At 48.0% G+C, this 913,111-nt stretch overlaps 3 protein-coding genes across 7 annotated transcripts in view; 2 read left to right on the top strand and 1 right to left on the bottom strand.

The window, feature by feature from the left end:
• Window positions 1–54,149: 54,149 nt before the first annotated feature.
• On the bottom strand, window positions 54,150–101,897 carry LOC138511147 (zinc finger protein 585A-like). The gene is made up of 3 exons (XM_069626647.1): window positions 101,798–101,897; window positions 99,201–100,423; window positions 54,150–56,152 (listed from the first exon to the last, which is right to left on the bottom strand). Exons 2-3 carry the CDS (start codon window positions 100,402–100,404, stop codon window positions 54,345–54,347), a joined length of 3,012 nt encoding a protein of 1,003 aa, XP_069482748.1. The 5' UTR covers window positions 100,405–100,423; window positions 101,798–101,897; the 3' UTR covers window positions 54,150–54,344.
• A 1,843-nt stretch (window positions 101,898–103,740) lies between these two features.
• On the top strand, window positions 103,741–540,409 carry LOC138511146 (zinc finger protein 37-like). Of its 2 annotated transcripts, none has more exons than XM_069626646.1 (6): window positions 103,741–103,889; window positions 166,848–166,928; window positions 271,772–271,906; window positions 311,822–312,325; window positions 398,641–398,739; window positions 532,382–540,409. In XM_069626646.1, exons 2-6 carry the CDS (start codon window positions 166,895–166,897, stop codon window positions 533,287–533,289), a joined length of 1,680 nt encoding a protein of 559 aa, XP_069482747.1. In that variant the 5' UTR covers window positions 103,741–103,889; window positions 166,848–166,894; the 3' UTR covers window positions 533,290–540,409. The 2 variants fall into 2 exon arrangements, with proteins under 2 accessions (XP_069482747.1, XP_069482746.1); XM_069626645.1 differs by having other exon boundaries at window positions 103,749–104,007.
• Window positions 540,410–613,726: 73,317 nt separating this feature from the next.
• Window positions 613,727–913,111, top strand: part of LOC138511145 (histone-lysine N-methyltransferase NSD2-like) — a 583,237-nt gene continuing 283,852 nt past the window's right edge. For 3 of the 4 annotated variants that reach the window (XR_011280576.1, XM_069626644.1, XM_069626642.1), the window contains exons 1-10: window positions 613,727–613,903; window positions 644,884–645,018; window positions 697,435–697,575; window positions 749,854–749,949; window positions 770,402–770,470; window positions 842,934–843,010; window positions 873,025–873,294; window positions 909,668–909,784; window positions 910,020–910,161; window positions 911,221–911,327. Coding sequence is in view for 3 of the 4 variants with exons in the window: in XM_069626644.1 (XP_069482745.1) it covers window positions 644,934–645,018; window positions 697,435–697,575; window positions 749,854–749,949; window positions 770,402–770,470; window positions 842,934–843,010; window positions 873,025–873,294; window positions 909,668–909,784; window positions 910,020–910,161; window positions 911,221–911,327 (1,104 nt within the window). In the remaining variant the exon portion in view is untranslated. The remainder of the gene's footprint in view (window positions 613,904–644,883; window positions 645,019–697,434; window positions 697,576–749,853; window positions 749,950–770,401; window positions 770,471–842,933; window positions 843,011–873,024; window positions 873,295–909,667; window positions 909,785–910,019; window positions 910,162–911,220; window positions 911,328–913,111) is intronic. The other variant, XM_069626643.1, reaches the window with a different exon arrangement.

The following is a 913,111-nucleotide window of genomic DNA, read 5'->3' as shown; positions in this document are numbered from 1 at the left end:
CTTACTCTGCACATCCAGCCCCAGCATCTCTTACTCTGCTCATCCAGCCCAGCATCTCTTACTCTGCACATCCACCAAAGCATCTCTTACTCTGCACATCCAGCCCAGCATCTCTTACTCTGCACATCCACCAAAGCATCTCTTACTCTGCACATCCAGCCCCAGCATCTCTTACTCTGCACATTCACCCCAGCATCTCTTACTCTGCACATCCAGCCCAGCATCTCTTACTCTGCACATCCACCCCAGCATCTCTTACTCTGCACATCCAGCCCAGCATCTCTTACTCTGCACATCCAGCCCAGCATCTCTTACTCTGCACATCCACCCCAGCATCTCTTACTCTGCACATCCAGCCCAGCATCTCTTACTCTGCACATCCAGCCCAGCATCTCTTACTCTGCACACCCAGCCCAGCATCTCTTATTCTGCACATCCAGCCCAGCATCTCTTACTCTGCACATCCAGCCCAGCATCTCTTACTCTGCACATCCACCCTAGCATCTCTTACTCAGCACATCCAGCCAGTCATCTCTTACTCTGCACATCCAGGCCAGCATCTCTTACTCTGCGCATCCAGCCAGGCATCTCTTCCTCTGCGCATCCAGCCCAGCATCTCTTCCTCTGCGCATCCAGCCCAGCATCTCTCACTCTGCACATCCAGCCAGTCATCTCTAACTCTGCACATCCAGGCCAGCATCTCTTACTCTGCACATCCAGCCAGGCATCTCTTCCTCTGCGCATCCAGCCCAGCATCTCTTACTCTGCACATCCAGCCCAGCATCTCTTACTCTGCACATCCAGGCCAGCATCTCTTACTCTGCACATCCAGCCCAGCATATCTTACTCTGCACATCCAGCCCCAGCATCTGTTACTCTGCCCATTCACCCCAGCATCTCTTACTCTGCACATCCAGCCCAGCATCTCTTCCTCTGCGCATCCAGCCCAGCATCTCTCACTCTGCACATCCAGCCAGTCATCTCTAACTCTGCACATCCAGGCCAGCATCTCTTACTCTGCACATCCAGGCCAGCATCTCTTACTCTGCACATCCAGCCAGGCATCTCTTCCTCTGCGCATCCAGCCCAGCATCTCTTACTCTGCACATCCAGCCCAGCATCTCTTACTCTGCACATCCAGGCCAGCATCTCTTACTCTGCACATCCAGCCCAGCATATCTTACTCTGCACATCCAGCCCCAGCATCTGTTACTCTGCCCATTCACCCCAGCATCTCTTACTCTGCACATCCAGCCCAGCATCTCTTACTCTGCACATCCAGCCCCAGCATCTCTTACTCTGCACATCCAGCCCAGCATCTCTTACTCTGCACATTCACCCCAGCATCTCTTACTCTGCACATCCACCCAGCATCTCTAACTCTGCACATTCACCCCAGCATCTCTTACTCTGAACATCCACCCCAGAAGCTTTTACTCTGCACATCCAGCCCAGCATCTCTTACTCTGCACATCCAGCCCAGCATTTCTTACTCTGCACATCTAGCCCAGCATCCCTTACTCTGCGCATCCAGCCCAGTATCTCTTACTCTGCACATCTAGCCCAGCATCCCTTACTCTGCACATCCAGCCCAGTATCTCTTACTCTGCACATCCAGCCAGTCATCCCTTACTCTGCACATCCAGCCAGTCATCCCTTACTCTGCACATCCACCCCAGCATCTCTTACTCTGCACATTCACCCCAGCATCTCTTACTCTGAACATCCAGCCCAGCATCTCTTACTCTGCACATCCAGCCCCAGCATCTCTTACTCTGCACATTCACCCCAGCATCTCTTACTCTGCACATCCAGCCCAGCATCTCTTACTCTGCACACCCACCACAGCATCTTACTCTGCACATCCAGCCCAGCATCTTACTCTGCACATCCAGCCCAGTATCTCTTACTCTGCACATCCAGCCCAGCATTTCTTACTCTGCACATCTAGCCCAGCATCCCTTACTCTGCACATCCAGCCCAATATCTCTTACTCTGCACATCCAGCCAGTCATCTCTTACTCTGCACATCCAGCCAGTCATCTCTTACTCTGCGCATCAAGCCCAGCGTCTCTTACCCTGTGCATCCAGCCCAGCATCTCTTACTCTGCACATCCAGCCCAGCATCTCTTACTCTGCACATCCAGCCCCGGCATCTCTTACTCTGCACATTCACCCCAGCATCTCTTATTCTGCACATCCAGCCCAGCATCTCTTACTCTGCACAGCCACCAAAGCATCTCTTACTCTGCACATCCAGCCCAGCATCTCTTACTCTGCATATCCACTGCAGCATCTCTTACTCTTCAGATCCTGCCCAGCATCTCTTACTCTGCACATCCAGCCCAGCATCTCTTACTCTGCACATCCACCCTAGCATCTCTTACTCTGCACATCCAGCCAGTCATCTCTTACTCTGCACATCCAGGCCAGCATCTCTTACTCTGCACAGCCACCAAAGCATCTCTTACTCTGCACATCCAGCCCAGCATCTCTTACTCTGCATATCCACTGCAGCATCTCTTACTCTTCAGATCCTGCCCAGCATCTCTTACTCTGCACATCCAGCCCAGCATCTCTTACTCTGCACATCCACCCTAGCATCTCTTACCCTGCACATCCACCCAATCATCTCTTACCCTGCACATCCAGCCCAGCATCTCTTACTCTGCACATCCACCCCAGAATCTCTTACTCTGCACATCCAGCCCAGCATCTCTTACTCTGCACATCCAGCCCAGCATCTCTTACTCGGCACATCCAGCCCAGCATCTCTTACTCTGCACATCCAGCCCAGCATCTCTTACTCTGAACATCCACCCTAGCATCTCTTACTCTGCACATCCAGCCAGTCATCTCTTACTCTGCACATCCAGCCAGTCATCTCTTACTCTGCGCATCCACCCAGGCATCTCTTCCTCTGCGCATCCAGCCCAGCATCTCTTACTCTGCACATCCAGGCCAGCATCTCTTACTCTGCACATCCAGCCAGGCATCTCTTCCTCTGCGCATCCAGCCCAGCATCTCTTACTCTACACATCCAGCCAGGCATCTCTTCCTCTGCGCATCCAGCCCAGCATCTCTTACTCTGCACATCCAGGCCAGCATCTCTTACCCTGCACATCCAGCCCAGCATCTCTTACTCTCCACATCCACCCCAGCATCTCTTACTCTGCACATCCAGCCCAGCATCTCTTACTCTGCACATCCAGCCCAGCATCTCTTGCTCTGCACATCCAGCCCAGCATCTCTTACTCTGCACATCCACCCTAGCATCTCTTACTCTGCACATCGAGCCAGTCATCTATTACTCTGCACATCCAGGCCAGCATCTCTTACTCTGCACATCCAGCCAGGCATCTCTTCCTCTGCACATCCAGCCCAGCATCTCTTACTCTGCACATTCACCCCAGCATCTCTTACTCTGCACACCCACCACAGCATCTTACTCTGCACATCCAGCCCAGCATCTTACTCTGCACATCCAGCCCAGTATCTCTTACTCTGCACATTCACCCTAGCATCTCTTACCCTGCATATCCAGCCAATCATCTCTTACCCTGCACATCCAGCCCATCATCACTTACTCTGCACATCCAGGCCAGCATCTCTTACTCTGCACATTCACCCCAGCATCTCTTACTCTGAACATCCAGCCCAGCATCTCTTACTCTGCACATCCAGCCCCAGCATCTCTTACTCTGCACATCCACCCCAGCATCTCTTACTCTGCACATCCAGCCCAGCATCTCTTATTCTGCACATCCAGGCCAGCATCTCTTACTCTGCACATCCAGCCCAGCATCTCTTACTCTGCACATCCAGCCCAGCATCTCTTACTCTGCACATCCAGCCCCAGCATCTCTTACTCTGCTCATTCACCCCAGCATCTCTTACTCTGAACATCCAGCCCAGCATCTCTTACTCTGCACATCCAGCCCAGCATCTCTTACTCTGCACATCCAGCCCCAGCATCTCTTACTCTGCACATCCAGCCCAGCATCTCTTACTCTGCACATTCACCCCAGCATCTCTTACTCTGCACATTCACCCCAGCATCTCTTACTCTGCACATCCAGCCCAGCATCCCTTACTCTGCACATCCAGCCCAGTATCTCTTACTCTGCACATCTAGCCCAGCATCCCTTACTCTGCACATCCAGCCCAGTATCTCATACTCTGCACATCCAGCCAGTCATCCCTTACTCTAGACATCCAGCCAGTCATCTCTTACGCTGCACATCCAGGCCAGCATCTCTTACTCTGCACATTCACCCCAGCATCTCTTACTCTGAACATCCAGCCCAGCATCTCTTACTCTGAACATCCAGCCCAGCATCTCTTACTCTGCACATCCAGCCCCAGCATCTCTTACTCCGCACATCCACCCCAGCATCTCTTACTCTGCACATCCACCCCAGCATCTCTTACTCTGCACATTCACCCCAGCATCTCTTACTCTGCACATCCACCCCAGCATCTCTTACTCTGCACATCCACCCCGGCATCTCTTACTCTGCACATCCACCCCGGCATCTCTTACTCTGCACATCCAGCCCGGCATCTCTTACTCTGCACACCCACCCCAGCATCTTACTCTGCACATCCAGCCCAGCATCTTACTCTGCGCACATCCAGCCCAGTATCTCTTACTCTGCACATCCAGCCCAGTATCTCTTACTCTGCACATCCAGCCCAGCATTTCTTACTCTGCACATCTAGCCCAGCATCCCTTAATCTGCACATCCAGCCCAGTATCTCTTACTCTGCGCATCCAGCCAGTCATCTCTTACTCTGCGCATCCAGTCAGTCATCTCTTACTCTGCACATCCAGTCAGTCATCTCTTACTCTGTGCATCCAGCCCAGCGTCTCTTACCCTGCGCATCCAGCCCAGCATCTCTTACTCTGCACATCCACCCCATCATCTCTTACTCTGCACATCCAGCCCAGCATCTCTTACTCTGCACATTCACCCCAGCATCTCTTACTCTGCACATCCAGCCCAGCATCTCTTACTCTGCACATCCACCAAAGCATCTCTTACTCTGCACATCCAGCCCCAGCATCTCTTACTCTGCACATCCACCCCAGCATCTCTTACTCTGCACATTCACCCCAGCATCTCTTAGTCTGCACATCCAGCCCCAGCATCTCTTACTCTGCTCATCCAGCCCAGCATCTCTTACTCTGCACATCCACCAAAGCATCTCTTACTCTGCACATCCAGCCCAGCATCTCTTACTCTGCACATCCACCAAAGCATCTCTTACTCTGCACATCCAGCCCCAGCATCTCTTACTCTGCACATTCACCCCAGCATCTCTTACTCTGCACATCCAGCCCAGCATCTCTTACTCTGCACATCCACCCCAGCATCTCTTACTCTGCACATCCAGCCCAGCATCTCTTACTCTGCACATCCAGCCCAGCATCTCTTACTCTGCACATCCACCCCAGCATCTCTTACTCTGCACATCCAGCCCAGCATCTCTTACTCTGCACATCCAGCCCAGCATCTCTTACTCTGCACATCCAGCCCAGCATCTCTTACTCTGCACACCCAGCCCAGCATCTCTTACTGTGCACATCCAGCCCAGCATCTCTTATTCTGCACATCCAGCCCAGCATCTCTTACTCTGCACATCCAGCCCAGCATCTCTTACTCTGCACATCCACCCTAGCATCTCTTACTCAGCACATCCAGCCAGTCATCTCTTACTCTGCCCATCCAGGCCAGCATCTCTTACTCTGCACATCCAGCCAGGCATCTCTTCCTCTGCGCATCCAGCCCAGCATCTCTTCCTCTGCGCATCCAGCCCAGCATCTCTCACTCTGCACATCCAGCCAGTCATCTCTAACTCTGCACATCCAGGCCAGCATCTCTTACTCTGCACATCCAGCCAGGCATCTCTTCCTCTGCGCATCCAGCCCAGCATCTCTTACTCTGCACATCCAGCCCAGCATCTCTTACTCTGCACATCCAGGCCAGCATCTCTTACTCTGCACATCCAGCCCAGCATATCTTACTCTGCACATCCAGCCCAGCATCTCTTACTCTGCACATTCACCCCAGCATCTCTTACTCTGCACATCCACCCAGCATCTCTAACTCTGCACATTCACCCCAGCATCTCTTACTCTGAACATCCACCCCAGAAGCTTTTACTCTGCACATCCAGCCCAGCATCTCTTACTCTGCACATCCAGCCCAGCATTTCTTACTCTGCACATCCAGGCCAGCATCTCTTACTCTGCACATCCAGCCCAGCATATCTTACTCTGCACATCCAGCCCAGCATCTCTTACTCTGCACATTCACCCCAGCATCTCTTACTCTGCACATCCACCCAGCATCTCTAACTCTGCACATTCACCCCAGCATCTCTTACTCTGAACATCCACCCCAGAAGCTTTTACTCTGCACATCCAGCCCAGCATCTCTTACTCTGCACATCCAGCCCAGCATTTCTTACTCTGCACATCTAGCCCAGCATCCCTTACTCTGCACATCCAGCCCAGCATCTCTTACTCTGCACATTCACCCCAGCATCTCTTACTCTGCACATCCACCCAGCATCTCTAACTCTGCACATTCACCCCAGCATCTCTTACTCTGAACATCCACCCCAGAAGCTTTTACTCTGCACATCCAGCCCAGCATCTCTTACTCTGCACATCCAGCCCAGCATTTCTTACTCTGCACATCTAGCCCAGCATCCCTTACTCTGCGCATCCAGCCCAGTATCTCTTACTCTGCACATCTAGCCCAGCATCCCTTACTCTGCACATCCAGCCCAGTATCTCTTACTCTGCACATCCAGCCAGTCATCCCTTACTCTGCACATCCAGCCAGTCATCCCTTACTCTGCACATCCACCCCAGCATCTCTTACTCTGCACATTCACCCCAGCATCTCTTACTCTGAACATCCAGCCCAGCATCTCTTACTCTGCACATCCAGCCCCAGCATCTCTTACTCTGCACATTCACCCCAGCATCTCTTACTCTGCACATCCAGCCCAGCATCTCTTACTCTGCACACCCACCACAGCATCTTACTCTGCACATCCAGCCCAGCATCTTACTCTGCACATCCAGCCCAGTATCTCTTACTCTGCACATCCAGCCCAGCATTTCTTACTCTGCACATCTAGCCCAGCATCCCTTACTCTGCACATCCAGCCCAATATCTCTTACTCTGCACATCCAGCCAGTCATCTCTTACTCTGCACATCCAGCCAGTCATCTCTTACTCTGCGCATCAAGCCCAGCGTCTCTTACCCTGTGCATCCAGCCCAGCATCTCTTACTCTGCACATCCAGCCCAGCATCTCTTACTCTGCACATCCAGCCCCGGCATCTCTTACTCTGCACATTCACCCCAGCATCTCTTATTCTGCACATCCAGCCCAGCATCTCTTACTCTGCACAGCCACCAAAGCATCTCTTACTCTGCACATCCAGCCCAGCATCTCTTACTCTGCATATCCACTGCAGCATCTCTTACTCTTCAGATCCTGCCCAGCATCTCTTACTCTGCACATCCACCCTAGCATCTCTTACTCTGCACATCCAGCCAGTCATCTCTTACTCTGCACATCCAGGCCAGCATCTCTTACTCTGCACAGCCACCAAAGCATCTCTTACTCTGCACATCCAGCCCAGCATCTCCTACTCTGCATATCCACTGCAGCATCTCTTACTCTTCAGATCCTGCCCAGCATCTCTTACTCTGCACATCCAGCCCAGCATCTCTTACTCTGCACATCCACCCTAGCATCTCTTACCCTGCACATCCACCCAATCATCTCTTACCCTGCACATCCAGCCCAGCATCTCTTACTCTGCACATCCACCCCAGAATCTCTTACTCTGCACATCCAGCCCAGCATCTCTTACTCTGCACATCCAGCCCAGCATCTCTTACTCGGCACATCCAGCCCAGCATCTCTTACTCTGCACATCCAGCCCAGCATCTCTTACTCTGAACATCCACCCTAGCATCTCTTACTCTGCACATCCAGCCAGTCATCTCTTACTCTGCGCATCCAGCCAGTCATCTCTTACTCTGCGCATCCACCCAGGCATCTCTTCCTCTGCGCATCCAGCCCAGCATCTCTTACTCTGCACATCCAGGCCAGCATCTCTTACTCTGCACATCCAGCCAGGCATCTCTTCCTCTGCGCATCCAGCCCAGCATCTCTTACTCTGCACATCCAGCCAGGCATCTCTTCCTCTGCGCATCCAGCCCAGCATCTCTTACTCTGCACATCCAGGCCAGCATCTCTTACCCTGCACATCCAGCCCAGCATCTCTTACTCTGCACATCCACCCCAGCATCTCTTACTCTGCACATCCAGCCCAGCATCTCTTACTCTGCACATCCAGCCCAGCATCTCTTACTCTGCACATCCAGCCCAGCATCTCTTACTCTGCACATCCACCCTAGCATCTCTTACTCTGCACATCGAGCCAGTCATCTATTACTCTGCACATCCAGGCCAGCATCTCTTACTCTGCACATCCAGCCAGGCATCTCTTCCTCTGCACATCCAGCCCAGCATCTCTTACTCTGCACATTCACCCCAGCATCTCTTACTCTGCACATCCACCCCAGCATCTCTAACTCTGCACATTCACCCCAGCATCTCTTACTCTGAACATCCACCCCAGAAGCTTTTACTCTGCACATCCAGCCCAGCATCTGTTACTCTGCACATCCAGCCCAGCATCTCTTACTCTGCACACCCACCACAGCATCTTACTCTGCACATCCAGCCCAGCATCTTACTCTGCACATCCAGCCCAGTATCTCTTACTCTGCACATCCAGCCCAGCATTTCTTACTCTGAACATCTAGCCCAGCATCCCTTACTCTGCACATCCAGCCCAATATCTCTTACTCTGCACATCCAGCCAGTCATCTCTTACTCTGCACATCCAGCCAGTCATCTCTTACTCTGCACATCCAGCCAGTCATCTCTTACTCTGCACATCCAGCCAGTCATCTCCTACTCTGCGCATCAAGCCCAGCGTCTCTTACCCTGCGCATCCAGCCCAGCATCTCTTACTCTGCACATCCAGCCCAGCATCTCTTACTCTGCACATCCAGCCCCGGCATCTCTTACTCTGCACATTCACCCCAGCATCTCTTACTCTGCACATCCAGCCCAGCATCTCTTACTCTGCACATCCAGCCCAGCATCTCTTACTCTGCATATCCACTGCAGCATCTCTTACTCTTCAGATCCTGCCCAGCACCTCTTACTCTGCACATCCAGCCCAGCATCTCTTACTCTGCACATCCACCCTAGCATCTCTTACTCTGCACATCCAGCCAGTCATCTCTTACTCTGCACATCCAGCCCAGCATCTCTTACTCTGCACATCCAGCCCAGCATCTCTTACTCTGCACAGCCACCAAAGCATCTCTTACTCTGCACATCCAGCCCAGCATCTCTTACTCTGCATATCCACTGCAGCATCTCTTACTCTTCAGATCCTGCCCAGCATCTCTTACTCTGCACATCCAGCCCAGCATCTCTTACTCTGCACATCCACCCTAGCATCTCTTACCCTGCATATCCACCCAATCATCTCTTACTCTGCACATCCAGCCCAGCATCTCTTACTCTGCACATCCAGCCCAGCATCTCTTACTCTGCACATCCAGCCCAGCATCTCTTACTCTGCACATCCACCCTAGCATCTCTTACTCTGCACATCGAGCCAGTCATCTATTACTCTGCACATCCAGGCCAGCATCTCTTACTCTGCACATCCAGCCCAGCATCTCTTACTCTGCACATTCACCCCAGCATCTCTTACTCTGCACATCCACCCCAGCATCTCTAACTCTGCACATTCACCCCAGCATCTCTTACTCTGAACATCCACCCCAGTAGCTTTTACTCTGCACATCCAGCCCAGCATCTCTTACTCTGCACACCCACCACAGCATCTTACTCTGCACATCCAGCCCAGCATCTTACTCTGCACATCCAGCCCAGTATCTCTTACTCTGCACATCCAGCCCAGCATTTCTTACTCTGCACATCTAGCCCAGCATCCCTTACTCTGCACATCCAGCCCAATATCTCTTACTCTGCACATCCAGCCAGTCATCTCTTACTCTGCACATCCAGCCAGTCATCTCTTACTCTGCACATCCAGTCAGTCATCTCTTACTCTGCGCATCAAGCCCAGCGTCTCTTACCCTGTGCATCCAGCCCAGCATCTCTTACTCTGCACATCCAGCCCAGCATCTCTTACTCTGCACATCCAGCCAGTCATCTCTTCCTCTGCGCATCCACCCAGCATCTCTTACTCTGCACATCCAGCCCAGCATCTCTTACTCTGCACATCCAGCCCAGCATCTCTTACTCTGCACATCCAGCCCAGCATCTCTTACTCTGCACATCCAGCCCAGCATCTCTTACTCTGAACATCCACCCTAGCATCTCTTATTCTGCATATCCACCCAATCATCTCTTACCCTGCACATCCAGTCAGTCATCTCTTACTCTGCACATCCACCCCATCATCTCTTACTCTGCACATCCAGCCCAGCATCTCTTATTCTGCACATCCACCCCATCATCTCTTACTCTGCACATTCACCCCAGCATCTCTTAGTCTTATTCTGCACATCCACCCCAGCATCTCTTACTCTGCACATCCAGCCCAGCATCTCTTAGTCTTATTCTGCACATCCACCCCAGCATCTCTTACTCTGCACATCCACCCCAGCATCTCTTACTCTGCACATCCACCCCAGCATCTCTTACTCTGCACATCCACCCCAGCATCTCTTACTCTGCACATCCACCCCAGCATCTCTTACTCTGCACATCCACCCCAGCATCTCTTACTCTGCGCATCCAGCCCAGCATCTCTTACTCTGCACATCCAGCCCAGCATCTCTTACTCTGCACATCCAGCCAGTCATCTCTTACTCTGAACATCCAGGCCAGCATCTCTTACTCTGCACATCCAGGCCAGCATCTCTTAGTCTTACTCTGCACATCCAGCCCAGCATCTCTTACTCTGCACATCCAGGCCAGCATCTCTTACTCTGCACATCCAGGCCAGCATCTCTTACTCTGCACATTCACCCCAGCATCTCTTACTCTGCACATCCAGCCCAGCATCTCTTACTCTGCACATCCACCCCAGCATCTCTTACTCTGCACATCCAGCCCAGCATCTCTTACTCTGCACATCCAGCCAGTCATCTCTTACTCCGCACATCCAGGCCAGCATTGCTTACTCTGCACATCCAGCGCAGCATCTCTTACTCTGCACATCCAGCGCAGCATCTCTTACTCTGCACATCCAGGCCAGCATCTCTTACTCTGCACATCCAGCCCAGCATCTCTTACTCTGCACATCAATGCCCTATGTGCACCATAGCAGAAAGGACATCAGCGAGTGGGTCCATAAGGGTGCTCACTGCCTTGTGTGCACCATAGCAGAGGATATCAGTGGGTGAATCCATAAGGGTGCTCACTGCCCTGTGTGCACCATAGAGAGAGGACATCAGTGGGTGGATCCATAAGGGTGCTCAGTGCCCTGTGTGCACCATAGCAGAGAGGACATCAGTGGGTGGATCCATAAGGGTGCTCACTGCCCTGTGTGCACCATAGCAGAGAGGACATCAGTGGGTGGATCCATAAGGGTACTCATTGCAAAGTGTGCAGCATGGCGGACTCTGTTACTATGTTTTCCCACCTCATACCACTCCTGATTACTCTACACATCCACCCCCTACACTCCTATTTCCCCACATCCACCCCACTCTTTTAATATTTGCGCCCACCCCATACACTCCCTATTACACTACACATCCACCCAGACGTTGTTACTATGTGTGCCCACCCCCCATATACACCCGACTCTTACTATGTGCGCCCACCCCATACACTCCCTATTACTCTGCACATCCACCCAGATCCTGTTTTTTTTTTAAATGTCTTTATTGGTTTAACAATATAAACAAGCATCCAGTATTATCAGTGCACACAATCAAATACATCCATCATTAATTCCCTCTCTTCCCTCCTGCTCCTCCCCCCCTCCCCCAAGACCAGAGTGTGTTCATCAGACCTCGCTGTGCCAGCGTTCGAGTTAGGGTTGTCTGGGTCCTCTGAGATAGTGTCTTCCCCGCCGGGATGGAGCAGAGGCACCGTCAGCACCACCCATTGATGCAGATCTCTGCTGTTGTCCAGCCTCTGTTCCTGTAGCGCGATCTCCCATGCTCCAGTTTCGGCAGTCAGCCACCGCAGGAGGTCCCCCCCACCACTGTGTCACACTTGGGTTTTTAAGGCTTTTCCATCCCATGACTATGCGTCTTTTCGTTGTTTTGTATATTAGGTCCTTGAGTTTATTTAGGCTTGTTTTTCCTGCTACGTCTGTATCTGCCCAAGATGCAAGCCGCCGGTGTCAACACCTCCACGTCTATACCCACCCCTGCCATTTTTGCGGCGACCTGTGTCCAGAACTCCCGTATCACTGGACATCCCCAGAACATGCGAGTCATAGCAGCCCTGGGTTCATTACATTTGGGGCATACTTGGATCCCCGCTCCTCTAAACTTGGAAATCGCTTCTGGCGTGAGGTATGCTATGTTGGTTATGTAAAACTGGATGAGCTGCAGGTGTGCGTTTCTGGAGATTTTTTTGTGATAGTGAGTTATTTTCTCCCATTCCTTGTCATCAAATTCCAGGCTCAGTTCATACTCCCACTTCACCCTACGTTTGAGCTTGTTTCTGGTCGTGCCCTCCATTAGTGCCCCATATAGTCGTGAGGTTTCATGACCCCCTTTGGCCGCATTTAGCATGGTTTCGATGACCTCGTGCTCAGTTACCATGTTCGTGGCTTCTGGCCATCTGTCCACCATGCTCCGCACCACAGCTCTATGGAGCAAGAACTGCCCTGGCGGTAGACCCTTGGTCTCATTGAGTTCTGCAAACATTAGGATCTCTTGTTCTTGAACCAGGTCCCCCAGTGTGGCCACGCCGTGGAGCTCCCATTGGCTACGTGTTTCCGTTTGTCCCCAGGGTCTGTTGGCCATTATTGCTGCTATGGGGATTTGTGGAGAGTATGGATCATCCACTCTCACAGTTTTGCAGGCGCGTTTCCACAGCCGGGTCCCCAGCTTAACCAGGTATGGACTGTTTTGCAGTGTGGCAGTCGGGACCCAGAGTAGGTCCCTGAGTAGCAGCCGAGGCAAGGCTGGTTGTAAGAGTCGAGTGTCTGTTGTGGTTTCGTCCGCCATCCATTTCACTACATGCTTGAGCTGACTTGCCAAGTAGTGAAGTTCGGGATTTTCATGCCTCCCCTTTCATAGGGTCTCTGTAGTGTCTCTAGTGCCACTCTGTGTCTGCCTCCCTGCAACAAGAACCGTCTGCAAAGTTTGTCTATTTCCCTGAAGAAGGGAGGGGGGATATTGAATGGGACGTTGGTGAAATTGTGTAGTAACCGGGGCAGCGCCACCATTTTGAGGAGGCAAGCCCTCCCTGCCACAGAGAGCGGTAGTTTTCCCCACAATTCCATTGATTTCGCCAGGGCATCCTTGGCTCTAACCGTGTTGCGAATGTGTTCAGTTCTGGGGGTTCGATGTATAGTGATTCCCAAGTGTCTGAAGGAGGTTGTCTTCCATTGGAGGCCCAAGAGGGAGGGGTCCATGTTCGTTGCCACACAGCGCAGCGAGGGGGTAGAGGCAAGATTTGTTTTTATTAATCTGGATCCCCGTGTATCTGTGGAATCCATCTAGTGTTTCCAGGATGTATCGGAGGAGGTGTTCAGGGTTGTGTAGGTATAGTAGCATGTCATCAGCGTACATTGAGATGAGGTGGGTTACGCCGTCTATCTCTATGCCCCCATCCCCATATTCCTATCGTAGGTAAGCAACTACAGGTTCAATGGCCAAGATATATAACATGGGGGATAGCGGGCATCCTTGTCTCGTGCCCCTATGGAGGGCCCATCTATTGGAGTATGTTTTATTTGTGCGTACCCTGGCAGTGGGGTTGGTGTATACTAACTGGGTCCATTTCAAGAAGACCAGCCCTATCCCCATTTTTATCATGGTGGCGTACAGCCATTTCCACCGTACAGAAACAAAAGCTTTGGTAGCGTCTAAGGACGCCACCGCGTATTTCAGGGGCCTGCTTTCGGTGCTGTATATTACGTGGTGAAGCCTGCACAGGTTTTCAGTGATGGAGCACCCGGGTACATAGCCCGTTTGATCCTGGTGTATCAGTAAGGGGATCACTCTACGCAAACTCTGCACTAGCAGGGCCGTTAAGATCTTATTGTCTACATTTAACATGGAGAGGGGCCTGTATGAGCTGCACTCCGCACCGTCCTTCCCAGGTTTCAGGAGGGGAATGATAACGGCTTCCCTCATGGATTCAGGGAGTGTGCCTGTTTCGTAAGCCTCATTAAACACTTGGGCCAGTAAAGGGGCTAGAGTCTCCTTGTATGTCTTGTAGAATTCCCCCGGGAGACCATCCATGCCCAGGGATTTTCCAGACAGCAGGGATCTAACGGGTACCTTCACCTCATCGGGTGTGATGGGATCGTCAAGGGCTTCCGCCATCTGCGCGTCTAATCTGGGTAGCCTAATAATATCCAAGACCGTCTATTTCGATGTCCGTAGGGGATGTGGCGTCGGAGTATAGGTCTTGGTAGAAATCAGAAAAGACTTGATTTTATTTCTGTCTGCGTGTGCGCTGTGGTGCCATCTGGTTTGCAAATGTCGCAGATAGGTGTCCGGGGGGTTTCCCTCTTATAGAGCCAGGCCAATAGTTTTCCGGGTTTGTCCCCCAGGGTGTGGGTTCTCTCGGTGTGTTTGGCGTAACTTAATTTCCCCAGGGCCTCCCAGTGAGTTAGGCAGGTTTGTCTAAGTTTGATCTCCCTCTGCAGGTGTTCTGGGGTTCACCCAGATCCTGTTAATATGTGTACCCACCCCATACACTCCCTATCACTCTACACATCCACACCATACACGCCCTATTACTGTTCGCATCCACCCGACTCTGTTACTATGTGTGCCCACTGGATACACTCTCTATTACTCTACACATCCACCCCATACAGTCCCTCTTACTCCACACATCCACCCCACACTGTTATGCGTGCCGACACATACACTCCCTATTACTTTACACATCCACCCCATACACCTCCTATTACTCTACACTTCCAGACCATACACTCCCTATTACTCTACACATCCACACCATACTCTCCCTATTACTCTACACATCCACCCATACACTTCCTATTACTCTACACATCCACACCATACACTCCCTATTACTCTACACATCCAACCATATACTTCCTATTACTTTACACTTCCAGACCATACACTCCACATCCAACCATACACTTCCTATTACTCTACACTTCCAGACCATACACTCCCTATTACTCTACACATCCAACCATACACTTCCTATTACTTTACACTTCCAGACCATACACTCCCTATTACTCTACACATCCAACCATACACTTCCTATTACTTTACACTTCCAGACCATACACTTCCTATTACTTTACACTTCCAGACCATACACTCCCTATTACTCTACACATCCAACCATACACTTCCTATTACTTTACACTTCCAGACCATACACTTCCTATTACTTTACACTTCCAGACCATACACTCCCTATTACTCTACACATCCAACCATACACTTCCTATTACTCTACACTTCCAGACCATACACTCCCTATTACTCTACACATCCAACCATACACTTCCTATTACTTTACACTTCCAGACCATACACTTCCTATTACTTTACACTTCCAGACCATACACTCCCTATTACTCTACACATCCAACCATACACTTCCTATTACTCTACACTTCCAGACCATACACTCCCTATTACTCTACACATCCAACCATACACTTCCTATTAATCTACACTTCCAGACCATACACTCCCTATTACTCTACACATCCAACCATACACTTCCTATTACTCTACACATCCAGCCATACACTTCCTATTACTCTACACTTCCAGACCATACACTCCCTATTACTCTACACATCCAACCATACACTTCCTATTACTCTACACATCCAGCCATACACTTCCTATTACTCTACACTTCCAGACCATACACTCCCTATTACTTTACACATCCACTTCCTATTACTCTACACATCCAGACCATACACTCCCTATCAGTCTACATATCCACACCATACACTTCATATTACTCTACACATCCACCCCATACTGTTAGTGTGCCCACACCATACTCTCCCTATTACTCTACATATCCACACCATACAGTCCCTATTCTTCTGTACATCCACCCCACACTGTTATGTGTGCCGACACATACACTCCTTATTACTCTACACATCCACCCATACACCCATACACTGTATTACTCTACATTTCCAGACCCTACACTCCCTATTACTCTACACATCCACCCATACACTCCCTATTACTCTACACATCCACCCATGCACTCCCTATTATTCTACACATCCACCCATGCACTCCCTATTACTCTACACTTCCAGACCATACACTCCCTATTACTCTACACATCCAACCATACACTTCCTATTACTCTACACATCCACCCCATACACTTCCTATTACTCTACACTTCCAGACCATACACTCCCTATTACTCTACACATTCACACCATACTCTCCCTATTACTCTACATATCCACACCATACAGTCCCTCTTACTCTACACATCCACCCCACACTGTTATTATGTGTGCCGACACATCCACACATTCACTTCCTATTACTCTACACTTCCAGACCATACACTCCCTATCACTCTACAAATCCACACCATACACTCCCTATTCCTCTGTACATCAACCCGACTCTGTTACTATGTGTGTCAACCCCCTTACACTTCCTTTTACTCTACATATCCACCCCATACAGTCCCTATTACCCTAGACACTGATACTGTGTGCCGACCCATACACTCCCTATCATTCTACACATCCACCCCCGATTCTGTCACTGTGCTTCCCCATGCAATGGACTCCTTATTACTGTGCACTGCCAACGCAGACTCTGTTAATATGCATGTGCACGCCATACTATGCGCATCACACCATATTCTACATATTATTGTGTACATCTGCCCCAGGCTCCGTTACTATGCATGCACACATCATACACTCCCTATTACTGTGCAGATCCACCATAGATGTTGTTACTGTGTGCACACCCCATACACTCCTTATTACTGTGCATGCCCACCTCATATACCCTTTATTACTGTGCTCATCCACCCAAGAGTCTGTTAGTTTATGTGCCCACTGCCCACCCCATTCACCCCCAGACTTACTGTGCATGCTCGCGCCATATTATGCGTATCACTCCATATTTACCATATTATTGTGCACATCCTCCCAAAGCTCTGCTGTTATGCATGCCTGCTCGGTACATTCGGAAATACTAAATATGCACAGCCCCTCACTCCCTAATACTGTGCACATTCACCACAGTCTCTGGTATTATGCGTATCCACCCCATATACTCCATATTATTGTGCAACCGACCCATACTCTGTTACTATACATGTCTACCCCAGCCACTCCTATTCCCTGTTGACTTCAACACTCGCTGTCACTACCCACAGCCATCCCACATGCTACCTATACTAACCATACCTACTCAGCACTTTCTACCACTGACTACACCCAACCCAGGCACATTGTCACTCTCCGCGTCAAATGCTGTGCCCCTGCCCTTCTCTGCCCAGATACTCTGCTCCTGCTATGTCTACACTAATCACTGCCTGACAGTTCCATTTCCCAAACACTCCTTGCTAATACCAACATGCAGCCCACACACTACCTTATTTGCATCCCCTGCTGAGGCCTTGTCACCACCAATGTACACTTGCTACTCCACAGACACTGTCACTACCATCGTCCACCCCAGATGCTAAGCTACTGCCCAGGGCTACTTATTATACTCTCGGCCCGGACTCTCCCTGCTGCCCATGTCGGCCTGGACTCTCCCTGCTGCCCATGTCCGCCTGGACTCTCCTTGCTGCCCATGTCCGCCTGGACTCTCTCTCCCTGCTGCCCATGTCCGCCTGGACTCTCTCTCCCTGCTGCCCATGTCCGCCTGGACTCTCTCTCCCTGCTGCCCATGTCCACCTGGACACCCCCTGCTGCCATGTACATCCGGGCTGCCCCTGCTGCTGTGTCCGCCCGGACGCTCCCTGCTGCCACCCATGTGCACCCGGACACGCCCTGCTGCCCATGTGCACCCTAGGTACACCTGGTCTCTCCCCCAGGCACTTAAACATCACCTTTACCGTGTTATTATAAGGGGTTGCGGCTGTCGTTCACATATTTGATTTCCTGTGTCTTTTTTCAAGTTAATTTTGAATGTTTGGATGTTCCAATGTCTATTTTTCCAGCATTCTCTGCTAATATTTATTTACATAACTATTATATGTGCACACCCTTACTTTTCTGTAGAGTTGTGTTTTGTTTAAATAAATATTCAGTATTACAATCGTAATGTTATTTCAGAGTTTTTATTTATGCATGCAGCAGTGTACTGTCTGCCACCCTCATGTGATAGATGTCCAATGCCAGGAGAAAATCTTTCTGAATAACAAACACACTGCTCTCTAACAGAGTAACACTCTCCAATTCTGCAATATGAAACAGTGCGCTGCTCGCTTATAGGGCAACACTCACCAATATGAGACGGCATGCTATTCGCTTATAGGGTAACTAGAAAGACTGGAAGGGGAATCTGCAATTCTGCCCTCTACATGGTAGGGTAAAGGCACAGAACACCCCAGCCAAGGCACTAAATTTGGTAGCAATGGACGAGCAGCAAGGCATAAGCTTTCAGGAGGGGATAACTGCAGACAGTCTTAAATAGGCATGTGAATTCTTAAGTGAGGTGGATCATGCCAGTTCCAAAAATGTTGTTGAAGACAACAGTCTTCTTCATCCTCTACAAGCTGGTTTGCGACCCAGATCTGGTATGGAGACCGCATTGGTGGCGCTATGGGACGAGCTGTTGCAGGCAGGGGGTGAAGGCAAACTCTCCCTGCTTGGGATGCTCAACCTATGCGCTGCATTTGACAGAGTGGACCATGTCACTCTGGTAGATTGTCTAAAAAATATAGGGAACGTGGACACATGACATGGGCCCCTTGACTGGTTCGCCTCATTCCTGGCGGGGGGCAAACCGTGGGTATAGGTGGGAGGGGTCATATCTGAAATCCTTGCACAATGCTGTGGTGTACCACAGGGCCCGGCACTTTCCCCCCTTTTATTTAGCATCTATCTTTGCCCATTAATGGACATTAGTCATCTCAGGCACCACTCTTATGCTGATACGCAGCTGTACATCAGACTTGATGATGCGGAAAATGCTCATGTTAAGGTTGGCAGGCGCCTGGGAAAACTAGGAGTATGGATGGCACAAAACTGGCTACAGCTCAACCCCAAGAAAACGGGGGTGATTCTCTTCGGACCAAAACATCTATTGGATGGGAACAGTAGTCTGCTTCCACCCCAGTTTCTGGGTTCCACACCAATATGTATCAAGGGTAAGAAACCTGGACTGTATCTGGCAGAACGACCTCGGCTGTGCTGGTCAAGCATCAGCTAAAGTGCAGTCAGTCTTCTATAATATTCGCTTGCTGCTGCAGGCGCTTCCCTAGGTACCGGGATGTATCTGGCAGAGCGACCTCGGCTGTGCTGGTCGAGTGTCAGCTAAAGTGCAGTCAGTCTTCTATAATATTCGCTTGCTGCTGCAGGCGCTTCCCTAGGTACCGGGATGTATCTGGCAGAGCGACCTCGGCTGTGCTGGTCAAGCATCAGCTAAAGTGCAGTCAGTCTTCTATAATATTCGCTGGCTGCAGCAGGCGGTTCCCTAGGTACCTGGGATGTATCTGGCAGAGCGACCTTGGCTGTGCTGGTCGAGTGTCAGCTAAAGTGCAGTCAGTCTTCAATAATATCGCTTGCTGCTGCAGCGCTATCCTAGGTACCTGGCATGTATCTGGCAGAATGACCTCGGCTGTGCTGGTCAAGCATCAGCTAAAGTGCAGTCAGTCTTCTATAATATTCGCTTGCTGCTGCAGGCGGTTCCCTAGGTACCTGGGATGTATCTGGCAGAGCGACCTCGGCTGTGCTGGTCGACTGTCAGCTAAAGTGCAGTCAGTCTTCTATAATATTCGCTGGCTGCAGCAGGCGGTTCCCTAGGTACCTGGGATGTATCTTGCAGAGCGACCTCGGCTGTGCTGGTCAAGTGTCATCTAAAGTGCAGCCAGTCTTCAATAATATCGCTTGCTGCTGCAGCGCTATCCTAGGTACCTGGCATGTATCTGGCAGAATGACCTCGGCTGTGCTGGTCAAGCATCAGCTAAAGTGCAGTCAGTCTTCTATAATATTCGCTGGCTGCAGCAGGCGGTTCCCTAGGTACCTGGGATGTATCTTGCAGAGCGACCTCGGCTGTGCTGGTCGAGTGTCAGCTAAAGTGCAGTCAGTCTTCTATAATATTCGCTTGCTGCTGCAGGCGCTTCCCTAGGTACCGGGATGTATCTTGCAGAGCGACCTCGGCTGTGCTGGTCAAGTGTCATCTAAAGTGCAGTCATTCTTCTATAATATTCGCTTGCTGCTGCAGGCGCTTCCCTAGGTACCGGGATGTATCTTGCAGAGCGACCTCGGCTGTGCTGGTCAAGTGTCATCTAAAGTGCAGTCATTCTTCTATAATATTCGCTTGCTGCTGCAGGCGCTTCCCTAGGTACCGGGATGTACCTGGCAGAGCGACCTCGGCTGTGCTGGTCGAGTGTCAGCTAAAGTGCAGTCAGTCTTCTATAATATTCGCGTGCTGTGGCAAGTGCTTCCCTATGTACCTGAATCTGATGGTGCAGTGGTTATTGGAGCTCTAGTCGACCCCAAGTTGGATTATTGTAATGGGCTCCTTGCTGGTGTCCTGGCCAAACAGATCCATCACCTACAAAAGGCACAAAATGCAGGAGTCAGATTAGTGTTTGGTGCACCTAAAAACACCTTAACCTCTGGCCTTCGCCGCTCCCTGCATGGATTAGCAGTGGAGGATCGCATACAATTTAAGATTGGCTGTTTGGTGTTTAAATGCATTAACAGACTTGTGCCTATCTACTTAAGGGATAAGCTCAATTGTTACTGTCCCGCCTGGGCCCTAAGGTCAGAAGACAAATTGTTCCTTACTATCCCAAGGACAAAATGCATCTCAGGAGGAGACTGCAGATTATCAGTTGCTGGCCCCAGATTGTGGAATAGCCTCCCCTTGAATTTAAGGAGGGCCAACTCCTTTCTGGCATTCCGAGCAGGCCTGAAGACTCATTTTTTTAAATAATCGTCTCCCTTCCTCGCTGTGGTTATGACACCATTACTTAGCGATTCATTTCTACATTCTGCTATATTTCCATCTGCGCCAGAACTCAATTTAGTTACTTGTGTGAGTATTACAAATTACACAAATCAAACAGTGGTAGAATGCTTTCTTCAGACTAGATTCACAATTCTGTGTGAGGAACCACCACCTGGGCAACCTGTAATGGAATAGTTAGGGAGTAACTTATCTTGTCTGTTACAGCCCAGTCCAATAATGTTCAATAAACTTGTACTTTTACATAAAAAAAGGGTTCTACCACTGAAAGTACCTGAGAGACCACAGGAGAACAGGATACAAGACGAATTTAGGACCCCTGGATGACTCCTGAGGCTGGAAGATGCTCTTGCTCGTCACAGTGCCTTTGGTGCCTTGGCAGGCGAAGTGAGTTTCTCGGTTTCACTCAACAATTCCCTCCGAGGATGGACCCCCTGGGATTCTGAGACCACGCTAAAAATGAAACCAAAGTCTTTTTGAAGTGCGGCAGTTTGGCACGTCGCGATGCTCTCTTTTGGTCGACTATTTCTCTGACTGTAGAAGTCCTGTGAAGATAAAACTTGCTGTGTGCTCCTTAAATGCTTGGCAGATTAGAGAGACTCCTGGGACCCTTTGATGACTTCTGTCCGCAACGGGTGCATATGTCACTTTTGGTGTTGGGTTTCGGATTTACGTGGTTGTCCAATTTTCGGTTCTTCGATGCTGCAGCCACAACACGGACCTCTGGACGGCTTCTGGTGACCTGGACTCGACCACTGGAGTGGGGCTTGGACCCTCACCAAGAATGGACCCTCGGAACGTCTTCATTAGATTCGGATGGTGGGAAACCCACTGGCAGACCTTCCTCTGCACCCAGCAACTCTGGACTCTCTCGGGGGGGGGGGACAAGTGGTCAGTCATGATGGCAAGGAAGTCCTTTGAAATGTTCTCAGGCAGTTTGGAACTTTCACAGCTTGGGGTGTCCAGCAGCACTATGCCAGGATACCCCCTCTTCTGGCTGGCCAGTAGACTGCAACAGCGTCCAACGGTCTCAAAACACACCTCCGGACCTTGGGTGACACCAATGGACTTCTCTGACTCGAGATGTTCGGGCACCCCTCTTCAGAACTCACAAAGACCCCTTCTCCGGACGACAGACACACAAGACTGGTTCCCAGGGTACTTCGATAAAGAGCAGCAGGTTGCACAATGGTCCCTCGTAGCTCAGGGTGAGGTCTCCTTTTTAGGCCCTCTCCAGATCAGCCTTTGGAAGAACACAGCAGCCTTTGGATTACACATAGAAATTCCCTACCCTTACGTTGCAGCAGCAGACTTCTCCAGATGGGCTTCAAGGAACTGCTTTTTCTTGCTTCAACTTCCACTTCAGCTTCTGAACAAATTGGTAAGTGAGAGGTCCCCAGATATACACATCTGTTCCCCATTTACTCTGACTGAGCCAGGCTCAGTCAGCCAATCACGCAGAAGGGCATTCATGCAGGCAGGCAGCCAATCAGGCTCACAGGCATTCCGGCCATTCACTCCACCCAGACACCCATTACAAAGAATGTGGATTGAGATAAGTACCCAGCCTTTCAGCTCACTACACTGCATTCATATCAGTTTCAGGCAGGGCTGTCGCATTCATTATGTCACACACACACAGAAACCAGACACCACCAACACAAAATGTGAATTCACTTCAAAATCATTCATACAGGTCCCACCCCTATGGTGTACCCACAACAGACAGCACCTGGGAAGGCTCCAGTCAGTCTGACAGGAGGAAGCCTGTCCCTCCATAAGGCATTTCCAGGCAACACATGTGCAGTCCAACCCCCCCCCCCCCACCTCAGACTGAGGTTAGGGCAACTGATCTCCTACGAGATTGTTACCCTCATCCTGATGGTCAACATACCTTCTGGAAAGGCCATCTGCATTTTCATGACCCTCTCTGGCCTATGCTCAATGGTGAAGTATAGCCCTTGCAAGCTAATGGACCACCTGAGCAGTTTGGGGTTTTCAGCCTTCATCTGCATAAGCCATTGTAAGGGTTTATGGTCAGTTTGGACCTTAAAGGCAGACCCTTTATTGTAAGTTCTAAAATACCTAACTGACCAAATTATGCTAAAACACTCCTTTTCATCAGTGGTCCACCTAAGTTCCCTACCCTTACGTTGCCTTCTTATGAAAATATTAGGGTGCTCCCTCCCTTTGTCGACTGAGACAAGACATTTCCAATTACAGTGTCACAGGCATCCGTTTGCACAATAGTTTGTTCTAGTCAGGGACACACAAGACAGGTGCCCTTCACAGACCTTCCTTCAAGCCATCAAAGGGCCTTTGACCGTCTTCAGGGGCAGCTATGGTGCCATAGTCTGCCATAATGTTTCTGTAGTACCCAGTGAGGCCCAAAAAAACTCACCTGGGTTTGAGTAGAGGGAGTCCCCCAGTCCTGTAAAGCTTGTACTTTACCAGGGAGAGGGTAGATTTGACCCCCTCCTACCTCATGAGCAAGGTAGTGTATGGGAGGATTGGTCCAAGAGACCCCCCCCGATCCCCTGCATCCTTTCCCCCGGTGAAGTCCATGGCTCGTCAGGGGTTCCCCCTGCCAACAGGGCCCAGGTGGTGGGTGGGCCACTGGCTGAAGACATTGACCAAACCTGCTGAATTTAGCTAGGCCCTGGAAACCATTTTGTGAAATAAAGATGGTTTGAGCCCTGTGCACCGCAGCGCGGCCCCCACCCTTGGAGAGTTTCAATTATCCCTGTGGCCGCAGCTCTCTGGCAGATCCGCTAAGAGCCCGTTCCCACGAACAGACGGACATGAGCTAGTGTTAGATACAAACAGTAACATTTCACCTTCCGCAGTGTATCGCTGTTTCCAGTATGACCCGGCCAGCAGGGCCGGGGTGGAAAAGAACTGTTAAAATGGTCTCCTGACAAAAACAGAGTCCCCAAATACTAATGAACAAACCACCTGTGATGAAACTTCTCTCCACGACCTCTCTGACTAAAAACCTGTAACCTCCATGAAGATGGCAGAATGTGTGCTTATATGACATTCGGGATGAAGCATCCACATCCCTGTAGCTTGCGCAAATAGTAAAAGTGTCCTGTTTTTTTTTTCATGTTTCACCAAGAAGACTGCACCCCAAGGCCCCATGCCATAACTGAACTAATGCTGCTAGAGTGCAAGGGAAGACAAATGCAACCCTATTGGGAGCTCACGTAAGGGGTGCATGAAAATGCACCATATGTATGTCCAAGCTCACCATGTGTCACTGCCTTCAGCCTTATTGGTGGGTTGTTCCTGCGCGCTCCACCAACCTTACTACTACCTCACTTACCGCACATGTATAGACATGTAACAAAATGTTGTGGTTGTTAAATACTAAGCGTATAAGTAACATGTTCGAAATGGCCATATGAAAGGCACTAACAATGTCAAAAAACGTGAGCTTTGAAAAGACTCAATGGGTACTGTATATTACGTGAATGTTTATGTCTCTTCCACCTAAATCTGCTACACACGAGGACAATACCTTTGTGAGCACATGCAAGGCCATTCCCCCTTCCCCCCAGTGAAGCCTGCCAGACGAAAAAGCAGAGGCCGGTGCTGCTCTGCTCAACCTCCCCCAATTCGGCTGGAGCCGCTTCAAACATTCACATTCCCCCGCAGCACCCTAGACCACGGCCTGCCACCTGAATTATTTACAACCCAGCAGTAAACCCCAGCCTTAAAACACAGATCCAAAGGCGCCCTTTCTTAGGCTCCACAACCCACCGGCTCACCTTAGGTTAATGGCCCCTGCAAAATTAGGACACCCAATATTATGGCAACACTACCGGAACACATCCATAATAACTTCTAACGAGACATGATCACACAGACAGCCTGTCCCATGCCCCGAGACCCAACCTCGCGACCTATGATACCCGGTCAACAGGACGATGGTAACCATGTATTGATGTATCACCAAAAGACCCCACTCTAGGTGCATTCCTCTTGTGTTGCATTAATCTGTATAATAACCTATTGGAAGATTTACCAGGGAAGATAATATTGCAATATTGAATGAATGCGGTGTGCATGGCCCTAGGGCAGAAAGTCAGGAAAGACATTCATCTCCGACACTGATCACGGTTGGCACAACACCACCGCCCGGATGAGCCCAGCTGACCTTCCAGGCCCAGCCCAACCCACGAGGGTAACCAGTGACGTCCTCCAGCCACGGCAAACCACATCACAGCAACACCTATAGTTAGTTGTTGCCACCCAATCCCCACAAACTTGTGCCCCCTATAGCATGTAGGTTCTTATGACGCATTCTGTAAATATATACGCCTGTCTTTGCTATTGTCAGACAGAGCACTCTCAGAGTTTGCAGAGTTCTTTGCATGCCCTATTCTGATTGATAAACTCCCATTTAAGCTCACCTGCACTTTGTCCTGGCCTTATTCCCATCCTGGGAGAGTCCATTATTGTCTCTCATTGTGGGGAGGATTGTGCTATCTGGGGGACGCTCGCCTTCAGTAGGTAACCTTCCTCTTTGCTATCTGGTACATGGTGGCCTCGATAGTGAGGCTGGCCCTTTTCATGGCCTGCAACACCTTATCCAAGTATCTCAAATGATCCACCGGTGGAACTGTAGACAGCAATGTCGTCTAGCTAGACCTAGACCACAAAGAAGGCCTCCAGCCCACTGACAGCATGATTGACTCTCCTTTGGAAGGTGGCAGGGGCATTCTTCAGCCCAAAAGGCATAACCCTAAACTGGTAGAGTCCCTCAGGTGTTGAGAAAGCGGTTTTCTCCTTGGCCTGGTCAGTCAGAGCTATTTGCAAATAGCCTGATGTAAGGTCAAAGGTGCTCACAAACTTGGCAGTACCAATCTTGTCCACAAGCCCATCAGCCCTGGGCACTAGGTGCGCATCAGTCTTGGTGACTGTATTGACTCCTCTGTAGTCCACACAGAACCTCCACTTTTTGCTACCTGCCGGTGAACTGGCCTTCGGGACAAGGTCCACTGGGCTGGACCATGAGCTGGTTGAGGTTTTAAGAACACCCAAGTCCAACATCTTGGCGACCCCTGCCTGGGTGTGGTTCTTAACAGTGTCAATATCATGCCTACATGATGGGGAGGTCTGGTGTCAGTGAGAACAGAGGGACATACATCTGGAGCAAGGCCCTGCAGGTCCTCTGCTGCTCTGCTATCAGATCTGGAGAGACTTGCACTCCCGCCACAGCGCTATCCTGAGGACTGCTATGCAAAAAATTAGGCAGGGGCTCACTCTCATCCTCTTCTTGCTCTGAAGCTAGCAAGAGGCATGAGACTTCTCCTCTCCTGTGGAAAGGCTTGAGCCTGCTGACATGGAAGACTTGACCAGATATTTGACTTCGCCCATCTTGGAGATAATCCTGAAGGGCCAATCCACTTATCTGCCAAAGCTAGAGGCTTGGTAGGCTCCATCACAAGGATCTCCTGACCAGGAGTCCAATCCATTTTGAGCGCTTAAGGTCATGTCAGTACTTGTTCAGTTCTTTGCTTGCCTTAAGGTTTGCTGTTGCCTGGCTCATCATCTGAGCCATCCTCCTTCAGAGGCCTAACACATAGTCCCCCATTTGCTTGGCAGAACTTGGAGGGGTGGCTTTCAAACCTTCTTATACTAAGGCAAGGAGCCCCTTCACTGGATGTCCAAAGAGGAGCTCAAATGGGCTGAAACCAACACCCTCTTGAGGCACCTCCCTGTAAGCAAACAGCAAGCATGGTTGGAGGAGATCCCATTCCCTCCTTAGGTTCTCTTCTAAAGCACCCAATATGCCCGTGAGAGTCTTGTTAAATCTCTAAACCAGACCATTGGTCCGACGATGGTGGGAGATGAGCACTTCTAGGTTACACCACATTCCTTCCACATCGCTTGCATGTAATTAGAGATGAAGTGGGTTCCTCTTTCAGAGATCACCTCTTTAGGAACTCCAACCCTGGTAAAGATGCCCCAGAGAGCCCTGGCAACTACCTTGGCTGTTATGGTCCAAAGGGGTATATCCTCAGGGCACTTGGTGGCATGATCTACCAGTACCAGGATGAACCTGTGTTCACCTGGGTGGGCTCACTGTAAAGGAGCTCACCCTCCCAATGAATCTTAAAAGACCGAGGCACTTCACCTTGTGCCTGGGTCTGTTTTCTTAGACCCTCAGAGTGGCACTCTCTTTGACCCTTACAGAAGTCTCCCCTAGAGGGCCCACCTTCAGCCAGCAGGCACTGGAGGTCTGGGTGATCCTCTGGGGTGAGCAACTCTCACGCAGGAGGGTCCCCTGGCTCTTCTCAATCAAGAGAAGAGTCAAGGGTCACCACTGGGCCGAGTCCCTCAGGAGCTGGGACCACAGTGGGCGTTGCTGAAACAGCGGGAAGAGAAGGATCCCCCTTCACAGAGGTGGTCTTCTTGCTCTTCCTCTTAGCCTTGGATCTCCCCTCTGACTGTCAGTCAGACCCTGTGACCCAGTGACTGCAGCAGCTGTGAGGGGTAACCCATTGGAAATGAACCTCTCTCTCTACTAAGTTATTCCCCAACAAAATGTTGACGGGAACATTATCCGGGAACCAGGACAGGGAGCTCTGCTGTCTTGTCATCAATCTGAATGTGGACTAGGGCTGCAGGGGAAGGTCTGAGAGATCCACCAGCTAACCTGGTGGTTCTCAGAGGAGCACCTGCATAGTTCTCTGGCCCGAGCAGGGTCCTGACCACCAATGTAATGCTAGCCCCAGTGTGTCTCAAAGCAGTGGATTGCTGGCCATTTATGAGGACACTTCTCAAAACTCTTCTAGCATTCTGTGGGATAGTAGCCAGTTCTTCTGAGTACTGGTCCCAGGCACCAAGAGACACTAAGGAAACCTCTACAGGGGCACCAAAGGTGATTCCTGGAGAGGAGGGGAGGAGCGTGGCCTCCACCTCAGGCATAGGACTAAGGGTAGGTCAAGCTGACAGCCTGGACCCCAAGTGCCTTACCTTTACACTTGGGGTCACCTTTTCTATGGTCCAAGGCCAGACAGTCCCAACAGGTGCCAGGAATGTGAAGGACTGAACTGGATCCACTGGGAGCCTGCTTTGCAGCAGGAGCACCACTACTCTTACTCCCACCCCCATGAGACTTATCCCCACTAGATCTTTGGACCTTAGAGCGAGAATGTTTAGGTTTATTCGGATGTGGCTGCTTCTTTGACTCCTCAGCCTTCCGAGGGGTCCCTTTCTCATTGTCCTTGTCCTTCCCATGGGATCCTTAGGAGACACCATGTGGGAGACCCACGTATCAGCCAATTTGGCCAACTTCAAGGGGTCCAAGATATTAAGGTCAGCAATGTACTGACGCAGCTCTGGTGAACAAGCGTCTGAACATTTTTTTAAAACAGGTGGTGAATATGGGGGCGTGGTTGGGCACAGAGGCGAGCAGCATGGCAACGTGAGAGTTCCTGGCCCGAGCCCGGCTACCAACAAGAAAACAGCAGCAATAACGTCTGGTTTACGGTGTAAATGAACAACATGAAAGCCTGCAGAATGTAGAGCAAGTGAACTAAGTGCAGAGAGTGGCAATGGCCACATGAAGATGAAAGAGGCAACGGACTGCGGCAACCACACTCCAGATGTGGCACACAAAATGGTGGATGGGATCGAACACTCTGGAGCCTCGGAATAGAAGCAGCCAGCATCGGGCTGCGCTCCGCTTAAGACAGACCGACATGCCCGCCGACAACTGAGCCACATACACGTGTCTCTGTCCTCCATCGCGCACCTTGAGAGGTTGGCCCAGCACAGCAAGAAGCACAGAGGGGATGACAGGGCCTCCACCCCATGAACATAACGAGGAAGCAGTTTCTGATCACTGCGCCAAAAAGGGTGAGCTCCGGGCGAATGTGGGGGGTTCTATAAACAATAGCCAGGAAGCATCCTGCGGACTGCGACCAAGCAGAACGCCACCCGACCGCAGCAGCAGCAGCGACACACCGAATTGAAGGGAACCAACTGAGTAAGTGAGGGCATTCGCGGTGCTCGGAGGGAGGGCGGGGGGGGGCTGTGCCCAAGATCCCCAGTTGAATCCACTGGGCTGTGGCTCTCACTCCGTTTGAAACAGAAGCAGCACGGGAAGGGCTGGGCCTCCGCAGCCCAAAGTGTCCACAGAGGCTCCCCTGACAACGTGGGACAAACAAACGCCGGCATCTGCAGCTCTCCTCCACGGCCCGGGCTCGGGGACCGAGTAGATGAAGGGGGTCTGAGCAGCAGGGAGCTGACTAGTGTGGGTGGCCCGATCACCTGGGGGGCCTCTGATCTTACCTGGGGCCCCATTGGCCAAAGCAACTACACGGCAATGAAGGCCTGAAGGCAATGATGGATCCGGATTATTAATCTGGAGAAAGTATGGCGCACTAACATATTGGCCTCAATGGCACCCTTTGAAAGCTGCGGTGCCCCCAAAGAAAGCAACGCACACAATCTGCCCCCCTAAGTAAGGGAACGGAAAGCCGAAAAAGGTAACGGGGGTGGGGGAATACATTCCTCCCCTGAACCGATGTCCCCTCTAACCAGACAGAGGAAGCCATTGAGATGGGCCTTGACCGCCCACAGTCAAACAAGTAAACCCCTCTGAAGCCTACAGAAGAACAGGCTTTGGAAATGAAGAGCGCATAAGGCCCGGAACACCACGCACCCTGCAGGAATTTAGGAGCAGCACAATACCCATACTCACCACCACGGGGGTTACCACCACACCCCTGCCTGGAAGGTGCACACCCCAGGAAAGAGGACAGAGGAGGTGGAATTGGCCAGGACCGATAACGCAGATGAGCAAAGTGTAGCCCCCATGCTAAAAGGAATCCGTAAAATAAACTCAACCAAGTGCAGCAACAAAGCACCTGCCCCCAAAAGCTCTGTACCGATACAATCCGTTGGGGACCCCTCCACACACTATACTGACGAGGTGCAATCTCTAACCAGAGGACCCAGCCTGCGGTACCCAAGGCAGAGAAAAATGGCAAAAAGCGCTAAAATAGCTAAGCAAATGGACATTGCCACCCTGCTGGGGGCCCCCAATACGGAAAAAGCAAAAAAGGGGTGATAAAGCAGTCACAGCGACCCAAAGAAATGACAGAATCCAATGACTCCCCTCCTAAGCAAGCAGTAACAAAGGCTGACCTCCAAGAAATACTAACAGCTATGACTAAAGAATACCAGAAGGTCACAGAGGAAGTTATGAAAAAGATCACAACCCTGGACAAGCGCATAGATGAAATGGAAAGCAGGACCACTCCTTTGAAATCGGTGAAAGGGCAGACAAAATCTCAGCGCTGGAAGCGAGATGCGAATTCCTAGAACTCAAGCAGGAAGACTCAGAGAACCGCTCCCATTGCAGCAAAATCCGCCTGCGTGGCATTCCAACCTCAAACACTGAACTGGAGGATTTCACGCGGGACCTGTTACGCTTTATTCTTACTCTACCCGATAGTGCCCCGCTCGGAATCGACAGAGTTCATAGAACCAGGGCAAGACAAGGGCTCTCCACCCCTCTGGACGTACTGAAAAGAGTGCACTTCTACAGGGTCAAGGAGGAGATCATGCAAGAAGCGAGGTCATCCACACGCGTCCAATTCAGGGCTGCATCAATTACGCTAGATCAGGATCTGGCAACAACCGTGGTCCTGAAGAGAAAAGCCCTAAAACCACCAGCACATGAGTATCCGAAGCAAAGAGATGTTGCAAACCCCTGGACTCGTGTGGACCGCAGACGCAGGATCAGGGGCCCTACCCCAAAAAACAGGAAAGGCGATAAAGACTGAGTGAGAGGATTTCCCCCAAGCGACGGTTGCAATCAAAGCTGAAGTGTGTGGCGGGTCTCTCCGTAGATCCTACACTCCTCGCCGCAAAATGAAGACTGCTCGACATGCAAGAACTGCACCATCCCCAAGCCAAATCTCTGCAGCTACAGGTGAGAACAAAAAGCGCGATGGAGACGGAGACAACTACAAAAAAACACCAGAGATGGTCGCTTACTGAAGCTCGTACTAAGCTTACTGCAAGTACAATGCTTTTATCATGCTCGCAAGAGGCCAGTAAAGTCAGTATGAGGGATTGAGCCGGTTGCCCCGTAGGATGAGGACCGGACTCAACAACCCGTTGTTCAGAAAGGGGAAGGGGTTGGGAGAATGTTGGGAAGGGACTGTTCCGAGGGGATGGACAAGAGTGAAAGACAGAGGCAAGGATTCATACATCATGGAAGTCTATAGGCTGGTGAACAGGGGCAACCAGGGATACTCCCTGGGGCATGCAGAGGCAGCGAATCATAAAAACTGAGAGCAAAACGTGGCACATGATCTTGGCAAGGAATTGCGCATGATTACATGGAATGTGCATGGAATTAACTCCCCAGGGAAGAGGAAATCCGTGGAGAGCAGACTAGCGCAGCTCCCCGCTGACAGTCTGCCTGCAGGAAACCCATCTCCTGGAGGCTGACGAGAAGCGGGTTGGCTTCCACCGCTACTCCGGCGTTATTTTGCCAAAGCAGGCGAGGCATAGCACTTCTATTTAGCAGAGTTTCCCCTTACACAGATCTCGATAAAACGAGACTCAAGGGAAGATACATAATGATAAAGGGACTCCTGATGGAGCAACCAATAACTGATTTCCATATACTGCCCGAACATTGCACAAGTCCGCTTCTGCAAGGTTCTCCCAATTATAAGCACGTTTCCAGAAGGCCACCTCATGATAGGTGGCGACTTACCCTAGTCCCAGATCCACATAACGACACAAAGCTGCCCCCCACTAGGGAGGACTTTTCCTGGGCAATAGGGATGGCTGTATTCCTGAGGGAAACAGGAGTGGTAGATAGTTGGAGGTTGGCTAACGAAGGTGTACGGGACTACACATTCTACTCACACGTTCACAAGGGACACTCTAGAATAGACTCGATCCTGGTGTCCAGTGTTCTCTTACCCTGTGTAGGAGGGATCTAGATTCATCCTAGAGAATCGTCAGATCATGCCCCAGTAGTGGGCAATGTAAGAGTGTAGGGCCACCCAGAACCCCCCCACCCCCCCCAACACCTCAAGGCACTGGAAGCTCCAGGATTCCATGCTACAAGATGACCTAGCAGTCAGAACCGAAGTATTGGAAGCACTCGTGTTACTTTAGGGAACACACTGCAGTGGGGTGCTCTGAAGCAACAATTGGGACGCAATGAAACCAGTGATAACAGGGGTACTGATTAACTATGTGATGCCCAAAAAAGAAAGGGGCTATTACAACAAGTCAGATTAGAGGAGAGAGTGGCAGAACTGGAAAATGCCTTCAAAAAACGCTGATCCGATAAAACGGAGAGCTTAAGAAAGCAAGATCCATGCTGGAAATGCACTTACTCCCTCTATGGAAGAGTCTCTCACAGTGCTCATCCTAAAGCTGGATAAGGACACAGACCAAACAGGGTTCATCCTGGGGTGCAACACACAGACCACAGCAGACGTACCTTAACCCTAATAGAAAGTGCAACAGAACAGGGACATAACTACCGGCCATCTCTAGATCTAATCCACTCCTTTTTACAGAGTGAGGACTTACACAGACTCATTGGATACTTTAGTGGTGGCGCTGGAGCTGCCAAGCATTCACATGCATCTCGAATGCCAACCCCAACAGGGCCATGCACCACTGTAGGTGCTGTAAATGAACTAGGCCAACCACAAGATGAGCGGCATCCCGTGCCCCGTTGCCATGGGACGCAAGGCTGCCAAGCATCGTCCCAAGCGCCCAGCGGCGTCGCCTAGCAAGGTCGGTCATTGTGTCCCTACACTTGATTACTTGCCACCAGAACCGTAGCTCGCTGGCAGTGGTTGAGTGGCTAGATGGCACTTCCTCATATCAGTAACACCAGCAGACGGGAGCGGAGTCCTGATAGAATCCTTACTCGTCATCGCTGGGTGCAGCTTCCGGCCTACACATTATGGGTATGCATCAGTCACTGGCAACTTTATATTATGGACACCACTGTGTGGATTGTGGATTGATCACAGGTGTTGGGGGTCAATGTGTCCAACTGAATTAGATTTTTAAAAATGTGGCGCAAAGCCCCGATGATGGAAATCTAGCCGTAATGCATTGGCTGACTGTGCCATATGGGCTGACTGTGCCATATGGAATTGCATACTGCTTCGGATTAAAGTTTGAAATGGTTTTACTCAAAACATTGGCAAGTTGCAATCAAAGATGGTCCTCCTGTGAAAAGAGAACACTGGAAACCAATGACTGGAAACTGTTGTAGCTCTTTCAGAAGAGCACACCGTGAGCGAACCATGGATTAGCAAGTCTTCCTAGTTCTTATTTTTTACAAATAAGTGAACAGCACCCTTTTTCCAGGATCTATTCTGGAGCCATGGCACGATGGATCTGTTCAGCAGAGTGCCAACTCATTTCCAAAACCCTGTTTGGAATGATTTGGTTCTTCCCAAGAAATCCACCCAATGTGCCAGTTGGCGAAGAATTAAAGATGTGCGAATGTTGGTACAGGAGCAGAGCAGAGTCACTGGGCGGGTATTTACAGGAAGAGCTCCGTTACCTTTATGGAACATAGGAAGCACTTCTCCATTGGCTGCAACAGAACCTGGAAACCTTCCCTGCATTGCCGAGGTCCCCTGTAATGCACCCGCTCTTCTCCATGCACATCACTACCCCGCTAGTGCACGGAATTATTTCCTCTGGCCATGCGAATGCACATTAAACCTCACACTATGAAAAATGCGATTAAGTAAATGGACGAAGAAGCAATCAAACAGTATGTATTCGAGTCTGCAGTGCACAGAATGGCATTGGGGGGTGGGGGGGGCAGCCTCCAACAGGGCATGCGCAACATGGCTCGCCTTCTGGTGCTCTGGCGTGGGCCGCAAGTAGGGAAAAGTCTTACATTGTACTTTATAGATGTATCTGAAATGGTCTTAATGTACTTGGACGGACAGGTGGAATAGTTCTTTTGAACGAATGCACATTACATTAAATAATAAACGCGTTTACCCCTCCCTTTGCGCGTTCAGCAGCAGAGAGCCTGTAATTAGAACACGTGGGGCTGTGCCTGGTGCGATGGCCCCTTCCCTCTGGCTGCTGCCATGTGGAGCCAGCCACACGTTCTCACACGCCCCTCCTATCCTACAGCAGCCAGGCCCCGCGGTGACCGAGGGAGGGGCGGCACCCCATTCTGCACAGGTTATAGTAGTAACCCCTTTCGGGTGATCGATCCTGTGGGACACGGATGCAGGCAGGCCAGAGCTCGAGCTTCCCCTGGAGGTGGGCTTCTGGCAAAGGTGGGGAGGAAAGGCCAGCCAGCCCCCCAGCTCTCCCTCTGGCCCTCAAGGCCATCAGCCCGATGGAATAAGCACAGAAGCCCAGCGTAGACTCTTCGGGCTAGGGGGGGGGGGGAGCAGGACCCCGCACTTCCACACAGGCCGCCTGGCCTTGCAGCGGCCTCGCCTTCCAGGCTAGCAGCAAGGGATGGGGGCTGCCTGGGCGCACCGAGCCGTGCACAGCCCCACACTGCACACCGCACACCGCAGGGGAGGGGAGAGGAGAGCAGAGCCGACACCCGCGCTTCCCAGCGGCATCTCTTCCCCCGGACCCCTCCATCTCCTGCCTGGCCCCCGGGCTGCCTCACGGACCCGGGTGTGGACTCGGACCACGGACCAGTGGCACTTTGGTTCTTCTGGGTCCTGCCGGGACTTTGCCTCCCTTCTACAGCAGGACGGGTGTCCCTCGTGCCTTTTCGGGAAGCTCCATTGAGCGCCTGGCCTGCCCTTCCCTGGGGGGTCCGGGTCACTTTCTACCAGAATTCCGAGACGTCTTCTGAACGCCTCTCCACTCTCCACTCTCCTTGCATCTTTCCCAGACAGACACCGGTGGCTTAACCTGGTGAATTCGTGCTAGGTTAAGCCTCACTCTGAGTGCCATCCTCATTGCCTCCCATGGTTTTCTTTGGGCAGATTTGTGACAACCTTTCTAGGGCTCCTTGGCCCCTAGGGATAGAGAATAGTGGGCTAAAATACAAATAAGCCCGTCACCCCAGTATCACACGTGTGGCTCCAGTTCCACTACAATGTGTGGCACACACTTTACCACACCCCTAGACTTCCCCCCCCACCCCCCGCCAATACATGACATTTTCGGAGCTTAATGCTCTCAAGCTTAGAATGTATACATGAGGAGCCCGTTTAGTTGGGTTTCCTTCCAAGTGGACCTCAGGGCCCTTCTTAGTAATTGCTAACTGTCCCGTCTCGGTCGCATGACATGTGTACCTACGGAGTTCCCTTGGCTCCTGTCCTCTGTTTGACTTATGTATAAACAAGACTTGGTTCCTTAAAATTTAGTCATGCACCCTTGTTGTCAAAAGGAAAAAGCAGGCAGAGAACACTTTCTCCAATGTTGGACTTTTGGCTTTTAATTATACAAAGTTTCTGAAACGCCCTTTGTGATTACACCTGTTTCAACGTCTCCAGAGTCTTTTTCAAATCAGGGCTGATTCTGTCGCCATTTCACAAATTAACATTGCATTCACAAAACAAATAATTAAACCACAATGATTGTATGAAAATAGTATTGAAAAACACATTTTCGTTACATAAATTCATGTGAAAAGGTGGCCATTGAGGGAGGGAAAAGGTAGGAGTGTTTAGAGATGGTTGAGATTAGAGAAGATTCTATGCTTCTGACCCAGCGTATGAGATTGAAACCGTTATGGGAGGCAGATTTAGGGCTAGAATTGAGTGATACCCAATGGGATGCAGCACTGATCTTAGTTAAGAAAGTTTTTCGTAGGGGGCGTGGCCAGATGCAGGAGTATGTAGCTCTCCAAATCTCCCAGGCCACTCTTTTCGAAATCCTGACAGAATACTGCATTTTCTTTGGTGGAAATTCACAGTCAGAATAGTGCCCTAATTAAGAAAGTGGAACGGTTTGCCAGACTTGTGGAGGGCACCCCAAAGGTGGAAGCCCAAAAAGAAGGAAGTCAGTTAAATTTGCATGGAGGACTGGGGAGGGGGCCCCAGAGGCCATAGATACAGAAGCCTGTCGCCCCAAGGCGTTACAGTCAAAAGCATGTTACAGTTGGTTAGTAACTTGTTCTTCGAATGGATTGTGCCCTCCCACGTATTCCTCATCTATGATAGACTCCCATAGCAGTGATAATTTTGGAGGTGGGAGTACTAGTTAATTTTTCTCATGAACTAACATGTACCGTCTTTACAAATAATCCCTTCATTTGAAGAAGCATCTAAGCAGTAATGCTTGATAAATGATGCTCATGGTGCAGCTGAACAAATGCCTGCTGCAGGGACTCCCCTCTTCAGAGCCGCAGAAATAGCCATACCCCTAGTGGAATGGGCTCGAAGCCCATCCGGCGGGTCCTTTCCCGCCAACCTGTAGCACTCAAATATAGCCAAAATGATCCAGCTGCATATGGTTTGTTTTGTCACTGCTAATCCCAATTTACGCCCAGTGTAACCTACAAAAAGTTGGTCATCCTGACGTAATTTTGACATTCTTGAAATATAAAAACAGAGCCCTTTTTGGGTCCAATCTATGAAACCTCTCCTCTCTGCCCAAATGAGGAGGGTAGTAGAACGTTGGTAATATGATTTTTTGTGACAAGTGAAAGTCAAACTACTTTAGGTAAGAAAGAAGGTTTAACCCCTTGTGAAAAGTAGTGTATGGAGGTTTGCATGAGAGAGCCTGCAACTCACTAACCCAGCGGGCTGATGTTCAGGCCACAAGGACAGTTTTTAATGTTAGAAGCCTCAAGGGACAGGAATGCAGAGACTCAAAAAAGGTATACAAATTAGAAACTTAAGTACAATATTTAAATCCCAAGTCGGGACATGAAAAGGGACTGGAGGGTACACATTAGTGAGCCCTTTCAGAAAATGAATGATTAATGGAATTTTAAGGTAGGAAACCTCTTCCCATGAGCACTTGAAAAAAAAGACAGCGCAGAAATCCTTTAATTGTTCCGATCTGGAGCCCCAGATTGGCTAGATGCAATAGGAAAGCAAGCACCACAGGAATGTGCCACATTGAAAAGGGTCCACATCCTTATCCCTGCACCAGATACTGAATTTATTCCAACGACACCAGTACAGGGATTTAGTTGTTGGCCTTCTGGCCAAAAGCAAAATCTCCATTACGTCATCCGGAATATCCCAATCCTTGTATCTCAACCGCTCAGAAACCATGCACGAAGGTTGAGTGTCTTGACCTCTGGATGGAGAACCCAACCTTCCTCTTGCAAGAGAAGATCCTCTCTTTGCGGAAGACTTATTGGAGGGCAGATGGACATGTCCAGAAGGTCCGGGTACCACGTCCTGGCCCAATTCGGGTCAATTAGATTCATGGTTCTCCTGAACTTTCTCAACCTTCTGATTACGTGAGTAATCACGGGGACGGGCGGAAACTCCCAGTCCACCACGAACACATCTCCTAGAACTCCTCGGAGGAAATTTCCTTGAGAAGTACTGTTCACACTTCCGATTGACCCTGGTCGCGAACAGATGCACTTGAGGGGTTCCCCAAAGGGTGAAGTTCTCTTGAAGGAGTTCCTGAGCTAGTTCCCACTCGTGAGACACTGTTCTGCCTGCTCAGAGAATCTGCCGCCGTGGGCTGCTCTCCGGCTAGGTGAACTGCCCATAGAGAGATTCCTTCTCGTATTGCCCAGAACCATAGCTGCATTGCCTCTGCACAGTGGTAGTGACCCTACACCACCTCTCTTGTTGAGTACATGGCCACTGTGTTGTCCGTCATTATCAGGACATTCTTTCCCCGTACAGAGGGCAGAAAGGCGTTCAGCGCTAGTCGGATTGCCCTCTGCTCCAACAGGTTGATGTGTAGTTTGGACTCTGATGTAGACCAACGACCACTGATCCCCACCCCGCGAGTGAGGCGTCCGTCACTAGTTATCTCCGGCCATGGTTGCCAAAAAGATTCCCCCTTGAGAATGTTGTTGTTGTAAGCCCACCAAAGAAGGTCTTGAGCAACTGTGCTTGGAACCTGCAGAAGATCTGACATATTCCCCCGTGAATCGGGACCACCGAGTCTCGAGAGCCCATTGAAGTGATCTCTTCCTCAATCGAGCTTGTGGCACAAGAAAGATGTAGGATGCCATGAGACCAAGCAACCTCAGAAAATCAATGCCCGAAAGATGTTGGGCATTTTGGAACTTTGTTACCATCTGCAACTCGGGAGGCGAGGTTTTGCCCGAGAAGTATCCAGGACTGCTCCGATAAATTTGAGCTTTTGGCATGGTAGTATGTGGGACTTATTGAAATTAAGGGCGAAGCCCAGTCTGTGAAGGGAGTGACAGGTGAATGACGGCTGTTCCTGAGCTGGTTCGGGAGAGGGTAGATGTGAATTCCCCCCTCTCCCGAGATTCTCTGCCACAACCGCCATCAGTTTGGTGAAAACCCTTGGGGCGGCGGTCAGCCCAAATGGCAAAATTCGAAACGGATGAGAACCGCCAACCTCAGGTACTTTCTGTGCTTGAGATCGGCACATGAAAGTAAGCATCCTGAAGGTCCAATGATACCAACCAGTCTTTGAGTTGGAGAGGCTGAAGGATCTGAGAAAGGGTTACCATCTTGAACTTGTCCGGAGGAACTTGTTCAAGTTCCTTAGCTCAATCCTCCGTCATCCTTTGGGATGAGAAAGTAAGGGGAAAACCAACCCTTTTAGTTCTCCGCTACGGGTACATATTCTATTGCACCTTTCTCTAGCAGGGTTAAAATGTCCTGCACAAGGAGCAGATCTGGAATTTTGACAGAGTTGGTTCCCGGTGGATGGTCCTGAGGCCTTTTTAGGAAAGGAAGGCAGTAGCCTTGAGCTACTGTCTCCAGTGTCAAAGCATCTGAAGTAATGCTTCGCCATTCTTTCAGATGCTGTGAAATTCTGCCTCCCACCGCTGTTTTGTGTGATAAGGCATCAAAGACTTGGAGGCGGCTGCAGGAGCAGCTGAGGGCAAAGATGCCATTCCCGAGGCTGGTTTCGCACCTTTTCCTCATCCACCATGAGTGACATTTCTTTTATCTCTTTGAATGGCCTGTCCTCTTCCTCTACTAAAAGAGGAGTAGTATCGAAAAGAACAACCTCTCCAGGAAAATTATCCCAAATAAGGTTTGAGGCTGTCGCATAGAGGCGCTAAGAGATTTAGCCGCCGCTTTTGAGGTCTGCAGTTTTTCTAAGCTTTCATCAGCTTTACTGCCGAACATCCTCAAGCCATCAAAAGACACGTTGAGTAGCCTGGCCTGCACATCAGGTGCAAACCCAGACTTACTCGACCACACAAATCTGCATAGCACTGTGCTTGCAGCCATGGATCTGCTGCTACTATCAGCAGTATCCAGTTCAGACTGGAGACATTTCCCTGTGGCCTCCTTTCCGTCTTCTACAATATTCAAGAAGTCTTCCCTTTCCTCGCCTTCCGGAATATGTTCAGCCTCTGCCGAAATGCAGTCCCACGGGATATGGGTGAACCTGGCCAGGGTACAGGTGACATTTGCTGAGTTGAGAGCCATGCTACCCGGGGTAAAGACCTTACAGGCCCAAGCATCCACCTTATCCTCTCTATCCGGGAGGATAGATGGATAGGCTGTTTGCCTTGACGAATTTGCTGCTTGAATAACCAACTTTCTGGAGTGGGATGCCTTGTTAAATCATCAGGGTCAGAAGGGAGTAGTTTCTTACCTGTAACTCCATTTCTCCAGCATTGGTATCTTTCATGGATTCACATGCTTAGAATATTCCCCGTCGTCAGACTGGGAACCCTCGGTACACATATATAGTAGTTTCCTATAGGAAAAAACTTCCAACACTTGTGTCTCCTATCCACATCTTCGTCCTCTCTAGGGCCGTCCACGCATGCCCCGTAGGACGTAGTGGTATAAAAGCCCCGCCCCCGCGGGTCCCGTCAGATTTCGGCCACTCCAAAGTAGAAAGGAGAACTTATGCACATATCTTGCACATTGCATTCCGGGGAGGCTGGTGGGCGCATGCGAATCCATGAAAGATACCAATGCTGGAGAAATGGAGTTACAGGTAAGAAACTACTCCCTTCTCCAGCATTGGCTCTTTCATGGATTCACATGCTTAGAATAGATTGTATAGCAGTATCGTAAAAGAAGGAGGTGAGAATGCAATGCAACATACACCGCAAAAACACCCCAAAACCTAATTATATAGGCACATAAGCAGCAACATATTTTCCGATATATACATATTCATCATACATATATATTTCTACTCAAAACCTACACACTAAAGAACCAGTATAGACAAGGCAAAAGACAAAAGCTTCACCGTTTTTGGCTTACCTCATTGAAACAGATGGCGCAGAACTGCCCTTCCCATCTGTACTTCATCCGCATGCTGCCTTTCCAGGCAGTAATGGCGTGTGAACGTGTGTGGGACTGACCATGCCGCCGCCTGGCAGATGTCTGTCAGAGGAATTCCTGCCCACAGCGCCGTGGAAGAGGCTGTCGATCTTGTGGAATGGGCTCTAGGATGCCCTTGTAGGGGTCTCCCGGCCTTGGAGTGACTAAAAGCAATCGCCGACGAGACCCATCGAGCCAGTCCTTGCTTGGAAATTGCCTTTCCTCTCGTTGACGGACCGTATGCGATGAACAGCTGTCAGCTGTCTGAGTTCTTGTGTTCTTTGCAGATAAAATGTCAACGCCCTTTTCACATCGAGTATGAAGAGCCTTTTCCGCCGTCGATGACGGGGTCGCAAAGAAAGTAGGGAGGACAATGGTCGAGTGTTTGTGATAGACCGTCGGAACTTTCGGGACGAAAGTAGGATTAGTTGATAGCACCACTTTGTCCTTAAAGAATCTCATATACGGAGGGTCTATGACCAATGCCTGTAGCTCCGATACTCTTCTAGCTGATGTAATGGCAATTAAGAAAGCCAGCTTCCACGATAGGAACTGCATGGATGAAGAGGACATTGGCTCGAAAGGTAGCTTCATTAAAGCCGCCAACACCACATTTAGACTCCATGTTGGTGGGAACCGCTTCGTTGGGGGAAAGGTTCGAAAAAGACCCCTCATGAAATCTTTCACCAGTCTGTCGCTGAATAACAGGGAGGACTGTCTCCTCCTCGTGAACCTTGAGATGGCCGCCAGGTGCACCTTTATGGATGACGAGGATAACCCACTCTCCGCCAGGTGAAGAAGATACGGTAAAACTTGTTCTGGAGTTACTTCTAAAGGCCGTATTTCATGTTGCGTTTGACACCACATACAGAACCTTCGCCACTTGCAGACGTATGACTTGTTGGTGGAAGGAGCCCTAGCCGCCTGTAGAATTCTCTGGCAATCCGACGAAACTTTCAAAGTGCCAAATTCCGCAAAGTCAGGAGCCAGGCCGTCAGGTTGAGGCTGTCCAGATTGTGATGCCACACTGTTCCCTTGTCCCTGGACAGGAGATTCGGAACCTTCTGGAATGTTATCGGTTGTTCCAACGACAAATGCAGCAGGTCGGAAAACCAAGGTTGTCTCGGCCAATACGGTGCCACTAGAATGACCCGGCATTTGTATCTGCGTATCCACTGTACTGTTCTCCGTATAAGAGGAAACGGAGGGAAGGCGTACAGCATGGGTGCACAACATACGGCCCGCGGGCCAGTTGCGGCCCGCCATGCTCTTTTGTCCGGCCCGCGAGGCACAAAGACTTTCCTAGTAGGAAAGTCTTTGTTGTCTTCCGGGCCGGACAAAACACTGGCCGTCATTGGCTCAGCACACATGCACCACGTTGCTCCTACGAGCCACGTAGTGTGTGTGTGCTGACCCAATGGAGGGCCAGCACTACAGCTGGCGTGGTCCATAAGGCTTGATGCCGGAAGGCATTTCAGCCTTGGACCACGCCAGCCGTAGTACGATTCCAGCGTTCCTGCTTACCTGCCTTCCAGCACGACTCCGGTAAGTGGTCTGTTTGCGTTTGTGTGTCGGGTCTGTTTTACTTTATGTTTGTGTGTGTATGTTGCGATGGGGGAATGGGGGGGTGTCTGATGTGTATGAATGTTTTGATTTGAATATATTTTGTGTGTGTGTTGAGATGCGGGGATGGGTGTCGGATGTGTATGAATGTTGGAATTTGAATGCATTTTGTGTGTGTGTTGAGATGCGGGGTGGGGGGTGTCGGATGTGTATGAATGTTGGAATTTTAATGTATTTTGTGCGTATGTTGAGATGCGGGGGTGGGAGGGGTGTCGGATGTGTATGAATGTTTTGATTTGAATGTATTGTGTGTATGTTGAGATGCGGGGGTGGGGGGTGTGTCTGATGTGTGTGAATGTTTGTATTTGAATGTATTTTGTGTGTATGTTGAGATGCGGGGGTGGGTGTCGGATGTGTATGAATGTTTTGATTTGAATGTTTTTTGTGTGCTGAGTTGGGGGGTGGGGGTTCGGGTCTGTATGGGTGCATGTTTGTGTGTGTGCTGAGTTGGGGTTGGGGGGGGTTCGGGTCTGTATGGGTGCATGTGTGTGTGCTGAGTTGGGGGGTGGGGGTTCGGGTCTGTAAGGGTGCATGTGTGTGCTGAGTTGGGGGGTTCGAGTCTGTAAGGGTGCATGTGTGTGCTGAGTTGGGGGGTGGGGGGGTTCGGTCTGTATGGGTGCATGTGTGTGCTGAGTTGGGGGTGGGGGGTTCGGGTCTGTATGGGTGCATGTGTGTGCTGAGTTGGGGGGTGGGGGGTTCGGGTCTGTATGGGTGCATGTTTGTGTGTGCTGAGTTGGGGTTGGGGGGTTCGGGTCTGTGTGTGCTGATTTGGGGGTGGGGGGTTCGGGTCTGTATGGGTGCATGTGTGTGCTGAGTTGGGGGTGGGGGTTCGGGTCTGTAAGGGTGCATGTGTGCTGAGTTGGGGGGTGGGGGGTTCGGGTCTGTATGGGTGCATGTGTGTGCTGAGTTGGGGGTGGGGGTTCGGGTCTGTAAGGGTGCATGTGTGTGCTGAGTTGGGGGGTTCGGGTCTGTAAGGGTGCATGTGTGTGTGCTGAGTTGGGGGTGTGGGGTTCGGGTCTGTATGGGTGCATGTGTGTGCTGAGTTGGGGTGGGGGGTTCGGGTCTGTATGGGTGCATGTGTGTGCTGAGTTGGGGGTGGGGGGTTCGGGTCTGTATGGGTGCATGTGTGTGTGCTGAGTTGGGGGGTGGGGGGGTTCGGGTCTGTATGGGTGCATGTGTGTGCTGAGTTGGGGGGTGGGGGTTCGGGTCTGTAAGGGTGCATGTGTGTGTGCCGAGTTGGGGGGTGGGGGGTTCGGGTCTGTAAGGGTGCATGTGTGTGCCGAGTTGGGGGTGGGGGGTTCGGGCCTGTATGGGTGCATGCTTGAGAATGTGTGTGCTGCGTTGGGGGCGGGGGGGTTCGGGTCTGTATGGGTTCATGCTTGAGAATGTGTGTGCTGCGTTGGGGCGGGGGTTCGGGTCTGTATGGGTGCATGCTTGAGAGTGTGTTTGGGGTATAGTGTTTGGTTGGGGGTGAGGGACAGGGGGCATAGTGTTTGCTTGGTGGGTGAGGGACAGGGGGCATAGTGTTTGGTTGGGGGTGAGGGGGCCATGGGGCATAGTGTTTGGTTGGGGGTGAGGGACAGGGGGCATAGTGTTTGGTTGGGGGGGTGAGGGACAGGGGGCATAGTGTTTGGTTGGGGGTGGGGGCCATGGGGCATAGTGTTTGGTTGGGGTGGGGGCCATGGGGCATAGTGTTTGGTTGGGGTGGGGGCCATGGGGCATAGTGTTTGGTTGGGGGTGAGGGACAGGGGGCATAGTGTTTGGTTGGGGGTGAGGGACAGGGGGCATAGTGTTTGGTTGGGGGTGAGGGACAGGGGGCATAGTGTTTGCTTGGTGGGTGAGGGACAGGGGGCATAGTGTTAAGTTGGGGTGAGGGACAGGGGGCATAGTGTTAAGTTGGGGGTGAGGGGGCCATGGGGCAAAGTGTTTGGTTGGGGGTGAGGGGGCCATGGGGCATAGTGTTTGGTTGGGGGGTGAGGGACAGGGGGCATAGTGTTTGGTTGGGGGTGGGGGCCATGGGGCATAGTGTTTGGTTGGGGTGGGGGCCATGGGGCATAGTGTTTGGTTGGGGTGAGGGACAGGGGGCATAGTGTTTGGTTGGGGGTGAGGGACAGGGGGCATAGTGTTTGGTTGGGGGTGAGGGACAGGGGGCATAGTGTTTGCTTGGTGGGTGAGGGACAGGGGGCATAGTGTTAAGTTGGGGGTGAGGGACAGGGGGCATAGTGTTAAGTTGGGGGTGAGGGGGCCATGGGGCATAGTGTTTGGTTGGGGGTGAGGGGGCCATGGGGCATAGTGTTTGGTTGGGGGTGAGGGGGCCATGGGGCATAGTGTTTGGTTGGGGGTGAGGGACAGGGGGCATAGTGTTTGGTTGGGGGGTGAGGGACAGGGGGCATAGTGTTTGGTTGGGGGTGGGGGCCATGGGGCATAGTGTTTGGTTGGGGTGGGGGCCATGGGGCATAGTGTTTGGTTGGGGTGAGGGACAGGGGGCATAGTGTTTGGTTGGGGGTGAGGGACAGGGGGCATAGTGTTTGCTTGGGGGGTGAGGGACAGGGGGCATAGTGTTTGGTTGGGGGTTAGGGGGGCCATGGGGCATAGTGTTTGGTTGGGGGTGAGGGACAGGGGGCATAGTGTTTGGTTGGGGGTGGGGGCCATGGGGCATAGTGTTTGGTTGGGGGTGGGGGCCATGGGGCATAGTGTTTGGTTGGGGGTGAGGGGGCCCATGGGGCATAGTGATTGGTTGGGGGTGAGGGGGCCCATGGGGCATAGTGTTTGGTTGGGGGTGAGGGGGCCATGGGGCATAGTGTTTGGTTGGGGGTGAGGGGACCATGGTGCATAGTGTTTGGTTGGGGATGGGAGCCATGGGGCATAGTGTTGCACTCCAAGAGTGAACTCAATAATAAAGCTAAAACAGGCACAGTTAGGAGATGTACATCCTTTGCTTTTTTGAGGAAACCTGACTCAACGAAGGCCATACTCCTCTTGGGTAACCCAAACAGCAAACTATAGCAGTCCAAAATAACGGAATGTCCAATCAAGGGTCAATAAAATATATATAATTTAATTAAACAGACGATATACAATAACTAAATCGAAATAAATGATAGCAATGGAAAATGTGTAGTACAAAATGTAAGTTTGAAATGCAATAAAAATCGTTACCCCTCAAAAACATCTTTTTCCATGTGTTTAATACAAATTGGAGGTTGAAAAAGCCTCCTGACATGTCCCGCCTACCGCCCCGCCCACTTTTACTTTTCGGCCCACTATAGCCCTCATGTAAGGTACTTTCGGCCCTCTGTCAAAATCAGTTGTGCACCCCTGGCGTACAGGAACTTGTCTGTCCATGGAAATGAGAACGCTTCCCCTAGGGATCCTTTCTGAGGCCATCTGCTCGCGAACTGCTCGCATTTCTGGTTTCCTTTCGTTGCGAAGAGATCCACTGAGGGGTGACCCCATCTTTTGAAGATTTTCTGCAGCTGAATGGTGTCCATCTCCCACTCGTGTATCTGGGCCATGCTTCTGCTTAGGGAATCCGCTTGTACGTTCTTCACTCCTGGAAGATGGTGTGCCACTATAGATATGTTGTGTTTCAAAGCCCAATGCCATACCTTTTGAGCCTCCACGGACAGGGTCCTGGATCTCGTGCCGCCTTGTTTTATCAAGTAGAACATGGCTGTCGTGTTGTCCGTCAGCACTCTTACTCTCGACCCCTTGATATGTGGGAGGAATGACTTCAAGGCCCATCTTACTGCCCTCAGCTCCAGTACATTGATATGTAGGAGTGATTCGGTCGGGGACCATCTGCCCTGGGTTTGGTAGTTGTCCATGTGTGCTCCCCAGCCTGTCAGGGATGCGTCCGTGATGATGGTTCGCTGAAATTCTGGTTCTTGTAGAGGTACCCCTCTGCCCAGGTTGTGAACGCTTTTCCACCATTGGAGGGCTCGGATGATTTTGTCGTCGTCGACGGTTATCCTGTCTGACCACCGACCCGTGGCCTGCTTCCATCTGTCCGCTAGGAATTCCTGAAGTGGCCTCATGAATAATCGACAGTTGGCTACTAGATGGATGCAGGAAGCCATGGAACCTAGGATCGCCACATACTTTCTCACCGAGAGTGTGCAATGTAAACGTAGTTGACTCGTCAGTCGATTGATTTTTGACATTCTGTCTAGGGAAGGTTTCACTATTCCCGACTGGGTTCCGATTTGAGCTCCCAAGAACTTTAAGTTCTTTGATGGCCTTAGAGAGGACTTTCCGAAGTTCACTGCGAACCCCAGTCGTTGCAGAAGCTGTAAGGTGGCCTGTACGCTGTCGTTGGTCGACGCCGAGGAGGATCCCCTCACAAGCCAGTCGTCGAGGTACAGGTATACATGATGCCCTTTCTTTCTCAGCCAGGCTGCCACGGGTGTCAAACATTTTGTGAACGTTCTTGGGGAGGATTTGAGACCAAACGGAAGCACTGCGAATTGGTAGTGTGTCCGACCTACCATGAACCTCAGAAACTTTGTGTTTTTGACACATAGGTATGTGGAAGTACGCGTCCTGTAGATCCAGAGACGCCAAAAAATCTCCCACTTGAACGGACCTGATTACTTCCTGCAGCGTGAGCATTTTGAATTTTTGGCTCTGTAAGGTCTTGTTGAGGTCGCGCAGGTCGAGAATGGGACGCCACTTTCCGTTTGGCTTTTTTACCACAAAACACCGTGAGTATACCCCTTGGCCTTTCTGCGATGCAGGAACCAATTCTATGGCACCTTTTTGTAACATAAGTGCTACTTCCTGCAGCAAAACGCTCAGATGTGGTTGGGGTAGGAATACCGGTGGACATTTTGGAGGTTTGCATTTGAATAGTAGAGAATGTCCGTACCTCACTGTGTCCAACACCCTCTGATCTGTTGTGATGTCTTCCCATTCTTTGACGCAGTTTGACACTCTTCCTCCCAGAACGGTGCGCTTCCCGTCATTGCTGGTCTTTTTGTTTGTTCGTCGACGAAGGATAGGCCGCTCGTCTCTTGGATGACTGGAAGTTTCTGCGCCGGCTTGTGTTTTGAGAGGCGCGTCTATATCCCTGGGATGGGTATGCTGATCTGCCAAAAGATCTATCCCTGGATGCAGAGAATCTTGAATTGCCCGATGCCCCTTTAAAGGGGCGAAAAGATCGAAAAAAATTTCCACTTTGAAGGGCACCCAACGAGCGTGCCGTATCCGAGTCCTCCTTCATGCCCTTCAGGGCCTCATCCACCTTTTCTCCAAAAAGAAGGTCACCTTCGAAGGGCATGTCCAATACTTTATACTGCACCTCGGGCCTGAAGTTGGTGCACTTAAGCCAAGCCTGGCGTCTAAGAACAACCCCGTTGTTTACTTGCTTAAAGCCCAAATCCGTCAGGTCCACCGCTATGTTAATTGCATGATTCGACGCTTCTTCGCCCTCTCGTACCAGAGACATAGCCGCTTTTCTATGTTCCTCCGGAAGGTGGTCCAGTATAGGGGCTAGTCTGTGCCACATTTCCCTGTCGTACCTGGCGACAATAGCCAAAGAGTTGGCTGCCTTCACAGTTGTAGCACCCACGGATAGTACCTTCTTACCAAACACATCTTGGCGCCTTGCCTCATTATCCGGAGGGGTAGAGCACTTGTGTTGGGCCCTCGCTTTCCTTTTCGCTGCCGCCGACACCACTGAGTCAGGTGTAGGTTGGGACGAAAGACATTTCGGGGTAGAGTCTGGCGCTTTAAACTTCTTTTCAATGCGGCCTTTGACGGCCGGTTCAGAAAACGGGTGACGCATGGTTTGAACACCCTCTTTCCAGACATGATCTAAAATGGGTATTGAGAATACTGAACGCCTATTCTTACCCATATGGTCGAACAGAAAACAGTCCTTTTTCTCCTCCTGCTGGACCAGGCCAAATTCCCTGCATGCCTTTTCCATCATTGAATGAAACGCGCCAACATCGTCTGGTGGAGACGGGTGAGTGGGGCTCTTTGGTGTTTCCAATTCAACAACCGACACCCAGGATGGATCCCTAGATGGAGACAGAGAGATGTCCGATATTGGGTTGGACGATGTGACGGGCCTGGCTCGTCGACGGGTTCACTGGTGGAAGCCTTTCATCTAACGATTTCAGCAGCGAGTGCAATGAGGACAGAACCTCCATGGACAGGGCCGATTGTGAGCTTGAAAACTGGGTAAACACCTGAGAGCAGGTTGCTCCTGATGGTGACTTGGCTCGGAGCCCAAGATCTTCCGGGCCCGCAATCCTGAAGCCGTCTTCCTTCGAGGAAATCGACACTGCCTGTTCCTGCAGTAACGAGTCCGGCAATACCAGATCAAAAACCTCTGGTCTCCAGGCCTGAACTTCGGTCGACGAGGACATCGTCATCGTCGCCGTCGTCGTCAGCGGGTTGAGGACGGGGGAAACCAACTGCGTTAGCGGCAGTGAGGCCACTGACTGGTTCGTCGTCGTCGGCGGAGGGCCTGCAGATGGCTTAGGCGGTCCCGCCTTCACAGAACTCTCCCTGCGCTTTTCCGACTCTCTACTCGTGGCAGATCTATGAGGATCGCCCGAGGAGGATTTTGGCCTTTCCTTTCCATGTTTTTTCGACGATGATGACTTTTTTGAAGATTCTTTTGAAGAGTCTTTGGAAGAGTGGCTTCGTGGAACATCCTTTTCCGCCGGTCGAGTTTTCTTTGCTGGTGGTTCCGACGAGGCTGAACGGCGCGGGGCCCCCGATGTTTTCGTCGAGGCCACGCTGCGCACGGAGCCAACCTCCGACTGAGGATATGCTCCCGCCCCGTCATTTAACCACGACACCAGCAGCCGACTCTGATCTTTCAGGGTTTTCTGGGAAAAACCTTTACATATTTTGCACTGGTCTGCCGAGTGGTGAGGGTGGAGGCAATATATACAATTTAGATGGCCGTCCCCCTCGTAAACCTTTTTCAATCCGCACGTGGCGCACGGGCGGAAGAGCGGTTTGCCCGACATCCTGGTAAGACCAATAACCTTTTGATCAAAAACGAGTAATTTCAACAATAAACCTAGAAAGTAGAGACTACGCGAGGAGATCCCACTATCTTTGGAGACGGTTGAAATCTGACGGGACCCGCGGGGGCGGGGCTTTTATACCACTACGTCCTACGGGGCATGCGTGGACGGCCCCAGAGAGGACGTAGATGTGGATAGGACACACAAGTGTCGGAAGTTTTTTCCTATAAAAAACGACTATATATGTGTACCGAGGGTACCCAGTCTGACGACTGGGAATATTCTAAGCATGTGAATCCATGAAAGATCCAATGCTGGAGAAGTAGAAGTTCTGCACTTCTTAGGAAAACTACTGTTATCAAAAGCAGTCTCAGGAGCCTCCCAGTTTTTTTCTACTGTCCTGTGAAGTGCCCTATGGTAGGGGAGAACTGGGTCCTTCTGGGGGCCCTGGTCCAGGATATCAGTCATATCATCCTGATCAAATGGGGGTGAGGATCTACCCTGCCCATGTATTCAACAACCCTATTCATCAAAATCCTGTCCCCTGAGAATCTGCAAGTTCTGCACGGTCAGGTTTTGTAAACTCTAGCTCTGGTGACGTATCAAAGCCACTAGCAGTGAAGGGTGTAACACCGGTCTCATTTTCGATTCTGGATCGATTAATTCTTCTGGCACCGCTCTTGTACCCCAAAAGGAGAAATTTCTGAGGCACTTTCTTCATCAAAGATAGAAGACAGACGATTGACTGTTCTCTTGATATTTTGCTTGCAAATTTGGGTGTGGTTTCCCCTGTTATCAGCCAGTCCAGATAAGGGTACACTGGAATGATCTGCGTAGATGCGCTGCCACTACCATGCGTACCTTGGTGAATACCCTTGGAGGGAAGCGATTTTATTTATTACAGTTGTTAAAATGCCCAAACCCCGAGGTACCATGGCATTGTTACAGACATCTTATAATTGGTTAAACAACATACAAGGATACATACATACAGCATTAAAGCAGAACGTTAATTTTGATAGATACGTTTAGAATACATAGTTTGAGACATTACAAGATTAGGTTGATTATTACATTCTGATGAGTCTGTTTAGGTGAGTATCGGTCTAAACCAGAGGGAGCTAGGAGGGATTAGTACTGAAAGAGGTAGCTAAAACTGGTTAAATAACCAGGTTTTTTGAAGCGCAGGAAAGTGTCTTCCTTTTTTATATTTAGCAGAAGGACATTCCAGCGTTCAGGGGCCATGACTGGAAAGCTACTGCCCCCTGCTCTGGAACTTTTAAAGCGCGGGACTAGAAGGAGCGAGTCTTTTTTGGAACTAATCATTCTACTGGGCTGTTTCCTGCTTATGGAATTATTTAGGTAGATAGGTGCTTTAGTGGCGAGGCATTTGAGTGTTACACAAATCTTTAAAGAGGATTCTTGCCTTGATGGGGCGCCAGTGGGTCTCCCTTCTGATATTGGAAATATGGTCGGACTTCTTAATTCCTAGAGCTGCTCGTAACGCGTTATTTTGCATTCGTTGTAGTTTCGCTATGTTGGTATTAGAAGTTCCTAGTAGTAATATATTACAGTAATCCAACGTCGATAAAATGAATGCTCTAGCTAGGGTGACGCAATTTGCTGTTGTAAGGAACTGGTGACTAAGGGCAATTAGTTTGGATGGACGATAAGGCACTACCCTGTTTGTCCATCGTTGATTAGCGTCCAAGTACACTCCTCATTTTTACCCGTTTTGATACTAGACTCAAGGTACCATCTATGTTAATAGATGTGTAATCTGGGTGCCATATCCAAGGTTGCCATGTAGTCCCCCCGTTTTAGCAGTGGGCTTACTTCCTGGAGCATTGTCATGAGGAATTTTTGTGGCTTGACATAGGTGTTTGCACAGGGCGCATCCTTAGTTTATTTTTTTTGGCATGAAGCAGTACATTGAATAAATACCTTTGTTTACCTGGCTTGCCGGGACGATATCTATGGCGTTCTTTAGTAGCAGTGCTTGGACTTCGAACAGGGCGTGTTCTTCCTGTGTAGTTCGTCTTTGTCTTGGCAGGTGGTTGGCTGCCATATAGATCAGCTCTGTATAACATGTACATTTAATACAGAAGTTGCTCTGTACTGTACGTATATGTTTATGCCAATTGTCAGAGTGCACTCAAGTATGTAATCTGTACCTGTGAATTTGCTTCATCAATGTATGTTGAAGATTAATTTGTCAGATAATATCTGAAAATACAGTAAATAAATAGCAGCCACTACATTAATAGCTTTCATCTGGAATGGTCCATATATATATGTCCTAGCTGAGTGCAAGTTAATTAATGCAGCACTACTCCATTAATTGACTTGAACTTTCAGGGCAGAGACGGGGCTCATTCAACCTTTAGGCTAACCTGGTTATAGCCACTTTATTAATAACAATTCATACTGAAATTTTAAGTGGGTTGTTAACATTGTGCACGGGAAGAACATACCCCCCAAAATTAGGGGGGGGGGATAAGGCGGTAAGGATTCTGAGGGGTATTGACTGCATGAGGCCATCTTGTGGTACACATTGGTAATAGCAATGGATCAGAGGGAGGAGGGGGAACCCGAGGGAATGGAAAAGCTAAGGGACGGACAGGGGGAGGGTAAGATAAGGGAGGAGACCACTGCGTGGGAGGGGGATGCTCTGGAATGATCATGAACAATGTCACAGGTAATGTTGCTAAGAAATGCGAACATGGGAGAAGGGAGCAAGGGGAGGGAGAGATGGGGGAGTTGGGAGAATGTTTTTTCTAACAAATGCCCAAAACAACTATTTTAAAAAAAAATAAAGTTTCCCGTAATATGAGGTTTCTACTTTTGCCACATAACATACGACACCCACACGAGTGGCCAGATTTAACCCCACGGTGCCATCTGCCTGCTCATAGTGTAATATGGACTATGTGGATATTATCAATATGTTTTGGAAGTGTACATGTGTACAAGCTTTCTGGCAACCTGCATGAAAGCTGGATCACACGCTATAGCAGGAACCCGTCGGGACTGCCCGCTGGGAGCATACCCTAGACCAGAGAAACTTAGGCATGAGGTTAAATTGATGGATTTGGCACGTGTTTTGATCAAGAGACATAGTAATGGCCTGGAAGCTGAAGGAGGGGGTTTGGGGTAGTATTTCCTTTGGTACAACGACCTTGTTAGATGGAGTGCTGTGGAATCCACTGCATGGTACAGAGCTCAGAGTTGGAAGGAATTAGGCTGCAGACAATGCAGAGGCATGTATGCCCTTCTCCTGGCAGTGTTACATCAGTCATATGACAAGCCTCCATGAACACGGAGAGGTTATTTTGTGTTGATCATGCGCTTTGTTGGACTCACGTTTCAGTGGGACGCCCTTGATGAATCCCCTCCCACCTCTTGCTCAAATTGGTCCCCTGCCATCGAGGTTCCAGAGGTTACGAATATACCACCGAAGTGAATCAAACCCCCCCGCCTCCCAGCTACTTGCCCGAAGAATCCAGGATGCACCTTTTGTTTCACCTACATTATTGTTACAACTTATACTATGAATGCTATGACATTAATAGCGCTGCAGTCTTTGATGCTTATATGGAGGTACACTATGGATGCTATGTTACGATTGCTTATACCAATAAAAAGTATCAAATCAAAATACAAGAGTATGTACTTACTGCTTGGTGGGGGTGGGGAGGAAGGGGGGATTCCAAACAGGATACTAATCATTGGACCTGCACATGATGAATCCTTTGTATGTATATAAATATGTATATCTATGTAATGTCATGTTTACCATGACGCAACCTGTAACTCATGCCTAAAGTATGCTTGAAATTGCTGTGCCCAGATACCCTCGGGCGCGGTGCACCGTACAAATAAAAACAAATAGAAGGGCATACCTGTTGAAGCCACAAGACTAGAATTAGGTTTGATATCCCCATTAACGCATTATAAAATGAAACCCTGCCTACTTCTAGTCAAAATGACATTCACGAACTACTGTCAAATCAATGAAGCAGGTAAAACTTCATGGATCTAAAACCTGAACTCATTTTGTTAATTCATGCCACAACATCCATGCTAAAATTTATTGGAACCAAAATTACTGGTTGTTCAAGAAGAGGGACAATCATTTAGATATCGTTTCCCAGCAAATTATCTAGTTGTCACCACTATACATAGATTTATCATGCAACTTCGGCCCAACTGGTTGCCCTCATTGATGGTAATTGGAGCCTGGTGCAAAGTCGGTCTCAAAGGAATCTGTGGATTCTGCCTGAATTCCCTGGAAGAAACACTGCGCCCTGCTCTGAAAAGCAGAGTTCTATAGTAGGCAAGTACATACCTGGACCTTCCACGATACGCAGGAATTCTGGCCCGATCTAGAATCTGGCAGACGGATGAAGCGACGGCTTACATTCATCTCCAAATCATTTAGGAATTGATGCATCGTTCTAGTCTATTGTAGACATTTTTTAATTAAGTTTCTCGAAAATTCATATTTTATTAACTATGTAATGTATATATCTAACATGCATTGCTCGTTTGAATGGAAACTTATTTGAGACCCCACCCCCTTACTGTTTATTCAATGTAACACTCCAACACGAACCACCCCCACACTCCTTCAAAGAGTAAGACTCCTAACAGACGAGGCCACTCATTGCTCATACAAGAAAGGATTCAGAAAAGTTGTGTTCAAGATCCTTTATTCTGCTAATGTGGCAAACTGGGGAGGCAGAAAATCACGAGACATTTAGATGGACAGAGTAGCCAGCCCTCTGCCCAAGCCCCATCATGCCCCGATCCACACCCACTTCCCCCCCAAGGCAATCAGTATAAAGGGTCCATGGGCCCTTAGATAGAGGTTAAACCCCTAGTCTATTGTCAAAAGCCCTGAAGTCCACGTAGCTCTGATGTGTCAATCAGTCGCTGCTCTATCTGCTGGTGTAGATTCAAGGTCAGGAGATCTGTGAAGCACTTGCCACATGCATCACATATGTAGAGATCCTGCGCAGTGTGACTCTTCTGGTGCGCGATGAACGAGCTGGTGTCTTTGAAGGTCTGCCCGCACTCACTGCACAGATATGGGCTGTCTCCTGCATGCGTTAGTTGGTGGGCTGTCAAATGCGAGGGGCGACTGAAACCCTGCCCACATTCCATGCATGTGAACAGTTTCTCCTTCACGTGAATGAGGCTTTGCTGATGTTTCTTCAGCTGAGTCTGAGATCTAAAATCCCTGCCACATTCCTCACAGTTGTACAGTTTCAGCTCCTTCGGAGTAGGCTGCATGATTGACTTGGAGGAGAAGCTCACCTCACAGTCACCACAAATACTTGAAATTCCTTCTCTAGTGAGTCTATTCACATCTGGTGGCTGGATGAACGTTCTTCCACAATTGGAACACACCTGCTGGTTCAGCAGTGGTTTCATATCGACTTGAATCCTTTTATACTCTGCAATCTCAGCATGCTTTTGAGGCGCCTGCTTTTGAGGCGCCTGCTCTGGACGCGCCTTTTGCTGTCTGCATACGTGGGCTTTAAGCCTGGATGGAAACGCAAAACTCGCCCAACATTTACTACATGTATGTGGTAACTTTCCCAGTGGCCTTTTCTGGTGCAATTTGTGGTGTGTGATGAAGGAGGAAATGTCCCGGAAGCTCTGGCCACAGTCACTACAGAGATAAGGGTTGTCGCCTGCATGTGTAAGCTGATGTGAAGTTAGGTGCGTGGGGCGGCTAAAACCCTGCCCACATTCACCGCAAGTGAACAGCTTTTCCTTCTCGTGTATTAGGCACAGTTTGTGTCTCCTCAGCTGTGACTCTGCCCTGAAAGTCTTGCCACAGTCATCACATTCGTACAGTTTCTTTTCTTTTGGTTTGCGTTGGTTGGATTTCAAGTTTAGCTTCGCTTCACAGCCTGGGCAGTTTTCTGGCGTCACAGTGTTGGCCTGGGGAATTATGGGAGCATTCTGGAAGTGACTGAAGTTTTGCCCACATTTGCCACACACAAGGAGTTCTGTTATCTGCTGGCTGCTCTCGGAGGTTGCACACACTATAGGGCTATGCATGTCCTCCCCACTCTGAGATGCAGAGTATGCCTTTTCTCTAGGGTATGTTGTCTGGTGCGTGTTTTCCATTGATTGGTTATCAAATCCCATAAGACTTTCAGCAAGGGTGTGTTCTACATGTGTCTGGATGGTTCTTTGGGGTATAGCGCATTGTTCGTTGTCCCTCATATGCCTGTAAAGAGAAACCCCCCTACTGAAACTTTGCCCACATCTTGTACATTTATATTGTTCCTGCAGTGTGTGCGTTCTACGATGTAAATAGAGTGCAGAACGCCTGCGGAAGACGTTTCCACATAGAGTGCATGTGTAGGTACGCTCCCGTGCATGGCTCCTCTGGTGCAGAGAAAGGGAGCTGCTGGTCTGGAAGCTTTTCCCACATTCAGGACAGTTCTGTTGCTTACAGTCCTGGTCATCTCCCAGAAGGCCGGATATCTGGTCCTCTCTTCCACACGGACTGCTTTGTGGTAGTGTCACTCCTTGCCAGCTTCCCTCACTGCCACACAATTCCAACACATTTACACTACGAATATCCTTATTGAAGCATGGCTCAGCCGCCTTCTGGACTGTTCCCAATTGAGTCAATTGCTGGTGGACGTTCTTCGTGGATTTGTTCTTGGGTTCGATCTCTGTTTGAGTCAAAGAGAAAATAGGTCTATATTAATAGCAGATTAATTCCCTATCACAATCAGTGTTACTCCAAGATATGTGACCACAGTTAGAAGATTAGTCTTTTCTTGTGTTTATTATACAGCTGCGCCACCAATGTTTAACAATGGGAGAGGACCCCCCCCATGCAGCAGATAAAATATGTACATGTAGATTCCTACTTGCCGTGTCCCCCTTCACCTCCCCCCCCCCCCCCCCAAGCAGCTGCTAAAATATGTACAATAGAAGATTCCGACTTGGCAGATGACCCCCTCCCCACCCCAGTATGCAGCAGCTACAATATGTGCATGATACATTCCCACTTGGCGGATCTCCTAGCCAACCACTGGCCCTCATTAGGACCTTGGGGTGCAATTCCATCCCGATCCCAGACTAGGGAAAGTGAGGTGGGGCTACGTGGTCAAATGTAGCACGTTATCTTACTTTCTGGCACTGGCAATTCTTTGTTGACCAATCTCCTTAAGCAAAGAGGGCCTGGGATGTAATCAAGACCAATATGTACTACATGTTTACATGTGAACAGGCCCAAGAAGCAAACCCATTAACACAAAAACAATTTTGGTGATGTATAAGCTGGTCAATAGACAAGAGATCGTGAATTGGCACAGATGTAACCTCTGTGGGTCGCAACAGCAACAACAAAGCTTCAACCTTGCAGTAATGGCTTGGGGGACCAGGGCTGGAATGTGAGGGATGTCAGCGAGTCTTCTTCTAACCTAGAGGTGTTGGTTCAGCTGGGGCGAGTGGGGGGGCGGGGGGATTCATCTTTCATTTAACTAAATAAAGCCATGCTAAATTACTTTGGCTCTGTGGTGGTTTTACAATACTGGCGAAGAGGACTGCCAGCAATCCCACAGCACAGCTTGCATTCAGCGCTGCTCCATCTAGCCCAGAAATGACTTTACAGTGAATGGACAGGAAGGGAGGGGCAAAGAGCGTTCTACCGTCTTGTGGATAATCAGATCTGCGCTATCGCGCTATGGGAAGAAAGCACACTTGACTCCCACTGGAGATCAGAATGTTTGAGACTCTGGAGCTCTTTAGGAAAACGTTGAAAACTTTCCTTTTTAAATAAATTGAAGCTCTAACCTAATTAAACCCCTGATTTTTTGTCTTGTGCTCATGGTTAGTTGTCAACTGCGCCCGAATACAGTTTACTCTGTCTGGTGCACGTAACACATTCCTCAAAATCAAATCAAGCAAGTGTATGGCCATTTTGCAGCGTGAGTGTTGTGCACAGTGAGGAAAGGACCCAGCGTGTCTGGCTCGCCCTTGGTTGGCAGGCGTGGTTGGTAGTTCATCCACAAGCGGCCATATTGATATGATGGTTTATTTATATAGCGCCTATGCACAATGTGTTTCAAAGCGCTATTGGGATTGGCATGCGCGGCGGGCATGTTGAGATTTGCACAGTCTTCTGGCAACAGAAGTCGGGAGCAAACAATTTCAGATTGGCCTTGTAGGAGAAACCGTGCACGATTTTCACGGGTGAAGCTACCGAGGATGTGAATAGATGGGCACTGAAAAGCACCTTCCTTGACATTCGTGGAACAAGGTGCCTGCAACATAACCAGAGCCCATTGACAATCCGTGGACCAGGAACTAAAAACAATGTTTTGTTGGTTAAGCCATAGCCATGGGCATGCCTTAGGTACTGGGGCCTGTTCGGTTAATTCCATCTCCTGGGCCTCCTAAAATAAAATGGTTGCAATGGAAGAACGGGTTTCTGCATTATTTAAAGGCAGCATGTGGACCTTCAATCTCCAATGAAAGTAAAGCATCTTTTAATGCATTTTTGTGGTGTGAGGGGCAGAGAATATACGATACTCTACCAGATGTAGCGGATGAGATGAGCAGGAGTGATGTGACCAATGAGCTCGACTTGGCTTTATACACATTGGATGCTCACTTCTGCCACAAGACCAGTACCATTGTGGAACGATACAATTTTGGAGTTCGGTTTCAAGAAGAGAGCCCAACTGTAGAAGAGTATGCCACAGCTTTGCGTTGTTTGGCGTCGTCTTGCAAGTTTCGAGCTAGTTTTGATGAACACCTAAGGGACCAATTCGTGACCCACTGTGGTAACAATAGGATCAGAGAAAACTATGGTTTAAAGATGAACCAACTTCAGATGAGGCGCTGGAGCTTGCCCGCAGAGTCGGACACTCTTTGGCGTGTGGCCAAGCTCGTCAAGGCAGAGAATAAATAAAGAGTCTAAGGTGGAAGTGTTAAAGATATCAGATAGTAATCCGAAGTAGAAAGTCCAGAAGGACAGAGAAAGGAGGAGGTGAAGATAAGACTGCACACTCCCAGGAAAGGAGGGGCCAAGGTAAACTGTTTCTGATGTGCTAGTAATTCGCATTTTGGGGCTTCCCCAGTTTGTCCGGGTAGGAATGTTGTTTGTACCAATTTTAAGAGGAGGGATCCAAGTGATCACTGCAACCGTCATAAGAAAATATATATATATATATATATATATATATATATATATATATATATATATATTCAGTGAAAAAACTTTGTTAAAGGGACGTTATGGTTCCAAGTAAAACAAAAAACCCTTGAAATTCGCCAGTTATGGTAAGCTAAGCAACCATAACTCACGCCACCACCGTGCACTGCTAAGACTAACACCCAGGACATCAAAGATGACATCATCATATCTGGCGAATTTCAAGGGTTTTTCGGTTTTACTTGGAACCATAACGTTCCTTTGACAAAGTTTTTTCACTAAATTTCATAGGTTTTTAGTAGCGCAACTTAACCATAACGTCCCTGTAACATTTTTTTTAACTACATTTTAAAGGTTTTTATTAGTACAACGTGACCATAACATCCTTTTCAATAGATGAAGACCACTAACATCTTATGTCCTCAAAGTGGGAATGCCGGGTGGTAAAAAAAAAACAAAGATTTTCCTTCCTACGCCGGGACGTCTGCGGCGGGGTGTATAAATAACACAACGGCGCATGAGCGGGGTTGGGGGGGCACAGGGGAGACACATGGGCATGAGCGGGGGGTGAGAGGGAACAGGGTACAAACGGGGCATGAGCAGGGGGTGGGGAGGAACACGAGGGAGACACGGGGTATGAGCAGGGGGTGGGGAGGAACACGAGGGAGACACAGGGCATGAGCGGGGGTGGGGAGAACAGGAGACAGACACGGGGCATGAGCGGGGGTGGGCGGGAGGGGGAAAGGAGAGACACGGGGCAAGAGCGGGGGTGGGCGGGAGGGGGAAAGGAGAGACACGGGGCAAGAGCGGGGGTGGGCGGGAGGGGGAAAGGAGAGACACGGGGCAAGAGCGGGGGTGGGCGGGAGGGGGAAAGGAGAGACACGGGGCAAGAGCGGGGGTGGGCGGGAGGGGGAAAGAGACACGGGGCAAGAGCGGGGGTGGGCGGGAGGGGGAAAGAGACACGGGGCAAGAGCGGGGGTGGGCGGGAGGGGGAAAGAGACACGGGGCAAGGGCGGGGGTGGGCGGGAGGGGGAAAGGGGCAAGGGCGGGGGTGGGCGGGAGGGGGAAAGGGGCAAGGGCGGGGGTGGGCGGGAGGGGGAAAGGGGCAAGGGCGGGGGTGGGCGGGAGGGGGAAAGGGGCAAGGGCGGGGGTGGGCGGGAGGGGGAATGGGGCAAGGGCGGGGGTGGGCGGGAGGGGGAAAGGGGCAAGGGCGGGGGTGGGCGGGAGGGGGAAAGGGGCAAGGGCGGGGGTGGGCGGGAGGGGGAAAGGGGCAAGGGCGGGGGTGGGCGGGAGGGGGAAAGGGGCAAGGGCGGGGGTGGGCGGGAGGGGGAAAGGGGCAAGGGCGGGGGTGGGCGGGAGGGGGAAAGGGGCAAGGGCGGGGGTGGGCGGGAGGGGGAAAGGGGCAAGGGCGGGGGTGGGCGGGAGGGGGAAAGGGGCAAGGGCGGGGGTGGGCGGCAGGGGGAAAGACACACGGGGCAAGGGCGGCAGGGGGAAAGACACACGGGGCAAGGGCGGCAGGGGGAAAGACACACGGGGCAAGGGCGGCAGGGGGAAAGACACACGGGGCAAGGGCGGCAGGGGGAAAGACACACGGGGCAAGGGCGGCAGGGGGAAAGACACACGGGGCAAGGGCGGCAGGGGGAAAGACACACGGGGCAAGGGCGGCAGGGGGAAAGACACACGGGGCAAGGGCGGCAGGGGGAAAGACACACGGGGCAAGGGCGGCAGGGGGAAAGACACACGGGGCAAGGGCGGCAGGGGGAAAGACACACGGGGCAAGGGCGGCAGGGGGAAAGACACACGGGGCAAGGGCGGCAGGGGGAAAGACACACGGGGCAAGGGCGGCAGGGGGAAAGACACACGGGGCAAGGGCGGCAGGGGGAAAGACACACGGGGCAAGGGCGGCAGGGGGAAAGACACACGGGGCAAGGGCGGCAGGGGGAAAGACACACGGGGCAAGGGCGGCAGGGGGAAAGACACACGGGGCAAGGGCGGCAGGGGGAAAGACACACGGGGCAAGGGCGGCAGGGGGAAAGACACACGGGGCAAGGGCGGCAGGGGGAAAGACACACGGGGCAAGGGCGGCAGGGGGAAAGACACACGGGGCAAGGGCGGCAGGGGGAAAGACACACGGGGCAAGGGCGGCAGGGGGAAAGACACACGGGGCAAGGGCGGCAGGGGGAAAGACACACGGGGCAAGGGCGGCAGGGGGAAAGACACACGGGGCAAGGGCGGCAGGGGGAAAGACACACGGGGCAAGGGCGGCAGGGGGAAAGACACACGGGGCAAGGGCGGCAGGGGGAAAGACACACGGGGCAAGGGCGGCAGGGGGAAAGACACACGGGGCAAGGGCGGGAGGGGGAAAGACACACGGGGCAAGAGCGGGAGGGGGAAAGACACACGGGGCAAGAGCGGGAGGGGGAAAGACACACGGGGCGGGCTGGAGGTTTGGGGGAAAGACACACGGGGCGGGCTGGAGGTTTGGGGGAAAGACACACGGGGGCGGGCTGGAGGTTTGGGGGAAAGACACACGGGGGCGGGCTGGAGGGAGGGGGAAACACACGGGGCGGGCTGGAGGGAGGGGGAAACACACGGGGGCAGGCGGGAGGGAGGGGGAAAGACACACGGGGGCGGGCGGGAGGGAGGGGGAAAGACACACGGGGCGGGCGGGAGGGAGGGGGAAAGACACACGGGGGCGGGCGGGAGGGAGGGGGAAAGACAGGGTGGGCGGGAGGGAGGGGGAAAGACACACAGGGTGGGCGGGAGGGAGGGGGAAAGACACACGGGGGTGGGCGGGATTTAGGGGGAAAGACACGGGGGTGGGCGGGATTTAGGGGGAAAGACAAACGGGGGTGGGCGGGATTTAGGGGGAAAGACAAACGGTTGGGGGAAAGACACGGGGCAAGAGCGGGGGTGGGCAGGAGGGGGCAAGAGCGGGGCAAGGGCGGGAGGGGGAAAGACACAAGGGGCAAGAGCGGGGGTGGGCGGCAGGGGGAAAGACACACGGGGCAAGAGCGGGGGTGAGCGGGAGGGGGAAAGACACAAGGGGCAAGAGCGGGGGTGGGTGGGAGGGGGCAAGAGCGGGGCAAGGGCGGGAGGGGGCAAGACACACGGGGCAAGGGCGGGAGGGGGAAAGACACACGGGGCAAGGGCGGGAGGGGGAAAGACACACGGGGCAAGGGCGGGAGGGGGAAAGACACACGGGGCAAGGGCGGGAGGGGGAAAGACACACGGGGCAAGGGCGGGAGGGGGAAAGACACACGGGGCAAGGGCGGGAGGGGGAAAGACACACGGGGCAAGGGCGGGAGGGGGAAAGACACACGGGGCGGGGGCGGCCGGGAGGGGGAAAGACACACGGGGCAAGGGCGGGAGGGGGAAAGACACACGGGGCAAGGGCGGGAGGGGGAAAGACACACGGGGCGGGGGCGGCCGGGAGGGGGAAAGACACACGGGGCAAGGGCGGGGGTGGGCGGGAGGGGGAAAGACACACGGGGCAAGGGCGGGGGTGGGCGGGAGGGGGAAAGACACACGGGGCAAGGGCGGGGGTGGGCGGGAGGGGGAAAGACACACGGGGCAAGGGCGGGGGTGGGCGGGAGGGGGAAAGACACACGGGGCAAGGGCGGGGGTGGGCGGGAGGGGGAAAGAGACACGGGGCATGAGCGGGGGGGTGGGCGGGGAGACACGGGGCATGAGCGGGGGTGGGAGGGAGACACACGGGGCATGAGCGGGGGTGGGAGGGAGACACACGGGGCATGAGCGGGGGTGGGAGGGAGACACACGGGGCATGAGCGGGGGTGGGAGGGAGACACACGGGGCATGAGCGGGGGTGGGAGGGAGACACACGGGGCATGAGCGGGGGTGGGAGGGAGACACACGGGGCATGAGCGGGGGTGGGAGGGAGACACACGGGGCATGAGCGGGGGTGGGAGGGAGACACACGGGGCATGAGCGGGGGTGGGAGGGAGACACACGGGGCATGAGCGGGGGTGGGAGGGAGGGGGAGAGACACGGGGCATGAGGGGAAAGAGAGAGACACCCGGGGCATGAGCGGGGGGAGGGAGAGAGACACGGGGCATGAGCGGGGGTGGGCGGGAGGGGGAGAGACACACGGGGCATGGGTGGGGGGAGAGAGACACGGGGCGGGTGTGGGGGGAAGGAGAGAGACACACGGGGCATGAGTGGGGGGTGGGCGGCGGGTGGGGAGACACACGGACATGAGTGGGGGTGGGCGGGAGGGGGAGACACACTGGGCATGAGCGGGGGTGGGCGGCGGGTGGGGAGAGACGCACGGACATGAGCGGGGGGTGGGTGGCGGGTGGGGAGACACACACGGGGGTGGGAGAGACACGGGGCAAGAGCGGGGGGTGGGCGGTTGGGAGAGACAAGCGGGGCATGAGCCGGGGGGTGGGCGAAGACACACGGTGCAAGAGCGGGGGTGGGCGGGAGGGGGAAAGACACACGGGGCAAGGGCGGGAGGGGGAAAGACACACGGGGCAAGGGCGGGAGGGGGAAAGAGACACGGGGCAAGGGCGGGGGTGGGCCGGAGGGGGCAAGAGCGGGGGTGGGCGGGAGGGGACAAGACAGGGGGCAAGAGCGGGGGTGGGCGGGAGGGGGAGAAAGACACGGGGCAAGAGCGGGGGTGGGAAAGACACGGGGCAAGAGCGGGGGAGGGAGGGGGAAAGACACGGGGCAAGAGCGGGGGTGGGAGGGAGGGGGAAAGACACATGGGCAAGAGCGGGGGTGGGCGGGAGGGGGGAAAGACACAGGACAAGAGCGGGGGTGGGCGGGAGGGGAAAAGACTGGGCAAGAGCGGGGGTGGGCGGGAGGGGGCAAGAGCGGGGGTGGGCGGGAGGGGGCAAGGGCGGGAGGGGGCAAGACACACGGGGCAAGGGCGGGAGGGGGAAAGACACGGGGCAAGGGTGGGGGTGGGCGGGAGGGGGAAAGACACACGGGGCAAGGGCGGGGGCGCAAGGGGGAAAGAGACACGGGGCAAGAGCGGGGGTGGGCGGGAGGGGGAAAGAGACACGGGGCAAGGGCGGGGGCGCAAGGGGGAAAGAGACACGGGGCAAGAGCGGGGGTGGGCGGGAGGGGGAAAGAGACACGGGGCAAGAGCGGGGGTGGGCGGGAGGGGGAAAGAGACACGGGGCAAGAGCGGGGGGTGGGCGGGAGGGAGACACCGGGCATGAGCGGGTGGGTGGGCGGGAGGGAGACACGGGGCATGAGTGGGGGGTGGGGGGAGGGAGAGACACACGGGGCATGAGCGGGGGAGACACGGGGCATGAGCGGGGGTGGGCGGGAGGGGGAGAGACACGGGACACGGGACGGGTGTGGGGGGAAGGAGAGAGAGACACCCGGGGCATGAGCGGGGGTGGGCGGGAGGGGGAGAGACACGGGACACGGGACGGGTGTGGGGGGAAGGAGAGAGAGACACCCGGGGCATGAGTGGGGGTGGGCGGGAGGGGGAAAGACACACGGGGCATGAGTGGGGGTGGGCGGGAGGGGGAAAGACACACGGGGCATGAGTGGGGGTGGGCGGGAGGGGGAAAGACACACGGGGCAAGAGCGGGAGGGGGAAAGACACACGGGGCAAGAGCGGGAGGGGGAAAGACACACGGGGCAAGAGCGGGAGGGGGAAAGACACACGGGGCAAGAGCGGGAGGGGGAAAGACACACGGGGCAAGAGCGGGAGGGGGAAAGACACACGGGGCAAGAGCGGGAGGGGGAAAGACACACGGGGCAAGAGCGGGAGGGGGAAAGACACACGGGGCAAGAGCGGGAGGGGGAAAGACACACGGGGCAAGAGCGGGAGGGGGAAAGACACACGGGGCAAGAGCGGGAGGGGGAAAGACACACGGGGCAAGAGCGGGAGGGGGAAAGACACACGGGGCAAGAGCGGGAGGGGGAAAGACACACGGGGCAAGAGCGGGAGGGGGAAAGACACACGGGGCAAGAGCGGGAGGGGGAAAGACACACGGGGCAAGAGCGGGAGGGGGAAAGACACACGGGGCAAGAGCGGGAGGGGGAAAGACACACGGGGCAAGAGCGGGAGGGGGAAAGACACACGGGGCAAGAGCGGGAGGGGGAAAGACACACGGGGCAAGAGCGGGAGGGGGAAAGACACACGGGGCAAGAGCGGGAGGGGGAAAGACACACGGGGCAAGAGCGGGAGGGGGAAAGACACACGGGGCAAGAGCGGGAGGGGGAAAGACACACGGGGCAAGAGCGGGAGGGGGAAAGACACACGGGGCAAGAGCGGGAGGGGGAAAGACACACGGGGCAAGAGCGGGAGGGGGAAAGACACACGGGGCAAGAGCGGGAGGGGGAAAGACACACGGGGCAAGAGCGGGAGGGGGAAAGACACACGGGGCAAGAGCGGGAGGGGGAAAGACACACGGGGCAAGAGCGGGAGGGGGAAAGACACACGGGGCAAGAGCGGGAGGGGGAAAGACACGGGGCAAGGGTTGGGGTGGAGAGACATGGGGCATGAGCGGGGGAGACACGGGGCATGAGCGGGGGTGGGCGGGTGGGGAGAAACACAGACATGAGCAGAGGGTGGGAGAGACAGGGGGCTGGAGAGACACAGGGGGCTGGAGAGACACAGGGGGCTGGAGAGACACAGGGGGCTGGAGAGACACAGGGGGCTGGAGAGACACAGGGGGCTGGAGAGACACAGGGGGCTGGAGAGACACAGGGGGCTGGAGAGACACACGGGGCTGGAGAGACACACGGGGCTGGAGAGACACACGGGGCTGGAGAGACACACGGGGCTGGAGAGACACACGGGGCTGGAGAGACACACGGGGCTGGAGAGACACACGGGGCTGGAGAGACACACGGGGCTGGAGAGACACACGGGGCTGGAGAGACACACGGGGGTGGGCGGTTGGGAGAGACGAGCGGGGCATGAGCGGGGGGTTGGGCAGGAGGGAGAAAGACACACGGACATGAGTGGGGGGGTGGGAGGAACAGGAGACAGACACGGGCATGAGCGGGGGTGGGGGACTTACTGTGCAGGCCGGATACAAAGCCTCTCATGCGAGGAACAAAGATGGCGGGCGTCTCTGAAGCCAGACGCACTACACGCTTTCACGCATCCATTGAGAGAGCACGTCAGATGTCCGCGGACATCACGCAAGCCGCTTGCCCAATCACCGTCCTGTCCGCGGAGCGAACAGGGAAGTGTGTCCGCGAACACAGATATCACTAATTTTTTTTCACTTACATTTTTGTCATTTGGTGTAAATCCGTCCAGCGGTTTGGGCTGTAGGCGTGAGCAATGTTTTTTCCCCATTATGTCTATGGGAAAAAAAAAGTTTTGGGACCCCCCCTATAACTTTCCCCCCCTGGACGAATCCTCACCAAACTTTGCAAAAAAAGTAGTTGGGTCACTCCGAATTTTGTTGCAAAGTTTGGTGAGGATCCGTCCAGGGAGAGCGAAGTTATAAGCCAACCAAAAAGTGCTCTTCCTATGGAAACAGCAACTTAACCATAACTACATGGCCACTACCGTGGCCATGTAATATATATGGGATGTAACAGTATAACGGTATACCATTAAAGATACCGTGAACCACTTAATTGAACAATAATAACCGTCACATTGTTTATACCGTTATACCGTTTATACCGTTAAGTGTGCTTTTCAATCTGATTTGGAAAGGCTGCAATAAGCAAGTGCTGCGCAGTCTTGGTCTTGCACTGTTGGATGTGCCATCTGCCAAGTAGTTTCAGTTGGAGCAGTTCTTAATGCCATTCCATAAACCACACATGCCCGACACAAAATCAATATGTTAGCACTAGGAAGAATAGATACATTGTCAAGAAGGAAAAGGGTTTTCTTTGGGTTGGCGGCTTTGGGGTTTATATATTTATAATGGATAATGTTCTCTAAACATATGACAATGGGGGATTTCCCTGGGTCTATCATTGAATTTACATATAATAAGTCACACTGCGAAATTCACTAATCTCTGTGGGTATTCCCTGCTGCCATACCAAAGGGTAACTTGTCTGTGATTATTTAACACCTTTTGGCCCGAGCCTAAATTACCACTTAAGAAAAGCAATTCAGTTTGCTTTGCCAGTCGCCACAGGGCTTCCCCCCCTCCTCCTCCTCCTCCTCTCCACACGTGTGTTTGGTGGAAACAAGGGGTGGCATTTCAGTGGAAAGTATGTTGAAAACCCCAATTCTGTCCCTGGGTGTCTGGTTGTGTTTGTGATGATAAATCTGACAACTTATGACCTTTTAGAAAATATTTGTTAAGGTTAGTCAACTCCACCTGCTATACCGTCATTTGGCAAGAAGGTTATCGTACCGTCATAAAACTAATACCGTGACACCCCTAATATGGGATACATTACTCACCGTAATCGTATTTCTGATGCTTGTATCTGCTTAGATTCACATGCTGTGCATAGGCCGACATCTAGTGGAAGCTGCGGAGTATTACAGTTTGTTTTTCGAAGTCGAAAAAATGGGCGTCGACACAGGGCGTGCCAGTAATACTATCCCTAGTGTGACGTCCCCTGTACCCATGATCCCTCACGCGTCTAGGATCCCCAGATTGTGTTTTTCCTGACATGAGGTAGCATGAGGAGTAGCGTGAGTACAGATAGTCCAAGCAGATAGACAGAAAGGTAAGACTACAAGCAACCATGCGCCTTCTCTCGGAGGGGAGGAAGGGTGGGTCGCATGTGAATCTAAGCAGATACAAGCATCAGAAATACGATTACGGTGAGTAATGTATCCCTTCTGAGGCTTGTGGAATCTGCTTAGATCACATGCTGTGCATAGATTAGCGAGCAGTACCAGAAGGAGGTGGGATGTGAGAAGGGTCATGAGCAAACGGGTGTCTTAGAACCGCTTGTCCCACCTGTGTATCTGCCTTGGAATGAGTGTCAATGCAGTAATGCTGAGTAAAAGTGTGAATAGAGCTCCAAGTAGCTGCTTTGCAAATGGTGTCAAGGGGAACATTTGCAATGAAAGCCAGAGTGGCTCCAATGCCTCTGGTAGAGTGGGCCCTTGGCGTAAAAGGCAGAGTCTTTTTAGAAAGAGAGTAACACAGCTGTATACAGTTGATAATCCACTTTGAGATAGCGCCCTTAGAGACGCGATCCCCCTCTCTGCCTGTAGCTACGGAGACAAACAGTTGATCTGTTTTCCTTAGCGGTCTGGTTTTATTTACATAGTATAAGTCCGCCCTACGCACATCTAGGGTGTGTAGTTTCACCTCAGCTGAGCTTTGTGGGTTTTGGAAGAAAGCCGGAAGCTCGATGGACTGGTTTACATGGAATTTGGATATGAATTTTGGTGAGAATCTGGGGTGTGTGCGTAAAACCAGTTTGTCCTTGCGGATAGTAAAGAAAGGATCTTGCACTGACAGAGCCTGAATTTCACTGACCCTTCTTATAGAGGTAATGGCTACTAAGAAGGCCGTTTTATAAGTCAGGTGTTTGAGACTACTTTTATGCATGGGTTCGAAGGGGGGCCCCATGAGCTTAGATAGCACCACATTGAGATCCCATCCTGGCGGTGGGTTTGAGATAGGAGGGTGGAGTCTCTTTACTCCTTCCATGAAGGCTTTAACCACTGGTACTTTCCACCACGAAACCTTGTTATGGGATGTGGTGTAGGCTGAGAGGGCTGCCAGGTGTACTTTCAGAGAGTTAAAAACCAACCCTGCATCTAGCAGGTGGAGCATGTACGTTACAACGTTGGAAGGAGTGCAATCAACCGGGTTGATTTGTTTACTCTGGCACCAGATAACGAATCTTTTCCACTTGTCAAAGTAACAGTGCCTTGTATTTGGTTTCCTGGACTCCTTTAGAATGTCCATACACCTCTGTGGTAATTTGAGATGTCCAAACTCTATGACTTCAGGAGCCATGCTGCTAGGTTCATAGAGTTGGGTTTCTGATGCACTGTTTGACCTTGTTGCTGGGACAGAAGGTTGTACCAGGCTGGGAGTCTGATGGGCTCGCATACCGCCATCCTGCGTAGGTGTGGAAACCATGGTTGTCTCGCCCACATGGGAGCAACTAGGATGAGCGTCATCGATTCCTTGTTCATCTTGTACACCACCTTCCTGATGAGATGAGTTGGTGGGAAAGCGTACGCAAACATCCCTGACCAGTTCATCCACAGGGCTTTCCCCTGGGAGTCCGGTTGTGGGAACCTGGATGCAAATCCTGGGCATTGTTTGTTTTCGCTTGTGGCGAATAGGTCTATAGTGGGGAAACCCCACTGAGAGAAGAGATCTTTTACTACGTCTTTGTGAAGGACCCACTCGTGTTCTTCTGGGAGGGAGTCTCTGCTTAGAGCATCCGCTAGGGAATTGAGCTCCCCTGGAACATGTTGCGATGACAGGAAGATGTTCCGTCTGAGTGCCCATATCCATATTCTCTGGGCAAGCTTGGACAGATTTGGCGAACGAGTCCCTCCTTGCTTGTTCAGATAGAACATGGCTGTCGTGCTGTCCGACCTGATCTGCACCGACAAGTTTAGTAGATGGGGCTCGAACGCCTGCAGCGCTCGGAATATTGCCAGAAGCTCTAGCAGATTGATGTGGTTCTTGGCTACTGAGTGAGACCATAGACCCTGAGCTGTGTGGTGGAGATGGTGAGCTCCCCACCCTGTCAGGCATGCATCTGTAGTCACCACTGCCTGTACTTCGGGATCGTAAAAGGGTTTCCCCTTTGCGAGATTCTCTCTTGACCACCAGTGTAGGTTCTGTACAAGTGTTGGCGAAACGACCACTAGATCGTCCCACTGACCACTTGCCTGAGACCACTGTTTCGCCAACCATTCCTGCATGGGACGCATGCGCAGACGCGCGTGGGGGACCAGGTAAATGCATGACGCCATCATGCCCAGTAACCGCATAGCTTTGCGTACTGTTATCTGTTGACCTGACTGATAATGCGGAATTTGCAGAAGTATGTTCCGAATTCTTTCTTCCGAAGGGAAGGTCAATCCTTTCTGAGTATCTAGGATAGCTCCTAGAAACTGTTTTGAGGTGCTTGGCACCAGACTTGACTTTTTCTCGTTGATGGAGAAGCCTAATTCGTGGAGGAGGTCGATGGTCCTCTGAATGTTTGACCTGCAGATTCCTGGGGTTTCCCCCGTTATGAGCCAGTCGTCCAGATAAGGGTACACTGGAATTGCCTCCCTGCGTAGGTGTGCAGCTGCCACCGCCAGTACCTTGGTGAATACCCTTGGTGCTGAAGCTATCCCGAAGGGCAGTACCTTGAATTGGTAGTGGCGACTGTCCACCTTGAAGCGCAAGTATTTTCTGTGCGCCGGGAGCATGGAAATATGAAAATAGGCATCTTTCATATCCAAGGTTGCCATGTAATCCCCCTTTTTTAGGAGTGGGATTACCTCTTGTAGTGTGGTCATACGGAATTTTTGGGGCTTGACATACTTGTTGGCAGGCCGTAAGTCCAAAACTGGGCGCATTGTTAAGTCTTTCTTTGGCACAAGGAAGTAAGTTGAATAGATACCCTTGTTTACCTGGTGTCCCGGGACGAGTTCTATCGCGTCCTTTTCTAGCAGAGTGGCGATCTCCTCGAGGAGGATCTTCTGATGTTGTAAAGAGTGGACTTTTTGTCTTGGAGGATGGTTTAGGGGACGTTGCAGTAGTTCTATGCAGTACCCATTGGATACTGTTGACAGCACCCATCTGTCGGATGTTATCCCTTCCCATGCCTGGGTGAAACTTGATATTCGTCCCCCTACTGGGGTTGTATGGGAAGGGACCCTGAACTGAGCGTCACTGCTTTGGTGGAGGCGTGCCTCCTCCTTTACTGGGGCTGCCTCTGCCTCTACCACGTCCTCTTTTACTACCCCTACCATATGCCTGGGTAGACTGTTGTGAGCTGGTGTTCCACTGTGTACCCTGGGTGTGGGAGTAGCTATTCCCTCTATTGGAATTTTGGCCGCGGGGGCGACGAAAATTGCCATTCCCTCTTAGGTTAGGTGGTTTGGTAGTTAACTGGCCAAGGGATTTGAGGGTGTCGAATTCTTCCTTAGCGTTCTTTAGAGCGTCCTCGACTGCCTTCCCAAACAGGAGATCACTTTCCACTGGTTTGTCTAAGAGCGCAGCTTGTGTTTCTGCTTTGAATCCCGACTGCCTTAACCAAGCATGCCTTTTGATGACAGTCCCCTCTGCTATAAGTCTACCCGCATTGTCAGCGGCGTCCAGAGTTGCTTTTACAGTGCAGCCTGACACGTTCCTTCCTTCCGCACAAATGCGAGCTAGCTGGCTTTTAAGGGGTTCGGGAGCAGAGTCTATTAGTGCTGCCACTTCTTCCCACTGGTGACAGTTGTAGCTAGCCAACAGTGTGGTGGAATTCGCGATTCTGGCTTGGTAGGCTGCCGTGGAAGCTACTTTCCTGCCAAACCCATAAAGTTTTTTACTTTCTTTGTCGGGGGGAGCCTCAGAGGAAGATAATGGTGTACCAGCTCTTTTGCAGGTGTTGGTTACTACTAGAGAGTCTGGCTTAAGTTGACCTCTAATATATAGGGGGTCCGACTGGGCTGCTTTAAACAGCTTCTCCACTCTTGGATTTACCGGTCTTGTCAGATTTGGGTTGACAAGGGATGGTGCTATTCTGCGTTGGACAGATTTTAGGATAGGAATGGTCTGGGCTACTGGCTTCCTTTCCCCTATTAGTTCTTCCGCAAAGTCCCTTTCTTCCTGGACACCTTGTGTGTCTATGTGGAAGTGGTTAGCTGCCCGAAAGAGCAGCTCATTCAGGAGGGGCTGGTTATCTATTGGGGAATCAGACACTGGGGCTTCCCTTTCGACTGGTGAGTCCATTCTGAAAATATCTGGGCTATTTTCTGGCTCATCCTCGTCTTCGCCATAATAATCTGATCCTGCAGGATCTTCTGGCGTGTCAATTTCCTGACCTTCTATAAGGGAAGAGTTTCCTTGGTCTGTAGGGAAGAGGTAAGAATGGGGTTGGAACTCGATGGGGTCTAAAGGCCTAACTGGTGTCTCGACCCGGGGTCTTTTATTTGAGGGGATAGGGTCCCTTGACCCTGAGGGAGAATCTTCCTGAGGGTTTAAAGCTAGGAGTTGTTCAGGGTGTCTTTCGAAAAAATCCGCCAAGGAAGACATCCTTGACATTACTCTGTCAATGTCCTCGCATGACCAGAGTTTGGAGCTTGGGGTGACCTTGCTGGGACTTTCTATGGATAGGCCCTGAGAAGACTTGGTCAGTTCTTTTGTAGTGGAGGACTGCAAGGGTTGTTTCCTTTGCTGTTTACCCCCTTCCCCGTGGGTGGAAGTGTGTTTCCCCTTTCCCTTATCTTTCGACGCCTGGCGTCGAGGATCGGAGGTGGAATCCCTGTCTTTCGAACTAGCCTTCGAAACTGGGCCCTCCTTACTCCCAAATGATGTACCCTTTTCCTGGGGTGCGGGCTGGGGGTGGAAGTCGTGTTCGTCTCCGGACGATTGATCTTCCGTGATATTAATGGTCGAGGCACTATGTGCAAGTGTGGAGGCTTGCCTGACGTCGTGCGGCGACCTCGACCGGGACCGCCCAGAGGACGTCCTTTCGGACCGCTCCTTCTGTGCCTCTTTCCGAGGTTTCGACGACGTCGAATCTCGGGTGGATATTTTGTGTTTAGCGTGTGTATGTGTAACGCTTTTGTCGCCGGGGGACTTCCCCATAGTCGCCGGGACGGACGACCTTCCGAGGCCGGGGACGTGCGTTCGGCTGTCTTTCGACGCCTTGGTGCCCTCGCCGTCCGAAAGTTCAGCGTCGCTGCCGTCGCTGAAGGTACCCTCCGCCTCCATAGCTGCTAGCTTGGCGTGGTGGGCCCAACGCTTGGTGGAGCGGTCCTTAAGAGTTTTGGCCATAAACCTACTACAGGCCCTGCAACCCGTCTCGGGGTGGTCTCTGGGTAGGCAAAGGTTGCACGTAGCGTGCTTATCTACCCAAGGGTATTTCTTATTACACTTGGGGCAAAACTGAAAGGGCGTACCCTCCATACGCGCCTGTGGGCAGCGGGCAAGTGTGTGTAGGTAATAAGGTGTCGAGTGTGGAAGTGTACCACCCCCACTCTCCCTACTTGTAGGGCCGAGGCCAGCGGCCCAGGCCCGAGCCGAGGCGGAAGCCTCAAGGCCCAATCCGTCGGGTATTCGACGTTGATCTCCTCCCCGGTTCGGCGTCGAGATGTTGATCGACGAAAGGTTGGCCAAACGGGGCAAATTAGTATTAGTTTAGAGTGAAAATATGGCAAAGCCAGGGAACTCCGAAGAAGTGCTTCCGACCAGAATGGCGGAAAAAAACAATCTGGGGATCCTAGACGCGTGAGGGATCATGGGTACAGGGGACGTCACACTAGGGTTAGTATTACTGGCACGCCCTGTGTCGACGCCCATTTTTTCGACTTCGAAAAACAAACTGTAATACTCCGCAGCTTCCACTAGATGTCGGCCTATGCACAGCATGTGATCTAAGCAGATTCCACAAGCCTCAGAAATATATATACACACACAAACACACACACACAGGGAGAACTACCCACCCCCCCTATTAATATCATATACCTCTCGCCACACATGTGGTATAAGGGGGGCGTCTACAAAAAAACAAAAGTTGGCATTTTTGCCTGTCATAATTGTGAGGGCGACATTTTGGGCCATTACCTAAGAGGAGAGGTGACTTTGCAAGCTGCTGCAAGAATTTTCAGAGGAAGAGGTTTTAAATGACGGAAAATGACCAAGGGTCCTTCTCTAGAGACAAAGATCCTTGTAAAGAGACTTACTGTTGTCAACATTGTTGACAAAAGTAAGTCTCCGAAGAAGAAGAATGTGAGCACCCAGATGCTGTTGTGTATGGGAATGGTGCTCAGGTATCCATGATGGACGATTCAGAAGCCAAGATCTCCAATGTCAAGAGATGTGTTTGAATGAGATTTGTGTGGGCATGCAAGCGATTTGGAAAGAGCAACTATTTTCCCTAGTGGGTATAATATGGATAAAAAGTGAGCTCCTGCGTTATTTCAACAGAGAGCTGAATTTGAAAGGAAGATGTACACAGGGGAAGGTGTATGTCACAAAAAAGGAGCCACCCTTTTAGGGTTGCAAGCTCAAAATAATGTGAGGATAAAGCTGGATCCCAATGTGAGGGAGCAAGGGTTACTTGTTGGCGAGTGTTTAAGGCCGGCATAGGGAAGGTGAAGGTAACGAAGCATAACTCCGTCTTGAAGAAAGGTTGTCAGCCAGTTGCGGCAAAGTTGCCCCCAAACATTCACTCACTGACGGCATCCCTCACATTCCAGCCCAGGTCCCCCAAGCCATTGCAACAAATCTCCCCTTTTCTTTTAGCATCTCCACCTTCTTACAACTGCAATTCTATCTTTATGCCAAACTTGACCCCCACTCACCCTCACACCATCCACGACCTTCTCCACTTGCACAGGCTTAGAGTACAAGAGGTCACCCTTCCTCCTCACAACACCCTTCTTACTCCGCACACATCACCTTCACGATTCTCCTACACTGTCTCCTTCACCACTTTCAGCCACCTATCCTCATCACAATCCAATTTTCTTTTCCATCACACCATCAGTCTGCCTAGCTCTTCCCAACCAAGGAGGAATCCCCTTGGTATTGGCTTTGCAGCCTCTCATCTCAAAAGCGCTCAAACCGGTTTCTGCATTTGGCGACATCTGCAGCGCATACTCACGGCTCGCCACCTTCTTACACACTTCCACCAACCTTATTGCTTTCTTTTTAAATCTATTCACTATCCAATCTTCCATTACTTCATGGATGATACAAGGAAATTTTTTCATTGAATTTCCAACTCAAACATACCTCAAAAAGAGATGTAGGGGTGTTTGGGAAGGAAAATCAATGGGTCGGAAAATCAATGGGTCGGGGGAATGGTTACATTTTGAAAATGGGGGGGGGGGGGGGGGGTAGAGGGCGACCCCCCCATAAAAAACAAACTACAAAAATTAGAGGGAGCTGTCCAGTGCCGAAATACATTGTAAACGTATTGAATAGAGTTTAGCACTGGACAGCTCCAAGAGGATAAGACATCATCCAAACCACACAAGGTCCCACAGGTAGGCTGCAGTCCCTGTAGCCCAAACACAAACTCAACCATCCAACCACAAGATGCCCCGACACACAGCTAAACAACGCCAAAGAGAAACGGAACAAGGAACAAAACAGACATATACACGTTACACACCACAGCGAACACCACAAATATCACGAAAAGATAAAAATCCCTCTATCCAACACAGTACCTCGCAACTGCCTCGCCACTGACATACCCAAGCACACTGAGAACCTATCAAAAGGCCACAGAAAAAGAAGTTCTGACAAGAAAAAAATGGCGAAACCAATGCCCTCACACCTTATAGCAAAAACAAAGACAGTTGACAAACATCAAAATACAGAGGATGAAGAAGCAGAAATCAACCCAACAAACAGTGTCAACGAAGTCGATTCCACGGACCACCAATGAATAACTACACAGAAGCACTCCACCAGAACTGCGAGACAAAGTAAGGATTAAAAAAAAGAAAAAAAAAAAAAATTTGCTCTGGTATTACAGACCACAACATAAGATGCAATCTTCGCAGACACCTTCACTGAAGCCATCACCAACATACCCATCGAGCAGGAACGCACGATATCCTGGAGATTAACATCTGGTTTGATGAAGAAACAAATAACTCACAAAAATCACTGGTTGAGGTGCGACTAGCAGCCATGGTGTGAGACTGCTTCTCAGCGAGCTCTGCCTGATCGGATATGATCCATCTAAAGACCGGTCTGCGCAACAATTCAACTTGAACTCTCATAAGAGCCCACCCAAGCACTCACAGGGGGAGCACATTCATTGTGGGACTGCCTGTCCCTGTGGATCTGCAGTAAGACGCCCTGCGAATTTCATGCGGTGCTAGCTTCCGCAGAACCAAAATGGCACCCACAACGGAGATGCTATGAGCCCAGAGACGTGTGGGGCTAGGTGCAGAGGAGAGTACTCACGACTACAGCGTGACACCTGCAATGCTAGGGCCCAGCAGACTGTCCAGAAAACACAAAGATGAGCGGATGGAGCGAGGACTCCAGCACAGCAAACCTTTAGCACACAGACGCATCTGCTAGCATCCACGCAGAGCAGGTTTGCAATCCTTCTGGCTCCTTCAAGTCAGTTCGCCAAAGGCCGCAGACTGGCTGTTTAAACATTTGCAGTCCGATAACTGAAGTTTGCGCAACGCGGCGTCTCCGGTCCTTTTGGTGGCACAACATTCAAAATCCCTCGACAATAGTTAAAGCTCATGCCACAGACGGTCCCAGGTTCCCACCGCAAAGGGTGGGGAGCACACTACCTAAGGCGAGCCCAATTACACCAAGCCAATATCACGGAGCAGAGCGCCCTGGAAACATGCCATTAGAGGCACAGTTACTGCTCACAGTACCACCCTGCCAACACATCGGACCACCACTACCGCCCAGCAGATCAGTTATACCAGGACACAGTCACAGGCGCCTACTGACAATATGGCGTCGACACGACAAAGTGGCAGGTGCCGTGGAGTCGGAAAACCAGGTCCTGTTGGCTATTCCAGAACTAAAGGATTTGCTAAACTCAAAGAAAGATGCAGTCATAATGGAGATCAGTCTACTGTGCCAAGATGTTAGGAAACTATCGGAGCGAACCACAATCTGGAAAAGCAACCAACATACAACATTACAATGATTCAGAAAACCCACCCAGAGGTCCACATCCTTCAGCAAAAGGTCAGACTACTCGAAAGCAGAGCCGAGGACGCAGATATGATATGGCATTTATAACGCGCCTATACACAAGTGTTTCAAGGCGTGGCAAGGGGGCGGGGGAACAGAGGGAAGAAACAATTATCCTAATAGGCCAGGTGTCATTCAGATTGCGCAAGTGCAGGGGACGGGGGAGTGCAGTACATGCAGCCCTCCAGATAAGGGGCGTATCTGCCCTATTTACGTATGGAAATGTATAAAAACGCCATATGGTTTTCTCTTTCTGCGTGCTCTTTACGCAGGCAGGACTCATTTGATTTGAAGCCCTTACCTCTTTCGGCCTCTGGGGGAAACACTTCAGGACGTGGAACTGTTTTATTCCAAGCCTTTTGCCGACTGTTGCACCTCTGCCCGAGTTGAATACATCTGGGTAGGTGCAGAAGACCTGAGCCTTCTTGGTACTGTCAGCATGCCAACACAAAATCCTCCCGCACTGACCGCGAGTCTCAGTCGCATAAGCACATTGCTAGTCACATGGTTTGTTACCTTTAAAATCACAAGCCCAAAAAGGACAACAGCGTCTTATCTTGAAATCTGTGTGGTGTGTTAAAGTGCCTGCCTGCTTCCAGTTTGGGTCCAGAGATTTGAAAATTTTGCATTGCTCATTGTAAAGATTAATAAAATGGCATGCCTGCTCCTAGGTAAGGTTGCTGAATGCTTTCTCCTGGGTTTTATTTGGCACTATAGGTGCATTCAAAGAGGTGGTGGGATGGTAGAGTAATGTGTTCCTTTGGAAATTCGATCTTGCTGATTTTCATGTGCAATTATGTACAATTTCTGTAATAGGCCCCAATGGTGCGATAGCTAAATCAGTGGATGAATGGTCATCAGGTAACAGTGCTGCCTCCATAGCTGTGTGCCTAGGATGAAACTGTGCTCCCACCTCATGTAGAAGCACCAGTGCACTAGATCCCTGCCCTTTTGACAATCTAAAAGGAATAATTTAGTGAATTACAAAGCACTTCAGGTAAATTTACTGCATACAAGCACTGTAATTATTTGTCACGATACCCATTGATGGCGTTTGATTTACCTACTTTGAAGTTAGGGCTGAGTTGGCCTGACTGGTGATTGGGACTCTTAATGGGCCAAGCATGTTGCTCTTGAGCTAACCATATCCCTTCAAGCACTCTTGTCAGCTCACCTAATAACTTGCTGAAACTCAGCCCTAATTACAATAGCATCATCATTGATGGTAACAAATTCCATTGTTAAAAATGTGAAAACCCTTGGCTTTAATCTCAACGCCAATACCTACCTCTCCAAACAAGTTAATATGACTGCCTCAGCCACTGCCTACACTGGCAAATTGATCAGGGCCTGCAGACCTTTCTTATCCACTAATCGCCGCCTTACTCTGGCTAGGGCTCTCATACAGTCTAAATTGTAATATTGCAATAGCCTAGATCTAGGTGCCAACCAATCTATAATCAACAAACTACAGGTAATCCAAAATAACACGCTACGAGCAGCATTAAACATCCCCAGGCTCGAACATATCTCCGCCACCAGAATATCCTGCAAATGGCCCTCTATACAACAACAAAAAAATGACCTAAAAACCATATGTCTCACATACGGAGCCCTAAACAATCTAGCCCCGCCCCATCCCACCAACAAATTCACATTGACATCGGCTACTAGAGCTACCAGATTCCCCCAATACTTTATGTCTTACAGTGCCTAGATTCACCTTACACCTTACAGTGCCCAGATGCACCTTAAAAAGAGCCGGAGGATCCAGCGTCATTCACGGTCCTGGCCTCCCAACTCTGGAAGACCTTAAAACTGAACATCAAATCTATTGAATCCTTTCAGTCCTTCAGGAAACAGGTTATTGGGTGGTTACTGGAGAAAAACTAAACACTACCATCTTCTACCTCCCATGCCTGACGATACTGCCTTCTTTCTAACTATGTGATGCTCATTGTAAACTGTACAAATGTAGAACTGTAAACTGTATGTTGTATTTTGTAACTTGTCCCGAAGCGCCCATTTACCTCTGGGTCTGGAGCGCTATATAAATAAAATAAACAAACAAGCACAGCATGCCCCCCCAATCGGTTGCAGTAAGCAAGAGCAGTTAAGCATATGGAGCAGGAAGGCATCACTGCAAGGGGTGGCACCCCAAAGAATTCTAGCCTGGTGAATGGGATTTCCCAGATGCATGGACCATGTAACTAGGCTCTCCCTACTTACGGGTAGTCCAATGTTTTTCATCAAGCTTTGGGAACATCTCAGACAGCTGTGCATGGGATCTGTTGGTAGAATGGCTCTCCACAATGCATGCAATGCAAACCACTAGCTGAATGTCATCGGCACAAATCTGGATTTTTAAATGGAAACGTTGTGTCAAGGGTGGCTAACTTTACTTTACATTCTGGTACTTGCGGTTTTCTTTTCCAGATAGAGAAAACAAAGCTATACAATCATTCTTTTTTTGCTAAATAATAATAAGCATTTATATAGTGCTACAAACCCTCAGGGATTTGAGCTTATTAATACCCACGTTGTGCGATGCTCATTTATTGACCTCGAAAGGATGAAAGGCTGAGTTTGGCCCTCCTGGGATTCAAACCTGTATCAGCAGGCTCTGCACGGATGTCAAAGCGCGCACTCTACTCACTGTGCTATCCGACTGGCTAAATGTGTATTAATAGATTGGTCTACGGTGTAATTTCTCCACTATTCAAGTCTTCCCTATGGAACAGCGTGTTATTTTAGCAATTTAAAGCCAAACAATAACATACATTTGTACCAACCAGAGATCAGCAGATACGAGTTCAAGTATCTAAGGTCCAAAACCGGCTGATTTCCAGGCTTCACCTCTTAAAGTTTTTCATCCTTTAAAATAATGTTATTTCACTGTACCAGGTCTTCTACTTGGAAGATCTTGTGGTGTTTGTACTATATGAGCTGGGGAAGCAGTATAGCAGGCATGCAAACCTCCCTTCCTACACACAAGAAAAGCATCCTACAGCCTAAAATGTGGTTGGCACCCAAAGACGCCTTAGGGTATTGGTTGTGCTTGGTTAGTGTTGCTAATCATTCAGGCATGGGTAGTCTGCTGGCACTTCCCCGGTTTGACCTCTGGAGTTAAGTCAGATGCTGTTAAATAACTCTTACCAATTACTTCTCTGGCTGTTCACCGCTAACAGACACAGGAAGATGTGGGAAAAGAACTGCCTAAGGCAAAGAGCTATGGTGTGATCTAAGAATTTGTTTAAGAAATTAATGGACTGTGTGGATGAAGGCCATCACATCTTGGTACCCTCTATTTTCGGGAGCTAGGTTTAACTTTTTATCCATGGCTTGCGGGGAGCGCAAGTTGACCCATGACGGGAGAGGGCCATGTGCGGTTGTAGCTGTGGACGGATTTTGGATTGGACCTGGACACCATGAACTCCAAAAGCAACAGCTTTGCATTAACAAGGAGCTGTCATGCTGCAGAGAAGAACTTACTGCCCATAGGGGAGCCGAGGGGGGATGTGGTGGGTGCCAGGGAAGAATACAAGTAGGCCTGGAGAGATGTGGACACAAAAAGTGTTTTTTCAGGAAGCATGGTAAGCCACTGATGCATGGGTGCACCCATTTTCGATTACTGTCGTCATGGCACACCCACTCCCCTCCTTCCCTTGGCCCTCCTCCCACTCCAACCTGTAAGGCTAAAAACCTTGGGGTCATCTTCGACTCTGCACTCTCCTTCTCCCCTCACATCTCTGACGTCTCTAAGAAGTCACTACCAGCTGCACCTCTTCCTTTCCTCTCCTTCCCCCAGAAGCTCACTGTCTCCAGAGCCCTGGTCCTCTCCAAGCTGGACTACTGTAACAGCCTACATCTAAATCTTACTGCCTCCACTCTCCGCCCTCTGCACCTTATCCAGAACAGGACTGCGAGAATTGTCCTTGGCCTCAAGCCCAGGGATCGTATCTCTCCAGGACTGAAACCTCTGCACTGGCTCCCCAATGGCTGCGAGGATTAAATTCAAAACCCTCTGCATTGTACACAAGGCCTTCTTGGATCTGGGCCGCAATACCTTCAACTCTCTCTTCCTAAATATCTTCCTTCTCGAGCTCTTCGCTCATCTGCCTCCAACTCCCTCAGGGTCAGTCGCTTCGGCAGGGGCCTCTCTGGAACAGCCTTCCCGAAACTCGAGGAGAACCATCTTCGGTTACGGAAACACCTCAAAACCTTCCTCTCCTCCCCTCCCTTGCTGAATTCCTGACTGAAATTGCACTATTTACCTGACCACCCTTTTCTGATCTCTGGCCCAGGCCTCGTCAACTGCCCACCTGCACTGCCTCCACGGCAACCCCTGCACTTGGGGACCTTTTTTTCTGTATCCCTTCAGTCCCCCTTCCAGCACTTAAGTCTGCACTTCCTTGCACTTGCCACCAGCTGGATGTTTTATGTGTTTTATTTATCTTATTCCACTTCCCATGTACTGCACTTTCCCCTCTCCCCCCTTCCCATGCACTTGCTCGATCTGAATGATACCTGGCCTAGTAGGATCGTTGTCTGTCCTCCCTTTGTCCCCCCCCCCGCCTCGTCGCACCTTGAAACACTTGTGTATAGGCGCATTATAAATGCCATATCATACCATGGGAGTAATGGGAAGTGGCTGCAACAGGTCTTTAAATCTTAGGTACATTCAGGCTTTTGACAACTAATGAGTGGGTGTGCACGCGTTTCAGATGGTGCTGTAGCATGCACATTACAGTATGCTGTTACACCGTAAAACAGGGTTATACTCTTCCAACACACAATGGAGCGCGAGAACATGGTATACAGAGCACTAACGAGCAGCCATGCTGGGATCCAGTGAGGGAGGCACAGACAGTGTCAACAGGGGAAGTAACCAAGAAAGCTGCTACCCATTGGGTATAAATGGCGTGGGCCTTCTGGGCTGGTGTGCAAGGTCACAGATTAAATACCAATGCCCATTGATCTCTCACAAAAGTACCTTTTTTTGAAGGTGAGTGACCATTCCTTTGACTTTAATCTAGGCCTGCTAAATTCTGGGTAGCTCTGTAGTGTTTGCTCTTTTATTAATCAATGCTAACTTGTTGGTCATTTTTGATAGCAGTCTGACTCAGAAGGAGTTTGAGACTAAACTAAGAAATGGCCTCTCTTTAGCAATGCGTCCTGGCCTGCATTCATATGTGGTAATAATGAAAGGAACAAGAATATCCAAGATTCTGCCAGACCAACAGGAGAAGCATCGAACATAGTGGCGGAACTGGAGGGCATACAATTACCATCTGCCCCCAGCCCCCCCTCCCCCCATCTACTTGGGTCCAGCTACTTTCATAGATGAAGATTAAGCTTTGGGTTTTCAAGTTCTTTATTTTAACACACGTTATACCCTGTTTTGAGTATAGAAAAAGGGTAAACACTACCCCAGGATGGACCCCTAGGGAGATCAATCTATCTCTGTCTGAATGCACTTTGGTGGTTGAAAGTGCGTTTATGATTTAACTCGCAGAACTTGAAGTGGAATTTGACGTTTTTGAAGTATCAACGCGAGACCATTTTTCAAAAGTGATGCGATTGGCATTGGTCAATTGTGGGTCTAAAGAAGTGCTGCTCAGAGGCCAGTTGGATGTTTGTTCGAAGTTTGGTTTCAAGTCAATAGAATCGTGGAATTATTTCTAAAATTGTGAAGGAGTGCATCATGCGCAAATAGCAGTATTCAATCAGCTCAGTGAATGATTTTATGTAAAGTTCACCCAAAACATAAGAACCAGAAATTATCAATAAAATAGGACATCACTTACATGGGCTATGGACAGAAATATGTTGTGATTCGGACACACTATTTGGAATGAAATGTCATTTCTGTCCCATCGTGTCTTTGTGACGAAGTTATGTTATGTTCATTTGCATTTATATAGCACCTTATGTACCATTGGTATGGTCTCAAGGCGCTGGTTGGTTGAACGCCCTCGGGAACCGAAGTTCAAGTCAGTAGAGAGAATAGAGAGTCAAGGGTGCGTGTGAGCACCGGATGTGTGTGCAGCTGGTGTGGCATTCGTGTGATAGCTGCTTTTTAGCGGTAGGTGTGGTGGTTGAGAGATCAAGAGTATGTGTTCGCTCTGGCAGGTTTTATCCAGACCGATTCTGGCTGCGTTAGGCCTGAGGAGAACGCCTAAGCTGGGGGGTGCGTAACCAACAGTGATGAATGTTAGAGTGATGGGAGTATAAGCAGCATGTGATTCTAAGCAGATTAACAAACATCAGAACACTGTTTTCTAGTTGAGTGGTGGTGTAAGAAGGGAGTAAGCGTGGAGATGTGATATGGTTGTTTACTTTCGGTGTTTGAGACCGGGCCCACTCAAATAGTTCTATGTACTCATCCGTTCCATGTACTCCGACTGTTCCATGCATTATGATCGTTTCAAGCACTCGGAGCTGTTCTTTTCCATGCTCTTCCAAACGTACCATGCATTCCAGACCGGCATTACTATGCCCTCAGGTCCGGTCCATGCACTCCAATCCGTTCCATGCACCCGACTTCAGCCCCACTATATTATTATCTACTCACACAACCTACATCTGCACCACAACCTACATCCGCACTACACTTATCTCTGTTCCATGCCCTCATTCATTTTGCGCACTCATCCGCGCCACGCACTCATCCGCTCTGTGCATTCATCTGCTATTACGCACTCATCCGCTCCAATCCTTCGTTCATCCATCTTGCATTATCGGTTCAGCCCATGTCACTTGTTGTACGTACTCGATCCGTTCCTTGCTCTCCAACAGTCTCATGCACTACACCCATCTCATGCAGTCAAATCGTCTATTCTGTACTTTGCATTTATACCATGCACTTAAACATTCCGTGCCATCTGTCTGTGCACTCAATCTTGTATATTTATCTTTCCAACTTCTTTACTTTATTCATTCCATCCATTTTGTTCCTTTTTGTCTATTGCAATCATTACATCCCTTTCATTAATTTCAAGCGCATTACTGTATTCACACAATTTATTCTTTTTTAAATAGTGTTAAAATTGTTGTATTGTAAGCAACATATAATTGTATGGTTTCTTTTGGGTTTTGTTCATTGGTTAATTATTGCTTTGGGTGTTCTTAATTTTTACCAGTATTATAGGATGTGCGGTATAGGTCTTATTGACAAAATAAATTGGATTATGAGTTTTATATTAAAGTTCACTAATTTTTTTTCAGGTCTATGCAGTAGGATGAGAGAGAAGACATGATATTGTGCTATTAATCTGTCTATATTTACACACCTTGTTTTGAGCCATGTTTTGATATACGTCTGTTTTGTTGGACGTTTGTAACCGAACACACGTTCAATGCATGTCACATGATTTTTACTTGCGGATAAGAAAACACATTTTTACTCTTGAAATTGCATTTACTCTCCAATTATAAAAACAGGGAGTAACATACTCCAACCTTAAAATCTTATCTGGCGCACTAGTACATGGGATAAATAGAATAAACCAACAATAAGTACGGACAGCTGGTGGCAAGTGCAGACATCAAGTGTCATGTGCTGGTGGGGGATTGTAGGGATACAGAAAACAGTCCCCAAGTGCTGTGGTTGCCAGGGAGGTAGTGCAGGTGTGCAACTGGCGTGGCAGGGGGCCTGGGCGGTAAACAGTGCAGTTTTAGCCAGGAGTTCAGCAGGGGAGAGGAGGAGAGAAAGCAGAGGGAAGAGCCCAAAGGAATAATGTCTGCATTGTTGGCCTCCGGAGGGAGAAGAGGGAATGGACCCCACATCTTATGTGGAGAACATGTTCTTGCAAGAAAATCGGCCCTGGGAAGCTCTCAAAAGAGCTTCACAATAGAAAGGGCACATAAAGCCCTCACCTTGAAACCACCACTGGGGGTCCCTCCACAGCCGATAATAGCAAAAGTCCTCAAGTGCAAGGACAGAGAGATGATATCCTATTCCACACAAGGCAGCACGATACACAGAGCGGCAGCAGACTTGGTGGTATATCCGGACTATACCTTAAAAGTTCAGAAAATCAGAGCAAACTTCTTGTCGACCAAAGTCAGGCTTAGGAAAGAAGGCTTGGAAATGCATGCTGATATACCCGGATCGACTTAAGGTCCTTTACAAAAACTGTGCCCTATTCTTTGACCACACGGAAGACGCACACGCGTGGATGGACAGAGAAAGAAGCAGCCCCCTCACAGATAGAAATCTCACTACACCGAAACAAAGACACCTCGGAAGCTATGGCAAGTAACGACTAGCAATGGAGATACCACTAACTACACTGTCACCCAAGATTACAGTCACTATCTTGTTTGCTTCTACATCAGGGCACACTACACAAACATGGTTGACAGAAGAGAAGACCCGTCCCATGGCTTTTACCAACCTGCCCTCAAAGGTTTTTCCTCTTTGGATGCTTGTTTCTGCACCCATCCGCTGCTCACAGGCCGCTAGACTGGACAAGGGAGGCAGTTGCCAGAAGCAGACGTGCCTCAGCATAGGTAACGATGCTGGGTGATTGTTAGTTGGGAAGTTAATGGGAATTTTGTTTTGCCTGTACTAGATACCAAACCGAAATGCAGTCCAGGGATGCTGGTCTATTTTTATGAGGAGACACGACAGAGGGTGGGCTGTTGGACATGGACATTGGATCCCGCTAAAGCAAATGAACAGTCATGGTTAGCGACAAAATTGCTTACCTGGAATGTCTGGGGCCTGAATAATTATGTGAAAAGGAACAGAGTCTACACATACGTCCGTAAACACAAAATTGACATTGCCCTACTGCAGGAGACGCACCTTACAGCGGACAAACAAGCAATTGCCAGAAAATGGGCCATTCGAGTCATAGGCTCCCCATACTCTGCGTAAGCCTGCGGAGTACTGATTTTGATAGCACCTACGGTGCCTCTTAGAGTGACCCAGTCTAAATCCGATGACTACGACAGAATGGTGCTTGTACAGGGGCTCCTAGAAAAAGTGGACACTTAGTCTAGTATATGCTCACAACCATAACACAGCAGCCCCCTCCCCCCCAGACACTATACCAAAGACTTGGGCCATACAGGGAAGGCAATATCATATTGGGATGAGACTTTAATTGTACTATAATTCCTCAATTAGATCGGTCAGATACCAAATTCTGAGAAACCTGCCCCACCAGCTAGGTCCCCACTAACACTCCTGACATCATTAGAACTGATATTTGGAGGACACTCCAGACACTAGTCACTCTCTACATCACATGCAGTCCACACCATCCTTGATTACTTTTTCATAGGAAGTGGCCAGATTGATAACTTGTAACCGCCGAAAAGAGGAGTATGGTCTTAACAGACCATGCCCCCCTTTAACTGAGGGGGCAATATGTACCCCCAAGATCCCCAATCCGAACATGTAAACTTAGGAGTGAAGCACTACAGGACGCCCCTTTCCGAGACCACATTCATGATAGTATTAAAGAATACTTCATACGAAACACCGGCAGTGTCACAAGCGCGGGCACACATATAGAACGCGCTGCAGCTCGCAAGCATCAGGGCGCGACAGAAACACGAAGGAAGAGATCACAGGACTACGTAAAACAGAGAAGAGGACTCAACATGAGTCCGAAGCTGAGTTTGTAACAGATTACCGAAAGAGTAATGTTTTCAGCTGCTTTCTGAAGGAAAGATAGTTACTTTCCAGCCTAAGATTAGCCGGAAGCTCATTCCAGAGAGCAATTGCCTTGGTGGGAAAGGCCCTCCCAAGTCCGGTGGCTTTTACTGGTATGGCTGGATTTGAGTAGCCATTGTTTTGCTGATCTTAAACATTGGCTAGGTTCGTACCAGTTGAATTGCTTTTTGGAGGTATGATGGAGCTGAGCCGTATAAGCAGCGATGGACCAATGTCAAGGATTTGAATTTAATGCGCTCCTCTATGGCGAGCCAATGAAGGCCTATTTTGACTTGGGTAATATGGTCACGCTTGGGTTTCCTAGTGATGGATCTAACGGCGTTTTGAATAATTTGGCATTGTTTAATGCAGTAGTTGCTAGACCCAAGCAGCAATGCATTTCCACAATCGAATCAGGACAGGATGGTGGCTCTAGCGATGGTGGCGCTATTTTTGGCATGGAGGAATGGTCTAATACGCCATAGTAGTCTGATAGTACTGGCAGTTTCTTTTAAGGTATGAGACCTGTGCCTCCGATCCCAGAGAGGATCGCAGGTACAAGCCGAGTGTTTTAACTTTGTGACTGTGATGTTGGAGTCTTTAATGTTTGGGAAGTCCTAAAAGTGGTCATAAAAAGGCACAGCAATAGCTAAATCGGGGCCGGGCCTACACACCTCGATTTGTAGGGAACTTACCTTCACGGAAGCAGCATTGCAAAAGCGGTCAGTCACACACAGGCCAACTAGACGGGGAGGCAAACAAAACAGCACAGCGACAAAAATGCTCGAGATGCTGGAAATGACTAGGCATGTATAATTATACCAAATACATTTATTGGCAACATGCTGAAGTAGACAAACCGAGCCGGCTGTTGGCCTGGCTATACAAAAGGGAAGAACAACGAGTACCAATCTATTTGATATGCACACAACAGGGTACCACATGTAACACCCAAGAAGGGATTACTGCGTTTTTTCAAGAATTCTAACCATGCCGTATATCGCGTCCACAAGCATATAGATATACATCTCCATAGACTTGATGATGCAGCAGTTAGCCTAGATGCCCCCATCACGTTGGAAGTACTAACGGGCACAATAAGCTTGTTGCCGCCACAACAGGCTCAGATGGCCTGCCTAGCAAGTTGTACGACGAATTTGCAGATGACCTGGTCCAACACCTCCTGAATACATTGACTGAAGCATACAACTCTTGCATCCTTGTTCTTCGCTTAAGGAAATCATACACCTCCCCAAACCAAATAAACTGCCACTAAATGTAGCTCCTACAGGCTTAATCAGGACAGCAAAATCCTGACGGCATTGCTAGCCAATAGGTTGAAAAAACGGTGATTCACACTTGGTGCATTCTGAACAACACGATCTGTGCCAGGCAGAAATAGATCTTCGAACCTATGGCGCTTGCATCAGGCATGAATAGTACGGCATCCCGGGATGCTTCCTGCGTTGGACGTCATAAAAGCATTCGACTCCATTGGGTGGGACTGGCTATATGCTACATTAGGCAGGTTCGGATTTGGGCAGATGTATATAAGGTGGGTGAGATTAATATATACTGAACCAGTAGCAAGAATCAAGACAGAAAAATACTTTTCAGTGCCCTGGGTGCTGGAAAAGGCCACTAGCCAAGGTTGCCCATTATCCCCGCTGCTTTATATTTTAGCCATTAGCCGGTAACGGCATATTTAAGAAAAGAATACATAGAGGCAGGCATACCCATTTATGGAACGCGCCATTTGATAATGTACGCCAATGACACATTGCTGCTACATGTGCAAAACCTGAAGGACAACTAGAGCTTATTAATGGAGGCTCTAGCGTACTTTGCACGGCTTTCAGGCGTCACAATTAGCATAGAGAAGCCATCCTTGTTTCCACTGTCCACATTAGCCAAGACAAGTCACAACAAACTGCCAATCCTCGCTCTACAATGGAGGACAAATAAGTTCAGATACTTAGGAATCAACATATATCATGATCATGTGCTAGAAAATAAACAGAAATCCCTAGATGGTATTAGAAACTCAATGAAGTTATGGACCAATCTACCCCTTTCACTGATGGGCAGAGTTACACTATTAAAGAGGGTGGCTCTCCCTAGGCTCCTACACCACTTTGTAAACATCCTATACAAAACATACCGAAGGCCTCGATTCCTTAAGAGAATTCCTGTGGTGAAATTGCAGGTGCACAATAGCTTAGCCTCCCTGCAAAGGCCTTATGAGGAGGGCAGCATCAGAGTACCACACTTTGAGCTGTACTACATTGCAGTGCAGCTACAATTTGTGGTAGGCTAGTTGGCAGATGAGCCTACTTTAGATACCGAACTACTTCAGCCCACGGTGCCACTCTTCTTCCTTAAGGAGTTACTAGGGAACAAAAAGGCCCCGGGTCAACCAAAACTCACACTTATCACTGGGTATCCTATTATGGGACAGGGCGCTTGCACCGATAAGACGGACAGATCCATTCTCTGTACAGATTCTCTTAGTCTCACTAGTTCCAGCTGCTTCTCAGGCACAGCTTGGTATTCGCACACATTGGGAACCAAACAGCAGTGTCTCAATAGACGACCTGCTTCACGACACCTCCTTTATACCCTTCCAAGATCTAGTAGATAATACTGGCCTACACGTATCTGTTGCATCGTATCATCAAGAGGGCAATAGTATGCAGATGGCCAACATACAGCGAGATAATGGAAACGCACTCAGTAGAAGACAGTCTCTACGACATAGCTGAAGGCGGTAGTGCAATATGATAATATAGCGCCTTAATACAAAGCGCTTTACAGAACACATTGACATACAATATCACCCAACCAAAATTGGTACTCATTTATCGACCTCGGAAGGATGAAAGCCAGAGTTGGCCTTGCCGGGATTCGAACCTGCGACCTGCAAATCACGCTCAGATCGCAGCAGCAAGCGCTCAACCCGTTGAGCTATCTTACCGGCTGTATGTAAGTTACACAAATTTCTCCAGTCAAGTGGACTCACCATGGATTTAGCAATTAGGAACAAATGGGAGGTGGACCTTGATGCTCCGTTCAAGGATACAGACTGGTCAGAGATATCTTAAGGTGGCCCGGAACACAAGACTGCAACTGAACCAATTGTTCGTAACCCATAGGGCATACTTGACATCCCTTAGAATTTCAAGATTCCATGGCGTGGCTTTTCAGCGCTGCCCTAGATGCGACGCCTCAGAAGCCATTATATTACACATGTTTTGGGGATGCCCTAACATACGGGAATACTGAGAGGAGGTGCCGATCAGAAGGAGCCAAGGAGGCCGCACTATGAACTGGTTGTCACCTTCACGTCACCTGCTGGGCCTGGGTGACGTACTAGACTCCTCACTGCCAAAACCACAAATGAAGGCCTATATGATACTCGCTGTAGCAGCGCTTTCACTAATAGCTCCAAAATGGAGGCAACCCACGATACCCAGCGAGCAAGACTGGATAGCTCAAACCTGGCACTTGGCCGCACTAGAGTGGGCAATCCATTTGGTCCAAGGGCACTACACAAAATTTAGAGTGGAATGGGAGCTGGTCTGGAGTTACTTGCATAAAGAACATCACGAACAATGGTGCCCCCCAGAATCTGAGACTCTTGGACATTCTATAAGTAGCGACTCGAGAATATCTGTCTTGTAGGAAAGAAGCCCCGAGCTCTGCATCCTACTCTGGTGGGTGGCGTTCACGCGAGTATATGAGGGGAAGGGGAGGGGGAGAAAGAAGGCTCGTTTTCCAGGAGGCATGAGCAGGCAATGTGCTTCTGGAGCAATCAGTCGCCCAAACAGTCCAGAGTAAGAGAGAAGTTAAAATAGCAGCTCAAGGAAAGACTGGCGAGTTGGGATTTCGCTAGCTAACCCTGCGGCGCTCCATAACAGACCGCTGGCTCAAAGCAGCCCTTTTGAATACCAGACTCTGAGCTAAACTCATGTTGGGAGAGACAGGGTGAAACAATACTGTAACCACCATTGCCAAGTAAAGAGGGGACAATATTGAACAAAGTTAAAGTAATCTACAAGATTACCTGAAAGGAAAGAGAATAAATAACCAGCATTGCTTAAGCCAAAGAAAGGCAATTCTAAATAAAAAAGGGATACAGTTTTCCTAATGAGAGATACCTGAAAAATAAACATTACCAGCAGCTAATTGGTGGTGTAAAAGGAACCCAAGGGTGGCAGGAGAAAAGCTGTCCTTGCAGAAATCATCAAGTGGGAGTGGAATAGAGCCTGCAATACATGTCACAAACAAGTCAGTGGGAAAACCAGTGTCAATGTGTATTGTACTGTTGTGGAAGAAGTTTGTGAACCTGTTGTTGAAAGTCAAAAGGCTATTTTTATTAACTTTCCACAACGAGGATCCAAGTGTGTAAACTTTGAAGCAAACCTCACCACAGAGTACTTGTAGTAGCGGTAGGAGTTTTATCCTGGCAGGTGTACCGGGTCACGCTTCGAAACCTCTGGATAATAAGTGTGCTATAAGTAACCAATTACTATTAACAAGGAAAGGGGCTAGTAGTGGTTAGTTGTCCAGGAAGAAGATAATATACTGCAGTGTGGTATAAGGGAGTGGTGGAAAGAGGGGCAAATCCAATGCAATATGATGAACTGTGAAAGCCATTCTGACAAAACTGTGTTCATGAAGAAGTGTGAAAGTGGTTATTATATTGAATACTGACTGGAACTGTGAAGACAGTCATTTTGGTTTATCAAGCAAGCGCTTATGGGAACTGGGAATCATTTTGAAAATGAATAAATCCTGTACAGCAATAAGAGCAACCAATTGCCCAGTAAAAAAACGTATAGAAGGAGAAGAACATTGTTTTGTATTTGGAGCAGGACTTGGATATTGAGATGAACTTTTGTTTGAAACATCCCGAGTGAATCCCGGGGAAGGAGACCGGACCCTGGTTACAAGGATACACGTTTACAAAGTATGTATGCGAATATAAAAAAAATGCATTTCCTTAAGTTTAAATGACCATATGATACTCGTATGATTTTGGTGTATGCATAAGAACGCCCATTTTACCCATCCTATAAGTTAGTCAAACACTGCTGTATGGCAAAGTAAGATGTCTCTGCACTGACTGTTGACTCTCAAATGTAGGTGTCCTCTCTAGCTGCCCAATTGTCTCAAATAAAGCTGTTTGGGGGAGGGAGTCATCCGTTATACGAAAAAAATCCTGATTTGGAGCTTGCTGCGGGATACCGATCACACCGAGACGTGCCCTGGGTGCTGAAGCACCCACACGAGAAATCCTGGAGAGAGGTGCCTGGGCTGAGGAGTTACGAGACCTGGTGTTCACTGCGGGGAGGAGCTGTGGAGCGCGCCGATCCCCGGAACCAGGACATTGCGGCGGTGAGCCGCTGACGCTCTATCTGCTGGGGGCATAGAGAGGAAGGCCTACAAGGACGTAGTGAGTACGGACCAGGACTGCAGCGGTCCGCCCCGAGCTGGTCTTCCTGTATTCCCTTCCTTCAATATTCAAGAGCGATCCAAACACAGCGGGGCCGGATTGGCGCTACAGAAGCCAGAAAAGAACCGCTTCCCATACGCCGCCTGCCTGAGGTGACGCGCCCGAACGCCGGAGAGGTGAAGTCCCCTGCACCTGAGGGCCAGCGGTCACGAAGGTAGATACAAGGCCCTTCAATATCCGGAAACAGGAGGGACTGGGTCAGTGCTGCAGCTGCCGGGAGAGGACCGTTCCCGGTACGCCACCTGGCCGAGCACTGGAGAGACAGACACACGATCCGAGGTTGGAAACTTCGAGCGCCGGTAAGCTGGGGAGGCGAGGCAAGGCCGGGCTGGAGCCGACACCCGAGGGAGACACCAACGGCTGCAGGGGCAGACTGCTTCCTGCGTGTCCTTGTGGAACGGTCCCAGCATGGAACAAACATTATGATTTGAACGCCGGACAGGGCGTGGGTCATGGTGGTTTGGCGATGCTCATGCCCACAATAAAGGAGTGTTGTGGGGCTGCTGGTTACATGAATACTTGGGTGCCAGAGACTGTTCGAGTCTGCCAGATCCATTGCTGCTGCAAATAAACACTGATTATTGAGACGGTCAGCTGGGCCCCGGAAAGGCCGGTGATATTGTCGAACACTCGATGCAGAACACATAGTTGGCTAGCCAGTATATCCTTAAGCCTGAAACGTGGGAGAGCGTAATCCATTGGAAAAGATAGACGCCTGTACTGGACTTGGCGGAGGGCCGTGACTGGGGTGCGGTGGCCCGATGATACTGAGGAGTAGGGAATAACTTCATATTCCTACGCCCCCAAACTACGGCAAAGAACAATATCCCCTCAGATTGGCCGGAACAGACCGCCAAGAGACTCCAGGGCCATGGGGAACACAAGGTGGCGAAGGGAGCAAGCGCCAAAAAGAAAGGACCTGATTTATACACTAGCAGCCAGGCGGGAAGCAGTGAATTTGAACCACCATTGGCGGCTAGCCCTGTGCCCAGTATAGAGAGCGAAGACAAGGTTGAGTACTTGACTCACTCAGTCCAAAATGGATTCCTATCGCTGAATATGAAGCTGGACGACATCGTAACGACCATTGGCATATTGAAGACTAGAGCTGACAAGCATGACCTGAGACCAACTGAGGCGGAGAACAGAATTGGTACTACCGAGGACACGGTTGCTCGCCATGACCAGGACATTGCACAGCTCAAAGAAAGCTTGAACAAACTACAACACAAGTGCAAGACCTGGAATCGCGCTCAAGAAGAAATAATGTACGCATCGTTGGTGTCCCAGAGTCATTTGGTAAAGACAAAATGGAAGTGCGGGCGGAAGCTCTCCTCAAAACCCCGTTTGGAGCGGACTCCTTTTCAGAGCACTTCCTGATTGAACGCGCACATCGAACACTGGCTCCGGTACCGAAGCCTGGGGCACTGCCCCGCACAATTATTGCAAGAATGCTCAACTATAGGGACAGAGATACGGTCCCTCGGAAGGCAAGAGGACTTGGTACGCTGCAGTATGAGGACAGTCGCATACACATCTATCCGGACTTTGCCACTGGGGTTTAGGCCAGCCGAAGATTGTATGAACCAGTCAAAAAACTTCTGAGAGCGCGGCAGGTTCCATATGCACTAATATTCCCGGCCAAATTGAGAATACAATATGGAGGAAGGGCGCACTTCTTTGAAAATCCTGCTGCAGCCCAGGCCTATGTGGCGGCCGCTATTCCGCTGCCCCCGAGGGGCGGATCAGAATGGAAGACGCCCGTCTGCAGTGGAGGACTGAAACTTGGCTGAATAGTCCGGCAAATACAAGTAATCTTTGATGCTTTGGAGGTGGTTGGCCCTGTGGGGGCTCCAAGTAATGTACACGGGGCATGAGCCCGGTCAGGTGGCCTCGTGACTGCAACGAAGCACCCTCAGGAATGTTCGTAACGGTTATTAGGGTTCATCGTCAAGTTGGGGTGGATGATGTGGGTGGAGGGGGGGTAGGGAATGTGGTGTTTTTCGGCATCGCAACCACCTAGACCAGTTTGAGCCTGGTGGGAAAGTTTGTATTGATGGATGTTGTAGGTTAATTGAAATGTGGTCTCGCAGACAACGGCGCTATTCAAAGGCTGGTTACTGGATTACACAAGGTCACTTCAGTACAAGTACGATGTATATACATACCAAATGGAGACGGACTACGGATAAGATTAATGTCATGGAATGTCCGAGGCCTTAATAATCCAATGAAAGTCAGGAAGGTCGGTAATTATATGTTACTAGACATGGGCCTCAAATCTTAATGCTGCAAGAAACACATGTGCAGGGCCTGGTCAATTAGAGAATACTGGCATACGTGCGCTACTACACGGACTATTCATCACAGTCTAGGGGGGTTTGCACCCTTATACATAGATCGCCTGGCTTTATAGCCAAGGGACACCTGGCGGATCTGATGGGAAGGTATATAGTGGTGTGGGGGGGGAGGGGGCGAGCGGAGAAACATAACCTTGTTAAACACCTATGGACCCAATCTAGACGACCCCGATTCTACTTACAAATGCTCGAGGTGCTCACCAAACATGATGCAACCACTGTTTTTTGGGGTGGGGACTTCAATGTTGTATTAGACCAGGCCTTGGATAGATCCGCCAAGGTAACTAGGCCACCTTCTAAGGCGGCACTAACTTTAACAGGACGCCTGTGGGGTGCTCCATCCGGTTGATAAGAGGTTTACATTTTATTCTTCTGTACATGACAGCGAGTCACGCATAGATTATTGGTTTGTATCTTCGAATTTAGCACACGCCCTACAGAACAGCAAAATCCTTCCTCGCGCACCCGGATCATTCCCCGGTGGTGCGGGAGATCACTTTGAAAGATGCCCCTAGACCAACAAGGAGATGGAGAATGCCCAGAGACATACTGAAAAGACCCAAATGTAGTTGAAACTCACCACACAGAAATTGCCTTTTTTTTTTTAACGGATAACGCTGGGTCCGTAGACCACATATCAGTATGGGAGGCTTTTAAAGTCTGGGTTAGGGGTCTTCTGAAGTACACTGTGAACTGGAGAAGGTAGAGAGGGACCTGAATACACTGGACGAGACCTATGGCTGCACGCATGGTGGGGACACTCTGGCGGAAATCCACAAGTCCCTTAGAGGTTTTGATCGGCTGGCAGCGAGGGAAGTGCAATATATAGCAGCCCCTACCCAGGCTCGCAGATACAGGGAGGGTAACAAGGCAGGAAAAATGCTGGCCAACCTGGTAAAACATGAAAAACAAATTACCCTGATCGCAATGATCCAAACTGCACAAAATGAGATAACGAGCGAACGGGGAATAAACGACGAGTTTGTTAAATTTTACAAAAACCTTTATGCGAATTTGGATAGGAAATCCCCTGATGAGACTAAGAACTACCTTGCTATGTTGGATCTCCCTAAACTCCCAGAGGAAGCAAGTTACTGCTGGAGCAACCTGTCACGGCAGAGGAGCTCACAGAGGCAATTAAAGATCTCAGGTCTGGCAAGGCACCGTGCTCGGAGGGTCTGGGAGCTGAATTTTACAAAGAATTTCGGGAGGAACTGGTCCCTGTGCTGTTAGAGGTGTGGGAGGAGGCCCTGGGAAAACAAATATTGCCCCCGACAATGCGAGAAGCTATTATCACAGTATTGCCTAAACCCCGACGCCCACCACAGGATGTGTCTTCATACAGGCCCCTATCCCTGATAAACATAGAGGCAAAAATCTTTGCGAAGGTGCGAGCAAATCGTGTATTACCCTTAATGCCCATGCTGGTTCACCCGGACCAAAGTGGGTTCATTCCCCAAAGGTCCACTGCCTTGAATCTGCGCAGGCTGTTCGGCATAATGTCACAAATAAACAAGCAGTGGCGGTGTCCCCAGACGCCGCGAAAGCGTTCGATTCCGTTTCGTGGGAGTACCTCTTCCTGGTGCTTGAGTCGTTTGGGATGGGCCCCTACTTCATTAAATATGTTAGAGTGCTATACACTGCCCCGGGTGCAAGGGTGTGCACGAATAGAACTCTATCTGAGCTGTTTGAGTTGGACAGAGGCACCAGATAGGGGTGCCGGGTGCCCTTTTCCCCCTATCCTCTTTGCTTTAACAATAGAGCCAATGGCAGCGGCGGTGCGGTTGCGGCATGTAAACAAAGGTATAATGCGGAAAGGAGCCACCCAGGTAATATCATTATACGCGGACGATACACTATTGTATGTACGCGAGCCAGACAAAAACATAGCCCCCATCATGGCAGACATTAGCGAATTTGCAGAATACTCTGGATATACGGTGAATACTAAATCAGAAATGATCCCGCTTACCCCCTCTACAAAATCCCCTGCCCTGACGTGCGGCCTTAAGTAGTCGGAGCGACACATCAGATACCTGGGAGTACTGGTTTTAAGCAGCAGGCAGACCCTATACTCTTTCCACTATGGAAATACCCAAATGTTCCCCCTACATTCGACACCAGTATACAGGAGGCCTGGGACCCCGATATGGAGATGAAAGTGGGAGACATGTACATAGATGGGAAGTTCGTAACCCTTGCAGTATTTACTAGGGGTGTGGGAGGAGGCCCGCTCCGAACACTACAGTACTACCGAATGAGATCTTCATATCAAGCGCGATGGCCATCCTTTCCTGACGAACCTCCCTCCCACCCATGCATACAATTAGTTACAACTCGGGGAGGACTGGGAATCTCTAAACTTTATAAGACAATCCAAACCCACACCCCCACGTCCAATCATGTGAAAGAGAAATGGGAAGTGGATATGAGAATACAGATACCTGAGGATAAATCGGAAAGAGTGCACTTACAAAAAGTGTGTCCCTCAATGCGGGATTGCGCCAAATACAGTTTAAAATCCTTAATAGATTGCACTACACCCCTGCCAAAATCCCTAAATTCACACCTGATGATCCAGGCAACTGCCCCAAATGCGGGAATCCCCCTCCGCCCCCCAAGCGGGATCCTATCATATGTATTGGGAATGCCCGGTCGTGGCAAATGTTTTGGGCGAGGGTTGCAGCCATGTTGACAGACGATTTCCCCGTGTCTGACCCCACAAAAATACTTGTTTGGGGATATTGGGAAATGCTCTGAAAAAGTTAGAAGACTGTTTAATGTATCATGTGTTATTGCCAAGAAATGTATATTGCAAGTATGGAAAAGCCTGAACACCCCCCACTATGAACACTTACCTACGTCAATTAACATATCAATGAATGTGAGGAACAGTACTTGCTAACTCTACCAAGTACGAGCCGACCAAAAGACATGTGGGGCCCTTTCAGGGCGTATCTATGCGATATGCTTTCGGACAGTGAAACAACTATGTAAGATGTACATTCTTAAACATTTGGTGGAGATATTGTCGTATGAAGGACCATATGTTGTGTTAATTGAATGCTGCTGTAACTGTTGAGATGTTTAAAAAAAATAATAAAGCTGTTTGTTCACGGACTACTGCATTTCAAATCACAATGTCGCTGCATTTACTGTCTAGTCCCAAACGTAGGCGTTTCTCCGTTTATCCAGGTACCCCAGATTGGAGCGTTATAAACGCTGACTGCTGTATTTCAAGTCTAGGTGTTGCTACATTTACTGTTTTGGGCGTTTCTCCCATGAGGACTGGGGAGTTAGCAGGACCGGGGTGGAGTGCTAGGGAGACTTTTGTGTACCCCTCCTTTATAGAGGGTCAAAGAGGAAATTGGTGAGAAAGATTGGTCTGACTTTGGGCCACTGACAGCCTCAGACGAAAATGGGGAGTTGGGGGGGCATCCTGATCTCGGAACTGATGGACTGCGGCCCACGGGGAGTGAATGCCCTCCTGCACGAGCTTGTCTGGGTGGTGGTATCTACACGTTAGGGGGTGCAAAAGAGGAGGGGATATGGGCATCACTTGGGTTTCAAGCTGTGGGTGGAAGAGTACCACCACTGAATAGCCCATTGAGGATCCACTCTTCTGCACACAAGAAAGTGTTAATTGTAGCACACCGGAATGTACATCAGGGGAGGGGTCACAGGCAATGAAAACAGTGAGGGTAGGATAGCGTACCGGCACTAACCAACTGTACCAAAAAGTTATATAAAAAATAAAAAAACACCTTTCTGCATACACCTCTCAAACGCTGAACCAAACAGAACCATACCTCTAATGCACAACAAACCGCACGCACTTCACCAGAGCGAAACAAACCACATAGCCTTGCACATCAACACATGACTGCTACCAACCAAAAAAAATAAAATCACACCTATGGTCAGCCAACCGCATAAAACGCTGCCAACAGCACATCGCTGTGCTCTTTCCCCCAGCTCATTCCTACTAGCTGTACAGATCGGCCAGAGCACCAAGGGACCACGCAGGTGGTGACCGTGCACAGTATAAGAACCTTTACATAACATAAGTGTGAGGGACAGATACCTTTTGATATTGGACGTTTTTCCCCATTAGTCCTAGTTTGACAGGTAGGGAAATACTCGGTAGGTTAGGAAAATGAGGCGTTACATATCGCGCTCATTATTTAATAAAATGGATACTTGTGAGCATGTCTGACTCCTCATACCTCGTAGAAAAAACCACCATCACTTTGCATAGCCCAAAAAAAAAATACAAAAATAAAAATGGCTCATGCCGGCACAATTTCGCAGAGGGCATTTGGTTGTTGCATTGATGTGCAAATCTCTCCCTGTTGCAGGGGATAGCCCCCAGAACGTCACCAGCAGTAAATAATTGCTGCCGGAGTTAAACAAGCCTGCAACACGGCCTTTACAGGTCAAACCCCATAAACTGCATTAAAACAGTGACCCCAGACTTTGCACTAAAGTGGAAAATACGTTGCTATGATCCAAGGTTTGTGGGTAATGTCATGTGTTGCAGAGGATTTTACAGGCTGCGGGGCTAGTGCACCCCTTATCGCATCCACCTTTAAAAATGTGCACCCTCCTCCTTACATCCTGCTACCTAGAAATGCAAAACGCAAATAAATTTAGCAAACGACAAAACGATTGCCAATGCCGGTTTAAATTGGTCCTGACCAAGCTTTGAAAGTAAACGCTAAGGCGCAGGATAGCTCAGCGGCAGCGTGCGCGTCTTGGAAGCAAGACGACACGAAGCAACAACAGGTTCGATCCCCGGGTGCGCGCTTAGAAACTTCCGGGTGTTTAAGCGCGTTATAAATCCTTAACTAAGACAAAAAAAAAATACGCAACTAAGAAAAAAAAACAATTCCTGTAACAGCGCCTCGATGCCTGCGGGCTGTGTGAGCGCTTTATAAATGTAAAAATAAAAAAAATAAAAAAAAAAAAATAAAAAAGGATACACAAACTCCTAGAAATGCTGCAAAATCCATCCCCATTAATGGCTGTCTCCATTCTGCTCTACTTACTCTCTCAAATTCTAAATTCTTGCCTGGCATGACTAATTCACATTTAAGGAAGAGTTTCTGAACCATTTGAAATAAAAAAAAAACGAAAAAAAGAGCACGCACCTTAAATAAACAAACTTTACAAAAAACAACACAGGACAGAGCAATCATATGCGAAATTTCCCGTAGCAATATCAAGCTCACCTGAAGAGAGACTTTGCAAAGTCACGATTCCCTCGAGATCTCCTCCCGAATGCTCTGCCGTGCCTTCTTTGGCCTCATAAAGGGGGGACTCTGAAAATGGCTGCTCCTCTCCTTGATCTATGGTGCCACGCAGGTCACAGTCTAGTTGACTCACAGATTCACTAAGATCATTGTTTGACGCCTCTTCTACTTCATTCACAAACTGGACCATTGGGTCCATTAAAATGTAAAACGGACCATCTCCTTCAGCATAATTCACTTGGACAATAGAGTCATGCAGCTTCTTTTCTGAAGGTCTCAACCCTTCGCCAACCTTCTCCCGGACCACTGAGGGCACAACGCCCCATGGTGGGGTCTGTTCCCAGACGCCACACTGTGCTAGACCCATAGAGTCCTGCAGAGCTCTAGTTAACGTTTCACCTTCGTCGATCTTCATGTGGTTCTCCGAGGACGCAATACCCCATGGAGGCACCCGTTCCCAGGCATCACACTGTACTAGACCCACAGAGTCCTGCAGAGCTAACAATTCACCACCTTCCTCAGCCTTCACCTGGACCACAGAATCCTCTGGATCTAGGATTAATGACTCCTCTTGTTCTTCAATCTTTACTTGGACATCTGAGTTCTGGGCATTTCCAGCACATGGCCCATTCCCATCTTTGTCCTTTAACTGGAAGTCAGCATCTTCAAATTCCACTATAGGAGGACATACTGCCCCTTCAATGCCCATCTGGACTGTGGAGACCTCATTATTGCAAGTAAAGGGTTGTGTGCCTGCCTCAAACAGCACCTGGTCCATGGATTCGTGAAGATGCCGGATCAAGGTTTCTCCCCCACCTTCAAACTTCACCTGAACCACTGAGCCATTAAAACCCCCCTCCGGAGACCGTCCCACCCCATCCGAGTGTTCCTGAACCAGGGCATTTGCATTAGACCACGTAACAAACTGCTCTCCATCAATTTGCACAAAGTAAACTGCATCTTGCGTGCCCCAGGGATAGGACTCTTCCAAAGCACAGCTGATATTCTTGACAGAGCCCAGGAGATCTCTGGCAGGCTGCTCCTCCCCTTCTTCCTTCAAGACTTGCACCGTGGGGCCGATGAAGTCCTGCAACACTAGCTCGTGGCCATCCTCCATCCTTGCACTCTCCTCAAAGTCCCGGACTGTCCACACATGAGGAAGCTGCTCCGAGTTCTCAATCATTGATTTACCAGCGACAACCCTAAGGAGGAAAAAGACATGTCAGAGCGTGGGTTGCTACAAAAGCAATGCTTCCTTCATTCCACTTAGGTCATTTGTCCCTTAAAATTCCACATATCACATTAATTTGGAACGCAATGGGGAATGGCAAACAACACAGAACATTTGTCCACAGCTACTTATGTAGAATCCTGTGGTGCATGCAAGTAGCTCTCAAGATAGCCTCCCCACCCTTTAGCCACAAAATAAAAAGGGCCCAGGAAAACCATCAACAACGTGCACTGCAAGCTGCTCTGTACATTTTCAAGTGCATTTGAGGGCCCCATCTTCAAAATGATAAGGATGTGTTATTTATATAGCGCCTTAATCCAAAGCGCTTAACAGAGCTCTTATTTACATACAATATCACCCAACCGAAATTGGTATCGACCTCTCAAAAGGATGAAAGGCTGAGTTGGCCCTTGTCGGGATTCGAACCTGCGACCTGCAGATCAGGCTCAGATCGCCTGAAAAAGCCACTCCGTCCTACACCTTTCCTTGGAACCCTGGGCCTGCCCTTTGCCACTGCAAATCCCAAGTGAGAGGCAAAGCCAGGGAGAGACTGCCCACTCCTGCCTGGCAGGGCAATGATGGGGCAGGCCTGCCTCCTGACCCCCGGTGAGGAGGGGGGGATCTCACTCTACACCCTCACCCCAACCCCCATCATATGGGGGCCCAGGGGGAGCCTCCTGGACCCGGAGAGGGGGGGTCTCACTCTACACCCTCACCCCAACCCCCATCCTATGGGGGCCCAGGGGGAGCCTCCCGACCCCCGGTGAGGAGGGGGGGGATCTAACTCTACACCCTCACCCCAACCCCCATCCTATGGGGGCCCAGGGGGAGCCTCCTGGACCCGGAGAGGGGGGGTCTCACTCTACACCCTCACCCCAACCCCCATCCTATGGGGGCCCAGGGGGAGCCTCCTGGACCCGGAGAGGGGGGTCTCACTCTACACCCTCACCCCAACCCCCATCCTATGGGGGCCCAGGGGGAGCCTCCTGGACCCGGAGAGGGGGGGTCTCACTCTACACCCTCACCCCAACCCCCATCCTATGGGGGCCCAGGGGGAGCCTCCTGGACCCGGAGAGGGGGAGGTCTCACTCTACACCCTCACCCCAACCCCCATCCTATGGGGGCCCAGGGGGAGCCTCCTGGACCCGGAGAGGGGGAGGTCTCACTCTACACCCTCACCACAACCCCCATCCTATGGGGGCCCAGGGGGTGCCTCCTGGACCCGGAGAGGAGGGGGGCTCTCACTCTACACCCTTGCCCCGACCGGCCTCCTCCCTCTGGTCCCCCTGCTACCTGGACGCGAGCGCGGCCCTTTCACGGCCGGAAGGAAGGGCTGCTCCGCTACCTCGACCACCCCCAGGCCCCAGCACCGCGATGGGCAGCGAATGGGCAGTAACCACCCCGGCCCCGCTTCAGCCGGAGCCCAACAGGGAGGTCCGGGAATGGGGAGTAACGCGCTCCACATCATGGACGGAGGAGACAGGAGATGCCTGCAGCCCGCGTGACCTCGTCTCGCGAGAACAAGCCCCGTCTGCCCATTGGACAAGCCGTTTGGGGATTAACGTCTGTGCCGCACGTGCTGCCGGGCGATACCACGCATGCGCAGTCCCGCCTCTTTACACAGGGATTAGAGGGGCGGCCGCGTTCAAAAGTCGCTACTACGCATGCGCTGGACGAGAGTGTGGGGAAATACCGCCTCAATACAAGTTCGTAGATTTGGGTGCTGGTCTGGCCCTTACAATCACAAACATAGTTGCTTGTCACGTCCTATTCCAAGATTTAACGTCCCACAAAAACATGGCTGCTATGGTCCGTTGCTCGGCTGGGAACTAGACACTATCTTTATATACAATCGGCTCAACGTTCAAAAGTCGCTACTACGCACGCGCAAGATGCGAGAATGGGGAATACCGCCTCAACGTTCGTAATTGGGGGGTGCGTGTGTATGTATATACACACACACATACATATATATATATATATATATATATATAGCCCTCACAAACATGGCTGCTTATCACGTCCCATTCCATTACTTAACGCCCCACAATCATGACCGCACTTGTCAGACGCCTCCGCCCCACGCGACCAGGCTCGCCTACAGAGTTCAGCTGGTGTTTGCCCTACACAAAGATGGCGGCACAGGCACTTCCGCCGCTCGTACTCACACGGCCACCTAACACTTGTCAGATGTTTCCGCCGCAAACGACCTGCCGCGCCCCCACAGTTCAACGCGATTTGCCCTCACAAAGATGGCGGCACAGGCGCTTCCGCCGCTCGTACTCACATGGCCCTCGTGCGTACCCTTGTCAGACGCTTCCGCCCCATGCGACCTGGCCAGAGTTCAGCGGGAGTGTGCCCTCACAAAGATGGCGGCACAGGCGCTTCCGCCGCTCGTACTCACACGGCCACCTAACACTTGTCAGATGTTTCCGCCGCACACGACCTGCCGCGCCCCCACAGTTCAACGCGGTTTGCCCTCACAAAGATGGCGGCACAGGCGCTTCCGCCGCTCGTACTCACATGGCCCTCGTGCGTACCCTTGTCAGACGCTTCCGCCCCATGCGACCTGGCCAGAGTTCAGCGGGAGTGTGCCCTCACAAAGATGGCGGCACAGGCGCTTTCGCCGCTCGTACTCACATGGCCCTCGTGCGTACCCTTGTCAGACGCTTCCGCCCCATGCGACCTGGCCAGAGTTCAGCGGGAGTGTGCCCTCACAAAGATGGCGGCACAGGCGCTTCCGCCGCTCGTACTCACATGGCCCTCGTGCGTACCCTTGTCAGACGCTTCCGCCCCATGCGACCTGGCCAGAGTTCAGCGGGAGTGTGCCCTCACAAAGATGGCGGCACAGGCGCTTTCGCCGCTCGTACTCACATGGCCCTCGTGCGTACCCTTGTCAGACGCTTCCGCCCCATGCGACCTGGCCAGAGTTCAGCGGGAGTGTGCCCTCACAAAGATGGCGGCACAGGCGCTTCCGCCGCTCGTACTCACATGGCCCTCGTGCGTACCCTTGTCAGACGCTTCCGCCCCATGCGACCTGGCCAGAGTTCAGCGGGAGTGTGCCCTCACAAAGATGGCGGCACAGGCGCTTTCGCCGCTCGTACTCACATGGCCCTCGTGCGTACCCTTGTCAGACGCTTCCGCCCCATGCGACCTGGCCAGAGTTCAGCGGGAGTGTGCCCTCACAAAGATGGCGGCACAGGCGCTTCCGCCGCTCGTACTCACATGGCCCTCGTGCGTACCCTTGTCAGACGCTTCCGCCCCATGCGACCTGGCCAGAGTTCAGCGGGAGTGTGCCCTCACAAAGATGGCGGCACAGGCGCTGCTGCCGCCGTCTGCACTCCGCCCTCACAGACATGGCGGCGCGCTTCCTTCCTGTCAGAGCCAGGCAGCACCTTTCATTCCTTAGTATGGAAGTAGTTCGTTTCTAGGCACAGGTGAGCGGTGGGAGGCTGCGCCTGGTAGTACCAGCCCGCGGAGAATTCAGGCCCAGCTCTGCCAAATCATCCTTCTGCAGGAAGCTGGGAGCCCGGGGCGAGCTGTGCGGCGCTCAAGGTAATGCAAACCAGGGAGGAGTGTATGCAGGGGGGCACTGGTGAGAAGAGCTCCTCTGACAGGTGCCCCCCTCCCCCCGGGGATGGTGAGGCAGCCTGCACCCCCCAGCACTTGTGAGAAGAGCTCCTCTGACGGGTGCCCCCCTTCCCCCGGGGATGGTGAGGCAGCCTGCACCCCCCAGCACTTGTGAGAAGAGCTCCTCTGACGGGTGCCCCCCTTCCCCCCGGGGATGGTGAGGCAGCCTGCACCCCCCAGCACTTGTGAGAAGAGCTCCTCTGACAGGTGCCCCCCTTCCCCCGGGGATGGTGGGGCAGCAGGCAGACTGCAGACCCCCCCCCCAAGCACTGGCGAGAAGAGCTCCTCTGACAGGTGCCCCCCTTCCCCCGGGGATGGTGAGGCAGCCTGCACCCCCCAGCACTTGTGAGAAGACCTCCTCTGACAGGTGCCCCCCTTCCCCCCGGGGATGGTGGGGCAGCAGGCAGACTGCAGACCCCCCCTTCCCCCCCCCAAGCACTGGCGAGAAGAGCTCCTCTGACAGGTGCCCCCCTTCCCCCGGGGATGGTGAGGCAGCCTGCACCCCCCAGCACTTGTGAGAAGACCTCCTCTGACAGGTGCCCCCCTTCCCCCCGGGGATGGTGGGGCAGCAGGCAGACTGCAGACCCCCCCTTCCCCCCCAAGCCCTGGCGAGAAGAGCTCCTCTGACAGGTGCCCCCCTTCCCCCCGGGGATGGTGAGGCAGCCTGCACCCCCCAGCACTTGTGAGAAGAGCTCCTCTGACAGGTGCCCCCCTTCCCCCGGGGATGGTGGGGCAGCAGGCAGACTGCAGACCCCCCCCCAAGCACTGGCGAGAAGAGCTCCTCTGACAGGTGCCCCCCTTCCCCCGGGGATGGTGAGGCAGCCTGCACCCCCCAGCACTTGTGAGAAGACCTCCTCTGACAGGTGCCCCCCTTCCCCCCGGGGATGGTGGGGCAGCAGGCAGACTGCAGACCCCCCCTCCCCCCCCCCAAGCACTGGCGAGAAGAGCTCCTCTGACAGGTGCCCCCCTTCCCCCGGGGATGGTGAGGCAGCCTGCACCCCCCAGCACTTGTGAGAAGACCTCCTCTGACAGGTGCCCCCCTTCCCCCCGGGGATGGTGGGGCAGCAGGCAGACTGCAGACCCCCCCTTCCCCCCCAAGCCCTGGCGAGAAGAGCTCCTCTGACAGGTGCCCCCCTTCCCCCCGGGGATGGTGAGGCAGCCTGCACCCCTCAGCACTTGTGAGAAGAGCTCCTCTGACAGGTGCCCCCTTCCCCCGGGGATGGTGGGGGGTGGGGCAGCAGGCAGACTGCAGACCCCCCCCCCCAAGCACTGGCGAGAAGAGCTCCTCTGACAGGTGCCCCCCTTCCCCCGGGGATGGTGAGGCAGCCTGCACCCCTCAGCACTTGTGAGAAGAGCTCCTCTGACAGGTGCCCCCCTTCCCCCGGGGATGGTGGGGCAGCAGGCAGACTGCAGACCCCCCCCCCCCCAAGCACTGGCGAGAAGAGCTCCTCTGACAGGTGCCCCCCTTCCCCCGGGGATGGTGAGGCAGCCTGCACCCCTCAGCACTTGTGAGAAGAGCTCCTCTGACAGGTGCCCCCTTCCCCCGGGGATGGTGGGGGGTGGGGCAGCAGGCAGACTGCAGACCCCCCCCCCCCCCCCAGCACTGGCGAGAAGAGCTCCTCTGACAGGTGCCCCCCTTCCCCCGGGGATGGTGGGGCAGCAGGCAGTCTGCAGACCCCCCCCCCCCCCCAAGCACTGGCGAGAAGAGCTTCTCTGACAGGTGCCCCCCTTCCCCCGGGGATGGTGAGGCAGCCTGCACCCCCCAGCACTTGTGAGAAGACCTCCTCTGACAGGTGCCCCCCCTTCCCCCCGGGGATGGTGAGGCAGCCTGCACCCCCCAGCACTTGTGAGAAGACCTCTTCTGACAGGTGCCCCCCTTCCCCCCGGGGATGGTGAGGCAGCCAGCACCCCCCAGCACTTGTGAGAAGAGCTCCTCTGACAGGTGCCCCCCTTCCCCTGGGGATGATGAGGCAGCCTGCACCCCCCAGCACTTGTGAGAAGAGCTCCTCTGACAGGTGCCTCCCTCCCCCGGGCATGGTGGGGCAGCAGGAAGCCTGCACCCCTCCCCCACCGCCCTCTAGGGTCAGGGTTATCCTCGCAAGACTTGGCACCTGCTCGCCTGGAAAAAAGCAAAAGCCAGCACAGGAGGGCCTCCATTTCACAAAATGGCTGCGCCTCTGTGCTTGCTTTTTCAAATTTTGAGCTTGAATAGCTCAAAATTTTACATAGGAAGTTTTAAAACGGAGAATGCTAGTATTTTTTTTTATGTGGCCTATCTATTTTTTAAATAAAAAAATGTACTAGACCATCCCTTTAATACTCACCGATGCATTTCATTCTCAAGGTACTATCAAGCATGTCTCATTCCAGTCGGGAAATGTTACTCTAGTCCTGGAAGTGCAAAATGTCAATGCACACCACAATGCATACAGGGGCAAGAAAATCTGACTACTCGAGGGAGGTGAGAACTGCCTGAAAGTATGACAGAGCAACACTTGAGTTCATGGGAGGCCCAGTGGGCAAGTGCCAGTAGTGTGTGTCAGAGAGTGATAGATCCCAGTCAGTGTCTCAATAGTTGGAATAAGCCAGGCAAAAAGAGAAACAATCCAATGTGAAGACCTGCTGTCTAACCTTCCTTCTGTCCTCGTTCTCCTTAAGCTTCTGCTTTTGATAGGTCAATCATGCCATAATGCTCAATCACCACCGTGATAACCTGGGTATCACTGAACAGGCCCTGGCTAACCTCCTTTCTCACTGATCGACCCTCTCAGGTCCAGCTGGGGTCCTTCCTCTCTTTTCTCTCTAACTCTGGTGTTCTCCAGGGGTCTAACCTTTCTCCCTGGCTCTGTTTAACCAGTACCTTGGAGCTCTTGCCAAGTGCATCGCTGCTCTCTGCTCCAACTTTCAGTGTTACGCGGATGACATCCAGCTCTCTTTCAGGCTCCCCTCGGCTGCCACTTCGCCTTCTTTCATTCCAGACTTTCCCCAATTCAGGAGTGGTGGGCCACCAATGATCTCTGCCTTAATGCCAGTAAGACAGAGCTTCTCCTCATCGGAAAACCAGCTCCTTTCCTCTCTCTCTGGCCCCCCAATCGGGGCCCTCTTCCTGCCTTTAAGGCTAAGAACCTTAGGGTCATCTTTGACTCCATCCTCTCCTTCTCTCCTCAAATCTCCAACGTCTCTTAAGAAGTCAATCTATCAGCTGCACCTCCTCAGTTATTCTTCCTCCTGAAGTTCACTGTCTCCAGAGCTCTGGACTTTTCTAGACTGGACTACTGCAACAGCCTCTTTCTAAATCTTCCTGCCTTTACTCTCCATCCTCTACAACTTATCCAGAACAGGACTGCAAGACTTGTCCTTGGCCTCAAGCTCAGGGATCATATCTCACCAGCTGTGAAATCTCTTCATTGGCTCCCAGTGGTGGCAAGGATCAAGTTGAAGACCCTCTGCATCATCCACACGGTTTTCTGGGGCCAGGGACTGCACTACTTCAAACTCTCTCTTCCTAAACATCTCCCTTCTTGAGCTCTCCACTCATCCACCTCCAACTCTCTGAGGGTCAGCGGTTTTTCCAAGCAGATAGTTGGGGGCAGACTTCTATCTTCGGATGGGGCCTCCCTCTGGAACAGCCTCCCTGCCTCTCAAACTTGAGCAGCACCATCTCTGGTTCTGGAAGCAACTCAAGACCTTCCTCTTCGCTTCCTCTTTCTCTTCCCTGCTTATGTCCCGACTGCTCCATGCACTGGTCATCTGGCCACCCTCTGAACTTGGGCCCTGTCCAGTTGCACCTCTCACTGCCTCTTGGCTCCCCCAGCACTTGTGGTCTGTATCTGTAACCCTACAGTCCCATCTCTCTGCACCTTTTGAGTTGCCTGCACTGAGCCACACGCTCGCTGCACTTTTGAGTTACCTGCACTTCTCCCTCCCCCTCAGCACTTCTCCCCTTCCACTGCCCTGCACTTGTGCGATCTGATGACACAAGGCCTAGTAAGATCGTTTTTTTGTCCTCTCTCCGTTTCCCCCTCCTTGTCTTGTTTCGTTATAAATGTCACATCAGTGTCTCTCCCTAATTGGAGTAGTAACTGATTTCTGACAGTAAACTGAGGTTTATTTAGAAAGCTGAGCACACAGGGGTAAAAATGATGACCTGGGATAGCATAAAGTGAAGTTACTTTAGTGGTTTTGAACTAATGGAGTACCAGGCTTCTCCTTATAAGTGAAATTGACGTGCAAAGTCTTTCACAGAAAGAAAGGCCTATATTTCTCCCAATACCTATTAACATAGTTCCTTTAGGGCTAAGGTAATAGCTTGTTTCAGCGTGGCATCTCCCTTTCTTTGTTCTCTTTTGTACCCTGTCCATTGTCCACTGAGGATTTGGTTCGAAAGACTCCCTTGGTGTGGTCCTCAAGTTAGTTTTCCCCCAGGGAAGTCCTCACTTTCCCACCCTTGGGCAAGTACGGGCCAGTGCTTTAAGCGCAACACTTCGCACAGCCTAGGATGTGGGTCAAGGAAGGTCAGTAAAGTGAAGGGGTGGGTTAGCCCTAGAGTCCTGAACCCAGGCAGTCCTGCTCTTCTCCTTCACATGTTCCTATTCCCCGGTTTACTATGTCACTCTGTCTCTCCTTTCCAGTAGTGTTTATTTTTCTATTACATTTAATTGGTTATTCCAACAAAACGCTTGGAATTCAGTTTAAAAAAAACTTTAGCGAGGCGGGTGTCAACACAACAAACCCTATGAAATTCTGCAGGTGTTGAATCCTAGTCGGGGTACTCTGAGTTCAAGGGGTCTCACTTCCAACACCTAGCACATTGAAGTGTTTCCCCTTAACTAACCTAACTGTCTTTACGAGATATTTTTTCCTCAGAATTTATATATAAACTGATTTCAGTTTGAACATCACATGGCTCATTCTGATGTGGAGCCTGGTTGCTGCATCCCTTTTGAGTGGCGCCTGGAGGCTACTGCTGGCAACAGAATACCCACAAATTAAGCCAAGAAAGAATATTTGCCCCTTAATTCATCACAGATACTGTGAATAACCTGTCATGGAACTACCATGGTTTTAATACTATTTCTTGCCAGTCCTCACCTGGCCCTTATGACCTATTATTACAAGCAGTAAATATTGGATTAAACTGGAACGGCTACACTTATGTTACTAAAAAGTAGTCCTAAGGGCTGCCCTATTGGTGGACTGTTTGCAATAAATAACACTTTAGGCCTTACCACACTGGAGGTCGACCGTATCCTTGCAGACGATGTGGGGGCCCTTGCCACACTGGAGTTTGACAGCAAGTCTGACCGTATCCTTGCACACAATTTGGGGGTAGTGCTGGTGTGGACGTGAGAGGCTGATAAACCTTTGTTTCACTAGTTGTAGATATTGCTTCTGCCTTGGTAGCGCAGTTATTTGAGTTGAATAGAAGATCTTGCTGTGAGCAATTTTGGTGGTGGTTCATGGTTTTGTCAACGGACCAGATATAAATTTGAACAACAAACCATCTGACTCGTGCGTTAAAGACATTCCAGGGGTTGTATTTGTGAATATGAAGAAACCTATGTCTGTGCAGCAATGGGCTGTGGCCATGGATATATGGGGTTATGTATGTTTAACAAGGGGACCAGTTGTTGGCCGGAAGCTATGAATGCACACCAATGATCTGCCTGCTAGGGACTTTACCCAGAGGGATAGCACATAAGCAGAGGAAGAGTACGGGTTCTCAAGATATTTGCAACACGAAGGTGGCGATAGCATGGAAGAACCCCAGAGCACACTTGCTAACCCAATGGGTATTGGATGTCCAGAGGTTGGAGTGGAGGGGGAGGGCGGCTGAACTGCAGATTTTACGCACATCTCAAGTGGAACAAGATGAGGGAATAGCTATGGATTGGCGTCAACTGTTGATTGTTCTGATGACTTCCCCAGACACACAGCTTCCATGATAGGGTGCAGATTAGGGATGTTGTGGTGAAAGGCACAGGGATAGATCCGGGGGGACGAGAGGGGGACTGGATGTTGGGGTAAGAGGAGCCAGAGATAATCTGGGTACAGTTGGCACGAGTGCAGGAGGAGGCCAAAGGGCAAGAGATGCATAGAGTTCTCTACTCCTGACATGGGGAAATGTGGATGTAATCCTGGGGCCTCTGGGCCTATTGACAGATGTGTATCCTTTGTGTGTATTGGAAATGTTTCTCGACGTTGTCTCTCTCCTGTTAATAAATACATTTAAATAAAAAAATGATGTTCAAAGTGGCATTCCAGGAAACTATACATGGTCTAATGGATTTGGTGCCGCCATCATGGACTGCTTGGTATTGCCTGATATTAGACTGATTATTAGATTATGAGTCAGGGTGAGGAGTAACCACGCCTATCTTGGCTTCTCTGATGGGCATCACCCGAGGACAGGAAACTACTTCTCGTATGGTACCAGTTTGTATAAACGACCAGGGTGATAGTAGGTTATTGTCTAAAATGATGTCCATGTAAGACCTTCGTCAACATTAGCAGGAGTTGTTGGCAACCAATGTGAGATGAAGTTTTAAACTTTGGTTTGGAAGAATAAACGTGTTGAAGCATTTGAGGAATATTAAATTGAGAAACCTCCTGAAGTGTATATTTAAAATGTCAGCGCTTAGTAAAACAGCAGTATAAAAGCGGGTTGACCTTTCATATGTTTAGGTCTATGGAAATCACTATACGTACACGTGTTGGCAATTGTTGGGATAGAGGAGCAGCAGCCTGGGGAGTGACACTTGCACGTCTGGAGAGCTGTGAAGGGCAGTTAGGCAAAGAAGCTACAAGGGAAGTTACTCCTTGGTACTTAAGGAAAACGTTGACTCTTGCATAGACGTTTTGTTGGTTCTTTTTGATAAGGTAGTGAGAAGTGCCTTGGCAAATGGTATCTACTATTCTGCCATGTAAAAGAGGGCCAGGGAAGTCCAATTATTGTCGGATTACTTTATTGGATGTGGCCAGCAAGGTGTTTGCTTGTTAGTCATTTGGACCAGTTGGTGGTGGAGGTGGACTCCCTTTCCTTCGGGTTTCAGAGGAGCATGGAAGAACCTCAGCGTTTTGTTAAAGGATGCAGCCCTAATACCCAGATACTCTTCTACACGGGTAACCCCACACTCTGGTGATGATCCCTCCTACTAAGTGAGGATATATAACATATATTTCAACAAAAGGAAGGAATATACAACAAACTATATAAAACAGTGAACTTATCCCCTCAGAAAGCAGAAATACATAACAGCCGCTAAATCAATATGGGCTGCATTATGTATTCTCAATAAACATAAAACAGTATTATCAGAAAATATCATTTTTAATATATTAATCTCTAATTCAGCACAGGTAATACAAAAATAGTTTCAAAAACATATACACATAACATAGTCATATACATGTTAAAAACATTCCACCTCGCAGTATAGAAACATTTATGCCGACAATTAGATCAGCATGGCAACTTAATTGATCTCATTTCCCATTGTGTGTCACAGCCCAACTTATATAAGTTTCTGTCCTCTGTGTTCTCAATAACCGGACATTCATCAGGGGCAGAGGTAATCCTGTGCTTCAGGTAGATTCTTCCTATTCAACCAACAACTTGCTATTTCATGGGATGTGGAAGCTGAATTTTTCCTAGATCCAACTAAGTCTCAGTAGTGGTAACCACCCATGGACCCTTTCCAATTCCTCTAGACCTCCAAGTGCCTATCTAAGGCTTTTGTGAGCCAACAAATATATGTTTTGATCGGAGTACTATCTGAATACGGCCTCTTCCTCTTCACGGATGTGGACCTCTCGCTAATTAGTTCTGACGGTGACGTGGCCGCCGGCCCCTGTTCTCGAACTTCTATACGTGGCTGCCTACTAGGAGCGGATCCACCTAATTAGCGAGAGGTCCACATCCGTGAAGAGGAAGAGGCCGTATTCAGATAGTACTCCGATCAAAACATATATTTGTTGGCTCACAAAAGCCTTAGATAGGCACTTGGAGGTCTAGAGGAATTGGAAAGGGTCCACCGATAGAAACGTGAAATGGGTCCAGTTACGCACGTGGCATTGAGGAGGAAGGTCTATTAACATTAATATTCCATCTCTCGGGAACTATGATTAAAGTACATTTGAATGTTATGGTAGTTTTCTGGAGATAGCCTGGCAGTGTGTGGTCAGACACAGTGATGTATGTTAGCGCCAGCACGGTTTAATCTTTCTCAAACATAAGGCATCCTTCATTACCTGCCCATGTTGGAACCAAAAAAGTATTGCATGATTGGCCTGTGCTGAGGTTTTGTGACCAGACTCCAATTATGTTATAAAGATTTCTAAACACAGACTGGACTTTTGATTTTGAAGATTTCTAACACGCACCTAGCAGACTGAACTGCATTCGGGCTGAATGTAAGTGTCCCCAGAAACGCACCCCTCTTAGTGAGAGGCAGTAATGGACACACCCCAGAAGGGGAATGAGGCCAGGACCAAGTGCGGGTAAGACCAAAAGAGCTTTATATAATTCAATATAGGGCATGCAAAGGACTCTGCAAACTCCGAGAGCACTCTGTTTGTCAATAGCAAAGACAGTTAGTTATATTACAAATACACGTCCTGCATGAGGTAAGCTATAGGGGCCACAGAGTCTTGGGGATTGGGTTGTGATGGCTAGGTGGTATACTATGTGTACAGTTGCTTCTCCAGGATTGGCGGACGTTGGTGCTGCGCCACGTGAGGTGGGAGGTCAGCTGGGCTCATCGGGGTGTAGCGCTGGGCCGGACATGCCTTGTAACAACGATTGATAGCTAAACTAACATTTGCCCTTTTGGCCACACATTCCCACCCATTCATCACACTTCATGTGTCCTGTTGAGTTGCAACTCTTGTAAGCACTGACCTTAGATCAATACATGGCTAGGAACATTGATATGCTATCTGGAGTGTCTCAATACATCAGTTTGGGAGGTACCTTAAGTTGTCTCATGGGCATAGTTAGGGGCATGGCCGGGGGTGCTTGACCATCCTTGGCAATTTCGTTGAGGGATGGTATTATGATCTGTTGGTACACATGTGGGCGCCCCCCTTTCTAGGGTCATTAACTCGGAGTTGATGGAGGTACTACTGACCCGTGGGGGGCATGTGACTGGTACCTGAAAGGTGGTGGGATTTAGGACCAGGTAGCTCGTAAGTCAGGCTATGGCGGCCTCTGGCACAGGGGAGGGTGGTGGATGCTTGAAATGGGTCCAGCAGGGTCGGGAGGGAAGGCAGGGCTTTGCTGTTTGAACACCGTCTATCTCGAGAGAGAGCCTGGGCAGGAGGAGGGGGAAATGGCCTTGCAGCTCTGTGCGTGGCATCCTGCATGAGCCGGTTTACTGTTGTGTGGGTGAGGGGCGACTAACACATGAGGGTCTCTAGAAGCACTCGTATGTATTTGCATTAACATGGGGTATTAGCTGGAGATCATCTTTCGTTTAAATAGCATTTCACATCTACAGTTGACATACGAACATGAGGTCGTGTCAGGCAGGTGTGTGTAAAGAACCTATAAAGAGAGCAACACAGGTTATTGTTTACTGTTATCAGCTGTCCAGTCTTTATACATTTTGCCATTATATACAATATCGGCTGCACCTTTCTCTCTTTACCCATTCTCCTTTACATTAGCAGCGAACGTTAGTCAAGAAGGCACATATTATATAAATAGTTTCTACAAGGTGCAAGTGTTTTCGGTGTGGGTATGGGTGCGAGGCGCCACGCCGTCTATAGTTCGGGGGAGGGGAGGGCTTGGTACAGGGGTCAGAGCCTGCAGGGATTGGGCTGATCTCAGTTACATTCTGATGTTCCCGTTCATAGCTGGGGCAATGATGTACTGCGGAAGGTTAACAGCTACAGTGTTTTATTTTGTTGTTTGTTCGCGTCTGGTGACTCGTGAGAATGCGTCTTCAGCGGATCTGCCATGCAGTAGGAGGTGGGGGAAGTGTGGACCGCTGTGAGCGCGGTCAAGTGGGGGGGGTCACTCTGCAGCATTCGGTGGCTCTGCCTTGGGTTCAATATGCACATTTCTAACAAGATGGGGATGGCTAAATACAAGATGGCGTCTATGCTCTGCCATATAACATGGTGGTGCAGCCCCACGTGTCGGCCTGCAGCCGCCCTGCCGCCTGGGCCCGGGAGGCCGGGGGGCTGCCGACGAGTCATGGGACTTAACCGGTGGGGGCCTGTAGAGGGAGGGGGTCCTATTGACCTACCCTTCCCTACAGGGCACAGATGTGTACTAAGATTTGTATCGATCAGGGTGATCAAAGTATTCACAATGTAGCGGCTGGTGTATATATTTCTTGTGTTTACTTAAAGAGAACATTTTGTAATGCCTTTCTGAAGCTTGCCAGTGATGAGCATGAGCGAATGGTAAGTGGTAGATGGTTCCATACCTTTGGGTCAAAGACCGAGAACCTCCTATCCCCCTTTGAGACCTGTTTAGTCTGGGGTATGAACATTAGCATTTTATCTCCGATCTGAGATCTCTGGATGGCTCACCTTGGCGCCTACCTGGGCTTCGCTGCCTAGGTTTCCCTTCCATGTAGATCCCAGATTGGTGAGAACTGGGTATCTTCTCCTAGGACCTGTGGGGTTATCTCTTGTTTTTCGGCCCACAGCTTAATTCCTGCACTGAATAGAATTACCTCTGTTTTGGCCGCATTAAGCTGCAGCTGATTGCATGCCATCCATTTTTTTATTTACTGCATGCACAGATCAATTTGACCAAAGAGCATAGTCTGGCCAAAGTAGCAAAGGCAAATCTGCTGAGTTTTTACCAAGAACCATAAGCCCTACCCTGTTTAGTTGGTACTTACTTGGGAGGGACGTGGTTGGAGGAAATCATGGGTGACGAGCTTTGGTGAAGACTATCAATCAAGGTTAACGGTTAAATCATTCCACTAATAGTACAATCAACAAATTGAATTGTATTTGAGGGTTTTATCCTAAAGCACCAAATCTGGATTTATCTAAAAGAAAATCAAGCCAATAACACCCAGCATTGAAATCCATGTGATTAGGCTGGTTGTCAAAATTGGAAGGGTACTCTTGACGCGGCCTACTAATTTTCCCCCAAATTGTTTTTTTGTTTTTGTTTATTTATTTCTAATGCGCACCAAACCCGGAGGTAACAGGGCACAACAATAGGAAAATGAAAAGCTTACATAGTTTCAGGTAAATTCTCAATATGGACAATACATGTACAGGTAAAGTTACTACCAGGCAAGGGATGGGTAGAATGTTCAGCTTATATACAATTCATATATACAGAATTTATGCAGTACAGTTATTGGCTCCTTGCACGCATGAAGAGAGGCTCATGGAATCTTTAGCTAAACTGAGGGGAAATTGCCCTCTTTGTAAAAGTAGGGAAAGCATCTCAAAAGTTGTTATACAGTAATCTTGTGGGCTTCAATCAAATTGCGAAATATGAGATCATGTACCCCTAAAATACATTGGACAAATGGAGGTCACAGATTTCTTTTTTTAATGTATCGTAGGGGGTATTGTATTCCTTTATAATATATATGGCCACACGCTCATTCCCTTTTTACCTTGTCTATTGCTTAATATAATGTGTAAGATCGTCAATTTGCTGATCCATATAAGCAATATAGAATCCGTTTGGATTTAAGAGCAAAAATGCAGCTCTTAATGTGTTGCAGAAAAATAGTTCAAGCAGTTTTTGTTAAAAATAAAAGTTCTGCTCTGTAATCATTTTATACCATAACTGGCTTGTAACAAACATTATTTCCAGGCTGTTCTATGAATATTGCAGTCTGGCATGTGTTATAATTAAACAATTCATGATGACTGGCACATTATTATTGCAGGAACTAAACTTGAATTTAATAAAGTAGGAGTGTAAAGACCGGAGGGGGGGGAGGGTCTGTACTCCTGCTCTCTATATCGTAGAGGAGGGGCACAGATGACCCCAGCCAAGATTCTATATTACGGTAGCAATGGATGAGCAATCAAGGCCTAACTTCTCAGGAGGTGATGCGGGCTGGTTTTTAAGTACAGTGTAGGCCCCACGCACCCACAAAGGAATGTCCGCACACTGTATTAGTTAAAACAGTCTTTATATAATTAATATTCAAGGTTATGTACAATATCACGATAACTCATTGTACTCGGTTATCTATAATGGCAAATATACAGTTCTACGTGGTACCACAATTACTTTTAGACCTCTTTAAAGTGCATCAACTGTGGGGAGATCCAACCCCCTGGGTAACCTGTACAAGCCCAGTCCATATATTGTTCACAAGAGTCTTTCCAATAGTTCTGCAACCCCAAAGTACCTGGCGTGGTAGCGTTCCTCGTCTGGGAATCGACTGCCCTTCTTGATTGCCCTCCCTTTAAGGCAGGAGTCATGGGTCGTCTAATGTCCGAAGGAGAACAGGGTGAACTACGGCAGTGAAGTGGCAGCTTCTTTCCTAGCGGTGCTCGTCGACGGGGAAGTGTAAACGTCCTGCAAGGAAGAGGCATGCGGGGCACCTCGATGTCGATAGTTCTGGACCGCAAAGAGTTTGAAGAACTGTGGCCCAACAAGGGCGTCGAGTAGTCAGCGTCTGTTGTTTTTGGGTGGTGGGGAACCCACTGTCGGATGCTCCTGGGCACGTCGACGGCCTGGCCTCCTCCAGCGGGATAAGGTGGGCGACGGTGCAGATGAGGGTGTCCTTGGATCAAATGTTCTTAGGCAATGGGAGCACGGTGGCGGACAACAGTCCGGGCGCTTCTCTTTGGGATTCCGTGGCAGTCTCTGGTCGGCAGCCTTTCGTAGGTCTGTCTACCAGGGAGCTTTAGCAAAGATCAGTTGGTGTACGATGGTCCCTCGTAGCTCAGGAAGTGGGCACTTTACCAGGTCCTCTCTGGGTCAGTCCTTGGAGACACAGCAGCTTTCAGATTGGTGAAGAGCTACGGCAATTCTTCTCTTCCAGCAGGGCTTCAAGGTCAAGCTTCATTTTCACTCCAGTTACTCTTCGTAGTTTGGACTTCAGCTTCTGACCATGATTCCTAGCAGTGAAAGGTCCCCAGATATACTATGATCTCCCATTCACTCTGCTGGGTCACACTCGAGCATCCAATCACTACGAAGGGCATCCGGCACACAGTGCATTCAGTATATCAAACAAAGGTGTGTCCCTATCCGTTTTTCAAAGTTTAAAAGAAAATGACAGGGTTCTGACACTCCACTTATTTGTGAATGCACAATCTTATTTCTTCCTTGTCCTTCTAGTTTGAGGCAATTGGAGGACAAAGAAACATTGGGAGAACCACTCACACTTCCTGTACATGTATGGCCTTGATCATATAAAGGAAAAAGGGCTTGAAACAAACATACTTTTAATATTTTGTGTATATAAAAGAAATTAATAATGTTCTGGTTAAAAAGAAAATGAATCAAGAAGAAAATACAGTACAACAATTATTATTTACAATAACGTGCAGTTTTTGGAAAAACAATTCAGTTGCAGTGTAGACAAATCTCATACAGCTTCTAATGCTTAAATCAAAATCTCAAATGTCATATCAGTTGTAATTCACTTTACGACTTATTGTTTCAAAAGAGAAGAAAGAGAAAACACTACATGATTCAGACTTATCCTAGATTGCACGCACACACCAAAGTCAAAAGTCCTTTGTACTTGTTCCGGGGGTGCCTAAGCTGTCCTCCTGGTTTTGTGTGTGGGGTCTAGTATCTGGGTCTTTGAATTACAAGATATCTTTGTTTTGCCTACGTGAGATTGTCAATGTCAACCACTGATCGGGAACTAGCGTCAAATTAAAATTGGTCATCGGTCGTTCCCTTAATGTGTTCACGTTTCGGCGGGTAATGTAGACATTTTCAACCGCCTTCCTCAGGCCGTCCTGTTTGTAGACCTGGCTGTGTTTCCCATAAGTCGAAACTAGATCCCAAGTTCCGTGATCATTCCGGGGTGGGAAGACAAAACAAGTTCTCTGTGGGCTTGCACGGCAAGGCAGAAATTTATGCAGCATAGTATGGATGTTAGACCTGCAGGCTTAATGACAGCAATTCTATTCAAGCAGTTATTGGCTCTTAGTGTTCCAGTACTGGTAAATATGGACCTGGGGCGACTGGTGTGGGTTGTCCCAAAATTGGATTTCTTCCTCCGATCATATGTATAGCATTGGCATTTATCCGTACCTGTTCCAAATGGTCGAAATCACTGGAATGGCAATGGGGGATGTGGGGTGCCGGTCATAAGTCAGGCCTTCTCCTTCTGTCCGTTGCTGCTTGGCACTCGGGAGGTCCCTTGTCTGCAGTCGCGTCCTCCGCTGTGAAGGATCGCTGTTTCAGGCCATTCCCATCCAGACACTCGCAACACAGAATGTGGATTCGGAAAAGTACTCTGCCATTCAACACTACACACTTCATTAATACCAGTTTCGGGCAGGGCTGTCTCAGTCTTTGTGTCAAAAACTAGATACCAGACATCCACAACAAGAAGTGTAGATTCGTCACACACTCCATTCGGCCAGGTCCCACCCACAGGTGTACCCACAACATACGGTCGTTGGGAAGGCTCCAGCCAGTCTGGTCGGCACTTCCCCACACTACCATATATGGAACTTCCACCCAACAGCCAGTCAGGGGGAAGGGACAGAGTCAGGGCTTCCCGGGACTTCGGGAAGATCAAGGAAACAGGCGATGGAAGGCAAGAGGCCACGGGGACCATCTTGTCTCCATCAGGAATCTACCGATTCCAATGACAGGGCCTGGGCATCCCAAAATAGAGGATGCTCAGGGCACCAGTCATTTCAGCACGGAGCTGCCACCAGCCCGTATCCTGCTCTGTGGGTCACAGACCCACATACACTAGGGGCACAGGGATGTATCCCCACCCACGGGTACCATAAGTGTATCCCATGGGTCTGTTCACCAAAACCAAAAGAGAGCTGCACCGCCACGAGTCCCACATGAACTCCTGCGCAGAAAGCACGACAGAACACATGATAAAAGCAGTAAAGGACATGGATACGGAGGCCCCGTGCCTCCGATGCATTTCCAGCATCACAATGAGGTTTAAACAGAATGAGGAATGTAAAAAAGAATAAATGCACCAACCTGTTTGGGGCGTTAGCCCCCTACAGACTAAGGTGTACAGAAATGTCTCCCAGGTAACAGCTAAGGCCCCTAAAGCAGGTTGTGTTCAGGACGGGGCGGGAGTTTTTTCATCTCAACCAATTGGACACTGTCGAGATGTTGGGTGTGAGATTGGGAATTGCAAGGAACAGAACTTGTACATTGTCACAGCACATCGTCTATTGACATGGTTCAGTACCTCTGTACGGGGTACGCTGAGGGAGAGCCCCAGAGCTTTAGACGCAATGCTTCATGTGTGAGTGTATTCAGGGTTTCCTGCTGTTATGTTTAATGGTAGGGCTCTGACATCACATGCACAGACCAGCTGTAGAGCCACATACATTTAGTCAGGAAGCTTTACTGTACATGTATACATTATGTATAGTATGCAGTTACTCTCAATATGTAAATTATAAGTTCAGGTAATCACAAGTGGACATTCCAGGACATCCCACCGGCCATCCTTTCACTTACAGCACTGATAACTATAGAACACTCGCACACAGATTCGCCCAGCATTCTCCTGAGCGGTCTAATGCATACATCAACATTCCATCAGCATGCACTCCATTCCAGGGATACAATGCAAGACTGATTTACATTGCAACGTCTCCCTTCTATAAACATTCGCACACCGCACAACACCTGCGTTAGTCACTAACTATTGAGAAGGCGGTGGAGTGAAAGGAGAGTGAACACCACAAAGGGCGCTGCAAGTGCTGTGGGGGTGTTTTCATTGGGTCCATGGATTATGTGGCATTCTTTCTCTTATCAGAGAAAGCTCCTGTGAAATCCAGGAGCAGTGCAAGAAGCATGGTCCTTTGGAGAGGTCTAGGCTGTAATTCTGCGCCTCGTAGCGAGCCGACGGTTGGCGCTGGTGAGCTAAAGTGAGGAAAGTACTGGGGAACAATTTATTCTAGTGCCAAGGCATCCCTGTTCCACCGCGTCCCCCCCCCACACCTTTTTTATGTTGCTCCCCTTGTCTCTCTCATTTGTTTCCTGGCTCAATTCACACCTATTGACTTAATCCTGACTGTCTCATTATAGCAGTGAGATGCACAGCACCTATTACTTACGAAGTGGGCTATTCTAGGACGATTTGGGAGCCCCGGAGCACGAGATGTCAAACTAATTGCCTGAGCTATTACCTGTGTTACCTACGGCCGAAGGATAAATGCCTTAACCTCTGCTGCCCAAATTCATAACCGCCCAAGTGGAGTGGAGGTCGAGCCTCCTGCATTATGTGAGGTGGCTGCGAGTACTCCTAAAACACCACATACTCTAAAAGTGGCATACACCCTGAACACTACTACCACCACGAAATAAAATGGACAACTACTTTCCCCAAAGAAAGAAGTTGGAATCTGGGCGACGCGGATACACTCAAAAACACTTTAAGATTTAGTTGTGGGCGACGAGCCTTGTGAGTCTCTAATGGAGCGGGGAGCACTAGTAGATCACATAATAAATGACCCCCAGGTAGGTGGGTTAGTTTCAATGCTGCTAAATAAGTCCAGTGACGCTAGGTCTCCGAGTCCACCCTGGCGCCATCAATACACTCTCAATTGGACACTAGTACCATGCACCATTGTTCGGCTCATGATGAGGTGCAACCCCCAATAATGGACACGCAGGGTGACGGAAGCGATGTATTGGAATTACTTGAAGGTGAAGTATCGATGCAGTCAGGGTTTGGCACTTGCGACTTGACTCTTGTTGGTTTAAATAATGTAGTGAACTGCACAGTAATAGATGCTCTGCAGGAGCTCAAACAAGAAGTAAAAAATCAGGCCCATGGGGTTGATAGACCTACAGTGCAAATGTGTTGATTTGGAATGACCAAGCAGAGCAACTAAACATCGGCCTAACTATGCTGATAGATAAAATGCGTAAGGACGCTGGAAGTTTGGACAACGTTCCTGTACAACAAATGGAAGTGAGCATTAGCTCAGCATTTGATAATACGCCATTATCTGAATCGGTGCTTGAAGAGTTTGTGCGCTTGACACAAGCAGCAGTGTGTGTCAATTTGGTGGGAGAAGAGGAAGTGGCAGAGGATGGGCAAGATTTGATGCCTCCAATTGTGGATAATCTAGATATTGAGCTGAAGGACCAAGTTACATATGGAAAGAAAGTCCGTGGTAGGGCAAATCGCAAAAAGAAGCAACAGAAGGGCTTGGAATTTTTCTCCACAAATGAGGAGCCCAAATCAAAGAGTCCACAAACACGCAAAATCAAGAACTCTATATCATGTTTTCTGTGCAATTCCTGGACCAGGTGTCAAATCCCTTGGGAGAGTCCACGAATTGTCCCCACCATCGACGGGTGGGTAGGGACAGCAAACTTCGCCTCAGTCGGCCAGAAAAATTCGGATCTCTACTGGCGTGAGCCCTATGTTGGTGACCAGATCGGATACCATGGACTTGGTTCATTCGATAATGATGGATACTGAGGCCCAACTGATGAGATCTTTGACTCAAGGAACTGGGAAATGGATGCTCAATGACGGGAAACATCTGGGGCTGAATCTGCTCGCAATATCCAAAGGCCCTTTAGCTCTGAAACTGGTGAGCAAACTGCTGTGGTCATGGCACCAAAAAGATGGGAGCCGGTGTTCATTCGAGGGCAGTGTGGGGGAGCAATGGGATCGATCCCGCTCAAAATTCTGAAATGTAAACCTAGCAGAGCGAAGAGGCTCAACCGGATCCAGGGTGCCCCACATCTATTTACTTGGAAAGGGGTCTATCGACCTCCAGACTCGTCAATCCTGACTCCTCAATGGTAGGGACTGGATTATCTAAAGAAGGGAAATGCCTGTCCCAGTTTGGGCAAGTCCAGGAGGATGGGGGCATCCATCCCATTGCGTGTGGCTGAGACGGGGGGGTGTGTGTGTGTGTGTGTGTGTGTGTGTGTGTTTTAGATATATATGCCCTTAACCGGGGTCTGATCTTAACTATCTTTAAAGAAATCCCGAGCGCTACCTTTTCTCTGCAGGTGACATTGATAATGTACGGTTTCCGTACGACGATTGTCTCGATAGCCGAAATGGGCCTAAAAACCAATCTGTAGTGCTAGGCTGCTAAAACTCTGATTCGAGACATTAGTCGTTTTTTGATTGGGAGGAACTGGGTGGAGCTAGGAGAAGTGTTAATGGGGCTGAAAATGAAGGTGAAGTCGGGGTGTAATTGCTCGCAAAACCATTGCTTTTAATATCGAGGAGTCTCCCTCGTTTGCAGGTGACCTAAAATTGCTAAATGTGATAAAATCGCAAATGTGGTCACTGCTACTGCATAATCAGACTCCAAGCTTGCGGGGCATGAATTCCAGCTCGCTGTGTTTGTAATAAGAGCGCTGCACCTCTGAGCTGTTTTGGGAGGGGCCGCTTGCGGGGCATGAAGTCCAGCTCTCTGTGTATGTAATAAGAGCGCTGCACCTCTGAGCTGTTTTGGGAGGGGCCGCTTGCGGGGCATGAAGTCCAGCTCTCTGTGTATGTAATAAGAGCGCTGCACCTCTGAGCTGTTTTGGGAGGGGCCGCTTGCGGGGCATGAAGTCCAGCTCGCTGTGTATGTAATAAGAGCGCTGCACCTCTGAGCTGTTTTGGGAGAGGCCGCTTGCGGGGCATGAAGTCCAGCTCTCTGTGTATGTAATAAGAGCGCTGCACCTCTGAGCTGTTTTGGGAGGGGCCGCTTGCTGGGCATGAAGTCCAGCTCGCTGTGTATGTAATGAGAGCACTGCACCTCTGAGCTGTTTTGGGAGAGGCCGCTTGCGGGGCATGTCGTCCAGCTCGCTGTGGTATGTAATAAGAGCGCTGCACCTCTGAGCTGTTTTGGGAGAGGCCGCTTGCGGGGCATGAAGTCCAGCTCGCTGTTTTAAAAGCGCTGTAAACGCTGGGCTTCATAAAAGAATAAAAGAAATGAGGCCAATGTTTAAAGTGATAAAAGATGGGCCAACTTCTACTGACATGAAATGTACGTCATGATTTGTTTTAAGTAGTTGTAACTTGGGGAAATTGTAATAAGGTGACATTTTATTGCAATTAATGTTTGTACCGTTCGTGAAAAGTCGATAATTCGACCAGAACACAATTTTTAAAAAATGCTTCTTTTGTTCACAGCCCTGATACTTCAGAAAAGGCCGATTTCATTTTGGCATCGTAATTTAGGAGTATGTTAAGTGTCATTCATTTTAGCAGGAAACGGGCCTTGTGAAAGAGGCGGCTTGCAAATCACTTCACTGGATACTTTGTAGCATGGATTGAAGGGTTTTACTTGTAATGGTTTCTGAAAGATTTGCTGGAAACCAGATCATAATGAAAGAGATCCATTGGGGAAACGGAATCCATCACCTGGGCAGCCCCTGTGTTTTTACGGACGTATCTGCTTGTCGACGGTGTCTTGAGGGACTGTGGGTTACTGTTTCCCTGTAACTTCCTGTCCTAGATGTGGGGGAGATGCTCTTGCCACACCCCTTGACGTGGCTCTGGAAGCGCAGCGCACCCCTCCTGTTGCCCACACAGGCCATAGTGAAATGTGGGGCTCACTGGCCAGAGGTTCCGTCTTACTCAATGCTGCATGCAGTGGTGTGGCTGGCGTCACCGGCAGATGGTCTGTGTAGGTTTAACCTTCTGTAATGTGCACTGCGCGGTAGCCGCAGCTCCCTTTATCCAGGCCTGCTAGCAGAGTTGCTGGCCAGGCTCCAGGTGAAATGTGGGGGGTGGAAGGAGTAGTGTGGCTGGTATGTGTAGGTTTAACCTTCTGTAATGTGCACTGCGCGGTAGCCGCAGCTCCCTTTATCCAGGCCTGCTAGCAGAGTTGCTGGCCAGGCTCCAGGTGAAATGTGGGGGGTGGAAGGAGTAGTGTGGCTGGTATGTGTAGGTTTAACCTTCTGTAATGTGCACTGCGCGGTAGCCGCAGCTCCCTTTATCCAGGCCTGCTAGCATGGTTGCTGGCCAGGCTCCAGGTGATATGTGGGGGGGGGGGGCAGGACTAGTGTGGCTGGTATGTGTAGGTTTAACCTTCTGTAATGTGCACTGCGCGGTAGCCGCAGCTCCCTTTATCCAGGCCTGCTAGCAGAGTTGCTGGCCAGGCTCCAGGTGAAATGTGGGGGGTGGAAGGAGTAGTGTGGCTGGTATGTGTAGGTTTAACCTTCTGTAATGTGCACTGCGCGGTAGCCGCAGCTCCCTTTATCCAGGCCTGCTAGCATGGTTGCTGGCCAGGCTCCAGGTGATATGTGGGGGGGGGGGTGGGGGCAGGACTAGTGTGGCTGGTATGTGTAGGTTTAACCTTCTGTAATGTGCACTGCGCGGTAGCCGCAGCTCCCTTTATCCAGGCCTGCTAGCAGAGTTGCTGGCCAGGCTCCAGGTGATGTGTGGGGGTGGGGGTGGGGGCAGGAGTAGTGTGGCTGGAATGTATAGATGTTACTGTCTGCACTGTGCACAGCGCGGTAGCCGCAGCACCCTCTATCTAGAGGCCTGCTAGCAGGGTTGCTGGCCAGGCTCCAGGTGATATGGGGGGGTGGGGGTGGGGGCAGGAGTAGTGTGGCTGGAATGTGTAGATGTTACTGTCTGCACTGTGCACTGTGCGGTAGCCGCAACTCCCTTTATCTAGAGGCCTGCTAGCAGGGTTGCTGGCCAGGCTCCAGGTGATATGGGGGGGGGTGGGGGCAGGAGTATTGTGGCTGGAATGTGTAGATGTTACTGTCTGCACTGTGCACTGCGCGGTAGCCGCAGCTCCCTTTATCTAGAGGCCTGCTAGCAGGGTTGCTGGCCAGGCTCCAGGTGATATGGGGGGGGTTGGGGGCAGGAGTAGTGTGGCTGGATTGTGTAGATGTTACTGTCTGCACTATGCACAACGCGGTAGCCGCAGCACCCTTTATCCAGGCCTGCTAGCAGGGTTGCTGGCAAGGCTCCAGGTGATATGTGGGGGGGGGGGGTGGGTGGGGGCAGGAGTAGTGTGGCTGGAATGTGTAGATGTTACTGTCTGCACTGTGCACAGCGCGGTAGCCGCAGCACCCTTTATCTATAGGCCTGCTAGCAGGGTTGCTGGCCAGGCTCCAGGTGATATGTGGGGGGGGGGTGGAAGGAGTAGTGTGGCTGGTCTGTGTAGGTTTAACCTTCTGTAATGTGCACAGCGCGGTAGCCGCAGCACCCTTTATCTAGAGGCCTGCTAGCAGGGTTGCTGGCCAGGCTCCAGGTGATATGGGGGGGGATGGGGGCAGGAGTAGTGTGGCTGGAATGTGTAGATGTTACTGTCTGCACTGTGCGGTAGCCGCAACTCCCTTTATCTAGAGGCCTGCTAGCAGGGTTGCTGGCCAGGCTCCAGGTGATAGGGGGGGGATGGGGGCAGGAGTAGTGTGGCTGGAATGTGTAGATGTTACTGTCTGCACTGTGCACTGCGCGGTAGCCGCAGCTCCCTTTATCCAGGCCTGCTAGCAGGGTTGCTGGCCAGGCTCCAGGTGATATGGGGGGGGGGCGATGGGGGCAGGAGTAGTGTGGCTGGAATGTGTAGATGTTACTGTCTGCACTGTGCGGTAGCCGCAACTCCCTTTATCTAGAGGCCTGCTAGCAGGGTTGCTGGCCAGGCTCCAGGTGATAGGGGGGGGGGGATGGGGGCAGGAGTAGTGTGGCTGGAATGTGTAGATGTTACTGTCTGCACTGTGCGGTAGCCGCAGCTCCCTTTATCCAGGCCTGCTAGCAGGGTTGCTGGCCAGGCTCCAGGTGATATGGGGGGGGGCGATGGGGGCAGGAGTAGTGTGACTGGAATGTGTAGATGTTACTGTCTGCACTGTGCGGTAGCCGCAGCTCCCTTTATCTAGAGGCCTGCTAGCAGGGTTGCTGGCCAGGCTCCAGGTGATATTGGGGGGGGGGATAGGGGCAGGAGTAGTGTGGCTGGAATGTGTAGATGTTACTGTCTGCACTGTGTGGTAGCCGCAGCTCCCTTTATCCAGGCCTGCTAGCAGGGTTGCTGGCCAGGCTCCAGGTGATATGGGGGGGGGCGATGGGGGCAGGAGTAGTGTGGCTGGAATGTGTAGATGTTACTGTCTGCACTGTGCGGTAGCCGCAACTCCCTTTATCTAGAGGCCTGCTAGCAGGGTTGCTGGCCAGGCTCCAGGTGATAGGGGGGGGGATGGGGGCAGGAGTAGTGTGGCTGGAATGTGTAGATGTTACTGTCTGCACTGTGCACTGCGCGGTAGCCGCAGCTCCCTTTATCCAGGCCTGCTAGCAGGGTTGCTGGCCAGGCTCCAGGTGACGGGGGAAGAAGCAGCGGAGTGCCACTTGGCTTGAAGCCCTGGGAATCTGCCCCAGCGACCTTCACAGGCTGCTGTTGCTCTCCTGGATGGAGGGACGCTGTGGACTAGTGTCTGCGTCGTGTTCAGATGAAGGGCAGAGAACACACTTTAAAAGCACACATTCGCACGAGAACCCAAATGCAATGATATCTTTTACGGTGTAGCCGGGGATGGCCGCAGCCCTTCGGCTTCACTCACGTCTTTATATTCAGAGTAAGTTCAGGTCGCGCCTGGGGGTGGTTCTGGGTGTGAACATCTTTCTAGTGTGTCCAGAATTGATTTAAGGACTCGTTTTGGAAATGAAGGAGCACTCTGCCAGCCCCTGTTGGCTAGGCGTCATGGCTGGCTGAGCCTCCATTTGAGGTGGGGGGGGGGGGTAAATGGGACCGAGGCAGGAGAGTCGCCTGGAGCTGGAGCACAGACTGAGTACAGATAAAGCATCAGCAGGGGGTGGGGTTGCGAGCCTGGAGCCTTGGATGGGCGTGATGGGCAGCTTTCCTGCCCCCTTGCTCATGAAGGGGGCACGCAGACGCCACACTCTCGTCTTGGTCTGTCATTGTTGCTGGTCCCCATACTGGCCTTTGGACCGTCTTTTGGTATGTCTAGGTTTGGTCAAGGACTGGTTGGTTCTCTGCTTTGTGACCTGCTGACTCCTTGGGTCGTTACCCAGGGCGTCCTGTTTGCATGGGATCTCTGCTCCCTTGGTGGCTCTCCCCCATATCTGCCAGGGCATCCTCGCACATAATGGTCCTCTTTGTGAGGCCTCTTGACCCCTCTTTTGCCTCCTCGTGGTCCACTTGGACTTCTTTTTACTGCTGTCAGGCAAGTTTCTCTCGAGCGCTCACTCGCTAGCTTTAGTTGAGGGTAATGGCTATGTGGCTTCATTGTTTGCGCCCTCCCTACCCTGTTCCCTACTGAACGTTCGATCCTATACTATGCTGCAGGGTTGCATTGTAATTCTGGTTCTATTTTGACCGACAGCAGGTCGGCCTCTCGGTGTGTGCTGCAAATGTTCCCCGCTGTGCCCACTTATTGTGACCCTGTACGTCTCTATTAATCCTCTCAATCTTGTTGGAACTCCAGATTCTAAGCTAATCTTGAGGGCATATAAGTGAAGAGGGCACGAGGAGAAAATAGAAGGCCGCCCAAAAACCTCTGCTCAGTGGCCCCTGTGGGGGAGAGGGTGGTTGTATGTGGTCCCTTCTTGGTCTGGTAGTGTGTGGCCTTTAGCCTCCCGGTGGCGTGCTAAGGTTATGCCTCCACTCTTGCTTTCAATGTTCCCCCTGTGCGTGACTGTGGCACAGCCATCCCCCCCACCCCCCACCACTCCCAGGGAATGTATGCTCTTGGAGATTTTGTAAACCACTTAGTTTCTTCGTGGGATAGCTTGGCGCTCCAGGAAGCAAGAATGTTACCATCGTATGGGCAGATAGAGGGTTCAGATCTGATTAAAAGAACAGTCTTTAGCTGATTCTTGAAACCTAGCAGGTGGGATTCAGTGATGAGTGGTGCAGGAAGCAAGTCCCCCATGTTGCTGTAAGTATTGAAAAGGAAGGTCCCTTCGTTCATTTTGCAATACTCTGATTACTCCATCAGATGGCCAAAGCGTTCTCGTAGCCATGACCTTTATGGGCACTCATTCTCTTCCACTGATTTAAACGTGGTTAACATACGAGTGCCAGCAGTTCTTTAAGGCTACGTTCGTAGTCCACAATCACTTCCAGGTTTAGAAGGGCTTCTTTTTGTTTTTGGGAAGGACTCCACTGGTCTAGCCAGGAGAGGCTGCATTAGCAACACCAATATAACTTGTAAGGATGCATGTTCAGGTAAGAATGATCCATCCGGTATATGATAGAAAGATGGCGTTCCTTCCCCATTAAGGAAATCAAGTCTGTGACTCCAGATAGTCTGATCAGAGTATGGCTGCTGTCGGAGTAAATGCAAAACCAGACCGTTTGTTTCCATCAAAGGATAGATTGCATCGTAAAGGCGACCAAACCCTTTGGTGCAGCACCGTTTAATGATTTAGGTGCGCAAAAAGGTGTCAATCAACGGATATTGCGACCGGTTGGATAGAAGCGAATATGCCCACTTTAAAACCTTTTCTTGAGTTCCAATGCACTTTAATCTAGTAATGGGTATATGATGGGCAGCTGTGTTGAATGCTGCCGATTGACCCAGCAGCAGCGCTCCTGCAACCCCCTCCCCCTCATGCTCCTCCCATCCACCTGCTTTCTCAGGTCATCAAGGATCGCTAATGGTTCTGGGGATTCACATGCTGGATCCGGTACACTGCTCTCTTCAATGTGCTGCTCCATTTGGTGTACTAGAGTCTGCTCCAGCTGTTTTGCCAGGCTGGAAGTTAACAGGGTATGTAGAATTGAAGGACTTCCTTCGATAGCAGGTCACACTACTGCTTGTGTCCACAGGGAAGATACCAAGACACGGTGATGAATTGTATAAGGAGTGAATTAGTGTCATTGGCCACCTTGGCTTCTAATAAGTACAATGTAGAGCCTGGGAATTTAAAGGCTAAAAGATCCAAGTGTATAATCCTCCTGGAGCTTTCTAAAGGAGTTGAAGGTTTGTTTAGAGGTGGATTGAGCCGGGAGATGCTGCTCCTCATCTTGTGAGCTGCCCTTACTGCATCAATTCAGACATTTTCTTTATTTTATATACCAGTAATGGGGCACCTTGAAGATGCCGTTGTCGTTGGTAGCGATCTAGATTTTTGTCTCACCAGGGCTGGGAGGGTAGCTCAGGGCAATGCGTTTGTCTTGGAAGCCAGACAACGCAGAGCAACACAGGTTTGAATCTTGGACCTGTGTACACAGGTCTCTATATTAAGAGCACTATAAAACAGGATTTACTTGTCTTTCTAGGTTGTCTGTTTTCCAGCTTAAATATAATTCTTCCAAAATCCAGCCTTGGCTAACGGGTTTCCTAAACCTTGAGGCATTTTACCCAGCACCAGTTAATCTACTTGGTCAGTTTTCATTGGGGAGAAGTATGGGCTTTGAATCTGTTTGGTTGACAGTATGGGAGAATTGGATGGTAGTTTTTTGGAGTCGCCCTTCCTCGTGAATTTTATTTCGGGACGAGAACAAGCTGAATTTGTTAAATTACCATACAGATCTGGGAAACTGAGCAATACGCCACCGTGATCGAATCTGGAGCATAATAGAAGGTTCAATGTCTGTGGGAAAAGGTGTAGTCTATGGCGTGGCCACACTGTTTGAGGTCCGTTCAGTAAGTGGGGGGGGGGGGTTGTTGTCCATTTTCTCAATGTTTGTACATATCTCAGCCAGAATTCTTACAAAGGGGTGTTTAAGTTTTTAGGGCCTGGTAGTCTATATAATACTACCATCTTTACTAGGATTATACCCAGTTGTAAATGAATACCCATAATGTGTGCTGGGAGTAGTGAGTATTCTGGCAAGGCAGTTATTGCTAAATCTGCTTTATAGAGAATTGTGATTCCAACTCCAAGTTACTTTTGATGTGCTCTGGACATCGTTCTAAAGGACAATGGAACCAGATCCATGATGGGGTAATTGATTTTCTTTTGGATGCAGGTGTCTGTAAACGGAGAACTTCTACATTTAAAATTATGATTTTAGGATGTTTCCATGATCTTCTTAATTGCTGACCTTGCATTCAATAATGCAGTGACTTATCGAGATGACCATATGAACGCTTTTGACTGTGACTTATTGAGATGACCATATGAACGCTTTTGACGGTGACTTATTGAGATGACCATATGAACGCTTTTGTCGGTTCTTAGTACTTCATTGGCTTTGAGCGATCTAAAACAATAGTGTCTTTGAATGGGACAGGTCGTGTATAGGTTGTCTGCTCTTGGTATTTGGACTGTAGTATAGTGTCTTTGAATGGGACTGGTGTATAGGTTGTCGGCTCTTGGTATTTGGACTGTAGTATAGTGTCTTTGAATGGGATAGGTCGTGTATAGGTTGTCTGCTCTTGGTATTTGGACTGTAGTATAGTGTCTTTGAATGGGATGGGTCGTGTATAGGTTGTCGGCTCTTGGTATTTGGACTGTAGTATAGTGTCTTTGAATGGGATAGGTCGTGTATAGGTTGTCGGCTCTTGGTATTTGGACTGTAGTATAGTGTCTTTGAATGGGATAGGTCGTGTATAGGTTGTCGGCTCTTGGTATTTGGACTGTAGTATAGTGTCTTTGAATGGGATAGGTCGTGTATAGGTTGTCTGCTCTTGGTATTTGGACTGTAGTATAGTGTCTTTGAATGGGACTGGTGTATAGGTTGTCGGCTCTTGGTATTTGGACTGTAGTATAGTGTCTTTGAATGGGATAGGTCGTGTATAGGTTGTCGGCTCTTGGTATTTGGACTGTAGTATAGTGTCTTTGAATGGGATAGGTCGTGTATAGGTTGTCGGCTCTTGGTATTTGGACTGTAGTATAGTGTCTTTGAATGGGATAGGTCGTGTATAGGTTGTCGGCTCTTGGTATTTGGACTGTAGTATAGTGTCTTTGAATGGGATAGGTCGTGTATAGGTTGTCGGCTCTTGATATTTGGACTGTAGTATAGTGTCTTTGAATGGGACTGGTGTATAGGTTGTCGGCTCTTGGTATTTGGACTGTAGTATAGTGTCTTTGAATGGGACTGGTGTATAGGTTGTCTGCTCTTGGTATTTGGACTGTAGTATAGTGTCTTTGAATGGGATAGGTCGTGTATAGGTTGTCTGCTCTTGGTATTTGGACTGTAGTATAGTGTCTTTGAATGGGATAGGTCGTGTATAGGTTGTCGGCTCTTGGTATTTGGACTGTAGTATAGTGTCTTTGAATGGGATAGGTCGTGTATAGGTTGTCGGCTCTTGGTATTTGGACTGTAGTATAGTGTCTTTGAATGGGATAGGTCGTGTATAGGTTGTCGGCTCTTGGTATTTGGACTGTAGTATAGTGTCTTTGAATGGGATAGGTCGTGTATAGGTTGTCGGCTCTTGATATTTGGACTGTAGTATAGTGTCTTTGAATGGGATAGGTCGTGTATAGGTTGTCGGCTCTTGGTATTTGGACTGTAGTATAGTGTCTTTGAATGGGATAGGTCGTGTATAGGTTGTCGGCTCTTGGTATTTGGACTGTAGTATAGTGTCTTTGAATGGGATAGGTCGTGTATAGGTTGTCGGCTCTTGGTATTTGGACTGTAGTATAGTGTCTTTGAATGGGATAGGTCGTGTATAGGTTGTCGGCTCTTGGTATTTGGACTGTAGTATAGTGTCTTTGAATGGGATAGGTCGTGTATAGGTTGTCGGCTCTTGGTATTTGGACTGTAGTATAGTGTCTTTGAATGGGATAGGTCGTGTATAGGTTGTCGGCTCTTGATATTTGGACTGTAGTATAGTGTCTTTGAATGGGATAGGTCGTGTATAGGTTGTCGGCTCTTGGTATTTGGACTGTAGTATAGTGTCTTTGAATGGGACAGGTCGTGTATAGGTTGTCGGCTCTTGATATTTGGACTGTAGTATAGTGTCTTTGAATGGGATAGGTCGTGTATAGGTTGTCGGCTCTTGGTATTTGGACTGTAGTATAGTGTCTTTGAATGGGATAGGTCGTGTATAGGTTGTCGGCTCTTGGTATTTGGACTGTAGTATAGTGTCTTTGAATGGGATAGGTCGTGTATAGGTTGTCGGCTCTTGGTATTTGGACTGTAGTATAGTGTCTTTGAATGGGACTGGTGTATAGGTTGTCGGCTCTTGGTATTTGGACTGTAGTATAGTGTCTTTGAATGGGACTGGTGTATAGGTTGTCGGCTCTTGGTATTTGGACTGTAGTATAGTGTCTTTGAATGGGATAGGTCGTGTATAGGTTGTCGGCTCTTGGTATTTGGACTGTAGTATAGTGTCTTTGAATGGGATAGGTCGTGTATAGGTTGTCGGCTCTTGATATTTGGACTGTAGTATAGTGTCTTTGAATGGGATAGGTCGTGTATAGGTTGTCGGCTCTTGATATTTGGACTGTAGTATAGTGTCTTTGAATGGGATAGGTCGTGTATAGGTTGTCGGCTCTTGGTATTTGGACTGTAGTATAGTGTCTTTGAATGGGATAGGTCGTGTATAGGTTGTCGGCTCTTGGTATTTGGACTGTAGTATAGTGTCTTTGAATGGGATAGGTCGTGTATAGGTTGTCTGCTCTTGGTATTTGGACTGTAGTATAGTGTCTTTGAATGGGATGGGTCGTGTATAGGTTGTCGGCTCTTGATATTTGGACTGTAGTATAGTGTCTTTGAATGGGACTGGTGTATAGGTTGTCGGCTCTTGGTATTTGGACTGTAGTATAGTGTCTTTGAATGGGATGGGTCGTGTATAGGTTGTCGGCTCTTGGTATTTGGACTGTAGTATAGTGTCTTTGAATGGGATAGGTCGTGTATAGGTTGTCGGCTCTTGGTATTTGGACTGTAGTATAGTGTCTTTGAATGGGATAGGTCGTGTATAGGTTGTCGGCTCTTGGTATTTGGACTGTAGTATAGTGTCTTTGAATGGGATAGGTCGTGTATAGGTTGTCGGCTCTTGGTATTTGGACTGTAGTATAGTGTCTTTGAATGGGATAGGTCGTGTATAGGTTGTCGGCTCTTGGTATTTGGACTGTAGTATAGTGTCTTTGAATGGGATGGGTCGTGTATAGGTTGTCGGCTCTTGGTATTTGGACTGTAGTATAGTGTCTTTGAATGGGATAGGTCGTGTATAGGTTGTCGGCTCTTGATATTTGGACTGTAGTATAGTGTCTTTGAATGGGATAGGTCGTGTATAGGTTGTCGGCTCTTGGTATTTGGACTGTAGTATAGTGTCTTTGAATGGGACAGGTCGTGTATAGGTTGTCGGCTCTTGATATTTGGACTGTAGTATAGTGTCTTTGAATGGGATAGGTCGTGTATAGGTTGTCGGCTCTTGGTATTTGGACTGTAGTATAGTGTCTTTGAATGGGATAGGTCGTGTATAGGTTGTCGGCTCTTGGTATTTGGACTGTAGTATAGTGTCTTTGAATGGGATAGGTCGTGTATAGGTTGTCGGCTCTTGGTATTTGGACTGTAGTATAGTGTCTTTGAATGGGACTGGTGTATAGGTTGTCGGCTCTTGGTATTTGGACTGTAGTATAGTGTCTTTGAATGGGACTGGTGTATAGGTTGTCGGCTCTTGGTATTTGGACTGTAGTATAGTGTCTTTGAATGGGATAGGTCGTGTATAGGTTGTCGGCTCTTGGTATTTGGACTGTAGTATAGTGTCTTTGAATGGGATAGGTCGTGTATAGGTTGTCGGCTCTTGATATTTGGACTGTAGTATAGTGTCTTTGAATGGGATAGGTCGTGTATAGGTTGTCGGCTCTTGATATTTGGACTGTAGTATAGTGTCTTTGAATGGGATAGGTCGTGTATAGGTTGTCGGCTCTTGGTATTTGGACTGTAGTATAGTGTCTTTGAATGGGATAGGTCGTGTATAGGTTGTCGGCTCTTGGTATTTGGACTGTAGTATAGTGTCTTTGAATGGGATAGGTCGTGTATAGGTTGTCTGCTCTTGGTATTTGGACTGTAGTATAGTGTCTTTGAATGGGATGGGTCGTGTATAGGTTGTCGGCTCTTGATATTTGGACTGTAGTATAGTGTCTTTGAATGGGACTGGTGTATAGGTTGTCGGCTCTTGGTATTTGGACTGTAGTATAGTGTCTTTGAATGGGATGGGTCGTGTATAGGTTGTCGGCTCTTGGTATTTGGACTGTATAATCTGTGGTGACAATCCCTGCAAAATATCGACAATTGAGGCAATATTCACATTAGTGGTTGGGCCAGCATTTCCAGACTTGGGTCTGGGCTCTACATGCCCGGGTGCAAATGAGCTCACCTTTAGCGTGCCCATGTCATCATTGATGTAATGTCCCCCCCCCCCCCCCACCTGCAGGAACTAGTGGAAATAAAAAGCACACCATTACCCTGCTTCAGCAAAAGTCCTAGTCTAAAGTAACACAAGTAAAGTTAAATGACTTGTATTTTGCCTCGCTCCAAAAGTGGCGTACAATACCCCATGAATAAAAAGGCAAATACTGATTCTTAATGTGGAAACAGGATTATATATCTAATGTTATAGTTTAATATCGTGGGATAGATTAGCAGCCAGCAATTACATAGTGAGAGTCTAGAGTCTGGGCCCGGGTTGTTGTGGTGCAGGTGCCTCCTATATCCTCCTCCCGGCACCATATGAAATCCAGGACAGCAAAACTATGGCAATGTTTATGTTTACTGTCTTGCATGAAGTGGTTGTTACAAAGTTTTGCAACAGAAAGTAAAATATGGCAGGATTATTTTCTTCTCGATGGGGCTTCGTCCCTTCATCTTGAGGGACCGTTATTCCCTGCCCCAATTCCCTCACAATGCAAACCACCTCCTATTTCTCACTGATCTCACATCGGGAGTTCCTGTTGCTCCTAGCGCACCACCACCCATCAGTATCCCCTGAAGACCCATGCCTGCCCACACTCCTCAAACATTCTAACATCAACCCGTGCAAGCAGTATTGCACACTCAATCCTTAACCTATCCCTCACATCAGGAATCTTCCCGGAAGCCTTCAACACTTTCTATATCGAACGCCTCCTCAAAAAACCAAGCTCGGCCCTCACATGCCCCAGAACTACCTGCCCATTCCCAACACCTGCTTCGTGGAATCACACCGCAAGCGGCAGCTCTGGCACTTCTCTGAAGCCAACAGCCTTCTTGACTCTGCCCAATCTAGCTTCATACCCCTTCGAGGAATGGAGGCCTGCCTGGTGTCTGGGATGACCTAAAAAGAGTAGCGGCGCGGAAGGATGTGCTGTGTTCCTCCTTGACGTCTGGCCGCCCTCGTTACTATTGCCTGCACCATACTCTAAGGCAGGCTACATTTACCGGGAAGCTCCTTCCATGCCTGTGGTGTGCCCCAGGGCTCCATTCTTTCATCTACCTTACTCTGCTGGTGCGCTTCATTTCCTCCCTCTGCATCTTCAGCTTAGCACGGGAAGTTGGGGGCAAACTCTTCAAACTTCCTGTAGACTCCCCTGCACCCTCCATCATCCCTGACTGACTCTCAGCCATCCAGGCCTCGTGTGCTTATAGTGAATTCTGCATCAGTCCAAGCAAAACAGAGATCCTTCCTATTGGGACGCCGGCACCAACTTCTTCCCTTCACTCTGGCCTTTCCATGGGCTCACCCCTGCTCCCTCAGAAGCCAGAAACCTCAGTCATCTTAGACTCTCTCCTTCCTCCCTCATACTCTGGATATTGCCAAGAAGTCCCACTTTCAGCTTTTTCCTTCTGAAAGGAATTCTACCTTTTCTCACCTTCCCCCAGAGGCTCAAGCTCTGCTTCTCTCTAGTCTTGACAATTGCAATAGGCTCCTCCTTAATCTGCCTTTTGTCTACTCTGCGTTATCCACCACCCCCCCACTCCCGGCCCCTTCTCCATCCAATCCAGAGTAGGGTAGCAAGACTTATCCTTGGCCTCAAGCCCAGGGACTACATCTCTCCTGCCTTACAAAGGCTCCAGGTCGCAGCACGGATTAAATACCTCTGCATCATCCACAAGACTATCTGGGGCTGGGGACCACACGATCTGCATCTCTTTATGACTAAATATTCCCCCTCTAGACACCGGAGCTCCTCTGGCACCAACTCCCTGTGTGTAAAGTGGTTTGCCAAACAGAGGGCAGGTGTTCGATCGCTTTCCTCTGCGGGCTCCCTACTTTGGAACAGCCGCTATCTTTGTCTGGAGCAGGGCCTCCTTAAGTTCTGGAAATTCCTCAAGACCTTCTTCTTTACCTCTTCCTTTCTCCCCCCCCCCCAGCTAATTCGCACATTAGTTTGATTGGTGTGCAGGGCCCTTATGCATCCTCTGGGCCCTTGCCTCCCACATCTTATCATCCCAGCTGCTGTCTTTCCTCTGCACTTTCCTCGGCTCACTCTCCACTACTTGAGGTTGCACTTACCTTCCACATAGCACTTCACATACTGCTCTCCAATAGCACCACAGCACCTATCCCATACCCACCTTCCCCCCTGCACTTGCATTTTCTGAACACTCACAAGGCATAGTAGGCCTCCTCCCCATTCTCTTCTGATATTTCTCGATTGTAACATTTGTTGTAATTACATTGTCCATCCCCTGTCCCCTCCCAGCTGCCCTGTAGGTGCTTTAAACAGTATTTGCTTCCTGTATAAGCGCCTAACCAGTAAACTAAATAAAGGATGCTGCTCTCACATGGATCTTCATCTCCAATCGCTCGCAAATCGTGCTCCTCCACAGCTTGCCCAGTGCTGGAAGGGGTTCGGGAGCACCCTATCTCCCTTCCTCTTCAATATCCATTGCGGCCTGTTCCCACAATCACGCCTGCTAAAACTACGCAGAGGATACCCTGATCCTCCTCATCGCCAGGCAACACCCGTCCAGATCGGTCATGTCTCTGGGATATTGACCACAGGATGACAACCAACCACCTCATCTTAAACCCTGGAAAAACAAATCCTATTTTGCAGTAAGCCCACTCTTTTCCCACTATCCCCTGGCCTCACTCTCTAGGCCCCTCAACCCCCACACCTCCCAGACTGCCTCCACTTTGGTGAAAAACCTCGGATGCACGCTGGACTTGAATCTATCCCAACACAAACTTGGTATCCAGAACCTGCTTTTTCCACCTATGAATCGTCACATACTTACCCTACCCACACAGAATCTCTGCCATCCTCCCCATCATCCTCTCCTGCTTAGATTATGCAAACTTGCTCATCCCATCTACAGAACCCTTACAGCCCCCCCCCCCCCAACTGAGCATCCTACACTTGCGCCGTATTGGTCGACGGACTACCATTAAAGCCATGTGCATTATTCACCATGCCCTACACAACATTGGCCCCGAATTCCTCCAAAATAAACTTGCATGCTACTAACCCTCAGGGACCCTCTGACCGGCGCAGCACTTACCCTAGTTATCTCCCATCCTAACTGCACCATACTGGGAGGTTCCTCATTTTCCATCCAATCTCCCACCCTCTGGAACTCCCTACCTATCCACATCCGCCGCATTGACATCCACCTTGCATTCAGAAAGGCCATCAAAATCTTGCTTTGTCCTTCCTCTTGCACACTATTACTTTTGATTGTTCCTCGCACAAAAGTACTGGCCCAGACCTTAAAACGCCAACAATTTCCCACCACAGTGGATGTCGGCAACCTTCCCAGCCACACACCATGATAAGCTCACCCCTTCCAATCTCACCGATTATCATACATCAATACCCCGCCCCGTGGACCTCTAACCCTATAACTGGTGCACTCTGGTTACCGAACAACACCTGAAAATCGCATTGTACCTTGAACTTTGCCACTGAAAAGTGTCTGGACAGAATGCCCGATTAACGGACAACTTGAGGTAGCAACTGTAGTGCACCTTGTTTGATTTGGGGTCAGGACATGATACGCACTCAGTTGGACCACTCAATCTAATTATCAAGGGGTTTCCTAAGCACTCGGAAAGTTCAATTCATAGGTTTCATTGGAGGTAGAGAGGAGGTGTGGCAGTTTAACTTGAGGTATAGGACACTATACACTTCGATGGTTTTTGAGGGTAGCAACTGTGATACAATAAGAGGCTCCTCGGGGGCATAAAACATGATTCACTTAGACAGTAGTTTCTTTTGGGGTTGGGAAATGATTCCATTGGTCTTAGGCCACCAGGGGAATCGTCTATTTAATGTATTTGCCTATTGCACTCAAAGAACACCACTAGCTGGGTCCTTCCTAATGGTAGTATGCTAACCCCACCACAAGATGCATGCAAACGACTAGCCTATTGCCTTGGGTGACTTTTAAGAGTCAGAAGTGACATCAAAGATGCACTCCGTCTGAGTTTAGAGTTTAAGGTATGCATAAAGCTATCCCGTCTGTGGGCAAATGCTGCAGGCCCGACTTCCCATCCATGCACTCAAATGCAGCTACGGCAATGTCACATTTGGTCCAGCTGCTCACATAGCCTACCACACTGAAACCCCTGGCTTGCTTCAACACCTCTGCTATTAGTATACTGTGTACGGCAATGTCAAATTTGGTCTAGCTGCTCACATAGACTACCGCACTGAAACCCCTGGCTTGCTTCAACACCTCTGCCATTAGTATACAGTGTACGGCAATGTCACATTTGGTCTAGCTGCTCACATAGCCTACCGCACTGAAACCCCTGGCTTGCTTCAACACCTCTGCCGTTAGTATACAGCCACAACAAATCTGGTCTAGCTGGGCACACGTCGAGCCTCCTGCACTAGCACTCTGTCTTGGCCACCAAGAGCTCCTGCCCATGTATCTGACCCCTTGGGTTGCACCTAGCCAGCCCTCCTAAATCCTAATCCCTTCAGTTGCGCACGCTCATCTTAAAGTAAAACATTTTCCCATTCCTGGACTTCGGTCCCATAGGGCGTTTCAACCACAAAGCGCGTTGAGGCCATAAACATGGAAAAATGGCTTTCGTATAAATGACTACAATACAGCACCTACACGCTCTTAGCCTCAGGGGTGAAATGTTCAAGTTTAAACAGATCAAGCAGGGTCACCTCACTCTTGCTTGGGATTGAGAGGTCTTGGGCGACCTATATCCTTTTTAGTTTGGGCTATTAGGTGTCACAAGCGGCACCTATATAGGACAAGCTATTGCATTCAAATACTGATTCATGTATACATAGGGATAGGGAGAAGGGGAACATAGAAATGACATTGTGGAGGGATTCACTATTTTGGTATAAGCCCCGCCCATTCCTTGCCCTGCTAATCCCTATGGCTGATCTCTGCATGGGAACTCTTTGAGGTATGAGCTCTTTCATGTTGGTGGCCATATTGTCGAAGACCAAAACTGGAAACTGCAAATAAAATAAGACAATCAGACACAGAGTAAAATACAAACTGGTTTATTCACTTAACTGGACCCAGGTTCAACCACAACCATAGTCGTAGTGAAGTGAGCAATTTACAGAAAGGAAGTCCAGAGGAAGGGCCTGGATGCTTCCTTCCCTTCCTCTGGACTCTTAGGCAACCTTTGCAACTCTCTCTATTCTTTCCCCTCTGGCCCGACTCACTCTGCAGGGTACACTCTTAATGTTCTGATCTCAGACCTTCCACTTTCTATCCCTCTCACTACTCCCCTCTCCTGGAGTGATCACTTTCTCCTTTCCTCCCAGCTGTCACCCTCTCTACACCTCAGGCCAAGCCAACTCCATCACTGCCACCCACCTTCTCGGTCATCCGACCCATGGAGCCTGCGTCAGTTGAGGCTTTCGCTGCCGCTTTCTCACCCCCCTCCCCCCTTTTGGCTGACTCACACCCTGACCCAGCCCTTTCCATGTTCCACTCTGATATATCTGGTACTCTCTACGTTCTTGCCCCTGTCATGAGGATGCACCTGAAGCCCAAAGCAAAGTGCAACTCCTGGTACGGCTCAGACCTCTTCGCCCTTAAACGCAATTGCATGGTGACTGAGGAGAAATGGTGTACTTTATGTGCACCCCCTGACAAACTGGCCTGCCGCCTGCTCAAAAAGCAATACTGGCTCTCTGTCCTCACCAAGAAGAGAGCTCACATCAAAGCCAGCGTCTCTGCGGCATCTAACAACTCAGCTGAACATTTTAAAATCTGCAAGGAACTGGCTAATCCAGCCGCAGTCTCTACGTTTCCTGTCCCTTCCCAGGCCTTCTGCACGGCACTGGCTTCTCATTTCATCTCTAAAACTCAGGACATCCTGTCCTCTCTCTCTACTCCTCTCCCCTTCCTCCCTGCTCCTCCTCTGGCCCTTCTTTGGCCACCTCTCCTCCCTCCTTCTCTGCCTTTCCCCTGTTCTCCCTTGACGAGGTTTCTAGACCAGTCCGATCTATGAAAGTCGCGTGAAAACAGTTTCATCCCTATTCCTCCAAAACCATCAAGGACCACACTGACTCCCTAGCTCCTGCTCTGGCCGACTTCTGCAACCCTTCCTTCGCCACTGGAGCCTTCCCTTCCCCCCTGAAGCACTCCCTTGTGCACCCTTTTCTTAAACCCTCTGCTGACCTGTCCTGCCCGGCTAACTATCGTCCAATCTCCATCACTCCTTTCCTGGGCAAACTCTTGGAAAAGCTAGCCATCTCATAGCTCAATCTTCACACTGAATCTGTTGGTTGTCTCCATGATCATCAGTCTGGCTTCAGAGCTGCCGGAAGCACGGAAACTGCTCTCGTGAACATCCGTGAAGACCTGCTCTCCAACCTTGATTCCAACACCCCTTGTGTCCTCATCTTACTTGATCCCTCTTCTGTCTTTGACATGGTCAACCATGCCATCCTGCTCAACCATCTCCGTGATAACCTGGGGCTCACCGGTCAGGCCCTGGCGTGGCTGTCTTCTCTCCTTTTCTCATTGATCGACCCTCCCAGGTTCAACTTGGGTCCTTCCTCTCCTCTATCTCATCTCTACCTGTGGTGTTCCCCAGGGGTCTAACCTCTCTCCCTGGCTGTTCAAACAATACCTGGCATCTTGCCCACAGCATTGCAGCGCTCTGCCCCAACTTCCAGTGATATGCGGATGATACTCTGCTCATTTTCAGGCTTCCGTCAGCCACCTCTTCTCCCTCTCTCATCACTGACTGTCCGCCATCCAGGAGTGGTGCGCCGCCAATGATCTCTGCCTTAATGCAAGTAAGACCGGGATTCTCCTTATCAGCACACCCGCTCCCTCCTTTTCTGTCACTCTCTTGGCCCTCTCCCTGCTCCCACCTGTGAGGCTAAAAACCTGAGGGTCATCTTCAACACCAAATTCTTCTTCTCTCCTCACATCTCTGACGTCTCTAAGGAGTCACACTACCAGATGCACCTCCTCAGAGGTATTCTTCCTCTCACCCCAAAGACCCCCCCACCCCCCTTGAGTCTCACTGTCCCCAGAGCTCTGGTTCTCTCTCGGCTGGACTACTGCAACAGCCTCTTTCTAGATCTGCCGGCTTCTACTCTCCGCCCTTTGCAACTCCTCCAGAACAGGGCTGCGAGACGTGTCCTTGGCCTCAAGCCCAGGGTTGTATCTCTCCAGGACTGAAATCTCTCCATTGGCTGCAAGGATTACGTTCAAAACCCTCTGCTTTACCCCCAAAGCCTTCTGGGGCCTCAATACCTTCAACTCGCTCTTCCTAAATACCTTCCTTCTCGAGTTCTTCGCTCACCCGCCTCCAACTCCCTCAGGGTCAGTCACTTCTCCAAGCAAGGAGTTGGTGGTACATCATTCTCCAGCTGGGGCCTCCCTCTGGAACAGCCTCCCTTCCTCCCTGAAACTTGAGGAGAATCATCTCCGGTTCCGGAAGCATCTCAAAACCTTTCTCTTTGCTTCTGCTTTTTCTCCTCCTCTCCCCTGCTGACTTCCTGGCTGCTGCACTGGTTACCTGGCCACCTTCTGATCTCGGGCCCAGGTCCCCTCCCCCGCCAGTCACACACCTGCACTGCCTTCCTGCCAACCCCCGCACTTGGACTGTTTCTGTATCCCTACAGTCCCACTACCAGTACTTGATACCCGATGTCTGCACTTGCCACCTGCTGGCTGTTTTTTTATTTATTTCTTATTTATTCTATTATCCCATGTACTGCACTGTCCCGAACCTTCCCCCTTCCCTTGCACTTGTGTGATTTCAATTACACCTGGCCTAGTATGATCATTGTCTGTCTTCCCTCTCCCTTGCCTCGTCGCGCGATATAAATGCCACATCATATATCATTATCAAACCTTGGTTTCTTTTTACATATTGGCTTGCTGAGGTGGTGTGAGGCAGAACTATATGCAAATGACAGTACAAATTCACCTTTGGTACAAGCCTGTACTACACAGTAAAGTGGTCGCGATGGCTGTGCAGCCAGACTTATCTCAAGAGCAAGTGAGCAGTATCAATAGTTACACAAAGGACAGCAATTACTATGATTCAAACAAACACTGACTCAAGGTTTCTGAGTAAAAGAATATGCATTTATTTACACATCAGTTATTAAATATTTCGCTCTCAAGCAGTTGAAAAATCACAATCTTAATACACTACACCACACCCAATAGATTCTCGACAAGTTACGCTCAAAATGAAGTGGAGCCAAGTGGCACTCCAGTAATAAAAAGGGAGGGAAAGACAAAGTTAAACGAGTTGAGCAGCACCAACAAGTAATTAAGCAGGGCAATCTAGAAAAAAGAGCTACAGTGAGGAAATCCAATAAAGAGGCCAGGGCCAAAGTCAATGGACCAAAGTCTTTGCAGAGGATCACACAGTTCAGAGTAGTTTGCGGGTTAGTCTTTGCCGAGAGTTCAGAACGAAGTTGGTCAGACGAAAAGAATAGAGAAGGACAAGCCCTCAGATTGGCCAAAGATTTCACACACTTTCACCGCGGTTGGATGAAACAAACAACCGTGTTAGCACAGTACCTTTAGAGCAGAAGAATGCTGTAGCTGAGGCAGATGTTCCTGGCAGGTCCTGCAGGCTCACGGTTCCTGAAGCGACAGTCGGACTGACACGAAGTAGGAAGACTGGAGGGTCCTGCAGTGCCTAGGGAAGAAACCAGCAGCGGAGCAATGCGACGAATAAAAGGTGCGCTCCTTAAAACCCAAGCAGGGTCCGTTCAATTGGCTATCCGGTTCACTGTAGCTGTGCACAGCAAATTTGACCAGAGGGAGGCCTGGCTTGCAGTTTGGCAAACTGGTTGGTCCCACCAGCTCAAGGGGAGAAGATCCCTTACAGATCTTCCCTGTCATCAAAGTTTGGAGATTTGGAACCGCAGCAGGGCTTCACCGGGAGGTTCAGTCGTGGTAGAGGTCCTCTTCTGACAGCTTCTCTTTGGTTCTCTCGATCCAGTGGCGACTCTGCCTTCTCAGTCCCAGAGACCTGCTTTTTATGCAGTTTCCCCCATTCACACCGACTGGCTGTCAATCACACAGCAGGGACAGTCGCCACAGCCAATCATACCAGAGTGCGACATGGGTCTCCAAGGAGACCCTGTGCAGGGAGTCTCAACCCCTTCCCTCACATCCTGTCCCACCTCCTCAGGCGCTTAAGGAGGGCTTCTGTGCAGAAGCCCGCCAAAGGTCGGCGAACAAAGTAATCAAACCTGGTTTGGCGCGCAGAGTAAAACATGAGACTTTTACAAAAGGAAATGGTGAATAAACCCTGCCGGAACCGTATAAAAGTATATATGGTCCAGCGGGTTTAAGTTCGAGGCTACTAAGATAGCCTAAAACACTATCAAGGCTATTTAAAATAACCGCGGTAGGAAAAATAGGGTAGTTACCACTGCCACCAGCCAAATCTTAATGAAAAGGGAATGAAACAATGTCCCATGAGAAACAGACAAAAACAGATAACTATTAACTCTTTCCAGAACTCTATGTAAGATAGTTTGTACTGGGTCTGTGGATGTAAAAAGACTAATAAAGTCGATGGCAACTTTACATGTTTCTGGGAGACAGTAGTCGGTCCCAGAAAATGGAGTTTCAGTTGTGAAGTCTGAAAAAGACAACCCTGTGTCACTTCATTGAAGGTGCTGTGTAACACACAGTAAAAAGATGATGCCTATGGAGTAGGTGAGGCTCCACGGTCTATGAACACAAATGTTAAACGCACACAGCAAAAAACATGCAAGAGTGGGAAAAATGCCTCACACTCTTACCAAGTTTAAAAATTAATTCTAGAAATCCAGCAAAGCTGCTGAGGGACTCAGTAAGTAAGGGAAATTAGCCATTTTGGAGAATTCCCCCTAACAGGTGGTCCTCTACCTGACAGTTTATGACTTCCTGCTACGTATAGATTTTCTGAGCAAACATACATTTGTCAGCAGTTCGGCGCTTGCACACTCTAACCTTGCAAGAAACCAGGCTGTTCCCAAAGCGAGGAGACATTCCCACTGCCCTTATCTTTGTTTGCACGACCAAAGGTTACTCTGCATCTGCAGTTTATTTAGGGTAACCCTTTCCTGGTATGTACAGAACATCTCCTGTGTCATCAATCATTAGCACATACATTTGATACCCACGCAATTAGCCTGTACAGACTGGAAGGCATTCATCGCATCTTCACTTATTTGGTCCCGGCTGTTGAAGGCCCAAGGCTGAACACCAAAAGGGGCGGTTAAGCTTAAGCTTACATTAGGCTAGGGTATAATATTTGATAGTCACAAATCATACACTAAAAAATACGCTATAGCAATCATAAATGGACATAGTTCATTCCAAAACAATGTACACCTTTTATGGGTTGTTCATCAAATCGCCTTATATAAAAGTTCATTGCCGATCTGACCAATCACAAAACATTACATTGGTGATCTGGAGAAACCACTGCTCTAACAGCTCATGGGTGTCCAGTGCAAAACCCTTAAACATTACTCTCATGTATGGATTTATGTGATCACTGCAACAGCCAAAATGCTAATTTCTAGTTGCTAGTTTTTTAAACCCCCTTTCCACCACATATATATGCAGGGGGAGAGCCCCCCGCAGCCACCATATTAATATTATATCCTATACCCTCCACATATATATGGCGGAGTTTGCTGCAGAGTTTCAGTCTACAGCAGAGTTCACAGCGAGAGGAGCTGCAGCCACACTCGGCGTTTTTCGTTTTTGTTTTTGTTTCCATTTCCCCATGGATTGTGCCTTTTTAAGGGAAGAAAAGGCCAACTCCCTTTTTAAAAAGACCCGTAGAGCGTGCAGACTTTCGTGCAGAGTTTCAGTCTGCAGCAGTCTACAGCAGGGAGCCAGGGGCTGGGGGCCTCTGATTCGTATCTTGAGCAACTAGATATCGAGGTATGCGAACAAATCTAAGACTTTGCTGTGTGTGTGTATCGCTGAACACCATTTTGAACATACTCGAAAACACACGTTACCACACACATCTATGCACATATCTACACAGAAATTCACACTGACAAAACCTCAATTGGGCTAGGGCGGGGGAGACCACACCAGCGTTCATGACCCGATCTACAACTCGATCCTGGGCCATGCCCATTGCCCATGGAAAATGGAGGAGGACCCTGAGCAACGCTGCCTCAGGAGTCACGTTAAAAAAAAGAAAAAAAAAATGACTCCAAAGCAACCCATCAACCTGTGCATGCCAATTCCCACACCTGCAGCGGACGGGGACATCTGACGGCCCCGCACCTTCAGCTTTACTAAGACCCTTTAATACAGGAGAAACTGTGCAAAGATTTCTACCCATTTCAGAGAAGAATTCAAAGACCGAACCAGCAACAGGTAGCAGACCGCTGGCACGCTCTTCCGAGACGTCTCCAATGCGGCTTCTCACACCGTGCTCGGTGGGAGGAGCTCAAACATCGCTGGAGCGGGCGCTCTCCGCTTCGACCGCCTGTGCCGACCGCCCCCTTACCGCCTCGGCGAGTGGCCCTATTCGTGAGTGTGTCGGAGGACCCCTCGCATGGGGTCTTGGGGCAGCAGCCAAGGTAGAGGGGAGCGACCCGGCTCTCAAACCTGACTCGCCCAGCGGCAGAGGCACTGAGAGCTGTCGTGCAGCTGCCCAGCCCATTGGCCATGACCATCGAAAATGCCCCAGTCTCACGACTGCCTCCGACAGACCCGGTCCCTGTGCCTGGACAACACAACAGTCGGCTTGGTAACCCTGTTGCACAGGAGCCACACAGGGCAACACCCGCCAGGATCAGTACAATGGCCATTGTGCATGCGTGCGCAGAGGATGCCTCCTCTAAAACCAATGACTCATACAAGGCTCAGTTGCTAGAAAAAACTTCAGAGCCTCCATTCTCTTCACTGACTTCTAGTGATGTGCTCTCTACTCTGACTGTCCAGATCCCAGTCGAGACCCTGAGGCAGACACGAGAGCTACTGGCCGAAATGAACCAACCACCTGCCCAAGAAACAAACATGGGGCAAACAAATCAGAGTGGACCTCCAGCAGCTGACTCAGATTTGGACCTCACTCCAAGATCCTATTCCGGCTGACACCATTGAATCAAGCCCCGTACCTCCTGCAAATAGAAAAAGGATTCCATACAAAAAAAGAGGAAGGGACCAATCTCAAATGCCTCCTACACACGGCACTAAAGAAAATACAACCGCACAAAAAAAGACGGAACTAAAACAAGGGACTGCAGCGAATCCAAGCACTGACAAACAAACCACCAGTAAAAAACGGGGTCCTGGGAAAAACAGTTTACCGACCCCTTTGCTCTCTAACGCCTTGTTGAACTTCTTCAAAACACAAGGCAAACGGAAATTACCCACTGATACCGAGCCCTCAGACGTGGAAATTTTGGAAGCCCTGGAAGAAACCCTTCCACTGTCCAAACTTAGAAAAACACTAGCAGTGCCGGACAAACAAACTGACATCCTGGTGGGCGAAGTAATCCGACAGCCAGATGATAGGCCGGTAAATATCACTGCTGCAGGGACAACCACTCAACCTGAACTGATAACAGACACCACTAACCAAGCACCTGCAATAGATCCTCTTGTACACCCACAGGATATGCTGGAGATACTTGAGCTACTGCACCCGAAAGTCTACCCGCTAGGAAGAGCAACAAGTCTGCAACCTGGGACAAAAATCCACCTCCCAAGCTTAAACCTCCCACCAAGTCTTCCAGAACCCATAATTGGCTCATTTCCTCGAGGACATGACGACACCGGCCCCTGGAATTCCTCACCCAGGCAGTATCAGTCAGGAGAGGCTGGCCTTAGTTCAGATAGAATCCGGCGACCAGCCACGAACCCACAATGCGCAGAGCGTACAGCTACGCCATTGAAAAACAGAAGGCTCAGTGAACTCCCATCAGGTACGCAAAAAGACTCTCCTAACAGATGGGACATGACAACAGTCATGTCAGCCATAACAATTGCAATGGCCCCTTTCTGCAAACTTTGAGACAATAAGTGATACCTCCAGAGATAACACAGCAACACTAGCACTCATTCAGTCTAAGCTATCGTTCCTGGAAGGATTTATACCAGCTATAGACTTTAAATATGACATATCACAAAGAAAACGGGACATGCGCGAGGTGGAGCCTGAAACCAGCACGGACCCGCCCAGACAAAAAGATGCAGCAGTTGGACCGTCTGAGCAGAAATCTACACAGACGACCCAGAGTAGATGCAGGGAGGAAACTGCGCCAATATTCAATAATCAACCAAAACCGGCTTAAAAAATTAATCAAACGCAATTGAAGACAAATTCATCATCAACACAGGCAACTGGAGCCCTACACGGGCTGGGAACAGGAAAGAAAGCCTTAAAAGTATCAGAGAAAGATCAAAAAGAAAATGTGAGACAATTCCTAACACGACCCATCCTCGACCCCAAAATCCTCAATGTCCAATCTACCACAACGGCTGCAGGTTTAAGCCCATCAACGAGCAAAACGGCTATGTCAATTGACCTTACCAAATCTCCCAAAACCACGAGCGAATTCATGGAATCAAGCCTCATAACAAATCTATCTCAGCATCTTGAACGGGAGTCAGCTGACAATATCCCACATCCACTCAGGGGACAGTGTTGTGATGAAAGAAGGTCAGAGAACCCCTAAAGGCACTCAAAGGACAACGAGCCTGCCCTCAGTTCCATGTCGGCCAACAACTGGAACTCTCCAACAGAAAACTGATCACAAGCTTCGTCAACACAGTCTGTCCTCATCAGCACTAACATCACCACCAGAACCAGTACCAGAAGCACCAGTCAAGCAGTCACATTATCCCAGTCTGACTAAGCATTACCAAAACGCTAATAGACCCACCGAAAAAACCGAGGCGGGTGCGGCTATCGAGAAAAAAACTCGACTTTTCAAACTAGAATAGGCCTCAAGTAAAGACAAATATATGGTTCTGAACCGAAAATCAGTGCTGAGAATAGCAGCAAGCACAACTGCCCTAAAAAAGCTAAAGACGGAAGACTTTAAGCTGAACGAGCTGTACCATAGAGAAAACGAGGCCAAAGCTTATCTACACATCAAGGCAACTGCAATTCAAGACTTGACACGGGAGGCTTGTAGAGAGCTAAAACTAGCTGGCTTTCTACTATCTGAAATAAAAAGCCCAGGTATCGGTCAAAAAAAAAAAACGAAACTGGAGGAACATATCGTGAACACTAGGATATACGATCCGAAATTAGTAGACTATCTTAACTCCCGAAGAGCAGAGCTGAAGGCCCACTTTGAGGAGACAACAGACAAGAACCATTGCAAATACTCGACTGATATAATGGAGGTATTTCACTCTCAAGATGCTAAAGAAAGGACCAGATCAAGACCTTCCCATTCAAGTAATGACAGGCAACGCGGATACCAAAGAAGACAGTCTTAGAGAACGCTCTCCACGCCGAACCAGAACCGACAGTTACAGAAACATCAGACAGGAATCGCCGACAAAGAGACCCAGTGACGCACCTATCGGCGATAGGAAAGAAGTGACGTCAGGAGGCCCTTGGAAATGGTTAAAGGGGGCCCTGATTCCAAATCGCAAAAGATGGCAATCACTGAAGACAGCAAATAAACCTCATCTTCAAAGGGCAATGACCCTAGCATCATGGAACACCAGAGGCCACGCCCATCTAACTGATCCCAACAGCGAGGACCTAGGACAATTCGATATTCTCTGCCGCCAAGAGACTTGACTTCTTGAGAAACCATCAATGGACGGCTTTGAAATTGAGACCTTACCAGCTGTGAAAGGCCTTATGGGTCATCCGTCATCAGGCTTACTCATCGCAGTTCAGACGGGCCACGACCTGAAGGTCGTAAAGAGGATTACAAGATCTAATGGGGTTCTGGCTGTCCGTCTACATTGGAATCACGTCTCTAATGCCACAGTCTTGGTCATCGACACATGTCGCAATAATAACCATCTACTGGAATCCCCAAAAAATGTTGGCCACAGATTTCTGTCACAGTGGCTGAAACCATCAACGCTATTGTAATTGAATGGAATACCACACTCATAATCATCAGTGGGGACATGAATTCAAAGTGCGTTCACCCAAAAGACCAACTTGTACCAACGGTCCTTCCGTCGCCAACAGAAGAAAGAGGTCGAGCTTGGATGAGTCTGATGACCTCCAGAAACTTCCACAATGCCACTTGGATTAGAAATTGGCACACAGATTCCCACATGGGAAAGGGGAACTTCAACTGCCACCCTGGACTACATTTTTGTTTCCAGTGCCATGCTTTCAGAAATCGAACATTTCCAGGTGGTAAAAACAAATGCATGCGATCATAACCTGCTATCCATGGCATGGTCCTCCAATTCTCACCAAACCAAATGCTACCCAGCCTCAGTCGAGGCCAACGCTCAACAAACCCGGCTGAGCTTGACAGCAGCAAATGTAAGGGATATAACACCTCCCTATGCCACAGCAAGGGACGCTTTGGCAAGTACCAAGGCCAAACTATATCCCGCTTTTGATCAAGTATAAGGCCAAACGGAAAGAGGGCAAGTAACCTGCCGTCAACTTCAACCATGTATATGACAAACCAATAGCGAGGGGAAAAAAAAGGGCTCTGAGAAAATTAAAACGTAAAGCAAAAGCTGAAAACAACTATCTGGCATGGGAAATGTGGTCCAAAGAACAAAAAATCTACAAATCATGGCTTAGATCACGCAAAGCTGATTTATATGAAAACGACGCTGAAACAATGCTGAGAACCCTGTTGACTAAAAAATCAGGCGACTTCTTGGCCCTAATCAACACCTCACGGGTAAACCCGGGATCCAACATGGTAAATTCAGTCACAGAATCGGCATGGGGCAAATTCTTCACAGATCTCTTTGCAGCCCCGCTGACCACCAAGATATTATACCCTGAGACCAATCTGCTTCCCTGGATTGACCTCTCCTCAAAAGCAGACATAAGCTCAGTCATTCAAAAGCTCAAAACATCAAGAGCGCCGGGTCCCGACGGCCTCGCTAACATTGACCTAAAAAGCTACATAAATGAATGGACAAACTTTATCAGTCTCCTATTAAACCACTGCAGAGACACTAGACAGATCCCAGAGTCATGGACCAAAGCAACGGTCGTCCCGATCTTCAAGAAAAGAAGCAGGGAAGAGCCGGCAAATTACCGTCCCATAGCACTCCTGGATATTATGTGAAAACTATTTGCAGCTCTCTTACTACAGCACTTTCAAAGTTGGGCGAAAACAACCCCCTGCATAGACAACTTCCAGATGGGCTTTAAAAAGATCGGCAGTACTTCTGTGAACATACTCCTTCTAAACATTCTCGAGGCAAAAATAAAACGGGGATCACCAACTGTCTACACTGCATTCATAGACCTATCACAGGCGTTTGATAAGGTGGACGGAGCGCTCCTATGGAAAAAGCTAAAAGTGTGGAACTGTCCCGAAGAAGTTTTAGATCCAATAATAGCGCTCCACACCAAGACCTCTCTCTGCGTCCGTCTGAACAAACCAGGCATACTTTCTAAAGAAATCCCAGCAGAAAGAGGAGTCAAGCAAGGTTGTCCATTGGCTCCGGCCTTGTTTGTGGCTTTCTTAGGGGATTTTAAAGAATCGAAGTAGCCGTCCGCTGCTTTTCCCCAGAAAATAGGTAACACCGAGGTATCGCGAATCTTATACGCAGACGATATGATACTTCATGACCAGATGCCGGTAGGTCTTCAGCGACAGTTGGACAACCTTGCCAAATATATCGGCCAACAACCTCTCAATAAAAACAGCAAGACCAAAATCATGATCTTTGCCAAAACCCAACAGTCTCACAAAACGCCCAAAACTTGGTCTGTGAATAAAATGCAAATCGAAGTTGTCCAAAACGTCACGTACCTTGGAGTCATCATTGATGGGTCATCGCAAGAGGCCAAAATGCAACGATACTTATGGGACAAAACGAAAAATTTGACTTCCCAAATGAGGCTGATCGACCGAAAGTTGGGCAAATTTTCACTGTTGCCGGCTATCAACTTCTACAAAGGCAAAATAGTACCAGCCTTAACATATGGTATGGAAGCAACAATCACCATGCCGAAGTCAGTGTGGCCGAAATTGGAAGGATATGTCTGGAAAACGGTACTTGGTCTCCCAAACTCAATACCAATATCAGCAGTCAGAAGAGAGCTGGGACTGCTGTCGCTAGAAGCAACCGTTGGTGTGTCCGCAATGTCACTTTACAGGAAAACACTGATACGAGATGGTCTGCCGATATTCAATATTATCGACAACAAGCTCAAATCGACCAAATGTCAAGTACTACGCAACTTGGCTGACAACCAAAAAAATAAATTGGAAAACCTGGCGTGCACCGCAGACGACCTGATAGTCAACCCACAGAGAGTGATCCAAAAGCTTAAACACAATGACTGGATTACCACAGGCGAAAAGGCAGTGGTGATCAAGCTCTTGAAACATCTTCCACCATATAAGAAATTAAAAACCCCCCTGGCTTACTGCACAAAATTCCCAGACAAAAAACTCTGAAAAACCTTAAGAGCGCGGCTTAACTTATTACATACCAGAGAGATCCTAGCGATAAGAAGTCAAGCTAATCAGACAACCTGTAGACTGTTTAAAATCCCGGACAACCAAGAAACAGTCCACCATTTGTTGTTAAACTGCCCAACTTTAAACGCAGAGCGCACAGCCTTTTTGGCCCTTTTGTGTGCCAACTCAGTTCTTGTGGAAGACACGTGGTGGTTCCGCCTGATTTCGGTTGAAAAAGACAGATGGTCGGTGGCTACAGCCGAGCTAATGGAAGCAGCATTCGCAAAGATACATGCCATCGAAACAATCCCGCAACAGCCTACAAATCAATGCTAAAGCCAAAGTTAAGCTTCGTACCTCTGGACTTTTCCTCCTTTCAGCCAACAATAGAACTTTCTACCCATTGTTGGCAACTCCACAACGATTTTCGGCAGCTTGTAAGCACTCCGTTGAACACATAAAAACGTGACTCATCTGATTACTTTAACATTGATTTCAATTTGGCTTCTTCTTGTAAAAATCAATTTTCTTTTGATTATACACAAGTAAATAAAAAATAAAAATATGTGGTGTAAGGGGGGGTCTAACAAAAATTAAAGTTGGCATTTTCGGCCGTGTGAATTGTCATTCATTCACAACAGCAAAAAATAATTGCGTTGTGGCTAATTGCCAGTTCTGTTATGAGTGGTGTCTTAATTGGGACCAGGTGTGGCATCAGTTAATGAACATAACTCTCTACCATCTGGGTAGAACTTGTCGTATCACAAAGTAGCTGATAATCTGGTTGCCAGTGATGTCAACAATCACCTAACCAAACTGAACGGATAGAAATTGTTCTTTTCCGTATCGTCGACGCGCGTTTCGGCTATCGTGGTCCGCAACCAGTCAATTGGACCAGCCTCAACAGGACGAGACGCATAAGGTGTGGACAGGGAAGCATCGTTGTAACGAAGATGAACAGAAACTAAACTAATCTGATGCATAAGGTGTGGACAGGGAAGCATCGTTGTAACGAAGATGAACAGAAACTAAACTAATCTGATGCATAAGGTGTGGACAGGGAAGCATCGTTGTAACGAAGATGAACAGAAACTAAACTAATCTGCCAAGCACAGCTGACAACGTGATCAAACATGTGTCAAATCGGAAATTTCAAAGAATGTTCTTCTAAAATTATGAATAGTATGTAAACAATAAATTAAATGTCAGGCTGTGGCCAGTGCAGCAAACACCTCTCTTGGGGACAAAGTATGTCGAACCGGGTGAAGCGAAACCACCAGTGCGGGGGGCCATCAAACCAAATAGCATGCAGTGCTCAAGGTATAAAATGCCCATCTATCCGCATGTCAAATATCTAATGGGAACTCGCCAATCTTGCAATAGGATGTTCAAGACGGCTAAAATAGAAACGGACACTCTAATAATCTGCTGTGTCGAGGCGCTAGCCTACGTAGTTCGAGAGAGTTTCTCATGGTCACGCGAAGCACCAGTAGACTCCAAGGGAAAAGAGCATACAAGGCTGAACAAACACTGAGAACCATTCTTTGCAACATGTCTTTCTGTAAAGCTGAGCATTTTTGTGCTGCAAACACATTTGTTCGAGATCTAAATAGGAGATCACAAAATTAATTTGTTTCTGGACAAAATGCAGGAGCTCAAGGCCAACTCGAATAGATATCATTTCATAATTGGAGATGCACTTAATTGTTAGCTCGAGAGCAAAATTCTTGATTCACCAAAACCAAATCATTCGTTTTGAGATTTGGGGATTAACAATATTATTACATGTTACAATTGCTCATATTTTGAAAATATTTTACTTTTCCATAGAGAATATGTATAAAACATGTGTTCAAATTGTAGCGTGTTAATATCTCAAAAGAGGTTTGTGTTATAAAAATGTTGGTTTCTTTAGTAACTGACCCTAGCCATGAGTCGCATCTTTTCAAGATGACGGCTGCATTCACTGTCTAGACTCGAGACCATGAAAACATTGTGCTACACTCTCCTTGGTTGCGCGGGAATGGATGGTGGGAGTCTCGGGTCACTGTTTTGGGACTGCCGAGCTGGCAGGCTCCCTCCTCCCATCACACCCACTACATAAAAAGCAAACATTGCTGGTGAATATAAATCCGCTGTTTATAATGCGACTACAAATCTTGTGGTTTCGCCACCTTGTTTCTGTGCTTGTGTATTTGCATCTGTGGCTTGCACTGTGCCATGTGCCAGTAAACCTTTAGGAGTTCTGTTTTGTGTTTAGGCAGCTGGCACAAGCAGTGAGCCATATTACTTTCAACCTGCAAGACTTTAGTAAGGAGCAAAGAATTCCACTAGAGTCGGACCCTGCGATGGGATGAAGGCAGAGGCTGCTTCTCTAAAGCGCCCACTCTTCCAGTTGTAGGCGTTTTGCCTACCTTTTGGCAAATGCTTTCATTCCTTGTTGTGTTTCATAAAGCTCTTCACAACGCGGCACTCGCATCCATCGGAACGCAGACTTCTAGATGTTACAGACCATCCCTCTGTCTCAAGGTCCGAAGCGTCCTTTCGATACTGAGAAAGGTGCCATCACCCAGGAAGGTGGTGCTGTGGTGTCACCCTTTGGAAACTTTAACCTGACAATGAGATTAGTGCAAGAAAACACTAACAGTTCGATGTAAAATGGACCGCGAGGCAAGAGTGCGATCCTAGTTCGTAACACCAAATAACATCATTTATGTACACGCCAAGGTGTTTGCGTGGGCACTGGCAACGGCTGTGCTAATTTGTTTTGTGACTTCAGGCCCCTTAAATTGCACAGTATTTTGCTGGATTAATGATGGTGATTTAGGGGTCTGCTAATTTAAGCTCCCCCTCCCAGACCCCCACGGTTTGCCAATACCTCAGTTTGAGTCAGAGTTGAGCAAATATGGTTTACAAAACTAGATACCAGTTGGGGAAAGCAAATCTAACGCAACTATTTATTGTAGCATGTCTATGCAGTAGGTTATTGGGGGGGGGGGGGGGTGGGCGGGCTTAGGCCAGTGCTATAAGAAACCGACCGGGGATTGTCGGCCCTGCGGCTGTGTGAAATTTATGGCATATAACCTTAACGCATCTTTTTAAAATGCCACTGCGTGCTTACCGTGGTGAGTTAGGTAAACGCTTCATTTCAGAGCTCTAGAACGTGAGAATTTTCACTGTTGTAGTTGCTTTCTCATTATAAAATATCAAGTACCACATGGCTTGGAGAGCAGGCAAGGTTTGGTGAGCCGCTTGCACCTTCGTTTTGACAACTTGACCTCTCTGGTTAGTTTTAGTTATTGGGTGGCAATTTAGCCGAATCTATAGCATTGAAGTAGAGCTAGGAGGGAGATGGATATAAGGGGTACACAGCTTGTAGAAGTTTGGTTATTTACCTACCCATTGAAAGCCCATGGCCATGGCAATCCTAGGAACCATTCCAGCCCCTCCCAAAACGCATCCTCCAGGGATCTTGTTGAGCTTGTTCAGCTTTTCCTGAGCCATCCGAGGCACGGTGAGTGCGCCCAGGTCCTCCGCTCCAGTCTTGCCCTGAAATTCTGTTTACACTGGGAATTTCCATTATGGAACGTATGGTGCGCGTTGGCCTTTCTCCCCTGCCTGTTCCGGGTTCACCACGTCCCGCCCACCGACCTGATTGGGCTGTCTGAATCTCATAACCTCCCACCCCTGGGCAGCCCTGTGCCCGGCAGCCCCCTCGGCTAAGGGCAGCTCCTAGAGTGGTAGCTCCAAGGCGTGTCTACAGGTGTCCGCAGGGGAAGCAAAGGAAGCCGGCAGCCAAAAGACACCAACAAAACTAAGTGTGGCATGGGTGGGGTGTAGAGAAATTACTCTACTCCAGAAAGCCCTCGCAGCTCTACCTCACCTCGCCAGAACGTAGACTGCCATAGAATTACACCATGCATTCTTAGAGATTTGTGACCACCAGCCTAATTCCATTCTTGGCCTGACTGTAAATGTTGCATTGCATTATGCACTAACACACTTGCCAATGTTAACTAGTGCCACACCTATAGAGAACTGTTAAGATTAGCCTGCGTCATCTTTAGACGAGTGTAACAATGTTAACATGCGCCACACTTGGATGGAATTCCTAACTTTAGCTTGCGTCACATCTAGATAGAAATGTGAATGTTGGCATGAACAAAAGTAGATGGAATTCTTAACCTTAGCCTGTATCGCATCTAGACGGGATTATGAATGTTAGCATGTGCCACACTTAGACGAAACTGTGAATGATAAGTGCAACACTTGATTGGAATTGTGATCCCTAGCCAGAATATTGAAAATTACCAATGATGGAATAGTGAATGATAGCAAGCATAAGACCTGGACAGCAATGCCAACTAACCAATCCACTAACAATTTCATCCCTCTTCATACACCTCTCAAACTCTAACCAAACACAACCACAAGCTTAAAACGCAGCAATCCGCACTAACTTCACTACACTGCAACAACAAAACAAACCCCACATAGACTTGCACAACAGCACACGATGACTACTGACCGTAAAACACCCAAGCACAGTGTAAGAAAGGGCGTACACAGCGAGGTTAAGGTAAGTTTCCAAGTTTATTTAAGCGAGCCCGCTTGCAAGATCTCGCTCCTAGCCCAAGCTCCCCCAACTGTCACCCACGCATCGCGCGACCATACCCTCTCAAACAACAACCTAAGAGAATGCTCACGCGATGCCGCGCTCACGAGCTAACCCACCTCTACACACAGCTGACAGACCCACCGGGCACATCACTGCTCTCTTGCACTTTTCCAGCTTATTCCCACTAACTCACCCACCCTAATTCAGAGCCGCCAGAGCGCCAGAATAAAAAGGAAGAAGAGAGTCTTGAAGTTAGTTTCAAAGTTTCGTTTTCTTCTTTCCAGCCTTCTCACAGTTTAAAGGTTTAAGGGTTCCCTTCTGTTGTTCACGACTGGTTCAAATTCCAGTTCCAACCTTTATTGGTCAGAACCTAGCCTCTTGTATTTGTTAGGTTTAAGGAAGCATGCCTCTAAGGCTGCTTTAAGATTTTTGCTGTTGCTATTGACCATGTAGTCCTAGATCCACTCAGGAGACGGTTCCACCAGACGTCTTCTTCGTACAGGAGATTAGGATTAATCAGTGGTCTCAAAACCTCTCCGCCATTTTTTCGTTTTAGTGCAGTGCATCAAGAGGTGCTTTACAGATTCAGGCTCGTGTTCAGTTTCGCATAAGCGACATTTATTTGTTTGCGATTGGCCCCTGATGGCCCTTATTTTGTTGGTGGGAAGCAGGTTAAGGCGAGATCTCAGAAAAATAGATCTTGAGGCCTTATCTGGGAATCTTTTTAGGACTTCAGTAGTTGAATGTAATTTTTTGGGTTGGAAATTCAGATGAGTGAGGAGTTTGTTGTTTCCTACTAGTGTTAAAGTCTCTATCCAATTCAATTGGTCCATTTTCATTTTTATTTTCGTAGGATTTCAAATCGGGTCCTCTTCTTGTTGACCAAATGTGCTCGCTGCTTGGCTGCCCAGGTGGTAAGAGACTTGTTCCTTCCTTCTGCCATTTCGGTTTTGATTGTTATACAGGAGCGGTGAGTCCTGTATTATTATTTTCCTAAACAGCGCCATTTCACCTGCCTCAGTAACAGCTTTCAGGGAGTTGATTCCCAGTTCTCTTCTGATGATCGAGATAGGTGTGGAGTTGGGAAGCTGGAGGACTTTTCGCCAAAAGTAGGCTTCCAATTGTGGCCAAATCGCTGGCATTGCCTCACATCTGTATGCCAAGCTTGGAATTACTTTGCCTTTGTAAAATTTTATGGCCGGTAAAAGCGAAAAACGGCCGTATTTCGTGTTGATTATTTTTGCCTCGGTAGTGAGTTTTCGAGTCTTGTCCCATAGATGGTTTTGCATCGAAGTCTCAGACTTTGTTATCCATCGTCACCCCCAGGTATTTGAAGAACTACACCACTTCTATGGTCGAGTTTTCAATATGCCATCTGAAGTTTTTTGGGTTCTTTCTTGGCAACTGTCCAAGTATCAAGATTTTAGTTTTCTCCTTATTTATCTCGAAGTTGTTTTTTGAGATGTATTTAGCCAAGTTGTCGAGCTGTCTTTGGAGACCAATTTCAGTCTGGTCAAGAAGGATGATATCGTCAGCATATAATAAACGAGCCACAGAGATCTCACTAATTTTTGGAGGGAAAGATCTCGTCTTGCTGACGTTTTCTTTAAAGTCTCCAAGAAAGGAGATGAACAAGGCCGGGGCCATCGGACAGCCCTGTTTCATCCCTCTGAGCGTCGGAATTTCTTCGGACGACCGTCCTGCTTGATCTAACTTGACCCTAATTGACGTCTTGTTGTGAAAAGACTTTATTGGGTCAAGAATTTTGCTCGGACATTTCCATTGTTCCAGTTTGGACCACAGCAGAGCTCTATTTGATCAAAGGCTTGACTGAGATCTATAAACGCCAGGTATACTTTCCCGGGCCCTGGCATGAGTTTGGCCTTTATAGCACTTAGCATCATGATGTTGGCTGTGGACCCCGAGTTTCATGAACCCTACTTGAAAAGGGTCTCGGCAGGGAGCCGTTTTAGCCCAATTTTGGAAGCTCTTTAGGAGGAATAATCCGTAGAGCTTACCAATTGTGTCCAAAAGCGCAATGGGGCGATAGTTTCCTGGGTCGGTTCTGTCTCCTTTTTTGTAGATGGAAGCAATTACTGCGCAGCGCCAGGATTTCGGAATGATCTTGTAGTGCAACATTTTTTGAACACCTGGCCAATGAAGCTCGCCCACTCCTCTGGATGGTTTTTTAGGTCTATGTTGGTGATTCCGTCAGGGCCAGGAGCTCTGGATGATTTAAGACGCCTGATGGCCAGTACAATGTCTTCTTCATTTGAGAAGTCTTCCCAGGTAGTTGAATGTGAATCAGACCCCGGAAGAGGAATAGTTTGCCTGGGGAGCTGGAATATCTTGGAGAAGTGTAATTTCCAGGCTTCTTCTGAGACGTTGTTCGATCCTATAGCAGTTGGCCCGGCTCCTGTATTCCTAATAAATTGCCAGAAAGCACCTGGGTTCGTATCTGCCAATTTTCTCAGCATTTCCTCGGAGTCATGTTGATAGAGGAGAGCTCTTTGGAATCTTAACCAGGATTTGTACAGCTTTTGTTCATTCAGGTAAGTTTCCCTTGGTCCATCTGATTCAGAGGTTGCTGCCTGCCTCTTCAGCTTTCTCAGGGTGCGACGTTTCATAACCATTTCTTTGTCGTAGATGTGTAATGGTTGCTGGGTACCCTTTGGATTTGGCTTCCTTGGTATCAGATACAGAACCAATAAGGGTTGGTACTCAGTTGAATTTATTGACCCCCTGTTTTCCCGCAAGCAGAGAGTTGCATAGTTTTTGGACAGTTCTTTAATTTGTTCCGCTGTAAGTCTTAAGCGGTTTTCTTGAGCATTTGATTACATTCTTTTCTGGCATTCGAATTCTGTACCCCCCCCTTCCGTCGGCCATGTGATTTTCAGGTTGTTATGGTCGCTTGCTTCTGCCCTTATGACCTCAAAAGTTGTAATTCGACTCAGCATCGATTCTGATACGTATATGTAGTCTATCGTCCCTTCTTGAGAACCTCTTTCCCAAGTGGGAATGTAGATGGCCTGAGGAAGAGAGTGGTCAATATTGTAGAGGTTTCTAGAATCCATAAGGGATTGCCATTGCTTACCACGTAATTCCACCTTGCTTGTCGGACGTGGTGAAGTGCTTCTTGGGAGTCCCGTCGGGCATTTGGCATTCAAGTCTCCACTTACAATTATAAGGGGGTTGTTTTGAGCAGTCAGGATGCCATCGATCTCGGTTTCGATGGGTGCTGGGAAGAGTCTATCTGAGATGACTTCAGGATTCCAATAAATTGTGATTATGGTAATCAATGAGGAGATCATAGTGACTCTTTGCATCCAGTCGTTCCTACTTTACTAATACTGCTAGGTGAGTTTGGGTGTCAGAAAGCTTCTTCTGAATTGAGTCCAGAACCGGATCGGACTGCCACAAGGAGGCCAGCTGATGGACGATCCAGACGGCCTTTGTTTGCTGGGGAAACCACAACTGAAAAGCCATCAGTTGTTGAAGGAGCCATGTTTCTTGGAGGTTAATGATGTCAAATTCCCCAAGGTTTACTCCCCCTGGTTTTGTGAGGCGAGTGTAACCCCTGGTGTTCCAAGACATCATTTTAAGTGTTCGAGTTTTGAGGTCAGGTTCTGGCCTTGGGTCTTTTATGCTTGTTCCATCTTTGGTTAATTTCGCCATTTCACTGGGTATTTGTTGCTATTTCTTTAGGTGGCTTGAAGAGGTTTTTGGAAGCCATGCCAAGAGCTGCTTAATTGGTGCAAATGTTGACAAGTTGTTCTTGGCTGTCAGATTCCGAGTGTCTCAAGGTTTTTTAACTTCTGTCAGACAGTTTTTGCTCAGTCTTAGTTTCTGAGTGAGACGGATTCCTTCTCTTACACGGGAATCTTTTTTCCTGCATTTCGCTTGGTCTCTGTAAGTTTCATTCAATGGATCTCTGTAAGTTTCATTCAATGGATCTCCTTATCGGAGAGTGTCGGTTCTTACTCATGCCAGTATTGTCTGACCATGGGGCCGAGTCTCTCCTTGGGGTCTGGATCAGCTTTTGCGCATTTGACTGTTTTTGACCTGTAGTAGATTTTCCCAGGCAGATAAGAGTTCTCTTTGGGTTCACGTTTCCAATCGTTCGATGCTCTTTTCACCTCTGTAATAAAGTAGCCCTTTTTTAGGAGGTCTGCTTCGCCTTCTTTGACCATCTGATTTTAGCTTCTGCTCTTATATGTAGATACGCCTTTGCTTTTTGGTCTTTGTGGTAAGGCTCTACTAGTATCAGATCCTCCGTCGTCAATTCTTCGAGATCTCTGGTTCGTTTCAAAATTTTCAGTACCGTTCCCCTATTTAGGGTTGTCTTCTCGAAGTTTGCCGGGACTTCTTCAGCTTAAAAACTGTTGAAAGAGCTAACCTTTTTGTTTTTCTATTTTTTGGTTCCGACTGCCGTCTCTGAAATAGTTGTTTTCTTTCTGTACAATAGATTCCTTTGGTTTTTTGTACAAGTTGGGACCGTCTTTCCGGTTTAAACTTTAATCGGAGCTGTTAATGCGCTTATGGTGTAATAAAAAAAAACATTAAATAAAGTGTGCCTTCGGCCACTTAATTTATAGGCAGTATGTGCTGCCTTCCCTGAAAGCCTGTAAAAACAACCAGTGGCAAAGCCAACTGTTTGGCTTGTGTGTAGGTTTTCGTCAGGCACTGGTATCCTATTTCGCCAATTTGGAGCTGCTTCCATTAATGGTCAGTTAGAGCCACATGCCTGAACAAAATCCCAAACTGTTGGCTTTGCTAATGCTTGTTATTGGTCTAACCGTACCCCAGAACACTCTATTGTATATTCTTGTGCAGGTGGGTTAGTGGACATAGCTGGCAAGACCAGCTAAAGGGGGCTCCCTTAGATCTGCCTGGGTTTCTTCTCTTTCCCCATCTCTTTAAACGCTCCCTGTCCAAACTTCTACGTCCTCACTGTCTGGTGGTGCCTAAAGCCCAATCGGCCAGCCGGGCCTGCCTGCACTTACTAGAGAGGTGTTGGCTTCCCTATCCTTCACATTTTTTATTTATTTATTCTTCTCTTTTCAACTTTATTTTTCTGATGTTCTGTCTCGGCCTTCATTTCTACTCCTGATGTTTACCCAGTCTCCTCTGTATCACTGGTTATACCACTGCCTCCACCTCTTCATTATCAGCCTCTCCCCGATGTTATTTTCTCCATGTCTCTGTTCCTCTCTAATGTTGGCTTCTGCTTGGGTGTAGCCACACTCCGGACCTCTCGTCTTACGCTCTCCTAGGCTAATATTTATGTTCTCATGTAACTTCTTATGCCAATGTCCCCACTTCCTCTTCTACTCCCTTAATTCTCACCACCTCCTTCTTGTTTCTCAATCTATTACTACCTTTCGGGGTTACCAGCTCTTCCTCCCCACCAATCTTACCAACTCTTTCTTTCTTTAGATTTTACCACTTCGTTTTGCTCTCCGTTGTTGCCTCCTCTCTGAACGACTCCTTCTGTCTCTGGCTTTTTTCCAGTCTCTGGCCTTCTCCGCACAGTGCCTGCTTCTACTTGGTTGCTTTTATAGTGTGCTAACCCTCTGAAAGAAACTTATGGTGGCGACAACAGTAAAAACAAAGTGATCACAGTTCAAAGGGTTTATTAAACTGTATAGATGTGTTGGAAATGTGCCTAATCTAAACCTACATCTCAGATGGGAGCAAGCTACAACCATCAAATAATAAGGCAGTCCTAGCGGCGTCATGGCAATTTAAAAGGGCCTATACTAAAAAGACAACCTATTGCCAATCCACACCGCTAAACAAGAGTGTGGGATGGGGTTCCCAAGAAAAGAAAAGTGTTCACAAATGAGAAGTCGGGATGTTATAGCTGTGGGGGTCTCCTTCCCTGCTTTTTGAGCATGGGACAAGGCGGGACTCTTGAGCACAGCACACTCCCAGGATTTCCCAGCAATAGGCTACAGTTCTGTTCTTTGGTATCAGGATCTTCGGTGGGTAAGTGTCTTTTCTACAAAAAGTCTTTTGCCTCTGAGGATCTGACGTGTTCAAAATAACAAAACGAAAAGTTCCTTTCCACGTGTATGTTGGGTGATAACCTTTCACCCCTGGGTCCCCCTCTTCTGGGTCAGACCCTTCTTGAATGATGGCCTCCGTCTGCCCGGTTCACTACGGCTTTTATTTCAAGGATTTCACCTGTTGCATTCACAAGTCTTAATGTCTTTTTAAATCCACTGTGGACATCCCTCCGTCGGGTTCATTCCTGTCACCACAATGTTCATTAGGATGTCATGCTTCACCCCGTTCTGTAGGCATCCCAGAGCTGGGTTCACATTTGCCAGTTATACAGTTCCTTCTGCTTTATCGTGAAACAGGATTTATTTCCCTTAGTTTTCCAATTGTTAGCGGGTCAAAGACTTTCGACTGTACAGGGGATTTTACTCAACCCCTGTATGACCACTTTGACATTTTCCTTTGGCTCTCCTAAGGCCAGCTGGTATTCGTAGTTACAACAAAAAGGGGAATTGGTCAGTATTTTGATTGAGCACCCACTTGGCGCCGGACCCCTCTGCAGCTGATCTTTTCCCCCTGCGGTAATAACAGTACTGTAATTCCCCTTAGTTGGCCATTTGCAACTTTCGCTCAACACAGTTCGGTTTTTATCGGTTCTCCCTCCGACTCACCGGCTGTGATGAACCGCTTGGCTTTTCTTTTCTCTGGAGTCAAGGACGCTACCACGGTAACCAGCGTCTCTCCCTGTCCTGGTTATTAGTGTAGGAGGGCTCAGTGTACCGTTGACATCTGCTACAGCACACGTCGGCTATCGGGTTCTTATTAATCCTTTCACGGAGGCTTTGTGGGTCTCGGTCGAAAAGGGCAAGACCACGCCTCTCCTTGTCGTCCCTTTGGTTCTCAACGCTTTTCTCCTCCTCTTGAACTGCCGTCCTGGATTAGGTGTCTCGTTGTTGCGATCTGCCTTGCTCGTAGTGTGCTCTTGTGTTCCACCTTTTATCCCTGTGTGGGAAGGCAGAGGGCCTTCAGGTGTGTGTGGTTATTACTAATTGCCTGACTCTGCCCGACCCCTGTGTTGGGGCATGTCTGGTAAACTGCTCTGGTGTTAGTCCGTTGTCTTTCATGGTGTAAGAAAGGGTTTGTGTCGGAAAAGGGGGTGGGGTAGTGTTTCCAGATATCCTACAGGGTAGGATGGGGAAAAGATGTCCTAGGCAAGGGAGTGGTTGGTCAACTCATAAAGGTGAGATTTATAGGGCTTGTGAAATGAATAGGGGGGATTGTGGGAACGGTAGTGTTCTATCAAAGTGTACTGGAAGTTTGGAAAAGAATAATCGGAGGGACATGGAAAAGAATGACTGAGTATTCGTGTAGGAAACATGGAAACGGGGATTCTGGGAGATATGGTTTTCGAGTGCAACAGGGTTTCTAATGGATTTATCCGATGCAGAGGAATGTTGGATTCTGGTAGCAAAGGTTCATTGGGTGGAAGGATGGTAGTGTTGATACAGCCTATAAAATCCTGAAGGACCTAGTCTTCTTCGTCTTTCTCTGGTATAATACAGCGCCTCACCTGGGGCAGCATTCCTCCCCTCCGCATAACCCCAGGTTCCCCTACCCAGGTGATCCTCCCTCGCTCATCCACCCTCAGTGTTGGGATCTGAGAGCGCCAGCCCTTCCCATGCCACCTGAATAAGGGATTCTCACCTTCTGCTTTGGAGAATACGCTCAGGTTTCTCACGCCTCCTTGGTTGAGTCTTCTATGGAGGGTCTGCACCTGTGGCTAGTAATTTGGGGAGGGCCTGGATTGGCTGTCCTCCCTGTGTACACCTGGGGATGCTTTGCGATCAAGAATTGGGTGAAGTGTATAATTGGGCTGTCCACCTTGTTGGGTTTTTCTGTTCCTCCACTGGCCCTGTTCTGTGCAGGCAGAGTGCTTTGTTGATCCCGGCATGTGTTTTGAGGGCTAGAAACGCACCGGGTAATCTATTGAAATGCATAGTTTCTCAGAGCGTGCAGTGAAATGTCAACATTGTATCCCTGGCAGGAGCCATGCAGCTGAAACTCTTCCTGTGTGAATCTCACCATATTGCTTGCTGTCTGATATCGAGGAGCGCAGGGAAACCCTTTTCAGTAGAGGCAGAGCTTCTTTTCCCAACCAAATGAGTTTGGGGCTGCGCGTGGAGAGCTTCAGTCTCTGCATGACTTGTACTTTAGGTTATCCTGTACTGAGGGTCGGTTGAGGGGGCGGGGGGGATTTCGGAGGCAGAGAATATGATATTCAGATCCATAGAACCAGGCAGTAGATTTCTTTGCAGCATGCACACCCCGCCCAAGTGATCTGCTGCACAAACACATCCCCCAAGTGCAGCAGCAGATTGCTGTAGGTGCACACCCCCACTGGCGCATGCAGCATGCACACCACACCACCCCACCCCTTCACTCTACTTCTCTAAATGATTGGAGGGTGGTTTGTATACAGCTTCCATGTACGTTCCGAACTCATGAAATATATTTCCCCAGACTGCTAGTGTCTTACAATAGCACATAATAAAATTCCTTTATCGATCTATCCAAACACCCCTCCGAAAGCATGGTCCTTTGAACATTATTTCACCCCAGATCTTTTAAACCTCTGAAGCCGCTTACTAGTAAAACAACCATATCATTACCTTGTTCCTTGGCCTCATTGGCAGGACTTTGTGTAAGCTAATCTCTGGCGCGTAGCTGTATACAGCCGATCATCCAGCCTAGGTGTTCAGTAAAGCCATGCGTTGGGCCATGGTTCTTCTTTACAACCTTCCCCTATTGCCTCCCCTGGGGCCCCAGCAGGCCTGCTCTGGACTCAGATTTCTGGGATGAGTCTGCTCTTGCATCGCTTAGAGCAGCCCTTTTGATACCCAGTACAGGGAGAACTTTACAATTTTTGCTTTATCACATTAACCTTTGAATGGCACCAAGTGCAGCGGGTATACATTTTTCCCTTTTTAAATTACCTTTAAACCTTTTAAATGTGTCCAGAATAGGCTGGCATAAGTGGTGATTCATTTGTACGCTTGTAACCATGCATGTTGCTTTTAGCCACGATAATGCCTTTGTCAGTACCTTATAATGCAAATGGCTGTCTGGTGGTATTCCTGGCCGCATTTTCTCTGCGCCCACAGCTCAGCTCTAGCCTTATTAGATATTCCTGTGACAGGGTTCGAAATGGAGGGGAGCTGGGTGCTATTTAGCTTGTGCTTATAGCTAAGATGACCCTGGTTACATTGACATCAACTGTTCCAGGAGCTACTTTTGGCTCCCCAGACGAGCTTATGCTGATATGTCAGCATCGTATGTGGAAGTTAGATTAGTGGAACGCTGTGTACTAGCTCCTTGTTCCCCAGTGGTAGCTCCTGGTCACAGGTTAAGGCTGGACAAACGGGAGCTGCTTTTAGCTCCTGCTTATCCAATCTTAATTTTGATCCCTGCTGTTGGGAAGATGAGTGTCCTTGGTACCTGGTACAAGGAGAGGGGGTGGGGGCGCTGTCAATACCCCTGCCGGGTTGATGTCCTGTTGCTGGGCAGATCTGAGGTAGCTGGTTGTACATCATTAGAAACCTCATACCTGTTTGTATGGTGCAGACCCTTACTATTGTGGCGCTCGAGTCCCCCATCTTGAAAAGGGACGATCTGCTCCAATTTTCGAGTCGACCACAGGATGCAAGCATTTCATTTAGCCCAGGATGTTGGTGAGGCCTATATACATCTGTGGCCTAGATTTTGTGATTGCCATCATTTTTTCAACTGTACGCTGTTTCTGTCTCAATGGTTCCCAAACTGAATGTAGCTATGTGGTCTCTGTACTTGTAAATGGCTGTAGTGTGCCATTCCCTTGTTGCCAGTCACCAACGCGCTGCTTTACCCTATCACTTTGTGGATTCTGTAAACCTGGATCAACCTGTGCCTATAAAAAATCGCTTTTATGGTTGTATGTGAAGTTCCTCATAGTTCAGATGTGCCTGCTATGATGCATGTCTGTAAAGTACCCAGTGTCTCCTGGGAAGTTTCTCTGCTGCCACTATTGTCTTTATTTTTCTTTTTTTTCCCTTTGCGTGCTCCATGCTCCTTTCCTTGCCTCCATCGTGCTCTTTTCATTGCTCTGTAGATGATGTACATAGAAAGATCTCTAAATGTTGAACAGTAAAATATGCTTCTCTCGTTATAAGGTCTGTAACTGAAAGCTGGGGAGTTTATACAATTTCTGGACGACGGTATGGACTCTGAAGAGACGATGGAAAACTCCACAGGTGAGGACATGAGATCGGAGCCAAACTCAACTAGACCACATGATCAGCCGTAGCCTAACGCGAACAACTAGGAGACTACACCATCCCAAAATCCACCACTAACAATTAGATGACACTGTCACCCAGCACTTAGCACTAACAACCAAGTGATGCTGCCAGGCAGAGCCCAACATGAACCAGCATTGAAATATTATTTTTTTCTTTTTATAATTGTTTTGGTTTTCTATAAACCTTTACAAAATGTAAATGAGAATTTTAACAATCTAGTACTTGTTTTTTTTAGTTATACTGTAAAAAAAAAGTATCCATTACTGGACGCTTAAAATCATAAATATCAAAATGTTATCGAATGGATCGTTATTTCATTCCTTCAATGTCTAGTCCTCTGGCAGATTTCACATACATGTTTTAAAAACATGATCACTGACAAACATTAGGCTAACTGATTTTCCATGCAGCACATACAGCCAAGGCCAAACAGACATATTCAGTATTTGACACAAACCTACTTAAATATTTGACTCTAAAGGGTGTTAATACCAGACAGCAAAGCACAATATGATCTAATGTTTCCACTGTGTCCTTCTCTTTGCAAGATCCTCTTCAATTCCTCTAATATTTAGGATCTCTCTGGTTGGTCAAATTCTTATTCACATGAAGTAATTGCTCATCTTTTTACTCTGAAAACGTAGTAAATATGGTTCCATAGTACTCTTTAATATGCGTAACCACCTGAGTATACAACTTAAGTGTCCAATGTTTTTGTAATTTATTCCCCAGTGTCTCATTTGTAAGATTTTCTTAAGGTCGCAGAGGTAATAAATTAAGATATTCCTGTGCTTAGTAATACCTCTAGTGATTGTTTCAAATCCTGAATAAAGCCCTTCTTTAGCTACCCAGCCATGACTTCCGCACTCCTATAATGAGCTTTCTTGGTTGGTATGTACATTTCTAATGAGAGGTCACTATGTAAAGCTGGGTGATGGCTGTGAGCGAGAGGATTTCCGTTTTGGAGGACAATGATAGTCATGTGTTGAAGGAATAGTTCTACCTGTCCTTGAACAAGAGAAGTTGTTGATTGAAGTGACCAGCTAGGATTACAAGTGTCGAATACTGATGGATTCAGGAAGAGACATCCTTTGAAGCCATATTTTTCTGGTTATGATGTGTGGTGTGAGTCATTGTATTGAGTGGTAGTGAGCTGATCGCAGAAATGATATTTCGCAACAATAATTTGCAGCATTGTCTGACTTAACGACGCAGACGGTTTCAGGTTTACTATTAGTAGCTTACTTGTTTATCCTTGTGGGGTGAAGGATTTTAGCTAGGTCAAATAATGGATCGACTAAGCGCATAGATTTACATATGTTTTGTTTACCCATCTATACAGGGATTTTGAAGAGGGACATCTTTCTCCTTGCCACCTACAAGATACCCATTTGTTTCCCCAGAGGAATGTCCAGCTAGTATCGGCTATATAGGACAAGCATATATTGGTCTGTCTAATATGGACATAGTGGGAAATCCGGTGGAATAAACCATCACTGTGTCAGGTCCCGTCATTGAGACTGGACTTTGTAATTGTATTGACAATTGTATGTGTATTTGTGTTTTGGAAACTTGGGTTATTTAGCACGAATGTTTTATGTATAGGTTTTTTACTAATATTTTTTAATTTAGCATGTGGTCATACTTGCACTCTGATGTGTTAATACACTTGACATTTGTTTTATATAGAGAGCATTTGCCATCTCCTTGTATTTGTTTAGAGGGTAAGGGTACACGTGTGCTTTACTTCTAGATGGTGACCTTTCTTTTGTTTGACAGATATTTTAATCCCATTTAGTAGGAAGGTCTGACCCCCTTTAGTGGGAAAGCCCTTATGAGAATATTGAATCTAATTTTCTAAACCGGGTACGTCTCTTCCATTCATTGATGCCATGTATGGAGAATAAACATATAGCTGCATACGTGACACTTTTCGCGATATGAAATAAAACTTTTCTCCATATCCAACGCCTCATATAGATCTCTTTCCGAGCCCAGGAAGGAAAGAATCTAAGCCCATAACATTTTGGAATTATTTTGGCGATATAAAATCTGATGGCTGGAATCAAAGAGAATTTACCAAATCTTTTATCAAGAAGTCTTAGCTGGGTTGCCAATTTAGTAGCCTTATGCCTCCGGTAGCTTCTATAAAAAGCCTTTGATGGATTTGCGAAGATCGGATTCCCTTAATAAGTCCTATTTGATTTGGGTCCAATCTTTACATCGCATGCATTCCAGAAAAATCTTTTTTTTTTTCTCTCCATTTTGAAACTTTTGATTTTGAAAATCTGAGCGCCTGTTTTCGCCGGGTTGATTATCAGAGCATTAAGTCATATATTTATCAAAGACATCATTTTTGCATTTCCAACTGGGGTATGGACAATTTGAACCAAATCTGGGGGGGGGAGGGGTGCTGTTGGGCATTGGGCACAAAGCAAATTGCTGCCTGAGATGAGAGCTCCGGCCCGTAAACTATCCATTTACAAATTAATCCTGTAAGGGGCCACCTAACCATCGGAGAATACATACAGATGGCAGCGGAAGGTTGGCAGCATCAATTCGCCAAAGCCTGAAAAAAAACAGCCCCGTAATTATGAAATACTTCAGTGGGAACCTGCGCCGTGGAAGCAGTGGGGACGTAGCCGTGTTGGCGCTCCGCAAGGAAACCACAGCAGTCCGGAGGCAGGGCACTCGCTGTGGGCCGAGTGAGGGAGGGGGACACACTGTGTCACCAAAACACCAGGGAACGCAGCGCGGCACAGGAGGAAAAAATTCAGCTAGCGCCCAACGCTGATCGGAAGCGACCCCAGGTGTGCAACCCGTGAGCGGACCTGAAGACAGTTTATAAAACTAGTGCTCTGTCTCCCTGCCATCGAATCCCAGGGCCCTTCCGCTCCGCTGCAGCCTGCGCGGCAGACACCGGGGGGTCTGGTTGAGTCCCATGGAGGGAAGGCTACCGAAGTGGGACACTACGAAAGAACCCCCGGAGCCGAGCAGTTCTCCATCTACAACGCGACCATAATCGCTGGAAGAACACAAATCCATGTTCTAGGAGGAGCCGCATGTGCTGAACGGAGGCTGTAGCCCTATCCGGCCCACGCTATCGTGACCCTGCACTACGTTGATCACTGCTTCATGACGGCGTGAAAGTGCATGAGGAAGGCGATCCCTCTGGTCCGCACGTGATGTCCTTGGGTGGCCTGCCAACTCTGAGCTAAGGCTTTGCCTTGTGCCTACCCTACTCCGCGAGACAGCCCGGGTGAAAGACAACGGTGTACAACCCAATATAAAAGTGATCCATACTAACTGACATTGCCGTCGCATCCCACAGGCTCCCTATTCACTGAGAGTCAACCGGACAAGCGGTGGGGGTGCTATTACATCCTGAGTGCGATCAAAACGGAGCCAAGGCACTGCATTGATCCGTACCGGCCACCAGCACTGCCACCCTGAGAAGAGACTGGGCAATAACCATAAGAATAAGGCAGACATGACTTATAGCAACTGATGAGCCCTCTTAAATCCGTTTTATACCATACAGTGGTTGCTGAGACGTCTGAGCTCCCCAACACCTACAGGTTCCTGCTAACCCCTTATTGGACCCCTCGGCCAATGTACACCAAACCCGGACCTCGGGACTCACCAACCGCAGAATATCCATAGCATCCAGTTGGTATTGACACCCCGGAGGCCGGACCACTTGCCAATCCCATGGCACGGACGTAGATCGGAGGATCCTTTGCAGGCCAGAACCACGAAGGTACGAGGTGCATGCCCAATACATGTTTGATTTGGCCCTCGGGAATAAACCGCATTGCCACACTACGCACCACCGAGGGGGGATGCATATACCCCTTGCTAGGGTGTGGGCGGACCCGGCCCTCCGGCTCCAGATGAGCTCACAGCATAACAACCAGACTATACACAGGCTGTAAAATACCAGTTGACACCGAACTGAACGGGGAAGCAGCCACCCTTTGTGAGCTCTCAGCTGACCACAAGGGCCATATCCGAAAATTGGGAACAGTGGTCAAACAACTTTCAGAGCCCAAACAATTACCTCTGCTGGTCGCCCTGAGTAAGCAGAGCAGTCACAACTACGAGCATCCCAGTATAACCTGGATAATACCATACCACTGTGGCTGGTCTATACAAGCCCCGCACGGGCGGCAGGAAAGAACGCGGTTACTACGTATAAGGGCACTACGGCCCAGCAGAACTGAGGGACGTGGGAGAACACAACCCACTCTGCACACCATATGGGCCGCCACGAAAAGAAGGGGCTGAGGGCCAAGAAAACCGGTCCAATGGACTCCTTTGCCAGCTCTCAACCTCATGGGTCGGCCACAATACCACAAATGCCAATGGATGGCCAACCTGAAACCCCTGCAGACGAGAGGGAGGACCGACTAATGACAATGGTCTAGAACGGCTTCCTAGCAGTGAATGTTAAATTTGACGACATTGTGTCAACAATCGGATCCCTGAAAGCAAGGGTAGACTAGGAGAGCACACGCATTACTGATGCAGAAAATAGGATCAGTACAAATGAGGACTCAATAACACAGCACAGCCGAGACATCGCACAGTTGAAAGGGGACCTCAAAGACTCTAAACAAATGCGAGGATCTCGAATCAAGGTCCAGGAGGAATAACATCTGCATAGTTGGGATCGCAGAAACCTTTTGTAAATGCTCCATGGAACGCCAGGTGCAAACCCTTCTGAAAACCCTTTTAGGCGCGGAATCCTTTTCGGACCACTTTCTTGTGGAGAGCGCCCACCGCACCCTTGCACCAATCCCCAGACCCGGGCCACACCCTGTACGATAATAGCCCGCCTTCTCAACTACAGAGATAGAGATGCGATTCTGAGGCTATCCAGGGAAAAAGGCACTTTATACTACGAGGAAAGTATAATACAGATTTACCCAGGCTTCTCAACCAATGTGCAAACACTAAGGAGGTCCTATGAACCAGTCAAGAGGCAACTCCGACTACACCGTGTCCCCTATGCACTCCTCTTCCCAGCAAAGATGAGAATCCAACACTGGGGCAGAGGGCATTTTTTTTGAAAATCCCACGGATACCATGGCATATATTGAGGCCTCTATCCCTCTGCCCCCCAGAGATCGAGCAATAGACCAGAACATGCGACCATGGCCTATCGAGGAACCGAACGACCCTGCCATCTGACAAATCGTTTGAATCGTATCCTTTATGAAGTTTAAATTCTGAGGTGATAAGGGTGACCCAGACCACCACTTGTTTGAAGCGGGACCGTGAGCCCCTACAGACGACAGCTATGTGAATGCAACGTGCACCCTCAGGAGAATTCCAAAAGTTAAGGGAAAAGGGATACATCATCTTGTTTGGGTTGATGGTGCGGGTGGGGGAGGGAGAGGGGATCGGGACATGTTTATTCCTGGCAGTTGGCCAGGGCTGTTTGGGGGGGATGTTACAACTTTAAAATCGTGGAGCTGTTTTGTGACAGGAGCCATGCAGGCTACGGAAATGCGGCAACGCAATGGACAGACAAACAAATCCAGATATGGCATCGACACATTCTAGCAAGGGTCTCAATATTAAACTACTATCCTGGAATATCCGAGGGTTTAACAACCCGGTCAAATCGAGGAAGATTGCAGCCTATATAACACGACATAACCCTCATATTCTTCTTATACAAGAAACACATGCTCTCGGTAATGTCAACACTAAATTCCTTCCACGATGGGGGGGGCCTCATAGATGCTACACGGAATACTCAGCCCAGTTCAGGGGAGTTCTCACACTCCTACATCACAAACTGTTTCAGACAACACTTCAGTAAGATAGACCCACAGGGTAGATATGCATTGGTTTGGGGCGGAATTGGCGGGACGACAGATAGTAATCAACACATACGGGCCCAACGTAGATGACCCTGAATTCTATTGTACAATACTAGATATGCTGTTCACATTAGGAGAAGCACAAGTAATTTGGGGAGTTGATAATACAGTACTTGATCTGTCCCTTCACCGCTCTTCGACCGTCCCCAGGGCACCCTCTAAGGCTGCACTAGCTCTGAAACAAATAATGGAACAGACAGATACGATTGACGCATGGCGTACAATACACCCACATGAGGAGAAAATCGCTTTCTATTCATCCGTGCATGAGTCACATTCACGTATAGATTACTGGCTTATTAGTTCATCCCTCTCAAGGATTGTATCTGGCTGCGAAATACATCCCTGCACTCTCTCGGACCACTCGCAAATATCTTTTGACATCAATCTACATGACAATCCACCGCCAGCTAGACGATGGAGGATGTCCCCCGCAATTCTAGACTCCCACGTATGCGAGGCTCTCCATATTGAAATTTAGGTATTCCTTGAATCTAATGAAGTGTCGGTGGGCAGCTACACTACTCTATGGGAAACATTCAAGGTCTGGGTACGAGGAACCATCCTAGGCAAGTCCACCGGATTGTTGAGATCCGTGCAAGGGGAATTGGGCATAGCCGAAGCCAAAATGGACACCCTACAAACCGAATATAGCACCACACATAACAAGGAAAGCCTGTCGAATATCCATACTACACTGAAGGAATTTGGTGAGCTGGCCAGTAGGGAGGTCCTATACATGGCCGCCCCAGCCAGGGCCCGCAGATATGGGGAGAGCAATAAGGCCGGTACGTTCTTAGCCAGCATGCTTAAAGCCGACAGGCACCACACCCCCATCCCCAGTATACAGACAACTCGGGGAACAAGGGTAAATAAAGAGCAGGACATCAACGCCATATTCGCCGACTTCTATTCCTCCCTATACTCTAACCATGATGTGAAATCTATGGAAGACACGCATAGATCAGCCAATCACACCTGAGGAACTCACTGCGGCTATCAAAACATTATCCTCTGGTTGGGCCCCCCGGCTCAGATGGCCTAGGTGCCAAATTATATAAAGATTTCCAGGACAAATTGGCCCCTTTACTTTTGAAGGTATGGGAGGAAGCTATGCACCGAGGCACCCTCCCGGAATCTATGCGGGAGGCAATTATCACAGTACTCCTTAAACCCCGCAGACTAGTACAAGACATGGCCTCCTATAGACCACTTTCCCTGATGAACACTGATGCGAAGAACTTCGCTAAGGTACTAGCCATTAGACGTCTGCCGTATATATGCCTATCCTGGTACACCCTGACCAGGCTGGCTTTATCCCAACTATATTCCACGGCCTTAAATCTAAGGCGTCTGTTTGGCGTGATGGCACAGATCGACCCGGTGGTGAGGGCGGCCATCGTGGCTCTGGACGCTGAAAAGGCCTTCGACTTGGTGTCCTGGTCATACCTATTTCTGGTCAAGTGCATCCGGTGACTATATACACAACCATCGCCCAGAGTCCTGACCAACAATACTATGTCACCCACATTCCCCTTAAACAGAGGAACCCGACAGGGCTGCCCCTCCTCTCCCATCCTCTTCGCACTCACCATAGAACCAATGGTAGAGTATATCCGGAAGAACCATTCGCAAAGAGGACTCAGGATGACAGGTCCCCCACAGATTATATCATTATACGGGGATGACACTCTGCTGTACTTCAGAAACCTACACACATTCTCAGACTACTCTGGATACAAAATTAATTTGTCGAACTCCTGGGAATCATGGTAACTAGGGATAAACAAACGCTATATACGCAAAATCATGGGGAGCTCCTACAAATCCTGACAACCAAACTCCAACTATGGACAAACCTGCCACTATCCTTACACGGTCGAGTGGCACTCCTTAAAACGGTGGTACTCCCCAAACTCCTATACTGTATTAACAATATCCCGATTTGGCCTGGAAAGACCTTCTTTACAAAGCTCCATTCACTTGCCACTTAATTTGTTTGGGGCGGAAAGACAGCTAGGTTAGGGTGGGCTACAATGGTGGAACCGTTCTTCCAGGGTGGCATCTCTGCCCCCGATTTTGAACTATATTAGCTAACGGCTCAGGCGCAGTTTGCGGTCACTGGTTCAACCCGGAGGACACAGCCACCCACATAACCTTGGAGAAACATGCTGCTCACCCCAATGATATACGATCCGTAATTTTCAACTCTAAATACAAAGACACCTGCGCATTTGACCCGGTAAACACCACCATACAGGCCTGGTCCAAGATGTATAAAAGAATTGGTCTAGAGACCCGATACGACCCAGAGATCCCCCTGTGGAATTTCCCCAATATCGCCCCCATATTTGACAGGGCACTCCAGGAATCGGGGATCCAAACTAATTTTTAAAATGCGGGTTATGTTCCCTGACGGCACATACTGTCAGCTTCGGGGCAGTGGGCGGAGGCCAGCTTAAACGCTTTCAATTCCACCGAATGAGGGCTGCGTTTGCCGCCAGGTGGCCATAATTCCCCTTGGAACCTCCAACACATGAATGTATTAGAGCCGTGGTGTCTGCGGAAGGCCATGGCATAGGGGTCTCGAAGTTATACTCTTTGGTACAAGCACACTCCACCTCACGCAATACTATCAAAGAGGTCTGGGAACACGACCTGGGTACCGAGATAGATGACACCAACTGGGCCCGCTGCTGCCAACTCACCGAAACGGTCTCTATGAACTCAGGGCTGCGACTGATAGAATGTAAAATATTAAATCAACTGCACTACTCTTTAGCCAAATTTGTAGAAGTTTGTACAGGGTCCTGCCCGAAATGCGCTGCGCCAGACGCAGGTGCTTATCACATGTACTGGTCATGTCCTCTAGTTGTGGAATTCTGGCGGGAGGTAGAGGAGCCACTGAGCATTCTCCTATAAAATGCCTTTGCTGAGTTATTCCTAATAGCCGCCATCGTACTTTCACCACCTTGCTGGTGAATTTGGCAGCGATAGGCGACCAGCCAGTAAGTTTCACCTTTTTTTTTTTTTTTTGTTTTATCCCGATTTACCCGACCTTCGAGCCTCGTGGAAAGGTCTCTGTTAATGACTCTAATGCTTCACCGGAGGGCTTTCTTTCTTTGCGACTATGCGGCTTAGCACGTCTGACTTTTTTAGTCAGCTTTCACATTCATGTGTTTTTATAAGTCCCTCCTATAGTTTCTTTGAATTTCAGATGAGAATGGCTTTTAATCTTACAATCCATGCTACCATTTTCTAAATCCCTGAGCATAACAGAATTGAACTTGCACATGTTCCTTACAGTCGAGCTTAACCTGGATTTCTGCGCATTGGAAAGGACCGATACATTGGTAGAGACCAGTGTCCCCTCAACAAAACCACAGTCAAAGTCCACAACCAACATAGCATGATCACTGTAGTCATTACGCCTCAATTCAAATTTAATTAGGCCATCGCACAGGGTTTTGCTAAAACAAATATATAATCTATCTTGGAGTCCTCGGGCCTACCATGTTGGCGATCCCAACCATACGGTAGATGGCCTCCAATTTTCCACAGTGGATTTCCATTTTGCCCCTTGAACCTTTTACGTGAGTAAGGCGAATTTTTGAGATCCCTCACCAAAGCCTCAGGGTTGGTATTGAACAATAGCATCTCCATGTCCGTTCCTCGGAGAGGCAATATGAATTGAAGTCCCCTGTGGCTATAATATGCCCCCCTCTCTATGATCAACCAGCCATTCGCATATTAGTCCCCCAATTTCGCCAGTGTCTCATCTGTTATTCTTCGGGGACCAGTATATGTTAATTAGTAATAGCCATATCGGTTAGAGTGTGAGTAACTCTCTAGGGAAATAACCAAAATACACTAGAGATCATCCATACACCCTGTTTGCGTAAGCCCATACCATTTCTTATGGCGACCGATAGGCCTCCGGCAGTTCCCTGGGTCGCTGGCAGGCTAGTAAGTTCATTGCCATCAAATATCACTGTCTACATGCCACGTTTCTTGTAAAAATATTATAGTAAAAGATTGGAGATAGCCACACATTTCAGATAAAGAATAGAGCCTGGATTGGCCATTAACATTCTGAGATCTAAACGTGAGATTGTCCGCGTTAAAGATTTTGCTTCAAATCATTTAGTTGTTGTTAGGCAAGATTGTACCCTTTGGGTGCACTACAACAACCCTGACCTCCTGGCAATAGGAACCCAACCTTAATTCTGTACTACACCGGTTGGTAGCGTGTGGAGCAGCCATGCTCATCTCAAGAGGGGTCAGTGTGAGCTGTTGGGGAGTTACACAGAGATTCACAGTGACAAGTATTCAAATAAACTTGCACACAAGGTTTCTTGATTTAAACAATTAATTTTTCAGTCAGTTAGAATAAACCTTCGGGAGGGAGCAACATAAAGCAACGCACAAATACACTCCAAAAATCCACTCTTAGTTTTCTAAATCAGCAAATACCCATTGGGGATGCCACACAGGCACTACCTACGCCCGCAGGTGGCTTCAGTAGCTGGGCTGCTGTTGGCATTTATATATCACTGTTGCATTTAGAATATTCTTGGGAGTGGCGTTAAAGAGAAGAGAGTCCAGAATAAAACCAGTATTCACAGTTATACTTAAGTAGGTAAGTACTTTCAATACAACCCCCCCAATGCAAAGTCACTTAACCCTTTCCTGGAAGGAAGGTAAAAACACATAAGCAGAAGAGACAAGAGTCATTCAGGAGCCAGGCCAGCCAATGTTAAATTGGCAAAAGTCAAGGTGAACTGAAGTACTTCTTGCAGGTAAGTAGAAAGTTTTTTCCAGTTTTTAAAAAGTCTTTGTAGAATAGAAGAAATTCAAAGTAAGTCCACCAGCTGATTAGGCTTGTGAACTAAAGAAGCTGCAAGCAACCCTACACATATAACCAAGCAAGCCTCCAACGAGGACAAGTGGCTACACAACAAGAGGCAAGTTCTCTTAGACTGGACAGTACCTTTTTAGGTTGAAGAAAAAGTGCAGCAGATGACTTCTGTTCCTGTGCAGATCTGCAGATCTCGCTGTTCCTGGGCCTCAGTCGTGGGGGCGCGTGGGAGGACTTCTGGGGACTCCTCCACTGCAATGGGACGGTCACTGCTCACCAACTTCAACAAGTGGCACTCTGGTCTGTCGGCTCCTCGCATCTACCGCAAATAGCAACTCTGCGATTCCTGGCTGTCGAGAAGGGCTTTCCTTGTGTCTGGGGTCCTCCACTCCGAAGGGGCTCAGGCTTGGTAAATCCTACTTCCTGGGAGTCGGTAGGATCTTACTGCAGCTCTTGGCCAGCTTAACATCAACTCACACAAACTGGTGTTCTTCTCCCTGGCTATCCGGTTCCTGCAGCTACTGCATTGGAGCTTTGAGTGGATGTCCAGGTGGCTTACTTTGGAGTTGATTGGTCCCACCAACTCAAAGGTAAAAGTCGTCCTTGCAGGTATTCTCTGTTGATACGAATTTGGAGCTTCAGACAACAGCAGGGCTTCACCAGGCAAACCAACGGTCCAGGAGTTACAGCAGGCGTCCTCTTGAAGTTCTTCAGACTCCTTCGTCCAGTGGTCGACTCTGCCTTCCAAGCCAAAAAGCCTCACCTTTTATGCAGCTTGCTCCCATTCATTCCACCCAGCAGGGTGACTGTCCGTGCCGGGCAGCCAGCTGGCCAATCACTTAAGTCCGCATTCCTGTCTCCTAGGAGACTAAGCACAGGAAGTTTTGGGACCCTCCCTTGCTTCCTGCCCCCACCAGCCACCCTGGAGCTAGAGGCAGGCTTCACTCGTGAATCCCGCCAAAGGCAAAAATGTACAAAGGGACCAAACCTGTTTTTTTTTTTTTTTAAAATTTTATTTTGTATTTTCGGTTTAACATCATAAAACATACATTCTTCTTATAAACATACAACCTGTATGACCAGTGGAACAGTCCTTGGCCAGGCAAAAAGAAAACGTGGAAGAAAGGAAGAAAAAGAAGAAAAGAGGAAAGAGGAGAAAAGGGTCTTGCGGTGTCCGTTGTTTCTCACGCTACGTGCCAGATCAGAGTACTCTTGCACAATGCACATTGTGCCCTACCGTCCATTGTTCAGGTTGTTGCAGTCACTGGGCCTCCTCCCACTTGTTCCATATCTTATCTACTTTCCTCGGGCATCCCCTGGCTGCATATACTCTCCTTTCCATCGCAATGCATATGTTGACGTCCGTCACCCATTGTTCGTACTGTGGCGTAGTTTCCGAACCCCATAATCGTGCAATGTTCCTTTTAATAATTGCCGAGGCCGTCGATTAAAAGCAGCTTCTAATATTTAGATGCCTCTCCCTCTTCCTCTATCCCGAGCAGGAGTAGCTTTGGGTCTCTGTGTATCGTTCTCCCCAGTACCCGTGGGAGTTCATCGCAGCATTTTTGCCGGTACTGTCTTATATGGGTGAAGTCCCATAGTATGTGAAAAAAGGTTCCCTCTTCCCTCTTGCATCGGAGACAGTGTGGGTCGGATGTCTTCCCCCAACGATATAATGCCACCCTGGGTAGTAAATTCTATGCAGAATTTTCAGTTGTACAAGTCTAAGTCTGGCCGAAATGGCCACCTCCCGGGGGTACATGAGGGCCCCCACCCAGTCTTCTGGCTGTATAAATCCTAGGTCCCTTTCCCATTTGCCCCTTAGGCTGTTTAGTTCAGTGGTGGCAAATGAAGTGATGGCAGTATACATGGTGGACGTTACTTTGGCCTCTATGCTTGCCTCCGCTATGTTTCTTTCGAGGGGAGTGCTTTCGGCCATGTCTTTAAGTGCCGGGAGATGGGCTTGTAGGGCATGTTGCATCTGTGTATATTGGAACCGTTCAGTGTCTGGGAGGTGGAACCTGGACTCTAGGGTTTCGAAGGACACCAATTTGACCCCTTCTACGATATCACCGACCGTGCTGATATCACACTGTAACCATGTACGCCATCTCGGCGGTTTGTTTACCTCGGGTAAATTTCTGTTGTTCCACAGGGGCTGTAGTGGAGTGATCTTCCCCTCCCATCCCAGGAACTTGTGCGTGTCTGTCCATACTCGGGCGATGTGTGAGAGCATTGTTTGTGGAGCTGAGTTACGAGACGCTTTGTAAAGGAGTTCAGTTTGTGGTCTAGCGCGTTCACTGGCCCTCCCCAGTCTATTGTGCGGCAATGTAGTGTCCCCGTGCAGCAAGTCGTTGACCACTGCCATTTGACTAGCCCAGTAGTAGGACTGTAGGCAGGGGAGCCCTATCCCTCCCTCCCAGATGGAGCGTTGTAGAGTACCCAGCGCAATACGTGGATGTCCGTTGTTCCACAGGAGCTTCCTCAGTGTATTATCTATCTTTTTAAATTCTTCCGCCGGGACAGGTAGCGGGGCATTTTGTAGAATGTATAGGAAGCGTGGGAGAGCCATCATTTTAAACAATGCCGCTCTTCCCAGTAGGGTCAGTGGGAGGGAGACCCAGTGCCTAGCATCTTCTATGAACCTGGTCGTTATCGGGTGAAGATTATCGGCCACGTACCTGCTCAAGTCGTTAGTGATTTGTATGCTAAGGTATTTGAACTGTTCGGTTTCTAGGCAGAAGGGACAGTTAGCTGGTGGAGTAAAAGTAGTGGTGCCTATTGGGAACAGTATTGATTTGGGCCAGTTTACTCTTAGCCCGCTGAAAGTACTGTAGCTGTCTAGTATGGCTACGATCGTGGAGCAGGCCTGGTGTGGGTCTTTTAAGTGGAGAAGCAAGTTGTCCGCGTATAGGGAGACCCTATCCTCCCGCCCATCTTCCCACTGGATACCACACCAAGCCGGTGACGTTCTCAATGCCTCAGCTAGCGGTTCCACAGCCAGGGCAAATATCATGGCGGATAATGGACATCCCTGTCTAGTTCCCTTCACGAGCTTAAAGGTGTGCGATGGCCACCCATTCACTCTCATTTGTGCCTCGGGGGATTCATATAGGAGTTGCACCCAGCTCAGAAACTGGGGACCAAACCCCATCCGGCCCCTTATTTCCCAAATTGCCTCCCAGTACACAGAGTCGAAAGCCTTTTCGAAGTCAATCGCTAGTACAGCCAGGGGGCCTCGGGTGGAGTGCGTGTTCTCTATTACAGTGTGTAGCCTGTGAATGTTCATGCGGGTCGACTGTTTCGGCATGAAACCGCACTGGTCAGGATGAATTAGTGTTGTGATGACCTTTTGTAAACGGTTGGCCAGTTCTTTCGCTAGTATTTTGGTCTCACTATTGATAAGTGAGATTGGTCGGTATGAGCTACAGAGGTCCGGCGGTTTGTCAGCTTTGGGAATCACTATCACTGTGGCTTTCCGGAGGTCTGCCGGTAGGCGTCCTCTCTCCTTGCACTGTAGGAACATTTGCATTAGGTGGGGGGCAATCACATTTGTTCCGAGTTTGTGCCACAACTCAATCGGGAAGCCATTTGGCCCTGGTGTCTTTCCCGTCTGGAGTTCTGACATGGCCGCTATCAGTTCCTCCTCTGTGACATCTTCCTCAAGTAGAGCTTGCTGCTCAGCGCTTAGAGTGGGCAGGGCTATGTCATCTAGCACCGATCTATTGATGGGCGATGTGGGTGACCTGTAAAGTTCTGTATATTAAGCCGCGAAGCCCTCGGCTATATCGCGGTCGGTCCGTAAGGGTTCAGCTCCTTCTGATGTTAGCGCCCTGACCTGGCCGCTGCCAGTCTCACGTTTCTCTAACCATGCCAGCATTTTGCTGGCTTCATCGCCGGTCTCATATATTCTAGCTCTCGTCGTCATGTGTGCCTGCCTAGCGTTATCTAACGCAATATTGTGTAAACGTTTTTGAGCAAGTGTTAGTGCTCGATTTGTTTCCGGCTGGTCTAGTGCTAGGTGGTTAAGTTCGGCCTGGGTCACTTGTGCTTCGGCTTCCACCAATTTCTGTTGGTGTTTCTTTCGGTGTGCAGCGGACCATGCTAAGATCTCACCCTTCAGCACTGGTTTAAGTGCCTCCCACAGGGTCCCCGGATCATCTACTGATCCTGTGTTTAACTCAAAGTAGGTTTTTGTCGTTCGTTGTATTTGCTCCAGAAAATCTGGGAAGCCCAAGTAATAGTTATATAAGCGCCAGGAGGGGTGCGGATGTCGCCTAGCCATGTTAAGCTCGATTAGCAGGGGGGAGTGATCTGATATGCCGCGCGGCAGCAGAGTTGCCTTTGTGGCCCTGTGAGCCTCTGGCCCGGGCAGAAAGAAGTAGTCTAATCGCGATAATGAGGCGTGTGCCCCTGAGTGGAAGGAGTATTCCCTTGCGTCTGGGTGCATGTCGCGCCACACGTCCTGCAGTCCCATGGCTGTGGTAAACGCCGCTAATTTGGTGTGAACAGTGGGATTTCTTCCTCTCAAGTGTGAGCGGTCCATCCCCACCTCCATGACTTCGTTGAAGTCACCCCCAATTACTAGTAGGTCTGAGTTATCTCCCGAGATCAGAGGTGTAATGTCCTGTAGTAGGCTGGTGAGCAGTGTCGGCGAGTAGACCCCGAGTAAAGCTATTGTCTGGTTCCATAGTGTTCCAGTAATAAGTGTGTACCTGCCGCCGGTATCTTGAGTCACCCGTGTCATGGTCAGGGGTAATCGTTTATGTATTAAGATGAGCACCCCACGGGAGCCTCTGGTGAACCCAGCATGTATTGCATTTCTATAGTTGGTACGTTTAAATAGGGTACATGTAGTGCCTGCTAGGTGGGTTTCTGTAAGGAAGGCTGTCTGGTGTGTGGCGATTCAGGAGTTGTGTGATAAGTCGTCTCTTGATTCCTGCTCCCATCCCATTCCAGGTTAGGAGTCGTATCGTAGGGTCCTGGCATCAGTGTTAATGGAGGCCATCTGGTAAAGAGTGCAGGTTGATCACCTGCTGATAGCATGTGCACATGCCATTTGCGGATAGTGTTGTGGCGTAGCGTTCTAGGTTTGAGCTTTGGACCCTTTTCTGAACAAAACCGTAATTAAACAAACTTCCCATCCCCCACCCTATACTCCTTCTAACTCGAAGCATCTGTCGCCCGAACATTCAACAAAACAAACCTCAGCTAACCGTGGCTGAGTGCGCCCGCTAACAAATGAACAAATAAACTATTCGGAGTTGTGTAGGCTCCGGTCGCACCAGAGGAAAGGGGGGGGGGGGCTCTCTCCCATCTGGGCTGGCCGCTTAGCTGTGTGTCTCCTCGCGGCTAGTCCATAAACGTAGTCAGTATAAGGTTCTTGTACAGTACCTTAGGCCCCGCACGGTCAGGTCTCGAGAGTTTCTGTTCGCATCTTTTCTGGGAGTCGGTGCTGTTATCCCTGCAGTTGTGGTGCGATTCCCGGTGCAGGCGGTTGTAGATCTGGCGGTTCAGGACCCGGTCGGGCGCGGGGTGCTCTGTTTCTCTGTCTGTTGCCCCTCGCTGCCTGCCAGTCTCCCTAGATGTGTTGTTCCGCCCATCTCCTCGCCTCTCTGGGGTCGGTGAAGTGGACTGTTGTGCCTCGATGGTAGATTTTAAGTTGGGCAGGGAACATCAGGCCATATTTCACTTTGAGGGCTTGTGGTTTTTTTAATGGGTCAGACGATTGTCTAGCCTTTTGCACTTCCTTGGTGTAATCTGGGAAGAATGCTATTTTGGATCCGTTATAGGTGAGGGTGCCTTTCGCCCTTGCGGACTGGATCAGTGCATCACGATAGTTCAAAAGTTTGGCGATCACTGTGCGAGGCGGGGCACCCAGAATTGGACGACCCGTCGGCACTCGGTGGGCTCGTTCAATGGAAAAGAAATTGGAGAACGTATTGTCTTCAAACATGTCTGTAAGCCACTGTTCCAGAAACAGCTCCATATGTGGGCCTTCCGGCAGCCCCAGGATCCTTACGTTGTTTCGCCTGGATCTGCCCTCACTCTCCTCCACCCGCTCCTCCATGGTTTTCAATCGTGTTGTAACTCTAGCCAACTGCTGTTCTATGTTCCTTATTCCATCCTCCGCACCCGAAATACGTTGTTCTGCCTCGCCGGTGCGCGATGTCAGCTTCTGGAGGTCGTGTCGCAGGAGGGAAACGTCCATGCTGATGCCGTCCATTTTCTGCTCCATGGAAGCGCGCGAGTCGGCTATGGCCGCCATGATGTCCTTTAGGGAGATCGTGCCCTCTGTTTCCGCCATGGCGTCCGTTTGGTCATGCTCTTGTTCTGGCTGGCGTAGTAAATTGATCGATCCTGCTCTGGGATATCAATCTTCTGGATTTGTCTTTGCCCATGCCGAATGCCAATATGTATTGCAGTCCAGACTGCTGTAAAGGTGTGGCGGCAACACTTTCCACCGGACTCGACACCGGGGTAGTCCTCTATGCTCCACTCGGCGGGGCCGTTTCTCCTTGTTCGCCGCGGTGTGTGGCGGGCAACCAGTTCGCCTCCTCGACCAGTTCACGTGCTCCTCTCCACTGACCCTGTCGTGCCGCGCGGGGCGTGCGGTAAGTTTCTCGCCCTCGCCGTCCAGAGCCGCCCAGCAGATTGTTGTTATATGTAGCGTATAGGGCGTTTTGCTGTGCAGTTTGCGGTGGCTAGTCACGGTACTCCCTCAGAACGCCTTCCCGCCTCGCTCCGGCAAGGGCGGCCATTTTAATCGTGCGATGCCGCGCGTGCGGCGCCTCCTTTCCGCCGCTCCGAACTCGCTCAAAGTGGTGCGTTTCGGCCTGGAACTTTCCCTGCGTGTGCCAGGGGCACTTGCCTTCAGGAGGGTATGTTTTTGGAAGGATTTGCCACTCGTAGCAGGCTATTTATTCAAGCTGTTTGCTGCGGCCGTCGGAGCACCAGGAGCTCACGTCCTCATCGTCCCGTTGTTGGCCCTTGATCTCCGACCAAACCTGTTTTGGCGCGCAGAGTAAATCTCATGAAGGACCTTTCAACAAAGAAATGGCGAAAAGAGACCAGGCCACTTTGACAAACATGGCACCTATGGGTGCTTTACCGTGTCTTTGAACGCAGCCCGCGGTAAAATCCCATAATGGTAGTAAAGCAAAAACCACTGCCACCAGCCATTCAGTGAAGAAAGGGTAGCATTAAAATGTTAACATGAGGCGCCAACTCTTTATGCTCACTATCCTTTAGAGGATTCTAATCTAATTCCTCTTGAAACGAGGACTGGGACGATATCTGAATCTGTGCGTTTCTTATAGCCTCCTCTGGTTCTTCCCCAGGTGCTCCCTCTAATGGATCCCCTATGGGCTCTATAAGGGGAGAGTCCGGCAAGGGCAGGGCTAGCACCTGCGGGAAACGGACCCGTCGTCTTGTAAAAAGGAAGGAAGGAAGGAAGGAATTAATTCCTGAGCGACTGTTCTTCCCCCCCCCCCACTACCCCCCCCCCCCCCCCCCCCCCCCCCCCCAATGTGATAGACTTTTTCTCTATTCGGAGCATCAGCCCAGGGGGGAAAGATCAACACCTGCTGGCATTTGTGCGTGCTATTTTGACTTCAAGCTATTTCCTAGCTTGGGAAACAGTGCCGGGAACTAACAAACACAGAGGTAATTTGGACTACTCTTCCCGGACCACAGCAAAACTGACATTTTTTGTTGTAAGCGACTTCAATTCAACACTACAGCTAAGTCAATGCCTAGTCTGGGATGCTGATGGAAGCCCTTATTGATGTATTTTTATGTCCAGTTCGTTTACTCTGGATGACAACCCTTATATAACACCCCTCTCTCAGAATCCCCCTGATCCCGCTGAGCCAAGAAGTAGGTTTGTTTTGCAAATTTAAAAGGTTTATTTGAAAATTAAACAATATATATCTATCACACTTTATAGTAAATTAATATTTGATAGCACACTTGTGAGGATGATGGTGATCAACAATGGATAATGTTACAGTGGTACACTCTTTTTGATGGCTTAGAAGTGATATAGAGAGGATAAAGTAGCTGAGAATGCTTTTATGGCTTCAAGGACTATGCAATGATGAATGAAAATGCAGTACAGAAAATAACTTGATATGACTTCAACAAAAGACAATGTAATCACTTTTCTTTGACAATTCCCCCCCCCCTTTATGCAAGGTAAAGAGATGGAAGGAAAGCACACAGTTCTCAGGAATGCAATCAAATATAATTCAGTTCCCCCCCCTAGCTAGCAAGCTTAGAGGAAAACAGGTAGGAGTTTTAAACACAGGCAATATACTTTGATGTGGTATGCAAAGAAGTGAACAATATGCTAAAAGGATTTTAATTCCCTCTAGAGGTTCAGGGTGGGTGACAGCTACATTGTATTAGTTCAGGATCACTTTAGCAATGCTCTATGAATGATTGTCAGGTTACAAACGAATTTCAGCAAAGGAAAGCAAGGACAAATCTTTTTACACGTGGCTGAAATTAAGCAAAATGTCAAATCGCGGCAAATTTAGTCGAGGGCAATTACGGAGGGGGTATGAGGAGTAGCACGACAGCTTGTTGGAAAGCTTAGAATCTCAGCTTCAAAATAAAAGTTAAATCTCGCTTCTATCACAAACTGTTCAGGAGATACGGCCGATTTAGTAAAGGTAGTTTTTCGGATTTGAAATTTGAAAGCTCAGAATGACAGATGACAGTTTTCAGGTTTAAAGATGACAGAATGACACGATTCTAGGAGGCAGTTCTAAATAGGTTAAAATAGTTTGGATTAGATTATTTTAAACTAAGAGTTTGGTTTTGGCACAGTGCTAGATGGGTACTCGCACTAGATTTTGGACAGGAATGCGACTTCGTCACGGATCGGGTCAACCGGTTGGACTGGACTCCTGGCGGTTCTCTCGCTACGGACGATCTCTGCCTGGTTCTGCTCACAGCGATTTGGGTCAGCTCTGCTAGCGGCGCTGCACAGCGGTCTGGATCTCTGGTTCTGGCAAAAGTTCTTGGCACTGCACGGTGGTCTGGTCTCTGGTTCTGACAAAGGTTCTTGGCAAAAATTCAAACAACTCGCCCGGCTATTGAATAGTTTGCAAATGATTTGGAGGCCTGCTGAAAAAGGATTCAGCTTGTGGATTCAGGCCTCTGTGCTACAAATTCTGGAGTTAATTTCTGGTCTCTGGAGATTGATGGCCGAAAGTGAAAAAGAAAAGCCCCATCTGGCTTCCAGTGGCTCTTTTTATGTGTTTAGAAAGTGGGTGGGTTGGCTAATTCTGCATGCCCAACCCTCTCAACTTATCATTGGCCAGTTCATCCTCTCTTCCTTGATTGGGGGAACTGGGTTGTGAGTCAGAGTGATGTGGTAGGTTTATGGTCAGAGGATCCTCCCCCTTGTCAAATTGCACACAAATCTATTTCTGATCAAAATACATATTTATCTATGTACCATTATTCTAATATTATACGTTAACATATTTTCTGTAGCACCAAACCATCCGATCCCTGTCTTTGTAAGATGTCGTGTCCACTTATGACAGAATTCTGCCCTTTTCATCCAGATCACGACCTCTAAACCTTTCCAGATTTTACACAAATGTGCACCAGGGATATGGGATTCAGATGATAGTGTCAGATTTTTAACATGCATACATTTGGAGTAACAACCTTTTTTTCTGCTACTATCCCCAAGAACATACCACAGGGTCCTAACACCTCTTAAAAGGTGCACAGAAAAATCACAGGAATGATGTTATTTATATAATTTTTACAAGTCCGCACTATGAATCATCCATCTTTTTTAAATTATGCTCTGGCCCCAAAGGGGTGTGGTTTTCCAAAGCACATGGTGGAATTTCTGGTTTATCCACTTCCCCCAAGCTCAGCTTGCTCACAGATGCAGTGCCCCTCCCAGTTTCTCCCAAGAGGAAGCCATTTTACAAACCCCCCCAATATAACATAACATTTGCCTGAGTCCAGGACAGGGCTTTGTTCAATTTCCTGCAGTCTGCAGGTACCACTCCCCTAATTCAATCAGAGAGGTGTCATCTCCTTTTGGCAGGGGCAGCAGGATGCAGCCGGGCCTGGGAACACAGCTGCTGAATTCCCTCTCCTGTCGGGGGTAGTTGTCGGGCAGAATCCAGTTTCATTAAGCCAGGCTTCAGCTAAATGTCACTTTTGTTCCCAGTTTTTTTCTTCTTTCAAATCAAACTCACAATTTTTACACATGCAGCTAGAATGCTGATTCTAAGTTCAAAACTATGACATTTAACAGTTGCAAACTGTGACACTCAAAAGTAGGGCACTCATTTAATTTCAACATTTCGATTTTAGTGGTTTTAAATCCAATTTCAGTTAAGCTGCTGACATCCACAGCTCAGCCAGTTTTGTTATAAACATTGTTTTGGGCTCTTCATCTTTCCAGATTTTGTATGCACACAAAACTTCATTCTGCCAGATGTCTGCTGGTGTTCAGTAAGATTTTTGAATATCCTGCAATGTTTGAAATAGACATTTTTAGCTTGCATTCAGGGAAACAAAGGTGATTTTAAAGCGCTTTTTTAGCCAACCGGCACTGCTGTTTTTCCTTTGGCACACATTTCACTCATGGCACTCCTGGCCCATCATGCTTGCACTGGTGGGTGGCAGGTTAGGCAACCATTTTGGTATGCGCACAAACTGCGCGGTTTTCCCGGATTCTGGCGCAACTGTGGGCTTTTCCGCCATCTGGGATTTTCTAAGCCCACAGCACCAAATGTTGCAGCTTAATAGTCCAAACGTGGGTCAGGACACCCAACATCGTAGAGAAAGGACTTGTGTTCATTTAAAGTATATTTCCACATGCGGTCTCACTTGCCTAGCCTCAGTTTGGGGGTTGGAGGTGGGTGGTTGGGGACAGGGGAGAGGGGGGAGAGTAGGAGCTAATTTATGTGATTAGTCGCACGCTGCTGAGCACCATCTGGCACGGTTGTGTGGCCCAATCACATGCCAATCCTTTATCTTTTCTTCCGCCTCTCTAGGTTCTCCTTATCGAAGGGTGGCCCATTCAAGGTTGTTTGCCATTACCAGTTTGTCTCTGGCAATGCGCCCATCAATGTGTCTTCTCTATCCTTTATCCTCCACGCCTCATTCTGTCAGTATGTCCTTCTATTCCCACAGTGCCCTCCACTAGGGTTCTCTGTTTTCCTCATAATCCATTAAATCCCCGCCACCCTAGGACTATAAATCACTTTGTCTGCAACATCCTATTCCTTTCTTGATATTTGTATCCATCTCGGCTTTCATTTTCTGTCGCTGAGACCTGGATTGCTCTTTGTAACACTGCTAGCCCCAGCTTCCTTTATTCCTTGTAACGTTTCTCCCCCCTTCCTTTGAACATCATTTAGCCTCCTTCTATAATCCTCCTGTGTCCTTCTCCTATCTATTCTTCCGATCAGTTTCCGCTTTTTTTCTCTTCACTCCCTCAAACGTGCAACTTCACCTCATTTAATGCTCTCACCTTTTCATCTACTCTCTATTTCTTGCTCCCCTTTCTGCTTTTTCTTCACTTTCCTGTGATCAAGCTACTTCTTCCCTTCCAGCCTCTTTTCAATACTTCACTCCCTCTTTCCCTTCTCTTGTCGCAATCCTGTGAAACCAGTGCAGTCCCTACTCCTATATCTCACTGCACTTTGCTCCATGAAGGAAAATAGCGCTTGAAAATGCCCCCTTCGATCTGTCTGCCCTTTCCTCTCTCCACTCTCTCTACGATTCACCTCTTTTGCTGGCTGAACTCCCCTTTCTCGCTATCGCCACCTATTTCAACCTCTTAGCAGTGCTCTCTGGGCTCCCTGAACCTTCTTTCTTACTTTACTGATTATCTATTTCCTCAAGACCCCACACAGCCCCTTCAGTCTCGTGCTCCTATTTGTATGCTCTCAGTACTGCTTCCCTCATGACTAATGCTCATCCCATGGCTTCTCTTCTTATTCCTTTAATCCCACCTGCCTGGTAGGAGAGTTTTCCTAAAGTCTTTCTGTGGTAAGACTTTCTAAAAACTATTCCTTGGTATACAGGCCCCAACCTCTAGTAGAAGTCTGTACTATTCAAGGTTCTGGTAGGATGGTAGAAGGGCCAAGAAAGGACAATCACAAAAGGAATGGCGATAAAAGATAGAAGCCCCCATTTTGGGTCAGTCGGTATAACATGTCCACTGTCACCAGCAGAAGTGTATGCTTGTCACTGTAACGGAAATGTTACTGGATGTGGAATTTGATTAAAATACATCCTGGCATGCATGCATCCATCCATTCATCATGTGCATTGTGATGTTTAATTGCCTTAGCTTCGACTCATGTATGGTGATGATGGAATCCATGCTTTCATCAGGACCAAAATTTCACCTTGGACTAAGCCCCAGGAATTGAGAATGGTCTATAACTTACTTTTCATTACCCTATGAAATGCTGTTAAATATGTAAAGGAATGGTAAGTAACAAAATCCCATATTATGGAGTGTATAGCGTGGTGCAATAACCGCTCTAAGGGTTGGGACAATCTGACGGCGTCTAGCGAGTCAGGGTGCCACGTAATGGCCACAGTGTTGAGGAGAGATGCCTTGAAGAGGTGGGCCTTGTGAAAAGCGTGGGGGTAAGTCTGATGCTGACTGGGAGGTTCCATATGAATGGGCAAGAAAGGATTGCATCCCGCTGCCCTTCACTTCAAACTCCCTTATGTTTACCATGTTCTATTCCCATACAGCCAACAATCTGGTGCAAAGCTCCTCTTTACGGGGGCTGCCTTGATTTCTGACTTGTGTGTGTTGCTGCCTCTTGATGAAGACCAGGACCAATGGAATCTTTCCATCCATTCCAGGGAGGATCCCAATTACAGCCGGAGGCCAACTGCGAAGGAGATAATAGTCTGTGTGCTGGGTGGAGACACGGGGCAACCTGCAGAGGGCTACTGCTTGAACAAAGTGGAAACCCCAACTAGCCGGGGGCCGCTGAGAAAGGAAGCAGAACGAAGGAAACTAGACATATCGGCATCTTGTCCTGCTGAAGCCCAGAGATGAAACTAGGAATAGCAGACTGTACAGACCAGAGTAAACTCAAGGATGTGGACCAGAGACAGCCTCTACTACAGAGCAGTGCCATTGTAGAGCAGGAACGTAGCAGCAGCATCCAAGGATCATCTGGAGGGTTGAGGCCGCAACCGAGCCCACGCTGGGCTGAGAATATGAATACCTCCGAAGTGTGTGTGAGGGAAGCAAAAGGCTGGGTTAAAGAAGCTAGAAGCCCACACAAAGCGGAGAAGCTGACCACCCCATAATGGGTCGGGAGAAGCTGCAGAGCAAAACTGGGTGAGCAGGCCTGTAGCCCACACAGGGCTAACGACCTGAAAACTCCAGGAGGGGGTGAGAGGAGCAACAGACACAGCCGGGTTAAAGCTGCTTGAAGCTATAACCACAGGAGGGCTGAGTGAGTATGCCCGTAAGTAACTAAGGCCAAGAACAGACCTCGGCCCCCTCCCCCACAAGGGGGGCTGTGGTGGCCGACTGAAGGGAAATATCAAGCAGAGTGAAAGTCTGGGATCCTACATGAGGCTTAGACTGAACAATCCAGGAGGGGCGAGTGTACTTTGTTTTTGTAGCCCATACCGACGTGTCCCAGGAGAAGGGATAAACTAGAGACTGCTCAGACTATTGACTAGGTCATTGTCTGAAGAACCCGTCGAGCCATTTTTGTTTTGTTTGAAGCAGAACACCATTTTGAACAGTGACACAGTGGCTTGATCATGTTTGAAAAAGTTTAATCCTAGTTGTGGTGGCAACTTCTGAGTAGGACCCCCCCCTCCCCGTATACTCCGCTACTAGCGGCCACTTGAAGGACCTGGTTCAGATGTAGTTGCTACTGTTAGGGAGAATTCTCTGTTTAGGCTGAATTTCCCTACCTAGTGAGTCCCCCAGCAGCTTTGCTGGATTTCTGGGGTTTAATTTTTTTCTCCTGCCAAGAGTGAGACTCTTTTACCCTCACTCTTGGACATGTTGAAGTGTGTTTTCTTGGTTAAACCTTGTGTTGAATGGGCTATGGGGTCTTTTACTCCATAGGGCCTCATGTATTTTTGTGATGTGGGTCACACAGCACCCTCTGTGCCGTGACCCAGGGGTGTCCTAGGGACTCCCCAACATAGACTCCATACCCTGGGACTGACTACTGTCTCCCAGGGCATGTAAAGTCACCAAAGACTTTGCTAGTCTTGAATCCTGAACAGAACCAGTACAAACCATCATATTGTGGACGTACTGGCTGGGGCAATTCGATTGCCCCAGGGTCTGTTAGTCGAGGGGGCACGTCTCCGTCCCCCCTGATCGAGTTTTGGCTGGTGGCAGTGGAAACTACTTTTTATATTCGACCGCGAATATTTCCCTATGGGATTTCCCATTGTTTTAGGCTAACACATTTAATTATTTATTTACGGTAGCCTTAAACATACCGCCGGTTTATATATTTATTTTTATAACTCCGGTTGGGACTTTTTGCCAAAACTTGATTCTAAAATGGCGTTGGTGTTCGCCTCTGTAACTCTGACCCAAAGTGGAGCCCTTTGTTCCACTTTTGGCGGGCTTCTCCACAGAAGCCCTCCAAAGTGGTGCCACTCTGTCTGGGGTACTTAGGAGGGGTGGAGGGGGATTTAGGCACCCTGGACTGAGTTACCTTGGTAACTCAAGTCGCACTCCGTCCTGATTGGCCCAAGTGGTGAGCCGCCCGGCTCACCACTTAGCATGTTTGAGTGACAGCTAGGCTGGGTGAATGGGGGTTTGCTGCATAAAAGCAGGGCTTTGGGGACTGGGACTTCAGAAGTCGCCACAGGACCAAGAATCCGACGAGGGAAGAGCTGAGCCGACCTGCTTCGACGACACCACCCGGTGGAGCCCTGCTGAACCGTCTCACCACTTTTTCCCGACGACCGAGGAGAACTCTTAACGGAGTGGCTCCTTCCCTTGACTGGTGGGGACAACCAGTTTTCGCCTTCTTTCCGTTCTTTGAGGTATCTCGTGGCCGCCTTGCCTGTGCCAAGCACCCCGGCAACCGGAATACCACACTTTACCCCCATACCGCGAAAGTCGGTACCAACCCTTTAACCGGAGAACTCCGCGGCTGGTTTCTTCCCGGGCAGTGCAACGACCCTCTTCTTCTGCTCTTCAGCGAGAACTTCTTCTCCCCTGACCGACGTCGAGCCCTGCTGCCACTGCCTGGAACAACTGCCGCCGCTGGAGGATCCTTTCCGCTTAAGGTACTGTGTTCCGCCTGGCTTCCCTTGCTACCGACTGTACGGGGTAGATTTAGTCCCCGGCTTTCGAACCTGGGAGTGCCTGGGACACTTTGGCTAAACTTTCTGAGCCACTCTAAACTCTTTTTGACTCTTTGCAAGACTTTGAATCTCTAACTAACAGTGTGATCTTGGGCACATTTTCGCTCCGGCTACTCTAAGAGTGGGCCCTGCCTAGTGACTTTTGCTCACCTGTGACTTTGTGCTTCTTTGAGCCTATTGCAAGTGGTCTGGACCTTAGAGTGGTGTGTTTAACCCATTTCTGCTTTTTCTCTCCCTTTCTTGGAAACTACTAGAGTGTCATCTAACGTTAAGCACTCACCTCTGTTTTAATTAAGTGGTGTTTACCTAGAGTTGTCTAGATAGGAGAAAGGATTGAATCTACTTTCATTATAACTGTGTTGAAGTGCTTTTACTATATTTTTGCTAGAGTGTTTTTAACTTATGTGTATTTTAAATAAATAACTATATACTTTTGAAACCAAGCTCTGGTCAGTGTTTGCTTGTGCTATTGTGTTTTGGTACATATTGTGTATACTTTACATACTGCCTAACTCTTCTTGAGAGAAGTCTGACTGCTCAGCCACAGCTACCAGGTAAATCTGGGTGGTACAGACTGCTACCAAAGGGGTTTACTGCTCTACCTGTAGTCTTAAATCTTTTGCAGTGTTCCCCAAGGGAACTGCACAGGTTTCTGCCTAACCCTGGTGTACAGCGGTGGGATTTGTATTGAGTATACATTTTATTGTGCTTTAGATACCTTAGTGCAACTAACCACAAAGCTTAGCACTGAAAAAGTAAAACCTCTAACATGTCAGTTATAGAAAGCTATAGTCAAGAGTCCCTTGCAGCCAAAACTGCTGATTGTTTAAGAGTGCTCTGTAAACATAAGGATCTCCTGACTAAGGGCAAGAAAATGGAGCTGATTGAAAGATTGTTAGCTAACCAAAGTCTGGGTGATGGTTCAGAGGAACCTACCACTCCAGCAACTGTAGATGACAGTGTTGAAGTTAACATGGAGCAAAATGTTGATGTTTCTGAGGAAGAGTCAGAAGAGGAGGGTGAGGCTGTTGTAACTGTCCCCCCTAGGCCTCTGCCTGCTCTACCTGCTGTGCCTACTGGACCTTTACCAGGTCCCACATTTAGTCCTCAGTACTTTGAACTAGAGAAAATGAAGCTAGAATTGGAGTATAAGAAACTGAATGCTCAAACTGACAAAGAACTAAGGCTAAGGGAAATGGAGCTCAAGTATGACTTAGAAATGAAGAAATTATCTGTTGAGAATGTTTCTCTCTCTGGCTCCTCTAGAAGTTCCAGTCCTAAAAGACCCCGGATGCCTAAAGAATTGGTTGGTATGTATGAGCCTAAGTTGGATGTGTTGGATTGGTTGTCTCTGTTTGAATATAATCATGGGCTCCAGAACATCACAGGAAATGACTTACTCACCTGGTTGTTCTCTAGGCTTCCCCCTGTTGCAACTGATGTGGTAATGGAGATGGGGGAGGAGGATAGGAAGGACTATGAATGTGTAAAACTAGCTTTGATAGCTAGGTTTGGGAAGACCCCTTCCCAGTATCTTAAGAGGTTTAGGAGCCTCAAAAAGCATGATGGTACCCCTTGGGCTACCTGGGTGAGTGAATGTTTGAAAAACTTAGAGGGATGGATTAAGGGTTACAAGGTGAACACTTATGAAGGTATGAAGAATTTGTTTATGTTGGAGACTATTTATGATGCCTGCTCTCCTGAGCTCAGACAACACTTGGCTGATTCCAGGGAATTGGATTCCCGGAAACTAGCTAAGGCTGCTGACTTGTGGGTTGCCAACAGGGCCACTCACAAGGATTCTGGGGTAACTCAGAAGAAGGATGGGGAGAAACAGTCTAAAAAGGACTCCAAAGAGAATTCTAATCATTCCTATCCCAAAGAGGGCCCCAAACCACAAAATAACCAGGGTAAGCCACATGGGAAACCTAGTCAGGCTACTGTACCTTCTGGCCACAAGCCAGAAGGAGGTCAGAACAAGCCACCCTTCCAGAGAGCATTTGGACAATGCTATGTCTGTCAGGGTACTGACCATATCAAAGGAGATCCCAAGTGCAAGGGTAAACCTGCAGGGATCAGCACAGTCTCCTTAGCCTTCACTCCTGGGGATGAAGTACAGATGGCTAGTGCCCACTTTGAACTCTTTGCTGAAGAACCCTTGGGTCTTCAAGCAGCTGTAAACTTAGAGCCTATGGGTCTGGTTAGTCCCCAGAATAGGGTTGTGTATAACTCCCTACCTGTTAACTCTAAGGTGTATTATGTGGACAGTGTTCTTGTCAATGGCCAGGATACTCCTGCCAGGAGAGACACTGGGGCCAGCAGAACAGTAGTGGATGAAAGCTTCTTTCAACCTGAGGATGTGGCCAAAGCACCCAAAGGTCCCACTAAGATGTCTGGAGGCCCTGTCCAAATGGTTCCTATTCTACCAGCCCTCATTCAGTGTAACAACATGACAGTGAGGATCCCTGTCAGTGTTCAGACTGAAGTACCTGGGAAGGTCCTGTTGGGGAATGACCTAAGAACTCTAGGAGTAGTGTCACATACCCCCAGGCCTCCCAGTATGGAGAAGCAGAACTTAACCAAATTGGCTAGACAGGCTACCTTGAAGGACCCTTCTAAGCCTGTGGGACCCTCTACTGAGAACCCCACTACAAGCCCTGGTGTTAGTAAGTTGACCTCTAACCCAGGCACATTTCAGGATAGTATGCTAGGAACATGGGCGCCCCAACCAAGCTCCATCATTGTTCCCCTAGCCTCAGAGTCTCTGACTCCCCCTGCTTCTGAGGAAGAGGTGGATAGACCAGCTAGGCCCCTATCTGGACCTGAGAGAACTGGTAATTCTCAGTGCTGGTGGAAAACCAGAAAGGAAAAGTCTAAGGCCAAAAACCTTCAGACTGTTGGACCTTCTACTGAAGACCCCAACTCAAATCCTAATATTAGGGGGGAAACTCCTAAAATAGGTAAAGGTAGATCTAAGAGGAAGGGGAAGCAGGTACATTGCCTAACCCCAACCCCTCCAACCAAGAGGCCTAAGACCCAACCTGCTCCCACAAGAGAGGTGGTGAGGAACCTTGGAGGCCCCTCTAGATCTAAGGGAATCCTTTATAAGGACCCCTTCAAAAAGCCTAACATAGGTTCAGAAGTTGTACCAACTTCTGAGGGACTGGTCAACCAGATCCCCTATAACAAAAAGACTGATGTTCCTCAAAGGGTTTGTAGGTCCTTTAGCTTGCAAAAGAAGACCTTTGAGTTCTCCCTTAAGCATAGGTCAAGGTGTCACCATCAAAATGCTGATGGACTCTCTAGGATGTATATCATCGACTAGAGGTATGAGGTTCATCCAGGAGTGGATTAAATCCTCCTGTCCCTTAGTCTGGGGGGGGCGAGTGTTAGGGAGAATTCTCTGTTTAGGCTGAATTTCCCTACCTAGTGAGTCCCCCAGCAGCTTTGCTGGATTTCTGGGGTTTAATTTTTTTCTCCTGCCAAGAGTGAGACTCTTTTACCCTCACTCTTGGACATGTTGAAGTGTGTTTTCTTGGTTAAACCTTGTGTTGAATGGGCTATGGGGTCTTTTACTCCATAGGGCCTCATGTATTTTTGTGATGTGGGTCACACAGCACCCTCTGTGCCGTGACCCAGGGGTGTCCTAGGGACTCCCCAACATAGACTCCATACCCTGGGACTGACTACTGTCTCCCAGGGCATGTAAAGTCACCAAAGACTTTGCTAGTCTTGAATCCTGAACAGAACCAGTACAAACCATCATATTGTGGACGTACTGGCTGGGGCAATTCGATTGCCCCAGGGTCTGTTAGTCGAGGGGGCACGTCTCCGTCCCCCCTGATCGAGTTTTGGCTGGTGGCAGTGGAAACTACTTTTTATATTCGACCGCGAATATTTCCCTATGGGATTTCCCATTGTTTTAGGCTAACACATTTAATTATTTATTTACGGTAGCCTTAAACATACCGCCGGTTTATATATTTATTTTTATAACTCCGGTTGGGACTTTTTGCCAAAACTTGATTCTAAAATGGCGTTGGTGTTCGCCTCTGTAACTCTGACCCAAAGTGGAGCCCTTTGTTCCACTTTTGGCGGGCTTCTCCACAGAAGCCCTCCAAAGTGGTGCCACTCTGTCTGGGGTACTTAGGAGGGGTGGAGGGGGATTTAGGCACCCTGGACTGAGTTACCTTGGTAACTCAAGTCGCACTCCGTCCTGATTGGCCCAAGTGGTGAGCCGCCCGGCTCACCACTTAGCATGTTTGAGTGACAGCTAGGCTGGGTGAATGGGGGTTTGCTGCATAAAAGCAGGGCTTTGGGGACTGGGACTTCAGAAGTCGCCACAGGACCAAGAATCCGACGAGGGAAGAGCTGAGCCGACCTGCTTCGACGACACCACCCGGTGGAGCCCTGCTGAACCGTCTCACCACTTTTTCCCGACGACCGAGGAGAACTCTTAACGGAGTGGCTCCTTCCCTTGACTGGTGGGGACAACCAGTTTTCGCCTTCTTTCCGTTCTTTGAGGTATCTCGTGGCCGCCTTGCCTGTGCCAAGCACCCCGGCAACCGGAATACCACACTTTACCCCCATACCGCGAAAGTCGGTACCAACCCTTTAACCGGAGAACTCCGCGGCTGGTTTCTTCCCGGGCAGTGCAACGACCCTCTTCTTCTGCTCTTCAGCGAGAACTTCTTCTCCCCTGACCGACGTCGAGCCCTGCTGCCACTGCCTGGAACAACTGCCGCCGCTGGAGGATCCTTTCCGCTTAAGGTACTGTGTTCCGCCTGGCTTCCCTTGCTACCGACTGTACGGGGTAGATTTAGTCCCCGGCTTTCGAACCTGGGAGTGCCTGGGACACTTTGGCTAAACTTTCTGAGCCACTCTAAACTCTTTTTGACTCTTTGCAAGACTTTGAATCTCTAACTAACAGTGTGATCTTGGGCACATTTTCGCTCCGGCTACTCTAAGAGTGGGCCCTGCCTAGTGACTTTTGCTCACCTGTGACTTTGTGCTTCTTTGAGCCTATTGCAAGTGGTCTGGACCTTAGAGTGGTGTGTTTAACCCATTTCTGCTTTTTCTCTCCCTTTCTTGGAAACTACTAGAGTGTCATCTAACGTTAAGCACTCACCTCTGTTTTAATTAAGTGGTGTTTACCTAGAGTTGTCTAGATAGGAGAAAGGATTGAATCTACTTTCATTATAACTGTGTTGAAGTGCTTTTACTATATTTTTGCTAGAGTGTTTTTAACTTATGTGTATTTTAAATAAATAACTATATACTTTTGAAACCAAGCTCTGGTCAGTGTTTGCTTGTGCTATTGTGTTTTGGTACATATTGTGTATACTTTACATACTGCCTAACTCTTCTTGAGAGAAGTCTGACTGCTCAGCCACAGCTACCAGGTAAATCTGGGTGGTACAGACTGCTACCAAAGGGGTTTACTGCTCTACCTGTAGTCTTAAATCTTTTGCAGTGTTCCCCAAGGGAACTGCACAGGTTTCTGCCTAACAGCTACACACTTTGCAAACGGGAGGCCACCAGAAGAGAGATTCCTTTGGACCCAGGTTAGTTAGTATTAGTGGTAGGGTCCGGTGACTTTAGGTTCCGACTCACATTTTCGACTTCTTGATGACAGACAAGCACCTTGGGTTGTGTTGGGTAGGGAATTTCCCTATAGCGATAGGCAAGATGTGTGTTTTCTATTATTTAAAATAAAAGCGCTTGAAATATCTGTGTCAGACTCCTCCTTTTGAGTGTGGACCTTTTGAGTGTGGAAAGTTTTTAAGTTAACAAGATCACACAGTAATAAAGTGCTTTCACTACTAGCTATTGTGGAGTGATCTTGCTCAAATTCTGAGCTGGGTGCATTTTGGGGAACGTGCTTCCGTTGCCGGGCGGACATGGCTGTGTGAAAGGGGACCCATTGCTCTGGTCCAACCCAGATAACCCTCTGTTCCTTTTCAACTGAGAATTTCACACCCAACAGCTGCAGTTGGCTAACTTCTATGGACAGGGCTGAAATCTAAACTGCCCTGTGAAGCATTTTTCATGCGGTGAGGTGAATGGAGTCCTCTTGCAAGTGAGGGAGCTTGGTGACGGAGATCCTTTTGTTTAGGAGGCAACAGGACAGAAGCGTGGCTTAGGCAACTACGGGCCGATGATTAAGGAAAACATGGTTCCGCTATCTTGAATATTAACTTCCCTACATGCTTTGTACCGAGGCCTCATCAGCAGTCTTAACTGGTTTGTAGCAGAGGGCATGAAAATGCACTGGTGTCCTGTAAGGGTTTGACTATAAATGGAGTGTTGGCCCAACGCCAAGATTACCTGCTTGATGCCAGCAAGCTGGGCAAGAGGCTACAGGGATCTTTATAGAGAAAACTACGCAAAGAAACATAGACACCACTGTAACTGTTTAAATAAGGAATTATAACCACATAGTGGTATTTCAGGGTGTGCAACCCACACTGAAGGCTGAAGAGCCTAGGTGTATCTAGTTTGTTCGCTACAGGGATCTTTCCCAGACACTCTAGGCCCCCTGGCCTTACCTTGAGCCCTAAACAACTGTCAAGTCATTGCTCCCTAGGCCTTTTAAAGCATCTTAAGGTGTTCCTTTTTATTTAGTTTTATTTATACGCCTATTTGGATATATCCCTCCTGCATGGAAATTCCCAGTTTACCCGTTTACCTGTATGTATTCAGCCTGTATCACTGTGCTTTATTTTACTTGCAGGAGCGGCTGATTTGTGAGGTTAGTGGTGTATAAAGACTATTCATTTTATAGAACCTTGCTTGGACATTCGTCTTAGTTTTGTAATTGATGCACTTGGTGTACAAGATTCCCCTGCTGAGCTACCTCTACCAAAAGCATAGCCTGCCTTCGACCATTGCTTTAAATGAAGGTGAAGGAGCCCTGGTATTCACTTTCTATCGGTTTAACCTGTTGACCGAAACCCCACTGTATCGAGTTGTGGTACAAGCATAGCGCATTGATACAGTACCACTACCACTTGGCGTTTCACTTCACACTGGCTCCCAAACATTGTTTGTACTCTGCAATGGTTATGACTTTACACACATTGATTTAGTATAAACACAATTATCGTTTAGTTTTCTTAAAAATCTTAGTTTTTCTAACCAAGAAATTCAAGCTTTTCATTCTTACTTATTCAACTAAGGCAACATGTGTTTGACTCATGCCTTCACCAGGCCATTCATCGTTCACAGATCTGCCCCCAGGAACACACCAACTCTCAAAGACTGCCCCCACACGTCTATCTCTTGCCTTCCCTGCCCCCACTCCCCTTCCAGGTGTCCCTGAACGCCAGTTGTCACTAGAGATTGGGAATTCCTCCTATCTAAGAAGCTGAATGTCTGACTTCTCTCTGGGAACAATCTAGGTGGTCCCCCAGTACTCCAGTGTACACACTACTACGCTCCACCGTCCTCTTCTCTCATACTCTCATTTCACTTCCTACTCTCACTTGCACGCACATTCAAACCCAAGTACCACTATCTCCCATGAACCAATCCCTCACCTTGACCACTCCTTCAGTCATTCTCCTCCATGCCCTTCTCCACCGCCCTCCTTCCACCTTCTGTTAGTCGTCCTCTTGACCTCACCCGAATAACCCACTCCTTCCATTTTCCTATGCCCACTTTTATTCATCCTCTTGCCTCTCCATTGGCTTTCTGACCTGGATCCCCAGGCCCACCGCTGGCTTTCTTTTCCCCATGGAAGATGGTACGGTGGATAAGAACATAAAAGGGGGCTTCTATGTGGGTCTGACATATGTAATGATGGCCCTCAGTCAATGCCCCAATTTGTTTTTTTTCTGAACTCAAGCTAGAAATGTGGGTTGCTCGGGTCCTCTAGATATTCTGTCCCGTGCTCGGTAAGTATTTTTCCCTACTCTGGTCTGGATTTTCTGTTAGGTTTTCATATTTATGCCAAATCGCCTTCACCTGTGAGACCCCAGCCCTTTTTGCTGGACTTGTGGATTCTTTTTCTATGTTCCTGATTTAGTTGAACCCTCCCTAAAGCCCCACGACCCACCCCCCACCTTCTCTCCCCACAAAATCTTTCTTTTACTTCAAGTCATTTTTACATCCCTCCCTCCTTTTGTGGAGAATCATACTTTCCTATAACCTTTTGGGCATCTACATTTTATTGTTGCAGCACGCAGCTTTCTGTGCAGTGTTGCGGTGGAGCCCCTTGGGCTTCCCTTTTTCATTTCTTATTTTCCTATCATGAACTAATGTTCCCAAGGGTAGATGGATGCACTTTATCCTTTTTACAGTTCCCTTTGTGGAGTGCTAAGGAGATGCATAGTATCCATTTGCTCAATGTTGCTGTAACCTTTCATTACTTACACTACAGGAAACGTGTTCTCAAGGGTAGAGAGAGAGAGAGAGATTATCCTCTGTACATTTTATACTGTGAGATCAGCACGCCCCACCTTATGTGGAGTGCTGAGAGGTTACTGTTTCCCCTTCCCCTTCCCCACAGCGGCTGTAACACTTCTGTACGTGATGAGCATACCTGATTGGCTGGTGGCGGGGACATGGAGGTTGTCTAAATGTTACCCGCAGGCTGTGTTCACAGCCACAGTAATGCACAGAAGGGTCACCATTGGTCGCGCCTTGAAACACTTGTGTATAGGCGCGTTATAAATGCCATATCATATATCATATCATTGGCCCAAAATGGTGACTGTATTCTTTTTCACTGTTTATGTGCTTGTTCTTTCTTGGTCCTTCTGCCGTCCTGGGTGGGGGTGGTCCTGGTTCATTTTTGTCTTCAGCAGGAATCCCTTCGGAAGTCCGCTGTGGCTCCAGATTGTCTTAAGACTGGAAACGAGGGAGGAGACAAACTCTGTATTCTTCTGTCTTCTGGCATACCTGTCTGGAACCAGTCCCAAAGATTGAATTTACCTTGTGTGCTGATTGGCTGGGTTACTGGATAAATGGTCTGTATCTGGAAGCTAAAGACAGGCCGACCACTTGAGTAAGAAGAGAAGATGCCTGTAGTTACTTCCAGCGACCAGTGATGCCTGCTGAGTGACTGCTGATGTGCTGGAACGCATTGAGGGAGCCTTATACGAAGTCCCGGACCCCTTTTACCGACTCTAAAGTCTGATACTTGTGAGCTGAGAAATCCTCTGGAACTCTCCTACGTTTTGCCTTATCCTGACTTGCCTACAGCTGGACACTGGACCACCAATGTCCCCTTCTGCCACTGAGAACACGCATGCCCTAGACTGGGAAAGGACTGGTAAGTAAAAGGCCTCTGAAGAAAATCTAACGTGTTGGAAAGTACTTATGTGTTGGTACTGTAAGTGTATTATTCCTGAAACAGAAAAGGATACATAGTTGGTATGGTAATGTTTTATTTATAAAGCGCCCATACACAGGCAAGTGTTTCAAAGTGGTCCAGGAGGGTTGGGATCATGGGGAGGGGGGGGGACATTCGCTCAGAAGCCTTGAAATTCTGAGACCATAATATTCTGCACAGGCAGAGTAAGTGCATATAATACTTTCAACAGTTGAGACACAAAAAATGTGCTTGCACAGCGATTCTGCTGTTTTACCAAGTGCATTTTGGGGTGAAGACAAGGGAGAACGGAGACCATCTTCCGGTACAGTGCATTCGGAACGTGCAAGTGCACAGCAGGTCACAGGGAAAGGGAGGTCCAGGTTCACCCAGTCAGTGGAAACTGGGGTAAGTGCAGAGAGAGCCACTCCTTAGGGTAGTTGTTCGAGTGCAGTAAGGTTGGGTGGGGTCGGGTCTAGGGCCCTGAGGCAAGTGTGGGAGAGGACTGACGGCGGTGCCCAGGACCTGAGAGAAACTGCGGTACACCAGGCGGCCAGTCGGCAAGCTGTAAGGAAGAGGAGGGAGCGTGGGAAAGAGCAGAGAGCTAGGTTAGCAGGGTAGGAGGATTCCAGTTGGGTCACCCCTCCCAGCCTGAAACTGGGGAGGGTACAGGGGCAAAGAATCAGAATTCCTGAATATCGTGAATATTTGGTGAGTCCTATTGACACTATGCAGTTTGCTTCGGGTAGGAGGAACATTGTATTCAGTACCCTTTGGGTGCACTAAAACAACCCTGCCCTCTTGGCAATAGGAACCCAACCTTGGGTATAAGTCTGTACTACACAGGTTGGTAACGTGTTGAGCAGCCAGGCGCATCTCAAGAGGGGTCAATGTATGCTGTAGAGGAGTTGCACAGAGATTCACGGTGACAAGTATCCAAATAAACTCTTACACTCAAGGTTTCTTGAATAAACCATTATTAATGTATCAGTCAGAGTAAGCCTTCATAAGGGAGCAATATAATAGTAACACTCGCACACTCTTAATATTTCTAAATCAGTAAAGACCCTTTTGGGATGGCACACAGTCAAAACATACACCCTCAGGTGACTTCAATAGTTAGGGTGCTGGGGACATTAATATCTTACTGTAGCATTTAGAACATTCTTAGGAAGTGGTCAAAGGAAAAGGTTATTAGAACAAATAAGAGAACACAAATATTCTTAATCAGGCAAATACTTTTAGATCCGCTAAGCAGGCACACGGCTATGGGCACACGGCTATGGGCTGAAGCACTTCTGGTAGGAAAAGTCTTTGCACAATGGTTAGAAGTCTTTGAAGAAGTCTTTGAAGAAAAGAAGAATCAAATGTAGGGCCACAAGCTGTTAAGGCTTGTGAGTAGTAGAAGATGCAAGCAACTCTACAGTAAGAGGTAAGTTCTCTCAGACTTTACAGTACCTTTAGATTGAAGAAAAAGTGCAGCAGGTGACTTCTGTTCCTGTGCAGTTCTGCAAATCTCCCTGTTCTTGGGCCTCAGTCGTGGGGACAAGAGGGAGGACTTGTGAGGACTCCTGCACTGCAATGGGACGGTCATCGCTCGCAATCTTCAAACAAGTGGCACTTGGGTGTTTCAGCTCCTCACAACTACCGCAAATGGCAACACTGCGGTTCCTGGCTGTCGGGATGGACTTTCCTTGCTTCTGGGGTCCCGCACTCTGTTGAGGGGGCTCAGCCAGTCCTGGAGCTCTTGGCCAACTTAAAAGCAACGCACACAATCTGGTGTTCCTCTCCCTGGCTATTCGGTTTCCATCAGCAACTCTGTGGAAATTCAACCACCTCCGAGAAGATGTCCAGGTGGCTTACTTCGGAGTTGATTGGTCCGACCAACTCAACTCCGAAGTAAGCCACCTTGCAGGCGCTTCTGACGATATGAATTTGGAGTTTCAACACAGCAGCAGGGCTTCCCCGGGCAAACCAATGGTGCAGGAATTGAAACGGGCGTCCTCCAAGTTCTTCTTCGGTTCCTTCGTCCAGTAGTCGACTCTGCCTTCCAAGCCAAAAGCCCTGCCTTTTAATCAAGTTTCTCCCATTAATTCCAGCCTAGCTGTCAGTCACCCAGCAGGGTGGCTGGCTGTCCTTGCTGGACAGTCAGCCGGCCAATCGCCATAGAGTGCATTTGGGACTCTTAGGAGACTAAGCACAGGGAATTTTGGGCACCTCCCTCACTTCCTGCCCCCGCCAGACACCCTGGAGCCAGAGGCTGGCTTCACTTGTGAATCCCGCCAAAGGCAAAGCGAACAACTGGGCCAAACCTGGTTTGGCACACAGCGTAAATATCAAGAAGGAACTTTCCACAAAGAAATGGCGACAAAAGAAGACTGGAGCCATTTTTACAAAAATGGCATCCTTGGGTGCTTTACTGCAGTTGTAAATGCACACCACAGTAGTTAAAAGTAAACCACTGCAACCAACCATTCATCGAGTAAGGGAAACCTGGAAATGTTACATGAGACGCTAGACAAAGGGGATACTAAGTAACCACTCCAGCACCCTATTGTAAGATTGTGTGTGCTGGGTCTAGAAAGTTACAAATGTAAATAAAGTCAATTTAACTTTAATACTCTGGGAAACAGTAGTTTATCCCAAATAAGGTATTTAAACCTTTGGGAAATCTGAAAGACTTCCCCGTGTTGTCACTGCACTGAAGGTGCTGTGTGACACAATTGAAAAGATATGCCTATGGAGTTTGTCGGGCTCCACAACTAAAAGAAACGGTGTTCAAAATCACATTAAAATACACGAGAGTGGGGGGAAAAAAGGGTCTAGCTCTCTCTGGGTTAAAAAAATCAAGTCCTCAAAATCCAGCAAAGTTGCTGGGGTCTCTAAGGTGGAGGGAATTAGCACATTGCTGAGAATTCTCCGTAATACCGGGGATGTCCTTCTCAGGTCCATGTGACTATGTCATGTGACCATGTCACTTCATGCGTCTCTAAAGGTGCATTTGCTCCAGAGGACCTTTTTCTTCTAGTGGAAGTCCCCATCCCAATCTGCTGGAAGCCGGCTTGATGCACGACAGTCCCATACCCCATGCTAATCTAACCAACAAAGGTCCTTGCTGCCCTGTAAATTCAGTACTTCACTCTGTCCAGCCCTTAAGGACAGGACACGTGCTCAGTTTTGCAAGGCCTAGCAGTGTAATAGAACTGGGTAAAAAGCCCAACAAGAAGAAGCCAGGAGACCCACTAGTCTGGCCAGTTCTCAGAAGAAAGCTGAAATCTCCTCCTTGGTACAGAACTTTGCCATTTGGCAGTTGTAAGATAGCAACCTCAAATATGCCTGCAACCTTGAGCATTCCATCTTATTTTTTTCCTTTTGTAAGGCGCCTAAGCCCTCGGGCATCAGGGCGCTGTTGCATACCAGTTACATGTGTACAGAGATTAATACATTGCATGAAACAGACAGACAGTGGTGCCAATGGGGTTAGGCGATTGTCAGTGGCTTATCAGGCGTTGGGTGAATAGCCAGGTTTTCTGAGCTTTGCAGAAGGTGCATTAAGATTCCTGGGTTCCGAGCTCAGTTGGAAGGGCGTTCCATTGGTTTGCTGCGACTGAAAGGAAACTTACCCCGCCACCTTTGGCTCTTTTCACTCTAGGAATGTCTAATTTGGAAGCATCGGGGGATCTTAGCGGCCTGTTCGGTTGCGCTCTTACAATTTTGTGACGCATACTGTGGGGCTGTTCTGCTCAGACATTGTAGGGGTTTTAAGGATGATTCTTTGCTTGTTCTGGAGCCAATCTGTTTGTTTTCTGGCGGCTGAGATGTGTTCCCTTTTGGGGGAAGTTTGAGCGACCCTCTCAAGGCATTGTTCTGTATTACGTTTATTTAAGTTCCGATTGGAGGTTCCTGCACAGAGCATTGCAGTAATCTAGTCTTGCGCTTGTGGTTGCTCTGGCAATAGTTGAGCAGCTTTCCGTGGTGAGAAATTGTCTTGCTGCATTGATCAGCTTGGCAGTTTAGGCTGACCGTCACATTGGTGCTAATTTGTCTATTAGAGCGAAGCGTGCTAGTATACGCTTAGGGTTTTATATCGATTTGGAAATTGGGTTCTGGATTCCGTCTATCGTGAAGGCTGAGAAATGCGTGCTGAGATATTTTATCACTGCACGGGAGCCTACTAGCAGAATGTCAGTCTTGTTATGGTCAAGGCATAGATGATTGGAAGCCATCTAGGCCTGGATGGTGGCATATGCTTGGTAGAGCATGCAGGAATCTTTTTTTTCGTAGGAGCCTGTCAGGAGAGTGTTCGCGGGGCGGGGTTGGGACGAAGAGTGTCGTCCGCGTAGTTGGTATATGAAATGTCTAGGTGATCAAATGGGGGTTTTGTATAAATATTGTAGAGGGAAGGGGATACGCAGGATCCCTGAGGGACACCGCAAGGGTGGGCGCAGTACTGTCTGTGTCAGACGACTCTCATTGATCTCCCTTTAATGATAGATGCAATCCAATTGGCAGAGTCTAATGAGAAATCAGTGGCAGACCTGAGGTGACGGCAAAGGGTTTTATGGTCTACAAGGTCAAAGGCTGCAGACTGATCTAGTAGGAGGGCCGTGGCCTGGTCTGAAGCCAGATTGGCACATTCCTAGGATGTGATTTTTGATTCTAGGTAGCATTGGATCTGGTTGTAGGCTGCTCTGGCTAGTCTCTCGAGCAGGAAGGGTACAGTGACGATGGGGCGGTACTTGTTGGTCAGTGAGGGGGGGGGGGGTCTAGTGATGGTTTCTTTAGTAAGGGGAAGACCCATGATTCTTTGAGGCTGGTAGGTACTAGGTTGGCGGTGAAAATGGCATTGATAAACTTGGTGATGAAGGGGACTAGGTCTGATGTGCAGTCTTTAATGATAGTAGCTGGGCAGATTTCTCTTGTGCATCTGGATAGTTTCTGATTTTTATTTTTGTTGTTTCCGATTCTGCGATTTCTCTGAAGGTGAAAGGGGAAATGGCAAGTGATCTCGCCAGGGAAGTGGGGGTGCTTTTGTTAGTTTGACTTTGTTTTAGTGCAATTTCTTTCTGCAAAAGGCAGATTTTATTCCTCATTGATGTTTGCACACCAAGATTTGTCTTTGAGAACAGAGGAGGGAGGTGACGTGGGTTTTTCAAGTTCTCTCAATATTTTGAATAGTTCTGCGAGTTAGTTTGCCTTAGCTATCCTGGCATTGTAAGTTTCTGCTTTCACCTTTATGATGGCTCGCTTATATTTTGTTGACAAGTTCATTGTTCGTTTTAGGGATTCTATTTTTTTGTTCTTTTCTCCAGCTAGCTGCATGTCTCTTAGAACACTTGAAGGGCATTGGTGCGCAGTGGTGGTCTTTGGGCTTCAGCGTCTGCACCAACTATCCAACCCTCATTTGTTCTACTGCTCACTCATGCTTCCCTGCTTGGTTTCACACCACCTTGTTTACCCTTCCTTGTTTCTTCTCTCCAGCCCACTGTTCTCCAACAGGCTCCTTCTGTAGCCTGCTTTACTGGAGACCTGTAGGATGCTCTGAGGTCCCTGGGGATACCACATGAAGGTTGGAGGGCTGCAGTAACAGTTAAGATCTTCAGTTTGTTGACCCTATAATAGTATTTTGCAAATATTCACCGTGAGAAGCGACCAGATGTCCGCTGCTGTTAGTATTGTTATTCTCACCAGAGTGTGAGAACATGCCAAATGCACTAATTTCACTGGCATCACTGCAAGTTTGGTTATTTCTCCAGTGCCACGAAAGGTGATGCCCATATACCAAAGAAGGATATTCCACAAGGAAGTGCCGTTGGTGTTTCCACCTAGTTCTGGAGAACTGTGCGGGCTGGGCATGGCAGGGGTCCTGCTGGGCGTGGGAGGCGGCACGACCCGCCTCAGCCAGTTGCATGCCAGCAGCAGAGCCTGCATCTTTACTGTGGCTTAACAGCAGTTTGTTGCATTGCTGCCTCTCCAGGCTGTAGCTCATTATAGGGAGCACTGGCCCTTGTTTCTTTCCGTCAGCAGAAGGCAATACCTGCGGGAAGAGGGCAGTGGATGGGCAGGCAATGATGGGTTATTCAGATAGAATGAAAACCACACATTATGGAGCATCATGAAAACTGGCAAATCTGTACACAGAAAACAGAAATTATCAAGTTGTGATTAATCTGTACAATGGGTCCCTTTTCCCCAGAGGGCTGCTCACTCCTTTTTTAAGGAGATAGGCCCGCTCAGCAAGATCTATCCTACGGACCTGTGCAATTGGGACCTCGGAGTGACTGTTAGATAATTTCTATGATAATCTTACCCATCTTCTTGACCTTTATCAACCCAAGAACTTATTTGCTGGCGGATTATTTATCCTTATCTCTGAGTAGGGATCCTTTTTCCACATGTACAATCTTTACTCTTTTTGTGGGGGTGCTTTTTAAGACTCACCATAGTGTCTTAAAAGTTATCCCCATTGACAACTTTTTGGTAATAAGTGCTTATTGTTGTTGCTTACATTTTATTAAGTGAGAGCAGCACCCACACCTTATGTGGAGTGCTGGGGAGATACGGAGTATCCCCTTTCTCTTTTTAAATGTAACATGTATGTTACAAGGAAAAACCTACCTTTAATGGCTGGCAGTGAACCTTTACTACGGGCTGTTTGCACAGCCCTGGTAAAGGCACCCATGGGTGCTATTAGTTCCCAAAATGGTCCCGGTCTTCTTTTTTTCGCCATTTTAGCATTTCTAGTCCTTTCTTGGTCCTTCCCCTGACATAGGAAATTCCTTTGTGTGATTTTTATCTTTGGCGGGCCCGCCTAGGCTCCAGAGTGTGTGAAGGCAGGAAGCAATGGAGGAGTCCAAAACACTGCGGCCCTTTGTCTTCTAGCCTGACTGCGAGAATCCACTTCAAACTGGAAGTCTGGCTGTCCTGAAAGGACTGCTAACCCTTCCCCCCCCAACCTCCATAGTTGGAATGTTGCATGGCTGTTTTATTGGGTGGGTTCCTGCATAAAAGTCTGATCCTGGAAGTTGAATGGTAGTCGACCACTGGAACCAAAACTGAAGAGGAAGATATCGAGACCGCAGTTGAGACTATTTACAGCGAGCCTGCTGTGTAACGGGAGCCTTCTGTAGCCCTTCCTTCCAATCGACCGGGGGACTCGTAAAACAACGAACCCTACCAAGAGCCTGGCGAGACCACTAGACTCAAGAGGACCTGCGTTTTGAGCCATCCCAGTATAGTAAGGTTATTGTATATGTAAGGTTATTTTACGGACCTTAGTTCTGCCATTCTGAAAAGTGTATGTACCATCTTTCTTTTCTTAGAAACTGTTTCGCCTTTCTAATAGAAAGTAGATATAAGGTTATTTTACTCGCGCGTAAATTGGCTGGGCCTCTTTCCCAAAAATAATGCTGTTGACTTCACTAATTATTTCTTTCACACAATAGATGTATACTTTTCCAAACTGGGTCTTGCTTCCCCAGACTTGCTGTTAGCCTGTCCAGAATAATTCTGCATTTGGTTTTACGTACCTAGAGTAACTTTGAGTTATTCCTCCCCTTCACCTGAAGTGTTACTTACCTTTGATTTAACCAATTAGTTACTGTTAATTACTCATAGGTGTGCGCATATGGACATTCTGTTCATTTGGTTTGTCTCCGTTTCACAGTGTGACACCAACTATAAGCAGCACCCTTTGTCATTTGACACTGTCGTTTTCGAAAATTAATTAAATTACAGAGAAACACTGTGATGCTGGAAATGCATCGGAGGGACAGGGCCTCCGAATCCTTTACTGCTTTTTATCGTGTGTTCTGTCGTGTTTTCTGTGCGAGAGTTCATGTGGGACTCCTGGTGGTGCAGCTCTCTTTTGGTGAAGACCAATGGGATACCCTTATGGCACCCATGGGTGGGGGATATAACCCTGTGCCCCTAGTGTATGTTTTTGGGCACCTGTGTGTGACCCACAGAGCAGGGTATGGGCTGGTGGCAGCTCCGTTCTGAAATGACTGGTGTCCTGAGCGTCCTCCATTTTGGGATGCCCAGACCCTGTCATTGGAATCGGTGAATTCCGGATGGAGACAAAATGGCCCCCATGGCCTCTTGCCTTCCATCACCCGTTACCTTGATCTTCCCGAAGTCCCTTCCCCCTGACTGGCTGCTGGGTGGAAGTTTCATATATGGTAGTGTGGGGGAAGTGCTGACCAGACTGGCTGGAGCCTTCCCAACGACTGTATGTTGTGGGTACGCCTGTGGGTGGGACCCGGATGAATGGAGTGTGTGACGAATACACATTCTGTGTTGTGGGTGTCTAGTATCTGGTGTTTGACACAATGACTGAGACAGCCCTGCCCGAAACTGGTATGAATGCAGTGTGGAGTGATGAATGGCTGGGTACTTGTCCCAATACACATCTTGTTGTGAGTGTCTGAAGAGAAGTGAATAGCCTGAATGCACTGTGTGCCTGATTGGCTGGCTGCCTGCCTGCCTGCATGAATGACCTTAGTCGTGATTGGATGCTTGAGTGTGACCCAGCGGAATGAATGGGAGATCAACAGTATATCTGGGGACCTCTCACTGCTAGGAATTGTGTTCAGAAGCTGAAGTCCACTACGACGAGTAACTGAAGCTTGATCTTGAAGCCCTGCTGGACGAGAAGAATTTCTGTTGCTCTCCTTCACAATCTGAAAGCTGTTGTGCCTCCAAGAACTGACCCCAAGAAGACCTGGTAAGGCGCCCTCTTCCCGAGCTACGACCATCGTGCACCAGCTGATCTTTGCCAAAGCTCCCTGGTAGACAGACCTTCGACAGGCTGCCGACCCGAGACTGGGACTGCTGTGGAACTCCAAGGAGAAGCGCCCAGACTGTTGTACACCACTGTCGATGACCGCCGCCGTCCGGATCCGCCGTGCTCCCGTTTGCCGAAGAACTTTCGAATCCAAGGACGCTCTCGTCCGCACCATCCCCGCTGTATCCAGCTGGAGAAAGCCTGACAATTGACGCGCTGATGAGAATCCACCGGTGGGTTACCCGCCACCCAAAGAACACAGAGATGCCGACGACTCGATGCCCTTGCTGGACCACAGTTCTTCATACTCTTTGTGGCCCAGAACTATCGACACCCAGGTGCCCGGCACGCCTTTCGTGCAGGACGTTTACGCTTCCCCGTCAACGAGCACCACCAGAAATGAAGCTGCCACTTCACCGTCGTAGCTCGACCTATTCTCCGTCGGACGTTTGACCCGTGACTCCTGCCTTAAAGGGAGGGAACTCAAGAAGGGCCGTCGATTCCCTGGCAAGGAACGCTACAACGCCAGGTACTCTGGGTTGCAGAACTATTAGGAAGGCTGTTGAGAACATTATATGGACTGGGCTTGTATCATTATTCTACAGGTTGCCTAGGTGGTGGGGGGGGGGGTCACCACACAGAACTGTTTCACGGTAGTGACCAGTATTCTGCCAGTTGTTCAACCATCTTGCTTTCCTTCCTCTCTCTACTGCTGGTTTCCTCTTTATTTTGATCTGTGTCATTCTGACCGTATGCACTTTAATGAGATCTGATATTTGTGGTACCACTTTAGAACTGTATATATTTACCATTATTGATTTTCAGAGCGCAAAGTGAGTTATTGTGATATTGTACATTACCGTGAATATTAATTATATAAATACTGTTTTAACCAATACAGTGTGCGGACATTCCTTTGTGGGTGCTTGGGGACTACACTGTACTTGAGAACCAGCCTGCATCACCTGAGAAGCTAGGCCTTGATTGCTCGACCACCCACCAATAATAGAGAATATTGGCTGGGGTCCTCTGTGCCTCTCCTCTACCATATAGAGATCAGAAGTACAGACACCCCCCTCCGGCGTCTTTACAAACACGCAACAACATTGGCTTTCTCAAGTGAGGAAGCAAAGAGGATTCGCTCATTGATAGGACAAGCAGAGAAAACTGCTGATAAATGAGAACCACCAGACAGGTTGATCTCTAAACTTGAATGAATTATCGGGCGTGAAATTTCACAAAAATTGCACGCAACCACATTGGTCGAGTACTATAAATCACAGCGTATACCGAGAGGTCTTAGTGTACCTTCGTCCAACGCTATCTAAGGACAATGAAGAGTTCATTATTAAATAGGACCAAATTCTTAAGTGCTTGCTTGATTTAATTCTCCTAACTGTTGAAGAGCTAGATAAAGAAATCTCTGAACTGAAAAATCAATTTAAAACCGAACAGGCTCTAAAGTCAATTTTAGAGGATATTAATGGTAAATTGGCATCCTATAAAAACAACATAGAGCAAAGGAAACTTGGAACATTCAAGAGGGATATGTTTGGTTATTTGAACGGCATTGTATAGTCTTGACAAGAATACTATGCTCAGAACAAAACTAGATTTCCAAATCCACGTCCCAACTCATCTAGCTCAGAAAATAGCAGTGATGGAAGTATGGGTGACCCAATAGCTCCAAATAGACCGGTACCACGCAAGCAGATTGACAATGCAAATATTGCAGATACGGCTGCCACATCCGAAGTTAACATACCTGTCGACTCAACACATTTTCTAGAAAAAAAGACCAGACGCGGCAAAAAGACCCACAAGACAGACAAATAGTTCAAGACATTGTTGTTAATATCTCCAGTAAATCTTTGAACACAAACCAGATGGCTATTCTAAACAAGGGATCGTCTTTTGTACCAACTGCAAACACAAGTCTGTTAGAAGAGAAGGTTAATTTACACCGACTACTTTAGAAAGTTTGATTGAAGTTCTTCTTTGAAACACAACCGATTGAACAATCAGATGACAGACTTGAACTTAAACCAAAGAGTTATTTTGATCCACCAATTCAGAACCCAGTCATCAGTATGTTTAAATATAATGTGGAGCAAGTTTCCACCCAAAAGCAATGATGAAAAGATTACCATATGGCCAAATTATATATTTAAAGAGAATTATTTCTGATCCAGATGCTTATAGAGTGCACTTGACTAACCGAGAGATTCACCAACAGAGGTTATCCAGAGGGAGTCCCACATGAGGTTCATGAGAGCCTCTCGGGTCTCAAAAGAGCAATTGCTAATTCCTAAAACCAAGGAAGGAGACGAGATCTCTTACATATTTTCAAGTACTCGAGACAGTTAACACTGTCATGATGCCTACCCCGGGCATCCGGATCAAGCCCATCAGCAGGCATCCAGACATTTACAAAAACCCCAGCAGCCCCAGCTAGGAGCTGTCTGGGTTCAGTCCTGGCTCCATAGGCACCAGGCTCATAATAAAAATCAGTCCTGGTGCCATAGGCGCCAGGCTCATAGACATTACTTACCTCATGCAGACCCTGCTGCAAATAAATCCAAGTCAACGTGAGGCCTGGATGGGACTATTTTACTACAGGGACTATATTTTACTCGGGTGTGGTCCTGGGGAACTTCTTTTCTGGGACTACTTTGGAGGCTATTTAAACCACGCCCGAACAGCAGCACATGCTTCGTGTTCTGCATCCAGCAACGTGACTCTCACCGTGCCTGCAGCCAGCATCCAGTCTTCTGCCACGCCCGCCTCGAATCCGGAGCTCCTAGAATAAAGAGGAAGAAAAGGACAAGGTTAGAAAACAAACTTATTTCATATTCCTCACCTGATTCCGGATCCATTTCATCTCCCGACCTGGAAAGTACATCAGTCCTGCACGCGTCGCTTCGGCAGCTCCAGCACGGCGCCATACTCGCCAGTTCTCGCAGCATCTTTCGATCCGACACGGTCTCCATCATTTCTTCGCCGTACTCCGGCACCTAGGGGCACAAGAATAACAAGGTGAGGCAAGGGAATCAACAAATACCTCTTACCACCATAGACTTACCTGATTTACCACCGGCGGTATTATTCTCCATATCGTCATATGCCATCTGTAAAGAGGGAGAAAAACAACACGTTAACGCATGCAGTAGTTACCGGACAGCATTGGGTAACGGACTCTTACCTGAACGCCAGCAGCAGCTACGAGACCTTCTTCTCACAAACTCAGTTGCAACTTAAGGAAGGAAGGGGACAAGAGTGAACATCAGGCACATAGAACTCTTTGAACTTGATACTTACCAATCCCGCCTGAGACTTCAGAGTCAATGCTTACCGGAACTCTCCCAATGCCTTCAAACCAGTGAAGTAACTGGCATCTACGCGCCCCTGCAAGACACGCAGTATGGAGAGCTCATCTTTTACAAACATAAGGTGAGGTTACTAAGGGGATATCCGAGGTGATTAGTGGGGGAGAGCGAGAACAGTTGGGAGGCTATCACTAAAACCCACAGGTGGCTAATCCCTGTCTCCACTTGCAGGAAAATACTTCTTCGGGTCCAGCAGACAAGACTAGCCGGGCCAGTCCAGACAGTCATCTCTGCACTACGCATCACATTGACGGAGACCTCAGCTGTCTGGGTCCGATCGACACCCCTGTGGGGTCTAGGTGAGCGTGACAACCACATCAAGAAAATCATTCATAAGAACTGGTCAATTCTTCATCATGATTCCATCCTCTTGAAGCTATTGCCTGAACCACCAGTGATGGTGTACAAACTGGGTATAAATCTTCGGGAAAGATTGGTGAAAACTGAAAGGGCAACGAGACAAAATCAACCATCATTGACATCGAAAAGAAAGGGGACTTTTCCCTTTTTATCATGTAGACGCTGTAACAATGTAGTAAAGGGTGATTAGATGATGCATCCCCAAACAGGTAAGAACATTCGACTCAGACTTTACTACTTACAAAACTACAGGAGTAATATACAGTATAAAATGCCCTTGCGTGCTTTTATACCTGGGACAAACATCACAGTCTGCCTGTGAGCAATGGACCGAACATAAATCAAACATTTGGTGTAAGAATGTAAAATCACCGGTTGCAAGACATTTTGGCGCATTGAGAGACTCAATAGCCCAAATACAATTTAACATTCTGGAAGTGGTGAGACGTCCACCTAGAGGTGGGGACTACAACACACGCCTCACTCGGAGGGAGATGTACTGGATTGACCTATTGGACACAGTGCACCCAAAAAGAACGAATGAGGACTTATCATTAAACTGCTTTATCTTACATGGAATAATATCTAGGGGGGAATCTGGTCATTCAGCCCCTTGAAGACTACTTGGGACAAAGAAGTACACAGAACCACCCTTGGGCATAGGATCTTCTTTAATGCTACATAAGTTATGTCTACGATCCGTCTATAAGGATCGAGCTAGAGTGAGTCATTGAATTTGTTAACTTAATGAGTTGTGAAATTCTGCAAAGCTCTTGGTGTTGACATTATGTGCCCAGTGTTAATAAAAATCTTATGATATATAATGGACCATATGTCTATTGCAGAGGTAAGTAATAACATAACATTACTGAGGGAATATGGATTGACGACATCTGACGTTTTATAACAATTAGCTTGGGAACCATGCATCATATTCTTTCACAATTGAGGACATTGTAATTACGGCACAAAACTTGTAGCACAGCAGCTACAAAGTTCGATTTGTTATCTTATCGATAGCATTACATTAATGGCAATATGCTGATGCACACTGCTAATAGTACCTTTGAAACGGACTGAGGTGACTAGACGCGCGACTCGGGTCAAGCTGACCCGAGACTTCAGATCAACACTGAAGCATTTCTATGGCAAAACGTTCCTTACATATGGCTTTTTGTGAGCGAGAATGCACTAGTTTCCAACGGTGCACAGCAAGATAACGCTCTATATTAGTCTCACATGTTGACCCATGTGATAATGCTACCAACTTTTGGTTGTTGCAGTAAGAAAACGGCGAGAAGCTGTGGCCAGCGACTTTTCCACATGGTCGAGTACAAATAAGCTTCTTAGATCAGAAGTTAAATATTTTATGTACTGAAGGCGAGCGTCCCCAGATAGCACGATCCTCCCCTCAATGAGAGGCAATAATGGACTCCCCCAGGATGGGAATACAAAGTGCGGGTGAGCTTAAATGGGAGTTTATCAATCAGAATAGGGCATGCAAAGAACTCTGCAAACTCCGAGAGCGCTCTCTGACAATAGCAAAGACAGGCGTATATATTTACAGAATGCGTCATAAGAACCTACATGCTATAGGGGGCACAAGTTTGTGGGGATTGGGTGGCGACGACTAACTATAGGTGTTGCTGCGATGTGGTTTGCCGTGGCTGGAGGACGTCACTGGTTACCCTCGTGGGTTGGGCTGGGCCTGGCAGGTCAGCTGGGCTCATCCGGACGGTGTTGTTGTGCCAGCCGTGACCAGTGTCAGTGATGAATGTCTTTCCTGGCTTTCTGCCCTAGGGCCACGCACACTGCAGTCATTCAACATTGCAATATTATCTTCCCTGGTAAATCTTCCAATAGGTTATTCTACAGGTTAATGCAACACAGGAGGAATGCACCTAGAGTGGGGTCTTTTGGCGATACATCAATACATGGTTACCATCGTCCTGTTGACCGGGTATCGTAGGTCGCGAGGTTGGGTCTCAGGGCATGGGACAGGCGGTCTGCGTTATCATGTCTCGTTAGAAGTCATTATGGATGTGTTCCTGTGGTGTTGCCATAATATTGGGTGTCCTAATTTTACAGGGGCCATTAACCTAAGGTGAGCCGGTGGGTCGTGGAGCCTAAGAAAGTGCACCTTTGGATCTGTTTTAAGGCTGGGGTTTACTGCTGGGTTGTAAATAATTCAGGTGGCAGGCCGTGGCCTTGGGTGCTGCGGGGGAATGTGAATGTTTGAAGCGGCTCCAGCCGAATTGGGGGAGGTGGAGCAGCACGGCACAGACCTGCTTTTTCGTCTGGCAGGCTTCACTGGGGGAAAGGGGGAATGGCCTTGCATGTGCTCACAAAGGTATTTTCCTTGTGTGTTGCAGATTTAGGTGGAAGAGACATAAACATTCACATAATATACAATACTCATTGAGTATTTTCAAAGCTCACGTTTTTGACATTGTTAGTGCCTTTCATATGGCCAATTCGAACACATTACTTATACGGTAAGTATTTAACAACCACAACATTTTGTTACATGTCTATACATGTGCGGTAAGTGAGGTAGTAGTAAAGTTGGTGGAGCGCGCAGGAACAACCCGCCAATAAGACCGATGGCAGTGACACATGGTGAGCTTGGGCATACATATGGTGCATTTTCATGCACCCCTTACGTGAGCTCCCAATAGGGTTGCATTTGTCTTCCCTTGCACTCTAGCAGCATTAGTTCAGTTATGACATGGGACCTTGGGGTGCAGGCTTCTTGGTAAAACACAAAACATGAAAAACTCCCGGGACACTTTTACTGTTTGCGCATAGCTACAGGGATGTGGGTGCTTCATCCCTAATGTCATACAAGCACACATTCTGCCATTTTTATGGGGGTTACAGGTTTTTAGTCAGAGAGGTCGTGGAGAGAAGTTTCATCACAGGTGATTTGCTCATTAGTATTTGGGGACTCTGCTTTTTGTCAGGAGACCATTTTACAGTTCTTTTCCACCCCGGCCCTGCTGGCCGGGTCATATTGGAAACAGCGATACACTGCGGAAGGTGAAATGTTAGTGTTGGTATCTAACACTAGCTCATGTCCGTCTGTTCGTGGGAAGGGGCTCTCAGCGGATCTGCCAGAGAGCTGCGGCCACAGGGATAATTGAAACTCTCCACGGGTGGGGGACGCGCTGCGGTGCACAGGGCTCAAACCATCTTTTTCACAAAATGGTTTCCAGGGCCTAGCTAAATTCAGCAGGTTTGGTCAATGTCTTCAGCCAGTGGCCCACCCACCACCTGGGCCCTGGTGGCAGGGGGGGACCCCTGACGAGCCATGGACTTCACCGGGGGGAGAAGATGCAGGGGAGGGGGGTCTGCTGGACCAATCCTCCCATACATTTCCCACCTTTCGTTACTTAAGTAACAAATACTTTAAATCCTCCAACCTCCTGCACTCTTCCTCGTCAGCTATAGCGTCATCCCATGCAGGGGTGCCTTTTATGGGCATCCATGCCCTGCACACCCCTTGCAGGCTTTCACCTCTCCTAGCATATTCATCTGGGGTGCAGGTCAGGTATATACAACCGCTCTCCCCTTCTAAGTCCACCCACACCGCCTCATACCATTCAAGCATACGGGGCTCTTTAATTGTAGTGTGCCATAACTTATCTACTATATCCTTGTCGTGGTACATGGGCACCATCTGGAATCTTGACGTGTAATCTGTTCCTGTTTGTACCTGTACTTCCTGCATAGTTTGTATTGTACCGCGGGCGTTGCCCATTGTCACCATCATCATTGCACCATTCGGTACTGCGTTAGCACAACATCGAAGACCCACCTGGCACAGGCAAAAAATAAAAAGGAGGAACACTACAGCCGGCATCAAAAATGTAAGTCATTCCCAGCCACGATGGGACCCAGGAGAAGATGTTGTCGCACCATGTACTTTCTTCTGCTCCACCTTCCATTTTCATTCTTTCTCCTAGGTTATGAACTGCTTCGATCACACGGGACAAGGAACCGTTATCTGCGTCTTCGGAAGGTACGAAAGTGCAGCAGGCACTTCCAATTTTTCGGCAAACACCTCCGTCCATTGCTGTCAACAGGTCCAAGACATACCTATTTTGCATGGTCATTAGCTGCAGTGCTTGCAGTTCCACTTTTATTACGTTAAACCCTTCTTCAGTGTCATTTGCCAGCTGGATCAGCTCCCAGTGTGTGATTTGGAGCCATTTTGCATTTGCTCGTGCCTGGATGCTAGGGATGAGTGAGGCAAAGAAAGTTTCTGCAGAGCTGAATAATCGATATCTATCCGGGATCTGTGCCAGCAGTTCTGATGATGCCTTAGATATGTAGTTCGATGATCGTTTGTTTCGGGACAGCACCTCCTCCTTGTTCCCTGAAGACGGCACATATACTTGTGACTCTGCAGTTGGCTGGGCCTCATTCTGCTGAGGTTTTTCTCATGTTTTCTTGCTCCCATCAATGTGGCATTAGTGCGGAGTGTAGGGTGGCCAATGAGCAGCTGCCACTCCAGGATTGTGGGAGGTGTAAGTATGCCTGATTGCCACATACCCAATAAGTGTCCATGAGGGCCGCTGTCCCCTTTCTCATATCTGGTATGGTGAGGGTCTTGTTACAATTTTTGTTTACCCCATGATGGTTTTCCCGTCTCCCTTGAAACACAGTTCATAGTTTTTCTTTCTGTAGCTTGAAGGGTTTTTCAATGGCCGTTACCCAAGTCAATTTTGAGATGTGTTCCTTCCATACTGGTGTGCATGTCTCTTCTATCCATTGCAGTTTCTCTGGTGCCACACCTCGCAGTGCTTCAGCCTTGCACATTATCTCTTCGTCTTTCCACTTATTTTCTGAAAAAAGTGTCCCTTGTATTATAAAAAATGGCTCCTCCAAACATACCACTCCTACCGCCTTCGGATAACAGGTCTTCTCATTCTGCAGCATTTTAAAAGTCACCTCATGTGCCTGGAAGGTGTTCTTAATTCTGCACAACGTGAGATGGAGACACTGGGCATCGACAATAGGCAACTCTTTGGGTAGCAATACTTTGGGTGTACCTGAAGCATGGGGAATGAGGGAGCAGACATAACAGCTTTCATTTGTTGTTTGCTTAGCCGTTGCACTCATGTCCGCATACCATTGATTTGTCTGGTGGGGGTGTCGTGGGACTTCCATTTTGTCCAATCCCAACCCATAATATTCATCATATTTCCTCCTCCCCGCCTCCCTTTTCCGTCTGTTATTTCTATTTCTAAGGTATTTCCCAGCTTCATGGGCGATGGACAGTGTGGGTCCCTCTTTCTCCCTCTCGCCCCACCTTTGCCCAGTCATATGATGCTTCATATCTCACTATCATTTTTTCATTCTCTTTCTTCCTACTATCTAGCAGTGTGTTTTCTGTTGCGGGAGTGGGCGCGCTGGTGGGGGTGTTGTATAACCATGATATAACAGAGGGCTTACGATCATTTAAACTATGGGCATTGTAATTAGGTAATTTGCCGGAGACGTTGTGCTGTTTCGATTCTTTTCCTGCAAGCTTTCATTTGGTGAGATAGCAACATTGGGTGGTGTTGTGAAATACCCCATACCAGTTTAGATCCGTCCCATACCAAAAAATCACCTTCTTTAGTATTTACAATTGCTGTTTCATTTGTCACATTAATCCCTCCCCCCTCGTTCATCTCGGTAGAGATGAACGCTATAAACCAATACGTAACCAGGCCAAACAATATTGTAAAAAATAATGTAATACATACAGACAATCCACACTCTACGAATATCTACATCTCTCAGCTAAAAATTCTCTATATCTAATAAATCTATCCGTTGCAGGCTGCCCGTTAGTTGCCATGGTAGTTCCTGTTTGAGATATAAAAGTGCATTAAGTGCATGTATGTAACAATTTTTGTTGGCACTACCAGTGCCAAGAGGTCATGGAAGGGAGATGGGTTTGGGTAGGGGAGGGGGGTTGGGATGTACAGAGAAGGGAGCAGACAATATACATATTCTTCACATTATTATTTACACTTAAATCGTTTTATTTTATAATCTTTTATCTTTATCGATAACCTGAAATATGTTTCTCGTTAACAATTATATCTGTCAGTTACACTCCTCCATTCACATGTTCACGTTCACTCATCATTTTCATTTGTATTGTTTGCTGTTGTCTGTGCCTCCTCATCCACCTCTTCCTGCACACTATTATATGCCTTTCGCACATCCATCAAATGTATCCAGTATTTGAGCCCCTTTACTTTTACAGCTGTAGGGGTACAAAATACCACTTCATATGGTCCGTGGAACCGTGGGGCATTCCACCGGCGCACAAAGCTCCTGACATAAATGAACTCTCCTGGCAATAATTGTCCCTGTACTTCATGTTCTACATGGGATCCTGTTGTGTTTCCTTCTTCCCTTGTGAATGGTGGAGAGAGCTGCTTAGAGATTGCGCGCTGCCCTAGTTAGCTTCTTCAGATAATCTGTGAACTCCACTCCCAATATCGTGGCGCTTCTGTGTGCGTCTGATTGTTGGCGTAGTGGGGAATGTGCAGTGTGCATCCGTCTCCCTGTCACGATTTCGTGCGGGGACAAATGGTGTCCTTGCTCGGCTGATTCCTCAGCTCAAACAGCGCAAGGGGCAAACAGTAGATCCAGTTTTTCTTTAATGAAAAACGCAATTTGGACAGTCTCCCTTTTAACAGTCCGTTCATGTTTTCTACAACGCCATTACTTTGAGGATGATAAATTGAGCAGAATTTATGTTTTATTCCCAATAATGTGGTCACTTCTTTGAAGAGCTCGTTCACAAAGTGATTGCCGTTGTCTGAGCGAATTACATCGCAAATTCCCCAACGCGGGAACACTTCCCTTACTATGAACTTTGCAGCGCTTTTAGCATCCGGTCGTGCACATGGGCCTGCTTCCACCCACCTCGAGAATGGGCATACAACCACTATCATGTAGCGTGCCCCATTACACTTTCCCCCATATCTGCGTAGTCAATGTGCAGTTCTCTAGAGGGCCCTATCGGTTTTGGAATTGTTCCCCTGAGTGTACGCAGCGTCATTCCAGAGTTATATATCTGGCACGTTGTACACTCCATTGTCAATCTTGATATGTGCTCCTGGAGACAGGGCATGAACCAGTCATCTTGTATTTCTGTTGCAATGTGTTTGGTGTTGTGTGCTGGAAAGTGTAATTGCTGAAATGCGATCTCTAATAGTTTAACCGGCATTACTACTTTTCCTGAGTTATTTTGTCGCCATAGTAAGTCTGTTGCCGATTGGCTGCACCCTCTTTTTTACCACACCATTTTTTCATCACCACTTGCCCCTTCCTGCAGCTCAAGTATTTGTGATATGGGCATGGCATTGTATCGTTCTGGGAGCTCTTCGCTTGCCTTGTGCTGTAATATGTACTCACCTGTTTCATGTTTTTCAAAGTACTGGGCTTCCTTGGCAGCAGCGTCCGCTGCCGCGTTCCCCAAAGACACAACGTCTGTGTTGGACGTATGTGCTTGGCACTTCGCTATTGCTACTACTGTTGGATCTTTTAGGGCCTCAATCAATTCCTTCAGTAGTTCTGCATGTTGCACTAGGGTCCCATCTGCTCCTCGAAACCCTCTCCGCCCCCATCTTACTAGACCTCCATGTACTGTCGTCATGTAAGCTGAATCTTTATATTGTTACTGCACAACCTTTAGCTGCATGTAATGCTTCTATTAGGGCAATAAGTTCTGCTGCTTGTGCTGAGAAATGTGATGGAAGGCGATAATGCACTAGTATCTCATGCTCACCTTCTTCTAACCTCACCACTACCAATCCCACATATTTCTCTTCTGTGTCCATGTCAATCGATGCTGACCCATCCACAAAATACACCTCTCCCTCGCTCAGGGCATTCTCGCACACCACTGTGTCCTCCCCTGTTTCCCCTGTGTAAGTTGCACAATTGTGTTCTTGCATGTCCTCTAGTGTGCACGGTTCTGTGATGACCGTTGCCGGGTTTACTGTCTTGCACCGTACCACGTGGATATTGGCGCTGGACAATATTATTTCATAGGCAGTTGCTCGCTGTGTGGTCAGTGTACTTTTTGATCTTTCAAGTATCGCAAATAATGTGTTCTACGAAAAACGTGACAGGGCACCCCATTACTATTGTGGCACTTTTCTCAATGGCGAATGCGGCGGCGGCGAGAGATTGCTCGCACGCGAAATGTCCTTGCATCACCGCATCCAATGTGCCACTATAGTAAGCCAATGGTTTGTGTCCTAGGGAAGTCTTGTGTCAGTAGAGCTGTCATAAGGGTTCCCTTACAGTGTGAGAACAGGTAAAATTTGCGCTCATAATCAGGATTGTCGAGTACTGGAGCACTCGCAATCAGTTCTTTTAGTGACTTAAACGAGTCACTCATTTCTTCTGACCGCTCTATTTCCCTGTTCTCTTGCTGGGCCTCTTTGAGTGCTTGCAGTAATGGCCTGGTGTAGGCTGCATAATCTAGTATCCAGGCTCTGCAATAGTTGCACATTCCCAAGAATTTCTGCATCTCCTTCACTGTTGTGGGTTCTCTCACTGACCTTATTGCTTCCACTCTGCCAGGGATGATTCTTTTTCCGTCCCTTGAAATCAGCTGCCCCAGGTACAGTACCTCTTTCTGACAGTATTGTAGCTTTTCCTTGTACCCTTTATTCGCCAGCAGCGTCAGGAGTGTTACTGAGTCTTTTCTGCATGTTTCTTCACGCTGCGCGCAGACGAGCAAATCGTCTACATACTGAATGATCGTGCTTTCAACTGATAAATTACCCAGGTCTTCGTGTAGTATGCGGTTGAGTATGCTTGGGCTTTCACAGTATCCCTGAGGTAATCTGCAATGTTCGTATCTCTTTTCCCCCTAATGTGAATGCTGTCAGGTATCTGCTTTCTTCTGCCAAGGGTATGGAGAAGAATGCGTTTTTCAAATCGACCACTGTGAAATGTGATGCCGGTTTCGGGATGCTGCATAATATTGAAGCAGGGTTCGGGACCAAAGGGAACTCTTTCTGTATGACGTCATTTAGGGGGCGTAAATCCTGGATCATCCTCCATGCCCCTCCCTTTGCTTTTTTGATCGGGTAGATACAGGTGTTACATGGGGAGTTTGAAGGCACTATTATCCCCTGTGCTAATAATGCATTTATTGTCTCTTTTATCCCTTCCTCAGCTTCACGGGACAATGGATATTGCTTCACTCGGGGCAGAATTGCCCTTGTTTGAGCTTTATTACCACTGGTGTTACTCCATGCAACAACCCTACATCATGGGGGCCAGTTGTCCACAAATTGTTTGGCACCAGTCGCATGTCATCGTCAAAGAACGACGGTGGCGTTCCCACCACTGCCATCAACTGGACGGGAATTTGTCTAGTCTGAATCAAAATGTCACAGGGCATTGCTATTTCCATTATTATTTCGCCATCATTTTCTGAATCGGAAAAGAGATCCTCATCAGATAAGTCCCGTAGGGCAATATTGGCGTTGATGCACAGTACAGTGCGCCATTCACACCCATCTATGTCCATCCCAATCACTGCAATTCTTTTTACTGATACCTGTACAGCATGCAAGTCTAAGGATACCACTGACCCTGGTGCTATGTCTGGGCGCACTATTGGGCGAAAGACAAACTCTGCGGGTATTCTCCACTAACTTTTTTAGCTCAGGAACTACTTGGGCCAGTGTTTTTAAACCTTCAATGAACATTCTTTCGTCCACTGGCAGGCCACGTATTTCTGGTGCAGTTGTCCGAGCCTGTACTACCAGCATTACGCGTAATGGGCATATTCCTGGTGTCGAACACACTATTCCTCTTTCTGTGAATGATATTGTCATGTTAAGCTTGCTAAGAAGGTCCCTTCCGAGCAGGTTTATTGGCGATTGTTCATAATATAGTAAGGGTGTTTTTACCGTTTTACCCCCCACTGTCACATCCAAAGCTTCTGTGTAAGCAACTTCAATTACAGCCCCAGAGAACCCCTGCGTCTCTAACTTCCGGTTAGATAACGGAAACCAGCCCTCCCTAATACATGATTTCTCTGCTCCCGAATCCACCATGAATATGAACTGCTTGTCTCCGATCTGCACCCCTACCAATGGTTCCTCTGCTGCATCGTAGGTTGTAGATAGAACAGGACACGCAAGTGTTCTCTGTGGGCTGTCCTATGCTGGGTGTCTCATTGCCCTCCTCCCCGCCCCCTGGTTGAACACACTCCCTGTAACTACTGATAAATCACTATAGGGGGCTGGTGCTGGGGCTCCATTTGCTGTCGTTGCAAAAGGGTTGCTTGGCGTGTAGTGCATACTGTCATTGTTTTGTGGGTGATTCTGTGTTCTGTAGTGATGTCCCTGCCTTTGCTCTGGGTACCCGTGCTCTGGTTCCCTTTGTTGTTGTCCCATTGGGAGACCATATGGGCTACCCGGGTGGGGGTGGCCATAGTGTTCTCTCTGGAAATCCGTTGTTTGTTCTACCCCTACATTCTCTGGAAAAGTGCCCCCACCTCCCGCAATTCCAACAACTTCCCTGCGCACCTCTAGGACCCTGCCATCCATTTCCTCCCGATCCCCCCATACCCTTGTCCACCCCCTCTTCGACCCCTGTACCCACCTCGTCCCCCTCGAGGGGCCCACTCTTGCCACTGCGGACCTCCACTCTGCTCCTGTTCGTTCCACTGCCGTTGCCCTACTCCTGCCCAACTCGTTGCCATCCTCCCCTGTATTGCTACCAGCCCCTCCTCCTCCTCCTCTTCTCCCTCCCTGCTGTGTGGGAGCGCAGCTACTGCTGCAGCGACCTTCACCAGCTTTGTTTGTACTAATTTTGCCTCGCCTGCCAATCTTTTCTGCGCTATCTCCTTTTCCCTCTCTTTTGTTCGTTTACAGTGGTGTACTATTATGCTCTGTATTTCGGGCCATCCTTTTGCTTCAATACCTGCTATTTTGTCAAGTGCCTTTTGCACCTCTTTTGGGAGCCCCCTCTTTATTATGAAGTAGAATAATGAGGTCGATTGATACCAGGGCGTACCCGTTTCTGCTCTCCACATCTCTTGGACCCGAAAAATGTAATCCATAGCATCTTCCCCGTCATTCATTGTACATTGCATTACTGACTGCAAATCTGGGGTATCTGGAAACGTCTCTCGTAGGGCGTCCCATACCTTGGCACATACTGTGTTGAAAGAGGCGCCATCATGGCGATCGCAGTCTAAAGTTACTCCCGGGAAGCCAGCCTTTACCCATACTCTGTCAGCTTGATCCCCAACTGCCGATACTAGCAGACTCTTCACATCACCTATTGCTAGAGGTACCCCGGCTGTTTTTTTCTCTAATGCATATATCCACTTGCTTGCCCCTCCTGATAGCGGGGGCAACGACTTTAACAGATTGGCCTTATCCATCTGCGCCCAGGGTATGTAATTTGGCCTCCCTCCTCCCCTGTGTATTAGTGGGAGTTGTAACCTCCCCTTTGTCGTTGTATCTGCACTCACCTTCGTTCTGTTTTTTCTTAGTGGTGCCATTTTCCCCAACCTATTCTTTAGTCGTCCTGCCCACTCTTCATCCATGGTTCTCCCTGAACATGCGCCATCCAACCCCTCGCTTCCCCCTCCCATTGCCATGCTTAGCCTGTCACTTTCCTCTAAATCTTCTCCTATATCACACAGTAGCTCCTCTCTACCTCCTGTAGTCCTTATCTCATCATCAGTGCACCCCTCTCTTCCCTCTAGTTCAATTATTCGGGTCGGTTCTTCCTGTATCCTAAACAATACCTCCCCCTTCTTCCACCCTTCTTCAATGGTTTTATTCTCACTCTGCGCTCTTGATATGGGCTTTTATCCTCGAGAGCTCATCTTTTGCTATAGAGAGCCTGGACTCTAGGTCTTCTGTTAGTTTCTCTATGTTCACTATTGGTGTACTCACCTGGTCTCGCTCTCTGACTCTCATATGGTGGGGGTGCTGTTGGCCCTTGGGTGGTAGTGATTGTTGTTGGGGGTACATATGTTGGGTCACTGTATCCTTCTGCGGGCACTGGCTTATTTAGTATTGGTACAACCTGGTTATCTCTATTGGTGGCTCCCCTTCTGGCAACACCTTGTCATCTTTTGGTATCAGTAATGGATTGTCAGTGGTAGATGGCAGATCAGTACCTAATTCCCTTTTCTTAAGCGGGGGTATCTCTTCAAACAACCTCCATAGGTCTAATATTTCTCTCCTATTATGTAGCTGCTTCCCCTTGTATTTCAGAAGAATGCATGTAGCTACCATATCTAGGACACTCTTGTCAAACGATCCCCCTTCGGGCCATATCTGAGGTAATCCTTCTCCCTTCAGCTCTGTGATCCACTGATCATGATATTTCTTAATACAGCGTACCCTTAGTTCAGCATACCCAGGTAGACTTTCACAAATATGTGATAAGGGTGTTTCTGCCCCCATACTTCGTGGTTGCTCGATACTGATATATGTCTATATATCCCAATACAGATGTATCACCATATGCGTCTACGTATTTGTGTCTTACTGTGCGTGGGGACCTGCGTGTTTTTCCGCCACCTGTCCAATATGAGAATGGCTGCGCACAGCCTCTATTCTATACACTTTAGGGGGCACATCCAAGAGCAAACCACCCTTCGTACACCATCAATAACTTCAGCAGTTTTACCCAACAAATCAAAAAATAAACACTCACTTTAACACATTACACTCTTCTTTGCAAGATGTCTTCTGGTCACACTTACCATAACCACACCATAATTATGCATTTCTGACCACCTTTACACACTCAGTATAACAAATATGTTCTGACACATACGATGCTTACACACCATAGGCAACACTCTATTCATAGCCCAGTCTGTCCTCCCTTGCCAGCTGTCCCTTTCCGTCTTACTCTGATATGTATTTGTCTCCTAGTTTTGATATAAACTTGTCTTTCTACTTAGATTATCTTTGTTTGTACTAACCCTGTTTTTCCCCGTACCCAGAGAGAAGAATAGAAAAAATAGCAGTCACTAATGTATTCTCCGTGTCTTCCTTTACCAGACACCTTCATCTCATTTTCCATTTCTTCATATATTCCCAGTACTAGTCAAGATAGCACTATGCGGCGCCGCCTTCTACCCCCTCGCGGAGCTAGGTTCCCGTCTCTTTATCTCTTTTCACCTCTTAATCCTAATGGCCATATGCGAAGAAAAAGCAAAGAATGTTTAGAGTGGTCCTTAGTAGACCCAAGGTGTTCCCTTTCAACCAACCTCGTTCCCTGTCCTATATTTCCTCCCCTACCCCCTTAATGGTCGCTCGCACTCAATACTCACGTGCCCGTCTTGAACCGAGAGTCTCCGAAACTGGGTCCGTCCAGGCAGTGTTGCCGTACGCTCAACGGTCAGCCCCGGCTCTGGCGAGCGGTACTCAAAGGGGATTTTTCAACCGGGATCCCGTACCCTCTCTGGTGAGTGCGCACTTCTGAGCGTACCGGTCGCCGTTGGCGGGCAGCCTTCTGGAGCCGGCGCACCATGCGTATCTCTTTTCGACCGGAGATTTTCATGCCAAAGGGGACGGTAGGGGTGTATATAAATATTAGCAGAAAATAATAATCACGCTTTTGGGGTCACCACTGAAGGTGAGCGTCCCCCAGATAGCACGATCCTCCCCTCAATGAGAGGCAATAATGGACTCTCCCAGGATGGGAATAAGGCCAGGACAAAGTGCGGGTGAGCTTAAATGGGAGTTTATCAATCAGAATAGGGCATGCAAAGAACTCTGCAAACTCCGAGAGCGCTCTGTCTGACAATAGCAAAGACATGCGTATATATTTACAGAATGCGTCATAAGAACCTACATGCTATAGGGGGCACAAGTTTGTGGGGATTGGGTGGCGACTACTAACTATAGGTGTTGCTGCGATGTGGTTTGCCGTGGCTAGAGGACGTCACTGGTTACCCTTGTGGGTTGGGCTGGGCCTGGCAGGTCAGCTGGGCTCATCCGGACGGTGTTGTTGTGCCAGCCGTGACCAGTGTCAGTGATGAATGTCTTTCCTGGCTTTCTGCCCTAGGGCCACGCACACCGCAGTCATTCAACATTGCAATATTATGTTCCCTGGTAAATCTTCCAATAGTTTATTCTACAGGTTAATGCAATACAGGAGGAATGCACCTGGAGTGGGGTCTGTTGGTGATTCATCAATACATGGTTACCATCGTCCTGTTGACCGGGTATCATAGGTCGCGAGGTTGGTTCTCAGGGCATGGGGACAGGCGGTCCGCGTTATGTCTCGTTAGAAGTCATTATGGATGTGTTCCTGTGGTGTTGCCATAATATTGGGTGTCCTAATTTTACAGGGGCCATTAACCTAAGGTGAGCCGGTGGGTCGTGGAGCCTAAGAAAGGGCGCCTTTGGATCTGTGTTTAAGGCCGGGGTTTACTCCTGGGTTGTAAATAATTCAGGTGGCAGGCCGTGGCCTTGGGTGCTGCGGGGGAATGTGAATGTTTGAAGCGGCTCCAGCCGAATTGGGGGAGGTGGAGCAGAGCAGCACAGGCCTCTGCTTTTTAGTCTGGCAGGCTTCACTGGGGGGGGAGGGGGAATGGCCTTGCATGTGCTCACAATGGTATTTTCCTTGTGTGTTGCAGATTTAGGTGGAAGAGACCTAAACATTCACATAATATACAATACTCATTGAGTCTTTTCAAAGCTCACGTTTTTGACATTGTTAGTGCCTTTCATATGGCCAATTCGAACACATTACTTATACGCTAAGTATTTAACAACCACAACATTTTGTTACATGTCTATACATGTGCGGTAAGTGAGGTAGTAGTAAGGTTGGTGGAGCGCGCAGGAACAACCCGCCAATAAGACCGACGGCAGTGACACATGGTGAGCTTGGGCATACATATGGTGCCTTTTCATGCACCCCTTACGTGAGCTCCCAATAGGGTTGCATTTGTCTTCCCTTGCACTCTAGCAGCATTATTTCAGTTATGGCATGGGACCTTGGGGTGCAGGCTTCTTGGTAAAACACAAAACATGAAAAACTCCCGGGACACTTTTACTGTTTGCGCATAGCTACAGGGATGTGGGTGCTTCATCCCTAATGTCATACAAGCACACATTCTGCCATTTTTATGGAGGCTACAGGTTTTTAGTCAGAGAGGTCGTGGAGAGAAGTTTCATCACAGGTGATTTGCTCATTAGTATTTGGGGACTCTGCTTTTGTCAGGAGACCATTTTACAGTTCTTTTCCACCCCGGCCCTGCTGGCCCGGGTCATATTGGAAACAGCGATACACTGCGGAAGGTGAAATGTTAGTGTTGGTATCTAACACTAGCTCATGTCGGTCTGTTCGTGGGAAGGGGCTCTCAGCGGATCTGCCAGAGAGCTGCGGCCACAGGGATAATTGAAACTCTCCAAGGGTGGGGGCCGCGCTGTGGTGCACACGGCTCAAACCATCTTTATTTCACAAAATGGTTTCCAGGGCCTAGCTAAATTCAGCAGGTTTGGTCAATGTCTTCAGCCTGTGGCCCACCCACCACCTGGGCTCCAGTGTAGCGACAATATGTGTTTAGTCACGGATACTAAGATTACTGAAGATGTCACTGTATTGTATTAGACGTCATATACTGGAATTCTTTTCTTGAATGCGACGGAAAGACCTTGGAACTTTCCATACCAATTCCGACTATCCACTCCTGTGAATAGGTGAGTGTGATAGATACATAGCATAAAACGTGCTGTTTCTTTTTTTGACAATCCCCTCTGAGGATACTACATTTTGGTATTTGTATGTAGGGGACCTTAAGTTGTTGGAATCAATGATCGACATTTGAGCGCGCGCTGGATGACGGACAGTGTTGAGTCCCCTTGATGAGTACCTCTCGTCCTAGTTTACTTTCAACACCTACACGTTATCGATCTATGAAAGGCAGATTCAACACACTTTTTTTCTGCTGGATCACAATACAGGTATAGCAAATTTCAGAGAGAATAGATCACTGGTGAGGTGCTTAAGTGTTTGCATATGATTATATGGCATATCACTAGTTGGGACCAGTGTGGACAGTAAACTGTACATCATAAAACAATGTGAACGTGTTCATGAACATATAGTCCACATTGAACTTAGGGATACACCAGCATGAACATATAGTCCACACCTTAGTATAAAGTTATTTATATATGAATATAAGAACGTTGTCACATCTGTGGATTAATTGGTATTGAAAACAATGGGGCGAGTATACCTCTGAGACTGATACTTATATACATGTGATAATTGGATCCCTGAATGGTCTCTTTACATACATTACTTTCAGAATGATTTGCTCCTGAAGAAGGGCTATAACCCCGAAACGCATTGAGCTTCAAAAAAAATCACAATCAAGATTTTATCTCTGTTGTGGGAGATAAACTGTTTTGTGAAACTGTACATTTTTGATTATATTCCAATTTGTGTGAAGATAACTAATTTTTGTTTGAACTACAAGAATATGCAAGTAAAAATATTTGCGATTAATAGGATGACTTTTTTCATTTGTTATGGTGTGCAGGGGACGGGAGTGTCATAAGTGTTAGACACTATTCTTGTGCTTTACTGGGTAATACTTTCCCAGGTCTGGTTTAGACAGACGCAAAAATAGTCTGAGGTTTATACCTGCCTTTAAGTTGCTGATGGCTCCTTTTAATAAGTGTATAGGTTTTACTTGCCTTGAGTAGAAGTGTGTTAATCTTAAATGAGTTAGTTATTGCTTCTCTTAGTTTGTGAACCGAAAAGCAACTGTAATTTGAATATTACACCAAGGTCCAACTCCCCTAGAATAACTGTTAACCTGAATCGGTTATAGGTGCTTTACTGTTCTTAGAACAAGTGTTCCACTATTCTGAAAAGTATATTGTCCAGTTGACTTACTATGCGATTTCCTGCTGAGCGTCACAGTACGACTGACGGGCTACTACCCTGTATTACTGTAAGTAATCCAAAAGTAACTATTGGTGTTGGCTTCCCTAGAACTGTTGGGTGTTCAAAATAAGGTTAGATGTCTGTACCTTCAAGCATAGTGTCGTGTTTTTCTATGTGTTTATATGATCTGTGATAGCACTTATTTCCCCCCAAGATTTATCTGGGCCTAATTGTATTTAAATAAACCATTTATTTTTTACAATACTTTGGGCCTCATTACGAATTTGGAGACAGCCATGCCCTTAATGGCTGCCTCCAAACCTGGGTGCGTGTCTGGCGTCCGGGTTCCCTGAATGAGGAATTACCGGGACATTCCAACCTTGGAGGACCCTGTAATTCCTCATCCAACATACCCATTCCCATTTGAGCCCCCATAGGGCTCAATGGGAATGGGGAGGAAGCTAACAACGGGCCCGTTTATAACGGGCCCGTTGTTAGCTCCCTGGTCCCCTCGCGGGACCCGCAAAGGACATCTGGTCGGACCAGACGTCCAGAGCGGGTCCCGCAAGGGGACCTCGTAATAGGGCTGAATGGGTTTAACGGCTCCGGCACCTTTCCCGCTGCCGTTAAACCTATTCTGCCAGGGTCCTAATGAGGCCCATAGCCATGAGTCTGGCTGCTCTGTCTATGCTACCATGTACTCAAGTGGTACCGCCTTCTACTAAGAATGGAGTCTTGAACTGTCTCAGTTGAATGGTTTTACTACTTAAGAAAAACTGTCCCAACAGTGACGCCCGTTCCAGGGAACATTATTCTGCCTACATGTTAATAAGTAAGACTGTTAACCCTGATTTTGATTTTGATTCATTGAATAGTGACATTTCTTACATTTCTTTGGCTTCAGTTAATTCTGGATTGTACCTGAATGCCAGTCAAAGAAGAATGACAAACCCCTTTTGTTTCTGATGACTTGCATAAAACCACGAAGGATGTGTAAGGAAGAGCGAATCCCACACAGGCGTTAGTCTTTGATGGGAAGACGAGGGGTGGAGCCACGCTAGACTGCAGAGCCAGTGGTAGCGTCGAGAGCAAACCAGAACCTTGCACGGTGCTGGAAGGCTGGTGTCCTGACTGGCAACGAGGCCTGGGTCAAGAAAGAAACTGGGACGGTAAAAAAAGTGTCTTGCCTTGTGGCACGAACAAATGGAAGCCATAGCGTGCGTGGGGTCTAGTAACAGACTACAAGTCCATACTGAAGCAAAGAAGGCAAATCGCCAAGCTATGCACAAGAAATGCACTAGCTGCCGAGCTAAGCAGTGGAAGGGAAGCAAATGCTCGTGTAAAGGTAACTGTGAGAATTGAGACTGGGAGATCCACAAGGGTTTTCGATGGCCAGAAAACCCTGAGTAGTGATAACGCAAGAGTATGGAGGGCTTTGGGAAGTCCTGGCCTAAAATGCCATTTAGAGGCCCTGCTAGAAAGGCGAGAAACATGGAGACGATAATATTGAAAGCGGGGAAGGCCACACGGGTTACCAACAGAACCCGACGTGCAGATTCCCCACCAAAGTAGTAAAACTGTCTCAGAACAAGAGGACTTTGAAGGGTCAAAGAAATCAAAAATATAAATATCCGAAATGGAGGGAGAGAACCTGGAGGGTTCCACCCCTCCAATGTTTAAAAAATAAAATGTTATGGAATTGGGTTAAAACCCTTGTCTTTCTGGGGAAAGGAGACCCTATGGAACATCTCTAAGCACTTGGAAACTGTGGCATTCAGAACCTGCTGTGAAGCTGAGGATTGTGCTACAGGAAATTGATGAATTTTCACAAACATTTCTTTGAAACCGTTGTAGGAGAAGACATCCATAATACTACAAACCTTTTTAAAACCTGCTTCTTGGAGATGAGATCCAAGTGTTGGACCAGGCAGATGCCAAACACAGAGGCTATTACAGGGATCCATCGTTAACCAGTGAGCAGGAGGTAGTACACAGTGTTCTGTCAACATAGGATGTAAACTTTACATATTGCTTATTTTTTAAGGACCCCCCCATGCTGGCATTTTGATTATAGATTGTCCTAAATGCACATAGATAAATTTACATAGCTGTGTTTGTTTGGCATTAGTTGGCCTGGTGAGTCAAACGTAGATCCTGGTAGCTGTTCCTTCCAGGATAACCAGACTCTTCTAGGCTACAAGCAGCCGCTAAATATCTCCTAGCTCCCCTCAGTTTCAAACCCTGCTATTACACCACCCTCCTTTTTGTTTTCTTAAGCGTCGGGGCCAGTTAGCGGGCCAGGATCTGGACTGGACTTTCTTTTCAGCACCATTAGTTTTAGGCAGCGAACGCCCCTCATAGCGATGGGGCTAGACAGGCATTTTTATTTTAAATTAACACCCTTGAAGCATGTCAGTCATTAGTCCGACTCCTGGTTCGTCACAAGTATTAATACTGAAAGCCGAACATGTCATTTGGGTATCATGGAAACTAGCAGTGACCTGCTCAGAGGGCATAATGCAGTTTGATATCTAAGCATAGTGTGTATATTTTTAAGGCTTGTGGATCTGCTTAGAATCGCATGCTCTGCATAGGCCGACATCTAGTGGAAGCTGCAGAGTATTGCACATTGTTTTTGAAATTCGTAAAGGCACGTTGCCCAGGCGTGACTAATACTATCCCTAGTGTGATGTACCCTGTACCCGTAATCCCTTGCATGTCCAAGTCCCTCAGATTATTTTCTTCCACCATTGTGGCATTTTACAGAGTCCATAGCTTGCGCTACCTTGAGTTAAACTCCTCTGTTCAACACGAATTGATGTAGTAGCCCTGTGGGAGGTTACACAACCCTTGTCCTTGCGTAACCCAGCTATTTTTACAGGCCTGTACTACACATGTTGGTAGTGTGACTGAGCAGACAGACCTATCTCAAGAGGGGTAAATGTGGGCTGAAGAGCAGTAGCAATGACATCCACCAATACAAGTAGCCAAGTAACAATTACACTCAAGGTTTGTATTTTAATTATTTAACAGTAGTTTTTAAATAAACGTTCTTTAAAAAGGGCAATATACGTAGCAATCAAATGCCCTTCAAAATGCTTTCTCAGAATCCACACAAAGCAAGTAAATACTCTTTAGAGATGCTTCATACACCTGCCCTACACCATGAGATGACATCACTAACTAGGACAGTAATTGCATTGATATATCACTAGTGCACTTGGTAACTTCTGAAGTCGTGGAAAGGTTAAAGGAAGGAAAAAGGTTAAAGTTTCTCAGAGCATGCGAGTACTTTAAATCTTCCAAGGAAATCTAGATCAAAACCTTTCCTAGCAATATTGGTTTAAAACCAATGCATCACCTATGAGGGACAGTAAGAATCAAAGTCAAATGGAATAGACGATTCTGCAGGGAGCCAGGACAGCCAAAGTCAATTGTAGCACATTCTATGGAGCTGATAGTCAAAGTCTTGCACAAAGTTATCACTTGTAGGGTCGCAAGCTGTTACACTTGTGAAAGTTGGAGCTGAAATCAACAAGTCTCCACTGAGAAGAGCAGAACTACAGACCATGAGGTAAGTACCCCAAGTCAGAACAGTACCTTTTGGTTTAGAAGAGTGGTCCAGCTGGCTCCTGTCTGGTTGCAATGATGCAAATCCTATGTTCCTGGCCCTCAGTTGTGGGGACAATGGGGAGGACGTGGGAGGACCTCTGCACAGCAATTCGAAGGTCGGCGGCAGCTAAGGCCTCTTTTAGGATCAGCAGCACTTTGCGGTTTCAGCGCTCTGTAAACGGCACCACCGCAGATCTTGCCCACCAGTTTGGACTGCCTTCACTCCTTCAGTCCTGCACTCTGGTGAGGTGACTCGCGTTCTGGTCATCCTGCTTCTGGAGGGTCCTGGGGAGACTCCTGGAACTTACATACGTTGCACTCGACTACAGATTTTTCGACCCCTGGCACTCTGTTCCTGCAGTAGCAAAAAAGTACAGCCAGTTCGGGAAGGTCATACAGTAAAGATAGTCTCGGGGTTAGTTGGTCTCACTAACCCAAGGGTAGAAGTCCTTTCCAGAGCTTCTCTTGACAATCAGAAAAAGGAGTTTCAGCACAGCAGCAGGACTACACTAGGCAGTTCAACGGTCCAGAACGATGCAGCAAGCTTCATTCACCGTTTCTTCGTCTGGGTGTTCTTCCCAGTGGTCAACTGTCTTCAGTCCAAGACGCCTCTCCTTTTAAGCAGGTTTCTCCCATTGTTGCACTGCCCCGTTGCCACTCACACAGCAGAGTGGCTGTCTTGCAAGGTCAGTCAACTAGCCAATCAGGACTGGGTGCATTCATGTTTCCCTGGAGACAAAGGGCAGGGGAGTTTCGGGCACCTCGCTCGCTTCCTGCCCTTGCAGACACACTGGAGCCAGAGGCGGGTTTCAGTACTGAAGCCCGCCAAATGCAAAACATTCAAAAGGGGTAAACCTGGTTTGGCGCTCAGTTTAAAACCCAAGAAAGACCTCCCAAACAAGAAATGGCGAAAAAAGACTGGGGCCATTTTGACACAATGGTCACCATGGGTGCTATACTGCAGCTGAAGATTCAGCTTGCGGTAGGAAAGCACAATGATAGGAAAATTAAACCACTACCACCAGCCATTTAAAGTAGTGAGGGTAACATAAAAAAATGTTACATGAGTAGGTAGGATAAGGGGCTACTAGGTAACCCCCCAGCACTCCACATAAAATGGGCTCTACTGGGCCTACAAAGAGAAAAGGTAAGTTGTCAATTTCACTTTGCTACTCTTGAACAGTATTACACACAAGAAAAGGTATTTAAACCTTATGAGAAATCTAAAGGATTTCTCTGACACACTTGAAGGTGCTGTGTCACCATACAAAAAGTAGATGCCTATGGAGTTTGTCAGACTCCAAAAACAGACTACAGCATCTAAATCAGATCAAACTACATGAGGTTGAAAAAGGTCCTGCTGTCCAGCGAAAGAGCTGGGGGTCTCTAAGGTTGAAGGGAACTAGCACAGAAACGAGAATGCTCCCTAACATTATCTGCTGTTTCCCCGGTTCATCTCGACTGCTGATTCTGGCTTCTGAAACAGATATTTTGTTCCGACAACTGGCTTAGGCCTACACTGGGCTCTGGCCTATCTAGTGGGGAGAGATTAGGGGGAGGGGGCGGCTGATCCTTCTTTGTTAAAGAATGCATATCCCCATTTCCTGCCCCTACTAGCTTTGTACTGCTGCCTGTGTGTCCGCCTTCCACTATGAAGTGCACCCCTTTTTGTTCTGTCCCGAGTGCAACAGAGAATTCAGTGGGTTAACAGTTTGCATCCACTGCCTTCCATGTGACTACATCTAATACCGTTGGGCGGCGTGCAAGCTCTTTAGGGTTTTGGGGCCTAAAGGAGCTCCTGACCAAGCACTGGGCAGCATGCGCCCATGTCGGCGGGGTCGGAAACGGCCACCGGAATAGGAGTCAGACAACGGTGGCCCAGGCAGCCGAGACTCCTAGCGCTCCGGCTGTTATGCCTGTTCAAAGGGTAGTTGAAATCAACTCTTGAGTTAAATAAGTAAAATTCACAAGTGAGAAAGCACGACTTAAGGCGATAAGGTAAGTACCCCAAGCCCAAAAGGTCCATCCTGATTCCGTTTTGCCACAGCCAAGCAGACCCTGGTTCCTGAGCCTCAGTCGTGGGGATCAGTGAGAGGACGTCTGGAGAGCTCCTGCGGCAGTACTCTGGAAAGGCTTTGGCAGCTACGGGCTACCTTCGATTCAGTGGCACTTCAGTTTCAGCGCTTCGCAAATAGCACTGAGGCAGAATGGTTAACTCTGGTTGGACTGTCCTTGCTCTTCGGTCCTACACTCTGGTGAGGGGACTCTGGATCGGGATTGCCTTCTTCTGGAGAGTCCTGAGGAGGCAGACGTTGCACTCGGTTATGGACACTCGACCCCTGGCATTGGGCTTCAGAAGCAACGGAGAGGCACAGCAAGTCGTGGATTGTGCCAAAGTGGAGTTAATTTCGGGGTTAGTTGGTCCCACTAACCCAAGGGAAGTAGTCGTCCCGTCTGGATTTTGTCGATACAAAAAAGGTCAGAACAGCAGCAGGGCTTCACCGGTACTTCGAGATCCAGGAGGTTGCAGCAGGCTTCTCTTTTGCTGCTTTGGATGTTTCGTCCAGTCGTGGACTCTGCCTCTAGTCCCAAAACCCTTGCCTTTTAAGCAAGTTTCCCATTAATTCACAGTCTAGGCCTCATTGGGGCCATGAATCCGGTCTGCTATAGGGTTTGGAAGACCTTCCAAGATGGCCACTCCGAAATCCTCCCTGGTTCTACTAAGAATGCCGACAGGATGGACACTGGAATCCTTTAGATTTGCCAGCCTAGTTTGCGTGGCCACACCCATGCGTGGAGTTTTGCTTTGCATTGAAATGCACTAGCAGCAAGACGCTTACCGATGGGACTGAACCACAAACCTGCGAGGGAGAAAAGAAACGAGAAGCAGACCACGACGGGGAACTTCCAGCCCGCTTCTTACTTACCATCTTCAGCGTCCTCGTATGCTCCCTAGCAACAGCTGACTTCTCCGTCCCTCTTCAGCTCCGGAACTTTGTGCTAGCCACAGCTGACTTCTTGGTCCCTCGCCGGTAACTCAGTCCGGTGCTTCCTGATCCCTCTGCAGTATTGCCCGACTCGAACTCCTGCATCGCACCTTCAAGAGAAAGGAAGGAAACCCATCAAAGCGAGCAAGTAAGGCACACCGCAGTACTTACACAGCTTGTCGGATCAAGCAGCTGTGTAAACAAAACCAACACTCGTCAGCACACAATCAGCAGCACAAGTGTCCCGGCCCTCTGAGGAACAGTACAGAGGAAGGTCCCTGGACATTACTGGCCCCTGAAAAGGCTCTGGGCATTATAGGCCCAGCCTGAAACTCCTTTGAATCGGCAGTAACCGCAGCTGAATGACAGGCCACAGCAGGTCTGCGCCTAAAGACCGGTGAAGTAACTGGTAAAGACATTGAGCAAGCAGAACGGCCATAAGTGCACCAACAAAGACGGTACATGCTGAAGCTTAAGTGCTCTTTATGGAGACATGCAGTCCACCCAAGCAGACCAGCCCTCAGTCCATGGTTTACTTCCATGCATGAGGATCTGAATGATCTCTCCTCTGTGGATGAATACACCCTTCAAAAGGCTGTTAATGTATTGGCCCCCTGGCGAACTAAGAAGGTCCTCCAAAGGGAGACTAATCCATGGCTCACCGCCGATCTACAGGCGCGCGCAAGAGTCAACATCGAAACACTCTCTAAATGGACAGACTCTTACTGAGTCTGATAAAGAATTATACAGAATGGCAGCTAAAACGTTCAAGTCAGCTCTTATCCTTGCCAAAAAATCAATTCTTGATGACCACATTGAAAAAGCTCACTCTCAACCGAGGGGATTTTTCAGAATTTCGAATGAGCTAGAACATCCCAGCTAGGACAAAAATGATGTAGTTACCAGAGACATTGAATGGTGCACCTCAATACAAGATGCTATGTGCACGACACTTAATAGGATTAAGGATAAGCTTGTACTCCCCAAGAACTCCTAAAGATGCAGAAACTATGAATGCCATTCGAAAAACCTGGAAAGTAGAACTATTTTCATTCAGACCTATAAGTGAATCTGAATTGGCACATATTATAGAAAAACTTAAACCCACTAAATGTAAAGGGGTCGCATGCCTGGCTGTGGCTATTGAGGCATGTTCCTTCACTTTGATTGCAACACTATGTACATTTGTCAACGCCTCCTTTAGGAATGGTTGTGTCCCAAAAGGTATCAAGAAAACCTGTAGTAACCCCCTCTTGAAAAAAAACAGTAAATGTCCGCTGGATCCGTTGAATTACTGCCCTATTTCCAACTCTCAATTTTTACTCCAGATCCTGGATTGAGTGGCTTACTCACAAGTTTTGATACATCTCAGATCCTATGACATTTTGGTACAACGCTTCTTAGGGAGAATTCTCAGAAATGTGCTAGTTCCCTTCTGTCTTAGAGACCCCCAGCTCTTTTTGCTGGTCTAAAGGACTTTTAATTTCTAACCTGGAGAGAGTGAGACCTTTTCCCACTCTCGTATTTTTCTGTGATTTAAACTGTTTCTTTTGACTTTGGAGTCCGACAAACTCCATAGGCATCATCTTTGCATTGTCACACAGCACCTTCAGTGCAGTGGCACAGGGAAGTCTCTTAGATTTCCCAAAGGTTTAAATACTTTCTCTTGGTGAAACGGTTTCCAAGAGTAGAGGAGTAATTTGACTTTACTTATGTTTGTAACTTTCTAGACCCAGCACACTATCTAACAATCGGGTGCTGGAGGGATTACTCAGTATTGCCTTTGTCTAGTTTCTCATGTAACTTTTTTGTTACCCTTTCCTCAATGAATGGCTGGCTGGTGGCAGTGGTTTACCTTTTACTAGCATTGTGTGTTTTTACCATGGGCTGCAATTGCAGCTGCAGTAAGAAACCCATGCGTGCCCATTTCGTCAAAATGGCCCCGGTCTTCGTTTTTCTCCATTTCTTGTTGGAAAGGTCCTTCTTGAGATGTACTCTGCATGCCAAACCAGGTTTGGTCCCTTTGTTTGTGTTGTCTAGTCACTCGTGAAGCCTGCCTCTGGCTCCAGTGTGTCTGGCAGGGGCAGGAAGTGAGGGAGGTGCCTGAAATTCCCTGTGCTTTATCTCCTTGGTTACAGGAATGGACCCAAAGGTGATTGGCCGGCTGGCTGTCCTTGGAGGACAACCACCCTGCTGTGTGATTGACAGCTAGGCTGGAATGAATGGGAGAAAACTGCATAAAAGGCATGGCTTTTTGGCTTTGAAGGCAGAGCTGACCACTGGATGAAGGAATCTGAAGAAGAACTTGGAAGAGACGCTTGCTGCAACTCCAGGACTGTCTGTTTGCACGGTGAAGCTCTGAATTAGTTTCGACTAGAGAAGCCCTGAAAGTACGACTTCTCCCCTTGGGTTGGTTGGACCAATTAATCCCAAAGTGAACTTGTTTGAACATCCTTTCAGAGCTGGCTGTACGTCTATTGCTGCTGCAGGAACCGAAGTGCGAGGGAGAGGAACACCAAACCAAGTGCATCCCTTTTAAGTCGGACCAGTGTTTCAGGAAGATCCCCCGGACTCCCTTGAAGCAGGACTGACCAAGCCTGAGCCACCTCAACAGAGAGCTGGATCCCAGATGCGAGGAAAGTCCAGAGTGGTATCCGTGAGACCGCAGTGGTGCTATTTGCTATAGACGTGAGGATCTGAAACCGCGAAGTGCCGCTGAATTGAAGTTTGCCCATTGCTGCCGCTGACCTTCCAGTTGTAGTGCAGGAGTCCCCATACGTCCTCCCTCTTGTCCCCACACCTGAGGCCCAGGCACAACAGGATCTGCCGAGCTGCAAAGGAACAGAGGCCAGCTGGAACCATTTCTTCTAACCAGAGGTACTACGCAGTTGAGAGGACTTGCCTCTTGTGGTATGGCCTTACTTGTTCTCAGTTGAGACTTGTCTTGGAGGACCTTGTATAGTTGCTTGCAGCTGTGCCCCTCACAAGCCTCCCAGCTTGTGGCCCTTTAAGTGATTTTAATTCTACAAACCTTTCTAAAAACATTGCAAGACTTTTGCTTACCTGCAAAGAAGATCTTCAGCTCGCCGCTCGCCTAGACTTTTCTCAACTAACATTGGCTGTCCTGGCTCCCTGAGAGGCTCTTCTTTCCTCTGACTTTGAGTCTTCACCTTCCCCCCAGGAAAGGGTTAATTTACTTTGCATTGGAGTGTTCAAAAGTACTTACCAGTTTTATTCCCCAATCTAACCTTTGCACCAAACTCAGTATTGCTCTAAATGTAACAGTGATCAAATTAAGTCACCTGAGGGTGTAGGAAATGTCTGTGTGCCATCCCCAGTGAGTATCGTCTGATTTAGGGAAACAGTGTGTTTTGAAGTATATTTTAAGTGTTACATGTTTTGCTCCCTTCTGAAGGCTTATATAACTGACTGTTAAATTAATAATTGTTTAATCAAGAAACATTGGTGTAAGAGTTTATTTGAATACTTGTCACTGTGAATCTCTGTGTAAAAGCCCTACTGCTCACATTGACCCCTCTTGAGATACGCCTGGCTGCTCAGCCACACTACCAACCTGTGTACTACAGACTTGTACCAAAGGTTGGGTTACCTATTGCCAGGATGACAAGGTTGCTGTAGTCCACCCAAAGGATACTGCACAAAATCTTGCCTAACAGCACTATTAGAATTTAAGTCAAGAATGCTCCGACATTTGGACAATGGACAGATGGTTATGCTCATGCTGCTCGACCTGTCCGCTGCCTTTCGACCTGGTGGACTATGCATTATTGATCACCCAGTTGGAGGAGGGGCAGGGTTTTCAATGTCGGCAGCAGGCTGGGTCAGATCTTTCCTCGGTAAACGACAATGCAGGGTAAGCAGCGATATGGCAGATGCACAACCAATTAAGCTTACACGTGGAGATCCGCAAGGAGCCGGCTTGTCGCAGATTATTTTTTTTAATACATTTCCCTTTCTCGATTTCTTGGAAAGCAATAAAATTGAATTCACACATTATGCTGACGACACACAATGTCGTCCCCAACTTTATGGAGGGAGAATGAGATTAACAAATAGGATATACAGCCTGATCCAAAGCTGGATGTGTATCCGTGTTCTCTCGCTGAACACCAGCAAAACTGAATTGATGCTGATGGGCTCAGAAGCAAAATCTCGCAAGATGGAGCTGGAGTATGCCCAGGTTCAAACTGATGGATGGATGTATGATCAAAACAAAAAGTAAAGTCAAGACCCTTGGGTTTTATCTCGGCCACAGTCTGAATATGAAGGCACAGGCAAGTAGCCTGGTTTCTTCAGCCTCATATTACATTAAGCTAATGACCCCATGCGCACCCATTCATCTTCCGAGAGAACCGTGAAAGACTTGCCAGGACTATGATGGGCTCCAGAATAGATTGTAGTAGCCTACTAGTTGTGATACCGAAAGCCGAGATCACCTCCTTCAGGTGGTGCAAAAAAACGCTGAGTTATCATGGATCTCCATAAAAGGGACCACATCACTGAGGCCAGGAGAAGTCTTCATTGGTTGCCCATAAAAGATAGAATCTCCTTTCGTCATATACTGATTACTCGCAAGTGTTTGGGAAGCACAGCCCCAGTTTACCCGAAAGGAGAATTGGTGCTAAAAGCTGATATACATAACTTGAGATCAAACAACTCTGTACAACCAAAAACCCCTACCTGTAGACAGTCGCAGGTCAAGATTGGAGCTTTTACAAAATTCTCTTGAGTCTTAGAGAGGACATTTCTACACCGGTCTTTAGAAAGAAACTAAAGACATTAATGTTTAGTTAGAAAGTTCATTTCCATCTATGCATTGGTCTATATATGGTGATATCTGCTTTGTTTGGCCTCCTCTGGCCTGGCGAACGCTTTCTTGCGTGCGTGCGTGCGTGCGTGCGTGCGTGTGTGTGTGTGTGTGTGTGTGTCGCGCCTTAAAGCCTCCGGCTCAGTGGTGCGCAATATAAATCAATAAAGTAAGACATGTGGCTGGATATTTACAGTGACCCAGGCCAAGAGGGTACTTTCACGATCAGGATGACCCAGACCTCTTTTGTGTCAACCTTGTTGACCCCTCCATAGTTGAGGGCGGTCACTCTTCTCCTATTACAAACCAACCTCTCTAAAATGAGCTGCTGAAAAAGGATGCTCGCTGTTTTGGCATAAACCCTGATGAATACAGTCCCACAGGGATCAACTTAGGTTGAAGATTGTCTTACTAGAGCGGTCAACACACAGGTGTAAAAATCTTTCAGGCCCTCTCCTTCAGAACCACTCTACATTGGGGGTCATGTCAAGCCAGATTCTCTGGTAGTGACCACTATCGAAAAGAGTGCCGGTTTCCGACTCTCATCCTCAGAGGCACCTCCCAGCAAGGAGTGCAAGTGACTTTATATGCTAGGTAAGGGTATCGCAACCTCTGCTGCGTACCTCCACACAATGGCAAACACCACCTCGCTTGCCAGCTATAGCAACACCCCTTGTGTGATGAGGTCTCACGGCATGTGCACTCGATACCGGAACCAGCGCGCTCCCTCATTCTTAGTCACGAGTGTAAACAGGTCTCCCAAAACATCTCGAAAAATGTCTTGGATTCCGAAGATACCTTAGGATTTAAGCCAGAGACACAGGCGGCCTTGATTAACATGCCCATCGAGGAGGGTCTCCTCTTTGGCAAAGTTGTCGACGACCAACTGGAGACAGCGAAAAAGGTGCTTGAAACAATGAAGACCCTTGGTCCGATTTCCAGCAAGCCCTTCATTCCAATGGGCAGCGTTCAACACACTGATGGGTGCAAGGTTCAGGCAAACGAGGCCATGCCAGAACAAGCACGTTTGGTGCCTCCTTTTACAGCCTGCATGTTCAGACGTCCTATCGGTACTAGCGGCGTGGGTTTACTCGCGGGAAAGGACGAGGCAGAGCCTACGAATGACCGGCCGATACACGTTCCCTCCCATACATCCCAAGTCGGAGGGGTTGCATAAGACACTTTGCCCAGCAGTGGGAGGGAATAACGTCAGACCGCTGGGTCTTCGATACAGTGGCCAAAGGATACTTGTTGGAGTTCCTCGTAGCACCTCACCACCATCCACCACGTGTAGGACGAATGTTAGGCAAGATTGTATGCAGAACCCCGTGGGAGACTGCGCCAGCCTTGACCTCTTGGCAATAGTTAACCCAACCTTTGGTATAAGCATGTACTACACAAGTTGGTAGTGACTGAGCAGCCAGGCCTATCTCAAGAAGGATCAATGTGAGATGTAGGTTGATCGCACAGATTCCCAGTGACCAGTAGCCATGTAAACACTTACACTCAAGGTTTCTTGATTAAACAATTATTAATTTATAAAACTGTCAGTTGAATAAGCCTTCTTTAGAAGGGAGCAATATAGATGTAACACAAAAATATACTTCAAAATACACACTTATTTTCTCTAAATCAGCAAATACCCTTTTGGGATGGCCCATAGATTCTTCCTACACCCTGGTGTGACTTAATATCTAGGACATTTATATATCACTGGTACATTTGGGGCAATACAGAGGTTAGTGTCAAAAGAAGTTGAGGAAATAAAAGAATGGTTAACAAATATTCTTAAGCGGGTAAGTACTTTTTAGAACCCTCCAATGCAAAGTAAATTAACCCTTTCCTGCAGGAAAGGCAAAGAACAAAGTCTGAGGTAAGAAGTTATTCAGGGGACCAGGACAGCCAATGTTAGTTGAGCAAACGTCTATGTAGCTGAAGCACTTCTTGCAGGTAGGAAAAAAGTCTTGCACAATGTTCAAATGAAATCCATGTAGGGCCAAAAGCTGGGAGGCTTGTGAGGGGCAAAGCTGCAAGCAACTTTGCAAGGGCAACCAAGACGAGTCTCAACTGAGAGCTAGCAAGGCTACATGATGAGGTAAGTCCTCTTAGTTTTACAGTACCTTTTGGTTAGAAGAAAAACTGCTTCCAGCTGGTGTGTTTTCATGTGTAGGTCTGCAGATCCTGTGTTCCTGGGCCTGTCGTGGGGACAAGAGGGAGGACGTCTGGTGTCTCCTGCTCTGCAATGGGACGGTCCGCAGCAGCAATGGGCAAACTTCAATTCAGCGGCACTTCGTGGTTTCAGCTTCTCGTGGCTCTCGCAAACAGCACTACCGTAGTTCTCGGCTACCTTAATTGACTTTCCTCGCATCTGGGGTACAGCACTCTGTTGAGGTGGCTCAGGCTTGGTCAGTCCTGCTTCATGGGAATCCGTAGGATCTTCCTTGAGCTCTGGTCCGACTTAAAAGCGATGCACTAGATCTGGTGTTCCTCTCCCTGGCAATCGGTTCGTGCAGCAGCAATGGAAGTACAGCCAGCTCGGAGAGTATGTCCAGGTGAGTTCACTTTGGGGTTGATTAGTCCCACCAATCCAATGGGAGAAGTCGTCCGTTGCAGGGTTTCTCTAGTCGAGGCAAATTCAGAGCTTCAGCAATGCAGCAGGGCTTCACCAGGCAAACCAACGGACCAGAGTTGCAGCAAGCATCTCTTCCAAGTTCTTCTTAGGATTCCTTCGTCCAGTGTTTGACTGTCTTCCAAGAAAAAAACGTACAATTTTATGCATGTTTCTCCCTTCATTTACAGCCTGGCTGTCCTCCAAAGACAGCAAGCCGGCCAATCGCCTTTGGGTGCATTCCTGTAACCAAGGGGATTAAGTAGAGGGAGTTTCGGGTACCTCCCTCACTTCTTGCCCTGCAATGCACGCTGTAGCCAGAGACGGGCTTCAGCAGTGAATCCCGCCAAAGACAAAAGGAACAAAGGGACCAAACCTAGTTTCAAGAAGGACCTTTCCAACAAGAGATGGCGGAAAAAGATGACCAGGGCCATTTTGACAAAAATGGGGACCCATGGGTGTCTTGCTGCAATTGCAGCCTGCAGTAAAAACACACAATGGTAGGAAAAAGTAAACTGCCACCGGCCATTAATTGTAGAAAGGGCAACAAAAATCTTACATGCGAAACTAGACAAAGGGGATACAAAGTAACCCCTCCAGCACCCTGTTGTAAGATAGTGCGTGCTGGGTCTAGAAAGAAGTAGTCAATTTCACTTCACTGCTCTTGGAAACAGTAGCTTCACCAAGAGAAGGTATTTAAACCTTTGGAAAATCTAAGACTTCCCTTTGTCACTGCACTGAAGGTGCTGTGTGACACAATGCAAAGATGATGCCTATTGGGTTTGTCAGTCTCCAAAGTCAAAAGAAACACTGCCCAAATCACAGAACAATACACAAGAGGGTGCGAAAAATGTCTTGCTCTCTCCAGGTTAGAAATTAAAAGTCCTAAAATCCAGCAAAAAGGGCTGGGGGTCTCTTAAGGTAGAAGGGGGAATTGGCACAGTTCTTAGAATTTTTCCTAACAACGAATGTCCTCTAAACACCACCACATCCTCAAGGGAGAGTTCCAAATCTTACTACAGAAAGCCATTGAGCTGGTGCCCTTCAGGGAACACAATCAAGGTATTTATTCAATGTACTTCCTTGTTCCAAAGAAAGATCTAACCATGTGCCCAGTGCTGACCTGTGCCTTGCTAATGTGTCAAACGCCAAAAATTCAGGCTAACGCTGCAGGAAGTCATCCCACTATTGAAAATGGGGGGATTATATGGCAACATTGGACATGAAAGATGCATACTTTCATTTTTGAATGTTGCCAGCAGACACAAAATACCTCTGATTCAAATTGGGAAGCAAGCACTACCAATTCAAGGTGCTCTCATTCAGCATTCCATCAGCCCCCAGGGTATACACACAGGTCCTAGCAGTGGTGGCCGTCCACTTGCAAAGACTGGCTAATTACCGGGGCTCTTCTCAGAGGTGCCTTCAAAACATGCAGCAACCAATCTGCTGTTTCAATTGGGATACTCCATAAACGAAAAGTCCAGTCTGGGGCCCAGCAAAGTAAAGCTATTTCTGGGGGCACTAATCAAAACGGACATCTGTCTAGTCTACCCCTCCGAAGAGAGGGTCCAAAACATGCTGTTTTAAAAACCTCAGTATGTAGCCAGTTGTCAAGTGACGGTAAGAAAGGTAAGACTTAGTCAAGAATAATTAACTACATGATGGTTCACTTATTGATTGAAATGTTTTCCTCACATCCTTACTAACCTCACAATTATGTTGTGGTAAGGAGACTGTATTGGCCCAACTATGGGGTTGTTTGTGCTAGCCCTGTAAGGCCTGCCCTACAATGCATTTGTATGTGGTTTTTAAAACTTTTGTATGTTTTGTAAACATGAATTAAAAAATGTGAATTTCTATTGCTTTATTTAATATACTTTGACACATTAGCGTATTTGTAACTAATCACACCTGAAACGTGTGAAGGTGGGAAGCTGTTTTTGTGGACCTTTTTGTGTACACTTCAAGCCATTCTCAAAGCACTTCAAGCCATCAAGACTCAGCGCCCAAGACAGTCCTAGTCCATGCAGACAGTACCACAGCCATGTTTTATGTAAAGGGGGTTACATTCTCCAGGGCTGTCGAAACTAGCCCAGAACATCTGGTGGTGGGCACGGCATCACATGTGCCTAGAGGCCCATCTTCCAGGGAAATTGAATTCTCTGGCAGATGTCCCATGCAGGAGTACAATGCTACCTTCCGAGCATGAATGGCAACTAAACAGACTGCTAAACAGTCTTCTCACACTGGGTGGGGGTTCCCAGAGATGAACCTTTTCGCAACCCGCAATGCCAAGATTACACGTCCAGCTTTCCCCCGAAAGGATCATAAGTAGAATACAATTCTGAAAAACTGGTCTGAGATTTGCATACGCTTGAACAACCCTCCCTCGACACCTCTTCTACACAAGATTGTCCACAAGCTACACCGGGAAAAATGAACACTGATCCTAATAGTGCCAATGTGGGCCCGCCAAACCTGGTTCTCACACTTGAAACTACCCTGCACGGACCGCCTGCTGACCCAGGATCAGGAAACCACTCTGCACCCATGCCCACAGGGGCTGAACTTAGCAGCTTGGCTCCTGAGGTAATAGAATTTGGTCACCTAGACCGAAGGTGCATGGAAATACTGAAAGGAGGCATGCAAGCCTAACTCGAGGCACTGCTATTTTAACAAATGGAAAAGCTTTGTGTTATGGTGCAGAACACGGTCTCTCAACCCAACTGACTGTTCACCCACTAACATAGTCGACTACCTGCTCCTCCTACTTGACTCAAGATTATTCTTTAACTCACTCAAAGTACACCTTGCGTCGCACTCGGCTTACACCATGTCTCGTAATAACATTTTGTGGTGGAGGGTGCCCGTAGTTTAGCCTTTCATGGAGGGTGACTGTACCCTCCCATCTCTAATCCTACTCCCGGCTGTTACCTCAATGTTGTACTCACAAGGCTCATTGGGGGGGAAGGGGGCCTTAAGCCTATGCACAAGGCAAGCCTTAAACATCTGACACACAAGACGGTCATAGCCGTTACCTCTATCAGAAGGGTTAGTGAACTACAGGCTCATCAGTACAAGTCCCTTTCGTAGTTATACACCAAGACTAGGTGGTGCAACGTACACTTCCTCGCTTCTCACCCAAATTCATATCAAAATTCCATGTCAAACTATAGAGCTTCCTTCATTTTCCAGAACACAACTTGAGCAGCAGAAAGGCTACATACACTGGATGTACACAGAGCTGTCATGTTCTACATTCAATAGACCAAGTCAATCAGGAAGGCGGATTGTTTCTTTGGATCCGTAGCCACTGGAAAAGGAGGGGGACCCCGATCTCTAATGTGGCACTAATTGTCTACTTCATCCAACTAAGCAACAAAACAACATATCCCCCAGAAGGCACCACCGGCAGGTGGCAGCCGACCATCGGCGTTTAAGGCCAAGAAGGAAAGGGCCTGTTCGGCGTCTGTCCCCCCACAGTGCAGCCGGACCCCAGGAGCAGTCGGCAGCCCCCCTCCCCGCCTCATCATCCGAGGATCAGCAACCAAGAGCAGTGCTCTGCTCACCTGCTCTTACTCCAGCTGAAGATTAGGAGCCCCCACCGAGTGTGGCATGGCCCACCCCCTTTGTCTACCCACCCCCAACATTTACGAATTTAGCAGCGATATGCCCTCCACCTCGACGCTATGATCAAACTTCTGTACATCGACTGAGTACTTCCCCAGTGTATGTACCACTGTTTCATTGCCTTAAATATCTTCATGTAAGAATATAGCTAACTATTAGCCACCTGTGAGATATTGCCTGACGGCCTATGTGCCCATGTGCAGTTATACTACTGATCTGCTCATCTCGCCACAGTTCTCATGCACGCTGTCCTTGAATCGAATGACCATCTCCATTAAGATATACCAAAATCGAACTAGCCTACCCGGACATCTTGATTGTGATTGTGCCATTATGCAAGAACTTGCTCACATGCACTAATTCGTATTTATGCTACTGTAAAAGTAATTTACCTCTATCTCTACCCTAGCATCACTGGGCAACCTGTTGTCAGTGGTTAGTTCCACTGCTATAAGCCTAGTCCATAGACTGCATGCTAGCACCACTCTCTACCACACTAGCCTCTGGCAGAGCAACAGTTAACTTTACCAAGCCTCTATAATAATTGCCTCTGTCCACAACAGAGCATAAGGAAGCTTACTATTACTGCCACGCTGCGACTAACGTGTCCAGTGCCCCTAGCTTGAATCTGCATTGAACCTATCCTGTGCCACCTAGTTTGAATCTGTATTTTACCTGTCTAGTGCTACCTAGTCTGAATTTGCATTGAACCTATCTAGTGCCACCCAGTTTGAAGTTGCAGTTAACCTGTCCAGTGCCACCTAGTCTGCATTTGCTTTCAACTTCTGCAGTGCCACCTAGTTTGAATCTGTATCTTATCTGACCAGTGCCACCCAGTCCAAAATACTTTCTAGTGCCACATTAACTGTAATTGCATTTCCCATGCAATCTGTTATGTCTGCCACGTAGCTCTTTAGACACATTATTAATCTAGGCTATCTACTGTTAATCGTGCCTCCCTTAGACTCTAGCTCTCTGTACTTGATCCCCCCCCAGCCATCATACACGCACACTATGCATTTGCCAATGATCTATACTGTCCTGCTGACCTGCGGAGGACCTTCTATACCCAATCGGCCCCCTAAACCCCATCATGACACCTACTTCGCCATTAGTAGCCGCACCACTCCACCCGGCCATCCATCACAGAAAACCTCCTAGCCAGAATAATTTGGTCACTAGACCATGTAGTCTCCTTCAAAGAAACCTCAAACTCTGTGCTAGACACCCTAAAATCTATGAACCTCTAGTTAAAACCTGCCACCCACTCATAAACAACACTTCCAGCAGCCCACAGCCTAATACTAACATCTCCCTCCGCACATATATCAAGACCAAACACCCACTCAAGCTCAATAGCCGGCTCACTCGAGACACCAATACCCACCCTAAACACCTTCACGATTCCCAGACACTATCTATGGAATCCACCCAGACCAGCATAAGAGGAGCCTTTATGAATGCACGGTCCATGATAGCTCACACAACAGAAATTGCCAACTTGCTACAGACAGAAAAAATGGATTTCCTTGCCATCACTGAATCCTGGCTTCATTCAGCAGCAGGCCCAGCAATCATGCTAGCCATTCCTGAGGATTACACTCTCCTTGGAATAGACCGTACCAAGTCCCGAGGTGGAGGCCTTGCCATAATCTCCAAAACTAGTCTATCCTTGAGACTCTCCACACCTCAAAACCTAGAATCCTGCAAATCCCTCACGGCCAAGCTAGGCTCTTTTGAAGTAGACTTAACTAATATCTTCTCTGACAATCTCAAACGCCTCACACTGTCTCCTCCTAGGAGATCTTAACTTGGGTTTCAATGACCCATCTAACCTTAATGCTATGCACATCGACTCCCTCTAGGAATTGGGCTTCACCCAAAAAGTGATGCTACCCACACAAAAGGAAGAACCCTTGACTGGATAGCAGATCACAACTGCCAGACCTCCATCACATCACAATCCACAACCCTGGTCTGACCACCACCTGATATACTTCTCTCTAGAGGCTACACCTCCACTTCCCGCTACTAACATAGCCCCAGCCATTCCCACTAGAAACAAGACACCACACAGCTGAAAAACTCACCCCATTGATTCTTCCCACCTTAAATTCGCATCCCACCAACACTGACCCCTTCACCATGGTAGAGTATAACAAAATGTTACCACTGGACGCCGTAGCACCATTGAAAACCAAAAAAACATGTGAACACCTGGTTCTCCCCTCACTTGAAAGCAATTAGACTAGAAAAACGCAAAAGCAAACACATCCGGAGACGAGATCCTTCTGAGACCCATAAAAACAACCTCCGCAAAATAGCTTCCCTCTACAAAAAAGAAATTCTACTCGCCAAACACTCCTCATACAATTTGCGCATCACGCAAGCTAATTCTAGGACTAAAGAATTGTTCATAATCCTTAAAGAAATAGAAACGCCTATTACAGCACCAGATACCTGTCATAAGGACAAATTATGGTGTACCAGTATTCAGAGTGCCCTATCTAACAAGGTAGCGACTCTCCAAGCTAAGATCAATAATAAAAAAGAAACTCTCCTAGCTGCCCATAAACCTAACAAAATCTCCAAGCCTCTGCCCCAACCACCGCCCCAACCTCCGGAGCAACGCTCCTCCCGCTTCAACTTCAATGAAGTATCCATCATAGAAGTCGAAAACGTCATCCTTGGACTCAGCGACCCGTGCCCAGCCCAAATGATAAAAGACGCTGCACGCAACCACTCCCCTGTCATCTCCAAACTCATAAATGCCGCCTCCTTCACCAGCACCATACCCGGCATTCGACCTAGTAAACCATAAGATCCTGTGCAACCACTTGGATTCTGCCGCACATTTCTCACAAGAAGCGATGGGATGGGTCCAATCCTTCCTGGACAATAGAAATATGCGAGTCTTCTCACCCATAGCAGCTGCCGACCCCAAACCCATCACCTGTAGTATGCCTCAGGAATCCTGCGTGTCCCCCGCGCTGTACAACATTTTCACAAAGCCCCTTTTTGATGTTCTAGGCAGCCTGGGTATCGCCTACATGAACTATGCCGATGATACCCAGATCCTCATCCGTTGACAAGGATTTGGCCTTTGTGAATAGTGTACCTCATCATCCAGGGATGGATGGCCTCTCACGGTCTATGCTTGAATGATGGCGAGACGGAACTCCTCATCCTGGGTTCCCCTGCGAACCTGAACAAATTAGGCCATAAATACTCCAACTTCATAATAGATGATAACATCACAGTAGCCAAGGAAGTCAAAACCCTCGGCTTCTACTTGGACTCTACGCTAAGTTTTAAAAGGCAAATTAACTCCATGGCCTTATCAACAGCTTACACATGCAAGCTAATTAGAGCAGCTAAGCCCTTCCTTTCCCCTAACAACTGCATCCCCCTATCAAGAGCCCTCATTTTGTCCAAACTGGATTACTATAATGCCCTATATTTAGAGAGTAATGAATACATTGCCAATAAGATCCAGATTTTGCCAAACGCCTTAAGAGCAGCCATATGTATTTCTAAGAAAGCCCATCTTACTGACCACAGAAGATCTAATAACTGACTGCCTGCCTACAAATGATAAAATATTATTCAAAACCGTGTCCCTCACACACAAATGCCTACACCAAGCTGCCCCAAATATCTCATAGACAGATTTACGAGACAACTCTCCAACCGACCCACAAGAACTACTAACGCCAATCTTCTAATAGTGCCCAGGTTTAAAGGCATTTATTTATTCGCATTGGTTGAGCGCACAGCAGACCGAAGACATTGTGGCGCTAGTTAGTGTTGCTTATACTTAGTTACAAAACAGTTCATGTCCGTACGGTTACATTGGACGAAATGTACTTTTTTACAGATATGCAAGAGCAGCCGGAGCACCTGAGAACAGGGTTAGTTGAATAGGGCAGTTTTTAGTTCTTTTCGGAAGGAGAAGAGAGATGCATCAGCTCTGAGGTCAGTAAGTAGGGAATTCCAGAGTTTAGGTGCGAGGAAGGGGAAGCCTATTCCTCCTGCTTTAGTTCTATTGATGCGAGGTATTGCTAGTTGATTCGTGTATTGTGCTCTTCTCTGTCTCGTGGATTGATATCTACCTATCGTGTCAGATAAGTAAGAGGGAGCTGTGAGGTTGATGCATTTATGGGTGGTTGTGAGAAATTGGAAGGAGATGCGGTCTTTGACTGGGAGCCAGTGAGCTCTCATTCCTCTTGCACATACTGTATATACTGTCGTCTGTGTCTTTTATTGTGTAACTGGCCAGTCTCATGCCGATCCTGTACAAACTGCCTGTCAGGAAAGGAAGAAGGCGATGGATATGGCAGGGGAAATGTGCACAAAATACACAGTAAACAACCTTGAATATAACAACGTGCATTCAATACCCAAGACTCGTGTATACCACTATATGAAAAGGAATGTAGGGTAAGCACTTAGAACCTCCTTATGACTGAAAGGAAAGTCGGCAAACTCCTTACCCACTATGCTATTACAGATACTGACAGCGCTAAGCCCACGTAGAGGGCAAGCAGGGACAGAATCTGTAAGCTGACACTCTAGACGGTACTGAATAAAGAATTTGGAAACAGTACTCACAAGGACCGGAATGACCACATGAATGCCAGTACTCACGAAGACCGGAAAGACCACTTGGATGTCCGTATTCACGAGGACCGGAAAGACCACTCAAAAGTCAGTACTAACCCACAACCCTGTAAATCAAACAAGAACCCAGAAGGCAGTAAAGGCAAAGAGTGAGGATGACTAAATACCTAAACCCAAGTCAAGAGGCAAGAAGGAATAGTACAGTGTGGAAAACAAAAGATAATCACACAGGAGCTAGTTACAACAGCTTCCCACACCTAATAATAAAATAGGAAATAAATGCAAAAGTGTAAAGGAAAACATGGCATGGATCCCAATAGAAGGCAAGGATCAGGAGCAGTGAAAACGATATCAAAAGGGAAACTGTCCCACCCATCCAAGGTGAAAAGGCAGGAAACTAAACCTGTAAAGGAAAGATTAATGCAACAAGTCTTTCAGTAGCAAAGGACAATTTCTGGGAAACTGTGAACACAGGCAATTGGGCTACAGCAAAAGGAAAGCTCAGAGAAAGGCTGCCTGCAGACAGAGAAAGGGAGAAAGGGATTTCCAAAAGGCAGAAATCAATTAGGCATACAAATACGAATTCCAGGACAAGGAACAAGAAACACTAACTAGAAACTGGGCACAAAAACTAGGAACCAGGAACAAAGGACCAGTCAAGACAGGAACGCTGCAACAATGACCAGCGCTGGACTGAAGCAGACTGAGGCTTTTAAAGCTGCTTAACGAGCACACCCCTCAGGCGTGTCGCCTGCTGCACCTGCAGCCACAGGTGTTGCCTATCCTCCACCCAGCCTTGTCCTGCAAGGGAGGAGGTGAGGCAGTGAGCCAGGCATTCTGGGAAGCATAGTCATTTGATTAAAGCAGCAGTAGCATGCTGGCTGCCAAAAACCTGGAATGGATCCGGAAGGGAAGTAATTTGGGAAATAAGGTTTTAGCGCTCCCAATTCATCAGGACACTGTAGCATAAGGTTTGGAGGAAATTTCCAGTAGGGAAGAAACCCCAAAACATGCCCCCAAGTGGCGGGAACGGGAGCGAAGGGAGCGAGTCGTGACAGTATACCCCCTTCCACGGCCGACTCCAGGCGGCCGTTACTTGCACAAAACATCTTCTTTCCATGACAGGAGCGCTTTGTCTTCAGAAGTGGCACTGACGGAAACGATGACCCACGGGCAGAAGCAGAAGGACTGGAATGAATAGAATCAGGCCGCAGACTATAAGAGCCATAGGTGGGTTTTCGGTGAGGAAGAGACTCATGGGTCGAAGAAAGGCATGAAGGACTTGCAGGACCCGAAGCAGAGTTGGAAGGTCCTGGAAGCTTAGTCACTGGAAGAGGATATGCATACATCCTTGAGGAGAGAGGCAGGCTGGTGCTACATGCCTTAGACAACGGTAGAAGTTCTGTTAGCCTCACTGCCGAGAGTGGACACACAGGAGGTGAGGAAACAGCAGGTTTCAGGAAATGTTTATGTTCGGAAGAGGAAGGTGGCGGCTGAGGAAGAGGTTCGGATACTCTGTCATCCATCTGGGTAAAGGTTTGTGGTTGAAAGTGACAAAGATTTGCCTGCATAAGTTCCTTGCCTTGGAGGTCTGGAGATCCAATGGGTTGTACGAGGCTGGCACTCCCATTGACAGTCATGTAGCCAGTCAAGTAGCCACCTTGTTGCACGTGGGATACAACCGCAGGAACGTTTGGCATACTGATAGGAGTGTTAGACACAGTACTCGGAACATCAGGCATACTAGCAGCGGGAGCAAAAACAGGCACATCTTGAACTGCAGCAGACATTCCCCTCCTTTGGCTACTATCACCCAACTGGCGCTGCAGCTGGAGGGCCGTGCCCGTCCCTTTCCTCAGGCTCATGTGGGATCCGGCAACAAAAGGGTTGTCAAGCGGTTGATGCAAACCGGGCTCCAAACGCGGACCGTCCAGCCCGCTATCCTGGTCGGCTACTCGTTCGGTGACTGGGCCGTGGTGGATGGCATCCGTTTCTCTCTCGTAATACTCCAGGCAAGTCCAGCGGCCTCGCATGTAAGGCCCTCCCGAGTCGTGAGCCGGCTTGATGTTTCTGAAGAGAGAGCTGGCAGAAGTCTCAGGCTCAGATGTTGCATATTCGGGAGGCGCTGATGCTACAGTCAAGTAGTTAGGAGAATTGTTTTGTGTACAAGGCAGACATTCTGGTGATTCCCCTGAAGCATAAGAAGGGCAAGATGGACGTTCATCAGTAAATGGTTGGGATTCAGGAGGAATCTCTGGAGCAGAGGAATATGCAGCAGGATCTGACAGTGTAGACAGGTACACCTCCGATATTGGCACTGAGGCTGAGCAGGATACAGGTCTCTCATGAACTGAAGCCAAACTAGCAGTAGGCTCTGGGACCGAAGACATGCACTTAGAATGTACTACCGGAGGCTCCATGGCTGAAGGATAATCTGCTGGATGAGTCACTGTAGCCGGAGACAAACATGCCAGAGGAAATTCTGAGGCTGAGGGCATGCAAGCTGGAGCCGTCTTGTTAGCTGAAGACAAACTTGTCAAGGTCTTTGGCTCTGACTGCGTGCATGGTGAAGGCTCTTGGGTGACTGGCAGACATAGCACTCTTTTATTGATCGAAGATACGTGTGCCAACGATGACTGCAGAGCTGTGGACAGGATTATTGAAGAGTCAATGGTAGTAGGAGGACAGTCCGAAGTCCCAGAAGTCGACAGACACACTTGTGGTTCAGGAATGGAAAGCCCCTTTAAGGCAGTTGACCCCTTGGCACCAGTAACCAAAGTCTGAGCTGTACCCCTGCCGTCCCTCTCCTTAGTGGATGACACAGAGTCTCTTCCTTTGCAGAAGTCAAAATCAACCAGAGGAATCACCATAGTAAAGTCTCTGTTAATCAGGATTTCGTCAATTGACCATTCCTCTGTCTTAGCTTCTGAAAGTGGCTGATTAACAATCAACAGTTCAGGGATCGCCTGCCGGGTTTTTGGTTCAGTAATCTGTGGAATGAGTCCATCAAAACATGAATTCTGCACTGTCTTTGACTGCTCGTAGTGACCGATATTGGCAGAAGGAAGAGCGAACACAGAGGTAGCATCGTTTTCCACATCAGCTTGAATGTCTACTTCAGTCTCAGCAGCTAGATCAAGGGCAGAACCTAAGCCTACAGTTGTGACTGATTCTGTGTATGCCACCATTGTGGATTGTGTTTGGGAATCAGAAGCATGTATGTGTTCAAGCTCAGAGTTATGACAAACTGCTATACAGGAAGCTTCAGGTAAAGGAGTGGCTTGTGAATCTTCAGCTAACAGCAATTCCTGACAAACGGTAGGACAGTTGTCAGAACCTGTGTCCTGAATAAGCGCTGTGCTTGAAAAAAGACTTTCACTCCCAATAGATCTTACATATTGACAAGTATCATGATTTACAAAAGTCTCCGCACTCAGGGACTGAACAGTATTCACTTCATCAACGGATAAAGTTGGAGGTGTATTCAGAAAAGACTAACATCTTATTCTCCTCTTTTAAGGAAATGTATTCTTGTTTTAACTCCTCAAATTCTGCTTTTAGCATGTCCCGCATTAACTGTACATCCCTATCAGTAGGCTCAGGGGAAGGCATGGTGGCATCAGTGCTGGATCCTGCTCTAGCCATCTGGAAGTGCATTGATTGTATATTGTCATCTACTGCTTGCAGGTCTTGTGATCTATACTCTCTCTTACCGACGTGGTCTGTGTTTCTTTTAAGCAGACTATTGGCATCAGACCCCTTGGCATTAGAGACCACAGTAAGAACCTGTGCAGAGGAGTAAGCTGTAGACTGAGGGCAGAAAACAGAAGATATGCAAGAAACCCCTCCATTCTTCATGTTTGAATCATGAAACTGTTCAATCTGAGGTAAAGCACAACCGGAGTCATGGGGTTCAATAACAGAGGTACTTGTGTGTATAAATTCTAGCAGTGTGTTGTTTTCCACTGCTAAGGCTTGTGCGGACATAGACTCTGGATCAGAATTAAAGACAGAGCTAGGATCAGGCAATGTACGATGGGCCACCCAGTGGGAAAAATACTTTGCACGTAAATACCCATTGGTGTCAAGGAGTTCATTTAAGTCAGGAGCAGAGATTCGATTTTCACGGGTAATTGTAAGGGAAGCTTTCTGTATAAACTTGTTAGAGGCCTTGCTGCCTTTCCTTCGTAATCTGGCCATGTTCAAACGGGAACAACGGCTGGTCATTCTGTCAGGAAAGGAAGAAGGCGATGGATATGGCAGGGGAAATGTGCACAAAATACACAGTAAACAACCTTGAATATAACAACGTGCATTCAATACCCAAGACTCGTGTATACCACTATATGAAAAGGAATGTAGGGTAAGCACTTAGAACCTCCTTATGACTGAAAGGAAAGTCGGCAAACTCCTTACCCACTATGCTATTACAGATACTGACAGCGCTAAGCCCACGTAGAGGGCAAGCAGGGACAGAATCTGTAAGCTGACACTCTAGACGGTACTGAATAAAGAATTTGGAAACAGTACTCACAAGGACCGGAATGACCACATGAATGCCAGTACTCACGAAGACCGGAAAGACCACTTGGATGTCCGTATTCACGAGGACCGGAAAGACCACTCAAAAGTCAGTACTAACCCACAACCCTGTAAATCAAACAAGAACCCAGAAGGCAGTAAAGGCAAAGAGTGAGGATGACTAAATACCTAAACCCAAGTCAAGAGGCAAGAAGGAATAGTACAGTGTGGAAAACAAAAGATAATCACACAGGAGCTAGTTACAACAGCTTCCCACACCTAATAATAAAATAGGAAATAAATGCAAAAGTGTAAAGGAAAGCATGGCATGGATCCCAATAGAAGGCAAGGATCAGGAGCAGTGAAAACGATATCAAAAGGGAAACTGTCCCACCCATCCAAGGTGAAAAGGCAGGAAACTAAACCTGTAAAGGAAAGATTAATGCAACAAGTCTTTCAGTAGCAAAGGACAATTTCTAGGAAACTGTGAACACAGGCAATTGGGCTACAGCAAAAGGAAAGCTCAGAGAAAGGCTGCCTGCAGACAGAGAAAGGGAGAAAGGGATTTCCAAAAGGCAGAAATCAATTAGGCATACAAATACGAATTCCAGGACAAGGAACAAGAAACACTAACTAGAAACTGGGCACAAAAACTAGGAACCAGGAACAAGGGACCAGTCAAGACAGGAACGCTGCAACAATGACCAGCGCTGGACTGAAGCAGACTGAGGCTTTTAAAGCTGCTTAACGAGCACACCCCTCAGGCGTGTCGCCTGCTGCACCTGCAGCCACAGGTGTTGCCTATCCTCCACCCAGCCTTGTCCTGCAAGGGAGGAGGTGAGGCAGTGAGCCAGGCATTCTGGGAAGCATAGTCATTTGATTAAAGCAGCAGTAGCATGCTGGCTGCCAAAAACCTGGAATGGATCCGGAAGGGAAGTAATTTGGGAAATAAGGTTTTAGCGCTCCCAATTCATCAGGACACTGTAGCATAAGGTTTGGAGGAAATTTCCAGTAGGGAAGAAACCCCAAAACATGCCCCCAAGTGGCGGGAACGGGAGCGAAGGGAGCGAGTCGTGACACTGCCCCATCACTACTGTCTGTATATAATGGATGATCCTTTACAGCAATGCAACCCGAGCTGCGCAACCCTCTTGATGCCTATTGCGCCCAGATATCCCCGAGTCTGGCGCAGATTACAAATATTAAAAATTGCAAACTCTGTTACTCTCATTGAACATTGCCCTTTAAGCCCAGAGCCCACGCAACTTCAGACACTGGGGCAACTTTAGCCTTCCTAGCAAACGTGCCTCTAGATGCCATATGCAAGACTGGCACTCGGAGTTCAGTACACACCTTCACCCAACATATATTCTAGGAGTGATGCACAGGTGGGACACGCAGTGCTGAAACATCTCTTTGCAGCTCTACCTTCTCATAACCCACCTCCTTCTGCTAGTACTGCTTGCTAATCTATGCAGAGCCTGTGAACCTAATCAAATCCACAAGCCTCACAAGGGATACGTTACGCACCGTAATCTTATTTCTGATGCTTGTATCTGCAGATTCAAATGTGCCTGCCCCTTCCTCCCCTCTTGGAGTAGAACGTGCTGAGAGACTTCGCTGTGTGAGCTATCATGGGTGCAGGGATGTCACTAGGGATAGTATTCCAGTCACGCCCTGTGCAATACTCCAGCTTCCACTACATGTCTGCCTATGCAGAGCATGGGAATCTAAGCAGATACAAGCATCAAATACGATTACGGTGAGTAATCTATCATTTCTGAGACTTGTGGATCTGCTTAGATCATATGCTATGCATAGACCTACATCTAATGGTAGTTGCAGAGTATTACATGATTTGTTTTTAAAATTCGAAAAGGGACTTTGAGGGAGTGTGTCAGTAATACTATCCCTAGTGTGATGTCTACTGTGCCCATGGTCCTTCATGCGTCCAGGTCCCTCAGGTTTTTTTTTTCCGCCATTGTGGTCGGTCACTAGTTGTGGAGTTCCTTTCTGGCTAACGCCTTTTGATTAAACTAATTTTAGAATTATTTCTATCCTTCCTTGCTGCACTACAAACTGCTTGGACGGCTTTCGACTGACAACTCATCTGTCTCGTCGAAAGAAGACTGCGGCCTACATGGGCCTCACCAGGCCTCAGCCCTTCACAGTAGGGAGTGTCATATACTTTGTACCCTTAGGAGAATGCCTTTTCTGACCCCTTAGTTAACACGCTGCCCTCTCCATTAGCAATGAAGAATACTCCTTTTAAATGTTGCCCTTTCTGCGACAGGAAGTTTCGCTGGAAGGACACGCACTGGATGTGAAACCACGGTCTACCAAGGGACCACCTCGAGAAAAGCTGCAAGTCCTGCAAACTTTTCTTCGCTCATCCGCGTCCAACTCCCTCGGTCAGTCGCTTCTCCAAGCAAAGAGTTGGTGGTAGATCTCTTTTGTCGGCTGGTGCCTCCCTCTGGAACAACCTCCCTGCCTCCCTTAAACTTGAGGAGAACCATCTCCTGGTTCTGGAAGCACCTCAAAACCCTTTGCTTTGCTTCTGCTTTCTCTCCTCTTCTCCTCTGCTGACCACCTGGCTGCAACTGGAACTGCTCTGGCTACCTGGACACCCTCTGATCTTGGGCCCAAGTCCCTGCCCACTGCCAGCGCCACACACCCACACTGCCTGCCTGGCAAACACCACACTTGGGGACTGTTTCTGTATCCCTACAGTCCCCTTCCCAGCTCTTGACACCTAATATTGCACTTACCACTTGCTGGTCGTCACTTATTATTTATCTATTCCCATGTACACCCCCTTCCCTGAATGACACTTGGCCTAGTAAGATCGTTGTCCATCCTCCCTTGTTCCCCTCCCTTGCCTCGTTGTGCCTTGATACACTTGTGTATAGGCGCGTTATAAATGCCATATCACCCAAAAACCCTAAATGACTGCTGAACCAAATGCTGGGCCGCACATGCCATGCAGGCTGAGGCCTCCATAGACATGGCGGTGGAATTCAGCGAGGGCAGCATCGACCTCCTTAGTGAGGCGGAAGGCGACCAGGGTTCGATGGAACCCATATGTGGACCCGCCGGCCCCAAAAAGCAGGCCAGCCGCCCTGTAACAGATACACCACTCAAAGCACAAAGACTGTCGACCGTGGGTATGTTGACAGTCAACTGTCGAAAGCCACGTGGTTTCAATGGAGAGGTCCTCCACGTTGTTCTATTCCACTGGGTCATTGTGCTCTTGTTCGCTGCATGACAGGCTTCTGAAACAGGCGCCGAAAGCAGTTTCAGACACCATGCCTAAAAAAATTTAAAAAAACCCTCCTTTCACGTGCCGAAAAGTCATGCTCCTCAAAGCACTTCGACATTCCCCCACCCCCTCTTCAAAAATGAGGGCACTTAGCAAGAAACGCATCTCTGCCACCCTCCTAAAGACTAAGAAGTCAAACAACCAAATCTTCGACACCTTTAACGTCCAAGCCCCTTACTTCCGAAGATGGTGGCCTTTCTACCTCTGTAGACACCCTTTCATGGATCATGCACCATAAAGTACAGACTCCCTTACAAGAGGCATCTGCCCCTTCAGTATTTCCCACTTCTTTGAGTGGACCCCCAGAGAGCTTTGACCGCATTATGAGGAAAATGTCCATCTTCATGTACTTCATAGACAGGCACCCTGAAGATCTTTGCTCCAAGGCCGTGAACAAGCTAAATGGGTGGCCAGGGATGAACCACCAGCTAAAAGGCCACATCTGGACGTCTCGCAGCCCAGCAATTCCACCCAGACCCAGGTCACTGCAAAGTACCACAAATCCTCTCAAGAGCTCTACTTTATAGACCCCTCGGGATCTCAAGAGCCTGGATGTCGCGGAGATAAAGGAGACCAAGATGACCAGGACGTACATCTACATCCAGTCGCCAGACCAAGACCAGCCAGTGGCTAACTCACCAGTTGACAACCAACTTCAATATAATGAGCTTCTGCTTAAAGTTGCTCAACATTTTCAAATGGAAACCCAGGAGGTTTAATTCGACATGGACTTTGTGGAGGACATTGTGTGACAAGTCCGCTTCTCAATTCATCCCTCCTGCAATCTATCGAGAGGCGTATCCAGCTTTCTCTCCTCACACCAAACCTTTCCGAGGGCGGTAAACCCTTGTATCGAAAAAGTATTCAGACCAGCACCTACAGACCCTTTGTACATGGGGGGCAGGGGGTGGCCTAACTCCTTAGTAACTACAAGGAAAAGGGAGGGTTACACCGCTGGCCACTTCGGAGGCCCCACCAGATAGAGTAAATGGATGTACACCTTGGGCAAGAAGGTGGCTTCCTCGGCCGCCTACCAAACTAGAATAGCCAACACCACCCTCCTGGCTAGCTATGGTTGCGATGAAAGGGATGAGCTAGAACAGATCGAAGCGTTCCCAGAACCCCTGAAGTCCCAACTTCCAAAAACTGTCTGAGGGCAAACAAATATCCAATTGCATCTTGAAGAATAAGGTAGATGCTGCAGACAATGCAGGCCGCATCATAGCTGAGGGCACCCTAATCCAGCGCCATGCCTTGCTTGGGCATTCCGGGTTCAAATTGGAAACATGGGTCAATTTGCTTAACATGCCCATCAAGCCCAATGCCCTGTTATGCAAAGCAGTGGAAGATGCCCTGGAAAATGCCAAGGAAGGAGGACACCCTCACATCTCTTGACCAGAGGGGGTTCCTCCCCTCAAGAAGGTTTCATGGGCAGGGCCCTCAATGCTTCTCTGGTTACACCCAGGGCAACCAATCGGCGTCCTGGAGCAACTTACAAGGAAGACAATCCTCAAATTTTCAAGGCGGCTATAGTCCCAGGAGCAGAGGTAGAGCCTCCTCAGCCAGAGATTCCACCCCACCCAAACAATCCCGCCCCGCTCCAGGTCCCCTCCCATGCCTCCGCAGTAGGCAGTCTCATCTCACAATTCACCCACGCATGGGAGGAGATTACATCAGACAAGTGGGTGTTGGCCATCTTGGCAGGTGGATATTGTATAGAACCTCTACAAAAGCCACCCAACCACCCGCCAAAACACCGGAAAAGGACACAGGAAGAAAAGCGCATATTGGAGGGGGTGGATGCCCTGCTGGAGAAAGACACCGTAGAGATTGTCCTAGCCCTGTGCTAGAACTCCGCCCAGCGAACACTTAGGTTAAGCCTCAAATGTCGCATGGCAAGGCTTCAGGAGGGAATTCCCCCTCTTAAAACAGGGGGATTACTTGGCAACATTGGATATGCAAGATGCATACTTTGATATTTCAATGTTCCCAGTGCACAGAGTATCTGCGCTTGAAAATAGAACACTGCCTATTCAAGGTGCTCCTTTCAGCCTAGACTCCGCCCCAAGGTTTTTCACAAAGGTACTAGCAGTGGTAGTGGCGTACCTACGCAGAGTCAGTCCCAGTGTACCCTTATTTGGACTACTGGCTAATAAGACGACTCAAATTTGCATATGCAACACCCAAAGAACAATCAACCTTCTGTTCCAATTGGGATTCTCCATGAACAAAAAGAAATAAAGTCTTAAACCCAGTCAAAATGGTGCTGTCCGAGCTGCATTTGTCTTAAATCGGCGCTCCAAGATCTCATCAGCTAGGAGAAATTTACACTGGCTTCCTGTTGAACAGAGCATAAGATTTAAAGGTGCAGTTCTGGTATTTAAATGTTTATCAGGAAATTCACCCGACTATTTTATTGGTAAGATAAAAAGAAGCTCCGATAAGAAGAAACCTACGCTCCAATGGAAATCAAGCACTGTATCGGCCACGACGGATTCAACCAAGATGGAACCAATTTCAACATTTGTGCACCCACTATCTGGAACTCTCTCTCCCCTGACCTTAAGAACAGTGTGTGTTATCACTATTTAAAAAAAAAAAAAACAACTAAAGACATGGTGGTTTGACAGAGGGATAGCCTAGCCTCTCCAACTCTCCTAGAACGCTGGAATCTTTCTGATTTGTGTTTTGTGTGTCCGATCACCATCCATGTGAGCGTCCTGAGGCCTGTGGGCAACCAGCGCTATACAAGAAAAAATATAGCCAAAACTATTTCTGGCATGTTAATATTAATGTTAAAGGACATTTGTACCGTGCACTATCGCCACCAAAGTGGTCCCCTGGCGGCTCTGAAAAAGGGGAGTAGAGGGGGGGTGGGTTAGTGGGAATAAACTGGAAAAGTGCAAGAGAGCAGTGATGTGCTGTTGGCAGCCTCAGCCCGGTGGGTTAGTTGGCTGGGCTTGGGGTGTTTTACAGTCGGTAATTGTCATGTGCTGTTGTGCAAGTCTGTGTGGTTTGTTTTGTTGTTGCATGGTTGTGAAGTTTGTGCGGTTTGCTGCGTTTTAGGCTTGTGGTTGTGTTTGGTTAGAGTTTGAGAGGTGTATGCAGAGGGATGAAATTGTTAGTTGGCATTGCTGTCCTTGCAATTATGGGAATACATCTAGGTGCGGTACATGCTGACCTTCACATTTCTATCTAGATGCGGTGCAAACTAAGGTTAAGAATCCTGAGTGTGGCACATGCTAACTATCACATTTCTATCTAGATGCAGCGCAAGCTAAAGTTCAGTTCTCTACAGGTGTGGCCCTAGCTTAAAATGGGCAAGTAAATTAATATGCATCACAAGGCAACATTTACAATCCATTTACAGTGGTCACAAGTCTTACTAAGTATGTATTGTCTAAGTCTGTGACAGTCTATGCTATGGAAGGTAAGGTAGAGTGACGGGGGCTTTCTGGAGTAGAGTAATTGCTCTACACCCCACCCATGCCACACTCAGATTTGTTGGTGTCTGCTGGCTTTCTTGGCTTCCCCTGCGGACACCTGCTGACACTTCCTGGAGCCGCCTCTGTTGGAGCCGCTCTTGGCCTTGGGGCCCTTAGCCGGGGGCTGCACGGGCAGAGGCTGCCCTGGGAGGACCAGTGATGAAGGGTGAGAGGACCAATGAGAACGGGCCTGGGCGGGTCGGGAGGCGAGAGGGAAGGGAAAGCAGGAAGAGTGTGCGGGGTGGGAGCGGGCTGCTGGGGATCAGAATGGCCTCTGGGCCTGCAACATTTTTTTAAAAAAGAAAATATATAAGGCGCTCCTGGTGGGCCTTGCTGCTCACCGTGCTCCTCTGGAAATGGGGTCAGCCACAAAAGGCTGAAATGTTGCTCCCCAGGGCCCAGGAGGGTCCTGGGGGGTGCACTTGCATGCTGCCTTTGGGTGTGAATCAGGCAGGCAGGGGGCACTGCTGGCGCTAGGCCCAACGAGGAGTCAGGCTCCACCAATCACGGGAAGGGGTGGGCCAGGAGGCGGGAGGAGGGAGAAGGGATGCGGGAAAAGTCAGGAAGCAGGATGGCGATCGGGGGCAGAGGGTCAGCCACAAAGGCTGAGATGTTGCTCCCCAGGGCCCAGGAGGGTCCTGGGGGGGGTGCACTCACCTGCTGCCTCTGGGTGTGAAGACAATCATAAATCTGGTCCTACACGCACGGCTCTTCATGCGCCCAATGCAGGAGTGGTTGGCAAAACAATGGTCTCAGTCAAGCGGTCAGTGGGATGGTCTTGGTTCTGCAACCCTAGTTCAGGTTCTTCGCTGGTGGTCAAGGGACAACCTGCTAAAGGGAAAACCCTTTTGCAATCCACCAGTTCAAGCAATACGATCTACAGACGCCTCACTCTCCGGATGGGGAGCCCATTACCTTCACCACACAGCTCACCGCTTATGTACACACACCACAGCCCAAAAACCACATCAACCTCCTCGAACATCTGGCAGTTATCAAGTGTCTCCAGGCTTTTGAGAAGCATCTAGTAGGTTAGACAGCACAAGACCTCACAGACGGCACCACTGCCATGTTTTACATAAACATTGGTGCACACGCATCCTCCAAGTCTGTCCAGGCTATCCCAAAAAATGTGGAAATGGGCACTCAAACGGAACATGTTACTTGTCTCACCTCGTTCCAGGGGGAACTCAATGCTCTAGAAGACCCTCTAAGGAGAACCCCTCTACTTGAGGAGCACGAGTGGCAACTCAACAAAGATATTCTGAACACAATCTTTTTCCCATTGGGGTTATCCCACCTTAGACTTGTTTGCCAAAACGCACAATGCCTGGACTTCGCGTCTAGGTTTCACCAGCCAGGATCAAGGAAGACAACCTGTAGATGAATTGGTCAGGGAAATTTGCTTACACTTTTCCACCGACAACACTCCTGAGCAAGACGCACCAGGAACATGTCGCCGTAATCCTGATCGCTCCAATGTGGGCAAGACCGCCTTCGTTTCCACACTGGCGATGTGCACCCAATCAAGCTTCCGTGCCCCTCCAACATGCTGTCCCAACACGAGGGGACAACACTCCATCCCCATCCTCAGTTTATGAACTTGGCATCCTGACTCCTGAAGTCATAGTTTGGTCACTTAATTCTTCCTCAAAGGTGCATGGATATTCTAAAGGAGGCACGAAAACCCAACACCAGACACTGTTACTACCATCCAACATGCTACACTACATGCTTTATCTACTAGACGCTGGTCTAGTATTTAACTCCATCAAAGTTTACCTAGTGGCCTGGTCCGCATACACCACTTCTCAAAGCAAGGTGTATTTGGTGTAAAGTGCTTGTTATCGAGGCTTTCATGGAAGGAGTGAAGAGATGATACCCTCCCATTTCTAACCCTCCACTAGGTTGGGGCCTTAGTGAAGTACTTTCAAAACTCATCGGTCCGCCCTTGAAGCCTATGCATAAGGCATGCCTAAAACCCTTAACATACAAAACTGCCTTTCCAGTAGCCATCACCTCAATATAAAACGAATCACTGAGCTACAGGCATCATCTGTACAAGACCCCTTCTTTATAATTTACAAGGTAGTCCTTAGAACACATCCTAGGCTTTCACCTAAATTAATCTCGAGTTTCACGTCAACAAATCCATTGACCCATCTACCTACTTTTTTCCAAAATCCATCTAACTCAGCTGAAAGAAGCCTCCATACATTAGATTTAAGGAGGGTGGTCTTGTAGTACGTTGTTAGGGAAAATTCTCAGAAATGTGCTAATTCCCTTCTACCTTAGAGACCCCCAGCTCTTTTGCTGGACTTTTAATTTTTATCCTGAAGAGAATGAGACCTTTTTCTCACTCATGTATTTATTATCTGATTTAAACTGTTTCTTGTGGCTTTGGAGTCTGACAAACTCCATAGTCATCATATTTACCTTGTGACACAAAGCACCTTCAGTGCAGTGGCACAGGGAAGTCTCTTGGATTTCCCAAAGGTTTAAATGCCTTCTCTTGTAAAACTGTTTCCCAGAGCAGTAAAGTGAAATTGACTTGACTTACATTTGTAACTTTCTAGACCCAGAACACGCTATTTTACAGTAGGGCGCTGGAGGGGTTACTTAGGGTCCTCTTTGTCTAGTTTCTCATGTAACATTTTTTGTTACCCTTTCTACAATGAATGGCTGGTGGCAGTGGTTTACTTTTTACTACCATTGAGTGTTTCTACCATGGGTTGCAATTGCAACTGCAGTATTACACCCATGGGTGCCCATTTTTTGTCAAAATGGCCCCGGTCTTCTTTTTTTGCCATTTCTTATTTGAAAGTTCCTTCTTGAGATTTACTCTGCGCGCCAAAGCAAGTTTGGTCCCTTTGTTTTGTCTTTGGCGGGATTCACTGGTGAAGCCCACCTCTGGCTCTAGCAAGGGAGGTTCCCGAAAAGGACAGCCATCCTGCTGTGAGTGACAGCTATGCTGCAAATGAATGGGAGAGACTTGCATAAAAGCTGAGGTCTTTTGCAAGGAAGGCAGCCGACCACTGGATGAAGGAATCCGAAGAAGAACTTGGAAGAGAAGCTTGCTGCAGCTCCTGGCCCGTTGGTTTGCCCGGTGAAGCCGTGTTGCAGTACTGAAGCTCAGAATTCGCCTCGACTCGAAGCCCTGCAAAGGACGATTTCTCCCCTTGGGTCGGTGGGACCAATCGACCCCAAGACAAACTAATCTGGAAATCCTCTCATTGCTGGCTGTACTTCCATTTGCTGCTGCAGTAACCGAGTGCCAGGGAAAGAAACACCAAATAGAGTGCATCGTTTTTAAGTTCGATCCGAGCTCCATGAAGATCCTCTGGACCCGCTTGAAGAAGGACTAACCAAGCCTGAGCCACCTCAACAGAGCGTTGGACCCCAGAAGCAAGGAAAGTCTACCGAGTATCCGAGAACTGCACTGGTGCTATTGCCGAGTAGCTGAAACCTGAAAGTGCCGCTGATCTGACCTTTGCCCATTGCTGCCGCCACCGTTCGAATCGTAGTGCAGGAGTACCCAGATGTCCTCCATCTTGTCTACACGATGAGGCCCAGGAACAAAGGATCTGCAGGACCTACAACAGGAACAGAAGCCATCTGGAACCATTCTTCAGACCTAAGGTACTGTAAACTAAGGGGCCTTAGTTTACACTTGTTGTGTAGCTTGCCAGCTCTCAGTTGAGACTTGTATTTGCTGCCTTTTGCAGAGTTGCTTGCAGCTTTGCCCCTCACACGCCTTTCAGCTTGTGGGCCAAAGGTGTTTTCTTCTACAAAGCTCTCCATAACATTGTGCAAGACTTTTTACTTACCTTCAAGTGCCTCAGCTCACCTAGACTTTGCTCCATTCCCATTGGCTGTCCTGGCTCCCTGAAGACTCTTCTAACCTCTGACTTTGTGCTTTGATCTGTTCCTCCAAAAAGTCATACATTCTTTACTAGTATAGCTGGGAAAGGGTTCATCTACATTGCATTGGGGGTTTAAAAGTGCTTACCTGTTTGAGAAACTTAACCATTGCTTCCTTCCCTAAACCTTTGCTTTTGACACCAAACTCAGTATTGCTTTAAATGTACCAGTGATATATCAAGGTCCACAGTGTCCTAACTATTGAAGTACCCTGAGGGTGTAGAAAGTGGCTGTGCTATCCCAAATGGGTATCTACTGATTTACTGAAACTGTGTATTTATGAGGTATATTTAAGTGTTGGCTATTTGCTCCCTTCTGAAGAAAGCTTATTCACGCTGTTAAATGTTTATTCAAGAAACCTTGAGTATAGTTTGATTTGGATACTTGTCACTGTGAAACTGTGTTGCAACCCTAAAGCTCACATTGACCCCTCTTGAGATAAGCCTGGCTGCTCAGTCACACTACTAATTTGTGTAGTACATGGTTATACCAAAGGTTGGGTTAACTATTGCCAAGAGGACAAGTCTCCCACAGGGTACTGCATACAATGTTGCTTAACCTACGTAAACGAAACAAAGCCTCTAAAGAAAACATACCAGCTCCTTGTTTCCATAGCACCAAGTGGAGACGGTGATCACATTTCTAAGAATGCCATCTCCAGACATTACTCACTGTAATTGTATTTCTGATGCTTGTATCTGCTTAGATTCACATGCGACCACCGTTCCTCTCCTACTGGAGTCAAAGGTGCATGGATGGATGTTGCGCTATTGCTGTTTTTCTGCTTTTTTACATCTGTACTCCTGCTACACTTCGTGCTATCTCATGTCTGAAACAAAACAATCTGAGGGACCTCGACGCGTGAATGACCATGGGTACAGTAGACATCACTCCAGGGATAGTATTAGTGACACGCCCAGTTGATGTCCCTTTTTGAAATCTCTAAAACAAATCCTACTCGGACTCTAACAAATCTTTAAGAAACTTTGCAGTCTGGGGGCGCCCGCAGACTTTTAACCACTTTGGAAACTTCGGTCAAATCCGTTATTCAAATCAAACGTTATTAACAGTAGAATTTTGATGGGTCCTATGTGTCTCCGAACGACGCCCTATAATAAGTATTTGATGAAAACTCAGTACGTGACATCAACGGATATCTGGGTCGCAAGCAACGCCCGCACACAAGAAAAAGCACAAATGAGCAAAAAAGTATGTCTGTTTTAAAATGTTTATTTAGGACACTGGCCCCACATGAGATGTCGGCACAGCTATAGCAACACGTTTCGTGCCTCGTCTGGGCACATGATCACACACAATAGAGAATGCCATTGGTGCATTTAAAAAGATCAGTCACCTACTCTTTGCACATTACCCATATATTACAAAGTGAACAAAACGGCCATTTTGCAGTGTGATGTTCTCCATATACATCATTCCAACTCGCAAATGGTGCGTTTTCAGCCATAGTAGCACAATGCTATAAAGGAAAACAATGTAAGCATTACAATTACCATAGTTCATGTCATCCTAATGATTTAGTAACCATTCACATATCTAGAATATAGTCACAACCAACATTCGCACCCGCTACAATTGTGCCTGCATGTCCTTAATGCAATGAACCTGTTCCCTGACCAAAAGTGTGCTGCCATCACCCTCAATCTAAAATGGCTTCTATACACACACAAGAAATACGTATTCATAAAAGTATTTGATGTTTATAGTGCCATTCAGGTGTTATGATACTGCTGTAGTAAACCTTGCTGGGACGAACAATATTTATATTCTCCTCCTGAAAAGCAGTCCTAACCTTTTCGAGGACTGGTGTGATTTTATAAACTTTCTCCAGTCCTGGAATATGTGGAGATAGTAGGAGGGGGAAATAAACTGCTCCCCAACTATGTTATTTACCGGTAATATAATACATTCCCACCCCAGTATGATGCAAGTACTGTGACGCCTCCATGACAGTGCAGATGGTCTCTGCATCAACAAGGATGCAGACACTGCCTTACCTGATGTCCGCCTCTTCCAGGAGGAGTAAGCACTGGATTCAAACACTGTCTAACCTGTTATCAGAATTCACCAGGATAACTCTGACACTGAATTCTCTGGGAGGTTGCAGACCCTTGCGCCCTATGTACTCCGTCTTGTCCCAGGAGGAGGCAGACCCCCTCACCCGGTGTACATTGTTTTGTCCCTGTAGGTAGCAAAGGCTCTCGCCCAGTACTTGCATCCTCTAGGAGAAAGCAGACACTATTACGATGTTCTTGTCTTCTCTTGTGAAGGTCCGCCTTACACAGGAACTGTCTACGTCCTCGGTAAAGCTCCACAGGTACCTAAGTATTTCAACTTTCTTTATATTCTTCTCTCCCCACCCAGAAGTCTTGCACCCGCCTGTAAAGGACGACGATGCATCGGAAGCCCCTGTTCTCTATATCCAGCTCCGACACCCCAGCAGAGTGCTTCCTCGAGTGCGGCGGAGCGTGCTGGCCAGACTGGTGATGGTGCGCCCTGGTATGTAGTGTTCACTAGTGTCTGTTTGGTAAACTAAGTGTCCTATAACATTTGTGTCTAATAGGAGCCATGTTAGTGTTTTTCTGTGTGTGGGAAGAATAATTGTCAGATGGAATGCAACAGAATGTGAGAGTAGATTGAATTGTTTCTAATGCTTTTATGCTCGGACTATTTCCTGACCAAGCACTGCTTTGTGGTGCAGTGCCAGGTCCTGGGTCGTCCTTCTGCATTATTTTACTAGGACTTGAATAGCAGAAGGCGGTGGTCCAGTCACTGTGTAAGCCATAGGATGACATTTAAGCACTAGACTCTTCTTCCTAGTCGGGATTTTTTTATTTTTTTTATCGATTGCTGTGTTGTGTACCTGGGATGTACAGGCCACCATCTATCGCTTTGAAGATATCTGAATCTTCTTTCCCCACTTGTTGTAGCAGCAAACATGGTAGTGGTCTTCGACTTCAATGTATGGAGTGATTGGGTGTTCACCCCAGTGCTCACTGCTTCGTAGACAGCCCATTCTCCCTCTGTTGGTCTGAGGACTGGTTAATCAGGTAGGTCGCACAGGAGGCCTTGTGTACTGTTCAGTCCATGAGCTGCCTAAGACCGCTGCTCTTAAGAGGCCACTTGACAGGGTAAAATAAGGGATGTCTTTTTACTGGAGGGAATCGGTGAACACCAGTAGATTATGTGAGTAATTTGCTTCAAGTCAGCCAAGCATTTACTCTAGGAAACATTCAAAGCAGTTCCAGGCACTTCTGTCTGAAACACAGGATTGTTGAGGCCATGCATACAGTGCTGGGTTTGCCCACACCCAATCCTTAAACCTAAAGATAAGCCAACAGTCCAAGCCCTGAGTGTCTCATGCAAAGTCTTAAGTTACTGGGGTTTAAATGTACAAGAACATATGCATGCATGATTCACTGGGAAGACAATAGCAGGACACTGGCAGGACCCTGGGGATGACCTGGGCAAGCAAGGCAACCAGGATAATGGGATGGCACCAAAATGTCCTTAGGAGTCCATGGTTCCAACGGAGGTTTTGTTTCCATTGCATAATGAAAGGTGAACAAAATGCAGCTTTATAAACCACTGGATTCAGTCTGCATTAGAAGTGGCGATGGTTTTCCCAATGAACAGAATCGGAGCCTCAAACATCCAGAAGCTACCATCGAATGGCCCAGAAAGGCTCTTATGTGGTTACTGATTGGTTGGGGTGGGTGGCCCTGGCTCGCAGATTGCTTGGAGGACTGAAGTGCAGAGACTTGATGCTTACTTGAGAACTCCAATGTCTAAAAGCAGGTAAACCTACTAACCTTTAGTTGGGTTCTCTGGTAGCTGCATAGGCATGTGTGCCTGTTGCAGATCTCTGCAGTCTTCAGAAGTCTCATACGTGCACGCAAGGTTTTAGGTGTTGTGGCGGACCATAAGGACTCTCTGTCCCTATTGCTAAATGCAGATTCCCTGCATACAATCTATACTAAGGTGCTCTTCGAAATAGTCTTCCTTCAAACCTATCTTGTACCTGACCCTACCACTAAAGAAAACGCAACGTAAAAGCTATCGGGTAATTGTATATATATATATATATATATATATATATATATATATATATATATATATATATATATATATATATATATATATATATATATATATATATATATATATATATATATATATAATTTCTGATGTTTGTTAATCTGCTTAGAATCACATGCTGTGCATAGTCCGACATCCAGTGGCTATTGCGGAGTATTGCATTTTGTTTTTCGTAGTCGAAAAGGGGACGTCGACAAGGCGTGTCTGTAACACTATCCCTATAGTGACGTGCGGTGTACCCACAATCCCTCACGCGTCGAGGTCCCTCAAATTGTTTTTTTCTGCCCAGATATTGGTTGCCTTTACGCGGAGCACCTCGAGAGACATTGCAAATTCATTTACTCGACCTTTGGTCATTTATTAATATAGATTTACATAAGGTCCCTCCCCCGACGTAGCTGCGAAGCCTTTTCTCCGCCGAGTAAGAACTTCGACGGCGGGTATGAGACGGAGGCCATAAGACAGTAGGGAGTATGGGGTCGTGGGACATTTCTTGTTTCTCTCTGAGAATGCCTTTCCTTTTCCCCTCCCTTTCCCTCGGGGTTGTTATCACAGTGAAAAATGTTCTCAGCTATGGAGAGGACACCCTTTAGGTTTTGCCCGCATTGCAAGGGCAAGTTTACCTGGAAAGACGAGCATAAACGGTATAACCGTTGCTTGCCCCTCGACCACAAGGAAGACAGCTGTGCGGCTTGTCAGCTTCATAAGCCTAAGACTTTAAAGGACCGCAGGGTCAAAAGGTGGGCGGCCTACGCCATGTCGAGGTCCGATTCCTCACCCGCCGCCGCTGCCGGAATGTGATAACACGACATCCGTTACGGAAGTCGTAGACCTCTCTAAGGAGCGCTCGCGCTCCTCATCGTCTGTCCTCAGCCCCGACAAGTTCGGCTCACTCCCTGCTTATGGGGATGAACACCCCGGCGGCACTGACGCACACAAAAAACACTCCCATAAACACATAACCCACGGCTCTTCTTCGTCGAAGACGAAGAAACCATCAGCGCCAACGGAGACGCAGGTTCCACCGGCGTCCTCCTCAGACCGTAAGAGTCTTAAGACCCCCTCGCAGACGCGACCAGCGACTGGGCTTCCCCCAGATAAGGGCGCTACCCCCAAACTGCCAGACGAAGCGCTCTGTCAGAGAGCGCCCGTCACCGTAGAACGTGCGACGCCCGTAACGTCAATACCAGAGCCCTCCACAGACAGATTAGTCGTCGAGAGCCTGGCGAGGATCGTTTCCGCCGATGGCCAGAAGCGGACGGCGAAAGATACGCTGAATACCGCTCAGAAGGGTAGAGAAACGCTGAAAAGGCCTGAAAGAAGGCAGGAACTGCCCCCTTCATCTAAAGGGACTCCTAGCCTACCAGAAGGCTTTTCAGACGTCGACGGAGACCTTTCTTCGACGTTATGGGAGAGGTCAAAGCGTTTTCAGCCCAAAGACCCTTTTTTCACCCCCCCCCCCGACCACTCAGAGGTACCTCATGAGACCCTGGAGAGACTCCAGTTCTGTATGGAGAGGTTTATGGAGACCCAAAACCTACCACCTCCCAAGAGGGCAGGAGAGGGACCTCAGATGGACCCCAGGGCTAAATTCCCTAGGCTTTTTAATCCCTCCCAAGTGGATATAAATTTATATGACCTCACTGAAGAGGACCCCCACTTTTAGAAGGAGCATGAATTTTTAGGCAACGAAGAGGAACAAAACCTAGAGGAAGAAGGTTTTGAAGAAAATCCAGATATAGGTGGGGGGCTTCGGAGAAGACCCAGAGGAAGGTGCTTCACAGTCCTGGCAGTCCCCATCAGCGTTTTCGGACCCTGAGGTACTAAACCTGTCCCCTCCTGGGGACTCGCCTAATAGGAACACGTCACCTATTGACGATCAACCTACATTTAATGCACTACTACGCAAGGCAGCAACGCATTTCGAAATAGACACTGGGGAGATTTCTCCTGACATTGACTTTGTGGAGAAAGTAATCAAGGAGAAACCCCCTGTCAGCCAAACCATTCCCTTCCTCGCCTCAGTAAGACGAATTATCCCTGCACTATCTACACCCGCGTTGGTCAGAGGGGTCAACCCGAGGATAGAAAAACTATTCAGTCCCTCCCCTTCAGACCCGTTGTACGTCAGGGGCCACTCCGTACCAGACTCCCTAGTGGTGACAAATGCAAGGAAAAGAGCAGGGGTCCCGCTGTCTACCAGCGAAGCACCACCAGATAAGGAGGGCAGAAAATGGTATGCCCTGGGGAAGAGGATCACCGCCTCCGCTGCTTGTTCCGCAAGGATTGCAAACAATTCCTTGCTAGCAAGTTACGCAGACGCACAATGGCGCAAGCTACGTAAAGACGCCGAGGAGGTACCAGAACCCCTACGTACACGTCTTCTGGCCATGATTACTGAAGGGACCCTAGTCAACCAAAGCATCGTGAAAAACACTCTGGGTGCTGCAGAAACGCTGGCCGTTCCCTAGTCCAAGGAATACTCCTCAAACGCCATGTTTGGGTGCGTAATTCGGGGTTTAAACCTGAAATACAAGCATCTCTAATCAACAAGCCTATAGAAGATGGCAACCTCTTTGGAAAGGCGGTTGATGAGGCACTAGAAACGGCAAAGAAAGAGTTTGACACCATCAAAACCCTAGACCAGATTTCTAGGCCTCCTAACAAACGTGGCTATGGCAATAGGCGCTTTTTTTCGAGGCCAACGCCAGCAGCAAAATCAGCAGCAGCAATACTCTGCAAACAACTGGTCCTCTAACCAAGGCACCAGTGGCCAATACAACCAGATAGGACAACGCCGTGGCAAAGGGAGAGGTCGGGGTTCTACCCCTAGAGGTTCCCAAGCCACCAACACCAAATGACTCGAAGATTCGGGTCACCTCCCATGCATCGCCGGTCGGGGCCGGTTAACATCCTTTCTTCCAGCATGGGAGGGAATAACTTCAGACCGCTGGGTACTATCAACCATAGCCCGCAAACTGTATAGAATTCAACAGTTCCCCAACGTACAGACCCCCAAGGGGACGACGCATGACACCAGAACACCTCGCCATCCTTCTACAAGAAGTCGACCAGCTACTGGAAAAAGGAGCTATAGAGGTTGTGCCTCTATCTCAGGTAACGGAACGTATTTATTCAGTGTACTTCCTTGTACCCAAAAAGGACTTAACCATGCGCCCTGTATTAGATCTGCGCCCAGCGAACAAATTTGTCAAACCTCAAATGTTTCATATGGTGACCTTACAGGAAGGGATCCCCCTGCTATCACAAGGAGATTACATGACAACACTGGACATGAAAGATGCATACTTTCATATTTTAATGTTGCCAGCGCACAGAAAATACCTCAGGTTTATGATAGAGGGCAAACACTACCAGTTCAGAGTGCTACCCTTCGGGATAGCATCAGCACCGAGGGTATTCACGAAAGTACTGGCAGTGGCAGCGGCCCACCTGCGCAGGTTGTCCATCCCAGTATACCCTTCCCTCGACGATTGGCTCGTAACAGTGGATTCTTACGAAACATGCTTCTCAAATACCCAAAAGACTTGTAGACCTTTTGTTCCAACTGGGCTTCTCCATCAACGAGAAGAAGTCCAGCCTAGACCCCAGCCAAGTCAAACAATTCCTAGGGTCTCTAATTCGAACAAAGGACGGCCTCGTCCTCCCCTCCAAGGAGAGGGTCCAAAACATGCTGTTTCAGATCCCTCAATATGTAGCAGGTCGAGAGGTGACGGTACGCAAAGCAATGCGATTGCTAGGAATGATGGCATCATGTATGTATTTGGTGCGCCTGTGCATGCGCCCAATGCAAGAGTGGCTCAACAGCCAGTGGTGTCAGGCCAGCGGACAATGGGACGATCTAGTGGTGGTCTCGCAGGCCTTGGTTCTCTCGCCACGGTGGTGGTCGAAGGAAAACCTGGTAATGGGGAAACCATTCGCCACCCCCGCAGTGGAAGCCACTCTAACCAAAGACGCATCCCTCACAGGATGGGGGGCTCACCTATCCCATCAGACTGCTCACAGAGTTTGGACTCTGAGCGTAGCTTCCAAGCACATAAACTTACTGGAGCTACTTGCTGTGTTCAAGGCACTAAAAGCCTGCCAGACGCACCTACAAGGGAAGACAGTGATGGTCCTCGCGGACAGCACCACAGCCATGTACTACCTCAACAAACAAGGGGGCACTCACTCTCCCGGACTGTCCAAGCTGTCCCAGAACATCTGGAAGTGGGCTCTCAAACACATGTTCCTACTGTCACAACATGTACCAGGGGAACTCAATCTGCTAGCAGACGAACTAAGCAGAGACTTCCCTCTGCCCTCAGAGTACGAATGACGTTTACACGAAGACATCGTCTTCAACGTTTTCACACAATGGGGATTCCCGGAAATAGACCTGTTCGCAACCCTGGAGAACTCACAATGCCTAGATTACGCCTCCAGGTACCCTCAGAAACAATCCAAGGGGAACGGTCTATCGGTTCCATGGTCAGGGAAATTTGTTTACGCTTACAACCCCTCCCCCCCCCCCGACTCTCCTTCTCAACAAGATTGTGCACAAGATGCACCAGGAACAAGTTACCATGATACTAGTGGCCCCTATGTGGGCCCGGCAGCCATGGTTCGCTCACCTGATGGAGATGCCTCTATCTCCTCCAGTGAAACTTCCTTGCCCGTACAACATGCTGTCACAGGACAAGGGCAGGACACTGCATCCATGCCCTCAGACCATGAACTTAGCAGCCTGGCTCCTGAGATCATAGAATTTGGACATTTACAACTCCAGCAGAGATGCATGGACATCCTCAGGGAGGCTAGAAAGCCTAACACTCGTCACTGTTATTCTAGCAAATGGAAGAGATTTGTCATCCGGTGTAGAGGAAGAAACGTCAACCCTGTTGACTGCTCTCCCACACAAATTGTTCTGTACCTGATCCATTTACTGGACTCGGGTCTAGTATTCAATTCTATTAAAGTCCACCTAGCGGCACTTTCTGCATACACCACTTCCCAGCTTAAAGTGTCATGGTGGAAAGTCCCAGTTATTAAAGCCTTTATGGAGGGGGTATACACCCTCCGAAAGCAAACCCAGCTCCCGGCTGGGACCTAAATGTGGTACTTACCAGGCTCATGGGCTCACCATTTGAACCCATGCACAAGGCAACTCTTAAAGACCTCACTCTTAAGGCCGCCTTCCTAATAGCTATCACCTCCATTAGGAGAGTAAGTGAACTACAGGCTCTTTCTGTTCTAGACCCCTTTGTAACGGTTCACAAAGATAAGGTGGTTCTACGCACACACCCAAGGTTTGCACCGAAATTCATCTCGAAATTCCATGTCAACCAGTCTATAGAACTACCAACGTTCTTTCAAAACCCTTCAAATTTGGGAGAAAAAAGCCTGCATACACTTGATGTGCGCAGAGCGGTCGTGTTTTATATGGAAAGAACTAGGCCACTGAGAAAAACTAATCAGTTCTTTGTCTCGGTGGCAGCAGGAAGAGAAGGAGATGCAGTCTCAAAGTCCACTATATCTAGATGGATTGTTCAATGCATCACTCTGTTTCTCTCTTGCTAAGAGAGAATTACCCTTCAAGCCAAGAGCACACACTACTCGAGGCACTGGGGCATCCATAGCATTCGTTGCAAATGTTCCCTTTGAGTCCATTTGCAAAGCGGCAACCTGGAGTTCTGTACACACCTTTACAAAACACTGTCTAGATGCCCACTCTAGATCTGATTCCCAGGTGGGACAAGCAGTATTAAGACATCTTTTCTCTACTGTTCCTTCTCACAAGCCACAGCCAACTCCGGGTACTGCTCGCTAGTCTATGCGCACAGCATGTGATTCTAAGCAGATTAACAAACCTCAGAAGACAATGCATTACTTACTGTAAAAGCATTTCTTATGGTTGTATCTGCTTAGATTCACATGCGTCCACCCTTCCTCCCCGCTCCGATGGAAGGAACATAGACATCTTTTTATCTCTCTCTCTCTTTTCTGTACTCGCTCACGTCTAGAAGGGTCCCTCAGGGCAGAAAAAATACAAACCGAGGGACCTCGACGCGTGAGGTATTGTGGTTACACCGCACGTCACTATAGGGATAGTGTTATAGACACGCCTTGTCGACGTCCCCTTTTCGACTACGAAAAACAAAATGCAATACTCCGCAGTAGCCACTGGATGTCAGACTATGCACAGCATGTGAATCTAAGCAGATACAACCATCAAATGCTTTTACGGTAAGTAATGCTTTGTTATATTATTCCCCGATGATGTTGCCGGGAAAAGTTTGTGGCGACATATAGGTGAAAATATTATGTTTGTATGTTTATTTGTTTGGTAATGCGCACCAAGCCCTTGGGTAGACGGGCGCAACAGAAACAAGAAATCTTAAAACTTAGTTACAGTGCGAAGGTAGCAATACATAGAGCAGTGATTGCATTAGGAGCAAAATACAAGGTACAAGATACATCAAATACAAAGCAATGGCAAGTCAAAGGAAGTCAATTGGTAAGTCAAGGAAGCATTATCATGAGTATCAGTATATGCACACATACACATACACATGTGTATACAACCTTACATTGCTGCGTTATCGTATATCGATGGTACATACAAATATGACCGAGCTGACGACCATGCGTGCACAGTTAACCAAACTGCAGTGTAGTTTGGCGGAAGCAAAGAGTCGTGTAGGGGCTGGAGAGGTAAGGTGTAGTTCATCAGTTCGGTGTCATTAGTGTGTAGCCAATTGAGTATCTTATGTCTGAATTTAGGGTAGGGTTGTTCTAGTCTGAGGTCGACTGGTAATTTGTTCCCACATTGTGCCGCTTTAACAGGGAAACTGGTTCCTCCTGCTGTCGAGCGTTTGAACCTGGGGATCTCCAACATAAATGAGTTGGCAGATCTCGTAGGGCGGGTAGTTCTTCTAGTAATTTTATCTATTCGGTATGAAGGTGCTACGTTATTCAGGCATTTGGAGGTGAGGGATGCTGTTTTGAGGAAAATTCTGTCCGTTATTTTCAGGCAGTTAACATCTTTCCTGAATTCGGTAATATGCTCTCTGTAAGGGATGTTCAATGCGGCCCTCAGGGCGTTATTCTGCAGTCTTTGAATTTTGTCTGTAATATATTTAGTGGCTCCCGAGTACAGGGCATTACAGTAATCTAATCTTGACAGAAGAGCATTGGCTAGTGTGGTGCAGCTCGCTCTCGAGAGGTATGGTCTGGAAGCTCTGATGAGTTTTCAAGTATACGTTGTGGATGAGGCGAGGGAATTGACTTGCTTTTTAAGAGTGAAAGAGGAGTCCAAGTAGAATCCAAGAGTTTTAACTACAGACATCACCTTGATAGGGTTGTTATCGATGTTAAAGGATGTGTAGTTTGGGCTGAGTTTTTGGATATTGGCTTCAGAGCCTAAGATTAGTAACTGTTTTTTTGTCATTCAGGCAGAGGCCCATGGGATGCCATCCATGCCTGAATGAGGGTGTATATTTTGTTCACCAAGGCTGAGTCTGCCTCAAACTTGCCCGAAAGGGGTATGAGGATCTGGGTGTCATCTGCATAATTAGTGTAGGTGACACCCAGTCTATCCAACTTATCAAACAGAGGCTTGGTGAAGATATTATACATAGTAGGGGAGACGCAGGAACCTTGTGGGACCTGCAGGTTATTTTAATGGGGTCGGTAGAGGCTGAAGTAGAGAAGACTCTCATGGTCCGGTTAGCTAAGAAGGATTGGACCCAAGCTATAGCATCTTTGGTGAAGTGGCGGCAGATTGGAGGTGGTCGCATAACACTACATGGGCCACCAAGTCAAACGCTGCCGACGAGTCCAGTAGGAGTAGCAAAGCTATTTTTCCATTATCCTTTAATTCTTCAATTTGTGTCTTAAGGTCTAGCAGCGCTGTTTCATTGCCATGGAGAGGGCGGAAGCCCGATTGTCGTGAGCCAAGTAGGTGGTTGGCTTCCGGATAGTCCTGAATTTGTATGTAAGCAGCTCTATCTAAAATTGTAAGTAGAAATGGCACCGTGGTGATGGGCCTGTAATTGGTAGGGATAGTGGGGTCCAGACTTTGGAAAAAAGGTTTTGGGGGTTGCATTGTTTCCTCTGCATGTAATAATGTCTCCGCAAAAAACAGCCTTTTTCCGGCAGATTCTTTGCATGGTGACATTTTTGTGGGGTCATTATCACATGAAACCACTTAAAGTAAGCAGTATGACCTGCTTCTAGACTTCATGTAGTCTTTAACTCTAATCTCTGTGAGATTTCTTCTTGACTTTATTAATGGTCTATATCCTAAAGAGTACACACCAAAAATGGGTTTAAAGTTGTGACTTGATGTAGAGGAAGGGATGGCGCCATAATCCCTTTCCGTCATCTGGTTTGATTTCTCTTCCTATGGTCAACTGGTTACCCATTCTTCATCGCTTATCTCCTGGGGTTGTTCATAATCCCCTTTTAGATCTACTTAACTTGGATTGACGTAATGTGTAGAAGAAAATGTTCTTTAGGGCATTTGAGCCTGGGGTTGGGGCAGTCCTTTCCACCCTCTGCCTCCTCCACTGTGAGCCTCATGTCTACCTCTTCTGACTGGGAGTTTGCTCCAGTGAGGACATTTCCACTCTCTGGCGTTCTCAGGAGAGATGTTTGGCATTTCCTTCCTTGCCGGTTCCTTTTGCTGTCGTGGACTGTTGGGGAGAATTCTCAGAAATGTACTGATTCTCCAGCATGGGGTCTGGCATGGATTCACATGCTCATGAATATACCCCGTCGTCGGGCTGGGAATCCTCGGTAAAGAGAAAATCAGTTTTGTTTCTGAACTGTTTTTCTACTAGTAACCAATCGCTGGTCTCTGGGTCATACTGCCCCCAGCCAATGACTGCCCTCTACCTAAGCCACTCCTCTGGCAGCCATCTTCAGATTTTTACCGCACGTTCAAGTGTTGAGAGTCCTCGTGCTATACCTCTCGAGCTTCTACTGCGTTTTGCGAATTTTATTTATTTTGTATTTCTTTTTTTTGAAGAGTTTACTCTTATTTTTTCGGTCAATCGAGCCTCGTGCTCCACCGATTCTACTTCCAATCAACGGGGACCGATTTTGGAATTTTTCTACGCCCCTCAAGGGCAGATTTTCGTCGAGTTTCGCTTCTTGGAGGATTCTGGAAGATCTTTGAGGCCTACCCCACGTGGACATGGCCCAGGACAAAGGAAACACAACGCCTGAATCCAAGCTGTCAGGAGCTGCCCTGGATGCGGATTACAGAATGTCTTCAAGGAAGATGAGCACTCTCGGTGCCTCTACTACCTTCCCGACGACAAATCGCACGTGGAGAAGGACTGTGCGTTTTGTAAGAACATGTCCGAGCGGACAATGAGGGATCGTCGTACCCGACTCACCAACTGGCTGGAAGGGAAAAGCCCAGCAGCAGGTGAGAAGAAGACCGCTCAGACTTCTGAGACCTTTGAGGGCCCTCCAGCGACGGGGGCCCAACAAAAGGCAAAGCACTGCAAGTCCGCAGGCACCGGGAGCGCTGATGGTCCGGAGGCTGCCAGGCAGGTTGTGATGTCACTGACTCCATCAACCACGAGCCAACGCTCTGGCTCGGTGAAGAGGAAGTCGGAGAACCCGGGTAAGCTTTGGGAGAAGCCCCGGTCGCTCCCGACAGCGGCAGCCGAGGGGGAGCGAGGCAGCGACCCTCCCCCAAGGTGAAGGCCTCAGGCGCGCACAAAGTCACGAAGGCCCTGACTCACCCAGCTAAGGCCTCGATCGAAGGTGTCGTGGTGCCCTGGCGAAGCCTGTGGAGGCTACCCCAGTGGAGACGACTTCTGGGCCTAGAGTTTCCCTGTCACCCCAGAGGGAGTCCTCTTTTCAGCCTATCGATAAGACCCCCGTGAAACTCCGGGTGGAGAAAGGGGGGGTGGGGGAGACGGTAGCCATAACAGACAGATACCACCTCGAAGATGAGCGGGCTGGCATCGCAAAGATCCTGGACAAGAAGTTCGAGGAAGTCCGGTCCTACGGGAGGGATCCCGACGAGGCGGACGTAGGAAGTGACGGTGGAGTCGACGAGGAGTCGCTGACCGTGGAGGAGACGGAGGACCCTACTCCCGAGCCGTCGCAACCGGTGCCTATGCCACAGGACAACACCATCCTCCCCCTCCATTCCATCCCTCATCTCCTTCACCGAGGGATGAGACGTGGATGGACGACGACGACGATGATGGTGATGATGGGACGGATCTCACATCACCTCCTGCCCGGGCCTCCCCTCCTGACAAAATTGGCTCTTTCCACGCCATGATCGCCAGGGCTTCGGAGCTCTTCCAACTTTGTCCCGAAGACCAGAAGGAGGGCTTCCTCTACCAGTGACGGAAGGCCAAGAGGCAGACCGTCCTCTCAGTACCGTTATTAGACGACATCTGGGACGAAGGACTGTCGCTACTCAAGAACCCGTCCACGGCTCCTGCGAAAAGAGACAGGTATGAGAAGTAGTACCGGGTCCCAGATTCCGCCCCGATGTGCCTCAGAGCTCAGCCGTCTCCGGATTCGGTGGTCTCCGCAGCGGCCAAGAAGAAATCGGCAGGGACGACAGGGATCAACTTCCACTTCCCCACTGGACAGCGAGGGGGAAGAAGCTGGACACCATGGGACGACGAGTCATCAAAGTGGCCAACGCCCTCGCAATCATGGTGCGTTACGACAGGGAGCTGTGGTTCAAGATAGCTCCCCTCCTGGATTTCCTCCCAGACAAGATATGATATGATAGTTTATTTATATAGCGCCTATACACAATGTGTTTCAAAGTGCTTCAAGGCAAGGGAGGGAACAAGGGGAAAAAAACTATGACTTTCTTACAAGCCATGAACAGTAAGGATGTGAAATTAACTATCGTACTCGGCCTGATGACATTTCAGCTAGTGCAAGAGCTAAAACATAGATAAGGAACGGAGGGGAAGAGTGGGAAGGAAATGGAAACAGACAGGCGACTACCGTACTAGGCCCGATGACATTTCTGGTAGAGCCGGAAAAAAAACAAGGTGAGGGAGAGGGGTGCAGAAAGGTAGATGAGGAACAAAACAAGCAACTACCATATTAGGCCTGACAACATTTCAGATAGTGCTGGAGGGGGGTTGGGGAGGAAAAAAAACAGTAAGGGGAGGGAGGAGGAGACAGGCGAGGTTGCTATCATAGTAGGTCCAGGGACAATTCTGAGGGAGTAAGTGCATAGAAGAAAGTAAGGGGAGGAGATGGGAAAAGGGAGAAGGGAAAGGAAGAGAACAGTTAGCAGTCAAAAGAGTGGAGAAGCAAGAGGGGAGAGTGAATACAATTGCAGAAGTCAGTAGTAACAGTAGTAAGAGGGTGGAAGCCCTTGAAATCCTGCAGGAAGGGGAGGTGGCTTCGGACCACACCATCCCGGTGGCCACGGACATCGCCGACACTGGCTTTCGCCAGATGGGCAACAGCTTTTGCCTTCGCCGGCATGGTTAGCTTAAGGCCACCGATTTCCATCAGGATGTGCAGACCAGGGTGCTGGACAGGCCGCTCAACGGGAACAACCTGTTCGGCAAGGCAGTGGATGAGTCGGTGCAGGCCATCAAGGCGGTCACTGAGATGGCCCGGACCTTGGGTTCTCTCCATCGACGGCCACCCCTTCGGCATTCCAGAGGCAAGTCCCAAGGTGCCTCCAAAGGATTTGGTAGCGGTTCCTTGTCATACCACCAAGCGACCCATTCATCGTCGCAGAAGGCCTACAGAGGCCGCAGCAAGTCGTCGCCAAGGGGGCCAAGGCCTCAGCGAAGCAGGATTGAACCAGCTGTGGCATCGGGCCCCCATCGAAGCACCCTGGTGGGAGGCCAGCTGGCGAAATTAGTCAGCGTGTGGGAGTCAATCGCCATCGACTGTTGGGTGCTGGACATGCTGGCCCACGGGCACTCTCTGGAATTCCAAAGAAAGTGGCCCCGTCTACCACCTGTGGCCAGAAAGGAAAACCATGTCCCACAGCTACTTCTGGAGGTACGAGCAATGCTGAAAAAGGGCGCGATAGAACTCGTCCCGAAGAGGCTCCGGGGCTCCGGAGTGTACTCTCGGTACTTCCTCGTCCGAAAGAAGACCGGCGGTTGGCGACCCATCCTGGACCTTCGTCGTCTAAACCAATACATCAAGTCCCAGAAATTCCAGATGGTCACCCTCCAGCACCTGCTTGGGCAACTGGAGGAAGGAGACTTCCTACCGTCGCTGTACTTGGAGGAAGCCTACTTCCACATCCCCATTCTAAAAGGACATCGAAAATTCCTACGATTCGTAGTCCAGGGGCGACCCTATCAGTTCAAGGCCCTTCCCTTGGGATTGAAGTCGGCGACCAGGGTCTTCACCAAGTGCCTGGCACCAGTGGCAGCATGACTGCACCTGCAGGGGATCCACGTCTACCCCTACCTGGACGATTGGCTCATTCAAGCAAAGTCAAGGGAACTCGCCGTCGATCACACAGCGAAGACCGTCCAACTGCTCACAGATCTGGGATTCTCAATCAACTTCGCGAAATCCCACTTGGTACCATTGCAAGACGCCCTGGTCCTGGGAGCCAGACTCGACACAGTGGCGCGATTGGCTTTGCCGTCGGAGGAAAGGACGATGGCCATCCTGGGCAAGGTACAACGGCTGTTGACCATGGAGGTTGCCAGGGTGAGGTCCATCAAGTCCCTACTCGGCATGATGTCCTTGTGCATCTACCTTGTGCGCCTATGTAGGTTGCGGATGCGACCACTGCAGGAGTTCCTCGACGCCCATTGGATGCAAGCGGCGGGCAGCTTGAAAGACAGGATCTCGCTCAACAAGACTTTCTGTGAAGCGATCCAGTGGTGGGGCACCTGTGCGCATCTAGCGGCAGGTATGGACTTCCAGACCCCGGCACATCGGGAAACTGTGACGACGGATGCCTCGCTGGAAGGATGGGGAGCGCACACCGGAGATCTCCACGCAAGAGGCCTTTGACTCCCGGAGGAGAGGTCACTACACATCAACGTCCTGGAGCTCCGAGCATGTTCTGGGCCCTCAGGTCGTTCCTTCCGTCCCTCAAGGGCAAGGTGGTAAGGGTCTTCACCGACAACACCACCACAATGTTCTACATCAGGAAGCAGGGGGGCACCAGATCCCCAGCCCTAGCCAAGGAAGCGCAGGATCTGTGGCACTGGGCCTTTGCCCAAGGGATGTTCCTGGTGCACTTCCATCTGGCAGGAATAAAGAACACCATCGAACACCATCGACGACTCACTCAGCAGGGAGCTGCGCTCGTGCCACAAGTGGGAACTTCGACAGGATCACGTGGATCTCCTATTCTGACGATGGGGCAATCCCCTGATCGACCTATACGTGACGGCGACGAGTGGCAAGTGCCGGAGATTCGCCAGCAGTTTTCCTAAGCCAGGGAGCATGGGCAATGCCTTCTTATTCCCCTGGGACGGACGGCCTGTTCCTGTATGCGTCCCCCCCGCCCCCGTTGCTGTTGCGACTCATCATTCAACTCAGACGGTCCCGGTGCAGGATGATCCTCGTCGCACCGGTGTGGCCGAGGCAGATCTGGTTCCCGGACCTTCTGGACATGTCAACGTCACCCCCCCCTTCTCCCCCCCCCCCCAACGGTCAAACGGCCAACGGATGCAGATCTTCTTGCCAGGGAAGTAGGCGCCATCCTCCATCACGACCCAGGATCGCTGAACCTGCAGGCCTGGCTCCTGCAGCACTAGAGTTCGGAGAGTACAATATCCTGCGAGACTGCAAGGTGCTTGCAAAGGCCAGGGCATCCTCGACTCTCAAGTGCTATGGACACAAATGGAAGAGGTTCTCTGTCTGGTGCCGTGCACAAAAGATTTACCCTCAGCGGATTACGGCCCCTCAAGTGCTGCCGTACTTGCTATCGCTGGCCAAGGCGGGGCTGGCACATGCCTCCAGCAAAATCCATCTGGCAGCTATCTCCTGCTACACCAGAACTCCGGGGCGGTCATCTGTGTTCTCATCGCCTGGTGAAGGAGTTCATGAAAGGACTGTTCCAATTGTTCCTGCCGGTGAAGGCTGCGGTTCCGGCGTGGGAGCTCAACGTGGTGCTGACCAGGCGCATTGGGCTGCAATTCGAGCCTCTGCAATCGGCACCGTTGAAGTTCCTGTCGTGGAAGACTGCGTTTCTAGTGGCCATCCCCTCCAGATGACGAGTGGGAGAGATCCAGGCCCTCTCCTGTAAACCTCCATGCCTGACATTCCACGAGACGAGGGTAGTGCTGAGGACGCACCCCTCCTTCATGCCCAGGGTGCCGTCGGACTTCCATTTCAACGAGCCCTTGGTGCTACCTGTTTTCTTCTGTCGCCTTCGTCGTCGGCTGAGAGGACTTTGCACTCGCTGGATGTGGCTAGAGTGCTTAAATTCTACGTGGACCGCACAAAGAGTCTTTGGAAGACATCACAGCTTTTTGTAAACTTTGGACCTGTGAACCAAGGGAAGGCCCTCTCCAAGGCTTCCATTTCCAGATGGCTCTCCGGCTGCATCATGCACTGTCACCGGTAGGCAAACCGAATGTTGCCCAGCCGTCCGAGAGCCCATTCAACCAGAGCGATCGCTGCTACCACAGCGCTCTTGTCTGGTGTGCTCATGCTTGACATCTACATGCCTGCTACGTGGAGGTCGACTCCCATCTTCACGAGATTCTACTGCATCAACCAGGATTCCAGGGAGGAGTCCAGAGTCTGCCAGGCAGTGCTGCACAACCTGTTTGCTTGAAGGTGAGCCTGGTGAGGAGGTAAGAGATGTTTAATGTTGAGCCTTGCCACCTCCCGTGGTTGTGCATGTGTGTGTACTGCTATGTATTCCTGTATTCATGAGCTTGTGAGTCCATGCCAGACCCCATGCTGGAGAAGGAACAAGTTACTTACCTGTAACTGTTGTACTGCTCTGGGAAACAGTGGTTTATCCCAGAGAAAGTACTTAAACCTTTGGGAAATGTCACTGCACTGAAGGTGCCGTGTGACACAATGTAAGGGATTATGCCTATGGAGTTTGTCAGACTCCACAACCAAAATTAAGAGTCCAAATCATAGAAAAATGCATGGGAGTGGAAAAAAGGTCTCGCTCTCTCTGGGTTAAAAATGTAAAGTCCAGCAAAAGAGCTGGGGGTCTCTAAGGTAGATAGGAAGGAACAAGTTTCTTACCTGTAACTGTTGTTCTCCAGCATGGGTCTGGATTCACATGCTCATGAATATTCCCCGTCGTCAGGCTGTTTATTCTCAGTAAAGAAAAAATCAGTTTCAGTTTAGTTTCTGAACTGTCTTTCTACTAGTAACCAATCACTGGTCTCTGGGTCATACTGCCCCCAGCCAATGACTGCCCTCTACCTAAACCCCTCCTCTGGGAGTCATCTTCAGATTTGGTAGCACGCAAAGTGGCAGGAGGCCAAGAGAAGAGCCGCAGAGGGGTCAGAGGGAGGGTTTGCATGTGAATCCATGCCAGACCCATGCTGGAGAAAAGTGAAATTGACTTTTGAGACAGTCTCCGGCAGCAGTCTCTCTACCGTGTCTATTGTGGGAGGACCCACTTTATACACAGCAAACACCGCGGAGCGGTGAGCGGAGCTTGAGACAGTCTCCGGCAGTCTGTGGCCAGTTCGGACGGTCCGACGGAATGGAGCTTTTTGAAGACGCAACTGACGTGTCTGGGCCCCCAGATCTTCAACCCCAACCTGAGCGATGAGCAGAGGGGCGATTACGAAGGAGCCAATTACAAGACTTTGGACCCTGTTGCACCGAAATCGCAACCCAAAAAAGTGAAGGTGGTAAGGACTGCTACATCAATCCCCTAAATCCTCTCCACAATTTCGGTCCCTATCGAAGCAGCCCAAGCATCTACAACACTGTTTGACTTCGAAAACCCATTTGATGGAAATCGGCGCTCGCCTTTTCCCTCTTGTTCGAACTCCCTTTCGGAGATTCTCACAAACGCTACAAATCGGCCTACTCCGCACAGCTTCGGTGCCCGTGCATCACCACTCCACCCCCCTTCAACCTCCTCCGCTGCGGCATCATTAACCCCTACAAATGACTCAACTAATGTTTGGACTGTGCCCCTCTGCACTTTCCGTCTCACCTGCACTGCCGATTATCGACGCAGAAGACTCAGTGGATCTCCGGAATCCCTTAGTTCCACCTTCACTGCACCCAGCAGGCACGCCGGGGGTTCCTCTCCTCCCCTCTATCCAGCGCCCAATCTGCTCAGCCTTCACGCCAGGCCCCTTCAGTGGTGAAAGGTGCGGAGGCTTCGACTGTCGGAGGACGGTCAGCGTCTGCCCCTGTGCTTGCAGTACGGGCCGAGGAGGAGAGCCCCCTCTGGGCAGCGCAAAGACATCCGGTTGCTGAAGGAAGAGAACGGGACAGTAGATTGCAACGAGAGCCGACGGTGGAGCTGCCTACTCGGACCTCACCTGGAGAGGACGACCCCTCCCTCCACAGCGCGGGCTCGCAAGCTCCCATAGACCAACAATTGCCACCTGCAAGTCAGACCGCCGGCTCTCCGGTGAGTCTGGAAGGGGACTCTCGACACCCAACGGTCTCGACTCCTGCGCCCGTCTTGATCCTGGCTCAAATCCATGCCATAATGGACTCAACAGACCCAGCAACGGCACCACCGCAGCAAAGCGACATCGACCTGACGCATGAACCGCTTCAAAAGAAAACTACTAACAGCCCATCTAAGGGAGATTCACCAATGCCTGAGCAGAGCCGGCCAAGAAATGAGGAAACAAGTACTGTAGGTCGCTCAACCCTCAAAGACCCCCCCACCCCCCTTTCCATAACAAGCAATGTTCACTCAACCAAGCCTCGCCAGCGAGACACCGACCTAGACCTCGAGATACTCGACCAGGAACCTATCGAACACCAAGCCTTGGTAAAAGGCACTAAACAAGACATTCAACCCAAAAACACGAAACTTAAAAAGGAAATATAGGAAAGACACCGGGAAGAAAAACCTGCCTCGCCGGCTGCTATCCTCAGCTCTCAGACATCTTTCAAAAACCGTGCAAAAGAAAGCTGGATGAAGCAAATGAGCTTTCGGATGCAGAAATCCTGGAGGCAATTCAAGATCTCCCTCCAGCTACTAAATCAAGAAAAACGATGGCAAACGCAAAAAAACAACCAATGCTGCCAAACGTTGAAGTATCTGAACCTGAAACAAGCAACGCTACTCGAGGAGAAATGCCTACAACGGAGAAACAAAACAAAAAAAAGGCAACCATCCCAAACGCGGCCACATCTTTTCAGCCGGCACCCAATTTAGAGCCTATTCGTCCACCTAAAATAATCCCCAATTCCTTTGGAAACCTAGGACTGACGAACAATGCCAATACACTTACTCCTCCACCGGAAGAAGGTCAAATTGAAACACCATACGCATCAAACAAAGAGATCCCTCTAAAGGGAAATTTATTTACTGGAACTAAACCACTACTATCCCCAACCCCGAGACAGCAATTTTTACTCAGGACTCAACCGACGAATCAACTTGCTCTTTACCACCTTCCCTTGAAAACAAAAAACTTGGATCGTCCTACTCAGACAGAGGACAGCTTACTCACAACAGACCCATTATCGCCACTCACACCCAGACTACGTTCTCCCCCAAGAAACAGGAGATTAAGTGAAATAGCCACCTCAAACCCCAAGGACTCACCGACAAAAAGAAATTGACCTGGCAACCATCATGTCGGCTATAACAATAGCCCTAGCCCCGTTTGGGAAATTATAGGAAAGCATCAATGACTCACTAAAAGACAGTATCACAGTGACAGCAATGATGCATACTAAACTGATCTTTGTGGAAGGATTCATCACCGCCCTGGACCAAAACAATAAGAAGCACAGAGAATCCTGGGATCTGAAGCTGTCCTTTTTGGAAGAGAAACTAAAGCTCCTTCAAACCACGAATCACAAAAGAACTAGTTCAGATGACAAGGAAACCCAGACACTGTTCCAATCCCAACCCACGAAAACGGCTCCCCTGTTTGTAAGACCAAAAGACAAAATTCCTCCACAATCAACGGAGGCGCCCAAATCAGTGCCACGAAGCGACGCCTCTCAAATATTTTCAGCTGCAATGAAAAAACAGCCTCTATTGAAGCGAACCGCCTGCTCTCAACAAGACTCTACCAACAGGGGAGAAGCAATCACACTTGAACCAATGCCCATCTCAAACAAAAAACCAAAAAAAACTCTTAAGAGAGACCACGGACGACGTAAGAGACTCTGAAAACATGATCAACACCAAGACCCATTCTACTCCTTCCCCAATGACTACGGAAGAATTCATGATCCAAAGCTCCTTGATCAATCTAACCCAACATGAGGACTCAATAGAATCTTTGGAGTTGGACACAGACTGTAGACTGCTCCGAACCACAATTAGTAATCCAACCGCTCAGCCCCAAAAAAGATCAACAATAAACCTTTACTTTCAAACCTTTGCTCGGAGCCAAACAGAACACAAATGAAAGACAAGAGTATCGAACAACTGTACCAAAAACTAAAGACAACCCGATCTAACTTCTCGGCCAGACATTCTCCCACCAAAGAACAAAAACCTCCATCAGATCACCGACAAGAGGGCGCCCCCAGAGCGAAAGGCCAACCTACAAACCCTGTTTGTCTGTTCAAAATCGAACAAAAATCGACTGATGACCACTACATGATCCTGAACAGAAGAACGGTCCTTAAGATACTTAAACAGGTTGACACGCTTAAAACCTTAAAGTCATTACTTCACTCTAATAGAACCCTACCAGGCAAAGGCCTACCTACACATCAAAAACCTGGCACTTTGTGAGATTCCTCAAGACGTCTATGCAAAACTTGCACATGTGGGCTTCATCTTGACGGAGATCCAGGTGGCAAACACCACCAAGGAACAGGCTGAAAACTACAAGAAACTACTGGTCAAAAACTATAGATACAAATCACAAACGGAGGATTTGTATAGATCGGGAAGAAGAAGAACACCGTCTCCTTCGGGAAAACGCGACCCCAACTTCACCAGACCAACTTGGAAATTAGCGAACAGATCTGACAAATCGAAACATGAGCCATCTTATAATGGCAGAACTGAAACAAAAAGAGAATTCAGAAACTACAAAGAGTATGGAAGACCTTACACGACCACTCACACTTTAAGACCTCGCCACAATGAACGTAGACCCACATCACCAGATCGCTCTGAAAGGTCCAAACAAACCGCAGATTCGACCGCCGTCTGTCCAGATGCCATGCCAAAAAAAGGGCACTTGGTCTTGGATACGGGATGCCTTGACACCAGGCCTCAAAAGATGGCAACAAACGCGGGGTGCCAACCACTCATCACGGCCACCCCAATCGATCCACGAAGACCTTCACAACCCAACTCTGTCCATAGCATCATGGAACACCAGAGGCCACATGTATTTAACAAAAACCGGCAGCTACAACTTGGTGGTTCGCGACAGTCTCTGCCTGCAAGAAACTTGGCTGACGGATAAACCTGCTCTGGATGGGTATACTTTAGAGATTTCACCGGCCTCCAAAGGTCCGCTTGGCAGACCTTCCTCTGGTCTACAGACAGCGATTCGGACAGGATCAAATATAACCACTACCAAGATAATAGCAGCTACTTACGCTTTTCTGGCGGTGCTTATGACAAGGAACGACGAAATCCGTACAAAAGCTTCATTTCCCAAGGAAGCCTTTGCCATAATCCATGTCTACTGGAATCCCCGAAAAACATCTTCAGCAAACTTCTGCGATGAAGCTGCCAACATCATTGACGAGATAATGATCAAATATCGAACCTCGAACATCTTAATTTGTGGAGACCTAAACGCAAACTGCCTGAACTCATCTGCACATACTCTGACGGAGGAAAGAGGAAAATCGTGGGTAACGCTAATGAACTCCAAAAATCGCAAACGCATGTAGTAAGCAAATCACGATACCTACATGGGAGCGCGTCCTGTCTTCCACGACTCTCGATTACATCTTTGTATCTGAAAAAATCTACTCGCGCATAGACTCTTTCGAAGTAATTAGAACTGAAGCAAGCGATCACAACTTACTACACCTTACTTACAACATCCGAGGTCGAGACCATCAATTTTACAATGCTTCAATCGAGACAAACTCTCAGCTAACTCACTTGCGCATGACCACAAACCACATCAAAACCCTGTCAGATGAATACAAAATGTTAACCTCTGACATCGAAGCTAATGAGTCGACCTTCAGGGCCAGCTACATTCCCCTGCTACTTGCCTACAAAAAACCTCGGAAAGGCCTTCACAAGCCTGCACTTAACCATAATCACACATACAACCGGAACCTGGTGATCAGACGACGCTACTTAAGAAAACTAAAAAAAGAAGCAGCGACCTGGAACACTACTACGTTATGGGAAACCTATCGCACTGAGCTGAGACTCTATGAGCAGTAGCTAAGAAACACAAGAGCTGCCCTGTACCAATCAGACGCAGAAAACATGATCAAGGTCCTAACAAACAAAAAAACTCGAATTTTGGACACTCGTTAACAACACAAACCATCACCCCAATTCTCAAATGATAAACTCGGTCTCTGAAGATAGCTGGACCAACCTCTTCTCGCAACTGTTTGAGTCCCCTGCGCCCCCCACTGAGAGAACAAAACGATTTACCGATGCAAACTGGGTTGACCTCTCAGACAAAGAAGATATAAAAAAAGTCATCTCAAAACTGAAATTGTCACGAGCACCTGGTCCTGACGGTCTAGCAAATTCTGACCTAAAGCAACATCCTGACGCCTGGTCAACTGTCCTGAGCATGATATTCAAAGACTGCAAATAACGCAAGATAATCCCCACCTCTTGGACTCAAGCAGTCATTGTCCCAATCTTCAAAAAAGGCACCAGAGAAGATCCCTCCAACTATCGACCCATAGCATTGCTGAACGTCATCGGCAAAGTTTTTGCAACTATCCTTTTGACCCACTTCCAGAACTGGGCACGATCTTTGCCGGCCATGGACCCACTTCAAACGGGATTCCAGAAGAACGCAAGCACTGGTGCCAACATAATGATCCTAAACATTCTTAAAGAAAAAGTTTTGCTAGGCGCTCCACGAATTTTCCTTGCCTTTGTGGATCTATCCCAGGCCTTCGACAGAGTTGATAGGCAAAAATTGTGGAACAAACTGAAGTGGAACTGCCCCAATGAAATTCTCGATCCGATTATTGCCCTTCACTCCAACACCAGTGTGTCAGTTCGATTGAACCACCAAGGGTTAGTCTCTAAACACATACCATCTCATCGTGGAGTTAAACAAGGGTGTCATTGGCTCCAGCACTCTTCATCTCTTTCCTTGGTCATTTCAAAGACTCACAAGAGTCGATCAGATCATTTCCACCGAAAATCGGAAATACAAGGGTCATCATACTTTTATACGCCAAAACAACCTAATCATCTTTGATCACACACAGATGGGCCTTCAACGCCAACTCGACAACCTAGCCCACAACACTAAGGAGAATAATCTTGAGATTAATAAATCGAAAACAAAAATACTGATTCTCCAGAAGCATGGGAACAAAAAGAAAGAGACCCTAAAATGGTACCTTGACCAGTCCAAAATTGAAATCGTATCAACATTCAAATACTTGGGAGTTGAAATTGACAGCTCGAAGAGGGGTGTGAGCATGCAGGAAACCCTGTGGACAAAGACCAAAAACCTAACTGCTCAACTGCGTGCAGTCGACAGAAAATACGGCAAATATAGCCTACTGCCTGCCATTCAGTTCTACAAGTCAAAAGTAATTCCATCACTAACGTATGGCATGGATGCAATCCCATCCACTTTATGGACTAAATTGGAAGGCTTCATTTGGAGAGCAGTTTTAGGCCTACCTAAATCCACAGCCGTTGCAGCAATAAGACGTGAACTAGGTCTACTCTCCCTAGAGGCAGTGGTGGCCCAGAGTACCATCCAACTCTTCAGAAAAATCCAGAATCCAGAGAGTCTAGAAATATACCACATGATTGCTGTGGAAATCGCTAAAGGGGCCAACAAATTTCTAAATGACTGGGCCAATACACAAAAGCTCACACTGCAAGAGATATTGTGTTCTGAAGAACTAATCCAAAAACCATTAAGAATAAAAGCCAAAATGGAATGGCTCGACTGGATAAAAACCAACCAGAAAGCAGTTTCGAATAAACTTCTAGCCCACCTACCACCAGTCTTCAACAAACTGAGGCAATGGGATACTGCACAAAATACCCCTGTAAACGGCTAATGAAAACCCTACTGAAAGCCCGCTTAAACCTCCTACCGACCCAAGAAATCTTAGCAATTTGTACAGCGTCCGAAGAAAAATCATGTAGACTTTGTAAAGATCCACAATCTACAAAATCAATCGGGCACCTCTTGATGGTTTGCCCGACAGTAGACCAAGAAAGAGAAGCTTTCCTCGGCCCCCTGTTTATAACCTCTTATTTGGTGGTATTGCCTTATTACAGGAGCCCAAACTAGATGGCTAATAGCAGCGACCAAACTTCTGACCATCGCCTTGGAGAAGGCCTCCAAAATCCAACAGGAGTAGCATACAGAAATACGCATTTCATCCAAAAGACGAGGATAATACCAGGACTATTCCTCTGCCTGAAGACTTTTCTTTTGCAAAATCCTGTCTTTCTTGGTCTACGTTGAACGTTGAGAACACATAGTAAAAACACTAAACACTCCTCTTCAAGACCAAAACGTCTTTGTAAAAATCTAAACAGATTAAATACAAATAATATGGAATTTACCACAGAAAGCACTTTGAAGTCCTCAGCTGCCCCCTGCTCCTGCCGCGAACGCTGCTCCAACACGCTTCCTGGGGGAGGCGTGGCAACATCGGCACGTGACCCTATCACGTGACTCGGGCCGGCCTTCAAAGGACAGAGGCTACCACCCTTGCGGCGTTAAGCCCGTCAGGAGTAAAGCCCAGTGACTGTTAAGCGACTGTTAGGCACTGGTGGCCTCATTCTACGTACTGTTGCCGAGTCGCCACAAATAATGACTTTATCGGCAGACGGCCCCCCGACCCGAAAAAAATCCTTACAGCAACGGCGCTCTACAAATCCTTGGTCTATGATGGAAGCTGCAGTCGGCCCAAAGGTAAGCAAAGCTACTGGACGTGCACTTATGGCTACAAATGAGTTACTACCAACAGAAGCTAGCAGCTCTCCAAAGCCCCTAGTCTTGTTGTCTCTCGAAGAGCAATGCGCGCAAACTGATGCCTTAACTCCACCTGTATTGCTCACAGTTCCATCCCATGCCTTAGCAACACAGGCAGATAATCCTGATCCATCGAGACTCCTCACTATCAATTTGGAATGCAATCCAGCTCCTAATGATGAAATCTCACTTGTCAATGAAACAGACATATCAGCAAACAGAGTGAGCAAGGTGGACTCACCGAACTCAGTGAACGTTCTAGGCGACATTCCGGCGCCTCAGTTCGATGTTAAGACATCTGATACATTACGAACGACGCAACCGGCTATAATGGCATCTACACCATTTCATAACAACAACTTCATGAATGCTGCTGGTCTCTCTACAGACAAAGGTCTCTTGTCACATTTAGTGACCGATGAAGAACTGTTAACAATCCCGAATCTTGAGTCGGGAAACCTTGCGATGAGCGATTTACTTCCCAAACAAGCTCTGAACAATAAACGACCTTCTACGCCAACTGTGAGGCTAACTTGTCGCCCCACAGTCAATGACATTCTGTTACAGAAGGGAAGCACTTGTCACTTTCCGGTTCAGTCGCGCGGCCCCAAGAGCGCATTGGTCAGCACCGAAAATTCAATGATGGCCCCTGCTAATATCTCACGTTTCTTGGCCACAACCAATGCGATTTATTCCCAAATTGATCCTCCCAATTTAAAAATAGCAGGTCGTATTACTCTAGGAGCAGCCTTTGAATGCACCGAACTTGATAACGATAGCGCTTTGGCATGTCAAGCTCCAGACGTTGGTCGCTCTTCCATCTCGAGTGCAAACGACCAGCTCAGCGACGTTCAGCCATTTAGCACCCCTCAGCCACCAGCACCAGCATTCAATCCACCCCCCATTCCATGCGATCGGAGTGCGATTGCTCGTGCTAGTCGTCTACAAAGAGTCGCCGAGCTTAAGGCAAAACGTACTTCCATCATACCTCCTGTATGCGAAAACTCAACGCTGAATGCAAGTACTCCACACCCAAGGCCATCTCAGTTTGGCGAAGAAGTTCATCCGACGATTTCTGCAAAAATATTTACCACTTTTAACCCGCACTACAACTTGGACAATTCTGTTGGCTCCTTGTCCCTTCATGACTCTGCACCTCAATCGTTTGGCATTTCACCCGAAGCGCTTTCTTAGATACACAACAACGTCTTAGCTGCCTCGGCGGTTGCCTTAGCTCCATTCACTAAAATTTTTGAATCATTGATAGGATCAATAAGTGACCAAGGCGCAGCCATTTCCAACCTAACGGCAAACTCGATAAACTTGAACACTTTTCGTGCTTCCTTCAAGCCCAAATGACATCAAATGCTGAAAATGCGGTGCAATGGCAAGACGGGCTGAGCGATCTCGCTGCTCGTCATCACTGTCAAAACGATTCTTTAATGGAAGGCTTGTTGGACGCCGTGAAATGGATGCGAAAAAACACAATCTTTGCCTCCCGAGACCCTTGCAAGAAACAAGAAAATTCATCAAGATTCCCCCATTCTCAAGTATCGACCACACCTGCGACACTTGGAAAAGAACCACCGCAGTCGGATCCAACAACAAGCCTTCCGGCTCCCTCCCATGACACTTCGGTCTCAAACTCGAAAACGCAGGGATCAGTCCCGCAAACAAGCAGTCTCACAACAAAAGAAATCTCGTCACGAGGACAAGTACCGGCACAAACCTCCACATCCGTGAACTCATTCAATATATTCAAAGGGCCAGCAAAAACAATCATTACAAGCGTCGAAACTAATCTGAAAAAGCCTGCCGGACAGCAGACAGAGCTCCTTAACAAAAAAAACACACAACCTAAACAAAAACAGCAAATCAAAAAAAAAATTTATAAGGAATCTAACAACCCCCAAGACGACAAGTCTGTTCACTCGGCATGTTCATACAACGACTTTAATAAAACCTACAAACAATGCACCATCAAGATTTATAGGTGCCAGACTGAGTCCCTCAAGGACCTCAACAAAACACAAAACGACTGCGCATAGCCTCCAACGATGCTTCCACTGGAAATGGTTCTCAAGATTATTCTATTGACCTATGTGATCTATCGACTTACTCAGCTGATCTTGAGAATTCCATCAATGCTTCTCTTGTAGCTCCAGCTGTAATATCAACTGGGCCATCAATGAGGGAGAAGCTAGAGGCAAATAAAACTTCGAAGATCGCACAATCAAGGACCAATGCTCGACAAATCTCACCCTCAATAAAGAGGAAAGCACAGCAACCATTAAGTTGTAGGCTAAATCCCAAACACACGTCGAATCAGCTAAAATTGTGCTTGCCTCCAGTTCAGCGCGCTCCCGGTCCTGCCAATTTTGAGTCTCAAACTAGCAAGTGGAAACTCCGTCTCCAAAATATCCACTCGGACGGCAACGAAGTTAACCTAAATAGAAGAAACATTCTAAAACTGTTCGCATGTATACCACCACTGCGAGCCATCTCATCAGATGACATCAAAATTGTGGAATATATAACAGAAGCGTCTTCCGACCAAGTGATTCTCCATATTTCATCGACGGCGGTAAAAAACATGCTACTTCAAGCAAACGAAGATCTCCTGCTTTACGGCTTTGATCTCACCCTCGAACCTCTTACTACGAGAGGCGCTTCATCTTCCAAGGCAAATCGTGACCATGAAGCAAGTCACCGCACCGCCAGGCGTCAGGCCCTGCGCCAATCTCTAGTCTCATCACCCGACATTTTAGACACTGCCACGCATCAGTCATTTGAAAGAAGAGCCAATAACGCAAAACGATTCCCAAATGGACCACGCAAATAACAATGAGCCAACGTCACACAACAAGAACTAATTCTACTGTCATGGAACACGAGAGGATTCACGCACTTGTTTAACACTTTTCAAGAATCTTTGGTGAATGTGTTTGCGTTATGTCTACAGGAAACGTGGCTACGGGATCCCCCGACTCGCAACAGATTCATCACGCTGATAAATCCAGCTAGAAAGAACCCAAAGGGTCGACCATTTGCGGGCTTGTTAACACTTTTGAAAATCCAGAACTGGTGGTTGCTCGTTGTCTCCACGAACCCTAACCCATTCGTGCAAAGCACTTTGATCAAACTTTCATTAAGAGCCACCGTCTCCAATCTTCTAATAATAAATGGATACTGGAATCCCGCCATGATTTCATCAACCTCTTTCATTCAGTCAGTATTGAATGAAATAGATCACACCTTTGTAGAACACAACAATGTTTCTGTACTCATCTGCGGCGACCTCAACTGCAGTTGGTTTAAATATGATCCACTCACTAAATTAAACATCCGGCTTCCAGATCTTGAAGTAGCTCAGCGAGGCCAAACTTGGTCAAAGGATCTTCTGGAACGCAACTGCCAGATGCTAAATGGAACAACAAAGGGCGACACTCCTGCAAATCCGACGTGGCATAGCATGGCTCGAACAAATACCCTTGACTATATTTGGGCCTCGGCGGATCTCTTCCACAAGGTCTCTTCCCTTAAAGTGCAGCCGATGTCATCTAGCGATCATAACCTGCTGCGGCTTGTTTGGCATGAAGAACTCTGCAAAACGCCAGACAAATACTCTTTTCAATTACAAACAAATGCAGCAGGCAATCGATTAGTAATCAATGGTCTGCCATTGTTAATGTATGCCACAGCGTAAACGAAATCGAGACAGTAGAATATACACATCTACTGATGGACCACATTCAAATAATTTCCAATTCAAGAACGTTCGGATCACTGCCGAAACATCTATATAGTTCTGAAATTGCACTGGCAAAAAAATTACTAAGGAAAGATCTCAGGCAAATTAAAAGAGAGCCGTGCGATTTACGTTGTAAGGCAATGAAGATCAAGAACCGACGACAAGATTATCGAAATTGGCTAAGATCACACTCAACCATCGTCGAGCAGAAACGATATTAAAACTCCTTGTACAGAAAAATACCCATGAAATCTGGGCCATCCTGAATAAGGGCCGCTCCAAATCATCCCCAGCAATATCTAATGAAATCACCAGCGACAAATGGCGCGAATACTTCACCTTAATGTACGAAAAACCTGAGTCTGAAGATCCCCCGCAGCCTGATGTGACACTCTCTACTTGGGACATCATACCTTCTTGCAAAGAGATTGAACATGCAATCTCCAAGCTGAAAAACTCAAGAGCTGCTGGTTCGGATCAAATCTCATGCTCAAAAAACAGTGTACACTGGGCGAAATTTATTTACGAGCTGTTTTGTCAGATTACAAGCTGCAAGAAACTGCCTTCCTCCTGGTGCAGGGCGATTGTAGTTCCGATATATAAGAAGGGATGTCGAGCCGACCCTACTAACTATCGCCCGATCGCCCTCCTAGATACTATTGGGAAAGTATTCGGCTCCTTTTTGCGCCAACAGCTGGTGAATTGGGCAGTCTCAACAGGAAAACTTGACTGTCGCCAAACAGGGTTCACGGAAAACGTGGGGACTGATGTGAATCTGACAATATTATCATTCTTAAAGTTGTCAGCGATGGAGGCGAAAAAAAGAATCTTCCTGGCGTTAGTCGATCTTCGACAAGCATTTGACGCCATAAATAGGACCAAACTGTGGGCAAAACTACGTCTGTGGCATTGTCCAGAGCATTTGTTAGAGCCCATCATCGCCTTGTACTCCAACACGTCCATCCAAGTCAGAGTGAATTCACAAGGCGATCTTACAGATCCAATAAGAACATTTAAAGGCGTCAAACAAGGCTGCCCCCTCGCAGCAGACCTTTTTAAACTCTTTATAGCTGATTTACCCGAGTGGCTAAAGTCTGTCCATTGTTTTCCACCCAAGTTAAACGGAACCTTCATTAATCACCTGGTTTATGCTGATGACATAGTGTTGGTTGATCAAACCCAAATTGGCCTTCAACATCTTCTTCTTCGCCTGCATGAGTTTCTAACCTTTAACAAGCTCTATTTAAATACAGAGAAAACAAAAATCATGTGCATCGGCCAAGGTAGGTCAAAAAAAGACAGGTCTTTCCAATGGCACATAGAAAAAAAGTGCTAAATGTAGTCAAGTCTATCCGCTACCTTGGAGTAATGCTCATTGACTCGGTTTGCGAAGCTGCATGGACCAGTGATCTGATGGACAAAATAAAGATCCTGAGTCTCCAAGCTGCCAAAATAAACATTGACTACGGGAAATTTTCTATCACTCCCGTAGTAACGTTCTATCTTCAAAAAGTAATTCCAACTATCACTTTTGGCGGCGAAGCAGCCTTGAATATCAGTCACAACCTATGGTGCCAACTGGAGGGAAGTTTTGGAGACGTGTCCTGAGCCTTCCGAATCATTTCTCCATGTCAGCTCTGAGATATGAGCTAGCTTTGAATTCCATGTATATGACAATTGTCTGGAAATCTCTATCTACTCTGCGCAAAATACTACTCAGCTCTACCATCCCGGCATATAACATCTTTAAGCCGGGGCTGGAATCCACCGACAATGTCCTCATTCACACATGGAAGCTCAAACTAAATTCTATTATGGCTGACGCAGGCATATCGGAGGAAGAGCTAGTCAAGCGCCCACAACACGCCAAGAAGAAGCTAGCGGAATGGGATTGGATCACAACCTACAATACCCGCCTAGCCCTTAAATCAACCCTGCCCACTTCCAGAAGTCAAGAGAAACTGAATTATCAACCAAAATATCTCACGAACTGTCCGTCTCGCCACCACAGGGCACAATTCCTAAGGCTGCGATTGAACGCTCTAAATACTAATGAGATGCTCTGGAGGCAAAAGAATAAAGAAACAGCAAATAATTACTGCCGCTTTTGCAAAACCACAGAAGTCGGGTCCCTAAAGCACCTCCGCGAGGTGCACCTAAATGAATTCAAAACACACTCCGAGGAGCCTGACGATTGGTGGGACCACGCCACAGCAGGTCACAACATCAAGCTCTCCTGCAACCTCATCAACTTCTTTGATGAAGCCCTAAAGTCAGCACCCAACTGAAGGCCGCCAGTATCTGAAAGATCTGCCTTCTCGGTGGTCGCCCTTTCCGGTAACTGTTACCCTAAAGTACAATATCTATTGTTAAATTTAACTAAGACTATCCAAGGAGGAGATGGAAGAATCTGAATTTTCTTTCTTTTGGAAATGTAACAAAAACATGATATGAAATATCAAGTTGAAGTTTTACAATAAAAAAAAAATAAAAAAATAATAAAAACATTTTTTTTTTAAATGACTTTACTTAAAGTAACTTTCTAGACCCAGCACACCCTATCTTACAATAGGGTGCTGGAGGGGTTACTTAGTATCACCTTTTCATAGTTTCTCATGTAACATTTTTATTACCCTTTCTGCAAATAATGGCTGGTGGCAGTCGTTTACTTTTAACTACTGTTATGTTTACCACGGGCTGCGTTCGCAGCTGCAGTAAGGTACCCATGGGTGCCCATTACAATCAAATGGTCCTAGTTTTTTTCTTTTTTTTTGGCATTTCTTGCTGGAAAGGTACTTCTTGAGATTTATTCTACGTGCCAAAACAGGTTTGGTCCCTTTGTTCGTCCCGTCTTTGACGGGATTCATGAGTGAAGCCCGTCTGTGGCGCCAGGGTGTCTAGCAGGAAGTGAGAGAGGTGCCCAAAACACTCTGTGCTTAATCCCCTTCGTTACAGGAATGCACCCAAAGGTAATTGGCCGGCTGGCTGTCCTTGGAGGACAACCACACTGCTGTGTGATTGACAGCTAGGCTGGAATGAATGGGAGAAATCTGCATAAAAGGCAAGGCTTTCTGGCTTGGAAGGGAGAGTCGACCACTGGACGAAGGAATCCGAAGAACTTGGAAAAGACACCTGCTGCAACTCCTGGACCATTGGTTTGCCCGGTGAAGCCCTGCTGCTGTGCTGAAGCTCCAAATTCACCTCGACTAGAAGAAGCACTGCAAGGACGACTTATCTCCTTGGGTTGGTGGGACCATTCAAACCCAAAGTGAACTCGTCTGGACATCCTCTCAAAGTTGGCTGTACTTCTGCTGCTGCTGGAACCGAAGTGCCAGGGAGAGGAACACCAAATTGGGTGGCTCACTTTTAAGTCGGACTCGAGCTCCAGGAAGTTCCTCCGGACTCCCAGGAAGCAGGACTGACCAATCCTGAGCCACCTCAACAGTGCTGGGGCCACCAGATGCGAGGAAAGTCCAAAGTAGTAGCCGAGAACCGCGGTGGTGCGATTTGCTGAGAGGCGAGGAGTGGAAACCGCAAAGTGCCGCTGAATTGATGTTTGCCCTTTGCTGCTGCTGACCGTCCCATTGCAAAGCAGGAGTCCCAGATGTCCTCCCTCTTGTCCCCAATACTGAGGCCCTGGAACAGGATCTGCAGAGCTGCACAGGAACAGAAGTCAGCTGAAACCATTTCTTCTAACCAAAGGTACTGTACAATGTAAGAACTTACCTCGTGTTGTGGTAGCCTTACTTGTTCTCATTTGAGACTGGTCTTGGTTGCTTTTGTAGAGTTGCTTGCAGCTTTACCCCTCACAAGCCTCCGAGCTTGTGGCCCTACATTGATTCTATTTTTTCTACAAAGACTTCTAAAACATTTTGCAAGACTTTTACTTACCTGCAAGAAGTGCTTCAGTTCACCAAGACATTTGCCCAATTGACATTGGCTGGCCTGGCTCCCTGAATTACGTTTCTTCCCTCTGACTGTGTGTTTTACCTTCCTTCCAGGAAGGGGTTAAATTACTTTGCGTTGGGGGTTCAAAAGTACTTACCTGCTTCAGAATATTTGCGTGACCTTTGTTTAATTCTAAAACCTCTTTTCTTTGACACCAATCTCAATCTTGTTCTAAATGTGCCAGTAATATATTAATGTCCACAGTGTCCTAGTTATTTAAGTCACCTAAGGGTGTAGGAAGTGTCTGTGTGCCATCCCAAATGGGTACTTACTGATTTAGAAATATTAAGGGTGTATTTTGGAGTTTATTTGTGTTACTGTTATATTGCCCCTTCTGAAGAAGGCTTATTCAAACAGGCTGTTTAAATAAATTAATAATTGTTTAATTACAACACATTGAGTGCAAGTGTTTATTAGGATACTTGTCACTGTGAATCTCTATAAAAACCCTAATGCTCACATTGACCCCTCTTGAGAGAAGCCTGGCTGCTCAGCCACACGACCAACCTGTGTAGTACAGACTTATACCAAAGGTTGGGTTCCTATTGCCAGGCGGTCAAGGTTGTTGTAGTCTCCCAAAGGGTACTGCACACAATCCTTCCTAATGCAGACAAATGGGTCTTTCCTCGCCCTGTTGCTTTGGCTTCCCCCTGGGTCCAGGGGCCTGGGTCCAAAATACTTTCAGCTATCCCTCCGTAAATACCTCCCCGCTCGAGCTCTTCGCTCCTCCTACCTCTAACTCCCTGAGGGTCAGTCGTTTTTCAAAGAAGTGAGCTGGGGGTTGATGTCTTTGGCTGGGGCCTCCCTCTGCAACAGCCTCCCTGCCATTGTAAAACTTGAGGAGAACCATCCGGAAGCACCTCAAGACCTTCCTCTTTTCTTCTGCCTTTGCTCTCCCTCTCCCCTGCTGATCTGTTCTCTTGGCACTGTGCACGTGGCCTCCCTCTGTCCTCCGGGCCCAGGTACCTGCTCACCCTGCCACCCACCCACACTGCCTGCGGGCCACCCCTTGCACTGGGGTCTGTATCTGTACCCATACAGCCCCACCTTTTTCTTCTTGCACTTATCAGACCTACCCGGTCTGCTGCCTTAAAACTAGCTGGCTGCACTACCACTGTTTGTTGCCTTTATTATTTGTCTGGTTCTCCTTTGCTTCGCACTTTCCACTTCTCCCCCTTCCATGCACTTTTCCCCTCTCCCATGCACTTGCGTGTTTTCAATGTCACTGGGCCTAGTAAGATCGTTGTTTTTGTTTCTCCCCTGTTCCCCTACCCTCCCTTGTCGCACTGTGAAACTTTTGTGTACGAGCGCAATAGAAATAAAATATCAATCAATCACATCTCCGGCCTAGTTGCGCCTTCAGCTGGCACAGATTTTTCTCAGCCCTGGTCTCTCCCCGATATTACGCATTGTTGCATGCTCTGTAGCATGTCTCCCCGTCGCTAACGCTGCTCTCAGTAACAACTGGTTCCGCTATGAAGCATAGCCACACCTCCACCTGACGTGCATACTTTGGAGGCTTTCCTTTGCAAATCTCTACCCCCTCACTTCAAGGCAGACTGCTTTCTTGGTTGTGTCCTGTGACCAAGAAGGGGCGTGTTGGACAGAATCACCTGTCGTAGTCCTTGTAACAGCACTGCCTTGAGCCAATCGTCTGTACCCATCTTCAAAATCTTTAGTCCCATGATTAAAAGAAATATCTTCTTGAATTCCCATGCACGTAGATATTCTTTCCTTTATAGGGGTTCTACACTGGAATAGGATTTCTTGTCGCCTGCAGGGGGAATGTTCACTCCCAGTGAGGTCCGCTTTCCTCGCTGGCCTCAAAGGGAATGGCTCCCCATAGCGGAAATGGGGGAAAAAAACCCTTGATGCTGAGCCCAGAAGACACTGGTGCAAAGTGACAGCAACGTGCATAATATGACAAGGCTGTCCCAGGGAGGTTTTGAAGGCTATGAAACAGACTGGCACATGGCTCAGCCTGCTCTTCTCTAGGTCTGGGAGGTTTTGAGGCTATGAAACCGACTGGCACATGGCTCAGCCTGCTCTTCTCTAGGTCTGGGAGGTTTTGAGGCTATGAAACCGACAGGCACATGGCTCAGCCTGCTCTTCTCTAGGTTTGGGAGGCTATGAAACCGACGGGCACATGGCTCAGCCTGCTCTTCTCTAGGTCTGTGAGGTTTGGGAGGCTATGAAACCGACTGGCACATGGCTCAGCCTGCTCTTCTCTAGGTATGGGAGGTTTTGAGGCTATGAAACTGGGTGGTCAGTCAAAAGGCCGAAAACATAATACCGAATGAAAAAAATCTCAAATACAAAATCTCGAAAAAAAAAATATCGAATTATTTATTTATTTGTGTTTTTGGGGTCAGATAAGTAAAAAAAAAGGTTAAAATAAAAAAAATAGAAAAAAAGGGGTTTGGGGGGGAACCCCCCCATTTCGAGAAAAAAACGTCATAAAAAAAATCTATTTTTTTTTTTCGGCCTTTTTGTTTTCGATATTTTTGTTTTCGAGATTTTTTTTATTCGGTATTATCACTATAAACCATGAAACAGACGGGCACATGGCTCAGCCTGCTCTTATCTAGGTCTGGGAGGTTTGGGAGGCTATGAAACAGACGGGCACATGGCTCAGCCTGCTCTTCTCTAGGTCTGGGAGGTTTGGGAGGCTATGAAACAGATGGGCACATGGCTCAGCTTGCTCTTCTCTAGGTCTGGGAGGTTTGGAAGGCTATGAAACAGACGGGCACATGGCTCAGCCTGCTCTTCTCTAGGTCTGGGAGGTTTGGGAGGCTATGAAACAGACGGGCACATGGCTCAGCCTGCTCTTCTCTAGGTCTGGGAGGTTTGGGAGGCTATGAAACAGACGGGCACATGGCTCAGCCTGCTCTTCTCTAGGTCTGGGAGGCTATGAAACAGACGGACACATGGCTCAGCCTGCTCTTCTCTAGGTCTGGGAGGTTTTGAGGCTATGAAACAGACTGGCACATGGCTCAGCCTGCTATTCTCTAGGTCCAGAGACACTCGTTGGTGGTTGCGAGGGTGAAGCATATCACCAATCGTTATAGATGGGGACAGCGATTACTATGACATACTGGTCATCCCAAAGCTTGGGAATGGTCTATCCTGGCAACCGCTAGGCGCAGGTTCTCTGTTCTTCACGAGGGAAGGGCCACTGGATTCGGGAGGGAACTGTACGATGAGGCTGCATTGGAGGTGAGGGAGAGTGCAAATGCATGAAAGCGCCTGCTGCGTCCCAATGTCTGGGGGTGGCAAGTTCTTTTTACAGTGTATCATTGGCTCTCGGATCCAGAATATGCAGGTTAAATGGGGAGAATGGGAGACCAGTATCAAATTTGGAATGAACCCCCACAATGCAGTCCAAAAAGGCTCTTCATCGAAGTGAATTGTGCTGGCCGCTCTCCTACCATGGAGAGGATGCAGGAAGCTCTCACTAGTTGGCTGTCATCTTTTTAAGATGGATTCCTTTGTCTGGAGGGACGGCACTGCGGAGGGCTTTCTGAATCATGCAGTGTAAAGGCAAATAAAATGAGCCCTGCACTTGTACCTTAATGTTACATGAAAGGCACAGACATAACTAGAATGGTCCAGTAGAGGGTGCCACAAGGGTTTGAGTCTAAGCATAGCTTTCCTGTTCCCTCAGTCAAACACTGTTTTGCACAGTCTTCCTGCCACATCTCATACTTTTCACACCAGGATAGTGCACCCTCCATTAGGAAGCCACTGGGTAACATATCAACCCCACTGTGGGATAAACCTTCCTGGAGAATGGCCATTGTACCACACGCACACCATTTTTAAAAAGATGACCAAAGAGTAATGTCCTCTGTCAGTGGTGCCTGAGGACTAGGAGCAGCTTTGCCAGTGTGCAGTCTGCCTGAGGTTTGAGGAGCCCCCCCCCCTTACATTGCATGGTGTCTGGGGGCAGTGAGGGGCTTAATCAGCACTAAAACTAGTTCCTGAGCACCTCCTTTAGTAAACGGAGCAGAGTTTTGAACCCAGATATGACCCTCGCTCCCCCATTACACACACTGCAGTGATTGTTAGGGAGACTTCCCGTTTCTGTGCAAATTCCCCCCTTCAACCTTAGAGACCCCCAGCTCTCTTGCTGGATTTTAGGACTTTTACATTTTTCACCCTGTAGTGAGTGAGACCTTTTTCTCACTCATGTGTTTTGACCTGATTTGGATTTGTGTGTTTCCTTTTGTTTTTGGAGTCTGGCAAACTCCATAGGCATCTGCTTTTTTATGACGACGCACAGCACAGTCAGTGCAGTGTCTCAGAGAAATCTATTTCTGTGAAGGTTTAAATACCTTTTTCTTGGGTGAACTACAGTTTCCAAGAATAGGAAAGTGAAATTGACTTTACTTCCCTTTTCTCTTTGTAGGTCCAGCACACCATCTTATGCGAGTGCTGTGGGTGGGGGATTGGGGGTTACTTAGCCCCTTTTCCTACTTACTCATGTAAAAAATGTTGTTACCCTTAAGACTGAAATGGCTGATGGCAGTGGTTTAATTTTCCTACCATCATGCTTTCCTACCACAGGCTGAATCCTCCGCTGCAGTATAGCACCCATAGGTGACCATTTTGTCGCAATGGCCCCGGTCTTCTTCTTTTTTGCCATTTTCTATTTGTGAGGTCTTTGATGGGTTTTACTCTGCACGCCGAGCCAGGTTTGAGCTCTTTGTTCGTTTTGCCTTTGGCGGGCTTCAGTACTGAAACCTGCCTCTGGCTCCAGTGTGTCTGGAAGGGCAAGAAGTGAGGGAGGTGCTCGAAACTCCCCTGTCCTTATCTCCAGGGCAACCTGAATGCACCCAGTCCTGATTGGCTGCCTGTCCTTGCAGGTCAGCCACCCTGCTGTGAGTGACAGCGAGGCTGTGCATGATGGGATAGCTCAGGAGCAACGTGCTCGCCTTGGAAGCAAGACAACACGGCGCAACACAGGTTCGATCCCCAGGTCCGCGCTTAGAAACCTCTGGGTATTAAGCGCGTTCTATACAACCTATTATATATCCGATCTTATCATGAATGGGAGAAACCTGCTTAAAAGGCGAGGCTTCTTGGTCTGAAAACATTCTGATGAAGAAACCGTGAGCAAAGCTTGCTGCATCCTTGTGGACCGTTGAACTGCCTGGTGAAGCCCCGATGCTGTGCTGAAACTTTTTTTTTCTAATTAACAAGAGAAGCTCCGGAAAGGACTTCTTCTTCCCTTGGGTTAGTGAGACCAACTAACTGTGAGACTAACTTTGCTGGAAGACCTTCCCCAACTGGCTGTACTTCTTTGCTGCAGCATGAACCGAGATCCAGTGGTCAAGAAATCCGTAGTCTAGTGCAACGTCTGTAAGCCGGCCACCAGCTCCTGGAAGATCCAGAGGACCCTACAGAAGCAGGACGACCCAAGCTCTAGTCGTCTCACCAGAGTGCAGGACTCTAGGAGTGAAGAAAGCCCAATGGGTGTCCACGATCCTCGCTGGTGCTATTTACCGAGCGCTGAAACTGCAAAGTGCCGTTGATCAAAATAGAGTCCGTAGCTGCCGTTGACCATCGAATTGCTGCTGCAGGAGTGCCCAGACGTCCTCCCTCTTGTCCCCATGACTGAGGCTCAGGAACCCAGGATCTGCATCGCTGCAACCAGACCAAAGCCAGCTGGACCCTCTTCTCAGTTGAGGCTTGCAGTAGCTGCTTTTTTCTGTAGTTGTTCTCAGCTCTAACTTTCACAAGTGTAACAGCTTGTGACCCTACAGTGATTTTTCTTCAACAAGCTCTCTAACTTTGCAATACTTTAACTATCTAAGAAGTGCCTCGGCTCCATAGACTCTGCTCCAGTTGACTTTGGCTGTCCTGGCTCCCTGCAGACTCTTCTATTCCATTGACTTTGATTCTTAGTGTCCCTCATAGTTGATACATTTTTATCTAACTAATATTGCTGGGAAAGGTTTTTATCTAGACTTCATTGGAAGATCTAAAGTGCTCACATGCTCCGAGAACCTGTTTTTAAACTTTCTTTCCTTGAACATTTCCTTTCTGCCAACCTGAGAAGCTACCCAAGTGTACAAGTGATAATTAATGCCATTACTGTCCTAGTTGGTGAAGTCCCCTCCGGGTGTAGGAAGTGTGCATGAAACATCTCTAAAGAGCATCTTCTAGCTTGGTATTGATTCTGGAGAAGTATTTTGAAGTGTGTCGTTGTTGTTGCACATTACCCTTTTTTTTAAAGAGTGCTTATTTAAAAATAACTTAAATAATTATTTTATCTAATAACCTTAAGTGTACATGGTATTTTGATACGTTTTGGTGAATGTCATTGCTTACAGCTCTACAGCTCACATTTACCCCTCTCAAGAAAAGCCCGGCTGCTCGGTGTCACGGCCAACTTGTGTAGTACAGACCTATACCAAAAGATGGGTTACCTAATACCAAGAGGACAAGGGTTGTGTGGTCGCCCCCCAGGGTTACTACATCAATTCTTGTCCATTGGGCACCTGGTCTAGTACAGTCTTGCAAACCCAGATGTTTGACTGCAACATGTTCCCCACTGCACACAGCAGTGATCGTACATGTGCACTAGTACAGAGAACACAGAGCGAAAGAGTCTGATAGTGGATCCCTGTGACAATGAGAGCCCCAAGGGATCACTGATGATTCCTGCCTCCCTGTTTACATACACACACTGGTCATTGATTGGACACCTGCTCTAGTGCACAGAGTAAAGTCGTGAGACCGGAGGCTCCTGATTGTAATGGGATGCAGTGATTTTAACTAATGTTAAATACTGACTGGAATTTTATACGAACCGAAAACACCTTAAAAAATAAAATTTAAAAAACTATATATGTGGTTGGGAATAGAAGTTTTGTGGGTGGGGGAAAAGTATGAATTAAAAGAAAGGCAGGGCTTGGGGATGGGGACCCAACAACGAAAAAAATGTTATAGGTATTTTGGGTTGAATTCATTTGTTTTGTGATTCGTTAAAATCACATGTAACAGACTGTAAGGGTCTACTCCAGAACAAACATCAGTGATTGCCAAGTGTTTGCATCTCTCAAATGGCAGTGTCTGAGACACTTTTTCAGCGAGTAACTTCAGTGGATATGTATGCTCTCCTTACTGCCCCCCCCCCCCCCCCCACTGACTCCCTCCCACACCCTTTCCGGACCATGTGCTTAATAATCTGTCCCTATGCACACATTACTGTGACTGCAGACTGAGGCCCTCCTCGACTTCAGATACCCCCTATGGTGGTTCTAATGGAGATGGTTTTCAGGTGAAGGGGGAGCCAGCCTCTGGTATGACCAAAAGCTGTGACTATTGTATCTAATCAATAAAGTCCTTCTTTTCCAGATCCATCTCGAACAGTACGACTAAGCACACCAGCCTTGCTGCACAAGAAACAAACTGAACCATTACATACAGTGACTTCACCTGCCCACGAGCACGTCGGCAAGGAGAGGAGTTCTGTCTCGCCTCTGAAGAAAAAAATCGGCAAGGTGAAGGGTGCTGGCTCACCACTCAACAGGAAATTCGGCAAGATGAAGAGTGCTGGCTCACCTCTGAAGAAGAAAGTCAAAAACGTGAAAAGTACTGTCTCCTCTCTCAAAGTGACCCAAAGGAAGAGTGGAGTCTCACCTTTAAAGAAGAAATTCAACAAAATGAAGTCTTCTGCCTCACCTTTGAACAAGAAAGCGAACCAGGTGAAGTCTCGTGGGACACCAATAAAGCGGGAGAAGGCAGCATCTGCTTCTGGCGAAACTATAGAACAATGTTCCTCTTCTGCCTCCTCATCACCCCGGAAGCAGACTGGTGAGGATGCGCAATCTCCCTGGAAGCAAATCGATTCTGTCCCAGGTATGTTTTACATATGCACTAAACAGTAGGGTGTGGGATGGACACAGCAGGGAGAGAAGATATGGCAGCAAAACACACAATTATCTGATGGGTATTTCATTCAGGAGCTATACACATGGCTCTCTGGGGTGCTATGTGACAACTTGCCTAGGGCACATTGCGTTCTGCGATGACTACATTTAGACTCTATGGAGGACCGTGGCAACTGACTCTATAATAGCCATTTCTAATGGACTCCTTCCTCCCACGGATTCCTCATCTGAAATCGATCTCCCAGCGCTAGCTGCGCCTCGAACATTTTCCACACCCTATGCCATAGGGTCCTTTTTTCCTGCACTCTGCTTGCTAATTTGAGCTGCCGAATTTGATTGCTAAATCTTTTGTCACAATGATGGTCTTCAGGATTGGTGACGCCGACTTCAGCCAGCGCTTGATAGTTCTGGCAGGGAGTCCGCAATGAGACATGGCAAAGGGGTACATGGGTAGATTTCCAGACATTGGTCCCCTGACTTTGTGGTCCCTGTCCAGTGGCGCAGGCGACGTCCGAGTCACAAGAGCTCCTCCCATTCACCAGAAGGGCATGTATGTCCCAATTAGAGGACCTTTATGGTGAGGCAGGGGATCCGGCCCCTTTTGGATTGCAGCCCTTCCACCACATAGAATTGAGAGACTTCCCAGGGGAGTTTTATGGGGAACAGAGTGACTTGGTGTACCTGGCAGCTGACTTGCAGAAGGCTAGTGTCCTGGACACGTGATGACAAAAGTGGTCCACATGTGAGACCCGTCGGCCCCTTCACGGCCTAAGGTGCAGTATGATCTGACTGACATCTTGGACAAGGATCTTAAGTAGGGGCCAGTGATGGAACTGTGGGCCAAGCCATTGTCTGTTTTTATGGTGAACCATGACCTGGGTAAGGAGCACAGGCTGCCACCTTCTGACACCTTGTTTCTTTCTGCCCATTCTTCCCTAGAGTATAGTGGCGCAGGCCGCTATGGTGAGCTTCTTTTCTGTCCTTGTCCCCAGACTAACAGAGCAAGATATTGGATGCATGGGGTAGGAAGATATTTGGCTCTTCGAGCCCTGGTTTCCATTGTGTGTACGTCTCTTGCACTTTTGCCACATTTTTTCTTATTTTTGGCTTGTGGTCTGTGATGGCTGTGGTGGCCGAGGACAGCATGTAACACTGCCCTCATATTTTGCAGACTGTGTTGCAAGGATGATGGCCACTAGTAGTCTTGCTGTGGTTTTCTTGGCTGAGGGCATCAAGATTTGCTACTGATGTCCAAGAAAAACTTCTGGACATGCCCATCGAGGGCATGAACTTGTTCAGCACCAAAGCTGACGAGTCGCTCCAGAGGTTTCAAGCTTTTAAGGCTGTGGTTCTGGCAGTTCTAGCCTCAGCTTTTCTGGGTCTTTTGGCATCCTGCATCTTGAGAGTGCCAGAGGCCCATCTGTGCATAAGGTCACTGCAGGGACTTCAGAGTCTCAGTTTCAGGGACTAATTTCGGGCATTCTGCTGTTCTTGGAGAGTGTCCGGAGACCTGCAATGGTGGTCTATGAAGGACAACCTCCTGAAGGTCTCTTTTTTTTGTCAAACTTGGCGTTGTGACTCTAGTAACTGATGCGCGTTGTGACTCTAGTAACTGATGCGTGCCTGAAGGGCTGAGGCGCTTGCCTACAAGATATGAGTGTGAGCAAACTGTGTTCCCCATCAGAGTACTGGTAGCACATCAATCTGATGGCACCTATGGCAGTCGGGCTGGCCCTGGTTGCTTTCCTCCCATCTTTGAAGGGCAAGATGGTACTGGTCCTGGTTGACAATGGTGGAGCCAGGCATTACCTCAAGAGGGGCGGTGTGGGCTCCTTGCCTTTGTGCAGAGAAGCAATGTGAGTTCTGGGCTCTGGGGAAAAGCTTGTCTCTGACTGCGTCCCAACTGACCGGTAGGGAGAACATTCTTGCCGATGCACTGAGAAGACAGTCATCAGCCTCCCACGAGTGGAAGCTCTGGAGGAGATGATCTCCCACTGGGGTACTCCCCAGTTGGACCTCTTCACTTCCAGTGTCAACAGGAAGTGCAGGTGGTTCTGTTACAGGTAATGTTGTTGCCAGGGAGCTCTGGGGGGACTCCTTGCGGGTCAAATAGGACTTTGACCTACTCTATGCATTCCTGCTGATCCATCCATTTCGCTGGTTCTCAGCAGACTGTCTGCACAGGTCCACAATGATCTTGATCACTCTGGACTGGACCTGGAGAACGTGATACCCGGAGTTGCTAAATACATGTCCATGGCCTCTTTTCTGGCTCCTCTCCAGACCTATGGGCTCCAAAACCGATCTCCACTCTCCCCGTTCTCTTCCTCGCTCATTAATGGTGGCGCTAGATGGAAGTACTCTTGGCAGGCTTCTCATCATCCAGGTGCATCATTAATGTCTATCACAATGGCCCTATTATGGCTCAGCGTCCTCAACCCAATCTTCTCCTCCTTTGACCGGTGCCTGCAGTCTGATCAACTTCCTTCCCACTCCTGCTAGCCCCTCTTCCTCTCTTGCTGCACCTTCTTCACCTCCGATGGGTCTACCACCCCACCTCGGAAAACTTTCAAAGACAATGACCGGCTCCACTTAGCCACTCTTAATGCTCGCTCTGCTAGCAATCATTCTGGTGTCCTATTTGAGGATTTTGAACTCTGTCCTCTCTCTCACTGGGAAGTGGTTCAAGTCAAGCTCAGTCACTGCTTTTGATTCCGCTCTCTCTGATGGCTATAAGATCATCTCTAAGCCCCGCCCAACCATGCTGGTGGTGGGATTGCCTTAATCTTCCCTGAGTGGGTCCCTTCTTCCCTCAAACCCAGCCCTACTCCTCCTTCAAATACCTGGTCTGCAAGCTTGGCATCTCTCCTACTTAATCTCTGGCCATTGCCACGATCTACGGCTAACTGGCCCTATCTCACCGTTCGCTCAAATTCTCCTCATCTCCTGACATCTACTTCTAGGCTTTCTCCTGGGTAACTTCAACATCCACCTTGACTCCTCAATCATGGCTTCCACTCTCTTCTGTGACCTCGGCACCTGCTCCGCTCTGGTCCTACCCACTAGGCTGCACACTCTCAATGCCTTCATTCAAACTGATTTTTTGCTCTCCACTCCACTCTCCTGCCTGTTCTCGTGGTCAGACCACTCCCTCCTCTCCTGCCACCTTGGTCCTCTCTGACTGCACCTCCACCAGCTCTACCAGCCTCGTTTGCAGACATCATTTGATGAAACGAGTGCCCGTTGCTGCCTTCACCTCCACCTTGATACCCCCTCCTCACACTGCGACTCTGACTCTCAACAACCTCCTCACAAACACCCTTGACATTCTTCCACCTGTCATGAGAATCTGCATGAAACACACCACCAGGCGTTACACTTGGTATGATCTAGCAGCCCTGAAACGTGTGCAGAGCTGCTGAACAGAAGTGGCAGACCTCATGCTCATCCTCAGAAAAACTGCCCTGCCACCTTCTCCAAAGGCAATATAGTCTCTCCATTCATTCCAAGAAGAGGGCCCACATCCAGGCTCGTGTCTCTGGAGCATCCAACAACACAGCTGAACTCTTTAAAATCTGCAAGGCACTAGCCAGTCCTTCTGCAGTCTCCACCACCCCTCTTCCCTCCTAGGCCCTCTGCACTGCACTAGCCACCCACTTCACTGCAAAAACTCAAGACATCAGAGTACTTTTTCCTTCATCTAGGCTGGACTATTGCAACAGCCTATTCCTTAATCTACCCTCCCCTCTCCGCCCCCTCCAGCTAATCCAGAGTAGAGCTGTGAGACTTACCCTTGGCCTCAAGGCCATGGACTGTATCTCTCAGCCCTAAACATCTCTCCACTGTGCAAGGATAAAATTCAAATTCCTCTGCATCATCCATAAGGCTGTCTGGGACCACGCTATCTACAACTTGCTCTCACCAAATACTCTCCTTCCAGATCTATCTGATCCTCTGGCTCCAAATCTCTATCAAGCACTTCTCTAAGCAGCGAGTGGGTCGCCAATCTTTCCTCCTCTGGGACAACCTCCCCCTCCCCCTTCCTCTCCGTATTGAGCCAGATCTCCTCAAATTCTGCGAACTCCTCAAAACTTTCCTTTTTGCCTCCTCCGCCCTCTCCATCCCGTACTAAACCCCACAGTGGCTTCGGCCCTTATGTAGCCTTTGGGGTCCTGGCCTCTATCCAGTCATCTGCAACCTCATTTCCCCCACCCCCTTCACTCCCCCCCCTTCGCTCCCCCCCTGCGCTTGTCTTCGGGGACCCACTGGCCTGTGTTGTCTCACATGCCTGCCCTTGTTGTTCTGGCAGGTGACTGCACTCCTTCCAAGTGGTCACTGCCTGGCACTTACCTGTTGCCCTGGCTCTCTGGCACTCCCCCTCTGTGGAACATCTTTCACTTACCCCACCCCTCCTCTGTCCGTTCTCAGTCTCTGCACTTGCACGTTCCGAATGGCCTCGTAGGGCTGCCTCTGCCTTTTGCTCATCGTTGTTAATTTAGCCCATTGTGTTGTTCTGTTCTCTTGTTCCCTCCCCTTTGCCCTGTGGTCGCTTTGGAACACAATTCCTTGATGCCTTACAAATGCACAGTAAATAAAATAAACCTACCTTCTCCAGCATGGGGTCTGGCATGGATTCACATGCTCATGAATATTCCCCGTTGTCAGGCTGGGAATCCTTGGTAAAGAAAAAATCAGTTTCAGTTTCACTTCTGAACTTGTTTGGCAAGACTGGACAAGTCTCTTCAGGCCATCAAGGCGGATACCGAGACGGTGCATGCTTTGGGCATGCTTTAGCTTTGGGCATGCTTCAGCTGCGCCGGCCGTCCTTTCGGACCGCCTGAGGAAAGTCCTAGGGTTCCTCCAAAGGATTTGGTGGTTTTTGCGTCATCCTATCGTCCATTGCCCCACTCTTCGACCCAGGAGGCCGACGACCCACAGCAAGCCCGGAAGAGGTTGTCGCCAAGGCTAAGTAGGACTGAACCTGCCGGGACGTCGGGCCCACACCTGCGCACCCCGATGGGTGGCCGGCTGGCGAACTTCGTCGGCGTGTGGAAGACCATCTCCACCGACCATTGGGTGCTGGACGCGCTGGCCCACAGACACTCTGGATTTCCAACGGAAGTGTCCGCGTGTACCACCCATGGCCAGACAGGAAAACCACATCCCCCAGCTTCTGTCTGTTTGTTTATTTTATTTCTAATGCGCTCCAGACCCGTGGGTAGAAGGGCGCAGCAGGTAGGATAATGCGAAGCTTACAAAGTTACAAATTATGCAAGATACAGAAAAATTATACAATTTATACAAGATACAGTAATAATATACAAATTATACAAGATGCAGTAATAATATACAAATTATACATAGTTCAGCAGGAGAGAGAGGAAGGACCAGTGTCATACCTGGGACTAGGGTGGACCAGTGACTAGTGGTCGTTGGAGATAAAATGTTGGATGGCGTTACTTCTAAATAGTGGGTAAGTTTGGTCTGCTCTTAAGTTGTTTGGTAGTAGAGTCCAAGTTTTAGCAGCCTTCACAGGGAAGCTATTGCCACCAATCGTGGTTAGTTTAAATCTAGGTACTACTAGACAGTTGTTGTTGGTAGCTCTGGTTGGTCTGATAGAGGTTTTCTTTTGTATTTTGTTCATGAGGTAGCTTGGGGCGGCATTGTTGAGAGCTTTGTGAGTCAAGGAGATCATTTTTAATTGTATTTTGTGGTTTGTAGATAGCCATTTGTATTGGCGTCTGGTGGCAGAAATGTGAGCTCTTTTATTTATGCCAAGCGCTGCTCGCAAGGCGTTGTTTTGGAGCGTTTGTAGTTTCTGGATGGTTGATTTATTGGCACCACTGTAAAGGGCATTGCAGTAGTCAATCCTGGAGAGAATAAGTGGTCTGGCCAGGATCATGCAGCTATTGTTGGAGAGGAAAGGCTTGCCTGCTCTTAAGTTTGCAGGTGTAGGCGGTGGTGGAAGCCAGGGATTTAAGCTGTTTATCGAAAGAGTGTGGAATCCAAGTAGAAACCAAGGGTTTTTACTTCCTTGGAGACCCTAATGGGATTTCCATCGATATTAAAGGAGGAGAATTCCTGGCCTAGTTTTTTGGTATTTGTGTGTTCCCAAGATTATCAGCTCTGTCTTGTCGTCGTTCAAGCACAAGCCATGGGTGGCCATCCATGCTTGAACGAGATATACCCTATTCACCAACTCCGAGTCCTTCTTATGATCCCCAGAAAGTGGGAGGAGAATCTGTGTATCATCTGCATAGTTGGTGTAGGTGATACCCAGAAGGTCCAAATTGTCGAACAAGGGTTTGGTGAAGCTATTGTATAGGGTTGGCGAGACACAGGAACCCTGGGGAACGCCACATAATATGGGGGTAGGATCAGCTGCAGCCGATGGGGAAAATACACTCATTGTTCTTTCGCTAAGGAAAGATTCTAGCCACTTGATGGCCTCAGGAGAGAAGTGGGCAGCAGAGTCCAGGTGCCTGCAAAGGACCTTATGATCGACCAAATCGAATGCGGCCGAGAGATGGAGTAAGAGCAGGAGTGCTGTTCCCCCTCCATCTCTCAGCTCATCGATCTGCGTCTTTAAATCGATTAGGGCGGTTTCCGTTACATGTAGTGGGCGGAAGCCAGATTGTCTAGCTCCTAGGAGCTTGTGCAGGTCAAGGTGTTTTTGTATCTGGATATAGGCGGCTTTATCCAGTATTTTGAGGAGGAATGCCACAGTAGTAATGGGGCGATAGTTGGTCGGGATGAGTGGCTCTAAGGTCTGTTTTTTGAGAAGTGGGAGCAACCAGGAGTGTTTTAAATTAGCAGGGATAGTACCTGATGTGAAGGAGGCCTTAATTAATTTTGAAATGAATGGTGAGGGGTCTCTGGCAGCATCTTTTATTAACTGTGCTGGACAGATGTCGCCCTTACAGTTGGACGGTTTGAGTGAGAGAATGATTTTTTCTACTTCTAGTGGGGAAGTTTTGGAGAAGTGAAATTTGTTGTTTGCCTCAGGTGAGTCACTGTGTGTTGAGGTATTAGGGGAATACTGTAGATTGAGCATATCTTTTTTTTTTTTTTGTTGTATTTTGGTTTGGAGTGTATTCATTTTATTTGCTAGCGCATTTTGTATGTATGCACACCAAGTCTTATCCTTGGTAACTAAATCTGGTGTGGCTATTGGTGACTCTAATTCTTTCAGTATGGAGAAGAGCTCTCTCATGTTAGAGTTTGAGTTAGTGATCCGTTCATCATAGGAATTCTTTTTGGCAAGGTGCACTTCTTTTTTGAAGTGTGAGGAAATGGAGGTTAATTTTGTTTTATTTTCGATTGAAGGGCATAGTCTCCAGGAGTTTTCACTTTTTCTTTTTAGAAGTCGTAAATCTCTTAATTGGGACGTGAACCATTTGTTAAGGTGCACTTTAGGTTTACTTTTTCTAAGTTTGAGCGGGGCAGTTTTGTCCAGTGTGCTAAGCATAATCTTATTGTATTCTTGGACTAGAGTACTAGGGTCTAGGTTGTCAGGTAGAGCGTTTAGCGTAGGTAGGATAGCGGGGATGACTTTTTCCGCTGTAATACTTTTTTTATTTCTAGTTAGACATGGTGGTGCTAGCAATGAGACCGTTGGGGAGGGTCTGGCTGTAGATAAGTTAAAGGCCACGAGTGAGTGATCTGTCCATGATTGAGGAGAGATGGAGGTGATGGAGACTGTGCAGTTGTAGTCTGCTATCCAGTCCAGTGTTCTCCCTTTAGCATGAGTTGGTCTGTTGACTTTCTGAGACAGGCCTGATGCGTTGATGGTATTGGCTATGTCTGAGGCTTGTTTGTCCATAGGGTCATTAAAGCCAAGGTTAAAATCTCCTAATAATAGAAGCTGGGAGGTAGGTCTAAGGTTGTTGGTGATTAGACTATACAAGTCCTCCTCAAAGGTGCCGAGGGGACCTGGGGGTCTATATATTAGGTGGATTGTGAGAGTTTGTATATTGTTTATCTGGAATTTAACCGAGATATTTTCACAGGATTGTAGGATTTGAGGGGGGGGGGGTGTTCTGAGAGAGAGGCTCAATTTAGAGATAATGGCGATTCCACCACCTCGTGTACCATCCCTGTCTTGTCTTGTTATAACCTTCAGGAATGGCTAGCATTAGCGATGGACCAGCTGCATTGTGTAGCCAGGTCTCGGTTATTGCCAAGAAATCTAGATTATTTTCTGTAATAAGGTCGGCTATGTCGAGGGCATGTGCGACAAGGGATCTCACATTGAGGAGTGCTCCTCTGAGTACTAATGTCTCTTTAGACATGTTGGCTTGGCTGCGGGTGGTTAAGTTGGTCTCTATGAACTTGTACTTTTGTCTTTTAGTTTTAGTGGCATTTATTATTACAGTATGGTGAAGTTTTTGTGGGTAGCTTGTTTTTAGGTTAGTTGGTGGTATAGTTCTTCTCGGTGGTTCATATAGTTGTATGAGTCTTGCGCAAAGTTTAAGGTTTCTGTCTGGTAAAGTGCGTGGGAGGGAGGTGATGGTTTCACCTCTGACTCTGTTATTTGGTAGAGAGGTGGTAGGGTTATTAGTCGCTATATTAGACAGCGTGCGTGGGATAGGGTCTGAATCTTGGGTCATGGTGATAAGGAGTAGAGTAGCAGCTATGATGCTGTAGTGCAGTAATGGATACATGTTCCAACGTGTCAAGAAATGTGCACATGGGTACCTGAGACTAATGGTGGTGGGTTAGGACTAGCTAGTCTTGTGGTGTTGGTAGGTGCAGTAGTAAATCATAGGAGGCTAGTTTGTTGGCACAGCTAGGTTCAATGGCAAAAGGCAATCAATGGCAGGGCACAAATGGGCTAAGTGGGGCATTCAATGGCGAGGCACATATGGGCTAAATGAGCCATTCAGTGGCAAGGCACATATAGGCTAAGTGAGGCATTCAATGGCAAGACACATATGGGCTAAAATAGGGCATTCTGTGGCAAGGCACATATGGGCTAAGTGAGGCATTCAGTGGCGAGGCACATATGGGCTAAATAAGGCATTCAAAGGCAAGGCATATATGGGCTTAAATGGGGCATTCCGTAGCACATAAGGCTTAATGGATATGTAATGACACACGCCAATAAGAGAATGGAGCTGGTCGTGGACACAGGCAATAATGAGAAGTTAGCAGCAGGTAATACACACCGATATTCAATGTTCTACGGTATGGCCAGAACAGTGGTGGTTAACAGTGGCAGACTTTCGTGAATTAGGCAACCTAGAATAGAGTATCCACAATAATGCACGAAACACCTAGATTCGAATATCCATGATAGTGCAAAAACAGTGGTGGGTAACAGGCAGATTTTCATGGGTTATGCAACCAGTATTGTGCATGACAATAGAAGGGAACATGACGAGAATGAGCCAGACGGCATAATTGTGACTGTGATGTAAGTTGAACTGTTGGGCTATGGGAGGTAGGAAATGCAGTGGGCTGGGCACTAGCAAGTGAGCACAAAGGTTAATTACAGGAGTAGTCTGCTGGAGGTGCGGGCCATGCTGAGGAAGGGCGCGATGGAACCCGTCCCTAAGAGGCTCTGGGGCTCCGGAGTGAACTCTCGGTACTTCCTCATCAAGAACACGGGCGGCTGGAGGCCCATCCTGGACCTCCGCCACTTCAAAAAGTATATCGGATCCCAGAAGTTCCAGATTTTCACTCTTCAGCACATGCTAGGACAGCTGGAAAAAGGGGATTTGTGTGTTCGTCGTTGGACCTGGAGGATGCTTACTTTCACATCCCCATCCACAAAGGACACGCAGGTTTCTGTGCTTTGTGGTTAAAGCGCAGCACTATCAGTTAAAGGCCCTTACCTTCGGACTAAAGTCGGCGCCAAGGGTCTTCATCAAGTGCTTGGCGCCAGTTGCGGCGCTACTGTGTCTGCGAGCGATCCATGTTTACCCCTACCTGGATGACTGGCTCATCTGAGCGAAATCTAGGTAGATCGCTGTCGCTCACACAGCGGCAACCGTCCAGCTGCTGACGGAGCTGGGGTTCTCAGTGAACTTTGGGAAGTCTTGCTTGGTGGCATCATAAGACGCACTGTTTCTGGGGTCTTGATTCAACAGTGTCGTGCCTGGTGTTTCCGGTGGCGAGGATAGCGGCATTCCTGGGCAAGGTGCAACGGCTGTTGACCCTGAAGATCGCAAGGGTGAGGTCCATAAAATCCCTGCTCGGCATGTCGTCATGCATATACCTCGTTCGACTGTGCAGACTACGGATGCTGCCACTGCAAGAGTACCTCGACGCCAGTTGGAGCCAGGTATTGGGAAGCTTCGAGGACAAGATCTCTCTCTCTCTCGACGAGATGTTTTGTCAAGCGATACGGTGGTGGGGTGTCCGCGCGTATCTGTCGGAGAGCATGAACTTGCAGACCCCACCTCATCAGGAGACTGTCACGACGGACGCCTCCCTGGAAGGATGGGGCGTGCACACCGGAGGACCCACGCAATAGGCCTGTGGCTACTGGAGGAGAAGTCGTGCCACCTCAACATTCTGGAGTGACGGGCATTGTTTTGGGCTCTCAAGTCCTTCCTTCCATCCCTCAAGGGCAAGATGGTATGGGTCTTCGCGGACAACAGCACCACGATGTTCTACATCCGGAAGCAGGGCGGCACCAAATCCCCTGCAATCTCCAGAGAGGCTCAGGACCTATGGCACTGGCCCGTGGCACAGGGGATATTCCTCGTCACGTTTCATCTGGCGGGAGTGAAGAACATCATCGCCGACTCCCTCAGCAGGGAGCTGTGCTCGTGCCATGAGTGGGAGCTTCGGCAGGATCAAGTGGATCTTCTGTTCCAACGATGGGGCAATCCCCACACCGATCTGTTTGTGACGGCGATGAACATCAAGTGCCGGAGGTTCGCCAGCAGGTTTCCCCAGCCAGGAAGCATGGGGGATGCGTTCTCTTTCCCCTGGGATGGCCTGTTTCTGTAACGCTCACCTGATTCTCGCAGAGGCACCGGTCTTGACTGGGCGACTACCGTATCTTCAAAAGGGATGTGTAGCACCCGGTTGGCTCTTTGGGCTGGACCTCTGTGCACTGTATGCCTGACTCGAAGAGTAAGATGTCTGCAGATAGAAAATATGGGATTAATGAACTGGGGTTATTGGGGTGTCCCTATCTCTTTCCTTTTCTCCTCTCCTGTAGAACCCCAAAGGTTAACGCTCTCACCTTAGGTAAGTGAACGCCGAGCTCTCCATCTGCCTCGGGGCAGAGTGCTGTAACCAGTTTCTTCACTGGATAGGTAGCGCAGGCCTCTTGACTTCAGAGGACTGCTGTCCGTCGTTTACTTCACGAATGGTGAGTTCCGAGCATTTCAAGTGTCTTTAAAAGTCTTTTGTAATGCTGTCTCTTATTTTGCAGGGTTCCGGCGATGGCGGTTGACTGGCTGAAGTGAGTTGAGGATGGACCCGTATGCGGAATAGAAGCGCCTGGAAGCGCGTAAGTAAGCGCTTGTTGCTTGCTTCACGATGCGCACTAACTGTCCTTTTATTTTGCAGGTACCAGTTCGGAGCTGCTGAAGGATGCCGGAATGCCCACTGAGTTCGGCGTGGATGGAGTAATGGCACGTGAGTATTGAACGTTAACCAATGTCTTTAAACGCACCTTGTTTTGTCTTTCAGATGCGGGATGCAGCGCCGAAGGCCTCCGGAGCGTGCGAAGAGTAGGTAAGCCTTTGACTTTCAGATGCAGGAATGCTGCGCGAGGCGTTGATGACAGCCGATGGACCAGGTAAGAGATGCGCTGTCACTGAAGACCGTAGTGCTAACCTGTTCTTTCTTGTCTTTATAGATGTTGCTGAAGACTGGATTCAGGATGGTAAGCCTTTTTCCTTTAGGCCCAGGATCAGATGCAGAAGACACGATGAGCGTTCTGCTGCAGAGGATGCAGAATAACGCAAAGCAAGATTCATCCATCGGGTGTGGTTTAAATAGCCTCCTGTAGTGCTTAGGTGTCTCCTTCCACAGCCACGCCTAGGTAAGAAAAGAGTTCCTGCTTTCCAGATGAGTTCCAGTGTTCTGAACCTAGGGAGTGGCTCCTGCCCCACCCAACAGGAAAAGTAGTCCCAAACAGAAGAGGATCAGGGGTTCAACTGGCAGGTAAGTAAGCAGCATGGTCTGCTGCAGGTAAGTCCACCCAAGCATTATGAGCCCGGCGCTTGCAGCGCTGGGACTGGGCATATTTATGAGCCTGGCGCCACTGGCGCCAGGACAGGGTCCAAAAGGTCCCAATTGGGACTGGCTGGCACTCGGAACCTGGGTTATGGGTCTGCTTCCAAGGGAGTTGGGTAAGTCCTGGCCTTTTGGAAGCGGAGATCATGACAGTTTCTCTGTGTTCCGTCCGTTGCTGTTGCGACTCATCAATCAACTCAGAAGGTCCTGGTGCAGGAGGATCCTCGTCGCACTGGCGTGGCAGAGATAAATATGGTACCCGGACCTTGTGAACTTGTCAGGGTCCCCTCCAGTCAAGCTTCCGGCGGTCGCAGATCATCTCCGCAGAGAAGGGGCGCGATCCTGCATCACGACCCAGGGTCGCTGAACTTGCAGGCCTGGCTCTTGCAGAACTAGAGTTTGGAGGATACTAGATCCCGGAAGACTTCAAGGAGGTACTTGCCAAGGCCAGGGCTTCATCTACACTGAAATGCTACGGACATAAGTGGAAGAGGTTAACTGTCTGGTGCCGTGCACAAAGGTAAACACTCTACGGATTACGGCCCTGCACCTGCTGCCGTACTTGTTGTCGCTGGCCAAAGCAGGACTGGTGCATGCTCCATCAAGATTCATCTGGTGGCTATCTCCCGCTACACCAGAACTCTGGGGCAGTCGTCTCTGTGGTCGCACCGCCTGTTCAAGGAGTTCATGAAAGGACTTTTCCGCTCGTTCCCGCCGGTGAAGGCTCCCGCGCCGGCGTGGGAGCTGAATGTGGTGCTGACTAGCCTCATGGGTCCTCCGTTCGAGCCTATGCATACGGCGCCACTGAAATTCTTATTGTGGAAGACAGCGTTTCTTGGGGCCATCACCTCCGAGTGGGAGAGATCCAGGCCCTCTCCTGTAAACCTCCGTAGTTAACTTTTCACGAAACGAGGCTAGTGCTACAGACACACCCCTCCTTCATGCCCAAGGTGCCGTTGAACTTTCATCTAAACAAGCCTGTGGTGTTAACTTTTTTTCCGACGCCTTCATCGCCGGCTTGGAGGACTTTGCACTTGCTGGCTGTGGCTAGAGCGTTGGAGTTCTACAAAGAGTTTTCGGAAGACGTCACAACTGTTCGTGAACTTTGGCCCAGTGAACCAAGGGAAGGCCCCTCTCCAAGGCTTCCATTTCCAGGTGGCTCTCCGGCTGCATCACCCATTGTCACTGGTTGGCAAACCGACCGTTGCCTGGCCGTCCAAGCCCATTCGACCAGAGCGATCGCTGCAATTACGGCGTTCTTGTCGGGTGTGCCCCTGCTGGACATCTGTAGGATTGCTACGTGGAGGTCAACCCACACCTTCACGAGATTCTACTGCATCGACCGGGATTCCAGGTCCAGAGCCGGCCAAGCAGTGCTGCGCAACCTGTCGCTTGAAGGTGAGCCTTGTGAGGAGGTAAGAGATGCTTAATGTTGAGCCTTGCCACTTCCCGTGGTTGTGCATGCGTGTACTGCTATGTATTCTTTATTCTTGAGCATGTGAATCCATGCCAGACTCCATGCAGGAGAAGGAACAAGTTACTTACCTGTAACTGTTGTTCTCCAGCATGGATTCACATGCAAACCCTCCCGCCTGCCCCTCTTCTCTTGGTCCTACTACCACTTTACGTGCTACCAAATCTGAAGATGGCTGCCAGAGGAGGGGCTTAGGTAGAGGGCCGTCATTGGCTGTGGGCAGTGTGACCCAGAGACCAGTTATTGGTTGTTAGGAGAAAGACCGTTCAGAAACAAAACAGACTTTTTCTTTACTGAGGATTCCCAACCTGACTGGGAATATTCATGAGCATGTGAATCCATGCCGGACCCAAGCTGGAGTACAGTTACAGGTTAAGTAACTTGTTCCTTCCCTGGCCTCTTCCACAGAAGGTGGTCCTCCCCCACTCGGAGGGGAAGGTCCTGCACCCGAACCTCTGCAGCCTGAACCTTCGTACCTGGCTGAAAGACTGGTATATGGAGTGGGATTTGTCAGAGGACGTTCTGATGTGCTCCCATCTACTAGAAGACCTGCCACGAAGTCCATGTATGCCTGCAGGCGGTGGAGGTTTTCAGCTTGGTGGGTCTTGAGGGGTCTTTCCATTGGGTTTTCCCTCATGCAAGTTTGTTCTGGTTTGGGATTTGAATTTGGTGTTTACTTTTTTTAATGGGCACTCAGTTTGACCCCCTTTTTATTGTTCTTTAGACTACTCACCCTTAATGAGATTTCCCTGGTTGCGCATTACTTCTGGGAGACTGCAGAGTGCTCTCCAGGCTCGTGTCTGTTGATCCTCCCATCTTGGTTTCTCCAAGGAGAAGCCAACATTGAGTGACCACCTTCCTTCAGAAGGTGGTCTCTGATTTCCATCTCTCTCAACAGATACATCTATGGGTCTTCTTTCCTCCGCCTCACCCTTCCAAGGCAGAGTAGCGTTTCCAAGGGTTAGATCTGGTGTGGGCCCTCAAGTTCTATGCCTCTTGGACTAGGGAGAACAGGACTGTTGACCAAATGTTCGCTGGTTACGCTGGTACCCGAGCAGGCACGGATGTTATGGAACAGACCCTGCCTTGATGGATCATTTCCCTGCATCTCGGAAAGCTACACACTGGCCAGCAAGGAGGTCCCTGATTGTCTCGGGACTCACTCTTCCAGAGGGTGGGCCGCCACCTCGGCTCTGCAACATGAAGTGCCTGTTCTGTATATTTTCCAAGCGGCTAAGTGGGCTTGCTTGCCTGCATTGCTGCATGGATTAAATGTCTGGTAAGGAGTTCAGAGTTCTCGTTTTAGTGGTGTACGCGTTACTTTGCCTCCTCTGGGTCATTGTGATGCTTTTGGAGTTGATCATAGATGAGGAATCTGTGGGAGGAAGGAGTCCATTAGAAGAACACATGACTTACCTCTTGGTCTTGTTCTTTCTGATGGACCTTCCTCCTACGGATTCCTCATTGCCTTCCCTGCCTGTCCCTCTTGGGTAGCTAGTACAATTTAACTCTGCAGTCCCTCAGATGCGGAATCTGTGGGGGCTGGGGGGAGGTGCAACCATCAGGCAGACCATAGCCAAGTGGTAAGTAATTTGTTCATCGAAGCATGTTGGGGTCACCTATACAGTTTAAAGGTTATTTACACAAATTACTAGATGTAACACAAACTATTGAAGTTTAACTCCAGTCTCCAAGAGGAGCGGTTCAGATGTGCACATATTCAATGCACAAGTACATTAAGGATCATGGTAATACATGGATATCTTACTGTGTGCAAAGGATCTTGATGGGCAAGTTCCCTAGTTCTTAGCTGCAGCAGTCAAAGTGCCCATCGGGGGGTTGTTCCACCCTCTGAGCATGCTACAACCATTAACCCTAGGCAGAACGCCAACACCCGTGACGGGAAAAGGAAGTCAAACGCTTCAGTGTAGGTACCATGGTCAGAGCTACAGGTCTGAACTATCAGGTACAGGGTCGACAGAGTACAATTACTCCACACGCAACTCCTGAAAATGCACCATTCTGAACAACTGAATAATGCATCCTTTTAATAAAAGTAGCCCACATAAAACGATCAGTTAAAGTACACAGTTTGGGTATTACTAAACGCTATTAAAAAGATACCAGCATATTATAAAAACAGTAATGCTTCTAGAAGGGCTCCAACGCCAATGTCTATGTGGACCCTCGACCACAAGTGTGCACCCAACATAAAATAAAAAGCCAGGGGATCCATTCAGCCGGCCAGCAGTTAAGTACTCCCCACACCGTCGAGTGCAGTGTCTTAAACACGTTAACCCTAGTGTATATGGAATGCCTTAGACCTGACGCACATGGTAAGGTATGCGATTACAATGGGGAAATTCATCATTTTAACCAAGAGGAAAAAATATTACAAATACCTGTGGCCTATATCCTCGATGCCCAGTGCATTATACAAGTATGAATGCACAGTCGCCTATAATGATACAGGGACGCCGTTTTAAACCATAGCCACAGGCTTCCAAGAAACAATAGAACATGTTAGCAGGAGGTTTACCTTCCTTAAAAATTTCAGGGAAACGTATACACATGATCAGGAATAGTCAGTATTGCAAGTACATTTACTATGAGAGAAATGCAGGGTATAAGGTTAAATAATATAACATAAATATAAAATAAATATAATATTGCATGTAAGAGCAAATGTCCAGAGCTCACTGATTCCCCTATAGGGGGATCAAGTACAAATGTCCATGGTCAGTTCAGCGCCCCAGAGTAACGTGGTCCAGAGCTCAGATATTTCCTCTAGGGGATCAAGTACAAATGTCCTGAGCTCACTGATCCCTATAGAGGATCAAGTACAAATGTCCAGGGTCAGTTCAGCGCCTCAGAGTAAATTTCAGGAGGGTTCCAGGCAAGTTTAAAAGTTCCATAGGGATGAGTAGAAAAAGTTAAAGGGCCGTGCTCTTTAATAAGCATGATCTACCCCACAGGTCCGGATGCAGACTATCAATCCCATGGAAGGAAAGAGGAAACCTCAAAGTGTTCTAGAAGTCCCAAGATGGACTCAAGACCCCAGAAATATTTGCTGACCAGGGGACCCCTTCTGTGAAGACTCTCCTCCAATGAAACTCTACTATAGAGCGGGGGTGAGTATCTCAAATCCTCCCTAGAAGACAGCAGTGTCTTTGTCTAAACGATTACAGCAATGCAAAACAACATAGGGAGTAGCCTGCTCTTTTCCAGAGCTCCGGTTTTCAGGATTTGGTTCCCAGAGACATGTATCCTGCGCCAGCGACCCAGGAAAGGAACAAAGGCTCCTCCTAGGACATCTACCTTCAAGCCCGGGAGTGAGAAATCCAGTGAGGAAGATTTTAGGAAGAAGAGCAAACCTGCCGAAATGTCTCGCAGTAGCTCGAGCACAAATGATGCACAGACGTGGGCAGTCACCAGGAATCTTCAAGAAGCTTGGATTAGAAATATGATGGCATAAAACCCAACCTAGGATCTATTCCCAATCCACTGCACTTAACGAGTATTGCCAAGTGACGGCGGGTACATCCCTTCAGCAGGTTGGCAGACCTGCCACCTCCAAGTTACAGGAAAGCAAAAGCATGCAACAGGATGGGGCAAAGCCTACACACCCTTGCACAAAGGGCCAACTGGCCAATCCCTAAAGATTGGGTGGGGGCTTCAGGTCAGATGAAGAAAAAAGGCCTACCTTTCCATCTACTGAAGGGTTTGCCCTACCCAACTGTTCAGACAGTTTTTCTGAAGTTCCACTCGGGGCTTCACTAAACCATACAACTGAGACAGTACAAGACACCACTCTTAGTATAATGCTTTAACACCTGAGTATGTGGTAGCGTAGACCGAGCAGCCAGGCTTATCTTAGGAGGGAGAGACGGCTGTAGCTTGGTACAAAGAAATTGTAGCATACTTATGGTTCAAAGAAACACTATGTATTGTAAAAAAATAAATGGTTTATTTAAATACAGGTAGGCCAAGAGAAACCTTGGGATAAATAAGTACTATCACATTATATATAAACACAATTATAAAAACCAACTCAATACGGAAGGGATGCAACCCAAAGTATTGCCTTGTTAAGAGTGGCAGTCAGCAGTTCAAGGTTCGGTAAACCTATAACGCATTCAGAATGCAATCGGCTATTCTTGGGGAGTAAAACCAGGTTACATATACTTAGTCAGTAATTCAGGGGTAGTAGACACTGTCAGTCATGCATTGACACTCGGTTAAGGAATTGCTTAGTAAACCAACCCTGTTACCAGGATACTATCTGAATAGTGGAACACAAATTCAAGGAACAGTATGAACCTAAAACTACATTTAGGATAACCCTCAGTTATGCTAGGTGAAACCTTCAGGTGAGTAAGACCTAATGTTGTAATAAACTATTGCAGTTGCTTTTCAGATCAGTGGAAGACTGTAAGCGATATTCAATCAACACTACAGCTAAGTCAATGCCTAGTCTGGGATGCTGAGGAAAACCCTTATTGATGTATTTTTATATCCAGTTCAGTACTCTGGATGACAACCCTTGTATAACACCCCCCTCTTAGAATCCCCCTGGCCCCACTCAGCCAAGAAGTAGGTTTGTTTTGCAAATTTAAAAGCTTTATTTGGACAATTCAACAATATATATCTATCACACTTTATAAATTTGATAACTGATATCACACTTCAGAATACGACCGTGATCAACAATGGATAATGTTACAGGGGTACACTGATTTGGTTATGTAGGAGTAGTGTAGAGGATGAGGTAGCTGAAAATTCTCGATGGTTTCAAGGAAATGCAAGGTGGAATAAAATGCAGTACAGAAATAACTTATGATTTTAGCAAAAGGTAATATTATCACTTTTTCTTTCGACAATTCACTCCCCCCCCTATGCAATACAAGAAATGGAAGGAGAGCACACAGTCTTCAAGAATCCCACAAATCACACTTTATAATGCAATACACAGTTCCAGTTCCCCCAGCAATCTTAGAGAAAACAGGGATGAGTTTTAAACACAGGCAAATTACTTTAATGTGGTTTGCAAGGAAGTGAAAAGGAGCTAAAATTGCTTTTAATTCCCTCTAGAGGTTCAGGGTGAGTGAGAGATGCTTGTTGGTATTAGTTCAGGCTCACTTTAGCAATGCCCTATGAGTTATTACCAGGTTGCAAACGGATTTTAGCAAAGGAAAGCAAAAAGCTCCAGATTTTTACACGTGGCTGAAATTGTGCAAAATGTCAAATCGCTGCAAATTTCGCGAGTGCATGAATCGTGATTGCGGAAAAAGTATAAGGAGTAGGAAGTCGGTTCTAGGTTCGTTGGAAAGCTTAGATTTCGTTCCTAGCCCAAACGGTTCAAGAGATACAGATGATTTAATAAAGGTAGATTTTCGGATTTAAAGTAAAACTCAAAATGACAGGTGACAGCTTGCAGCTGCAGAATTGACCGGTGACAGTTGTGCAGCTTTAAAAATGACAGATGACACGATTTCTAGGAGGCTGTTCTACTTAGGTTAAAATAGTTTGGATTAGATTATTTTAACTAAGAGATTGGTTCTGCACAGTTCTGCACAGTTCTGCACAGTTCTGCTGGGTAGTCACAATATCAATTTGAAATAGGCCTAGTCACGGTCTGGTCAGGTTGGACGGGACTTCCGGCGGGTGGTTCTGAAGTCCCGGCTATCTGGGTCAGCTCTGCTCTCTGGGTCTGTCAAGCACCGGATCTGCTCACAACGGTCTGGTTTGTGGTTCTCTCGGGTTCCGGATACAGCACTGCTTTCTGGATACTGCTACAGGTTCTTGCAAAAATTCTTGGCAAAAATTCAAACAGCTCGCCCGGCTGTTGAATAGTTTGGTTGGTTTTGAGGCCTGCTGAAGAGGATTCAGCTGGTGGATTCAGGCCTCTCTGCTTCAATTTCTGGAGTTAATTTCTGCTACAGGTTCTGGAGATTGATGGATTTGAAGTCTGGATCTCTGGATGTGAAGTCGTCGGTCAGCATGCTCCGCAGCAAATGGAATTGAATGTCTCTACCTGTCCCAGCAGTCTCTTTTTATGTGTTTTAAAAAGTGGGTGGAGAGGCTAGCATCCCTAAGCCTGCCCCTCTCTTGATTTGATAGGTCAATAGATTCTTTGGTCCCTGATTTGGGAAGGGATAGTGTGTCAGAGTGATGTCATTTTTATGACCTGCAGAAATGACACTCCCCTGGTCAATGTGCACACAAACCTATTCCTGATCCAAATGCATATTTCCCAGGTACACAGTTGTTTGAAATCACATACACACATCATATATTACTAAAGATAGTCCCTGTCCCGACTCTGGCGTTTCTAGGAGCTTGCATTCAAAAATGCCAACTTAATTTCGATTTTAGTGGGTTTTGCAACATGGGTTTTTCATCAAAAATTATACAAAGGTACATTTCCCTTCCACATATATCCCAGTAACTTTCCATGTCTCTAGCTTAAACACATTGTCTACAATAATCATAATTAGCGGGATTTTGGCCCCAGAACATGGTACAAGTTGGAGTTTGGACTCAAATCGTGAGGGCATTTTTCAAACTAAGACTCTCAAAGTTGTACATTCCTGTCATTTGGTTACAATAAATTATCACTGTTTCTATAAAATATATATGTGTTGCAATTCAACTCCCCCAAAGTGTTTGGATCCACCTCCAGGAGTCTGGGTGGGTCAGTGATCACATGTCTCTCCTTGCTGGCAGAGGGCTGTTGACAGGAAACACTCAAAATTAACATACCCCATTCAACAGAAAGAGCCTTTTGTGTGGGCTCCAGCAGGCTGCCTGGAAGTCTCTCCTCAATCAACAGTGTCATGTGATATCCTGCCTCCTGGTGTGGAATCTCTGAGGTGTTATGGTTTCCCAGCCTCTTGGCCTCTGGGAACAGCAGGTGGCTAAGATTTCCAATTAACTAACAAGCTTTGAAGTCCCTGCCCCTCCTGCAACTCCTAAATACAGTTTCCCTGTCAGAGTTTAGACCGCTAGCGCCACCTTGGGGAATTTGTCGGTACTGCATCCAGTTTTGAGTTGTCTTGAATTACTGCATTTCAATAGAGGGGTCTTTTGCTTGATAGTATAGGTCCCTTGCTTAACATTGTTTTGATGGCATCCTTACAGTAGAGTGGTGATGTGGAACCCCCCACAAGAAGGTTGTATCTTTGGAGTGGTCTCGTGCCAACTGCGCAGTTCTCCTGGATTCTGGCGTGAATGTGGGCGGCGATAGCTCATCCCCACATCCACCCAGTCTATTGATTTAGTTTGTTCTGGGATAGAATAATGGGCGGCGACAGCTCATCCCCACATCTACCCAGTCTATTGATTCAACATGGGTCAAAACCCTTGACAAGACAGACTAAGGTAAGCAAGACCTGTTTACACTATTTAGGATTGCAGCAGGCAGACCAAGTTCAGCTAACCCCACAGTACACTTATTCAGAATGGGACACAGCTATTCAAGTGGAGTAGGACCTATATACTTTTAAAAGGAGCTACCAGTAACTTAAAGGTTTGTATAGACCTAAGACCGTTTTAGAATCTGTATAACGCAATACCCATTGTTACACTTTGAGAATGACCCAATGTAGACTTATTCTAGACAGTCTATACAGCACGTCAGGGGAAGCAAGACCCAGTTGGTGAACTTGTACACTTATATTCTGAAAGAAATAGTTCGGTCCAATTCACAGGTGAGTAAAATAACCTTATGTTTTAGAAAGGCAAAACACATTTAGAGTAAGTAAGCACTTTTGTAACTGCTCATTTCAGGGGGACAGTTACCAAACCAACTCTGTTACAATTAAGTAACTTTAAAACACTTGATCTATTTGTCATGGCTGTTGGGGAGAATGTTAATTTCTGTAACAATTCCCTTTAACCTTAGAGACCCCCAGCTCTTTTGCTGGAGTTAGGGCTTTTTAATTTTTATTCCAGAGTGAGTGGGAACATTTTCTCACTCATGTGTTTTCCCGACTATGATTTCCTATGTTCCTAACTGTTTTATGGAGTCTGGTAAACTCCATATGCATCTGTGTTTGCATTGTGACGCACAGCACCCTTGGACTTTAAATACATTTTCTTGGTTGAACTACTGTCCCCCAAGAATAGTAAGATGACCCCTGTTTTCCTTACCTTTACTTTATGGGTCCATACCACACCACCCCTACGTGGAGTGCTGGGGGGGTTACATAATCCTTTAACCCATTCCTCATGTAACATTTTGTTACACCGACTCCCTTGAATGGCTAGTGGCAGTGGTTTCTTTTTTTACTACCTGATGACAGGTATCTGCAGGATGATAGCTTGGTGGCAGTACAGCACTCATGGGAGGTTCTGGGCTTGTACTCTGTTGGTTGCATCTGGTTTTAGTCCTTTGTGTTTTGCCTTTGGCGGGCTTCAACCCCGAAGCCCGCCCAGGATACAGTGTGTCTGGAAAGGCAGGAAGTGAGGGATAAATGATATGGTATTTATAACGCGCATATACACAAGTGTGATGAAGCAAAGGAGGGGAAACTGAGAGAAGACCGACCACCATCTTACTATTGTAAAAGTGGGGGGTGAGGGGCCGGAGAGGGGGCAGTGCATTACATAGGATAACATTAAAATAAATATAAAGTGTGGCCAGCTGGTGGCAAGTTCTGGGGTAAGTGCAGACATCAGGTGTCTGGGGCTGTAGGGTTACAGAAACAGTCCCAGAGTGCAATGGTTGCCAGGGGGGCAGTGCAGATGTGCAACTGGTGGGGAGGGGACCTGGGCCCAAGATCAGAGGGTAGCCAGGTAACCAGTGTAGTTTCAGCCAGGAGATCAGCGGGGGAGAGGAGGAGAGAAAGCAGATGCAAAGAGGAAGGTCTTGAGGTGTTTCCGGAACCAGAGATAATTCTCCTCAAGTTTCAGAGGGGCAGGGAGGCTGCTCCAGAGGGAGGCCCCAGCCGAAGAAAGAGATCTACCACCAACTCGTTGCTTGGAGATACGACTGACCCTGAGGGAGTTGGGAGGCGGATGAGCAAAGAGCTTGAGAAGGAAGACCCGAAACGTCCCTGTCCTTTGTCTCTAGATGTGCCTGAGTGAAACCAGTACCAATTGGCCGGCTGGCTGTCCTGGAGGGCAGCCACCCTGTGCTGTGATTGACAGCCTAGGGCTGTGAATGAATGGGAACTTGCATAAAAAGCAACGTTTTTGGGACTAAAAGGGAGTCGACCACTGGAGGACAACATCCGGAGCAGATGACGAGAGAAGACGGCAGCACCCTCCTGGACTGTGAAGTGCCTGGCGAAGCCCTGCAGTTGTGCTGACCCAGTTTTCTAATCGATTGGGAAGACCCGTGAAGGCAGACTTCTTCCCGTAGGTCGGTGGGACCAACTAGCCTCAAGACAAACTCTATTTTGGCACAACCCATGATGTGCTGCGACTTTCCCAGGCTGCAGAAGTCCAATAAACTGGGTACCTCGACCACTTGTGAGTGCATTGTCGTCCAAATCTGGGCAGATCTTCGTGGGCCTCCAGAGGACCCTACAGAAGAAAGAAATCTGCGTCCAGAGTCTCCTCACCAGAGTTCAGGATCAAGGAAATCCTAACCAGAGCTTTTAGTTCTTCTTTGGCGCTGTGGAAATGGTACCAAAACAAAAAGACCATCGCCCTCTCCTCTCCCCACCCCCGCGCCCCACTGGAGTCCACCAGAGGTCTACTGTATTGCATTGTGAAGGCAACCAGCTGGAACACTGTCTTCATTTTCACGGTACTTTGGGGCTTGGGGTTCTTCCTATCTTTGGGAGTGCCATTTACGAAGTGCCTACACGAAGTTGACCTCCACTTACCTGCATTGGTGCATTGCCCTAACAGCTTGTGCTTCTCAAAGGTGACTCCTCTTGAGTTGCTGTGATTTCTATATTGAGCACTGTTGGGGAGAATTCTCCGAAATATGCTTAATTCCCTCTACCTTAGAGACCCCCAGCAACTGTGCTGCATTTTGAGGACTTGATTTTTTTACCTGGAGAGAGAGACCCTTTTTCCCACTCTCATATTTTAATGTGATTTGTACACTGTTTCCTTTGGTTGTGGAGTCTGACAAACTCCATAGGCATAATCTTTTACATTGTTACACAGCACCTTCAGTGCAGTGAAACAGGGAAGTCTTCCAGATTTCCCAATGGTTTACCTACTATCCACTTTCGTCTAGCTTCTCATGTAACATTTTAATGTTACCCTTTCCTCGATGAATGGCTGGTGGCAGTGGTATGTTTTGCTACCATTATGGGATTTTACCGCAGGTTGCGTTCGTAGCCACGGTAAAGCACCCAAGACTGCAATTTTTGTCAAAATGGACTGGGTCTTTTTTTTCCGCCATTTCTTTGTGGAAAAGTCCTTCTTGATATTTACTCTGCGTGCCAAACCAGGTTTGGGTCATTTGTTCATTTTGCCTTTGGTGAAAGCATGCCTCTGGCTCGAGGGTGTCTGGCAGGGGGCAGGAAGTGAGTGAGGTGCCCGGAACTCCCTGTGCGTAGTCTTCTAGGAGGCCCAAATGCATTCTGTGGTGATTGGCCGGCTGACTGTCCAGCAAGGACAGCCACCCTGCCGGGTGACCGACAGCTAGGCTGGAATGAATGGGAGCAACTGCATAAAAGGCGATGCTTTTTGGCTTGGAAGGCAGTTGACCATTGGACGAAGGAATCCGACGAGAACTTTGAAGACACCTGCTGCAACTCCTGGACCGTTGGTTTGCCCGGTGAAGCCCTGCTGCTGTGCCTACTTGCCGTTTTCATATCTACAGAGAAGCCCCTGCAAGGACGACTTCTCCCTTTGAGTTGGTGGGACCAAACAAAAGTAAGCCATCTGGACATCCTCTCGGCGCTAGTTGAAATTCCACACAGTTGCTGCTGGAAACAGAATATGCAGGTAGAGGAATACCAGTTTGTGTGCGTTGATTTTAAGCTGGCCAAGAGTTCCAGGAAGATCCTCCAGCTCCAAGGAAGCTGGACTGACCGAGACTGAGCTCTCAACAGAGTGCGGGACCCCAGAAGCAAGGAAAGCACATCCTGACATCCAGGAACTGCAGTGTTGCTATTTGCGGTAGACTCGAGGAGCTGAAACACTGAACAGCCACTTGTGAAGTTTGCTGGTTGAGAGCGGTGACCGTCCTATTGCAGTGCAGGAGTCCCCAGAACTGTCTCTTGTCCCCACGACTGAGGCCCAGGAACAGTGAGATCCGCAAAGCTGCACAGGAACAGAAGTCACCTGCTGCACATTTTCCTCAATACAAAGGTACTGTAAAGTCTGAGAGAACTTACCTCTTGTTGTAGAGTTGCTTGCATCTTCTACCCCTCACAAGTCTAACAGCTTGTGGCCGTAGATTTCTTCTTCTTATTTTTCTTCAGACTTCTAAAACATTGTGCAAATACTTTTTTTCTTATTTGCCTGCAAATAAATGTTTCAGCTCATGTAGACTTTTTCCCCATTGACTTTAGCTTAGCCTGTTAATCTTCATGACTTATTGGGGGGGGATCCAAAAATATTTGCCTGCTTGAGAATATTTGTGGTCTCTTGTATGTTCTAATAACCTTTTCCTTTGACCTATTCCTAAGCTCTTCTAAATGCAACAGTGCTATATTAATGTCACCAGAAAATTAGCTATTGAAGTCACCCGAGTGTGTAGGTTGTGTCTGTGGGCCATCCAAAAGGGTACTTTCTTATTTAGAAACTTAAGAGTGTATTTAGGAGTATATTTGTGTGTGGTTTTACATTGCTCCCTTCTGAAGAAGGCTTATTCAACTGACTAACACACACAAGGTTTCTTGAATAAACAATTATTAATGTATTTAAGTGTTTATTTGAATACTGGTCGCTGTGAATCTAACTTCCCTACAGCTCACATTGACCCATCTTGAGAGAAGCCTGGCTGCTCAGCCACACTACTAACCTGTGTAGTGCAGACTTATACCAACGTTTGACCTCCTATTGCCAGGAGGTCAAAGTTGCTGTAGTCTCCCAAAGGGTACTGCACCAAATCTTGCTTAACAGCTCATGACTATGGCGCCGCCCTTGTGTTTTCGATGTACAGTCATTAACTATTGTTAGTCCAGGAACTCGTATGTCAAGGAAGGACTCCAGAACCTGCTAGTCCCTCGGGCCCGGTGACCTGCTCCACCTGCGAGGGATACCCGACTTGAGACCATGCCTCAAGATCTGTGCAGCTGTCATCTGAATTGTCGGAATTTACCTCCAGAGACCCCTTCCGCAGCCGCGGACCCTTCCCCAATTCGCTGCGGCGTACCTCGGGGGTCTTGCATGTCACCTACACTCTAACATCTTCACAAAACCTCTTTGATGTGCTTGACTATCTGGGTGTTTCCTACACTAACTACGCGGATGACACCCAGGTACTCATTCCCATCACAGGTGATTATCTAGCTGACACCAAGGCCCTTAACGACATCTACCTGGTCATCCAAGCCTGGATGGCACAACACCAGTTATGCCTAAACGATGACAAGACAGAGCTGTTGATCTTGGGCACCGCACAGCGCCTGAGCAAACTAGAGCCGTCCTATCAATCATTCATCATTGACGGTAACACCAGACGTGTCTCGAAAGATACTAAAACGTTAGGTTTCTACCTTGACGATCCTTATCTCGACAAATAAATGCAGTCAGATCTGCCTCGGCATATACCTGCAAACTTATTGCAGCCTGCAGACCATTTCTTACCACCCCTAACAGTGTCACACTAGCTAGAACCCTCATTATGGCTACAATTGATTATTGTACTGCTCTTTACTTGGGCACCAGCCAAGAGAACCTGAATAAACTCCAAACAACCCAAAACAATGCCATTCGTGCCGCCCTAAACATTCCCCGCAACCACCACATTTCAGAATCTAGAACTAACCTAAAGTGGCTACCTGTCAAGCAGAGAATTTCACTAAAAACTCTCGCCCTCACACAATAATGCTTGACTAACGAGGCCCTTATCTACCTCTGCAGTCGGCTGTCGTGCCACTCGACCTCCCGACCACTAAGAACTGCAAAGTCCCACTGTCTATCGATCCCTAGGTTTAAACTGCAAAAAGCGGGGGGCTCGAGCTTCCCTGTCCTAGCCTCTAAGCTATGGAACTCCCTCCCCGCTACAATCAGAGCTGAAGAATCTTTCAACCCATTCAAGGTCAAAACCAAATCTTGGCTTTTCGACCAATTGAAGACATGCTAAATACCCTTGTCTTTCTTGCTCTGACCTGCTGACCTCTGCTACTATTTTGGCTGTACACCCTATGGGTATAGCCACTACTAAGCCTTGGCGGCACTGAAACCACTGTAATATTTGTAGATAGGAACTATGTTAATATTTCTGTTAATGTTAATTTCTGTAATGTTTGTCTGTATATATGCATTCTTGTAACTTTGTACAGATTGCGCCCTGATGCCTCCGGGCCAGATGGTTTACGCGTTATAAATAAAACAAATTCAAATACCCCAGCTTTATTCCCTTCTGGAGAGGCGGAGTGATCGGGATAATCTGGATGTGACGAGTGCCACATTGTTGCCTTTCCCGGGTAGTGATGCTGCTGGGGGGCCAGCTCCAAAGGCAGCTTCAGTTGATGATAGTCTTGTCACTAGTGAGTGCTGGAATAGAAGCAGAAGATGGGCAACAATTTAATTATGCTCTTGCAATGCTTCGATTCTGCATCTCGGTGCATAGGTCATTTCTGCCCACGCAAAGGATGCAGCAGTGATTCATTTATAGTTGAGGAAAAAATGAATGGCTTTCTGGAGGCTTTGTCCCACAATTGAATAACCTACATTAAGGTAATGTTATCCTATGAACAAAGCGGTCTTGAGAAGAACGACTGAGCAAGCTGCAGAGTAATCTTCTGGCTTCCTTTCTGCCACTGGATTATTCTTCATGCTATTCATAGATGTGTCCAGCTGCTTCTTCCACTGCATGATCCTGCTGACTGTCCCGCTCATCCGCTGGCGCCTCCATATGACGGTCTCTGGTTTTAGTCTGCATTGCTGCTTGGCGACTTTCTGAAATGCTGTGACGGTAGAGCAGACCTTTCATGGAAGTGAAATGCCTAGTTTATGCAGATGAATGAATCATGTTTTCTGATGCTGGTATTTATTTGAACTGTTGGAGCATTGAATCACAGCAACCACATCCTCTGTTCGATAGCAAGAATACTTGTGTACCTACCTTGTACTTGGGAATATGCCTGCTTCCAGAATGTGTAACTGCTGGATCTGCACGTCTTCCGCATACTATATAGAATGTATAGCACGTGGAAAAGAACCATTGCCATGGAAAAAAATGGACTGCTTGTTCCATGGCAGTGGTTCCTTTCCGCATGCTATATAGACTGCTTGTTCCATGGCAGTGGTTCCTTTCCGCATGCTATATAGCCTGCTTGTTCCATGGCAGTGGTTCCTTTCCGCATGCTATATAGAATGCTTGTTCCATGGCAGTGGTTCCTTTCCGCATGCTATATAGACTGCTTGTTCCATGGCAGTGGTTCCTTTCCGCATGCTATATAGACTGCTTGTTCCATGGCAGTGGTTCCTTTCCGCATGCTATATAGACTGCTTGTTCCATGGCAGTGGTTCCTTTCCGCATGCTATATAGACTGCTTGTTCCATGGCAGTGGTTCCTTTCCGCATGCTATATAGAATGCTTGTTCCATGGCAGTGGTTCCTTTCCGCATGCTATATAGACTGGTTTTTGCATGGCAGTGGTTCCTTTCTGCATGCTATATAGACTGGTATTTACATGGCAGTGGTTCCTTTCTGCATGCTATATAGACTGCTTGTTCCATGGCTAATCCTTGTGCTGGTCGTTGTTCAGGTTTTCCAAATGATCCTCTTTATCCGCTTTACAAGAAACCTGCTGCAATTTGCCCCTCTTCTTCCACAGGCCTCATAGTTTCCTGTTAGTGCTGGTGGGTAGAGAGTATTGACACCCACAAAGGTGCTGCGAACAGTGTTTTACTAAATCTGGTCATGCCTCCTAGCAGGGGACCTATTTTATGTGTGGGCTCCCAGCCTATAGGTGGAAACTGATCGAATGGGCAGGCGCTTTCACGTGGGATACATGTTTCCTGCCGTTGGACACTTTAGCATGACCTCCAAGGGAATCTGGCTGGGAATCTCTGCTTCGAATGCTAGCATGCTGCATTCCTGTTAACCTTCCCATGGAGGGCAGGGCTAGGGGCTTAGGGCGTTGGCAGCGAGATTCCTATCACTAGCTGCTTGCTGTGTTTGGTGCATATGAAGCAGATATATTCCACGGGTGTCATTCATGTATCCTGCCTCATTTCTTTCTTGGTATTAATGTACCGGTATTTATGTTTGGGCTACTATCAATGCTTCATTATTGGTACCAGAATACAACACAATAAGACCATATGAGCTGCTTACACCTAACGACTTGAGTTGGGGTAGTGTTTGCAAGTAATGCTCGGGAGTCTTCATCCAACTGAAGTATTCTTTTTGGGCGCCCAGTGCCTGCAAAGTGTTATCAAAACCTGGAGGCCTTTCTGCCAGGTATTGGCACTCCTGATGCAACCAATATTATAGTTATATATACAGAACCATCCGAAGGTTGGCTTCTGAGAGGCCAACCTAGTTGGTGAATGAGCTGATGGATCTGGTACATAGCTGAACGCCCACAGGTAGTGCACTCCAACAGACGTGCGTAAGTACAGCAGACAACAGCACAAAAGTCACACAATGAAGCAGCACACAGATCAAAATTACTATTAGGCCTTAAAAACGCATTCAGGTGAAAACATATACTATACAGTACAAAACCTTCCTAGCCTACATTGTTAGCACCCCCAAAATGAGGCTGAAATGCACAACTGTAATAGTAAAGTGGCAAGGGAAACACAGCAACGCACAATATAGTAGACCCTCCCTTATAATTCTAAGGCTGGCACCTCACTTATGCAGTACAGCCCTAGCAGGCATGTAACTATGCAATGTTCCAAAAGACTCACTGGTCAGGTAAGTACCTTGTTGTATGATAGGAAGGCCATGGTCCCCTGCACGACCCAAGTGTTGCCAAAATGTCATTAAAATGTACCTCTTGATGGAAGCCGGATAGTTAATAGGGGTACATGGTCTTATCCCACCACAACAGGGGCTCACCAGTGGAGACACTGTGTGCACATTTAATGCCTTTAAGGTGAGGGGGTCTTCGAAACAGGTATGTACTCTTGGGCCTCTACAGTTTTCTAGTTGACAGCCCAGAGGGTCCCAAGAACTCTTACTTAAGTCAGGCCAGTCCAGGATTGGGTCTGACTATGTGATGTATTCAATATCTCGTTCTGTGATAGCTCGATCAGACTTGCAGCTGGATTGGCCATATTACGCTGGACAGCACCCGTAGTGAGGAAGTGGGTGAAGAAACCCTGGGCAGTGGCAAGTACACACTCTGTACAGCGCTCAGCTGCTCTCGGGCTAGGTTCCAAATGCCGGCTACCCACACTCTGTACAGTGCTCCGCTGCTTTCGAGCTATGTCCCAAATGCCAGCTACCCACACTCTGTACAGCGCTCCGCTGCTTTCGAGCTAGGTCCCAAATGACGGCTACCCACACTATACAGTGCTCTGCTGCTTTCGAGCTAGGTCCCAAATGCCGGCTATCCACACTATACAGTGCTCTGCTGCTTTCGAGCTAGGTCCCAAATGCAGGCTACCCACACTCTGTTCAGTGCTCCGCTGCTTTCGAGCTATGTCCCAAATGCCAGCTACCCACACTCTGTACAGCGCTCTGCTGCTTTCGAGCTAGGTCCCAAATGCCGGCTACCCACACTATACAGTGCTCTGCTGCTTTCGAGCTAGGTCCCAAATGCCGGCTACCCAAACTCTGTACAGCGCTCCGCTGCTCTCGTGCTAAGTCCGCACTTTAAACCATAAAATACAATCTGCAGTGTCGCATGCTGCAGCTTCTGATGGCTACCACTGCAGCAATGCGGCTTTAGGAGCTCACTGGTGTCCCCCAAGTCAAAGAGATGAGCAGGCAAGTTAAGCCAAAAAGGCCGGCAAAGCTGCTGGGGTTCCATTAAAATCATTTGTGTGGAAATCTCGGTTTACATGTCATATGGAGAAATGAACCGCAGCACGGTTGAATACCTGCTCAAATCAGGCATGAAGAATGAATGTATTTATTTTGACATTTAAGTGCGCCAAACCCGGGGGCATCTGGGTGCTGATGCAGCATGTGCCTTCAGAAAACTTGCCTATTGAACACCCCTGTCAAGTCTTTGCACATCGGCGAATATGCCCAGCTTTACCTCCGATTACCACCTGACATGCACAGACTGGCATGCCTGCTTCAGGGCAAACCCAGGAAGGTAAATGAGTGCCCTTCAATTGCGTTGCATGCCTGCTGCATGAAATAGCTGCAGCTTGCCCAGCTCATTAAACTGTTTCACCTGACACTGTTCTGTACGTTCCCATTTGAGGTGCCGCAGTCCATCTAGACCTGACTCTGCTCCCCATTTGAGGCGCTGCAGTCCAGCGAGACCTGCCTGTACTCCCATTTGAGGTGCTGCAGCCGCGCTACACCTGCCCGTACACTCCCATTGGAGGTGCTGCAGTCCAACTATATCAGCGCTTACTCTCCCACTAGAGGTTCTGCAGTCCAGCGAGACCTGTCTGTTCTCTCCCATTAGAGGTTCAGCAGGCCATCCGACATGGGTCTACACTATCCCATTAGGGGCTCTGCAGTCCACCTGACATGGGTCTACACTATCCTATTTGGGGCTCTGCAGTCCACCTGACCACTATCCCATTGACGGTTTGTAGCGCTATATAAATGCTAAATTATTATTAGGGGCTCTGCAGTCCACCTGACATGGGTCTACACTATCCCATTAGGGGCTCTGCAGTTCACCTGACCTGCGTCTACACTATCCCATTAGAGGCTCTGCAGTCCACCTCCGACATTTCTGGACTATTGCATTAGAGGTTCAGCACGCCATCCGACATGGGTCTACACTATTGAACTCATAGACCTAGAGTCCTTTAAGACGAGGTAGCAATACTTAGAGGTAGATGGGGATGCAGAAACTACTCAAACCTCAATCAAAACGACTCAGGAAGTTGGCAAAACTGTGTTCTGTTTTATTATCAATTGTCTAAAACGGGGAGTACAACAGACATCCTCCGAAGTCGCACAACACAATCTCAATACAATTTTTTAAAAACATAACTTTTATAGCAGAATATAGACTTCACTGACTTCAAACAACAGAAACCTATGAGTAACGGTGGTTGCCACTCAATGAACATCCAAGTATACGTTCTATATAGCCGGAGGTAAGTCAGGTGGGCAACTAAGCCATCCGATCCCAAATAAATGATCATCTTCATTGTCATTAAATGCACAACGATTCATTGGTTACACAAACTATAGGGCTCCCTCATACATGGTCCTCTACAATTGGTTTGGCACACTTGTACCCTTCTGGAATATTCCACACGCTAGCAGCACGCAGGCTACCATCCCAGGTGCATGGAGGGTTGGCGTGGTCTTGCCTTCCCACCAATTAGCCCAACATCTATCACTCCTACAGTCTGCCAGTCAATTAAGGCTTTGAACTCGGCCTTGCAGAAGCTGTTTGTGCCTGAGAAATAAAAGGTGTGTGGCCTCATTCTGTCTTAGATTAACCCAAGCTATTTAGATCTCGACCATGTGACTGGAGACCATTCTTTTTGAGCCTTTTGCTGCATTTAATTCTATTAAATGATGAACTCTTGACACCTTCATTGTTTTTTCATTCTGCTTCAAACAGAAGTTTGTTATTTTCTTACGTTCGTTGTAGCCTTTTTGACAAGCGCCGAACTCGCTGTGGCCTCGTCGTCTTGGTGCTGGGCCAACCAAGCCTTTCTCGAAACTCTTTCGCCATCAGTTTAATTCCAACTGCGCCACACTGAAATCTTCCAGGTTCTGTACATTTCTATATGTATACATTGGCGCATCGCCGCAATCTAATTCGCTACGTAGTCAGCCTTTATGATTACTTTCCCCTACTTGCGTTGTTGCATCTGTACAGGTGTAAAATGACTTTGCGTTTTATTCAATGCTTCTTCGCACAAGCATCTTCATTTCGATCCCGAAATGTTGCTTTCTCCTTGATACTGCAACTTCCATAAAGCAGCCATATCTCTCCATCTTCCGTGTCTTTTCTGAGTGCCTCAGTTCTTACTTTGCATGATGTCACCAGTCTCTCTTCTTGTTCAAATGCACACATTTTCCGGCACCATTTCCTTGTGCATTTATGTAGGGCTTTCTCAATGGGTACCTTGTCTCAAAGGTGGTTTGTGGTACAGGCATCCTCACTGGAACTGCACGTGTAGCCATTTCTGGTTCCAAACATATAGGCAACATGGGGATGGAGATTTTGAAGGGGGTATTTGGCTCCACCTCTGCTCTCTCCCCTCTGGGCGATTCATCGACCACTCTGTCATCACTGTTCACATCCAGACATCCTCATCTGAGGAAATGCTTCTTTGGGACCCATATCTTCAGGACTCCTTTCAGGCATCCAGCTGATTTCACATGCTCATCAACACTCCAGGTCATAAGCATGCATTGTCCATTTGGGCTGCAGTAGATCCGACTACCCACATACTTCTTGTGGTGTCTCGGATACAGGAGCTTTGTTACCTCGGGTGCATGAATGCTGGCCTTCATGTAGTCTCTGATTTCTTCGTCAGTTAGTGCTTTGGGATCAAATCCTGTTTCAACATCAGTCACAATCTTCATTCCTACTGCTTTCTTATCAGTCTTCTTGCATTGAGTGATTATTATCCTGATCACACAGAATACAAGCAGGAGCATCACAAACGGGGCTCCAAGAAACTTGAAAATGTTTGCCATCAATTGTGGAACCCATGAGAAGATTGAGCAAAATCAACTGTCATCAGGAATGTCTTCCACTTCGTCTATCATTTTGACGTGCAGGTTTGTTAGCATCATTATGGCCTCTGTCAAGGTGCCATTCTCGTCATCGTGAGAAGGTATGAATGTGCAACATGATTCCCCGATTTTGGCACAAAACCTCCATCCGTAGCTCAATCATATCAAGGGCATACCTGTTCTGGAGAGTCATTAGTCGTATGGCCCTCAACTCTTCCTTGGTGGCATTAAATCCCTTTATGGTAGTGTTGATTGTAGGAGCTCCAATCTGGTTATCTATAACCTTTGGTATTTGTTGCCGTCTGGATCCTGGGCATGAAGATTGTTCAGTCAGACTTCATCAATATTCACAACAATCTGTGTTGATAGGGGATGGCATCAAAAGCTTCTATTGACTTAGCTGAGAAATAGTTCTCCCTTTTCACCCAGTTCAAGAGCTTAGCAGCTCTCTTAAGTGTGCATCTGCTTTTGGAAACCCACCAATGTTCAGGTCACTCTTTGTTCTATAGTGATTGCCCATGTTCCAGCATTGGTATTTCTATAATCCTCCACCAATCTCTGGGCAGCTTCATGTAAGCTCTGGATCCTCAGACCCATGTCAGTAGTTTTGCAAGTCTGTGCCACAAAGGTTTGCATCCATTCTCCACAATGTCTATAGTTGGTTTGAGACGACCAATTATTATCCAGGCTCTGCATATGACCACACCTTCCTCCCAGCCATCTGGAGAAAGTATTGATCCCCAGATCTGCATCTACCCTCTTTCCTTCCATCTTTGAATTTCTTCTGCAGTCTTTCCTGGACTTTCAAGTCTTCTCTTTACTTCACATGTGATTCCCCGCTCCTTTAACTCCAGGCTGGTCATATCTTATCACATCACATGGTTTCTGGTGAATGTTCTTGCTCTTGTCTTTAGGCCTCTGGAGCTGACCATTCTGTTGCCCCTACCAAAGATGCTGTTCGGCCCATGAACTTCCCTCTTGCCCGGCAGAGTTCTATGTGAGATAGGCATTGTGCTGTTTGTACATCTATTTCAGTAGCTATGAATACCTCAGAATTCCCCATAGTATAAGGCAGGAGTGCACATATATAGCATTCCTCTTCAGAAGTTAGTTTGTCCACCTCTTTCATATGCTGATACCACACATTTCCCAAATGGGCTGTTCTGTCTAAATAATTATTTCATTCATAATCATCCTCTATTGCGTGTCTCTTGGGTCTCTTCCTTGCGTAGTAAGGAGGCACCCAAAGATCATGAAACATTTCTAAAGCAGACCTTCAAGAGAGAAGCTCAGACCCATTTGTCATGGAATTAGGTTCTTTCTCATGCACCACTGGTGTAGGAGCAGTCACATATGTCCTAGGCTGCCTTACAATGTCTGGCTTTGCATTGGTTACTGGAGTGGGAATAATTGAAATAAACCCTCCCCTTTCTTGGGGTCAACAACATACACAGCATGAACAAGCAAAATTATAAAAACAAAGATAAACATTGAGCAAGTATATATTATGCACCAGTACGTTATACTCCACCATCTCGATTGCTCCATATGTCATTCTTGTTCACTGGGTGGGATAGCTAGGTGGTTTATTGACCACATGATTTCCTGTAATTGCCTTTAAGGAAAGAAACTCTTTTTTTTTTATTCAGGCAATCTCATAAAATACTCTGGCAGCTGTTGAATCTGTTTCACAAGTAGCTGGCTGATTGCAGGACGATTTAATAGGATTTCGTCCTCTCCAGCGTAGACTTTCACATCACCTTGATGGATCCACGCTCGTCTTCCTTGGACTTTGAGTGCTGATGGCGTGACGTTTTCAACGATGAAAGGGCCGCCAAATATAGGCTTGTGCCACTTCTGTGAAATATCTGATTAGTACTTGGTCTCCTGGAAAAATGTTTGGTATAGAAAGTTCTTGAATTCTGGTTGCTGAAAGGTCTTCATCTATGTTCTGAGACCGACACCCCGTCCACTTGAGTTGATCTGAAATGAGAGATATTAGCCGTCATACATGTTAAGTAATCGCATAACTCCGCACCTAATAATTCTCCAGTAGTCTGGGCATCACTCCTAGTTCTCGATGGAGGAGTTATAGGCGTTTGCCTCCTTGTGACTAGTTTGTGGGGTGTGAGGTGGTGGTCTGAGCCAGGCTGATTTCTCAATGCATATAATGCAAGGGGCAGGCAATGCAGCCACCCCTTCTTCAGGGTTAATTGCAATTTGGCTAGTCTCTCTTTGAGCAGACGGTTGAGCCTCTTGCATATACCGGTCGCTTGAGGGTGATGAGCAGAAGAAAGTGTTTTATGCTGAGCAATAAACTGATTTGCTAAAATACCTCATTCACAAAATGGGGGCCATTATCTGATCTCAGCACCTCACATACCCCCGCCTAGGAAATATGTCTCGTACCAAACATTTTGCAGCACAAGTGGCATCTGGGTATGTGCATGGACCAGCCTCGATCCACCTTGAGAAGGGGCATATTACCACTATCATAAACCTATAACCATTAAAAACCTGCAGCATATCAACATAGTCAATATGTAAATGCTGAAATGGACCATTCGGTCGAGGGATAACTGACTGTTTGCAGCGTGTGCCCAGCAGTAAACCTTTGACATACGATGCAATTTACTATATGAAAAGCAATGTGTCCTAACAGGTTAAGCATGAACCAGACCTCCGCAATGGTTTCTGCAAGGCTTTCTCTAGTGCCATGCGGAGGGTAGCGCAGCTGTTCTAACGCCACCCATAATAAGGCTACAGGCATCACTGGTTTACCAGTTGTGTTTTGTCACCACAATGCTCCAGTGGGGCATAAAGAACACCCCCTTCGTGTCCACAAGTCTTTCTCTTCTTGTGAGGCTCCACCTTGAATTTCATCAACTGAGTTTTTGGCAAATGGTTAAAACCTTCTTTCATTACTACAGCCATAATTCCTCCCTTGCTAACATAAGTGTCAAAACTCAAAATGTCTGAAGAAGTTGCAACTCTTTTGCCTTCTTCGTTCGCAGCTTGGTTTCCACATGGAATGGTCAGTTCATTTAGTGTGTGCTGCGCGTTTAACTATCGCGATGGCTGCTGGGTGCTATAGTGCTTTTATTAGTCTATCCAATAGCGCAGCGTGTTGCACTGGAGTGCCATTTGCTCAGAGGTTGCCCCTCCTTTTCCAACGTGCTAATGCTGTGTGCACAGTTGACATCACATAGGCGGAGTCACTGTACACTGTCACTTCCTCTCCTTCGTATTTCGCAAGCGCGATAATGAGCGCTACCAATTCTGCAGCCTGTGCTGAAAAATGAGATGGCAGCCTTATGCTTGCCACAATGTCAAATTCCCCATTCTCTCTGTACCTCACTACAGCTGAGCCAGTCGGTCTTTCTACATTATTTTAATCTTTTTTTCAAAGAACCATCAAGAAAGAGGGTCTCTCCTTCAGGCAACAAGTTTTTTTTTTACACACGGTACGTCTTCATATGAATTTTCATAACTCGTGCAGTCATGCACATCTTCTGCCACGGGTTCATCTACAAATGTGGCAGAGTTCACTATCCTGGATCTGACTATTTTAATGGCGGGATTCGATATAACCACCTCGTAAGCAGAGGCTCTTTGAGATCTTAATGTACCCTTAGGTTTCTGCAGGATAGCAAATAAAGCATGCTCAACAAACCATACCATAGAACACCCCATTACTATGCTAGCAGACCTCTCAATGGCGAACGCGGCTGCAGCCAACAATTGTTCGCAAGGGAAGTGACCCCTCATTACTGAGTCCGGAATCCCCCTGTAATATGCTTAGGGCTTGTACCCCAGTGTAGTTCTCTGTGTGAGTACTCCTGTCATAACTGTGCCATTTGTGTGCGAAAATAAACTCCTCAGAATAATTGGGAATTCCTAAAACCGGAGCCGTGCAGATTGCCGTTTTCAATTCATCTAACCCCTCCTCCATCTCCTCAGTCCCATTCAATCTTTTCCATGTCCCCTTGTGTCTTCTTTAGGGCTTGGAACAAGGGTCTTGATTATGAACTATAATCAAATACCCCTGCTCTCACATAATTACGCAGTCCCAAAAACTGCTGCATTTGTTTAATCGTGTGTGGTTCTTACTTTTTCATGATTGCCACAGCTCCTTCAGGTGTAACCGTCTTTCCTTCATGCAAAATTAGCTGTCCTATGTACAGCACCTCTTCCTGGCAGTACTGCAATTTCTCCTTGTCCACCTTATATCCCTTATCTGCTAGGATAATCATTAACTGAATAGAGTCTCGTCTGCACTCTTCTGTTGTGATGCAAATTAAAATGTCATCTACGTACTGCAACACAACACTCAGCAAATCAATATTGCTTAGATCCATCTGTAGGACCTGGTTAAAATTGATGGAGACTCACAGTACCCCCGAGGTCAACGTGTGCTTTTTAGCATCATCTGACAAAACGTAAATAATGTAAGGTCTTGGGAATCTTTGTGCAACGGGATTGAGAAACACATTTTTCAAGTCAATCACCGTGAAGAATCGTGCTTCTGGGGGAATACTGCACAGAATTGTCACCGGGTTTGTAACTAGAGGAAACTCTGCTTCCACAATCTGATTAATTGGCCTCCTATCTTGAATTAAACACCACAACCTCCCCTCTTCCCCCACCCCCTCCTTTTTTGATAGTTCACACTGCGGTATTGCATTGGGACTCTGATGTCACTAAAATGCCTTGATCTATCATGGCTGATAAGTCTTAAAAATTCCCTCATCTGCCTCTCGCGACATGGGATACTGCCTTGCTCGAGGTAAAATTGCTCCTGGCTTCAACTTAATCTTGACTTCTTCCACCCCCTTCAACATGTCCTCATCGAAGAAAATGTGGGATGCTGATGTACTATCACCATTCTCTGTGGGACCGCTCGTCTTTCTGTCCTAATCCAATAAGTGATACTCATCTCAAACACTACATCATCTGACAGGTCGTCTTTAAACATATCCTCATAGTGACATCAGTCAATCTATATCCATCCCCAATGGCAATCGCTGTTCTCCATGGCCTGCCCTCGTCATCAAAACCTTCGAGCATGACCAATTCGCCTTGCACTATGGATGCCTGTAGTTCTAAGTGAAATATCTGTGACCCTCTTCATCCATAGGTATCTGTGATCTTAATAAAAATTCATCAGGTATTCTCATAATCTTACCCACTAACCTAGGTAGCATGTTAACAAAATGCGTACCCCATAGTGAAAAACCTCAAGCTCTAGCGGCTTTCCTCACAAAGCTATTTGTCCTGTAAATGCCATGATAAATTCACTCCTGCCTTCACCAGTGAAAGAAATTGTCTTATTTAACTTTGTCATAAAATCTCGACCCAATATATCAACTGGCGTCTGTTTTGAATACAATAATGGAACAGACATATCACATTCTCCTATAGAGACTGGCAATTTCTTGGTAAAAGGAACTCTACTTGTAGCTCCTGAGCATTCATGGCATTACCAGACAGTAAAAATGTTCCCTCGTGTAGATGAGCGAGTCGCTCCAGTGTCTACTAAAAAAGAAAATGATTTGCCTCTTACTGTGACGTCAACCCTTGGGTGTCACAGACAGTATGGAACACATCAAGTCACCCAGTGAACTATCCTATTGTGGATACATAGTTATTCCTGTATCTGTGAAAGGATTCCCATCCTCAATGGTGACACCACCCACTCTAGGAGTCAATAACTGCCCTGTATTTGCATTCTGTTGTATCTGCATGGGTGAGTGCCCACTTTTTCATTGGTGCCTGAGAGTTTTATGGTTGTCTAACCATGTGAGCCGCCCCTGCCCATCTCCTCGAATCTAAAAAACAAAAAAGAAGAAAAAAACACATTGTTTTTTACATTTCATGCTGGGCTCTTGCCAGCCCCCCCTCCGCCGCCCCCCCCCCCCCGGTCCCCCTGTGATGCAGCTGCACCTCCTCCAGTTTGAAGAACTCTGCATTAGGCCCTGTGCAGTCCACCTGAGATGTGGCTGGACTATCCAATTAGACCCTCTGCAGTCCACCTGAGACGTGGCTGGACTATTCCATTAGAGCTTCAACAGTCCATCTGAGTTAGCCCTACAATATCCCATTCGAGGGTCTGCAGTCCATGTGAGACTTGTCTGGACTAGTCCATAAGAGTTTCTGCAGTCCACCTGACCTGGGTCTACACTATCCCATTAGAGGATCTGCAGTCCACCTGAGACATGTTTGGACATTTGATGTTCTGCAGTCTAGATGAGACATGCCCTGTCCCATTAGAGCTTCTCCAGTCCAGATGACTTATCCATTCTATCCTGTGAGATAAGCGTCATCACTTTTTTCCTGACTGCCAGTAGACTGGAGCTACTGACGAGCTACGGTGGTGTTATTGTTCAAGAGCAGGATGTTGGGATGTATTCTGCTGTTTATTTACTCTTTATACATCAAAGCACAAAGGTATGCATTTACCATTACATTAAGAAATGAAAAATATCTGAATTTAATTATGTATCATTATTGTTCAAGATATATGGTATCTAGTCAAACCATTGTGACCCTCATTGTGAAGGCTGACACTGCTCTGTAATCCGATGTGCAGCTTGAAAGGGAAACTCTGAGGAATAGGCAAGTGGCTCCATCAGTCTCAAATTCCCTTCATACCCTGGACCCGCCAACAAGGGAAGCCCTCGCTTGCCAATAAACTCATGCAGATCTCTGCAGTGAGAGGAAAATAATCGAGAGAAAGTGAGCCTAAAAGAAAAAGAGGAACACATGGATTGGGGAAAGAAGAAAAGAGATTGTGAAATAGAGGGAGAGATGAGAGCCTCATCTGGGATCCCAATACTTGGGTGAAGAGGCGCTGGAACAAGAATGTGGGAAGAGGAACAGGGGTGAGGCTGAAAAAGAAGAACTTGGGTGAGGAAGGGGGACTAAGACAAGTAAGATGGAGTGGGATAAGGAATGATTGGAGTGAGAAACTGGGATGAGGATGGAGGACTGCTGCGAAGAGAAATAGATGAGGGAGAGGAACTGGGACACGTTGAGGGCTAGGATGAAAAGGGGACTGAGACAAGGATATGGAATGACTCGAGTAAGTGGGACTGGGATAAGGAAGGAGGACTGGATCAAGGAAGAGAAACTAGGATGAGAAAGGGGAATCAGGGATGGGGCAGAGGAACTGTGACACGTTAAGGGACTGGGATGATCAAGAGGGAATGGGACAAGGATGAAGGATGATTGGATTGAGAGAACGGGGCTGGGACGAGGAGAAGAGACTGGGATGAGGAAGGAAGGTTGGGGCAAGGAAGAGGACCTGGGACACGTTGCGTGACCGGGATGAGGAGGGACTAGGGTAAGTATGAGGCATTACTGTTTGTTCTCCGTTTCAGGCATACTCCCTCCCCCGTTTCTCTTCCTCACTACAAAGAAGCTGGGATGAGGAAGAGAGACTTGAATAGTTAGAGGGACTCCTCTGTAGAATTGTTTTGGCTATCATGCGTGTCAAACCTAGTAAATGGTGTCCCTTGTATGTTTAAATGAAATGTAAAAAAAAAACACATGGCTAAAATAACCGTTTTATTTTTAGCGGACTTGAACAAATCATATATGTACTGTGAGAAACATCAGGATCTACTCACTCCGAAATCCCCAGGTGGCCAGGGAAAGGCCATTGCTCTTGGATCCCAACCCTGGGGGTGGAGAAGCAAGGGATGATCACCTGGGTGGAGGGTCCTCGCAGTTTGGCAGTGGGGTGCTCTTAGGTGAGACAGGGTACCCCCCTTTCTCTAATTGTGACTGGTGGGACAGTTTTTGTGAAGTGCAACTAGGTGCTTAGTAAAACCATTCAACTGAGGCAGTACAAGATTCCACTCTTAGTATAAGGCTGTACCACCTGAGTAAATAGTAGTGCAGACAGAGCAGCCAGGCTTTTCCTAGGAGGGAGAGAGGGCTGTAGAATCAGTACACATAATTGTAATACAAAGGGTCCAAAGAAACCCTTTGTATTGTAAAAAGAAAAGATTTATTTAAATACAAGTTGGCCCAGATAAATCTAGGGGTAAATGAGCATTAACCCATTCTATGAAATCATAATTATAAAACACACACTTTCCTTGTAGGTACACATAGCCAAGTATAGACCTTATTTGAAATACCTAACAGTAGATATAGGAAAGTCAAAACCTTTTCATACACATTGCGTATAGGTCACAGCTATTCTTGGGGGGTAAAAAACCAATGGTTGCTTTTACAATTACATTCAGTAATGCAAGGGCAGTAGACGCTACCAGTTGTACAGTGACGCTATGTGATTTGTACTGAATCGGTCAACTGGACAATATACTTTTTGTGAATAGTGGAACACTTATTCCAGGTGCAATAAAAACCTATAACAACTATTGTGATAAAACACAGTTATGCTAGATGGGTAAAACCCAAGGATGTAATATTCAATTACTGGGGCTTTTGAGATCATTGAACCACAGCTAGAAGTAAGCAGTAACTCTTGTCACTTATTTTTAGGAAGGCACACAACTAACTCAAGGTAAGTAAAACCCATATACTTTTTTATATCTCACAAGCAGTCCAGGTTAAATCTTTCCCAGCTATAAGGATAACTGAAGTATGACTTATCAGGGACAGTTAGAACCACAGACTTTGGGTTAGATAGCACAGGGAAAGTACAATCCAATGTTACACTTTACTGAATGACTCAGTTATTCTAGGTAGGCAACAACGTAATGCAGACTTTTTCTGGACGGGCTAACAGCAAGACCCAGTTGGGGGGGACACTCATACAATTCCCCTGCAGGAATAATCTGGTGAAACCAACACATTACTTTTGGGAAGAGGAACCACCTAATCACAGGAGAGCAATATCCCTTCACATCTAGTTTCTATTAGACTGGCAAAACGGTGGCTAAGGAAGAAAAGATGTTAACCATACTTTTAAGAAAAGTGCATCACACATCCAAGGTAAGTAAGAACTTTTGTAACTGTTCGCTCTTGGAGTTACAGTTCCCAACCAACTCTTTACAAGTAAGTAACTTTTAAACACTTATTTTCCTTTCTAGGCAAAAAGTCCCAATCTCTTAAGTCTTTCCCTTATTCTTGGAGCATGAGTCTTCTCAGTGGCGGAAGGGAGGGCGGGGGTCACTGAGGACTAGTGACCAACAGGAAGTGTCAGAATAGGTTCTTTAGTAGCAAAAGTCAGAGTTCCTTAGGAAAACTGGGCAAACAGGTGAGTACTTTACTTCTAGGGTTAGAAGAGGGACCAGGGGCTTTGCAGAAGACACCCCAGCAGGATTCTAGCAGTGGGACTGGGTGCACTGGATGAGAGGCCTCCCCATCACAGAAAACAACACACAGCTACACAGAAATCCTAACAGGCTTAAGATAAGTGCAGACCCAAGCCAACACAGTACCTTGGCATTGAAGATTTTGCAGCAGGACGACTTCAGGGTCTGCAGCCAAATACCCAGTCAGTGGATTCCTTGTCGTTGAGACTGAAGGAACTTTGCAGCAGGGATCGATGACGAAGGCTCTAAGTAAGGTGTCCCCCGCGGCTGAATGCACTTCTGCGGATTTGGCGCCCTTTCATCGAGCACAGGAGAAGGCAGAACATTGTGGTTGAATTCTCGTTACAATGATCCAGTATTCTGGTGAGGAGACTTTTCGGACTCTATTTGTGTCTCTGGAGATCCACCAGGATGCCCATGAAGTTTTCTTCGAGATTCAGAATTTGAAAGACCATGCACCGCACGATGGCTCAAGGTCCCAGGGTATTGCAGCAATGCAAGGTCTCAGCAACGAGTGGGATGGCTCAAAATGCAGGTCTTGAGTCTAGTGGGTCTCACCATGCTCTGGGTTCAGGTCGTCGTTTACGGAGTCCCCGGGTCGATTGGAAGGAAGGGCTGCAGCAGGCTCCGGTTACACAGCAGGCTTTCTGGTCGCCGGAAATTGTTTCAGCTGCTTTTCCTTACTCCTCTTCGGTTCAGGTGGTCGACTTCCAGGTTCACAGTATTTATCAGGAACTACAGCACAACCTCTGTATTCTCTCCCTGCATTTTACAAGAAGGGGCGGTCTAGTTGTCCAATCAGGACAGCCAGCCCTCCACTGGGATTTGTCCCCATTCGAGCAAGGTGGAAGACAAAGGGAAGGGCTGTGGAGTTTTGGACTCCTCCCTCGCTTCCTGCCCTCACAGACAGACAGGCTGGAGCCTGGGCTGAGGGGCCCAGAGGACACCCGCCAAAGATAAATATCACACAAAGGAATTTCCCACCCTGGATGTCGGGGGAAGGTACAAGAAACACTAAAATGGTGAAAAAAGGAGACGGGCCATTTTGGTAAATGAAGCTGTGAACACAGCCCGCAGTAAAAGTGCACCAAATGAATACAAGGTATGACTACAACCAGCCATTGAAGGTAAGCGTGTCCCTGTAACAGAATTGTTAGTTTTAGTGTGACAGCAGATACATTGTATCCCCCCAGCGCTCCACATAAGGTGTGGTGTGCTGGCTTCCCAGAATAAAATGTAAAAGGGATCCAAAGATCCTTTCTACCCTTGGGAACTATAGTTCACTCGAGGTTAGCACAAGAAAGTTAAATGGGGAGCCCCTAGGGCAACCCAGCAACATCAGGCACTTATTGCTAATAAGTTGTTAAAGAGGCACTATGGAGAGTCAAAAAACTAACACCTATAAAAAGAGTCAAAGATTCTGTGAGTGTGGAAAAAGGTTCCCACTCAATGAGGTATTAAGAAAAAATATCCTACTAGTAAAGCAAAAAAGTTCTGGGATTGACCCAGGTCAGGAAGATTTACCGGTTCTGTGAAAATCTTACATAACAGTGACCAACCTAAACCTTCCGGAACCATTATGGGGTATTGTAGGACCACTCCCCTCATTTAACATCTGAGAGTACTGGGACGAGGACGAGTAGATTAAAAGTGATGAACACTACACCTTTTCACCACTTAGGCTCTTTCAGGCTACCCTTGGCCTCCTCCTCGCTTATCCCTGATTGTCTATCCGCAATTCAGTCTTGGTGCGCTGCTAACGATCTCTGTCTGAACGCCAGTAAGACCGAGATCGTCCTCTTTGGGACCCCTGCTCCTGCTTTCCCACTTCCACACTGGCTGGCCTCCCTTGGCCCTGTGCCCTCCCCTAGCAATGAGGCTAAAAACCTTGGGGTCATCTTCAACTCCACTCTCTCCTCTTCTCACACCTCAGACATCTCCAAAAAATCACACTACCAGCTGCACCTCCTCAGAGGTATTCTTCCTTTCCTCTCCTTCCCCCAGAGGCTCACCCCCTCGAGAGCCCTGGTTCTCCCTAGGCTGGACAATTTCTACAGCCTCTTTCTCAATCTTCCTACTTCTACTTTCCGTCCTCTACAACTCATCCAGAACAGAACCGCAAGACTCATCCTTGGCCTCCAGCCCAGGGACCGCATCTCTCCTCCACTGAAATCCCTTCACTGGCTCCCCGTGGCTGCATGGATCAAGTTCAAGACCCTCTGCATAATCCACCAGGCTTTCCGGGGCCGGGACCTGCACTATCTACAACGCTCTCTTCCTAAATACTCTCCCTGTAGTCCTCTGCTTGTCGTCCTCCAACCCTCTGTGGGTGAACCACTTTCACAAAAGATTTGGGGGTAGGTCTTTATCCTCTGCAAGTGCCTACCTCTCTCCGTCTTGAGCCAGAGCACCTTGAGTTCCGCAAACTCCTCAAGACCTTCTTCTCTTACTCTTTCTCACTCCCTTGCTAACCTCGGTTCTTTTTCCTCTCCACCTTCCTTCCTGCTCTGGTCAGTTTTTGCTGACTGGTTACCTGGTTCACCTCCAGAGTTTACAGGTCCCAGACACCCCCCCCCCCCCCCCCAGTCTTTGCACTTGCCTCTGGGCCGCTGCTCTATGTCCAGCATTACTGCACTTTCAGCTTGCGCTCCATGAATGAGGCAACCTGTCTGCACTTGCGCTAGGGCCCTGTTGGACTGGATACAATTGTCCCCCTCCAACCCCTCTTCCTCGCACCTCCATCTGTATGCATACAGCATACCCTAAATGTATTAGGACTGGTAAGTTTGTCTGTCCTGTTCTTACCCCCCCCCCCCACACCCCCCCAAGCCCCCCCCCCCCCTCACCCTAACCCTCTGCCTAGCTTGGTTGCAACTGTAACACTTCATGTACTAGGAGAAATGCTGTCAGGCCTAGTATGCTAGTTTCTCTGTTTAGAGCATTTGGAAACTTCAAGACTTTAAGAATGATTACTGTATTCCCTTGTACCTTTCACTCCTTGAAGCACTCCATCTGTGTATAAGCGCTGCATGAATAAACAATTGTAATTACAATTAGGTACTGTGACAGGAAGATGCCTGTAAAGTATGGTGAGTGTCAGGCAAGTCTAATTGGATGTCCTCACCTGCAGCCCTTTGACAGGCTGCAGGTGTGTAATCGGAGACCAGCTAAGAGACACAAAGAGCAGCAGCACCACAATGGCCTATGTAGGAGAGACCAGGAGGCCCTTTTCATGTGGAGGCAGCTGTGGTGGGACCTGAAGTGTGAGCAGGATGCCAACAGCTATTCCTGATGTGTGGGAGCATCCGTATCAGAGCTGGAGCAGCTGGGAGCAGCTAATGTGCACCAGAGAAAAGGCGGACGCTGACTGCATCCAGCCAGAGGCACCAAAGGTGACAGTGCCTGCAGAAGTGTAAGTGACATGCGAGCAGGGCTTGCCGATGTTCGGCTCCAGCCTGGAAAGTTGGGATGAGCAGCAGGTGACGCTGCAGTGCTGGGGAAAGAACACTCGGAAACCTGGGGAGCTTTGGGCAGACTGCTTACTACGAGTGACCCTTTGTATGAATGGAAGCTTTAAAGCGAGATGAGATGCATACCAAACTGAATGGATGTTTTTCAATAGTGCTAACCTATATATATTGAATACTGTACTGAATGAAATTTTCTAATTGGCACTAAACTATACATTTTGAATATCGAACTGAATGAAAGTTAGCAGCATCAAAACTGTTGAATGCCAAACTAAATGACAGTTTTAAACAGTGTTACACCATGCATATTGCATCGCATCGCTGAATGAAAGTTTGCAACCGTAAAAAAAATCAAGCCGGTTGAATATCGAATTGCCTGAAAATACAAAGGTTACACTTGTATTGAATATTAATGACTGGCTAAAGGTGTGTGACGAAGCCAAGAGGCCAAAAAGGAGAATCTAAGGGAGCGTGCCTGTTCACATACGGGTGAATGCCCAGGAACCTGTGCAGGCTGGCAGGAACCCCGAGACCTGATGAACTAGAACTACCGTCTCGAGGACAGGGATCGGGACTGCTCTTGTTTGAACTTGGGGGAGGGAAGTTGAAGATCAGCTGGGAGCTGGAAGATGCTCAGCACTTTGTGTTGATAAACATTTCTTTGATTATTGACATCCGTATACACTGTTTAGTTGTGAGGGCAAGTATAGGTTTTGGACACACAGGCTTTTAAGTTGGACTCTTTGACTCCTACTTTCCTTGGTTTTGTTCAGGTGGGGAAATCCCACCTTAGTATAGGGCAGGTTAGGCTTTCTACCATCCTGGCATCTAAGTGAATAAATATTGTTTGCTTGAACTTAAATCTGTTGTCTGTGTCTTACTTCAGGATTCCTTCACAGTACCCAATGTGGCGATTCATGGGATCATGTCCCTTCTCCCCAGCAGGGAGCCCTTTTATGTGAGGCTAGGGAGGGGAGCCTGCTATGCAACATTCCCCCTAGGGGTGGCGGAAAGCGGGACCTCACAGGGAGAGACTCCCTTCATGGGGACAATGACTCCCGGTCTATGATGGAACTCCCTAATCCTCTTGCCATTGAGCAGATGAAACTTATAGAGTCTGCTGAGCTGCAGTCTGAAAGCACTAATCTATGCTATTTCAATACTCCTTCCTTTCTTCCTGTAAATATTGATACCACCAATGTCAGGGAGACTAGAATGCACATAGTCTGCTCTCAAGTCGTCTTCCAAGAGTACTATGAAGAAGCAGATTGATGGAGTTATACAAACTACCCCTTTGCAAAGTACAAAGGACTGTGACACTCCACTGGGGAGACACCAACTGAATGAAATAAACATCTGGAAAGGACCCAATGAGAGGGGTAGTGGGCGTAGCATGTGAAGCCTGGCAGACGCGGGAAGTTCAAACCTGGGAGCAAGAAGCTATGGCGGGGCAGCTAACCTCCAGTTGGGAGGATGTCTACAGCAGATTGCAGAAGTATTTAGCTGGCCAGCGCAGAACAGGTCTGACTAGAAGCTGGAAACCGACCAACGGTGGCGTGACCTTGAGGAGGTAGACTGAGCGGTCAAAATATTGCTCTAACATCCTCTGGCGGCGGACCCTGTGGAGCCAAAGCATGGCAGCGTGGAGCGCAAAGAGAAGCAGAGGGAACATTAACTGGGAACGCATCGACCCAACACTGCAGGAAGAACCAGCAATTTGATTCCAACAGAGAAGAGGTAACAGAGTCACGGGAGACCCGGTAGGGAATTGTGAAGGGGTCCTGAATCTAAAGACATCAGGAGTAATCTCTCTCATCTCAGTAACTGTATCAAGAATATTGAATCGGAAGAAATCCTTCGGAGTAATCTCACTCGTCTCAGTACTTGTGCCAGTAGTACTGAATGGGAAGGCCACCTTGGAGTAATCTCCCTCGTCTCAGTATTTGAAACAATAGTATTCAAAGGAAAGAACGCCTCCGGAGTAATCTCTCTAGTCTCCAGAGTTGGAATAGAAGAATCAAGTGTGAAGATTACATCGCTATTGATCTTCCTCGTCGCAGTTGTGATAAAGAGACAGAGGAGAACATATTGGGAGTACTCTCCCTCAAGACACTCATCAAAAGAGACATTCAGGCTAGAGAGTGCCATGAGAACAATCTCCTTTGTCAGAGTGTTAGACGAAATCAAGTATACTACAGGAAGATATCGCCTTGTTTTCACCGACAAGAGGAGGGGAAAGAAAGACCAGAAATAACTGTTGAAAACAAAAGGAGTGTTCAACTTTCAAGCAAGCCCTTGGAGAAGCCTGGAAAGAGGTGTAAAGGGTGATATAAACTGTTGCATGAAACTATCCAAAGTTAGCCAATGGCTGAAGCAATGGTTCTTTCACCTACATTGTTGAATCAGAAACTAAGACAGAAAGGTTACCAAACAGCAGCTTGGATGCTGATCAAGTTGACCAGGAGGGGATAGCAGTTGTTGAACTGTTGGACCAGGAGAAAAGAGTAATTTTCTTGGTATTCTTTAAAAGTGCAGAAGTTGAACTATTATCAGAGACTAAGAGAAATAACCCCCTCGGGCTGATCCCATTGCACCAAGAGGAGGTACCATTCTCGCAGAGCTATTTATGTTAATGTATTTTATTAGTGGGATGACAAGAGTAGGTTAGTTTGGACAGAGGACGGACATTCTGACGATGAGCACCCAAGTTCTTTAGTTGGGTAGGGTAAACCCTTTAGAGATGGTGGAAGATGGGCCAATTCATTATAATTTAAATAAAGAGTGTTGTAAACATGTCCGACTCCCTACTCCAGCATGCCACACCTATCCGTTCAATATGTAAATATTTTTTGTACTTTGAGAAGCACAAAGGTTATGGTAGTAGATTTTTCCCTGATCCTGAGTGAAAGCCTGCTGTTACCAGCTTGCAAAGTAAAGTGAGCCTAAAAACGTGCGGTGTGCAGCGAAACCTGCTGTAAGAAAATGCCTAATACTATAACCTGTGTGTAGTCCTTCTTATGCTCATCATGCAGCTTTATGCACCACTCACATTTCTAATCCCCCAACATTCACACTTCTTAAGGGACAATTGCTACTCCATTCTCCAGCCTCGGATCTTAAATGAATATTCACCGTCATCAGGCTGGGAATCCTCTAACATCAAAGGCAGTTTTGCTTTAAAATCAAAAACTGCTGGTCACGTATACAATTTATTTCTATAGTGTTGGGGTCATACTGCCAAAGCCAATGACATTTGTCCTCCTATGTTCCCCCAAACCCCTTCCTCACCCCCCCCCCCTTCCCCGAGGTCCTCCTCAGATTTTCACTGGTTGTTTTAGCATTCAGAGTCTTCAGATTTTGCTCCTCAAAAATCTCGATTCTTGTTCTGTTTTTGTGAGAATTGTTTTCCATTGTTTCATCTGCGTTCACAGTGGTGATCTTTGGTGGCGGGGACATGTTGCCGGTAAAGATCCATTCCATCGTCTGATCCTTTTTTCTTTGAGTGAGGCCTTCCCCCTGTATTTGGGCAGCATGACGGATTGCGAGCAAGAACAGTGCCGTTCCAAGTGCAACCTAAAGAACCTCTGTGTGGATGATCGGCATGACAAATGCCTCTACAGCCTGCGCCCGGACCGCAATGGGGACAACTGTCCCATCTGCAAGTCCTTCTTCTCCAATACTCTACGGGATTGTCACAGAAGGTTGGTGGCTTAGCTGGAGGAGGGTGCCAAGGCCTCTGACCCAGCCTCAATGCGTAGTCCTGCTACTGCCGGGTCAACGGATCAATTCAGCATACTCCCTCTTCGAGTTTCTGTCTATGACTGCAGGATCCACCACCACCACTCCTGCTGGCTCATTGTTAGAAAGACTGTGCACGTCGACGACCTCTCCGCTGACATGTCAGACACAGTCTATGGGTGGAACACTGTCCACGAGCAGTCATCCCAAGGGTCATGTCCATATTCTTATTCTTAGGCAAAGCTTGAATGCAGTCCCATCTGGGAACCCTACAAACAAACTATGACTACAGGTACAGGCAACCCAACCTTTAGTATAAGCTTGTACTACACAGGTTGGTAGCGTGTTGAGCAGCCAGGCTTATCTCACAGGGGGAAATGTGAGCTGTAGTGGAGTTGCACAATGATTCACAGTTACGGGTATTCAAATAAACTCTTACACTCAAGGTTTCTTACATAAACAATTAAACATTTATTTAACAGTCAGTTATAAAGCCTTACAGAAGGGAACAATAGAATAGAATCACACAAATATACTTCAATACTGTACACTTTGAGTTTCTGAATTAGACCAGACTCTTTTGGGATGGCCCACAGACACAACCTACACCCACAGGTGACTTCAGGAACAAGGGTGCTGGCAACATTAATATCTTACTGTTGGCATTCAGAATACTCTTTAAAAGTTAGTAAAAGGCAAAGGTTATTAGAACACAAGAGACCACAAATATTCTTAAGCAGTGCAGATACTTTTAGAGTTCACTAGAAGAGTCCTTCAATTCAATAGGCTAAGCAAAAGTCTTTGATAGGATAAAGCACTTCTGGTAAGTCAATGGAAAAGTCTTTGTGCAAGTTTTGAAGTATTTGATGAAAAACAAGAATCAAATGTAGGACCACAAACTGATTAGAGTTGTGGAAGTTACAAGCACTTCTACAGTAAGAGGTAAGTTCTCTTATACTTGTTTTACAGTACCTTGCAATGAAGAAAAGATGCAGCAGAGGACTTCTGTTCCTGTGCAGCTCTGCAGATCTCACTGTTCCTGGGCCTCAGTTGTGGGGACAAGAGGGAGGATGTCGGGGGACTCCTTTCACTGGCTGTTTCACGTTTCAGCTACCGCAAATAGCAACAATGCGGTTCCTGGCTGCCAAGGTGGACTGTCCTTGCTTCTGTGGTCCCGCACTCTGCTGAGGGGGCTCAGGCTTGGTCAGTCCTGCTTTGTGGGAGTCCGAAGTATCTTCCAAAGGCTTTAAGCCAGCGTAAAAGTAACTTGCACAATCTGGTGTCCCTCTCCCTGGCAATACGGTTCACTGCAACAACTCTGAGGAAATTCAACCAGCTCCGAGATGGATATCCAGGTGGCTTACTTTGGAGTTGATTGGTACCACCAACTCAAAGAGAGAAGTCGTCCTTGCAGGGGCTTCTCTATTGATGCGAACTTGACAAGTTGGCACTGCAAAAGGACTTAATTGGGCAAACCAAAGGCCCAGGAGTTGCAGCAGGCGTCCTCTTCAAGCTCTTCTTCAGTTCCTTCGTCCAGTGGTCGACTCTGCCTTCCAAGCCAAAAGGCTCTCCTTTAATTCAGTTCTCTCCCATTCATTCCAGCTTAGCTGTCAATCACCCAGCAGGGTGGCTGTCCTTGCCGGACAGTCAGCCAGCCAATCGCCACAGAGTGCATTTGGGTCTCCTAGGAGACTAAGCACAGGAGTTTCGGGCACCTCCCTCACTTCCTGCCTACCCCAGACACTCTGGAGCCAGAGGCGGGTTTCACTCCTGAAGCCCTCCATAGGTGAAATGAACAAAGAGACCAAGCCTGTTTTGGAGCGCAGAGAAATTCTCTAGAAGGACCTTTACAGAACGACATGGCGTAAAACGAAGACCGGGACCATTTTGTCAAAGATGGCTCAGCGCCAATTTGAAAAAGATGGCTCCTGCGGTTAGCGTTACCGGAGCTGCAAACAGCTGCGGTAAATGCAAACCCTGGTAGTTCGGAACGAAACCACTGCCACCAGCCATGCTTTGAGGAAAGGGTAACGCAACAATTTTGCATGTACACTCTTATTGTAAGATGGGGCGTGCAGGGTCTAGCAAATACAATGCTAAGTAAAGTCAAATTAACTTTACTGTTTCTGGGAAACAGTAGTTTATCCCAGAGAAGGTATTTAAACCTTCGGAAATCTATAAGACTTCCGTGTGCCACTGCACTGAAGGTGCTGTGTGATACAATTATAAAAGATGATGCCTATGGAGTTTGTCGGACTCCATAACCAAAAGAAACTGAGGTAAATTTCACGCAAAAATACATGAGAGAGTGGGAAAAAAGGGTCACGCTCTTTCCAGGTAAAAGAATCAAGTCTTCAAAATCCAGCAAAGTTGCTGGTGGTCTCTAAGGTGGAGGGAATTAGCACATTTTTGAGAATTCTCCCTAACAGTCATTGAAGCTCAAGTCTTCGTTAGACCTACTGACCAAGACATTGTCACCGGCCCATTGACTGAAGTCTTTATCTACTGTCTCGACAACGGCTCCTCTGTTTACCATCTCGTCGACAGCCCCTACTACATCAACTGTCCTGTCGACAGCTGTGTGGAAACCTCGTCAACAACTACAGTAACCGTCCACACAGTTACTCGACGACTCAACATGCCCCTGTCCATGCCTTCTTCCCCAGGGATGTGAGTGTGGACAATGAGGTGGCACCTGCTCTCATCCTGTCGTCAGTTGGTTCGCACAGAGCATTGCCACCTGCTCAACTATCACATGTAGTCACATTTTCAGACAGCCAGCCTCCAGGGTCTTTCTCTTCTGATCTGCAGGATGTTAAGGATTCTCCTGACCCCATTCTTCCTAGGGCTCATCGCTCGCTGCAGCCGTCTCATTGCTTTCAGTAGCCACAGCCCGCCCTACCAACTAGGCCCTACCCCGCAGCTCCTCAACCAGTTCTACCAACTGGGCCCTTGCCACCGGCGCCCAGGGGTACAGCACCTACAGACGTGTCCCTGGACATCCGGTCTACCCTACAGACCTTGGTGTCTGAGCTGCAATGGCGTCCGCCTCCAGCAGCTCCCCAGGCTTCTCCCTCTAGGAGTCCTAAGCAGAATGTTTGGGTGCCCTAGTGAACAGACAGCAGACTTCGGAATAGTAACACATAAAACATCAAGTAAAATACTGTTGCCAGGTGTCTATCGGTTTGGTCATTAATTTAGACCTTTCTCGTATCAACAAATAATAAGGAAATGAATCAATCGGAAGAAGTAATAATTGCATCTGAAAAATTCTACAGACCGCTCAAATGTATTCATAGAGCATGAAGTAAGTTTACTGACATTTTAACATAAAACAATGACAAAATTGTTGCTTTTTCAACATAAAACAATGGTGCAATACTTTCTTGCTGATGAAAAACAGAGGCAAAAAACACCAGTATAATACAAATACCCGATATGCAATAAACATCACATCACAATATACAGGTACGTTATTATCTTGAAAAAAACAAAAGAAATGTGGAAGTAGGCCATAGCCTGTAAAGATAATACAGTGATAATAGTGTGCCAGACCAGAGCTTGTAGTGAAGAAAATAGAAATGAAGAAGAAAGCAACAGATACAAGTATTAGAAGTAAAGCATTCCTTTTTTTTTAAAGGGAAAATTCTAGTAAACCATGAACAAATCAGAAACCAAACTACCTATTGGTTTTTCAGCTGGTACCCTTACTAGAGAGTTAGTGTCCTAAGTTCCTACCGAGGGAGCACAAATGGTTATGCCTGACTGCACAGGTGATTCATCCAGGAACTGCCTAGCCAGGGGTAGAAGAATGCAACAGCACTACTCATTTACATCTATACATTTTTTACATCTACACGTTTGGAATCTTATGGTTAGATTTTCACGAGCTGAAATGCTCCAATTGTCTCTTGCCAATATACATCCTTCCTTCGTTCTAGTGGAAGCAGATTCTAATAACCTTGAAGGTGAACACTAAACAAAAACTGGGGGTCTGTCTCTAGCAGTCCTCCATTGCCTTCACAGCCAGCTCCCTCTTTGAGTGCACTGTTGCCATCAGGACCAAGGACACATGTAGTGCCGCCTCCTCCACCTAGGCTGTTTTCCATCCCTGTGGCTACCCTCACAGACACGAATCTCGACACCAAGTTACAGATGAGTTTGATGACATCTGGCTGATGGCGAGCTGCCTGAAGTGAATCTACCCTCCAGAGACTGTCCAGAAGAGATCAGCTCATTTCATGCACCGTTGACACGTGCATCCAAATGGTTCAATCTGGTCCCTAAAGAGAAGGAGTGTTTCCTTTTCCAGAGGAGAGTGTCCTTGCAAAAATCAGTTGTATTCATCCCTCTGCTCGGCGACATATGAGAGGATGCCTTATTTGTCATGAAGACTCCTTTCTCGGCTCGTCCAAAGAAGGATCGCCCAGAGAAAATATACAGCATACTGGATTCTGCCGCCTTGAAGAGTCTTGGTTTCCCGTCCCTCACCCGACTCTGAGGTTTCTGCTGCAGTGAATAAGGGGTCCACTAACCCCTCCTTGTTCCCTCCAGACCAAGAGGGTAAAAAGTTGGACGCATGTGGGAAACACATCATTAACACCATTAAGGTGGCTAATGCTTTAGCTATACTTTACAGATATGATGGGGCGATTTTTGTATAAGCTAGTACTTATCTTAGGCGTCCTCCCTGAGGACAAGAAGAACAAAGCATTGGCTCTATTTAATGAAGGTGAGGTGGTCTCTGATCATGCGATTACAGTCGCTTTGTTTTCGGCAAATGGACAACGGGGCAGTTCTCGGCAGGCAAGGCTGGTTGAAAGCCACTAACCTCTGTGCTGAGGTCCAGTCAAAGGTTATTGATATGCCTTTTGAGGGTGTAGACCTTTTCGGCAAGGCTGTCCATGAAACCCTACAGTCCATAAAGGCAGACCCCGATACAGCGCGCTTGCTGGGTACTCTTCAGTAATGGAGGCAGTCCTTGCGTTCATCCAAGGGCTGTTTCTCCAAGCACACCAAAGACTACAGGCCAGCATATCGCCAGCCTTCATGCTTCAGCACGCAAGAGGTGTGCAGAGGTGGAATTCCACATTGGCATGGAACATACAGCCTAGAAACTGAGAAATGTGCAGCCCTAACACTCTGGCAATCCACCCAAACGGATAAAGCTAAACTCAACTTCAAGAATATTGCCAAAGAATACAAGCAAGCCATCATTGGAGCAAAAGCCACCTCCTTTGAAACCTGAATCTAAGACGCTCAATCCCACACCAAAGAGATATTCTCTATCTTTAGAGACCCCCCCCCCCACCCGCACCACGGAACTTTAACAATGACAAGAATTGGTGCGAAGGAATCCAATCAGCGATGATGAACAAAATATACGCCCTCCAAACCAAAATTGAAACATCCAGACAAACAATGAAGACCACGCCCACCCTCCCCCGGCCACTACCCAACCACTAGCCACAGACCTAACCTGCACTCCCTTCTCCTTCAACAAAATTGAAGAAAAGGACATGATCAACATCATGAAATCCATCAAGCCATCCAATTGCAAAGGAGACACATGCCCAGCAAGTATCATCAACCAATGTGCTGGCCCTCTCGCACCATTCCTCACAGCTTTTGTAAACGCTCCATTCTCTACTGGCAAAGTCCCCACTTGCCTCAAAGAGGCGTGGGCATGCCCACTTATTAAAAAACCTACTCTAGACCCGACATCTCCCAACTACAGGCCCATCACTACAGTGCCCTTTCTGCTCAAAATACTAGACAAAGCAGCTTACCTCCAAGTGCAAAAATTCATTGAAGACAATAAACTCCTTGGGGTGTGCCAATCCAGATTTTCGTTTGGGACATGAGACAGAAACCGCACTACTGGAAAAAAACAGATGGACGAGGCTAGGGATGCAGACAAACCGGCACTCCTCCTCCTATAAAATCTCTCGACAACCTTTGACCTTGTTGATCACAAGGTCCTATGCCACCACCGAACCACCACAGCTAAATTCTCACCAGGCGCCACCACATGGATATTATCTTTCCTACAAGGTAGAACCATGCAAGTTTTCTCAGACTGCCTCTGCCTCACCCACCATCATTCTGTGCGCTGTACCACAAGGGTCATACATCTCGCCCCCCCTCTTACAATATTTTTGTAAGATGCCCCCTCTTCCTCATTCTAGACTCCCTGGGTATCTCGTATACGAATTACGCTGACGATACCCAGATCCTCCTTACCCTAACGGGAGACTATGACACCAACTCTATGACCTTGATCGACATTTACAACACAATCCAAGCCTGGATGACAGTAAATGGACTATGCTTGAAGTCGCACAAAACAGAGCTGCTTCTAGTCGGCACTAACAAAACACTCAGGAACCTCAACCCCAAGTTAAGCAACTTCAGTATTGACAATATCAGAATCCTAGTTGCCATTGCAGTAAAAACTCTGGAGTCTACCTTGACTCTAAACTATCGAGAACTTGACATGTCAAGGCCATTGCTGGCTGCACTACCACTGTTTGTTGCCTCTATTTATTTATTGTTATTTATCTGTTCCTCCTCCGCTTTGCACTTTCCACTTCTCCCCCCTTCCATGCACTTTTCCCCTCCCCTTCTCCCATGCACTTGCGCGTTTTCAATGTCACTGGGCCTAGTAAGATCGCCATTTTGTTCTCCCCCGTTTCCCCTCCCTTGCCTTGTCGCGCTCTGAAACACTTGTGTACGAGCGCGATAGAAATAAAATATCATATATCATTGCCTCTGCGGCGGCCTACCACGCAAAACTTAGGACAGCAGCTAGACTATTCCTTTCCAAAGGAAACTCTATTACCATTGCACGAGCCAACACTGGCTCATGACCAGATTACTGCAATGCCCTCTTCTTAGGAACCTCCACAAAAAACATGGCCAAACTACAGGTCATTCAAAATAATTACCTACGGGCACCCCTAGGCATCCCAGAAAGACAGCACATCGCAGCTGCAAGGAAAGAAGCCCACTGGCTTCCTATCACAGAAAGTCATCTTCAAAACCCTCGCTCTGACTCATAAATGTGCTCACCAAACCGCTCCTACCTACCTCTCTGAAAGAGTTCACCCCATCCCCGCGACCAGACCCACAAGAACGCCTTATGCGAACATGTTCACAGTGCCCAAATTCAAGAGAGCTCGAGCTGGTGGCATCAGCTTCCCATACCTAGCAGCTACACAATGGAACGCCCTGCCACCTACTCTTCGTGGTGAAAGCTCACACCTAGCTTGCAGGAAAGCTGTAAAAACACTACTTTTCGCCTAACCACGGCTCACACCACAGCTGCCTTAAATGCATTTGAATTGTTCTGTCGCACCAATGTTTTTGTGATGTAATGCATTTCAATGCATATGCCTCCCTTCTGTAAATAAGTGTAACTACAAGTAACAGCTAAGCGATGCCTAGGGGCTGCTTTGTGCGCTATACAAATGTAAATAAATAAACATCATCCAGTACGCAGACGACCAATCAAGCTTGACCGAGTCAAGGGCCCAGCTCCCCACTTCAGCACCTGAGTGGGAGGCCTTCTATCAAATTTTGTCAACGAGTGGCGCAACATCTCCACCAACAAGTGGGTGCTCAGCGTTGTCAATTCCTGGACAAGTGCCACTCCATTCCTCCCGTCGTGAGAAAGGAACACCATCTGCCTCTACTCTTGCAAGAGTTTCGGGCGCTGCTACAGAAAGGGACAACAGAGAATGTGCCAAAACATCTCTGGGGTTCTGGTGTGTACTCCAGATACTCCTTAGTGAGAAAGAAGTGGGGGTGTTAGACTGAAGGCAACTCAACACATTTCCGGATGGTCACGTTGCAACAGGTGCTCAAACAACCGGAGCACATAGAGCACATAGACTTCCTGGCCTCCCTATACCTAGAGGATGCCTACTTCCACGTCCTTGTTTTACATGCGACCTTCCCTCCTACCCCACTATGTATTCTCTTGAATCCTACTGCCACTTGCATACTCCTCTACAATATGAAGGGTGGAGCCTAGGAGGTCGTATGCCATTGGCTTGGGCAATATGACCCAAAACGACAGCAAGGACTGTATAACTAACCAGTAGTTGTTGACTTCAAAACGATACTGCTTTTAATGTTACTGAGGATTCCCTGCCTGATGTTCTATTGTATTTGATGGTCGTGCAGATTAATAGGACCTCCGTCCCCAAGTACCACACTGACAGATTTAGGAACTACTATTAGTGCAATCTTTGAGGGCACAGGTGAGAGTGCCGAAGGCCGGAAACGGGAACGTCGGAAGGACCCCCTGACCGCTGTAAGGCAATAATGGTTAGGTCAGTTAACAGAAAATGAATGAAAATGCAGTAAGGCGAATCAACGTGTGTAAGCTTACCCAAGTCTGGTGGGCAGGACACTTTGAAGGGATAGGGGAGGAAGGATACCTGAGGCAGGCAGGAATATCACAGGCAGAGGCACGAAGTCCAATCGAAATTCCAAGGGCACCGGGTGTTCCGTTCAACTTGACAACGGGAAAAGAAAATGCAATCCAAAAAGAGTTCCGTGGTCGAGTAAGCCAAAGTTCCAAGCAAAGTGTCAGGGTTAAGCAGTTCAATCCAAAAGAGTTCCGTGGTCGAATAAGCCAAAGTTCCAAGCAAAGTGTCAGGGTTAAGCAGTTCAATCCAAAAAGAGTTCCGTGGTCGAGTAAGCCAAAGTTCCAAGTAAAGTGTCAGGGTTAAGCAGTTCAATCCAAAAAGAGTTCCGTGGTCGAATAAGCCAAAGTTCCAAACGTGACAACTAAACGCTATGCAGCACTCAAGGAATGAAGCAGCTGTGAAGCATTTGTTGATTGTTTCCTTCGTTCTTTTAACAGCATACAGGGATCACGTGATTCTGCTCCGGGAGCGTGGAGTCGAGTCAGGTGACCCTCGTAGTGAAGGAAGCAGCCGTCGATGTAGAAGCACTTGACTCGAGGCGCTTTGTTTTTCTCCTTATGTTAACACAACGCGACCTGCGTTGTTTCGTGCTCCTGTATACCAACGTTGTTTGGGATAGCAACGCCAAGGTAGGTGCCAGTAAAAGAATGGTCGCAGTCTGAACGAAGACTGGCGTGGGTTGAGGGATGTTCGAGTGTTACCCTGCGCTTGTGGTGTAGAAGCGGGAGGCTGGGAGTAAGATGTGGACCTGGGAGGAGAAACGGAAGACATGACACCTGACGACAGGGGAATATTCGTGAGCATGTGAATCCATGCACAATACCCATGCTGGAGAACAGGAGTTGCAGATAATTAACTGGGTCCTTACCTACTCACTGCTATGTCTGTCGGAGCACTTGCAGATTCGCCAGCACCTTTATTCTGGTATTGGAGTAGGAGACAACTGGGATGCCTCCGTTGAGCTACCAGTGCTCATGATCGATTGGTTGGAGACCGCAGCATTGGAAAGTCTGCGGTCCATCTGAGATGTGTCCACACTGTCCCGTTCATTGTCTGCAGCCGAAGAAATGTCCATACTAACCCATTCGAGTTTTGCAGACCATCTAAAATGCGTTCTCTCTATGCCAACAGATGTTCTACAGCGCTGCTGAGCAACATATGTGCGATCCCTTTGGATCTTCTTCATGCCCCACACATATTTATCTGTCAAGCACTATGCTGCTCCATGTTGGTTGTCTTTAGAATGCATCAGAAAATAAGATCTCATTTTTGGAAAACAATGTGCATATGAGCCACGCTGCTCTGTCTGGGTGTGTATTGATTGCTTTAGGTCTTTTTATGCCCCACCTCAACCCTCCCGAAAGTGTTATTCATATACTGAGCAATATGTATGGTTAATACTTGTGAATGCATCATTTTCTGAATGATTTATGGGGGCATTACAACTTTTGCCCACCCTGCCCCCTTGAAAAGTAGTATTTATTAGTATTAAGTAATGGCTAATATGCCAGATCCTGTGTGCTTTTAAATACGCCATTTTCTACTAATGTTTTAATTGTTCCCTCCTCCCAAAGATCTCTTATATTGGGAAATACCTTGAGGCACTTCTTTGGTGCACCAAGGATACATAAATAGAATCGGCCAAATGCCTGACTTATTGCCACTTCCTCAAACACCCGGACTGGAAGAGCCATGCTGCCATTTTACACATCCCTCTTTTAAACTTGCTTCCTCCAAACTTCCCCCATCCCGCACTCTCTTCCTGAAGCCCTTAGTTTAAAGCATGTCAGGTTTGTAAGCACAGATGTCTTGTTGGCTCCATAGCCAGCATTGTCTGCTGTTTTGGCTTAAACAATGACCGTACAATCCAAGCCATGTAATATCAGATGTCTTTTCATCAGAGCTGATCTGGAGTGAAGATTGTCAGTCAAGCTTTGTCCTCATTCAAACTGTGTCCTTTGTTCCTGCGGTGAACTTTTCAGATGTATGGCCTTGTACATCGTTCTGGTGCTGCTTGCTCGGCTGCGTTTGAGGTCTCTCCAGTGGGGCTTGAGATGCCAATGGTCCTAATTTTGGGATGACTTGCAGGGCCTAGAGCGTTGTGACTGATGCATGTCTGTTATTGATGGGCTTGCCTTAAGATCTGTCGGTGAGTGGTCATTGGCAAGACCACAGTAAAGGCTGATATATCCGTACCCTGGAGCTGAGGGTAATCGGGCTGGCTCTAGTTCTTTTTCTCTCTGGGGTATGTATTTTTTCCAACTGATTGGAGTGCTCCTGCTTTGCAGAGAGGAGTGGGCAGGCCATAGGCTCTAGAGAATGTGTGCGCTTCTTCGTCAGTCACATAGTGGACAAGGAGAATGCCCAAGTGGAGGCTTTTAGAAGGCGGGAGGCATAGTCCCACACGTAGTTGCAGCAGAGGATTATGGACATTATCTTTGATAAGTGGGAAGTAGCGCAGCTTGACCTTTTCACCTCTAGTATATCCAGCAAGGCATGGGAGTTTCCCTGGGAAATGCACTAGTCAATGGGGGATTTGAACACCTTAATGCATTGCCTCCTGTCTCCTCATTCAATTGCTACTGGAGTGGAAGGTTTGACCCCAGGAGGATCCCTGTGCTTCTAGACTGAGCGAGCACGGCGGCCTACCTAGTTCTACTTGGCTTGGCACTTTGTTGACTGTGGAGGTTTCTACTGGGTGAGGTGATATGAATTTTTACAGTCTTGAAATGTTAATAAATACAGAAGGAAGGCAGCAGTCTAAATTGCAATGCAAGCATGCATCCATACACAACCATGCACATCCCATCACACCTTGACAAGTATAGCCATATCTTATCCTACGTGCAAACGTCTCTTTATCTCTCGCTGATTGAATATAATGAACAGATCAGCCAGCTGCGTGAGTTCCCATTCTAAACACAAGAAGTCAATTCTTCAGTTCTCTGAGAATGAACATCTGACAAAGGTTACCTTAAATAAGCACATATCTCTGTCTCCGTTTGGCTGCAGAAATCGGTTATTAACTCCTTTATGTCAACCATGTCTTTTAATCTGTCATATGGTTTAGTGTCCAGTGTTTAGATGCTCTCCTGCCGGAATCTGACAGGGTATCTGGTCATTTCATCTAAAACATTACCATTGAATGCCATCCCATTAAAAAAATATACATTGAATGCATGTTTTTTAGAGGTAAAGGGTTTAATGTTATTTACAATGGGTTTTAAAGGGTAAAAAAACAGGGAGTGGGGTGGGAGACCGCCTATTTAAAAAGAAAAAGGAAAAAACATGCATTTGATGGTAATTTCTTTCTTTTTTTTTTTTTTTTAGATGGAATGGTCATTCGATGGAATGACCATAAACCATCTGACAGTGATAGCCTGATCAATTTAAAATTCAGTTCTGCGCGATCAACAAATGGCGCCAGTGAACATCCAGCCAAAGAGAGTGGTATTGGGCTATCTCTTTAATTAATCTGACCACTCCTCTGGTATAACTTGAGTATCTATTTGCTCCTCAGGATTAGGACTACTTTTCATGAGCAGAGGACAAGAGGTGCATCTCCTGGAGACATGGATCCTTGATTGTATGTGTGTGAGCATAAGCAAGAAACCTCCATATTGTTTTAAAGTTATTCAGCACCTTGCGTTCCTACACAGTGGTCAGGTCATCCACCAATGGTTAACTGGGAGGCTTACCACCATTAACCATAAAATATGTGACGTAGTTTGCCCCAAGATGGTATCACAATAACCCCCTCCATACGCCCGTCCCTGCTATCTTGCCTCCTCTCCCCTACCTGTCTCCTCCTCTCCCATAGCACCGGATGAGATCGCTAGACTATTCCTCTCTATGAAAGTGTCCTCCAAACGGGTGCGCCCCTGCTCCTCCAGAACCGTCAAGGACAGTATTGCCTCCCTTTTGTCTTCCCTGGCTGATTTTTGTAACCACTCCTTTGTCACCGGCTCCTTTCCTCGGTTCTACGTTATTTTGCCGCATGATTTTTCGTCGCGGGACTTTTCATCGCAGGACTTTTCATCACTGTTTCTTTTTGGGGGGGGGGTTACTGCCCCATACCCCCCTTTTTTTATTTTTAATTATTCCCTTTCACCCACAAATATTTTTTTAATTTTTACCCCCCCCCCCCCCAAAACGATGATTTTTTTTTTCGATTAAACAAAACGGCAAAGAAAAGTCTCGCGATGAAAAATCCCACTGCAAAAGAACAGTATACCCTTTCCTAAACACCCTAGGCACTCCCTTGTGCATCTCCTCCTTTAAAAAGCCCTCTTCTGACCCTTCCTGCCATGAAAACTATCCCCCTATCTATATCACCCCTTCCTGGGCACTCTCCTTGAGAAACTGGCCATCTCCCAACTGACCCAACACTTCAATTCTGTCGGCCGTCTCCACGACCATCGGTCTTTCTTCTGTGCTGCAAGCGGCACAAACTGCTCTACTGAACACCTCTGATGACTTACTCTCTAATCTCGACTCTTAACTCTCCTTCCATTCTTATCCTCCTGGATCTTTCCTCTGCCTTTGACACAGTCAATAATGCCACTCTGATAAATCTGCTCTGTGACACTGTTGGCATCATGGATCTGGCTCTGGACTGGTTGACCGCCTTCCTCTCAGATAGACCTACCCAGGTTCAACTGGGCCCTTTTCTCTCCCCGTTCACTCTCTCCACCTGCGGCGTCCCTCAAGGCTCTACCCTCTCACCGTGGCTTTTCCATATCTACCTCACTTGCAGTGTTATGCAGACGACGCACAGCTCTCCTTCAAGCTTCCCTCTCCTTCCTCCTCCCCCGTCATTCAGTCTTGGTATGCCGCCCGTGATCTCTGCCTTAATGCCAGTAAGATTCTTTCCATTGCAACCCCAGCTCCCGCCTTCCCTCTGGCCACCCTCTATGGGCCCCCCTTCCACTCCTGAGAGGCAAAAAACCTTGGTGTCATCTTCAACTTCTCTCTCACCTCAGTTGCGGACCTTGCCAAGACGGGCCATTATCATATGCACCTCCTCAGAAGCGTTCTCTCTTTCCTCACCTTCCCCCCCCCGAAGCTCAATGTCTCCAGAGCTCTGGTCCTTTCTAGGCTTGACTACTGTAACAGCCTCTTCCTCAAATCTTCCTTCGCGCCCTTCAATTAATCTAGAATAGTGCTGCAAGACTTATTGATTGCCACTGCCACCATTAGCTACCACAAGGTATTTGCACCTCCAAGATGGCCGCCCGCCATACCTCGACGAGCCCCAGTGCCTAACCGGGCATAGCTGACTGTTCTCAGCTCTGATTGGCCATTGAGCCCTCTTCTAGAGCCTATCGCCAGCCGGTAGGTGGAGCCGGCCCACTCCCATCAAGGCCCAGGACAATAAGGCCAATTCCTGTCTTCGCCTGTCCCCAGCCTTCCTCGCCGTTCGCCCAGACCCCTTGCTGGATTCCTGACCCATTACAACAGTGAACTCAGCCTCGCTCAGGGGGCCCGTGAGTAAACAAACTGCAAATGACTTTTGAAAAGACTATGTCACTGTAAGTTTCAATATTTCCATTATTGTGCACCAGCGCCTCACTGCACATTGTATCTGTGCTTGATGATCCACCCTACTGTAATTGCCCGCTCCAATCTATGCGCATCTACCAACGCCCAATTGCCCTGCACGTCTGCACCTTCCTAGCTTCTGGGCACCCTGATACTGCTCACCGCCTGAGCGCCAACCTCCCGCATCAGCTCTGCCGCCGTCCCGATGATAGTGATGACTGATAGCTCGTAATTACTTATGCGCAACAATTATATGTATCCTGCCAGACCCTGTCCTCACTGTCTCCATTACATGCGCACCCTCACTGCTCTTGCTGGCTGGCTGTGCACATAACTGTTGATTACATTGGCGACATAGAAGCATGTGACTTTGTTTGTTCTTGCGACTCCCCTGCTTGCCCAGCACTCACGGCACCCATGCTCCACTTCATCTACTCGACCGCATTCTGTAGATTAGTCCACTAAGCGCCAGTAACTGCCTGAACCGTCTCCATGCGCTATGCTTAATTACTGCAATACTTGGTCATCATTGCCTATATGCTCGCTGCCTGTATGCTTAGCCGCACTCACACTCTCTGCCAATTTACATCTAACATAACTCATGTGCCGTTCTATGTATTGGTAGCCAACTGTTGTCACCTGATGTTACATATTACATACGGCCACGTTCGTGTCACCTATTGTATTTAAATGATTTAAGGTTAGCCATCACACCTGCCAGTCTGCCTAACCTGAACTACGTGCTCTTAACTGAACTTATGTACTGCCTGTGCCACTAGCCTTATGCCATCACCTGATGCCTTAACCTGTACTGCGTGCTCTTAATTGAACTCATGTACTGCCTGTGCCACTAGCCTTATGCCATCACCTGATGTTATCACCTGATGCCTTAACCTGTACTACGTGCTCTTAATTGAACTCATGTACTGCCTGTGCCACTAGCCTTATGCCATCACCTGATGCCTTAACCTGTACTGCGTGCTCTTAATTGAACTCATGTACTGCCTGTGCCACTAGCCTTATGCCATCACCTGATGTTATCACCTGATGCCTTAACCTGTACTACGTGCTCTTAATTGAACTCATGTACTGCCTGTGCCACTAGCCTTATGCCAGCACCTGATGCTATCCATTGCATTCAGACATAGTACTCACTACACACTCTGAGTCCTCCATCCCTGCCCACTGGCTTAGCTTACTTCCACTATGTATTGGTGCCTGACCAAACTCCTTCACCTAATGTACATTTACACTAGACGTTGGACAGGCCAGCCCTACCTACATACTAAGTAACACACACACACACACACACACACACACTAGCACACCTAAGTTAGCTATTACGGACACATTGTGGACTACTACTATGGACACTGCCAACCCTTAATTGGATGATCCTCTGGATACGCCACTTTGCTACCAGACCAAGTCCCAATCAACCTTGCGCTATTATTAATAGAAACCTCAGACTCAATTCTCGAACCACCCCACCAAAACAACGTCCATACCTGAAGCTTTATAATAGCTCATCCCTATCCTGTAACAACATCACTAACAACTACGCCCCAACCTTACCATGCTCTTACCACCCAAGCATCTCAATTAGAAACTCCAGACTTGGAGCACGATTGCGATTCAAAAACCCCCAACCACACGCCCACATGAGCAACAAACTTCGGCGCAGTAACAATACTCTAGCTAATCTGGCCACTGATTTAGACCGCAAGCTAGCCCCCATCACCATACATGGCCCATCTCTACCATCGCAAAAAACTCCTGCAAAAGACACATTCATCAAAGCAGCCTTGGTGAATGTGAGGTCCCTATCCACCCACGCACTGGACATCGCTGACTTCATAACTCATGAAAAGCTTGATCTCCTCGCAGTTACGGAAACCTGGCTTAATTCAGCCTCTGGACCATCTCTGGCCCTTGCTATACCAAATGACTATGCTATCATAAGATGCGATAGAAACACCAACCAAGTGAAGGGAGGCGGACTTGCCCTCATCTTCAGAAACACCTACCACATTAGAGTTATTCGGGACGCTCAAATTCCCTCTGCCAAATCCCTGTCCGTCAAATTGCCACTATCACCTAACCACACAGCAACAGTGCACCTTATCTACCGACCACCAAGACCATTTCCTCATTCATAGAGGATGTTGTATCCACTGACACTAAACCTAATTCACAAACTATCCTACTAGGGGACTTCAACCTTGGTTGTAATGACCCCACAAATAATAATGCCCGTGATCTAGCTAACGCCCTATCAGACTTGGGGTCATACCCATATTATTCATGAGCCCACACATATCAAAGGAAGGTCATTGGACTGGCTCACCAACCTTAACTGCTCGATCGATCTTCTATCCAATGATCCATGTATTTGGTCGGATCATCATAAAATAACCTTCTCCATCAAAGCCAACACACAACACCCTGCTCCTATCATCGCTCCATCCACCCGCACTAGAAATAAGAAAGACATTACACCAGATAAACTCCTACCGCTATTACTTCCCCCTTCTTGACAACGTGGCCACCTCCGACCCCACAGTCTTAGTAGACATTTACAATCGGGCATTACCGAAAGCCTTGAATACCATCGCCCCCCTAGAATTGCGGAAACCTAAACCACAACGTCACCTGAATACATGGTTCACACCGCATCTTGGAGAACTACGTAAAACTAGAGAACGGCAGAAGCACATTGGAAAAAGTGCCCTTCAGTAAGTAATACAAATGAACTAATTCTAGCAACTTCTAGCTATTAAAAAGCTATTATGCTTGCCAAAAAAGACACCTATAACAAAAGGATTGAACAAGCGGAATCTAACACAAAATAACTTTTTAAGATTCTAAAAGAATTAGAATCCCTGATTGCCCCTATTGATAAATGTGTCACAGATGCACTATGGTGCAGCAACATCCAGAAGGCACTTCTAGATAAAATAGCTGTTTACAATCTAAAATCAATGCGAAAAAAGACCTGTTACTCGCTGACCCTGATCACAAACCACTTCCTACCAAGTCACCTACCTTTGAGCCAACCTGTAAACCATTTAGTTTCTCACCCCTCTCAATTTGGGAAGTAGAAAACATCATTAGGAAACTTAAACCATCGAATTGCCAAGGCGACGCTTGTCCTGCTCCGATTATCAAAGCAGCAGCTCATGAACTGGCACCATTCATTACTAACCTTATCAACGCCTCCTTCAAAACGGGAGTAGTGCCTGATAACCTAAAAGACGCCTGGGTCATCCCACTAATCTAAAAACCCACTCTTGACCCAGCCAACCCGTCTAATTATAGGCCGATAACAACTGTACCCTTCTTACTAAAGATACTAGATGGAGCAGCCTACCTGCAAATACAGGCTTATCTAGAAACAAACAATCTTCTGGGACTAAGGCAACCCGGCTGCCGACCTAGACATGGCACGGAAACTGCCCTAATAGATCTCACTACTCGGATTCCAATTTTAAAAGACAATGGCAAACTAGCACTGCTCTTATTGCTTGATCTGTCAGCAGCTTTTGACTTGGTCAACCACCAAACGCTTTGCCACCACCTGAAATCTGCAGCTCACTTTTCCGACGCAGCCACTGCCTGGATCAGCTCCTTCTTGGCTAACAGAACCATGAGGGTCTTTTCTCCTACTTACTCGGCTGAACCCTCACCAGTTCCTTGTGGTGTCCCGCAAGGCTGTTGCGTGTCCCCAACACTCTATAATGTATTTACAAAGCCCCTTTTCGATATCCTTGACTATCTGGGTGTCAGGTATACTAATTATGCGGATGACACCCAGATACTCATTCCTATCGCTGGCGACCATGAAACTGATAGCAAAACCCTCAATGAAATATACGCAGTAATACAAGCGTGGATGGCACACCATGGACTTTGTCTCAATGACAAAAAAACTGAGTTGGTTATCCTTGGTACTCACGCTAAACTAAAAAAACTAAATACTGCTTTCAAATCGTTCACTATTGATGGTAACCCCATCCCTGTCTCTAATAATACTAAATCCTTTGGTATCTACCTCGATGCCACATTATCCTTCACCAAACAAACCAATTCAGTAGCATCCTCAGCCGCCTACACATGTAAACGTATTACCGCATGTAGGCCGTTTATCTACACTCCCAACTGCATTGCTCTTGCTAGAACGTTAGTCCTGTCCAAAGTAGATTATTGTAATGCCCTCTACTTGGGCACTAGCCGCAAAAATATTCGCAAACTACAAGTAACTCAAAATAACGCCATTGGGGCAGCCCTCAACATCCCTAAGACGTCACATATCTCTGAGACTAGACGTAATCTGCGTTGGCTCCCTATAGAGCACAGAATATCCCTCAAAGTGCTTGCCCTTACCCACAAAGCTAGGGCTAACCTCGCACCATCCTACATCTCTAACCAACTTACCCCACACACATCTACAAGACCACTTAGAACAGCTCAAGTTAACACTATGTCTATACCGAGATTCAAACTCCATAACTCAGGAGGAGTTAGTTTCCCTGTACAAGCCTCAAAGCTATGGAACACACTACCTGTTCCAGTCAGGTCTGTAACCTCCTTCAACCTATTTAAACGCAACACGAAACGTTGGCTTCATGACCTGGACACATTGACAGCTTAAAGGATAGTTCCGGGACTTTTTTTTTATTGTCCCTACGGTTCGGCCATGTGTTTTTAAACATAACTCGGTAGATCGTAGAAAACTTTCCTATGGACCTTACCCGACTTTTCGTCCATTAACGCACTCGAAATCAGCCGCCATTTTCTGATAATCCTATCATTTCCCCCCATCGCCCTGGCTCACCTGCTTTTGCGGCACTAAATCAAATCCCCCGCCCCTGAAACAGACTTTATCAAAACATTCATATTCCCCGCCTCTATCCGTGACGTGACTGAGCTGCGTAGGCAAACGCGCCCAGGCGTCTTCTACGCGACTCCACACAGAACCCGGAAATCAACACAGATGAGCTCACACAACACAGCGCGCCACAATTGGGAATATGAAACTGTACTTTTAAATTAAACCGCAAGATTGTAAATTTGGTAAAGTACATTTATTTGACATGAAATGTTTTGAGAATATTCAGCGATTTGCATTTTTCTTTGCTCTCGATCCAAAATAGTTCGTCTTGAGGCAAGCGATGTTCGTGTGCAGTACACAGGGTGTTGGTTTACGATAAAATAAGCTCTTCGGTCGCACTGATAATCGCATGGCTGTTCCAACAACGAGGCACTAGGCCACCACAACGGTCTGTATGTTGCATCTAGCCGTTAGTACCGCGTAAGGGCATACTTGTACTTGCCGATCGTCCCATAAAATGGTCAGGGTGGTAACGTTGTTCACGCGGAGAAGCAACTGGCGGTTGAAAAAGCCATCCGCCGGTGTCTGGTACTCGTGACACATACAATAATGAAGGATGTACCTGTTTTAAAAACATAAAAAATGAAATTAGTCTCACCATCAGATCTTTATTAAAATTATTCATTTTATATATTAGTTCGGGAAATTATTTCATAGCTAGGACAGTGCAACTGGGTATTATACATCAAGGGGGGGCTGTAGGATACTGAGACAGTCCCCCAGTGCAGGGGTTGACAGGGAGGCAGTGCAGGTGGAGAGTGGAAGGGCCCAGGACCGAGGTCGCAGACAGTGGACCAGTTGTAGCAGGGGAGAGGGAGAGAGAAAGCAGAAGCAAAGAGGAAGGTTTTGAGGTGCTTCCGTAAAAGGAGATGGTTCTCCTCAAGATAGTGCGCGGTACAAAACAATATGCCATATAGAACGAACAAGTACAACTTAACCCGTCTTTAAAGCTACTGTATAGTAATTAAATTGCGGTATAAACTCATCTAAAGAGTTACTTACATTATATTTGCATTTTCCATTGTGTCTGTGCGTAGGGCAGCCCCGAAATACCACTCCTTCTATGCCGACGTTATTTCTTCTAATGAACGAACATTAAATGGCTTTCGTTTCTGAAATTATATTCATTATCGTTTCTTACGTTATTGCCCCACACCCCCAAAAAGAAGTCTTTCGGGATGGTCCCGGCCTGTCAAGGTCAAATAACAATAGAACCTTATACTGAGTCGTGGGCCATTCCGGCACCCGACCAAAAAATCAAAGCAGCTGACCTTCACTTTGAACGAGCACACATTCCTAGTTAGCTACATTCAGTGTAAGGCCATCTCACAGGACTTGAAATTTACACTCCATCTTTGCATTTTGTCTGCGTGCATTTGCAGCCCCAGAGAACCATAAATACGGAGACATTCTATATATTTTGAAAAATGATTTATATTACTGTTTGGTTTAATTTAATGCGCAAATGAACAAGGTTGGATAAACACATTGCATGTACATTGGGCAATCACTTTTATTTACACAATGCATAGTTACACATATTCAATGGGCCTGCAACATGAGGAGACTCCAGAGCAAAGTCACAGGTGACACCCGGGTGGTTCGCACAACTGCACGGTGAAGGGATGGGCAACGGTGGAGAGACACATTGCATGTACACTGAGCAATCACTTTTATTTACACATTACATAGATACACATATTCAATGGGCCTGCGACATGAGGAGACTCGAGAGAACAGACAATCAAATTACAATCATTTAAACCATGATGTGTATTTCTCAATGAGCTCTTCTTTAGGTGGACATGGAACAGAGGCAATGTTGGGTGGCAATGCAGTTGTCCCCTGCACAGGTTCGTTCACAACTCCATGTATGTGCCTATCTAGGACATCAACAATAAGTCTCTCAATAAACTCCTATTGCATATCCTGAAACACTGGTTTGATCACCCATTGTTTACTTCTTTTAGTGAAGGCCTTATTGTAGCGAAGCGTCCCTAAAGTTCCGGTCGTCCTACTTTGTTGACGGCCAACATTATGGTTATGTGCCAAGACCGCTAGAAGAGTCCGATTTATCATGCCCTCCATGCCAAAATGCAATCGTTTTGGCCTGTACTTTAGGCACATATTGTGGAACACCTCCAAATCTCCTGTGTGGCAGAATTCCGTGAGTCCCCTCAAATCTCTTGTTATAGTTTTGTCAAATACAATCTATTCAATGGCTTTGTGAGTGGGTGATGAAGGAATCAACCACTTCTTCTTCCGTGCCTCCTCTGTGGACAAATGACCATGTTCACAATTGTGGAAATGTTGGTTTGTGGTCCAGCGGTGAACGTTGCTACAGTGTAGCATTACTGACCGCCATTTTTCCAGTAGAATTTCCAACGACCCTCCACATGTTTTTGAGCTCCACCAAAGATGGTTGCTGATTGACTTGGACCACTGTGAAATACCTTGCATATCTTTTTTTTTACCTGCAGCCGACATTTTTTTATTGATTGTTTTTGCAAGATGCCAAACGTCAAATTGGTGATTTATACTTTTGTACTCTTCTCTCATTGTCTTGGCAATTGAAACGTGTCTGTCCGTGGCTATCAGGTCGATCACCATTCCCCGCGATTGTAGTTCTTGCAATGATGCTACAAAGCCAACTTTCTCCATGGCCACTGAGGATGTACTTTGTGACACCTGCACGACCACCGAACTCACAATTTTCTTACTTTCCATGTCCTGAAAGTGGTAGGTGCAGTACTTAGCTGAAAATCCTGGGCTGTCGCACTGTCCATCACCGGCTAGCCTGAACCGTTTGCCCGCGAATGTACTATCAATAGACATTTTTTCCATTCTCCAAGCTTCGCTAATGGCTGGAAATAGATAATCGGTTTGGTATTTGTAGAACTGAGTTTTCGCAATGAAATGGATTCCCACAAACTGAAAGAAAGACTCTAACTTTTTAAAACTTGAACCACTAAAAAGTGCAGCCGCTGCACAAAGTAGATTGCCTGCTGGCAGTTGCCCCAGCATGGGTTGTGCAAACCATGAGAAAGGATGATATTTTGTACAGGTGGCATGTATTTTAAGGTTAGTGCCTCGAATTGCACGAGTCACATTAATCAATGGCTCCCCACATACTTCCCCACCAACCGAATGCCCACATTTCATCCGAATAATAATATCAATCAAACAACTATCGAATACAATAAATTTGGCCTCTTTCCTTATACTGTCACTCTGCATCCCAGCTGGTTCGGCCTGTAACGTTGAGGACATGTCACTCACATGAAAGGTAGAATCTCTGATATCGTCTTCTGCTATGTTCAGTGATATTGATGGTGTTTCATTGTCGTCCACTTCATTCTCTTCTATTGCAACATCTGTTCCTTCTCCGGCGATGGGTGAATAAAACAATTTCTTCAACTTTCTCGCGGGCTTAGTTTTTGCGGGTGTGGATTCTGTGAATTGATCTCCGACTGCATCCGAACTACCAGGAGGACATTCACTATCAATGGCTGGATGTGGTATAGCTCCGTTGTCAATCACTTCATATTCTTCCCATTGGCACAATGCATCTCCAGTCTCAAGTCCCTGCCAAAAGGTTTGACAAGCAACATCTCTCGTTCGCTTCACTGTCTGTGTAGATCTAGTTCGTACACCCACTCGCAACTAGAGGACAGATTGGAAAAGGGATGTTCAGTTTAAACACAACTTACAGTATTGAACTATTAACAGTGAAAAACAACATAATATAGTGACCAGGACACTAACCTTCTTTTGCTTTCTTTTCTTTGAAACTTTCTTGCCTCGAACTTCAACATCAGGACGCTGTTGCTCCGACTCGTGTGTGCATGTCTCCACTTCCTCTTGCGCTGCAACGACTATATTTTCATGATAAGCACATCCATCACTCACTGACGCTCCATCGACTCCCTGAAACATAGAACTTTCATTAGTATGTATAATAATATCGAAAACACAAAATGTACTTGGGGACCAATACCCACGTACATCTCAATAGCAAAACACGAATGAACGCTTTGTGTAGAACATTCAAACGACAATTATTCACGCATTGTTGATCTAGTTAGATGGAACTGTCAAGATCCATACCTTGGGCTCCTCATAGACTTCCATTGATGATATTATTGAAGATGATGCTTCAGTAACTCCCTGAAACACAGTAATTGCATTAGTATGGTTTTCTATTTTGTTAAAAAGAACATAAACTTTTTGCAGGCGTCAACGGCTCATCTAAATAGACCTGCACAAATGATCAGTTGTCTAAAATAAATAATGGATATGTAAATATGATTCGATTTGCTCGATCGTTGGAAGTGTCACCACCCAGAGATCTGCATCAACTACTAGGGGTGATGTTCTTGTAGAAGAAGCTCCGTCATCTCCCTGAAACATAGTACTTGCGTTAATAAAGAAGGAAGTATAGCGGATGTAATCACGTCATATGATTTCGCTTGATCGAACTGTCAGTATCCATACCTCGAAATGCATAAGAACATCAAGGGACGATGTAACTGCGGTGCACGCTTCTGCAAGCTGTTGCGCCGACCCGTAACTGCATGCTCCCCCTTCTTCTTGGACTAATGCTCCATCGACTCCCTGAAACATAGGACTTTCATTAGTAATGAACACAATATTGAAAAAAGAAGACACATAGGAGGGCGACGACAGAAGGACATATCAATGGCTAAAAACGAAAGAAACATTGTGTGTAACAATCACGCTACAAGAATGCAAGATCTGATGATCTCCATCGATGGAACTGTCCGGAAACGTACCTCGAGCATCTGAGTGACATCAACGGTTGTCGTCAATGCGTTGGACTCCTCAGCATCTCCCTGAAAGACAGTACTTGCATTATTTTGGATAACAATAATTATAACTGAAAACAAAGACTAGAGGACGAGTACAAGGGTGTACCATTAGGTAAAATAATTACACAATAAATTAAAACTATTGATTTACATGCCTAAAACAAGTCAGTGGCAGAATAGCTAAGTAAGATTACCGGATAGGCGCTTGAAGTGGCTGATGACTGCAATAACGACACGGATGGAGAATCTTCCGCCTTCATATTGAGTGGATACATAAATGGGGAAATTATTGTTAGCTAATGCTACACACTACCGCAAGGCCGAGAGATAAATACGTAAACTTGACTCACCAGTGGAGGGATGTGGACGAATAGAGTGGGAATAGCGGTTGAGAGCAATTTTCGCCTCGCTCGCGGTGTGTTCTTCTTTATTAGCAATGATGTGGAATACATGTCTGAGCTAAAGTGCCTGCTGCAGATGCGGTATCGATCACCCCTCTTGTCCGCAAAGACTTCTAGGACTCTACTTTCAAGCTCAGACGGTGGATATCCGCAATATCGGACCCATTCTCTTATCTGATCTATTGTCTTAGGGAAAACATGCATTATAGTATCTTCAGATTTATTATGGGTCTTCGAAGGGCAACCGCCAATGGAACAGGCAGGCATTGTGGAAAGTTCTGAAAAGTAAAGATCAACAATTCTCTATGAATACCAATGTGTTAAAAAATTAAATGACACATAAAAGGTTCAATGCAAGGTTCGTTTTGGTTCTTGGAACTATACACGTTATTCACATGCAGATAATTATTTGAATAACTTTAAAAAAATAGAAAGATAATTTGACTAAACTCAGAACATGTGACTAGTTCCTTGCATGTACTGTCTTGAATGAAAAGAAATTGGACGCAAAATGATTATGGTACATGGCCTTACCTTGACGAACAAACAGTTAGATGCAGGGATCAGAGTAGTTTCTTGTCGTAGAACAGGGAGCAGTTCACAGGTTGCAAACTGACGAGTTTCCTCGAAGTGGTCACGGAAGTTCACAGAGACGAAGAGCAGATAACCAGCACCTTCACGGGTTGACTAGCAAAGCGCAAAGAAGTTCTCATTAGAAATATGAAGTGGGTTATAAAGAATTCGAAACAGGGGTGTGTTTGTGAATGAATGACGTGTATATGTCGTGGCATTATGCGGTTTGCAGGGGGCCGTCCAGCGTGAAGGGGGATGCTTGGCAGGAGACACAGGGTCTGGAGGTAGACATGGGAACAACAACCCATGCTCTATAGACCACTTTGAAGTGTACATGGTCTTTGGCACCTCTTGGCCTTTATCGCTCCCTGACAGCTCCACTTGGCAGCACAAGTACCCCGGTGCGAACTGCCTTTCATAGGGCGGGGGGGGTGGATTGGGGCGGTGGTCGTGCAGACAAGACACAGGAAGACTCGTGAATGGAGACACACTTATGTGGATTGCATGGGGCCGTGCAGCGTGAGGGGGGATGCTTGGCAGGAGACACGGGGTCTGGAGGTAGACATGGGAACAACAACCCATGCTCTATAGACCACTTTGAAGTGTACATGGTCTTTGGCACCTCTTGGCCTTTATCGCTCCCTGACAGCTCCACTTGGCAGCACAAGTACCCCGGTGCGAACTGCCTTTGATAGGGCGGGGGGGGTGTGGATTAGGGCGGTGGTCGTGCAGACAAGACTCGTTTGCCGCAGGGCCTCACCAAGGAGAGGCCATATAACTGCATGTAAGAGGCAGGCTGCAGGATCTAGTACATGGAAGGCAGGGGGGTGAGTTTATAAATACCTCACCCTCCCAGGAGAATATATGGATGCAGTTCACCCTGGAGACCCTGGATGCCTAGGCAGTTAGTCAGCAGCAGGCTGGCCTGTGGTGGCAAGGTGGCACGGGCCAGAGGGGGTCATCTCTGTACCCGGTGCCCAAAAGGATGATTTATTATGATCAACCATATTGATTATTTACCTATAACCATGTTTTGTATCAATAAAATCCAACGGCCTTCCTTTTATTGCCAACGCTTGAACAAAGTGGTGTGGTAAGTATTTTTGCAGGAGGAGGCAAGGCCGGGAGGCTTGATGCCAACCCGCAAAATAACATATGTATGTCTGCTGCATATGGGTTCAACGGTTATCTGGATTGAAGGTGGGCGGCCAGCGTGAGGGAGGATGCTGGCCGGAGACATGTGGTGTGACAAGACAAGGCACAGGAAGACTATTCAATGGAGACACACTAGATTCATTTAAAAAATCAAAACAACCATTGTTAAAATATATGTTGGGTTTTATTTTAGATCTTAATTTCAATTGAACATAAATAATAAACATTACACCTTGTAAAGTTCCGGTTGCAGCACATCCAGGGAAAATCTGCGGTATTGTCCACTGTCGCTGGGGAAATGTTGTCTAATGGCAAGTACCGCACAGGCAGGTATTACTCTCCGAACGCAGTGTCCGAGCCTCCCGTGAAGCCACCAAGTGAAGCAACGATAGGCCACCAGCCTGTACCACCTGTGAAAACGAAAGATGCAAACTGTATTAAAATGACAAAACTTTCCTATCACTGTCGATTCAGGTAAAAAATGTCATTCTGCTTTGAAAAAAATTCTATCTAGAAAATGCACAATATGGAACCAATTTACATGCATTCGAATAATATGTAGATGTCATTTTATATGTGGGGGACGACCATGACATAGTAGTGGCATCACTGACATCAAAACCAGAGTATACTTACTCGTTACTCGGATTACGCGGACGAACAGTGCCGCGAAGTTCGTGCATAAGCACCATCATCATCCTCAACACGGTCCATGAGAGGCAGGCTTCCCTGAACTCTGGCAGCTCGGTGATGCATTGCGGACTTGGCTCGCCTTCCGAAATGTAGGCCAAGCACCCGGAATTTTCACGGCAGCAGCAGTTCTCCTCAGTTGGCATTAGCTCGCACCGATTGCACGTGCACCAGGTGGAGACGCCGTCCATGCGACATGGTCCAGGCTCTTCATCCGTTGACTGGTCCTCCCAACTGCCGTCCGAATCCCCATCGTTTTCGCGTGCTTGCCTTTCCAGTAGTTCTTGCTCGGTGTACTCGGGCTCGTACATATACGGCATTATTGTAGCCATTGTGTTGTAAAGAAAGTAAAATAATTTACAGAGATGGTACAGGTGTTCACAAGGCCTAGAAGCGGCGAAGGTAGCTGACCAGAGCACTGAAACGAGTCACAGAATACTCAAAGTAACACAGAGAGAGGAATGGAATCGAAAATCTGCTGCTGTGTGTTGTGAAACGGTGTGTTTATACTTATTGAGGAAAGAGGCGTCCTGCCATTTCCATGGCGACACTTCATTAGCTGAGGCGCAGCGATTGTTGACACGAAACGTGCTTTGGCGTTGGGAAATGGGCGGTACGCGTCTGCTGATGTCAGGCTCAGGGGCGGGGGATTTGATTTAGTGCCGCAAAAGCAGGTGAGCCAGGGCGATGGGGGGAAATGATAGGATTATCAGAAAATGGCGGCTGATTTCGAGTGCGTTAATGGACGAAAAGTCGGGTAAGGTCCATAGGAAAGTTTTCTACGATCTACCGAGTTATGCTTAAAAACACATGGCCGAACCGTAGGGACAATAAAAAAAAAAGTCCCGGAACTATCCTTTAACATCCTAGGGCTTAGATTTACTGCCTACCCACTGTACATATAGTCAATAATATTACTATCTGTCTCACCTTAGGCCCACCGCCTTAATTGCAACATGTATGCTTGTACCTGTAATACCAATGTATGTATTTATATGTAACCGCAGCTATTGTAACTGTTGCCTACTGCTTGCTAATGTAACTGTACTCTTATGTAACATGATCAAAAAACGTACATGCCCGTATGCCCCTGGGCCTAGTTGCGCTTTATAAATAAACCAAATACAAATACAAATTCTTGGACTCAAGCACAGGGACCACATTTCTCCAGCCCTAATTTCTCTCCACTGGATTCCAGTTGCTGCTAGGATCAAATTCAAGACCCTCTGCATCATCCACAAGGCTTTCTGGGGCCTGAGACCCTGCTACATTCAACTCTTTCTCCTTAAATACCTCCCTGCTCGAACCCTTTGGTCTGCTTGCTCCAACTCTCTGTGAATCTGTCGATTCTCTAAGCAAAGATTGTGAGGGGGGGGGGGTAGATGTCTCTCCTCCTCAGGAGCCTTCCTCTGGTATGTTCTCCATGGCCCTCTCAGGCCTGAGTCGGTTCTCCTTAAGTTACGGAAGATCCTCAAGACCTCCTTTACACATTCTCCTGCCCCCACCACCCCCTGCTTTCCCCTTCTCTATTACTGGCTCATAGATCCCTACTGAGTTCTATAGGGTCCCAGCCCCTGCGCCCTCCACCCCTACCTGATAGCTATAGCGCTTGCCCTTGGGCCTCCCCGTTACATCTGCACGTCACCCCTTCACCGATCCCTTACCTCCTTAGCACTTCTTTTGTGCTGCCCTGCACTTTTCCCCCCACCCTTGCAATTCCATGTTCTGTACTTGCATGATCCAAAAGTCACAAAGCTCAGTAGGACTGTTAATCTATCTTTTTTCTATCCCCCTCCCCCTTTGTTGTCTTGTGGCACCTTGAAACACCACTTATTGTATAGGTGCCTTACAATTAGCAAACAATTGTGAAGTCAAACAAAATTAAACAGATCAACAGCGTGCTTCATAGTCTCAGTTCAGTGAGTTTGATTACAGCTAGTGGTGGGTGACTTCTCGTGAGACGGAGCCTTCGCCTTGGAGAAGGCAGTACTGTGTTGGAATCTGTGGAAAAGTCTTGCTGTCCATAACTATTCTGAGGTTCCCAGGACAACCTTAAAACCGCTCATAGCCTTGCTGCAGAGAAGGTTCAGAACAATGTCAAGTTGGTTGATTGCACTTCTGCCCTGAACTGCGACAAGAACCGAAATGGGGAATTTCCATATGGATCTGGGGGGGATACTTCTGTCATTAGGGCATTCCTTGTCCCCTGAGGGGGTCACTGCAATGGGAACCTGCTTGCCCTGTCCCCTAGGGAGGGTGTTGTGTAGCGGGCTCACCTCCCTACTCCCAAAGAGGATGGGTCCCCCTTGGGAATAAGGGATGAGCTCACTGGATAAAGCATTGGTATTGCATCAAAAAGTATGTTTATCACCAAAAATACATAGTTTTTAAAACACTCCCACCTCAAAATATTTTTTTAAAAAAATCCTGGCTGCCCCCTCGCAAGCGTTTTGTGGCGTTTTGAGTCCTGTATTTACCCATGTCTAGCAGATGAACACTCTGTGGGAGGATCATGGCAGGCTGCCTGTGGGCATCTGGTAGACGGCTGTTAGGGAGAATTCTCTGGTTAGGCTGAATTTCCCTACCTAGTGAGTCCCCCAGCAGCTTTGCTGGATTTCTGGGGTTTAATTTTTTTCTCCTGCCAAGAGTGAGACTCTTTTACCCTCACTCTTGGACATGTTGAAGTGTGTTTTCTTGGTTAAACCTTGTGTTGAATGGGCTATGGGGTCTTTTACTCCATAGGGCCTCATGTATTTTTGTGATGTGGGTCACACAGCACCCTCTGTGCCGTGACCCAGGGGTGTCCTAGGGACTCCCCAACATAGACTCCATACCCTGGGACTGACTACTGTCTCCCAGGGCATGTAAAGTCACCAAAGACTTTGCTAGTCTTGAATCCTGAACAGAACCAGTACAAACCATCATATTGTGGACGTACTGGCTGGGGCAATTCGATTGCCCCAGGGTCTGTTAGTCGAGGGGGCACGTCTCCGTCCCCCCTGATCGAGTTTTGGCTGGTGGCAGTGGAAACTACTTTTTATATTCGACCGCGAATATTTCCCTATGGGATTTCCCATTGTTTTAGGCTAACACATTTAATTATTTATTTACGGTAGCCTTAAACATACCGCCGGTTTATATATTTATTTTTATAACTCCGGTTGGGACTTTTTGCCAAAACTTGATTCTAAAATGGCGTTGGTGTTCGCCTCTGTAACTCTGACCCAAAGTGGAGCCCTTTGTTCCACTTTTGGCGGGCTTCTCCACAGAAGCCCTCCAAAGTGGTGCCACTCTGTCTGGGGTACTTAGGAGGGGTGGAGGGGGATTTAGGCACCCTGGACTGAGTTACCTTGGTAACTCAAGTCGCACTCCGTCCTGATTGGCCCAAGTGGTGAGCCGCCCGGCTCACCACTTAGCATGTTTGAGTGACAGCTAGGCTGGGTGAATGGGGGTTTGCTGCATAAAAGCAGGGCTTTGGGGACTGGGACTTCAGAAGTCGCCACAGGACCAAGAATCCGACGAGGGAAGAGCTGAGCCGACCTGCTTCGACGACACCACCCGGTGGAGCCCTGCTGAACCGTCTCACCACTTTTTCCCGACGACCGAGGAGAACTCTTAACGGAGTGGCTCCTTCCCTTGACTGGTGGGGACAACCAGTTTTCGCCTTCTTTCCGTCCTTTTGAGGTATCTCGTGGCCGCCTTGCCTGTGCCAAGCACCCCGGCATCCGGAATACCACACTTTACCCCCATACCGCGAAAGTCGGTACCAACCCTTGAACCGGAGGACTCCGCGGCTGGTTTCTTCCCGGGCAGTGCTACGACCTTTCTCTTCTGCTCTTCAGCGAGATATTCTTCTCCCCTGACCGACGTCGAGCCTTGCTGTCGCTGCCTGGAACAACTGCCCCCGCTGGAGGATCCTTTCCGCTTAAGGTACTGTGTTCCGCCTGGCTTCCCTTGCTACCGACTGTACGGGGTAGATTTAGTCCCCGGCTTTCGAACCTGGGAGTGCCTGGGACACTTTGGCTAAACTTTCTGAGCCACTCTAAACTCTTTTTGACTCTTTGCAAGACTTTGAATCTCTAACTAACAGTGTGATCTTGGGCACATTTTCGCTCCGGCTACTCTAAGAGTGGGCCCTGCCTAGTGACTTTTGCTCACCTGTGACTTTATTCTTCTTTAAGCCTATTGCAAGTGTTCTGGACCTTAGAGTGGTGTGTCTAACCTATTTCTGCTTTTTCTCTCCCTTTCTTGGAAACTACTAGAGTGTCATCTAACGTTAAGCACTCACCTCTGTTTTAATTAAGTGGTGTTAACCTAGAGTTGTCTAGATAGGAGAAAGGATTGAATTTACTTTCAGTATAACTGTGTTGAAGTGCTTTTACTATATTTTTACTAGAGTGTTTTTAACTTATGTGTATTTTAAATAAATAACTATATTCTTTTGAAACCAAGCTCTGGTCAGTGTTTGCTTGTGCTATTGTGTTTTGGTACATATTGTGTATACTTTACATACTGCCTAACTCTTCTTGAGAGAAGTCTGACTGCTCAGCCACAGCTACCAGGTAAATCTGGGTGGTACAGACTGCTACCAAAGGGGTTTACTGCTCTACCTGTAGTCTTAAATCTTTTGCAGTGTTCCCCAAGGGAACTGCACAGGTTTCTGCCTAACACTGGTGTACAGCGGTGGGATTTGTATTGAGTATACATTTTATTGTGCTTTAGATACCTTAGTGCAACTAACCACAAAGCTTAGCACTGAAAAAGTAAAACCTCTAACATGTCAGTTATAGAAAGCTATAGTCAAGAGTCCCTTGCAGCCAAAACTGCTGATTGTTTAAGAATGCTCTGTAAACATAAGGATCTCCTGACTAAGGGCAAGAAAATGGAGCTGATTGAAAGATTGTTAGCTAACCAAAGTCTGGGTGATGGTTCAGAGGAGCCTACCACTCCAGCAACTGTAGATGACAGTATTGAAGTTAACATGGAGCAAAATGTTGATGTTTCTGAGGAAGAGTCAGAAGAGGAGGGTGAGGCTGTTGTAACTGTCCCCCCTAGGCCTCTGCCTGCTCTACCTGCTGTGCCTACTGGACCTTTACCAGGTCCCACATTTAGTCCTCAGTACTTTGAACTGGAGAAAATGAAGCTAGAATTGGAGTATAAGAAACTTAATGCTCAAACTGACAAAGAACTAAGGCTAAGGGAAATGGAGCTCAAGTATGACTTAGAAATGAAGAAATTATCTGTTGAGAATGTTTCTCTCTCTGGCTCCTCTAGAAGTTCCAGTCCTAAAAGACCCCGGATGCCTAAAGAATTGGTTGGTATGTATGAGCCTAAGTTGGATGTGTTGGATTGGTTGTCTCTGTTTGAATATAATCATGGGCTCCAGAACATCACAGGAAATGACTTACTCACCTGGTTGTTCTCTAGGCTTCCCCCTGTTGCCACTGATGTGGTAATGGAGATGGGGGAGGAGGATAGGAAGGACTATGAATGTGTGAAACTAGCTTTGATAGCTAGGTTTGGGAAGACCCCTTCCCAGTATCTTAAGAGGTTTAGGAGCCTCAAAAAGCATGATGGTACCCCTTGGGCTACCTGGGTGAGTGAATGTTTGAAAAACTTAGAGGGATGGATTAAGGGTTACAAGGTGAACACTTATGAAGGTATGAAGAATTTGTTTATGTTGGAGACTATTTATGATGCCTGCTCTCCTGAGCTCAGACAACACTTGGCTGATTCCAAGGAATTAGATTCCCGGAAACTAGCTAAGGCTGCTGACTTGTGGGTTGCCAACAGGGCCACTCACAAGGATTCTGGGGTAACTCAGAAGAAGGATGGGGAGAAACAGCCTAAAAAAGACTCCAAAGAGAATTCTAATAATTCCTATCCCAAAGAGGGCCCCAAACCACAAAATAACCAGGGTAAGCCACATGGGAAACCTAGTCAGGCTACTGTACCTTCTGGCCACAAGCCAGAAGGAGGTCAGAACAAGCCACCCTTCCATAGAGCATTTGGACAATGCTATGTCTGTCAGGGTACTGACCATATCAAAGGAGATCCCAAGTGCAAGGGTAAACCTGCAGGGATCAGCACAGTCTCCTTAGCCTTCACTCCTGAGGATGAAGTACAGATGGCTAGTGCCCACTTTGAACTCTTTGCTGAAGAACCCTTGGGTCTTCAAGCAACTGTAAACTTAGAGCCTATGGGTCTGGTTAGTCCCCAGAATAGGGTTGTGTATAACTCCCTACCTGTTAACTCTAAGGTGTATTATGTGGACAGTGTTCTTGTCAATGGCCAGGATACTCCTGCCAGGAGAGACACTGGGGCCAGCAGAACAGTAGTGGATGAAAGCTTCTTTCAACCTGAAGATGTGGCCAAAGCACCCAAAGGTCCCACTAGGATGTCTGGAGGCCCTGTCCAAATGGTTCCTATTCTACCAGCCCTCATTCAATGTAACAACATGACAGTAAGGATCCCTGTCAGTGTTCAGGCTGAGGTACCTGGGAAGGTCCTGTTAGGGAATGACCTAAGAACTCTAGGAGTAGTGTCACATACCCCCAGGCCTCCCAGTATGGAGAAGCAGAACTTAACCAAATTGGCTAGAAAGGCTACCTTGAAGGACCCTTCTAAGCCTGTGGGACCCTCTACTGAGAACCCCACTACAAGCCCTGGGTTTAGTAAGTTGACCTCTGACCCAGGCACCTTTCCGGATAGTATGCTAGGAACATGGGAGCCCCAACCAAGCTCCATCATTGTTCCCCTAGTCTCAGAGTCTCTGACTCCCCCTGCTTCTGAGGAAGAGGTGGATAGACCAACTAGGCCCCTATCTGGACCCGAGAGAACTGGTAATTCTCAGTGCTGGTGGAAAACCAGAAAAGAAAAGTCTAAGGCCAAAAACCTTCAGACTGTTGGACCTTCTACTGAAGGCCCCAACTCAAATCCTAATATTAGGGGGGGAACTCCTAAAATAGGTAAGGGTAGATCTAAGAGGAAGGGGAAGCAGGTACATTGCCTAACCCCAACCCCTCCAACCAAGAGGCCTAAGACCCAACCTGCTCCCACAAGAGAGGTGGTGAGGAACCTTGGAGGCCCCTCTAGATCTAAGGGAATCCTTTATAAGGACCCCTTGAAAAAGCCTAACATAGGTTCAGAAGTTGTACCAACTTCTGAGGGACTGGTCAACCAGATCCCCTATAACAAAAAGACTGATGTTCCTCAAAGGGTCTGTAGGTCCGTTAGCTTACAAAAGAAAACCTTTGAGTTCACCATTGAGCACAGGTCAGGGTGGCACCATCAAAATGCTGATGGACTCTCTAGGATGTATATCATCGACTAGAGGTATGAGGTTCATCCAGGAGTGGATTAAATCCTCCTGTCCCTTAGTCTGGGGGGGGCGAGTGTTAGGGAGAATTCTCTGGTTAGGCTGAATTTCCCTACCTAGTGAGTCCCCCAGCAGCTTTGCTGGATTTCTGGGGTTTAATTTTTTTCTCCTGCCAAGAGTGAGACTCTTTTACCCTCACTCTTGGACATGTTGAAGTGTGTTTTCTTGGTTAAACCTTGTGTTGAATGGGCTATGGGGTCTTTTACTCCATAGGGCCTCATGTATTTTTGTGATGTGGGTCACACAGCACCCTCTGTGCCGTGACCCAGGGGTGTCCTAGGGACTCCCCAACATAGACTCCATACCCTGGGACTGACTACTGTCTCCCAGGGCATGTAAAGTCACCAAAGACTTTGCTAGTCTTGAATCCTGAACAGAACCAGTACAAACCATCATATTGTGGACGTACTGGCTGGGGCAATTCGATTGCCCCAGGGTCTGTTAGTCGAGGGGGCACGTCTCCGTCCCCCCTGATCGAGTTTTGGCTGGTGGCAGTGGAAACTACTTTTTATATTCGACCGCGAATATTTCCCTATGGGATTTCCCATTGTTTTAGGCTAACACATTTAATTATTTATTTACGGTAGCCTTAAACATACCGCCGGTTTATATATTTATTTTTATAACTCCGGTTGGGACTTTTTGCCAAAACTTGATTCTAAAATGGCGTTGGTGTTCGCCTCTGTAACTCTGACCCAAAGTGGAGCCCTTTGTTCCACTTTTGGCGGGCTTCTCCACAGAAGCCCTCCAAAGTGGTGCCACTCTGTCTGGGGTACTTAGGAGGGGTGGAGGGGGATTTAGGCACCCTGGACTGAGTTACCTTGGTAACTCAAGTCGCACTCCGTCCTGATTGGCCCAAGTGGTGAGCCGCCCGGCTCACCACTTAGCATGTTTGAGTGACAGCTAGGCTGGGTGAATGGGGGTTTGCTGCATAAAAGCAGGGCTTTGGGGACTGGGACTTCAGAAGTCGCCACAGGACCAAGAATCCGACGAGGGAAGAGCTGAGCCGACCTGCTTCGACGACACCACCCGGTGGAGCCCTGCTGAACCGTCTCACCACTTTTTCCCGACGACCGAGGAGAACTCTTAACGGAGTGGCTCCTTCCCTTGACTGGTGGGGACAACCAGTTTTCGCCTTCTTTCCGTCCTTTTGAGGTATCTCGTGGCCGCCTTGCCTGTGCCAAGCACCCCGGCATCCGGAATACCACACTTTACCCCCATACCGCGAAAGTCGGTACCAACCCTTGAACCGGAGGACTCCGCGGCTGGTTTCTTCCCGGGCAGTGCTACGACCTTTCTCTTCTGCTCTTCAGCGAGATATTCTTCTCCCCTGACCGACGTCGAGCCTTGCTGTCGCTGCCTGGAACAACTGCCCCCGCTGGAGGATCCTTTCCGCTTAAGGTACTGTGTTCCGCCTGGCTTCCCTTGCTACCGACTGTACGGGGTAGATTTAGTCCCCGGCTTTCGAACCTGGGAGTGCCTGGGACACTTTGGCTAAACTTTCTGAGCCACTCTAAACTCTTTTTGACTCTTTGCAAGACTTTGAATCTCTAACTAACAGTGTGATCTTGGGCACATTTTCGCTCCGGCTACTCTAAGAGTGGGCCCTGCCTAGTGACTTTTGCTCACCTGTGACTTTATTCTTCTTTAAGCCTATTGCAAGTGTTCTGGACCTTAGAGTGGTGTGTCTAACCTATTTCTGCTTTTTCTCTCCCTTTCTTGGAAACTACTAGAGTGTCATCTAACGTTAAGCACTCACCTCTGTTTTAATTAAGTGGTGTTAACCTAGAGTTGTCTAGATAGGAGAAAGGATTGAATTTACTTTCAGTATAACTGTGTTGAAGTGCTTTTACTATATTTTTACTAGAGTGTTTTTAACTTATGTGTATTTTAAATAAATAACTATATTCTTTTGAAACCAAGCTCTGGTCAGTGTTTGCTTGTGCTATTGTGTTTTGGTACATATTGTGTATACTTTACATACTGCCTAACTCTTCTTGAGAGAAGTCTGACTGCTCAGCCACAGCTACCAGGTAAATCTGGGTGGTACAGACTGCTACCAAAGGGGTTTACTGCTCTACCTGTAGTCTTAAATCTTTTGCAGTGTTCCCCAAGGGAACTGCACAGGTTTCTGCCTAACAACGGCACAAAGTTTGGCACTGTAACACTCTTGAGAATAGGAGAATTTGGGGATACAAGAGCAAACCGTGCATCACTGACATCAGTGTGGGGAGCGCGGCTGCAGTCTCCACTTGGATCACTGTGTTCAATGCAGGTCCATTTCTTTATTGCAGGTATGAGAGAATCTGCAAGGCCCAGGGAGAGGAGGCATCTGTTGGACAAATCCTGTCAGTCCGAGGAGGGAGAATGGGCTGTGGTTCTGATACGGCTTGGTAAGTGAACATCTGCAAGATTTGCTTTTCTCTAGGATTTCCAAGGTTCGATTTCTCTGTAATTTCCAGCTATAGGTATGAACAAGGCTGTTGGCCTGCAACGTAGATGGAGGATGTGTGCAGAATTGGTTGCCGTGACGACTCGTCTCAACATATTCAAGCTTTAAAGTGCGTTTCATGACCACTTTACGCCTGGCTCTCTTCTCTGTGCCCTACCTCTTGCCACTCACTTGACTTGGAGAGGGGGTGTTCCATCATTGTTGGGTGCAAAGTGTGCTCTGTGTAATTTCGGGTGAACGATAGGAGTATGTTGAGTGGGTAACTACTCGCTGCTGTCATAGCCTCTTCTTCCTTACTCATTATCTAGGCTGGGCAAGGATTCAATGCATTGCTGTAGTCCAGATTGGCAAGCAATCGTCAATGGGTTGGATCCAACAGCTCACACCCTTGCCATTAATTAAAGTTACTAATGCCTTGTTACTAAAAGTCTTCAGATCAAGGGCTTGGCTTTGTCAAGACGACTGAGCGAAAGAAGTATGAGAAGTGTTAGCACATCTTCTGCTGCTCTGGCTCAAAAGAGAGAGGGGGCGGGGGGGGCGATTGTGGCTATTAAGGTATTTGTTTATGTTCCTCTGCCATCAATATGGTGCGGCTTGTGAGTGCGTGTGGATTCCTGTGGACACATGCGGTTTTCATCAACCGTGCAGCACAAGCAAGAGTGCAGTTCAGAAGGGGAAATGTTTGATTCCATGCAGTGGGTTTTTATGTTGAAAGGAGGCCCCCATAGAACAATAGTTGAAGTGCTTTTTGGGGGGGGGAGGGCGGGCGGGAGATAGATGGATAGATCTGAGCATGTGCTCAATCATAATGTGTTTTCTAGGACTGTGGGTAGGACATTAAAAATCTCTGTGTGATGCTTAGAAGAAGCCACACAAATGCATGACCTGCTTCTTTCCTTCCCGATCTATGTGTAAGGGCAGGGCTTTGGATAACCCTAACCCAGCTGCAAAGGGACATATCTCTATAAACATCTTCACACCTTCCTTGAAGAATACCTGCTGCAGTTCACCTCGCCGCTGTGTCTGGAGTGTTCCTGCCTACTGCAAGGCTGGAACATTGGCGCTATAGTCTTCTATCATGTGTGCTGTTATTTGGTGTCCGCTATGTCATCAGAAGTTGGCGGGCTTGGACCTGAGCTGTTGTATTTTTCAACTATTCTTGACAGTATATACTCATTTGTGGGGCTGTAGTGAAAGAAAGAAATAATCAAAGTCTCGTTAAGATTTGCTGTACGAGAAGCACATCTGCTTTCCTACAGGGTAATTCTGCTAGCACCAGGGGACCTTTTGGGGCATTAGAACTGGTATTGGGAGCATTGTGGTAAATCATATTAGACTATATTTCTTTACAGAAAGGGCAGCGAGTGCATGGAACATCCTGAAAGCTGCAAGGTTGGACCAGTGTTTTAATAAATAATAGAGTCCTCAGGGGAGCGCTGAGGAAGTGACTGTGAAGCTCTAGAGTCTCCAGGATCCGAATGTTGACACTGTAGAAGCAATTATGCCCAGTCGTTACCTGCTAAAAAAGTGTGTTTCTAACACTTACATTCACCTTCCATCAAGAAACCTTCCTGATTTATTCGGAGGCTTTTTGGCCGGAACAGAGAGACCTTCATTTGTGTTAAGCAGCTTTGAGAAGCTGATGATAATCAGAAGTGTCTCCTGGCACTGGGGCGCCAGCACATAACCAAGGAGTCCTGGTGAAATCCCCATTTTCATGAGCTTCCCAGAGGAGAGATGATTTTGTCACTTATGAAGGTATCTTTCCAGAATGTGAGTCACGCTGTGTGACTGCACTGGTACTCTTGGTTGCTTTAACAAATGGTAACATATGAAGACGGACCTGGGAGCCCAATCGTCAGTCACAGCCAGAGGAGACCTTGAAGGAGAGAGGATGTGTGGGAGCAGCGTGTGTCTTCATGCAAGAGCCATCTGCCACATTCTGAACTTCCTTTTAGATGTATCAGAAGCTTGTGAAGTTTCATAATCCTGATGAAAGCCTGAATGTGTTAATCCAAATTGGGGGGGCGGGTACTTTTTTCTTAGGACTCTGATGGGAAAAACCCATGAGACTCTTGCCCTAACAGGAGCGGCAACTGACACATCCCTCCTGACATCACTGTTATCAGCCGCATTTGTTTTCAGACAAGGGCCAATATTGCCAGAAGGAGGTGATGACTGCTCTTCATTACCTTGACCTCTGTCTTTGCATCCACCAATGGGAGGTCCTCCAGGTCACATGACTTAAAACCAATTCTGAAAGGACACCGAAGGGATGCATCTCAAGTTGACAAAGGTATGGGTGCCGTCTCAAAGAAAGGCACTATTTCCTTAATGTGTTTTTAAACTCCAATTTATTACACAAAGAAAATACACAGTTACAGCCAAAAAATAAATGTCCCCACTATCGCTTTCTCATTCGTCCAGGATTCCTCCCTTCCTTCCAATGCCCAGGGTATGTGTAATAGCACACATCACAGAGGGTAAAGGCACAGCCACCTATATAGAGGGGGCACACGAGCAGAAATCACCAGTCCATGGAGCCATCAGGTGTTCAGGAGGAGGGAAAGGTCCCCACTATCACATTCCCAGTCTCCTGTGTCTAGGATTCCTTCCTACCTTCAAATGCCCAGGTTATGTGCAATAGAAGGTAGGGGGACAGTCCTCCACATTGAAGGGGCATTGGAGAAGAAACTACCAGTCCACGGAACCATCAGGTATTCAGGAGGAGGGAAACTCCCCACTATCACTTTCTCAGTGTGCTGTGTCCAGGATTCCTGCCTCCCATCCAATGCCCAGGGTATGTGTAATAGCACACATCACAGAGGGTAGAGGCACAATCACCTATATAGAGGGGGCACAAGAGCAGAAATCACCAGTCCATGGAGCCATCCGGTGTTCAGGAGGAGGGAAAAGTCCCCACTATCGCATTCCCAGTCTCCTGTGGCCAGTATTCTTCCCTACCTTGGAATGCCCAGGTTACTTGTAATAGCACACATCACTGAGGGTAGAGGCACCATCTCCTATATAGGAGGGACATGGGAGAATACATCACCAGTCCGTGGAACCATCAGGTGTGCTGTAGGAGTGAAAGATCCCCACTATTGCATTCTCAGTCTCCTGTGTCCAGTATTCCTCCTTCCCTTCCAATGCCCTGGTTATGTGCAATAGAAGGTAGGGGGACAGTCCTCCACATTGAAGGGGCATTGGAGAAGAAATACCCAGTCCATGGAACCATCAGGTGTTCAGGAGGAGGGAAAAGTCCCCACTATCGCATTCTCAGTCTCCTGTGTCCAGTATTCCTCCTTCCCTTCCAATGCCCAGGCTATGTGCAATAGAAGGTAGGGGTACAGTCCTCCACATTGAAGGGGCACTGGAGAAGAAATCACCAGTCCGTGGAACCATCAGGTGTTCAGGAGGAGGGAAAAGTCCCCACTATCGCATTCTCAATCTCCCGTTTCCAGTATTCCTTCCTTCCAATGGCCAGGTTATGTGTAATAGCAAACATTACAGAGGGTAAAGGCACAGCCTCCTATGTATAGGGGGCACAGGAGCAGAAATCATCAGTGTAGGGGACCTTCAGGTGTTCAGAAGGAGGGAAAAGTCCCCACTATTGCATTCTCAGTCCCGTGTCCAGTATTCCTCCCTCCCTTTATAAGTCTGGGTTACATGTAATAGCACACATCACAGAGGGCAAAGGCACAGCCACCTATATAGAGGGGGCACAGGAGCGGAAAACTCCAGTCCATCGATCCCTCCGGTGTGCTGTAGGAGTGCAAAGTCCCCACTATCGCATTCAGTCTCCTGTCTCCAGTATTCCTCCTTTCCAATGCCCAAGTTATGTGTAATGGCACACATCACATAGAGTAGAGGAACAGTCACGTTAATAGATGGGACACAGGAGCAGAAATCTCCGGTCCATGAGCCATCGGGCATGCAGGAGGAGGAAAAAGTCCCCACTATCGCCTTCTCAGTCTCCTGTGTCCAGGATTCCTCCCTCCCTCCCTTCCAATGCCCAGGTTACCTGCAGTAACACACATCACAGAGGTACAGTCCCCTAAATAGAAGGGGCACATTGTAAAGGACCGGAAGGGGGTGTCTGTACTCCTGCTCTCTATTTGGTAGACGAGAGGCACAGAGGACCCCAGCCAAGATTCTCTATTACGGTAGCAATGGACGAGCAATCAAGGCCTATCTTCTCAGGAGGTGATGTGGGCTGGTTCTTAAGTACAGTGTAGTCCCCAAGCACCCACAAAGGAAGGTCCACACACTATGTTAGTTAAAACACAACTCATTATATAAATAAGGTTCAAGCTATATACACAATCCCAATAAAACACTTTGTGCTCCGACAATTATAAAATGATAAATATATACAGTTCTAGGTGGTACCACGATTACTTTGATTCCATTAAAATGCATCAACTTTACTCCGTTCAAATTGCATACGAATCAACACAGCAAAACGATATCACCATAGTCTTAGGAGGAAAAGGCACAGTTTACCTATGCACGGTTCTGTATGAGGATCCGCCCACCTGGGGCACCTGTAAATAAAGATATATTGTACAAGCCCAGTCCATGTATTGTCCATTAGAGTCAAGTTCTACTCCCCCCAAAGTACCTGGTTTCGTAGAGTTCTTCGGTGAGTCGTTGACGGGCCCTTCTTGAGCGCACTCCCTTTCAGGCAGGAGCCACGGGTCATAGAGATTCGATGAAGAAAGAAGCGAACATGGTCGTAAAGGGAGCCGCTTCGATCTTCGCAGTGCTAGTTGACGAAAGCTGGTGAACATCCTGTGAAGAAGAGGCGTGCGTTGCACCTCGACGACAAGTGTTTGTTGCCGCAAAGAGTCAATGAAGAACTTGGGCCCAGCCAGGGCGTCGGCGTCTGGTGTCGGCGAACGGGACGTGACCACGGCTGGCTTCAGTAGTTTCGTCGGCATCTTTGAGGTCTTCGGGTGGCGGGAGCCCACCAGCGGATTCTCCTCGGTCGTTGGTGGCCTTGACTTTCTCTGGCAGGACGAAAGGGGTCGACGAGGATAAGCAAGGGAGTCCTTGTATCAAAATGTTCTTAGGCAAAAGGAGCACGGCAGCTCCGGTCGGCGTTGGCGGTCGGCAGCGGTGGAGGCTGTCCGGTGCATCTCTCCGGATCCTTGGCGGTCTCCTTCTCCGGTCGGCAGCCTTTCGGAGGTCTGTATAGCAGGGAGCTTTGGCAAAGATCAGCTGGTGCACGATGGTCCCTCATAGTTCGGGGAGAGGTCTCCTAGCCAGGTCCTCTCTTGGATCAGTTCCTTGAAAGCACAACAGTTTTCAGATTAGTGAAGGACCGGTGCAGCGGTTCTTCTTCTTCTAGTGGGCTTCAAAGTTAAGCGTCGGTTTCAACTTCAGCTTCTGGACGATTTCTAGCATGGAGAGGCCCCCAGATATACTGTTGATCTCCCATTCACTCTGCTGGGTCACACTCAGGCAACCAATTTTCCAGAATGGCATTCAGGCAGTCCGGCAGCCAGTCAGGCGCACAGTGCATTCTGGCCATTCTTCTCCATCCAGACACTCGCAACAGAGAATGTGGATTCGGACCAGCACTCTGCCATTCAGCACTCCACACTGCATTCATACCAGTTTTGGGCAGGGCTGTCTCAGTCATTGTGTCAAACACCAGATACTAGACACCCACAACACAAAATGCGTATTCGCCACACACTCCATTCACCCAGGTCCCACCCCACAGGCGTACCCACAACATACAGTCATTGGTAAGGCTCCAGCCGGTCTGGCCTGGACTTCCCCCACAACACCATATATGGAACTTCCCCCCAACAGCCAGTCGGGGGGAAGGGACAGAGTCAGGACTTCCCGGGACTTCGGGAAAAGTAAGGTAACAGGCGATAGAAAGCAAGAGGCCACAGGGGCCATCTTGTTTCTTATCTCAAATCCACTGATTCCAATGACAGGGTCTGGGCATCCCAAAATGGAGGATGCACAGGTCAACAGTCAATTCAGCACGGAGCTGCCACCAGCCCGTACCCTGCTCTGTGGGCCACACACAGGTGCCAAAAAACATACACTAGGTAGGAGCAAAGGGTCGTACTCCCACCCATGGGTGCCATAAGGGTATCCCAAGGGTCTTTTCACCAAACCAAATACAAGAAGAGCTGCACCGCCAGGAGTCTCACATGAACTCCTGTGTGGAAAACAAGACAGAACACATAATAAAAAGCAATAAAGGACAAGTATTCAGAGGCCCTCTGATGCATTTCCAGCATCACACACACGAGCAGAAATATCCGGTCCATGTAACTATCAGGTGTGCAGGAGGAGTGAAAAGTCCCTACTATCGCATTCTCAGTGTGCCATGTCCAGTATTCCTCTCTACCCCCTCCCAATGCCCTGGTTACGTGTAATAGCACACATCACAGATGGTAACGGCACAGTCACACATATAGTGGGGGCACAGGAGCAGAAATCGTGGTATCAGGTAATATTATCCCAATATATATGGTCGACGTAAATAATATCGCCGGGAAAAGGTTGCAGTGATATTATAAGGGTGACCATATATATGGGTACAGGGGCAAAAAAAAATAAATTTTTTTTAAAAAGTTTGGGGGTTGCGGAGGTGTTCCCCGCATGTTCCATGCAATAATGTCACCACAAAAAACGGCCATTTTTCGGCGATATTTTTGCAGGGCGAGATTTTTGTGGCGACATTATTACATGGAACTGAAATCGCCAGTCCATGGAACCATCAGGTGTTCAGGAGGAGGGAAAAGTCCCCACTATCGCTTTCTCAGTCTCCTGTGTCCAGGATTCCTTTCTTCCAATGCCCCGGTTACGTGTAATAGCACATGCCACAGAGGGTAAAGGCATTGTCATCCATATAGATAGGGCACAGTCACAGAAATCACCAGTCCGTGGAACCATCAGGTGTTCAAGAGGTAGGAAAAGTTCCCACTATCGCATACCCAGTTTCCTGTGTTCAGGATTCCTTTCTTCCAATACCCAGGTTACATGTAATAGCACACATCACAGATGGTAAAGGCACAGCCACCTATATGGAGGGGCACAGGAGCAGGAATCACCAGTCCATGGAACCATCGGGTGTTCAGGAGAAGGGAAAGGTCCCCACTATTGCATTCCTAGTCTCCTGTGTTAAGGATTCCTTCCTTCCAATGCCCTGGTTACCTGCAATAACACACATTACAGAGGGTAGAGGTACAGTCCCCCAAATAGAAGAGGCACATGAGCAGAAATCACCATTCCATGAAACCATCAGGTGTTCAGGAGGAGGGAAAAGTCCCTTCTATCACATTCCCAGTATCCTGTGTCCAGGATTCCTCTCTACCTCCCTCTCAATACCCAGGTTGCGTATAATAGGATACCTCTCAGAGGATAAAGGCACAGCCACCTATATGGAGGGGGCACAGGAGCAGAAATCACCAGTCCACGCACCCATCGGGTGTTCAGGAGCAGGGAAAAGTCCTCACTATCGCATTCCCAGACTCCTGTGTTCAGGATTCCTTCGTTTCAATGGCCAGGTTACATGTAATAGCACACACCACAGAGGGTAAAGGCAATGTCATCCATATAGATGGGGCACCGGAGCAGAAATCATCAGTGTAGGGAACCTTCGGGTGTTCAGGAGGAGGGAAATGTCCCCACTATCGCATTCGCAATCTCCTGTGTCCAATATTCTGCCCTCCCTTCAAATTCTCCAGGTTACGTGTAATAGCACACATCACAGAAGGTAAAGGCACATATACCGATATAGAAGGGACATGGGAGCATACATCTCCAGTCCATGAACCATGAGGTGTGCGGTAGGAGTGCACAGTCCCAACTATTGCATTCTCAGACCAGTATCCCCCTTCCCTTCCAATGCCCAGGTTACATGCAATAGCACACATCACAGAAGTTAAAGGCACAGCCTCCCATATAGAAGGGACACAGGAGCAGAAATCTCCGGTCCATGAACCATCAAATGTGCGATAGGAGTGAAAAGTCCCCACTATCCAGTATTCCTCCCTGCCAATGCCCAGGTTACCTGCAATTACACACATTACAGAGGGTAAAGGCACAATCAACCATATAGAGGGGGCACAGGAACGGTGTTCAGGAGGTAGGAAAAGTTCCCACTATCGCATTCCCAGTTTCCTGTGTTCAGGATTCCTTTCATCCAATAGCCAGGTTACGTGTGATAGCACACAACACAGAGGGTAAAGGTACAGTCATGCATATAGAAGGGGCACAGGAGCTGAAATCACCAGTCCATGGAAACATCAGGTTTTCAGGAGAAGGGAAAAGTCCCTACTATCGCATACTCAGTCTCCCATGTTCAGGATTCCTGCCTCCCTCCCAATGGCCAGGTTACATCTAATAGCACGCATCACTGAGGGTAGAGGTACAGTCACCCATATAGAAGTGACACAGGAGCAGACATCACCAGTCCATGGAAACATCAGGTGTTCAGGAGGAGGCAAATGTCCCCACTATCACATTCTAAGTCTCCCGTGATTAGAATCGGCGAGAGAGTTCCCAGGAAAAAGGCCTTTCTGTTGTCTTAAGGTTATGGCTTGCATATTATTGTATATTATTGACTGCTGTTCCTGTGTACCTTTGTGTACTTTCTAAGTTTGCATTCTCCCATTGTCTGTAACTACGCCGTGTTACCCCCGGGTCTGGGCGTATAACAAATGTAATAAAATAAAAATAAAAAATGGCTGGGAGGGGGCAATGCCAAGATGGCCACGAGCCCGTGAGCTCCCGCACACCCAAACAGATCTGGTTATTATCTGGCCTTTTTTCTCTGCACTTCCTAAACACTGAAACCAGTGGCACATAAGACAAACCCGCGGCAGCAACGGTGCAAAATCGCGACAAAAAACGGCATTGATATGGTGGTGAATCAGAGAAGGTGCGGAAGACTCGAGACGCAGCGGCACCGAGTAGGAAAGGAGGAGCGGACTGGGCGCGGAATCTGGGCATATCTTCTGCCCGCAGCTGGAGGCGTGACTACTGAGCTCTGGGCAAAATGAGTCAGCGGTAAGCGAGGGCTCCGACCATCACCAAGAGGACCTGCGCAGTGTTCTGGGTGACGCAGGAGGGGGCCTCAGCAAGCTGCCAAGAACCAGCGAGCCTCACGTACTGGGGGTGCACGTCGGTCGCAGCTGGTGGTCCACCCATTGAAATCATTCACTTGGTGAGCTCGGGGATGCCGACAGAACTGCAGGTGTAAATACGCTTGAAGTTGAGTGAGTGGAGAAACCTACCCTGAGAAGGAACGGCTGCGGCGGGTGCTGCGCGGACACCTAGGCATAGAGACACACAACACCGCCAGGTGGCGGAGCGGAGAGGACACGTGAACACACTGGCAGCACGACATGACTGCATGTAGCGATCACCCCAGCCCTCTGCAACCACCATCGGCTGAGAGGGATCCGGGGGGCATGCGGTGGGTCAGGCCAACTTCAGATCTGCAGAATCGATATATCTGGTTGATGGAGCTGCTGCTCCTCCCGAGCACTGATAGCGATCGTCAGTGCCCAAATTGCGGAGAAGAGGCGGTGTGGACTTGTGGACTCCTGCCTCTCCAGCACCATATCAGAATCAAGAGACATAAGTAAGCCTTGTGGGGGAGAGAGGAGGCACTTAACCCGGCAACCTGGACTAACACCGCTGCCAAAGCGGGGCTTCACTATGTCACAGTGTGTCGAGGAGGTGACAGCAGGCACAATAACAGTGTGCATAAAAAAGCCTAAACTAGACTCACTGAAGGGGAGATATAATCAGACACTCCTCCCATTGGAATAGATCTGGCCTCACAGCGCTGTGTCTGGATTGAGAGGCCCAGAGCTCCAGAGGCTTGCAGGGTAACTGTGCCCACCGCAGTATGTGTTGCAGCTCCGAGATAGGGCTCAATCAGCATTAATCACTCATGGTGAGACCGGCACTCTGTGAGAAGCCCCATTACAACTGCAGTGGGAGTAACAGTGGGAGTAACAGCAGAGTGGCCGCAAGCGGGGAAGGAGAACACACCCCAGTATTGCTCCGGGGACACCGAGACCAACACCACATGCGCCGGACACCACGCTTGAACACTGGACACCAGCACAAACAGAATCCCGGGGAAACCCGATTCACCCACCCCCCCCCCATGAGAACAGGGGTGATACTGAGAGCGTTGAAGTGAAAGTGCTGTCAGTCGGCCGGGTGGAGTGGGCACCTCGTGGGATCACCACCTCAGGACTGTTTGGCATAAGAAAAAATGTAGCTCAGGCTAGCCGACTCCCAGGGAGTGATACTGGACCCAGAGTCAAGGGGTACACAGGACAACCAGCAAAAGACACTTGAAAACTGCAAAAGAGGAAATACGCTGGAACAAAGCACCGGCGGACACAGCATATCCGCCTCTTAAAGAACCCAGAACAACTGAAATGTCCAAGACCGGCAAGGAGGGAAAACAGCAGTCCAACAACATTTTGAAGCATCCTCGCAGGCAAAAAACCACAAACCAATGGAGGACCCCCCTGAAGACCAGGACCAGACAGTATCCCAGGATCCGGCAGGGGCATTTCAAGACATTAAGATGATGTTCAATCAATTGCAAACCAGCATTCAATCTTTAGACTGGAAACTGGACACGCTCACCTGCAAAGTCGATCACATGCAAGTCTGCATGGGTAAACACGGAGTGAGGCTAGATGAGGTAGAAGGAAGAGTGTCCAGGGTGGAGGAGGTGTCTGCAGCAGTAACCAGTGAGATGACACGGGTGAGAGGGGCACTGAAAGAACTTACCGATAAGCAGGACTATTTGGAATCCAGATCACGGAGGAACAACCTTAGAATAATCGGAATCCCTTAATCGATGGAGCAGAGAAACATGGAACTTCTAGTGGAAGAGATACTGCGGGAGGCATTCGGAACGGATTAATTTTCAGCAGTATTTATAGTTGGGAGGGCACATCGGATACCTAGTAGAAAGAGACCGATACCAGGGACACCACCCCGTCCGATCATAGCCCGCATGTTGAATTATCGGGACAGAGACGTGGCCCTTTGCAAAGGGGACAGTGACAAACAAAGGGGACACGATTAGACTCTTTCCAGACTTTTCCGACAAAATGCAAGCTTCCAGGAGAACATACACCGAAGTTAAAAAGCAATTGCGAGAGAGGGGCATCCGATACACCATGTTATTTCCGACTAAGCTGTGCATCGAACATGAGGGGCGAGCGCTCTTCTTCCAGACCACAGAGGAAGCCACGGCCTTCCTAGAAATGCTACCAAGGAACCCCCGGCCATGTGCTAACAATGGATGAAACCATGTCGAGTGAAGCATACCCGTTAACAACACATGACACCTAAATCAGATTGTGCCCAGATTTGCGTGTGTAGGGGTAACCCTGTATCCTTTTGGGTGTGACGGAGGGTTGGTCTCATAGCTATCCCTCAAGCTGAAGTCCAAGTTATGTATAAGGTTGGGGTTGGGAGAATGCTGATGTGTTGGGCGTAGTCAGCAGGCGGGGGGGTAGGGGAGGGACAAGGCGAAAGATGGGTTAGAGTTGCTGACAGGAGGTTGGGGGGGGTATGCAGGTCACTGACGAATTGGGGTTGTCGATGCGGGAGGGCAGGGGAGGAAAGACCGGTACATGCACCATTCCACACACACAATGTCTGGAGTCTGCACGGTGTAATCGACAGGAAGCAGGGGGGACAACATGCCTGAGACATCGGGCCCGGGGAAAAGCTCATTTTCCAACGAAGAGCAATGGTGACACTTAATCTTGCAAACTGGAACGTCAGGGGGCTAAACTGCCCGTCAAAGTGTTGAAGGTCCTGTTATATATGCAACGGCACAGGGTCAGGATTACTTTTATGCAAGAGGCCCATTTGGCACCGGAGGTGGAGTCTAAATTTGGGAAATGTTAGGGCTGCCACAGATACTTTTCATCATACTCCTCGTATGCGAGGGGAGTGGGCACCATTATACACAGCTCCGTTGGGTTCCGCCAGTCCAATGTTTCCAAGGACAAGGAGGGCAGAGCTCTCATAGTTCAGTGCACTATCCAGGAGAAACTATACACGTTAGTTAACTACTATAGCCCAAACCAGGACACAGTGGACACATTGGACTGGATAGACCAGCAGCTGGAGATGTTGTCACCGGGGGAGATAATCTGGGCTGGAGACTTCAATGCAGTCATGGACCCTGCATATGATCGAACAGGGGATGACCACCGGACAGGGGCAAGAGGAACAGGCAGGTTACGGGGCATGGCTTTTACATGGGAGATCGAGGACATATGGAGGGTCAGGAACCAGAATGAGCGGTAATATACATGCCACTGAGTGCCACATAACTCAGCGTCATGGCTGGACTTTTTTCTGATATTACAGTCTCTACTAGAATAGGTGAGGGTAGTGGGAATTCTCGCCGCACCATTTCAGATCATGCCCCTGTATTACTGGTCATTGAGCTGTCGGGCGAGGGGGAAACTCCCTTGGCGCTTCAAGAATGAGGGCCTCAAAGATGCAGTATTTCGAGAATGCGTGACAACAGTCATAGATAATTTCCTTGCAACCATTGTGGGATCAGTGAGTTCAGCAGGGACACTATGAGAATGTTTCAAGTGCGTGATCAGAGGGGAGTGTATATCCAAAGAAGCGGGAATACTAAGACAAATTAGGATGGAAATGGCCGATAAAGAGAGTAGTATAAGGAAGATACAGACAGCTGCTCCCACCCCAACAAACCTAGAACAAGCGGGGATTCTGCGACAGGATTTTCAGACATTAGCGCTTAGGGAGGTTAAATATCTTGGGGTATAGGTGGCGATACGTCAATATGGGGAGGGACAGACCCCAGGGAGAACACTGACAAGGGTGACAAAGATGGACAATCTTAGAGGTAGGATTGTGGCTATTGCGGACAAGCAGGGGGTGGATCAATATGAGGACAAAGAAATAATAAGGCAGCTCTTTGGGTTCCATGATCAATTATACTCCTCCCAGACGAGTGCGTCCCAAGCAGAGATAGACACATATCTGGATCAGGTAGCACTACATTGGTGCACAGATGACCAGAGTGAACCGCCCGTTAACGCTGGCGGAAGTGCTGAATGCTATACAATCTCTACCCAATGTGGGAAGTCCCCGGGGCCCGAGGTGCTCATGGTGGAATTCTATAAACAATATGCTGACAAGCTCGCCCCACATGCTGGGGACACCTGGCAGAATCTCTGAGGGAAGCAATAGTAATAGAGTTGTTGAAGCCGGATAAGCCCAGTAATGACTGCTCCTGCGATTGTCCAATATCGCTTATCAACATAGACAATAAGATCCTAGCCAAAATCCTAGCTTCTTGACTTTCGCCCATGATGCCAGCAATGGTCAGAGCAGACCAGGCAGGCTTATTTACTAGGCTGATCTACATTGCATGGTCTTAGGAGAATGTTTCAGTTAAGACCAGCAGTGCGAAAAGAGGACTCAATAGTGGCAGCTTTTCTCGACGCCACTAAAGCTTTCGACTCGGTTGAGTGGCCATTCCTGTTCTCTGTATTGCGAAGAATGGTGGAGGGGACACAACAAATAGCCATAGTCTTGCTACTATACACCCAACTGAAGGGGCCCCTGAGGGACCCTCGTTTGTGGAAACAAAGCACAGTCACCACACACAAACTGATATGCCAGACATGGGGTTGTATTCCCAAAATCTAGGGTTTATTGCAAAGCAAATAGTCTCAGTTGGCCAACTGGTCCCACTCCCGCGACTTGTGTCTACCAGACCTCAGGGGACGCAAGAGAGAGAAATTCGTACAACAGTTACATATATACAAAACAAGCATCTAGTAATCAGTAGTGTCACCACTTATACCGCCCCTATTGCATTTCCTTTGAACTAGGCATGATGATTGACAATGGTGACGAGTATGACACTGTCAAACATTCATTTAGTAACAGTTTGCAATTTTGTAAGCCCACAGACATAAGTCTTTGTTTTAAAGAACACAATGCTTCTGTTTCTGCAAGCAAGCTGTGCGTGCGGAGAGACACATTCCAGGCCTTGCTATCTCCTAGTTTCTATTTGTGTGCTGGGGGGTCAACTTGCTCTCCAGGGCTCTACCGGGCTCAGGAAAGGGGGGCCACAAAGAAGAGCATAATTCAAGTCATTTAATGCTCGCTCTAGCATTTCTACTGTGCTACCGAGACTAGCTGGCACCTGCTGTACTGATTAGAATGCCTTCCTGCTCACTCCAAGGATATGTGAGGGAGGAGACCGGGCATTTCTGTCTGGGTTACTGCGTTATGTTTCAACATGCCTCTTGCGGCCTTGCATTATGCACCAGTGAAGCAGAATAATATTTCAGCAAAGCAGTTTTACATGAAGCAAAAGGCAACGTTAGAGAAAACAAGAAGGAAACAAAATGGCGATTTTGGTCACCTTAAAATGGCCGCACCGTGGTTAAGCTTTTACTACACCCCACGAATAATAATGCCTGTGATCTAGCTAACGCCCTATCAGACTTGGGTCATACCCATATTATTCATGAGCCCACACATATCAAAGGAAGAACATTGGACTGGCTCACCAACCTTAACTGCTCGATCGATCTTCTATCCAATGATCCATGTATTTGGTCGGATCATCATAAAATAACCTTTTCCATCAAAGCCAACACACAACACCCTGCGCCTATCGTTGCTCCAGCCACCCGCACTAGAAATAAGAAAGACATTACACCAGATAAACTCCTACCGCTATTACTTCCCCTTCTTGACAACGTGGCCACCTCCAACCCCACATTCTTAGTAGACATTTACAATCAGGCAATACTGAAAGCCTTGAATACCATCGCCCCCCTAAAATTGCGGAAACCTAAACCACAACGTCACCTGAATACATGGTTCACGCCGCATCTTGCAGAACTACGTAAAACTAAGAGAACTGCAGAAGCACATTGGAAAAAGTGCCCTTCAGTAAATAATAAAAATGAACTAATTCTAGCAACTTATAGCTATAAACAAGCTATTATACTTGGCAAAAAAGACACCTATAACAAAAGGATTGAACAAGCGGAATCTAACACAAAAGAACTTTTTGAGATTCTAAAAGAATTAGAATACCCGATTGCCCCTATTGATGTCTCACAGATGCACTATGGTCCAGCAACACCCAGAAGGCACTTCTAGATAAAATAGCCCGTTTACAATCTAAAATCAATGCGAAAAAAGACCTGTTACTCGCTGACCCTGATCACAAACAACTGCCTAACAAGTCACCTACCTTTGAGCCAACAAGTAAACCATTTAGTTTCTCACCCCTCTCAATTTGGGAAGTAGAAAACATCATTAGGAAACTTAAACCATCGAATTGCCAAGGCGACGCTTGTCCTGCTCCGATTATCAAACCAGCAGCTCATGAACTGGCACCATTCATTACTAACCTTATCAACGCCTCCTTCAAAACGGGAGTAGTGCCTGATAACCTAAAAGACGCCTGGGTCATCCCACTAATCAAAAAACCCACTCTTGACCCAGCCAACCCGTCTAACTATAGGCCGATAACAACTGTACCCTTCTTACTAAAGATACTAGATAGAGCAGCCTACCTGCAAATACAGGCTTATCTAGAAACAAACAATCTTCTGGGACTAAGGCAATCCGGCTTCCGACCTAGACATGGCACGGAAACTGCCCTAATAGATCTCACTACTCAGATTCCAATTTTAAAAGGCAATGGCAAACTAGCACTGCTCTTATTGCTTGATCTGTTAGCAGCTTTTGACTTGGTCAACCACCAAACGCTTTACCACCACCTGAAATCTGCAGCTCACTTTTCCGACGCAGCCACTGCCTGGATCAGCTCCTTCTTGGCTAACAGAACCATGAGGGTCTTTTCTGCTACTGACACGGCTGAACCCTCACCAGTCCCGTGTGGTGTCCTGCAAGGCTCTTGCGTGTCCCCAACGCTCTATAATGTATTTACGAAGCCCCTTTTCGATATCCTTGACTATCTGGGTGTCACGTATACTAATTATGCGGATGACACCCAGATACTCATTCCTATCTCTGGCGACTATGAAACTGATAGCAAAACCCTCAATGAAATATACGCAGTAATACAAGCGTGGATGGCACACCGTGGACTTTGTCTCAATGATGAAAAAACTGAGTTGATTATCATTGGTACTCACGCTAAACTAAAAAAACTAAATACTGCTTTCAAATCGTTCACTATTGATGGTAACCCCATCCCTGTCTCTAATAATACTAAAACCCTTGGTATCTACCTCGATGCCACATTATCCTTCACCAAACAAACCAATGCAGTAGCGTCTTCAACAGCCTACACGTGTAAACTTATTACCGCATGTAGGCCGTTTATCTCCACTCCCAACTGCATTACTCTTGCTAGAACGTTAGTCTTGTCCAGAGTAGATTATTGTAATGCCCTATACTTCGGCACTAGCCGCAAAAATATTCACAAACTACAAGTAACTCAAAATAACGCCATTAGGGCAGCCCTCAACATCCCTAAGAAGTCGCATATCTCTGAGACTAGATGTAATCTGCATTGGCTCCCAATAGAGCACAGAATATCCCTCAAAGCTCTTGCCCTTACCCACAAAGCCAGGGCTAACCTCGCACCATCCTACATCTCTAAACCAACTTACCCCACACCAGGGTCGGACTGGGACAAGAAATAGGCCAGGACACCAAAAAAAAAGTGGCCCACCCCTCGCCTCAAAAAAGTGGCCCACCCCTCGCCGCAAAAAAAGTGGCCCTCAAACCATCATCCGTGAATCGCGTCAATTCATGACTTTTACAGAAAATGCTACATATTGAGGGTTCATGTGTCTGTTGCATTACAACACAACTCATAAAATAACATTACTTTGCATGCAGTTCTGTGACAGGGTCCGTCCACAGCTGCGAGACGCAGGAGTGGCATGAACCAACCACCCCCACAGCGTTTTTGGGACCTGCTGCAAGTCAATGCTTATACAGGGCTCCACAACCCCAGCAGGGAAGAAGGGTTAGGGTAGGGTGACAATGGTTGGATAGGAGTGGGGGTAGGGAAACCGGAATGAGGTTTAGGGAGAGGTTATGGATAGGTTGGGGATGTTAGGGTGAGGTTTTTATCACTGCGCATGCTTCCAGCTAGCTGTTACACTCATAGAAACATACGTCTCAGCTTCTGACTCCACACACAAATACAAAATCACTATAGCAGTATACAAAGGCACAGCAACATAATAAACACACATGAGGTAGGGCAGCACTTAGCTTAGGTTAGTTGTCACCAGAGTGTCCCTTGTCTCCTGCGATTTCGTTGTGCCAGGATGCGTCATAGTAGCTGTTCAAATGCTGCAATAAAGTGCTACAATTAGTGCACATATCAAACACTCAGTCATTGCGATGATATGCCCAGGTACTCGCTCACACCATTTTGCACTTGCTACCATCAATGGGCAGTTAATACAGTATACCACTACGACTGTGCCTGGAAAGTGGACACGCAACCAGTATATGGCTCAATACTTGTCAACGCATACGCAAGTAACATAGACATTCCACAGTACATAAACATAATCTCAATTGTTAATTCAGTTGACAACGGCTATTCCCCAGGTTGACACCTAATCCCAATCATGGCCCAGACTTTGCTCACCTTGAAGTTGAGGCGGCTGCTGGCATGGAAACCATTTGCTCTCGTTTCAAAAGCAAAGATTGTTTGCGCGATGGATAGACAAACCTGACTCCTGGAATGGTTGGATGGGGGTTCAAACTCGGGCCCCCATCACCCTCAGCTGAAGGGAGCACAAGAACACTAAATCCAAACAAACAGTTGTGGCTTTGCAAGTGGCTGGCATTAGGCAGCGTTAAGCTAAATTGTGTGCTTTTTATACAGATGACGCCATGCGAGCCGCCGCCACCCATGGGTATTCACACTTCTCATGTTTATCTGGAGCCCCGAATAGTGTGGGCGCCTCTGGGCTGCAGGGGTGTCAGTTATAGTGTGTTTGCAGGATCAGAAAGGACGCATACATACTTCCAATTATTCCAAGAAAAAGCATCATATTTTGCGTGCATGCAATAGGGCACTGAAAGTTCCGCTTTTGGAAGCCCGAGGTTTCAAGGCACTATACAACCTATCTATTTGCGTCAGGTCGTTCGATGCTGAATAAATATTCTTTAACATTTTAAATTGCACAAATTGCATCACACTTTATCAAAACACTTCCCATTGGTTACTATTCCAACAATGTCACAAAAGGAATGAATAGCCATTTGCAACCATGGGCCACTTTTTTATTGGTACCCAAGACAATTTTATGGCCCAGTCCGACCATGTGGGTAGAACTCCAGTAGTAGGCGTTACGTTGCTTATATGGGACAGTGTCATATGTCTGCTAACACTGCTAAATCGAAAGTCATGACTTGGCAAAGGGGTTGTAAAAATTTACTACATGTTATATAGAATCCATTCTTTAATTAGTGTTGTCAGCTTTATTTACTTAGGAGTAAGCGGCGCTGTGGACAATATGTGGGAAGAGTACGTCCAATGAGCTGCAGGACTAATGAAGAGGCTAGCCTTGTATTTTAATGGTCTCTGCTAGGTTTGGTGGCAATCCTTTTATTCCAGACTGGCCGGTTATAGCTTGCTATGTAGCAGGAGTATGGGTCCTCACCCAGCTGTACGTCTTGGAAAACTGAAATTACATCTTTAAGACCCTTATTAGGTGTTTTGCCTCTTCAGGTTGTATACCATGAAACTCGCTTAGAGCCGACAATCCCAAAGCTCCATTTAGCCCCTCCATGTTATCTTTGGTGGATTGGTCAAATGATAAAGTAGTACCTCACCGACTTATCTTGCAAGATATGTTAACATGGAAGAGGCTCGTAGGTCATGGGACTGCCTCCGTCAAATCTGGTCCTGACTACCGAGGTGTGTGCATCTTTTACGAGAACATTGGATCTATTCATAACGAACCAGGGAACTTAATTTTTCACGCTTTTCTCCAGCGACAGGAACAGCTATCTCTACCTTGTTGCCCAGAATAATGGATCGATAGCTCAGGGGCAACGCGCTAGTCATGGAAGCAAGCCATCATCGAGCAGCCTGAGTTTGATACCCGGTGACACGCTTAGAGGCTGGAATCCACCATCAAGCATGTTATATATATATGTATGCTTTCTTAGGGGCATTCATCATTCAAGGAAGATAACTATGTCTTGTGTGTCTGTTTGGCAAGAAAGCGGATTGCTCAACTCTGCTTTTGCTAACTTCCGCTTGCTTTAAAACGTGATGCTGGGAGGTTAGATAATGAGTGCTTTTGTAGATTTGATGATGTGTCAGTATAATCTAGTATGCACATTTTATTTCTCTGCTCGTCTGTGGAACCACGGTGGAAATATATCATTGCACTACTCCAAATGTTAGGAGTCCATCTATCCCGGGTGACCATCCATTAGAGAATGTTATATCGGGATGCAAAAATAATTGTGGCCATTGGAGCATTTTTTTTACCAAAAGCATTGAGATCCAGTGAAGGGGCTTTCAGTGTTATGAGCACCGTGGCCAGCTTCAGGCTTCCTGAAACTATGGCAGATGCTAACAAAACATGGCTCGTGGGTAGCATGTCAGGCTCAATGGTGCCATTGAAATCTTCGAGCGGTTTGGGGTGGTCCCATACATGCCAATCCTCCCGATTTAGGCGAGAGGCTCGCGCCCCCCCTCCCTTACACGGGTTATCATGCACATTATATGTCGTGTTCACCACAGTCATTTGATGTCGCTGAGATACAAACTATTGCCCCGCCCCTCCCCCAACCTGCACTCATTTCTCTGGGAACCGTTCCCCTTTTTTGCAAATAAGTTATAACAGCACAAACACGGTTACAGGTTGCATATTACCATACTGCCTGTTAATAAGCAACAACACCACACAGCGGTCTTTCTAGCAAGATGAGGGTCAAAGGGCTGAGTCTGCTCCCAAACACGCTTAAACCATGAGTTCACACAGGCACAAGCAGCAGCACTCACTCACATGCCCGTCGCCCATCACACACAGACCCTCTCATCTCTCAACCCAGAGCGGCTCATTGCACACTGACATGCTGACATACACCACCACATAAAGACGGGCACGGCCACGGTTTCATTCAAGAGATTGCGTGGACTGCGTTGATGCCCCCGTGTGACGTGTCCACCACCTTACCTGTTTGTGCAGTACTGCTGCTGTGGCTTCAGGCTTGGCACTGGCGGGCCGGCTGTGGCGGCGGCGGCCTCCACTCGGCTGGTCCTCCTGGCTGGTCCTCTGGGCACTGGCAGCCTCCTGACTTGGTGGGGTGCTGCTGCCAACCGACAGACAGTCCTCCTGTGAGCAGAACACTGCTACTGGCTGCTGGTGCGTCTGCTCTCTCTGGCTCGGAGTCCTCTCCCGGACCTGGTGTGCAGTAGTGTGTGGCTCAGCTTGGGCCTCCCTGGGCTGGCTCAGTGTGGCTCTCTCTCTGCAAGGGTTAGAGGCCCAATATCCGATTCCGTGGAGAGAGAGACTGCAGTCATCACGTGGTGACGCACATGTGAGTCTATTGGGGCAGGCTACAAGTGCCTTCAGCCAATTTTCATTGGCCCCCGCCCTCGCCCTGTTCTTCCATGACAGCCCGGACCCCCCAGCCCCAAGCACAAGTTGCTTTTCAACTTTGCAAAGAAGTGCAACAATGTGTTGTTACTTCCTGCAAAGTTGAAAACAACTGTCTGTGTAGTGTGAAATCCGCCCGGCTCCCAGCAGCAAGCTCTCATCCAAGCCCTGAGGCAGGCTGCTGCCCCACGGCCCCCCATCCCCAGGTTCAGGAGTTGTTACATGATTTTTGCATTGCTTAATTGCGCAACGTGCGGCACATTGCACAATTAAGCAATGCAAAAATCATGTAAAACAGGTCCTGAACCTGGGGGGCCGTGGGGCATTATGTGCGCAATCAGCACCTCAGCCGGGCCGCCCGTGGACCGATTCAATCACTGCACAGCACTGGCCCCTGCAGTGCAGTGGCGGCGGCACGCCCGCCACCGGTGGCAAGGCCCAGGCAATCATCAAAGCAACGTAACAACACCATTGTTGTTACCTTGCTTGATGAATTATTGCTGCAGTGACTGTCTGACTGACAGTTCCTATGTATCCGATTCCTGAGCTACTCTAGTGTGCTGCCGTGCCCAGCCCAACCCCTCCCCCCTCTCCTGAGGCACAGGCGAGCAGCTCCGCTCTGGGCAGGGCCCCTCGCCCGCAGGCAGCGCCGCCGCGGATGCTGCACACTGTACACAATAAGTTCGTAAAACAAATTAAAAAAAAAACTATTACCAAAAAGAAAACCGGCCCAGGGTGCCTGTCTGAAAAACCGGCCCCCAAGGACTCCAACTTCGTTCGGCCACGGGCCGAAAGACCGAAAGGGCCAGTCCAACCCTGCCCCACACACATCTACAAGACCACTTAGAACAGCTCAAGTTAACACTATGTCTATACCAAGATTCAAACTCCATAACTTGGGAGGAGTTAGTTTCCCTGTACAAGCCTCAAAGCTATGGAACAATCTACCTGGTCCAATCAGGTCTGTAACCTCCTTCAAACTATTTAAACGCAACACCTAACGTTGGCTTCATGGCCTGGACACATTGACAGCTTAACATCTTAGAGCTTAGATTTACTGCCTACCCACTGTACATATTGTAAACAATATTACTATCTGTCTCACCTTCGGCCCACCGCCTTAATTGCAACATGTATGCTTGTACCTGTAATACCAATGTATGTATTTATTTGTAACCGCAACTATTGTAACTGTTGCCTACTGCTTGCTAATGTAACTGTACTCTTATATAACATGATCAAAAAACCTACGCGCCCGCATGCCCCTGGGCCTGGTTGCACTTTATAAATTAACCAAATTCAAATACAAAATAACTTTCTAATACTAAAACACATGAGGCAGTTGGTCTTCGGCCAACAAAATATATTGCCTTACGATCGAGGGGGTGTCTACTCTTTCTGGACTGACACAACTGGTAGCCAAGATAAGTGTGAACGGTCAGTTAACAGAGAGCATAGCACTCAGAAGAGGGGCACGACAGGGGTGCCCCCTCTCGCCATTATTGTTTGCCCTGGCAATAGAGCCTCTAGCAGAAAGAATAAGAGAACTGCACCTACACCGCGGAGTCCAACTGCACACCCATAGGGTTGTGATATCATTATATGCAGATGACATAGTGCTGTATATCACAGACCCCAGTACTAACTAACCTAGACCCAATTATGAGGGACATGCAGCAATTCGGGGAACTGTCGGGGCTAAAGGTAAGTGCTTCTGAATCGGTCCTTTTCCCGCTAACAGAAGTGGTTGAGCGGTACCAGGATGGGAGGGGGTTTCAATGGCACATGGTTCAAACACGATACTTGGGGATCAATATAGCCATGGATAATAAAGTGGTATACGACAGCAATTACATAACGGTCTTGGAGCAGGCAAGGGAAGCTGTGGCCAGATGGAAGAACGTCCCTCTTAATCTATATGGTCGGATATCCATTGTAAAAATGACCTTACTTCCTAGGTTCATATATGTTTTCTTAAATGCCCCGATAGTGGTCCCAGGGGAATATTTCCATGACCTGAAATCAGCAATTCTACAATTCATCTGGGCAGGTAATCAAGCCAGGGTATCATGGGACAAGCTAGTGGCGCCTATACAAGAGGGGGGCTTGGCATTGCCTGAATTTGAAACCTGATACAACCTGGCACAGGCATAGTTTCTTCGGTATTGATATGAAATGCAAGGGGACAGAAGGCATGTAGAAGTTGAGAGACCAATTGCGGCGACAGCCCTGTTGCGTTCAATTATCCTCACAGCACAGGATAGAACACAACGGATGTCGAACATGGTGGACGTAACCTGCAAGGCCTGGACTCCCATAGAACACAAAACTAGGGGGGAGGTCATCTCTTCCCCCAAACTCCCTGTGATACATATCCCGGGGTTCCTATCACCAGTGAGGCGGGGTTTGTGACCTTGGCGAAAAGGTTGGAAGTGACTCACTTTGGAGAACTTTTCTCAATGGGAAGTTTATAACATTAGATATGTTGAAGGAGAAGGGAGAATTATCAGCTTTAGATATATTCCTGTTCTATAGACTGAGGGAAACCCTGTGCCAACTGTTAACCTTTTCCGAGCAACCACATGTGTCCCGCACGCTAGACAGACTGCTCCAAGGGGGTTTGGGCAGTAGGGTAATTTCAGGAATGTACGCTATGTGCACCGATTCTGGGGAGGCGGGCAAGAGCTCACCGTAGAGGAAATGGGAGGGATCTCTGGGATGGGAAATCCCAGAAGAAACATGGAAATACTGCTGTGAGATGACCAGAAAGGGGGCTATCAACGCATGGTTTAAATTGATCCATTTTAAATATTTACACCAATGTTTTTACACACCAGCTAAGCTAAAGGAATATTACCCGGATACTTTGGGCAGATGCATCAGATGCAGTAATACACTGGCGGACTTCCTCCACGTAGCCTGGGGCTGGTCGGCTATACATCAATTTTGGGAACAGGTATTCGAGACGGTTGGCGGCATCACGGGCTAGGTGATAGTCCCAGATCCTCTCCTCTGTTGGCGTTGCTGGGTTACACTAAAACGATACCCAAACATACCCGGAAACTGGTCATGCTGCTCCTAATATTGAGCCCAAAGATTGTAATGATATGGAAAATGGCTGGGGGTCAATGACTCGTAACCGATGTGGTGACAGTGGAATGTGGGACGCTTACAGGAACTTTTTCATTGTACAATCTGATGACCGGGAAGAAGACCCTATCACGCCATAGCCTAAACAAAGACACAACAGACTGAGTAAAGCTGGGTGAACTATGTAGTCGAACTCATAAAATGCATAATCAACACCCCTCCGTCTAAAAGGTGGAACCAGACACAATGACGTTTGTTGTAAACACGACTTAAGAGGTGATGGACAAAGTGCTTATCTGAAATGTGGGGATGTACCAGGGAAAGGGAGAGGGAATGTTGGGTTTGTTGGCACATTCCTTCCCCCTCCCTTAAATATCAATAAAAAAGTTTTTAGGGCTGGTCATTGTAGAAGGTTTTGCAAACTCTTTTGCTGGCCAGTATTTGGAACAGTTGTTTTAGCTTAGAACTAGCCTGAAGGCTAAGGACTTTTAAAGCTAAGTTTGTCACTTTCTGTTGGCCACATCTTTTGGAAATTGTTTTGTTGACTAGTGACATGTCCTTTACATTGGCCATGTCCAGATAGTGTGGCCCTCTCAGCCGGGGGTGGGCAGCCTACCATGGAGAGATCCAGAGCCAGGCAATGGTGGCAGTTAAGAGGGCCCAAATTCACATCCCACCAGTATGTGTCTATAGAGTTCACCTTTTCATCAGGCCATACCTGCTCGACAAGAGTTTGTTTGTTTGTTTGTTTATTTGGTATAGCGCAGAACCAAACCCGAAGGGGTAGCTGGGCGCAAACAGTACAAGATTACTTAAGAACTTAGTTACAGGAGAAATACAATTTATGCAGTTCACAATTAGATCAGGAAAAGTGCAGTTTATACAGTTCACATTAGATCAAAGGTAAGTGTACAAAGAAAGCAGGAAGAAAAGAAAAATGCAGAACTACGGTTCAGTCTAGTTGATCGGATGTCATTCAGCTGGTTGCAGACATCTAGTGTCTATATGGGAGGGGGAGGTCAAGCTAAGTGTCATTGGCACGAATCCAAGTGAGGACTTTTCGCCTGAAACTAGAGTAAGGTTGGTCCATTCTGAGATCCAAAGGGAGTTTGTTCCAAGTTTGCGCAGCTATGAATGGGAAACTAGAGCCGCCGGCTGTACTCTTTTTGTATCTAGGCATCACTAAGGTGAAGGCGTTTGTCAGTCTAGTGGGACGGTTTGAGGTTCTCCTGTGGATTCTATTGGCCAGATAAGGGGGGGCAATGTTGTTAAGACATTTGGATGTGAGGGAAAGTATTTTGAGGGTGATCCTATCTTTGATTTTTAGCCAATTGATATTTTTCCTAGAGGTGGAGATGTGGGCTCTGTTAGGAATATTTAAAGCTACTCTGATAGCGTTATTTTGGAGAGTTTGTAGTTTGTCAAGGATATACTTGTTAGAACCTGCATAGAGGGCATTGCAGTAATCCAGCTTGGATATGATGAGAGCATTGGCTAATGTGATGCAGCTAGCCTCAGTTAGAAATGGTCTGCATGCTCGGATCAATTTGCAAGTATATGCAGTGGAGGATGCTAGAGAGTTTTTGTTTTTTGAAGGTGAGCGCTGAGTCAAGATAAACCCCGAGGGTTTTGACTGCAGGCATCACTTTGATGACGTTATTGTCGATGTTAAATGAGGCATAGTTAGGGTCAAGTTTTTTGATGGCCAACGCTGAGCCAAGGATCAGTAGCTCAGTCTTGTCGTCGTTCAGGCAGAGGCCATGGGATGCCATCCAAGCCTGAATGAGGAGATATATCTTATTTACTAAGGCCGTGTCTTCCAAGGAGTTACCCGAAAGGGGGATTAGAATCTGAGTGTCATCTGCGTAATTAGTGTAGACAACACCCAGTCTGTCCAACTTATCAAACAGGGGCTTAGTAAAGATGTTATACATCGTCGGAGAAACACATGATCCTTGGGGAACACCGCATGAAACTTGTATGGGATCAGCGGCTGCTGAGGGGGAGAAGACTCTCATTGTCCGGTTTGCAAGGAAGGATTGTACCCAGGTTATGGCATCACTTGAGAAATGAGCGGCCGAGCTTAGGTGATTGCATAAGACTGCATGATCTACCAAGTCGAAGGCCGCAGATAGGTCAAGGAGGAGTAGCATAGCTGATTTACCATTGTCCTTCAACTCGTCAATTTGGGTCTTGAGGTCAATCAAGGCTGTTTCAGTACCATGAAGGGGACGGAAGCCATATTGCCTTGATCCTAGTAAATTGTTAGTTTCTAAGTAGTCCTGGATTTGCAGGTATGCTACTATGTCTATGATTTTAAGTAGGAAAGGGACGGTAGTGATGGGTCTGTAGTTAGTTGGTATAGCAGGGTCAAGTGTTTGTTTTTTTTAGCAAGGGAAGCACCCAGGATTGTTTGAGGTTGTTAGGTACTAGATTAGACTTAAAGGATGCATTAATGAGTTTCGAAATGAAGGGTGCTAGGTCTCGAGCTGCATCTTTTATAATTTGGGCCGGACAGTTGTCACCTTTACAGTTGAAAGGTTTTAGAGATAGTATGATTTTTTCTGTCTCCAATATGGATATTTTTCTGAAGCTAAATGGGTGAAGGGTGTTAGATTGGTTTGGAGGGGAGCTGAGGTTGCAGTATGGGTTCTGTTGGCAGGAGCAAGGAAGCTTTTTTGTTAGCAATTTTGGATTGGAGCAAGCTAATTTTACCCGCCCGGGCATTTTGTATATTAGTGCACCAGGGCTTATTTTTAGGAATGTTGTCAGGTGGGGTTATGGGTGTTTCCATTTCACGGAGAATGGAGAATAGCTCCTTGGTGTCTGATTTGGCTTTAGAGATTCTATCATTGAAGGTATTTCCTTTAGTGCTTATGATTTCCTTTTTATACTGTTTGGCGAGGGTGGCTAATTTAGTTTTGTTCTCGTCAGTGGATGAGTGTTGCCAGATTGACTGCCACTTTCTTTTTTGGATTCTAAGGTCTTTCAGGTGTGGCGTGAACCAGTTGTTAAGGTGACAGAGTTGTTTGCTTTTGCGCAGCTTGGTTGGGGCAATCGAGTCAAGTGCCTTGATCATTGAACTGTTGTAAGCTTCTACAAGCAACGTGGGGTCTGTGATGTTATCTAAGCTATTAAGAGTAGGGAGAAGGTGGGGTAGGAGTTGTTCTGATGTGATGTCTTTTTTACTTCTGGTGGGGAGTGGCGGGGCCATGAGTATAGGTTTAGGTCGGATAAGGTCTAGTGAGGCATTGAATACAATTAAGTGGTGGTCGGTCCAGGATTGTGGTATTATGTTGGTAATGCTGATGTTACAGTTCCGATCAGCAACCCAGTCTAGGGTTCTACCTTTGGCATGAGTAGGAGAGGAGACTTTTTGAGTTTTTTTGAGAGAGTCTTGCCTCTCTTTTTCTACCTTTCCTAGACATTCAATATCATCACAAGAAACTAACAAGAAGTATCACGGGGAGAGCCTATGTTGAGTTCCCCACAGGAAGAGCAGAGAACCCTCAACCAGACCGCCAACCAGCAGTTCCACAATCTCCCACGAGGTCTGTCTGACTGAGAGAGAACAAAATTGAAAGAGGAAGAAAATCACAACTCCTGTGCCTGGCGGCGAGAACAGCTACTCTGTGCAGCCGTGTATTATCGGCTGGCAGACACAGCCACCACGGACTACTCTAGACTCCCAGATACTTTTTGGGAAACCAAAACTCTTCAGTCACTTGCAACTTACCAGCAGGACACCCACAGGGGCTTCTACCATGAACAGGGACATTGGACTACCCCGGGCGCCCAGACTGTTCTGCAGCGGACCTGTGTGACAAAAGGCGGCAGGGCTTATCCCGCTATTTCTAACTTCACATCACTGCCCCAGGTGGGGTGGGGGGCAGGGCCAGATTGGCATGGGAAAATGGACCAATCCCAAGAGGGAAGGGGGGCTGTGGGGAGCAACAGGAAGCAGGAAGTGTGGGTTAGCCAGGTGAGATCCGAGGTTGGTTAACACAGTGCTGTTTGCTGCCAGAAATACAAATTCTTCACTATTTCAATTTGCTGTCTTACACATATCGTAAAACCCTAATGCCATGCTTCTCTGGGGACAAACATTGATCCCATTTATACATTCACACACATACTTTTCAATAGTAAATGCCAACCTTACAGGTCCAATAAATTGTAATCCTATCCAAGAATAGACATGGGACAGAGCCAGCCCATATCTACTGTGATATAGTTGGATCCTTGACTCTGTTCCAAAAACATAAGAGGTATCTGCAGCCCAAAAGGGCCAACCTACGATATGAATTGGCAGGGCTCTGCACCGGCCCTGTCCTTCTGACCTCAAGACCTCAAATGGTCCTCGAAGCCCAGCTCAGCAAGGAGCATCAGTCAGTCCCCTGATCTTTGGTCTATATCAACCTGCTCTATACCCTATAAACACTTTTTTCCAATCCCTTGGGATAATCTCAGTTCCACATCTTGGCACAAACATTTGTTTTATCCCTGACTGCCATCTGGCACCTCACACATTTTATTTATTGGGGTTTTAAAACCAGCCAGGAACAATGTCGCATTTGCAGCGCTGCAAAGGGAAGAGGAGACAGGGATACTGCTCTGTTTAAAGTTAAGAGACGATTTGGATGAGTTAAGCACAAGGGGAAAGTCAAAATGAAGCATGAAACAAAATATAGGATACAATGTAAAGAATAGTAGGTGCGAGGTCAGTACAAGATACGAAATGGAAGTGCAATATATGCCCCGGAGCCTTAGAATCGAGATAAAAATGTCTCAAATGAGGCTGGCAGAGATCAGTCCTCTAAGGCAAAATATAGTTTAAAGAGGCTAGTTTTAGATCTTATCTGGAATAGGAAATGGTTCTTAACAGATCTCATGGTATCTCAAGATACACAAAATAATGGGGAAGAGAGGTCGACACTCTCCTCCTAACCACAGAAGCCGAATGAAGTCGACCCTCCCACCATGGTTTCACAGGTACCTGATATATAGTAGACAGGACACCACGTGGCTGCCAGTGGGGGGAAGAGGGGTAGGGAGAGGTTGCGGACAGGGTAGGGAAGTTTAGGAACACCGGATAGAGGGTGAGGGAAAACCTAGTTTGGATGGGACTGGGGAAACAACAGGGAAAAAACCCTACACTGACTAATAGCTTGTAACACCATCAACTGTGTGTTCTCCTTGTAGCATAACATATACCTTTGTATGCCCTGATACTTTCATAACATGCACATTTAGTATTACTTGTTACCTTCATGACATACCTCTTGAGGACACCTTAATACATGTACCTCTTTCACCCTCTGACATAAACATATGCATTGCAAGTATAATGGAACATACAATGGGGAAGGCTCCCATGATGAAAGACATAACACATGGCCCCCTGGGCTGGCGTATGCAACACTTACAAACAAGAACATAAATTGGAGTAAACATCTAAACATAAATATTCTGCCATTTGCATACTTCAAGCATGAGGTTTTCCCCACTAGCACCCGTTATCAGCACTGGACAATCGGGGATAATGAGGCCTCTCAAGTAACCAATGCGTACTCATTCAAACAAACCAGTAGGACAGGTTTGTGCTTCAAGAGGCGTGCTGCCCCGTACTAGAACCTAAAAAGCGCTAGTTCATTCCATAACAGTGCTCATGATCAGCGCGTGCATTTTCGCTAGTTCATTCCATAACAGTGCTCATGATCTGCGCGTGCATTTTCGCTAGTTCATTCCATAACAGTGTTCATGATCAGCGCGTGCATTTTCGCTAGTTCATTCCATAACAGTGCTCATGATCTGCGCGTGCATTTTCGCTAGTTCATTCCATAACAGTGCTCATGATCAGCGCGTGCATTTTCGCTAGTTCATTCCATAATGGTGCTCATGATCTGCGCGTGCATTTTCGCTAGTTCATTCCATAACAGTGCTCATGATCAGCGCGTGCATTTTCACTAGTTCATTCCATAACAGTGCTCATGATCAGCGCGTGCATTTTCGCTAGTTCATTCCATAACAGTGCTCATGATCAGCGCGTGCATTTTCGCTAGTTCATTCCATAACAGTGCTCATGATCTGCGCGTGCATTTTCGCTAGTTCATTCCATAACAGTGCTCATGATCAGCGCGTGCATTTTCGCTAGTTCATTCCATAACGGTGCTCATGATCTGCGCGTGCATTTTCGCTAGTTCATTCCATAACAGTGCTCATGATCAGCGCGTGCATTTTCGCTAGTTCATTCCATAACAGTGCTCATGATCTGCGCGTGCATTTTCGCTAGTTCATTCCATAACAGTGCTCATGATCTGCGCGTGCATTTTCACTAGTTCATTCCATAACAGTGCTCATGATCAGCGCGTGCATTTTCACTAGTTCATTCCATAACAGTGCTCATGATCTGCGCGTGCATTTTCACTAGTTCATTCCATAACAGTGCTCATGATCAGCGCGTGCATTTTCGCTAGTTCATTCCATAACAGTGCTCATGATCAGCGCGTGCATTTTCACTAGTTCATTCCATAATGGTGCTCATGATCAGCGCGTGCATTTTCGCTAGTTCATTCCATAACAGTGCTCATGATCTGCGCGTGCATTTTCGCTAGTTCATTCCATAACAGTGCTCATGATCTGCGCATGCATTTTCGCTAGTTCATTCCATAACAGTGCTCATGATCAGCGCGTGCATTTTCACTAGTTCATTCCATAACAGTGCTCATGATCTGCACGTGCATTTTCACTAGGTCATTCCATAACAGTGCTCATGATCAGCGCGTGCATTTTCACTAGTTCATTCCATAACAGTGCTCATGATCTGCGCGTGCATTTTCACTAGTTCATTCCATAACAGTGCTCATGATCAGCGCGTGCATTTTCGCTAGTTCATTCCATAACAGTGCTCATGATCAGCGCGTGCATTTTCACTAGTTCATTCCATAACGGTGCTCATGATCAGCGCGTGCATTTTCGCTAGTTCATTCCATAATGGTGCTCATGATCTGCGCGTGCATTTTCGCTAGTTCATTCCATAACAGTGCTCATGATCAGCGCGTGCATTTTCGCTAGTTCATTCCATAACAGTGCTCATGATCTGCGCGTGCATTTTCGCTAGTTCATTCCATAACAGTGCTCATGATCAGCACGTGCATTTTCGCTAGTTCATTCCATAACAGTGCTCATGATCAGCGCGTGCATTTTCACTAGTTCATTCCATAACAGTGCTCATGATCTGCGCGTGCATTTTCGCTAGTTCATTCCATAACAGTGCTCATGATCAGCACGTGCATTTTCGCTAGTTCATTCCATAACAGTGCTCATGATCAGCGCGTGCATTTTGCCATTAATTAGAGCCTCTTCCTGCACTTATCTTTAGTCCTTAGCAGCCGCCGTGATCAATTCCTTCAACGCTGCAAAAATGTTCACGCCCGCCGCTTCCGCGTCCCTGCAACGTCCATAAGCGAGCGGCTCCTGTCTCCCTCAGACACAGCTTCGTCCTCCAAGCAAAATAAGCCACACCTGCCGCGGGCCCTTCATAAACCGTTGGTAATCAAGATCAGCTGGCCACACGCGTGCACGGCTATTGACTACCCAGCCTCCCAAGTACTGCTGGGAATTGTAGTCTTTAATGTATTTTCAGTGTTTTAGCCCTTTCTGGGTCCGTGACACCCGCGCCTGCCCTAATTCCTGACATGGCACTTGGGGGTTAATGCCAAAGGGAAGCGCTGGCAGAGTCCAAAGTTCTGCCTCCTGATTTCTTGTTCAAGGCAGCACCCACAATGATCTTTGCACCTACTGATCCCGGGGCTTTCGCAGGAGATATATGTCTTTATCTTCTATTTGAGCTATGTTGGGCCATTTTTTCCAAAGGTTTGGTGTATGAAGTTGAGGGTTTTGAAATTGATGAGTGCTCCAACGGGCAAACGTTGGAGGGACAGCTGTAAAGATATGATGGCGAAGTTTAAAGTCATGACTCATCCCAGCTGCTATGTTTTCATTGACATTGAGACATTGAATGAGGTTCCTTGGGAGGCATTGGAGGAGACTCTAGGAGAGCTTTGTATGTTTTGAGTCACGTTCAGGAGTGGGAGGATATGCCTGAGGACGTAAAGCTAAAAGTAGATTTTCTTTGGGAACTCTTGATTATGGGGGGAGACTGAGATAAAATTATCAAGCATTACTCCAATGGTCTTTACTTTGGCTGTGTCAATAGCAGTAGTGCCTAAGGATGAGGGACAGAAGAAATGCAGAGGTGGTGGACCATCCTTCTCTCCCTCCTTGCTAACAGGATGGGATTCTCTGGCACTGTCCTGCATTGGTTTACCTCCTATCTCTCAGGCAGACCGAGGCTGTTCAAATGAACCTGTTGCATCCTAAATAACTCCAGGTCTCCTTTGGAGTCCCCCAAGGCTCCATCCTCTCACCAATCCTTTGTAACCTTTATACGGAGCCTCTGGGCACTCTTGTCAACGATCCCAATATAGCCATCCACCAATACGCAGATGATACTCAGTTGTACATAAGAGGAAACAACTGCCTACCTAAAACTAAACCCATCCAAGACTGAATCCGACCTCATCATCAGCCCGCTAAAAAACAACTTGTCCAATAATAGCTCAATGATATGCGCCTAGAAGGATTTGATCCTATACTCTCAGACTTAGCAAAATCCTTAGGCTTCACCATTGACAGCAATCTATCCTTTCAGAAACACATAGCAAATAAGGCCCAAATAGCCTGGCTCAGAATCTCTACCCTTTGAAAAATCAAACCCTTCATCTTGCTGCAGGACTTCTGGACCGCAGTTCAAGCCCTTGTGGTCTCGCACATCGATGGGAGGAATTGATCTACTGACACGGCTCCCAGCTGCTCTCTTGGCTCCTTTCAAAGCAGTCCACCATGCTGCAGCACGTCTTATTACGGGAGCACGGAAATTTGACCAAATTACCCCCATCCTAAGTGAACTACATTGGCTTCCACTCCAAGCCAGGGTACTGTCCAGGACTGCGTGTGTCATCTACAAAGCAGTGTGATGAATACGATGGAGTCATCACTGTTTCTCTGGCGGTAACCTCCTCCCATGTGGCCAGGGGACGGCAGCCGCTACGTGGTCCTGACCCTGGGGGCGGCTAAAAAAGGGAGGATCACATGGGGGGGAGCCAACCTCGGGGGAGATGGCATGGCTTTATTGGATGAGACATGGTATCCCCCATTTTCTGTTGAGGATAACCCTCCCAGACCTAACACCCTCATGGCTGGCCTATTGTCATACAACTCCTCATCCTCCCATAAAGGGAAGTAACGATCTTTTCCCCAAAACCTATCGGCCAACCTTACCATTCTGATTGGTATTGTGAAACCTATGAAAACGCCTTCCCCAGTTCCACCTCCCTATCATCCAGGACTGACTTGCCCTTGAAAACCATTAAGAATATTTATGCTAGTTCCTCCTACACAATGTCAAGAATGGACTTCCTTTCCAGAATCTTCAAAATACTGGGACGAGAACGGCCACCAGGGGGCGCACGGAGAATGCCGTGCCCCGTTTGAGCTCGCTCCTTCATGGTCCCTAATTTGGTCTGAGCCCCCACTTTGAGGACCCCCCAGCAGCTGAGTCTCAGTACGGTGTTTGGCGAGGGCCCCCCCCCCCCTCTGCAGCAAAAAATTCGGAGACAATCGGACGGATCTTCACCCACTTCTGCTCTTTCGAAGCACCCTTCCCGCGCGAGAAAACGAAAGCAACGTTCCCAAGCGCGGGCCTGCCTGACTGAAGCTCCCGGGAGTCCTCCCGCCGAAGAAGGTGAGGCCTTGGTGCCCGAGGCGCTACAGCGACGCACAGTGAGCCCCGTCCGCCCCCCCCCACCCTCCACCCTGAAAAACTCTGCCATCCGACGAGGAGCACCACCGGGCGCCGCCGATGCCCAAGCGGCCTGCGGTGTGCTCTGCCAGCACGAGCTGTAGGGTGTGGAGGAGCCCGGCGCCAGTGGCAGGATAGCCCCCTGCCCCCCCAACATCTGCATCGGACCCATCAACCGGAGCCCCCGGAAGCTCATAGGGAGCTCCGCAGCGGGGGGGAAGTGAGACCCCTCATGACGCCGATGCTACGCGGAGTGAGTCGCACGCCCCCAGCGCCCTTCGCCCCGACAAACAGAGCCTCACGAATATAAGGAACTCGGACCCTGTGACGGGGAATCCCCCTGCCCCCCAACGTTCACCCGCACCTGCAACAGACCCGGAGCTGGGCCCTCCCCGCGCCCTGCCATTGCGGTCTGTAAGCGACCCGAAAACCCTTTTTTTTTTTTTTTTTTTTTTTTTAAAGCCCCCATTCCTGTAGTCATCCGGAACGGTGGTTTCATCCTGTGCTGCTCACTACACGACTTGAGGGGTGGGCCCCCAGTCCCTGTCAGTCACATCGAAGACGTCGGATCCTCCCCCCTCCACAACACGGGGCCCTGGAAAGCTAACGACTTGGGGTAGGGTCCCCAAGCCTCGAAACGCGTGCCCCACTGGATCACCCTAACTTTCAAGCAAAAGTGGAACTTATCCCGCAGCGGAAGGGGGACCCAAGCTCACGGCCCCTGTGATCACCCTACCACGGAGTTTGTCTTGCTCCAGCTAAGAAAACCCAGTCACTCCCAACGCAGGTATATGACAACGCATAGAACCAAATGCCCAGCGCTTCAGGGATAAGGTTCCCTACCTTCTCATCCTCAATCAACCACACCCTAAACCCATCCTGCGGCCCGCAGTAATACACACAACGGCCGCTGAATACGCCTCAGCCTCGCACTCCACGCATTGAATAAAGAAACGAGGTTCCGGTTGAGGGGTGTCCCCGGGGTGCCGTTGTTGACTTTCGCTTACTCTTCTTCTCCCCATGACTGGCAAACCCAACACAAGTTGAGTCCCGATCAGTGGCCTAACAGCACACCTTGGCTCTATGGACATAAAATTGAAATTGGCCAAATTCAAATTCACTCCGCCTCTAAGCGCACCCCATCTTCTGAAGCCCACGGTCATGGCATCCAAGAGTGCCGGAGAAGCACAGACAAAAGGCGATATCGCTGACCTCCTCTCGGAAATGAAAGGGATGAGGGCAGACATTGGGAACAAAATCGATAAGATCACAAATAGAATCGATAAAATGGAGGAGAGACTTGAGGAGGTCGAACACAACCAATCCTCATCAAGCACGCTAGAAATGCAAATCGATCACCGCCTGGTCGAAATCGAGAACAAGGAGGAAGAGCTCCGGTTAAAAGTTGATGATTTGGAAAATAGAGAACGTCGGAACAATGTCCGTGTTTTTGGAATCCCTGAATTGGATGGCGAGACGGGAGCGCATCTAAAAAAAGCGTTGCATGACATCCTGAAAGTTCTATTCGGAGACGACGGGATAGACGAACCAAAAATTGATCGCATCCACAGGGCCGGAGGTAAGCCGGGCAGCCCGAGGTCCGTCCTGGTCCGGTTCCACAATTATGCAGACAGGGCACGGATCCTAGAGAAGGCCAGAGTAGCACCGCAGATCTCCCTGGAGGGGTCCACTATAGCTATCTTTCAAGACCTGTCTTCCCTCACACTATCCCTACGAAGGAAGTGCCTACCGATTACAAAACTTCTTAAAGACAAAGGCATCAGATACCGGTGGGGTTACCCATTCTCTCTCTCTTTCGACTGGGAGGGCACAGGAATGAAATTGAGCTCTGAAAAAGACATCACCAACGCCATCACGGATCTATTGGGCCCTCAGGCGGATGGATCACACGCATCAACACAAGGGAACGCAGATGGCCTATGGCAAACCAAAGGTCCCCGAAGAAGGCGGATGCAGGGGTCTCGAAAATTCCGGAGAATGAACACTTCCTCCGAAATGGAACACTGACTCTCTTACCATCACGATCACCCACCTTTCTGTGGAATTTTATCGGAGAAACTACGTGGGTGGTGAGTGACCTGCAACGAAACCCAGGCCGGCTCCATGTCTGCATCCAGTGACATAAGGTACAGGCCGGGGTTAAGGGGGTAAAATGTTGATGTACACAATTACACTTGAACGTGGGGCTAATAATGAGTAAACTCTGGCCGAAACAGTAGAAAGCCTCATGTTCTAAGACATTGAGTGATATGAGCTGGGGGCTCGAAAGTTAAAGTTATGTTATGCACTATTAATTGATGGACCAAAATTGAGCGGTTCATACTGGTGGTTCGAATTCTGTTTGGTGAAGTTAACCCGACTGAATTCGGACGCCACGAGTCAAGATGGTTGAAGGCGACCCTGTGTTGGGCCGCTTTGTTTCTGGAGGGTGGAGGGAGGGGGGAGGGGGGGAAAATGTTGGAATTTTGTGGACAATTTCTTTACGATACAGGGATGAGCTGCATGACTCATTGGATCCAACCCGACCCTGTTCCATTCACGAAGAACAGAAATTGAACTTTAGAGCAGGAGAAATAGAAAAGACAGAACGACAGGCACGAAGAATAATTACAGCATTACCAAACATCTATAATGGCAAACACACCCGACATTGATCGTCTACGCATATGCACGCTTAACGTCAAAGGCTTAAACTCCCCCACAAAACGCTCCCTCATGGCCAGAGAATTCATGCGCTCCAAAATTGACGTCTTATTCATCCAAGAAACACACTATCTCAGGGGCACGGAGAGAACAATCCCGAGCAGAGCTATTGGTTTTTCCCTGTGGAGCTCCGGACTATCTAAGAAAGCAGGGGTGGGGATACTCGTGCGGAAGAGCCTCCATATGTCGATTCACAACACCTGGGTCGATGTGGAGGGAAGGACTGCAGTCATAACAGGAACCATACAGAACACCCCTATCACTTTGGCAACGGTCTACGCCCCGAACCAGGGTCAGACAAGATTCCTTCACAAAGCGGTTGAAAAGGTGTTTCAGATGGCACAGGGACACATAATCCTAGGAGGTGACTTTAACTTGTGGATGGACAGCTCTGTAGACAGGCAAAGCAAGACCAATACACCCAGCTCATCTCATGTAAATAACACTGCAGAAGTGAAGGCGACATTTTCATTGTTTGGTCTAACCGATAGCTGGCGTCACCTCCACCCCACGGATCGTGGTTTTACCTTCCACTCTGCCCCGCATGACACTTTTACACGAATTGATTACTTGTTTTTGTCCAAAGATCTCCTGCAGGAAACCACTACAGCAAATATATACCCGATCTCATGGTCGGATCACGACATGGTAATAGCAGAAATACGCTGGATGAAACATATTATACCAGACAAAAAGTGGCGGTGTAACGACTCATTATGGAAAGATGCGGTGTTCAGAGAAGAATTTGAAAATGAAATCAAACAATACTTTGTGGTAAATGATACTGGAGACATCTCAAAGGCTACGGTATGGGAAGCGGCCAAAGCCACCTGGAGGGGCGTCCTCATCAGAGAAGGAGCTCGCAAAAAGAGAGAACGATCGCTAATTGAGAAAAGTATCAGAGAAAAACTATTCATGGCTGAAAAACGCGCCCAATCGAAACCACATGACCGAGCGAAACACATCAATGAGGCCAAAGAACTTCGGGAAGAACTCAAAGTTTTGGAAATCGGCAAAATTACCCAATCCTTACAACATCTAAAGCAAAAATTCTATGAGAAAGGTGACAAGGCGGATGCCCTCCTAGCGGCCAGGCTGCGCGCACAAAGAGCTGAAAGATGGGTGGACACCATAGAAAGACAGGATGGCACGCTCCGAGACACTACAGAAACATCTCCCCAGGGGATTCGAGAAGCCTTTGCTTTCTTCTACGAAGACCTATACATGAGTGACCCCCCCTCCCTGCCAAATACCATTGAGACATACCTTCAAAGTGTAAAACTACCGTCACTAACACGCGCAGAAGCCGAGGCGCTTGACGTTCCCTTTAGTGAGGATGAAGTCGCCGACGCGATCAAGCGGCTCAAAACAGGGAAGTCCCCCGGAGACGATGGTTTCACCCCCGGATTCTATAAATCATTCTCCACTTACATTGCTCCATTTCTGACAACACTCTTCAATGACATCCTTGAAACAGGCAAAGCACCACCCTCCTTCGAACAAGCCCTCCTTACAGTAATACCAAAAGAAGGCAAAGACCCAAAACTCTGTACATCATACCGCCCCATCTCGTTACTTAACATTGACGCCAAAATTTATGCGAGGGTGATAGCAGCTCGTATGGAAGTCCACTTACCTCGTTTAGTGAATCCGGACCAGGTGGGTTTCATACTAGGAAGACAAGGTGCCGACACCATACGGAAAACACTCCACTTGATTCACGAAGCCCGAAATATGCCAGCAGACCCGACCCTTCTTTCCTTAGATGCTGAGAAAGCGTTCGACAGGGTGGACTGGGATTTTCTAGAAAAAGTCCTTGTCGAGGTTGGCCTTGGCCCACGGCTACGTCTAGCCATAAAAGCACTCTACACATCACCACGAACATCGGTTTCAGTCAACGGCGGCTACTCCAGATGGTTTCCCCTGGAGAGAGGTACAAAACAGGGATGCCCGCTATCTGCCATATTGTTCGTCCTGTCGCTTGAGCCCCTTGCACAACGACTGCGGTCTGACCCCAACGTCCACGGGATCAAAGTCGGAGACAAGGAATACAAACTTGGCCTCTACGCTGATGATATACTGCTACATCTCACCTACCCGCTTGAATCCATCCCAACAGCCATGAATATTATTGAAGAATATGGAAGGATGGCAGGCCTGAAGATCAATACCGGCAAATCCATCATCCTCCCACTTGACAGATCCAGAGACAATGAAGTGGAAAGATTCGCCCCGTTAGGAATGAAAGTCAGCCTCACTACCCTGCAATACTTGGGCGTTAACGTCACACGTACCATGGACACCTTATACGACGCCAACTTCCCCCCCATGTTAATGACATTGCAAGGCGACATGCTAAAGTGGGACAAACTGACAATTTCCTGGATGGGGCGCCTAAATGCCATCAAAATGGTAATTCTACCAAAGATTCTATACTTGTTCCAGATGCTCCCCATAAAAATACCCAAGAAGTTCTTTTCCGAAATAACCAAGTCCATGATGACCTTCCTGTGGCAAGGTAAAAAACCAAGAGTCCCTAAATCTCTGCTGTATCTCAAGAAGGACGACGCCGGTGTGGGCCTCCCCAATTTAGAGGCATACTACAGGGCAGCCCAGTTGCGTGTACTAATCCCACACCTGAGACAGCAAAAAAACCTACACTGGATAGACCTGGACAATTTTCACCTTAGACCATACACTGTCGGTGAATGGTTATGGGTCCCTGGATCTCTATTACGTCATAGCATTCGGAATCACCCCATACTCGGAACCCTCTGGGCAATTTGGAAACCGAACAAAGCCACGAAGGGAGTTACGACCTGGCCCTCTCCCCTGGGACACATATGGGTCCCAGGAATTCGTGACGACATACATGAACCTCTGAGCTATCAGTCCTGGTACGAAGCTGGTCTGGAACGAGCAGGACAACTTTGGAGAAACAAGACTTTTATAACTATACAGGAACTCGAAGACGCTCTTAACATAGGCCCCTTATCGGTCTTTCAATATCTGAAACTGAAAGGAGTAATGTCCCAAGGAAAATGGAAAGACCAGCTACAAAGAGACCTCACACCCTTTGAAAAAATACTGGACACTTTCGTGGGCTCGAAAGGCCTAATAAGCTCTATGTACACCGCACTGATATCAACGGATCTAACTCCTTCCACGAAGTTGCGGAATAAATGGGAAACCGACCTCGGAGGTCCTCTTCATGAGGAGTTGTGGCTCCGGATGTGCCGACAAACAGCTAAAGCGTCAATATCATGCCAATATAAGCTCCACGCCATCAAACTTTTGTATAGATGGCAGTACGACCCGCTTCGACTGGCGAAAATGTATCAAGGATCAAATCCACTGTGTTGGAGGGGCTGTGGTCAAGAAGCAAACTACTGGCACATGTGGTGGGGCTGCAACAAAGTCCAGGCCTTCTGGGATGAGGTTTTGAGCTGGATTAAAGACCTTGAACAAGAGGATAGAGAAAAAGACCCTCTACTGATACTCTTCGGCCTTTCCCAAGAAGAAGACACGATTCTAAAAGCCCCCAAGATGATCCTGGGCCTCCTGATGGCCGCAAGAGCCTGCCTCACAATGACTTGGAAGAGATCATCCCTCCCCTCTAAAGAGGAGTGGGTGAACGTTGCGCGGTCCATTTTCAGAATGGAGTCCCTGACCGCTGCCCTACATGAGAAAGGTGCCTCCACCGAAACAGAATGGGCAGAGTTTCGTGCGAAATATGTCTCATAAAATGTGTGTGCATGATGCTGTATTTCCACTATATCGCTCTCTCATATTGCTGGTGCCACTGTCAATAAGTCTTAAATTCTCTGTCCGCCGTGCTGAATGCTGTCTTCTGAAAGCTCGAAGGGGAAGTCACATTTGTCTAAAGAAATTGCCTTGCTCGCACAATATGTACAGACTGAACAGGAAGGGAATCGGAAAGTCTCGTGCAATGTAGATCTGAAATCGATAAAATGTATGTTGCACTCCTATGTTGCTCTCTCAAAACATATGCCACAATATGTGTTTCTCTTTTGATTTTTGCCTTTTTTTTTTTTTTTTTTTTTTTTCCTTTTTCCTTTCTTTTACTCTTATGTGAAATTGTACAATGTTGTGTTACAAAATCAATAAAATTGTAATTTCAAAAATACTGGGACGAGGAAGAGGAACTGAGCAATGCAGAGCGACCAAACCAAGGAGTGGTCTTGTTGTTACACATACACACCTGTGATCGGGACATTTAAAGCGCGCAGGCAGGTAGTCGAGGTCTGCTGCTGCTGCTGACGGGAGAGAGCCACGCCTCTGTGCAGATCAAGAGAGAGGAAGACTGACACTGGTGTGGGGGAGCCAGGCAGCTCGAGGGCCAAGAAGGAAGCAGCTGCCATGCGAAGAGGACACAATACGGCAACGCCAAGGGGTCGATGATAGACTCTGTGGCGTTTGCAGGTCTCAAGAGAGCAGCATCAAACTCACCGGAGCCTGGAACGAAGCAGGCAGGCCCAGCAGAAGCCGCTAGAGACAGGAAAGCCAATTGGAAGTGGTCACGAGACGGAAGCAACCAAAGGACTATCACCAGCCGACCGTGGGAGAAACCAGGAACACCAATAAGAGCTGGTGAGTCCACCCAGGAGCTGCGGGGACACCAGGGCGTATCGGCGGCCACGCCAAATGCAAGCAATAGTAAATAAAGAAACGGAGAGAAAGAGTGAGAGAGTTTATTATTAAAGAGAGAAATTAACCTCGAGTGAAAACCCTACGCGTATGTGAATGTATTCAGTGCAAGATTATGGGAAATCCGGACAGGATAATATATCAATAAGTCCTGGCAGGAGAGCACACCAGGCAATTACAAGGGTGATTACAAGAAGCCCTTGCAGGAGAGTATACCAGGCAGTTTTAAGAAATGTACACAAGTTAAAGGCTCCTGAGAAGTTATATCAGGGCTAGAAAAAAATTGTGTTAACCAGGAGAGAAGGAGCAAAATCCTGTAAGGAGAGAAATACAAGGTTCCTGAAAAAACAAAAGTACAAATCCAGACAGTTTTGTGTGCCAATATTGTTGCTGGTCAAGAAAGACATTGGGCCTCATTACGAGTCTGGCGTCCTGGGAATCCTGGAGGCGGAATGGTGTAAATCCCATAGGAATGGGGAAGTGGAAACACACCATCTCGTGATGGTGCTGGTGTTTCCACGTCCGCCTGCAGGCGGGAGGTGTTCAACCCGCCAGGTCAGACCTGGCAGGAAGATCACCTCCCGCCTGCAGGACTTGGGATCGGGCGGTCCGGAATTAACAGTGGCGCGGCGGGTTTACCGCCACTGTTAATTCCGGACCGCCCGACCTGTAATGAGGCCCATTGTCATGAGGAGAGGTGACTGGAAGGTGTGGACGCGCTGGAGAAGCTATTAGGGTGACCCACCACGATACGTCAAGAACGGTCTAGTGTTTCCGTTGCCTTCTCTTTTTCTGCTGAGAACCCACGCCCCTTCTGCGCGTTGCAACTGTTTTGGTTTCCTCGCTCGACTGGTCTGCCTCGCGTCCCAGCTCTCCTCTTTCAGGTCCTCCCAGAATTTCCTACTCTCGGGGTCGTTCCTTCCTGTTCACCCCTTGCTATTCTGCTTCTTGCCTTTGTCTTCGCAGGCTCCGCTTTGGACTAGTTTCCTTTTCCACCTCTTTCAGCGCCTCTCGTTGCTATCCTACCTTTCCTATCCAGTCCGATCTGAGGGCTAGCTATTCTTACTGTCTTTCTGTCTTCTGCCTTCCTTCCCTGTTAGGCGGTTATCCGTGCTTATTTGCTGCCTTCCAGTACGGAAGTCTTCTCTGCTTCCTTACTGTTTTTTCTGTGTCGGTTCAGCCGACGCATTCCTACTCAGAAGGTTTCTGGTTTTACCACTACCTTTCCGACGCGTCGTGCCTCTTGGGAATACTTTGCTTACAGTTTTAGCCTATTCTCTGTCTGCTCTTGCCTGTTTCTCGTGTGCTATCAGCCTTTCTCACTTTCTCTGTTTCAACTATAGTTTTCCTCCTAGCTGTACCAGCTGTTCTTTCTGCCTCCTATTTCAGTACTTGTACTCATCCGTACTCCCGAGTTCTTTCCTTGAATCATCTTTGCACACTAGTCGTCCTGTACTCCTCCATTGGATCTTCTTGTGCTCCATCCTGCCCGTGATCTCTCCTTTGGATCTTCTCTCTGTCCTGCTCATTGGACTCTGCATCGTCAGGAAAAAGAGAGACACTGTTCAATCATACTCCTCAGAAGCAACTGCATACCAAACCACTGCCTGCGGCCATCACCAGGGTTTTTTATGCCACCGGCTTTTTCCCCTCAGGCTGTGCAGGGGAATTGTCATTCTTGTTGCGTACAGTATCTCTGCACATCGACAGTGGCGAGTTCTCGGAACAGACCCTACCTCTTCACAAAGAGGGGAACTCCTAACAAGAACATCGCAGAACCATCTGGATCGGACATCTCATCTAGCGATTCTGTCACAGAAGCACAGGTGAGCCCCCCCTCTACTGACAGACATAAGGCACTGTTACTTGTGAAAATATGACAAAGTAAAGAGGAGTCCAGGGGAAGGGAGCACCCTCTGGAGCAAGGATATTTATCCTTGAAGAACTTTTGTTATCCTTGAAGAACATTTCTGTTGAAAGAAGAATCCAGGGGAGAAGGCAGTTGCCCTCTATCCTTAAAGAGCCTTTGTGTTGGAGATATTTATTCTTCCTTTTTTTAACCCTTTTCTAAACCACCCAAGGCTCAAGACATGTCCATCTTCACCTTAGAGTTTAGTTTATAGTGTGAGGGTCAGAATAGAACCTTTTGACACTGTACAGTTTTGTTTCGGACATTCTTACACTGACAAATTCTTAGTTTTTTGGTTCTGGTAGGGAAATTCCTCTTAGAGCAGGGTCAGAGAGGCATTTTCCCAACACTTTTTATTTTCAATAAAAGTCTTTAACCAAAATCATGGCGCACATGTGTCCGAGTTTCATTCCTGACTCCTCACAGAAGTCTCGAGTAACACACCAGTGTACCTGTGTGCTAAGCGCCACATATCTGGTGGCACACAATCCTCGCGCAGCAAATCCAACAACCTGCTTGAATCGCAACTCGTCGGCAAAGGGAAGACCTGCAAACAATCTTTCTCTTGTCATGCACCCACCCTCTGGAACTCTATTCCGGAGTTGGCTCATAATTCCCCCACAATTCTCCAATTTTGCAAATCTCTCAAAACATGGCTCTTTCAACAACACAACACATGCCCATGGACTAATTCCAATGGACGCACATAATGATGCACAGTACTGCACTACTGTTAAAAGATGCCCGCCCAAATGCTGGCTACCCACACTCTGTACAGCACTCCGCTGCTCTTGAGCTAGGTCCACGCTTTAAACAATAACATAAAACATAAAATGAAAGAGCAGAAATAAATAATCTCCAGCTTCAAGGCATTACATTAGAGACAGTCCTCGGTCATTCAATCCCATATCTGTAGCATGTGGGCAGTGTTAAGATGGATTTCTAGAATCTGGCTTGGTGGACAGATTTTAGAAGGCCACCCTAGTTATAGTAACAGGGCAACCAGGGGTTAGCCAAACCCAATCAAGATAAGCATGGAGAGCGTCAAGGATTGGTCTCAGGAGAAAGTAGTGAGTGGAGTCGGGTCCACAATGAGCCACATAGTGAAGCACACAATTCAAATGACACGGTGCGAGAAATCTGAGGATATCCTCCCTTCTGCCCTAGGGGGGAGACATTTCTCAGGGGGCCACGGCAGTGCATCCACAGTACAATAGTCCCTCAGGGGGTGGTGTTGCACAGAGGAAGGAACGCATGGGGGAGGAAGCCTCCTATGGGATTGGAGACCATCATCACCAGAGAGCGTGGTATGATCCCACTTCAATAGACGTGTTCCCTTCTCCAATCCTAAAACCCCTTGTCCCCTCTCTCGACAAAGCCAATCTGTTTCGTTGCCCGGTCAGCCAATCCAACAGAAATGACAAAACCGAAAGACCAGAAAGAAGAAAACTGTTAAATGTATAGTTTTGAAACTGGTACTGTGAAGAAGATGATGACCAGGAGTACAGGGCTCAGTTGAGAGAAGCAGAGCGAGTGGTCTAGCGGCTCAACGCAATTGATTAGCCCAAAGGAGTACAGCAATCCTACGTGGGAACTTGAAAGCAGATCAGCTGGGAAGCGGAAAGGAGAGAGCGGTCCTCTGAGGAGGAACAGCGGGGGTAGCGCACGGGAACAGCGCACGGGAACAGCTGACACAAGCCATAGGGAAAGCAGTAACCAGAAAAACAGGTGCACCGAATGTGGTCCACAAGGCGAGGTCTACTCGGGCTGCAGCCGAGTGAATAATATAAGCTCTGCGACGAAGTGCGAGAGAAAGACGATGAGCAGCCAAGAAGCATCAGAGGACTGTGGAACCGCTGCAGACCCTTCTGGAGCCACGAACGCTACCAGACTCTCAGAGAGGGTGACGCAGCTGCCCAGGAACCGCTGATAACTGCGAGATGGAAGGAAACAGGTACGCAGGTTTCCCATGAGGTGCTCGAGGTCTGGGGAGGCAATAGGGTAAACGTAGAAGACTGAAACAGAGGGTCTGGGGCCCTAAAACAAACAAGGAAAAGTTGTTTACTTGGCAGGAGAGTGAACCAAGCAGATACGCCAGAAAAGAACGAATCTGGGACCGCACCCAAGCATAAGAGGGTCTGGGACCTGTGAGGTTATCCTGGAGTAGGGCACAGACAACAGATTCAAAATTCAGACAAACTGTTTTATTGAGTTAAATGTCAGGATGGAAAAAAGCCTATCTTGCCCTATATTATGGTAGGATTTCCCTACTAAACCAAAACGAAGGAAAGTGCAAGTCAATAAGTACATTTTAGGAATCTGTCTGTGTCCAAAACCTATGCTTGCCCTCACAACTAATCTCATACAACGTGTAGGGATGTCAGCATCCAACAGAATAGTGTTCAACATAGAGTTGAAAGCTTGATTCAACTTGTAATGTTCTTTAAGCCCCCCCTTTCCCAAGTGTAAAGCAATTCTTATAACAAGTCTTAAAATTGCCTTGAGTTTTGAAATAATATAAGTTTGAGCAATCCTCTGTGTTGCATTCCCCAAGTTCCGAAGCACAGTTCAAAACACAACATTTCCTGAGGCTCCGTCCTCAAGACAAATAAACAATTCCAACTCCAGTGGTGTATTCATTTGAGGGTTTTTCCCAATTTCTTTAATGTTCTGTGCCACACTGGGACCCTCTGTATATTGCTGGTCTTTACATCACAAAAAGGTTTTAGTTGCAATTGAGAAATCATTTTAATTCACCTCTATAAAGTTAATTTCCCAAGGTTTCCTTCACTTTGGTAAATAATACCCATTGGGTTTGTAGGTCTTTGTATTCATTTTGTAGTTGCCTTTTATACTTATATATAATGGATTGGTAGAAATAACATGGTTGAAAGTTATTGGCAAGCTGTCAAGACTTGATGGTCGTGTAGCCGATGAAACCTCCGTCCCCAAGTACCACTCGAGCAAACAAGAAATTACCGCCCGAGCAGTCCTTGAGGCCACAGGTGGTGATCTTCGTCAGCCGCAACCAGGAATGCCTGAAGATGCCGGAAGGTGCCCCCTATGACCACTGTAAGGCAAACACGAAGTTAGGTCATAAACACAGAACCCCAGACTTGTATATGAATGTGTAATAAGTCTAGAATAATGCTTACCCTTAGGAGTTGGTCGGGACTTAATAATGGTGTAAAGATGTTTGTCGGAGGCAGCCGGCAAGGGTGACGACCAGATGACAGGTTGGTAAAGCACTTAGTATGAATGAAATCACCACCTTACGTAGAAGCCAGAAAACGTAAGTCAATCAGTTGAAAAGTGCGTAATCCAAGAACATAGTTCATAACAAAAGGGCAATCCAAATAGCAATCCAGGGACGGAAATGTGGTCGAATCCAGTAGAAAATAGTTCCAAACAACGGTACCGTGAAGGAAGAAGCCAAAATCAGAGTCCAAAATCAATCCGAGGTCAGTGGTAGTAATCTGAATCCGTAGTCCGTAATGCGCCCAACAGGATCAGCTGTGAAGCGCTGAAGGACAGTCAGCGCATCCCTTTTGAATGCTGACTAATGATCACATGACGCTCATCACCCGTCACGTGATCAAACGTGCTGAAGGAGGAGCTCTCGGGTGCCGGCAACGGAGACATTGTAGAATGCCCGTGGCGCGTCTCCATGGCAACTGCCACCGCCGGAATGGAAACCAACGCTGAGATGGCAAGAACCGGCGTTGTTGACCTTGTCCCATTCCTTGCCGGCAGGCCTGCAGGGGAGAGTGTTTTTTGGCATGTATTTTGGTGGAGATAGTGGGAGCTGTATTGTGGGATGTGTTCATGGAACGTAGGGGCGTGACACAAGCTAAAGGTTCTTTCACTTTTGAAATGATTATCTGGTGTGGGTCATTATGTTCAGAAAGCTTCCCTTCTCCTTGCTTTTTCATTAGTAAAGGTCATGCAGTTTTTCAAATTGTGCATTTTTATAATTGAAAGGTTCTCTGTTTCTTTTTGCATGCAACCACTCCGTAACAAAGTATTCATTCGGCTTTCATGAGTTACCAAGTTTTAATATTCATTGGTTCGTAAGGATTCTACGTAGAGACCTTCAACAACGTGTCTTTCAATCCTTATGCGCGGCACCAAACACTTGCATACCGGGTTTCATTCTGTCTAGAAACTCGTTGGTTGCTTTGATGCTGGCAGCACAGATCTACCGGCCTGCTGGCCTTCGCTTCAGGGCTCCACCTCCTGCCCCTCAGGCACTCCTGGGTCAGCTTCTGACCCCAGGAGAAAGAGCACCTAGAATAGACGAATCAGGGGCAGCCTTCCAGCACGGCTCCCCTTTCACACTTCTGTCAGTTCCACTGAGCTGCTGCTCGTGGGCCGCTCCTTCATACACCATAAGTGTATCGCTCACTAACAGCTCCCCCCTGTACTTCTTGGCCTCTCTGCTGCTGAAAAATCACAGCTGCTGCTTCTGTCACCATTCCTTATCTCACACTCATTAGGTGGGACTATTTATACATCTGCATCCCTGTAACAGGCTGCAGGTGTGAATTCATAATTAGTCCTGCCTGACCATCATTAAAGGGACATGCCTGAACTCTATTGCTCTCAGCAGGCCTCTTCTTCGTCCCCCTACCTAAGCGGTGAAAGCAACTAGTCTTCACTGCTCTTAGTTGCTTCTTCCTCGTCTCAGTAGGTTTAGAGGTCATATGTGAATAGTCTAGGGGAGTTGGTGATACCGCCAGCTTTTTGCCAGACCCGAAAAAAATGACTGGCGTCTGATTTCCCGGTAACACCAGGGTATTACAACCCCGGCAGCCAGAAAGTCAGGCGCCGATAATTTTCTAATTCCCCATTCCCATTGAGTCCCATAGGACTGAATGGGAATGGGGACCACAGAAGCACCGGCACCGTTGGTGCCCGTTCTTCCGTGAAACTCTGTGGGTGGGTGCCGTTCTGCCACCAGGTCTGACCCTGGTTGGCGGGACGGCACCCGCCCGCAGAGTTATACTGTGCCGGTCAGGTTACAACAGTGCTGGTAGTCTTACCGGCACCATTGTTACCGGACCGGCACAGTTGTAATGAGGCCCCATGACTCACAAATAATTATTTGGTGATGCCCCCAGATATCTGAAAACACGTATTATTGGCCAAGATTGCGTCAGAAATACTAGATCAAAGGACTCCATGCGATTGATATGCCCTAGATCTCGATGAGTCAAGGGAAAAGAAAGATCATATCCTACAAAAGCGGCATTGCATGGAATAAATTGCCTGTAAAACTACGCTGTGAAAGAAGTCTGTCAGCATTTAAAAAAGCACTGAAGACTTTTTTAATTCTTTTAGGCTGACTTATTACTGATGATTCTCTTACAGCGCATCGCATTCAAAATCCTCCCCCACAAATGCCTCACCCTCACAGCGCCTTCATATCTAGCAGAGACAATAACTAAACCTTCCCATACAAGGCCTATTAGGACTCACTACACTAAGCAACTTCACACACCTCACATCAACAGGACCAAAGCTGGCGGGTTAGGCTTCCCTTACATAGCCGCTAAGCTATGGAACGCCCTACCCACAGACATCAGAGCTGAAAACTCCCTCCTTGCCTTCTGAAAAAAAATTCAAAACTCACCTCTTCATCTAACCCGCTGTATGTACTGCTCTCTCTTCATGCTGGTATATAATAATGCAATTGTTCACCCTATCTATAACTAAGTAAACTGTCTGTAACAAGCGCCAAAATGCCTCTGGGCTGCTGCATATTTGGCGTGGCTTGGGGCCATGGCGGTCGGTCTGGCTCTGTGAGAGCTCTCGGCTGCATCCACGCGCCCAACGAATTATGCCCCAGTGAAAGCAAACACAGTGAAATTTTCTCAGAAGATTCCGGCTGTGGACGTTCCACTGCACAGGATGGCGAAGTATTAACTGCGGATGCCGTCTGGGAAAGGTGTTGTGGCCGGGTCTTCCCGGGAGGGGACTGTGTCACCAGCAGCACCTCCAAAATGGCGGGCACGACGCCCTCACCCAGGGCCCGCGGAGAAGGCCTCCAAGAGTGAAGCCGGCCAAGTCGGGTCAGCCAACCCGAGGCAGCGAAGTAACTAGCCGCCCCACACCACCACCAGACGGCCCGGAACGAGCTACCGAAACATCTGCACCTGGACCTGAACCCTGACACGGCCAGCCGGGGGAACCGAGCAATCCCTGCGGCACGGGCCCCTCGTGAGAGGGAGAGGGGGGGGGTCAGTCGGGAGGGCCGCCTCAGGGTGCAACGCAGCAGCAGCCAACACAGCGGACCTACAGCACACCAAAGGAGTCCTGCGGCCCTGGATCGTGCTGACTGAGCGGGCCACGGATGGGGATCCAGCACCCACCTTCCTCTCCCCGGCACCGTGGGTGGGTCATACCTGTCACCCTCCCGCCCAGGCAGCCGAGGCCTCTGACGGATCGGCGGCAAGGGGCGAGACTGGAAAGGTGGCAACGGAGCTCAAGCAGCCTAGCCCTCCCGCACCCTTGGGGGGCACGGCCTAACACTTGCAGCCAACTACATCAGCAGAAGCGGCTCAAGGTAGGGCGGCACATGCCGCACCCATAATTGCCTGCCTCCAGAGGCCCGGAGCGGGGCCCTCCCCCCCAGGGTTGACTACAATCAGCGCTAGGCGCCCCAACCCCTGGACCTTCTCCTGAAAAGCGAACGAAGGCTGACAGCACACCCTGCCCCCACCACCCCCAAGCGACCCGCAAAAGATTTATAGGGGTGAAATTGCGGGCCTGGCAGACACCCGCTGGCTCACCAGGCGCTGAACCCACGAACACAGCCTGAAAGGAGACTGGGAAACAGGGACCACAAGGCTTACCTTAACGACCTAGCAGCCACAACCTGGCACCGGAATCAGGGATCCCCCATACCACAGCACGCCAGAAGTGGACCCCAGCACTAAAAGCAGCCGCTCCCTCCGCTCAGGAAATTTAAGTCTCAGGACAGGCGACCCATCACGCCAGAGCCCGTAGGACCCCCCCCCCCTACTAGAACAGCTTGAGACACCAGCACATGTGGCCTGTCTGGAGAAAGCCACCAAAACTAAGCAGGCAGGATGTCCAGAAACACCAAACCCACGAAGCAAACAGACATCACCACCCTACTAATGCCTGCAATGGGTGAAAAAGCAAAGAGCGGGGAGCGCAACGAAGGCTCAAACCCGGGACTGAACGCAGAACATAGCCCTGACCAACCAACACAGGCGATCACTAAAGGAGACCTGCAAGACCTTTTGGCGGCCATAACTAAGGAATACCAAAAAGGCAAGATATCACTAGACAAGCGGGTGGGGGAGATCGAAACCAAAACGGAGGAAATTGAAACCATTCTATTCAAACAAAACTTCGAGATTGGGGAGGGGACGGACAGACTAGCGGCGCTAGAGGCCAGATGCGAAGCAGGAAGATGCTGAAAATAGGTCCAGACGCAACAACATCCGCCTTCATGGAATCCCCACAACCATCTCGGACGAGGAATTAGGGGCCTAAGTGTTTTGGAAAAAAAAATATTATATAATAATATTATAATATAAATATGTAAGTGTTGAGGGGGGCGTGGCTACGAGGGCCATGTAGGAGGACGCGTTCTGGAGGAGCCCCCAAGATCCTGCATTGATCCGGGCAAATAAGTGCGTGAAGACGGGCCGTCGACCGCTGAAAATACACATGCCGGTGTGTGAATGATTGGGCTACGTGTGGTGAACTTCTGGATGGTGCAGGAGTGACGGCGGCAGAGATCGGTGCGGAAGAGATAAGGAACACCGGAAACGAAAGATGACACAAAATGGCCGACCAGGGTCCGGAACAAAGGAAGAAGCAGGCCGCACGGTGACCCAGCGAAAGTGGCGCACTGAGTGCACATTTGTCACTTGAGCAAACTATAGGTCCCCTGGGTCATGTCGAATAGAACGGTGAGGCCGAAGGCGAAACAGCCCACCCTAGACGACTTCACTAAGACGTCCCCGGGTCAAGACATTACCAAGAGCAGGGACAAGCTGGCTGCGAGTGGCATGACGACTTTGGGCGCTAACCAAGAAATCCTGGCTGCGATTGCGGACCTAAGGGTGGCCTGGGAATCTAAGCTCGAACTAGCCGTCACTGAACTAAAAACGGCACTGGATCTCCAGGTCGGAGAGGTGCAGGAGGACGTTAACTTACTCCGACAGGATGTCAGGGCCTTGGCGTAGCGCACGGAGTCCCTTGAGAAGGAAGTCAGCCCGAATACTGCGGATTGTGCCTCCCATAAAGCCGAACTGCACGCCCTGATACAAAGAGTGGGCAACCTGGAGAGCAGAGCGGAGGAGGCGGAAGGACGAGCCCGTCGAAACAACATCCGCATCGTGGGCCTGCCGGAGGCAATGGAGGGCCGCAATCCCACCGAATTCATTGAATCCATGTTATTGCAAGAGATACCCGCAGGAGCCCTATCCCAAGGATTTGCAGTAGAGAGGGCACACAGAGCCCTAACAAGGAGGCCGCCACCGGAGAACCCGCCTAGGCCTGTGATCACCAAAATTCTTAATTACCGCGACCGGGAGAGGATACTGGAACACTTTCGTAAGGGAGGCACGATCACACGAGGAGCGGCAAACATCACGGCTTACCCGGATTACACCCTGTCTGTGCAGCGTAGCCGCATGAACTTTGGGACAGTGAAGCGGAGATTGAGAGAGGCGGGCCACAAATATATGTTACTGTATCCGGCAAAATTGAAAGTCATTCATAAACATAAAACTTTGCTTTTTGAGACCCCGGAGGATGCCATGGGATGGCTCGATGCGCAAGGATGCGCAAGGATGTCCCCAGGAGTCAGAAGTTCGTACGAAGAAAGAGCTCGGAAGAGAGAAGTGATGCATGAAGAAGGTGCCGCAAGATGGCGTGGCACGTGGGACTTGAATATAGTCGCTTGCGCAGCCTTCAGTAGAGAAGGTCAGACTATTGCACTATTTGTCATAAGCACTGTGGTTATGTTGACTTAACGGGAGCCTTACGGAGCGATTCTCTTTACCCCACAACAGTTTTAATTAAGTGGCCATTCGGGCGACTTCACCCAACTGAGCTCTGTGCATCGTTCGGTGCCTGCAGGGCTAGATGTGGGGGTGCCTGAGCTCCGAGGATGGAGCTGGGCAGCAGTTGGGGTGTGTGATGTTGGGGAAGGGACGGGTGGGGGGAGGGGAGGGAAGTTGGGGTTTTGTTGTGTACATAGTTATGGGGAGTTTGAGCTGGCACGAGAAGCTACAAGTAAAAAAGGAGGGCTGTATCTGTATCACGTGGGCAAAGGGGAGTCGCTACATGGGAGGCAGGAAGACACTCATGAGCCATGGGAGACCTTAAGATCGTAACATGGAATGTCAGGGGATTTAACAGCTACTTAAAAAGGAACAAAGTCATGATGTACCTAAAAAGACAGAGGATTAATATTGCGCTGTTGCAGGAAACACATCTGACCCAGCAAAAATTGGAACTGGTGGGGAAGAAGTGGAGAGGCACTGTAGTGGGCTCTCCGTACTCTGCCTACGCTAGCGGAGTGCTGGTCTGGGTGGCACCGCATGTTCCGCTCCAACTCACACAGGAGGTGGTGGACACGGAGGGCAGGTTGGTCATATTGAAGGCCTTGGAAGAGAATAGAGAGGTGTGCATTATAAATACATATGCCCCCAACCAAAACACTGCTACGTATTTTAGAACCCTATGTACTCACCTGGGCGCGTGTGTGGGGGGAGCGGTTATTTGGGGAGGGGACTTTAACTGTGTGCTCGACACAAAGGCAGACAGATCTGATGGGAAGATTGATCGGCCCACCCCGGCGGCCAGAGTATTACAGACATTACTAGAGGACTTTGGGCTGGCGGATGTTTGGAGACTGAAACACCCTAACGAAACACAGTACTCTCACTACTCAGTTCCGCAGCGCCTACACACGAGGTTGGATTATTTTTTTGCCACGCCAGATGTGATGATAGAGACCACCCAAATAGAATATAGAGCAAGGGTCCTGTCGGACCACTCGCCCCTGGTGCTGACCTGGCAGTGCTGTCGCCCCAGGGCGTGGATACCGACGTGGCGCCTCCGGGCGGAGGCGCTCAGAGACCCAGTCTTCAGGGAAGACATCAGGGATGCGATCTCACAGTACTTTGAGGTGAACACAGGCAGCGTAGATTCAGCGGGTACACTCTGGGGGGGCCTTTAAGGTTGTGTTGCGGGGTGCTGCTATTGCTAAGTCAAAAGGCCTGCAGGGTGGGGTCCTAACAGAACTAGAGGAGGCGGAGAAGAAACTGGAGCGCGAAAGCGACAAGGCAGGAGGGGACGCAGAACTTGTACTCGAGTTGCAGCAGAGGTGCGCGGAGCTTTGGGAAAGGCTCTGCAACCTGAACTATAAAAAGTATGTCGAGAGGCAACATGCAAGTGGGGATAAAACTGGCCGCTTGTTGGCGTGGTTATATAAGAGCGAAACCCCCAGGCCCCCGATTAGGATAATAACTAGAGAGGACGGGGAGGTGGTTGACACCCAGGAAGGAGTCAACCAGGCATTCTTGGACTATTATAGAACATTATATGAGGATAGAGGAGGGGACAATCAGGAGGAGATTAGAGAAACACTAAAAGACATGGAACTACCTAAGATTAGTGATGAAGAAAGGGAGGAACTAGACGCACCAATTACTCTGGAGGAATTAGAGGAGGTGGTAAAACAGCTGCCCACCTGCAAGCCCCCGGGTACGGACGGATTCCCGGGCGAGTTTTACAAAACATAGAAAGCAGAAGTACTCCCCCCTATGCTAGAGATGTTTAATGAGTCTTTTGAGAAGGGTCGGCTACCGGATATGCTCAGAGAAGCACTAATCGTGCCGCTCCCCAAGCCCAACAAGCCAGGGCATTGCTGCGGCTCCTATAGGCCGTTGTCAATGTTGGACCAGGACATCAAGATCTTGACGGCGGTCCTGGCTAATAGGCTACGAAGGGTCATCAGTAAACTGATACACCCGGATCAGACAGGCTATGTCCCCAATAGAAATATAACCCACAACCACAGGCGACTCCACTGGGTGATTGAAGAGGGGAACAGAAGCGATGGGGAAATGGCGGTGGTGTCCCTAGGTGCAGTCAAGGCTTTTGATTCAGTGAGGTGGCCATGGTTGCTGGCGGCCCTGGAAGAATACGGGATGGGGCCGGGTTATGTTAGGTGGGCGAAATTGTTGTACAGTGAACCACTGGCCAGAGTACGCACGGGATCGGTGATATCTGAGAGGTGGCAACTCAGTAGAGGCACCAGACAAGGGTGCCCCTGGTCCCCGATGTTATATATTCTGGCCCTGGAGCCCCTGGCAGTGTACCTCAGACAACAATATGACATGGTCGGTATTGAAGCAGGGGGAGAGAAACATCTATTATCCCGAAATTCTGACGATTTGTTACTGTATTTGAAATATCCGGAGGAAAATCTTCAGTATATTCTAGAGGTCATGGAAAAGTATGCAGAACTGTCCGGCATAGCGGTAAACCCCCAAAAATCGAGCATGTTCCCATTGGGGAGCTACAAAGGAGCCCCTCTGGAACGATTGCCAGTGTTGTCCGTACCTTGGGCGGCTGATTCTTTCCGCTACCTCGGAATAGATGTGTATCATACTGTGGAGGGGAGACACTTGCATAACACCGAGGTGGCTGTGAAGAAAATCCGCACAAATATGAAGTTTTGGGAGAAGCTGCCGCTGGCGATGATGGGGCGGGGGGCGATGCTCAAAATGGTGGTCCTACCTAGGCTGTTACATTTCTTCAGTAATATACCATACCTGATACCCAAGAAGTTTTTTTGTCAAACTGAACAGCATGTGTAGGGACTTCCTGTGGCACGGCACCCGCAATAGAGTGGCGCTATGGAAGCTACAGAACTTCCATGATAGAGGGGGCATCAAGCTGCCGAATTTTGAGGCCTATTATGTAGCCAGTCAATTGCAATATGTAACCAAATGGCTCTCTGATGAAGAAACTCCTGAATCTAGGCTGTTTGGGCAGGACTGTACCCCGTTTTACCTAAAAGAGATTATCTGGGTTCCTAGACTTGAAATGAATGAACGCCCGGATATGCTGTTGCTTGGGTGGAAGATGTGGCACAGAGTATGCCAACTGATGGAGAACCCGTGCCCGTGTTCCCCACAGGTGCCACTAGTTGCCTTAGCTAAGGGAGACAACCAGCTCAGGATGATAATCAGGACCTATTGGGAATCGGTTGGGCTGGTCACATTGGGAGACATATGGCAGGAAGGGGCTATTAAAGAATTCGAAGACCTGGGAGAAGAGACAGGCTTGCATGGAGGCCAATATGTCACGTATCTTAGGCTAGTGCAGACTATTTGCAAAACCTGGCCGGAGACTGTACTGGCGGAAGAACCAGACGCTCTAATCGGAACGATATACGACGTATCGGAGGGATGGCACGAGATCTCTAGACTATATGAGATGGTGATGACCCGGGTGGGGAAGGATTTGTCTGATCTGAGGCTGGACTGGGAAGCGGAGGTGGGGGCACAGTTGACCGATGGAATATGGGAACGGGCCATAGGATACCACAAGAAAGTGTCCAGAAATGCTAGATTGCAGCAGATACAGTTATACATAACGCATAGAGCCTATATGACCCCGAAAAGAATATCTAAGTTTGCAAACACGGGAAGACAAACATGCCCGAAATGCGATGAGGAAGACGCTGATATGACGCACATGTTCTGGTCTTGCCCAGTGATTGAAGCTTTTTGGGGGGAAGTGGCACGTAAACTAGCGGATAAAGGGGTCCCGCTCAACATAGATACGGCCTGGGCCTGCCTGTTGGGAGGATTTCCCAGACCACGGAACACTAAACACCTTGGGAAACTGAGGGACCTGGCATATGTGCTTGCTAAAAGAAGGATAGCCATGGGCTGGAAGCAATGCCACAAGCCACGGGTAGAGGTATGGTGGCGGGACTTGCAAAAATGGGCGTTGGCTGAAACGGTGGTGTGGCAGGAGGCATGTAGCAATTGCGGGGAGGAAGATGTAGGCAACCGGACGGCTTGGAGAATGTTAATAACAGGACTGTTTGGCACAGTAGTGGATCCTGCAGCTTCGGAAGGAAGCGATACCCAGCCACACGCAGCGGATACAGAACCGGAAATGCAAATAAGCTCTTGAGAGGGGGGGGGAATTGGGGTGCAGTAATGAGTGTTAATCGATATTCACGAGTTTATTGTAAATAATGCTGCAAGTTTGGTTTGTATGGTTTACTTTTCAAAATACATTTTTTTTAAAAAAAATATGTAAGTGTTGAAAAAAAATATCCCTATTTGTTCTCGATCCTTCTTTTCTCTGTGCCATGATGCCTACGGGCTACGGTGGTTTAGAAATAAATAAATAAATTATTAGTGTTATGGGAAGAGGTAGGTTTTGAGACACAACAGTGACAGAATATTTAGTTTTGGACTTCCTGACAATTTCACTAGTTTTCTTTGAGGAAGGAAAACCCCTCTTAGCTTTAGGGAGAGAGAGGCATTTTTCCAACCCTTTTCTTCTCCTGCGCTTCATCCTAACCCTCCCAGACAGAGCACCGCTGGAATTTGATAGAGTGCACCGAACTAGAACGAAGCCGCGCACTGGCTCCCCCCCTGACGTCCTAGTAGGGGTCCACTTCTACAAAATCAAAGAGGTCATGCGGGAAGCCAGATGTTCACCCCGCATTCACTTCCGAGACGCAGCGATTTCCCTTTACCAAGAACTGTCCACGGCCACCCTAGCCAAAAGAAAATCCTTGAAACCACTGACAGAATGGCTACGTGAAAGGAAGATCACATACCGTTGGGGGTTCCCTAAGTCGCTCTTCTTCCCTTGGGACGGCAGAATCCATCAAATCCTCTCCCTCAAAGAAGCTGAGCGCTTTATGAACCCAGGAGAGGCACCAGACAAACCAGAGCGACGCGGGGCAGAGGGGAGGCGCGAGCCACCCATCCCCTGGACCAGGGTTGACAGACGCCGCAGACTCCGAGGTCCCCTGACCAAAACCAAGAAGAACAACAATAACTGAACGCGCATACCATCCTCGAACATACCCTCAGAAGCCTCTGCTATCCTCCCTGCACCACCCATCGGTCCCCAGAGGCTGCCGACCCCACCAGCACCACAACGGCCCCGGAGCTGGAGACCCGGAGACGTGTGAGAGTAGCTCAACTCCACTTCACCGGAATTTCAAGAGGCACTGTTGCCTCCAGCAAAGTTGGTGCGTTGGATCAGCCGCCTGCCCCGTTGGCTGAAGGCTGGTCCGAAAACACTGAAGAAAAACAACCAAGACGAAATGGAAACACCTCGGCGGGAAACACCAGAGCAGAGCACTATGGTTTCTTAAATAGGGTCCCAAGTTGATACAATTACCATAACGACCTGGAACGTCCAAGGCTTGAATTCACCAAGGAAGTGAAAACTGGTGGAACTCAGACTTTCGCAACTCGGGCCCGACATTGCTTGCCTCCAAGAGACTCACCTCATTGAAGCTGATGAAAAATGGTATTTTGCCTCTGCAAACCAAAAGAAGAGAGGAGTGGCCATCTTACTCAGCGGCAACTTGCCCCTAACACAGATCATAATAAAGAGGGACCCAGAAGGCGATATCTCCTCCTAAGGGGCCTTCTGGTGGAGCTTCCAATGTATATTGGCATTATACACACCCAACAAGCAACAAGGACAGTTCCTCCACAAACTGCTCCCAAGCACAACAGCATTTGCCAAAGAACAATTACTGATTGGGGGTGACTTCAACCTTCCCCCAGACCCAAACTGGGACAAAATGCTCCCCCCCGTCAAGGGAAGACTTCACCAACGCCCTAGCCATGGCGGAATTCCTGAGGTAAACGGAAACCATCGACACGTGGAGATTCCGCAATCAGGGGGAGAGGGACTACACGTTCTTCTTGCACGTCCATAAAGGATATTCGAGAATTGACCTGCTTCTAGCCGCAAGCTTCCTCTGCCCATGCGTGGAAGACATCCAAATAGGGCATATCACCATCTCAGTCCACGCGCCAGTAACGTTAAGCCTCCGAGTGCTGGGACTTCCGAAGCCCTCTCCAAGACCATGGAAATTCCAAGACCAGATCCTGACAGATATATCGGTCAGCGCCGAACTCGCCAAAGCACTCACAAACTACTTTAATGAGAACTCAACCCAAGAAACCCCAATAGCAACAGTCTGGGACGCGATAAAGCCGGTCATTAGAGGGGTAGCGATGGAGGCTACAGCAAGGTTCCGCCGACTGAATCAGCTGCACCAAACCAGGCTGGAGAAAAAGGTAGTAGACCTGGAGTGAAACCTCAAAAAACGCTTCTCTAAAGCCATAGGTCGAGAACTTAAAAGAGCGAAAGCGGTGCTGGAGATGCATAGAGAAGACAGGGTAGCCAAAGCCCTGACCTTCACCAAGCAATTCTATTACCTCAATAGAAATAAAGCAAACTGGCTCCTAGCACATAAGCTGAAGAAGCTGCAATCAAGGAACCATATCCAAAGCCTGGCTGACGAGGAGTGAATCCAGTACCACAAGGAAGTGGAGAAACTGGAATTAATGACCCGACACCACAAGGGGATTATGACCGGACCCCCAACAGAGGCGGCGGCCCTAGTCAAATATCTGGCCGCAGTCCCAAGGCAAGCTCTGCTCCCAGCGCTGGAAGCACAGGCGCGCCCGATATCGGCGGAGGAAGTAGGGGACACGATTCGCTCCTTGAAAAATGCAGCCCAGGGCCCAGGTGGGCTCTCAACCCAATTCTATAAGAAGTTTGCTTGGCATCACAACTAGCGAGTCTATTCAACTCGTTCCTAACAACCGGCTCCACCACGGCCTCCATGGAGGAATCAACAACGGTCCTGATCCCGAAGCCCGGAAAGGACGCTACGCAATGCACGTCATACAGACCGATTACCCTACTAAACATTGACGCGAAACTGTTCGCAAAAATCCTGGCAAACAGACTAGTGCCCATCCCCCAGACATTATCCACCCTGACCAGACTGGCCTCATCCCGGGCCGAAATACTCATGATAACATTTGAAGAACCATAAACACCATCGAATCGGCAAACAGAGCTGGGTCAGAGTTGGTAATCCTCTCACTAGATGCACATAAAGCGTTTGATATACTGGACTGGGCTATATAAAAGAAACCCTACTCCACTATGGATTCGGCCCAAACTTTACAAAATGGGCACTAGCAAACTACCAGAATCCATTTACCCACCTGAGGATAAACTGGGCCAGATCAAACAAAATCAATATAACCAGAGGAACCAGACAAGGCTGTCCCTTCTCCCTCCTCGTGTTCGTGCTCTCCCTGGAGCCGTTCGCCAGCAGGACTCGCTGCAACCCAACGATCCATGGCCTGGAATTCAAGGGAGAATCATACAAAGTGGCCCTATATGCGGATGATGTGCTTCTAACGTTAACACAAGCAGAGGAACCCATGGAGGCCCTATGGCGAGCGCTGGAAGAGTTCAAAAAAGTCACCGGGTTTACAGTAAACGTGACGCAATCGGCATTAACGTTTCAAAGAGTCTCAAGGAGGAATTACAGTCCGTATTCCCAATCCCAATGGCCAAATCCCAGATAACCTACTTGGGGGTCAAGATCACAAGCTCCACCGAAAAACTGTATAAAGCAAACTTCCCACCACTGATCAAAGAGCTAAGAGGGGACCTAAGTCACTGGCGAACGTAAGAGATCTCGTGGTTTTGACGAAGCACAGCACTGAAGATGAATCTGACCCCGAGACTGCTGTATGTGTGCCTAGCCCTCCCAAAAACCTTTCGAAACAAAGCTATCAGCAAAGGAGGACATCCTAAGACATGCCTGGGAAGGTAAAAAGGCGCAAATCCCAAGGCGTATTATTCTACGCAACCAGACGATGGTTGACCTTGGAGTCCCAGACGTGAGCAGGTACTGCCTCGCAGCTCAGCTCTCCCAAGCCTTTGTCTGGAAAACGACGACTAATCGGCCCAGATGGCTGAAACTGGAAGAAGACTGGTGCTCGGCCCCGATCGAGGCACAACCCCACATGAAGGAGCCCATAAACGACCGGGACCCAGGCCCACTGTCAGCGACTAAGAACACAGTGACATGCTGTAAGAAGGCAGCTCGCCTATGGAAATGCAGGAGCCCAATGGGCCCACTCACACCAATCAGGGGCAACCTGGACTTCTCTCCCGGCACCATCACAAGTAGTTTCAACAAATGGCAGGAGGGCGGACTAAGGACCATAACCGACTTCTTCGAAAATAGCAACCCCTTGAACTTCGAGGCCTTTAAAACCAAATTTCAGGTGCCAGAATCGGAAAGGTTCAGATACACGCAACTAAGGCACTGGCTGTCTAGCGCAATCGTCAAGAAACATGGAAGCAGAGACTTAACAGCCCTGGAAAGAACTCTGACCGCGAACCCCCCCAAAGGGAAAATATCGACGCTATATAAACTATTACATAGATCATACCCGGCTAAGAAAAAGCCCTACATGGGAGAAAGATGTAGGCAAATCCATTGAACCAGAAGAAGAATGGAACCACATATGGACACGAGCGAGCAGAAGCTCAAAATGTGTAACGAATGAAGAAGGCGCATGTAAAGTGTGCTATAGGTGGTAGCGCACCTCAGAAATTTTCCACAAATGCAACCCGGCCATCCCATCACAATGCTGGAGAGGTTGCCAGGACACAGGCTCATTGTTCCACCTACTCTGGACCTGTCCGAAGGCTGCTCAATTCTGGGAAAAGATCCTCGAACAAATCTAATTAATAACTGGTCTCACAATCCCATGGGACCCGAGAATCATCCTCCTTGGAGCCACCGGTGAGGGCCAATTCCCCCTAATAGGCTGCATGGCAGACTTATGCTCCCACCTCCTAACGGCTGCATAGATCTCCATTGCCAGACTCTGGAAAAACCCAGAAGGCCCAACCACACAAATGAGGTGGTCTAAGTGCTGGGAAATAGTGGCGGCCGAGAAAATCACAGCCATCTGATTCGGCAATTTAGCCAAGTTCGCTCAGACATGGTCCCCTTTCCTAGACTACACACAGAAATTCCCAGGAGTGGCTAGACAACCTCCAACCCTACGATGGATGGGCAATCAAGCCTGAAAGGCCAGCCCGAGGAGCACGAAATGGGGGGCCAACCCAGTCAAAGCGAAATCCCAGGCACAAGCGCAGACCACCGACGAGGGAAAGATCCCCTGCAGCCATAGGCCATGGTCGAGAAAGAGAACAATGGTGCCCCTCGGGAAGAACTAAACCAACCGTGCAGACGGCAGCCTCCCGCTGCCCACGTCTGCTTCAAGCTGTTTCCTCCCCCAAAGGTTCTTTTGTTATTCGAATTATTAAGTTTTCTGTTGTCCCATGTTGTCCTACTTTTTCTTTCTTGCATTTCTCACTGATAGTCCTCAGATAAACCTTAAGTAAGGCTTTCCTAAGCTGGACTCCTTAAATTCTATGTACAAAACCAAATATAAAAAGTTTTGGGAAAAATAAAATATCCCTAATTGTTCTCGCTCCATGTTTTCTCCGTGCCATGATGCCTACTGGCTATGGTGGGTTAGAAATAAATAAATAAATAATTAGTGTTATGGGAAGAGATATGTTTTGAGACACGACAGTGACAGAATATTTAGTTTTGCACTTCCTGAAAATTTCACTAGTTTTCTTTGAGGAAGGAAAACCCCTCTTAGCTTTAGGGAGAGAGAGGCATTTTTCCAACCCTTTTCTTAATTAATAAAAGTCCACACCCAAAAACAAGCCACCATTATGTCAGAGCCTTACTGTCCCAATCCGTTCTCCATGGAAGATGTGAGACTCATGGAGGTCCCGCCAGTAATGTTCCATCACGCCCCGGACTGAAACGCAGATTGCCAGTCTAGTGTTTCTCTAGATGGCGCCACCGGAAGCTCTTAGTGAACACTGGTATTTGCGTTGCAACCCTCCAGATCCTGTCTCAGGGTAAGACGCTAACCCCCCTCTTCTTGATCCTTTGCCTGCCGTGCCTTTATCCTAAGTTTTCTTGCGCTCTTGCGTTCCTCCTTTCCGCTGCACCTCTCGTGGTGCTCTGCATTTTCCCGTTCTCCTCTTTGTTCTGAACTCTATTTCGGTTTGGAGTTTACCGGAGCTCCGGTTGTTTTCCTTTTACTACCACCATCTTCTGCCTCGAACTGCTTTAGCTGCTGCCAGGTTCCCCTCTATCTTTTGTACACCTTCTGGTACATTGTGGATTATGGAGTTCTCCTCCATGCATCAGCAGCAGCTGGAAGGATTCTACAAAGCAAACCAAGACCCAGTTGTGCATTGTGAACTACAGGGTTTTTTCTGCCACATAGGCTTTTCCCCTGTGCTGGGCTACATCTGTGGGGTGACCCCTTGTCCCGGCTGGACTTAGCAGCTGGGCATTCTAGATTTCTCTTTGGTAGACCCTTTCTTTACGAAGGGCAGACATCTTCAAGAAGAAAAAATGCTGTCTAGAAGCCGGAATTGCGTTCTTCCACCTCTGCCACTAGTGATTCAGGTGAGGAGGGTTTCAGTGTTTACGAGACTTACTACTGTACCCAAACAGGTAAGTACACAAATAATCTATTTATTATAGGACCTGTGAAAAGCCATAGTGTGTTTCACAATGTAGTCCCCGGGGATCCGGTACTCGGGTGGCCAGAGAAAGGCCATCGCTTTTGGATCCTGTCCCTGGGGGTGGACAAGCGAGGGAGGATCACCTGGGCAGGGAGCACACGGGTAGTGGAGGAGAAGCACTCGATGGTGAGACATGGTATCCCCCTTTTTCTACAACCCATCTAACCCCTACCCCAATTTATTTTATGGGAAACTACAGCTCCCATAATTCCTCCCCATTTTACATTGACAACACTACTGCATTGACAACACTACTGAGCCAAGAAAGATGAGGAATGAGGCCAGAAAAATGACCTCTACTGACTGTCACTGTAATGAGGCCAGGCAGAGTCCGGCATGTAATCCTGACAATACACACCTGCTACTTGTTAACACTCCCTTTCAGGATAAAAGGTGATGCGCACAGGCACACTCTGAACGAGGCTGGGTACGAGAAGGAACAGCTCTTTCAGGCCATATGCGAACCAGGCATTGGAAGTTGGAAGGCCAAGGTCTCATCGACTGTTGCGAAGACCGAAAGAGAGCCAAGCAAGAATTTCACACTTGCAAGAAGCTGTAAGCGTTCAAAGACTGAAACCGAGTGAGTGGAAGGGGGAAACCTTCATGGTGCTTGAAAGCAGCCTGCGACCCTCCCGGGTGAACGACAGAGTTGGGGAGGAGCAGAGGAGGCGTTGGTAATGGCCTTGACTGCTGCATGAAAGGCATTGATGAAAGAAGACCAATTAACATGACCAGTGAGTTATCGAAGGCAACAAAAGCCTGGTTTGTGTTAAAAGCAAAAGTAACTGTAACCCAAAAGTTTAAGGTTGCGTGTGTGCCAGTAAAACGCCTAATGGAAAGGACAATTGCTGAATTGTAAAAGGAAAGGATACAAAGTGGTCCTGTGAGGCGAAATTGCACATTCGAAAGTCTCTGTGAAATGTTCTGAGTTGAAGTGTATTACAACAGAAACCATAGGCAAGAAAATAAACACAATCCCGAAAGAAAGTTGAATAAGTGGAAAGCAAAGTATCTGAACACTGAATATGCCAAGAGAGCCATTATATAAACTTTGAAAGAGACCAAGAGGGCAAACTAAAGAGAATAAGACACTACAAGTACCAAGAGGCATTGGTGTTGCAAGATGAGGAAGATTGTGGATTGTTTAAAGAGAGGTTGAAGTGGTCATGCAGAGGTCTCTGTAAAATCCTTGCAGTTTCGAAAGTCTTCGACAGTGAAAAGACACCTAAGACAAAACGTGGGGAAGTGAATTCCCACAAGGGAGGCTCGAGCCCGGCGGAGGGAAGCCAGTTTTGAATTGTGGGAAAATGAAAGTCAAAAGTAGAACTGTGTATTTATGACAAGGTGGACGAAGCGTACTGAAGTGATTGAACAGCCAGAAGCTTATGAACTGTTGAATTTTACCTGTAAGCCAAAGTGTGCAATAGAACTGTGCCATCCACCTATCCTTTTCAAGAAACTCTCAAGACTCTGTGGTGCTGAACGTGGGGAAGGGAGTTGATACTTAGGCCATTCTGACATTTCTTTTTAGACACTATTTTCCTTTTGTATTCCCTTAACACATCACTTTTGGATCCAGTTCCTGGAGATGGACCAGTGCAGGCGGATTACCTGGGTGAGGGGTCTTCTGGGAGTGGGACACCGGATGGTGAGAAGCGGTATCTCCTTCCCTGTAACACCTTTACCCCATTTTACCAGGTAAGATATTTAGGAACTCTACCTCTCCCCCTTTTACAACACAAACACTTTCCCACAGACAGTCCGCTATAAAAGAAAACAGACTAACACCCTAGCCGTATACCTGACGTATCCCAGTACAATGCTCAGGCGAGGTCAGGAAATTACTGACCATCATACACACCTGACTTCCATTAAGCTTCTCCACATGGATAAAAGGCGGAACACAAGAGCACACTCTGAGCGAGGCAAAGCACAGGAGGAAACAGTAGTTTCGAGACGGCAGCTGAACGAGATAAGAAAGACATCAAAACAGAAGTGTATCACAAGGAGGGAATTTCTTTGACCTTTTCGACAAGGAACCGTTACTTTCCAGAACCCTTGAGAATAGAAAGCGTAAGACCAGGAAACCAGGCTGAAGAATCCTGCATTGTGTGTCGGAGATACCCGGGGCCCACCCGTGTCAATAATCAAGGTGGGGAGAAGCAGCAGCCGCTGTGGTTCCGTCCTTGGCTCCAAGAACAAAGCAGTGTTACTGAAATCAACACAGCCGTTGAGTTGGGGAGACCGATTAAAGACTGGTCTGTGTTGAAGCCAAGGTTGCAAGCAGCAACTTTGTATGGCGAGCACTGGAACGAACACAGTTAAAACGCGTGTGATAAAAGACACAAGTAAAGTTGTTGAACTGTTGACGAGTGACTGAATTTTGAAACCAGGATACAATACCTTTTATCACGATCCAACCAGGCAACAAGTGAATAAACCAGAGCAGGAATACTCACCAAGGAGAGACCTACGGATTAGCAGCCAGGGTTCTTGCTTTGTCGTAATACACTCACCCAAAAACGGTCTGGACCGCCTCCACAAGAGGGAGACCTTCCCAGCAATACACCCTACTGCCCTAGATTACAATCAGGTCAGCTGGGTACATCACTTGAAAGGGCGTGTGACCTTATCACCCACGTTGCGAAAGCAAGCTGAGGAATAACAAGACGGAGTTCCAATCAGGAATGTTCACAAGGGCAATGGTTTGAGGCCGACAAGAACAAGCACAGAATGCACTATAATTAACCTGAGGAGAGTGAACTGTGATCCTCGTGTGTAGAATCCGGTATGATTCCCAACTTGGTCTTCCACTAGGAGAAGGTAAGCACAAACGCCCACTAATTAGTCAAAACCCAAAAGGGGGAACAAACTACACTGACTGAGGAGGATAGCAATGGGTTGTAGTTTGGCCTTACTGTGTGGTGACACTGGTGATGTCAAGGAAGTCCTTATCCGGTGAGGGGAATGTAGGAACAACGAAGGAAGGTAGGTTAGTAAGGTTGCTAACCCTGGTTGGCATGAGGGACGCACTAGAGTCGGGTGCAGCACAACAGTATACAGCGTAGCGGCTAGAGTTCTTGTGCTAGTACTACCGTGAAGCGAAAGAAAGGCTGAGGGTTCAGGGATGGATAAGGTTTGTGAATGGTCGGAAAACTAGAATGTCTGTGTCAGACGGGAAGAACAATGAAAGCAATCCAGGAGCAGTCAGAGTCGATACACAGGCGGGCCGAGACAAGGACAAAATCAGAAGACGTAGCAATCCAATATGCAATACAGAGTCCGTAGGCGTGCGGTCAACGTCGGGACAGAACAATCACATTAGGGAGTCCAAGTAGCAGGCAGAGTTCGTCAACGGGAGGAGAGAGATTACTAGTACCAGAAGTAAGGCAGAAGAGAGGTCCGTGGAACACAGCAGTGTTGTTAATGATGAAATCCAATTGAAAACTGCCTGCGGCGTGGTACAAAGGAGTCGGGGTACAGAAGCCTCAGGATCCTGAAAACAATCAAAAGTGCTGCCATGAGAGCCGCTGATCCTTTTATGTTCTATTGGAACGCAGCGTTTACGCCGCAACTCGGAAAGCCGCTGACACGTGACCATGTGTGCTTGTGACGTGCAAGGAAGGCAAGCCATGCCTGTGGATGCCCATCGTGACCGTGGCAACCTCCAGGATGCCTTCCAGGCCCCAAACAGAGGACATATCCTTCTCCTTGAGTTAGTCAGGGTACGGCCACGTCGGGAAGCTGGTGAATTCTGAACGCTGGGAGGGGTGTGCAGACCTGGAATCATGACCCCTTTAACAGAGTGATCCAGCAAGGCGTGTGTGCTCAATCGAAGGTCTCTGTAAGGTATCCAGCTGAGAAGTGACAAAGGTGAAAGTTGAAGAGTTGTAAAGAATTGCGAATCAAAGTGGTCCTGCGACAGGGCAAGCTAAATCCCGCACACAGTCGAAAGTCTTCGATGTTGATACAGTAAAGAAAGTTTGTGTTAAAATAGATAAATTGGTCCAAGCCCAGCGTCGGGAGACTGATTGAAGGTTTTGTGTTAAAGGGGGTCTGAGCCCGGTGGAGGGGGGTCCAGGGTGAACAGTAAATCACCCGAGAAATTGGATACGTGAAAATCCTCCGAATATTGTGTCAAAGAGGGTCTGAGCCCAGTGGAGGGGGATCCAAGGTGAATAGTGAATCACCAGAGAATTTGTATACATGTGAAATCCTAAAAAGAAACTTTAATGTTTGTTTGTTGCATCAGGCCCTCTGAAATAAGAGACTTTGAATGGCAAAAATACTTTGGCACAGAAGGCCCCAATGCTGAGATTGTGAACTGCATTCTCATGTTAGAGAAGCCAGAGACTGTGCTAAACTCGACGGTGCTGACCTTTGCCGTGCTAAAAACGACAGGGCAGCCAACGGCTCAGATATCCTGACATATCATTTCTTGAACACTTTCCTTTTGTATAACATTGTTTCCCACACTATTTATATTTAAAAGTAAGGATTGGCAATAGGTTTACTAGTATAGACCATTTTATTTTGACAGACTCGACTAGGACAGCATTATTATTCAATGGTCGTAGCTTGCTCCCATCTTCTGATTTAGGATTAGATAGGCGTTTTTCAACCCCAGTTGAAGTGCAATAAACACCCTTGAACTGTGGTCACTTGTTTCTGTCTTACTGTTTGATAACATGCCTTCCTTACAGATCACAGTCCACCGTGATGGAAGCAAACGGTGGACTGAGGGCGCATGTGAAAAGGCATGAGGGGCACAATCAATGAGCTGCAACTGAAACATAAACCTTGTAAGTGTATGTTCATGACAACAATAACCGAGCACTTCCCCAATATCCCAAGCTTACCTGAATGCGTACAATGAATGCTGAGAACCTATAGGAAATACCTTACGCCTTTAAGCAGCTTGAAAAGGTCCAATGTCTTCTGAGTTAGACACAGTGTCCAGTCCAGGCATCAGAAGTGTAGTCAACAAGAACACAGCGGCACGTGGACGCACTGTAAACACTATACCCGAGCGGACCGAGGGCATGTCTACAGTGTTCACCAAAGTACACACAAATCCATAGGAGCAAGCAAGGGTCCGGAACAACACAATTCAGATGATTATTTTTATTTATTTATTTTTCTTTATTTATTTATTTGCATGTGTTAAGCGCACTTGCAGCCAAAAGGCATTGAGGCGCTGTTACAGAATGTGAGAGGACTTGTGATTAGCAAAGCGGGTGACCCTAGGTCTCATAGTTTCACATCGATATACAGTGGTATGCAGGTACAGGAATAATCCATAGGGTGAATCACATTGGGATGCCTTTTAGACAAAAAGCCTAGTTTTGATAGCCTTACGAAAGGCTAGGTGTGACTCAATCAGTCTGAGATGAGGTGGCACTGCGTGGCTGCTTGGGTGGGGAAGCTGGAGCCACCAGTGCACACCTTACGTGTGGTGGGCGTGACAATTGTGTTGAGCTAGCACGACCTTAAGGGTCTTGTGGCTGTGTGCTTAGTGATTCTGTGTGTTAGGTAGGGGGGGCAGGTTCATGCAGGCATTTGTGGGTGATTGCGAGGGTCTTAAAGACAATTCTCTGTTTGACTGAGAGCCAGTGAGCCTGCTTCCTGATTTCTGAGATATGGTCTCTTCTGGCGGTACCTGTGGCTGCCCTCAGAGCGTTGTTCTGGACTAGCTGCAATTTGGCAAAGTTTTTGTTGGAGGTCCCAACGAGGAGAGCATTGCAATAGTCTAGCCTTGACCCGATAATTGCCCTGGCAATGATGAGGCAGTTATGTGGGGACAGGAAGGGCCTGGCGGCGTTGAGGACTTTAGAGTAGTACGCTGAGGAGGCGGCGATAGCATTTACCTGCCTGTCCATGGAATGGTTGGAATCCAGGTAGACTCCGAGCGTCTTCACGTAGTTGGAGACATTAATGGGAATGTTATCGATAGTGAAGGAGGTGTATTGATCTCCGAGGTTGCCCAGCGTGAATGGGGAGCCTATGAGTTTTATCACTGTTAAGGCAGAGCCAGTTCTTTGCCATCCAGGATTGGATGGTGGAGTAGATGGAGGTGAGGATTTTGGTGTCGGCTAGGTAATCTCCGGTAAGTGGAATAAGGACCTGTGTGTCATCCGCGTAGTTGGTATATGAGATGCCAAGGGAGTCGAGGATGTTGAACAGGGGCCTTGTGAAGAGGTTGTAAAGCGTGGGCGCAATACAAGAGCCCTGAGGGACACCGCATGTGATAAGGCTGGGAGAGGAGAAGACCTTCATGGCTCTTTCTTGGAGAAAGGAGGTGATCCATTGACACGCTTTGGTGGATAAATTGGTTTGGGTGGCTAGATGGTGGCACAGTGTGTTGTGGTCCACCAAATCAAAGGTGGCGGAGAGATCCAGGAGCAATAAGAGAGCAGGTTTGCCTTTGTCTCTGAGATCATCCATTTGGTTCTTTAGGTCAAGGAGGGTCGTCTCGGTGCCATGGCGTGGGCGGAAACCGGATTGCCGCAGGCCGAGGAGACGGTTGTCTTCTAGGAATTTTTGGACGTGCAGGTAAACTGCTTTGTCCAGTATTTTGAGCAGGAACGGAACAGTGGTGATGAGTCTGTAGTTCCCAGGGACCGTTGGGTCGAGTGAGGGTTTTTTAAGGAGTGGGCGTACCCAGGCTTCCTTAAGTCCAGACGGGACATGGCCTGATTGGAAGGAGGAGTTGATAAAAGCAGTAAGGAATGGGGCTAGGGTGAGTGCAGAATCTTTGATGAAACTAGCTGGGCAGGCATCGCCCTTGCAATTGGAAGGTTTAATGGAGTTGAGCAGGGCAATGACCTCTAGCTCAGAGACATCTTTGAAGTCAAATATGGGGAAAGGGGTGGTCTTGTTGGGTGGTTTAGCGTGCAGATTGGCTATAAGGTTGGAGAGGGCTTTTTGGTGTCCGCAAATTTTGGTTTGGAGCGTGTTGAGCTTCTCTAACATGGCAGACTGGATGCTATTACACCACTTGTCGTACTTGAGGACTGAGGAGGAGGGAGCGGGTGGTTTTTCCAGTTCCCTGGAGATGGTGAATAGTTCCTTAGATCCCAACTTGGCATCAGTGATCCTGGCGTTGGAGGAGGCATCTTTGGCTGTGGTAATGTTTGTTTTATAGGATTTGGAGATGGCTTTGAGCTTTTGTTTGGTGGCTTCAGAGGGGTTGGCTTTCCATGCGGAGAGGGCAGTCCTCTTTAGGGCACGTTGGTCAAGGAGTTCTTTAGTGAACCATGCATTGGCATGTTTGGCCTTTTTTGCTTTTTTGAGGGTCAGTGGGGCGATGGCGTCCACGGCTGACGTGATGACTTCTTTGAAAGTGTTGGCTAAGGTTTCGGGGTTATTGGAGGACGGGGCCTGTAGGGCGGAGTGGAGAAGGTAAGGTGCTAGATTCTCTACAGTAAGTAGACGTGAGCTCCTTGTGTAGGTGGCTGGGCACGGTGGGGTAGGTGGGGGACGGTGAGAGGGCAACTTCTTTGGTTCCAAGGTTGAATTGGATGTAGTGGTTGTTGGACCAAGGGATGGGGGTGTTGGCGGTGATGAGAAGGGAACAGTTGTGGTGGCTAATCCAGTCCAGGGTGCGACCTTTGATATGTGTGGGGTCAGATATAGATTGCGTGAAGCCGAGGTTGGACAATGCCTTCTTGTGGGATTTGGCAGGGGAGTCCTTGGGGTCATTGAGTCCTAGGTTGATATCTCCCAGAAGTATAACCTGTGATGTCTTTTTGATGTTGTTGGAGAGTGCAGGGATGAGGTTGTCGTGGAAGTCGTGACATGGGCCTGGGGATCTAGACACGATGTGCATAGTTATCATTATCAGCAGTAGACAAGGGAGCAGCCACATGTGCAGTAGGCATGGGAACATCATTAGGTATAATGTTATCAGCAATGCACAAGGGAGCGGCATTGTGCTTGGCAGTAGGCTTGGTAATGTCAACAATGGTGCGTAGGGCAGCAGTATGAGCAATGAACAAGGTGCTGGCACTAAGGTTAGGCCTGGGTGGTGCCAGATAAATGCTGTAGTTGGGCATAGTGGTCGTGGCGACCCTGGAGATATCGGGGTTGTTAGCATGACGAGACTGACGTAGCGTGGCTGCAGTGTAATTGGCAGCCCTGAGGTTCAAGTTAGCCTTGGTGGCGGTGCGCGAGTAGCGGAAAGGCTGGCATCTCAAGCCTACTCTATCGTTACGATGACCCAAGTGGGGTGTATAAGTATTGAGGATAAGGGGGTGGGTGCGAGACCGTAGACGGTACTGGCAGGGCACGGTGCGCAAAGGGATGATCTGGGTCAGCCGAGGAGGAGGGTGAGGCAAGCAGGTAGTGAGGCTGAGGGCCTTACCTTGTGCGAGCAGGGCGGAGTTCTGGAGCGCCATCTGCGCCGTCGAGCAGCGGAGAGCTGCTGAGAGGGTGATGGGCCTTTTCCTGTGGCCTTCGCCGTGTGGCGGCTTCGCCTGGCGGCTGTCCTCCTCTCCCTTTAAAGCCGGAGAGGAGGGTCTGCGGGCAGCGTTGGGCGAATCAGCTGGCATTGTGGTGATTGTATCCAAACGTACTTCCAGCAAACCACAACAGAGTCACGGCAACCAAAACAGCTCAGCGGGTAACCAGGAGTCAAGGCCTTTAGGGTAGAGCAAACGATTAATCCCAGGGAGCTTTAGATAAGGTAATTGGCCGTTAGGCCCTCACAAGTAGATAGCCAGACATTAGATAGTAGCAGTTAATATTACGGTCACTGATCCTCCAGACATGGTAAACTTTCCATAGTTTTATTTGTGTTCTAGCTGCAGCAGCCCCGAACCTTTCCCATCATCACAACTGCTCTTCTTCAAAGCTAAACATTCTACTCTGATCCAAATGGTGCATGTTAGGTAAGATTTTCACAGAACTGGTAAATCTTCATGACCTGGGTCAACCCCAGAACTTTTTTGCTTTACTAGTGGGATATTTGTCCTTAATACCTCAGTGCGTGGGAACCTTTTTCCACACTCAAATAATCTTTTACTCTTTTTATGGGTGTCATTTCTTTGACTCTCCATAGTGTCTTTTTAGAGTTATCCTCTTTAACAACTTATTGGCAATAAGTGCCTGTTGTTGCTGGGTTGCCCTAGTGGCTCCCCTTTTAACTTTCATTTGCTAACTTTGGGCGAACTACAGTTCCCAAGGGTAGAAAGGATCTTTGGATCCCTTTTACATTTTATTCTGTGAAACCAGCACACCCCATCTTATGTGGAGTGCTTGGGAGATACAAGGTATCCCCTTTCACATTAAAACTGTAACAATTCTGTTACAGGAACAAGTTTACCTTCAATGGCTGGTGGCAGTGATACCTTTAATTTGGTGCACCTTTACTGCGGCCTGTGCTCACAGCTGCAGTACAGTCACCTAAGGGTGCTCATTTTACCATAATGCCCCTGTCTTCTTTTTTCACCATCTTAGGGTTTCTTGTCGTTTCTTGTTCCTTCCCCTGACATCCAGGGTGGGAAATTCCTTTTGTTTAATTTTTATATTCGGTGGGAGTCCCCTGGACTCCCCGCCCAGTCTCCAGTCTGTTTGTGAGGGCAGGAAGCAAGGGAGGAGTCCAAAACTCCCCTGCCATTTTTCTTACGCCTTGCTTGAATGGGGACAAATCCCAGTGGGGGGCTGGCTGCCCTGATTGGACAACCAAACTGACCCTTCTTATAAAATGCAGGGAGAGAATGCAGAGGTTGTGCTGTAGTTCATGATAAATACTGCAAGCTGAAGAAAAGTCTACCACTGGAACCGAAACCGAAGAGGATGATGAAGGAAAAGCGGCTGAAATGATTTCAAGCGAACGGAGAACCTGCTGTGTAAGCGGAGCCTGCTGTAGCCCTTGCTTCCAATCGACCTGGGGTCTCCGAAAATGACGACCCATAGCCTGGTGAGACCTACTAGACCTGCATTTTGAACCATCCCAAGCGTTGCTGAGAGTTTGCGTTGCTGCAATACCCTGGGACATCAAGCCGTCATGCAGTGCATGGTCTTCCGAATTCCGAAACTCACTGAAACTTCGTGGGCATCCTGGTGGATCTCCAGAGACAAGAATAGAGTCCGAAAAATCCCCTCAACAGAGTGCTGGACCTTTGTAACTTTGAGTCATTCAGTAAAGTGTAACATTATGGTTTGCTTTCCCTATGCTGTTGTAGACAGACTCGCCAAGTGTCTTTGGTTCTAACTGTCCCTCAGAAGTCATACATAAGGTACTTGTAGAGCTGGGAAAGATCTAACCTGGATTTCATTGTGAGGTTAAAAAAGTATATGGGTTTTACTTACATTGTGTTAGCTGTGTGCCATCTAAAAATAAGTTACAAAAGTTACTGCTTATCTCAATCTTTGTTTCACTGATTTCAAAAGCATCTGTAATTGTATATTACATCCATAGGTTTTCCTCACCTAGTATAACTGTGGGTTATCACAAAAGTAGTTCTAGGTTTTTACTGTACCTGGAATAAGTGTTCCACTATTCATAAAAAGTCTATTGTCCAGTTGACTGATTATGTGATTTGTATCGAGTCACTGTACAACTGGTAGCGTCAACTGCCCTTACATTACTGAATGTAATTGTGAAAGTAACCATTGGTTTTTACTCCCTAAGAATAGGTGTGACCTATACTGAATGTCTATGAAAAGGTTTTCACTTCCATAGAACTACTGTTAGGTGTTCCAAATAAGGTTTATACTTTGGTCTGTGTACCTTCAAGTATAGTGTTGTGTTTTTATAATTGTGATTACATATAGTTTGTGATGGTACTTATTTACGCCTAGATTTATCTGGGCCTAATTGTATTTAAATAAATCCTTTATTTTTACAATACATTGGGCCTCATTATAAGTTTGCCGGTCCGGGAACTACGATACCGGTAAGCTTGCCGGTACCGTAGTTCCCATACCGGCAAACTACGAGTTGTGCTCGCAGGTGCCTTTCTGCCGGCCAGGTCTGACCTGGCGGGCAGAAAGGCACCCGCGAGCACAGCATGTCATGCCGGTGCATCCAACCTCCCCATTCCCACTGAGCCCTATCGGGCTCAATGGGAATGGGAGCATTCTGTTCCGGCGCCCGCGAAAAGGCAATTACCGAGTCCGGCAGGGCCATAATGACCTGGTAATTGCCCATTCGCGGGTGCCGGAAATTTTCGGAAGTTTGGCAGCAGCCTGCGGTTTTACCGGTAAGACTACCGCCAAACTTCTAATGAGGCACATAGTGTTTCAGTGTTTCTTTGGACCATTTATATTACAATTTCATTTGTACTGATTCTACAGCCCTCTCTCCCTCCTAAAATAAGCCTGGCTGCTCTGTCTACTTTACCATGAACTCAGGTGGTACAGCCTTTTACTAAGAGTGGAGTCTTTTACTGCCTCAGTTGAGTGGTTTTGATGAAGTTGGGTAGCACTTCAGAAAAACTGTCTTAACACAAGTCCATAAAGACAACTAGATATGCGCTTCGGGCTCCCCGAACAGACACAGGACTCAAAATGTCCATGGCCACCACATCCCAAACTGAACTGGGTGGCTCCACAATCTTCATGGGCGGTACTCTGGTACATAGAGCCTTATTACTGTCCATACATGCCTCGCACTCCTTCAAGAACAACTCAGTATCATGGTCTATACCAGGCCACGAGAAATCTTGCTGTATAAGACCTTTTGTCTTGCTAGCACCGAAATGTCCCTCATGAGCGATTTCCAGCGCAACCCTCTTCATTCCATCCGACACCACTAACCGCTCACCTCTATACAACATTCCTTTCTTCATACTCAATTCCTGTTTCACCGTCCTGTATCTCTTTAACTCTTCATCCAGCTCTTCTACCGGCAACCACTCCTGGACATATTTAATCACTGTCTTATAAGTCGCATTCTTATCACAGTCTTCTCTCCAGCCACTTTCCTTGACAGCTTTACTATTCACAAAAACCTGGCCTTCTTCCTCACACATCATAACATCATTCTCCTCTATGGGATTGCGAGACAAAGCATCAGCAATACCATTTAGCTCGCCCTTCACATGTCTCACTTCCATGTCCAACCCCTGGAGCAAGGAAATCCACCAGACAATCCTCCTTGAAACGCCGTCCAACCCATTCCTTTCAAAGATATCTACTAACGGCTTGTGATCAGTCACTACAACAAATGTTCTTTCCCATACAAATTGGTGGAATTTCTGAATCCCCCCACACACAAGCCAAGGCTTCCCTCTAAAAAACAGAATAGCACCTCTCAGCCTCCTTCCGGACACGTGACGCAAGAGCAACAGTGTGCAACACATCCCATTTCCTTTACATTAATACTCAACCAAGTCCGCTCTCACTTGCGCCAGTGTACAACTCCACCTCCCAATCATCATTAAATCCCTTTAAAATGGGAGCACTCACAAAGGAATTTCTCAAATTCTTCTTTGCACTTTTCACATCAAACAACAAACAAATCAATGTTCTTATTGTCTTTGTTCTCTTAGCCAAGTCTTTATGATATATTTTATTTGTAACACCCCCATATACAAGTGTTTCAGAGCGCAATACATTTCCCATAGAATTCAACCAACCCGAGATATAATGATCATTTCTTTTTATCCCTTTGGGCATTCATCTTCATTTTAGCATATTTTGGTTTTATCCCATCCACTGATAACTCATGCCCCAAATACTGAACTTTCACAACCTTAAAATTACATTTCTCCACTGAGATAGTCAAACCTGCTTCTGCTATTCTTTTAACACCACATTCAGTCGCTCATCATGTTCCTCCTCATTCTTCTCCTACACCAATATATCATCCTGATAACAGCATGTCCCTGCCAGTCCTTTGAGAAATGTGTTCATAACCCTTTGGAATACACTTTAAGTGGACACCAATCCAAACGGCATCCTTTTACATCGATATAGGCCAAAAGGCGTTATAAATACAGTTAGGTCCATGGAATAGGGGTGCAGCTTAACTTGATGGTAAGCTGCCTTCAGGTTAAGAGTTGAAAAGATTGCAGTCCCAACAATTCTGAGATCAATACACAGCCTCAAACTCCCATTCGGCTTGCGCACGGCCACAATGGGGCTTATCCATTCTGCTGCATCTGCCTCCTCAATTATACCTTCATTCATCATATGCTTCAGTTCATTTTCCACATCCGCCCGCAAAGTAATCAGTATGGTGCATGTTCTCGACCTTACTGGTACCGCCCCTGGCCTTATTGAAATCAGATGGACGAATCCTTTCAGATTTTATATCCTTTCTGCAAAGACCTCTGGAAATAACTTAACCACGTCTGTCTCCATCACCTGAACAGATTCCACTGAACCCGGGTGTTAGGGAGAGTTTTCATTTCTGTGCTAATTCCCTTCAACCTTAGAGACCCCCAGCTCTTTTGCTGGACTTGGGGTTTGTGATGTCTTCCTCCTGAATGAGTGGCACATTTTTCTCACTCTCTCATGTATTTTTCCTGACTAGGATTTCTGTGTTTTACAGTTTTATGGAGTCTGACAAACTCTATAGGCATCTGCTTTTTGCATGGTGACACACAGCACCTTAGGTGCAATGCCACTAAGTAGTCCGTTGGACTTCTCCTAATATTTAGTTACATTTTCTTTCTCATTCCCAAGAATAGTAAGATGATCCCTGTCTTACGTACCTTTTCCTTTGTGGGAACAGCACACACCACCCTATGTAGAGTGCTGGGGGGTTACTTAGTAATTCCCTATCCCACTTCGCATGTGACATTTTTTGTTACACTAACATACTTTAAACGGCTGGTGGCAGTGGTTTAATTTTACTACCAGTGTGCATTTGTACCACAGGCTGAACCCTCAGCTGCAGCACAGCACCCATGGTTGACCATTTTCCCAAAATGGCCCCCGTCTTCCTTTTTTTCAATTTGCTTTTTGGCTTTAACTCTGTTAGTTGAACATGTTTGAGTCCTTTGTGAGTTTTGCCTTTGGCAGGCTCCAGCCCTGAAGCCCGCCCAGGCTCCAGTGTGCCTGGAAAGGCAGGAAGTGAGGGAGGGTCCCGGAACTTCCCTGTCCTTGGTCTCTAGGTGTGCCTGAGTGAAACCCGTCCCGATTGGCCAGCTGGCTGTCCTAAAAGGACAGCCACCCAGCTGTGTCATTGGCAGCATAGGTTGTGAATGAATGGGACATTTCTTAAAAGGAGGGGTTTTTGGGACTAGAGGCAGTCGGCCACTGGAGAGGAACATCCGGAGAAGAAGACATGACGAGATGCCAGCAGCACCCCCCTGAACCGCAAAGTGCCCGGTGAAGCCCTGCAGCTGTGCTGACCCTGTTTTCAAATCGACTGGGAAGACCCATACGGGAGGGCTTCCTCCCTTAGGCTGGTGGGACGAACTAGCCTCAAGACAAGCTTCCTTTTGGCGCAACCCCCGACTAGCTGTGCCTCACCAGAGCTGCAGAAGCCCAATGCCAGGGACCCTGTGACCATTGACGAGTGCATCATCTTGCAAAGTCCGAATCCGTCCAAATCTTTGAGTGCATCCAGAGGACCCTATCGAAGCAGGTAATTTTGATCCAGAGTCCCGTCATCAGAGTCCAGGACCAATGGAGCAAGCTTCTTCCAACCAGAGTTTTCGTTCTTCATTGGAGCTGAGGAAAAGGTGCCAAAACACTGAAGTGCCGCTGAAACAAAGGAAATAAATCGCTGGGGAGTCCTTCTCCCTAGTACTGCCAGAGGAGCCCGCCAGACGTCCTCCCTTTCATCACCATGACCAAGGACGAGGAACCAAGGGTCTGCCAAGCTGCAGCAAGGAGGAATCCAGTTGGAACTGTTTTCTTCAAATCAAAGGTACTTTTGGGCTTGGGGTATTCACCTTTTAGCCATGTGTTGTGCTTCCCTTCCTGAGAAGTGCTTTTTGGAGTTGATATCAACTCGCCTGCACTGGCCTAACAGCTTGTGCTCTCGACAACGTAGCTTATTGAGTTACAGTGATTTCTTCTGAACTTACTAACCTTGTCAAGACTTTCTCTAAGAAGAAGCGCATCAGAACTATTGACTTTGCCGATTGACTTTGGCTGTCGTAGCACTCCTCTGAACCTATTGACTTTGGCAGTACTTGTTCCTTCGAGGGTTATAAGCATCCCAAAGATGAATTCATTAAGGCTAAAAGAAACTGCTGCTCAACAACAGAATATCAAGAGGAATTTAATCTTTTACAAAACAGATTCTTGGAACGAGGATACACGATCTCGAATATTAAAGCGGCCGCCTGCCAGGCAAATGCCATCCTAAGAAGAAATCTGCCCAAACCCAAGATCAAGAAAGACCTCACTGACTCAGCTAACAGCATCAGATTTGTGACAGAATACAATGCGGAAAGCTACAAATACTCCAGAAACACTGGCACATCCTTGGAACTGACAGGGACTTATAGAATTGGATCTAAAACTAACCCAAAGTATCATATTGTAGAGCACCCACTCTGAGAAGCATAATCAGCCTGTCATCCATGGAAATACAGAAACCAGAAACAAGCAATTGTCTAAACAAACAACCAACACCTGGATTCCATAAATGTGGAATGTGCACCCATGCGTTGGCCACCAAAAGTGTACACTTTGGCACCTTCCATGAAAAAAGCATAGATCAATTCATCAATTGTAGGTCCAAATCTGTCATATGTGTATGTGGATTTAAATACATTGGGAGTACCATCTGTGAATTACGAACAAGGATCAGGGAACATCGCAACACACTGAAAGCAACAGACGCCAGATATCCGCTGTCCATACACTGGCAAGAGAAACATCAAATGGACGATCAGAGAGAGATCCAATTTGTCGGATTGTAAATGGTCAGATACAATACAAGAAGAGGCAACAGGGCACTCAAACTACGTCAGAACGAAGCAAGATTGATCTGCGGGACAAGAATATATGTGGTGATCACATAACCCTCTGGACTTCGCCGACCATCCCCCGAAACCCAATGTGTCTTTACACATCAGGACACCTTGATTCAACTCTCAAGCATTAACACAGTGATATTACTCCAGTAACCTAAAGTGTCTTTACACATCAGGTCACCTTGATTCAACTCTCAAGCATTAACACAGTGATATTACTCCAGTAACCTAAAGTGTCTTTACACATCAGGACACCTTGATTCAACTCTCAAGCATTAACACAGTGATATTACTCCAGTAACCTAATGTGTCTTTACACATCAGGTCACCATGATTCAACTCTCAAGCAATAACACAATGATATTACTCCAGTAACCTAATGTGTCTCTACACATCAAGACACCTTGATTCAACTCTCAAGCATTAACCTAATGTGTCTCTAAACATCAGGTCACCTGATTCAACTCTCAAGCATTAACCTAATGTGTCTTTCACATCAGGTCACCTTGATTCAACTCTCAAGCAATAACACTGTGATATTACACCAGTAACCTAATGTGTCTCTACACACCAGGACACCTTGATTCAACTCTCAAGCATTAACCTAATGTGTCTCTAAACATCAGGTCACCTTGATTCAACTCTCAAGCATTAACCTAATGTGTCTTTCACATCAGGTCACCTTGATTCAACTCTCAAGCAATAACACTGTAATATTACACCAGTAACCTAATGTGTCTCTACACACCAGGACACCTTGATTCAACTCTCAAGCATTAACCCAATGTGTCTCTAAACATCAGGTCACCTTGATTCAACTCTCAAGCATTAACCTAATGTGTCTTTCACATCAGGTCACCTTGATTCAACTCTCAAGCATTAACCTAATGTGTATTTACACATCAGGTCACCTTGATTCAACTCTCAAGCAATAACCCAATGTGTCTCTAAACATCAGGTCACCTTGATTCAACTCTCAAGCATTAACCTAATGTGTCTTTCACATCAGGTCACCTTGACTGAACTCTCGAGCATTAACCTAATGTGTCTTTACACATCAGTTCACCTTGATTCAACTCTCAAGCAATAACACAGTGATATTACACCAGTAACCTAATGTGTCTCTACACATCAGGACACCTTGATTCAACTCTCAAGCATTAACCTAATGTGTCTCTAAACCTCAGGTCACCTTGATTCAACTCTCAAGCATTAACCTAATGTGTCTTTCACATCAGGTCACCTTGATTCAACTCTCAAGCAATAACACTGTGATATTACACAAGTAACCTAATGTATCTTTGCACCTCAGGTCACCTTGATTCAACTCTCAAGCATTAACCTAATGTGTATTTACACATCAGGTCACCTTGATTCAACTCTCAAGCAATAACCCAATGTTCCTTTACACATCAAGTCACCTTGACTCAACTCTCAAGCATTAACACAGTGATATTACACCAGTAACCCAATGTTTCTTTACACATCAAGTCACCTTGATTCAACTCTCGAGCATTAACCTAATGTGTCTTTACACATCAGGTCGCCTTGATTCAACTCTCAAGCATTAACACAGTGATATTACTCCAGTAACCTAATGTGTCTCTACACATCAAGACACCTTGATTCAACTCTCAAGCATTAACCTAATGTGTCTCTAAACATCAGGTCACCTGATTCAACTCTCAAGCATTAACCTAATGTGTCTTTACACATCAGTTCACCTTGATTCAACTCTCAAGCAATAACACAGTGATATTACACCAGTAACCTAATGTGCCTCTACACATCAGGTCCCCCTGATTCAACTCTCAAGCATTAACCTAATGTGTCTTTACACATCAGTCACCTTGATTCAACTCTCAAGCAATAACACAGTGATATTACACCAGTAACCTAATGTGTCTCTACACATCAGGTCACCTTCATTCAACTCTCGAGCAATAACACAGTGTTATTACACCAGTAACCTAATGTGTCTTTACACAGCAGGACACCTTGATTCAACTCTCAAGCAATAACACAGTGATATTACACCAGTAACCTAATGTGTCTCTACACATCAGGACACCTTGATTCAACTCTCAAGCATTAACCTAATGTGTGTCTACACATCAGGTCAACTTGATTCAAATCTAAAGCAATAACACAGTGATATTACACCAGTAACCCAATGTGTCTCTACACATCAGGTCACCTTGATTCGAATCTAAAGCAATAACACAGTGATATTACACCAGTAACCTCATGTGTCTCTACACATCAGGAAACCTTGATTCAACTCTCGAGCAATAACACAGTGATATTACACCAGTAACCTAATGTGTCTCTACACATCAGGTCACCTTCATTCAACTCTCGAGCAATAACACAGTGTTATTACACCAGTAACCTAATGTATCTTTACACAGCAGGACACCTTGATTCAACTCTCAAGCATTAACCTAATGTGTATTTACACATCAGGTCCCCCTGATTCAACTCTCAAGCATTAACCTAATGTGTCTTTACACATCAGTTCACCTTGATTCAACTCTCAAGCAATAACACAGTGATATTACACCAGTAACCTAATGTGCCTCTACACATCAGGTCCCCCTGATTCAACTCTCAAGCATTAACCTAATGTGTCTTTACACATCAGTTCACCTTGATTCAACTCTCAAGCAATAACACAGTGATATTACACCAGTAACCTAATGTGTCTCTACACATCAGGTCACCTTCATTCAACTCTCGAGCAATAACACAGTGTTATTACACCAGTAACCTAATGTGTCTTTACACAGCAGGACACCTTGATTCAACTCTCAAGCATTAACCTAATGTGTCTCTACACATCAGTTCACCTTGATTCAACTCTCAAGCAATAACACAGTGATATTACACCAGTAACCTAATGTGTCTCTACACATCAGGTCACCTTCATTCAACTCTCGAGCAATAACACAGTGTTATTACACCAGTAACCTAATGTGTCTTTACACAGCAGGACACCTTGATTCAACTCTCAAGCATTAACCTAATGTGTCTTTACACATCAGGTCACCTTGATTCAACTCTCAAGCAATAACACAGTGATATTACACCAGTAACCCAATGTGTCTCTACACATCAGGTCACCTTGATTCGAATCTAAAGAAATAACACAGTGATATTACACCAGTAACCCAATGTGTCTTTACACATCAGGTCACCTTGATTCAACTCTCAAGCAATAACAGTGATATTACACCAGTAACCCAATGTGTCTTTACACATCAGGTCACCTTGATTCAACTCTCAAGCAATAACACAGTGATATTACACCAGTAACCCAATGTGTCTCTACACATCAGGTCACCTTGATTCGAATCTAAAGAAATAACACAGTGATATTACACCAGTAACCCAATGTGTCTTTACACATCAGGTCACCTTGATTCGAATCTAAAGAAATAACACAGTGATATTACACCAGTAACCCAATGTGTCTTTACACATCAGGTCACCTTGATTCAACTCTCAAGCAATAACAGTGATATTACACCAGTAACCCAATGTGTCTTTACACATCAGGTCACCTTGATTCAACTCTCAAGCAATAACAGTGATATTACACCAGTAACCCAATGTGTCTCTACACATCAGGTCACCTTGATTCGAATCTAAAGAAATAACACAGTGATATTACACCAGTAACCCAATGTGTCTTTACACATCAGGTCACCTTGATTCAACTCTCAAGCAATAACAGTGATATTACACCAGTAACCCAATGTGTCTTTACACATCAGGTCACCTTGATTCAACTCTCAAGCAATAACAGTGATATTACACCAGTAACCCAATGCGTCTCTACACATCAGGACACCTTGATTCAACTCTCAAGCATTAACCTAATGTGTGTCTACACATCAGGTCAACTTGATTCAAATCTAAAGCAATAACACAGTGATATTACACCAGTAACCCAATGTGTCTCTACACATCAGGTCACCTTGATTCGAATCTAAAGCAATAACACAGTGATATTACACCAGTAACCTCATGTGTCTCTACACATCAGGAAACCTTGATTCAACTCTCGAGCAATAACACAGTGATATTACACCAGTAACCTAATGTGTCTCTACACATCAGGTCACCTTCATTCAACTCTCGAGCAATAACACAGTGTTATTACACCAGTAACCTAATGTATCTTTACACAGCAGGACACCTTGATTCAACTCTCAAGCATTAACCTAATGTGTATTTACACATCAGGTCCCCCTGATTCAACTCTCAAGCATTAACCTAATGTGTCTTTACACATCAGTTCACCTTGATTCAACTCTCAAGCAATAACAGTGATATTACACCAGTAACCTAATGTGCCTCTACACATCAGGTCCCCCTGATTCAACTCTCAAGCATTAACCTAATGTGTCTTTACACATCAGTTCACCTTGATTCAACTCTCAAGCAATAACACAGTGATATTACACCAGTAACCTAATGTGTCTCTACACATCAGGTCACCTTCATTCAACTCTCGAGCAATAACACAGTGTTATTACACCAGTAACCTAATGTGTCTTTACACAGCAGGACACCTTGATTCAACTCTCAAGCATTAACCTAATGTGTCTCTACACATCAGGTCACCTTGATTCAAATCTAAAGCAATAACACAGTGATATTACACCAGTAACCCAATGTGTCTTTACACATCAGGTCACCTTGATTCAACTCTCAAGCAATAACACAGTGATATTACACCAGTAACCCAATGTGTCTCTACACATCAGGTCACCTTGATTCGAATCTAAAGCAATAACACAGTGATATTACACCAGTAACCCAATGTGTCTTTACACATCAGGTCACCTTGATTCAACTCTCAAGCAATAACAGTGATATTACACCAGTAACCCAATGTGTCTTTACACATCAGGTCACCTTGATTCAACTCTCAAGCAATAACACAGTGATATTACACCAGTAACCTAATGTATCTTTACACAGCAAGACACCTTGATTCAACTCTCGAGCAATAACACAGTGATATTACACCAGTAACCTAATGTATCTTTACACATCAGGTCACCTTCATTCAACTCTCGAGCAATAACACAGTGTTATTACACCAGTAACCTAATGTATCTTTACACAGCAGGACACCTTGATTCAACTCTCAAGCAATAGCACAGTGATATTACACCAGTAACCTAATGTGTCTCTACACATCAGGACACCTTGATTCAACTCTCAAGCATTAACCTAATGTGTCTCTACACATCAGGACACCTTGATCCAACTCTAAAGCAATAACACAGTGTTATTACACCAGTAACCCAATGTGTTTTTACACATCAGGTCACCTTGACTCAACTCTCAAGCAATAACCCAATGTTTCTTTACACATCAGGTCACCTTGCTTCAACTCTCAAGCAATAACACAGTGATATTACACCAGTAACCTAATGTGTCTTTACACATCAGGTCACCTTGATTCAACTCTAAAGCAATAACACAGTGATATTACACCAGTAGCCTAATGTGTCTCTACACATCAGGTCACCTTGATTCAACTCTAAAGCAATAACACAGTGATATTACACCAGTAGCCTAATGTGTCTCTACACATCAGGTCACCTTGATTCAACTCTAAAGCAATAACACAGTGATATTACACCAGTAACCCAATGTGTCTTTACACATCAGGTCACCTTGATTCAACTTCCAAGCAATAACACAGTGATATTACATCAGTAACCTAATGTGTCTCTACACATCAGGTCACCTTGATCCAACTCTAAAGCAATAACCTAATGTGTGTTTACACATCAGGTCACCTTGATCCAACTCTAAAGCAATAACCTAATGTGTGTTTACACATCAGGTTGTCAAGGCGAGGTCCGTCCCAATGCAGAAGTAGCAAGAACTCCTACCTCCCCCTGGCGGTTTTGGCGCCTGGGTTCAGACAAATGCAGGCCACCGCGACCCCCACAGGGAAAGAGGGTTAGGGTCCACGGGTTGGATAGGTTCGGGGAAATAGGGTAACCGGATTGAATTTTAGGAAAGGGTTATGGACGGGAAGGGGGAAAAATAGGGAAGCATGCTCCTTGACTCTGTCCTTGGTAAGGCTGCTTTTGTGCTTTATTGCTGAAATGACTCAACGTCCTTATTCACACATCCATGCTGTCATTTTGCAACTAACATGCTTTACCCTTAACGAGGCTCTGCACTCAGTTATTAAACAGCACTGAGTTATGCCTCCTACCGGCATCACACGCATGCGTTACTCACGATGAGACCTTTGCACTCAGTTTTGCTGCTGCACTGAGTTTGGTCTCCTTAGTGTGCCCAACACATTTCACTATAACACAACTGAATTGACAATGGGTCACATAGAGCACACAAAAGCACTTGGCTCTGGGTTCTCTGTACGTTCTTCCGCCCGCTGGCTCCGTAGCTGTGGACCCGTAGGTGTCTGGGCATCAAAACTGACAAAATCCCCATGGCAAGAAAGGGAACAATTAGCGTGTGCCTTTCATGTACTTCCGGCAACTGTTAATCCGCTCATAAGCACTCGCAACCGGCGGGTGCACTGTAGCATGCAGTTAGTAAAGCATTCCGGATATCAGAATCTCCCAGTGATTGCGCGGCTCTCCCGGCTGTTAGACAGGCAACCGGAGCCTCTAACGAGGGTTAGTTCAACGGGTAAGTAATTACAGCATGCTCTGCAACGATAGTCAAAATGAAACACTTATCTCTGGTGCCGCGGGGCCTGAAGATAATGTTCCGGCAGCGAGGTCGGCCCTGCGTAAGGCTTTGCAGGAGCTCAATGGAATGCGTCCTCTCGGGAGCTGGATCGAGGGCGAACAAGCGCTCGCGGGTCGCGCATGCGCACGAGTCCTTGCGCGCACGCGCGTTGCTTTGGGTCGTTGGCTTGGGCGTTCCGAGCCCTTCACAGGCTCCGTGTGCCTGATTATTCCTGGCAGAAATTCCGGACTGCTGAGGCTGTAGTCACGAGGGTCAAGGCTGCTGGGAAATGTAGTTTTTCCTGGGTTTGCCCTTGTAGGCCTTCCTTTGCCACACCAGACACACCTACAGGAGGGGCATAGATGGCATCTACTCAGTGAATACCCCCCCCAAAGTACCAGCAACTGTCTTCCCTTTGTGTTGCCTCTGGAGGCTTGATTTTGGGTTTAACAACACAGGTCACCTTGATTCAACTCTCAAGTAATAACACAGTGATATTACACCAGTAACCTAATGTGTCTCTACACATCAGGACACCTTGATTCAACTCTAAAGCAATAACACAGTGATATTACACCAGTAACCTAATGTGCCTCTACACATCAGGTCACCTTGATTCAACTCTCAAGCATTAACCTAATGTTTCTTTACACATCAGGTCACCTTGATTCAACTCTAAAGCATTAACCTAATGTTTCTTTACACATCAGGTCACCTTGATTCAACTCTCAAGCAATAACACAGTGATATTACACCAGTAACCTAATGTGTCTCTACACATCAGGTCACCTTGATTCAACTCTAAAGCAATAACACAGTGATATTACACCAGTAACCTAATGTGCCTCTACACATCAGGTCACCTTGATTCAACTCTCAAGCATTAACCTAATGTTTCTTTACACATCAGGTCACCTTGATTCAACTCTCAAGCAATAACACAGTGATATTACACCAGTAACCTAATGTATCTTTACACAGCAAGACACCTTGATTCAACTCTCAAGCAATAACACAGTGATATTACACCAGTAACCCAATGTGTCTTTACACACCAGGTCACCTTGATTCAACTCTCAAGCATTAACCTAATGTGTATTTACACATCAGGTCACCTTGATTCAACTCTCAATCATTAACCTCATGTGCCTCTACACATCAGGTCACCTTGATTCAACTCTAAAGCAATGACGCAGTGATATTACACCAGTAAACTAATGTGTCTTTTAACCCAATGTGTCTTTACACATCAGGTCACCTTGATTCAACTCTCAAGCAATAACACAGTGATATTACACCAGTAACCCAATGTGTCTCTACACATCAGGACACCTTGATTCAACTCTCAAGCATTAACCTAATGTGTCTCTGCACATCAGGACACCTTTATTCAACTCTCGAGCATTAACTTAATGTGTCTTTACACATCAGGACACCTTGATTCAACTCACAAGCAATAACACAGTGATATTACACCAGTAACCTCATGTGTCTCTACACATCAAGACACCTTTATTCAACTCTCAAGCATTAACCCAATGTGTCTTTACACATCAGGCCGCCTTGATTCAACTCTCAAGCAATAACACAGTGATATTACGCCAGTAACCTCATGTGTCTCTACACATCAAGACGCCTTGATTCAACTCTCAAGCAATAACACAGTAATATTACACGAGTAACCTAATGTGTCTTTACAAATCAGGTCACCTTGACTCATCTCTCAAGCATTAACACAGTGATATTAGGTATTACCCAAATTGTTCGTTTACAATTGTTCGAATGAACAAATGACCGAATTTAAAGGGTCACAATTGACCTTTTCACAATTGACCGAATATATATATATATATATATATATATATATATATATATTGGTTTTGGGGGGGTTGGCGTTGTGGGGGGTTTCCCCCCACATGTATGGTACAATTGACCTTCACAATTTGGTATTTCCCCATTCCACCATGGCGGACTCGTTACAACATCGGCACCAACCATGGTGCTAATAGCGCCATGGTTTAGCACCGGGTTTGTAATGAGGGCCATTGTCTTTTAAAAAACTGAAAACTAACTTTGATTGAATGTTACTAGTAGATTAAAACAATGCTTATTTAAATCTTGTGTATATTATAAATACATATTTATATATACCTTTAAGTGTGTAAGTGTTACTTGGATACTTGTACTTACTGATTTCAATTGTACAGCTCTGCAGCTTACTTTACCCCTCTTAAGATAAGCCTGGCTGCTCAGTCACACTGCCAACTTGTCAAGTACAGGCCTCTATTAAAAGGTGGGTTACCTAATTCCAAGCAGATAAGTCTTGGGTAGTCCCACACCAGTTGGGCTGCAATAATTCTTACCTAACACCGGGCCTCTATGCACAACAATTACTTGAGAGGGGTGATTGTCATCCAGTTTCCACCCGAGAACGGCCTGGACATCCCAGGACAGTAAATTCCCACCATTGGATGTCACTCTAATCATTCCTTGGGCACTACTCCCATGATATCTGAACTGAGCCCAGACTTCCCCACAATGTTGATGAGAACATCACCATAGAATGTGCACTCACACTTGCCTCTTATAAATCACAACAATTACATTTTTCCCTCTAAGTTTCCATATTTAGAAGAATATAATTCACCCGCTAGCTATTAGTAATTTCACAGGTACAGTATTGACTGATATCTCTGTGTGAGGCTTAACACACACACTACTTCTTCTCCACCACTCCCTTCATCCTGTCAAAAAGTTGTGCAATCCTGAACCATTTCTATTCCACCAGGCTTGTTCCATTTTCTGCAACAGCAAGCCACATGACCCTTTCTTCCACAGCCCTTGCCTAGCACATGATGCACGAAGCACTGTTTATTGCTAGCCATATGGTCAGGGTTTCCACATCTATAGCATCTCTTGCCAAAGGATCTTCCTTCCATCCTTTGTTTGAAGTCCAATTTCTTTTTATTTGTCTGTTTAGATTCTTCCTTATTACTCTGTTGCTTGCAAGATTTATTTTGGTCAGCAGCGTTTGCACAGCCGCGACCAGCCTTCGTAGATTCCGTATCCAAAGCCTTGATGCACTTCTCTGTCTGCTCCACCATTTTCGCAATTTCAGTAGCCCTTTCTAGTGAAAAATCCACACCACTTGCACCTTATCGCCACAGGGCCTCCCTAATATAGTGATCGGCACATTGTATCATCAACTGATCCCTGATATGTTCATCTCTACAAATACCGTAGTCATACTTGATAGACACACCACGAAGAACAGTGACACATTCTTCAATTATTTCCCAAGTCTTTTGATCCCTTATGATGAAGTGGTATCTTGCAAAGAATTTTCTTTCCTTGACGATCTTGGGTCTGCCAATCGGGTATTTTTTTAAATATCGTCCTACTCTCTTGTCCCAGGCAATGATATAGCAGAGAGTTCTTGCTGTCAGCTGCAGAATTACTGCCACATACTCAATACAGATACCTCATCAACCCATCTTTCCAATCCGCCCACTTTCCATTGGACTCGCCTGGGTGCACAAGTAACAGCGCAGGCCCAAGGATATTCATTTCCTTTATACCCCACTACGCACCAGTAGCTATTTAAAGGTGAACAATATCAAAGAACACTGCTTGGGAAGCTTCAATTGCAAAGCCCTTGTCAGTACACAAATGCTCCTGGTTTTTATATTTCTGACATAAACTCCCTTTTTAGGTGAAAGTTAGTGACCTTGACAAGAATTCCTGTTGAATTCCTTTAAAAAAACATGCAGAGTTGATTGTGCATGATCTGGAATACAGATCCCGATTACCAATCAATGTTCCTTGTAAAGCGCCTGACGTTAAAATGGTGGAGTGCACTGGAACAAGGTGCAATATCCGTCAACTTGCCTGCCTTCAAAATGGTGGGTGGAAGATACTGCAAGACTTCGCTCGCTATCAGGACCGTGATCAGCTGTGCAGGCGATGCACTCTCTCTCCCTCTGATTGAGACGTTTACGGCGAGCCGCTTTGATGAATGCCTTTCTTGTGATCCTGATGGCAGCGACGTGCCCTTGACTGCCCGTGACCTCATTCCCTCGGGAATATGTTTCCAGGCTCACTGCTCCTAACTTCTTTCCCTCGATGATGCACATGGATGTTCCTGCAATGAACGTCCGGCTGGAGCTGCTGATCGCGATGAATCCGCGTCGCTAGTATTACGTTCAATGATCCTCCAGACACGGTAAACTTTCCATACAGTTTTAATTGTGTTCTAGCTTCAGCAGCCCCAAACCTTTCCTATCATCACAACTGCTCTTCTTCAAAGCTAAACATTCTACTCTGAACCTAATGATGCATGAGGCCGGTTCCATAACAGAACATCCATGTCAAACCCACAGGTGAACAATAACATTGTAGTAACAGTGCAAGATGGAATTATGTAAATTCTGTAAACAACTCATGGTGGCAACATTAAAGACAGACACAAGTGATCACAGTTAAAGGGTGTTTATTAAATTGTATAGGAAGGTTGGAAAAACGCCTAATCTAAGCCTAAATCTAAGATGGTGCAAGCTTCGATCATCAAACAATATTAAGGCAGTCCAGTCTGAGTGTCATCTTGTCAACTAAAAGGGCCAATTCTTACGCTAAATACAATAACTAGTGTGTGATAATGTTCATAAGAAAGAAGGAAGTGTTCACAAATAATAAGTCAGGATGCGGTAGTCGGAGTCTCCCTTCCGCACGTTTTAGGCACAGGACTAGGTAGGATTCTGAAGCACAGCACACATTCGAGCTTTCCCAGCACAAGCCAACAGTTCCGTTCTCAACGATCAGGGCATTCGGTGGTTAAGTCTCTTTTCTACAAAAAGTCTCTTGCCTCTGAGGACCTGATGGGTTTCGAAATGATAAACAAAAGTTCCTTTCTGCTTTGGGTGATGCCTTTTCACCCCAGGGTCCCCCTCTTCCGGGCTCAGACCCTCTCGAATGCTAGCTTCCCTCCGTCGGGTTCACAACTGCTTGCAACACAATTTCATCTGTAATAGTCACAAATCTTAATGTCTTTTTAAATAGTTCACTGTGGACATCCCTCTGCCGGGTTCACTCTTGTGAACACACTATATCGGGACTTTACACTTGGCCCTTCGTTTATCTGCATCCTTCCTTTGGGTTCACTCTTGCCAACTTTGTCAATCGCACATTTTCTCAATCCGTTCTTAGGATACGGGATTCTCTTTCCTTAGCTTCACAATTATCTGTCGGTCAAAGACTTTCTGCAGTATAGAGGATTTTACTGGACCCTTGTATGACCCCTTTGAACCCTTTCCCAAGACTTTCTGGTAATGGTAGTTTCAAGAATCAGGTAATCGGCCAGAGTTTCCTGAGTGAGCCCCCACGTGGTGCCTGACTCCTCTGTTGCTGGTTTCCCCCCTTCTATCAACAGTTTTTTTTTTTTAAACAATTTTTATTGATTTTATTTCAACAACCAACACCAACCAAACTTACAGTGCATATAATAATGTTAATGCACATCACTTTATCTGTGTCCACTGTATCTCACCCCTTCCCACCCACCCTTCCAAGCCTACTCTCCTTCCTGTTCTGTTTCTTCATCCTGCGATAGGGATTCCTTATCAATGGTTTCCGTTGGATCCCGGTCACTTTCCCCGTCATGCGTGTGCCCAAATAATTCAGCAATGAGTTGTTTCCAAGCTATCGAGGTTCTTGCCTCCTCCTCCCCCCCAACATTGCTCGCCTCTTGCCCTACTACAGTTTCCGCCTCTGCCCATTTCTGTAGATCCTTTCACCACTCTTCTATTCTTGGTCTATGACCTGCTTTCCACCCCATTGCATACACCAGATCTTTCAGTTTACACACGTGCTTTAGCTTGTGTGGTCTAGGAAGCCCTCCCAGCAGGCAAGCCCACACCGTATTATGATCCCTTTGTCTTCCATCCTGTGCGCTATTTCTCCCAAAAGCTTCCTATTATTGGGCATGACCAAAACATGTGTACCATTCTGGCATTTTCTTCGTCACATTTTGGGCATGATTGTCGTCCTGCATTTTTAAATTTGGCTATCCTTTGGGGCGTCATATACGCCCTGTGGGTGATATATAGTTGTATCTGTTGTAATCTAGCATTTCTCAACACTTGTTTGTGATATCTTTGGGCGCGCTTCCGCATCCCATCACTCATTGGGGCCACCACTTCCTCTTCCCAGTCTTGTCTTAAATTGTACCACTTCCGTCCCCACTTTGGTCATCATCAGCTCATATATTCTTGATATTTCGTGCCCCCCCTGTGCTATGTCATATATTGTATCTATGGCAGCATCCGGTTCATCTGCTGGTATTTGTTCAGGCCATGTCTCTTTAATTCGCTGCACCACCCTATGATATGTGATATACTGTCCCGCATGTGACCCCGTTTCCTCCACCAGCCCTTCAAAATCCCTTATTTTCCCTTCTTGCCACATATCGCCCATCGTCGCTATCCCCACAGGCTCCCAGTGCTTCCTAATCATTAGTCTTAGTTGCCTTTCTCTTCCCGTCAGAACGACCTATGGTACCTGCGTGGAACACGGGCACGGGCTATCCATTATCAGACACGATCTCCGCCATATCTCCCACCCAAGTGCCATCATTCTTGGGCGCCCTTCCATATCCGATTTAGGCAACCACATCATTTCTCTCAGGAAAAATGGGGTGCAATCGAGTTGGAACGACCTGGATTCAGAGGTCGGCTCCGCAGAAAGCCATTTAGCTACATACTGAAGTTGGCTTGCTATGTAATAAATTTCATAGTTTGGTAATTTTATGCCTCGTTTCTCGTTTGGGTTTTGCAGCTTCCAAAGGGCCACGCTGTTCCTTGTCCCCTGCTAGAGGGATTCCCTGCATATGCTGCTCAACCTAGCAAAGAATCGCCTAGGTATCAAGTATGGGATGTTCCCAAAGTAGTGCAACAGTCTTGGCAGGACCACCATTTTAAGCATTGCCCCTCTTCCCATTATTGCCAAGGGAAGCTTCACCCAGAACCTCATACTATTTTCAATATTCCGAACAGCTTTCTCAGTGTTGTATTGGTGCTCTACTTCCACCGTATGGTGTATATCTATCCCAAGATATCGAAACGTGCTGACCTCCCATGGTATCTGGAGGATCAGTAATTGCTCTAGCGGGATCCCTTTATACCTAACCAGTGGAAATACACAAGACGTTTTGGGGTTGACAGCTATGCCAGACAGCCTTGCAAATCGCTCCATCACTTCCAGGACATACTGGAGGTTTTCCTCAGGGTAGCGTAAATATAACAGCATATCATCAGCATACAAGGAAATTAAATGTGTTTTGGATTTACTTGAAGGAGCGCTTTGTGGACTGAACGTGTAAACGTTCCAACGTGCGTGCATTTTCTTTGTCTCCCTGCAGCACTGCGAGCTCTGCTCTTGCTGCTCCCCCTGCTTCCTGGAGGAGGCGGGGACTTCTGCGCACACGTGACGCATCACGTGACTGGTACCGGCCACAAATTGCCGGCCCAACCACCCTTGCGGCGTTAAGCCCTGGAGGCAGTAAGGGCTGGAGCAGCTGTTTAGCTGTTTGGTTGTGACTTGTCCTTGTCCTGCGGCCGTGTGAGTACATCTGATTAAGCTCATACTCTCCGCCATCAACTCAATTTAAAATTGCAACTAGGGTATGGGGGGAGAGTCGGACTCTGGCCGCTCCTCGAGCTGTCGGGTGTTCCTTACCCTATTACTGAGAGCTTTTTAGGATCATCGCTGCTTGTCTCCCCTTTTTAAACAGATTTATCAGTACATATACTTGCTCCCTTATCCAGCTTTGACTTTAACCCTATTCTTGGAAAGAGACCCAGATCTACTGCATTCTAGTATAGTGTTTCAAACTGTTCTTGTGGTGTTATTGTATGTATTTCTGCTAATCTCTGGGTTTAGTGCATTTTACACATTGCATGGCATTTTACTATAAGAGTGTACTTTGCCCCAGTTCCAAAGACGTCTAAACTTATTAAGCGCTCTTTATTGCATAGTAATTCTTGTAGCGCTTTTCAATCAGCGTCTCGAAGTGCATTTCTCTTCTCATTACTTTCACCTGCGCAGTCTATAGTGGTACTAGTTGCCTATTATACACTCCAAGAAGTAGCCGAACTAGAAGGCTACTTATGTCTTGCATGCTGTATACGCTAAAAACAGACATGCCAGAGGTAGCCACAGCAACTCACGCAAGTAACACTTCGGGTGAAGTGTTGATTAATAAAGCTACCTCTGAGACTGTGGCATCAAAGGTAATGCTCAAAACTCCAGTAAATGGTAATAACTTCAAATTGAGTGAGGAAAAAAAGAGTTCCTCGCGAATTTCCAAGAAATCTATTATTCTAACTCCTGTTGTTAAAACACCCTCCTTAAATCAAGACATTAGGCATTTCTATGACAAAATAAATGATCCTGCAGTAGGGATCCATGCTCAAGGCCCGTTGGAAAGTGCGCTGCCGGCAATGAATAAACAGCCACGCGATTTCAACAACATCCCATCTCCAGGCCTAATTGAACTAATCCCTAACGTGATCATTTCTGATCAAACCCTACTCACCCTACCTCAAACTCCCATTAAACTTTTTCAGGTTAATCAAATGGTAACTGTAGTCGAGGAAGAAAACCTGGACGACTCGGTCGAACTTGTTAGTGCCACATTTCAAACACAGTCTATTATCGAGCCTGGAACAATTTTGCAGCCCCAAACCTCCCACCCAACAGTGGGTGATACAGCTTGTGTGGATGTGTTTGAGATTATTGACGTGAATGCTAAAGAATCTGTAACAATCAATACAACCTCGCGTCAGTGTAATATTGACCTAGAAAGTTCGAGATTGTCTGTCATCACAGACTACAATCTTCCTGGCTCTATGGACTCTACAAGGCATGTAATTGAAGAGTCCTTTATACAACCAACCCCGAGACGCTGCTTGTCAGCAAAAACCCCTAGTGACTCATCTGTAAATCCGGCCCTCTTACAGATTACCTTAGGGGCCATGAACACAACAATATTAAGTCTCTTCAAACTCTTTCAAGAGTTGGATCGAAAAATAGCGCTCCAAACAACTAAAATTGATCAAATTGGGGAGTGGATGCAACGATGCTTGCAAAATCCATCCTCCACCCCGACTTTAAACCTTATCATGGAGAGACTTACCACTTTAGAAAAATTGACCACCTCGAGCCTGTTGGCCACAGCCCCTCTCAAGTCTACCACTCTGCAGAGTTTGTCAGGTCCGGAATTGAACAATAATACGAATCCACGCTGCGCTAGAACCGTGTTAACAGTGGTTCCAACATTTGAAAAAATAATTCGTCCAGTGGATTCCATAGATGCCATAACCATCCAACAAAATGATTCATGGATTAGCGTTGATTCCCCTCAGTCTTTTCCACGCACTAATGTTGCTAAAATCAGTAATACCAATGAAGGTCAGTCTCTTTCTCAGAAAAACAAGAGGAAAACCACAATCTAAAAATGGTCTAAATTGACAACCAAAGTAACAACAATGCGTAAGTCCGCTAAAGAACCTAATCAAAATCTACAGGTCACATGTCCACCAACTAGTTTGGTGATTGGCGCCTTAACGCCTATAGCTCATCCCCCTCAAGGCTTGGGAGGTGTTATAGATCTTGTTACCCCCTTAGCGGTAACGGTTGCCTCGGAGGTCGCATCCAGTTCTGTCTCGCAAGTCCCCCAGGGTGACTATGCGCCTTTGAATGAACTGGTAGACCTTTTTGAACGCGAGGCTTCTTCTATCTTGCCCCCTAAGCCTTTTACTCAAGGCAGCACGACTCACTCCATCCCGACCGGTACTGATAGGGGCTGTTCTGGTCCTCAAATACTTCCTATTCCATCTGCTGGCTTTGAAGATCGTCTATCCGCCCTGAAAACGGCGGTAGATGCCTATCGGGGCAAAAGACTGTCTGAGGCACTCCCAGAGCTAAATCGAGCGGCTGGAATTCTAACCGTTCCTATCTTATCCAATTCTGTCAAAGCTCAAGAGGAGTGTCACCGTCATGTTCCGTCTCTGGCCCGCCCAAGTAACGTCCAAGGATCAAGGGCCCAATCTAATCCTTCTTTCTCTTGCCCAAACATGAGAGATCCAAATGAGAATCCTGGTATGAAGTCCAAAATTCAAGCTCATAACCAAAAAAACATCAAACACAGCGTTTTAATTCTTTCCACACCTTAATCTTAAAATGTCGTGAGGGCCCCTTTCGAAATCTGATTTGTGTCGCTCTAGTGTTTTGAACATCTTTGGAGACATTCAGTCCCTGGAGGACTTGTCCTCCAGTGATTTTGACCAGATTGAATTTATTTGCGAAAATAATCTATCAATTGTAAGATTATGGATCAAATCGGGATTGGTCCGGAATGCTCTATGGAAATCAAAAATTGACTTATTCAATCTGGGCTTTTTGCTTGCATTGGACCCTGCCCGTCCACCGACACAAGAAAATACAGTTCAAAACGAGATACCAGTACAGGTTCCGGCCATAGAATGCTCTTGCACCTTTTGCACGGAGGTTAACTGTCCACAGACCAGATTGACATCAAAAAATATGTCATAACCATCAATAGTTGAGAAGAGAGAAACTCTCTCTCTTGCTAGCTGGAATACTAGAGGGCACTCACATCTACAGTGGTCTGCGAATGCTCAATTAAACAGTTACGATATTATAGCCTTGCAAGAGACGTGGCTGGTATCTACCCCCACATGGGAGGATCATATTATTTGTTCTCTCCCGGCAGTGTCTTCCAATAAAGGTAGGCCAACTGCGGGCTTATTGGTGGCCGTTACATCTAGCAAAAATTTCCAAATTGGGGAATGGCTGTCGCCGAATAGATTCATCCAGGTGGTCAAAATCACTCATGGACCGCAAGTATTTGCTCTCATAAACCTTTATCGTAATCCCGCAGGCATTACTGATGATGCTTTTTATTTTGCCTTATCAGTTTTTGAAACTATTGCTCTACATTCGATTTCTGGCTTAATGGTGGTGGGAGACCTAAACTTTGCATGTTTGCCTGCCCCTAACAAGGGGTTATGCAATGCAAGTCTGAGATGGAGCACCTTTATCAAAGATCTCAATCTGAAGGTCATGAATGGTTCAATTATGAGCGACATCCCGCCGCAAAACACGTGGGAAAGGGGAAACTCTAGTTCCATCATAGACTACATCTATGCAAGTGAAGGCATATATGCTAACGCCATTAAGTTCGAAATCATAAAACAAACACATAGTGATCATCACATATTGTCCCTGCAATGGTTGACTTCCTGTCAGACTGTCTCCACTACTAAACATTGGTGTAAACAATCGCTGATACTTAACAATGGTAAGAATCGTTTTCATTGGTCCCCAGTCTTGTTGCAATCATTAAACACAGCTATTTTACGACACCAAAGCAGAAATTCTCTATCATCTTATGTTGAGGTACTTGATACGTTCAGAAATGGTGAATTTTTACACATTAGATCTTCTCGCTCCCATACTCACGGCTTTGATCTAGCTTTACACCATCGTAAAGCGCAATTAAGAAAAGAGATACGTTACTCCCGAATCCTGCCGCTAAAAGAACAGTTCCAAGCAATCAAAACAGCGAAATGCTCATATCGCAATTGGACGTGTGCTAGAAAAGCGCGTTTATTTCAAGTTGACAGTGAGAATTTCCTGTCTGCTTGCTCTTCGAAAAACTCAGCACAAGTGTGGCAATTATTGAACAAGTGCAATACCTCTTCCCAACTGGAATCCCAAATAAATGGTGTTGCAGAAATGCAATGGATAGAACATTTTACCCACCTATATGCTGACCATAACATGTCCAAATATGAATATATACAGAGATCTTCTGCTATTTGGTCCCTGGAATGCTCAATGGAATCTGTGAGGGATTTCATTAATAAGTCATCCTCCTCACGAGCGGCTGGGCCTGATGGTCTTACGAATCATATGCTTAAACAGAACCCAGAAGAATGGGCTACTATCTTGTTTAATTCCTTTCGTCACATCTTATTCACTAAGATAATTCCAAAATCTTGGAGTACTTCTCTTATAGTTCCCATCTACAAGAAAGGTGACCGTAAAGACCCAAAATGCTATCGCCCCATTGCCCTCCTAGACGCGCCGTGGAATTTTTTTTTCGCGGCTTGTGTTGAAGGAATTTAACCAATGGACTGCCCAAACAAATCAGCGCGATCCGGCGCAGACAGGCTTCGTGGCAGGTCTGGGCACTTCGGTAAATTTAATAACTCTTTATGCCATTAAACATCAGGCACAGTCCGTTAAACAGCCCATGTATTTTGCGTTTTTTGACCTACACTCGGCATTTGATTCAGTTTCTAGACCCCGACTGATGGATAAATTGTTAGAGGCTGGGTGTCTGTCAACTTTAAGTGACATCATTTTCGCATTACACTCGAACACCTCCATCCGGGTAAGATTGAACTTTGAGGGGCTTCTATCATCGGACGTCTTTACTTACCGGGGGCTGAAGCAGGGGTGCATTCTCGCCTCGGCGGCGTTGAATTTTTTCATTAATGATGTTAGAAGTGCACTTGAGGAAGTACGTGCAGATGCACCGAAATTGAATAACATTGAGGTGAAAGCATTATGGTACGCAGGTGATTTAGTACTAATATCTAAAACTCCCATTGGCCTGCAAAATCTTTTAACAGCATTATGTCAATATTTTCGAGTGAATGAGTTGGTAGTAAATGACAAGAAAACCCAAATCGTAGTCTACACTCCGAAAGGCAAGCGCAGTCATCGCATGACCTGGAAAATAGAGCACATAAATTTAGAGGTGGTTCCCAATTATACATACTTGGGTATCCTTTTTGACGGATCGTCGAACGCTCATTCCCAGATAATGATAATTGAAGTTTCAATTCTCGCAGCAATCCGCCAGACTCGTCTAATCATGCATAAATTTGGGAAATTCTCCATTAAACCTGCTCTGATCTTCTGGATTCAGAATGTCATCCCTACCATCTTATATGGTCTAGAGACATACAATACAAGTGATCCAGTATTCCTACATGCTTTGGAAGCAAAATTTTGGCGTGCTATTCTAAATCTGCCACAATGCATTCCAGGCCCGATCATTCGATATGAAGTAGGTTTGACCTCACTTTTGGCAATGTATACCTGGCGCTTATGCAGCTTGTTTAGAAAATGTCTATTATCTGCTCTTGATAAATCAACATTAGCCACAGTTGCCAGCTATCTGATGTCTTCCTCTAATCGGTTTCCGAAAACATGCTCTAAAAACATCCTCACCATACTACTAAATGCAGACATTTCTATTGAAACCCTTGTCACCGATCCTGATAGAGCTAAGAAAAAACTCTACATGATGGATTGGATTGACACTAGAGATCTGTGTTTGAAGTATAAAGATTTTGATCCAGCTGTTTTCTCAGCAAAGTGTTATAGAGACATGGCCTTCTATTTATGCAAATCTCCTTCTCCTGCTGTTAGGAATGCTTTTGTTATGCATGCGTTTTAATTTATGTCCTACCCGTGAAATTCAAGCCCGTAGAAAAGAAATCCCGCGGGAATCTTCAGGATGTCGTTTTAGCAACAATGCAACAACTATTGAAACTTTGGAGCATGTTATTGTGGACTGTCCTGAACTTATGAACTTAAGACAAAGTCACTTTAGTAAACATTTGCCTTACTTTAGCCAGATGAGACATGAGCATAGATGGCTTGCTATTTCCACTACCACCTGCATGAGCATAAGACTGGCCACAATTAACTTTCTGCGAGCCTTAAATCTACTAAAATAGCTCGATTCCTAACAATATCTGCTATATGGAACACCTGTTCATTGCGTATCAATCGTTTAATAATGCAAAACCCAAATGTAACTATTAGTATTGGAAGTGATGGTGTGACATTTGGGGTGATTTGTAGGGTTTTATGATTGTATGTTTTATAATTCAATGTGTTTTATATGTAAACCTTTTGATAAATTGCTGTTTTAAATTGAAAAAAGTTGATTAAATTCAACTAAATTCATTAAATAATAAAAAAAAACAAAAAAAAATGTGGTTCCCCCTTTATGATGATGCCTATTGTATGATACTGCTGCCTCAGGTATATTGCCAAAGGCTCTAAGGCCAGAATGTACAACATGGGGGACCACGGGCATCCCTGTCTGGTGCCTCTACTAAGTTGCCATCTCTCTGATATAACTGCCCCTGTCTTCACCCTGGCCAGCGGCGCACTATATAGTAATTTGGCCCATTTAAGATACCCCGGCCCTATTCCATAATTTGTCAGAGTAGCAATCAGCCATGGCTATTTGACCGAGTCAAAGGCCTTTATTGCGTCCAGCAAAACTATTGCCATCTCGCCCGTCTCCCCGTTGGCTTGTTCAATGACTCGGTGGAGTTGCCTGAGATTGTTGGATATATTCCTGTTGGGGACATAACCAGTTTGGTCGGGGTGTATTAGTTTATTAATGACTTTCCTCATTCTATTTGCCAGGATCGCCGTCAGTATTTTACTATCCTGGTTCAGCATCGACAGGGGTCTGTAGGAGCCGCACACACAGCCAGGCTTGTTAGATTTGGGGAGCGGTATGATGATCGCCTCTCTCGGGGACTCTGGTAGCCTTCCGACTTCGTATGCTTCGTTGAGCATCTCTAAGAGCAGGGTGGAGTACCTCATTTTTATACATCTTATAAAATTCACTGGGGAGTCCATCAGACCCCAGGGTTTTACTAGTGGGTAGCTGCCTCACCGCTTCTTCCAATTCCTCTAGAGTGATTGGTGCGTCTAGCTCCTCTCGCCCTTCAGCGCTAATCTGCGGCAATCCTATATCCTCCAGAGTTTCACTTATTTCCTTGCTGTCACTTTCCTCCACATCTCCATACAGGATGCGATAATAGTCTGCGAATTCTTGATTCACTCCCTCCTGGGTGTCTGCTATACTTCCATCCTCTTTCGCTATCGCTCTGATTATTGGTCTGGGAGTCTCGCTTTTGTACAGCCATGCCAGAACTCTCCCTGGTTTATCCCCCCCTGCATGCTGTCTCTATGTATTTTTGTAGTTGAGATTGCACAGCCTTTCCCAGTATCCCGCGCATTTCTGCTGCAGCCTAAGTATTACTTCATTATCGTCTTTATTGCTACTTCCCCTTTTCAATGCCATTTCTAGCTCTGTTTCTGCTTCTTGTAGTTTCACCAAAATCCCACCTTGTAACCAATGTTCCCTCAAATTTTTTTGGGCTGTGTGTGCCAAAGAATAGTTGTGTGCTGGCTGTTTTTCAGTCATGTGCGCAACTGAGTGATACGCTGTCAAACCGAGGGTGGTCGGCAGCGGCGGCGCGGCGGCGGTGGTGCAGCGCCTTACTAGTGAGCAAGGCTTAGTGATCAGATTCCACAGTGTGCAAGCGAGGAATGCGAATTTGCGGCACAACAAGCTCTACTTCAAGGGACCTTTGGGTGCTCTATTCTCAAGACTTTAGCTCATCTGGAATTGTGTCCTTTTACATCTCTAAACATTAGCAAGATCATTTGTTTTATGATGGGTTGGTACAAGAACAGAGTGGTTCTTGTAGTGGAACACAGATTCTGCCTCACAAATTAATATTAGCACAGCATTAGCTTCTCCATTCTCAGTTCACTAAATGTATGGAATATAGAGGAAATGCTGTCTATTGGTTTAATGAAATAAACAGTACATGAACATAATTAATGACAAAGATGACTAGAAGGGGGGGTATGAATGGACATTGGACTGTTATCATATCATAGTCCCCATTCCCAAAATTGGAAATGGGGATTTACCATTTACTGGCGCCTGACTTCCCGGAACCGCAGGGGCTATAATGCCCCGGTGTTTCCAGTAAGCTAGCCGCCAGTAAAATTCCAAAATCCGGCATTTAAAATGAGTGGTAGTCTGACAACAAGTATTTTAAAACAGAGAAAAATCAGTATCAGCATATTTCAAGGTCAAGTGTGGCACATTAGTCAATGCAGCAGCACCCTAAAATGCAGCGGGTGCCCTAACTTTCGAATGCAGCCCAATAGCCACCTATAAGTGCAAGCCCTAGGGTCCCTTTCTGGATGGATGCGCGAAGGAACGGAGTGGGCTTGAGGTTTCGCCATCTATTTTACTTATATGGAATCAAACGCAAGCTGGTTGCAGGGGTGGACCGGGAACAAAAAGAGGCTCTGGAAAAACGTTATAAGTAGCTCCATTTCCCCAAATTACACATTTTCAGCAAGCCCAAGCCCTTTCCTATGGGAAACTGTGGAAATAAAATAGCAGTTACCTTACCACACAAAAGACGACCATGGTGCAGAGGCCTGCCAGGAAATCTACGGAGTTCCCTATAGTCGGACCGCCCCTGAGTTCTAGTCATTTACTGGGGGTCGGGGGATAGTGACTTTTCAAGGATGACACACACTACATGCTGAAACGGAGGTGCTGAGACTCAAACTCGGGACTCAACTTAAACAACAAAAAGTAAACTAGTCATCATTACAACAGTCCTACATTGCTTGCTAGCGTCTCCCACTATCGGCATATTTCAAGGTCAAGTGTGGCACATAGGTAAATGCAGCAGCACCCTAAAATGCAGCGCCGGGGATGCCCTAACTTTCGAATGCAGCACAATAGCCAGGGGTCAAGTCCTCAGAATTAAAGTGGGGGGACTCATCCACAAACGCAATCAGAGGTGACACTACCAGAAGTTAGCATATCAAGGTGAAATATGCACATTTCATTAAATTGCCTTTGCATAACCACCCAAATCGCACAGGACGAATGGCATTTGCCTTTCATAAAATCAACACACACACAACTAAGAGAGGATATTTTCTTCTAATAGTGTATTTGAAATCGTTAAAAGGTGTGCATGTTTTAAACTCCAAGAACCAATACAAATGTTTTCCCTGGGACTTTCAGCATCGAAATGAGACATTTCACCGTTAGTTGTTTGTTATTTGTCATCAGGTTACATAATGCATTGGTGAAGGGACCAGCCTGGAAACCGGACAACTGCTTTTCGCAATAATCACATAGATCCATCCTAAGAATATTCATTGGTCTGTAGCACCATATTTCCCCTGGACATCCTTTGTGGTGCTTACAGGACAGTGTCAATGTCACTGTTGTGTCAATTTTAGACCCAGTATAGGTAAGGCAGAGATGACCAGTGTGTGCTGCTGCTCAAAACGCAGACTCATTAGCTCATGTTTGAAATATGCATAAATTACACAGAAGGGCCCTGTTACGTTTGCACTTTGGTGTAAACAGGTCTCCTCTGTGGACTGTTCAACATTAGCACATCAGAGTTGAAAGTGGAGTGTAAAATGGTGGCATACTCGCCTTTACGCCGCTCTGCCTGCCATTTACGCACGACAGGCAGCATTTGCAATGGATTACTATGGCACCCACAGCATTTACAGCAGCATGTACATGTCATGCTGTCATAAATGCGGGAGTATTTGCATGGCGGAGACGAAGAGGGAGGCAGAGTCATAACTTACGATCCATGCCTCCCCTCCGCCATAGAAATGGATGAAAATGAGGTGTAACGTGAATTCAATGCATTACATTGACATATGCCTCCACAAAGATGAGCTCCTATGTGTTCAACATCAGGAGGACATAGAAAGCGGTCCCACCACCCATCGAGATTATGCAGAATGAAATGCAGACGGTTCAACAACGGGGTTTCTTCTGTCGCAGGCTCGGACTGGCCTATAGGTCAATAGAGCAATGCCCGAGCCAAAAACGCAAAATGCTAGTGTGGGCCAGTTTTTTGGGTCAAAGTGGGTCACTATTTTGGCCCATGTGGGCCAGTTTGATGAATTACTTCACCATGTGGCTAGTCGTTTTGACCAGTATTTCTGAATAAATATTCTTGAAATTGCACAATTTGCATCGCATTTGATCAAAAACCTCCCCCTTGGGTACTAACCAAACTGTCCGTCACAAAAGGAATGAATTGCCATTTGCAACTGTGAGCCACTTTTTCATTGGTGCCCGAGACAATGTTATGACCCAGTCCGTACCTGCTTTTGTGTCGCATGAGACGTCCATTAGATGTTTAGACTTTTTCAGTGCACTTGTGTTGATTTTCAACCCATAAGAAGACAATGTGGATTATTGAAGCGGAGGCCAGGCTTTGAAAGGAAGAAAACATTGCAGCCCCTGTCCCTTACCATGCGCACATGTTAATTAATCCCCATGGGAGCAATGAACGATGTGAGGGTTCAGATCTGTCGGAGAGGTTGCTCTGTTCGTAATTGCTTTGTGAGCTATTTGTTGTTGTTGTGGTGTTTTTTTGCTTAGACTCTCCGAGGTTGCCACAGCAAAGGCTGGGGCTTTGAGGATGCTTTCTCATGGCAACTCGTGAAAGCGCTTGCCGCCAACTGGAAAGGAAGCGTCATTGCTTGCTAGCGTCTCCCACTAGCAGCATTTTAAAAGTAATGTCTTTTTGCACAGCCCGTCATGTTGGAATTATCTAGGTTACAGGTCCTAGAACCTGGAGAATTCCAACATGATGGGCTGTGCAAAAAGACATTACTTTTAAAACGCTGAGTAGTGTGTCTTGATCCTCCTGAATTCGGAGGGTGCAATGTTTGGGTACAGGCCACTCATACGCCTGGACATTATCAAGAAGGCTCTTCAGTCCTCAGCGCGGCCCGCAGCGTGTTTTTAAAGCTGGCCTGGGATCCCCCGGATACTTAAAATGCAATAAAATAGAGCATTCCTTAGGTGCGGTCTGGCGAAAGGCGGGGGGGGTAAGGTGTAGAATGCCGGCGTGAGCGCCGAGTCCACGGGGGTACAGGCAGGTTGGGCCTGCTGTCATGGTGACGATAAGAGACGGTCCCCTGCTGATGAAATCTGACAGATAGTTGAAGTGTCATCTTAAATGGACTTCCAAATCCAAACTTAGGCTGCCTGTCCTGCCACCCACCCATAACTATTTTTGTACCTACCTTAGGCTAGGTGGCACGTGGCTGTGCGCAGCTCTCTTCACAGGGGTGGGGTCACACAAGCTGCAGCAGGTGCCTGTGGCGTCGTCCGTCGTGGCACTGGCAGCTCGAGTTCCTCAGGCTCAGCCAGTGTCTGCATGCAGGCTTGGGGTCTCTCGCACTTGCTACTGGCAGACAGTGCCTAGCGTGTAAGGCAAGGAGAGACCCAGCAGCAGGGCATGTGCATTCCCGCGACAGGGGGGTGGCTAGGCTCCCTGCGCAAGCGCAGAGTGCAGCCCTGAGCCAAGCACAGTCGGCACGAGTAGCAGCCCAGGAGGCCGCAGCAAAGTTTGTGTCACCGCACAAAGGTGTGTTTTCTAGCAATCACGAACATTGCTGCTACCTCCTGGCCTGCATCTAGGCTGCCCGCCAACCCGCTAGTATTTATATTTGGTGGCCAGCCTTAAAAAATGTTTTTTAAAAAGAAATGTTTTTTTTTTCATTAAATGATAATTGGAGCACAAGTGCGCGGCAAAAAAAGCACTATGCGCGGCTCAGAATCAAAAGATGCGCGGCCACACAGGCGCGCACCTTACAGAGAACATTGCTTGTAACCCCTTCGACTTGGCTATAGCTATCCCCCTCACTACTACTTTAAAGGCTTCCCAGAGCACACACGCCGACTCCACACTGCCTGTATTGGTCTCAAAATAGCTTATTATTTCCTCTCTCATGTCCTCCCTAAAAATGTTATCCTTCAGCGCCTCTGCACGGAGGCGCCATGTCGGTATCTTCGCTCTCGGGGGTCGGTATTGCCATACTAACATCAGCGGCAAATGGTCCAAAAGGACCCTCGCTTTGTATTCTGTCTGCACTATTTCTGCCATCAGTTCATGCGTGACGAACAGATAATCCAATCTGGTGTGTAGATTCTTGGGGGGGCTGAATAATGCGAGTATTGTCGGTCTTGTGGATAGTGTGACCTCCATGCATCCTCTAACCCGAAATCTGCCAACAGGGACTGCAATATCCTGGCCGCTGGGGTCGGTCTGTCTATTTTGGAGTCCGATCTATCCATTTTCGGGTTTAGTACACAATTGAAGTCTCCTCCCCAGATCACCGCCCCTCCCAGGCTCACGCTGATTTTGGTATATAGGGTTCTGAAGTATGCTGCCGTATCCTGATTCGGGGCATATGTATTTTATAATACATATTTCCTTATTTTCCACTAACCCTTTAATTATTACCATGCTGCCATCTGGTTCGACTGTAGAGTGCTGTAACTGAAACGGGTCATGCGGTGCAACCCAGGTATCACCCCTCTAGCATAAGCTGAGTATGTTGCGGCCACAACAGTCCCTCTCCACTTCTTCCGGACCACCTCCAGTTTTTCTTGCGTTAGGTGAGTCTCTTGCAGCAAGGCTATGTCTATTTTCTGCCTGCGCAAATACGTCATAACCTTATTTCTTTTTAAATAGCTATTGAGCCCTCTAACATTCCAGGTAACTACTTTAAGGTCTCCCATAACATATCCGGGTCCCACTCCACCCTCCACAAATACCGGCCAAGTCTCTGTTCTTCCCTTTTTTTATGTAGGCTTATTCCTCAATACAAACTTCTCCTAACTATTAACTCTTCCCCAAGCCCCCACTCTCTCCCACTCTCCTCCCTTCCCAACCCCATCACACTCCCCAACTCTTCCCCACCTCCCCCCTTTCCCCCTCCCTTCCTTGCCCCAACTTACCCCATCTCCCCAACTGTTGCCCAGCTCCATCCCTGGATCTCAGGCACCCCCACATCTAGTCCTTTTCCGGCAGTTGCCTTACTTGCGGATCAGCAGGGAGATGTCGCCCTAGTGGCGGTCCTCCTATTCTGGGTAGGTTGTCACCGTCCCATTGCTCCTTATTTAAAAATCAAGCTAATCTCACTTTCCGCTATTCTCATTACATTACACGTTCTATATTCCAGTCCGACATGCTCAAATGTCTCATGTTACAGTTACCCATTACCCTGCACCCTTCTCTTAACATGCATAGCTGTTTGATCACTTATCGTATCCCTCTCGACCCTGCTCCTCATCTCGCTCCGGGCAGCCATGTGTGTCCCGCCACGTCGCTGCATCCTCCGGGGAATCAAAAAAGTGCGTTTTGTCTTTGTGGTGAATCTTGAGTTTTGCAGGGTACAGCAACATATATTTAAATCCAGCTATGCGCAGTCTCCTCTTGATCGCCACGTAGCTATAGCGCTGTCTCTGAACTAGCATAGTGTAATCAGGGTATGCAGTGATGGTCGCAGACGCTCTTTTTATTGTCCCTCCTTTCCTGAAGAACTCTAAGATCTTTTCCCTGTCCCTGTAGTTCAGGACCTTTGCTATAATTGCTCTCAGAGGGGCTCCAGGTTGCGGCTTCCTCATCAAGGCCCTGTGCGCACGTTCGACCACAAATCCCTGGGAGAGCTTATTTGCACCTATCTCTTGTATGATCATGTTTTCCACATAGTTTGTGGGGTCTTTGCCTTCTTCCCCTTCCGGCAGACCGACCATGCGTATGTTATTGTGTCTCGCTCTTCCTTCGGCCTCCTCTGCTCGGTTCTCCAGGTTGGCTACATGCTGCTTCAATATGTGGACTGCCTTGGCATTGACCGTGCTAGTATCTGTGTTGATTTTCACCGCACTCTCCAGGCCACTGGTCCTCTCCGCCAGTGCTCTGATATCTTGCCTCAACAGATTGACCTCCACTCCAACCGCATCTATTTTCGTTTCTAGTGCAGTCCTCAACTCTGCCATCGTCGTCCCCCACAAAGCTTTCAGTTCTGTTATGGCTGTTAAGATGGTTTTCACTGGGCGTTGTCGCCACTGCGGATGCGGTAGCCACACTTTGCGTTGGAGTGGTGGGGGACTGTTGTGGTTTAGCAAAAATGTCCATTGTGGGCTGCTTGCCATTGGCCTTGCCTCCCCTCACAGATATTTCCGTCTTGTTATTAACTCTCGAGTCTGATGCACCAGCAGTGATCAGGTCTGTGCTCCTCGGCAGTCCTTCACCTGGCTGAGGGTTTCGTATGATGTGGCCCATCGCGATATCCGTGTTGTCTCAGTGTGCGCATGGCAAATGCTCCCGGCATGCCTTCTTTATCCAGGGGCACCCTTATTCTTCCTGTCGTCAAGTTTGCACCCCGACCTGCAGCTGGTACTCTGCTTCACTGGCTCATAAGCTGCTCCGGGCCGGGAGTGCAGTGGCACCTCCTTGCCTCCTGTCAAGGAATATCCTTTCTTTTCTCTGCCCCATCTGTGGCCTCAGTGTTGTCTGTTAGCTATGAGGGATCTTCCTCTATGTGCCGCTTCAGGCGCCGTGGGCGTGTCTTCCTCCGCAGTGTGACTCTCTCTCTCTCTGGGGGTCACCTCCACACCATGCCTGGTGCTTGCTTGCCTGTGCCCAGCGCTACCATTTACATTGGTAGCTTCATGCCAGTGTGCGCCTGGGGCGGAGCCACTTCTCCTGAGGTCCCAATACTGTTGCTACCAACCTGCAGGCCACTTCCCAGACCTTATCGTTGCACTGTCGCCTGTTTGCCACGGGGGGAGGGTACTACCCCTGCACGGGTGTCCTGCGCTACAGTGTTAATGCCTACAACTTCCGGGACTGTGACTGGGCTAGGCAACAGAGATTTCGTTCGCTTGCCTATTGTGTGCTGCTGTCCATCTTGCCTGTAATCAGCTTTTCTTCAATACTCCCCGCACATAGGTCCCATTGCGTCTTCATTTATCTGGGCGTACTTCGCTGTACTTTCTGCATTTGCATTTATATACAGCGCAGAGAGTGCTCACTTGATCCGCCCCTCCCACCTTCCACCGTGCGCCTCAGGTCTGCTAGACTGTCCACGTTATGCTGCCTACACACGGCAGCTTTAGTTTCCAGCTCTGTGGGCCTGCCCAGTACCCTGGTGTTTTGCGCCGGGCTGACACCTCTGCCAGCGAAGGCGTCCCGGGCTTCTCCTCTTCCTGCTACTGTTGCCAGCCTACGCCGCTGTCAGCGGTCCGCGATTTCAGATTGTTGCAACAAACTTGCTCCGGCGTTCCAGTGTGTTGCAATGGTAATGACAGACCCCGCGCACCCTCTCAGTCTCTTTTGCTCGCCAGCTCGTTCCGTATCCCTCGCGCTACACATTACAGTGCATTTCGACCATCGAGTGCATCAGAGGTTCCCTTTGTCTTTTTACCTCTGCCATCTTGTCCTCGACCGCATCAAGCCGGGTCTCTGCACTTCGGGACCCCTATTCCTGGACTCGTTTGTCCAATGCAGCCAGTTGTACGCTTGTTCAACAAGCCTTATGTTCAGACAGCTGCATGCCTCTTTTCGGGTGATTCCGGGTTCATTTTCTGGTCTTGTGCTTGAGGATCTTACTTGGATGTTTAGGAGCTCACGGGAAGAGCTGCCTACACCATGGCTGCTAAGCCACGCCACCTCTGGTATCAACAGTTCTTTGTACTCTTTCACAGTTCTTTTATTTTATTTTTATTTGTTAATGGTTTAATCAAACCTTTACAAACATGTTTTACTCAAAGTAGCATACAAGAATATCATTTATACACAACAATAATTCCATTACAGACAAATGTCTACAAACAAGTAAAAAAATATTATTTACAAAAAGTGATTCAATTACAATCATGTATATTTACATTTTTAAAGAAAACAGAAAAAAAGTGTATATCACAATTAGGATAAAACTTATTACAAGAAAAAAGAAGGAACAAAAAAAAGAAGATAGATAGAACAGATGAGCACATATCCCAAGCTTGAAATCATCCACAATGTCCCATATGGACATCCAGATTAAGACTGTTCAGGAACCCTGAGATAGCAACAGCCTGTCTGTTATTTTGAATAACTAAGTAGGATGCCTTTAGGTTTCCCAAAAAGGAGATTCTCAACTCTTCCAACTGGGCACAGCTGAGTATAAGATGTTTGGCTGATTCCCGCTCAGAATGACACAATCTACACAGCGAATCCGCCTTTTTTACAAGATTTCTTTTAATCAGAATATTCATAGTAGGTAAGATGTTCCAACGAAGCCGTAACACTAGGCCCTGATGATACCTACTAGGGAAAAGGGTAAGAATTTTGGAGAGGGCACCCCTTTTCTTATGCTCATGGGAGAGATGTGACATGGATTTTTAAGAATGGAAATTTTGGGGGGCGTGGCCTGGAGCGCCAGTAATGCGGCTGCTTCCCTGAGGGCCTCCGCCCGAGACCGGCGGCATTTAGCATTTAATCAACCCTAGCGATCGGATCGAATCGACAGGTGGAGCTATGGCGAGCTCATATGCTGGGGCACCCGCCTTGTGTAGTAAGGCTCCATTATTCCCCGATTAAGCACTGAAATGGATCGAACTCTCCCGCGCTCGCAGTCCGGCAGCGACGTTTCCAAGATGGCGGACGGGACCTGCTGAGGAGGTGGAGGTGGAGCTGAGAGGAGAGATTCCTCGCCCCGTCACCGGCGGCTCGCTCCGAAGATTTCCAGGGTACTGACGCGGACGGAGCCGTGAAAACGAAGGGCTCCCCTCTCCGTGGCTGACCAGCGAGTAGCGTCGGAGCCAGATCCGAACCGAGGACTGGGAGAACTGCGGCATCCGAGAGCGGCGACAAAAGAGAGGTGAGCCCATCCCCCATAAGCATCGACCCTGCGGAGTGAGCGAAGCACTCGGCCCCCCAAGGCACTCTCTAATTGAGGGCCCTGAGGAGGCATTGCTCTAAACTCGGCCCAACGGGGGTGAATCACTTGAGTCCCTGATAAGTAGCGGAACTCTGGCTTCCCCTCCCCCAACACCATTCCAGCTACGACAGAGGAACGCGGACACGCGGCCATAGAAGCCTGAACCTCGATCCTCCGCTGGCCCAGCCACCTGGCGAATTCCTGGGGCGCCCCTGCCCACCCGGATCTCAGCCCTGGTGTAGAGCCTGAAACATCAGCTCCCTGGCGGGCAGTCCCCTACCCTTTGCGACCCAACCGGAAAAGTAACCCCAGGGTCATTGTACTGGAAAGATGTAGAAGCCCGCTAAAACAACCAAGTCCTCTGACATTTCCACCATGCTCCTAGCGCCAGATAAGGCAAAGAAGCCGGACCTTCCCCCTAGGCTCACCCCACAGAAGGCCCCGGAAGAACAAGCTAAGCTGGCCACCAAAGAAGACATTGTGGCCTTCATGCGGGACATCAAAGCTGAGTTTAGGTCCTGCATGATCGAGCTCACCACACGTCTAGAACAGACAGACCAACGACTCACAGAAGCCGAACAGAGGCTAGGAGAAGTCGAGGACTTAACCCAGAGCCATGACGCAACGCTAATAGAAATGCGGCGCGAGATTCAAGCGCTCCAGACTAGAAGCGAAGTGCTCAAATTTAAGCAGGAGGACCTGGAGAATAGGGCACGACGGAATAACCTGCGCATCTGAGGGGTCCCGTCATCTGTCCAAGACAGAGAAGTACCAGAATATATAAGCAATTTTTTCCAGGCCCTTCTCCCGCTCACGGACAAAGCTCAACTCGTCCTGGACCGAACCCACAGATTGCGCCCGAGGCGAGGAGTAGACTCAGATGGCCCCCTGGATGTAATCACTAGAGTCCATTTCTACGCCACCAAAGAGGCCATCTCTGCGATAAGCCGCACCAAGGACGAGCTCTCATTCATGAGTACCCCACTTCAGATATTCCAGGATCTCTCCCTGATGACCCTTCAGAAAAGAAGAGCCCTCAAGCCCTTAACCCTGTTCCTCCAAAGCCAGCAGATCCGCTACCGATGGCTGTTCCCTTCCACTCTCCAATTCACATACCAGGGAACTCTGCACAAAATCAGCCATCTTGAGGACGCGAAGTCCATCTTGCATCCAAACTCCCCGGATGCCTCACTCTCCTCCAGCCCTCATCTCCCGCCAGAAGAACCGGACCAATCACCCCAAAGACAGCAACAACAATCCTGGTCTAAAGCACAGAGACGCCGGAGGATACGATGATCCAGTCATACCCCTCTATCGTGATCTAGCTGATCCCGAAACTAAAGCGGAACATAACTATGCCGCGGGCCCCGAGCGGCCCACACCCCACTCCGAGGAGTATGTCACCAACTCACCCTTGGAGGCGAACCAAGTCCAATGGTTCTACCCCGGCCCTGTTGGCGGGGAAAACAGTTCTGGCCCTGTTGGCCGTGGAGAAGGCCGCACAGAAAACCCCGGCCCCCCCACACACATCCATGTTCACCCTCCCGTTTCAGTTTGCCCTCCCGTTGGAGAGGTTATAAAACAAGACCACCAGAGAACCGCAGTGTCACCAAGCTCTTGGATGATGCCTGAAACTCATGACTCTCCCCCACAGAGCCCGCCCCAGCAGTCGAGGAAAGCCCACGATGACCCTCAACCACACCTGAAAGTGACGTTCCTAACCCTCAACATCAGAGGCTTAAACGGGCCGCAGAAGAGGAAATCCATGCTACGGCATCTACAGAATGAAGAGGCCTCAGTCGTATTCCTTCAAGAAACTCACCTGATTCCAGCAGATTTCACTAGGCTCCACGACAGACAATTCCAGTTACAATTTCTGGCATCGAACGGCACCAAAAAAGGTGGAGCAGCGTTACTCATCGCTAAGACACTTATACCACAAATCTTAGACACTTTGCTTTGCCCAGATGGCCGCTTTGTAGCAATTAAATACCGGATCTACGGCCACCTATACTCCCTTATCTCGATCTACGCCCCGAATGATAAACAGGAAGAGTTTTACTCAGCTCTGGAAGATGCCCTCTGGCCATTCGTGGAATAATAGGGGGAGACTTCAACAGAGCCCCTGACCCAATCAAAGATAAATCTCACCTCCATGCTCGTAAAGACTTTAGTGTGGCAACAGCTCTGCTTAAACTTTTCCGCACCTTAGATGTGGTCGACACATGGAGAGTCTTACATCCAGAGATTCGCGACTACTCATTCTATTCTTATGTACACAGAACTTACTCCCGCATTGACCTGCTGCTGGCTTCCCCCCCAAGTCCTGGCTTACACCGATGAGGTGACCATAGGTCCCAGAATCTTATCGGATCATGCCCCGGTCATGCTAACATTGAGAGCCCATGACCCTGATCCACTCCCAAAACGCAAGTGGTCCCTATACGACCCGATCTTGAATGACATGTCATTAAGGGATGTGGTAGCGAAAGCCATCAAAGACTACTTCAAAGAAAATAAGAGCGAGGACACCTCACCGGCCAAACACGTGGGACGCAATGAAAGCGGTTGTGAGAGGGGTCTTAATCTCCCAAGGAGCGGCCTATCACAAAAATAAGCGCCAGACTCGCCAGATCTTACAGGAGGACGTAGAGAGAGCAGAAGCTATATGTAAAGCAAAAAACTGGACGCCCAGAACCCATCGAGCCCTGCAGATATCTCAGAAGAAGGTAGAAGCACATTACGCTGAAGACACAGCTCAGATTCTTGCCAGAACTAAGCATAGCTACTACGCTAAAGGGAACAAGGCCAACAAATTTCTGGTGGAAAAACTGGCGAAGACCAAAAAGAGAAATTCCATCCTAGGCCTCCGTGATTCCCAGGGCAGAGTCCAGTTCGCAGAGGGAAACAAGCAACACATCGCAGTCAGTCACCTCACAGACACGATGACAGCCTCCCCGAGATCGCCCGAAGAGCAGCTCTCTTACCTGCGAGACGCAGCGCTTCCCCGGATCGCCTTTATGGTGCGAGACGAGCTGGAGACCCCGATTGCGAGCGAAGAGGTCGACAAAGTCATCAAAAGTCTCAAACCAAGGGCCCCGGGTCCAGACGGATTCTCGACCCGCTTTTACAAAGTCTTTCATTCGCAGCTGGTGACCCCCCCTCACATCGCTCTTTAACTCCTTCGCTACCTCGGGATCCATTACCTCATCCATGCAGGAATCGATCACGGTTCTCGCCCTGAAGCCGGGAAAAGACCCCAGAGACATCACGGCGTATAGACCTATCTCTCTACTAAACCTGGACGCTAACATTTATTCAAAGGTCTTGGCTAACCGATTAGCGAGAGTGCTCCTGGACATGATTGACCCAGATCAGACAGGATTCGTACTGAATAGATCCGCTGCAGACAACGTCCACAGGGTCCTAAACCTGGTCGAAGTCACTCAGCGAGATGCACGTAAATTGGCTGTGCTAGCTCTAGATGCGACTAAAGCCTTTGACAAAGTAGATTGGTCATTCCTCCGATTCACCCTAGAGTCCTTTCACTTTGGACCCACATTTCAGAAACTCGTCTTGGCGAACTACCAATCACCGAAGACCTTGCTCTGCGTTAACAGCTTCCTATCTAACCCGATCCCCTTATCATGCGGCACCAGACATGGATGTCCCTTGTGTCCCCTGCTCTTCGCCCTGGTTATGGAGCCACTGGCCCAAAGGATCCGACTGAACCCCAGAATCAAAGGCCTCCAAGTAGGCCCCACTCAACATAAAATAGCACTATATGCGGATGATGTGTTATTAACCATATCGGACACCACCCAATCGCTGAGGTCCTCCCTGGCAGAAATTCATCGCTTTGGTAAAGTTTCAGGATTCGCGATAAACTTCGCGAAATCATCGGCTCTGGGGGTGAGACTGGAGCAGGAAGATAAGGATTCTTTCAGAACCCTCTGCCCGATGCAGCTCAGCGACCGGAGGATACATACCAAGCGTATTTTCAACCACTATTCAAGACCTTGGAGGAAGACCTCACTCGCTGGCTCTCACAGGAGATCTCGCTACTGGGCCGTATAGCGGCATGTAAAATGAACCTCCTTCCACCCCTACTTTACACCTGTTCGGCCATTCCAGTTTTGATCCCCCGGTCCCCACTATTGCGCCTCCAAAGGAAGGTACTACGCTTCATCTGGAAAGGTAAAAAGTCAAGGATCACGTCCAAGACGATGCTGAGCAATCCGAACTTGGGAGGCCTAGGAGTCCCAGACCTCCAGATATACCAGATCGCGGCCCAGCTGGCTCACACTGTGGGCTGGACGATAACTTCGAACAGACCTAGATGGGTCGAGATTGAACAATCCCGCTTACCCCTCCCTCTCCGCTTCCTCCTGCACCTTTCCCCCGTCCTCTGAAGAACGTGGCCGAACATCCTCTCTTCCACTAAGCAGACTGTAAAAGCCTGGGAATGGACACGTAAATAGAGGGGAATCCCTAGAGGCCTAGGCCCAGCTTCTCCGATATTTCATAACCCAGCGTTCTCCCCAAGAACCCACCTAGTGAACTTTAAGAACTGGATCGCCGGCAGCCTCAGCTCCCTAAACCAGCTCTTTGAGAGGAATCAGCCACTCACCTTTGAACAATGCAAAAACACCTTTGACCTGGCGGAAACAGACAGATTCACATATGTGCAACTGCGGCGTTGGTGTTCCCATCCAACAACACGCGAGGCAGCGACCCGAGATCTAGACCCTACAGAGCTGACAATCGCAGATGCCCCACACTGAGGGCGCATCTCAGCGATGTACAAGCTGTTGCAGACAAATCTCCTGGTCGCTAGAGCAACCTACATGAACCAATGGGAAACATAACTAGGACACCCAATAGAAGACCAGGTCTGATCAGACATTTGGTCTCGTACGCGGACCTCCTCCTTCTGCATTACTAATCGGGAGTGTGCCCATGAACTACTTCTAAGATGGTACTACCCGCCACTTAGACTATACCATTTCAACCCAGCCTTGGACCCTCGATGCTGGCGTCGATGCGGCCTACAGGGATTGTTCATCCATATGTGGTGGTCCTGCCCAGTGGTTGCAAACTTCTGGGCCCAATGCATCGCCACCATAGGAGACATAACTGGGATAAAGCTGCCCTTGGAGCCAGAATCAATCCTATTAGGAGCCCCGCTTCCAGGCATATACCCAAGGTCGAGTAGAAGAGCCACCCTCCTTACTCACCTCCTCCTGGCCGCTAAAATCACGGTGGCACGAACCTGGAAATCGCCGGAGGGACCCCTGATGATCCAATGTGGCTGAAACTTTGGGACATCTTTGTCGCAGAAAAGATCACGGCGGCAAACAGAGGCCTCCTTCACCGCTTCACGAACATCTGGTCCCCAGTAATAGACTATGACCAGAGCTATCCAGCACTAACTTTTAAGCCACGAGCGGTAGCAAACGCTCTAACGGCGAGGAGCACGGAGATGATACAACGGACAGAAGAGCAAGATTTGGACGTTAACTGAGGGGGGACAGGAATGGGGTTGATGGGGGAGGAGATGATCAATGAGCTGCAAAGGTTGTCATGAAAGAGTATGTTGTAATTTACTTTTCTCTGGTGTGTCGATCAAAAATAAACATGTTTAAAAAAAAAGAATGGAAAGTTTCTAACGTACAAATCCAGTCGTTTTCTAAAAGCCTCTTTTTGGATAACATAGGATTGGCAATCAAGGTTCCCAGATTGGAGTCTATTTTAAGAAGAATTTTCTCGCAGTTAGCAGCAAAAGTTATGAGGTACCCCACTGAATTAATGTTCTTACCTATCCCCTCATATAGAGTATTCGGAGAGGGTGCCTTGATTTTAACATATAATGATAGCATCTTCCATTGTACTCGGACCCAGATAGAGGTATATCCCAACTCGAACCGAATTGCAGTTACAGGGACTGCGTTGGGGATACCTAGGATCTGTCTCGAAATTCCACCCTCTAACTGATTCAATTTATGCATGACAATTTCTGAGCACAGTTCCAAGCCATACCCTAGCTTTCCTTCAAAGAACATGAGCGCAGGTATTATCGAGAACTTCCCGAATTTATGATCAATCTTCAATATTGGAGAACCCAATAGTTTGGCCTTATGTGATAGTATTGCCAATTGTGTTCCTTCTCCCCTATATGCACCCACATAGTAACCCAAATATGTCAGACTAGGAGAAATGCCCACCGTGGCGCCCTCGAGAGCCCAAATTGGTCGCACCTTCTTGCAGTCCCGCTTCATAAAAGCTAAGATTTTTGTTTTATTCGGGTTACTTATCAGACTGTTATCTTTAGCATATGTAGCAAAACAGACCAACAGACGTTGAAATCCCACATTGGTGCATTCATCCGCGTAGGCCAACCAAATCAGTTTGGATGCACCTACACTAGGGGCGAGAAGTACCTCCTTAGATAAACTGTTCACCACATCAGACAGATATTGATGAAATATCCAGGGCGCCAGTACGAACCCCTGTCTCACCCCAGCATATGTTTGGAGTCTAGTTGACATCTCACCCTGCTGGTGGAGGAGAATTTGGATTCCCACAATCCTATGAACACCCTCCAACAGTGCTAACAGACCCCTTGGCAGCCCCTGTGTAGCTAGTTTTTGCCATAGTTTGTTTCAATCGGCACAATCAAAGGTAGTAGATAGGTCGACTGATGCCATAAAAACACAGCCTTTCTCCCTCCTCCAGGCCATCTCCTGAATGCCTCTGACTACTAGAGCATTGATGTTAGTCAAGTGGCCCTTCCGAAATCCAGTCTGAAAGATACTCAGAGGATGGCAACATTTTTCGCTCGATAATTCTTAGGACCTGATCTTCTGCCACACTTGAAGATTGGGATAACATGGGCTGTGGACCAAGAAGGGGGACATGCCCCAGATAGTACAGATAGTAGTATTTTTTATTTTTTTTTCATTATTTTATTCAAACAAAAACAATGCAAACCACACACGCAGTGTATGCATCAACAATACAAATTTTCATTGAGTTATTCTGGTCACTGCTTAACCCCTCCTCCCCCTTACGAGCCTATTTGTTCCAAACACTCTATATCTGCCTCACATGGTGGGGTCTCACATCCCGTGGACCCTGTCAGGTCTTGTGCCGTTCCAAACAGTTCCGCTATTAATGATCTCCATGCCATCAAGCTTCCCGCCTCCTCTTCTCCCCCTACAGTGCTCGCCTCTTGCCATACCATGGTTTCTGCCTCCGCCCACTTCTGCAAATCCTTCCACCACACCTCCACCCGTGGTTTATGACATGTCTTCCATCCCATGGCAATCCTTCTTTTTGCGAGCACATATGCTAGATCTTTCAATTTGCTAACATGCTTAAGTTTCTGCGATCTGGGGAACCCCCCCAGCAAGCAAGCCCAAGCTGTATTTACAATCATCCTGACCCCCTTTTCCTCTAGTTTTTGTGCTATTTCCCCCCAGAAGCACTCAATTACTGGGCATGCCCAGAACATATGCACCATGCCAGCCTTTTCTTCATCACATTTAGGACACGCTTGTCTCCCAGAATCCTTGAACCTGGATATCCTTTCTGGTGCCATGTATGCTCTATGCGTGATATATAGCTTTATCTGTTTCAGTCTCGCATTCCTTGACACCTTCTTGTGGTATCCCAAAGCACGTTCCCACATCCCATCCTCTAGTGGGGCGCCCACTTCCGCCTCCCAGTCTAGTCTCAATTGTGTTAACTCCTTCCCGACCTTGAACATCATCATCTCATACAGTCTGGAAATCTCATGCCCCCCTTCTGTCATATCATATATCATGTCTATAATAGCATCTGGTTCTCCCTCCAGTACCGTTTCAGGCCATGTTCTCCTGATTCTCTGGACCATCCTGTTATATGTAATATACTGGCCCGTGTGTAACCCAATCTCTTCCCCCAGCACTTCAAACTCTGTGATGGTCCCCTCCTGCCAAATATCCCCCATCGTCACCACCCCCACTGCCTCCCAGTGGTTCCTAAGTATCATCCTCAGCTGCTTATCTCCCCCCGCCAGTGCGACGAGTGGCACCTGCGGGGAGCATGGGTATGGGTTTTCCATCATCTGGCACGCTCGCCGCCACATCTCCCACCCGAGCTTCATCATCTTAGGACGCCCTTCCATTTCTGTCTTGGGCAGCCAGATCATTTCTTTCAGATAAAATGGTGCACAATCATGTCCAAACAACCTGGATCCGGGGGTCACTTTGTCTGAGAGCCATTTAGCTATATATTGCAGTTGGCTCTCGTAATATACCTATAATTGGGCAATTTTATTCCCCCTTTTTCGTAAAAGTTCTGCAGCTTCCATAATGCCACTCTGTTCCGGGTACCATGCCAAAGGAAATCCCTACACATGCTATTCAGTTTGGTGAAAAATTTCTTGGGTATCAGATATGGAATATTTCCGAAATAGTGCAGGAGCCTGGGCAGGACCACCATCTTAAGCATCGCCCCTCATCCCATCATTGTTAGGGGCAACTTCTCCCAGAATTTCGTGCACTTCTCAATTCTCTCAATGGCTCTTTCGATATTGTGTCTATGCTCCTCTTCCACCGTGTGGTACACGTCTATCCCAAGATACCTAAATGTGCTAACCGCCCATGGTATTTGTAGCACTGGTAATCTCCCCATAGGGATTCCCTTGTAACTACCTAGCGGGAACATACTAGATTTGTGGGGATTCACTGCTATGCCAGACAGCCCCGCATATTTATCCAGCACTTCTAGTATGTACTGGAGATTTTCCTCCGGATACCTCAGTTACAGCAGCAAGTCATTGGCATACAAAGAAATCAGGTGTTGTTCTCCACTCACCTCGATAACTATTTTGTCATATTGTTGCCTAAGGTATATTGCTAAGGGCTCCAAGGCTAGTATATGGAGCATTGGGGACCATGGGCACCCTTGTCTGGTGCCTCTTCTTAGTTGCCATCTGTCAGATATCACTGATCCTGTTCTGACCCTAGCTAACGGTTCACTATATAACATCTTTGCCCACCTTATGTATCCAGGCCCCATTCCGTAGCTCGCTAAGGCGGCAAGCAGCCATGGCCACTTGACTGAATCAAAGGCCTTGACCGGGTCTAAGGACACAATTTCCATTTCACCCTCGTTCCTGCTCCCCCACTCAACCACCCGATGGAGTTATATTTCTATTCGGGAGAGGGCGCTAGAGGGCCATCCAAGATGGCCACATTGGTCTAAGCTCCCGTCTTAGCCCTGCATTAATCCTTCACAATCCTGCCTTTACCTGTACAGTACCAGTCCTGATCTCTGACTCCTGGTCTCCCGAACTGCCCAGCTGCCTGCCACCGAAATTTTAGCGAAAATCGGCCTCTCCCTGCTGAATCGGGCCCGGCGTGGCCTTGAATATGTGCTCAGCCCATTCTGCCTGCTGAGACAGCCGACGCAGCGGGGTGGACCCCCCCTCCATGGCCCGTGGGCCGCGCGCTGGGAGCGATTGAACTGCGGGGGTCGACCGGCGCTGTGCCGGTGTGGAGACGCCCCCGCTCCGCTCTGGAGCCTGACTTGTGGAGTGGCCGAGTCCAGGACGCCGCCCGCCGGCATTGCAGTGAGCCGCGGAGTCTCGGCGAAGGAGGGGGCCTGACGCTCGTCCCGGAGCGCCGGTGTCACCGGAGCTCGCCCCCCCTGCCCAGCAAAGCCCCGCAGCACAGAAGACGGCCGTGACCGGGGAGAGGCCCCCCCGACGCCTGCAGACTTCGGCGTGAGGCGGACGGAGCAAACGGGACTCCAGGTACGGTGGAGGCAAGAGGAGACCGGCTGAGCTCCGTGTTAGTGTTGGCCCTCCTCGAGCTGGCCCATCCCCCCTCCCTGCCGGCCAACCCGCCGCGGCTTCTTCAGCGGCACCTGGCCGTGGCTCCAGCTGTCGCCACGCGGTGCCGGTCCCGCCCGGCGCGCAGGGAGCCCCAGCTCCATTGCGGGAGGTGCATAGAGACTCCCATCCCATCCAGGAGCGCCGTAGGTCCCCCGGGGCCCCTCGCTGGATGAACGTGGCTGGCGTCCCTCCACCTCCAAATCTGGCACCATATTAGGAAAGACACACGCTTTTTTGGAGGGGTAGCCCCACTACACCCTTCTGGTTTCCCGGCCGGAGTCTGTCCATCACACCGACGTCTGGAACACATGTAATAAGCACAGTGACACCAAGAACAGGCTGTGCATTTAAAGCTCATAGAACGCACCCCCCCTGGGTCAACATCACCCTAGGCGGAGTCTACTTATCAAAGCATTGGGCACCACAGCAGGGTGACAACCCCTCACCCTAATCAACCCAAGACTGCCCCCACGGTGCGCGTAAAGCACAGTCCGACGGTGTGCAACTACTCCGTAATACAGCTCTGATCCCCACCAAACCCGACTAGCTGGACCATTCCTGGCTCCCCTGGGTGGGCACACAGAGCACCCCTGGCTCATCAGAGTACAGCTGAACTCTTACTGCTAGCAACAGCTCCACTTTAGAGATGGGGAAAAATGATAAATCCCAGAGGAAATTAACCTTTGAGGGTGGTGCGACACCTAAAGCCCCTATTCAGCGTGAGGTCCAGATACCCACCCCTAGCCACTCTCTCCAGATGGAACCAGAGGGCAACCCTTCAGAAATCAAAGAACTCCTTTTGGAACTGAAAGCGGGTATTGGAAATCTAAATAATAAAATGGACGGCCTCGCTTCCAAGGTCGACCTCCTTCAACACCGCTTGGACACTCACTCAGAATGGTTAAACGAGGTCGAGCAGAGTGTGTCAAATCTAGATGATGGCACAGCTTCCCTCTCAACCAAAGTCTCGCAGCTGGAAGCTCAAATGAAATCAACAATAGCCAGATGCGAGGACTTGGAGGGGCGATCAAGGAGGAACAACATAAGAATCATCGGGGTGAGGGAACAGCAGCCACAAGGTAGATTGGAGGAGTTTGTGGAGTCCCTCTGCACAACACTCTTCAGCAGGGAATCATTGTCCACAGTATTTATAGTAGAGAGAGCACACAGGATTCCTTCTGCTAGACCTGCCCCCGGCGCTCCGCCAAGGGCAATCATCGCTAGGCTGATTAACTACAAGGATCGCGATACCATCCTCCGACTAGCTAGAGAGAAAGGAGAACTTCTGATCGATGGAGACAAAATTCACTTTTATCCTGACTTCTCTCCCACAGTACAAACCCAGGGGAAATCCTTTACCGCCATAAAACAAAGACTCAGAGCCAATCAACTACCCTACTCGATGCTCTTTCCAGCACGGCTCAGAGTACAACAAGGGCAGAGGGTCCATTTCTTCCATTCGCCAGACGAGGCAGGCATGTTTCTGGACCGGATGGGTTGCCCTGACCCGGCTCCCAGCCGGCCCAGGCCCCACAGAGACAGGATCCTCAGGAATCCACCATAAATCGGAGCAACCAGAGTCGTCCTTAAAGATTGCAACACGAAACAAAAAGTACAGGTATGGGTCGATGTGAATGTGACGCGGGGCAGGGAAACTTGGAGGGCTCCAGGCGCCCCTAGCACAGCACCAGTTCCCTTTCCAAGGTTAACTCAGTTGCCAGTTGGCTTTCATGCCGGGTTCTTTCGGGATACAGTTTACGCAGCGACATGGCATCCACATGTTCGCTTTCTGTTTCATTTGGTTAACGAGGGATCTCCCTGTGGGCCAGTTGGGGGTTGTCCACCTAAAAGGGAGAAACGCCACGGGCCAGTTGGGATTAGCTCGTGGACGGTTCCCTCAGAGTGCGTTAAGGAAATTCAGCGCCACCAGGTCTCCACCATCTCCCTGCTATCCGTCTCACAATCAAAGATCTGATTTGCCCTGTCAAGCGACGGTCCATTCTTTAAGCAACGAATCTTGCAGAACTCATCCCGATGCCACACATGAGCTAACATCGAGTGTCGAAATGCGGCTCAATAGAGAGTTTCTCCCGCCCCATTCAACGTTCTGACATGGAACATAAGAGGAGGCAATCTTCCAGCTAAAACCAGGAAAATATTCCAATACCTTAGACGTCACAACATTGACGTGGCCATGATTCAAGAGACGCACCTTCTCCCGGGGAAAGACCATCAGTGGGCCAAGAGCTGGGGTTGCCACAGATACTACTCCTCTTACTCAACCTATTCCAGAGGAGTCGCCATCCTCATACACAGGAGACTGAGCTTCCGTTTGATCCACAGGGCGAAATACACAGAAGGGAGAGCGATCTTGGTGAATGGTATCATAACAGGCCAGAAAGTGACCTTCGTCAACTCCTACGCTCCAAACACAGATGGTCCAGACAACTTTGGATGGGTGCTTACACAGCTCTCCACGCTAGACCCAGCAACCATAATCTGGGGTGGGGATATGAACACTGTACTGGATCCAATGAGAGACAGATCGAAAGCCTCTCAACAACCCCCTACCAAAGCTGGACTTCAAATAAAAGAAATATGCGATGCTTTCAATCTACTAGACATATGGAGGGTCGCAAATGGTGAGGAGCGAGAATTCACTTTCCACTCATCGGTACACAACACAAGCTCACAAGTCGATTACTTCATCTCGGCGAGCGGTCCACTATCAAGTAGACGTTGTTGTATACACCCAAGAACGCTCTCCGACCACTCCCCTCTCCTTCTTGAAGTTAAGCATTCAGCCCCCACTCCGCCACTGCAACGATGGCGTTTCAAGCCTGGCTCGCTGAGAGATGAGGTGTTTGCCACTGAACTGAGGGAGGAGATCACGTGTTTCTCGAAGCCAACGTCGGATCAGTCCCCTCCGCAGGCACAATCTGGGAGTCCCTAAAATGCTTTGTTAGAGGAGTATGTCACGCCAAGGAAAACGGCATCCTCAGGCTCATCAGGCGCAAGCTCACAACCAGCGAGGAGAAGCTAAAGATGCTGGAACTCCAAGCCACAATCGCATCAGATCCCAAAACAGCGGCAGCCCTGAAGGAAGAATTACTAAAATTCAATCAAGCAGCAGACCGAGAGGTCAAATTTCTGAATCGCAATACCCAAGTCCGTCAATACGGGGAGGGCCAAAAACCAGACGCCCTTCTGGCAAATTTAATCAGAGCTGATAACAAACTAGCCCAAATAGAACGGATTCGGACCAAGCTGGGCACTACAGTACATACCGATGAAGAGATAGCGGAGGAGTTCGGGAACTTCTATCGGGAACTCTACAGTGCCAAACTGAGCACATCATCGACCGCCCCATTGGAGTACCTGGAGGACACAGAACTGTATTGGGTCCGGGAACCTTTAAATGAATTGATTACGCAAGAGGAGATTATAGGGGCCATAAAGTCCCTCCCCAGCTCTAAAGCACCGGGCCCGGACGGTCTGACGGGAGAATTTTACAAGTCATTTGCGAGCATCCTGGCCCCCCTCCTGGAGGCTGTTTATGAAGAAGCGCTGGAAAAGGGTTACCTCCCTCCCACTACCTGTGAAGCCAACGTTATCCTGTTGCACAAACCAAGTAAATCTCCGGAGGAATGTTCATCCTACAGACCAATATCCCTACTCAATCTTGACAACAAAATACTCGCCAAGGTGCTAGCGGGTAGGTTAATGCCATTGATGCCTACCCTTGTATTGGCAGACCAAGCCGGCTTCATACCAGGCCGCAACACAACTTTTGGAATCAGGAGAATGTTCGGTGTCATTGCTGCATTGGACCCCTCGCTGCAGGCTGTGGCGGTACTTCTAGACGCCGAGAAGGCCTTCGATTCGGTGGAGTGGCCATTTCTGTTTGCGGTTCTTGCCAGGATGGGCCTGGGAGCCCGTTTCATCAACCTTGTTTCACTCCTATACTCCAAACCACGTGCGAGTATTGTCGTTGGCACATCCAAATTGGCCCCAATTGATCTACAAAGAGGCACGAGGCAGGGCTGCCCACTATCGGCCCTCATCTTCGCCTTGGTGATGGAACCACTGGCCTCCAAACTCAGGGAGCAACGACATCAGAGGGGTCTCATTATAGGCCCTCACAAGCTCATCATTTCTCTCTACGCCGACGACGTTGCTCTGTTTATCCGTGACCCAGAAGACAATCTGAATCCAGTTTTGAGAGAAGTCATCAAGTTTGGAGCAGCCTCAGGACTAAAAATCAACCAGTCAAAATCCATTGTATTCCCACTGACCCCATCCACCAAACAGTTTCCAGACTACTTCCAACTTACATGGAAATCCTCTAAGGTCCGGTACCTTGGGATACATCTATCACTAAATTGTCAGGAAGTGTTTCGGGATAATTACGAAGAGGTGACCAAATCTATTCAAGATAAGATTTCTCGGTGGAAGTCTCTGCCACTAACCCTCTGGGGAAGGGTCTCCCTGGTGAAGATGGTGATTCTACCAAAACTATTATACTTATTCATCAATATTCCTTTGCTGCTGCAACAAACCTTTTTGAAAAAATTGAAAAGCCTGGTCCTCGAGCTACTCTGGGCGGACAAACCAGCCAGAGTGGCGTACACCACACTGACGCTCCCAGTCACCAATGGAGGTTTGGCGCTGCCTGACCTTGAGAGATATTTTTGGGCAGCTCAAGCACAGTACCTCAGCCACTGGTATGCCTCTCAAGCTATCCGACCACATGTACAAGTGGAGCGGGCCCTTGCAAAACCCAACTTCCTAATCGCAGTCATCCTGAGCCACACGCCGGTTCCCAGTCCCACGATGAACGTAATGCTCACGACGTACAAAGTCTGGAAGACCCTGGCCCAGAGACTCGGAGTGGAATGACGATACTCCCCACTCCTACCTGTCAAGTTTATCCCCGGAGTCCCACTGACCTCAGAGACGGTGTTCCACCGCTGGGTCGACAAACTGAACATTCAAACCCTAGGGGATCTCTTCACGGAAGAGGGCTTCCTAACTCCAGATCAAGCCAGAAGTAGAGGGGGCAACACTGCTCTGGACGTATTCCTTTACTTCAGGACTCGCTACACCCTCCAGGCCTTGCTACCAGACTTCCCGCGTCAACCACCAACTTGGCTATTGTTACACAAAGTTATTCAAGCACAAGGCGAGGGCAGACTGGTGTCTCAGATCTACAAATCTCTCACTCCTACCACAATCCCCGCCATCACTGGGGCCAAAGCTAGATGGGAAAAATCATTACATATGAACATATCGGATGAGGACTGGAACTACAGCCTGAAACAGACTCAAAAAGTGGCGCTTAATTCACGCCTAAAACTTATCCATTTCAACTTTCTCCATCAGACATATCACACACCAGCGAAATCCAACAAACATCACCCAGATGCAGAAGCCAAATGCAGCAGATGCGGGACAATCTCAGCAAATTTTGTCCACCTAGCTTGGGAGTGCCCCGAGCTAACCCCTTTCTGGAAACAAGTACTTGAGACGACAGCTGCAATTGTGGGAGAACCGATACAGCCGAGCTCCACAGCAGCCCTGCTGGGCATGACCAGACTGTTCTCGCCCGCGATAAGGAAACTGGCCGGGGTTCTGTTGACTCTGGCTCGGAGGAGGGTTGCCATCGCCTGGGGCCGAGGCCCCCCCCAACAGTCGCTGCATGGCGCAAAGACTTGCTTTACTACCAAGATATTGAATCAGACTTCATTAAACTCCTTCCTTTGCACGCTCGTCTACCGGACATCTGGGGACCTCTGACACTATTCCTGTTGCGTGAGGCAGCGGAGCACTCCTCTGACTCCTCAGATTCGGAGAAATCCCCTCGGTGAGGGTTGGCACTCGATGTCACAGCATCCTTGGAGCGTGAGCTGGAAGAGACACATACTCAGCTAAAGAGGACATGGTATCAGGGAGACGTGGTAGCTGGGGGGGTGAGGGTGGGACAAGGCGCAACGTTTAAAGTCCGCCCTAATGTGGGTGTGAAGTTGTATTAAGGTTTAAATACCTAAAAATAAAGGTTTAAAAAAAATATTTCTATTCGGGACATAGCCCGTCTAATCAGGGTGTATTAGTTTGCCAATAACTCTGTTAATATCTTGCTGTCCTGGTTCAACATTGACAGAGGTCTGTAGGAGCCACAACTATGCCCAGGCTTGTTGGGTTTGGGAAGCGGTATTATGATCGCCTCTCTGAGTGACTCCGGCAGCCGTCCCACCTCAAACGCTTCATTTAACATTTCTAGCATTGGGGGGAGCACTTCCTCCTTATATACTTTGTAAAATTCACTCGGGAACCCGTCTGACCCTGGGGTCTTACTGGTGGGCAACTGCCTCACCACTTCCTCCAGCTCCTCCAAGGTAATCGGTGCATCCAGCTCTTCTCTTTCCTCCACACTTATCCTAGGCAGTCCTATGACCTCCAGTGTTTCCGTGATCTCCCCAAGACTACTACCCCCCTCATCCCCATATAGTACCTTATAATATTCTGCAGACTCCTGATTAACTCCTTCCTGGGTGTCAGCTGCACTACCATCTTCTCTCACAATCGTTCTAATCATGGGTCTGGGAGTTTCACTCTTATATAACCATGCCAGAAGCCTTCCTGTTTTATCCCCTCCTGCATGCTGTCTCTCTATCTAGTTTTTATAGTTGAGGTTACATAATCTTCCCCATTGCTCCGCACATTTCTGCTGCAGTTTCAGTATCAGTTCCATGTCTGCACCTCCCTCCTTCAATGCCTTTTCCAGTTCCCTTTCCGTTTCATGTATATCAGCTAAAATCCCAACTTTTAGGCCTTTCGATTTTGCTATGGCTACCCCTCTCATCACCACCTGGAAGGCTTCCCATAATGTGCTCGCCGAATCAACGCTACCTGTGTTTGTCTCAAAGTAGTTTACAATCTCCTCCCTTATATCTTCCCTGAAGACGGGATCCTTAAGTGCCTCTGCCCGAAGGCGACATGTTGGAATCCTTGCCCTCGGGGGGCAGTATTGCCACCCAATAGCCAGGGGCGAGTGGTCCGAAAGGACACTCGCTTTATATTCTGCTTGGGTACACTCCATCACCACGTCCGATGTAGCAAAGACATAGTCCAGTCTCGTATGCAATTGCTACGGGGCTGAGTAATGCGAGCATTGCCTATCTTGGGGGTGTCTTGTTCTCCACACATCCGCCAGACCAAAGTTGTCCAGTAGAGTCTGCAGCGCTTTAGCTGCTGGGGCACGTCTATCAATCTTCCCATCCGATCTGTCTACCCTGGGGTCTAGTACACAGTTAAAATCTCCTCCCCAGATCACCGCCCCACCCATACATATGCTGAGGTTATGGCACAGAGTTCTGAAATATGCTGCCGTATTTTGGTTGGGGGCGTATGTATTCACAATCTCTCTGTTCTCCACTAATCCCCTCAATATGACCATCCTCCCATCCGTTTCTGCCACTTCCTGCAACTGTTGAAACAGGACGTGCGGCGCCACCCAGATGAGTACTCCTCTAGCATAGGCAGAGTATGTCGAGCCCACCACAACCCCTTTCCATTTCTTCACCACTGTCGCCATCTTTTCCCATGTCAGGTGTGTCTCCTGCAACAGTGCAATATCTATCTTTTGTCTGTGCAAGTACAACATAACCTTGTTCCTATTTAGATAACTATTAAGTCCCCTGACATTCCACGTAATTATTTAAAGGTCCCCCATGACACATTAGAATCCCCCCCCTCCTCCTCCCACCGGTGCAGTCCAGATCCCACTTCCATCTTAACGTATATAGGATCGCTTCCCAACTCAAACTCTCCTTAACTACAAACACCCCAAACACCCTCAGCCCCTCCCACCCTCCTCCTTTCCCTTCCCCAACTTCACCCTCCCCAACTGTTGCCCAGCTCCATACCTGGATCTCAGGCACCCCCGCATCTAGCCCTTTCTGGTAAAACCCGTACTCGCAGCTCAGCAGGGTTAGGCCGCCCTATTGGCCGCCTTTCTACTAAATCTCGGGGGTAGGTAAGTGCGGTCCTGCCGCTCCTATTTGTTTAGAGTTGCTACGCGCAATACTTCCGTTTTCATTAGCGTTTTAACACACTATATTCCAGTCCCATAAAGTCATAAAGTTCAAGGGCTACGCCGTGTCTACCAAGCAATTCAAGGTGCTATACCAGGGTTCCCCACTCTCCCCCCCCCCCACGCAGGGTACATGACATAGTGTCTTCACTTATCGTGCTCCTGGGATTCTTGTTCCTCGTTCCGCGCCGGGCAGCCCTGTAGATCCAACCACTACTCTGCATCCTCTGGGGAGTCAAAGAACAGCGCTCTGCCTTTGTGTAGAACTTTCAACTTTGCAGGGTACAACAACATGTACTTGATGTCTGCCGCACGCAGTCTTCTCTTAACCGCAACATAACTATATCGCTGCCTTTGCACCAACATAGTATAGTCGGGGTATGCCGTAACCCTGGAGGAGGCTCTTTCTATCGTGCCGCCCTTACGAAAATACTCCAAAATCTTTTCCCTGTCTTTGTAATTCAAGATTTTCGCAATTATCGGCCGCGGTGGAGCTCCAGGCCATGGTTTCCTCATAAGGGCTTGATGTGCCCGCTCTACCGTGAACCCCTGCGAGAGTTTGTCCGCTCGCACTTCTTGCAGGATCATGTTCTCCACCTAATCCGTGGGGTCCTGGCCTTCTTCTCCTTCTGGCAGGCCGACCACTCGGATGTTGTTCCGTCTCGCCCATCCTTCTGCTTCCTCCACCCTGTTTTCAAGGTTGGCAACCTGCTGTTTGAGCACATGGACCTCCTTTGCGTTGTTCGTGCTTACATCAGTGTTGGTCTTTACTGCCGTTTCCAATCCGCTAGTTCTAGCGCTCTAACGTCCTGCCGCAGCAAGGTAACTTCAATTCCCACGGCATCTATTTTATTTTCTAGGGCTGTCCGCAGTTCCGCCATCGCCGTGCCCCACTTTGCACTCAAGTCCGTTACGGCTGCTAGGACTTGTTGGTTTTCTCCTTCAGGGTGGTAATCCCCCGATGCCTCCCCGTCTTTTGTACAGGGTTGAAGGGGCCTGTTGTGCCTTTGCAAAGGTGTCCATAGTGGATTGCTTACTCCTGGACTTCAGCCCTTTCACCGACATCCTGCAGTCTCGCTGTGTCTTATCTCAGCTCTCCTGTGTCACTGTAATTTCCCCACTTCAGGTCAGTACTTGGGTGACCTCAATGGGCTACCCTGCTAGGTGGCACGCCAGCTCGATCTTGGAGTGTGCTTTGTCCTCCCACGTCCCTCCTTTAAGCCGCGTTTTTGGTGGCATGCTTCCGGGGCTCGTGCTCCCAGTGGTCTGCAATTGCTGGGCACTTCCGCAGTGGAAAGGATTCAGTTTGTGGGCCTTTTTATTATAAAGCAGGCATTACAGTCCACCCCATTCGTTCATACATTCCGTGCCGGGTGTCCCTGTGTCTCAACAGTATGCAAGCAATGATAGGCCAACTGTTCACCTCTGATGCTTATTCCACACTATGGCACGCGCAGCTTTGCTCAACATTCCCGGTGCCACTGTACAGCTCAAACTCAGCTGTTTACTTAATGGCTCAGCCTTGGATGGGGTTAATTCCTGGGTGCGTGATGTAGCCGTGCCAGCTTCCAGTGTGCTTTAATTTGTTGTTACCTGGCCGGGCGGCCCTAATTTCAGCTGGATTTCAATGCAGTGCACACCTCCGCGCACTCAATGCCCAGTCAATATGCAGAAAATCTCAATTCGTTTTCCTGCTCTGTTTGTTGCGGCCTCGGAGCACCGTTCTGTGTGCCCCGTGCATAGGCGTACCATTGCTGCCTATGGCACTCAGGGCCACACCGTCTGCCAGCACACGCAACTGTATGCTACTGTCTGCCCGCTTCCACCGCCTCAGCCCACTTGTCCTTACGCAGCACCCAGCGGTCGTCGCACTTAGCTGCTTTTATGAGCAGCTGGGAGCCGTGCTACTGTGCAGCGCTTATTATTACCTTGTATCCATCTACGGGCGCTGCATTGATACACGCCCGGGAGCACCGCCTCTTCCTCTCAATGTTTAGAGCAATGTTCGGCTATTATTTCTATTAGCCGACTTCTCCGCACTCCGTGCGGGTTCGGCAGGGTCCTGCAATCTCCGTGGGCCGCCGAGAGCCGCATCAGCACCCGGCGCTTCCTCGTTGGTAGTGTAGCAATCTCAAGTTTCTACATGTATCTGTGCCTGGGGGTGCCGTCTCACTGTTGCAACACAAAGCGAAGTTTGCCAGTTGCCGCTGCTGGCAGCCGCCTCCCTCGCGGTTCGTATAATTCAGCAGCAATCAATTCTTCGCGGGGCTGCAATGCCACTCCGCCATCTTGGCAACAACGTTTCCACACGGCCGCCACTTAGAAAGTCAATTATCTGCCGATCCGCATTTGACTTGCCCTTCAGGATTCCTGCTGTGAATATGTTCCGACAACCTTTCCTTCAGTTTCAGGCCGCAAATAGCATATTTGTAGCGTAGTTTCTCGGATAGGAGTCGGATCATCAGGAGCTCATCACGGAGACACGACCTAGTCCATGGCTACTTAGCCACGCCCCCTCTAGTATGTTTTTAAATTCATAGTAGAGCAAATCCGCCCACAGGTTCGGATCAGACTTGAAAGTGTTATTAGTGAGACCGTTAGGTCCCGGAGCTTGCAACCTCTTGCACTTTACAATCAGCTCCCTTATGGTGTCAACCTCCAAATCAGGGGTCCAAAGAACATTAGAAGATTGCACAGAAGAATCGATCAAGGAGCCCCCACTTATGGCCAATTTGTCACTAAACCGGTCCACATAAAAGGTTAACCACTCTTTTTCCGAAATCGGATTTAATTGTGAAATGGCACAGGCACTATCTTGCCCATTCACAATTTTCCAAAAAGCACCCAGGTTAGCATTAGAAAGTATTGTAAACATACATTCAGCGTCACGCTGGAGGAGCAGATGTTTTATGGTTTTACAAAGGTTTTTAATTTGTCTAACTACAATAGACAATAGGGGCTCTTTTAGTGCAGAGTTTTTAATTCTTCTTAGATCTTTTCTCATACGGTTTTTGGCCATTGCCATATCCTGATTGTAGCAGTGTACGTGTTTGGGTTTAGGGCCTGCCCTTTTTTTACCTGCGACAGTATCCCCAATTGCAGAATTAATCAGAGGCTTCGAGCCGTTAACATTAAAGTTGTTCAGCTTCCATTCCAATGTGGAACAGTTCAGCTGGGCCCTCAATTTAAGGTTTAGGGCATCAAGGTTATTGGGCGTGCATCGGACAGCGTTGCCCGCGTTAGTAGCTGAGACCTGAAACTGAAGATTAGGTACTCTTTCACAGTTCAATTAGCCGTTTGCTACTTTCGTTCAATACAGTTCAGTTGTCCCCTCGACTCAGCGGCTGTGATGAACCACTTGGCTTTTCTTCTCTCTGGAGTCATGGTAGGTACCACGGAGACAAGCGTCTCTCCCCAGCTTGGTTTTCAACGGAGGAGGGCCCCTTGTACCGTTGACCTCTACTGCAACACATGCTGACTATTGTGGGTGGTCTTACGATTCCTTCTGCAGAGTTTTCACGGGCCTTGGTCGAAAGTCGCTTCTCTCCTTGTCACCCTCTCGGTTCTCGCCATCTTTCTCCTCCTCTTGAACTGCCGTGCTGATTAGCTCTTCCGTTGTGCAGTCTGCCTTGCTCATATTGTGCTCTCGTTTTCCACCTTTTATCCCTGTGGGGAAGGGAAAGGGCCGTCAGGTGTGTGCAATTCTGGTCAATTGCCTGACCGTTGTGTTGGGACATGTCAGGTAAATGGCTCAGGTGTTAGTCCATCGTCCTACGTGATATGCAAAAGTGTTTGCGTCGGAAAACGGGGGTCGAGTATTTGAGCATCCTATGTGGTAAATTGTGGAAAAGGTGTTATAAGAAGGGGGATACTGTGTCCCTCCCGTTGGTGTCCCACCTCCACTCCCAGAGGAACCCCATCCAGGTGATACTCCCTCACTGGTCCACCCCCAGGAACTGGATCCAGTAGCGATGGCTGTGTCCTGGCCACCTGGATGCCACCTGGGGACTGGTCAGGAAGACACCTTCAGGTGTCTCACAATTCCCTAAATAACTATGTACACATCGCTATCTGGGTGTTGGACCATCCTATTGAAAGCCCAACCTAATTTCATGTATGATCTCTATTACACATATAACTTGCGTTTACCTACATAAGTTAACTCGCAGTAGCCACTAACCTAGGGTTTCAGAATGCCTGAACTAAGCTGGGGTTTGCTACACCTAATCAAAGGAGTAAGCGGTGGCCCTTAACACACTACAGAAAATGTACCAACAAAACTCTTGAACCCTCGGCGTGTGCTTTAGTCCACCTGTGACAATTGCCATTTACTTTTTGCACATAGAACATACAAGCAAAATATAAATGAACATTACCGTCTTCTTTCATTTGTAATATTGTAATAAACCAATTTTTTAAATTTAATATGTGCGTATGGTTAAACAAAACCATTTGCACAGATCATAACTAATACATCAACATAATGGTAATACCCGGTGTGGGACTATCAGATTGTAACAATCAGTCTGACTTGCCCTCGCCGGATCATTACCGTGAAGTTTCTTCCCGTTCTCTGTCTGGCCACCATGGAAAGGAAGAAGAGACTATATGTAGTGCCTTCACCTGTTCCATGGTGGCCATTTTGTTTTTTTTTCATTCACTATTCAATGGCCGACATGAAACTACATGTAGTCCCTTCTCCCCAATCCTGTGTGGCCATTATTTTTTGCTTTTCTTGCACGAGTTGAGAATCGTTGTCAGCGCCTTTTCTTAACTTGAGAAAACGTACTGTTAGTACCCCGGTAGAACGTGCTGGGGTACTAATAGCAACAGGACCCTCAGATCAGTGGCATTACCAGTCAGGTAATGCCTCTCAGGCTACTGTAACTCTTGCTCCGGGGGCATTACCTGGCCGGTAATGCCCCCCTCCTCAGGTTTTATTGCTTTAATAAGATCACAATATCAGCAGGCAATCAATCAACATTAAAAAAAAATCCCACAATACAAAGATAAAACACAATTCATAACATATTATAAATCGACATATTCAAATAGCAATACAATTCATATCAAAATGCATATCAAAGTTTTCCTCTTTTCATAAAACCCCACCAGACCACTTGTGGGAGTCCTAGCTGATAATAAATCAGGCACATATTTGTTGTTGATCATGTTTGTAAATATTGACCGGTTTCTACTTCTTTTATTGTGTATGCCATTCATCAGTACTTGTGTTTAGGACAGTTTGCCCCTTTATCCGGTACCGGATGCATCTTGATTCTTCTCCGGCATAAGGGGATTCCCACTCATCATAGGAACTTGCATGTATCAGCCTTTGAGGCATTAGTAGCTGCCTCGCAACTTTTTATTATGGAGTCCCTTTGCAGACACCATCTCACAGTGCTACAGGGAGTGAGGTGATGAGCATAAGGACTTGTTGTGTGTTTCTGCGTAACTCAATTACCATTTTTCTTGTTCTCCAATTCCTCCATGTGCGCAGTCCTCCAAGATCTGTTTGTGCAGCATCAGGAGCCGCATTGTGGATGGCATTTAAACTATCCACTTTTGTTCACAAGGTGGTGCATCAGCATTATAGATATGCACTACATAAAATGCTATATAATGTACACGTGATTATGTGAACTGATAATTATTAACCCTATTTGAGCTTTTCATTAATGCAAGTCTCGATTTTCTTTCAACCAGATATTAAAACCCTGAACAAGTACAAGAGGAAATATAAACAATTTACTGACAAACCACAGCCATTAAAGAAAGTTAAGAAGGAGGTACGTTGGAATTCAGAGGAAGGGCTGACACAGAAGAAATTGAACAAAACAAAGATGGAGACTAGCACTACAGAAAATCAATGGCATCACACTGCTGAATCTAAAAAACATGTCAAGAAAGTGGATCCATCCACTGAACGTTGGAGCACAGAAGCAGGAGAGAAAACTTACCCGTGCACGGAATGCGGCATCATCTTCAGACAGAACGCCACTCTGATTAAACATCGACAAATCCACAGAGAGATGAACGTCCATACAAATAGTAAACAACATGAAAATGTTCAATGCAGTGGAAACTTGAGTAGTAACAGCAAGTTACACAAATCTTTGAAGAAATCGAAATACAGTAACGATAAGGAGAGCAGCCCAGAGAAGAAGACTAAACTTCAGGGGAAACACCTAGGAAATAAGTTGCACACATGCAATGATTGTGAAAAGTGCTTCCATTCTTTGTCAATGTTGGTTCTACACCAGAAGGTTCATGCTCGTGAGAAAATGCCCACATGTAACGTGTGTCGGAAGACTTTCAGCAAACCCTCGTTACTGATCATACACAGGCGCATACACACAGGATATTTTGCATGCAATGAATGTGGGAAGAGTTTCAGTGCACTGTCAAACCTTAAGGTGCACCAGATGAAACACAAAGGTACAAAGTCTTACGCCTGTAATGAATGTGGGAAGAGCTTCAAGATTCCCTCCTATCTTCAATTACACCAGAGGATACACACCTTAGAGAAATGGAGAGACAAAAGGTTGTCAGGCACCAAGAAAGGGAATCGTAAAAAGTCAAACTACCGGAAAAACATCCTGAAAGAATACTGACTTGTCTTTATTGTATTGAGGCATTTAAAAAAATAAAAACTTGAAACTCCACACATACAGACTTCGTAAGAAAGCAGTGTTTGGCATATTGCAGGTTGTAAGAAGAAAGTTTGCTATTAGTCTTAGGGAGTAGTAATGCAGACCATTAGCCTAACACGCCATCACTGAAGAAAAATGATTCAATCTATTCATGGCATCTATGCAAAATGATGTACGCCTTAGGAACGACAATCCTGTACACAAAACACAAGTATTTAGTTACAGCAACAAAGGAGAACACATTTTCAACATAGAAATCTACTATCTGAGTAACTATTAAAGGAATGAAGAATTGAATAATATTACAAATATAAGACCTTTTAGGGAAATATGAAAGATCATATTGATGAAGTCAGAGTCGAGAGAATTAAAGTGCATCATAGCAGAATAATCGGAGAAAAGGGACAAAAAACAATAGCACTAATGCTAAAATAGAAGTGACAATAGCATGCGTGCAGCAGGAAGGATGCGGAAGACAGAATGTCCCATGTCTGAACCCTTAAATTAAGACATCAACCAGAGTAAAATATGAAGGTGTGTTTATCCAGTGAACAACATTGAAAAAGAAGACTTGCAGCAAGACGTACTAACTTCCTCTGGTAATCTAAGAAAGATCAAAGAAATACGTAAGTGATGCGCTCAGCAGCTAGCCCACCATATATAACGGTGACTCCAAGCTCGTCTAAGCCTTGTTTAACAGAGCCTGCACCTGGAAAATGCATAGTTCTTCAAACTGAAATTGCTTTTGTTAGCTGTTTCATATAGCACAGACCGAGCTCCAATGAATGCACTCTACAGATCCTTTACTGTAGCAAGAGCAGTGCAAACTGGAGCTGCAGCGCATTCATCTAATTGCGCTGCCTTGGCAATTACCTATTAATGATCCTGCGGAAGATAAAGATGCATCCTTCAGTGATACCTTTACCAGCCATATTCAAAGAAGGAAAACCAGAGTGATGGCTTCCAAGCCTTAAAATATCCCTCTCCAAGTAATTCCTGTACCAGCGCTGCTCCATCCTGTTACTAAGTACTGATGTACCAGCAAGAGCTATCTCTGGAGGCAACTTGTGCTTTTCTGGGGCTGCCATTGAACCTCCATCCTCCCAACCGTAAAAAAAAGTAGTCCACATGTTGTTGTTATTGTACTTGAGTGGACATTGCTCCTGCCAAAGCTGATAAAAGCATTTTACACGTGTACCTTGAATTACACGCCCATGCCTCTACTAATTTCCTCTAGGGAAAACTATCACAACTGGATTAGCCTGTCCTTCTGGCTTTGTCTTCCACACCTTGCATTCACTTTGAGACAGTGTTTTAACTTTTCCACCTCTCCAATAAGCCCAATATTGAATACAATAATTATGAATAAGGTCTTCCCTATAGTTCATCCACCCTTTGAATGCCAGATAACAAAGATCCTCCGCTGCTAGCAGCAGTCTGACATGTGGCTGCTTGAGATTTCTTTGCAGTCAAGCCAACCAGACATTTCTCTTGTGTGTGCGCTTCAGTATATTTTAAATTATTTTGTATTTGGAATGTTCATTACTGTGTCCTAACTGGGACTTTGTGGAGGATGGCACTGGCCTTGCTTGCGACTTACTTGCTAATTGACTGATGGTAAATCATCAGAAATGTAGGGGTCCATTGTTTGAAATGATCTGAATGTTTTTATTTTTTGTATTTAAGATGACTCTCATATTGCATCCAATTGTACGCTGCTATGACCAGGATGTGCCTATCATGTCTGCCATCAGCCTTCTGCCTTTTAACCAATCTCCAGTTTTCATTTCAGTGTAAATAACAACGTTTGAGAGGCACATTGAATTGTTGGCATGTCCGTGTATAAACCGGTTGTTATATTTTCTAGATGGATACTTTTGAAGACTCATCAGCTGGTTAGTTTGAACAAAAAAAAGAAAGAATGATATAGCACAGGCAATCTGTCAATCTATATGTGAAACACACTCCTAAAACAAGACCACAAAATGGGGATAAACAGGCAGAAGGAGTAAAGAGCACCAACGTATCTAAGAAGTTAGAGTATGTCATCGATTTCCGGAATCCTTATGCTTACCTGTCTCTGGAAATAAAATGTGCAGCGCCACTCAAGTTAAAAAAAAATGTTTAGGAAAAAACACAACCAAATTGGTTGAAAAGAACTAACCGTTTGAAAGAAATCTTTGTGGCCCACCTCCATTTGTGCAGACACCATTTATCACCAGGAAATCAAAATTGTATGGAAGTATGTCAAGAATAACTAATCCCATCATATATCATGGCGCGTTTTATGGTTGCTACTAGGGCATTAGAAGGAAAACAAAAAGCATCCCAAGGGGAAAGCCCTGGTCCCCGAGTATGCTGTTTAACTTTCGGTTTTGCCGTTTAATCGGTTAAAATACTATAGCGGAAATATTTTGACTAGTGACAAAATGTGTACTTTTTTTTGTAGATTTCCTGAAGAAATTAACATAAAAATGCATTAATACACTATCAGATTCTCCGCAAATGATACAATGTAATGTGTCCTTGAAACATCACGAAGGCTGAAATATTTGAGAAAGCGGTTAAGGAGGAGATTAAACTAAACGAAGCTCAATGATGATGCAAACCAATCGAACGTATATGCAGGATAATCACTGAAACTTCAGGAAACCTTTATCCCGATCAAAGTAAGCACTTAACATAATTGCTTGTAAAACATAACCTTTAAGTTGTTTTGTGGAAGGTTATGTCAGGGCTCTGCGCCGTCCTGCATGTACATTTGGAAAGAGTTGTAAGTAACAGTGAGATGATTCCCAGTGAACCTGGTCCCAGAAGATGAGAGTTAATTCAATCGTTATAGCGACAGCACCCCAAATAATTGAAAGGGAGCATAAAAAATACCATGGAAAACAACCCAATTTGACAGCCAGTACCATTAGAAACACTTGTCGTGTTCATAATATAATAACAGAGAAAGCGTATGGTTCACTCCAAACAGAATTACAGAAGCCATGGTGTTTTGATAACATGGGTTATTCCAGAATTACGTTTTCAGTTGGTAGTTGCCAAGAAACCCTCCTGGGAAGCAGAAGGAGCACGTACAACTGTATCAAGTGGAGCCGTATGGTTACACCCGCTCCACTGCAGGGAAAAGCTGAAGTCAATAAGATTGGGATAAACCACATTACTTTCGGTGTTCAAATGTTATTACTTTGAAAAAAAACAGCTATCAGCATCCTTGACTGTTCTTTAAAGCCTCATTGCACCGAATAAGCTGATTTTATCTTAGTGTCATTCATGTTTTGATTAAGTCACCACATTTGAACACCAAGAAGTTATGTGGTTTATCCCTGTCTTTAAAAGGCAACTTTGAGCAAAACACCAAAATTGAAGAGTAAACCAATTGTAATGGAAAAGTCCATGGCATGCATGGCTTGCACGCCTGTCAGGAACCGCACCTACATGGAGTTAGCGGGACTGGCTCCAAAAGAGACACTGGTAACATAGAGATGAGATCATCTTGGGAGACTATGGCTGTGCTTTCTGCAAGTATGACCACCCCCAACTCTCTTACATTCCATTTGCAGATTTTATATGCTCATGGCACGGAGATGCTTTACACGGAAGCACATGCAGGCAGCACGCGGTAGAGCAGACGCTCTCTGAACCCCCAGAATTGTGAAGGAGGTTTGTTCGAGGTACCTTTGCCTGATGTTATTTGACTATGTATCACTGAATGCCCCATTCAGGCTAGTAGGTGAGTTGTATATATTCCTGTAAATGCCATGACCAGTGTCTCAATCTTAGTAGTTAGTATCACGCTGATGCCGTAAGCCTCCCAACCATTAAGAGACTGATATGCAGCACAACGGATACTAGCACCGCAGGCATGGTTCACATGGGGGAGAAAGAGTCATCTGAGACAGTGTCCTTGTTGATCTGGTCGGGAGAGAGGACGAGTCCACACCCCGATGCTGGCGAGGATCAGCCCTGTTAGCACTCTGCAAGAACCTCAGCCAATTCACTATTCCAAAGTACTGTAGATTGGTAAATATTGGACTCTTGCAGCATCTCTATATGACTTTCTAAGTAAATATCAGCTATGTCATATCCAGGTGGCCTAAACACTGCAGCAATGCTTGTAGCTAGAATGAACTCCAAGGTTTCCATCTGAATGATGCTACAATGAGTTCACTGGCTCCCTGTCCGTGTTCGAATCGCCTTCAACACTGCACCGTCTGTATCAACCAAGCACCCATTCATGGGAAACCCCTGCTATCAATCATAACTGAACAGAATAACACATCCAGAGGGGCTTTGTGCAAAGACCATCTACTCAGAGCCGCACTCCCTCCTGCCATCCTTTATTGATGCCCGGGACATTCCACCTCAACCCCCTTCTACAAGCACAAAGGTGACATAGCACGTTTAGCCATGCTGTGCAGGCACATGCATTTATTCCATCCCAAGACGCACCCTGTTAGACAGAAAGGACTTGTCGACGGAAGTGTTCACTGTTTGCTGAACACTAAACAGACATGGATGCTCTGCAATACCTTTCACTACTGTGATGTACACATACAAAAATGCAGTTCAAGGGGAGGCCTCAGAAGCCAACTGGAGACTTCTTTTATTATTTGATCACCTCCCAACCCTTGTTGCCTTTCCTTATTTAACTGCCTCCTGTTCTTCCTTTGCGGGGTGCTATCCTTGAAGAAAGCTTCAGATTTTCTCCCCCCGCCTTTCTCATCCCCTCCTAGCTTCTATACTCTTCACTTGTTCTGTCCTCTGTGTTATATTCCTTCTTTACCTTCAGTCCCTCCTTCCCTCTATACTCTGTTCTTGCTCTTGTCCCCCGCCTTCTCCTGCTTGATCTTCATGTCCTCCTATCCGCCATCATCTCCTACTTCCCTGTCATCTTTCAACCATGTTTCTCCTGTTTGGTTTCCATTCCCTGCGGTCTCCATCTCCCACTCCTACTCCTCTTCAGTCTTAATTACTCTCTGTAGTCCGTCGTCTACTCTTTCTCTGAGTTCATGTGCTCCTGTCTTCTTCTGCGCTAATGGCATATCCTTCTATCCTCCCCTTTCTACTGCCCGTTGTTCATTCTCTCCTGACGTCTACCACCCTATTCCCAGCTGGACCGTTGTGATTTGGCGGGAAGGAAAGTGTGGAACATCAAAACTAAGATGGGCCCAGATTGGTTTACTATGTAGCCAGTGCATCAATGGCTCATGACATCTTTAAAATAGTTACTTTTCCCACAAAGGCGATGGCTTGCTAACATTTCATGGCCACATAAGGGAGACGTTTCGTAGACTGAAAGACCTTTGGGCTTACTGTGGAAACCTATATATCTGCAGTGGCAATAGGAATAGGAAGAGGTTGCGCAATTTCTTGTTTATTAGTGGGAAGCAGGGCAAGAATACGTGGGTAACCTTTTAGTAATGGATAAAACTGAGCCAGATATTAACAACAAGAACTGGAACTATTGTAATCCAACACAGAGGGGCCTGATAAAATGGTAGTTGAAATGCATCCACACCTTTGGGAGTATCAACCTCTGTGGCCGGGGCAGGTACCTGGTAAACCCTCTTTCCTATGAATAGTTTCTCTTAATACAATCAATGTCCAAGCGAAACAACTAAATATGGGAGATGGGGGTGCAAGAGTGCACAGAGCTTTCACTACCATGAAAACTTCCATGGACAGAGGATGGAGACCCGGAGTGGATTGAAGACGTGTCCCTTTGGACAGAGAACAAGAAATCAGAGACTTCTTTCTTGAGGGTCCATATACCACTAAACACGGGACAGGCACTTTTTGTGCTAGTAGGCTTGCTCCCAGCCGTTGACTGTGCACAACACATGGTGCATGTTCGGCCACTTCCTAAGTGCTAGCCTTGCAATGCCACCAGCAGGATGTGTTTCTGTCGAGTAATTATGGGAGCATGTCATGGAGCGATGCAAAGTCACAGAAACACGATTTCCGTTCACGAATTCCGTTTAATCAAAATGCTGAGGGAGATGTAAGAATTTGGATGTAAATGCAAGTGCTGAGATCAAGTTGATGCAGACACTCAGTGTCATATGCTTTTGCATGGTCAGTTGATGCCTTGGATTATTTTGAAGAAGTACCAAAAACCTTAATTAAGAAAAGGCAGACTAAGTACGTCATTGTAAGTCTCCAAAATTGAGATGATTTAGCTAATTATGTTTGAGTGTCAAGCGTCCAGGCTCAGTCTGGACTCCTGTACAGAGAATGTATATAATGCAGTGCTGCCTTGTCAGCTATATCTACGATATAGTGTGCTGTCACAATATTGCCACCTAATTAGTAAGTACGTGGGGGGCTATATTATACAATAATTGTGAATACCAAATACTGCATCTGTGTGACAAATGGACTGCTCCCCTAATTCTCTATAACATTGTTCAGATGAGTAGCAGGACTGTTAGCACAGAGGAGGCAGCCTTGGCTCTTAAGCAGGCACCCAATCATGGTAAATGTCTTTATGGTACACATTACCAAGGTGGTGCCGTAGTTCTTTCTCACGTGCACCTTAGAGAAGCCTGATGTGTAACTGCTGTTCTTCAATAGGCAGCCCACAGAAATTCATGTTTTATGTATTATGTAAGAGTCAGTAAATTGTAGCTTGGAACAAATCCAAACACTTTTAAAAATGTATTTATATTCCTTTTTATGCCTTTGGGTAGTAGATATGGATGAGGAGTAGTGTCATGGTTACAAACAATTTATAAAAATATATATATCGAGAAGCATGAAAATACACTTTTGTAGAGAAACCTTTTATGCGACCACAAGAAATCGCTTTGTAGATTTTTTAATCAGCATTTGACTGTGAACGGATTGTTTTTTTGCGTGAATTTGTATGTACAATATTTTTAACCACTGATGTTACAGACTGGTCCGTACTTTTCAATGTCCCTATGTATGTTATGTGTGTGGCTGGAGACTCTAGAGCAAGCATGGGGAGGTGCAGATTGGGCAAGTCTTTTTTTGTCCTTATCTGCTGTCACAGTCTATGTTTCTATGGAAAGCCAATAAAGGTTAATTTGCTAAATCTTGTATTACAAAATGTGTTTGTGTGCTTTTTGTTTCGTATGAATTTAGGGAAGGAGACGGCACCCTCTTCTACAATACCAGAAATATGTGCTCCAAATTTCCTATAACCGCAATTAAAACAATAAAATGCCATCTAGGTGTTAAGGATATGAGGTGTGTCAAAGTCAGACACTGGAGGAGACCGCATAAGCAGGGATGTTCTGCAGTTAATATTCCACACAATGATGGGGATAGGCATGGTGCAAAGACTGTATCAAATTGTGTCAGTGTAACGCACTCCTGTGATGAAGTCCCCTACCAGCCCGGTTCTGGGGAGTAACAAGGTGGTGGCTCAGGGGTTGTATTGCTCTCCCCAGAGTGCACAGAAAAACATAAATCACCAATGCAATTATAGAGCAAATACTTTGAACGCAGAAAGACGCAATAACTCGCAACCACACACTCTTAGAAGATAATCAGCACTTATACGGCTATTTATTCAAAGCTTAGAAGCAACCAGTGATAACATAGAAATAACTCACAGAAATAGCATAGACATAAATCACAGAAGAAGCAAAGAATTCAAAAGGAAATACATCACCGTGAGCGTAACTGGATTCCTCATCTCGCCCAGAAGCGGCTGGAAGACCCCAGGAACAGCCAAGCTGAGAGCACCACAGCTCACAGGAGTGCCGGACGTAAGCGTCCTCCTCCGGCTGAAGTCTCACCTGACCACCTCCGGGTTTCCGCATATATACACACTCCGCAAAGGGGTGACAGTTCTCGAACCTTCTGGAAATGGCTCTTGCGCAGTTGATGAGCAGCCGTCGGTTGCCAGCTGGGTCAATCGAGAGCTACCCTCAAGGAGCAGAGTGCCTCCCTTCTCCAAAAACAGTAACAAACCATAACAAAGTTAGCTTTCCCAGCAGAAATGTCCTTGACCGCATACCAGGTTTGGAAAGCATGTTTTCCTCAGCACCGTGAATCTAACACTCAGCAAAGTGTGTGCAGCCTTTCACTGCGGCATGAAGTAAATATCCATCATGGCTCAGAGCGCTCCCAGAATACACTGCGCACCGGCGCCATTTTGGTTCAAGCATAACAATTCCACCCTTGGATATTTACCTTCCATAGCCCGGTGGCGAAGGAGCCGGTCTCTGAAACCTACAAAACATTAAAACTAAATTGGGAATACATTGAATACAACAACAACAAACTATTATAATAGCTAATACAAAAAAGGTAGCAGGCGCCCCTCTCTCGAAAGAACAAGGCATGATAACCTGTTCAGTGGTTATTAACCACATTGAGAGTTCGCAGCCATTGCTTTTTCCTCACTGTACCTTCACAGATGGGAAATACCCATTTGCATATCAGTCTTTGTCCCGCACACAAGGGCAGTCCAGCACCGAAATGCTATGGCAATTCCTCTCTGAACAAGAGTACCATCAGCAACCCCATACACGTGTTTCAGCCTTGTTGGGCATCATCAGTGAGGTGAAGCTGAGCCTCTCTAAGCACAGTGAGCAGGGAGTCCACGTCTGGTTGCCCCCAGGTAACCTAGGGTGACCAACCCCAAGTTCCTTTCAAAAATACAAAAAAGGTAGCAGGCGCCACTCTCTCGAAAGAACAAGGCATGATAACCTGTTCAGTGGTTATTAACCACATTGAGAGTTCGCAGCCATTGCTTTTTGCTCACTGTACCTTCACAGATGGGAAATAACCATTTGCATATCAGTCTTTGTCCCGCCCACAAGGGCAGTCCAGCACCGAAATGCTATGGCAATTCCTCTCTGAACAAGAGTACCATCAGCAACCCCATACACGTGTTTCAGCCTTGTTGGACATCATCAGTGAGGTGAGGCTGAGCCTCTCTAAGCACAATGAGCAGGGACTCCACGTCTGGTTGCCCCCAGGTAACCTAGGGTGACCAACCCCAAGTTCCTTTCAAAAATACAAAAAAGGTAGCAGGCGCCCCTCTCTCGAAAGAACAAGGCATGATAACCTGTTCAGTGGTTATTAACCACATTGAGAGTTCGCAGCCATTGCTTTTTGCTCACTGTACCTTCACAGATGGGAAATATCCATTTGCATATCAGTCTTTGTCCCGCCCACAAGGGCAGTCCAGCACCGAAATGCTATGGCAATTCCTCTCTGAACAAGAGTACTATCAGCAACCCCATACACGTGTTTCAGCCTTGTTGGGCATCATCAGTGAGGTGAAGCTGAGCCTCTCTAAGCACAGTGAGCAGGGAGTCCACGTCTGGTTGCCCCCAGGTAACCTAGGGTGACCAACCTCAAGTTCCTTCAACAAATTCAACTTAAAGGTAGCAGGCGCCCCTCTCTCAGAAGAACAAGGCATGATAACCTGTTCAGTGGTTGTTAACCACATTGAGAGTTCGCAGCCACCTGCTTTTTGCTCACTGTACCTTTCACAGATGGGAAATACCCATTTGCATATCAGTCTTTGTCCCGCCCACAAGGGCAGTCCAGCACCGAAATGCTATGGCAATTCCTCTCTGAACAAGAGTACCATCAGCAACCCCATACACCTGTTTCAGCCTTGTTGGGCATCATCAGTGAGGTGAAGCTGAGCCTCTCTAAGCACAGTGAGCAGGGAGTCCACGTCTGGTTGCCCCCAGGTAACCTAGGGTGACCAACCCCAAGTTCCTTTCAAAAATACAAAAAAGGTAGCAGGCGCCCCTCTCTCGAAAGAACAAGGCATGATAACCTGTTCAGTGGTTATTAACCACATTGAGAGTTCGCAGCCATTGCTTTTTGCTCACTGTACCTTCACAGATGGGAAATATCCATTTGCATATCAGTCTTTGTCCCGCCCACAAGGGCAGTCCAGCACCAAAATGCTATGGCAATTCCTCTCTGAACAAGAGTACCATCAGCAACCCCATCCACGTGTTTCAGCCTTGTTGGGCATCATCAGTGAGGAGAAGCTGAGCCTCTCTAAGCACAGTGAGCAGGGAGTCCACGTCTGGTTGCCCGCCACTCAATGCTCTTTTCCTGACAAAACTCCTGGATTAATTTGCCTTTGAAATGTGACACATTGTCACTTTGAATCTGCAAAGGCACTCCATAATGTAGTATGATCTGATCTAACAACCTGATGGTGTTCAGTTGTGTTGCACGTTTGCACGGCAAAACCATCAAATATCCTGAGTATATATCCACAATAGTGCATGCATACTGACAACCTCTACTGATTGGGATGGGGCCGATATAATCAATCTGCCAAATTTGACCTGGTAATTCTCCTCTTCGCAATGTACCCCGAACAATCTGAGGGATAGGTCTATGCAGTTGATGTTGGCACACTGGACATTGCAAAATGATCGTTTTCACTACTTCTAAAGGAAGACTGATTCCTCGAGCTTGTGCCCACCTGATAGTAGCCTTCCAAATCGTCTTCCTGAGCCTCTGCATCCACAGATGAAATCTTGGTGTGTTCGTCTGCAACAGAATTAAACCAACGTTCTAATGAGTCTGTGGCACAATGCGCATCCACATGATATACAGTGACTTCACTTTGTGATAACATTTCTGCAATATCTTGCCACAGTTCTTTTCCCCACAACTCTTTTGAATGAATCTTCCACCCGTTCTTTTGCCAAGTTGGCAACCACACTGCCAATCCATTCACCACTGACCATGAATCTGTGTACACATAACATTGACCAGGGGTCTCTTGTTTCAATGCTTGGTAAACTGCGTAAAGCTCTGCAAACTGACTGTTCTTCCCTTTCCCTGTCGTTGTCAACATCTTTTTTGTCTTGGGATTGTATGACACCGCCTTCCAGTATCGCTCGGTTCCCACATATCAAGCCGAGCCATCGGTAAACCAAGCACGCTCTGTCTGCTCTACAGTCAGATCGTCATAAGGTACTCCCCATTTCACGGGAGACTCGCGTTTCTTCGACACTTCCGGTGGTATGTAATCTGAGGGCGGTATGTTGGCTACTTGCTCATGTAATTTTGCCACTCCACCCTTTCCTGATTTGGCTCTTTCTTGAATATACCATTTCCACTTAATTATGCTGGCTTCTTAAGCATGTCCTATTCTATGCGTTTTAGGAGAGCTCAGTACCCATTGCATGATTGGTATTTCTGGTCTCATCAATGCATCATGGCCCACCGTCATTTGCTCGGTATCAACAAGAGCCCAATAACACGCCGGCAATTGCTTCTCAAAACGGAGTGTATGAGTTACCAGCATTGGGCAATTTACGACTCCAAAACCCCAATGGCACACGTCTCCTGTCTTGTTTCTGCCACACACTCCAGTTAGCATAATTGTCTTGTACAGACACATTTAATTCCACTTCGCCTTCCTTCAATGGCCATAAATCAAGCACCTGCTGCACGGTGTTTTTCGCCATCTCAAAGGCTTTCTGTTGCTCCTCCCCCGACTGAAACTCATATTTCTTTTGTGTCACCTTCCAGAGGGGGGCCAATATCTGCCCTAAATGGGGAATGTGCTGTCTCCAAAACCCAAACAGCCCTATAAACTGCTGAGTTTGCTTTTGTTCATTGGAGTGGTGAATTCAAGTATTTTCTGTCGGGCTTTTGGCACCATTTCTCGATGCCTATGATGCCACTGAATCCCTAGGAATATCACTGTTTTAGCTGGACCTTGAATTTTACTCGGGTTAATCTCCCACCCTCCTTCCTTCTTCAATCCTTCCATAATAACATCTAACTGGCTTTGTACACTGTGCTCATCCTAGCCCTGAATCAAAATATCATCAATGTAATGAGAGATTTCTATGTCAGGTTTACACAGTATCTTGTCTAAGTGCTCTGCCACCAGCCGGTGACAGATAGTCAGATTATGTATGTACCCCATAGGTAGCCTCATGAAAGTGTACTGACGTCCACTCCACGAAAATGCAAACTGCTCTTGACACTCTTCAGCAATTGGCACAGAGAAAAATGCATTGGCTAAATCGATCACTGCATACCAAGTCCCCTCAAACTTTTGGACATTCTCAATCAAGGTAATGGCATCTCGGACTGCGGGCACTAAGGGATGAGTGTGTTTATTCAACTCCCTGTAATCCACCGTCATCCTCCACGACCCATCTCCCTTTTTAATAGGCCAGAGAGGATTGTTCCATGCAGTGGTAATAAGGCGTAATCCACCCGCCTCGACGTACTCTTTGATGGTGTCTGACATTTCTTTGTGCCCCCCAGGAATGCGGTATTGTTTCATTGCTACCCGCTTGGTTGCCACTGGCACTTGCACAGGGGGCATCTTCAATTTGCCTATGGTAATGGGTGTACAGATCAAAGTCCCAAGGTTAACCCTTCCAAAATATCAAAGCCAATTATATATTCAGGTATCGGGACAATCAACACTCGGTATTTCTGCCTATTCAAATTGCCTATTTTCATCTCCACTTTCGTTTGTACTGCGGGGTCTCCTTTCCCCCTAAACCTGTAATAGTAAACTGATTGCCTTTAAATCGTGTTGGATTGCCATGAATCAAAGAGGCCTCCGCCCCGGTGTCTATCAATGCTCGCACCCCTTGTGTATTTCCTGGCCCCCAAAAAATCTTAACATCAACATGAGGCCGCCTATCAACTTTTATGCGGGCAGACGCTGCCGGAGCTTGGCCGAAGTCCTAGTCAAACTTCGAATGAGTGTGACTCGACTCCGCCTCTAACATTGCACTCACCACCTTTCTCAAATCAGCATATGTTGGCTGTTACGGGGAAGGTGTCCCCATAGACCCTTCATCTTGTTCTTCCGCAGGGGGAGCAGAAGGTGAGGTGTCCCCCTGTGGCGTGGTGACTACCTGTTTCGTAACCTGTTTATAGCGCTCTTTGGCTGCAAGTCCTCGTTTTTTGTATAAATAATACATTACTCTGGTTTCAATGCCATCAATTTCTTCGTGTGGCACACCATCTTTTAACAAAGCCAAAAACATGTCTTTTCGGGACACTCGGGCGTCTCTTCTATCTTGCCGCCTGCCTTCGGTTCTTCTCTCACTCCGCCCCTCTCTCCCGTGGCTTGTTATCGCTCTTATCCCACTCCCCTAAATCTGCAAGTTGCCGAATGGCATCCGCTACCTCATCAGTAGCTTTGCCCGTCATACCTACGAGCAAAGTCATAATGACACTTTTGTATGCGGGTGGCGCAGTTCTAATCACCATGTTTTAAGTTGAAACTGAGAGCAGCACGGCTCCCATGTGATCAGGAGCATCTATGTGAATAGCCTCTTTCATAGCATGCTCTCTGACTTTTTGAATTGTTTCTCTCAACGTATACCACTTCGTTTCTTAGCTAGGCAAATCTGTGGTAATGGGGTATTTACGGTTACATGCTTAGGCTACCAGGTGCAACAAAGACACCTGTGTATCTTGACCATTTGTGTCAGGGGGTGGTCCTGCCCTTAAAACCTCCTATACATTGGTGTCAATTGACAGGGGTAAAAAATGAGGTGAATCCGTAGAATCTACCAACAACCCTGCAGCACCCCCATCTAGCAATCTCACCATCCATGTCAATAAAGCTTCCCCTGATTTTTGCCTGAAACGGGTAATAATTTCCCCAACCTCCTGCTCTGTGTAATCCTCCAGCGTGGTTAAATTCACCATTTCGCCAGCAGGATTCTGCGGGTGGGGTCCGGCTCGCCGTCTTCTAACGGGCTTATCCGCCACTTTTTTCTGTTTCGATTCCATTTTAGTGTCAGACTCATCTGCGGAACTACTTTCTAGACTGGTTGAATCAAAAATATCACCATCCCACTTATCTGGATCCCAGTCCACACCAGCGGTAGCGATTACAGTTGCCACCTTTCTTTTGTTGACCCCTCCCGGTCTTTTCCTATACTTATACCGGGCTACTCTGACTGCTGCCCTCTCGTCCACAGCCTGATATGTGTCAGCCTTATCTTTAAAAAGTTTCATTTCAATCTGCTACATTAACGCAGTCTGCCGTTCTGCAGCCCGCTCTCTTTCTAATCGCAAAACCTCATTTTTCATTTCCACCTTCATTTGATGTATTTTCCTATAAGCATGCAAAAGAACCCAACCTCGCCTACCTAATGCCGCACATTCTCTGCCACGTTCTACTGGAACTTGTTGCAAGCATGCCATTACATCAGACGGATCGGCATCTCCCAATCCTTGATCCCATGTTTCACTTAGACCTGCACCACATGCCCACGCCTGGGCCAACTTATCATATGGACTCTTAGTCCAGCCTGGAATAACAACATCAGAACAGTCACCGCCGGCGGTAACGCTCTTCTTCCTGAACAAACTACTCATTATCGCAAACAAAACCTCTTTATATCTATATATTTTTCCTCTCCACACTACAATCACTCCCACAGGCACGCACACACCGGCAAAGGGATAAAAAAACTTCACTACCCAAAAACTTCACTTGCAAGACAACCGAATCCTATCTACGTTCAAACAGATTCTTTAATACTCTAAACCACTCATCACAAGTATCCTGTTCGTGACGCCAAATATGTATTGCTCTCCCCAGAGTGCACGGAAAAACATAAATCACCAATGCAATTATAGAGCAAATACTTTGAACGCAGAAAGACTCAATAACTCGCAACCACACATTCTTAGAAGATAATCAGCACTTATACGGCTATTTATTCAAAGTTTAGAAGCAATCAGTGATAACATAGAAATAACTCACAGAAATAGCATAGACATAAATCACAGAAGAAGCAAATAATTCAAAAGGAAATAAATCACCGTGAGCGTAACTGGATTCCTCATCTCGCCCAGAAGCGGCAGGAAGACCCCAGGAACAGCCAGGCCGAGAGCACCACAGCTCACAGGAGTGCTGGACGTAAGCGTCCTCCTCGGGCTGAAGTCTCACCTGACCACTTCCGGGTTTCCGCATATATACACACTCCGCAAAGGGGTGGCAGTTCTCGAACCTTCTGGAAATGGCACTTGCGCAGTTGATGAGCAGCTGTCGGTTGCCAGCTGGGTCTGCGGAGAACAGTAACAAACCATAACAAAGTTAGCTTTCCCAGCAGAAATGTCCTTGACCGCATACCAGGTTTGGAAAGCATGTTTTCCTCAGCACCGTGAATCTAACACTCAGCAAAATGTGTGCAGCTTTTCACTGCGGCATGAAGTAAATATCCATCATGTGTTACGCTCACCTGGTTCCCACAGGGGCGTCGATCGGACCCGGACAGCTGCGGTCTCCACCAACGTGATGCGTAGTGAAGAGATGACAGTCTGGTCTGGCCCGCCTAATCTTGTCTGCTGGACTCGTAGAAGTATTCTCCTGCAAGTGGAGAAAGGGATTTAGCCACCCGTGGACTTTAGTGATGGCCCCCCAACAGTTCTCTTTCTCCCCACTAATCACCTCCGATATCCCCTCTTGGTAAACTCACCTTATGTTTTTAAATGATGAGCTCTCCATTCTGCATGTCATGCAGGGGCACGTAGATACCAGTTACTTCACTGGGTTGAAGGTACTGGAGGAGTTCCGGAGGAATATGGACTCCAGTGTCTATAAAGTTCAAAGAGTTCAATATGTCTGATGTTCACTCTTTGTTATGGGTCGACGTTCACCTCGTCCTGTGCGGGAAAACCCGGCCACCTGCGTCCCTAGCACTTCGGTTTCCCAGTGCAGCTACCAGGAAGGTCAGGAGGTTCGTGGCGCTCCTCAAAAGGATGCGGCATAATGCTGCTCCATTCTATGCACGATGGCAGCTGCTGTGGAAGTTAGCAACTCGAAAACTACACTTCCCAGAAAACCTAGCTCAGTGCGGTAGTTCGGCTGTAGAGCCTTGCGTTGGCTTGCCCCGCCTCTCTCACTGATGTAGTCCGTGGATGCAGCCAGGACGCCGCTTCTGTTTACAGCTACTCCCGGCATTTAGAAGTTCCTCCTTCGAGTGCCAAACTCTTTGTCTCTTTACGGAATCGACTCGGATTGTTTACTGGACCCGCTATTGGAATTCCCTTGTTGACTTGCCTTTCTGTGTACCGAACCTCTGTTTTGCTTCCACAGACCCCGCTAGAAAAAGTTTTGTCTTTGTTTTCGCCTGCAAGTGTACCGAAACCCTGTCTTCTCCCGGACTTCTCTTCTACACGCTTTTGCCATAGTCGCTGTCCGCTAGTGTGCCATACCTTGCCTGCCTTCGACTTACCTTTCTCTGGAACTGCCAACCCGACTGGTTGTTACCTTCATTCGTGCCAGACCTTGCCTGCCTTCAACTTACCTTACTTGGAACTGCCATCCTGACTGGTTGTTACCTTCATTCTTCAGTCACCAGTGGTAAGACTTTTCTGCCTTACGAACGGAACTTTTGGATTGAACTTTGTTTTTCCTGTGCACTTAAGGACGCTCTGCAGCTGTGCACCATCCCGAATCCAGTGCGACCCTCGTGCTGCCCGGGTATTAGTATCCTACTAACATTTCCCTTTTTCTTATTTTATCCCTGTCGTTGTGTTCTGAACTGCTCAAATCCTTCAGTCCTTCTCCACTGGTAAGATCCTGTCCACCTCCTGAATTGTGTCATAGTTTAAATCAGTTAGGTGCTAAGTCTTGTTATATTCCTAGGTGATTCCTGGTTTTGTGCCGTACTTACGGGGGGGGAAAAGCTCAGGTATTCCATCGATTAGTAAGACTTACAGGGGACAAGTATTACCTTCGTATTACTTACTTGTTGTTCTTTTCTTTACAGCCTGGTTCGTGGCGGTGCGTTCTCCCCGCTCTTCTGGGTGATCAGTCCCCTTGTCTGGTTAATTACAGCAAGAGGTCATATCATTTTGAAGGTCTTATTCCCTCACAGAGAGGAGGCTTGGGTGGAGGCTCTACCCAAAGCTCTTCAAGCAACTTCCTGGTTTTTGGATCTATTCCCCGGTTCCACGCACTGATCTCCACCGGTGAGTAACACTCTTGTTCCGTTCCCTCGTTAGGTTGCAGCTGGGTCCAAAAGAATATTGCCTGGAGGCAGCTGATGGCGTTCAGGTAAGAGTCTGTATTACCAAACACTGTCTGGTAAAAGTTGCATGAGTTTAACTTGCTGTTTTCTCTCCCTTTATAGGTGTGGCATAGGAAGATGCAGCGAATTAAAGGATAATACATCTGGTGGTAAAGCAGGTAAGCCTATGGTGGCAAAGAGATTGTCTTTGTCGGTTTTCTCGGCTCACCTTGTTATTCCTTTTGTTTTCCCCCCCAGGTGCTGGGTTTCGACAAAGAAAATGATGGAGGTAGCGGCGAGTCGAAAGATGCGGTGGACTGGTGAGTATAATGTGGCGCTGCTGCTGGCGAAGCGACGCGTGCTGAATTAATGTCCTTTCCAGGCTCGGAGATGTGCTGGGTCCGGAATCAGGTAAGGAATCAAATAATGTCCGTGATCTAACCTCTTCTCCTTTCTTGTCCTTTTGTCTAGGAGCTCCGGATTCGAGGCGGGCGTGGCAGAAGACTGGATGCTGACTTGCAGACACGGTGAGTGTCACGCTGCTGGATGCAGAATAACGCAAAGCATGGGCTGCTGTTCAGGCGTGGTTTAAATAGCCTAAAAGAAGACCGTAAATAGCTTACTTAGGGCCTCATCACGAGTTGGGCTGTAGCCCTTAAATGCGGTGGTAACGGTATTACCGGCGCATTTAAGGGCTGGCCCTATCACGAGTTGGGCGCTAAATCGGCTGTTTCACCTCCAGCTTTTTTCTGGAGGTGAAATCCCTGTTTTCGGCCGTATTACAGCCGGCTGTATTAGCACCGAAAATTCCCCAATGGACCCAATCAGGAATGGGGATTTACCGTTAAGGCCCAACCCGTGATCGGGGGTAATACCACCAGACCGGTCGGTGCTAGGGCTATTACAGTCGGTGGTATTACAGCCGGGAATACAGCCCAACTTGTGATGAGGCCCTTAGTGTGTTTCTGAATTAAGTGACATGCTGGGAAAGAAGAAGAAGGCAGCCCAGACCCAGCGGTATAGTGGAGATCCAAAGAATCATTTGTGAGGTGCCAGGAATGAGAGACAGACACAGAGAACTCATGATTTTGGTCACAAACATTTATTCAAAGTAAAAGCGGGTTGGAAAATGCCTCCCTATCCCTACTAGGAGGTATTTCCCTAATTAAATGTTTCTCAGCCAAACATTTGACTTTTCACATCATTTTTTTATTTAAAATGTTTTAGTGTACAAGTAAACCTTTTCGTTCTTTTTCACTTCATTTCATATCATATAGTTAACTGTATACATATACCTTTAAGAACAACCAAACAACAGAGAAGAAAAATAAAAAATATTATTTCACACAATACAATACAGTTACATACCCAACATCACAATATTTACTAATAAAATACACCCCTTACACCCAGTCTTCAGGCATATTCTTTGTACAATTCCAGCATCTTTAACAGTTTAATCAGTTGCATTGTCAAGAATGTTTCATGGCCTGAAGACAGCCGATGCCAAAAGTCTGTGGTCTGTAACCGGCTTGGATCACTCACAAAATGCTGCAATGACTGCAACACTCTTGTTCCTTGACAGAACAGGGTACAATGTCTGACGCAGCTCTACATAACAAAAAGAGCACACATCCTTGCCCACCCTCTGTCTAAACCTACTAGATATTACATCACCAGTAGGGAGCAAATTGAGCCTAAATCACAGCGTTTCCTTTTTTCTCACCTGCTTTTGCTGCCTTGCGGGATCCTTCGCCGGGGTTTTCTTCCGTGCTGTTCGGGTCTTGTATAAGCCCGCTCGGCCGTCGTCAGATTCCAGGATTCATTCAGCTTCTTCGTCCGGGACCACGGAACTTCAGGAAGACCAGGAAGGAAGGCCGCACACGAGAGCGGTCTGCGCGGAACGCGGATGGAATACAGGTACAAGGGGGAGGAAGGAGAAGGAGAAGGAATGGGTCCGGGAATTCGAGTAGCAACTCAGTTCCAGGAGCACGAACTGCGACGCACGTCTAGTTTCAGCTAACGATAGCGTTGAGACGCGCGGAGCCGCAGGGGCGTGGTTCTTTATGGAACGTGCTGCATGGACGTAAAGGTTGATAGACTGCGTTCCGTGGATTCGGCCATGTTGGGTGTACTACAGCGAGTAACCCCCGACGTGCCAGGGACCAGGAGGACCAAAAGGGGCATGATCGATGGATCATGACAGCATGCCCCCTTCTAAAACTCGTTCCACCGGGTTTGCCTGGATGTATTAGATGGAACCTTCTGAGTAATCTGGGGGAGTTCAGGTTTGAGACGGGTTCCCAGGTACGTTCACTGGGTGGATAGCCCTTCCATTCCACCAGGTATTGAAGTTGTCCTCGCCTATATCTGGAGTCACATATTCGAGAAACTTCATATTCTAACTGGTCATTGACAATCACAGGACTGGGTCTAAGGTTAGTCCGGGTGGTTTGGATGTAAGGCTTCAATAGAGATTTGTGAAAAACTGGATGGATTTTCTTCCAGGAGTCTGGTAGTTTAAGTCGAAAGGCCACAGGGTTAATGACTTCTTTTATAGGAAAAGGGACATAATATCGAGGAGCCAACTTATTCGGTCTGAGATGTCGGGGTAGTAGGTTCGAGGATAACCATACTTTATCCCCAATGGTGTAAGAAGGCCCATGTCTTCTCCTCGAATCTGGATAGTGCTTAGTTTGGATCTGTGCCCTTTCTAGATGTTCCTTGGCTTCTCTCTGTATATTGATGAGTGTTTCAATCCAGGAGTCGACTGTTGGAACTGGAGTAGGATGCGGAAGGACTGAAGGTAATACCGCAGGGTGGAATCCATGGCTGCAAAAAAAGGGCTGGTTTTAACAGCCGAATGGTCCGAATTGTTGTAGGCAAATTCTGCCACTGGTATTAGAAGCGACCAATCCTCCTGGACCTTAGTAGAGAAACACCAAAGGTATTGTTGAAGGGTTTGATTTACTTTTTCTGTGACTCCATTGGTTTGGGGATGATATCCTGAGGAGAGGGCTCGTTGGATCCTAGTATCCTGCAGAGGTGCTTCCAAAATTGAGAGATATACTGTGGTCCTCTGTCCGATATGATCTTGGAAGGAAGTCCATGCAGTCGGAATATGTGTTCCAGGAAGATTCCAGCAAGTTCTGACGAGGATGGTAACTTCTACAGAGGTGTAAAATGAGCCATATGAGTGAACAAGTCAATAGTGACCATGATAGTGGTGTACCCTCTAGATGGAGGTAATTCTACAATAAAGTCTGTAGCGATGACTTCCCAAGGTCTCGTTGGTGGAGTAGGCTGTAATAAGAGTCCTGCTGTTTTCTGATTGTCATGTTTGTTTTGATTACAGACGGAACAAGATTGAACGTACAGTTGAACGTCAGCCTTAATTCTGGGCCACCAGAATTGTCTTTGTATTAGACGGAGGGTGTTGGAAATGCCACGATGACCGGAGTGAAGGGTATCATGGCAGAGGTTTATAATCTTTTGTTGTAGTTTCTGTGTGGGAATGACCAGGTTGTTATTCTTAAACAAGTATCTGTCCTTGGTTCTCAGATCCCATTGATTCCTTTTTGAAAGACCCTTCCAGAGTTCCGAAGTCTGAGTTTGTATGCAAATGTCTTCCAGGAGATTGTTTGCTTGAGCTACAAATATTGTGTGAGGAAACATCTTCGGATATGCTCGATCTCCCGGAGGTTCGTAGTCTGGACACAAGAGGTAGCGTCAGCTATTAGATTTTGTGTTCCGGGAACGTGGTGAATCTGGAACTGATATTGGGCAAAGAAAAAGGCCCACCGAGCTTGACGGCTATTCCTACATTCCAAGGCCTGTTGTACTTGTAGGTTTCGATGGTCCGTGCAGACCTGGACAGGATGTTTCGCTCTGAGGAGTAGATGACGCAACTCGGTGAAGGCTTGACGGATGGCTAGTAGTTCCTTTTCCAAGACTGAGTAATGGGTTTCACTGGGAGTTAATGTCCGTGAAAGGTAAGCGATGGGGTGCTCCATCCTGTCCCCGAATAGCTGTTTGAGAACGGCTCCTATAGCGTAGCTGGAGGCATTTGTCTCCACTATGAATGGTTGGTTGACATCAGGTTGAGCCAGGATGGGGGCTTGTGTAAACTCAGTCTTCAACCGTTGGAAGGCTTCCTCTTGAGCTGTGGTCCAAAGGAAGGGAATGTCTTTCTTTAACAGGGCAATGATTGGTTGGACTATCTCGGAAAAGGAAGGCATGAATTTCCTGTAGAAATTAGCCAAGCCCAGGAAAGACTGGATTTGTTTCACAGAGGTGGGACTTGGCCAGGATAATATAGCCTTAACCTTGGATTGATCCATTCCGATGCCTTCTGGACTAAGGACAAATCCTAGGTAGTGTATAGTAGAAGCATGGAAGATGCATTTCTCGGGCTTTGCCAGGAGTTTGTTTTCGCGTAGTCGTTGTAACACTGCCTTTACATGTTCTTCGTGCTTGGAAATGTCCTTCGAAAATATTAGGATGTCGTCCAAATAGACTATCACAAAAAGAAACAGCATGTCTGAGAACACTCTATCCATGAAGCGTTGGAATACCACCGGGGCATTAGCAAGTCCAAAGGGCATGACCAAGTATTCATAATGGCCGAAGGGTGTTCTAAAGGCTGTTTTCCACTCGTCTCCTGCCCTAATACGAATCAGATGGTAGGCACGCCTGAGATCCAACTTGGTGAAAACAACTGTGCCCCTTACTGCCTCCAGAATGTCCGAGATCAAGGGTAACGGATAGCGATCCTTAAGGGTGCATTGATTTAGACCTTGATAATCCAGACACGGTCTGAGTTCCTTGGCATCTTTCTTGGGAACAAAAAACAGTGAGGCCCCTGCTGGGGATTTAGAGGGTCGTATGGTGCCATTTGCAAGATTAGTATCCAGGTATTCTCGAAGGGCTTTCTTTTCAGGTTCGGACAAGATGAACATCCTTCCAAAGGGAATCACAGCGGAAGGGTCCGTTTCTATAGCACAGTCGTCTGGTCTATGGGGAGGTAACGCCTGGACAATGGCAGAAGAGAAAACATCAAAATATTCCTGGTATATCTCTGGGACCCGGATAATGTTTGAGACTGAGATTGTACCTTGGTGATTCGTAGGAGGTCCTTCTGATGGTGTTGGAGCGAGGTCTGATATTATGCAGTGGGACATACAAAATTCTGAGCCCAGGAACAAGACACCCGCTGTCCAATTGATGTACGGATTGTGTTTTTGAAGCCAGGGCATTCCCAATACCATTGGGTAATGGGCCGACTTGATGATGTCAAATTTTATCCTTTCTCGATGGTGGTTTATGGCAAGTTCGACGTCCTTAGTCTGAAGGGTTATGGGTCCTGAAGAAAGTGCCCTTCCATCAATTGCTTCTACAGGTTGCATAATAGTCCGGGATTCGTAAGGAATATGGTGTTTAAGAACCCATTCTTGGTCTATGAAAAGCCCCATAGCTCCACAGTCCACCAATGCCAGGATGGGATACGTTTCCTTCTTGGATGGCGATAAAAAGGCCTGTAAGATCACCAAATAATTTTGTCCAGGAGAGTTCAAGGATGGAATTGATGTGGAGCAGGCATCTCTCTCCCGAACCTGTGCTCCATCTAGGATCGGGAGCTGGCGTTTCCCGAGCGCCGTGGGGGGGCTATTGGGCACTCTCTTACTAAATGTTTGTCTGATGCACAATACATACACAACCCGTTATGGATCCTATGCATTCTTTCTTGGGAGGATATGGGTCCACGGAATGACCCTAGCTGCATAGGTTCAGGCTCGCTACTAGAAGTGGAAATACCTTCAGGGCTCAAGGTTATTCCAATGGGGTTCTTCTGGAGTGGTAGCTTGCTTTTCTTTTTCTCTGCCTTTCTCTCCTGAATGCGAAAGTCAATCTGCAGAGCAAGATCCATCAGGGCCTGATAAGAATTTGGGTGCGCCACTCTGGCAAGTTCATCCTTGATGTCTTTGTTTAGCCCTCTTCGAAATAGGGTAAAACAAGCTTCAGAGGACCAATCCGCTTCTTTAGCCAGCTGTTTGAAGCGTGTGACATACGTGAGCATATCCTGGGTACCTTGTTGAAAGTCAAGTAGACGTTCCTGGGCAGTGTAGACCTGCTCTGGGCGGTCAAACATGGTTTTAAGGGCCTGCATGAAGCCATAGTAATCATCCAGGAGAGACTCCCCAGAGTTAACCAGTGGGGTGGCCCAGGTCAAGGCATTGCCGGAAAGATGCGAAATAATTAAGCCCACCTTAGCCCTGGGCGTAGAAAAATAATAAGGCTTGAAAGTAAAGTGGACCAAACATGAGTCAAGGAATCCACGAAGGCTCTTTGCGGAACCATCATATTTATCAACAACGCCGCCCAGGATTGCACTCTCTTTCGTAGCAGATTCACGCGACAATACCAATTGTTTTAAGGCGGCGTTCTCTGCCTTTAACTTTTGCACTTCGGTCGTCAGCTCTTCCATGCCACACATAAGGTCCTGGGTGGCCGCTTCAATGTCTGTGTCGAATTCAATCAGGTGGCGTCTCAATCTGTCACAGGTTTCCTTTTTTCTCACCTGTTTTTGCTGCCTTGCGGGATCCTCCGCCGGGGTTTTCTTCCGTGCTGTTCGGTTCTTGTATAAGCCCGCTCGGCCATCGTCGGATTCCAGGATTCGTTCAGCTTCTTCGTCCGGGACCACGGAACTCCAGGAAGACCAGGAAGGAAGGCCGCACACGAGAGCGGTCTGCGCGGAACGCGGATGGAATACAGGTACAAGGGGGAGGAAGGAGAAGGAGAAGGAATGGGTCGGGGAATTCGAGTAGCAACTCAGTTCCAGGAGCACGAACTGCGACGCACGTCTAGCCTCAGCTAACGATAGCGTTGAGACGCGCGGAGCCGCAGGGGCGTGGTTCCTTTATGGAACGTGCTGCATGGATGTAAAGGTCGATAGACCGCGTTCTGTGAATTCGGCCATGTTGGGTGTACTACAGCGAGTAACCCCCGATGTGCCAGGGACCAGGAGGACCAAAAGGGGCATGATTGATGGATCATGACAGACTTCTTCCATCCGGTAATCTGGACAAGTAACCAGGCAAGGCCCCCTGGGTTTATCCACATACTATAAGCTCCCATGCATGAATACTGAGCGCATACGATCAACTTATCCAGTTAACTGTTTTTTGCTTTTCTGCTAATGGTGAAATGATGACTTCACAACCAAGAAGGGTAGATAATGATCTCTGTGTTATCTCTTGGAATGTGAATGGGGTTAATAACCTCCTGAAGAGAAAGAAAGTGTTTAAAATGTTGCATGACATGCAAGCAGATATATGCTTTTTACAAGAAATTCATATTTTAACTGTTGAAATTTCAAAGTTAGAAAAAGAATGGGTTGGCTCTGCCTGTGGCTCTTCTTTTACATCGAGATCCAGGGGCGTAGCCATTCTAATTCGGAAAAAACTGCCTATAAAGATTTTGAGAGAGTGTGCTGATAAAGATGGAAGAATGATTGCCTTGTTGGTTGAGATTCAGGGGGAACTGTTGACTCTTTGCAAAGTGTATGCTCCCACAGTGGATGACGGTTCCTTTTTTAGAATGGTTGCACAGACTCTTTTAGATTTGAACTCGCCTAATATCCTTCTTGGGGGTGACTTTAATACTGTTGTTGATCCTTTGCTTGACAGAAGCCAGGTCAGACGGGTGTCGCGGAGTGATCATCACAATCGGGCACTCAGGTCGCTATTAATGGAACACAGTTTGAAAGACAATTGGCGTCTCATGAACCAGGGCAAACGTCAATATAGCTTCTTTTCGGGTGCCCATGGTGTGTATTCTAGACTTGACATGCTTTTCACGGGTGGGACAGTGACAGAAAGTTTTATTTCTTGTGATATCGGAAATATTCTATTGAGTGATCATGCCCCAGTGACAATGCGCTTGAAGCGTAAATTTCAATGTGACAGGTCTTTTTCTTGGAAAATGAATACGTCTATTTTGTTAGATGATGATATATTGGACCGAATTGTATCGGAGACTAACTATTTTGTTGAAGAGAACCGTTCAGACGAGATCAGTTTAGCAAGCACATGGGAGGCCTTTAAATGTTGTATGCGTGGTATCTGTCTAGGGCTATCTAGTGGTAAAAGGAACAGAGAGGAAAAAAACAGACTGGAACTTGATCTAAAAATCAGTCAGGTTTCTCAGGATTTAATGCTTGACCCGTCTAATTCTGCCAAATTGACGACCTTGAAGAAACTTAAAAAAGAAATGGATGATATTTTGTTGCTAAGGGCAGAACGTAGTTTATTCTATTCTCGTTGTACATATTTTGAAAAAGGAGAAAGATGCAATAGATGGCTCACATTCAGGTTGAAAAGGAGGGTGTCTGAATCTGCTATTGCTTCTGTTGTTAACCTGGAAGGTAGGATTACATTTGATCCTAGAAAAATAAACTCAGTCTTTCGAGACTTTTACATGAAATTATAGCAATGAGGCTGGCATCTCAGGTAAGGAAAAGGATTTCTTTAGGAATTTAAATCTTCCTAAGATTCAGGATGTTGAACGTGGCCTTCTTGGTGATGTACTGACGATTGATGAGATCAAAAATGCAATTTCAAAGCTGAATGTTGGTAAATCCCCTGGTCTAGATGCACTTCCTTGTGAATTTTATAGAATTCTTCCAAATTCGGCCCTAGAACTCTTGAGAGATATGTTCATTGCTAGTAAATTGGATGGGACATTGCCTAAAAGTACGAGTCATGCTTCTATTTCTGTTTTTCTGAAAAAAGGAAAGGACAGCAATCTTCCAGCGAGTTACCGTCCCATCAGTCGTATCAATACCGATAATAAAATTTTAGCTAAGGTTTTGGCCTTACGTTTGGAAAAGTTTTTGCCTAAGTTAATTGATGTGGAACAATCTGGCTTTATGAAAAATAGACGCACGTCTAGTAATATTAGCAAATTGTTGCTTACCATGGAAACTGCTAATAAGGCGGACTGTGATGTCGCTGTCCTTTCCCTTGATGCTGAGAAAGCTTTTGACAGGGATAGCAGGGACTACTTGTATTCAGTTCTGAGGGAGATGAATTTTGGTGAAGAGTTCATTTCTTGGGTTGCGCTTTTGTATTCCAATCCGACCGCGGACGTTAAGACAAATGGGGTCATATCAGAGACCTTTGGTTTGGAACAGGGCACTCGCCAGGGGTGTCCGTTTTCACCTCTTTTATTTATTTTAGCGATGAAACCATTGGCTATATGCATCAAAAATGAATCTGATTTGCGTGATGTTGGCTGCTGGGGAGTTGTGCAAAAGGCATGGTTATATGCAGATAATCTCTTGTTGATGCTTCAGAATTTGGTTGTGTCCCTTCCCTGTCTGATGCAGATTTTATCTGGTTATCATGAATGTTCGGGTTACAAGATGAATTGGTTAAAGTCAGAGATATTACCTCTTTGCCACAGATGTGATAAAACTCTAGTCACGGGTCTGGGATTTACATGGTGTGATACGCGCTTAAGCTATGTGGGCGTTTGGCTGACGTCTCCTGTTTCCCTTATGGTCGATGAAAACATGTGTAAGGTCATTCAAGATTGTAAAATGGACCTGGACAGATGGTCTCTTCTTTATCTGTCTCTGTGGCGTAAGGTTAATGCCCTAAAAATGAATTTGACTTCCAAGATTAATTTTGTGGCTAGTATGCTTCCTCTGAGGATTACAAATTGTTATTGGAAAGATTTGGACCGTCTCGTTCAAGAATTTTTATGGGACAGAAAACCACCAAGACTTGGTATTTGGAAATTGCAGCTTCCAGTTCACCTGGGTGGATTGGGGGTTCTGAATTCTAAAACTTATCACTTGGCCTTTTTGTTGTGACTTGCCACGTAGTGAAGAGTATTGAGCCTCTGTCCACAAATCACCCACAGGGAGAGAAAGATAAACACTCCCTGTGCGAGCTTTGAGGCCACAGGTGGTTGATGGTTCACCGAATCGGATGGCGCCGAGGACCCCAGAGGCTGTTGGGAGGAAATCAGGGTTAGTACAGGCAAAGACAGTGCTGTAGTGAAATGCAAATCAATGATACTCTCTTACCTAAGTTCCGTGGAAGGGAGCCTGTGGATTTGGTGCAGGGGAGCGCCGATGATTCCAACAGTCAAGTACCTGGGGGCAGGTACGGGCTGACCACCTGTAACCCTTAGGTTAAACGTAATGATTTTCCAAGAAAGCGGAATGAAGGTCGTAAACGATCTCAAGATCAAAATCCAGGTTGTAGAAAGCGAGCAGATAGGGAAATCCAAAGCAGTCCGTTATGCGTAAGCCAAAGGTCCAAAGTACCAGTATCTATGCAAAGTTCCAGCAAACGTATCCAAGGAGCAAGAGTTTAACCAATCCGTTAAGTGGAAGCCTGAAGTCGAAATCCGATGTGACCAAAATAACAAGAGTCGAGACGCCGAACAGTGTTGTGAAAACAGCTGTGAAGCGGCGAGTGAATCGAAGCTCCCGGCTTTTATGTGAGCCGCCTCCCAATCACGTGAGCGAGGCTCCGTGCACGTGATCGGGAAGTTGATGTGAAACCCGGAAGCAATCGCGATCGGCTGTTCCAGCCCGATCGCAATCTCCATGGCAGTTGCCATTGGAGACGAGGAAACAAACAACGCCGTCCTCTGCGTCTGATTCGAAACCATCGGTGATGGCGACTCCCCTGCACCCTAGGTGATGGGACAACTGGTGGGTTTGACTGAGAACCGGGGAGCTTGACAGTACTGTGTGTTGGAGTGTTATGCAAGGTGTTGTATGGGCGTGTAACTGACCTATTGTGCATAACACTTTTCAGCTCATTCTTTCATTCCTTTTTTGAATGGAGAGTTGGACCGCTGGGCGGTGGCAGAATCGAATGCCGCTTGGTCTGGAAGCTTTGTTGACTACTAAGACGAAAGGCACTGGTGGTAGATCATTAGTGACGATTTATTTGCGCACAGCTTGAAGTGAGGTGCTGGCGTTTTTGGGCATTGATGATTTTAAATGCCAGAGGGCCTCTATTTGGCTGAATCCTAAGATTCGGGATAACACCAAAACTATTTTTTGGCCTGATTGGTTCCTTGCTGGTATTAAACAGATTTCTGATCTTGGGAAGGATGGTCGATGGTTGACTGCAACTGAGATGAGAGAAAGATGGGATTTTGGTAATTTATCGGATTCTGCTTATAGACGTCTGAAGAGATCTGTAGGTGAAGTTGACTGGTCAAACACTCTAATGGAAAGGAAGGTGTTCTAGCCAGTAAAATTTATAAGTTAATTGTGTCACATTATCAAGGTAATGACAGACTACGGGAGGTTTGGAGTGAAAGGATTGGTTTTGCGATTGATACCGCATGCTGGCAGAATATATGTGGAAATGTTTCCTTGTGTTCGCTGAACTTAGGTGAAAGGTCTCGGCAAATTAAGATTCTAAGGGATTGTGTCCTCCGACGTATTCCTTATATTTGATAATTCGTCCCCAGCTTGCTGGCCTCGGAAATCTTTTCTCAGTATAGGGCGCTGCGCGTCGACGTCCGCCGAGTCGATGTCCCTCGACAGCCACCGTATTGGCACCGACGTCACCATGCCCATAAATAGCCGTGCACGGCGTCCGTTGCTCAGTTCCGTTTTTCCGCGCTTCGTGGGGCCTCGGAATATCGTTGCTCAGTTCAGTCAGATAAAACCTCTTATACTTACTCGATAAAACCAACTCGTTCTCGATGGCTTCTTCATCCGAACCGGCGACTCCGCGGTCAGGCTTCAGAAAATGTCGATAACGGATCCTCACAGGATCTGCTTGTGGTGCTTGGGAGTCGAGCACCATTGTTCGGAGTGTGAGGACTGCATGTCCATGACGGCGAAAGCCTTGAAGGAGCGCAAGGGGAAGCTCGAGAGAGGTAAGTCAGTCAAAACCTCCTCGAAGGTTTCTTCGGCCGAGTCGAGGCATTTGTCTCCTCGCCGTCGAAAGCATTCCCATTCTAGGTCTCGAAGTAGCTCCCACCACTCGTCGAGATCTAGACACTCAAAGAAGAGATGTCAAGATCCCCTTCCTCGTCATCTTCTGTTTCCCCAAAAAGGGTCTCCTGCCCCACAAAACACAGCTCTCAGGCTGAGTGGGAGGAATTCAGGAAGAAAATGCTAAGCGTCTTCGAGAAAGCGGCCTCGACCCCCTCGAAGACAGCTGAGGGTGATACCCTGGGTGAAAAACCCAAAAAAGCGAAACGCCGCGAGTCGTTGCACCCAGAGAAAGAGTCCCCCCGAGAGCGCCATGGGCCATCGGGTAAGAAGGCACCGACTTCGACGCCGTCATCGAAGATCGCTTCGACGCATGGATCGGCGCCATCAACACCGTTGTCGAGGGGTTCTTCGACGCATCGGACGATCGAATCGACGCCATCGTCGACGCCGATAAAAGAGAAAACCACGGCTAATTCACAGCCAAAGGTTATACCAAGAGCCTCAGGCACGTCGTCGACATCCTCGAGTAGGATACCGATCCTCTCGAGTTCTTCGAGGCCTCTTCCAGTTTTCTCAACGCCTTTCTCGGCATCTTCGAAGCCTGTCATATCGGCGTCGACGACATCAACGTTTTCTCACCCAATAATGACGAGTTTGGCTCCTTCTGTCTTAGAAATGGGTTTTACACCATTTCCGAGGTCAGAGTACCCCGGATTATCTTCAATCTATGAAGGGGAGGATTCTGACCAGGAAAGACCCTTTGGGTTGCAGAGGACCACACCACCTGTTTCAGAGGATTTTACCTCTGAGGAGAGAAGGTTGAAAGACCTGCAAGAATCATTACATGAGGCAAGTGGGCTGAACACTTCCCCAGAAGTGGAATTTGTCAAACCAGACCCAGGGGAACATGCCGAAACACCCTATAGAACCCTGATGGCAAGGATTATTGAATTCATGGGTTGGTCTGCGCCTTCACCTGTTTTTCAACAGGATGACCTTACAGACATACTAGACAAAGGTCCACAGGAGGATCCTGTGGTCCCCTTCCATGCAGCCTTGCAAAGGAAGATTTCATCAAATTGGGAAACTCCTGAGGTTATCCCTGCAGTCAATAAAAGATTGTCAGCCAAGTATAGGGTAGCTGCGGCTGACCCTGAATATTTATCAAAACACCCGACTCCAGAGAGCCTGCTGGTTCAAGTAGCAACTTCATCAAGCAGAAGATCTGCTTACCCTACTGTCCCACAGGATAGAGATGACAAAAGGTACGATTCTATGGCAAAAAATGTATTTTCTGCTTGTAGTATGGCGTTGAAGTCCATCAACGCCACCTGTACGCTCGCCAGGTTCAGTCACACACTGTGGGAGTGTGCTTCATCAGCGGCTGACTGCATACCGGAAGGAGAGGAAAGGGAAGCCTTCCTTAACATCATTAAAGATGGCAAAGATGCCATGTGCGAATCTCTTCAAACTGGCATCGATTCCGCTGACAGTATCAGCAGGGCCATGGCGGAAAGTACTACAATCCGCAGGCATGCGTGGTTGCGAAAGTCTGGCTTTGCTCCAGATGTACAGGCCAGACTTTTGAATATGCCCTTTGACGGCTCTTCTTTATTCGGTAAAAAGGCTGATGACAGTCTGGAAAAGTTGCAAACATCTAAAGCAGCAGCAAAATCTTTAGGAGCTGCAATACGCCAAACTCCTTTTCGCCCCACTGGAACCTCTGGGAGAGGAAAGTACTTTCGCTATTATTCTGCATTCGGGAAAGGCAGATGACAGCCGGCTCAAAGAGGCCAAAGAAGATCCACCCGAGGTGGACGGGTCAAAAGTCCTAAAGCCGCAGCAGCTGCAGGTGCCTCTTTACCCTCGGCATCTGCATCAGCCGCCCCCAAACCACTCTGAGGTCTTTCCACACAAAACACCTGTAGGGGGCAGGTTAACTCACCATCTGACGGAATGGCAGGCTGTTACGTCAGATGCTTGGGCATTGGAGACAGTTGCCCAGGGTTACTGCCTACCCTTTCTACACATCCCTCAGAGTCATCCACCGGGGCACAGCTCTCTAAAAGTTCCAGATCCGCTCCTCTTGCAGGAAATTGTAGACCTGCTAGAGAAAGGTGCCATAGAACCGGTACCTGTAGCGGAGAGGAACAAGGGCTGGTACTCCCCCCTACTTTCTCATACCAAAGAGGGACGGAGGACTGAGACCCATCTTGGACTTACGAGAATTGAACAAGTTCCTCAGGAAGGACAAGTTCAAGATGGTAACTCTCTCTCAGATCCTTCAGGCCCTCCAGCTCCAGGACTGGCTGGCATCTCTGGACCTTCAGGATGCTTATTTCCATGTGCCAATCCATCTCAAACACAGGAGATACCTGAGGTTCGCAATTGGCGGCTCTCTTTATCAATTTCGAGTTCTGCCATTTGGGCTGACCTACGCCCTGAGGGTCTTCACCAAGCTAATGTCGGTAGTGGCTGCGAGTCTAAGGAGGGAAGGGATCCACGTCTACCCCTACCTGGACGATTGACTGATCAGAGCTGTATCTTCGGAACAAGCTCAGATCCAGCTAGATTATGTCTGCCACTTCCTTCACAAACTGGGCTTCTCCCTCAATTTAAAGAAGTCACAGATGATACCATCACAGAGACTCCAGTTCATTGGAGCGGTCCTGGACACTTCCCTGGGAAAAGCCTCGCCACCAGAGGTGAGGGCTCAAGATATTCTGCAGATGGTCACCAAGTTTCAAAATGCCCACCGTCTCCCAGCCTTCGACTTTTTGAGGTTGCTAGGCCTCATGGCATCCTGCATCTTCCTTGTGCCAGAGGCTCGCCTGAGAATGAGATCCCTTGAGTGGGCACTGAGAACTCAGTGGTCGCAATTCTCAGGGAGAATGACAGATCTCCGGATTCCGGACAAGGTAGCCCGCAACCTTCAATGGTGGGCCTATCCAGAGAACATCTTGAAAGGAGAACTGTTTTGGTAACCATGGCCGGAGATAACAGTAGTCACAGACGCCTCACTCACAGGGTGGGGAGCCCATGCCAACGACTTGACCATCAGCGGTCGTTGGTCTCCATCGGAGTCCAGACTACACATCAACCTATTAGAGCTGAGCACGATCAGACTAGCGCTGAAAGATTTCCTGCCATCAGTACAGGGGAGAAATGTCCTGATAATGATGGACAACACGGTAGCAATGCACTACCTCAACAAAAGAGGAGGCGTAGGGTCACTGCCACTGTGCAGAGAGGCAATGCAGCTCTGGTTTTGGGCAATTCAGGAAGGAATCTCTCTATCGGCAGTCCACCTAGCCGGAGAGAAGGACTTGACAGCGGACGCTCTGAGCAGGCAGAGCACAGTCTCCCACGAGTGTGAGCTAGCTCAGGAAGTCCTTCAAGAGATCTTTGCCCTTTGGGGAACCCCTCAGGTGGATCTGTTCGCCACCAGCACCAACAGGAAGTGCGATCTGTTCTGTTCAAGGGAATTTCCCCCGAGAGGAGCTCTAGGGGACGCGTTCGTAGTGGACTGGGAGTTCCCACTCCTTTACGCGTTTCCACCAGTCCCTGTTATTCCTCAAATGATCAGGAGGTTGAGAAGATTCCGGAAAACCATGATCCTAATTGCCCCGGACTGGGCCAGAAGAACGTGGTACCAAGACCTTCTAGATATGTCCATCTGTCCTCCAATCCGCCTTCCACTCAAAGAGAATCTTCTCTCACAGAAGGGAGGTCAGGTTCTCCATCCAGACATCAGAACCCTCAACCTTCACGCTTGGCTTCTGATTGGGACCTCCCTGATGACGTCATGGAGGTGTTGCTTTCGGCCAGAAGGCCAGCAACAAAGTCTTTATACCGCTGCCGTTGGAACAAATTTTGCAGCTGGTGTAGAGAAGAGAATATCGACCCTTTTTCATGTGGTACACCAACGGTGTTATCGTTTCTACTCTACTTGGCAAACTCAGGCTTTCAAGTTGGCACTGTAAAAGGCTATCTCGCAGCGCTATCAATCTTCAAGCGCACTGCGGAGGAACCATCGTATTTAAACTATCCCTAGTAATACAATTTCTCAAGGGATTAACTAATGTTTATCCTCCAAGACCATTCCAAGTTCCCTTATGGGACTTAAATTTAGTCTTAAATGTCCTAATGGGTACTCCCTTCGAACCACACCACTCTTGTTCGCTGAGATTTCTTACTCTTAAAACTGTCCTATTGGTAGCACTAACATCTGGTAGGAGCGTGAGCGAATTACAAGCTCTTTCTTGTAAACCCCCCCATACAATTTTCCATAAGGACAAAGTTGTCCTACAGGTGAAGCCTAATTTCCTCCCAAAGGTGGTTTCTGAATTTCACATCACTCAGAAAATTACCTTACCTTCGTTCTACCCTCCTCCCCATCCGGGGAAAGAGGAAGAAAGGCTACATAGGCTGGTTCCAAGGCGAGCTCTAAGCTTTTACATCAGCAGACTGGCTAGGATTAGGCAAGCAGAACAACTGTTTGTAGGATACTCAGGTCACAAGTTGAGACTACCCATAACAAAACAGACCATTTCCAGGTGGATTATTTTGGCCATTCTGGAATGTTACAAACTGGCAGGGAAAGAGCCACCCCAAAATCTTTGGGCTCATTCAACCAGGGGTATCGCAGCCTCTTCGGCCCTCCAAAGAGGGGTACCGGTCCAAGACATATGTGCGGCTGCCACATGGTCGTCCGCACATACATTCACAAGATTTTACAACCTGGATTCCTCCACTAGTCAAGAGACCAGATTTTGCAAAGCCGTATTACATTCGGTTCATTCCTAAAAGGCATACTTGGCATTATTACTCCCACCTCCAATTACATGCCACTGCTATGGGAGTCTATCAAAGATAAGGAATACGTCGGAGGACACAATCCCTTCGAAGAACAAGTTACTTCTTACCTTGTAACGTTCTTTCAATGGGATGTTCCTCCGACGTATTCCTTATCGCCCCTCCTATCCATCCCCGCAGTAAAACTTCCCTTGTGGTTGCAGCTTACGCTCCTTCAAGGTCAATAACCAATTCAGGCATGACTTATCTTATGCTACAAAACGGAACTGAGCAACGGACGCCGCGCGTGGCTATTTATGGGCATGGTGACGTCAGCGCCGATACGGTGGCTGTCGAGGGACATCGCCTCGACGGACATCGACGCGCAGCGCCCTCTTCTGAGAAAAAATTTCCGAGGCCAGCAAGCTGGAGATGAATTATCAAAGATAAGGACTACGTCGGAGGAACATCCCATCGAAAGAACGTTACAAGGTAAGAAGTTACTTGTTCTTCTTAATCGCGTATACTGGTGTCCGGAAACATTACACAAAAGAGGCATGACTGACAGTGATGAATGTTGGGGATGTGTTTAGGATGTTAGGTCTTTAGAACACATGCTGTGGAGCTGTGTGCGGGTCAGAGGTTTTTGGGGTGAAGTATGTGATGTATGTGACAAGATTACTGGTGGGGGTCTGTACTGGATTTCAAAACTGTGATCCTAGGTGATGATTCAGGGCTGTCTGATCTTAGCGCTGCCCTTAAAAAAATGTTTTTTAGGGCTACCATTGTGGCCAAAAGGTTAGTACTTCGAGGTTGGAAAAGTCGGATCCCCCCTTCATTTGAAGATTGGGTCCAAGAGATGCACTGCCTGTCGAGAACTGAAAAAATGATTTACAAATTGAAACATAAATTGTCCTTGTATGAGAATATCTGGAATATGTTTAATGACTTCTTTTAAGAGGGTTTTTTTTTCTTTTCTTTTCTTCCTTTTTCTTCTTTTTAGTATTTTGTAATTGCTTGCACATTTGTGTACTAACTGCTCATGTATATAATTGTAAATAAAAAAATAAAAAACGTATCCAGTCGTACTCGTTAAGAGCCATTTTCACATTACTTGGCCTCTCAACCAAGTCCATGACTGTTGATGTTTGATAGGATGGTAGTTGCGCTCATCCTCAAGCCTTTCATAAATGGATTGAATTGTTTCAGCTCTTCCTTAGAGAATTCCTCATAAAGTGAGTCTTCAGGGCGTGGACTGAGCTCATGCGGAGAGGGCATGACTCGGCCAAGCTCCCGCTTCGATCCTTAAAACAGATCCTGAATGAAGCGCAGATCAAGGAACCCAGTACTTCTGTTTGCACACCATGATCGCTGACAATTGAGACATCGATTGGGGCTTTCCTCCGAAGAAAATCTGAGCCTGGGAAGCTGAGGAAAGGGTGCAGAAGGGGACTGTGTGCACTGACTAAAGATTGTGACTGAGCTGAACCCGTAATACCAACAGTCCACCGGCGGCACAGTGGCAACGTTGAAACACCAGCCTAGCTCTGGCCTGGTATCACTGCTGGCATCACTGCTGGCGAGCTAAGTGGAGCTTATAAGGAACCGCTGAGTTTGCTGCGACCTGCCAGCTGTACCGAAGACCCTGTTCAGCGGGCTGCCCCCAGAGGAGTAGATGCAGAGGTGGATCTGGGTGGTATCCATCGGAGAATGCGAGGTGAGCGTGGCCCGCAGAGGGATAGATGCAGGGGTGCCCTTGGATAAGCCTCCCCAATCCAAATCACCTAGGCTCCCCATGAGTCGGGTGACCGCCCACTGCGTGAGAAGCAGCTGGCGCAGACACTGCCAGAGTGGGACATGAGGCGACCCTCAAGAACTGGTTCAGCTGCGGCTCCGAGGGAGGAAGCCAAGCTGCCAGCATTCACAGGCACTGCATGGTACCGGTGCACTGAGGGGGCTGGGACACTCCTACGCACTGCTTTGCCTGAGTGGCCACAGGACCCCATTCCCTCCCCCATCCGAGAAACGCTGCCACTGCTATTGGGCCTTATGGGACTGGACTAACAAGGACCCTCGTTCACTGCACTGGGGCTGACACCCTGCAAGGTTGTGCTGCTGCCACTCAACTCAGCCCTGGCAGATTGGGGGCCTTATTTAGGGTGATAAACATTGGAGGAGACTAACAAGCTTGAGGGCTGCTGCAGTGGGATCTGAATTGTAAGGAACGCATGGTGGCAAAGGTTATACATTCGGTATCGCTGTTCTCATACTAACATGACTCCACGAACCTCCCATCACCCTAATATAGCACAGCTAGCTGAGCACATACCTTAAGCGTCTCCTCAGGCCTAACGCAGCCAGAACGCAGTCTGGGTGTCCACCGTCCAGACTGAACACATCCAACTGATTTCCTCAGCACCACACCTACCGTTAAGAAGCAGCTATCATGCAACAACCACACCAGCTGCACACATATCCGGTGCGCCCATGCACTATACGTCTCTCTGTCTCTACTGACTTGAACTACGGTTCCCGAGGTCGTTCAACCTACCAGCGCTTTGAGGTCATACCGATGATACATAAGGTGCTATATAAAGGTGCTATATAAATGCCAAGTAACATAACATAAAAATAAAGACAGACACAAGTGATCACAGTTCAAGGGTGTTTATTGAACTTAATAATGGGTGAGATAAATGCCTAATCTAAACCTAAATCTAAGATGGGAGCAAGCTACGACCATCAAATAATAAGTCATTCCTAGTGGCGTCTTGTCAAATAATAAGGGCCTATACAAACAAAACAAAAAACTATTGCCAATCCTTACTACTAAATTACAAAATGAGTGTGGGATAACTCTTCCCCAGAAAATATAGAAGTGTTCACAAAATGATAAGTCAGGATGGTATGGCTGGGTCTCCCTTCCCCACGTTTGAAGCACTGGACAAGGCAGGACTTCTGAGCACAGCACACTCCTAGGCCTCGTCAGCACGAGCGTCACAGTTGTGGTTCAATGATATCAAAACCTTCAGAGGCTAAATCACTTTCCTGATATAGGGCCTCATTACAAGGTTGTTAGCACCCTCCCCATTCCCATTGAGCCCTAGGGGGGCTCAACTGGGAATGGGGATGGACCGGGTCCGGGTTCCCTGAATGGGGAAATACCGGGCCATCCAAGGTTGGAATGGCCCGGTATTTCCCCATTCTGGGAACTCGGACCCGGGTTTGGAGGCAGCCATGCCCAAACTCATAATGAGGCCCATAGACTCTTGCCTTAGAAGGTCTGCTGATTCACAACAGCAAACAAGCAAACAAAAGGTTTGTTCAGTATTCTTGTACCTTGGGCGATAGCTCTTCGCCCCTTGGATCTCCCTTACCAAAAATGGGCCCCCCTCCGTCGGGTTCACTACAACCTTTCCAATATTGCTTGTATGATTCAAATGTCCTTTTAAACAATTCGCCACTGCGGACAACCCTCAACTGGGTTTACTCTTGTTGACACAATGTTCACGGGTGTATTACTCCTGATGCAAAAATAACGAATAAACAAAAGTTCTCCGGGTGGTCTTGTACCTTGGGTGATTGCCTCTCGCCCCTAGGATAGGATCTCCCTCTGTAGGGCTTGAATCCTTCTTGACTTTTGCCTTAGCATCTCCCTCTGTCGGGCTCGTATCCTTCTTGCCTTTTGCCTTAGGATCTCCCTCTGTCGGGCTCGGATCCTCCTCGCAGTTTGGGCCTCCCTCTGTCGGGTTCACTACGGCCTTTCTTTAACACAGTTCATGTGTTGCTCATTTTCATCAGAAAGCAGGGTTTTCCTTTTCCTAGCTTTCTGTCAGCATCCCTCTGTCGGGTTCACACATGCCTTGTTACATAGTTCACAATCTTCTCAGAAAGCGGGGTTCCCTTCCCCTCAGCTTTCCTCTGGCAATGGGTCAGAGACTTTTGATTGTATAAGGCATTTGACCTAGCCCATTATTGGACCACTATCACGCCTCATTCGACCCTCTGCTAGGGCCTTCTGGTTCTTATAGTTTATAAACAGGTGCCAGTCACAGTCTTTCGAATGAGAGCCCACGTGGCGCTGGATCCCTCTGCACCTGGACCTCAACTGGGCTTTCTTTAAAGTTCAAACACATACACAAGTTCTTTCGAATTCCTTGCGTTCAAAATGTTTCTTCTTGCAACCTTGGGCTCTACACAGTTCGGTCTACTATCAGCTTCCTCCGACTCACTGGCTGTGCTGAACCCGTTGGCTTCTTTGTTCTCTGGAGTCAAGGATAGTACCACAGTACCCTGCTTGCCCCTCCGCCTGCGTTACCAAAGCAGGAGGCCCTCGTTTCCCATTGACATCTGCTGCTCCACATGCCAGCTGTAAGTCCCGGTCTTATGCTTTCCCACTTGTTTGTTTATTTATAGTGCGCACCAAATGCAGAGGTATCTGGGCGCATTACAAGGATATGCAGTTTCATAGTTACACACAGCAAATATAGGCAGTATGTGAAACAAACCAGTAATGGTCTAAGACATAAGTCAGGTACTGTACCCCTGGAGCACTGAACGCAGTGATGGGATCCCGAGGAGCACAGCAGAACACTTGGGGGGCCCATCAAGACACAGAGGATGGTCGGGAGGTGAGAGAGAAGTACAAGGTGGGGCCGCGCACCAATAGGCAGCTGGGCGATGGAGACGGAGCCAGTAACACTGACAGTTTCAATATACTTAGGGGGAAAGGACAGCAGCATGGTCCTAACACAAAGTGACAAGCAGGGGTGGTTACCTGCATGGAGCAGAGCAGGGACCTACATTTTGCACCTCTGGGCTCGCCTGACCCTTTGAAAATGGCGATGTGCGCCGGTCTACACAGACAGAGGCGCATGGGGCAGTTAGCGCAGCAGATGGCTGAGCAAATCTGTGTGTTTTCACTCAAAGCCAATACAGGGTACAACACATACAGCTGTGCCGCCACACGAGCCACATACAGGAGCTGCACACCGATGCCAGACAAGTGTCACAAGGGGAAAGCTCGGAAGACCGTTATGGAGTCCTATGCCCAGAAGGAGGAGAGCAGGTAGCGATGGCTGCAGCATTGCTGGTGACTGTGCAGGGGGGAGGCCCAATACTGGCGGCCATAGCAGAGCTGAAAACGGCACTGGAGTATAAGATTGGTGCTGTTATCGTAGACGTGGGCCTGCTTCGCCAGGACGTGCGGGTGCTGGCGGACCGCCTGGGCACAGCAGAACAGCAAGTGCGGGTTAATAGGGCAAGTATCGCTGGCGCCCGGACTTAGATGGAAGACTTGCTGGACAAAGTGTAGGTTCTGGAACACCGCGCGGAAGATGCAGAAGGAAGAGCACGTAGGAATAATGTCAGCATATTTGGACTCCCTGAGGGTGAAGAGGGGCGAGACCCAACTACATACATAGAAAACCTGCTGTTGCAGGAAGTGGTTCCCCGGCACGCTAACTCAGGGATTCACTGTTGAAAGGGCACATAGGTCACTGATGAAGAAACCTCTACCGGGTGCTCCCCTTCCCCCGAGACCATTCATAGCAAGAAACATGAATTATAAAGGCAGAGAACGGATCCTGACTTTTTCTAGAAAAGGGAGGACCATCAGGAGAGGATCCTCGAAATTGGCAATATATCCCGACTACACAGCACTGGTACAAAGGCGAAGAGCAATGTTTGGGCCAACGAAAAACCTCTGCAGCGAGCGAACCTGCGTTATATACTGATATACCCTTCAAGCTGAACATTCTACAGAACGGGAGGTCGCATTTCTTTGGCAACACAGCAGAGGCACAACCCTGGATGGGCGTGCAAGGGATACCGCAGCTTTCTGGCAGGAATAGCAATGCACTATAGCATGATGGCACTGACGCAGACTGGGGAATCGACCCCAGACACCACTAATCTCAGAAAGTGCAAGGAACATACATTGGAAATAAGCGGGGGCAGGCAAAAGCAAGACACCACATCAAGAGCAGGTTTTCGAACGACTGCAGCAACCGGCAAGTGCCACAAACCCCAGTTATAAATTAAGATGTCCTTTTTAAGGCATCAAGCTGCTGCACGTTGCCCAGATGGGGGGAGGTGGGAGCGGGAGAAGTGGAATGCTGGGCCGATGTTTAGATGTGTGGAACGTAATTGAGTTGAAATTATGGTTGTTAAGGTTTGGGTGGTAGGAAAGGGCGGGTATGCAGAGGGTTGGGTTGGAGAGGAATGTTGTGTTATTTGACAGGTTAAACCATAAACACCAGGGATTTGGCAAACAGTACATGAAACTGGGCCGTTGTCGTATTTCTAACGAGCAGGGTGAAATGACGCATAGAGGCCGGTGGGCCTGCACAGGAGGAGGGCAGCGCTGCCTCAGCGATTGCTGGCCGATTGTGGGAGAATAGGACCACTAGGCGGATGGACATGGCAGTGGGAACTAGAAGGCACGGCTGCACGCACCTATGTCAAGGATTAGCGGAGTGAGCATAATTACCCGGAATGTCAGAGGTCTTAATAATTATGTGAAAAGATTGCAAATAAAACCTATTTGGTCAGGAGTGGCATACATATGGTAATGCTACAGGAAAAGCACCTTATAGCCGACAAACAAGCCACTATATCCAGGAAATGGGGAGGAAAGCTGTATGGCTCATCCTTTTCTGCGTATGCCAGAGGCGTCCTTATCTGGATTGCCCCGACTGCCCATTACAGCTACTAGAATTCAAAAGGGATGATGAAGGCATAACAGTGGTGGTGCATGGACTGTGGGAAAACAGGAAAGTTTGCTTTATAAACACGTATGCTCTGAACCAAGATGCCACTGTTTTTTCCATGTAGTTATACTCCAGGCTATCTTTATAAAGGGAGTCTGGAGGGGGGACTTTAATTACACTCTTAATCCTGAATTGGATCGGTTGGACAACAAACATAACAAGCCAGTGCCACAAGCAAGAACCCTTAGCGCCCTTTTGCAAGACTTAAGATTGTCAAATATCTGGAGCGAAATGCACAGTGAGGAAAGAGGTTACTCACACTTTTCGGCTCCCCATGCCATATACACAAGGATAGATTATTTCAAATGGATTGTGTCCTCCCACATATTCCTCATCTTCCAGCTTCAGCTGCTTTGGAAACATGTTTCTTGGCAGAGGGCGCTGCGCAGTAGCATCAATGACTCACTGTCCCTCGAAGGCCTCCGTCGAATGGTCAACGTCATCCGCAGTATGCAGCGCCCATTGGCTTCAGGTCCATTTTTCTGATGCAGGTTTTGCTTCGAGAGAAATGACGGCGCGCTTCGGTTCGTTAAATAAACAATGTCATGTCTTGTCTTCACTGTGGACGGCCAGGATGGTTTTTAAGAAATGTCAGGATTGCAGGTCGAAGATGTCCATCACTGACCCCCACTGCATTTGCCTGTGGTGCATCGGCACGGAGCATCGTACGAAGGAGTGCAAATCCTGTCAGGCGATGACTGACAAGGCACTGAGAGAGCGCAAAGGTAAATTGGCGGTGGGTAGAATTCCAAAATCCCCTTCTGTCTCGAAAAAACTTACTTCGGAGATGAGTCGATTCTCCTCGTCGAAAAAGATCGAAGACATATCGATCGCGAAGTCGTTCACGTCATTCGTCATCTTTTTCCAGGAAGTCGAAGAAAAGGCGTCATAGTTCTCCTTCCTTGAGTGACTCCTCACCCGTGAGAATAACATGTCCAACAAAATCTGACTCCCAGTAAAATGTGAAGAGCTTTGGTGGGAAATGATGAAAATCTTCGAGAGAGAGAGAGGGGCCCCCACTCCCTCGAAAGATCAGAAGAAAGACCATGTCCCGGTCGCTCTGCATAAAGACGACAAGGGAAAGTCTAAAGCTAAACCCTGTGCACCCTCGAGTTCGGGACACAAGTCTGACGAACACTGAGAACCTCCAAAGGCTTGACAGAGTGATAAGGTGTTGAGGACCTCAATGAGTTGAGAGCCCAGCCCTTCAAGGATTTTGTCGAAGACATCTTCGAAGAAAATAAAATCGGTTCCATCGACTCCTTCGAACATCGGAACATTCGAGACCCCTATCGAAGCCATTGACTACTAAGTCAAAGACTTCAAGGCCATTAGCCTCGAGGCCTACTCCGAAGACTTTTCCGGAACCATTGAAGGAAGCACAGCAGAAATCTACATCCTTCTTCCACAAAAAAAATGTATTTCTTTAAATCTCTTTCTTCAATGGGGGCGTGGCTTAGAGCCGACGCAATGCAGTCGCTCCTCTAAAGCCGCCCATGGACTGCCCGCTGCTATAGCTAAATTCGTGCAGTTCCTGTGGCTTACACGATCCACCGATGCCAGCTATGTGGATCGGAACCGATGGGGCACAAGCAGCTCAAAGATGAAAGCCGGGAGAAAGAGCACTGTGTCCGTACTCGTCACCTGAATCCCGGCTCCCCCCTGCCGCCCAAGGAATTCAAGATAGCGGGCGCACGTATGAACGCGTACGCAGCCGGGAGTTGGAGGCGAGCCTCCCCGTAACACACAGGCCGGAGGGGACGGACGAGCATCCAGACATCCAGGTAAGAGGCGTGGACTGTTTCCGTCTGCCTGCGGGGGGCAGCCCGGGCTCTCCTGGGACCAACGAGGAGCGCTGCACGCATCGAGGATTGGCGGGGGATTCCCCTGCAGCATGATCTCCAGCCGCGGTGATCGGCCCGGGAGGAGGACCTGCCCGCTTTTGCCTCGGATGGGACCTGGGGTCCTTGGAGCCCTCGGGGGTGCCTGCGCGCTGGGCAGCGCCTTCCTCGTTGGTTCTGCAGACACCTGAGGATCTGGAGCCTTGCGTTAGCCGTGCCCTGGTCGGGGGCGCTCCTGTGGCCTTGCCTGGCCCCCGTTTTGTGCCCCCTCTCCTCCATCTTCTTTTACAGCTACGCGCCCGTGGATTGAAGGGTGCCTCCTCCCCTCCGGCGGACGGGGACCTTCGCGGGCTGCATTGGTGGCTCCTCTGATTGCCCAGTGGGGCCTACCTTCCGGTCTATAGACATTTGCAACAGCCCCTTAAAGCGACTCAATTCCTTGGAGCGGGGACAGGAGACCCTCCCCCATGCAACGGTTGGCGGTGGGAGCCTTCCGCAGGCACCCCTGGAGAGCACTCCATTGCACCTCACCGCCTTCTTGAGTCTACAACCAGTGAACAATTGGGGGCCCCGCTCTGTCCCCGGGGGACCCGAATCTGAATTAAAGGTAGGCTTAGCCCGCATGCTCCTCTCCCTGAGCCTTTCCTGGGGCGCCCCGGCCCATGACACTGCATCCCTCGGATAAGGCCTGTAACCCGCATGGGTAGCGCTCCCTAACCTCTCGCGGGGCTCTGGGGATCCCTGAGCGGCTCCTGCAGCAACTCTCCTTCACTATTACGGTGCTCCCTGCGGCCACTGACCGGTCGCCGACAACCAGCTCAATGACCAAGCAACAGAAGTCCACCAAGACCTCGGACATAGCAACACTGCTGATCTCAGCCGACAAAGCTAAGAAACAGGACCCCTGCTCCTCTATTTCACGGGAATCCCTAGACAACAAGGGACCTCTGGCGACCAAAGAAGACATACGTGAATTCATGGCTGACATCAAATCAGAATTCCGCTCTTGTATGATGGAACTTACTACCAAGCTGGAAAGTACAGATAAAAGGGTCTCGGAGGTAGAACAAAGAGTGGGAGTTGTTGAGGACCACATCCAAGATCATGCCTCCGGCCTAACTGAGGTCCAACGCTCAATTAGACTTCTGCAAGATAAGTACTACATTCTAGAATACAAGCAGGAGGATCTGGAAAATAGGGTCCAGCGCAACAACCTCCGTATTCGGGGGGTTCCTACTTCGATCCCAGATAAGGGGTTGGCTGAAGACGTGGGCCTCTTCTTTCAGTCTCTCCTCCCTGACCTTGAAGACTCACAGCTTCTCCTAGATCGTACCCATAGGCTGAACCCCTGTTGCGGGGTGGAGTCAGATGGCCCACCAGACACCATCACCAGGGTGCACTTCTTTACCACGAAGGAAGCCATCTCGGCGATAAACCGCTCCAAAGATGAAATCACATTCCAAGGGACCTCCCTCCAGATCTTTCAGGATCTTTCCCCTCTTACTCTCCAAAGGAGGCGAGCCCTCCGCCCGTTAACCACTCTTCTTCAAGCCCAAAAAATCTGCTACAGATGGCTCTTTCCCACAGCCTTGCAATTTTCCTACAAGGGCTCACTAGGGAAAATTAGGCACCTGGAAGATGCTGAAAACATCTTGCGCCCAGATGCTTCCAGGCCTTCGCCTCCCCCGCCCACCGAGGCAACGGCTGACTCGGACTTTGTGGCCTCCCCTAACCCTACACAAAATTCCTGGTCGAGGGTTCCTAGATTCCGAAAGAGGAAGTAGCCAGGTGTGGTCCCATGAGGGAATCACCACTTTCTGTCCCGGCTCTTCAGCCCGGCACCATGAAGCCGATCAGAACCCACAGGAACACAGATGAGCTCCATCCCTAAAGCAGCGGGCATGATTCCACGGCCCATGCCCAGTTCCAAGGTACAATCCACCTATGAGTCCTTGGAACGATCCACCAAGACTACCTGTAAGGTTAGCCATGTTGGCTACATACTGTTCTATGGCCCGTTGGCCAGGGGATGCTCTAGACCTACAAATGGTCCGCCACCCCCAGTTAAAACTCGGCCCTCCCGTTGGCGGCCCGGGCAAAACCCCCATAGGCAGGTTAATGAATGGCCATACACTCTGCGACATGATGGCTGATTCCGCTACATTCCCCCCTCTCCCCCAGGACTTGTCAGCGGCCCTGGAACTAGCCCCGGAACATCGGACTTTGAGGTTTGTCTCCATGAATGTCAAGGGACTGAATTCACCCGCCAAACGCAAGTCCATCCTACAGAAGCTTCAGAATGACGATGCAGCAGTAGCTATGCTACAGGAAACCCATCTGTTGCCGGCGGACCACGGCCGCCTACGCTCCCGAAACTTCCCGAAGCAACTCTTCACATCTAGGAACTCCAAGAGGGGTGGCACGGCAATCCTATTCTGGAGGGGACTGAACCCTCAAATTCTAGACTCCATAAACTGCCCGGAGGGGCGATACATGGCGGAGAAATGCCTGCTGCTGGGACAACTCTACTCCATAATCTCTGTATACGCACCCAACTCAGGCCAGGCGCTGTTCTATGAGTCCCTGATAGTCTGACTCTCTCTCCTTTTCTGGAGGGCCAGATAGTGATTGGTGGGGACTTCAATGGGGTCCCGGACCACACGAAAGACAAGTCACACCCGCCCAGTGCCGGGGACCACACTATAGCCCTGGCTCTCCTGCAACTATTCAGAACTTTGGGGGTGGTGGACTCATGGAGGGTAATCCACCCATCCGAAAGAGACTTTTTCTTTTATTCTTATGTCCACAGAACCTTCTCCGGGATAGACCTTCTCCTAGTATCCCCGCAAATCTTCACATTCACCAACAATGTGACAATCGGCTCCAGAATCTTGTCTGATCATGCCCCGGTGCCCCTAGAAATCCGAGTGCAGAAACCGTCTAACCCCCAACAACGCAGATGGACACTATATGATCCGATTCTCAAGGAGATGCCACTCAGAGACGCGATCGCAACCACGATCACCAACTTTTTTAAGGAAAACCCCAGCGAAGACACCTACTCTGCAAACAATTGGGACGCAATGAAGGCAGTAGTGCGGGGAGAACTGATTGCGCAAGGAGCGGCCTAGCACAGGCATAAACTCGCCAGGGTCTTGAGGAAGAACTTAAAAAAGCAGAAAGGACCCATAAGGAGAAGGGCTGGACCCCTAAAACTCAGCGAGCCATCCGGATAGCGCAAAAAAAGATCGAGGCCCACTACACCGAACACACTGCCCACCAAATGGCAAAAGCTAAACAGTTTTATTATGCTAAGAACAACAAAGCGAACAAGCTACTGGTGGCCAAACTTGCCAAGGCGAAGAGGAATAACACGATTGTGGGCCTGCGGGACCAACAAGGCAAAGTCCATTACGCTGACCAGGACAAACTACAGCTCGCAACGGCCCACCTGACCCAGGTGATGACCGCTCCGGTACGGGACATGAAGGAACAGAGGGAATCCCTACAGAATGCAGCGCCTGCCCGACTAAAAAGAACAGCCCGTGACTCTCTGGAGGCGCCGATTACCGACGAGGAAGTGGACGAGGCAATAAAAGCCCTTAAACCCCAGGCCCCTGGCCCGGATAGATATACAACTAGGTTTTACAAGATTTTCAAACCCCAATTATTAGTGCCTCTGGTACAGTTGTTTAACTCATTCAGGACCACGGGCACTATAACCCTGTCCATGCAGGAGTCAATTACGGTCTTACTGCCTAAACCTGGAAGCGATCCGAAGAACCCTGCGTCATATAGACTCATCGCCCTGATCCACATAGATGCTAATATATACTCTAAAATTCTAGCAACACATCTATCTCAGTTCTTGCCGGAGATAATCAGTGCTGATCAGAGTGGCTTCCTCAGACACCGCTCCACGGCCGACAACATCTGGAGGAACTTGCCTCCCGTGACTCCCGGGAGCTGGTGCTTCTGGCCCTGGACGCAACCAAGGCGTTCAACAAAGTGGATTGGACTTTTATGAGGCTCACCCTTGAGGCCTTTGGATTTGGCCCGGAATTCTGCACTATGACGCTGGCAAACTACAAAGCTCCCAAAACCCTTCTCAGAGTTAATGGACCCTTTCCTCCCCTATCAGCCTAACCTGCGGAACCAGACAGGGATGTCCACTGTCGCCGCTCCTCTTCGCACTAATCATGGAACCGTTTGCCCAACGGATCAGCTTGAACCCTGCAATCAAAGGCTTCCAATCAGGCACGGCACACCACAAACTGGCCCTCTATGCAGACGATGTCCTTCTGACTATCACAGAGCCTCGTTCCTCCCTCCCTCAAGCCCTGGCTGAGATAGCGAGCTATGGAAGGGTCATGGGCTTTGCCATCAATTTCCGGAAATCAGCTGCCATAGGAGTGGGTCTGTCCCGGGAAGACCGAGAAGCCCTAATCCCTCTGTGCCCAATACAATGGGCGACCAGGGGAATCAGCTACTTAGGAGTCCAGATCCCGGCTAACCCAAGCGAGGTCTATCGGGCTAATTTCCCCCCACTATTTACAGACCTGGAGGCAGACTTAAAGCATTGGGCGGCACAAGAGATATCGCTGATGGGCTGTATTACAGCCTGTAAAATGAACTTACTACCGAGATTCATGTACGTATGCTCCTCACTCCCGGTGCCGGTTCCGGCGACAGCCCTTCAACACCTACAGAAGAAAATGCTCCAGTTTATTTAGAGGGGGAAAAAAGCCAGAATCCCTAAATCCACGATGCTGGGCAGCGCGAAACTCGGTGGCCTCGGGGTCCCAGACCTACAGAAATACCAAATGGAGGCTCAGCTGTCCTATATACAATCGTGGCAAATCCTTACTAACCGCCCTAGATGGGTGGACCTCGAACAGGTGCAAATACCCCTCCCACTACACTTTCTCCCACATATCCCTCCTCCGGAACGGCGACGGTGGCGGAATCTTCTGGCGACCACCAAACATACCATCTCGGTATGGGACAAGGCGTTGAAACAAAAGAGGATCCCGACGGGGCTCAGCCCCCTTTCCCCGGTGTTTATGAACCCTACCTTTTCACCTGGTCTGTCTACCTGGAATTTTAAGTCCTGGATTGCAGGAGGCCTGGAGACCCTGGGACAACTCTTTGAAGGGGGCCAACCCTGCACCTTTGAGCGATGTAAAGAACTCTTTAGGATCCAGGAACAGGATAGATTCACGTATATCCAGCTGCGCCACTGGTGCACCGATCTACAGACTCGCCAGGCAGCTATCCGCCCCCCCACAGCCATCGAATTGACCCTTAATGAGCTCCCACCCTGAGGGAGAATCTCTACTCTATACAAACGCCTCCAAAAGGATTTCTTAACCTCCAAGACTCGGTATATGGCCCAATGGGAAGCGGACCTGTGCCGTCCTATTGAAGACCAACAGTGGGTTGACATCTGGTCCCGGGCTCACACCTCCTCATCCTGCATCACGAACAGAGAATGCGCCTACAAGATCCTCCTCCGCTGGTACTACCCTGCCCTAAGACTTCATCACATGAACCCCACACTCGACCCACAATGCTGGAGACAATGCAGCCAAATAGGCTCCTTCTTCCACATGTGGTCGTCCTGCCCCAAGGCTCAAGCCTTTTGGAAACAATGCTTAGCGATGATAGCAAACATCACTCAGGTGCGACTGCCATTGGACCGCGAACCTATTCTCCTTGGAGCGCCTATCCCCGGGATCTACCCAAGGTCTGGACCTAAGGCCAAACTATTCTCCCAATGCTTACTGGTGGGCAGGAACATGATAGCCCGCACCTGGAAAACGACGGAAGGTCCGCTCATGCCTTTCTGGTGGATGAAAGTCTGGGACATCTTGATCGCTGAGAAGGTGACGGCTGCCGGGGCAGGCCTTCTACATCGCTTTCACAATATCTGGGGTCCGGTTTTGGACTTTGACCAAAGCTTCCCGGCCCTGATATTCAAGCCCCAACTGGCCAGGAGAATTGTTCAAGATGGAGATCCCCAGCGGGGGCGGGAGGATGGAACTTAAGACCTGAGGGAGGGGTGGGAAGAGCGTCAAAGGGTATTGCTTTATGCTTCATGTCGCAAGTGATTAAGTTCTGTATTGTCATAACCTGCCTGTTTAAATAAACATGTTAGAAACAAAATCTCTTTCTTCAATCTATGAAGAACATGAACCACCTGATGATGATCAAACACCATTTGGTCTTCAATATGGCACCCCAAGTGTACCAGATGAGTTTATTTCAGAGGAATCTCGACTTAAAGATCTCTATGACAAACTACAAACAGCCAGTGCTGTAGATACATCTCCTGAGCTGAAATGTGGAAGGCCAGATCCTGCGGATCATGCTGACGGCTCATATAGACAATGGATGAGCAAGGTAGTAGAATACGTGGGATGGAGTAGACCTGCTCCTCCTTTTCAACAGGATGACTTGACGGACATATTAGACCAAGGTCCACAGGGCGATCCCATTTTCCACTTCCATATTGCTTTGCAAAAAAGGGTCACAACAAATTGGGAAACCCCAGATTCTATTTCTGCAGTTAATAAAAACTTTCCCAAGAAATCTAGACCTTCAAGCAGTGACCCAGATTACTTGACCAAGCACCCGACTCCAGAATGTTTGGTGATGCAAGCAGCCACATCCACAAAACAATCTGCTTATCCTACCACTCCTACAGACAGGGATGATAAACGGGTGGACGCTTCGGCGAGGACAGCATTTACTGCCGGTAGCATGGCCTTGAAATCGGCAAATGCCACATGTGCCTTATCTACGTTTTCGTCTATCCTGTGGGATTGCGCAGCAATGGCGGCTGACCACATCCCCGAAGGGGAAGAGAGAGACGGCTTCCTGGCTATCATCAAGGATGGTAAAGAGTCAATGTGTGAGTGCCTCCAGTCAGGTCTGGATACTACAGATAGTATTAGCAGAACCATGGCGACTAGCACTGTGCTACACAGATTTGCGTGGCTGAGGAAGTCTGGATGTGCACCAGATGTGCAATCTAGATTATTCAATATGCCTTTTGATGGCTTGAGACTGTTTGGTTGCAAGGCTGATGAAAGTCTGGAAAAGCTGCAGATCTCAAAGGTGGTGGGTAAATCTCTCAGCGCTGTTATTAGACAGCCTCAACATTCCTACTGTGGTACGTCATCTTGGAGGGGTAAGTCCTTTCATTCTACTCAATTGGAAGAGGGAGTGGGCATGCCAGTCATAGAGGACAAAGTAGATTCCCTCGTGGTGGATGAGGGAGAGGTGCTAAATCAGCCCAAGCAGCGGCAGCTTTGCCCTCAGCCGCTGCTTCAGCCGCCTCAAAACCTCTCTGAAGCCTTCATCCACAAGACCCCAGTGGGAGACAGTCTCCAGTCTCCAGTGCTCAAGCATCTGAAGTAATGTCTCACCACTCTTTCAGATGCTGTGAGAGCATCTGAAAGAGTGGCGAGACATTACTTCAGATGCTTGGGCACTGGAGACGGTAGCTCAGGGTTACTGCCTTCCTTTTATAAAAAAAGGCCCAAGGATCATCCACCGTCGAACAGCTTATTTATTTATTTTTTTAAACAATTTGTGTTGGTTTTTACACATAATCATCCCAATTCACGCATTGTTAATCATCCACAATTACACGTTAGATAGTATGATTACCCCCACTCTCCTCTAACAACTCCCCCCATCCCCTCTCCAGCCTACATCACACTCATCCCTCCCACTCTTACTCGTCTTAGTTCCTTTTATTCAGTTGTGGTCCCCTTTTGTCTGGTGACCTCCACTGGAGCCTGGAGACACTGTCCTGAGATTTCCAGATCGGCTATCAATTGTCTCCACGCCTCCACCCCTCCCCCTTCTTGTTCCATGTCGCTGTCAGCCGCTTATTGCCCGACAGAGGCCTCAACATTGGCCCATCTCACCAAATCCCTCCACCATACTTGTACTGCCGGTTTTACTTGTGCTTTCCACTCCATCGCAATTCTACGTTTCGCTAGGTCCTTGAGCTTACTCACATGTTTAGCTCACTTAGGTCTTTGGAAGCACCCCAGCAGGCGAGCCCTAGGGGAACTCACAGCCAGGATAATCTATGCTTTAGCTAGTGTTTGAGCTACCTCTCCCCAAAATCTGCCGATCTCAACGCATCCCTAGAACATATGTACTAGATCTGCATCCACCTCCCCGCATTTCGGGCATGTCTGTATATCTGCTTGGTGAAACTTAGCTATTTTGTTCGATGTTAATTACGCTCTATGAGTCACATATAATTGAATCAGTTGTAGTCGGGCGTTTCTGGACACCTTCTTACGATACCTTTTAGCTCTGTTCCACATCTCGTCTGTCATTGGTTCTCCCAGGTCTGATTCCCACTCATGCCTAGTATGTTCCATCTCTCCTCCAACCCTGCACATTAACAGTTCATATAGGCGCAAGACTTCATGCCCACCATCCGACAGATCGTAACATTTCTCTATTATCTCGTCTGGCTGTAAGAACCTGTCGATCTGCGGCCACCCACGTCTCAGACTCCGCAGTAGTCATGAGTATGCAATGTACTGTCCCCGATGTACCCCAGTGTCTACCACTAGTTCTTCAAATTCCTCGGGCTTCCCTACTATATTACATCCCCCACCGTCGCTACCCCCTTGGGTTCCCAGCTCCTTCTCACATTCTTCCTAACCTGTTCTTCTACACCTTGCAAGTGTAACACTGAGACCCTACATGTATTCCAGACTAGAACACACGTACTCATATCTTGAAATCTTTCAATATTGTGCAGTAGGGGTCCTAGGCACATCCACCAACAGATGTAGTCAAAACCAGCAGCAAGATACAAGGGGCAAAAAAAGACCACCATAAGTACTCAGTAATCACAAAAAGTTGACTCAACATCATTCCCTATCTTTACAAATGCAGAGGTACACAGCCTCTAACGTGAAAAGAGGGTAAGAAAACCAGTCACCATGACAATATTGTCAAGAGTCTAAACAATCATCCTCGACGTGTTTGTCTCCCCTGAAGAGAGTTCAGCCATTTACGGCACCAAGAACTGAAACATGTTCAATGTCGGGATTAAATGCATTGGGAATAGATGCATCATTTGGAACACATTTGTTTTATGATATTGTGATTTGCTGCTAATGTTGTGTTTATGTATGTGGTGTAAATGTTTTTTTGTAAAATGGTTTTTATGTGAACTGAGTAATTTTATTGTATTTGTACGATCAGTTATTGTGCCATAATTAGGGTTTTGTCCTAAAAAAAATGTGCTCAAATTTTTTCTTCCATTTTTTTCATTTATGTATAATAAACTTATATATTTTTGTATTTTTTGTACTTTATCAATTTTTTCAAGATATGAGTATGCGTGTTCTAGTCTGGAATACATGTAGGGTCTCAGTATTACACTTGGATTTTTTTATTATTTCGTTGTTCTATCTCTTTGTTTAAGTATAGCTTTGTACCCCCTAAAGGTAAAGATAGTGATTGTTAGGGGCCTATTTTTCCCTTTATTGATTCATTAATTTATGAGGCTCTGTGTGGTCTCGAAGGATTGTTAAAACGTTTATGGTAATTGTAGAGTACCTGTCCCAGAAGCCACGAGAAGATGACTACTCCATCAGAGAAATGTTTGGCCTATAGTGAGGACTATGGGCCTCATCACGACTTCGGTGGTAATGCGGCAGATTATCCGCCGGACGTAATTAGCGCTAATGCCAAGGCCCCTGGCAGATAATCCGCCAGATCACGGGTTATCGTGCACGCGCCCCGGTCCATGGCGTTAGCGCGAACCTTTAAATTCGGCGCACCGTGCGCTACCGGCATGTCACGCTCATAGCGCGCGCTATGAGCGTGCGCTTTTAGCGCACGGGAAACGCGTCACCGCAGGAATGGGAAATAAAATGGCGGCCATCTTGGAAATCACAATCCGTCGGATATCACAGCCCCTGGAAGCCATCCACGCGATCCAAGCCCAAAACATGTCTCAGGAGCGCACTAGGGGCAAGTCCGTCCTGGACAGGGTGAGAAAGGCAAAATTCAGTGACCAGGAGCTAGCAGTACTGGTCGAGGAGGCTGAGATACACCACGAGGAGCTGCAGCAGCGCAAAACAAGTGGCCAGCGCAGAGCCCAAATATGGAAAACCATCAGCCAAAGGGTCAGTGCTGTGGGGCGCGTTCCCCCGGAAGGGGAGGATTGCCGCAAGCGCCTGAACGATCTGCGCGTGCGAGTCTGTCGCATCCTGTCACAGCACAGGAGTGCAAGCAGGGCCACTGGAGGAGGCCCACCCCCACCCAAACTCACACCATGGGAGGAGAAAAGGACAGCCCTGGTAGATGATGGCACCATCGAGGGCATTGGTGGAGCGGAGGCAGGCACTGGCATCGACCCAATGGCAGGTGAGTCCCATCCCCAAATACATGCAGCTGAAAGTACCACACACGCAGACCCTGAGTGAATGAATGCGAAGACATGTGTCTGAGGTACTGCATACACCCATAAGTGAGGCCTACATCCATAGAACGGCAGTGCTGCCTAGACGACCCTGTACGTGCAGTGCATGAATTACAGGGGCAGGGGATAGACTTCCATAGCCATAGGACAGCTACATAGAGTTGGAGTGTGCATGAATACACCCCCAAAACCCAGAGCGCAGTGCACCCCAACCACGCATGCAATCTTGTCACTCCGACATTCCCATGCAGTGTACCTCCATGCACATTCACAGCAAGCACCACATGGCGACTGAACCGAATGCAAGTAGAATGCGTGATTGTTACTGTCTTCAGTCACACTTGTTGGCATGACCTGCATCACACAAATATATGTAGCATTGAACTCAAACCACACCCTATGTACCCCACAGGCACACGTCGATCCCAACGGTACGAAGATGATGGGGAGGAGGCCACACCAACACAGCGCCCACGGCAGCGTGCCTCCACCAGCACCAGCACCCCACAAAGAGGCCGCACCGAAGGGAGACGACCCAGGCCAACACCCACTTCACCCCAACGCAGCCCCACCAGACAGCAGCAGCAGCCACATGGCCGCAGGGAGGCGACCGCCAGCTCGCCCCAAGCCACCAGTCACAGCTCCGATGCTGAGGGAGAGAGGTCTGCATCGGAGCCCGGCGTGGGAGCAACACCTCCACAAGGCCATCATGCCGTAGGACAACACTCTCCCGGAAGCAGTGAGGCTGAAGGGATGATCACACCCCAGGGAAGCCCAGGGCCAGGCACACAGCATGCAGGAAGTCGACATGTCCGCACACCGAAGCTGGACGTGGACACGCCATCATATGGGAGCCCAGAAGACCGGCACTCTGAGCCAGTCAGCCCAGTCCAGGCTGGCGCCATGTCGCCATGCAGCCCCCCCCCCCCCCGACAGCACACAAGTCGCAGGCCACCACGTGACACACCAGGGGAGCTCTTCGTCACTGGGGCAGCAGTGATGGGCCGACTCGACATCATTGAGGCCAAACAGGCCAGGGTGGAATCGATGGCCAAGGTGCAGAGCCGGCCCATCAACGCTGTCAGTGCATCAATAAGGCATGGGTGCAAGTACATAGCGCGGGACAATGCGCGTACACGCTGAGTTGTTGAACAATGTACCGCTGCCCTGACAGGCTTCCGCCAATGAGTGAGGGAGTTGACGGAGACAGTCTCAGCACTTGCTGAACAGACACGGGAGGGAAACAACCTCATGCGACAGCACATGATGGCCACCGCTTCAGTCCCTTCAACATCGACCACACCCACGGAGGGTTCCCTAGAGCCATCACCTAGGCGCCGGTCTATGCGCCACCTAAGGGCACGCACACCAGAGGAGCCCGGAAAAGGGAAGCGCCCGCGACCATCCTAGTGGTGCATGGCATTGTTGTTGGTGCCCTGATGAGACACATGTGCCTATCTGCACAGTTGGGGGTAGTTTACTGGGGGGAGGGGGGTTAGTGTGCTGGGTGTTTACTGGGGGGAGGGGGGTTAGTGTGCTGGGTGTTTACTGGGGGGAGGGGCGTTAGTGTGCTGGGTGTTTACTGGGGGAGGGGGTTAGTGTGCTGGGTGTTTACTGGTGGGAGGGGGGTTTGTTGGATGGTAAATAAATCACGTTAGAAAATTCACAATGCATGGATAGTAGTGATTGTTACTGATACAATTCAATGTTGAAGTGACATATTTCCAATTTACCCATTACCCATTTCTAATGGAATCCATCAATCAATCCCTGTCTGGCCAACCTCCCTTCCCTCTGTCCAACCCTTTGTGCATGTGCAACACCTTCTGGCACTTCATCGCCCTCACTCCCATCCTCAGGTGACTGCACATGAGCATCTGGGGGCAGTGGCACATTTCTGCGACAGCAGATGTTGTGCAGCATGGCACATGTCAGTACAATTTTGCCAACTTTTTCTGGTGCATACATCAATGCCCCTCCCGTGCGGTCGAGGCACCGGAAGCGTGCCTTCAGCAGTCCAAATGCCCTCTCCACGCAGATCCGTGTACGGGCATGGGCAAGGTTGTATGCCCGCTCCACCGCCGTGTGTGGGTGACACACAGGGGTCATGAGCCACGTGTACTGGGGATATCCAGAATCACCTGCAGGGGACAGAAAACCGGTATGGGGACAAGGTAAGTCCAGTGGGTGTACAGAGCTCTGTAATCAGTGTCATTTTGCCATTTTTAGCATTTGGCCTATAACATTGTGGAGTGTGTTGTCCTACGGGCATGATTGAATCAATGGGGTACTCTCCACTTGGTACGCCTAGGTTTCTGTATGTAACAGTACTCATTCACTTGTCGCAGGATAAGGGGGCCCTTCCATCTACTTCTGCATGACAAATGTGGCTGCCTCATGTGTCATTGCAAATCCATTTGGCTAATGTTGCATTTGCTGGTCGTCACTATTCTGTACTGTTCTCCATGCATTTCCCTGGCCATTTGGAGGACAGTGTTCGTGGGATGTACATTGTCATTACTCGGCCTACTTATGTGTGGTGCATTTGTGGATGTGTCAGTTTATGGTTTGGAATTCCATTACTGTAGGGTGGGCAGGGTGGGATTTCTGTACTGTGTCAGTGTTGGGAGTCATGGTGCCACTCACACAGGAGGCTTAATTGTGGTGGGGCTTCCATGGCGGACGCCCGCTAACCCTAACGAGCGAAACGGGCCGAGATGAGAGAAGCTGGCAGAGGACGAAGAGGAGGGGCACACTGACAACCGACAGCGCGAACAGCCGCGATCCCACCTACGGAACCCGCCCGGGGCCCAGAAGGAGGCAGAGCCGGTCGCGACCCTGGTGAGAACCCCGGCTACAGCTATACCTGCGCAGCCACCCGGGGCCCTCTCACCCCCGGAACCCTGTCGTCGGACCCGAGCGGCGACGAGACCTTCCCCAGCAGTATCCGTCGGCCACAGGCCCAGACCGAATTTAGCAACAACGGGGGGAATGCCCTCAGCCCCTTAAGCAGCGCAGGGGCACAGCCCAGAACCTCCGGAACACAGCCTACGCTCCCCACGCAAAGAGCGCAGACCCTTCCCGGTGAAGGACTTCCAGCTAAGCCCCATTTAGATACAAACCCTCACCCCCCACATTCTTCCTGGGGCGCCCCGGCCCACATCCTCGCCCAAGCACGCATCCAGCGCTCATCAAAGCAACGGACCTCTGGTGCCCCCCATGCAAATCGCCTCACAATAGCCACCAATGGACACACATAATCAACCAGCCCGTCAACACTCAAGAAGTCGCAAGTCCTGGCCCTTGGGGGGAGCCCACCAGGAGAGTTCACCTACGAGCCCTCCGTTACACTCTTGGGGCTCCCTGGTGGCCGCTGGAGCCTCACCAACGCGACCCCTCCGCACAACCACCATGTCCAGGCAAACGAAAGCCGGCAAAGCCGCGGACATCCCCACTATGTTTGCAGGGGCGGACAAAGGCAAGAAACAGGACCCTCTCAAATTGACCCCACAGAAACAGCCGGAGGAAAAAGACGCTCTTGCCACTAGAGGGGATCTGGTAGCCTTTATGGCGGACATTAAGGCTGAATTTCGATCTTGCCTAGCGGAAAACACCTCCAAAGTAAAGCAGACAGACCAGAGGGTAACAGAGGTTGAACAACGGCTGGGGGAGGTCGAAGATCGGACACAAGCCCACACCGCCTCCCTTGGAGAAATCCAGCAATCCATCAACACCCTGCAAGATAAATATGAGATTCTGGAGTTTAAACAGGAGGACCTTGAAAATAGGGCGCGTCGAAATAATCTCCTGATCTGAGGGGTCCCATCCTCTGTCCCCGACAACAAGTTAACAGAATACATAGGGGATTTCTTTCAAGCTCTGCTACCAGATCTAGACAAATCCCAACCACTGCTAGATCGGACCCACCGACTGCGCCCACGCCGGGGAGTGGACTCAGACCCTCCCCCAGATGTGATCACCAGGGTTAATTTCTTTACAACTAAGGAGGCCATCTCAGCGATTAGCCGTACGGGAGACTCCCTCTCGTTCCAGGGCTCCCCTCTTCAGATTTACCAGGACCTTTCGCTGCTCACTCTACAAAAACGGAGGGCGCTCCGCCCCTTAACACTCTTCCTCCAAGACCAACAGGTGCGGTACAGGTGGTTGTTCCCAACGGCGCTACAATTCTCATACAGAGGTACTGTTTTCATTTGGAGGACGCAAACTCAATCAGGCAGCAAACCTCACCCAGAGAGACCGCCTCACCAAATCCGGAAAAGGCAGGGGACTCTGAACCACCCCCCTCCCCAAAGCCCAGGCGGTCCTCTTGGTCGAAGATTCAGCGGAACCACAGGAGGAGATAACTAGGGGTGAGGTGCACTTCAGAAATATGGGCCACACTGACCTCGGCCCTCGGCCGGTTCGCCCTCACTCACTACAGAACCGCCAGCTCATCCCTGAATAAATAGAGCTCTTCGACGGTGGCGGCGGGACACACCCACGGTCCATACCCACCCCAGGGATAGTTCCAACATCATATCCTTGGAAACCCACGATACTTTACACCTTGACTTCTCCATCGGCCCAGTTGGCCAAGGGTGCGTCCGCACACACAATGTCGGCCCACCCGTTAATTAGGGTTACGCCCCCCCGTTGGGGACGCATGTTAAAAACTCAAGTGCAGGATGACACACATCTAAAGCTCAATAGTAATGGCAGTTGACCCACCTCTGCCCGGCTCCCCCCCTTCTCCGTCAGCTCAACTCACGGAACATGACCGGTTGGCAGACCACCAAATCCTGAGACTCCTTCCTTAAAAGTCAATGGGCTGAACTCACCTGCCAAACGTAAAACAATTCTGCTCAAACTTCAGGATGAAGAGGCGGCAATAGCCATGCTTCAGGAGACGCAATTACTACAGTCGGACACTGGCCGGCTCCGCTCCCGATCATTCCCCTTCCAATTCTTCGCCTCACGGGGAACTAAAAAATGGGGCACTGCGATCCTCTTCCGGAAGGACCTGAACCCACAGATTTTGGAAACAAAAGCCTGTTCAGAAGGCCGTTTCATAGCGGTCAAATGCCTTCCGCTAGGAGACCTTTACACCTTGATCTCGGTTTACGCCCCCAACACCGGGCAGTCACATTTTTACGACTCACTGAGTACCTCACTCTCATCATTTATAGAAGGCCAGACAATAATCGGAGGAGACTTCAACGGCGTTCCTGACCCCAAAAAGGATAAATCGCACCCCCCGAACTCAAGCGACTTCACCCAGGCACTGAGCCTCCTCAAGATGTTCCGTTCACTGGAGGTTGTAGACACTTGGCGGGTCCTTCACCCCACCGAAAAAGACTTCTCCTTTCATTCAGGCGTCCATCGAACCTTCTCGAGGATTGACCTCCTCTTAACCTCCCCCCAGACTCTAGCCTTCGTCAAGGAGGTGGCCATCGGCACGAGAGCCCTATCAGATCATGCCCCAGTGATCCTGGAAATCCGGGCGCAGAACCCAAAATCTGACAGCCCACGCAGATGGACTTTATACGACCCCATCCTCAATGAGATGGCTACAATGGACAAGATCGGGACAAGCTATCAAGAGCTTCTTTGAAGAAAACCCAGCATCCGATACCTCGGTGGGGAACACCTGGGATGCAATGAAAGCAGTCATCAGAGGTACCCTGATCGCCCAGGGAGCAGCCTACCATAGAAATAGGTGACAAACTAGGACAGCCTTGGAAGACGAACTGAAGGCCGCAGAAGAGACCCACAAGAAGAAAGGTTGGTCCCCTAAGACACAGAAAGCCTTGCGCATAGCCAGAAAGAAATTAGAGGCCCATTATGCAGAACAGACCGCCCTACTCATGGCTGGAGCTAAACAATCGTATTACGCGAAGGACAATAAGGCAAATAAAATCTTGGTGGCCAAACTGGCCAAACTAAGACGGACCAACTTTATTACGGGCCTACGTGACTCCAAAGGAGTCACCCAATTCTCGGAACCCAAAAAGTAACAGCTAGTGATGGACTACTTTGCCAAGATCATGACGGCCAATCCACAAAACCAACCGCAACAAATGGAATACCTACGTAAAGCAGCGCTACCGCGGCTTTCTGACACCGAAAGGGAGGAGCTGGAGGTGCCCATCACAGAGAAGGAGATTGAGGAGGCCATCAAGTCACTTAAACCACGAGCCCCGGGCCCAGATGGATTCTCAGCAAGGTTCTATAAACTATTTAGGGCCCCAACTGGTTCCCCACCTGGTCACACTTTTTAACTCCTTCAGGGAGACAGGATCTGTGACGCCCTCGATGCAGGAGTCGACCACCATCCTCCTCCCCAAACCTGGGAAAGACCCACGAGACTTAGCCTTGTACAGGCCGATTGCTCTATTGAACATTGATGCGAACCTATACTGTAAAATTTTGGTGAACCGCCTGGGACCCATCCTACCGGGGATCATTCAGCCAGACCAGGCAGGCTTCATCATACATCGGGCGGCAGGAGACAACATCCGGAGGACTCTCAACCTGGTGGACCTTACTGCCCGGAACTCCCAGAAGTTGGTCCTAATGGCCCTAGATGCGACCAAGGCCTTCGACAGGGTGGATTGGTCCTTTATGAAAAACACCTTGGGGGCCTTCGGCTTTGGGGCAACATTCCAATCAATGGTACTAGCTAACTACACTGGCCCGAAAACGCTCCTAAGAATCAATGGACACCACTTGGCCCCTATCCCCCTGACCTGCGGAACTAGACAGGGCTGTCCGTTGTCCCCACTGCTGTTCGCCCTGACCATGGAGCCCTTTGCCCAAAGAATCAGACTCAACAATCAGATCAAAGGCCCGAGGATCGGCCCCTCGCAACATAAAATCGCTCTGTATGCCGACGATGTCTTACTCATGCTTTCAGAAGCCAGCTCATCCCTCCGACACGCGCTAGAAGAGATAGACAGCTATAGCGAGGTTTCCGGCTTTTCGGTAAACTTCGCTAAGTCTACGGCCTTAAGCATCGGCCTCACCCCGGGAGAACGGGAACCACTGGCTAAAATGTGCCCAACCACGTGGGAAGAAAGGGCGATCCCTTATCTGGGGGTCTATATCCCAGCGGACCCGAAAGACACATACAAGGCAAACTTTCCCCAGCTGTTCGGGGAACTGGAAGGGGACCTGACACGATGGACGACACAGGAGATCTCGCTGCTAGGGCGCATAACAGCGTGCAAGATGAACCACCTCCCGAGATTCCTTTACGCCTGCGCCTCCCTCCCAGTGGCGATCCCTGCTCCAGCCCTTCGCAACCTACAGAGGAAGATGTTGAAATTTATCTGGAAAGGTAAGAAGGCGAGAATCCCCCTAAAACGCTTTGGGGGGTTCCAAAATGGGAGGTCTGGGAGTCCGGGCCTACAGGCTTACAGGGTGGCAGCCCAATTAGCGCAAATCCACAATGGCAGACAATCACAAACCGCCCAAGATGGGTGGAGCTGGAACAGTCACGGACACCACTACCACTTCGATTATTGCCACACATCCCACCCCCTCTCTGATCACACTGGGGAGACCTTCTCCTGGCAACTAATCACACCCTATAAGTCCTGGGATTGGGCGCTAAAACGGAAGGGGGTCCCGAGAGGCCTGAGCCCTCAATCCCCGGTCTTCTTTAACCCGGCCTTCTTGCCTGGCACGAGCCCCCGCAACTTCCAAAACTGGATAAACGGCGGCCTTGAAACCATAGACCAGCTATACGGGGAGGGGGCACCCCTGACATTCGAGCAATGTAAAGAAAAATTCCAACTCCAGGAAAGAGACAGATACACTTATATTCAACTGCGTCACTGGTGCACACACCCCCAAACTCTGCAGGCAGCAACGCGCCACCCCACCGCCCTGGAACTGACACTCAGGGACCTCCCGGCCCACGGGAAGATATCTACCCTATAAAGGCGATTCTTAGGGGACTTCCTGAGCACAAGAACGCGCTGCATGGCCCAATGGGAAGCGGACCTGGGTCACCCGATAGAAGACCGGACATGGGTGGACATCTGAACCCGGACGCACACCTCGTCCACCTGCATCACAAACAGGGAAAGCGCCTATAACATCATGCTACGGTGGTACTACCCGCCCCTCAGACTTCATCATATGAATCCCCAAGTGGACTATCTCTGCTGGAGAGGGTGCGGCCTCCCAGGCTCTTTTTTCCACATGTGGTGGACATGTCCACGGATTCAGCAATTCTGGAAGACATGCCTAGAGACCATTGCGCAAATCACTGGATCAGCGATCCCGCTGGAGCCGGAGCCCGTCCTGCTGGGAGCTCCAATCCCAGCGATCTACGCACGGGTTGGCAATCAGGCGAAGTTGCTGACCCAGTGCCTGCTAGCTGGGAAAACAACCCTGGCCCGCGCCTGGAAGGCCCCAGAAGGCCTCTTGATGGCCCAGTGGTGGACGAAACTTTGGGACATACTGGTGGCGGAAAAGGTAACGGCGGCAAAGGCGGGTGCCCTACACAGATTTCAGAACATCTGGGCCCCAGTTCTGGAATATGACCGGCGATTCCCAGCCCTGACCTATAAACCCATTAACGCTCGCTGGACCCTGCAAGACCAAGAAAACCCCGAAAGGGACACATAGTGGCAGGGGTGCGGGACAGACGGCCCCGGAGGGGGGTGCCCGGACCTGGGGGGAGGGGAGGGAGGGAAGGGGCACGGGAAAGGGTCTGGGGGTTAACATGCTTAAAATGCTTTTACGATGTTGCAAGTGGTTGTGTAATTGTCATCCTGCCTTGTTCAAAAATAAACAAAGCTAAAAAAAAAAAGTCACACTACCAGCTGCTCCTCCTAAGAGGTATTCTTCCGCTCCTCTCCTTCCCACAGAAGCTCACCATCTCCAGAGCCCTGGTTCTCTCTAAGCTGGACTATTGCAACAGCATCTACTCTCCGCCCTCTGCAACTCATCCAAAACAGGACTGCGAGACTTGTCCATGGCCTCAAGCCCAGGGATCATATCTCTCCAGGATTGAAATATCTGCACTGGCTCCCAGTGGCTGCAAGGATTAAGTTTCAAAACCCTCTCCATTATCCACAAGGCCTTCTGGGGCCTGGGTCCACATTACCTTCAACTCTCTCTTCCTAAATACCTTCCTTCTCGAGCCCTTCGCTCATCTGCCTCCAACTCCCTCAGGGTTAGCCGTTTCTCCAAGCACCGAGTTGGTGGACGATCTCTCTCCTCGGCTGGGGCCTCCCTCTGGAACAGCCTTCCTGCCTCCCTGAAACTTGAGGAGAACCATCTCCGGTTCCGGAAACACCTCAAAACCTTCCTCTTTGCTTCTGCTTTCTCTGCCTCTCTCCCCTGCTGAAATTCCCTGCCAACTCTGCACTGGTTACTTGGCCACCCTTTCTGATCTTGGGGCCAGGTCCTGCCTTTTGCACAACTGCCCTGCGTCCCTGGCAACCCCCTGCACTTAGGGACTGGTTCTGTATCCCCTCAGTCCCCTTTCCAGCACTTATGTCTGCTCTTACCTTGCACTTGCCACCATCAGGACGTTTTATTTATCGTATTTATTCTTCTTTCCCATGTACTGCAGTTTCCCCCTTTCCCTTCCCCCTGGCACTCTTCCCTTTCTCACTACCCTCGCGCTTGCGCAATCTGAATGACACCTGGCCTAGTAGGATCGTTGTCTGTCTTCCTCTGTTTTCCCCTCCCTTGCCTCGTCGCGCTTTGAAACACTTGTGTATAGGCGCGTTATAAATGCCATATCATATCATATATCATATCATATCATATATCATATCACCCAGATGATCCTCCTGCACTGGTCCACCCCCAGGAACTGGCTCCAAAATGCGCTGGCCATGTCCTGGCCACCTGGATGATAGATCCCTGGGGACTAGTGGATGAGACACTGTACAGACTGGAGGGGGGTGTGTGTACTCCTGCTCTCTATATGGTAGAGGAGAGGCACAGATGACCCCAGCCAAGATTCTCTATTACGGTAGCAGTGGACGAGCAATCAAGGCCTGGCTTCTCGGGGGGTGATGTAGGCTGGTTCTTAAGCACAGTGTAGTCCCCAAGCACCCACAAAGGAATGTCCACACACTGTAATAGTTAAAACACAGTCTTTATATAATTAAGGTTCAAGGTTATATACACAATCACAATAACTCACTTTGTGCTTAGTTAATCTACAATGGCAAATATATACAGTTCTAAGTGGTACCACAATTATTATCAGATTTCATTAAAGTGCATCAAATGTACTCCGGCGTCTCTACGGTCTTTGGATGGCGGGAAACCCACCAGTGGATGCTCCTCGGCGTGTCGATGGCCTGGCCTTCTCTGACGTGATAAGACGGGCGGCGGTGTGGACGAGCGCGTCTGTAAATCAAATGTCTTAGGCAAAGGAGTGTTATGTTATGTTATGTTATGTTATGTTATGTTATGTTATGTACACTTAGTAAAGCGCACGTACACCCAAAGGCATCTTGGCGCTGGCTACAGCAGGAGGAATCAAAAAACAGTAAGGTAACAACAGCAGGAGAGAAAGGCTTAGAACAAAGTAGTTTTAAGCAGCCGGCAAAAAGTGAAGTGGTCTTCAGTAGCGCGGAGGGCCAAAGGCAAATCATTCCAGGCTCTAGCAGCTGTCACCGAGAAGGCACGGCCTCCCATACGAGACAAACGGTAGCGGGGGGTACTGAGAAGGCATGCAGATTGGGAGCGCAGCAGACGAGCAGGTGTGTAGTGGGTAAACTTTGCTTGAAGATACTCAGCGCCCAAGCCATAAAAGGCACGATGCACCAGGCACATCGATTTGAACAAGATCCGGCTGGCTACAGGCAGCCAGTGAAGTTTCTTGTGCAACGGGGAGATATGGGATCCAAAGGGGGGGGCGAAGTACAGAGCGAACGGCAGCATTTTGTAGCAATTGAAGCCTTTGGGTCAGATAGCGAGGCTGGGCCAGATAAAGAGAGTTACAATAATCAAGGGTGCTGAGAACCAGGGCCGCCACTTCTGGAGCCTGACAGTCAGCAGGAATAAAGGACAAGACTTTCCACAGAATGCGAAGTTTAAAATGACCCGCACTACAAACAGAGGCGACCTGATTGTCAAGAGACAGGGAGGCAGAGATTTTGACACCTAGATTACGAACCGATTGAACCGGGAGCGGGAGGGGGCCCAGGCTCGATGGCCAGAATTGCGAGGTCCAAAAAAGAAGGGGGGAAGAAGTACCCACCACCAGGACCTCGGTCTTACTGCCATTCAGTTTTAGCCAATTTGTCATCATCCAATGACCTAGATCCTCCAAACAGTTTCTGAGGCGAACGGCTGTCTCAGCTTGAGTAAGATCAAGGCGGATGAGGATCTGAGTATCATCCGCGTAAGAATAATAGCGGAAACCATGAGAGTGGATAAGAAGCAGAAGAGATCTAATATAGACATTGAAAAGGATAGGAGAGAGTGCTGAGCCCTGAGGGACACCACAGACAAGTGTAGCCAGCTTAGATCGAAAAGGGGGAAGAGAAATAGACTGAGAGCGGTCAGATAAGAACAAAGTGAACCAATCAAGAACCTGGCCGGACAGACTGGCGTTGGAAAGACGAGAAAGCAAGATGGAGTGATCGACGGTGTTGAAAGCAGCCGACAGATCTAAAAGTAGGACTGCTCCGACACCACCCGTGTCCACCAAACATACCAGGTCATCGAGTACAGAGTTCAGGACGGATTCCGAGTGTGCGGCTCTGGTCGTCAATGGCACGGCGTCAAGCGTTCCCTCTTCTGGGCAACACGGCTTCGACGGGCCTCCAGCAAACCTGCAAACCCTTGTCGACGACGGCGGACGGAATGTCCAGTGCTTATCTTTGTTCTCCTCGGCGGTCCCCATCTCCGGTCAGCAGCACAGGAAGAGGCGCCTAACCAGCTCCTCTCTCGGATCAGTCTCGACGGCTCGACGGCTTTCGGATTTCGGCAAAGGGAGACAGCAGTCAACCTTCTTCTTCAGGCTCGGGTGTCGAGATCAGGCATCGGTTTCAACTTCAGCTTCTGAACGCTTTCTAGCAGTGAGAGGCTCCCAGATATACTAGTTGATCTCTCATTAATTCTGCTGGGTCACACTCAGGCAACCAATCACTCAGAAGGGCATTCAGCAGTCAGTCAGCCAATCAGGCATACAGTGCATTCAGGCCATTCTCCTCCCTCTCAGACACTCACAACAAGGAATGTGTATTAGCTGTATTAGGACAAGTTCCCAGCCATTCAACACTACACGCTGCATTCATGCCAGTTTCGGGCAGGGCTGAGTCAGTCATTGTGTCAAACACCAGATACTAGACATCCAAAACAAGAAGTGCATATTGGTCACACACTCCATTCACCCAGGTCCCACCCACAGGATGTACCCACAACATACAGTCACTGGGAAGGCTCCAGCCAGTCTGGCCTGGACTTCACAACAACACTATATATTGAACTTCCACCCAACAGCCAGTCAGAGTAAGGGACAGAGTCAGGGTTTCCCGGGACTTTGGGAAAATAAGGTAACAGGCAATAGAAAGCAAGAGGCCACAGGGGCCAACTTGTTTCCTATCAGGAATCAACTGATTCCAATGGCAGGGCCTGAGTATCCCAAAATGGAGGATACTCAGAGCACCTGTCAAATTCAGCATGGAGCTGCCACCAGCCCATACCCTGCTCTGTGGGTCACCCACAGGTGCCCAAAAACATACACATGGGGCAAAGGGTTGTACCCCCACCCATGAGTGCCATAGGGGTATCCCATGGGTCTGTACACCAAACCAAAAACAGGAAGCGCTGCACTGCCAAGAGTCCCACATGGACTCCTGGGCAGAAAACAATACAGAACACAAATGAAAAAGGACTACAGGACAAGGACAGGGAGGCCTTGTCCCTCCAATGCATTTCCAGCATCACAGTCACCCCCCAGACCTAGGTTAGGGTGCCTAATCTCCCAAGAGATAGACACCCTCATCCAGATGGTCAACATACCTTCTGGAAAGGCCATTTGCATTATCGTGACTCTTCCCTGGTCTAGGCTCTATGGTGAAGTCTAGCCCTTGCAGGCTAATGGACTACCTGAGCAGTTTCAGGTTTTCACCCTTCATCTGCATAAGCCACTTCAGGGGTTTATGATCTGTTTGGACCTTGAAGGTAGACCCCGTAAGGTAGGGCCTAAAACGCCTAAGGCTCCAAACTATGCTAAAACATTCCTTTTCAACAGTAGCCCACCTAGATTCTCTACCCTCGAGTTGTCTACTGATGAATATGAGAGGATGTTCCCTCCCTTTGTCATCTAACTGGGACAATACATCTCCAATTCCGGTGTCACAGGCATCCGTCTGGACGATAAAGGATTTGCTGTAGTCAGGCGCACACAACACAGGTGCCCTACACAGACTTTCTTTCAAGCCATCAAAGGCCCTCTGACAGTCTTCAGTGCAATTAACCTTCCTAGGCTGTTTGGGTGAAGTCAGGGCTGTCAGGGGTGCAGCTATGGTTCCATAGTCTGCCATGAAATTGTGATATCCAGTGAGGCCCAAAAAAGCTCTCACCTAGGTTTGAGTAGTGGGAGTCTCCCAGTCATGCACATCCTGTACTTTACTGGGGAGAGGTTGGATGTGACACCCCCCTACCTCATGACCAAGATACGTGACTTTCCCCTGAGCTATCTGGCACTTGGTGGCCTTGATAGTGAGGTTAGCCCTTTTCAAGGCCTGCAACACCTTATCCAGATGTGTCAAATGCTCTTCCCAGGTGGAACTGTAGACGGCAATGTCATCTAAGTAGGCCACACAAAAGGCTTCCAGCCCACTGAGCGCATGATTGACCAATCTCTAGAAGGTGACAGGGGCATTCTTCAACCCAAAAGGCATGACCCTAAACTGGTAGAGTCCCTCGGGTGTTGAGAACGCTGGCTTTTCCTGGGCATGGTCCGTCAGAGCTATTTGCCAATAGCCTGAGGTAAAATCAAAGGTGCTCACAAATTTGGCAGCACCTATGGTGTCCACAAGCTCATCAGCCCTGGGCAATGGGTGCGTGTCCGCTTTGTTGACGGCATTGACTCCTCGGAAGTCCACACAGAATCTCCAATCCTTGGCACCTGCCTGGGAACTTGTCTTGGGGACAAGGACCACTGGGCAGGACCAGGGACTGGTTGAGGTTTCAATAACACCCAGATCCAACATCTTGGCGACCTCAGCCTGGATGTGGTTCTTAACTGTATCTGACATATGGTGGCACCTGCTTTTGACAGGCACACTGTCACCAGTGTCAATGTCGTGCCTACACCACGGTGTAAGGCCTGGTGTCAGTGAAAACAGAGAGGCATACTGCTGGAGCAAAGCCCTGCAGGCCCTCTGCTGCTCTGTCGTCAGATCTGGATAGAGATGTACTCCCTCCACTGAGCCATCATGAGGGTTGCTATGCAGCAAATCAGGAGCTCAGAAGCTAGCAAGAGACATGAGACCTCCGCTCGCCTGTGGAAGGCTTGTGCCTGTTAACATGGAATACCTGAGGGGCTACCCCAGGGACTCCCATGTTAACCAGATAATTGACTTTGCCCATTTTAGAGATGATCCTGAAGGGTCCAGTCCACTTGTTTGCCAAAGCTCTAGGCTTGGTAGGCTCCATCACAAGGATTTCCTGTCCCAGAGTCCAATCCACTTGCGAGGCTTAAAGGTCATGCCAGTACTTATTCAATTCCTGGCTGGCCTTGAGATTCGCTGTCGCCTGACCCATCATCTGTGTCATCCTCCGTCTGAGGCCTAAGACATAGTCCCCCACTTGCTTGGCGGGACCTGGAGGGGTAGCTTCCCAACCTTCTCTGATCAAGGTAAGGGGCCCCCACACGGGATGTCCAAAGAGTAACTCAAAGGGGCTGAAACCAACACCCTCTTGAGGTAAATCTCTGTAAGCGAACAGCAGGCATGGCAGGAGGAGATCCCATTTCCTCCTTAGGTGCTCTTCCAAAGCGCCTAGCATGCCATTGAGAGTTTTATTAAACCTCTCAACCAGACCATTGGTCTGGGGATGGTAAGAGGTGGAGAACTTGTAGGTTACCCCGCACTCTTTCCACATGGTTTTCATGTAACTAGACATGAAGTTGGATCCTTTGTCAGAGACAACCTCCTTAGGGAAGCCAACACAGGTGTAAATTCCCAGGATATCCCTGGCAACCACCTTGGCAGTAACAGTCCGAAGGGGTATAGCCTCAGGGTACCTGGTGGCATGATCAACCAAGACCAGGATGAACCAATGTCCACCTGAAGTGGGAGGGTCAAGGGGACAATGTCGATGCCCACACTCTCAAACGGAATGCCAACCACTGGCAATGGTTGCAGTGGAGCAATGACACTGCCTCCAGTCTTGCCAGATAACTAAGTTGGGCAGGTCCTGCAGTGGGACTCCACTTCTACTCCCATCCGTGGCCAGTAGAAATGGGCAGAGAGCCTCTGCTTAGTCTTCTTGGTACCAATGTGACCTGCCAAGGGCACCTCATGCGCCAACTGCAGCAGGAAGGGCCTGTAAACCTGGGGTACCACCAACCTCTTGAGGGCACCAGGTTCAGGCTTAGTGGGCTCACTAACAAGTAGCTTGCCCTCCCAAAGGATCCGGAAAGTCCAAGGCACTTCTTGTGCCTGGGACAGGGCCTGTTTCCTTGACCCTCGAGAGAGTGGCACTCTATCTGTCCCTTACAGAAGTCCGCCCGGGAGGGTCCTCCTTCAGCCAACAGGTATTGAAGGTCGGGGTGGTCCTCCGGGTTGAGAACCTCTCCCGCAGGAGGGTCTTCTGCCTCTTCTCCCTCTGGAGTTGAGTTTGGGTTTTCCACTGGACCCAGCCCGTCTGGAGCATGGATCCCAATGGGTGCTGTAGGAACAGCAGGAAGAGAAGGAGCCCCTTGCACAGAGGTTGCCTTCTTGTTCTTCCTTCGTCTTGCCTTAGGCCTCGCCTTTGGCTCGGGTACCTGACTCACAGCCAGACCCAGTGTCACCTGTGACCTAGTGACTGCAGAGGCAGTCATGGGTAGACCATCCAAGATCAGCCCTAACTCTACTAGATCATTTCTTAATAGAATGTTAGCAGGGACATTGTGCTGAACTAGGACAGGAAGCTATGCTGTCTTGTCTCCAATCATGAGTGTGACTAAGGCTACAGGCGATAATTTGGGAGGCCCACCAGCTAACCTGGTGGTTCTCAGAGGAGCACCTACATAGTTCTCTGGCTTGAGCAGGGTCCTGTCCCCAACTGTCATGCTTGCCCCAGTGTCTCTCAAACCAGTAGAGGGCTGGCCATTCAAGAGGACACTTCTCAAAAACCTACGGGTGTTCTGTGGGATTGTCAGTAGTACTTCTGCATACTGGACCCAGGCCCCAAGGGACACTAAGGAAATCTCTACAGGAGCACCGAATGTGATCCCTGTAGAGGAGGGGAGGACAGTGGCCTCCACCTCCGAAATGGGATAAGGGTAGGTCAGGCTGAGAGCCTGGACTCTAAGTGCCTTACCTTTACACTTGGGGGTCACCCTTCTTGTGATCAGGAGCCCCACAGTCCCAACAAGTGCCAGGAATGCGGGCTACGGTACTTGAACCACTGGGAGCCTGCTTTGCAGCAGGTGGACCACTACTCTTATCCCCACTAAATCTTTGGGTTTTGGGAGAAGAGGGTTTTGGTTTAATCGACTGTGACTGCTTTTGGGACTCCTCAGCTTTCTGAGAGGTCCCCTTTTCTTTATCCTTGTCCTTCCCACTGGAGTCTTTAGGGGACACCTGGTGGGAGACACACTTGTCAGCCAGCCTAGCCAGCTTAAAGGGATCCTAAATGTCCTGGTCAGCAACATACTCACACATCTCTGGTGAACAGGCTTCAGAAAAATTCTTAAAAAACAACAGGTGGGACAGTTTAACAAAAGTTTTCACCTTGTATCCATCAATCCACCCCATCATGTTCATATGTGCAGCACTCACCCAGTCAACCCAAGACACATTCTCTCTTTTCTTAAAATTCCTGAACCTTTGAAGGTATTGGGTGGGTGTTTTGCCAAACTTGGCAATCAAAGCAGACTTCATGCCCTCATACTGACCCCTTTCTTCCACACCCAGTTTCAGAATACAGTCATATCCAGTCTGAGGCACTCTGCTTAACAAACACATAGCCCAGTCTCTCTTATCAACATCATGAATTTGTACACGCTATTTCAAATGCTTCAATCCATTGGAGGGTATTTGAACCCTCCACAAACACACCAACCAAATCTTTCATAAAGTTGGTGGCTGCAGACCTGACACTCTCAACCGGTTTAGCTGAAGTCTCCACTCTAGCTTTCTCTAGCTAGATTCTCTGACATTCAGTGTCCTGGTCTTTGAGTTCAAGATCCCTATTCTTGAGTTCCACTTGCTGTGCCAGCTCCTCTTTCTTAAGCTCAGCTTCTATTTCCAACTTGCGGTATTCAAAGGCCAATTTCATCCTTAATAGCTCAAGTTCCATGGAATTGCTGGGGGTCGGAACAGAGGCAGCAGGAATGGTGGCATTCCCAGAAATAGATTCAGCGACAACCCCCGGGGCAGAGTCCTCATTGGTTGCATCCTCCCCTTCAAGAGTTTCACCATCAGTCTGGTAGTCCACTAGGGCAGCTCAGCCCTAGACTTATCCACCAAGTCTAACGCCCAGGCTTCACAAGCATTCTGGGGAGCCTCTAAACCAGAGGTCGCCAAACAGTCGATCGCGGGCGACTAGTAGCTCGCCTGAGCCTTTTCAGTCGCCCGCGCTGAAGATACCGAAAAATAAACATTTATCCTAAGTTATATTATTTAATGTTGCTTTTTGCAGCCATGTTCTGCCGAACCCTAGTCAGCCCAATTGCAGGCAGAGAGCTTGGCTACTGTGCCACTTGGAACTGCTTGTAAATCCACTGACAAATGTCAATATCACGTTATGCTTCTGCAGGCCGCCTGTAGTACCACAGTTGGCCTTGTGCGCCCCCACGACAGTCTTTATTAAGCAAGCTGCTCTTGTTTGCCAGAGATGTTGGAGGGGCTGAGGCAGGATCAGGATCATTGTGATCACGCAATGAAAATATCACAGTAGCACTGCCGCTCGCCTGGAAATGTTCAAAATAATATTTAAAAAATGGTGCAATTTCTTTCAGGTGGTTTCTTTCCAAATTCCACACCGTACATTTCCACTTTAAATCACTTCATGACACAAGTACACCCACTTTTAGTACATTAAGCAATCCATAGACACGCTGTACAGTAGAAGCCTACCAGGGTAGTTCAGCAGGTTGACAGACCGATGCTGAGATGTTATATATTCAAAACTACAGGTTGTAATTCGTATGACTTTTTGCAATGCATTATAAAAAAAAGTGCTATACAATGTGTTTGGCCAGGGTATGGGTTGGGCTGGTTGCTTGCATATATTCAGGGCTGAGGTGGGGTGTCAGGATTAGTCAGGCGAGTACAAAGGCAGCGAATATGGCAAGGGAAATGTGCACTAAATCACACAGTGAATAGCTTCGAATTAAACTACGTGCACACAGGAACAACGACTCATGTATGCTAAAACCCAGGAGTGCAAATAGAGTGTGACAACAAAACCAATATATGAAAAGGGATGTGGGGCAAGCACCTGACCGCGAGGAAAGTCGGCAAGCGCCTTACCCCCAATTGCTGTTACAGGTACTGACAGCGCTAAACCCACGTGGAGGGCAAGCAATGACAGGATCTGTGAACTAACACTCTTGATGGTATTAAATAAGGGAACTAAAGAACTGTACTCACGAGGACGAGATAAACCTCTTGAATGTCAGCTAGCCCACGAATCCTGTTGATGAAACTGGGACCCCGAAAGGCTAGAACAGCAATGGGAGGAAAACTAAATACCTAAGTTGGAATAGTGATTACAAATTAGTGAGGAAAACATAAGCATTCACACAGGAGCTAGCTACAACCGCACACCACACCTAATAATCAAATGGGAAATAAATGCAGAAGTGCAATGGAAAACATGGAATGGATCCCAATAGAAAGTAAGGATCAGGAGCAGGGAAAAACGAAATAACCAATGCAAACTTCTCCCTACCCCTGCAAGGAAAAGACAGGAAGCTAATCTAAGAGGAAGGCTAAGGCATACGGGTTTACAGCAGCAAAGGACAGAGTCAAAGAAATATAGAACACAGACAAACTGGGCTGCATCTAAAAGGGGAAAGCACTGAGAAATGCTGCCTGCAAACAGAGGAAGACAAAAAGGGAATCAAGGGAGCAGAAATCAATTAGCGCATGAACCCGAGATTCAGGGCGGAGGAACAAGAAAACAGGAACTAGGAACTAGGTACAAAGGCAAGGAACAAGGGACTAGTCACAACAGGAACAATGCAAACGATGACCAGCGCTGGACTGAAGTAAGACTGAGGCTTTTAAAGCTGCTTAACGAGCACACGCCTCAGGTGTGCTGATTGCTGCACCTGCAGCCACAGCTGTTGCCTATCCTCCACCCAACCTTGTCCTGCAAGGGTGGAGGTGGAGCAGTGGGCCAGGCATTCTGGGAAGCATAGTCATTTGGTTAAAGAAGCATGCTGGCTGCCAGAAACCTGGAATGGATCCGGAAGGGAAGTAGCTTGGAAAATAGGGATTTAGCGCTCCGAATTCATCACAGCACCGTAGCATAAGGTTCGGAGGAAAGGTCCAGTAGGGAATATACCCCAAATCATGCCCCCAAGTGGTGGAAACGGGAGCGAAGGGAGCGAGTTGTGACATGGGGATATTTCTGCCCCTGTGAAAATCAAAAGTTGGCACCCATGGACCCACAGTTTAATTTCCTAAAAACTGCTGTCAGCATAACAGAAGCATTTATTTGTGATTAACCAGTTTGACAAGCATATAACATCTTTATAAATATAATTTGTGCTAAAACACAGAGGGGCACACAAATAATGATAATGGTGTGTTATTTATATAGCGCCTTAATCCAAAGCGCTTTACAGAGCACATATTTACATGCAATATCACCCAACTGAAATTGGTACTCATGTATCGACCTCAGAAGGATGAAAGGCTGAGTTGGCCTTGCCGGGATTTTAACCTGCGACCTGCAGATCACGCTCAGATCGCAGCAGCGAGCGCTCAACCCGCTGAGCCATCTTACTGGCAAATAACAGAGTATGTGGGTGTCTGACAAAAAAAAAAAAATCAAAGAAAACTTGTGAACGCAAGCAACATTTTTCAATTGGGAATTACTTCTTTTTTTTTTTGTAAGTGTGAAATGCACATTTGGAAAACAATAGTGTGCCTAGCATGTAGAAAGCCTGCATAAAACGCAAAGGAAGGGGCACAAAAATTACAGGATATTTGTGTGGTAGTCCAACAAATATCTGTCTTTTTGAGACAGCTACTAATAAATAAATAATGCAACAAAGAGGTTTTTGAAGTTCTTAATATATTCATGAAGGCATATGTTATTCCATCTGTTTGTAGAGGGGAAATAATCGAGCCAAAAAAATATTGGTAAAAATTCCGAGGTTTATAAATATCCCCACCCCGATATCGCCCGTTAGTAGCTCTCCACTGTTGGCCTCCACTACAAGTAGCTCTAGCTAACGTAAAGGTTGGTGACCCCTGCTCTAAACTCATCCTAGTCAATTTACCATTCGCAATAGATTCCATTGCTTGTAATGCAGTTATCTTGTACACAACTAAACCTCAATTTAACAAAGTGCAGATATTTTGTAAGTGGCACGGTTATACACTGATTCTTAAAACCATAAGCATCCCACCGCTGCCACCAGCTGTAAAGACCGGAGAGGGGGGTCTGTACTTCCGCTCTCTATATGGTAGAGGAGAGGCACAGAAGACCCCTGCCAGGATTCTCTATTACGGTAGCAATGGATGAGCAATCAAGTCTTAGCTTCTCAGGAGGTGATGTAGGCTGGTTCTTAAGTACAGTGTAGTCCCCAAGCACCCACAAAGTGATGTCCACACACTGTATTAGTTAAAACACAGTCTTTATATAATTAAGGTTCAAGGTTATATACACAATCACAATAACTCACTTTGTGCTCAGTTAATCTACAATGGCAAATATATACAGTTCTAAGTGGTACCACAATTATTATCAGATTTCATTAAAGTGCATCAACTGTACTCTGGTTAAATGTCACACAAATCACTTAATAAAGGTAACCAACAATAGACATAGGAGGAAAGCAGTTGGTTAGAACAATTGGCAGAATACTGGCCCGGTTACCTAGACAAAGTTCTGTGTGGAGATCCCCTCACCTGGGAAACCTGTAAAATAAAGATATATCACAAGCCCAGTCCATATACTTTTCTATTTGTCTTATTTCCTTCTACAATGTTTCTACCACCCCAATGTACCTGGAATAGCAGAGTTCGACGACGAATGGTCGACGGATGCTTCTTGAGCGGCTCCCTTTAAAGCAGGAGCAACAGATCTTCAAGATCCCTAGAAGAAAGTGAACTCGGCGTCGAGGCGGCAGCTTCGGTCCCAGCGGTGCTTGTCGATGACGGAGCAAAGACGTCCGGCAAGGAAGAGGCATGCAGGGCACCTCAATGTCGATAGTTCCGGACCGCAAAGAGTTTGTGAAGAACTGTGGTCCAGCAAGGGCGCCGAGTCGTCCGGCGTCTCTACGGTCTTTGGGTGGCGGGAAACCCACCGGCGGATGCTCCTCGGCGCGTCGATGGCCTGGCCTTCTCTGGTGGGATAAGGAGGGCGGCGATGTGGACGAGCGCGTCCGTGAATCAAAAGTCTTAGGCAAAGGAGGGTGTGGCTCCGGTCGTCGATGGCACGGCATTAAGCGGTCCCTCTTCTGGGCAACACAGCTTTGACGGGCCTCCAGCGGTTATAGCAAACCTGCGACCTCTGGTCGACGATGGTGGACGGAATGTCTAGTGCTTATCTTCGTTCTCCTCGGCGGACCCTGTCTCCGGTCGGCAGCCTTTCGAAGGTCTGACTTCCAGGGAGGTTCGGTGAAGGTTAGCAGTGCTCGATGGTCCCTCGGAGCATGGGAAAATGCCGCCTAACCAGGTCCTCTCGCGGATCAGTCTCGCCGGCTCAGCGGCTTTCGGCAAAGGGAGACAGCAGTCAACCTTCTTCTTCAGGCTCGGTTTTCAAGATCAAGCGTCAGTTTCAACTTCAGCTTCTGAACGATTTCTAGCAGTGAGAGGCCCCCAGATATACTAGTTGATCTCTCATTAATTCTGCTGGGTCACACTTAGGCAACCAATCACTCAGAAGGGCATTCAGCAGTCAGTCAGCCAATCAGGCATACAGTGCATTCAGGCCATTCTCCTCCCTCTCAGACACTCACAACAAGGAATGTGTATTGGGACAAGTACCCAGCCATTCAACACTACACTCTGCATTCATACCAGTTTCGGGCAGGGCTGTCTCAGTCATTGTGTCAAACACCAGAAACCAGACATCCACAACAAGAAGTACATATTCATCACACACTCATTCACCCAGGTCCCACCTACAGGGTGTACCCACAACATACAGTCACTGGGAAGGCTCCAGCCAGTCTGGCCTGGTTTCACAACAACACCATATATGGAACTTCCACCCAACAGCCAGTCAGGGGGAAGGGACAGAGTCAGGGTTTCCCAGGACTTCGGGAAAACAAGGTAATAGGCAATAGAAAGCAAGAGGCCACAGGGGCCATCTTGTTTCCTATCAGGAATCAACTGATTCCAATGGCAGGGCCTGGGTATCCCAAAATGGAGGATACTCAGAGCACCTGTCAAATTCAGCATGGAGCTGCCACCAGCCCATACCCTGCTATGTGGGCCACACACAGGTGCCCAAAAACATACATTAGGGGCACACGGTTGTACACCTGGGGCCTGGGACCTAAATACCTTCAACTCTCTCTTCCTAAATATCTTCCTTCACGAGCCCTTCGCTCATCCGTCTCCAACTCCCTCATGGTCAGCCGCTTCTCGAAGCAACGAGCTGGGGGTAGATCTCTCTCCGCAGCAGGGGCCTCCCTCTGGAACAGCCTTCCTGCCTCCCTGAAACTTGAGGAGAACCATCTCCGGTTCCGGAAGCACCTCAAAACCTTCCTCTTCGCTTCTGCCTTCTCTCTCCCTCTCCCCTGCTAATCCTGCTTAACTCCCCACTGAATTCAGCACTAAACCTGCATCTGGGCCACTCTCAGCAACCTCGGTCCAGGGCCCAGCCACTCTCCACTTGCACTGCCTCCCTGGCTCCCCCTGCACTGTGGGACTGTCACTGTATCCCTACAGCCCCCTTCCCAGCACTTGCTCTGCACTTACCTCGCACTTGCCACCAGCTGGCCCTTTTTATTTATTATTTATTATTTATTATTTTTTTACGCTACTTACCTTGTACTGCACTTCCCCCCCACCTCCTCCCCCTGCACTTCCTCCTTTTCCCCTTACCTCTGCACTTGCGCGATCTGAATGACACCTGGCCTAGTAGGATCGTTTGTCTGTCTTCCCCTTGTTTCCCTCCCTCCCTGCCTCGTCGCGCCTTGAAACACTTGTGTATAGGCGCGTTACAAATACCATATCATATCATATCACCCACCCATGGGTGCCATAGGGGTATCCCATGGGTCTGTACACCAAACCAAAAACAGGAAGCGCTGCACTGCCAGGAGTCCCACATGGACTCCGGGGCAGAAAACAATACAGAACACAAATGAAAAAGGACTACAGGACAAGGACAGGGAGGCCCTGTCCCTCCAATGCATTTCCAGCATTACAGACACCTTCTGGCTCCTCACAACGGGGAGTCGATAAAGGGAGTGGAACCCCGTATTTACAAATAAAATGGTCAGCAAATGCGCTCATTTTCTCATTTTAGGGCGTTTGTGAAGACCTAAAAATAACCAAAGTCTCAAGCAACGCTGTGGACAGCCATCATTTTAGAATAAACATCAGCCCTAGATATCCGCCAGTGACCACAACAATAAAAACGTTTAGAATGTTTGTACATCTGAACTTCGGTGATATACTGGAGTGGACTGTAAAGGACCTACAAATGTTGGTAAAAAATAGAGGACTGTTTACGAGGTGAGGTCTGAGAGCCCTAATGCAGCCCAGCACACTGCCATGCATTAGAGTGTTGGTGGCCTTGGGCAGGAAGAGATGGGGTGCATGTAGTTCCCGAGGGTATTCCAAGGCTAAGTAGGGTCATGTCCGTGGACTGTGGAAAGGTGCAAAAACGTTGAGTCGTGCTCCTGTAGAATCTGCTTGTTGCGGTTTTTGTCCTCTTGTAGAGAACAAGCGCGAGTATACGTACTTAAAATGTGAAACAAGCGGACAAAAACCGCAACGAGCAACCTGCAAAAATGATAAGCGACTTTTGGGCAAAAAGAAGCCCCGTCGCTTATAATAAGCGGATCTGTAGTGAAAGAAGTTATTCAGCCATTCCCAGTGACAGAGCTGTTGGGGGTCAGGGTCTATCCGCGTGGCCACGCTGTATTTTCATTCTGTATTTATGGCTCTAAGCACCGGTGGTTGGGCGGGGCTACCCTGTTGCCCTATAGGCCAGTCCGAGCCTCGTCCCTGCTTGCACCAGAAAGTGGTTTACCATTTAACATTGTCCGGAAGGTGAATTGCAGAACTGCTGGATTCCAGTCATCGTGGAATGTGCTCTTCGGCCAGCTGTAGTTTGGGAGGGTAGGTGGGGTGAGCCAGTGAACCTAGGGTGCTCCTTGGCCAGCTGTAGTTTGGCAGGGAAGGTGGGGTGGAGCAGGTGAGCCCAGGGTGCTCTTCGGCCAGCTGTAGTTTGGGAGAGTAGGTGGGGTAGAGCAGGCGAGCCCAGGGCTTTGGATGCCATTCGCTGCAAGGCACAACTGTTCGCACACCAGGATTTCTTTTTCCCATGTGAACTTACGTCTGGCTGCTTGCAAGCTACTTTCATTTTCACACTATCATCTAGGGCTGCGCATTAAAGGGAGTTTTCTTTGGATCCCAACCACGTTTTTGGAAAGAAGTTTGCCGAAGGCAAGGTTTAACCCTTAGGCGAGAAGCCTGTAAATTAAATCCTGTTAAAACGGCACACGGGACAGAATGATATATGTAGCACTGTGCTTAAACTTGCTGCATATGGCTAGTATAGAGCACAGGATATGTGTGTGTTCTGTTACACGTGTAGAGGGCATTTTAAAATGATGGAAACAAGAGGACCACAAGTAAGCTATGCAGTCCCCATATTTAAGTCCTTCGAATGGCAGTATTGTACGGGGGTGCAACGAAACCTACATTTCGGGGGGGGGCTAAGAGGTGATGGGAGGGGCTACTTCAGAAAATAGGTGGGGCAAACCTGGAGGCTCTGCCCCCACTGTTCTACCCTACTCACTCCCCATGGTCTGATGTGGGGACCCATGGATGTCATTTAGGGGTTGCCAGAGGTCGCAACTTTGACCCCCGGGGTCTCCCTTGCTACCCCTAAAAAAATAAATCCGAAAACGTTTTTTTTCTTCTTTTTTTTACATTGAGGCTCATGGGCTGTGGCCAGCAGCATGTGGCTCTTTGTTTCTGGAGTGGCTGGTTTTCTGATAGCTATAGCTGGTAAAATAGCTCAGTGGGTTGAGCGATTGCTGCTGCAATGTGTGTGTGATATGCAGGTTGCAGGTTCGACTCCCAGCAATTCATCCTGCTGAGGTTGATAAATCAGTACCAACACAGTTTGGGTGAAATTGTATGTATATTTGTTTTATATGGAGCGCTTAAGTGTAAGTGCTATGTAATAACACATAATTATCGTTTGCCTTGGTCGTCTGCTTGCATTCACAGTGATTTGGTAATATGGGCCTTTACACACTGATATTAACGATACATATGGTGGTTCATTCTTGTATGAAATGTATATCACTTTACAGTGATATCGTAACCATATTTTTCGTAGTGTACTCAGAACCAATGTTATGTGAAGCAACTTCCTGTTTTGTCAAGGGGTGAAAGGTCGTGTTCCATCGCTTCCTGTGATGTCAATTTGGGGCAGGGTCAAATGACATAACTTCCTGTGATGTCATCAGAGGTCAAGCGTCGTGTGATGTTACTTTCGCTACCCCTCTGATTTTGGTAAATCCCTGGGGAGCAACTATCAAATAGTATATTTTAAAGTGCAATATGCAGAGAGGCGATGGAAGTCTTTCTTGAAAATATCAGTGTTAAAGTTTTACTGCGTTTGTTCAAGTACGTTTTTCTGAACAAACACAGTAAAACATCAACACCGCCAGGTTTCAGGGGAAATGCTTCCCACACCTCTCTGCCTAACAAAATGCAAGTGCGCGCATCCAGGTATGCACCTAGGCTAAAGTTTAGGCAGGGCTAACTCTTCAAATGATGGGAGAGGCGCTAACTTCAGAGACGGTGGAGGAGTGATAAACATACTTGTGTAGGGGCATCTAACTTCATTACTCATTGGAATGAGACTATTCTAGTGGAGCTTCAAGGTTACAAGCAGTTAACTCTCTCCTTTACGTCTGAAACACCCACTTCTTGCAGATCCTAGAAACAATGAAAATGACAGATGGTGTGCAATGAAAGACTCAATACATAGCTCTCAACCATTTGTGTCGCAAAGGCGGGTGAAATCACACTATTTTGTTTTTGGCGGGTAAGACGCCCATTGGAATGAATGAGCGTGCAGGAGGCTTGGCGTGTGAGTCTGCCCTTTACAAGGCGGGTGAGACCCGCCAAAAGCATGTGAGTTGAGAGCCTTGCTCAATATCATAGTATAACAGGACATAGCAGAGTGTGGGGCAGTACTCTGGGCGCCCCAAGCAACCTCAGTGGCTAACAGGACATAGCAGAGTGTGGGGCAGTACTCTGGGCGGCCCAAGCAACCTCAGTGGCTAACAGGACATAGCAGAGTGTGGGGCAGTACTCTGGGCGGCCCAAGCAACCTCAGTGGCTAACAGGACATAGCAGAGTGTGGGGCAGTACTCTGGGCGGCCCAAGCAACCTCAGTGGCTAACAGGACATAGCAGAGTGTGGGGCAGTACTCTGGGCGGCCCAAGCAACCTCAGTGTCTAACAGGACATAGCAGAGTGTGGGGCAGTACTCTGGGCGGCCCAAGCAACCTCAGTGGCTAACAGCACATAGCAGAGTGTGGGGCAGTACTCTGGGCGCCCCAAGCAACCTCAGTGGCTAACAGGACATAGCAGAGTGTGGGGCAGTACTCTTAAAGGGCACAGAAGCCCCGCCCCTCAGCTAACATTTGTAGGGCGGGGCGTTTCTGGCATTGTATGATATTCTGCATCCCCACAGATGACAGGAATGGGCAGGGCGGAACTACAACGATGATCACTGGCCAATCCCAGGAACAGAGCAGTTGGGGGGCGGGCTATAACGCCGTATTTTCATTTTTTTTGCTGTTTGTATGGCTGTAGCCATCTGTGGGTGGGCGGGGTATCCAGGTGGGCGTGGTCCGGAAGATTGCACACCGCTTCCCTCGCGCTGCCATGGTGATGCAGGAGACCATAGAAAACCGGCGCTCGTCCTCATCTAAAATGGCCCCTTTCTATACCCTAACAGAGGCTCTGTCCCGGCGTAAAATGGCGTCCATCCTCACCGAAGATGGCGCCCGCCCTCAAGTAAGATGGCGACTGTTGTGCCGGTTCATGTCTACTGCTGCCTAGTGGTCAGAATCCTGCTGCGGGAAGAAAGAGATTCAAATCCAGGGCGGCGGCAGCACCGGCACCGGGAGCGCCGCCACTGAGAGACCCGGGAAGTGTCTGCTGCCCGCAGGTGAGGGCGTGCCCGCCCGCCCGCGAGCGCCGCCGCTGGGCCCGGTGCCCAGGACTGAGATGCATGCACTGCAGTGTGTCACTGCAGGCCCTGCGTGTCCAGACAAAGCCAGTGACCGGGGCATGTCGGCCTGCACAGCCCTGCAGTGGGGACCCTGTGCTGGTGTCAGGTGGGGAGGAGGGCCTGGGGCCCCTCCTGCTGCCAGTCTCGGCTGTGGGGCCCCTCCTGCTGCCAGTCTCGGCTGTGGGGCTCCCGCCCCCCCCCCCCACGCAAGGGCCCCTCCTGCTGCCAGTCTCGGCTGTGGGGCCCCTCCTGCTGCCAGTCTCGGCTGTGGGGCTCCCGCCACCCCCCCCCAACGCAAGGGCCCCTCCTGCTGCCAGTCTCTGCTGTGGGGCTCCCGCCCCCCCCCCACGCAAGGGCCCCTCCTGCTGCCAGTCTCTGCTGTGGGGCTCCTGACCCCCCCCACGCAAGGGCCCCTCCTGCTTCCAGTCTCTGCTGTGGGGCTCCTGACCCCCCACGCAGGGGCCCCTCCTGCTGCCAGTCTCGGCTGTGGGGCCCCTCCTGCTGCCAGTCTCGGCTGTGGGGCTCCCGCCCCCCCCACGCAAGGGCCCCCTCCTGCTTCCAGTCTCTGCTGTGGGGCTCCTGCCCCCCACACAGGGGCCCCTCCTGCTGCCAGTCTCGGCTGTGGGGCTCCTGCCCCCCCACGCAGGGGCCCCTCCTGCTGCCAGTCTCGGCTGTGGGGCTCCTGCCCCCCACGCAGGGGCCCCTCCTGCTGCCACTCTGCTGTGGGGCTCCTGCCCCCCCCCCCACGCAGGGGCCCCTCCTGCTGCCAGTCTCGGCTGTGGGGCTCCTGCCCCCCACGCAGGGGCCCCTCCTGCTGCCAGTCTCTGCTGTGGGGCTCCTGCCCCCCCCACGCAGGGGCCCCTCCTGCTGCCAGTCTCGGCTGTGGGGATCCCGCCCCCTCCCCCCACGCAAGGGCTCCTCCTGCTTCCAGTCTCTGCTGTGGGGCTCCTGCCCCCACGCAGGGGCCCCTCCTGCTGCCAGGCTCGGTGTGGGGCCCCTCCTGCTGCCAGTCTCGGCTGTGGGGCTCCTGCCCCCCACGCAGGGGCCCCTCCTGCTGCCAGTCTCTGCTGTGGGGCTCCTGCCCCCCCCACGCAGGGGCCCCTCCTGCTGCCAGTCTCGGCTGTGGGGATCCCGCCCCCTCCCCCCACGCAAGGGCTCCTCCTGCTTCCAGTCTCTGCTGTGGGGCTCCTGCCCCCACGCAGGGGCCCCTCCTGCTGCCAGTCTCGGTGTGGGGCCCCTCCTGGTGCCAGTCTCGGCTGTGGGGCTCCCGCCCCCCCCCACGCAAGGGCCCCTCCTGCTTCCAGTCTCTGCTGTGGGGCTCCTGCCCCCCACGCAGGGGCCCCTCCTGCTGCCAGTCTCGGCTGTGGGGCTCCTGCCCCCACGCAGGGGCCCCTCCTGCTGCCAGGCTCGGCTGTGGGGCTCCTGCCCCCCACGCAAGGGCCCCTCCTGCTTCCAGTCTCAGCTGTGGGGCTCCTGCGCCCCCCCCTTTCCAATTTTTCTTTCTGGCCCTTGTAGTCCTAGTTTTATAATCAAGACTGCAAGTCCCACAATGCAACGTTATAACTAGGCCTGGACTAAGGTTCTGCAATGGCTCGGATATGTGCTCCTCTAAGCAGGAATAATGGCTGCAAAACATAAGCAGTCATGCCTGTAAATGGGTGCACTTATAAAAAATCCAGGAAGGTACTATTAAGTTTTAAACGACTGAGAGGGGAATATGCGTATTATGAGCTGTAACCACCGTGTTGCCAGTGTTTGTATAAATCACGAGACAAATATATGGGGGCGCCCCACGCTACATCATGTCAAAGTGTGGTTTATGTATATTCGGTGAAAACACGGAAGACGCAGGCAGCATGAACCGGCTCCTCGCAACAAAACCCTTGCAATGCATTGAAAAAACCTACGTTGAATGGCAGTTTAGGTGCCAAAGCCTCCTGCAATTCAACAGGTGTTGGGACTGGAGCTCTGCCACTCTCTGAGCCGCCCTGTTCTTCAGCCCATGGCATTACTCTTGCCATCCCTGCGAAAGAGAGTCGGGTGTGCATGCAATAGCCAGTAGAGGGGCTGTAACCTGTAACGCTCTGTTGGTCTTAAATTGCATAAACCAAGATATTCCAATAACGGACTGTTTTTACTTTTTTGTATTCAACTATTTCTACTAAGTTTCAAAGACAAATGAATGGAAATGTAGCAACTTCGTCTTTTAGGGTATGTCCATATTAGTGCGATTGGAAACAGTAACATGTCAAAAAATCGACACCATGATCTTTCAAAGCATATTGCTGAAAAGAAAAGTGTGTGCAGTGTAGCGGACTCTGCTTCATTCCAGGGCAGGATAGTAACATTCACCAAATACACTTCTCCTCCTCCTCCACGGAGAATGCAGACCTGGGGCTGCTGCGGTAAACTGGCGGGTAATAGTGCATTTTCAGAGACATGCTTGGGAGTACAATAGGTTCTTAGGGTAGAAGCTGGCCATGCCGTTGTATACCAAAACTTGGCGGTAATTTCTCCCACGCCCCTCACCCCCCTCCAAATATGCTCTGTGCCACCAATGAGCTTAGGAACCAGGACGGTGTATAGTACTATATATTATTGTTGCACAAAGAGTATATCAACTAAAAACCGCCACCAACGCTGTGGCACTACACAATTTCAAATTACTTGCACCAATTGACTGACTTGTATTTCTAAGAACTTACATATGCTACACACGCAAGTCAAATTTAGAGACTGTACATCAAACGCACACAGTAGATTTCTTGCACATTAATAATCATGGAATGTGAACAACCCCCGGTGATGGCTTGGGTTATCGCAATGCTCTTCTCTTCCAGCAACCCCACCCCAGGCATCTATACAGGACCCATTAATTTGGATGCGAGGTACAGGGGGTGGGAATACAGTAGCAAAATCATTTTGGCTCTTTATTAAAAGGCAGGGTTTGACAAATAGACACAATGGAAAAAAATAGTTCTGGGTTTTGTATTTAAAAGGCAGAGTTAAGAAAGGAACTCAATGGGGAAAATCGTTTTGGGCTTATTAGCATGAAATACAGGGCTTTAGGGAAATCATTTTTGGATGCAAGTAAATGTGGGGGGGGGATTTCGTTTTGCACACTTTAAATTCACTTGAATAGCAGCAGCGTTCTAGAGTGAAGTTATTTTGGGATATGTATGGACACTCCCCTTCTTTACCGGAGACAGGGGTTTCATAAAGGTAGTCACCCAAGTACTTTATTGTCTACACTGGCTCTAATGGACTGGGCATGAACTTTGTTAGTTTGAACTCTAAGAACACTCATCCCGCGATTTTCTGTATGGGAATTGATTTAATGTCAGTTCAATGCGCAAAGGATCTACACAGCTCCCGCCAACTGCAATGTGCAGTGAAGATTAAGTTTGGCAGATTTTCCCACTACCCCCACACTTTGTTTGGCATTTGGATTAATCTACATACATTGTAGGCCTTGCTTATGGGGCATCCAGCTCTGAGGACAGCACAGATCTGGTCAAGGGTAGTCCCCAGACTTGGTCTGGCTCCTCAACTGGCAGGCAACCGTCTCCCCTGAAATGTTTAAGGCCTTGGCAGCTCTGTCTCTGCTAGTTCTTTGAATGAGCCCAGAAGCAGCCTACCTCCAGCAATAGAGTGGGAAAGGCGTCGAAAGAAAGGTCCCAAGAGTTGAAAAGTCAAAGAAAGATTCCTCTCCGATTTGAAAACCGATCTCTCATAGGGCTGGTAAGTCCATTATTATCATATTTCCCACGCTACGGATTGGCCAGCTCTACCCCCACCCCTTGCCCCCCAATACACCCACTGCCAGGGGGTTGTGGGGGGGATCTGGGATGGTGGGTGATGGGTGTTGACGGAGGAGAAAGGTTTGTCATTCCAAAATGACAAGTGGGTTTAACTTTTTCAGTGACAGATTAACATGGCAGCTACCCTAATTTTTCAGATAAATGGAGGCACATATATATTTTTGAGTTATACATTTAATGGTGAGTCGGGGAAATACTAATAATATCTTGGCATACCCTTCCTGGGAAGAGCTACAGTTTTTATCGATTTACGACTGAGCTGAAATAGTCACAAATCTGCCCCTTCCTGATTCGAACCTTACTTCCATAACCTATCCTCACACCAACTTTCTATTCCCTTTAAATTACGAGAAGGTCGGAATCATAATTGTCTTTATAACTCAACTTGTATCCATCACCCAAAATTCATTTTTACACTGTCCCAACAGGCTTCAGATCCCCTTTAATATGAACCTGGGATGAGCTTGGTGGAGCACATGATGCGCTTTTTATGCAAAAGCTATATTCATTGTTAGTCAATGGCAAGGCACCACAAGTGTGCTTGAGTTTCACACCAGCCCCACCATTTCTTAGGTTTAATTTCTCTCCTGGACCTGATTAGGACACCTGGCTAGCCAATGTGATCATGCCATCCCCTCCTGGGCTTCAGAGGTTCTCCTCCTCCCCACACCACCCCAAAGCTAATGCACAGTTAATGGGGGGGGCCTGAATTTAAGGTCACGTCTGCTGGTTGGCTTATCTGCCACCTCCACAATTCCAATCTACTCCTCTATATGTATGTATGTTTAAACAGAAAACCAGACTTTCTTCTGCTAGAGGTCCTCAGCCAAAGGACTTAAGGTCAAAGTTTCAGAGGCCCCGACCTTCCAGTCCAATGGGTAAAAACAAGCTACATGCATAATTCTAAAAGAATAGCGTTTTACATTGACACGATGTGTTTAACATGTAAAATGTTTGTATTACACCAAGGGCTGCTGTTATAAATGCCATCTTTCTTTTCTACTGTATTAGAACAAGGGTAGATTCATTATTCATCTAATGCACACAGATCGGCCACCGTTAACTCAGGAAACCAGTGTTCACTCTTACAAAAAAACAAAATGGGCCTTTCTCCTTACAGGCTGTCATTTTATATGATGGAAATGAAGTCTCTTTATTCCTGATAACGCAATCTGTCACTTGGCTTTATTTCTTAAATGGCAGGCATCATTCCTCCTTTTTATCTTCCAAATGCACCGTATTTCAAATGTATCTTTTCTTTCCAATGCACTGCTGCAGTTTTAAATCTGTCAAAGGTGCCTTTTTCTAATCTACGCAAAAGAAACTTTTTCAGCACCACCTGTTTCTTTTTGTTTGACTCCATTGGACACAGTTGGCAATATTACGGTTCTAAGGCACACTCTGTGTCTTTGTATTTTACTAAAGTTGAAATGGCCCCATTTTTGCTCATTCAGTAGGCCTTATATCGTAGAACAATGTTTTGTACTGGCTTTATATTTCAATGGAACTCCACATTAGCCCACCTCACTCTCTGAATAGGGGCCTAGCATGGCTTCTCCATCTGGAGCTGTATTTTCACACCACAATACACCAGTTTTCAGTGTGGTCGTGGGTTGGGCAGTTCGGGATTTAGGAGGCATTGTTTACAACACTGCTGAATTTCAGTTTTTTTGTGTGTAATGTATATAGCCTTTCTGCCACTTTTGGTTGCTCTGAGTCTGGCTCTGTAAGAAAGTGTGTGTGGGAGAGCAGTCATTAGTGGGAGAAGCAGATGCGAAGCCTGCTGGATGGATGGATGGATGGATGGATGGGTAGGTATAGGTTTTAAGTAGGCCTAGATACCTTTGGGTTAGGTGCGCTATATAAATGCTCAAATATTTATTAAAGTACTTGCTTCCAGACAATCTGCTTTCTATGAGTTTGGCGGAGAGACTTGAAGGGCTCAAGATCCTGAAGAAGCAAAGCGCTTTGCCTCTGGTGAGCCACCGGAGTCGTGGCTTGACTAGTATTGATGTCCTCATGACTAGGCCTCTGGCACATACGATAGTCTGATCAGAAACACTGCAGGGGAGCATTCCGGATGAGGCAAAGCAACCCGCTCCCTTACCACTGGCACTAACTCGCATTGCTATTTTCAATCGCCCTTTCACCTTTTGTCATATAGGTATATGGTGCCCCATGTGCAACAAAATCTGCATTCCAAAAGCTCACAGATGAGCGAAGGGGAGGGTGGGCAGCCTGGAAACTCCACTATTAGCAAAGGCTACACAGTAAAGGTTATGGGAGGCAAGCACTTGTGGTTGAGGGGCAGAGGTGCTCGACATTTGAGCAAGTCGGGAATCCAATGAACCTTCCTTAGTTTGTTGACCGGCTGGGCAACGCCTTAAACCTCAGTCTAACATGCTTGGGTGCTGTGCTCAGCAGCCTGTGTGATGCTGCAACCTGCTGGGGTTTCTTGGTGATGAAATGAAAAGCAGAACATATAGACGGCGGAGTGTGTATTCCTGGAAGTGTCCTGCAAATCTGGGCCCGCCTTGCCTTTGTGTAGTGGCTGCAGGAAGATGAGAAGGAGAATTCTGGGTAGTTTAGTGGGTGGGCAGGATGGACAGCCCTGTAACACTACAATCTTGAGTTTGCAATCTCTGCCCTCTAGCTAGGTAAGGACCTCTGGTAGAGTTCCTTAAACAACTTTGTGCAACAGCTAATTGATGAAACTACAGCATTTAACTGGCACTTTTAAAGTCCTTTTAACTGAAGGTTTTTTTTCCCCCACTGTCATTGAACAGTTATGTTATATTTTACGTTTCCTTTAGCACTTGATGTTCTTTTAATATCATAACTAAGGCTGGCCGTTTAACGTTTTTACTGGTATTTACACACACATACAACCAGAAATAATAAAGGGGGGGGGGGGAATCGGCCTTTCTGCTTAGTTCCCTATTGTGTCTATCATGCGTTGCCGGCCAGTGTAACAGTTGTGTGAACAAATTAACCTACGATATGCCGCACTTTTGGTGCCGGGGTGCCTGGTATTATGCCAAATTTACAAAAAGAACCACTGGACAGATTTGCACCAAACTCACAAAAGCCATATCTGCCCCCTTTGTGCCACTTGCAGAGAAGTGTGCCGGTTTGTGGGCTCTTTCAGTGTGTTTTCGTGTGACTCCTTATTTTTCCCACTGTCTTCTGTAAAGATTTCTCTATGTATCTTCTGGTAATTTAGCCTGCTTTTTGGTGCTTTGCAAGTCGCTTTATTGACCAGTACTAGTTCAGCTGTGAATATCAATTGTATGTTGGTGTAAAACTAAAGACGGGAGGTACCAGACTAGATCCTGTGCAAATCAATTAACATCGCTGAACCTATATTTAGTTTTGGCTTATAGGTGACCTACTAACACCACATAGCGAGCCAAAAGTGTTGGCATCAGGGTATAAATGGAGAGATGCAGTGAAATATGAGCAGGCGCAGTGCCTGCAGGGCTGTCTGCCTACGTGCCTCCTCACTCCATGATGACCGTACCACATCCTATCTAGGCTTGCACCCCAACCACCCTCACACGGATGTCTGGCTATGTGCCTCCTCTCTCCATGATGACCGTACCACATCCTATCAAGGCGTGCACCCCAACCACCCTCACACGGATGTCTGGCTACGTGCCTCCTCTCTCCATGACCGTACCACATACTATCTAGGCTTGCACCCCAACCACCCTCACACGGATGTCTGGCTACGTGCCTCCTCTCTCCATGATGACCATACCACATCCTATCTAGACTTGAGCCCCAACCACCCTCGCACGGATGTCTGGCTACGTGCCTCCTCTCTCCATACCACATCCTATCTAGACTTGGGCCCCAACCATCCTCACAAGGCTGTTGTTTTGCCTATAATTCTTCTTCTACATTCCAAAGGAACGCTGAATGAGCAGGTTGGTGAACCTTCCTGGCCAAGAGCCAGAGAGGACAGGAAGACTATTCTGGCTTTTTACTTCGGGAGGTGGTGCAGTGTTGGCCTGTGCCCTTTTTATACCTCGCTCCCTTTTAGTGTACCACACAGTAACTAGCTCCTTGTATTGCTGTCTCGAAGCCATGCCCTCTGCCCCCACCTTGTGTCCCTAGCACTTTACTTCTCTGTGCATGATCATTCTGGGACCCATGTCCTCGCCCGACCACTTGCCACCCCTGGTCTTGAGCATTATCAGTCTAACCTCTTATTGCAGCTTTTAATGTTCAAGGTGTGGTTGGGATGTAACGCAACCAGCACTGGTCATTGGGTTGGGTTTTCTGGGATCCGTGAGCGTCCTTTGCATGTAGATACTAGATAAGGTTTAAGATGCGCTTCGGTTGCGGCTGGGATTGCAGCCCAGGTCCTCGTCTCATCGGGCCCGTCTCAATATACTTGTCAGATTTGTACTCTGAAGGAAACATTTTAGTACAGCTTTCCTTGCTTTGTACTTTGCTTGCCACATTATAGAAAACGCTCATCCTTTCTTGAGTTACTTTTCGGTTATTAAGAATGAATGAATCGCCTGAAATAGAAGTGTTTGTTTATAGGGGCCTGGGGGCTCTGAGAAACCCACCGTGCCTCCCGCTGGTGGATCACAGTTTAATAATTTCCATTTCCAGCACTGGGCACAGCAGATGATTTCTAAATGAATGACTAGAACTGCCCACTTACTCACCTGGCATCTAGATACACAGTAGACGTCTGCCAGGGAGAAGTCCTCTTCTGTGGTCCCTGGTGGCGATGCTGGGGTGATGCCGGGCTAAGGGCACCGAGGAGGGACCGTGGACCGTGATCTAGGGACGGGCACTGGAATCTGCTAGGGGGTGGGAAGCCAATGTACCCCTAGGCCCACTGAAATGAAACGTATTCTAGCAGAGCCACCGCCAGAGCTCACAGGAGAAACGTATCTGTACCCCCAGACTCACCCCCCCCACCTTCCACGCTATGGCAGCAGGTAACCATCCACATGGGACCATGCAGGCAGTTGGAAATCTAGCACTACCGCCTTGCACTGTGCCTCCCCAAAACACCCCAACCCTTCCTCTTACTCTCTGGAGCATGCACTAGGATGGCGGGGCACCCAGTCCCAATGTAACCCCCCTCTTCTCTTTTAAGATGTGTCTTCTCTGCCACTTGTCCTTCCATAAGATATGTTGTTAGCCCGAGGCTCAAGCTCTTGGAATGTGTGTGGAGGAGATCCGCGCACCCTCCCTACGCGGCAGGCCCTCTGGCTGGAGGGTGGCACCCTCCCTATGCTGCAGGCCCTCTGGCTGGAGGGTGACACCCTCCCTACGCGGCAGGCCCTCTGGCTGGAGGTGTGTACCAGCTGCGCCCTCCATGCAAAGAAGGCCCTCTGGATGGAGGGGTGCACCAGCTGCGCCCTCCATGCACAGAAGGCCCCTGGATGGAGGTGTGCACCAGCTGCGCCCTCCATGCACAGAAGGCCCCTGGATGGAGGGGTGCACCAGCTGCGCCCTCCATGCACAGAAGACCCCTGGATGGAGTGGCGCACCAGCTGCATACTCCCTACACATTACCAGTTCCGAGTCCTTCTGTTCGGCCTCAAATCAGCCCTGTTAGGGAGAATTCTCATTTCATGGCTAATTTTCCTCACCTAGTGAGTCCCCCAGCAGCTTTGCTGGAGTTTATTTGTTTCCACTTGGTAAGAGTGTGAGCTTTTCCCCCACTCTTACCTGTGTTTTGCCATGTGAATTTCCTCTGTTTTTTGTGATTGTGGACTCTGGAGTACTCTTCAGTAGCCCTCTTCTTTTTTTTGTGTCACACAGCACCCGCAGTGCAGTGGCACAGGGTTGTCTTTGAGACTTCCCACCGACTCCTTTTCTGACTACCATCCCCCAGAAAAGGGTACAGTTGCCATTAACTTTACTTAGTCAATCTACCACAGATCCAGTACACCCCATCTTCCATGGAGTACTGGAAAGGGTTACTTCGTATCCCCTTTGCTCTGTACCTCCTAGAGCATTGTTTCGCTCTTTTAACATTTAGACTTGGCTGGTGGCAGTGGTATCTACCCTAACTTTTCTACCGCAATTATATTTGATAAACGTGGTATTGTTTTAGGCTATTATATTAGCCTCGAACATAAACCCGCTTGACCAAATTGTCTTTCTCTTGGCTCTGGTCGGGTTTATTCTTTTTTTTAAAGTCCTTCTTGTGTTTTACTTTGCGCGGCAAACCAGGTTCGTCTTCTTTGTTCACCGTCTTTTGGCGGGCTTCTGCAGAGAAGCCCTCCTCTGGGTGTCTAGGTGGGCTGAATGTGAGGGAGGGGTGTAGTCGCCCCCTGCACAGGGTATCCTAGGAAACCCAAGTCACACTTTGCCATGATTGGCTGAGGTGGTTGTCCAGGCTGGACAACCCCAACCCCCCCCCCCCTGCTGGGTGATTGACAGCCAGGCTGTGTGAATGGGTGTTTTGCGCATAAAAGGGAGGTTTCTTGGGCTAGAAGTCAGTCGCCACTGGAACTACAAGGAACCGAAGAGAGAATGACGACTGCTGCAACTATCCTGTCCCGGTGAAGCTCTGCTGCAGTCCTGAGCTATCTACCCTTCGTCGACCAGAGAAGATCCAGTCCGGAGTTCCCTTGAGCTTGGTGGGGATAACCAGCTCATCTTCAGCCAGAGGTCGTCTTCGTGGTCGAAATCGCTGCACACAGCTGTAGTGGTCCGGATAGCCACTTGAAGAGCCTCTCCTGTTTTTAAGGAGCGCACCTTTTATTCATTGTCGCTGCTGCCGGCCTCATACCTGTGTGGTGCAGACCCCTTCAGACGTCCCCGCTCCAGGAACCGTGGGTCTGCGGGAAACCATCAGGGACAACTGCCAGGGCACCAGCTGCACCATTCGAATAAGGTACTGTGTTCTGCTGAGGAAACTGGGTGAACCCCTCCTTCGGAAGCAAAAGTTATAAGAACATTGACAATATCAAAGTACTCTTGGCTAAGTTGAATCGTGAACTGTCTGACTGTGTGATCTTCGGCAACAGGCCCCTGGTGTCACTTGACCCTGGCTCCGGCCCTTTGACTCTTGAACTCCTGTCACAAGTGATTCTCGATTCTGTCTGCCTAACTATAATATTGCCTGTGATTTTTGCCCCTCTGGGTCTCTCAGGTGTTAAATGTGTTTTTTCCCCAGTAGCATTTTCATGTTAAGGATACGTGTTTATTTAGTAGACCGAACTGTCAAAAAGTGATCGCAATTGTATTCCTGGTAACGTGGTTTGTTGATAACACAGGGTGCTTACCTTGAGACATACTGTACAAAGTGAATTGGTTAGTTGTAGTACATTTTTCGTGTGGTTTTAAATTTAATAGAAGTGTCGTGGTTATAACAAATGGTTTAAAAAATAAATGTACTTATATTTTCATACCTGAAACCATGAGTCAGTGTTTGCTTGAGTCACAGTAATTGTGGACCACTTGTGTAATCTCTGCTACTGCTCATATACTCTTGAGATAAGCCTGGCTGCTCCGCCACTGCTACCACTCTGACATAGTAGTACAGGCTTGTACCAAAGGTAAAACTTGTATTGCCACCTGTAGTCTTAATTGTGTGTAGTGGTCCCTAAGGGCACTGCACAGGATTCTGCCCAACAAGCCCCCAGGACTTTCACCAAATGCCTAGCACCAGTGGCAGCTATCCTCAGAAAACGGGGCCACCACTTCTACCCATACCTGGACGACAGGTTGGTCCGAAGCCCAACACGTTAAACCGCGGCTTTGCTGAGACAAACAAACTCTTGATTTTCAGTCCAGTACGCCAAAACTTGCATGGTGCCATCAAAATGTTTGGTGTTCCTGGGTGCACATTCTCTCACTGGACAGGGACTAGTCAGACCCTCAGCCTACAGAGTGCAAAAAATAATAACCCAGTCACGCTCTTTCATCCTGAACAAACTAATCACGGTGCGCAAATGGATGGCTCTACTAGAGGGACCATGTCGTCCTGCATTCCACTAATACCCAATTGCAATCTACACATGCGACCAATACAGCTATTATTATATATTTTTTTTTTAAGCTACTAGATGGTCCTAGACACAAGGTTCCCGGGGAGACAAGATAACAATCACCCCAGCTCTCTCAAAGTCACTGAAATAGTCTGCGGCGATAACTTCTCCAAAGGGATGCCAGTAGTAGAACCAACTCACTATCGTGACCAGTACTTCCATGGCGGGTTGGGGAGCTCAACTAGGCAAACATCAGATCCAAGGCCTGTGGACTCCCGAAGAATCGACCCTAGACGTACATGTCCTGGAGCTGCAAGCGGTCCATTGGGCAGTAAAGTCTTTTCTTCCCCTGATCAAAAATTCAGTAGTGCGGATCCTCGCGGACCGTAACGCCACAATGTTTTACCTGCACAAGTAAGGCGGAACAAGGTCCAACACTTTGTCTCAGGAATCTCAGGCTATTTGGCACTGGTCCAACATCGCTCTGCAAGCATTCCACCTTCCAGGGATACACAACAGGCAGGTACTCTACGCAGTCCCACGAATGGCGCCTTCACAACAACCAAATAAATGATCTTCTCAGCGTGGGGCCAGCCTCCTCTGGACCTATTCGCCACAAAGTGCAGCAAACGATGCAAAGAATTTTGCGAGCAGGTTACTACGCCACAGCTCTCGGGGGACGCATTCTCTTTCCCATGGGGCGGCATCTTCGCATATGCGTTCCCTCCATTCCTGCTGATCAGGAAGACCATCCAGATGATCCGCAGGTACCATTGCAAGACAATCCTGGTCGGAGCGTACTGGCCCAGACAGACCTGGTTCTCGGACCTCTATCAGCAGACGACCCAATACATCTGGGGTCTTACACCAACCTCCTGTCACAGAACAACGATGCAATTCTGCACCACGACCCAGACTCCTTCAATCTGACAGCGTGGATCCAGATCATGCCGAAGTTGGCCACCTAGACCTCCTGCAGGACTGCCAGCGCATGCCAGCGGCAGGCGGGGCGCCTTCCACTAACCGCTCCTAGAAGCAGAAAAGGTTCTGCGCATGGTCTTCACAGCAGTCCAACCTTCTACCACTGACCATATGGCCACAACAGGTTCTTCCCTATCTACTGAAGCTGGCAAACGAAGGTCTTGTAATCTCCATAAAAGTACACCTGGCAGAAATCTCCAGGTTCACCAGGAAAAGAGACTCCCTCAGTAAAGCGACAGACTACTTAAGCACTTCCTAAAGGGTCTTTTTTCGTGTCTTTCCAGTGAAGAAAAGAATTCCACTGGTTTGGAGCCTAAATTTAGTTCTAGGTGCCCTCATGAAACTCCCCTTTTGAACCTCTCTTTGGTGCACATCAAGTTTGTAACTGGCATTCCTTATCGCCATTACATCCTCCAGACGAGTCTCTGAACTACAGGCCCTAGTGGTGGACCCTCTGTACCTCCGATTTGTGAAGGGCAAAGTAATCCAATCGTCAACTTATCCTGAAAGTACCATCTGAATTCAACAAGAATGCAACTATCGCCCTTACCTACATTCTTTCACAACGCCAGCTCCCCAACGGAGAGAGTATTGCACTCCCTGGATGTTAGAAGTACTACCTGGACCGGACAAAATACTTTAGAGCGGGGAGACTGCTTTTATTATATTTTGGGCCCTTGAACAAAGGTAAAGCCATCACAAAACAAGGCATCGCAAGGTGGAAATCCTCAGCGATTTCCTTCTGCCATACAGTGGCCAACAGGCCACTGCAGACTACAGCCAGGTCACATTCTACTAGAGCCACAGCAGCCTCGGCAGCTCTCTGGTTTGGAGTGCCCATCAAGGACATTTGCCAGGCCTCAACATGGGCAGTGCCTCACACATTCACTAGGCACTACTGCCTGCAACAACAGCACACGGAAGACGTGCAGATGGGATGAGCAGTCCTTCAACGGCTGTTCCAGTAAGGTAATCCCCGCAGCTTCTGGGGTTTTTAAACTGTGTATGTATACTTCTGGCATGCGCGTAAAAATGCAAATGTTTCAAATCTTTGTTTGCCTTTTTTTTTTTTTTTTCTTTCTCCTCCCCCGGACATGTATACTGCTATAAAATCTGTTCACAGCATGTGAATCCATGAAGATCCAATGCTGGAGAAGAGAGTAGTTAGTTTTCTTACCTGTCACTCAATTTCTCCATTGTTGGTATCTTTCATGGATTCACATCCGCCCTCAAGCCGCCCCCTCCATGCAAACATCCTCTACAGGGGGTGGTCCTTCAGCTGGAGTGGTTAAAATCTGAGGGAAGCTGCTGGGGCGGGGCTATACACTTGACGTCCTATTGGTGAAGACAAAAAGCAGCCACAATGCTGATGGACACTAAAGGCGTCGCAGGTTTTCCACAGGAAAAGTACTAAATCAAAATAACCAGGGATTCCCAGCCTGACGACGTGATATTCACAGCATATGAATCCATGAAAGATACCTACGCTGGAGAAATGGAGTTACAAATAAGAAGCCACTCCCTTCTCTGCAGCCTTCAACACCATCGAGCACACAATTGTCTTCATCCTTTCCCACGATATGAAGCGCTCGGGCACTAATGGTTTACATCTTACCTCTTTGCCCCCTTATTGATGATACAACCCACCTCTGTTAAATATGGGGGTCCATCAAGGATCTATGTTATTGGTTCTTATACCGCAGACTGTCGCCACTTGCATGGTTACTTGGCACCTCTGAAAATCAAGAGTGTGGTGTGGAGGATAAGTTAGCAGGACTCCAAGGAAAAGGAGGAAGAGAGCTGGGATGTGCTGGTGGCAGCTTCAGTGACCCCGTTCGCTGAGCGTAGGAGTATATTTCGGGTTGTAGCTGTAATGTGCTGTTGTGCTAGGCTATGTGTGGTTTTTGTTGTTGTGGTGTATTGAAGTACATGCAGTTTGTTGTGCCACAGAGGTTGTGTTTAGTTGAGAGTTTGAGAGGTGTATGCTGAGTTTATTTTTTTTAAAAAATCAGTAGGGATATTTGTCAAAGGTCTGTTATCCTGCACTGTCTGTTTTGATTGACTGTTGCGCATATCCATTCCCCTGTCGTGTATTGGTGTGATAGGCGTGCCCCTCCCTAAGATGTGTGTAGAATAGTGGGTCCCCCAGAGGGCTCTATCGTTCCCTCTAGTAAGCTTTTCAGTGTGCTGCAATTAACCACCTCTGCGGGTTCCTACCGATTGGGATCCATCAGTTTAGATCTGGGCACCTCTCCCCGTTTCTTATTTGATTCAGGCTTTCCTTCAGTGGCCCAATTAAGTCGGACACATCTCTAACCACGGTTTCCTGCTTATCCTCTATAGGAAAAGATTTACAAGACAACGTATTCTATTGGGTCCTCATTTGGGAGGAGAGTCTCCCGGTCTATGAAAAGTAAAACCATTAGATTAATCATACATTGGTGAAAAAATGAATTTATCAATACCAGATTTCATTGTGTATAACGACCCATATATTGAACATAAGTGACAAATATCAGGGATCATTCGAACAAAGTTAAATTAAAACAAACCCTAAGATTCACATTAGACGGATGTAAGGAAACGTCACACCCCACTTCATGGGACATGGGTTGTTTTCCCTTAGTGCTATTAGTCAAGAATAGGTATGAGGCTAAAATAGTCTCTCTAGACTCTTATGATAATATGGCCTGGAATAATATGAGGGTGCATGGATGATCCCAGAAAGCGATTTGAAAACTCTTGAGAATTTCGATATAAATAACAACGGTGTGTCCTTACCACTTTGTTTTGTTTTTAACAAATCGGTGCGTGTAATCTTTGATGCTCTGTTTTTAGCAATTTCCAAAACATCTTGAGGATAGCCTCTATTCTCAAATTCATCCACCAGGTTGTTGCATTCCTGTGTTTGAACTTCTGGATCAGAAATGATCCTCTTAAGCCTTAGGATTTGGCTATACGGTAAGCTTTGGAGCATAGCTCTGGGGTGAAAGCTAGAGTAATGTAGCAGGTTGTTTGCATCAGTTGGTTTGATATATGGATGTAGCGACTACGTTCTTACTAATTCTCAAATTAACATCCAGGAAGTGGAGATATGGATTACCGACTTCCACGGTGAACTTGATACGAGGATGTATTGAATTGATGTACTCAAAAAACAGGTCCAATTCTGCACGTGTGCCACACCATATGCCGCAAATGTCATCTATAAATCTCTTCCATGTCAGGAGGTAAGGGGACCCGCTCCTGGTCTTCAGCATCTTCCTGTAATCCTGCAAGAACAAGAAAATGATTATTCTGTTTTACCTGAGAATACACCATCCAGCATCTCAACTGGGCTGCAATCTGTGGAAACCGAGGGAAGAAGAAACATCACTCACCTGTGAGTACTAGCTTAAGGACTTCCTGCGAACCGCTACCACAGCTGTCGTTTGAACATTGCGACCTACAATAACGAGAAAGGGGAAAAACAATATTAGAACGTGTGCTTCCAAATCGAGTTCCAACAGTCTTACCTGAATTCCATCACGCTAGGCCACGCTTCATCCAGAGCACCACAGCAACATCTGCAAAGGAAAAGAGACATTCAGGTTCGCTTTCAATATCAAATAATTGCACATCGCTGAACTTACCTTAACGGATTCTGGGGGCCTGTTTTTCATCCGCTCATCCACTCACAGCACCACATCGGCCTGTGAGGAGAAGATAACACAGGTTAGCTTTAAAAGACAAAGGCGCTGCACTTTGCGCTTTCTCTTACCTAGAAACGTGCCTCTCCATCCGGCACGCCAGCATCAAGACCTTCGCACCTGAAAAGGAGATAAAGATATTAACCAATTCCCACCATAAACAGAGCAAAGACTTACAATTAACCTACCTGCCTACCAGCAGATTCGGGGTCACAGCAGGCCTGGGCCCAAGGAAGGCATACTGCACCAGTGAAGCAACTCGGGCAGCTCGCCAACAAACGTCAAGCACCCCTGCACAAGAAATGCAGGACGGATTGCTCACCCTACAAATAACTAAGGTGAGAAAAGAACCCAGTGGGAAGGGAATCGGTCAGAGGGAGGTGGGAGATTCACACATTAGAGACAGTTATCACAAATCCTCCCTTCTGTAATTGCAGATTCATTATTCAGCACTGGGCATCCAGGGTTCCAGATCTCGGAGCCTTCCAGACACCTCCGGGGGGTATCAGGTGAGCGTAACAGTCTCTTGGTAGAGTTGGTTGAGGCTGTCTCTTGGTAGAGTTCTCTCTTAGCATTGTATTCCCGTCTTGTTTATTGCTGAGTTTGTAGATATTTTGAGTATTTTCTGTGTAGTTGTAGCCGATGAAGACGTGTCTTTTGATAAGGTGGTTTAGTGGCGTTGTATAGATGTTTAAGAGGAGTGGAGATAACAAGGATCCTTGTAGTTGTCCGCAGGTGGTGTCTCGCGTTGCAAATTTGAATGGTTTAATGCATATTGCTTTTCTTGTAGACTGGATTAATCCAGAGCAGCGCTGTGTAGATGGTCCTGATTTCCTCCAATCTCTTTATGAGGATGTTATGGTTGGTGTTAAATGCGGCCCTACCACTAAATTTAATACCAACTCGGTATCTTCCGTTTAGCTGTATTTCTCCAGGCTTTGTTTCAGGGTTTTCCAAACTATATAGTTCTGTTGGGCACAAAGTTAATATATAATATTTTTATTTTTTTATTTACTTGTGTATAATCAGATTTTTACAAGGTCTTCAAGAAGAGCTCTTGGAAAACGAAAAATACGGTGTACATCAAAGAACAAAGATGGAAGAACATTTACAAGAGACATTCTTCTGACGGATTTAGTCTGGATTTGATATTGTTTAAGGCAATATCGAGCAGCTTTTCCGTCGCTATGGTCTGTCTTGTGTTTTCCCCTGCTATCAAGCGGTTCCACCATAATTATTCTTCTACAATGGTGGAACCTACACAGAGGCATCAGATAAGCGGCTCTCTTGTCTCATTTGTGGGCACGCCATCAGGAGAGGTCTTCAAGTTTGTTTGATTTTGTGACTCACATAGTCTGCACTCGTTGAAGTTGGTAGATAGTCTGATGGCAAACATGCTGTGTTAATAGTAGATTCAGGTGAGCTCTCATGAAAGTTTCCTCAACCGTTAGTCTGGAAAATTAATACAGTATGTCAAAGGGACTTTTACTTTGTTAAAGGTCGTTGGAAGATGTTTTAAGAGTTTTAGATTCTGCTTTCTCAATTGTAGCAATCCAGTCTTGGTTTTCCATTTTGGATTCGACGCTTTGTGGATTCATTTTCAAATCCTCTTCGGTGCAGGCTATGTCACTCAATTAGCCTTGTTGGGCTGTCGACCATGTGTTTAGTATTTTGAATTGACCACTTTTGATATCTTCAGCGATCAACTGATATACTGGGAAACTGTCTGGTAACCGGGTTTCCTGAACAGTTGCATAGTACTCTGCTCCACTGTTGCTGCAAGAGAGAAGAGGCTGAGTTCATGCCTAATTGCTGCCATTGAGGTAGATTTAGGCACTCCTCAAAAATGATTTCCACAAATGGCCTTCCAGTTTTGGCCACAGTGAGCTTGGTATGTTTAAAGTAGCGGCCTTCCCATAAATCAAAGAAGGAATCACTTTGGCCTTGTAAAATTGGATTGCCGGAAGTAATGAAAATCTTCCATATTTTTTATCAATGGCTCTGGTTTGGGCTGTAAGGTTTCTTGTTTTTTCCCACCTGCAGCATTTTCACCTCCTTTGCAAGAGCCGTCAATCAAGACTCCCAAGAATTTGAAATGAGTCGCGATTTCGATTTTGGTGTTGTCCAAAAACCAGTTTAGTTTCTTTTGAGGATGTTTTTCCAAAACCAGAATTTTTGTCTTTGATTTGTTAATTTCAAGGTTGTTCGCCTCTATGTATTGCACGAGGCGTTGCAAACCAATATGGGTTTGATCTAATCAGATCATCGGCGTATAAAATATGCAAGGCGGCCCCTTTGCCTATTTTTGGAGGAAAACGATCTCGTCTTTGCTTCTGTGTCTTTGTAATCTCCCAGAAAGGCGCTGAAAAGGACTGGTGCTAGAGGGCAACCTTGTTTTACTCCACGTTCCGAAGAATTTTCATTTGACAGTAGTCCTTGACGACTCAAGCGCACACGTAGTTTGGTATTCGCGTGAAGAGCGATCATCGGCTCCAAAATTGATGGACAGTGCCATGTTTTCAGTTTTGTCCTAAGTTACAGTCGTCCACTTTATCAAATGCCTGAGACAGATCTACAAAGGATAGGAAGACTCTTGGGGCGCCTTTCTTAATGTTTGATTTTATTATGTTCAGAAGTAGAATGTTCACCGCCTTACTTGCATTTTTTGGAAAGCCCATTTGGAAAGGATCTGAACTGTGGTTTTTGCCCAGTTCTGAAAATGTTTGAGTAGGGTTGCGTATATCTTTCCAATGATGTCTAAGAGGGCGATTGGGCGGTAATTGACAGGATATTCTGTTGCCCCTCTTAAAAATCGGGACAACTGCTTGAGTTCGGGATTAACTTTATTTTCCCGCATTGAGCAAAGATCTTACTCCATTCCTCAGGGTACTGAACATCTCCTCTGTCGTTTGGTAGGTTTTTTAACCATAATTTTATATTTCTTTGTCTCATGGTGAAAAGCGAACCATGCCTCTTATGGTGATTCTTTTCAGTTTTCTCAAAGTACTACATTTTGCTACCACGCCCTTGTCGTACACATGGCTGGTCTGGGTAGGGCCTTTCTGTCCTCCAGTCATCCCCACTTTGTATTTCGACTGAAGGGGCAAGTAATTGGGTCTTACTGACTCTTTTTGAGCTGGTTCGCCCGATGTTGCTCTTCTGTATTTTTCTGTTAGGTCTGTTATATTTGATGCTGTCAAACGAAGGCGTGTTAGTTGGCAGTTTGCTTCAATATTCATTTTTTTTTTTCTTTTTCTGGGGACAAGTGGTAGACCAAGACATTGTCAGCAAGTTGTGGTCGCTTTCTTTAGTTAACTTCAAATGTCGCTACGTGTGAAAGCAATCCATGGGTAATTAGTCAAGAGTTGTTTTTAGAATTTTCACATTCCCACGGGGGTACCACAGGTTGGCAGGCTTTCAGCCATGCCACTTTGTGGAAGTTTTGAGAGTTCATTAGTTTCAACCATGCCGTTCCTCTTTCTCCCGCTGAGGAGCAGGTGGAATGTCTGTTGGTGTTAATAGCAGAGTCCTTGCATTTGGCGTTTAAATCGCTGCATATGATTATGTGGGTAACTTCTTGCTCAACATAAATTTCGACGGTTACCTCTGCCACCGAAGCACACCATTTTGCGGTTGTTTTCTGTGGGTTCCAGTATAGATTGATGGTGGCTAACTGCCTTGTGATCCATAGTTGGCTCTTGGTGGGACCATGATGTTGAAACTGCCAGGATTCTGTAGGATTCGACTAGCTTTTTGATGACCCTAATCCCCGAGCCCGAACAAACTGCTAGCAATAAACCGGAGGATGGACGACCAAACATGCCCTTTGATGCAGGTGATATCTCAATGGAGACGCAAGATGTCACAGGCCCCCAAGTCTTGGTTTTCTGGGTTTGTCAAGTGGACGTGGCCTCTGGTGTTTCACAAGCCCATGCTTAAAACTTTTTTAAAGACCCCTTCCAGTTCCTGTTGGGGTGGCACGAACACTGATTTGTCGTTGCTATCTTCCGGATTTCGTGTTTACGGCTGCTTGCAACCACTTCATAGGCCCCCTCTGGGTTTTTTCTCGCCACTTGTCTCAGTATTCCTTTTGGGTGCTTTGTTCCTGGTGTCGAACTGCACGGTCTCTTTTGTTACCTCTGATTGTTCCCAATGAGGCAATGTCACTTGGGAACTTGTGAGCCATGGGCGTTTGACAAATTCCGAATCTATTTGATCTGTTATGGTTTGCTTCCCAGGATCCCAAATTCGTCTCCCGTCGCTTGTGGTTGTAAAGATCTTCAGTTTGTGATATATAGCAATGATTTTTTTGTTTTTTTTGTCAGTCTGTCACGAACCCTGTGTGGTTTTTGAGTCTCCTCATACGACCCCCACAGCTCAGAAAGGAGAAAGCCTGAGTGCTTGTTCTCTAAACACTTCTTGTGGGACGTCTCGTAGTGCAGCATCTTTAATATGCAAGTATGCTTTTGCTTTCTGCTCTGTGGTATGGCTCATTTTAATATGAAATCTTCTGAGTTTAGTGATCGCAGCTTACCAATTTTGCCTAGCATTTTGAGTATTCATTTACTATTGAGGACCATATAACTGTCTTTACTCGATGATTGCTCTATTTCAAAGAAGCAAGTTTCCCTTGTTTGTTTGCGATGTTTAATCGTGAGTGGAGTGAATGACCATACGATGGGGCTTCTGCTGTCCCTCTGCATGCGGAGGGTCTGGCGATTTGAAGACCTCATGACTTAAGGTTGGCTGACAGACTGATTGCAAATCGTTTTTTGGTACGTCTCGGTCATTGCGATGACAGGGTGTAGGCTTAGTTCGAAGAGAGCTATGGACTGGTGAACGAGTAATATCTTTGTTGCTAGTTACTGGTGTTAACCGAAAGGTTATGGGACCTACAGCGGCTTTGTCTGGCAGTTTCTGGATCCCAATGTTGAATTAAATCCAAGGCACTGGACACCAGAAAGTAGTCAACTGACCTAGGTGATTTGACAAGATCCACCACCACTTGGTCGACCGCACTGTTTTCTCGCTGGCCAACGAATTTAGTAGATGTTTTTAGAGTGGGTTCTTTGGCAGAAGATTGAACTGTCAGGTTGTTCATGTTGGTTACAGCTAGCTGGCCGTTCTGGCTAGTTGCAATGCAACTTTATGCATTATACGCGGTTCTTGTTTCAGAGTGGTCTTGGATCCTGATGTGACCGAAGTAGACGGAGGATTCGTTGCTCGAGTCACCCTCCGAATGGTTTTGTTGAAAATCGGGGCCATTTCGAGACAGAGGTGTTTGCCGATTGTCTGGAGGTGTTTGCGTTTCTTTTTCGATTCTGTTTGCTTGGACTGGTGAAGTCACACTTTTAACGTTTAGTTTTTAGTTTGGCTTCAAGTAGAGCAAGTTTTGATTCCCATAGGGCTTGCTGTTCAGTATTCTTAGTCTCCATTGCTGTTATATAGCCTTCAACAAAGATGAGTTTCGAATGCATCATGGCAATCACTGTTGTGTGGTCTTTCATTGAGTAAGTCGTTGATTGCTTCGTAAAGCTTACCGAACGGGGCGAAGGCGATTTGTTATTGCTGACATTACTATCAGAAGGTCTGATTTCTTGTTTGGCGAGTCTTTTTGTGTTTCTGAAGGTATTTCACTTAGTCCTGTTTTTTGGCGGGGTCCGGGTGGCAGATGCACAGCGATTGGGTGAAGGAGAGTAAGGAACTGACACTTCAACCAAGTGGTTTGCCTCTAGGTCCAGCATTTGCAATGGTGGTAGGTTCTTCACTCCTGAATTTCCTAGACTGTGACCTGAGGCTTCGTGAACCATACTGGTTGAGTTTCTTTCTAGTTCAGGTTGATGGAAGTGGACTTTAGCCCATGCATGGCAGTTGTTGCAGTCTGTAGTGTCACTTTCAGGCAAAAGGGTCAGGAAGGCTGATAGTATGGCCTCACCTCTTGCACGGTTGGTTACAGAGCATGGGAGGAACAGAAGGACCTCTTTTTCCTTTTTGCCAACTGGGCATGTTTGTTCATTTAGGACCTTGTCCAGTTGTTTGATAAATTGTGTCGGGGTATTACCAACTTTTTTCGCTAATTGAAGGCCAGATGGGGAAAAACTTAAAGTTGGACTTTGACACAGCAATGATGGAGAAAGAACGCCTTGATTGTTGGGGTTGCTGTCTGTTTTCCTTGACTTTATTGGGGGTGTTACTTGAATTGCCTCCGGTATTTCTGCGTCAGACAATTCAGTGTCTATCTAGTTTGCGCTTATATTGCTTTTTGAAAAAAATCCTTTAAAGCGATTGAAATCAATGGATTGGGTAAGATTTCTTTCCGGGTTCAGTTTTCTTATTGGATCCAAGTTTTCTTATCAGGACTTTAAATGCGTCATTCTTTACTTCTTGGGTGTCATGCTTTTCGATGTTCGAAACCACGTGTGATTTTTCCCTTTCCTCCTTTTTTTTTTTTTTTTTTTTTTTTTTTTTTTTTGTAAGCTATTTTTTTTCGTGTAGACACAGATGATTTTTTAGGAGTAGGCTGCTCTGCAGATGGCCACAAACGGTCGTCGTTCGGGCAGTCATTACTTCTGCCACTGATTATGTGAACTTCGTCTTGTGGATCCTGTTCTACGTTGGATTTTAAAACTTCTAGATCTGAGGTGACTGGATTTGGAGGTACATCTCGTTTTTTTCTCATAGTTCAGGTTTTTGAAAGTTAACGTTTGGCACTGCCACCGGGTCCGCGGGGACCTGGGCAGTTGTGTTGAAGTAAAGACTGCCCGGAACGACGGGTAACCTTACGGCTTCATCTGTTTCATGAGTAGAATCCAATTGAGATTTTGTCACAGTAAGATTCGGCCCCCTGTGAGGTGGGTCAGTAAAATCTTGGTTCGGTGCCAAGATTTCCTCTTTTCACAGGTTTGTTGTTCGTGGTCTGAATCCTTGCTCATGGCAATCGGAACTCCACTCCCGACATTCCTCCACTCCACCAGATCAGGGTCCAACCGAGGCTGTCATTTGATGGCCTTGGTTAAAACTCCACTCGCCATGGGCGGGTACAGGAGTCAGTAGATGAGGACATTTCAAGAGGGGCCGACGCTGATGAAGATGTCACTAGCCCATCGGCGTCGACCATGGAAGGTACAGGCGGCAGGCCTAAAGCCTCGCCGACACCATTTAAGACTTCCACAGTTGGTGCGGGAAGCCACTTTCCGTGAGGTAAATTGTTGTCGAAATTGGAGGCATTTTCGATAGCACCCGATCTTGTTGAGCACGCTAGGGGTCGCTGAAGAGACAGTGAAAAAACTGGCGTGCGAACAAACTGGTCAGGAAAGTTGTCTCTGGTAGCAGCTGAGGCGGCGAGGTCTTACCTCTCCTGACTGGTGATCTGTTTTCTAGTTGAGTGCTGTGACTTCTCAGACAGTGCCTGCCTGTTTCTGCGACGGAAGGCAAGTTCTTTACTGGCACCAGGGTCCCAGCCGTCTCCGTATCGGGAGTAGCGGGGGCCCCTCGTTTTCGTCGACTGCTGAGGACTGCGCTCAACTCTGCGCTACAGATGGACGTTAAGTGGGACCACCCACACGATTAGCAGCAATGAAAGACTGCCGAGGACTGCACTCGACTCTGCATTTTTCCTCTTATTGCTGCTCTCACAAATTAACCTTTGCACCTTGATATAGAGTGGAGGCATCAATCTCTATAAACCGGATATCCTTTTTTCCTTGTGGCAATTTTTCCCGTCTCTTTTTTTCCTTTTATGTTTAAAGACTTGTAATGTTGGCAATTGGTGCATTACGCTCGTTCCCAGGAGGGGGCGGAGCCTGCCGGCGGGCACATGTTCAGTCACGTGACTTCTATCCACTTGAAAGAGCAGACACTATCACCCTTGCAGCGTTAAGCCCGGCCACGGAGTAAAGGGCGGTGCATTTTGTATGTACTAGTACTGTTTTGCTGCTGTCTGGCTCTGAGTGGCGATAACGCTTGGATGCACAGATCTGGCAACAGGATACGGACCCTGGACTGAGCCAACAAACCTATATCTGGAGGAGTTCCAGCAGGAGTCCACAGACGCACACCGAGGTAAGATTGATTACATGGCCGACCTCGGCCCCCAGAACCGTTCCAAGTTAAAACCATCCTTGCATCTGCGAGACTGTGTTGTAAATCAAAACATGTTGGGAATTCAAGGAGCTGGGAAAGGGGCAAATCTAACCGAGTCGATTGGAAAGATTTTTGCGAACTTCCTACAATGGTAATTAACAGCATGGGCAAACAAGAAAAAAAATTACTGAGGGACTGAAATCAACTTGACATTGGTAAACATTCTAAAACTGGATGCCATCGGAGAAAAAAAAAACAAAGCTTTTTATAGTATATATTGACATGCACCAAGCATTCAATACAATCAACAGAGAAATGCTGTAGCAGAAATTAAAAAATTGGGATTGTCCGTAAGGTCTCTTACAACCTATAAAGGTCCTACGTACAATGACAACAATTCAAATAAGAATAAACGAAAAAGGACAACTATCTGAATCAATGATGACGAAAAAGGGCGTAAAACAAGGCTGCCCAGTTGCTGCATGTTTGTTCAAATTGTTCATTGCCGACGCACCTGCTGCATTGAGTGATGTGAAATGTTTTCCTCCTATGATAAATGGGCAACAATTCAATTACGTACGCTGACAATTTAGTCCTGATGGATAAAACACAGATTGAACTCCAACGATTATTGACAAAGCTCCAACTTTACATGAACCATAATGAGTTAAAAATAAACGTCAGCAAAACAAAAGTCGTGCAAATTGGATCAGTAAAAGGTGTCAAATAAAAACTTTCGTTGGAGGATTGAAAACATACCCATCTCAGAAATAGCGGAAATCAGATACTTGGGCGTTACGGTCAGCAAATCGATATGCGAATGGAGTTGGGTACAAGATATTGTACATCGAACCAAAACCTTAGCCATACAAGGTGCACGAATCCATAATCTATATGGAAGATTCACATTAACATCAGAACGGACGTTTTACCTACAAAAGGTAATACCGGCCATCACCTTTGGTGCTGAAGCAGGGTGGAACGTAGACTACAGAATTTGGGCAAAATTGGAAGGGCTATTTTGGAGGCGAGTATTAAAACTGCCAAAATATATATTGATCAGTTATCAGACATGAATTGGCATTAGATGCACTTCATGTAAATGTGACTTGGAAGTCATTAGCCCTGTTAAGAAAGATGATAAACCCAAATCTAGAACCAGCGTATGAAATACTCACACCCAATCATAGCCGACCATATGTGGGAACACTTTCGAAATGGGCAAAAGACCTAAAGGCAATTATGCACGCGGCGGAAATAAATTGTGAGATGCTGATGGCTCGACCACAAATTGCAAAAAGAAAACCAAGAATGGGTGTGGATTCAAAACCTTGCAATATTTGAAAGCTTGCCAACTACCCCAAAATTTTGTCCTACCAAGAATAAATTGAACGTAATGCTGAGGTATTTGTTGCAATTCCCGTCACGACACCATCGTGATGGCTTTCTTCGCCTGCGTTTGAATGCCATTAAAACAAAAGAAATGCTATTAATGAGACATGATCAGACCACGAAGGACAATGTATGTAGATACTGTGGGTCTGAAATAGAATCGATAAGGCATTTAATCACAGAATGTCATATGCTTAAAGACTTGAACTCTGCATTTGGAACAGTTTGCTTCTAAAAACATGGATATGGACGACTGGTGGTTCCGAATAATAAGTGGGAGTTCAGTGCATATGTCATGCTCAGTCATAAATTTTGTTGACGCCATCATGTGTGGAAATGGTGGGAAAGTTGATTAAAGAAGTAGAAAATTAGCTGACACGGGTGGGATACAGACATAGAGGAATTTTCCTTTTGGATGATTTTTGTAAATGTTTTGTAATAAAAGTTTGTAATAAACTAAATGTTCCAATAAAAAAAGATGTTAGGTATTTCACACTCTTAATATTGGTTTACTTATCAGATATCTGAGGCCACTCCTTCTGGGACCTTTCTTTGTTCTCCTCCTAAATGTCTCTGAACTTGACCAGGTAAACTCTGAGTTAACTCGCTTGTCTTTTTTTTTTTCTTCCCTCACAGACTGCCAATGTTGAGCAATAGTTATCATTTCTGACCCTCCTGGGTTCTCCTCACATACGGGTTCTTGCGTTCTCAACTTTCCATAGTCAACGTGACAGTCAGATCCCCGTAGCCTCCCCTTCTCAGAATCGCCCTGGTACCTTCCTTCCGCATGGGCTGATTCCCCAGGCTCGTCTTTGGGATGTATCCGCTACGGCTTCTTGTCATTTCTTCAACTCTTTCTCTCTCTCTCTACTGACCTGGACTGCGGTCCCAGGTAGTTGGCAAGCTTTCAAATATTGCAAGGTTTGAATCCACGCCCATTCTTGGTTTTCTTTTTGCAATTTGTGGTCGAGCCATCAGCATCTCACAATTTATTTCCGCCGCGTGCATAATTGCCTTTAGGTCTTTTGCCCATTTCGAAAGTGTTCCCACATACGGTCGGCTATGATTGGGTGCGAGTATTTCATACGCTGGTTCTAGATTTGGGTTTATCATCTTTCTTAACAGGGCTAATGACTTCCAAATCACATTTCACGTTCAACCTACCGGTGCTTTGAGATCATACAATGATATATAGAGCGCTATATAAATGCAAAGTAACATACCAACACACCCCCGGGAAAGCTGCTGTTGTAAAAAAGTGCACCCTACGACTATACTGACTTCTTCGTAAAATGAGATGCAGTTTATCAGGGACGCAACACCAGGCACGCTAGAAGCATCTTCTACACATTCCACTCTGCAAACTAACATGCAGACAAAAGCAATATGTTATCCAGAGCATGGAACACCCTACCTCTTTACATCTGCACTGCATCGTCCATCACCACCTTCCGAAAAAGCCTCCATGTTTCCCCACACTTAATTCGGCTTCCATCGTCCTGCAATCTACTATCTAGCCGAATACAACAACATGAAAAACATATGGAAACTGCGGTTTCACTTCCCATCTGTAGCACATTTTGAACCTTCGAAGGTACTCTGGGACCCTCTGCGTAGGAACAGCGCTGAACAACAATTCAAATAGTTGTGGTGTACCATACAAGGTGTATGATAGGCTGGATGAGACATCAAAGTGCTTGGGTTCTAGCCCTGTGGAGAAGTGTATACCCAACGTCCTTTGTAACCCCCTTTTGTAGCTACCTTTGTTCCCAGACTCTCCTGTCAATGAGCTTGGTGGTTTGCGTTAAGGCACTTATTTATTTGTATTCATAATGCGCCTAAAACAGGCCTGTAGGTATAGTAGCGTTGTGTTAGGCAGAATCACATGCAGTACCCTTTGGGAACACACATGCAATTAAGACTACAAGTGTAAGCACAATTTAACCTTTGGTACAAGCCTGTACTACACAGTAAAGTGGTAGCACTGGCTGAGCAGCCAGACTTATCTCAAGAGTAAAGTGAGCAGTAGAACAAGTTACACAAAGGTCCAACAAATACAGTGATTCAAATATACACAGATTCAAGGTTTCTTGGTAAAAGAATATACACTTATTCACACAGTCAGTTGGAAAACATTCCACTAGCAAGAGCAGCTCAATATCACACACTACTAAACTATAATGCACCAACAATATGTTACTGAACATGTTCAGCTCCCCTGAAGTGGGAGCAAAATGGCACTTCAGTTACTTTTAAAGGGGATAAAAAGACAACGTTGTAAGAAAGGCAGCCCAAATACATTCATAGGCAGGGCAAAGGGTTCAGTTGACTACAACCAGCAATTCTTATCAATAGGCCTGGGCCAAAAGTCAATGGGTCAGAGTCTTTGTATAGGATAGCGCAGTTCTGGTAGTAAACGGTCAAGTCTTTGCCACAGATTTTAAAAGAATTTGGCTAGGCGAAATGTTTGACGAATGTTTAGGGAAGGACAGGCCTTCAAAGAAGAGACATTCCACGAATGTACTCGATGGGCGAAAAGATTTCCGGACCGCTTTTGCACAGTACCTTGTCAATGAAGAAGAGCTGTAGCTGAGGCAGTTGTTCATGGCAGTTTGAGCAGATCTCACTCTTCCTGAGCTTCAGTCGTGGGGACAAGGAGGACGTCAGGAGGTTCCTGCACTGCCCAGGGATGAGGCCACAAGCTTCAGCAAGATGTTGATTTAAGGTGCGAGTGCCTTAAAGTACACAAGCTGGTTTCCTTCCCTCTGGCTATCCGGTTTTCAACAGCACTCTGATGACAATTTGACCAAAATAGGAGAGTGTCCAGGTGGCTTGTGAGCTGGTTGTTCCCACCAAACTCAAGGGAAGAGGTTAACCTTGAATGGCTTCTCTGTTGATGGAGTTTCAGGCAATTTGGACCTGCAGCAGGGCTTCACCGGTCGTCCAGGAGTTGCAGCAGTCCTCTTCCTTCAGCTCATCTTCAGTTCTTTCATTCGAGTGGTCGACTCTGCTTTCCAAGTCCCAGAGACGTGCTTTTAAACAGTTTTCCCCCATTAATTCCAGCCTGGCTGTCCCTCCCACAGCAGGGTGGCCAATCACACCAGAGTGCATTCAGGTCTCCTGGGAGACTAAGCACAGGGAGTTTCGGGCACCTCCTCACATCCTGTCCACCCCAGACACTGAAGCCCACCAGAGGGGGGGGGGCAGGGTGGCAAGGGGGGGGCGGGGCAGGGGGGAGGGGGCAAGGGGGGGCGGGGCAGGGGGGAGGGGGCAGGGGGGGACAGGGGGGGGCGGGGGAGGGGGCAGGGGGGGCGGGGGCGCAGGGGCGGGGAAGGGGGAGGGGGGAGGGGCAGGGGGGGCGGGCGGGGGCGGGGCGGGACAGGGGGGGGCGGGGCGGGACAGGGGGGGGGGGCAGGGGAGGGGGGAGAGATGACCAGTGTTTTTACAGATGGGTCTGCGGTGCCATATTGCAAAACATGGCTGACCCGATTTTCTTTTATTTTTTATTAAAGTTACCGTTGTTAGCAGTTGGGAAAAATCATGGTAGTTTGACCTAAACCACTGCCAGCAGCCATTTAAAGTAGGCAAGGGTAACATTTGACTGTTACATGGGTGTTGTGACTCGAGGAAAGCTAGGCAACCCCTCCAGCACTCTATAGTAAGATAGTGTGTGCTGGGGCAGTACTTTTAAAGTGACTAGTAAAGTCAATTTCACTTTATATGCTCTGGGAGACAGTAGTCAGTCCCAGAGAAGGTATTTAAACCTTGGGAAGTCTAAAAGACATCCCTGTGCCACTGCACTGAAGGTGCTGTGAGTTGTGTTAAAACTCCATAACCAAAGAACACAAAACTAAAACGCAGTTCAAAATCCAAGGAAGAGTTGGGGGGGGGGGGGGAGGGAGGGAGCTCACTCTTCCCAGGTAAACAAAGAAAATCCTAGAAATCCAGCAAAGTTGCTGGGGGTCTCAAAAGGTAAGGGAAATTAGCACATATTGAGAATTCTCCCTAACACGCTGACATAACATACACAACATAAACTGACATGTTCTAAAATGAAGTCCACTTAGCATCGTCTACAACTCTTAGCTCGCAAATGTCTTGATGTGGTTGGTAGCTTAGTTTTTAGATGTTGCCCCTGAAGTGTAATGTGCTACTTTTAGACTTGCACATTCACCCACTCAAGTTGAGAAGGGGGTACAGCTGTTTGGTGGCAGTATACATTTGGTGGAATAGATCCACACATTTTTGGTGCAGCACCCTAGGATGGTTTCTACTATTCTGCTGTTAAGGATTGGGACTTTCGTAAATCTGCTCCATTTTATATCCCTTGTTTGAAATGCTTTGAGTTGACCAGAGGTAGATCCTGACATGGCAGTTGGGGGGCATAAGTGGGGTAGGGGTGGGTAAAGTTGACGTAGGATGGATTGTAGAAAGTGTCAGAAGTACAGCTTGCTTGCAGGATTATTGAAGGTTTTCAGTGTGCCACTCACTAGTTGGGAGGATATTTTACTGGATTGGATATGGGTTTAGTGGTCCTGGACAGAGTGTGCAGTGCGAATCCAGTTTTGGTGTAGGGGACGAATACAATGCAACATTCAGGGGTATGGTTGCTTGGTGGGATGATGGTGGAGTGGCTGCAAGGATCAGGAGCACAGTTGCTTGGTGGGATGATGGAGTGGCTGCAATGCAAGGTTCAGCAAGTATGGTTGTTGGATTGGATGGGGAAGAAGCATGCATTACTTGATGTGGATGACAAGGTGCGACTGGGTGTACGCTGCGAGGATCAAGACTAGTGTTACTTCATTAAATTGGTTTACTGATCAGGAGTACATTTAATTGATGAAATGTGATTTGGTAGCATTGTGTGATGGGGGTACGCTGGCTGGATTTTAGATGGGCAGGCTGGGGATCATGCTTGCGCTTACTCTATTGCATTGTATAGAAGTGGCTCAATGTCTGCTACTTATGCTCTGTGGTTGCAGGTTGTTTGCGGGTTACATTTGATGCTGCAGTCTCTCCACGCTGTGGTACCATGGACCCTTTAAAAGAAAATTGCAAGAAGATGTGTAAGGTGACACTGAAGAAGAACGACCGAGCTTTGAAGTTGCTGGTTAAAGGTTGGTTTTATGAATTTAACTTGCATGAGATGTTGGGTGGGTTTGCATAGGGTGGGTGCCTCAGCTGTGTGTACGGGAGAGCCCATGATCTAACACTCTTGCATACCTTGGATCAGAATTTGTAATGTTCTGGTCTGTGTGTGTTTGCATGTTTGTTTCCTTCTTCCTTTTCAAGCCTGCCTCCATTCTGTCTCCTGATCCTCGCCACCTATCCTCTTTGCCTCTCCTCTCCTAGTGCTTCAGCCCTGCTTCTTTCTTGACTGTCCTGGCCGCGCAGATCTGAAGTGTTCTGTTGTATTGTTCCTTTGAGTCAGACCTTTGCCTTTTAACTTCATTGTAGTATTTGTGTCTCCCCTGGCTCTGCTGGCAGCTGCTCCGTACATTCATTAACTTCACTATGGAAATCTCTCTGCCGCTTCCACCTACTCTTATTTCTTGGCCTGCTTTAAGTTGTCAATTGACAGCATCCGCCAGTGTCTGAACCTCTGTTCATTCCACTGAATTCATTGGCCAGACAGTGAAATCCACGCATCTGTTAGTAGTTGGGACACATTCTCCTTGAAGACATTATTAGTATTTGTTTATTGATTTGATAATGCGCACCAAACCCGTGGGTAGCTGGGCGCAGCAGTACAAGATGTCTCAAAGCTTAGTTGTGATGCCTGTCATGGGCAATTCCGTGCAAATACATACATGTATACATTACAGAAAGAAATTACCTGTCAGTAGGTATAGAGGATATATATATATATATTACAGTATTAACATTGCGTACATTCAGAGGGTGGGCCTCAAGGAGTGCAGAGTCAGATACCATGGTTTCAGTAGTTGACATATGCAGTGCCTAGGATGTGTCAGGTGGGTAGAGAGGCCGTGAGAGGGGTAGGGGTAGCTATGAGTCGTTGGTGCGAAGCCTTTTCAGTACATTAAGTCTAAATGTGGCGTAGGGTTGTGGTTGTCTGAGGTCAGGTGGCAGTGTGTTCCAAGATTGCACAGCTTTAACTGGGGAAACTAGTTCCTCCCGCAGAGGATCGTTTAAATCTAGGTACCTCAAGCATGTTTGAGTTGGCAGATCTGATGTGATGTGTATTTCATTTATTTGTATAGCGCACCAGGCCCAAGGGCATCCGGCTCATATCTTGGCACAATAAAGGTACAAAACAGTAATGGTTGGTTAGCAGGAACAAAAACAGTGTACAGGAAATACAATAAAAGTAAGTTAACAATGTAAGGTGAGCGCTATATATACACAGTATATAATATGCAGCAATATCTACAGTTAGCATGAAACTTAAATACAAACGCTAGGCAGGTAGCGAGCTGAAAGGGCCTAAGGTAGAGGTAGAGGTGGTGAAAGGAGTTAGGCTTGTGTAGTGGATAACCAAATTTGGCTTTTTGTTTGAATAGGGACAGAGTGTGTTCGGATCTCATAGTTAATGGATTCGAGTTCCATAATTTGGAGGCGAGGACTGGGAAGCTTGCACCCCTGGCTTTCTGCAGTTTGTATCTAAGGATGGTCAGGCAGTGTGCTTGTGCCGATCTGAGTAGCTGGGTAGGCGAGTAATGAGAGAAGCGGGATGCAAGATAGATAAGGGGGGGGGCCTGATTGTTAAGACATTTGTGTGTGAGGGTAAGATTTCAGAGAAATTCTTTGTTACTGAGAGCCAGTGTAGACTTCTCCTTGTTTCGGAGATGTATGAGGGTCTGGTGATGTTGAGGGCAGCTCTGATGGCATTATTTTGGGTAACCTGGAGCTTAAGGTTGCGTTGGTTGGTCCCTAGATATAAGGCATTACAGTAGTCAAGTTTTGATATAACCAATGTCCTGGCCAAGGTGGTGCAGTTCTGTGTGGTTAGGAAGGGGTGGCATGCTGTGATAAGCTTACATGTGTAAGCGGATGCCGAGACAACAGTGTTAGTTTAAGTGATAAGGTGGAGTCAAGGTAGATTCCTAATGTTTTGGTGTCAGTGAAGACTTTAATGGAGTTGCCATTAATGTTGAAGATTTTGAAAGAGGGCCACGTCTGTTCAGTCAGTGTTGGGAGCCCAGGATGAGGAGCTATGTCTTGTCATCATTGAGACAGAGCTCATGATGGGCCATCCAGGCTTGGATGACTTGATGGATGTCGTTCAGGGCTTTTGAGTCCACTATATAGTCCCCTGTGATGGGAATGAGTATCTGGGTGTCATCAGCATAGTTAGTATAGGTGACACCTAGATAATCAAGTACATCGAGCAGAGGTTGGTGAAAAAGTTAGAGCGTTGGTGAGACGCAAGAACCTTGAGGCACCCCGCAAGGCACCGGTGTAGGCTCTGCCGAGGCAGTAGGCGAGAATACCCTCATCTGTCTGTTATCCAGGAAGGAGCTGATCCATTTGGTGGCTTTTTCAGCGAAGTGGGCCGCTGATTTCAAGTAACAGAGGATTTGATGGTTGACCAAATCGAATGCTGCCGATAAATCGGAGTAATAATAAGGCCATTTTAGGTCCTCAATTTGAGTTTTAAGATCTAATCGGGCTGTTTCCGTCCCGTGTTTAGGTCGGAAACCAGATTGCCTTGTGCCACGAAGATTGTTGATTTTTAGATACTTCTGAATCTATATATACGCTGCCCTGTCCAAGATTTTCAATAAGAATGGGACTGTGGTGATGGGCCTGTAATTGGTGGGAATGCTGGGGTCCAACGTAGGTTTTTTGAATTTTATTTTTTAGCAGTGGGATGACCCATGCATCCTTGAAGTTATTCGGAACAATGCCCGAGTGGAATGAGGAGTTGATAAAGGTGGTGATGAAAGGGGCAAGTTCATGCGCAGATTCCTTGATGATGGGGGCAGGACAGGAGTCACCCTGACAAATTGGACCGTTTAGTTTACTAATGATGCTTTCTACCTCGGCGATGGTGAGAGGAGCAAAGCTAAATGTAGTATGCGTGAATATGGGAGTTTTGGGCTTATTAGTCGCAAATTTAGTTTGGGAGATGGTTTGAAGGCAATTTTGCTTAGCATTGATTTTAGACTGTAAGGTGGATATTTTAGTAAGGAGGGCTTTTTGAATGTTGTCACACCATGTACTGTCCTCATTACATGTAACGGGGATGGAGGAGGGGGTGTTCTAATTCTTTAAGTATTTTAAATAGCTCCTTTTGTATTAGATTCTGCTTGTGAGATACGTTGGTTGTACGTCTCTTTTTTTTTTTTTTTAGCTTGTACAATTGCTTCCTTGTAGTTGAGTGATACCATAATGAGGTTGTCTTTATTAGCCCCGCAAGGATGACTTTTCCAGAGTGCTTCAGCGTTCCGTTTTTCTTTACGTAGTGTTCTGAGATGTGGAGTGAACCAGGAATTGAGATGGGCGGGCTGTTTGTGTTTCCTAGATTTGAGAGGTGCTATGGTGTTAATAGTTTTAAGCAGAGTTTGGTTGAAGATGTCCACCAAGACCGATGGGTCATCATGTGAGAAGGCACGATTATTAGGTTTTGGCCGGATGAGGGGGAGTAGTTTGTCCTTAGTAATGTCCTCTTTGTTTCTTGTAGGGATGGAAGGTGCGATATTAGGTTTGGTGCGTGGATCATTGGCGGGTATGTTAAAGATAATGTGGTAGTCTGGCCAAACCCAGGGGTCATTGGAGCCAATTTGCATGTTGCACTTTAAGTCTGCGATTCAATCGAGCGTCCTCCCTTTGGAATGGGTAGGTTCGAGAATGCAATGAGAGAATCCTAGGTTTGAAATATTGCTAGCAATCACTCCGGCATGGGGGTCGTTAGGATCCAGTAGTCCGAGAACTTGGGAGTTGGGTTTAGTGTCGCCAAGGATGGTCATGATGTTTTTCGAGGATGTAGAGAGGGCCTGGAGGTCTATAGATGAGGTGCAAGGTAGCTGGGTTATTGTGGGACCGAGCAAGTTTGACTGAAGGGGACTCGGCAGAACTAAATTGTGTGTTGGGAATCAATCTCATATTGTTGTCATCTTTGTGGATAAATGCAACACCACTTCCTTTAGAAAGCTTGGAGTTGCGATCACTTATAATAATGGAGTATCCGTCGGGGATGGCCAATGCCAATAGAGGAGCTGAGGCTGCATGTAGCCACGTTTCCTTGATGCCGATAAAGTCAAGGTTTTGTGTGGTAATGAGATCTGCGATGTCAAGGCCGTGGACCGGGAGGGGTCTGGCATTGATGAGGGAGCCCTTCACCTCATTTTTAAGAGGTCTTGAGGTTGTCAGGTTGTACCTGGGCAGTCTGAGGCTGGATAGTGTTTGTTCGCTGGTGGGTAGTATAAGGTTGTGGTGTGTGGAGGAATCTAGTTCCTAATCGGTGGTTTCTCAAGCAAGGGTGATTCCAACTAAACCCACACCCAAAGTGCTGAAGCCATAAGGCGGGAGAGTTGAGGTACGGATTAGTAGTGTGAGGAAGGTTAGAATTTTGGGTGATAGTGTGTAGGTGTAGAAGGCAAGATGGGTGTGGTGTTATGGTGAGCCAGTGGTTTGGTAACTAGGTCAAAGCCGGAGACATGGTAGTAGGATAATAAAGGTGAGTCTCTGATGTGATGTTGCGCAGTGAATTGTAAGTGCAGGTCAGGGAGGTAGCCAAGGCCCAGTGTGCAAGGAGGCGGCGGGCAACAAAGGGGTGGAGCCGCATAGCAAATTGCAGATGTACTATAGGGTGGCTAGTTCTGGACAGGGTGAAAGAAGCGTGGCATTACTGCAAAGTCCTGAGGTAAGTAACACGGTCGCTATTATTATTTATGCACACACAGTGCTACATAGTAGGAGGCAGACCATTCTAGAAGCATAGACACAATTGCCTGTATGTGCGTGCTAGAGTTGGTGCGCAGACAGTCGCAGGAGTAGTGCAATAGGAGACAGTAGTGCTAAGAGCAATTGACACGATGGGTAACTTTAAGTCGCAACCGTGCCAGTGCACAGATCTAGAACTGCAAGGGGAAGCTGCAATACATTATGCAAAGGTACATGGCATAACAGAATATACATGGCAAGTTGTTATATCAATGAAGCTAGCAGCGCAGAAGTAGTGTATTTGGTATGATTAAGCAGTGGTTGTAAAAGCAGAGTAAGCAGGCTACGAGAAAGAACAAGGCACGCTAGTGCAACAAGTCCAGATACAACAATGGAACTACTTCATAGCATATTTGAATTGCGGCTAGTAGTCAGGAATCATGCTTGCAGGCACACGTAATGACGCAGTTAGTGTATAAACAACATGGTGCTCAGGGACCGGGTATGGGTGCTGACAGCATGAGTGAATAAAAACGCAGAAGGATTTACCAGTGGTCTAGGGAGTGTTCGGGGAATTGAGGTGCAAGATGGTTGGTAGATAGCTGTCGTACCTCTGTTTGACACCCTTTATGAGAAGGGGTAGTGGAGAAGTGTCACGCGCCGTACTGCCGGTGCGGACCGGTGCTAACAGGATAGGGCCTTACTCGTGGGCCTTTGTCAGGGTGGGTCGGCTTCCGCCTACGGATGACCGTGCAAACTTTGAACTCGTCGCACAGCGGTTGCTAGGCAACCAAGATAAATATTGCGGGAGCAGGGCGGCGACCATTTTAGGGATCTGGGAAATCGGCTCCAGCTCCTTGTGGTGGTTGGAGGCCAAGGGGCGCTTCATACCATGCTGGAATCAGTTGCAGGTGATCAAAAGCAACAATGGATAATGCCACAGAAGGCAGATCGCGGGTAATACGCTCTGTAGTCGGGAGTGCAAATGCAGAGCTGCTGGGCTGAAGTCCAGCAGCCCCTGCAGCACACAAACTCCGTGGGCAGCGCAGTGTTGCGGAGTGGGGCAGGGTTCCTGCCCTGGGGAAATGAGCTGCAGCTGAGGTGCAGACAGGATAGGGCCTTACTCATTAGTTGACTGCTTTAGGCTGTCACCTTAGGCCGTAACCTTAGTCCCTCACAATAAGCAGACACTGGTGAATTTAATGAGCACTGGCTTGAGCTGGGGTTAGAGAAACCTGTGTCCATCTCTGCAGACGCAGGATCAAATCCTGTCGTTCAAGTTCCCACTAGAGATTCAAAATGGAGTAGATTAATCTTGAATCCAAATGGAACCTGAAGTATGCTGTGGAACTGAAAGCATGCTTTGTTAATTTTAACAGGGCGTGTGGAAAACAATTTCACTGCTAAAAGGTTACTGGTCAGGAGACGCACACTCTACACTGAACCTCAGCGACAAGATCTTATATTTTTTACGGAACTCACATTTCTAAAACTTGTAGATTCTTCAATGTGCATTTGAACATGTGGAAGAAACGGAACCAAAAAAATGACATCAGGAGAGCAGCAATCGAGCCACTCCGCCATGAGTACTGGCGGACTCTGATTTAGTCTGCTGCTCTCTCCTGGCAGCGGCTAAGTATCCAGACTAAATCAGAGTCCGGCCAGTCCTCATGGCAGAGTGGCTCGATTGCTGCTCTCCTAGCAGAGGCTAAGTGTCCGGTCAGTACTCATGGCGGAGTGGTTCGATTGCTGCTCTCCTGGCAGAGGCTAAGTATTCAATCGAACCACTCCGCCAGGAGTACTGACCGGACTCTGATTTAGTCCGGATACTTGGCCTCTGCTAGCTTTCAAAGCGTTCATGAGCTCTCTTCCTGATCGCCTAGATCCTCTCCCAGCATGCCCCATCCACATTCATGGGGTGGAATCGATCTCGGTTGGCTAGTAACAATTTACTCTTGGCGAGTAAATTAAGGTGTGTGTAGAATTGTGGCAAGGGACCCTTTATGGCTGGCTAATAGATGGGGCCCCCCAGCGCCCCCTGGAATGCGTTGTTCTGTGTCCTGCATGTTTGAGTGATTGGGGCTGTCCACACAGCATCTACCCGCTCTTGATTTCTCAACCCCCGCCCCCAATTTCCAATGTGTGGCATCACATTAAATGCTGCATATCGAGGACTGGCCAGTCTTTGGGGTTGCCGCTGTCTTTTTATGTGATTTACAAACTGTCGGACAGAGGCACCTTATGGAACTTGTTGGTGTTTGTAAGAGCGAAGATGCAGGTTTTTAATGGTTTTTATTCATACTATGGAATGTCTTCATTGTAACTTCAGTGTATGCACCGAGTTTGATGGAACTGTTTTTCCAAATAGACTTTATTTGATGATTAATGCTGCATCCCACTGGTTTCAGCTGCCATGTTCTTTTTAAAGTAGAATAGATCCCCCTCTGATCAGTACTGTTTTTTTTGTCCTTAATAAAGTGTACACTGGAGTAGGACAGTCTTTCCTGTAACTTATTCCAGTTGGGGGGGGCGACTGGGGGAGAACGCATATTGTATTGGAGACCGAGGCAATTCTACTTAAATCAGGGTGCCTGAATAGCACTTGACACGTATGTGTGGAATTATGGGGTGCAAGTGACGGTTTAGGGCTGGCTTGTAGTTTGCAACTTAGATTTAACTCTTAATACCAAAATCATTACTTTTGGAAGCAGCAGTCAATGCAAAATGCATAGACTCTAGAACCAATGAAAACACGCTCCAGTCTGCTAATAGTGAAGCCGCACATGCGGGGTCCCTCTTCTCCCTCCTTTTGCTGCCGGGATATAGCTCATGAAGCAACTTTAGAATAGAACTTGCCCGGGAAGAATTGAAAACCAGCAATACTAAACCAAAGAGCCCCTCAAGAAGATGCCCCTGGATTATTTCCATGGGGCGGTGTGTGAAGGTGGCGCAGAGGAGCAGAGCAAGCAGATGATATTGCTCTTTCTTGAATATTGGGTTCATAGTAGCCTGGATAATCCATTTAATTTCGATGACGGAAGGGGTATTTGACACCAGTTTGAAGGTAACTCACGGCCACAGCGGCTGAATGCTCCAAGGGTTTGCAATACGATTTTGAAAGGACAAATGGTATGCTAGTTGGCCGCCCTCTAAGATGCATCCGGAATGAGTCTTGGGAACCTTAGCCTTCTCCCAACCCCTTGGTATGGGCTCCAAAAAATGGAAAATGATTGTTAACGGGAGGAGACTCCAGGAGGGGAAGCTGTTTATTCAAGGGGCAAAGAATGCATTTTAATGTTTGAATTTTTTATTTAAGGGACGTTCTGTTTTCTTATTCTTTTAAACATTTCACTTCACTTTTATTTATTTTTTTTCCTCCCTTATTATTTTTTTTTTTTTTTTTGGTTCAACGAAGCTGCACAGAAAATAGAAGAAATACATTGACGAGTCTGGGCAAGAAGAAAACTGCACTACCTGTTATGCCAAAGGCTTTAAAGCTTGCAACTCTGCTTAAGGAATTAAGACCCATACTGGTTATTTTGGTCAACTGGGTCTTCTAGAGATTTTGGAGTGGCCCGGGCAGTTGGCACACTAATCGGGAACAACATTGATATCCTTGAACTAGTTACATGGCCTGCAGAGGTCATGGGGATTTCACTCCTCTTTATAGCAGAGCATCTTTGCCCAAATGATACTAGTCACTAACTGGATGCTGTGCAGAAATGGTGGCCCCAAGCCACCGTTATAGTCCTGTAGCACTTCTGTTCGAATGTATGATTAGGCTATCACATTGGCGGGGATGGAGATCCTCTGCACACCACCTCGATCATCTAGTCTATGATGCGTTTTAATTCTTTGATGCTCAATATTGCTGGGATGGGGGGGAATGGGGGATGATGGGGATATGGGGGGGAATGGGGGGGAGATGATGGGGGGGGGGGATGTAGCTTGACTGGGCAACTTTTAGAATGTTCCAGAATACCTGGAATGTCCTTCGTAATGAATTAGCCTGACTGCTAAAACTGATTTACGCTCATGATGGTTGGGAACCAAGGGAAACGTACGCTTGCTTGCTGCTGCAGCTCTGAAGAGAAGCACCTGGCACTAAAACCTGCAGATCTGGCATCCAACTCAAGACCCTTGGAACTTCCTGGTAAGGCTTTTTATTGCCGAATAACCTAGCATAAATTTCCAACAACAAATGTGCCTTTTGTATCTGTGCCTAACGTTGTCAGTCTGGGGTATGCTGTTACATGCTGCCTACCCCATATTGCCCGTATCCGAAAATACAAATCCGTTTGGCACAGATGCAAAGATTGCTGTACTGTTCTCGGCGTCCATGTGATGGAGCCACCAACTCCGTGCTGTCCCGCCCTCTTGAGATAGAGGTAGCATGGAATCCCTCTGTGAATAAGCAGGGTATTGGTGCAAGGCCCTCTACTCTAGTGCAGATCCACTGTTTGAGGTACGTTTGGGAGTAGATCCTATTGCTGTGGAAGGAAGGCAGAGGAACCTAGACTACTACCCGACAAAGTCCTGGAATGCTAATCCGAGTATTCTGCAGTAACACCCCCAGTGGCAGATCACCCCCATTTTGGCAAAAAACAAGGACTTGTAAAAGGCCCACTGCCAAATGCAGCTGGCAGAGAAGTGCATCTCTGGACTGAAACATGAAGTGACTAGTCATGAAAAACCGGCCTTAAATTATTGCCAGTTTTAGATGCTCAGTGAATAACTGGGGGTCATGCAGGCCCTCGTGCAAATGTGATTTTGCACGAGGGCCTGCATGACCTGAGGAAAATGTCTTTGAGGTTGATATTGATTGAAGTTCATGTCCGAAGGTGAATCACTTTTATTCTTGATCTGTTGGCAAAGCCAAAGTTTGTCGAATGTCCTCCGGTATAACACAGCTCGAACATTTTGTTTCCTTGTTCCTCCCTTTCTTGTTTCCTTGCTGAATCCTTAAGGATGATTTCCTTGGAGTACTTGACTGATCTTAGAGGAAACCAATCTCCTATTAAACTGTGCCTGATCCCAAATGGTGACTTGTCAAATGTGTGTTCAGCTTACTGATAAAAGCATGCTTAAGCGGTAAGCCCCCCCCGCCCCCCCCACTTGAGGGCCCTGTATCAGCAGAGGCTGAGTCACCAAACTTGCAATCCAGCCTGATGGCCAGTCTTTTAGAATGGAATCAACCCTGGCCAATCTGTGGATACAGGCGGCAACTGGGTGCTGGCACTCGTGTTTAAGGGACCAAAGACATCCGATAGTTTGTCCTTGTGAGTCTTTCATGGCCAGTCAGTTTCCTCCTTGGTGTTCCTGCCAGAGGTCTACACGTAGGTCTAATGCAGGAATTCCTGCTGTGCTATCTACAGCTGGAATAGGGCATGCCAGCCTTCTTTTACTCGACGCTCTGCTGCATGCAGGTGAGAACAGTGTTTCTGCAAAGCCCCTCCCTGGCTTCAAAATAATTTTTGTCTGTGGCTCATTCTCCACGCTGCGAGTGTCATTAGTCTCCCTCTTGCTTCCCTACCCCCTGCATTCACTTCCCTTTTGTCTTCCCTCCCGCCTCCCTAACCACCCACCTCCCCTGATTAGCAGCCTTGCTTGCTTTTACTGACCCTCCCTGGGCAGCCCCTGCGGCTAAGGGCCCCTAGGCAAAGGGCGGCTCCAACTGAGGCTGCTCCAGCCAGTGTCTGCAGGTGTCAGCAGGGGAAGCCAGTGGCCTACCGTCGACTAGCAGTGACTTAGGAAGGTAGGAGTAGCCCGGGCTAGGTATAGAAACTCACTCTACCCCGCATACCTATCCTTTTAGCAGATTCTCAAACTTGGGTGTGTTCTTCCCCAGTTTTAAAATTGCATTGTGGAGCTGTTTAAAAATTGCATTGGGAAACCTAGGCCTTTCTCCACTATACAGGACTCTCAAAACGTAGTTGTGTTCTTCCCCCTGTTCTAATACTGCATTGGATAAGTGGTGACATTGTGGAGCTTGTTTCCTAGCAAAGCACCCAACTAGCGAACAGTCTACCACTATATAAGCGCCTGTATTGTCCAATTGTCAACTTGTCTCATCTCAGTCCTGTCTGATGCTCCCTGTCCTGTGTCCTTCCTTAGTGGTCTCCCCTACCCCTTCCCACTCCCTGCCTCTTCTCTCCCTACCTACTCTATGGTGCGCTCTCTCTCCTATCTTTTCTGTTTCTATCTGTTTCTCTATCGACTGGCCTGCTCTCCTCACTGAATCGGGTAGGAGGAAGTTTAAAAAGGACATCCTGGTTTCCATCCCAGGCATCCCTATCGCTGACACCTATACCAGTGCCTCCTCCAGGCAAACCTTCACTGACATCCTTTGTTGTTCCCTCGCCAGACCTATGGACTCTACATAGGGTCTCTGCTCTCTCCCATTAATGGTGGCACCCGGTGGGAGGACCTTCTTCCGATCCTCTACGGTCATCATTAATGTATACTTGAATGGTACCATCTTGGTCGAAGGCCCCAAGCCAACCTTCTCCTCTTTTGATGGGCGCTTTCCGTGCCTTATCAATTTCCTTTCTCCCCCTGCTGTGCCCCCCCCCCCCCACTCCCCACGTCCACGGCTCCCTCGCCTTCCCCTACTGTCTCCTCCTTGGCTACCTTGCCCTCTCCTCCTTCCTCTGCTGTCACCCACCCCTCTTCCCACCGTTGGGCTTCTTCTGCACCACCTCTGATCAGTACCCCCTCCCCGGAAGTCTTTCAGGTATGGCAACCTTCTCCATATTGCCACTCTTACCTCTCGCTCAGCTGTCAAACACTCCTCTGAAATCTGCTGCCTCTTTGAGGAACTTTACCTCGATGACCGCAGTCTCACCGAGACATGGTTCACGGCCAGCTCTGTCGCAAGCTTTGACACTCTACTCCCTCATGGCTACAAGATCCTCTCCGCACCCAGGTCCAACCGTTCCGGATGAGGTGTAGCCATGATCTTGCGTGAGTGGATTCCTGCCTCCGCCATTCCTTCGCAGGCCTACTCCTCTTTCGAATGCCTAGTCTGCAGGGTCTTTCCTAGCCATTCCCTTACTGTGGCTATCGGCCACCTAGTCTGATCTCCTCCTTCCTCTCTGAATGGGCGGACCTTTCCTCTTCCCTCCGCGCCTCGACCACTCAACTCCTCCTCCTTGGTGACTTTAACATCCACCTGGATGTAGTCTCTACCTCTCCTGTCTATTCCCAGGTCCTCTGCACAGTTCTGGCTTCTCATTTCATCTCTAAGACTCAGGACATCCTGTCCTCTCTTCCTCTTCCCCCCCCCCCCCCTCTACTCCCTGCTGTTCCTCTGGCCCTTCTTCGGCCACCTCTCCTCCCTCCTTCTCTGCCTTTCCCCTGTTCTCCCCAGACAAGGTTTATAGATAAGTCTGATCGATCAGTGTTGAGGAGAATTCTCAGAAATGTGCGAATTCCCTCCACCTTAGAGACCCCCTGTAACTTTGCTGGATTTGAGGGCTTGTTTTTTTTTTTTTTTAGCCAGGACATAGCGAGACCCTTTTTCTTACTCTCTCGTATTCTAATGTGATTTTGTAAACTTTTTCTTTTGGTTGTGGAGCCACACACTCCATAGGCATCATCTTTTACATTGTGTTACACAGCACCTTCAGTGCAGTGACAAAGGGAAGTCTTCCAGATTTCCCCAAGGTTTAAATACCTTCTCTGGGATAAACGGTTTTCCAGAGCAGTAGATTGAAATTGACTTTACTTACATTTGTACATTTCTACACCCAACGCACACTATCTTACAATGGGGTGCTGGAGGGGTTACTTAGTATCCCCTTTGTCTAGCTTATTATGTAACATTTAATGGCTGGTGGCAGTGGTTTACTTTTAACTACCATGGTGTGAGTTTACTGCAGGTTGCGCTTGCAGCTTCAGTAAACCACCCAAGAGTGCCATTTTTATCAAAATGGCTCTGGTCTTCATTTTTCTCCATTTTAATCAAAAAGGCCTGGGCTTCTTTTTCGCCATTTTTGGGGAAAGGTCCTTCTTGAGATCTGCGCGCCAAACCAGGTTTGGTCCCATTGTTCGCTTTGCCTTTGGCAGGATTCACGAATGAAGACTGCCTCTGGCTCCAGTGTGTCTGGGTTGGGCAGGAAGTGAGGGAGGTGCCCAAAACTCCCTGCGCTGTCTCCTAGGAGACAGGAATGCACTCTGTAGTGATTGGCCGGCTGACTGTCTGGCAAGTACAGCCACCCTGCTGGGTGAGTGGTAGCTAGGCTGGAATGAATGGGAGAGAACTGAATAAAAGTCAAGGCTTTTGGCTAGGAAGGCAGTCGCCCACTGGACGAAGGAACTGAAGAGCTTGAGGACGTCTGCTGCAACTTCTGGACCATTGGTTTGCCCGGTGAAGCTCTGCTGAAACTCCAAATTCGTATCAACAGAGAAGTGCCTTCAAGTACGACTTCTCCCTTTGGGTTAGTGGGACCAATCGACTCCAAAGTAAGCCACCTGGACATTCTCTCAGAGCTGGTTGCATTTCCAGAGTTGCTGCTGGAACTGAATAGCCAGGGAGAGGAACACCAGATTGTGTGTGTGGCTTTTAAGTTGGCCAAGAGCTCCAGGAAGTTCCTCCAGACTCCCAGAAAGCAGGACTGATGGAGCCTGAGCCCCCCCTCAACAGAGTGCGGGACCCCAGAAGCAAGGAAAGTCCATCTCGACAGCCAGGAACCACATTGTTGCTATTTGCAGTAGTCGTGAGGAGCTGAAACACTGACGTGCCACTTATTGGAAAGATTGCCAGTTGCAAGCAGTGACCGTCCCATTTCAGTGCAGGAGTCCCCAGAAGTCTTCCCTCTTGTCCCCATGACTGAGGCCCAGGAACAGTGAGACCTTCAGAGCTGCACAGGAACAGAAGTCATCTGCTGCACTTTTTCTTCGATACAAATTTACATCAAAGTCTGAGAGAACTTCTTAATGCAGAGTTGCTTGCATCTTCTACTACTCACAAGTCCGGCTTGTGACCCTACATTGCTTCTTCTTTTCCTCAAAGACTTCGAAAACATTGTGCAAAGACTTTTCTACTTACCTACCAGAAGTGCTTCAGCCCATGTAGACTTTTGCCCATAGACTTTGGCTTAACCTGTTGTTCTGAATGACACTGCTTTGGAGAGGGGATGCAAACGTTTTTGCCTGCTTAAGAATATTTGTGATCTTTTGTATGTTCTAATAACCTTTTCCTTTGACCAATTCTAAATGCAACAGTAGGATATTCATGTCCCCAGCACCCTAGCTATTGATGTCACCTGAGGATGTAGGATGTCTGTGGGCCATCCCAAAAGGGGTCCTCACTGATTTTAGAATATGAAGTGTTTGTTATGAAGTGTATTTGAGTGTTACTTTTATATTGCTCCCTTCTGAAGAAGACGTACCCTAACTGACTGAACAATTGTTTATTCAAGAAACCTTGTGTGTGTGTGTGTGTGTGTGTGTGTGTGTGTTTATTTGAATACTTGTCACTGCAAATCTATGTAACTTGCCTGCAACTCACATTGATCCCTCTTGAGATGAGCCTGGCTGCTCAGCCCCAATACCAACCTGTGTAAGGTTTGGTGGTTATTGCCAGGAGGTCAGGGTTGTTGTAGTGCACCCAAAGGGTACTGCATACAATCTTGTCTAACAGTCTCGTCAAAACGGGTTAATCCCTGTTCTTCAAAAAACCATCAAGGACCACATTGACTCCCTGACTCCTGCAACCACTCCTTTGCCACTGGAGTCTTCCCATCCCTCATGAAGCACTCCCTTGTGCACCCTCTTATTAAGAAACTCTCTTCTGACCCATCCTGCCCTGCTAACTATCGCCAAATTTCCCATCCCTCCCTTCATGGGCAAACCCCTGGAAAAGCTGGCCATCTCCCAGCTTAAACTTCACCCTGAATCTGTTGGTTGTCTCCATGACCATCAGTCTGGCTTCAGAGCTGCCAAAAGCATGGAAACTGCTCTCCTGAAAATCTGAAGACCTGCTCTCCAACCTTGATTCCAACACCCCCTGTGTCCTCATCTTACTTCATCTCTTCTGCCTTTGACATGGTTAACCATGCTATCCTGCTCAACCGTCTCCGTGATGACCTGGGTATCACCGGTCAGTTACTGGCATGGCTGACTTCTTTCATCCCTGATCAGCCCGCCCAGGTCCAACTTGGGAGCTTCCTCTCCTCTATCTCTACCTGTGGTGTCCCCCAGGGGTCTAACCTCTCTCCCTGGCTGTTCAACCAATACCTGGCACTTCTTTCCCACTGCCTTGCCGCTCTGTGCCCCAACTTTGAGTGCTATGCGGATGACTCTCGGCTCATTTTCATGCTACCTTCGGCCACCTCTTCTCAGTCTCTCATCTCTGTCTGTCTGCTATCCAGGAGTCGTGTACCGCCAACGAGCTCCGCTTCAATACCAGTAAGACTGAGATTCTCCTCATCGGCACTCCCACCCCCTCCTTTCCTTTCACTCTCTGGCCGGCCTCTCTTGGCCCTCTTCCTGGTTCCACCTTCGAGGCCAAAAACCTCTGGGTCATCTTCGACTCCACACACTCCTTCTCTGCTCAGATCTGTCTCTAAGAAGTCGCACTACCAGCTGTACCCCCTCAGAGGTGGTATTCCTTTCCCCAGAAGGTCAGTGTCTCCAGAGCCCTGGTTCTCTCTAGGCTGGACTATTGCAACAGCCTCTTTCTAAATCTGCCTGCTTCTACTCTGCCCCCTGCAACTCATCAGAACAGGACTGCGAGATTTGACCGTGGCCTCAAGCCCAGTGATAGTATCTCTCCAGGACTGAAACCTCTGCACTGGCTCCCAGTGGCTGCGAGGATTAAGTTCAAAACCCTCTGCACTGTCCACAGGCCTTCTGGGGTCTGGGGCCTCAATAGCTTCAACTCTCTCTTCCTAAATATCTTCCTTCTCGAGTTCTTCGCTCATCCGCCTCCAACTCCCTCGGGGGTCAGTTGCTTCTCCAAGCAACGTGTTGGTGGTCGCTCTCTCTTCGGCTGGGGCCTCCCTCTGGAACAGCCTCCCTGAAACTTGAAAACCATTGCCGGTTCCAGAAACGCCTCAAAACCTTCCTCTTTGCTTCTGCTTTCTCTCCTCCTCTCCCTGCTGAACTCCTGACTGAACCTGCACTGGTTACCTGGGCACCCTCTGATCTCGGGCCCAGGTCCCCTTCCCCGCAAGTTGCACTCTTGCACTGCCTCCCTGGCAATTCCTGCACTTGGGACTGTTTTCTGTATGGCTACAGTCCCCACCAGCACTAGACATCTGAATGACACTCAGCCTAGTAGGACCATTGTCTCTGTCTTCACCTCCCTTGCCGCTCCTTGAATCACTTATGTATAGGCGCGTTATAAATGCTATATCATGTGTTGGACATTGCAGATGCTGCTCATTGTCGTTTGGGTCAAACCATGAATACGCCAGATTATCGATCATAGCCTCTTAATGATGCCGTATTCTTCCCATCCATGAGCAAACTGCTCTTGTCTAAGAATTGCTGTCTTCCTATAGAAAGGTAGCCTGTCCATGTTGTAGAGGAGCAGCCAAGTGTCCATGCAGGAAGTCCCGCCCCCTTCCCACCATGCTTACACCAGCGAGTTTCCTCAAAGACTCTCTGCGGAATAGGCACAGAGTGTCCACTAAGAAAACCTTATCTAATGTATCCCTGAAGAGATGACAATCTCATGAAAGAGGTCCCGAAGGAATGTGAAGAATGAAAGAAGTTGGTGACGTCACAAGAGACGAGGGTGATGCACTGAGAAGACTGGCTGAAGAAGAGAATCTATGGACTTTATAGAATCTAGTGACGAAGTAAAGAGTCGAGTAAATTGTCACGCAAAATGAAATTGCACATGTGGAGAGCACTGCAGAAAATGAAACCTGTTCAATAACTGTACAGAAGGAGTAACGAAAGTAGATTAAGTGATCATTGACACTAGCTATACGTAGTGGATAGAAGCTGGACATCTGTGTCACACCTTTAGTAAGCTCAAACCCATGGAGAAGAGCTGAGGGCTGTGTAACTGCAAAGAAGCTGGAATCGTGGAAGAACCGAGAAGGGCTGTCTGGCATGGAATCAAGGACTGGAGCAGCCAAGAACTGGTTATCGATTCTTGAAGGTGGTGAACGTGAGTAGCTGAGTCATCACTTGTTAAGGTGCTAAGAAAGAACACCAGGAGTGCCAAGTTTTATTCATTTAAGACCATTAAATGCTACAAAATGGGCCGAATTACGGTCTGTTCTCATGTGGGCTATGGATGGAAATAGAAATTGGGCATGCAACTCCAGAACTAAGCAAGCGCATGCTCGCACTCCCTTATATTCTAAAAAGCAAGGATACTTTGCAAGGCCAAGTTCAAAGACCATCTTAATGGCAGTAGGCATGGGTGAGGAGAGATAATGTGCTAATTGGGTGTGCAGGTAACGTCCTGTCCACCACCTGGCACCTGGGGTAGAATTTACGTGCTGCTAGTGAGCTTAATGTTCCAGAAGGGCATGAGCGTGCCAACCAATTTTAAGGGCTGTGATGCAGAAACCTGTGCAGTTCCCTTAGGGACCACTGCAAAAGATTTAAGACTACAGGTGTTTGGCAGTAAACCCACTTGGTAGCTGTCTGTACCACACAGATTCACTTGGTAGCTGTGGTTGAGCAGTCAGACTTCCCTCAAGAAGAGTTAGGCAGTATACGGAGCATACAAAATAGGTACAGAAATACAGTAGCACAAGCAGACATTGACCAGAGCTTGGGTGTAAAAGTATATAATTATACCGGTGGTGTCGTCGTTGCAGGCTGGCTCAGCTTCTCCCTCCTCGGATTCTTTAGGCCCAGTGGCGACGTCTGAAGTTCCAGTCCCCAAAGCCCTGCTTTTATGCAGCACACCCCCATTCACTCAGCCTAGCTGTCCATCAAACATGCTAAGTGGTGAGCCAGCCGGCTCACCACTTGGGCCAATCACACGAGTGCGACTTGAATTACCAAGGTAACTCAGTCCAGGGTGCCTAAACCCCCTCCCACACCCTCTGTGGTACCCAGACAGAGTGGCACCACTTTTGGAGGCTTCTGTGGAGAAGCCCGCCAAAAAGTGGAACAAAGGGCTCGACTTGGGTTGGAGTCACAGAAGAGAACACTAACGCCATTTTAAAATAGAGTTCTGGCAAAAAATACCAACCGGCGAATTAATATTAAATGAATAAACCGGCGGCATGTTCGAGGCTATAAGAATTAAATAAAGTTGGTAGCCTCGAACAATGGGAAAATCCCATAGAGATATATTCGCGGTCGAATATAAAAAGTAGTATCCACTACCACCAGCCAAAACTCCATCCGGGGGGACGGAGACGTGCCCCCTTGAACAACAGACCCCGGGGCAATCTAATTGCCCCGACCAGTACGTCCACAATATGATGGTTTGTACTGGTTTCTGTTCATAATTTGGGACTAGCAAAGCCAATGGTGACTTTACATGCCCTGGAAGACAGTAGTCAGTCCCAGGGTATGGAATCTATGTTGGGGGGTCGCTACGACATCCCTGGGTTACAGCACGGAGGGTGCTGTGTAACCCACATCAAAAAAACACATGAGACCCTATGGAGTAAAAGACCCCATAGCCCATAAAACACATGGAAAGTTAAAGGAACACCTCAAATCATGTCTAAGAGTGGGAGCAAAAAGAATCTCACACTTAGCAGGAGAGAGAAAAATAAACCCCAAAAATCCAGCAAAGCTGCTGGGGGACTCACTAGGTTTGGGAAATTGGCTTTACAGAGAATTCTCCCTAAAAAGGGCCATATAACGAAGGGCCTTATAGTTTGAGAGCCAGTGATATACCATGTATCTAATAACAGTTGAAGATGACTTGCACTAAGGGTGGGCATGAGTTGTCCACCCGATTTGTAGAGACCCAATCGCAACCCAACCCCTTATAGAAAGTATACTTGGATGTTTCTTTTTAGCCAACCACAAACCCCTGTAGGTTTTGCTTATTTGCCATGTAGTATGAAGTCATGTATGACCAAATTTCATTATAAAAGTATGTTTTTTTATGAAATGCATTGTTGAGCGAAGTGAGATTGCTGTTCAATGTCCATTGTATCTCCCTGTTTTGGATAATTATTATATTTTTTTCTTCAAACTTTCTTTATTATTTCAAGAAACCAAACACTCAGATGAATGAACAATCAACCCCCTACCCCTTTACCCCCACCTCAAGACTCCCAACTTCACCATCCCAAGACATAACCCAAGCAGTGTCCATTTAAAACCACCTTGAGCTGCCTCTGCCCTCTCTCAAGTTGCCAATCCCCTACACAGGGTAGTCCACCACTGCAGCGTCTATATTCCTCCTCCTACTAACTGTCCAGTGTGGTATCAGGGGGGTGAATGGTCTGTGCCCCATCCATTTGATATTGTCTATATGGAGCCCAATAGTCGAACGGCCGGCTGGCACTTGGAAGCGTTGAAACGAACATGACTTCCCATCGTTCACATAAGCCCATACAGTTCAAACATTTAGCAAAAGTAGGGGTGGGGTGTCACCATCCCCCATACTCTAACCACAAGATATCTAGCCACCACAGATGCCATACTCGGGAGTTTTTTTTTTCAGTGCGGCTACCCCCCCTCAACGCTAAAAGCCACATTTCAGGTAAATATACTTGCACCGATGGCAACATCAACGACATGGCCTCTTCAATATTCCCCCAGAAAGTCCTAACCCCTGGGCAGCTCCAACACACGTGATAGGTCAGCCCGCTCAACCCCACACAGTTTACATGCCGATGAATGATTCGGGAAGCATCGACTAAGAGTGAGCGGTGAATGGTAAGCCTGATGTACATACTTGTAGTGAATTGGCCTATACCGGGCGTTCAGTGAGATGTTGAGTTTGTGTGAAAATGCGCTTCCATTGGTCCTCCCCCAATGCCTTCCCAAGAGAAGCCTCCCATTTGGTCTTGAATGAGAGCTCACACATCACCCTCCCCTCTCTCAGGTAGATCCTACCTTGACAGAAGATGCAGGGGAAACTATAGAGATGCAGAGCAAACTATAGAGCACATGGCCAGTTGGAGCCTGTGGGAAACCCAGCCATTTAACCTTAAGAATACTCCGCAGCCTGTAGTACTGAAGTAAGGTCAAAGCATCCGTACCACCTCTGGCCACAAGTTCGTCCCATAATAAACACCGCCCGTCCTGTACTAAATCTCACAGGGTTTGTATTCCAAGCGCCTGGAACCGGTCCTTAAACAATCTCTCAAACGTGAGTGGAATCCCTATTACATTATACACTGGTAGTTCAGGCACACAATGCGGAAGGATAGTAACCACCTGTTGATCTTCTCCCAGGCCCTACAGGTTATCTCCACCGGCTGAACCTCCTTCGGTACCGCGTCCCTGTTACCCCACAGCATGCCCAGAAGAGTGGAGGGATGAGCAAGAGCCTTGGCCAGCCTATCATGCAGGGCCAATGTGTCCAGAGAGTCCCAACTCGAAATGTATTGCACCTGAGCAGCCAGATAATAAAGATGTACATCAGGGAATTCCAAACTCCCTCTCCCATGCGGCCTAGTGGGAGTATCGTAAGCAATCCTAGGTTGCTTGCCAGCCCCTACCAGCTTCGTCATTCATTTCTTAATACGAGCCCAATAACTTGCAGGGGGCCATATCGGTACATTATTATATACATAAAGAAGCCTAGGCAGTATCACCATTTTCGCCAAAGCGATTCGGGTGGCCTGAGACAAAGGAAGCCGTATCCATGCCTCCACTTTCTGTTCCAAGCACTCTAACGCGCAAAGGTAGTTATTATATAGCTTACCCTTGAGCGTGGACACCCTAATACCAAGATAACGAATACGGGGAGCACCTCCGATTTCTCCCAATTAATCCTAAATCCAGATAGTTCCCCAAACCTAGCCACCTCCTGCATTAATGGGGGGCAAGTTCTGGCACGGATGCTCAACATAAAGAACATTGTCCGCATACAAAGATCTGATGGACAGGTGCGTGTATGCATAGATACCCCTCTGAGCATGGAATTCTTGAACATGGCACGCCATAGCCAGCGCAAATAAAACCGGGGAAAAAGGGAACTCGCGCCTCGCGAGGGATAGATCTGTGCTGAGACTAAACCATTAGTGCAGACCGCTGCCCTGGGCACCGAGTATAGGAGCTTAATCCATTTAATATACATGAGACCCAGGCCGGACCGGCTGAGAACTTCAAAAAGAAAAGGCCATTCCACCGAATCAAACACCTTTTTGGTGTTTAAGGCGGCAACCACTATCGGTATGTCTGGGTTGACGTTATGCAACAGAGTGACTAGCTGCTGAAGATTATTTTGTGTAGACCGGCCAGGGATAAATACCGCCTGATCCGGTAGTACCAATGCAGCCATATGGGGAACTAGCCGCTTAACAAGAACCTTAGCCAGGATTTTGTCTGTTCATGAGCGAAAGTTGTCTGTAAGATGATAAACGCTGGGGGGGGGTGAGGGGGCCTTCCCTGGCTTCAACAGTACAGTGATCAGGGCAGATCTGGTGGACTCAGGCAGAATACCCCTGGCCATGGCGTCATCATACATGGCTAGTAGGTAAGGGACGACCAAATCTTTGTAGGCCTTACAAAATTCAGCCATAATGCCATCTAACCCCGGGGCCTTCGCATTAGGAAGTGACTCTATAGCCCCACAAACCTTCTTCCGTGATAGGCTCGTTGAGAGCGCCGCCCTGTTCTGGATTGAGCCAGCCCAATGCCACCTCATCCAAATACAGCATTAATGCTTCATGCCCGGGCGTGGGCCTTGACTTATATAACTGTTCATAATACCGCCGGAACCTTTCATTTATCCCCTCTAGATCCTGTATACAAATCCCACCATCCCCCTCCGTTTCAGTTATGCCGGTAGACGGTCGCGCTTTACGAATAGTCCAGGCCAGCGTCTTACTAGATCTATCACCTTCCCCATAATTCACTGCTTGTATCGGATCTCCCACATATCTATCCTCACCAATCGCCAACTCCCTGTAGCCTCTCCCTAAGCTGCTTCAATTCCTTGCGAAGTTCATGAGTATCCTGGGCACTCTGCTTCATTTCCCCCTCCCTGATCTCGCCCTCTAGTTTCCTCATGGACCTCCTAATGGCTTTCAACACGCCGCCTTCCCTGGAGATGCAGCACCCTCGTACATGGACTTTAAACGCTTTCCACACTATGCCAGGATCTGGGACTGACTACGTTGGACTGAAAAAAAAAATGTCTACATCATTTTCTATCTCGGCCCGAAAAGCCCCATCCTGAAGCGCAGCCACCCGGAATCGCCAACGCAAAGAATTATGAGTGTGGAACAAATCGAAACCCGACCACCACAGGAGAATGGTCCGACAAGGTTTTGGGCAAAATACGAGCTTCGGAGGCGGCACCCAGCATGGGCCAAGAGGCCATCACATAATCTATCCTAGCCGAGCTCCCATGCACTCCTGAATAAAATGTGAACTCCTTATCGGCAGGATGTAATTTGCGCCATACATCGTGCAAGTCATGGGTCGCTGCGATACCACCATGCTCTAGCCGCACACGGAAGGCTCCGCTGTATCGACATGGATCTGTCCATATCCAGTGAGTGCCACACTAAAATCATCAGCCCAGACCCTTTCATATCCAGGATATTTAGAGATGACTTGCACATGTATGAAAAAAATCTGAAGAGTCCACGTTTGGGGCGTAGACATTCACAACCAGGAGCTTCACACCCATAACTTAACCCGCCAGCATTAAAAACCTGCCATCCTCATCAAATAACTGATCATGGAATCTGTATTGCAGCGACTTGTGCACATATGTGGCAACACCTCTGGAGTGAGAAGAATAGGGCGAGAAGTACCTATAGGAACCCTCAAACCGCCAAGCTGGGAGGGGCAACACCTCTAGCAAGATGAGTCTTGTGAAGACCTAATATATTCACCCCATGACTCCTACAGTAATTGGCTATCAATCTCGTCTTCTTCTGGTTAGTGAGACCCCGGATATTCCAAGACATCACTGCCACACTTGTCCCGAGGCTAAGATCATGCACCCAGAATACAGAAAGCACACCCCACTGTCCCATATCAATAACAAGCAACCCGGATACCGCTGTTCTTACACCCAGAACTTCCCTCAAGAGACCAACCTTAGTCCAGTTACCCACATGACCGGCCCCTTTCAGGCAGTCGGACCATGCAAGAGCAGCACCTCCATCGGACACTACATGCCAACACATCACAACACTCTTCTGGTACAAAGTTGGAGTCCCCCCCCCCCCCAAACAAACAGAACAGACAAACCCCAACAGGCCACCCACCCCCATCCCGCCCACGCCAGAAACATTAACCTACCGGCTCCCCGACCCCTCCCGCTACCAGCCCAACCAAACCCAAAAAGCACTGCAGCAACTGGGGGCACTGGGGGCAGCCCAAGCGCTCCTTAAGGCAACAGCACAGGAGTAACGCATCCCCCGCCACTCCAAGTTGGGTCACTCAAACACTTCCCCCACATACATGTAAATTCCCAAGTTACAGGATATCAATATCATATCAAGCCGGGTGCCGTGGCGACCCATTAGGATCCGGCAGGCCTCTGGCGAATTGTTCCGCAGCCTCTGGTGCTGTAAAAAACACCACTGACCCATTATGTTGCACTCACAACTTTGCCATTGAGTACTTAATTTCCTTATACCTCGGGATATTCTTAGCCACCTGAAAGGATTTCCTTTGGTCCTGGACAGTCGGACTGAAATCTGGAAACGGTCGTATAGTGGTGCTCCCCCTCCCCCCCAACGCAGCTCCCCCTTCTCTCAGGCTACTTGTAGTATAGTGTCACTGTTGCAGTAACAAAAGATCCTCACAATAATGGGGCGTTCCCGGAGCACCTGGGGGCGCCTGGCCACTGACGAACGGTGGGCCCGCTCCACCATATACATACTGGACAGCAAAGGTTTATCAAGTACTTCCAGCAACAGTTGTTCCACAAATTTCTCCATATTATCAATGTGTGTCGACTCCGGAACACCTATAACCCTGATGTTCCTCGAGTGCCCCTCTAAATCCTCATTCTTGGCTGCAATCTTCTTCACCATTTGCTGTAGACTGGAAACCTCGTGCTGGAGGGCCGCCACACTATCCTCAGCGGTCCCGATTCTCTGCTCCACCTCCTCCATACGCCCACATCGCTTCTTGATCTGTACCACTGATATATCCACATTACAAGTGAGGGCGTCTATCTTCACCCCAAGCGTGTCCGTGCTCCTCTTAAGTGCTAACGGGGTCTGATTCAGGGCGGCCATAGCCACCTGTTCAGGAGCCGGCGTCTGAGCATCGGCGGCCGGTGCCTGTGCCTGGTCTGGTCTCTCGTACCCCGGACCGATCTTTATCCAGACAATCACCTTGTTGGATCTGTGTCTAGGCGCACTCACTCTGGCACTCCAAAATATTCCACACTGCCCTCCCTTCAGTCCAACGTGACATCAAACAGGAGATTAAGCGCCCCCCTGAGCCGCCCTCTATTCTGAGGACAGTTCATCCTTTTCTATTAGAGACCACTATAAGGGCGCCAGTCCCGTCTCTAGCAACCACCTCAGCGGCCCACCGCCTGCAGCCTGTCCATATTATATTGCCCCATGCAGCACCACTGTCCTCTCTCTAGCTGCCCTCCACCGCTCCGAGCAGGAGGTACTGGGCACCCCAGGGCGCCGATCTCCACTACACGCCCCCACGGCGCTCCAGTACGTACTGGCCCTCGTTAGTTATTTATTTCTGTGGGTATTTATCAGCCAAACGTGCACTGACAATTACTGCCAAAGTGCGTGCAAAGGATGAGCAGCAAAGTTCATCCAATTACATCCTCGCTCAATGTAACACCCATGGAATGCGGCCCTGTTAGATGAGACGGCCCCAAACCTCCGCCCGGCGGGCATCTGCCGCTTGCAGCTCTGCACTGTTTATGGAGGTGCCGCCAGGCCCCCCACCGTCTTCCAAGGGAGTACCGCTGCCTGCCTGCCTCCCCTCCGCTTCTGCAGAGCATGTCCCAGCTGTCCTCCTCCCAACACACGCTCTCCGCGGCCGCCGGGGCCGGGAAGACCTCACCGGTGCCCAGAGACGCTTCCCCGATATGCCGGAGTAGGGGGACAGGATATTAAAGGATATATGAGGGCCGTTGCCGGAGCTTTTCAGGCAGCGCCCCCAGACAATTGATATTAAAACAGTCAAATGTACTTTGCCATCTCCCTGAGTTGGTTTGATTATTTGCAAGTGTTCCCCTGCATCCCATCCTCTGCATGACCTGCTACCCGCCAAGGCCATAATATGGGCTCCTTTCCCTAGGACCTCTGAGTTACATGTGGGTGTGTACCATCTCTATTGGAATGCGGGTCTTCCACCTGGGCAGCCCCACTGACTGGTTTTAAAATCTTGCCATGGGACAGTGGTTTTTCTTCATGCAGGCGGTGCACTCAACTATCGTAAACTCCACCCTTATCCACTGCTGTGCCTTCAAATTCCTCTTCACACCCACCTGATGAATCCAAGGCAGAAAAATTGAGCGGCCCTTTCGGTTTAGGGGTGTCTATCCTCCCACGCCTCATTGTCTGTAGGAACGCCCCAAGCGGGAGCCGACTTGCATCAGCGTAGTTCTTCACATAGGTGCAGAAATGGATACATGTCGAGATCCTATTAGATCTTGCTTCAGTGCCACCCTGCACACCGAGCCATTGACGTTTCTCCCACCTGCCTTTCAGGCTGAGGGGTGTTATTAGGGGTGAACGTTTCCTGATCAGGTTCTGTGTATTGTGCACAGAGTTAATGGTGTGAAGCGACTTGCAGGTTCTGCATGACTCCACCTGCGGGCTTCTGTTATGTGTGAGTGCTGACACTGGCAGGCATGGCGATGGGGAAGTAGTAGCCAGTTGGGTGGGAGGAGTTTTAGAAATCTCAGCAATAGGTGCGGCTGTGGGGTGGGGGAGGAGGGCGCAAAGTCTCAGGTTGGCACCCCACCTCTAAGAACCGCAGCAAATGCAGACGTCCTGATGTCGACCACGCAGTGCCATGGCACGTTGTCGAGCAGTATTTCAGGATGCTGGAAATGAATGATGAAACTTGCTGAAATTATAAAAATGGAACTTCTCATCGACATGAGATGTGCACCACTAATGGTGCTGCCTGCGGCAAAGGATGGGGGACATGTTGGGGGGGCAAGGGGGCGGGGCACTGCTGCATTTCTGAATTCCTGGAGAGTTCCAATGTCTGTATTGATAGATTACACTTTATTTTGTATTTAAATTTGCTGCTTCCAAAAGTAGAATGGAAAGTGAACAACATATGTCCTTTGGACTTAAAATAGTCTGGCTCGCTCTGATGGATATCGATCTAGGCCATGCTGCACTGCAGGTGCTTTTCAGATCGATGCCTGGGTGTTTAGGCACCATTTTGAAAAACATGTTCTGGTAGGACCATACCCGATCTATGCCCTCATTAAAGGTATCTTGCCAAGAGAAGCCTCTCCAGCAGTTATTCGCCTGCCACGCCGCGGCCTTCTGGCACTCAATCTGGTAGAGGCTTAAAACGTCCCTTCTGCCAGTTCTGCAAAACACTAAAAACGTTGCTTTACCTACCAGCTGAATAGAAATCCCCCTCTCCCTCCTCCAACACTGCGTTGCTGTATACAGTTCCAGTCCCAAACCTGTCATCCTCCTGTTGCGTAGTGCTCCGCTGCTCTTGAGCTAAGGGCTCACTATAAGCAATCAAATCAACTGGGCGACATCCTTGGACTTGCTGGTCAAGTATTTAGGTGCAGTTTCTGATGCCAAATTGAGTGGTCCGGCACCTCTCGAAGGCTTTCTTTGGTTCAATTCACATTGCCCATGCAAGCATTATTCTCTCTTGCTTTCCCAAGTGCTCGACCTTAGATTGCAGCTTTCCCGCGTCTGTCTCCATCATGGGCCCTTTGAGCAGGTCTCTTATCCTGCTGTCATTGCATTTGTGACCAGTAAAGGCTGGCCTCCGTTCTCCCATTTTTTATTTTTAATGTACACAGCATATTTTATGGCTCAGAAGCCAAAGTTCACGGATGGAAAATAACTAGGTTTGGGGACTTTGTTTTCCAGTTTTGGTGTCTGGCCTCTGGAATGTCCTAGCATGATATTGGATGCCTCCGGAAATAACTCAAAACCTGGCTCTTCAATCCAGGGTAATAGCTACGCACGTCACCTCCTGTCGCTACCTATACCCAATGCGTCACTCATGTTCATGTGCTCTACCTCAGACTTTCTAAGTGTACCTCTAACATGCACTCTCTGTATGTAATTGCTAAATGTAACCTAAGAACAACCGTTGATTTAACTTTGTCATCTGCTGTAACCAAACGAATCCTGCACTGAATGTAACCTAAGAGAACTATTGAAACCACCACGCTTCTGTAACCAGCGCCTAGATGCCTCCGGGCTAAGTGCGCTTAACAAATGTCAAAATAAATGAATATGATATGGCATTTATAACGCGCCTGTACACAAGTGTTTCTAGGAACACATAGGATCTTGTCCCCTTCCATTCAAGCCATCTCTGGAAATGTTTCGGACTGCAGTTCATTTATCCTCAAACTACTTTAGAGTCCTTCTTGCACATTTTCTATAGGTGCCAATAGCTCATTCTATAGTGATAGTTGCACTATATGAACCCAGTTTGCAGGCAGATGATCTTGGCAAGTACAGTAAATGGCTGACCCCATTCTTGGGAGAAGGGTAGTAGCTCAGCAGTGCTGCATAAACGGTTTCCCTATTGCTCTAAAATTCTTAGGCCACCCCTCTGCACAGTCTTTGTATCCTGATGGTGAGGGGGTCTCCACATCGGGACACAGTAGTCCAGCTGAGGCCTCACTGGTGATCTTTTCAGTGTTAAAACTGCTTCTGTCCATGGGCACTGCACTTTTTCCACGATGTTGGGGTTATCTCTTAAGAGTTGGTGTTTGACATGCAAAACCATAGCTGACACAATACTTATCCTTCAAGTTATGTAGTTTTTATCCATAGTGTATTGTTGCGCTTTCCCAATTTGCAGCTATTCATTTTAAGCGTTTTCGGAAGGTGTTTAGTCAACAAATCTCCTGAGCGCCTCTTCCTCATCCTTCTACATTTACCAAATTCTCCCTCTGTAGCAGACTTTTACTTAATAGATTTTTTTTCTTTCGTTAGCACCCTTCCGGCCCCATAGGGGATAAAACTATGTACATAGCATCACACCTGTCCGGTCCCTTGCAGGTACATAAACTCTTACCATCACTAGTGTGCGGATGGGCCACTAATCGCCTTAACCCAAAGCAGACCCACTACTTAACTGAGTGCACTTTTGTATGTAAAGCAAGTTTATTGTACAATCGGCCGGGAGGGGCTAGATGATTCTGTAGAGTCCAACTAACAAGAGTCTCCCTGAACCACACAAGTAGACACATACATTTTTGCAGCCATATATTTTATTACAAACCACCCCCACACATAACCGGCAAAATCTGTACAAAATAAATCCAGTCTTTCTTCAATTCCCCCGTTCTCATTGGTAATCTTAACTACCATCTTCAGCTCATGTGTACAATTTACCCCCTTTTAGGATGTCTGTGGTAGGTCATGACATCACATAGTTACATTGACATACAAACCCAATTCATTACAAGTCCCAGCTTGCCTGAGACAACCTAACCACTGACATAATTGCACATGGTTTGCAAGAGTACTTCAAACAATATGAGATGAATAAACAGGTTCCCTCTTGAATTGACGATAGCCATCTCACTCACCCCGACTTGCTTGTGTCCCCCTAAAACACTTATCTAAACAACTACCAATTCAACACGCATGGCCTCTTGTTACATCCTGAGAAAACAATTGAAACCCATGAAGTTTCAGTCGCTTTGGTCTTGGGTGTCCTTCACTCCAGATTTATTGCTAGTCAAAATGCAAATGGCCGAAACCCCCTGAATAATAAATAACAAGCTCCCATTCACTTAAGATTGCTTCTTTCTTACACGATACTGCCAAACCAAGAAAACCTTGGTCTGGCCTGATGACTAACCATCTGCTTAATGTTGTGTCTAAACATTACCTTTCCTTCGGCCTCCAAACCCTGTAATGCCAGGTTTTCCCAGTCACTCAGAATTCACCTCGCAAACTCCTGACTGCAGAGTTTAACAAATTCATGGAAAGAGCACAATGCATATAGTAAATTCCCCATGTATGTATAGCAGTGTGCATGCATGTTTAAAACTGTGTACTCTTTACAGTGATTTCTTCATAACAAACCTTTCTCTCATGTGCATTGTGAAGCTCCTCTTTGCCCAGCTTCGAGGCTCCTCGTGACGCACCATATCCAGAATGTATTTATTTTTCATTGGTGATTGACATTTTATCTTGCTGCAGGTGTGCAAATCTTAGAACTTGAACACAAAGTAACACTTAAGAAGAATTGTATGTGTTACTAACTACACTGGCTACATATAAATTGCAAGTTTCCGGCCAACTTCTCCACTCCACCAGTCATAAATATGGCATGTAAAATGTGAACCCCGCTTTCTCCTTGGGACCTTTCCTGAGCACCCCAACACTAGTCAGAATGTCCAAAACAAAGTATGCATCCATTTGCGGATTAAGATTCTCGTGTCAATATTTAATAATTTCTATTTTGTTATAATTGTTTAATCTCACATGACACCAGATTGATGTTTGAGCATATTCTGGAGACAACGCAGGAGCAGAGCAGCTAACAAACACAAGATTTGCCTTTTAGACTTGCGCTGCCTTGGATTGAGAAGGGAAGGTAAATCCAATCCCTTCAAAGGTTTGCCTTCACTCATGTAAGAATGGTGAGGGCTTTATAACGAAGGATAAGAAACACAGACTGGGTCTCTTGGGCTGGGCGATGGGGCGAGGAGTTTGTTTAGGAAGCTGAAGAGCACCAGAGCAGGGAAATCCATTGAGCAAGAAGGGGTGTGTGTGCAAGTGAAGGGTAGAAGAGCTCACCATAATCCCAGAAGAGGGATGGGCTCCAGTGAGGCAGGCTTAGGAGAGAAGTAAGGGGCTGGGAGACAACAGGCTTTCCCTGGGTGTGGAAAGGTGTGCAGGGCACCATATCCCAGAGTAAAAGACAGAGGGCCACAGTGAAGGGCATGATCTTTGCGAAACCTGGCAAATGTGTAGCAATTTTGTGCCTTTCGTTGCTTCTGTGTGCTGGAAGTCATTAATAGCGTTCCCTTGCGCGTGAGCACCCTTCTGAAGTAGTGAATGGAAGCAATTTCCCTTGGTGATGGTTATCTTTCTTCCTACACTGTAATGTTGGGTCTGTCCACATTGATTCAGGCTTTCCGTTGGCAGGGCGTGCATACTGCCCTGCAGGATCTGATAGGTTCTTAGAGCTGGCCTTCTCGGACTGACCTGTTGAATGACAATGGCCCACCCCACAGGACCTTTACATTTTTGAAACTGCTTGTCTTTTTAGTGCTCTATTAGTCATTTTGGGTCATGCTGTCCATAGCCAATTAGATAGGTACTCTTGGCTCCACCCCTGATATCCAGCTTCTCATTTGCATGTTAGATATTATGGATTTTTTTTTTATTTTTGTTAGTCTTTTCTATCAAATCTTCTGGTTTGGTGCTGCATTGCTTCTTGCCTACGGCAGCAATGTTTCGGCCCATTACATTGCCTCTGGAGTTCCAATCTTCCGTCTGAGACCTCAGTCAGTGGAAATGACACACACAAGGAAGGAAAACCTATTCAAGGCCGCTACCACACCTAACCTTAAGAACATCTACATAGAAGATATTCATGAGCAGTGTCTGTTCCAGAGCACGACTTGATCAGCTGTACCATCTGCCAGTCGTTCCATCCAAGACCCACAATGACACCACCAGAGCTTAGTGGCCTGGTTGGATAAAGGTGCTAGGGCCTTTGACTCTGCCCATAGTTATGCCTCTTCCAGGCACAGCAGACCCCTAGAGCCCACTCCCTCTTCCAAGAGGTCAGAAAAGAAAGGGACATGGATAACCTGCTCAGGCTGCCCCTCGTTGACTGTCGTTGGTATCGCCATCTATGCCTACCGTCAACTCTTTGACAACTCTGGCTCTGACAATGCTTGTTTTAACCACGTCATCGAAGCACTCGGAGGCGATGCTCATCCATGACTACAGTTCATTTGTCAAGGGCATTGTCGACAACCCCATGGACTACTCACAGCTGGCCCAAACTGACACAAGTCCTTTTTGACCATCACTGCAACAGCTGTCATCCACTTCATTGACTACCAAAACAACTGCGTCATCCATGGAAATGGTTACTTCTACCCCGTCGACCATTTTGTTGTCTACAAAGTTTTCAACAATAACTTCATACCCATCCAGGCATGCGCTGGTTCCAGTGCAAAGGCCCTTCCTCACCATGTTTCCAAAGGGAGTTGCTGTGGACCAGCATGCCACGTCTTCTCTTCCAAGACAATTTGTTCTCGGCCACTCTTTTATTTATTTATTTTTATTGGCTCCTCATGCACTGCCTACGGTCCCATGTACATCCATACCCCCTCCTGAGCAGATACTGCAGCAGAGTTCTGATGCACGGGTTGCATTCTCTGAAAGAGGCGGTGGAAATGTTGACTCCTTTGCTAACGTGCAGCTGCCAGCTTCACCCAAGCAAGGCCTTACTCTAGCACAGGGTCCTGCGCATCTTTGTCCAGGGACGCTTGCCCCAATGGGCATTTGTTCCAGCTTGAGATGCGTCTATTGATGTACTATCCACACTGCAGAGCTGCAGCAGTGGCTTCCTACTCTAGTTACTCTCTTGTGATGACTTCCCTGCTTACCTGGAGGTAAGCGTCCCTTATGTGGCTAGGGAATGGCAGAAGCTACCTGACACTGGGGTTGGCTATCTGCGGGAAGACCTCGTGGGGAAGACAACCTTCTGGGAGGTCGAGTGGACTTGCTGGGTCAAGGCAGGCATTTCCCTGTTTCTTTAGCCTCTGGAAACACCCAATTGCCTACCTTATCAGTCATGACCAATCTCGCCAACTGTAATTATATTCTCCTTTGCTTGATAACACTGAGACGAGGAAGAGGACAGGAGTAATGAAGATCACTACACCCAAAAAGCAAACGCTGCACTCTAGTTGTTGGAACAGCTGAACAGTTGCGCCTGTGCCATGGACCGCAGGGGCTGTCTGGTGAAGGAGGCACACCAGGAACTGAAGAGCAGGCGGGGCAGCCTCCCTGCCAGCCGGTAAGCAATCCACAGCGTGAATGGTAAGATGAGAAGGATGCCGACAAGCCGGTGAGCCCAGAGGGCGAGGTTGGGGCATCTCATGGTGGATGCTGCGTACTGTTGATTAACCTGGTAAGCCCAAGCAAGGGAGCTGAGCCACTGGGCCGATTGAGCAAAGAGGCTAAGGCGAATAAAGAGCGATCGCTGACTCAATATATGAAAAGTATAATAAAGAATCTTGAAACTATATAAAAGCGAAGGTGATTACTGATGAGAAGTGAGCCTGGGACCTGCACCCACATACTGAACCAATTAGTCCTGGCAGGAGAATAAACCAGAACTAGAGTGAATTTGGGACTCGCACCCAATCCATAATAATAATTTTGCATTTATATAGCGCTATGAGCGCTGCTTATTACCCACAGTGTGTGGTGGGCATTTATCGACCTTGGAAGGATGAAAGGCAGAGTTTGGCCCTGCCGGAATTCGAACCTGCGTCGACAGGCTCTGCACCGATGTCAAAGAGCGCGCTACTCGCTGTGCTATCTGACCGGCTTAATATTGCAAAACTTGGAAAAGGAAAGCAGTTTACCAAATATGTGGAAAGGGGATGAAGCCTACACTACGGGGGGGACACGAGGGGGACACGAGGGGGTGGGGAGTCCTCCCCTTTGAGAATGTGAAAGTGAAGAACATTGAAAACCTAGAGAAATCCAGGGAGAAAGGAAGAACCACCCCTGTAACTGCTAGAAATGTGTTGGTTTCTTTTACACCTTGGAAAGGAGCTGCAGGTAAGAAGCCAAGACATTTTCCCCTTCGCTTTTATATTGAGTTTAGCGAGTGAGGGTCAGTTTTGGATTGTGGACAGAGAACTCGTTGTTTTGGAAATTCTGACATGGATGTTCCTTAGTTTGGTTGAGGCTGGGAAATCCTTCCTAGTGTTCAGGTTGGGTAGGATTGCCCTCTTTTAGTTTTATCAAGTCTTTAACAATCACTGCAACCTTCTGAGTTTCCTGTAAGGGAAGGCCAGAGGTTCCACTTTTACTACCAGTGACCCTCACAGACACAGATGGATGATGACGACTATCTGACAGATGGTTCCCCAGGCACCATTCTGCAGGTGAGTTTGAATATCTGGTGCTAGGTGACTGTGAACCTGCAGACCAAATGGCAAGAGACTCTCCTCTGGATGATATTGGCTCTTTCCATGCCCTTGGGTCCCGAGCGGCAAGACTTTCTTATGCCAGAAAATCAATGGTGCCCATTCCAGTACTGGAAGATTGTCTCCTGGTCATGACAAATCTATTTTCAGCACCCTCAAAAAGGATCGCTTTGAGAAAATCTAGTCCCAGAATTGGCACCAAGTGCCTTCTCAAGGAACTTTGCCCAAACTCTTATCTGCTATCCTTCAGGCTCCCCACAGCCTCCTCTCCCGTTCATTTCGGCCTTCTGTGGTTCAGGATTGGAGCGCCTCCAATGATCTCTGCCTTAATGCCAGTAAGACGGAGATTCTTCTCATTGGGACCCCTGCTTCTGCTTTTGTTTTATTGGTTATTTAGAACGCGTTTAATACCCAAAGGTTTCTACGTGCGGGCCCAAGGATTGAACCTGTGTTGCTCCATGTCATCTGGCTTCCAATGTGAGCACATTGGCCCTGAGCTATCCTCCTGGCCCTCCCTTTCCTTCTGGCGGCCCGCCATTGGCCCTCTTCCTTTGCCCTCCTGTGAGGCAAAAAACCTTGGTGTCATCTTCAAGCCCACTAGTTCTCTCCTCACATCTCGGATGTTTCCAAGAAGTCCCACTACCGGCTATACCTCCTGAAAGGGACTCTCCCCTTTTTCACTTTCCCCCAGAAGCTCACTGTCTCCAGTGCCTTGGGTCTCTCTAGGCTGGACTACTGTAACAGCCTCTTCCTTAATCTACCTTCCTCTAATCTCCTCCCTCTGGAACTAATGCAGAACAGGACTGCAAGACTTGTCCTTGGCCTCAAGCCATGAAATCTCTCCACTGGCTCCCGGTGGCTTCAGTGTTCAAGTTCAAGGCTCTGTGTGGTCCACAAGACTTTCTGGGGACCGGGACCGCACTACATCCAACACTCTTACAAAATACCTTCCTTCTCAAGCCCTTCGCTCAGCTACCTCCAACTTTCTAAGCGTCAAATGCTTCTCCAGGCAGAGAGTGGGTGGTAGATCGCTCTCCTCTGCAGGTGCCTCCCTCTGGAATGGCCTCCCTGTCCCTCTCAAACTTGAGTTGGTCCATGTGAAGTTCCAGAAGCAGCTCAACTTTCGTCTCCTCTGAATATCCCTCCCTCCCCTGCTGGCTTACCAGACCTACCTGTCTGCTGTACTGACTGGTTGCTTGGCTATCCTCTGCCTGTCTGGGTACCAGGCTCTTTTTTTTAAAAAAAATGTATTAGTCAGCCTTGCACTGCATAAGGACCTACCATGCATTTAGGGGCTGTAACTGTAACCCTACAGCCCCTTGTCTCCTTGTACTATCCAGAACTGTGCTACCCTGGGAACACTTACTCTGAGCACTGTTCCCCCCTCCCCTCTCCCTTGCATTCCCCCCTCTCCCTCCTCCCTTTCCCTTTGCACTTCACATTTTAGCACTTGCACGATCTGAATGGCATAAGGCGTAGTCTTGTCCTCCCTTTGTCTTCCCTCCCTTGTCTTGTTGCACCTAGAAACACTTGTATACAGATGCCTTATAAATGACTTAACATATATCTGCAGTTGATCGTAAGCATTCTGGCAATTCTTTCTCTCCCTGTATGGTGCCTCCAGACAATGTAGACCAGCAGCTAGATGCCTTTGGCAAAAGGGTTCTCTCTATGGCCGCGACAAGCCTCAAAGCGCCCCACTCTCTAGCAGCCCTATCCCGTTAGCACAGTGAACTTTGGTTTAAGCTAGGGCCAATACTAGGCTTCCTTCCAGATGGCATGTGGGATGAGGTACTTACGCTGCTACATGAAGGGGCAGCCTCATCGGATCTCCATTGCTGATACAGCGTTATGCCAGATGGTAGTGGGGGAGCGGGTGTTGTGTTACAGTGCCAAGGGTGTTTGAAGGCCACCAACATCTGGCCCGAGGTCCAATGAAAGGTGCTTGATATGCCTTTTGATGGCATCAACCTCTTTGGCTGAAGAGGTTGATGAGACCCTGCAGACCATCAAGGCTGATGCCGAAACAGCATGTTCACTGTGCACTCTACCACAATGCAGCCAGTCCTTTCGCTCGGGTAAAGCAAGGTTTAGAAGGACCTTGATGGACTGCAGGTCTTCCTACAGACCACACCTCCTGTGCCGACCACCCAAGAGTTTTAATTTTAAAAAAAAGTTTTTATATAGAGGAAATCCGTGACAATGCTGAGCTTCCTCCAGAAGTCCGGTGTAAAAGCAGACCTGATCAAGCCAAGGCCACTTTGACAACGCTACCTCCTCCACGGCGCCAACACATCCACTCCGGGAGTTCAAGGGGAAAATATTTTTCGATTTCACGCGTCCCAAAAGCGGGAAAACACCAGCTCTTGCTTCTTGCAGAAAGGGTGATCATAGTTGTATCACTGTGGCACCAGAGTATACACGGATACTTTTTGGTAAGGTCAAAATCAGGAGGATGGAGACACATTTAGCATGGTAATGCTGCGACACCCCCTAGACCAGCTGGAACAGGGATTTCCTCTCCATGCTAGACCTAGAGGATGCACACTCGCAGCCTCATTCATCAAGACGTTTCCTCCGATTTCAAGTCCAAAGCCCTGCCCTTCATGTTGAAATCAGTGCAAAGTGTGTTCACAAAGATCATAGCTTCAGTGGCGGCCCACTTGTATTGTTTACCAATATCTGGACGACTGCTTGGTGCATGCCCCATCTCTACCACTAACAACGCAATACACCGAAGATGCCATTTAGTGTCTGGCATCTCTCGGGTTCTTGGCGAATTTAGCAAAGTCATGCTTGCATCCTGCTCAAAACTCTCTATTCTTGGGTTCACATCTCAATACCCTCACATCTGTCGCCACACCTTCAGAGGAGAGGGTGGAGACGATATTGCACAAGGTCCAACAGCCGTCAGGATTTGTCGATCGCATCAGTCTGCTTCTTCAAGTCCCTTCTGCGAATGACTTTCTCATGAATCCCAATGGTCCCTCACTGTAGGCTTCAAATGAGACCACTTCGAGAGTTCCTAGACACCCATTGGCAATACATCAGAGTCCTGGGAAGACTAGCTTTACCTCATGCCAGTCTTTGGCCAAGCTCTCCAATGGTGGAGTCATCCCAACCTCACTCGGGAGCCCCCTTTCACCTTTTGGCGCATCAAGTCAGTGACCACGGGTGGGGACCCCACACTGGAGAATTCCACACCAGAGGGCTGTGGTGACCCGAAGAAAAGGTGCTGCACATCAATGTTCTGAAGTGTGGGCCCTGAAAACCAAGGTGGTTTGCATCTTCATGGACAACACATGTTCTGTATCCGCAAGTATGTGGGACCCATTCTCCGATTCTGTCTGCAGAGGCACTTCCACTGTGGAAATGGCTGCTTGTGCATAACATGTTTATTAGGCAAGATTGTAAGCAGTACCCTGGGGGAGACTGCACCAGCCTTGTCCTCTAGGCAATAGTTAACCCAACCTTTGGTATTAGCATGTACTACAAAAGTTGGTGTCATGATCTCTGCCCCAACCCCCTGAGACAACATACTGGAGCCAGGCCTTGATCACCCACATGGACCTTGAAGACCTCTCCGTCTTATCTGTGACCCACTTGGAGTCAGACCTGGCGCCAAACTCATTCATAACTCTGAGGACAACTTGGCATTGGACTCTGTAATGTACTGTGGGTAGCGTGGATGCCCCCACTTAACTCTGTTCTACGAACTGAGCTATGCGGTCTAGCTTTTTGGGTGTAGTTCAACCCAGGGATACCTGGAGGCTATTTAAACCATGCCCGGGCAGAGGAACACGCTTTGTGTTCCTCTGCACCTGCAGCGTGTCACTGTGTTCGACTCAGTCTCCTGAAGACCTTTGCCTTTTCCTCCGCATCCGTGCAGCTGCAAGAACAGCATTAATAGTATACTTTCCTGGGGGGTGTGGCTTGGCGGCCGATGTAGTGAGACGCGCTGCCGAGGAGCTCCGGAGCGATCCTGACAAAATCCGATAAAAACGAGCATAAATTGGTTCCAGAAGACCGCCAAAGTCCCCCACAGAGACGGGAACACCTGCTGCCCACCCGGCTAAGCCCCCGGAGGAAACCGGGCGGTGGAAAAGGAGATAGACAGCCTGCAAAATCAAATGGCGGACGCGCAAGCTGTGGGAGGACCCCGGCCGCGTAATATGGAATGAACCGGTGAATCCACAAGAGAGGGACACATCACGCGCATAACAAAGAAACCAGTGCGGGGTAGACCCGAGCCTAAGTCAACCCCACGATGTGGAGATCGGCGCGGCCGCTGGAAGTGGGAAGGCCCCTGACACGGTGAGGCGACATAAGCAGCAGGCACGGGAAGGCGTGAGCCTGAAGCGACGCCCGCAACGAGGGCCTAACGAATACACCCGCCGGAAGAGAGCAATAATCCCAATATAAGGAGAGACCCGTGAGCAGGGCGGTGTTAAGAAGCAGGGGCTATGGCCCGTGGAGCGCAGCCAAGACTGGTACCGGCGACGAAGGCAGAGGGCGGCTCCCCTGCGATGCCGAACAAGAAAGCGGAGGGGGGAAAACCAAGCAAGTAAGCATGGAGACCTTTACGACGGCGTCCGGACACAAACTGTCGCCATCAGCGGACAAAGCAGCAACCGCGGATAAGTCGCGACCAGTGGAAGCCGCCAACGAAGGCACGATACTGGAAGCAATCGCCTCCATGAAAGAATCGCTCAAACAAAATGGACACAGCAATCGTGGCCCTGAAAGCATCTCTAGAAAATAAACTGGATACATTAATGGTAGATGTGGGCCTTCTCCTCCAGGACGCGAGGAACCTAACAGACGGCGACGGAACAGCAGGTGCAGTAAAATACAGCGGGGGTTGCGGTAACGCAGACAGATGTCGGAGGTACTACAGAGAATTAAGGTTCTAGAAAGAGCAGAAGACGCAGAGGGGAGAGCGCGGAGGAACATCCGCATAATGGGAATTCCGGAAGGAGAGGAGGGCAAAGACCCCACTGAATACGTTGAGAACATGCTCCTCCAGGAGGTCGGAGTAGGTGCACTATCCCAGGGCTTTGTGGTAGAAAGGGCACACAGAACTATAAAGACAGGGAGAAAATACTAGTGTTCTCAAGGGGGGGGGAATCATCGGGAACTCCTCCAAGATCACAATGTATCTGGACTATATAGCCATGGTACAGAGGCAACGGGCACAGTTTGGCCCAACAAAAGAACGCCTCAGGACCATGAGGGTGAGATACATGCTCCTGTTCCCCGCTAAACTTAAGGTGATACACCAAAGCAAAACATGTTTTTTCGACTCCACTGAAGAGGCCCACAGTTGGATGGACTCAAAAGGCTTCCCCCAGCTGAGACAGAGAAACGCTAACAATCCTGGAAATAGACCCCGATGAGAAGTAACAAAAGCAACCTGGAACAAGAAAATAAGCATTATGTAAGTTAAAAGAGGCTAGCAGTAAGCATGGAGGAGCAATCGGCCCCACTTTAGCTGGATTGGCTGAGAGAAGGAGCGCCCTCGGGAAGAATGAAGTATCAGTTTGGATGTCAGTTTTAAGGCATCACGCTGCGGCGGGTCTGCACCCATCACAGGAGCATGGCGAGAGAAGCGGCGGAGCCTGAGCAGGGGGAGGGTGGCTGGGTGTTAGTTTTTCAGTTTTTGTTGACGTTATGGACATTGACTGGAGTGAGTGGGCAGTATAAGGCACAAACTACGGAAGGACTATTGTAAAGAACACTGAAATAATACAGATAATAAGCCACCGGAGCAACATGGGACAGGACCCATGTGACAGCAGCAGCAGCCGCTGCATCAAGAGGCATAGATCCAGGACCAGGACACCGAGGGAGATGGGCACGAGGAGAATAACGTGCAGGGTGCAAGGGCATGGCAGTGGGACAATGAAGCCAAGCAAACAAAGATCATGGGACCGGATAAACTGACGATAGCCACCTGGAATGTGAGAGGACTCAATGCATATGTCAAGAGACTTAGGGTTTATGCCCGGCTAAACCGGAAGAAAATCAAGATAGCGATGCTACAGGAGACACACCTCACAAGAGACAGGCGGGCCAAGGTGGACAAGAAATGGGGAGGACAGATTTACAGCGCCACATATTCAAGCTACGCACAAGGTATACTAATATGGATTGCCCCAGGGGTCCTGTTCCAGCTACTCAAGCAGGAGACCGACACAGAGGGACGGCTGGTATTGGTGCATAGCATGTTAGAAAACAAGGAGGCATGCCTGGTCAACACCTACGCACCAAATACTGATGCAACAGACTTCTTCAGAAAGCTAGCGCCCAAGTTAGCACAATATAGGGAGGCGACGTTCATCTGGGCCGGCGACTTCAACTGCACCTTGAATCCCCTCCTCAACAGATCTGATGATGAAAACAAGAAGCCGGCGCCTCCAGCCAAAGAAGTTTGTAGGATCCTGGAGCAACTACAGCTAGCGGACGTATGGAGGCAGGTACATGGAGAGGGGAGGGGTTATACACACTATAGCGCACCACACGGAACATACACACGTATAGACTATATATTCGCGGGCAGGGAAACACTACAAGATATCGCAGGAATCACCATTAAAGCACGCACACTTTCTGATCATGCCCCAATAGTGGTGACATGGGTACACACCAATAGGAAAGCCCCTATCCCAACATGGTGACTTCGAGCCGAGGCCCTGAGAGAGGCTGAGTTTGAGGAACACCTCCAGGAGGTGATCAATGATTATTTCAAGCAGAACGAGGGCAGTGTTGTGAGTGGTGCCGTATTATGGGTCGCATTTAAGGGGGTAATAAGGGGAGCGGCAATAGGCAAAACAGGAGGATTGACGGGGGAGGCCATGAGGGAATTGAATGAACTCGAGAGCGTGATCGAATTGAGAGAACGAGCGGGACTAGAGGGGGAGGAACCTGGAGAGCTGATAGAGCTGCGGACTAAATGTATGTTGCTCTGGGAAAAACTAGGGAGGCTAAACTATGGGAGGTACCGACAGCGGTTACACGCGGAAGGGGATAAACCTAGCAGGCTCCTGGCCTGGCTCATCAGACAGGAGAGTAAAAAAGATCCCATAACGGTGTTAGAAGATCACACCGGGACAGAGAGGGACCAAGGACACATTAACGCAATGTGCACATTTTTATGAGCAAATGTACGCCCCGAATCCGGAAATGGACCCGGAGGACATAACAGATGCACTGGTAGAAATAGGGTTGCCGAGGCTAGAGGAGGAAGAGGCCCAGCTGCTGGATGCACCCCTCACGGTGGAAGAAATAGGGATAGTGATTGCCGAGCTTCCCACCGGCAAAACCCTGGGCCCGGATGGGCTTCCGGGGGAATTCTACAAGGCGTACAAGAGCGCCATTGCCCCGAAACTGAGACATTCCAAGACGCATTTGAGACCATGTGTCTCCCGACAAGCCTGTCGGAATCGATAATTGTCCCGATTCTCAAACCAGGGAAGCCCCCCAGGAAATGCGCCTCCTATAGGCCAATATCCCTTATTAATCAGGATGCCAAAATACTAACGGCAATCCTAGCCAACCGCTTAAAACGGGTACTACGCACGCTGATCCACCCGGACCAAACTGGCTATGTTCCGGGAAGGAACACGCCCTGGAACCTGCGCAGACCTCACCATGTGATAGATGAGACAAATCGACCTCAAGACGGGAGTGTAATAGTGTCTTTGGACGCGGTCAAAGCTTTCGATTCTGTGCGTTGGGAATGGCTGATGGGTGTACTCGCCCACGTTGGTATCGGGGATTGGTACCTCCGGTGGATCAGGTTACTATACAAGGAACCCAGAGCAAGGGTGAAAACGGGGCGATTCATTTCCGAGGAGTGGAAGATACATAGGGGAACCAAGCAGGGGTGCCCGCTATCGCCAATGTTATACATCCTGGCTCTAGAGCCATTTGCGGTATTCCTTAGAGCAGAATATAGAGGCACCGGACTGGACATAGATGGGGTGCTCCACCAAATCTCGCTATACGCGGATGATATGGTCCTATTTGTACGTGAACCAACCACTAACGCACCCTGCCTCCTAGATGTGATTGGGGCGTACACTAGGCTTTCGGGCATAGCGATCAATAAAGGGAAGTCCCTCCTCTTCACCTTGGCAGGACTGAAACATGTTCCCCCTGCCCCCCGCCCCCTCCCCCCATTGTTTGCCGGACCTGAGTCTGACCTGGGCGCTCCGCACCTTTAAATATTTGGGTATAGGGATACATCATAATACTGCTTCTACCCATTCATCCAACACGCTCGTCCCTCTAGAGAGAACGCAGCGATCAATGACTTTCTGAGGGACACTACCACTAGGAATGATGGGAAGAGCAGCCCTCCTGAAAATGGTGGTGCTGCCCTGCCTATTATACTTCCTCATGAACATCCCATACAACATACCCAGGGCGTTTTTCACCAAACTAAATACAATAAAGCGTTCTTTCCTATGGGGGGGAGGGAGAAATGGGATCGCAATAAGGACCCTGCAGAAGGACTACGAAGAAGGGGGTATCAGACTACCTGACTTTGAGAAGTACTTTTTAGCGGGGCAGCTGCAATTTGCAGTAAAATGGCTGGGGGAAGACGAAACAATAGACGCTCGCATTTTCCAACCTGCACTGAAACAGTATTACCGAAGGGAAATACTATGGCTCGATTAGACCCCGGCTCAGAACCCTGCCGAACATGCTTAACATCGCAGTGGACTTATGGAAAAGAGTGTGGAAACTCCAAGGGATAAAGGATCCGCAGTAAACGCAAATCCCTCTAGCGGTCTCCTGGGAGGGAACACAAATACAGTAGCAACATACCGAGCACACTGGGAGGCTAAAGGGGTAGCACAAATTGGAGACCTGAGAAGGGAGGGAAGGTGTGCAGACTTCCACGAAATGGTAGATGAATACGAAATACATATGGGTCATTCATCCTATATACCGGTATGCTGAGAAACATCACGGGAAGATGGCCAGATTGGGAAGACCAGAACGAGGAAACAGTATTAGATGTATGGTATGACATTGCAGAGGGAACGCACACAACCTCCAGGTTGTACGAACAGCTACTGAAGGCCAAGGACCCACAGGAACAACACACGAGGCAGCGTTGGGAGGAAGAGTTGGGGAGGCCCCTCAGTGATCAAGAATGCAGTAGGGCCTTACGATACCCAAAAAAGGTATCCAGAAATACAAGATTCAGGCAGGCGCAGCTATACGTAACGTACAGAGCGTATCTTGCACCCAAGAAGATGAATAAAGTCCATACAGGAGCTCAGAGTGGGTGCCCCTGCTGCTCGTCAGAAGAAGCAGACATGGTACACATGTTCTGGTCCTGCCCAGTGATGCAGGAGTTCTGGGACGGGATCAGACTCAAGAAGCGGGAAGTGGACTTCAAATCCAGGTGGAACATCCCGAAAAGTACCTACTGGGCCTCTTCTCGAGAGGGGGTAAGCATGATTCGCATCTGGCAAAGATGAAAGACTTGATAAGTATACTGGCCAAGAGACGGATAGCAATGACATGGAAGTCAAAGGAGGGCCCGCGTGTGGAGGCATGGTGGTCAGACCTTCAGAAGTAGGCGCAGGCAGAGACGGTGGTGTGGACAAGAGCAGTGACAAGAGGGGAAGGTGAAGCTGCGCACAAGTTGTCTGCATGGAACACACTAATACAAGACCTCTTTGGCCACCTGGAGGAAGGAAACTCTGAAGATCCCTTGGAAATAGAGGATCCGTAGGTGAAATAGTAAGGCCAGCACGAAGCCCAGGAATAGAACATTGTGCGTACCAGACCCGGTGCTCGACTCCACGGGCGGTTCGGACTGAACTGATAAGGTCGCTGGGGAAACTATGAAATCCCAATGGAAAGACAAGATCCGTATGAAGTGCCAATAAGACATCTATGTTAAAGTTGTTTGTATGTTATGTGTTTGTTGTTTAAAAAAAAACAATAAAGAAATAAAAAAATTGTATACTTTCCTTGGAGTATCCTGCTTCCATCCATCGCTCCTCCAGTCCTGAGGGCAGCATTACGGTGGTGTCATCTCCATCTTGGCACGCCATGACATTAATACGCGTATCCCTGCTCACCCGAAAACAGCAAGAAGAGTCAAGTGCTTACCTGGACTCAAGCCGCTCAGGGTAACCTCAGTTCCAGAGCACACCATCGACCTGCAAAGGGAAAAGACAAGTTGGCACATTAAGGACAAGAAGATGCTGCATATCGCGCTTACTCACCGCACCTTATTCTCTCAGCCGGCAGCCACGTTGGGACATTACAGTGCATGTAGGGGACAGAGAGACACATTGATCAGCACAATAAAAAGCAAACGGCACAACGCATCGCGCTTTCACTCACTGCTTAGTGGTCGGCTCCCTTAAGCCGTTCGACACCAACTCCGACTTCGCCAACACCTAAGGAAAAGTTATAAAGGGGGCAAGAGATAAGAGGACAATTCAATACAAATCAAACCTACCTTGTCAGACCACATTGGGCCCGCACCAGTGAAAAAACTAGGTTGCATAGACCCACATTGATCGATCGCACCCCTGCACTGAAGGAGCAGGACGGAGAGCCCACAACACCAGAAAACAAGCTGAGGAAAGGACATGGGAGGGGGTGGGGGGGGGTTTCAATGAGGGTTCTAACAGTTCTCCAGCATGGGGTCTGGCATGGATTCACATGCTCATGAATATTCCCCGTCGTCAGGCTGGGAATCCTCGGTAAAGAAAAAACCAGTATCAGTTTCGTTTCTGATCTGTCTTTCGTAGTAATAACCAATCACTGGTCTCTGCGTCATACTGACCACAGCCAATGACTGCCCTCTACCTAAGCACCGCCTCTGGCAGCCATCCTCAGATTTTTACCGCACGTTCATGTGTTGGGATCCTCGTGCTATTGCTCTCGAGCGTTAGTGCTATTTTTTCGCGCTTTTTCACAAAAACTTCGATTCTTTCGGTCAAAAGAGCCTCAAGCTCCACCGATCCTACATCCGATCAACGGGGACCCGTGTCGGATTCATCTGTGCCCCTCAAGGGTGAAGATTTCGTCGAGCTACACTTCGGAGGACTCCAGAAGCTTCTCAGGCCCGGTCTCGGAGATGGCCCAGGAGAAGGGAAGCTCGACGCCCGGAAAGCTGTTCAGGGCCTGCCCTGGATGCCAGCTGCAGAACGTCTTCAAGGAGGACGAACACTCTTTCTGCCTTTACTGCCTTCATGGGGACAAGACGCACGTGGAGAAGGACTGTGCGTTTTGCGGCAACATGTCGGAACGGACCATGAAGGACCGCCATCAACGTCTCGCCAGCTGGCTGGAGGGTAAGAGCCCGTCTGGCGAGAAGAAGAAGAAATCTGAGCGGTCTTCTAAGACCTTTGAGGGCGCCCCGGCGACGGGGGCCCAACATAAGGCCAAGCACCGCGAGTCCGCTGGCACCGGGAGCGCCGAACGGTCGGGCTCTACGGGCGCCAGGCAGGGCGCACCCTCCCCGGCACCATCAACCACGAGCCAACGCTCTGGGTCGGGTAAGAGGAAGGCCGAGCACCCGGCGAAGCTCCTGGAGAGACCCCGGTCGAGCTCTAAGGCAGAGGAGGAGCGTGGCAGTGCCCCCTCCCTCAAGGATAAGGCGGTGAGCGCACCTAAGGTGGTGAAGGCCTTGATCCATTCGACCAAGCCCTCTATCGAAACGGTCGCGGCGGCCCTGGCCCAGCCTGTGGAGGCTGCACCAGTGGTGGCGGCCTCGGGGCCCAGAATCTCCCTGCCTCCTCGGAGGGAGTCTTCTTTCGTGCCCATCGATAGGACCCCCGTGAAACCCTCCGTGGGGAAGAAGGGGGGGCAGGGCGTCGTCGGAGATTCGGCCTCAACCTCAGAAGAGGAACTGATCGAGGTCTTAAGCCACGGCCTAGGCGTGGAACAAGACCAGCCCGTCGGAATGGGCCCCGACGCAGGTGACGACGACGACATCGTCGAGGATACCGACGGGGCCCCTGCTCGCCCGTCGGATTCCCCTCTGCCAGCGCCGCAGGACAACTCAGCGGCCATTTTGTTGGCTATACAGTCCTTATGCTCCGAGATAAGGACGAGACTACCGTTACCGACGGAGGAACCTCTCCCGTCGGGGGATCCAGAACCGGGACCTTCTGGTGTTCCCCCTACCAAGAAAAGAAGGATCCATCCACCGCCTCCTTTTCAACCATCGCGCCCCATCCAGCCCTCCTCCCCGTCCACCCGAGGGGATGATACGGGGACTGACACGGCAGCGACGGGTACGGACGACGAGGCATACGACGAGGATTTTCCGTCGTCGCCTCCCCCCAGGGCTTCTCCGCCCGACGAGATTGGATCGTTCCACTCAATGATCGCCAGGGCATCCGAGCTTTTCCAACTCTGCCCTGAGGAGAAGAAAAAGGAAGGCTTCCTTTACCAACGGCGCGAGACCAAGAGGAAGACGGTCCTCGCAGTGCCTCTGTTGGACGACATTTGGGATGAGGGCCTTTCCCTCCTCAAGAACCCTTCCACGACGCCAGCGAAAAGAGACCGGTACGAGAAAAAGTACCGGGTCCCGGACTCGGCCCCCCTATGCCTCCGGGCGCAGCCTACCCCGGACTCCGTCGTCTCCGCGGCAGCCAGGAAGAAAGCGGGGGGGGGTGCGGCCTCCACGTCGACTTCCCCGCCGGACGGCGAGGGAAAGAAATTGGATGCCATGGGACGCAGAGTCATCTCGTCGGCGGCGACGACGATTAAAGCGGCCAACGCCTTGGCCATCGTGGCCCGCTACGACAGGGAACTCTGGTACAAGATAGCTCCCCTGCTGGATTTTCTGCCGGACGACAAGAGGGCGGAGGCCCTTGAGATCCTGCAGGAAGGTGAGGTGGCCTCGGACCACGCCATCACCGTGGCGACGGACATCGCCGACACTGGGTTCCGCCAGATGGGCAACGGCGTTTGCCTTCGACGGCGCGGATGGCTCAAGGCTACGGACTTTCGGCAGGACGTCCAGAACAGGGTCCTGGACATGCCCTTCGACGGGAACAACCTGTTTGGGAAGACAGTGGACGATTCCCTTCAGGCCATCAAGGCGGATACGGAGACGGCCCGGGCCCTTGGAGTGCTGCAGCAACGGCGGACGCCCTTTCGGAGCGGCGGAGGCAAGGGCGCCTCCAAAGGTTCCGGCGGCGGTTTCGCTTCCTACCGTCAAGCGGCCCGCTCGTCGTCGCAAGAGGCCTACAGAGGACGAGGCAAGTCTGGCGGCCCCCGCCGTCGTCGCCAAGGGGGCCAAGGCGGCAAGGCCGCGTCCAAGCAGGATTGAACCGGCCGTGGGGTCGGGCCCCCACCGAAGCACCCCGGTGGGAGGCCGGCTGGCGGGCTTCGTCAGCGTGTGGGAGTCCATCTCCACCGACCGTTGGGTGCTGGACGCCCTGGCCCGGGGCCACGCGCTCGAGTTTCAAAGAAGGTGCCCGCGCGTCCCCCCCGTGGCCAGGAAAGAACTTCACGTCCCTCAACTTCTCCTGGAGGTAAAGGCGATGCTCAGGAAGGGCGCCATCGAACTCGTCCCAAAGAGGCTTCGGGGCTCCGGAGTCTACTCGCGTTACTTCCTCGTGAAGAAGAAGACGGGAGGATGGCGCCCCATCCTGGACCTGCGACGCCTGAACAAGTTCATCAAGGCGCAGAAGTTCCGGATGGTCACCCTCCAGCACGTCCTGGGTCAGCTGGAGGAAGGAGACTTCCTATCGTCGTTGGATTTGGAGGATGCCTACTTCCACATTCCCATCCTAAAGGGGCACCGAAAATTCCTCAGATTCGTGGTCCAAGGGCGTCATTACCAGTTCAAAGCCCTTCCCTTCGGACTGCGGTCGGCACCCAGGGTTTTCACCAAGTGCCTCGCACCGGTGGCGGCGCAGCTGCGCCGCGAGGGGATTCACGTCTACCCCTACCTGGACGACTGGCTCATCCGCGCCAAGACGAGGGAGCTCGCCGTGGTCCACACGGCAAGGACCGTCCAACTCCTCACGGACCTGGGATTCTCCGTGAATCAGGAAACAGGGCGGAACCAGGTCCCCAGCGCTGTCCAAGGAGGCGCAGGACCTGTGGCATTGGGCCGTCGCCCAAGGGATTCTTCTGGTGCCGTTTCATCTGGCAGGGATAAAAAACACCATCGCCGACTCACTCAGCAGGGAGCTGCGCTCGTGCCACGAGTGGGAACTACGGCAGGATCTGGTGGATCGCCTCTTCCGACGGTGGGGCACACCCCAGATCGACCTGTTCGCGACGGCGACGAACACCAAGTGCCGGAGGTTCGCCAGCAGGTTTCCCCAGACGAGGAGCATGGGCGATGCTTTCTCGTTCCCCTGGGAGGGCCTGTTCCTCTACGCGTTCCCTCCCTTGCCTCTGCTAATCCGGCTCGTCAACCAGCTCAAGAGGTCACGGTGCAGGATGATCCTCGTCGCACCTGCGTGGCCGAGGCAGATATGGTTCCCGGACCTTCTGGACTTGTCGGCGTCCCCGCCAATCAAGCTGCCGGCGGACGCGGATCTACTCTCCAGGGAAGGAGGCGCCATCCTCCACCACGACCCGAAGTCGCTGAACTTGCAGGCCTGGCTCCTGCAGCGCTAGAGTTTGGAGGATACGACATACCGGCCGACTGCAGAGAGGTTCTTGCAAAGGCCAGGGCGTCCTCGACTCTTAAATGCTACGGACACAAATGGAAGAGGTTCTCTGTCTGGTGCCACGCACAGAAGATTAACCCTCTACGGATTACGGCTCCCCAAGTGCTGCCGTACCTGCTGACGCTGGCCAAAGCTGGTCTGGCACACGCGTCCATCAAGATTCATCTTGCTGCGATCTCCCGATACACCAGAACCACGGGCAGGACGTCCTTGTGGTCTCATCGTCTGGTGAAAGAGTTCATGAAGGGACTGTTCAGATCGTTCCCGCCGGTGAAGGCTCCGGCCCCGGCGTGGGAGCTCAACGTGGTACTGACCAAACTCATGGGACCTCCGTTCGAGCCTCTGCACTCGGCCCCGTTGAAGTTTCTATCGTGGAAAACAGCTTTTCTCGTGGCCATCACCTCCGCACGACGAGTGGGAGAGATCCAGGCCCTTTCCTGCAAGGCACCGTACTTGACTTTCCACGACACGAGGGTAGTGCTCAGGACGCACCCCTCCTTCATGCCCAAGGTACCGTCGGACTTTCATCTCAACGAACCCTTGGTGTTACCTGTGTTCTTCCCGTCGCCTTCGTCGCCGGCTGAGAGGACTTTGCACTCGCTGGATGTAGCTAGAGCGCTGAAGTTCTACGTGGACCGCACGAAAGGTTTTCGGAAGACGTCACAACTCTTTGTGAACTTTGGACCTGTCAATCAGGGGAAGGCTCTCTCGAAGGCTTCCATCTCCAGATGGCTCTCCGGCTGTATCATGTACTGTCACCGGTTGGCAAACCGACCGCTGCCTGGCCGTCCGAGAGCCCATTCCACCAGAGCGATCGCAGCTACCACGGCGTTCCTATCTGGTGTGCCCCTGCTGGACATATGCAGGGCTGCTACGTGGAGGTCGACGCACACCTTCACGAAATTCTACTGCGTCGACCGGGATTCCAGGGAGGAGTCCAGGGTCGGCCAAGCAGTGCTGCGCAACCTGTTCGCCTGAGGTGAGCCTGGTGAGGAGGTAAGATGCTTAATGTTGAGTTGATGTGATGCTTAATGTTGAGCCTTTGCCACCTCCCGTGGTTGTGCATGTGTGTACTGCTATGTATTCTTTATTCATGAGCATGTGAATCCATGCCAGACCCCATGCTGGAGAAGGAACAAGTTACTTACCTGTAACTGTTGTTCTCCAGCATGGGTCTGGCATGGATTCACATGCGAACCCTCCCGCCTACCCCTCTGCGGCTCTTCACTTGGTCATACTGCCACTTCACGTGCTTCCAAATCTGAAGATGGCTGCCAGAGGCGGTGCTTAGGTAGAGGGCAGTCATTGGCTGTGGTCAGTATGACGCAGAGACCAGTGATTGGTTATTACTACGAAAGACAGATCAGAAACGAAACTGATACTGGTTTTTTCTTTACCGAGGATTCCCAGCCTGACGACGGGGAATATTCATGAGCATGTGAATCCATGCCAGACCCATGCTGGAGAACAACAGTTACAGGTAAGTAACTTGTTCCTTTCACAATGGCAGTTATTCAAATAAACTTATACACAAGGTTTCTTGCGGGTGGGGGCACGTTTTGGGGGTAAGTCCTGCGATTGACATGTTTGTTACAGTAACCAACAGGAAATGCACCAAGTTTGTCTGTTTCACCAAAAAGTGATTACACTGTTCCTTTATACTTTTCTTTTGATTCCCTCTGCTACTGCGAGTTCTCCATACACGCAAACCAAGCCGCTGCATGATGTCCCTGATAGCACCAGCCTGGCTGTGGCAAATCTGGTACTCTGCCCTGCTTCACCCATCAGTGGTTCTGTTCATCAGATTGCCCCGTCTTCCTGACCTGCTCTTCACAGATGGTGGGGTCAGGGCTACACCACGACCCAGCATCCCTCAACTTGACAGCCTGGCTCCTGCAGCCCTAGAATTTGGGAGCATCTTGTTACCTCCAGAATGCAAGAGAATACTGGCAAGAGCAACACATGCAGTACTTTTACAAAAGCAAGCAAACGATTTACTATGTGGTGTGCTATTCAGCAGCTGGATCCATAGTGTTCCAGCGGCCCAAGGTTTGCCATGCCTCCTGTCCATATTAAAAGCTGGTTTGGCACATTGGTCTATCAAAGTGCATTTAGCAACCATTTCATGCTACATGTGTACCACAGGTCAGCCTTCCCTGTGGTCACATAGATTGGTGATGCAATTTATCAAGACCGTTTCATGCGTTTCCTCCTGTCCGAGACCCTAATTCAGCTTGGGAGCTGAATGTCGTCCTCTGAAGGCTAATGGGACTGCCTTTGAGCATCTACACAAGACCTCCTTGAAGTTTCCCTCCTGGAAGACGACATTCTTAGTTGCAATTACTTCAGCCAGACGAGTGGGGGAACTGCCAGCCCTCTCCTGCAAACCTACCTACTTGAGTTTTCTTCATTCTTGGGCGGTTCTGCATACTAACCCTTCCTGCCGAATTTTCCCTTGTTTTTTTCACCTTTTCACCTTAATGAACCATTGATGCTGCCAGTATTCTTTAGCTCGCTTTCATGTCCGGCAGAGCAATCCCTACATTTTCTAGATGTAGGATGAGCCCTTAAGGTCTATGTAGATCGCACAAGGGAGTTCCCAAAAGTCATCAGCCTAGTGTTAACCATCGTCTGGTCAACTGGCCCTTTCCAGGAAGACAAAGAGCAAATTGACAAGAAACGTGGCTTCTACTACGGCCCTCCTGTCCAGTGTTCGCCCCCAGCCCCCTGCTCGACGTCTGTAGGGCAGCCACATGGAGGCCTGTCCATACCTTCATGAGGTTCTACTGCATTGATCAGGATTCCAGGGAGGACTCCCGAGTTGGCCAGGCGCAGTGCTTTGTATCCTGTTTGCATGAGGTGAATTTTGCGGAGGCGGGTTGGTTACTGTCTCACCCATTCTTTGATTTTGTGTATATATGTCCTGTATAATCTTAATCAGGAGCATGTGAATCGATCAAAGATCCAGTGCTGGAGAAGGAATAGGTTCTTACCTGTAACTCCTGTTCGCCAGTATTGGCATCTTTAATGGATTCACATGCAACCCTCCCTCCTACCCATCTCTGGCTCATATCGCCACATTACACAAAGATGGCCACCAGGGGTGGAACAAAGGGGACCTGTCTAATTGGCTGTGGGCAGTATGACCCAAAACGACTAATGGGGTGGAAGGATAGGTTGGGGGCAGCGTGTGTTTTGGAAGCAAGACAACGCAGCGCAACACAGGTATGAATCTCAATCCCACGCTTAGAAACCACTTGCTGATATTAAGTGCATTATAAAAGAACAATTCTATTAGAGCACTAAAATTACAAGCAGTTTAAACCAATTTAAAGGTAAACTGCTTTAATGTTACTGAGGATTCCCAGCCTGATGGGCAAATATTCAAACCGCATGTGATCTATGAAGGAGACCAATGCTCATGAACAGGAGTTGCAGGTAAGTAACTTATGCCTTCTATTTAACATGCTCAGAAAGTTCTGAATGCTGCAGCCCCTATGCAATTGAAATGACTCTTCAAACATGAAGAGGTTCATGAGGAAGCTATGCTGTGGCATTTGTCCAAGTGCCCCCTCTGAAGGCAACACTTGACAGCCTTGTAAATAACAGCGGGAATCAGGTGCCCACTCTTAGCCTGCAGCCACAGCTGTGTTCCAAACCTCCAGGACCCTCTGCTCCTAGAAGGGACTTTGATTGACCAGTGCTGCTGTGCTCAGTCAGATTGCAGAGTGCTGCTAAAGGGTAGGTGAAAAGTAAGGCCTTGGCTTTGGTGACGAGGAATTTACAGAACTTTGAACAAATGACCTGGTGACTCTGAGGAACCTAAGGCTTAACTGACCTGTGCTGCTAGATCAGACTATCACCTGATAACAGGACCTTCTACTTCTGCTATCCGGCAGCTGTCCCCTACCCTCAACCAATCCTGAATACTGACCCTGGGGCGCGACTTCATCCTGGTTAGCCAACCGAAAGGCCCTGTGGGGCAGGTGCCCTTGAACTTAGCAATGTGAAGAATCTGCCCCACTCTGCCATGTATGCACAGCAGGAGTAGAGCTGAGCCAATTCATCGTCCTGGTCATCCCAGTTACCTGGCTATATCATCCTAGCTATCCTACGTGCACTTTTCCTTGGAAACGCACTTCCCTACAAGGGGTACCAGTGTGCAGCTCTTTCCTCTCTACACTAGGAGACTCAGCCTGGTCATTCAAAGATTTCACTGCTCCTCCGACTCTACTTACACCTAGACATCCTCTGCCCCATTTCCAGATGGGTAGCCTTAACCTTCAGCTCCCCAGTTGCACTAGCCCTACTCCAATGTTATGACCTGCTTCGACCAGAAGGGGACTCCCATGTGTGTCCTGCCTGCCTGCCTTCTGTTTGCAGCCGGTATATTCTTGGCTATGGTTGGGAGGGTTGGTGACTTGATCGGAGTAAAGCATTGGTTCTAGTGCCAATGGGGGTGAGTTGGGCCCGGTGCTTTGCAAAATGTTTGCCAAAATTGCTCCCTTTTGAAGCGCTCCTCCTTAGTCCGTGACGTGCAAGGAACTGCAGCATGCTCATGTGATGAGTGCATATTTCCTACTTTTCCCATACAGGTGCACAACACCTCCCTGCACAGAGTACCAGCACTGTGGCAGAAATCCCCATGGACTACGTCCACCTCAGACACCCCAGCAAAGTGTCGCCTCCAGTGCCCAAGGGCTGTTTTGTGGCGAGGCTGGTGATAGTGCCACCTGGTATGTAACATTTACTCTCTTTTGAGGCAGTGTATATTTGCGGCTCATCACTACTAGATCCCAGAGTTCAACAACCCCCGTTACCATTCCTGCTGACTACAGCACCCTGCTGCGTGCACACGCACACCTCTCAAAACGACACTCCAAAAGAAATCCTCTATTCACAGCTGGTTCACTGATGAACTAATCGCCTTGCACAAACAATCAAGCTCAAGAAAACCTCTGGAGGAAGAGCCCTCCAATGCCCATAAAGAAGCCTTCCTCCACCACAAAATCCAGCAGCTACAACGCCAGATTCACTGAGGCCAGTTCCAACACTAAAGAGCTATTTAAAGTGAAAAAGAGACTGCACACATCCATGTTACTGCGCCAGTTTGATTTCAATGACTAGAGTTTGTTCACATGTAAAAATCATCAATTTATTGATATCCCTTTGCGATAACACGTGTTTGGGCACAAACCATGTGCCTTCCTCAGATCAGGGCAATGTCTTTTTAATCCATCGGCTGACTTCTCAGTTGAACATTAACGTGGTTGAAGATTGAGTCCCATCAGACTCTCCTGAAAGTTCCAAGATTTGTCTCAGGCGTCAGATCTCAGGCTTTGTTAATCCGACGCCTGAGACGAATCTTGGAACTTTCAGAAGAGTCTGATGGGACTCAATCTTCAACCACGTTAATGTTCAACTGAGAAGTCAGCCGATGGATAAAAAGACATTGCCCTGATCTGAGGAAGGCACATGGTTTGTGCCGAAACGCGTGTTATCGCAAAGGGATATCAATAAATTGATGATTTTTACATGTGAACAAACTCTAGTCATTGAAATCAAACTGGCGCAGTAACATGGATGTGTGCAGTCTCCTTTTCACTTTTTACTAACGGACAGGGGGAACTCATTGTCTCCGTTTTCCTGCACGCACCATTGCGACACTGCCATGGTTGGCTTATGAATTTCAAGTCGCGGAGGTAAAAGTGATTGTACCAGAAAGTTCCCTGTACCTTTATAGCTATTTAAAGTACTCTAATCACCAGAACCCCCTGTTAGTTTCCCCAAGGACAACACCTGGTGTCCAAGTGTCCAATCGGCACCCGATGAGCAAAACTGCCAAGCTGAGAAACCAAACCACCCTAAAGAAAACACTGCTAGCTGCTAAAGATGCCTCTCATTCTTCCTCAAGAACTGCCGCCCCCTGCACCCTCCTCCCCGGTCAGCCCCATTCACTTTGCTCAAGTCTCTCCCTCCGATGTCCACTTTATCATCCAACACCTAAAACCATCAAACTACAAGGGTGACCTCGACCCATCCCATATCCTCGGTGTGCGGAGCCCCTGGCACCCACCTCCAAATTCCGAAATGCCTCTTTTGATAAATGCTCTGTCCTTTTAGCCATTAAGTTCTGGGACACCCCCCTACTCGAGAAGCCCTCCCTTAACTCCATCCCACCCAACTACCGACCCATCACCATGGTACCTTCCTCAAAATTCTACACCACACTGTAAACGCCCAACTCCAAGCTCACTTGGAAAACCAGTGTCTTCTTGGCTTGCACCAATCTGGCTTCAGACACAGCCCGGAGGCTGCCCTTCTCGACCTCATGATCCAGTGCGATGATATTGACGCTGCTAGAGAACTCGCCATCCTCCTCCTCCTCTTTGCTGTCTTTGATCTTGTCGACCATGACATTCTGTGCCAGCTCCTCACCACTAAATTCAATGTCTCCAGATGAATCAAAACATTACTCAGCGTGTGCTCCTCTAGGGTCTTGCCAGTGTAGAAGCTGCGCACCCATTCCTGTGCCTTTGGTGTTCCTCGATGGTCTTACATCTCACACACCCTGTACAATATGTACACAAAGCACCCTTTTTGAGCACCTCAATCTCGGGATCCCTTACACAAACTTTGCAGATGACACTCCAATCTTGCTCAGACTCGCTGGGAACCACACCACCGATTCTTTAACTTTAATCATGTCTACAGCACCATTCAGACCTGGATGTCTGAACACCATCTCTGCCTGAATGATGGCGAAACAGAGCTCCTTATCGTAGGTTCCCCATACCTGCTCAAACGCCTGGACCCAGTGTTTGCATCGTTCTCCATAGATGGTAAACCTACTGTTTCGAGCCATGTGAAAACCCTAGCAGTCCACTTAGATGCAGAACTAACTATGCACAAACCTGTCAAGGCCCTCCCCTCCTCAGCAGCTTACACCACTAAGTGCATCACCCTCAGCAGAAAATCCCTATCCACTGCCAATTGCCTTGCTCTTGCCAGGGCCATCGCTGGTAGCAAATTGGATTATTGTAATGCTATTCCTTCAGGCACTTCATCTAAAAGTCTATGCAAACTCCAACAGATTCAGAATAATGCCCTGTTAGGGGAGTTTTCCTTAAGTCCACTTGGAGGTAAGCCTCTATAAACTCCCTTGGTATACAGGTCTCCCAATCTTAATAAAAGTCTGTACTACCCAAAGGTTTAGTAGAATGGCAGAGCAGCCGGGCTTATCTTAGGAGGAGGACGTGAGCTGTAGAGAATTAATGAACCCAGTAAGTACACTAGTCCAAAGAAACTCTTACACAGTAAATGTTATATTAAAAATATAAACGTATTATTTACGCAAGGTGGATACATACTTATTTCACTTACGAACACACATGAATTCTTAATACTTTTCAAAGGTGATTACTTCAGTAGTATTTGCTCGTGTTTACAATTGTTACAGAAAATGACACTGACCGTTCTACCATTTTAACTTGTAGTGCTGCGCTCCCGCATCATTGGTTACAGAGAAATGAGTTTAATTTATGAAGTCACACAGTCTGTAGGAAGGAAAGGGAGGGTTATTCGACACTATATTAGAAGTCCTATTTCTCAGCAACACTTCAAGGCACATAATGCTTTAGCAGGCCAATCCCTAAATATCCAAGAGTTCATCAAAGTCAGTGTAGGAGGGAGTAAAAGTCTTCTTCAGCAGCAGCAGAAAAGGCAATGATACTTGGGATATTTTAGTCACTTCAATAAAGTAGTTTAGCAAGATAACACAATGTTATCAAAGACTCCCTAAATGGGCAAAAGCTGTTCAGCCTACTCCGAGGTAGGGTGGACACCCAAACACCTTGTAATGCACTCCAGTCAAACTAGAGCGACTGTTCGGCTTGAGGTAAATTCTACCTTGAGCCCCATAGTATCTTAGGTTAGATGAAGCAAATGCAGCTAGATTCTTTCCTGCACAGCAGCGACTTACCTAGTCTCCTGATTCCTCGGTCTGGTGATGAAACCAGTCACAAGAAAGGACCCTCGGCAAGGATTTCTTTTGGTCTCCCATGTCCGGCTGCAGTTTTAGTGCCCTTAACGCCAGCTCCAACAAAGGGCGGTTCTCGCCCGGTTGGTATTCCTCGGTTCTTCAGCCCTTCACTCTGGTGAGGGGACTTGGTTCCGTGGGATTGTGCCTCTGGTGGTCCAACTGGGGCTCACCAAAGTTCTGGTTGGATTCGTCCACGCAAAAAGGCTGCACTTCAAATACATCAGTTTCCCTAATAGTTGTGGCTTGCAGTCCTGGGCGGTCCAGCACCTTTGGGGATGGCTCAATCTGCAGTTTGTTTTGGGGCTGGTTGGTCCCATCAGCCAAAGGGAAGGAGTCCTCTTCGGAGCGTCTGTCAATTTAAAAAAATAAATAAATAAAAAATGGATGATCACTACAGGGTTCTTCCACATATGGCTAGGAATCTGCTCTTGGCGGCACAAGTGTGCGTTACGATGAAATGGAAGGCAGCTTACAGAAAGGGTTGGGTGACTGTCCAATAGGGAGAGTTGGCCACCCAGTGGGAACTGGTTCCTTTCAGGCACTCAAAGGGCAAGGGTGTGGAAACCCTCTAACCCTGCACCCCTCCACATCCCCATCACTTCCTACCTTCAGACACTGGAGCCTAGGTGGGGACACCCAAGGGTTCCCGCCAAAGACAAAACACGCACACATCCCCCTCCCAGAATGGTAGAAGGGCTACCAAGGACAACCACACAAGAAATTAACGAAAAAAGAAAGGAACCACTGTGTTGGAAAATGGTGACCTTTTTCTGCTTAAACGAGGCTGTGAATACAGTCTGCGGTAGAAAAGAACACAAATGTCGGGAGAACACGTCCACTGCCAACAGCCATAACGGTAGGGTTGGCACTGTGAACAAAAGGTCTCGGGAGCCGAGAAGGGGATACTAGGTATCCCCTTAGCACTCCCCACAAGATGGTGTGTGCTGATCTCTCACAGGTAAAGGTTTTAGGAAGGATACTGAGGGCCTGATTCACAGAATGTTTCCCTATGGTATTGCGCAATTATAGAACACTTCCATGGGTCAGGACCTAAGTATTTATACTTGGTAGTTTTTAAGGATAGTCAATTAATATCAAAGGAGATCACAAAGGGTTACCAGCAACACTGCACATAGGGTGCTGTGTGCTGCAAAAGTGTTACGCAGTTTTCTTTAAGAAATATGGAGGAAAGCAGACTCCATAGAATAAGGTAAAACAAAAGAACAGAGTTGCCAAAGGTCACATCAAATAAGAAATAATGAAGGGGGGAAAAGGCTTCCCTCATTCAGGAAAGAAAAAGGTCCAGAAGTCCAGCAAAAAGTGCTGGGGGGGGCTCTCGCTAGGAGAGGGCGATTAAGCATGAAACTGACAAAGCTCCCCAACATGCCTGCCAGGTGGTCTGGAGTCTATACGCATTCGTACCACCTCTCCCAGTGGGAGGCCCATTGGTTTTCAATCAAAGCCTACATTGTGTTCAAGACTTCATCCATAACACACAGATGTGTCCAACATTTCACCTGCCTTCCTCAACCAGCACACCTCCAAAAGATTGAACCCTCGCTACCTGTTCTCCTCCACCTTGACTCTAGACATTCTTAGATTCACTAGGAAAAGAGCAGGGTGAGCCTGTTGTACTGTTCTAATTCCCACCTTCTGGAATGCCCTCCACGTCCATATACAAGAAGAACCCTCCTACTTAATCTCTGGGAAAAAGACTAAAAACGTGGACGTTGGATAAGACTGAGTAGGGGAGACCTCCCTGATCTTGCCTCTCCTTGCCTGATACTGGTTTCCCTTTTAAGATGTACTAGCGCTGTGATACGTGCAGGTTTGGACACGGTCAATAAATGAGTCTGAGCCCATGCTCCTACTTGGAACCTGTCTCTTCTGGCATCCAAATCACCTGAGAGATGAGGTGGTGAGTCACAAGGTTGGTCCATCTGCCACCTTTGTGCTTGCCACACCTTTAAGACTTATGATCCCACCAAAATATCCCCGGTGTCTGTGTCCCAACTGGGATTGTAATGTTCACACCCCCTCGGGCCATGCAGAAACAGTTTGTGGAACAGAATGGATAGATGGAATGAAGTGTGCTGCATCCATTTGTGGCCCAGTTGGGTTTCTGAAATGTAATGGACACATCTTCTAGACTTGTACGCTGAGGCGAAACTTGATGTAGCGCAATACACTTTTTTTTATTTAACAGACAAGACCCTCTGAGCCTGGTAGAGTGAAGGACGGGGAAATGTTATGGACCATCATCGATGTTGTGGACTTGTGACACTGGTGTTATCTTGCAAGTCACCAGTTCAGAAAGGTTGTTGGTTAAATGAGGCAAGGAAGTGGGAACCGCAGAACATCTGTGTCCGACTCCAAGCCCTAGCCAATCCCAAGGGCGGGCATAGATATGCACACAATTAAGACATTCAAGAAGAGGCTGGGTGAACACAGGAGGACATGTTGCTTGCTCAACTGGGAGACTACCAGATGCAAGGTGGCCCCTCTGCTGGATCCCCTAGTTGCTACCTGGGCACCAACTAGGGATTACATAGTCAATTACGTATGGCAGCTGTCGCCTGGCCTTGGAGCCGGACTATCATTTGTTTATGGTACATGTTTTATTAAAGTAAATAGTCACCCGGTGTTTCTGTAAATAGTAAACCATATGTTCTGATTCACTCCTAATCTGGCATTTGGGTACGGGCAAGGTCCGGTATTCTCAGGGAATATGGTAAACCTATTCTGAGCATGTCCTGAAATCCAGTGGAATATGGTAAACCTGTTCCAGAGGAATGGTCTGAAATCTAAGAGATTGGAGATTCTGGTAGGAGTTCAAGGAGTGTTTGGGATCATCACTGAGTGCTGGCGGGGCTGAGCTGGGCAGAGGACCCAAGCAAGCTGGAAACCGGTGTCCATTTAGGTTTATGGAGAAGGTAGGGGGCTCTGCTTGCTCCTTTTTCCTACTCGGGATTTTTGTAGCACTAGGTTGGATTTTCAAGGGCAGATGTTCCAAAAGCTGCTCCGTTTTTTAGTGAGAAATAGCCTTTTCTATTGAGCTGTATATGGAAGCACCAAGAACCTAATTACAGCAGCTCAAACTTACTGAACCATCTTATTTAAATTGGCTTAAGTTTGTATCATGGGTATCTTATTGGCACCAAATCTCTTGAAGGTTTTGTTATAGCTATTGGAGGCAAGTCATTTCTTTTTTTTTTTTTTTGAGGGCTTTTCCATTGGATTTGTCCGCTTTAGGGTGTCTGCTCTCGACTGTCGCAGGGGAGTGGTGCGAGTATGAACTGAGGCTGTCGGCTTTTGACTGTATCGGAGGAGTGGTGCAAATATGAGGTTTTACCTGTTGTGATATTACTTCAAAGGGGAACGGGGTGCGCTGAGATGGACATATGCATGACCCTGGAGAGAAGGGATGTCCAATGCGAGGGGATGCCCAAAAGTGTGGGGTGAATGGGAAGAGGGGGCTGGTGTATAGCGAACGTTGAGGGGGAGGTGTACAGGAAAGTTAAATATTGGGTGAACAATATGATGACCAAATCTCTGTTCTTCACAATGTCATTTTCAGTCTGCTCCCTTGTGCTGTTATGTCACGCGATGGCAGATATGTATTGCATTTTTTCCTTTATTTTCTTATGATGAAAACAATAACAATGTTGTATGAAAAAAAGAAAGGGGCAGGGGTATTGGAAGAGATCAATCAATTAAGGGGTCGTTTATGCATAGTTGGAGCCAATTGACATTCCACTTGCCTCTTTTTAAGAAGCGTTAATTAATCTGATTGAATCAGAAGTCTGGATATAGGCTAGGAAATGATGCTGCTTTCATGAACAACCATTAATATATGTTGAGTGTTGTGTAATCTGTTATAATTGCTATAGTGTATCGCTCTTCTCTTAATAAAACTAAATTTACTTTGCAGGGGAGTGTGAGCGCATTCATCGAGAGCCATGTGATTAGGTGTGGTGTATTTTATGTCTTACAGTATATTGTGCATGTGTTAAGGAATGGGTTGGTAGGCGGTTTAGCAGTAGTATTTAATGAGATTGGTAAATCGGTCCTGTGTACTTGAGTTGGGGTTGCTCGTCCACTGCAGGGGTTTGGATACTCTTTGCTTGCCTCTACCCCCTAAACCCACCACTGCGCCGACTGGGAGGGATCTGCACATTCCCTTTTGGGCCCAGGAAAGGCTGTGGTTTTCAAGGTGTACATCGCGTCATAAGGTTGGCTGGTAAGCGAAGGACTTCCTAAGAGTGATTTGTATCTCTGTTGGCTGCCTCCTTGGACATTGATCTGGGGAATAGGGTGTCCCTGGAACAATAGGTCCTGTACTTTAAGATTTTGAGAAAGCCACTTTGGGGGGGGTCGGTGGGTGGGAGTTGGATGCTCTGAGACTTCCGCACTTTGTGTTGTCCTATCTCTAGTTTTATCCAGTGGTTCCTTATTTCAAGATTGGCTCCTTTCGGTGTTTTTGTCAAACCCCTTGCATGAATTACCCAAAGTTATTTTGTGTCAAACCTACCCATTGCGTAACTTGTAATTGCTTGACCTTCCTACAAGGCGTCGTGAGTGGGCAGATCGGGTTCAGGAACCCCTTTTTATTATCATATCTGTGCTTGTAAGTGGCTTCTGACACTTGGTGGTGGTCTATAGTTTCCTCCCAGCGATCATGGACATCCTGTGTTTTCCAGCTGCTTGTAATAGGGGCTTGTGGGTGTAATGAGCAGGTGGCTAGGTTGGCGTCAGGTCCTCGTGTAGATGTGGTGAATAAGCCAGTAACCAGTGTATGTTGGATTGTGGACCAAGGGTCTGGCGAAAAGAAGCATGACCAGCAACTGTAAAAAGAAAACGGCGTATGTGTACACCTCAAACATATTAGTACTCACAATACTTGACCTACCTGTACTGGCGTATGCTGAAGCATTGACTCTGAATAGACGTACCAAGTAACCAGTGGTAACTCCGGGATGTAATGTCCTTAATTTTGTGATACAGGTCCAGGGAAAAGGATACCAGAAATCGGAAGGAAAAACTCTGGCACACAGTACCTCGCGGCACGGGGACATCCCACAAACGTGATATCCGGGCAAAACAAGGGTGCAAATGCAGTGTTCCAGTAAAGTACATAAATCCAAGCGTGAAGGTGAATTAAGTACAAAGAATTCTAGATCGGAGTACGTCTTAGAGTGCAGGCTGAATGGAAGGGCCGTAATAGGATTGGTAAGAGAAAGCCGCTTCTACGTTGGGGAAGCCCAAGGATAGCATGCCGAAAGCAGAGCAGGATGTTGCGTAGCTAGTCCAGGCAACAAGGCCAATGTCAGGATTGCTGAAGAACTGGAGTCTGAGTAAGGCAATCCAGCAAACGGGGCGGGGGGTTGGGTTGGGGGATCAGGAAGAATATAACAGAGCGTAGAGACGAATGATGAAGCTCACCACAAGTTGAGGGGGGGGGGGGTTTAGGCGCCCCGAAAAATGTGCAGAGTCAGTATTAAGCAGGATGCAGACAAGATGCTGTTCGCTGGGTCATCCAATGCTGTGCAGTGAGGCTGTCAGGAATTCTAGGCATTGTAGTACGTGACTGCCAGTAGACCTATCTTTGGGCAAACCTCCAGGGAACACAACGGTCAGTTTCCTTGGATAACGAGGGGGTGAAACGGGTATGAAGATGTTACAGGCCTTTTGTGAAGGATTTCCTTGGCATACAGAGTAGGAGACATCCTCTGTCATTGCATGTGTTTTGCTCAGAAAGAGGAGGGAGCTAGGAATGGGTGCCCTGCCTACCAGGGCGATTTTAACAAGCGGGTGTACACTGCTGCCATTTGCAGTTAAGCTTTAATTGTTTAAAGGGTTGTGATATGGTTTGGTACATTTTTGTGTGGTTTGTTTAGATTTGTCAGTTTGCCCTGTCATCCGTAAAGCATTGGTTTGTGACTGTCTAGACTTGGTTTTATTAAATTGTGGATCAAGAAAAATATTTATTTGTGAACAAATATAATTCTGAGCATAAGAATGTAGCCTGTTACCATGAAATAAGGTGTGCAGCCATTTCTGAGGAGGTTCTCCCCAGTGTTTCCAAGCTGAATAGGGGCCAGCCTCATAAAAAGCACATGCTTGGCTTGTATTGCTGGTGGCAAGAGTTTAGTGCCTTCTGGAGTATTGGGCAGGCAAGTCTGCCTGCAGTACTGATGGTTGGAGAGGCTTCTCCACAGCCCTCACCTAAGGGGGGGGAGCAGGTGTTACACAAGTTGGGCAAAACCCCTCTGCATTGGTTAAGTAGCAAGGCAGTCGGTCTTCACTCTTATGAGCTGGTTGGCTGGCAGCTGGGCACCACTTGCTGAAGACACTACTGATACATCACGCTGTTGAGATGGATTGCTAGACTCTTGCCTGGTGGACAGATTTTAGGAGGCCACCCAAGTTGGTGAACTTGGAACTATGAGCGGTTACCCAAAACCCAATCATGGTAAGCATGGAGAGTGGTCCAGGCTTAGTTTCTGGAGAAAGTGAGTATGGTAAGGGGTCAACACACCTTCATTGATCTGTTCTATATACCCCTGGGACGGGACTCCACCATGGCGCCATATTTATATATATATCCTCTCATACTAGGGGGGGGAGGCCCTTTGTAGGCCTTACATTTGCAGTCTTGTTGTTTTATCCAAACATAACATGGGTATTCTAAATGAATCATGAGATCATGCCAGACTACATAACTACATGAGCCATATGCAATCTACACAACGGCCATGTGCGGCTCAACCCATAAAGCATGTGTCACTAATATTGATGTTCTCCCATGAACTACAGTTCCTTGCCGGTTGCCACGTACCAATTTTCGCAACGTCTTTTGCAGCCTTCCAGGTCCCACAAGCTTCATACTCCTTTAGAAACCGCATCACTTGGCTGGCTGCCAAGCACTGTTTTACAGCTTTTTGCTGCCTGAAAGGTTTCCATAGCAACTTGGTAGCTCTGGACCCCGGTGCCAAATCCATGCATGCGCAACTCGAGTAAACTAGTGACTCTGTATACGCACATGCGGCTACCAACCTGAGGTTTCCTTGACTACCCGTAAACACCCTTAGAATGTGGCTCTTCGACACACCGCCTGAGCGTTTTTTCTTTCAAGCGAGACTCTACACACCGCTAAGCACACAAGGGATGCACCCAGGGCTGCCTATCGATCCCTCTGATCCCTCTGATCCCTATCGATCCCTTTTTCTATTAAGCAACTCACACATGTATTTATATCCATTTCTCCCGTATGGGAGCCATGCTACAAGTCTCTCCCATCTCCTGATCCTTTTTATTTTTTTTATTTTTTTATTTTGTGTTTATCAAATTTCCTTGATTTTACAAAAAGCTACTCGGTCTGTGCAGGAAAGATCTTCGTCTTTTGTGTTGGGAGTGAGTTACTCTGCGAGTAAAAACGTTTGATTTACAGATGCTGTGTGTCAGTTTGAAGTCGGTCATTTGTTGAGTTTCCTTGACAATTTTCCTGGAGGTTATCTTCTTTGAGGCATTTTGCCAAGGATAAGTCTATGATCTTTGCTGCTGCAATAGTCCAAGATGTTTTGTTTCCACTTATGAGTCGGGTCCACCAGACTTCTTCTTCTCGTAAAACAGAGGGCTTTAATAGCGGGACTAAAAAAGCTTGCCTTAGGTCGATTGTTTTTGTGCAGGATATTAAAAGATGGCGTATTGTTTCGGTTTGTGTGGGATTTTTGCACAGTCTGCAAGTACTCACGTTGGACAAATCTCTCAATGCTCTAATTTCATTTGTTGGTAAGAGGTTTAATCGTGCCCTTAAAAACAGTTGTCTTGTTGTTTTGTCAGGAAATCTTCTCACGATTAGTGGGTGATCGTTTAGTTTTTTTGTGTGTTGCGGCAAATGGGCGAGAAGTTTATTTGTTGCTTTTTCTTGCGTGAGTATCCAGTCTTGTAGATCCATTTTCTTTTTGATTTTGTTGAGGGTGAGGAAAAGTTCTTCTTTGGTGAAACCGAGTTCTATCAGAGTATTTTCCTTTTTTTTTCGCCCAGGCGGATAACTATTTTTCTTGATTGATTAGTTTGTACTGACTTGGAGCGTCTGGCATGATTATTTTCCTGTATAGCAACATTTCATTTGCATCCACTGTCGCTTTCAATGAAGTTAGTCCTAGTTCTCTTCGGATTGCCGCTATCGCTGTTGATTTTGGGAATTGCATTACTTCTCGCCAAAAGTAGCCCTCCAACTTGTCCCAGATGGTTTTTGGTATTGTCAGGAAGGCTTCCCCACCATATGTCAGCGCTGGGACCACTTTGCCCTTGAAAAACCTTGATTGGGAGCAAAGAGAAGCGGCCACATTTCCTGTCCATTGCTCGACCCTGAGCTATAAGTTTTCTGGTCTTTTCCCAAAGATTGTGTTGCATTCTTACTTCGTTGCCTGAGCGGTCAATTAGTACTCCAAGATATTTGAACTCTTTTACCACTTCAATTTTGGTGTTCTCGATTGACCAGTGGAATGTTTTTTTTCTAGCACTTGATTTCTCGAGGATCAGAATTTTTGTTTTCTCGTTTATTTCGAGGTTATTTTCTGGAATATAGTTTGCTAAGTTGTTTAGTTGGCGTTGCAGCCCAACAGGGGTTTGATCAAGGAGTATATCGTTTGCATAGAGATGCCTTGGGATATCACCCAGTTTTGGTGCGAAGGTTCTGATATTTTTACCAGAGTCTTTGTAATCCCCAATGAAAGCCGTAAAAAGTGCTGGACCCTATGGGCATCCTTGCTTTACGCCTCTGCTGATTGCAATTTCTTTTGATAGAGGTCCAGCGTGGTTTAGTTTTACCCTCATTGATGTGTCTTGATGCAGTGCCTTTATAGGCTCTAGTAATTGGGGGGGGCATTTCCATTGTTCCAGTTTGGCGCATAGCCTGCTTCGGTCGATTTTGTCAAAGGCCTGTGTTAAGTCCACAAAGGCTATGAAGACCTTACGTTGCTGTGCTCAAGTTTTGTTCTTTATGATATTGAGTATCATGATGTTTACTTGTGTACCAGTGTTCTTCGTAAAGCCTGATTGGAGGGGATCCCAACTGGGTGAGGTTGAAGCCCACCTTTGGAAGCCTTTTAGCAACAATGAGCCAAAGATTTTCCCGATGGTATCTAATAGTGCTATTGGGCGGTAGTTAGTGGGATCAGTTCTATCACCCTTTTTGAAGATCTGGACTACCGTGGCCTTTGTCCATGAGCGGGGTATCAATTTTGAGGTTGTTACCGTTTTGAAAACAAGGCTTATAAACTCGGCCCATTCTTTTGGGTTGTTTAAGTCTACATTTGTTGTTCCATCTGGTCTGGGCGCACGACTAGGCTTTAGTTTGCGGATTATATCTTCTTTATCTTCTATATCGGAGATGTCTTCCCAATTTGAATTATCGTTAGCTGTGTTTAGGGTTTGTAATCCATTGGGGTTTTGGAATAGGGTGGGAAAGTGGGTCGTCCATCTTTCTTCACTCACTGTGTTGGCTAGGTTGTTGGCCTGGTTGCTGTCTATCTTTTTTATGAGTGACCAGAAGTCTCGAGTTTCTTCCCATTACCTTTTTGAGCATTTCTTCTGAGTCTTGTTGGTATAGTAGAATGCGGTAAGATTTTAACCAAGCTTTATGTTTTGCTGTTTCTTCTTAGTTTTTTTTCCATAAGTTTCGATCTTGGTTTTGCTACAAGGAGTTTTAGTTTCCTTAGTGCACGGCGCTTGAGTACCAATAGTTTATCGTACTTGTGATGTCTTTGGGGGATTGTCTTTTTTTCTGACCCATTGCGGGGTTTGTCTGGTATTGAATTAACAGGGGTTGGTAGTCTGGTTCAGTTTTGCAGCGGTTGGGCTCTTTGGCAAGTTTCTTTTTGTAGTTTTGTGCCAGATCTTTTATCCTTTCAGCGTTCAGCCTTGGGCGATTGCCTTGAGTTGTTACTTCCACTTCTTCCGACATTACGTGTTTGACTGGGCGTTGTGTGGTCCATGATATTTGAAGGATGTTATGATCGCTTTCCTCTGTGCGTAGGACCTCAAATGATAAGAGTACTAATATGCCTTCTGAAGCGAATATATATATATATAGTCGATTGTTCCTGCTTGAGATGCTCTTTCCCAGGTTGGAATTGGGGGTTTTGTTGTTGACAGCAATGCCGTGTTGTGGAGGTTTCTGGAGTCCATTAATTTTAGCCATTTTTTGCCTCTTGAGTCTCCTCTTGTCTCGCTGTTGGGTAAGAGCTTTTATGGGGACATTTAGCGTTCAGGTCTCCGCAGATAATTAATTTGGTGGTTTCGGAGTTTATTTGGGTCTCGTCTATTTCTGTTTCGATTATACGAAGAAAATCGTCATCTGAGATTTTGTCTGGGTTCCAGTACGTTGTTATTACGATCAGGGTTTCCCAGCTTTTGTTCGTGATCGTGTTTTGTCGGGTCCACTTCACCTTAATTGATGGTTCTGTGAGGAAGATAGCTCTTTGTCTATTTCCAGACCGCTTCCTGTTCGAACTGCGATCAGGAGGCCTCCAGATGGACGGCCCGTTTTTCCTCTTACGGCTTTTGAGGTTGTCAGTCCGTAGCCATCTAAAGCTGGCAAGGTTGTGAGCCAGGTTTCTTGTAGTGCTAGAATGTCGAAGTCTCCTAGATTAGTTTCTCCTGTTCATCAGGTGTTTGAATCCTCGGGTGTTCCACGATGCCATTTTCAAAGTTGTTGTCGTTGAGAGCAGGTTTGTTGTTTTTCCTAAGGGTGAATCTTTCTCTGCTCTCGTTGGTCGTTGCTATTTAGTAGGCCTGTTTGGGGTTGTTTTAGGAAACCAGGACCATAGCTGTTTTATTGGTCCAAGGGAGAGTCCAGTTGTCCTTTTCTGTTCTTTGTCTTTACGGTTGATTCTTGGTGTTGGGAGCTTTTCTGCTGTCGTTTCGTTGCCAGCGTCGTTTATCTTTCTGGGTTCTCTGTTTCAGTTGATGGGGTATTTTTTTTTCTCGACTGGTTTTCAGCGTTGGATGACAGGTTTTTTGCGGGGTGTTTGCGGTGGTGTTATCACCTTTTCTGTTAGCTCTGAGGCGGTGCGACTGGAAGTTGTCCGGGCTGGACTGGGTCTGCTGGTTGGGTGTTTGGTCCAGTATCCCGTCAGGAGATAGTCTATTTGCCATAGATCTGTGTCGGTTTCTTTAGACTGGGTGATTCTTGCATTCTTTTTTATGTGTATGTATGCTTTTGCTTTACGGGTTTTGTGGTATGGCTCTACTAGAGGGATGTCTTCTGGTTTCAGGTGTCTAAGGGACTTGATGTTTCTGAAAATTTTCATTATCGTTCCCCTATTTAGAGTTACTGCTTCAGAGTTGTGATCTGTTTGTTCCATTTTGAGGATTGTCTGGCGGTTTTCATCATTCTTTTTCTTTAATGCGCGGGAAGTTCATTCCTTTCTGGACTTATTCCATGGGGCCTTTTTTTCCTGATCGGGATCGGCTTATTGGTCTGCGTCGAGGGGGTTCTTTCCTTTGACCTCCTGGTTTTATTTCTTTCAATGATGGGGGTGTCTTTGTTGTTGACGTTGCATCTTTCATCCAAGAATAGGGCTTGACTTTTTTGGGATACTGACAGGGTTGGCTTTGGTTGGGAGGAGAGGTTCGGTCCTTTTGGATATCTTAAGTTCACTCTGGGGGTGTTGCGATGTGGTGTTTTGCTTTTTCGACGTCTTTTTGTTTGTTGCTTTGATTTTGTTGGGGTTGAGTCGATGCTGATTGTTGAGACCTCTTCAGCATCTTGATCTGGCGTTAAGTGTATGGACAGGTTCGTTAAGTTTGTATCCGCCAAGAAGTCTTCCGTTGTTCTTGGCGATTTTTGAATAGATTGTTGTCCCAGTTGATGAGTGGGGGGGTGATTTTGGTTGCTGATTAGTAGAAGTAGTTTGTTTTGGAAGAGGTATTTTTTCTGGTCTGCCACGATCTTTGGTCATTGTGCGATTTTCTGCCAGTGTATTCTTTTCTGAGAATTGGGTCGGTAGATCTGGTGTTGTGTTGAGTTGGTTGGGTGACTGATTCTTCTTGCGTGTTTCTTTTCCTTTGGTTCCCAGGATTTTCTTTATTTTGGGCTCTTCTGGTAGTCTGCTTCGGAAACTGAAGATCTGGGCGCATAGTGGTTGCTCTGTTTGCGTTTCTGCAGTCGAGTAATGTTTTTGTTCTCCCTTTTCAGCTCTCGGAGTGTGGTCTTTAGTTTTTATTTCTTGTTCCTTGGCCGTGATGAAGCCTTCTAGAAAGATTAGTTTTGTATGCATGAGAGCAATTAGGGTTGTGTTGTCTTTTAGCGTGTCATTCAGGGTCTCGTAAAGTATACCGAAAGGAGCTAGAGCTATGGTTATCGCTGACATTATGGTCATCATGTCTGGTTTCCTTGACGGAGTTTCTGTTTGAGGGAGGCTTCTTCTGCCGGGTCTAGCCGGTGATAATTGGGGCTGTTCAGATCTTGATCTTTCTTGTGTCTGATTGTGTGGCAGGTAACTTCCTCTTTGGTCCCTTGTTAGGGTGCTTGTTCTCATGGGTCTGGGCGTTAGCAAAATTTCCCAGTCTGCTCCGACTGCTGGAGCTGGTGGGTCTTGTCTTTGATCAATGATTTTATTTGTTGCTGTTTTGGGAGTTTGGGATTCCGGCAGCTTGGTTTGGGATCTAATGTTTGTTTCTGCTTCTGAGTGGGTTCCGTTGGCTTGGGAGGGTGCATCTTCGTCCAGCTGTGACTTGGTTTCCTTTTGAGGCAGAGGGTCGATAGAGTGCTGTGGGTGTTCGTCTATGATTGCCGCTTTTGGTGGTGGTTTGTCCATGAGTTTGCCAATTGGCGTTGTCGGGTCCTGTGTTATGCTGTTGAAGTTTTGACTAGGCTGGTCACCTTGTTTGGCGATGTCTAATGTTTTTTCTAGGGCCTTTGATGTCGTTTTGCGAGCTTTAGGTGCCAGCACTGGGTTAATTAGGGCCTCCAGTATCTCGTCGGCAGTTAATTCGTTGAGAATTTTGTTTACGTTTCCCCTGTCTGGAGAAAGTCTTTCAGGGAATTGCAGAAGGTGGTTTTTGGTAGTGCTTCATTTGTGGGGTCCTGTTTCCCTTTTATCGTTTTTTGCTGATTGCGGTTTTTGTTTTTCTTTTTGTCTGGCAGCCATTAGCCTGCTTGGTTTTCTGTGTTTTTTGAGCAGGCTGTGTCGGACATTTTTTCTTTTCTTGTTAGTTTCTGTGCCGGGTGCTGAGTCTGTTTCAGGTGTGACTTTTTTGCCTGGAGCGAACTCTTCCCAAACACTGTTTGGTTGAGTTCCGTTGATCGCCTCTAGGGGCGCTCTTCCAGACTGCGGGGGTGTTGGAGCGAGGGGCCGGGGAGGTGTGCTGTGATTCTCCCAGCCCTCAGCTCCTGCTGCTACCTCCGCGGTCTCCGACACGTGAACCATAGCTGCGACAGTGCTGCGAGCCGGTCTCTCCGCGGGAGCTGCCGCCGACCTGGTCGAAAGCCTCTGCGTTCGTCCTTCGCAGGTGGTGCTGGGAGCCGGTGAGACTTCTCAGTTTCCTGCGGCGCTCGTGTTTTTGTTGTGAGCGGGTTCATCCGCGGTTGCTCCCCCCCGCTGGGGCGAAGCCCCTCGCAGCCTGTCCTCCGACCTGCTGCAAAGGGCTGCTCTCGGTGGGGGGGGGGGGGGGGGGGAGTTGGCGCAAGGTTGGGGTCTTTGTTCGGCTCCGCATTTGATTCTTTTGTGATTTGCGGCTGAGGGGCCGAATTGTGGTGCGTTGTCACTCCGGCTTCGGTCGCAGGCGACGACTGAATGCTTTGAAAGTCTTTAGCCAATGACCTGGCTTTTTTTTGGTGCTGCAAGGTTAAAGATGCAGTTTGAGTGTCTGCTGGGAGTCCCGCTTGGGGTGGTTGAGAGTGGGGGGGGTGGGGGGGGGAATTTAGGGCCAGGATTTGCTTGAACTGGTAAGCGTGCTTTAGGTGCTTGTTTTGTGGCTGGTTGGTTTGTTGGTTGTGAGGTTTGTAGTATTGATGGAGCCGGGCCCGCACTCCTCAGATATCTTTTTCCGGTTCTTCGACCTCTGTTGTTGGTCTCCCCTGCAAAGATTGCGCGGGGTACGCGGGTTCTGGGTTCATTTCTTTTGTAGCCTTTCAGTCCTGACAAGGACTGCAGACTGCTCAACTTTGCTCGAACTCCGCGACCGCTCCGCGGTGCTGGGTATGTTTTTGTAGGTCCTCCCACAAAATGGTGGCTGTAGAATGGAGCAGGGAGAGAGAGGCAGCCTGGGTGTCTCCTGCAAAAGACTGCTCAACTCTGCTCGAACTCCGCGACCGCTCCGCGGTGCTGGGTATGTTTTTGTAGGTCCTCCCACAAAATGGTGGCTGTAGAATGGAGCACAGAGAGAGAGGCAGCCTGGGTGTCTCCTGCAAAAGACTGCTCAACTCTGCTCGAACTCCGCAACCGCTCCGCGGTGCTGGGTATGTTTTTGTAGGTCCTCCCACAAAATGGTGGCTGTAGAATGGAGCACAGAGAGAGAGGCAGCCTGGGTGTCTCCTGCAAAAGACTGCTCAACTCTGCTCGAACTTATTTTATTTATTTTTTTCTTCTTTGTATGCTCTACTGTCCCGATGGCAAACAAATTTGGGTTGAGTAGGCAATCTGACTGGATGACATAGCCATCCAGCAGTCAAACGCCATGCGCAACCCAGCACTTCAAAGTACAGCATTGAAATCCCGCTGTAACATGAAGACAGGCTCAAGTAAGCCACCTTTCGCTCTTATTTTGAGGAATGAAGTACATAGTTCAGGCGAAATGATGCTAGCTGAGCTTAACCTTTAGATCCTTTATAGATGCAGGCCAGCTCAGTAAACATCCACTCTGTAGATGCCTATGCATTCATGTAGTTGGAATTAACACGACTCAAGGCTCTTCTGTCTACCTTAAAGCCAACGCGATTCTCGCCTGGGAACTATATATTGACTCGATGCTAACGCCTCTCCCGCAAGCTTGACACCACGCAGAAGACCCTCTTTCAGGTCCGTGGTGCCAACACAGGCAGCAGTACAATTGGAATATGCCTGCGCAATACAGCTTTGTCTCCCAATTTGAACCCTTCCAACTATCTCCCCAGTCCTGTGCTTCATCTCCAAACCAGACAATTCCCCAATTTTAACTTTCTGTGCTCTTCTTTGTAGAGACACATCCTTGGGCCCAGAAGAAGGCAGCCTCCACTGCCTGCCGAAACGTCCTTGGACAAGCGCCCCCTTTGCAGTCCATATTACGCCATCAGGAAGTAATGTTCCAACATTGACCTTGGATTGGTCTTTACTCACCCACTGTGACTATGCACTGGTCACTCCTGTATCCAGAACAATTTCCTTGAACTGGTTGAGAGTCAATAATACAACTCATGACAGTCGGAAATACACACATCCTTGGTCTGACTGCATTATGCTCTAATTCTTTATTAAAGATGAAGGATCAAGAGTCGGAGGCGGCCTCATTCTGTTGGTTTGCTACGTTAGAGGTGCGGCTTGACTTTTGCTCCAAGGTCCTTTCCTCGAACCTTTCAAGGCTGGGAGAGGGCTTCAGTGATTTCCATAGGCGTCGCTGGTGACTCCAAAACGCCTAATGCCGAGGTTGAGGCTGTTACTGGCGGCTTTTGGCAGACACCGGCTGATTAGAGTAACACCAGCAGAGTGTTTATTTTGGTTCCCGTGGGAACCGTGAACTGCTTGCTACAGGTACTGTCCTGTCATTTAAGTAATTACTCCAGGCTTACTGGCATGTTGATTAGCCCGGAGAATACCGTTCTGGAGTGTCACCACACCAGTGGGAGCGCACGTTTACTGGTATCAAACTCAAGAGTAGCTAACTAGCCGAAGGGAGGGTGGTCGTTACTTATTTACATAGCACAAGGACAGTTTCTGCTGCCTGTGCTTTCTATTATTACGAACAACCTAGTGCCCCATCCCCTTGACGTCTTGCAGTTGGGAGGAATAGCATTTTGATTGCTGAATATGCTGGGAAAGCTGTTAGCCGCGTTAAAAGCGGCAGGTACCCGTGGCAAAAAAGTATGGCCTCCGCTCAGGAAAACAGACAGCTGCACGACTGGAGCGGTCAGTGCATTCAGAGGACAACGGCCAGTCTGAGCCTGGTGCCAATGGCCCCCAGTACTACCAAAAGGCCATCTGGACGTCTATCTTCCTTGAAGACTCCAGTTGAAGAGCAAGTGCCCCATGCCACAGGTCCCGGAGGCTGAAGGTAGCTACCCCATTAGACTTGGATAATGACTCCTTATTGCAGCTCTGCTATGCACTGCAGGATCCCCCCACCCCACTGCATGGTAGCCAAGTGGTGGGCGAAGTAGCAGATAAAGTCCACCCAGGAAGTCCTGTGGTTGGAGTGGGGAGAGGGTGGTGAACCACGTTCAGCACAGATGGAAGAACACGTGTGTGTGTGGGCCAGAGGGGGCATCCCCCATTGGTGGCCTGCCACAGGTGCCTTCTTCTACTGTACCTAGTTTATCAGCCAGTCCTAATATGGTGTATGACTCGCTGGCACCTTTTTTGGAACTCTCACATGAAGATTTGAGCACACATGACATCTTAAATACGGCTCAGAACTATAGAATTCTAAGCTTTGCTGTTAAAATATTGCTAAACCTCTGCGGTGCAATCCATGAAGATTTGAAATTGCAGGGGGCTGCTATTCCAATACTGCACAAGCTATTGATTTCACCTAAACCTGTGCCAGTAGCCACAACCATAGACCTATGTGCAGATCTGCGGCTTTTTTTTTTCTCTTCAACAAACATTTTATTAGGTATTTTAAATTGCATCATATCACATCAACAGAACATTTTATAGTACCACAAATTGAAACATCATGCAGATGACCTCTCTTCCACTATTACAAGGCGTTGAGGGGACTGGGGGGGGGGGGGGGGTTGTTCGGGAACATGAGACAGTCTTCACCATGGATAAAAGTTGATATTGCACCCTTCACAGAATGCGTTCTAGTCAGGCTCCCCCTGGAGCCAGCGCATTAGCAGGGGCCTTCTAGTAAGTCCTGGGTACTTTTTTTTCAGAGTAGTCCTTGAAGGGTGACCACGTATTCAGAAACATATTCAAATTCCCAGCGCGGATTGCTGTTACCTTTTCAGCCATCACTATTTCCCAGCACTTCGACCACCATAGCGGGATTGATGGGCCCTCTGCGTTCTTCCAAAATCGGGCCATTGCAATTTTCACCGCTAGTAACAGTTGTGTGCCACAGGCGCGCTATCTGCCCTGAGAGTGGGAATTTGCCCCCTCCCTGTTTCGCCCAGGAGTATAATTCCAGGATCCCATGGCATCGTTAGCCCGGTGATTGCTTTATTGTGGTTCAGCACCTCTTCCCAGTACCCTGCTTCCTTTGGGCGCCCACATTAGGTGGAACAGGGTGCATCTGGTTGCACAACCTCTCCAGCAGTTTGGGGGGCGGGGGGAGAAGGAATCTCCTCGTTAGATTTATTTAATTGGTCCAGGGTCACATAGTACCTATAACAAAACATATATCCCCCTTCCCTATTCAAAATACATTGTGTGCTCTTGTGCAGCCTGGTCCTTATCTTACTTCAGCCGTTTGTCTCTACTCGGGACCCTTTCCCAGTCGAGCATATTTTCTTTTTGGTGGGATCTGTTTTATCTAAGAGCTGGTAGAGCTTGGATATTCTGCCTCATGAGGTTGGCGCGAAGAGTGTGCTTTCCAGTGCAGTGAGGTCACTTGCCCCCTTTCACCCAACTTCCCTGTGTGAAACCAATGTTGCAGCTGTGTGTAATGAAACCCTTCTGTTTCTGCTACCTTGAATTTTTCCTTTCATTTTTCAAAGGTCAGTGGGGATCCTCCTCCAAGAAATCCAATAGCCTCCGTAGGCCACCCTCCTTCCATGCTGCAAAACCCTGTGGGGATATCTCTGGAGAAAACTCTGGGTTGCTCCAGAATGGGGTCAGTGGTTCCGGAGTACTGCAGCAGTTTTCCAGTTTTGCACGGTGTTTACCAGCACCATGAGGGGACCCATACCTACTTGGTTTTTCGGTGTTGATATGTGCGGAAGGTCTGCCAGTGGAACAGGGGACCAGGCCTCCTCCTATTTGTCTCCAGAGCGGCTGGTCTGATACCTGAACCCATGTGTGTGCGTAGGATAGCTGAGCTGCTTGCGCCTACCTTTCCACATCTGGGACTCCCAGTACCCCCCCCCCCTCCCGAGCCTTCCCCCCGGAACATAATTATTTTCCCCCACCCCCATATACAATTTTGTATGCTTCTCTGCTGGGATATTGGCTCAGGTTTCGAAATCTGCACTGGGAGTGCTGCGCATTGATGAAGTAACCGGTGCACTAGGTTCATTTTTACAGCGGTTTAATCGCCTAAATAAGGAGATTTCTTGAGTCTTCCAATGTTCTCGGTCGCATTTAAAATCTGTAAATAGTTGTGGGATATTACTTTGATAGATACGAGAGGTATCCTTACGGATTACGATCCCTGGGTACTCAATCCTGGAGTCCGCCCAGGGGATCTGAAGTGCGGGGGGGAGAGAGGGCTACCTTCTGCTTTTTCGTGAGATTAATAGGCATGACCGCCAATTTATCCAGATTCACCCTAAACACGGACAACCTAACAAACTCCTCGATCTCCTCCCACAGAAGGCCCAGTGACGTGCCTGGCTTAGTCGCGGTTACGAGGACATTGTCTGCATATAGTGCAATTTTATATTCATGGCCCCCCACTGCAAGCCCCTTTATCTCTGGGTTTTGCCAGACCCTGTTTGCAAAAGCCACCATGGATAAGGCAAAAATTGGAGGGGGACAGTGAGCATCCTTGCCTTGTTCCCCTGGTGATGTAAATGACCTCTGATCTAGTACCATTAACCCACAATTGCGTGGTAGGAGATTAATAATTGGCCATTGTCCACTTAGTGAAATCAGGCCAAACCCAAAATATGATAGTACACTACGGACATAGCCCCAGTCCACTATATCAAACGCTTTGTGGGCGTCTAGTGAGATTGTTAGCATTTCCGCCCCATCCTGTTTGCGCGTTCTCCCAGGTCTATAGTGTGCCTGATATTGTCATTCCCCTCCTTGGAATGAATCCCGTCTGGTCCCGAGCTATTATATCCGGGAGCCATGTTTTTAACCTGGTCGCAAATATTTTTGAATTTTTATTTTCCATCGTTATTAACGTTATTGGCCTATATGAGGCTGGGAGCTCGGGGTCCTTCCCAGGTTTATGGAGAAGTATCGTGAGTGATTCTGCCATCGATAGTGCCAGTAATTGGAAGGAAGTTAAACAGGGCTGGTAATCGCGGGGCCAGTATGTTTGAGTAGGTTTTATAAAATTTTGCAGTCAGACCGTCTAGTCGGGGAGGGGTGTTTTTCAGTGATTTCTATGGCGTCTATGGCTTCCTCAACAGTAATGGGGTTATCTAAGGCTTTTAACTGCATTTTGTTTTGCTGAACCTTGACTGATTGTAAATAATCAGGTATCTTGTTGCGGGATTTGGGTGCCCCGTCATTACTGCTTTATGGTGACGCACTAGCAATTCCATTTTTTTCCCCCCTCCCGTGTTTTGTGTAATCTAATGATTTCGCAGATCGGTCAGCGCATTGCAAAGTGCTACTTTGGCCCTTTTCCATGCTCTTTCCGTTTTCCTAGACTGCTGGGCTTGCAATTCTTTTTCCAGCGCCAATAAGTCTACCCCGCACAACAGCCTTCATGGCATCCCAGACTGACTAGGTCTATGGCTGTGTCTGCTGTAGTGTTTTCCATAAAATAGTTGGATAATGTGTCTCCGGTTTCCCTTTTAATAATCTCGTCTAGTAGCATGGCATCAGCCAACTTCCAGTATCGGCCAGGGTTGCGGAGAGAGCCTTTTACACTTAACAATGCGGAGACTGCGTCATGGTCTACTGTGGATCTCTACTTTGATCATGCAAGGATACAGTGTATTGGTGAACAGCAGCAGGTCTAGCCTTGAGAACCCCTTATGTGCATGGGAATAGTGGGTATACACTCTGGCCTCTGCGTTTGCCAGTTTCCAAGCATCCACCATCTGTTTCCCTCAGGAACTTAGCTAGGTATAGTGCTTGAGTGTAGTCTACTCTGGTTGGTGGGGAGGGTCTTGTCCATCAGGGGGAATCAGGTTGAAGTCTCCGCCTACAAGGAGGTAACCCTCTGTGAATGCCAGGATAGTCTGGATAAGGGATGACCGAAACCTGTCCTGCATAGTGTTCGGGCAGTAGACCACCGCGATGGTGATGGATTGTTCTCCCAGTTGCCCCTTCAACATACCTGCCCCCCAAGTCCCGCTTGAGTTAGTCGTGTGAGAGGGATATTCTCTTAGTAAAATTGCAACCCCTCTTTTTTTTTTCCCCAGATGTGGCAAAGAACATCTTTTTGAATCTTTTAAAACTCACATGTTTCATCGACCTGTAGCGAATGCGTCTCCTGGAGGACTATATCTCCTACCAATAGATTCAGTTTTTGCTCCACCGACCTACGCTTCCCCAGGAAATTGAGGCCCTGGACATTCGATGTGAGAATCTTGATGTCCCTCTACTCAACCGCCCCATGGGAGTCCTTGATGGACCTGGCATTGATAATGTCTCGTCCCCTCCACTGTGGAATTGTTGCTTGGTGATGTTCTGGTCATGCATGTTTGTAATGTTCTTGAATGTCAGTGTTGTGGTCCTTTTCACACACAGCGGGAGTGCAGCTTTTGTTGCACTCACCGCCTCTGTGGGATTGTACCCTCCCCTCCCACCCCACCCCTCTCCCCAACCCAAAAGCCCAAAAAGGTAAAAACATTCTACCCAACAGGGCAACTGACAGCTCCAATGTCGAGCAAGGATAAAATGAAAATTTAGACTCGTGAGGTATTCTGGGATAACTAGGCAACCCTTCACTGCGGTAATCCAATATTGATTTTACAGCTTTCATGGGGGTCACTCGTTTCAACACCCCGCCCCCTCCCACAGTCACATCGCGGCCAGTCATGTAGTTCCTCCCATTGAGGAGTAGAGGTTATGGTGGGGAGATCACTGACCTTGACTGGCCCTTTGGTACTTTGCCAGCTCACTTTGGATCAGGCTTTTTGCGAGGAGGGCTGCAAATCCTGCAACATCTGCCAACTCTGGTCCATGTAGTTGCAACCTGATTCTTGGTAGGACCACGAGTGGCCACGCCTGCATCGGATTCCTCGCTCCCCCCCCCCATATGAATCTTTCCGCTTCTTTCACGGAATGGATCTGTTGCTGGGTTCTCTCTCATGAGAATTTCACCGAGGTTGGGAACCCCCAGCGGTATTGGATCTTCCACTCACGTATTCAGTCAGCGGCTTAAGAGATTTCCTCTTCTGGGGAGTGGCAATAGCCAGGTCCTGGTAAAGGAGGATATTAGAGTCCCTGCATTGACCTGGCTGCTCTCATGATTTCCTCCTTTACTCTGAAGAAGTCCGGCGGTGATGTGGAAGACTGTTACCCCAAGCTTTTTCGCGGCTGAGGGAGGGCCTGTCCGGAGCGGCAGATGGAGGCTGGTGAGGTTTGTCCAGAAGCAGTTGCGTTTATACGCGTATGCTGTTCCTCCCGTGCTAAGGTTCCTGCTGTCCACGACCCGCTAGGTACAGATGACTGCCTGCATGTTATGGTTCCTCCGTCCTCTACACCAGACAGAACTCCAGAGAGGTGCGGCTGCCATTTTCCCCCTTGATTATGTGCTGGGCTTGGTGAGTTGAGCTTCAAATTATTCAAATATCCTGGTGCTTTTCTGCATCCTTTTGATGGCGATTCATGCTCTTCCCCTTCCCCTTCCCCGTTCCATTATTTCGAATTTCGCAGCTTAATGTAGCGGGGAGCCGTAGAATTTACGCTCTAAGACTGGAAACCATCAAGAGCCTCTAGGAAGCCATGGCACTCATGGCGGCTCCAAGCCACGCCCCCTACTTCTGCTCCTTTAACGACTAAGGAAATATTACAAGCACTGGCCTTACAAGTCGCCATTGGGGAGTTTGTTGTACCTACTGCCATGAGCTATCCCTCAAGGTGGCAAGTTAGACTTGCCAAAAGATTGCTAGTGAAGGTGCACAATCCTCCTAAAAACGGACTGCCCCGAATAGAAGATGGGACCCCCCCCCCCCAACCCCCCCTCCCGGTGGCAACACAGCCATTAAACTCAACTGTCTGACCAGGGAGTAATATTTTAAAAAAGCAGCACAAGAGAGCTGCCTGCAGAAAAAGGAGATCAGCACAGACGGTGGGCAACATTGACAAGCTGGCTTCTTGACGTGGGGACGGAAGGGGCACAACCTGTGCCAGTAGACTTACCAGGCCCTGTGGTCAGATTACTGGTTCGCTCATTTGTGACAGGCTTGGCTAGTATGCAGCCGGCACCTGAACTAGTCTCACAAGACCTTCCGGCCCTCCAAATTGTTGTAGCTAATGTAAACCAGACTTCTAACAGCAACGTGGACCTGTAAATATTGACATCTCACCATTTGAAGGCTCAAAGACGGGCAAACAGCTAAATCGATCAATACTGTTCGCCTTAGTTTATAAAATTCAGTCTCTACAGATATTAAATTCGAGTGATTTTGCTTTTATTCAACCTGTGCATACGTTTGGGCTAAATATTACATCACTGCTGTTTGCCGGTGACCGCAACCCTCCTAAGGACCCATCAGTCTTTACTGGGTTATTTGGGCTACGTTCTTGACATCCCCATTTCTAGAGAGACTGGGTCAGCTGGCTGTACTAAGTGCAGGTGTTCTGGGACAAATGTCCCTTCTCAGCATCCCCTCCCCGCCGCTGAAGTTCAGTGATGATCAGGGGTGGGAATGGTTAAAGGAATGCTTGCACATAGGAATCCCCCGGGATGAAATGTTACCCCTCTGCAGCCACCAGATGCCATTTGCCCTTTGTCTGAAGCACGAGGCTCTTTGCCATTCCAAGATGGCCACCTAGAGTGCTTCCACCTCCTCACCCCTGGAAAGAGGATCTACAAGCCCTGATTGGCTCCCTCTCCAGCTAAGAGGCCAATCAGGTTGCCGGGTAGGCGAGAGCCGGCCTCCGTGGGAAGGCACTGTGGAAAGGCTCAGGTCCTGACTGAGCTGACCGAGCTGCAGGCTGCCCCAGAACACTTAGCCCCATCACCACTGGTGCTGCCCACCACCCTACTTGCCCTTGCCCCCCTGGCACCTGAACCCACCTAAAGCCTGGACCTCACACTTGAAGCACAGCAGACCACTTTGGTGCTCCAACGCTGCACTCTACTTCAGAGAGGTAATTTACATATGACCACTGAACACCTACAATTTGTAACTGTGAAAGCACTTGCAGTAATATCTAATCACTGCTCCCAAGACTGCCACATGCTACCTATACCTAGCCATATGCTGTATCAACTTAGCTACTGTATTGCCCTGAAAGTGCACTACCACTGCAAGCTGCCTCCCATCACACTGTGTTTTTAGCCTGTTATCAGACCGCACCTTTATAGTTGCATCTAGCCTGCCCCTATATTGTGTTTTGTAGCTGCCTTGGCCTGTCAACCGTGTCGCCCCTGTGCCCCTGTGTTCTCCGCCTACCCAGCTATACGCTATAGTATAAATAATAATACCCTATACGTCAGCAGAATGCATATTAGCACGACCCTATCAACATACGGCCCACTGCTGCTCCTACAACTAATACTGGTAACTATAGACCAATCTCAATATGTACCCTGCCCTACTCTCCATAGAAACTCTAGGCTTCGCGCTAGACTTTCCACCCTCTACGAACCGCAGGCACCTAGCAATGTCTACTCGAACCGTCGCACCATTCCCAAGAACCAGACTAGGAACTTGACGCATCCCAAACCACAACTACCTGCTAGCACCATAACGACAGAACTCACCGTAGCTACCTCTGACATCAACTGTCTTGCTAAAACAACGTCCATAACAGGAGCACTGTTCAATGCTAGATCAGTCGTGGCCCACGCCACTGAAATAGCTGACCTCCTTACACTAGATAACCTCGACCTCCTAGCAGTCACAGAAACCTGGCTACATGACGCAGCAGGTCCAGCCCTCTCCCTAGCTATACCAAAGGAGTATCAACTACTAAGACTAGACTGCCAGAACACCAGAGGCGGCGGCGTCGTCTTAGCTCCAAATCCAAACTGAATGTAAGATTAACACCACCGCCCACCCTAAAATCCTGCGAACTCCTGACCGCTAAATTACCAATATCCCCATGCCAAACCCTAGCTATCTTTTATAGGCCACCAGGGCCCCTCGGCCTATTCGAAGAGGAATTATCCAGCCTCTTAGTGAGCAACATAAAAAAGTAATCCCAGACAATGATCCTTGGTGATCTTAACCTAGGTCTTAATGACCCAGATGACAAACAAGCGCAAGCTATTGCCACCATGCTTGAGGGACACGGACTCGCCAAAAAAGTTCTCACCCCCACCCATGACAAAGGGAGAATATTAGACTGGGTAGCCACTTCCAACTGCCCCACTACTATCACCAAAATTACACCCCAGCCATGGACTGACCACTTCCTCATTAACTTCTACCTAACATTCAACAAGGTGCTCAGGATTGGAAAAATAATGGCACCATCCGTGCCCACTAGATCCAGAAAAAATATCACACCTGAAAATATCTTACCCCTACCAACCATCAATGCCCTGCCAACAGATTCTGACCCAGATACCATGGTCAGAATATACAACACCATGGCCATAGCCATGGACACCGTCACCTCACTGAAGAATTGTAAAAGTAAACATCAATCCCACCTCAATACTTGGTTCACCCCCCCTCCCATCTAAAAGAACTGAGATTGGAAAAAAGGAAGCTTGAAACTGTATGGCGACACACCCCCACAGCTGAAAACAAACCTCAACTCAAACAATGCACTACCCACTATAAGAAAACAATCATTCAAGCTAAAAAAGACGTCTATAATGACAATCTCTAGCGCGTGCTCCAATACAAAGGAATTATTTGCAATCCTGCGAGAACTTGAATCTCCTATACCACCACCTGAAAACGTACCCAAAGACAAGCAATGGTGTACTTTCTCTTTGCACGAATCAAAATGATGGAAAAGTTTGAGACCAAACTAAACCATACAAATAAAAAAAAAAATTTAAAAAATGGTGTACCAATATCCAAAACACCCTCGCAAATAAAGTGAAAACACTACAATCCAAAATTACCCTAAAAAAGTCTCGCTCCCTATCATCGAAATTCCCAGTACGCCCACACCCATGACTACTCCCAATCTTAGCTTAACACCTTTCAAATTCGCTAAAGTCTCTACTCATGAAACTGAAAAAATCATTGCCTCACTAAAACCCTCAAACTGCCAAGGCGATCACTGCCCGGCCCAGATAATTAAGGATGATGCCAGAGACCTAGCCCCGTTCGTCACCAAACCTATAAACGCCTCCTTCGCATCTAGCACAGTCCCAAGTAGCTTAAGAGTCCTGGGTTCTCCTCCTGCTAAAAAAACAAACCCTGGACCCCTCCATCCCCACCAACTATAGGCCCATCACTACTGTCCCTTTCCTCCTGAAGATAATCGACAGAGTGGCCTATCTCCAACTTAAAAAATACCTGGAGACTAACCAACTCCTTGGCACTCGTCAATCGGGCTTCAGACCCCAACACGGCACTGAGACCGCACTTATAGATCTCAAAGCCCAAATTGACGAACTTAACGACAAAGGAAACACAGCTATGCTACTCCTCCTTGACCTGTCGGCGGCCTTTGACCTAGTGGACCACGCAGTACTCTGCAAACACTTCGCTTCAGCTGCCCACTTCTCAAGTGAAGCTATAGCCTGGGTTAAATCCTTTCTCAACAATAGAAACATGCGAGTCTTCTCCACCTTAGACTCTGCAGACCCTATCCAGACAACATGTGGAGTCCTACAGGGCTCTTGTGTCTCGCCAACGATGTATAATATCTTTACTAAACCTCTATTCGACAAATTGGACAGAATGGGTGTCACCTACACAAATTATGCAGACTACACCCAGATCCTCATCCCCCTTTCGGGCAATTTCGCTACGGATACAGCTTTAGTAAATCAAATGTACACCCTCATTCAGACGTGGATGGCAACCCATGGCCTCTGCCTGAATGACGAAAAAACAGATCCTCATTCTAGGCTCCCCTAACAACTTAAAAAAAACTATATTCCAACTACAGTTCCTTCAATATCGACGGCAACATAATCCCCATCGCCAATGAGGTGAAGACCCTTGGTTTCTACTTGGACTCCACATTGTCCTTAAAGAAACAAGTGAACTCCCTGGCCTCATCCACTGGCAAACTCATTAAAGCATGCAGACCCTTCCTCTCACCAGCAAGCTGCATCATCCTAGCCAATGCACTGATCCTCTCTAAACTGGATTACTGCAACGCACTTTATGCAGCGCTAACAAATACATCATCAATAAACTCCAAACCCTGCAAAACAACGCGCTCAGAACGGCCCTGAACCTCCCAGTCAGAGATCACATCTCAAATGTGCGCAGAAACTACAATTGGCTAAAAATCAGCGATAGGATCACCTTCAAAATTGTCACACTAACATTCAAATGCCTGAACAATGCTGCCCCCTGCCCCCCATACCTCGGGGACAGAATAAAAAGAAAAACCTCTTCACGACCAACCAGAACAGCCAACTCTTTCTGCCTCCAAACCCCAAGATTCCGACTAAAAAAAAAAAACAGCAGGCAATAGCTTCCCTGTGCAAGCAGCTCAGTACTGGAATTCCCTACCAGTTGAACTAAGACGGGATTAGTCCTACAACAGCTTCAGGCACCATACCCGTACCTGGCTCCGTCGCAATGACCTTTGAAACTTGAGACCTTGTGTATTGTGTACTGATACCCTATACACCCATCCACTCTCTCGTAAAAGTACATAATGCATCTCCTGTATATAATGTGTAAAGTAAAGATTGTATATAATGTAATTACTGTATATAATATATAATACCAACATGTGATAACACTGTAACCTGTAACCAAATTCTAAGTATTCTTGTTACTCTGTGCGCCCAGCTACCAAAGGGTTTTCTGGCGCCCTATAAATAAACAACCAACTATTCTTAATTGGAACACAAGGGGTCTCAGCCACTGGATAAATGTGGGAGGTTCTCGGGAACAGCTCCTATCTAGTGAAGTCTTTGTTACAGGAAACATGGGTCACATTTGAGATTGAATTTGATGGCTACGCTATCTTTCATACTCTAGCCTCAAAAGGCGAGCGTTATAGACCATCTGTGGGGGGGGGGGCGCTTGCTAATCGGGGTGAAGACTTTTCTTAATCCTAGATTAATAAATCAGGATACACCAGGTGGTAACATACTCGCAATAGAGATACCCACCCACCCCCCTACCCCCCCCCCCCCCACCCCAGGGTGGTTGGAGGGGGGGGGTGAATACTTAAATCCTGACAGTTTATGTATATAACCCCCGGGAGAGTCACATATGGAATCTATAGGTGATCAATTGGACTCCCTTATTGAATCGCTCCCTGTAATAGTATGTGGGGATTTGAATGCTAGATGTGGGGAATATAGCACTGTAATATGCCAATGATTAAGTCCAATAAAAAGGGGGGGGGGGGGAAGGGTGGTTGGGCTTCCTTAGGGAATGGAATTGTACTGTACTAAACGGACGCACCTCCGGAGACCAACCTGGCTAGATGACTTGGGCAGTGGGGGATAAAAGTGCCATTTTGGATTATTTGACTGTTGCTGAGTGTCTGTTAGGACATGTAGTCCAATTACAGACTGCCTTGAATACTTGGTGATCATGCTACCCTCACCTTGAGTACGAGGGGGGCAGGAGGAGAGAAAGTCACAAGTGCCTGTAGAGATGTTCTACTCCACCATCAAGGGAATAGGATTCGCTGGACTCTAACAGACCGGATTAATTCACTTGCCTTCCCTTGGGGCTTTATGGTGGATCAGGCATTTTTAGGGGAAAAAACCCAGAGGCAATTGAAAGCTGGATATTGCATCTCTCACAAGCTTTGGCGCAATATAGCCCTGCCCCTGGGATAAGATGGAAGGCGGGGGGTACCAATTCTTTTGATATTAACATTCAAGATCTTAAACGTGGCATGCGCCGGGCTATTAGAACCCCTAGAATGGCTGACCAACCTGCTGCAGGTTTTCTACAGACTGCCGCCAATATAAAAGGCATCAAACGGAAATATGGTTTGTGGCTATACCTCTGTCGCCAGTCCCTGTTAAGAAGAAAATGGCAGAAGTTTGTGGACACGATGTGCAGCAAAAATAGCCATAGAATCTGGCACCTGCTCTCGCAGGCAGGGGGTGAACAGATCCAGAGAATTCTTAACCCCATCTCTGGGGCCCAATGGGTTGTGCAGATCATGGATAAATTAAATAAAACAACCCTGTGTAGCCATTGCACTCCAGGGTGGTTCAAGCCCTGGCCCTTGCCTCTGAGCCATAAAATAGTAAAACGGGTCATATTAAAACTTGACATCCAATGCTCCTGGCCCACGGTCTGGCTAATTCAGTGTTAAAAAGGGCCTCGACTAACTGGGCTACGGTTTTGCTCACCCTCTTTTCCCTGCATCTGTAGGGCTTGCTCTGTGCCACCGATGTGGCGACAGTCTGTACTCATTCTGGTGCACACAAAGGGAGACCGGTGTACCACGTCTAATTACCGGCTGTTGTCCATGCTGGACGTTACGAGCAAGATTTTCATGACTCTATACTCTAGTGCTTGGGGAACTCGAAACTTAGGTTACAGTTAACTCAATCCTGAATTTTGCTCAGACTGGATTTAGACCGGCCTCGAGCACAACAATAACATCAGGGTGCTCTACCAGTTAAAGAATACCACTTTGAGCAGTAAAGAGGCAACACTCTTTATTGCCTTTGAAGATTTCCGTAATGCCTTTGACTAGGCACAGAGCATTGAACTGGCCCAGTTGGAACCTGCATATACTGTGAAATTAAACCACAAGAGTGGAGTATGTGACCCCATTTACATCAATATGGGAGTTAAGCAGGGTTGTGTAGCAGCCCCCATGCTGTACAACCTTAACATCATGGATTTTCTCCCCCGCATGGCATTAAAAGCAAACTATCCACCGAGGTTAGGTGATATCCCTATTGTAGGCATGCTCTATGCCGACGATTTGATATTATTTGATCGCACGTTATCGGGCATTAAGAGCATGCTAAACGAGTTGGCGGCCTATGCTCTTCAGTTGGGTTTGACTATTAATCTAGAAAAGACCAAAGTGGTCACAATTGCAAGACAGGCGCCCAGTGGATCAGGGATTGATACTGCACTGGGCACGATGGCCCTTACACAATCTTATCCCTATCTGGGCATGGACTTTAATGCTCTGCCTAATTACGATCAGATAGTTGAGCACAGAAAACGGTCAGCTAAAGTGCTTACCCCCATTCGAGTAAATTTGCCAAGGTATCTGCAGGCTATAGTACGTCTGGCAGGCCGAGGTGGACACTCCCTGGTGTTGCGGGGTGAATTTTGTTAAAATTTGAAATTAACAAATCTTACTTACCAGTGTGGGCTGAAAACTATAGCCTATAATTTAAATTGGGTAATCCTTTTTTTTCCTGCTGACCCTGACCTCTTTTAGGAAGAGGGGTGTCTTTGTTCTTAAAGCAGTCCAACCTTTTTATCCAGTTTAACCCTACACAGGCCTTTCAGGGGGGTCTGAAATACACAATTCCCCAAAACATTCAAATTTTTCTGTCTAACTTCCCCAACGCATACCAAAGTAGGGAGGTCTGACAAACCGCTAAATCGCCCTGTGTTGATTTTAAACTAACCATGTGGGCGAAATCCTAATTGCCATATGTATTTGTACCAATCTTGAAATCCTACTGCTAGCCTTTTAAGCCAGCAGGAAAATCAAAATCTCACAATACTGATAAAAAATTGCTTACGTTATTGATCATTTTAATTATTTCTTGAAGATAAATTTGCAGAAAGTGAGAAATTGTGATTGTGTTCTTTTTAACTCGCTTTAGTGATTTATTTATGCTGAGAGAAGTTGATTGTGTTGAGCCCTGGATAAAGTGGTGTTTGACATTTTCGTGCTGATTTCTATTACTCTTATTTAAATACTAATATATTTTTCGTGCACAGGCCTGGTTCCTGGCTCATTGTTAGCTCTGGGGCAGTGATCCAAGGTGCATGATGTGTCTGAAGTCGGACTGAGGAAAAGAATCTGTTAAATGGTTTGGTGCCGTGGGGAGGGAAGGAACTCCCCCCTGTGGAGAGTGGTCTCTTAGTAAACAGTTACAACACACCCCTCCCCACGGCTTGCTTGGAAGTCGATCGGGCATCTGACTTAACCACGGTTCCCATCTGGAGTTGGCCAGGTTTGTTGTCAGCCCCTCTCGCTACCTCTGTTCTGAGGAACCTGGTCTTAGGGGTGGATGCAGAGGGCCCAGAATGAAAATTGATCCTCTTTACACCGAGGTTAAACTTTACGCTTGCCAGTTTAGGGCAGTTCAGACAATAAGATACTCGTAAAAATAAATGGTGGAGAGCAGTAGGGAATGTTAGAACTAATGAGTTATCTAGACTATGAAGTAGCCGACACCTGCTCGTGCACATACCCCAAGTGATTTACATTCATGTCTCAGATGGAGCGTCATGCATGTGGGAGAAAGGAGGGGCCAGTGAACAATGCATGCATTATTGTAGCTGTGGTCGGCTATTTGTAGGGGGTGTGTCCATCGGGCCATAATGAAAATGTGTTTGTGAGCCTGTTTAGAAGTTTGCTGAAGCCTTCTTGGTGATTGGATAGACCAGCATTTAGTATTTTCAGGGTTTCCAGCAAGTTAGTCCAGACTCCCTCAGGGTCTGAAGACCAGGCTTCCCTCTAGGGGCAAGTAGAGGACTGGTAAAAGGTACCGCTGATGTCTGTAGGAAAGGATGCCCCCCCCCCGTGGAACTGAAACTATATACAGTCCTTAGGTAAGTGATGCATTGAAACCGCTACAGAAAGGGGGGGGAGGTACTACATTTTAGCAATGCATATTAAACGGGGACTCGACTCGCATTTGGTCACAAATGTAGTCCAGATCTATTTTAACTGCGAGTTACAGGATTTAAAGTTGAAGGTTAGTTAAACTCTAAGGAATCCTTCAGAAATAGTACATTTATGTGCAGTACAGGTCATTCAGTTCCTGCACAAACAAGGAAGTAACGTGGGAATGAACAGGAAGAAGCCAATAGCTTGCAGGTTAGCCTAAACAATCGTTTTTAAGCCATGAAGGGCCATCTATCGCTCTGGCAGGGATGTTGTAGTTCAACAGATGAGTTCATGTTGATCAGCAAAATAACCGAGAAGGATGGTTGCAGAGTTGCGCAGTGAGGGTTAGTGGGCACGGGCAGTTTGATGCCTGTGAACTCCCAGGCATTTTTGCATGCCATGCTGGTTGACCGGCACCTCGCTGCTGAGGTATGTCGCAGGCTCCTGGGTTGCTCAGTGTGTCATGTATCCTTCTTTCCCGAGCAGGCTGCCCTGCTTGGTTTGGATACCTCACTGCCTGGTGGTAATGTTTTGAAAGGGCTGCGGCAGCAAGTCTACCTTTTTTAGGGAATTAGGGTTTGTTCTTTGCAGAGCCCCTTAAAATAGCAAACTGGCTTTAGAAGTCTAGGGAGCCTCAACGATGAGGATGTTCTCCCAGTAAGTATTGCATTGAATGCAGGGTAACTTCAGCTTGGGGGAGCTCAGTGTCACGACGGCCAGATCTCACTGGATGCAGAAATCCCTACGGTCTGGAATATGCTGTCGTCTCCACTTCCTGACTTACGCGGGAATGTTTTAATTGGGTGATTGGGGCTGTGTAACTCTGTCTAATCTGAAGGGTGCCCCAAGGATATTGATTACTACTTCACATCTTTCTGCCAGTTTCACAAAGCGGCATTCTCCTAATGAAGACTGGAGCGGTGCTGTGGCCGGTGAGTGCTCCCCATGAGGACTGGGGTCCACAGCACTCCTTCCCTTGGCTTAGCCGGCCTCGCTGGGTTAGGAACCTCTAGTATGCTTGCTCCCAGTAAAGCTCTTGCTGGGCCCTGCACCGCCCAACTTGTCTGGAGCCCCAGATCTGCAAAACCTGGCAGTTAGTTTGTTTGGTCCTCCGATCTATGTTCTAATATCTGGGGATTGGGCAGATCATTTAGCTGTGTTTGGTCTGCAGAATTTTTTTTTTTTTTCCAGAACACCAAGAAGGATGGAATTGCTCTTAGTTCTAGTGGCACGTTGTGATGGGGGCAAAGTGATATTTTTCTTAAGTTTTTAGGTTTATGGCAAAGATACCCCAAGGGGACTCCAAGTGGTAGAATGTACGCAGCAGTTTAATGGAACAGTAAATACCTTTTAATTATCTCACAATATGGGACTATCCACACAATCTGTATGCAGTAATATTTTCTCTATAAAGTATAGCTGTGCACAGGCATCGCCTATAAAACATACTGGCAAAATAACTGTGAAATATGCAAAGAAACTACAAAAAGTAGTCTCGCAGGACCATCTTCTGAAATGGACATCTAGGTTTCCTTGTGGCCCTAGTCTCTCTGGGGGACCTGCCTGGTCCCTTCCTTTATGCTTTTCTCCCACTCGCCCCACCCGTTCCCCTCTGAAGGCAGTTTGCCCGTGCCCCAGTTACCGCTCCAAGAGTGATCGCAGGCCTGACTGGAGCAATCGGCACAAGAGTTGTACTTCCCATGTCCTGGGACAGGAGGTTGCAGATCGGAGTGGCATCAGCAGCAGGCCAAGTATGGATTCCGTTCTGGATGGGCTTACTCTGTGGAGGAGCCGTACAGCCGTGTGTGAAAGGAACCCATCTGCAGTAGTGAATCGGATCATTCTGATGAAGGAAGGTGGCTGTAGATGTTCCAGGAAGAGTTTGCAGAGTGGAACCCTGGACTCGTGCGTGATAGATCAAGCGGAGTATGCAGCAAAGTGGACGATGCTTCCAGAGAGATAGAAGCGCAACCTAGCCCCGAGTCAAATCTTCAAGGCTCTATTTCACAAGTCTAGCGAAAGACCACCATTGCTGTGAGGAAAAAATGGCTGCAATTTGTACAAAGGGGTGGAGTTTGCACCACCTTTGTGCTAGAAGGATATGTTAATAGGTATATACAAGTACCACTCTGAGGGACACTACAGCAACCCAAGAGGGACTACATTGTGGATGTGTACATTAGCTGCAGTCTGGCGTGCTCACAACAGAGGCGTACATTGGCACCTCTCAGATCAACATGTAGCTTACAAAAATAAGTTCATAGACTTGTGTGGGCGATCACAGGTGCTGTCTTACAATAAAAACAGGAGAGAAGATGCCATGGCTAATACATCCGTACGTGAATGTACAAGGAGGCCTTGAACAAAGGCAGAGGTATCGCGATGCAGTCGAGGACTTCTATAGTGAAGCTCGGCGGTTGAGTCTAACCGATCTGTTGATATGAGTGGTGCTACTGTAGCACCTCTGTTGTGAGCACACAGCATTGCAGCTAGCATGCTACAATCTTTATGCATGCAATTTGTGCAGTCCCTATTTTGGATTTTGTGCTCCAACTGACTCCTGAATCTACTCCCAACCAGAACCAGCACAACTGTGTGGGTCACGGCCCTGGTACTCTGCCAAGCAGACCAAGTGGTACTCTGTGGTAGCACCCCTGGCTTTGGGGGTCCATAGGAGTGCCTGCGGGCTCCATATGAGTCTCGTGCTTCGTGAGACCTGGAAAGGTCCATCTGGGAAACAATAGTTTGGACTTCAGTGAAGGCTTATGAAAAGAAGGGAGGTCTCTGTGTACCGAAGATGACTTTCTTCCATGTATTTGGCATTCCATTCCAGTGGGAGAAGTTTCCCAAAAGGTTAGCTTGCACTTTGATACATTCTAGTAGGAAAATGTCTGAATAGAGTATAGTGTTTATAAGAGTAATCGCTCTGAATGTAGGGGTTTGGCCATGTATAGATTTGCATATTATATAATGTTGCTTGACAAGAACCGACTCGGGTGTAGGGAGCCAGTCCAGATTAGTGTTGAGTTTTGGCCACAGCTGACCTACATCCCAAATATGCACTTGGCAGACTAGAGGGTGTACAAATATGGACTCGATTTGCGTAGTCCAGTATGTGGGATCTAAGACCCCTCCCCAGATGAATTGTCATCAGGGGGCTCTGAGGAATCCAAGTTGTACAGCCAAACTGCTTGGCAACTTCTGCACTTCTCTCCAGGCCACTGAGTTTGCGCCAGCAAACTATAGCCCCAGGGTCCTGCCTTTTGCACACACGTGGCCTTCATTGGCCAGACTGGGCAGTCTGCAAACTCTACATAATCTTTGTTGGACCCCAAAGTTGAAAAATAATATCCTGTATGCAGTGTCTTTTACTTTTCTTTGACCCCCAGGATAGCATTAGGTGCAGCGTGTGCGTACTAGGAACTAGAAACTGCTTGGCTTTGCCACATCTGCAGGGCTATCCCCTTTCTATTACAGCATTAGATAAAAAGGGTTTTTAAAACTGCTGCGAGCCTTGGACTTTAACTGAATTCCTGACTGACTGTTTGTGGACATATCTTTAATGTGTTATATTTGACACTATCATTTTCCTCTCTACTCCCTTCCTAAGGTAGCGTTTGACTGCTCTGCAGCGTTTCACCCAGTAAATCAGACATTGATGGTAGACTCAACCCCCCCCCCCTTCTCTCTTCCCCCTCCACCCCCCCACAAAATCCCTGTTGAAGGACTAATAATGTATATATCCATTTCTAACCTCCAAAAGAAGGAAGATGCGATTCGGGAAGGAGAAGGGTTGTGGCATGCAGCAGAGCTGAAGAGCGGTCCAAGATGCTGGCTAAAGACTCAAACAGGAGGACGACACACGAAGACCTCTGTCACAAGACCGAGCAGTGGCACTTCTGCTGTGAATGCCAGAGCAGTGAGAGGTCCAGGGAGGACAGGAGATGCCAACGTGAAGAGAAGGAAGACTGCTGCAGTGAAGCTGCCGCCTCCCCACAATCCCCCTTGCCAATAAGGCCAAGAATTACTGGTGAGCTCACCGGGGCACTTCGCTGCATAATCACACAGCGATTCTGAAGGATGATCTCCATTCAGAGTACGCGAACAAAGGAGCTGGAATGTATAAGCAAATAATAAATATCACACGAAAGAACCTGGGGAAAAACAGGGAACCCTAAGCAGGAAGTAGAAGAACAAAATAACCAGTCTTGACAACCAAAAGGGAAGGGCCCAGGGACTCAATATTTGCCAAGGGGGGAAAAATATATTAAGTATGCCAAGTCCTGGCAGGAGAGTAAACCAGGCACATTGCAGGTGAGTCAGTGACTTGCACGCTAATTGAAATAACTAAGCATATGAGAAGCCCTGGCAGGAGAGTATAAAAGACTGGTGAAGAGAATAGAACTATGTGCAGTATAATACAAGTAAACTTGAGTAATCCCTGGCAGGAGAGTATAGCAGGTGCATTGTTTTTGAAGTATGTTCAAAGATGTTTGAAAAGGTAGGTTGTTTTGGAAATTAAAATGTTACATGATTGAACCGTTCTGTCAAGTGGGGAGAAGCAATCTCTTGACCTTTAAGTTTTTCAAACACGAGTGCGGTAGAACAATCTTGTGTGTTAAACTTTGTGAGCCAGAGAACTAGAACTTGTGATTACCAAAGGAAGGAGAGCTGCGTCGCTAGGTGTTGAGATACATAAACTTGTGGTTGTGAAGAGAGGCGAAGATGTACCTCAACACTGGAAACATGGTTAGACTTTGCCAGGGGAGCCCAGCCTTCAGCTGCACTTCTCTGGGCTTTCGCTCACTTTTTATGGGGAAACTGACATGCCCCTAAACGGTCAGTACTGGAAGACTCTTTCCCTTAGTCCTTTCCAATGTTGCAACTTTTCTGCAACATGTAACAAGTGTACAAAGGACCTTCCGGTACAGTACACTTCGGTCTTAGTCATTTCCAAAGTCCTAGATACTCGCAAAGGATTTTTAAAGACATGTGTAGATGTGTCACGGACGGGGCTGGTGGCAGCTTATCTTTTCATGTAATTTTAACCCTTTCCTGCCAGGTAAACCGTGATTACCGCGTTTGGCACAAATAGGTGGCCTGGCTCCAAAATGGACATGCCACAAGGTTTTGTCCTGTCCTTTGGCCATCTTGCCCCTTCGCCTTCCCCAGGCCGAGCCGACCCAGGTCAATCCTTATTTGGGCATGTATTCTCCTGCAAAACGCCAAGCTTTCGCGGGCTTCTGCATGCCATGTGTGTGTGCCTCCTGGATGTAGGCTGGGGTCTGTCCCCAATGCACATCCTGGGTGCCAGAGAGTCTTGATTGCTGTGAATGCCTGGGACCACCATGGGCCATGATTGGTCCACGTATGGTATGCCGGTATGTGAGCAGATCTCCCATTGGGTCCTCCGTTTTGGCGCGAAGGAGATTCTGGATAAGAGAAGCCCCCAAACGCCCATACCATGTCGAACTCTGGCGTTCTCACTGAACGAAGGATGGTATCCAAGTATCCTGAAGCGAAGAAGCTGAGTCGAGGAACCGATGGTGACCCGCTGGAAAGTTTGGCACCCTGAGCCCGCTGTGGTCCCATGGGACCCCTCTGCATCTGGTTGTCGTAGAAGTTCTGCAAAGTCTCTTTGACCCATTGGAATAGTGGGACAAACTATTCTCTGCACCTACATCAAACCCTGCAAGTAATCCTTCTCGGAAGTGTCCCTTGGCCCACCAATGGGCTGACCAGCTTGCGCAAGATCTTTGCTCGGTCTCTGCTGCCGTTTCAAGGAGGCCCTCGTAACTTGGTACATAGTTAGCTCTGTGTCCCTGGCACCCTCACACCGAATTTCGTACACTTGGCGTTCCCAGGTCTGAAGTGAGACGAGTGCACCCGAACCGGAGCATACGCGGTTACCGTATTGCCCAGCCGTGGTGACTACCTTTGCAGGTGCACTGCATTTGTGCCCCTCTTGCCCATGAACCCTGATGCAGTGAAACTGGCCTGATCCTGTAACGCTCACCTGATTCCCGCAGAGGCGCCGGTCTTGACTGGGTGAATGCCGTATCTTCAAAGGTGATGTGTAACACACGGTTGGCTCTTTGGGCTGGACCTCTGTGCACTGTATATCTGACTCGAAGAGTAAGATGTCTGCAGATAGAAAATATGGGATTAATGAACTGGGGTTATTGGGTGCCTCTCTCCTCTTCACTTTCTCTTCTCCTGTAGAACCCCAAAGGTTAACGCCCTCACCTTAGGTAAGTGAACGCCGAGCTCGCCATCTGCCTCGGGGCAGGGTGCCGTAACCAGTTTCTTCACTGGATAAGGGTGCAGGCCTCTTGACCTCAGAGGACTGCTGTCCGTCGTTAACTGCACGAACGGTAAGTTCTGGGCACTTCAAATGTCTTCAGTCTTTTGTAATGATATCTCTTGTTTTGCAGGGTTCCGGCGATGGCGGATGGCGGGCTGATGAGAGTTGAGGATCGAACCCGCGTGAGGAATAGAAGCGCCTGGAAGCACGTAAGTAAGCGCTTGTAGCCTGCTTCACGATGCGCACTAACTGTCCCTTTTATCTTGCAGGTACAAGTTCAGAGCTTTAGAGAAGCTGAAGGGTGCTGGAATACCCACTGGATTCGGCGTGGGAAGGAGTAATGGCACGTGAGTAATAAAGTTGCCCAATGTCTTTAAACGCACCTTCTTTTGTCTTTCAGATGCGGGATGCAGCGCCGAAGGCCTCCGGAGCGTGCGAAGAGCTGGTAAGCTTTTGTCTTTCAGATGCCGGAATGCAGTGCGAAGACCTCCGGAGCATGCAAAGAGTAGGTAAGCCTTTGTCTTTCAGATGCCGGAATGCAGCGCGAGGCGTTGGTGACAGCCGATGGACCAGGTAAGAGATGCGCTGCCACTGAAGACCGTAGTGCTAACCTGTTCTTTCTTTGTCTTTACAGGTGCTGCTGAAGACTGGATTCCAGGATGGTAAGCCTTTGTTCCCTTAGGCCCAGGATCAGAAGCAGAAGACGCAATGAGCGTTCTGCTGCAGAGAATGCAGAATAACGAAAAGCAAGATTCATCCATTGGGTGTGGTTTAAATAGCCTCCTGTAGTGCTTAGGTGTCTCCTTCCACAGCCACGCCTAGGTAAGAAAAGAGTTCCTGCTTTCCAGAAGAGTTCCAGTGTTCTGAACCTAGGGAGTGGCTCCTGCCCCACCCAACAGGAAAAGTAGTCCCAAACAGAAGAGGATCAGGGGTTCAACTGGCAGGTAAGTAAGCAGCATGGCCTGCTGCAGGTAAGTCCACCCAAGCATTATGAGCCCGGCGCTTCCAGCGCTGGGACTGGGCATCTTTATGAGCCTGGTGCCACTGGCGCCAGGACAAGGTCCAAAAGGTCCCAATTGGGACTGGCTGGCACTCGGAACCGGGGTTATGGGTCTGCTTCCAAGGGAGTCGGGCAAGTCCTGATCTTTTGGAAGCAGAGATCATGACAGCTCCACCCACCAGGAGCGGAGAAATCGCCACTGTCACGTTTGGGAATCATTGCTGCCGCCAAATTGCCGTACTTGAACCTGCAACTGAAGTGGACTCAACTGTCGAAGCTTTGTCCGCAGTGTGCTGGGGGCCGGTGAGTAATCGCAACCCTAGCCGGTGGCCCCTAGCACCTCCATCCATTTGTACGCACGAGTGGCCTCTAAGGGCCCCTCTCCTTTCCACTGCTAGTGCAAACTATTCCCATACTCTGCCTTCAAGTGGAGCCCCTCCTCGAATACTGGGAACCTATTCTTAATCGCCTCACCCACCTTCCTGAGTTGCTACAGACCCTTGAAGAGAACCTGTTTTGCCCATTTGAAGTACCGCGTGCGCTTGCATTGCATGTACATTTGAGCATTAGGCTCCACTCTTCTTAGGGATTGGACTGCCTCTTAGTTAGGAGTGTTTCATGCAGAAGGGACTGAAGACTATTTGCACTGCCTGTTTCCTTTCTCTTTTTAGGTTGTAGACCCATTTCGTGCATTAATCTTTTAGACTCCATTGGTCTTGTATATATGTATTTAGATAGGATTGTGTTGGCTTAATAAGTATTACTGTGATTTGATTTGTGTGTTTGAAACTAAAAGGCCTTGAAATAAATGTATATGTATTTTTAATATATCTACACCTGACTGGGAGTGATTTGTAAGTGTCCTTTACTCTGTGTGCTCATTGAGGTCTTTCAGTCACCCTCACCCCTCCTGAGACCTAGTCTTGACCGCTGCCATGCCTCCTTGATTGGTCTGGCTTGTCCAGAAGGTTACCCTGTTCCAAGAAACTAGGCTGGCCTCCTGAACCTCTGCCCACCAGGTCAGAGTTCAGAAATCCACCTCCACACCAAAGGCACCTTGTTGCTCCATGGAGGGCCAAGAAAAGGAGTTGGTTTTTCAGCGCCTTATGGCAGGCAGAGTGGCAGCTGTGGCTCTCTGGGGAGGCAGGAGAACATTCCAAATGCGTGAGGCTACTACTGAAAATGAGCGGGCACCAATTCGACTATATTTAACCAAAAGGGCTGGAAGACCAGCATCGGCAGAACCACCAACACCCCGGTCTTATCGCTGTTCAACTTGAGCCAGTTCTGCATCCATTCCCCCACAGCCTCCATAAAGGCACATAACCTGGCCGCTGACTCAGAGATGGAAAGGTTGAGGCGTGCAAGGATTTGCATAAGAATAGCAGAGGAAGCCGTGGGAGAATGTTTGGTGAGAGGTTGAACATGGCCGTTAAATAAGACCAGGGATATGGCGGACCCTTGAGGGACACCACAAGTGAGGTCCTTCGCCGGAGAAAGAAAAGGGGGAAGAGTTTTCTGATGGTCTGAAAGAAAAGCAAACCATGCCAGGACGGTATCGGAGGCCCACCAGCACCGCCACAATTCCCCCCCCCCCCTGCACCTTCCACTGTGAGGCGATCCGGCAGGACCACATGATTGAAGGCAGCTGAAACGTCAAGCAGCACGAGAGCGCTAATGCCACCATGTCATGTCTGTGCTAGATGGTCCATATAGGGAAAGGAAGGAGAGAAATGGGACCAAGTTAGCAGGGACCAGATGGTTAAGGGAGGGTTTTTTTCAGCAGCAAAATGACGGCATGCTTAAGAGAATTGGGGATCACCCCAGTGGAAAAAAGGTGTGGACAGATTCTGTCGACAGATGGATAAGGTGGGGTCATAATATCCTTGATTAAACAGAGAAGGATAGGATCCTGGGCGGGGAAGAGGATTTGAGTTTGGAAATGGCAGCAGCAACATCGGAGGCTGAGAAAGCATGAAATACAGCTCAGGAACCATAGGGTAGGGGCTCAACATGGAGGGTAGGAAGGGAAGAAGGGAAGGTGGGAAGTGGCTTGAAATTAGAAAGGATTTTACTAATTATCCATGAAAGAGACCAGGAATTGCAGAGGCCCTGCGATGGGGAGACCAGGCCAGGCGCAGTGACTGAGAGACCGCAAAAGATTTTAAACAGCTCTTTGGAATAGTTAACCTACATCTCGATGAGGGAGGCATATGTGGTCCGTTTGGTCTCAACAATAGAGAAGGCAGATTTAGCTGTAGGCGAATAGGTATGCCTCCATTTATGCTCCAGCTGTCTGTGCTTCAGAGTGCCTGAAGTCGATCAGTGCACCACCTTTGAGATGGGCGTTCAGACTGCCTGGACCTCTTAAGGGGTGGCCATCCAGTCGACGACCAGTACCAAAGTTTCGAAAGGTGTGCCCAGATCCACAGGGGAGGGTCAGATCTAAGCAACAATATCTGCTTGTGGGACTGAGCGCCAGCCACGCTGCAGAACTGTGACCTGGGCAGGTGGCTTTGAAACCCTAATGTCCCAAATAAAAGACGACAAGATGGTCAGACCAGATAACTTGGACAAAAAGGGAAAATGGTGACCTTGCAGTCCAAGGAAAAAATTTGATCTAAGGTGTTACCGGGATCGTCAACCACGTGCCAACGTTCCGGTTCGGGGAAGAGAAAGTCCGAGACCCCGGGTAAGCTTCGGGAGAAGCCCCGTCCGATCTCGGAAGAGGGGGAGCGAGGCGTCGCCCCTCCCCCCGAAGGAGAAGGCCCGGGGACGCACCTAAGGTGGTGAAGGCCCCTACCCAGCAGGCGAAGGCCTCTATCGAGGCTATCGCGGCGACACTTGCCAAGCCGGCAGAGACACCCCCAGCGGAGACTGCCTCCGGGACTAGAGTTTCCCTGCCGCCAAGGAGGGAATCCTCCTTTCAGCCCATCGTCGTGGCCGCCATGATGGAAGAAGCGAGGGGGGGCACGGTGCCCTCTTTGAGCTCAGTCAGCCTCGGAGGAGGAACTGACCGAGGCCGTGAGGAACCTCGAAGTGCAATTCGAGAAGGTTCGATTCCCGTCAGGAAGATCCTCGGGAGATTACAGAGGAAGACGACGATGGTGAGGAAGAGCGGCCTTCCCTTCCGGCGCAGCCGGATCCTAGGCCTCAGGATGGCTCGGCGGCCATTTTGTCTGCCATCCAGTCCTTATGCTCTGAGATGAGGACGAGATTCCCATGGCCCAGGCCGGAGGACCCGCAACCTGGCCCGTCGGGAAGTCCTTCGAACAAACGACGGAGGACCCAACCCTCTCCTCCGCTCGCCCCGTAAGGCCTACAGTTCCCTCCTCATCCTCCCACGAGTCGGGAGATGATGGTGCATTGGGCTCGACGACGGGTTCTGAGGGCGACGACGACAGAACGGGTCTCAAGTCTCCCGTCGCACGGGCCTTCCCGCCCGACGAGATTGGCTTATTCCACGCCATGATCGCCAGGGCGCCCAAATTGTTCCAGCTCTGCCCGGAGGAGCAGAAAAAGGAAGGTTTCCTCTATCAGCGCCGGGAGGCCAAGAGGAAGACGGTCATCGCGGTGCCCCTAATCGATGACATCTGGGAGGAGGGCCTGTCGGTTCTCAAAAACCCCTCCACGGCACCAGCCAAACGGGACCGGTACGAGAAGAAATACCGGGTCCCCGAAACCACTGCCCTCAGGGCCCAGCCAACGGCAGACTCTGTCGTCTTGGCGGCGGCGAAGAAGGAAGCGGCGGGGTCAGGAGCCTCGACGTCTACTTCCCCGCCGGACGGCGAGGGAAAGAAGTTGGACGCCATGGGGCGGCGGGTCATTTCGTCGGCGACGACGATCAAAGCGGCCAATGCCTTGGCGATCGTGGCCCGTTACGACAGGGAGCTCTCGTTTAAGGTGGCCCCCATATTGGACTTCCTGCCGGACGACAAGAGGTCCGAGGCCCTGGAAATACTGCAAGAGGGCGAGGTGGCGTCGGACCACGCCATAACGGTGGCAACCGATATTGCCGATACCGAGTTCCGCCAGCTGGGCAACGGTGTTTGCCTACGACGACGGGGTTGGCTCCGGGCGACCGACTTCCGTCAGGACGTCCAGACCAGGGTGTTGGACATGCCGTTCGACGGCAGCAACTTGTTCGGGAAGGCGGTGGAGGAGTCCCTCCAAGCCATAAAAACGGACACGGCCCGCGCCTTAGGAGCCCTTCAGCAACGACTGCCCTTTCGGAGCTCCGGAGGCAGACAGGGTGCCTCCAAGGGATCCAGCGGTGGCTCGTCGTCCTACCGCCAGGCGGCACGCTCCTCGTCTCAGGAGGCCTATAGGGGTCGCGGCAAGCAGGGAGCGCCTCGCCGCCGTCGGCAAGGTGGCCAGGGCGGCAAGGCCTCCACCTCCAAGCAGGACTGAACCGGCCGTGGTCTCGGGCCCCCACCAAAGCACCCCGGTGGGAGGCCGGCTGACGAATTTCATCGGCGTGTGGAAGTCCATCTCCACCGACCGTTGAGTGCTGGATACCCTGGCAAGAGGACACTCTATCGAATTCCTGAGGAAGTGCCCTCACGTTCCACCTGTGGCCAGGAAGGAAAATCACGTCCCGCAACTGCTGTTGGAAGTATGGGCGATGCTCAGGAAAGGCGCCATCGAGCTTGTCCTGAAGAGGCTCCGGGGTGTACTCAAGGTACTTCCTCGTCAGGAAGAAGACGGGCGGCTGGCGCCCCATCCTGGACCTTCGTCGTTTGAACAGATACATCAGATCACAAAAGTTCAGGATTGTCACCCTCCAGCACGTACTGGGACAGCTGGAGGAAGGCGACTTTCTATCGTCGTTGGACCTGGAGGATGCATACTTCCACGTTCCCATCCTCAAAAGTCACCGAAAGTTCCTCAGGTTCGTCGTCCAGGGACGCCACTACCAATTCAGAGCACTGCTGTTCGGATTGAAGTCGGCCCCCAGGGTCTTTACCAAGTGCCTAGCACCAGTGGCGGCGCGGCTGCGCCTACAGGGGATTCACTTCTACCCCTACCTGGACGACTGGCTCATCCACTCAAGGACGAGGGAACTCGCCGTCGAACACACTGCGAGGACCGTCCAGCTACTCGCAAACCTGGGATTCGCCATAAACTACCCGAAGTCCCACCTGGTGCCGTCGCAGGTGGCCCTGTTTCTGGGAGCGAAGCTCGATACAGTGAGGCGCCTGGCGGCCCCGTCGGAAGAACGGACAAAGACCATTCTAGGCAAAGTGCAGCGCCTGCTAGCCACGGACGTGGCGAGGGTGAGGTCCATCAAGTCCCTCCTGGGGATGATGTCCTCTTGCATCTACCTGGTGCGCCTCTGCAGACTATGGATGCGCCCTCTTCAAGAATTTCTCGACGCCCGTTGGATACAGACGACGGGCACCTTCGAAGACAGGGTCCCCCTCAACGAGGTGTTCTGGCGGGCGATTCAGTGGTGGGGCGTTCGAGCGCACCTCACGGCGGGCAAGAACTTTCAGATGCCAGCGTACCAGGAGACGGTGACGACGGACGCCTCCCTGGAAGGTTGGGGGGCCCACACCGGATATCTCCACGCAAGAGGCCTCTGGCTCCCAGAGGAGAGGCTCCTGCACATCAACGTCCTGGAACTCTGAGCCGTGTTCTGGGCTCTCAAATCGTTCCTCCCGTCGCTCAAGGGCAAGGTGGTGCGGATCTTCACGGACAACACCACGACAATGTTTTACATACGGAAGCAGGGAGGCACCAGATCCCCAGCCCTATCCAAGGAGGCACAGGATCTGTGGCACTGGGCGGTCGCCCAGGGGTTGTTCCTGGTTCCCTTCCACCTGGCAGGAGAAAGCAACACCATCGCCGACTCACTCAGCAGGGAGCTGCGCGCGTGTCACGAGTGGGAACTGCGCCAGGATCAGGTGGATCAACTCTTCCGACGATGGGGCAAACCCCAAATCGACCTGTTCGCAACAGCGACGAACTCGAAGTGCAAGAGGTTCGCCAGCAGGTTTCCCCAGCCGAGAAGCATGGGTGATGTGTTCTCGTTCCCCTGGGACGGCCTATACCTGTATGCATTGTTGCCGTTGCTGCTTCGACTCATCAATCCGCTCAAGAGGTCCCGGTGCAGGATGATCCTCGTCGCACCGGCGTGGCCGAGGCAGATCTGGTTCCCTTCTGGACTTGTCAACGTCCCCTCCCATCAAGCTGTCGGCGGACCTTCTCTCCAGAGAAGGAGGCGCCATCTTCCACCACGACCCGGCGTCGCTGAACCTGCAGGCTTGGCTCCTGCAGTGCTAGAGTTTGGAGGCTATGATATACCGGCCGATTGCAGAGAGGTTCTTGCAAAGGCCAGGGCGTCCTCGACTCTCAAATGCTACGGTCATAAGTGGAAGAGGTTCTCTATCTGGTGCTGTGCACAGAAGATCAACCCCCTATGGATTATGGCCCCTCAAGTGCTGCTGTACCTGCTAACGCTGGCAAAGGCTGGGCTAGCCCATGCCTCCATTAAGAATCATCTGGCGGCGATCTCCAGATATACCAGAACCACAGGACGGACGTCCCTGTGGTCCCATCGACTGGTAAGAGTTTATGAAAGGACTGTTCCGGTCGTTCCCGCCAGTGAAGGCCCCGGCCCCGGCGTGGGAACTTAACGTGGTGCTGACCAGGCTCATGGGGGGGCCCCCGTTCGAGCCGATGCACTCCGCACCTATGACGTTTGTGTCGTGGAAGACTGCGTTCCTGGTGGCCATTACCTCCGCACGACGAGTGGGAGAGATCCAGGCCCTATCCTGCAAAGCACCGTTCTTGACTTTCCATGCCTCGAGGGTGGTGCTTAGGACGCACCCCTCCTTTATGCCCAAGGTGCTGTCGGACTTCCATCTTAACGAGCCCTTGGTGTTACCTGTTTTCTTCCCGTCTCCTTCGTCGCCGGCTGAGAGGACTTTGCACTCGCTGGATGTGGCTAGAGCGCTGAAGTTCTACGTGGACCGCGCGAAGAGTTTCTGGAGGACATCACAGCTGTTCGTGAACTTTGGACCTGTGAATCAAGGGAAGGCTCTCTCGAAGTCTTCTATTTCCAGAGGGCTCTCCAGCTGCATCATGCACTGTCACCGGTTGGCTAACCGACCGCTGCCAGGCCGTCAGAGAGCCCATTCGACCAGAGCGATCGCTGCTACTACAGCGTTCTTATCTGGTGTGCCCCTGCTGAACATCTGCAGGGCTGCTACGTGGAGGTCGACGCGCACCTTCACGAGATTCTACTGTGTCGACCAGGATTCCAGGGAGGAGTCCAGAGTCAGCCAGGCAGTGCTGCGCAACCTGTTCGCCTGAAGGTGAGCCTGGTGAGGAGGTAGGAGATGCTTAATGTTGAAATGCTTAATGTTGAGCCTTGCCACCTCCTGTGGTTGTGCATGTGTGTGTGTGTACTGCTATGTATTCTTTATTCATGAGCATGTGAATCAATGACAAACCCCATGCTGGAGAAGGCACACGTTACTTACCTGTAACAGTTGTTCTCCAGCATGGGTCTGGCATGGATTCACATGCGAGCCCTCCCGCCTACCCCTCTGCGGCTCTTCTCTTGGTCCTACTGCCACTTTACGTGCTACCAAATCTGAAGATGGCTGCCTGAGGAGGGGCGTAAGTAGAGGGCAGTCACTGGCTGGGGGCAGTATGACCCAGAGACCAGTGATTGGTTATTAGGAGAAAGACAGTTCAGAAACTGATTTTTATTTTTTATTTTTCTTTTCTTTACCGTGGATTCCCAGCCTGACGACGGGGAATATTCATGAGCATGTGAATCCATGCCAGACCCATGCTAGAGAACAACAATTACAGGTAAGTAACTTGTTCCTTTATATAACACTTTGGATTAAAGTGCTTTACATGGCACATATTAACATTACCCAATCGAATTTGCTACTCCTTGTATCGACCTTGCAGATATTTGAACCTATGACCTGCAGATCAAACACAGATCACTGCAAGGAGCACTTACTCGCTGTTGGGGAGTATTCTCAGAAATATGCTAATTCCCTCCACCTTAGGGACCCCCCGCAACTTTGATGGATTTCGAGGAGTCGTTTTTTTCATTTCTATTTTTTAAATTTATTTTATAACCTGGAGTGTGACCCATTTTCCCCACTCGCTCATGTATTTTAATGTGATTTTGCACTCCGTCAGACTCCACAACCAAAAGAAACAATCTCCAAAGGCACCATCTTTTACATTGTCACACAGCACCTTCAGTGCAGTGGCGCAGAGAAGTCTTTCAGATTTCCCAAAGGTTTAAATACCTTCTCTGGGATAAACTACTGTTTCCAAGAGCAGTGAAATTGACTTTACTTACATTTGTAACTCTCTAGACAAAGCACACGCTATCTTACAATAGGGTGCTGGAGGGGTTACCTAGTATCCCCATTGTCTAGCTTCTTATGTAACATTTTTGTTACCCTTTTCTCACTGAATGGCTGGTGGCAGTGGTTTACTTTTAACTACCGTGGTGTACATTTACCGCGGGCTGCATTCACAGCTGCAGTAAAGCACCCTTGGGTGCCATTTTTAGTCAAAATGGCCCCAGTCTTTTTTTTTTTTCTTTTTTTTTGCCATTACTTTGTGGAAAGGTCCTTGAGATTTACTCGTGCGTGCCAAACCAGGTTTGGTCCCTTTGTTCGCTTTGCCTTTGGCGGGATTCACGAGTGAAGCCCGCCTCTGTTTCCAGGGTGTCTGGGCTAGTCACGAAGTGAGGAAGGTGACCAACACTCCCTGTGCTTGGTCTCCTAGGAGATCCAAATGCACTCTGTAGTGATTGGCCGGCTGTCAGTCACTCAGCAGTGTGGCTGTTCTTGACAGTCAGCCGGCCAATCACTACAGAGTGCATTTGACTGTCTGGCAAGAACAGCCACACTGCTGAGTGACTGACAGCTAGGCTGGAATGAATGGGAGAGAACTGAATAAAAGGTGAGGCTTTTGGCTTGGAAGGCAGTCGACCGATAGACGAAGGAACTGAAGAACAACTTGAAGAGGACACCTGCTGCAACTCCTGGACCGTTGGTTTGTCGGGTGAAGACCTGCGGCTGTGCTGAAACTCCAAATTCGTATCGACGGAGAAGCCCCTGCAAGGACGACTTCTCCCTTTGGAGTTGGTGCGACCAATCCACTCCAAAGTAAGCCACCTGGATATTCTCTCGGAGCTGGTTGCCTTTCCACAGAGTTGCTGCTGGAATTCGACTAGCCAGGGAGAGGAACACCAGCCCAAGGAAGATCCTCCCGACTCCCAGGAAGCAGGACAGACCGAGCCTGAGCCCCTTAACAGTGCGCGGCACTCCAGAAGCAAGGAAAGTCCATCTCGACACCTAGAAACCAGTGTTATTTGCGGTAGTCGCGAGGAGCTGAAACACTGAAGTGCCACTTGTTGGAAAGATTGCCGGTTGCGAGCGGTGACCGTCCCATTGCGGTGCAGGAGTCCCCACGACTGAGGACCAGGAAACGTGAGATCTGCAGAGCTGCACAGGAACAGAAGGTGTCCACCGCACCTCTTCTCTTAATACAAAGGTACTGTAAAGTCTGAGTGAGCTTGCCTCTCATTGTAGAGTTGTTTGCATCTTCTACTACTGACAATCCTGAACAGCTTGTGGCCCTACATTGATTCTTCTTTTCTTCAAAGACTTCTAAAACATTGTGCAAAGACATTGCTACTTACCTACTAGAAGTGCTTCAGCCCATATAGACTTTTGGTCTAACCTGTTATAGCTGAATGACTCTGCGTAGGGGATCTAAAAGTATTTGCCTGCTTAAGAATATTTGTGATCTCTTGTTTGTTCTAATAACCTTTTTTCCTTTAACCAATTTCTAAGAGCAAAACAGTAAGATATTAATGTCCCCAGCACCCTAGCTATTGAAGTCACCTGAGGGTGTAGGTTGTGACTGTGGGCCATCCCAAAAGGGTCTTTACTGATTTAAGAATATTAAGAGTGTGTGTTTTGAAGTGTATTTGAGTCTTGCTATTATAGTGCTCCCTTCTGAAGAAGGCTTATTCTAACTGACTGATGAATACATTAATAATCGTTTTTTTAAGAAACCTTGTGTAAGTGTTTATTTGAATATTTGTCAGTGTGAATCTCTAACTCCTCTACAGCTCACATTGACCCCTCTTGAGATGAGCCTGGCTGCTCAATCACCCTACCAACCTGTGTAGTACAGACTTATACAAAAGGTTCGGTTCCTATTGCCAGGATGTTAAGGTTATTGTAGTGCACCCAAAGGATACTGCATACAGTCTTGCCTAACACCGCTGGGCCATCGTACTGGCTTGTGTAGGTCATGGTAAAACTCGCTTCCTAGTTAAGTGTCAAAGCATTGCGGCAGGCAGATCCTTTATGTGCTTGGTCTTAAATAATTTGAACAGTCGGCATAATGCTTTGATCACCTGTGGGAACTGGGTCGCAAGCTTCCAAAATATGGGTATATTTTGTTCAAATGGTAGTGACTGAATTGGAAGAAGGTGCTTGTGGGCTTTACACTGCAGACTGGAAAGTGTGGCAGCAGCGCCTTACGTTAACATTGTTCCTCCCCCGTGTCTTTCAGCTGCGGACTCGGTCTGGTCTCCGCAGAGGAGGAAGCGCGCAGACAAGTCTCCTGCTGCTGTGAAGGGTGTGTGGACGGTGCGGCTGCTGAGGCTTGGTGAGTACACTGCTCCTGTAGGTCATTATTGTCAAGGTCGAGGTTGGATTGGCCCACATCAGACTTCACCTCCGTCCTTTCTAGGCAAAGTCACATGCGGGCAACACAGCAAATCGTATGATAACAAGTACATGGGTTCATGAGGAGGACGCAAGCTGTGATGAGGGGGTACCTGGTCTGTGGGCATACAGCATTGAACACAGTGTGGGTTCTTCTCCTGATGGTCCATGTTTGGTCTTTGGGGATCACCTCATGTCCTGCAGAGTGTGACCCATGGTAGGTTTTGCACATCTTGAGCTGATTGGACGGTGGCCTACATGGATGTGCCTGGCGCTGGTAAGTGTTGCTGGACATTGTCGGTGTTTGCATGGATTTGACAGTAGCCGTGCCCATCTGTACTCTTCTTTGTCCTTCAGAGTCTTGGAGTTGGATTTGGAGACATGGTTTTTGGTTGGTTTCTTTTTTTATGGTGCAGGAATGGGCGCGTTTAGGCAAAGCCTCCGTTCCCATTTGAGAAGGCGTAGCCCTTCCACTGGGGAAGCGAGGCTTTCCCTAGATCTAGTTGCAAGCATGATCATCTCCATGGTTATCGGCTTCTCTGTTTCCATTTGAGAAGGTGTAGCCTTTCCACTGGGGAAGCGAGGCTTGCCCTGGATCTAGTTGCAAGCATGATCATCGGCTTCTCTGTTCCCATTTGAGAAGGCGTAGCCTTTCCACTGGGGAAGCGAGGCTTGCCCTGGATCTAGTTGCCAAGCATGATCTCCATAGTTATCGGTTTCTCTGTTCCCATTTGAGAAGGCGTAGCCCTTCCACTGGGGAAGCAAGGCTTTCACTGGATCTAGTTTCCAAGCATGCTCATCTCCATGGTTATCTGCTTCTCTGTTCCCATTTGAGAAGGCGTAGCCCTTCCACTGGGAAAGTAAGGCTTGCCCTGGATCTAGTTGCCAAGCATGATCTCCATGGTTATCGGCTTCTCTGTTCCCATTTGAGAAGGCGTAGCCCTTCCACTGGGAAAGTGAGGCTTGCCCTGGATCTAGTTGCCAAGCATGATCATCTCTATGGTTATCGGCTTCTGTGACCATGATTTGCCCATGACATGGACCTTGGTGCCCTTAGGACTCTCCTGCCACCCAACAGTAACCAGGACAGTGGCTGGGTCTGGGTTTAAATGCATCCTGGGTAGTGGAGGTTCGCCCTGCAGAATTGCAAGGCTCTAGTTAATCCCCGTGGGATACAGAATCCCAGCTCTCAATGGCAGCTGCTAATGGTTGTGCCCCTTGGGATAAACCTTTTTTATATGTCCCCTTTACTCTGAAAATACCAGACCACTCATCACTGTTTCATGGGAACTTCATGGCCCTACTTCCACTCATCCAGAAGAAGGCGCCACGGCAGTGTTCCACCTAATTACTCAGGTAGGTTCCCAGTCCATTAATGTGTAGGATGGCCCTTGATCAGTTCGGGTTATGGGTTTGCATAGTTGTAGCAGGCTAGTCCCCCTAGCCAAATGATCTTCCGCACACTGCAAGGCATACAATCTGTGGAATGGCTTCACAACTCTCACATCGATTGCTTTTAATTTTGTAATTCATGTCGCAGCAATTGCCAACTGATTTGAAATAATTCTCTGCAGAGCTCCTGGACAGCCCATAAGAACCACAGCAAGAGGAATGGAGCAATTCAGGCTCCAGGCCGACCCCAGGGTGCATCCTTTCAATGAGCCCATAGTCGGCAGGAAACTGGGGAGAAGAGTTTGACTGTGTCCGAGAGCCTGTCTGTCGGCGTGGGGCTAAATGAGGTCACCTCGCACTTCTTGCCTCCCTTTTCTGTTGCTCCTGCCCCCCCCCCCCACCTTCTGTTAGCTTGCCACTTTGTCCTTCCGACCATGCAAACTTCCTTTCCCCTCTTGGCCATCTCTTCTCAGCTCCCCTGCTTTCGTCTATTCTCACTTCTCCTCTTCCTCCAAATCACTCTGTTGATTTCGCCTCTACTCTGCCCACCTTTCCGAGCTCTGCATTCTGCTCCCACTGCAGTGTCCCTGGATGTGCTTATCTGTCAGATGTGTATCCATGCAAAAGGCCAGTTAATGTGGCTACATGTGTGTGGACACGTGTGAAATGCTGGGTGTACACTTGAGGCAGAGTTCTATGTGCATGCTAAGGGGTACTTTGCTCATGGAAGGCTTCTGTGCTTGAGGGTGTGAAGCTACAGGAATTGTTACAATTTCTGCACATTATCAAGTCGATGGAGGCATCAAGTCCAAGATTATGTAACCCTGCTTTGCCAGATCGTACCCCCCCCCCCCCCCCTTCTGCCCATATACAGGCACAGTGTAGGCTGTATGTACATACTGGAACTCTGCGACATGTCTTGGATTCACAACAAGTCACACGTGCTCTTGAATGGGGGAATCATGGTAAGTTACATTACACAAAGTTGTTACAGGTTGGCCAATAGAGACATAGCTGTGTGTTTGATTTGAGTGATTTATTTTTTTTTAAATGCGCACCAGACAGAATGAACCGTATTCGGGCGCAGGTGACCACTAGGACCAAAGGCCAGAGAAAAAAAAGGGGTATCAGAAGTTCTGATTTTGAGTTTCACACATTCTAATTTCCAGTATTCTAATATTTATATCTACTATTTATCACTAGACCTTCATTCCATATAGCTGGAATTCTGATCGACCTACTTGAACTTGTATATTTTGTAATTTCTAAGGTACAGTGTGCTATGATGCACCCTTGTGACCCTACTGTAATTTCTAAGGTACACTGTGCTATGATGCATCCTTGTGACCCTACTGTAATTTCTAAGGTACACTGTGCTATGATGCACCCTTGTGACCCTACTGTAATTTCTAAGGTACACTGTGCTATGATGCACCCTTGTGACCCTACTGTAATTTCTAAGGTACACTGTGCTATGATGCACCCTTGTGACCCTACTGTAATTTCTAAGGTACACTGTGCTATGATGTAACCTTGTAAGTCTCGCATTTTCTTGTCACTGCGCCCTGCTACCCCTGGATCTGGCGCGCACAAAAAAATGAATAAAACAAACAGTGGAAGTTGATTCCAGACTTTAGGGCCAAAGGCTCCAAAGCTTCTGTCTCCTGACACATTTTGTTGGAGTCCAAATCAGGAGTTTATCCTCTGAACGTAGATTCCTTCTTGGATGATATAGCATCATTTTGCCCGCCAGGTACACGGGGGCAAGCCCTTTCAAGCATTTTAAAAACTAGGCATGCCATCTTAAATGTAATTCTATCCTCCACCATCAGCCAGTGGAGGGATCCCTGTAATGATGAAACATGAGCCCGATTACTCGAACTGCTGCATTCTGCACTCTTTGGCGTCTATCCATTTGTTTCTGAGGGATTCCTGCTAACAGGCTATTGCAGTAATCCAGGTGGGGGGTTAGTCATTGCCCCCACCACAGCTGCCCGATCTTCCCTCGGAATGTAAGGGAGTATACTTTGCAGTGATCGCAATGCAAGGGAGTATACTTTGCAGTGATCGCAATGCAAGGGAGTATACTTTGCAGTGATCGCAATGCAAGGGAGTATACTTTGCAGTGATCGCAATGCAAGGGAGTATACTTTGCAGTGATCGCAATGCAAGGGAGTATACTTTGCAGTGATCGCAATGTAAGGGAATTAAGAACCAGAATGCAAAGTAATGGTGCTAAGAAACATTACGTTCTGGAATGGACTAAACTATGCTGATTGTTATTAGGTGTATAATGAAGCAACCCCAAGGAGTTTCCAATTTGACAGCATGGTGTGTAACTAGGACGTCCGCTTGAATTTCCCATGGAAGCAGTGTCTGGCAGCCTCTCCTCGTAGGTCTAGTTGCGAGGCAAATCTGCACGGGTCCTAGAGCCTCTTCTGCCACACAGGGGGCACATGCTTGATAGTAAGGCTATGCACATGTTAATCCTTAATGCAACATATTTCTATTTTAGCAAACCATTGTCCGACCATTTTTGAGCACGGACCCAGCTTTGGGAAGCAAATGAGCACTATACTTTCAGTGGCCCCGCCGCCTCAGAAGCCCGTGCGAGATGTCATCATGCTGGACACGGATCTTCTGTGGACCCACATGGTTCTTTCCAGCAAACCTTGCGTAATGTTCACAGCTGAGGCTTCTAGAAAGACCGCTGTTTCTGGATGTTTGTATGGTGGTTCCATGTTTTGGATTGTCTTAATGTGCAGCTGGAGGTTGACTTTATTATTTGTCCCGTGCTACATACCATTTAGGCCTCATAGCGCACAAGAACCTTCTGATCTATTTTTTTCTTTTTATTTCTTCAAATTTATATAATGGTTCTTGGTAGTTTCACGGTAATGCACTTACTCTGCAAACAAATATAAGGGAGGAAACTGGTTGGAGCAACATTAGCCTGGTTCTAAAGAGGGTTTCTTTGCACAGCAAGTCGTAAATCCAAAAAATGCAACCCTAGTTTAAGGCAGTACGGACAGGGCTCAGCTTTGACAAGTAGCAGAATACGAAGAGTTTCTGCGAGTTCAAGTTGCTAGTGTTATAGAAGCAGCAAGTTCATAAACTAACACGGGAGACCTTTTAAAGGACTTGATGGAGGGGCACAAGCTGTGGCTTGAGTAGGAGGGAAGAGGGGGTTGCCCTGGACACCTCTGTGAACTCCACCACTCTTTAGCGACTACTTGGAATCAGCTAAGCAATACCTCTTCCCCCAAAGTACTTTAGGTTCGAAGAAAATGTTTGTGCTGGATGCTCTGCAATGTTGCAGCTCTAGACCCCACCTTCGGATTCCTCGGTCTGATGAATGAAGGCAGGAGAATGGATGGGATCTCATCAGCAGTCTCGAGGGAGGATCTCTGGCAAGGCTTTCAGCAACTTCTTGGTTCAATCTGCGGTTTTGTCTCCTTTTCTGCAGCACCAACATAGAACACAGATTGCCCAGTCAATCTTCGCTTCCTGCAGTCCCACACTCTGGTGAGGGGGTCTGGGTGAGTTGGATCGGATCTCTGAAGTGTCCTTGCGTGTTCAGCAAAGATTTGGACGGATTCAGCCTTTCCATGACTTAACATTCGAAATGGGCAGTAGGTCTCCTTGTATTGCGTTCCACAGCTCTGGAAATGCCTTAGACCTCTGTAGATGGCTCAATTCAAAGTTAGTCTTAGGACTGGTTGTTTCCACAAGCCAAAGGGAATGAATCCTCATTGGGGCTCCTGTCGTGCAGAAACTGGGTTAGGACAGCAGTGGTCACTTCAGTGTTGTAAAGGGTCTGCTGGTGTCTCTGGTAGTCTTCGGTTACTTTAGCTTCCATTGTTCAACTTGCTTTTCACTCTACAAGCCTCACCTATTTATACAGTCCAGCACACACACTCTGCATTTTGCAGAAAGGGCTGTTTGGCTGTCAAATCAGGACAGCCAGACCCCCTGTGGGAGCTGCTCCCATGATATGACATTTATAACGCGCATGTACACAAGTGTTTCTAGGTGTGGCAATAGTGTTGCTATTCAGGTACTCTGGCCGACCAAGGACAGGAGGGTGGAAAACTCCTCCCCCCTCTTCCTGCCTGCCCAGCCACTCTGGAGCTTAGGCGGGGACACCCAAGGGTTCCTGCCGAAGGCAAAATGCCCACTGACCTCTCCCTCCCAGAATGATAGAAGGGGTAACAAAGAACAACCATGAAAGAAATGGCAAAAAAAGGAAGACGCAATATAGCACTTGGGTACCCTTGTTGTGCATTATCAAGGCTATGGACATAGCATACGGTACAAAAACTACACAATAGTTGGTAGACCACGTCCACTGCCACCAGGTATAACTAGGGAATCATCTGACTAAAGTCACAGGAGCAGAGAGAAGGGTGATACCATGTATCCGTTTGGAACGCCACAGAAGGTGCTGTATGCCAATCTCTCGAGCTATATAGTTTTGGGAGATATACCAAGTAGCTCTCTATCCTCAAGAGCAATATTTACTTGAGGATATTGAAAAATAAACTTCGAGGACCCTAAGGGTCCCAAGCAATACTGCCCATAAGGAGCTGTGTGCTGCAGTTGTAACACACATATACCTTTTAAGAGCTATGGGGCAAACAGACTCCATTTTACAGGTAGATTACAAAGAATAGAGTTCCAAAAAAAGGCTTCACTCATTCAGATTAGAAAAGGAAAAAGTCCAGCAAAAAGTGCTGGGGGGTCTCACGGCGAGGGCATGAAGCAAAAAAATGATCTCCCTAACAGACCCCAAAGAAGAAGTCTATTCCAGAAGCCTTAGTAGAGGGTCAGAAAAAACTGGAAGCATCCCCCTCTCCCTCAATGTTTATGATAGACTCTTCCAAAAAGTCTTTACCACAGACATAAGCAGCAACTGACAGACTATCGACAAAGTGCCAACAGTAGGACCCATAGCCAAGTACTAGCACGTTTAGTTTCGAAACACTGCTCCAGAGTGGCAAAATCACTGTGTACATGAGTTCTTTCCTACGTATTTTTTAAAGGCTCCGGTTCCCTAGGCCAACGAAGAGCCTGAGAACCAAAAATAATGAACAGCCTTCCCACAGTGAATCCCCACAAGCCAGCAGCAAAAATACTAGTGAGGAAGACTTTGAGATGCTGGACGACCGACAAAAGAAGAAACTTAGCGGAAACCAGAAAGCGGATGTTGGACAGGTGTGACCCAAGTGGGCCCAAGGAGCAGATGAGACTGTAATGTTGTCCCACTACCCTTCAAGGCGGCTGCAGTGATGGGCGCCAAGACGAAAGCCCGTGACGGTAAACTGGAGGAAGTGGCAGTGAAATGGCATTGAAGGTCCAACTCCACGCACATTCAGCAGGTGGCTGCGTTGAGCCCAGGAAGGAATTCTAACAGCATAAAATCCCAAGCGAGATATGCCCAAGCCATAGCATCCAGCCTGTATAGGAACCACTGTTAGGAGGTGCTGGCTAAAGCCAACCCACCAGTCGAGAGGGGGCTAGGAAGAAAGAGGTCAGATGGCCAACCTTTCTGGTTTACTCGTAGGACTGTCACTCCGTCCAGAAAGCCACCCTGCCCCGGATGTGAAATTAACGGCCCGGGACTTATACCAGTCAACAACCATTAAACGTGCAACCATGTGTAGACCTGCAGAGATTGCAGATGTGCAGAAGGGCCATAGAAAAAGCCTTAAAATAAAATGGCAGACACAAGGACTTTAGTACATTGGTACCCCAATTACTACCCAAAAGGTAGTTGGCTACTAATGATGTAAATCGGTGTGCACCCCAGGTGAATTCAAAACCAAAATATGGCTGCCTCTAGCCTACTCCCTAAACCAATGTAGGGTGATAACACCCTAGGGAACAAATGGGGGGGTTGTTTACAAAGCTCCCCTGAAACTGGGAGCCTTGTGTGATACAGGACTGTATTCTATGTGAAAGTGTTGCAATGACAGAGGGACTTCAGTTGAAGACCCCCTGACCACCGAAAATATTTTTGGATATGCAAAAATAAAGGGGAAACGCTAAACTGTGGCCTTACAATCTCAAATATGAAAGTACCATCTTCCAATCTCTTTACCGCATTGCCACCAAATGTGCAGCAATGTACGAGTTCCACAGAACAGACGGGAGTGCCTGAAGTACACTCTGGAGCAGGCTCCATCCTTACAGCACCTTGTTCCAATGCTGGCCATGGCTTTCTCAAACTTCCCATGCTCCTTCATCCACCTCCCCACTCAAGTCCTGGCTCCAAACCCTCTGGGATGCCCAACAGAAGAGCAATCGGTGCAGTGAGATTCTGCAATAGGGTAAGGGACCTGGTAGCCACCAATGCCCATTCTGAAGGTAGAGCTGCTGATCTGCTTCATTCAAGCAGAACGGCTCCTTAGTGTAAGGATCTAATAGTGCTCCAGTCCCTAGTGAGTGGATGTGTGATTGCAATGCATTGATGGATGCTGCTGGGTGCAGGGCATTGTGGCCGCAGACTTGCATCTGATTAGGTCGCACAAGCTTTATATGTGGCCATGGGTCTCTTGGCTTGGATCGCTGGACCAGATATCGCTACCTGCCGCTAAATCCTTCTCCAGGGGCCTCTACTCTTTAGTACAGTTTGAATTCAGCCACTCGCAAAGCGGCCTCAATTGGGATTCTGGGTGGCATGAGAACATTTGAAATCGGGATATGCAAGGTTCCCTTCTCTTTAGGTCTGGATTTACTGTAGTGTAAGCGCCTCAGTAAATAAAATGCACAATGTTACACTGCAGCACTACCAAAAACAGTGGGTCCGCAATAAGAGCTAAATCCAGGAAAAGGTGAAAGACCTGTCTTGAGTGCCTTCCGAAAGGCAACGTGATCCTCTATGCGGCAGATGGTAAACGGGATCGAGTTTCAGATGGTGGGAGCTTGGACGAAGAAAGAGGATCCCGCTATTCTGGCCGATATTGGCAACTGGGATCACTAGGAGAGCTGTCTGTTTTCAGGTTCCCTGTGGGCCTCTAGGGTGTGAACTTGTGCTGTAGATATTCTGGGCCTGTATTGTGCAGAGCTCGGTGGGTGATGCACATTGTCTTGAAGGTGGATAGTAACACGATCAGCAGCCAGTGAAGGACACGGAGGGTGAGTGAGATGTGTTATCTGGGGCCTTACTGCAGTGTTTTGACCTTGTTGAAGTTTTCGAAGTTGAGATGCAGGGTTTCCCAGGTATTGGATGTTGGCATAGTCTAGGCGAGAGGACGATGGCCGTGATTGCAACACTGTGGGAAGGTCTGGTAGGGGACAATACATCGGAGAATGCGTTGGTGTAGATAACCAACTTGACACAATCACATCAGTTGGAGGGAAAGGTCTGAGACTCCAGGTGTGGAGGCAGGTTGGTGAGGTGGGACGCAATTTTAGTGGTGTTGGTGAGGTTTCTTTCCAAGGCTATGTTGTGGAAGTGGTTTGATGGTGGCCAGAGTGCTTGGCTGTGGGATCCGGAGGAGGGCCAAAGAGGGGCCTTGAATTCAGAGATAATCTTTTGAAGTTCCTACAGGTGTTTGGGGGCATTGGTGATTTATTTCAGTAAAAGGATTTTTTGGCTTTGCACATTTCTGCCCTTTGATTTTTAACTTGCTGGGCATAAACTGTTACGTTGTGCAGTGATGGGTCTGCCTGTAATCTGCCTTCAAGGATGTGCTTCTGGATTTTGCAAGATTGGAGGTGAACTATCTAGGGGAGAGGCCCTGTTGGAGGTGCGTCTGATAGGGCTGTGGGCTTCAGAGAGCCATTGGTCAAAGTGGCTGATGGAGAGCTGACTGAACGGGATGCTAGCAGGTAATGGTTTGCATTGACCTTGTTCCATAGAGGGGATTCAGTGGGGGTTCTGTGGCTTTCTGGGAGGATGGAGGGTCTATGGTCAAGAGTGAAGAAAATGGCTGCATGTGGCTGAGGCGTGAGCGTGGTGTTCAGTTCAGGAGAGCTCAAGATTGCACCTAGGGTGTGGCCCGTGGAGTGTGTGGAGCCTGATACTAGGTGTCCGATGAAGGGATTCAAGGTTGTCCAGAATGGGTCATGTCATGGATATTGAAATCCCCTAGCATAAGCATAGTGAGGGAGGAATGAGAAACCAGGATAACCGCAAAGGAGTTGCTAAGGTTTTCAATGAAATTTCTGTTGTAGCCTATATATTTCATTTGTATAAATATACAACTGGAGGCATTGAGGCGCTGAGTAGGAAACTGCGAATCTCATCACCTGCACACACTCAGTCTGAGTTGAAGGCTTGTTCCTCGGAGTGTGAAATGGATTTGTATGCTATAGAAATGCTGCCTGCCCTACTGTTTCTGCTATGCACAAGAGTGTAGCCTGGGAGGTTGGTGGGAATGGGGGGTGAGTGGGAACATGTGTGCAGTGGACTGTCCGGCCCTTCAGAGGAATGAAGTTGGAAATGTAGTGGCTTTTTTTGTAGCAGATCTGTCAATCGGGATGCATGTTAGTTGTTGCTAGGTTGGGTGTGCTGTGGGGGAGATGAGGATTCTGGGAGGGACTAGGGTGGTGAGGGTGGCTACCACCTAGAAGTGGGTGAAAAGTTGGAATGGACGAAAGGAAACGGGAGGGCTGGAGCGGAGAGCTGCTGTGGGGGTTGCAGGGGGGGATGGGGAGCATGGGGGACCCTGGGATACAGGTGTGTATTATGTCGAAGTTGTGTGAGGGAGCAGGAGGGTGTCGTGGCTGGTAGTTAGGTTTCTAGTGGCTGTCCTATCGTTTCTGTTCCGTGGAGATGGGGATTGAGTTTATGGGAGATGTGTATATGAAGAGAGCTCGCAAGTTTAGGGTCCACTGGGTATTTGCAGGTATAGTGGTTAATGGAGGTGGGGGTGAGAGGGGTGGAGACACTGTTCTGAGGTGTGAAAGGGGATGTGGATACTGAGGTGGGGAGGGGCAGTGAGAGGGTGTGCAGGGCTTTGACTGAGGAGGTTGTACGCGTTTGCTGTCGCGAGGGAGTGGTCAGGAGATGTTCTTATAAGGTCAGCGAAGTGTCAGGAGACTGACTTCTATGGGTGCCAGGGGAGTGGTGTCTGGTGCGAGTACAAGGTGTTTTTGGTTGGTTGAAGAGGGATTTCACTGGGTTTGGTGGGGGGGGTGTATGATGGGGGAGAAGTCTAGGGTCTGGAAGAGAGGTGTGGTGTACAGTACTGAATGCGCCTGTGTAGTGCAGGGTCTGTTTAGGTGATAACCTGGCACCCTTCCCCACTCCCCCATTATGTGCGAGGGTTGGAGTGGCACAAGAGTGGGGGGAGGGTTGTGTCTAGGATTGCACGGACAGAGTTTAGGGATGCAAAGAGCGGGTCATGGCATGTGCATGAGACGGGCTGGATGTGGGCAGGAAGAAGTGCAGGTTGGTGACTTGAGTGGGTGGGGCAGGAGGGTTGGTGTACGGGGCTGTGTTCTCTTTATGGAGCAGGTGAAGGAGGGAGAGGAGACCTGTAGGGATGTGGTCAGGATGATGGTATGGTGGAGTTTCTGGTGCACCTCTACATTTGTAGCTGCTGGGCATAGTGGGAGACGTGCAGCCCCGGGCCTAAGAGAAGGGAGGGACAGAGCTGAGGGTAGCCACAATCTAGGTAGGCGTGTACACTAGCTGGATGGGAGTGCAGGAGGGTCTCTTGTAGGCAGGAGGTGGGATGGGGGAATGTGGGTGGAAGACCAGCACCTAAATCAGAGACAGAGCCATGCACCAAGTGGCTACTGCCAAGGAACACTGGCTCTGTTTTCCGATATCGCCCACATGCGTAAGACACATAGTGAGTCCAAGAATGCAGACTGGCTTTGTATAAGCTTGGTTCAATCCGTTAGGCAAGATTGTATGTAGTAACCCTGTGGGAGACTACACAAGCCTTGTCCTCTTGGCAATAGCCTTGTCTGCCGGTTTGATAGTTATTGATTTATCGAAACCGATAAATCAATAACTATATATCGGTTTCGATAAATCTATAACTATCAAACCGGCAGACCAGGGAGGTGGGATAGTTGTCTGGGACACCTCTGACTACAACAGTGTTTACGACTCCTGAATGACCGAGCATCTTACCAACCTCTGGACCACAATCCCACTAAAGGTCTTCAAGAAGAAATCAGCAGCTTGACACAACATGCCCTTACACAAGGGTGGGTATGCGAGGAAGAAAAGGGTTTCTTAAATAAAACCAACCCACGCATTCCAGCTTTTTACATTTTGCCAAAGATGCATATAAATGCTAAAAGACCAATAGTGTCAGCATGTGAATCCCTTCTGGAACCGTTATCTCTGTATACGGATCATTTTTTGAAACCTTTTGTTGAAATGCCATCCTTTTTAAAGGACATGACGAGTACCATAAACTTGTTAGGCAATCTCACCTTGAGTACTGACAGCCTTCTTGCTACAATGGATGTAGAAGCATTGTATACATCGATCCCCCAACAGGAGGGCCTAGAAGCCATACGAGAATTTCTGAACACCAGAGAAGATGCTGAGTCCACCCCTACCGATTTCATCCTTGAGTGCTAGACTGGCAATGTCTGAGAACTTTTTTCTATTTCAGAACCAAATTTATAAGCAAATCAAGGGTGTCAGTATTGGGGCCACTTTTGCCCCGGACATTGCCAATTTGTAGATGTCCCACTATGAAAGAAAACATGTATTCAGCAACGATAATCCGTTCCGAGAAAACATCACCTTATGGAAAAGATTTATCGATGACATTATCATCGTATGGAAGGGGACACCTCTTGAACTACAGAATTTTCACACTTGGATAAACTCAAGGAATCCCAACAGACTTCGCAATGCAGTGGGACCACCATCAAATTGATTTCTTGGACCTCCATATCTATAAAACAGGGAACCAACTCGAGACAGAGCTTTTTCGGAAACCAACTGATCGCAATAGCCTCCATCATTTCACAAGCTATCACCCTATGGGCAATTTCTAAGAATACGTAGAAATTTTACTGATCTGTATAAATTCCAACTGCATGCAGATGGGCTAGGTGAGAGACTACTAGAGAGAGGCTACCCATGCAAATCCATCAACCAAGCCAGAAAAAGGTCGAGAAACGCACCAAGAGAAATCTGTCTGGAGAACAAACTCAAAAAGGAACTGGGTAGGATGGTTTGTGTCACTACTTTTGGACCTCTCAGCCAATTGATCCAAAAGACCATAAAAAAGAATTGGCACCCGATTAAACATCCGGGCACATTGATTAATGTACCTTGCTTCGCATTTAAAAAGAATAGGAACCTAAAAGATGCATTGGTACATACGTTCATAGAACCACCACTACAAGTACCCAATAGATTATGGGATCTACCTCCCCCTGTTCCCACCACAAGTGCCCAATAGATTATGGGATCTACCTCCCCCTGTTCCCACCACACGTACCCAATAGATCATGGGATCTACCTCCCCCTGTTCCCACCACAAGTGCGGCAACTGTGTTGCATGCCCTTTGACTCTACAGAAAAAATCATTCGAGCACCTACAAGTGAAATGGACCATGAAAGACTTCACCAAGTGCAATACAAAGGGAGTGATTTGTGATACAATGCCTTGCAACCTCATCTGTGGGCAAGACCATACGCGCCATTAAGATGCGGATATCAGAACATCGTTCCTGTATAAGGAATAAAGTGGTTGACAAGCCTTTGGAACATTTTACCAACAAGAACTATAAAGAGAGATTTATTTTGCAGAAGGTGACACCTGCTAAGCGAGGGGGTGACATGAATAAAACAGAAGCAACTAGAACAGCGCTGGGTACATAAATTAAACCCACTGCAACCTGGTTTGACTGTTTCAGTGGAGTGTAAATCTTTCATATGAAGTGTAGCACTGATAGAACCTAACGTTCGCTTGTACCTTGAATAGGACATGATCCTAACTTGTGCTTAAAATATGATATAAAGTTTTGTTCTGTATCAGTGAATTGAGTTCTGTCTGGACTGCTTATACAATCTTGACCATTTGCTCGAATGCATGGTTTGTGTTTGAATATATATTCTGATTGATGGCACTGAAATATTTTTTACCCCAAATACTTGCGGGATATGTGATGTCATAACAGTTGTTTCTTCATGTTTTCATTGATGTATGAGGTTGTCAACAACTGTTAATTGATATGCATACAAAATCATTTTCACCTATACAAGTACATGTATTTACTGAATCGGATGCTTTAGGTGACCCTGAAATTACTTGTGTACTGTCTCCCAAGTTTGGGATGTTTTTAACACAAAATAAACTCATTTTGACATTGACACCCTCCCCAGCCATGTCCCAATACATTGGCCACAGCGGCTGAGATACGCGTCATTTCCATTTTGTGACACCCATGGTTACCATGACAACCATTTTTATACTTTGACTTCTAAATTACTTTTTTGGATCTGCCGTATGAGGGCGCATACTAGAAATTGATTACTTTTCCATTTTGATCGAGGGATCCATTTTTATCCGTCTGTCCCCGTATCTACGACTCAAAATGGCCACCGTATAAATAACTCGGGTCCTTGGCAACAGCGTTACTAGCGCTATGCTGCCAGGCCCCCTCCGAGCCACGGAGTGACTCAGCACCTCTCGATCGAGCAGCACGCTCGACCCGCTCGCCTTGGGTGGACATTCATACAGGTACGCTCGCGCTAGGCTCACGCTTGCAGTCAGTGAATTGCAGACGACTTATGTTTTGCCAGTGCTCTGATATGTTGTCCACCCCCCCCTCTTTTAGGTCTTATTATGGAAACACCCTGACAATCTAAGACCTTTATCCACAGAGACTAAAGCCTCCACTGGGAGGTAAGATTTAGCCACCACTCCTATCGCTGGTGGTTTATTATGTGTTTGTCATTTTTTAACCGTAACTTTCAATTAAATGACGCCGCAAATCGGTATTAAATGCCCCTTCCGATTTTTTTGGAACAGGACCACATTGAGATCCTCACTGCGTCAAGCCGCTCCCAGAAAATAGCGCCTGTGGCAATAAATTAATCAAAGGTAGGCAGTGCTCTATCATGACAAATGTAGAGACCACACAGTACATGATTTTATCGTGACTTTGTGTGTCTGCCATTAATTCAATCTGGACATTCATTGTAAGGACACCATGAATCAATATTGAGTGTCTTTTCCCTGCTTGTTTGTAACAGGACCACATTGAGATCCTTATTACGCCTAGCAGTTCCCCAGCAAATAGTGCCTGTGGAAATAATTACCCATAGGTAAGCTGACACAGTACATGATTAAATCTTTTTGCTAATTATATGTGCTCTCGCACCCTCCTGATAAGACTCTCCCCTTTCTCCTCCAGAGCGCACCACATCACGTACAGCATTTCGTCCTGATGAAGGCAGTGTACAAGATTGGGCGAAATAGGCCCACCTAAACGGCTGAAACACCCCGGTGTAGACGCACCCCTAACTACAGTGCATTGTCACTGTCAACCACCAATAGAACGATTGTCTTCAACAACTCTTGTTTTGTTGTCACTGTTAAATCATTGTTATATATTGTATTATGTGAATTGTTGTGACAAGCAACAACTGTGATTGAGTTTGTCTTACACAAATATTGACTGTTACACCAGATAATATTTGGCTTTGTGTTGTAAATTCTGTAGTCTGTACGGTTCAATTGAGACACCTTGTGGTGTCCTTTTTTTGGAAAAAATGTTCACTTTATGACGATTTATACAATCTTAAAGATAAACAACTTTTTTTGAAAAGTAGATTAAGTGAGTCTTGTTTTTCCTTTTATGCTGAGGGAAATGGGGTTTAAGAGTGTTTCTGAGCACAGTTGTTCTCGGGACCTATTCAATTGTAATTTTGTTTAATCAGTAACCTTCCTGGGTAGAATAGGCTCCAAACCAGGAGCCCGTTTATTGAAACCCCTTCAGTTAAGACCGTACCTTAGGTTGGAAGAAGAGGTTCCAGCTGGCTTCTGTTGCTGTTTCAGTCCTGCTGATCCTGTGTTGCTGGGCCTCAGGCGTGGGGACAAGAGGCTGGATGTCTGGGGACCCCTACACTGCGGTTTGAAGGTCTGCAGCAGCAATGGGTTTGTCTCTTTCCAAATCAGCGGCACTTTGCGGTTTCAGCTACCGGTCAATAGCACTGTTAGGCAAGATTGTATGCAGTACCCTTTGGGTGCAATACAACAACCCTGACCGTCTGGCAATAGGGACCCAACCTTTGGTATCTGAACTACACAGGTTGGTAGTGTGGCTGAACAGCCAGGCTTATCTCAAGAGGTGCCAATGTAAGCAGTTATTTTGCAACAGTTTCAGTGACAGTTGTTCAAATGAACACTTATACTCAACGTTATTTGATTAAATAATTATTTATTAATTTAACAGTCAGTTATATAAGCCTTGTTCAGAAGGGAGCAACTTGCATGTAACTTTAAAGTATACTTTCAAACACACACTTTGTTACTCTAAATCAGATGATTCCCATTTGGGATGGCACACAGACACCTACACCCTCAGGTGACTTAAATACCTAGGACACTGTGGACATTGATTTATCACTGGTACATTAAGAGTTGTACTGTTGGTGATGTAAAGGTTAGATGCAGGAATAATGGAGGTTAACACACTTCATATACTGGTAAGTTCTTTTTAAAACCCTCTAATGCTGAGTAAATGAACCCTTGCCTGGGGGAAAGGTAAAGCACAGAGTCTGAGGTAGAAGTCTTTCGGGGAGCCAGGCAAGTGAATGTTGGTTGAACAAAGTCTAGGGAAGCTGAAGATCTTTCGGTAGGTAAGTAAAAGTCTTGCACAAAGTTTTCAGTAAGAGTTTGTGGATTAAAGAACACTTGAGGGGCCGCAAGCTGTTAGGCTTGTGAAAGGCAAAGATGCAAGTAATTCTGAAAGGCAACCAAGACAAGTCTCAACTGAGAACAGGCAAGGCTACACATCAAGAGGTATGTTCTCTTAGACCGTACAGTACCTTTGGTTAGAAGAAATGGTTCCAGCTGGCTTCTGTTCCTGTGTGGGTCTGCAGATACGGTTGTTCCAGTGACTCAGTCGTGGGGACAAGAGGGAGGACTTCTGGGGACTCCGGCAATGGCATGGCCGGGTACAGATGATGACAAACTTCTATTCAGTGGCACTTGGCACCATTGGGGCCTCACAAATACCACTCCAGACTTTTCTTGCATCTGTGGTCCAGCACTCTGTTGAGGTGGCTCAGGCTTGGTCAGTCCTGCTTACTGGGAATACGGGATCTTTCAGCAGCTCGGGTCTGTCTTAAAAGTGATGCACTCCAATCTGGTGTTCCTCTCCCTGGCACTTCGCTTCCTGCAGCAGCAAGGAAGTACAGCCAGCTCCGACAGGATGTTCACACAAATTCACTTTGCAGTTGATTGGTTCCACCAACTCAAGGGGAGAAGTCGTTCTTGCAGGGCTTCTCTAGTCGACATGAATTTGGAGTTTCAGCACAGCAGCAGGGCTTCACCGGGCAAACCAACAGTCCAGGAGTAGCAGCAGGCGTATTCAAGTTCTTCTTCGGATTTCTTCGTTCCAGTGGCAGACCCTGCCTTCTAAGCCAAAAGCCCTGCCTTTTTATGCAGGTTTCTCCCATTCATTCCAGCCTAGCTGTCATTCACCCAGCAGGGTGGCTGTCCTTGCCAGACAGCCAGCCAGCCAATCACCTAAGAGCGCATTCCTGTCTCCTAGGAGACTAAGCACAGGAAGATGTGGGCTTCACTCGTGAATCCCGCCAAAGACAAAACAAACAAAGAGACCAAACATGGTTTTGCATGCAGAGTAAATCTCAAGAAGGACCTTTCCAGCAATAAGTGGCAAAAAAAGACCAGTGCCAATTTGACAAAATGTGCACCCATGGGTGCTTTACCACGTCTGCAATTGCAGCCCGCGGTAATAAAACATAATGTTAGTAAAAAGTAAATCACTACCACCAGCCATTAATTGTAGAAAGGGTATAGGCGCTCTCTTCCTGTGGAAAGTCGAGCCCTTCTTCGCTCTAGACAGCTTTATATCTACCTTTCAAGCCACCTGGATGGGGGCATTGCATGCCTCGAAGGCCTCCCTCGTTTGTGCCCCTGAAGTATCATACATGCGGCTGCACACATCAAGGTTCCGTTCAGATTCGACCACATCACCCTGCCCCTCATTGACCTCCTGGCTACCACTGCATGCAGAAATCCCCTTCAAGTCTTGCTGCACCATCTATAAGGCAGTTGCCCTGGAGTGACCCAGCTACTTTGCAGAGAATCTCAGCATCTCCGGTGGACAATGCCCCACCAGAAGCCAGGACACGTATAGACTTGAAATCCGCCGCTGCAAAATAGAACGGAAAACAAGCCTTCTCTGCTTACGCCCCAAGACTATGGGAACTCCTCCCCGTCCGCCTCTGACTCCACCTCGAGCCCCCCTCCCTGGTCCACAATGGAATCCCAACAATTCAGAAAAGAGCTCGGGACCCACCTCTTCAAGGAATCTCACCTTAACAACTAGGCCATCCCGTTACCTCTCGCGCCACCTAGCCAACTATAGCCCACCCGGTACTGATACCCCTCCTCTGTATCCTACCCCCTGCTGGATAGCTGTTCTGTTACCTCTGAAAACTGCTCCGTTATGTATCTGTACTGTTGTATACCTCTGAAAAGTGCTACAGTGCTTCTCAAAGCTAGGTCCGTACTCCATAAATACGATCGTAATTCCGATGTGGATTGTGGTGCGACTAGGACTAGATTGCATCCTGGTTGCCCACTGTCAGGGATCCTTCGTTTGGCGCAAGACAGTGATGCAGAGGAGCGACATGTGGGATTGCCATTCTGTTGCCCTCTTTGCAAGCTGTCCCAATACACCATTGAATGTCTAGCTTCATATTGTTTTTTCTTTTGTAGAAACTACTAGGACTGTGATTAAGGTGACCCTGTAAATGTCACCAAAAAACGAAACCATTTTTATTAGCCGGTTAGAAAAGCTTTTTAATAGTTTACCCATCAATATGAAGAGGACTTTCGTCAATGGGAACCCTTGTTTATAGGGAAGAACATCCGTTACCAAGTTCATGGTAAAGCCGAAGAGAAGGCAGTCTTCAGGCTGATGGTTGACAATGGTCATATTATGGAAGAAGCCTACGAAAGATGATTGCAAGAATGAATTGGTACATGAAATGCAGAGCGTCTGTTACGGTGCACATGAGCAAGAGGTGCATGGGGAGAAAATAATGCAAACCACAAAGATGTCGAAGGCTGCTGGGCCGCAAAGCACTGGTACAAGTGATGATCGTACAGAGGTTGAATCCAACGGCCATTCGTATGGTTTGTGTTTGGGCACATGGACTGCAGGAGAAGCTCCTGGCGATGGAGCGGGCACCAGTAATCTTTATAGTCCCCAGGATCCCCTCGAAAGCACCCTTAGGCTGTTTAACCCAGGTGCAGCAGAGGAGAGTGGACAGCAGGATGGCTATTTGTGACGGTTTTCTCCAGGTATGATTTGGCACTGCAGGACTGGATAAAGTAGTTTTCCCCCATCAAAGAAAAAAGCTGGAGTGGTCGGATCTTACAAGTTCTGGGCAGGCCCAGAACTTGAGTCATCCTGTTTCCAACAGAGCTGCAGGGGCTCCCACTACCTGGTCCATACTGAACAGGGAGCACACAAGGCTGCAGAAGAGGACAAGCCCGCTTTTCCTGCCGGATCAGGGGAGGCAATCAATGGTTTCCTCTGGTTGGAGAGGTAGCGATTTTTGTTTTCAGTAGGATCCAAAGTCCTCGCCACAGCTTACGGTAATGAGTCCTCTGTCCTCTTAAGCTTTCAGCTACGTTTGGAGCAGTACAGATGTCGATTCAGCAATGGATCAGGTCCTGTCTAGTAATACTCAGATGGTTGGGTTTCAGGGGGTCTTCTCTAGCCCTCCACTTTCAACCAAGTCACTAGTCCAACTGCTGGCAGCCACCAAATCAGTCGAGTCCAGCCATGCTCTAATTTTTGCAGGAACACACAGTTGTGGATCCCATTCATTCAGTGAAGCGTTGGTGGGCGAAGACCAAATTTGCGTAGTGGGAACATTCAAAGTCAGTTTACATAGTGAAACCCCATCCAGAAGGACCACAAAGAAAATGGCTCAAACACTTCAAAAATGCACAAGTAGGCATATTTTCCATATTCAAGAGCAAGGGGCTGTAAACGAGGTAAAAGGCAACACCACTTTCTAACCAAATGCATAGTACGCTGCTGCCACCAGCCTGCAACTGTGGCATTTTATCCATACTAATCGAAGCACTTTGGGGGTAAATACTAGGGACGTACTCTAGTGGAAGCCTAGCTTGGGAGATTGCAACCATATTATACTAGTTGTCCTGAACCTTTCTAGTTTGAACCCATCCCAGCTTGTTTTGCTTAGACCATCCCATGGTTTTATTCCAATCTCCCCGGTAAACGGTATTGTGAAGTGGTGCAAGCTTTTGGTCTTCCACGGTACGTTTGGGCCCTACGTGTGATCAGGCACGTCTGCTTCTTTATTAAGAGAAGGCTCCCCACCATGTGCACCAATGTTACTATAGAATGTAACCTAAAGCTTCTACCCCGGGTTCTCTGATATCATAGAGCACTACGATTCTGACTGGCAGTTTAAGGCCATCTGCATTATTTAGGCACAAGGAGTAGAGATACAAAATACTTCCAGCATTAAGTATCTGGGCTGCACTATAAGCCGCCTTCTTGAATATCCATTATTTTACACTGACCAACAGTTCTTTTAAATGGTTATTCAGCTGCAGCACTGGGCCTCTGGCTTGAATTCAGCCCCAGGCCCCATTATAGACCAGCTACTGTGTGCTGTAAGAAAGCGGAGTGGGTCGCTCCCTCTGGAGGGGTAGGTAGGGATGAGGGGGCAAAGGAATGGGGGAGGTTAGTAGGGAGGGAGAATAACACTGTAGCAAGTGCAAATAAACTTTATATGCCCAAATTGCTGAATTTACTAATCCAATGCTCTCTTCCAGATCCCTCGTTACTGAAGGAAAAGCGGGTGAAGATAAACTCTGCGCGACTACAGAAGCACTTGTCTTTAGGTGAGATTAACATGTTCACATGTCAGTCAGATGTTTTGTGGTTTGTCCAGATTGAAATGTAAAACATGCGGAAAAACCACCCTTTGGTCCTCGCCCCTAGGTGCTGCTGCCAAGCATCTGGTAACCTACCGGATAGTGGCCATTCCTATGTGTGAGATCCCAAACTGCGTGTGGTGAGAGGCCCCCTGCACGCCTCTGCTCCCCCCTCCCCACTGGCTAGTTCACTGCCTCTTCCCCGATGAGCTCTCACGTGGGCCTCATCCAGGATAGTGATGAACCCCGCGGTATCCGACAACTCCTTCTAGATTTCAAAACGCGCTGTGCTCTAGCACCTTGAAGCGTCTTGTGTGCTAGATGGAATTACCAATAATATCGGACCCAAATAACTGGACAGACTCCAAGAATATGACAAAGTACTACTTTATTATTAGCATAAACATAAAGTAGGGCAATCTGGCGAACATCAGCCAGTAATTCACACACTCACGTGTGAATAAAGGTTTTTATACCTCGATATGCATCATCTGATGTCATCCTACGTGGAAAACTAAAATCTATTGAAGGGAGGGATTGGTTAAGGGAACGTCTGTATAAGTGTTAACGTCATTGGATGCCCTTTATCTGGTGGGCATGCCTTGAACCACCTCTAAATACATATAATGCGGATTATAGCGGACAAATGGCAGCGGGTTGGTTTTTGCAACATTCTATAGCATGTTGCGACATGGACCCTCTGATTGGTTGGGATGCTTTCACAACCTTGGACTTTTGGGGGGCAGGAGCTAGGTAGAACATGTCCACCTGCTCCTTTACACTCGACCTCCTCCTCTTCAATATGCTTCATACTCTTTGCATCTAGGTTTTATTTTTTTGGGATCCAGATTCCCCCAGGCCCGCCCCTCCCCCCGGGCTCAGGTCACCTGCATTCTTTGTGCTCATCCACACTCCAGGTCATGTGACTGCATTCTCCAGTTGGTTGACAAAATATCAAAACGTCCTGCATATTTCTTGTGATCCTAAGGGTAGTGGAACTTAGTTCTTGGGTGTGCCAGGGGACCTTTATTTGTTCTCACAGGTGGTATCTTAAGTCTGTGGTGTATGATCTCCATTCACATTGCTAGGCCCTGAAGACCCTTCGCATATGGAAACAAGGCATAATCACCATATACTAGTGATACGACAGACACAAGGTTCAATTTCCAAGTACTAGGGTTTATTGCAAAGCAAATATATTCTCAGTCGGCCGACTGGGTCGAACGTCTTGCAACGTATGTCACCCAGACCTCGTGAGACGCAAGAGAACGAACATTCTACAACAGTATTTCTTTGTGACATATCGAAGCCGCCCATAATGTATCTTTTTGAGCTAGGGTTCGGTAATTGACAAATATGACACGTTTGTTACCTAATCTATATTACTCGTTTTAGCAACAGTTGCAATTTGCAGTAAGCAGACATAGTTCTTTGTTATGAAGAACATAAGGCACTTGTTCAGCGACGGTACTGTGTTCGTAGGAGAGACCCATTCCAAAGCGTGTTATCTACTAGTTTCTATTTGTGAACTAGGTAAGCCTGATCTAAGGAGATCCCCAAAGGGGGAGGGGGGCGCTAGCAAAAGTATAATTCATGTTTAACGGCCTGTTTATACAGTTTCAGTGAGACTGGCCGGCACCTGGGCTGCTGATTAAATGCCTCTCTGCTCGCCTTCAAGGACTTGTGAGGGAGGAAAACAATATATTTCTGTACTGTTTGGCGTTTGTCTGGGCCGGTCTCGCAACATGTAGACTGACTGTGGCCTCGCTCTGTGCATGAGCTTTCAGAATAAAATACATTTTTTGCACGTTGAACAACAGAAGAGAGAAAGCAAATGGTGGATGTTACAGCTCAAAATGGACGCCCTATGGTTAAGCTGACGATTCCCTATTGGCGATGTAGGGCATATGATGCGATTGGTTTTCGGTCAACATAATATACCTTCTATACTTCGTTAGGGCAGTTTCTAGACTTACAAACTCTCCTTTTGGCCGTAAGCCAAGTGTTGTGAAGTAGCATACAGATGCAGGTAAGTTTTATATTTAAGTATTTATTCAAGATAAATGAAGGCAAAAAGACCCCCGAACATAAGGGATCCTTCCCCATCAAATCCTCCAACTGACAATATCAGAACGTAAACATGACATGAAATGGCTAACATTCCGGTGACGACATAGTCATCCTGCTCTTGCTATGTAACATATACATAAGCTCTCTCTGCTCTCAGAGAGAAACATCATCATAACACATCTCCCTCCATTTTTTTTTAACTTCCAAACATTTTTTTTGAGAATTCATTAACACATTTAAACAACTACAACAAAAAAATTAACCCAACCGTCAGCTATACAATTGAGTCCTCATTTCACACATGACCCCTCTTCACAGTAGCTATTCTATTTTTGTTCCACACCTGCCCACCGGTCACACGCACCTTTCATGACTGCCACAACTCTGACCGGATCCGAATAAAGGGAGTCCCCTTTCTTTTTGAGAAACCCTTTCCTTATCCTGACCCAATCTCCACATTCCACACACAATTCTTTCTTTCCTCTTCTCAAATTTTCACGCATGACCCATTCTGATTTCTTTTCCACCAGTGACTTCCTTACTTGATCCACCACCAGGTCGGACACTCTACTCCTACCAAGCCAAGGTGGGCATGTTATGGAAAACTGCTTCCTGCCCCTCATGAGCTCAAATGGGCATAATCCGGTTACAGAATGTGGCGCCACTCTAAGAGCCCATATTCTGTTTTGTATCATGGCTAACTTGTCGAAACCACACTCCTCTCCCATCGTTACGCTCCATCACACATCTATTCATCCTCTCAACAATACCATTTGATTCAGGGTGATATAACGAAGTCCTCTTATGTCCCACTCCACATTTTCTCAAATAACTGGTGAAATTTTCTCCTATAAACTGGGGACCATTGTCCATCAAGACAGTTTCTGGTAAACCTTCATTGGCAAAAATCTCTTGCAAAACTCTTATCATGCTCTCCCCCGTGATGTCTCTGACAATTTTAAAGTCTGTCCACCTGGAAAATAAATCCACAACCAAAACTACATATTTTCCGCGACCATAACCTAATTCCACGGGGCCCAGAATATCCATAGCAATCTCACTCCATATCCTGGATGGGAGACCTACATCCACCAATGGCTGTTTCTTGGTTACAACGCCCTTACCACTCTTGATACAAAAATGACAATTTGCCAGGACAGCCTCTATTTCCTTATCAAATCCTGGCCACCAATAGTCTTCTCTCAAGACACCCTTTGTCTTTGTAACTCCAATGTGACCGCTGTGTGCCAATTCTATAACCTTCTTCCTCAAACCAATGGGGACAACGGCCCTATCCCATCTGAACAAAATATCCTCATTTACAGACAACTCATCCTTCACCTCCCAATATGGCTTAGTATCTTCCTCCAATGCCTGCTTATTTGGCCATGATCCAGACACAACATACGGAATTACTCTGTTGATAACATAGTCTCCTTTCATACCCTCTAACCACTCTCGTTTGGAAACTATGCCATCAGTATTAACGAATACTAATTCTAATTTCTTCATTCTCCACATTCTCAGGGTTTGCAACTCTAATCCTTGACAGACTGTCCGCTAAAATATTTTCCTTCCCAGGTATGATTTCTATTTTAAAACAGTGCGTCTGCATCCTGGTGACCCAACCTGCCATCCGGCGTTACACTTTGTCAAGGCCCTTATTCTCAAATATCGCCTTTAGAGGCTTATGATCAGTGCGTATTGTAAATTCAACACCCCACACAATTCTTGAAACGTTCAACAGCCCAGAAACAGGCTAAAGCCTCTTTCTCGATGACCGAATATCTCATCTCCGCCCCTCTGAGACCCCTTGATGCATGAGCTATAATATTTTCAGAACCATCATCTTGTTTCTGAGACAATATGGCTCCCAGACCACCCTCACTGGCGTCAACAGTAATAATGGTAGACTTCCTGGTGTCAAAACAGCCTAACGGACGAGCCATATCTATATCTTCTTTGATACTATTGAACTCTTTCTCACACCGATTATTCCACACAAAGTCAGCACCCTTTCTCAAGATTTTCCTTAATTCCTGAACTTTATCGGCATAATTCATAACAAATTTCTGGTAAAATTCTGTCATTCCCAGAAATGAACGAAGTTCACTTTTATTCCTAGGCTTTTCAATATTTCTTATAGAATTCACCATATCTTCTTTGGGTCTTATACCATCTCCCGACACTTCATGACCCAGATATTCCACTCTCGTCACAGCAAACTTACATTTCTCTCCTCTCACCGTGATACCTCTCTTCAAACATTTTCAACACCTTGCACAAATGTTTGTCATGTTCCTCTAAAGTCACTCCACTCACCAACACATCATCCTGAAAACAAAAAACACCCTTCATCCCTCTCAACAAACGATCCATGATTTTCTGGAAAACTGAAGAGGCGGATGCCAACCCAAATGGCATCCTCCTAAATTGGAACACACCCTCATGTGTTACAAATGCAGTGATTTTCCTACAGAGCTCCTCCAACTCCACTTGATACGCTGATGCCATATCCAGTTTGGAAAAATACTTTCCCCCGCCCACCCTGGTCAATAACTCTCCCATGTTGGGCAGGGGATGCCTGTCCACCAACACACATTTGTTTAACTCACGCATATCAACACACAACCTTAAATCCCCTGAACTCTTCTTCACAATCACCACTGGGGAAACCCACTCTACTTCCCCAGCTCTCTAAATTACACCTGACGCCAACAATTTTTGTAATTCCCTCTTCACACTGCCTCGTAAAGCAAACGGCACAGGTCTGAGCTTAGCCACGACGGTACACTGCCCTTCTTCAAAACTATCTGGTGTTGAAACCCTTTTATTTTTCCCAGAGACTCATCAAACACTTTCCTATCCTATATTTCCCATGATTGTCACGGGTCCTTCGGAAACTTGTAACACTTGGTCTGGATGGTTGGATCAAGCCTAATTCCCAAATTCTTTTTGTTCTCTCCATCCTAATAAAGATTGTCCCTTCTTAGTGATATACACCTTTTTTTTTTTAAACGTTTTTTATTAAGGTTCAACCAACAAAACAATACAGACCAAATATACAGTACAAAACGCCATAATACAGTTTTGAATGTGTATAACATACAATTTGATCTCTACTCCCCAAAACCCACCCCCCTACGAGCCCATCCGGTCTGTTCACTTTGTGTTCACGCCGCGCGGTGAGGTCTGTTCTCCTTTAGAATCTGCCAGATCTGGCATCGTTCCAAACAATTCCGCTATCGGTGATTTCCAAGCCAGCAGGGTTCCCACCTCTTCTTCCCCACCCATCATACTGGACTCCTGCCATACTATGGTCTCTGCTTCCGCCCACTTCTGCAATTCCTTCCACCATAACTCCCCCTGTGGTTTATGACAAGCCTTCCACCCCATGGCGATCCTCCTCTTAGCCAGCACATACGCCAAGTCCCTCAATTTGTTCACATGCTTCAGCTTCTGCGATCTAGGGAACCCTCCCAATAGGCAGGCCCAAGCTGACTCTACAACCAGCGTAACTCCTTTATCCGCCAGTTTTGCCGCTATCTCGCTCCAGAAACGCCCACCCACCGGGCAGGACCAAAACATGTGTAACATGTCAGCCCGTTCTTCATCACACTTGGGACATGCTTGTCTACCTGCCTTTTTAAACTTTGATATCCTCAGGGGCGTCATGTACGTCCTATGTGTAATATATAATTGTATCTGTTTCAGCCTAGCATTCCTCGACACCTTCTGATGATACCGCAGAGCCCTCTCCCACATCCCATCCTCCATCGGGCCTCCCACCTCCGTTTCCCAATCTAATCTGAGTTGCGTTGGTTCTTTACCAATCCTAAGCATCAGCATGTCATATCATCTTGAAATCTCATGCCCTCCCTCTGTTACGTCATATATAGTGTCTATAATACCATCCGGCTCTGCTTCTAGAATATTTTCGGGCCAAGTCTTCTTGATTTCCCGCGCCAGTCTATGATATGTAATATATTGACCTACGTGCAGCCCTGTGTCCTCGCCCAACTCCTCAAAACTTATGATGGCTCCCTCCCGCCAAACATCTCCCACCGTTGCCACCCCCACTGGTTCCCAGTGGTTTCTAATCCTCCTCCGCAGTTGCACATCTCGTTTAGCCAGTGCCACCAGTGGTACCTGCGGGGAGCACGGAGCCGGGATCTCCATCATCCTGCACGCGCGGCGCCAAATCCTCCACCCAAGCAGCATCATTTTGGGGCGCCCCTGCATTTCTGTTTCGGATAACCAGATCATCTCTTTTGTAAAATGGGGCACAGTCTGCACTGAACAATCTGGATTCGGGGGTATTTTCATCCGAGAGCCATTTAGCAACGTATTGCAGTTGGCCTGCTACATAGTAGGCCTCATAATTGGGGAGCCGTATCCCCCCTTTTTCGTAAGAGTTTTGCAGTTTCCACAATGCCATCCTGCATCTAGTTCCCTGCCACAAAAAGTCCCTGCATATACTATTAAGCTTGACAAAAAACTTCCCAGGTATGAGGTATGGAATGTTCCCGAAATAATGCAGGAGTCTGGGCAAAACCACCATCTTAAGCATTGCACTACGTCCCATCATAGCTAGCGGCAGCTTCCCCCAGAATTTCATACTTTTCTCTATTTTCCCCACAGCTACCTCTGTGTTGTGCTTATGTTCCTGTTCAACCGTATGATACACGTCTATCCCAAGGTACCGGAAGGTATCAACTGCCCAAGGGGCTTGCAACACCGGTAGCTGTTCCGCCGGGAGACCCCTATATTTACCCAGCGGGAAAATCACAGACTTCTGTGGATTCACAGCTATTCCAGACAGCCCCGCATACCGATCCATAACCTCCAAAATATACTGGAGATTCTCCTCCGGATACTTCAGATACAATAACATATCGTCTGCATATAAAGAGATCAAATGTCGCTCCCCACCCACTTCGATGCCTATGATGTCATACTGCTGTCTGAGGTATATAGCCAAAGGCTCCAATGCCAATATGTATAACATAGGGGACCACGGGCATCCCTGTATAGTACCTCTGCCTAACTGCCATCTCTCTGAAATGACAGCTCCCGTCTTAACTCTAGTGAGCGGCGCACTGTATAACATCTTTGCCCATCTTGCATATCCGGGCCCCATTCCATATTCCGCCAGAGTAGACAGCAGCCATGGCCACTTAACAGAATCAAAAGCCTTTACCGCATCCAAGGACACTACTGCCAAGTCGCCCTCATTTCCCCCCGCCCATTCGATGACTCGGTGGAGTCGCCTGTGATTGTGAGTTATGTTCCTGTTTGGAACATACCCCGTCTGATCCGGGTGTATAAGTTTGTCTATGACTCTTCGCAGTCTGCTCGCCATAACAGCTGTTAAAATCTTGCTGTCTTGATTCAGCATTGACAGTGGTCTGTAGGAGCCACAACTGTCCCCAGGCTTATTCGGCTTTGGGAGCGGGATTATAATTGCTTCCCTTAGCGACTCCGGCAGCTGTCCCGTCTCAAACGCTTCATTCAACATATTCAGCATCAGAGGGAGCACCTCTGCCATGTATGCTTTATAAAACTCGCTCGGAAACCCATCCGCCCCCGGGGTCCTACTAGTAGGCAATTGTCTCACCACTGTTTCTAGCTCTTCTAAAGTGATTGGTGCATCCAGCTCTTCCCTCTCTTCAGCACTTATCCTGGGCAGACCTATATCTTCAAGTGTTTCTTTTATCCTCCCTAGATTATCCTCCTCAACATCCCCATACAGCTCTCTGTAATACGTGGCAAATTCCTGATTAACTCCCTCCTGGGTGTCCGCTACACTGCCATCATCTCTTGTTATTGCTCTGATGGTGGATCTGGGGGATTCGCTCTTATATAACCACGCCAGAAGCCGTCCTGTCTTATCACCTCCCGCGTGCTGTCTCTCTATGTATTTCTTATAATTCAATTTGCACAACCTGTCCCAGTGCTCTCCACACTTCTGTTGAAGTTGAAGTATCCGCTCCGCATTTGAGCCAATATCGCCATCCTCTCTTTGTTCTTTTTCCAAATCCCCCTCCGCCTCCTGCAGATCAGCCAGGATACCGCCTTGCAGACTTTTGGACTTTGCTATGGCCACGCCTCTCAACACTACTTTAAAGGCCTCCCACAACGTGCATGCCGAATCTACACTACCCGTATTCTCCTCAAAGTAATTTATGATTTCCGCCCTTACCTCTTCTTTAAACACAGGATCCTTAAGCGCCTCCGCTCGGAGACGCCACGTCGGGATCCTTGCTCTTGGAGGGCAGTATTGCCAGCTAACAATCAAGGGCGAGTGGTCCGACAGGACTCTCGCTTTATATTCCGCCCACCCCATTTCCATTATTATGTCCGATGTAGCAAAGACATAGTCCAGTCTGGTGGACAGCTGTTGTGGGGCTGAATAGTGAGAATACTGTCTTTCTCAGGGGTGCATCACTTTCCATACATCAGTCAAATCAAAATCATTGAGTAACGCTCGCAACACTCGTGCTGCCGGGGCTGGTTTTTCCAACTTCTGGTCCGATCTATCCACCCTTGGGTCTAGTACACAGTTGAAATCCCCACCCCAGATTACCGCACTTCCCATGCACATACCAAGGTTAGCACTCAAGGTTCTAAAGTACGTCGCTGTATTCTGATTGGGAGCGTATGTATTGATTATACTTATTTCTCTGTTCTCTACCAGGCCCCTGAGTATGACCATCCTCCCGTCTCCCTCAGCAGTTTCCTTTAACCCGTGAAAGGGGACATGCGGGGCCACCCAGATAAGGACCCCTCTAGCATAGGCTGAGTATGTTGAGCCCACCACCACTCCTTTCCATTTCTTCTTGATCATTTCCAGTCTCTCTTTTGTCAAGTGGGTCTCTTGTAATAGCGCGATGTCTATCTTTTGTCTTCGCAAGTATAACATAACCTTGTTTCTCTTCAGATAACTGTTGAGACCCCTAACATTCCACGTGATTATTTTAAGGTCCCCCATGGCTTGTTACATTTTCAACCCCCACCCCAGCCGCGCAATCCACTATTCGTACCTGTTCCCGTCTACATAGGCTCGTATCCCAGTTCAAACTTCCCTTAACTGCACACACCCCAAACACCCCTCCCTTCCCCTCATCCCACCCAACCACACCCAACTCCCCACGCCTCCCACCCCCCATTTTCCCTCCCAACCCCCCTAACTCCCTCCCCAACTGTTGCCCAGCTCCATCCCTGGATCTCAGGCTCCCCCGCATCTAGCGCTTTCCTGGCTCCCGCCTGTACTCACTGCTCCGCGGGGTAAGGCCGCCCTACTGGCTAGCCTGCTAAGACTATTATGGGGGGATAGGGTGCTCGCATCCTGCCGCTCCTATTTGCTATAAACTCAACACACTTAACAGTACAAATACCCCATATATTTACGTTTTGCTATATTCAAGTCCTTGTGTCCGCTCCAGTCCATGAGATCTACTTCAAGTGCCACTCGTACCCAGTGATGTCCCTCAACCAGAGCCACCACCCACTTTTTAAATGGATACCCACTGCACACCCTGCCCGCTACATGTAGTATCTCAGCCACTTATCGTATTACTCTTGCGCTTGATCCGCTCCTTGTTCCGGACAGCCCTGAAGGTCTAGCCAGGTCGTCGCTTCTTCGGGCGTGTGGAAAAAAAACATCTTGCTCTTATGTATCACTTTTAGCTTTGCGGGATACAGCAGCATGTATTTGATCCCTATCGCACGTAGCCTTCTTTTGATCTCCACGTAGCTGTACCGCTGCCTTTGGACCAACACTGTGTAATCTGGATACGCCGTGACAGTGCAAGACGCCCTTTTAATGGTTCCTCCTTTATGGAAGTATTCTAAAATCTTCTCGCGATCCTTATAGTTCAGTATTTTCGCTATTATTGGCCGGGGAGGAGCCCCCGGTTGTGGCCTCCTCATGAGGGCTCTGTGCGCTCGCTCCACAGCAAAACCTTGCGAGAGATTTTCGGCCCCTATTTCCTGCAAGAGTAAATTCTCGACATAGTCAGTGGGGTCTCGGCCTTCCTCTCCCTCTGGAAGGCCGACCAAGCGAATGTTGTTTCTCCTCGCTTTTCCTTCTGCCTCCTCTGCCCGATTCTCCAGGTTAGCTACCTGTTGCTTAAGCACGTGAACCTCTTTCGCATTGCTGCTACTAGTGTCCGTGTTGTTTTTTACCGCACTTTCCAAGCTACTCGTCCTCTCGGCCAACGCTCTGACATCCTGTCTCAGCAAGGCGACATCGATGCCCACTGCATCTATTTTGGCTTCCAGGGAAATGCGCAAGTCCGCCATCGCCAACCCCCATGAGTCTTTTAGTTCCGTGATAGCCGCCAAAATTTGGTGGTTTTCGATTGTTGTAGTGCTCTCCATTGGTGCTGACGCGCCCTTTGGTGCTGCGGTCCCTGGGGACAACTGCGTCTTGGCAAATGCTTCCATTGTGGACTGTCTACCCTTACTCTTGGTTGCAGTCCCTCTTCCCGTCATCTTGCCTGCGGTAGCTTGGTTTCTGACGTGTCGGTTCCGCACTACTATATCAATGCAGGCCCAGGTCCCGGAGAGCTGCCCAGGAGAGCTTCCGTACAGGCCTGCGTTCGCCGGGCTATTCCTGGAATGGGTTGTGCTCTCCCACGTATTGGTTCATTGGATTGACCGCAGGGATAAGTTCACCTCGCGTCGCAGGCATCCAACTTCAGGGCCATCCGCCCAATGTGCACAGTTAGATATGTCTTGCGCAATCTTCCTCGCACCCTACCCTGTGCAGTGCTTCGCTGTGATGCTGGTTGCACTTAGGCTCTGTTTTAACACGCTTCAGTGTACCCTTTGGCAGCGTCTACCAGCACAGCAGTACCATGCACCATGCTCCCACGGCCCCACTTATGTATCCTCGCTGGCTCACCTTCCCAGTAGTGTCGTGGCTGGGACGGGCTAGGCGTTAGTTCGCTTGCATGGTGGCGTTTTGCGGGGCAACCTGTGTTGTAGCGCCCATTTAGGCAGTCCAGCATTCCACCCGTACTTCGCCGATGGTGCCCTTCTCACTTCTCCATGCCCTTTCAGCGCATCTTCCATTGGCAGCCTCCTATTGCCTCAAGGCCTGCCATCTCCTTTGTGAGGGGTTGCTTCCTTGCGGCCCCCACTCAATATTCCTTTCTTTATCGTGCTGCACCCTGATCCACGTTCTGGGCGCGCTATGTGGTGCACCCTGACTTGCGGGGGGGTTAGCACCTCGTAGTAAAGCTCATTTTACTGGCAGGTCGTAATGGTTGGCAGTGTCGGTATCCTTGTTTCCTTAGGTTCGTTTGGCTGGAGTTCCCTTTGTTTCTTATGGGGCACGTCTGTGTATCACTGCCACATTTCCATTATGCGTGCGCCCGCTATGATCCCTCGTCTTTCACAGCCGCTTTTCGTTTCGGCTGCAGAGGTGGCCACCGGCTGCGCCCGGTACCGCCGAATATATCCCAGTTCACGGGCGTTCCATGCCCTCACTGCGGGCCCCCAGGCACCGCGGCACGTCGTGCTTGTTTCTCCTCCTGGGGAGACTGCTTTGCAGTCTCCGACTCCTCCGGGGCAGCCCCCCGCCGCCACGTTCTCGCGGGTGCTCCGGTGCGAGCAGGCTTACTCGGTCGGGCTTCCCAGTGCCCTGTTGGGTGTGTGCTGCACGGTGCCTGGCTATCAACCGCGCCTCCCTGGGAAGCGCCGGCTCCTCTGACCACTTCAGCCCGAGCGACGGGCACGGTCTCCACTCCCGTGGGTTCCTTTGTCCGCGTCTCGCCGCCATTTTGAGATCGGCTCCGCAGCGCTCACCAGCAGCATCAAAGTTCTGTAACTTTTAATGTATCAGTCCAGGCAGCACACAGCAACGTTCTTTAAAGTCCACATATATTCATAACGGTGCGATCACAATTTCTCGTCGGAATTTTCGGTTCACATGCGTGCGCTTGTACGGATCGATGTCCGGATCCAGGAGCTCACAGGAAAAGCCGCCTAGTCCATGGCTGCCAAGCCACGCCCCCTCTTAGTGATATACACCTTCCCATCACAACATCGACCTTTAAACTCGAACTTACTCCACACATAACCTAACAACTCGATCCAATCTGGATTGTAACTTCCTGGACTGATGTCCGGTTTTGACAGTGCTGATACATTCCCTCTCATCTCTGCTTCAAATATACTCCTGGAAATGAGTTATTTTTGACCCGGAGTCAGCCATTAATGATATCCTGAAACCATTTACACTCACTGTGGCATATGGACGCTCAGTCATCCGCATCATCACCCTTACCAACAACATTAATCGTATTGACAATAACATTCTGAGAAGGGACAACAACAACTTCGTCATCTGACGATTTCCTATCCTCCTCTTCATTCACATAAGACTTTTCTTTGGTTATCTTGTCCAAATTGGAAATTCTTGCACCATGACATAAAATGTCCTCTCCTTCTGCATTTGGTACAACCAGTCCTTCGCCCTGGGCAAATTACAGAAGATGCAAAATGAGTTGCACTAGCACAACGAAAACCAAGTCTATCATCTTTCCTCTCCTCTCTTTTCTCATCTTTCTGACATGTATTTTGACTCCTTCTTTCCTCCGGAATGTTACTGCTTGACTGTCTATTTCTTCCTCTTCTTTTGTTCTTTCCTTCCGCTATGTTCAGTACCTCTGGTTTGGATTCCTTAGCATCTTCTCCTTCAGTTTTGGACAACTTGGCCACACATGCTAAAGAGTGCTCTACTCGTTTAGCCAAATCCAATACTTCATCTAAATTTGGTTCATCTTTTAGCCATAATTCTTCCCGTATTTTGTTAGATCGACAATGTGTCATGAATTGATCTTGAATATGTTCATCAAAGCGTCCTTGAAATTTACAGGTTAGAGCCAGATGCCGCAAAGCAGTCACATAATCTTCAACAGACTCCCCCTGTGCCTGAACACGCATGCGAAAGTTGTAACGTTCCAAAATTGTGCTCCTTTTTGGATTGAAATGCTTGTCGAGTTTCAATAATGCAATTTCAAAGTCATTCAAATTATCACCACTACTGTCTACTTCTAATTGCGGTAGTGTCAAAAATTCTCTGGCCTTCAAAACCCAAAAAATGCAACAATAAAGCCAGCTTCCTCTCACCAGAATAGGACGTACCGCCAGCCGCCTTCATATAGTGCATGAAACCCTTGCGCCATTGCTGCCAAGAAATCTTTGCTATTCCTGGGGTCGGCATAAAAATGGGAGGACCTGATATGCCAGGAAGACCTGCCATGTCTATCTGACTGGTAGTATATGCAGTTAGTGTGGTTTCTGAGTGGCTATCTCCCCAAATAACTCAAGTTAACTGCAGTAACTCTCAGCAGTTCTCTTAAAAAAAAATGTGTGGATGAGCATAGGGGTTACAACTCCTTCCAAGTTAATATAACAGTCTGTCCCTCTTGGATGCTGTGTGGCACTACTTTGAAACCTACGTCGCACGTATTTTAAATCATACCATTCACTGCCCCTTTACTATAAGGTATACGATGCCTTGGACTCAGAGTCACGGATGATCTTGCCTCACTTCCTATTATACAAAATACAGTAGTTGCGTTTGAATCACTCAGTCTGCGCGGGCACTTTCGTGAGAGTTCACGGGCAGCAACAACGTAGGAAAAAAAACACTTAACTTCTCCGGGGAAAAAGCGATGAACGTCGTCATGCAAGCTCAGGGGAGCCGCTCGACGCCAATGGGAGGTGGAGCAGATCCCTGAGATCAGCTTCGATCTCTCCTGCGCAGATTCGCAGCCTCTCTCCCCCGCTCGACGACGCAGCTGGGCGGAGCAGTCCCTGCCTTGCAGGGCGGGGCTCCAGGAGAAGGAACGGCTTTTCCTCCACGGTAACACGCACAGGGAGGTACGGAGATTGGCTCCCCGTGGGCTGCTCAATGCGACTGCGGAGCGGCCCGGACAAGTCGAACAGGTCCTGGATGGGAAGGCTGAGAGCAGCAACAACGTAGCCTGACGAGTCGCTCGACCTGGGACACTGTAATCGGAGGAGTCCTCAGCTGCAGCTGATGCGGTCGCCGCTCGGCGCTGATGCGGAGCGGACGGTGCGTCAATCTTCACAGGGGTCTGCGTCTAGGTCTTCACTTCACCTGCCGGCCAACTGATGCTTATTACTTCAATCCCATCCTCATCGCCATTGTTGTGAAGTAGCATACAGATGCAGGTAAGTTATATTTAAGTATTTATTCAAGATAAATCAAGGCAAAAAGACCCCCGAACATAAGGGATCATTCCCCATCAAATCCTCCTTCAACTGACAATATCAGAACGTAAACATGACATGAAATGGCTAACATTCCGGTGACGACATAGAGACATCCTGCTCTTGCTATGTAACATATACATAAGCTCTCTGCTCTCAGAGAGAAACATCATCATAACACCAAGAGCATCATCCATACATCACATCTTCATCTGACCATCTATCTAGTTCTGAACTATGCATACTACTTTACTTGTCATCAATATTAATGAACATAAATTCTTTCATTGTTTCTATTTCGTTGTTTGCATTCGTATTCAACTTGGAACTTCATTTTCTCTTACCATGAGAACATTCATTTGTTATTTCAGAGCAAAGGATTGGCAGGCAGTGTAGGCAACATGTCATGACGATTCCAAGTAATGTTACTAGAATTGCAATTAGTTTCCATCACCATGAGTGCAGTAGTTCCCAAAACCATGAACTTATATTCAGCTCACAACCGCCTGTCGGGGTATGAATGTCGGAACTTAAAATGTGCAATTTTTTGATTGCCTTGAAAATCGTAGGGGAGGAGTCGCTTACAAATACACAGCATGTTGACCCCACGATTTTACACACACCTCCACGGTCAGCCAAGATTATATCAAGAGCCATTCTATATTCAAGTGTTATTAATCTAACTGCCTTTTCTTCTAATGTCATATGTCAGTTCCATTAATCATTTTTTCTAATATCCTGGATAGTTTTCGTATATTCCAGGAGTTTGAACTGCCCCCAAAATGGGATAAATGATTTTGCTATGTCCTCTGCAGTTAATCCTGTGTCATCCCGCCGTGGCCTAGACCTGGATAATTTCGATATGTCTGACGTTTTGGAAAGGAACACACCTGGAAAAAGGATCCCTATTTAACCGGTCCCTCCCCAATTTCTAGGCAACCAGGGGTAAGCTTGTTTTCCACATATAAAATAAACTGGATCACCTACATATATTGGTTCTTCTTCTTAAGTACTGCAATATTCATGCATCTAGTGAATGTCCCTACTGAATAGGAACCCTTCTTTCGTAAGCAAAATGGGACAGTGCGCAGGCTGTAATTGATAGTATCGGAGGGGAGCACAATGTCCTTGCTCCATACCAGATTCTTGTGAAAAGTGATTACTGATGATTTATAAGGCACATAAGGTCTATCTACTGGTCTTACCACTGCTTTGATTACCCTTGCTCTGTTAAATATGGAACAACCCACCAGTTCCATTATCACCCTTTCGAACTCGTCTGTTTGTGCCATCTAATTGACCCGTATCACTCTTATTCCATTTCCCATAAAATGGTGCACTCAATGATTCATGATCAAAAGTAACGCGTTGTCGTACCCTCTTCTGTGTCTTTCTTCTAGTGGAGGGAGAGTACATGCACTGGACTGTCTGTGGCAGGCGCACTGGTAGCAGGCAAAAGAGAACTCGATGGATGCACACTCTCCAGATACCATAATACTGGGATCAGTGTACCCAGCGTGCAAAGTAATGTTATGATCATTAGCATGAATTTCCTACAGCAAGTCCTTCTAGACATCTTTATAGTCTCTATCTATAATGTCATCAACGTTGGTGCAGGAGGGAACAGAAGGTAAGTATAGGCATTGTCTGCAATTCGTCTCTCGGCAATGTTCGTTGCGTATAATTTCTTCACAGCAGCATCCGTTTAAGCAGCAAAGCATCCAAAGAAATCAGCAAAGCGTTCAAAGCAATCAGAAAAGTGTCTAGGCCAGTTCTCGATAGCCTGCTTTATAAAGAAGTAGCAAGCTTATTGCGGCTCTGCACAGTGCTCTAGAATGTTGGAGCAAACATCAGTTGTGTCGAGTTGTGTCGGTACCATATGTGCCCCGCTTGTTCGCACAGGGTGATCCTCATAGGCCATTCACATTTATTTTCCAAAGATAGCACCGGGAAGATGTGTTACAGAGCTTTTAAGTTGATGCAGATTGATACAGCTCCCATGCTCCACTTCCCTAGGCCTCCGATTCCCAATTCATCCATCTCGGGAATAGAGGCAAAACAAAACATGCAAATCGGATCACTTCCAATTTTGAGAACGTAGATTGTACTTTATCGCTCCAGGTACTGTTTTATCTATGAATAATATAGTTTCACTTCCGGATGCAGGCTCAATGCCAGCCTGTGATGTAGCAAGTGATGATGCAGCCGCAGCTGGGCAAGGTTGAGGAGGCACCTCCGGCCCTCTTTTCGTCGTTGCAATTTCGTGCTTGGGCAGTACTTTTGGCAGAGAACTGGCGATTGTGTCTTTCTGATCAATTGCAGTTTTTTCTCCTTTTTCGATGTCTGGATCAATGGGAATGGAATTCTTTTCGTGAGGGGCATGGATCCATGCGTTTCGACTGTCCACCCGAACTGCAGTCTGTGGCCAGGAGGATCTGGTAGGAGCCTCTCCAACGCGGTGCAAGTGAAGACTTTCTTTCAAAATTATTTACCAGAACCCATTCTCTTGGCTGCAGACATTGCCGGGGGCCATTATATCCGACGGGAAGAGCCCCCTGCACCTGCTGATGAATCAGACGCAGTTTTTGAGTTAACATGTTACAATAAGTGCTGAGCAAAGTGTATTCAATTTCATTCAAATGCCTGGGCTGCAGGGCATTCCAAACATTTGCGGGTCTCCCTATCACGATTTCGTAAGGGGTGAGTCCAGTTCTTGCCTGCACAGACATGCGCATGCACAACAAAGCTAAGGGCAGCACATCAGGCCACTTCAACGGACTCCCTGGACATATTTTACTAATCATGTTCAAGATACCGTTCTGGCGCTCAACAAGACCGCCACTCATCGGGTGTCTGGCCGAATGGAATCGTTAATCTGGAGACCTGCACAAATTTGTAATAGCAGTGTCAACAAAATGCGGGTCGTTGTCTGACCATATGATAAGTGGCAGGCCAAATCGGGTGCTCATTATTTATGATGTGCGAGTGTACCCGGGGGTATCGGGGCGCAGCATTTACAAGAATTTTCAAAGCTTGGTTACAATACACAGAGAATATACATAATACAAAAATAAGGGACATAATGTTATATACAATTCAGCAGTCATGTAACAGGGCCGTAATGTACAAGTAAGCAAGAAGGCACACATGGTTACAATGTGTACGGGTAGCGCTGGCACTTCATTGTCTTAATGGGTCTCCAGTTTCAACCAGGAGACTACCTTGGATCGGGAGTTCTGATAGGGTAGGTCTGCTCTAAGGTTTGGAGGCAGCGAGTTCCAAAGCTTGGCAGCTTTTACCGGGAAACTGTTGCCCCCTATAGTGGCCCGTTTGTGGTGGGGAACAGATAAACGGTCTTTGTATACAGTTCTGACGGGTCTTAAGGAGGCCTGTGTCTGGAATTTGTTGATCAGGTAGATTGGGGCAGCATTGTTAAGGGACTTGTGGGTGAGTGATGCCGTTTTTAAGAGAATTTTATCTCTAGTGCAGAGCCAGTTCTGTTGGCTGAGTCCTGTAATGTGCTCTCTTCTGGAAATGCCCAGAGCTGCTCTGAGCGTTGTTCTGGAGGGGTTGCAATTTACTGGTGGTGGCCTTGGTGGATCCCAAGTACATGGCGTTGCAGTAGTCGAGGCGAGACAATGAGGGCACTGGCAAGTGTAATGCAGCTAGAGTCCGACAAGAAGGGTTTGGCTGCGCGGATTAATTTACAGGTATAAGCCGTGGAGGATGCAAGAGAACTCGCTTGTCTTTTGAGGGAAAAATTGGAGTCTAGGTAGAATCCCAATGTTTTGACCTCCTGTCCGACTTTGATGATGATCCCGTCAATCATGAAGGAATTATAGGCAGGGCCAAGTTTCTTTATACTGAATGTAGTACCGAAGATAAGCTCTGTTTTATCATTCAGGCATAGTCCATGAGTGGCCATCCATGCCTGGATAATGTACCCCCTATTTAGCAAGGCCAAATCCTTTCCATAATCTCCAGAAAGCAGGAGGATCTGAGTATCATCTGCATAGTTAGTGTAGGTGATACCTAGATGATCCAAATCGAAAAGGGGCTTGGTAAATATGTTGTATAGTGTGGGAGAGACACGAGCCCTGAGGAACACCACAGGTGATGGGTATAGGGTCTGCTGCCGCCGTGGGAGAAGACCCTCATAGTCCTGCCGTTAAGGAAGGATGTGATCCAGGTGATGGCCTCAGTGGAAAAGTGAGCTGAAGTGTGAGCATAGGACGGAATGATCAACCAAATCAAAAGCTGCAGAGAGGAGGCGGAGGCGGAGGAGGAGGAGGGCAGCTAGTCCATTGGCTTTGAGCAAATCGATCTGTGCTTTCAGGTCAATAAGAGCAGTTTCCGTCCCATGTTGGGGACGGAAACCAGATGGTCTAGATCCTAGGAGGTTGTGTTCTTCAAAGTGCGTCTGTATTTGTACATAGGCAACCTTGTCCAGAATTTTAAGTAAAAAGGAAACCGTCGTTATAGGTCGGTAATTTGTAGGTATGGCTGGGTCAAGTATAGGTTTTTTCAGTAGTGGGAGTACCCAGGATTGTTTTAGGTTAGTAGGGATGGAGCCAGTAGCGAAGGAGGCGTTCATTTTGTGATGAAAGGGGAGAGATCACGGGCAGCATCTTTAATGAGCTGTGCAGGGCACAGATCTCCCTGGCAGTTAGACGGTTTCAGGGAACAGGATATTTTTTTCAACATCCAGTATGTTGACTTTGGAGAATTGGAAGCGGGTGGGATCTGTGGGCTTAATCTTATCTGAAATTTTTGAGTTGAGTCATTCAGGGTGGCTCTTTTGCTGGAGATTTTACTTTGAAGAGTCACAATCTTATTCGCTAAGGCATTGTGAATTTCTGGGCACCAATTTTTACCTTTTGGTGCACGTGTCAAGGGGTGCTATAGGGGTTTCTATTTCTTTAAGGATGGAGAAAAGTTCTTTCATGTTGGATTTAGCTTGGGATATACGAGAGTCAGGTCCAGGTTGTCAGGAAGTTAAGTGTGGGGAGTAGGTTAGGGATCAGTCTTTCTGCTGTCATGTTCTTGTTTCTGGTGAGAGTGGGTGGGGCCTTAATGATAGGCAGAGGTGGCGGTCTGTCGGAGAGCATGAATGATACCAAGTGGTGGTCAGTCCAAGCTAGAGGTGAAGTATTTGTGATATTCACTAGGCAGTTGTGGGCAGCCACCCAGTCGAGTGTTCTGCCTTTTGCGTGCGTGGGTGTCGTGCATCTTTGCACAAAGCCTAATTCAGTGAGAGTGTTAGCTATGGCGCTGGCGAGATGGTCATCCGAGTCATTGTATCCCAAGTTAAAGTCCCCTAGGGTAAGTGCTTGAGTGGCGCTTTTGAGGTTGCTAGAGTTAAGGTCTTCCTCGAAGGTGCCAATGGGGCCTGGTGGCCGGTAGATCAGGTAGATGCTAAAAGTTTGCGTGTTGTAGTTTGACTGCTAATGTTTCACAAGAGAGGGCCTCGGTGGTGGTAGCTAGTCTCATGGCGAGACTGCACTTATGGATGATGGCGACACCACCGCCTCTGGAATTGGGGCGGTCTTGTCATTGCTGTAAAGTCTTTAAGCGTGTATGCTTCCACCCATTTACTGAATGCAGACTACCACAAGGACGTACCTCAAGTTCTGACATCTTTCCATTTCTATGAAGTCAAAATGTATTACTTCAAATGACATAGAGGGGGGCGGGGGGGCAAAACTACCTACTGGGGTAGTTCCTTTTCCAATTTTGTGTTGCAAACCTGTCGTACAGTTCTGAACCAGTCTTTCAGCAGTTTTTCTAATGTGCATAGTCTGCCATACTGTGTCTAAATGCTGAATCATTTTCCTAGCACGTGTGGGGCTGTGGGCCATAATGACCATCGCGGTTGCGTAGGAGTTGGGCAGAAGCCATTTTTTACTGTCTACCCAGCAACCCTATGTCTAATTCTGCTGCACCCTCAGCCCAAGCTTTTATTTCATCTGTAGTGTCTTCTGCCTGCATCTCCTTAACTGTGGCAATCCCATTTTCTATCATACAGGGTACTTCTTCTGACCTCTCAATAAACATCTTCGTGTGCAGATCAGTGGCAGTTTGTTTCGCAATTTTGTCTGCAAATGCGTTTCCTTTTCCAAAGTTACATGTTACTTAATTATGCGCTTCGCATTTCATTATTGCTAATCGCTTAGGACGCGCAAGAGCAGATAACAATAATGTTGAATCTTGGTTCCATGTGATGTTAGAAAACCCCTCTCAGCCCAGAGTCGAACAAAATTGTGTACCACCCCAATTGCGTACTGACTGTCAGTATATATGTTTACATTCAAGTTTTCAGAAATGTCACATGCTCTGGTCGGGGCATTTCCATTCCCATTCTGTAAATGTGGGCACTGTGCTTGCCAATGACCTTCCCCTCTACAATATGCACATTGATTCAGTCCAATTGGACCTCTGCATGTTCGAAATATTCCCTCTCGTTTGTGCATTTCCTCCACCCCGGCTATTATTCGCTACCTACTGCATTAATACTCTTGTTTTCAGATTAACTATGTCCCTCGTTTTTTTCTCCTTTTCTGTATTTACTCTGTTCTCATAGTATTGTGCCACGTGTAACACTTCACTCTGATTTTGCTTGCCATGCACTTTCAGACGTAATTAAATTTTGAATCTTCGGTAGCAACCCTCTCACATTTGTCAACAAATAATCTCTTCCCGGGTTCAGTGCTCAAATCTTGGCCACTAAAATCTGCAAATACTACTTGAAATCTATTGAAATAGTCAGTAGCCAATTCATCCTTACCTTACACACATGCCGTAATTTATCCCAGACACTAGTATTTTTAATTTCTGTTCGAACATAACCGGCAATGGCTTCTCGCCAGCTTTTCTGTCTGTATCCTCTTTAATCAAATGTTTCCATGTCCCACCCAAAATATCAGCATCTACATTTCTAATTTGTTTCCATATAAGCCTTCAAAACTGCATACATCAGGCCACTACTCGGATACAGCGGGAAACGTAGAGGACCTCTCCAACTACAGACCTATCTCCAACATCCCGTATACAGCCACGCTGCTCGAAACGTACATATACAAAACACCCCAAAAGTTTATAGAAGAGCACGGCCTACTAGACCAGAGGCAAGTTGGCTTCAGACCACTGAGGGGAACGGAATCAGCTCTACTCTCAATATGCGACAATCAATAAATCAATGCAGATTCGGACAACAGCACTGCCTTGATGCTCCTAGACCTATCGGCAGCATTTGACAGTCGACCACGACACCCTCATAACGAAATTAGAAGCACTTGGCATAACAGACACCGCCCTACTATGGATCAAATCTTTCCTAACAAACAGAACAGAAACCGTATGGATGAAACCCTTCAAATCCAGCCTGAGAGATTCCACCTGTGGAGTACCACATGGATCATCCTTCTCCCAGCTACTATTCAACATCTACCTGTATCTACTTATCAGAATCATCAAAAGCCATGGCCTCACCTGCTACAACTACGCTGACGATCCACAAATAATCTTCAAAATACAAGACAACCCGGAAAGAAACTCCACGCTAGAAAACTGCCTGCGCAATGTATTCTTCTGGATGAACTCCAACTCCCTCAAAATCAACCAGGCAAAACTAAAATAATGATTGTCACAAAAAATGGAGGAGAAAACCAATTCATCCCTTGGCCAAGGCAACTCGCGACTACCCCAGCACCCTCGGCGATTGTAAAAAACCTGGGGGTTCTGATGGACAATAATCTCACGCTAGAGCCACAAGTAAATGCTCTCCTCAAGAAATGCTTCTTCCTCCTGCGAGCGGCACAGAGAATCTTACCGTTCTTATCGTTCGCCAACAAAACAACCACCATCATCGCCCTCGTCTTGTCCAAAGTAGGCTACACCAATAGCCTGTACCTAGGCATGCCTGAATGACTCCTAGAAAAACTACAACGCATTCAAAACACGCAGCCAGACTACTTCTGAAACTACCCCGAAGAGAACACACCGCACCAGCGCTGAAAACACTACATTGGCTACTAATAAAATGAATAAAATTCAAAACAATGTACATTACGCACAGAGCAGTACACAACGAAGGCGCTGAGTTCCTAAGAGACAAACTGCGCCTACATCAACCAACATGAATGCTCCGATCAAGCATGGACATCTGCCTGGAACCGAAGCCCTACAACAAAAAACTTGGAGGATCCTCCTTTTCTCACCAAGCCCCAAAAACCTGGAACCACCTTCCAAAGTACATACGTAACACAAGAAACCACCTATTATTCAGGAAATTACTCAAAACCTGGCTCTTCACGTCATAACTAGAAGACTGGACACAGGGGCATAGACATAACTAAAAACATCAATGAACAAAGAGCTACCGCGATACGCACCGATCAATTAATGGGAAAAGCTGAGGTAAATATCCCACAGCATACTAAAGGACCAAACTGGGGACAGTCGCAATACGACCAAAGACAGTAAACCTAGCAAACTAAGACAAAGACTAGAACGAATCATCAAGGGGACCAGGACCTAACTATGACCTTCCCCAACAGCCCTTAGAACAAAACATAGAGGGGGGAAAGGAAGCACTGCATCACGGACCCAATACAATGGGTGAGAAACAGAATGTTTCATCACTACACACAGTCCACCAATACAAAGCAGGAAGCACAATGCCCCACCAGACAAAACTACAACTAAACAGCCCCAAAGATGTTCACCCACGGAAATCGAAGAACCACTTAGGACGGAAGAATACGAACGTCTGAATACACAAGCTCACTAAGACGGATCCACCATGAGAACACTTCAACACGACACTGACCCTGAACCACTCAAAGCCTTAACCGACCAGGGTCACACTAGATCACCTGAGAATAGATATCACCCACCCAGTTCCACACCTGAAGATTAGGTTCAGACGCACCCACCAATCCAAACTATGCTCAGTAGGATACAATTGGATCAGCGCAACACCACCAAATCGAGTCGGCCCACGAGGAACCAGCTACATCCGAACCCACAGGTATACAACTCTAACAGAATCATAAGTACCTGAACCAGGATACAGACCCCACTAACCCAACCCTCAATCTTCTGCATACTTAAACTAACACAAAACCACACAACCATCTCTCTCTCCCAGCAATCCGCACGCACTTTACCACACCGCATCAACGACACATAAACCTCACCCACAGCACTTGAGGCCTTCATCCGATACTAGCACCAAAGCCCAGCACTCTTGTGTATACTGAGCTGAAGCTGCCAACAGCACACCACTTCTCCCACTCTCCTCTCACCTCCTTTCGGCTAACCCTACCCCACCCTTCATGTTTACAGATCTGCCAGAGTACCTGGGGACCAATTCCGTTGGTGACGGTGCGCTATACAAGTACCGCTAACATATCTATCGGGAGAATCGCAGGAAATAATAGGTCAATATCACTCATTGTGAAAATGGACGATTTCAAATAGGACTCAATCTCTTTATAAAATCCTGCCAGATTTTTCCTCAAATCAGGGATTGTTTTATATTATTCACCTCTTGCCTGGAAAAAGGGACATGCACGAACTGTGCTGTATAATGGGCTTCTATTACCTGCGGTGGTTGTCCATCGGCGGCGGCAATCTCTACTTTAGGTACAAAGGTGGGAGGGACTTCTCTCGTGGGCAATATCAAATTAGGCGTTTCCTCATTGGTTTGTTTATTAAGCACTATAGCTAAATCGAGGGAGAGGGCAGACTTTCCAGTTTCAGGTAAAAACGCTCTCTTGTATATTGTCATTAAATCAGGGGGAAAACGATACTTCTTTTCAAAACATTAATCTTGCAAAATACTCAACCATCACCTACAAATGCCTTCCTCTGCATCTCTACCGTATACTGATCAAACGTATCATGCACCTCCATTGGAGAAATGGTAGCATCCGTAATCCATCTAATCGCCTCTCACGTACATATTTTTATCTCTTCACTAACCGGTTTTGACGGCGTAAAAAATCGACATATGGTACCTCCTGCTGTTTCCCTCTTTTCACCTCTTCATGCAATTGATCAAGCTCACTTTTAAACTCATAGCCTGTCTACGCGCTCTTTTATCTCTGCCGTACTTTCCCTCACATGCAAAAAAGCGCTTAGATCCCGCAACTTCTGCGGTGCTAACCTACCGGTCAATTTCTTTGATCTAGAAGATACTCTCCCATGCATTCTAACAATACCTGTTAACCAAGCTTCTTATAGTCATACATTGCACTCAGCACAGATCCCTCGTCATTGCCTTCAATGTACGTTTCTGCCCATTCTTTCAGTTCTTCTCTTCTCTCCCTGCTAACCGTACTAGGGGTTACTCTGGTGCCCCCTCTTTGTGCAGGCCCCGTCTCCGTAGAACTGCCTCCTACGGCAGCTGCTAATTCATGCTCTGTCGGTGATGGGGGAAATGGTGTCACGTGAAGAGGGGGAGATGGTGCAGTTGGAACAACAGGAATGGGGTGGCAACTGAGGTGGGACAATGTGTATTGGTTCAATAGGGTCAGGCAAAGGTTTAACATTACTTTGACATTCTTGTCTCTTCTCGTTCAGAATTTTACTTTAGTTCATCTGATGCATGCAACTCTTGTTGTGGATATATTTTGTGTATGCCTAATTGAATACTCCTATCCCCTATTCTGATATCTTCTGTCATTCTGAGCTCTTCTTGTTCAAACGCTTTTTCTGTGTTTGATTTGTGTCTTCGTGCATGTTTCTCCCTACTTTTTAAACAAAGATTAGCTTCCTTCCTCCAGTCTCTTGTGACGTCCAATGTCGCGGGCGTGCTTGCTTGCGCAGCAGTACTGATTCTAAGTGTTCTATACATGCCATTTCAAAAGTACCATCTTTAGGCGAATGCAAATCTGTTACATGTCGGGTCTGCCTATGCCAAATTTCACTAAACATTATTGCCCCTATCCCATATTTTACATACATTGGCGACCCTATGGGTGGCCCAACCTGGCCAGTTGCCAAAGATTGTCTACCGCGGTGGAAAAATCCCACTAAACAGGAAGACCATTTCCCAGGCATATTGATCTTATTCGTACCTTACCCTGGGCGTTTGGTCTTGCAAGAGCAACACTCAACCAATATCAGGGCTGTTAAGAATCGAGGCACGACTCACCTGATCAACCAATTTGTCACTCAAGACGCAATTCGTCCGTATCCAGACGCAACCAAGAATCATTGACTGCGTATCTGGCTCAATCTGCCTCGTTAAGGGATGCTCTCTGGCCGCTGCTCGTTGATAAGGGATCGTCTGTGTACAGATCAGAGTCTCATCACGTTCACACGGGCACCCTGAACACCTTTCGATCCCGGCTCGAAGGCCTTAATTAGTTTTTTCGCCTTTTTCAAAGACAATGTACACAATGGAGCAAAAGGAGGGGGAGGCCCTATTTGGGCGCTATTTTTTTGCTAGGCCCTGAAGACCCTTCGCATATGGAAACCAGGCATAATTACCATATACTAGTGATATGACAGACATGAGGTTCAATTTCCAAGTACTAGGTATTATTGCAAAGCAAATATATTCAGTCGGCCGACTGGGTCTAACATCTCACGTGTGTCACTCAGACCTTGTGAGACGCAAGAGAACGAACATTCTACAACAGTGGTGTGTATATATAAAGACAATCATACAATCTCTTTGCGACACATCAAAACCACCCATAATGTATCTTCTTGAGCTAGGGTTCGGTAATTGACAATTATGACATATTATGACATGTTTCTTAGCTAATCTAGATTACTCGTTTTAGCAATAGTTGCAATTTGCAGTAAGCAGACATATACTACTTTATGAAGAACATAAGGCACTTGTTCAGCAAGGCTACTGTGTTCGTAGGAGACCCATTCCAAACCGTGTTATCTACTGATTTCTATTTGTGAACTAGGGGTCAGCCTGATCTAAGGAGAGCCCCGAAGGAGGGCCGCTAGGAAAAGTGTAATTCATGTTTAATGGCCTGTTTCTACAGTTTCAGCGAGACCGGCCGGCACCTGGGCCGCTGATTAAATGCCTCTCTGCTCGCCTTCAAGGACTTGTGAGGGAGGAAAACAATGTATTTCTGTACGGTTTGGCATTTCTGTCTGGGCCGGTCTCTCAACATGTAGACTGACTGTGGTCTCGCTCTGTGCATGAGCTTTCAGAATAAAATAATTTTTTTGCAAAGCGTTGAACAGAAGAGAGAAAGCAAATGGCAGATGTTACAGCACAAAATGGACGCCCTATGGTTATGCTGACGATTCCCTATTGGCGATGTAGGGCATATGATGCGATTGGTTTTCGGTCAACATACTTTCTATACGTCGTTAGGGCAGTTTCGAGGCTTACAACATCAATCGTTATCTTTGTCCCAATAGCTTTCTTGGCGGTTTCCTGGCATTGTCCCAAAATGATCCTAATGAATCCAAGTAATTTGAAAGCATTTGCCAGCCAGGTTGGAATCCGCGAAAACCAGTCATCTCCTGCTGTGTTATCAACTTCATCCTCCTTCGTATGCAGGATTGTCCTCATAGTTATTCTGTCGGGGTTCCATTTTCTCATCATGGGAAGGGAGTAAGGTGTGAATTTGCAGCAAGAAGGCCCGACCTTAGCGCACATGTCTCCTTTTATTGCTGTAATTAACTCCAGGACATACCTATTCTGGAGGCTCATAAGCCTAATGGCCCTCAGTTGTTCTTTGATTGCATTGAATCCTTTTATTTGTTGCATTAATCGTCTGCAGCAGCTCCGATCTGGTTATCTGCAGCCACTTCGCATTCATTGCAGTCTGGAGTCTTAGTATAAATGTAAATGTCATTATTATTACTGCCTTGCTGAATAATTGATGCTCATCTGGTGTCATTATAGGCTTCTATTGACTTTGAGAAATAGTTCTTCCTCTTCAGTCGGTGGAGGTAGAGCGACCTCTTCTTTCTCTGGTGGTCATCCATTTTTGGAAATTCATCAATATGGAGGTCACTTTGAGTAATCACTAATGCAGGAACGTGTATGACCACAAGGAGCATACTCCTCCCCAATTTTTAAGCAGCTGCATGTAAGCACTGGATCCACAGGCTCAATATCAATCCATCAGCACGGCAGTTCTTTAAATCTTGACACTTCGAACCCATAGCTTACATTTATATATTCTCCGACCAGGCCTTCATTCTTAATTTTTTTTTTTGCTAGATGCTGGTCCTGCTTGGTTGTCAACCCATGTTAGTAGCGTAGAGTACTTGGCCCATGAAAGCATGAGGTTGTTTTATTTGTTGGTTTGGTCTGCACCCATGAGAAACATCATTGGATGTAGAGATATTTATAACATGTTACGTTTACACAGCCGACGCGACTCCACCAACATCAGCACAGCCGAACCCGACCTCAGAACGGCTAACCAGCCCACTGGCACCCAAATTGTGAGGACCAGCTCACTCCACCTGGAAGCTCACTCTTGACTCAATTGGCCTTGAAAAAGACTCGGGTTGAAACGCGCGTCGGCTGTGTAAACGTAACATCATGTTATAAATATCATCTCTACATCCAATGATGTTTCTCATTGGTGCAGACCAAACCAACGAATAAAACAACCTCATGGTTGACAATCACCAAAAAACTTGACTAATCCATTACTTGTGTAAGCTTTCTTTCAACTACTACTGGATTATCGAATCCTACCAGCGCCTCAGGAGTCCAGAGTTTGCCAAAATCCCACAAATTTTCTAATCAACCAGGAACCCCGGAGTTGGTCCCTTGACAAACTATGACTCGGGCTGCAGGTCGAACATAGTCAACAACGGACTAAAAGGTGCGCAGGAGTGAGGGAGTCCCGCTGTTCAAAAACTCCACCCATGCCAAAACTACTTGGCCCATGACTCTAAACACATTCCATTCACTATTTGTACTACGCTTACTGGTTTCTTCTTAAATAAGTTTGCAGGGCAAGATAATATTTCTTCTTCCCATCCTTTGCTGGTAGCAACTCATCCATACACCAATAGCTGAGGTCGTCGCTCTCAACATCCTGGTACCCCTGATCTTTCCACTATGTCTGAACAGTCCATCCTCCTCATTTCGACAACTTTTATTCGTTCTCGCATGTTTTTTGCTTGTCCAACCCATTCCTTTCTCCATTTCACCAAATTATCTTCATTTGGAAATGTTCACCTTGATCACCATCGTAGGGTTGCCGAGTTTTCATTTGAAATGTCCTCTGGTTGTGCACTCTGCTAGATGACAGGCACTTTGCATCATGTGCAGACATCTCTTTTGCAAAAAGATGTTCTGGCTGCGTTATGGCATAGGTGATTCGAGAACACACGTAGCAGCTTTCATCTGATCTCTCCCACCTCCATGTGCTGATACCATTGGCTATTTAAGTGAGCTTAATTATCAACATATGTATTTATGCCTTCATGATCTTCTCCAACATCTTAAGTCAAACAAAGTGTTTATTAAAATTAGGGAAGATGCTGCTTGTGCTTTTGTTAGGAATCATAAAGGATGTTTCATTGTCTAACACAGTAGCTGCATTTTTTTTATCATTGTCTAAATGCCATAATAAGGAAGAAAGGACACCTCCTAAGACAAAACAAAATCACAATTACATTCTAGAAAAACGAATAGACTCTCTGATGGTAGGTAGTGAGTCTCTCATATTTAGAACCTTAATTTTTGTTTAATTCAATTTGTAATTTTGTGATCTTTTGTAACTCTTTGTAGCTTAGCCGCTGTGGTAGTAACTGTTTCACTTTGTGAGGTCCCTCGAAACAGGATTTATTCCAAGTGCAGACACATTTTCATATCTGCACTTGGTCCCCTGGATATAAACTGAATTGTTTTTAAAAGGTTGTCTGGATCAGTTGGCTGGCTTTCTTCAATCCTCTTTGACCCCTCCATCCGGCTCTTTATCTCTTAAGAGACACTAGCAATCCTAGTTGCCAAATCATGCATCGCATCACCTTATGTCTTTGCTACACTGTGGGCATCAGTTTCTATCCTAGTTGGAGTAGCAAGGGGTGTTCACATTCTGCATCCAGTCACCAACTCATGAGGAGTTAGGTGGTGGGTTAAGCCAGGTTGATTTTGCAGTAGATATAGTGCAAGGGGGAAGCAGTGTAACCACCCCTTCAATGTTATCTTATTCTTTGCTATCCTCTCTTTAAGGAGTGTATTTAATCGCTCACAAATCCCATTCGCCTGTGGGTGATCGAAGAGAACTTGTGTTTTATACCAAATAAGTAACTTGCTCAAACTGTTTACCAAATTTGGTCCATTGTCAGACCGTAGCACTTCGCGCACACCCCATTTTGGGAACACCTCAGGCACAAGGAATTTGGCAGCACGTGTGGCATTGTGGTGCGTACATGGCCCTGCCTCGAATTATCTAGAAAAGGGACATGCCACTACCATCATGTACCTATAACCATTGCATGTCTGCAACATATCCACATAATCTATATATATAGATGCTGACATGGGCCATTGGGGGCTAGGGATTGCCCCTCTCACTGTTTGCAAAGTGTGCCTTGCAGTAAATTTCAGGGACACGAGCAATTCACAATGAACTGTGCCACATGTTCTAACATATTTGGTGAAAACCAATATTCAATTGTTGCAGCAAAACTTTCTCGAGTCGTATGCGCATGGTAGTGAAGCTGCTCCAGCACTACCCTCAATGCTAGAGGCACAACTGGCTTTTCAGTGCTATCCTGCCTCCAGATTGCCTAAGTGGGGGCGGAGGGATAAAGAACACCCCTGTTTACTCCATAAATCTTGCTACTCCTGGGTGGGTCAACCTTGTATTTAATGAACTTAACAATAGACAGCATGTTAAAGCCCCCTCCCCCCTTTACCAACATCGTCCTGTCATTTGATTAAAACGTCTTATTTCAAAATCAGAAATATTGGGGAAATATGCTGCCTTTTTGGATTCTAAGTCTGTGGCTTCGTCCCCAAGAGAAATTACATCCGTTCTTTTAGTATGCACTGCACAATTTGCGACTGCAATAGACAATGGGAGACTTAATGCCTCAGTAAGCTTATGCATTAGGGCTGCATGTTGCACTCTGCGCTGAGGAATCCCCTCTTTTTCCAGTGTGACAAAACCTACATGCACAGTTGACTCACATAAGTGGAGCCAGAGTACACAGTCACTTTCTCTTGCTCATATCGTTGGAATGCAGCGATAAGCACTACTAATTCTGCAGCCTGTTCTGAGCAACGCAAAGGCGATCTCGCGCTTGTCACTACTTCAAATTCACCCTCTTGGTTCAGCTTTACTACTGCTGACCCAATATGCCTTTCACCAGTAGTTTGATATATTTTTGAAGAACAATCAATAAAAAGAACTCCTCCCTCCGAGAGCATTTTCTTTAACACTCGGTATACTTTGTGCAGTCATGTACATAATCATCCCCCCCCATTGCTTGTGCTATGAATGTTGCTGGATTCACTGTTCTGCATCTAACAATTTTTATTGCAGGGTCCGAGATAATTACCTCTCTAGAATGGCTAATAATGCGTGCACAACAAATGTTAATGAACACCCCATTGTAATACATGAAGCCTTCTACATTGCAAATGCAGCAGCAAAAGCTTGTTTGCAAGCGTAATGCCAGTTTATAACTGGATCAAAAATCCCACTGTAATGAGCCAATGGTTTGTGTCCATGTCCTAATGTTTTCTGTGTGAGAACTGCTGTCATGACTTCTCCATTTGAATGAGAAAATAATTGAAATTCTGCATAATCTGGAATTCCTAGAACTCTGTACAGGGGCTGTACGAATTGCCTTTTTTAATGCCTCAAATCCTTCAGTCAATTAATCTGTCCATGTTGGCTGGCTTTTGACTACCTGTGCTTCTTTAAGTCCTTTTAGAAGTGGTAAAATATATGCGCTACAATAGTCACATAGGCCTAAAATCTGCATTTCCCTCACTGTTTTAGGTTCTGAAGTCTTCATAATTGCTTCTGCTCTTTCAGGTGTCACTTTTGTCCCCTCTTGAGAGATTACCTGTCCTATGTACAGGACCTCTTCCTGACAATATTGTAACTTCGTCTACCTTGTATCCTTTCTCTGCTAATAGTCATGGGTCGCACAGTCTTCCCTGCACCTTTCCTCTGACTCACTGCACACCAATATGTCATCTACGTAGTGACCGATTTCACTCCCGAGCTGTACATTACCCAGACCCATCTGAAGGAACCTGTTGAAGATTTTGATGGGGACGTACAGTACCCTTGGGGGTAGAAGACTAGGTTTCAGGCATATATTTCTATACCAAAAGGAAGTCCTATCTTGTGAGTCCTCATGGAGGGGAATTGAGAAGGCTTTTTATAGATCTAGAACTGTAAGATATTTATCCTTGGATGGAATATTACATAATATTGTAGCAGGTTTTGGAACTAAAGTAAACTCTTTAATATTGTTTAGGGGCAAAGATCCTGAATAAATCTTCACAAACCCCCCAGTAGATTTCATCACAGGGTACACAGCCGTGTTACATGGGGACTCGGATAGCACCAATATTCCTTCCTTCATTAAAGCGGAAATGGTCTCGAATATACCTTCATCCGCTTCTCAGGACATGGGGATATTGTTTTGCTTGTGGCAAAAATGCTCCTGGTTTAAGCTTGATTTGAACTGCTCCTAATCTTCGTTAGGCACAGTTTGTATGCAGTACCCTCGGGACCACTACACACAACTCTGACTACAGGTATAGGAAACCCAACCTTTGGTATAAGCTTGTACTACTGTTTTGGTAGCGTGTTGAGCAGCCAGGCTCATCTCAAGCGGGGTCAATGTGAGCTGTAGTGGAGTTAGAGATTTACAGTTAGAAGTATTCACAAACTCTTACAAACAAGGTTACTTGAATAAACAATTAAATAATGTATCAATTAGAATAAGCCTTCTTCCGGAGGGAGCAATATAACACTAACACTCAAATACACTTAATGAAATACACACTTAATATCTCTAAATCAGTAGATACCCTCTTGGAATGGCCCACAGATACTACCTATACCCTCAGGTGACTTCAATTGCTAGGGTGCTGGGGACATTAATATATCACTGTTGCATTTAGAATCATATAGTAATATGTCAAAGGAAAAGAATATTTAGAACAAACAAGAGACCACAAATATTCTTATTTAGGTTACTACTTTCAGATCCCCCAATAAGAGTCATCCAGTGGAAGAGGCTAAGCCAATAGGCAAAAGTATGTGCGCTGACTCACTTATTGATAGGTAAGTAGGAAGTCTCTGCACAATGTTTTAGAAGTCTTTGAAGAAAAGAAGAATTAAATGTAGGGCCGCAAGCTGACTAGGCTTGTGAGTAGTAGAAGATGCAGGCAACTGGACAGTGAGTTAAGTTCTGTCGGACTTTGTACAGTACCTTTTTTAAAATGAAGAAAAGATTCAACAGATGACTCCTCTGCAGATCTCACTGTTCCTGGGCCTCAGTCGTGGGGACAAGAGGGAGGACGTCGGGGGACTCCTGCATTGCACTGGGACGGTCAAAACTCGCAACCGGCAAACTTCACTTTCAGTGGCTGTTCAGTGTTCAATAGCAACACCGCGGTTCCTGGCTGTCAAGATGGACTTTCCTTGCTTATGGGATCCCGCACTCTATTGAGCGGGCTCAGGCTCGGTCAGTCCAGCTTCCTGGGAGTCCGAAGGCTTTTCCTGGAGCTCTTAGCCAGCTTGAAAACCAGGCACACAATCTGGTGTTGCTCTCTGGCTATACGGTTTCCAGCAGCAACTCTGTAGAAATTCAACCAGCTCGTAGATGGATGTCCAGTTGGCTTACTTTGGAGTTGATTGGTCCCACCAACTCAAAGGGAGAAGTCGTCCTTGTAGGGGCTTCTCGGTCGATACAAATTTGGAGTTTCAGCACAGCAGCAGGGCTTCACTGGGCAAACCAACGGTCCAGGAGTTGCAGCAGGCGTCCTCTTCAAATTCTTCTCCGGTTCCTTAGTCCAGTGGTCGACTCTGCCTTCCAAGCCAAAAGCCTTGCCTTTTATTCAGTTCTCTCCCATTCATTCCAGCCTAGCTGTCACTCGCCCAGCAGGGTGGCTGTCCTTGGTGGACAGCCAGCCAATCGGAGTGCATTTGGGTCTCCTAGGAGACTAAGCATGGAGTTTCGGGCACCTCCCTCATGTCCTGCCTACCCCAGACACCCTGGAGCCAGAGGCGGGCTTCACTCGTGAATCCCGCCAAAGGCAAAGTGAACAATGGGACCAAACCTGAATTGCCACACATAGTAAATCTCAAGAAGGACCTTTCCACAAAGAAATGGCGAGAAAAGAAGACTGGGGCCATGTTGACAAAAATGCCACCCTTGGGTGCCTTACTGCAGCTGCGAACGCAGCCCGTGGTCAATGCACACCACGCTAGTTAAAACAAAACCACTGCCACCAGCCATTCAGTGAGGAAAGGGTAACATCATTATTTTTTTACATGAGAAGCTAGAAAAAGGGGATACTAAGTAACCTCTCCAGCACCCTATTGTAAGATAGTGTGTGTGTGCTTGGTCTAGAAAGTTACAAATGTAAGTAAATTCAATTTCACTTTACTGTTCTGGGAAACAGTAGTCTATCCCAGAGAAGGTATTTAAACCTTGTGAAAATCAGGAAGACTTCCCTGTGCCACTGCACTGAAGGTGCTGTGTGACACAATGTAAAAGATGATGCCTATGGAGTTTGTCAGACTCCATAACCAAAAAACACTGGTCCTCATTTGGACCCTGTCGGTCCGAAAAGAACGGTGGTGGTAAAACCGCTGCCACTGTTCTTTCCGGACCGGATGATTAAGAGTCCTGCAGGCTCTGTTACCGCCGGACTCATGAGGCCCACTGAGTTTAAAAATCACATTAAAATAGGAAAAAGTGGGGAAAAAGGGTCTCGCTCTCTCCAGGTTAAAATAATGAAGCCCTTAAACTCCAGTAAAGTTGCTGGGGTCTCTAAGGTGGAGGGAATTGGCACATTTCTGACCATTCTCCCTAAAAGCTTGTGGGAACCCGTCCCAAGACAAACTTTGATTTGACCCATCTCCCGAGGTCCTGTGAGAGCTACGTACCCCAATACCACGAGACCTGTTGCCAATTTCAAGTGCGTCATTGTGGAAAGACCGAATCTGTCAATCTTTACTGAGCCCTCATGGACACCCTAGATCCGATCCAACTTGTCCATACCCCCTCATAGTGCGGGACAGAAGGAAGCAAAAAAATCGACCGGGCAATTTGCGTCCTTTTGTTGGCTCTACAAAAAAGCACCAAAACTGCAGAATGAACCAAGAAGCAGTTGAAAGTCGTGCCCCAGATTCTCCCTCGACACTGCTGCTGAGGGATCCCTTTCCATTGTACTGCCTTCAGTCATCAGACCAAGCTATCCGGTGGTCGGTTCCGGAGCTACCACATTGCAGAGCATCCAGCACGAACATTTTCTTCTAAACCAAGCCACTGTGGGGGGGGGGGAGGTATTGCTTACCTGATACCAGAAAGATGCTGCAGAGCGTTCGAGTGCACATGGAGGTGTCCAGGGCAACCCCTCCTCCCCCTTCAAACCTCTGACACAAGCCATTGCTTGTCCCTTTAGCGAGTCCTTTAGAAGGGTGTCCAGCATTGGTTAAGCCTTCTTGTATCTTTATTCCGAAAGAATAGAAAGTATCCACAGGAACTTTTGATTTCTTCTGCTTTGCAAGTCTTTAAGCTGCTACAAAATGCCTTTTAGCTAATGTGTTTTTGACTTTCAAAGACTTGCTGTGCAGCAAACCTGCCTCTAAAAACTGTAGCTCTACTATAACACTAAACTACATTTTTCCTTTCCCAAAAATCGCTATCTTCGATGTGTATGCAGACTATATACAATTACTGTTTGATACCGTCTAAAGTCCAACTAAGGGCTTAGTAAAACCATTCAAATGAGACCGTACACAACTCCACTCTTAATATAAGGCTGTACCACCTGAGTTCAAAGTAGCATAGACCGAGGAGACAGGCCTTATCTTAGGAGGGAGAGGGGGCTGTACAATGTATTTCTGTACGGTGCGTAGAGCGGGTGAGAGTAGAAAGAACAAATGCTTGGAGCAGATGAATGCATCGAGCGGGCGAGTGCCTAGAGAGGATGAATGCCTGAATGATGGAACGGGTGAAGTATTCGGTTGGAATGGGCGACGTATATGGATGGAACGGATGAAGCATGTGTAAGGTACTGGTGTAGTATGTGATAGGTACGGGTGAAGCATGTGGAAGGAGTGCATAAATCAACTTAAAATGCACAGAACGGATCGGAGTACACGGAACAGATTAGAGTGCACCGAAGTCATTCGAGTGCGTGGAATGGGTTCGAGTGCGTGGAACTACGCGACATAAATGGAATGGTTTGGAGTGCATAGAATGTTTGAAAAAGCATGCAAACAATCATATCACATCATCACGCTTACTCTCTTCTTTACACCACAATTCAACTAGAACACAAAGATACTATGACACCATTCGGTATAGCTGTTCTCATACCAACATCCGCCTCATACTCCCAATCACTCTAAACACTGCTGGTTACACACCCTCCAGCCAGGCGTTCTCCTCAGGCCTAACGCAACCAGAATCGGTCTGGATAAAACCTGCCAGAACGAACAAAGCGATTCTTCGTATGATGCAAAGTATCATACGAAGAATCGCTGATGCTGAAGGAAGATTAGCCTGCCCTGCTTTGATACATCTTGAAACGCTGTGCCGCACCATAAACGCCATTAAGGTACACGAGGTACCGTAGACGCTCAAAGATGGCCGACCGCTCTGATGCCTGCCTCCAGAGCCTAACCAGGCCCCAGCAACCTTTACCGTTTCCCGATTGGCCAGCTTGCCTATTTCCCCTCGGATGAGGTGGGCTGGCTACGCCTGCCGGCGGCCAATTGAAGGGCCACGGAAACAAGGCTAGCACCTGTGTCATGCTTGTTTTGTGCCGTCTGCTGTCTGCCAGACCCCCTGGCTGTTATACTTTGGCTCCACGCAAGGTAACATGACTATTACAGCATTACCACTGCTCTCCAATGGGTAATTGTACTTTATCACTCTGATACTGCCTAGTCCATACGCTCACTCCACTGCAATGGTTATGCTTTGTTTATGCACGGAATTCAGACTCACTAGTGTTATAGTTTAAAATTATATCCTCTATCGTCTGTCTCCTCCTACTCAGCCTGCTAAATGCGCGCACTGCCCCCTCCCCTACTACCTTTATGGTCACACTCTCATCTAAGCGCCCCTGTAACCAGACGCAACCTTCTCGCGTCCTATTACAACCAATCCACCACATCATCGGGAAGGCAGCCCACTTCTCCGCCCGCGCTGTATCCTCCAGCTATATACCCCCCTTACTGCTCTAAGCCACCACACAGTCCCTCTTCTCTGCTCCGCTGTTCTTACAGAGTTATACTGTCTACTCACTACTACGTTGCCGGCAGTGCACATAACCAGCCCCAGGGACAATCCTATCAAACTTATGCCAACCTCTTCAGTAGAGCCTTACCTAGTAGGTTTGAGTGATTGCCTACATGATCACCCGCAACGTGCCACCTCGACCACTTGCATCTGCGCACAATAGTAAATTGTCTCCACATTACGTGAAATCGGTCCTGTAACGTGCCCGAATGCCGATCAGACTGACTAGGTATCAACAATTTTCTCCTGCCTATACTAACAAAGTCACATTTAGACAGTTTACGGATCTGCTCTAGTAACTAGCCATTGCCTACTTATATTTGCCCATAGTAGCATAGCTACATCTAATTTGTTTGAGAACTTGCTTGATTATCGACTATAGTAGCAAAGCTGCACTTAGACTGCCCAAGAATCTGCCATATTTTGGACTATATTAGAATAACTGCATTTAGATTGTCTGAGAACCTGCTTGATTATTGTCTATAGTAGCAAAGTTGAATTCAGTTAGCTCGAGTACTTGCCTTATTCTGGCCTTTAGCAGTAAAGTTACAGACTGTATGAGACCTGCTTTACAGTTGACCCAATAGAATACCTGATACTCACCTCATAGTCGGCCCGTTTTGTCATGCTCAACATTGACTAGAGTTCCCCTCCCAGCCAACAAGACACCAATACGACCACTATGCATTTGCCACCGCTCTACACAGTCCTACTTAGAACTATCCTCAACCTGATCACCTTACAAGACTTCAACATGCCTCAGCAACAGAACAATCCCCATTGGCAAGAGTATCCTTTCAGTTCTCCAACATGGCCGCCGAACCTTGCAGCCTCCAACTAAAACCTTTTATTTGTATTGCGCCGGTAGCTCTCGAGCTTCGGGGCGCAGAGACAAGAACACAAAGACAAATAGACAATAAAACACGTAGCACGAGACATTGGAGCTGCATAGGTAGGTGGGCAGGTTGTAGTATATGTATTACTTGAAGATGTGGGTTTTCAGTTGTTTGCGAAAGCGTTGATAATTTGGAACAATGGCCGGGGAGGTTGTTCCAAAGGCCTGCTGCAGTTATAGGGAAAGATTTACCTGCCCCGTTTTGAAGTCTGAAAGGAGCTGCCACTATCGGACCTTGTTCGGCTGATTTTAGCGCTCTCGTAGGTTTGTAAGGAATAATTTTAGTTTTCAGGTATGCAGGGGCTTTGCCAAAAATACATCTATGCGTGAGGGATTTAAATTGGACCATAAACTTCGCGCCAGACTCCCAAGAATCTACGATCCTTTAACTAATGCCCACATTACCACTAATTGCCCAAGGGATACCTTGTCTACCAACAAGGACAATAATGACCAAAACCAACACCCATTTCAGCTCAACTGCAGACTCTTTAGAGACACCACTTGCTCCTCCAACTGCAAATACAAGGCTCAATTGCCATCCGATCTACCTACCCAACCGGAAATAAAAGGCACCTTAATAAATGCCCGCTCTATGGTAGTCCATGCCACAGATATCTGATTTAATCCAAAATGAAAACGTAGACCTCCTAGCCATCCCCGAATCCTGGCTTCACCCTGCAGCTGGCCCAGCAATTATGCTTGCCACTCCAGACCACTACAATCTTATAAGACTGGATCGTACCACATCTAGAGGTGGAGGCCTTGCCATAATTGTTAAAAACAACCGAACGCTAAGACTCCACACATCACAATACTAATTCTTGCGAATCTCTCACGGCCAAACTCCCCATCGCCAACAATCAAACGATCAACATTCACCTAATATACCGACCTCCAGGCCCTTTAGGCTCCTTTGAGGAAGATCTCACAAACCTATCATCTGACAACTTAAAACATTCCTCACAATGCATTATACTAGGAGACTTTAACCTCCGGATATAGCGACCCTCTAGACATGAATGCCGTACTAATTAACAACTCCCCCTCGAGGAACTAGGATTCACCCAAAAGATCACAGAACCCACACATGCTAAAGGAAGGGCTCTAGACTGGATTGCTGAACACAACTGCCATACATCCATCCCTTCCATAAGGCCCCAGCCCTGTTCAGACCACTACCTGATTCCTTCACTATAGAAGCCATACCCCCCACAAACACTAGTAAGATATCTCCTGCCACGCCTACTAGAAACAAAAGAAATATTACTCTAGAAAATGTCACCCCCCCTCATCCTCCCTACTCTAAACTCTATCTCGGACCTGACTGACCCAGCCACCATGGTACAAGTGTACAATGAAGTGATGCTTGCATCACTAGACACCATTGCACCGCTGAAGGTCCGAAAGAGCAAACGTCGCCAACACCTTAACACTTGGTTTACACCCCATATGAAAGCCATTAGACAAGAAAAACGTCTAAGTGAAAAAATCTGGAGATCAGACCCCTCAGACCTTAACAAAAATAATTTGATCAAACTTTCCACCCTCTACAAAAAGGATTATTCTAGCCAAATAAACCTCCTACAACACCCGAATCTCCCAAGCTAAATATAATACCAAAGAATTATTCAACATACTAAAAGAAGTAGAATCCCCTATTCAAGCTTCTGACTCCTATCTGAAGGATAAAAACTGGTGCACAAGTATCCAGAATGCTTTGGCCAACAAGATAACAACGCTCCAGGTGAAGATTAATAATAAAAAGGTACCATTACTACCTCTAAGACTGACCGCTGTGATACTACCACCAAGACTGACACGAACTTCCCATCTCCTCTGCAATCCATTTCTACTCCACCTATACCACCTACCCCCAGCTTCCACTTTCGCAAAGTATTCACCAAAGAAGTTGAGAAAGTTGTCCTCTCTATCAAACCGTCTAACTGCCACAGCGACCCATGCCCAAACCAAATTATAAAAGACGCTGCCCGCGAACTCTCCCCTTTCATCACCAAACTCATAAATACCTCATTCTCTTCAGGCACCATACCCAGCAACTTCAAACACTCCTGGGTCCTCCCTCCTCCTTAAAAAACAAACCCTTGACCCTGCTATCCCAACTACCACCCCATAACCACAGTGCTATTCCTCCTCAGAATCTTGGATAAAGTAGCCTAGTAGCATACCTACAAATTCAGCACCACCTGGAACAAAATCACCTCCTAATAGTTTGTCAGTCTGGATTCAGACCTCAGCATGGCGCTGAGACTGCACTCCTAGACCTCAAGACACAAATGGATACACTAAGAGATAAAGGCAGCACATCACTTCTACTACTCCTTGACCCATCAGCCGCGTTCGACTTGGTAGACCACTCAATACTTTTCAACTACCTGGTCTCCACAGCCTGCTTCTCCCAGGAAGCAGTCGCATGGATCCAGTCCTTCCTTGATAATGGGACAATGCGAGTCGTCTCGCCCCTAGCAGCCTGAATGATGACAAAACCAAACTCCTCATTTTAGGCACACCAGCCAACATCAAAAAACTACGCCCTAACTACGCCTCGTTCACATTTGACAATAACAATATCACTGTGGCCAAGGTAGTGAAAACACTTGGCTTACATATATATTCCACGCTCTCTTTTGGCAAACAAGTAAATGCTTTAGCCTTAGCCACTTCCTATACTTGCAAGCTAATCAGAGCAGCCAAGCCCTTCCTCTCTCCTTACAACTGCATCTTCTTAGCGTGAGCCTTAATCTTATCTAAACTGGATTACTGCAACGCCTTATATATTGGCAGTAATAAAGCATCCTTTCTAAAATTCAGACTCTCCAAAACAATGCCCTGAGAGCTGCCCTACGTCTCCCTAAAAAGGCTCATATGTCTGACCTTGGGAGATCTGTCAACTAGCTATCCACAAAAGATCAAATCTTCCTCAAAACTGCATCCCTGACAAACACATGCCTTAACCACGCAGCCCTGCAATACCTCACAGATACAATAGACAAACAGCCTCTTGCCCACTAAGAAAGGCCAACTCCAACCTCCTACTAGTACCTAGATTTAGGCTTACCAAGTCCGGTGGGAGTAGCTTCCCTGTTAAAGTAGCTCAATATTGGAACTCCCTCCCCCCTCCTTTAAGGGAAGATCTACCCTAACTACAATTCAGATCTAGTCTCATCCACTGGCTAAAGGAACAGGACGTCTGAACATACCCCACATGCATCCATCCTGTACCTACTGTATATATGAGACCATACTGCCTCTGTTATGTTTATGTATGTCATACTGTTTTATGCCACACACTGTATATTCTTTTCGCCTTGCATTTTCTTTCATTCATATAGCATTGTAACCATAGCTGTACCTATCCTTGTACACTGTAACCTAAGCTTAACAACCTTCTTATGCTTTTGCACCTGAATTCTTCTGGGTCTCGTGAGCAATATAAATAATAAAACAAACAAAACAAACTCTTGATCTCTCAACCACCACACCGAACGCTAAGAAGCAGCTATTACACGAATGCCACACCAACTGCACACACATACGTTGCTCACACGCACCTTTGACTCTCTCTACTGACATGAACTTCGGTTCCCGAGGGCGTTCAACCTACCAGCGCCTTGAGACTATACCAATGGTACATAAGGCGCTATATAAATACTATGTAACATTACATAAATGAAATTGTAATACAAATGGTGTAATGAAACACTATGTATTGTAAAACTAAATGGTTTATTTAAATACAAGTAGGCCCAGATAAATCCTGGGAGAAAGAATTACTATCACATTATATATAACCACAATCTTAAAAACACTCTATGCTTGAAGGTACACAGGCCAAAGCTTATAACGTTATATGGAACACCTACCAGGTGTTCTAGGGAAGTTAAAATCAATAGTTACTTTTAGATGACTTTCAGTAATACCAGGGTAGTAGACCCTATCACTTGTACCGTGACGCTCCGCAAGAAATCGCATAGTAAGTCAAATGGACAATATACATGTCAAAATAGTGGAACACTTATTCCTGGACTAGTAAAAACCTATTACTCTGGTTCAGGATAACTGTTATTCTAGGGGAGTTGGACGCTGGGGTGGAATATTCAATTAGTTGCTTTTCAGTTCAGACTAAGGGAAGCTATAACTCGATTTATTTTAGGATTACACAGTTCTACTTGAGGTAAGTAAAACCTATACACTTTTTACAGGAGCTATAAGCAACTTAAAGGCAGGTGTAAATCTAACTCTTTTAATGTCTTGTCTAAAACAGACCAGGGAAAGCAAAACCAAATGTTACTCTTTGTGAATGAATCAGTTATTCTAGGTAGGTAACACCTAAGGCAGACTTATTCTGGACCGACTAACAGCAAGTCGGGTGAAACTAACTGCGTTACTTTTGGGAAGAGACACAACCAAATCACTTTGTTAGAATGGCAAAACATGTCTAAGGTAAGTAATAACTTTTGTAACTGTTCACTCTCAGTTAACAACCAACTTTTAAACACGTATTCTCTTTTCTAAGCAAAAGGCCCAATCCTTGGAAGTTTTTCTCTTATTCTTGGAGCATGAGTGTTCCAGTGGCAGAAGGGGGTCACTGTTTTCAACAGGCAGGCCTGGATAGGTTCTTAAGTAGCAAAAGTCAGAGGTCCTAAGGAAGACTGTTAGAACAAGTACTTTACTTTAGAGTTAGTTGAGGGTCCAGGGGCTTCACAAAAAACACCCTAGGAGGATTCCAGCTGGCTTGGGCGAACTGGACGAGAGGACTGCCAATCACAGAAAACACCCAAAAACTACACAGGAATCATAAGAGACTTAAGGTAAGTAAACACCCAAGCCAGCACATTACCTCTGCTGAAAAATCTTCTGTGCTGGATGAGATCAGGATCTGCAGCCAAAAACCTGCTCGTTGGATTTCTTTATTAAGAAGACGGGACACTGAAAGGACCTTCGCAGCAAGGATCATGGCGAAGGCTCTAGGTAAAGTTTTCATTGCGGCTGGATGCGCCTCTGGATTTGGTTCTCCTTTTTCAGAAGAACAGAAGACAGACTATCGCCAGTCGGATTCTCTCAGTTTGCAAGGTCCAGCACTCTGGTGAGGGGACTTTTCAGACTGGAATCGTGCCTCTGGATATCCAGCAGAATGCCCACGAAGTTTCAGCGAGATTCAGAGGACCATGCACCGCTCAATGGCTCAAGGTCCCAGGGTATTGGCGTATTGCAACCCTACAAGGTCGCAGCACAGTGTGGGATGACTCAAAATGCAGGTCTCGAGTCTAGTGGGTCTCATCTGGGCCGTGGTCGTCATTTTCAGAGTCCCCGGTCGATTAGAAGGTAGGGCACACAGCAGGCTCTGTGGTCGCTGGAAATTGTTTCAGCTGAAATTCTTAATCTTCCTGTTCAGTTTTGGTTCCAGTGGTTGACTACCTCTTTAGTATCCAGGTTCGGGCTTTCATGCAGAATCTCAGCCAATCAAGCAGCCTTGGAACATTCAAATGGGGAGGTGTGGGGGGGGGGAGGTTGGCAATCCTTTCAGGACAGTCAGCCTTCCAGTTTGAAATGGAATCTCGCACTTCGGCTGGAAGACAAAGGGCTGCAGAGTTTTGGACACCTCCCTCGCTTCCTGCCTTCACATACAGACTGGCGCCTGTGCGGGGAGACCAAGGGACTCCAGCTGAAGATAAAAATCGCACAGGAATTTCCTGTCCTGGAGGTCAGGGGAAGGAACTAGAAAGGACAAGTAACACTAAAATGGCAAAAAAACAAGACAATTGTCTCATCTGAAGGTTGTCCGCTGAGGAGATCAGGGACAGGCTCGCACTCCTCCTCCTGATCAGAAGCTAAGAGCAAAGCTCCTAGTTCTGGTCTGGAAACATAAGCCTTCAGACGGTTAGTGTGATAGCCACTAGAGGCCTCCTCGGGGTTGCCCAAGTCCATTAGCTCCAAGCTTGCCTATAACCTTGAAGGGTCCAATCCAATTGTACTGTACGGCCATCTGCCTTGTAGGAACCATAACCAATACTAACTGGTCTGGAGTAAACTCCACCATGTTGGCCTTCTGGTCGTGCCAATGCTTGACCAGAGCCTGACCAGCTTTTCAGATGCGTCTGTCATTGGTGCCATCCTCCTCCCGAGGCATAACACATAGTCGATGACTCTCACTGGCTGTAGCGAAGGAGCACTCTCCAACCCTTCCCTAATCGGGGCCAAAGGGCCTCTGACTGCATGACCATAGAGAAGCTCAAAGGAGCTAAAACCCACTGCAGCTTGAGCGACGTCTCTATAAGCAAAATGAAGGCATGGCATTAGAAGGTCCCACTTTCTTCTAAGGGGGTTCCTCTAAAGACAAAGACCGTTGTCTTCCCTCTGTTCCCCCCTCCCATGCCTCGTCCCGCCTAGAAACACTTTAGTATAGGCGCGTTATAAATGCCATATCATATTACCCTCATGCTCTTCCTTGTCCGGTTAAACCTCTCCACCTACCCATTGGTTTGGGGATGTTAGGCTGTTGAGAACTTGCAAGTCACTCCAGTTCTTTCATATGTTCTGCATGTAGTGGGTCATAAAGTTTGATCCTCTGTCAGGGGTGACTGTCTTAGGACACCACGCCCTAGTAAAAATCCCAAGGAGGGCCTTCACCACTGCCTGAGCAGTAACAGTTCTCATAGGTATTGCCTCAGGGTATCTGGTAGCATGATCTACCACAACTAATATATACCAGTTGCCTTAGGAAGTTGGAGGGTCTAGGGGACCAACAATGTCAATCCACACCCTCTCAAAAGGTACTCCCACCACAGGGCGGGGCACTAAAGGTCCCACATTCTTGGACCCACTCTTACCAGATGTGTGGCAGCGCCTACAGAACGTATCTACATTTGCACCCATCTTGGGCCAGTAGAAGTACAGAGAGCCTCTCTTTGGTTCTCTTGAAACTCAAGGGACCAGCCAGAGGAATCTCATGTGTCAACTGTAGGAACCTTTCTCTCGTCTCCTGAGGCACTACAAGTCTCCTGTAAGTCCCGTGAGATAGACTCAATAGGTTCACTGTAGAAGAGGCCATTCTCCCAGTAAAGCCTATGCTTCCTTGGCTCTTGCCCTTCCAACTGGCAAGCTGTCTGCTGTCGCAGACCACCTAGAGAGGGACTCTTTGTCCTCTGCTGAAGTCTGCCCTAGAGGATCCACCTTCTGCAAGTAAAGTCTGCAGCTCGGGATGGTCTCTAGGATCCAGATCTCCAATGCAGGGAAGGTTTTTTCCAGCTCTGTCTCCAGTAGCTGTTTCCCCTGAGTTTTCGTTGGTCCTCCCACTCCGTATCAGCTGGGGAAGGGGTCACAGGGGTGACCTGCGACTGTCCTCTTGAGGATGTGATTGTTTTTTCATCTGGTTTTGGTTTCAGACCTTTCTTCTTAAGAGACCCTGGCGTTCTCCTTAGTCTCTCTTCTCCTCTTAGTTGAAGGGTGGCCTTCCTGTTGACTGGAGGTATTGGATGACTCCTTAACCTCAAACTGAGTCTCTCTTAAGGTTGCATCTGTAGCCAATCTTGTTTGCTCCTGGTTCTTATTGCTGGAAGGCCTGGGGGGTACTAGACACTACTTCAAGAGCCTTTGAGTCATACCCCAACAGGACTATCCCAGGCACGTCATGCTGTACACTAAGAGGGATCCTAACAGTCATGTTATTGCACTGGAGGAGAGCTGGCAGAATAGGAACCATTTGGATAGGGCCTCCAGCAGGTTTAGTGGGACCTTTGGGTGCCTTAACTACATCCACAGGTTTGAAGAAACTTTGATCAACCACTGTTATGCTTGCCCCTGTGTCTCGGAGTATCCTGGCCATCTACAAGAACGCTGTCCTTATCATACTCATTTTGGTGTTCTCTGGAATGGTGTTATAAACATCCACATTCTGTTCCCGCAGACTCAGCGACACTAAAGATACACTGGTTCAAACTCCAATGGGGTCTTCAGCTAGTAGTTGAAAGGGTGCACTAGCTAGTTGTGCTTCTCACTCAGTGATGAAGGCTAAGGAGGCACCGTGGACTCCTGAAGCTTTACCTTTAGATCTTGGATCCCCTTTCACATGATCTATAGATCTACATAAAAAAAACATTTAACAAATGTCTTTGAGAATGGGGGTTTCTGTTGACCTCCCTCTGGTTTGTTACCTGAGGGTTCACTAAGCCTACTAGATTTCCCATGGAATCTACACTTATTTTGTTTGTTGCCCTTTTTTTATGGATGAAATTAGAATTGTATTTACCCTCTTTCTTGTGCTGCTTTCCTTCCTCCTTGTGAGTAGCCCCAGAATCCTTATGAGTGGCCCCGTTGGCTACCCATAAATCAGCAGCTGGTGCTAGTTTCTTAGGATCAACTTCTTTAGTCAGCCAAGTGCTGTCCCTGCTCAGGAGAGCAGGCATCAAAAATAAATTCACACAAACATTGTTCTCATTCGTTCAAAGGTGTGTACTGTCTACCCCTTAACCCAACCATCTAAGTTCTTCAAATATTCACATGCCCAGGTATCCCAAGGGTACCATCAGTCTTTGAGGGTCCTAAACCCCTTAAGGTACTGGGAAGAAGTTTCCCCAAATCTGTCTATTAATGCCAGCCTAAGTTACTCATCCTTTGTCACTCGCACCCAACTCCATTAACATCACAACCATTTAGGGGAGCCTAGAGATGAGCCATGGAATCAAATCATTCCTACTTATTCCTTGAAGACAATAGGTGTATTCAAACGTACCCAGCCAATCCAACTCATCACTTTTAGGTTCATACATTCTCACTGTTTCTTTAGGCAGGCGAGGCCTCTTGGGACTAGTAGACCTTGAAGACCCTGAAAGGGAAGCAGAATCAAGGGACATCATTTTCATTTCCATTTCATGCTGCGTTTCTGAGTTTCACCACCTGCTTGCTTTCAGAATTCTGGGCTTAGATTTGGACCTTGTGGGCCCGGATAGGAAGTGGCTGCGGCCTAAGGGCAGGTTGTTGAAGAGGGTGGCTCCCTTCTGGAGACTCCTCTCCCACCTCTCTCTAAACTTGCATCGTGCTCATTCTCTTCCATCTGGTTGTGGTTAGTAGATGTTACAGGCCTACTTCCCATATTATGGTGATTTAACAACCTGGTAATAAGTTCCCTTTTCTTCCTTTCAGAGGCAGACCCCAAGCTTTACATACATCTTTCAATTGATTTACAGTCAGGCTAGTGAGGGCTGACTCATTAACGTTACCCATACTAGGCATTGTTACAAGTTGCTCATCTTTTTGTTGGAGCTTAGCCTTGTGGCTGGTTTAGTTGGGCACAAGTCACTGGAACCACTGTATGCCAATTCCACTGCCTGCCACTAGTGTTGGGTAAGAATGTGTGCGGTATCATTGTGTGAGACTACACAAGACTTATCTGCTTGGCATTAGGTAACCCATCTTTTGTGATGGGTCTGTTCTAGACAATTTAATAGAGTGACTGAGCAGCCAGGGATCATCTCAAGAGGGGTGCATGTGAGCTGTAGAGCTGTCCAGACGAAATCCGTCAATACACGTTGCTAAGTAACACTTAAAATCAAGGTTTCAGTTATAAATATATTTACACCAAGTTTTAGTTCAGCATTCTTTAAAAAGGCAATTGTAACAGTCAAGCAAACATGAGAATAACTTCAACAAAGTTGGTGAATACTCTTTGGATAATGCATTTCTCCTACAGGATAGTATTGCATTTATATATAACACCAATATACTTTTTAAACTCTAGCTTCAGAAAGGAATGGTTAAGGAAATATAGAAAGGTTAGATCATACGTTCTTGTAAGACAGTAGAAATCCTCCAATGAAATCTAGGCAAGCCTTTCCCAGCAGTAAAAGGGTTCAACAAATTACAACCTATGAGGAACCAGCAATGCCAAAGTCAATGGATTCAGAAAGGTGCCTCTAGGGAGCCAGGACAGCCAAAGTCATTTGGACAGTGTCTATAGGTCTGATGCACTTCTTGGAAAGTTTTGCACAAAGTCAGATAGTTCAGAAAATAACTGTAGGCACACAAGCTGTTAAGCCTGTGCAAGGGGAGTTGAAATCAACTCAGTTAAGAAGGTGCAAATCTCAAGTGAGAAAGCACGACTTAAGGCAAGAAGGTAAGTACCCCAAGCCCGAAAAGTACCTCTGGTTTGAAGGAAGTAGTCCAGCTGGATTCAGTCTCTTTACAGCCAAGCAGACCCTAGTTCCTGAGCCTCCATCGTGGGAGACGTCTAGAGGGCTCCTGCGGCAGTACTCTGGGAAGGACTTTGTCTCTATAGGTTTCTTTCAATTTAGCGGTTCTTCAGTGTTTCAGCGCCTCGCAAATAGCACTGATGCAAAACAAATCTCTCTGGTTGGACTTTTCTTGCTCCCTCGGTCCTGAACTCTGGTGAGGGGCTTCTGGATTTCCTACTTCTGGAGTGTCCTTAGGAAGCTCCCTGGAGCTTATGGCCGGGTTCGTTCCAGAGACGACGTTGCTCTCTGATATGGACCCTCAACCCCTGCCATTTTTTTGTTTCTTTTGGTTATGACCAACTCCAAAGGCATCATCTTTAACATAGTCACCCAGCACCTTCAGTGCAGTGACACAGGGAAGTCTTTCAGATTTCCCAAAGGTTTAAATACCTTCTCTTGGATAAACTACTGTTTCCCAGTGCAGTAAAGTGAAATTGACTTAATGTACATTTGTAACTTTCTAGACACAGCACACACTATCTTACAATAGGGTGCTGGAGGGGTTACTTAGTATTCCCTGTGTCTAGCTTCTCATGTAACATTTTTGTTACCGTTTCCCAGATGAATGGCTGGTGGCTTTGGTTTTCATTTAACTACGGTGTTGTGCATTTACTGCGGGCTGCATTCGCAGCTGCAGTAAAGCACCCAAGGGTGCCATTTCTGTCAAAATGGCCCCAGTCTTCTTTTTTCGCCATTTCTTTGTGGGAAAGGTCTGTCTTGAGATTTACTCTGCGCACCAAACCAGGTTTGGTCCCATTGTTCACTTTGCCTTTGGGGGAATACAAGAGTGAAGCCCGCCTATGGCTCCAGGGTGTCTGGGGTAGGCAGGAAGTGAGGAAGGTGCCTGAAACTCCGTACTTTGTCTCCTAAGAGACCCAAATGCATTATGTGATGATTGGCCGGCTGACTGTCCACCAAGGACAGCCATGCTGCTGGGTGAGTGGCAGCTAGGCTGGAATGAAAGGGAGAAACCTGCATAAAAGGCGAGGCCTTTTGGCTTGGAAGGCAGAGTCGACCACTGGACAAAGGAACCGAAGAACATGAAGTGGACCCCTGCTCCAACTCTTGGACCGTTGGTTTGCCTGGTGACGCCCTGTTGCTGTGCTGAAACTCCAAATTCGTATCGGCTGAGAAGCCCCTGCAAGGACGACTTCTCCCTTTTTGAGTTGGTGGGACCAATCCACTCCATAGTAAGCCACCTGGACATTCTCTCTGAGCTGGTTGCATTTCCAGAGTTGCTGGTGGAAACTGAAACTCCAGGGTGAGTAACACCAGATTGTGTGTGTTGCTTTTAAGTTGGACTCCCAGGAAAAAGGACTGACTGAGCCGGAGTCACCTCAACATAGTGCAGGACCCCAGAAGCAAGGAAAGTCCATCTCGACAGCCAGAAACCGTGGTGTTGCTATTTGCGGTAGTCGCAATGAGCTGAAACACCGAAGTGCCACTTGTTGGAAAGATTGCACATTGCGAGCGGTGACCGTCCCATTGCAGTGCAGGAGTCACCAGAAGTCCTCCCTCTTGTCCCCACGACAGAGGCCCAGAAACAGTGAGAGCTGCAGAGCTGAACAGGAGTTATCTGTTGCACCTTTTCTTCAACCCAAAAGGTACTGTAAAGTCTGAGAGAACTTCCGTCTTATTGTAGAGTTGCTTGCATCTTCTACTACTCACAAGTCTAAACAGCTTGTGGCCCTAAATTGGTTTTTCTTTTCTTCAAAGACTTCTGAAACATTGTGCAAAGACTTTTCCTACTTACCTTCCAGAAGTGCTTCAGCCCATAGCCGTGTTCCTGCTTAGTGGATCTAAAAGTATTTGCCTGATTAAGAATATTTGTGATCTCTTGTTTGTTCTAATAACCTTTTCCTTTAACCAATTTAAAAAAATATTCTAAATGCAACAGTAAGATATTAATGTCCCCAGCACCCTAGCTATTGAAGTCACCTGAGGGTGTAGGTTGTGACGGTGGGCCATTCCAAAAGGGGCTTTACTGATTTAAGAATATTAAGAGTGTGTTTTGAAGTGTATTTGAGTGTTACTGTTATATTTCTCCCTCCTTGTGTCTAAGTGTTTATTTGAATACTTGTCACTGTGAATTTGTGTAACTCCACTGCAGCTCACATTGACCCCTCTTGAGATGAGCCTGGCTGCTCAGCCACACTACCAACCTGTGTAGTACAGATTTATACCGAAGGTTGGGTTCCTATTGCCAGGAGGTCAAGAATATTGTAGTGCGGCCTACGTGTACTGCATACAATCTTGCCTAACAGACTCTGCCTCTAGTCCCAAAACCCTCGCCTTTTAAGCAGGTTTCCCATTCATTCATAACCTATGCTGTCAATCACACAGCAGGGTGGCTGGCCTGAAGCCGGCCAATCAGTACTGGTTTTCGTTCAGGCACTCATAGAGACAAAGGACAGGGGAGTTTCGGGACCCTCCCTTACATCCTGTCCTTACAGACACACTGGAGCCAGGGGCGGGCTTCAGGGCTGAAGCCAAAGGCAAAACACAGCAAGGGCTCAAACCAGTCTCGGCGCACAGAGTAAAAGCCAAGAAAGACCTTGCAAACAGAAAATAGTGAATAAAGAAGACTGGGGCCATTTTGACAAAATGGACACCCATGGGTGCTGTACTGCAGCTCAGGGTTCAGCCTGCAGTAAAAAAGCACACTAGGAGATTTAAACCACTGCCAGCAGCCATTTAAAGTAGTGAGGGTAACAGTTACATGAGACAGTAGGATAATAAGGGGCTACTAGGTAACCCACAAGCACTCCACATAAGATGGTGTATGTTGACCTACAAAGAGAAAAGGTAAGTAAGATTAATTTCACTTTACTATTCCTGGGAACAGTAGTTCATCCAAGAATATATATTTAAACCTTAAGAGAAATCCAAAGGCCTTCTCAGTGACAGTGCTGTGTCAACATCCAAAAAGTAGATGCCTATGGAGTTTGTCAGACTCCAAAAACAGTGAAAATATGAAATCCTGGTCGGAGAAAAAACGTGAAGAGGGGGTGAGAAAAAGGTCCCACTCACTCAGGAATCAAAATTAAAAAGTTCAAAGTCCAGCAAAAGAGCTGGGGGTCTCTAAGGTGGGAGGAAATCGGCACAGAAATGAGCATTCTCCCTAACAATGTTTTCCCCCTACATGATTTGTTATTTATAATGCGCTTAATACCCAGAGGTTTCTAAACGTGGACCCAGGGAACGAACCTGTGGTACTCTGTCGTCTTGCTTCCAATGTGAGCACATTGCGCCCGAGCTATCCTCCCGAGACACATTAGTCTCTATGTTGATTGTGAAGCGCACAGTTGTGTTTAGGGAATGGAGGCTTTATTGGGGTACTGTATTCACTATTAATATTAATGCCTGGTTACCTTCTATTACCACCCCTTGTCTGTATGTGTAATGTGCCTATCGATAGTTACTGAAACTTCAATATAGTGCAAGGGTGTATTTGAGGATTCTACTTTTTTCATAGCAACTCTAAGTATTCAAGCATAGCATTGACCAGAGTGCGTTATTTGTACACTTCAGTATGCCCCCGCGCCCTTGCGTTGGCGGCATAACATTGGCCAGAGTGCATAATGTGTACACTTCAGTATGCCCTTGCGTAGGCGGCATAGCATTGGCCAGGGTGCATTATGTGTACACTTCAGTATGCCCCCGCGCCCTTGCGTTGGCGGCATAACATTGGCCAGAGTGCATAATGTGTACACTTCAGTATGCCCTTGCGTTGGCGGCATAACATTGGCCAGAGTGCATTATGTGTACACTTCAGTATGCCCCCGCGCCCTTGCGTTGGCGGCATAGCATTGGCCAGAGTGCATTATGTGTACACTTCAGTATTCCCCCGCGCCTTTGCGTTGGCGGCATAGCATTGGCCAGGGTGCATTATGTGTACACTTCAGTATGCCCCCGCGCCCTTGCGTTGGGGGCATAACATTGGCCAGAGTGCATAATGTGTACACTTCAGTATGCCCGCGTGCCCTTGCGTTGGCGGCATAGCATTGGCCAGAGTGCATTATTTGTACACTTCAGTATGCCCCCGCGCCCTTGCGTTGGCGGCATAACATTGGCCAGAGTGCCTAATGTGTAGACTTCAGTATGCCCTTGCGTTGGCGGCATAGCATTGGCCAGAGTGCATAATGTGTACACTTCAGTATGCCCTTGCGTTGGCGGCATAACATTGGCCAGAGTGCATAATGTGTACACTTCAGTATGCCCTTGCGTTGGCGGCATAACGTTGGCCAGAGTGCATAATGTGTACACTTCAGTATGCCCGCGCGCCCTTGCGTTGGCGCCATAGCATTGGCCAGAGTGCATAATGTGTACACTTCAGTATGCCCGCGCGCCCTTGCGTTGGCTGCATAACATTGGCCAGAGTGCATAATGTGTACACTTCAGTATGCCCTTGCGTTGGCGGCATAACATTGGCCAGAGTGCATAATGTGTACACTTCAGTATGCCCCCGCGTTGGCGGCATAGCTTTGGCCAGAGTGCATAATGTGTACACTTCAGTATGCCCCCGCGTTGGCGGCATAGCTTTGGCCAGAGTGCATAATGTGTACACTTCAGTATGCCCCTGCGCCCTTGCGTTGCCGGCATAACATTGGCCAGGGTGCATAATGTGAAATCCAGGGCCATTAACCTCGAGCAAAGGAAGTAGATGACATCTCCGCTTCATAATGAAAGTTGGTCATATAAGGAAATCTCTGGCGAGCATGTCCGCAAGCCTTGTGTTAGAGAGGAACTCTGCTGACTATACGATCCCACGTATGTGCCTCTGCAATGAGCTGCTTCCTAGGATCCACCTCTACAGTTCAACAGGAAGTCCGACATTCTTCAAAACCAAATTACAATTCGGAAGGGTCTTGCTCATGTCTGCATAGAAACGCGAAACACAATTGTATCTTTAAATCTAGAAGACTGTTTAATTATAAGTGTTGTAGTCAAGGAAACCAAACTCCATTCTAATCGCCTCTACTGAAAGTGATTGTGGTAGGTCAAGAGCAACTTCCTTTCCCCTCTGGTGCCTAGAGTAGGCCTGGGACTGTACTAGTCTTAGACTTTAATCAAGACCTCTTAAGAGAAACCCCCTTTGGTGGGAGTAGGCTTGGGAACAATAGGGTTCTTTATCACCAGGGGCAAGGGAGAGTCCGTCTGGAGCGTACCCAGGTAGACCTATTCATGAACCACCTCAATAGAGTTGGCATCAAAGCACTTCCTTCTAGTGATAACGAACATCTTTGTTTTGGCCTGCTTTAGTTTCCCGTTTTTTTTTTCTCTTTTGAAATGGTTGATAAAGCAGTTGAAGGCTGGAGCCCGAATGAGCATATTATCGCCGTGAGAGCATGCGTCCTCTGTATTCTATTGCAGTACTGAACAATAACCCAACTCCTAAGTTGGAGGTTGAGGCATAATGGCGCTTTGCGGATCTGCCGTCTCATTTCATGGGACCAAACTCTTCCCCCGTCCCCCACCCCCCCCCCGCACTCCTCCCCCCCCCCCCTTATTTGGATTTCATGTGTCTTGGTGGTCATGGGACGCCTGCTGAAGGTCCCCGCCCTCTCCCCTAACCCCCGATCTTTGGATTTCTAATGTGCCTTGGTGGTCATGGGACACCAGCTGAAGGTCCCCGCCTCTGCACCCCCCCTAACCACTGATCTTTGGATTTCTAATGTGCCTTGGTGGTCATGGGACGCCTGCTGAAGGTCCCCGCCCTCTCCCCTAACCCCCGATCTTTGGATTTCTAATGTGCCTTGGTGGTCATGACGCCTGCTGAAGGTCCCCGCCTCTGCGCGCCCTCCCCTAACCCCCGATCTTTGGATTTCTAATGTGCCTTGGTGGTGGGACACTAGCTGAAGGTCCCCGCCTCTGCACCCCCCCCTACCCACTGATCTTTGGATTTCTAATGTGCCTTGGTGGTCATGACGCCTGCTGAAGGTCCCCGCCTCTGCGCCCTCTCCCCTAACCCCCGATCTTTGGATTTCTAATGTGCCTTGGTGGTCATGGGACGCCTGCTGAAGGTCCCCGCCTCTGCGCCCTCTCCCCTAACCCCCGATCTTTGGATTTCTAATGTGCCTTGGTGGTCATGGGACGCCTGCTGAAGGTCCCCGCCTCTGCGCCCTCTCCCCTAACAGCCGATCTTTGGATTTCTAATGTGCCTTGGTGGTCATGGGACGCCTGCTGAAGGTCCCCGCCTCTGCGCTCTCTCCCCTAACCACTGATCTTTGGATTTCTAATGTGCCTTGGTGGTCGTGGGACGCCTGCTGAAGGTCCCTGCTTCTGCGCCCCCCCATCTCCCCTGATCTTTGGATTTCTAATGTGCCTTGGTGGTCATGACGCCTGCTGAAGGTCCCCGCCTCTGCGCGCCCTCCCCTAACCCCCGATCTTTGGATTTCTAATGTGCCTTGGTGGTGGGACACCAGCTGAAGGTCCCCACCTCTGCACCCCTCCTACCCCCTGATCTTTGGATTTCTAATGTGCCTTGGTGGTCATGGGACGCCTGCTGAAGGTCCCCGCCTCTGCGCCCTCTCCCCTAACCACCGATCTTTGGATTTCTAATGTGCCTTGGTGGTCGTGGGACGCCTGCTGAAGGTCCCTGCTTCTGCGCCTCCCCCCCCCCCCATCTCCCCTGATCTTTGGATTTCTAATGTGCCTTGGTGGTCATGACGCCTGCTGAAGGTCCCCGCCTCTGCGCGCCCTCCCCTAACCCCCGATCTTTGGATTTCTAATGTGCCTTGGTGGTCATGGGACGCCTGCTGAAGGTCCCCGCCTCTGCGCCCTCTCCCCTAACCACCGATCTTTGGATTTCTAATGTGCCTTGGTGGTCGTGGGACGCCTGCTGAAGGTCCCTGCTTCTGCGCCTCCCCCCCCCCCATCTCCCCTGATCTTTGGATTTCTAATGTGCCTTGGTGGTCATGACGCCTGCTGAAGGTCCCCGCCTCTGCACGCCCTCCCCTAACCCCCGATCTTTGGATTTCTAATGTGCCTTGGTGGTGGGACACTAGCTGAAGGTCCCCACCTCTGCACCCCCCTACCCACTGATCTTTGGATTTCTAATGTGCCTTGGTGGTCATGGGACGCCTGCTGAAGGTCCCCGCCTCTGCGCCCTCTCCCCTAACCCCCGATCTTTGGATTTCTAATGTGCCTTGGTGGTCATGGGACGCCTGCTGAAGGTCCCCGCCCTCTCCCCTAACCCCCGATCTTTGGATTTCTAATGTGCCTTGGTGGTCATGGGACGCCTGCTGAAGGTCCCCGCCTCTGCGCCCTCTCCCCTAACAGCCGATCTTTGGATTTCTAATGTGCCTTGGTGGTCATGGGACGCCTGCTGAAGGTCCACGCCTCTGCGCCCTCTCCCCTAACCCCCGATCTTTGGATTTCTAATGTGCCTTGGTGGTCATGGGACGCCTGCTGAAGGTCCCCGCCTCTGCGCCCTCTCCCCTAACCCCCGATCTTTGGATTTCTAATGTGCCTTGGTGGTCATGGGACGCCTGCTGAAGGTCCCCGCCCTCTCCCCTAACCCCCGATCTTTGGATTTCTAATGTGCCTTGGTGGTCATGGGACGCCTGCTGAAGGTCCCCGTCTCTGCGCCCTCTCCCCTAACACCCGATCTTTGGATTTCTAATGTGCCTTGGTGGTCATGGGACGCCTGCTGAAGGTCCATGCCTCTGCGCCCTCTCCCCTACCACCCGATCTTTGGATTTCTAATGTGCCTTGGTGGTCATGGGACGCCTGCTGAAGGTCCCCGCCTCTGCACCCTTTTTCAGTACCTGGTCCTATGATCCTTGGTTCCCCTATTTTGGCCGTAGCTCGATTCCATCACCCTACGCTTGGTTTTAGGGAGTAGGGTGGTGGCAAGCATAATTTCTGGTTTTGCAGCCATTGTGGTGCTAATGGGTTTTTCAAAGTCATCTCTGGGCTGTTTTCTTTCTAGGGCCTTTCTTTAAGGGCAGTAACGAGGCGGGTCTAAAATGGAGGCTGTGAACAAATCGACTCTGCACTTTAAAGGTGATTTACGCCACTGCCCAGTCTTAAGTGTACATTACACATCCAGGTGCAGTGTCCCCGGTGTGTGGGATTGTGTGTATGTAGGTGGAATGCTATCCTTGCCTGTGCAGTTGGGTTTTCTTGTCGTTCTGTTGGGCTCTGCTGGTTTGATTCTCGTCGAGCCTTTGCTGCATAATAGCCATACTGCCTGGACCTCACTTCTGGCCGCTGGAAGTCATCGTTGACCATATCCTTGCCATTCGGAGCAAAAGTGGCACATGTTCTCCATGGAGCGAAATGGGAAGTTACAGGCTTTTTGTGCCTGAAGATGAAATGTAATTATTTTTGTGGCAGGGTTTAAAAACGAAATTTCAGAGGGTTTACCACCAGAAATGTCCTGGTTTTTGTGTGTGCAGAAAATAAAATGTTAAAAAAACACACCATGTCAGCAAAATGGAATTGGAGGTAAATTTCCCCAATTTTATTTCGCTGGCAGTACATCCGCTCAACCGTAGTATCAACATTATGTCCATTGTGGCTAATGCTGCTGCTGCTGCATTGGCTGCTGCTGCTTTGCATAGTTTTCTGGGTCGCGGCGGCGGCTGCTGCTGCTTTGCATAGTTTTCTGGGTCGCGGCGGCGGCTGCTGCTGCTTTGCATAGTTTTCTGGGTCGGCGGCTGCTGCTGGTTTGCATAGTTTTCTGGGTCGCGGCGGCTGCTGCTTTGCATAGTTTTCTGGGTCGACGGTTGCTGCTGCGTTGCATAGTTTTCTTGGTCGCGGTGGCTGCTGTTGCGTTGCATAGTTTTCTGGGTCGCGGCTGCTGCTGCGTTGCATCATCTTCTGGGTCGACGGCTGCTGCTGCGTTGCATCGACGCCTGGGTCTGCATGCACTCATCAGCTCTGCTTCTGGAGTACTTTCGTTTCTCTTTGGTCACCTAGGGTACTTTTCCATCAAATCCACACCTGTAGCAGAGGAGTGGGACATACCTGGCTGTTCACTATAACAGTGGGTCAGCCTACAGCATGTCCTTTTTCCACTGGGACATTTTCTTCAAGGCTTCGGAACCCCTACAAATAACATTTGAAAGTGTTAAATGGTGCAGTTGCGTTAGCAACTACCACTTATTTACTTACTGTTTAATTCTGAGCTACACTCCTGCCTCTTGAGTGATGCATCATTGCTTGCTGCATATGTTTTCTTCCTGGAGTGTAATATGACCACCTGGCCCCCCTGGGTAGTGTGCCCAGATCTTTGGTAGCCCTCCTGGTATGCAGATTACTTGGATACTAGGGGGTAGCAGGCAACCCTGGAGTATTTCTGTGGTATTTTGGGTCCTGAATGATTGTATTAATGTGTGATTATATTGTCTAGGGTCCACTTGTCTGCCTACCTCTGACTGTGTATATGGGTAGTGTCGCCACATGTATGTACCTCACCTTTTAGAGTATGTACAGCCTTTAATAACTGTGTTCTGTTTCAGAACACCACTGTGTTCTGTTCGAGCAGAATACTTCCATCTGCTAGATATTGTGACCTTGGAATGAGTGCATCTTTGTCAGTATGCTAGTATGTTTTTTCATGGTGACTTTTAGGATTGGTTGCCTGACTCCTCTGAAACAGCTAGCATTGAAGAGTCTGGTCTTCCATTCTGGGGGTGCTGGAGGAGGTGGTGGTGGGGGGGGGGGGGGGGGGGTCACTGCTTTACCATTTAGCTGAGAAGGATACACAGCCATCACCAGAGGGATGTGCAAAGTTCTCCTTAATGGTGACCTAATTGCTGAGTAGGACCCGTGAGGGAGTGGGGTGGAAAGAATCAGGGAAGTAAATGCCATGACTGGCTCTTGTGTTAGTGTGTTCTGTATAGTGCTTCATGATATTAAGGCCACCTCTGAGCACTGAGGATTGGGGAGGGATTGTGTTCACGCTTCAAGCCAACATAGTATGCACAGTGTATCCAAAGAAAGCACAGGAGAGCCCCTTAGCCCTGACCCTCCAGTTCTATCGTGGGTATGCGAGGGGGACCCTTGGGAACTTCTAGGTTAGGGTGCCTTTCATTGTGCAGGCTTCCTGCTGAGGATAATGCCACGAGGCTGCTTCTAGAGCAGTCCCTGTGCCATGCCAGCAGACCTTGTGATGATGCCTGGGCTGTTAAAGGGACTCTGCTCAATGCAGGAGCTTGCTATGCTCCTCTGGGAATAATTTGCCTACCCCCCACTCCTTCCCTTAACTGCAGTTAGTTTGGTCACCAGGTCACAGTGTGAAACCCAGAACTTTGAAAAAGGAAAGCTCAGTTAATCACACTCCTGCTCTTTCTACAGCACTGAACAGTCTTCAGGCCCAAAATGGGGAGACCGGGCTTGAACCACGAAGGGATTTGCTCCACAGCCACACTCTGGAGTAAAATACCTATTAATCTGGTGGGTTTATGCCCTTAGAAAGACTTTAGAAACCGGAGGGTTTTTATGAAGTCCTGCCTGAACTGCAGAACTAACTCGTGGACCTGTGCCCTTTGCCAGCAGCAGAATACGTTGGGATTTGTGCAGTAAAGTGAGATGAAACCTGTGAGAAAAACCTGTGGAATCTGCAAGTTGCACTTACACGGTCCCACCCCAGCCGCTAGAAGGGCATTCTAGTTCATGCATTACCGGGTTTCTCGAGACCCCCTAGGGTCTGTAACTTAACTGTGCTTTGTGTCTTAGGGACTGGGTTGACACGCCCCACCCCCACCCCCACCCCCACCCCCGCGCGGGTGACTGGGATACACAGCTGCCTCTTCCCTACTGATCTCCTCTGGAAGCCATGGACTGCACCAAGCTGCGTTGCTTCCTGTGGGCAGTGGTGGAAATGGGGGGAGGGGCCGGGGAGGGGGAGGGAGAAATCTGGTGGGGATCCCCCAAGGCCCAGGATGGGGGTGGAGTTTGTGGGTGGCCGGTGTCTGCGGAGGTGGGTTTTAGAGGACGCAGGGTTTAGAGGGGCAGAGCTGGCAGGTGACCTCCGATCAAAGGAAATGTCCAAAATAACAGTTTAAAACAGCACAATTTCTTTCATGCTGCTTTTTTCAAGCTATATATCAATTCCACTTTAAACCACTTCCATGGCGCTGGTGCACCCAAAATATATCATTACCACTTGAAAACCGTTGGGGTCCCATCTGATGAGGTGTTAAAGGCAAGCGGCAAGTTCTGGGGTAGGGCTTGCAGTCAGGATTAAGGACGGAGCCTCGCAAACCCTTTCAACTAAAAGAATTGAAAAGCCCTGCCACTATACCCATGTGAAGGCTAGCCATAGACACCACCTACCTTGACCCACTGATGCCATGTCCCAGGCTATTGGAAAAATTGGTGCCAGGCAAAAAAGTAGAGGCCACGGTTAGGGAGTTGACAACCCATGGTGGTGTATGGACCAGACAGACACCGTTGCATGGCGAAAGTCTGCCATGCCCCTGGACCATCCTAAGGGGCTGAGCGAAGGATCACAGGGACAAACGCAAGGAGCCCCGCTGTTGGCAATTGCTTCCCTGCACTGGAAAGCAAAGTGCCCTGTTCCCACTAACTCCTGTGGAGTCCGTGCAGATGAGCGAACAGGAGAAAATCATAAGGCTGGAATACAACACTGCCTGCAATTACAAAAGCTTAATTTTTTTTTATTTTTTTACTGTCTGGCTAAAATTAGTATTGGCAGAACATAAAACCACCCAGCATCGGTGGTCAAAGTGTACGGAAAGAAGTAGTGGAACCATGTTCCCCCTACTGGCCTGCACCACTCCCCACAAACCCCACCGTCACCCCCTTACCCTCTTTCACGCACAATACAAACCCCAAAACACATGTGCCTGCTGTTTAGGGAAACGTAGAGTGCACTGAAAGTGCAAGTTTCAACTTAATCCTGCACGATTTTTAAAATGAAACCGTTTTGAAGCGGTTTCATTTTAAAATAAAATCATAGGAACCCAGAGTTTTGCATTAAAAGCAATGTCCTGTGCGAGCGCTGAGCACAAAGTGTAATCTACTCTGTGCACTTTGTCATAATCTGTGCTTGGGCCTGATTATGGCTGTGTGGTATGATGGTGTGGCGATGTCACTAACATTCTAGTGTTGGTTGAGGTTTGGAGTGCTGGGTTCTACTGGTGTCAGTTGTACCTAATGTGCTGGGCTGGATGGGTGCCCTAGTCCTTTCTCTGCTTTACAACTACAGACTAAACCTACATGTAAACTACTTACCTTCTGGTGTTCTTTGACTGTGAAGGAGACTTATTTTACTACACTGGCAACGAGGATGGGTCCTGTGCTGCTGGGAAGGGGCAGCTGGTGAGAAGCGCTGCCTTCCAGGGAGACATCCTCAAACAGGAAGAGGCTGCAGGCTGGGCGGTGCAGTGGTGGTCCAGGTCAGGGTCCAGTTTGAGGATCCCGAGAGTCCAGTTGCCGGGCGGTGCTGGACTCTAAGGGCCCATTTAAAAGGCTCAGCAAGGTGGTCTTGGCAGTGCAGGCGTGAAGTCTGCCAGGGGCTGGGGTGGCCCCAGGGTGTCCTCTAAGGGCACAGAAGCTTTGTGTTGCAGTTTGGTATTTAGCGTCCATTGGCGCTGCTCGGAGTGGAGGTTTCTCCTGTGAAGTTGGAGTGGGTGCTGCAATTGTCGCGTAATCGGGAGCGGGTCGGCACTACATTCCCAGCGCTCTGCATGTACAGTCGGAGCAGACTGTGTTGGGGCCGGTGCTGCTGCGTTTCTCGGGAGATATGCTGGAAATCTGGGATGGCCATCGCAGGACATGCATTGTGGAGTCAGGTTGGCTGGCCAGGAGCGGAAGGCTGTGCTTTCTCTGCGGGGTCGACAGAAGGGCTGATGGCGGCGGCTGCTACTGCGTGTGCGGTCCATGTTGGAGGGTGGCGTTCAGCTGGTGCACGGTGCGGGTGCCGTAGACACACTGCCCGCAAGTAGGCAGTGTGTCCTTAGAGGTGTGATGACCATCCGTCAGCATTGAAGGTAAGGCGGTGCCCGTGGCTGCAACAGCAAGTTGGAGTGACTGCGTTATAAGGGGCAGTGAGGAGGACTTGGGGTTGCCCCAGCTTGTGGGAGGAGCGCTGATGGCGATTGAGATGATGCCCTGTTGCACAGGAGTTTGTGGCATGTGTTGAGGACCGGCATGTGGAAAATAGAAAAGACTGTTAGTGGATTGCGGGAAAATGTTTTTGCACTTCAGAAGCCTTCAGGGAAGTGCCATGCTTCTCGTGTGTCAAGGGTTTGCAGCAACAGCAGGTCTTCTATAATTGGGGTCGTTTTGACATGGCAGTTGGTTGGAGAGAGTTGGACCCTGAACTGTGGGGATGTGCGTATCTGGATGAAGAAGTCCGTGACTTCTGAGGACTTATCCGAGGTAGGCGTTGGATGAGGTTGGTGTTATCAATGCTGTTTGTTGTTTTATGTTGTGGCCTCCGGGGTTAGGTTATGCATGTGGCGCTGGTTCCTGGGTAAATGTTAGGTGTTTAAGGCCTGTGTATGTATTGCTGTTGTGTTTGTGGTGGCCTGCTGTTTAGGACATCCCTCTGGGTTTGCAGTATGGACTCGTGGTTGTGGTCCATGGGCAATGTTTTTAATGTTTACTATGTTTTTTCATTTGCAGGTGGGGTTGACTTGGACCTGTGGGTGTGGGGATGGCAAGGGGCCTTTTGCGCCATGTCATTTTACTTGCCTTTCACATATTCGCTTTGCATTTTGTGGTCATGTTGGCGCTATAGGACTTGAGCGCCATTTTACCTGCACTTGTTCTGCATTTATTTGTTCATTTTACAGACAGGTTGGGGTTGGCGCAGGGACTTTGGCGCCATAGACATAAGCTGGTTTGGTTTTTGCAGGATTTTGTGTTGTCGTGTTATGTTTTATTTTGGTTCGTAGGGGCATGTCCCCTGATCTTAATTTTGGGGTGCCGTCAGTGGTTGTATGGGGCGGTGAGGTGCTGTCTGTTTAAGGGCCAGTGAGGTGCTATCTGTTATTTTAAGGGCCAGTGAGGTGCTGTCTGGCTACGTTTCGGGGATAGTGTGGTAATGTGATGTCTGGCGGTAGGATCAGAGTTTTGGTTTGGAGTTTTTGAGTTGGACATAAACATGGTGGCCACATGTCTGTGTGGGGCTTAGAAGTAGAGTGGGTTAGTTTAGGGTACAAGGTCTCCACCAGGGAAGGATGTATTGTTTGGTTCCTTCTATTGTTTTTCAGTGGCTTATAGGAGTGGGTGTTCAGGCTTTGGGGAGGGCCTGTGGTTTGGGTTTAGTTTCTTGTGTTTTCTTTTTAAGATCTTGGTTAGAATTTTTGTGGTGTAGTGGATTGGTTCAGTTGGGAGTTGTCTGAGCTGGTATGAGCTGTATATTTCTTTGACGATTGGGGTATTTTTCATCTTGGTGGTTGGTGAGCAGTGTTGCAATCAGTGTTCTAGTGGTGGGTCATAACTTTTCTGGCAATATTGTGGTTGTGTTGGGTTTCTATGGCTTTAGTGTTGTCAGTGGTAAGGAGGGAGGTGTGTGCCATAGGGTTTCAGGCATTAAAAAATGTCAGCATTCTCAATACAACTGTAATAGGACGTCCACAACAAAAAGACCCATAGGGTTTCAGGCATTAAAAAATGTTCGAAGTGCAATTTCCGCATTTCTACAAGTGCAGGGCAGTTAGTTAAAATATGCTTCAATATTTCTGGTTCAGAGCTATTGGTACAATGTCAATGGGCTCTATCTGCCAGGTTCACCTTTGACCCAGCTCTATATGATTTCTCGTGGGCCACAAGTCTGAACCCGAAGGAAAAATGTCCTATATTTGAGGGCAGGGAATTTTAGACGGTATCATTCCGGTTTGTTCAAGGGTTTTAAAATGAAGTGCCCATACTTGAAACTTTGATACTTTTGAAACAATTGCCACATCATTGCCGGTCATACCAACAGTTTGTTTTTTGCTTTGGTCGGATTGTTGATCAATAAATTAGGTGAAATGTCTGCAGCGTTCATGGAATTAATGGTTAAACGTACCCAAGGAGAAAGGGAGTTATCAAAATTGGTTTTCGTCAATTTTGCTATAATTGATAGTAGGGAGTCTGATGACGGAGCTAGCAGAAATGTCCTATACGTGTTAGGACTTACCATATGACGATACTAGTGGGTGATATTAGACCAATTCATACTTGAGAATTTCCATCAGTGGACTAGATGACAACCCCAAGACCTTGTTCTAAAATAGGCCTTCAAGTATAGTCCAATATTTTGTCCCTTAATAGATTCTACATTCCGCTCCATACGTGATATAGGTATTACTTTTTGTTTATAGTAGATCAGAACAGGTTTATAGGAACCTTTTCCATATTTTTTATGAAGTAGTCTAGCTTGAGAAACTGCCGTTAGTAACTTTGTTCTTAATTTAAGATGGTACGGGAGATCTGCTAGGCGTTACACTTCAGACTTCCCCGCCGGCATCCTTGCAGAATACAACTTCTTTACAGGCTCCTCTATGGTCCAGGTACAAGCTACCATGGCTTCTGTACAAACGTCAACGCACTCCAGGTCACGTGACACGCCTTGTACGTGGAAGACGTACAGCAAGCCACGCCCCTCTTACGACTATAAAACCGTCTTCCAAGGGGCTCGTTGCTGCTAATTAGCGTTACCAGCTACACGCGGTTTCATCCGTTTCTTCTTCGTGTATCCCTACATGAATCCTTATCTGAACTCCTGGTTTTGACCTTTTGCCTGAAATTTGGATTGCTTCGTCTCCTCCCTTGTTCTTGTTGTGATCGTCTGGTTGTTGGACTCGGAACGCTTCTGGATATGGCTCTCTTCTGTGTCTTGCGGTTCTTCCCTGGTTGCCGCTCTGCACATCAATTTTGGCTGTTTTTCATCCGGATCATCTCAACAACTACTCAACTATAATCGTGTACTAAGGTACATATCTATTGTCTTCCATGGACATTGTTTTCTGTTGGATTCTGGGACATTGAGTGACTTTCCTGTGAGATTTCTCTTCAGTGAATAGGAACGCTTTCCTGAACTGCACCAACCCGATCCTAGTGCGTCCCTCGTGCCGTTCGGGGTTATTTACCTATACTAACTTCCCTGTTTCTTATTTTCTCCTGTCTTCAGAATCCTGAACTCCTCTTTCAATCTAGGACTCCTCTTACTCCATTTATCTTTACTCAGGTCAGTTGTTATCAATTCTATAGCTAAAGTGGGAAACGATACTGATTTAGATTTATTCCACTCATTCGTGTTATTCTTTGTAGATTATCCCGGGGAAACGCAATTCCACTCCAATATCCATATAGGTAGTTGTCCAATCATTTACTGTTCTAATCACTTGTTTAACATCAACACATCAACACTGTCTAATATCTTGGTATTCTTTTGCAGCATTGGTATTGGCGGTGTGTGTTCACCCCGCTCTTTTATTCAATTGACATCTGTCTGTTCTACTGAAACAGCAGAGAGGTACATTGTGGAAAAGAGCCCCTCTTTGAGGAAGCCTGAGTCATGTACTCAGGGTGCTGGGATGGAAGGCTGAATTCGGAATTATATGCTACCAACATCTCCAAGGTCGTGTTCTCCGCATCTTTGACCTATTCGGGGTGGTGAGTAACACTAGGTCGTTATTAGTGTTCATCCCCAAGTAACGCGACTCTAACTACTTGAACAGCAGATTGGGAAATCATCCACCTAAAGCTATATTTTTCTTGGACCTGCTACTTGCACAGATTGATATTTTGGTTTTCTCCATGATGACAGCTATGTGGTTGGTTTGGACATACCTATGTAAAGGCGAGAATACATTTTGGAGGCCTTTCATGGTTTATGACAGTAAGATTAAGTTGTCTGCGTATAACGGTCAGGGTAGCGAACTTGAGCCCAGTTTAGGAGGGTCTGAGCATCTCTCCTTTAGTTTCCAATATCAGCTATAAAAAAATTAGAGTAGCAGCAAGGATGCAGCCCTGTTTCAGAACCTTCAAGGTCAATATTGGGTGAGATAATTGGCCTTCTTGAGTTAGTCTTAATGTTAAAGTAGAATTGAATAATTAGATCGCGGATCTAAGCTGGGCACTTTGCTTTTTTTATTCAATTTATCAAATAATGGTTCCCTTGAAATTGAGTCGAAGGCGGGTTTAAAATCGATAGCCATATAAATGGTTTGTCCCATGTATTGACCTAGATGTTTTGATAAGAGATGGGGCTAGTAAATTAATAGAAGTCCCTAACTCGGGATCAAAACCTGTTTATAAATTGTCCATAGGATGTTTGTCTAACACCAAGCTTGTAAAGTCTCTCTGCAATAAGCGGGCAAATACTTTACCTGGAACATCCAATAAGGCTGTGGGCTGATAGTTTGACTATCACTTTTTTTTAAAGATTTATTATGACAGATTTTTTTTCCAGGTAGGCAGTATTTGTCTGTTGCGTAATACCTGAGAAAATAAGTTATAAAATATCAGCCCAAGCACCAGGGTGCACCTTTAGCATTAGATTTGAAAGGTTCTAGAGCCACTTAATATGGTTATTTCCTAAAGGATGTTATCGCAATCGAAGCTAAGGGTAGCCTCTGTCAACCAGCGTCCAGTTTGCGTAACAAGATTACTCGATATGATATACAATTCTTCATAATTTATCCAGCTAGATTCCTACACTGCATTCATTTGAAAGTTGATTAAATCCGCTAGTTATCGTTGCCCAAATTTGGCCGCTGGTCTTGGACGTGATGGCTTTGAGCATGTGTCCACTATCTTTCTGCAGCATGAGCATTTGGTGAGATGTCCGCCAGTTACGATATTGATTCACGGGCTACAGGCAAACTTAGAAATATTTCACAATGTGCAATTGCCCTCAATTTATTCCAAAGTAAGGTTTTTTGTTTGTTTTGTATATTTCAGTATCAAAGATGTTTGTGTCTGAAGGATGGTTTAGAATTAAGCGATGGAGATACCCTGAATAGACTCGTAATTGCAACGTTGCGTCCCTCGAGGTCAGTTAATTCGGGATTGAGAATTGGATTCCGGTCTAGCATGTTGGTGTTAAAAAGGGCTATGATTCATCTGACCATCTGAATCGATTCCTTCCTCCACTTGGGGACAATTTAACAAGATAAAATTCAATAGCATCTGACTGGGATAGCCACTTCCATTTGAGAGACAGGAGGTCATGATCACTTTTAGTCTGCGATAGGGTCTCGGTTATCGATCAAATTGTAAGTATTTCACGGAACGAAAATGTAAACGACGGTGGTTGCTGAATTCCCTCTTTCCCATGTTTTTGGAGGATGTCTCCTTTTTAGGGTCACATTCATCATGATCAGCTGTCGTTCTTTCGTGAGTGCCAGCTATTGTTTGGCGGTTTCAGTTAAATTTGGTTTATGGGACTGGATGCAGTTGATGTTGTCGCCTGCAATTAGTAAATGTAAAATTGACGTCTCTCGGCTAACCAAATCCAACTTATCAGATACTTTGATAGGCTATAGCTGCGTGATTCCAATAATAGATGTTAAGAGCAGCCATGTTGCCGAATGGAGTTTTCAAAGTTAGCAGTTGGGTATAAGGATTAGGGAAGGCCATGGGGTTAAGCTAAATTGTCATTTAGCCTTCCCTGCCACTAGGAGGCCTGCTGACGGACGGCTCAATGTTCCCCTGACTGCGTGCAATAAAGGGAGTATGGCCTTCCCACACGGTGGCGTCTAGAAGCCAGGTTTCCTGCAGCATGACTGTCGAAGGAATTGAGATTATCGGTCTTACTAAAGCGAAGGTGTTTGAACCCTCTAGTTTTCCCAGAGGCTACGGTATGCAGTCATTGGTCAGGTTGGGTGGATTATTATCTTTGGTAACCTGGCAAAAAATGTACAGGTCCCGTTGACCATGATCGGGTGGCCATTAAATTAACTTGACGAGGCTCTTCAGACAACCGTTGGGAGCAGGGAATTGTTAGCGGGGTGTTATGACTAGGTTCTAATTCAGCATATTGATTTTGTTTTTGACTATTTCCATGTTGGGAAGTTAACTTCAGATAAGTGGTAAGACTACAGTGAGCGGAGTATGATCTTGAGTTAGTATAAAACCTAAATGATATAACTGAGTTCTCGCTTGCCATAACATAGTCCTGATTACACCTGATTGAATCCATACATTTACCAGACTCGTTAGAAATATCTATAAACTCAACTTGAGTGATGCCATTGGATTGAATGTCTTCTGAATGTTTTCAGTGATGGACATTTTAGAATACTTGATCTGTTCAAAACGTATTGGGGGCATGGATTAGGCCTACATTGTAAGATCAACGCATGATAGTTTTTTGCGATAAGGGGTATGATCTTATTACATGAGTTACATTTATTTTCTGTTCCATCAGGCCTAGGTGCTCTGTTACTGTATTAAAACCCAATGTTTGTGTATTAGTAGTATGATGTGAATTTTAGTAGTCTACATGAGCTGTCTTGAGGGCAGCTGGGGATTGACAGTCTTTCTTTCCTTCTTTGCTCCAAAGTTGTGATGCAGGATTTAGGTTGCCATAATTTGAGAGTTCATCTCGTTGTTGATTCGAAATTGAATTTTAGTTGGACCCTCCTTAAAGACACTTGAACGGGTTAGCACCAGTGAAGTTAACTCGGTTGCTTCAACCCACAGAAGACTACGCGCCCCTGCACAGAAGGCAGGATGGAGAGCACGCCAGACATCATAACGTCAGGAGTGGGCCATCGGGTCGAGTCCAGGGGGCTGGTGGGAGGAAACTAAGTCTGTTCCTAAGCCCAGTCCTCCTGTGTTTTCAGGCCCGACCGCCACAGAAGGCATCGTCCAGAATTGGGAACCTCCAGGGTGAATCCGGCAACCAGGGCATAAGGGCGTCCCCGTGGATACCAGATGAGCCTAACAGAACGCGAAGCCTCATAACATTATCCACCTGGGTGCCATGGAGACTTCAGAAATGGACCAACTGGCTCAGTTATTAGGACAATTACGCGCCACATGCATTCGGCTAGGCAAGAGACTAATACCCTGCGAAGGGACCTTGTCACCAAGGATCGCACCGAAGAAATCAGTAAGCAATTCCTGCAATCACAGGCCGGACAAGCTCCATTTCCTGGGACAAATCCACCGGCACAGGCAACTGTCGTCTGCCACTCCAGTGCAAATCACCTTACCCGGAACAATACCGTTAGCACCGCCAGAAAGGTTTTCAGGTGATCCAAGGAAGTATGCTGCATTTATGAATCAATGTCGCCTTCACTTCCTCTGCAGACCGGGCGCATTCCCTAACGATCAGGCACGAGTAGCATTTATTTTGTCATCTGAGCAGTAGTGCAGCAGATTGGTCAGTGCCGCTTGTGAGCTATGATGATCTGTTGCTACGTGACTTTGGGGGCTTCCAAAGAGAAATGGAAAAGCTCTTTGCTCGACACACCCATGAACAAGCTGTAGACACTCTTATCACTCCGACAGGGGAATCAGGATTTACTAACATACATAGCAACCTTCAGTAAGTTAGTGGCCGAAACCAGGTGGCCTGAAGACAAGAGAACCACATTGTTTCACAGAGGCCTTCGAGGGGAATTAAAGGACGTCTTGGCTCAGGTAGTTGATCCACCAAGAGACTGTAGTGAATTTATCAATCTGGTGGTGCAACTAGATCGACTACAAGATTGGAAAGCAGATCGGTCCAGATCAGACAGACAGGCTGTGTATCTACGAACCAAGGATGCTACTATGCGCACGTCAGAGAATACCACAGAGCCAAAAGCTGAGAGAGACGAGAGCCTGTGGTGTCGGTTCGGGCTGCCCTGAGTGGGCGCCCCGTGTTGTCGGCGTCCAGCCGCTCGGTGCGTTGTGGATGTCTGGCCGTCACATGGATGAAGCAGTCCTCTGCCAGGGGGCTGGGTCGCGGCAGCCACAGGCGCGGGACGTCGGTTACGGCCGTCCTAGTCTGGCCACCATGCCTGGATTCTAGCAGGGAGGGAGGGGCGGATGTCTCCCAGCGGTGGTCCATTGGCGTGGTATCGCCGTCTGCGGTCCAAGGATCGCCCGCTCCCCGGGGCCCCGAAGGCGGCGGGTCTCGCACAGGCTGACTCTGGGATGTTACTAGTGTTCCCGGGTCTGGTTCTGCTCCAGGTTGCAGGAGTTGCTGCCTGAGTGGTCCGCTGCCTCGATGCTGTCCGAGGTCGGGCTTTTTTTCGCAAGAACCGGAGTTTAACAGGATATATTGCCAAGCCGCCGGGAGCCGATGCGATTAGCTCCTCATGTGCCGCCTAGGCATTTCTTGCTCCCAAATTCCCAGTGGCGGCCGCTTACATAGGGCGGGGGGGTGATACCCTCCTCCCCCCAACACCCCCTACAGAAAGAGGGAGAAGAGACAACCCTGTGCCGACAAATGCAAATCAGTGTTGTGCAGAGCGGCAGATCAATGATTTATTTATTAGTCTGCTGCTCTGCAATGATGTGCTGCTGGCCTGGGCCAGTCCTGCTGCTGCCCAGCGGCAGGGCGCCTCCTGATTTACGTTCTGTTCTGCCTTGTAGAGTGCATGGAGCTTGTAGCTCCACGCACTCTACGTAACATCCTCTCATTCAGGAGGCTGGCGGGGCGCTGGAGGGGTGGCCCCGCACTATTGCTATTGTGAGCAAACAGCGCACCACTCGGAGTCCTCCTGGACTCCAGGACATGCAGCATAGCAACAGCCAGGTTGTGGATTGTCATTGGCTGTTTGCCAGCCAATGACAATCCGTGTGTGGGTGGAGGCAGTGTGCCACTGCCTCACCTCGTTCGTTGAAGCTTAGCTGCTGGTGGACTTCTTCCAACTCGTGCCCAGGCCAGAACCAGGCCCATCCACTTGTGCAGCCCTACCTGAGTGACGGTCCGCCTCCAAAGGTAAGGCAAGTGTTGGCTTGGGCTTGTGGACGTGTTGATTCACTACAGGTAAGTACACTCTGTGCCTACATCTCACTGGGATATGCAGTGCCAGTGTCACGGCTTGTGCACCGACCATGTTGTTGCTTGCCGCCTTGACTTCACCAGGATTCTTGGTGAAGGCCGGGCCGCGGGCGGGCAGGACTTGGAGCACTGTCTGTGCTGTGCACAGTGGCCTACAGAGGATGGCGACCAGGCCATCCGAACCCAGGACTGGAGTCTGAGCTTGGCTGCCTTGGTCCTCCTCAGTTCAAATGACAATCGTGTGAACCAGTCCTCCTGTGTCTGACTCTGGACTCCAGAGTCAGACACAGGACCGGTTCTCACGATTTTATTGGAAATATAAGAACACATTAGGCACAGCGTGCGTACGCGTGTCACACGTATACTTTCTAATGTTACGTGAACGTTCCGTGTCTCACATTTAGAACTTGCTTAGACACACTTGTGCTGCTTAAAGTGCCCATGTGTGATTCTTAAGATTTATTGCATTGACGTACAAACAGCATTTGAAATGCCACGCAATCATCCTCTGCATACGTTAGTGGACACCATCCTTCCTGAACGGAAGGAAGCATGATGCGCACGCGCTTCGCATGCCACACGTGTGGAGAGGAACTGACACTTTTCCACTTGCAGGGAGTGAGTATGCAACAGGAGTTTCATGCAGTACATAGTGAATCCCACTGACTTCATTTGGGTTTTCTTTAATAGGAATAATGTGAGAAGAGTGTGGGAGGCAGTTTGGCTCTGTCGTATTGTGTGCTTCCATTGGTTTCTTCTTTAAATGTATATATGGTCCTGAAAGTGACTGTGTGGGACAGTCTGGCTTTGTCGCGAGGTGCGCTTCACGTGTTTAGTTTCATAACCGAGGCATGGGACTGAAATTGTGAATTGTGCATCAACGTGAGGCTTAACCTTTTCTGGTTTTATGGCAATAGCTGGTTCTGGGCTCCCGTGGAATGGTGTGTAAGTACTTGAGGGCAGGGACGATACAAAAGTCACTGTGACCACCTTGAGGACAAGTGTGTTGACTGCATTCATCACAAGTGCTTACATGGTCACCGCAGCAGGTTGCTGTTTGGTATCTTTCAGATATGCGGTGTTTATCTTTTTCTGTCCTTTACCATGGCGACATCATGCATGCTGATGTCTTGTCTGGTGCAAACATCTTGTGTGAGACGTCGTGGCAGAAGTTCGTCTTTTCTGCTCTCATCTGGAGACACAAATTGTGTGCTTTCTTGGCAAAAATTATAATGTGCCATCAGGACACTGTGTTGGAATGGTGGCCTCCTACACTTCATCACTCCCTAATCCATGCTTCTCCCATGGGAGGTGACGCAGAGACCTGTATCATGTGCACCACTGCCTATGAAGCCATACATCAGCAAATGGAAATGCTTTGCCAATGTGGACCAGTTTGATGAGTTACTTCAGGGGTGGAATATATCTGGGGCTATGCTAATGTCAGGACTGCCTCCAAGCAGCCCAGACACTGCCTCCAAGCAGCCCAGACACTGCCTCCAAGCAGCCCAGACACTGCCTCCAAGCAGCCCAGACACTGCCTCCAAGCAGCCCAGACACTGCCTCCAAGCAGCCCAGACACTGCCTCCAAGCAGCCCAGACACTGCCTCCGCTCCGGCCCATTTTGCGACACTTGATAGAGCTTTTTAATAAAGTGTGAAGCGACTTGGTCAGCCCATTTTAAAGAATATTTATTCAGCATATTTATTCAAAATTATATATTTCCATCATTACTATCTATTTAATTAATTTCTTTATGCACACACCATAGTACAGCTATTCGCAATACAAGCTGCTGTAAAATGCACCATCACACTTGCACACGTAAGAATAATGTACCACCATTAGTATGTGAAACCTAATGCTTTTTAGTTCATATTTCGGTGGGTTTGGACAGTAAATTGTACCTTTTGGAGGCCATTTTTCAAATATTTTCACCAGGGGAGGACACCCCCCCCCCCCCTGCACCCCTCTTGTGTGCTATGGGCTTGCATGCTGCGCACCCTCACTCCCAAATTCCCCCTGGGAAATGTATGCCCCGCCAGCTTTGACTCACCAGCCGCCACTGCAAATTCCATGAATGCAGTTTATATGTTTAGACATTGTATTCAGGCCTTTGAGTAGAATCCTGTAGAGTGATGTGGTGGGTTCAGCTTGAAGACTGTTGGGAATATGGTTGCTTGCGCACTTGGTTTTGTGCGACTCCCATTTTTCACTGACCCTTTCCAACCCACTAGCTGGTAGAACAATATCAAAGCTGCGGGTATGTGTGCGTTTCTTTATTGTGGCAGAGTAGAGGCTGAGTTGGACTTCTGGCCTCTTCTGGGCCAGTTTTAATGCCTCTTTTGCCCTCCCTGCTGATTTGTGCACATTATACTTCTGTTTTTGTAGCAGTCCTGCCCCACCAGTGCCCTGTACCATTGCCCATTTCACCTGCCCATAGACCTGGCCCTGCAACAACTTTTGCACCTAACGTCCATATTGAATTTTTCTAAATTTGGAATGGCCTGTCTTTCCTAGTTTATTTCCTCATTTTCTGAAACGTTTACACTTTTAAAACTGGTTCACCAAGATGATTGTATAATTTTGTTTTTATAGCACTGAGGGAATCTGACTATTTTCGTGGGATAAACAGAAGAAACGGTCTCAAGCCTCCGCCTTATAAACATATTAAGGTAAGGTTTTCTGCCCCAAGGGTGTAATTGAAAATATCTGCTGGTTATTATGTAGGAATGAATGACCAGTTGCCTGCTCAGGCGCTGTTTAATTTTTTTATGTTTGAGATGGAGTTGGGCTTCAATCGCTGTATGATTGAAATTGCGATAAGTGGGAACCCTTCAGTTTCCAGGCGTTGTACGATGGTAGCATAGTGGAACGTGTATCCGTGCACATGAAGAGTGAATGCATATGTTGTGTTAAGACAGAATTTCCATTTTGGGAACTTGAGGGCGCTCTTTAGTGTGCCTTCACTTCCTGCTTGTTCCCGTTTTTTATTTTTGGATAGATGACCTTTGCCACTCCTTTAGAGCATGTGTGCTCCTGGGTTGCTCATCGGGCTCCCTGTCCTAGGGGTGCTTCATAAGCACCCTGTTTGACCCGCGGGGTGATTAGATCATCCTACATTGGTTTTTTGGACTATACTGGTGGTCGGGTATTTAGTTCTGGCTACAATATGGGTGCAAGGCATTGTACCGCATTGACAGCGCAGCGTATATTTTTAGTAGCTATTGGGACACCTGCTTTGGGCCATTCTTTTTCTGAAGCTTCTTGTATTCCAAGGATCTACAGGTAGGCCTGAAATGGCCATGCCGCGCACGTCGGCTCTTTGTGAGCCTGCCTGGCAGCTTCCATATTGATTTTTACTAGTACATGTCCATGGGTTGTTCCCATCACAACCTCTGAGGGTGATGTGGGTTGAGTTGCAGTTGTAGGGGATAACCCGATTGGTGGGAGGAATGTCTGTGGATCGATCTGTACTCTGATGATGGGCGGCAAAGTAAAGCCAGTTAAACTTACGAACTCCAGTGTTTCAAAACAAATGTTCGGCTAATGCACAAAGTGAGTTTCGAGGGGATTGTGTCCTCCGACGTATTCCACATCTATGACAGGTAATCGCCACAGATGTGCTGCTTCAGAAAACGTTATCTGCGTCCCGCGTCAATGACGTTGATACTGTGTCCTTGAGGGCCTCCGTCAAGCCGGCGTCACCGGAATAAGTAAGATGCACAACGCCCGTAGCCTCAGTTCCGTTTTTTCCACGAACGTGTTCGCTTCGGAATCTCGGCACGCCTCGATTCTTCTCCTGATTGAATAGGTTCTTCGTTCTTGGTTTTTGTGAATAATCATGTCTTCTACCCCGCGGTCGGGCTTCAAGAAGTGTCAGGACTGCGGTTCCAAGATGTCTCTTACGGACCGCACAACGTCTGCCTCTTGTGCCTCGGCAAGGACCACTCCACCGATGACTGTGACGATTGCCAGTCTTTGACTTCGAAGGCCTTGCGGGAGCGAAGAAAAAGCGACCTGTAGGTAGGGTTTCCAAATCCCAAAAGTCGAAATCCACGGGGCGTTCGACCGATGATTCGAGGGGCGAGAGAGACGAGAGAAGGCAACAGCAGTCAACCTACCCACCAGAAGGGGAGAACATTGGATTGGATAGCGGAGTACAACTGCACAGCCACTATCTCATCCATCATGCCTCTACTTTGGACAGACCACTCACTGGTGTCCTTCAACTTATCCACTACCAGGCCCACTCCTACAGCCCCTATACTGGTGACACCATGTTTAACCAGAAGTAAAAAAAAAAAAAATCACAGTAGAGAAAGTAATCCCTGCTATCCTACCCATTCTAAATGCACTGCCTGAAAATCTAGATCCCAGCACTCTAGTCCACGAATTCAACAACATCATGCTTACTACCTTGGACAAAATCTCCCCTCTTAAACTTAGATCCAGCAAAGCCTACTTAAATAAATGGTTCACGCCACAACTTGGAGACCTACGCCTCCTGAAAAGAAAAAGTGAAACCAATTGGAGACTATACCCCGCCAACGACGACAAAGCCAAATTAACCTCTCTCTCCTCGCACTACAAGAATGAAGTCTACCTGGCACGCCCTGTGTCGACGCCCATTTTCGAGTTTCGAAAAACAAACTGTAATACTCTGCAGCTTCCACTAGATGTCGGCCTATGCACAGCATGTGAATCTAAGAAGATACAAGCATCAGAAATACGATTACGGTGAGTAATGTATCCCATTTCACTTCACGAACGTGTCTACCCTGGAAGTAGAAAAAAACATCCTCTCGCTCAAACCCTCCAATTGCAAAGGCGACATCTGCCCACCACAACTTATAAAAGATGCTGCCAGAGACTTATCTCCCTTCATCTCCAAACTGATCAACACCTCCTTTGCCTCAGACACTATCCCTGCCAACCTAAAACATTCTTGGGTGCTCCCACTCCTCAAGAAACAGACATTCGACCCTCTCATCCCCACCAACTATCGTCCCATTACCACGGTACCTTTCTTACTTAAAATTCTGGATAAAGCCGCTTGTATCCAGATTCAAAACCAACTAGAAGTGCATAGACTCCTAGGAGATGGACAATCTGGCTTCCGCCCACTACACGGGATGGAAACTGCCTTAATCGACCTAAAATCCCAAATCGACGAGCTGAGAGACAAAGGGAAGACGGCACTTTTGCTCCTACTTGATCTCTCGGCAGCATTTGATCTTGTGGACCATAAAGTCCTCTGCAGACACCTCGATTCGGCTGCCCGCTTCTCATCTGAGGTCATTAGATGGATTGAGTTGTTCCTTAGCGAAAGAACCATGTGAGTATTCTCTCCTTCGGCAGCAGCAGACCCCATTCCATCACATGCGGTGTTCCCCAAGGCTCCTATACAATATCTGCACCAAGCCATTGTTTGATGATCTGGACCGTCTGGGTATCACCTACACCAACTATGCAGATGATACAGATTCTCCTCCCACTTTCTGGGGATCACAGTAAGGACAGAGTTGGTGACAGGGTATATCTTATCATCCAGGCTTGGATGGCCACTCACGGCCTATGCCTGAACGATAAGACTGAGCTGATAATCATGGGCACAAATGCTAACATCAAAAAACTAGGCCAGGAATTTTCCTCATTCAATAAAGACGGGAATATCATCAAAGTCTCCAAGGAAGTAAAAACCCTTGGTTTCTACCTTGATTCCACCATGTCCTTTGACAAACGGGTAAATTCCTTGGTCTCCACCAGGGCCTACACCTGCAAGTTGATAAGAGCTGGCAAGCCACTCCTCTCCAACGACAGTTGCATGATACTAGCCAGAGCCTTAATACTCTCCATAATTGACTACTGTAACGCCCTATAGAGTGGCACCAACAAAATCACCATCTGCAGGTTACAAACATTACAAAACAATGCCCTGTGAGCAGCACTTGGCATAAATAAAAGAACTCCTATCTCTTCCATCAGACGTCATCACAAATGACTTTCCACTGACAACAAAATACTGCTAAAACGATATCACTGACCCACAAAGCCTTAAATAACGCTGCCCCTAGTGACCTCACAGATAAACTTCATGGAATTCCTCTCAGACCTACCAGAACTGGCAATGCCAACTGCCTGGCAGTACCTGGGTTCAGGCTTACTAGGATCGGTGGCAAGTTTCCCAGTGAAGGCGGCCAAAACCTGGAATCTACTGCCACATCATCTGAGAGCAGACCAACCCTACCTACACTTCATGAAAAATGCAATCAAACATATCCTCTCTCCAGGCTGTGCCCATATCCTGCCCAATATATTCCTATGCCCCTGTGAGCCTTATCTATGACTGTGTGACTGTGTAATTTATTCTTATCCTACTTTAACTGACGGCCGGTAGCTTGTCCCAACAAGCATGCCTCTCCTGCGGAATGGGATGCATTTCATAAGGAGATGATGGCGATTTTCGAATCGCAGGGCTCCATTCCGTCCATGCCTTTGAGAGAAGCCGGCAAGGAACATTCTAGGGCCACTGCTCGCACGCCTTTGGGTTCGGGCGGTCGGCGCGATCATCGGGAACCATTGAGGTCCCGATCGCACAAGCTAGGTCGCTCTAGCCATGCTCCCTCCAGGTCCCTGTCCACGACACCCTCGAGACCGTTGGAGCCTCTGAGGTCTTCTAAGAAGACGTCAACGCCATTGGCGCCATGTCTGTCGAGGACTCTCTCGAGGCTCTGCCTCCAAGAAGTCATCGGCGCCGAGGCCGTCGAAGGACACGCCCGGGGCTCCGGCCTCATAGCTGTTGTCGAAGCCTCAAAGTTGGTGTCGCTGCCGATTCCGTCAACGCCTTTTGAGGCTTTATTGGAGGTACCGCAGGGAACGGTGGATACACCGAGGAAGGATGCCTGTATTTGAGCCTTTTTCTATGCACTCATCCAGGGATTTCTTCCAGCCTCTGGATTATATCTCTGAGGTGGATGAATGGTCTGATGTGGAAGGTCTGGTTCCTCAGGAAGTTCCCGATGACCTGTTGTCTGGTCATAGCCAGTTGGAAGACATGCGTCCATCTTTGCATGACGCCAGTGGTCTGGACACCTCCCCAGAGGTTGAATTTGGCAGGCCTGAGCCTGGTACTCGCGCAGAATCTTCATACAGGCATCTCATGTCGAGGGTGATAGAGTATTTGGGGTGGTCTGCTCTAGCCGTGGATTTTCTGCAGGATGACCTGACAGATATCTTGGCCCAAGGTCCACCCACTGACCCGGTGCTGCCATTTCATATGGCCTTACAAAGAAGGGTGGCGGCGGCATGGACTGCTCCGAAGAGTCTCCCGGCAGTGAAGAAGTCATTGCCGAAAAAATACCGCCCAGCCAGTGGCGACCCTTGCTACTTGTCTTTGCACCCCACTCCGGAGAGTTTGGTGGTGCATGTGGCTACGGCCCCAGTGAAGCGGGCGTCGTACCCTACCATCCCTCCTGATAGGGACGACAAGCGTTTAGACGGTTGGGCGAACAAAGTGTTTTCATCTGGGGGTATGGATTTAAAGGCAGCCAACTCCATTTGTGCCTTGGCAAGATTCACTCTCACTCTGTGGAATTGTGGATCTTTGGTGGCTGAACATATTCCCTAAGGGGAGGAACGGGATGGTTTTCTTGCCCTCGTTCAGGATGGCAAAGATGCCATGTGTGAATCCGTTCAGTCGCGTTTGGACGTGGCAGACTGTGTCAGCCGGTCCATTACGGCGAGCACCGTGATGTGCATGTTTGCGTGGTTGTGGAAGTCGGGGTTTGCTCCTGATGTACAGTCGTGGCTTCTCAACATGCCCTTTGATGGTGACCATCTTTTTGGCAGCAATGCTGACGAGAGCCTTGAGAGGTTGCAGACCTCCAAAACTGCAGCGAAGTTGTTGAGCGCTGCAGTACGTCAACCTCCGCCTTTTCGTCCTAGGGGACAGCAATGGAGTGGAGATTCCTTTCGATACTACTCTAACTTTGGTAGATCGAGGGGAGCTGCCAGTCAAAGGGGCCAACATAGGAGTACCAGAGGTGGTAAACAAGTTACTTGAGGTGCCAAAGCCGCTCTGGCAGTTGCCTCTTTACCCTCAGGCACTGCCGCAGCCACTTCAGCTCAGTCATGAGGCCATGTCCCATGGTTTTCCGGTTGGGGGAAGGCTGGCGCAGCATCCTGTAGAATGGCGTGCCATTACTTCAGATGTGTGGGTTCTGGAGATCATAGCCCATGGCTACTGTCTTCCTTTCCAGCAGAGGCCTCACGACAATCCACCAGGGAAGCTTTCTTTTGAGTCCGGATCCGCTCCTTGCGCAGGAGATCAAATCCCTGCTGGAGAAAGGCGCCATAGAACTGGTGCCTGTAGCGGAGAGGAACAAAGGATGGTATTCCCCATATTTTATGATCCCGAAAAAAGCCAGGGGATTGAGACCCATCATGGACCTGCGTGGTTTGAACAAGCTCCTCAGGAAGGACAAGTTCAGGATGGTTACTCTTTCTCAAGTCCTCCAGGCCCTTCAACTTCAGGACTGGCTGGTGTCTCTCGACCTCAAGGATGCTTACTTTCATGTGCCGATTCATCAAGCACAAGAAGTACCTGAGGTTCGCGGTTGGCGACTCGTATTTGCAGTTTCGGGTCCTGCTGTTCGGATTGAACTCCGCCCTGAGGGTCTTCACCAAGCTCATGGTGGTGGTGGCAGCGTATCTCAGGAAAGGGGGATTCAAGTCTACCCCTACCTGGACGATTGGTTCATCAGGGCGTGCTCTCCCCAGCAAGTCCTGGATCATCTGTCCGTCACCTGCCACTCCCTTCACAAGCTGGGCTTCTCCCTCAACTTAAAGAAGTCCCACTTGACACCTACCCAGCGGCTCCAGTACATTGGGGCTGTGCTCGACACATCCCTGGGGCAGTGTTTCCTCCCCAGGTGAGGGCTCATCACATTCAGCAGTTGGTGCACAAGTTTCAACATGCCCAGAGTCTCCCAGTGTTCGAGTTCTCGAGGTTGCTTGGCCTCATGGCATCCTGTATTCTCCTGGTGGCAGAGGCCAGGCTGCGGATGAGATCTCTGCAGTGGGCTCAAGATGCAGTGGTCAGTCCTCCGGCAGGATGTCTGATCCCGTTCAGGTGCTGCCCTCGGTCGCCCAGGATCTTCTGTGGTTGGCCGTCGAAAGCAATCTGATGAAGAGGGCTCCATTTTGGCTACCTTGGCCGGAGGTGACTATCGTGATGGACACATCCCTCATGGGATGGGGAGCTCATGCCAACGAGTTGACAGTCAGCGGTCGTTGGTCTCTGTCGGAGTCCAGGCTCCATATCAATCTGTTGGAGCTGAAGGCAGTCAGGCTAGCCCTGAAGGATTTTCTGCTGTCTGCGTGCGGGAATAATGTCCTGATTATGACAGACAATACAGTGGCCATGCACTACCTCAACAAAAAGGGGGCGGGGTTCAGGGTCTCTCCCTCTGTGCAGAGAGGCGATGCAGCCCTGGTTCTGGGCCATCCAGCATGAAATTCCGATCTTGGCAGTTCATCTGGTAGAGAGTCTAAAACGAGGCGGCGGATGCTCTGAGCAGGCAGAGCAGTCTCTCACGAGTGGGAGCTGGCTCAGGAGGTTCTCCTGGAGATCTTTGCCCTTTGGGGAACCCCACAAGTGGATCTCTTCGCCACTAGTGTCAACCGGAAGTGCGATTCTGCTCGCAGGAATTTCCGCCAAGAGGAGCCTTGGGGGACGCATTCATGGTGGAGTGGTCCTTCCCACTGCTGTACGCATTTCCTCCAGTCCCCGTCATTCCGCAAGTGCTGCGGATGGTACGGAGGTTTGGTTCCCAAATGATCCTCATTGCTCCGGCATGGGCAAGGAGAGCGTGGTACCCGGACCACTCGACATGTACATCTGCCCTTCACACAGTCTTCCCTACCGAGACGATCTGCTCTCACGGGAGGGAGTCGGCTTCTCCATCCAGAGGTCAAGTCTTTCAACCTTCATGCTTGGTTTCTGGAAGGTTGAGAGGATTGGGACCTCCCAGAAGACGTGATGGAGGTGGTGTTTTCGGCCAGAAGGCCTGCAACAAAGTACCTGTACCGTTGCCGTTGGAGGAAGTTCTGCGACTGGTGCAGGGTTAAGAATGTGGATCCTTTTTCATGTTCCATTCCTTTGGTGGTCTTTGCTTTTTTTAGCCCACAAGGGCCTGCAAGTGGGTACCATTAAGGGGTACCTGGCGGCACTGTCAATATTTAAGCGCTCGTCTGAGTGTTCTTATTTTAAGATCCCTTTTGATTTCTTAGTTTCTGAAAGGGCTAACTCGTGTGTGTTTCCATCGTCGCCTTTCCAGGTGCAGGGATGGGATTTGAATTTGGTTTTGAAGTTCCACATAGGAGCTCCGTTTGAGCCCTTGCACTCTTGTCCATTGAGACTGTTAACCTTTAAAACTGTATTTTTAGTTGCGGTTACTTCCGAACGCAGAGTGAGTTGCAGGCACTTTCCGCCAAACCACCCTTCACTGTGTTCCATAAGCACAGGGTAGTCTTTAGGGTTCGTCCTTCTTTTCTTCTGAAGGTTGTGTTGGAATTTCATTTGAGCCAGAATGTAGTTCTTCCGGCATTCTATCCTCCTCCGTATCCTGGTAAGGAAGAGGAGAGACTCCGTAGGTTGGCTCCTAGGAGAGCTTTAAGCTTCTACATCTCAAGCATGTCCCAGGTCAGAGTGGATGATCATCTTTGTTGGATACGCTGGAAGGCATTTGGGTCAAGCTGTTACTAAGCAGATCTTGTCCAGATGGATTATCTTGACGGTCTCTGAATGCTTCTGGCTGGTAAGGACAATCCGGTAGGCCTACAGACCAATTCTACTAGGGGCGTGGCTGCCTCTACTGCTCTGCAGAGGGGTGTTCCCATTCGTAACATCTGTGAAGCAGCCACATGGTTCTCTGTCCATACTTTTGTAAAACACTACTCCCTGGATTCTATCCATGGGCAAGATTTGGCCTTTGGCAAGGTGGTCCTCTATTCTGCAATTTAATTGGGCATTCTAAAATTCTTTTCCCACCTCCATAAATTGGTACTGCCTTGGGAGTCTGTCATAGATGTGGAATACGTCGGACACAATCCGACGTATTCCACATTGCACCCTCCCAGCCTGCCCCGCTACAGAATTTTTTTATGCGATTGCAGCTTACGTTTTCCGCAAGGCTCTCTGTAGTCATACTGGCAGAAGATTGGTGCCGCACGTTCTGGGAAAAACTACAACTACAACTGAGGCTATGGCTGTCGTGCGTCCTACTTGTAACATCCAGTGACGTCAGCTCGACGGAGGCCCTCGAGGACAGCGTATGGATGTCGATGCGGGACGCAGACGCTGAAAACTTTTCCGAAGCAGCAAAGCTGTGGTAATTACCTGTCATAGATGGGGAATACATCAGAGGAACAACCTGTCGAAAGAACGTTACCAGGTAAGAAAGTAACTTGCACTACCCTTCCATCTCTTTGGGATTCCGATCTTGACTACAGGTCAATGGGATGTCGGAGGCATTAAAGTTGCTTGGGGGGTCCAGTAAGCAGTGCCGCTTATTTCCTCTAGTTATTGAACCCCTAGCCTGACTGCTCCATCCAGAACATTTTGAGTTGAGTTTAAAACCTCTATTTACGCTGTTGATATTCATTTTTCTGATTGGACCTATCTTTAAAGGCAGAGGTGTTTTTGCAGTGTAGCGCTTTGGGGAGATGGGGGGTGTTGGGTAACAGTTTCTGGGCTCCAAATATATCATTGCACTTATTACAGGGTGTTCCTCCCTTGCAGTCCAGAGTCCAAGTTGTGTAATGGCCAAATCAATCGAGGCAAAGCTTAGAAAGGAATTAACTACTTCAAAGACCACTATATACGTCTAATGCACAATAAGGAAAGTCCACAGAATCGATCCGTTGGAACATATTTGTGGAATACTTGTGCTACATAATCTGCAGTATACTTTTAGGTTTGAAAATATGGCTACAAACACAAAAACTGACATGGAATATCAAATTGTTTAGCGTACAGCAGGCCTTAAACACAGTCCCCTTCCACTTGCCCCTTCACTCCCAATGTTGGATCTGTGTGCTCATTTTATACCATGTACCCAGTGTTGGGAAATCGAGGGTCTGGACACACGACTCTGAAGATATCAAGAAGGATCTGGAGACTCGCCTGATGCTGCCTAGCATATGGTGCGCACGCTAAACACTAGGACTGGAGCTGTAAAAGGTTAGTTATGTAACCAGCAGGTAAAGTCCTCAGCGCAGGGGGGACAAAACATCTTCACAAGTGAACCGGAGGGTCTCCGTGAACAAGTTCTGCTGAAGAAAGGCGGAGAAAGAGCTTCTAGAGAAGAGCTTTTGCAGCAAAGACTTCGTTATCCAGGTGAGAAAGCTCTACATCTGAATGCACAGCAGATGTCGGCAGTCCATAAGTAGTGCAGGCAATGGAACCACTACTCTGCAGTGTCCAACGGGCAACTGCCATGCTGCAGCGTCACTGAGCTGTGGTGGATGGTCCCTGAGGTCAATCAGCATACGGGCCCTGAAGTGAAGAGCCTCAAACAGTTAGGTAAGATTTTCATAGTAATAAATCTTCCTGACTGGTGTCAACCCCAGAACTTTTTGCTGTACTGGTAGATTATTTGTCCCTAAACCTCAATGAGTCGGAACCTTTTTCCACATTGTGTTTTACTCTCTGGGTGACATTTTTAAGACTATTCCATAGTGTCTTTTAAAAGTTATCATCTTTAACTTTTTGCAATAAGTGCCTGTTGTTGCTGGGTTGCCCTAGGGACTCCTCATTTAACTTTCTCTGTCTAACCTTGTGAGAACTACAGTTCCCAAGCGTAGAAAGGATTTTTGTATCCCTTTTTACATTTTATTAAGTGATTCCACCTTATGTGGAGTGCTGGGGAGATAGATACCCCCTTTCTCATTTTGAATGTAACGAACGTACCTTTTTTTTTTAATGGCTGGTGGCAGAGAACCTTTTATATTCAGTGCACCTTTACCACAGCCCTGGCAAAGGCACCCATGTGTGCTATTTTTACCAAAATGGCCTCTGTCTTGGTCTTCCACCATGTTAGTGTTCCTTGTCCTTCCCCTGACCTCCAGTGTGGAAAATTTCTTTGAGATTTTGATCTTTGGCAGGAGTCCTGTGGACTGCCCGCCCACGCTCCAGAGTGTCTGTGAAGGCAGGATGCTAGGGAGGAATACAAAACTCTGCAGTCCTTTGTCTTCCAGCCTAAGTGAGAGAATCCACTTCAAAACTGGGAGGCTGGCTGTCCTGAGAGGATTTCCCCCCCCCCCGCCCCAAAGTTTGTATGTTGCAATGCTTTTTGATTGGTTTGATTGGCTGGGTTCCTGCATAAAGGTCTGATCCTGGAAGCTGAAGAGGTAGTTGACCACTGGAACCAAAACTGAAGAGCAAGATGAAGAAAAGGTGGCTGAGGCAGGCGCTTTCCAGTGACTGGAGAGCCTGCTGTGTAATCGGAGCCTGCTGCAGTCCTTCCTTCCAATCGACCTGCGGTCTCCGAAAATGACGGCCCAGAGCCTGGTGAGACCCATTAGACTCAAGAAGACCTGCATTTAGAGGCATCCCATCCCATCCCATGCTGCGACCTTCCGGGGTGCAATATCTTGGGACTTCGAGCCATTGTGCGGTGCAGTCTTCCAGATCTCGCTTCATGGGCATACTGCTGGAGCTCCAGAGGCACGAATCGAGTCCGAAAAGTCCCCTCACCAGAGTGCTGGACCTTGCAAACGATGAGAATCTGACCAGCGATATTCAGTCTTCTGTGCTCTTGAAAAAGGCTCCAAATCCACAGCTGCATCCAGCCGCGAGGAAACCCTTGCTTATAGCCTTCTCCGTGATCGTTGCTGCAAGAATTATTTTCAGTGTATTGTCATCTTGATGAAGGAATTCAATGACCAGGTTTTTGGCTGCATATCCCGAGGGCCTCCTGCTGCAAAATCTTCTGATCTGGCTCTTCGTCTCTTATGATGCCTGTGTAGTTATGAGGTGTTTTCTGTGATTGGGAGGTCTCTCGTCCAGTTCGCCCCGGCCTCTGCTGGAATCCTCCTAGGGTGTGTTCTGTAAAGGCCCGGGACCCTCAACTAACTCTAAAAGTAAGTACTTATTGGTTCCAACAGTCTTCCTTAGGAACTCTTAAATTTTGCTACTTAAGAACCTATCCTGGCCTGCCTGTTGGACACTAGACCCTAGTGAACCCCCTTCTGCCACTGGGAACACTCATGCTCCAAGAATAAGGGAACGTCTTCTAAGGATTGGGCCTTTTGCCTAGAAAAGAGAATACGTGTTTAAAAGTTACTTTCTTGAAAAAGAAGTTTGTTGGTAACTGTAACTCGGAGTGAACAGTTAGAAAAGTGTTTACTTTCCTTAGAAATGTGCTGCCATTCTGACAAGTATATTTAACATCTTTCTTTCATTAGAAACTGTTTCTCCATTCTAACAGTGTATCTAAGGTTATATTACTACACTATTTCTTTGATATGATATGGCATTTATAATGCGCCTATACGTGTTTCAAGGCGCGATGAGGCAAGGGAGGGGGAACGAAGGGAAGACGGACAACGATCCTACTAGGCCAGGTGCCATTCAGATTGCTCAAGTGCATGGTAAGGGGGGGTTGAAGGGGGAAGGGAGAGGGGAAAGTGCAGTACATGGGATAGTAGAATAAGTAAGATCAATAAAACGGCCAACTGGTGGCAAGTGCAGACATAGGTGCTGGTAGGGCGATTGTATGGATACCGAACCAGTCCCCAGGTGCAGGGGTTGCCAGGGAGGCAGTCCAGGTGAGCAAATGGCAGGGCTGGGCTGGAGATCAGAAAGGGAGGCCAGGCAACCAGTGCAGTATCAGCCAGAAATTCAGCAGGGAAGAGGGGGAGAGAAAGCAGAAGCAAAGGGGAAGGTTTTGAGGTGCTTACGGAACTGGAGATGGTTCTCAAGTTTCAGGGAGGCAGGAAGGCTGTTCCAGAGGAGGCCCCTGCCGAAAGAGATCTCACCACCAACTTGTTGCTTGGAGAAGCGACTGACCCTGAGGGAGTTGGAGGCGGATGAGCAAAGAGCTCGAGAAGGAAGACTTTTAGCAAGAAAGAGTTGAAGGTATTGTGGCCCCAGGCCACAGAAGGCCTTGTGGACAATGCAGAGGGTTTTGAACTTTATCTTCATGGTCACTGGGAGCCAGTGCAGAGATTGCAGTCCTGGGGAGATATGATCCCTGGGCTTGAAGCCAAGGACAAGTCTTGCAGTCCTGTTTTGGATGATTTGTAGAGGGCGGAGAGTAGAAGGAGGCAGATGTAGATAGAGGCTGTTACAATAGTCCAGCCCAGTGAGAACCAGTGCTCTGGAGACCTGAGCTTCTGGGGGAAGGAGAGGAAATGAAGAATACCTCTGAGGTGCAGCTGGTAGTGTGACTTCTTAGAGACACCAGAGATGTAAGGAGAGTGTGGAGTCGAAGATGACCCCAAGGTTTTTAGCCTTGCAGGTGGGAGCAGGGAGAGGGCCAAGAGTGGCCGGCCAGAGAGCTGCAGGGAAGTAGGTAGAGGGTTGCCGATGAGTAGAATCTGTCTTACTGGCATTAAGGCAGAGGTCATTGGCGGCACACCACTCCTGGATAGCAGACAGTCCGAGATGAGGGAGGGAGAGGAGGCCGAGGGTAGCCTGAAGATGAGCCGGTAATATCCGCATAGCGCTGAAAATTGGGGCAGAGAGTGGCGATGCGATGGGCAAGGAGTGCAGGTATTGGTTGAACAGCCAGGGAGAGAGAGGTTAGATCCCTGGGGGACACCACAGATAGAGAAAAAAATATCGGAGAGGAAGGACCCCAGTTGGACCTGGGAGGGTCGGTCAGAGAGGAAGGAAGTCAGCCACGCCAGAGCCTGACCAGTGATAGCCAGGTTATCACGGAGACGGTTGAGCAGGATGGCATGGTTGACAGTGTCAAAGGCATAAGAGATCAAGCAAGATGAGGACACACAGGGTGTTGGAGTCAAGGTTAGAGAGCAGGTCTTCACGATGTTCAGGAGAGCAGTTTCCGTGATTCTGGCAGCTCTGAAGCCAGACTGATGGTCATGAAGACAACCAACAGATTCAGTGTGGAGATTAAGCTGGGAGATGGCCAGTTTTTCCAGGAGCCTGCCCAGGAAGGGAGTGATGGAGATTGGGTGAAAGTTAGCCAGGCAGGAGGGGGTCGGCAGAGGGTTTCTTAAGAGTGTGCACAAGGGAAGACTCCAGTGGCAAAGGAGTGATTGCAAAAATCAGCCAGGCAGGAGCCTGGGAGTCGATGTGGTCTTTGATAGTTTTGAGGGAACAGGGGTGAACCTCTTTTTGACGAGACTGTCATAGATCAGACTTGTCTAGAAACCTCGTTTGCAGAGAAAAGGGGAAAGGCAGAGAAGGAGGGAGAGGGGGTGGCTGCAGAAGGGCCAGAGGAAGAGCAGGGAATAGAGGGAGGGAGGCGATGGGAGGAGAGTGAGGACAGGATGTCCTGAGTTTTTTAATTAAGTGAGAAGCCAGTGCTGTGCAGAGGGCCTGGGAGGGGACAGGCAAGGTAGAGACTGGGGCAGGATTGGCCAGTTCCTTTCAGATTTTAGAGTTCAGCCGAGTTGTTAGATGCCGCAGAGATGCGGGCCTGGATATGAGCTCTCTTCTTGGTGAAGACAGAGAGCCGGTATTGCCTTTGCAGCTGGCGGCAGGCCAGTTTGTCAGAGGATGAACATGAAGCACGCCATTTCCTCTCGGCCACCCTGCACTTGCATTTTAGCGTGACGAGGTCGGAGCCCAAAGCCAGGAGTTACACTTGGCTTTGGGCTCCAGGTGGATTCTCATGACGGGGGTAAGGATATCAAGAGTATCAGATATAGAAGAGTGGAGCATGGAGAGGGCTGTCGGGGTGAGAGTCAACCAAAGGGGGAGGAGGGGGAGAGAAGGTGGCAGCGAAGTCTCGACTGACATGCGCTTCATGGGTCGGATGACCAAGGTGGTGGGTGGCAGTGATGGAGGTGGCTTGGCCTGAGGGCTAGGGAGGGTGACGTGGGAGGATAGGAGGAAGGAGAGAGGAGTGGAGGAGTGGAGAAGTGGAGAGAGGCGTAGAGAGGGAAAGCTTTCTGCAAAGCAATCAAAACTAAACTCTTTATATGAATACTATTCAATGCTCCGCGCTGTAATTTTTGTATGTATACTGAAATGTAATCTCTGTATGTATACTGATGTACTGTAACCAAGAGACCTCCCAGACGCATGTAAACTAACTTAACCTAAAACTCTGCTAAATATTCATGTAATGGCGCCTCGATGCCTCTGGGCACAAAGTGCGCTATACAAATGCAAATAAATAAGGTCTGAGGAGATCAGAACATCGAGAGTGCCCTGCAGAATGAGTCCGGCTAGAGGGGAGAATGGTGAGTGAGAGAAAGTCGCAGAGGCTGCGAAAGAGTCCAGAGGGGGGACGGGAGACATCCAGGTGGATGTTGGAATCTCCGAGAAGGAGGAGTTGAGTGGTTGAGGCCAGGAGTGAGGAGCGGTCCGCCCACTCAGAGGAAGGAAGAAATCTGACCAGCTGGCTGATAGATGGTAGCAACAGTAAGAGATTGGCTTGGGGAGAGAGAGCCTGCAGACGAGTCATTCAAAAGAGGAATAGGTCTGCGTAGGAGTGACGGGCAGGAATCCACGCAGGGAAGATGAGGGCTACGCCCCCACCAGAATGGTTGGGCCTAGGAGTGGAGAGGATCTTGTAGCCGTCAGGTAGGAGCATGTCAAAGCTGGTGAAAGAGCTGGCCGTGAAGCATGTCTCAGTGAGACCGAGGACATCAAGGTCAAGTTCTTCAAGAAGGCGGCAGATGTCAGAGGAATGTTTGACAGCAGAGCAAGAGCAATGTGGACAATGTTGCCATCCTTGAAGGACTTCTGGGGAGGGGTACAGATCAGGCAGGCAGCCGGCGCGAGGTAAGGCACCCGCATACTCTTTTTGGGAGCCAACTAGGCCCCCAGGCCCACCGAGCGTCCCTCTCCCACCGCACAACCTCTTCCTGGTCTCTGCTCCCCTCCCAACCCGCCCATCCCTGTTCTGATTGGGCGGTGAGCCCTTCATCACTTGTCCTCCCAGGGCAGCCCTCTGCCCGGCAGCCCACTGCGGCTAAGGGCCCCAAGGCCAAGGGCGGCTCCAACAGAGGCGGCTCCAGGTGGTGTCAGCAGGTGTCCGCAGGGGAAGCTATTGGCCAGCCGTCAACCAGCAACTACAAGGACCGTAAAGGTAGGGTGGCTTGGGTTGGGGAGAGGTACAACTCTACCCTAGATACCTGACCACTAGGCAAAACCAATGTCGATCAATGTAATTACCGCCCATTGCCCCAAACTGCATGGATAGCAGGGCCTCCATGCCCAAATTGCATTGTGATCTCCAAATTGCATTGTTAGGCCTCTCTCCCACTGTACAGGTGTCTCAAACTTGGTGGGGCCTCCGTGCCCAAATTGCATTGTGTAATCCCAAACTGCATTGTTGGGCCTCTCTCCCACTGTACAGGTGTCTCGAACTTGGCGGGGCCTCTGTGCCCAAATTGCATTGTGTAATCCCAAACTGCATTGATAGCAGGGCCTCTATGCCCAAATAGTGTTAGGTTTGATCCCAAACTGCACTGTTAGGCCTCTCTCCCACCATCCAGGTGTCTCAAACTTAGCAGGGCCTCCGTGCCCAAAGTACATTGTGTGATCCCAAACTGCATTGATAGGCCGCTTAGGGAGACGAACAGTAAAAGAGCCACTGATAACAGCTTAACCCTTACCACCCCCCTTCCCCTCCTAGGACAGCGACTGAACGAGTGGTCAACCCCAGCTGGAATACCACCCATAAAAGGAGCCAAACTAGTAGCGGACACCCCCTCAGAAGCCACTACACCACAGGACAACTGGTCCAAAACAGGACCAACTAGACGTAACCAAACAAAGACTAAACAATTCGTAATCCCACAATGCTGCGCAAATGACCAATTCCGAGGAAAAGACGAAGAGATGAAAGAACAAACACGCCAGAACAGCAACCTAGAACAACCATAGACTGGACCGCCACAGGCAGGAACCCAAACCGAAGGAACTCTGAGAAGAGAAAAATCCCTCTACCTAACTCCATACCTCGCAGACAACTGGCCACCACGGCAATCCAACCCAACATCAGAAGCAGCAACATCAATCAACCTAACACAAGCAAATAGAAGGATGACCAAAACAAACATACAGACGAGTGACCCAATAAAATCCTACATCACCAGAGCAAGAGGAACTTCCAATAAACAACCACAACCCCAGGAAGTCGAACCCGATAAACACAAAAAACCCAAGACAAAACTTAGAAGAACTCTTCGAAGACACACACCCCAAACCCCTCAGCCCAACAAGTGGCCGACCAAGAAGGAAACCTCAACACCGGGCGGAAGACTACCCCGACAAAACCCAAACTTCACTGCAATCTTATAAACGCAAGATCCATGTCAAAACACTCAACAGAGATCTTCGACCTACTCGAAGACAACGGCATTGACATCCTGTTCATCACAGAAACATGGCTGGACGACAACTACAAAATCACACTCCAAAGCTGCCTTCCGACAGACTTCAAATGCCTACAAATAAACAGAAAAAACAAAAAAGGAGGAGGCATCGCTATAGCATTCAAAGAACACCTGAAAATAAAAACTGACGAACCACTCAACATCCTCAACTGCGAAACCATGGTAATTCACCTAACAGCGAGCCCAAAAACCAACATCACATTCATCCTGGTATACAGACCACCAACCTATGATGCAACATTTGTCGATAACTTCATCGAAGCCATCACCAACTTAGCCATCAACCACGAACACATAATCATCCTGGGGGACTTCAACATCTGCTTTGAAGACAGCCACGCCAACTCCCAAAACTCACTAATTGAACAACTCAGCACCATGAAACTACGACAACTAGTCAAAGGAGCAACGCACTCAGCAGGTCACACCCTAGACTCAATTTTCGCCAAAGAAAAACTCATTACCACGGCACCTCCGATACAAATACTATGGGGCGACCACCTCATCATCCCATTCGTGATCACTCTGCCTACCCAAACCTACATCCAACACCGAAACTTACAACCACCACCAAAAGAAACTGGAAACACGTTAAAAAAAAGCAACCTATTCGAACAACTGGAATTAACGAAACCCTCAACTACAGAACTGGAGCTAGCTGACCTAGACGGCAAAGCAGAGATACTGCACAAATGGATCGCAGATACGATGGACAAGTAGGCCCCCCCGGGAAAAACGTTCACCCCATCAAAAAAGAGCAATGGCAAAATGGTTCACCCCACTATTAAACGACATGAAAAATGAAAACAAAGATGGAATTGGAATGGAGGAAAGAATACAACCCAGGGAAAAAAACACTGTACCAGAAACAAATCCGTGCATACAAGAATGAAATTCAAAGAAAAGACATTACGATGACAGAATCAACAATGTCACCAACACACAAAAAGAAATGTTTAGTATCATTGGAGAAATGAGAAACCCACCAGGCTGTGATGACACCCCAACACCCTCAGAAAAACTATGCAACGACCTGGCAGACCACTTCAAAAAAAAAAATCGACATCCGGCAAACCATACAAAAGCAACCAACCACAACATACAACCCAACGAATCCAACTCAGAACCACAACACAAACTCCGAAGCTTTCCTGAAATATCAGCAGAGGCATTCGCAGTGCTGGTTAAACGAAGCAAGAAAGCAGGATCGCCTATGGACCCATGTCCCCCAGACATCTACAAATCAATCCTCGCGCAAGGATCGCCAGCAGAACACTACAGAAACCACCTAAATCTATCACGATCAACAGCAACTCTACCGAAGATCTTCAAGTCAGCATACATCAAGCCACTCTTAAAAAAAAAACACAAGTGGTGACGTAGAAGACCTCCAACTACAGACCGATCTCTAACATCTCCTACCCAGCGAAACTTCTAGAAACCTAGGTATATAAACTAATCCAAGAACACTTAGAAAAACGCCACCTGCTGGACCAAGCTCAAGTCGGCTTCAGACCAGCAAGAGGAACGGAAACAGCACTACTATCTATCTGGGACGACCTTAAATCTAACACTCAAACACTACCTCAGCCCTTATTCTGCTCGACCTGTCCGCAGCCTTTGACACAGTTAGCCACGACACCCTGACCAAAAGACTAGAAAACATAGGCATAACAGACACAGCACTACTCCGGACCAAATCATTCCTAGCAGACAGGATAGAAACCGTATGGATCAAACCTTTCAAATCCACTCCACGAGTTAACGATTGTTGAGTACCACAAGGATCCTCACTATCTCCACTATATTTCAACATCTATCAGACTCCAGTCATCAGAATCTTCAAAAAATACATTACATGTTACAACTACGCAGATGACACTCAGATCATCTACAAAATCAAAGACACTGAGGCCAACCATTCAACCCTTACCGACTGTCTAAAAGAAGTCTTCGACTGGATGGATGCCAACAACCTGAAAATCAACCCAGGAAAGACAGAAATCATGATCGTATCCAAAGACCATGAGAACAAAACCACCATCCCGTGGCCTACAGAAATGGGAAACGCATCAACACCATTGAAGGTAGTAAATCTGGGAGTCCTAATGGACAAAAACCTAACCCTGGAGCCACAAATAAATGCAACAGTGAAGAAATGCTTTTTCCTCCTCCGAACGGCAAGAAGAATTCAACCTTTCCTCTCCTTCGCGCACAAAACACTCACTATCGCAGCCCTAAGCATGTCTAAAGTTGACTATGCAAACAGCCTCTACCTCGGAATACCTGAATACCTCTTGAAGAAACTGCAACGGATCCAAAATGCAGCAGCAAGACTACTCCTCAAACTATCCAGAAGAGATCGCATCACTCCAGCCCTAAAAACCCTACACTGGCTCCCAGTAAAACATTGCATCACCTTCAAAACAATGTGCATAACGCACAGGGCAATCAGCGGACAAGGAGCAGAATTCCTACAAAAGAAAATAAGTCTACAAACCAACGAGACCCCTCCGATCGAGGAATGAAATCCGCCTGGAACTCAAACCATACCTCAAGAAAAAACTTGGAGGCACCTCCTTCTACCACTTAGCTGCAAAAACCTGGAACAACATCCCAAAGGAAATAAACTGAAGAGCACCTAAAATTCAGGAAATCACTTAAAACCTGGCTCTACAACACCACAGACTAAACCTGGAAAACGAAACTGGTAAAAAGGATAGCTAAACTGGAAAGACAGACATCCCTGACCGGGGAGAGTAAAACCCACGGCAGCTGGACGGGCGACATCGGATAGACTGGAACACAGGCGGCACGCACGGAGACTGAGTCGACTAACCCCGACAATCCCACCAACACTTTCGCCCGCCCCTTAATTTAATTTACTGCCAGGTACCACATTGGTGTGGAATTATCGAGACACTGGCAACCTCCCCCACTACCCGAGAGGTTGTCATTGGCAGGCCCACTAGAGTCTAAATGGAGGATAAGGGGAGCTATCAGAGCATATTGGAGGCGGGGACTAGAGGAGTATGGAACCTGCATGCCAGTCAGACCCAGATCAGGACAGAGCTGCAACAGGGGAGACCACGCAAGCCAAGCGCTTCAATTCAGGATATAGACGCAAACTAACCATCCCTACTAACAATTTCCCTTTCTGCATACACCTCTCAAACTCCAAACCAAACACAACCAAAACCTACAACACAACAAACCGCACAAACTTCACTACATGGCAACAACAAAACAAAAACACACATAGCTTTGCACAACAGTACACGACTACCGGCCGCAAACACCCCAGGCCCAGCCAACGGACCCACTGGGCTGAGGCCGCCAACAGCACATCACTGCTCTCTTGCACCTTTCAGGCTTCATCCCACTAACTCATCCTCTCCTCCTCTTTCAGAGCTGCCAGAGCGCCAAGGGACCACTACGGTGGTGATAGTGCGCGGTACAAATGTCCTTTAACATTAACATTGGCGCTCCCTGCGGAGGTGTTGAGGGAGCCAGAGAGGGAGCAGGGAGGGGGAAGGCAAGGTAGCCGAGGAAAGGAGAGGTGGGACAGTCGATGAAGAAAGGAAGTTGATGAGGCGCGGGAAGAGTCTTTCAAAGCGGTGAAGATTGGCCCAAGGGCCTTGGACCAAGACGGTCCCATTAGAGTTAACATTAATGATGACCTTGGAGGAAGGGAAGGAGGCCAGGAGGGCGTTCAAACGGGTGCCACCATTAATGGCAGAGGAGGAGAAAGAGCACCGAGACCATATGAAGGGTCTATAGGTCAGGAGAAGGCACGACAAAGGGGATGTCAGTGAGAGTTTCCTTGGAGGAGGCACTGGTGTAGGTGTCGGCGATGGGGAGGGCCTGGGTTGGAGACCAGGATGTCAAGATTTAGTGAGGAGTGCGAGATAGTCAATAGTGAAGAAGTTAAATAAGATGGGAGAGACAAGAGAGCACCATAGAGTAGGTGGGAGAGGAGGGGGTGGAAGGAGAGGGGGAGACACTGGTGCGAGTAGGAAGACAAGCTAGCGAGCGGCAATCAAGTTGTGCAATAGGACACTCAGGGTTAAGGAGCTCACAAATGCGTAACTTTAGAAATGGTGAGAAGCCATGTAACTTTGAGAATCCTGAATGGGGAGAAAAAGGCCTAGTTTTCAGTGCATCATTTTTACTATACTGATAGTGTGTATTACAACACAGGGGAGAGCAAGCCGAGTTGAAGAGTCTGAAGGTGGGGTGGGGTAGGCAGGGAGGCTAGTGGGACTAACCTGTGCAAGATGGTGGGACCAATCAACTTTCAGATTATTAGTGTTTTGCTTTCCCTTGTCAGTTTTATACAGATTCTTAAACAGTCTTAGGTTTATATCTACCTTTAAGTTGCTGATGGCTCCTTTAAAAAGTATATGGGTTTTACTTACCTTGGTCTGCCTTGGACCATCCTAAAATAAGTTATGTCCACCTGAGTCTGTGTTGGGGAGAATTCTCAATGTGCTAATTCCTCTCTACCTTACAGACCCCCAGCTCTTTTGCTGTACTTGAACTCTGTACTTTTTATTCTGTTTGTTTTCTGTGTTTATTTTTTTCTTATGGAGTTTTAGACCCTCAGTGCAGTGACACAGGGATGTCTTTTTAGACGTCCAAAAGGTTTAAATACCTTCTCTCGGGTAAACTACTGTTTCCTAGAGAATGTAAAGTGAAATAGACTTTACTAGTCTTTCCAAATTCATAGAAACAGCACACACCATCTTACAATGGAGTGCTGGAGGGTACATAGTATCCCCTGTGTCTAACACACTCATGTAGCAGTAAAATGCTACCCGGTCTTCTTTTCTTACCGTTTCTTTTTGATAAGGTCCTTCTAGTGGTTTTCTCTGCGTGCCAAACCAGGTTTGGGTCCTTTGTTCATGTGCCTTTGGCGGGCTTCAAGAGTGTAGGCCACCTCTGGCGTCTGAGTGTCTGGAGTGGGCAGGAAGTGAGGGAGGTGCCTGAAACTACCTGTGCTTAGTCTCCTGGGAGACCGAAATGCACTCTGGCGTGATTGGCTGTCTGACTGTCCGGCAAGGACAGCCACTCTGATGGATGAGTGACAGCTAGGCTGGAATGAAAGGGAGAAAACTGTTTAAAAGGCGAGTCTCTTGGACTGGAAAGCAGTCGACCACTGGAACGAAAGAACCGAAGACTAGCTGGAAGAGGAGAGCTGCTGCAACTCCTGGACCGTTGGTTTGCCCGGTGAAGCCCTGCTGCAGGTCTGAATTGCCAAACTCCATTCGACAGAGAAGCTCCTTCAAGGACGGCTTCTCCCTTTGAGTTGGACCAATCACTCATAAGACAACTGGATACCATTCTCAAGGCTGGTTAGCATTAACCAGGGAGAGGGACTCCAGCTTGTGTGCTTGTATCTACAGCTACTGGAGCTGTAGTGACTCCATCTTGTTTGCTTTTTCGACGATCCCGTGCCTTGCAGGAGTCCCCAAACGTCATCTCTCTTGTCCCCATGACTGAGGCTCAGGAACAGTGAGATCTGCAGGAACTGCCACAAACCAATGATTTCAGCAGCATTTGTTTCTTCATATAAAGGTACTGTGCCAACCCAACTGAGAATGCCACTCTCGTAGTGAAAGTTCGTGACACTTTCCCAACTTGTAGGCCTAATCAGCTTGTGACTCAACAAATTATTCTTTTTCACCTAAACTACTTCTAAGAACTTTTGCAAAGACTTAACATTTGATACCGGAACTCTTCCCTACACAGAACACTAGTCCATTGACTTTGGCCTGGCCTATTGACTTGAATTGAACTCTTCTGGTGAACTGAAACTATACTGTCTAACAAGTATATGTGATCTATTCTACTTACCTTGTCCTTTTTACCCACTTCTAAGTAACTGAACTGCTATTTTGCTCATACTTCAGGGGAGCTCAAACTGTCTCAAAAGCGTAGTGTTTTGTATTGAAGTGTATTAGTATATAATATTTATTTGCCTCATAAGTGTTATACCAAGAAAACGTGAGTATAAGTGTCTACTTGAACCACTGTGATTGAAAGACCTCTGTGTAATCTCTTGTACTGCTCACATTCGCTCTTGAGATAAGCCTGGCTGCTCAGCTTGCTACCAAAGACTGTGGTACAGACCTATTCCAAAGGTTGGTTTGACTTGCACTTGCAGTCCATTTGTATGTGGTGGTCCCAAAAGGGTACTGGTCTTACTTACCTTGAATAACTAATCCTGAATGTGGTTCTAGGTTTCTAGTGTTACTTGAGTGAGTGTTACACTATTCAGCAGAAAAGTATACTTGCAGGTTGGTTTAGTAAGTGATTCCTTAACTGAGTGTCCCTGCACAATTGCTAGGGTCTACTACCCTTGTATTACTGAAAGTAACTTATTGTTTTACTTCATCAATAGGTTTGTCCTATACTGAATGTGTTCTGATTGTTCTGACTTCCTTAGAAATACGGTTAGTATTCTGAACAATGTGTATGCTTTGGTCTGTGTACCTTCAAGCATTGTGTTGTGTTTTTATAATGTGCTTATGACTCTGACAAAGTACTCACCCCAAGATTTAACTTGGCATAACTGTATTTAGAATAAAACGTTTTTTTCTATGATACGTCTGGTTGTGTTTCTTTTGAACCTTTGGTATGCTACATGTTCTTTGGGTTAAAATCGCAGCAGAAATGGCTGTGAACACAAAATATTGCGGCAAAAAGGCTGTTTTGGCCGCCGCAATCCATGTAAAGGATGTGGGGGACACCCCTGCAACTCTCGGACCAATTATACCATTTAAGGGAAGAGGGGGCGGATACCCCTGTAACCTCAGCTCCAGCTAAATGGTGTAATGGGGTACACCTTTAACTGGTCAAACCAATGCCGCAATATTTTGTACAGGTGACATTTTTGCTGCGATTTACACTGCATATCGTTCTTTGTACCTTCCTACAGCCCCCTCTCCCTCCTAAGAGGAGCCTGGCTGCTTGGTCTGCAGTGTAATACCATATATTCAGGTGGTGTACACCCTTATACTAAGAGTGGGTCTTGTACTGTCTCAGTTGAATGGTTTTACTAAGCCCTTAGTTAGACTTCAGAAAAACTGGCCTAAGTGTTGGTATTGTTTTAGTGTGTGTAACAGAGTAAAAGATCACCAATAGGGCTTTCCTACCTTGAAATACATTTTGTCTTAAAGTGTACCATTGGGTTTCACTTTCCCTGCTTTGCTTTATACAGAGCTAAAACAAGTCCCCAAGTTAACACTTAGCTTTGAGTTGCTTAAGTATGTAGGTTTTACCTGGAATAGCTGCTGCTCTTCTAAACTTGTAACCCTGGGTTGTGCTTCCCTGAATTGCTTTGGAGCAATTCTAGAATAGTTTCATAAAGTTCTTACCTACCTTAAAATATATATTATACACTTCTTAAAAGTATACTGGGTATAACCAGCTATTAGGTAGCGCATAGTTATGTACCAATAGGTCAATTGCTTACCTTCAATTATATTCTTTCTTAAAGCGTAATTGAGTTTTGCTTTCCCCGATGTGCTTAGTGCATGAAAGTTATTGAGCGTTCATACTTATCATTGAGTAATTTGAAAGTATGAGTTTTTACTAGCTCTGAACGGAGTGTAATAAGTAATGTTGCAAGATGTATACTTGTGACAGGGTTGGTTTATTATGTGATTTCAGAAGTGTCAATGAATGTCTAACTGGGTCTACTACCCTTGAATTACTGATGCTATTCTAAAAGTATATATAACCTGTTTTTTCTCCCAAGGAATAACTGACTGCCATTCTGAATATGTTGTAAGTTTGACTCGCCTTGACGGCATAGTGTATTCTTCTGTGTAAGGGAGAATTCTCAGAAATGTGCCAATTCCCTCCACCTTAGAGACCACCAGCAACTTTGCTGGATTTTGAGGACTTGTGTTTTTTTTAATTTTTTTAAGCTGGAGAGAGTGAGACCCTTTTTTCCCACTCCCTCGTATTTTAATGTGATTTTGAACTGTGTTTTTTTTGGTTGTAGCGTCTGACAATCTCCATAGGCATCATCGTTTACATTGTCACACAGCACCTTCAGTGCAGTGACACAGGGAAGTCTTTCAGATTTCCCAAAGGTTTAAATACCTTCTCTGGTATAAACTACTTGTCTGCAAGAGCAATGAAGTGAAGTAGACTTTACTTACATTTGTAACTTTCTAGACCTAGCACACACTATCTTACAATAGGCTGCTGGAGGTGTTACCTAGTATCCCCTTATCTATCTTCTCATGTTACATTTTTGTTACCCTTTCCTCACTGAATGGCTGGTGGCAGTGGTTTACTTTAACTACCGTGGTGTGCATTGGTCCCTTTGTTCACTTTGCTTTTGGTGGGATTCACGAGTGAAGCCTGCCTCTGGCTCCAGGGTGTCTGGGGTGGGCAGGAAGTGAGGTGCCCGAAACTCTGTGCTTGGTCTCCTAGGAGACCCATATGCACTCTGTAGTGATTGGCTGGCTGGCTGTCCGGGAAAGACAGCCACCCTGCTGGGTGACTGACAGCTAGGCTGGAATGAATGGGAGAGAACTGAATAAAAGGCGAGGCTTTTGGCTAGCAAGGCAGTCGACCACTGGACGAAGGAATCCGAAGAGAACGCCTGCTGCAACTCCAAATTTGTATCGAAGGAGAAGCCCCTGCAAGGACAACTCTCCTTGAGTTGGTGGGACCAATCAACTCCAAAGTAAGCCACCTGGCCATTCTCTGAGCTGGTTGCATTTCCAGAGTTGCTGCTGGAAACCGAAACGCTGAAGTGCAACTTGAGATTGTCTGTTGCGAGCAGTGACTGTCACATTCCAGTGCAGGAGTCCCCAGAAGTCCTCCCTCCTGTCCCCACGACTGAGGCCCAGGAACAGTGAGATTTACAGAGCTGCACAGGAACAGAAGGTATCTGCTGCACCTTTTCTTCAGTACAAAGGTGCTGTAAAGTCTGAGCTAAATTACCCCTTATTGTAGCGTTGCTTGCATCTTCTACTACTCAGAGGTCTAATCAGCTTGTGGCCTTACATTTGATTCTTCTTTTCTTCAGCGACTTCTAAAACATTGGGGCCTCATCACGAGTTGGGCGGTAACGCCGGCGCTAGTAGGGTTTGGCGGATTTGGAAATCCCCATTCCCATTGAGCCCATTCGGGAATGCCCCATTCCCCATTGGGCTCAAAGGGGAAATTTTGCGCTCTTACCACAGGTGGATATCCCGCCGGCGGTATGAGCGCGAAAATTCGGCAGATTTCCCCCCAGCTAATAGCTGGGGGGAAATCGGCCGAACCCATGATTTGGCGGACACTTACATCCGGCGGTAATAGCACTACTGCTGGATTTAAGGGTTACCGCCAAACTCGTGATGAGGCCCATTGTGCAAAGACTTTTCTACTTGCCTACCAGAAGTGCTTCATCCTATATAAGACTTTTGCCCATTGACTTTGGCTTAGCCTGTTGTACTGAATTACTCTTCTTAGGGGATCCAACAGTATTGCCTGCTTAAGAATATTTGTGGTCTCTTGTTCTAATACCCTTTTCCTTTTACCAACTTCTAAAGGTATTCTAAATGCAAACAGTAAGATATTAATGTCACCAGCAGCCTAGCTATTGAAGTCACCTGTGGGTGTAGGTTGTGTCTGTGGGCCATCCCAAAAGTGTCTTTACTGATTTAGAAACGAAGTGTACAGTAATGAAGTGTATTTGTGTTACTATTATATTGCTCCCTTCTGAAGAAGGCTTGCCATAACTGACTGATAAATAAATAATTGTTTATTCAAGAAACCTTGAGTGTAAGAGTTTATTTGAATACTTGTCACTGTGAATCTGTAACTCCCATAAAGCTCAATTTGACCCCTCTTAAGATGAGCCTGGCTGCTCAACACGCTACCAAACCTGTGTAGTACAGGTTTATACCAAAGGTTGGGTTGCCTGTAACTGTAGTCATAGGTGTGTTTGTGTGTGTGGTGCACCCAAAGGGTACTTTTTTGGTGTCCGGGATCCTCTTAATGGTTTTATTACTGTTTTATGTTCTGTGGTTTCCGACCTTTGACTTTATGTACTGTGCCTGCCCCCAGACGGAGACTTAATGTTAAAGGAGCGAGTAGAGTTTCACATGAACTTTACTATGTTCTTCAAATTTTGTTGCTATGTTCCACTTAAAATACTTGTGAATTGTTTTATATTCTGTGCAACAGTATGTTGTATATTTTCAGTATACCAAGGAGAGTGCCCCTTGTAGTGAACTGACTTGCACTTAAATACCAGCCCTCCTGAAGTTAGGCTGGCCTGCCATGCTGTTGCTACGCTCTTAGGGAGATCTTGTCTTTACTATTCACTGCGTGGACTGACTTGCACTTCACTACTAGCCCTGCCTGTGGTAAATCAAAGGTATTAGTCCTTTTTCTCCAAGGGTAGTCTCCCCCTTTGAGTCTAGTGAGGTGAGCCTGCACTGCAAGACCATCCCTAGGGTTCTGGGCAAGTGGGACCTCACTGAAGAGACCCCACACCCCTCCCCCTTGAACTCCCTAAGCCACACAGCATCGTAGGATACATGGGACTATCTTCTACGAAGACTAATGTAACATCCGCATATTTGGCTGAAGGTAATGCTGGAACCAACCAGCCCGTAGAAGGAAAGGAGAATTTATATTCAAGAGAAGGTTCATACTTAACTTGGATGAGTGGAGGAACATGGTGAAGCAGAGTGTATCCTATGCCTGGGAAGCACGCTGACCCGAGCACGCCTTGGAGGCGGACCCGAGACGAGCCGCAGAGCAGGCATCTTTGGATGGGGTGCAGAACACCAGAGTAAGATGCTGGAGGCCCCCGGCATACTCTAAAACGGTGCCGTTGTGAAACAGGAAAGCAGAATGCTGAGTCAGGTGGTGGCAAGACCACATTCACATCATGGTGAGCGGGATGCCCGACGTAACAGAAGGCCACCAACGTTTCGGATGGATTCAGACTTCAGAAGACCATGCACTGCACAATGGCTCGAGGTCCCAGGGTATTGCAGCACAGCAAGGTCTTGGGATGGCTCAAAATGCAGGTCCTCTTGAGACCAGTGGATGTTACATTGATATGATAAAGCTTCACTTGTACACCTCCCCCAGGTCAAGAGGTCCTGATCATGAACCCCATAAATTACCTAACGCAGTCCAGCTCAGAGCCTGGATCAATGGATTATGAGGGGTCTAAACCTTCCACTAAGAAGGGGAGAAAGTATCATGATGAAAGCTGTCAGATGCATCACGAAAGAGTGAACAAAAGCAAAGACTGTTGTAGAAGAGCTACAAGTGTTCATGCAAGGCATAAATGGAGCCTGTTACAGAAGATGGTGCAATACCTGCAGCTCAAGGAATAGTCATTAATGTAAAGACTGCCGGAAGATATTGGCACACCAGGGGAATCGAGCCAATTTCCTGGATTTGTCGAAGTTGGTTATCTCAGTGGTAGGTTCGGGTACAATTTAGATTCAGACTGAGGAATTATTATTTTTTTTAGAGTTAAGGACGACAGACCACCTTTAGTTCCTTTTAGATAGGCAGGGAACTTCCTCGCGAAATCGGGAACAATAGGCCTTTTTCTTTTAATTTGAATAAAAGTTAATTGGAATGTCCAGAGTCAGATACCTTCTTCCGACCCACCACCCCAGTTAGAAAGTCGTTGGATTTGTTCTGTGAGGGGACGGATCTGGGGATGCGTGGGGGGGACAGGGAGTTGTGAACATGTAATTGTCGCCTATTTTGCCATGTTTTATTTTCATGTGTCCTACTGCCTTCTCCATTGGTTGGGTAACTCCAAACTAGCCTCGCACTGAATGCACTGGCATAGAGATATAGGAATGTATAGCAAACTGCACATATCTTAAATAACCAAATTCCTGTTTCCGTACATTACATATATTGATTTTATTATAGGCAGGCAGTATCCAAAAAGTCCTTTGAACTGTATCCAACTGGCACATTTATCTGACACTGCAGCATCCCCCCCCGCCCCCCCGAGATTGTTAAATTATGTTACACGTTTTTTGGTAGGAAATTTCTGGGTCTGGCATGTAGGGCCGCTATCACCAGCAGTCTTGTGGCAGAGTACTTGCTAACGAAGCGTACTTATTGCCACACTGTTTAGGCTCCATGCAGCACTCTGATACAATGTTTATCACAGGGGGACGGGTGGTGGGTGTCAGCTGAGTGAAGGACTGGTTTGCCCCATCAGGGTAGCAAACCTGTGACACACAGCATCTTAATAGCCCTCTTCGAAGGCGAGCACCGTCTGCTTGTGCCATTTCCTGGCTAACCTGCAGTAGGTGCCATTCAACAAAAGAAAAAAACGATTTACTTTCATACAAAGAAACATACTTTCAACTTTTTTTTTGTAATTCTTTCAAAATGTTAATAAGTTACTTTAGGATTTTGTTAGATTGTTTCGGATTTTGTTTATTTCTTGTACAACTTACAAAATGCCGTCTTGGCATAGCGTTTAGTGCATATCCAAGACGTCCTTTTTCTGCCGATAACCCAATCATATCATGAGCCTACTACAAATTAGACGCCCTCTTGGTCCCTTTTTCATTAGCTAATCACTACCTCGTAAAGTTGGCATGTAGAAGTACTAATTCGGTACATCAATTGTTTCTACTTTCATTTAGTGAGTACTGAGCTTCAGTAACATACCAGGACCGTGTTGCTCTTTAATCCTTTCATCAGAATACATACTGAAAAGTGTCCTCCCTACAAACTTCCCGGGGCATTCTGTTTCCATGTTCTTCTCCTCACTAATGCTGAAGCATTCTTCCATGACAGTAGCCTGCCCTAGTTATTCATGTGCTTCAGATAAATGCACCCCAATGCCAGGCTCCGTATCTGAATCTCCAGGTGATGCGTGGCGATTCTCTGCCATGATGATCTCTAATGGCTGGTTCTACATTGGATGGGGAAGAGTCCAGAAAAGTTATTGCTGTTTCTAGAAGCCATTTGTTGACCTGGGGAAATATGCTTTGTTTGTATTTCTGGCTGCCTAATTCATAATCCAATAAAATACACACATTTGTTAGATTTTAAACCTATCTTTTTTGTGAACCCACAGAAGAGTAAACGTTACGGAAATGTGCAGATCCCTCCAGTGGACCTGGAGCAGATCCCCAGGTGTAACTGCAAGCCCACTGCTGAGAAACCATGCGGCTTCGACTCCGATTGTCTCAACCGGATGCTCATGTATGAATGCCATCCTCAAGTCTGTCCATCTGGCGAGCGCTGCCAGAACCTCAGCTTTACCAACCTGCAGTATCCCGAGACCAGAGTCATCCAAACGGAAGGCAAAGGCTGGGGCCTGGTGGCCACCAGAGACCTCCTGAAGGTATGCAGGTTGCGGATTTTAAATGTTGCCTTTGTACTGTGCTGTAACCTTTGGGTTGAGCTGGACCACTAGGCATGCACAGGATTTGTCACCAGGACTGGTGCTCGTAGCCTCGGTATGAAACCAGTCAACACAAATTAAATGGCTATCTGACTATATAGCCCAATACTGAATTATACACAAAGTAGTTTAGGACCTCAGAAGGTGAAGGCTCACATGTTGAGTGATTATTCGTGCGCGTCCCCCTTCTAGATAAGATGAGGAAATTATCTTTAAAAGACTAAGGAGAATTGTGACCTCATACAGAGCAGAGCTGACTTACGTGGAAGGGATGCAGGAACTAGAGCATGCAGACTCTATAAAGCCTCGAGAGTATCTAGGATCAGTGTCATTTTGGGATCAAGATGAAGAATCTTGTGCTACAAGATAGATGGAGAGATCAAGCTGGTTTACACGTGCACACATGCAAAGAAACGCAAGCAGACCAAGCACTCTTGAGACTAAGAAAGAAGCTATTTGGGCAAGAAAAGACAGGCATCCAGCGCTAGCACACTGTTACAATAGATGTTTGAACAGCTGTGGGAGATATGTACAGTGTGGGTGTATTGCCCTACACGCCACAGTTCGGAAATACTATCACACAAGGTTTGTACAATCACACTGCGCCAAACAAAGTTTTTCATTGCATAGCTTTGCAGATTTAATAGTGGGTTGAGTCAGCCTGACACGTGTTTCGAGAATGCCTCTTCTGAGGCTGGCATATGTACAATTTATAAATGAGTTATGTGTATATATAATATCAAAATTGGTGCAATGCAAAGTTAACCCCCCAAATGGGTAGCGCAAGGAAAGGAACATCAGGGGGTGATGCAAACCCATTCATATTACAATTGTACAAGCAGTAAAATAAAATGCATTAACATGAATACATACCAATTGTTGGAAGGCAATAATGGAGTACCATTAGACAGTTGACAATTCGGATCATAGAACACCTGTCATCCATATCCAATTGTGAGAGCAAATATCCTCTAGCAATTCACTGGCAGGAAAAGTACCAAATGTATAATAAGCAGGCTATTCGATTCACTGGCATAGTTCAAGCAAGTATTACACAAAGAGGGGGCAATCGTGAACTGAGATTGAGGCAACTGGAGGCTAGATTTATTTGTAAATATAGATTGACAACTCGGGGCCTCAACTCAGATCATGAATTTCATGTATTTCTATAATTACAGCACAGATAATGTGGCGTACTAATATCTGATTTACTAATACTCGTGTTGGTAAGTTACCGTTTATCTAATAAAATGGCATACTCTAGTATGTGTGTATTGTGTGTATTTTAGCCCAACTGTGTTGCCTCAAATCTAGGTGCTACCTTTGTGTATTTTGGCCAATTGAGCTGTTCCAAACTTAGGCGCTATCTCTCGTGTATCTCTCCGAACAACCTATCTTGAAGGTATATGCTACCTAGGCACCTAGCATTACCATCATGCTCATTAGTGCGCTCCATATACTGTATTACACTCTGGCCTTACAGATTGCCTCAGTTGCCCAGCTACTCACTGTAATAACTCTCCCCCTAGGGGTAAAACTCACCCAGCCATCCAAAAGTCTGGTTTGTCTGAACCCACACTTCCAGATACTGTCCAGTGTGATTCCTACAATGAGCCCTGCAACCACCACTACAGGTTCATACCGCCCTAGCAAACACTTCAACCTATACCTCAATGCCCCGGCTCTGTGGTTGGAACACTTTGCCAGGAAACCTACCCCTAACCAACCCTGCTCCCTTTCTCTCAGAAACAAGAGATTAGGCACTAGATTCCGCCTCCGACACACCCGCAGCAATGTTACCAAGCAAATTCCTCACACAGCACCCCGATCACCTTCACCCACCGCTACCTGCAAATCCACTATCGGAGGTTAATCCGCCTCGGTTGAAGGGCGCTCTTATCAACGCCAGATCCCTCGCAGCACACGGACTAGACATTGTTGGCCTCATTACCACCGCTGACCTTGACTTCATTGCTATATCCGAAAGGTGGCTACATGCTGCATATGGCCCTTCACTATCTCTGGCCTTACCGCCTGACTATGGCATCACACAATGTGATTGTACCACTGCCCAATCCAGAGGCGGTGGTGTGGCCTTCATCCATAAAAACTCCCTTGGCCTAAGCGTTCTGCTACCAAACTTGATTCAGCTGAATCATCAGTCAAACTATCACTAACGCCTAATCAAACGGCCACCATTCACCTTATTTATAGCCCCCAGGGCCAGCACCATCCTTTGTTGGTGAAATATCAACCCTCCTCCTCGACAAAACTAACTCCCAAACTATCATACTAGGCGAACTCAATCTGGGTCTTGGTGACCTGAAAGATCCTGTTGCTTTAGACTTGGAGAATGCTCTAACTGACCTCTGCTTTACCATGTACATTCAAGAACCCACTCATAACAAAGGCAGGACCATCGACTGGTTAGCCGCAGCTAACTGCAATATCAACGTCCTCGCCAATACCCCTTGTTTATGGTCTGACCATCACATCATAACTTTTAATATTGAAGCAACCCCGCGGTCCCCGACCTTGATAGCCCCAGCCCTCCCCACCAGAAGAAAAAAGGACATAACCAAGGCGAAACTCCTCCCTTTGCTACTCCCTTCTCTCATTGCTGCCACCGACACCTGTTCTGATCCCACCTCCTTAGCAGACACTTACAACGGCACTATGCTTACTGCTATTGACTCCATTGCACTCATCAAACTCGGGAAGTCTAAACCACGAGCACATCTTAACTCCTGGTTCACCCCACAGTTAAGAGTGCTCTGCAAAGCTAAACGTTCTGCTGAAAATCGCTGGAAAAGCCACCCCTCTGATGAGCATCTCACTCATCTACAAAGATGCCATTATCACTGCAAAAAAAAAGTCCCTTAATAATCGTATCCTGCAAGCTGACTCGAACACAAAGGAGCTCTTTAAAAAAACCCTCCCTAGGCCCCAACATACCACCTAACTTCAGACCCATAACCACTGTCCCGTTTCTGCTCAAGATCCTTGACCGGGCAGCATACCTCCAGATTCAAGACTACTTGGAATCCAACAATCTCCTAGGTCTACGACAATGGGACCGAAACGGCTCTGATAGACTTAAAAACCCAAATTGAGGTACTGAAGGACAAGTGAAAATTAGCTTTGCTACTTCCCGACCTCTCTGCGGCATTCTATCTGGTCAACCAGCAGATCCTATGCATGCCCCTCCACTCTGCTGCCCACTTCTCCACCTCAGCCACAGCCTGGATCAAATCCTTTCTGAGTAATAGATCCATGAGGGTCTTTGCCCCATCCGCGGATCCATCTCCAATTCACTGTGGAGTTCCTCAGGGATCCTGCGTGTCACCTACACTCCAACATCTTCACAAAATCTCTTCGATGTGCTAGACTATCTCGGTGTCTCCTACACAAACTATGCAGACATCCAGATACTCGTTCCCATCACAGGCCAATATCTAGTTGACTCCAAGGTCCTTAACAAAGTCTACTTGGTCATCCAAGCCTGGATGACCCAACACCAGTTATGCCTAAATGACGACAAGACTCATTCTGGGCACTTCGCAACGCCTTAGCAAACTAGAGCCAGCCTACAAGTCATTTGCCATTGACGGTAATACTATCCAAGTTTCGAAAGACACCCAAACCCTAGGCTTTTACCTTGACGCCACTCTATCCCAAATAAATGCAGTCAGATCAGCTTCAGCTTCTGCATACACATGTAAACTCATTGCAGCCTGCAGACCGTTTCTTACCACTCCTAACAGTGTCACACTAGCTAGAACCCACATTATGGCCAAGATTGACTATTGCTGTGCTCTCTACTTAGGAACCAGCCAAGAGAACCTGAATAAACTTCAAACAACCCAAAACAACGCTATTAGAGCTGCCCTAAACATCCCTCGCAACCATCATATCTCCGAATCCAGAACCAATCTAATGTGGCTACCTGTCAAACGGAGAATCTCTCTGAAAACACTTGCCCTCACGCACAAGTGCCTGGCGAACAAGGCCCCCCCACCTCTGCAGTCGGTTGTCCCGCCACTCGACATCCTGACCTCAAAGGACCGCCCAGACCCATTGTCTATCGATCACGATCGTTCAAACTGCAAAAAGCGAGGGGCACAAGTTTCCCTGTCCTAGCTTCCAAGTTATGGAATGCCCTTCCTGTCACCATCAGATCTGAGGACTCATTCAACACATTCAAGTCAATACCAAATCTTGGCTCTTCAACCAGCTTGAAGACACGCTCGGCACCCCATGCCTTCCATTCCCTGGCCCATTATAGGTATGTGTGTGTGTATATATGTATATGTATATATATATTTCTGAGGCTTGTGGAATCTGCTTAGATCCACATGCTGTGCATTGGCCGACATCTAGTGGAAGCTGCGGAGTATTAGTTTGTTTTTCGAAAGTCGAAAATGGGCGTCGACACAGGCGTGCCAGTAATACTATCCCTAGTGTGACGTCCACTGTACCCAAGATCCCTCACGCGTGTAGGATCCTCAGATTGTTTTTTTCCGCCATACTGGTCGGAAGCATCTTGCGGAGTTCCCTGGCCTTAGCCATACTTTTGCTGTTATTATAATTATAATTCTTATTCATTCCCTTCCCCACCCCAACGTCGACCCTCAACCTCGACGACGGCTGGAGAAGTCATCGACCGTCGACTGCTGCACGACGGATCTGGGCCTCGGAAGGCCGCTGGCCTCGGCCCGGGCCTAGTAGGCCGCTGGCCTCGGCCCTTACAAGTAGGGAGAGTGGGGGGTGGTACATACTCTTCACTCTTGATATATAGTTACATTTATATATTCCTACACTTAGCAGCCCGCTGCCTTAAGGTGCGTATGGAGGGTACCCCTTTTCAATTCTGCCCCAAGTGCAATCGCAAATACCCTTGGGTCGACAGGCACGCCACGTGCAATCTCTGCTTGCCGAGGGATCACCCCGAAGCGAACTGCAGAGCGTGTAGTAGGTTTAAACCTAAGACACTTAAGGACCGTTCGACAAAGCGTTGGGCCCACCACGCCAGGCAGGAGGCCATGGCAGCGGAGGGCGCCTTCAGCGATGGCAGCGACGCCGTACTTTCGGACGGCGAGGGCATTACGGCGTCGAAAGACAGCCGACGAGCGCAGGTCCCCGACCTCGGAAGGTCGTCCGGCAGGGCGGCTATGGGGAAGACCCCCGGCGACGCAAGCGCTACACACCTAACACACACTAAACACACTAAGACCAACCGGACCTCGACGACGTCGACTTCCCGGAAAGAGGCACAAAAAGAACGGTCCGACTCGGTGTCCTCTGGGCGCTCTCGATCGAGATCGCCTCACGACGCAAGGCAATCATCCACTCTTGCCAAGAGTGCCTCGCTACACACATTAACGGAAGTTCGATCGTCGGGAGACGAAGACGACTTCCACCCCCAGGCCGCGCTCCAAGATACCGAGACCGCGGTTAACACCAGTGAGGCCCCACGCCCGAAGCACACAGATACCTCTCCAGACCCTCGGCGCCAGGCGTCGAAAGTCTCTGGGGCCCCCAAGGGACAGGGAAAACATTTTTCCACGCACGGGGAAGGGGGGAAACAGCGGAAAGCACAGCCTTCCACCCCTGTAAAGCCATCCTCCCACCCTAGGCAAACAAGCAAACACAAGTCTACCCTTGAAAAGTCCCATAAATCACCTGCTAAAGTAATACCCTGTTCCAGGGAATGGTCCAGTGAAGACATAGACAGGGTTATGTCTAGGATGTCTTCCTTAGCTGATTTTTATGATAAGAACCCAGAACACTTTCTTTCATATAACCCTCAAGGGGCCACACCCTCAGGCTCCTCCGATCCCATCCCGCTAAGTAAAAAGCCCCGGGTCGAAAGACCTGAACCCTTCGAGGTTCAGCCTTACTCCACTCCACTCCATATTCTACTCCACTCCCCAGTTACCAGGGACAAGTTTTCCCTGAAGAGGACCAGGAGTTTGACATTATGGAAGAACAAACCGGGACAGATTACTATGCGGAGGATGAGGACCTGGAGGAGGGAGAAGATGAGCAGGACATTTACAGAGTAGATTCCCCAGTACAAAGCGAAGCCCCAGTTACTGACTCTCCAGTTGATAACCAGCCCCTCCTTAACGAGGTTCTCGCTCGAGCAGCGGAAAACTTCCACATCGACACCCACGGTGTACAGGAGGAAAGGGACTTCGCGGAGGAGTTTGTAGGAGAGAGAAGACCAGTCGCTCAGACCATCCGGACCGCCAGTAAGACTGAGATTCTACTCATCGGCACACCCACTCCCTCCTTCCCTGCAGCTCTCTGGCCGGCCTCCCTTGGCCCCCTTCCTGCCCCTACCTGCAAGGCTAAAAACCTCGGGGTCATCTTCGACTCCACACTCTCCTTCTCTCCTCATATATCTGACGTCTCTAAGAAGTCACACTACCAGCTGCACCTCCTCAGAGGTATTCTTCCCTTCCTCTCCTTCCCCCAGAAGCTCACTGTCTCTCGAGCCCTGGTTCTCTCAAGGCTGGACTACTGTAACAGCCTCTATCTTAATCTGCCTGCCTCCACTCTCCGCCCTCTGCAACTTATCCAGAACAGAACTGCGAGACTTGTCCTTGGCCTCAAGCCCAGGGACCGTATCTCTCCAGGACTGAAATCTCTTCACTGGCTCCCAGTGGCTGCGAGGATTAAGTTCAAAACCCTCTGCATTGTCCACAAGGCCTTCTGGGGCCTGGGACCTAAATACCTCCAACTCTCTCTTCCTAAATATCTTCCTTCACGAGCCCTTCGCTCATCCGTCTCCAACTCCCTCATGGTCAGCCGCTTCTCGAAGCAACGAGCTGGGGGTAGATCTCTCTCCGCAGCTGGGGCCTCCCTCTGGAACAGCCTTCCTGCCTCCCTGAAACTTGAGGAGAACCATCTCCGGTTCCGGAAGCACCTCAAAACCTTCCTCTTCGCTTCTGCCTTCTCTCTCCCTCTCCCCTGCTAATCCTGCTTAACTCCCCACTGAATTCAGCACTAAACCTGCATCTGGGCCACCCTCAGCAACCTCGGTCCAGGGCCCAGCCACTCTCCACTTGCACTGCCTCCCCGGCTCCCCCTGCACTGTGGGACTGTCACTGTATCCCTACAGCCCCTTTCCCAGCACTTGCTCTGCACTTACCTCGCACTTGCCACCAGCTGGCCCTTTCTATTTATTATTTATTATTATTTTCTACGCTACTTACCTTGTACTGCACTTCCCCCCCACCTCCTCCCCCCTGCACTTCCTCCTTTTCCCCTTACCTCTGCACTTGCGCGATCTGAATGACACCTGGCCTAGTAGGATCGTTTGTCTGTTTTCCCCTTGTTTCCCTCCCTCCCTGCCTCGTCGCGCCTTGAAACACTTGTGTATAGGCGCGTTACAAATACCATATCATATCATATCATATCATATCCCTATCCTCAAATCCATCCAACGAAGAATAGATCCTTCCCTGGTAAATCCGAACCTCACCAGAGCTGTCAACCCCAGAATTGAAAAGATTTTCCGGGCAGCCCAGTCTGACCCTCTGTATATAAGGGGACATCTTAAACCAGATTCCCTAGTGGTTACCAACACTAGAAAAAGGGCTGGCACGCCCTTATCTTCATCAGAAGCTCCTCCCGACGAGGAGAGCAAAAAACTTTACGGGTTTGGCAGGAAGGTAGCCTCAACGTCCGCCTACCAAGCAAGGATTGCGAATTCCACCACCCTGTTGGCTAGTTACAATTGCCATCAATGGGAAGAAGTCGCGGCGCTCATTGCCTCTGCTCCAGAACCATTAAAGGGCCAGCTGGCTCGGATCTCGGCAGAAGGGAGAGCCGTGTCTGGTTGCATTTTAAAAGCAACTTTCGACGCCGCTGACAACGCAGGGAGATTGATAGCAGAAGGTACTGTTATCAAAAGACATGCGTGGTTACGGCAGTCGGGATTCAAGACAGAAACCCAGGCTTCTTTAATAGACAAGCCAGTGGAACCCGACCTATTGTTTGGGAAAGCGGTCGAAGACGCACTTAAAAATGCCAAAGATGAATATGAGACTCTCAAATCCCTTGGCCAGCTTACCAACAAACCCCCTAACCAGAGGGGGAACAGTAATTTTCGTCGCCCACGCGGACAAAATTCACAAAGAGGCAACTATGCCCAGGGACAGGGTACACAATGGAATAACAACCAGCAGTCTACCCAGAGTTACGGCAGGGGTAACAAGAGAGGTCGTGGAAGAGGCAGAGGCAGCCCCAACAAGGGAGGTGGCACGCCTCCACCAAAACAGTGACGCTCAGTTCAGGGTCCCTTGCCACGCAACCCCAGTAGGGGGACGCATTTCCACCTTCACCCAGGCTTGGGAAGGGATCACCTCAGACAGATGGGTGCTGTCAACAGTATCCGCAGGATATTGTATAGAACTACTGCAGCGTCCCCGGAACCATCCTCCACGACAAAGAGTGCACTCCCTAGAGCATCAAAGGATCCTTCTCGAGGAGATCGCCATTCTGCTAGAAAAGGACGCGATAGAACTCGTCCCAGGACACCAGGTAAACAAGGGTATCTATTCAACTTCTTTCCTTGTGCCAAAGAAAGATTTGACAATGCGCCCAGTATTGGACTTACGGCCTGCCAACAAGTATGTCAAGCCCCAAAAATTCCGTATGACCACGCTACAAGAGGTAATCCCCCTCCTAAAAAAGGGGGATTACATGGCAACCTTGGATATGAAAGATGCTTATTTTCATATTTCCATGCTCCCAGCGCACAGAAAGTACTTGCGCTTCAAGGTAGACAGTCGCCACTACCAATTCAAGGTACTGCCCTTCGGGATAGCTTCTGCACCAAGGGTATTCACCAAGGTACTGGCGGTGGCGGCTGCACACCTACGCAGGGAAGCAATCCCGGTGTACCCTTATCTGGACGACTGGCTCATAACGGGGGAAACCCCAGGAATTTGCAGGTCAAACATTCAAAGGACTATCGACCTCCTCCACGAATTAGGCTTCTCTATCAACGAGAAAAAGTCAAGTCTGGTGCCAAGCACCTCAAAACAGTTTCTAGGAGCTATCCTAGATACTCAGAAAGGATTGACCTTCCCTTCGGAAGAGAGAATTAGGAATATACTTCTGCAAATTCCGCATTATCAGTCAGGTCAACAGATAACAGTACGCAAAGCTATGCGGTTACTGGGCATGATGGCGTCATGCATTTACCTGGTCCCCCACGCGCGTCTGCGCATGCGTCCCATGCAGGAATGGTTGGCGAAACAGTGGTCTCAGGCAAGTGGTCATTGGGACGATCTAGTGGTCGTTTCGCCAACACTCGTACAGAGCCTACACTGGTGGACAAGAGAATCTCGCAAAGGGGAAACCCTTTTACGATCCCGAAGTACAAGCCGTGGTGACTACAGATGCATGCCTGACTGGGTGGGGAGCTCACCATCTCCACCACACAGCTCAGGGTCTCTGGTCTCACTCAGTAGCCAAGAACCACATCAATCTGCTAGAGCTTCTGGCAGTATTCCGAGCGCTAAAGGCGTTCGAGCCCCATCTACTGAACTTGTCGGTGCAGATCAGGACGGACAGCACGACAGCCATGTTCTATCTAAACAAGCAAGGGGGGGACTCGTTCGCCAAATCTGTCCAAGCTTGCCCAGAAAATCTGGATATGGGCACTCAGACGGAACATCTTCCTGTCATCGCAACATGTTCCAGGGGAGCTCAATTCCCTAGCGGATGCTCTAAGCAGAGACTCCCTCCCAGAAGAACACGAATGGGTCCTTCACAGAGACGTGGTAGAAGATCTCTTCTCTCAGTGGGGTTTCCCCACTATAGACCTATTCGCCACAAGCGAAAACAAACAATGCCCAGGATTTGCATCCAGGTTCCCCCAACCGGACTCCCAAGGGAATGCCCTGTGGATGAACTGGTCAGGGATGTTTGCGTACGCTTTTCCACCAACTCCTCTCCAGGAAGGTGGTGTACAAGATGAACAAGGAATCGATGACGCTCATCCTAGTTGCTCCCATGTGGGCGAGACAACCATGGTTTCCACACCTACGCAGGATGGCGGTGTGCGAACCCATCAGACTCCCAGCCTGGTACAACCTACTGTCCCAGCAACAGGGTCAAACAGTGCATCAGGAACCCAACTCTATGAACCTAGCAGCATGGCTCCTGAAGTCATAGAGTTTGGACATCTCAAATTACCACAGAGGTGTATGGACATTCTAAAGGAGTCCAGGAAACCAAATACAAGGCACTGTTACTTTGATAAGTGGAAAAGATTCGTTATCTGGTGCCAGAATAAACAAATCAACCCGGTTGATTGCACTCCTTCCAACGTTGTGACATACATGCTCCACCTGCTGGATGCAGGGTTGGTTTTTAACTCACTGAAAGTACACCTGGCAGCCCTCTCGGCTTACACCACATCCCATAACAAGGTCTCGTGGTGGAAAGTGCCAGTGGTTAAAGCCTTCATGGAAGGAGTAAAGAGACTTCACCCTCCTATTTCGAACCCACCGCCAGGATGGGACCTCAACGTGGTGCTAGCTAAGCTCATGGGACCCCCATTCGAACCCATGCATAAAAGTAGTCTCAAACACCTGACTTATAAAACGGCCTTCTTAGTAGCCATTACCTCCATAAGAAGGGTCAGTGAAATTCAGGCTCTGTCAGTGCAAGATCCTTTCTTTACTATCCACAAGGACAAACTGGTTTTACGCACACACCCTAGGTTCTCACCTAAATTCATATCCAAGTTCCATGTAAACCAGTCCATCGAGCTTCCGGCTTTCTTCCAAAACCCGCAAAGCTCGGCTGAGGTGAAACTACACACCCTAGATGTGCGTAGGGCGGTCCTATACTATGTAAATAAAACCAGACCGCTAAGGAAAACAGATCAACTGTTTGTCTCCGTAGCTACAGGCAGAGAGGGGGATCGCGTCTCTAAAGGCGCTATCTCGAAGTGGATTATCAACTGTATACAGCTGTGTTACTCTCTTTCTGAAAAGACTCTGCCTTTTACGCCAAGGGCCCACTCTACTAGGGGCATTGGTGCCACTCTGGCTTTCATTGCAAATGTTCCCCTCGACACCATTTGCAAAGCGGCTACTTGGAGCTCTATTCACACTTTTACTCAGCATTACTGCATTGACACTCATTCCAAGACAGATACACAAGTGGGACAAGCGGTTCTAAGACACCTGTTTGCTCATGACCCTTCTCACATCCCACCTCCTTCTTCTGGTACTGCTCGCTAATCTATGCACAGCATGTGATCTAAGCAGATTCCACAAGCCTCCGAAGGGATACATTACTCACCGTAATCGTATTTCTGATGCTTGTATCTGCTTAGATTCACATGCGACCCACCCTTCCTCCCCTCCGAGAGAAGGCGCATGATTGCTTGTAGTCTTACCTTTCTGTCCATCTGCTTGGATTATCTGTACTCGCGCTACTCCTCATGCTTCCTCATGTCAGAAAAAATACAATCTGAGGATCCTACACGCGTGAGGGATCTTGGGTACAGTGGACGTCACACTAGGGATAGTATTACTGGCACGCCTGTGTCGACGCCCATTTTCGACTTTCGAAAAACAAACTGTAATACTCCGCAGCTTCCACTAGATGTCGGCCTATGCACAGCATGTGAATCTAAGCAGATACAAGCATCAGAAATACGATTACGGTGAGTAATGTATCCCATACTCATGTCATACCTTCATCCACATTCTATTTTTGTTTACAGAATTGCTCTGTATGTATTACCTTCATGTATGTCTATATTTTCTGCATGTAACCTCTGCACAAATTGCGCCCTGATGCCTCCGGGTTTGCGCATTTATAAATAAACAAATACAAATACTCTATATTCAATTGGTCTCATCCTTTATCTTTTTTTATCTTGCATAATTGGTCTATTCAAGAAATCGGACTAGTGGAATTGGTAAATATATTAATTGGTTATGTATATTTTGGATCATGGCGTGACACACTTTATCGCTGTGCATTCAACTGAAATGAGATGGCTAATAGACTAATGAGTATCTCTTTATTCTTTGGTTATTCTTCACTCATTATTACCTTCCAACAATTGGTATGTATTCATGTTGATGCATTTTATTTTACTGCTTATACAATTGTAATCTGAATGGGTTTGGATCACCCCCTGATATTCCTTGCCTTGCGCTACCCATTTGGGGTGTTAACTTTGCATTGCACCAATTTTGATATTATATATACATAACTCGTGTATTTATAAATTCTACATATGCCAGCCTCAGAAGACACATTTTCAAAACACGTGTCAGGCTGACTCAACCCACTATTAAATCTGCATAACTATGCAATGAAAAACGTTGTTTTTGGCGCAGTGCGATTGTACAAACCTTGTGTGATAGTACTCTTTAGGCTAGCTTCATAGTGACTAGATTGTGGCATACGCCAACATGTACATATATATTGGACTCAGTAAAGAATGGGTGTTTCTGGCGATTCCAAGAAGGCTGCCAGTTGGTGAGGACGCACACCTCCTGTGCTCCGCACACGCAGGACTCGATGGGCAATTTAAAGCAGTCATAACAGGCCATAAACGTGCCAGCAAGTAACGTCCTGCTGTGACCAGTTGTGGAAAGATGCGAGAAGCAATCTCGCACCTGCATGGGTGCACCGGCAGACAAGTGTTGGCAAGCGACTGACAGGAGAGCTTGGCGGGTGGAGGGCCCTGGGGGCTTCCTGCAGGTGGTATGCACTCTACTGCGGCAACAACACCAGCGGTGAACGGCGGAGGAGACAGTGAAGCGGAGGATCCCTCCCAGACGGATGGTGCCTGTGTTGGCCCCTCCGGCACAAGAGAGGAGACGGGAGCGGGTTGGCGGTCCGCTGCGAGAAGGAACCCTCTGCCCTCGCTCCAGCTGGTCTGGCCCCCCACCATCCCTCAGAGTGCAACACTGCCCGGGGATGTGCAGAGCCGAGGAGCGTCTGAGCGAGGAGTGTGCCCCTGCGGATAATGCAGCCCCTGCCAAGCCCGGCGGCAGCAAGGAGTAGGAGCAGACCTCCAGTGCTCCGTCTGACACAGGGGGCTGAAACCACAGCAGAACCCTGGGGAACGGGGACGTCCACACACACATGCTCTGCCCATAAAGCAGGGAGCAGATAGCTTGGCCATCCGACAGTCGGGCCATCTCTACCTGAAGGCCCCATAAAAACACTGGACGTAACCATGCACCAGGAAGCCACAACAGAAAAGGCAACTATACCCCAAAACACATACAAGAGTGGTGTGGACCAGTTCTTTTTTTTTTTTTCTGTGCGGAACCGGTTGGCTTTTGTGCGCACATTATTTTCCATGTGCGCAACTGACTAATGAGGTAAGCCACTTTGTGAGCTGCCGTCGGAAGAGAGTTTGGAACGGAATTTCCTCTTCCCAGCCACTGCAATTCTTTATAAATCTTACACTTTTTCCACACACATTGGGCCTTGTTACAAGTCCGGCGGTAACCCTGCCGGTGCTACTGGGCGGTTGCCGCCAGACTTGCAATATTTACCGGCACCTGGCTTTACAGAAACACTAAGGGGATTACGACCCCAGTGTTCCTGAAAGTCAGGCTCTGGTAAATTGTTAATCCCCATTCCCTGTGAGTCCCATAGGACTCTATGGGAATGGGAACCGTTAATAACGGTGCCGGTGCTTCTGTGAAACTCTGCGGGCAGGTGCAGTTCCGCCCGCCAGGTCTGACCCTGGCGGATGGGACGGCATGCACCCCCAGAGTCGTACTGTGCCAGTCCGGGAACACCAGTGCTGGTAGGCTTACCGGCACCAGTGTTTCCTGACTGGCACAGTCATAATGAGGCCCATAGGCTAAAATAAAATATGCCATATGTGATTAAACAGAAAACTCATCAACCAGTCCCAGACGCATAGATGAATGTCTCCCTCATTATGAGTTTGGCGGTAAGGGGTAAAGTTGGCAGTAACTCCATTACCGCCAACTTTACCACTATGCCAAATTATGATTTCAGGCCTGGAGTGGAGGTTTTGCCTCCATGGAAAATCCTGGAGGTAAATCCTCCAACTCAATGCTGAAATTGTCGGAATTTCCGCTGTGGTAATTCAACCAAAAAATCCACATTGAGTACAATGGACTCCATATGAATGGGGAATTACACCGCCACCACCAGTTGTATTCTGGCGGAAATTCCTCCGGACCAAGTAGCGATAACAGTAATTTGTTCGGGCGGTATTCTGGCGGATTTACGCTGGGATACCTCCCCAAGTCGTAATGAGGCTCTGTTTCATGCCACTAGAAAATCATACATTTGTATTCCAAAACACAAATATCTCTTGTCGTAACTGATGTGGCTGTCAAGAAACTCAGACAGAATACATTTGTCGATGGATTAATGGTAATTAAAAGCAATGTGTCAAAAACATGCTGAAAGGAGTTAAAGTGCAACTTTAATGGACTAATTCAAGGGCCAGGAGAACATGTTTCTAACAATTTGTGTAAGGATGATAATTGCATCAGAATAACTGCACCTTAGAATAAGATGACCCAAAATTCCTGTGCCTCTGCTTACTATCCACGTTACGTTCGCTTGTGGGTAGTGATAACACCAGCCTTAGAGCTATGAGACATATGCAGCATGCATTTTTACTCCTTAAAAAAGGAAAATGTGCCTAGGGAAAAACAAACATATCATTGCTTCAACCTACACTGATCATTTTTCGAATTGGTGGCATAGGACGGAACAAACTCTAATAATATTAATGCCCGATCTCAAAAGGAATTTTCTGGGTAAAGCTCATATTTTAATGAGCAGAAAGTATCGCTATTGGCAAAGTTATTATTTTTATTTTTTTTTAATGTGGTGATGCTTCCACCCATACCCTTCCCCGGCTTCTGTGCTTGCCTCATATACTAGTTGATAGAGCACTGTAAAAAGTGAGGGATTGCAGCAGTAAACACTCACTGGGATATTTGCAGACCGACAATACTTTGCAAGCAAGGCATATTTAAATGCCTCAACATATGATGTGCATTTTAAGAATGGCACGACTCTGCATGTACACAATTCTTTTGCAGTCTATACAAGATTGTTTGCAACATACCCCACCCTTACATCATTGTGTAGGATTACACAAGTGCTCAGTGAAACTGTTTTTGTATAGAAGCAAGTTACCATATAATGTGTGACGGTCTATGCCCAAACAGATCTCAGAACACTTGGAAATGATGTAGATTGTGTGAAAAGCTTTCTCTTGTCTGACTATCCAGTGCCCTTATACTATGGATGAGTAATTCCAGGCATACCTATTATCCCTTGTAGGCTAAGTAAATGAAATAGAGATGGTAATGTTAGTAATGCTAAAGTAGGAGACACTGAGCATCACATTTGTCTTTTCAAAATCTTTAGAGGGCAAATTAATATTTGAATTTTATAATGTGTTAACTTACAAGGGGGCCGCTTCAAAGCACTTGCATGACATATGTACAAAGTAGAGGAAGTATGGGATTTGGTTACACATCCAAGTAGCCTACTTATTTACAGTCCGTATCCAATATTTGAGCTGGTAGTTCGATTATATAGTGTGGGCGACGCTTTTGGTAAGGCACAATGAGTAACAAATTCTGGCGCGTGGCCGTTCTTCATGTTACAACAAACATAAACAAGTGGATGTAGGTACATGTCTGCTAACCTTTTGCAGAGCCAATAGAGGAAGAGTCAAGGTTGTCCGGTAGTAGTATAATGTACTCTGGGGCAGAAGTTGGAGTCATAAGGTAAAAGTGTGGTAGTCGGGTTTAGGAGTCCTGGGTGGGGAGGGAAAATATTTGGTTAATGTGTGCAGGCATATCTTGGTTAGATTCTTCTGTTCATGGAGCCAGTTTCTGATCGTAGTTTTTAACCTCTTGTGTTGTATTTTGCTGTTAGGGATTTTAGGTGCATAGTGGTGTAATGCAAATTAGCAGAATATCAAGACTAGTTGCTTATTTTAAGAGAGAACATTTTAGGTAATTGCTGCGGCTTGTGCCTTATTAAATCTTTTTCAATAGGGGAGAATTGTCTGTCTGCGCTGCTAAAAATCTTCTGAGCGGCACCCAGAAGGAAGCTGGGCAAGCGCACATGCGCACAGCTTAGAGGGAACATTGCCAGGTATCCTAGAGACTCCCCTACCCAGATTACGAGGAATGCTTTCTCCAGGTTCTCGATCTCTTCCCTTCTCTCTGTGATTCATTGCCTTAGATTTGGAAAAGTTGATCGAGAACCAGCACTTTTGTGAATTCCGGCAGCTTTGTCATGGCCCTAGGCATCGTATCCTTCGAGTCCCCCTTGAAGAGCATGATATCATCTGCATATAGCGCGATTTTATGGGTCTCCTGACCGCACATCACCCCTTTGATCCCTGGGTCCTGTCTGATTCAGATCGCACACGGTTCCATTGCCATTGCGAAGATTAGGGCGGAAAGGGGGTAACCCTGCCTCGTATTTTGATGTACTCCAAGCTCAGACCATTGACTGTGAAACTCGTTGATGGGATCTGAAAATTGGCAAGCACCATTGTGATGAATTCTTGGCCACATCCGAAGCCCTCCAGGACCAACTTCAGATATCGCCAGTCCAAGCTGTCGAATGCCTGTCTGGCGTCCAGAGCGGACACTGCAAACGTTTGCTGTGTGCGCGTCCCCATGTTTTACATCTATTGCCCTCCTCACATTGTCCTGCGTATGCCTTCCTGTGATGAAACCTGCCCGGTCGTCATGTATGATACTCTGTAGAACTTTCATCAATCTGGTCGAGAGAATTTTTAGGGGCAGTATGGATGTGGCTCTCCCAATGTCGGTCGTGACTGAACCCCCTTCCCTGATTGCATTGAAGAGGTGTGTCAGCGGGGCCAGCAGCTCTGTGCGGTAGGTTTTGTGATAGCAGTTTCCAAGGCCGTCCAGGCCAGGGGCCTTATTTGTCGGTAATGCAGAGATTGCGTCGCTGACCTCCTGTGCCGAGATCGGGCCCCAGAGGACCAACCTGTCCTGTGATCTGAGATAGGGGGGTGGATCAGATATTGGAACACTGCCGTTCTGCGTCAAGGTCTTCGCTGCCTAGAAGTTCCTTGTGAAATTGCACAATTATTTCTAATTTCTCATTCTCTGCTGTGTGGAGTTCCTTGCTCGTCGTTTAGCTGTGCTGTATAGTTGCGAGTTTTTAGTTTCCTCAGTTTTGCAGCCAGGAACCTATTTGGCTCCTCCTACCCCCGTGTATGTAAGAATTATTTCATGTTCAACAGTGTCTGGGCCACCCTGTCTGCCGTGTGGTTCTCGAGTTGTGCTATAATCTTTCTGAGCTCCCGCAGGGATTTCCTTGATTGTCTGGTTGTATGCAAGCTCTCTGCTTCCTTACCTCCTTTTCTAACTTGTTATAGCGGCTCTTTCTCTATAATATGCCGCAGCCTGAGAAATAAACTCTCCCCAAACTACCACCTTCCCTGCGTCCCAGACCATCTCCCAGTTTCATTCCCCATTATCATGCTCTTCAAAATAATTATTGTACACTCCCTATGAGCCCCAAGTGCTGTGTCCTTCAGTAGCAGCTTGTTTAATCTCCAGGCGGCTTATGCTTACTCCCTTCTCCCCCCAATTCGATGCCAACTACCACAAGCGCATGGTCGGAGAGATACTCCACTCCTCTACTTTTGTTATCTGGGGGACTAAGGTTGCTGAGATAAGGGTCATATCTATTCTAGAGTAGCCGAAACGGACGGGCGAATAGTGAGTGTATTTTCTATTCTCTCGTTGATAAAAACCGCCATGTTTCTATTACTCCAGGCTCCCTAAAGAGTCGTCCCAATGCTTGCCTATTTTTCTGATCCACCGCCGTGGGAGGGAGTGTTTTGTCCAATGTTGGGTCCATAACACAGTTAAAGTCCCCCCCCTCCTCCCCCCACCCTATGATCAATTGACCCTCGCACCAGCTGCCAAACATTTCTAAATTGCCCTAAATAAAATGTCCTGCTTGTCGTTGGGGGCGTAAAGGGCAAGTATTGTGTAAGTACTTCCTTTTCTCCAGCATGGGGTCTGGCATGGATTCACATGCTCATGAATATTCCCCGTCGTCAGGCTGGGAATCCTCGGTAAAGAGAAAACCAGTTTCGTTTCTGATCTATCTTTCGTTTAATAACTAATCACTGGTCTCTGCGTCATACTGACCACAGCCAATGACTGCCCTCTATCTAAGCACCGCCTCTGGCAGCCATCTTCAGATTTTTACCGCACGTTCATGTGTTGGGATCCTCGTGCTATTGCTCTCGAGCGTTAGTGCTAATTCTTTTCACGTTTTTTCTCAAAAACTTTGTTTTTTCGGTCAAAAGAGCCTCAAGCTCCACCGACTCTCCATCCGATCAACGGGGACCCGTGTCGGATTCGTCTGCGCCCCTCAAGGGTGAAGATCTCGTTGAGCTACGCTTTTGGAGGACTCCAGAAGTTTCTCAGGCCCGGTCATGGCCCAGGAGAAGGGAAGCTCGACGCCCGGAAAGCTGTTCAGGGTCTGCCCTGGATGCCAGCTGCAGAACGTCTTCAAGGAGGACGAACACTCTTTTTGCCTTAACTGCCTACATGAGGACGAGACGCACGTGGAGAAGGACTCTGCGTTTTGCGGCAACATGTCGGAGCGGACCATGAAGGACTGCCATCAACGTCTCGCCAACTGGCTGGAAGGGAAGAGCCCGTCCGGCGAGAAGAAGAGGAAGAAATCCGAGCGGTCTTCTAAGACCTTTGAGGACGCCCGGGCGACGGGGGTCCAACATAAGGCCAAGCACCGCGAGTCCGCTGGCACCGGGAGCGCCGAACGGTCGGGCTCTACGGGCGCCATGCTGGGCGCACCCTCCCTGGCACCATCAACCACGAGCCAACGCTCTGGGTCGGGTAAGAGGAAGGCCGAGCACCCGGCGAGGCTCCTGGAGAGGCCCTGGTCGAGCTTGAAGGCGGAGGGGGAGCGAGGCACTGTTCCCCCCCCCCCCCCCCCCTCCCGCTCAAGGATAAGGCGGTGAGCGCACCTCGGGTGGTGAAGGCCTTAATCCATCCGGCCAAGCCCTCTATCGAAACTGTCGTGGCGGCCCTGGCTCAGCCTGTGGAGGCTACACCAGTGGTGGCGACCTCGGGGCTCAGTCTCCCTGCCACCTCGGAGGGAGTCCTCTTTTGTGCCCATCGATAGGACCCCTGTGAAATCCCCCGTGGGGAAGAAAAAGGGGGGGGCAGGGCATCGTCGTAGATTCGGCCTCAACCTCGGAGGAGGAGCTGGTCGAGGTCTTAAGCCACGGCCTCGGCGTGGAAGAAGACCGGCCCGTCGGGATGGATCCCGACGCAGGTGACGACGACATCGTCGAGGGTACCGATGGGGCCCCTGATCGCCCGTCGGATTCCCCTCTGCCAGCGCCGTGAGACAGTTCGGCGGCCATTTTGTTGGCTATACAGTCCTTATGCTCAGAGATAAGGACGAGACTACCGTTGCCGACGGAACCTCTCCCGTCGGGGGACCCAGTAACGGGACCTTCTGGGGTTCCCCCTACCAAGAAAAGGATCCACCCTCCTCCTCCTTTTCAGCCATCGCGCCCCTTCCAGCCCTCCTCCCCGTCCACCCGAGGGGATGATACAGGGACTGACACGGCAGCGACGGGTACGGACGACGAGGTATACGACGAGGATGTACCGTCGTCGCCTCCCACCAGGGCTTCTCCTCCCGACGAGATTGGATCGTTCCACTCCATGATCACCAGGGCATCCGAGCTTTTCCAACTCTGCCCTGAGGAGAAGGAAGGAAGGTTTCCTTTATCAGCGGCGCGAGGCCAAGAGGAAGACAGTCCTCGCAGTGCCTCTATTGGACGACATTTGGGATGAGGGCCTCACCCTCCTCAAGAACCCTTCCACGACGCCAGCTAGAAGAGACCGGTACGAGAAAAAGTACCGGGTCCCGGACACGGCCCGCCTGTGCCTCCGGGCGCAGCCTACCCCGGACTCCGTCTCCGCGGCGGCCAGGAAAAAAGCGGGGGGGGGGCCTCCACATCGACTTCCCCACCGGACGGCGAGGGAAAGAAATTGGACGCTATGGGACGCAGAGTCATCTCGTCTGCAGCGACGACGATTAAAGCTACCAACGCCTTGGCTATCGTGGCCCGATACGACAGGGAGCTCTGGTACAAACTGGCTCCCCTGCTGGACTTCTTGCCGGACGACAAGAGGGCTGAGGCCCTGGAGATCCTGCAGGAAGGTGAGGTGGCTTCGGACCACGCCATTACTGTTGCGACGGACATCGCCGACACTGGGTTCTGCCAGTTGGGCAACGGCGTTTGCCTTAGGCGGCGTGGATGGGTCAAGGCTACGGACTTCCGTCAAGACGTTCAGACCAGAGTCCTGGACATGCCCTTTGATGGGAACAACCTGTTTGGGAAAACAGTGGACGATTCCCTTCAGGCCATTAAAGCGGACACCGAGACGGCCCGGGCCCTTGGAGTTCTGCAACAACGACGGACGCCCTTTCGGAGCAGCGGAGGCAAGGGCTCCTCCAAAGGTTCCGACGGCAGTTTCTCCTCCTACCGTCAAGCGGCCCGCTCGTCGTCTCAGGAGGCCTACAGAGGACGAGGCAAGTCTGGCGGACCCCGCCGTCGTCGCCAAGGAGGTCAAGGCGGCAAAGCCTCGTCGAAGCAGGATTGAACCGGCCGTGGGGTCGGGCCCCACCGAAGCACCCCGGTAGGAGGCCGGCTGGCGAGCTTCGTCAGCGTGTGGGAGTCCATCTCCATCTCCACCGACCGTTGGGTGCTGGACGCCTTGGCCCGGGGCCACGCGCTCGAGTTTCAAAGAGTGTCCGCGCATCCCCAAAGAACTTCACGTCCCTCAACTTCTCCTGGAGGTAAAGGCGATGCTCAGGAAGGGCGCCATCGAACTCGTCCCACTCAGGTTTGTGGTCCAAGGGCGTCATTACCAGTTCAAAGCCCTCCCCTTCGGACTACGATCGGTACCCAGGGTGTTCACCAAGTGCCTCGCACCGGTGGCGGCGCAGCTGCGCCGCAAAGGGATCCACGTCTACCCCTACCTGGACGACTGGCTCATCCGAGCCAAGACGAGGGAGCTCGCCGTGGTTCACACGGCAAGGACCGTCCAACTTCTCACGGACTTGGGATTCTCCGTGAACTACGCAAAATCTACGTCAACCTGGTGCCCGTGCAAGACGCTCTGTTTCTGGGAGCGAGGCTCAACACAGTGTCCCTTCTGGCCTCCCCGTCGGAGGAGAGGACCAGGACCATCCTGGGCAAGGTGCAGCGGATGTTGGTGGCCGACGCGGCCAAGGTGAGGTCCATCAAGTCCCTCCTCGGAATGATGTCTTCCTGCATCTATCTCATTCCCATGTGCAGGCTCCGGATGCGCCCGTTGCAGGAGTTCCTGGACGCGTACTGGATCCAAACGACGGGCAGCTTCGAGGAAAGGATCACACTCGACGAGAGTTTCCGACGAGCGATCCGGTGGTGGGGCACCCGCGCGCATCTGACGGCGGGCATGGACTTCCAGACCCCAGGCCACCAGGAGACAGTGACCACGGATGCCTCCCTGGAAGGGTGGGGAGCGCACACCGAAAATCTGCACGCAAGAGGCCTTTGGCTCCCGACGGAGAAATCCCTACATATCAACGTCCTGGAGCTCCGTGCAGTGTTTTGGGCCCTCAGGTCCTTCCTTCCGTCCCTCAAGGGCAAGGTGGTGAGGATCTTCACCGACAACACCACCACCATGTTTTACATCAGGAAACAGGGCGGAACCAGGTCCCCAGCACTGTCCAAGGAGGCGCAGGACCTGTGGCATTGGGCAAGGGATGTTTCTGGTGCCGTTTCATCTGGCAGGGATAAAAAACACCATCGCCGACTCACTCAGCAGGGAGCTGCGCTCGTGCCACGAGTGGGAACTACGGAAGGATCGCCTCTTCCGACGGTGGGGCACACCCCAGATCGACCTGTTCGCGACGGCGACGAACTCCAAGTGCCGGAGGTTCGCCAGCAGGTTTCCCCAGGCGAGGAGCATGGGCGATGCTTTCTCGTTCCCCTGGGAGGGCCTGTTCCTCTACGCGTTCCCTCCTTTGCCACTGCTAATCCGGCTTGTCAACCAGCTCAGAGGTCACGGTGCAGGATGATCCTCGTCGCATCTGCGTGGCCGAGGCAGATATGGTTCCCGGACCTTCTGGACTTGTCAGCGTCCCCGCCAATCAAGCTGCCAGTGGACGCGGATCTGCTCTCCAGGGAAGGAGGCGCCATCCTCCACCACGACCTGAAATCGCTGAACTTGCAGGCCTGGCTCCTGCAGCGCTAGAGTTTGGAGGATACGACATACCGGCCGACTGCAGAGAGGTTCTTGCACAGGCCAGGGCGTCCTCGACTCTTAAATGCTACGGACACAAATGGAAGAGGTTCTCTGTCTGGTGCCACGCACAGAAGATTAACCCTCTACGGATTACGGCTCCCCAAGTACTGCCGTACCTGCTGACGCTGGCCAAAGCTGGACTGGCACACGCGTCCATCAAGATTCATCTTGCTGCGATCTCCCGATACACCAGAACCACGGGGCGGACGTCCTTGTGGTCTCATCGTCTGGTGAAAGAGTTCATGAAGGGACTGTTCAGATCGTTCCCGCCGGTGAAGGCTCCGGCCCCGGCGTGGGAGCTCAACGTGGTGCTGACCAAGCTCATGGGACCTCCGTTCGAGCCGCTGCACTCGGCCCCGTTGAATTTTCTGTCGTGGAAAACAGCGTTTCTTGTGGCCATCACTTCCGCACTACGGGTGGGAGAGATCCAGGCCCTTTCCTGAAAGGCCCCGTACTTGACTTTTCACGACACGAGGGTAGTGCTCAGGACGCACCCCTCCTTCATGCCCAAGGTACCGTCGGACTTCCATCTCAACGAACCCTTGGTGTTGCCTGTATTCTTCCCGTCGCCTTCGTCGCCGGCTGAGAGGACTTTGCACTCGCTGGATGTGGCTAGAGCGCTGAAGTTCTACGTGGACCGCACAAAGTGTTTTCGGAAGACGTCACAACTCTTTGTGAACTTTGGACCTGTTAATCAGGGGAAGGCTCTCTCGAAGGCTTCCATTTCCAGATGGCTCTCCGGCTGTATCATGTACTGTCATCGGTTGGCAAACCGACCGCTGCCTGGCCGTCCGAGAGCCCATTCCACCCGAGCGATCGCAGCTACCACGGCGTTCCTTTCTGGTGTGCCCCTGCTGGACATATGCAGGACTGCTACGTGGAGGTCGACGCACACCTTCACGAAGTTCTACTGCGTTGATCGGGATTCCAGGGAGGAGTCCAGGGTCGGCCAAGCAGTGCTGCGCAACCTGTTCGCCTGAGGTGAGCCTGGTGAGGAGGTAAGATGCTTAATGTTGAGTTTGATGCAATGCTTAATGTTGAGCCTTTGCCACCTCCCGTGGTTGTGCATGTGTGTACTGCTATGTATTCTTTATTCATGAGCATGTGAATCCATGCCAGACCCCATGCTGGAGAAGGAACAAGTTACTTACCTGTAACTGTTGTTCTCCAGCATGGGTCTGGCATGGATTCACATGTGAACCCTCCCGCCTACCCCTCTGCGGCTCTTCACTTGGTCATACTGCCACTTCACGTGCTTCCAAATCTGAAGATGGCTGCCAGAGGCGGTGCTTAGGTAGAGGGCAGTCATTGGCTGTGGTCAGTATGACGCAGAGACCAGTGATTGGTTATTACTACGAAAGACAGATCAGAAACGAAACTGATACTGGTTTTTTCTTTACCGAGGATTCCCAGCCTGACGACGGGGAATATTCATGAGCATGTGAATCCATGCCAGACCCATGCTGGAGAACAACAGTTACAGGTAAGTAACTTGTTCCTTATCGTGCCTTTAAGCCCAAGGTACCTCCCTTCTGTATCCCTGCAGAGCTGTATTTTTTTTTTTAACCCTACTTCTTGACTAATCAAAATGGCCACTCCCCCTTCTTTTCGCCGGATGCATAGTATTGTTGGGGGAAGGCCCGATGGGACATCCTCTTGTCTTTGGGGACGAGATGGGTCTCCTGTAGGATCCCTATCGTTGTCTGCATTGCCCTTAGCCTACCTAGGATTGACCGGCGTTTCATTGGCAAATTCAGCCCGTGTTCAGGGAGACTACAGTTGAATCCGCCATTTCAATATGTGTAAAGGTTGCTGATCATCCCCTTTACGTAACAGCCTAACCCGGCTCCCTCCTCCCTTCCCGAACTCTGGACCGTTCCCTAATATTTACACCACCTATTCCCTCTCCCCACCCGTGCTTCTCTCGTAGGGCTTTCGTTATTGGCCGCATGAGCCTCCTTGTGTAGAGTCGTGAGCGCCAGCTCTTGAAACCGCTGGATTGGATTACCGTTGACAGTCAGGTCAGTGATGGTTCTGGCCGCTATTAGGATGCTTTCCTTCATTCCATAAGGGGGGAGGGCCACCAACACATCTCTGGGCCTTGAGCCCGGGTCATTTCTCTTGGGGCCCACGCGATGTATCCTATCAAACCCAATCGTTTCTGGCATGGTGTCATAAAGCATGTTGCTAAAGGTTTGTTGTATCGTGTCCTGAAGGTCCCTATCCAGTACAGACTCTGGCAGACCTTTAATCCTTATGTTTGACCTTTGTGATCTGTTTTCAAGGTCTTCGACCTGCAGTTCAAGGTTGTTGGTGGCCCGAGCCACTTGGTCTAGCAGGATGCTGTTCTGCTTAGCTTCTTCCGCAATGTTGGAGAGGCCACTTTCAACTGTGTCCATCCTGTCTCCTAGCTCATTCACCTCTCTACGGACCTCTTGCAGTGAGGCCTTTGGGTCCGGCTTTAGCAGCCATATTTGGGCCTGGAATGCATTAGTCATCCTCGCCTCCATACCTTTCAGGCAGTTCAGCAGCTCCTCCTTGTCGGAGGCCATCGTGCCTCGAGGTGTAGCTGGGGTTGACTCCGTTAAGTTCTGCTGGCACGAGGGTGGAAACGGGTCCTGTGGTTGCTTTTGACTCCAGCACTTGGCCAACTGGTTCTCCTGCCGTTTGGGCATCCCCTTTACTCTCGGAGGTGCGCTTTTCCTTCTAGCGCCTGACATCGGAGTTGCCCGACTTCCGCCACAGTTCTCCCACCCTGCCTCCCGAATACTCTAGGGAGAGTACCGTTTTTGCGTGCCACAGGGTTCTGATGGGCGGAGACCCTTCCTGCAAGGCTGCAGGGTTCCTGAATTTTCTCCCCCTTGTGACTTGCCTCCGGGGGTTTTTCAGCTTGCTCTGGTGGGGCGAACTTATCCTAGGATCTTAAAGCAAACTTCTTGAGGGCCCCTGCGCACTGGATTCATCCGCCCGAGTGAATTGCTGGTCGCCGTGGGCTAGGCCAGGATCCTGGGCCATTGCTGAGATAGGAGTGCGGGGGGGGATCAACAGGGGTTACGTCTAACAAAAGCCTCAACTAAGCTGTACAAGACAAATATCGTATACCTTTGGAAACAGCTGCAGGAGGACATGCACAGATGGAGGAAACCCAAGAACTGTCATGGTTTGCACGCATCGCAGCAGTAAAAATTACCATCCACCCCCGCCTTCTCTGTGGTGAGTTCACTGCCGGTGACAAACCACCCGCCAAGACCAAAACTCCAAAAAGCAATATTCACCTTTATTTGGCAAGGCAAGAGGCCAAGGGTACAAAAACAAATCCTGATGTGCCCTACACTCATCGGAGGTCTAGGAGTTCCGGAGGTGGGCAGATATATAATGGCTGTGCACCTGGCACCGATGCTGAGGTGGGCGAGACAAGAGGACTTCAAAGGGTGGTGTTGATCAGTCTGCCCCCTCAATCTCCCTAAGAACACTGCTGGGGCTAAACGTCGAGGGTGGGAGATGGGGGGGGGGGGGGGGGATCCCACCTGGAAGCAACCAAGATGTCCCTACAAAGCTGGGACAAAGCCCCTGGGCTGGAAACGCATTCACCATGGAATGGGCACCTACACCCCACTAACGCACAACCCATATTTTTCACCGGGACTCCAGCAGAAATTCTGGGAAGGATGGATGTGCGCGGAAGCACTGACCCTACAGGACATGTATAAAGGATGATTCACCCCCCCCACTGCTCTTCCGAATTTCTGTTGGCAGTCTGAATTGGGGAAAGGGAGCAATTTAAATGCACACAAATCAGACACTGGATTACCCACCCAAGGTTGAGGAAAGCGGGCACAAAGCCTCCGTCAGGTCTCAATCTAACTATGCAGGAGGGCCTGACGGCGAAAGGGGTGGCTAGGTTCTACAGAATACTATCTAATGTGCAATCAACGGACAATCTCCTGTACAAAGTAAACTGGGAAAGAGACATGGGGGAACCAATACCCGAAAAGGAGGAGTCAAATATGGGCGAGGGCGAGTGTACGCAATGTGAGGGCCCCAGAGCAGCCTTAATCACTCACCTTTTGTCGACGGTGAGAATGACCCTAGCACAGGGATGGAAATGCGAATCGGAGCAATCAACAGCCTGGCGGTGGGTCAAGATTTGGGGGTGATGGCGATGGAAAAGATATGAGCCCTCTTCACAAGTTCCTGGCAATCTGGAACCCCTTCCAAGCTGGTGAGGGACAGGGAGGCCCAATACTTTAAGCCACGTCTACTCAAAAACACATACATCTGAGGCCCAAACCTGGGACAAACCCGACAACCGTCCAAGAATGAACTCAATAATGACAGAACTCTGGACTTCAAAAGTTGGGAGGGTGGGTGATTTTTGAAAACACTGAGGCAAGGGAGAAACCATTGAACTGGACATTTGAGATGTAAATTGGACTTTGTGTACCATGTCTGGTTCATTGAAACAGTTATGCATGTTATAAGGCTGTCTACCTTCGATCAATAAATGAAAATGTTTTTTTTTTTTTTAAATGGACGTTTCCACTACATACAAGAGTTTAGCAAAAGAAAGGCCTCTTTTTTCAGTATGTCGCAGTTAGAAAAGAAGTGAATTACAGGCGAATCTCAGAAAGACAAGGCCATATCGGACTGGGGTGAGCTGACTTTGAATACAAATCGTGTGAAAGAATGAAGCTCCTGTATAGAAGGCATGGTGTTGGGGAGAATTCTCAGAAATGTGCCAATTCCCTCCACCTTGGGGACCCCCACCAACTTTGCTGGATTTTGAGGACTTGATTTTTTTTAACCTAGAGTGTGACCCTTTTTTCCCACTCTCTCGTGTATTTTAATGTGATTTTACTACACTGTTTCTTTTGGTTATGGAGTCTAAAAAACTCCATATGCATCACCTTTTACACTTTTGTCACAAAACACCTTCAGTGTAGTGACACAGGGAAATCTTCCAGATTTCACAAGGTTTAAATACCTTCTCTGGGATAAACTACTGTTTACTTACAACTGTAACTTTCTAGACCCAGCACACACTGTTACAATAGTGTTGGAGGGGTTACTTAGTATTACCTGTGTCTAGATCCTCATGTAACATTTTTGTTACCCTTTCCTCACATTTTGCATTTACCGTGGCTGTTAACAACCTCCGGTAAAGCAACCGCGGGAGCCATCTTTTTCAAAAGGGCCCCGGTATTCATTTTTCACCATGTTTTTGTGGAAAGGTCCTTCTAGAGATTTTCTGTGTGCCAAACCAGGTGTGGACTTTGTTCATTTCGCCTTTGGCAGGGTTTCTGGATGAAACCCGCCTCTGGCTCCAGAGTGTCTGGGATAGGCAGGAAGTGAGGGAGGTGCTCGGAACTCCCTGTGCGTAGTCTCATAGGAGACTCAATTGCACTCTGTGGTGATTGGCTGGCTGACTGTCCGGCAAGGACAGCCACCCTGCTGGGTGACTGACAGCTAGGCTGTAATGAATGAAACTGAATAAAAGGCAAGCCTTTTGGCTTGGAAGGCAGTCGACCACTGGACAAAGGAACCAAAGAAGATCTTGAATAGGACCCCTGCTGCAACTCCTAAACCATTGGTTTGCCCGGTGAAGCCCTGCTGCAGTGCCAGCTTGTCAAGTTCGCATCGACAGAGAAGCCCCTGCAAAAACGACTTCTCCCTTTTGAGTTGGTAGGTCAATCAACTCCAAAGTAAGCCCCCCCATGGACATCCATCTCGGAGCTGGTTGAATTTCCACAGAGTTGCTGCTGGAAACCGTAGAGCCAGGAAGAGAAAAACCAGATTATGTGCATTGCTTTTAAGCTGGCCTAGAGCTTTTGGAAGATCCTCCGGACTCCCAAGAAGCAGGACTGACCAATTTTGAGCCCCCTCAACAGAGTGCGGGAATCAAGAAGCAAGGAAAGGCCACCTCAACAGCCAGGAATTGCGTTTTCTATTTGAGGTGGTCGCAAGGAGCTGAAATGCGAAACGGCCACTGAAAGTGAAGTTGCCAGTCCCAGTGCATTGCAGTAGTCCCCCGACGTCTTCCCTCTTGTCCCCACGATTGAGCCTTGGGAACAGTGAGACCTGCAGAGCTGCACAGGAACAGAAGTCCTCTGCTGCAGCTTTTCTTCATTGCAGGGTACTGTAAAACAAGTCTAAGAGAATGTACCTCTTACTGTGGAAGTGCTTACAACTTCTGCAACTCACAAGTATATTCAGCTTGTGGCCCTACATTTGATTCTTCTTTTTATCAAAGACTCCTAAGACCTTGTGCAAAGACTTTTCCATTTACTTACATGAAGTGCTTCATCCTATACAAGACTTTTGCCTATTGACTTTGGCTTAGCCTATTGAATTGTATGATTCTTCTAAAAGGATCTGAAAATACTTGCCGTGCTTATAAATATTGGGGATCTCTTGTGTTCTAATAACATTTGCCTTTTACCAACTTTTAAGCGTGTTTTGAGTGCCAACAGTAAGATCTTAATGTCCCCAGCACCCTTGTTACTGAAGTCACCTGTGGGTGTAGGTTGTGTCTGTGGGCCATCCCAAAAGGGTCTTGTCTGATTCAGAAACTCAGTGTACAGTATTGAAGTGGATTTGTGTTACTATTATATTGCTCCCTTCTAAAGAAGGCTTTATAACTGACTGATACATGAATTAATAATTGTTTATGCAAGAAACCTTGTGTATAAGAGTTTATTTGAATACTTGTAACTGTAAATCTCTGTTTAAAGGGATGGTCTAGTAAAAATTTTTATTTAGAAAATAGATGGGCAACATAAAAAAAAATACTAGCATTCTCTGTTTTAAAACTTCCTATGTAAAATTTTGAGCTATTCAAGCTCAAAATTCGCCAAAGCAAGCACATGGGCGCATCCATTTTGTGAAATGGACGCCCTCCTGTGCTGGCTTTTGCTTTTGCGGCACTAATGAAGGAAAAGCCAGCCAGCTGTAGTAAACAAAGGCTACCGCTGGGTGGCTTTCCCTTCATTAGTGCTGTAGGCGGAGGACGGGGACCGGAGACCAGAGCAGGAAAGCTGCAGCTGAATCTCGGTAAGTGCTTTTTTTTTTATTTTTTTTTAAAAATAAGCACTAGCTGCGTTTTTTTTCTCTAAGTTTTCCGGGCTGGCGGAGCCCGGAAAACTTAGAAATAAATAAAACCGCAGCTGTAAAAAAGTTGTATTTATGTTTACGGTCGCTTTTGAAGCGACCGCAAACATAAATACAACATTATTGTGTTGGAAAACGCTGCGGTTTTTCTTTCCAAGTTTCTCAGGCTCCTCCGGCTCTGAGGAGCCTGAGAAACTCGGAAAGAAAAACTGCAGCGTTTTCAAACACAACCGCGTGTGTTTCTGCCTGCTGTGGCTATCACTTTGGGTCTCCGGTGCTCCCAGGGGAGCACCGGAGACCCAAAGTGAAAGCCACAGCAGGCAGAAACACAACGCGGTTATGTTTACATGCCGCGTAGTGTTTCTACCTGCAGCTGATTTCCCATTTGGGGCTCTCGGGCTCCCCGTGGGGAGCCCGAGAGCCCCAAATGGTAAAGCAGATTCAGGCAGAAACAACGCGGTTGTGTTGGAAAACGCTGCAGTTTTTCTTTCCGAGTTTCTCAGGCTCCTCCGAGCCGGAGGAGCCTGAGAAACTCGGAAAGAAAAACCACAGCGTTTTCCAACACAATAACGTTGTATTTATGTTTGCGGTCGCTTCAAAAGCGACTGCAAACATGAATACGTTTTTAAAGCTGCTGTTTTATTTCTAAGTTTTCCGGGCTCCTCCAGCCCGGAAAACAAAAAAAAACGCAGCTAGTGCTTACCGAGATTCAGCTGCAGCTTTCCTGCTCTGGTCTCCGGTCCCCGTCCTCCGCCTACAGCACTAATGAAGGGAAAGCCACCCAGCGGTAGCCTTTGTTTACTACAGCTGATGATCAATGATCAATTTTATATATTTGTAAAGTTGAATTTTCAACTAAATCAAATAAAATAATAATAAACTTTGCTGTTAGGGAGAATTCTCATAAATGTGCTAATTCCCTTCAACTTAGAGACCCCCTGAAACTTTGCTGGCTTTTGAGGACTTAATTATTTTACCTGGAGTGTGAACCTTTTTCCCCGCTCTCTCGTGTTTTGAAATTTGTTGTACGCTTGTTTCTTTTGGTTATGCAGTCTTACCAACTCAGTGGCATCATCTTTTCATTTGTCACACAGAACCTTCAGTGCAGTGGCACAGGGAAACCTTTCCAGGCTTTCCCAATGTTTAAATAACTTCTCTGGGATTAACTACTGTTTCCCAGAGTAAGTAAAGTGAAATTGAGTTTACTAGTCTTTTTTAAATTCCTAGACCCAGCACAACCTATCTTCCTATAGATTGCTGGAGGGGTTACTTAGTATCCCATGTCTCTAGATACTCACATAGCAGTCAAATGCTACCCTTTCCTCTCAGAATGGCTGGTGGCAGTGGTTTTACAATGAACTACCATGATTTTTCCCGACCGCGAACACCCGTAGCGTTAAATCGCGGGAGTCATGTTTTTCATGATGCCGTCTGAGCCCCCTATGTATAAACAGGTTCCGGTCTTTTTTTTTTCCCCACATTTCTTTGTTGAAAGGTTCTAGAGTTTTGCTCTGCGCGCCAAACCAGGTTTGGTCTTTGTTCATTCGCCTTTGGCGGGCTTCAGGAGTGAAGACTGCCTCTGCCGCCCAAGTGTCTGGGCTGGGCAGGAAGTAAGGGAGGTGCCCAAAACTCCCTATGCTTAGTTTCCTAGGTTACCCAAATGCACTCTGTGGTGATTGGCTAGCTGACTGTCTGCCAAGGACAGCCACCCTGCTGGGTGAGTGACAGCTAGGCCGAAATTAATGGAAGAGAACTGAATAAAAGGCGAGTCCTTTGGCTTGGAAGGTAGTGTCGACTACTTGAACGAAGGAACCGAAGAGGACGGCCTCTGCAAACTTGGTTTGACCGATGAAGCCCTGCTGCAGGTCCGAATCGCCAAGTTCACATCGACCGAGAAGCCCCTGCAAGGAAGACTTCTCCCTTTGAGTTGGTGGGACCAATCACTCCCAAGTAAGCCGCCTGGACACCCATCTCGGAGCTGGTTGAATTTCCTCAGAGTTGCTGCAGGGAACCGTAGAACCGGGGAGAGGGACACTGGTTTGTTTTACTCCCAGCCACTAAAATTGAAGCTTTTTCACCAGTCTCAGTGCAGGAGTCCCCTGACGTCCTCCCTCTTGTCCCCACGACTGAGGCACAGGAACAGCGAGATCTGCAGGAACTGCCAGGAACAGAAGTCTTCAGCTGCATCTTTTTCTTCATTATAAGGTACTGTGAAACAAGACTGAGTACTTGCCTCTCGCAGTGAAAGTGCTTGAAACTTTCCCAACTCGTAGGCCTAATCAGCCTGTGACCCAACGTATGATTCTTCTTTTTACAGAGTACTTCTGAGACCTTTTGCAGAGACTTTTCAGTTTACTCACCAGAACCGCTTTATCCTATCCAAGACTTTAGCACTTTGGCTTAGCCTATTGAATTGAATTGACTCTTCTGGTGAACTCCAAAGTATTTGCACTGTCTAAGAATAATTGTAACCTCATGTTCTAATAATCTTTGCCTTTTACTCCTCTAAAAGTATTCTGAATTAGTATTGAAGTATTTGTGTGTGATATTGCTGTCTCCTTTTGAATGTTTTATAACTGACAGATAAATTAATAAATATTCATCAAAGAAACCTTGAGTGTAAGGGTTTATTTGAACACTTGTGATTGTAGACCTCTGTGTAACATCATTACTGCTTACATTCCCTTCTTGAGAGAAGCTTGGCTGCTCAGCTCCGCTACCAAAACTGTGTATTATATTATACCAAAGGTTGGTTTGCTTACACCTGTAGTCCTAGTTGTGTGTGTGTAGTGGTCCCAAAGGGTACTGCATGCAAACTTTGCCTACCAAATAGTGCCACAAGCTGTTTAGACTTGTGAGTAGTAGATGCAAGCAACTCTACAGCAAGAGGTAAGTTCTCTTAGACTTTGTACACTATCTTTAAAATGAAGAAAAGATGCAGCAAAGGACTCCTGTTCCTGTGCAGCTCTGCTGATCTCACTGTTCCTGGGCCTCAGTCTTGGGGACAAGAGGGAGGACGTCTGGGGACTCCTGCACTGGGACGGTCAAAACTCGAAACCGCCAAACTTTCAGTGGCTGTTCAGTGTTTCAGCTCCTTGCATCTACCGCAAATAGCAACACTGTGGTTCCTGGCTGCCGAGATGGACTTTCCTTGCTTCTGGGGTCCCACACTCTCTTGAGGGGGCTCGGGCTCAGTCCGTCCTACTTCCTGGGAGTCCGGAGGATCTTCCTGAAACTCTAGGCTAGCTTAAAAGCAACACACACAATCTTGTGTTCCTCTCCCTGGCTATACGGTTTCCAGCAGCACCTCTGTGGAAATTCAACCAGTTCCGAGATGGATGTCTAGGTGGCTTACTTTGGAATTGATTGGTCCCACCAACTCAAAGGGAGAAGTCATCCCTGCAGGGGCTTCTGTCGATACAAATTTGGAGTTTCAGCACAGAAGCAGGGCTTCACCGGGCAAATCAACGGTCCAGGAGTTGCAGCAGGCGTCCTCTTCAAGTTCTTCGGTTCCTTCGTCCAGTGGTCGACTCTGCCTTCCAAGCCAGAAGCCTCGCCTTTTATTCAGTTATCTCCCATTCATTCCATCCTATCTGTCAGTCATCCAGCAGGGTGGCTGTCCTTGCCGGACAGTCAGCCAGCCAATCACCAGAGTGCATTTGGGTCACCTAGGAGACTAAGCGCAGGGCGTTTCGGGCACCTCCCTCACTTCCTGCCTACCCCAGACACCCTGGAGCCAGAGGCAGGCTTCACTCGTGAATCCCGCCAAAGGCAAAGCGACCAATGGGACCAAACCCTCTTTAGGTGCGCAGAGTAAATCTCAAGAAGGACCTTTCCACAAAGAAATGGCGAAAAAAGACTGGTGCCATTTTAAGAAAAATGGCACCCTTGGGTGCTTTACTGCAGCTGTGAACACAGCCTGCGGTAAATGCACACCACGGTAGTTAAAACAAAACCACTGCCACGAGCCATTTAGTGAGAAAAGGGTAACATCACATTTTTAACACGAGAAGCTAGAAAAAGGGGATACTAGGTAACCCCTCCAGAACCCTATTGTAAGATAGCTTGTGCTGGGTTTAGAAACTTACAAATGTAAGTAAAGTAAATTTCACTTTACTGCTCTGAGAAACAGTAGTTTATCCAAGAGGAAGGTATTTAAACCTTTGGGAAATCTGAAAGACTTACCTGTGACACTGCACTGAAGTTGCTGTGTGACGCAATGTAAAAGATGCCTGTGCAGTTTGTCAGACTCCACAACCAAAAGAAACAGTGTACCTAATCACATTAAAGTACATGAGTGGGGAAAAAGGGTCTCCCTCTCTCCAGGTTAAAAAAATCAAGTCCTCAAAATCCAGCAAAGTTGCTGGGGGTCTCTAAGGTGCAGGGAATTAGCACATTTCTGAGAATTCTCCCTAACATTGTTATCCTAAAATAGGTTAGTTATTGCTTCCCTTATTCTGTTTATTTATTCAGATTTGTAGAGCGCGCAGCAACCCGGAGGCATTGTGGCGCTTGTCAGACAGAAAGCTTAGTTACAGGCAAAGGACAGACGACATGTTCATTTACAGTTTTTAATAGAATCTTGTACACTGGTAAGAACGTGCAGAGGGTTAGATAAAGAACTTTTTTTTGTTTTTTTTTCTTTTTCCGGAAGGTAGGGAGAGTTTTCCGCTCTAATCTCTGGTGGACTTGGCAGCATGTAGGCAAAGCCCAGCCCTCCAGCTTTGGCTCTGTTGATGCGTGGAATGTGTAGTTGGTTGGCGTAGTGGGTCGGGTTGAGTTGGATTTGGTTATAGTCTCTGCAAGGTATGACGGTGCTGTGAGGTTAACACATTTGTGGGTGAGTGAGGATTTTAAATGTGATGCGTTCTTTTTTGTGGATGTACCTGCTAGGAGGGCGTTGCAATAGTAGCCGGTCAAGTGGCACAGCGAGTAGAGCGCTCGCTTTGACATCCGTGCAGAGCCTGCTAATGCAGGTTCGAATCCCGGCGGGGCCAAACTCAAGTCTTTCATCCTTCCGTGGTCGATAAAAGAGCACCACACACCGTGGGTAATAATAAGCAGCGCTCAGATACCTGAGGGTTCGTAGCGCTATATAAATGGCAAATTATTATATTAGTCTAGTTTTGCGCCAATGGTGGCTCTAACTATTGATAGGCAGTTTGGCTTTGATAGGTATGGTTTAATTGCATTGATGAGTTTGATGGTGTGGGCGGAGGAGATGGCGCTGACCTGTCTAGTCATGGATAGAGTGGAATCTATGTAGACAGTCTTTACAGATGTGGAGATTGTCAATGGTGAAGTTGGAGTAGAGGATCTTGTTTGGCTAGTGTATTTTTGTTTGGCTTAGTACGATGATTTCGGTCTTCTCCCCACTGAGGCAGAGGCCATTGGCTGCCATCCAAGCCTGGATGGTGGTGTATATAGAGTGAAGAGCTTGGATTTCCTTGTTGTTGGAGCAGGTGAGAGGTACGAGTATCCGAGTATCGTTGACGTAATTGGCGTCAAGCTTGTTGAAGAGGGCTTCGTAAACCATTTGTATAATGTGGGTGCTGTGCAGGAGCCTTGTGGGACTCCGCAGTAGATGGTGGTGGGGGCAGCGTCGGCTATGTTGGAGAATACTTTCATTGCCCTGCCTTCCAGGAAGGAGGTGATCCATAGCGCTGGCTCATGTGTGAACTGTAATTGAATATTACAAACCAAGGTCCAAGTCCCCTAGAATAACTTATCCTGAATCAGTTATAGTTGTTGTTCCTAAAATAAGTGTTCACTATTCTGAAAAGTATATTGTCCAGTTGTCTTATGTGATTTCTTGCTGAGCGTAACGGTACAACTGATGGGGTCTACTACCATGGTATTACTGACAGTAGTCTAATAACGATTGGTTTTGACTTCCCTAGAACTACTGTTGGTGGTTCGCAATTAGGTTATATGCTTTGGTCTGTGTACCTAAAAGCATAGTGTTGTGTTTATATGATCTGTGATGGTGCTCATTTTCCCCCAAAATTAATCTGGGCCGATTTGTATTTAAATAATTTATTTTTACAATACATAGTGTTTCAGTGTTTCTTTGGACCATTTGTATTGCAATTTAATTTGTACTGATTCTACAGCACTCTCTCCCTCCTAAGATAGTCCTGGCTTCTCCGCCTACGCTACCATGAACTCCAGTGGTACAGCCTTCTACTAAGAGTGGAGTCTTGTACTGTCTCGGTTGAATGGTTTTACTAAGCCCTTAGTTGGACTTCAGAAAAGCTGTCCTAATAGTGGCGATTGGGAAATGTGTAAGGGGTCTGTGTGTGCTTGCATGTTTTTGTGCCACCCCTCCTGAAATGGGATTGTATAAGTGCAAAGACTAGTCCCTAACACGCTCTCGCCCGCCTGCACCAGCGAGTCGACTCCTGCATACGTGGCATACTTGTGCGTCTACTGCTGGTTTCTGCTTTTTCAGGAGCACAGGGTGGGAGTTCTGCTGGTAGACTGAGTAGGCAATAAGAAACCACTGTGCATGCAATGTGTGCCTCTGTGGATGTAGCACTGCCACAGTTGCACGCCATGTGGAATAGCTGTAAGCATGCTGCTCACATAAGAGCTCTATTTCAATCCTGCCGGACGTTGCTTCCAGTGTCGGCATCTTTCAGTGCTTGATAAATTCATTACCGTTACATTGCCGATGAAAACCTATTGGTGCTTACGGAGCAGGCGCAATGGGGAACGAAGTGCGAGGTAGACACATGGCACATGTGGGAGTATGCAGCAAAGGCATTACTGCAGAAGAAGAGTAACCTGTTCTTTCTGCCTTGCAGGGAGAATTTGTCAGTGAATATGTTGGAGAGCTTATAAATGAAGAGGAGTGCTTGGCCCGGATAAGGCAAGCCCAAGAAGAGAACGCCAGCCACTTCTACATGCTGACTGTTGACAAGGTAGGGCATGTTTTCAAGGTCTGCTCTTAAATTCTTTACTTTGCAATGCCTGGTGGCCGATTCAACGTGGATGGAAAGCTGAACGGGGACTGAACCACAGTCGCGCGCAGCAAAGCCTCAGAAGGCTGACGGTGCACAGTGGTGCGCAGGGGGAATACAGCTTTCTGCCTTGTTGGATTGTGCATAATCTGTCCGTCCATTCCTTCTCAACCACTTTTCACACACCTCGTTTCAGGATCGGATTATTGATGCCGGCCGCAAAGGGAATTATTCTCGCTTTATGAACCACAGCTGCCAGCCCAACTGCGAGACCCAGAAATGGACCGTGAATGGGAGCACCAGAGTGGGCCTCTTTGCACTGACCGATATCCCAGCTGGTAAGAGCATTTTATACTGCCCCCCCCTTCCTTGTTACTGTGGGCCTTGCCAGTTGCTTATATACCTTAGTTTTTAAACAGTCCGGCCAAGACCTCTGACCCTTTGCAAGACATGAGACCAATCAAAAACTGAAAATGTTGGTGCTTCATTAGAAAGTCTTTCCTTCGCTGTATTGGGATCTTTGACGTTTCCAACAATGGCACACCGTCATTTCTAGAGGCGTGGTAAGATCTGTGAAGGAGGTTCCTAAACCCACCAAGCTGTCATTATCCCAGGGATGCTGAGGTCAGTACTATGCACTGTAGCCTACCACTGCCGTCTGTGCCCAGGACTATCTTGACATAGGGTGGGCTGGACATGTTTGGGACAGGCTGGGCATGTTTTATGTGAAAAACCCTCGGGAGAGATACACCTATGGAAATGGTTAAGTTGGCCATGTATTAGTGATTGCTGCTAGGTGGGTGTGAGGCCCCCAACATGGCAGTAAGCATGAGGCGGGGGGCTTTCAGGGGAGGGCCTGCCACTGGAGCATGTCGGAGCTCACCAATACAAGGAATGAGCAGCACGAGTACACGTGCATAGATGTGGGGCCCATTTGACAGCGCTTGAATATGAAGTCTGTGGCTAACGCTGTGTGGCAAGCCATGGGACAGCATATGCACTATATTAGCTAGTGATGATGGACTCTTGACAGGCAAGCCATGGTGTGTCGTCTGTTCCTGTAGACTTGAGGTGACGAGTAATAGTGGGTGTTTTTTATTTTTTGGCTGGCTTGTAGCTGGAGCCTGAAAGATTTCCCCTGTCATGCAGCATAAGAATATGTAGTAAGTCCACTAAATACATTTATTTATAATCGTAATATATAATCGTAGTCTATGAAAGGTTCTTTTGATTTATACCGTGCACAGCTACCACCGAGGGGCACTCTCCAGACGGGCTCTACTGCTTTCCCTGCCCACTAGACCAATGCAGGAGCCAGAGCAATAGTTACTTTTATAGGATGCGCTTCTGTACAGATCTGCAACTTGGACATGTATGATCTCATTTATTGCCATCAGGGGTGGAGCTGACCTACAACTACAACCTGGAGTGTGTGGGCAATGATAAGACGGTCTGCAGGTGCGGTGCCTCCAATTGCAGTGGTTTTCTTGGGGATCGCCCGAAGGTACGTGCTGATTTTGGCATTCCTACAAAGTCTTTTCAGATGTAGGGTTTGTTCCAGGACATCAGTATGTATGGTTATCAGTTAAGAGATCCCGGCATTCCATGAAACTGAACTGGTCCCGCACCATGTGTAGTCTCGTCCTGAAGGCATCTTTGGTCATGTAAATGCATGCAGCGTCACAGAAGATGGCTCGGACTCAAACTTCTGAGAATTGCTTCCTTTCATCCAGAAAATAGAGCAAAGGTAGTCTGCCATGGACAAACCTTTTGTTGGCTGTTTCCTCTACACTCCGGGCCTGGTCGTATGCCAAGGACAAAACATTTTTGCTTTTCTGTAAAGGAATACACTTTCAATTATGTCCAATTTCGAACTGTAGGTAAATGCCAGTCTGTAATTGGTGTTAGTCTTAGTGACTGCAATGACACTACATCCAAGTCTTGTGGGAGATTTAAATCGAACAAAGTGAAGCTCTGTCCAGCAGAAGGCTTGTCTTCAGCATCCATATCAGATTTTAAAATGGAACAATACTTTGAAAATAAGCAGGAATGATTACCTTGTAGTAATCTTACCTTAATGCTTTTGTCTTGCATTTGTGGACAACTTATTGCTGACAGCCCCTTTTTCATATTAAGTGTACTTTACACCAACCTCCTGATATCCTTATTCTAACTTGCTCCCCACTCAAACCTCACAGGTGTAAGGACAGGCTTAGTAAAACCATTCAACTGAGGCAGTACACAACTCAACTCTTAGTATAAGTCTGTACCACCTGAGTATATGGTAGCGTAAACGGAGCAGCATGGCTGATCTTAGGAGAGAGAGGGCTGTAGGAAGGCGCAAAGAACCTGTAGTATTCCAAGGGTTCAATAAAAACACTGACAACCAGAAGTATTATAAAAATAAAGTTTATTATAAATATAAGTTAGGCCAAGATAAATCTTGTGGAGGTAAGTACTTGGTCATAGTCAAACACATTATCAAAACACAATGCTTTAAGGTACACAGACCAAAGCATAAACCATGTTCAGAAAACGAACAGTATTTCTAGGCAACACAGACCTTATCGAACACATTGTATAGGACGCACCTTTTCGTGGGGGGTGGGAGGGTTAAACCATAAGTTACTTTCGAAAGGGATTGTATTCATGACGTATTCCTCATGTTAGATATCTCCTTCCAGCTCTGCTGGCCTTGGAAAATTTTTTCTCTCTAGAGGGCGCTGCGCGTCGACGTCCTCCGAGTCGATGTCCCTCGACAGCCGCCGTGTCGACGTCATCCTGCCTATAAAGGCCGCGCGCAGCGTCCGTTGCTCAGTTCCGTTTTTCCGCGCTTACTCAGTGCCTCGGAATACCGTTGCTCAGTTCTTGTCAGATTAATCCTATTTACCTCGAGTCATTCGATCCGTACTCGATGGCTTCCTCGTCGGAACCGACAACTCCTCGATCCGGCTTCAAAAAATGCCGAGATTGTGGGAAAAAGATGTCGCTGACTGACCCTCACAAAGTTTGTCTGTGGTGTTTGGGAGCTGAACACCATTGTTCGGAATGCGAGGACTGTATGTCCATGACAGCTAAGGCCCTGAAGGAGCGTAGGGGGAAGCTGGAGAAAGGTAAGACTTTTAAAGCTTCCTCGTCACCATTCGCGCTCCAGGTCTCGGAGTAGGTCTCATCACTCCTCGAGATCGAAGCACTCGAAGAGGAGACGTCGAAGATCCCCTTCTCCGTCTTCCTCTTCCTCTGTTTCGCCAAAAAGAATCCCTTGCTCCACGAAACCTAGTTCCCAGG

The sequence above is a fragment of the Ambystoma mexicanum genome, chromosome 6p (assembly GCF_040938575.1).
Source record: "Ambystoma mexicanum isolate Mex_15411 chromosome 6p, UKY_AmexF1_1, whole genome shotgun sequence".
NCBI lineage: Eukaryota > Metazoa > Chordata > Amphibia > Caudata > Ambystomatidae > Ambystoma > Ambystoma mexicanum.
This window is presented reverse-complemented; position numbering and strand designations above follow the sequence as displayed.

Bases quoted from the DNA above. Each gene is read 5' to 3' on its own strand.
- LOC138511147 (XM_069626647.1), bottom strand. From the start codon at position 100,404: ATGATTGAGAACTCGGAGCAGCTTCCTCATGTGTGGACAGTCCGGGAC. The intron at 56,153-99,200 runs GTGAGCTTGATA...TGACTCAAACAG, and splicing joins TTTGCAAAGTCTCTCTTCAG to AGATCGAACCCAAGAACAAA.
- LOC138511146 (XM_069626646.1), top strand. From the start codon at position 166,895: ATGGACTCTGAAGAGACGATGGAAAACTCCACAG. The intron at 166,929-271,771 runs GTGAGGACATGA...CTCCCCACCCAG, and splicing joins GACGATGGAAAACTCCACAG to AAGTCTTGCACCCGCCTGTA. The intron at 312,326-398,640 runs GTATGTTTTACA...TCTTTATTGCAG, and splicing joins GCAAATCGATTCTGTCCCAG to GTATGAGAGAATCTGCAAGG.